Source organism: Homo sapiens, chromosome 16, assembly GCF_000001405.40.
Source record: "Homo sapiens chromosome 16, GRCh38.p14 Primary Assembly".
In the NCBI taxonomy this organism is placed as follows: Eukaryota; Metazoa; Chordata; class Mammalia; order Primates; family Hominidae; genus Homo; species Homo sapiens.
The window spans coordinates 8,119,820-9,260,387 of record NC_000016.10 but is presented as its reverse complement, the minus strand read 5'-3'; the positions used below and the strand labels follow the sequence as shown (position 1 = coordinate 9,260,387).

Genomic DNA, 1,140,568 nt, shown 5'->3' with positions numbered 1-1,140,568 from the left:
AACAATTCGACTCTGCCCTGATACTGTGAAAGCAGACATAGACAATCAGTAAACACATGGGTGGCTGGATTCCAATCAAACTATCTACAAAAGCAGGCTGCAAACCAGATTTGGCCCGAAGGCCCCTGATCTAGAATAAGAGAGGAAAAAGCTGGAGATGAAGCCGCAAAGGTAACTTGGAGGTCGTTAGGAGATCACAGAAGGCCTTGGCTACCACGCAAGGGAGGGCAGACCTTGAATCAGCAGTGGGAAGCTCTATGTTGGACATTAAAGTGCAAGGGTCAGCTTGGAGGACTCCATCAGACAGAAATGTGTGAGATAAGATCAGGAGCTGGGGGAGGAGAAGTGGGGTCAGGGGGACCTTTAGGAGATTTGGGGTGGCTCCCAAAGTTCTAGACAACCAAGAGCCAGAGCAGCGGCACCCAAAGAGAAAAACTGGGGTGCAAGAGATGCTTTGGTGGCCAAGGTAGTGAGGGAAAAGGAGGGGTTGGTTGGAAACAGTGCATTTTCTGGTCACTGGGGTGATGAAGAGGATGCTGTAGGCAAAGACAGGGAAGCTGGCAGGATCTTGGGGAGTGAGGATCTGGATCTGGAAGCTCAGGGAAAGCATGTTGAGCCCAGCAAAATCCGAATCTGCGGCAGCATGAGGCCCCCCATCGACTCCCCATCGCCCCACCCTCCCACCCCAACACACCCAAGCGCAGAGGCATCTGGAGACAACATTTGGGAAAAGCAAGAGTAAAAGGTTAAAATGCAGGGCTGGACTGGCTGCTGTTGTTCCCAAAGATATGAATCTGAGAGACAGAGCTCACCCCAGGCTGGGGTGAATCCCTGCATTCGGGAGCCAGAAGGAGCTTCAGAGCAGCACTCCTCAAACCTCAATGTGTCGCAAACCCCCTAGAGAGGCTGTTAAGTAAGATTCTGCTGCAGCAGGCTGAACTAGAGGCCCAGACCTTGCAATTCCAACAAGAGCCCAGTGGTGCCGATGCTGCCAGCCCAGGACCACACTTTGAAAATCGAGACCATGAACTCATTCCTCTAACGTCTGTTGTCACCTAAACGAGGACAGTGAGGATCACTGTGCTACCATTTGGTTGAGTGACTAAAACACACTAGTCACTGGAGATACTGAGAAAATAGCAAAAGGAGCTAACATTTGAGCCCTTGCTATGAGCCAGACACCACCTAAGAAACCTCCATCTGTCACTCATCCATTCCTCGCAGGGGAAGGACCAGCCATGAGGCAGGCTTCACGAGTGCCCCCGTTCTCCAGACGATTTAATGGCCTCAGCACAAGGCAGCCACACTGCAGAGCTAGAACTCCATCGCTGCACTCAAAGAGGACAGCAACGGACCACCTAGGCAAGCTATGCGTCCTCCTAATCGAGGCAAGCTCTTCAACTACATTGGACTCAAGGCATCATGAACCTCCTAAGTGAAGTGGGCTGCAGGGATCACATATCTGCTAGCAGTAGGGACACCCACGGGGCCATGTGGCTAGGATGTTACCCATGGACAATTCTTTCGCTTTGCTTCTGAGACACTAAAGCACTAAGCCCTTAGACGAGACACTTCCACAGAGCCCATGTAATGCAAATAAATGCCCCCAAATAAAAGGGAAATAATCTGGTGCAGAATTTTGTAGCTGGTGCGTATTTGATGGGCATGATTTTCAGAAGTGGCTCCCAGCCCCTTTGTCAAGGTCCTGGGGTGCAGTTCCTGCCAGGTGTTGCGATACTACCACCTAGTGGCAATGTGGAGGTCTGCTGCGGAAGTCGAAGCGTCTAAACCCCCAAAACAACAGGGTAGGCTGCATTCTGTTAACACCAGTCTGGGCGGTGGCTGTTTTTAGCTGGGTCTCTCCTTCTGTGCCACTTTCATCATGGAAACTGGCTCTCTAGACCCAAAAAAAGCTGCGACGTGCTCTGCAAAAGCTGTTTGAGGGCCAATTTTAGCTGCATTTCTTGGAATTTGGGCTCCCAGGAGGAAGGAGGGATGTGCGGTTTCAGGAAGCTGTGCATCTTCTTCCTGGAGGCTGTTCTGGCCATGAGATCATGGATCCCTTTGGGTTCTGCACTGCACCCTGCAAAGGAGTATTTGGGTTTTATACATGGCAGCAACTGTGTCCTGGGAGAGTTTTCTTCATGTGGATCAAGAGCTTTCTTCATATGGATCATTTCATTGATGCTTACAAATAACCCTACAAAGACATTTAGAATGATGCCCATTTTACAGATGAGGAAATCAAGAGTTGGGAAAGTTAAGTGACTTGGCCAAGGTCATAGAGCTGGTACCTACCAGAGCCATGATTGCAACTCCAGAGTTTGTCCTCTACACCCAGAACCCAAACAAAGCATTAATCAAGAGTTCAAAGTCCCAGGTTCACCCACACTCTGCTGCCAATTCACTGTCTGACTTTGAGCAGGTCATTTAACCTCTCTGGGTCTCAGTCTCCTCGATGATAAAATGGGTGTGTTCCTCATAGATCCTGCTTCACAAGGTTATATGAGGATCCAAGAAGAAATCTGATATCCTTTGACTCAGTGGTTCTGTTTCCTGGCCTGGGGGACATCAGACTCCCAGAGTGTTCTACAGATTCCAGGAGATGGATGAGGATAGGCTCAGGATCGTGACACATGAAACTCTGCTCCATGAGCTGGGGACTGCCATTTGTTTGATTACCATTGTGCAAAGAGCTTAGTTAGCCCCTGGTAGGAAACTGAAGAGATGACCACCTACTATGTGTCAGGCCCTTATGCTGCGCATTGGATGTGCAAACGTAAGTGAGACATAGAGTTCATGGCCATGTGGCAGAGACTGACAGGTAGCCACGTGGACCCCTATACATTAAGGACTGTGACGGAATAAATATGGGGTGGAGGAGAGGGATATGGGATCACAGAAGGTCCCCGATCTAGCTTGACAGGATAGGCACCAGAGAAGCCTTCCTAGAAGATCTGACTCTAGTGGAGCCCACAAAGCTGTTAATCAGGTAAGAAAGGAAAGAAAAGAAGACTCTTGAGAGATCTGCAGGCCACGTGACATGCCAGTGCCCTGGAGGTCAACCTGACCCAAAGACAGAAGCTTTACCAGACTGCACCATCTCCAGAATCCTAGAAATCTCTCAAGTTCCTTCCCTTCCCGCTGCTTTCCAAAGCAACCAAGTCACTATTCACCTAATAACAAACAAACAACAACAACAACAAATTAGCCATTGTCCATGTCAGCCAAGGTCCAATTTCATGCCTTAAGATTTTGGACAGGTCATTGGAAGGCTATCCATCCCTGCTGCCACCATGCCAAGCCTCAAAATGCTAAATTAAATATAGGTAAAATGACAGGCTCACTTTTCCTATCTTTTACCTTGCTTGCAGATGGCTGTCACCTAGTCGGGGACCTGCAGGTACAACTGTTTAATATCTCACTGTTTCTTCACTGATACAATGTTGTCCTCCAGGAAATAGCCAGCAATGTCTGGAGACATGTTTGGTTGTCATAACCAGGGGGTGAGAGAGATGTTGCTACAGGCATCTGGTGGGTAGAGGCCAAGGACACTGCTCAACATCCCACAGTGCGCAGAACAGCCCCTACCACAAAGAACGATGTGGCCCAAGACACCACTAGTCCAGAGGTGGTAAAACCCTGTTGCATCCTGTTGAGCTGACCATGGAGGGCACTAAAGGAAGCCATTAGGCCACTGATGAGCATTCAGAGCCCTCCTGGATAGAGATGGAGGGAAAGGGGATGTGAAGTTTTCTATCTGACTTTATTTTTACCATATTGCATTATTCATCCATGTGGTTTTCAGTATTTTACCCCATCACTGACCATCAACACTGCCCCAATTCCTGGGAAAAATCAGATGGTACCTCAGCCCTTTCCTATTCTCCATTCATTCCACCCACGTGGACTGAGCACCTAATGCATGCCAGGCACACGATGGTGCTTAAGGCATAGCCTCTGCTCTCAGAAGCATTCAGTCTCCTGCAGAAGGCAAGTTTGGCCCCTTATGTGACTGGAGAAATAGGACACCAGGTGCCACGACTCCAGGGGCGCCACCTCTCACCTTGTAGTCTATGGGAATGGCGCCCCTGGAGGACGGCTTCAGAAAAGCAGGTGAAGTTGCCTCTGGGGTTGACCAATGTGGCAGCCTCTGAAATGCTAGAAAACAGGAAAAGGCAGATCAGTGGGGAGGGGGAGCTTTAGCTGTGCCTTAAAGGCAATGGAGGAGGACAAGGAACAGACAGGGAATAATATGGACAGATAGTGGAATGAACGGACATATGTCTAATACATACCAACAAGAGTGTCAGATACAAAACCACTACAATAGACGTTGCAATACCACTTTACAATATAAAGCTCACTCAAGACTTAATAATGTGCTAGGGGCCTTCACGAATTATCTTCCTTTGCCCACACATTAACCCTGGAAACAGATATTATTATCATCTGCAAATTGCAGATAAGGAAGGTGAGGCTTCATAATTACATATTTTACTCAAAGCTGCCCAATTCCAAGGTGGCAGAGCTGAAACTGGATTGTGAATGTTGATCATATGAACTTCATCATTCTTGTCACACCCAACTAAAAAAGAGTTGAAAAGTCAGGGGGGAAAATGCACTCAGGACACATAATATTGCTGCAAGAATGTTATTCTCTGCAAGTCCAGCTGCTGAGACTGCCTGTTGTAACCTGAGACTAGTTTTATCGATAACTGCTGAGATAAAGTGCTGCAACTCTAGGACTAATTTCATCTACTGCCATCGCCCACCAATCAAGCTTGCCAGCTCCCCAGAAACGTCTAGAGCCAATGAACATTCTCAACAAGCAATACACAACATTTCTCTTTGCCATAAAACCTCCAACTTTCTCTTTGTTCTTCAAATGTACCAAAGTCCGCCCAGTCTGTGTGCAAGCCCCAAACTGCAATTCTTTCTTCCCAAATAAAACATTAAATTAAGAAATTCATCACCACATTTTTATTTTGATTTTGCCAGAACCCATGGAGTTTAATTCCAAAAACTATATGCTTAACAGCTCCCCTATTAGCTGAGAAGAAAACTGTTCAAAAGCCCAGTAAGCAATGAGCATATGAGAGTTCAGGGAGCTAGCTGAAGCAGAAAATTTACTGGAAGAAGTAAAGAGACAGGCTCTGAAAAGCATCAAATGCTGGACTAAGCAGCCTGACCCTTGACACTGTAGAACTGGGAAGGCACATAGGTTTCCTCCTGTGATCCACCCTAGTTGATAGCTAGCTATGGGGAGAAGCAGTAAGGAGAGGAGTTTGAGGCTTGCTGTAATTGATTAGTGATGTCTGCCTTGAGTGTAGGAATGGGGGATAACAGCACACTTAGTCTACACTTGCCATTCCTGATGTGGGCAATAAGGAGCCATTACAAGTTTCTGAGCAAGGAGTGCTTTAGTAGGACTACTCAGGCTATGATATGAAGAGTAGAGACCAGAGCAGAGATAGCTGGGATTCTACGGAAAGCAGCATTTTCTTCAAAATATGGAACCTGCAAAAGGCAACCTGCTCCAACAAACTTGATCAAATATTTTTACAATTATCTCCACTCCCTGAATAGTTGTTTTAACTCTACTAACCTCATTCAAGAGTTCCACTGATGGCAAGTCCAAGGAACTCCAACAGTGCTTCCCCCCCACCAAGGAATATTCCTCATTATAATTTTGTTCTCATATAACTTTGACTAATTAGAACACTTGGGAAGGAAGGGGTGGCAGACAGGCTCAGGGAATCACGACAATAAGCAAGAAGGATTTAATCACCATCTGGTAATTCTAAATTACTATCCACAGTGTCCCAACATGGAAATGTCTTCTCCAAAAGGTGCCTTATTTGAGAGGTGTGGAGTGAGGTGGCCAGTAGCCAGAGGGCACCTCAAGGTGTCCCTCCCACAGCACACAAGCAAAAGAGCTCCTGTGCTGGTCAGAAAAAAAACCTACCATGGCAAAGTCAACTGCAAGGTATTAACAAGACAGACTAAAATCATAAAACAGAGACACAGGAATGAATCTTTATACATTCCTTCAACAAGTGCTTTTAACATCCTTACTGTGTGTCAAAGTACCTTAGAAGTGATACAGACATCTTCCCACTTTATGTTGAATCCACCCCACACCATCCATAGTGGACCATAGTGACTAATGTCTTCAGAAGCCCAGCACATCTTCCTCCATTACCCTTCTTCTAGTAACTTCTAGTAATTTCTACTCCCAATCATTGGGATGGACACATGACCCAGCCAGACCTGGCCAATCATGCTCAGTGATTGCTCCAGGAGTGGGCATACGATCCAAGCAGAGCCACACAGAGTCCTCTCCTGTGACGTTCTCTTGTAGTCAGGGTTGTGAAGGACGATGTGGAATCAGGAGCAATGGTGGCCATCTTCCCCACCACATGGACAAAGCAGAAGATGGAGCCAGGCAGAGGGAAGCAGACAGTCTCCACCTCCTTCAATTCTACAAAAGCTATCTGAGAATTCTTCCTGACTACATGAACCAATACATTTCCTCCCTTGCTGATACGGTTTGGCAATGTCCCTACCCGAATCTCATCTTGAATTGTAGCTCCCATAATTCCCATGTCATGGGAGGGACCTGGTGGAGGATAATTGAATCATGGGTGCAGTTTTCCCCATACTGTTCCCATGGTAGTGAGTAAGTCTCACGAGATCTGATGGTTTTATCAGGGGTTTCCTCTTTCGCTTGGCTCCCATTCTGTCCTGTCTGCCACCATGTAAGATGTAAGTGCCTTTCGCCCTTCACCGTGATTGTGAGGCCTCCCCAGCCACACGGAACTGTGAGTTCATAAATCTCTTTTTCTTTATAAATTACCCAGTCTCAGGTATGTCTTTATCAAGCAGCCGTGAAAACAGACTAATACGCTTGCCATGAGTTATCATCTCACCCCAGTTAAAATGGCTTATATCCAAAAGACAGGTGATAACAAATGCTGGTGAGGATGTGGAGAAAAGGGAACCCTTGTAAACTGTTGGTGGGAATGTAAACTAGTACAACCACTATGGAGAACAGTTTGGAGGTTACTCAAAATACTAGAAGTTTCCAGAAGAGTTTTGACTGATACATCATCCATGACTCACATCTCCACTTGGTATCCTCCAGGGATTGGGGAACTGATGGGGGACTCACTCTCTTGAGGTAACCCTTCTACTTTGAGGCACTTTGCCAGAAATCTCTTTCTTAGAAAAAGCCAAAATTTCCCTCATGGGTCCTCCAACCCTTGAATTCTGGTTCTGCCCTCTGGAGTTCCCCAGTCTGAATCTATGACACTGCTGTATAATATCTGCTAAACATGCATTTGCAAGATGCATGCCTTCCCCCAGGCACATCACACACACACACACACACACACACACACACACACACACTAACCCCAAGCCACCTCTTTGCTTGGATGAGCACCTGAGTTCAACCTACTGTTCTGCATTTGACATGGTATAATGGTGCATCTGCATTCAGGCAAGGCTGGATCTAGGGGAACATATGAAATAAATCATCAGGACACTATCTCACCTTTTCTTTGTTCTAATTTCTTCAGTCTTGGCTGTGTTCACAGATAAACTCTTTCCACCTAGAAAATGGACCTGACAGCTCATACATCATCTTCACAGCTGATTATACCAATTAACAGCAACTCGCCCATGATAGGAAGAGTTCCGATTTGCCTGGGGGAGGAGGGGTGGGTAACATGCTTTTGTTGAGCCAATCATTGTGGCCAGAGGAATTCAGAATTCCTGTGGCCAGTCATGGGTGATGTGCCTATCTCTTTGTAGGGGGAAAGCAGGGAAAGGCTCCCAGCATATTGGAAGTTACCAGAAAGCTGAGAGGAGAGGAATGGGAGAAAGGGAGAGGAAGTTGGCTTGAGAAGGGAACGCTCTAGTAAATAGCATTTGATCTACATGATTTGCAGAACTTCCACCTTCTAGGTTCTCTCCTGGACATGGTTCGAGCATCACCCTGCAAGGGTGGTACCTGGGTCTGAACCAGGTCAGGAAACATCATTTCATCATCACCTTCTTTTCTTGTGTATTGAGCCAGCCCAGACTCACATTATCCCCTTGGAAGTCACATTTCATCCTCACTCCCACTGAAGTTACCAGCAACATGCATGCACACACACACACAGGACACATAGCACATGTGCACACACACACACAGACACATACATAGATTCACAAATATAAACACATATTTACACATGCATATGTATTCATACAGAGACACATAAACACATACAGCCATGCATACACAGATATGAACATAGAACATAAATATGCATGCATATGCATGTACACATACATAAACACACAGCGATCCACATACACACACGTGCAGGCATACACACAAGGATACACATACACATATGCATACACACAGATGTGCACACATACACACATTAACATATCTATACACACTTACCTTAACACATGCACACACCTACACAGACATACACACGAACTCAGAGGCACACAGAAACATGTATACACACATGCACATACATACACAGACAGACATAAACATACACTCACACAGAGACACATGCAAACACATCTACACACATACACATACATAAAGGCTCCTCACATGAGCTGCTGAGGACAAAAGAACACCTCACATCACCTGGAATGAAGACCCCACACACCCACATGCCTTCAGGTCCATTCTCACTGCAAATAAGACTCCCAAGTTAAAAAAGCCAAACCATGGCCGGGCGCGGTGGCTCACACCTGTAATCCCAGCACTTTGGGAGGCCGAGGAGGGCAGATCATGAGGGCAGTAGATCGAGATCATCCTGGCTCACACGGTAAAACCCCGCCTCTACTAAAAATACAAAAAATTAGCCAGGCTTGGTGGCATGCACCTCTAGTCCCAGCTACTCGGGAGGCTAATGCAGGAAAATCACTTGAACCCAGGAGGCGAAGGTTGCAGTGAGCCGAGATGGCGCCACTGCACTGCTGCCTGGGCAATAGAGTAAGACTCCGTCTCAAAGAAAAAAAAAAAAACACCATGTGTTCCCTGCCCACCTCCCAGAGCCTTCAGCCTAACATTGGCTTCTCCCATCACCATGGAAACCACACCACCCCCCAGCACTTGCCATTCAGGAACTTTTGTGGCATTCCTGAATGTCAAAATGACATCGATATTTTCCAGAGAGGTGACCCTAATTTTGAGCACAACTCAAAGGACTCCTTGAAGATAGAATGCAGGCTGACTTCTCTGGCCCCGGGTGAGTCACCAGAGAAGGAAGGCAATGTTGTTGGTCTGCTTTCTTTTGTGTTCCTGCTTTTTATGTTATAAAATGGGCCTCAGGAATAAAATCATGATTGATAACATTGTGTGTTTTGGAAAGATGGGTGCTCTGAGGCTCAGAGAAATGAAATAATCAGCCTAAGGTCACACAGCAGAACACTTCTAAAAAAAATTTTTTATTTTTAATTTTTGTGGGTATATAGTAGGTGTATATATTTATGGGCATATGAGAGACAGATGGATAGATAGATAGATAGATAGATAGATAGATAGATAGATAGATAGATAAATAGTTTGCTGTTTGTTTGTTTTGAAAACGAAGTCTCACTCTGTCACCTGGGCTGGAGTGCAATGGCCCAATCTTGGTTCACTGCAACCTCCGCCTCCCAGGTTCAAGCGATTCTCCTGCCTCAGCCTCCCAAGTACCTAAGATTACAGGCACCTGCCACTACTCCCAGCTAATTTTTGTATTTTTAGTAGACACAAGGTTTCACCATGTTGGCCAGGCTGATCTCGAATTCCTGACCTTCCTGGCTAACATGGTGAAACCCCGTCTCTACTAAAAATAAAAAATTAGCCAGGCGTGGTGGCAGGCGCCTGTAACCCCAGCTACTCAGGAGGCTGAGGCAGGAGAATCACTTGAACCCCAAGGCAGAGGTTACAGTGAGCCAAGATCACACCACTGCACTCCAGCCTGGGTGACAAGAGTGAGACTCTGTCTCAAAAAAAAAAAAAAAAAAAAAAGAAATGGGCAACATAGTGAGATCCTGTCTCTACTAAAAATATAAAAAAATTTGCCAGGTGTGGTGGTGCACACCTGTCATTGTAGGTACTTGGGAGGCTGAGGTGGGAGGATCACCTGAGCCCAGAAGGTTGAGGCTGCAGTGAGCTGTGATTGTGTCTCTGCACTCCAGCCTGGGCGACAGAGCAAGACCCTGTCTCAAAAACAAAACAAAACAAAACAAAAAGATAATACAATACACATAAAGTACTTAGCGCTGTGCTGGGACCAAGTGGGTGCTGAACACAGGCCGTCCATCATCACTACTCTTATTAACATCACTGTTATTTCAGTTATTTCAGATGTGCCAGTAGGGTCTCTTTTATTCCAAGTGATATATGCCAGTGTGCCAGGATTTAGTATTTCTGTACATGACACTGTTATTCTGCTATAGACAGAGACATGGGATATTTTCACTTTGTTATTTATACCGATAGGGAAGGTGTCACTGTTGGTTACGTACATAGCGATCAGGCACTTTACTCTGTTATTTTTAAGCCAGAGTTTCTGGATGTTATGTATGTAGTTAAGATATGTGTATATTTACTTCTCACAATCCCTACAGATCTGGCATGTTTGGGTTGGTTAAATATGCTTGGCTCCTGTCACCAGCATGCACGGTGCTACAATCTCAGAAGAGACTGAGGAAGACACAGCTAGAGTGACCCATTCTCCAAGTGTGCCTGGGACTGAGGGGTTTCCCTGGGGTCAGGACTTTCAGGTGTAAAACCAAGAAAGTCCTAGGCAAAGCAGGACTAGTTGGTCAACCTAGACACCACCAAGGTCAGCAGTCCCCAAATACCACTTGTTCATACCCCACACGCCTAACCACTTAGGAGCACGGATTCTGGAGTCAGGGGTCTCGGTTCAAATCTCGCTCCACCAGTCAGTCACGCAGGCTGGGAAAGATACTGAAGTTTCTCCACCTCCTTTTGCTCAAGTGTAAAATGGGGCTAATAATGGAACTAACTGCAATGACTATGAGAATTTAATGAGTTAATAAATAGAAAATGCTTAAAATCATGCCTATCCCAGGGAAAGGACTCAATAAACCTTTGCTCTTATTATATCTGCCACTACCTCTAGTATCTATTTAAATATTTTCTAGATCTACACAATCTTAAAAGGCTTAAATGCATCTATTGTAAAATTAAATGGTACATCACTACCCTAATTGGAAAGCCAGTCCTGTTAATCATAAATAGAAGGTAACTGTAAACATAAGTGTGTAACTATTTACCAAGTAGAAGCAGCTAACACCCCACTAATGGGATGCCAACACCCTTTGGAAACCCTGATTTCTAGCCCACTTGCTCCATACAAGTGGAAATAGGCTGAGAAACAGAGAGGAACAAGGCAAGATGGAGTCAGGGCTCAGAAGCCTGCTGTATGGACTCCACATCTAAGCCCATCACACTGTGCCCTAGGGCCATTAAGAAAGGGCAGGTAGGCTCACATCTGTAATCCCAGCACTTTGGGAGGCCAAGGCGGGCGGATGACTTGAGGTCAGGAGCTCAAGACCAGCCTGGCCAACACCATGAAACTGCATCTCTACTAAAAATACAAAAAAAATTAGCCAGGCATGGTGGCACATGCCTATAGTCCCAGCTACCTGGGAGGCTGAGGCAGGAGAATGGCTTGAAACCGGAAGGTGGACGTTGCAGGGAGCCAAGATCGCGCCACCGCACTCCAGCCTGGGCGACAGAGCAAGACTCCGTCTCAAAAAAAAAAAAAAAAAAGAAAAAGAAAAGAAAGAAAAAAAAACAAAGGGCAGGTAGGAGACAGTCATTTTCCACAGGTTGGCCCTTTTCAAAGCAGATATCTAAAATGCCTCTAGTCAGTCCTCACCTAGCCTGGTCCTCAGCAGGCAGGTTAGAGTCAGGGTTAAGGCAACTCCCTGCACTTGCTCTGCCCCCTTAGGACAAGTCACTTCACCTCTCTGGGTCTCAGTGAACTCCATCTGCAAAATGAGCATAATAATGTCTGCCTCACAGGGTCACTGAGAGGATCAGACAGGATAAAGGTAAACACATCTTGTGGCTTTGAATGCATTCAAGAAACGTTCCTGCTCACCATCTGGCCTTGTCAAATACTAAGAATTAATTTGTGGAAGCTTTTCATTACTTGGGTGGGAACGGTCTCATTCCCCTAACCCCAATTGCCTCAATGAAAACTAGGAAAGATGTATCATCAGAAAGCTCTTTAGAGAGCCAAGAAGGAAGGGATGTTAATTTTACCACTTTTAGGCAATTGTTCTTTTTTTTTAATTGTACTTGAAAATCTGGGCTCCCACTTAAGAATACTTCAAACAGTGAGCTTGAATCACAGTATGAACTTCAAGTGACAGGCTCATAATACAATTAGAGCAACTGCTTATTATCTTCTATTATTGAATAATATGTTCATTAATAGCTCTCCCCTTCCTTTATTATAACAGTCTCCTGCTAAAAATAAACATAAACACCGAGACCCAGGATGTTGGAGAGCTGAACTTCACCACAGAGTGACCAGCAGCTGTACTGGGTGGGACCAGGGATCCAGCATTCAGTGGCTGTATTAGTCCATTTTCACACTGCTGATAAAGACATACCTGAGACTGGGTAATTTATAAAGAAAAAGAGATTTAATGGACTCATTTCCACAGGACTGGGGAGACCTCACAATCATGGCAGAAGGTAAAAGGCACAACTCACATGGCAGCAGACAAGAGAGAATGAGAGCCAAATGAAAGGGGTTTCCCCTTATAAAACCATCAGATCTCATGAGACTTACTCACTACCATGAGAACAGTATGGGAGAAACAACTCCCATCACTCAATTATCCCCGACCAGGTTCCCCCAACCAACATGTGGGAATTATGGGAGCTACAATTCAAAATGAGATTTGGGTGGGGACACAGCCAAACCATATCAGTGGCCGTGACCAAGTCCAACCTGGAGCCACCCCTTTGATCTGCTGATCCAGGAGCCCTTGCCTGCCAGGTTATATGGAGACAGAAGGAAATGAAAGGCCCTGCATACATTTTATCTGGTGTCATCCTCACCACATCCCTATAAAGCAAGTTTTATTACCATGTCTTCTCTTTCACAGATGAAGAGACTGAGGGTCAGAGAGGCTCCTTGACGTGCCCAAGTCACACAGCAAGGAAACGTCAGAACCAGGATGTAAACCCTGCTCTGTCTGACTCCATTACACTAAGCCCAGATCTTTCAAAGGAAGATTTCTTTTTCATTTCCCTTTGATATGTGTTCCTGATAGTCCCAACAATCATTTCTCTACTTTGCAAAGATGTGTGCCTGTGTATGTGTCCTTTTTCACAAAATAGGCAATCATCTATCTCCTCCTCCTCCTTTACCTCCTTCTCCTCTTCCTCTAATTTGGGCACCCAAGACTAGAAATGGGGTGTCTCCATAGGATTATGAGAGACTGACTGTTTATGTGCTCAGAGTAACAACAGAGGAGGGCTGTGCTTTCTCCCTTCTGGGGCTAAAACTGACTTTGTGGAAGAGCTAGAAAAAGTCCTATAAATAGCTCTGGTACAGGCCAACCACCACCTTCAAGCCCTGGTGTTATATTCTCCTCCCTGTGATGACCCAGGAATTCAGGGAACAGAAGACCACAATTTTCAGGAATAATAGTGAGAACGCCCTGTCTAGAAATTATGTTCATCCTACACTTGGGCTCTTCCTCACTCACCCCCCAGCTCCCTCCTGGTTTATTATCCCCATTTCATACAGGAGAAGCTTAAAGATCAAGGCCAGTCCTGTCCACTTGGCAGATGGAGAAACTGAGGTCCATGGAGACTCTGGTTAATTTTATATGTCAGCTCAGCCAGGCTGTGGTGCCCAGTTGTTTTGGTCAAACACGAGTCTGCATGTAGCTGTGAAGCTTTTTGGGGGATGTGAGTAAGATCCACAACCAGCCAATTTTACCCTTCATAACTGAATGGAACTCATCGAATTGTCTGAAGGCCTTAAGAGCAAAAATTGGGCTGGGCACGGTGGCTCATGCCTGTAATCCAACCACTTTGGATGGCCTAAACAAGAGAATGGCTTGAGGCCAGGAGTTCAAGACCAGCCTGGGCAACATAGTGAGACCCAGTCTCTACAAAAAAAAAAAAAAAAAAAGCAAAACTGAAGTTTCCCCAAGAAAAATAAACACTGCAACACAGGGCCGGGCACGCTGGCTCATGCCTCTAATCCCAGCACTTTGGGAGGCCAAAGCGGGTGCATCACTTGAGGCCAGGAGTTCAAGACCAGCCTGGGCAACATGACAAAACCCCGTCTCTACAAAAAATACAAAAATTAGCTGGGCGTGGTGGGGGGCACCTCTAATCCAAGCTACTCAGAAGGGTGAGGCAGGAGAATCACTCTAATCCAGGAGGCAGAGGTTGCAGTGAACTGAGATCATGCCACTGAACTCCAGCCTGGGTGACAGGGCAAAACTCCATCTCAAAAGAAAAGAAAAGAGGAAAGGAAAAGAGAAGGAGAAGGAGAGGAGGAAGGAGCAACATAGATAAACTGCCTGCATTTCCAGCCCGCCTGACTTGTGCCATGAATTTCAGATTCAAGACTGCAACATCAACTCTTACCTGAACTTCTAGCCTGTCAGCCTGCCTTACAGACTTCAGACTTTCCAACCCCTACAATCATATGAGCCAATGCCTTAAAATACACACGTGTGCACGCACACACACACACACACATACACCCCACTACTGGTTCTGTTTCTCTGTAGAACTTCAGTTAATACAGCAAATAAAGCAGACAGAGCCCCTGGGGATGGAGACCATGGAGGAATTCAAGAATGACGCCCCTACTATGCTCAAGGAGCTTTTGTATGTGTTATCAAATCCTCACCCACCATCCATAAAGACAGTTTTGCCATTTCTCCAGGATTCAGAGAGCTTAAGTGACTCGCCCAGGGTCACCTAACTGAAAATCAAACCCATAACTGTCTGCCTCCAACATCCACACTCTTTCATGCACCAACTACAGTGCCCTCAGAAACATGGTATCAGAGAGTCCAGGAGCATCACTTTTTTCCAGAATGCCAAAAGGAGCTCTTTCTCAAGTCCTTCCGTGAAAAGTCATCAAGGTCAAAAACCAACATGCATTTCTTCTAGATGCAAAGAATGGAAAACCCAACTCAAGCTCCCTTGGGTAACAAAGGGCACTTTTCCACTCCCATGTGTGGGAGGCCCAGCGGCAGATCTTAACACCTGAGCTGAGAACAGAGGTGCCAAGAGCATCATGAGAGTTTGATTTCTGTTGCCATCCCTCCTCTGGATGATAACCATCCCAAGCTCCTCATTGTGGCCTTGGAAGCCTGCAGCTTTCATCACTGGAACTGCCAGCAGTTTCTCTGGAAAGAGAAATCCTCCCTGAGAGTTTAAAGACTTGGAATTAAGAATTGTGGGCCTGGTTTAGCTCTCTTCTCTCTTGCCAGAACTAACTGAGATGCAACCCAACAAAGGCCATACTGTTCCTGGACCAAACCGAGGGTCAGGCTGCTTACTCTCACCGCCCAATAACCAGATACAGATGAACTGGGGAGGAAGACAGTTTTTATTTCTGTAACCAGGTACAGGGAGAAGGCCTGGAAAATAACACCAGACCAACTCAAAATTACAAAGTTTTCCAGAGCTCATATACCTTCTAAGCTATATGTCTACGTGTAAGCGTGCATTCATCTGAAGACATAAGTGATTAACTTCTCATCTGTAACTAAGAGCTAAGTCCTGAAGAACTTCCTCTGGAGTCTCATTAAATTTACTTAATCTAAATGGGTCCAGGTGCTGGGGAGATTACCCTTATCTTGTCTTCTGCTAAATCATGAAGGTTTGGGGAGTCCCTTCAGAACCCCAATAAACTTGTTTGTCGAAGCCTGGGGAGTTTCTTCAGACCTCCCAATAAACTTGTTTAATCCCAAATGGGTCCTGTTAAGAATTCCTTCGTTATCTTGTCATGTTTCAAGGCCCAGGAAAGGCCTAGGCAAAACTCTTGGGGGGCTTTTGTTACATTCCAGCCTTTGTATAAGGGCACTGGCCCTCTCAGCTCTTAATATTTAACTTCACCACTCAGTCAGTGCTGAAACAGTTGTTATGGAGGCCTACCAGTTCAGCTGTTAGGGAGACCTGGCTTGCCACAATACTATGTGACTTCAAATCCCTGCTCCATCACTCACCTGCTGGTGACTCTGGACAGTAACCTTAACCCTTCCTCCATTGTTCCATCTATAAAATAGATGTAAGAATTAGATTTCCCTCAAAGGATTGGGATGAGGATTAAACGGATTAATATGCATTTATGGGCCGGGCGCGGTGGCTCACTCCTGTAACCCCAGCACTTTGGGAGGCCGACGCAGGCGGATCACCTGAGGTCAGGAGTTCGAGACCAGCCTGACCAACATCATGAAACCCCATCTCTACTAAAAATACAAAAATTAGCTGGGCGTGGTGATGTGTGCCTGTAGTCCCAGCTACTCAGGAGGCTGAGGCCAGAGAATCGCTTGAACCCAGGAGGCAGAGGTTGCAATGAACCAAGATCATGTCATTACACTCCAGCCTGGACAACAAGAGCAAAACTCCACCTCAAAAAGGAAAAAAATGCATCTATAAAGTGATTGCAATAGTGACTAGCACACAGTAGTAGTGGTACATGAAGGTGACTGTTAATTGAATTACCAGAAGTAGGAATTGACAGGTGCATGCCCTCGCCTGAAGCCTGGTTCTGCCCCACGTGAGTCACAAGAATTAAAAGAGGCAGAGGATGATTCCCCTACAGGAAATGGATGTACAGTTAGCAAAGAAAGGAGAATTCGGAGCAGAAAGGCCAGCACAGCTGCTGTCTGATAAAGTGACCTCCATGAAATGCCACAATACCGGATTATTTTCTTTCCTATTAGAGACAAACCTAAGGTTGAAGCTGCCTTAAATTGAGATGATAAAAAATATCCTAATTATGTGCGAGAATAAAACAGAGCAGGTCATCCCGGCCTGCTGCTAGAGTTTCCTTTGTGTTTCTACCTACCAAAAATGAATCCAGGACAATCAGACATTTAAAGTCTACCTTTGGCCAGGCGAGGTGGCTCATGCCTGTAATCTCAGCACTCTGGGAGGCCAAGGCGGGTAGATCACTTGAGGTCAGGAGTTCGAGACCAGCCTGGCCAACATGGTGAAACCCCATCTCTACTAAAAATACAAAAATTAGCAAGGCTTGGTGGCACATGCCTGTAATCCCAGCTACTTGGGAGGCTGAGACAGGAGAATCACTTGAACCCTGGAGGTTGAGGTTGCAGTGAGCCGAGATCGTGCCACTGCACTCCAGGCTGGGTGACAGCAAGACTCAGCCTCAAAAATAAAAAATAAAGTCTACCTTTAACTCGTTCATTTGTTCTATAGACATTTAATGAGCCCTAGAGATGGATGTTCCCCCACGCTAATGAAGCTTCAGCTCCAGGGACCCTCATGGAAATAGGTTTCTTCCAAGGCCTTCTACCTAATTTGATATTTGTAACTCTGAATTATTTTCCTTAAGGAAGACCCCCCTAAATTGTATAAGCCTCAGGCTCCACAAAAACCTGGACTTGCCTCCATGAGTCCTTTTATGCGCAGAGTGATGAGAGGCTGAATGTACAGAGATGAAAGGCAGTCCTGTCCTGCAGGGCTTGAGTTATACAAGATAAATAAGCCCTAGAGTTCAGCCTAGTGCCTGCAGCTAACAATACTGTGTTGTGTATTTGAAGAGGATTTAATAATACTGTATTGTGTATTTAATAAGAGGACAGATCTGAGGGTATGTGTTCTTGCCATAAATAAGAAAGGAGAAAACCTTTGGAGGTGATGAAAATGTTTATTACATGGATGGCTGTCATGACTCCATGGGTGAGTACTGATCTCTAAATTCATCAAGTTGCATACATTAAATATGCTTTTCATATGTCAAAGAAGGAGGTGATTTAAAAATACAAAAGAAAAAGAAAGTAGTCATGTCTTGAAGGAGCTTCCCTCCATTGCAGAAAATTGAGAATGAGTATGAGGATCATTTCACAGGGAAAATATTTGCTATTCATTCATTCAATCATTAAATAAATATGTATTCATCCCCTACTATATGTCAGGCACTGCAAAGTCAAGGATGAAAAGGCAGGGAAGGGCTGTGCTTTCAAGGCGCTTACAATCGATCAATATCAAAAAAAAAAATTTCAGTCCAGGGCTGAGCACAGTGGCTCATGCCTGTAATCCCAGCAGTTTGGAAGGCCAAGGCAGGTAGAACGCCTGAGGTCAGGAGTTCAAGACCAGCCTGGCCAACATGGGAAAACCCTGTCTCCACTGAAAATACAAAAATTAGCCGGGTATGGTGATGTGCACTTGTAATCCCAGCTATTCAGGGGACTGAGGTAGAAGAATCACTCGAACCCGGGAGGTGGAGGTTGTAGTGAACCGAGATCATGCCAGTGCACTCCAGCCTGGGAGACAAAGAGAGACTTCGTGTGAAAAACAAAAAAAATCAGTCCAGAAAAATAGGATGAAGTGGTAAAGAATGACCGAGATGCTTGGTTGGGAAAGGGTTCTCAGTCGGGAAAGAAAAGCTGGTATATAAGTATGAAAAGTCCCAGCCGTGTAAAGATAGGGAATCGTTCTAAGCAGAAAGAAAAGCAAATGGCAAGGCCTAAAGAGGGGATGACTCCAGTGATGAAAGCAGCAGATGGAAAGCCAGCATGGCCAGCACAGAGTGGACCAAGGGGAGAGAAACAAGATGAGGTCAAAGAAGTAGGAAGGAGCTAGGTGTTGTAGGGTCTTAATGCCAGAGTGAGAGGGCTGGATTTTCACATTGGAAGCAATCAGGTTTTTAGACAAGAGAATGCTATGATCTTGTTGATATTACCAAAGAGTTCTCTGCCTGCCATGGACAGAACAGAGTGTCAGGCAGGAGCAAAGGCTAGTTAAGGGAACTCTGCCCCTATTCAGTTGGCAAACACCCCAAAGTTTCACAACCTATTGTTGTAGGTCAGGAGGAAACAGGCCTTCTCAGCTATTATTGGTGGGAATGTAAAATTGTACCATTCCCATAAGGGGGAATTTGGCAATATATAGGAAATTTACATATGCATTTGGCCACTGACTCATCAATCCCTGTCTTAGTCCTTTTGTGTTGCTACAAAGGAATGCCTGGGGCTGATTAATTTATAAAGAAAAGAGGTTTATTTGGCTCACAGTTCCGCAGGTTGTACAAGAAGCATGGCGCCAGCATCTGCTCCTGGTGAGAGCCTCAGGCTGCTTCCACATATGGCAGAACGTGAAGGGAGTTGGTGTGTGCAGAGATTACATGGCAAGAGAAGAGGCAAGACAGAGATGGGAGTGCCAGGGTCTTCTAACCAACCAGCTCTCACAGGAACTAATAAAAACGCACTCACCACTCTTCACCAAGAGTGGGCATTAATCTATTTGTGAGGAATCCACTCCCATGACACAAACACCTCCCATTAGACTCCATCTCCAACTTTGAGGATCAAATCTCGACATAAGGTTGTGTGGACAAACCTGCAAAATATAGCAATCCTACTCCCAAAAATCTATTCAAAAAATACACTACCAAAAAGACCAAAAAAAAAAAAAAAAGACTGTAGGGGGATGACTCTATTCTTTGCAGCATCATTTGTGATGGCAAAGACTGGGAATCACCTATACAGTTGCCTGGTTAAATTAATCCTGTACATTGACACAATACCATCCACTTCCTAGTGTTAAAGGAATGTGGAATGTCTCTACTTAGTGCTATGGAGTGATCTCCAGGATATATTATTAAATAAAAATGCAAAGTAGAGAAAAAATATGTATATTATGCTGACATTTACCTAAGAAAGAGGTGGGATATGAACACATGTTTTCATGGAAAGAATAAATCAAAAATTTTAAAAATGGTTACCTACAGAGGGATAGAGAAAATTGTTGAAGGGCGGAGACACAGAAACTAAATTTCACTAAATAGATTGTGTAAATTTGATTTTTAAACATTATAATTTTTTATATCAATTCCTAAAAATTAACTATTCCAGTGACTTTAAACATAATATTTGACTGTAAATCCCTAGTAAGATTAAGATATGCGTTCAAAACCAAAAAAAGACTGCAAAATATCTTACATTGTTTTCATTAATCACATCATCGATATGACATGATATGTTGCTATTGTTTTCCTGCAAACATTCTGTATGCATTATGAGATGAAGAAAATGAGTGAATATGTTGGTTTTGGAAGGAATCAGGAATTTTAGTATAGAAGAAAGAAGATGCTGATATAAAATTGAAGACACTAAGTAAAAACCTACTAGTGCTGAATTTGAATTGGAAATCTCAGTATCAAATCAAGTTGTATTTTAGCTACAAAAAAAAAAAAAAACAAAAAGAAAATGTTTTGAGTTACTGGTTCTAGCCAATAAAAAGATGAGAAACAATGTCCATCCAAGAAACAACAAGCACCCCCAGCACTCAGACTGTGGTCACTAAGTGCCACTCCCCACCTAGAGAAACCAGGGATCAATGAAGAAAAGACTGATAATATGTCGGGGGCAGAGCACAGCAAAGAAATGCAGGAGGAGAAGGGAGCAAAGTAAATTACAAAGGAGCTGCCAGTGAACAGGAGGAAAGCCAAGAGAGTGAGTGGACACCAACAACAAGAGAAGAAAGTGGGTTTTTTAATTCATATATAGTATTTGTACATATTTATGGGGTGCATGTGACATTTTATTACATGCATAGCACGTAATGATCAAGTCAGGGTATTTGGTTTGTCCACCACCTTGAGTATTTATCATTTCTATGTGTTAGGAACATTGCGAGTCCTCTCTTCTAGTTATTTTGAAACCTACAAGACATTGTTAACTATCGTCACCCTACTCTGCAATCAAATATTAGAACTTATTCCTTATATCTAACTGTATGTTTATTCCCATTAACCAACCTCTGAGAAGAAAGTGTTTTAAGAAGGCAGGAATGATCAATTGTGATGACTACTGCTGAGATGAAAGTAAAATAATAGCAATGCTGACCCTTGAAGTTGGCAACATAGAGGCCATGTGGCATTGACAAGTGAGGTCTCAGTGGAGTCACAGAAGCCTGATTGGAGCGGTGAGGAGAAAACCCAAGGTATAATAACCAAGAATGCCAGAAAAATGTAAAAGTTGCTGCAGAAACTTCTATAGATAAAATTTAAAAAAGAAAGAAAGAAACACAGCCAAACGAAACAGATCCAAATCTTGCCATCTGCACACTCACCTCTAATAGGAACTTGGCATTTAAAAAAGGTAAGTGGAAAAGACACACACTTTTCTGTATGCTCTTCATCAAAATGCAGGCGTCATTTCTGCACATGGTGATATTTAAGCAGGAGAGCATTGTCTTGGCTCCCCTGACCCAGGTGAGGCAGTGAGTACCCCATCTCTGAGGGCAATCAAGTTAAGGAAGAATGACTAGCCATCAGAGGTGCTATAGAGGTGATCCAGCCTTGGATATTGAAATAGGGCTTTGTGAGCTATGGAAAGCAAAATGGCCTAGGAAACAAAGGGGGCTTAACAGATGTTCCAGGCCTATCTGTGCAGCTTTTCCAATGTCCCTCATTTCTCCAGCAGCTCCAAGACCTTGTAATTCCATGGTGTTTGCTTTGGGTAAAGAGACCTGGATTTCCTTATATGGAGCTTTTCTCCAGGTATTTCTCTCCATTGGCATCTACCGCACTCCATCTGCCAGTGTCTCCTGCCTTTTGTGCTTCCAGAATTAGCCACAGAAAAACAAGCACAAAAGAAGCTTTCACTGCCACCACCAGCTGCACATTGCAGCCCCAGGCCTTTCTGCAGATTCCAGCCATGTGATGGTGGAAAAGCAAACCCAGAGCACACCTGTGCTTCCCCTCTATTTACTCACAGAGATGGGAAAAGAAAATGGCCAGTTCTCCACCACTGCCTCTAAGAGTGGCCCAACTTAAAGCTGGAGACACAGATGCTAGATACAGAAGTAACTCACTGGTTGCAGGATCTGAGGCCCCTATATCTCCTGCAATAGATACGTAAAAAAAAAAAATATCTAAACAGTACCTTCTGGCCAGCCGTGGTGGCTCACACGTGTAATCCCAGCACTTCGGGAGGCTGAGGCGGGTGTATCACCTGAGGTCAGGAGTTCAAGACCAGCCTGCCAAACATGGTGAAACTCCATGCCCAAAGTCAGATAACTGGTAAAGTTTGGAAATAAAGTATTCTATGAACATCCTTGTTATGAACCACATGTTTATGTCACCGCAAAATTCATATATTGAAAACTTAATTCTAATGTGATGATATTTGGAGATGGGGCCTATATTAGGCAGTTTTTGAATTGCTATCAAGAAATACCTAAGACTGGGTAATTTAGAAAGAAAAGAGGTTTACTTGGCTCACAGTTCTACAAGCTGTACAGGAAGCATGATGCTGGCATCTGCTCAGCTTCTGGGGAGGCCTCAGGAAGCTTACAGTCATGGTGGAAGGCAAAGAGGAAGCAGCCATGTCATTTGGCCAGAGCAGGAGCAAGAGAGAGAGAAGGAGGTGCTACATGCTTTTAAACAGCCAGATCTCATGAGAGCTCACTCATTATCATGAGGACAACACCAAGGGGATAGTGCCAAACCATTCATGAGAAATCTACCCCCATGATCCCATCACCTCCCACTAGGCCCCACATCCAATACTGGAGATTACAACTCAACACGAGATTGGGGCTGGGACAAATATACAAACTATATCAGAGCCTTAGGAAGTAATTGGGTCATAAGGGCCCTCATGATGGGATTAGTGCCCTTATAAGAAGAGATACCAAAGAGCTCACTCGCTCTCTCTCTATCTCCCTCTCCCCCACTCCTCCATGTAAGGATACAGCAAGAATGTGGTTATCTGCAAGCCAGGAAGAGCACCCTCACAAAGAACTCAACCATGCTGGCCACTTGATCTCTGATTCCAGATTCCAGAACTGTGAGAAATAAATGTCTATTGTTCAAGCCACCCAGTCTATGGTGCTCTGTTACAGCAGCTCACACTGTCTGAGGCAGCCCTCCAGCCAAAAGCCCCCAGAAAAACACCTGCAGATGAGTATGCTGGGCTTGTTACTTGTTGCAGCAAGGAAGAATGCATGCCCTTGGGAACTAGGGGGTGTCTCGGTAAGAAGGAGTTAGAAAAGACGTACTGGACTGGGTCTTGTGTTAGGTGATTTGGTGGAGGGTTTGAGGAGGCAGGGCTTTGCTATGGGTTCGATGCTGCCAAAAAGCAGGAATGGTTGAGCATCTCCACCCATCTTTTTTTTTTTTTTTTTTTTTTTTGAGACAGGGTCTCCCTCTGTCACGCAAGCTGGAATGCAGTGGTGCAATCACAGCTCACTGCAGCCTCGACCTTCCAGGCTCAAGCGGTCCTCCCACCTCAGCCTCTCTAGTAGCTGGGACTACAGGTTTGTGCCACCACACTTGGCTAATTTTTGTATTTTTGGTAGAGACGGGGTTTCATTCACCATGTTGCCCAGGCTGGGTTCAAGTAAGCCTCCCACCTTGGCCATCGTGCCAGGCCTCAGTAAATCTTATCTAGACAAAAAGAAGACTAAAGCAAGACTAAAGCTGACACTGGTAAAGAAACAGCAGTCACTCGTATCAGTTGGAACAGAGACAGAGGTTTGACATTTTGTGGCTTGGACAATGTTCATGTTTTGTCTGGTTTCAAACATGCTTGCGGTCGAGGGTAGGGGGTGTCCTGTTCTGTCCAGATACATCACAGTCACAGAGTGCCCTGCCTGATGCAGGTGTTCTGGGAAATCATTCATGTTGAACAGGACAACACCAAAGTCTATCTGTGTATTGGTAGGCCAGCTCCTACCAATACGAAGCCTTAGCTGATAGTACCAGGAGGCGCTGTTTTTCTATTTCTCAACTTAAATTGAGGCTATCTACCCACAGAAGCTGTGCATATAACCATTGTGCCCCTCGGCCTATAACCGAGTATCCCAGCCCTGAAATGCATTTTAAAACTTTTTTCCTTTCCTTCCTAATCTCAGAATGTGGCCTTGTACTGTAAGACTCTATTTCCTTCCCTTTCCCACCAGGCACATCTGTGCAAAGTGTTTGCTTATTGAATTATGTGCTTGCTTAGGAATTCCAGGGGCCTGTCTTGAAACAAACCAAGCAGAGAGACGTAGCTACAGAATCTTCTCTCTTGAGGGGAGCTATAAACAGTTGGCACAGCACCACTGGGCCAGAGTCAGGATGATGCAAACTAGACTCCAGATGGGCGATTACTCAAGATAACTATCAGAATGAGATACACACACCTGCACCCTCTTTTTCACTACTCCTGCATAGTTCCCACACTTTTTCCTTTCTTAAACCCTTGCAATCAGCCCAAAAGGCTGAGATGGTTTCTTTGAAGCTTGAGCTTTGCCATTCTCCCATCTGCTAGCATTTGACCAATAAAAGCTGCTTTCCTATCACCACCCCTCACTGCTCATGCTTTGACTTCTGAGCAGTCAGCAGTTGGACTTGAGATGGTTCCATGTCTTCCAGAACAGGACACAGCCGAGGACAAGCTGAGCATTGTGTGCAACCTGGAGAACTAATGTTCTTATGTGAAAGGAAAATAAATCTTGGAAACCTTGGGGCCCCCAAAATCACTAAGCTAAAGGGAAAAAGTCAGGCTGGGAACTGCTTAGAGCCAACCTGCCTCCCATTCGATTCCAAGTCACCCCTTTGCTCACTGAGATAAATGCATATCTGATTGCCTCCTTTGGAGAGGCTAATCACAAAATCAAAATAATGTGACCATTGTCTCTTCTCCAACTATGACCTGGAAGCCCCCTCCCTGCAATGAGTCTTCCCACCTTTGCTTCGAGTTGTCCCACCTTCCAGACTAAACCAGTGTTCATCTTCCATATGCTGATTGATGTCTCATGTCTCCCTAGAATGTATAAAACCCAACTGTGCTCTGACCACCTTGGACACATGTCATCAGGACCTCCTGAGGCTGTGTCATGGGCACGCATCCTCAACCTTGGCAAAATAAACTTTCTAAATTAACTGAGACCTGTCTCAGATTTTCAGGGTTTACATTTATTAAGAGTTCGGCTGGGCAAGGTGGTTCACACCTGTAATCCTACCACTTTGGGTGGCTGAGGCTGGTGGATTGCTTGAACTCAGGAGTTCAACACCAGCCTGGGCAGCAAAAAGTACAAAAGTTAGCTGGGCATGGTGGCACACCCCTGTAGTCCCAGATACTTGGGAGATGAGGCAAGAGGATCACCCTCCTTGGGAGGGTCCCAAGGACTTGAGCCCAGGAGGTTGAAGCTGCAATGAGCTGAGACCGCAAAAACTGCAATTACTTTTGCACTAACGTAATACTTGAAACAAACATAACATAATAACATTTCATCCCTAAATACATCAGCGTACATGTTCTAAGAACAAATACATTCTGCAGGTTAATCCTTTGTATAATAACACCATTATCACATCTAAGAAATTAAAGTCATATAATAATACTACCCAATATGCAGTCCATATTAAAAGCTTCCCAATCCAGTAGTCCCCAAAACATTCCTTCCAGCTATTTGTCTTTTTTTTTTTTTTGAATGAAATCTCACTGTGTCGTCAGGCTGGAGTGCAATGGTGCTATCTCAGCTCACTGCAGCCTCTGCGTCCCGGGTTCAAGCTATTCTCCTGCCTCAGCCTCCCAAGTAGCTGGGACTACAGGCATGTGCCACCACATCCAGCTAATTTTTGTATTTTTAGTAGAGACGGGGTTTCACCACGTTGGCCAGAACGGTCTTGATCTCCTGACCTCATGATCCACCAGCCACAGCCTCCCAAAGTGCTAGGATTACAGGCGTGAGCCACTGTGCCTGGCCTACTTGTCTTTTTATCCAGAAACCAATCAAGGGTTAGTTGTCTTGTCTCTTTGGTCTCCTTTAATCTAGAATAATCCTACTGCTTTGTTCTAACTTTCATGTCATTGACATTTCTTCAGAGTCCAGGCTAGTGGTCTTGCAGAAGGATCCTACCTTTTGAAAGGAGCACAGCTCTTCAAAAAGACTTTAACATTTAGATATCTCAGTAATATAAAGGCTCTTCCCCACAAATCTGCCTGTGATGATGAGATTTCAGTAAGCATCTTATGCATGGTGGATTTAATTCTGATTCTTCCATTAAGAATGAATTCAAAGCACCTAGTTCTTCTCTCCAGTTTCCCTCATTAAATGTGGTTGCCAACTATAAAGTGGGCCCAATGAGTTTGATTCAAAGTCAAGTCCAGGTCATCTAGCTGGCCACTGCCTACACAAAGAAGAGAGAAAATCCACTTAGGTCCGGGGCTGTTGATATATCCTGACGCCTTTCTTGCTGCTTTATTAATTCCAGTGAATATTTCATAACAGGTGACAACTTTGCCCTTTAATTGCTGAGGGATTTTAATTTTGCACTGCTGTTTGCTGTTCAAAGTGATTTACCTTGGTTCATAAACACCTGTATTGCAAGGACTTTCTCTACAGCAAGAAAAGTAAACTTATAAGCTGTGTGATTTGAGCTTACACACAAAATCACACTTTTAATTAGGCCACTACCTCCCAACATCAGGCAGTTCATATCACTTTCACCATTTTGGCCATATCTGTATTTTATATTTTTTATTTACATAAATTGCTTTTCTTGCCTAGATAAAAATGTTTTCCAATAAAACCTTGTATCCTTACTGATGAAAAACTGGCATTGTTTTCCATAATCAGCTGAAAAATAAATACAGTGAAAACCTTGATCCTGAGGCCTGATGAAGGCTCTGAGCCTGAGGGCTGCTCTGTCTTGTTTAAACAGAAGATCAGCAAGAATTAAACACAGAAGAAGCCAAACTGACACTTTCGGCTTTGAGTAATGAGAGAAATTAGAGGACACTGAAAGGGGATTCATTTTCCACTCCAGTTATTTAATGTTGGCTTTGGAGTTCACTTCAAATGAACAATCTTCTGTGCCCACCAACAGGCACACACACTGCATTTTGGGAGACACTGAATTCTGTCTTTCTGTTTTGGGCTTCTTTTTTTTCTTTTGAATAACATGTTCAAAGATCAGTCCCTAAGTTACATGACATGTATTTAGTATTTGGTTGGAAAACTTGGTTATCGTGTCATGCCAGATGCGCTGTCCTCTGGTAAAACCCTCACCAAGAACTGAGGTTGAATTACGTTGAAATTGCCATTTTTGTAGGCTGAAAATGGTCTAATGTCAGCAATTTCATGCCATGTAGTTTAAGAGCAACCATCATCAATATCAATGGTATTTCTCATTTCCAAAGGACTCCCACAAACATCACCTTGCTTGGTCCCAACAATAAACTTTGGTGCAGGGTTTTGTTTGTTTGTTTTTTTAATCTTTCTTTTTTCCTTTCTTGTTATATTCATTTTACAGATGAGAAAATTCCTCTGGGGTATAAGGGCATTCCGCAAGTTCGGGTAGGGTGCCAGTGGGGGCCCTGGAGCTGAAATCGGTGAGGCTGATCCACAGTTCTTGCTTTCTCCTGCAGCTTTATTTGCCTCCCAAGTTATCGCTGTAAATATAATGTTAAATAAGGAATGAGATTCCAAAGTTAGCTGTGGCTATTTTCCTGTGACTCTGAGCCCTTCCGTCTGTCTTGGTCCAGCACAGTCGGGGTTTGGTAAATGTTTGCTGAGCTGGGTCATTTATTCTCACAGTGAGGAGGGCTTACAAGTCACCATTTCCAAGCCCGTTCCCAAGGGAGTAAAGCACACAGAGTTATTCAGCCCAGAAGGATGGCTTGAAGACTGCTGTGTTTCTCACAGTCAGAAGTTGTGCCTATTTTGTATCTTCACTACCCTGCACGAATAAATGCCTGAGAAAAGAAAGGTGGAGAAAAAGGAAGGGAGGGAGGGAAGGTAAAGAGAAGAAAGAGAGTGGGGAGTGAGGAACAAAAAAAAGAGAAAGTAGGAAAGAAAAAAGGGAGGGAGAGGGAGGAGGGATGGGGGAAGGAGGAGAAAGAATAAAGAGGGAAGAAAGGAGGAGTGAAGAGCAAAAGAAGAGAAGAAGAAAAGAAAGGAGGTGTGGGAAGAGGGCAACCTGGATTGCAGAATTAAATTTCTATTGTGGCTTATCTGGATTTCAATGGAAAGAAAATGAGGGTTTAGGATTCAGACAGGTGAGTATTCAATTCCCTGCCCCTCCCTTGCCTAGGTATAACCCTGAGCAAATTACATCACCTCTCTTGGCCACAATGTTGTCATCTTTATAAAGAAGAAAATAACACCAATTGCAAAGGCATTGGGAGAATGTGAAGAGAAAGTGAATGCGCAATGAATGCTTTGTCATTGCTGTTATTGTTCCTGTTGCCATTTGCCATTTACCGTTGTTGGAAAGACTTACTCCTTCTTTTTTTTTTTTTTTTTTTGTGAGACAGTCTCACTCTGTCACCAGGCTGGAGAGCAGGGGCGTAATCTCGACTCACTGCAACCTCCGACACCTGGGTTCAAGCGATCCTCTCACGTCAGCCTCCTGAGTAGCTAGGATTGCAGGCATACACCACCATGCTCAGCTAATTTTTTGTATTTTTAGTAGAGACTGGGTTTCACCGTGTTGGCCAGGCTAGTCTTCAACTCCTGACCTCAAGCGATCTGCCCGTCTCAGCCTCCCAAAGTGCTGGGATTACAGGTATGAGCCACTGCACCCAGCCCCTCCTTCTTTTTTGACCTTGAAACTAACATTATACAATAACTTTACCCTTTGAGCAACCTTCTCCACTTAAGGAAATTTTGACCCAAGATTTGTACACAAGGAGGAGGAAAATTCACAAGAGCCACAGAGATGGTCGCCCTGGGAACTGCAGAGAGGCCACTGAGCCACGTGTTTCTTAGACTCCAGTCTGACAATGTTCCCCAGAAAAAATTAAACAGTGGGGATGTTCCTTTGAGCTTTAAAGGAAAAAGATGCCTCCGCAGGTCTATCTGTCTTGATATAAGCTTCCCCAGGGCAGTGAGCCCAGTGTGGTGGGGGCTTGGTAAATGTTTGCTGAGCTGGACCATTGGCCAGGAAGAGAGCTTATCCATCACCATCTCCAAGCCCCTGAAGGGCTGTCAGGAAGGAAAGGACACAGACTTACTTAGCCCAAAAGGATGACTGAAGAGCACCAGCTGAGGCTTCAAGAGAAGCAATTTCAGCTCTATAGAAAGGACTGATTTCTAATAACAAGGGTTTCCAAAAATCAAGTCTACTGCCTTATGGCAGAATGTATCACGATTAGATTGGGGCAGGCCCTAAAGCATTAGTCCTGCTCTGTCCATCGCCGTAGCCATGAGCCACGCATGGTTTTCAAGCACTCGAAATGAGGCCAGTCCAAATTGCCATGTGTTCTAAGTGTAAAACATACAACAGAATTCAAAGACTTAATGTAAAAGCAGTATGCAAATATCTCATAAATATTTTTATATTGATTACATATCAAAATGACAATCTTAGCTGTATTATGTTAAAATGTACAATAAAAATTCATCTCACCCAGCAAATCCTAACAAATATAAAGAAAAAGAATAAGATTTAACTTGAACTTTTCAACATAAAAGTGGATGCAGGATTCCAAACAATACATTCAAAGTTTAAAAGACAGAGTTGGCAGTACTTGATTTTTGTTCTTCTGTATGTGTTTTGTTTTCCAAATAAAGATGAGTTTGATGAAAATCTTGGGATGACTATTCAAATAAGAAGAGAAATGAAGTCCATAAGATTTTGAAATAAATAAAGATGACACAAACAAATGAAAAAACATTTCATACTCATGGATAGGAAGAATCAATATTATTTAAATGGCCATACTAAGCAAAGCAACTAACAGATTCAATGCTATTCCTATCAAACTACCAATGCCATTTTTCACAGATTTAGAAAAAACTATTCTAAAATTCATATGGAATCAAAAATAGAGCCGGAATAACCCAAACAATCCTAAGCAAAGAAAAAAAAAAAACCAAAAACAAAGCTGGAGGTATCACACTACAAAATTTCAAACTATACTGAAAGCCTATTAAAACCAAAACAGCACTGTACCCGTACAAAAACAGACACAGACCAACAAAACAGAATAGAGAACCCGGAAATAATGCGGCACACCTCTAATGTGTGTCAACCGTCTAATCTTCAACAGAGTTGACAAAAATAAGCAATGGGAGAAAGACTCCCTATTCAGAAGTGGTGCTGGGATACTGGCTTATCCATATGCAGAGAAATGAAACTGAATCCCTACCTATAACTATATACAAAAATTTACTCAAGATGGATTAAAGACTTAAATGTTAGACCTCAAATTGTAAAAATCCTGGGAAATACCCTTCTTGACATCAGCCTTGGCAAATAATTTATAGCTAAGTCCTCAAAAGTAACTGCAACAAAAAACAAAAATTGACAAGTGACACCTAATTTTTGTTTTTTTTAAGATAGAGTTTCGCTCTGTCACCCATGCTAGAGTGCAATGGCGCGATCTCGGCTCACTGCAGCCTCCTCATCCCAGGTTCAAGGTATTCTCCTGCCTCAGCCTCCAGAGTAGCTGGGATTACAGGCGTGCACCACCACACCTGTAACAATACAAAATTATCCAGGTGTGGTGGCACTACATGCCTGTAGTCCCAGCTACTTGGGAGGCTGAGACAGAAGAATCGCTTGAACCCGGGATAGGTAGGCTGTAGTGAGCAGAGGTCGTGCCACTGCACTCCAGCCTGGGCAACACAGAGCAAGACTCCATCTCAAAATAAAAGAAAAAAGAAAATGTCTTTAAGGCCGGGCTCAGTGGCTCATGCCTGTAATCCTAGCACTCTGGGAGGCCAGGGCAGATGGACTACCTGAGGTCAGGAGTTCGAGATCAGCCTGGCCAACATGGTGAAACCCCGTCTCTACTAAAAATACAAAAATTAGCTGGGCGTAGTAGCAGGTGCCTGTAATCCCAGCTACTCCAAAGGCTGAGGCAGTAGAATTGCTTGAACCTGGGAGGCAGAGGTGGCAGTGAGATGGACTCACCCCACCGCACTCCAGGCTAGGCAACAAAGCCAGACTCTGTCAAAAAAAAAAAAAAAAAAATACCTCCTGAGCTCAAGCAATCTGCCCACCTTGGCCTTCCAAAGTGCTAAGATTACAGGCGTGAGCCACCACACACGGCCACCAATTTTCTTTAGTAGAACCAGTCACTCCCCATTGCCTCCCTCCCCAGTCTATTTTAAATGGAATCATACAATATGTGACCCTTTCTGTATTTGGCCTCTTTCACTTAGCATGATGTGTCTGAGGTCTATCGCATCACAGTATGTGTCAGTACTTCATTCTTTTTTATAGTGCAATAATATTCTATCATATGGGTCGATCACATTTTGTTTATCTATTTGTTGTTGATGGACATGTTTCCACTGCTGCTTATTCTTGTATATACAGTGTTATCAGAACACAGCCTTGTCCACTCATTCACACGCTCTCTGCGGCTTCTTCCACACTACAACCGCAGTCAAGTCGTTGCTACAGAGTCTAAAAAAGGTATTATCTAGTCCTTTACACAAAAAGTTTTCCAGACTAGAAACTAGAACCCTGGTCTAGTTCATCCAAGTCCCCAAACAGCTAGTTTTAGATGAAGGAATCAAGCCAAACTACCACCTGTCCCTCCCTCCCCAAACCAAGTTCTTCTCCTTGTTTCCTTGTCTTATAAATAGAACCAACGTCCTCCCATTAACCTATGCAAGAGTTCAGAAGTAGTCCTTGATATCTCCCATCACCTTTCACATCCAATCAAGCCAATTCCTGTCCACTCTACATCCTATATTTTCCTTGACTTCATCTTTTTCTTCACCTCTCCATTCCCTACCACCACCCTAGGTTAGCGACCACCATTTTTCACCTAGATCCAGAGAACAATGTCTTATAATGTCCTTACACTCCTACTCTTAACTCCCCCCTTCCAGCCCTCAAATTCTTCCCACAGTGCAGCCAGAATTTTTTAAAAAACAAACATCACCATTTCACTTGAAACTGCCCAATGACTCCCCATTGCCCTCAGGATAAAGTCAAAATTCCACAACATGGTTTTTAAAATCTTGTATGGGCCAAGCATAGTGGCTTATACTTGTCATCCCAGCACTTTGGGAGACCAAGGCAAGAGGATCACTTGAGGCCAGCAGTTTGAGACCAGCCTGGATAACATACCAAGATTCCCATCTCTACAAAATATTTAAAAATCAGACAGGCATGTTGGACACCATGCCTACAGTCCCAGCTACTAGGGAGGCCAAAGCAAAAGGATCACTGGAGTCCAGGAGTTCAAGACTGCAGTGAGCTATGACTGCACCAATGCACTCCAGCATGGGCAACAGAGCAAGACACTGTCTCTATAATAAATAAATTTTTAAAAATAAAATAAAAATAAATAAATGAAACCCCTGCACCATGTGGCCACTGCTGGGGTTCAGATGGGGGCTCTGTCTCCTTCTTTTTTTTTATTTTGTTTTTTGTTTTTTTTTGGAGACAGAGTCTTGCTCTGTCGCCCAGGCTGGAGTGCAGTGGCGCAATCTCGGCGGCTCACTTCAACCTCCGCCTCCCCAGTTAAAGCAATTCTCCTGCCTCAGCCTCCTGAGTAACTGGGACTACAGTCGTGTCCCACCATGCCCAGCTAATTATTTGTATTTTTAGTAGAGATGGGGTTTCACCGTTTTAGCCAGGAAGGTCTCAATCTCCTGACCTCGTGATCCGCCTGCCTCTGCCTCCCAAAGTGCTGGGATTACAGGCATGAGCCACCACGCTTGGCCCTGACTCCTTTCTAGAAAGAGACCCAATTGAGAAAAAGATGAAGGATGCAGACAAACGGAGGTGCGCTGCTGACGGAGTGAACTGGGTAACTCAGCCTACATGTGAGGCTGTAGTCAGACTTCTTTCAACTTTTCCACGTGAGATGAACTTCCCTATACTGGGAAAAAGGAAATCAGAAAATGGAGCACAGACCATTTTACCCCCACCCCCGCAGCGAGGGATGGGAGTCAGTGTGGAGGGCTGGGCTTGGGTGTAGGGAGGACGAGACCTTTGATCCTCCACAGATAAAGCACGAGCAAAGAGAAATGAGAAGTTCGTGCAGCTTTGTAAAATCTTCCACCATGGAGAGCTCCATGGGGTACGAGGTAGCATCTTTTTTAAATTTTTTTATTACTTTTCAAAATTTTTGTGGGTACATAGATATATCTATTTATGGGGTACATGAGATGTTTTTATGCAAACATGCCACGTAGCATCTTGAAGTGTCTATGAGCATGAACTTTGAAGCCAGTCTACCTGGGTTCAAATCCTGGCACTGCCACTGACCAGCTTTGTGACCTCAGACATCCTGCTCAACCCCTCCATGCCTCAGCTTCACCATCTGTCAAGAGAGGGTGATTAATGCACATGCCTCTTGGTTTCTTGTAAAGCTAAACATATATCTACCCTGTGATCAACACTGGGAGAAAAACACCCAGGTGGAGGAGGAAGCAGGTTTATTTGAAAGGAAAATTATGACATCTAAGTGGGATGTGATATTCATTTTCTGTAGCTCCTGTCACAAATTTCCAGAAACTGGTGGCTTACAACAAACCAACAGAAATTTATTCTCTCGGCCAGGCTCAGCGGCTTATACCTGTAATCCCAGCACTTTGGGATGCCAAGGTGGGCCAACCACTTGAGACCCAATCACTGAAGCCCAGGATATTGAGATCAGCCCAGATGACATGGAGAGACCCTGTCTCTACCAAAAAAAAAAAAAATTACCCAGGTGTGGTGGTGTGCGCCTATAGTCCCAGCTCCTGGGAAGGATGAGGTGGGAGGATTGCTTGAGCCTGGGAGGGAGAGGCTGCAGTAAGCTGTGAAGACACCACTGTACTCCAGCCTGGACAACAGAGCCAGACCCTGTCAGGAAGAAAGGAAGGGAAGGGAGGGGAGGGGAGGGAAGGAAGGAAAAGGGAAGGGAGGGAAGGAAGGAAGGGAAGGGAGGGAAGGAAGGAAGGGAAGGGAGGGAAGGAGGGAAGGAAGGAAGGAAGGAAGGAAGGAAGGAAAGAAGGAAGGAGAAGGGAAGGGAAGGAAGGAAGGAGAAGGGAAGGGAAGGAAGGAAGGAGAAGGGAAGGGAAGGAAGGAAGGAAGGAAAACGGAAAGGAAGGGAGAGGGAAGGAAGGGAAGGGAGGGAGGGAAGGAAGGAAGGAAGGAGGGAAGGAAGGAAAAGAAAGAAAGAAAAAAGAAAGAAAGAGAAAAGAAAAGAAAGAAAGAAAAGAAAGAAAGGGAAATAAAGAAGAAAGAAAAAGAAAAGAAAGAAAGCAGGCAAGGAAGGGGGCAAGGAGAGAGAAAAGAAAGAAAGAGAAAAAGAAATGAAAAGGAAAGGAAAGGAAAGAGAGAAGGAAGGAAGGAAAGAAAGAGAAAGGAAGGAAGGAAAGAAGAAGGAAGGAAGGACGGAAGGAAGGAAGGAAGGGAGGAAAAAAAGTATTCTCTCACAGTTCTGGACGCCAGAAGCCAGAAATCAATGTGTTCCCAGGGTTGGTTCCTTCTGCAAGCTCTAGGGGGAGCATGTGTCTCTCGCCTCTCTGCAGCTTCTGGGGATTGCCACAGTCCTGGGTGCTCCTTGACATGTAGGCCCCGCACTCTGATCCCTGCATCTATCATCACCCCATCATCACCTGGTGTTCTCCTCTGCATCTTCTAAACTTTTTATAAGGACACTAGTCATTGGATTTAGGGCCTACCCAGATAATCCAGGATGATCTCATCTTGAGATTCCTAATCTAACTACATCTGTAAAGCCCCTTTCTCCAAATAAAGTCCCATCCACTGGTTCTGGGTGGACATATCTTTTCGGAAGACTAACATTTAGCACACGACAGATATTCGACACAGTTACCCCAGGCAGGGACTGCTCTATTCTGCATGCTGTGTAATAGCTAACGTTTACTAGGCGTTTGCTTTGTGCCAGACAGTATGCAAACTGATTTCCACCCATTAGTTCATTTGTCCTACTCACAATTTCCTCCATCTCAGCATGTGAAAGTGTGGCTGTCCCTTCCCCAGGCCCTCAGTGCCTGCAGAACAATGATACGTGAATGAAACCTTCCTCCATTGCCATCCATTCTCCTTTGATCATTTATAATTTCATCACTTTAAAGGATAGAAGTAATAGCCCTGCTTCAAAAGAGGCAATCCTTTTATCTTCTCTGAAGCTTTCATTTGGCATCAGCGAGGGACAAGATTGCAGAACCTAACTATGATTTGTTTCTTTAAAGTTATTTTAACAATGCTAGGTGTGGCATTTGCCTGTTTGGGGGCGGGCGGAATACAAACAAGTAAAAAAAACCAAACAGACAAACTTTTCCAAGCTTGGGGATTTTCAACAATACTTGATGCCAAGTAGAAGTAATAGTAATTAAAGAATAATGACAGCAGCAATCACAACTAGCATTCATTTATTGAGCATTTACTATGTGCCAGGTACTCTTATAAGTACTTTACATGCACACTCATTTCAAGCCCTCAACAACCCCATATGGTAGGTACTAAAATTATTCCCATTTTACAGATGAGGAAGCTGAGGCTTACTGAGGATAAGGCACTTGCCTTGAGTTACAGAGCTAGTAACCGGTAGAACTGAGATTTAAACCCAGGAAGTCTGACAAGAACATTGCATTCTAGTTGGCATGTATTCTAGCATGTGATGGAAATAATGTTCAAAATCCTAAGGAAATTGAACACTCAAAGGATTTTCAGTAAAGTAATTTTACTTTTGTTTAGATGGGTGCTTCACCTTGGCCAGTCACCATGAGAGCACAACTGAACAAAGGGGAACGAGAGCCATTATTCCTGACGCAAGTCCTGCCTGTGTGCCCTTTCCCCATTGGCTGGAGTCGGGCCGCACAATCTAAACTAGTTCTGGTTGGCTAAACATTTGAACTTTCTTTAGATAAGATGGGCACGTAAGAGAGAGGGGAAAGGGGAAGGGGTGTCTGTAATGAGCTAGAGAGCTAGTCTTTTTTTCAAATAAGGAAAGGAATGTGAGTTGGTATTGATAACACCTGGTACTGTAGCATGTCTGGGCACATAACAAAGGCAGAAACGAAGAAAGAGGAGAAAAGGGAAAGGGCGGGGGGCGGTACTAGAATTAAAGAATAAAGGATTGACCAGACTCTTTGAAGAGAAACCTCATTATATCCCACAGTTTTCCCCTTCTTTTTTTTATAATTCAGTTCCTTTGGTTGTAGGACTGAGGTTCCCATATCCTTGCAGTCTGTATCTCCTAGGGTACTTTCTCAAGTCCTTGCCTATGAGCCTCTCCATCTCAGGGCCAACACATCAAATCCTTCTCATGCTTAGAATCATTCTGATTTCACCTTCTGCTGCATGGAGCTAAATAAGACACAGCCAGTGCCCTGTAGGAGCCTATAGCCCAGAGGGCAAGACAGGCAGGTTAAGGAGCACTTACAATTAGCAGGGATTATGGCCTATCATAGAGTGGATGGGGGAGGTGCACAGAGAGTCTATAGGATAGAGAAGCCAGACAGGCTCCCTGCAGATGCTGACACCAGAGGTGAGACTGGATAACCAAGAAGAGTTAGGCAGACACCAGTGCTGGCTTTCAGGCTGGACAATCTACGCAGGGGTACCAGCCCTTGCACAGACCTAGAGCCAAGAGAGAAGCTAGCGAATGAATCCAATTCTGCAGTGAATTAAGAATATTCCTTGGTAACACCTCTTGAGAACACAAAATAGCAAATGCTTATGTAGACCTCACTAAGTGTCGAACACAGTTCTGGGCACTTTGTATATATTCCCTCCTTTAATCCTTGCAGCACCCCCAAGAGGTCAGTGCTGTTATTATCCACATTTTCCAGCCTGTCTCAACAGCTTCTTGTGGATGGGCCTTTTTAGGCAGCTGTCAAAGATCCCATTATGTAGTCACCACAAAGAAAATGTTGAAAGTTCTGGCCTTAGTGATTTTCCCTCCCAATGCGCATTTCTGACACCACAGAAAATGTGTTGACATCTGTACGAATTATTTCTCTCATTGCTATAAAGAACTACCTGAGACTGGGTAATTTACAAAGAAAAGAGGTTTAATTGACTCACAGTCCCATAGGCTGTACGGGAAGCCTGGCTGGGAGGCCTCAGAAAACTTACAATCATGGTGGAAGGCGAACAGGAAGGAGGAGCATCTTACATGACCAGGGCAGGCAGAAGAGAGAGAGCCAAAGTGTGTTCCACAGGTCATGCTCTAACTATTCTAGCCCCCTGCCCTTCCAGCCCCACCATCAATGTCTGCTCCTTATGTTTAATTTTTACATTCTGTATAGCATGAGGAAGAAACAAGGTACCTTTAGAACTGGTCTACAAGCAGATGTTGATATGGTTTGGATTTGTGTCTGCACCCAAATCTCATGTCGAATTGTGGGGAGGTGCCACACACTTGTAAACAACCAGATCTCATGAGAGCTCACTCACTATCACGAAAACAGTAAGCAGGAAATCCGCCCCCATGATCACATTACCTCCCACCAGGTCCCTCCTCCAACACGGGGCATTACAATTCGCCATGAGATTTGGGTGCAGATACAAAGCCAAACCATATCAACATCTGCTTGTAGGCCAGTTCTTTTTTTTTTTTTTTGAGACAGAGGCTCATTCTATTGCCTAGACAGGAGTGCAGTGGCGCTGTCTCAGCTCAGTGCAACCTCTGCCTCCCGGGTTCAAGCGATTCTCCTGCCTCAGCCTCCTGAGTAGCTGGGATTACATTCGCACACCACCATGCCTGCTAATTTTTTTGTATTTTTAGTAGAGACGGGGTTTCACCATGTTAGGCAGGCTGGTCTCAACCTCCTGACCTCATGATCCGCCTGCCTCATCCTCTCAAAGTGCTGGGATTACAGGCATGAGCCACCGCGCAGCCAACCAGTTCTAAAGGTAGCTTTTTTCCTCCTCATGCTACACAGAATGTAAAAATTAAACATAAGGAGCAGACATTGATGGTGGGGCTGGAAGGGCAAGGGGCCAGAATGGTTACAGCATGACCTCTGGGCCACATTTTGACTAGAGTTACTAATCCCAGCCCTGCTGCATGACCTCAGAGAAGCAACTTTGCCTCTCTGTGCCTTGGTTTCCCATCTGGTATAATGGGGGCAATCATCAGGTTGTTGTGAGATTGAATGACTTGATGTAGTACGGCAGTGTTCAGCAAACTCTCTGTAAAAGGCAAGATATCAGGTTGCTGCAGAAGTAATTGTGGGGTCAGGCACAGTGGCTCATACCTGTAATCCCAGCACTTTGGGAGTCCGAGACAGGTGAATCACCTGAAGTCAGGGGTTTGAGACCAGCGTGGCCAACATGGCAAAGCCCTGTATTTACTAAAAATACAAAAATTAGCCGGGCGTGGTGGTGCGTGCCTGGAATCTCAGCTACTTGGGAGGCTGAGGCAAGAGAATCACTTGACCCAGGAGGCGGAGGCTGCAGCGAGCCAAAATCACGCCACTGCACTCAAGCCTGGGCAACAAAGTGAGACTCCACCTCAAAAAAATAAAAATAAATAAATAAAGGCTGCTCTCTTTCCACAGCTCCAAAGCTACCTAGCTGTTTTGATATTGACAAGATCCCCTAGAGGAAGGCTTTGCAGGGTCTGTCCCGGCAGCAGTAGAGATGCCGCCATAAAAGCATAGATGGCCAGCTGTCTCAGGCCAGGTCCACAGCAGCAGACCCTGAAACAAGGATTTCAGTGCAAGTGGGTTATTAAGGAGGGGATCCCAGGAAACATCAATAAAAGGAGTGGGAAAATGAGACAGGGAAGGTGGGACAGGCCATTGAGGATGTATATTAAGCAAAACACCCTGCGTGCAAACTGGAGCCCCATATGACTGGGGAACTTTAGACAGAAAGTGCACAGCACACATCAGCTTTCCGTCTAAGGGTGACGGTCTGCAGTGTCATCTACCAACTCCCAGCCCCGGTTGGCTGAGGGCTGCTTCTACAGGTGTCAATGTCCTGACACTTCCAGCCTTCCCCATATGCAGATAGATCATGCTATTAGCCTGAAAGTCCCTGCAGATAGAAGGCCAAGAAGATGAAGGCACATCAAGGTAGATACTGAAGAATGAGCAGAGGAACTGATAACCTTTGCCACACCAGCAACGGGAAGACATCTAGTGGTCAACTGGTCCACCTCTTAATAGGTACAGAAGAGGATATGTGGTCTATTTTGGAGTAAGCACTGATTCAGGCAACTGTGAGCTGTGATTTTCTTTTTTTGTTTGGTTTTTTTGTTTTTGTTTTTGTTTTTTTTGAGACAAAGTGTCTCTTTGTTGCCCAGCCTGGAGTCACAATCTCAGCTCACTGCAACCTCCACCTCCCAGGATTCTTGTACCTCAGCCTTCCAAGTAGCTGGGACTACAGGCACCCGCCACCACACCTGGCTCATTTTTGTCTTTTTTTAGTAGAGATGGGGTTTCACCGTGTTGGCCAGGCTGGTCTTAAACTCCTGACCTCAAGTGATTGGCCTGCCTCAACCTCCCAAAGTGCTGGGATTACAGGCATGAGTCACCGCGCCTGGCCGCTGTGATTTCCAAACCCTATTTGCTTGATTTTAAGACACCATTGCCTGTAATACTCACCTTGGATATAATAACAGCTTTTCCAGACTTTAAAAAAAACCCACTACATTAAGTGAATACAAAAAGCATTCTAATTTCAGATATGTTAAAAAGTTTAAAAGAAAGCATCTCCAACTCTATACAATATGGCTTTGTCCCGCTGTCCCCATAAGAGCACTTGTACCCTTCTGACCCTCCGTCCCAATTTGGGCTTAGAAAATAGAGTTATTTTGTTTGAAAATCTGTTCTGGTTCTGAAGTTCTGTGATTTTCTCTTTCCTTGCAGCATCTTCGTCATGGCAACACAATGCCCATTTGCATTTCAAAAACTACCCCTGCCTACTTCACACCTTAAAACAAGAATCGAGATCCCACCTTAATATTTAAAAATAGGCAACTTCAGCCCTTTAGTGTCCAGGTACCCTTTTTTTAGGTGACAAAAGGAGCCAGTTTCTTGTTCACCATGTCAGCATCTTTAAAATGCACATTTATTCGTTAGATGCATTAGGCACTGGCTAATTCTGTTACAAGGAGAAAGAAGAACTAACATTTATTAACGGACTGCTACTCCCAGACTCCACACGAATGGCTGTAGACGTAGCACTTCATGCAATCCCCACAGCTGATCCCTGAACAAAAGAAACTACATCACAGCTGGGTTAAGTCACTTGACTAAAGCCACATAGCTGGCACGTTGCAAAGCTGAGATAATGGTGGCAAAACTATCTACCATCATACCCTGTATCTTCTCAGGGCTTAATAAATACGAAGGACAAACACAGCCAGAAAACAGAGAGGGAGGAGGTAAAGGGTGTGAGAAGGAATAAAAAACAGAATTCCATCCTCAAAAGATTATCCACCCCCTAGTGTTGGACCACCTGGTGTTGCTAAGAAACGAGAACATGAACATTCTGCTCTCCAATTCCTAAAGATAGAGACTGGATTGCCCCAAGAAAAGAGGAAGCAACTTTTCCTTTGCTTTATCCATCTTTTGTCCTCTTAAATATTCTCTAGCCAACATCAGCCAGCCAAATCCCTTCATTGTGAGGTTGTTTTTTTTTTAATCTGCTCTCTGTCCATTTAATTTAGCAAGTCAGTTTTTATTAGTATTTTCCTTTCTCCTTCACTCTGGAAAAGTTTTAGCGAAGAGTAAATCTGGCTTCTTTATAATCCTACATGAATCTTTCAGACTTTGTTTTCCCTCTGTGTGATAATAAAACCAGCAGCTATACATTAAAGTGCCTGAACACAGCTGTCAGAGAAGCATGGTCTGTACAGGGCCAAATGAGGAGGCTCCAGGCTGCCCAAGACCCTAGCATCTGTGCAATCCCCTGTCATAATTCCACCCTTAAAGATTCATTCCTTTGGCTATTCAAATGCCACCTGTAAAATCACATGATCCTAGGAGAAGTGACACATACCTAATATCTAGGGATTCTTAACCTTTTCATGTTTAAGAATGAAGGAGGCGGGTGGATCACCTGAGATCAGGGGTTTGAGACCAGCCTTGCCAACATGGTGAAACCACCATCTCTACTAAAAATACAGAAATTAGACAGATGTGGTCGTGGGCGTCTATAATATAATCCCAGCTACTCAGGAGGCTGAGGCAGGAGAATCGCTTGAATCTGTGGGGCAGATGTTGCTGCAGTGAGCCGAGATCATGCCACTTCACTCCAGCCTGAACCAAAGAGAGAAACTCCATCTCAAAAAAAAGAATGAAGGAGCGTGGATGGACCTTCTTCCTAGAAAAATATTAACAGACACAAAATTCTACACATCTTTTGGACCCCAGACACAGAACCACTGTTTGAATCTCCTATCAGCTGATACCTTGGGAAGTAAGCCAAGGGAAAAGGATTATCTCAAATTTGACTGAAAGTCAACTGATTGTAGACCTTACATAGCCACATCTACAAAATCCCTTCAAAGTAACACCTACATTTGTGTTTGACTGGATAACTGGGAACTGTAGCCTAGCCAGGTTAACACATTAAACTATCACATGTTGTTGCTTTTTATTTTATTTTTTTCTTTTTTGGGACAATGTCTCACTCTGTTGTCCAGGCTGAAGTGCACTGGCACAATCACAGCTCACTGCAGTATCAACCTCCCAGACTCAAGTGATCCTTCTGCCTCAGCATCCTGAGTAGCTGGGACTACAGACGCACATCACCATGTCCTGACAATTTTATTTAAATTTTTTTGTAGAGATTGGGGTTGGGGGGTGCAGGTGCAGGTCTTGCCATGTTTTCCAGGCTGGCCTCCAACTCCTGCACTTGAGTGATCCTCCCACCCCAGCCTCCCAAAGTGCTGGGATTACAAGTGTGAGCCACCGGGGCTGGCCCATTTATTTTTTTATAAGGCAGGGAACTAAACAAAAAGCGGGAGTGGTCAGATGTCAAGCCCAAGATCACACCAAGAACTGGATGTTAAGAGTCATATATCAGGCCGGGCTCGATGGCTCATGCCTGTAATCCCAGCACTTTGGGAGGCCGAGGCGGGTGGATCACCTGAGGTTAGGAGTTCGAGACCAGCCTGGCCAACATGGTGAAACTCTGTCTCTACTAAAATATACAAAAATTAGCTGGGCTTGGTGGTGGGTGCCTGTAATCCCAGCTCCTTGCAAGGCTGAAGCAGGAGAATCGCTTGAATCCAGGAGAGAGAGGTTGCAGTGAGCCAAGATCGTGCCACTGCACTCCAGCCTGGGTGACAGAGTGAGACTATCTCAAAAAAAAAAAAGAAAGAAAGAAAAAAAAGAAGAGCCATATGTCGAAAGCTTTAGCTAAGTTAAGGCTAAGTGTGCTTTAGCCTCTACACCTCACTAATCAGATCTCTCCAGGGCTGAGTGGAGGTGGTTGGAGGTTGGCTGTCAGATACAAAAATCCTGCCACTGCTGCTAAGACTGTGAGCTCTTTTTTTTTTTTTTAAATACTTTAAGTTTTAGGGTACATGTGCACAAGGTGCAGGTTTGTTACATATGTATACATGTGCCATGTTGGTGTGCTGCACCCATTAACTCGTCATTTAGCATTAGGTGTATCTCCTAATGCTATCCATCCCCCACTACACCCCACAACAGTCCCCAGTATGTGATGTTCCCCTTCCTGTGTCCATGTGTTCTCATTGTTCAATTCCCACCTATGAGTGAGAACATGCGGTGTTTGGTTTTTTGTCCTTGTGATAGTTTGCTGAGAATGATGGTTTCCAGCTTCATCCATGCCCCTACAAAGGACATGAACTCATCATTTTTTATGGCTGCATAGTATTCCATGGTGTATATGTGCCACATTTTCTTAACCCAGTCTATCATTGTTGGACATTTAGGTTGGTTCCAAGTCTTTGCTATTCTGAATAGTGCCGCTATAAACATAGGTGTGCATGTGTCTTTATAGCAGCATGATTTATAATCCTTTGGGTATATACCCAGTAATGGGATGGCTGGGTCAAACGGTATTTCTAGTTCTAGATCCCTGAGAAATTGCCACACTGACTTCCACAATGGTTGAACTAGTTTACAGTCCCACCAACAGTGTAAAAGTGTTCCTATTTCTCCACATCTTCTCAAAAGAAGACATTTATGCAGCAAAAAACACATGAAAAAATGCTCATTATCACTGGCCATTAGAGAAATGCAAACCAAAACCATAATGAGATACCATCTCACATCAGTTACATTGACTGTGAGCTCTTATCCCATCTCACCACCTGGGAATAACCTGGTCTGCTCCTTGACCTTCCTATAGGGACAAGGCCTAGTAGGACACAGCCTAAGAGCCTAAGAGAACTCAGGTCTCCAGTAAGGTCCCCAGGGGAGTGCCAGTCAAAAGTCAGTTTAATCACTATTTAGGAAAGGCCCCTAACCCTGATTTGGGGAAGGTCATGCCTCAATTGAACTGTCACACTGGGCCAACTCCTTGGTCCAGCCAGACAGAACACTGGTGGACACATCATGGAAAAATCTTGTGTCAACTTCAGTAGACTCATTGGACCATCCACAGTAAGGATTAGGGTTGGATCGGTCAGGGTCCCAGCAGGAAATTAGCTCGCCACTCCAATGGGGTGAGACCAACTTGAGCTGAGATGAATAAAGAATTATTTAAAAGGAAAAAATGTGCAGGGTGTTGGAAATTCTCAAAGGACAGTGCAGTAACCTGAGGCTTGTGGCAGTGGAGCAGTTACCCCCTTAGGCCTGGAGGGGTGAGGAGGAGGGAGCAATTATCAAAATCTGGACACAGAGAAACCTGTGAGTGCAGGGTCATAAAGCAGGAGCAAAGACCCTCAGTCAAGGAATGCGACTGACCCCAGTCGGCCCTGCGAAGAGGGAGCAAAGAGAAGAAATATCTTGACCTCGCTCCTTCACTCCTACCTCTTGACAATGCTCCCCAGCCCAACCCAACCCAAGCCCTAAGATCAAGGGAGCCCTTTGATGTGGTTCATACAGGTCAGCCTCTGAGGGCACAGAGCAGGAGGACAGGGAGCAGTGGACCTACAGGGACGCACAGAGTCACAGCGTCTGACGTTGGCTGAATCCTCCCTTAAGCACTTTCATTCACTTAATGTAGTGTAGTTTAGTTGACCTTAACAATTAACATATGAGGCAGGTAATGTTATTGTTCCCATTTTACGGATGAGAAAGATGAGTCTCAGAGGGATGAAGTTGCCTGACCAGGGCCACACAACTGGGAAATGGCTGAGCCAGGATGTGAACCCAGTTCTCCTCTCCTCTTGACTATTTCCCAGGCTGGCCTAAAAGAGGCTGAAATGAATGTGTCCCCAGAAACCTGAATACCTCTCTGGTTTGTCAGGATCCAGCCAGGACTGATGGTGCTTTAAAACACTGAAGTGTAGTACTACCAAAGGGGCTTCAAGAAAACCTGCACACCAGGCTGGGTACGGTGGCTCATGCCTGTAATCCCAGCACTTTGGGAGGCTGAGGCGGGCGGATCACTTGAGGTCAGGAGTTCGAGAACAGCCTGGCCAACATGATGAAACCCTGTCTCTACTAAAAATACAAAAATTAGCTGGGTGTGGTGGCTATGCCTGTAATCCCAGCTACTCGGGAGGCTGAGGCAGGAGGATCGCTTGAAACGGGGAGATGGAGGTTGCAGTGAGCTGAGATCACGACACTGCACTCCAGCCTGGGTGACAGAGCGAAACTCTGTCTCAAAAATAAATAAATAAATAAATAAATAAATAAATCGTGCATAACATCTTCCAACGGGTAATACACATTTGGTTCTAACTAATGTCATTATCGCCAATTATTAAGCAGAGATGGTCCCTAGAAAGTGTGTCTCAGGAGTACTGTGGAGTCAACTGAGCCTTCACCAATTGGCCCAAGTATCCCCCCAGGGACAGGGTGAGTGAACAAAGCCCGCCCAGCCATCTCTCACCGTTTGAGACTCAGTCCTAGCAAGGGACAAGAGGCTGACATGAAAACGCCCCCCTTCCCTCTGTCCTCTCCCTAAGCCAACATCCCTGCCTTCAGCCTCCAAGTGGGGCCAAGATTATGCCCACCCAGGATGAGGGAGCAGGATGCCTTCCTGCCCTCGACCGACAGCAGCCACAAGTCATTACCTGGGACCTATCTGGGGCACCTCTTCCCCGGCTAGGATGCCACAAATGCCCAGATGATGAACACTGATTGCGGTCGAGAGCAGCCCCAGCAAACCGGATACCCCTCACATATGAGTAGATTCCTTTTCCTAAGGGGTCACCCCAGCGGGGGAGGTGACATGTTCAGGGACAGCAGATACACGTCATGATCATTCTTCCTCTGGGGCTCAGAAACAGCTCAGTAGTTCATCAGGTTCACAGCAATCAGGCCCATGGTGGCTGAATTTTTTATTTATTTTTTTTTTTGAGATGGAGTCTCGCTCTGTCACCCAGACTGGAATGCACTGGTACGATCTTGGCTCACTGCAACCTCCACCTCCTGCGTTCAAGCAATTCTTGTGCCTCAGCCTCACAAGTAGCTGGGACTACAGGCGCCCGCCACCACACCCAGCTAATTTTTGTATTTTTAGTAGAGATGGGGTTGCACTATATTGGCCAGACTGGTTTCAAACTCCTGGCATCAAGTGATCCACCCACTTCAGCCTCCCAAAGTGCTGGGATTACAGGCGTGAGCCACCATGCCTGGCCAAGGCTGATCATTTATTTGAGGGCAAAGGAGAGAGGCTATGGTGGGTTGGGGCTAAGCTAGGCACTGGGGATACAATGGGGACACAGGCCCTGCCCTCCTGAAGCTTCTAATCCGGAAGGGGAGATGGGTATTAATTGGATATCATGCCAAAGGGTGAGATGTTGCAAAGGGAGATGAGCATTGTGCAGAGAAAACATGAATGGAAAACCTACCTAGATTAGAGGGTAGGGAGGGCTTTCATGAAGAGGTGATGTTTAGATGGAGATTGAAAGGACAAGCTTGAGTTGACTCAGTAGGGACAGGAGAGCTGCAGCAGAGGGGGTAGGCCAGGGAGTAGGACAGATGCTACCCACATACCAAGAGCCACTATTCATGGGCATCGGCTCCATGAGAAGGAATGCAGACAGCTTCTAGGAGCAAAGACCAGCCCCCAGCTGGAAACAGGCACCTCAGTCCTACAATCACAAGGAACTGAAATCAGCCAACAACCTGAACAAGTCTGGAAGTGAATTCATTCCTGGAGCCAACAAATGGAACGTGGCCCTGCTGACCCCCTGATTTTGGCCTCATGAGGCTGTAAGCAGAGGACACAGCTGAGCCAGGCTGTACCTGGTCTTCTGACCTTCAGAACTCTGACATAACAAATGCACATTTTTTAAGTTGCTCCATTCGTGAAAACTGGTTACAGCAGCAAAGGAACATGCATACGCTTCCCATACTGTGAGAAGCCCAAGTCACACGGAGAGGCCTGAAGGATGAGGCCCCATGCTGACAGAGAAGCCGGGGAGCCCTGTGGCCCTGAACCTAGGGATGAAGACGACCCCTGGGATGTACAGCTCTGCCGAGTATTCGGATGAGTCCACCCCCGCTGCAACTGACCCACAGCTGCAAGAGGGACTCCAAGCCAGAACCACCCCCCTGAACCCACTCAACCCACAGAAGCGTGGGAGAGAATGACCCACTGGGGTTTTAAGCCACTAAGTTTCACAGCCACAGATAACCAGAAGTGGCTGTTGTGAGGATTAAATTAGAGTTAATACCCTAAAGCGCACAGAACAGCAAATACTCCATAAATGTCAGCAAATACACTTTTACTATGATCATTCCCACTTGGCAAGTGAAGAAATCGGGACTCAGAGAGGGATGTGCAGAGCTGGAGGGCAGCACAGCTGGGATCCCAGCCTCACATCTGCCTGACTCTAGATCCCTGTTCCTCCCATGGCACTCAGCTGGCTTCTAACCCTTCGCGCCTGCTAGAAGGGAAGGTTGTACTTCTCCCGTGGCAGTGGGCTTCCATGCTGCCAGGACAATTAAAGAATCTATCTGCCCTTATCTGACACAGGATTCCTGCAACCAGTGACCAAGCTGCAGGAGGCTGACAAACCCCCCAACAGAACTCTTATGTCATTAGATTCTCATTTCCTCTTCCAGGCAGCTTCACGGAAAGGTAGACCAGGCATGAAGGGTGCAGCTAGCAAGGACAGTCCCTTGCTACTCAGCCCTGCCTCCCACTGCCCCATCTCTGCACCCCAAGAGCCGCGTATAGGAAGCTGCTGTCCCTCAGCCAGCACAGCACCAGGACTGGAGGTTGCCCAGCTGGTGGCTTTGAGCCCTGAGGGCAATTCATCACGTCTACAGGATTCATTTCCATGAGAGTCTGCTGCATCCAGCCTCCTGAACAGAATAGCAATAACCAGGTGCCATCACCGGAAACTGAAGCCCATGCAGTTGACACAGTCCAGAGTCTGCTGCTCCCCAGCTGTGGGACATAGGGCAGGTCCCTTCTCTCCCATAAGACAGAGCCAAAAAACATAGCAAGGAAAGAAATATTCTTTCTCAGTTTCTCCTTTTCTCTCCACCCCCCTCTTCGTATCATCCCCTCTCCTCTCATTCCTTTCTCTCTTTATTTGTTCCTTTATTCTCTGAGAGCACCGGAGGAAAGGCATGGACAGCTAGGCTTCCTTACCTGTCCCCAGTGCTTGTTTCTGCTCCCCCTGCCCTCCAGCCATGTTCAGGACCTGGCTGATCACAAGAACTTGCTGGCCACACTCAGGCCATGGCTGGGATTCCATGACAGCAAATGTCCCCACCGCAGAGACCTCAGAAGTGCGGTTAGAGAAGGAACCATGGACCACGATGTGAAATCTCCTCCCGGCTCTGTCTGGTGACTCTTAAGGTCCCCTTTCTATCCCTGCCTCTGTGTCTAGATCCAGAGAATGAGGACAGGACTTGGAATTTTCCACAGGATGGTGGATGAAGAACTGATACGTGGAGATATTAAGTAAAATCCCTGTGCTCTTGCAGTTAATCGGTGGTGGGCAGGAATTATCAAACCATTCTCTTCTCCCACCTACCACCCTCCTCCTCCCTCCACCCAGCATTAGATCTGGGCCTTCTCTCCATTCTGTGTTCTGTCAGGGGCCTGAAGATGACAAATAAATTGTTGGATCCATAGAGACCATCTCAGATGTGTCCTTGCAGGTCTGGCTTCTCTTCTGGGATGATCACAATGACAATGACATTAAAAAAAAAAAAAAGCCATGCACATGAGGAGACACAGTGGTCTAGGGAGAGTGGCAGAGAAAGTCTATAGGCAGCTGGGTGTGGTGGCTCACACCTGTAATCCCAGCATTTTGGGAGGCTGAGGCTGGCGGATCACCTGAGATCAGGAGTTCGAGACCAGCCTGGACAACACGGTGAAACCTGTCTCTACTAAAAATACAAAAATTAGCCAGGTGTGGTGGTATACACTTATAGTCCTAGCTACTTGGGAGGCTGAGGCAAGAGAATTGCCTGAATCCAGGAAGCAGAGGTTGCAGTGAGCCAAGATCGTGCCACTGCACTCCAGCCTGGGTGACAGAGCAAGACTCCACCTCAGGGAAAAAAAAAAAAAAAAAAAAACTCAGGTCTACCCAACTCCAAAGCCACTGCCCCAGCCTCCGCCCTACTGAGGGATGCACACCAACCTCCTTTCAAAGCCTGCATTCCCTGATGCTGCTGGAGGCCTAGAAATTTACTCCAAAGCTGGGAGATTTATGCAGCTAATTTCCATTAGGACTAACGGAAGAAAGAAAAGGCCATATTTCTTGTAATTAGAAGAGAATTCAATCTTCACAGCCAATGCGTCTAATATCTCAGCTTATGTAACAAAAGAAAGAGAATGCAAATGGAGATAATTAGGGGACAGAAAAAACCATTTGGATTACTGGCTGCAGGAGTGATGGGGTGAAGGTATAATACAATTTTGGATGGAAATAGTTCTCCGCAGCCAGTCAGGGTGGACTTTAAATGCCCATTATCATCAATGCCAGCGCTTGTAGACAGGCAACAGTGTGGTAGTTCTGCACATCACTTACACTATCTCCTAACACAAAGGGAATTGTGGAGGAGGGACTATGATTACGCCCATTTCAGAGATAAAGAACTAAGGTTCTGAAAAGCAATATGCCTCACCAATTATCACAAAATGCATCCCATCACTCAGCCTCTATCTAACAGGCGCCTACTTCATGCCAGGCACACAGACGATAGCTCCTCAGCAGCCCAGGATGATCCAGGATCCAAACCTATGTCTGTTTCACACTAAATCCACTTCCCGTCAGAGCAGAAACTCATTCAATATTTGCCAAATGAATGAATTCCTTCAAAGTTTTTATTCTGCCGCTATTTCTTTGCTGCTGGCAAGAGTTCCTAGCAGAGGGGCATTGGGATGAAACATCAAAAGAAGCCGGGGCCTTGCCAGCTGCCATCAGCTCCCTGTGCCTCTGAGATGGGCTGCTTCTGCCGGAGCCAGGCTTCAGGTCTTGTCCTGCAGCCCCGGTGAGCCCCCAATGGTGGCCTGTGTTCAGCAACTACAAAAGGTATGAGCTAATGGAGTATTGATTTTGTTTTTAAAGCAGCAAAAATTGCAGGCATTGCAGGAAAGCACAGCCAAGGAGAGGGGGAGTGAAGAGTGAAAACCCAGCCCCTCAAGATCCCCCAGCTCCGCCAGTCCTCTGCTTTGCTCCAGGGGACAAGAAGAAGGAGCCAGAGGCTGGAAGGGAATGGGCACATCGTACAGGCAGGTGACACACTGTGCCATCGGCATGCCTTGCCTCCTGGGGCCTTTGCAACAGTCCTGGGGCAGAGTTACTGATGCTATTGTACAGATGAGAAAACCAGTGTTCAGAAAGGATAGGTCCCTTGCCCAATGTCACAGAGGCACTGAGTGACACAACTGGGAATTAAGTTTTTATAACTCTAGAACTTGGGTTGTTGGCTTTGCACTAAAAGAAACCCTAAAACACAGACTCTTAGAAGAACTTAAACACACCATGCTAAGGAGGCTGTTTTTCTAGTTGTTGTTGTTTGTTTGTTTTTTGATTGAGTTTTGCTCTTGTTGCCCAGGCTGGAGTGCAATGGCACAATTTTGGCTCACTGCAACCTCTGCCTCCCAGGTTCAAGCGATTCTCCTACCTCAGCCTCCCAAGTAGCTGGGATTACAGGCGCCTGCCACCACACCTGGCTAAATTTTGTATTTTTAGTAGAGACGGGGTTTCACCATGTTGGCCAGGCTGGTCTCGAACTCCTGACCTCAGAGGATCCACCCGCCTCGGCCTCCAAAGTGCTGGGATTACAGGCGTGAGACACTGCGCCAGGCCAAGGAAACTTTTCTATCCTGCTTTCTTTGTTTATAAGAGTAGGTGGACTGCTAGGTGCAGTGGCTCAAGCCTGTAATCCTAACACTTTGGGAGGCCAAGGCAGGCGAATCACCTGAGCCTGGGAGTTCAAGTCCAGCCTGGGAAACATGGCAAAACCCTGTCTCTACCAAAAACACAAAACAAACTAGCCAGGCATGGTGGTGCGTGTCTGTGGCCCCAGCTACTGGGGAGTCTGAGGTGGGGGACCGCTTGAGCCTGGGAGGCGGAGGTTGCAGTGAGCTGAGACTGCACCATTTTCTCCAGCCTGGGTGACATAGTGAAACTCTGTCTCAAAAAAAAAAAAAAAAAAAAAAAAGAGCGGGCTATAACTGCAAAACATTCTCCTTCTGTACACGGTATGAACTAGACATCACACCTCAATTTTTGCACAGAAACAATTCCATTCCACTTCTGAGACAGTGGAAGTCCATTAAGGAAGCCATTAAGGAGTCTTTGACAGAGTCACCTGAAAGCACCAATTTCCCCAGGGGTCACTCTCCTGGAGCGACCCAAGGGCCTGGAGGGAAATCTTAGTCCCACATGGCATGTTTAACCTCAATCAAATAATCTGGCACAGCCATTCCTCCAGGCGTCTCCTTCCACAGGGCAGGCTGTTTCTCAGGAGTATGAGTTTGCATTTTCTACATGAAAGGTGTTATTGTTCATCCCTTCTCAACTCTGAAATGTCTCAAAAATCTGAAAAGACATTTTCTTTCTTTTTGAGATGGAATTGTTGCGCAGGCTGGAGTGCAGTGGCGCGATCTCGGCTCACTGCAACCTCCGCCTCCCGGGTTCAAGTGATTCTCCTGCCTCAGCCTCCCAAGTAGCTGGGATTACAGGCATGGGCCCCCATGCCTGGCTAATTTTGTATTTTTAGTACAGCTGGGGTTTCTCCTTGTTGGTCAGGCTGGTCTCGAACTCCTGACCTCAGGTAATCCACCCACCTTGGCCTCCCAAAGCGCTGGGATTACAGGCGTGAGACACCACACCTGACCTGAAAAGACATTTTCTTGGGAGGATCAGAAAATAATTTTGTTTCTAATTTCACAGAGTTTTCTGGGGTTTTTTATTTTTTATTTTGTTTGTTTATTTATTTTTAAGACAGTATCTCACTCTGTCACCCAGGCTGGAGTGCAGTGATGCAATGTCAGTGTACTGCAACCTCCACTTCCTGGGTTCAAGCGATCCTCCCGCTTCAGCCTCCCAAGTAGCTGTGACTACAGGCACACCACCATGCCTGGCTAATTTCTGGATTTTGTTGTTATTGTTGTTGATGTTTTGTAGGGAAGGGGTTTTGCCATGTTGCCCAGCCCGCTCTTGAACTCCTGAGCTCAAGCAATCCTCTACCATGGGCCTCCCAAAGCCCTGAAATCACAGGCAATGAGCCACCATGCCCAACCTCACAGTTTTCTATAAGCCTAATTGTATTCACTTGTGTTCACCCGACCTTCCTTCTACACACACTTCCAGATGTTGAAATAGCTACCTGTAACGAACATCGACAATGTGCTAAAGGTTTTACGTTAACGGTTTCGTTGAACCTGCAAAACAGCCCCATGAGGTCCATGCTATTATCATCACCCCACTGTGGAAACAGGAAGACTGAGACCTAGAGAAGTCCTGTATCACCAGGTCAACCTAGCAGGAAGCTTGCATCTGAGCCCAGAGCTCAAGGTCATAATCATTATACTGTATGACCTCCTTGCTTTTCTCACTCAAAACCTTCAGGGCCTTAAAGGAAACTACCATCAAGGGCAGTTTATGCTGGAACCAAAAATGGTGGCCAGGGTTCTATGCTGAGGATCAGGGAGTCCAGAATAAGGAACCAGCCGCACTTGAGTTTACCATGTAATTGGAGACAAGTCACCAGCTCCCATTCTGCATCCCCATCAGGTTCTCAGATGTAGCCCCCATTACTTGTCCACCCTCATGCCCTGCTTCTCTATACCTTCTTCTTACATGCCAGAAACAGCTAACTGCTCCTAGCTCCCTGTGCCCACTAAATTCCTTGTGCTATACTGCCTTGGCCCGAGTAGTTCCTGTCACCTCCCATGCCTTTCCTACATTCTCCACCTGAACTCATTTTTCAAGTCTCTGCTACAAGGTCACTGTTGAGAGCTACTCAGAATCTTGAGGAGGTCTAATTTTAAAACAGAATTAGAAATGCATCAGTGCAGGTAGAAGACAGAAAATTGGGGATGGGACACGTGCAGTGGCTCATGCCTGTAAACTCAACACTTTGAGAGGCTGAGGTGAGAAGAATGCTTGAGGCCAGGAGTTCAAGACCAGCCTGGGCAACACAGTTAAACCTTGTCTCTAAATAAAAAAATTAAAAATTAAAAAATTAAATATTCAATAAAAAATAAAAATTAGGCCAGGCACAGTGGCTCATGCCTGTAATCCCAGCACTCGCCAAGGTGGGTGAATCATCTGAGGTCAGGAGTTCGAGACCAGCCTGGCCAACATGGTGAAACCCCATCTCTACTGAAAATACAAAAAAATTAGCCCAGTGTGGTGGCTCACACCTATAATCCCAGCTACTCAGGAAGCTGAGGCAGGAGAATCGTTTGAACCCAGGAAGGGGAGGTTGCAGTGAGCCGAGATCGCACCACTGCATTCCCGCCTTGGTGACAGTGCGAGACTCTGTCTCAAAAATAAATAAATAAATACATACATACATACATACATACATACAAAATAAAAATGAGTGCATATTCTCCCTCCACAAAGCAAAACATCTTGTTAGGACATAGATTTGTTTGGGTTGTCTATTGCCAAGTGGCCAACTATTCCAAAACTTAATGGCTTAATACAACAGTGCTTTATTTTACTCACAAATTTATAGGTTGAGTAGGGCTCAGTGAAAACAGCTCATCTCCATTCGAGGTGGCACGCACTGGGGTAGCTAGATGGAGAACTAAATCATAACTCGTATGGCTGACAAGTTGGTGCTGTCTATCAGCTGGGACCTCAGCCAGGGCTATGGGCTGGGGACCTCAGTCTTCCTCACATGGGCCTCTCCACAGGACATTTGGGCTTCCTCACAGCATGATGGCTGGCTTCCAAGATGGAGCACAAGGCAGATGTGCATGGCATTTTTATAAGCTAGGCTCAGAAGTCACATACCATCACTTCTACGTTCAGTTGGTCAAGACAGTCCCCAAGACCCATCCAGATTCACAGGGAGGGCACAAAAATTACAACTCAATGGGGATGCCAAGGCCATAGCACCGCATGTGCGACAGGAGACCTTACTGTAATCATCTATGGAAAATACAATCTGCCACAATTTGCACATGGCTTTTCATAACCTCCAACTAATTGTTTTAGAATTTCTCATTATTTCCCACACCCTCTGAGAGGAGCCAATGCCAGAAAGAAGCAACATCCAGGTGACCCAGAATATTGGATGCACAATGGTGAACTTCCGGATGTCTCAGGGAATATCAAAGGCTATGGCAAAGCCCCAGGCAAGATAAGATCAAAAGCCTTTCCTTCTGCCTTTTTTGTTTTGTGGGTTGCCATAGTGATGGCAAGGGTAAAATTTGAGAGGCAATTGTAGACATTATGATGATAGTGGCTCTTACAAAATCTGCACCTAAGTTCACCAACACACACACACACACACACAAACGCACACACACATGGGATCAGGGCATGTAGAACCGAGTATTGCAAGGACTGGTATCCAAAAAAAATGAATTAAGTTTTCTAAAATTCTGCTGGTTGTAATGCGTCTGTCTTTTTAGCTGATCTTGACACCCCAAAGACACAAAGCTACTAGGATGGTAGGCTCCCTGGGAATTCTTCTCTGCTCCTTCAAATAAAGCTGTGTTCTGCCTCTCAGCTTCCATAACCAGCTTGTTCTTATCCTTGTCACAGCCTATATTGGTCTGCACTCTAATCAGCTATGCACCTGTCTGTCTCCTTCATGGGATGGAGATGACTTGAGAAAAGGGACCCCCATCACGTAGCACAATGCCTAGTCACACAGCAGGTGCTCAACAGATGTTGGGAAACTGACTTAACCATCTCTATCTCTTTCTTCCCGCAGTGCATTTGTCAACTTAGCATCTTCATTGTTTTGGATCCTTGAGGGACATTGAACTGCTGTGAAGGGAGTGAGTGCTGTGGTACACATGCTAATTCAACTTTGCCCTATTGTTGGACAGTGGAATGATTTCCTTTTTTTCCCATTGTAAATAATGCTATGATGAGACACGGATGAATAAAACCTTTTCTGCATTTCAGATTATTCCCTAAGGCTCACTTCCAAGTTTGGAAACTACTGGATGAAAGGATAGAGACATACTGAAGGCTCTTGATTCAAGCCAGAAAACTGTTCTTCATAAAGACAGCAATTTGCATTCTGTAGCTGCATTTTAACATGACAATGATACTAATAGTAATAATATCAGTAATAATAACAGCAATGTAATATAGTACTCACCAAGTACCATATATCCTTCTAAGTTCTTGATATTAATTATCTCAGTTAATCCTCTTAACAGTCCTATAAATAAAGCATGATTATTATCTCCATTTATAGACAGGGAAACTGAGGGACAAAAATTGTCCTTGCCCAGAGACACACAACCAAGATGTCAGACCAAGCTACAAACCCAAAAAGCCCTAAGACAGAAGCATGAGAGCCTCATCGTCTTCCTTCCTCACGATGGTTAAAGAGAAAGCAGGTCAGACATCCCTTCCATAACTCATATAACGCCATTAAGCAATCTTCCATCTTCCATTTCTGCAAGGCCAGTTGGGTATCCCCAGTGAATGTTGACCCTGAGCCTTAGGTTACATTCCCTAGAGGCAGAGTCTGAGATGGGAATTGGAGAGTGTGATCTGTTGAGGAAGGGTTCTCAAGAGAAGTGCGAGGGAAGCAGGAAGGGATCGTGGAAGAAGTGAGCAAGAATATGGCTTCAGGTCAAGTTCACCCGGCCTGATCCTGGTAGGGGTTCTGCAGCACTAATCAAATGACACCGGCTGAGCACCATGTCTCATGTCTGTAATCCCAGCAATTTGGGAAACCATGGTAGAAGGATTGCTTAAGGCTAGGAGTTTGAGATCAGCCTAGGCAACATAGTGAAACCCTCCCTATCTCTACAAAAAAAAGAAAAAATAGAGAAAAAAAGAAATTGCTCACCTATAGTCCTAGCTACTCAGGAGTCTGAGGCAGGAGAATCACTTGAGCCCAGGAGCTGGAGGCTGCAGTGAGCTATGATGCACACCATTGCACTGCAGCCTGGGCAATAGAGCAAGATCCTGTCTCTAAAAAAAAACAAACAAAAACAATGACAGGGACCTCCCCAGTTTGACTCAGAGGTCCAACCTTTATAACTAGGGTGTTAGTCATTGGCTGAGTGCTCTCCCTGCATATGAAGGAGTATGACTTCCCAAGGTGAGGTGGCTCCTGTCAGGAAAGGGCAGTTCCCTGGAGACAATTCCCTGGACAGCGGTGAGCTCTTAGCAGCCAACATGCACAGCACCTTGAAGATGGATTTGCCAGCTGATGAAGGGGAGCCAGGCAGGGCACCAGCAGAATCTACGGTGCCTTCCATGCTTCCTACATAAACCAACAGCCTAAACGCAATCATCCCAAATGGTTTTTCTTCCCCTCTCTGAGTTGCACCATAGACATATTGCTAAATGAGACTTCCCTATAAGTGAAATGGGAAAGTTCCCTGACTTCCGTCATAGGACGTGCAACAGGGGTGTGGCTTGTCTGTTCGGCCGCCATGCATGCTCAAACCCCTTACGGGAAGGGGAGCAGACAGATGGGCAGGTGCAGGAGCCAGGGCAAACACCCCTGGGCTACTGCCCCATGGCAGCGTCCAGGGGTCAGTGTCTGCGACTCCCGAAGCCCAAGAGGGCATGTGTTACAGTGCACTCTTTTAGCTTGCTGCCCACAGATGACTTAATTGTTAACCAGCTCAGTGGACCCTCTGCCTTTTTCCAAGGGTAGAAGGCCAATGTAACAGCTTTCTGTATCCCGAGCTCTTGTCTGGCATCCAGGAAAAATGAGGTCTTGAAGGATGAATACGGGGGTTTTATTGAGTGGTGGAGGTGACTCTCAGTGGGATGAATGAGGAGCTGGAAAGGGGATGGAGAGGGAAGATGATTGCCCCCTGGAGTTTGGCCGTCCAGTAGCTGATCTCCTCTCTGACCATCCCCAGCTGAACTGTCAGTGTTCAGACTCCTTCTCTTCTCTCTGCTGTGCCATTCTACAATTCTGCTCTTCTGTTTGTCTCCTCGTGGAGCCTGGGTTATATATGGGTATAGGATGGGGGGCATGGTGGGCCAAAAGGCAACTTTTGGGCACAAAAACAGGAATACCTATTCTCATTTATGACCACGGGTTTACAGGCTTGAGGGTGGGGCCTTTCCCAGGGAACCACCCTCTTCTAACCAGTATTTCCCTGTCTCCTGTCTTTATCATAAGTGTCCCTCACTGGGCTCAGAGAAAATGCTGATGGCACAAGAGTGGAACTGTGAGACAGTTCCAGGGAAACAGAGACAAAGTGAATGCATGTTGTAATGCTTCATCTTTGGTGAACTTCACTGTGGGTCAGAAAAGAAGGAATTCTTCAGGAGGATGTTTGGAAGGTAGCCCTCCAGAAGCAAGTCCAAGGAGGAGACAGGAGAAGGAATAATGGCTCCCCACGGTCCTGTCCCAAGCCACATTCCCCATCTACTAGTTCCTCGCTGGAATTTAAGGAAACAAGGATGAATTAGAGACAGGCCCAGCTCTGACAGAGCTCAGTGCATAATGAAGAACACAGAGGCACAAGCAACCTCAATGCAGATTCACAGGGTGCCAGGAGCACAGAGGAGGGGCAGCCACTGCAGTGGGACAGGGAAGGTCAACAAGGGCTGCAGAAGACCTTGACATCATACCTGAGTCCTGATATTTGGTGGGCCAATGGAAATTACCTGGGAATAGCAAGGGGCAGAAAGGACATTCCAGACAGAGGAAGCCACACACGCAAAACGCAGGAGGCCTGATCCAGCATGGGGGCTTCCACAAAAGCCCATTTTACAGGAGAGAAAACTGAGGTTCACAGGAGTGAAGCAGCTCCCCACAAAGGCACATTAATAATGATAAAAGTAAAACTTCAGCCAAATTAAATGTAAAGGAGTTTAATTCAGCAATGAATGATCTGCGAACCGGGCAGCCCCCAGAACTGGAACAGATTCTCAGAGACTCCAGCGCGGCCACGTGGTGGAAGATTTATAGACAAAAAAAAAATGAAAAAGGGAAATGACGTACAGAAATCAACAGTGAGGTACAGAAACAGCTGGATTGGTTACAGGTTGGCATTTGCCTTATTTAAACACAGTTTGAGCATTTAACAGTCTATGAGTGGTTGAAGTTCGGCCACTGGGATTGGCCAAGACTCAGCTATTGTTACAGGCACATACTCCTAAATGAGCTTTTCAATCTTGTCTATTAAGCTAGGTTACAGGTGGTGCACAAGGACTCAAACGTAGAAGTATGAAGTCCTTCTCAGGCCATATGTAGTTTGCTTTAACAATAATAAGTGGCTGAGCACAGTGGCTCACACCTGTAATCCCAGCACTTTGGGAGGCTGAAGTGAGTGGATCATCAGGTCAGGAGTTCGAGACCAGCCTAACACAGTAAAACCCCTTTCTACTAAAAATACAAAAATTAGCCAGGCGTGGTGGCAGGCGCCTATAATCCCAGCTACTCAGGAGGCTGAGGCAGGAGAATTGCTTGAACTCAGGAGGCAGACGGTGCAGTGAGCTGAGATGGTGCCACTGCACTACAGCCTGGGCAACAGAGCAAGACTCTGTCTCAAAAATAAATAAATAAATAAATAAATGGCAGAATTGGAGTCTGCTCTCTATACTTCAGCAGAAATCGCCCATGAGTGGAAGAAACATTTTCAAAGGAGTGATAAACCATCCCACACCTACCATCTAGCAAACAAGATGGATGCTGAAGGGAGTCACAGAACATAGAAATGTAATGTCATCCTCCACCCCAATCTCTCTGTCTCTCTCAGCTCCACCCCATCTTTCTCTCTCTCTCTCTCTCTCTCCCCTTCTCTCATTATTGGATTAATCCTTAGGTCTCCTTGATGCCATTCATGGCAGACAGCAGCTGTACACCTTTTCCTTCATTTCAGGAAACTCAGACATGACACTTCTGAAGATCCCAGGTTGTCTCACTTTTATGCCCTAGAGACAGATTCAGGCCCTACCATGGCCACGAAAGTCAGAAGTGTATAAAATTCCAGTTAGACAGGAGGAATGAGCTTTTGACATCTGTTGCACAAAAGTTTAAGTATGTGAAGAGACGGCTATGTCTATTAGCTTGACTTAATCATTCCACAATGTATACATATATCAAAACATCACACTGTTCCTCCAAAATATCTACAATTATTATTTCTCCATTTTTTATTTATTATGTTTTGAGATGAAGTCTCACTCTGTCACCCAGGTTGGAGTGCACTGGCGCGATCTCAGCTTACTACAACCCCCACCTCCCAGGTTCAGGCGATTCTCCTGCCTTGGCCCACCGAGTAGCTAGGATTACAGGCACCTGCCACCACATGTGACTAATTTTTGTATTTTTAATAGAGACGAGGTTTTACCATGTTGGCCAGGCTGGTCTCAAAGTCCTGACCTCAGGTGATCCACCCTCCTCAGCCTCCCGAAGTGCTGAGATTACAGGTGGGAGCCACGGCACCCAGGCTATTTGTACATTTTTTTAAAATTGTGTTTAAAGGAAAGGAAAGAAAGTCATAGTATTCCTAGGGAGAACTTCCTAAATAGGCAGAGGAATTCAAATAAGAGGGGAAGGTCTACCTGCAGATAGTGGATCATTCAAACTGATACAGCTTTAAGATAATTGTCAAATCCCTGGAGGAAACAGGGATTTTACTCCAGGGATTTGTTTTACTCCAGTAAAACAGGGAGGGGGTGTTGGGAAGGGAGAAGATTCCTAAGAGTTTGTCTTCCCAGATCACACCAGTATTTTCCAAAGTGTAGAAAATGTGCTCGTGGCATATAAAATTATTCGAGTTGAACACAGCATTGCAAAACATCTCATCACACAGTCAAACGGTCACTCTCTGTCTATTGGTTTTCAACCCTCCCAATTAATGCAAAGAGAAAGTCTCCCTGGATGAGTTTGTCTTTAAGAACTGGAACCCTTCCTAATCCTTTTTAACTTACAGAGCCCTTGCCTCTGGCTAAGAGTCTTCCCCAGCAAATGTACCCAAGTGGAATGGAATACCATTGTCTCCTTTGTCACTGTCTTCACTTTGCTGTTTTTACATGTAAGCTTTTATTTTTCAATTGGCAATTCATTTTTTAACTTTTTAATATTTATATAATGGTTGAAAGGTTTGCAAATCTGTCTTTAATTCCATTCTAGTTGTTTGCCTTTTTTTTTTGAGACGGAGTCTCACACTCTCTCCCAGGCTGGAATGCAGTGGTGCGATCTCAGCTCACTGCAACCTCCGCTTCCCAGGTTCAAACTATTCTCCTGCCTCAGCCTCCCTAGTAGCTGGGATTACAGGTGCCCGCCACCACAACCAGCTAATTTTTTGTATTTTTTTAGTAGAGACAGGGTTTCACTATGTTGGCCAGGCTGGTCCCAAATACCTGACCTCATGATCCACCCGCCTCGGCCTCCAAAGTGCTGGGATTAAAAGTATGAGCCATCATGCCCAGAATGTTTGCCCATTTTTACATATATTTTACAATTGGAAGAAAGGAAAGAAAGAGGAAAAGAAGGAAGAAGGAGGAAGGAAGGAAGGAGAAGGGGAAGGGGAAGGGAAGGGAAAGGGAGGGAGGGAAGGAAGGAGAGAAGGAAGGAAAATGAAGGAAGGAGGGAGGGAGGGAAGGAAGGAAGGAAGGAAGGAAGGAAGGAAGGAAGGAAGGAAGGAAGGACTTATGTAGAAAAAAACCTAAGGGATGTAAACCATCCAACGCTTTTTTAAAAACACTGTATTGATTTTTATGCTTAGCGTTAGCATTTATTTCCTCTTTATGACATTGGGTTTCCATTTATAGTAGTGACAAAGTTTCCTGTTTAAAATAGTCTATTAATTTAATTTTAAAATGAGTTGGCTTTATATCAAGTAAAAAAACAGAACATGGATATAGATACAGCAGAAATCACACAGGTGGTAAGCGAATGACTCAAGTTTGGGTAACACTGGGAAGCTTGATTCTTTTTTTAATATTTGGCTTCCTGAAGTTTAACTCTTGGAAATGTGAGGCACATCCGCTCCTGGGGCAGAGGCAGGAAGGCTCAAAGGCGGCGCCGGTGGGAGGGAGCAGAGGGTGTCAGGATGTGCTCTCCCAGACATCCCAGGAAGTTCCCAGCATCTTGGATCCAGCTGCTGGCTTGTCAAGGTCCTTGCTCTGGGTTAATAAGCTGGGAACAGACGGAGAGCTAGTGTATAGATCGAGATGGCGGATTTTCAAGGAGGCAATTTAATGAGCAGTGGTTTGAATTGAGACCAATTTTAATGTCTTTTCTGTTTTCCACCAACTGTCACAGAAATTGCCACAAATGATGTCTTAATTCTGTTCCCTAGCGGGTCTCTGATATGGCAAAGGATGAATTTTAAATTGTTTGATCAGAATTAGCAACATTAGTCACTGCCAATAGCCTTTTAATTTCCACAGAGCTGCCAAGGGGAGCAAAAATAGAATTGTGAGGAGAGTTCCAGCAGGCAGATGTGCTCCTGGCAGAAGAGGCCTCGTGGTCTGCTGGAGGTGTCTTCAGGTGCTCTGGGGTTGGTGGAGCAAGGCCAGGGAGGTGGTCGGGGGGCAAGCGGTTTTAGCCCCAGCTTTCCACTTCCTCTGGGTGGCAAGGGTTTGCTGTCCCAAGAAACTGTGGATCCCGGCCGGGCACGGTAGCTCACACCTGTAATCCCAGCACTTTGGGAGGCCGAGGCAGGTGGATCACCTGAGGTCAGGAGTTCGAGACCAGCCTGGCCAACACAGTGAAACCCAGTCTCTACTAAAAATACAAAAATTAGCTGGGCGTGGTAGTAGGCACCTGTAATCCCAGCTACTTGGGAGGCTGAGGCAGGAGAATCACTTGAACCGGGGAGGTGGAGGTTGTAGTAAGCCAAGATTGTGCCACTGCACTCCAGCCTGGGTGACAGAGCAAGACCCCATCTCAAAAAAAAAAAAGGAAGGAAGGAAGGAAGGAAGGAAGGAAGGAAGGAAGGAAGGAAGGAGGGAAGGAAGGAAGGAAGAAAGGAACGAACTGTGGATTACGAGGGTGGTACATCGTGGACCTGCCACTCCTGCGTGAAGATCAAATTCCCCTCCTCCTGTCTCTGGCTACAACTTCCCAGGTCCCCAGGGCATGTGCCGTTTGCTCCTAATGGCAGTGCTGCATTCCCACCCAGCAGCCAGACTGACCTTTTCATTCCTAAAACAGTCCAGGCACTGTGGCTCATGCCTGTCATCCCAGCACTTTGGGAGACCAAGGAGGGAGGATGGCTTGAGCCATGGAGTTCAAGACTAGCCTGGATAAGATAGCAAGACCCTCATCCCTACAAAAAAAAAAAAAATTTAAACTTACCCAGGCATGGTGGCTCATGTCTGAAATTTTAGCACTTTGGGAGGCTGAGGCAGGAGAGTCACTTGAGGCCAGGAATTAGAGGCCAGCCTGGACAACATAGTGAGACCCTATCTCTATAAATTTTTTGTTAATTAACTGAGCATAGTGGCGGGCACCTATTGTCCCAGCTAGTTGAGAGGCTGAGGCAGGAAGATTACTTGAGCCCAGGAGTTCGAGGCTGCAGTGAGCTATAGTCACGCCACTGTACTCCAGCATGGGTGACAGAGAGAGACCCTGTGTCATTAAAAAAAAAAAAAAAAAAATCCTAAAACAGGCAACAATACTCCTCTGCTTAAAACTCTCCAAGTGAGACTATTATTCTAAGTGAAGTAACTCAGGAAAGGAAAACCAAACATCATATGTTCTCACTCATAAGTGGGAGCTAAGCCATGAGGATGTAAAGATATAAGAATGACATAATCAACTTTGGGGACTCAGGGGAAAGGATGGGAAGCAGGTGAGGGATAAAAGACTATAAAATGGGTGCAGTATATACTGCTTGGGTGATGAGTGCACCAAAGTCTCACAGATCACCACTAAAGAACTTACTCATGTAACCAAACACCACCTGTTCCCCTAAAATCTATGGAAATTTAAAACATAATAATAATAAATTAAATTAAACTCTCTAAGGGGCTTTTTCTTGCACTTAGACAAAAACTAAATTTTTTGCCATGGCCCACAAGCCCTGACCTGCTCACTGTACTCTGGCCTTCTTGCTCCTGGGGGAATGTCCCACTGTACTTGGGATAAAAACCTAAAATCTTGGCCGGGCGCAGTGGCTCACGCCTATAATCCCAGCACTTCGGGAGGCCAAGGTGGGTGGATGACTTGAGGTCAGGAGTTTGAGACCAGCCTGGCCAACAGGGTGAAACCCTGTCTCTAATAAAAATACAAAAATTAGCCAGGCGTGGTGTCGGGCGCCTATAATCCCAGCTACTTAGGAGGCTGAGGCAGGAGAATCACTTGCACCAGGGAGGCAGAGGCTGCAGTGAGCCGAGACTGTGCCATTGTAGAGCCAGACTCCATCTCAAAAAAAAAAAAAAAAATCTGAAATTTTTACAGTGAGCAACAAGGCACTGCATGAGTGTTCACTGCCTTCTTCTCCCGCCTTGTCTTACATCCTGTTCTCCCTCACTCACTGCTTTTATCCATCCCTAGAACAAGCTCATCTCTTTCCAGCCCTGGGGCCTTTGCTCATGCTGTCTCCCCATCCCTGCCCTTCCCTACAATAATCCCGTGACTGACTACTTCTCAACCTGCGTGTTTCCCCTTAAATCTTCTCTCATGAGAGAGATCTCCCTGACCACATTCGCAAAGGTAGGTTCCCACCCCTGTAGATCCTAACACAACGCATGGTATGTCCTAAAAGCACTTATGGTCAGATATAGTGGCTCATGCCTATAATCTCAGCACTTTGGAAAGCCAAGGTGGGAGGATCACTTGGGATCAGGAGTTCAAGACCAGCCTGGACAACATAGCAAGACGCCATCTCTACAAAAAATAATTTAGGCCAGGTGTGGTGGCACGCATCTGTAATCTCAACACTTCAGGAGGCCAAGGAGGGAGGATCACTTGAGCCCAGGAGTTTGAGGCCAGCCTGGCCAACATTGGGAGACTCCATTTCTACAAAAAAAAAAAAAAATTAGCTGGATGTGGTGGTGCATGCTGTGGTCTCAGGTACTCAGGAGGCTGAGGCTTGCGGAGCTCTTGAAGCCAAGAGTTTGAGGCCACAATGAGATGATCACGCCACTGCACTCTAGCCTGGGCAACAGAGCAAGACCCTGTCTCAAAAAAAAAAAACATCATTTATCACAGCTTATTCTTCTGTATTTGTTTGTTTGGGTTTTGTTTTGTTTTGTTTTGTGTTTTTGCTTGTTTTTCAAGACAGGGTCTCCCTCTGTCGCCTAGGCTGGAATGCAGTGGCACAATCTCGGCTCACTGCAACATTCACCTGCCAGGTTCAAGTGCTTCTCCCACCTCAGCCTCCCAAGTAGCTGGGATTACAGGCATGCACCATCACCCCTCATTAATTTTTGTAATTTTTTTTACTAGAGACAGCGTTTCACCAAGTTGTCTAGGCTGGTCTCAAACTCCTGAGCTCAAGTGATCTGCCCACCTCAGCCTCCCAAACTGCTGGGATTACAGGCATGGGCCACTGCGCCTGGCCTGTTTGCTTGTTTTTGCCTGTCTCCCATGTTAGGGCATAAGCTATTTGATGCAGGGCTTTGTCTCACCACTGTATTCCCTGGCACCTGGCCCATCACAGGCCATTTCACACATGGGGTCTTACTAAGTCCTCCCCACACCCTAAGAGCTGGGTGGTCTCATTCCCACACTACAGACGAGAAGCCTGAGGCTCACAGAGGTTAAGGAAGTGACCCAGCACCCATGGTGGAACCAGCATTCAAACTCACATCTCTTTTTCTCCCATAGCCCAAACCTTTACCTAAGGTCGTCTTACAAAAGGCAAGACATTCCTGTATTAGGTCAGACTCAACGCATCTTCAACCAAGAAAGTATGTCCACTTCTTACCTCTCTCCCTCCTGTCATTTGCAAAGTCAAAAGTAATTAAGTACCGGCTCTTGGAGGTAGCTTCTGGGTACACAGCATTTGCCTCTGTGAAAGGGGAGGCAGCTATTAGAAATGTCATCATTCTCCCTTTCCCAGAAAGAGCAACCTCAGCAAAGCGTGGCTTTCTTCAGTGGCAGCTGCTGACAGTTATAAGCCATGGCAGTTTCCAACGCTCACAAAAATAAATGGAAGCATTAGTCTTGGGCCCCATCAGAGGGGAGCCTGCTGCCTCTAGAGCCATCAGGCGCAGGAAAGCTGAGATGGGGCAATGGCCCTGGGTCCCTGCCGGGCAGCAGGCAGACATCCAAAGATACGGTCCCCTCCTCAGCCCCTAACAGAGCCCATCAATCAGGAGGGCTCAACCCATTCCCCAGGCCCTCACCCCAAGACCCATCGCTTTTTTTTAACAGGGTCTCACTGTGTCATCGAGCCTGGAGTGAGGTGGTGCAACCTCAGCCCACTGCAGCCTCTGCCTCCCAGGTTCAAGAGATTCTCCTATCTCAGCCTCCCCAGTAGCTGAGATTATAGGTATGCACCAACATGCCCAGCTAATTTTTGTATTTTCAGTAGAGACGGGGTTTCACCATGTTGTCCGGGCTGGTCTCAAACTCCTGGCCTCAAGTGATTCACCTGCCACGGCCTCCCAAAGTGCTGGGATTACGGGCGTGAGCCACTACACCTGGTCAGATCTACCACTTCCCACCTTCCCAGATAATCTGCTGATTTATTTGGCTTATGATCTGGTGCGCCCGTTCTAGAATGTGAGCTCCACAGGGGGAGAGGTTTTTGTCTATTTGCTCACCAGTATTTCTATCTGTGAGGCATAGTAAGCACCTCAGTAAATATTTTCTGAATGAAGGGAATGAATGGTCCTGGAGTCACACCGGTACACCCAAGTTGGAGAGTATCCATTCAGAAATATCCTTCTTATTTCCACCCAGTGGGCAGGTTAAAAGAGGGTGTCACTCTCTGAGCATAGCTTTTCCAGCACCAGTGGCAAGATGCCAGGTGCTGGTAAGGTGACATAGTTAGTAGGTATGAGACTGCTTAGCTCAAATCCCCACTGCCTATAGGCTGTACTACTCTGAGCAAGTCACTCACCCTCTCTGAGCCTGGATTTCCTCACCTGTAAAATGGTTGTGGCAGGCAGAATCATTCCTCCCCACAAAGGTGTTGTATTAGTCCAGTCTCACACTACTATAAAAGAACTAACTGAGACTGGGTAATTTATGAAGAAAAGAGCTTTAATTGACTCATAGTTCCACAGGCTTAACAGAAGGCATGACTGGGAGGCCTCAGGAAACTTACAATCATGGTGGAAGGTGAAGGGGAAGCAAGCACCTTTTTCACATCCCAGCAGGAGAGAGAGACAGTGAGCAAATTGGGAAATGCCACACACTTTTAACCCATTGGATCTCGTGAGAACTCACTCACTATCATGAGAACAGCAAGGGGGAAGTCCACTCGTATGATCCAATCACCTCCCACCAGGCCCCTCCTCCAACACATGTGGATTACAATTCGAGATGAGATTTGGGTGGGGACACAGAGCCAAACTATATCAGGGGTCCATATCCTAATCCCCAGAACCTGTGTATATGTCAGTTTACACACCAAATGAGAGTTTGCAGATGTGATTAAGTTATGGATCTTAAGATAGAGACATTATCCTGGATTAGCCAGGTGACCCAATCAAATCACAAGAGGCCTTATAAGAGAAAGAGAGAGGTGAGAGGGTAAGAAAAGGAAACATGCAGATGGAGGAAGGGAGGTCAGACTTAGAGAAAGATCTGAAAATGCAATACTGCTGGCTTTGGAGAGGGAGGAAGGGGCCATAAACCAAGGAACGCAGGTGACCTCTAGAAGCTGGAAAAGGCAAGGAAACAGATTCTCCTCTAGAGCCTCCAGAGGGAACGCAGCCCTGCTGAAATCTTGATTTTAGCCCATTAAGACCACTTCAGACTCTTGACCTCCAGAACGATAAGAAAATAAATTAGCCCAGCACAGTGGCTGATATCTGTAATCCCAGCACTTTGGGAGGCTGAGGTAGGAGGATGGTTTGAGCCCAGGAGTTCAAGACCAGCCTGGGCAACATGATGAGATCCTATCTCTACAAAAAAAAAAATGTTTAAAATTAGCTGGGTGTGGTGGTGTGCCCTGTAGTCCTGCCTACTCAGGAGGCTAGGATGGGAGGATCGCTTGAGGCTGGGAGTTAGTTCAAGGCTGCAGTGAGCAGTGATGATGCCACTGCACTCCAGCCTGTGTCACAGAGCGAGACCCTCTCTCAAAACAAAGAAAGAAAGAAAGAAAGAAAGAAAGAAAGAAAGAAAGAAAGAAAGAAAGAAAGAAAGAAAGAGACAGAAAGAAAGAAAGAAAGAAAGAAAGAAAGAAAGAAAGAAAGAGAGAGAAAAGGAAAGAAGAAAGGAAGAAAGGAAAAAAATATGTTTTGTTTTAGGCCACTAAGTTTGTAATGATTTGTCATCACAGCCCACAGGAAACTAAGACAATGCCATAAATAACAGTACCTGCCTCATGAGGTTGTTGGAGAAATTAAATGAAATATCACCACACAGCACCTGACATACAGTAGGTGCTCAGACTGACTTAGTTGTGTCACGTCAACGCCCTGCCTTCTCAGCCTTTCTTCTGCGACCCACTAAGGATGATGCCATCCTCCAAGAATGCTGGGACTAACCTTACCTCCATCTGCTACCCACATGAGTGCCTTTGTCCTGCAGTTAATAAACACCAGGGTTTTCAAGTCAAACCAGTTGGAGTTAAGGTCCTGCTCTGCCTTTCCTCCTTGGGCAATTGTGGGTAAGTTTCTTGACATTTCTAGGCTTCGTCTTCATCCTTTGTATAATGAGACCAACCACACCTCCCACGAAGTATCACTGTGAGGCCAGGAGGCGATAACACATAGGAAACACTCAGCATCCCACAAGTGGTACTGCTACTATTACTGTCATCAATAACGGCAAAGCTCACAGCTGCGCAACAGTGGAAATGGCTGTCCTAGAAGGTAGTGAGCTCCCTGCCACTAGAGGAAACCAAGCTACATTCTGAAGACTGTTCACCCTTAGGGACCCATGCATTGGATGGTGGGGATCCAGGCTGATATAAAATGTCAGAGCAGAACAGGTACAGGAAGGGGGAGTATCTTCTGAATCACTGATTCCAACCCTTCATTTTATAGAGAGGGAAACTGAGGCCCAGAGCGAAGAAGTCGAGTTCCCTCCAAGATCCCTGCCCCCCACCACCCTTCTGAACTGCAGGCAGCCTTTGTTCCTGTGCATCTTCTCCACATCTGCACCCAGAGCCAACTGTTTCCTATTAATATTAATGCAGCGGAAAATTAAACCAGACTCGCAATGCCGCTTTCCAGTCGATAACCTCTGGGCTGTGCAAGGGGCAGGCACCTTTACCATCAAGTGCCACTGGATTAGAAGTTATTATTAATGTCACAAGGGATGACTGACTGGTCTGAAGACGAGCAAGGAAAAACACAGCAGGGAAGGCACAGATTACATATGGGGAAGCTCATGAGCCGCAGCTGAGAGGGCTATGCTTTCTCTTGATAGAGCCCTCTGCATCCCAGCTCCTCACTCCAAGAACTCCCCTCGCTAAAATCCAGGAAGAATCACCATATCATTGCTATCATCATCATCTTCATTATCATCACCATAATTATCAACACTATATCATTATCATCATCACCATTATCACTGTCATCATCATCACTACCATCAGCAGCAGCAGCTTTATCATCATCCCCATCATTACCACCATAAACATCTCCATCACCATTATACCTACCATCTTCATATCATTATTACCATCACCATCATCATCATCATCACAACCATGACCATATAGTCACCATCACTGCCATATCATGATCACCCTCATTATCACCATCATCACCATATCACCAACACCATAATTGTCACTATCATCACCATCATCAGATATCATCACCATCACCATCATTATTGCCACCATCACCATGTCATCATCAACATCATCAACAATATCACTATCATCACCATACCATTATCATTCTCATCATCACTATCATCATATCACCACCATCATCACCACCATTATCATATCATCAGCAGCATTATCACCATTACCATAATCATCACCATCATCATAATTATTGTCACCATCATCACCATATCATCACCATCATCATTACCACCATTGTCATCATCATCATCACTATCATCACCATATCATCACCATCATCATCATTACCATCATCACCATATCATCACCACCATCATCATCATCATCCTGATCTCTCTCTTCAAGAATTCACTGTTCAGTGGGGAAGGCCCTGGGATAAACAGAGAACAAAGGCAGGGTCATGAGCATTGCAACCACCCCCAAGAAGTTAGGAGCACAGGGAATGGAGAGATAATTTACCTAGGAGAGGCACAGGGATCATCTTTGGATGGAGAGCCAGTGAATGACCTGTGTTGGCACAAACTGAGGGTAAAAACAGATCACCTTCACTTGGAGAAATGTTACTTCACTTGAAGTTACTCTGAGCACTGTGCAAGGAGTCTAAAGTCTAAAGTCCAGAACTCAAGTTCTGACTTGGCTCTAAGTATGTGACTTTAAGGTAGGATTTTTCAACCTTGGCATTATTGACATTTTGGGCTGGATCACTGTCCTGTACGTTGTGGAATGTTTAGCAACATCCTTTCAGGCCTCTACCCACTAGATGCCAGTAGCACTCCACCCTCCCCATTAGGACAACCAAAACTCCTGAGGAGTAAAATCACACCTGGTTAAGAACCACAACCTTGCCGGGTGTGGTGGTGCATGCCTGTAATCTCAGCACTTTGGGAGGCCGAGGCAGAAGGATCACCAGAGATCAGAAATTTGAGACCAGCCTGGCCAAGCTGTGGAGAAATAGGAATGCTTTTACACTGTTGGTGGGAATGTAAATTAGTTCAACCACTGTGGAAGACAGTATGGCAAATCCTTAAGGATCTAAAACCAGAAACACCATTTGACCCAGCAATCCCATTACTGGGTACATACCCAAAGGAATATAATTAATTCTATTATAAAGATACATGCACAAGTATGTTTATTGCAGCACTATCCACAATAGCAAAGACATGGAACCAACCCAAACGCCCATCAATGATAGACTGAATAAAGAAAATGTAGGCCAGGAACAGTGGCTCATGCCTGTAATCCTAGCACTTTGGAAGGCCAAGATGGGTGAATCACGAGGTCAGGAGTTTGAGACCAGCCTGGCCAACATGGCAAAACCCCATCCCTACTACAAATACAAAAATTAGCCGGGAGTGGTGGCAGGAGCCTGTAATCCCAGCTACTCAGGAGGCTGAGGCAGGAGAATTGCTTGAAACCGGAAGGCGCAGGTTGCAGTGAGCCGAGATTGCACCACTGCACTCCAGCCTGGGCAACAAGAGTGAAACTCCAACTCAAACAAACAAACAAACAAAAAACAGATTTGGCCGGGCACAGTGGCTCATGCCTGTAATCCCAGCACTTTGGGAGGCCAAGGCAGGCAGATCTTCTGACGTCAGGAGTTCGAGACCAGCCTGACCACCATGGAGAAACCCTGTCTCTACTAAAAGTAGAAAATTAGCTAGACGTGGTGGCACATGCCTGTAATCCCAGCTACTCAGGAGGCTGAGGCAGGAGAATCACTTGAACCCAGGAGGCGGAGGTTGCAGTGAGCCGAGATCGGACCATTGCACTCCAGCCTGGGCAACAAGAGCGAAACTCCATCTCAAAAAAAAAAAAAAAAAAAGGAAAATGTGGTACATATACACCATGGAATACTATGCAACCATAAAAAGGAATGAGATCAAGTCCTTCACAGAGACATGGATGAAGATGGAAGCCATCAATCTCAGCAAACTAACACAGGAACAGAAAACCACACACTGCATGTTCTCACAAGTGTGAGCTGAACAATGAGAACACATGGACACAGGGAGAGAAACAACACACACTGGGGCCTGTGCAGGGGAGGGGAGGCAGACCATCAGGACCAACAGCTAATGCATGCTGGGCCCTCATACCTAGGTAACAGGTTGATAGGTGCAGCAAATCACCATGGCACACGTTTACCTATGCAACAAACCTGCACGTTCTGCACATGTATCCCGGAACTTAAAGTAAAATTAATTAATTAATTAAAATAAAATAAAGTGCTCAGCACAGAGCCTGGCACACAGTAAGAGATCCATAAATGTAAACCATTCTTCTCATTACTACCCAACTCACAGGCATAGAGCAAAAATCGATGTAAGTGTGCTGATGGTCCTAACACAGCTCTCACTCCACATACTGGTCTCACCGCCCTTTCCCTGCTGCTCAGCCAAACCTTGGTGGAATGAAAAAGTTCTCAAGGAACCATAGCAGGACAGACAAATTCTCTGAAGCTTGCCCCTAAGCACCCAGCCAAGAAAGCCCCCATTCGGATTTTCAGCACTCTGCTGACTGCCAGACTGACAGAGTTAATACTGCAGTATTTTCAGCCTTCGCTCTAGCCCTGGAAAAAAAAGTGAGATGCAGCAAAGAATTCCAGGGCTTTAATATTCTTTCTGATCATTACTATTGTTGTGGTGCATTTGGCGAGCATATTATGCTTTTAAATCAGAGACCTGGCAGTTACCCAGGCTGTACCCAGCAAAGAGAGTTGTTTTGTTGGATGTCATAGAAAAAGCGATTGCAAGAAGAAAAAGAGGTGGTTCATGAGTGTGTGCATATGTCCAAATGCATCAAATTATATACATTAAATACAGCTGCTTTTTTAAAAGAAGATGCAGAAAGAGTACACACACTCTCAAAAGAAGAATTAATTGTTCATAAGCCAAAAAAGATGGTGCTTCTTGCTTCTAGGTCTCAGGGGAATATCTTTTGGTCTCTGGCAAAAGTAAAAGTATAAAAGGAAGAAAGTGGCTTTGGACTTAGAAAGAATCGGGTTCTCATTAAGTGACTTTGCATAAGCATCTTCTTGTATACAAGCCTCCGTCTCTTCACTTGCAAAATAGAAGTAACAGCCCCTTGCTCTTTGGGAAGGCATGAAATAGATACAAAGTGTTTTCCCCAGGCCCTACTCCTAATGAAAGGTGGCAATAGTAGGTGTAGGGAAGTATGGAAGAAAAAAATGGAGATGGACAGGGGGCCCTGACCAGTAGAAAAGAGGTGTTTTGTTTCCTTGTTTGTTTGGTTTTGGTTTTTTGTTGTTGTTGTTTTCAGATGGAGTTCCACTCGTTGCCCAGGCTGGAGTGCAGTGGCGCAATCTCGGCTCACTGCAACCTCCACCTCCCGGGTTCAAGCGATTCTCCTGCCTCAGCCTCCCGAGTAGCTGGGACTACAGATGTGTGCCACTATGCCCGGCTAATTTTTGTATTTTCAGTACAGACTGGGTTTCACTATGTTGGCCAGGCTGGTCTCGAACTCCTGAGGTTTTTAAGATGTGATGCTACTGCAGAGAAATGATCCTCCCACCTCAGCCTGCTGTGGGAGCCCTGGGATACTCTGAATCTGTGACAAAGGAGAGATTCCCCCCAATGAGCCCAGCCTGAAAAATCACTGCCAACACCTCCTACCAGGATGAAGGAAGGAGGAGCCACAGGCCCATAATTAAGGCATGTAAGGGAACTATGGCCACAGAAGCAGAACCCTGGACTCCACTCCTGGCTCTGGTAGAAATGCCCCAAAAAACCACTTCCCTTTTCTTTATTTTTAAAATCATTATTGATATATAATAATTGTACGTATTTGGGAGGAACATGTATTTGGTTTTGTTTTGTTTTGAGATACAGTCTCATCTGGGCTCACTGCAGCCTCTGCCTCCCGGGTTCAAGTGATTCTCCTGCCTCAGCCTCCCAAGTAGCTGGAATTACAGATGTGTGCCACCACACCTGGCTAATTTTTGTATTTTCAGTAGAGACGGGGTTTCACCATGTTGGCCAGACTGGTTTCCAACTCCTGGGCTCAAGCGATGTGCCTGCCTCAGCCTCCCAAAGTGCTGGGATTACAGGCGTGAGCCACCTCGCCCGGCCACATGTGATATTTTGATGCATGTATGCAATATGTTTGAGGCTCTGGATGGCTCAATTGCCCCGATTTGAACATTACACTTCAATTTTCTCGACTTTTCCCTCTTCATAAAAGAAGTTCTAACAGTCAACTACAATGCCTCTCCAGGCCTTTGTTTTCTCATCCCTTGAGTGGAACATAAAACATGTAACTGCTTATATCACAGAGATGCTTCAGGGCTCCAGGGAGAAATGTGCAAAATCAATGTCTCTGTCAATTGCAAAGCACTATACAAATGAGGGGACACAGCAGTGCCTTGTCATCAGCTGCTTGGCGTTTCCCAGATGATTCGCAGGTTTTAGCAGTTCCAGAAGCTTGATTCAAACTCCCAAAATTCAACTGTTTTATGTGCACTGTCTCAGACCCATAAATGCTCCAGAAACCATCTGCCTACCCTTGACACTTATTTCTTTTCAGGCCATATCCTGAGCCCATTTTTATGAATTAAGTCCTTCTGACACCTGGACTATTCATCAACCAGCCACCTAAAAATGGCACAAAGGCATCAGCCACAGCTTAATCATGTGGCACCCAGCAGATGCCCAGGAAATATGGGATTAACTGGACTGACTCACAAACACATCCAATAATCCATTAGCTTCCTTGGCTCAGGTTGGCTTGGCAAGATTCACAGAGGGAATTTCTTAAAAAAAAAAAATCAATGCAAAACCAAAACAAAAGTGTATGCTCTTAAAACTTAGGAGGACAGCCAGGTGTGGTGGCTCGCACCTGTAATCCCCATACTTTGGGAGGCCATGGTGGGCGGATCACTTGAGCTCAGGAGTTCAAGGCCGGCCTGGGCAACATGGCAAAACCCCATCTCTACAAAAAATTGCAAAAATTATCCAGGTGTGGTGGTGTGTGCCTATAGTCCCAACTACGTGGGAGGCTGATGTGGGAGGATGTCTTGAGCCCAGGAGGCAGAGGTTGAAGTGAGCTGTGATTGTGGCAATTCACTCCAGCCTGGGCAGCAGAGCCAGACCCTGCCTCAAAAATAACAATAACAAAAAAACTTATGAGGACAACAAACGTCTCCCCGTGCCTATCACTAGAACGGTGAAATTTAGAACACAGCAGAAGCAAAACTCATATAATATGCATATACCTCCATACATACATACATACATGTATACATGCAAATGTACATACATACCCAAAGCATGCAGAGCGATATCCTGGGAAAAGTCCTTGAGCTCCATGAGGCACTGTTTGAGTGGGTTAAAATCCCAGAACCACCGTCTAACAGCTGAGTAACTTATTAACTAACTTACCTTTCTTACTGTCCATGTAGCAGTAATGCTACATGGAAATGACACCACCACGCCTTCCCAAAGAGGAGGAAAAGCACTCTAATTGTTGACAATGTGATCAAGCCATCAAATGTGTGTCAAGACAGCTATATACATTATGAAACAACTCACACTTGTATTACTCAATAATATAGGCAAGAAAAAATTAAAAAGAAGACTATGAGCATTTTTATCCTAACCAGCCCATGGTGAGCCTCCTGCAGTAGTCTGCTTACTCACCCCCCTGAATCAGTGCACAGTTTTGGTGCTTATGCCAAACCTTGGTGCCATTTTCATTTGTTAAAATGCATATTTTTCACTCACTGTCAGTTTTATTTGCCATTTTGGCTGTGATTAATGGTTTCCTTCCTGAAAGTGTGATTCTTTTAAAACCCTGGCATCTATGCATCTCCTTTGGTTCCTGCCTCTGGCCTTTGCCCATTTCTCTGTCTTGCACTGGCCCACTTGACACCCTGCAGTGCCTCCAACCACCACCTCTTCCTTCACCTGGTTCTGAGCTCCTGGGACACTGGGATGGGAGTTCTCAGGAGCCATAAGTCAAAAGGAACAATTATACCCTCCAGGTTCAGAAACATGTTTCAGGTCCAAGGCCAGAGACCATGCCCTGCTAGGCCCCATCCATCATAGTTGATTAAAGCTAGACAAAGGAAATGCTTACACACTGTTGGTGGGAATGTAAATTAGTTCAGCTTCTATAGAGAACAGGGTGGAGATATCTCCAAGAACTAAAAATAGAACACCATTTGACGCAGCAATCACACTACTGGGTGTGATCTACCCAAAGGAAAAGAAACGCTTACATCAAAAAGACACCTGCACATATATGTTTTATCACAGCACAATTCACAATAGCAAAGTCATGGAATCAACCAAAGTAGTTATGAAGACAGGATTAAATAAAGAAAATGTGGGCTGTGTGTGTGCGCATGTGTGTATGTGGTGTATATACACGTAAAAATACACATTTATGTGTATATATGTGGTATTTATACATACATATGTTCAAATATCATGGAATACTATGCAGCCATAAAAATGAGTGAAATCAAGTCCTTTGCATGAACATGAATGGAGCTGGAGGCCATTATCCTAAGTGAAATAACTCAGAAACAGAAAATCAAATACTACACGCTGTCACTTATACGTGGGAGCTAAACAAATGGGTACACATGGACATAAAAGATGGTAATAACAGACACTGGGGATTCCAAAAGGGGAAAAGTTGGGAAGGGGTGAGGGTCGAAAAATCACCTCTGGGGTACAACGTTCACTATGGTGATGGGTCCATTAGATGCCCAAACCTCACCATGACGCAATATATCCATGTAACAAACCTGCACATGTACCTTCTGAATCTATAATTTAAAAAATAAAATAAAATGTTAACATCACCTCAAAGGTACTGTGCTGTTAATTCCATAATTAAAATATCTTTCTCTAAAAGAAAAATGCTACAGCTATGACAACATTCCCTTAACACTTACCTCATAGTGAAAGGTGACAGCCTGCTGGCAACCCTCACAGCCCTCGCTCGCTCTCGGCGCCTCCTCGGCCTTGGCTCCCACTCTGGCCGCGCTTGAGGAGGTCTTCAGCCCGCCGCTGCACTGTGGGAGCCCCTTTCTGGGCCGGCCAAGGCCGCAGCCGGCTCCCTCAGCTTGCGGGGAGGTGTTGAGGGAGAGGCGCGGGCGGGAACCAGGGCTGCGCGCGACGCTTGCGGGCCAGCGCAAGTTCCAGGTGGGCGTGGGCTCGGTGCGCCCCGCACTCTGAGCGGACGGCCGGCCCACAAGCTCCGAGCAGTGAGGGGCTTAGCACCTGGGCCAGCAGCTGCTGTGCTTGATTTCTCGCCGGGCCGCAGCTGCCTCCCCGCAGAGCAGGGCTTGGGACCTGCAGCCCGCCATGCCTGAGCCTCCTCCCGGCCTGCCGCCGTGGGTTCCTGCGTGGCCCCACCTTCCCTGACGAGCGGCGCTCCCTACTCCACGGTGCCCAGTCCCATCCACCGCCCAAGGGCTGAGGAGTGCGGGCGCGCTGTGCGGGACTGGTAGGCAGCTCCACCTGTGGCCCACGTGCGGTATCCACCCAGTGAAGCCAGCCAGGCTCCTGAGTCTAGTGAGGAACTTGGAGAACCTTTATGTCTCGCTAAGGGATTGTAAATACACCAATCAGCACTCTGTATCTAGCTAAAGGTTTGTAAACATACCAATCAGCACCCTGTGTCTAGCTCAGGGTTTGTGAATGCACCAATGGACACTCTGTATGTAACTACTCTGGTGGAGAGGTTTAGAACTTTCGTGTCTAGCTCACGGACTGTAAACGCACCAATCAGCTCCCTGTCAAAACGGACCAATCAGCTCTCTGTAAAAAAGACCAATCGGCTCTCTGTAAAATGGACCAATCAGCAGGATTGGGGGGGGGGGGGCGGTGCCAGAGAAGAGAATAAAAGCGGGCTGCCGGAATCAACAGCGGTAAGCGGTCTGGGTCCGTTTCCCTGGTATAGAAGCTTTATTTTTTTGCTCTGTGGGTCCACACTGTGTTTGTGACCTGTAACACTCACCATGAAGGTCTGCAGTTTCACTTCTGAAGCAAGCATAGACCACGAACCCACCGGGAAGAACAAACAACTCCAGACCTGCCACCTTAAGAGCTGTAACACTCACGCAAAGGTGTGCAGCTTCACTCCAGAGCCAGTAAGACCATGAAGCCACCAAAAGGAAGAAGCTCCGAACACATCCAAACATCAGAAAGAACCAACTCCAGATACGCCGCTTTTAAGAACTGTAACACTCACTGTGAGGGTCCGCGGCTTCGTTCTTGGAAGTCAATGAGATCAAGAACCCACCACTTCCGGACACAATAGAGTCCTTGTAAAGGTTAAGGGCCGTGAGTGAATGTGAAGTTCTTTCCTTGCTCCTCTCTTCTCTGATGGAAAATTGTACTTACCCCATTTCACCATCTACCGCATAAAGCAAATGCCTCCACCCCAGCATTCCTGCCCGACTCCCTCTGGCTTCCTGGTGCTGATGGCGCTTGGGAGAGAAGGCAGTTCTGGCCCTCTGGACTCAGCCAAAACCAGAATCACCTTTCCATGGTGGTCGCATCTCCCTCTCCTTCTCTTCTTGCTGGGGGCGCAAAGAATCCTCCCTGTAAGGAGATTCACAGCCAGCTTCATCCAGAGGGAGCCACATCACCTCTTCCTCTGATGTTGATGCAGCCCTCTGGGGTATCCTCTTTTTCTGGTATTTCTGTCACAGTCTCCATCATCTCCCCTTCCCATCCTATTGCAGGATGAACCCAATGTTGGGGCTCACTGAGGAGGTTAATAAAAACTAGCTGGGCCTCCCTGAAACTGTTCCAAAGCTCAACCTCTTTCTAGAGCTTGCTTCCAAGAAAGGAACCCCGAAATGAAGAGGCCAGGTCTTCCATGAAGTATGTGGGGCAGGAGTGATCTCTGTCTAGCTACATGCAAAGCGTCTGTTACGGGTTTAATTGTGTCACCCAAAAGAGATACATTGAAGTCCTATCTGCAGCACCTCAGAATGTGACCTTATCTGGAAATAGGGTCTTTGCAGCTATAATTAGTTACATTAAGATGGGCTCATACCAAAGTAGTGTGGGTCCTTAATCCATTATGACTGATGTCCTTACAAGAAGAGGGTAAGACCAGGCGTGGTGGCTCATGCTTGTAATTCCAGTACTTTGGGAGGCCAGGGCAGGTGGATCACCTGAGGTGAGGAGTTCAAGACCAGCCTGACCAACATGGCAAAAGCCTGTCTCTACTAAAAATACAAAAAATTATCCAGGCATGGTGGCATGCACCTGTAGTGCCAGCTTCTTGGGAGGCAGAGGTTGCATTGAGCCAAGATCATGCCACTGCACTCCAGCCTGGGCACCAGAGGAAGACTCTGTCTCAAATAACTAAATAGGAGAAGAGACAGAGACACCGAGGGAAGAGGCCAGTGATGACAGATGCAAAGGTTGCAGTGACGCATCTACGAGCAAAGAAACTCCAGGACTGCTGGCAGCCACCAAGAGCCAGGAAAAAGCAAAGCACGATGCTCTCCTAAGTCTTCAGAAAGAGGATGGTCCTGCCCACACCTTGCTTTCAGACTTCCAGCCTCCAGAACTGTGAGAGAATAAATTCCTGTTATTTTAAGCTACTTGGTGTGTGATAATTTGTTACGGCAGTCATAGGAAACAGATACATCTCACAGTTCAAAAAGACAGAAGTTGCACCACCCAGACCAGTCACAGTGGCTCACGCCTATAATCCCAGCACTTTGGGAGACCAAGGAGGGCGGATCACTTGAGGCCAGGAGTTTGAGACCAGCCTCAGCAAAATGCCAAAACCCATCTCTACAAAAAAAAAAATACAAAAATTAGTTGGCCATGGTGGTGCGTGTCTATGGTCCCAGTTACTGGGGAGGCTGAGGTGGGAAGATTGTTTGAACCCAGGAGGTCTAGGCTGCAGTGAGCTGAGATCGTGCCACAGTACTCCAACCTGGACAACAGAACAAGACCCTGTCTCAAAGGAAGAAAAAAAGCTGCACTACCCTGTGTATCATAATCCCAGTTCACACACCTTTTCCAGCTTCCCCGCCTTTACATATGATGCCCCTTCCCCCAGAAAGCCCACCTCTCCCTTTGTCTGCCCAACAAAATTCCATTCACTTTTTATTTTCTTTTCCTTTTTTTTTTTTTTTTTTTTTTTAAATACAGGGCCTCACTGTTGCCCTGGCTGGAGTGCAATCCTCCCACCTTAGCCTCCCAAGTATCTGAGGCTACAGGCATGTGCCACCACACCTGGCTAATTTTTGTATTTTTATTATAGACTTGGTTTCGCTATGTTTCCCAGGCTGGTCTCAAACTCCTGGGCTCAAGCAATCTACCTGCCTCGGGCTCCCAAAGTACTGCGATTACAGGCAAAAGCCACCACACCCACCATCTACTCACTTTTTCAAGGTACATCTTAGATGTCACCTCCTCCAGGAAGCCCTCTCTGACCTCTCACACTCCCCACCACCACCATTGCTCTTGTATATTTCACCAGTGCAGCACTTGTCCCATTGTAGGACAATCGTCCGTTCATGAGTCTGCCTTCCCGGCTGGAGGATGAGCTCACAGAAGCCAGAGAACTCACTCACATCCCTAGTACCCACAAAGGCCTGGCCCAGAATTCCTCATCGGAACCAGAGTTCAGCTACATTCTTAATTAACAGTTTCGCCTCAGTGTATCTGTAACACTTTCTTCCTTCTGTAAAAGAGAGATCTGAAGCAAGCGTGACAAAATGCTAACATCTATTAACTCTCTAGGGTACATACACGGGTGTCATATTATTTCTTGTACTTTTCTGAAGGTTTGAAATATTTCCTAATGAAAATGTTCTCAGCCTTAAAAATGCAATGTAATGGGCTATCATGGACCACCACCAGTTCACCAGAGTGATTTCTTCTGGAAAAAGGCATCTCTAGTTCAAAGCATGCACCCTCGAGCACATTTGGAGGACTCAGCGCACCCTTGTGTCTGGGAAGGAGGAATATTTCTCAAGCGCCCCCAATGTGCTCTTGATTATGTTATTCCTGTTTTCATTATGACTGCAATCCTATGAGATCATTTGACTGTTTCCTTTTTTCAGAAAACAGACTTGTCATGGGGTGCAGTGGCTCACACCTGTAATCCCCACATTTTGGGAGGCTGAGGCTGGCAGATCACCTGAGGTCAGGAGTTTGAGACCAGCCTGGCCAACATGCTGAAACCTCGTCTGTACTAAAAATACAAAAATTAGCCTGGCGTGGTGGCAGGCACCTGTAATCCCAGCTACTTGGGAAGCTGAGGCAGGAGAATTGCTTGAACCTGAGAGCCAGAGGTTGCAGTGAGCCGAGATCGTGCCACTGCACTCCAGCCTGGGCGACAGAGCGAGACTCCGTCTCCAAAATAAAAAGAAGAGAAACTTGCCCTAGGTCATTGATAGGGTTTGGATCTGTGTCCCCAACCAAATCTCGTGTTCAGTTGTAGTCCCCAGTGTTGGAGGTGGGGCCTGGTGGGAGGTGATTGGATCATGGGGGTGGTTTCTTAGGAACGATTTAGCACCATCGCTTTGATGCTGTCCTCTGGATAGTGAGTGAGTTTTCATGTGATCGGGCTGCTTAAAAGTGTGCAGCTGGCCGGGCACAGTGGCTCACGCCTGTAATCCTAGCACTTTGGGAGGCCAAGGCAGGTGGATCACCTGGACCAAGAGTTCAAGACCAGCCTGGCCAACAGGCAAAACCCTATCTCTACTAAAAATACAAAAATTAGCCAGGCATGGTGACGTGTGCCTGTAATCCCAGCTACTCAGGAGGCTGAGGCAGGAGAATGGCTTGAACCTGGGAGGCAGAGGTTACAGTGAGCCAAGATCATGCCACCGCACTACAGCCTGGGCAACAGAGCGAGACCCCGTCTCAAAAAAAAAAAAAAAAGTGCGCAGCTTCTTCCCACTCACTCCCTTCTGCTCTCACTCCCACCATGCGAGACGCCCCCGGTCCCACCATGGGAGACGCCCCTGCTCCCACCGTGCGAGACGCCTCCGCTCCCACCGTGCAAGACGCCTGCTCCCCTCTTTGCCTTCCACTATGATTGGAAGCTTCCTGAGGCCTCCCCAGGAACAAAAGCCCCTATGCTTGCTGTAGAGCCTGCAGAACCGAGAGCCAATTAAACCTCCTTTATTTATAAATTATCCAGCCCCAGGCATTCTTTATAGCAATGTGAGAACAGACTGATACAATTAGCGAAGTGTGGCAGCACACACCTGTAATCCCAGCTACTCCGGAGGCTGAGGCAGGAGAATCGCTTGAACCCAGGAGACAGAGGTTACAGTGAGCTAAGATCGTGCCACTGCACTCCAGCCTGGGCGACACAGCAAGACTCTGTCTGAAAAAAAAAAAAAAAGAGAGAGAGGGACAGAGGGAGAGAGAACAGACTGATACAGCCATTCAGCTAATAAATTTTGGATCTGGGATTGAAGCTGAGTATCTTTTTCCAAAGCTTAGTAACAGAAGCAGAGGTTTACATGGGGTTTGCTGTATGCCAGGCACATATTAGCTTCCTTCAGCTTCACAACAGCCTTGTGAGACAGGTCCTGTGATTATCATCATCCCATCTTACCGATAAAGAATGAAAGGTGCAGAGAGGTTGAGTAGCTTTGCAAAGGCACAGCTAGTTCGTGGTGATGCTGGGATTTGAACATATGCAGTCTGGTTCAGAGCCTGTACTCCTGGCCACACAGCCACACGCCTTCTCCCTGGAGTCTTGCCCACCACAGAGAACAGGCTCACACTCCTCCAGGAAGGGCACCTGGAGGTCAGAGAGGGCATCCCAGTCCCTGAGAGTCTCTCGAGGTCACCGTACCCACGGCTCTGCTTCCAAGCTCAAGAGGAACTGAACTGGGCTCGATCAATCTACATTGAGGAGAGTGTGGGTAAGCAGTGGCTCTATGCAGAGGGCTGTGGTCTGAATATGTCCTCCCAGAATTCATATGTTGAAATTGTTTTAGCCGGGCACGGTGGCTCACGCCTGTAATCGCAGCACTTTGGGAGGCCGAGGCGGGCGGATCACGAGGTCAGGAGATCGAGACCATCCTGGCTAACACGGTGAAACCCCATCTCTACTAAAAATACAAAAAATTAGCCAGGCATGGCAGCATGCACCTGCAGTCCCAGCTACTTGACAGGCTGAGGCAGGAGGATGGCATGAACCCGGGAGGCAGAGCTTGCAGTGAGCCGAGATGGCGCCACTGCACTCCAGCCTGGGCGACAGAGCAAGGCTCTGTCTCAAAAAAAAAAAAAAGACATTGTTTTTTGTGTTTTGGTTTTTTGGGGGTTTTTTTGGAGACAGAGTCTCGCTCTGTCACCCAGGCTGGAGTGCACTGTCACAATCTCGGCTTACTGCAACCTCCACCTCTCAGGTTCAAGCGATTCTCCTACGTCAGCCCCCCGAGTAGCTAGCACTACCAGAGTGCACCACCACGCCCAGTTAAATTTTTTGTATTTTTAGTAGAAACAAGGTTTCACCATGTTGGCCAGGCTGATCTCAAACTCCTGACCTCAAGTAATCCGCCCTCCTCCGCCTCCCCACCTGCTGGGATTGCAGGCGTGAGCCACCATGTCCAGCCCATATGTTGAAATTCTAACCGCCAAGGTGATAATGTTAGGAAGTGGGGCCCTTTGACAGGTGATTAGGTCATGGGGGCAGAGCCTCCTGAATGGGATCAGAGTCCTTATAAAAGAGCCCTGGGAGAGCTCATTGGCCCTTCCACCTCAAGAGGACACAGCAGGAAGGTGGTATCTACAACAAGGAAGCAACCTGATGTTTTGATATAGGTATATGAAGTGATCACCATGATTAAGCTAGTTCACATACCCAACACCTCACGTAGTTAGCTTTGTGTGTGTGTGTGTGTGTGTGTGTGTGTGTGTGTGTGGTGACAACGCTTAAAATCTACCCTCTTAGCAAATTTCAAGTATAAATACAGTATTGTTAGTTATACTACCACGCTGTGCGTTTGGCTTGAATTTCTGATGGTGCCTGAGGTGAATGGGGATATGAAGCGGGATGAGGCCAGCCACAGAAATCAGAGGCTTTAGGGCATGATGATGCATACCTGTAGTCCCAGCTCCTCAGGAGGCTGAGGCAGGAGGATCGCTTGAGCCAGCAGTTTGAGGCTGCAGTAAGCAATGAACACACCAAAGGGAAAGAAAGGAGAGGGGAGGGGAGAGGAGGGGAGGAGGGGATGGGAGGGGAGGGGAAGAGAGGAGGGGAGGAGGGGAGGGGAGGGGAAGAGGGGAAGGGAGGGGAGAAGGGGAGGAGAGGGGAGGAGAAGAGGGGAGGGAAAGGAAGGGGAGGGAAAGGGAAGGAAAAGGAAACAGGAAAGGAAAGGGGTAAGGAAGGAAAAGGAAATGGGAAAGGGGAAGGGGAGAGGAGGGGAGAGGAGGGAAGAGGGAAGGAAAGGAAGAAATCAGAGGCTTTAGCCAACACTTCTAGGGTGGCTTGTTTTACCCAAGCACTGGAAATGAGGCAGCTGAGAGCAAACAGCAACAGCTGAAGACCTCAGGGAGGCAGGTCCTGCCCTCCCTGCTGGGAGAGGAGTCTGGCACAAAAGAAGCTTTAGCTTTAGGACGCTGGTGGAGCGAGCGACTGCTCCAACGGGCCTCGCCCTCACTGGACAGGATGGCAGTTGGACAAGACTCCAAACAATAAACAAAGCACAGTCCCTGCCATTGAGGACTTCCAAGTCTAGTGGGAACAATGGTGAAGTTGACAGGCAATTACATTTCAGCAGGATCAGAGCTAGCAAGGAGACCAATCAGGCTAAGTGGTCAAGGAAGATGTATGGGCTGAAGGTTTGTGTCCTCTCAAAGTTCATGTGTTGAAACCCTAATCCCCAACGTGATGCTATTGGAAGGTGGGGCCTTTGGGAGGTGATGAGGTTTAGCTGAGGTCATGGGGGTGTGGCCCTAATGATGAGATTAGTGTATTTATAAGAAGAGGAAGAAGCCAGGCGCGTTGGCTCATGCCTGTAGTCCCAGGACTTTAGGAGGCTGCGGCAGGCAGATCATCTAATGTCAGGAGTTCAAGACCAACCTGACCAACATGGTGAAACCTCCATCTCTACTAAAAGTAAAAAAAAAAAATGAGCCAGGTGTGGTGGTGCACGCCTGTAATCTCAGGTACTTGGGAGGCTGAGGCAGGAGAATCGCTTGAACCTGGGAGGCAGAGGTTGCAATGAGCCAAGATTGTGCCACTGCACTCCAGCCTGGGCAACAGAGTGAGACACCTACTCAAAAAGAAAAAAAAAAAAGAAGAAACACCAGGGCTTATCTCTCTCTTTCTCTCTCTCCCTCTCCGACCCCGTGCATGTGAGGACACAGAGAGTAAACGTCCAATTGCAAGCTGGAAAGGAGCTCCCACCAGAACCCTGAACTCAGACTTCCAGCCTCCAGAACTGTGAGAAAATCAATGTCTGCTGTTGAAGCCACCCCGTCTGTGGCAGCACAAACTGACTAAGACAGATGAGTTCTGGAGGAGACAATACCTGAGCCGACACCTGAAAGATGAATATGCATGAGCCAGTTAAACGAGAGAGAAGACTACTATACTCCCACCAGAACTGCTAGAATTAAAAAGACTAACAATGCCAAGTGTTGGCAAAGATGTGGAGCGACTAGAACTCCCACACACAGTTGGTGGGAGTCTAAATTGGTACCAGCACTTTGAAAACCTGCTTATACATTTCCTACAAGGTGAAACATACACCTATCCCACCACCTGGCAACTCCACTCCTGGCTATAAAGGCACCCACATACTAAGATGTGCACACTTTATACTGACTACATACATGTATGATATACCTTGATCAAAAGTTTTTTTAAAAAAAGAGAGGTGTCGACCAGGCACGGTGGCTCACACCTGTAATCCCGGCACTGTGGGAGGCCAGGGTAGGTGGACCAGCTGAGTTCAGGAGTTCCAGACCAGCCTGGCCAACATGGTGAAAACTTGTCTCTACTAAAAATACAAAACAAAAAAAAAAGTATCTGGGCATGGTGGCACACGCCTGTAATCCCAGCTACTTGGGAAGCTGAGGCAAGAGAATCGCTTGAACCCAGGAGGCAGAGGTTGCAGTGAGCCGAGATCACACCACTGCACTACAGCCTGCTTGACAGAGCTAGACTCCGCCTCAATTTGAAAAAAAAAAAAAAAGGAAAGAGAGACGTGGTACATATTATTTACATCTCTCTCTCTCTTTTTTTTTTTTTTTTTTTTTTGAGACAGAGCCTCACTCTTTTGCCCAGGCTGGAGTGCAATGGTGTGATCTCAGCTCACTGCAGCCTCTGCCTCCTGGGTTCAAGTAATTCTCATGCCTCAGCCTCCTGAGTAGCTGTGATTACAGGGGTGCGCCACCATACCCGGCTAATTTTTGTATTTTTAGTAGAGATGGGGATTCACCATGTTGCCCAGGCTGGTCTTGAACCCCTGACCTCAGGTGATCTGCCCACTTCAGCCTCCCAAAGTGCTGGGATTACAGGCGTGAGCCACTGCACAGGACTTTCTGTAAGTTTTTAACCAAGAAATTCCAATCAGTGAGCTTCCAACCTGAGAGCTGCCAACCAGAAAGGGTCCGATGAGACAATCGCTTAGAGACTTCATCCATCAACGTGCACAAGGAAATAATGAGATTTAGGGTCAGTGGCTTGGAGAGAAAAATGCTGAAAACAGCAACAGCAGATGGATGGGATAGTCAGAGAGGGGGCCCAGGTGACTCTTACTGTATAAGTAACTCTATAAGTGACTCTTACCATCCAAGAAAAGTGCTAGTTCCAAGGTGGAGAGAGGGGGAGGGCAGGAGAGAAGACGACCCTGTGTGGGAAGGTGTGGGATGCTCAGTGGGAAAGCTAATGAATGTCTGTCTCATCCCATTATACCAGGGCCCTTTACACGGCACGTAAAAATCCAACCAGCGTCTCCCCGACAGACTCTTTCTGCTCAGCCTGGCTTGTTTCTTCGTAACTGTAAAGTGGCAGAGCAGCGTTTTTAATTAATAAGCCATGTCTCTATCCCACCGTACATTTATTTAACTGCTCAACGCGACAACCAGGTACCTTTTGAGAAGGAGAAGAATTTTAAGAGGGTGGGAAGCGGGGCACAGGGGAGCGGCTTAAGGGTGTCAGATGAGCAGGTGCAGGCTTGTTAGTCGCTGTGAATGCATAAACCTCTGAAATTAATTTCACTGATGGTTCATTTTTTATTAATGTTTTCCTGGCCATAAAAAAGTAACACTCTATTCTCCTGAATTCCAGGGGAAAAGACACATTCTTGGGAAGAGGATAGATTCAAATATTATACGACGACCAACCCTCCTCTCTGCCTTCCTCCATCCATCCTCATTGTGTCATTTTTCTCTCCAAGCCACTGACCTGAAATCTCATTATCATTTCCTTGTGCATGTGGATGGATGAAGTCTGCAAGAGATTGTCTTGATAGACCCTTTCTGGTTGGCAGCTCTCAGAGGTTCTCAAAGAAAGATCTCAGATCATTCCAGTGGAGGGCAGGACCTGTTGGGAAGGGAGGCAGCTGGTGGGTCATAGAAGCCCTGAACCATGGGCTAGGGAAGCAGATACAAGTACCCCTCAGACCACATGCTCGTTGAGGAGCCCAGAGCAAGACATTGGCCTATCTGGTCATTGGTCCTTCCCGTCAAGGGAAGGAAATGATACATGGGCCAGGCACAGTGGCTTACCCCTGTAATCCCACCTTGGGAGACCAAGGCAGGCAGATCACTTCAAGTTAGGAGTTCGAAAACAGCCTGGCCAACATGATGAAACCCTGTCTCTACTGAAAATACAAAAATTAGCCAGGCATGGTGGCACAAGCCTGTAATCCCAGCTACTCAGGAGGCTGAGGCAAGAGAATCGCTTGAACCGGGGAGGCAGAGGTTGCAGTGAGACAAGATCACACCACTGCACTGCAGCCTGGGCAACAGAGCAAGACTCCATCTCAAAAAAATGAAATAAAATAAAATAAAAATAAATCTCTTTCTCTCTGCATGTATATCCTGTTTCTGTTTCTCTAGAGAATGCTAACACAAAGGTGTCTCACACCATTAATCAATAAATGATTGTAGGCTTGGTGTGGCAGCTTATGCCTGTAATCCCAATATTTTGGGAGCCTGAGGCAGGAAGACCTTTTGAGGCCAGGAGTTCAAGACCAACCTGGGTAGCATAGAGAGATCCCGTCTCTACAAAAAAAAATTAATCAAATAAATAATAAGAATAAAAGTAAGTTAATAAATAATCCTTACATAGATTTGCCAGCACCAAAACAACTGCCATTTGACCATTTTCTTTTTTAATAATACACTCGCCCAATAGTCTTCCATCTTTTTTCTTTTTCTTTCTGATTTTTTTCTCACTCAATAATCTTTAATTCATTTTCATAACTTTCAGAGATTTCACAAAAATTACAACGCTTAACTTAGGAAATAAAAATAACTTTAAGAAAAAGTAAAAGAAATAAACAAAAAACAAAAACAAAGAAAAAACAAAAATAAAGAAAATTTTAAAAATTACTTTAGTCTTTTTTATTTTTTTTTTTTTGAGACAGAGTCTCACTCTGTCACCCAGGCTGTGCAGTGCTGCAATCTCGTCTCACTGCAACCTCCGCCTCCCATGTTCAAGCGATTCTCCTGCCTCAGCCTCCCGAGTAGCTGGGATTACAGGCACCCGCCACCACGCCTGACTGATTTTTGTATTTTCAGTAGAGACGGGGTTTCACCATGTTGACCAGGCTGGTCTCGAACTCCTGACCTCAGGTGATCCACCCACCTCAGCCTCCCAAAGTGCTAGGATTACAAGCATGAGCCACCGCACCCAGCCTGCAGAAACAGTTCTATTAACCAAAAGTAATATGTTATAGCATAGAAACCCAGATATAGCGAAAGAGTCCACCCCCTCTCATGTCGAGGTGACCCTGGTTACTGGCACCATTTCTCTTCAATTAGGAAAAATTAGAAAGAATTGAGAGAGAACCACTCCGGTGTTGTTCAACCTTAGAGTCTGTGATTCTGTTGCATTTTCACAACTCCAGGCATAAGTTTAAACAGTAGGTCATGGGGGGAGTGGGGAGGGCTCCTGCAGATTGAATGGAATCAAAAGCCCAATTTCTTGTCTCTGAATTATAATTACATAAGCGCGTGGACAATCTTCCATTATAATCAGCTATAATTGGTAAAGGAAGGCCTCACTAATTCCAAAACTGCCATGGAAGAAGGAAAAATCTTGTATCTACCAGAAACATTTTGAATTCTGAAACATATTAAAGAAAAGCAGTTTGTTTCCCCTTCAAGTGTGTGCATTGAAAATAAACAACCAAGCACGGCCAAGCAGGAGCCGGTTCAGACCTGCTTGCTCCATAATAACCTATTTACATGTAACTGATCTGTCCCACTTCACCAGCTTACAGTACAAAATGAGGTCACCATCCTTTTTAATATTCAAATTAAATTACTCTGGGAGCACATATTGGTTCAACCTTTTTGGAGGGCAATTTTTGATAGCACCTCCCAAAATGTGAAATACGCTTACCTTTTAACTCAGAAATTCTACTTCTAGGAATCCGTCCTGCAGAAATACTTTCACCAATACATGATGACCTAAACTATGTTTCCTGCAGCATTGTATGGAAAAGACATGGGAACAACTTGGCTGGGCGCAGTGGTTCATGCCTGTAATCCCAGCACTTTGGGAGGCCGAGACAGGTTGATCACCTGAGGTCAGAAGTTCAAGACCAGCCTGGCCAACATGGTAAAACCCCATCTCTACTAAAAAATACAAAAATTAGCCAGGTGTGGTGGCAGGCGCTTGTAATCCCAGCTACTCAGGGGGCTGAGACAGGAGAATCACTTGAACCTGGGAGGCGGAGTGTACAGTGAGCCAACATCGCACCACTGCACTCCAGCCTGACCGACAGAGCAAGACTCTGTCCAAAAAAAAAAAGAAAAAGAAAAGAAAGAAATGGGAACGACGTGATTGCCAATTAACAGGGGATTGATTAGAAGGAACGAGGGGGGTATGTGCCTGTTTCAGAAGACCTTCAAGACAACTGTGCAGTAATAACACAAAGTAACCAAGCCACACAGAAAGCACAGTGACATTTATGTTTAAAACTATGCCATCCTACCTATTTATATGTATAGACATAGATATGTCTGTATCCCTATCTACATACATATATCTATGTCTATCTTGGTCTATGTCTTGAATTCTGTATCTACACACGTGTCTGTATCTATATCTACTCTACATCCATAGCAGAGCTATCTATCTATATGTATATCCATCTACATCTATTATCTGTCTATAGCTACATCCATATTTACATAAAAGTCTGAGAAACGAAATGTCACCAACAGACAAAATGAAGGTTATCAAAAGAAAACTTTTGGTCAGGCGCAGTGGCTCACGCCTGTAATCCCAACACTTTCAGAGGCCGAGGCAGGTGGATCACCTGAGATCAGGAGTTTGAGACCAGCTTAACCAATATGGTGAAACCCCATCTCTACTAAAAATATAAAAATTAGGCGGGCATGGTGGTGTGCGCCTGTAATCCCAGCTACTCAGGAGGCTGAGGTAGGAGAATCACTTGTACCTGGAGGCAGAGGTTACAATGAGCAGAGATCACGCCATTGACTCCAGCCTGGGCAACAAGAAGGAAACTCTGTCTCAAAGAAAAAAAAAAAAGAAAAAGACAACTTTCACTTTTTTTTGGAGGGGGTACAAGATCTTACTATGTTGCCCAGGCTGGTCTCAAGTACCTGGGCTCAAGTGATCCTCCTGCCTCGGCCCCCCGAAGTGCTGGGATTAAAAGTGGGAGCCACTGTGCCCCACCAACTTTCATTTTTGACTCCAAATGTTTCCATGCTGAGTTATTCCGTACGTGTGTATATTACTGACGGAGTTTTCAAAAATCACATGGCCCTGAGTCCCATCCTGCCAAGTCTCTCTTCCTGCTCCGGGGGACCCCTGCCATGATCGCGCCCAGGAATGTGTGCTGGGTGGCGGTGGTGAATCCTGTCGGTATCACAGCAGAAACAGAAACAAGAACATGTGAGCGGCCTGCAGGGGAGTCTGTGCAGCACACACTGTCCCTGAGGTCTGGCTGCCACATCCCAGGACCAGCTCTGTCCCCTGAAGAAAACATCCAGCCTGGTGCACAGTGCGTCTCAGGCCTGCTCGTGCTGCTGAAAGGGGCTTGGAAGTGGGGAACGGCTTCTGGGAGGGAGCTTTGGTGTGTTTCTTGGGGCCCTGAGTGTGGGGGCAGGACAGCTGAGGAGGACCCGGCAGCAGCTGAGTCCAGGCTGGGCCAAAAAGACACCACCACCGCATTGACTTAGATGAGCTGAAACTCACAATCCAGAAAGAAATAAGGACATCTCGGCCAGGCGCGGTGGCTCACGCCTCTAATCCCAGCACTTTGGGAGGCTAAGGCGGGCGGATCAACTGAGGTCAGGAGTTCAAGACCAGCCTGACCAACATGGTGAAACCCCTTCTCTACTAAAAATACAAAAATTAGCTGGGCATGGTGGCGCATGCCTGTAATCCAAGCTACTTGGGAGGCTGAGGCAAGAGAATCGCTTGAACCTGGGAGGAGGAGGTTGCAGTGAGCTGAGATCTCGCCATTGCCCAACAGCCTGGGCAACAAGAGCAAAATTCTGTCTCAAAAAACAAAGAAAGAAAGGACATTTCATCCTAGGAAGGTGGTGGCTTACATCCATGATCCCAAAAGGCCTTGGACCCCAGAAGCCTCTCTGCCGGGACTTAGACACAATCCTGGGAGAGGAGCAACCCAGGGACCCTGTAGACAAGAACAACTGCACCAGCCCAGGGGCTGAGGGTTCCGCTCAGGCAAAAAGTGATCAGACCTGAAGGTTCCTTTCCTAGACACACACAAACACTGTATTAGTCCGTTCTCACACTGCTATAAAGAATACTACCTGACAGTGGGTAATTATAAAGGAAGAGGTTTAATGGACTCACATTTCCACAGGCTTTATAGGAAGCATGGCTAGGAGGCCTCAGGAAACTTACAATCATGGTGGAAGACGACAGGGAAGCAGGCATCTTCTTCACAAGACTGTGGGAGGGAGTGTGTTTGTCAGCGCAGGAGAAACTACCATTTATAAAACCATCAGATCTCGAGAGAGTTCACTCACTATCATGAGAACAGAACGGAGGAAACCGCTCCCATGATCCAATCACTTCCTTCCCTCAACGTGTGGGGATTACAATTCAATATGAGATTTGAGTGAGGACACAGAGCCAAACCGTATCAAGCACATACGGAGGCACACACATGCACGCACACAGATATGCACACATGCTCACACACAGGCATGCACACACATGCTTACACGCAGGCATGCACACACATGCTCACACACAGGCATGCACACACATGCACACACACATACACCTATGCATACCAGTGGTCAAGATTAGCCAGAGCCTCTGTCCCAGAAGCAGACTGGGAGAGGGAAATTCAAGTGCAAATTGCTTATGATCCCAAAAACACAGGTAGAAGAAGAGAAATGAGATGGGAAGGGTGGTCAACACAGGATGTCCCTGTATTGTGAACAGGCCACTCTCTGAGAGACAGAGCGCCCCACCCGGAAGGCTGGTGAGCTGGAGTAGTTACCCAGCAACTCCCATCAGCCACTGATGGAGGATGCTCCCTGAGGGCAGGACCAGTGCAAACCCTTCTGTTATAATAGTTTGCTAGGGCTGGCGTAACAAAATACTGCAAATTGAGTGGCAGGTGTAGACAACAGTCATACACAATTCATTGTGTCACAGTCCTGCAGAATGCAAGTCCAAGGTCAAGGCTGAGAATCTGCCCTGCGCCTCTCTCCCAGCCTCTGGTCACTTGCTAGCCCCCACTGCTCATCGGCTTGTAGATGCATCACCCCCATCTCTGCCTTCATCTTAAGGTGGTGTTCTCGCTGCATATGTGTGTCTCTCTCTGTGTCCAAATTTCCCTTTTATTTTTATTTATTTATTTATTTATTTATTTATTTATTTATTTTGACATGGAGTATTGCTGTTGTCGCCCAGACTAGAGTGCAATGGCGCAATCTTGGCTCACTGCAACCTCTGCCTCCTGGATTCAAGCGATTCTCCTGCCTCATCCCTCCTGAGTAGCTGGGATTACAGGCACCCACCACCACACCCAGCTAATTTTTGTATTTTTAGTAGAGATTGCACCTGGCCCAAATTTCCCTTTTTTTTGTTTTTTTTTTTTGACACGGAGTCTCGCTCTGTTGCCCAGGCTGGAGTGCAGTGGTGCGATCTCGGCTCACTGCAACCTCCCCCACCCGAGTTCAAGCAATTCTCCTGCCTCAGCCTCCCAAGTAGCTGGGGTTACAGGCATGCACCACCATGCCAGACTAATTTTTTGTATATTTAGTAGAGACGGGGTTTCACCATGTTGGCCAGGCTGGTCTCGAACTCCTGACCTCAGGTGATCCACCCACCTCAGCCTCCCAAAGTGCTGGGATTACAAGCATGAGCCACCACGCCCAGCCAGAACTTCCATTTTTATAAGGACACTGGGGTGGGGGGCCAGGCACAGTGGCTCATGCCTGTAATCCTAGAACTTTGGAAGGCCGAGGCAGGAGGATCGCTTGAGGCCAGGTGTTCAAGACTCCCTACTCTACAAAAAAACAAGCAAATAAAAAAGCCAGGCATGGTGACACATCCCTGTAGTTCCAGCTACTTAGCACACTCAGGTGAGAATACTGCTTGAGCCCAGGAGTTCAAGGCTGTAGTGAGCTGAGATTGTACCATGGCACTCCAGCCTGGGCAATGGAATGAGACTCTGCCTCTAAAAAATAAAAAATCAATCAATAAGACATTAGTCAAATTGGATGGGGTGAGGTCGCACCACTGCACTCCAGCCTGGGCAACAGAGCGAGACTCCATGTCAAAAAAAAACAAAAAAAAAGGGAAATTTGGACCAGGTGCAATCGCTACTAAAAATACAAAAATTAGCTGGGTGTGGTGGTGCATGCCTGTAGTCCCAGCTACTCTGGAGCCTGAGGCAGGAGAATCTTGAACCTGGGAGGTGGAGGTCGCAGTGAGCCAAGATTGTGCCACTGCACTCCAGCCTGGGCGACAGAGTGAGACTCTGTCTCAAAAATAAATAAATAAATAAATAACATAAAGGCCAGGCACAGTGGCTCATGCCTGTAATCCCATCACTTTGGGAGGCTGAGAAGGGAGGGTCACTTGAGGCCAGGAGTTCAAGACCAGCCTTGGCAGCAAAGTGAGACCCTGCCTCTACAAATAGGGTCTACAAAGACCCTATTTCCTAATAAAGTCAAATTCACAAGTGCAAAGATTAGGACTGCCACAGTTTTTTGTTTTTTTTTTTTTTTTTTGGGACAGCGGCTCGCTATGTCACCCAGGCTGGAGTGCAGTGGTGCGATTTCGTCTCACTACAATCTCCGCCTTCCTAGTTCAAGTGATTCTCCTGCCTCAGCCTCCCATGTAGCTGGGATTACAGGCATGTGCCACAATGCCCAGCTAATTTTTTTTTTTTTTTTTTTTTTTTTTTTTAGTATTTATTGATCATTCTTGGGTGTTTCTCGGAGAGGGGGATTTGGCAGGGTCATAGGATAATAGTGGAGAGAAGGTCAGCAGATAAACACGTGAACAAAGGTCTCTGGTTTTCCTAGGCAGAGGTCCCTGCGGCCTTCCGCAGTGTTTGTGTCCCTGGGTACTTGAGATTAGGGAGTGGTGATGACTCTTAACGAGCAAGCTGCCTTCAAGCATCTGTTTAACAAAGCACATCTTGCACCGCCCTTAATCCATTTAACCCTGAGTTGACGCAGCATATGTTTCAGAGAGCACGGGGTTGGGGGTAAGGTTACAGGTTAACAGCATCCCAAGGCAGAAGAATTTTTCTTAGTACAGAACAAAATGGAGTCTCCTATGTCTACTTCTTTCTACACAGACACAGTAACAATCTGATCTCTCTTTCTTTTCCCCACATTTCCCCCTTTTCTTTTCGACAAAACCGCCATCGTCATCATGGCCCGTTCTCGACGGTCGCTGTCTCTTCGGAGCTGTTGGGTACACCTGCAGAAAGGCTCCCAGACGGGGCGGCCGGGCAGAGGTGCTCCTCACTTCCCAGACGGGGCAGCCGACGCCCAGCTAATTTTTGTATTTTCTGTAGAGACGGGGTTTCACCATTTTGCCCAGGCTGACCTTGAACTCTTAACCTCAAGTGATCCACCCACCTTGGCTTCCCAAAGTGCTGGGATTACAGGCGTAAGCTGCCGTGCCCAGCCAGGACTTCCACATTTTGTGGGGTCACAATTCAACCCAAAATGCCTCCCTCCCTAGCAGTTCCAGCAAAGACAGCCCAGTGCGGAGCAGCACGGGCTCCCAGGTACTCGCCGATGGAAGGTCCTGGGATGGGACCAGCGGGACTCAGGCAGTAGACCAATGACATCTGCTGTGGCCTCTAAGCCCACGAGTATATGAGTGTATTCTCCTGGCTACACTTCCAAGGCAGTGCAAATTGGGTTAAAGCTGAAAAGGCCATCCACCCTCAAGCATGACTAAAAGATTAAGAGTTGTATCTCAAAACCAAAAGCCAAGTGTGCGTTTGGGCCACAGCTCCGACCAGCTCAGCTGCCAAGAAGTTATCAGTGCAGATGAACTGCCTAATAACGGGAAGTGCCTCTTAATGGCCCTTCAAATCATTTCATTAAAAGTTGCCGTGATGTCTCCAGCTGAATCCGAGTCGTGCTGGGAAGGCCATTAGGTTAATCAAAATACAAGGACAGCTCACCATCTATTCTTAATTAACAAATTAGGTCCTACTGCCAACTCAGCAAAACAGAGAGCTGGCCAGCGACCCTTGGGGCAGTCGGAATGCTCAGAACACCCTTCCATCACTGACTGCCAATCAATCAGAGCCTAATGGAGAACCTCGGCCCGGGGCAACAGGGTTATCCTCACTGGAAGCGGATTAGAAGGGCTCCAAGATGGCGCTTTTACCAGCAAAATATCTGCCCCGCTCCCCTATGTGTGTCTCTCGTGGTAAAATGCAAGCTCCATAGGACGACAGGTTGCTCCTGTTGGCCCGGGACTGAGAAGCTGCCTGGGACACTGGACCCGCACTGCTGAAGCCAGAATGGTCCCAGGCAAACCAGGACAGTCACCAACACTCTTGCTTCATGATGGCAGGGACTTGGTCTATGTCGATTGTGTTTTTTCCCCAGGGCTAAAACAGTGCCTGGCGCACAGTGGACAGCAAAGAATATTACTGAGATCAAAATATAAATGAGTAAATGAATTTCTTTCTTTCTTTTTTTTTTTTTTTTTGAGACAGAATCTCGCTCTGTCACCCAGGCTGGAGTGCAGTGGCACGATCTCCACTCCCTGCAACCTCCACCCTTAGGTTCAAGCAATTCTTGAGCCTCAGCCTCCCAAGTAGCTGGGATTACAGGCACCTGCAACCAAGCCCGACTAAATTTTGTATTTTCAGTGGAGATGGAGTTTCACCATGTCGGCCAGGCTGGTTTCTAACTCCTGACCTCAAGTGATCCTCGGCCTCAGCCTCCCAAAGTGCTGGGATTACAGGCGTGAGCCACCACGCCCCATCTTTTTTTTTTTTTTTTTTTTTTTTTGAAACAAAGTCTTGTTCTTGTAACCCAAGCTGAAGTGCAGTGCAGTGGTGCCATGGCTGACTGCAGCCTCGACCTCCCAGGCTCAAGTGATCCTCCCACCCCAACCTCCCGAGTAGCTGAAACCACAGGCATGTACCACCACATCCAGCTAATTCTTTGTAATTTTTGTAGTGTCACTACGTTGCCCAGGCTGGTCTCAAACTCCTGGGCTCAAGTGATGCTCCCACATCAGCCTCCCAAAGTGCTGGGATAAAAGGCATGGACCACCACACTCCCCCATGAATAAATGAGTCAATCTCCCCTCTGTCTAATCCCACAAGGTAACCAATTCAAACAGCCTGGAGTATATTCTTCCATGTTTTTCCTTATGCCCACAAAAACACACACAAATAAGCATACAGTACACATAATATGGAACCTCTTGCCACCTCTGACAAAAAAGGAATCATGATACAGACATGATTTAGCAATTTACTTTTTCACTTAACACTGGGCAGTCCATCTCTTTCCAGATCTCTACACATAGAACTACCCAGTTCTTTTTCATAGTTCATGGTTTCCATAACACTGCATGTGCTATAGTTTATTCTATTATTTACCTATTGATAATTTGTCTTTCCAACTTTTTCCAAGGCAAACAACACAGTAATATCTTTGCACACATATCTTCACATGCTGGTGATTGTGCTTGTATCAGGATAGATTCCTAAAAGTCAAGCGGACTTTGGGCTTTTTTTTTTTTTTTTTTTTTTTGAGACGGAGTTTCGCTCTGTCGCCCAGGCTGCAGTGCAGTGGCGCGATCTCGACTCACTGCAAGCTCCGCCTCCCGGGTTCACGCCATTCTCCTGCCTCAGCCTCCCGTGTAGCTGGGACCGCAGGCGCGCACCACCATGCCCGGCTAATTTTTGTATTTTTAGTAGAGACGGGGTTTCACCGCGCTAGCCAGGATGGTCTCGATCTCCCGACCTCGTGATCCGCCCGTCTCGGCCTCCCAAAGTGCTGGGATTACAGGCGGGCTTTTTTTTTTGAGATGGAGTTTCGCTCTGTCACCCAGGCTGGAGTTCAGTGGCCTGATCTTGGCTCACTGCATCCTCTGCCTCCCAGGCTCAAGCGATTCTCCTGCCTCAGCCTCCCAAGTAATCAGGACTATAGGTGCCTGCCACCACACCTGGCTAATTTTTGTATTTTTAGGAGAGACGGGGTTTCACCATGTTGGCCAGGCTGGTCTCAAACTCCTGACCTCAGGGATCTCCCCACCTCAGCCTCCCAAATTGTTGGGATTAGAGACGTGAGCTACAGCGCCCAGCCAGGCATGTTTAATTTAAACAGACATCAGGACTCACCTGAGTTAGGACAAGGCAAAGAAAGATCACCCCAGTCCAGCAAGACCGTAAGGTAAGAAATCCGGAGCCGGGTGCGGTGGCTCATGCCTGTAATCCCAGCACTTTGGGAGGCCAAGGCGGGTGGATCACCTGAGGTCAGGAGTTTGAAACCAGCTTGACCAGCATGGTGAAACCCTGTCTCCATTAAATACAAAAAATTAGCCAGGTGTGGTGGCACATGCCTGTAATCCCAGCTACTTGGGAGGCTGAGGCAGGAGAATTGCTTGAACCCAGGTGGTAGAGGTTGCAGTGAGCCAAGATCACACCACTGCACTCCAGCCTGGGCAACAAGAGTGAAACTCCATATAAAAAAAAAAAGAAAAGAAAAGAAATCCAGCAGTTAAGGCCAGGCATGTTGGCTCATGCTTGTAATCCCAGCACTTTGGGAGGCCGAGGCAGGTGGGTCACCTGAGGTCAGGAGTTCAAGACCAGCCTGACCAACATGGTGAAACACCAACTCTACTAAAAATACAGAAATTAGCCAGGTGTGGTGGTGGGTGCCTGTAGTCCCAACTATTCAGGAGGCTGAGGCAGGAGAATCGCTTGAACCTGGGAAACGGAGGTTGCAGTGAGTAGAGACCATGCCACTGCACTCCAGCCTGGGTGACAGAGTGAGACTGTCTCAAAAAGAAAAAAAAAGAAATCCAGCTGTTATTCATGTCAGACACTCACTTCCCAGCTCTCCCCCAGGGCTGTGGTATAAACAAGGAATTGATTGCTTCTTGAGGATGCAGAGAAAAATATGATGTGGTCCCTGTTCTAGAAAACCCCACAGTTCAACAGCAGAGAGCAGGGAAGGGGAACTTTCATGGGCTAAACACTCACTAGGTCCCAGGCATTGTTCCAGATGCTTCCATGCATGGGACACTCAAATACTTTCCTAGTTCCATCGTTAAACAATTTATTAATAAATAAATCCGCAAGGGAGGAAAGATTATCCTGGTTTTACAGAAGAGAAATTGTGGGTCAGAGAAGTACTGTGCCTTGCCCAGGGTCAAACAACCAGTAAGTGTCAAAGCTGGGATTTGAACTAAGGGTCTGGCTGAGCCCAAAATCATTTTCCATGATATCATTGGGCCTTGACCTTGGCTATATTGGAATCATCATGACTATATTGAACTTTAAAAATAACAAGCTGGGCATGGTGGCTCATGCCTGTAATACCAGCACTTTGGGAGGCTGAGGCGGGTGGATCACCTGAGGTCAGGAGTTCGAAATCAGCCTGGCCAACATGGTGAAACCCTGTCTCTAATAAAAATATAAAAATTTCCCAGGCGTGGTGGGGCATGCCTGTAGTCCCAGCTACTCTGGAGCCTGAGGCAGGAGAATCTTGAACCCGGGAGGTGGAGGTTGCAGTGAGCCAAGATTGTGCCACTGCACTCCAGCCTGGGCGACAGAGTGAGACTCTGTCTCAAAAACAAATAAATAACATACGGGCCAGGCACAGTGGCTCATGCCTGTAATCCCATCACTTTGGGAGGCTGAGAAGGGAGGGTCACTTGAGGCCAGAAGTTCAAGACCAGCCTTGGCAGCAAAGTGAGACCCTGTCTCTACAAAAAATTTAAAAATTAGCAGGGTGCAGTGGCACACGCCAGCTACTGGGGAGGTTGAGGCAGAAGGATCACTGGAGCCCAGGAGTTCGAGGCTACAGTGAGCTATGATGCCACCACTGCACTGCAGCCTGGGCAACAAAGTGAGGCCTTGTCTCAAAAAACAAAAACAAAAACAAAACACACACACACACACAAATTATGGTCCCAACCCTAAAGCATGTAATTAGTCTGATGGAATTGGTCTAGGGTGGCCCCTCAGCCACACACACATTAGGGATTTTAAAAAGCCAGTTGACTCCAATGTGCAACCAATGCTGAAAACAGCTACAGGATACCAGTGGTTCCTGCCCTTAAGAATGCATCAGCCTCGCCAGGCACGGATGCTCACGCCTGTAATCCCAGCACTTTGGGAGGCTGAGCTGGGAGGATCACTTGAGCCCAGGAGTTCAAGACCAGCCTGTGCAACATAGGAAGACCCCATCTGTAAAAAAAAAAAAAAAAAATTAAAAATTAGGCAGGCGTGGTGGTGCACACCTGCAGTCCCAGCTACTCAGGAGGCTGAGGCGGGAGGATGGCTTGAGCCCAGGAGGTCGAGGTTGCATGAGCTGTCATTGTGCCACTGGACTTCAGCCTAGGCAACAAAGCAAGATCCTGTCTCAAAAAATATTAATAATAATCCATGAGACCCAACTGGAGGGCTTGTTAGGGGCCAGTTGCTTGCCCCCCAACCCCACAGTGTGCCTTTCTAAGACGCTGATGTTGGTGGTCTGGGGACCGTGCTTTAGAAACACCACCCTCACGTGGACCTGTCCGTTATCTTTTCTTTCATCCCCGTTTTGCAGAGAGGGACACTAAGCATCATGGAGCTGACCACGTTTATCACCACCCAAGACCACGTAGGCAGCCGTAGAGGCAGTCAGGCAGCCTCGCCTCTCGGCTTCCTTTGAGGTTTTAAAGGCTAAGAGGGTGTCATTTGTGGGTTCTCAGTGTCCTAGCCTAGATCCATGTGACAATTTTCTTTTTTTTTTTTTTTTTTTTTTGAGACGGAGTCTCACTCTGTTGCCCAGGCTGGAGTGCAGTGGCATGATCTCGGCTCACTGCAACCTCCACTTCCTGGGTTCAAGCGATTCTTCTGCCTCAGCCTCCCAAGTAGCAGGGATCACAGGCGTGCACCACCACGCTCGGCTAATTTCTGTCATTTTAGTAGAAATGGGGTTTCGCCATGTTGGCCAGGCTGGTCTCGAACTCCTGATCTCAGGTGATCCACCTGCCTCGGCCTCCCTAAGTGCTAGGATTACAGGTGTGAGCCACCGCTCCCGGCCCACGTGACCATTTTCTTTCTGCCTGGTATTTGCCAATGTGCTTAATGAGTCTGCGTTGAATTAAAGAATGCCCTGGCTTGCCCCCGCCCCCATGAATCCCTCTATAAACACATACGTACTAACCAAAAAGAAGGATAAATAGAACACACTGAAACGCCAGGGTGACAGCTACCTGCAGCACTGGCTGAGTTTTCATTTTCTTCCATCTCCTGAGAGAAAGGAAGCCACTCCCTTTCTGGGAATATGAGCCCCCGGCTGACTCCAGGCGGCTCATCCCCCTACCTTCCTCTGCAAAAACGAACAGGGATTTAAGCAGCAGCAAAGACACTCGGAGGTCATCTGGGCCATCTCCCAGCATCTCCTGTCTCCTGTCTGGGCGGCAGCAGGCGAGGCTACCTGGGTCCTGAGACTCCCCGAGGACGGCGATCCCCTGCTGCCCCCTGCTGGCTGAATTGGTAATGGCTGAGAAGTGAACGCAGCTGGGAATGCAGGAACTTCAAAGTCTCCGGTCTCTCTGACTCGTAGTCTCCCCGCCTCCTCTTGAAAGATTCAAGTTCCCCTGGAAGATGAGCCAGCCTTTCCAAAACTACCTTCAGTATCTGCACTATGCCTGCCCATTCACATTCATATTCTCCACTAATTCCCACAATTGTATTTCTGAGAGAGAGACCTTCAGTATCCCGGTCGTTCACCAAATGTTCCCTGGGTGCTGCAAGGAGTCTGGCTGTGTATGAGTCCAGGAGTTCAAGACCAGCCTGGGCAACATAGCAAGACCCCACCTCCACAAAAAATGAAAAAATTAGCCAGGAGTGATGGCACTCAACTGTAGACACAACTACTAGGGAGGCCAAGGAGGGAAGTTTGCTTGAGCATGGGAGGTGGAGGCTGCTATGATGGTGCCACTGGTACTCCAGCCTGGGCCACAGAGTGAGATCTTGTCTCCCCCCCCAAAAAAGAATAATATTCTGTAACACGTGAAAAGTATACAAAATTCAACTCTCGATGTCCATATATAAAGTGCGTTTTTGTTTTTACTTTTTTGTAGAGACAGGATCTCATTCTGTTGCCCAGGCTGGTCTCAAACTCCTAGCCTCAAAGGATCCTCCCACCTTGGCCTCCCAAAGTGCTGGAATTACAGGCGTGAGCCACAGTGCCCGGCCTCCAGTTGTCTCTGAAGTCTCCTTTTTCTTCTGGTAGACCAGGGATCAGCATACTTCTGTAAAAGGAGAGTGAATATTTTTCATTTCGTGCGCCATGCAGTCTCTGTCCAAATGACTCAACTCTGCTCTTGTATCTAGAAAGCAGCTGTAGATGATATGTCAATGATGAATGTGGCTGTATTCCAATAAAACTTTATGTATGGGTCAGGTATGGTGGCTCACACCAGTAATCCCAACACTTTGGGAGGCCGAGGTCGGGAGTTCAAGACCAGCCTGACCAACATGGAGAAACCCCATCTCTACTAAAAATACCAAATTAGCCAGGCATGGTGGAGCCGGCCTGTAATCCCAGCTACTCAGTAGGCTGAGGCAGGAGAATCGCTTGAACCAGGAAGACGGAGGTTGCTGTAAGACGAGATCGCACCATTGCACTCCAGCCTGGGCAACAAGAGCGAAACTCTATCTGAAATAAAAAATAAAAAATAAAAAAATAGACAACTGGGCTGTGGGTGGTGGTGCATGCCTGTGGTCCCAGCTACTCGGGAGGCTGAGGCAGGAGAATTGCTTGAGCCCAGCAGTTTGAGATCAGCCTGGACAACAAAGTGAGACCCTGCCTCTACAAAAAAAGAATTGTTTCTTTTAATTAGCCAGGCATGGTGGCATAAACCTGTAGTCTCAGCTACTTGAGAGACTGAGGCAGGAGGATTGATTGAGCCCAGGAGTTCGAGGCTGCAGTAAGCTATGATTGCACCACTCCAGCCTGGGCAACAGAGCGAGACCCTGTCTCTTACAAAAAAAAAAAAAAAAAAAAAAAAGAGGCTGGGCACCATGCCTGGAATCCTTGTACTTTGGGAGGCTGAGGCTGGAAGATCACTTGAGCTCAGGAGTTCGAGACCAGCTGGGGCAACATGGTGAAATCTGAAATCCTGTCTCTAGCAACAATACAAAAATTAGCCAGGCACGGTGGCACATAACTGTGGTCCCAGCTACTCCAGAAGCTGCGGTAGGAGGACCACTTAAGCCTGAGAGGTCAAGGCTGCACTGAGCTGTGATAGCACCACTGTACTCCAGCCTGGGTGAGAGAGCAAGACAAGAAAGAAAGGGAAGGGAGGGGAGGGGCGGGGCAGGACAGGGAAGGGAAGGGAAGGGAAGGGAAGGGAAGGGGAGGGGAGGGAAGTGAAGGGAAGGGGAGGGGAGGGAAGGGGAGGGGAGGGGAGGGGAAAAGAAGAGAAACTAAGAGACCAGGAGTGGTGGCTCAAGCTTGTAATCCTAGCACTTTGGGAGGCGGAGCGGGGTGGATCACCTGAGGTCAGGAGTCCGAGGCCAGCCTGGCCAACATGACAAAATCCCATCTCTACTAAAAATACAAAAAAATAAGCCGGGTGTGGTGGCAGGCACCTATAATCCCAGCTACTTGGGAGGCTGAGGCAGGAGAATCGCTTGAACCCAGGGGGCAGAGGTTGCAGTGAGCCGAGCTTGCGCCACTTCACTCCAGCCTGGGTGAAAGAGCGAAAGTCCATCTCAAACAAAGAAAAAAGGAAAGAAAGAAAAAATACTAAAGAACTGGCTTTAGTTGAGCAACTATAAGACAATTTCTATGCAAGGTGCTTTGCACACATGACCTTGCTAATCCCCAAGGCAACCTTCCAGGTGCCCTTATTACCCACAAGTTACAGGTGAGAAGATGGAAGGTCAAGGCCACAGAGCCAAGAGGCAGCAGGGTTGAGGTCAAACTCAAGTCTGTCTGACTCCAAAACTCATGTTTATTCGATTACCCGAAGCTGCCTCCCTGCTCAAAATCTTAGTATGTTTCCATTTTACAGATGATTCACCTGTGGCTAATGGAGGTCAGGTGACTTGCCCAGGGCGCTCAGCTAGTGAATGAGGGAGGACAGACTTGAGCTCCGGTGTCTGACTGCAAATCCCGTATTGTATCCTAGACTGTTTCTCCTAACATTGATTGGGAATCAATCCCTCAGACTGATTATCTCTGTAACAATAAAAGCCTGAAACATAATCATGATACCACGAGGGAAGGAAGGGTGTGCTCAATGAAGTGAGGTAACAGGCTTCACATTTTCCTGCGGGGATTACTCCAGCCAGCCCCAGACTGACAGTTCTGCAAAATTGGTATAAAACTCTGCTACAGTGGGTTTTAAACTGTCCCCTGTGGAAAGCACAGGGGCCGAAGGAGGTGAGGGGAGAATAGAATAAGGATGTCAACTTGTGAAGCCACACAGCCCCTCCCACCACTTCAATCCATCAGAACAAGCCTGCTTTTATCTGTTCCATTCATTGACCTGTCAGATAAGGTTTCATTGGAAAAGAAGCCTGCATGGGGCCGGGCGTGGTGGCTCATGCCTGTAATCCCAGCACTTTGGGAGGCTGGGGTGGGAGGATCACCTGAGGTCAGGAGTTCAAGAGCAGCCTGGCCAACATGGTGAAACCCCACCTCTACAAAAATACAAAAATTAGCCAGGCATGATGGCAGGTGCCTGTAATCCCAACTACTCAGGAGGCTGAGGCAGGAGATTGTCTTGCACCCGGGAAGAGAAGGTTGCAGTAAGCTGAGATCGCACCACTGCACTCCAGCCTGGGCAGCAGAGCAAGTCTAAAAAAAAAAAAAGAGGGCTCCGTGGCTTAAGAAATAAAGTTTGCAGCCTTTCGGCCGGAACTGCCATCTTCCAGTAATTCGCCAAAATGACAAACACAAAGGGAAAAAGGAGAGGCACCCGATATATGTTCTCTAGGCCTTTTAGAAAACATGGAGTTGTTCCTTTGGCCACATATATGCGAATCTATAAGAAAGGTGATATTGTAGACATCAAGGGAATGGGTACTGTTCAAAAAGGAATGCCCCACAAGTGTTACCATGGCAAAACTGGAAGAGTCTACAATGTTACCCAGCATGCTGTTGGCATTGTTGTAAACAAACAAGTTAAGGGCAAGATTCTTGCCAAGAGAATTAATGTGCGTATTGAGCACATTAAGCACTCTAAGAGCCGAGATAGCTTCCTGAAACGTGTGAAGGAAAATGATCAGAAAAAGAAAGAAGCCAAAGAGAAAGGTACCTGGGTTCAACTAAAGCGCCAGCCTGCTCCACCCAGAGTAGCACACTTTGTGAGAACCAATGGGAAGGAGCCTGAGCTGCTGGAACCTATTCCCTATGAATTCATGGAATAATAGGTGTTAAAAAAAAAAAATAAAGGACCTCTGGGCTACAAAAAAAAAAAAAAAAAAAGAAAGAAAGTTTGCAAATGATCACTTGGATGGGTGCTAAATCAAAAATCCCCAGGGGCAGAGTGGGACTGTCTATTGGTTTGTTATTTTGTGTGTTTTTGTTGTTGTTTTGTTTTCTTTTGTTTGAGACAGGGTCTCGCTGTTGTCACCCAGGCTGGAGTGCAGTGGCATGATCATAGCTCACTGCTGCCTCAAACTCCTGGGCTCAAGCCATCCTCCCAAATTGACTTCCTAAAGCACTGGGATTACAGGCATGAGCCACCGCACCCGGCATGTCTATTGCTTTGCTTACATTGTCATAACAAAAGACCACAGTCTGGGTGGTTTAAACAACAGACATTTATTTTCTGACAATCCTGAAGCCTAGGAGACCAGGATCAAGGTGTCAGCAGAATTGGTTTCTTCTGAGACCTCTCTCCTTGGCTTGTAGATGGCCGCCTTTTCCCTATGTCTTCACCTCTTCGTCTTCTTCCTCTTGTTATTCCTTTTTTTTTTTTTTTTTTTTTTTTGAGACGGAGTCTCCCTCTGTTGCCCAGGCTGGAGTACAGTGGTGCAATCTGGGCTCACTGCAACCTCCACCTCCCGGGTTCAAGCGATTCTCCTGCCTCAGACTCCCAAGTAGCTGGGATTACAGGCACCCGCCACCATACCCGGCTAATTTTTGTATTTTTAGTAGAGACCGGGTTTCACCATGTTGGTCAGGCTGGTCTCGAACTCCTGACTCAGGTAATCCACTCGCCTTGGCCTCCCAAAGTGCTGGGATTACAGGCATGAACCACCGCACCCGGCCAATCACCTCTTCTTCTAAGGACACTAATCCTATTGGATTAGGGCCCACCCAATTAGGTTGGTTAATGGAATCATCTCTCTAAAAACCCTGTCTCAAATACAGTCCCACACTGAGGTACAGCGGGTCAGGACTTCGACATGAGAATTTTCGGGGAGTATGCAATGCATTTCATAATACAGTGTGTTAGGGCAAGCAATGTCACCTCTCCCACGGGGTTCATCTGAAGGAAGGGGGGACATGCCAGAGGGAGAAACAGGTGTGGAGCCCACTGAGAGAGGAGGCTGCTAACGGCTGGGGCAGGACAGCGTAGCTGTGACGGATCCCTCCAGTCTGTCAGGCACCCAGATCCTGTGAACAGGATTTATCGCTGCAGTCACTGGGGTAATCGGAGAGAAACAGGGCTGTCAGGGACAGGTCCCGAGGACAGTATTTCAGCAGCGACCCCCCTCCACCCATGCCCCCCATGTACTCTATGAGTTACTGCCCCTGCAACCCCAAGCCCCTGCCCTGAGCTGTGTGGAGGTGAATATTCGTCTTGAGAAAGGGCTATTCAAGGTTGCTTGTCTGCAGAGCCTACCCTGGTCACCCTCTCCAGGGAAACGTGCCTGTCCTGCGGGGAAGCGGGCTCAGAAATCCTCAGTCTTCCACTGCACAACACAACCACCTGCAGAGATTTTGAAGTCCCGGGGCCTGAGCCCCACCCTCGGCGATTCTGATGTAAGGCGTCTGGGTGTGCGGTTGAAAACCACCGCAGTAGCTAGCGCGGCACTTCTCCCACGACCCCAAATGCAGATCTGAGCAGAGAGCTACCCACTCTTGGAGAATGTTCCCGGCATCGCATCCTGCCCAGCTGTCTCTGAGCTCATCGCACCCCCTCCTCCTGCATCACAAGCAGAAGCCACAGGAAAAATTGTCTCCAGCTCCCTCGCTGGGTTTGCATCCTAGCCCTGGGCGCTTCACCCGCACCCATCCGGCCGCTCCCTTTTCATCCCCTCTCCCGGTGGATGGCCACGTCCCCCCGCCCTCTGGTTCTGTGCGCCATTCGATTTAGACGGCCCCCTGGCTACACTGCCCTGGCGCTCTGGAGGGTGTCTCATTGGGCCCTTTGCCTGCAGAGGGTTACCAAGAGGTTTTGGGATGAGAATCGGGATGGGTGGGCGCATGTACCAAAATTCATGTCCACCTAGAACCTCAGAATAGGCCCTTATTCGGAAAGAGTCTTTGCAGATGTCTTTAGTTAACGTTTAAAAAGGTCATACAGGATTAGGGTGAGCCGTTCACTCCAATGACCTCTAAGAAGAGAGAAATGTGGACAGGGACACACAAGAACGCCACGTGACAATGGAGGCAGAGACTGGAGTGATGCAGCCACAAGTCGGGGAGCACCCAGGGTTGCTGGGGGCCCTGGAGTCTAGGACAGAGTCAGGGCCACCAGAAGGAACCAACCCTGTGGTCCTACTGATGCAGGCACCCAGGCTGTGGTCATTTCTTATGGCAGACTCAGGAAGCTCAAACAGGGCCCAGGAGTGGGGTGCAGTGAGAGGAGGACCCCAAAGAGACCAAACAAAGCCAACAACCGACAATCAAGGAGTAGAAAACAAACCTGGGAAACTGGCCATGGCGGGGGGTCGTGTGAGAGGTACTAGGAACTCTCACTCTCACACACACAAGCACACACGCACACATACATATACACACACAAATACACATACACACACACAAATACACACACATTACACACAAGTACATATACATACATATGCACACACACTTATACATACAAATACACACAAACACACATACACACATATACATACACACAAATACACACATACACACGCACATATACACACGTACACACATACACACACACCCAAATACACACATACCCCGAATACACATACACCCAAATACACATACACACAAACACACACAAATATACACACACGTAGACACACACCCAAATACACATACATATACACACAAATACACATACACACATACACACACCCAAATACACATACACATACATGTACACACAAATACACACACACCCAAATACACATACACATACATATACACACAAATACACATACACACATACACACACCCAAATACACATATGTGCACACAAATACACACACATACACACATACATACACACAAATACACATACACACACATACACACACCCAAATACACGTACAAATACATACATACACACACGTACACACACATATACACACATATACACACACAAATACACACATACATATACACACAAATACACATACACACGCATATACGTACAAATACACACAAATACACATACAAATACACACACACAAACACATACACATACATACACACAAATATGCACATATACACACGTACACAAATACACATACACAAAAACACACACATACACACACACATAAACACATACACACAAATACACATACATACACAAATACACATATACACACGTGCACACGCACAATTCAAGCATGGGGTGCCCTAGAAGGACTTAGGAGTGGGAAGATTTGCACTAGAGACGCAGATACTTGCTCACTTAACCTTTGTGAGCTCCTCACCCCGAAATGGGGTGCAAGCGTCCAGCCCGCAGGGTGTGCTACGGATAGAAGGAAACCTAGCACAGATCTGATTCTAGCTCACAGCAAGCGGGCTGTAGGGCTCCCTGGGAGGGGTGAGCAGAGGGAGGTGGGGCCAGGCAGGAAGGACTCTGCTGGGATTTCATCCAGTATTATCCGGGGCAGAGCTAAAACTCCAAACTTCTACTTCCGGCGCCACCTCCAGCCCATCTTTAAATGCCTGGCTGTTCCGATACTCTCTGTAATGTGTGGACACTTCGTCGGTGGAATTTACTTTGAGGATTTTAATAAAAAGGGGATCTGACTGGCGCTTCTGCTGATATCCCCCGAGCAGAAGACTCAGAGCCATGTGGGCTACTCTTTCTTCCCCAGCAAATTACATCGAAAAATAGCAGCAGGCTCAACTGTCGAAAATTCCATATTCTTGTCCTGTTGGAGAAGGGTCTTTTTAGAGGGGACACGCTAATTTATGCTTGAATGAGGACCACACACAAGACTAGAAATGCAGAAATTCCTAAATAGGCAGCATGGGCCCATGTTAATCATAATACAGGCATGAATTCTGTAGCAACTGTCCATTCTGCATGGTGCACATCAATGCTAGTCCTCCTCCAGCCTAGTGGGGTGGTGGGAGTAGACCGCCTGGTGCAGACAATAAGGGGCCACATTATCTATAAAAAGGGTAAAGACCAGAAATGGTAGCTCATGCCTGTAATCACAGCACTCTGGCAGGTTGAGATAAGAGGACTGATTGAGCCCAGGAGTTTGAGATCAGCCTGGGCAACAAGGCGAGACCCCAACTGTACCAAAAAAAAAAAAAAAAGTAGCTAGGCATGGTGGCGTGTGCCTGTGGTCCCAGCTACTTGGGAGGCTGAGGTGGGAGGATCACTTGACCCCAGCAGTTGGAGGCTGCCGTGAGCTATGATCACGCCACTGCACTCCAGCCTAGGTGGCACAGCAGTCTCTAAAAAGAAAAAAGAACTTAAAAACAAGAATAAAACCAAGCACAAGCTGGTCTGTTTTTTATTGTCAACATGAGCCATGCAATACTCCACCCCCAAACAATCTTTCCTTGGTCTAAGTTCTAAACAGCTGCTGCGCTTCCTGTTGGGCTCTAATAATATATACATGCCCTTCAGATTAGCACGTGGCTGTTTCTTCTTTAGTAAACACTGTGGCCCAGGTCAGTGACTCACCTCTGTAATCCCAGCATATTGGGAGATGGAGGCTGCAGGATTGCTGGAACCCAGGATGTAGAGACCAGCCTGGCCAACATGGTGACAGCCCATCTCTACAAAAAATAAATTAGCCAGGCGCGGAGGCACGTTCCTGTAATCCTAGCTACTTGGGAGGCCAAGGCAGGAGAATCGCTTGAACCCGGGAAGCAGAGGTTGCACTGGACTGAGATGGCACCACTGCACTCCAGTCTGGGCCACAGAGGGAGATCCTGTCTCAAAAAAAAAAAAAAAAAAAAAAAAAAAAAAAAACTGAAACAAGCAAACAAAAAAAAAATTGTCTTCTACACGGAAGTTTATTATGAGAAGCCCCAGGCACACAGCTACGCACCTTTGTTTTGTAAGTAGGTTCCCAGCCGGTGTGGATTATTGCTGCTCTGTCTCCTCGGGGCTCCAACTACCTGCAGCAGTTTGTATCCCTGAGCTGCAACAGTAGATGCAATGTAAACAAGGAGAGCCCAATGGCAAAGAACTGGAACTTCAGTGGCTTTCATTCTGATATCCTGTCTGCAAGTAAAAACCTGGAATTTGTATACGTGTGTACAGGTTAGAACAGCATGGCAGCAGAACCTGGGAGGTGTGCCATTTTTGTCTGGTGAGTGCAGATTTTAGTTCACACATGAAATATTTTATTGAATTCAAATAACATTTAAAAAAATTTTTTTTTCTAATTTTTGCCCAGGCACGGTGGCTCATGCCTGTAATCCCAGCACTTTGGGAAGCTGAGGCGGGTGGATCACTTGAGGTCAGGAGTTTGAGACCAGCCTGGCCAACATGGTGAAACCCCCGTCTCTACTAAAAATACAAAAATTAGCCAGGCATGGTGGTGGGCAACTGTAATCCCAGCTACTCAGGAGGCTGAGGCAGGAGAGTCGCTTGAACCCAGGAGGCAGAAGTTGCAGTGAGCTGAGATCACAGCACTGCACTCCAGCCTGGGCGACAGGGCAAGACTCCGTCTAAAAAATAAAAATAAAAATAAATTCTAATTGTTTTCTGCTATCTAATTACAGATTATCCAACAACATCTCAAACTGGGTGTGGTGGTGCATGTCTGTAGTCCCAGTTACTCAGGAGGCTGAGGTGGGAGGATGGCTTGAGCCCGGGAGGTCAAGGCTGCAGTGAGCTGAGATTGTGACGCTGAACTCCAGCCTGGGCAACAGAGTAAAAACCTGTCTCAAGAAAAATTTAAAAAATTGAAATATCTTCTCTTTCCGTTGTTAATCATTTGTTTTAAAGCTAAAGAACAATAAAATAGTTATTTTTACTATTATAAGACTACTACGGAAGATAATTTTGTCATATAGAAGAGGAGAGGTTAATGTAATTAATGCCACTGATGTGTACACTTGAAAATGGCCAAAATGGTGAATTTAATGTTATATGTATTTTGCCACAAATGTTTTAATAATGAAATATGCCAAAAAATTGTACACTTTAAATGAGTGAAGTGAATTGTACATTATGGAAATTATATATGTTTTAAAAAGAAGAGGAAGTGTTAAAAAATGATCCCAGGCCAGGTGTGGTGGCTCATGCCTGTAATCCCAGCACTTTCGGAGGCGGCGGGGGGAGGGGGGCAGATCACGAAGTCAAGAGATCCAGACCATCCTGGGCAACCTGTTGAAACCCCATCTCCACTAAAAACACAAAAATTAGCTGGGCATGGTGGCGTGCAGCTACTTGGGAGGCTGAGGCAGGAGAATCACTTGAACCCAGGAGGCAGAGGTTGCAGTGAGCTGAGATCACACCAATGCACTCCAGCCTGAGTGACAGAGCAAGACTCCATCTCGAAAAAAAAAAAAAAAAAAAAAAAAGATCCCGTGTGGGTGTCATATAAGCTATAAAGGCCACCGGGTGGTATATCCCTATTTTGCAGAAAATGGAGGCTCTAAGAGGGGAAGTAACATGTTCAAGGTCACACTGCTCGTAAGTGGCAGAATCTGGATTCAAATCAGGTCTGCCTGTCCACACTAATGTGAGATCCTGTTGTGGTTTGAATATTTGTCCCCTCCAAAATTCATGTTGAAATTTAATCCTCAATGGGGCAGTATTGAGAGATTACAGGCGTGAGCCACTGCGCCCGGCCAGGCCTGGTGGCTTTATAGGAAGAGGAAGAGAGACCTGAGCTAGCCGACTCAAACCCTCCCCATGTGATGCCCTGGGCCACCTCAGGCCTCTGCAGAGAGACCCCACCAGCAAGAAGGCCCTCACCGTATGTGGCTCCCTGATCTTGGACTTCCCAGCCTCCAGAACTGCAAGAAATAAAATGCATTTCTTATAAATAACCCAGTTTCAGGGATTCTGTTATAAGCAACTTAAAATGGACTAAGATCCATTTCCATTCTGCCATTCTGCCGCCTTCAACACACACTGTGGGCGCCCCCCCACCACCATCCCGAAAGAAGGGCTTGACATCTGAGACCTTCAGGGCTGAGGGACATCAGAGCAGCCACTTCACAGCTCACTTGGGGAAGGCAGGCAGGGCCACACGTGGCAATTCAGGGAGAGGGAGGTGAGCACGCTGCGGAGAGGCGTCTGCAGGGAGGGAGTGTTGTGTGCGGTGTCCGGGATAGCGAGTCTGCCCACACGTGGGACAGAGGGACGAGGGTTTCTAGGGCAGCACTGCTCGCCTTGAAGGGTAGCAGCATACACCACCCCAAAATATGCCACGTAGGCATAAGGATTATTTTAAGCTCATTATTATTTAAGGCAATTGCCTTATTATTTTAGGCAATCGAGAAGAAGCAGATACCAGAAAAGCTCCCTGCTGTCCCTCTATTTACCTAAAAGCAGGACATACATTTGTCAAGGTGTCCCTTCCCCCTCTCTACCAGGAAGGACAGGAGCTAATCCCTGGAACAAGTCTAGCCCCTCATCAGCCTGGAGGTATCTACACAGCAAACCTGAGTAATAAGCCCCTCCCACCATTACTTTCCCCAATATAGCTGTGTTTCCACAATTCGCCGCCCCAGAAACTCCAAAGTCACTTTCCTTTCTCTTGTCACTTCTCTACAAAGTATTGTTCTTTTGTGAAAAGGCTACAGAACAGGGGTCCCCATACCAGTTCCTGGCCCTTTAGGAACCAGGCCACACAGCAGGAGGTGTCAGCAGGCAGACAAGTGAAGCTGCATCTGTTATTTACAGCTGCTCCCCATCATTTGCATTATTGCCTGAGCTCCGCCTCCTGTCAGATCAGCGGCCAGATCAGTGGCCCCATTAGATCGTCATAGCTCGAACCCTATTGTGAACTACACATGCGAGGGATCTAGGTGGTGCAGTCTTCATGAGAATCTTTTTTTTTTTTTTTTTTTTGACGGAGTCTTGATCTGTCGCCCAGAATGGTCTCGATCTCCTGACCTCATGATCCGCCCACCTCGGCCTCCGAAAGTGCTGGGATTACAGGAGGCGTGAGCCACCGCGCCTGGTCGAGAATCTTTTTTTTTTTTTTTCTTTGACACAGAGTCTTGCTCTGTCGCCCAGGCTGGAGTGCAGTGGTGCCATCTCAGCTCTGCAACCTCCACCTCCCGGGTTCAAGTCATTCTCCTGCCTCAGCCATCCAAGTAGCTGGGAATACAGGCATGCGCCACCACAACCGGCTACTTTTTGTATTTTTAGTAGAGACAGGGTGGTCACCATGTTAGCCAGGCTGGTCTCGAACTCCTGACCTCAAATGATCCGCCCGCCTTGGCTTCCCAAAGTGCTGAGTTACAGGCGTGAGCCACCTCACCTGGCCACTCCTTATGAGAACCGAATCCCTGATGATCTGTCAACCGTCTCCCATCATCCCCAGATGGGACCATCTAGTTGCAGGAAAACAAGCTCAGGGCTCCCACTGATTCTACATCATGGTGAGTTGTATAATTATTGCATTATATATTACAATGTAATAATAATAGAAATAATATGCACAATAAATGTTACATGCTTGCATCATCCCATAACCATCCCCCACTCTGCCCCGTCCGTGGAAAAATTGTCTTCCACAAAACCAGTTCCTGGTGCCAAAAAGGTTGGGAAACACTGCTCTAGAAGCCCAAGTTCTAACCACTCCCATGGCTGAGTGCTCTCGAGTGGAAATTTGATGCCCGTGTCCATGAATTTGTTTTTCTCTTACTCACCAGTCTTTTGTTCATCTAATTCACAGGGCTCTAGCCCGAGAATTCAGGATTGAGAACAATGATGTTCTCCTTCTTTTTTTTTTTTTTTTTTTTTTGAGACAGAGTCTCGCTCTGTTGCCCAGGCTGGAGTGCAGTGGTGTGATCTCGGCTCACTGCAAGCTCTGCCTCCTGGGTTCACGCCATTCTCCTGCCTCAGCCTCCCAAGTAGCTGGGACTCCAGGCACCCGCCACCACGCTCAGCTAATTTTTTGTATTTTTAGTAGACACGGGGTTTCACCATATTAGCCAGGATGGTCTCCATCTCCTGACCTTGTGATCTGCCTGCCTCGGCCTCCCAAAGTGCTGGGATTACAGGCGTGAGCCACCACGCCCGGCCAATGATGTTCTCCTGCTACAGCCTAATAGCTTAGAATTTATATGTGATTGGTCCCAAATAACTGAGTAGGGTACAGGCCAGAGCCCAAGCCATAAAAACTCAGGAGACCCTCGGCCCTTATGGAATGGACATTCGCAAAGGCAGGGTCCTGAGAGCGACAGGCAGGCAGCCCATGCAGAGTGGACAGTCACCTACTGAGGCACATTTTGGAATCCTGGACATGGGACACACAACACTATCACTTGAATGTTTTCAAAGCCCAAAACAATGGCCTCAAATGGATCACCAGAGGCTGGAGGTGAGCCCAGGAAGCTCCAGATGGTTTTTGTTGGTTTTCTCAGACAGAGGCTCGCTCTGTCGCTCAGGCTGGAGTGCAGTGGCGCAATCACAGCTCACTGCAGCCTCGATGCCCCCACCTCAGCCTCCCAAGTGCTGGGACCACAGGCAGGCGCCATCATGCCCCGCCAGTTTTTACATTTTTCATAGAGATGGGGTTTCTCCTCGTTGCCCAGGCTGGTCTCAAACTCTGGGCTCAAGCAATGTGCCTTCGTCTGCTTCCAAGGGTGCTGGGATTACAGATGTGAACCATCATGCCTGGTCTTGTAGCTCCAGTTTTAACCAGGCCCGGATCACTGTGCATGCTCCAGGGCCCACAACGGGAGCACTTAGCAGAAAGCTCTTTCTGGTCCCTCTCTTCATTCCCACTCTTTGCCAGATCAGAGTTCCATCCCCCAGATTGGCCTGGAGGAGCTGAGGAGGCTGCCCCGAATCAGAGAAAGGTGGGGTGATGCAGTGTGGCCTTGAGTTCCCAGCCTCGAGGACAGTTCAGTCCCCAGTTACTGGCTTATGATCACCAGGGACAAAGCTAACGGGAGATGCAGAAGAGAACAGACTCCTTCTCAGCTGGGAGCGACTGTGCCTCCCAGGGCTCCCTCAGCAATGTCTAGAGACACTTGGGAGAGGGGCTCACAACTTGGAGGTGGAAGGGGTGCTCCTGGCATCTAGTGAGTGGAGGCCAGGGAAGCCGCTGAACATCTACAGTGCACAGGATAGCTCCCCACACACAACAAAGCCCCCAAATGTCAACACTGCTGAAGTTGACACTGAAATAGACAGAGATCAGAAACAGAAAATCTCTCTCTCTCTCTCTCTCCCTGTCTCTCTCTCTCTCTCTCTCTCTCTCTCACACACACACACACACACACACACACACAGAGAGAGAGAGAGAGAGAGAGAGAGAGAGGAACTGGCATCTGGTGAGGCTAATAGAAGGGAAAACTCGACTTGGGGAACAGGAAGGGAGAGAGGGGAGGAGAAAAGAAAAGAACTGGTCCCGGGGCCCCATCTGATCCAAGTTCCAAATTCAATAGACTAACATTTTAAAGATTTGAATAACAATAAAAATGCCTGTGCTTCAAAAGAATATATTATCTGTATCCATCCCAAAGGCTGGCAGCTCTTCCTGGAGCGCTGCAGGAAAAGGAAAATGAACCCAGTTCTGCTGCCAGCGGGGACAGGAGGAGAAGAGACCCAGACTCAAAGGACATCAATTACTCCTAGGGGGAAAAAAAAAACCCTAAAAGTCATTTCTAATAAATAAGCCACGAGATGTTGAAAGGGTGTATTTGTTCTGCTTCAGAGCATCAGTTTCTCATCACGAAGTACACCCTGGTTTTGAGACAGGATAGTTCCCTTGACCCCCTTCATAGGAAGGAACTGAAGTGACTCGTTTCACTCAGCCTGAAGTGATGGCCTAAGTGTTAACAGCTCAGCAAAGGGTCAGGGTGACAGCCTCCTGCACCTGCCCTTTTTGACACCCGAGTTCTTGTTCGGCATCCAGGAAGAATCAGGTCACATGAACTGTTTGAAGGGTAGTGTATGTGGAAGACTTTATTGGACAATAAAAGTGGCTCTGAGCGGGATGGGGAATTGGAAAGGGGATGGTATGGGAAGAAGGTGATCCTTCCCAGAAGCTGCACCGCCTGAAGTTAGCCACATCTATCCACAGTCTCCGACGCTCAGCCGCATGGATCCCCGAGCCTCAGCAGCTTGTATCCCCAACGCTCAGCCGCATGGATCCCTGAGGCTCAGCAGCCCACATCCCCAACCACTTGCATCAGCCGCTCCTGTTGCTCTACCAGCTGAAGTCTTTTTATGGGCACAGGATAGGGGTGTGGCAGGCCAAAAAGGCAATCATTTGGGTGAAAAATAGGGTCAGCTGTTTTCACTTAGGGCTGAGGTTCCAGGCTTGAGAGTGGGGCTTAGCTGGGGCCCCAGCCATTCTGTATCAATATGACCCATGGACTCCCCAGAAAGCCCATCTGCAAGCTCCCAACTGCCCCCAAATGCAAGGCTGAGTTCTTGGAGCCCTGAACTGTCCCTAACACCCAGCACAGTGCCTGGGACAAAACTGGCACCCAACAAACATGAGTGGATGGTTTTAACATTTTTTTTTTTTGGAACGAAGTTTCACTCTTGTTGCCCAGGCTGGAGCGCAATGGTGCAATCTCGGCTCACTGCAACCTCTGCCTCCCAGGTTCAAGCAATTCTCCTGCCTCAGCCTCCTGAATAGCTGAGATTACAGGCGCCCACCACCACACCCGGTTAATTTTTGTATATTTAGTAGAGACAGGGTTTCACCATGTTCACCAGGCTGGTCTTGAACTTCTGACCTCAGGTGATCCACCCGCCTCAGCCTCCCAAAGTGCTGGGATTACAGGCCTGAGCCACCACGCCCAGCGAGTGGATGGTTTTCAACAGCTAAACTTGACCTCGCCCAGCCAAGGTCCTTCCGGCAAACTCTATCCCTCACTCCGGCAAACTCTATCCCTCACTCCGCTCTTGCCATACCGCCTTCCATCCTCACCCTCAAACCATCAGCACATTCCTGCCCTGGGGCATTTGCACTTTCTGTGCCCACACCTCACAACTTCCTCACTCCCTCGCCCCCTTCAGGGCTTTGCAGAAGTGTCCTTTTATAAAATTACCACTTGCTGTTTCCCATTCTGCCTCTGAGGGACTGAATTTCCAACCCCCCATGGGATGGTATAAGGAGATGGGGACTTTGGGGGGTAACTAGGTTTAGAAGAGGCCATAAGGGGCTTGGCCTAGTGGCTCACACCTGTAATCCCAGCACTTTGGGAGGCCAAAACAGGAGGATCACTTGGGCCCAGTAGTTCAAGACCAGCCTGGGTAACACAGGGAGATCCTGTCTCAAATCAAAATAATTAAATTTTTAAAAAATAAAAATAAGATAGAACAGGGCATGAAGGTGGGGCCCCCGTGATGGCCTTAGTGCTCTTCTAAGAAGAGACACCAGAGTGGCCAGGTGCAGTGGCTCGTCAGGAGTTCAAGACCAGCCTGACCAACATGGTGAAACCCCGTCTCTACTAAAAATACAAAAATTAGCCAGGCATGGTGGCGCACACCTGTAATCCAAGCTACTTAGGAGGCTGAGGCAGGAGAATCGCTTGAACTAGGGAGGTGGAGGTTGCAGTGAGCCAAGATCACACCACTGCACTCCAGCTTGGGCAACAGAGCGAGACTCTCTCAAAAAAAAAAAAAAAAGAAGAGACACCAGAGAACTTGCTCCCTCTCCTAGCCATGTGAGGACACAGCATGAGGGCAGCCATCTGCAAGCCAGGAAGAGGGTCTTCACTAGAACCTGACCATGCTGGCACCCTGATCTCAGACTTCTGGCCTCCAGAACTGTGAGAAAATTAATGTCCATTGTTTAAGCCACCCAACTTATGCTGTGTGTGTGTGTGTGTGTGTGTGTGTGTGTGTATGGAGAGAGAGAGGGAGAGAGAGAGAGAGAGGCAAGGTCTCACTTTATTACCCAGGCTGGAGTGTGGTGGCACAATCATATCCCACTGCAGCCTCAACCTCCTGGGCTCAAGCAATCCTCCCACATCAAACTCCCAAGTAACTGGAACTACAGGCACGTGCCACCCACCATGCCTGGCTAATTTTTTTTTTTTTTTTTGGTAGAAAGTGTCTCACTATGTTGCCTAGGCTGTAAACTGAGTATCTTCAACTGCTATCTAAGATTCACCTCTTCCCCATTCTCTGCTTTTTCCCTATAGCACCTACATTCTTCCAATTTGCTAAATGATTCCCTAATTTTTTAATGTTTATCTCTAGACAGGCTCCTGATTCATGAAAGACAGAAACAAATATTTGCTGGATAAATGAATGAATGAATAAGTGGTCTCTTTTTCTGAGAGAGATATGGGGAATCTCACTAAGTTGCCCATGCTGAACTTGAATTTCTGGGCTCAAGCAATCCTCCCACCTCAGCCTCCTGAGTAGCTTGGACTACAAGTGTGCACCACTGTGCCTTGCTCGAATGAATGATCTTTATGTCTCATGGTGACTCTATGATTAGTAATATCATTCACTCTATTTAAAGAGGGGTAAACTGGACTGGGTATGGTAGCCCATGCCTTAATCCCAGCACTTTGGGAGGCCACAGTGGGCGGATCACCTATGGTCAGGAGTTCGAGACCAGCCTGGTCAACATAGTAAAACCCCATCTCTACTAAAAATACAAAAATTAGATGGGCGTGGTGGCATGCGCCTGTAGTCCCAGCTTCTTGGGAGGCTGAGGCAGGATAATCGCTTGAACCTGGGAGGCAGAAGTTGCAGTGAGCCAAGATCACACCACTGCACTCCAGCCTGGGTGACAGAGCAAGACTTCCTTTCAAAAAGTAAAAAGATGGAGAAACTGAGGCTCAGACACCTGAAGCAAATTGCCCAGGATCACACATCCAAGAAGTGGGGAAGCCCGGATTCTTACTTGGGGGTGCCTGGCTGCAAACTCCAAGCTCCCCCATGCCCACATCTAGGCGGGACTGCAGGACAAGCATCACCAGGGTGCAGTTTAGAGGAATGGCCTTGAAATGAGTGGCAAATCCTGCTCAGCCCCCAGACCCAAGAAGACCTTGGGCATGTTCCTTGTCCTCAGCCCGCTCACCTGGAAAGGGCACCTCCTGGATTTATCCAAAGATGCTTTCCTGCACTGAACATCTCGGAAGATTTGTGTACGATTGAACCATCACCAAGTGCCAAGCACAGCACTAAACACCCTAAATACATTCCCTCTCCTAATCCTCATGAGGCGGGTACCATTCATAGCAGTTTCACAGATGAGGAAACCGAGGCACCGAGCAGTCACATGACTTGCTCTAGGTCACACGTCTAGTGGGTTCCAAAGCCACATTCCAGCAGGTGGCCCGGAGGCCCTCCCTCTCAACCTCATAGCTGTGCAGCCTCCAGGCAAAGCCTTTTCCCAAAGTCCTGCTCAGCCACCAGGTCCAGAGGACCTTGGACGGGTTCCTTGTTCTCAGCCTGCTCTCCCAGAAAGGGTACTGTTTGGATTCACTCAAAGAGCCTTTCCCGCACTCAACATTGCGTAAAATTCATGAGCAATTAACTGGTGGCTCCCCTTCCATGTTAAGAAATACTAAACTCAAGCTGTTAAGGAGACACAGAGCGGAATACGAGAAAGTCAGAGTCAGGTTCGGCCCAACGCAGTGGCTCACGCCTGTAGTCCCAGCATTTTGGGAGGCCTAGGTGGCCAGATAACTTGAGGACAGGAGTTCGAGACCAGCCTGGCCAACATAGTGAAGTTCTGTCTCTACTAAAAATACAAAAATTAGCTGGGTGTACTGGCGCACACCTGTAGTCCCAGCTACTTGGGAGGCTGAGGCAGGAGAATCACTTGCACTTGGGAGGTGGAGGTTGCAGTGAGCCGAGGTCATACCAATGCACTCCAGCCTAGGCGACAGAGTGAATGAGACTGTCTCAAAAGATAATAATAAAATAAAAAATAAAATAACTGCTTTATCCCAGTATTAAAATATTAGTACTTACTGGTTTTTTAATCAATGTAGGGTAGTAACAGGCATTATATCTTCTTCCCAAATGTTATATTTAATATTGTTAAATGTTTGTGGTTATTAAATGTTAAAAGTAACGATACTGTCCGGGCACAGTGGCTCATGCCTATAATCCCAGCACTTTGGGAGGCTGAGGCGGGCAGATCACGAGGTCAGTAGATCGAGACCAGCCTGGCCAAGATGGTGAAACCCCATCTCTACTAAAAATACAAAAATGAAATGAACCCATCCATAGGTTACAAAGCACAAAGTTAAACTAGGACCATTAGCTCCTGAAAAAAAAAAAATGCCCAGATACGTTTTTGGAAATGGAGAAAGACCTGGAAAAGAATGTGACTAAATTGTTTTGATCAGTCCTATCCTATAAGACCTAGCAAAAAAAAAAAAAATTGTTTTGAAAGCTGGGTTTCAAATGTGGGACAATTAAGCTATGTATTTGTAAACATGGCTATTGAAAAGAATGTATGACTTTCCTCCCAATTAAAATACCATGCAAATGTGATGCAAATGTGTAAGGCTGAGCTTTGTCAGCTAAAACTAATTAACAGAACAACTCAAATGATATCATTTCTAGGTGAATTTGTTTGTGATCAGACCATTTTCTTTTTTTTTTTTTCAGACAGAGTCTAGCTCTGTCGCCAGGCTGGAGTGCAGTGGCGCAGTCTCAGCTCACTGCAACCTCTGCCTCCCGGGTTCAAGTGATTCAGGAGTTCGAGACCAGCCTGGCCCACATGGTGAAACCCCGTCTCTACTAAAAATACAAAAAACCAGCCAGGCGTGGTGGGATGCATCTGTAGTTCCTGCTACTCGAGAGGCTGAGGCAGGAGAATCGCTTGAACCCGGGAGGTGGAGGTTGCAGTGAGCCAAGATCGTACCATTGGACTCCACCCTGGGTGACAAGAGTGAAACTCTGTCTCAAAAAAAAAAAAAAAAAGATTCTATGACATAAAAATCTGGTATGAGGTAGTGCAGGGCTGGTGTGATGGGTCCACAGTATCAGGAAAACGACTTTCTTCTGTCTTGTTGCATGTTCTTCATTCTCCATTCCGAAAACGACGTCTTGTTCCAGATGGCTGCTCCGTCTCCAGCCATTGCACCTGCAATCCAGATCAGTGGAAGGCGGAAAGAGGAGAAATAGGGCAACACTCTCAAGGACTTTCCCACAGTTTTACCCACATCCCATTGGCCAGAACGTACCACATGGCCACACATAGTTGCAAGGGAGGCTGGGAGATGTAGTCATTATTCAGTGTAGCCATTTGCCCCAGCTGAAAACCAAGTGAGAATGGGTCTTGAGGGATCATGAGTATGAAGTCTTTGCCACAGGTAGATCCTATCTTTAATCCCCTTTTACAAACGAGGAAACTGAGAAGTTAGTGACCTGATCAAAGTCACAGTGTGAATAGGTGATGAACTGCAAAATATTTTGTGACACTTTTCTTCATGCACCTTACATTAGTAAAGTCTTAGTTATTAACCCTTCAACATTGCCCAGGAGACAAAAACACCACTTTGGCTGGGCGCAGGGCTCACGCCTGTAATCCCAGAACTTTGGGAGGCTGAGGCACGTAGATCACTTGAGGTCAGGAGTTCGAGACCACCCCGTCTCTACTAAAGATACAAAAATTAGCCAGGCATGGTGGTACTCGCCTGTAATCCCAGTTATATGGGAGGCTGAGGCAGGAGAACACTTGAACCCTGGAGGCAGAGGTTGCAGTGAGCTGAGCTCACGCCACTGCACTCCAGCCTGGGTGACAGAGCGAGACTCCATCTCAAAAAAAAAAAAAAAAAAAAGAAAAACGCACATTTAAAATTTTGTTCTTTATACTGAAGTCATTGCTTATTTTATCAAATAGAAATTTTTCAGGGCAGCTATGCCTGAGGCAGAGAACGTGTGCAGACTTAACAGAAAGATGGGGTTTCTCTATCTCCGGGGAAAGGAGGGCAAAGGGGTCCACCACGCTCATGCCCACGGAGGGCTTAGGGGTCTGCCTTGCTCATGCCCACGGAGGGCTTGTGAGCTGCTCCGATGCCGCTTTCCCCCATCCAGGCAGCGCTCCCTGTGGCCATAGCTGCAGCATTACTGCCCTCTACAGGCCGCCTGGAGCCCCGACATGGGAGTTCAACCACAGCTGCGTCTACGCCAGGGACAGGGGACAGAGAAATGGAGCCCCTCCTTCCCACCTTGCTCGTGGCAAGCATGGGGAAACTTCAGTGGGAAGAGCGAAAAAGGAGAGAAAAGTGGGGAGATCGATGAGGAAAGATCATGATTGTGAGAAGCGTGGGAGCAAATTGGGGAGCGGGTCAGGGAGGAACATGGGAATCAGGACTACGTGGCTTTGAGGAGTCACACGGGGGGCTACCTTCCCCCACATGCCAGAAAATCCAGACTGCAGAAGCCCATTTAGGCACTGTCTCTCCTGCCCAGCCGGGCCCCACCAGCTCACTCATTGCCAGCTCCACGTCAGCCCCTCTCTTGTATCAAGCACTGTGCCAGGGATGAAGGATGCAATGGTTCAAGAGAGAGAGGGTCCCCACCCAACCCCTAAAAAGGGAGCAGGACAATGACACCTAGAATTCAATGAATAATAAGCTGGGACAAGCATGATGAAGGCAAAGAATGGGGGGAAGGTGGGAAAATTCGCAGGGGCCTGGGTGGGACCTGGTTTGAAACAAAAGCTGAAGATGGATGAGGACCCGACCAGGGGAAGATGGAGTGGGAGAGGGGCAAGGGGAGCCCCCAAGACCGAGGGACCAGCAGGTGCAAAGACTCCAGGTGAGCTAGGACTGAGCCTGCCCATGGAGAGGAAGCGGGGCCAGGGTGGCAGGGGCAAAGTGGACACTCCAGAGAGCCATGGGCAGGGACGGTGTCCCAATCAGGTCTATACTTAGGAAGGTTTAGATTTAGATTTCCATGGCTTCTGGGTGGAACACGGGTTGGGAGCAGGCAGGACAAGAACTTGTGAGGAGGTCACTGCAGATGTTGGGTGAGGGGGGACGTTGGCCTGAACTAGGTCAATTGTGGAGGGGTGAAGAGAGGCGGGTGGACTCGAGGGCTATTGGGACAATGAAAGCCAGAGGACTGTGTCTACACAACAGGAGGCCCCACATGGAGGGATTAAGAGTGTGGGCTCAGTCCGCTGTGGTGTCTGACGCCTGTAATCCCAGCACTTTGGGAGGCGGACTCAGGAGGATGGTTTGAGACCAGGATTTTTTTTTTTTTTTCGAGACAGAGTCTCACTCTGTTGTCCAGGCTGGAGTGCAATGGCACGATCTCAGCCCACTGCAACCTCAGTCTCCCAAGTAGCTGGGACTACAGGCACGTGCCACCACATCAGGCTAATTTTTGTATTTTTAGTAGAGACTGGGTTTCACCATGTTGACCAGGCTAGTCTTGAACTCCCAACCTCAAGTGATCCACCCACCTCAGCCTCCCAAAGTGCTGGGATTACAGGCGTGAGCCACCACGCCGGGCAGAGACCAAGAGTTCGAGACCAGCCTGGGCAATAGGGTGAGCTCTCTTCCCTATAAAAATAACGTTTTTGGTTTTTTGTTTGTTTTTTGAGACACAGTTCCACCTTTGTTGCCTAGGCTGGAGTGCAATGGCGCAATCTCGCCTCACTGCAACCTCTGCCTCCCGGGTTCAAGTGATTTTCCTGCCTCAGCCTCCCAAGTGGCTGGGATTACAGGTGCCTGCCACCATGCCCAGATAATTTTTTTGTATTTTTGGTAGAGACGGGGCTTCACTATGTTTGCCAAGCTGGTCTCAAATTCCAGACCTCAAGTGATCCACCCACCTCCACCTCCCAAAGTGCTGGGATTACAGGCGTGAGCCACCGAGCCAAACCCAATTTATTATTTTTTTAATTTAGCCGAGTGTGGTGGTACACACCTGTAGTCCCAGCTACTCGGAGGCTGAGGTGGGAGAATCACTTGCGTGAATCACGGGAGGCAGAAGTTGCAGAGAGCCGAGACTGCACCACTGCACTCCAGCCTAGGCAACGACAGAGTGAGACACTGTCTCAAAAAACAGTAGCAACAGCAAAGACCAACTTAAAGAGGCTCCTACTAGCCAAAGATGGGACCATTTGGGCATCAATAAAAAAATAACTGCATACTAAATATGTTTCTATCCATGGGTTTATAACAATGTTAAAAATATTTTTTAAATGCTCACTGGTCCCCGCTGGAAAATTCTAGTGAGCCAATTCATTTTTTTTTTTTATGGGGGAAAGAATCAAGTATTTATCCTTCCTTTTCTTTGCAAATTGCACCGCTGAGTAATCAAATGGGAGATGAGGGAAAGTTTGTGTGCATAGAACTCCTCCATGTAATAAATGAAAAGGAATAACAGAATGAGAATACCATCACTTTGCAACCCCAAATGAATCCGTGGATCCAGGCACTGCACACCCACAGCTGCTGCCATCAGCATTATGCGCATCCTGTGACATAATGTCTGTGACAATCAGACATTATGCGCATCCTGACGGGAGGACGCTACACCTCCTATGAGGCAGTCTTGCCACATCAGTCAAATTGGAACCTCAGCAAACCTCTGTACTCAAGGCCGGGCGCAGTGGCTCACGTCTGTAATCCCAGCACTTTGGGGGGCCAAGGCGGGCGGATTACTTGAGGTCAGGGGTTTGAGACCCGCCTGGCCAACATGGGAAACCTCGTCTCTGCTAAAAATACAAAAACTAGCCAGGCGTGGTGGTGGGCGCCTGTAATCCCAGCTACTTGGGAGGCTGAAGCAGGAGAATTGCTTGAACCTAAAAGGCAGAAGCTGCAGTGAGCCACGATAGCTGCTACTGCCCTCCAGCCTGGGCGACAGAGCGAGGCTCCATCTCAAAAACAAAAAACCACCACATAACCTCTTCAAGCCTCCTCTATGTTGTAGCACGTGTCAGTACTTCATTCCTTTTTATAACTAAATAATATTCCATTATATGGATAGGCCACTTTTGTTATCCACTCATTCACTGGTGAATACATGGATTATTCCACTTTGGGGCTAATATGAAAAATACTTCTATGAACATTTTTCCATTCATTTTTCTATGAACATATGTTTTCAATTCTCTTGGGTATATACTTAGCCCCAAAGTTGTCTGATAGCTTTTCATCGTTCTTAAAATGAAATCTGAGCTCTTTATCCTGACCTGTCCTGTCTTGCATGGTCTGAGCCCTGCCTGCTCCTCCCTCCGCTTCATCATCCACTCCCCTCCGGCTTCCCCAGGGGCTCCAGGCACTTCCTTCTGGTCACTGACCCAGGACCTTTGGCAGGGCTGTTCCTAACACCTGTATTTAGCTGTCTGCCATCATTAGCCTGTAAACTGCACAGAGCAGAAGCCACATCCTGTCTGTTGCGGCAGGGCACAGAGCCTGGCCGGTGATAAGAGGTCAATGAATACTTGATCCGCAGTGTCCTCATCTAAACTTTGGGTTAAATCAGAGAAGAGATTCGTAACCTCAGTCCATCGATACAGGAGTGAGCTTCACAGTCAAGAAACCTACTGAAATGTCTGTGTATTCTTCCAGGGAGAGGGTCTGCAGTTGTCAGCAGATTCTCAAAGGGTCTATGCCAAGCCCATCACCACCAAATCATAAGTATCCCGGGTCCAGGTCAATCATTTTCAAACTTCAGTGTGCATCGGAATAACCTGGGAAAAGGTCGGGGGCGGTGGCTCACACCTATAATCCCAGAACTTTGGGAGGCTGAGGCAGGTGGGTCACTTGAGGTCAGGAGTTCAAGACCAGCCTGGCCAACATGACGTAACCCCATCTCTACTAAAAATACAAAAACTAGCCAGGCGTGGTGGCAGGTGCCTGTAATCCCAGCTACTGGGGAGGCTGAGGCAGGAGAATCGCTTGAACCTGGGAGGCGGAGGTTGCAGTGAGCCGAGATCACACCACTGCACTCCAGCCTGGGAGACAAAGTGAGACTCTGTCTCAAAATAATAAGAACAACACGGGAGAGTCTGTAAATAGTTAGATATTCAGTACCCTTCACCCCCCAGCACGGTCTGACTTGCGCATTTGGGATAGGCTCTGAAATCTTTATCACTAACTGTCTCCTACCTTGGACGTCGGATGCAGGTCCAAGGACCATATTTTAAGAATGTTACCCCAAAGATTTCCTTGACCTACCTAAGAATCAGCATAAGGCATCTTGAAGTGTCTTTGTAGCACTGACATTCTCAGAGGCTTCCACAAAACAAACGGCCCTTTCAGGCATGGAGGGTGCAGTAATGAGAAAGGCTTCTCTGCCCCTGGGGCTGGAGCTCAGCACTGGGTGAGGGGCTCCAAGGGTCATGTGCCCTGTGCTCCAGGAGCCTCTAGATGGCAGTGCCCAGCCAGAAATAGAGCCAGAGCGGGTGGATGCGGGAGGCTGTTGAGTCCTGAGGCTGCACATGGGAGGGTGAGGAAAGCCCAGGGGCCAAAGCCCCCACAACTGGCCCCAACCGGCTCACAGACAGGTGCAGCCAGGCTGGAACCCCGGATGCTCAGACACTTGTCAACTGAGAAGTGAATGGAAGGGAGGGAGGAAGATCATATGAGAGTTTGAATTATTAATGATAGTAGCTAACAATTATTGAAAATTTGCTGCCAGCCACTGTTCTCTGGCCAAATTGAGATCATCCTGTTTATATTTCTCATGATATTACAAGCATTTTTCCATGTCTTGAAATATTTTTCAAGGCCAGGCGAGGTGGCTTATGTCTGTAATCCCAGCACTTTTGGAGGCCGAGGTGCGAGGATTGCTTGAGCCTAGGAGTCCAAGACCAGGCTGGACAACATAGGGAGACCCCCATCTCTACCAAAAAAAAAAAATTTTTTTTTTAATTAGCTGGGCATGGCGGGGCACCTCTGCGGTCCCAGCTACTTAGGAGGCTGAGGCAGGAGGATTGCCTGAGCCCAGAAGATGGAGGCTGAAGTGAGTCCTGATCATTCCACTGCACCCCAGGCTAGGTGACAGGGAGCAATCTTGTCTAAAAAAAAAAAAAAAAAGTCTGGGCTTAGTGGCTCACACCTGTAATCCTAGCACTCTGGGAGGGTGAGGCAGGCAAATTGCCTGAGCCCAGGAGTTCAAGACCAACCTGGGCAACACAGCAAAACCACATCTCTACTAAAAACACAAAAAATTAGCCAGGCATGGTGGTGCCTGCCTGTAACTCCCAGCTACTCAGTAGGCTGAGGTGAGGGTCACGTGAGCCTAGGAGGTTGAGGTTGCACTGAGCCTCAAGATTGGACCATTGCACTCCAACCTGGGTGACAGAATGAGACCCTGGCTCATAAAAAAAAAAAAAATTCAAGAGTATGCTTTAGGCCAGGCACGGTGTCTCACGCCTGTAATTCCAGCACTTTGGGAGGATGAGGCAGGCAGATCACAAGGTCAGGAGTTCGAGACCAGCCTGGCCAATATGGTGAAACCCTGTCTCTACCAAAAATACAAAAAAAAAAAAAAAAAAAAAATTAGCTAGGCATGGTGGTGCACACCTGTAATCCCAGCTACTCAGGAGGCTGAGGCAGAAGAATTGCTTGAACCCGGGAGGTGGAGGTTGCGGTGAGCCAAGATCGCGCCACTGTACTCCAGCCTGGGCAACGGAGGGAGACTCCATCTCAAAAAAAAAAAAAAAGTATGCTTTATAAAGGCTTCATAATTTTCCATCTAATGAAACTAATAAGATGTGATGAACCAGTCGCTATTATTAGGGCTTTAGGTTATTCCTCACTGTCTTCCACTCCAAGTACCACACTTCATATTGTTGCATCAGAATCCTCTTTTGGCCAGGCACAGTGGCTCCCGCCTGTAATCCCAGCACTTTGGGAGGCCAAGGCGGGGGATTCAACTGAGGTCGGAAGTTCAAGACCAATCTGGCCAACATGGAGAAACCCCCCCCTCTACTAAAAATACAAAATTAGCCAGGCATGGTGGCACATGCCTGTAATCCCAGCCACTCAGGAGGCTGAGGCAGGAAAATAACTTGAACCCAGGAGGTGGAGGTTGCAGTGAGCCGAGATCAAGCCATTGCACTCCAGCCTGTGCAACAAGAGGGAGACTCTGTCTCCCAAAAAAAAAAAAAAAAAAAAAAGAATCCTCTTTTAAGGCTGGGCACGGTGGCTCACGCCTGTAATACCAGCACTTTGGGAGGCTGAGGCGGGTGGATCACCTGAGGTCAGGAGTTCAAGACTATCCTGGCCAACATGGTGAAACTCCGTCTCTACTAAAAATACAAAAACTAGCTGGGCGTGGTAGCAGGCGGAGGCTGTGGTGAACCGAGATCACGCCATTGCACTCCAGCCTGGGCAACAAAAGTGAAACTCCGTCTCAAAAAAAAAAAGAAAGAAAAAGAAAATTCTCTTTTACAACTGTTATTACCTCTGAATATATGTTTAGAAACAGGATTATAAAACCCAAAATTAGGACCACTTTTGAAGATCTTAATAGATACAGCCAACTTTTTTTGTTTTGAGACAGTCTCGCTCTGTTGCCCAGGCTACAGTGCAGTGCCGTGATCTCCGCTCCCAGCAACCTCTGCCTCCCAGGTTCAAGCAATTCTCATGCCTCAGCCACCTGAGTAGCTGGGATTACAGGCACACGCCACTGGGCCCAACTAATTTTTTTTTTTTTTTTTTTTTTAAGTAGAGACAGGGTTTCACCATGTTGGCCAGGCTGGTCTCGAACTCCTTGCCTCGAGTGATCTGCCCGACTCGGCCTCCCAAAGTGCTGGGATTAAGGCGTGAGCCACTGTGTCAGGCCCAGCCAACTTATTTTTCAGAATGTTTTAGCACCTCTCAGCAGCAGCATGTGAGCGGGCACGTCATCTCAGACTTCCCAACCCCAAGTAATAGCCACTTATCTTTTCAAAACTGTATTCAAAACACAGTATCACTTTTTTTTGTTTTTCCTTTTCCATTTCCATTTTTGAGACAGTCTTGCTCTGTCACCCAGGCTGGAGTGCAGTGGCTCGATCTCAGTTCACTGCAACCTCCGCCTCCCGGGTTCAAATGATTCTCCTGCCTCAGCCTCCCGAGTACCTGGGATTACAGGCGCCCACCACCACGCCTGGCTAATTTTTGTATTTTTAGTAAACACAGGGTTTCACCAGGTTGGCCAGGCTGGTCTCGAACTCCTGGCCTCAAGTGATTCACCCACTTCAGCCTACTAAAGTGCTGGGATTATTGGCATAAGCCTCCACGCCTGGCAACTTCTAAAAATTTGAATCTCACAAAATAATGTTGAGCCATTTTTTTCATATATCAGTTGGTAATTTTTATTTCTGATTCTGAAAACTCCCTGGTCCTATCTTTTATTTTTCTTTTTTTCTTTTTTCTTTTTTTTTTTGGAGACAGAGTCTCACTCTGTGGCCCAGGCTGGAGTGCAGTGGTGCGATCTTGGCTCACTGCGACTTCTGCCTCCCAGGTTCAAGTGATTCTCCTGCCTCAGCCTCCTGAGTAGCTGGGACTACAGGCACATGCTACCACACCCGGCTAATTTTTTATACTTTTAGTAAAGATGGGGTTTCACCATCTTAGCCAGGATGATCTCGATGTGCTGTCCTTGTGATCCGCCCACCTCAGCCTTCCAAAGTGCTGAGATTACAGGTGTGCACCACCACGCCCGGCCCCCTATTTTTCTTATTTGGCATATAACCTTCTTATCCACATATAGGAACTCTGTGGGTGGGAGGGATTAAATTTGTCCTGTTTGCCAGTTCCATTTTCAATATTTTTTATATTGATGATAAACAAAAGCTTACATTTATGCTCATAATCAATCTTTTATTTTAAAATATATTTTCCATTGCCTTTATGTTTATAAAAAATATTCAGGCTGGGTGCAGTGGCTCACACCTATAATCCCAGCACTTTGGGTGGCAGAGGCGGAGGATCACTGGAGCCCAGGAGTTAGAGACCTTCCTGAGCAACATAGCGAGACTCTGTCTCTACAAAAAAAAAAAAAGAAAAGAAAAAAATTTTTTAATTAGCTGGGTGTGGTGGTGCACACCTTTAGTCCCAACTACTTGGAAAGCTGAGGCTGGAAGATCAATTGGGCCTGGGAGGTTGAGGCTGCAGTGAGCCACAATCACACTACTCCACTTCACCATGGGTGACAAAGTAGACCCTGTCTCTCAAAAAATAAAAATAAAGTTAAGTACTCGCTATACTTCCCACCAGTTTTTTAATGTTTCCATTTTGCATTTAAGTCTTTAATGTCAATATATTCGGGTACCTGAGGTGATGCTCTAACTTAATGTGTTTTTCCCCAAGAAGTCAGTTTTCCCAACACCATTAACTGATTAACTCATCCCTTCCCTGTCATTTTGTGCTATTTCCTGATGAGATATCAACTTCTTATATTAACCAGGGCATTTTCTGGAGTATCTATCCTGTTTCAGTCTTTGTGCTGACACCTAACTTTGAATTATTACAATTTTGTCATGTTTTAATTCTCTTTATTTTTGAGACGGAGTCTCATTCTATTGCCCAGGCTGGAGCACAGTGGCACGATCTTGGCTCAGTGCAACCTCGGCCTCTCAGGTTCAAGCAATTCTCCTGCTTCAGCCTCCTGAGTAGCTGGGATTACAGGCGCCCACCACCATGCCTGGCTAATTTTTTGTATTTTTACTAAAGACGGGGTTTCACCATATTGGCCAGGCTGGTCTCAAACTCCTGACCTTGTGATCCGCCCTACTCGGCCTCCCAAAGTGCTACCATTACAGGTGTGAGCCACTGTGCCTGACCTTAATTCTGTTTTATCTCAAAATTTATTTAGCTATTCTCAGCTGTGAATTCTTTGAGCCAAACATGAATACAGTACTTCCGATCAGTTTCCCAAAATCCCTTTGGATTTGTGTTAGAACTATAATTTGCAAAGAAATAGCACTTAGGTGTGAAGAGGGTATGAAACCTCATCTTTACAAAAAATAAATTAGATGGGTCTGGTAATGCACACCTGTAGTCCCAGCTCGGTAGGCTGAGGTGGGAGGATTGCTTAAGCCTGGGAGTCTGAGGCTGCAGTGAGTTATGATTGTGTTACTGCACTTCAGCCTAGGTAACACAGCGAGACCTTGTCTCAAAAAAAAAGTGGGGGGGCATTTTGCTTAGGGTCACACAACTCAGTAAGTGGTGGGGCCAGGATTCAATCAGGCAGCCTGTCTCCAGAGACTGCGCATCGGCATTATTTTGTTTAGTCCTGTCGTATTTTCTTTAGTATTCTAAACCAGCCACCTTAATAAAGAATTCTATTTTTCTCATAAAGAAAAAGCATAATTTGGAGCCCGCCACAGTGGTGTGCACCTGTAGTCCCAACTACTCAGGAGGCTGAGGAAACAAGATCACTTGAATCTAGGAGTTTGATGCCAGCCTGGACAACATAGTTGAGACCCTGTCTCAAAAAAAATTTTAATTAAAATTTTAGGCCAGGAGTAGTGGCTCATGCCTGTAATCCCAGCACTTTGGGAGGCCAAGGCGGGTGGATCATGAGGTAAGCAGTTTGAGACCAGCCTCACCAACATGGTAAAACCCCGTCTCTACTAAAAATACAAAAAAATTAGCTGGGCGTGGTGGCGGGCGCCTGTAATCCCAGCGACTTGGGAGGCTGAGGCAGGAGAATTGCTTGAAATCGGAAGTCGGAGGTTGCAGTGAGCCGAAATTGCGCCACTGCACTCTAGCCTGGGCAATAAGAGCCAAACTCCATCTCAAAAAAAAAAAAAACACTAAAATTTTAGGCCAGGCACAGTGGCTCACGCCTGTAATCCCAGCACTCTGGAAAGCTGACATGGGCAGATCACCTGAGGTCAGGAGTTCAAGACCATCCTGGCCAACATGGTGAAACTCCGTCTCTACTAAAAATACAAAAATTAGCTGGGCGTGGTGGCAGGCGCCTGTAATCCCAGCTACTGAAGAGGCTGACGCAGAAGAATCACTTGAACCTGGGAGGCAGAGGCTGCAGTGAGCCAAGATTGCACCACTGTACTCCAGCCTGGGCAACAGAGCAACACTGTCTCAAAAAAATTAAATTAAATTAAATTTTTTTAAAAGGCATAATTCAGTGGAAAAAGCATCAACAGGAAACTATTCTCTCTCTCTCTGCTTACACAGGGAACCACCACCGTTTATCTGGAGTGAATAAAAAGCCAAGTTAAACACATAAAAGTGACCCCACATGTCATTCTCCTGGATCACATGCTCCACGGAAGCAAGGGTTGTGCTCTGATAGGATCAGGTAAGGAAATGTTGCACAGGGGAAGAGGGCCTGGACCTTACAGAGAGAAAATCCTAAGTGAGAGTCGCAACTGGACATCTCACACAAATCACTCCACCTTTCTGAGCATCAGCAAAACAGGCACAAACACGTCCCTTGGGGATGTGCATGGAAAGCACCCAGGAGCCGGCTGGGGAATGGGCTTATCAAGACGACTGTGGTGACTGGCCCCTCGCATCCCACTGTGGGCATTTCATGAATTCTTGCAGGATTGGTGGACTTCCAGTTTGTCTTGTCCCCACTCTCCTGCCTACAGAGAAGCTAGAGCCTGCTTTGCACACAGCCATAGATTTGTCTGCTGCCAAAGGATAACAGGATTACAGCCACAACCAAGAGCCCTAGGGTCCTATAGAACAGAGCCCCGAAGGGCAGGCCCAGGGCACCACCAGGACCCCACCTGGTAGTGTGGAAACGGGAAGATGTTTGGGGCGGGGGGAGCAGGTTCTAAACCCAGAGAATAAGCACCTGCGAGTACAGTTCACTGATTCCTGAGCATTCCAGCCCAGAACCCCAGATCCAGGACAGGCGAGGGAGCCCATTTTAGAGATGGGGATAGTGAGGCCCAGAGAGCTGTTTCCGAAGGAGCATGGAAGCGTACCTGCCCATTTTCCCAGGTGTCCTGACCCAAGAGAAGCCAAAGACAGCCCTGTCCACAGATGTGCTTGGTGGGTCAACCTGGTCTGTTTTTAAATACACAGGTTCAAGTGTCCTTAAACAGATGTGCACTCTGCGAATCGCTGTGGTCTCAGGCTGCCAGCATCTGAATGCACCACCCCAAGCAAACAGGATGCATTTTCACAATTAACTTGGGGTTTTATCACCCAGTTTGAGACAAAAGGCAGCGGAGCCCAGACAGGGCAGTGAGTTAAACAAGGTTAGCAAGTAAATGCCCAGCACTACAGGTCCTTCTGGGCACAAATGGCTCAGTGAACCAGACTGGGCACTCGGAGACGGAGAGGTGGTTCCTCAGGGGAACTGAAAATCCGGGTGGGGAAAAGAGGACGTGTCTGAGCTGTGGAATCTGGCAGCAGACCCCCCTCGCTTCAAATCCTGACTCAAGAAGTTCTGGGCCCGTTTGTCAGCACCCCATTCGCCACCAGGGACCTCCCAGGACAAGCCCTGCCGTGGGAAAACTGTCGCTTTAAGGGTCTGGTGGGCAGGCCCAGCCATTTCCATGGAGCAGACTCTGAGCTGTTTCTGTCTTTCAAAAACCAAGGCCCCAACAGGAAGTGAGTCACCACAGGAAAATACAGGGTTCCCAGCCTTAGGGGGCTCGAGGCTGACCTCAGATGCCCCCGTGGGGGTCAGGCCTTTGTAGGTGCATGGCTCTGTGGGTGGGGAAAGATTATTTCAGCATTTGCTGACATCATTGAATGGTGTGTGACTGAGGGGAAGGTCTCTAACTCAGCCCAGGTTCATCTGAGTCAACCAGGGTCAAACAGCTTTCACGGGCATCTTTGGGTCACTGACCGGGCAAAGCCAGGCCCTTAAAACAAGAGGTTGTTGGCCAGGCACGGTGGCTCACACCTGTAATCCCAGCACTTTGGGAGGCCAAGGCAGGTGGATCACCTGAGGTCAGGAGTTCAAGACCAGCCTGGCCAACACGGTGAAACCCCGTCTCTACTAAAAAATACAAAAATTAGGGCCAGGTGCAGTGGCTCACATCTGTAATCCCAGCATTTTGGGAGGCCAAGGTGGGTGGATCACCCGAGGTCAGGAGTTCGAGACCAGCCTGGCCAACATGGTGAAACCCCATCTCTACTAAAAATACAAAAAAAAAAAAAAATCAGATGGGCGTGGTGGCGTGCACCTATAATCCCAGCTACTCTGGAGGCTGAGGTAGGAGAATCGCTTGAACCCAGGAGGCGGAGGTTGCAGTGAACTGAGATCGCACCACTGCACTCCAGCCTGCTAAATAAAAATTAGCTGGGTGTGGTGGGGCACACCCGTCACCTGTAATCCCACCTACTTGGAGGGCTGAGGCAGGAGAATCGCTTGTGCCCAGGAGGCAGAGGTTGCAGTGAGCTGAGATTATGCCAGTGCACTCCAGCCTGGGCAACAGTGAGACTTTGTCTCAAAAAAAAAAAGAGGTTGTTGAAAGCACACTAAGAACCAACCAAATGTTTGATGTGCTCGCAGTCCTGTGAGTTAGCTTTGTCACGCCCACCTTCACAGATGAGAAAACTGAGGCTCAGATTAAGTTATCTGCCCAAGTTCCTACCAGCCCACACTCCCCAATCCCCTCCTGATTTTGAACCCAAGCTTGGGCTTGACAAGAAATGCTCATGAGTACCTTTCAGACAGGACAGAAGCCAGACAGATCTGCCCACCCCCCAAACCTTTCAGACAGGACAGAAGCCAGACAGATCTGAGCACCCCCCAAACCTTTCAGACAGGACAGAAGCCAGACAGATCTGCCCACCCCCCAAACCTTTCAGACAGGACAGAAGCCAGCGAGATCTGCGCACCCCCCAAACCTTTCAGACAGGACAGAAGCCAGACAGATCTGCGCACCCCCCAAACCTTTCAGACAGGACAGAAGCCAGAGAGCTCTGCGCACCCCCCAAACCTTTCAGACAGGACAGAAGCCAGCGAGATCTGCGCACCCCCCAAACCTTTCAGACAGGACAGAAGCCAGAGAGATCTGCGCACCCCCCAGACCTTTCAGTGCCTCAGCCCTCTCATCTGTAAGCTGGGAATCCCCTCATTCAACTGCGTACTGGTGTCTATTCAGTGCCAGGGCAACAGTGAATACACACATGCAGACCCTGCCCTACAGCAATAGCAGACCCAAAACACCAGGAAACCAGCAAGGAAAATCATCACAAGGCAGAATGAGAAACAAGGGGCCCAGAGACTCACACAGGAGGAGAGGGTGAAGACATGCCCGGGAGGACACGACAGATGAGCCAGAATAAGGGGGATGGCCTTTCCAAAGAATGGGCAGAAGGACGTCCTGGGAGATGTAAACCACAGTAGTTGTCAAACTTGCAGCTGAAGTGAATGTTAACAAGGGAGGCCTCTGGAGAAGGTTCCATTGGGCAGACCAGGCCCTGCTAGGTCACACCTCAGAAGGAAGGGAAATCTCAATTGCTGGACCCACTGAGAGCCCTGGCCCTCCCCAGGCTCAGAAGGCCCATCTCAGCCACCCGGGGCTTGGAAATACTCCACCCCCATCCCAGTCGGCTCCCCCAGCAGCCTATGCAAGGACAGCAACCACGTCCTCGGGACGTGCCGGCTGCCCAGGCTTCAGCAGCTGGCGCAAAGGCCCAGTGAAGGCTCCAGAAGCCAAGCTGGGCAAGTTGGTTTAACATGGGATTGCACTGGGCTGCATCAGTGTCCCGATGTCAGGTCACAACAGCTTCGCAAGAGCCCACCCTGTCGTTCTGCGCGTGGGTTAAGGTTGACAACAGTGCAGAAACAGTTCCTTTCAGCTGGGTCTGTGACGAGCCAAGGAATGAGTATCACCTAGGCCATTCCTGGTGACTGTCCACCAAGCTTCCTGCCGACCTCAGTGAACCCCCTCCTCCTCCAGAGCCCCTCTTCTCACCTGGGAATGACCTCTTCTCATCTCGGGATGGTTCACAATTGCCCAACTGCTCCAAGTCACCAGTGGAGAAATGGAGAGAGAATGCCATCTTGTGGCCACAGTGCCAGGATTAAAAACTTGTCGAGTGCCAGGTACCCTTCTGAAGTGTTTTAGGAAACACCTCATTTCATCCTCACAACCTTATCATCCTCTTTATGGATGCGGAAACCAAGGCAGAGTAGCTAAAGAACTTGCCAAGATGGGCTAGTGACACAGCCTTTGAACCAACAGGCAGGCTGCACCTGGAAGCTCAGGGCACAGCTGCCATCACAGCCTGTGAGGGCTTCCCAAGGGTCTGCTGGGTGTCCCCAGGGCACAAGGCAGGGGTCCAATCAGTATCCAGCCTGGGGCCACGTAGGGGCGCCGTTGGGTCACACAGACCGTCTCATCGCGTGAATGGAGATATCAGAACCTGCCCGATGGGGTTGGCAAAGGCATTAAGCACTCGGTAATCCTTAGCTTTTTCACTGCAATATCCTTTACATAACAAAAGATGTAGTTCTGCATAGACTGGTAACAAGGCTCCCATCTACTTGAACAGGGAAAGAAGTGGTGTGTATAAGACCCGTTTGGTATATGGTTTTCTAGGAATACGGTATACTCCCCAGACAGGTATTTTGTAACGTTATCACCAGTAGCTCCTGGCCAGGTGGGTAGATTTGGGGTCTATAGGAATACGGGCAGAAAGCTGCTGCACATCACAGGATTCCAATTAATAGGATGGCTGACATACTGCTCGAGGATCAAGGGTCTTTTCACTTTCTGCCGCATCCAACTGCCTTGACCTTGGTCCAGCTTCCCTCGTAGTTGCAAGAGGCTGCGGCGACTCCAGGCTCACCTGCAGGTGACATCTGGGAGCAGGAGACCCTCCAGAAGACTTCACCTGTACCTTCCTATACCATTTCCCCCCTCCCCCAAGTAGTTCTAACCCCAAGTGTAAACAGAGGTAAAGAGATAAACAAGTAGTAGGACTTAGAACTTTTTTTTTTTTTTGTATTTTTAGTAGCGATGAGGTTTTGCCATGTTGGACACAGGTCTTGAACTCCTGACCTCAAGTGATCCACCTGCCTCAGCCTCCCAAAGTGCTGTGATTACAGGCGTGAGCCACCACACCTGGCCAGAACCCATTTTTAATTCTTTAATTTGCTTTGTTTTTTTGAGATACCATGTCCTACCCAGACCTTTGGATTCAGCATGTGTGTCCAGGTGGGGAATCCAGAAATCTGTAAATTAAACCTCCCTCCAGAAGACAAAGCCCCACCAGCTTCCAGCTTCAGGGAGTTGTCGCCAAGGCACACCTGCTGGGTCATCCCTGGTGAGCCATGACTCACCACGCCCTGGGCCCTGTGGGTGCCAACTTCCTCCTACCAAGCCAGTCAAACACCCTGGCCCAGAGGAACGCACTGACTGTGCTGACTTCCCCAAAGCCCAAGGGACTGAGGGTGGGTGGCAGGCGGCCCAAGAGTAGGGGCTGAGTCCTCTGACAGCCCCATCTGTCCTCAGCCGCAGGGCTGGCCCCAAGGAGCCCAGTGCCACTAGCCACCCACCCAGTTAACAATCTGCAAAGGAGCAAAAGCAACATTCCCTCTGCGGAATGTGCCAAAGGTACATTCTGCTGAAGCATGGAAAATCTTGGTGCCTGGGCCCCACCCCAGAGTCCCATCTAGTTCTTCTGGGGTACCACATGCCCAGTGGCAGATTCTAACATGAAGGAAGGATGAGAAACACAAAACTAGAGAGCAAAGAGGAGACGGGGGAAACTGAGGCTGGAGGCCAGTGCAGAACCCAGAAGCGAGCCCTCGGACTCTGAGAAGGGAATCTTATCCAGCCATGCCACGACAAGCACATTTAAAGGCTAACATCTGAGTCCTCACTTCGCACCAGGCATGGTGCTAGGCATCCTCCACACCATAACCTTGAGGGAGGGGCCCGGGAGGCAGGCCGCCAGTGGGACTGTCACCTACACCCTACTGACCCCAAAGTCCTTCTCTTCACCACCACCCTAGTTCTTGACAGACCTAAGGCCCAGGAAGAGGAAAAATAGGGAGTTCCTTGTGAAAACCTAGAAAACTTCAAGCCACCTTTTATGAACTCATTCAAGAAATGTCTATACCTACCCTGTGCTGCATGCTGAGGTCCAGAGAGCCCAGGTTTTCAAGCTGGCTGTGAAATCAACACAGTTGGTCACATACAACATCCTGTTCAGTGAAACAGCAAGAAGCTATAAAGTGCATTTGACATAAAAAGCTAAGAACTGCTGAGACCTGTTTCATCAGTTCTGTGTGTTCATTCACAAAAGGTGTGGCTGGGTAAAAGATCTTGATGGGAGAGGTATTTCTTACCACAGATCATAGTCCAGTATGTCTGAGAAACACTGAGGATGGGCAAGAGGCGAGCCTTCCTGTGCCCAATGCAATTGTGTACGCAAACACAGTTCTATACAACATTCACATTAACCTAAGAGACCCCAAACAGCAAATAAGAACTTCTTGGTAGTTACAAATTTCTACATACACCTTGAAATCAACATGGCCATGGTGATCTTGAGACTCACCATGGGGAAAAGAGTTTGGGAGTGATTAAGCTCCTGCCCACTACACTCAAGGACAGTTTAGCAGGTGATCCCCTTTTCCCCAGGGAACTTCAGCCCTGGCACCGCCACTCCTGAGGAAGAGGTATGAATGGTCTTAGAATCCTTCCTTAAAGCTCTAAGTTATAGTGGCACATACCTTGGTGGGTTTATAGAGGGCATTCAGATTATGAGTCCACAAGCAAATAGTTCTGAGTGTTGAGCCCACTGGACCCACCGGTGCCAAAAGCAGCCCAGTGGTAGCTGGCTGCCCCAGGCACCCCCAAACCCTTCTTCCAGGGTCAAGCTACAAAACTCTTGTCAGCCAGCTGAGCCCTCCTTGTTGCTGAAGCTGCAGAAAACCACAGGCCTTCTGAAGCTCCCAAAGGCAATTCCACTAAGTGATGAGAGCCCCAACACTTCCAGCAGCAACTCAGAGAACACGCCCACCAGGCCTAAAACACAAGCAAATGCTACGGCCCTCCCCAACAGCGGCCGTGCACAGCAACCACACCAGCACCCCATACTCCCTCTACTTGGGCTAAAGGGGAGTAGCTTCCCTGCTTGAGGGTTAAGTACTAGTGAAGTGAGGCAGCCTGTACTTGCCGGCCTGTGGCATCTCCTAGGAGGGCATTCAACTTCAGTTTGAAAAATTAAAATCTCTCTTACATGTGAACAAGCCCCTTCCCTGAAAACTCACCACTTAGTGTGTTACCTATCGAGGCTGCAGTGAGCTATGATCGCACCAAAGCACTCCAGCCTAGGCAAGAGAGTAAAACCCTGTCTCAAAGAAAAAAGAAAGGGCTAATTTTTCTTTTTCTTTTTTTTAGACGGAGTCTTGCTCTGTCGCCAGGCTGGAGTGCAGTGGTGCAATCTTTGCTCACCGCAACCTCTCCACCTCCCGGATTCAAGTGATTCTCCTGTCTCAGCCTCCCAAGTAGCTGGGACTACAGGTGCGTACCACCACGCCCAGCTAATTTTTGTATTTTTAGTAGAGATGGGGTTTCACCATGTTGGCCAGGATGGTCTCAATCTCTTGTGACCTCGTGATCTGCCCGCCTTGGCCTCCCAGTGCTGGGATTACAGGCGTGAGCCACCACGCCTAGCCAAAAAGGGCTAATTTTTCAATGGCATGTTAAGATAAGCTATCAGCCACATTCCAGAGTTCTCCAGGGCTCTGCTGATGGGAGAATTATAAATGGAGATGTAAATGTATCCAACTTCCAAGGAACACAAGTCACTAACATTCACATTTTTTAATTTATTTTTCTATGTTTTCTATTTATTTCACAGATGAGAAAACAGCCCAGAGAGGCAAACTTACCTAGGTTCCCAGACCTGGTAGTAGAGTCAGCATTCAAACCCACGTGATATCAAGCAAAAAGTCTTCCTTCATACGAGCAGGTAAAAAACAGATTAAAACTGAAAGGTCACTTCTGCCAAAGGAAGTATAAATACCCAACACTGGCTACGATGTAAGGGAACAGGCGCTCTTACTTTCTGATGGAAGTATTAACTGGTACCTTGCAGAAGGTACTTTGGCAAGACCCATCAGTATTTTATAGATGAATTTTTTTGACCCAGATAGTTCATCTACAGAAATTTGTCATAGAGAAACTTAAAACATAGGCCAGGCGCAGTGTCTCATGCCTGTAATCCCAGCACTTGGGGAGGCCAAGGCGGGCAGATCACTTAAGGTCAGGAATTCAAGACTGGCCTGGCCAACATGGTGAAATCCCGTCTCTACTAAAAATTCAAAATTAAATTAGCTGGGCGTGGTGGCGCACACCTGTAGTTATAGGCAGGAGAATCGCTTGAACCCGGGAGGCAGAGATTGCGGTGAGCTGGGATCGCACCACCGCACTCCAGCGACAGAGACTCCATCTCAAAAAACAAGAAAAAGAAAACACTCCACTGCTGCATTACTAATTATAAAAAATCTGTAACCTGCATCAAGGCTTATCTGTACAAGGGAATACTATTCTGTCACAAGATTTCACCATATTTGAAACCCCGTATCTAACAAAAATACAAAAAATAGCCAGGTGTGGTGGCAGGCACCTGTAATACCAGCTACTCGGGAGGCTGAGGCATGAAAATTGCTTGAACCCAGGAGGCAGAGGTTGTGGTGAGCCAAGATCGTGCCACTGCACTCCAGCCTGGGTGAGAGAGTGAAACTCCATCACAAAAAAAAAAAAAAAAAAAAAAGATTTCACCATATTACTTCTAATGTATAAAAGACCTGTATATACTATAAGCTGCTGTGTGGCTTGATTTTTGCTGTTTTAAATCTTTTTTTTAAGCACTAAATAAAAAAAAAATGAGGGGCCATCGAAAACTTGACTTGCTACGTCACAGGCTACTGTCTAACTGAACTTCACAAGGAGCCTGCAGATCCCATTATAGGAAGTAAAACCCTGGATATCTCATCCCATCAAACCCAACAGCACAACACACGGTCTGACAGCCAGCCTGGGTGCTCGGGCCTGCTCGTCTCTCAAATGCTGCCCCCACTAAAACATCACACACCTCAAATATTCCAAAGGGAGGCTAGAAGCTGGCCTTATGGGGTAAGGTCATCTAAACCATCAAAGCCGACAACTTTCCAGAAGGGGTAGCAGGTACCATAAACACTTATAACTTTAAACAAGGGGTTGCTCTGGAAGAACCTTTCTAGTCACTTTATTCCACAAATCCAGAATGTATCTCTGAAGATTCCCATCCTCACCATGACTAAATACCTCAGTCACCAATCTAATGAATGAAGCACCAGGTTACAACATACTACATAAAGTAAAATGCAATGAGATTAATCTGCTGACGTAGTCACCACTAGAGGTAGTAGCCAGGCCAAAAACTCAATCATTCTGTTCATAATTTTCTAAACTTATGGCCCCATTTCAAAATCATCTCTTGGCGTCTTGCACTGGCCTCTGAGGCTGACTAGCCCTCTGGGTTGGATGTTGGCCATCCCTCTCACTATAAAGGAAGTTAGCCAGTTTTCACTGTTGAATGGAAATCTTCAGGCCCAAAGCCACAATTATTCGAGTTTAATGAGTTCCAGTAGCCCTTAGAAAAAAACATTTAGAAAGCTAATTCTTTTTTAAAAGCCTAAACTTCATTTGATTGCATCAAAAAGTTATTCAGATGTGATGACCAAAACAAAACTGCAGACAAGCCCCATGGTTTTTTTGTTTTTATTCATTTTATGATTAAGGTGTTTATCACTACTCCAGTTGGGTAAACCACATTGAAGAATCTGACTGCAGGTCTTTAGATTCAGCCAAATGCTTTCCAACAATTTTGCTCTAAAAAATATTAAACATTTTAATACTTCAGCCATGCTCAGAACGCTGCAGTCTAAGGATGAACTTCAACTTGCCCATGCCAAGTTAGGGCGACAGGAGCAGAACTAAGGAGCTATGACGTCTAAAAGAATCAGAGAATCTGGCTTAAGACGAAGAGAGCTTCTGTTCCCCAAAACTAAACTGTCTAGTTTTTAAATCCACCCTTAACCGTTCAAGAAACTGAAAAAGTCAACTTGTTTTTAAAATACCACACAGGTATGCAATCTTCCATGATTTGTTTTGCATCTCAGCTAGCACAGGGAAACCCTTGAAAAACCTAGCTGTCAGAAGTTTTTCCTGAGGGAAATCATTACGCTTCTACTGCTGAGCTTCATGTTTATTCTGTGCGTCGGGGAAAGGAGAAAGCAATGGGACAGAGAAGGGAAAAGTTGCGACTGGGTGACAAATTCATTAGGTGCATTTGAAAGTAAACGCAATGGAAAAAAGTAACAAATGCTAAAGTTTTCTAAAAGTTTAATGAAGCCAATAAGGCATATAAATTGTGTTCTGGCAGACATTAAGACCTGCTTTCTCTTACCAAAGAAAATGGCACGTTTTATCAAAATTTGACAATTCAGAGTAAAGGGTACTGAGATTAAGCTTCAGAGCACCAACTTAAACAAAACAACCAAAAAATTGTTATCCAACGTGGAAAGAGGAGCAAGAACCAAGGCATAAAGGGGAATTAAATATGTGTTCCTCCATCTCAAAATCCTTTTAGGAATAGGAGTTCTGGCCACTTGTGAGCAACACATTGCACCACCAAACCCCAATTCCAGAATCTAAATTTACGATAGAAAAACAAAGGTAACTCCAAACGCATGTCTTGTATATTCCAAAGGGAAGCTTGAAAGTATTCATAATACATAGGCTTGTCTGTTTCAGGTAAAATGACAGATTGCTATAATTCTTCCTGCTATTATAGTCAAACAAAAAATGACCCACTTTCGCAAAAGTTTAGAAATCTCTCACTTTCATTCCTAGTTTTAGTATGGAATTCACTTTTTTAAATAAGGGCTACATCTATAATGAATACAGAACTTCAATTCACACAACATTTCTAACATTCCATTCACATCCCACCCAGTCAATGAATGAACATTTATGGTTAACTCAGCAAAGTTTCTTCACAGAAAGATATTATTAAATGGCTGAAGAAATTGCAAACTTTAACAAAGTGCTGTGAGTAATTACTGGAAAAACCCTTACACTGATTTGCAATGGTCTTTTAAGGATAAAAATAGGAAGTAACTGATACTGGACTACAAGTTTGCAAGGAAACATTTTTCACTGTCCTACTTGATATATAATATAATAATATGATAGAATAAATTACAGTACCTGGCAGGCTGACATCAGTTCTTCATCTAAAAAAACACTATCATTCAGTTCAGGATATTAAAAATGAAGATGAAACATGCTCTAAAACATTGTAGCTACAAGAGGTCTTATATTTACTCAAAAGAGGAATCTATTGAGAACTTTTTATTTAGGTCTACCTAACAGCTAGAGAATCTCCATGCGATTCCATCTTTTCCAGAATGAGATTCCAAACTGAACTTTTTAGGAGAGGGATTGGAGGGACAGGGAGAGTTGGGTTTTGCTATTTTAAGTTGCAATCACATTATTAGTAGATAAAAAAGAGAGCTTTATCATCTTCCACCCATTCCAATGGAAACTGCACTAAGCAGGGACTCCATGAAAAATGTAAAATGATAGACTAGAAAACCTACCCCACCATCCATCTCCCTCTCCCTCTCACTAATACTGAACCAAAAAGGAAGCCCATTCTCAAAGTTCATGACCTCTCTACTTTAGGTCACCTCGAATGCAGTCTACATGTTTACATTTACCATAAGGAAAGTACCCCGCATGGGAAGTAGTGTTTGTCTTAAAACTGAGTACTTTAGGCCTACAGGGTTACTCTGGGGACAGTTTAATAATAATACTGCTACTTTAGAGCACTAACACACACAAAGTGAATCCAATAAAGCTCTGGGCATTGATTCAATATTTAGTATTAATTGCATGACCATCATAGCACCTCTTTACATCACACAATCACCAGAATTAGAAATTGATTTGAAAACTAAAAACAGGGCACAGTCCAATAATTAGAATTGCACACTGTTACTATATAGAAACCAGGTGCATGGTACAGTGCAGCTGCAAAAATGGAAGCCAAATCATGTTTTTAGACAATTTTAGGAACCTGGCAATACTGTTGAAGCAAAATACTCAACACAGCAGGAAATGGACCCAAAAAAAAAAAAAGCATTCTATAACCAAATAAACATCTGATATTTCCTTTCCCTTTGAGAATAAATACAGTTAAGGTCACTTTTAGCCTTGGAACGGATATATGTTTGCCTATGATGATCTTGCTAACGACTACACAATATCTGATGTCCTCTGCTAGGATTATAGTTTTAAGAAAGCCATAATTACAAGAGGCATCTACTATAAATACCTAGAACTTCCTTTTATGGCAACCACTATAGAATTCACTTGTCTTAAACAGTGAACAAGGGAAGATGGCCTCATGTTTCCTTTGCAATTATAGTATATGTTGAGGATCAAGTGGCTTTCAAGCAGCATGGTGGGTGTGAAAATGTTTGCAGTTTAGATCATTCTGTTGCGTTTATGGGTTGGTGAGTCTGTAATGACATCGCCACACTGGGCTGAGGTACGCTTTCTAGTTCCACCATTGTCCAAGTGGAGTGCCATTTCTTCTGATATGAAAGTGTTCAAATCGACATCATGGAGTCCATTTCTCCTTCGACTAGCATTCGATCCACTGCTTACATGTGTAGGAGAGCCTGGGGTACTCGAACGCACGCTTATACTAGCCATTGCACCACTAAGACCTAGGAAGAAGAAAAAAGGTTTTAGAGTTGCTCAATTATGTAACCCTTTTGAAAGCAACCCACTTACTTTCCATGTTGTCACAATGTCAAAGCATGTCTGCCTATTTCCTTTATAAGGGATTACTAGTAAGCAATTAAGTTTTATTCTGGATAAACATATCATCTGGCCTTGACATATATTTTATTGGTAATACTACCAATATCTACAATATTGGTAACTACCAATTACTAAAAGTTACTACGTGTCAACCACCGTGCTAGGTGTACAAATATCTCATTAAATTCTCCCATCTATGAGGTAGGTACTGCACAAAATTTACAGATAAGGACAGGAGACATTTGCTTTAAAGACAAGACATTTTTGGTTACCCAAAGTTACCATTCCAACAGACCCCTCTGATGAGTGTGTATGTGTGTGATGTATTCAGGAGAGCCAGAAATCACTTCCAGGCCTAGGTGGGCTTGTTCCAACATCCCCTCTAGATAAGGTGATCACATAACTTGCCATCCAAAACAGATTACTGTTGAGCCCGAAAAGAGTCACTGTTAAAATTTCTACTGGGACATGAGGTACAAAGTCAGTCTACCCTGGACAAATCAGGCTATGTGATCACCTAAGGTCTGGAATGTATTTGGTAGATATCCTTCAGGACAGCCTCAATCATGAGCCTCTCTAATCCTTCATGGAAGTGGGGAGGGGAGAGGGTTGTGAAGAATCCTGCTGCTTTGTTTTCAACATTAAGAGTTACTGAATCCAAGGCCAGGCGCAGTGGCTCACACCTGTAATCCCAGCACTTTGGGAGGCCGGGCAGATCTCTTCAGGTCAGGAGTTCATGACCAGCCTGGCCAACATGGTGAAAACTCGTCTCTACTAAAAAATACAAAAATTAGCCCGGCGTGGTGGCAGGCGCCTGTAATCCCAGCTACTCGGGAGGCTAAGGAGGAGAATCGCTTGAACCCGGGAGGCGGTGGTTGCAAAGAACCGAGACTGCACTCCATCCTGGGTGACAAGAGCGAAACTCCGTCTCAAAAACAAAAGAGTTACTTTACTGAATCCAGAATATACCCAGCACTCATGGATACTTATTCCTTTCCTTAAACTCTTACACAGTTAAAGAGCCAAACTTACATTCCACTCCTAAACATTCAGGATAAACCTGTGAAAGGTATGAGTCAGGCCAGGAAACACCAAACACAGTGTTGCATTTTTAAAAACCTACCGTCACTGGCAGTGATCTTCTGCCTTAGGAATTTCCCCTTCCACTATTCTCTCCTCACCTAGGGATCTGTTATTGCTTGACTATCAATTAATTTTCAAAGAATAGGACTTATAAGATTTTCAAGTAAGCTTAGAGGTTTCATTTGACAGGGGCCCATTCTTTCTAATCATGAACTCCCTAAAAATGTAGTTTAAATTTGAATTTTAAGTTGAAAAGTCTCTGCCTCCTATCACAAATCTATTACATTCCCCTTGGCGTTCCCCTCCATCAAATATTCTCTGAAATGTTCTCAAATCCATGGCCTCCACTATCATCGCACATGCTGACAATGTCCTGAGGGCCACACCTCCCTTCTGAGGTGCTCAACTCCGCACTCTAGGTGCCCCCATTCCTTTCTGCACTGATCCAACCAATCCCCCTGGCTGCTCTCCCTGCAGAAGACACATCCTCCCCTCCTGCTGGTGGTCAGAGGAAATCAAACTGTCCCTCTTCAGCCTCTCAACCTTTCCAAGGCTAGCACCTATTAAAAAATAGAAGCATTAACATGAGAATACTTCCTGTGTCAGGTACTATGTCAATTACTTCCTATGACACCTATAATATCTCCATTCTGCAGGTGAAAACCCAAGTTTAAAAGTTAATTCATCCAAGGTCAACAGGTAGTAAACAAGAGCTGGCACTCCCACCCAAGTGTAATCTATATTCCTATTCAGTTATTCTGATCCTCTTCCAAGCCTAGAGTATTTTAGCAAAAAGGTGGCTTCAGGTTGGTCCTAGGGCCAGCCTGCCTCTTAGGCCTCATCTCTTTGAACAGTTTCTCTCTCTTCCCTTCCTGCTCTCTTCACTTCACCCTTAGACCGTATCCCGACTACCAACATCATGCAATTTGCAGCTCTCTGAAATAGTGAGGCCTGCAACTATCTGTCTCTTCCAACATTTGCAAATGTCTGTCTCTCCCAACATTCACTCCCTGAGTGAGCCCACCTGTTCCCCAGCACCTCCCTTATGAGGCTCCTTCCCTGGTTCTCCTACCTCTCCATTTTAGTTTCCTGCTGGCTCCTCTTTCCCCCTCCTTGAAATTGAAACTCTCCGCTCACTCCTCAGTCGCCTTGGTGGGGTTCCCTTCTGCCCCTGAAAGGCTGGTGTCACCCTGGGTGATATCCTCAACCCCTACCTTACCCACACACGTTTCCCAAAACTAGACTAATGAGCTCAACGGCCCTCCCAGATTTCTAACTGCCTACTGGACATCTCAAACTCAACACCATCAAAAAGGAACTTCACTTCCTCTTCCCCAACCGGCACAAGCTTACTTTTAAAAAACAAAATAAACCAAAAAAAAATCTTGAGCTATCTTTCTACAGCATGGTACAATCAACCGTCTCTTCCTATAGAAAATATCTTTTCATCTCCATCTAATGACCTAAGCACAGTGCCTGGCACTTACGAATTCTGAAAAAGAATAATACTTCAAAGTCCTACCCCCTCATGTTGAAATCCACTGAAATCAAAGGTTCAACTGTTGATGTTTATTCACCTCTCCAACACCAGAAAATAAACCCAGGTGTTCTCTTCACTTAAATCATTGCCATCAAGTTTAAAACTCAATTATCCCCATTGTTGGCTTTTTTTTAAAGTTCTACCGCAAGACTAAACTTGAGGGGAGAGATGTGCCTTCTTTCATCCTAGTGTCTCAGCCTGTAACATATTACAAGGTGCCCATGTTCTTCAAAGATAACCTTTCGTACTTGTTTCATAATCCAAAAGGTAATTATTATGGCAAAATATGGGCACGTTCAGCAATAAACTGGGCTACTTCAATAATTAAAATCAAGATCCCCTTTATCATTTCAAATTATAAAAAGAATTCAACAAACCCCACCCTAATGCCCTTGTTAACATAGGAGTCTCATGGCAGCACGTTTAATACCTAACAACAAATATGGAAGGCTCAAAACACTGTATCAGAAGTGGACTAGGGATTTCAAGCAAATGTTCCTTATTGTTTCAGCTGCCATTCTCCATGAAAAAGAAGATGTGTTAAACATCAATTTGGTCAATCTGAAAATTCTAACAGCTTCTGGGAAATCATCTTTTTCTACTGGGTGTATGACCTGGGTGTTTATCTTGATAACTTTAATGTGCAATATGATCTATGACTGACTCTCATAGCAGTGAAAATATTTTCAAAGTCTGCCTACCTAATCTTCCCCAAAAAGACTTTTCACAAGGGTCAAAAATAATTAAGATTAACAACCAAAAAATGTGCATTTTGACAGCCCAAATTTTATTTTACAAACCAATGACAGCTACTAGAAGATGCTTTAGGAAACCTTAGCTAAGCCACATAAACAATCAGACCTATACAAGTACAGAAAAATCTAAACATGCTTCAGAACTAAAAAAAAAACAAAAAAAAACAAAAAAAACAAAAAAAAAAAACCAAGTTGTACGTCCTGAGGGCATACAACTTAATTTCTACAAAAACATACTTTTTCAAAAGGGCTATGAGAGTATCAATTGACAAAAGCAGAACAAGTAGCATGATTAGACAGAGAAGTCTTAATTGCTTAACACAAGATAAACTCAGCAGTTTTAAAGTGTCTGTATCCATTTTAAATGATTAGTCCAGGGGTAGAAAAGATGAGGATGGTTTCATCATACTTTGAAAAGGAAACTCCCACTGGAGCTAAAACAAACTTACAGTCCAGGTTATAAGAATCCAAGTTACATAGTAAATTATTAACTATTATTTTCATACCAAGTTCATGCTTAGGCAATAAGAAAATCCTGTTTGCAGCATTAATTACATGTAATTCAGTTTCCAGGCACATAGTTAGAGGTCACACACAGGCAGAGAAAGAACAAATGCCAGCCCAGTCATCTCACTGCCTCAGTCCAGCAGCCAGTGGCCCAGGACTTCATCTACACTGTCTATCTGCTTCCCAGCCACTTAAGCCCCACGAGGGAAGGCAAGGCAGCTAGCCCTGGAGGTGAGAAGACACCGTTGATCCACCAGCGCAGGTGCAGGGCCCTCTGCAGATTTGTTCCACCAGTGTATCTCCCATAGAAAATGGGATTTGAAATCACAACTTAAACCAAGTGGGTAATATCCTGACCGGGGGCCCTAAGAAACTGGCATTCTTGCATTGGAAATGAATTGCACTATTCAGATGCACAGCACTCCTTTTGCACAAAGTTGTGTTCTGAGGTGCCAGGACATCCAAGCACTTGCAGTGTCAATGTCGTGTTTAAGATGTACCAGGGGAGTTCAAACATTTAAAAAGGAATTCTACTAGGAAGATTTCAGTAATTTGAAGTAGATACCACTCCCCACCCCAATCTGTAAATTATAATACTGAATTTTTATTGAAATAAAGCACACTAAATCAAACCAATTACAAAGATACATGTGTCACACCAAGAAAACATTTTCAGTTATGCTGACAGCCCCAAATGTTTTCCATTTTTCAAAGACAGTTTGTAATGTCATGGGAAAATTGCTCACGACGTTAAAATGAAAAAAGCAAGATACAGTAATCATATATGCAGTATGATCTCAACTATGAAATAACTTTAATATTTATACATTGAAAAAAAGACTAGAAGAAAATGCACCAAACATTGAACTGAAGTTAATCTCTATATACTGGGATAACAAGATATTAATTTTTTACTTCTTGAAAACTTTCAAATTTTCCAAGAAATTAATCATAAAATCAGTGAGAAAATTGAACTTGAATGAATATCAAAACTGCTTAAACAAGGACTAGGCTGAGTAACCTGGCTTTGAGGCATGCTACATGGCCCTTTTCACTGCAATGAAAAAAAAGTCCAACAAAATTTTATCGCAGGTTCAAGACAATTTTGCATTACTGATGTTGGAAGCTTTATGTCCGACCTCCACAAACTTCAGCAGCTAACATCTAATCTTAATACACAGAAAATGCCAACTTCATTGAAAACTTTAATGCTATCTTAATTGCCTTAATTGTTCTTTTCAGGGGCTGGTTTGAACAAAGGGACATAATTTACAAATTCCAGACTTCACAGAAAATTCAATTAAAGATTCTTTGAAATAATTCATTTTAAGTAATTAAGAGACTGCTTTGGTGCATTAATCTCTTACATCTTAATTTCCAAAAGGTCTTTAGACACATTTTACTTTTAAACAGCTACCAACAGTTCTGTTACTTCAAGAAGATGCAGACTGCAACATTCAACAAGCATTCCTTAAGAATCTACTGTGTTCCCACACACTGCTGAGAGTGTGGGTTTCCACAGAGAAGAAAGGATTCTGAAAGGTGAATGTGTATAATCCAACAGGTTGGTTCTAATTAATTCTCTGCAACAGAAAACTGCAAGACGTTTCTTTCGTACTATACCAACAGGTTTTTGTTTTGTTTTTTGAGACTGAGTTTTGCTCTTGTTGCCCAGGCTGGAGTGCAATGGCACGATCTCAGCTCACTGCAACCTCTGCCTCCCGGGTTCAGGCAATTCTCCTGCCTCAGCCTCCTGAGTAGACAGGATTACAGGCATGCGCCACCACCCCTGACTAATTTTTGTATTTTTAGTAGAGACGGGGTTTCTCCAAGTTGGTCAGGCCGGTCTCAAACTCCTGACCTCAGGTGATTCACCCGCCTTGGCCTCCCAAAGTGCTGGGATTACAGGCGTGAGCCATGCTGCCCCAGCCATACCATCCATCAGTTTTAAGATACTTAACCAAAACATTTGTGCTAGGTGTCAAGATATACTTCTAAATATTTAGCTATAGTGATGGAAGAGGTAGAAGAGTGACACCAAAGGGGCGAGACACAGAGCTAAATACAATTAAATTTCTTCTTAAAATGATTATCAATTGTCTAAGAAATTTTATCAGGAGTGATTTGTTCTCAAAAAAATGTGGTAACTTCCTTTCTATATCACTCTGGCATGCATAGGGCCAAAGAATGTTTTGACAAACGAAAGGTACAAAAATCTGCACTTGGAGGAGGAAGAAAATCTTACTGGTTTAGGCTGCCTAAAATGAGCTTCCCTTTTCTAGGGAAAAAGTAGCAGTTTTATACTTTGGATGTGACAAATTAGTTATCTGCCTTACATTCTTCTTTCTAAAACATTCCTATCCAACCTTATACCCCTAAATCTGATTTCGAATGATTTTTTCATACGGCCCTACATCCAGTTTCTCCAAATCCAAGAATATTGTCAAGTAACTTAATGATTTAAGAGAATAAGAAGTTCCATGTAAGTCCACAGAAAGACTCAGTTGGGCAAAAAAAAAAAAAAAAAGGAGAACCCAGAAATGCAGCCTATTAATTCTCAAGGCGATGGACATGGTGCCTCAATCTGATTCCCTGGGTTTAGATACTTCACTGTCTACTATAATTCTATTAGGCCAGAAATTGCTTGAGGAGATTATTAGCTTTTTTGTTTTTTTAATCACCTGCCCCTACTCCTAACCTCTAATAAACAGTGCTTGGTATTCACTGTGTTCAGTAAATAAAGGACAATAGTAAAGGCTGCAGAATAACAATAAGAACTCCTAACACCAAATTCACAAAGGAAGCAGAGTTTTCAAACCAAAAAGGCCTCGGCAATCAACACTAAGGAGCTGCTGCTGTCTTGTAACTCACAAAGTACTGCTTAAAAAAAAAAGTTTTTTTTCCTTTATGTTTTGAAATTCTTACATTAAAGGCTAGACTGCCTGAGCATGCCTAAGTCCCCCTGTCTTTTAAACTTGTTTTAAACATGAAAGGAACTTACAATTGGGAAGATTAAAGCCAAAAAAGGCAATGACAGTAATGGTTCCCATTGGTGCCTATTATGACACCAGACCCTGCATGCTAGAGGCCTTTGAGTCTGAAATGATGTGTAACTTTACAGAGAGACAACTCAGGCCCAGTGGGGTTAACTCCAAGCCCTGCAGTCAAGAATGTCATCAAAATCAGTTTGGGAACTAAAACCAAGTGTCTGACTTTTATGGAACAGTCTGAATCAGGGTCAGCAACTTGCAGAGACCACCTATGATATGCTACGAGTGAAAGTGGGGCTTTGAATAAACATACCGAGTGAAGTCTGACTTGGCATCGGGCTCCCCACCCTAGGACCCATGCCATCTTCTCACTCGGGACCCTTTCACCTAACCCTCATGATTATACCTCAGAATGAAGGCAGACTAGATTTCAATCCAACCCTTTCCAGAGATAGCACTGGGTTGGACAGGGCAACTCTGAATCTCTCCCTCCAGTGAGGAGACAGACAACGTAACCAACTTCACTAGTCTGTCAACATGAGACAAGCTCAAGATCTTAGCAAGAGTAATATTTAAGCAGTCAAAGTTCTAAATGATCTGATCCCTCCAGTGTGATAGCTGCAATTTAAAATGTGACCCTTACTACTAAACAGGGAGGTAAAAAAGTATCCCAGAAGGCAAAAGCCACTGGGCCTTGAGATCCTTGGTCTATTTTTACAGTAAAATTGCCCAGGGGAAATGAGGGTACCCACCGGACCTGGAACCAACCAGCAATTCTCCTTTTCTTAAGGCAAAGAATACTTCCAGTGTCATGGTAGGGTAGGTAACCTGCCTGGGTTCTCATTTAATATAATGTCTTGTAAGTATATCACCTTTCACAAAGGAGACTGGCTTGGAGAAGTCAAGCATGTTGCCCAAGGTTACCGAGGAAAATAGCCTATACACAAAGACTATGTACTCTTCCTAACCAGTGAACCAGGGATACAGTTGGTCATTCACCTTTAAGTCTACTAATCCCGATTAGCTTATGGGGAAAACCTCAGAAAGAGATATAAAATTCACATCGTTTCTGATTAATTTTGAGAAGAAAAGCCTCAAGATCTTTCCCACCTCGACACCTAAGCCCTAGGTCTTAGTGGGGGCGACGTCGTAGACAGAAATCCCACATCTAAAAATGTGAGAGCATAGTGGTTAAGGGTATGCATTTTGAGGCCAGGCATCATGGCTCATGCCAGTATTCCCAACACTTCGGAAGGTCGAGGTTGGGGTATGGCTTGCACCCATGAGTTCGAGACCAGCCTGGACAACATGGCGAAACTCCAACTCTACAGAAAATAAAAAATCAAAAATAAATATATTGAAAATTAGAAATTTTTTTAATTAAAAAAAAATTTGCATTTTGGAGACAGGACTGGAGTATCTATTCTACCACTTACTAACCTGCTCCATATCTTAGCCAAGTAAGGCTTTCTTCATCAACAGTGTTAATAACCCAGGGTAGGTGTGAGGATTAAATGACAACCTCCTTAGTGTGATGCTTTTACAAAGTAAACACTGAAAGAGTAGGTTTAATGGTTATCACCCTAAGGTCCCATGGAAGTCTCAGTTGTTCTAATTCAAGATTACCATGTAGCACCCTAGGCAAACAGGTTACATTATTCCCTGATTGTAGCTATCTGGGGATTGTAATCCTCAACCCTTTCTAGAGGTTCTGGGTCCCCACTGTGTTGTATTCACTTAGCAGACCTCTGTGATAACCCCAGTGGTAAACTCAGACTACACCTATGTCAGGTTCTTTGCTATGTTCTGTTAAAGCCAAAAAAAAAAGGACCAAGACAAGGTCCCTGCTATGTGTCCCGAGGAGAATGGAACAGTCACAGAAACAAATCAAGCAGCAGAGCAAATGCACAGTTCAGGGAGGCTACAGAGATTGGGAGCCCTGAAGCAAGGCTGTGTCACAGAAGTGAGGTATGAACACGTAGGGGCTGGACTTGTCAAAGAGCATAGAGGTATTCAAGAGATAAACAGTATGGGTAGGATACCTAACCAATGGTTAAGACTGGATCATAAGGGTCTTGTAATACCATGCTGAATTTGGACTTCACTGTGTAGGCCCAGGGAAACTTTAAACCATGAAGTGACAAGACCAGAAAGATCACTCCAATGGTCTCATGAAAGATGGACTGGCAACAACAGCTCAGGACTGGAAAGTGAGAGCTGAAACATTAGGCCAAGAGCCCAGGCTCACCTCCTCCAGAGGGCCTGCCCTGAGCACCACACAGCCGGGCTGTGCTGTGAAACATCCCTTTCTGCTCTCAGAAGACCTTCCACATACCACATTCATGACGTGAATAGAAATTAACCAAATCCATATTTTGCCTCAACAGAAAAAGGAATCGCTCTATGTTTATGTATTTCCAGAGACAGCACCGAATCTGCCATATAGAGAATGTGCTGAATGGCTCAATGGCTCAATGAGTCATTCTGCTGTTGGGGCAGAAGAATGAGTCCAACCTGAAACTTCATCTGAGATAAATGCCTGTGGGACAATTTGGAGATGTACACCGGAGGACAGTGGGACATGCCATCTGGCAGTCAGGAGAGAAGGTCTAAACGAGAGGTCCAGATTTGGAAGTGAAGACATGGGAAACGTAATCTAGGGCAGTGACAGGGCCTGAGGACAGGTCAGGCAGGCCAATGTGGCAGAAGAGAAGCCAAGGTAAGGAGAAGCTCTAGAAAAGGGATGAACAGAGGACCAATGAGAATGGCAGGCAGAGATCCACAAAGTGATCCAGAAGATTTCTGGTCTCAAGTATGCTGTTTACATAAAAACGAGTTACCAGTTGTTGGTATTAATTCAACTCTTGGGAAATTTATAATAATGTTATTTTATAACATTATTATAGGATAACAAAGCAAGACAGAAATCAATTTAGCACATGCATGTTTATCTCTTTAATTCCTCTGTGAATCTAACATACAGATGACTAGGTCCCATAGGACACAGGAAAAAAAGCAACATGTTGCGAACAAGTGTCAAAATAAAGCACTGAATTAGTCTTTAAGCCTTGCTAACCACTAATTGAAGTAGCTTTGATAAAAACTATTTGAGGCCAGCACAGTGGCTCACACCTGCAATCCCACCACTTAGGGGCAAGCAGTGAGGCTAAGGCAGATCACTTGAGGTCAGGTGTTCAAGACCAGCTTCGCCAACATGATGAAACCCCATCTCTACTACAAATACAAAAATTAGCTGGGCGTGGTGGCAGGCGCCTACAATCCCAGCTACTCGGGAGACTGAGGCACGAGAATCATTTGAACCCAGGAGGCGGAAGTCGCAGTGAGCACTACACTCCAGCCTGGGCTATAGAGCGACACTCAGTCTCAAAAAAAAAAAAAAAAACCTATTTGATAACCATAAATTGATATGCCTTACTTTTTTTTCTTTAAATAGGGAGAGGGTTTCACCATGTTGGCCAGGGTGGTCTCAAACTCCTGACCTCAAGTGATCCACCCACCTTGGCCTCCCAAAGTGCCGGCATTATAGGTGTGAGCCACAGCACCCGGCCAATTGATATACTTTTGATTAAAGCTGTTTACATTAGTCTCTCCCACTAAACTGGGTTCCCAGGCTTACAAGGGCAATGACTGGGGATCTCATTCATTGTCATACTCTGTCTACACGAAATATTCAGCAGGTGTCAAGTCTGCCATTTTCCTTTAAATTAAGAACACAGTTATTTGGTTGGGCTGTATTTGATGGGGGTAGGGGTAAGGAAGGGGAAAAAAACTGAGGGAAAACTGTCCTCTCTTAAATACATAGGACATGAAGAGGAACTGAGTTTGCTTTCATTATAAACTCAAGCCTGCCTCAAAATACCAGATTCTTTTCCCATGTCCTTGTGCTTGCCAAACGCATGAATTTAGACTCACCCACAATGTAAAACTCCAAAACCTTCAATTTGGCCTAACTTAGAATTCATAAATTTGGCTAAGCAAATAATATGCAAGAGTGAATTGTGACATTGTATTTACCCTAACTATGGTGTTTCCAAATACATTTTAAAAGAGCACCTTAACAGTTTTCACTTCAGACAAATCAGATAATAAGGACACCCAGTTGAAGTCACTAATCTATGTTACTAGTTAATAATGGCCCTAGTACTAGAACCATTCAAATTACTTTCTTTAAATATTCAAATTAAACTACCATTCTCCTTAATACACTGATGTTCTCACAAACCAGTACAGCACAACTCAGTATAATTTATGTTTCTGTAGATTCTTTCAAGGGGCCCTATTACTTCACCACAACACTGTCTTAACCACATGAATTAGAGGTATGAACCCTAAGAGTAAGAATGCATTCAGTCTCCAATCTATACTGGATTAGTGCTACATTATAAATTTATTGAAGGTAAAGATCATTTTCTTCCTAGACAAAGCCTTATATTTAAGTTTTAAAGCCTCACAACTTAAACATGTGAAAATTATAAACAGTCCCTTCAACTGTATCATTGCTTAAAACTCCCAAAGTTCAGGAAAACAATAAATCACAGGTGGAACAGATTCAATATGAGAAAATGTAGTGGGAGTTGGAGAATACAGTTTTTCGAGGGCAGAGGGGGCTGGCTTGCCCTTTTTACTATTATGTACACTACTACTACGTTAAGATAACAAGCATGGTTTTTATGTTTCTTAAAACTATCTTCTAAAATATAACAGTAAAACAGAGTAAAAAGATACCTTAAGAGAAGCATGGAATGACCCACAACCCTCTTAATAAAGGAAGAAAATCACAATACTTAAGGAGAGACAACTGCATCAAATATTACCATGCGCTAAAATTAATCTAACAAACTATGTACACCTCTAGTTAATTGTTTTCCCAAACTTTAGGGGGAAAGATGTGAAACTCTCTAATTCAGCATAAACAGATCAATCCCATTTTTGCCTGAGCTTCCAAAGTTCTGACAGCCTAACTATTCCACTGTGTCAGGAACAGTGTGCAGTCTTAAAGTACTGCATCCACACAACCTGAACTTTCCTGCAATTCATGTTTTTGTTTTTAATTGTCCTAAACACTATCAAGGGAAAAAACAACATTGGGGTTTCAGGAAAGAACTACGGTTTGCCAGAGAGAACAAGATCTCTACAGGTATTATAAAGTCTCAATGATTCAACGTCTATAAAGTTTCTTTATATGCCACTATTTCTTAGTACCTTACCAGGTTACTTTGTTTTAGATGACCTGTACTATGGCCCAAAAATGTTAACTTTCAACAAGACTCATGGCCAGGCGCAGTGGCTCACACCTGTAATCCCAACACTTTGGGAGGCCAAGGTGGGCGGATCACCTGAGGTTGGGAGTTCGAGACCAGCCTGACCAACACGGTGAAACCCTGTCTCTAAAAAATTAGCCGGCGTGGTGGCACATGCCTGTAATCCCAGCTACTCGGGAGGCTGAGGCAGGAGAATCGCTTGAACCCAGAGGTAGAGGTCGCGGTGAGCCAATATCGCGCCAATGCACTCCAGCCTGGGCCACAAGAGCGAAACTCCGTCTCCAAAAAAAAAAAAAAAAGAAAAAAAGGATTCATGACCTAATTACTTCTACCTGCTTAGCCATCTGCGTGATCCATCTTTCCATCATGGTTTCAAGCAAGTCTTATTATTCTGTTGCTTTTTTTCCTACAGCAGTATTCAATGCTGTCACACAGGTTAACTCTCCCAGCTCTATTTGGAAGTCTGTATTAGACAGCAACAAGCAACAACAGACTTATCACTGACTACATTTCCCGGGTTTCTCCAGCAATACTAAAATCCCTTAGCCAAGAGTGCCTTCTTATGACAGGTCTGGCCTGGGGAGATAGAGATCCACCTGCCCACTGGCTGCACTCTGCTGGTCCTGCCTCTTAAAGTGCAAGGGACCTGAGGGACGACAGGCAGAAGGTCAAGTCTTACATCCATCCTCTCCCACCATCTACAGCAAACCAAGTAAGAAAGGTGTCAAGGGAGGTCCCAGGTCCCATGAGAACTAACCCAACAATTTCCCACCTTACTTGCCTGTCATGGACCATTAGAAATATAACAGAATTCTTAAGACACAAGAACTTCCTCTTTGACTTCAGAAGAGGAAAAAAACACGTACAACACATAAGTGTAAAGCGATAAATTCTAATCAACACTGCAGAAAGATATGTCATTTTAACACCAATAAGCTCAAACTAACTTTCTAAAAACATTTTCTAGGATAGGTTAGCTGACAGAAATCGCCCATATTAAGTTCTTAGCTTACATTCTATTAAACATTTCTAGAGCAAGCTGTTTACTGTAAGACAAAAAACAGTATATCTGGACCTAAACCTAACCGTGAAAAATGGGTCCACAGGCACCCTCTTAACCATTTTTCCAAAGAAATATGTTTAAACGGCTTTACCATGCAGAGCTATGGCTTCCCGGAAGGGTTGCAAATCAGTCTCTACAGATGAGCTAGTTTCCGTTGAAGTAGCTCGGTTAGGGGACACTACAGTCAGTCTTGGGGGAGCTCTAGAGTTTCGTGGTGGAGGAACTTTTCCACACAGGAAGCTGATCAAATCTTCTCGACGAATAGTTCTTCTGCGTTTTTTAACCCAAGCCAACACATCCTTATTGCGTCGCTGATAGCCAATCTGAATTCCAATATCAAAACTTCGTTGATGGGTATCCACGCTTTCTGTTAGAAAAAAAGAAAAAGAAAACATGTATCATGACCATTAGAGCCCGTATTCCCTTCTAAAGAAAACCATTTTACAATTTAACCAAAGTGAATACCATGATGTGGCCTCTGAGCCCATCAGTAATATAAACTGAAATGATTTCAGTCATAATGAAAATGTTATATGTAACATTTAATCTTAATGGTCTAAATTCAGTGTTTACTTATCACAGTCCTGGAGCTTGGCTTGTTAAAAAAAAAAATTTAACAGAAACAGAGAGATTAGGTATCTTTAATGAAATTACCTAAAATAACTTGCATCACATCATTCAACAGATGTCTAAATATTGCACATGCCTCAGGCCACGCTCATCTGCATTTACCACGTCATTGTGGAGATACATTCCTACTGACAGATTCAGCACCAAGAATGAGGAACAAGCTGAAGGCAGCAGCAAATGTTTTAGAAGGAAAAATTAATTCTGACTGATGGCTCAACACTAAAACCAAATAGCATGGTGGAAAACAAAAAGCTTTATTCATTTCCCTGGGTATACTCATTTTGCTTCCAGTTCTCAACAGCTTCCTGTAACTCAACCATTCCCAACAGATCTCCTAGACTAAATTCTCTGCATATACTCCACCTGGGTTTTGGTAAAATGATCTCTACCTTTTAGTGGTTTCATTTAGTTGAAAAAAAATTTGAAAATTTAAGTGACTATTATTTAGTTTTAATTGAGCTGCTGTGCCAGCAGAACATCACCAGTATGTCTTTAATGGCATTAACCAACATCGTTACTTTATCCTTGAACTTTCCGTAAAAGCAACAATACTGTGTACATTTCTCTATTACTTTTCCCGGCTTTGATTATTTCGTTTTATTTTATTTTTTGAGACGGAGTCTCTCTGTTGCCCAGGCTGTAGTGCGATGGCTCGATCTCAGCTCACTGCAACCTCCGCCTCCAGGGTTCTCCTGCTTCAGCCTCCTGAGTAGCTGGGATTACAGGCGCACGCCACCATGCCTGGCTAATTTTTCTATTTTTAGTAGAGACCGGGTTTCACCATATTGGTCAGGCTGGTCTTCAACTCCTGACCTTGTGATCCGCCTGCCTCAGCCTCCCAAAGTGCTGGGGATTACAGGCGTGAGCCACTGCAACCGGCGGCTTTAATTTCTTGTCTGCTACATCTACAGCAGACTCTCAAAGGATGGGCAATAGTCAAACAATGTAAAGCTATGTTCCAGAAAAAAAAAAAAAAAATCATCCAGACATCACAGAGGATGCCAAGCTGAATTTGCACTATTAAAGAAAATGGCAAGAGGGAAGCACAACAACCAGAACTTTATAATAAGGCCTACTCTTAAGCAGATGACAGTCTTTATTGCTAAAGACAAAGAAAAACAAGGATATTGTCCACAGATCTTTTCTCTTAAAAAAATAATCAAAGTAGGACCTGGGATGTTAAAAAGAAAGAAAAAATACTTTAAAATGAAAAGGACCAGGACAAGAATTCAACATCAATTTGGAAACCTGATATGCTATAGAGTGCATTCATATCTTCTCCATCACAACTCTGAGAAGGTGGATTATTCTAATTTTACAAATATAAAAAGCAGCTCAAGAGTGAAGTAACTTCTCCAGTGTCTCACTACTGGTATAACATGAATCAATAATTTTGATTTCTCACTTCTTCATAAACAAAGCATGAACTCCATTTTGAATGTAAATAACAGTAGAGAGGGTCACCACTTTTCCCATCTCTTTAGGAAAAGATTTAGATGAGCCAACCCTAAAGGGGTGGACAAACCTAAAGATGACCTTGTAGTGCTGTACCTAAAACTTAAATGATTCTGAAAGAGCTGGAGGCATTAAGAGAAATCAAGTCATTGACCAACTAAACTTATCACACCACATAAAGGATAAATGTAAAATGTGTTAACCTAGAAGCAATCAGGTTTTTAAACCTATCCTACCTAGAAGAATTGCTTTTAATCAAGCTTGTAAATGAAGAAGTTTCTGTTTCTGAAGAGAATGAGGGTATTTTATTCTTCAAAAGCCAAATGGAGGTAAGCCCAGCCCTGCAGAAACAGAGGAAAAAAAGTCTAAAGCATAGTAAAAGGGATACAAGAAACAAGTCTGAAGCAGGCTTGGAGAGTGCAAAGAAAGATGGCCAGGCATGGTGGCTCATGCCTGTAATCCTAGCACTTTGGGAGGCCAAGGTGGGTGGATCACCTGAAGTCAGGAGTTCGAGACCAGCCTGGCCAAGATGGCAAAACCCCGCCTCTACTAAAAATACAAAAATTAGCCAGGCATGGGTGGTAGGCACCTGTAATCCCAGCTACTCGGGAGGCTGAGGCAGGAGAATCACTTGAACCTGGGAAGCAGAGGTGGCAGTGAGCCAAGAATGCGCCACTTCACTCCAGCCTGGGCGAAAGAGTAAGACTCTCTCTCAAAAAAAAAAGATGAAGTAAGCATGTAAACATACACCTGGCAAACCAGACAGCAAAAAAAGAGAAGCTAAACTTGATACAAAACTCAAGGGCCAAAAGGAAGGGGCCACGTGAGGTGTTTAAAAAAAAAAAAAATATCCTGTGAAGAGCTTGGCCAAGTTTTGGGTTGTTTTGATTGAAGACACAAGAAGTCCAACAGTCAGATCTGCAAGGGACTAATGGTTTCATCACAGATTTGAACATCGGGAAAACTCAGTAATCACTAGTGGCCTGGCTTAGATGTAAGACACTTATGTAACAAGTTGTGAACCTCTTTTAAAAAATTATGCAACTGACCAATTATTTCACCTCAAAAATTCTGAGATAACCAAGTCTCAATGTCAGAACCCACTATGAGCACACTAGAAGTCATGCATTTTGCAAACACTACCCTTACAGACTAGAAGGTCCTAGAGGAGAAAAGCAGAAACAACATTTAAGGTTTTAGGTATGTTTTTGCTCCACCGGGGCATAATGTAGTTTTGTACTGTTAACAGTATATATTCTGAAAACCAAGTCCAATTGCCTTACCACTCAAACCCAACCTCAGTTATTTCCCAAAATACAAAGTCCCATGTAAATGGTGAAGTATTTAAAATAGAGTCCTTTTTAAATAGTTACCTGACTGAAAACAAACCTTTCTCATAACTTGAGCTAATTAGGAGACCTGCATGCTTACTGGAGAATCTTAGGCATGACTACATTTTAACATAATCCCAGGACAAACTAGTGTACAGTGGATAATCTCATACACACACACACGGCCTCTTGAAGGCTCTCAGCCAAACACTGCTCTGAGCACACCCCAATTCTAGAAGCGTGGACTTTCGGGTACCTATCCCAGAAAAACAGCACAGAAGCTGTGGCCAGTCTTGCGTCCAACACTATTTTACAGAAACCAAAGTCACTGTGAAAAAGAGCCACATACTTGAAGGTTAGGCAAACTCCACAAGCACTGAAATGTCAATCTAACCTTTAACCACAACACATTCATTTCCTTATTCAAAAAAGGAACTGGGCGGGCATGGCACAGTGGCTCATCCGTGTAATCCCAGCACTTTGGGAGGTCAAGGTGGGTGGATCACTTGAAGCCAGGAGTTCGAGATCAGCGTGGCCAACATGGTGAAACCTCATCTCAAAATATAAAAATTAGCCAGGCATGGTGGCAGGCACCTCTAATCCCAGCTACTTGGGAGGCTGAGGCAGAAGAGTCACTTGAGCCTGGGAAGCAGAGGTTGCAATGAGCCAAGATTGCACCATGGCACTCCAGGCTGGGTGACACGCAAGACTCCATCTCAAAAAAAGAAAAAAAAAAGAAAATGAACTGATTCATACACCAGTCATAGCAGGTATCCCATATTTCCCTTTTTTTTCTTTAAATGCTTTTATATAAGCATGGGAAACTGAATCCAAGAGATTTTAGAAGACAAATTCTCCCACCACAACGGGCTGGGGTGGGGGCAGAGGGCAAAGAATTATATTGATTCTGAAGACCAAATCATAACTTTCTTACATAACTGCATAAAATTAATCAGATTACTCTACTTATAGCTTTTTGATACACATTGATTCATGTGAATTAGAGCAGGTATCGCAAGTTTGTAACAAGGAACTGAAGTTCAAAGGGCCTTGTGTCCAAAGTTCATTGACAGAGTTCCCTCTGTGACCTCTCTTCCTCAAATGAGAAGCCATCTCTCAATTGCAGACAATCTACAAACCATAAGAGCACAATGCTACATCAAAGCAACACTTCTAAAGAAATACTACTGACTACGTGATTTTTAAACTTAAGAATTAAATTTGCACTAGCCAGTCCACCACACAGAAAAATATTTTATTCTTTTTTGGGAGGAAGGGTAGAGGCAGGGTCTCACTATGTTGCCCAGCCTGATCTCAAACTCCTAGCCTCAAGATCTCAAGAGAACCTCTCCCCTCAGCCTCAAGTGCTGGACTACAGGTGTGAGCCCTGGCACTCCAACCAGTAAAGAAAATGTACTGTTTCTTTAGGAATGTAACAATCTAAGTCACAGCCAAAATAAAACTGTTCCCAATCGTATTCCCTAAGGAAGTGGCATCCAAAAATAAGCACACCTCCTAGCTACTTATGTATTTACTTAATCTTCACCTAGCACACAAAACAAAGGACCAGGAACCAGGGGGATAATATTTTGTGTGTGTGTGTGATGGATTTTCGCTCTTGCTGCCCAGGCTGGAGTGCAATGGCCTGATCTCGGCTCACCACAACCTCCGCCTCCCAGGTTCAAGCAATTCTTCTGCCTCAGCCTTCCGAGTTAGCTGGGATTACAGGCATGCACCACAATGCCCAGTTAATCTTTTATTTTTAGTAGAGATACGGTTTCTCTCCATGTTGGTCAGGCTGGTCTCAAACTCCCGACCTCAAATGATCCTTCCGCCTCAGCCTCCCAAAGTGCTAGGATTACAGGCGTGAGCCCCCGCCCCAGCCCTGGGGGAGCATCTTAATAACCACTGTTTGTTGCCTGCCTGGCATCCAATCCTTGTCCTCCCCTTCCTAAAAGCACTCCAGGTTTTTGTTTAGATAGCAACCATGTTTCGAGAGAAGCTCCCTCCACATTTGCTCAAGGGGTTGTGGCTTAGCTCTCAACTCATGTGCATAACCCTATGTACCCCTATTAATGGTTGTGGGTAAGCAAGTGACCCCGTTATGGCCAAGAGATGACAGAAGTCATTTTTAGGCTCTTCTAAGCTTTACTGAGTGGCTCTAAGATGTGAGCCACAAGCCATTCTGCCAACATAATGAAGCCAGCCTGATAACAAAGTGTGCGAGTGCACACAGGGGAGAACAGAGCAGGGGAGCCTGGGCTGCTCAATTAAGTCAATCCTACTGTGGCCTTTTAAGTCAGAGGAGCCAATACATGGCCATACAGCTAAAGCCAGCCCAACTTGTGTTTTCTCATACTTGCAACCAACATATTCTTTCACAGAAAAACTACACACAGGCTGGGTATGGTGGCTCACAGTTATAATCCCGGCACTTTGGCAGGCTGAGGCAGGTGGATCGCCTGAGCTCAGGAGACCAGCCTGGGCAACATGGCAAAACCTCATCTCTACCAAAAATACAAAAACTTAGCTGGGCATGGTGATGGGTGCCTGTGGTCCCAGCTACTCAGTGGCTGAGGTGGGAGGATCACTTGAGCCTGGAAGGTGGAGGTTACAGTGAGCTGAGACAGCACCACTGCACTCCCACCTGGGTGACAGAATGAGACCCTGTCTCAAAAGAAAAAAAAAAAAAAAGAGCCAGGCGCGGTGGCTCACGCCTGTAATCCCACCATTATGGGAGGCCAAGGCGGGCGGATCACCTGAGGTCAGGAGTTCAAGACCAGCCTGGCCAACATGGTGAAACCCCGTCTCTACTAAACATACAAAAAGTAGCCTGGTGTGGTGGCAGGCGCCTGTAATCCCAGCTACTGGGGAGGCTGAGGCAGGAGAATCGCTTGAACCAGGGAGGCGGTTGCAGTGAGCCGAGATCACGCCATTGCACTCCAGCCTGGGGGACAAGAGCGAGACTTCGTCTCCAAAAAAGGAAAAAAAATAAGAGCTACACACAAAAAAAGCAGTCTATTATAAAAAATAAGTATTATGTATAACTGAGGCTACTGCTTCTGACAAAGCTACAATTTTTTCATTAAAAAAAAATTTTAAGACACGGGATCTCACTATATTGCCCCAAGCAATCCTCCTGCCTCAGCCTCCCAAAGTGCTGGGATTACAGGCATGAAAAGTTAAATAGAAATTTAATGCTTAGGGTTTCTCACTGTAATCCACACTAAGGTATTTTGAACAAAGTCTCAAACTCAGTAATAATTTTTTGCAGCCAAGTGAGTCACAAACCAGCTCCACCAGTCTCCAGGTAGAATATGATTTCTGGCCATTTGTTTCTAAGTCACCTGCCACTTGGCCCACACATTTACAGTTATGCTCAGTTCTCCTTTAGTGTACGAGTCCAAAATGGCCACACTGAAGTGAGACATATAAAGAGGGCTTGGCATCAAGATGTATCAAAAGTGAGGACTTAAGGGCATCAGACTATTTTTCCCACCTGTCAATTCTACTTACATTTACTCCAATTAGGGAAAGAAGATGAAGAAGGAAATACACACCAGAGTTTATTTCAACACAAAAAAAATTTTTAAAAAGACAGAAAATAAACTATTATTACTTCCCTTCATTTTAAGCACTGCCCACATTGAGAAAAATCCAAAAAATACTTAAAACTTGACCACCAACACAATGAATGCCAGAGCACTCACTATGCCAGGCACAAAGCTAAGAGCTTGTACTAGAATCTGTGGTAGTTATCCCTATTTAAGTTAATTAAGTCAAGGAGCACAATGGTGAATTAACACCTGGCTTCACTGTCTCCAGGACCATAAAGGTAAGAAGTAACAGAGCCAAGATCTGAACTCAGGCAATGTGGCAGTAGACTCCAACTCACAATGACACTGGGTAAACATCAACCCTAGCCAGATTAAAATGATTTTTTACTCCCCTTCTTTAGTTCCAGGAATCAAAAAATATACTGATCTAAGGATACTACTGAATATTGAAGAAACACCATCCTCTTTGCATTTATCAAATCAAAAACCAGCAGTCAGTATTTTGGCTTCCTTCCTTTTTTGGAAAGGGGAAGACAAGTCTGACCCTACTATTTACAGTAGAGGTAACCACCCACTCCATTTTATTGAATTCTGTCCTTGCTGAAGTTCAACTTACATTTACATTATCTTCCAAATCCTTCTAGCCACATTCCAACCAAACCAATTAACTCAATTTTCAACTTTTCAAAAGCCCTCTGACAACTAAAAGCGACCCTCTGCTGGGTTTTTAATCTCAATCCTGACCTTCTTAATGAAGGTCAGGATTGAGATAAACACCTAATGAACTTCTTGGTAGTTATCAAGAAGCTGGTAGGAGTGCCAAATTGTCCCCAGGCTGCACAATAAGCCATTTTTACCTTGTCAGATATTATACAAAATACAGGAATGCTGCCTGCTGCCCACTTAGAAGTATCCACCAAATTTTTCCCCCCTTAAATTATATTTAAATATTTAATCAGAACTATAACCAATATCATTTAAATTTAGTACTACTTACTGCTGCATGCACTTGTGACACCACCTTGCTAATTTTATTGGTTCTATTTAAGGTAACCAATTATTCCTACAGCTGTATGCCTGTTCTCTAAAGACCACACCCTGAAAAAGAAAAAGTGTGAGGCTATCCAGAGTATTATCCACACACTCCTTGAATCAAATAAGAAAACGTTGCACTATCAAATTCCACAAGACACAACTTACCATTTCTATTAGGCAAGGGATGTGTTTTCACTGTACAGAAACAAGGTACAAAATAAAACTAGTTCAGACTAACAATCTAGCATTTACAATAATCCAAGAATCATATGTGATGTTTTCTAAAAATAAAATTAATGTTCCTCCTTAAGTTTTCTGAGCAGGAAAACAAACAAATTGTAAACATTTTTAAATGAAGTAATCAAATTAAGGATTATTTCAGAGTTCAACTGCTGAACCCATCTTCTTACACGAAAAGTTAGCACTAACGAAAACTGCTAGGTTAGTCCTAAAGGGACACATTCTACAAGAACCCAACAGGACCAAAGCCAGAGGACAATCCCATTTTATACGGCCTAGGCTAAGAACCTGGCACATAAAAACACTAAAAATGTGTTGCCTTCCCCTTCAAGCACAAAGCAATACCAACAAAAGCAAAAGAATAAACCATGGTACTGCCACACCATAGAGTAATACTAGCCAATCAAAAGGCACTGAACTATGCACACCTGCAATGCGAACTCGATGGGTGAACCTTATCATAGTAACTGGAACAAGCCAGACACAATAGGCTACAAGGACTGCACCATTCTATTTAGGACATGATGGAGGAGAAAAAACAGCAATCAAATCAGTGACTGCCAGGGACTGGGAGGTGGGGGTGATAGATATATTCTACTTCTTAAAAAAAAAAAATCAAAGTATATATCCTAAAACAGTGATTTTACTGTATGTAAATTACACTCCCAGAAACCTTTTTTTTAATTAAGTATTATTTCAAAATTCTGTTTTTGGACAAAACCAAGAGCCATTCCAAAACGTTCAAGACCGTCAGCACTGATAGATGTTGAAGCAATTTACTCAGTCACAATTTAACAAACAGCTATATAAAATCAAAGCTAACCACTGAGGCACTATTTAACCATGTTTCCCTTTTTTCAGTAAGACTGGACTATTATTATTACAGTTCCTCATTCCCTAAAGTTAGCGTTTCTTTTCACCACTTTGTTACCAGTTCTCAAATTACTGTCCCAAAAAACTGTAGTCTACTCAAGAAATCTCACAAGGAGATATTTTTTCCTACAAGATGCTGCGGCCATTTGCACATTCTTATGCAAAAATTAACAACTTGACAGTCAAGCAGCACCTTCATAGCCCGTTTCAACCTATATATGGCCTAAATATATATGGCAAAAATACCAATATTGGTATTTTTGAAATGCACAAAGTTCCATTACTGTTCTGAGCAACTTTTAAAAGTCTGAAAACATTTAATTACATATTTCTTAAGATTAACAAAGTCAAATCCTTTTTCCATAAAAATCTTGCCAAAAAAAAAAATCAACCCCAAATTTCTCAATCTTCAAAACCAGTAAGGCACAAAATCTAAACCCACCGTTACCAAGAATGCACAAATGGGCAAGAACGTTTACTTACACATCTTCATGTCATCACAAAGGGAGGGGGATTAACTCCAGAAAGGAACCACCATAAAACAAACCTATGGACTCAAAACTCTCAACAGAATTCCTGCCAGCAACTTATAATCAAATATAGGATCCTTTTAACAGAAAACACTTGATCAAATTGCTAGAGAAGAGCAGCACGTTAACATGCGCGCAGATGACTCCGATTAGCAAGCTTTCAAGCACTTCAAAACTATATAGACTGCCACGCTTTCAAATGCCTAACTCAAGAATCTTTTCCATAAAGTTCGTCCCACTTCCGACTGTAGTACAAAAAACATCAACTCTTATCTTCCCTCAATGTCTTTTCCAGAGGGAGGCAAGGCTCAGCCGTCTTCCAGCTCAACGCTTCTCAACCTGAGCACTACTGACTTTAGGGGCATGATAATTCTTCGCTGAGAGGGGGCCGGGGCGGTTATCTTGGGCACTGCAGGACCTTCAGCAGCCTCTATACACTGGGTGCCCAACAACAGCCCCTTCTAGGAGAAGCCAACCAAAAACGTCCCCAGGCGTTGCCATCTGTCCCGGGGGGCGGAGGGAGGTGTCAAAATCGCCTCCGGTGGATCTAGCTAGAGCACCGCCGCGATTCTCAAGTTGCAAGGTATTCAAGGTTAGCAGCTGGGCTGGGGAGCAGAAAACACACTTGGAACGCAGGGCAGACACCCTGACGCAGGCGGCCCTTCCCTGAATCGGCAATGCAGCAAGGTTATCTTTACCTTTGTAGAGATTGGTGACGGCGGTGGCTGCGTTTTGGAAGGGGACCCAGAGAGAAAGTCCTGGCTGCTGACACACTCGGTCTGAAAAGCAAGCCAAAAAAAAAAAAAACCAAAAAGAAAAAAGAAACACACATAGAAAGAGAAAGAAAGAGAACAAGAATGTTATTTGCGCGTCAATCACTCCGGAACGGCCATATTAGGTTTCGCCATTTTGTTCAGGGGTTTCGGGATCCCAAACCCAGTGTGAGGACCGGGGGGGCAGGGAGGTCGCGGCGGGGAAAAGGGGATGCCGCAGAGCTCAGGGGCACAGATCAGGGACGAGCCGCGGCGCAGGGAAGCGCCCCCCCTGGCAGTCCCCGCCCCGAGGCCGGCTCAGGGCACAATGGGGCCGCCCCGCCGTCTCCCTTCGCCATTTTGTGACGGGGGCTCCTCCTCTCCCGTCTCCGGGCCGAGGGGGACACCGGGTGGCCGGGCCCGGAGAGCGGGGACCCTCGGACCACCCCAAAGCGGGGCTACCCCCACGCCGGCTCTGGCCTGTCCCCCCAACCCCGGGCCTCCCTCCCGCGGCGCCATCTTGCGGGGAGGGGGCGGCAGGGCCGCGGAGCCACCGGCCGGGATCCCCGAGGCCGCCGCCGTCGCGGCCCCCCGAAGCGGCCGCTGAGCCGATAGGGCCGGGGCCGGGCCCGGGCGGGGGCGGCCAAGCGGTACCAAGATGGCGGCGGCGGCCTCACCTTTGTAGAGCTGGGCCACGGCGGTGGCCGAGTTCTGGAAGAGGTGCCACAGCTTCTGCTGCTTGTGCTCGGGCTGCGCGGCGGCCGCCGCCTCCTCCTGCAGCTCGGGGGGCAGCTGCTCGTCCTGTTCGGCCTCGGCCAGGCACTGCCGCTCCCACTTGGAGAACCAGTGCTCGGGCCCGTGCTCCTGGATCTCGGCCTCGCCCTCCTCCTTCCGCTCCTCCATCCTCCGCGGCCTCCCGCGGCCTCGCCGCCACCGCCGCCGCGTCCTCCTCAGGCGGGGCCCCCGCGGGAGCGTCGTCGTCAAGCGGCCCGGCGGCAGGGCCTGGCGACCGACGGCGCCTTCTCCTTTCAGCGGCCCAGGCCTCCTGCACCCCGACGGCCGGCGAGCCCCGCCCCGCGGCCCCGTGCAACCAGGGACGACCCCCGCCCCAGGCCTTCCCACCCCCGGGCCCGGCCGAAGGTCGCCGCGGACCAGATAACCGCTGCCGCCCCTCGCCTCGGCCGCCGCAGCCTGTCTAACGCCCCCCCATGGCGCTGCGGCCTCCCCACTGCCGCCGCCGCCGCTGATCGCCGAGCCCTCCGCGCAGCTCGGCCTGCACCGCGGAGCCCACCCCAAGACTGAGCAACGTCGTCGTCGTCGCCACCGCCGAGGACGGCTCTGCGGCTGCTGGTCCCCGCCCTACCCCGCCCACATGCTGACAGGAGAAGCACCGCCCACTGGGCCCAAGCTACCCTGCCCGGTTGAGGCGTGGCCGCTCCAAGGGCCCCTATTAGTCGGATCCGGCCGGTTCCGCGTGGCGGCTTCTGAGCACAGCGTCGTGATTGGTTCTTCGGCCTGTCTGCCTGACGTAACCAATTGGCTGGGGGAAGGGAGTGAATGTCAGGAAGGATGAAGGAGGAGGAGGGGGAGGAGCTGACAGTGGTTGCGTCCGAGCCAAGGGGGCGGGTGGGGGGTGGAGGGGAAGAGCTAGAAGGGATGCGCATGCGCACTTGCTCGCTGCTCCCCCCCCCGCTCAGGGGCGTTGAGTGGGGATCACGTGACGAGGCCCAGCGACCGCACCCCGCGGGAGCTTTTCCGGCGTGTACAGGCCCTGGGGGGATGCAAAGTCGAGTGCGGCTCCTGTGCCGCGGGCACTGAGAGGTATAGTGGGTGGTAGCGTGCTTACTCCAGCCCCTGGGGCTCCCAAAGGGAGGAGGGTAGTAGAGAAAGTGAATAAAACGCCCAACTCGTGTCCAAGTTTGCAAAGCGCTTTCCTATTCTTTTGAGTACTCCCCCTTTTTTTTTTTTTTTTTTGAGACGGGGTCTTGCTACGTTGTCGAGGTCTAGACTGCTGGCCTCAGGCGATCTTCCAGCCTCCCAGGGCGCTGGGATTACAGGCTTGAGCCACCGCGCCCGGCCCAGAGTCCCATTTCTTAGACGGGCAAATCGACCATCACAGCCAAAGAAAAACTTCCGAGTTGCGAAGTCGGCTCAGTTGCCCCTGCGCCCTGGCGTCCCCCGAGGACGTCGCGCCTTCCGGGTGGACAGGACCTCGGCGGCCGCCCGCGGAGCCAAGGATAACCCGACGGCCGACGGTGCCCGGTGCCCGCACGCGTGCGTCTGCGCCTTTGCGCGCGCGGCGGCCCCCGCACCTGTCCCGAAAAGCACACTCCCAGGCCACGTGCATGCCCCGCGTCACGTACCGGCCCCTGCCTTCCCCGGCCCGAACCCGCGTGGCGGTGCCGAGCGCTGCGCCCGCCCCTACTCCCCCCGCAGTGCGCGATAGCTGGACGCCCCTGCGGCTGCGCGCCCCCCTCCCCTGTCGGGGCTTTCTCCAGGGTCTGAGGCCCCGGAGAAGGCAGCAACGCAGACAGGCGGTGACCGCACAGAGGCAAAACCCACCATCCCCACCTACATGCCCACGGGAGGCACCATCCGGCCTGGAGCGGCGGAGGGCGCCGGCCAGAGGCAGCGTCGCCCGCAGCCTGCGATAGTGCGCTTGCACAGAGCAAGGCGGCTTTGGAAGAAAATCTGACCCCCTCACCGCGGCCTGCAAACCCCTGCAGGATCTGGCCCTGGCGCCTCTCACACAATCCCCTACTTGGCTTGTACCTTGCGCACTCCCCCTCTTCCCCACCTCGCCTGGACGCTCACACACTGGCCTGCCTTATTTCCCTGGGACACTAGGCTCTTTCCTGCCCCAGTCTGCTATCTCTGGAAGCTCTTCCTCCTCCTCTTTCCTCAGATAGCTCCTGTTTAGGAAGCCTACTAGGACAAGCCTAAAGTAGCACCCTTCACACTGTCTCGTATTGCCTGGTTATATTATTTCATAACATCAATCACTATCTAAAATGCTAAATTAGGCCTGGCGCGGTGGCTAAAAAACAGGTTTCCAATTGTAGGGAAGAATATAAAGTGAAAAGCAAACAAAAATCATTCTACCTACCTCATTCTACATCCTCCCAATCCTATTCCCAGGAAATAACTTGTGACCTTTGAAAACGGAGTTATGTGTACGTCGAGTGTGTATGTGTGTGTGTACCTATATACAAGTATGTCCCTTCTTAAGGAAAAAAAAAGATGATTTTATGTGTACTATCCTACAAGCCTTTTTTCCTTAACATAATTTGGATGTCTCCACATTGGGACCTAAAGACTTATTTATTCTTTTAAAATATTGCAAATAATTTCATTGTATGGATTCACTACAAAGTATTTTACAGGGCCCCTATTGATACAAATTTAGATTGTGACCAGTCTTTGGCTATTATAAACAATGCCATAATGAACATCTTGTACATATGTAATACAGTGAACATCCTTGCATATATACATATGTGTATTGAATATATATCCTCAGAAATAGTATTTTAGAGTCACAAGGTATATGAGTTAAATATTTTAGGAGGGTAGGCATGGTAGCTTACACCTATAATCTCAACAATTTAGGAGGCCAAGACGCAAGGATTGCTTGAACTCAAGAGTTCAAGACCAGCCTAGGCGACATAGTGAAACCCAGTCTCTACAAAAAAATACAAAACACAGCCAGGCATGGCGGCACACACGTGTAGTTCCAGCTACTCAGGAGGCTGAGGCGGGAGGATTGCTTGAGCCCAGAAGGCATAGGTTGCAGTGAGCCGAGATAGTGCCACTACACTCCAGCCTGGGTGACAGAGACCCCATCTCAATCAATCAATCAATCAATAAAACTGCCTGCTGAGTGTACGATCAATGGTTGTTGATATGTCAATTTCTACATTTCTGCATTCATGGTAGCACGTGGGAAGTCCAGGCCTGCACATGTAGGTATGACAAAGGAGAGAACACAGCTGGACGATTTCGCTGCCTGCAGGCTCCGCTTCAAAAGCCACACACCACTTTGGACAGTCCAAAGGTTTCGAGTTTTTACAGAATGAAGGCTGCTCTTCTTCTCCTTCATGTAACTCAGACCCTGTTCCAGAAGCCTCTGGCCTTTTCTTGTAAGAACATAATATTTCAGCCATACATACAAGATGGAATGATATTGAATAGCATAAACGCTGGCTCTATAATAAATATTTGTCAGTTGGAAAAAACAGTCTAAAGAAAAAGGAATAAATATTGAAAAGCACCACCTATCTGCTTGATTTCCATGACCCTGAGCTTTGTGTTAACCTCTAAGAGTTTCTTTTTTGTTGTTGTTTCGAGACGAAATCTCGCTCTGTCGCCCAGGCTGGAGTGCAGTGGCGTGATCTCAGCTCACTGCAACTTCTGCCTCCTGGGTACAAGCCATTCTCCTGCCTCAGCCTTCCTAGTAGCTGGGATCAGAGGTGTGCACCAGCATGCCCAGATAATTTTTTGTGTTTTTTGTAGAGATAGTTTTGCAATGTTGCCCAGATTGGTCTCCAATTCTTGGGCTTAAGCAGTTCTCCCACCTCAGCCTCCCAGGTAGCTGGGACTACAGGCACATGCTACCATGCCTGGCTAAATGTATTTTTTGTAAAGATGGGGTTTTGCAGTGTTGCCCAGGCTGGTTTCCAACTCCTGGACTCAAGCAATCCTCCTGCCTCAGCCTCCCAAAGTGCTGGAATTATAGGTGTGAACTACTGCACCCAACCCACCTCGAAAAGTTTCTGAATTCTGAATTGATAGTCTTAGAGCACTTGAGCTATTATACAAATGCTTATTATCTTCTTATTCATGTGTACCTTATAATCAATGCCACTTGGAATGGAGGAATGTCAAATAACAATGCACGATACGTATTATGACCAGCAGTCAGCAAATAGAAGACCTTGTCAATGTGGAGATTCTCTCCAATGCCACCTACTCTTCAGTTTAAAGATGAAACCTCATAAGCCGGGAGCGGTGACTCATGCCTGTAATCCCAGCACTTTTGGGAGGCCAAGGCAGGCAGATCACCTGAGGTCAGGAATTCGAGACCAGCCTGGCCAACATGGAGAAACCCCATCTCTACTAATAAAAAAATAGTGGGGTGTGGTGGTGCATGTCTGTAATCCCAGCTACTCAGGAGGCTGAGGCAGGAGAATCGCTTGAACCCGGGAGGCACAGGTTGCAGTGAGCCGAGATCGCGCCACTGTACTCCAGCCTGGGCAACAGAGCAAGAATCTGTCTCATTTGAAAAAAAAAAAAAAAAAAGGCCGGGCTCGGTGGCTCCCACCTGTAATCCCAGCATTTTGGGAGGCTAAGGCAGGTGAATCACCTGAGGCCAGGCATTGGAGACCAGCCTGGCCAACATGGTGAAACTCCGTATCTACTAAAAATACAAAAATTAGCTGGGTGTGGTGGTGCATGTCTGTAATCCCAGCTACTTGGGAGGCTGAAGCAGGAGAATTGCTTGAACCGAGGAGGCGGAGGTTGCAGTGAGCCAAGATCATGTCACTGAACTCCAGCCTGGGCGACAGAGTGGGACTTCGTCTCAAAAAAAAAAAAAAGATGAAAGCTCATGAGATTCTGAATCAAGCGATCTATCTGCCCTTAATGATATTAGAATTATTCACATTTCAAACAGCAGATGTTTATATAATTGTAATAGCCATGAAAATGTGCTACATTCCTTTTATATATGCTGTCTTTTTTAGCAGTTGTCAAATTATAAGAGTAGTGCACACTTACATTAAAAAGTTAAAAATACTCTCGCCAGGCGCGGTGGCTCACGCCTGTAATCCCAGCACTTTGGGAGGCCGAGGCGGGCGGATCACGAGGTCAGGAGATCAAGACCATCCTGGCTAACACGGTGAAACTTAGTCTCTACCAAAAACACAAAAAATTGACAGGGCGTGACAGCGGGCGCCTGTAGTCCCAGCTACTCGGGAGGCTGAGGCAGGAGAATGGCATGAACCCAGGAGGCGGAGCTTGCAGTGAGCCAAGATAGTGCCACTGCACTCCAGCCTGGGCGACAAAGCGAGATTCCGTCTCAAAATAAAATAAAATAAAATAAAAATAGACCAGGAGCGGTTGCTCAGGCCTGTAATTTCCGCACTTTGGGAGGCTGAGGCAGGAGGATCACTTGCATACAGAAGTTTGAGACCAGCCTGGGAAATATAGGGAGACCCAGTGGCTACACGAGAATAAAAAATTAGCCGGGCACAGTGGTGCTCACCTGTACTCCCAGCTACTTGAGAGGCTGAGGCAGGAGAATCACTTGAGCCCAGGAATTCAAAGCCAGCCTGGGCAACATAGCAAGACCCCATCTCAAATAAATAAATAAAAATAAAGACTATGGCAAGGCACAGTGGCTCACGCCTGTAATCCCAGCACTTTGGGAGGCTAAGATGGGCGGATTGCGAGGTCAAGAGATCGAGTCCATCGTGGCCAACATGGTGAAACCCCATCTCTTACTAAAAATACAAAAATTAGCTGGGCATGGTGGCACACGCCTGTAGTCCCAGCTACTTAGGAGGCTGAGACAGGAGAATCGCTTGAACCGGGAGGCAGAGGTTGCAGTGAGCTGATATCACACCACGAACTCCAGCCTGGCAACAGAGCTAAACTGTTTCAAAATAGAATAAAATAAAGACTGTAACAATGAAGGAACCATGGGAATTTGAATGTCCTTACTTTGAAACAGATTCTTTTCACATACATTTATTGATATGTAATTCACACAGCCTACAGTTCGCACATTAAAGTATATGATTCAGTGGTTTTTAGTATATTCACAGTTATGCAATTATTACCACTATCTAATTACAGAACACTTTCATCACCCTTAAAAGAACCCCCTCACTAGGCCAGGCGCGGTGGCTCAGGCCTGTAATCCCAGCACTTTGGGAGGCCGAGGAGAGTGGATCACGAGGTCAGGAGATCGAGACCATCCTGGCTAACATGGTGAATCCCCGTCTCTGCTAAAAAATACAAAAAATTAGCCGGGTATCATGGTGGGCGCCTCTAGTCCCAGCTACTCGGGTGGCTGAGCCAAGAGAATGGCGTGAACCCCGGAGACAGAGCTTGCAGTGAGCCAAGATCGCGCCACTGCACTCCAGCCTGGGAGACAGAGCGAGACTCCATCTCAAAAAAAAAAAAAAAAAAAGAACCCCCACCCCCTCATCATTACCAGTCACTCCCCATTACCCTCCCCTGAGCCCTTGACAAGCGCTAATTACTTTCTCTCTGTTTGGATTTGCCTATACTGGACATTTAATATAAATTAGGTTATAAAATATTTAGCCTTTTGTGTCTGGCTTCTTTCACCTAACATAGTTTTTCCAAGGTTCTTCCTTGACATAACATGTATCAGTACTTTATTCTTTTTATGGCCAAAGAGTATTACAAATATTTCATATTTCATTGCATATATACATACACATACCCCAATTTGTTTATCTAATCATCAGTTGATGAGCACTTAGATTACTTCCAATTTTTGACTATTATGAATAATGTGGTTATGCATATTCACATACAAGTTTCGCGTGGACATATGTTTCCATTTCTCCTGGCTCTACACCTAGAAGCGGAATTGCTGGGTCACAGTGTAACTATATTTAACTCATTGAAAAACTGCCAACCTGTTATGCAAAATAGCTGCACTATTTTACGTTTCCACTAGCAGTGCACAAGGGTTCCAATTTCTCCACATCCTCGCCAACGCTTGTTATTGTGTCCTTTTTTTTTTTTTTTGAGATGGAGTCTCGCTCTGTCGCCCAGGCTGGAGTGCAGTGGCCAGATCTCAGCTCACTGCAACCTCTGCCTCCCTGATTCAAGCAATTCTCCTGCCTGAGGCTCCCGAGTAGCTGGGATTACAGACACACGCCACCATGCCTGGCTAATTTTTTTATTTTTTCAGTAGACATGGGGTTTCACCACGTTGGCCAAGCTGGTCTCAAACTCTGGACCTCAGGTGATCCGCCTGCCTCGCTCTCCCGAAGTGCTGGGATTACAGGCATAAGCCACCGTGCCCAGCATCTTTTTTGTTTTGTCTTGTTTTGTTTTGTTTTTGGAGACAAGGTATTCCTCTATTTCGAAGGCTGGAGTGCAGTGGCTATTCACAGAGCGATCCCACTACTGATCAGCATGGGAGTTATGACCGCTTTGTTTCTGACCTGGGAACCCCCATCCTTAGGCACAGCCCTTCCTCCTGCCTCAGCCTCCTGAGTAGCTGGGACTACAGACACACGCCACCACAACCAGCGCCTGTCCTTTTTATTATAGCTATCCTAGTGAGTGGGATGTAGTATCTCACTGTGGTTTTAATTTGCAATTCCCTGTTGCCTAATGATGTTGATCATTTCTTCATGTGCTGTGGCATTTGTTTATCTTCTTTGAAGAAATGTCTATTCAGGCGGGGCATGGTGGCTCATGCCTGTAATCCCAGCAATTTGGGAGGCCGAGGTGAGAGGACCACTTGAGGTCAGGAGTTTGAGACCAGCCTGGCCAACATGTTGAAACCCCATCTCTACTAAAAAATACAAAAAATAGCTGGGGGTCGTGGCACGTGCCTGTCATCGCAGCTACTAAGGAGGCTGAGGCAAGAGAATCACTTGAACCCAGGAGATAGAGGTTGCAGTGAGCCAAGATTGTGCCACTACACTCCAGCCTGGGCGACAGTGCAAGACTCTGTCTCAAAAAAAAAAAAAAAAAAAAACAACGAAATGTCTATTCATGTATTTCACTCATTTTTAATTGGGTTGTCTTTTTGTTATAGAGTTGTCAGAGTTTTTATGTATTCTACATAATAGTCTCTTATCAGATAAATGATTTGCAAATACATTCTCCCATTCTGCGAATTGCGTTTTCACTGTATTGATGCTGTCCTTCGAAGCACAAAATGTTTTCAATTTTCATGCAGTACAATTTATCTATTTTGTCTTATGCTGCTTATCATCACAGTTTTTTAAATTGAGGTAAAATGCACATAACATGAAATTAACTATTCCACATACATTTCAAAAAATGTATGAGCCGGGTGCAGTGCCTCACACCTGTAATTCCAGCACTTTGGGAGACTGAGGAGGATGGACGACTTGAGGCCAGGAGTTCAAGACCAGCCTGACAAACGTGGTGAAACCCCATCTCTACTAAAAACACAAAAATGAGCCAAGCGTGGTGGCACACACTTGTAGTCCCAGCTACTCAGGAGGCTGAGGCATGAGAATCACTTGAGCCCAGCAAGCAGAGATTGCGGTGAGTGGAGATCACACCACTGCTGCACTCCAGGCTCAGTGGCAGAGTGAGACTCTGTCTCAAAAAAAAAAAAAAAAAAGTTAAAAAAATTTTTTTTTTTGAGACAGAGTCTCGCTCTGTCACCAGGGCTGGAGTGCAGTGGCACGATCTTGGCTCACTGCAACCTCCACCTCCCTAGTTAAAGCGATTCTCCTGCCTCAGCTTCCCGAATAGCTGGGACTACAGGTGCTCGCCACCAAGCCCAGCTAATTTTTGTATTTTTAGTAGAGACGGTGTTTCACCATGTTGGCCAGGATGGTCTCCGTCTCTTGACCTCTTGATCCACCCGCCTCGGCCTCCCAAACTGCTGGGATTACAGGCGTGAGCCACCACGCCGAGCCAAGTTAATTTTTTTTTTAAATGCAAGTAACTTTTTTTAAAAAAGAATGTCTAGGAAAGTATTTTCGAAATATTATATTATTGCAATCCAAAGAGAGGAAAAATGAACACGATTATCGTTTATTGAATACTAACTAAGCACCTTGCACAGAATTAGGTCATCTATATCAGGGGTTTTCAACTGAGTGCAACTTTGCTCCCTCAGGGGGCATTTGGTAAAGAATGTCTGGAGGGCCAGGTATGGTGGTTCACGCCTGTAATCCCAGCACTTTGGGAGGCCGAGGCGGATGGATCACCTGAGGTCAGGAGTTCGAGACCAGCCTGACCAACATGGAGAAACCCCATCTCTACTAAAAATCCAAAATTAGCCCGGCATGGTGGCACACGCCTGTAATCCCAGCTACTTAGGAGGCTGAGGCAGGGGAATTGCTTGAACCTGGGAGGTGGAGGTTGTGGTGAGCCGATATTGCGCCATTGCACTCCAGCCTGAGCAACAAGAGTGAAACTCCGTCTCAAAAAAAAAAAGAATGTCTGGAGACATTTTGATTGCCATAACTTGGGGGTTGGGGGTTGCTGCCACATCTAGTGGGTAGAAGCCAGGAAGGCTGCTAAACATTCAACAATGTGCGTAACAGCCCTCCACAACAAAGAATTATCTGGTCCAATGCATCACCAGTGCTGAGGGTGAGAAACCATGATCCATACGCATTATCTCATTTTTCTTCACACCTGCCTAGTGGCACAGTTACTGTCAATTGTCACCATTTGTAGGTGAGGAGACTGAGGCTTAGAGGGGGTAGATAACTCATGCAAAACCCCACAGCTGGGCCGGGCACGGTGGCTCACGCCTGTAATCCCAACATTTTGGGAGGCCGAGGCAAGTGGATCACCTGAGGTCAGGAGTTCAAGACCAGCCTGGCCAACATGGTGAAACCCCGGCTCTACTAAAAAATACAAAAATTAGCCGGGCATGGTGATGCACACCTATAGTCCCAGCTACTTGGGAGGCTGAGGCAGGAGAATCACTTGAACCCGGGAGACAGAGGTTGCGGTGAGCCGAGGTCACGCCACTGCACTCCTGCCTGGACGACAAAGTGAGACTCTGTCTCAAAAAAAAAAAAAAAAATTGGGGTCTCTGGGCCCTATTCAGAGCTCTGGAACAGAATCATCTCCAGGTATGAGGCTCTGGGGTTGTATTTCTGAAAGACCTCTGGTTTGTTGGCTGCCTACCAAGTGCAGTACCCATGTGATAAACACATCATGGGGTTGTTAAGGCTGGTTTCAGACGTGCCCGAATCAAGTCTGACTTTTTTTCTCTAGCCTAGACCATGCTTTTGATTATTTTATTTTATTTTATATTATTTGTTTTGTTTTGTTTTGTTTATGAGACAGAGTCTTGCTCTGTCACCCAGGCTGGAGTACAGTAGCAGCAATCTTGGCTCACTGAAACCTTCGCCTCCTGGGTTAAGCAGTCCTGTCGCCTCAGCCTCCCAAGTAGCTGGGATTACAAGCATGCGCCACCATGCCTGGCTACATTTTTTTTGTATTTTTAGTAGAGACAGTGTTTCACCATGTTGGCCAGGCCGGTCTCAAACTCCCGACCTCAAGTTACCCGCCCTCCTTGGCCTCCCAAAGTGCTGGGATTACAGGCGGGAGCCACCGCGCCTGGCCCTTGATTATTTTAATTACAAATGAGAAACTTCAAGAAACTCAGAGACAGAAACCAGCCAGGAAGTATCTCCATTTATTTCCTCTCAGATAATATTTAGTAATTGTCTTAGTCCATTTTGTATTGCTATAAAAAAATACCTCAGACTTGGCAATGTGTAAAGAAAAACAGTTATTTAGCTCATGGTCCTACAAGCTGAGAAGGCCAAGGGCATGGCCCTGACCTCTGGGGAGGGCTTCTGTGCTGTGTCACAACATGGCAGAGAAAGTCAAAAGGGAAGTGGACATATGTGAAGAGAGGAAAACCTAAGAGGCTTCCTGGCTTTATAACAAACCACTCTCAGAGGGACTAATCCAGTCCCACGGAAATCAATTCAGTTCTCACTACTGCAGAAACAGCACCAAGCCATTCATGAGGGATCTGACTCAATAACCCAACATCTCTTATTTGGCTCCACCTCCCAACACTGCCACATTGAGGATCAAATATCTTTTCTTTTTTTTTTCTTTTTGAGACGGAGCCTCACTCTGTCGCCCAGGCTGGAGTGCAGTGGCACAATCCTGGCTCACTGCAACCTCTGCCTCCCAGGTTCAAGCAATTCTCCCTGCCTTAGCCTCCTAACTGGGATTATAGGCACCCATCACCATGCCCAGCTAATATTTGTATTTTTAGTAGAGATGGGGTTTCTCCATGTTGGCCAGGTTGGTCTCGAACTCCTAAACTTCCAGTGATCCACCATCCTCGGCCTTCCAAAGTGCTGGGATTACAGCCTTAAGCCACTGCACCCGGGCCAGGATCTACCTTTTGAAGGTAGGAATGTCATAGAATTGGGTAACCTGGCTAGGCATGGTGGCTCACACCTGTAATCCCAGCACTTTGAGAGGCCAAGGCAGGTGGATTACCTGAGGTCAGGAGTTCGAGACCAGCCTGACCAACATGGTAAAACCCCGTCTCTACTAAAAATACAAAATTAGCCAGGCATGGTGGCGCATGCCTGTAATCCCAGCTACTCGGTTGGCTTTCGCAGGAGGTTTGCTTGAACCCGGGAGGCGGAAGTTGCAATGAGCCGGGAGATTTTTAGTAGAGACGGGGTTTCTCCATGTTGGTCAGGCTGGTCTCCAACTCCTGACCTCAGGTGATCTGCCCGCCTCGGCCTCCCAAAGTGCTGGGATTACAGGCATGAGCTACCGAGCCCATCCTAGGGCCCCTTTTTGAATATCTCCCCTAGGGCAGAAATGGCAAGCTCATAATTGAATCCAGTCACAACTCACTTCATTTGTTCTTCTGATCGTACTTGTTTCTTTCTAAAGTCTTGTTTTATTTATTTTTATGACTTTTTAATGTTTTATTTATTTATTTATTTATTTATTTAATTTTTTTGAGACAGAGTCCCGCTGTGTTGCTCAGGCTGGAGTGCAGTGGCACGATCTCAGCTCACTGCAACCTCCGCCTCCCGGGTTCAAGCGATTCTCCTGCCTCAGCCTCCCGAGTGGCTGGGATTGCAGGCACACACCACCATGGCCGGCTAATTTTTTTGTACTTTTAATAGAGATGGGTTTTCGCCATGTTGGCTAGGCTGGTCTCGAGCTCCTGACCTCAGGTACTCTGCCCTGGGATTACAGGCATGAGCCACTGTGCCTGGCCCGACGTTTTTTTATTTTATAGAGGTGGTGCTGCACTGTGTTGCCCAAGCCTGGTCTCCAACTCCTAGGTTCAAGCAATCCTCCGACCTTGGCCTCCCAAAGTGCTGGGATTACAGGTGTGAGCCACCATGCCGGGCCCTAAACTCTTCTTTTGAATAAAAGCGCAGATAGCAAACAAAATTAAATTTTAAATAAAGAGCTTTTTTTTAACAGAAATCAAAAGGCTTATATGTTCTCCTCCCCTTGTTATGAAATGCACCTTACCTTGGGCAAGCAAATTCTACCTGTCTTAAAAAAGCAATAGCAAATACTGCCAGTCTCTTCTCTATGAAACAGAAAAACTTTTACCCGGAAGTGCTAAGTAGGCCAGACGTGATGGCTCATGCCTATAATCCCACTGCTTTGGGAGGCCAAGGTGGGAGGATCACTTGAGCCCAAGAGTTAAAGACCAGCCTGGGCAACATGGTGAGACCCCCGCCTCTATAAAAAAAATGTTAAAAATTTTTTTTAATTTAGTTTTTTTCTTTAAATTTTTAACCTAATGGAGAATAGTAGATTTTCCTAATGGAGGAAATACTAGATTTTCCTAAGGGTGTCTCAACAGTGAGCATGTAATGGGATAATGTATGCATAATGGAGTCCACTAGCTCCCTTCCTAATATCCATTCCCCCATTATTCTTTGCTAGCAGAGTCTGAATTTTATTCAAGTGAGCAATGTGCCCATCTTAAGGACTACACTTCCCAGCCTCCCTTGCAGCTAAGGGAGGATGATGAAATAATAAGAGGAAGTCATTGGGTGGGGTTTCCAGGAAAGCTATTTAAAGGGAAATGACTTAGCTTGCCTCTGGCTCTTGCTACTTCCTTCTTCCCGCTGCCGGGAACACAAGCAAAACGTTGAGGGCTGCAGCAGCCATCTTTGACCATGAAGTAACCTTAAGAAAGGAAGCCATGTGCTAAGAATGGTGGAGAAGAAAGGAGGAAGTGCGTGATGAATTTGTCAACATCCCTGGACTACCTAATTCCAGACTTTTTTAAGTAGAGAAAAATAAACCTCTAGTTTATATAAGCAACTGTGGTCATGTCTCTGTACGAACTAAACACAATTTATTCATCCTTATAATATGTAAAGCTTGAGAACTAAATTCTGATTTTTTTTTTATCTTGCCCAAATTCCTATCTAAGGGGTCTGGGGAGTCATGCCCTACAAACCGTAAATTCTCATCAGATGGGTTTTATTTAACCCTATATATGTCTTGACTTACTTTTCAGCCTGACTCTGGCATAACATGAGGATGCAAGGAAGAAAATCAAAATATTTTACCCCCAAAACATGTTTCTTTGTAACATTTTGAAATGGCCCTGCAACCAGTCCTTTGTTGAGGGAAAATTCACATCTGTAAAGAATCCCTATTAACATAGCTAGACGTTTTCCTTCCAGGCCCCTCCAATTCTGAATAGAGTAAGTGAGAGTCTAGCACCTTTTAAAGTTTCTGAAAAGGAAACGTGTGTCATCTATTGTTTCTAAGGGCAGCTGCTATGAGACTTGAAAAGAACCTTGGTCTCCACGATCTGTTTTTATTTTATTTTATTTTATTTTTTCCTTTGAGGTGGAGTCTTACTTTGTTGCCCAGGCTGGAGTGCAGTGGCTCGATCTCGGCTCACTGCAACCTCCGCCTCCCGGGTTCAAGCGATTCTCCCTCCTCAGTCTTCCAAGTAGCTGGGAGTACAGGCGCACACAACCATGCCTGGCTAATTTTTGTATTTTTAGTAGAGATGGGGTTTCACCATGTTGGCCAGACTGGTCTCAAACTCTTGACCTCAGGTTATCTGCCTGCCGCAGCCTCCCAAAGTGCTGGGATTACAGGCGTGAGCCACCGTGCCCAGCCCACAATCTTTTATCTTAAGCTGAACATTTCCTTTCTATTGATACCAAGTCCTTAGACAAAAACTCAACCAGTTGTCAACCAGAAAATGTTTAAATTTACCTATAGCCTGAAAGCCCCTCCCCCCCCAACTTCAAATTGTCCCACCTTTCTGGAACAACTCAATGTATTCCTTAAATGTATTTGATGGATGTTTCATTCCTCCCTAAAATATATAAAACCAAGCTGCAGCCCAACCACCTTGGGCACATGTTCTCATGACCTCCTAAGGGCTGTTATGGGTCATGGTCACTCATATTTGGCTCAGATAAATCTCTTTAAGTATTTTACGTAGTTTAACTCTATTAACCGACAAGCTCTTGGCAATTTGCAGATTTCTCAATACATGTGATGTTTTGTAGTTTGAGATCTGCGGTTGTTCCTCATTTTTACTTTCATCTTGCTTTTACCCACTGTGTTTATGCACCTTTTCTCCATTACAGCCTCGTGTCCCTTCTGAAGCTGGTCCTCAGCCTAGAACAGTAGCTGCAAGTTGCTGCCGGTTATCAGATAGTACTCAGGATAAGAATGTGATCGCTCATCCTGACTCTGCTATCTGAGGGCTGAATCACAGGCAATTAAATGCATTTTCAGAAAGACTGCCTGTGGCCTTGCCCGACTTGTGGCCACTCTGTGGGTGGTTCTCTGAGCCTGGATTGGAGGCAGACCCTGGGCTGGAGATGTGCTTCATTCAGCACGATGACAGTGCCATGGAGGAAGGTGCCACCTATAGACTGTGTCTCAGGTCTCTTGCTTCTGATGACTAAACAGTTCCCCAATTTTCCTGAAACTGTGTTCTAAAAGTGGCATGGCTCTGAAAACAAAAAGACTCAGATTCATGGGCCAACCCAGGTATCACATGAGGACCAGCTTCTTGACGAGCCAAGACATCTATATGATAGAGCTACACTCTCTGACCACAACCGGTGTACAAAAATAGCAGTAACACAGGCTCTCGTATTCAAATACAGACTTTGGTTCTGGAGGTCTGGGAGTCTGCATTAATTAATTAATTAATTTAATTTATTTGTTTATTTTTGAGACAGGGTCTCACTGTGTCACCCAGGCTGTAGTGCAGTGGAGCAATCATAGCTCACTGCAGCCTTGAACCCCTGGGGTCAAGCAATCCTCCTGCCTTAGCCTCCAGAGTCCTAGGATGACAGACTTGCGCCACCATACCCAGCTAATTTTTTGTTTTAATTTTCTGTAGATGTGGGGTCTCCCTATGTTACCCAGGCTGGACTCAAACTTCCACCTCAAGCCATCCTCCTGTCTTGGCCTCCCAAAGTGCTGGGATTACAGGCATGAGTCACCTTGCCCAACTCAATGGTTTCCTTTTTTTTCTTTCTTATTTTTCACTTTGTTTCTTTCTTTTTTAAGAGAGGGTCTCACCCAGGTTGGTGTGCAGTGGCATGATCTCAGCTCACTGCAGCCTCGACCTCCCGTGCTCATGTGATCTTCCCACTTCAGCCTCCTGCATAGCTGGGACCACAGGAATGCAAACAATGCCTGGTTCATTTCTTATTTTCTGTAAAGATGAGGTCTTGCTATGTTGCCAGGTTGTTCTCAAACTCCTACACTCAGGCTATCTGCCCACCTGGGTCTCCCGAAGTGCTGGGTTTACAGTCGTGGGCCACCACACCCGGCGGTGGTTTCCACTATGTATCTAATCCCACTGCTCTCCATTCGAATTTTAGCAGTTTTCCTTCCAGTCTTTTATTATTTTATTTTTTGAGACGAAGTTTTGCTGTGTCACCCAGGCTGGAGTGCAGTGGCATGATCTCAGCTCACTGCAACCTCCGCCTCCCGGGTTCAAGCGATTCTCCTGCCTCAGCTGGGATTACAGGTGTGTGCCACGACACCCAGCTAATTTTTGTATTTTATTAGAGACAGGGTTTCTCCACGTTGGCCAGACTGATCTCGAACTCCTACCTCAGGCGATATGCCTGCCTTGGCCTCCCAACGTGCTGGGATTACAGGCTTGAGCCACTGCCCCAGCCACCTTTCAGTCTTTTATATTGACAGAAGTATTTCCACTGTTGTGCTAGCACCAGCTCCCATGGGCTTGGATAGGCAGCTGTGCATGTCTCTATTCTGCTCCTCCTTCAGTGACATCACAAGGTAGCTTGAAATCAGCCATGGTGGGAGTATTTACACCATAGAAATTGGCAAATGCTACTCTATAAATCAGGGATTTTCTTTGCACAGTCAGTTGTTAAACATTTACCAGCACTTCACTGATTTTATTATCATCAGGTTTACCCTGTCATTCCACTCTCCCCTATTTCACTTCTCCGACTATTTCATTTTCCCCTACAGTATACCAGGACCTTCACCCTAGTGAAGGAAGACAGACGATACATAAGTAAACGTGGAAACAAACAAGATCATTGTAAGTAGTGATATAAAGTAGGGAGAAAATTAAAACAGGTGATATGTTGAATAGACTCCTCTTACCGTTTTATCCCCCACATCATGTCATAAACATTTCCCTAAGTTCTAAAAATGTCTTAGCTGGGTGCAGAGGCTTGTTTCTGTAATCCCAACACTTCAGGGGGCCAAGGTGAGAGGATCGCTTGAGCCTAGGAATTCAAGACCAGCCTGGGCAACATAGCAAGATCCCACCTCTGTAAATAAACAAACAAATAGATAAATAAATAGAAATGTTAAAAAGTTTTAAGGCACATTCTTCTCAATGACTACATAATAGTTATTCCTTGTAAGAATGTTCTACTTTATTTAAGCAGTCCCCTGGAGTTCAGAGTTGCCCAACCTCAGCACTATGGCTATTTTGGACCAAAATAATTATTTGTTGTTGAGGGCTGGGCTAAGCGCTTTAAGCTGTTTAGCAACATCCCCGGCTTCTACCCACTAGAGGCTGGTAATACCCACCCCACGCAGCTTCTTGCAGTAATGACAACCAAAAATGTCTTCTGGGGCGACAAAATCACGCCAGTTGAAGATCACTACTATAATTGGACATTTACCACTTTTTTTGTTGCTGTTGTTTGTTTTTTGTTTTTGTTTTGAGACAGGGTCTCATTCTGTTGTCCATGCTGGAGTGCAGTGGTGCCATTTCGGCTTACTGCAACCTTCGCCTCCCAGGCTCAAGCGATCCTCCAGCCTCAGCCTTCTGTGTAGCTGGGACTGTGGGCGCTCGCCACCACGCCCAGCCGATTTTAGCATTTTTTTGTAGAGATGGGGTCTCACTATGTCACCCAGGCTGGTCTCAAACTCCTGGGCTCAAGTGTTTCGCCTGCCTTGGCCTCCAAAAGTGCTAGGATTACAGACATGAGCCATGGCACCCAGCCCACTTACCACTTTATTACTTCTTCTTAGTATTATTTTTGAGATGGAGCCTCACTCTGTCACCAAGGTTGGAGTGCAATGGTGTGGTCTCAGCTCACTGCAACCTCTGCCTCCCCAGTTCAAGCGATTCTCCTGCCTCAGCCTCCTGAGTAGCTGGGACTACAGGTGCGTGCCACCACACCTGGCTAATTTTTGTATTTTTAGTAGAGACGGGGTTTCACTATGTTGGCCAGGCTGGTCTCGAACTCCTGACCTCATGATCCACCCACCTTAGCCACCCATAGTGCTGGGATTACAGGCGTGAGCCACCATGCCCGGCCTCATTTACCACTTTAAACTGGCAAAAATAGGCCAGGCATGGTGACTCATGCCTGTAATCCCAGCACTTTGGGAGGCTGGGGCAGGAGGATTGCTTGAGACCAGGAGTTCAAGACCAGTCTGAGTGACACAGTGAGACCCCCCATCTCTACAGAAAATTTTAAAAATTAGCCAGGCGTAGTGGCTCACACCTGTAGTCCCAGTTACTTGACAGGCTGAGGCAGGAGAGTCGCTTGAGTCCAGGAGTTCTAGCTGCAGTGAGCTATGATGGCGACAATGCACTCCAGCCTGGGCAATAGAGTGAGACCACATCTCTTTAAAAAATAAACAAATAAACTGGGCTGGGCACATTGGCTCAGGCCTGTAATCCCCATCTCTACTAAAAATACAAAAATTAGCAGGGCGTGGTGGCGCGTGTCTGTAATCCCAGCTACCCAGGAGGCTGAGACAGGAGAATTGCTGGAACCCGGGAGGCAGAGGCTGCAGTGAGCCAAGATCTCACCACTGCACTCCAGCCTGGGTGACAACAGCGAGACTCTGTCTCGAAAAAATAAAAAATAAACTGGCAAAAATAAGGTTCTGATAGGAAACCTTGTTTTGTATGGGAAATGAGGGTCTCAGAATGTGGCCCCAGGACCAGCAGCTTCAGCGCCATCTGAGATCTTGTTAGAAATAAAAATACTCAGGGCCAGATATGGTGGCTCATGGCTGTAATCCCAGTACTTTGGGAAGCCAAGGCGCGCGGATCATCTGAGGTCAGGGGTTTAAGACCAGGCTCGCCAACATGGTGAAACCGTCTCTACTAAAAATACAAAATTTAGCAGGGCGTGGTGGCGGGCGCCTGTAATCCCAGCTACTCCGGAGCCTGAGGCAGGAGAATCACTTGAACCCCGAGGGCAGAGGTTGCAGTGGGCCAAGATCGCGCCACTGCACTCCAGCCTGGGTGACAGACCAAGACTCTGTCTCAAAAAAAAAAAAAAAAGAAAAAAGAAAAAACAAGAAAATACTCAGGACTTCTCCAGTTACCTGGAATCAGAATCTCCAGGGTTGGGACCCGGCAATCTCGTAACACATCCTCCAGGGGATTCTGATGCAGGCTCCCATTTGATAACCACTACATGAGGGGGCTTAGAAGTCGGTTTCAGAAATGAAAATCATGTTTGAGGTTGGTTAGGTCCTGCAATACCTGGTTGTGGTTGCATCATAATGACGTTTTCCCCTCTGGCTGATTCATGGCAGATCTAGATGATTAGTGCAAATTAGCTGTGTTCAGGTGTGCTTTTGACTTAAGTACCACCTTTCAGCTCAGGATTACCAAACACCACTTATTTTTATCCAGGGAGGTTCTAAGAGGCTCTGGGGCCAGCGAGAAAGTTAAGAATAGAAAGCAAATGGACCGTCTGACTGGGCTCTAACCACCACGTTGTGATTCACCACGGCATGTAAACCTTGGTTCTTTAAATAAAGAACATTTGGGTCTTTTCAGAAACTGAAAACCACAGACTACAAAGCTAAGCCAAAATGTACTGCTCATAGCTATATCTCATGCTTGTTGCCATCTTGTGAAATGTGCTATCATGAATTCAGCTGAGAATATGAACTGTTTTCCTTGTTGGGGCTCATGCTACCCCAAAATATGGTACCTTGGCATTTGAAAAAAACAGCAGAAGCAGGAAGATCCCTCTCATCTTCCCTTTGCCTTCTCCCTTCAAGCAAAAAAGCCATAAAACACAAAAAGGATTCTCTGATCTTCCTTTAGAACAGATCGTAAGACCTGTCAGAGGTACACACCCTGTACCTGGAGGAAAGAAACATCCTTGTGTCTGAAGACACAGGGAAAAGCCTAAACAAAAAGGCCTTGCCAACTTCCAGCCAGTTTATTCCCATTAGGTCATAGCCCCGGTGTCCAGTTATCCTTCTCCATGGCTGTCCACTCTTCATCAAACCTAAGCATAAAATAGACAGGTTTCTGACCAGGTGCGGTGGCTAATGGCTATAATCCTAGCACTTTGGGAAGGCAAGCTGGGTAGATCTCTTGAGTCAAGAGCTGGAGACCAGCCTGGCCAACATGGTGAAACTTCATCTCTACAAAAAGTACAAAAATTGGCTAGGCATGGTGGCTCATGCCTGTAATCCTGGCACTTTGGGAGGCCGAGGCAGGCAGATCACTTGAGGTCAGGACTTCGAGACTACCCTGGACAACATGGCAAAATCCTGTCTCTACTAAAAACACAAAAATTAGCCAGGCATGGTTGCATGCACATGTAATCCTAGCTACTAGGGAGGCTGAGGCAGAAGAATTGCTTGAACCCAGGAGATGGAGGTTGCAGTGAGCCGAGATCTTGCCATTGCACTCCAGCCTGGGCGACAGAGTGAGATTCTGTCTCAGAAAAAAAAAAAAGGACAAAAATTAGCCAGGCGTGATGGCGCACACTTGGGGTCCCAGCTACTTGGGAGGCTGAGGTGAGAGGATTGCTTGAGCCCGGGAGGCGGAGGTTGCAGTCAGCGGAGATTGCACCGTTGCACTCCAGCCTGGGGAAGAAAACGAGACTGTCAAAAAAAAACAAAACACACACACACACACACACACACACACACACACATACACACGCAGGTTTTCCTGTTTCTAGATCTTCATTTCTGAAGGTTCTCATGTCACATTAAACTTATATTAAATGCGTGTGTTAATCTGTCTTTCATTGTGGGGACTCAGCCATGGACCTAGCAATGGGTGAGGAAAGATCTTTCCTTCCCTACATCTCCCGTGGTTCCTAAATGGGGTTTGTCGAAACAAAAGGAACACTGGTCTAGTGGTTCTCCATTGTGGCATCACTGTCCCATTCAAGCTGACGTTTGTAAACAGAGAGTGGGTGTTGGGTTGTCATCGTGATGTGATCTCTGGCATCCAGTGGGTGGCTGCCAGCATTGCTCGCCATCTTATAGGGTGCAGGTGATAATGTAAAATGGTACAATCACTTTCAAAAATAATTTGAGATGGCCGGGTGCGGTGGCTCATGCCTGGAATCCTAGCACTTCGGGAGGCAGAGGCAGGCAGATCATCTGAGGTCAGGAGTTCAAGACTAGCCTGGCCAACATGGTGAAACCCCATCTCTACTAAAACTGAACGTTTATGTCAGCCCTATGCATAATCACCAAAAACTGGAAATGACCCGAATGTCCAGATGAACAGATAAACAGGCTGTGATACATTCACACAGTGGACAATTTACTCCTCATCCATCAAAAGGAATAAACTATGAGTACACAATACAACATAGATGAGGCTGGGTGCGGTGGCTCACACCTGTAATCCCAGCACTTTGGGAGGCCAAGGCGAGTGGATCACCTGAGGTTAGGAGTTCGAGACCAGCCTGGCCAACATGGTGAAATCCTGTCTCTACTAAAAATACAAAAATTAGCCACGTGTGGCGGTGTGCACCTGTAATCCCAGCTACTCAGGAGGCTGAGGCAGGAGAATCGCTTGAACCCGAGAGGCAGAAGTTACAGAGAGCTGAGACTGTGTCACTACACTGCAGCCTGGGCCATAGGGCGCACAGAGGGAGACTCCATCTAAAAAAAAAAAAAAAAAAAAAAAAAAATATATATATATATATATATATATATATATATATATACATACACGGAGAGAGAGAGAGAGAGAGAGATGAAACTCAAAATAATTATGCTGGGTGAAAAAAGCCAGACACAAAAGAATACATGCATTATAATTCATTCCCTTCACATAAAATTATAGAAAATGCAAACTAATCAGTCTATAGCCACAGGAAAAAAACAGATCAAACCATTTGCCTGGGGATGTGTGGAAGGGCCAGGGGGAAGTGAAGGAGGGATTCGATTCCATTTGAATTCCCCTTGGGGTGACAAGGAAACAGGCTGGGTGATAGCCGTGTTAATCAGCCCTCCAAAGGGCAGCTCACAACCTGGCAGCTGGCTCTTTAGGGCAGAGGGAGAGTGCAAAAGAGAGTGTCCAAGAGGTGGAAACTACCATTGTTCATAATCCACTCTCAGGGGTGACATCCATCACTTCTGCTGTATCCTATTCATTTGAGATAAGTCAGTCAATCCAATGCACACTCGAGGGCTGGATGTTACACAACAGAATGAATTCCAAGAGGCGTTGGATCTTTGGGAGCTCTCTTAGAGGCTGCCCACCTCACGTAACAAATGGGAACATGCAGAAGTATGAAAGCAGACACATGCAGTGTTCTCCCTCTCTGCCCAAATGAGGGCACATTAATATTGGCCTCGCAGGTCAGAACCACTTCACAAGGACATTTTCTTTCCTCCTTAAAAAAAATACCATCGGCCAGGCACAGTGGTTTACGCCTGTAATCCCAGCACTTTAGGAGGCCAAGGTGGGCGGATCACCTGAGGCCAGGAGTTCGAGACCACACTGACCGACACGGTGAAATGCCGTCTCTACTAAAAATACAAAAATTAGCCGCGCGTAGTGGCGGGCTCCTGTAATCCCAGCTACTTGGGAGGCAGAGACAGGAGAATTGCTTGAACCCAGGAGGCAGAGGTTGCAGTGAGCCAAGATTGTACCACTGCACTCCAGCCTGGACAACAGAGCAAGACTCCCTCTAAAAAAATAAAAATAAAAATAAAAAATAGCATCGACCGGGAGCTGTGCCTCACGCCTGTAATCCTAGCACTTTGGGAGGCCTAGGCGGGCAGATCACTTGAGTTTAGGAGTTTGAAAGCAGGCTGACCAACATAGTGAAATCCTGTCTCTACTAAAAATATTTTAAAAACTAGCCGGAGGCTGGGCACAGTGGCTCACGCCTGTAATCCCTGCACTTTGGGAGGCCGAGGTGGGCGGATCACCTGAGGTCGGGAGTTCGAGAGCAGCCTGACCAACATGGAGAAACCCCGTCTCTACTAAAAATGCAAAATTAGCCAGGCGTGGTGGCGCATGCCTGTAATCCCAGCTACTCGGGAGGCTGAGGCAGGAGAATCGCTTGAACTCAGGAGGCAGAGATTGCGGTGAGCTGAGATCGTGCCATTGCACTTCAGCCTGGGCAACAAGAGTGAAACTCTGTCTCAAAAAAAAAAAGAAAAAAAAAAATTAGCAGGGTGTGGTGGCAGGCATCCGTAATCCCAGCTACTTGGGAAGTTGAGGCAGGAGAATTGTTTGAACCCAGGAGGCAGAGGTTGCAGTGAGCCAAGATCACATCATCATTGCACTCAAGCCTGGGCAACAGAGTGAGACTCTGTTTCCAAAAAATAAATAAATAAATAGCATCATTTGTCCTGTCCCAGTGGTCATAAGAGCTGATGATGCTGATGTAGTTGGCAGTATGTGTTTCTGTGGTTTCTCCAGCAGCTAAAGCAACAGCTTGTTTGAAGAGAACAGAAGCATAAAAGTGTGGTGGGATGAAAGATGCCAGGGGTGTGCCCGATTCCCCAAACAGTCTGGATTATCTTCTAGAAATATTCATCGCTATGTTGTACTGCTCAGGACAGGCTATGCTGCTGTAAATGAACAAATGAAAACAATACAATTATGTACACCTGGCAACATGGTGGTTGATGCCTGTAGTCCCAGCTATTTGGGAAAGTGAGACAGGAAGATCACTTGAGGCCAGAAGTTTGAGACCAGCCCGGGCAACATAGTAAGACTCTGTCTCAAAAAAAAAAAAAAGTATATATATATATATATATATACTCGCACACACATATATTTAATAGGCTAAACACCACAAAAGTTTATTTCATGTTCAGGCAAAGCAGGCTCTGGGTCCATACCACTCTCCAGGGCTTCTGCCTTCCACGTGATGACATGTGGTGACTCAGGGATCCAGGCAGCTTCTATCTTGTGGCTCCACGCTTTCAGTACAAGGCCTCCTCTATGATGAGCAAGATGAAGCCTGGAGAATCTTGCAGGGGCCTCAGAAAGGAAATGACACATCACTTATGATTCATATTCTATTGGCCAGAATTAGTCACGTAGCCCTGCCTAACTCAAAGTCATTGGGAAGGTACTTCCATACACTGAAAAAGGAAGGGAGAACTGGATATTGGGCAGTGTGAATATCAATTACGTATGGCAAGGAGGAGATTGAATGCAGACACTAATATTCAGAGGTGAGTATTCTTACCTGCTGTTAAAGCTGGGTAGCCTCCCACTTTGGGAGGCCAAGGTGGGTGGATCACCTGAGAACGGGCTCCTGTAATGGACACCTGTAGAGTAGCTGGGAGTTCGAGACCAGCCTGGCCAACATGGTGAAACCCCGTGTCTACTAAAAATACAAAAATCAGCCAGGAATGGTGGCACAGGTCTGTAGTCCCAGCTACTTGGGAGGCTGAGGCAGAAGAATCGCTTGAACCCAGGAGGCAGGGGTTGTAGTGAGCCGAGATCGTGCCACTGCACTCCAGCCTGGGTGACAGAGCAAGACTCTGTCTCAAAAAAAAAAAAAAAAAAAAAAAAGCTGGGGAGCCTGGCTGCTTCAAAATTAATTACAACATTTTAACAGAAAGCCCCCACCCCCACGACACTCACACACACAATTTCACATGTTATATTTGTTACCTGAAAAAAACAGGGTTCGGTTCACCGAAGTGAGTGGCAAATGACTCTCCATGAGAACGTAGGGTTTGTGTAGTTGTTGCTGTTGCTGTTGTTTTATTTAATAGAAATAAGGTCTCGCTGTGTTGTCCAGGCTGGTCTTGAACTCCTGGGCTCAAGCGATCCTCCTACCTCAGCCTCCAGAGTAGCCAGGACTACAGGCATGTGCCACCAAGCCCAGCTAATTTATTTTTTATTTTTCATTTTTGAGAGGAGTCTTGCTCTGTCTCCCAGGCTGGAGTGCAATGGCACGATCTCAGCTCACTGCAACTTCTGCCTCCTGGGTTCTAGTGATCATCCTGCCTCAGCCTCCCGAGGAGCTGGGATTACAGGCCCATGCCACCATGCCCAGCTGACTTTTGTATTTTTAGTAGACATAACGTTTCGCCATGTTGGCCAGGCTGGTCTCGAACTCCTGACCTCAAGTGATCCACCCACTTCGGCCTCCCAGAATGCTGGATTACAGGCATGAGCCACCATGCCAGGCCAGTAGTTTTTGTTTTTGTTTTTGTTTTGTTTTGAGACAGAGTCTCGCTATGTCTCCCAGGCTGGAGTGCAGTGGCGCGATCTCGGCTCACTGTAAGCTCTGCCTTCTGGGTTCACGCCATTCTCCTGCCTCACCCTCCCGAGTAGCTGGGACTATAGGCGCCTGCCACCACGCCCAGATAATTTTTTTTTTTTTGTATTTTTAGTAGAGACAGGATTTCACTGTATTAGCCAAGATGGTCTCGATCTCCTGACCTCTTGATCCACCTGCCTCAGCCTCCCAAAGTGCTAGGATTACAGGCGTGAGCCACCACGCCCGGCCACCAATAGTTTTATTACATGGCAGAAGTAAGGAGGACAGCTGGGAGTATTCTCGAAAGCAGTGTCTCTCTGAGGGAAAGTGACAGAAGGGTTTTATGCGGTGATGGAGAGGGGAGATGGTGCGTCATTCCACATAGAGGAGGGGTCTCCATGGCACAGACTCAGTAAGTAATCATGCCAGCACCTAGGTCACATGCGATGGTCACAAGCTATAGCTCCTCCCAGGGTGGAGACGTGAGCATGACAATCAAGCAAGTTCATTCGGGCTCAGGTCTGTAATCTCAGCACTTTGGGAAGCCAAGGAGGGTGGATCACTTGAGGTCAGGAGTTCCAGACGAGCCTGGCCAACATGGTGAAACCCTGTCTCTACTAAAAATACAAAAATTAGCTGGGTGTGGTGGCGTGCACCTGTAGTCTCAGCTCCTTGGGAGGCTGAGGCAGGAGAATCGCTTGAACCCAGGGGGCGGAGGTTGCAGTGAGCCGAGATCACACCCCTGCATTCCAGCCTGAGCAACAGAGTGAGACTCCATCTCAAAAACAAAAACAAAAACAAAAAATGATGTAACATATATATATATAAAGATAGAGTTAAGGCACAAAGAGGTTTCTAATCAAATTGATGGGCTTTTTCCACATCAACAACCAATTCTCCAATTCTCCACACACCAACTGGGTGTCCAGCAATGCAACGTAATGCAATTCTGATGCTGCCCGGGGTTAGCCTCAAACCCCACAGATGAAGGGCTTCGTCCCACAAGACTGCCCCACTTCAGGTGCCAATCCCAAGTCTGGGGCATCCATACTTCTGACTGACCAGACATAAATTGGGGGTTCCCACAAGCCCCTCATTAGGTTCAGTAATTTGCTAGAACAGCTCATAGAACTCAGGAAAACGCTGCACTTAATATTACTGGTAAAGACAGGGGAGCGGGGGCTTGGAGCTTCCATGACCCCTCCAGGTGTGTTGCTCTCCCAGCACCTGGATGTGTTCACCAACCCAGAAGCTCATGAAACTCATTGTTCAAAAATGTATTTTAGCCAGGCATGGTGGCTCACGCCTGTAATCCCAGAAGTTTGGGAGACCGAGGCAGGTGGATCAACTGAGGTCAGGAGTTCGAGACCAGCCTGGCCAATATGGTGAAACCCCGTCTCTATTAAAAATACAAAATTAGCTGGGCATGATGGCCTGTACCGGTAATCCCAGCTACTCAAGAGGCTGAGGCAGGAGAATCTCTTGAACCTGGGAGGCAGATGTTGCAGCGAGCCGAGATCGTGCCATTGCACTCCAGCCTGGGCAACAAGAGCAAAACTCCGTCTCAAAATAAATAAATAAATGAACAAACAAAACTATAAAGTGCAGATAAATGAGAAGACACAGCCAATCAAACTAGTGACCGACCACCCAAAAACAAGTGTAACGTAATATTTTCATAGATATCTTTCCATTACATTTTCTATGCATATGTGTTTTATAAAATTAGAATTTTCCTTTACATACTATTCTTAATTTTTTCTTTCTTAAAAATTATATCTTTAGAGGCAGGGTCTTGCTCCGTTGTCCAGGCTGGCATGAAGTGGCACAATCATAGCTTACTGCAGTCTTGAACTTCTGACTCAAGTGATCCTCTCACCTCAGTCTCCAAAGTAGCTGGGATTACAGGCATGAGCCACCATACCCCACTAATTTGCCTTTTTTTTTTTTGGTAGAGGCAGGGTCTTGCTATGTTGGTCAGGCTGGTCTCAGACACCTGGCCTCAAGTGATCCTCCTGCCTCAGCCTCCCAGGGTGCTGGGATTCTAGGTATGAGCCACTACACTTGTTTTTGTTTTTGTTTTTGTTTTTGTTTTTGTTTTTTGAGACGGAGTTTTGCTCTTGTTGCCCAGGCTGGAGTGCAACAGCGTGATCTTGGCTCACCCCAACCCCAGCCTCCCGGGTTCAAGTGATTCTCCTCCTTCAGCCTACCAAGTAGCTGGGATTACAGGCATGTGCTGCCACGCCTGGCTAATTTTGTATTTTTAATACAGACGGGGGTTTCTCCATGTCGGTCAGACTGGTCTCGAACTCCTGACCTCAAGTGATCCACCCGCCTTGGCCTCCCAAAATGCTGGGATTACAGGCATGAGCCACCACATCTGGCCCAGTTTTTTGTTTTTTGTTTTTTTTTACTTAATAAATCATGACCATCTTTTTATGTTCTCATCCCTTTTTTTTTTAGACAGAGTCCTGCTGTGTCATTCAGGCTGGAGTGCATGGCACCATCTCGGCTCACTGGAACCTCCACCTCCTGGGCTTAAGTGATTCTCCTGCCTCAGCCTCCCAAGTAGCTGAGACTACAAGCACGCACTACCATGCCCAGCTAATTTTTTTTTTTTTTTTGAGGCGGAGTGTCGCTCTCTCGCCCAGGCTGGATGGAGTGCAGTGGCACAATCTCAGCTCACTGCAAGCTCTGCCTCCCGGGTTCATGCCATTCTTCTGCCTCAGCCTCCCGAGTAGCTGGGACTACAGGCACCCGTCACCACGCCCGGTTAATTTTTTGTGTTTTTAGTAGAGATGGGGTTTCACCGTTTTAACCAGGATGGTCTCGATCTCCTGACCTCATGATCCGCCCACCTCGGCCTCCCAAAGTGCTGGGATTACAGGTGTGAGCCACTGCACCCGGCCTAATTTTTGTATTTTTAGTAGAGATGGGGTTTCACCGTGCTGGCCAGGCTGGTCTCAAACTCCTGACCTGAAATGATCTACCCGCCTTGGCCTCCCAAAGGGCTGGGATTACAGGCATGAGCCATTGAACCTGGCCTATGTCTTTACATCCTTTTAAAGTAATTGTTTGGAATTGGATTGTGGAGTTGTGTCATCAACATTAAAGCTAATTTTCTGTTTGGGAGCACTTGGGCTATTTTCATCCCTTGGTTCCCACAAATAATATTATTTATTTATTTTATTTACTTATTTTTATTTTATTTTTTGAGACAAGGTCTGGTTTTATTGCCCAGGCTGAAGTGCAGTGTTGTGATCTCAGTTCACTGCAACCTCTGCCTCCCAGGCTCAAACGATCCTCCCACCTCAGCCTCCTGAGTAGCTGGTACTACAGGCACACCACCATACCTGGCTAATGTTTTAAAAAATTTTTGTAGCAGTGTGGTTTTGCCATTCTGCCCAGGCTGGTCTTGAACTTGTGAACTCAAACAATCTGTCCACCTCAGCCTCCCAGTGTGCTGGGATTACAGGTGTGAGCCACCTCACCCGCCTTTGTTTATTTTTCATACAGGGTCTCTCTGTCACTCAGGGTGGAGGACAGGGTGCAATCATGGCTCACTGCAGCCTGGAACACCTGGGATCAAGCAATTCTCCCTCCTCAGCCTCCTGAGTAGCTGGGACTACAGGTGTCAGTCACTACACCCAGCTATTTTTTTTTTTTTCACAGAGACATGGTCTCGCTATGTTGTCCAGGCTTACAAATAATATCATTATGAGGGGTTTTTCTTAGCTAAATCTTTGCATGCACATTTGTTTTCCTCATATAAATTTCTTTCTCTTTTCTTTTCTTTTCTTTTTTTTTTTTTTTTGAGATGGCGTTTTGCTCTTGTTGCCCAGGCTGGAGTGCAACGGTGTGATCTCAGTTCGCCGAAACCTCCGCCTCCCAGATTCAAGCGATTCTCCTGCCTCAGCCTCCCGGGTTGCTAGGATTACAAGCATGCACCACCACGGCCGGCTAATTTTGTATTTGTAGTAGAGACTGGGTTTCTCCATGTTGGTCAGGCTGGTCTTGAACTCCTGACCTCAGGTGATCCACCCGCCTTGGCCTTCCAAAGTGCTGGGATTATAGGTGTGAGCCACCAAGACTGGCCTCCTCATATGAATTTCTAAAGGTAGAATTGATGGATTCACATGGCATATTTTATTTTATTTTATTTTGAGACAGAGTCTCGCACTGTCACCTGGCCTGGAGTGCAGTGGCGTGATCTTGGCTCACTGCAACCTTCACCTCCCGGGTTCACTGGATTCTCCTGTCTCAGCCTCCCGAGTAGCTGGGATTACAGGCGCATGCCACCATGTCCGGCTAATTTTTTTTGTATTTTTAGTAGAGACGGGATTTCACTGTGTTTGCCAGACTGGTCTCGAACTCCTGACCTCACGTGATCCACCCGCCTTGGCCCCCCAAAGTTTTGGGATTACAGGCGTAAGCCACCGCGCCCGGCCTCAGATGGCACATTTTAAGGCTTTGGATATGAATTGCCAAAATCTCTCCTGATTTCCCTCTTTCCTTACCCCAGACAGCCAATGAAACTTCTGTTTATCTACATCCTCACTAACACTGGATGTTAAATATGGGTTTAAAAAATCTCTGCAAATTGCTTCAGCATGATATTCTTTTTTTTTTTTGAGATAGAGTTTCCATTGCCCAGGCCACGGGGTGCAGTGGCACAATCTCAGCTCATTGCAGCCTCTGCCTCCCGCATTCAAGCGATTCTCCTGCTTCAGCCTCCTGAGGAGCTGGGATCGCAGGTGCGGGCCACCACGCCTCATTAATTTTTGTATTTTTAGTAGACACGAGGTTTCACCATGTTGGCCAGGCTGTTCTCAAACTCTGACCTCAAATGATCTGCCTGCCTTTGCCTCCCAAATTGCTGGGATTACAAGGCATGTGCCACAGCACCCAGCCAGCATGATATTCTTAATGTAATAAAATGTCTTCTATCTGAAAAAAACATAAAAAGCCTTTATTTAAAGGATGAACTAAAATCAAATAGGTTAAAACTAATCTTCCTTTAAGTAGATCTATGCAGCAAAAATTATTAAAATGGCCAGGTGCGGTGGCTCACGCCTGTAATCCCAGCAAGTTGAGAGGCTGAGGTGAAAGAATCGCTGGAGCTCAGGAATTCGAGACCAGCCTGGGCAACATGGTGAAACCCCGTCTCTACAAGAAATACAAAAATTTACTGTTCTTGATAGCACACGCGTGTAGTCCCAACTACTCGGGAGGCTGAGGTAGGAGGATGGCTTGAGCCTGGGAGGTCGTGGCTGCAGTGAGCCATGTTCATCCCACTGCACTCCAGCCTGGGTGACAAAGCAAGACCCTGCCTCAAAAAATAAACTAAAATAAAATAAAAAGTTTCTTATTAATGAAAAAAAAAATCAAGGCACACCCAACTGTAACAATTGGGGCCACTTAAAAAAAAAACACAAGCTCTCTTACCTCTGGCTGTAAGGACACAGGCTATTCTGATTTTATCACCAGGAAAACTGCCCATGAGGAAGCTGAGCCCAGCTGTGGCACTTTGGGTTGCCAGGGAAGCTGTTGGCTGAGCTGAGAATAAACATAAGTGATTCTATTCTCAGTAAGTGGTTCTAACCGCTAACCATCCTTCCTTCCCCTTCTGTATATCTATATTATGTTTGGGCCTAAATCATGCTGTCTGGATGAATCCTGATTCTACGAGGCTTTTAGTTTTGATAAACACAGTATTGGGAAATTTCCCAGTGGATCTGCGTGAAAAGAAAAATCTGACTTTGCTTTAACAGGTGCCTAACTTCAACATTAATGCCAGTGCTTATGACTAAGGGGATCCGATGATGCAAGGGTAAACTGGAGTGTCAGACTTCCAAATGACATGGAACTTTAGGTGACCTCTAAGACACTGGCTTGTGAGTGTGCAACAGTGCAGAGACCCAAGATGCTGCTTTTGCAGAAACACCTGGGATATTGACATATTAAATGAAAAATAACCACCCCAGGCTGGAGATGGTGGCTCACACATGTAATCTGTAATCCCAGCACTTTGGGAGGTCAAGGCAGGAGGATTGCTTGAAGCCACGAGTGCAAGACCAGCCTGGGCAACAAAGTGAGACCCTAACTCTACAGAAAGGAAGAAAGGAAGAAAGGAAGCAAGCAAGAAAGAAATAAAGAAAGAAAGAAAGAAAGAAAGAAAGAAAGAAAGAAAGAAAGAAAAGAAAGAAAGAGAGAAAGAGAGAGAGAGAGACAGAAAGAGAGAAAGAAAGAAAGAGAGAGAGAACTACCCCAAACTTGGGAGTTAGCATCTTTCAAAACTGTTTTTTGTTTTTTTGAGCCAGAGTCTCATTCTGTCGCCCAGGCTGGAGTGCAGTGGCCCGATCTCAGCTCACTACCACCTCCACCTCCCAGTTTCAAGCCATTCTCATACCTCAGCCACTCAGATAGCTGGGACTACAGGCAAGCACCACCATACTTGGCTAATTTTTGTGTTTTTTAGTAGAGAAGGGCTTTCACTTTGTTGCCCAGGCTGGTCTCAAACTCCTGAGCTCAGGCAATCTGCCCGCCTCAGCCTCCCAAAGTGCTAGGATTACAGGCATGAGCCACGATGCCTGGACATGCAAAACTTTATATTAGGAGAAATTATAATTGAAGAGGTTAAAGTCACAGGGAAAAAAACAGGATAGTGAGCATCACAGCCAGTAGATATTCTGATAAATAGCTTAAGTTCACTAAAATTACTTTAACAACAATAAAAACAGCAATGGGTGACATTTTTTGCACATGTTGCAATATTATGCTTATTTTCCTTTTCTGAAAAACCCTGTGACCCCTCTCCCCATAAAAATCATATATTAAGGCTGAGGCTGAATCATACTGGATAAACCAATTGGAAAGGTTTGACTCAAACCAAGAAAAGAAGAAAGAGCCAAATTTTTTTTATTTTATGAGTTCCCAAGTAAGCTTTTGAAATTCATGGCAGAAATAATAATTTTGAAAGCCAAGGTTTTTGATTTGCAAGATTTTTAAAAAGAGGCTTTTTTCCTTTTTCTTTCTTTCCTTCCTCCATTCCTCCCTTGCTTCCTCCCTTCCTTCCTCCCTTCCTTCTTCTCCATATTTAATTTTGAGTATCAGATTCTGAATTCAAAGCAAATCCCTGAAGGAATCATTTTGAAAGCCAAGCCTCGGCCGGGCGCGCTGGCTCACGCCTGTAATCCCAGCACTTTGGGGGGCTGAGGCGGGCGGATCACGAGGTCAGGAAATCGAGACCATCCTGGCTAACACAGTGAAACTGCGTCTCTACTAAAAATACAAAAAAAACTAGCCAGGCGTGGTGGCGGGCACCTGTAGTCCCAGCTACTCGGGAGGCTGAGGCAGGAGAATGGCGTGAACCCGGGAGGCGGAGCTTGTGGTGAGCCGAGATCGCGCCACTGGACCCCAGCCTGGGCGACGGAGCGAGACTCCGTCTCAAAAAAAAAAAAAAAAGAAAGAAAGCCAAGACTTCTGATTTGCAAAAAGAGGATCTTTTTCCTTTTTCTTTGTTTTCTATCTTTTCTTTTTTTCTAGTTCTTTTAACTTGGTTTTGAGTATCAAAACTTTGAATCAGGGATTCAAAGCAAATCCCTGAAGCTATCTTGGAATAAAGTCTACACCACAACAAACAAGAGATTTACTACAGGAGAACTGACAAAAAGTTAGGGCCAGGCGTGGTGGCTCACGCCTATAATTCCAGTACTTTGGGAGGGTGAGGCGGGAGGATCACTTGAGGCCAGGAATTCGAGACAAACTTGGCCAACATGGCAAAACCCCATCTCCACTAAAAATACAAAAATTAGCTGGGCGTGGTGGTGTGCGCCTGTAATCCCAGCTACTCGGTGGCTGAGGCAGCAGAATCGCTTGAACCTGGGAGGTGGAGGTTGCAGTGAGCCGAGATTGCACCACTGCACTCCAGCCCGGGCAACAGAGCAAGACTCTGTCTCAAAAAAAAAGAAAAGAAAAGTCATATTATCCTGTCCCTGAGACTGAAATTTTTCAACATAAAAGAAAAAAATCCAGCCAGGTGCGGTGACTCACGCCTGTAATCCCAGCACTTTGGGAGGCCGAGGTAGGCGGATCACCTGAAATCAGGAGTTTGAGACCAGCCTGGCTAACATGGTGAAACCCCGCTTCTACTAAAAATACAAAAAATTAGCCGGGCGTGGTGGTGTGCGCCTGGTACTACTATCCCAGCTACTCAGGAGGCCGAGACAGAAGAATCACTTGAACCTGGGAGGCGGAGGTTGCAGTGAGCCGAGATTGCGCCATTGCACTCCAGCGTGGGCAACAAGAGCGAAACTCTGTCTCAAAAAAAAAAAAAAAAAAAAGAAAGAAAAGAAAAGAAAAAAATCCCTGGAGGAGGAATTTAAAATTCCAATGAGTTGAGGACTGACTGAAACTGGATTGGCCATGAGCTGATGAGCTGGTTGAAGTTGGGTTCTTTATTCTAGTCACTCTACTTTTGTATATCTTTTGAAAATGTCTATAATGAAAAAAAAATTGGTTGTTATTTTTCTTTCTTTGTTTTTTTTGAGACGGAGTCTGGCTCTGTCGCCCAGGCTGGAGTGCAGTGGCACGATCTCGGCTCACTGCAAGCTCCGCCTCTCGGGTTCACGCCATTCTCCTTCCTCAGCCTCCGGAGTAGCTGGGACTACAGGCGCCCGCCACCACACATGGCTAATTTTTATGTATTTTTAGTAGAGACGGGGTTTCACTATGTTAGGCAGGATGGTCTCGATCTCTTGACTTCGTGATCTACCCGCCTTGGCCTCCCAAAGTGCTAGGATTACAAGCGTGAGCCACTGCACCTGGCCGGTTGTTATTTTTCACATAGAAGAGAGAGACCAGTGAGAAGGGTAGCAGCTGCAGGAGCAAGTGAGGTCTGAAGTAGGGTGGCCTTGTGGAGAGGGACAGAAAAGGCCAGAAGAGAAGGATGGCTTCAAATATGCTTGGCTGTATTGTCCTAGATTATTTCAGCATCTCGTTTCAAATCCCCAACCATCTTCTCTCCTCCTTCACTTCAAGTGCTTTCCTTGTACCCTTTGGGCTTTAGTCTAGATGCCATGGGAATTTTTTTTTTTTTTTTTTTTTTGAGACAGAGTCTGACTGTGTCACCCAGGCTGCTGAAGTGTAGTGGCATGATCTCTGCTCACTGCAGCCTCCACTTCCTGGGTTCAAGTGATTCTTCTTCCTCAGCCTTCCAAGTAGCTGGGATTACAGGTATGCGCCACACGATGCCTGGCTAATTTTTCTGTTTTTAGTAGACAGGGTTTCACCATGTTAGCCAGGCTGGTCTCAAACTCCTGACCTCAAGTGATCCAGCCACCTTGGCCTCCCAAAGTGCCAAGATTACAGGCTTGAGCCACCATGCCCAGCCGGCCATGGGAATTTTTGAGAGTTTTCAATAGACAGTGGCCTGATTTTAAAAGTCCCCTCTGGGAGATCAAGATGGGAGGATCCCTTGAGACCAGGAGTTCAAGACCAGCCTGGGCAACATATCAAGACCCTCTCTTAAAATAAAAATAAAAAAAAAATTAGCCAAGTGTGGTGCATGTCTGTAGTCCCAGTTACTTAGGAGGCTGAGGCAGAAGGATTGCTTGAGCCCAGGAGTTTGAGGCTGCAATGAGCTATGATCATGCCACTGCACTCCAGCCTGGGCAACAGATTGAGACCCTCTCTCTAAAGATTAATTAACTAGTTAATTAATTAATTTAAGATAAAAGTCTCCTGTAGCCTAGCTAATGCACAGAGCACAATTTGGAGGGGTCTACCTATAAAAAGACCAGCTAGGAGGCACTGCAGCATTCCAAGTGCTTTATAAGCATTCTTTTTTTTTTTTTTTTTTTTTGAGACAGAGTCTCACTCTGTCACCCCAGGCTGGAGTGCAATGGCATAATCTCTGCTCACTGCAACCTCCACCTCCCAGGTTCAAGAGATTCTCCTGCCTCCCCCTCCCGAGTATAGTTAGGACAACAGGAGTGTGACACCACGCCCAGCTAATTTTTGTATTTTGATAGAGATGGGGTTACACCATGATGCCCAGGCTGGTCTCCAACTTCTGACCTCAAGTGATCCACCCAACTTGGCCTCCCAAATTGTAGGGATTACAGGCGTGAGCCACTGCACCTGGCAGCATTCTTATTTACTTCTCAAAGCAAGTCTGTGAGTGAGGATTGTTCTGTTCATTTTGAATACAAGGAATCTGAGACCAGGGAGTTTGAGAGACCTACCCAAGGCCACACAGCAATTCCCTGCAGGGTTGCCAGATAAAATAAAATAAAATAAAATATGGCATGGAACATACTTATGCTAAAAAAAAAATTGTTGTTGGCCGGGTGCAGTGGCTCACACCTTTAATCCCAGCACTTTGGGAGGCTGAGGCAGGAGGATCACAAGGTCAGGATATCAAGAGCATCCTGGCTAACACGGTGAAACCCCATTTCTATTAAAAATACAAAAATTAGCCGGGCATGGTGGCCGGCACCTGTAGGCCCAGCTGCTGAGGAGGCTGAGGCAGGAGAATGGCGTGAACCCGGGAGGCGGAGCTTGCTTTGAGCCGAGATCGTGCCACTGCACTCCAGCCTGGGCGACAGAGCGAGACTCTGTCTCGAAAAAAAAAAAAAAATTGTTGTTTATCTGAAATTTATATTTAACTGGGTGACCTGTTTTTTTGTGTTTTGTGTTTTTTTTTTTTTTTGAGACTGAGTCTTGCTCTGTCACCCAGGCTGAAGTACAGTGGTGCAATCTCAGCTCACTACAACCTCCGTGTCCCGGGTTCAAGCGGTTCTGCTGTCTCAGCCTCCCCAGTAGCTAGGACTACAGGCACCCACCAACATGCCTGGCTAATTTTTGTATTCTTAGTAGAGACGGGGTTTCGCCGTGTGGGCCAGTCTGGTCTCTAACTCCCGACCTCAGATGATCTGCCCACCTCAGCCTCCCAAAGTGCAGGGATTACCGGTGTGAGCCATCGCGCCCGGCCCTGACCTGTATTTTTGTTACCAAAATCTGCAATCCTAATTGCTGACCAAGCCAGGATTTGGCCCCAGGGTCTCAAACCATCAGCAAATGCTCGTTGCATGAATATATAGGGGCAATGTGCAATATTAGAGAAGTTAAGGTCCTTTTTAGACAATCACAAATTGTAGTATCATGAGTTGAGTAGGATGAAGGTAAGAGCACAGGCTCAGATATCAACTCCCTGGGTTCAGATTCTGCCACCATCATCTAACTACCAGCTGTGTGATTTGGGGGCAGGTTACTTAAACCCTCATGCTATAGTTTTCTCATCTGCAAACTGGGGATAAGAATAATAATACTAATAATAGCACATTCCTCTAGGTCGGCTTTGAAGATTAAAGGAGCAAACTCATACATTGCCAAGCCTTGCCTGGTGTAAGACCACAGGAGATGTTGGCTGAGTGAGGTCATAGCAAACAGTATGCTAAAGGAATAAATAAAGTGTTACAAATCCTCCTCATACTACCAATTACACACGTAGATAAGTTTTTTCTCTTCTCTCTTTTTTTTTTTTTTTTTTTTTTGAGATGGAGTCTTGTTCTGTTGCCCAGGCTGGAGTGCAGTGGCACAATCTCCACTCACTGCAACCTCCACCTCCCGCCTCCAAGGTTCAAGCGATTCTCTTGCCTCAACCTCCCAAGTAGCTTGGACTACAGGCACCCACCACCACGTCTGGCTAATTTTTGTATTTTTAGTGGAGACAAGGTTTCACCATATTTCCCAGGCTGGTCTTAAACTCCTGACCTCAAGTGATCCTCCCACCTTGGCCTCCCAAAGTGCTGGGATTATAGGTGTGAGACACCACGCCCAGCCTAGAGAAGTTTCTCAAGGTGGGAACTGTGTTTTGTTCCTTATAGAACCCTGCCTACACTAAGGGGTGGAATTTTTTTTTTTTTTTAGACAGGAGCTTGCTGTGTTGCGCAGGCTGGAGTGCAGTGGCACAATCATAGCTCAGTGCAGCCTCAAATGCTTGGACTCAAGTGATCCTCTGCCTCAGCCACAGGCACACACCAACATGCCTGGTTAATTTTCTATTTTTTGTAGAGATGGGGTCTTGCTATGTTGTGCATGCTGGTCTCAAACTCCTGGCCTCAAGTGGTCCTCCCACCTGGGCCTCCCAAAGTTTTGGGATTACAGTCATGAACCACCACACCTGGCCCACAATAAATATTGATTCAATAATAAAATGGGCTGGGGGGGAGTTTCTAATGGGACTAGAATTGACCTGTAAAAATAACCAAAAACTAAAACACAAAAGAAGAATCCCACAAAAACAAAAATTATATTAGAGGGAAATAATGTAAGGAATGACTCCAGAATGTGACAGTGAGTCAATCAAAGCATTCATCATTGAAAATACTATATTTTGAGGCAAATATGTTTGATTTCTCAGGAAAAGCAAAAAGGGTTTGTGGCAAGCCACAACGAATACTGTCATTAAAGCAAAATTAGTACAGGTCTTAAATTCCAGAGGTTACAAAACAGCCTGGCTGAGGTCATTCATGCTTAATTATTGTGCCTAATAATTACCTTGACTAATTAGAGCAAAGGTTTCTGAGTATGTTTCTATTCCCAGACACTGAGTCACCAGTGACCCAGAATAAATCATTTCGCTCTATTTGTGTCTTGTATCATCGACATGAAAGCACCCTCAGCCAACTCCTCGGGGAAATTGCAAAGACTTCATTAATTAATATTTGGACAACAAGTATAACTTGTATATGCCAGACCTAAAGATATATGGCATCAGGATGTTTTGTAAGTTGGGTTCATTTATTTAATTATTCAACTACACTCCAGGTGCTCTTAATATTTGTTAAGCTCTACTCTGAGCCAGGCCCTGAGCTGGGAACAGGAGGTGCAACTGTGAACAAGGGAGATCAGCTCCTGCTCTCATGGAGCTTCTAGTCTAGCAAAGGAGACGGATGCTAAATAGGTAAACCAGATATAATCATTACAAATTGTTGAGTGCCACGAGGAAAAAAAATAGAAATCTGTGATAGAGACTAGTGGGAGGGGTTTATTTGTCTTCATTTTTGTTTTTTATTTTTATTTATTTATTTTTTTTGAGACAGAGTCTCACTCTTGTTGCCCAGGCTGGAGTGCAATGGTGCAATATGCACTCACCGCAACCTCTGCCTCCCGGGTTCAAGCCATTCTCCTGCCTCAGTCCCCCCAGTAGCTAGGATTATGGACATGCCCCACCATGTCTGGCTAATTTTGTATTTTTAGTAGAAATGGGGTTTCTCCATGTTGGTCAGGCTGGTCTCGAACTCCTGACCTCAGGTGACCCACCTGCCTCGGCCTCCCAAAGTGCTGGGATTACAGGCATGAGCCACTGCGCCTGGCCTGGTTTTTTTTCTTTTTATTTTTGAGATGGAGTCTCACTCTTTCACCTTGGCTGGAGTGCAGCGGTGTGATCTCCGCTCACCACAACCTCCGCCTCTAGGTCCAAGTGATTCTCCTGTCTCAGCCTCCCAAGTAGCTGGGATTACAGGTGTGTACCACCACGCCAGGCTAATTTTTGTATTTTTAGTAGAGACAGGGTTTCACCATGTCGGCCAGGCTGGTCTGGAACCCCTGACCTCCCAAAGTGCTGGGATTACAGGCATGAGCCAGCGAGCCTGGACTGAAGGGATCTTTTTTTGATGGCACGGTCATAAGAGGCTTCTCAGAAGAGGATCCCCATGCTGAGACCTGAAGGATGGCAAGGAACCAGCCAGGTGGACAGAGGAGGAGGGCATTTTAGGCAGAAGGAATAGCCCGGGCAAAAGCTGAGGTAGGAAAGAGGTTTTCATTTGGGGGAACTATAGGAATCAATGTACCTACAGCGTAGTGAATGAGGAAGGTGGTGTGAGCTCAGACTCAGATCACTCAGGGCCTCCGAGTTGGCCAAAGGCTGTTCCTGGCCACCTCCTTGGCTTGTGGCTGGACTACATTTCCCAGCATCCCTTGCTGTTGAGGGTGGGCACGTGACTGGATTTGGGCCAAAGGAATGCAAGGAGAGGCATTCCCCCAACCCCGTGCTAGTGGCCTTGCTAGTAACCACCTCCTGGGCTGACCTCCGTGCTCCTGCATTTTACTCATCCTGATGGAGAAAGCAGAGCCCCGAGCAAGCAGGAGCGTGGGTCCCTGGATCAGGTAATGGAAGAGAGCCACCTGCCTATCAGGAATACCAGTTTTGGACTTTATATGAGCAAGAAATAAATTCTCCTTGTGTTAGGCCACTGAGATTTGGGGGTTTATTTTCGGGTTTTTTGTTTTTGTTTTTGTTTTTTTTGTCCTTTTGAGGGTTTCTTTGTTACGGTGGCTCGTGTTCTCTTAAGTAATACACAGCCGTTATATCAAATCCACCTTAAAAAGTTGAGCTCAGGGCCGGGCGCGGGAGCACACGCCTCTAATCCCAGCGCTTTGGGAGGCCGAGGCAGGCGGATAACCTGAGGTCAGAAGTTCAAGACCAGCCTGACCAACATGGGGAAACGCCATCCCTACTAAAAATACAGATTAGCCAGGTGTGGTGGTGGACGCCTGTAATCCCAGCTCCTTGGGAGGCTGATGCAGGAGAATGGCTTGAACCTGGGAGGTAGAGGTTGCAATGAGATAGCGCCATTGCACTCCAGCCTGGGCAGAAAAAAAAAAAAAAAAAAAATCAAAAAAATCTGAGCTTCGTTGGGCGTGGTGGCTCACGTCTGTAATCTCAGCACTTTGGGAAGTTGAGGCAGGAGGATTGCTTGAGCCCAGCCTGGGCAACATGGGGAGACCATATCTCTACAAAACAATACAAAAACTAGCCGGGCATGGTGGCATGCGCCTGTGGTCCCAGCTACTCGGGAGGCTGAGGTGGGAGGATCACTTGAGCCCAGGAAGCAGAGGCTACAGTGAGCTGAGATGACTCCACTGCACTCCAGTGTGGGCAACAGAGCAAGACCCTGTCTGAATTAAAAAAAAGAAAAGAAAAAGAAAAAGGGAGGTGGAGCTTTCATAGCATATGGAAAGAGCTGGACATGGTGGCTCATTCCTGTAATCCCAGCACTTTGAGAGGCTGAGGCGGGCAGATCACTAGAGGTCAGGAGTTCGAGATCAGCCCGGCCAACATGGTGAAACCCCGTCTCTACTGAAAATACACAAAATTAGCCGGGCATGATGGCATGTGCCTGTAATCCCAGCTACTTGGGAGGCTGAGTCAGGAGAATCGCTTGAACCTGGGAGGCGGAGGTTGCAGTGAGCCGAAGTTGCACCACTGCACTCCAGCCTGGACAACAGAGTGAGACTCTGTCTCAAAAACAAAAATAAACAAACAAACAAGCAAAAAATGGAAAGAACAATAGGGGGCTTCTTCTAACCCCTCTCACCAGCTTCTAGTTCCACCCCCAGGAGAATAGTGAGGAGAAGGAATGTGGTTTCCAGATAAAATGCAGGACACCCAGTTACATTTGAATTTCAGATAAGCAGCCAATTTTTTTTTAGTGTAAGTATCTCCCACACAATATTTTACCTATTAAAAAAATACTAAAAAAATTGTTCATTGTTTTTCTGAAATTCACATTTCACTGGGCATCCTGTATTTTTATTTGCTAAATTTGGCCACCCTAACTGGGTAGTGGGCATGGTGTCTGCAGATGGAGTTGGTGCCCATGGAAACCATGAAAGGAAGCAAAACTGAGTGGACAAGAGCAGTGCATGGTCATGAGGAGCACAGACTTCCTGGGTTTAAATCCTGCTCTGAAATCGACTTGCTGCGTGATCTTGGATACGTTATTGGCCTCAGTTTCTTCATCTTTATTTTTTTTTAGTTATTTATTTACTTGTTTATTTTTGAGACAGAGTCTTGCTCTGTTGCCCAGGCTGGAGTCCAGTGGTGCGATCTCGGCTCACTGCAATCTCTACCTCCCGAGTTCCAGTGATTCTTCTGCCTCAGTCTCCCGAGTAGTTGAGACTACAGGCACACGTCACCACGCCCGGCTAATTTTTGTATTTTTGATAGAAATGGGGTTTCACCATATTGGCCAGGCTGGTCTTGAACTTCTGACCTCGTGATCCGCCCGCCTCGGCCTCCCAAAGTGCTGGTATTACAGGTGTGAGCCACCGCGCCCGGCATCTTCGTCTTTAAAATGGGGAGAATGACAATACCTGTTTTATAGGGCTGTCACGATAAGTCAGTGAACTGTGCTGGGCACAGTGGCTCACACCTGTAATCCCAGCACTTTGGGAGGCTGAGGCGGGTGGATCACCTGAGGTCATGAGTTCAAGGCCAACCTAGCCAATATGGTGGAATCCCGCCTCTACTAAAAATACAAAAATTAGCCTGGTGTGGTGGTGCACACCTGCAATCGCAATTACTTGCGAGACTGAGCCAGGAAAATCGCTTGAACCCGGGAGGTGGAGGTTGCAGTGAGCTGAGATTGTGCCACTGCACTCCAGCCAACAGAGCAAAACTCAATCTCGAAAAAGAAAAAAAGTCAGTGAACTGATATTTGTAAAGCTCCCAAGCATCGCGTAAGTGCCGGTAGGGGCTGATGATGCTACCTGTATCCCCTCGCTCACCTGAGCTCACCTGCAGCTGCAGAAGAGATGGTTTCCAGTTGACTCAGCACTTCCTATTTCAGGGGCCCGAATTGCTCCGCTTCTCCACCTGGGGGCGCTCTTCAGCTCAACCAAACACAGGCTCACCCTGGAAATGTCGGGGGAGTTCCAGTACGGAGGGCCACCTCAACCAGTCACGTTAGGAGTTGTTTGGATAAAAGCCTCAGGCTCCCCACCCTCCACTGGGGCTTCATGACATATACTCCTCACGGTCTCCCAGAGGAGCCCCATTTGCGCACAATAATCTGCACCTTTTGCTGGTTCTGGCCTTCCTGTACCCTTCGCTCCCTCTCCCTCCCAGTGATTCCTGACATCATCTCCCAGGGCTGGGACTAAGACCAGGCAAGCAAAGCATCACGAGGGTGAAATGAGCTGGGTGCAGTGGCTCAGGCCTGTGATCCCAGCGCTTTAGGAGGCCAAGGTGAGAGGACCACTTGAGGAGTTCGAGACCAGCCTGGGCAACATAGCGCGACCCCATCTCTACAAAAAATTAGAAATTTAGCTGGGCGTGGTGATGCACACCTGTGGTCCCAGGAAGGTGAGGCAGGATTGCTTGAGGTGGGAGGTCAAGGTTGCACTGAGCTATGATTTAGCCACTGCACTACAGCCTGGGCGACAGGGAGTGACACTCTGTCTCAAAACAAAACCAAAAGAAGTTTAAAATTTTAAAAACCACTTCAACTGTTGAATGAATAAACATAGATGGTATACCCACACGATGGATTATTATTCAACTATAAGAAGGAACAAAGCATTGATGCATACTACAACATGAAACAGCCTCAAAAACATTATACTCAGCCAGGCCGGTGGCTCACGCCTATAATCCTAGCACTTTGGGAGGCCAAGGAGGGAGGATCTCTTGAGGTCAAGAGTACAAGACCAGCCTGGCCAACATGGTGAAACCCTGTCTCTACAAAAAATACAAAAAACAAATTTAAAAAATTAGCCCGGTGTGGTGGTGCATGCCTGTAGTCCCAGCTACTCTGGAGGCTGAGGCAGGAGGATCTCTTGAGCCAGGGAGGCAGAGCTTATAGTGAACCAAGAGTGTGCCACCACACTCCAGCCTGGGCAATGGGAGAGAAACCCTGTCTCAAAACACAAAAACGAAAAACTTTATGTTTAGTGAAAGAAGCCAGACACAAAAAGTCACATATTGCATGATCCCATTTCTGTGAATCATCCAGAATAGAATGTAAACGAATATACAGAAAGCAGATTAGTGGTTGTCGGGGGCTAGGGAGCAGGATGAATGAGGAGTGACTGCTTACTCGACACAGGGTTTCCTTTTGGGTGCCGAAAATGTCTTGGAACTAGATAGAGGTGGCGTGGGTGGTTGCACAGCATTGTGAATATACTCAGTGCCATTACATTGTTGACTTTAAAATAGTTAATGGTTAATTTTATGTTGTGCGAGTTTCACCTCAATAAAAACTATTTATTTATTTACTTATTTATTTATTTTTGAAGATGGGGTCTCCCTCTGTTGCCCAGGCTGGAGTGCAGTGGTATCATCATAGCTCACTGCAACCTCAAACTCTTGGGCTTGGGTGATCCTCCTGTCTCAGCCTCCTGAGTAGCTGGGACTACAGGCACATGTCACCATGCCCAGCTAATTTTCTTTAATTTTTATAGAGATGGCTGGGGGCGGGGGGGAGGGTCTCCCTATGTTGCCTAGGCTGGCCTCAAACTTCTGATCTCAAGGGATCCTCCCACTTCAGCCTCCCAAAGGGCTGGGATTGCAGGCATGCATGAGCCACTGCGCCCATTCTATATATATACACACACACACACATATTATACATATGATATATCATATGTATAAGAGATGTATACATATGATATATATTATATATGTGTATTGTATATATAATGCACCCATTCTATATATATATACACACACGCACACATATTTTATATATATATATAATATGTATACATATTATATATATATATATATATACACACACACACATATATAAAAGCTGAGTGTCTTTTTTCTCACTGCCCTGGACCTGGAATCCTTGGCCCAGTGCTGGAACTCATTGTGGGATCATCCACCTTGCATCTCCTCCAGGGAGCGGAGGTCTGTTCAGTCCTAACAGCCATGTGCCCTTTAATTCCTAAACCACAAAGAGGACAATTTGTGCTTATTTATTGAAGCCCTAGCCTGTGTAAGGCCCTGTGCCAGACTCTCTAGAGGGACTTTCTCATTCAATCCTCTTACCTCCTCTTACTTCTACACCTCACCCGTTTAATTTTTCTTCACCATGCTCCCCACCAGCTGGCCTTACGTTGTACATATAGATTTGTTCATTATTGTCTTTCCTCGCCAGAATGTAAGCTTTGTGGGGGCAGGAATTTTGTCTGTGTCATTTACTATCATCTCCCCAGCGCCTGGCACTGATCAGATGAAGGAATCTTGCCAGGTAGGCCTTAGCACCCCCATTTGACAGATGGGGGGATGCAGGCTCAGCGATTTGCCAACATCCTGTGATTAGTAAGTAGCAGAGACTGAATTTAAACTCAGGGGCTCCTGGGGGCACAGCCCACGCTGCAGGGAGCTTTCCCTCATCAGCTTCCTCTACATTGCTGGGATGAGTTTGAAGTCTGAAAATTAAAGGCATAAAGGCGATGACTCATCTCTTAGACAAAGAAGAGGAAAATCAGGGCCCAGAGCTGAGTCATCATTTCCACTTCCCACTATGCTGACTCATTCAGACCTCCGGCTCTTGCTCTCCCAGAGCTTGTTGCTGGGAGAGCGGCCAGGCGCTCAACATAGTCCCTGGCTCCCTTCTTATTTGACCTTCCAGACTGCCCTATTGGCTGGGACAGTCTGACCCAGACACAAGCTTGGATGTGGGTCCAGGCCAGCACTCCCCAGAGAGCCCTGCAGATCTGGAGGCAAGACTCCAAGACTGTTGCAAGATCACAGCACTGGCAGCAGAGAGGCTCCTGCCTTGCAGGGGCTTCCTGCTAGGAGGTTTTCTTGGATGGATGGGCACCTGCAGTAACTGTGTGCACACCTGACTTATTTAAATTTTGAAAGAACTGTGGGCATATATGACTGATTAAATTTTGAAAGAACACAAGCCTTGACATCAGAAAGAAGTGACTTTGAAGCCCAGCTCTGCCCCTTATTAGCTGTGTGACCGTAGGCACACTACTATACAACTCTGTGCCTCAGTGTCCTCATCTGAAAAATGAGGTCATAATATTGTCTACTTGCTAGGGTTGGCAAGAGAAAGGCGTGAGACATTTTGAGTGAGAGCTCTTTGCACAGCCTAAAGAAGGAAGAAACACACTTTAAAGTCATAAAGGCAACTGAGGACTGAACCCCATGGTAGAGATGGGATGGAGTGGAGTTGGGGGAAAACAAGGTTCTGTGTGCCAGGCCAGGCTGACCAGGGGGTCTAAGGCTGAAGGTGGACAAATGGCTTAACCTCCAGCAGCTTACCTTTCTCCAGCTGCACAATGATCATGCTAGACTCTGCCCTGTCTCACACAGAATGAGAATATTCCACAGAAGGAAAAATGTTAACTGACATCATGGTTGGGGATTTGGAAGTGGAGAGTATTAAAAATATCACCCAAGTAATACATGAATCTATGTTTATTGTGAAAGATTTTAGCAATCTGGATTTTAGCAAAATGTGGAGTCCCTTTTCACGAGCTTCCACTATCTACAGTTTGGAGCACATCCTTACAATCTCTCTCTCTCTCTTTCTGTCTCTCCATTTATGTATATATGTGCACAGGGCTAATAGCTAACACTAGTTGGGCATTTTGATACATATCAGGCCCTGCTCTAAACACTTTACATGGATTCATTTATTTAGTCTTCACAAAACCCCATGAGGCAAACTCTATTATTAGCTCTACTTTACAGAGGAGAAAACTCAGGCCCAGAGAGGTAAAGTAACTTCCCCAAAGTCACACAGCTTCAGAGAAAAAGAGCTGGGATTGAAACCCAGGCAGCCTGGTTCCAGAGTCTGTTCACAACCATTGCATTCTATTGTCTCTCGAATATTCTCTTTTTTCCAAAAATGGGGTCATACCTTGTGCATATTTTGCATTTTGCTTTTTGTATTTAATAAATCTTGGAGAGCACCTTATGTCTCTCCATGTTTCTCTGCATTTAATGGTGGTGCAGTCCTATGTGGCATTCTATAGTGCAAAGATGAACTGTTAGGGGGTTTCCACTGTTTCATTTTCACAAATAATCCTTTGTCAATTGTCACTTGCACATACATCCTTGGGCACCCGTGCATTGATTTCTAGGGATTTCTAGAAGTAAGGAGTTAAATCTTCGAGAAATATTGTCAGATTGACTTTCCAAAAGGATGCTTCCATTTACACTTGATCTTCTGTGTGTGGCCAATCCCCATGCTCTAGCCAACACTGGATAGCGCTGTCACTTACAGCTCCTCTGATGGGGGAGGTGGGAAAGAGATGTGTCATTTGACATTTCACTTGGCACTTAGCATTTTCTCGAGCATCTTTTTTTTTTTTTTTTTTGAGACAGGGTCAGGCTGGGCATGGTGGCTCATGCCTGTAATCCCAGCACTTTGGGAGGCCGAGGCGGGCAGGTCACCTGAGGTCAGGAGTTTGATACCGGCCTGGCCAACATGGAGAAATTCCATCTCTACTAAAAATACAAAGGTAGCCGGGTATGATGGTGCATGCCTGTAATCCCAGCTACTTGGGAGGCTGAGGCAGGAGAATCGCTTGAAGCTGGTAGGTGGAGGTTGCAGTGAGCCAAGATCACACCATTGCACTCTAGCCTGGGCAACACGAGTGAAACTCCATCTCAAAAAAAAAAAAAAAAAAAAAAAGAGAGAGACAGGGTCTCACTGTGTTGCCCAGGCTGGAGTGCAGTGACACAATCACAGCTTACTGCAGCCTCCACTTACTAGGCTCCAGGGATCCTCCTGCCTCAGCCTCCGGAGTAGTTGGGACCACAGATGCAAGCCACTATGCTCAGCTAATTTAAAATTTTTTAATTTTTGTGTAGAGATGGTGTCTTGCTATGTTGCCCAGATTGGTCTCAAACTCCTGACCTCAAGTGATCCTCCTGCACTGGACTCCCAAAGTGCTGGGATTATAGGCATCAGCTACTGCTCCTGACCTCCTCTAATGTTTTTCGTTTTTTTGAGATAGAGTTTTGTTCTTGTTGCCCAGGCTGGGGTGCAGTGGCACGGTCTTTGCTCACTGCAACCTCTACCTCCCGGTTTCCAATGATTCCTCTGCCTCAGCCTCCCAAGTAGCTGGGATTACAGTTGCCTGCCGCCACGTCCGGCTAAGTTTTGTATTTTTAGTAGAGACGGGGTTTCACCTGTTGGCCAGGCTGGTCTCAAACTTCTGACCTCAGGTGATCCACCTGCCTCAGCCTCCCAAAGTGCTGGGATTACAGGCATTAGTCACTGCACCCGGCCCTGTAATGTTTATAATGACTATTTCCATGTTGTCCTCTGGGAATGGCCTGTCAGAGCCTGTTAGGATCATGGACAGTTAATGTTTTTCTCAGTGCACCCCAATTTCCTTTTATTTATTTATTTATTTATTTTTTTGAGATGGAGTCTCACTCTTGTTGCCCAGGCTGGAATGTAATGGCACGATCTCAGCTCACTGCAACCTCCACCTCCCAGGTTCAAGCGATTCTCCTGCCTCAGCCTCCTGAGTAGCTGGGATTACAGGCATGTGCCACTACACCCAGCTAATTTTTTGTATTTTTAATAGAGACGGGGTTTCGCCATGTTGGCCAGGCTGGTCTCGAACTCCTGACCTCAAGTGATACACCTGCCTCGGCCTCCCAAACTGCTAGCATTATGGACGTGAGCCACTGTGGCTGGCCGAAATGCAGGGATTCTGAGTCTTGCTGGTATCATTATCTGAGACCCTGGATCCAGCCATGTCCACAGTCTAACAACATCTGAACTTCCCCATTGTGTACGTAACGACTTTTTTTGTTGTTGTTTTAAATGTTTTTTAAACTTTATTTTATTTTTTTGAGACAGAGTCTCACCGTCACCCAGGATGGAGTGCAGTGGTGCCATCTCGGCTCACTGCAACCTCTGCCTCCTGGGCTCAAGCGATCCTCCCCCCTCGGCTTCCCAAAGTGCTGGGATTAGAGGTGTGAGCTCCTGTGCGTGGCCGAATGTGTTTTAAACAGCTTAGTTTGGGGTTGTTGATTTGTTTTTGTTATTTTTTCCATCGTGCAATGAGTCCTATTTGATCCACAGGCCCAGAGGAAAGAAAACAGATTCACATTCAGCTAAACTTTGCTCTCAAGTCTGAAGACGTGGGTTTATATCTATGCCTGCTGGAAAGTTATTTGGAGGGAGGCAAGGTAGGTATAGAAAAGATAGTGCTTGGGTATGGCGGCTGTGCCGATAGTCCCAGCTACTTAGGAGGCTGAGGGCAGAGGCTCCCATGAGCCCAGGAGTTCAAGACCAGCCTGGACAACATACTGAGACCCCCGTCTCTACAAAAAAAATTTTTTTTATATTAGCAAAGTGCCGGGTGCAGTGGCTCACGCCTGTAATCCCAGCACTTTGGGAGGCTGAAGCGGGCAGATCACGAGGTCAGGAGATCGAGACCATCCTGGCTAACACAGTGAAACCCAGTCTCCACTGAAAATATAAAAAATAAGCCAGGCATGGTGGTGGCTGCCTGTAGTCCCAGCTACTCGGGAGGCTGAGGCAGGAGAATGGCGTGAACCCAGGAGGCGGAGCTTGCAGTGAGCCGAGATCGCACCACTGCACTCCAGCCTGGGTGACAGAGCAAGACTCCATTTCAAAAAAAAAAAAAATTAGCAAAGCATGGCCAGGCGTGGCAGCTCATGCCTGTAATCCCAGCGCTTTGGGAGGCCGAGGTGGGTGGCTCATTTGAGGTCAGGAGTTCCAGACCAGCCTGGCCAACATGGTGAAACCCCATCTCTATTAAAAATACAAACATTAGCCAGGCATGATGGCAGGTGCCTGTAATCCCAGCTATTCAGGAGGCTGAGGCAGGAGAATTGATCAAACCTGGGAGGTGGAGATTGCAGTGAGCTGAGATTGCACCACTGCACTTTAGCCTGGGCGACAGAACGAGACTCTGTCTCAAAAAATAAAAAATTAGCCACGTGTGGTGGTGCCTGCCTGTAGTCCTAGTTACTCGAGAGGCTGAGGCAGGAGGATTGCTTGACTCCAGGAGTTCGAGGCTGCAGTGAGCTCTGACGGCGCTACTACACTCCAATCTGGGTGACACGGTGAGTCTCTGTCTCAAAAGACAAAAAAAAAACAAGGCCTGGCTTAGCAGATCCTTGGAGACTTTGTTATATAAGCAAACAGCATGGGCGGTAGAAATGAACAGACGTTCTCATTACTTTTGTTTGACTCAGGTTTTCTCACTTGTTGGGGGTGGGGAGGGGGGCTGCTATAAGTGGGCTGGTGGCTCTTTTTTGTGAAATGAACTGCAGCTGTCACTGGGAAAGGCTTTTACACGCTCTGTGAACAATTTCCTTTGAATTCTGATTTTTTTTTCCAAATAAAAATGAGTGCTCTTGAGATTAGTCAGAGGTCCCAGGCAGGGGGAGAGGAGGCGGATAAATGTGATGATGCTGGTGTTTCGCCACACAGCAAGAGTGGGGTAGCGGGGAAATGTAGTGGAAAGAGTCTTGGATGCCTATGTTCAAACCCTGACTTCCGTGCTCATTAGCTGCACCCGTTTTTATGACTTCGGACTTATAAGCTGCTCCAGTTTTTATGCCTACCCCAAAATTCAGTGACATAGAGCAACCATTTATTATGGATACGGTTGAATGGGTCAGGAATTCAGACACAGAGCATCCATGATGACAGCTTGTCTCTGCTCCTTTTTGTCTGGAACCTCAGCTGGAAAGCCAGGGTCTGGATCATTCAAGGCTCCCTCCATCCCTCCCTCCCATGTGAGTAAGAGGATGCTCCTTGTAGGCGGGGCCTCAGTGCCTCTCCACGTGGATCTCTTTGTGTGGCTGGCTTGGGCTTCCTCACAGCATGGCGGCTGGGTTTCAAGGCCAAGCATCTGGAAAGAAAGGGAGACAGGTGGAAATCAGATCACCTTTCACGGCTTAGTTTTGGAAGTAATTTCTCCCATATTCTGTTCACTGTGGCAGTCACAACGTCCTGACCAAGTTCAGATGCAGAAGAAATAGATTCTGCTTCTTGATAATGAGGAATAAGGCTTTGGAAAGGCATATGGGACCATATATATATATTTGAGAGAAGGTCTGGCTCTGTCGCCCAGGCTGGAGTGCAGTGGCATGATCTCAGCTCACTGCAACCTCTGCCTCCTGGGCTCAAGTTATCCTGCCACCTCACCCTCCCAAGTAGCTGGGACTACAGGCAAGTGCCACCACACCCGGCTAATTTTTTTTTGTTGTTGTTGTAGAGACCAGGTTTTACCATGTTGCCCAAGCTGGGCTTGAACTCCTGAGCTGAAGTGATCCTCCCACCTCGGCCTCCCAAAGTGATGGAATTACAGGTGTGAGCCACCATGCCCAGTCTTTTCTTTCCTTATATCTTTATTCTATAGGCTTTTTTTCTATTTTTATTTATTTTTTATAGAAATGGGGTCTTGCTATGTTGCCCAGGCAGGTCTCAAACTCCTGGGCTCAAGTGAGCCTCCTGCCTCAGCCTCCCAAAGTGCTGGGATTACAGGCATAAGCCAGCATGCCTAGCCTTTAAGCTTTTTAATATTTTAAATAATTTGTTAATTTGTTAAAAACAAAAACACAGGCCAGGCGTGGTGGCTCACACCTGTAATCCCAGCACTTTGGGAGGCCGAGACAGGTGGATCACCTTAGGTCAGGAGTTCGAGACCAGCATGGCCAATGTGGTGCAACCCCATCTCTACTAAAAACTACAAAAATTAGCCAGGCATGGTGACAGGCACCTGTAATCCCAGCTACTCAGAAGGATGAAGCAGGAGAATTGCTTGAACCTGAGAGGCAGAGGTTGCAGTGAGCTGAGATGGCACCACTGCACTCCAGCCTGGGCGACAGAAGGAGTCTCCATCTCAAAAAAAAAAAGAAGAAGAAGAAGAAGAAACATATTAAATTGTGTTTACTCTTTGAACCAACAATTTTGCATCCAGGAATTTAGTGAAGGGTGTACCCAAAGATTGGGCCACAAAGGTTTCTTCTGTCTTTCCTTCCTTCCTCCCTCCCTTCCTTCCCTCTTTCCGTTCTTTTTTGTAGAGATGGGAGTTTCCCTATGTTGCCCAGGCTGGTCTCGAACTCCTGGGCTTAGGCCATCCTCCCACCTCAGCCTCCTAAAGTGTTGGGATTACAGCCGTGAACCACCGTGCCCGGACTTCAAAGGTGCTTTCTGTCCCAGCTTTCCAGAAATGCAAAATATTGAAGCCATTCAAATATTAGCAAAAAGGGATGATTTAAGTAAACAATGGTGCATTTATGAAATGCAATGCGATGCGGCCAGAAAAAAAATGTAGCAGCGCAGTTGGTTAACAACCGCCTGCAGGCTGAATGTAGCCCCCACCCCCACCTGTTTTTATTCAGTCTGTGAGCTAAGAATAGTCTCTACTTTTTAAAAAATGGTTAAAAAATCAAAAGACATGAAAACTATATGAAATTCCAATTTCAGGGACTGTAAATAAACTTTTATTGGAATGCAGCCACACTTACTCATTTACGTATCGCCTGTGGCTGTTTTCACACTGCAAGAGCAGGGTTGAGTAGCTGCTACAAGGAACATGTGACCTGCAAAGCCAAATGTATTTACTTTCTGGACCTTTACTGAAAAAGTTTGCCGACCCCTGCCATAGAATATCTGATGGCGTGCAAATAAAACAATATCTTATGTACAATATACTATTGCTTTGGTAATAGGAAAAGCATATATCCAATGCCATATTGTACAGAAAAAATGCTGGAATGAATACATGCTAACATGAACACTTATCTCTGTGAGTGGAATCACAGATTTTTTTCTTTTTTTTTGAGACAGAGTCTCACTCTGTTGCCCAGGCTGGAGTGCAATGGTGCGATCTCGGCTCACTGCAACCTCCGTCTCCTGGGTTCTTCCACCTCAGCCTCCCGAGTAGCTGGGATTACAGGTGCCCGCCACCATGTCCATCTAATTTTTGCATTTTTACTAGAGACGGGGTTTCACCAAGTTGGCCAGACTGGTCTCAAACTCCGACCTCAGGTGATCCGCCCGCCTCAGATGATTTTTATCTCCTAATTTTTGCATGGTTGAATTTTTGTTCAATTTATGTACTGCACAAGTACAGGTTTTTAATAAGGAAAAAAAAAAAGAGTGCTGCCCCTCTCCTCTGAACTCTGCAGTTCCTTGGCTGAACTGTGTTCACTTTGTCCTTCTTTGCCTCAGCAATCTCTTCCTTCCAGCTTCATCTTGCTCTCCACCCTTTTCTACTTTTCACTCATTATCTTACTTCTTCCTTCAAAATTCAGCCCAGACCTCTTCACCTGCTCCAAGAAGCCCTTCCTTGATTTCCCCAGGCCAGCTTAGGGGATCTGCTCCCCACTCTTAATAGTGCCCTGGGTTATCTTGCTTGTTGCTCTCATTACACTACATTGTAATGACTTATTTAAGCGTCTGTCTCCCTAACAAGGCTGCAAGTTTTTGAGGGACAAGTTCTTATTTATATTTATTTATACTCAAGAAAGGCCTAGAACATAAATATATTTATTTGTATTTATTTATACTCAACAAAGGCCTAGAACATGATAGGTTCTCAAATAAATAATGGATGAATGAAATACGATTTGAATGAATGAATAAATGAATGAATTGGACTGATGCTGGAGATACAAGCAGATAGACTGGGAGAAGCTTTCTAGAAATGAGGCACTTAAGCAAAGCCTCAGTGGATGACCAAGAAGGCAGCATGCAGATATACAAAGGAAGAAAGAACATTCTTGACAGAGCTACATTTTTATTTTTAAAATTTTTATTTTTTATTTTATTTTATTTATTTGTTTATTTTGAGACAGGGTCTCGCTATGCCACCCAGGCTGAGTGCTGTAGCACAATCTCAGCTTATTGGAAGCCTCTGCCTCCTGGGCTCAAGGGATCTTCCCACCTCAGCCTCCTGAGTAGCTGGGACTAGAGGCCAGCATTTTTTATGCTTGCATAAATGTCTTTGTAAATGCGTAGTAAAAAAGTCTGGTGAGATACAGGTTGGAGAGGAAGCAGCACAGGAAACACCCAAGCACTAGCAGGCCATGAAGATTCAGCACTGTGGACAGGGACGTGTCTCTCTCTCTCTCTCTCTCTCTCTCTCTGACCCCCACTCCTGATCGTAAGTTGGTTCGGTTTATGGTAGAGACAAAGAGGGCTAAGATAGACATTACCTTCAAGGAGCCCACAGTCTTATGGGAGACATCACTATGCAGTTGCATAACTTAATAATGACATATGTGAATTACATTATTAGTAAAGAAAAAAAGAATAGCAATAGGCCAGGCCTGGTAGTTTACACCTATAATCTCAGCACTTTGGGAGGCCAAGGAGGGTGAATCACTTGAGGTCAGGGGTTCGAGACCAGCCTGGCCAACATGGCAAAACCCCATCTCTACGAAAAATGCCAAAAACTAGCCGGGAGTGGTGGCGGGTGCCTGTTATCTCAGCTACTCAGGATGCTGAGGCAGGAGAATCACTTGAACCCAGGAGGCAGAGGTTGCAGTGAGTGAAGATTGCGCCCCTGCATTCCAGCTTGGGTGACAGAGCAAGACCCTGTCTAAAAAAAGAAAGAAAGAGGAAGGAAGGAAGGAAGGAAAACAGAAAGAAAGAAGAAAAGAAAGAAAAATAATAGCAATAATGGTCATCATTATCATTTGTTTATTTTGAGAAGCAAGGTCTCATTCTGTCACTCAGGCTGGAGTACAATGGCACAGTGATAACTCACTGCAGCCTCCAGCTACTGAGTTCAAGTGATGCTTCCACTTCAGCCTCCTGAGTAGCTAGGACTATGGGTGCGCACCACCATGACTGGCTAATTATCCTTTATTTCCTTTTTTTTATTTTTTTTTGGAAAATGGGGGTCTTGCTATGTTGCTCCGGCTGGTCTTGAACTCCAGGCCTCAAGTGATTCTCCCACCAGAGCCTCTCAGAGTGCTGAGATTACAGGTGTGAGGCACCATGCCTAGCACATTAACATTTGTTTTTACTGCTTTTTGGGTTTTCTTTTTTTTCTTTTCTTCTCTTTTTTTTTTTTTTTTTTTTCCGACAGAGTCTCGCTCTTTCTCCAGGCTGGAGTGCAGTGGTGTGATCTTGGCTTACTGCAACCTCCACTTCCTAGGTTCAAGTGATTCTCCTGCCTCAGCCTCCCAAGTAGCTGGGACTACAGGTGCCCGCCACCACACCTGGCTAATTTTTGTATTTTTAGTAGAGACGGGGTTTCACCATGTTAGCCAGGATGGTCTTGGTCTCTTGACCTTGTGATCCGCCTGCCTCGGCCTCCCAAAGTACTGAGATTACAGGTGTGAGCCACTGCACCCAGCCATTTTTATTATTATTTTTTGAGATGGAACCTCACTCTGTCATCCAGGCTGGAGTGCAGTGGCACGATCTCAGCTCACTGCAACCTCTGCCTCCCAGGTTCAAGTGATTCTTCTGCCTCAGCCTCCTAAGTAGCTGGGGTTAGAGGTGCCAGCCACTTGCCCGGCTAATTTTATGTTTTTAGTAGACACAGGGTTTCCCCATGTTGGCCAGGCTGGTCTTGAACTCCTGACCTCAGGTGATCCACCCGCCTCAGTTTCCCAAAGTGCTGGGATTATAGGTGTGAGCTACCGCGCCAGGCCCATTAACATTTATTGAGTGCACTATGCTAAGCACTTTGTATGCTTTGTCTCAGTTAATCTTCATAATCATATATATATATATTTTTTAGATGGAGTTTGACTCTTGTTGCCCAAGCTGGAGCGCAATAGCATGATCTTGGCTCACTGCAACCTCCACCTCCCAGGGTTCAAGCGATTCTCCTGCCTCAGCCTCCCAAGTAGCTGGAATTATAGGCACGTACTACCATGCCTGGATGATTTTTTGTATTTTTAATAGAAACAGGGTTTCACCATGTTGGCCAGGCTGGTCTCAAACTCCTGACCTCAGGTGATCTGCCTGCCTCAGCCTCCCAAAATCACATTTTCATTGAGATACTCTTGTTATTCTGTTTTATAGATAGAGAAACTGAGGCTCAGAAAAGTGAATTAGCAGGAGTCAAAATTTCATGACCTTACAAGTACACATCTTGAAAACTAAGAAAAGCTCTAGATGTGGTATTTGGGTAGCAAATTTCCTGGGGCCAGATAGCACATTCCGCCCACTGACCTTGCTCACACTGAATTTGCTTGTTGTTGGCTGTTCATTTATTCATGCCTCAACAAGGAATTGCTACTGAAACTTACTTATCTTCTACTCATTACAGGACAGGAAAAATAAGCAGGTGCCTCCTGGCCCAAGGTGGCTGTGACTTCTTAGAGGACCATGGCCACATCATTTTTTTTTTTTTTTTGAGACAGTCTCACTCCATTGCCCAGTTCTAGAGTACAGTGGTGCTATCTCGGCTCAATGCAACCTCAGCCTCCTGAGTTCAAGCGATTCTCCTGCCTCAGCCTCCTGAGCACCTGGGATTACAAGGGCCCGCCACCATGCCCAGCTAATTTTTGTATTTTTTTACTAGAGACAGAGTTTCATCATGTTGGCCAGGCTGGTCTCGAACTCCTGACCTCAAGTGATCTACCCGTCTCGGCCTCCCAAAGTGCTGAGATTAGAGGTGTGAGCCACCGCACCTGGCCTAATTTTATTTTTTTGAGACAAGATGTTGCGCAGGCTGGTCTTGAACTCTTGGCCTCAAGCCGTCCTCCTCCCTTGGCCTCCCAAAGTGCTGGGATTACAGGCATGAGCCACCTTGAATGACCTGTACTTGGTAGGTTGTTTGTTTGAGACGGAGTCTCTCTCTGTTGCCCAGGCTGGAGTGCAGTGGCACGATCTCGGCTCACTGCAACCTCCGCCTTCCAGGTTCAAGCAATTCTTGGGCCTGAGCCTCCCAAGTAGCTGGGATTACAGGTATGTGCCACCACATCCAGCTAATTTTTGTATTTTTAGTAGAAACAGGGTTTCACCATGTTAGCCAGGTTGGTGTTGAACTGACCTCAAGTAATCCACCCACCTTGGCCTCCCAAAGTGCTGGGATTACAGGCATGAGCCACCACACCCAGCTGACCCTTCTCTTAAACCTATACATACAATATGTGTGTGTGTGTGTGTGTGTGTGTATATATGTATATATGTGTGTGTGTGTGTATATATATATATACACACATATACATATACTTCTATGACATATGTATATAGCATAGAAGTTAGATCATTCTAGGCATGTGGTTCTGCAGCTTGCTATTCCAACCGGATGTATCTGGCAGACAGTTCTATTTAAGGGTGTTCTCTGCCTCATTCTTTATGAAGGCAGCATGACAATCCAGCCATAGTGCAGGAGTCTCATGATTTATTTGTCAAGTGTTCAACGGATGTATTTGAACATTCTTTTCAGTTTTTTGAAATGACACCACTTTGGGCACACTCAAGCAATCGTTGGACGAGGATTGCTTGTGAGAAATGAACTGAATCGCAAGAGAGCCCAGGTTTGGATTTGGACAGGTATTGCCCTGCAAAAAGAGGGTACCAAGTGACAGTGCCTTTTTCCAACACAAAATGAGGATGGCCCTTTCCCTATAGCCCTCCTCCTGCCCCTACACTTTGCATTATCAAAACTTTTCATCTTTATCCGTTGATATGGTTTAGATTTGTGTCCCTGCCCAAATCTCAATTTTTTTTTTTTTTTGAGATAGGGTCTCACTCTGTTGCCCAGGCTAGAGTGCAGTGGCGCCATCTCTGCTCACTGCAAGCTCCGCCTCCTGGGTTCATGCCATTCTCCTGCCTCAGCCTCCCGAGTAGCTGGGACTACAGGCGCCCACCACCACACCCAGCTAATTTTTTCTATTTTTAGTAGAGACAGGGTTTCACCCGGTTAGCCAGGATGGTCTCTATCTCCTGACCTCGTGATCCGCCCGCCTCAGCCTCCCAAAGTGCTGGGATTACAGGCATGAGCCCTTGAGCCCGGCTGTCCCTGCCCAAATCTCATGTCAAATTGTAATCCCCAGTGTTGGAGAAGGGACCTGGTGGGAGGTGATTGGATTATGGGGGTGAATTTCCCCCTTGCTGTTCTCATGACGTGAATGAGTTCTCACAAGATATGGGTGTTTAAAAGTGTGTGGCACCTCAGCCAGGTGCAGTGGCTCACACCTGTAATCCCAGCACTTTGGGAGGCAAAGGTGGGCAGATCACCTAAGGTCGGGAGTTCAAGACCAGCCTGGCCAACATGGTGAAATCCTGTCTCTACCAAAAATACAAAAATTAGTCGGGTATGATGGTTGGTGCCTGTAATCCCAGCTACTTCGGAGGCTGAGGCAGGAGAATCATTTTAACCCAAGAGGCAGAGGCTGCAGTGAGCTGAGATTGGGCTACTGCACTAAAAAAAAAAAAAAAAAAAAAAAAAGGATATGGCACCTCCCCCTTCTCTCTTCCTCCTGCCCTGGCCATGTAAGCCATGCCTCCTTCCCCTTCACCTTCTGCCATGATTGTAAGTTTCCTGAGGCCTCCCCAGCCATACTTTCTGTACAGCCTGAAGAACTGTGAGCCAATTAAACCTCTTTTCTTATAAATGACCCAGTTTCAGGTATTCCTTTATAGTCTGTGTGACAACAGACTAATACACCAATCACATAATAGGAATATGATCTCCTGTTATAATCTATATATTTCCTTCCTTCCTTCTTTTATTTCTTTTTTTTTTTTTTTTTGGTTTGTTTGTTTGTTTGATACAGTGGCTCACTCTGTCACCTAGGCTGGAGTGCAGTGGTGCGACCTTGGCTCACTGCAACCTCCGCCTCCCAGATTCAAGCGATCCTCCTGCCTCAGCCTCCTGAGTAGCTGCGACTACAGGCATGCACCACCATGCCCGGCTAACTTTTGTATGTTTTGTAGAGATGGGGTTTCACCATGTTGGCCAGGCTGGTCTTGAACTCCTGGGCTCAAACGATCCTCCCACTTCAGCCTCCCAAAGTGCTGAGATTACATGAGCACCACGTAATCTCAGCTGAGCTGAGATTATTTGAGCCACCAATCTACATGAGCTGAGATTATTTGAGCCACCATGCCTGGCCTACAATCTGTATTTTTAAAATGATGTTTGATCTTTTTTTATAATTAAACAAATCTATACACTTATAAATAGACATTTAAATAAATTACATTGAGAAGAGGAAGACTGCAATGAGATGTTTCCTGTAGACCTACAATGGGACAGACTCGCCCAGGAGCAGAGCTTCCGGTGGAAATGCAATACATTCCACGAGCGGAGGTTCTCAACCCTGGCAGCACATTCCATTTACTTGGGTTTCAGAAAACCAATGTCCAGGCTGGGCGCGGTGGCTCACGCCTGTAATCCTAGCACTTTAGGAGGCCAAGGCAGGTGGATTGCCTGAGCTCAGGAGTTCAAGAACAGCCTGGGCAACACGGTGAAACCCCATCTCTACTAAAATACAAAAAAATAGCTGGGCATGGTGGCAGGCACCTGTAGTCTCAGCAACTTGGGAGGCTGAGGAAGGAGAATTGCTTGAACCCGGGAGGCGGAAGTTGCAGTGAGCTGAGATCACGCCACTGCACTCCAGCCTGGGTGACAGAGCGAGACTCCGTCAAAAAAAAAGGAAGAAAGGGAAGGAAGGAAGGAAGGAAGGAAGGAGGGAGGGAGGGACCGAAGGAAGGAAGGAAGGAAGGAAGGAAGGAAGGAAGGAAGGAGGGAGGGAGGGACCGAAGGAAGGAAGGAAGGAAGGAAGGAAGGAAGGAAGGAAAGGAGGGAGGGAGGGAGGGAAGGTCCCTCCTCCACCCACATTTGGGAAGAGAAGATCCCAGAGGATTTTGAGATCCCACTTGAGAGATCCCAGAGGCTCCCTTTCGCCACCAGAGGGCACTTGTCTAGTCTCTTAAGCCCAAGATTAGCTTGGGAGACCAAAGACAAGGCTTCTGCAAGAAGGGAAACCAAAGGAATTTCAGGTCCTAGGGCCCAAGAGTCCATAAAATCAAAAGCAAGTTAGTTACCTCATAGATACAATGGGGGTACAGACAATGGATAAATACATCATTCCAAATGGGAGAGAGTGGCTGAAATAAGGGGGCTACAGGCCCCACGCAAGTCTGAAATCCAACAGGGCCGTCAAATCTTAAAGCTCCAAAATAATCTCCTTTGATTCCATGACTCACATCCAGGTCACGCTGATGCAAGAAGTGGGTTCCCATGGTCTTGGGCAGCTCCGCCCCTGTGGCTTTGCGGGTACAGCCTCCCTCCCAGCTGCTTTCACGGGCTGGCGTTGAGAGCCTGCAGCTTTTCCAGGTGCGTGGTGCATGGTGGATCTACCATTCTGGGGTCTGGAGGACGATGGCTCTCTTCTCATAGCTCCACTAGACAGTGCCCCAGTGGGAGCTCTGTGTGGGGGCTTCAACCCCACATTTCCCTTCTGCACTGCCCTAGTGAAGTCATCCCTGAGACCTGAGAATTCTGGACCCTGTGGCCACCACAGGAGCCCATGCATTGGCTTCCTTTTTTGTTTTTTGTTTTTTTGGGTTTTTTTGACAGAGTTTTGCTCTGTCACCCGGGCTGGAGTGCAGTGGGGCAGTCTCGGCTCACTGCAACCTCTGCCTGTTGGGTTCAAGTGATTCTTGTGTCTCAGCCTCCCAAGTAACTGGGACTACAGGTAACCACCACCACCACCACCATGCCCAGCTTGTTTTTCGTTTTTGTTTTTTATTGTTTTTTTTTTTTTGAGATGGAGTTTCACTCTGTTGCCCAGGCTGGAGTGCAATGGCGCAATCTCGGCTCACCGCAACCTCCACCTCCCAGGTTCAAGCGATTCTCCTGCCTCAGCCTCCCAGGTAGATGGGATTACAGGCAGGCACCACCACGCCCGGCTAATTTTGTATTTTTAGTAGACATGGGGTTTCTTCATGTTGGTCAGGCGGGTCACAAGCTCTTAACCTCAGGTGATCCGCCTGCCTCAGGCTCCCAAAATGCTGGGATTACAGGCGTGAGCCAGCACACCTGGCCATTAATCCTTTTTTAATTAAGTTTTGCATACGATGTGAAGTAGGGATCCAACATCATTTCTTCTAATGTGGATATTCAGTTTCCCTAATACTGGCCTGTTGGTTTAACTGGTGGTTCCCCTCCTTATGTTGTAGTGTCTATGTGAATTCATTAGGTGGAAGTGCCTTTTTCAGAATTGGGATGGGAGGTGGAGATTGCAGTGAGCCGAGATCGTGCCATTGCACTCCAGCCTAGGCAACAAGAGCGAAACTCTGTCTCAAAAAAAAAAAAAGGATTGATGACCCAGACATAAGAACTAAAAACATAAAGCTCTTTTTTTGTTCTTGGGTTTTTTTGTTTTGTTTTGTTTTTTCTTGAGACAGAGTTTCGCTCTGTCGCCCAGGCTGGAGTGCAATGGCGCCATCTCTGCTCACTGCAACCTCCACCTCCCAGGTTCATGTGATTCTCATGCCTCGACCTCCCAAGCAGCTGGGATTACAGGTGCGCACAACCACATCCAGCTGTTTTTTGTTTTTTTAGTAGAGACGGTGTTTCACCACGTTGCCCAGGCTGGTTTTGAACTCCTGACCACAGGTGATCCACCTGACTCAGCCTCCCACAGTACTGGGATTACAGGCGTGAGCCTCCACGCCCAGCCAAAAACATAAAGCTCTTAAAAGAAAGTATAGACATCGGCCGGGTGCAGTGGCTCACGCCTGTAATCCCAACACTTTGGGAAGCCGAGGCAGGTGGATCATTTGAAGTCAGGAGTTTGAGACCAGCCTGACCAACATGATGAAACCCCATCTCTACTAAAAATACAAAAACTAGTTGGGTGTGGTGGTGTGCACCTGTAATCCCAGCTGCTCAGGAGGCTGAGGCAGGAGAATCGCTTCAACCCGGGAGGTGGAGGCTGCAGTGAGCCAAGATAGCGCCACTGCGCTCCAGCCTGGGCGACAGAGCGAGACGATGTCTAAAAAAAAAAAAAAAAAGAAAAGAAAAAAGAATTCTTACAAGTCAACAACAAAAAGACAAACTATCTGATTTTAAAATGGTCAACAGTTGAAGAGACATTTCTCCAAGGAAAGTATACACATCTTCAACAAAGCACATGAAAATATGCTCAACATCAGTAGCCATTAGGGAAATGCAAATCTAAACCACAATGAGATACTGCTTCACACCCACTAGAATGGTAATAATTTTAAAAATGGAAAATAGCAAGTGTGGGTGAGGATATGGACACATTTAGAACCCTCGTGCATTGCTAGTGAGAATGTAAATGGTGCAGCTGCCGTGGAAAAGTTTGGCAGGTCCTCCAAAAGTTAAACATAGAGTTACCATATGACCCGGCAATTCCACTCCTAGGTACATACCCAAAAGATTGAAAATAGGTCTTCAAACAAAAACTTGTATATGAATGTTCATAGTAGCAGTATTAATGATAGTGGATAAAAGTGGAAACAATCTTTATGTCCATCAATGGATGAATGAATAAACAAACTGTGATATACCTGTACAATGGATCATTATTCTGACATAGAAATGAGCTACTGCCAGGCACGGTGGCTCACACCTGTAATCCCAGCACTTTGGGAGGCCAAGGCGGGCGGATCATCTGAGCTCAGGAGTTCAAGACCAGCCTGGCCAACATGGCGAAACCCTGTCTCTACTAAAAAATACAAAAATTAGCCGGGCATGGTGGTGCAAGCCTGTAGTCGCAGGAAGTAGCCAGACATGAAAGGTCACATATTGTGTGATTCCATTTGACACTTTCAAAATAGGCAAATCCATAGAGATAGAAAACACAGCCAGGCGCAGTGGCTCACGCCTGTAATCCCAGCACTTTGGGAGGCCGAGGCAGGTGGATCATGAGGTCAGGAGTTCAAGACCAGCCTGGCCAAGATGGTGGAGACCCCTCTCTACTAAAAATACAAAATATTAGCCAAGCACGGTGGCAGGTGCCTGTAATCCCAGCTACTCGGGAAGCTGAGGCTGGAGAATCGCTTGAACCCGGAATGGGGGGCGGGGGGGGTGTTGCAGAGGTTGCAGCAAGCCTAGATGGTGCCACTTCTCTCCAGCCTGGGCGACAGAGTGAGACTCTGTCCCAAAAACAACAACAAAAGAAAAACAGATTGGTGGTTGTCAGGGACTTGGAAGAGGAGGGAATGGGGAGAAATCGCTTAATAAGAGTTTTCTTCTGAGATGAAGAAAATGTTTTGGAGAGATATTAGAAATATTAGGTATCTCTAGATAAAGAGATACCTCAGCCAGGTAAAATGACTCACATTTGTAACCCCGGTACATTGGAAGGCCGGGCAGACAAATCCCTTGAGCCCAGGAGATAGAGAGCAGCCTGGGTAACATAGTGAGACCCCATTCCTACAAGAAATTTTATTTTATTTTATTTTATTTATTTATTTATTTTTTTTTTTTGAGAGGGAGTTTTGCTTTTGTTGCACAGGCCTAGAGTGCAGCGGTGCAATCATGGCTCACTGCAACCTCTGCCTCCCGGGTTCAAGCAATTCTCCTGCCTCAGCCTCCCGAATAGCTGGGATTACAGGCGTGTGCCACCACACCTGGCTAATTTTTTTTGTATTTTTAGTGGAGACGGGGTTTCACCATCTTGGTCAGATTGGTCTCCAACTCCTGACCTCAGATGACCCACCTCCCTTGGCTTTCCAAAGTTGCTGGGATTACAGGTGTGAGACACCACACCAGTCCCTACAAGAAATTTTAAAACTTAGGCATAGAGGCAGGCACCTGTGAGCCCAGTCACCTGGGAGGCTGAGGCAGGAGGATTGCTTGAGCCCAGGAAGTGAATGTGGCAGTGAGCTAGGATGGCACCGCTGCACTCAAGCCTGGGCAACAGAGCCAGATCCTGTCTCGAAAAAAAGAGAGAGAGAGAGATCTCTAGATAGAGGTGGTGGTTGCACAACATGATGACATGCTAAATGCCACTGAATTGAGACGGTTAATTTTATGTGATACAAATTTAATTTTCACAAAAAAAGAAGGAAAAACATTTTACTATATAAAGAAAAAGAAAAAGATAGGGAGGCCCCAGGTAGGTAAGTACTTAGAAAGCTAGGTAGACAAGGCCAGGTGCAGTTCACCTGATGTCGGGAGTTCGAAACCAGCCTGATCACATGGAGAAACCCCATCTCTACTAAAAATACAAAATTAGCCAGGTGTGGTGGCGCATGCCTGTCATCTCAATTACTGAGGAGGCTGAGGCAGGAGAATCGCTTGAACTCAGGAGGCAGAGGTTGCAGTGAGCTGAGATCACGCTATTGCACTCCAGCCTGGGCAACAAGAGCGAAACTCTGTCTCAAAAAAAAAAAAAAAAATCGAAAAAAAAAATAAAGCTAGGTAGACAAACGATGTGACCAATTGATTAGGCACAAATGTTACCCTCTTCCTATTATCCCCTTTCCAGAACTTCAACCCAACACCCAACATAGAACCTGACACCTAAATTCAAAAAGTCTATGGCCAGGCAAGGTGGCTCATGCCTGTAATCCCAGCACTTTGGGAGGCGGAGGCAGGCAGATCACTTGAGGTCCAGAGTTCAAGACCAGCCTGGCCAAGATGGTGAAACCTCGTCTCTACTAAAAATACAAAAATTGACCGGGCGTGGTGGCTCATGCCTGTAATCTCAGCACTTTGGGAGGCCGAGGCAGGCGTATCGCCTGAGGTCAGGAGTTCTCCACCAGCGTGGCCAACATGGTGAAACCTCGTCTCAACTAAAAATACAAAAAAATTAGCTGGGCGTGGTGGCAGGCGCCTATAATCCCAGCTCCTCAGGGGGCCGAGACAGGAAAATCTCTTGAACTCAGGAGGCGGAGGTTGCAGTGAGCCGAGATGGCGCCATCGCATTCCAGCCTGAGGGACAAGAGTGAGACGGATCTCAAAAAAAAAAAAAAAAAGAAAAAGAAAAATACAAAAATTAACCGGGCGTGCCTGTCACAGCTACTCGGGAGGCTGAGGCAGGAGGATCGCTTGAACCCGTGAGACGGAGGTTGCAGTGAGCCGAGACTGCACCATTGCACTCCAACCTGGGCAACAGAGTGAGACTCTGTCTCAAAAATAAATAAATACATAAATAAATAAAAATAATAATAAAGGAAAGAGAATTACAAACTAAAGGTCTGAAAATCAGAATTTAGCCCAGAAATGTATTTTTGTTTGGCTGGCAAAATGCTTTATTTAAAAAATTGAGTCACCATTTAAAACTCAACAAACATCAACTGCAGATTTCCAATATCTCTTGAAAATTGCTAAAATGGGTGGGGCTGGTGGCTCATGCCTGTAATCCCAGCACTTTGGGAGGCAGAGGCAGGAGGATCACTTGAGCTCAGGAGTTTGAGATCAGCCTGGGCAACATAGAAAGACCCCGTCAATTTTTAAAAAATTAATAAAAAGACAAATGAAAATTTCTGGCCAGGCACAGTGGCTCATGCCTCTAATCCCAGCACTTTGGGAGGTCGAGGAGGGTGGATCAGTTGAGGTCAGGAGTTCGAGACCAGCTTGGCCAACCTGGTGAAACCCCATCTCTACAAAAAAATACCCAAAAAATTAGCTGGGCATGGGAGGCGGAGCTTGCAGTGAGCTGAGATCGCGCCACTGCACTCCAGCCTGGGCAACAGAGCAAGACTCCGTCTCAAAAAAAAAAAAAAAAAAAAAAAAAAGATTAGCCGGGCATGGTGGCAGGCCCCTATAATCTTAGCTACTCAGGAGGCTGAGGCAGGAGAATCGGTCGAAGCCTGGAGGAGGAGGATCTCAGCTCACTAGCCGAGATCGTACCACTGCACTCCAGCCTGGGGTGACAAAGCAAGACTCCATCTCAAAAAAAAAAAAAAAATTTCTAAGATGTGGCAACACTGTGCCCACACCTCCCCTGGCAACAAGCAGCCAGAATTCAACAGGAGCCGCCTCTTTAGAAAGGGCATGCAACCCTAGTTCGCCACAGTCTCCACCCCTCTCTACTGTTGCCCAGGGATGAGGCTGAAATTAGAATTTCAAATGGATTACCTTTACATTTGAACTGCTGTTTTTCTTTCAGCAAAGCAGTATTTCTCAGTATCCACTATTTCTCAGTATCAGAATTGAGAAAGAAAGGTGGAAGGCATTTTGGCATTTGAAGAGTAACCCGAAGTACTGTATTATGCAAAGAAAGATTACTCGAGGCTCCCGGGCATTTAGTTCCGGGAACATAACTTTTTGAACTTTAGATTCTTGCTGAAACCTGTCAGAAGCTGACAAGACAAGGAGGGAGGGGGCTGAGTGTAGGGGAAGGTGGAGAGAACAGGAGTTTCTAGAATTCAGTTTGCGGCGTCCTCGCTACAATCTCAGCTGTTAAGGAAAGAAAGTGAATTCCTTGAGGCTCTGGGAAATTGGAGATGGACAAACTGCTGTTTTCTTATGGTTCCTGAATGGGGCTATGGTTTTTGGCATACGCTAATTATATGAGACAAGAGAAGGAATTTTTCAGCACTATGTGTTAAAAGGTGACTACAGCCATGTGCCACATAAGGACGTTTCAGTCAACGATAGACTGCAAATACAACGGTGGGCCTATAAGATTATAATATCAGGCCGGGTGCGGTGGCTCACGCCTGTAATCCCAGCACTTTCGGAGGCCGTGGGGGGCAGATCACGAGTTCAGGAGATGGAGAACATCCTGGCTAACACAGTGAAACCCTGTCTCTACTAAAAATACAAAAAAATCAGCCGGGCGTGGTGGCGGGCGCCTGTAGTCCCAGCTACTCGGGAGGCTGAGGCAGGAGAATGGCATGAACCTGGGAGGCAGAGCTTGCAGTGAGCCGAGATAGCGCCACTGCACTCCAGCCTGGGCAACAGAGCAAGACTCTGTCTCAAAAAAAAAAAAAAAAAAGAGATGATAATATCAGGTTTTGGCCGGGCTCGGTGGCTCATGCCTGTAATTCCAGCACTTTTGGAGACTGAGGAGGGCAGATCACTTGAGGTCAGGAGTTTGAGACAAGCCTGGCCAACATGGTGAAATGCCGTGTCTACCAAAAATACAACAAATTAGCCAAGCACGGTGGTAGATGCCTGTAATCCCATCTACTTGGGAGGCTAAGGCAGGAGAATCGGTTGAACCCGGGAGGCGGAGGCTGCAGTCAGCCAAGAGTGCACCATTGTACTACAGCCTGGGTGACAGAGTGAGACTCCATCTCAAAATAATAATAATAATAACAATAAATAAATAATAATAGCAGGTTTTTACTGTACCTTTTCTATGTTTAGATAATCAACTACTTCCCACTGCATTACAAATGCCTTTCAGCACAGTAACATGCAGTATAGGTTTGTAGCATTGGAGTAATAGGCTAGACCTATATCCTAGCTGTGTAGTAGGCTAGACCATCTAGGTTTGTGCAAGTGCACTCTGTGATGCTCCCCCAATGACAAAATTGCCTAAGGACTCCTTTCTCAGCACATGCCCCGTTGTTAAGCGACGCGTGACTGTATTTGACTAAATGCATTTTTTGCTCTTCCATAAGTAGTGTGTTACCACTCTTAAGAATGACTAGGCCAGTCGCAGTGGCTCATGCCTGTAATCCCAGCAATTTGGGAGGCTGAGGCAGGTGCATCATTTGAGGTCAGGAGTTCAAGACCAGCCTGGCCAACATAGAGAGACCCCCATCTCTACTAAAAAAAAATACAAAAATTAGCCACGTGTGGTGGTGTGTGCCTGTAATCCCAGCTATTCAGGAGGCTGAGGCAGGAGACTCGCTTGAACCTGGGAGACGGAGGCTGCAGTGAGCGGAGATTGTGCCACTGCACTACAGCCTGGGCGACGGAGCGAGACTCCACCTCAAAAAAAAAAAAAAAAAAAAAAAAAAGGAATTACTGGACTGTGGCTCACACATGTAATCACAACACTTTGGGAGGCCAAGGCAGGCAGATCATTTGAGTCTAGGAGTTTGAGACCAGCCTGGGTGACATGGCGAAACCCCATCTCTACAAAAAATACAAAAAATTAGCTGGGAGTGGTGAGACATGCCTATATTCCCAGCTACTCAGGAGGCTGAGGTGGGAGGATAGCTTGAGCCTGGGAGGTCGAGGCTTGCAGTGAGTTGTGATCACACCACCGCACTCCAGCCTGGGCAACAGAGAGAGACCCCGTCTCAACAACAAAAAAAGAATTATTGGCCGGGCGCGGTGGCTCATGCCTGTAATCCCAGCACTTTGGGAGGCCGAGGTGGGTGGATCACGAGGTCAGGAGATCGAGACCATCCTGGCTAACACGGTGAAACCCCATCTCTACTAAAAATACAAAAAAAAAAAAAAAAAAAATAGCCGGGCTTGGTGGTGGGCACCTGTAGTCCCAGCTACTCTGGAGGCTGAGGCAGGAGAATGGCGTGAACCTGGGAGTTGGAGCTTGCAGTGAGCGGAGATCGCGCCACTGCACTCCAGCCTGGGAGACAGAGCGAGACTCCATCTCAAAAAAAAAAAAAAAAAGAATTATTAAATGGAAAGGCATTTTTTTAAAGATATGACCAAAGAGTGAATAAGGAAGATGGGATTATTGTTGATGCACTTCTCTAGGTAATGCGTTCAGGGATTTTCCATCTGCTGAGTATTCTCTCTGTATCTCCTCTTCCTGTCTCTGAATTCAAACATTCATTGCCTCTGGGGAGATGTGTAGCAAGGGATCCTGTATCACACAGAAATAATCTTTTGAGCTTTTGTTTTCAAAAGTCTAAAGCACATTATATGCAATCGTATCCAGGCTGTATCATTAAGTAAAGTATGATGCAGAACAGCTTGTTTCATTTGCTAAAGTTCATGTGGAGGATAAAAAGAAAACTGTGGAGCCCCTGGACCCAAAGGGCTTTTTGGATAAATGTTTTTGTTGTTGCTGTTGCTGTTGTTGTTTTGGTTTTGTTTTGTTGAGACAGGGTCTCATTCTGTTGCCCAGGCTGGAGTGCAGTGGTGCCATCTCTGCTCACTGCAGCCTCCACCTCCCAGGTTCAAGCGATTCTCCTGCCTCAGCCTCCCAAGTAGCTGGGACTACAGATGCACACCACTACGCCCGGGTAATTTTGTATTTTTAGTAGAGATGGAGTTTCTCCATGTTTGTCAGGCTGGTCTCGAACTCCCAACCTCAGGTGATCCACCCGCCTTGGCCTCCCAAAGTGCTGGACCTACAGGTGTGAGCCACTGCGCCTGGCCAACTGAGGTTTTTTTGCAAGTGTAATTATGAGGTCGGGTGTGGTGGCTCACGCCTGTAATCCCAGCTACTATATATTATAGACAGTATCTATATAATCCTTAATACACTTAGCATATAGTTGGCATATAGTAGTACACATTAAGGCTATGATTAATTATATGAGGTCAGTATTATAGACCCTATTTTACAGTAAAGGAAAATACATCGTTCAGAAAACACAGTGAACTTTTTAAGGTCACCCTGCAAATAAGTGGCAAAGCAAAGATTTTAATTTAGGATTATTGGCCTACAAAGGCCACACAACCTGTAGTGTGCTAGTAAATGTTTAAAACCAGCCTTCCAGGTATAGTTTGGATAAATTTGGCTGATATTTAAATTTATATTAACAAGTGAGACGAAAGTGAAATGAAACAATGATAGTGTATATTGGAACTTTGCTTTTTCTTTTTTCTTCTCTTTTTTTTTTTTTTTTTTTTGAGACAGGGTCTTGATCTGTCACCAGGCTGGAGTGCAGTGGCATAATCTCAGCTCACTGCAGCCTCAACCTCCTGGGCTCAAGTGATTCTCCCACCTCAGTCTAAAGAGTAACTGGGACTACAGGCACACACCACCATGTCCAGCTAATTTTTGTATTCTTTTTTAGAGACAGGGTTTTGTCACGTTGTCTAGACTGGTCTTGAACTCCTGGGCTCAAGGGGTTCACCTGCCTTGGCCTCCCAAAGTGCTGGGATTACAGGTGTGAGCCACTGCATTCAGCGAACTTTGCTCATTTGTCAATGTGACCAACATGTTTGTTGAATTGGATCTTGAATATTGCAAGATTTTTCTCCATTTGTTGTACTATTCACAATGGAATGGTTACAGATATGATACGCTTTGAGTTTGACCTGCCTTATTAACATTCTCTCAGGCCGGGCGTGGTGGCTCACTCCTGTTATCCCAGCACTTTGGGAGGCCGAGGCGGGTGGATCACCTGAGGTCAGGAGTTCAAGACCAGCCCGGTCAACATGGTGAAACCCCATCTCTACTAAAAATTAGCCGGTATGGCAGCACGTGCCTGTAATCCCAGCTATGTGGGAGGCTGAGGCAGGAGAATCGCTTGAACCCAGGAGGTGGTAGTTGCAGTGAGCTGAGATACTGGTATTGCACTCCAGCCTAGGCAGTAGAGTGAGGCTCCGTCTAAAAAAAAAAAAAAAAAGTCTATCACTTTCTCAAACCCGGACAATCAACTCAACAAATAAAGCCAGGGTTTGTAGTATCTGCTGATGGCTCTTTTGTAAATACTCCCACTATGGTTGATTTTTTTTTTTTTTTTTTTCATAAACAGGGTCTTACTCTATCACTCAGGCTGGAATACAGTGGTCGCTATATTGCCCAGACCTGCCTTGAACTCCTGGCCTCAAGCGATGGTCCAGCCTCGGCCCCCAAAGCACTGAGATTACAGATGTGAGTCGCCGTGCCTTATAGGCAGCCCTAGGTTAGTTATATCGACCTGGCAGTCTGATTCCTGTGCCCAGTTACTACTATATATAGACCACAAACTGAACTGTGCAAGCACATCACTTTCTTAGATTTCTAGAGTTCAAGTTCATTTCTTTCTTTCTTTCTCTTTCTTTTTTTTTTTTTTTTTTTTGTGAGACAAAGTCTTGCTCTGTTGCCCAGGCTAGAGTGCAGTGGCACAACCTTGGCTTACTGCAACCTCCACCTCCTGGGTTCAAGCAATTCTCCTGCCTCAGCCTCCTGAGTAGCTGGGACTACAGGCGTGTGCCACCACGCCCAGCTAGTTTTTATATTTTTAGTAGAGACGGGGTTTTGCCATGTTGGCCAGGATGGTCTTGAACTCCTAACCTCAGGTGATCCCCCTGCCTCAGCCTCCCAAATTGCTGGGATTAAAGGCGTAAGCCACTGCACCAGACTCAAGTTCATTTCTATTTGAGCCATCGTTGAGCTAGGCCAAACTCAAGCCCAAGCCCAAGTCCTTCCTGGTACTCCCACCCCTCTCCACACCTGAGCTACGGTCCTGGAGGGTGGCATGGTACCAAAGTGCCCCTCTGTCATTTATCAACACAGGTTGCCATGGAGACATCCACCATCTTGGTGCATGTGGCCTTTTAGGTTCTAGAATTCTCTGCTGATTCTATGTCCTACTCAGGGCTCCAGGAACCCTGGGTTCAGTCTTAGCTCTGCCATTTACAAGTCCCTTCACCTCTCTCTCTGAGTCTTTGCCTCCTCACCTGTAAAAGGGGGATGAAAGAAGCTGTGGTCAAATTAGCCAGGCATGGTGGTGCTTGCCTGTAATCCCAGCTACTTGGGAGGCTGAGGCAGGAGAATCACTTGCACCTGGGAGGCAGAGGTTGCAGGGGAGCCGAGATCACGCCACTGCACTCCAGCCTGGGTGACAGAGCAAAACTCTGTAAAAAAAAATAAATAAATAAAAACAACAACAAGTAATATTTGAGTAGTGTAGAGAGTGAGAAGTCTCCCTCCTTCGCCTGTCTCTCTTCCCCAGTTTCTCAGCCCAGTTGCCAACATTGTTACTGGTTCCTTTTGTCCTTCCAGAAAGCATCTACATATATCCTAGCAACTAGTTCTATATATTCTCTCCCTTCCCACATGCACACTGTTTTTTAATTTTCTTAAGAAAAATTCCAAACATACACCAAAATAGAGAGAATGGCACAATGATCCCACTTGTGGCCCCATCAGCCAGCTTCAACCACTGGCCACTCATCACCAGTCTTGTGTTACCTCTACCTCCACCTAATTCCTACTCCCACTAGATCAATTTGAAGCAAATTTCAGACATTCTTATTATTTCAAACATAAATATTTCAGAATAGACCCCGAACAGGGCACAGTGGCTCATGCCTGTAATCCCAGCACTTTGGGAGGCCGAGGTTGGCAGATCATGAGATTAAGAGATGGAGACCATCCTGGCCAACATGGTGAAACCCTGTCTCTACTAAAAATACAAAAATTTGCTGGGCTTGGTAGTGCCCGCCTGTAATCCCAGCTACTCGGAAGGCTGAGGCAAGAGAAACGCTTGAACCCGGGAGGCGGAAGTTGCAGTGAGCGGAGATCACGCAACTGTATTCGAACCTGGAGACAGAGTGAGGCTCCATCTCAAAAAAAAAAACCAAAACAAACAAACAAAGAGGCAATGTTACCAGGGTGAGGTGGGAGGATCACTTAAGATCAGCCTGGTCAACACAGAGAGACCCTGTCCCTACAGAAACTAAACAAAACCATAGTTACAACATCATCATCACAGCTAGCAATTTTAACAGTATGTCTTGGTCTGTTTGTTCTGCTATAACAAAATACAACAGACTGGGTAATTTATAAATAAGAGAAATTTATTTTCTCATAGTTCTAGGGGCTGGGAAGTTCAAGATCAAGGTGCCAGCAAGTTTGGTGTCTGGTGATGACCCATTCCTTGTAGATGTCACTGACTAGGTGTCCTCACGTAGTGGAAGGGATGACAGGCTAAAAGAGCCCAACCTTGTTTCCTCCAGCCCTTTTATAAGGCACTAGTCCATTCACGAGGGCAGAGAAGGCCCCATCACTTAATATTGCCACAGTAGGGATTAAGTTTAAGCACGAATTTTGGAGGGAACACACTAAAACCATAGTTCAGTAATTCCTCAATGTAATAAAATATCCAGACCAGGCGCAGTGGCTCACACCTGTAATCCCAACACTCGGGGAGGCCAAGACAGGTAGATCAACTGAGGTCAGGAGTTCAAGACCAGCCTGACCAACATGGCAAAACCCCATCTCTACTAAAAATACAAAAATTAGCCAGGCATGGTGGCACACACCTGTAATCCCAGCTACTCAGGAGGCCGAGGCAGGAGAATGCCTTGAACCCAGGAGGCGCAGGTTGCAGTGAGCTGAGATGGCACCACTGCACTCCAGCCTGGGCAACAGAGTGAGAATCTGTCTGAAATTAAATAAATAAATAAATAAATAAATAAATAAATAAATAAATAAAGGCCAGGTGCAGTGGCTCATGCCTGTAATCCCAGCACTTTGGGAGGCCAAGGTAGGCAGATCACAAGATCAGGAGTTCCAGACCAGCCTGACCAATATGGTGAAATCTCGTCTCTACTAAAAATACAAAAATTAGCTGGGTGTGGTGGCAGATGCCTGTAGTCCCAGCTACTTAGGAGGCTGAGGCAGGAGAATTGCTTGAATCTGGGAGGTGGAGGTTGCAGGGAGCCGAGATCATGACACTGCACTCCAGCCTGGGCGAGACAGTGCGACTCCATCTCACATAAATAAATAAATAAGTAAATAATCCAGTTTAGTGATCAAATCTCTGAGAATGTTTTACTGTTTATTTGGATTAAAATTCAAATAAGGGGCCAGGCACGGTGGCTCACGCCTGTAATCCCAGCCCTTTGGGAGACCGAGGTGGGCAGATCATGAAGTCAGGAGATGGAGACCATCCTAGCCAACACAGTGAAACCCCGTCTCTACTGAAAATACAAAAATTAGCTGGGTGTGGTGATGCACGCCTGTAATCCCAGCTACTCAGCAGGCTGAGGCAACAAGAATCGCTTGAACCTAGGAGGTGGAGGTTGCAGTGAGCTGAGATCATGCCACTGCACTGCAGCCTGGTGTCAGAGTGAGACTCCATCTCAAAAAAAAAAAAAAAAATCCAAGTAAGGTTCAAACATTACAATTGATTGATATTGCTAATCTCTTATTTATTTATTTATTTATTTTTTATTTATTTGAGATGGTGTCTTGCTCTGTCGCCAGGCTGGAGTGCAGTGGCACAATCTTGGTTCACTGCAACCTCCGCCTCCTGGATTCAAGCGATTCTCCTGTCTCAGCCTCCCGAGTAGCTGGGACTACAGGCGGGCGCCACCATGCCTAGCTAATTTTTGTATTTTTAGTAGACATGGGGTTTCACCATGTTGGCCAGGATGGTCTTGATCTCCTGACCTTGTAATCCACCTGCCTCGGCCTCCCAAAGCTCTGGGATTACAGGCATGAGCCACCATGCCTGGCCCCTCTTTTTTATTTTTTAGAGACAGATTCTTACTGTGTCACCCCCGCTGGAGTGCAGTGGTGCAGTAATAGCTCACTGCAGCCTCAAACTCAAGAGCTCATGCAATCCTCCTGCCTCGGCCTCCTGAGTAGCTGGGGCCACAGGTGTGCATCATCATGCCTGGCTAATTTTTAAAAAAACGTTTTGTAGAGACGGGGTCTTACTGTGTTGCCCAGGCTGGTCTCAAACCCCTAGCTTCAAGCCATCCTCCCACTTCAGCCTCCCAAAGTGCTGGGATTATAGGTGTGACCCAATGTGCCCGGCCACCATGGCTGGTTTTAAGTTACCAACATGAGATGATGTAACGTTGATGATGGGAAGAGATGTACAGTGGCACACCATGATACAGTGTCCCCATCATACAGATGAAACAGATATAAATAACTCAAACACACAGATAATGCTAAAATGTAATAGAATAATTAGAAAGTGATGAGTTTTGAGTACTTATTATCTTCACTTTTTTTTTTTTTTTCTTGAGATGGAGTCTCACTCTGTCATCCAGGCTGGAGTGCAGTGGCATGATCTCGGCTCACTGCAACCTCCACCTCCCAGGTTCAAGAGATTCTCCTCCCTCAGCCTCCCGAGTAGCTGAGATTACAGGTGCCTACCACCACACCCAGCTAATTTTTGCATTTTTAGTAGAGACGGGGTTTCACCATGTTGGCCAGGGTGGTCTCAAACTCCCAACCTCAGGTGATCCACCTGCCTTGGCCTCCTAAAGTGCTGGGATTACAAGCTTGAGCCACCACATCCGGCCTGGATATGCTGTATTTACCAACTAATAGGCATTTCTTTTATTTCCATTTTTTGGCTGTTGTAAACAATACAACGAAATTTTTGAAGACTTAACAATCAGTTCTCACAAGCTGGTATGGGCTGGCTCCAGCACAACCCTGCACACAGCGGCTGTTTCTGAACCAAGAAAAAACAGGCAGATTCATGCTCAGAAGAAAATACCAAGAACAATTCCCTTTTTTTTTCTTTTCTTCTGAGATGGAGTCTTGCTGTGTCCCCCAGACTGGAGTTCAGTGGCGCAATCTTGGATCACTGCGAACTCCACCTCCCGGGTTGTAGTGATTCTCCTGCCTCAGCCTCCCCAGTAGCTGGGACTACAAGCCTGCACCACCACGCCTAGCTAATTTTTGTATTTTTAGTAGAGACAGGGTTTTGCCATGTTGGCCAGGCTGATCTACAAACTCCTAACCTCAGATGATCCACCCACCTCAGCCTCCCGAGTAGCTGGGATTATAGGCATGAGTCACTGCACCCGGCCGCCAAGAATAATTCTCATAGGGCTAGAGAATCTCCCTAGCATTGAGTACCAAGCTGTTAAAACCTGGAGATTTGTCTTCCAGAGCCTCATTGTGAATGGGCGAAAAGAGGGATCTTGAAAGGCATCCACTAAAGGCACAGAAGGGCACACACAGCAGGGCAGGCACTGGCTAGGGAACCAGAGAGACCCAGCTCTGCCACGTTCTGGCTATGGGACTATGAGCAAGTCACTTCACCTTTCTGAGCCTCCACTTTCTCTTCTATAAAATGAGGCTGACTGGCCAGGTGTGGTGGCTCACACCTATAATCCCGGCATTTTGGGAGGCCAAAACGGATGGATCACCTAAGGTCAAGAGTTCGAGACCAGCCTAGCCACATGGCGAAGCCCCGTCTCTACTAAAAATACAGAAATTAGCTGGGCATGGTGGCGCATGCCTGTAATCCCAGCTATTCGGGAGGCTGAGGCAGGAGAATCACTTGAACCCAGGGGGTGGAGGTTGCAGTGAGCCCAGATCACACCACTTCACTCCAGCCTGGGTGAAAGAATGAGACTCTGTCTCAAAAAACAAAAAACCAGAAATGAGGCTGATTATACTGCCTACCCTAAAGGGTTGCTCTGAGCATTAAGTGGAATAACCATGCACAAAGTGCTAGGCACTTGTCTGAATTAGAGGAAGCATTTGATAACTACTAACTCCTAATATGGTCCTATCGTGTCCCTCCACTGATCCAGGACAGAATGATGGGGAACAACAGTATCTCCCTTGATTGGTCCCTTTCTCTGTCATGGCGCATTGTGGTGCCATCCTGACCCCACAGTGTGGCCAAAATTGGGCAATGAGTAAACAAATGCCCCAGAGGTGGTTGTTGTGCTCACTGAAGTCTCATGTCCAGGATGCCTCCGGGCTGCCAACTATGGGGAAGGAAGTGGTGAGAACACAGGCCATTCAGCAGCTCATTCACTTTGCAGACTTGCCTGCCCCATGGATAAACATGGTTGATAAAGACAAACAATGGCGATTGTTATTTGAAACATCCAAGGCAGAGAGAGCAAAACAATAATGTCTCTGAAAACTTTGAGGGTTTCTGGAAAGAGCTCTGGATTTGCAGCCAAGATTCCCTGTGACAGACCCTGGGTGACTTTGCTTTTTTTTTTTTTTTTTGAGACGGAGTTTCGCTCTGGTTGCCCAGGCAGGAATGCAATGGCATGATCTTGGCTCACCGCAACCACCACCTCCCGGGTTCAAGTGATTCTCCTGCCTCAACCTCCTGAGTAGCTGGGATTACAAGCATGCGCCACCATGCCTGGCTAATTTTGTATTTTTAGTAGTGACGGGGTTTCTCCATGTTGGTCAGGCTAGTCTCGAATTCCCGACCTCAGGTGATCCACCCACCTTGGCCTCCCAAAGTGCTGGGATTACAGGCATGAGCCACTGCGCCCGGTCTGAGATTTACTTCTAGCCAATACACTATGATATTGTTGTTGGATGCAATGGTTCACGCCTGTAATCCCAGCGCTTTGGGAAGCCAAGGCAAGAGGATCATTTGAGGCCAGGAGTTCGAGGTTACAGTGAGCTACTATTGCATCACTGCACTCTAGCCTGGGTGACAGAGTGAAACCCTGTCTCTAAAGAAAAAAAATAGAATATGACATTGCTAATATAATTAAGGTCAGAAACTGGGCTGGGCACAGTGGCTCACATCTGTAATCCTAGCACTTTGGGAAGCTGAGGCAAGTGAATCACTTGAACCCAGGAGTTTGAGACCAGCCTGGGCAATATAGCAAGACCCCAAGTCTACAGAAAATACAAAAATACAGGTGTGGTGGTGCACACCTGTAGTCTCAGCTACTTGGGAGGCTGAGGTGGGAGGATCGCTTGAGTCCAGAAGGCAGAGGCTGCAGTTAGCCAAGATCCCATCACTGCACTCCAGCCTGGGCAACAGAGTGAGACTCTCTGTTTTTTTCTTGTTTGTTTGTTTGTTTGTTTTTGGTTGTTTGTTTTTTTGAGACGGAGTTTCTTGTTGCCCAGGCTGGAGTGCAATGGCGTGATCTTGGCTCACAACCTCTGCCTCCCGGGTTCAAGCGATTCTCCTGCTTCAGCCCCCCGAGTAGCTGGGATTACAGGCATGTGCCACCACGCCCGGCTAATTTTGTATTTTTAGTAGAGATGGGGTTTCTCCATGTTGGTCATGCTGGTCTCAAACCCTCGATCTCAGGTGATTCTCCCGCCTGTACCTTCCAAAGTACTAGCATTACAGGCATGAGCCACCGCGCCCGGCCAAGTTATGATACTGGTTTGGCTGCTGTGACAAAGGTCAAACTAATAGGGGCTAAAATGAGATAAAGGTTTGTTTTTCTCTTAAGTCACCTCCATCCAGGACTGATAGGCCAGTTCCGCAGTGTCAGAGATTCAGGCTGATACATCCTAGTCCACAGTGGCTACTCCAGGCTGCGGTGGCTCACACCTGTAATCTCAGCACTTTGGGAGGCCAAGGCGGGCAGATCACTTGAGATCAGCAGTTCAGACCAGCCTGGCTAACATGGTGAAACCCCATCTCTACTAAAAATATAAAAAAATTAGCCTGGCGTGGTGGCGGGCACCTGTAATCCCAGATACTAGGGAGGCTGAGGCCTGAAAATCGCTTGAACCCAAGAGGTGGAGGTTGCAGTGAGCTGAGATTGTGCCACTGCACTCCAGCCTGGATGATGGAGTAAGGCTCTGTCTCAAAAAAATTTTTTTAAAAGGGCTACTGCAGCTGGGCGCAGTGGCTCTCACCTGTAATCCCAGCACTTTGGGAGGCTGAGGCAGGCAGATCACTTGAGGTCAGGAGTTTGAGACCAGCCTGGCCAACATGGTGAAACCCCGTTTCTACTAAAAATACAAAAATTAGCCGGGTGTGGTGGTGCACACCTATAATCCCAGCTACTCAGAAGGCTGAGGCAGGAGAATTGCTTGAACCAGGGAGGCAGAGATTGCAGTGAGGCAAGATTGCGCCACTGCACTCTACTCTGGATGACAGAGACTTTGTCTCCAAAAAAAAAAAAAAAAAGGGCTACTTCAGTACCCACCATCACACTAACAATCCAGCCAGCAGGAAGTAAAAATGGAGAGCATGCTTGTTTCTTTTAAGGCCACGACCTAGAAGTTGGACGTGTCACTTTGCTCACATTCTATGAGCCAGAGTTTAATCAAGTGGCAAACACGGTCTCCTCTGAGTGCTCAGGTAACACACAGGGACCTAGTACTGAAGAAAGAAGAGGAGAATGGCTATCAGGGGAAAGTTAGAATTCACTGCCACAAGCTGAAGGAAGAAAATCTCAGGCAGAAGGAATTACAATTGCATGCACACACAGGCTTTCAGAGCAAATGATACTTGAGCTGGGTATTAAAGATGTTTGGAGTGAGCTGGGTGGAGAGGGCAGCCTGGGTAGAAGCAAGGAGACCAGAAAGATGCCAGTGTCTGGAGACAAGAAGCCCAGTGTGCCTGGAGCACTGACAGCAACACAAATCTTGAGATGCAGCTGCCACCCTCCCTGTGTTATAGGTAAATAAAGCTCAGAGAGGTTCAGAAACTTGGCCAGGATCACAGGCTGGACTCTGTGAGGCTCAGGTGTAGTCAGGATTCAACTGATGAGGTCAAGAATCAAACCCAGGCTTATAGGATGCCTGCAGGCTTACAGTTTTTCTCTGCTCAGTAGGATTTTGGGTTTTGTTTTGTTCTCTGCATAAAATCACTAGTTCTCAGTCCTGGCTGCACATTATAAACACCTGAGAAGGTTTTTTTGTTTTTTTAGTATCCAGGTTGGTCATAGTGGCTCATGCCTGTGATCCCAGTGCTTTGGAAGGCTGACTTGGGAGGACTGCTTGAGGCCAGGAGTTTGAGACCAGCCTGGGCAATATAGTGAGACCCCAGTCTCTTAAAAAAAAAAAAAAAAAAAACTAGCTAGGTATGGTGGCATGCACCTGTAGTCCCAGCTACTCAGGAGACTGACGCAAGAGGATTGCTTGAGCCCAGGAGTTCGAGGCGGCAGTGATCCATGATCTTGCCACTGCACTTCAGCCTGGGCAACAGAGTGAGACCATGTCTTAAAATAAAAAAAAAAAGTCAGTGGGGTGGGCCACACCCCCCAGACCCATTGAACCAGGCTTTCTGGACATGGGGCCCAGCCATCAGTATTTTTTTTTAAAGTTCCCCACCTAATACCAACATGCAGTCAGGTTTGAGATCCTCCTATATCCGAGATCATGTTCTGGTGACCCCAGATTCCTTATTCCTACTGCCCAGATGGATGTGATTTCGTCATACCTCTTAATGCGAGTACCAGAAGATTCTAGAAGTTGGGGGAGGAGGCTTGCAGAATCCAAAGCAGAACAGCCCGTGTTCGCTCTGCTCCAGCACGAGGCCTGGGTGATTTATTCCCACGTCTTGCTGTCCCATTTGCAAGAAAAGGAACTCAGAGTATCTCCCTCCGCTGGTTTGCTCACTACGACTCCCACCAGGTGAGAAACAGGAGCCGGACTTGGCATGGGGGCAGGCAGGCAGCTGCTGCCGCCGCCTCCTCCTCCCGGGAGCTCAGTCCCAAAGTGGTCCAGCCTGCTTCCCTCCCACCCCTGCAGGCGGCAGATGGAGCTCGCGTCCTCCGCACGCACCGTCGTCGCCCCCAGCCGGCCCTGTGCTGGCAGAGAGGGGAGAGGGGACGCCAATGGGAAGAACAGCTCCCCCACTGCTGGGTGCGCCCGGATTAATTCTGTAGCCTGGGAAACGCAAAGGGTCTCCAGGGCTCTCCTCGCTTGGAGTCACTTTTTCCCTTTAACATCCAAATCCGGGAGCTCCAGTCCCCATCTCAGGACTCCCACCTGAAACTGAAGGCCTAGGGGGCGGTGTGGCTCATGCCTGTGATGCCAGCACTTTGGGAGGCTGAAGTGGGAAGATCGCTTGAGGCCAGGAGTTGGAGACCAGCCTGGGCAACACAGCGAGACCCCTGTCTCTCCAAAAATAAATTAAATTTTTTTTTTTTAGACAGTTTCGCCCTTGTTGCCCAGGCTGGAGTGCAATGGCATGATCTCGGCTCACCACAACCTCCGCCTCCCGGGTTCAAGTGATTCTCCTGCCTCAGCCTCCCAGGTAGCTGGGATTACAGGCATGCACCACCACGCCCAGCTAATTTTTGTATTTTTAGTAGAGACGGGGTTTCTCCATGTTGGTCTGGCTGGTCTCGAACTCCCGACCTCAGGTGATCCTGCTGCCTCGGCCTCCCAAAGTGCTGGGATTCCAGGCATGAGCCACTGCGCTCACTTTCTGTGCACTGTAGGCTGTTTAGCAGCACCCCTACCCTCAGCCAGCCAGATGCCAGGAGCATCCTGCCACCCTCCCCCTATTTATGACACCAAAAATGTCTCCAGACACAGCCAAATGTCCACTGGGAGAGGGAAGAATCACTCCTCCTTTGCCCGTCATCCCTATTTGAGGACTTCTGACCTGAAGAAGGAGGCTCTTAGCTGTGAGTAATTATGGACCACAGCGGCTGGGAAAACCAAGCTTGTGAATTCTGAATCTGGATTTCTTTCAAAGTAAGGCCCCCAAAGCGTGTTGTTTGCTGATCTAGAGAAACCCTGCACGAAACAAATTCTTACCTGACCCTGAAGCTTTCTGGGGTTTTGTTTGTTTATATTTTAATGCTGTGAGAATAAAATAGATGTTTATATGAAAATTTAAATTGTTTGGTTGGGCGAAGTGGCTCACGCCTGTAATCCCAGCACTTTGGGAGGCCAAGGCGGGTGGATCACCTGAGGTCAGGAGTTCGAGACCTGGTGAAACCCCGTCTCTACTAAAAATACAAAAATTAGCTGGGCGTGGTGGTGGGTGCCTATAATCCCAGCTACTCTGGAGGCTGAGGCAGGAGAATCACTTGAACCCGGGAGGCGGAGGTTGCAATGAGCCGAGATGGAGCCACTGCACTCCAGCCTGAGCAACAAGGCGAGACTGTGTCTCAAAAAAACAAATAAATAAATAATTTTTTAAAAAGTAAAGTGTTAACACATTCCCTAGTCCACAACAAGTGTCAAATAAAAAATAAAAATAGGCCGGGCATCGTGGCTCATGCCTGTAATCCCAACATTTTGGGAGGCTAAGACAGGAGGATCGACAGAGCTCAGGAGTTCAAGACCAGCCTGGACAACATAGTGAGACCCAGCCTCTACAGAAAAATTTAAAAATTAGCCAGGCATGGTGGCATACATCTGTAGTCCCAGCTACTTGGGAGCCTAAGGTGGGAGGATCGCTTGAGCCCAGGACGTTGAGGCTGCAGTGAGCCATGTTCATGCCACTTCACTCCAGCGTGAGTGACACAGCAAGACGTGTCTCAAAAACATAAAATAAAATAAAAATAATAAATAAGAAAGTGTCAGCCAGGTATGGTGGCTCATGCTTGCAATCCCAGCACTTTGGAAGGCTGAAGCGGGTGGACTGCTTGAGCTCGGGAGTTTGATACAAGAGTGGGCAACATAGTGAGGCCTTGTCTCAAATAATAACAATAATAAAGTGGCCAGGAGCAGTGGCTCATGCCTGTAATCCCAGCACTTTGGGAGGCCGAGGCGGGCAGATCACCTGAGGTCAGGAGTTCAAGACCAGCCTGGCCAACATGGTGAAACCTCGTCTCTACTAAAAATAGCCAAGTGTGGTGGTGGGCACCTTTAATCCCAGCTATTCGGGAGGCTGAGGCAGGAAAATCGCTTGAACCTGGGAGGTAGAGGTTGCAGTGAGCCGAGATCACGCCACTGCACTCCAGCCCGGGCAACAGAGTGAGACTCCGTCTCAAAAAAATAAATATAATAAAATAAAGTGTGACGCAAAAATGATGAGTTTTTTTGAAGTGAAACAAAACAGGTAGCATTTAGTTTCCCTTCTGAGCTAAGCACTGCATGGCACGATCATGGATCAGGATTTGGTTGTCACCTCTGCATCAAATTAGTGTCTTCGAAAGGTGCACTAAACTGTCCCTTTGATCCAATAATTGCCTTCTGCTGTAGTGATGCCACTACACTTCAGCCTAAACTTTTAGTTTAGTTCTCTGCTGGAACTAAAAGCCACTCACTGTTAACTCCTTCAGCCTAAAGAAAAATGTCATTTTGTCAGAACTGAAGTTCAGGAGATGATGACTTGCTGAGACTTTAAGTGTTAACTTGGACATTGTTCTCCCGGATTTGGGCTGAGGATAACATCTGTATCCCCTTCTCAACTTAGTTCCTTTTATCTGACAGCAGACAGCCTACACTCTCATCTTTCCATTTTCACCTTGAATTCCTAGAAACAACTAAACTCAAGTACAATGACTATCAAATGCATTGACTGGCGGGGCACGGTCCCTCACACCTGCAATCCCAGCACTTCGGGAGGCCAAGGCAGGTGGATCATTTGAGGTCAGGAGTTCGAGACCAGCCTGGCCGACATGGTGAAACCCCGTCTCCACTAAAAAGACACAAATTAGCCAGGTGTGGTGGTGCATGCCTATAAGCCCCACTACTCGGGAGGCTGAGGCAGGAGAATCATTTGAACCTGGGAGGCGGAGGTTGCAGTGAGCCGAGATCACGCCACTGCCCTCCAGCCTAGGTGACAGAACAAGATTCCATCTCAAAAACTAAAACTGAAAACATTCAATGACTGTCTCTTTTTTTGGCAATTGTCCTGTCTTCCTTTTAAGTGGTTTGAGGTGACTCTTTTTTATTTATTTATTTATTTATTTATTTATTTATTTATTTTTTATTTATTTTAACTTGCTTGCTCTAGGTCATCGTATTTCAGGAAGAAATCTCTGTGGATCCCTTTGGGGATGTGAATAAGTAAGCATGTGAATTGTTGAAATTTAGGCTGAACCATATGAAATTGACTTTTTATGGATCAAAAATACACGAATACAGCTTGGGCAACACTTCAGTGAGACCCCGTCTCTACAAAAAGTAAAAAAAATAAAAATAAATAAAAATAAAGCTTGAACCCAGCTCTTCCATCGACTTGGCATGGTAGTGTGCACCTGTAGTCCCAGCTACTCAGGAGGCTAATGTGGAAGGATGGCTTGAGTCCAGGAGTTCAAGGCTGCAGTGAACTGTGATCATGCCACTGCACTCCAGCCTGGGTGACAAAGCAAGCCTCTGTCTCAAAAAAAAAAAAAAAAAAAAAAAAAGCTGAGTATCAGCCAGTCGCAGTGGTTCACACCTGTAATCCTAGCACTTTAGGAAGCCAAAGTGGAAGGATAACTTGAGCCCAGGAGTTGGAGACCAGCCTGGGCAACATAGCAAGGTCCCATATCTTTTTTTTTTTTTTGAGACAGAGTTTCGCTCTTTTTGCCCAGGCTGGAGTGCAATGGCACAATCTCAGCTCACCGTAACCTCTGCCTCCGGGGTTCAAGCCATTCTCCTGCCTCAGCCTCCCGAGTAGCTGGGATTACAGTCGCCTGCCACCATGCCCGGCTAATTTTTTGTATTTTTAGTAGAGACGGGGTTTCATCATGTTGGCCAGGATGGTCTCGATCTCATGACCTCGTGATCTGCCCGCCTCGGCCTCCCAAAGTGCTGGGATTACAGGCGTCAGCCACCGCGCCTGGCCAAGTTCTCATATCTTAAAAAAATAATAAATAAATTAGCCTGGTGTGGTGGTGCTCCTGTAGTCCAGCTACTCGGGAGGCTGGGGTGGGAGAATCTAGCTCGGGAGTTAGAGGTTGCAGTGAGCTATGATCGCACCACTGCACTCCAGCCTGGGCAACAAAGTGAGACCCTGTCTCAAAGGAAAAAAAAAACAGCGAGAGAGAAAACAAGATTCCTTTAAGAGCTAATAAGGCCGGACACATGTAATTGATAAAGATCACGGACCCCTGTGGTTATTCAGCGCCAGCATGCTTTAGAAAGAGGCGTGTGAGGGAGTCATCCGTTCTTCTGGGTTCTCTCTCCTGCTTGCCGGGTGGGGTGCAGTGTCCACCCGGACCCAGCTCCAGAATCTCCGCTGAGCTACTTCTTTCTCCCCGTGGCCACTAGAGGGTGCGAGGACCGCAAGCAGGGGCTGAATCTGAGCCCAGCCGGGGTCAGGGCCCTGAGCTATGGCTGGTGATTTGGCGCTGGAAGGCCCTCCCTGCGCCCCTAGGGAAGGAACAACAGGCTCAGAAACCCAGGACTGCGGTGGACACCCCCACCTCTGAGCCAGCCGCACGTTCTGGAGTGCGTGGGTGCGATGGCAGTCCCCAGGAGTCCCGTGGGAATGAGCACACTGCTGGGGGGCGGGGGCTTTGCTCCCCGTCAGTTCTGCATTTCTGAGCCTTGATCCCACTGGCCCGTTGAAACCCTCTCGACCCCTCTTCAGACAGTCTGGCTGTGTCTGAAAGTGCACAGGTACATTATGGGCTAGAATAACCCTGTAATGGATCGGGCCGTGCTTCCTGTACAAGTCTTGGTTTTCACTTACTGTAAGTAATCCTGCTCCCTTTTCCGATGGGGTAAAAGGGAAGGAGCATAGCTATGAGTTCGCTTAAGCCAGCACAGCGGTGGGCAAGGGAGACAAAGCTGCGGCTGGGACCAACCAAGGCCTCTGAGAAATGATATCATGAACCCGGTGGGGAGGTGGCAGTGGGACGTGCACAGAGCTTGGGGCTCCAGATGCAGACCTGGGTTCAAACTCAGCTCCTCCATCCACCAGCAGGCTTAGGATCTCCCCTCTCAGAGCCTCCGTTTCTTCGTCTTGACGGTACAGGCTCACACCTGTAAGCCAAGGGCTTTGGGAGGCCAAGGCAGGAGGATTGCTTGAGGCCAAGAGTTCAAGACCAGCCTGGGCAACATAGTGAGAACCACACCCCCCCCCCGCCCCCACCCTTGTCTCTACAAAATATTTTAAAATTAGCCAGGTATGGTGGTGTGTGCCTGTCATCCCAGCTACTTAGGAGGCTGAGGGGGAGAACTGCTTGAGCCCAAGAGGTCCGCGGCTGAAGTGAGCTATGATCGCACCACTGCACTCTAGCCTGAGCGACAGAGCCAGATCCTGTCTCTAAAAAAAAGAAAAGAAAAAGTGGGGGTAATATGCAGGACAATGAGTGACTTGAATGAGACAATAGTTCCCCAGCACCCACCATGGTAGCCCTCAACTCATGGCCACTAAAATAGGACAGTGGCTTGGTTACGATGGTTGCAAAATAAATTCAGCTCCAACATGTAGTGGTTTGAAACGACCATGTCATTACGTCTCTGGTTCTGTGGGCGCACTGGGCTGAGATGAACCATTCCATTGCTGATCTCACTGGGGGTCTCTCACGCTGTCACAGCCTGACAGGCTAGAGTCCTCTGGAGGCTCCACAGGATGCTGGGAAGGCTGCCTCCTCTCACTCCCGCGCTGCTGCGGGGCACTGCCTCCACACGTGGCCTCCCCGACAGGGTTGCTGAGCTTCATGCACTGCATTTTGGGATTCCCAAAAGTACAAAAATGGATCTGCCCCAGTCCTCTTAAATCTTGGGTCTGGAGCCCACGCAGCACCACATCTGGCATCATGCATTGGTGAGTCGCAGGCAGCTTGGATTCAGTGTGGGAGGGGACAACTCCAGAGAGCCAGCACCAGAGATGTAGTTCCCAGGGGCCCATTGCTAGGGACTAGACACCGGAGATGACGTATCAGTGACCTAGGGCTGCCGTAACAGATTACCACCAACTTGCTGGCTTAAAATAACACACATTTATCATCTTACCGTTCGGGAGGTCAGAAGTTCAAAACGGGTCTCACTGGGCTGAAATCAGGGTAGAAAGGCTGTATTTCCTTTCTGGAGGCTCTGGAAGATAATCCTTTTTTTTTTTTAAGACTGGGTCTAGCTCTGTCGCCCAGGTTGGCGTGCAGTAGTGCAACCAAAGCTCACTGCAGCCTCGACATCTTGGGCTCAAGTAATCCTCCCACCTTGGCCTCCCACAGGGATGGGATTACAGGGGTGAGCCACCACGCCCAGCTGGAAAATCCTTTTTCTTGCCTTTTCCAGTTTTTGGTTTGTTTGTTTGTTTGTTTTTCTTTTTGAGACAGAGTCTTGCTCTGTCACCCGGGCCGGAGTGCAGTGGTGCGATCTCAACTCACTGCAGCCTCCACCTCCCGATTCAAGTGATTCTCCTGCCTCAGCCTCCTGAGTAGCTGGGACTACAGGCATGCACCACCACACCCGGCTAATTTTTTGTACTTTTAGTAGAGACGGGATTTCACCATATTGGCCAGGCTGGTCTCAAACCCCTGACCTCGTGATCCACCCGCCTCAGCCTCCCAAAGTGTTGGGATTACAGGCGTGAGGGACTGCACCTGATCCTTTTTTCTTCTTTAAGCCTGCTGCCTCCTCTTGTAAGTACCCTTCTGATTACATTGGGCCCACCTGGATAAGCCATCGTATTCTCCCCATCTCAGATCAACTGATCAGCAACCTTAATTCTATCTACAAACTTAATTTCTCATTGCGGTGTAACATAACATATTCACAGGTCCCAGGGATTAGGACGTGAACACCTTTTGGGTCATTATTCTGCCTACCTGCCACAGGTACAGAGAAAGGCATTTTATTGAACTTACAACATTTCCTCCTAAAACATTTTTAGAGATTAAATTTATCATGAACCATGTTTCAGGAAAAAATGTTCCTTAAACTCTTCTTGTTTTTGTTTTTTTGAGACTGGGTTTCACTCTGTTGCCCAGGCTGGAGGGCATTGGTGCAATCACAGCTCACTGCAGCCTCGATCTCCCAGGCTCAAGTGATCCTCCCACCTCATTCTTCCAAGTTGCTGGGACCATATGCACATGCCACCACACCCGGCTAATTTTTTGTTTTGTAGAGAAAAGGTCACCGTATGTTTTCTAGGTTGGTCTCGAAATTCTGGGCTCAAGAGATCCTCCTGCCTCAGCCTCCGAAAGTGCTGGGATTACAAACGTGAGCCACTGCAGCTGAATCAAACTCTTAAATAAATTCTCTTTTGCTTTTTTTTTTTTTTTGAGACAGTCTCACTCTGTCGCCCAGGCTGGAGTGCAGTGGTGCAATCCAACCTCTGCCTCCTGGGTTTAAACCATTCTCCTGCCTCAGCCTCCCAAGTAGCTGAGACTACGGGCATGAGCAACCACGCCCGGCTAATTTTTATATTTCAGTAGAGCTGGGGTTTCGCCATGTTGGCCAGGCAGGTCTCAAACTCCCAACCTCAGATGATCCACACACCTCGGCCTCCCAAAGTGCTGGGATTACAGGCTTGAGCCACTGTGCCCGGCCTCTTTGGCTTTTTTCATTCACAAACATTGCTTGAGTTATAAGCCCCATGTAGGCAAAAGGAGACACCTAAAACATGGTCCCTGCCTTTGAGAAGTTCGGTGTGGTTCCCCCAGCAGCCACTTTCCCCGCTTTTTGCTCACAAAATCTGTTTGTTGCAGATGAAAATAGGCCTTGGCTGGACGCGGTGGCTCATGCCTGTAATCCCAGAACTTTGGGAGGCCAAGGCAGACAGATCACTTAAAGCCAGGAGTTCGAGACTAGCCTGGGCAACATGGTGAAACACTGTCTCTACTAAAAATACAAAAATTAGCTGGTATGGTAGCTTGCGCCTGTAATCCCAGCTACTTGGGAGGCTGAGGCAGGAGAATCGCTTGAAGCCAGGAGACGGAGGCTGCAGTGAGCCAAGATCACGCCACTGTACTCCAGACTGAGCAACAGAGTGAGACTCTGACTCAAAAAAAAAAAAAAGTTACTAGGTCTGAGGATTGTCAGCCCTATAATACTGACTATTTATTTGATGGCTCCTGCTATGTGAGTTTCTTTGGGAAATCGACATATTTGCCAACTTGAGTCAGGCTTGCTAATGAATTATACGAATTTAAAATCATGGCCGGGTGCAGTGGCTCATGCCTGTAATCCCAGCACTTTGGGAGGCTGAGGCAGGTGGATTGCTTGAGCCCAGGAGTTAAAGACCAGCCTAGCCAACATGGCAAAACTCCGTCTCTACTAAAAATACAAAAATTAGTTGGGCATGGTGGCACATGCCTGTAATTCCAGCTACTTGGGAGGCTGAGCCACAGGAGGTAGAGGTTGCAGTGACCAGAGATGGCACCACTGCACTCCCGCCCAGGTGAGAGTAGGAAATTCTGTCTCAAAATAAATAAATAGACCAGGTGCAGTGTTTCATGCCTGTTATCTCAGCACTTTGGGAGGCCGAGGCAGGTGGATGACCTGAGATCAGGAGTTCAAGACTAGCCTAGCCAACATAACAAAACCCCGTCTCTACTAAAAATACAAAAATTAGCCGGGCGTGGTGGCACATGCCTGTAGTCCCAGCTACTTGGTAGGCTGAGGTGGGAGGATCGCTTGAGTCCAAGGGGCGGAGGTTGCAGTGAGCTGAGATAGTGCCACTGCACTCTGGCGTGGGCAATGAGTGAGATCCTGTCTCAAAAAAATAAAAATAAAAATGAAAAATAATTAATTAAAATAAAACAATGCCAAGCTGGGCGTGCTCACTCCTGTAATTCCAGTGACTCTGGAAGTGGGAGGGGGAGGATCACAAGCCTGAGAGGTCGAGGCTACAAAGAGCTGTGATTACACCACTGTACTCCGGCCTGGACAACAGAGTGAGGCCCTGTCTCATAAGCAAATAACATAACATAACACAATAAAATAATGCCAAGTCTTCAGGAATAAATCCTAGAAATAAAGGGTATTCCACCCTGTCCCTGCTCCCTGGAGCTGTCATGACAAATCACAATGTGCTTAGCACTATGCACAGGACCAAGATCTACATTAGACACAGTGCCTAGGTCCCTCAATATTTTTAGGGGCCCAGGGAATTGTTTAAATTTCTTTTAATATTAGAAGTAAAAAAAAAAATAGGCTGGGTGCAGTGGCTCACGCCTGTATTCCCAGCACTTTCAGAGGCCAAGCTGGGTGGATCACTTTAGCTAAGGAGCTCGAAACCAGCCTGGGCAACATGGTGAAACCCCAGCTCTACAAAAAAAAAAAAAAAAATCAGCCAGGTGTAGTGGCTTGTGCCTGTGGTCTCAGCTGCTTGGGAGGCTAAGGTAAAAGGATTGCTTGAGCCGAGGAGGCAGAGGTTGCAGTGAGCTGAGATGATGCCACTGCTCTCCAGCCTGGGTGATAGACTAAGACTATCTCAAAAATAAATAAATAAGAACTGAAAAATGAATATAATCCAGTCTCCCTTATATTTCTCTTTGTACCAATACAGTCATGAATGACAATATTTTTTCATGAAGGAAGGGTCCATGGAAGTTATAGTGTGGCCCCAACAGTACCTGGCACAGAATAGACCTCAGTAGGTGTGAGTTGTTTGACTATCCTCATCCTTGTCGCTATTATTGGCAAGAATGAGGCACTCCTCCTTACACTATGGTCACCAGACCAGCCTAGCCAGCTGGGAGGGTAAATAGAACCAAAGTAATTATAAGGCTGGGTGCGGTAGCTCACACCTGTAGTTCCAGCTACTCCAGAGGCTGAGACAAGAACGTTGCTTGAGCCCAGGAGTTACAGGCTGCAGTGAGCTATGATTGCTATGGTTGCAACACTGCACTCCAGCCTGGGACACAGAGCAAGACCCTATCTCTTAAAAAAAAAAAAAAAAAAAAAAAAGTCTGGGCGACCTGGCTCACGCCTGTAATCCTAGCACTTTGGGAGGATCACCTGAGATCAGGACTTCGAGACCAGCCTGGCCAACATGGTGAAACCTTGTCTCTACTACAAATACAAAAATTAGCCAGGCGTGGTGGCCGGTGCCACTAATCCCAGCTACTCAGGAGGCTGAGGTGAGAGAATCGCTTAAACCTGGCAGGCAGAGGTTGTGGTGAGCTGAGATCGAGCCACTGCATTCCACCCTGGGTGATAGAGTGAGACTCCGTCTCAACAACAACAACAAAAAATTAGCACAAAGTAAGCTGGGTGGGTGGCTCATACCTGTAATCCCAGCAGTTTGGGAGGCTGCGGTGGGAGGATCACTTGAGTCCAGGAGTTCAACACCAGCCTGGGTAACATGGCAAGACCCTGTCTCTACAAAAAATTTAAAGATTAGCTGGGAGTCGGCCGGGTGCGGTGGCTCACGCCTGTAATCCCAGCACTTTGGGAGGCTGAGGCGGGCGGATCACGAGGTCAAGAGACAGAGACCACGGTGAAACCCTGTCTCTATTAAAAATACAAAAAAATTAGCGGGGCGTTGTGGTGGGTGCCTGTAGTCCCAGCTACTCGGGAGGCTGAGGCATGGGAATGGCGTGAACCCAGGAGGCGGAGCTTGCAGTGACCTGAGATCGCGACACTGCACTCCAGCCTGGGAGGCAGAGCAAGACTCCGTCTCAAAAAAAAAAAAAAAAAGATTAGCCAGGAGTGGTGGCACACCCATGTGGTCCCAGCTCCTTGGGAGGCTGAGGCAGGAGAATCACTTAAGCCTGGCAGGTCAAGGCTGCTGCGAGCTATATTCAAGCCATTGCACTCCAGACTGGGTGACACAGTGAGACTCTTTCTCAAAAAAAAAAAAGAAAAGAAAACACCATGTAATAATAATATGGATTCACAGTGGTAAGTGCTCATTGCACACTCAGCTCTGTGCTGAAGACATCATTGTCCCTACAAGGTGCATATTATCATCCCCATTCCACAGATGAGGTAATGGAAGCCAGAACAGTGAAGTGACTTGCCTAGGATCACACACCTACCAAGAAGGGGAGGCATGACTTGAATCCAGGTCCCTGGGATGCCACAGCCACATCCTGTATGTGCTAAGAGAGCTGATGCTAATCAGAAGGTCTTGCATGACAGTCTAGAAAATTTGGACTCACTCACACAGAAGTCAGTGCTGGCAGGTTTTTGGAAAGGAGCTTAGTGGTGCTTTGGGAGACGGATTTGGCAGTGGTGCTTGGAGTCTCAGCGGGTTGTCATAATTCCAGGGAATATTCCAAGAGGTGTCTAAGATTGGTAAAGGCAGGCTGGGCACAGTGGCTCGCACCTGTAATCCTAGCACTTTGGGAGGCCGAGGCGGGCAGATCACAAGATCAGGAGGTCGAGGCCAGCCTGGCCAGCATGGTGAAACCCCATCTCTACTAAAAATACAAAAAAATTAGCTGGGCCTGGTGGTGCGTGCCTGTAATCCCAGCTACTCAGGAGGCTAAGGCAGGAGAATCACTTCAACCCAGGAGGCAGAGGTTGCAGTGAGCCGAGATCGTGCCACTGCACTCCAGCCTGGGCAATAGAGTGAGACTCTGTCTCAAAAAAAAAAAAAAAGATTGGTAAAGGGGCGGGTGCAGTGGCTCACACCTATAATCCCAGCACTTGGGAGGCTGAATCGGGTGGATCACTTGAGCCCAGGAGTTCAACACAATGTAGAAAGACCTCATCTCTACCAAAAATTTTTGTTAAATAAAATTAGCCAGGTATGGTGACACTTGCCTGTGGTCCCAGGTACTTAGGAAGCTGAGGTGGAAGGATCATTTGAGCCTGGGAGGTCGAGGCTGCAGTGAGCCATGATCCTACCACTGCACTCCAGCCTGGGTGACAGAGCAAGACTCTGTTTCAAAAAAAAAAGCAAGAAGAAACAGGTGGAAATAATTTTAGCGACATATTTTATTTAACCCAGTATGTGCAAAATATTATCATCTCAACTTAAAAAGTATTAACTAGGCCCAGCAAGGGATTGGGGTGCTTTAACTAACATTTTGGAAGCTCCTTCCGGCCAGGCTCGGTGGCTCATCCCTGTAATCCCACTGCTTTGGGAGGCCAAGGTGGGTAGATCACCTGAGGTCAGGAGTTTTACACCAGACTGGCCAACATGTCAAAACCCCATCTCTACTCAAAATGCAAAAAAAAAAACAAAAAAAATTAGCCAGGCTTGGTGGCTCACACCTGTAGTCCCAGCCACTCGAGAGGCTGAGGCAGGAGAATCACTTGAACCAAGAGGCAGAGGTTGCAGTGAACTGAGATCTTGCCAATGCAGTCCAGCCTGGGTGACACAGGGAGACTCCATCTCCAAAACAAAAAAGCTCCTTCCTTTCTTCCCCTAGTAAGTTAAATGCTGGAGTTCACCATTGTGTGTGATTAGTCGGACTTTCTAGGTTGAAATCTCTGCTCTGTTTCATACTGCTGTGTGACCTTAGACAAATTCCTTAATCTCTCTGTGCCTCAGGAGGCACACCTGTCTATCTATAAGGAGGAATGATAATAATATAACTTACCTTGGGGGTTGTTGCAAGGAGTACATATTAAGCACTTAGACAAGCAGTGAGCATGTGGTTAGCATCCTTTTTGTACACTTGGAAAGGTTTTCCGCTCCTAAATTAATGATATGCAAGAGGCTGGGCACAGTGGTTCAGGCCTGTAATCCCAGCACTTTGGGAGGCTGAGATGGGCGAATCACCTGAGATCAGGAGTTTGAGACAAGCCTGGCCACATGGTAAAACCCCGTCTCTACTAAAAATACAAAAATTAGCTGGGCATGGTGGCGCACGCCTGTAATCTCAGCTACTCAGGAGGCTGAGGCACAAGAATCGCTTGAACCTGGGTGGTGGAGGTTGCAGTGAGCCGAGATCACTCCACTGCACTCCAGCCTGGGTGACAGAGTGAAACTGTGTCTCAAAATAAATCAACAAATAAAAAGGCCAGGCACAGTGTCTCACACCTGTAATCCCAACACTTTGACAGGCCAAAGTGGTGAGATAGTTCGAACCCAAGAATTCAAGACCAGCTTGGGCAACATAGTGAGACCTCATCTCTGAAAAAAATTTTTAAAGAATTGTCTGGACACAGAGGCTCAAGCCTGTAATCCCAGCACTTTGGGAGGCTAAAGCAGGTGGATCACTTGAGTCCGAAAGTTTGAGACCAGCCATGGCCAACTCCCCACCACCCCCCCAGCCCATCTCTACAAAACAATACAAAAATTAGTCAGGCGTGGTGGTGCACACTTTTAGTCCCAGCTACCAGCTAGTAGGGAGGCTGAGTTGGAAGCATTGCTCGAGCTCAGGAGTTCAAGGCTACAGTGAGCCATGATTGTGCCACTGCACTATAGCTTGGGAAAACAGTCCCAGACCCCTGTCTCAAAAAAAAAAAAAAGCCAGGCATGGTGGCTCACACCTGTAATCTCAGCACTTTGAGAGGCCGAGGCAGGCACATCACCTGAGATCAGGAGTTTGAGACCATCCTGGCCAACATGGTGAAACCCTGTCTCTACTAAAAATACAAAAATTAGCTGGGTGTGGTGGCCCATGCCTGTAATCCCAGCTACTGGGGAGGCTGAGGCAGGAGAATTGCTTGAACCCGAGAGGCGAAGGTTCCAATGAGCCAAGATCGAGCCACTGCTCTTCAGCCTATGCTACAGAGTGAGACTCCATCTCAAAATAAATAAATAAATAAATAAATAAATAAATAAATAAATAAGGCCAGGCGCAGGGGCTCACATCTGTAATCCCAGCACGTTGCGAGGCTGAGGCAGGCAGATAACCTGAGATCAGGAGTTTGAAACCAGCATGGCCAACATGGCAAAACCCCGTCTCTACTAAATATACAAAAATTAACCTGGCATGGTGGCAGGTGCCTGTAATCCCAGCTACTCAGGAGGCTGAGGCAGGAGAATCGCTTGAACCTGGGAGGTGGAGGTTGCAGTGAGCCGAGATCATGCCACTGCATTCCAGCCTGGGTGACAGCAAGATTCCATCTCAAAAAAAAAAAAAAAAAATAGCCATGGTGGCACACACCTGTAGTCCCAGCTATTCAGGAGGCTGAGGCTGGGGGATTACTTGAGCCCGAGAGGTCAAGGCTGCAAGACTCTGTTTCAAAAAAAGAAAAAAAAAAGTGACTATTTTAAAGAATGAATGCAGGTTAGGCCGGGCGCGGTAGCTCACGCCTGTAATCCCAGCACTTTGGCAGGCCGAGGCGGGCAGATCACGAGGTCAGGAGATTGAGACCATCCTGGCTAACACGGTGAAACCCTGTCTCTACTAAAAGTACAAAAAATTAGCCGGATGTGGTGGCGGGCGCCTGTAGTCCCAGCTACTCGGGAGGCTGAGGCAGGAGAATGGCGTGAACCCGGGAGGCGGAGTCTGCAGTGAGCCGAGATAGCGCCACTGCACTCCAGCCTGGGGACAGAGCAAGACTCCGTCTCAAAAAATAAAATAATAATAATAATTTAAAAAAGGAATGAATGCAGGTTAATCACTTAAAACAGTGCCTGAATGGCTGGGCAAGGTGGTTCACACCTGTAATACCAGCATGGCCGAGGCAGGTGGATCACCTGAGGGCAGGAGTGACCAGCCTGCCCAACATGGCGAAACCCCGTCTCTACTAAAAATACAAAAAATTAGATGGGCGTGGTGGCAGGCGCCTGTAATCCCAGCTACTCAGGAGGCTGAGGCAGGAGAATCGCTTGAACCTGGGAGGTGGAGGTTGCAGTGAGCCAAGATCACACCATTGCACTCCAGCCTGGGTGACAAGAGCAAAACTCAGTCTCAAAAACAAACAAAAAACCAAAAAAAAAAAAAAGAGAAAAACAACAGTGCCTGATACATGATAGATATTCAACAATTATTAGCTCCCATTATTCCTGTTGTTGTTATGAGTTGTCTTGCAGAAACGGGGGTGATAGGACATGGATGCTTCAAGCTAATCCTCATACTGGTGTGATTAAGGGCATTAGCCTGGAAGCCAGACAGACCCAGCTGTGCCATTTACTAGCTGAGTGACTCATTTATATTACATAACTTCTTTGAGTTCAGTTTTCTCAAATGTGAAATGAGAGTAATATCTACATATATCCACCAGATGTTTTTGGCTGTAAGGAACAGAAATTGGTTAGAACCATAAGAGAATATATTATCCCACATAGCAAAAATCCCAGAAGGCCATTTCTGGCCTTCAGAAATGGCTGATCCAGTATCCAGTGCCCGGTGAGGTGGCTCACGCCTGCAGTCCCACCTACTCGGGAGGTTGTGGTAGGAGAATCGCTTGAACCCGGGAGGCGGAGGTTGCAGTGAGCTGAGATCGCGCTACTGCACTTCAACCTAGGGGACAAGAGCCAAACTCCGTCTTAAAAAAAAAAAAAAAGAAAAAGAAAAAAAAGGCCTGGCGTGGTGGCTCACGCTTGTAATCCCAGCACTTTCGGAGGCTGAGGCGGGCGGATCATGAGGTTAGGAGTTTGAGACCAGCCTGGCCAACACAGTGAAACCCCGTCTCTACTAAAAATACAAAAATTAGCTAGGCGTGGTGGCAGGCGCCTATGGTGCCAGCTACTCGGGAGGCTGAGGCAGGAGAATCGCTTGAACCCGGGAAGCGGAGGCTGCAGTGAGGCGAGATCGTGCCACTGCACTCCAGCTAGGTGACACAGGAAGACTCCGTCTAAAAAAAAAAATAAAAAAGAAAAGGCTGATCAAGAAGCTGAACCTGGTCACCAAGGACCCAGAAACTTTCCATCTCTATATCTAAGGTTCACCTTCAGGTTAAGATTCATTTCGTTTTCGCTTTTGTTTGGAAACACGGTCTGGCTATGTCACCCAGGCTGGAGCATAGTGGCACTATGATAACTCACTGCATCCTCAAACTCCTGGGTTCATAAACCCTCATCCCAGCCTCAAAGTTGTGGGGTATTTTTGTTTTTGTTTTTGTTTTTGTTTTTCGTGTTTGCTAGATGGCTTCTGGTGATAATTCAGGCCACATGCCTTGTTGTTCATATCCAGTGAGCAATAGACAGTCCTTCCCCATCGTGAAATAAAATTCCTTCCTTTCAATATAATTGGTCGAATATAAGTCTCATACCCACCCATAGACTGAGAACCCATTCACATGGTGGGATGCCTGAAGCTGATTGGCTTAGGTCTGTCTACTTGAACCAATCACAGGCAGGGAAATGGGATAACCATGTTCAGACCAATCAGAGCCCATCCCTGGAGCTGGGAGTGGGGCTGGCCCCCCGCAGTCACATGGGCTACATGCAGGCGTTTGGTCTTAAGAAAATGCAGAGTGGATGCAGAGTTGCAATCCACAGTGTCCCTTATGCTGCCTCTCGGGGTTCTCAACAAGATTAAATAAGAAAATGTCTTTAAAGCACTTAGCACAGTATCTCACACCTATTATTAAGCTTTTCTGTGTTGTTAGTAGGAGCTGAATTGAGTGCACGGAGCTGCTAAATTGGTTACTAAAAGAGAGAACAGAGAGTACCGGTGAGATTAATTTTTTTTGATACAGTTAACACAGAAACAGTATAAATATTCTTAACCATTTGCCAGCTATCAGGAGCCTTGTAGACAGAGGCTAATGCAGTCAGGACACAATGCTTTAGCTTAATCTGACATAATGTTCAGAAGAAAGTAATAACTGAAAACAAATGAAGTGACTGATTCTGGGGTGCAAACAGAGGTGCCTTCACGGGAGAGTCATGAAGCTTGAGCTTTGGGATCCTAAATTGTCCCTTCCTAAATCCTAGAAGGGATCCTAGCAATTTTTGTTGTTTTTTGTTGTTTTGTTTTGTTTTGTTTTGAGATGGAGTCTCGCTCTGTCGCCCAGGCTGGAGTGCAATGGCTTGACCTCGACTCACTGCAACCTCCATCTCCCAGGTTCAAGCGATTCCTGTGCCTCAGCCTCCAGAGTAGCTGGGACTACAGGCGTGCACCACCACACCTGGCTAATTTTTGTATTTTTAGTAGAGACCAGGTTTCACGATGTTCACCATGGCTGGTCTCAAACTCCTGACCTCAAGTGATCCCCTCGCCTCAGCCTCTCGAAGTGCTGGGATTACAGGCTTGAGCCGCTGTGCCTGGCCAATCCTAGAGAAAATTCTGATTGGTCCAGCCTGAGTCACATGCCTGTCTATTGAGCCAATCCAGTGGCCAGGGGGAGGAGTCAGTCTGACCAGCCTTAGGCATACGGAGAGATGAGAAGAGACAGGACCACCTGAAGTTCTCCCAGAGAAACGTAGAGAAAAGGAGATGAAAATGCACATTGTGGCAGGGAGCGGTGACTCACGCCTGTAATCCCAGCACTTTGGGAGGCTGAGGCAGGCGGATCACTTGAGGTCAGGAGTTCGAGACCAGCCTGGCCAACATAGTGAAACCCCATCTCTACTAAAAATACAAAATAGTCAGCCAGGCATGGTGGCGAGTGCCTGTAGTCCCAGCTACTCGGGAGGCTGAGGCATGAGAACTGCTTGAACCTAGGAGGCCGACGTTGCAGTGAGCCAAGATAGCGCCACTGCACTCCAGCCTGGTTGACCGAGCAAGACTCTGTCTCAAAAAAAGAAAGAAAGAAAATGCACATTCAACTACACAGTCCCTTAAGCCAAAGGACCGCAGCCACCTCTTCCAAGCACGTCGTGTTATCACTGAGGGTACTGTGACCTAGCAGGCGACATTTAGATTTACACAAGGTTGCCAGGTGCGGTGGCTCACGCCTGTAATCCCAGCACTTTGGGAGGCCGAGGCGGGCGGATCACGAGGTCAGGAGATCGAGACCATCCTGGCTAACACGGTGAAACCCCATCTCTACTAAAAATACAAAAAAATTAGCCAGGCATGGTGGCGGGTGCCTGTAGTCCCAGCTACTTAAGAGGCTGAGGCAGGAGAATGGTGTGAACCCAGGAGGCGGAGCTTGCAGTGAGCCAAGATCGCGCCACTGCACTCCAGCCTGGGGACAGAGCGAGACTCCGTCTCAAAAAAAAAAAAAAAAAAAAAAAAAAAAGATGTACACAAGGTTATGCTATGTTTGCAGAGTAGATCAATCCATATTATGAAATCATGGATCTGGCCGGGCTGGGTGGCTCGCACCTGTAATCCCAGCACTTTGGGAGGCTGACTGGCCAACATGGCAAAACCCTGTCTCTACTAAAAAATACAAAAATTAGCTGGGTAGGGTGGCGGGTGCCGGTAATCCCAGCTACTCAGGAGGCTGAGGCAGGAGAATCGCTTGAACCTGGGAAAGGGAAGTTGCAGTGAACCAAGACAGTGCCACTGCACTCCAGCCTGGGCGACAGAGTGAGGCCCTGTCTCAAACAAACAAACAAACAAATCATGGATCTGATATAAAATAATCCTACTCCTGGTGTTTTACAGAGCAGGGAGAAATCACCACATTCACCGTGAAAATGACATGGACTCACTGTCCTGGGCCTTGTGACCCAGAGAAATGGAAAAGACCTGTAGTCAAACTGTCTAGCAGGACGCTTTTAGGGTTCATGGAAAGGATTTCTTTTAATATACCCATGGAGCATTCTCCTTGTGGAAGCTACTCTCACTGATGCCAGAGCTGCTTCCTAGAATAGCTACAGTTCAGGGGGGTGGAAGTGGGTATATTCTCATCCATCAACCACAAAGAGTCAAACATCATTTTTCATCACTACCTCCAGGGACACCCAGCATCACCACCACCAACTCTTCCTTGGTAAACTGGGTATAATCCCAATCTCACCTCTCCGGGGTGTTTGGCAAGTCTCTCCCTGTCAATACAGGAGAATGATAGCTGTAACCAAATGCTTCCTCTGTTGTTAGGCATCTGCTGAGCCAGGAATGCAGCTATCTTAAGCAAAAGGGAGGGTTTGCTATAAGGATCAGTATCCTTATAGCATCTTGCAAAACCTAAAGGCCCCAGGAGGGCCCAGAAATGGAAGCCATCAGAAACACTGGCCAGGGGTCGGGCACAGTGGCTCACGTCTATAATCCCGGCACTTTCGGAGGCCGAGATGGGTGGATCACCTGAGCTCAGGAGTTCGAGATCAGCCTGGGCAACATGTTGAAACCCCGTCTCTACTAAAAATACAAAAATTAGCTGGTCGTGGTGGCACATGCCTGTGGTCCCAACTACTTGGGAGGCTGAGGCAGAAGGATCACTTGAGCCTGGGAGCAGAGATCACGCCACTGCACTCCAGCCTCAGCAACAGGATGAGATCCTGTCTCAAAAACAGAAAGAAAGAAAGGCCAGGCGCGGTGGCTCATGCCTGTAATCTCAGCACTTTGGGAGGCCAAGGCAGGCAGATCACTTGAGGTCAGGAGTTCGAGACCAGCCTGATCAGCATAGAGAAACCCTGTCTCTACTAAAAATACAAAATTAGCCAGATGTGGTAGCACATGCCTGTAATCACAGCTACTCAGAAGGCTGAGGCAGGAGAATCGCTTGAACCTGGGAGGCGATGGTTGCGGTGAGCTGAGATTGCACCATTGCACTCCAGCCCGGACAACAAGGGCAAAACTCCATCTCAAAAAAGAAAAAAAAAGAAAAGAAAAAAGAAAAGAAAAAGAAAAAAGAAACGCTGGCCAGGGTGAGTGTGGTGGCTGTGGCCTGTAATCCAAAACTTTGGGAGGCTGAGGCAGGCAGATCTCTTAAGGTCAGGAGTTTGAGACCAGCCTGGTCAACACGGTGAAACCCTGTCTCTACTAAAAACACAAAAATTAGCTGGGCTCGATGGTACTCACCTGTAATCCCAGCTACTCGGGAGGCTGAGGCAGATGAATCTCTTGAACCCAGGAGGCAGAGGTTGCAGTGAGCCAAGATCCCGCCACTGCATTCCAGCCTGGGCAACAGAGCCAGACTCCATCTCAAAAAATATATATATAAATAAAAAATAAAATCAGCTTGGATCAGGTGCAGTGGCTCACACCTGTTATCCCAGCACTTTGGGAGGCCAAGGCAGGAAGATCACATGAGGCCAGAAGTTTGAGACCAGCCTGGCCAACATGGTGAAACCACATCTTTGCTAAAAAGACAAAAATTAGCTGGGCGTGCTGGTGGGCGCCTGTAATCCCAGCTACTCTGGAGGCTGAGGCAGCAGAATCGCTTGAACCCAGGAGGCAGAGGTTGCAGTAAGCCAAGACTGCACCACTGCACTCCAGCCTGGGTGACAGAACAAGACCTTGTCTTTAAAAAGAAAATAAAAATCAAAAATAGCTGATTAGCAATCTTAATTTCTGCTTGACGTGAGGTAACATATGCACAGGTTCTGGGGATTAGGGTGTGGACATGTTTGGGGAGCCATGATTCTGCCCATCACAGCAGCCCTCTGAGGAAATGAGTAACTGGAGCAGCCGCACATCAGGTCTCATTTTGCATCTTACATAGAATCCGGCTCTGCTGGCCGCTGCGAGCCAGGGGCTACCCTGGGACGCAGAGTGCATGTGGTTGTCACAAACTGCAAGAGACAAAAATAAGCACGGTCTCTCAGAGGCATCCCTGACCTCTGCAGAGGAGACAGGGACCACCAGGTACCAAACCTGCTATCTGCTTTATCTTCCCACTGTGTTGATTTGCATAGGGATAGGGGAATAATCATCAATGTTTATAGCAATAAAATAAGAAGCAATGTTTATAGCATAAGTGGTGCCCTGCTTAAAATAAGCCTATTGTTTTGGGGGGGGTGATTTTTTTTTTTTATTGTTGTTGTTGTTTTGTTTTTTTGGGATGGAGTTTCGCTCTTGTTGCCCAGGCTGGAGTGCACTGGTGCAATCTCGGCTCACCGCAACCTCCACCTCCCAGGTTCAAGCAATTCTCCTGCCTCAGCCTCCCAAGTAGCTGGGACTACAGGTGCGCGCCACCATGCCTGGTTAATTTTTGTATTTTTAGTAGAAATGTGGTTTCATCATGTTGGCCAGGATGGTCTCCATCTTTTGACTTCGTGATCCACCCACCTCAGCCTCCCAAAGTGCTGGGATTACAGGCGTGACCCACCACGCCTGGCTGTTTTTCTCTTTTTCCTTTTTTTTTTTTTTTTTTTTTTTTTTTTTTTCAGACAGAGTCTTGCTCTGTCACTCAGCCTGGAGTGCAGTGGTGCCATCATGACTCACTGCAAACTCCACCTCCTGGGCTCAGAGATCCTCCCACCTAAGCCTCCTGTAGTTGGAACTATAGGCATGCGCCACCATGCCTGGTTGGACTTCCTGTTCTTTGTGCTCATGGGAACCTGCCATATGCTTATGGTGTCTAGTCGATGAAGGCAGCACAGCCTGGAGGTTAAACAGTCAGCCTTGAGTTCAAATCCCAGCTCTCCCACTTACCAGCTGGGATTGGCTGTTTCCTCTGAGAAATGGAGATGATTATTATAAAAATACTGTCTCCTGGGAGTGTTGTGAGGGTAAAAATGCAACTGCGATGCAAATGTCATGCAAATTTGCCTAGTAGGTCCTAAATAAATATTTGCTCTTGCTTTTACTATGATCTCAATAGGAGTGATTAGAAATTAAGAGCTCAGACATTTTCCAGACCCAGGTGATTCTATCAGCTGTTACAAAGGTGTGTGAAGAGAGAAAAGATATTCACGCCCAGTTTAGCCATCCCCATGTAAAATTAAAATACCTTTCTAAAAGCTGGACATGGCTGGAACCCAGGAGTTCAAGTCCAGTCTGGGCAATGTAGGGAGACCCTGTCTCTAGAAAAAATAAATTATGGGGCCGGGCGCGGTGGCTAATGCCTGTAATCCCAGCACTTTGGGAGGCCGAGGCAGGCGGATCACGAGGTCAGGAGATCAAGACTATCCTGGCTAACAGGTGAAACCCCGTCTCTACTAAAAACACACAAAAAAATTGGCCGGGCATGGTGGCAGGCACCTGTAGTCCCAGCTACTTGAGAGGCTGAGGCAGGAGAATGGCATGAACCCGGGAGGTGGAGCTTGCAGTGAGCTGAGATCATGCCACTGCACTCCAGCCTGGGTGACAGAGTGAGACTCCGTCTCAAAAAATTAATTAATTAATTAATAAAATACCATACAGGCTGGGCGTGGTGGCTTACGCCTGTAATCCCAGCAGTTTGGGAGGCTGAGGCAGGTTGATCACTTGAGGTCAGGAATTTGAGACCAGCCTGGCCAACATAGTGAAACCCTGTCTCTACTAAAAATACAAAAATTAGCCAAGCATGGTGGTGTGTGCCTGTAGTCCCAGCTACTTGGGAGGCTGAGGCAGGAGAATCGCTTGAACCCCAGAGGAGAAGGTTGCAGTGAGCCGAGATCACACCACTGCACTCCTGCCTGGGCAACAGAGCGAGACTGCGTCTAAAAATAATAATAATAGTAATAAAATACCATATTGCATTCCTAGGGTTTCTCAAAGGGTAGTCCAAGAATCACCTTTATTTTTCATCTTTATTTTTTTTGAGAGTGGGTCTCACTTTGTCGTCCAGGCTGGAGTGCAGCGTCGTGATCTTGGCTCACAGCAGCCTCGACCTCCTGGGCTCCAAGTGATCCTCGTTCCTCAGCTCCCCAGTTAGCCAGGACTACAAGCATGTGCCACCACACTCCGTTAATTTTTGTAGTTTTTTTGTGAGCTCAGGCGATCTGCCTGCCTTGGCCTCCCCTGGCCTCCCAATGCTGGGATTACAGGCGGAAGCCACTGTGCCCAGCCCATAAGAACCACCCTTCTGAGGCTGGGAGGGGAGCTGGTGAATACCGCAGAGGTAGGAGGACCGAGGAATCTGCATTTTAAAAACTCCCCAGGGATTCTTGGATTCTTATTCTTACTAAATATAAAAATAATTCTCTCTTTGTAAAGAATCTCAGCAGGAAAACGGAAATGACTGTCTATGTTTGGGTTTTGTTTGTTTTTGAGACAGGGTCTTGCTCTGTCCCCCAGGCTGGAGCGCAGTGGCACAATCATGGCTCACTGCAGTCCCGACCTCCCGGGCTCAAGTGATCCTCTCACCTCAGCACCCCAAGTAGCTGGGGCTATCAGTGTGTGCTACCACGCTGAGATATATAGATAGACAGACAGACAGACAGACAGACAGTTAGATAGATAGATTTTAATTTTAGTAGAGACGAGGTCTCACTATGTTGCCTAGGCTGGTCTGGAATTCTTTTTTTTTTTTTTTGAGACGGAGTTTTCCTCTTGTCACCGAAGCTGGAGTGCAATGGCGTGATCTCGGCTCATTGCAACCTCCACCTCCCAGATTCAAGTGATTCTCCTGCCTTAGCCTCCTAAGTAGCTGGGATTACAGGTATGCATCTCCATGCCCAGCAAATTTTTGTATTTTTTTTAGTAGACACGGGGTTTCACCATGTTGGTGAAGCTGGTCTCAAACTCCTCACCTCAGGTGATCTGTCCGCTTTGACCTCCCAAAGTGCTGGGATTACAGGGATGTGCCACCGCGTCCGGCCTGGTCTGGAACTCCTGAGCTCAAGTGATCCTTCCACCTCAGCCTCCCAAAGTACTGGGATTACAGGTGTGAGCCACTGTGCCCACCAGGTCTCTGCTTGGGATGTCCTGAGCATCTGGGTGTGGCAGCCAGAGGGATGGAGCCTCTTCCTTTCCACTGGCGGTTCTTTTCCCTCTGACGGCAGACGGACTGAGAGGAAGCTGAGTGCTGGGCCTGAATCAGCTCCCATCCTGCCCATGTCAGGACTGAAAGAGTGTTTTGTGGTTTCCGTGAGGGCAGCAGAGCCGGTCACAGGTCACAGCTGGTCACAACTCCTGGGGAAAAAGCCACTCGGAAGCTCATGACCTGCTTCCCGCCCAACAAGCGACAGCCAGGCTAGAAGAGGCCATACATGAAAGAGAAGGGGCCGAGGGGCCAGGAGGATGCCTTCTGGGAATCCGCCCTGTTTCACTGCAAGCAGCAGGTTTGTGCCACCTACAGGTGGCACCCGGGTTGAGTAAACCACCCCCTGCCCCCAGCCCCCAGTTATTCCTTGGGAAACTTTAATTTCTAACCCTGTCCTGCTTCTGGGAAAACACCAACTGCTCTGGTTTTGTCTGAGGTTGGCACTGCATGGAGGTTAAGAGTGTGGACTTTGGGCTGGGCGCGGTGGCACACGCCTGTAATCCCAGCACTTTGGAAGGCCGAGGTGGGAGAATTGCTTGAGCCCAGGAGTTCAAGACCAGCCTGGGGCAACATAGTGAGACCTTGCATCCAAAAAAAAAAAAAAGGCGGGAGGAATCTGGCTTGAGCCCAGGACTTTAACACTAGTCTGGGCAACAATGTGAGACCTCGTCTCAACAAAACAATAAAATGAAAATTAGGCAGGCATGGCTGTGCACGCCTGCAGCCCCAGCTTCTCAGGAGACTGAGGTGGGAGCATCACTTGAGCCCAGGAGGGTCAAGGCTGCAGTGAGCTATGATTGCACCACTGCACTCCAGCCTGGACAAAAGAGCGAGACTGTCTCCAAGAAAAAAAAAAAAAAAAGAACGTGGACTCTGGAGCCGGGCTGAATCCCCAGCTCTGCTGTGTGATATTAGGCAGGTTACTGAACCCCTCTGTTATCCTAGTTACTTCATCTGTAAAATGGGGATCACATAACCTGTGCCTCATTGAATTGGGATGAGGACTGAATGAATTTACAATTGTCCAGGAGCCCAGGGCACTCACTGCTTGCGTGGGCAAGTGTGAAATAAGTGTTTATTGGCATCATTGTCACACTACTAATAATAATTAGCACTGTTTTTGGCCGGGTGCGGTGGTTCACGCCTGTAATCCCAGCACTTTGGGAGGCCGAGGCGGGTGGATCATGAGGTCAGGAGATCGAGACCATCCTGGCAAACACGGTGAAATCCGGCCTCTACTAAAAATACAAAAAAATTAGCCGGTGCAGTGGTGGGCGCCTGTAGTCCCAGCTACTCGGGAGGCTGAGGCAGGAGAATGGCATGAACCCGGGAGGTGGAGCTTGCAGTGAGCCGAGATTGTGCCACTGCACTCCAGCCTGGGAGACAGAGCGAGACTCTGTCTCAAAATAAAAATAATAATAATAATAACAATAACAATTAGCACTGTTTTCAAAGCGTTTCTCCCATCCCTAAGCCTGGGCTGAAAACTTTAGGCCTATAATGTCACCGAATTGCACACCTGAAAATGGTGAAAATGAAGCTGGGCACGGGCCTGTGGTCCCAGCTACCCAGGAGGCTGAGGTAGAAGGACTGCTTGAGCCCAGGAGTTCAAGGTTGCAGTAAGCCATGATCCCACCACTGCAGTTCAGCATGGGTGACACAACGAGATCCTGTCTCTAAAAAACAAAGAAAAGAAAATGGTGAAAATGGTAAATTTTTTGTTACATATATTTTAACACAATTTTAAAAATTCAGTAGGCAATCGGGCACGGTGGCTCACACCTGTAATCCCAGCACTTTGGGAGGCCAAGAGGGGCGGATCACTAGAGGTCAGGACTTCAAGACCAGCCTGGCCAACATGGTGAAACCCCGTCTCTACTAAAAATACAAAAATTAGCTGGGTATGGTGGTGCACGCCTGTAATCCCAGCTATTCAGGAGGCTGAGGCAGGAGAATTGCTTGAACCCCGGGAGGTGGAAGTTGCAGTAAGCTGAGATCGAATCATTGCACTTCAGCGTGTATGACAAGAGCAAAACTCTCTCTCTCAAAAACAAAAAACAAAAAACCAATAAAGCAGGAGCTACTGTGATCACTCCGTGTTACAAAAGACAAACAGTGAAGTTCAAAGAGACCACATGCCTCACCCAGGCTGGGCCCTGGGAGTGGCTAAGCCTGGACTTTATCCCAGTGTGCCTAACCGTGTCGTGAATGCAGAGACCTTTGTGCATTTATCCTTTTGTTCTCTCATTGAACAAACCTTGACTGGGCACAGTGGCTCAAGCCTGTAATCCCAGCACTTTGGGAAGCCAAGGCAGGCAGATTGCGTGAGTCCAGGAGTTTGAGACCAGCCTGAGCAACATGGCAAAACCCCGTCTCTACCAAAAAATACAAAAGTTAGTCGGGCATGCTGGTGCATGCCTGTAGTCCCAGCTAGTTGGGAGGCTCAGGTGGGAGGACTGCATGAGCCTGGGAGGTCAAGGCTGCAGTGAGCTGTGGTTGCACCACTGCTCTCCAGCCTGGGCAACAGAGCAAGACCCTGTCTCAAAAACATAAAAAAACCAAGTTGCCTCCCTACTAAGTGGCAGGCCCTGTATGAGATGCTGAGGGTTCTGCAGACGACAAGAGAGTCGATTATTAAACACTTGCCCAAATAAACGTGTATTGACAACAGGAACAAGTACTGAGGAGGAAGGTGCCCAAGGGAGATGCTGATGAGGAGTTGAACTAGTCCGGGAGTGCATGAAGGGAAGTAGGAAGCAAAGAATTTTCTGGGCAGAGGGAGCCACTTTTGCAAAGGCCCTGTGGCCTATGTGGCTGGTGAGGAGGGGCTGGGAGAGGTGGAAGTAGCCGAGGATGCAGAGAAGTGCAGAGGCCAGACTACCCCCTGGAAAGCTTCACCTCTGTCCCAAGAGTAATGGGGACCCTTGAGGGTTAGAAGCCAGGCTGGGTGTAGTGGCTCACGCCTGTAATCCCAGCCAAAGCCAGCAGATCACTTGAGGTCAGGAATATCAAGACCAGCCTGGCCAACATGGTGAAACCCCATCTCTACTGAAAATATAAAAAATTAGCTGGGTGTGGTGGTGGGTGACTGTAATCCCAGCTACTGGGGAAGATGAGGCAGGAGAATCGCTTGAACCCAGAGGGTGGAGGTTGCAGTGAGCTGAGATCGCACCACTGCACTCCAGCCTGGGGGACAGAGCAAGACTCTGTCTCAATAAAAAAAAAAGAAAGAAAGAAAAGAAGAAGAAGGAGGAAGAAGAACAAAGAACCCAGGGAGCCAGAGAATAACACAATCTAATTCACCACCCCCAGGAAAGATCAACCGCCTCTCCCTGGCCCCAGGCTTGGCATCCCATCAGCAGCAATGAGAAGTCCCAGCAGTCACCCACTCCTGATGAGACTCCTCCTGCCACACCCTCCCCACGCCCCTCCCTGCCTGGACACCACCCTGACCTCCCGAAGCCAGGGCTCTCCTGGCTCCTCGCTCTCCTCTGCTTTCTCCCTGACCCCAGTCCACTGAGACTCCTGTGACCCTGTATATTTCATGTCTCGCCTAGTCTCTCTCCCTGAACTGGAATAAAAGCTCTTTAGGGTCAAAGACATCTCGCTCCACAGTGCCCACAATACCCAGGACAGGGCCTGGCATCTCATAGGCACTCAATAAAAAGGCACTGAACTGTTCAGTGGAGTCCTAACAGCCCCTGCAAATGGGAAGGGAGCAAGAGTAGCCATGGGAGGTAGAACAGGTATCAACCGCAGGAGACAGAGTCTCACTACGTTGCCTGAATTTTTGTTCATTTCTTTGCAGCCCTGTGTCCAAGCACCATTGCCCCCTGCACAACCATCCCAGACAGAAATGGGATGCAGGGGAGGCAACGGTGCTTGGACACAGGGCTGCAAAGAAACCAGGAGGCGGAGGTTGCAGTGAGCCAAGATCCCACCACTGAAATCCAGCCTGGGTAACAAAACTCTGTCTCAAAAAAAAAAAAAAAAAAATGGCCGGGTGCGGTGGCTCACGCCTGTAATCCCAGCACTTTGGGAGGCTGAGGTGTGCGAATCACGAGGTCAGGAGATCGAGACCATCCTGGCTAACACAGTGAAACCCCATCTCTACTAAAAATACAAAAAATTGGCCGGGTGCGGTGGCTCACGCCTGTAATCCCAGCACTTTGGGAGGCTGAGGCGGGTGGATCACGAGGTCAGGAGATCGAGACCATCCTGGCTAACATGGTGAAACCCCGTCTCTACTAAAAATACAAAAAATTAGCCGGGCGTGGTGGTGGGCGCCTGTAGTCCCAGCTACTTGGGAGGCTGAGGCAGGAGAATGGCATGAACCCGGGAGGCAGAGCTAGCAGTGAGCCGAGATCGCACCACTGCACTCCAGCCTGGGCAACAGAGAGAGACTCCGTCTCAAAAACAAAACAAAAACAAACAAACAAAAATACAAAAAATTAGCCGGGCATGGTGGCGGCCGCCTGTAGTCCCAGCTACTTGGGAGGCTGAGGCAGGAGAATGGCGTGAACCCGGGAGGCGGAGCTTGCAGTGAGCCGAGACCGCACCACTGCACTCCAGCCTGGGCGACAGAGCGAGACTCCCTCTCAAAAAAAAAAAAAAAAAAATGACTGGGCGCGGTGGCTTACATCTGTAATCCCAGCACTTTGGGAGGCTGAGGCGGGAGGATCACCTGAGGTCAGGAGTTCAAGACCAGCCTGGCCAACCCCATGTCTACTAGAAATACAAAATTAGCTGGGCGTGATGTCGCATGCATGTAATCCCAGCTACTCGGGAAGCTGAGGCAGGAGAATCGCTTGAACCCGGGAAGCGGAGGTTGTGGTGAGCCGAGATCGCGCCATTGCACTCCAGTAGCTTGAGCAACAAGAGCAAAACTCTGTCTCAAAAAAGTAAATAAATAAAATAGGACATGGTCCAGAAATGGTCGGGAGCACCCCTAGAAGGACTTCTAAAGGTCATCTCATCATGGGAGATGAACCAGTGTTTCCTTCTCAGAGGAAAGATGGCTTAAGATCAACCTGGGTGTTGGGGCATTGGAGCCGAAGGAGATGAGAAGCTAAATCTAATCTCCACTCAGGAGTCCAGGGTCTTTTTTTATTTAATTATTTTTTTAGAGATGGGGGTCTCATTGTGTGGCCCAGGCTGGTCCCAAATTCCTGAGCTCAAGCCAAACTCCTGGGCTCAAGCAATCCTTCCACCTCGGCCTCCCAAAGTGCTGGAATTCCAAGGTCTTCTGAAAACCCAAGTCTGATCAAGTCGACCCAGGGAGAGCCCATCCCAGTCTTCTCACTAGTCCAGAAACAGCCAGTCACGTCCCTGCAAGTGGGACACCTGAAGCCTTGGAACTTCTGCCCGTGTGGTTCTTCCCCACCATCTTTGTCTAGCCTCAAGGCTCGATTTATTTTGCATTATTATTATTATTATTATTATTATTATTATTATTTGAGATGGAGTCTCACTCTGTTGCCCAGGCTGGAGTGCAGTGGTGCAATCTCAGCTCACTGCAACCTCTGCTCCCTGGGTTCAAGCGATTCTCCCACCTCAGCCTCCCAAAAAGCTGGGATTACAGGCACCCGCCACCATGCCCGGCTAATTTTTGTGTTTTAAGTAGAGACGAGGTTTCACCATGCTGCTCAGGCTGGTCTCGAACTCCTGACCTCGTGATCCGCCCACCTCGGCCTCCCAAAGTGCTGGGATTACAGGCGTGAGCCACCGCGCCCGGCCTATTGTTTTGAGCATTCTGTATGGAGGTGAATGGACCTGCTCCTCAGTCCCAGGCACAGCATCAGAATGAGGGCAGACGTCCTAGAAACAGGGCTTGCCGCCCGCACACTCAGGATAAGAACGGCGCACACCTGGGGGCCTCTGTTTCATTTCATTGCCTCATTCCATCTTCAGAGTAACTCCACGGGGGACCATCAGTACCTCCATTGTTACGAATTCAAACACTGAGACAGACCCAGAGGGGGGGCCTCAGCCCGAGAAGCAGCGGTGCTGGCTGTCAGCGAAGCCCAGGGCTGTCTGACTCTTGGTCCCAGTCACCTCCTACAAGGTTGTCTTAGGCCCCGTCCTGGGAAGAGTGCTCTCCACCACTCTCTCCTCCCTCTGCCTCCTGCCGCTCACAGATGTGTTCATTTCTTGTCTCACTTTCCCACCAGAACGTAAGGTGAAAGGGACACTCAAAGATGAATTATCCCCTGCTGGTGGCATCACGGACACATCTGAAAGTCATTTGATTTAGGGAGAAATGAGTATAACAGACTTGAATGAACCCTTTAAAATCATGCCACTTTTTTTTTTTTTTTTTGAGACAGTCTCGCCCTGTCACCCAGGCTGGAGTGCAATGGCACGATCTCAGCTTATTGCAACCTCCACCTCCCAGGTTCAAGCGATTTGCCTGCCTCAGTCTCCCAAGTAACTGGGATAACAGGCATGCATCACCATGCCCAGCTAATTTTTGTATTTTTAGTAGAGACAGGGTTTCACCACGTTGGCCAGGCTGGTCTCAAACACCTGACCTCAAGTGATCCACTGGCTTTGGCCTCCCAAATTGCTGGGATTACAGGTGTGAGCCACGGCGCCCGGCCAAACCATACCACTTCTGGCAGCTCTCATAGTTGCTGAGGTGGTTGCTACACTTATTTTGTTCACACCTGTGTTCCCACTGCCTAGTACGATGCCAGGCACATAGTACGTGCTCAGTAAATGCCTGTTGGGAGATTGAATTAATGAATGGAACGATTTCAGTCTTTTCTTTTACTGCTAAATTATATCCATATTGTCCTCATCCCCTTCCCTCCTTCCTTCCTTTCTTCCTGCTGTTCACAGCTTTTGACCCCCTACCAGATGTCATGCACGTTTATAGAAGCTGCTGTAAAAAGCTAAAAGTGACATGAAGTGCATGATAGTTGGTTCAATGGGTATTTTAAAACTCCCCCCTTCTTTTTTAATTTTTATTTATTCATTTATTATTTATTTATTTATTTATTTTTTTTATTTTTTTTTAATTGATCATTCTTGGGTGTTTCTCGCAGAGGGGGATTTGGCAGGGTCATAGGACAATAGTGGAGGGAAGGTCAGATAAACAAGTGAACAAAGGTCTCTGGTTTTCCTAGGCAGAGGACCCTGCGGCCTTCCGCAGTGTTTGTGTCCCTGGGTACTTGAGATTAGGGAGTGGTGATGACTCTTAACGAGCATGCTGCCTTCAAGCATCTGTTTAACAAAGCACATCTTGCACTGCCCTTAATCCATTTAACCCTGAGTGGACACAGCACATGTTTCAGAGAGCACGGGGTTGGGGGTAAGCTTATAGATTAACAGTATCCCAAGGCAGAAGAACTTTTCTTAGTACAGAACAAAATGGAGTCTCCTATGTCCACTTCTTTCTACACAGACATAGCAACAATCTGATTTCTCTATCTTTTCCCCACATTTCCCCCTTTTCTATTCGACAAAACCACCATCGTCATCATGGCCCTTTCTCAATGAGCTGTTGGGTACACCTCCCAGACGGCGTGGCGGCCGGGCGGAGGGGCTCCTCACTTCTCAGACGGGGCGGCCGGGCAGAGACGCTCCTCACCTCCCAGACGCGGTCGTGGCCGGGCAGAGGGGCTCCTCACATCCCAGACGGGGCGGCGGGGCAGAGGCGCTCCCCACATCTCAGACGATAGGCGGCCGGGCAGAGACGCTGCTCACTTCCTAGACGGGATGGCGGCTGGGAAAAGGCGCTCCTCACTTCCCAGACTGGGCAGCCGGGCAGAGGGGCTCCTCACATCCCAGACGATGGGCGGCCGGGCAGAGACGCTTCTCACTTCCCAGACGGGGTGGCGGCCGGGCAGAGGCTGCAATCTCGGCACTTTGGGAGGCCAAGGCAGGCGGCTGGGAGGTGGAGGTTGTAGCGAGCCGAGATCACGTCACTGCACTCCAGCCTGGGCAACACTGAGCACTGAGTGAACGAGACTCCGTCTGCAATCCTGGCACCTCGGGAGGCCTAGGCTGGAAGATCACTGGCAGTTAGGAGCTGGAGACCGGCCCGGCCAACACAGCGAAAACCCGTCTCCACCAAAAAAATACGAAAACCAGTCAGGCGTGGCGGCGTGCGCCTGCAATCGCAGGCACTCGGCAGGCTGAGGCAGGAGAATCAGGCAGGGAGGTTGCAGTGAGCCGAGATGGCAGCAGTACAGTCCAGCTTCGGCTCAGCATCAGAGGGAGACCGTGGAAAGGGGAGAGGGAGAGGGAGGGGGAGGGGAAGGGGGAGGGGGAGGATTTATTTATTTTGAAATGAAGTCTCATTCTGTTGCCCAGGCTGGAGTGCAGTGGCACAATCTCGGCTCCCTGCAACCTCCAGCTCATGGGTTCAAGCGATTCTCCTGTCTCAGCCTCCCAAGTAGCTGGGATTACAGGTGTGTACCACCACGCCTTGCTAATTTTTGTATTTTTAGTTGAGACGGAGTTTCACCATGTTGGCCAGGCTTGTCTTGAACTCCTGATCTCATGTGATCTGCCTGCCTTGGCCTCCCAAAGTGCTGGGATTACAGGTGTAAGCCACCATGCCCAGCCTAAAAATTCCCTTTAATATAATGTGAAGGCTGGGCATGCTGGCCTGTAATCCCAGCACTTTGGGAGGCTGAAGCAGGCAGATCACCTGAGGTCGGGAGTTCGAGACCAGTCTGAACAATATGGAGAAACCCCATCTCTAAAAAAATACAAAATTAGCCAGGCGTGCTGGCGCATGCCTATAATCACAGCTACTCGGGAGGCTGAGGCAGGAGAATCACTTAAACCTGGGAGGCGGAGGTTGCGGTGAGCTGAGGTTGCGCCATTGCACTCCAGCCTGGGCAACAAGAGTGAAACTCCGTTTCAAAAAAAATATATATGTATATATATACACATATATATATACACACACACACACATATATGTATATACATATATATACATATATACACATATATAATGTGAAAAGCACTATTTTATTTTTTCATCACTTGTTTTCTGTACCTTTATTGAGGTATACTTATTTATTTTTTGTGGGTTTTTGTTTTTCGGAGACAGGGTCTTGCTCTTTCTCGCAGGCGGGAGTGTAGTGACACCATCACAGCTCGGTTCAGCCTTAACCTCCTGGGCTCAAGGGATCCTCCTGCCTCAGTTTCCCAAAGTGCTGGGATTATAGGCATGAGCCCACAATTGGCCTACTCTGCCATTTGATAATGGACTTCAGCATCCTCGAATTGTGGAATCAGTGGAACCAGTCTCCTGCAGATGCAAGGGTGGACTTTGTGCCTTTTTTTTTTTTTTGAAAGGGTGTCCCGCTCTGTCGCCAGGCTGGAGTGCAGTGGCATGATCTCGGCTCACTGCAACCTCCACCTCCCAGGCTCAAGTGATCCTCCTGCCTCAGCCTCCCAAGTAGCTGGGATTACAGGCATGTGCCACCACGCCCGGCTAATTTTTGTATTTTTAGTAGAGACGGGGTTTTACCATCTTGACCAGGATGGTCTTGATCTCTTAACCTCATGATCCGCCTGCCTCCGCCTCCCAAAGTGTTGGGATTACAGACATGAGCCACCACGCCCTGCCAACTCTGTGCATTTTAACAAGCTTGGACATATGCATATACCCACGATACCATCACTATAATGAAGGTAATAGACACATCCATGATTCCCAAAATATTTGCTGGGTCCCCTTGCTGTCTTTTGTTTTTTATGGTTTTTGTGGCAAGAACACTTAATTAATACGAGATCTGCAGTCTTCACAAGATTTCCAGTGTACAACACTGTATTGTGTATTAACTGTAGACACAATGGTATCCAGCAGATCTCTAGAACTTATTCTTTGTATTCTAAAAACAAAACTAGAGGCCGGGTTGGCGGGGGCAGGGGGGTGGTGGCTCACGCCTGTAATCCCAGCACTTTGGGACACCAACGTGGGTGGATTACCCAAGGTCAGGAGTTGGAGACCAGCCTGGCCAATATGGCGAAACCCCGTCTCTACTAAAAATACAAAAACTAGCCAGGCATAGTAGTGGCATGCACCTGTAGTACCAGCTACTTGGGAGGTTGAGGCAGAAGAATCACTTGAACCCAGGAGGCGGAGGTTGCAGTGAGCTGACCTTGTGCCACTGCACTCCAGCCTGGGTGACAGACTGAGACTCTGTCTCCAAATAATAATAATAATAATAATAATAATAATAATAATAATGTTACCAGATTATTTCATATTAATAAACTCATGAGCGGGAGTAATGTATCAACTAAGCAACTTGGGAACTACTTCTAAAGATGTAGTATAAATAAATAAGCAACAACAATATATAATATGGCCTGCAATTGTGCTATGTTAAATTATGTTTCTGTTAACCACGCAGAGACCCTGTTCTGTAATGTAAACAATGAGATAACGTGGTGAAGATGATAAGGATACTATCCAAAGTGGACCTGTCTGCATAGCCTCCCAAGGCACCTGGCAGAAGCAAACACTGGGACCTGTGAAGGGCTACATCTTCTGGAAAACAATGCATACAATGAAATGCACAGCATTTACATGGCAGACGCTTATTTGGACCATTGCTAAATTTATCTATGTATGTATGTATTATTCATCGAATTGTCCTAGCAGATATTTGGAGAGTGACAGTGTTTTGTTATTTTTACTTTATTTTTATTTTATTTATTTATTTATTTATTTGAGATGGAGTCTTGCTCTGTTGCCCAGGCTGGAGTGCAATGGCACAATCTTGGCTCACTGCAACCTTTGCCTCCTGGGTTCAAGTGATGCTCCTGCCTCTGGCTCCTGAGTAGCTGGGATTATAGGTGCCCACCACCGTGCCTGGCTAATTTTTGTATTTTTAGTAGAGACGGGGTTTCACAATGTTGGCCAGGCTGGTCTCAAACTCTTGATCTCAGGTGATCCACCCGCCTCAGCCTCCCAAAGTGCTGGGATTACAGGCGTGGGTCACCACTCCCAGCCTTATTTTATGTTTGAGACAGGTTCTTGCTCTGCCGCCCAGGTTGGAGTGCAGTGGTGTGATCACGGCCCATTGCAGCGTCAACCTCCTGGGCTCAAGTGATCCTCGCACCTCAGCCTCCCAAGTAGCTGAAACTACAGGTACGTACCACCATCCCCAGCTAATTTTTTTCTTTTTTTTTTTCCCTTTTTTTTGTAGAGATGGGGTTTCACTATGTTGTCCAGGCTGGTCTTGAACTTCTGGGCTCAAGCAATACTCCTGCCTCTCAGCCCAAAGTGCTAAGATTGCAGGCATGAGACATCATGCCTGGCTTTATTTTTATTTTTTCGTTAATTTTTGTAGAAAGGCGGTCTTGCTATGTTGCCCAAGCTAGTCTTGACCTCCTTTGCTCCAGCGATTCTCCCACCTCAGCTTCCCAACGTGCTGGGATTATAGGCTTGAGCCACCACACCAGGTCCTGTTTTTATTTATTTATTTATTTATTTATTTATTTATTTATTTATTGTTTTGAGACGGAGTCTCATTCTTGTGGCCCAGGCTGGAGTGCAGTGGTGCAGTATCGGCTTACTGCAACCTCTGCCTCCCAGGTTCAAGCGATTCTCCCTGAGTGGCTGGGACTACAGGCATGTGCCACCATGCCCAACTAATTTTCATATTTTTAGGAGAGGGGGGGTTTCACCATGTTGGCCAGGCTGGTCTCAAACTCCTGACCTCAAGTGACCCACCCGCCTCGGCCTCCCAAAGTGCTGGGATTACAGGCGTGAGCAACTGCACCCGGCCTGTTTTTATATTTTTTATTGAGACAAGTCTCACTCTGTCACCCAGCCTAGAGTGTGGTGGTGTGATCACAGCTCACCGCAGCTTAGACTTCCTGCGCTCAAGTGATCTTCCCACCCCAGCCTCCCAAGTGAAGGAGAGAATGAAAGTCTTTACATGAGACATTTTTGTAGTGTACTTAGAAAAAGGTGCAGGCACTGGTCCTGGTGGTTCACACTTGTAATCCCAGCACTTTGGAAGGCCAAGGCAGGAAGATCTCTTGAGGCTAGGAGTTCAAGGCCAGCCTGGGCAACATGGCCACCCCATCTCTACAAAAAACTTAAAAACAAAAAGCGTAGTGGCACACACCTATAGTCGCACCTACTCAGGAGGCTGAGGTGGGAGGATCGCTTGAGCCCAGGAGGTCGAGGCTGCAGTGAGCTATGATTGCACCACTGCACTCAGCCTAGGAGACAGAGAAAGACAATAAAGAAACAAATGAAAAGAAAATGAAGGAAGAAATGGAGGGAGGAAAGAAGGAAAGAAGAAAAAGAAAGAAAGAGAGAAGAAAGAAAGAAGTGCAGTAGTTTCTCATAGAAATTTCTAGGGCTGTGCATTGCCAAGACAATCCTAAGCCAAAAGAACAAAGGTGGAGGCATCATGTTACCTGACTTCAAACTACACTACAAGGCTACAGTAACCAAAACAGCATGGTACTGGTACCAAAACAGAGATATAGACCAATGGAATGGAATAGAGCCCTCGGAAATAATACCACACATCTACAACCATCTGCTCTTTGACAAACCTGACAGAAGCAAGAAATGGGGAAAGGATTCCCTAGTTAATAAATGGTGCTGGGAAAATTGGCTAGCCATATGTAAAAGCTGAAACTGGATCTCTTCCTTATACCTTATACAAAAATCAATTCAAGATGGATTAAAGACTTAAACGTTAGACCTAAAACCATAAAAACTCTAGAAGAAAACCTAGGCAATACCACTCAGGCCATAGGCATGGGCAAGGACTTCATGACTAAAACACCAAAAGCAATGGCAACAAAAGCCAAAATTGACAAATGGGATCTAATTAAACTAAAGAGCTTTTGCACAGCAAAACAAACTACTATTGGAGTGAACAGGCAACCTACAGAATGGGAGAAAATTTTTACAATCTACCTATCTGACAAAGGGCTAATATCCAGAATCTACAAAGAACTTAAACAAATTTACAAGAAAAAGTCAAACAACCCCATCAAAAGTGGGTGAAGGATATGAACAGACACTTCTCAAAAGAAGACATTTATGCAGCCAAAAGACACGTGAAAAAATGCTCATCATCACTGGCCATCAGAGAAATGCAAATCAAAACCACAATGAGATACCATCTCACACCAGTTAGAATGGCAATCATTAAAAGTCAGGAAACAACAGGTGCTGGAGAGGATGTGGAGAAATAGGAACGCTTTTACACTGTTGGTGGGACTGTAAACTAGTTCAACCATTGTGGAAGACAGTGTGGTGATTCCTCAAGGATCTAGAACTAGAAATGCCATTTGATCCAGCTATCCCATTACTGGGCATATAGCCAAAGGATTATAAATCATGCTGCTATAAAGACACACGCACACATATGTTTATTGCAGCACTATTCACAATAGCAAAGACTTGGAACCAACCCAAATGTCGATCAATGATAGACTGGATTCAGAAATGTGGCACATATAGACCATGGGATACTATGCAGCCATAAAAAAGGATGAGTTCATGTCCTTTATAGGGACATGGATGAAGCTGGAAACCATCATTCTGGGCAAACTATTGCAAGGACAGAAAACCAAACACCGTGTGTTGTCACTCATAGGTGGGAACTGAACAATGAGAACACATGGATACAGGGTGGGGAACATCACACACCAGGGCCTGCTGGGGGGTGGGGGGAGGGGGGAGGGATAGCATTAGGAGATATACCTAATGTAAATGACAAGTTAACGGGTGCAGCACACCAACATGGCACATGTATACATATGTAACAAACCTGCACGTTGTGAACATGTACCCTAGAACTTAAAGTAAAATTAAAAAAAAAAGAAAAAAAGAAATGTCCGGGGCTGGGCGTGGTGGCTCACGCCTGTAATCCCAGCACTTTGGGAAGCCGAGGCAGGCGGCTCACTTGAGGTCAGGAGTTTGAGACCAGCCTGGCCAACCTGGTGAAACCCCGTCTCTACTAAAGATACAAAAAAAATTAGCCAGGTGTGGTGGTATGCGCCTGTAATCCCTGCTACTTGGGAGGCTGAGGCAGAAGAATCATTTTAACCCAGAAGGCAGAGGTTTCAGTGAGCTGAGATCGCACCACCACACTCCAGCCTGGGTGACAGAGTGAGACTCTGTCTCAAAAAAAAAAAAAAAATTAAAAAATTAAAACAGAAGAAAAAGGAAAGAAAATAAAAACAAAGGTGGAGTCTTCAAAATTACTTTAGCCTGTTCTTTTGTTCTGGGACCGCCTTAAGTAAACCTTTAAGCTATGCAAATGAGGTAAGGAGTCCAGATCCAGCCTTCAGTGAGCCGGGTGGGGAAGGGTGGGTAGGTGGGAGTTGAATTATAAGAAGCTGGAGGCGGAGAAGGCAGGGATCACATCACTTTCTCTTATTTCCTATTTTCCTCTGAACGGGCTCAGAAAGCTCAGGAAGGCCCCAGAGAGCTTGCTTTCCGGAGATTCCCCATGCCGCCGTTAAGACCAATTCGGAAATCGAGGCGTGAGCCAAGCTTCAAGCGTAGCCAGAGGCGCAAATCTCAGCCCCTCCCCAAGGCCCTGAGGTGCCTTCCCCAGGAAGACCCAAGTACCAGCCACCAGTCCCTGTGGCTACTGGCTGAGTTCAGCTGCAGTGATCACAGCACAAAACAAGGTATGTTTTTTAAAATTATATTTTCCAACTTGATTGCTGGCTATAAGAAAACTTCATGGACATAGATAACGCCGTTGATCACCTTAGAGAAAATGTACAGTGCTTTCGATAGCTTGTGTTTCCTCTGGAGGGTTTTAGGCATGACATTTCCAAATCCGTGTTTGGCCTCTTCTGTTGCAGTTGAGCTTGTGTTTTCTCTTCTTGCCTTTCCTGGTGTTCCTTGGAAATGGATTGGATTGATAAAAACGGAGTTGGTTGTTTTTTTTTTATTTGTTTGTTTGTTTGATTTTTGAGATAGGATCTCGCTCTGTCACCCAGGCTGGAGTGCAGTGGTGCCATCTTGGCTCATGCAGCCTCAGCCTCCCGGGCTCAAGCAATCCTCCTACCTCAGCCTCCCGAGTAGCTAGGACTATAGGTGCGCACCACCATGCCCAGCTAATTTTGTTTATTTTTTGCAGAGATGAGGTTTCACTGTGTTGCCTAGCAGAGTCCCCCTCATCTTGGCATCCTACAGTGCTGGGATTATAGGCATAAGCCACAGTACCTGTCTAGGAGTTGGTCTTTTCAGCAACAAGTGGAAGGATGAATTTGGGACACAGGCTAGAGGCAGGGTGGAGAGCAAAGGGTGAGATGTGATCTAGCGCAGCAGGAGTAATGGCTAAAGGACGCCTGCATAGAACAGAGGTTCCGAGATTGGAACAAATGCCAAAATCAAGTAGGATCATAATTACCCTTAAATCCCTTAAATCACCTTTGTAATCTCTTCCAAACTAGAACAGATCACCTCATTGAGTGCTGCTGAATTGACTATTTAGCAATATCATTACATCTCCCCAACAAAGGTCTGCTGGCATTATCAATGTGAGCCACTGCACCCGGCCCACACTGAACATTTTCAATACTCAATGTACAATTCAATGGTTTTCAGTGCATTCACAAAAGTGTGCAACCATCACCACCATCTAATCCCAGAACATTTTTTCTTTTTTTTTTTTTTCCTGAGACAGGGTTTCTTTCACTCCAGTTGCCCAGGCTGGAATGCAGTGGCACAACTTCGGATCACTGCAGCCTTGACCTCCTGGGCCCAAGTGATGCTCCCAGCTGAGCCTCCTGAGTAGCTAGGATTACAGGCGTGTGCCACCACACCAAGCTAACTATTTGTATTTTTAGTAGAGATGGGGATTTCACCATGTTGCCCAAGCTGGTCTTGAACTCCTGGGCTCAAGTGATCTTCGCACCTCAGCCTCCCACCATGCTGGGATTACAGGCGTAAGCCATGACACCCTGTGTCCTCAGAACACTTTCATCATGCCGAAAAGAAACACCATACCGGTGGTGGACGTGGTGGCTCGTGCCTGTAATCCCAGCACTTTGGGAGGCCAAAGGAGGGTGGATCACTTGAGGTCAGGAGTTCAAGACTAGCCTGGCCAACATGGTGAAATCCCGTCTCTACTAAAAACACAAAAATTGGCTGGACATGGTGGTTTGCACCTGTAGTCCCAGCTACTAGGGATGCTGAGGTGGGAGGATCACTTGAACCCAGGAGAGGGAGGTTGCAGTGAGCCGAGATCCTGATAACTGCACTTGAACCTGGGCGACAAATTGAGACTCTGTCTCAAAAACAAACACCGTACCCATTAGCAGTCACTCCCCTTTTTCCCCACTCTTTTCAGCTCCTGGCAAAAGCTAATCTACTTTCTGTTTATAATTTGCGTAACCTGAATATTTCTTATAAGTGGAAGCATATGTGACCTTTTGTGTCTGGCTTTTTCTCTTAGCATAATGTTTTCAAGATTCATCCAAGTTGTAGTATGAATCTAGTTTATTTCATTTTATGGCTGAATAGTATTTTATTTTATGGAAGATATATTTTATTATTACTTTTAGAGGTCGTGTCTGTGCTATGCTGCCCAGGCAGGTCTTGAACTCCTGTCCTTGAGCAATCCACCTCAGCCTCTGGAGTAGCTGGGATTACAGGCAGCTGAGCATAGTGCTCAGCTGTTAGATCACATTTTATTCATCCATTCATTCTTTGATGGACATTTGGGTTGTTTCCACCTTTTGGTGACTGAATAACACTGCTATGTGTGTGTACATGTATTTGTTTGAGTCCCTGTTTTCAGTTCTCTTGGGTATATGCCTAGGAGTGGAATTCCTGGGTCCTATGGTAACTCTTTAGCTTTTGGAGGAACTGGCTTTCACTTTGTAAAAGTTAATGTCGGGCGCAGTGGCTCATGCCTGTAATCCCAGCACTTCGGGAGGATCACGAGATCAGGAGTTCAAGACCAGCCTGGCCAAGATGGTGAAACCCCATCTCTACTAAAAATACAAAAATTAGCCGGGTGTGGTGGCAGGCACCTGGAATCCCAGCTACTCAGGAGGGTGAGGCAGATAACTGTTTGAACCTGGGAGGCAGAGGTTGCAGTGAGCTGAGATCTGAATTCCCGCCACTGCACTCCAAACTGGGCAACAGAGCGAGACTCCGTCTCAAAAAAAAGGGGCTGGTACAGAGTGGATAAGGGAAAACAATGGCTATTTGTATACATTCAGTGGCAGAATATTAAGTTAGGGTTTTCTTTGGATGTGGGTTTTGAAAAACTGATAAGCCTGGGTAAAGACATGATAGGACTCATTAGGAACTCCAGCAGGGAGTTGAAACCTCTTAAAAATAAAAACTAAAAATAACAGCTTTTTTTTTTTTTGAGACAGAGTCTCACTCTGTTGCCCAGGCTGGAGTTCAGTGGTACAATTTTGGCTCACTGCCACCTCCACATTGCAGGTTCAAGCAATTCTCCTGCCTCAGCCTCCTGAGCAGGAGCTGGGACTACAGGCTCCTGCCAGCACACCCGGCTAATTTTTGTATTTTTAGTAGTGACAGGGTTTCACACCATTGGCCAAGCTGGTCTTGAACTCCTGACCTCAGGTATCCACCCGCCTCAGCCTCCCAAAGTGTTGGGATTACAGGTGTGAGCCCCCACCGTGCCAGGCCAATAACAGTTTTATTGAAATATAATTCACCTACTGCACAATTTATCTGTATTAAATGTACAATGCAATGGTTTTTACTATGTTCAGAGAGTTGTACAACCATCACCATAGTCAATTTTAAGACATTGTCATTTCTCCCCCCAAATCCTATACCCATCTGCAGCCACTCCCCATTGCCCACCTCCTGTGAACCGCAGGCAGTTGCTAGTCTGTTTTCTGTCTCTATGGATTTGCTTTTCATGGGCGTTTCATATCAATTAATCATATAATAGTTCTCCTTTTATCTACTTTCTTTCACTTAGCATGGTATTTTCAAGGTTCATCAATGCTGTAGCATGAATCAGTACTTCATTCTTATTTACGGCTGAATAATATTCCATTGTGCTGATAGATCACTCTTGTTGACCCACTCACTTGTTGATGAACACTGGGGTTGTGTTCAGAGTTGACATCTTGGTGTTGCTTCTTACTGGACCAGTTTTGGGGCCATTAGCCTTTTGCTGCCTTAGTGTCCTGTTCTGTAAAATGGGAGTAATAATAGCACCTCTCAAAGGCAGGGCTGGCACTAGCTTTTACAGTGCCCTTGTGCAAGCTAATGGTGCCCCTCTGGGCAGACACCTGCCTCATCCCATGGCCAGGTAAGTAGGTGAAGCCTTTGGTGCCAAAAGCAATGTTGGTTGGGGGTAGTTCCTGGGCTAAACTGAGTCCCACCCCTCTTTAAAATATGTAGTTTTAGGCCGGGCACAGTGGCTCACGCCTGTAATCCCAGCACTTTGGGAGGCCAAGGACGGCGGATCAGGAAGTCAGGATGAGACCATCCTGGCTAATGCAGTGAAACCCTGTCTCCACTAAAAATACAAAAAATTAGAGGCCAGGCATGGTGGCTCATACCTGTAATCCCAGCACTTTGGGAGGCTGAGGTGGGCAGATCACGAGGTCAGGAGATCGAGACCATCCTGGCTAACACGGTGAAACCCCGTCTCTACTAAAAAAAAAAAAATGCAAAAAATTAGCCAGGCATGCTGGCGGGTGCCTGTAGTCCCAGCTACTCGGGAGACTGAGGCAGGAGAAAGGCGTGAACCCGGAAGGCAGAGCTTGCAGTGAGCCGAGATCGCGCCAATGCACTCCAGCCTGGACGACAAAGTGAGACTCTGTCTCGAAAAAAAAAAAAAATTAGCCAGGTGTGGTGGCATGCGCCTGTAGTCCCAGCTACTCGGGGAGGCAGGAGAATCGCTTGAACTCAGGAGGCGGAGGTTGCAGTGACCCAGGATCGCACCACCACTCTCCAGCCGGGGCGACAGAGCAAGAGACTCCGTCTCAAAAAAAAAAAAAAAAAAATGTAGTTTTAAGGCTGGGTATGGTGGCTCGTGCCTGTAGTCCCAGCACTTTGGGAGGCCAAGGCAGGAGGATCACCTAAGGTCAGGAGTTTGAGACCAGCCTGGCCAACATACAATGAAACCCCGTCTCTACTAAAAAAATACAAAAATTAGCTGGGTGTGGTGGTGCACACCGGTAGTTCTAACTACTTGGGAAGCCGAGACAGGAGAATCACTTGAACCCAGGAGACGGAGGTTGCAGTGGGCCGAGATTTGGCCACTGCACTCCAGCCTGGGTGACAGAGCAAGACTCTATCTCTAAAGAAAAGAAAAAAAAAAAGTAGTTTTAAATTTTAGCTTTACAGTTTCCATTTAAAATGCCATTTTCTAGCCAGGAGTGGTATAATCACAGCCTATAATCCCAGCATTTTGGGAGGCTGAGGTAGGAAGAGCACTTAAGGCCAGGAGTTCAAGACCAGCCTGGGCAACAGCAACATAGCAAGATCTTGTTAGTAACAATTTGACTAATTTTCCTAAAAATAAAAATTAAGAAAAGAAAAAGATGACACTGATGCTGGCTGTCCATGTTCTCACTGACTCTCATTGCAACTTCGTCTAAATGTGAGCCAACCCAGTCACTCTACCAAAGCACCTTTGTCGAACTGTTTTCTTAAAAATTTTGGATGGATGTGGTGGCTCACGCCTGTAATCCCAGCACTTTGGGAGGCCGAGGCGGGCGGATCACCTGAGGTTGGGAGTTCGAGACCAGCCTGACCAACATGGAGAAACCCCATCTCTACTAAAAATACTAAATTAGCTGGGCGTGGTGGGGCATGCCTGTAATCCCAGCTACTCCAGAGGCTGAGGCAGGAGAATCGCTTGAACCCGGGGAGGCGGAGGTTGTGGTGAGCCAAGATCGTGCCGTTGTACTCCAGCCTGGGCAACAAGAGTGAAATTCCACCTCAAAAAAAAAAAAAAAAATGAACACGACTCCAACCACTATACACACACCTGGCCAACTGGGAGCAGTCATTTTGGCATAAAGCTTTCATTTGCATTTGGCTGTCTCTCTTCCAAAACCAATCCCAGAAGAATGCTGGTCACATGACTTCGTTTTATTTAGCCACTCTGTGGCAGTCACTTTTGCTATTCATTTAGCCTGAGGCAACAGGGTCCCTATCTCATAATAGGCACTCATCCCAAAAACAGATTTGAGTGAAAGGATGGTGGATTGCGGGGGTCAGGAATTGGAGGCTGGGGTCTCATTCTGTTCTTTTTCTTTTTTTTTTTTTTTTGAGAAGGGGTCTCACTCTGTTGCCCAGGCTAGAGTGCAGTGGCACGATCTTGCCTCACTGCAACCTCTATCTCCCGGGTTCAAGCCATTCTCTTGCCTCAGCCTCCTAAGTAGCTGGGATTACAGGTGCCTGCCACCATACTTGGCTAATATTTTTGTATTTTCAGTAGAGGTGGGGTTTCACTATGTTGGCCAAGCTGGTCTCCAACTCCTGACCTCAGGTGATCTGCCCGCCTCAGTCTCCCAAAATGCTGGGATTACAGGCGTGAGCCACTGTGCCCAGCCTCATTCTGTTCTTAGAACAATGATCTCACAACCTCTGATTTTTTTTCTTTTTTCTTTTCATTTCTTTTTCTTTTTTTTTTTTTTTGAGGTGAAGTCTCTCTCTGTCGCCCAGGCTGAAATGCAGTGGCACAGTCTCAGCTCACTGCAGCCTCCACCTCGCAGGTTCAAGCGATTCTCCTGCCTCAGCCACCCAGGTAGCTGGGACTAAAGGCGTGCACCACCATGCCTGGTTTTTTTGTTTGTGTGTTTGTTGGTTTGTTTTTGAGACAGGGTCTCACTTTGTTACCCTGGCTGGAGTGCAGTAGTGCGATCTTGGCTCACTGCAACTTCCATTCCTGGTTCAAGCGATCCTTCCATCTCAGCCTCCTGAGTAGCTGGGACCACAGGCGCAAGCCACCACACCCATCTAATTTTCTTTTTTTTTTTTCTCCCCCCGAGAAGGAGTTTCGCTCTTGTCGCCCAGGCTGGAGAGCAGTAGCGCCATTTCGGCTCACTGCAACCTCCGCCTCCTGGGTTCAAGCGATTCTCCTGCCTCAGCCTCCCAAGTAGCTGGAATTACAGGTGTGCGCCACCACACCCAGCTGATTTTTGTATTTTTAGTAGAGACGGGGTTTCACCATGTTGGCCAGGCTGGTCTCGACCTCCTGACCTCAGGTGACCCACCCACATCGGCCTCCCAATGTGCTGGGATTACAGGCGTGAGCCACTGTGCCTGGCCACACCCGGCCAATTTTCATGTATTTTTTGGTAGAGACAGGTTTTCATCATGTTACCCAGGCTGTTGTCAAACTCCTGAGCTCAAGCAATCTGCCCACCTCGGCCTCTCAAAGTGCTAGGATTACAGGCGTGAGCGAATGCACTGGCCAACCTGTGGATTTTGAAGCGTTTGATATTTTATGGTTTCAGGTAGACTGTTTTCCCATTTCCCTGATAAGAATCCAGAATTAGAAAAGGTTGGGCTGGGCGTGGTGGCTCACGCCTGTAATCCTAGCACTTTGGGAAGCCGATGTGGGTGGTTCACCAGAGGTCAGGAGTTTGAGATCAGCCTGACCAACATGGTGAAACCCCGTTTCTACCAAAAAGGCAAATATTAGCCAGGTGTGGTGGTGTGCACCTGTAATCCCAGCTACTCAGGAGGCTGAGGCAAGAGAATCGCTTGAACCCAGGAGGCGGAGGTTGCAGTTAGCTGAGATCGTGCCATTGCACTCCAGCCTGGGCTGGACTCTACCTCAAAAAAAAAAAAAAAAAAAGGAAAAAGAAAAGAAAAGAAAAAAGAGAAAAGAAAAGGTTAAGTAAGCTTCCCAAATTCAAGTTTACAGAACCATGTATGGAGCTAGGTTCCACCTGGTTTCTGAATCCTAAAGCCCCTTACTCTCCCACACTGCTTGACCTTGGCTAAGTCCCTTATCTTCTCTAAACCCAAATCCTCATCAGTAACCTTGTGGTATGGGATTAGGTCATCTTTCTAGGTATGGATTATTTAGGAATTTAGTTATCCCGGTGGGGCGGGGGGTGGGGGCAGATGAAGGCGTGGAGAGGGGGAAAGCTGTTAATCCCTTTTCTTCTCTGACACTTCTATTAAATAATTTTAGACCCTGACCAACATAGCTTCAAGGTAGATAAATATTTTGGTTCTCAAGAAGAAAAACCAACCCTCTGTTTATGCCAAGTCATGCCATGGCCCTGGGAGCAGCAAAATATGTTTTGATCCAAGTAATGATAGGGTGGGCCCTCCCTGCCCTTTACTGGCTCTAGCTAATGACAAGTCAGTTTCTCCAGCGGTTCCTGTCTCCCCGGTTTTTCATCTCCTTAGTCCCCGGTTTCTGAACCACGGTAGGGGTCATGAATTTTTTTTTTTTTAATTGGCAGTGATCAAAAATGGTGCCCTCAGTCATCTTCCCCTTCAGAGCCCTTCATGTCCTTTGGAGGCATCTTGGCATTCACCCTCTGAGGAAGCAGGCATTACTCAGCGGATTCACTTCTGCAGAGTCCTTCCACACACACCCCTTCTGTGTGCAAATGGACTTTATAGCCAATGCAGGCACAATTCTACCAGGGGAGGAAGAAAACAGGCCAGCCGAGCCTGCTGGAATAATCCAGTGGGGGCCTTTTTAGTGGGCCTCCAAGGGCACTGGTCTTGCTTTTCTCATAGCTGTGGTGCCCTAGAAATGAACTCTCCCTCCACTATCCACTCCTCAGTGAAAGATGTGGACCAGCCAGGAAGAAGCAAAGAAGTGCTGTTTTATTGACTCCAGAAGAGAGGCCTTCCAAGCGAGCAGGCACTGTCATTCCCAGCCTGTATCCCAGAGGCTCTGAGCTCCTAGCAGGCAGTAAACAGTTGCAGGGGTGAAAGCATTCATTCGGCAAATCGGCAAATCTTCACTGAGCATCCACTGTAAGCTTGGTGCTGTACTGAGGATAGAGCTGTAGACAAGACAATTTCTTCCTCAAGGTGCTTCTAGAAAGAGAGAGAGATATTGTGTGTTTTTTGTTTTTTGTTTTTTGTTTTTTTTTGACACAGAGTCTCGTTCTATAGCCCAGGCTGGAGTGCAGTGGTGCAATCTCGGTTCACTGCAACCTCCACCTCCCAGGTTCAAGCGATTCTCATGCTTCAGCCTCCTGAGTAGCTGGGATTACAGGCGCGCTACCATGCCCGGCTAATTTTTGTATTTCTAGTAGAGACGTGGTTTCACCATGTTGGTCATGCTAGTCTCGAACTCCTGACCTCATGATCCGCCCGCCTCAGCCTCCCAAAGTGCTGGGATTACAGGCGTGAATCACCGTGCCCGGCCAGATTGGTTTTGAACTCAGTGATGAGGATAAGGTTGGCCAATGTGAACTGACAGCCATATACATAACTTTCTGCCACCTCTTCCTCTGCCAGAAAGGCACTTTCTTCCCTCCTCCAAGCTTCCAGAATACTAGAGAGAAGGACTCTTTTGCATCTGAGCGCTGTTGATTAGCATTTGTGAGAATCTGTGTGAATAACAATACCTCTTCTTCAGATTCTGGGGGTGACCCAAGGGATTCCTTTGAAGTGACTGGGCTCTCCCCTGCTCACCTCTGTGGTCTGGCAGGAAATATACTGGTGAAAAACCTTCAAGCGTACGAAATGCTGGTGAGGGGGATCCAGTCACGCTTGAATCATATGTTCATTCAACCAGTTGACTAATGATTGATTAATTGATTGGCTGATTGAGATCGGGTTTCCCTATGTTGCCCAGGCTGGTCTCCAACTCCTGGGCTCAAGTGATTGATCCTCCCGCCTCAATCTCCCAAAGTGCTGGCATAAGGGGTGTAAGCCACTGTGCCTGGCCCATTCAACCAATATTTATTTATGTATTTATTTATTTTAGATGGAATCTCCCTCTATTGCCCAGGCTGGAGTGCAGGGGTGTGATTAGCTGACTGCAGCCTCCACCTCCTGGCTTCAAGCAATTCTCCTGCCTCAGCCTCCTGAGTAGCTAGGATTACCAGCGTATGCCACCATGCCCGGCTAAGTTTTTTGTATGTATTTTTAGTAGACATGAGGTTTCACCATGTTGGCCAGGCTAGTCTCGAATTCCTGACCTCAGGTGATCCGCCCACCTCGGCCTCCCAACGTGCTGAGATTACAGGCGTGAGCCACCGTGCCTGGCCCAACCAATTTTTTTTTTTTTTTTGAGATAGAGTTTCGCTCGTTGCCTAGGCTAGAGTGCAATGGCGCGATGTCAGCTCACCGCACCGCACCCTCCACCTCCCGGGTTCAAGTGATTCTCCTGCCTCGGCCTCCTGAGTAGCTGGGATTACAGGCATGCGCCACCACGCCCGGCTAATTTTGTACTTTAAGTAGAGACGGGGTTTCTCCATGTTGGTCAGGCTGGTCTCAAACTCCCGACCTCAAGTGATCCGCCCGCCTTGGCCTCCCAAAGTGCTGGGATTACAGGTGTGAGCCACCGCGCCGACCTGGCCCAACCAATTTTTATTGAGCACTTGCTGTGTATCCCAGGCATTTGTGATACAACAGTGAGCAAAACATTCTTTCGGGGGGAAGGGAGATGAACAGTACATAAATGGGAGAAAAATGCAGGGAAAGCGGGTATAGGGAGATGGAGAGAAGACAGGTACCACAATCTTCTGGCCTTGTTAGGGTGAAATTCTATTCTCCCCTGAGATGTGTAGAAATGTATATCGGTTTGCTCCATTTTTATTGACCCACACTGCCTTGATTAACTGGAAAAGTTGAGACCCTAATCATCAGTCTGTCAATGACTGAATGAGACAGGACAGGAGATATATTCACCAAATGTCTCCTGGAATAGGGAGGCCCCGGGTGAATGATCCCAGACTGGGTTGATAGGAAGGAAGTAAATTAATACCAAATGTGAAGGGTAGTGGGCTTGTTTTATTTTTATATTATTATTTTATTATCACTATTAGTTGAGACAGGGTCTCATTCTGTTGCCCAGGCTGGAGTGCAGTGGCGCCATCTTTGATCACTGCAGCCTCAGTCAACCTCCCAAGCGAACCTCCAGCCTCAGCCTCCCAAGTAGCTGTCACTACAGGCAGGAGGCACAACACCCGGCTAATTAAAAATACATTTCAAAAATATAAAAACAAAACCCAAAACCTTTGTAGAGAGGGTGGTCTCTTACTCTTGGCCTCAAGTGATTCTCCCACCTCGGCCTCCCAAAGTGCTGGGATCACAGGTGTGAGCAGCTGCGCCCCGCCTGGGGTTGCTCTTGAGGAGCCAAACTTTGCCAGATTAGGCTGACAGTGAGAAAATAAATTCTTCCACGGTAGATACTGGGTGAAAAAGTGCACGTCAGCGGGCAAGGGTAAGTAACGACAATAACAGGAACTTCTAGGCGCTGACCCCAAGCTCCCTTCCGGGCCCTATCCCGAGCAGTCCCCGGGCAACCTCCAGCGCTCGCCCCGGCGCGCTAGGCTGGGACCTGAACCCCGGCTGCCGGGTGGCTTCTGGGCCCCTCCTCATTGCCGCTCCTGGGTCTTTCGGGGTGTCCGGCTCCCCAGGATGGGAAGGATTCCGGTTCACCTCCGCAGGGCTAAGTCACCGGGCGGCCCGCCTCGGCCCCCAGGGCCCGGGGGCAGGGAGCGCCGAGGGTCCGCCGCGGGGCTGCGGCGCAGGCGGTGCCGGGGCGCGGCGCTGCGGGGCAGGCGGGCCTCGGCGGCGGCGGCAGGCGGGTCGCTCCCTGCTCCGCCTCCCGTGCTCCGCCCTGCGCTCCCGCTCCGCCCTCCGGCTCGGCGCCCGCCCGCTTGCTCTCCTCGCTCGCTCGCTCGCTCCGCGGCCCCCCATGCGGATGTGACATTTCACGCCGCCGCCATTTTGAGAGCGAGCCGAGCCGAGCTGCCGGGCGCCGCGTCCGCTGCCGGAGCCCCGACGACGACGCCGAGGAGGCGGAGGCCGCGGCTCTCGGAACGCGGCCGGCCCGTCGCCCGCCCGCTCCGCCGCTCCCGCCGGCCCCAGGGCCCGCAGGCCCGCCGCGGCCGGCCAGGCCTCCCGTCCGCCGCGCCCGGCCCGAGGCGGGGCTGACTCCGCGGCCCCCGACCGGCCGCCCTCCGCCCCCGGCCGGCCCGCGGCCCCGCAGCCCCGGCCCCGGCCCCGGCGGCGGGAGGCGGGCCCCGCGGCGGCGGCGGCGGCGGCCGCAGCGAGCGACGAGGCCGCCCGGCCCGGCCCGCCGGCCGCCCGCCCGCCTCGGCGCCGAGATTGGGCGAATCGCGAGCAAGTACGTGCGCGTCTCCCTGCCGCCGCCGCCGCCCGCCGCGGGCCGCCCCGGGGCCGCCGTCGCCGACGACGCGCGGGAGGAGGAGGAGGAGGCCGCCCCGCCGCCGCCGCCGCCGCCGCCGCCCCGGCTCGCCGCCGCCCGCCCGCCGGGCTCGCAGCCCCGGCCCCCGGCCGCAGGCGAGGCCCAGGCCGCGGCCGACATGAACCACCAGCAGCAGCAGCAGCAGCAGAAAGCGGGCGAGCAGCAGTTGAGCGAGCCCGAGGACATGGAGATGGAAGGTGAGGCCCGAGGGCCGGCCGCGGCGGGGCCGGGGGGCGCCTTTCATTGTGGCCGGGGGAGCCGCGGGAGCCACGCGAGGGGCTCGCCATCTTTAACCAGGCCCCGGGCGGCCGCCGGGCCTCGGCCTGGCCTCCCGGCCCCGGCCTGCGAGGCTGCAAAGTCATGCCGGGTCCGCGGGCGAGGGGCGGCCGCCGGGACCCCGGCCCCGTGCATTGTCCCGACCTCGCGTCCGCCGGGCCTCCGCGGCACAAAGCGCCCTGAGTTGTAAATTCGAGCGCTCAGGCAGCGGAGGGACGGAGGTGTTTTCTCACCCAGGTTGGGAGGCGGACTCCGGGGACCGTCCCCGTTCTGGGGCGTCCGGTTGGATCTGGTGTGGCTGGGGAATTCCTGACCTCCCCGGGCGCGGGGCTCGCCCGCACCTGCTCCGGTGCGCTCCCCCGGAGGGCGCGCCGTGGCTCGGAAGCGCTCTTCCAAATCACTTTCTAACAGCACTGCCTAGCGTCGGGCTTACGTTCGAAAATACCTGCAAGGAACGCAGATGTTGTCAGGTTTTGGACTGGCCCAGAGTTCTGACCCGGGCGCTGTTGGTTTCCGAATCCACCTGTTTTTCGGGGAGTTTGTACTTGGCAGTGTGTGGTGCAGCCAGCATCCGGCCAGGTGTGCGCTTGCAACCGTGCGAAAGCCCTGCCGCACATGGCTGCCTGCATCAGAATCAAACCTGACTCGAAAGGTAACTCGGTTTTCTGCCGATGTGGCAGTAATTTTCCAAGGCACTGTAGTTTGAGGTATAGAGTCTTGGTTGTAAAGGTTGGATGTGAAGACGCTGTAAAGAGAAGGGTGTTGGATTTAGGGAGTTGGTCGTTGGAAGGCACTTTTTCTCACGACCCATTTCACTGAAACAAAGCAAAGTCCAAATGGTCTTTAAAAAGTTTTCTTACCTACGTGACGAGTTCAGGCTGTCGGGAGTCAAATGGAGGCCACCTGAATGAAAACGGCGTGGAATGCTTTAGTTTTGCTTTTAGCAAGGGATCTTGGGTTGCCTCAATGAATGAAGCTCCAGGGGAGCTCAGGAAAAGCAGTATTTGTCCTGTGCGGTGGCTCCAAGTGTGGGGCGCTGCACACCGGTTGGTGGGAACACTTAAGCGTGACTGGTGTTCACCTCTGAATAGAATAACTTACTTCCAGTAATTGGATAGTCACTGAAAAAATGGCTGGCCAGGTTGCAAATGACAAAGTGGCTGGGATTCTGCAGTAGGCACTCCCCAGTGGTATTTATCAATGGCAGTAATGGGGGACAGAAGAGCGGAGTCCACGCCAAGGACTGGGTTATCTGTTTCACTTGGCCCCAGCAAAGCAGCAACTAAGAGCGCCTGTTATGTGTGATTAAACCAAATAGCTGAAAAGAAGTACTTTACTGAGGGAATTTTGTGTATTCCTTTTGTGCTGTATTTTGCAGCCCATCTAAAACATAAAAGAGGGTTGCTTTTCAGTTTCCTTTTCAAATGGTACCCGGTCAAGACAAATATCCAATAACACGAGCATATGGATTTCCCATGACATTGTCCTACCGCTTTCCAGGTGTTTTTGGACACTAGTGAGAATTAATAAACAGACATTACTGCAGAGCATGTGTGTTACAGACCTGTATCTTTGGGAAAATGACCAGGTCCACAAATTTCAAGGTATTTGCCCCCCCCCCCCTTTTTTTTTTTTGAGACGGATTTTTGCTCTTGTTGCCCAGGCTGGAGTGCAGTGGCGCGATCTCGGGTCACTACAACCTCCGTCTCCCGGGTTCAAGCGATTTTCCTGCCTCAGCCTCCCAAGTAGCTGGGATTACAGCCATGTGCAACCACGCCTGGCTACTTTTGTATTTTTGTTAGAGACGGGGTTTCTCCATGTTGGTCAGGCTGGTCTCGAACTCCCGACCTCAGGTGATCTGCCCGCCTCGTCCTTCCAAACTGCTGAGATTACAGGTGTGAGCCATCGCGCCTGGCCGGTGTTTGCTTTTAAAAGACTAGAGGGTGTTGAATTTTTAGAAATTCATCAGTCTCCATGCACGTTTTCAAGGCTACTTTCTTTTCTCATAAAATGAAGCTTTATTTTCATATTACAGTTTGTATTAGAAAGGTAACCCCTAGGACAGTTAATCTGTAAATTTAGCAGAATCTCAAATTGGATGGCAGAGGTTTTAGTTACTAATGCTGATTCCTTAAACTTAAGAAACTCATTTCTTCTGACTGGGCCTCTGTTTCAATTTCATTATCCAGGAGGTCCCTTTTCTTGTAGTGAGCACATGAGGCTGTGGACAAATAATAGTGCCCTGTGAGTACCCACTGGTGTGTGGTTTAAAAAGCTACTTGTGTCTTAGGCCATCTATTTCAGCCTTCCCAATCCTGAAATGTGGTACTAGCCTTACGATTGGAATGTGACTTAGGACCCGAAAGAGTGAGAGAACACTTCTGTTAAAAAGCCAGAAGGCTGGAATTTAGTGGACTCTGGTTGGCTTCATGGACCAGGCTGTGAGTGGGGTCCTGGTCAGAGCTAGAGACTTGGCACCTGTTCAGTGTCTGCCTCGGTTCCTAACGAACTAGCAGCTGGAAACTGTCAGGGTCTGAACAGCTTGAGGAAGGGAAGGCTTTGTAAACCTGGAGCATCCTGCCTGCACCTCCTGGGCAGAGTGGTTTCGAAGGAGCCTGGGAGACTGTTTCGTTTGTTTTGTCTCTATCAATAGGTCAGTGTGAGTTTGCTCTCCGGCCTCACATTCTTGGGGTTGCATTTGCTTTTGAGTGAACTCTGCACAGTCCTTGTATATTCATTGGAAAACAGCAGTGCTCTGGAATAGTTATTTTTTGAAATGCCCTGAGCAGTTAGGAAAGTGATGAAGGGTGAAGTGCGGAGAGGGAAGAGGTGGGGCCTGATGCAGTTTGCTGGGGTTGCAACCACACACTCCCTGTAAGGCCTGAAGCAGCCAGTTGCATGTTTCTAGTTGGAAGGCAGATAGAGCTGTGGAGGTGGTGGCATGATTAGGTCTGGCTGGGAATAAGGTTGCTTGGCAGTGTATTATTTATTCGCTAACTTTGGTGGCCATGGAAGTCTAGGGGCTGAAGGAGTGACTTGCATGGGTCTCTGCCCTCTGAATACTCAGATGGTCGGTGTAGACGCTATTGAATCAACAGGAAGTTATCAGGAGGCCTTGCTTCTGCATACAAACTGTTTTTTTCCCTGGTGTGGTTCTTCTGCCCAAGTGAGCAGTCTCTGTTTCAGTGTCGGCTCTGAGACGAATGGGATAGATGTTAGACTTTTCTATGACACTTAGACTGCTGCTATTAGGAGCAAATTAATGGGTCAGCTGCAGCTTCTGATCTAGGCTTCTGTGTTTTTTGTTACGGGGGTGGTGGTGGGTTTCTTCCAAACTTGTGCAGTTACTTTTCTGCTGAAGCATGTTTGGGAGTAGAATGTGAGTTCTCTTGAACACACCCAGCCAGATAAACTTGTGCTGTTGTGATTATAACTAATAGAAGATTCTTTCAAATAGCACTGTAACGAGACAAAAGTCAAATAATTCGAGAGTGTTGATTTTCCTTACATTGGCTTCTGTTGCTAAGATAATTCTTTGCAAAGTTACAAGATGAACATCAGCTCAGAGAACCCAGTAGAGAGAAATTAGGCCAAACCTAGCATCTCACTCTGATGTGAGCACGTCAGGTTTTAATGATTCAAAGCGATTCCCCAGGCTCCAGCTCTCCTGATTCTTTCAGGCTGCTGATATCCTCATTATTAATTTTTTCTCTGTAATGAAATGATCGATACTAGTAAATATAGGAAGAAGGTATCCTTTTTTTTTTTTTTGAATTAGTGTTTTGGAAAAGGAGAAAGAGGTCATTAAGTAAAAATTCATGGTATAACAGACTGTGGTGACTAAGGCAGTCTAGATTTAGAGCCATGCCTGGGTTTGAATCTGGGTTTTGCCATCTAATTGCTGTGGGACCTAATGCACATTGCTTAAGCTCTTGGTTCCTCAGTTTCTCCATCCCTTAAAGGAGGTCATTCATGCCCGTCAAGGTTGTTGTGAGACTGGAATCGCCAGGCACATCTAAAGTGCCTGGCATGGAATTTGGAGCATAGGAGATGTTCAGCACATGGTGTTGCCTTGGTGGTAGGGCTTTTGCAGCCAAGAAAATGTGACACTATGTTAGAACTAAAGTGGGGCACACACCACAGGTGGGGCCATCGAAGATGGGTGCTATGCAGAAAGGGCCCACAGTAACCATATCCGATGTGGATTAGGAAGAAGCCATCCGGCCTCTGCCTAAGCAATGCTGTTCTTGAAATCTTGGGCTTGATGTGCTTGAATAGGGATTTTAATATTAAAAGTGTAATATTTTGAGAATGATTCACTGTATGATAAAAGTCAAGTGGATTTGGTGCCATGCGCCACTGATGCTGTAGTCAGCCTGGTGGCCTTCTGATGATTCTTGCGTGAGTGCTAGAGCTCCCTGCGATGAGTGTGGGGAAGTGGAACACTAGATAGTGGCAGGAAACCAGGTCCCTGAGTGTCCAGACGTTGGGAGTCGGCTTTGAACTCTGCTGTCTCTATCCCACATCCTGTTGCCAGGCCCGTTTGGCTGTCTCAGACATCCCCTGAAAGCAGGCCCTTGCTGCCTCATGCTGGAACTGTGGTGGTAGCCTCCCTCTTGGTCCTGCTTCCAGCCTGCCTGACCCCACACTTTATGAAAGCTGCTGCCCACAGGACTTCTGTCCGTCACTGCCTTGCTGAAAAGGACTTGGTGTCCTGCCTTCTCTACAGGAAGTCGCACAGCTGCAGTCTTAGGATGGCCCCAGCCTCCTTGGTGCTGCCGGTTCCCAGCACACATGCACTTGTGTGGGCACAAACAGGACAGATACCCCAGGAAAGTGGTTCAGAATCCCACCCAGGGGCCACCTTTCCCCTAAGCCTTTCTAGTCGCCTCTCCCTGTTGGCTTGCATAAGACCCATGCACTTTTTGCCCCACCTGCTACTGTGCCGGTGGGATGGGCATTGGGGTGCCTCTTCTACACCGTTGGCTTGTTTGCTCTGAAGGTGACCATCTCAGTTTCCTTTTTTGTTAAATTTATTTGTGGGAGATGCTCATTCAGGAAACACTTTTTTCAGTGTACTCTGAGAATAAACAGTAATGCAGGAGATGGCTGGCTGGCAAGTGGCTCTGAGAAAGAGACGCTGAAGCCATAAAACGGTATTGCTTTGATAGGTGCTCATTCAGTTTTATTGCTTTTAACGTTAATGTAATGGTGTTTTTTTGATCCTTTTGGAAGTAAAAGCCCGTTTTCCAGACAAAGACATTGATAGACTTTCATAAATAACTGAAAATTTCTTTTCGGTATTTTGTAAAGTCTATTTTTGTTATCGTTTTTGTGTTTTTAATTTTTTTTTGTTTTTTTTTTAATTTAAGAGACAGGGTCTTGCTCTGTTGCTCTGGCTGTAGTGCAGTGGGCGATCATAGCTCACTGCAGCCTTAAACTTCCGGGCTCAGGTGATCCTCCCACCTCAGCCTTCCAAGTAGCTGGGACCACAGGGTCAGGGTGACCACATTTGGCTAATTTTTTTTTTTTTTTTGAATTTTAAGTTTTGTAGAGATGGGGTCTTGCTATGTTCAGGCTGGTGTGGAATTCCTGGTCTCAAGCAATCCTCCTGCCTGAACCTCTCAAAGCACTGGGATTATAGGTGTGAGCCACCTCACCCAGCCCGTTTATGGTTTTTTGCATGAGTAACAAATAGCGTGGATATCCTGCTTGATTTCCAAGGCAAAGAAGTTTTATCCTGGAGAACAAGAGTTGTAACAACATATTTCTTGCCATGTACCATGACAGAGTTAGATGTTAAATGTCACCTACTTTAGAAATTACTTGTTCTGAACTAATTTGGACTTAAGAAAGTTGGAGGAAGCAGGGTTTTAAGTGTCATGCGTAGGCAAGAAAGTCAGTTATGCCATTTTTCTAGTAAGTTAACACATGCCTCAGCTAATGAGAAGTCAGATGTGTTGAAATTTTTGAAGAGAAGCAGGTCTACTTCTGAGGGTTGGTAATTTTAACTTTTTATTTGGAAGTTGGAAACAGTAATTAGTACGTTTCTTGTATGGGGAAATACACCAACCTGAGCCAGAGCAGGGATGCTTCCAGAATTCAGTGATGACACTCCTGAGACAGAGGCTGGCAAGAACCCAGCATGGGATGGGCAGAGGGGTGTCTGGGAGAAGGCACCCTGAGAGATAGCGTCGACTTGTCTGTGTTGTGCTGCCCAGAAGGGCTGGGCATGGCTGAGGCTGCGCTGGGAGTCCTCGTGGATAATGGGGCACTGCCTGCGGGGGGGCTGGGCTCTTACTATCCTGTGCCTGTGGCTGTGTAAAGCAAATTCAGTGTTTTTTTTTTTTTGTTTTTGTTTTTTTAATACGAAGTCTTAATTCGTTACCCAGGCTGGAGTGCAGTGGGACGATCTCGGCTCACTGCAACCTCTGACCCCTGGGTTTAAGCCATACTCCTGCCTCAGCCTCCCGAGTAGCTGGACTACAGGCACACGCTACCATGCCCGGCTAATTTTTATATTTTAGTAGAGATGGCGTTTCACCATGTTGCCCAGGATAGTCTTGACCTCCTGAGCTCAGGCAGTCTGCCCGCCTCCGCCTCCCAAAGTGTTGGGATTACAGGCGTGGGCCACTGCGCCTGGCCCAAATTCAGTTCTTAGCATGCCCCTTGACGGGTGGAGACACTGTTGTGAGGTCACAGCTGTTCATAGTTGCAGAAATGCCCGTGTGTCCTTGGAAAGAGCCCATGTTATCTGCCAGGAGCTTTAACTTCATGAATGTTTGAAACCTGGGAGCGAGCGCTGTGGCCCATTCTCAAGGTGGTGATCATTCTCTTTGGGTCATTGAGAATCTAAAAACTATTTAGAAGGAAGGAGGCTCCCTTGTGAAACCAGGACAGGTCATGTGATTTTCCTGCCTGCCATAGAAGATTAAAAAATCCAGGCCCCTCTTTTTTGATTACATGCCAGTAACTAAGGTTTCCTGACATCCCGATATTGGGAGGACAGTGTCCTGTGTTATGTACTAACCTCCAGCTCTCACAGTAAGTTGTTAAACTGGCATCTGGTTTGGAAAGTGTGCTGTGTGAGTTTGGTAGTGTGACTTGTATTGCGGAACATGGTCCCATCCCAGGGTGGGGCTGCAAGTGTCTGGGTGGTAATCTGACATCTGGCTGTCTCTCTTGCCACCCCATTCACAGTACTTCAGAAAAAGTTGAGAGGTGTGTTTCCAAGGGACACCATGTGGCATTCCTCTGAATGTGTAGGCTGAGCAAACCTTTCTACTCCACAGCCCCTTAAAAAAGCTGTAAGCCATTGACCTCAAGTTGCAAGCACATTTCATCAATAAGACTTTGGGGAATAAATTATATTTCATGACTCTTAATTGACCCTGTGCAATGTTTTTTTTTTTTTTTTTTTTTTGAGATGGAATCGTGCTCTGTTGCCAGGCTGGAGTGCAGTGGTGTGATCTCGGCTCACTGCAACCTCCTCCTCCCAGGTTCAAGCGATTCCCCTGCCTCAGCCTCCCAAGTAGCCAGGACTACAGGGGCGCGCCGCCATGCCCGGCTAATTTTTTGTATTTTAGTAGAGACGGTTTCCCCATGTTGGCCAGGCCTGACCTCATGAGCTGCCTCACTCGGCCTCCCAAAGTGCTGGGATTACAGGTGTGAGCCACTGCGCCTGGCCATGCAATTGCTATTTTAAAACAAGCTTGTGAGCCTGGGCATGGTGGCTTATGCCTGTAATCCCAGCACTTTGGGAGGCCGAGGTGGGAGGATCACTTGAACCTTGGAGGTCGAGGCCACAGTGAGCCAAGATTGCATCACTGCACTCTAGCCTGGGGTGAGACACTGGCCCCAATACTGTCCATCATGTAGAAATGAAATGCAAACAGATTAATATGTAAAAAAACGAGCCATACGGAAAGAGAAACCCAAGTTTATTAAATACAACAAATGTAAAATTACATTTCAGCGGTTATTCTTAGAACAAGCATACGTGGGAAGAAATAAAAGAATTGCAGAAACTGCAGATTCATAGAAAGTGGGTATAGGTGATTAATAGTGACTGGTCCACACACCACTGTCATTCATCTCGTGGTAGCTGAGCAGAATGTTGTGTGAAACAGCAATTGCTGTTACTGTTTTTTTATTTTATTTTTATTTTTTGAGATGGAGTCTCGCTCTGTTGTCAGGGTGGAGTGCAGTGGCACGATCTTGGCTCACTGCAACCTCTGCCTCCCGGGTTCACACCATTCTCCCGCCTCAGCCTCCTGAGTAGCTGGGACTACAGGCGCCCCTCACCGCACCGGCTAATTTTTTTGTATCTTTAGTAGAGGGGGGGTTTTACCATGGATGGTCTCGATCTCCTGATCCACCCACCTCAGACCCCCAAAGTGCTGGGATTACAGGTGTGAGTCCACCGTGCCCGGCCTGCAATTGCTGTTATTAAACTACGCAAACCTCAAATGAATACATACCTTCGTATTTAGTTAGTAAAGTTTTTGGCAAGTCTTCATCTCTGTAGAAAGCTTCCAGAATACATCCTATAAACTTACAGCTAAATTGTCTTCCATTGCAAAAAATAGATTGTGGATTTGACTTTTTGAGTTACGGTTAACAGGGTAATCCTAAAATCTCACAAGCTGTATTGTGGTCCCATTGCCCATGACCCGAATGCAGTCACGCCTCATATGATGAGTTTGAGAACACGCGAGCTACCTCATGCTCTGTTTAGAGAGATGAGCGAGCCCACTGAACACGTTTGGATGTTGCAGCAGAGTCAGATTTCTTAAAAAGGTATCTAAGGCTCAATCTCCATTTCCTTTAGGTTCCCAGGGGCACCTGTTCAAAGCCTCTGCTTCCAGTGGCACCGCAGGGGGCACGTGTCTTCCCTCTGCCTCCAGTGGCGCCGCAGGGGGCACGTGTCTTCCCTCTGCCTCCAGTGGCACCGCAGGGGGCACGTGTCTTCCCTCTGCCTCCAGTGGCGCCGCAGGGGGCACGTGTCTTCCCTCTGCCTCCAGTGGCGCCGCATGGGGCACGTGTCTTCCCTCTGCCTCCAGTGGCGCCGCAGGGGGCACGTGTCTTCCCTCTGCCTCCAGTGGCGCCGCATGGGGCACGTGTCTTCCCTCTGCCTCCAGTGGCGCCGCAGGGGGCACGTGTCTTCCCTCTGCCTCCAGTGGCGCCGCAGGGGGCACGTGTCTTCCCTCTGCCTCCAGTGGCGCCGCATGGGGCACGTGTCTTCCCTCTGCCTCCAGTGGCGCCGCAGGGGGCACGTGTCTTCCCTCTGCCTCCAGTGGCGCCGCAGGGGGCACGTGTCTTCCCTCTGCCTCCAGTGGCGCCGCAGGGGGCACGTGTCTTCCCTCTGCCTCCGGTGGCGCCGCAGGGGGCACGTGTCTTCCCTCTGCCTCCGGTGGCGCCGCACGGGGCACGTGTCTTCCCTCTGCCTCCGGTGGCGCCGCACGGGGCACGTGTCTTCCCTCTGCTTCCGGTGGCGCCGCACGGGGCACGTGTCTTCCCTCTGCTTCCGGTGGCGCCGCATGGGGCACGTGTCTTCCCTCTGCTTCCGGTGGCGCCGCATGGGGCACGTGTCTTCCCTCTGCTTCCAGTGGCACCGCATGGGGCACGTGTCTTCTCCCCAACCCCCGTTTCTTACTGTCTTGGTTTCCCCTTGGATCGTACCTCAGACTTTACTTAGTGGCAGTAGGAGTGTCCTTGGTGTCCTGTAGTGTCCACAGAGGCTGGTGTAGGCTTTCATTCATCAAACATCTGCTGACTGGCAGGAACGGGTCTGGCTGCTGGGTTATGGTCTCAACTCTACCCCGGATGGGACTGCCTCAGAAAGTGAAGGAGCCCTGAACACGTGTGCAGGGGAGGGCTTCGGCAAAGCAGCTGTGGCATAGGAGAGACAGGACTGGCTTACCGCGGGGAGGGGGAGCCTCAGGTGAGGCCTCACAGAGAAGGCGACACAGCTGAGTGTGAAAAGAGGTGGTGAGGCCAGGCATAGTGGCTCACACCTGTAATCCCAGCATTTCGGGAGGCCAAGGCGACAGATTACGAGGTCAGGGGTTCAAGACCAGCCTGACCAACATGGTGAAACCCCGTCTCTACTAAAAATACAAAAAATAGCCTGGCATGGTGACACGCGACTGTAATCCCAGCTACTTGGGAGGCCGAGGCAGGAGAATCGCTTGAACCCAGGAAGCGGAGGTTGCAGTGAGCCGAGATTGCGCCAGTGCACTCTAGCCTGGGCGACAACAAGAATGAGACTCCGTCTTAAAAAAAAAAAAGCGAGTGTGGTCACAGGCGGGAGGGGTGGAATAGCAGGATGAGTTTGGGAACTGCCAGACTCTGTGACTAGAGGTTTAGGGTCTGTGGTTTGCAGAATGATGCTCCCATCCCCGGAAAGGTGTCCATGTCCTAATCGCTGAAACCTGCAAATGTTACGTTACATGGCAAAGGGATTTTGCAGACCTTATTGAATTCAGGATCCCTAGTGAGGAGGTGGGCCTGCATGCCCCAGGTGGGCCTAGTGTACTCACAGTCATCAGTGCCAGAGTGAGGGGACCTGAGAAGACAGGTGCAAGGGGGAGCCCAGGAATGGGGTGGCTCTAGGACCCGGAAGCGGCAGGGAAACATTTCCCCCTAGAACCTCCAGAAGGAATGTGGCCCTGCTGGCACCTTGGTTTTAGCCCGGTGAGACCCATTTCAGACTTCTGACCTTCAGAGCTGTGAAAGAACAAGGTGTGTCAACTTACCTGGGTCACCCAGAGCAAGTGGCAGAGCTGGGATTGGAACACATGTGGTCCGGCTTCACCATAGCCAGTAAGTGCTATTGGTCATAAAGTAGTGGTTACTGAATTTTAATTAATATTTTTTTGGAGACAGGCTCTCCCTCGTGCCCAGGCTGGAATTCAGTGGCGCAATCACCGTTAACTATAGCCTCAAACTCCTGGGGCTCAGGAGTCCTCCCACCTCAGCCTCCCTAGTGACTGGGACTACAGGCACACCACACCTGGCCATTTTTTTTCTTTTTTGTATAGACGGGGGGGTCTACTTTTTTATTTAAACACCCTCCTGCTTTCATCCATTTTCCTACCTCACCACCCAAAAGTCGTGAACTGCAGTTGGGCTTCCCAGTCTGAACGTTGTGGTGTGGTTCCCCACATGCTTTGAATATAGAAAGTAGCCCACTGCCTGAATAGTCCAGGGCCACTGATACACTGCAGGTGGCATTTGGTGGCATAAAAAGAGATGAAGCAAAATAACGCACGTTGGTAGATTGCTTCCTTTGTGAATCAGGTGTTCAGTAACAAGTTTTAATGAGATCCTGAGCTGAATGAATCATTCCTAAAGCAAACCATGCTGGGCTGTATGTATCTGAGTGTATGGAGAGATTTAAATGTGAAAAGGCCTGAGTCTTGTCTGCGAGGGCTCAGGGTGCAGGTGCACAGCGTCTCAGCATACCCAGGTCTCTAGATGTACAGAGTTAGATATTACAGCATTTTAGACCTAAGTATAGCCTCATGCGCTCAGGTCCTCAGTCATCCTCATGCCCACAAGCCCTCTGCATTTACAGATGAGCAAATAGGATATCCAGGGGCTCTCTCCAAGCCTGCAGAGCTCATCACATGAATCCGGCTGGCTCAGGGCGAGGTGGGTGAGCCCCCTGCTCCCCGGGCTGTGTTCTCTGTGGAGCCTTGGCCAGTTGGGGTGGTGTCCTTCCTGTTGCCTAAATCACCTAGTTTCTTTAAGATGACAGCTTTCACAAGGTGGAAGGAAAACTGGGTCAGGGCTACCAGAGGCTCAGGATTCCTTATCTGAGCAGAGGTTGAAGGAAATTAGGTGACTTAAGAGGCCAGATTTTAAAGATTAAATATATATATGATGTACATCTTCATAGGCAACTTTGGAAACAATATTTAGTTTGTAAAGTGACTGTAGCAGTCAAACAGTGGCAAGCCTACAGTTTTAAATACAGAAATCCTTACTTGGTTTGACTTTAAGCCTTGCCTGTTAAGTCACTGATCGAAGAAAGTAGAAATAAACATGGCTTTTTTATCTTAGTTTTCTGCGTGTCGCTGCTGCTCACACAATGCACAAGAGCTGTGAATTCTTGGGACGTTGCATCAGATCAGTTTTTTCAGTCTGTGCACAGATCTTAGCTTGAATGGTTACTTAACTGGTCACCAATTGTACATGAGGTTCTCTTGGGAAAAATAAGACAGGAGGCCCAAGTTCTGGCCCCATTGAACTTGGTCAGGAGTGACTGTGTGCGCAGAAACAAGTGACAAATAGTGCCCGCTCAGATCACTGTCGTGCGCTGGTCAGTGCCTGGGGAAGACATGCATGTAAGCCAGGTGACCCTTGGGTCCCTCGCCAGTGGGATGTGGCCCTGCGGGTGACTGGTTGAGCTTCAGGATGCAGGGCAGCCAGGCACATACAGCTTCTGAATCTTGGACAATTAGCAGTGCCATGTTCGTGGCAGACAGGGCTGGGTTGGTAACTGAGACTGTTGTCTCTGTCAGCGCCCAGTCCTGTGGGAAATGTGCTGCTGAAAGCTCTGTCCCAGCCCAAGTGATCAAAGTCTTCAGTGTTCTCAAGTTGGGGTTAATTGCCTTGGGGTAAGGGGTCTGGAGAGGAAGAATTAGCACCACACATCTGCATTTACTCTTAATGATCAGTATTTCCTTTGGAAATCAGAAGCTGTTATTTAAAATGTAATTCTTTTTTGATGAAATTAAAGGGCTTTTATTTTTCTTAAAATACTGTTTTAATCTTGAGTGTTTATCAGAGAGCACTGGGTCCCATCTTTTTTTTTAGAGCAGAAAATGTCTGTTGTGTCTTCTACTCTGCAAGCCTAGATACCAAGGCTCTGAGTGATAACATTATTTCTAGACCTTCGCTGTCCACTGTGGCAGCCACTAGCCACATGTGGTTGATTAAATTAAATACATAAATATTTGGTTTTTTGGTCTCCATGGCCATATTTCATGTGCTCAATAAGTACATGTGGCTATTTAAATAAAATTAAATTGAATAAGATTAATAATACCAATTCCTCTGTCACAACAGCCATGTTTCAAGCGCTCAGTTGCCACATGCAGCTCCTGGCTTCTATGGTTGGTGGGACAGCACTGCTGTTTAGACAGAGCCTGTGAATGGGGGTTTTCCTTTGCTATTCTAGGGGATAGCAACCGTTAGACCTCCTTGACCAGTATGGTTTAGAATATGGAAAGCCAAGCATTTTCATGTAATAACTTCTTAGAAGGAGCTTCCCCAAGCTCAGCTTAGGGCATACTTGCTGGTAATCACTGCTTCAGGCCCTGGGGGCTTGGAGGGGAAGCAGAGATGAAGTGATAAGGTGTCTCTGCGTAAGGAAAGCCAGCATGGGTTCAGATAGGTCATATGAGCAAATAATGAGGGCAGAAGGTGATGAATGCACAGAGGTGAGCAGATAGGGGCCTGGAAATTGAAGAACAAGATTGCACTCTGAGAGAAGGAAGGCATGGTGAAGAGGTGGTGTTGTGGTGGGCCTTAAAGTAGGCTTAGGACTTGAGCTCGGGGATTTGGAGGTAAGGATGGCAGCGGCAAGGCTTCTGGGTGGATGAAAATAGAAGCACAGGCTGTCCTGGGTATGTCCATTGTATTGGAATTGCCATGTTGTGTTGTGTTACTTTGCTTTTCTTCTCCACTAGACTTTGAGGTTGTAAAGTTCAGGGACTGTGCCCCAGGCATTTTCAATGCCTCGAACAGTAGTTTTTCCCTACATAGTACCCAACAATCAATTGCATTGCATTTTTATGTCTCAGTTTCAATCCCAGTGGAACGTGCCACGATGTTAAATGCCAGTTAACCTTAATTTTACCTGGTTTGGTAACAGTTGTAAAGGATTAGATTTGCATCTGTGCTTTTTGATAAAATTCGGTAACAATCATGATTTTTAAAATAACTTCATTGAGAGATAATTCACATACCACAATTCACCCATTTAAAGTGGGTTCAGTGGTTTTTAGTATTCACAATTGTGTGACTATCAGCATTCAATTCGAGCACATTTTCATCACCACAAAAGGAAATCCTGTACCCATTAGCAGTCACCACTAATCTATGGATTTGCCTATTCTAGACATTTCATAGACTGTGTAAGCTTTTTTTTTTCCCCTTTGGGAGACAAGATCTTGTCACCCAGGCTGGAGTGCCGTGGTTTGATCATAGCTCATTGCAGCCTTAAGCTCCTGGGCCAAAGCCATCCTCTCCCATCAGCCTCCCGAGTAGCTGGAACTGCAGGCACACGCCACCACGCCTGGCTAAGTTTTGTATTTTTTTTCTAGAGACGGGGTTTCGCTGTGTTTTCCATGCTTGTTTTTGGCTGCTTTTATCGTTGTGTTGTCCATGCTTGTTTTTGGCTGCTTTTACTTAGCTTAATATCCTCAAGGTTCATCCACATCGTAGCCAGTAGTCGTTCCCTTTTCTCGCAGAATAATATTCCATCGTGTGGAACTTCACCATGATTTAGCAAAGAGATGTGCAGGTTCTTAGGATTGTGTCATCTGTAATAGGCTTTAGTCAGTATTTTTAAAGGGATTTGAACTTTTTTTGCAGTTAGGAATATGCTTCACTTACTAAGTTGAGTTAACTGGGGGCCAGGTGTGGCAGCTGATACCTGTAATCCCAGCACTTTGGGAGGCCGAGGCCGGTGGATAGCTTGAGCCCAGGGGTTTGAGATCAGCCTGGGCAACATGGTGAAAACTCGTCTCTACAAAAAAATGCCAAAAATTAGTCAGCCATGATGGCGTGTGCTTGTAGTTCCAGCTACTCTGGAGGCTGAGGTGGGAGGATTGCTTGAGCCCAGGAAGTTGAGGCTGCAGTGAGCTGAGATGGTGCCACTCATTCTCCAGCCTGGGCTGGTGGGAGGGAGGAATCAAGGTCAGTTGAGGGTTCCATCAGGGGAGCGGAACTGTGGGAAAGGGATGCAGGGATTTATTAGTGGGATTTTACAGGCCACAGTGGTGGGAGCTCTATTAGCATCTGGGTCTGGTGCTGGAGCTGACTGACGTCTGCAGGGCATGCAGTCTTCGAGAGGTGGTGGGTGGGAGTGGGGAGCCAGGCAGTGCTGCGCTCCAAAGTGCCTGTCACCATGTCCAAGCTTCCAGGGCAGTAATGGAGCCTAAAGACCCTGGAGACAGAGAAATCCCCAGGCATAATGGCATGTGGCAGCTGCTTTACTCCCACCTTCCGAATTGCACACTGAGGGTCTCAAAAGTGGGAGCTGTGCAGGGAGGGGCATGGCATGCCCACCTAGCTGAGGCAGCATGGCACAAACCCATCAGGCAGTCCCACATCTGGAATAGCTAAGTTTTTGATGGCAGGATCCTGTCGAAGTCCTAAAAGACTTCACCCCTTAAAGAGCTTTTGGTGGGTGGGTTATAGCTACTGTTATTTACCATATAGAAATTAAGGCCAACCTTAAATGTTTATTGATTGAAAAATAAGCGCACACCTGTAATCCCAGCATTTTGGGAGGCTGAAGCGGGTGGATCACTTGAGGCCGGAAGTTCGAGACGAGCCTGGGCAACATGGTGAAACCCAGTCTTTTCTAAAAATACAAAAATTAGCTGGGTGTGGTGGTGCATGTCTGTAGTCCAGCTAATCAGGAGGCTGATGTGGGATAGTTGCTTGAACCTGGGAGGTGGAGGTTGCAGTGAGCCGAGATGGCACCACTGTACTTCGGCCTGGGTGATAAGAGTGAGACCCTGTGTGTGTGTGTGTTGGGGGGGGGAGTGCTGTGGAAAAACAATAAACCAGCACATGGTAATGTTGTATAAAAAATAATTATTTTCCAAGTAATGTTGTATAAAAAATAATTATTTTCCAAAAGTGTATTGAGAGGAATGGCATTGCTTTACATTTTTGTAAATTTCTTTATTGTCTGTTGTAATAGAAGACTTCATACCTGCTTGTGCATTCAGTCAGCTGCAGTGTAATTTTAATTAAAATATGAAAAAACCAATCTTACAGAGATATACTGAAAAAAACAGGAGGAATGCTTTAGTAGCCTTTTTGAATGATTGACTATTCTCTGATAACTACAGCAAAGCAAAACAAGTGGTAACTTAATGAAGGTTAATTCACCCCGCCCCATTACCTTAAGTTCGTCATGCACTTTCAGTGGATTTTTTCCAGTTGCATTTATTGGCCGTTTGGAAAATATGGATTCATCAAGTTTTACAGGTCTGCTAAATGTTGATACATTTTATTATACAGTTATATTAAAAAGTTGAGTTTATATGCCCAGACATTGGCGTTGTTGGAAACGCCTGCTGCTGTTTGCTCTGTAGGTGGAGCCTTCTGCGTGCTGGCAGATGGCTGAGTGGTTGAGCGTGAGTGGCTGTGTGGAGGCCGCCTTTGCATCTGCTGGTGTGTGGGGCTGGGGTATAGGCCAGTGACCAGATTATTGGAGGTGTGCCTTTGCCATGCCTGTATGCTCTTCAGAGTGTCAGTTCAGCTATTCTGACTTTTTAGTTGAGTTTTGTCCAGCTGTTGAGTTTTGTGAACTGTTGTTTATATATTTGAGATTTGAGTCTTTGTAAGATACGCGATTTGCAGATATTTTCTGCTGGTCTGTAGCTCGTGTGTATTCACTTAACAGCTTCTTTCTGGAGCATAAGTCTTTCTGGAGCAAAGTTGATCAACAGTTTTTTTCTTTATTTAGAGATGCGGTTTCACCATATTGGCCAGGCTGGTCTTGAACTCCTGGCCACAAGTGATCCTCCTGCCTCAGCCTCTCAAAGTGCTGGGATTACCGGCTTAAGCCACCGCCGCCTGCCATTTTTTTGTTGTTGTTGTGTTTTGTTTTTTTGAACCTTGCTTTTGGTATTATGTCCAAATATTTGCCCTACCCATCATGACAGATGTTTTCCTGTGTTTTCTTACAGTCTTGGGGTTTTACATTTCATTGTGAGCTACCTTTTGTATAAGGTGTGAGGTTTAGGTTGAGAGTCTTGTGGGGGAGGGGCTGTAGAGTCCATTTGTTCCATGACTTTTGTTAGAGACTGTCTTTGTCCGTTGAATTGCTTTTGTACCTTTGTCAAAAATCAAATGGGATCTGTTTCTGGACTCTTCCATTCTCCCCTGTCCGTTCCTTTGCCAGCAGTGCTGTCTTGATTATGGAAGCTTCATAATCAGGTAATGTGATTTCTCAATCAGTGCTGTTGTTTTTTTTAATTTTTACTTTTTTTTTGGAAGTGGGGTCTCGCTATGTTGCCCAGGCTGGTTTCTGACTCCTGGCCTCAAGCAGTCTTCTTGCCTTGGCTTCCTAAAGTGCTGGGATTATAGGGTATGAGCCACCACACCCAGTGGATCTGTGTTATTCAAAATTGTTTTACCTACTCAATCTTTTATTGTTCCATATAAATATTAGAATCAGCTTGTCCTTAGCTATGAAAAATCCTGCTTTTTAATTGGACTGTGTTTAAATGTATGGATTAATTTGGGGAGAACATCTTTACTGTGCTGTCTCCCACTCCATGGGCACGGTATGTCCCCAGTCTCAGTGATTTTCCTCTTATGAATGGCTAGCATTCACAGTACATCACTAGTGCACAGAAATGTTCAAGGTGTCTGTTGGTTTATAGGTTGAACTGTTCCCAAAGCCCCCACTAACCCATGAACAAATAAAACAAGATTTCCTTTGCTACTCTCTGGACAACTAGTCTTCCCAGGAACTTTTTGTTTGTTTGTTTGAGACAGCATCTTGCTGTGTTGCCCAAGCTGGAGTACAGTGGCATGGTCTTGGCTCACTGCAACCTCCACCTCCCAGGTACAAACGATTCTTGTGCCTCAGCCTCCCGAGTAGCTGGGATTACAGGTGTGCACCACCACACCTGGCTATTTTTTTTTTGAAGATGGAATTTCGCTCTTGTTGCCCAGGCTGGAGTGCAGTGGCAGGATCTCGGCTCACTACAACCTCCACCTCCTGAGTAGCTGAGATTACAGGCGCCCGCCACCACACCCAGCTAATTTCTGTATTTTTATTTAGTACAGATGGGGTTTCATCATCTTGGTCAGGCTGGTCTTGAACTCCTGACCTCAGGTCTTTCATCTGCCTTGGTCTCCCAAAGTGCTGGGATTACAGGCGTGAGCCACTGCGCCCGGTCCACCCAGCTAATTTTTGTATTTTTAGTAGAGGCGAGGTTTCGCCATATTGGCCAGGCTGATCTCGAACTCCTGACCTCATTCGATCTGCCCCTCACTTCAGCCTCCCAAGTGCTGGGATCACAGGCATGAGCCACTGTGTCCAGCCGCCAGGAACTTTTCAAAATACCTTTGACGCTAGTTTTTCAAAAGATCTGACAGCCCTTGAATTGCAGGTGTTCCATGAGAGTCTGAGTAGGTCCCCTCTAAAGGGGATTAAAACCTGAATGGTGGTCTGTGTCTCCAGTGGCCTAGAGTAGACTGGCAGCCTGTGACATGGTGCAAAAGAGAAAAAAATAGTTTTCTTTCTGTGCTAGGTTGTTCCCTTTTGTGGTTTTATTCAAATAAAGGAACCTGTTTGAAGTTGGTTATGTTTGACTATTTTTAAAGGACTTACATTAGCACAACCAAGAGTATGTATAAAAATCTCCTTTCTACCTCTGACCTCATCCCCAGTCCCCAAACTGGCTTGTCTTTTCAAATAATTTTTAGGGAAAAACAGACATTTAAGAGAGGAAGCTGCTACTTAGTTGCCAAGGTGTAAATGGACCTTCCAGGCCACAAATAGCCCAGGCAATTCCTTTGTTCCAGGACTCTGGCCTCCTCCTGACTCCAGGCGGGCAGCTGTTGCACCCCCTCTCTCAGCTGCCAAGGGGGTGTCAAGCCTCAGCCAGTATTTTGGCTGTGCTTTTTTTTTTTTGCACCTCTGTTGCTCTGCGTATTTTTGCTTTTGTTTTAAGAGTAATGCATATTCCCGGAAACATTCAAACATGCAAGCAAAAAGGCAAGAAGGAGAGTTTCTGTTCCTCAGAGGGAACTACCATTATATACTTGATGTATTATGGATATTGTCCCAGTTCATCCTTTTTTGTTTGTTTTTAATTTCAGAGACGGGGGTCTCCCTATGTTTGCCCAGGCTGGTCTTGAACTCCTGTATACTGCCTCCCCCGCACCTTATAGTTTTGCTTTAAAACCCAATTATTGTAGAATAAGCAATACAATAAATTTAATAGAGAAATGAAATTTTAAAAACCAAAATGTTTTCCTGTGAAAAATTAAACTTATGTTTAAAGTTGTGCATCAGTGCACGAAGCACTGTTTGTGTTTATCCCCCAGCGTGAATGCTCATTTTCTTGGGGAATGGGTTTTTGTGGTAACATTTCAAAATGAGTGAAAGGACATTCAACATTTTGATTTTAATACATATTGCCTTTGGGAAGGACAGTTGACTCTAGAAAAGTGTGTTCCCGCCAGCCATTCGACTCTACCCATATGCTAGACCTTCAGTACTGGTGGGCATCTCCATTGCTTTTCACCGTTAATCCAGCAGAGGAAGAGTGGTATCCCACGTTAACGAGGGAGGTGGAGCCTGTTGGTTAGTCGTTTGTGTTTCTCATGGCATTGGGGCCCTGCATTCTCGGTGTTGATCCTTTGGCTCTTGTGTGTCACAGATCTCCATCCAGGTAGGGGCATCCCTTGCCCTAACTGCATCTGTGCAGCTCGGTTCCGGCCGTGCGTGCTGCAACTTCTACTTGCATTGTGCTGCACAGTTGAGCAGATAATCCTGTTTCTTTTGCGGAGCAGACTATACATGTAGAAGCAGTACAGGCGTAATTATAAGCTCTTTACTTGTGCTGTATATTAAACCCCTCTCAGTGCACAACACAGCATTAAAACCAATCATCAGTGTTTGGACAGGCACTTTTGGTAGTTAGGATGATCTCTAGGGAACAGATGATTTTTACATAATGAAGCTAAACTGAAAGCTCCAAACAAATAGTTTTATTTAAGGATCACATATTATATGTGGCCTTCTTTGGGGCTTGGTTTTCATATAGCTAATTTACATCAGGATTATTTCAGCATATAGAGCAAAGCGTCAAAGTGGGTCCACTTTGAACACTCAGGCTCCACTGCCTTAAAGCCAGGTGGTCGGCTGACCTCAGGGCCCGCAGTGCCTGAAAAGGTACAGAACTGAAGGCAACCTAGCTTAGTAGGACAGGACTGTCCCCTGGAAATGGCTTTCCAGCCAGCCTAATGAGGGTGCATATGGCCAAATAACTGGAGGGTATAAAATCACAAAGTGGCTGGATGTGGTGGCTCATGTCTGTAACCCCAACACTTTTGGAGGCCGAGCTGGGAGATTGCTTGAGGCCAGGAGTTCAAGACCAGCCTGGACAACATAGTGAGACCCAGTCTCTACAAAAAAATACAGAAACTAGCTGAGTGTGGTGGTGTGCGCCTGTAGTCCCAGCTGCTCAAGAGCTTGAGGTGGGAGGATTGCTTGAGCCTGGGAGGTCATGGCTGCAGTGAGCCATGGTGGCACCACTGCACTCCAGCCTGCCCAACAGAGCGAGACCCTGTCTCAAAAATAAATAAGCCGTAAGCCAAATATTGTTAATAAGACCAGAGGGATTCAGAGTTACTTAGGAGGGCCCCCGTTTTAGAGTACACAGGGATCTACTTTGACAGGCTGGGGTGAGGTGCAGGTGGTCAGACCCTCACAGTGCTGCAGAACAGCAAAGGAGCTTGTCAGGAGACCCCTAGCATGTGATAAGGGTGGGACAGACCCCACTGCTTGATATTTGGCAAGGGCTGGTACCAGGATTCCCATGCTGGGGCTGTCTCAGGTCCGACAGACTCTCCACTGGGCATCCCAGTCACTCCGAGTGTCCCAGTACCTCCCAAGGACATGGATGGCTTCCTGTTCATTGGGTGGAGCACCTGCTGGGAGGGAACATTTTAGAGTGAAGTTAAGAATGCTTATCGTGGCCTTCAAGGCCCTCCATAGCTTTGGCCCTGCCCACCTTCCCCTTCCCACTGCCCTGTTCCTGTTCCTGTTGCGGTTTGCTCTACCTGGACTGCACTTTTCCATCTCTGGCCGGCAGGCTTCTTGCACTCTGTGCTTGCCACAGAATTTGCCACTCTGTGCTTGCCAGTTGTCTCCTCCTTCATGACTAAGGGACATGAACCAGCCCTGTGGCTGTCACTGTGTGCGTTTGCCCTCTATTGCAATGATCACCAAGGGACTTGCCTCCCACTTCCTAGTGAGCACCAGGAGACCAGGAGGCGTGTCCACCCAGTTCCCTGCCGAACCCTGGGCCCAGCCCATCTGTCAGAGACGGAGGCTTGGAAGGGTCAGTGGCTGGCCGGTGGTCTCACACCTGGGGAGAGGCAGGCCTGACTTCACAGCACGCACCACCCAACACAGCTGATCCTGGCTCTGCCCGTCCCCTCACTCCTCACCACACCAACACGGCCTGGTCTTTGTCTTTCCTGGTACCAAGCAAGGCTACAAGGTACTAGAAGGAAGATACTAAGCGAATTGGCAGACTAACTTATTTACACTCTGATGTTGCTATCGTGCGTGGACAAAAAAGCCGAAATGTGTTTTGGCTTAGGACAAGTTACTGGACATGTCGGTTGACCTGCGAGAAGAGGGTGGGCTCTGCTGAAATGCGGCTGGAGATACGTGCCTTTACCCCTCAGGTCCTTCCTGTCTGGAAAAGTAACGTATTAGGCTACAGAATAAGATGTTTTCTTTGTTAAAAAGTTGTTAACCGCAGACTGCAGGATATGTAGGGTATGTCCACCCTTTAGGGGATGCATGAAATCCTAGCTAATGGTAGCAGCTTAGAAAGGTGCTTTCAGGGTTATGTTTGAGCATAGTTAATTTTTCCACTTAGGTTCATGTTCTGGAATTGGCTCCTTCCAAGAGGTTTCAGGTATCCAGTCAGGCACAGAGGGCGTGAGGGCTGGGAAGTAATTTGGTGGTGGGGCGGGGGGTCCTCATGGGCATGGGGCATGGGCCCCATGTGAATTGGGCAGCAGCTCCTTGGCAAACATGGGCAGTGTGGCCTGGCCAGCACCTACCACTTTCCAATCAGTGGCTGGAAGGTGAACCTTGAGTCCCTGAGTGCTGGACGAGAAGAAGGGTCCTGGAGTGGGAGGAGAGAGAATTCTGTCCTGCTATTCCTGACTTTATTGTATCCTATTATGACCTTCACCCCCACTTGATTACCTCCAGGTTCTGGAGACTGTATATATTCCAGGTTCTGGACACTGTATATAAGTGATTCTCCTGCCTCAGCCTCCCAAGTAGCTTGGATTACAGGTGTGCGCCACCATGTCCGGCTAATATTCCAGGGCCCTACCTGAAGCCAGCTTGAGCTTCACCTAGGAGAGGCCTCGCAGAGGGGATTGATCTCACTCCACAGCCTCTGATCTTTCCCACTCCCTGGAAATGTCTAGAAGATGGCGGTCAGGAGCTTCTTAGGGAGTGTGGTAACTCCGTCTTTTTTGGCTGCCACCATCGTCCCTGTTTCTGTGGATGCCTCGGGAGCTTACAGGCTCCCACCTCTCCCTTTCTGATGCAGGGGCCATTGCTGTAACTGCCCCACCTCCCGCCCTGGGTTGCCTGGTCCCAAGGTAACCCCTGCCCTCCCACTCTGATCAACAGCCTTGATGGTGGCGCCCAGCTTCTTGGACATTCCTAGTACACCTTCTGCCTCTCGTTGTGTTCAAGAAGCCGAAGAGTTCTCCTGAGCACTGTGCTGGAGGCTGGTCCTGTGCTGGAGCTCACCAGAGCATTTGGCGGTGTTCTGGTTCTTGGATAACAGTGTTGACATTTGCCATTGGACAAAGCATGGTTAGCTACTTGCAGAGGCCAGATGTGTATATGACCTGGCTGTAGGATGCCTAGACAGGTGACCTGGCTATAGGATGCGTAGATAGGCAGCAGGATGGGAGCCACAGGACAGAGCTGTTTGTGAGAGCATCATTTGGAGTCACAAAAATACAGGAAAAACCTGGATGGAAACAGCCTTTTTTTTTTGGAGACAGAGTCTTGCTGTGTCACCCATGCTGGAGTTCAGTGGCATGATCTCAGCTCACTACAACCTTCGCCTCCCTGGTTCAAGCAATTCTTGTGCCTCAGCCTCCCAAGTAGCTTGGATTACAGGCATGTGCCACCATGCTTGGCTAATTTTTGTATTTTTAGTAGAGTCGGGGTTTCACCGTGTTAGCCAGGATGGTTTCAATCTCCTGACCTCGTGATCTGCCCTCCTTGGCCTCCCAAAGTGCTGTGATTACAGGCGTGAGCCACTGCGCTCGGCCAGAAACAGTCTTCTTTAGGGGAGTGGTTGATAAATCATGACAATGTTTTGGAGTTATTAAACTTACCCACGTAATGTGAATAGTATATGTGTTTTCCTTCATGAGAAAAAGTGCACGAGCAATGTACATGATATGTACATATGAACATTACATTGAGAATGCCTGGAGGTGAAACATTCATGGTTTCCTTCATGTTAGCACTCAGGGAAGGCCAGTTGATTTCTCCTTATCTATGTCTGCATTGTTGCTAGCTAACATTTGCTTGCTTGTGTTTACTTCTTTCAGAACTCAAAAGTAGAAATAAATAGAAACCAGGACCAGTCCAATATTTTCATAGCAGCTTTATTTGTGAATTTCCTCTATCTGGAAAGGACCCAGATGTCAGCAAGTGAATGGTCAAATGGCAGTCCATCCCTGCCATGATATCCTAGAGTACAGGAGAAAGGAACAACTCATTCCACACTGTGTCCATTTATATAGCATTGGTGAAGTGACAAGATCCCAGAGATGCAGAACATATGAGGGTTGCCGGGGATAATGGGGGAGCACGCACGCCGGGGTGGGTGGTCGTAACAGGGCCACTGGAGGGATCCTTGTGGTGTTGGAACTGTTCAGGATCTTAACTGTGGTGGTAGTGGACACACAAATCTACACAGTAAATAAAATTGTAGAGAACTAAATACACGTAAGTACATGTAAATGTGGAGAAATCTTCATTGGGTTGGTGGGTTACATCAGGACCCTGGCTGTTGATACTGCAGGCAGGGTAGTTTTGCAAAGTGGTGCTGTAAGGGGAAACTAGGAAAAGGGTATGGGATCTCTCCCTGTCCCTTGGTATTAATGGTGGATTGGTTCCAGGACCCCTCTCAGGGTGTCAAAATCCACAGATGCTCAAGTCTTCCTCATACAAAACAGTGTAGTATTTGCATATAATCTTCACACATCTTCCTATATAGTTTAAATTATCTCTACGTGGCTTATAATATCTAATACAGTGTAAATGCTATGTAAATAGTTGGTAGACTATTGTTTTGGGAATAATGACACAGAAAAAAATCTGTACATGTTTGGTACAGACTCCCCCGTCCCCCCAATTTTTTTTTTTTTGAGACGGAGTCTTGCTGTGTTACCCAAGCTGGAGTGCAGTGGTGCGATCTCCGCTCACTGCAACTCTGCTTCCCAGGTTCATGCCATTCTCCTGCCTCAGCCTCCGGAGTAGCTGGGACTACAGGTGCCTGCCACCGTGCCCAGCTAAGTTTTTGTATTTTCAGTAGAGACGGCGTTTCACCGTGTTAGCCAGGATGGTCTCGATCTCCTGACCTTGTGATCCACCTGCCTCGGCCTCCTACAGTGCTGGGATTACAGGTGTAAGCCACCGTGCCCGGCCCCCTGAGTGTTTTTGATGTGCGGTTTGTTGAATCCACAGATGTGGAAGACTTGACTGTATTATTTCTTTCTTTCTTTCTTTTTTTTTTTTTGACTGTGTTATTTCTTAAGACTGTGTGTGAATCTACAGTTATCTCAAAGTTTAATCAAGAAAAGTTTAATCAAGTCAGTATAGTATAGTGTAGTAGCAGTCCTACAGGAATCCAGGTTATTTTGGGAATATCCATATTTAAAAGCATATGTAGTCAAAGAACTTCAGCCTTCTCGGAGTGTCGTGCCTGTTTGCTCAGGACTTTTCCATTCTTCCTGCCTAGGGCCTCTTGTGGCAGTGCCTTTGCCAGTCCAGCTGTGACCCTGGTCTGGTGACATAGGGAGGATATTCTGCCCTGCCTTACCCTGGGGCCAGTGACGATTACCTGAGAATTGTACAAGGCCTGGCACATAATAGGGGCTCATTGGAGTTACTGATTCATGAAATACTTAAGCAGATGGTAGTTCCTTCTCACGTGGTCAGTATTTTCTCTCCCCCTCTTGCTCCCACATAGATGCAAGCTCCCCAGACTGGCTACAGGTCTCCTGAGCAATTCTCTTGTCCAGTTGTCTCCTGGCTTCTGTGTGGGAAGTGTTTTGTGTTTCATCTCCCAAACTGCTTTTTTGTCTGCCTTGAATTGCTTGAGAATTTAAGCCATGCTCTATTTAGGTGCATAATGCTGACATTTTTCCCTTTCTGTTTTTTTTGTAGCCTATTTAGAGACAGGGTCTTGCTTTGTTGCCCAGGCTGGAATGGCAGTGGTGCAGCCCTTGCTCACTGCAGCCTTTACGTCCCACCTCAGCCTCCCAAGTGGCTGGGATTACAGGTGTGCACCACCACACCCAACTTATTATTTTTTGAGACAGAGTTTTACTCTGTCACCCAGGCTGGAGTGCAATGGCGTGATCTCAGTTCACTGCAACCTCCGCCTCCTGGGTTCAAGTGATTCTCCTGCCTCAGCCTCCTGAGTAGCTGGGATTACAGGCATGCGCCACCACGTCTGGCTAATTTTTGTATTTTTAGTAGAGATGGGGTTTTGCCATGGCCAGGCTGGTCTCAAACTTCTGGCCTCAGGTGATCCGCCCGCCTCAGCCTCCCAAAGTGTTGGGATTACAGGCGTGAGCCACCCTGCCTGGCCCAGATTGCTTGTCTTATACACGTTGTTTCGTGTTAATCCTTTTTTTTTTAAAAAAAGACAGAGTCTCACTGTGTTGCCCAGGCTAAAGGGATCTTCCTGCCTCAGGGTCCTAAGTGCCTGGGATTACTGATGTGTGGTAAGGTGCCCTGAAATTTTTCACTTACATCAATTATTCCTCCTGCTTGTTAGGCTGAGAGGGCATTGTACTTTGCCTTTTTAAAATTAGCTTTTAATTTTGGAGTAATTCTAGATGTACAGAAAAGTTGCAAAATTATGACAGAGCGCCTGTGTGCCCCCCAGCGACTTTCTCGGGTTGTTAACAATTTATATCACCAGTGTTTGATACAGTGTTTTAAACCAGATTTGTCACAGCCAAGGAACTGGCATTGGTATGTTGTTAACCAAAGTCAGATTCTTTCAGAGTTTCACCAGTTTTTCCATTAATATCCTCTTCTGTTCCTGGACTGCCTTATCTAAATTGAGGTTGCTTGAATGTTTCTGGTCCTAAAGACAAGGCTTCTGTGGGATGCTTTAAAAAATAAAAAAGAATGCTGAGGTAGAGCTCCTAGAGATTCTATGCAGTCACTCTGATGTGGGTGAGAGAACCTCCCCCATCCCCCAGCAGAGGCCACTGCAGAGCCATGCAGAGATGGCTGGGAACCACAGGCTTGGGCTGGAAGGTGAGTCAGGTTTTCAGGTTGAGCTCCTTATGCTGGTGATGGATGGAGATAACCAATACTGACATGTCTCAGCCAAACTTCTGAAGTATATTTGGGGCTATACATCTAGACATTGTATCAGTAAAATTTATATAAAGATCACTGCTTTCTAGTTTACCTCTGTAGCCTCTATTTTAAGTCATATATTTAAATGAGTTCATTGTGGGGAGAGGAGATGAGAGGTCAAGAGAGGACCATGCAGAACCCAGAGGGAGTTCAAGGTGAACTGATGGGGGCGGGGTGAGATGGGCTGTAGGGCGCCATGTGAGCCACCCAGAGACCAGGTGTTGGCCCATGCGTATCTGCCGTAATAACAGCTGTAGTTTTGATCACTAGGTTGTTACTAGTGGAAGGATCTGGGGGGCTGAGTGGAGACACCTGTGGCTCAGAGGCCGAGCTGGGTCTTCATGGACAAGGCACCACCTGGTGGCAGGACATGGACTCTTAGTTTCAACACACCAGGGTTGTATTGTGTTCGCGACCCCCGCCCCCTGCCAGCTTTTTGGGGGAGGATTGATAAATCTTCGTGAAGTGGCAGAAAATATGAAAGCCAGCCAATTGGAATCTTGCTTATTCTGATCTGTTATCTCAGGGGTTAGATTCGCGTGCTGAAGTGGTCTACGTAACTTCCATAGCGATTGGGAGGTGTTCTCTGGTGGGGTAGCAGTTCTGTGTTATGACATCACAAATGGAATTCACGGGGAGGAAAGCTGGGTATAGGCATTAAGTGCCCAGTAGAGCAGGTGGGAATATAGGCCCTGGAACTAGCCAGGGAGCCTACTTGGTGTTTCAAAAACATATTTTCTGCCTTTTCATATACATATTGCGTTAAAAGGCCTAGCAATCACCAATAATGGAGACTGTCTTCTATTTCTGAGTGGGATATGCGTATTATGGGATGGTAATTGCTTTATTTCCTATAGACGTTTTTCATCCAGGGCTTGTCTGTTTGACATTGCACATAGTCACTTGTGTTTGCCAAACATGTCCCCAGTCTTATTTGAGATAATTTTGTGTCAAAAATAGTGCCATAGCCTGGGCATGGTGGCCCACGCCTGTAATCCCAGCACTTTGGGAGGCCGAGGTGCGCAGATCACCTGAGGTCAGGAGTTCGAGACCAGCCTGGCCAACGTGGTGAAACCCCATCTCTACAAAAATACAGACAAATTAGCTGGGCATGATGGCAGGTGCCTGTAATCCCAGCTACTCAGGAGGCTGAGGTGGGAGAATCACTTGAACCCAGGAGGCTCTAACCCAGGAGTTTCCAGTGAGCCGAGGTCACACTATTGCACTCCAGCCTGGGAGACAGAACGAGACTGTCTCAAAAAAAAAAAAAAAAAAATTAGTGCCTTAGCTCAAGTGTTTGGCCAAATCAGTCCCCATGTCTTAAAAACTTCCGAAAAGGTGGCATATAAAACTTGGTATTACATCACTCTTACATGGCAGTAAATGTATGTGCATGCCAATGTTGTACATCTGTCTTGAACAATAAAAGAAGGCAGCCTTATCGTTTAGGCTATTTCTAGAAGTCTAGTACAGATTTCTTGTGTGTGTGGCTATCCTGTGCTTTCATCATTTACTTCTGGACTAGGGATTTACCATGTCTTAATTAAAATTTTAATCCTCTTGCGGAACTAACTCATTTATGAGGAGCTTTTAAAAACGGGATCTCCTGCCCCTGGGAGCTGGGCTGGAATCACCTTGGTGGCTGCTTGGACACCCATAGGGCTGTTGGTGGCCGGGACCCACCCCTTATGTACTCGGTGGCCAACCAGTGGCCCTTTGCCATTTCACAGCCACTGGCCTTGACCACTTTCTCTGCACCTGTCAGGTGGAAAAGGGCAGATTGGCCACACCAACTCAGATGTGTTAATTTGGATGTAAAAGCTGGGGTCTTGCTCAGATTCTGCTGCAACCGCAGACCTCTGCTTGCTTTGCGTTTTCAAGGCCAACTGCAGAGAAGCCCTAACTTCACACTAGAACCATTTCAGAAAATAATAGGCTTTCTTTAGTCATCACACTGCAATTAATCCCACTGCTGAAAAATGGGGGGTAGAGCTTACGCATTTCCCCCACCCCATCCTGTAAGATGTTATGCGCTCTTGAATTGATCTTGGTTTTTATTATTGCTGTAACTTTTGGAGACAATGCAGTCTCTCTCAAGTCACCCAAACAAGCCCTTCTTTGAGCTCTAATCTGAATTCACTTGTGTCTCAGTCTGATTTCACTGCATCTCATGAAACCATAACCTGTACCTCAGAATTACAGAGCAGTTGTAGAGTTCGATTATTTTCCACACTTTAGACTGCTTACACTTACATGTGATCCTGATTTTAGACATGAAGTTTTATGTACAGAAAATGAGCCCTCATTTTTGCATCCATGCATTAAAACCATGTTTTAAAGCTATTGTCGTAGGGTAAGTTTGAACCAAGGAAGTTAAAAGTACTGGGTGTACGTCTAGCAAATTACTTTTAAGATTTATAGGCCAGGCGTGGTGTTTCACGCCTGTAATCTCAGCACTTTTGGGAGGCCAAGACTGGCAGATCACTTGAGGTCATGAGTTTGAGACCAGCCTGGCCAACATGGTGAAACCCTGTCTCTACTAAAAATAAAAAAAATTAGCTGGGCGTGGTGGCACACGGCTGTAATCCTAGCTACTTGGGAGGCTGAGGCAGGAGGATTATTTGAACCCAGGAGATGGAGGCTGCAGTGAGCTGAGATCACACCACTGCACTCCAGCCTGGGAGATAGAGGAAGACTCCATCTCAAAAAAAAAAAAAAAGTTTGTATAGGCCAGGCAGGGTGGCACATGCCTGTAATCCCAGCATTTTGGGAGACTGAGAGGGGTGGATTGCTTGAGTCCAGTTCAAGACCAACCTGGGCAACATTGTAAAATCTTGTCTCTTTGAGGAAAAAAAAATGATAGCGCATACACATAGTGTGAGTGTGTGCATATACAGTGAAGAAACTACATTGCTTCTATGTAACCCTAATCTCTAGTAGGTTCTTCTGTATCCTGCTGTTTCTGTAGACATCTTTTGAATTTTGTAAAGGGAATATGAAATTATATATTTCTATTTCAACACAGGACTCTCCTTTTCTAATAAAGGTAGTATGTGATACATATCGCTTGGTACCTGAATTTTTTTGTTTTTAATAGAGTTGGGAATCTCACTATATTGCCCATGTTGGTCTCGGACTCCTTGACTTATGTGATCGTCCCGTCTTGGCCCCCCACAAGTGCTGGGATTATATAGGCATGAGCCACTGTGCTTGGCTAAATTTTTTTAACATTCTATTGGGAGCTGGGTGCGGTGGCTCATGAGTGATCCCAGCACTTTGAGAGGCCACGGCAGGTGGATCACTTGAGGTCAGGAGTTTGAGACCAGTCTGACCAACATGATGAAACCCTGTCTCTACTAAAAATACAAAATTAGCCAAGCGTGGTGGTACACACCTGTAATCCCAGCCATTTGGGAAATGGAGGCAGGAGAATCGCTGGCACCCCGGAGGCAGAGGTTGCAGTGAGCCGAGATCTCGCCACTGAACTCCAGCCTGGGCAACGAGCGAAACTCCATAAAAAAAAAAAATTCCATTGGAATGTGCCATAATTTATTTAATAGGCCTTCATTGGTTTTTTTTTCCTATTCAGTTAGTACATAAATATATTCTTAAGTTTAAATATACATGTTACTTCTTAAAAATTTTTCATCTTTAAATGTCGCAGATAAGGCACTATCCTGCTTTGTCCATCCCCAGCCCCATTCCCTTCTTGCCTCCTCCACTTTCTAGGGCCAGTCACTGTCCTTGGTTTACAATTTATGAATCTCATAAAACTTTTTAAAGATTTGATGTAGTTCTAAGGAAAATGAATGTGGATGAAAGACATTTCAGAGTACCTGATTTTTCTTTTCTTTCTCTTTTTTAAATTTAGCATGTATATTTGATTTGGAGCATTTGAGCTAGTTAACCAGCAAAAAGACATTTTTCCTTCTCTCCATCCTGTGTCTTGAGTGTACATCTGAGTTCTTTTCCTTAACCCCCTTCCACAGTATTTCTGTCAAGACATGATGGTCTAGGGACTAGTTTAGAAGTATGTGTATATGTTTTCAGAAATAAGCTTTAAAAATAATAATAAATTGAGATGAGGTCTCACTATGTTTCCCTGGCTGGTCTCAAACTCCTGGGCTCAAGCAGTTCTCCCATCTTTGCCTCCCAGAGTGCTAGGATTATAGGCAGTGAGCCACGGGTCGGACCAGAAATAACTTTTAATGCATCATTAATTAAGTGTATTAAGAGACTATCAAGACTGAAATTGATCTTTAATGTCTTAAACGTCTGAGTGGTAATACCTGTTTCTTGGTATTTTGAATGTTTTGAGATGCTTGGGTGGTGGGGAGTACCATTTTATTCAGGAATTATTGGAGAGGTTTATGATGTAATCTAAGCGTTGGGGTTTTGGAGAGTTCTTGGAGGGGGAGGTGAGCATGGCACTGTCCGTGGTGCTGAATCAGATTGCTTGCTGGTTCGGATGGCAGAAAGGCTCTGAAATTGTGAAGGCCACACACACAACTACCTGGCTGTTAAAAAGCACATCTCCTGTATGCAGTTGAGATTCTTAATTTCTGTTGGTGTCCAGTGCACCAGGGAAAGCCGACTGTGTAGGCAACCGTGGGGCCAGCATTAGTTGCAGTGAGCTATTCTAATATGGGGAAAAACAAATTGATTTAAATGGGATGTGTGAACCTAGGTAAAACCTAAAAGTCCTGCTGTGATTATTCTGCTTGTAGAATAACCACCTGTGTGAGTGTGAGAAATTTATGCTTTAAAATTAATGAAAAGTGATTGGAATGTTGTTGTAATTTACACCTTATTTACCAGTGGTAACTTAAAATGTTTTGAATCCGAACTTGAGTTATATGTGTTTTTCAGCCCAAGCATTTAGCATGCATTTAGAGTGGTAAAACAATTTTATCCTTTCCTAAACACTTTCCCGGATCTTTACATAATTATACAGGAATTGTCCACTGACACCTTGAGGGTGATGATTTGATGTTTTAAGACACTGGCATGGGTGGGTGATCCCAGCACTTTGGGAGGCCAAGGCAGGTGGATCACTTGAGGCCAGGAGTTCGAGACCAGTTGACCGACATGGTGAAACCACATCTCTACTAAAAATACAAAATTAGCTGGGCGTGGTGGCACATGCTTCTAATCCCAGCTACTCAGGAGGCTGAGGCAGGAGAATAGTTTGAACTGGAAAGGCAGAGGTAGCAGTGAGCTGAGATTGCGCCACTGCACTCCAGGCTGGGGGACAGAGCGAGACTCTGTCTCAGAAAAAAAAAAAAAAGATGCATGTGTTCATGATGAAAACGTTTAAAATATTTGTTTTAATGTATACCATTTGCATATGTTCAGTAATCTTCACAACAAAATTGGCTGTAGAATTGTTTTAATTACTAGGAAACCTATAGTAAAATAATGACTTTGCATGATTAGATAAAGGTTCTTTACGCTGATTAGCTATTGTAAAGTAAGAACTACCTAAGGATTTTTTTTTTTTTTTTAATTTGAGACTGAGTCTCACCCTGACGGCCAGGCTGGAGTGCAGTGGCATGATCTTGGCTCACTGCAGCCTCCGCCTCCTGAGTTCAAGTGATTTTCATTCCTCAGCCTGCCAAATAGTTGGGATTGCGGGCATGCGCCACCACACCCAGCTAATTTTTGCATTTCTAGTAGAGACGGGGTTTCACCATGTTGGCCAGCCTGGTCTCGAACTCCTGGCCTCAGGTGATCTGTCCGCCTTGGCCTCTCAAAATGCTAGGATTACAGGCATGAGCCACCATGTCTGGCCTACATAAGAGATTTTATATAAAAAGTTTTGTGCAGAATATCATTGCAAATAAAGCAAATTATAGTGTGGTATAGCATGTTTTCAAATTCCATTTAGTGTTTCGAAACAGCGAAAGTTTGTATGTAGTAAACATTAGTATAAATATTTTTTGGATTAGAATGAATCTTTATTGTGGTACAATTGGAATTTATTAATGATTAGGCAACATCAAAAGTATAAGTTTATATTTTGCTTATTCTATTAAAGCCATGAATGTAAAACCCGTGGAATTTCTTTTTCTTCTTTAAAGCGGGAGATACAGATGACCCACCAAGAATTACTCAGAACCCTGTGATCAATGGGAATGTGGCCCTGAGTGATGGACACAACACCGCGGAGGAGGACATGGAGGATGGTAAGTGCCTGTGGTTCACCGCCTCGCAGTGGGCGGAAACTTGTCAGAAAACAGGTTCAGATCCATGCTTGGTACTTCTTGGGTACATCCTTGGGTACTTCTGAGCGTAGCTAGTTTTCAGGAGGCTGTAACTGAGGAAAATCCTGTTTGGGTTTTGAGTTTCAAGATTGCCTACACCATTGCCAGGTAAGTAGAGTCTCCCTAGCCTAGGCAAGGAGGTGTAATGTAGGTTTAAATTTAATAGGTGGGTATTTACTCCTGCCTGCAGGTCTCCAGCCACTGCTAGTATTGGGAACAACAAGCATGTCTTACTCTCCTTCTTGTTTGTTTGCAGCAAGATACGTGCAGACATTGGAACTTGGCTTTCCATTGCATTCTCATTGCAGGGTGTATATCAGTTGATGATAGCTATGAATCCCTCCCCGCTCCTGTTAGGGATGAAATCAGATTCAAGCTTTGGCCTTCATTCTCCCTCACTGAGTTTTGGTCTATAGCTTCTCTGTGAGAAAGCATACTCATATGTATGTGCATGGACATTTTTTGTGTAGGAAATCAGTTTTTTTCTTCCGAGACCATTCCTTCTTTAAATTTATCAAATTAGTGACCTCAATATTTGCACAGTCACACTTGTGAGTAGGGAGCAGCCAGTAATTGCAGTATGCAGCCCCTGGAGTCTTGAGTGTAATATGAAACCATGTTCTGTCAAAAAGCATGTCCATCAATCCTCATGAGGGTTGTGTCCTTCCCAGGGGAGTAACGGGGCAGTTGAAAGAAACCATCAGTCACGGGCTGCACCACCAGAAGGACTGCTGTTCAGACCTCCTGCCAAAAGTTCAGCCTCCATGAGAAACTGCAGCCGTAGTTGAGAGTTCTCTCACAGTGCGGTTTACCCCTGGCAGCTGGCTGAGGCAATATCTGAGGAAGGTAAAGAGGCGTGGTCTAAACCCGCTGCTTTGTTACCTGTGGAGTGCGCTTTCCACCGTAGACGAGGGCAATGGTGTGGGTGTGGTCTCGCTGGTTGTTGGGCTTTTGGAGGTTTTACTTTAGACATCTGAGATGCCGAAAGCGGTTGAGTGAGTGCATTTGGGAAGGCATGGCCAGCTCTGAGGCGCTAGGTGTGCGTTTGGGATCAATTCTAGCCACTTGTGTAGCAGTGACAGGCCCTGCCCTATCGGAACATTCCGGGTCTAGTTCCCACAGAGCAATCTGTTCCAACATTTCCCTACTGTTTTTTTCTTTTTTTTTTTAGGGGGGAGGTCTTGGGAGGAGACATAGATATAGGGCGGAGCTTCTTAGCTTCTCATGGCAACTTGGATAATTCTTGGTTGTGGGAGGCTGTCCTGTGCATTCCAGGATGCCCATGGCTGCTGCCCTCCACTTGCGGTCATGACATGTCTCTAGACATTGCCAGGTGTCTCCTGGGGAGAATGACTTATGAGGGGACAATATGGGTAAAGTCCCCTTCCTTTTGAGGTACATTTCACTAAATTAGTAGACAGTGGTGCCACGCCATAGGACCCGAAAGTGGAAATGCCCTTCTTGTGACCTCCTTGATGGAAAAAGCGTATAATCCGAGAAGGTTGAGTAATCTTCCGTAGCACCTTTCCTTGGTTTGGAACTGTGGTTGCCGTTGAAAGACCCAGCATGTAATATCTTTCTGATGGCAAAGTGCGTGGGAGGGAGGTGGTCCTGACTGTAGGAGAAGAACTTGTAGCTGAGGGCAGCGTTTTCCAGCTGCAGTACAAATTGCGCAATCCTCTTCTTCAGGGGATAAGTGTGTTGTGAAAAATGCACAGGATTCTAGGAAGTTGGATATGTGCTGGGCTAAACAAGCTTTATTTACTGTCGTATGTCTCAGGGTTGTCATATCAGAAGCAGCATAAATTGCTTATCCAAAATAAGTTTTTGTTAATGATTCCCTAAGACTCTGGACTTCAGAGCTCCCCCTTTTTTTGAGTGTCCTGTGTCCTTGAGTGTTGAGTGTCCATTTCAGACTAGGGCACACAATCTGGGAAGCACCTCATTAGAAGTTTGGTCTGTAGCCAAACTATCAGCGACTTGACTGATTTGCACAGAAGACTTCTTAGTAAGGGACATTTCTTGTGTAAGATGCTAAATAGCTAATGAGACAAAGAGATGGGAGACATGTATAGTTGAGGGAGAGAACTTATTTAAAAATCCTGTTAACATAGAATTTCGGGCAAGTATCAGAATTATCTTTTACTGTATCTACTCATTCTACTTTTAGTTCCTTATTCACTATTTTTCATGAGATGACCAAGGAAGTACCGCCATGTGTGGCTAATTGTTTGTAGTGATGGGATGTCACTATGTTACCCAGGCTGGTCTTGAACTTCTTGGCTCAAGCAGTTCTTCTGCCTTGGCCTCCCAATGTGTTGGGATTATAGGCATGACCCATTGCACTTGGCCCAAGGAAGTTTTATTTTATTTTATTTTGAGATAGGTTCTTGTTGTGTCGCCCAGGCTAGAGTACAGTGGCAAGATCTCAGCTCACTGCAACCTCCACCTCCTGGGTTTTTGCGATTCTTCTGCCTCAGCCTCCCGAGTAGCTGGGATTACAGGCAAATGCCACCACGCCTGGCTAATTTTTGTATTTTTAGTAGAGACGAGGTTTCACCATGTTGGCCAGGCTGGTCTTGAACACCTGACCTCAGGTGATCCACCTGCCTTGGCTTCCCAAAGTACTGGGACTACAAGTGTGAGCCACCAAGGAAGTTTTAGAGCAAATACGGCCTCTGAAGATCTAGATGGATCTAGATTTAGAATGTTGTTCTCCATGAAACTAATTTGTGGGGATTGACTAGGACTTGCAAGAAGTTGTATTAGAATGAAGAGCAGAAGTTTGCTAAAATCACTGCAACAGCACCATTTGGAGAAATTTCATACCAACCTTTCTGATTCAAAAATCTGAAGTATTCTGTTTTTCTTTAACTTTCTTTCTTTTTTTTTTTCTTTTTCTTTTTTTCTTTTTGGCCAGGCTGGAGTGCAGTGGCGCAATCTCGGTTCACCTCACCCTCTGCCTCCCGGGTTCAAGCGATTCTCCTGCCTCAGCCTCCCAGGCAGCTGGGACTACAGGCGCTTGCCACCACGCCTGGCTAATTTTTTGTATTTTTAGTAGAGCCGGGGTTTCACTATGTTGGCCAGGCTGCTGGTCTCGCACTCCTGACCTCATGATTCGCCTCGCCCACCCCGGCCTCCCAGAGTGCTGGGATTACAGGCGTGAGCCACTGCGCCCGGCCTACCTTTCTTTTTGCAACTGAAGCCCAGGCTGGTCTATTGGCCTTTGCCCTGGGAGGATAAAATTGCTGTAACAAAGTGCACAGTGGGAACTTCGTGCTGTAGGTAATTGTCCCTGCCCCTGGTACAAGAGTCTCCAGGGGCCAGATTGGAAGGTAGTGAGAGTTATCAAGGAATCTGGTTGAGGATTTGTGGTGACACCAGTTTGTAGAAGTTTGTTGCTTTGTCATTTACAGTAAAAAGAAGCATGCGGTAATGAAATGGTGGTCTGCTAATGTTAGTGGCATCCAGGCAGATTGGAGTCTTTGTGCATGAAGTGCTAATTTTGCAGTGAATGTGGGTGTCCTTGCTAATACCTAGCATACTTGGAAGTTGCAAAAAAATAATACATAGGATCCAGTGTACTGTTAACTATTTTCTTGGGCAAAGATCTCCATCACTGAGTCTCATGTAATTCCTCGTAGGAGGACAATCTGGCTGGCCGTATCTGTGAAAGCTAATTTCCAAGTCCACTTCTCCTTTTTTTTGGCCCTCCTATCTTGAATTTTTTTGGAGACCAGAGTTTTTTGCTCTTGTTGCCCAGGCTGGAGTGCAATGCCATGATCTCAGCTCAGTGCAACCTCCACCTCCCAGGTTCAAGCGATTCTCCTGCCTCGACCTCCCAAGTAGCTGGGATTACAGGCGTGCACCACCACACCCAGCTAATTTTTTTTATTTTTAGTAGAGACGGGGTTTCACCATGTTGGGCAGGCTGGTCTCAAACTCCTGACCTCAGGTTATCCGCCCGCCTCTGCCTCCCAAAGTGCTGGGATTACAGGCGCGAACCACCGCGCCCGGCCGACCTTTTGTTTTTTAGTGAAATTTTCTTTTTTTTTTTTTTTGAGACGGAGTCTCGCTCTGTCGCCCAGGCTAGAGTGCAGTGGCGCGATCTCAGCTCACTGCAAGCTTCGCCTCCCGGGTTCACGCCATTCTCCTGCCTCAGCCTCCCTAGTAGCTGGGACTACAGGCGCCAGCCTCTGCACCCGGCTAATTTTTTGTAGTTTTGGTAGAGATGGAGTTTGACCGTGTTAGCCAGGATGGTCTCGATCTCCTGACCTCGTGATCCACCCGCCTCTGCCTCCCAAAGTGCTGTGATTACAGGAGTGAGCCACCGCACCTGGCCTAGTAAAAGTTTTCAATTATTCTGCTAGTATGAAGAGTTTTCAGGAAGTGAGGTGAAATTTTAATACACCCGAAGTGTCATCTAAACTTTGTGCTTGCAGATTTGATAAGTCTGTTCTAAGAAATGTGCCTTGAGTGTGAGGCTGAAATCGAGTGTGCAGTGCACTAATTGTGAACTAACCACTGTGTGTCAGGGCAGTGCCACACTCGGGGGCACAGAGACGGATGCGCGGTGGCCTCTGCGGGGCTGGGCAGCAGGTGAACCAAGTGCAAACTTCAATTCTGAGTCTCACCATTGTTTGGGTCTTTTTAATGTTTAAGGAGTACCTTGGAAAATTTAATGTATAGGGTGAAAGTTCCAAAAGCACTTACAATATGTATTGATTTTGTATACATAAAATCAAACCCTGTAAAGAGCTGAATTATATAAAATAGATGGGTTGGAAAAGAGGCATAACCTTGTTTCTTTCAGCTTTTTAGGTCCTGCAGTGATTTTCCATTTGGTTGCTTCTGTGCAGTTCTGTATACATGGGCTTCATAAAGCGGGCAAGCTAGTAGTCTCATTTTGTTGAGGCCTGTGTTTTGTGTGTGTTATGGTAACTTCCAGGAGTGGAATTTTAAAAACCAGAGTCAGGTCACTGTGCATAGTGTCTTGACAAATCTTGGATATTAAAATCCTCTATTGTCACTTTGTAAAACAGCCTCGGCGAACCTCCATTTCCTCACCTAAAATGTGGGAATTGACATCTGTCTCTTGTCTACCTTGCAGAACTTAACTCCTGATCAGCTGTGAATTGCATGATCCTAAAAGCACATGGCAAAACTTATTCCACCACGCCATTCTAGACGTTATTATCTTAAACAAGTTTCTTGCCTTTTAGTAGACTTCTATCCTCAAAAGGATTAGGGGAATACCACTTGAAGAGGCTCAAATAAATAATTATTTTGGACAAGATGCGCCTCTTTCAGCTGCTCTTCCTTCCAAAGTTCCTGTGCTGTAAGCAACTCAGCAGGGTTATGTGAAATAAAATAATTTGGGATGAAGAGTGTCTCAAAGAAGGTAGAAGTGCTTACCGTCACACATGCTTTTGATATTTCAATACTACCCTCCCAGGAGGACTGATGGACATGTTTTCTTAAGACCAAACTCAGTCAGAAACTTCAAGCAAATTCTCTTCCCTGAGAAGTGGCTGATGCTGAGAACTCAGTTGTTAGTGAACTTTGGAGTCTGAAGGGTTGTTGGATGACATGGTGACTGCCTTCAGGGGCCTGAAGATGAAGGATGGGAGGATGTTCTTAGGCACTCTTTACCCAAGCCTACAAGTCTCATTTTGTGCCTTAGGAGCCTGGTGGTCAGGGATGTCAAAATAGCACCTGATTCTAAGCCGGGAACAGCCTTCCAGGCACTGCCTGTAGAGCTTGGCCCTTGGTGTGGCCCTGGGACTCCTGCCAGTCAGTGAGCTGTGTGCAGACTATAATGAGATAGGTACAGAAAGTGAAAGGAAGCGTTTAGAAGCTTGTGTAGCATGTTGACTTTGCTGTGGCAATTTCATGATGCTTTATAAAAGTATTGGTCAATAACAGATTGGTGTGGGTGTGGGAGGACTGTGCCTTCGCAGGAGTCGTTTGGGAAGCAGTAAGATGCTGCAGGGTTTGTCAAAGGTGATTGACCGATGGCCACATGCAAATGAATAGTCACTGTCATCAGTGAAAGATTGAATTTTAAATGGAGACCTTCAGTTGGACCTCTGCTAAGAGGCACTGTGTTGTCAGAAACTTAAATATCTTAAATCAGCCTTTGGTCTTGTTATCATTTAACAATTTATACTACTCATGTGGGAAAAAATACCAGTTCTTAAAAAAAAAATTATTCCCCCTAGGGTGTCCAGGCTAGTATTTTTGCAAAAATCGTGAACCAATGAGGTTAGCATTTATTATCAGGCTACTGTTGTAGCCCTTGTCTTGCCTCTGAGCAGTGCTGAGCTTCCAGGGGAATGGCTGTTTCCCTGGCTCTCAAGTCCTGCCTGTGTGTTCCGTGCTCTGTAAAGTCAGCCCAAGTCCCATGTCGTGGTCTTTACCCCCAGAAGTCCCGTCCTTGAACAGATATGAGCCATGTCGTTCCTTCTCTCCAAGGTCTCTCCACTCACTTGGTGCCTGGGGTCCTTGGGAATTCAGCTTTAGTAAAGTAGACATTGTTCTCATGTGGAACTCAGTCTGACAGGGATGGCAAGTGTATGGTTAGCACTCTGAGTTTTGGACTTCATAAGGAAGAATTAATCCATTCAGAAACTGTATGTTATCTCAGTCTTCGGGTTTTAATAAATTGGAAGCAATTTTTTCAAACTGTTAGGTTTTAGCAGTTAAATCAGGATGTATAGAACAGTTTACTCCATGTCGATTAATGCTAGTGCTTTTGGTCAATGCACAGGCTCTGTGACTGATGATGTGTTTTTTTTGCAGACACCAGTTGGCGCTCCGAGGCAACCTTTCAGTTCACTGTGGAGCGCTTCAGCAGACTGAGTGAGTCGGTCCTTAGCCCTCCGTGTTTTGTGCGAAATCTGCCATGGAAGATTATGGTGATGCCACGCTTTTATCCAGACAGACCACACCAAAAAAGCGTAGGATTCTTTCTCCAGTGCAATGCTGAATCTGATTCCACGTAAGACAGTATTTCATTACTGGAAGCCAAATTTGATCAGCCTAGTGCAATTTTATCTTAAGTTATTTGCTGCCTCTACATAGCCTTTTGATTTTAAATTAGATTAAATACGTGTTTCTCTTTAAAACCCACTGGTATATGTATAATATCCAAGCTAGAAAAGTATATTTTTATCTTGTAAGTGAAAAAACTAAAAATAGTTTGTTAGAATCTACCAGCCCATGGAATCAGGGCCGGCCTGGATTAGCTGACCATTGAGCCACCAGGCTTAATTCTTACTCTGTCAGTAACTGTCTGAGCAGAAAATGGCAGCTGTCAGAGCCAGACATCCTTTCCATTGTGTGATAGCTAATTTGTACGGGTTGTTCAGAAAGTACAAGTAAAACATACTTTGTGAAGGATTTATACAACATGGCCCTCTGACTTGAGGAACATTTAAACATTCATGTATATTATGAAATGTCCAAAAACTGAGAAATCTTGATGGTCCTTCTATTTAGATGAATTAGAAAATTAATTCACCCTTTATCAAAAACCCAGTTGATTCTGGGAGTACGGACCACTTTGTCAACCTGTCTGCAGTTGGAACCAGGGGAAGCTGCTGACTTGGACTGCACCTGTCCTAGTCTCCCTGCCACGCCACAGAGTGGCCCTTTGGAACCCTCAGTAACATGTTCCCCAGAGTGAACTGACTCTGGCTGTTCTGTCAGATCCCCCAGGGAATAAAATTTACAGAGTCTCACTCTGTCGCCAGGCTGGAGTGCAGTGGCCTGATCTTGGCTCACCACAACCTCCACCTCCCGGGTTCAAGCGATTCTCCTGCCTCGGCGTCTCAAGTAGCTGGGACTATAGGCGTGTGCCACCACACCCAGCTAATTTTGTATTTTTCATAGGGACGGGGTTTCACCATGTTGGCCAGGCTGGTCTCGAACTCCTGACCTCAGGTGATCTGCCTGTCTCGGCCTGCCAAAGTGCTGGGATTACAGGCGTGAGCCAGCGCACCTGGCCGTACTTTCATTTTCTTTAATGTTTAAGGTAATTTTATGATGCAGCCAGGGCCTGTGGATGGTTAAAGTTGTCCTCTTCTGTTCACATTATGATGTGATCTGATGAGTATTTGGGCTAGGTTTGTTTTAGTCCGATGGACAACTTTAGCCTGAAGCACTTTGGAAAAGTAGTGAATGGTCCATACCCAGTGTCAGCGTCCCGAGCAAGCAGGAAGTGCTGTGGGAACAGCACTGTCCTACCCTTGTCCTGAAGAGTCAAACCATTTCAGGGCTCAGTTGCAGCTTTGATTGATAAGGCCCCACTTAAATCGCAAACCTTAACTTTCTTTGGCTTAAGTGCTGTATGTATGGTTTTTGAACCTGGATCTAGAGGCCCTTTTGTGGTCCACCCCACACTTCACTGCAGGTACAGTAGTTCTCTTGTGGTTGTAATTTTGTGCCTCATCGTGAATTCGTCGATGCCGGGGCAGGACAGCAAGCTCTAAGGCCACAGAGCTCCCCGGTGCTGGTTTTCCCCCAGCATGTGCTGGAGGGCATCCTAGGAGAGCTCGAGAGGCATGGCACTGAAGGGCTGTAGGGGCAGGAGCAACGCTGAGAGGTGACCCCTATATCGGCAGTAGAAGCAGAGGTCAAAATTGTATAGATACAATGAAAGAAAATTTGTTTCAACTTCTAAGGAATTAAAAAATGAAACCATGAGTGAAATCACTACAGAATACACTGGGGGAGCCCCAAACACCCATTTCTCTATTAAAGGTAAAAATGCCTCCATCCTACCTTTAACCCCAACCCGAAAGGAGAGAGCAATGAAATCATAAATGGGAATTTTGGTGTGCTATGTTTACTGTCTTTAAAAATGTATAACATCTGGTAAATAATGTCAACTAAGGCTCAGATTATTCTTTTAAACAGGTCATGGTCTTGCCATGCACAAGCAGTGCTGAAGATAATAAATTACAGAGATGATGAAAAGTCGTTCAGTCGTCGTATTAGTCATTTGTTCTTCCATAAAGAAAATGATTGGGGATTTTCCAATTTTATGGCCTGGAGTGTAAGTAACAGTGTATTTAGTCTGAACAATTGGTGCATTACTGCTTGTTGTTCCCTTAACTTTTTGATTTTTCAAGTCCTTTATTGATTTTAGAGTCAGATTTTTACTTTCTAAATTGGACAAGTGTCTTTGAAAACATGTTTTCTCCAGTTTCGTATCTTACGTTTTTAGCAGCTTTCTGGATTCACGTCTCACTTTTTAGTCAGACATTCAAAGGGAGTTCCCAGTGGGCTAAATTTCCTTTAAAAGACATAATGCTGTTTGAGGTCCTTTCATGATTCAGGCATAGTACTGAGTGGTTCCATGTGACTCCAGTAATCATTCAGTTCACTTTGGCTGCTTTTTGCAGAGGTGGTAACCAGTGGAACAATCTTAGGAATGTTACTTCTTACTATGCTAAGTCACTTATCATTGCATTCTCCAGCCCCTCCCCTGCTTAGAGGGGCACAGATTTCTCCTGTCCATGCTGTGGCACTGAGCCCCTGGGTACCTCTGGGATACCTCTGAGGTGCCAAGCATTTGCTGTATTTGTTGTGAGACCACTGTTAAAAGAAAATTGAAACAGTCTAAAATTAGCAAAAAAGTTGGGATGTATTTAAAAAAAAAGTATTTTCATCTCTATTAAGTACAGGGCACTAATGTAATTTGTCTCTTGGGAATAAAATGTGTGTTCTTATTCAAGCTGGATATTCTTATTTATGTTTTATAGGAAGTGACCGATCCTGAGAAAGGATTTATAGATGATGACAAAGTTACCTTTGAAGTCTTTGTACAGGCGGATGCTCCCCATGGAGTTGCGTAAGTTTTTCTTTAATCAGGTGCTGTTAAAAATGTCTTTTGTGCTGCAGTGAAAGAAGCTTTAGCGTGCATGTAATAGAGATGCACATATTTAATCAGTAAGCCTCCTCTCTGCGCTTGCCCTGTGGCACACAGAGTCACACCTGCTTGACACTCGTTTAACAGATTGATTGAGCAGTTTCTATATGTTAGACCCTTGGAACATAATTGTATAATTATGGCAACTAGACAGCTGTGGTTTTCTGTTCCTAAAGAATGTACACTCAGCTTTCATAGAGGAGCTAAGACCGGTACATAAATACCCAGAGCAGAGATGCTCCGTTGTTACTTTGATGAGGGCAGGGAGGAAGTCCTCTCCGAGTGTGAGGAAGGGGGGACTGGGGGAAGAGGTGAGCATCACCGACAACTAACATGGTGAGCGAGGAGTAAAGAGGGGTGACAAGGCCGTTAGGTGTATTTGAGTGTTTCCAAGGCTGGGAGCTAACCCCTGGAGTGGCAAGGTGCTGGTGAATGGTACTGCGCAGTAGGTGTCTCCCCCAGCACTGGTCCCGCTTGGTGACGGTCGTGTGTTCAGGTCGTGGCATTGTGTACAGAGGGAGATGGGCGTGGAGGTGGGAGGATTGCTTTGCTTTCTGGCACCGTTCTCTGTGGCTTCCTTTTACTACTTGGGGTGGGGGTGGGAAGGTACGAGACACAGTTAATTCTGAGAATCTTATCTTGCTCCCAAACAACCACCAAAATCACAAAATAAAAAAAGCTCTGGGAGTTTAGAAGTCTGAGGTGAAACTTGGTGAATACACACTTCTGTTTCTTCTTGTGTGTGTGTCTACAGAAAAGATGAGTTTCAGCTTTTTCCACGTTGTGCTGACCTTGCGTGTGATAAGTGTAATTATGTAACCAAACTCTACCATGAGGCATGTTGGGTGTGAGCATGCAGGTCTCCGTTAAGTGTCTGTTGGTGCTGGGCTTGATCAGTGACAGGAGTGCCACTGTCAGCAGGCAGGTGCTTCGAGGGCTGTGCGAATGTGGGGGTTGCATTTGCACCAGTTCACACACTGGAGCAAGCAGAAGGGAATCGGTGACCATTGAAGGATGCTGTGTGATAAGTGTTCCTGGCCTCGGTTTCCTTAAGGCTGACCTTGAGTCAGATTGCTTCACACACACTGCAGGAGCAATGGGGTATCTGCAAGATCCCCTCAACCTTGAACTGATCTTTCAGGTGGGATTCAAAGAAGCACACAGGCTACGTCGGCTTAAAGAATCAGGGAGCGACTTGTTACATGAACAGCCTGCTACAGACGTTATTTTTCACGAATCAGCTACGAAAGGTAAATGGATAGTGTTCCTCTCCTGCAGCCTTCCGCTCACCCTTTCTTCTCAGGTATATCAGAGCAAAGTCCTCTCAACAAACATGGCGTCTCCCTCCCCTGGCCCTGTCTCCTCAGATGGCTGCTAGTTCATGCTGCGTTTTCATTCCCCAGTGCTGGGACACCTACTTTGTAACCTGCCTCAGTGATTCAGAGTTACCACCGCCAACCTTTTTCTTTATTGAGATGGAGTCTTGCTCTGTCGCCCAGGCTGGAGTGCAATGGTGTGACCTTGGCTCACTGCAGCCTCTGTCTCCTGGGTTCAAGTGATTCTCTGGCCTCAGCCTCCTGAGTAGCTGGGATTACAGGCACCCGCCACCACGGCCAGCTAATTTTTATATTTTAGTAGAGGCGGGGTTTCACCATGTTGTCCAGGCTGGTCTCGAACTCCTGACCCCAAGCTATCCACCTGCCTCAGCTTCCCAAGGGGCTCAGATTATAGGCATGATCCACCATGCCCAGCCATGACCTAATTTTGCAGACTTAAAATTGTGTTAGAAATCACCTTGTGAAGGTATTTAGAAAAACATATAATCCATTAACAGCAACATTTGCAAAGTTTTATATAAAAACTGAGTTGAAAAGTCAATGCAACTTACTTTTATTGAAAATTTTAACAAAAAGAATAGACATACATTAAATCTAATATAGATGAGTTAGTTCTATTTTGAGAATTACTTGTGATTATTATGAAGCAGTACAGGAAATCGGCACTCCTGGTTGTGGGGTGGGCAGGGAGCTGGCTGGCTTGTCATCCTTCAAGGCATGTTTGCACAGCCACCCAGACAGGTTGTCGTGATATATCCCAGGGACAGCTCAGCATGGGTAATTCTAGTCACATTTAAGTTTTTAATCAAATCTTTGTTTCACAAGTAATGGTAAGTTAAGAAATGGTGCTCCATGGCTGGGCGCAGTGGCTCATGCCTGTAATTCCAGCACTTTGGGAGGCCGAGGCGGGCGGATCATGAGGTCAGCAGATCGAGACCATCCTGGCTAACATGGTGAAACCCCGTCTCTAGTAAAAATACAAAAAAATTATCTGGGCATGGCGGCGTGCACCTGTAGTCCCAGCTACTGGGGAGGCTGAGGCAGGAGAATGGCGTGGACCTGGGAGGCGGAGATTGCAGTGAGCCAAGATCACGCCACTGCATTCCAGCCTGGGTGACAGAGCAAGACTCCGTCTCAAAAACAAAACAAAACAAAAAAAGAAATGGTGCTCCAATAAGTAGGAAATAAAAGTAGTTCTCTGGGGGCTGATTTTGTTTTTTGTTTACTTTTTCTGTATTATCTTTTTATCAAGAACATATGGGTGAGGCTGGGTGCGGTAGCTCTCGCCTATAATCCCAGCACTTTGGGAGGCCAAGGTGGGCAGATCCCCTGAGGTCAGGAGTTTCAGTCCAGTCTGGCCAAAATGGCAAAACCCTGTCTCTCCTGAAAATTCATAAATTAGCCTGGCGTGGTGGTGCGTGCCTGTAATTCCAGCTACTCGGGAGGCTGAGGCAGGAGAATTGCCTGAACCCAGGAGGCGGAGGTTGTAGTGAGCTGAGGTCGCGCCACTGCACTTCAGCCTGGCCAACAGAGTGAGACTTCGTGTCACGTGGGTGGTGATTTTCAAAATTTATTTTTGCATTCTTATGTTTTCCAGTATCCCTAAAGACGTTCATGATTTTGTAAACTTTCTCACCAATTTGGGGATCGTTAAAAGCCCTAACAACAACCTTAGCCATTGTGTTATTAGAAATGATTTTTTTAAACATGAAGATTAAATTCTTACTGTTTTTTAAATTCCCCTGCATCTTCTCAGAGTAAAAATTCTTATTTCTTAATTGTTTCAGGCTGTGTACATGATGCCAACCGAGGGGGATGATTCGTCTAAAAGCGTCCCTTTAGCATTACAAAGAGTGTTCTATGAATTACAGCATAGTGATAAACCTGTAGGAACAAAAAAGTTAACAAAGTCATTTGGGTATGTATTAGACATCTGCCTTTGCCATTCTGCTTCCTCTTTTTTTTTTTTTTTTTAGGACAAGTGAGTAGAGAATAGAAAAGTTAGTAGAGCATACTGTAGGCACTTAATTTAGGGAGGCTTGAGCATTTAATCGTGTCAGTGCTTTTATCATTGTATTTTGTTTTATCTCTTTGGAAATAGACACTTTGTTGTAGAATTTTGCTTGAGAAAGAATTCACCGCTTAAGGTTTTTACTTTTCAACACAAGAACCTGTACTGCTTTCAGATTTATTACATTTTCTTGGAAACACCACTTCCCCAGCAGTAAATCTATCTTTGAATTATGACTCCCAAAAATAATCTTCACAGAAAAGGAATTTGAGAATAATAGCTGATTATCCAGTTTAGGTTTTCAATCTAAGTTACTTTTAATTTGCTCATTTGAAAGTTGAGCTTTAAATGGAGTTGTTTGTTTTATCTTTGAAAGGTGGGAAACTTTAGATAGCTTCATGCAACATGATGTTCAGGAGCTTTGTCGAGTGGTAAGTTTCAAGCAATACTTGTATATTTCTTACAATGAATATTTTGAAGCATGGTCAGAAGTTATTACCAAGTAAAACCTCAGACCTAATTCAGAAAATGCCCATCTTTGTTTAGGATCAGACTTAGGCTACAAAAAGGCAGCAGATGTCTAGTTATAAAGGCTGGTAAGAATTACTTGAATAGGGATTTGAAGGTGAAGTGAGGAAGCTTGAATTTTAATACTAGCAGGCAGTAGGCTTTTAATTTGTTAAATTGGTATATATACAGGAGTTATTAATCCAGAAACCAAAGACTGGCTTTGTTGGCTGTCCCGTTGGTCCTGAGTCACTGTACAGTGGTGACTTCTGTTGTTACTCCAGTGTCCAGACCCCTCCTGTGCAGCGAGGTTCTCATTGAGCAGACCTCAGCATGCGGTGATTACTCTCCCCGCGCCATCACTAATCACTAGCAAATCCTCATTCTTCCAGTTGTGATAAAAGACGCAGAAGCACACACACACAACATGAAATGGCTGTTCAAGGTGATTGGCTGGGCAAGGTGTGTTTTCTTTTTTGCAGCACTAGCTGGATTGAATCCAGTTCATTAAATATCCATGGACAAACCAGTCAATCCTGTTGACAGGCTCAACCTCATTAATCTCTTGGTGTGGACCATTACGAGTTAAGTTTAGTGAACAATTTTACATGCTTTTCCACAGAGGTAAAAAATATAAAAATGCTTCTAAAGGCACTACAGATTACTAATTTATTCCAAAGGCTGTATAAAAGGTTAACCTCAACTGTTGCATGTAGAGATGTTTGTAAAAATCCAACCAAGAAAGAAGATTTTGTATGTTTTTGAGAATTGCATGCCAGAGGTCATATTTTTATAGTCTACAACTTCTTTGAACATTGATATTTCTAGTCAATTATAAAATTACTGTATATATTACTAAGTACAAAAAAGTTTTTTTAAAGCCAAAACATTCTTTTTCAGTTGCTCGATAATGTGGAAAATAAGATGAAAGGCACCTGTGTAGAGGGCACCATACCCAAATTATTCCGCGGCAAAATGGTGGTATGTGGCTACCAGTTCTAAAAGATGATTTTTAAAGGTTTTAGAATGTGAATTTTTTGACTATTACTAGTTAAACCACTTTTACTTTCCTTATTTGCAGTCCTATATCCAGTGTAAAGAAGTAGACTATCGGTCTGATAGAAGAGAAGATTATTATGATATCCAGCTAAGTATCAAAGGAAAGAAAAATAGTAAGTGTTGTGTGTATCTAATGGCATGATCTTTTGATGATTTCTACTGTGTTTTAATGTTTCATTTACACAAGTGATGTTTTTTTAAATAGTCTAAACACAGAGAATGGCTCAGATCTTAAGCAAACAGCTCACTGGGTGAACACAGGCTTGTTACCTCCACCCAGCTCTGGTGTTGGCCAGCACTCCCACAGCCCTTCCCAGCCACCACCTCCCCTCTCCTCACAGGAAACCACCACGTGGACTTCTAACACCCTGGGTTAACTTTGCATGTTTTAGGTGTCTGTTTAAATAGAACCTTGTAGTAGGATGTATTTGTTTGTTTATTTCGCTGTTGTTTTTTGAGATAGGGTCTTGTTGTGCTGTACAGGCTGGGGTGCAACCATAGCTCAGTGCAGCCTCGAACTCCAGGACTCAGGCGATCCTCCTGCTTCAGCTTCCCCAGTGGCTGGGAACACAGGCGTGTGCCACCACACCCAGCTAATTTTTTTTTTTTGGTTAAGAGATGGGGTCTTACTTTGTTGCTCAGGCTGGTCTTGAACTCCTGGGTTTAAGCAACCTTCCTGCCTTGGGCTCCCAAAGCACTGGAATTAGACATGAGCTGCCATGTCCAGCCTGTGTCTGATTCCTTTTGCCCAGCACATTCATGAGATACATCCACGCTGGGAGTAGTCATAGTTTGATCATTTTTGTTGCTTTATAGTATTCCATTTTGAGAATATACCACAAAAATTTTGAAATCTTTCTTCTTTTGCTTGATATTTGGGTTGGTCTCCATTTGAGGTGGTTAGGCATAAGGCAGATCGACCATTCTTAATGCCTGTTTGCATTTGGAGGAAGAGGATTACTGGCCTGTAGGGTGTGCGTATGTCCAGCTTGATGGATCAAGTTAGCGAGATTCCCAAAGTGGTTTATCAATTGCACAGTCATCAGGAAGGTGGCAGAGTTGCAGTTGCTCCACACCCACACTGGAGCTGTCAGTTGCCAGACTTTGAAAGATTTTGGTGGGAGTATAGTGCTATCTGCATTTTAGTTTGTATTTCCTTGAAGATCAGTGAGGTTGTTCTTACCTTTTCAAATGCTTATTGGCAATTTGGATGTCTTCCTTTATAAAATGCTTGTTTAAATACTTTAACAATTTTAGTATTGGCTTCTTTTCTTTTTCCTTAACTGATTTATAGTCATTCCTTTAAAGAAATATTTAAAATAAGGGGGAGGATGGGTGTGGTCGCTCATGCCTGTAATTTCAGCACTTTGGGAGGCTGAGTCGGGAGGATTGCTTGAACCCAGGAGTTTGAGGCCAGCCTGGGCAACATAGTGAGACTCCATCTCTACAAATTAGCTGGGCGTGGTGGCATGCACCTGTAGTCCCAGCTACTTGAGGCTGAGGTGGGAGGATAGCTTGAGCCCTGGAGTTTAAGTCTGCAGCGAGCCATGATTGTGCCACTGCACTGCAGCCTGGGCAACAGAGCAAGTATCTCTCTCAAGAAAGTAAAATAAAATAAAAAGAGTGAGGAGGGGAAGTGCTTTATGTTGACCCACATATTTACAGCTTGCAATGCTCCTCCGTTTTTAATTTGGATATGGATTCTCGTTAGGAATCATTTAGTGCGGGTCGGCTGAGATGAGTTTTTTCACCTTGCATGCCTAGAAAGATTTTATTTCATCTGCAGTTGTGAAAGACATTTTAACTCGGTGTAGACTTCTAGGTTGGCAGGTTCCTTCCTTCGGTCTGTTAGACGTTCTACCGTCTTCTTGCTCGCCTCATTTCTGAGAAGTGGGCTGTAGTGTCCTTACTCTTTCTGTTCATCTGTTTCTCTGCCCCAAGCCCCCATATTCTTCGCTTCGCTTCACTTCACTTCTCTTCTCTCCTGTCTTCCCTCTTCTCTCCTCTTTTTGAGAGGGAGTCTCGCTCTGTTGCCCAGGCTGGAGTGCAGTGGTGCGATCTCGGCTCACTGCAACCTCCACCTCCTGGGCTCAAGTGATTCTCCTGCCTTAGGCTCACAAGTAGCTGGGATTAGAGGCATGCGCCACCATGCCCAGCTAATTTTTGTATTTTCAGTAGAGACGAGGTTTCACCATGTTGGGCAGGCTGGTCTCGAGTTCCTGACCTCAGGTGATCTGCCCATCTTGGCCTCCCAAGATTTTGGGATTACAGGTGTGAGCCACCGTGCCCAGCCCCCCATGTGCTTTTAAGGTTTTTTCCTTCTCACTGGTTTTCAGTTGTTTGATTCTGGCTGCCTGAGGTTACCCCCAGCCTCCAGATGTCCTAGTCTCCTTTCTCTGGGTTTTGTGCTGCGGTTTCTGTTGCTCTGTCTTGATCTTCACTAATTGCCTGCAGTGTCTAGTTCTCTGTGAATCCCATCCATGGTGTTTCATTTTCAAACTTTTTAAATTTTTTTTTATTTTTAGAAGTTTGACTTGGATTTTTTTTAAATGAAAATCTTTATCTCTTCTTTTTTTTCTATGTATTTATCAATTAATTATAATTATTTGGAGACAAGGTCTTGCTGTGTTAGGCCAGGCTAGTCTCGGAGGTCCTGTGCCCAATCAGTCTGCCCGCCTTGGCCTCCCGAAGTGCTGGGACCATGCCCAGCCCTGTGTCTCTTCTTAGTATGCTTTTGCTTTCTTCTCCTTTGGACTTAAGTATAGTTGATAATGCTCTTGTCTACTAATTCTGTCATCTGTGAGATTTCTGCATCTGTTTCTATTGAAGGATTGTTGTCTTCATCATGGGTGGTGGTTTCAGCTTCTTTGCATGCTTGGTAATGTTTATTTTCTTTTTTCTTTCTTTTTTTTTTTTTGACATGGAGTCTCACTCTGTCGCCCCGGCTGGAGTGCAGTCATGCAGTCTCAGCTCACTACAACCTTTGTCTCCTGGGTTCAAGCAATTCTCCTTTCAGCCTCCTGAGTAGCTGGGATTACAGGTGCCCACCACCACACCCAGCTAATTTTTGCATTTTTAGTAGAGACGGGGTTTCACCATGTTGGCCAGGGTGGTCTGGAACTCCTGACCTCAGGCGATCCACGTACCTCTGCCTCCCAAAGTGCTGGGATTACAGGCGTGAGCCACTGAGCCACTGCACTGGTTCACATGCTTGGTAACTTTTTTATTGAACAGCAGGCATGGTGGTTTTTATCTTGCTGGGTGTTAGATATTCCTAACCTTTGCTCTTATGCACAGATAAGTGACTTGTAAGTCATTTGCTTCCTGTGAGGCTTGTTTTTAAGCCTTGCTAGGTGGGAGAACAGGTTTTACTTGAGGGATAACCTGTCCCCACATCCTTTCAGTTGTTAGCTGAGTCTCCCAGGTGTTCAGCGGTTTTTCCACGGTGGCTGGTGGGAACACAGACTTCCCAGCCTGTCGTGAGCTCTGAAGGTTGTTCCCCCCAATCCTCATCCTCTTGCTGGTTCTTTTCCTTGCCCCAGGTAATTTCCTCGAGTTCACTGATCAGTTCTCACTGACAGCTTCGGAAGAAACTGCACATCCCCAGATCTCGCTTTCTGGGCAGCATTCTGCTTTAGGCTACTCTGCCCAGCAGGTTCCCGCTCCCTTGAGCTCCTCTCATTCTCACTTCTTGGCTCTGTCTGGGTTTGCCTTCTCCGGGCTGCAGCCTGTAAACTTTCAGCAGAGCTGGGCCCATCACGGGGCTCTCATTTGTCCCTTCAGGGATCCCTGTCCTGTACCGCATGTGTCCGGAGCGTGACAGCGCTGTTTTCAGTGTTGTGCAGTTGCGTTTTTCCTTCATGACCGGAGCAGGACGAGCTCTCCATACACTCTGGATATACAATTCCGTGTTGGATTGAGAGCTTGTCACTCAGCATGTGGCTCGCCCTTTCACTCTTAATGTTACCATTCTTAATTTTAGGGAAATAGTGTGTCCTTGTTTGCTTTTTATGTCCTAAAAAATTGTTACGTTTTACTATTTTGCCTTTTCCATTTATCTACAATCCACCTGGAACAGGTGGGGGTGGGGAGATGTCAGGACCAACTTCCACCCCACCCCGTGTTGACCTCTGAGGAAATCGAGGTTTTCCTTGTCATTCTGCCACATCAGCCAGCCATTCACATTTGTGCATCTCTGCTTTTGAGACCAAGGGGTTGTCCACACTGCCCAATTCCAAGCTGTCTTCATAATCATAGCTTTACAGTATGTGCTTTGTTCGAATAACAGTAAAACCTTAACTGTTACCTCCATATTGTCATTTTAATGTCCTTAAGAAAGATACCAATGACCTTTGGCCAATGAGCAAAGGTGCTAACAGCACATTTACCTACAGTCTTGGCTACAGGGGGAGAGTTACTGTTAGTGTTGTTTACCTTCTCTGCTAATCCTAAATATGCTGATTTAAATAACTTACACCTGTGTTGGCTACATTATAAATGAAGCTTTAGCACTTGACTTTTCTCTCTCTCTCTTTAAAGTATTTGAATCATTTGTGGATTATGTGGCAGTAGAACAGCTCGATGGGGACAATAAATACGACGCTGGGGAACATGGCTTACAGGTAAATTGAGTGTTTTGTGCTAGTGTCCTGTTGTAGCGTTCTTCTTTATTTTCAATTCTTTTAATTGCTAAATAAAAATTTGCTTGTGCCTTTTCATGTGTTTCTGGTATTTAGAATATACAAGGATTCTGTTTGTAGGATAATTGAATGGGGAGGGAGAGGGGGATGTTGGGAGATGGAGTGCAGCTGGTTTATCCTGTAGAAGCACATCCAGCAGTCCGGAGGGTCTTGTGGGGTTTTAGGCATCTTGTCCTTTCCCCGTTCCTCACCTTACTGGTGTCACTGCTCCAGTTTTCCCTCAGTTTCTCCTGGTCACAAGTGGGATTTCTTAGTAAGTTGGACTGTGTTTAGGTTGTGTTTCTTTATTTTTAAATGTATTTTTAATGAATTTAGTTTTCTGAGGATCACGACTTTAGAATGAGTAGTGTGTTCTCTAGGGTTGTGTCCCCCAGGTTTCTGGGCATCTGAGAGAGCAGTGAGCATGGTGGGCGACCAGGTGGCCAGCCCCCGCTTGGATGAAGGGAAATGGGCTGTTTCTGGCTGCTGGTCTGGCTGGTCTGTTGGATCTGCAGTGTCCTCATGGATCCAGTGATCCAGGGTCTGTTTTGTAATCTTATAACCTTGACTCATTGACTCAACTAATTTATAATTAAAAATGTCAGTCTGGCCTGTGCTTACAAAGCCTGCCAGTGTATATAGTTCATGGTGCCTGTGTACCCATTTTGTAGTCAGCTGTCAGCTCCAAATGTACTCTTCTGCTAGGTCAGTCCAGTTGGACTGAGGGACTGAGGTATAGATCAGAAAGTTGCTTTTTTTTCTGAGACGGAGACTCGGTCTGTTCCCCAGGCTAGAGTGCAGTGGCGCGATCTCGACTCACTGCAACCTCTGCCTCCTGGGTTCAAGTGATTCTTCTACCTCAGCCTCCCAAGTAGCTGGGACTACAGGCGCCCGCCACTATGCCCAACTAATTTTTGTATTTTTAGTAGAGATGGGGTTTCACCATATTGGCCAGGCAGGTCTCAAACCCCTGACCTTGTGATCCGCCTGCCTCGGCCTCCCAAAGTGCTGGGATTACAGGCATGAGCCACTTGCTCATCCAGAAAGTTGCTTTTTAATGAGAACTTGGTGTGATGAAGAAATATTCTGGTCTGTTGACGAGAATTACTGTTCTCTATTCTGGATGTTTTAGGGTCTGGTTGAGCAGTATGTATTTGAGTCGAAGCCTCAGTGGACAGCGGTGGAGACAGAATCCTTTTATCTTTCAGACTGTATTAAAAACAGGTCCTTCCCCACTGTGGAGAGGGGTTCTGAGGTCTGTTTTTGTCTTTCCTGAGATAGCTCTGTCCTCTTAAATGAGCTGATGTACACCAAAGAACCTTGGCATATGGGTGTGCCTTGTCATGGTCCCCAGTTCCTCCAGGTCTCTCGCTGGCTGCTGGGCAGGTGGATTTCCAGCCAGAAGGAAGGTCTGCATTGGAAATAGAGCTGTGAGTCAGACATGGAGTGAGGGCCCCTGACCGCCTGGCCGTGGTCGAGATAGGCAAAGCCTGATTTTACTGAGGAACAAAGAGCTGGCCAAGATGGAGCAGTGATAGAGCAGGGCAAGAGCTTAGAGTCCGGTGTCCCCATAGAAGGCTTGTTGAGAAGTTGGGGTGTCCTGTCCCACAGAGTCCGGCAGTCAGCTGGGGAAGGGCCTTGCTGACACTGAATCAGAACATTTTCTTAGAAGTGGGATTGAACCATAAGCCCTAAGGGCGTGCCCTGTGATATATGGGTTCTTATGCAAACATCAAAGAGCCCAAGGAAAGGAAGCTTATAATCCTGCCGACTCATCAGTTGTGTTCATTGCTGCTTGTTCTGTTTGGGCATTTCATAAGCATACCTAATCTTGGGTAATTGTAACCAGAGTTTTCTGATTTTCCATTTAATGATTTTTCTGTGGTTCTCCATAATTTGCACAGTGTTTAATGACTGTATAACACAGCAGCAAATGACTGTCTAAATTTCCTTAACCATTTCTTCCCTGATTGCTGGGCATCGAGTTAGAATATAATCCAAGGTAAGAGAATCTCTCACAGTCAGTGCTGGTGCAGCATTATTTTAATAAACAAAGAGACCCATAAACAGACCTAAAGAAAACATTTCAAAGATGCCCTAAATGGACACCTAAACTTCCCTGCCTTTGTCTCCAGAGTCTCCAGACATGTTCCAATCTTGCTGAACCGCTGTTGCTTTCATTGCTTCCAGGAGTAAGTAGAGGCTAACTACATTTGCATTTGTTTTTCAATGTTTAGGAAGCAGAGAAAGGTGTGAAATTCCTAACATTGCCACCAGTGTTACATCTACAACTGATGAGATTTATGTATGACCCTCAGACGGACCAAAATATCAAGATCAATGATAGGTAATCTATAGTGGGATATAAAGTTAAGATTTCATCATCATGCTGGTCTAGGGGGTTAGTCTCAGTGCTTTCCTCAGTCTTTATATTTTCAGTCCCACATCTGATTTATTTAGATTTTCCTTCTACCTCTGTGTCCCAAGAGCCGCAGTGTTAAAGGAATGATTTTATGTCAAGTTTCAGAGGTCAACCTCTGCCGAGTCCATTTCCCCTCTCAGGATGCTTTGCCCAGTCCCAGCCCTGCTCTCAGCTATGGCTGATTTAAGTCCACAAGGATGGGGCTGTTTCTGCTTCACAGCTCTTGCATTCACAGGATTTCTAATAAATTTAATTTTGACCGATTATAAATGTTATTTCAGAGGGGACTTTTAGTGTATTCGTTTAAATAGGATTTTCCAATATTTTGTTGTCTCTCAGTTGGCGTCAACTTTTAGAATGTGCTAGAGTTTTCAAGAATGCTAAAGTAGTTGTTTGTATGCCAGTTACAAGTAGTTATTTTATTTTTATTTACTTTGTTTTATTATGTTTTTGAGACAGAGTCTTGCTGTGTCGCCCAGGCTGGAGTGCAGTGGCATGATCATGGCTCACTGCAGCCTTGAACTGCTGGGCTCAAGCTATTCTCCTGCCTCAGCCTTCCAAGTACCTGGCTAATTTTTGTATTTTTAGTAGAGACAGGGTTTCACTATGCTGGCCAGGCTGGTCTCAAGTGATCTGCCGGCCTCAGCCTCCCAAAGTGCTGGGATTACTGGCGTGAACCACCACACCCGGCCACAAGTAGTTTTCTAGGTTGTTAAAATAGTAGATGCAGGAGTGACAATGTGCACTACCTTATCTGATTTAGAATACAGTATTTTTATCCTGATTAGTTTGAGCACCAGCTTTGTATGGAATATAGGTTGGTCATTCAGCCTTCAGGTTTAAGGGAGAGTGTAATCAAATCACTTTACTTGCTACCAGCTGAGGCTTTGGTCACCCATTCACAGTCTTTACCGTGGTCAGAAACTGTCTCAGCCAGAAACCACAAACTGGCAGCCTTCAGACCAATTCCAACCTGTTGGTATGTTTCTTTGGATCCTCACTTTGTTTTTATTTTTGTTGGAGCCAGTGGCAGACATTTTTTAAATTGTGAGATTTCACATAAATGTTCAGATTTGGGCATCGTTTAGGAATCAGAAGGTTTGGCAACTTGAGGCCACCATTCCTGAAGGCCGCAGGGGCTGTGAGCTGAGTGGTGGCTGCTTCGCAGGCCGGGTGCATGCTGTGCTTGAGACCAGCCCCCACCCGTCTAACTTGCCTTCCTGCCTCTGTTAATTTTGCAACACTGATGGTGAAATTTGGTCAAGTAAATCAAAATTTGTAGAGCCAGTTAAAACTAAGTCAATTTCAGGATGTCTGTAGAATATTAAAACTAAGTCAATATTCAGAGTGGGAAATATTTTTACATGTCTTTCTGAATTTGATTTTTCATGTTTCTCAGTTTGCAGATATCCTTAGTAGTCTTAACCTCGACCTTCAGAATCATTTCTTGATATATTTGGAATTCCTCCACCCTAAATTATTCATAGTGTATATTTATGTTGACTAGGAATAGTTATTTCTATCAAGTACGGATTACGTTATGTACTTCATAGGCCTTCCCAAGGCAATTCATGCTTATCCTATTAAAGATGAGCCAGTACATTAAATGGCCTTACTTACTGTAAAGTGTGATATTTTTTGTGTAAATTAATACTGAATTTCTTTTAAAATGTTTTCTAATAGGTTTGAATTCCCAGAGCAGTTACCACTTGATGAATTTTTGCAAAAAACAGATCCTAAGGACCCTGCAAATTATATTCTTCATGCAGTCCTGGTTCATAGTGGAGATAATCATGGTGGACATTATGTGGTTTATCTAAACCCCAAAGGGGATGGCAAAGTAAGTGGTGGGACCCAGGGCTGAATGCAAGCTCATCAGAAAGTTAACACAAGCTCTGCTTCAGCCTGTTCTGGTTCCTACTCGGAACCTTGTCAGGGACCCCTAACTGATCTATGTATTCTCTGGCTGCTAAATGCTGTTTTCCCATCCATTTAATTGCTGAGATTTGAAGGTAAATAGTAAATTAGCATTTGTGCTTCTCTTTGTGAGTAATCAATGTTGGGCCCTACAGAATCCCTTATATGTCATATGAGACACTTATATTTTCTTCTGAATGCTCGTGGGATAATTACCCATGCGGTGGGCCCAGTCGGGGAGGCTGGCTGGTCGCATGTCCCTCTGCGTGCCCCCTGGTCCTACCTTGTTTCCTCTCATGGGGATCTCATGCAGTCTTCACCACCACTCTTGGGAGTGTAGAGGGCGCCATACTCATTTGGCAGATGAGGGTCTTGGAATCTACCCCCAAGACCACAGGGCCAGCACCGAGCTCCTGCCAAGGGGATTTGGTGGAGGGACCCGACAGCACGAGAGAACAGTGAAGAGTGCGTGTAACAGCAGCGTTCATCACTGTTTAATGTGGCTGCATCCACAACGCAGATGGGAAGATAACTGTTAGGAACATGCTACGTTGACTTCAGTCTGGCCCTTAACTTGCTTCCATAAAATGCCATGGGATAGGATAAAACAGCTCATTTAGTTTGATAACTAAAGGATAAAATTTGAACTCTCGTTTGGTGTGCTCAGTATGGCCTTTTTAATTCTGTAAAGAGTTGGTAGTGTCAGTAGATTGAATGTAAGTGGAAAATGGGCTATTTCAGTAGATTATAAAAATTGCCATTGGGCGAATGGTAGCAGTGCCCACAGAATGTTGAATGGGGACTGCGAAGGTCCTGGTGAATTGTATGAGCGGATGCCTGAGGCGCTGCCTGCCTAGCACACCGTCAGATTGTGTGCCTGTATAAGAACACACATGGATATTTTTTCAACTAGGGGCATACCTAGAAGTTCACACATTTTAGAACAACGCTGCCTTCTAGTGTTGGGTACTTGTCACAGTGCTTGATCGCTGCTGGTGTGTGTTGTTTTCCTTGCAGTGGTGTAAATTTGATGACGACGTGGTGTCAAGGTGTACTAAAGAGGAAGCAATTGAGCACAATTATGGGGGTCACGATGACGACCTGTCTGTTCGACACTGCACTAATGCTTACATGTTAGTCTACATCAGGGAATCAAAACTGAGTGAGTAGTGTTCACTTTTGTTCTGTTCTTTACTGTGGTGGACTTGGACATTTGTACCATGAATCTCCAATATCCTTTTCTGTCCAAACACATTTTATGCTTATTCCATTGTATTCACAGCAGCGCAGAAATGAGCAGGGTTGGGCTTGCGCGTTTCGATGCAGACTTATGGTACCAAGTAATTTCATGTTAATAGATTATTTTATTTTATTTTTTTGAGACGGAGTCTTGCTCTTGCCCAGGCTGGAGTGCAGTGGCGCGATCTCGGCTCACTGCAAGCTCCACCTCCCGGGTTCTCGCCACTCTCCTGCCTCAGCCTCCCAAGTAGCTGGGACTACAGGCGTCTGCCACCACGCCTGGCTAATTTTTTGTATTTTATTTTATTTTTATTTTATTTTTTTTTTTAGTAGTAGAGATGGGGTTTCACCATGTTAGCCAAGATGGTCTTGATTTCCTGACCTCGTGATCGGCCCGCCTCAGCCTCCCAAAGTGCTGGGATTACAGGCGTAAGCCACCACGCCGGCCTAATAGATTATTTTATTAATGATGACCTAGAATCGGGAGCTTCTAAGAGGGGAAAGTCCATCTGCAGGGGTCAAAGAGGATGCCTTTGTCCTGCAGGTGAAGTTTTACAGGCGGTCACCGACCATGATATTCCTCAGCAGTTGGTGGAGCGATTACAAGAAGAGAAAAGGATCGAGGCTCAGAAGCGGAAGGAGCGGCAGGAAGCCCATCTCTATATGCAAGTGCAGGTCAGCCCCCGCCCTTCTGGGACTCCGGGTCACCATGCAGCCGGGCACCCATCTCTATACACAAGTGCAGGTCAGCCCCCACCCCTCTGGGACTCCCAGGTCACCATGCAGCAGGGCATCCATCTCTGTACGCAAGTGCAGGTCAGTCCCCACTCCTCTGGGACCCCTTGGGTCACTGCACAGCAGGGCAGCTGCCCAGAGAGAAGCTGCTCCACGTGCTCTCCTGAGCTTGGTCACAGTCCCAGAGTAGTTCCTGATACACAAACCGGGACTGTTGTGCCTTGAGCTGCCCTGGGCAGCTGCCTGAGTATTTGTAACACCTGGCCCTGTTGGTGGCGGGCAGAGCCAGTTCAGGAGTAAAGACTTGGTTGTCAGAAGTCAGGCCACCAGACAGAGAAGTGATTAAGTGCACGTCAGGTTGCTTCAAAAAGTACTGAGGGGGTTGGAGAAAGGGAGGAGGTCATCTCACCGTTGGCTGTCTAGCTAGGTCCAATTTATAGGTGAGTTAAGTTATTGCAGTGAAACACAGTCTCCTTTTCTTTTTTCTTTTCCTTTTTTTTTTTTTTTGAGACAGAGTTTCACTCTTGTTGCCCAGGCTTGAGTGCAGTGGCGCGATCTCTGCTCACCTCAACCTCTGCCTCCTGGATTCAAGTGATTCTCCTGCCTCAGCCTTCCTAGTAGCTGGGATTACAGGCATGTGCCACCACACCCAGCTAATTTTGTATTTTTAGTAGAGACAGGGTTTCTCCGTGTTGGTCAGGCTGGTCTCGGAACTCCTGACCTCAGGTGATCCGCCCGCCTCGGCCTCCCAAAGTGCATGAGCCACCGTGCCCTGCCCACAGCCTCCTTTTCTAAATAAATACCTGATTTAGGTTTTGGTCATTTTATGCGGTTTTTCTTCATTGGTCTTCTGAAGAAGTTTCTTTGGAACAAAAAATGAGTTTTCAGCGTTTTAGTGTTTAAATGTGTTCAGTGTGGACTCATTTTTTGTCAGTTGTCAAGTCTTTTCTGTGCTTTCATACATATTTTCAGATAGTCGCAGAGGACCAGTTTTGTGGCCACCAAGGGAATGACATGTACGATGAAGAAAAAGTGAAATACACTGTGTTCAAAGTATTGAAGAACTCCTCGCTTGCTGAGTTTGTTCAGAGCCTCTCTCAGACCATGGTGCGTACCGGTCCCGTGGATATACCCCACCGTGGCTCCCAACGTCCACCTTCCTTCCGTGTCACTAGAAAATACTGATTGCCTTTGGGGGTAGGTGCTGTGTCCAGCCACTGCCTAACAGTGAGGAGTGTGACCCAGGAACATTTCCTGCCTGAGAAAGTGCAAGAAAACCATTGAGCCCCTGACTCCTGCACAGGGGAACCCACAGGATTTTGCAGACATGTTTTCACCCCTTTTCCTCATCTCCCACTCCACTCCCTGCACCCCTACCCCCTCTTTATTTTTGTAAATGGGCATTCGATCCTGAAGGATAAGTCACAGTTGTCCAAATCAACCGGGGAAGAATTAGAATTCTTTTTCTTAGAATCACAGTCTTTTTTTCTTTTTTTTTGAGACAGAGTTTCACTCTTGTTGCCCAGTGGCGCGATCTTGGCTCACTGCAACCTCCGCCTTTTGGTTTCAAGCAATTCTCCTGCCTCAGCCTCCCAAGTAGCTGGGATTACAGGCACCCGTCACCAGGCCCAGCTGATTTTTGTATTTTTAGTAGAGACGAGAGTTCACCATGTTGGCCAGGCTGGTCTTGAACTCCCGACCTCGTGATCCACCTGCCTCGGCCTCCGAAAGTGCTGGGATTACAGGCGAGAGCCACAGCACCTGGCCTACGATCACAGTCTTAACATTGACTATATATATATATGTATATGTATATACATATGTGTGTGTAATATAGAGGACTAAAATATGAGCGTGTTTTTATTTTAATCTACTCTTAATATTTTTTTCAGGGATTTCCACAAGATCAAATTCGATTGTGGCCCATGCAAGCAAGGAGTAATGGAACAAAACGACCAGCAATGTTAGATAATGAAGCCGACGGCAATAAAACAGTAAATATTGTTAATAGCGTATCTGGTTTGGAACCGTGCAGAAGGCGTTAGTCCTCTGCACTTAGTGCAGCTTGTTTCCCTTTTGGTCCACTTAACTAGAATTGGACGTTTTCTTCAATACTTGACTGTAGTTTTTCGCTCTGTCACCTAAGCCATTAGACTCTTCTAAAATCAGCGTCTCTTTTGGAAATAGATGATTGAGCTCAGTGATAATGAAAACCCTTGGACAATATTCCTGGAAACAGTTGATCCCGAGCTGGCTGCTAGTGGAGCGACCTTACCCAAGTTTGATAAAGATCGTAAGTGCCCACGAGACGCCTGCCTGCACTTAGAGCAGTAGCGTTGGATTCCTGGATTGTTGTTCTAAACACACAGGGTTAAGCCTTCTTCCCTTGCAGAAAGATGTGTTGATCAATTCCACAAAAGCTCACTAGACTTCCTGATGAAGTCAAATAAGACTGACTTGGCTGCGAGTTTCCTGTGAGGCCCGGAGACAGTAGCAGCCACGTGGGGCCGTCCTGTTCTGTCTTCAGTCTCAGCTGCTGTGCTGTGCTAATCACGTTGGTCAGATCCTAAAGAGCAGGGTTGCAAACGTTGTCTGTCAGGGACCACATAGGCAATATCTCAGGCGTTTCAGGCCTTTCTGTCTGTACTAAGGCGGCCACAAAGACTATATAAATGAACGAGCTGGCTGTCTTCCAGTACAACTTTATCGACAAAACAGGTGGATCGGAATTTGCTGACCCTTGCTATAAAATGACAGACTTTTATTGCTGTGAGTGGTCACTTCTGGCAAAGACACAAGACCATGCGCAATCTTCCCGTGGCAACGCTCTTCCAGCCAGTCAGTCCAGGTCTCAGAACTAGGAATTCTAAGTTTGCTGCACTCAGTACCGTCTTGACTGTCTAAATGTAGTGGGTTTCCATGGGTCTGATGTTTGGAAACTCAGCGGTAATAGCCTCAGCTTCGTGAATAAGCCACATCTGAAGTAACTTTTAGGTACCTTAAGCTGTCATTTCACTTGTCATTGAGCTATTCAGCTTACTGTTTTTTTTTTTTCGTTTTTTTGTTTGTTTGTTTTTTTGTTTTTTAAGCATTGTGCTGAGTGTTTGGATCTTAACAAAACTTGTTTATTAACCTTGTAGATGATGTAATGTTATTTTTGAAGATGTATGATCCCAAAACGCGGAGCTTGAATTACTGTGGGCATATCTACACACCAATATCCTGTAAAATACGTAAGTCCTTCGTGCACTTACCTTCTGAGTAGATTTTGCTCAGTACATTACAGCTACACATTTAAAATATCTTCTTTCTCCTAGGTGACTTGCTCCCAGTTATGTGTGACAGAGCAGGATTTATTCAAGATACTAGCCTTATCCTCTATGAGGTTTGGATGGTTTATTTTTCCATAATTAGTATATTCTTAGTAGTTTGTGGAGGGTTTTGTTTGTTCTTTTTACCCCGAATTTGTTACAGTGTTAGGTCTACCAGCTAACTCAGGGCCTCAGATGATCTTGAGAATGACATATTTAGATTTGTGAATTTTTTTTTTTTACCTGTTGTAGAATCAAATCTGATTGTTACATATTTGTGGATTTATTCATTTAGCTTTTCCTGTTAACATTTTAACTTAAAAGGTGGATAGAATTGGGTGTAGAGAAAATACTTAAGTACATGGAAGACTATCTGGCCATATTAAACGTTAGACAAACTTGCAGTGTAACAATTTTATATCTTTCACTGTAGGAAGTTAAACCGAATTTAACAGAGAGAATTCAGGACTATGACGTGTCTCTTGATAAAGCCCTTGATGAACTAATGGATGGTGACATCATAGTATTTCAGAAGTATGTACTTTGTGAAGGATTGTATCACTTTGTACTAATTTCAGGATTTTTTTAAGTTGTAGAACCAAGAAACATTTGTACCTAGATCCCGAGCCACGTTTTTGTTTTTGTTTTTTTTAATGTAACTGTTGAGAGGCTTTCTCTGGGTTTTGAAATTAGGTGTGGTGAACATTTTCATCTCATAAAGCTCTTCTCAATTTCTTAAAAATTCCTTAAAATGTCTCAAGTGCACGTGGCAACTATTAGTAGAGTGGGAACAATTGCTTCCTTCCCCTGAGATTTATGAAATCGAAACTCCTTAGAATGTACCTACTTGGGTAATTCATTTCAGTCTGTCTTCATGTAAACCAGCCAGTCTTTGGTCTTAGACACTCAGTGTCTGAAAGTGGCTCGATGGCACACGAAAGCCCAGATTTCCTGACTCACGGTCAGAGACTGGGCTCCACCACCTGTCAGGTCTGTGGGCAAGACACTGCGTCTGGGTCTGCTCCTGTAGAGGAGAGCAGGTGCTGTTACCTAAGGGGGTTTTGTTTTGTAGTGGGATGAGAATGTAAAGCCACTACATTGCGCCTGGCTCAGTGCATCCCCATGCATACTTGCCTCGCTTACAGAGGGAGCTCAGGCAGATGCCTGGCCCCCTCAAAGGGGAACCTGAATTTATCTTGCAAGAGAGCCTGTTGGTGTCACTGTTGTGTAAAAGATGATGCCATTTTTACCAGCTACCCCCTGCCATGGACTTTGATTCAGACTGCAAACTTTCTCCCTCCACCAGGGATGACCCTGAAAATGATAACAGTGAATTACCCACCGCAAAGGAGTATTTCCGAGATCTCTACCACCGCGTTGATGTCATTTTCTGTGATAAAACAATCCCTAATGATCCTGGATTTGTGGTTACGTTATCAAATAGAATGAATTATTTTCAGGTATTTAATAAATGCTCCTTTCCTCTTCAGATCCCACTCCAGAAAGACAAATTTCTTTCTTAAAATGCTTGTTGAAGAAGCTATCTCATGGTTTTGGTTCAGAAGGGGCTATGCCCGAGGAAATCTCCCACTGATGGATTCAGGCTCTCTGCCTTGGGAGCTAGAATAATCGCCATCAGAAAAGAACCTGTAGACCTCACCATTAAAAGTGAAAACCCTTTCCAAAGTTATCTTCATCAGATATGCTACTCCCATGGTGATTCATTAAGGAATAATATAGTTTATTCCTGTTTAATAAATTTCTAGGGAATTTAAATTCAGGCTGCTCATGGCACATTTTAAGTAATTAAGCATGAAGTTTATGACCAAGTTTCAATTTTTCCCCAAAATGTGAACCTTCCTTTCTGTGTCTTAGGTTGCAAAGACAGTTGCACAGAGGCTCAACACAGATCCAATGTTGCTGCAGTTTTTCAAGTCTCAAGGGTAGGTCACATGTGTGGACACTTGCTTGGTCTTGACTGCATGCTTTCCACAGTTCATTGAAACATCTTGGAACTAATTTTAATAATTAGCTCGCCATTTCACCTGACAGTCCATTTCTTGCTTAGTTTCAGAATTGTCACCACTCACATCTTGACCACATTACTCTGAGATGTTAAAATAATTGACAGCCTCATCCAAAGCCAGACTGACTTTAGATACATCCTCAGTGCATCTCCCATGTGTCCAGCTGGTCAGTCCTGCCAGGCTGCTGTGTGTTTTGTCACTATTGCAGAGAGCATTCAAGTGTGACAGCGAGTGGGACTTAGTTCTTGGGAAACAGGAGTATTAAGTTAAACCCCATGCTAGGTCCAAATTTCAAGACCAGGTGTAAGGCCAGCGGTTTGCTTTTATGCTCACTCACAGATATTTGTTTTTAGGCAAATAAACAAGTCATTTATTTATATGCTGTTTTCTTGTGTAGTTATAGGGATGGCCCAGGTAATCCTCTTAGACATAATTATGAAGGTACTTTAAGAGATCTTCTACAGTTCTTCAAGCCTAGACAACCTAAGAAACTTTACTATCAGCAGGTATGAGTCCAAATTAATGTAACTATGGGTCATAAAGAGAAGGCTCGGGGTTTTGGTGACGGTATCTGATGTGAATCTTTCTTTTCTTAATAGCTTAAGATGAAAATCACAGACTTTGAGAACAGGCGAAGTTTTAAATGTATATGGTTAAACAGCCAATTTAGGGAAGAGGTAAGTTTTTTTAATACTATGAATTTTAATTTTTATTGGAACTTGCTTATTGTTTCTACCTGTCCCCAGACATTGAAAACTAAGACACCACAGAAAAACACTCTAAACAACAGCACATGATGGGGGCTGGGGGAGCCCTGGGCCAGTCTTTCCTGCCTCCTGGCAGGACCTCCTGAGGCCTCTGGGGTGCATGACATGTGGAGCTAAGGAACCATTCGGCAGCCAACCCTTCCCTTCTGGGTCCCACTGTGATGCTTGCGCATTGCCACTTGGCTGAGGAGGAGGATCCTTCTCCAGCTCTTCCTGCCGCGGCCTGATCTCAGGGAGTCCAGCAGGCCTGTGAACGGAGCAGTCCATGACTCTGCGCTTACTCCCCAAGCTGCTAGTGTAGACAGCTCCAGTGTCACCTGCTTGCTCCAAACAGAAGACGCATCCAGCCACATTTTAGGTGGTTCTTTTTCGAGACAGGGTCTCGCTCTGTCACCCAGGCTGGAGTGCAGTGGCACCATCACAGCCCACGACAGCGTAGACCTCCTGGGCTCAAGTGATCCTCCCACCTCAGCCCCCCAAGTAGCTAGGATTACAGGTGTATGTCACCACGCCCAACTCATTTATATATATATATATATATATTTTTTTTTTTTTTTTTTTTTTTTTTTTTGTAGAGACAGGGTCTCACTATATTGCCCAGACTGGTCTTGAGCTCCTGGGCTCAAGCATCCTTCTGCCTCAGCCTCCCAGAGTGTTGGCATTACAGGCATTAGGTGGTTCTTCAAAAAAGTCTGCATGCCTATTTAGATGCTAGATCTCTCACCCTTTCTAGCTCTACAAGTATAGAGGGAAAATTCGAGACATAAATAGCCTCACCTTTGTAGAATTGAGCTCCCTGAAGGCCCACAGTCTGCCTCTGGTCTTGTATCTGGACCAGCATTCCTTTCTCATTGTGCTGAGAGTTGGGAAGGCCCTGGGTGACCCCTCGGGACCATTTCCTGAGAAGGTGTTCTGTAAATGACAGGCTTCTTGCATCAAGGCCACTTTTGTTAACCTCCCGTCAGTATTTGGTTGGTCCTAGATTAGGGCCAGTGTCCTCACTGTGAGTGAATTCACAGATGAGGGAGTTGGGGTGGGAATGAGAGCAAGAACATGGGGGCCAGCTGGGGACAGTTGAGAACAATGATGCAACTTTCTCCTCTCTTCCTTTGTGGTAGCAGACCTTTTATGCTTTCTTGAAAGCACTTATTTTATCTTTTCATTACTTAGGAAATAACACTATATCCAGACAAGCATGGGTGTGTCCGGGACCTGTTAGAAGAATGTAAAAAGGCCGTGGAGCTTGGGGAGAAAGCATCAGGGAAACTTAGGCAAGTATTTCTTGAGCCCAATTGTGGACGTTCAGTTAGGGGTGGCAGTTAACGCTGACCTCTGCAGTTGCGTTGGTGGAAATCACCCAGCTGGGATCCATGCGCGTCATTCCCAGACTCAGTGGGGTGTGCCTCCATTGCAAAGACAGTTGCACAGAAGCTCAACACAGACCCAGTGTTGCTCCAGTTTTTCAAGTCTCAGGGGTAACCCTCAAGCCGCTGTGGTGCAGAGGGTTATGCGTGTTTCACAATTAAGCCACGTTTTTCCTCCTTCCCCTTGTATCTTCTGATAACATTAGCTGTAGTAAAAAGGCGCAGTTCCCATAGAAAAGCCAAACAGAGGAAGGATACGATTCCATTTGAACGATGAACTGAAACTGGAAGGGGTGACTCCTGATTTTGTATTTGACAGATTGAGTCACTTCTGTTCCATCTAGCCAACATTTGGGCTGTAGAAAGAAGCCCCTGAATTGATTGTTTATTTCAGAGAGATGGGCATGATTCTCACTACTTTGCCCTGTAGTCGCTTGGAGGACAAATGGCTTTTGGAGCCATTTGGTTCCCAAACTTTCTTTAGTTTTAATAAAACAATTATTAAACAGTGAGACCCTAATCTATTACCTAATAAGAGTAAGCGAGGAAAACGCCACTATCAGCTGAATGTGAATTCCTTGTGGGAAAGGTTTATGCAACTTTCGGAGGCCCAGTCTGTACATCTCTGTGCCCAAATGTGGCCATTTCCACTTTGTCCAGCAGAGCCCTTTAATCTTATGCTTCAAGGGGACCCCCTCTCCGTGCCTTGCCTCCGGTCTCTGTTTCTGATATTTCAGATCCTCTTTAAAAAAAAAAAAAAAAAAAAAAGCTGGGCATGGTGGCTCACACCTATAATCCCAGCACTTCGGGAGGCCGAGGCGGGCGGATCACGAGGTCAGGAGTTCGAGACCATCCTGGCTAACCAACATGGTGAAACCCCGTCTCTACTAAAAATGCAAAAATCAGCCCAGTGTGGTGGCACGCACCTGTAGTCCCAACTACTCGGGAGGCTGAGGTGGGAGAATTGCTTGAACCCGGGAGGCGGAGGTTGCAGTGAGCTGAGACCATGCTGTTGCACTCCAGCCTGGGCGACAGATTGAGACTGTCTCAAAAAAAAAAAAAAAAACATATCGTGGTAACTTTATTTCTTTCTAGAAAACCATTTTATTTTTATGTGAATATATATACTTCATTTTGCCCTATTTTTTTTTCCTCTCTGTTCAGGCTGCTAGAAATTGTAAGCTACAAAATCATTGGTGTTCATCAAGAAGATGAACTATTAGAATGTTTATCTCCTGCAACGAGCCGGACGTTTCGAATAGAGGTATCTGTCCCCGATACTGTTGGCACCAGAGAGAATTCATGAGCCCCATCTGCTGCATATTTAAATATCACAGCAAGTTGTACAAGTAGCTTGATTTGTGTTTTTATACCAGTAATCGAGGTATATGATTCCATGAGTGGACCTACAGTGTTTTTGCACAGAAATTAGTCCTCAGTTTGGGTTACCAACCCAATCCAGACAGAAACTGTGGATCACTTGAATTTAGAGCTGTTGACATTTCCACAGGAACTGGGATAATACAGTATTTGGCCTCTTAAAATTCAGTTTTTTGGGGGAGGGGGAAGAAACTTGGATATCTTCTGGCTGAGACTCCCATGAGTGCCCATCACTCTGGCTGGATCCAGGTGTGGCGTTTTTTTAGCAAAAATAGGCTTTACCCTCCGGGTTAGAGTAGTGTGAGAATTGAGATGTGGACACTTTGACCACATCACTTGCACTTACAGAACTGTGTCTGTTGTCCGTGTCCCCAGGAAATCCCTTTGGACCAGGTGGACATAGACAAAGAGAATGAGATGCTTGTCACAGTGGCGCATTTCCACAAAGAGGTCTTCGGAACGTTCGGAATCCCGTTTTTGCTGAGGATACACCAGGTATGCTGTTGTGGTTGGCCGAGTGGCTCACGTCAAAACCTGGAGCCTTTGAGTGGCCGCTGTTGCCGAATCTGCGCTCCTGCTGGGGTTAGGCGTTGGTTTTGGCGGCTGCCACGTGACGTGGCCTGGGGGTGCTGGGAGTGACTGTGTGAGCACATGTCCTTTGCCATTCTAGGGCGAGCATTTTCGAGAAGTGATGAAGCGAATCCAGAGCCTGCTGGACATCCAGGAGAAGGAGTTTGAGAAGGTGTGCAGCTGGGGCCTCCTGGGGGCTTGGCGGGCCATAGGCTCAAGCCTTGCCTAGCGTAGCGGCCTAGGCTTTTTTGCCAGAGATGTGAGTTTTGCTGATATACAGAAATAACGGAGGAGTTTTAATTTTTTTTCTTTTAGTTTAAATTTGCAATTGTAATGATGGGCCGACACCAGTACATAAATGAAGACGAGTATGAAGTAAATTTGAAAGACTTTGAGCCACAGCCCGGTAAGGGTTCTCCCCCCCCCGGGGGCTGGTGTGGGTTTCAGACTAAGAAACAAGTGGTCTGGGGCTGGGAGGGGCAGCCCCAGGGTCAAGTGCCAGCTCCTCTCTCTCCACTGGCCGACCTGTGGAACCAGGAGCAATAGCATTCCATAACCTACGAGTTCTTAACAGGTCCTTACATCCTTTGTAACCTGTGAGATCTTCAAGGAGAGAAGCTTGGATATGTGTGCAGGGTGATTGAGACTCAGGGTTGTGAGGGCAGTGGCTCTGAGGCGCAGTCAGGGTGTGGGCCTCCTTAGCTCCAGGTGGGCGTGTAGCTCAGGTCCTGGCTTCCCTGCGAACTTACCCCTTGGGGAGCCACAGGGATGCATGCCTCACTGGCCACCACCCCGCTGAGGGGTTCCAGGGCTGCTCTGTGGCCTCACTTGCTTTTCTTCATCCCCACCAGGTAATATGTCTCATCCTCGGCCTTGGCTAGGGCTCGACCACTTCAACAAAGCCCCAAAGAGGAGTCGCTACACTTACCTTGAAAAGGCCATTAAAATCCATAACTGATTTCCAAGCTGGTGTGTTCAAGGCGAGGACGGTGTGTGGGTGGCCCCTTAACAGCCTAGAACTTTGGTGCACGTGCCCTCTAGCCGAAGTCTTCAGCAAGAGGATTCGCTGCTGGTGTTAATTTTATTTTATTGAGGCTGTTCAGTTTGGCTTCTCTGTATCTATTGACTGCCCTTTTTGAGCAAAATGAAGATGTTTTTATAAAGCTTGGATGCCAATGAGAGTTATTTTATGGTAACCACAGTGCAAGGCAACTGTCAGCGCAATGGGGGAGAAGAGGTTAGTGGATCGGGGGTCCCTGGCTCAAGGTCTCTGGGCTGTCCCTAGTGGGCACGAGTGGCTCGGCTGCCTTCCTGGGGTCCCGTGCACCAGCCCTGCAGCTAGCAAGTCTTGTGTTTAGGCTCGTCTGACCTATTTCCTTCAGTTATACTTTCAATGACCTTTTGTGCATCTGTTAAGGCAAAACAGAGAAACTCACAACCTAATAAATAGCGCTCTTCCCTTCATTGTGTGCATTGTCGGCCCTTCCTCGGGTTCTCCTCCTCCAGCTGCCTGGGGGCTTTTTAATAAACTTGTCTCACCTCGTCAGCCACTACTGTCTGCAGCCCCTTTGCAAAGTGGATGCACTGAATACAGTCCGGACAGACATTGTGGGGGTCTTTTTATTAAATCAAGAACATTGTTAAATTCAATTAAGGTTTACTCTGCTGCCTTGGCAGACTTACGATCTCAACAGTTCATACGAGCAGGTGAAAGGATTATAAATAGAATTTCGTTAAAGTGGAACAGACGACAAGAAAGCCTTTTAGCAAGAGGGCATGCTCACTAGTGGTTAGTAAGCTGTCGACTTTGTAAAAAAGTTAAAAATGAAAAAAAAAGGAAAAATGAATTGTATATTTAATGAATGAACATGTACAATTTGCCACTGGGAGGAGGTTCCTTTTTGTTGGGTGAGTCTGCAAGTGAATTTCACTGATGTTGATATTCATTGTGTGTAGTTTTATTTCGGTCCCAGCCCCGTTTCCTTTTATTTTGGAGCTAATGCCAGCTGCGTGTCTAGTTTTGAGTGCAGTAAAATAGAATCAGCAAATCACTCTTATTTTTCATCCTTTTCCGGTATTTTTTGGGTTGTTTCTGTGGGAGCAGTGTACACCAACTCTTCCTGTATATTGCCTTTTTGCTGGAAAATGTTGTATGTTGAATAAAATTTTCTATAAAAATTATAATTCAGTGAGTTACGTGGAAGTGGAGGAAGATTTCTACTCTCCCTGGAAACAGGCCTGGGAAACCTTGGCATTTGTAACAAGGTTTCACTGAGATGTACTTTTCCTTCTAATTCCGTTTTGCGGGGGCAGGGTCTCTTGTTTCTTTTTTTTTTTTTTTTTTTTTTTAGCCTCTAACTAGTCACATTTACTCTTAAGAAATGAAAGGTTTTCCAGGAGAGAACTGTGTACAAATAAGGTGACTGGAGATGTGACCTGATGTGTCACGAGGCCCTTCGGGGCGGCAGGCGCTATCGTGGGCGTGGTCCTTGCACCGTCCCATCGGCCTTGCCTTCCAGCTCCGTGGCACGGTTTCCTGGTCTTTGGGCCAGTGTGTACCTTGGAGTGACTTCCTTTCTCAACTTCCACTGCAGTGTGTGTGCCTTCTGCTCTGAGAGCTGCCTTGTGACCCGTGTGATAGAAAGCAGGGAGTGAGGGTCCCCGCGGACCTGGCCCTTCCCTCCTTCCTCCCCCAGAAAGAGGAGTTAGAGCAGGGGTGCGAGAGCCGTTCGCTGTGGGTTTGTCTTTGAACAAACATTAAGGTGTCTTGTTTTTGTTCTGGGCTGGGGGTTGGCTGTAGTCTTAGGTAACTGAAAGTTCCTACTCTCCCTTAAGGTATTAAATGACTCTTTTTCCAAAGAACGTGTTGTAATGTTTCCGTCATCTGCCGCGTTCCCTTTTCCACTCACTCGCAGTTACAGTGTCAGGAGTTTGAGTTTGTTAAACTGGTTCTGGGGAGACAAGCTGAAATTTTAAAGAAAGAAAAATGAACTCCCCTTCTCCGGCCTCACTGTAACCCCTGGGACTATTGTGTCCTCTCCCTCTGTGGGGTGTGGATGCCATCTGTTGACAGCATTCGGAGTCTTCACAGCGGGGAGCCCTGAAAACCACTGCGTGACAGCAAGGGCCTGCGGTCACAGTGGCCCTTCCCACGCCCTCACACACAAGAGCAGCGAGCTGAAGCAGTCTTGTTTCAAAATGAGAAGAGCAGCCAGGCGCGGTGGCTCGTGCTGTGAGCAAAGCCCAAGGGAGACACTATGGGACCTGGCAGAGTCCCCTGCAACGTGGGTGCCTTGACAGGGCGAGAAGCCACGTCTAGACACCATCGCTTCCTGATGGAGGCCCTGACCCAGCTTCTCTTTCACCAGACGGCAAGGACATTTGGCGTCATACATAACATCACTCATTTGCTGTGAGGCAAATGTTTATGGTGCCAGGGATGGAAATTGTGAGTAGTTTAAAGTCTTAACTCTGAAACCACCTTCACAGTTAAAGCAAATGCGATAAAACCTATAGCACCTGGGCCGGATGCGGTGGCTCACACCTGTAATCCCAGCACTTTGGGAGGCTTGAGATCGGTGGATCACTTGAGGTCAGGAGTTCAAGACCAGCTTGGCCAGCATGGTGAAACCTTGTCTCTACTGAAAACGCAAAAATTAGCCGGGCATGGTGGTAGACACCTGCAGTCCCAGCTGCTCGGGAGGCTGAGGCCAGAGAATCACTTGAACCCAGGAGGCAGAGGTTGCAGTGAGCTGAGATCGTGCCACTGCACTCCAGCCTGGGTGACAGCGTGAGGGAGACTCCGTCTCAAAGCCATAGCACCTGAAGGTTCCTTGAATTACTAAGGTGAGGTGTGTAAGTAAGACATCTCTCTTGTGGTTTGGGCTTAGGCTAGGGTCAGAGTTGGTAAACTTTCTGTAAAAGGCCAGAGTAGGTATTGTGTGATGGTCTCTGTTGGGACTCTCAGCTCTGCCAACATAGCATGAACGCAGCCACAGACAACAATTGAGTGGCGAGGCTGTCCCCACAAAGCTTTGTTTTTAAAAACCCCTTTTGTAGGTTTACCAACCCTGGATTGCAGGGAAATGATCTGTCTTCATGGCTTGCTATAAGGGCCTCTTGGGCCAAGAGAGCTTCAGATTAGATAGCCGAGTCACTACCTCCTAGTGGTGTAGGTAGGTCCCCTGGGGAGGAGGGGAGTCAAGATAACAACCAGACCTTGCCAACCCCATTGGACTACATCCCTAAGACTTTTGTGTGAGGGAGTAATGGGTAGTGTTTCCGGCCAGCCTTGCTACCACCCTGTCCTCACCCAGTCGTGTTCATCAGAACTTTGTCGCGGTGGAGCTTCTGGCCACCTGTGGCTATAAAGCACTTGAAATGTGGCTTAAGTGGCAGAGGGGGTTGAATTTTAATTTTATTCTAATTTGCACATGTGGCTGATGTCTTCCTTACTGGGTATGCAGTTCTAACAAAACATTCCCCACCTCGGGAGTTACAGTGACTAACTCGAGGGCTGTTGAGTGCTGCGTGAAGCACAGGCGTTGGAGTGGGCGTTCTTTATGGCCTACTCCCTAAAGCCTTCGGGACATTGGTTTTCTGCGTGAGAACAGTTAAGGACAGACTTCCCCATCCCTGCGTCTTGGCTTTGGGGGAGATGGGTGCCTGTGCATCTTCTGCTGACTTACGTTTCGCAGCCTTTAACTGAGTGAGGCCTGGGAGCTGGAGGCCATGAATGGTCTGTGAGCAAAACTGCAGGTTCCAAAGGGAGGCCCCCTCCCATCAGCTCCAAGGGGTCACTGACCCCCTACATGCTGCCACCTGTCAATGACTGGATCTGGGGGTTCACAGCACAGTGCCTGCACAGCACGTGGACAACTTGGGAGAGGGAAGAAGTTACGGATTCAGACCACCCTTGAAGTCCAGTGCCCAGGAGTAAGAGACTGGCACCTCCTGTCCTTCCCCACCCGTACTCAGCATCACTCAGCCCTTTGAAGCTCATTGCTGCAAAGCTGGTTTTGCAGCGAGGAGGCAGAGAAAGGTGGTTAAGGCCAGCCCCTCCCTGGTGGTGAGGGTTAGTCCAGGAGCTGCTCAAGGTTCCCAGCTTGGCCTTGATGGCCCCTCCACGCCTTTATCCCACAGGGCGTGGCTCGAGGCCACGTGCACCTGGCGCATCTTTCTGCCCTGGCTGAGCTGAGAACTCCAGTAGGGAAATGGTATGGGTGGCATTGTGAGGAAGGCCACCAGCCACCAGCGAACTCTGCCCACGAGCTGGTGCCAGTGCCACACCTGCCCATTGGGCTCCTGTGAGAAGGTGGGGTGGGGGCTGTTCTGACTCTTGCCTCCGGCTAATTAGGAGGGACAGTAGCAAGAAACCCTTTGTGATAACCATTGTGCACAGTGAGCCAGCCCTGAGAGGTCAGCAGCGAGGCGTCTGGTGGCCCAAAGTAGGCCAGAACCCTGAGCCATGGGGGCTTGAGCCTTGCTCAGTGTGGAGCAGGCATTCAGACCCCCACTGGCTGCCCGCCTCACCTCCCTGTTCCAGGTAGCCCTAGCTCAGCCCTCCATGCGGGGTAGGATGGGGGCTGTCCCCAGTTTCAAATGAGGGTTCAGCAACTTGCCAAGCTCATCTGCCAGTGGTGGGCCGCCCCTCTGACAGGCCCCGAAGCTGGGGAAGAGGCCGGCCCTGGGCGTGGAAAGGGGTCAGGGAAAGGGGTGCAGGAGAAGGAAGCCCCGGCCCTGCCGTAGCCTGGCCCTGCGGCAAGGTCTTGGCATAGGAGAACCTGAGGCTTCCCTGGGACAAAGCCTCAGACACATGAACACCGAGAGGCTTAGAACAGTGGCTCAGGTCCTGTTGTCTAAGGCAGTGACTGCAGACACCCCGAGGCTTGGGTCTGGGGGTATTCCAGGGGACTGGGCCAAGGGACAGATGAAGTCCCGCCCCACTTGGCAGCCTCTCAAGACCCCAGTTCCTCTGCACCTACACCTTCAGACAGCGGAACTTGAGAAGCCTCGACTTTTTTTTTTTTTTTAATGTGTATTTTTGTTTGTCTTAGTTTTTTGAGATAGGGTCTCACCCCATCTCCAAGGCTGGAGTGCAGTTGTGCAGTCATGGCTCATTGCACCTTTGACCTCTTGGGCCCAAGCGATCTATCTGCCCCAGCCTCCCAACTGTCTGGCAGCACAGGTGTTACCACCATGCCCGGCTAATTTTTTAATTTTTTGTAGAGATAGGGTCTCCGTAGGTTGCCCAGACTGGTCTCAAACTCCTGGGCTCAAGTGATCTTCTCGCCTTGTCCTCCCAAAATGCTGAGATTACAGGGGTGAGCCACCTCGCCAAGCTGAAAATCCTGGATTTTCTATACGAATTGTCCTATTTCTAAGAGTTGGCAAGTGACGTTTTCCTAACACGGGGCAGTCTGCATCCAGAAGGCCTGGGGACTGATCCATAGAGTCATAGCAGAAGCTTGCAGCCATGCCAAGGACCTGGCCACCTCTGAAGGCACAATGGTGACTGACTCAGGCCGATGAAAGCTCTCCTGTGACTGAGGAAGACCTGGCACCCAGCCAGTCCACACTGAGTGAGCAGAGCCTGGCCGTGGTTGGACACTGTCCCTGGACTGCAGGCGCTCATGTCTCTGGAGCCATCTGGGAATCCGAGTGAAAGACAACAGTCTGGGTGGAATCAGAACGAGAGGCTCCAGCTGAACTCTGCAGATGGAGGGTTCAGGCTGTAGATGGGCCTTGCCAGCAAGACCGAGCAGCCCCCGATTGTCGCCTGCCACAGCCTGGCTGCTCTGCAGAGCCATCAAATCTCTCCCTCTGGATGGTGGAAGCCCGGTGGCTGGGCCCTCGTCCTAGGTGAGACCCTCACGCCTCACCTTGAGATAGATCCTGGATGGATGACCACCCGCCTCGTCCACCAGGGGCTTTTCTGTCTCCCTATGTTGACCTGGTGCCCGTGTCCTCATTTATTACAAATGAGAGGTTGCTTCCTTTGTCTTCAGGGACTTACTGGGGTTCCCAGGTACTAGCTGCCTAATTTGTGTCAGAAACTTCACCATCCAACCCTAAAAATCTTGCTGAGTCTCTGAAGTGGAAATGAAGGCTCTGGGGCCTGCAGCTAGTGTGGACCGGGAAGTTGTTCTCCCGATTTAGCCAGGCCTTTGGGTGGTGGCAAAGGCACAGGCATTGGGGCATTTTACTCCAGGGAAACCTGTCCCAGAACTTGTCCTTCCCCGGGGCTGGTGTGACCTAAGGACCTGTCAGCCCCATCATGCCAGGCTTTGGCCAAGATGGCTGTTGCCTGACCTGTGGCTTCCCGGAACCTCTACCTGCTGAAGACCACATGATGGAAGACAGGTAATGCTCCCTTCTATCCCTCTAGGCCTTTGGCCACAGACGTGCACACACACACACCCAGACCCTCAGCCACACACACACACACCCCCCTCCTCCAGGCCTTCAGCCACACGCGCGTACAAACATGCATTCACACACCCTTTCTTCCAGGCCTTCAGCCACACACATGCGCGTACACACATAAACACACACCCTTCCTTCCAGGCCTTCAGCCACACACACATGCACCCCTCACCTCTGTGCCTTCCTCCCTGATGCTGAACCCTGAGGACAGACCTATGTCTCCAGCGCTGATCTAGTTACTCAGCCTCAGCTTCCGCATCTGTAGGTTGGGGCAATAATGGGTCAATACCCCATCGGTGTGAGCCTTACAGCTCCCCCAGCCACATTTTAGTGAAGACGGCTTCACGTGCCCCCAGCTCCCAATTACTTCTTCCCCCAATTCTTCCCTTACTTCTTTTCTCCCCTCTGTGAAATTCATCTTATTTGAAAACATGACGAGTAGAACAATATTTCTACTTTACAAAATTTATTAACTTTTTGAGACCCTTTCACCTAGGCTGGGGTGCAGTGGCATGGTTAGGGCTCACTGCAGCCTCGACCTTCCAGGCTCAAGCAATCCTCCCACCTCAGCCCCACAGGTAGCTGGGACTACAGGCACTCATCACCATGCCCCGGCCCCGCATTTCAGTAGAAACGAGGTCTTGCTATGTTGCCCGGGCTGGTCTAGAACTTCTGGACTCAAGCAATCCTTCCACCTTGGCCTCCCAAAGTGCTGGGATTACAGGCATGAGTCACCGTGCCCAGCCTATTCTGCAAAATTTAAGTCCTTTAGTGGTGACACTGGATTCTCCTCTACCCCGTCGTCCCCCTCCTGACCGTGTCTGCAGGCAGACCCTGAAAGGGGTCCTATTCATCAGCTTATTTGGGGCTTGTTAATGTCCACCTTCCTCCACAGCAGCTCTGCCGGGAGTCCTGTAAGGCTGCAGCTGTACGGGAGTCTTAAGGGTTAAACCTCTTGGTGGGAGGCCAGACAGATCAGGGCAGACTTGCCCCATCCTAGCTTCTATAACCCGCCTGTCCCCGCCAGGCCCTGGGATACAGAGGCGAGCCAAGACCTCACAAACCACCTGGGGAAAGTGACACACCAGAGAGCGGGTGACCAGACTGACAGGGCAGGGGCTGATTGGAGGGCTGGACGCTGCTGGGAGCAGCCTGGGGAGGTCGGGTGGGTGGTGAGGGAGTGGCACTCGGTCCTATCTGGCTGGGGTGGGCAGGGGAGCTGGAGCCAGCTCACAGATGGCCTCAAGGGGCCCCAGGGGAAGCATGTGGACTTGGGCTGAGAGAGGCACTTTGTCGGCAGGTGTCGGGCATAGTCCGAGCAATTCCAGATCCTCACCCACAAGAATCACCGGCTCAGTGCCGGCCACTGGCTGCTGGAGAACAGCAGGAGCAGGAGAGACTCTCGATAGGGAAACCCGGGGCTGCTGCCTCCTTCAAGGAGGGGATAAAGCAGAGGAAATGAATCACTGCAGGGCAAGAAGGACAGGACTGAAGGGCTGCCCTGGAGGGGGCACTGCCACCCACTCTTGTCCCAGCTACTAGGCCCAGGAGAAGAGAGAGGAGGGAGTTACTGTGAGACCTGTTGGCTCTGCAGGGCCTCAAGCATCCTAGGGAGAAGGTTGTGGGTGGGATGCAGGAGCTGGCGACGGAAGCATCGGGTGTGACAGGAGGAGCCAAGGCCAGACCCTGAGGAGCACTGGCCAAGTGACAAACCCACCAGCAGGGGCTGGAGAGCTGCTGCAGCCCAGGAGATGGGGTCTTTGGGGAAGGGAGGGAGAGTGCCAAGGGCTACAGAGAACCCAGTCAGGTAGGAGCGAAGGAGCAAGTGCACGTAGGATGTTGCACTTAGCAACGGAGCCACTGGTCAAGAAGGCAGTGGCAGGGCCCAGAGTAAGCCCGGTTGTGGGTTGAGGTGCATGCAGTGGGTGAGGATGTGGCTATCAGGGAGAACAGGTCTCTCCTTCCGGCTGGAGTTGCAGGGAGATAGTTTTCCCAAAGAGGCAGAGGCTTGAGCTGATGGGAGGGAGCCCAGAAAGATGGGGCTGAACTATGGACTGTGGCTCTAAGGAGTCAAAAGAGGGTGAACGGTGGACAGGACGGCGCGGCCCCCACACACTCAACGTGGGCTCCCAGAGCACCAGCGGCCACCCAATCTCCTGGGCTGACAGAGCAGAAGGTAAGGACATAGACACGGGTGTGCCCAGGTGGCACCCCTGGCATTTATTTCTTGGGGGCTCACAGGCGGTGGTAGTAGAAGAGCTCGCGCTGACACACGGGACACGAGTGCTTCACGTCCATTAGGCTCCTTATGCAGAATGCCAGGAAGCAGCAGCCCAGGACGTACCTGCAGCCCCGGAGCGGAGGCTGGGCGTGAGCGGGGCCACCTCTCACTGTACGCTGGACGCACCTGGGACCCAGGCAGAGTCTGGGAGGGGCCTGGGCGTGTGTGTGTATGTTTGAGACAGAGTCTCACTCTGTATCCCAGGCTGGAGTGCAGTGGCGTGATCTTGGCTCACTGCAACCTCTGCCTCCCCTGCCTCAGTCTCCTGAGTAGCTGGGATTACAGGCACGTGCCACCACACCCGGCTAATTTTGTATTTTTAATAGAGTTAGAGACAGGGTTTCAGCACATTGGTCAGGCTGGTCTATAACTCCTGACCTCAAGTGACGCACCCACCTCGGCCTCCCAAAGTGCTGGGATTACAGGCATGAGTCACCGCGCCTGGCCCCTCTGTGTGTTTCAAAACTCCACAGCTGAGAGGTAAGAGCCATCCTGAACCCGCAAGCTCTTGGCTGCTGGTGACAGCAGCAGCTGCCGTGGGTGTCCTAAGCTGGCTGCTTTGTAGGCATCACTCACCCCTCCACTCCCTGCTGTTCTCATGGGAGGTCCCTGGGTCAGAGGGCTGCCGCCTCCTCTCAAGGAGGTAATGGCCCCACCCAACTGGCCTCCCCTATGCTTGGTCCTGCTATTTTCCCCGAAAGCTCCCCCTACCCTGCAGGGACCCACCCGGACCCACCCCTACCAATGCTCAGGCCTCTGCAGCGGCGGAGGGGCGGCCACTCACCCGAACAGGAAGAGGGTGGTACACAGCAGCCAGGTGAGGGCACCCGGGACAAAGGTCGTCACCGTGATGATGCGGTTTCCACAGTAGGGACACACGGCCTGCACCGGCATGGACGTCCCCACCACGGACATGCCGGCATACAGCTGTGGGAGTGGGAAGCGGGAAGCAGGTGGGACCCCCCGGGGCCAGGACCCCTGTGGCTTCTCAATTCCCATGGGCTGTCGGTGCTCACCTGAGATGGGGAGATGCTGGGATCTGGAGACTGGGGACCTGATATGTGGGGGTGTGGTGTGGCTCCCCCACCCCGGTTTGGAGGAAACTAAGGAAAGAAGTGTTCTTAGCTGGAAGTGGGGTTTCCAGTGGGCTCTAAGGGTGCTTTTTTCTTTTTTCTTTTTATTTTGGAGACGGAGTCTCACTCTGTCGTCCAGGCTGGAGTGCAGTGGTGCGATCTCAGCTCACTGCAACCTCCGCCTCCCGGGTTCAAGCGATTCTCCTGCCTCAGCCTCCTGAGTAGCTGGGACTATAGACATGTGCCATCACACCCGGCTTATTTTTGTATTTTTAGTAGAGATGGGGTTTTGCCATGTTGGCCAAGCTGGTCTTGAACTCCTGACCTCATGCGATCCACCTGCCTTGGCCTCCCAAAGTTCTGGGATTACAGGCCTGAGCCACCGCACCTGACCTAAAGGGTGCTTTTCAATGGTGACGTCATCTTCACTGTGCCCTCCAGGAATCTATCCAACCCAGCAGTTCTGAATCTGGAGACTGCCTGAGAATTCCTTGGAAAATTTGTTTAAATTCCCAAAACCCAGGCCCCACCTGGGGGGCTCGGCCTTCCCCTCCTCTGTGGCCTGAGGGGTGGTGTGTTTGCAGAGTAGAGAACGGGAGTCTACTCCATAAAAATTTCCTGAGTGCCTACTGTATACAGGCCCCATCCACCAGTGATTTCCCTCTGGAGAGAGATGCTTCGGTGGCCACTGGCAACACAGCCAGCATGGGAGCAGGGGCAGCTGGCCAGCTGCGGGGTCCCACAGCTACGGGGTCAGGGGAGGAGAACTTGCCAGAGGATGTGCTGTTTGGGCAGAGTCTTGGTCAGAGGTCAGGAAAGAGAATATTCTGGGCAGCTCCGAGCAGGGGACAGAAAGCGACAAGGGAAGGCCGGCAGGGGCACTCACCTACCTGAACAACTTGGGGGCCTTCAAAGTACATCTGGTGAGGAGGACCATAGGGAGGAGGGGGACCAGCAGGATAAGGATCTTTAGGAGAGAGAAAGAAAAGCACCCTCAGATCAGTGGGCTCACTGTATGCCAGGGACTTAGCTCAAAACTTAGGCCCGGATGCAGTGGCTCACACCTGTAATCCCAACACTTTGGGAGGCCAAGGCAGCAGAGCACCCGAGATCAGGAGTTCGAGACCAGTCTGGCCAACATGGTGAAACCCCATCTCAACTACAAATACAAAAATTAGCCGGGCACAGTGGCGCACGCCTGTAATCCCAGCTACTCGGGATGCCGAGGCAGGAGAATCACTTGGAAAACAGATTCTGAAAGATTCGGTAACTTTCCCAATTCCACACCAACATGGCCAGGCAGCCCCAGGGCCAGGACAGCCTCTGCCTCCTGCTGCCTCCACGCTCAGCCTCGGTTGTCTCTGGCCACGGGCAGGAGCGTCATACCTGATGTGGGGGAGTCATTAGTCTCATTTGGCGACTTCCTTGCAACACTTTAAGGGAGAGTACAGCACGTTGAAAGCCCCACTGCCCAATGGTCTCTATTGGGTTCCGTGGCCCCCTGATTGGTGGGGACAGTAGGATTTCGGGGAAGGGTGGTGAGGACTGAGGGCAGCCCCCAGCTCAGCACAGGGACCCTCGTCTCCTCTCTGCTTCCTGCGGTCTCCAGAGTAGACTTCTTCCCGGTCCCTGCCAGCCCTGGCCCCTGAATGAGGGGAGCCCTCACCCGGGGATGATTCCATCCTGGTGCTCTGGAGGGCCTCTGTCCCAGCAACAGTGCCTGGGCAGCACCGTGTTCTGAGCTCCGAGTGCTCATGTGCTTATTTCTAGGAATTCTCATGAGGAGGCCCGGTTGCCAGGAGGTGTGAGGAGCTGGGGCCACACCTGTCCACCTCTTGCTGGGCCTGGCTCCAGTAGAACAGCCATTGTGATGTGTGCCTTCACTGTGGCCTCATCCTCACTTCCTGCAGGAGGAGGGCAGGGGCTTCCCGTGGGCATGGCTTGAACAGCCTTTGGAGATGGCCCTGCTCCATGTTTCCACGGCCCCACATGGTGGGTGGGTGGGAGATTGCTGACGGCTGGGTGGGGAAACTGATCAAGGGTCTGAAATATAGTCCTGTTAGAGCCCAGCCATTCTGTTTGGAGGAATTTATCCTGAGGGAGCTAACCAGATGTATGTGAAGATCTAATTGTAGCATGTTCATGTCCTCTTAGGAATGTGGCTGGGCACGGTGGCTCACGCCTGTAATCCCAGCACTTTGGGAGGCCGAGGCAGGCAGATCACTTGAGCTCAGGAGTTTGAGACCAGCCAGGCCAACATGGTGAAACCCTGTCTCTACTAAAAATACAAAAATTAGCCGGGCGTGGTGGCACGTGTCTGTAATCCCAGCTACTCAGGAGGCTAAGGCAGAAGAATCACTTGAACCTGGAGGCAGAGTTTGCAGTGAGCCCAGATCGCGCCACTGCACTCCAGCCTGGGCAAGAAGAGTGAAACTCCATCTAAAAAAAGAAAGAAGAAATGTAGGTATGTATAGGTTCATATGTCCACACATATTCATGGTGTAAATGTGTGTGTGTTTACCTGCTCAAAAGTCCAGTCTGCCTCCTGCTTATTCAGCTTTATGAGCTTGGGCAAGGTCCCACTTTTTTCTTTTTGCCTTGAGACAGGGTCTTGCTCTGTGGCCCAGGCCAGAGTGCAGTGGCGTAATCATAGCTCACTGTACCCTCAAATTCCTGGGCTCAAGTCTTCCTCCTCACCTTAGCCTCTGGAGTAGCTGGGACTACAGGTGCTTACCACCATGCCTGGCTAATTTTTTCTTATTTTTAGTAGAGATGGGGTCTCACTATATTGCCCAGGTTGGTCTTGAACTCCTGGCCTCATGTGATCCTCTTGCCTCGGCCTCCCAAAGTGCTGGGATCGCAGGTGTGAGCCACCATGCCTGGCCCCCACCTTTCTTTAAACCTCCATCCCCTCCCTGCCTCATCTGTAAAATAGGGGTAATAAGAAGCTCATAGGGTTGTTGTGAAATCAGATGACATAACCCAGGTGAGGGGTCTGCTCTTGATGTGGTCCATGAAGCCAGCATTCTTTTTTTTTGCCTGCTTCATTTTCCCTTCATAATGAAGCCAGCATTATTATTGTAAAATGCAAATGGCTTCAATGGCTCAGAAGAGGAACTCCCAATTATAGACCTCATCCTCTGCGCCAATGGCAGGCCAAGGGCTTTACACAAGGATACAGCCAGGAAGGGCAAAGTCAGGATTAGATGCAGCTGTGGGACACCAATCTGATGCTACCCCAGATCCTTTTTTTTTTTTGAGGCGGAGTTTTGCTCTTGTTGCCCAGGCTGGAGCGCAATGGCATGATCTCGGCTCGTGGCAACCTCTGCTTCCCGGGTTCAAGCAATTCTCCTCCCTCAGCCTCCCAAGTAGCTGGGATTACAGGCATGTGTCACCACACTGGGCCCATTTTGTATTTTTAGTAGAGATGGGGTTTCTCCATGTTGGTCAGGCTGGTCTCAAACTCCCAACCTCAGGTGATCTGCCCGCCTCAGCCTCTCAAAGTGCTGGGATTACAGGCGTGAGCCACTGCTCCAGGCCTGGGCTTCCTGTACAGACTTGAAGTTACACATTTTGGGAAGGGTTAGGGACCGCCTCCTTCCCTGGGGATTTTGAAGCGATGGTCCCCCTAACACACGTCGGGACCCCAGGCGTGATGTCTGAACTGGGGAAGCCTTGAGGGTGAATGGATGAGGGAGCTGATGGGGGGATGCTCTCTGGCGCTGCCCTTCCCGGCCATCGCCACCAGGGGGCAGCACCGGGCTTCCATGAGTCCGCCTCAATTTCTCCCTCTTCAGGTTCTGTGCCCCAAACCCTGCCATGGGGCGAGGACTCCTCTCTCCCACCCCATAACCCACAGGCCCGGCCGGAAAAGGTGGCAAAGCCAGCCGAGGTCACACAGCACGGCTGCGGGAGAGCTGAACTAGACCCCAGGCCCTCAGCACCCAGGGCACAGTGCCCCACCAGGAAGCTGCATGGGTCAGGGCTTCTGGAAGACTGGATTTTTGTGTTTTTTTTTAAACCTCTTCATCCCCCAGGCCGGGCGCGGTGTCTCACGCTTGTAATCCCAGCACTTTGGAAGGCCGAGGCGGGCGGATCACGAGGTCAGGAGATCGAGACCATCCTGGCTAACCAGGTGAAACCCCGTCTCTACTAAAAAATAGAAAAAATTAGCCGGGCGTGGTGGCGGGCGCCTGTAGTCCCAGCTACTCGGGAGGCTGAGCCAGGAGAATGGCGTGAACCCGGGAGGCGGAGCTTGCAGTGAGCCGAGATCGCGCCACTGCACTCCAGCCTGGGCGACAGAGCGAGACTCCGTCTCAATAAAAAAACAAAACAAAACAAAAAAAAAACACCTCTTCATCCTCCAAATAAGGCCTGGCACAGAGGAGGATGAAGTTGGTCAAACTGTGGGCTCTCTCCGAGCTGTATGACTCTGAACAGGTGTCTTCTCCTCGGTGAGCCTCAGTTTCCTCCCCTGCAAAAATAATACCTTCTGCTGAGAGTGTTATGAGCTGGGCACGGTGGCTCACCCCTGTAATCCCAGCACTTTGGGAGGTCGAGGCAGACAGATCACCTGAGGTCAGGAGTTCGAGACCAGCCTGGCCAACATGGCGAAACCCTGTCTCTACAAAAATACAAAGATCACCTGGGTGTGGTGGTGCACAGCTGTAATCCCAGCTACTTGGGAGGCTGAGGCAGGAGAAGGAGGAGGTTGCAGTGAGCTGAGATTGCACTCTGGCCTGGGCAACAGAGCAAAACTCAGTCTCAAAGAAAAAAGAAAAGAACAAGAAAAAAAGATTGCTTAAATGACTGAAGAATGAAAGAAATCCATGGGTCGGGCGCAGTGGCTCAGCCTTGTAATCCAACACTTTGGGAGGCCCAGGCATGAAGATCACTTGAGGTCAGGAGTTCGAGATCAGCCTGATCAACATGGTGAAACCCCATTTCTACTAAAAGTACAAAAATTAGCCGGGTGTGGTGGCATGCACCTGTAATCCCATCTACTTGGGAGGCTGAGGCAGGAGAATCGCTTAAACCCAGGAGGCGGAGACTGCAGTGAGCCGAGATTGCACCACTCCACTCCAGCCTGGGTGACAGTGAGACTCTGTCTCAAAAAAAAAAAAAAAAAGAAAGTTATCCACGTGAAGCACTTACCTCCATACTTGGCACATGGAAAGCTTGCAGTAAGTTGGCAATTAATATTAACATATTAACAAGAACCATGACAATCAACTCAATTAGCAGAGTCACAAAGGCCAGGGCAGGGGGCAGGCCACCCAGGAATGCAATGAGCCTGGAGTTTTGGCAGCTGGGGACCTGGGGAGTCCCGTGTGGGGCCTTTCCTGCTATGTGATTTAGGGCACCGGACTCCCGTCTCTGGGCTACGCTTTCTTTTGTGCAATGAGGAAGACTCTGTGGCCAGGGCTGTTTATGGGAAAAGGAGATGGGACATTTTTTCCTTCCTACTCATCTTCTTTTCCCAGAAGGGCCCAGCTTGAGCAGAGGCGATGAGATAATAAGGAAGAAGGAATTGGAGGAATGAGCTGTACCTGTAATTATTGCACAATCCGTGTGGGGGGTTGGGTTACAGAGGGGCCTGGATTACAGAGGGGCCTGGAGATGGGGCAGTGGCTTGTTCCTGCCTGGGGAGGGGCTGGCTGCCCCCAGAACCCTGCCTTCCTCACTCTGGCTCAGCAGTGGGGTCCCATATATCTCATCTGCATGTGGACCCTGGAGTCCTAGGGTGGGGACTTGCTGGGTCATACTGGGGCATCCCCTAACCTCTCTGGGTTGAATTTCCGGTTCTGCTAACCTCCCAGACTGCCTTACCTGCCAGCTTGTGGTGGGGAGTGGATGGGTCGGGCAGGATGGGGGTGAATGAGGTATAGGGGCTGCTGTAGGCACCACCCTCCCTACTCCAGCCACATTGCTTACTCAGGGAGAGAAAAGTAGGGGGAGGAATTCTCGTTCCCAGGAACTGATGGAGGACCCCCAGCTGAAGGGAAGAGGGTGTTTCAGGGCCATTTCTTCCCCAGCAGCTGCCGTCTGTCCATCTATCCATCCCTGCGTCCCGTTCCCTCAGAGCCTGGAGGTCTGCCTGGTGGAGGAGGAAGGGCTATCTCCAGATTGAGAAAGCCTCAGGGTGTGGATGTGATGGGAGAATGTGGTTGTGTGTGCTTCCACCTGCGTGTATTTGTGTGGGAGATGTGTGTGTCGGGTGTGTGGAGTGTCTGTGTGTCAAGCAGCATTTTTTTTTTCTTTTTTAGAAACAGTCTTGTTCTTGTCACCCAGACTGGAGTGCAGTGGGGCGATCTCAGCTCACTGCAACCGCCACCTCCCAGGTTCAAGCGATTCTCCTGCCTCAGCCTCCTGAGTAGCTGGGACTACAGCCATGCACCATCACGCCTGGCTAAATTTGTGTATTTTGGTAGAGATGGGGTTTCACCATGTTGGCCAGGCTGGTCTCGAACGCCTAACCTCAAGTGATCCTCCTATCTTGGCCTCCCAATATGCTGGAATTACAGGCGTGAGCCACTGTGCCCGGCCCGCCCTCATTCTTTAACGTGCATTTATTGAGCACCTAATATATGCCAGGCACACAAAACTGAGCAAGGCAGATGAGGTGCTTACTTACCCCAAGAAGCCCACATTTTAGTGAAGGAAACAGATGCCAGACACATTCTTCTTTTTTTTTTTTTTCTTGAGATGGAGTCTTGCTCTGTCACCCAGGCTGGAGTGCAGTGGCGCAATCTCGGCAAGACTCCGTCTTGGAAAAAAAAAAAAAAAAGAAAGTGCCAAGATCCACTTGCTGTTCTGACAGGACCCCCGAGTCTACTGTGCAGAGGAACAGTGGCGGGGATTGGGCCAAAGACAGGAGGTGACTGTCCAGAAGGAAGTGGCCCTAACAGAGAGCATGGACACTGTACAGGGGAAGCAAGTGTGCCCAGAGCCTGAGGTCCCAGCCCCCTCTTCTCTGAGACCCCTGGCAGAAGGATGCTTCCTGGGGAGGGGGCTTCATCTACACGGCTTGTGGGGGGCGCAGTGGGGCAGCACAGGGGCCCAGGTTCCAGTCCTAGCCTGGCCCGCAATTGCTGCATGGTTTGGGGGGAGCTGATCCGAGCCTCATTTCCCCATCTGTAGAATGGGACAATAACTCTCCTGCCCACGTTCCCCGCAGCACCATTCACAACAGCCAAGATTAAGAAGCAATCTAAGGCTGGGCGTCGTGGCTCACACCTGTAATCCCAGCACTTTGGGAGGCTGAGGTGGGTGGGTCACCTGAGGTCAGGAGTTCGAGACCAGCCTGGCCAACATGGTGAACCCTCATCTCTACTAAAAATACAAAAATTAGCCGGGCGTGGTGGCAGATGCCTGTAATCCCAGCTACTTGGGAGGCTGAGGCAGGAGAATCGCTTCAACTTGGGAGGCGGAGGTTGCAGTGAGCCGAGATCCTGCCACTGCACTCCAGCCTGGACAACAAGAGTGAAACTCTGTCTCAAAAACAAACAAACAAACAAACAAAAAGTAATAAATTTAAATGTCATTCATCAGTGGATGAATGGGTAGAGAAAATGCAGTACCTAAACATGATGGAATATTATTCAGCCATAGAAGAATGAGATCCTTGGCCAGGTGCGGTGGCTCACACCTGCAATCCCAGCACTTTGGGAGGACAAGGCAGGCAGATCACCTGAGGTAAGGAGTTTGAGACCAGCTTGGCCAACGTGGTGAAACCCCATCTCTACTAAAAATACAAAAATTAGTGGGAGAATCACTTGAACCAGGGAGGTGGAGGGTATAGTGAGCTGCGACTGCGCCACTGCACTCCAGCTTGGGCGGCAGGGTGAGACTCTGTATCAAACAAAAACAAAAATAACATATACCCCACAAATATACAGAACTATTATGTATTTATAATAATCAAAATTTAAAAATTTAAAAAAAATTATCTGTACCATGCTTTAACATGTGCCTGGCACTCCACAAGGGCCTGGAACTTTGAGGCTATTGTCATTACCGGGGCCCCACCCAGACTTCAGCAAGAAGTGTTTTGAAAATCAAGTAACAGCATTAATCATTGCTTACCATGTGCTAGGCTGCCCACTAAGCATTCTATACACGCTCTTCCACTTCCACAACACAACAGCTTTACTATCAAGGTGGGTGCTGACATTGTCTCCATTTTACAGATGAAGAAACGGAGGTGCGGAGCAGAGAAGCGACCTGGTCAAGGAACCCAGTGGCAGAGTCAGACCCCCACCTCCTCACCTGTCCCCAGAGCCTGTGCTCTTAGCCCAGCACAGCTGAATGGGATCCCTCCTCATCCAACTCACCCAAATACCTTTCAGAAGATGTAAAGTGGCTTCTCAAAAGGATCAAAGAGGCCAGGCACGGTGGCTCACACCTGTAATCCCAGCACTCTGGGAAGCCGAGGCGGGTGGATCACCTGGGGTTAGGGGTTTGAGGCCAACCTGACCAACATGGTGAAACCTCGTGTCTACTAAAAATACGAAAATTAGCTGGGCGTGGCGGCAGGCACCTGTAATCCCAACTGCCTGGAAGACTAAGGCAGAATTCCTTGAACCTGGGAGGCAGAGGTTGCAGTGAGCTGAGATTGTGCCATTGCACTCTAGCCTGGGCGATACAGTGAGACTCCGCCTCAAAAAAAAAAAAAAAATCAGATCAAAGAATAAGATAGAATCAGGAGGCTGGGCACGGTGGCTGCTGCCTGTAATTCTAGCACTTTGGGAAGCCAAGGCAGGAGGATTGCTTGAGCCCAGGAGTTCCAGACCAGCCTGGGCAATAATGTGAGACCCTGTTTCTACAAATAATAAAAATACAAATAATTAGCCAGGTGTGGTGGTGCATGCCTGTGGTCCCAGCTACTTGGGAGGCTGAGCGGGAGGACTGCTTAAACCTGGAGGTAGAGGCTGCAGTGAGCGGTGATCACGCCACTGCACTCCAGCCTGGGCAACAAAGCAAGACCCTATCTCCAAAAAAAAAAAGAAAAAAAAAGGCCGGGCGCGGTGGCTCACGCCTGTAATCCCAACACTTTGGGAGGCTGAGGTGGGTGGATCATGAGGTCAGGAGATCGAGACCATCCTGGCAAACATCGTGAAACCCCGTCTCTACTAAAAATACAAAAAATTAGCCAGGCTTGGTGGCGGGTGCCTGTAGTTCCAGCTCCTCGGGGGGCTGAGGCAGGAGAATGGTGTGAACCCGGGAGGTGGAGCTTGCAGTGAGCTGAGATCGCAACACTGCACTCCAGCCTGGGCAACAGAGTGAGACTCCGTCTCAAAAAAAAAATAAAATAAAAAAGAAAGAAAGAAACAGGAAACGGTGCAGAATATATGTCTGACCTTGTCAGCAGGGTGAGCAGGGTGGGGTGAATACCCCAGAAGCCGCAAAGGGAAAGAGGGTCAGCAGGTTTGACCACGTGGAATCAGAGAGAGGCAGTGCCCCCCAGCCCCAGCCCCATCCCACCCATTGCCTATGCCTGCTCCCCACCTTCTGCAACAGGAAGAGCTCCAGCCAAGCCTGGGCCTCTCGGGTGTTTTCTGGCATAAACTCTGAGCTTTACTTCTCATCCTACCAGCCACCAGATCCCCGTTCTCTAAGAAACATTTGCAGTGGGCCCTTTGCCATCCCGGGATGAAATCCATAGAAATTTATGTTTCTTAACACACATGTTAAGAGAAAGTTCAGGCTGGGCACAGTACCTCATGCCTGTAATCCCAGCACTTTGGGAGGCCAAGACGGGTGGATCACTTGAGGTCAGGAGTTTGAGACCAGCCTGGCCAACATGGTGAAACCCCCTCTCTACTAAAAATACAAAAATTAGCCAGGCGTGGTGGCATGTGCCTGTAATCCCAGCTATTCGGAAGGGAGATCACTTGAACCCCAGGAGGTGAAGTTTGCAGTGAGCTGAGATTGTGCCACTGCACTCCAGCTTGGGCAACAGAGTGAGACTTCGTCTCAAAAAAAAAATTCAAGGCCGGGCACAGTGGCTCACACCTGGAATCCCAGCACTTTGGGAGGAGGCCAGGGTGGGCAGATCACTTGAGCTCAAGAGTTCCAGTCCAGCCTGGCCAACATGGTGAAACCCTCCTGTCTGTACTAAAAACACAAAAATTAGCCCGGTGTGGTGGCGGGCACCTGTAATCCCAGCTACACGGGAGGCTGAGGCAGGAGAACCGCTTGAACCCAGGAGGTGGAGGTTGCAGTGAGCTGAGATCGCACCACTGCACTCCAGCCTGTGTGACAACAGCAAGACTCCATCTCCGGGAAAAAAAAAAAAAAGTTCAATGTAATGCCCCAATGGTAACATAAAAGAAAAATAAAAAGCAATTTATAGTAAAATCTTTACACACTACACATGAATACATATTTCACAACTTCGTATGGATTCTACTGCCCCTAGCTGTGATAAATGCCACTCCAACCCTAGTGTTGACCCAAGAGAAATGAAAACTTGTCCCTACAAAGACTCGTACACGAGGCCGGGCGCGGTGGCTCAGGCCTGTAATCCCAGCACTTTTGGGAGGCAGAGAGGCAGGTGGATTGCTTGAGCTCAGGAGTTCGAGACCAGCATGGGCAACATAGAAAACCCGGTTTCTACTAAAAATAATTGAAAAAAATTAGCCAGGCTTGGTGTTGCGCACCTGTGGTCCCAGCTACTGGGAAGGCTGAGGTGGGAGGATGGCTTGAGCCTAGGAGGTGGAGGTTGCAATGAGCCAAGGTCGCACCACTGCACTCCAGCCTGGGTGACAGAATGAGACTCCATGTCAACAACAACAGCAACAACAACAAAAGACTATACACTTTAAATGTGTGCATTTAATTGGATGTCAGTTATATCTCAATAAAGCTGTTGGAAAACAGGATTTTTCAGGGAGTGAAAGAACTCTGTATGACACTGTAATGGGAGATCCATGCCATTATACATTTGTTCAAACAAATAGAACGTACAGCTCCAGGAGTGACCCGCATTTAAACCACGGATTCTGGGCGATGACGTGTCAGTGTAGGTTCACCCACTGTAACAAATGTACCACTCGGGCGTGTGATGTGGATAGCGAGGGGGTGCTGTGCGTGTGTGCTGGTCAGGAGTGTTTGGAAAATCCCTGTATTTTCTGCTCAGCATTTTTTTTTTTTTTTAGATGGAGTTTCGCTCTTGTTGCCCAGGCTGGTGCGCAATGGTGCGATCTCAACTCACGGCAACCTCCACCTCCCGGTTGATTCTCCTGCCTCAGCCTCCCGTGTAGCTGGGATTACAGGCAAGCACCACCATGCCCAGCTAATTTTGTAGTTTGTCAGAGACTGGGTTTCTCCATGTTGCTCAGGCTGGTGTCAAACTCCCGACCTCAGGTGATCCGCCTGCCTCAGCCTCCCAAAGTGCTGGGATTACAGGTGTGAGCCACCACGCCTGGTCAGTTTTTTTGTTTTGTTTTGTTTTGTTTTGAGACGGGATTTCTCACTGTATTGCCAGACTGGAGTGCAGTGGTGCAATCATGGCTCATTGCAGCCTCGACTTACTGGGCTCAATGTATCCTCCTGCCTCAGCCTCCCAAGTAGTTGGGACCAGAGGCATGTGCCACCACATCCAGCTATTTTTTTTTTTTTTGAGATGGAGACTCACTCTGGTGCCCAGGCTGGAGTGCAGTGGCGCGATCTCGGTTCACTGCAACCTCTGCCTCCTGGGTTCAAGCAATTCTGCAGCCTCAGGTTCCTGAGTAGCTGGGATTACAGGCGCTACCACCACGCCCAGCTAATTTTTGTTATTTTAGTAAAGACAGGGTTCCACCATGCTGGCCAGGCTGGTCTCAAATCCTGACCTCTGGTGATCCTCCCAAAGTGCCGGGATTACAGGTGTGAGCCACTAGGCCCAGCCCTTTCTGCTCAATTTTGCTGTAAACCTAAACTGCCCTAAAAAGCAAAGTCCGTGTTTGTTTGTTTGTTTACAGACAGGGCCTCCCTCTGTTGCCCAGGAGTGCAGTGGCATGATCATAGCTCACTGTAACTTCTGACACCTGCGCTCACATGATGTGCCTGCCTCAGACTCCCAAAGTGTTGGGATTATAGGCATGAGCCACTGTGCCCAGCCCTTTTTCTTTTTTCTTTCTTTCTCTCTCTCTCACTCCTCCCTCCCTCCCTTTCTTTCTTCCTCTTTTTTTAATTTTAGAAATAAAATATGCTATGTTGCCCAGGCTTGTCTTGAACTCCTGGCTTCTAGGCATCCTCCTGTCTTGGGCTCCCAAGTAGCTGGGATTATGGGCATGAGCCACAGCACCTGGCCGTGGATGAATTTTCATAAAGTGAACCCACCCAGGTACCCAGACTGAGGGACAGAAGTTTACCAGATCCTAGAATCCCACCTTGTGCCCCTCCTGGTCATGGCCTCCCCCCACCCCCACCCCAGTGTCCCCGCTTGTTTATTTGTTTATTTATTTATTTATTGAGGTGGAGTCTGGCTCTGTCGCCCAGGCTGGACTGCAGTGGCACAATCTCGGCTCACTGCAACTTCCACTTCTCAGGTTCAAGCAATTTTCATGCCTCAGCCTCCCGAGTAGCTGGGATAACAGGTGTGCACCATCATACCGGGATAAGTTTTGTATTTTTAGTAGAGACAGGGTTTCACCATGTTGGCTGGGCTGGTTGTGAACTCCTGAGCTCAAGTGATCCGCCCTCCCAGGCCTCCCAAAGTACTGGGGTTACAGGCATGAGCCACTGTGCCTGGCCTTGACTTTTTAAAAACAGCTTAACTGAGTCATAATTCACACACCATACAGTTCACCCATTGAAAGCACACAATGCAATGATTTTTAGTATATCCACGGACTTGTGCAACTATCGCCACCATCACTTTCAGCACATTTTCATCATCTCAAAAAGAAACCCCTGTACCTTTTAAGTATCAACCGTCTAGCCCGCACCCCCACCCCCAGCCTCTGGCAACCCTTAATCTACTTCCTGTTTCTAGAGATTTGCCCATTCAGAACATTTCATACAGATGGAATCACACAAAGTGCGGCCTTTGTGTGGCTTCTTTCTCTTAGCATATTTTCAAGGTTCCTCTATGTTGTAGCTTGCATCAAGATTTCATTCCTGTTGATGAGTGAATAGTTGTCTACTGTATAGATACACAACATTTTGTTTATCCTTTCATCACTTGATGGACATCTGAGCTGTTTCTCCCTTTTGGCTACTATGAGTAATACTGCTATAAATCTTACTCTGTCACCCAGGCTGGAGTGCAGCAGTGCAGTCACGGATCACAGCAGCCTCGATCTCCTGGGCTCAAGGGATCCTCCCACCTCAGCCTCCCCAGTAGCTGGGACTACAGGTGGGTGCTACTACTCCTGGCTAATTAAAACTTTTTTTTTTTTGGTAAAGAAGGGGTCTTACTATGTTGTCCAGGCTGGTCATAAACTCCTGGGCTTAAGAGATCCTCCTGTCTCGGTCTCCCAAAGTGCTGGGATTACAGGCGTGAGCCACCACGCCCAGCCCAACAAGTAAATCATTATTTATCTATTTATTTATTTTTGAGATGGAGTCTTGCTCTGTCGCCCAGGCAGGCTGGAGTGCAGTGGCACTATCTCGGCTCATTGCAAGCTCCGCCTCCCGGGTTCACGCCATTCTCCTGCCTCAGCCTCCCGAGTAGCTGGGACTACAGGGGCCCGCCACCGCGCCCGGCTAATTTTTAATATTTTTAATAGAGACGGGGTTTCCCCGTGGTCTCGTTCTCCTGACCTCGTGATCCGCCCGCCTCGGCCTCCCAAAGTGCTGGGATTACAGGCGTGAGCCACCGCGCCCGGCCTATTTATTTATTTTTAACTTTTTTTCCCCCCCGAGACGGAGACTCGCTGTCGCCCAGGCTGGAGTGCAGTGGCATGATCCTGGCTCACTGCAACCTCCACCTCCCGGGTTCAAGTGATTCTCCTGCCTCAGTCTCCCAAGTAACTGGGATTACAGGCACCCGCCACCAAGCCCGGCAAATTTTTGTATTTTTCATAGACACGGGGTTTCGCCATGTTGGCCAGGCTGGTCTCCAACTCCTGAGCTCAAGTGATCCTCCTGCCTCGGCCTCCCAAAGAGCTGGAATTACAGGCGTGAGCCACCGCACCCGGCCTCAAGTAAATTTTTGTGTGGACAAACATTTTTATTTCTCTTGGGCGCGCAGACACCTAGGAGTGGAGTTGATGGGTTTTATGGAGACTCCAGGGCTCGTGGTTTGAGGAACCGCCGGGCTTTTTCCACAGCAGCTGCGCGGTTGTTCCCACCAGCCGTCTAGGACGGTTCCTTGCCTGGCTTGGACTAGTTGGTTTCGCTGCTGGGCCTTTTCCCCAGTGGCCCCAATAGGGGCTGCAGAGTGAGGCAGGCACAGTCCTCACCGCCGCCTCCGGGGGCCCTGTTGTCCCGGGCGAGCTCCGGGGACCTCTCTCCTTCCCCGCGCCCCTCAAATACCAAGCTGACCCTGGTCCCGGGATCTAGGCTCGCCTTCAGGGGCTGCTCTCGACTGGCCGTGCCCATGGGCTGGTCGCCTCTCTGTGCCTCAGTTTCCTCTCCTGCAAAACAGAGGTAACATTTTTTACCTCCAAAAACAGAGGACTCAAGGAAGGCTAGAAATGAAACAAGAGAAGAGAACAAAATCAAAATCCCCAACGAGAAAACAAAACCCTGTTTTTCTGGTGTGTGTGTGCGTGTGTATTTTTTCTTTCCCTTTTCCTCCTTTCTGTTTTTTGCTTGTTTTCTTCCGTCTCTCTTTTCATTCCTTTATTTCCTTTCTGCTAAAAGTGACACCCTCCGGGATTATACAGATTTTAGAGCCAAAGGCAGGTGGGAGCCGCACCTGGCGCGCGTGGCGAGGGGAAGGAACTGCACGGGCGCAGGGACACAGTTCCCCCACTTTGCAGGGGCGTTTTCTGCTGGTGGGTGCAGCCCAGCTCCGCCCCGCCCCGCCCCGCCCCGGCCCCTACGTCCCGCGCTCTGCGTTCCGCTCTCCCGCCAGTCTAAGGCGCGGACACAAAGGTCCTGTCCGGGCCACTCCCGCCCCGCCCGCCCCCACCGTCCCGGGCTCCCTCCCGCAGCCCCATTGGCCGGGAGCTCCTGGGGGCGGGGATCGGCGCCCCACCCCCCCTCGGGCCACGCCCCCTCCCCAGCTCCGCGCTCTCAGTCGGAGCGAAGCGGCTGGCGGAGCAGAACGGATTGCAGGGTAGGGAGCTCTTCTCGGGGACCCCAGGATAGGCGCCCCTGGCCCGCGGCCCCGGGAGCCGCAGGGGTGGGGCCTCGGCCTCCTCTGCCTCCATCGTCCCCCATCCTGCAGGGTCTTCTAGCTCGGCAGAGGAGGGCTCCGGGCTGGGTTTCTCGGGGCCTGTTTGGGGAACGCGGGTTGCTCCTCCCCAGGGGAAGGGGTGGGTGTGGCAACAGCGGCAAGGATTCTAGGCGGACGTCGGGTAGTACTTCCCGCCTGGCCACCTGTTCTCTGCGTGCAGGGGAAGCTCTTCCCGCCCTCCCCGCTGCTTTTGCCTTTGGGCGGGAGCCCTGGACGGGGGACTCGCCGGGCGGTGGGGCGAGGCGCGGGGGGCGTCGCACGCGGGAAGCAGAGCCACCCCCCGCCGGGCCTGGCCGCGCCAGCTGTGGCTCGAGGTTGGGACGGCGGCCAGGCCCGGCGGGGGAGGTGGGGAGCCGTCCTGGCGCCGCGCGATTAGCCGCATCTGGGGGAGGAGGAGCCGCCGGGCGCGCTGGGCCCGGGTGTTTGCGCCCGGATGGGGGTGGGGGTGCCTTAGGCGCTGGAGAAAAACTTCACCCGCGCCCACAGGCCCCCTTTCCGCAGGCTGCGCTGGCGGTTCAGGTTTGCAGGCCGGAAGTGAAATGTTCTTTTTTGATTTTTAAAAAGGAAGCCTCCGGCCCTATGGTTTTCTGGGGTTGGAGTGGATGTGTGTGCTGGGGGAGGCGGAGACGTCCCGCTCCAGGCAGGGCCTTGGGTCTTAATAGGTGGGGAAATCTCTGCCAAATAGGAGGCCTCTCGGAGCCTCAGTTTCCCCATCTGCAGACTGGGCTCTGACTTCTTCTGGCATGAGAGGGTGTGTGAGAGTAAAAGGAGGCAGCTAGCCCCGTGCCGGGAGACACGTAAGCTACTGTTTTTTAACTTGCTGTTTTGATATTTCTCAGTCTCTCTGTGCCCAGTCTTGCTTGCCCCTGTCATTTGCTGCCACTCTGAAGCCAGAGGGAACTTAGAAAAACAATCCGCTTAGATCTACCCCACGCTGAAAATCGTCCACCGAAGTCCCATTGTCGTCTAAGTCCCCAACTTCTCAGCAGGGCTTCCTGTTATCTTCCGCCACTACCTTCTCCAGCCTCTCTCTGCCTCTGTTCTCCCTCCCTTCGGGCCTTTGGCCCTCCTCTGGGCTCGGGGTCCTCCTTGGAGACCCCACCGCCCTCTGCACTCCCTGGGTGGCCTCGGTGATGACCGTGAGTTCTCGATGCTGGTCCCTTCAGGGCAAGAAAGAGGCGCAGAGCCCGGCTGGGAGTAGATGTTTTCAATGAGCTGAGCTAGGCCTGGCGTGGGGCCATGGGGTGGGGTTGAGGGTGGTTGACGGTGGGTCCCCTAGGTAGGGGATCGGTCTTTGTTCCACCGAGTGGCAAAGCCAGCGCATTTGGTTTGTGTTCCATCAGCAGGGGCAGGAATGGGAGGGAAGGTGATTTCAGATGGGCCCGTGCCTGACACTTCCACCATCAGCCGCACTATTGTGGACTGAGCCCGCCGTGCGCTTGGCATTTTCGCGGCACCATCTGCACAGCGTCCGAGCCCTGCGACGCAGCACCGCTCCTGTCCCCTTTGACAGATGAGGAAACTCGGGTGGGGCGGTGAAATCGCCTGGCAGGGGTCACAGAGGGAGTGGGGACCAGTCAGGGCTCAATCTCAGGTCTGAGCCAAAGCCCCCCGAGAATGGAGGGAAGGATGGAGGGATTGAGTGGGGGAGGCGTGTAGAGTAGGGTTCTTGTTGAGAAGGAGGGCTTGGGCTTCCCGCAGGAGGGGCAGTCCAGGCTGAGAACTGGGGCGGGCGCAGGGTCCCAGGTGGGTGGTGGCGGTGGGGTGACCGTCTCCCTGCTGGGTGGGGTCGCCCGTCCGGTCGAGGCCGTCCAGGGGTGCTAATGGGGGCACAGGCAATGGCAATGTTGGAGGCCCCCTTGGGTTCCCGGTACACTCCTCGGGTTTCCGGCCTCTTCCCAGCACTCAGGGGCTCCTGAGGGCGGAAGAGCTATTCCCAGCTTGGCGGGGCCTGGGAGGGGGCTCTGGGCAGACGTAGGCGCCGGGCTGCACCTTCCCTGCCCGCCTGTTTGCACTTCTCTGTGACTGTTGGCTTCAGGTCCTTAGCCAGCGGAGGGCTGACTCCGGCCTGGCTGCCCCCTCCCCTTTGCCTCCCGTCCCTCCCCCTGGACACTCCAACCCCCATCCCTTCGTGTCCCTCCCCCTCCTCTCTCTCTGCTCCTCCCTCGCCAGACCCCCCGCTCTCCCCGGAACAATGGAGGGGAATGTGGCTAGGCCAGCCTGACGCTGCTGCGTCAACCTCTGGCTCGTTCTCGGCCTCTATCGCTTCCAGGGACCCTTCTATCTGGGCTCAGCTGACCCGCCCCGCCTCTCGGCCCACGTGCCGGCAGTTCTCCCAGGCTGGGGCTCAGCTGCGCTGGAGACTGGGATGGGTCAGCTCAGTGTCTCTGTCTGTTTACAAAGGAGGAACCCAGGTGCACTAAGGTAACTTCGCTACTCTGCTAGAGTCTCACCCCGATCCCTGCGCCATTTCCCTTCCACCTCCTGCACTGTTAAGCCTTGGGCTGTGAGATGGGCCAGTGTAGCCCGGCTACTGCCGTGTTCCCTGGGTCAGGGACAGCTGCCTCACTGGGAGCGCCTTAGAAATGTAGAATCTTGGCCAGGAATCTGGAGCCTGTAATCCCAGCACTTTGGGAGGCCGGGGTGGGAGAATCTCTTGAGCCTGGGAGGTCGAGACCAGCCTGGACAACACAGTGAGACCTTGTCTCTACAAAAAATAAAAAAATTAGCTGGGTGTGGTAGCACACGCCTGTAGTCCCAGCTACTTGGGAGGCTGAAGTGAGAGGATCCCTTGAGCCCAGGAGGTTGAGGCTGCAGTGAGCCATGATTGTGCCACCAAACTCCAGCCTGGGTAACAAAGCAAGACCCTGTCTCAAAAAAAATAAAAAAGAAATGAAGAATCTCAGGCCCCACCCCACACCTGCTGAATGGCAATCTGCATTTGAACAAGATCCCCAGAGATTCCTGACTGCATTAAAGTAGGAAGTAGAATCACTGGCTTAACTCTGTGCCTTAGTTTCCTCATCTGTAAAACAGGGCTGCTAAAAGTGCCTCCCCTGTTGGGTCGATGTTTACGTGCATGTAGTTGATGTTTGTAATCCCCCAACAGGGCCTGACGCAGAAGTCTGTGGACAGTGGCTGTAGGGTGTATGAAAGCACTACAGCCTGCCCCATCCCCATAGTGCGGGCCACTACCCACCACACCTGCCAGCAGTGGGCTGGCTCCGGGCTGGAAGCTGCCCCAACACCATGCCCAACCCTGGCCTTCCCCAGCCAGCATCCCATGGAAGGCTCAAGACACCCTCATTTTGCAGAGCAGGCTTGGAGAGGTTCTCGCTTTGCCAAGAGTGAGGTGTCTGACTTGAACTCTTATCCCCCTGCCTTCTATCATCCTGTCTTCAATAAAGGGGCTGAAGCTATTAAGAATGGAATCTCTGGCTGGGCACGGTGGCTCATGCCTGTAATCCGAGGACTTTGGGAGGCTGAAGCGGGTAAATCATGAGAGGTCAGGAGTCCGAGACCAGATTGGCTAAAATGGTGAAACCCCGTCTCTACTAAAAATACAACAATTGGCTGGGTGTGGTGGTACATGCCTGTAGTCCCAGCTACTCGGGAGGCTAAGGCAGGAGAATCGCTTGAACCTGGGGGGCGGGGGTCTGCAGTGAGCTGAGATTGTGCCACTGCACTCCATCCTGGGCAACAGAGGGAGATTCTGTCTCACAAAAACAAAAATGAATGGAGTCTCCTTCAATGAGCTCCCTCTTACTAGAGTGTAAATGGCTGATAGCACTGCTAAAGCCCTCCTTGCAGTAAGCACAGGGCTGCTTGGCTCCCATTGATGTGGGTGGTGGGTTTTCAGGCCAGGAGGGCAGGAAGTTGGGGAGTGGGTAATGGGGGCTGCATGATTGGGCCGTAAGTCTCCAGACATGCGGGCAGGCTGAGCAGGGGCTGGGAAAGCCAGAGTCTTGGTACCCAGCTGAACTCCAGAACCTTCCAGGAGGAGCTGCAGAGCCTACGGAAAATTCCCAGGCTATTTTCGGCCGAGGCCCCCTTCTCCCAGCCGACACACCCATCCCTGGGGCAGTCAGGGTGGGCGTGGCTTCCTGCCCCCACCACCCTGGGCTCCCTCCCTTGGCCGGGCACTCATCAGAGCCTGGGGGCTGACTGGGGAAGGGGGTGCATGGCCAGCTGGGCACCTCCTGGTGCAGCCTCTCCCCCTTACCCTGCTGGCTTTTTCTCCGTAGCATTTCTGCTGTCTGACTTACTCCGTATTTCACCAGGGTCTTTGTTAGCCGGGCGACCCTGGGCAAGTTACTTGACTCTTTGTGTCTCCGTTCTCCCATTAGTGAAATGGGGATAGAATGAGCTGGGCTGTGTGAAGTGTTGTAAAGTAGTAAGCAGAATGGCCCCAGGACACTGCTGTGGTGGTGGTAGTCATGGTCTGTCCCACTCCCTTATCTGTTGGTTCAATAGGAAGTGGCAGAGTTCATCAAGGTCCCCTGTGGCAGCACAGGTGCCCAGCGTGCTGTGCGGTGAGGTGAGGCTCCCCGCTCCATGGACGTGTGCATACAGACGGCAACAAGTTCACGCATGCATACACGTGTATGCGCTCAGATGCAGAGACAGCCATGTGTGGGCACATATGTATGTGTACACATGCGTATATACACAGCACACACATACACATGTGCATACACCTACATACCTGTGCACAAACGAGCACACATGTACATGCAGCCTGGCAGTCATGACACCTTGGTCGTGACATTTGGTCGAAGTTTGTTGCAGGCCAGAAGCTCATCTGAGTGGCGGATCTGTTTGCAGCCTTCCTCCCTCCCCCAGCTGTGGGGAGCTGAAGGCTAGTCACAGAGGGCAGGCCCTGTCTTCTGCTGGGGACACTCCAAGGCCATGCCTGGTATTGCTGGGAGAGCAGTGGCTGGCTGGAAGCTGGGACTGTGCTGGTGGGCGGGGCTGCTGTGTGGCCCCATCCTTGTGTATGTGTGTATTGTGGAGGGGACACAGCAGAGGCTGGCCAGGGCCTCAGAGCTGGCTTCTGGGTGCCTGGTTACCCGCCCCCCAGTTGTTTTCTTTCCAGCTGGACTTTGCCCGGCCCTCCCCCGCACTGAGGCCATTCACTCCTCTCTGCTGGGCCTACTGGGGAGTGAGTGGCCCTTGGCCAGGCCTACTCTGGCCACCCCAGCTTGGCTTCAGCCCAGATGGGCCATGAGAGGCTGGATAAAGCTCCTGGGTCTCCCAGTTGGCACTGCCCCCGCCCCTAGTCACGTCTGCTCCGTGCCTCAGTTTCTTCCACTATCAGGTGAGCAGGAATGTAGCCACCTCCTGCTGGGCTGGGCATGGTGCTGAGTGCACACCAATGCAGTGGCAGCCAGCTGGGGCTTTGGGTCCTAATGCTGGCAAAGAATGAGGCTTGGAAGCTGGGTGTGGTGGCTCACGCCTGTAATCCCAGCACTTTGGGAAGCCAAGGTGCGCCGATCGCTTGAGCCCAGGAGTTTAAGACCAGCCTGGGCAACATATTGAAACCCTGTCTCTACAAAAAATGAGCTGGTTGTGGTGGCACGTGGCCGTAGTCCCACAACCCAGGAGGCTGGGGTGGGCGGATCACCTGAGCCCAGGAGGTTGAGAGGCTTCAGTGAGCCATGATCGCGCCACTGCATTCCAGCCTAGGTGACCAAGTGAGATCCTATCTGAAAAAAAAAAAAAAAAAAAAAAAAAGCCATCCTTGTGGCCATTCCTGGACCGTCTGGAGACCCTGCTCTGTGCCAGTGCCTGTGCTGGGCCCTTGGGACACAGAGGGGCCCTGTGCTGCCCTCAGACTCCTCACCCCTACAGGCCATGAGCTTCCAGTGGCATCTCTGAAGGATTGGGTGCACTTGGGGTGTTGAGGGGGCTTGGGTGGAGAAAGAAGGGGGCCCCCATTTTGGGTCTGTGCCATTCACCCAGGGGAAAATGGGTGTGACAAATGGAAGATGCAAGGAGGACGACGATGGTGACAATGACAGTGATGATGATGATGACGCGGCATGATTCCTGAGCGGGCCCTACCCTTTCCACCGCCTTTCCTGCCTCCCATTCCTAGTCCCCCACCCATCACATGGTTTCCCCACTGGCCTCAGTCCCACCCGGGCCCTCAGGGCCTTTGCACAGGCTGTTCCCTATACCTGGAACAGCCTCCCTCCGTTTTGCAAATGGCTACCCCTTTCTTGCTGTTCAGGGTCCTGCAGGCACCCTGATTAGCGTGTGTATTCCCACCCTTCTCCCCCTATCCCCTTCTGTCTGTTTCTTTACAGCCCTTTTGGGATCTGTAATGATCTGGTTTATGTTTATTTAACTGTTTATTCTCTGGCTTCAAGTTCAGCCCTTTGTCTCTGGGGCCTTGAACAGGGCTCGGTATTGGGCACGTGTCTGTTGAGTGCCTTTATGATGACAATTATAACAACAGTCGTAGCTGACAATTACTGCTCACTGGACCTGGGCGGACAGTGTGCCCAGTGCTTAGTGTGTATTATTTTGTTTTCAGTTCAGCCTGATGGTGTGAAATCGGGACTATTATAATTCCCATTTTCCAGATGTGGAAACTGAGGCCCAGAGAGATTAAGTAACTTGTACAAGACCACACAGCAGGCAAGGGGTAGGATTAGAAGTCAGCTATGCTTCATTAGCCGGGCGTGATGGCGGGCACCTGTAACCCCTGCTACTTGGGAGGCTGAGGCAGGAGAATCACTTGAACCCAGAAGGTGGAGGTTGCAGTGAGCCGAGATTGTGCCATTGCACTCCAGCCTGGGCGACAGCAGGACTCCATCTCAAATTAAAAAAAAAAAAAAAAAAAAAAAAAAAAGTCAGCTATGCTTGACTCCAGGAGAAAGGAGGGAGGGAGACTTTGGATAGAACAAGGCAGGGCAGTGTCTCTAACTGTGGAGTTGCGAGGCCACTGCTCCCATCTGCTGTCCTGGGAGGCCTGGACAGGGCCCTCCCCTCCCAGGGCCAGCCTCTTTCCTGGAACTCTGGGCGTTGAACATTCTAGGACTCTATGACCTGTGCTGGTAGGTCATGCGGGGGCCCTGGCCCCCAGGCCAGCAGCTGGGGCCTTTTTGAGGTGGGGGCTCCCCGGACTCAGGAGTTCCTCCTTGGCCGCGGCTGTAGCTGAGAGAAGGGACAGGAGGTAGGATGCCACCTCCTCCAGAAGGCAAGCCAGCCACCAGCTTCCCAGCCCGACAGAACTGAGGCCCAACGGGAGAGTGCAGCAATGTCTGGGGAGGGGTTCTGACATTTCAGGGATGGGGCATCCCTTCTCCTCTGAGCAGTCGGGCCTGGTTCTTGGGTGGCTATGCTTGAAGGCGGTTCGGGGGGTGCGGTGGGATTTTTGGGTGATGTAGGTTGAAGACTCCTATAAATGAGGGGACTGGGGGGGCAAACTGAGGTTGAAGGTTGTGAGAGCTTCATTTCTTTCCATGAGCAGCTGGAAACCTGGATTTTGAGGAAACCCCCTGGGATGTTTAAGATAGTTCAGGCCGGGCATGGTGGTTCATGCCTGTAATCCTAGCACTTTGAGAGGAAGAGGTGGGAGAATCCGTTGAGCCCAGGAGTTTGAGATCAGCCTGGGCAACATAGTGATACCCTGTCTCTATAAAAAAAAAAAAAAAAAAAAAAAAAAAAAAAAAAAAAAAAATTAGGCATGGAGGTCAAGGCTACAGTGAACTGTGATTATGCCACTGCCCTCCAGCCTGGGTGACAGTGAGACACTGTCTCAAAAAAATAAAAGTTATTTATTTTTTTTTGAGACGGAGTCTCACTCTGTCACCCAGGCTGGAGTGCTGTGGTGTGATCTCGGCTCATTGCAACCCACAGCTCCCTGGTTCAAGCAATTCTCCAGCTTTGGCCTCCCGAGTAGCTGGGATTACAGGCACCCACCACCACGCCCAGCTAATTTTGTATTTTTAGTAGAGACTGGTTTTCACCATGTTGGCCAGGCTGGTCTCCAACTCCTGACCTCAGGTGATCCACCTGCCTCTGCCTCTCAAAGTGCTGGGATTACAGGTGTGAGCCACCGCACCTGGCCCATGCTTCAAATCTAAATTTGAAAACCCCATGGGACCTGAGTCAAACCGATCCAGGGCTGCTGCTGTCCCTCCCGGCTGTGTGGTGTTGAGTGGCGTCCTGAGTTAGTTAGGCTTCTCCCTACTTCATCTCGTACCCCCATCACCAGCCCTGCGCAGGTGCCAAGTGATGCCCACCCAGCTGCCCCACTTTGCAGATTCGGAAACTGAGCCCAGAGATGGGAAAGGACTTACCCAAGGGCCTCTGACTGCTGGACTGTTTCTCTTTCCCCTGAACCTCGAGCTGAGGCCACGTTAGAGCCGACACCTTCATATTCAATGTTCAGTGATTATTGTGTACAGCGAGTGTCCTGCTCTTGAAAAATTGTCAAAAGCACAGCAGCAGCTAGGGAATTCCCGCCCTCCAGCTGGATTTACCGGTACATACTAGGGGTCACAGAAGGAATTTGATTTCATAACAGCGTGGTGACCCGGGCTGTGTGGAAATTCACTGGGCCTGATGGAGCTGGATGCAGCCTTGGAAATTCTCCCTTTCCCTTTGGGCTCTCGCAGCAGGCCCCCCAGTCCTGGGTGCAGGCTTGTGACAGCTGCTCAGGGATCCAAACGTGGCGCTTGAGCTCTCTGCGACGTGTTCCACAGTTCCCTGGAGGCGGACACTGCGTGAGGGTCAGTTTTTGCCCCTGCTTCCCTGTGGTGTCTGGCTCCCAGCAGCGTCAGGGAGGGTCCGTGGAGTGGCTGAGTTTGGATCTAGGTGGTTGGCATTAAAATCTCCCTGGCTTTGGGTTTTCTTTTTTGAGACAGAGTCTTGCTCTGTAGCCCAGGCTGGAGTGCAGTGGTGCGATCTCAGCTCACTGGAACCTCCGCCTCCCAGGTTCAAGCAATTCTCATGCCTCAGCCTTCAAGTAGATGGGATTACAGGTGCCTGCCACCATGCCCAGCTAATTTTTGTATTCGTATTAGAGACTGGGTTTCCCCATGTTGGCCAGGCTAGTCTCGAACTCCTGACATTAAGTGATCCGCCTGCCTCGGCCTCCCAGAGTGCTGGGATTGCAGGTGTGAGCCACTGCGCCCGGCCCCTGGCTTTGGGTTTTCTGCTCACCTTCCTCCTTCCCTCCCACAAATACTATGTGTCCCAAATGTGCCGGGATCCATGCCTTGTGCTGGGGACACAGAGGGGACCGATGCCATCCTGGTCATGGGGGAGGATGTGGCATTTTCATGAAGAGCTATGATCGAGGGGGCCCCACGGTTGCTTCAGGAGCCCAGAGTAGGCATCTGACCCTGCCAGGCGTGCTCCCAGACAAGGTGACAATGGTGCTGAGGTGCCCGAGAGGAATGAGCCTCAGATACTGGACTGTCAGACGTGGACATGGGGGTAAGCACAGGGTCCCTACCTTGCAAGGCACGAGCCCCTGACAGCCTCTTCTCTTTCCAGGTCAGCCATGTCATCTGAGCCTCCCCCACCACCACAGCCCCCCACCCATCAAGCTTCAGTCGGGCTGCTGGACACCCCTCGGAGCCGTGAGCGCTCACCATCCCCTCTGCGGGGCAACGTGGTCCCAAGCCCACTGCCCACTCGCCGGACGAGGACCTTCTCGGCGTGAGTCTGGAGCAGGCTGGGGACGCGTTCTCAGATGGATCTCTTGCCTGAGGCCAGAGATTCACTGTGTCTCTGGCCATTTTTGGGCCTATGTCCCGGACTGCCAAATAGGCAGACCTGGGGCTGGGCCGTGGGCTGAGGGTGAGAAACTAGGAAGGCGCCTTGTAAATTCAGGGTACTGCCCAGCCCAGAAGAACCTGTTACCAGCTGGGAGTGGCAATGGGTGGGCAGTTGCTGGGGTCAGAATCGCTGGGCTTTAACCACACATGAGAGTCTGGTTCCCTGTGAGACTGTGAATTCTGCAGCTGCAAAATGGGCACAGCACCAGGGCTGCAAAGGACCCACATAATGCCTGGCAGATGCAGGTCTCAGGCCTTGCGAGTGGAGGATGCTTGTGTTATTAATAGTAAATCATTAGTTTCTGGAGGGATGTTCAGTGATGTTTTAGTTCAACTCCCTCTTTCCAGGAGGGAAAACAGGCCCGAGAAAATTGGCCAGGGTCATCCAAAGAGTCCTTTCCCCCAGCGTCTTTGTGAGCGGCTCCCAGGGTTGAGGGTTGTGCAGTCCTCAGCCTGTGTGACTGTACATGGCGGTCCTGGCCAGGGCTTGATGGGGCACAGCTGTGGGCAGGGGCTGGAATGAGCTTTGTGTGCCCAGGAGCGCTGATGGGGCCCCTGACATTTCCCCCTCTCTGTCAGGACGGTGCGGGCTTCACAGGGCCCCGTCTACAAAGGAGTCTGCAAATGCTTCTGCCGGTCCAAGGGCCATGGCTTCATTACTCCAGCTGATGGCGGCCCCGACATCTTCCTGCACATCTCTGAGTGAGTCAGCGGCAGGTCTGGGTGGCCTGGCTGGGGTGGGCGCTTCCTTGGCCCTGTGGAGGTGGGGATGGTGTGTGACTCTGATGGGCGCTGGGTGTGAGGACGAATGGCTGGGCCTGTGTGACTCTGCCTGTGGCTGGTGCTCCAGCTGTGCTCCTGTGTGTGTGTTGGGTTGGGGTTGTGAGACTCTACGGAGCTGTGTTGGGGGATGTGAGGCTGGGGGCGACACGGTACTTGTGATTGTCCCTGGGTGTGTCTTTGTGAATGGGTGTGTAAGGTTTTGTGTGTGCTGGGCGTGGTGGCTCACGCCTGTAATCCCAGCACTTTGGGAGGCCGAGGTGGGTGGATCACGAGGTCAGGAGATCCAGACCATTCTGGCTAATGGTGAAATCCCGTCTCTACTAAAAAAACACAAAAAAAATTAGCCGGGCATGGTGGCGGGCACCTGTAGTCCCAGCTACTCGGGAGGCTGAGGCAGGAGAATGGTGTGAACCTGGGAGGCGGAGTTTGCAATGAGCCGAGATTGCGCCACTGCACTCCAGCCTGGGCAACAAGAGCAAGACTCCATCTCAAAAAAAAAAAAAAAAAAATAATGAGCAGGGCGTGGTGACAGGTGCATGTAATCCCGGCTCCTCGGAAGGCTGAGGCAGGAGAATCACTTGAATCCAGGAGGTAGAGGTTGCAGTGAGCCGACATCTCGCCATTGCACTCCAGCCTGAGTGACAAGGGTGAAAGTCCATTTCAAAAAAAAAAAAAAGGATCGGGCATGGTGGCTCACACCTGTAGTCCCAGCACTTTGGGAGGCGGAGGCAGGCGGATCACCTGAGGTCAGGACTTCAAGACCAGCCTGGTGAAATCCTGTCATCACAAAAATACAAAAAAATAGAAAAAAAAAAAAAAAAAGCGGGGAATGATGGCGGGTGCCTGTAATCCCAGCTACTTCGGAGGCTAAGGCAGGAGAATCACTTGAACCCAGGAGGTGGAGGTTATGGTGAGCCGAGATCGCGCCATTGCACTGCAGCCTGGGCAACAAGAGCAAAACTCCATCTCAAAAAAAAAAAAAAAAAAAAAAAAAAAAAAAAAAAACAGATCTGCCCAAGATCACATAGCCAGAAAGTGATGGAAATGGATCTGGGGGTGCCCGACTATGCTTGTGGGAGACAGGGTGGTGTCAGCTGTGCATGGTGCATGTGTGTGAGCAGCAGGGACTGCTGGGGTGAGTCCGAGTGCCCATTATATCTGGCCAAGGACACCCCATGAGGCTGGGGAGCCCTGTTTGGCCTGGGGACCAGTCCAGCTTCCTGCCCTCCTTTGGGGGAGGTGGACTGGTGAGGCTGGGGGCTGTCCTGCCCCTTTGCTCCAGGAAGGAAGTTTGGGGTGGGTCTTTCTCCTCCTGCATGCTTACTGACGTCCTTCCTTCCTGAGTGTCTGAAAACCCTTGGGGAGCCGGGGGTGGGGCGCACACATCCTAGGGCTGGGCTGGAAGGCACCCAGCCCCCCATGCTTCACCTCTGATCCTCTGGGCAGCCTTTAGACAGGGGAGGACCCTCGATCTGCACCCTTGTCCCTACCTGCTTCTTTGGCCTAAGCACCCCCAAGTCTTTTACTTCAGGCAGGGGCAGACAGAGTCCTACTCTGCACAGCATACCCGCTAACACGGAAACCACATTTCTGAAAAGAGGAGCCCACTGCAATGGGGGAGTTACCCCTCCTTTGCCCACCCCCGCCCCATGCTTACCTATCAGATCGGCAGGCAGGAGAATACCAAGGTGACGCATTTCACATATGCATGCATACATGGATGTGTAAGGGTATTTCCATACTGCCTTGTCCCAGAAAGGATTTTGAATCAGTAAGGAAAACATAGAGGTTGGGGCAAAGAAATATTTAGGAAGATGGAAATATTGTGATGTCTGGTTCTGCTGCTGGAAGTAGGCTGCAGATTTATTTCTGAGCTCCCTCGTGACCAGATCAAAGAGGGAAACACTCTTCACCATACGATTCTCCAATCAAAACAAACCAGTTACTAGGGGAGCTGGCTGGCCCTTGCATTTAGCATCTGAAGGGGGTTTTCCTCTGGGGGGGTTTCATCAAGGGGACATCAAGATGCCAGTCTCATGTGAGAGGGTGACTCATGTCCCCTAGAAAGTAAGGGAACCTTCCTGGGGGTGGTCACAGGGAGAGGCCCCTCCAGGAACTAGCTTCATGCACCAAAGGGACCTTCTTGAAGGCTCACCGGGAGTCCAGGCGTGGTGGCTCACGCTTGTAATCCCAGCACTTTCGGAGGCTGAGGCAGGTGGCTCACTTAAGGTCAGGAGTTTGAGACCAGCCTGGCTAACATGGTGAAACCCTGACTTTGCTAAAAATACAAAAATTAGCTGGCTGTGGTGCCTATAGTCCCAGATACTTGGCTGAGGCAGGAGAATCACTTGAACTCGGGAGGTGGATGCAGTAAGCTGAGATCACACCACTGCACTCCAGCCTGGGCAACAGAACAAGACTCTGTCTCAAAAAAAGGCAGGCTGGGAAACTGGGGAATTTGAGAACAAAGACACGGTGCGGTTTCTGAGACTCCTGGAACCAGGGGCTGCAGTGCTGAGGACCTCAGGAAAGCCCTGCCCAGGCCACCCCTCAACTCGGATTCTCACTCCATGATGGCCTTGTTTCTCTCTGGCTCTCTGGCTTGGACTGGCTGTCTTTACTCTTCAGTCACAAGCCCAGGCTCCCTCCCACATTTCATGTCACCATGTGAGCACCCACAGGTGGCTGAACTCTTTCAGTTCCAGCATCAAAAGTCCCAGGGAAGGAGCTGATTGGGCCAGGGCCTCCTTGCCTAGGACAGAGGCTGGGGGCAGTGTGGCAGCTCCCTCTGGTGGAGGGGCAGTTCTTTGGAAAGAGGTTCCCGGTGGTTGGTCAGATGGTGCCTGCTTTGGTGGCTGTGTGACCAGAAGGGTGGCTGGTGTCTTGGGGAAGGGAGCTGTGTCCCGGTGTGAGCCCTGACTGCTTTATTTATGCCCCCGTAGTGTGGAAGGGGAGTATGTCCCAGTGGAAGGCGACGAGGTCACCTATAAAATGTGCTCCATCCCACCCAAGAATGAGAAGCTGCAGGCCGTGGAGGTCGTCATCACTCACCTGGCACCAGGCACCAAGCATGAGACCTGGTCTGGACATGTCATCAGCTCCTAGGAGATGGTGGAAGCACCCCTTGTCCTGTGCTTGTGGGAGACTTTGCAGGGAGGAGGCAGCAGACACTGGAGATGACATTCTTCCACACGAGACGGGGCTTCAGCCGGGCATGGTCCCTCTCAAGTATCTCCTGGAGGAAGGGGTATGGGGGGCAGGTGTGGGGTGTGGGGTGTTCCCGGCCATCAGCACAGCCTATGACCATTGCAACAACCTCTCACCATCTGAAGAGCATTAAAAGCATTTAAAAAGGAGAGGTGCCCACTGGTGGCTGAGTGGAGGTTCCAACCCCATCCCAGGGAGTGGATCAAGGGTGGTATTTCTCCAGCTGCTCAGACACATGGGCTCAACCCACAGAATCCCTCTTCCTCCTGGAGCTGGAGGCCCCAGATTCCCAGATCTGGCCCCCTGGCAGCCTGACAGGGACCTTGCGTGACTTCTCCAAGGCAAATTTCCACCTAAGTGCCCCTTGCGCCTCTCCTGGGGCCTGGGCAAAGCAGTTTTCTAATTCTTGGCTTGGTTGGTTCTAGGGGAGCTGGCTTGAAGTGGGTGGGGAAAGGCGGGGGTGGCGGTCTTTGGATTGGACGGATGTTGCCTTTTGGTGCCTTTGCAGTGGGAGGCGGCATAGCTGCCTGTCTGGGGAAGACAGTTCTCCCAGCACTCCCACCCCTGGGCACAGCAGGCTGGTACTGGGAGGCTGAACCCCTCTTAGAGCCTGACCTTTTCATCTGCCTTCTGGTTGTGTGACCATCACTCAACAGCCATTTCACAGCCCCTGTAATTATGGCGGCGGGGGGCTGGGGTGGTGGTGGTGGGAAGGGCTTGTGGAGAGGACACAGTCTTTGTTTAAAAACTTTGTCCCGATCCATCCAGAAAAGAGTAGGTAGCTTGCATCCTGACAGCCTGGCAAAGTCAAGAAAGTTGAAGGAGAAACATACCTTTGGAGAGGGGGTTTTCTTTAAAACTAGTGTTAAGAAATGCTTAGGGATTTTTTTTTTCTTATTTTTCATAACTAAAGCTTTCACCCAGAGCCGGCTCTGTTTGCACTTTGCTGCCGACATTGCAAACTTTTTGGCAGGGTGGGAGACTGAGTCTCATTCTGTCACCCAGGCTGGAGTGCAGTGGCCCGATCTCAGCTTACTGCAACCTCTGCCCTCCAGGGTTCTGGCAATTCCGCCTCAGTCTCCTGAGTAGCTGGGATTACAGGCATGCGCCACCACACCCGGTTAATTTTTGTATTTTTAGTAGAGACCAGGTTTCATCATGTTGGGCAGGATGGTCTTGAACCCCTGACCTCAGATGATCTGCCCATCTCGGCCTCTCAAAGTGCTGGGATTACAAGTGTGAGCCATCGCGCCCGGCCTGCAAACTTTTTTGTAGGTATTTCTGGTAAACAAATCCTTAGGTTATCTTTGCTGTGGTTGTGGTTTGGCTTTAGTCATGATTTCAAAGTAGAAATAGCTAGGCATTATTTTTTGAAATATATGACCTATATGTAGTCAAGAATCCACTGAACAGAGGCAAGCAAACCTTTTGGAAACTGGCTTTTGGGCAGACAGTAAACGTCCAGTTTGATGCTGGAAGCATGAACAGCTTCATCAGGTAGGTACTCCTCAACTCTGATGAGTTTGTCCTTTCAGCCTAAGGGGGTGGAAGGGAGTTGTTTGAGAATAGCAAATACGCATGTTGATTGCGAGTGTGTGGAGACAAAGGCAGTTCCCACCACAGTTAGGTCCTGGCCATTGTTTCCTCGCCTGCGATGCTCCTTGTACATCCTCACCCTCCTCTCCCGCCTCTGCCTTCTGCTGGGTCAAAGGTGGCCTTTTCTCTCCAGCCTTGAATTGTTCCCTGTTGGCTTCCCAAGGGCCCATCTGCTGGTACAGTCCACACTTCCACAGCCAAGACCCGAGAGGGCTTTCACTGCCCCAAGCCTCTCTCCTGTGACCCTGGGATTCTGTCTTGGCAGAATCCTTTGTCAGCGGCTCTTACTCTGTCCTTCCTGTTTGGCCACAGCTCTTTCAATCAATGGGTATTCTAGAACCGCAGGATGTCAGAGCTGGAAGGGACGCGATACCGGTTTACACAAGGGGAAACTCCTCGAGGCTCTGGGAGGGACGGAGGGTTTTGGTGACAGAGCGAGAGCTAAAATTGAGGATTCCTGAATCCAGATCTTGCCTCCCATCAGCCATCTTTCTCCCAATAAATTTTTGTTTTGTGCAAGGCTATGCGTGTGTTTGTGTGGAGGCTGGCTCACCAAGTTTTTCCTTTTAAGTCGTCAGATAAGGGTGTCTCCCCCAGGTGAGGCTGACACATTCCACGTGGCAGTCTGTTTTTTTTAGGGGATGGTGAATAAGAAGATGGGATCATCTGTTTTTTAGTCATCATTCTCTAGCATGAGAAAGCTTAGCAGAGAGGAGAATGCGGCTTCCTGGCAATAGAAAATGCCAGTAACTTGGTCAGCGGCGCTCCAGTGCCCTGTTGAAGCTTTTAGGATGTGTGAGTTACACCTCATCCCCATCAGCTGTGGGAAGAGAGGACGGGCCTCGGGGCACACTGTCCACAGTCCCTGGCTCATTCCTGCTATAGAAGTGTTTTTTGTTTGTGTTTTTGAGACAAGGTCTCGCTTTGTTGCCCTGCAGCCTTAACCTTGTGGGCTCAAGTGATCCTCCTTCAGCCACCTGAGTAGCTGGGACTATAGGCATATGCCACCATGCCTGGCTAATTTTTAAATTTTTTGTAGAGAGCAACTTGCTACATTGCCCAAGTTGGTCTCGAAGTCCTGTACTCAGACCATCCTCCTGCCTCAGCCTCCCACAGTGCTGGGACCAGAGGTGTGAGCCACAGCACCCGGCCACTGCTATAGACATTTGATGAACGTTTGCTAGGGCTGGGCACAGTGGCTCACGCCTGTAATCCCAGCATTTTGAGAGGCCGAGGTAGGTGGATGGCTTGAGCTCAGGGGTTTGAGACCAGCTGGGCATCATGGCGAAACATGGTCTCTACCAAAAATACAATTAGCTGGGCATGGTGGCATGAGCCTGTGGTCCCAGTTACTCCAGAGGCTGAAGTGGGAGGATTGCTGGAGCCCAGGAAGTGAAGGCTGCAATGAGCTGTGAATGCACCACTGCACTCCAGCCTGGGTGACAGTGACACCCAGTCTCAAAAAAAAAAAAAAAAAAAAAAAAAAAAGCTTGCTGCTCTTCAGGCATGAAGTCAGGGGCTGGAAGCAGATGAGGCTTGAGGGCCCGGGGCTGGCAGAGTCCTAGGACGGAGAGCTTTTCAAGGTCCATAGCAGGGGAGGAAGGGTTTGCTGTTGGGGCAGTGGGAGTGAGGGCAGAAGGTGGGCAGGTGTAAGAACTCCTGTTCTTGGTTTCCAGGAGAGCAGTGACAGGCAGGGGCCACTCTATGGGGTCGCTGTGCTCTGTTGGGAAGGCTTTGCTCTGGCCGGTGTCTCCCAAGGGAGGCAGTGATTTTGGGTGGTGCAGAGATGGACACTTTTCTTGTCAGTATTATACAATGATTTCCAAAGCATATTGGGAAAAAACCAGCCCATCAAACCTGTTTAGGGAGAGCCTAACGTAGGCACTTAGCTCAAAACAATGAGATTTGCTGACTTACTTACTATATGGAGTACTACATGGGTAGCCAAGGAAGGGTTTGGCAAAAGCTGAAGGTGGGGAGCGGGCGTGGTAGCTCACGCCTGTAATTTCAGCACTTTGGTAACCGAGGTGGGCAGATCACTTGAGGTCAGGAGTTCAAGACCAGCCTAGGCAACATAGTGAAACCCCGTTTCTACTAAAAATACAAAAATTAGCTGCACGTGGTGGTGCATACCAGTAATCCCAGTTACTTGGGAGGCTGAGGCAGGAAAATCACTTGAACCTGGAGGCAGAGGTTGCAGCGAGCCAAGATTGTGCCACTGCACCCCAGCCTGGATAACAGAGTGAGACTCTGTCTCAAAAACAAAAAAAAAGGCCGGGCATGGTGACTCATGCCCATGCCTGTAATCCCAGTACTTTGAGAGGCCAAGGCAGGTGGATCACCTGAGGTCAGGAGTTCAAGGCCAGCCTGGCCAACATGGTGAAACCCCGTCTCTACTAAAAAGACAAAAATTACCTGGGCATGGTGGCAGGGGCCTGTAATCTCAGCTACTCGGGAGGCTGAGGCAGTAGAATTGCTTGAACCGGGGAGGCGGAGGTTGCAGCGAGCTGAGATCGTGCCATTGCACTCCAGGCTGGGCAACAACAGTGACTTGTCTCAAAAACAATAGCAACAACAACAACAAAAAACAAAACTGAAGGTGGGACTGGGAAGACGTTTGGGAAAGCAGCCTCGGGTGAAGGAGGTGGAATGAGTTCTACGTCTTGACTTTGGGGTGCCGTGGCAGGCAGCGTGGAGGTTGCCTGTCGTTCAGGTTGGAGGAGCCTGCCTGGGCTGAGGTGGCCAGCTGGGGCCCAGAGCCAGAACACTTGGGAGGGGTGGAGAGGAAGCAGCAGCCCTTGGAGAGGAAGTGATTCAAAACCACGTATGCCTGGATGTGTCCGGACTACGGCAACATCTGCCCAACTGCCTTCTCCTGGCCCCTGTGGGCACTCCCCTTCCAGTAGCTGGAGAGACCTTCCCGGACAGATCATGAGCATGCCCCACACCTCTCCCTCGGGATCAGGTTCAAGCTCAACTTCCTGGCTAGCCTCTCCCTCCAGGGAGCCAGAGGCCTGCCCTGCACTCACCCACTGCTCAGGTTCAACCCAGGCCTTTTCTCTGAGGCTTAAGCCCTGGGTGACCTTGAGTTCAGGGTCAGCTTCTGCAGTGCTGGGGATGGTGACTTTCAACAGTGCTAAGCTGGCCTGGATGCAACCTCTGTGCTTTGCTGTGGCTCAAAATTTACCTACTGTGTTTAAATTTCTTGTGACGGTGTCTTTATCCTGCAACCCCCTAAAGCAGAGAGAGGGACTGACTGTCCCTGCCTTATAGGGTTCTGGGTTGGGAAGGGGTATTACTTGAGTTAGTAATGGCTCACACTCACTGTTCAAAGTGCTTTAAATTCCATACACGGTAAGGACTATCCCATTTGACAGAGGAGGAAACTGAGGCGAAGATGAACTCACCTTAAGTCACGCAGCAGCTTGTAGCAGCAGAACTAGGCTTGGGGTCTTGGCAGCTGTGCTCTTACCTGCCATGTGCAGAACCTGCTGCTCTGGGGTCACGCAGAAGGCACCAGGACATGTTGTGCATGCGTCGTTTAGCTGTTATCACTTTACATCCCACCACAGTGCGGGGCAAGCCGATGCCCTTGGAGTAAGCCCCAGGAAGCTGGCCTGGGATGCAATGTGATGACAAAGAAGGTGGAAGGGGAGTGTCAATTCTGACTGCAGAAGGGAGGCAGCAGACAGTGCAGGAGGGGCTCGAGGGGCCTGGGGAGGGTCTCAAGCAGCCACTGTGGGAACTGGGGCAGGGACGGCCCAAACCTCCGCGCATCAGCACCCAGCCTGGCAGACTCGGGGTACTCACCTGAGGGCAGCCCTGTGCAGGCGGTGACACAGCAGCAACCCTCCATCTCCGGTTAAAACAAGTTTGAGTAAGACTCGGTTGTCTCGCTTTGACGCAATACGTTAAGGAAACTTGTAAAGAATGGCAGATCCTGACCCAGTGGGCAGAAAAGCAGCGGGGGAGGAGTCTGTGCATCAGGAACAGCAACATGCAACTCCGCAGAGGGAGGGGCCCCCGATGTGACAGAAATCCAGAGTAAAGAAAGAGTGGCTCTCAGACCTGGAAGGGCTGGGGTTCCATTCCAGAATCTGGGAACATAGGAGGAAAAAGAAATCGGAATGAGAAACAGGAAACAATAAAATCACTTTAATGTGCTACTCTTCACTTTGGAAGGTCATTACAGTATCATTCGACAAGGAAAGATGCCGCTGGATGGCTGTGTCCTGTGAGTCACTGGGATGAGCTGGCTGCTTTCACCCCACCGGATCCGGGGCTCAGACAGTTACAAGCCCGAGTGGCTGGGAGGTTTGGAGGGAACCAGGTTTAGCTGTGATGAAAGCACCTGGCTGTGGGCTGGGAGGCAGGAGTGCAGGGCAGCCTGGGCTCCCCTGGCCCCAGACTCAGGTCGGCAAGTGCCCAGTGGAGGCCACACAACCCCAGCACCAAGCAATGGAGGGTGTATGGCTCAGTGTTTCCACATCCTGAAAAGTGACACATGAACCGTTTCCTAGGAAAGTTCTCTTCCACCGTGTTCTAGCTGAGACCCGGGATCCTTCCAGTTTCACGAAGAACGTGCAGAAGATGAAAAGAGTGAGGGACGCGGACCTAGCTGTAGCTGCACTCAGCCGCCTCCGTGGTAAAGTCTGGGTGAAGGCCTGGGTGAGTGCAGATAGGAGAGCAGCTCCTCTTACTGTTCTCTGGCTGGGCTCTCGCTCCATCCCTGAGAAACTAGAGGCGAACGCCTCCAGGAAGCCAGCCAGGGGCAACCAGAAAGTCCTTTTGGTGAAGTCTGACATCCCGCGTTGGTTTCTCTGGACCTGGGTAAGAACCGGCCCCAGGGCAAGGACTGTTTTGCCAGCACCAACTCTCCAGCCCAGCTGTTGGTTCCCACTACCTCCGGTCTCGGAGACAGAGAAGCAGCCAGGCTATTCTGAGTGTAGTGAACACAGAGCCGGTCCGAATCCGGCCCAGCCGAGGTGCAAACTCCCTAGGGTCTGCTCCCACTTGGCCAGCCATCTGTCCAGCAGGCCTCAGCCCCAAACACGGGAAAACGCAGAGTGCGTCTAGTCACTGGGTATCACACTGCCCCACTCACAGCCCCCATCAAGGTGACATGCAGGCGGGAGCTTCGTTCCAGGAGGTGTTTGTAAACTTCGTCCTGGGCTGGGTCACTGCAGATGGCCTGTCCTGGTTTCTCATTACCAAACCCCCATGTTTGGTATTGATGCAGGGGCCCATTAAAAAAACCGCTTATGTTTCCACAGACCCACCAAGAGGGAGGGTCCAGGCACAGTTTTTCTTTCTGTATCATCCTAGAATGATGGGGAAATTTCCGCCAAAACTACATGATTGCACGTATCAGGGTGGGTATTAGACTAGGGGGCTGGGGGTGGGTGGGGAAGACCTTTTGTGCGAGGCATTCCTCTGGGCCATTCTTGACAAGAGTTTTCTCCTTCCTTCTGGAAGTTTCTGGCACTGGAGGTGGAAGTCCAGACTGCACATGCCTGGCATAGCATGCAGAGCCTGCCTAGGCTGCGGGTGGGTGAGCACGTGTGGGAGGACCCTCGGCTCTGGCCACCGAATGCCCTATGCTGGCTTGTCAGCCGGGACCCCGCCCCTCCCGCTCCCACGTTAGGAGAACAGCAGTTCACAGATCCTGCGCGTGTCCTCAGGCGCTGTCACGGAGTAGCCCATGGTTCTGGGGTCTGTGAAGATCTCATGGTCATTGCCACCCTGGAAAGACACGAAGTACAGATGAAGGCTCCCCCTCGTCTGTCCCGGGCCATTGCTGATGTGACCCTGGAGTCCAAAAGTACCCAAAAAACAAGATTTAACTGGGCAGGGAGAGTTTCTTCAGCTACCTTCCTCTTAGTTTCCAGGAGAGGAACGTGAGTACAATTGTTATTAAGAAGAGATTTATAACCTTCTCTTGAACTGCAATTTGGCTTGGAACACGTAATTATGCCTATGAGAGCCATCACGATGTTCTTGCGAAGATCTGTCTAAGGCTTATTTTTCTACACAGAAGGCATCAGCGAGTGACAGTATTCTCACAGCCATCAGTTTTTTTTTTTTTTTTAGCTGTACCTACGCTTTTCTAACAAGTCACAAGGGAGCGTCAGGAGGGCAGAGGGCCGGGAGCAGGGCTGCCAGGGATATTCCTGTGATGAGGGACGTGGCGACATCAGCGGTGATGGCAGCCACTGGCCATGTGTCACTCTGCACACTTGAAACGTGGCCAATGCAATGGAGGAACTCAGTTAATTTGATTTTAATTTAAACAGCCCCACGTGGGCCGGGCATGGTGGCTCATGCCTGTAATCCCAGCACTTTGGGAGGCTGAGAAGGGTGGATCACTTGAGGTCAGGAATTTGAGACCAACCTGGCTAACACAGCAAAACTCCATTTCTACTTAAAATACAAAAATTAGCTGGGCATGGTGGCGCACGTCTGAAATCCCAGCTGCTCGGGAGGCTGAGGCAGGAGAATTGCTTGAACTCGGGAGGTGGAAGTTGCAGTAAGCCGAGATCGCACCACTGCACTCCAGCCTGGGCGACAAAGGGAGACTCTATCTTAAATAAATAAATAAATGGCCCCACATGACTGGGGTCTGAGCTGCTGGCTAAAAGCAGGGTCTCTGGAACAGGTGGCCTGGGTCAGATGCTGGTTCTACCACTGAGCAGCAGTGTGGCTGCGCCAACTCCCCATCTCCAAAATGGGGTCATGATGGAAGCTTGCTCACAGCTCTGTGGCCAGAAGTTCAGGAGATGATGGTTGGGGTCACACCTTGGTAAGATGACGAAACCGAGGCCTCAGAAAGTCTGCAAGGGCCCATGTCTAGGAGGACCTGGGCATGTTCTGCTGGGGTCCTGTGCCTGAGTTGAGTGCTCCCATCTGTGTCCCCATCACCCCCACCAATCCCACTGGGCTCACGTTAATGAATCAGGTTATCTGCCGCTCCCGCAACCCCGAGCCCTGCAGGAAAGCCCCCGTTTTTCTCATGGAATTCCTTTATTTCCCTCATAAAATTGGATAATCACTCTAACTCAAAACCTTAAAATAATCTACGATTGCTTTACAATACAATGAACACAACCGTAGAAAAAAGGGATTTTTCTCATAAAGCACCGAGCATGAAGCCAACGTGGAAACCATGATTTTGTACCAAAAATCTGACATCCTTTAAAAGAATTAATTGCCTCTGGAAATGAGTGTTTTCATTTTTGCAAGAACCTATCCCCAGGCAGATGGCCTCCTCAGGTGGAGGTGAATTTCAGGCTTCAGGAGGGAACGTCGCTGGGCCCAGGGAGTGCTGGGTGGAGTCAGGTTAGGAGGCCATGAACTTGGCATCTCTTCCAGTCCAGCCACTTGGGAACCTGTCAGGGCCTTGTACTGGCCTTACACAGTTTTGTACCAGGCCTGGGGGCCTTCAGACAGACCTGAATTGCATGGCCACCATCTGCTACCTACACATGTGAAATCAGTTCTGGTAATTCTGATTTTGCCTTTTTTTTCCTTCGGACATAGGGTCTTGCTATGTTGCCCAGGCTGGGCTCGAGCGAACCTCCTGCCTCAGCCTCTCGAGTAGCTGAGACAAAGACTGTGTCCAACAGTGCCAAGCTAGTTCCAGTAATTCTTCTAATTAAAAAAAAAAAAAAAAAGATTTCTTTCAGGAATGGCACAGTGGGTAAAAGTCACAGAGAACCTAACAAAGGCACAACCTAGCTGGGTGTGGTGGTGCGCACCTGTAATCCCAGCTGCTTGGCAGGAGAATCACTTGAACCTGGGAGGCGGAGATTGCAGTGAGCCAAGAACAGACCACTGTACTTCAGCCTGGGCAACAGAGCGAGACTCAAAAGAAAAAAAAACAAACAAAAAACCAAAGGCACAACCAACTCTCACATGCCTCAAAAGAGCCAAACACCCTCCCCGCCTCAGTGACTGAGGAGGGGAGTCAGTATTCACACATTAACACAACACACCTTTCTAGAACACCTACTGTCAGGCCTCTGAGCCCAAGCCAAGCCATCGCATCCCCTATGACTTACACGTGTACATCCAGATGGCCTGAAGTAACTAAAGATCCACAAAAGAAGTAAAAATAGCCTTAACTGATGACATTCCACCATTGTGATTTGTTTCTGCCCCACCCGAACTGATCAATGTACTTTGTAATCTCCCCCACCCTTAAGAAGGTTCTTTGAAATTCTCCCCACTCTTGAGGATGTACTTTGTGAGATCCACCCCTGCCCGCAAAACATTGCTCTTAACTTCACCGCCTATCCCAAAACCCATAAGAACTAATGATAATCCACCACCCTTTGCCGACTCTCTTTTCGGACTCAGCCCGCCTGCACCCAGGTGAAATAAACAGCCATGTTGCTCACACAAAGCCTGTTTGGTGGTCTCTTCACATGGACGCGCATGAAATTTGGTGCCGTGACTCAGATCGGGAGACCTCCCTTGGGAGATCAATCCCCTATCCTCCTGCTCTTTGCTCCATGAGAAAGATCCACCTACGACCTCAGGTCCTCAGACCCACCAGCCCAAGAAACATCTCACCAATTTCAAATCCAATAAGCAGCCTCTTTTTACTCTCTTCTCCAACCTCCCTATCCCTCACCGTCTTTCTCCTTTCAATCTAGGCGCCACACTTCAATCTCTCCCTTCTCTTAATTTCAATTCCTTTCATTTTCTGGTAGAGACAAAGGAGACGTTTTATCTGTGGACCCAAAAAACCGGCGCCGGTCACGGACTGGGAAGGCAGCCTTCCCTTGGTGTTTAATCATTGCAAGGACGCCTCTGATCATTCACCCACGTTTCAGAGGTGTCAGACCACGCAGGGACACCTGCCTTGGTCCATAACCCTTAGCGGCAAGTCCCGCTTTTCTGAGGAAGGGGCAAGGACCCCAACCCCTTCTTTCCGTGTCTCTACCCCTTCTCTGATTTTCTGGGGCAGGGGCAAGAACCCCCCAACCCCTTCTCCTTCACCCTTAGCGGCAAGTCCCGCTTTTCTGGGGGAGAGGCAAGTACCCCAAACTCGTATCTCTGTGCCCCAATCCCTTATTTCCATGCCCCAACCCCTTTCCCGCTTTTCTGGAGGGTAAGAACCCCCAAACCCCTTCCCTCCATGTCTCTACGCTCTCTTTTCTCTGGGCTTGCCTCCTTCACTATGGGCAACCTTCCTACATTCCTCCTTCTTCTCCCTTAGCCTGTGTTCTCAAGAACTTAAAACCTCTTCAACTCATACCTGACCTAAAACCTAAATAAATGCCTTATTTTCTTCTGCAATGCCGCTTGACCCCAATACAAACTCGACAGTAGTTCCAAATAGCCAGAAAACGGCACTTTCAATTTTTCCATCCTGCAAGATCTAAATAATTCTTGTCGTAAAATGGGCAAACAGTCTGAGGTGCCTGATGTCCAGGCATTCTTTTACACATCAGTCCCTTCCTAGTCTCTGTGCCCAGTGCAACTCGTCCCAAATCTTCCTTCTTTCCCTCCCGCCTGTCCCCTCAGTCCCAACCCCAAGCGTTGCTGAGTCTTTCTAATCTTCCTTTTCTACAGACCCATCTGACCTCTCCCCTCCTCGCCAGGCCGAGCTAGGTTCCAATTCTTCCTCAGCCCCTAGACCCTAAAAGGTCAAAAGGCCGTCTTATTCTCAATATACATTTTATTACCCAATCTGCTCCCGACATTAAATAAAACTCCAAAAATTAGAATCTGGCCCTCAAACTCCACAACAGGACTTAATTAACCTCACCTTCAAGGTGTACAATAATAGAAAAAAGTTGCAATTCCTTGCCTCCACTGTGAGACAAACCCCAGCCACATCTCCAGCACACAAGAACTTCCAAATGCCTGAACCGCAGCGGCCAGGCGTTCCTCCAGAACCTCCTCCCCCAGGAGCTTGCTACACGTGCCAGAAATCTGACTACCAGGGCCAAGGAATGCCTGCAGCCCAGGATTCCTCCTAAGCCGTGTCCCATCTGTGCGGGACCCCACTGGAAATCGGACTGTTCAACTCACCTGGCAGCCACTCCCAGAGCCCCTAGAACTCTGGCCCAAGGCTCTCTGACTGACTCCTTGGCTTAGCGGCTGAAGATTGACGCTGCCCAATCGCCTTGGAAGCCCCCAGACCATCACGGACGCCAAGCTTTGGGTAACTCTCACAGTGGAGGGTAAGTCCACCCACTGTTTAATCGAAACGGGGACTACCCACTCCATGTTGCCTTCTTTTCAAGGGCCTGTTTCCCTTGCCTCCATAACTGTTGTGGGTATGGACGGCCAGGCTTCTAAACCTCTTAAAACTCCCCAACTCTGGTGCCAACTTAGACATTACTCTTTGAAGCACTCATTTTTAGTTATCCCCACCTGCCCAGTTCCCTTATTAGGCCGAGATATTTTAAGCAAATTATCTGCTTCCCTGACTATTCCTGGACTACAGCCGCATCTCATTGCCGCCCTTCTCCCCAACCCAAAGCCTCCTTTGCGTCTTCCTCTCATATCCCCCCACCTTAACCCACAAATATGGGACATTTCTACTCCTTCCCTGACAACTGATCACATGCCCATTACCATCCCATTAAAACCTAATCACCCTTACCCCGCTCAACGCCAATATCCCATCCCACAGCACGCTTTAAAAGGATTAAAGCCTGTTATCACTGGCCTGCTACAGCATAGGCTTCTAAAACCTATAAACTCTTCTTATAATCCCCCCATTTTACCTGTCCAGAAACCGGACAAGTCTTACAGATTAGTTCAGGATCTGCGCCTTATCAACCAAATTGTTTTGCCTATCCACCCTGTGGTGCCCAACCCATACACTCTTTCATCCTCAATACCTTCCTCCACAACTCACTATTCCACACTTGATCTTAAAGATGCTTCTTTCAGCGTTCCCCTGCACCCCTTGTCCCAGCCTCTCTTTGCTTTCACCTGGACTGACCCTGACACCCATCAGTCCCAGCAGCTTACCTGGGCTGTGCTGCCACAAGGTTTCAGGGACAGCCCTCATTACTTCAGCCAAGCTCTTTCTCATGATCTACTTTCTTTCCACCCCTCCGCTTCTCACCTTATTTAATATATTGATGACCTTCTTCTTTGTAGCCCCTCCTTTGAATCTTCTCAACAAGACACACTTCTGCTCCTTCAGCATTTACTCTCCAAAGGATATCAGGTATCCCCCTCCAAAGCTCAAATTTCATCCTCATCTGTTACCTATCTCGGCATAATTCTCATAAAAACACACGTGCTCTGCCTGTTGATCTTGTCTGATTAATCTCCCAAACCTCAATCCCTTCCAAAACAACAACTCCCTTCCTTCCTAGGCATGGTTAGTGCGGTCAGAATTCTTACACAACAGCCAGGACCACACCCTGTAGCCTTTCTGTCCAAACAACTTGACCTTACTGTTTTAGCCTAGCCCTCATGTCTGCGTGCAGCGGCTGCCGCTGCTTTAATACTTTTAGAGGCCGTAAAAATCACAAACTATGCTCAACTCACTCTCTACATTTCTCATAACTTCCAAAATCCATTTTCTTCCTCATACCTGATGCATATACTTTCTGCTCCCCGGCTCCTTCAGCTGTACTCACTCTTTGTTAAGTCCCACAATTACCATTGTTCCTGGCCCGGACCTCAATCTGGCCTCCCACATTATTCCTGATACCACACCTGACCCCCATGACTGTGTTTCTCTGATCCACCTGACATTCACCCCATTTCCCCATATTTCCTTCTTTCCTGTTCCTCACCCTGATCACGCTTGATTTATTGATGGCGGTTCCACCAGGCCTAATCGCCACATAGCAGCAAAGGCAGGCTATGCTATAGTACAAGCCACTAGCCCGCCTCTTAGAACCTCTCATTTCCTTTCCATCGTGGAAATCTATCCTCAAGGAAATAACTTCTCAGTGTTCCATCTGCTATTCTACTACTCCTCAGGGATTATTCAGGCCCCTTCCCTTCCCTACACATCAAGCTTGAAGATTTGCCCCCACCCAGGACTGGCAAATTAGCTTCACTCAACATGCCCCGAGTCAGATAACTAAAATACCTCTTAGTCTAAGTAGACACTTTCACTAGATAAGTAGAGGCCTTTCCTACAGGGTCTGAGAAGGCCACCGCAGTCATTTCTTCCCTTCTGTCAGACATAATTCCTCAGTTTAGCCTTCCCACCTCTATACAGTCTGATAACGGACCAGCCTTTACTAGTCAAATCACCCAAGCAGTTTCTCAGGCTCTTAGTATTCAGTGGAACCTTCATATCCCTTACAGTCCTCAATCTTCAGGAAAGGTAGAACGGACTAATGGTCTTTTAAAGGTACACATCACCAAGCTCAGCCTCCAACTTAAAAAGGATTGGACAGTACTTTTACTTCTTGCTCTTCTCAGAATTAGAGCCTGTTCTCGAGATGCTACAGGGTAGGTACAGTCCATTTGAACTTTTATATGGACGCACTTTCTTGCTTGGCCCCAACCTCATCCCAGACACCAGCCCTCTAGGCGACTGTCTTCCAGTCCTCCAGCAGGCTAGACAGGAAATTCGCCAGGCTGCTAAGCTTCTCTTGCCTACTCCAGATCCCCAGCCATATGAAGACACCCTAGCTGGACGATCAGTTCTTGTTAATCTGACTCCTCAAACTCTACAACCTCGATGGACCGGACCCTACTTAGTCATCTATAGTACCCCGACTGCTGTCCGCCTGCAGGATCCTCCCCACTAGGCTCACCGTTCCAGAATAAAGCTGTGTCCATCGGACAGCCAGCCTAATCCCTCCTCTTCCTCCTGGAAGTTGCAAGTACTCTCCCCTACTTCCCTTAAACTCAGTCGTATTTCGAAGAACAGTCATAACCCTTATGAGCCTAATACATCCCTTCATTCTATTAGGTTTTTCGTCCTTACCCTACTTTTTGCAACAGGGCTTTACGAAGTCACCCCCACCACTTAGGCCGAGCCCCAAAAAACTAGTCATCCCTACTATCTTCTGTCTGGTCATACTCCTATTCTCCATTCTCAACTACTTATAAATGCCCTACTCTTGTTTACACGGCCGGTTTACACTGTTTCTTCAAGCCATCACAGCTGATATCTCTTGGTGCTATCCCCAAACTGCCACTCTTAACTCCCTCTTAGAGTGGATAGATGATCTTTGCTGGCAAGGCACCCTCCAATATTTCCACCCTGATGAAGTTCTATTCTTTACTTTTATACTCACTCTTATTCTCATTCCCATTCTTATGCCACCCTCTACCTCTCCCCAGCTATCTCCACCACACTATCAACCTTACCCATTCTCTCCTAGCCGCTTCTAATCCCTCCTTAGTGAACAACTGCTGGCTTTGCATTTCCCTTTCTTCCAGTGCCTACACAGCTGTCCCCACCTTACAGACAGACTGGGCAACATCTCCCATCTCCCTACACCTCCGAACTTCCTGTAACAGCCCTCACCTTTACCCTCCTGAAGAACTCATTTACTTTCTAGACAGGTCCAGCAAGACTTCCCCAGACATTTCACATCAGCAAGCTGCCGCCCTCCTTCACACTTATTTAAAAAACCTTTCTCCTTTCTCCTTTCTCCCCCCATATTCGGACCTCTCACAACACAAACTACTATGCCTGTGGCCGCTCCTATATGTATCTCTCGGCAAAGACCCACTGGAATTCCCCTAGGTAATCTTTCACCTTCTCGATGTTCCTTTACTCTTCATCTCCAAAGTCCAACTACACACATCACTCAAACAATGGGAGCCTTCCAGCTCCATATTACAGACAAGCCCGCTATCAATACTGACAAACTTAAAAACATTAGCAGTAATTATTGCTTAGGAAGACACTTGCCCTGTATTTCACTCCATCCTTGGCTACTTTCCCCTTGCTCATCAGACTCTTCCTCCCAGGCCCTCCTCTTGTTTACTTTTACCCAGCCCCGAAAATAATAGTGAAAGGTTGCTTGTAGATACTCAACGTTTTCTCATACACCATGAAAATCGAACCTCCCCCTCTATGCAGTTACCCCATCAGTCCCCATTACAACCTCTGACAGCTGCCGCCCTAGCTGGATCCCTAGGACTCTAGGTACAAGACACCCCTTGCAGCACTCCTCATCTTTTTACTTTACATCTCCAGTTTTGCCTCGCACAAGGTCTCTTCTTCCTCTGTGGATCCTTTACCTAACATGTGTCTACCTGCTAATTGGACAGGCACATGCACACTAGTCTTCCTTACTCCCAAAATTCAATTTGCAAATAGGAACGAAGAGCTCCCTGTTCCCCTCATGACACCGACACAACAAAGAAGAGTCATTCCACTAATTCCCTTGATGGTCGGTTTAGGACTTTCTGCCTCCACTATTGCTCTCGGTACTGGAATAGCAGGCATTTCAACCTCTGTCATGACCTTCCGTAGCCTGTCTAATGACTTCTCTGCTAGCATCACAGACATGTCACAAACTTTATCAGTCCTCCAGGCCCAAGTTGACTCTTTAGCTGCAGTTGTCCTCCAAAACCACCGAGGCCTTGCTTACTCACTGTTGAAAAAAGAGGACTCTGCATATTCTTAAATGAAGAGTGTTGTTTTTACCTAAATCAATCTGGCCTGATGTATGACAACATAAAAAAACTCAAGCATAGAGCCCAAAAACTTGCCAACCAAGCAAGTAATTACGCTGAACCCCCTTACGCACTCTCTAATTGGATGTCCTAGGTCCTCCCAATTCTTAGTCCTTTAATACCCATTTTTCTCCTTCTTTTATTTGGACCTTGGATCTTCTGTTTAGTTTCTCAATTCATCCAAAACTGTATCCAGACCATCACCAATCATTCTATACAACAAATGTTTCTTCTAACATCCCCACAATATCACCCCTTACCACAAGACCTCCCTTCAGCTTAATCTCTCCCACTCTAGGTTCCCACGCCGCCCCTAATCCCGCTTGAAGCAGCCCTGAGAAACATCGCCCATTCTGTCTCCATACCACCCCCCAAAAATTTTCACCGCCCCAATACTTCAACACTATTTTATTTTTCTTATTAACATAAGAAGGCAGGAATGTCAGGCCTCTGAGCCCAAGCCAAGCCATCGCATCCCCTATGACTTGCACGTATACATCCAGATGGCCTGAAGTAAATGAAGATCCACAAAAGAAGTAAAAATAGCCTTAGCTGATGACATTCCACCATTGTGATTTGTTTCTGCCCCACCCGAACTGATCAATGTACTTTGTAATCTCCCCCACCCTTAAGAAGGTTCTTTGTAATTCTCCCCACTCTTGAGAATGTACTTTGTGAGATCCACTCCTGCCCACAAAACATTGCTCTTAACTTCACCGCCTATCCCAAAACCCATAAGAACTAATGATAATCCACCACCCTTTGCTGACTCTCTTTTCGGACTCAGCCCGCCTGCACCCAGGTGAAATAAACAGCCATGTTGCTCACACAAAGCCTGTTTGGTGGTCTCTTCACACGGACGCGCATGAAACACTTCAATCTCTCCCTTAATTTCAATTCCTTTCATTTTCTGGTAGAGACAAAGGAGACACATTTTATCTGTGGACTCAAAACTCCGGCGCCGGTCAGAGACTGGGAAGGCAGCCTTCCCTTGGTGTTTAATCACTGCAGGGACGCCTGATTATTTACCCACGTTTCAAAGGTGTCAGACCATGCAGGGACGCCTGCCTTGGTCCTTCACCCTTAGCGGCAAGTCCCACTTTTCTGGCGGAGAGGCAAGTACACCAACCCCTTCTCTCCGTGTCTCTACCCCTTCTCTGCTTTTCTAGGGGAGGGGTAAGTACCCCAACCCCATGTATCTCTGCGCCCCGATCCCTTATTTCTGCGCCCCAATCTCTTATATCTCTGTGCCCCAATCCCTTATTTCCGTGCCCCAACCCCTTCTCTGCTTTTCTGGAGGGCAAGAACCCCCCACCCCTTCTCCGTGTCTCTACTCTTTTCTCTGGGCTTACCTCCTTCACTATGGGCAAGCTTCCACCTTCCATTCCTTTCTTCTCCCTTAGCCTGTGTTCTTAAGAACTTAAAACCTCTTCAACTCACACCTGACCTAAAACCTAAATAAATGCCTTATTTTCTTCTGCAATTCCACTTGACCCCAATACAAACTCGACAGTAGTTCCAAATAGCCAGAAAACGGCACTTTCAGTTTTTCCATCCTACAAGATCTAAATAATTCTTGTCGTAAAATGGGCAAACGGTCTGAGGTGCCTGATGTCCAGGCATTCTTTTACACATCAGTCCCTTCCTAGTCTCTGTGCCCAGTGCAACTCGTCCCAAATCTTCCTTCTTTCCCTCCCACCTGTCCCCTCAGTCGCAACCCCAAGCGTCGCTGAGTCTTTCTAATATTCCTTTTCTACAGACCCATCTGACCTCTCCTCCTCGCCAGGCTGAGCTAGGTTCCAATTCTTCCTCAGCCTCCGCTCCTCCACCCTATAATCCTTTTATCACCTCCCCTCCTCACACCTGGACCAGCTTACAGTTCATTCTGTGACTGGCCCTCCCCCACCTGCCCAGCAATTTACTCTTGAAAAGGTGGCTGGAGCTAAAGGCATAGTCAAAGTTAATGCTCCTTTTTCTTTATCCCAAATCAGATAGCGTTTAGGTTCTTTTTCATCAAATATAAAAATCCAGCCCAGTTCATGGCTCGTTTGGCAGCAACCCTGACACGCTTTACAGCCCTAGACCCTAAAAGGTCAAAAGGCCGTCTTATTCTCAATATACATTTTATTACCCAATCTGCTCCCGACATTAAATAAAACTCCAAAAATTAGAATCTGGCCCTCAAACCCCATAACAGGACTTAACTAACCTCACCTTCAAGGTGGACAGTAATAGAAAAAAGTGGCAATTCCTTGCCTCCACTGTGAGACAAACCCCAGCCACATCTCCAGCACACAAGAACTTCCAAACGCCTGAACCGCAGCAGCCAGGCGTTCCTCCAGAACCTCCTCCCCCAGGAGCTTGCTACACGTGCTGGAAATCTGGCCACTGGGCCAAGGAATGCCCACAGCCCGGGATTCCTCCTAAGCCGCGTCCCATCTGTGCGGGACCCCATGAAAATCAGACTGTTCAACTCACCTGGCAGCCACTCCCCAGAGCCCCTGGAACTCTGGCCCAAGGCTCTCTGACTCCTTCCCAGATCTCGGCTTAGCAGCTGAAGACTGACACTGCCCAATCCCCTCGGAAGCCCCATAAACCATCACGGACGCCGAGCATCGGGTAACTCTCACAGTGGAGGGTAAGTCCATCCCCTTCTTAATCAATACGGAGGCTACCCACTCCACATTACCTTCTTTTCAAGGGCCTGTTTCCCTTGCCTCCGTAACTGTTGTGGGTATTGACGGCCAGGCTTCTAAACCTCTTAAAACTCCCCAACTCTGGTGCCAATTTAGACATTACTCTTTTAAGCACTCCTTTTCAGTTATCCCCACCTGCCCAGTTCCCTTATTAGGCCGAGACACTTTAAATTATCTGCTTCCCTGAGTATTCCTGAACTACAGCTACATCTCATTGCCGCCCTTCTTCCCAATCCAAAGCCTCCTTTGTGTCCTCCTCTTGTATCCCCCAACCTTAACCCACAAGTATAAGATACCTCTACTCCCTCCTTGGCAACCAATCATGCACCCCTTACCATCTCATTAAAACCTAATCACCCTTACCCCACTCAATGTCCCATCCCATGGCACGCTTTAAAAGGATTAAAGCCTGTTATCACTCGCCTGCTACAGCATGGCCTTTTAAAACCTATAAACTCTCCTTACAATTCCCCCATTTTACCTGTCCTAAAACCAGACAAGGCTTACAGGTTACTTCAGAATCTGCGCGTTATCAACCAAATTGTTTTGCCTATCCACCCCGTGGTGCCAAACCCATATACTCTCCTGTCCTCAATACCTCCATCTACTACCCATTATTCTGTTCTGGATCTCAAACATGCTTTCTTTACTATTCCTTTGCACCCTTCATCCCAGCGTCTCTTTGCTTTCAGTTAGATGACCCTGACACCCATCAGGCTCAGCAAATTACCTGGGCTGTACGGCCACAAGGCTTCACAGACAGCCCCCACTACTTCAGTCAAGCCCAAATTTCATCCCCATCTGTTACCTATCTCGGCATAATTCTCATAAAAACACACGTGCTCTCCCTGTTGATCGTGTCTGATTAATCTCCCAAACCTCAATCCCTTACAAAACAACAACTCCCTTCCTTCCTAGGCATGGTTAGTGCGGTCAGAATTCTTACACAACAGCCAGGACCACACCCTGTAGCCTTTCTGTCCAAACAACTTGACCTTACTGTTTTAGCCTAGCCCTCATGTCTGCGTGCAGCGGCTGCCGCTGCTTTAATACTTTTAGAGGCCGTAAAAATCACAAACTATGCTCAACTCACTCTCTACATTTCTCGTAACTTCCAAAATCTACTTTCTTCCTCATACCTGATGCATATACTTTCTGCTCCCCGGCTCCTTCAGCTGTACTCACTCTTTGTTAAGTCCCACAATTACCATTGTTCCTGGCCCGGACCTCAATCTGGCCTCCCACATTATTCCTGATACCACACCTGACCCCCATGACTGTATCTCTCTGATCCACCTGATATTCACCCCATTTCCCCATATTTCCTTCTTTCCTGTTCCTCACCCTGATCACGCTTGATTTATTGATGGCGGTTCCACCAGGCCTAATCGCCACATAGCAGCAAAGGCAGGCTATGCTATAGTACAAGCCACTAGCCCGCCTCTTAGAACGTCTCATTTCCTTTCCATCGTGGAAATCTATCCTCAAGGAAATAACTTCTCAGTGTTCCATCTGCTATTCTACTACTCCTCAGGGATTATTCAGGCCCCCTCCCTTCCCTACACATCAAGCTTGAAGATTTGCCCCCACCCAGGACTGGCAAATTAGCTTCACTCAACATGCCCCGAGTCAGGTAACTAAAATACCTCTTACTCTAAGTAGACACTTTCACTAGATAAGTAGAGGCCTTTCCTACAGGGTCTGAGAAGGCCACCGCAGTCATTTCTTCCCTTCTGTCAGACATAATTCCTCAGTTTAGCCTTCCCACCTCTATACAGTCTGATAACGGACCAGCCTTTACTAGTCAAATCACCCAAGCAGTTTCTCAGGCTCTTAGTATTCAGTGGAACCTTCATATCCCTTACAGTCCTCAATCTTCAGGAAAGGTAGAATGGACTAAAGGTCTTTTAAAAACACACCTCACCAAGCTCAGCCTCCAACTTAAAAAGGACTGGACAATACTTTTACCACTTTCCCTTCTCAGAATTCAGGCCTGTCCTCAGAATGCTACAAGGTACAGCCCATGTAAGCTCCTGTATAGACGCTCCTTTTTATTAGGCCCCAGTCTCATTCCAGACACCAGACCAACTTAGACTGTGCCCCCCAAAACTTGTCATCCCTACTATCTCCTGTCTAGTCATATTCCTATTCGCCATTCTCAACTACTCATACATGCCCTGCTCTTGTTTACACTGCCGGTTTACACTGTTTCTCCAAGCCATCACAGCTGATATCTCCTGGTGCTATCCCCAAACTGCCACTCTAAACTCTTGAGGTAAATAAATAATCTTTGCTGGCAGGACTATGCTGAATCTCCTTAGGCACTCTCTAATCAGATGTCATAGGTCCTCCCAATTCTTAGACCTTTTATACCTGTTTTTCTCCTTCTCTTATTCCATTTAGTTTCTGAATTCATCCAAAACCGTATCCAGGCCATCACCAATCATTCTATACGACAGATGTTTCTTCTAACATCCCCACAATATCACCCCTTACCACAAGACCTCCCTTCAGCTTAATCTCTCCCACTCTAGGTTCCCACGCCGCCCCTAATCCCGCTTGAAGCAGCCCTGAGAAACATCGTCCATTCTCTCTCCATACCACCCCCTAAAAATTTTCACCGCCCCAACACTTCAACACTATTTTATTTTTCTTATTAATATAAGAAGGCAGGAATGTCAGGCCTCTGAGCCCAAGCCAAGCCATCGCATCCCCTGTGACTTGCACGTATACATCCAGATGGCCTGAAGTAACTGAAGATCCGCAAAAGTAAAAATAGCCTTAACTGATGACATCCCACCATTGTGATTTGCTTCTGCCCCACCCAAACTGATCAATGTACTTTGTAATCTCCCCCACCCTTAAGAAGGTTCTTTGTAATTCTCCCCACTCTTGAGAATGTACTTTGTGAGATCCACTCCTGCCCGCAAAACATTGCTCTTAACTTCACCGCCTATCCCAAAACCCATAAGAACTAATGATAATCCACCACCCTTTGCTGACTCTCTTTTGGGACTCAGCCCGCCTGCACCCAGGTGAAAAAAACAGCCATGTTGCTCACACAAAGCCCGTTTGGTGGTCTCTTCACACGGACGCGCACGAAACCCTCTACCCGCCAGGCATTGCTTTAGCAGCTGGGGATACGGCGCAAACCAAAACCACATCACAGCTGCCCTGGGGAGACCAGTCATCAACAGACAGCTCTTGGGCGCCTTGTTGAGCAAAGGGAGGGAAGGGCTGCCAGGCCTGGAGGGTGAGGGAACCCTGGCATCTGAGGGACGTGAGGGCACAGGCCATGTGGCCATCAGAGAAGACGCTGAAGAGGGAGGATGGGCAGGGGCTGGGGCCGGGCCACAGCGGGCCTCACAGATTGTGGTAAGCACCTGGGATTTCACGGGTAGCCGCCTGAAGCCTGCAAGCCCGGGCCATGATCAGATTACTTTACAACAGGATCTTTCTGGAGAACGGGTGCGGGGTGAGGACGCAATTGAAGGGAGCAGTTAGGAGGCTCCTGCAGCCGGCCAGGGTGCAAAGAGGACAGAGGCCATTACCTGGGAAGAGACCCCTGAAGCAAAAAGGGTTTATGCTAGTCCCCTGACAGTTGCTAGGCCTGCCCTTCCCTGCAGATGTCACATGCAGGGACAGAGGCCTAACGGCACGAGTCTCCTCCCGTGGTCCTGCTGGGGGCTGGTGGGGAGGTGTCTGTGGAATCTGAGTGATCTGTGTGCATGTAACTCGCTGACACTTAATAAAGCTAGGTCTGGAGAATCAATTCCCATCCAGGAAGGTGAAATCCTCCCGACCCTGGCTGCAGGAGCCTCTCTGGGTTGCTTCTCAGCTCCACCCGCTTTCAGAGAGCCGCACGGCTCGCAGGAGCATCTGCATCACAAACACAACCTGCCTCAGGCCTTCCTTTCTCTCCCGCCAAGGGTCTGCTTCTTTCTTTGTGACTCTCAGAGCATGGTGGGCTCCTTCCTGGGGTGCAGCCTTCTTGGGGCTGTGTCGAGCTTGCATACCAGAGTAGCTGCAAAGCAAGTGAAGCGGACCCCAAATGAAATGAAAGGAAAGCTGGCTGCCCTCTAGAATAATAAGGCTAGAGAACCGGAAATTTCAAATGCTGGATTTGCATATGCACTAAAGGTTACTTGATTCTAGTTGGGGAACTCAGCCACCTCCCAAGCTCCAAGAACAAAAACCCTGTTCCCTGGAGAAGGGAGGGAAGGGGGGAGGGAAGAATGAACGATCCAATTTCTCATTATAGTGTACCTGACAGGCACCAAAGAGAGGCCAGGGCTCAGTGAAATCCGCGCATTAATATTTAAATCCCTAATAGTCCCAAAGTCTGAGGATGAAACAGAAGGCATAGTGTTGGCCATGTTCAGATGCCAGGGGGCTGATGAGTCTCCCCACCGCAGCCCATTTCTGTACATGCTGTTGCTGACCTGTGCAGTGTAGCAGTGAACCCCAATCATCCAAAGAGAGGAACAGTGTGATCTATCACAGCCTGCGTGAACTGCTTCGCTGGTAGCAGTGGGTGTGTGCTGTGTGGATGCCTCCTATAGCACAGATGGACTCTCTGTAGCTCGTGGTCGGGACTCTTATTTATTTTTGAGACAGGGTCCCACTCTTGCCCAGGCTGGAGTGCACTGGTGCGACCATGTCTTGCTGCAGCCTCCACCTCCTGGGCTCAAGCGATCCTCCCACCTCAGCCTCCTGAGTAGCTGGGACTACAGGTGTGCACCACCATGCCTTATAGTCGATTCTTGCTATGGATGTTTATTTTGGTTGTTTAACAAGTATTTATCAAATTTCTAGGTATTATGGATGCAGGGACTGAAACCACATTTGCAAAAATTATAACTGAGAAAATGTTAACAGTGAAAGAGATCTGGCCTGACTCCATCTTGCTTCTAACCTCCAAGCTGTCCTTGTTCATTCCAGGGCACAGGCTGAACTAACCTTGGGAGGAATTCAGTTTATAGTTCAACTTTGTTTTTTTTGTTTTTGGAGACGGAGTCTCACTCTGTCACCAAGGTGGAGTGCAGTGGCACACTCTCGGCTCACTGGAATCTCTGCCTCCCAGGTTCAAGTGATTCTCCTGCCTCAGCCTCCCGAGTAGCTGGGATTACAGGTGTGCACCACCACACCTGGCTAATTTTTGTACTTTTAGTAGAGGCGGGGTTTCACCCTGTTGACCAGGCTGGTGTCAAACTCCCGGCCTCAAGTGATCGGCCTGCCTCAGCCTCTCAAAGTGCTGGGATTACAGGCGTGAGCCACCCTGCCCGGCCTATAGTTCAACTTTGAAACAAAGGATAACAGCTCTTTCCTGAAATAAACCCCCTTCTTGCCTGGGGACCAGTCTGCCTTTGTAGGACTAACAAATTAGTTACAAGATTAGAAATTATGGTTTTGGAGCCACGGAGCCTCTGGCTGCAAGAGTCTGAACCTCCCCACATTGCTCCTGAGAATAACATCGCTTGTAAATCCTAAGATCAGTGCTTGAGGTATTTTGCAGACCCTGCCTTCCAATGCAGCAGTTGACGCCACCCAGACAGGTAATATGATTCAACCGGCACTTTGATCCCACCCAAGGACAGAAGACAGCAAGAAAAACTCACTTCTACCCCCTATGATTTCATCTCCATGCTGACCAATCAGCAATCCACACCTCCAGAGCCCCTACCCACCAAGTTATCCTTAAAAACTCAAATCCCCAAATTCTTGGAGACTGATTTGAGTAATAATAAAACTCCAGTCTCCTGCACAGCTGGCTCTGTGTGAATTAGTCTATTGCAATTCTCCTGTCTTGATAAATTGGCTGTCTAGGCTGTGGGCAAGGAGAACCTGTGGAGGGGGTTACAAATTTGGGGGCTCATCTGTGATCTCCCTTGTGGCTATCTTCCAGCGATTCAGTAGCCTCCCCAACCCCCCTCACTGGTGATGGATCCAGAGGCCAGCCCAGGCGGCCACCTAGTTCTCTTCGACTGGGGGCTGACACTGGCACCATCTCTACTAATGGGGTGCTGCCAACCCATGGTGTATGGATTTAACTGCAATAAACAGTCCTGGGGAGACGTCCTGTAACTGTAGCCCCATCACAGGGTATCTGTCTGTAGCCCCATCATTGGGTGTCTGCCTGTAGCCCCATCATGGGGCATCTCTAGCTCTATTAGGTGGTATCTGTTTGTAGCCCCAGCATGGGGTATCTGCCCTAATTGTACAGAGAATAGGGGACTTGTTTGGAGGAATACTCTTGGTTTGTGATTTAGTCTGGAAACTCTTTCTGGAAGGTGTTTTGCTGTATGTGTTTGTATATGTGGAGGAGATGTCTAAGGGAATTGCTGAAGGAAGTCCATCAGGCTCTCCTAGTTTGTCTGGTTGGTCACATTCACTGAACCCTGAAGGACTTGTCAGCAGAAGCTCGGAAGTTTGACAGGGCTGCCTCGAGGGTGACCATCCGCTCTTCCATCTGGCTCAGAGACCATCCTTTGAATTCCCGGTGGAAGGCGTCCCTTCCCACCTTGAGTGGAGTGGATCAAAGATGACAGAGACCAACGGGAGCAAGTGTGAGCCTTGCCAAGTTGATGCTGGGCACTGAGCATAGTGACTAGTTTTGTCATGTGTACTCTGCTCTGGCCAGGATGGAAAATGTTAATTCAGTTCCCCATGCAGCCCATTGGGCAGCATCTTGAAAAATTGAGAGGCTTTTGCCTGTGGTTCCATAAAACAGAAACGGATGGTTTTCCTTTGCAATGCGACTTGGCGCCCACAGCTAGCGTGCAGCGATCAGGGTCATCAAGAGCTGCTCCGTTCTTCTGGAAGCTACAGAGAATGGGAACCCAGAAACCTGACATGCAGGCAAAAAGGGTAAACATTTCTTACCAGCCAGGCTTCTGGCCCCTCTCGCCGTGTATGAATGGAAAACATCACTGTTTGTCTCCTCTGCAAGGGTCTGATTAATAGAAAAAATCTTATGAGCCTAGACTTAGGCTGTAGGGAATCTGGTGCACTCTGTGCTGTGAATACAAATCCCCAGCTACTCTGGAGGCTGAGGCAGGAAAATCACTGGAACCCGGTGGGTGGAGGCTGCAGTGAGCTAAGATCGCACCACTGCACTCCAGCCTGGGCAATAGAGTGAGACTCCATCTCAAAAGAAAAAAGAAAAACAAAGACAAAGGCACAACCAGCTCTCACATGCCTCAGATGAATCACACATCCTCTCTCCTCACTCAGTGACTTAGGAGGGGGAGTCAGTATTCACACATTAATACGACACACCTTTCTAGAACACCTACTACCTGCCAAGCATTGCTTTAGTAGCTGGAGATACAGCGCAAACCAAACCCACTCACAGCTGCATCCTCTGTCATGGAGAGCAGGACCACAGAATAGGATGTGGACATAGGACCCCTCTAAGCCCGCTGTTCAATCCAGCCTGGCAGACTGGTCAGTTCCAAACTTTGCTCCAACAAAAACCAGATAAGGTTTCCCTCTTCTCTTGTTTTACGTCCTGAAAAACTTGACTTTGGGACCATGTCAGGGTACCCTCTTTTGGTCTCCGGCATCCAGAGGGCATGAATTTTTGGGTTCATGTCGGTAGCTGGTCTGAGAGGACATGTGACAGTGTCATGTCTAGCCTTAAGAATTATCTTGAGTAAAGTCCTGGATTCCCAGGAAGACCAGTGTAACAGCCTTCAGCTTTAGCTCAGTAGCTGAAGCTTTGCTATTTCACAGTGGTAGCCTGGGTCTGGTTCCCAGCTTACGGAATGGGTGCTCTCTGGTTTGTTATTTATGTAAGTTTTTTTTGTGTGCCATTTATTGATTCTTTCCCCACCATGGACAGCTTGCCTTGAAATCTGCCTTAAATTTTCTTTTCTCTAAACTACGTTTGGGGAGATTCTAAATCTTGTAAAAGAAAAAAACAAAAAACTGCTTACCATCCCTTTGAGACATCTTATACTTCTGTAGTTAAGTCATAATCTTAGATAAGACTTATTAATTTTGCTAGGAGGTTACCTGTGGTAAAGTTCAAAAGCCAGAAATACTGGCTGTCTATCCTGGCTAGAGTCTGGTAATAAGAAATTTAAAAAGATTTTGTAAAAAAAAAAAAAAAAAAAAAGAGTTCTACAGTTAAAATCTGCTTAATTAAAAATGGATATCCAAGTTTTATATATATATATAAATTTATAAATATATATATTTATAAATATATATTATATATAAAACATAATATATATAATATATATCATATATATCATATATTATATAACATATATATAATATATAACATATATATTATATATTATACAATATATATAATATATATTATATAAATATATAAATATGTATAAATATATATAAATATATATATATAAATGTGTGCATATATATATATATATATATATATATATATATATATATATATGCACACATTTAAAAGGCCTTTGTGGGCTGGGTGCAGTGGCTCATGCCTGTAATCCCAGCACTTTGAGAGGCTGAGGCAGGGGGATCACTTGAGGTCAGGAGTTCAAGACCAGCCTGGCCAACATAGTGAAACCCTGTCTCTACTAAAAATACAAAAATTAGCCAGGCCTGGTGGCGTGTGCCTGTGGTCCCAGCTACTCGGGAGGCTGAGGCACGAGAATCACTTGAACCCGGGAGGCAGAGGCTGCAGTGAGCTTAGATCATGCCATTGCACTCTATCTAGCCTGGGTGACAGAGCAAGACTCCATTTCAAAAAAAAATAAAAATAAAAATAAAAAAATAAAAAAAAGGCCTTTGTGCTTTTTCTCTTCCTGGATTTTTTTTTTTTCTTCGAGGAATGAGTTTTTGTTTGTCTTTCTTCTCAGTCAACTGAATTATTTCCCCAGTCTGTCTTCCTGCCACTCTGAATGCCCACATGAGAGGACCTAAGGTACTTTCTGACAGCTGGGGACTCCTTGGGAAAAAGAGAGAAGGCTCCACAGACCCTGTTTTGGGAGAAACTCTGTTTTCCTCATAAAACCCCAAGAAGTGTAAGCAGACAGACCCCTCTCAAAATCTAAGGCTCTGTTCTGTTTTGAATCACATTACTTGGCCTTTTTCACTTTTGAGGGCATCAGGAATTACTTTAGTAGGGGAGAGAGATATGTGAAAAAAGTTGAGGCTATAAAGATGTATTTTTGGTAAGGATGATTATAAAAAAAGAAATTTATATGAGAAAAGATCTTGTATGGTAAATTCTTGTCCTAAAATAGAACGACTGATTATTCACGAAAGAGGGACACATAGGACAAGTCAGACAGTCCAAGCATGGCATAGATGGTCTCTGTGAGTCGTGACAAGATTTGTAAAATGGGGAAAAAAAACCCCTAAAAAATCAGCAAATGAAAAATCTTAACTAATGCATCTTCTTCGGTCTATATATTTATAATGTTGTGTGTGTGATGTTTAAGAGCTGTAATTAATTGGCTTAAAAAATAAGCACTTAAATATTTTTTCAAAGAAATAGCAACTCTAATGCATTTTAGTTCACATGACGTTAGTAATCTTTGGTAAATAAAGATAGTTTTAAAGATTATTGATGAAATAAAACTGTCTTCATTTGGTCTGAATTAGGCAGATCAGATACTGTTTCTGCTGGATGCTTTAAGGTCATAAGTGGCTTCTGTGACTTTTGTAATTGTTCAATTTACCTACTTTAGAGCCATTAGATTCCAGATAAGGCCTGGGGACATATGGAGGTAGCCATGACTCCTAGCTAGGCCAGAGAGAGTCAGACTTTATCTGCAGTTCTGTCCTGTATTCTAGGCTCTGCACTTGGTATGTAATTAAAACTGCTTAAAGACATGGGAATATGGGTTTTTTTAAAAGAGAAAATCTTCTCTAATTTAGAGAGTTTAAAGATTATTTTTGGTTGAAAGACAAAATAAAACTGAAAGTTTAAGCAAATTGTAGGTTTGTGAAAAATTAACTTTGTGAACAACTCTGTGTGTGAGCAAGCTGGCTAAAATCGAAAGGGTATTATTTAATTTTTTCCATAAATTAAATATTAAAAGCATACTGATGCAGGGCCAGAATCTGGGCCCATATATCAAAATAATAGGGTTTTATGCCAGATGCGGTGGCACATGCCTGTAATCCTAGCACTTTGGAAGGCCGACGCAGGCAGATCACGAGGTCAGAAGTTCGAAACCAGCCTGGCCCATATGGTGAAATCCTGTCTCTACTAAAAATACAAAAATTAGCCGGGCGTGGTGGCACACGCCTGTAGTCCCAGCTACTCGGGAGGTTGAGGCAGAAGAATTGCTTGAACCTGAGAGGCAGAGGTTGCAGTGAGCTGAGAATGTGCCACTGCACTCCAGCCTGGGCAATGGAGCAAGACTCCATCTCAAAAAAAAAAAAAAAAATAGTGTTTTATTTTTGAACACTGATTTGTTAACAAACAATTATAAAGGGTTATATAAAAGGTTTACGAAAATGTTACCCTACAGTCAAACTAAAATCGGATACATTTGTTTGTAAAATTTTATTAAAAACTAGCTTTGGCTAGGAGTGGTGGCTCACAACTGTAATCCCAGCGCTTTGGGAGGCTGAGGTGGGCGATCACGTGGGGTCAGGAGTTCAAGACCAGCCTGGCCAACATGGCGAAACCCAGTCTCTACTAAAAAATACAAAAATTAGCCAGGAGTGGTGGTGGGTGCCTGTAATCCCAGCTACTTGGGAGGCAGGAGAATCGCTTGAACCCAGGAGGCGGAGGGTGCAGTGAGCCGAGATCATGCCACTGCACTCCAGCCTGGGTGACAAGAGTGAAACTCCGTCTCAAAACTACAACAGGCCGGGCACAGTGGCTCATGCCTGTAATCCTAGCACTTTGGGAGGCCGAGGTGGGTGGATCACGAGGTCAGGAGATCAAGACCATCCTGGCTAACATGGTGAAACCCCGTCTCTACTAAAAAATACAAAAAATTAGCCAGGCGTGGTGGCACACGCCTGTAGTCCCAGCTACTCGGGAGGCTGAAGCAGGAGAATGGCATGAACCCAGGAGATAGAGCTTGCAGTGAGCTGAGATCGTGCCACTGTACTCCAGCCTGGGCAACAGAGCGAGACTCCACCTCAAACAACAACAAAAACAAAACTAGCTTTAGCATTAAAGATGCACTAATGCGAGATAAAATTTGGTTTTCTCTTTTGAAGAATATTTTTATGTAATATTGACAGAGAGAGACAATGAAAGATTTTTATTTGGCTTTGGAGTAAACTATTAAAAAAAATAAAAGAAAGATTCAGTTGGCCTCATGCTATCTTCACTGGGTTTTGTTGTTTAGAAAGCTGAGTCTTCTCTCTATCAGAGTAAAGGTTTTTCCTGTTACAAAATGTTTGAGTTATCATTGTGGCTAAATGAATTACTTATGGTGACCTGGGATTCTACTTTGTGATATCTAGTGTTTCAAACCTTTGATATTTAACAAACTTCCCAAGATCAAATTCTAAGTTAAAAAAAAAAAGTCCCCTAAAGTCCAAAAGAGGCATATTTGGCTTATTTGGTGTATTAAAATTATGTAGGAAGCACTGTCAAATATAAAAAAGTGTTTAACTTTCTTTGGGTTTATAGTCGTATAACTATGTTATTAGTATGTGTTACAAAATTGTGTAAGACTCCTATAATTCTGATACGTCTCAGTATATGTTATGAGTAATAATTATAACTGTTCTGTTAAACTGTGTGTCACAGAGATGACCAGATTTCCTTGTTGACTGCATCTTTAACTACGGCTGTCCTGAGACTTTTGTTACCCACAGGCAGTTGCTGTCTTGGTTTTATCCTTTTCAAAAGGCAGTTTATAATCAGATATAGTACTCTAATGGGTACTCTTGAATGCAGGTCTCTGATAACTTTACAAATTGTGCCATTGGAATGGAGGAAAAAAAACTTCTAGGATCCTCATGGAGAGCTGATGTGTTAAACATTGTTAATCCTTTTGTTTTTCAGAGTCCAGAAAACTATTTTTCTTTTGAGCTATTTACAACTTTAACAATTGAGTTAAAGTATACTTCTGTGAGCAAAATTTAGAGCATATTGCCTTCTCTCTGATTTCTCCAGAATTTGGAAACTATTTGTGAGTATTCTCAACTTATGGCAGTATAATTATTTGTGCAAGGGCAGTAACAATCTGTTTTCTTTTGTAATAGGATACAATTAGAGATGCCGGTTACTTTACCAAGGCTTTGACTGGTACGACATACTTTCAAATATAAACAGACTGCTTTAAGGAACAAAGTTGACTAACAGAGCCAATAGAAGTCCCTTGGAAAAGCTGGCCTCATACCTTGTCTACACAGTCCCTGTACGGGGTTCCTGAACTGTGGTAAATAAAGACCGTCACTTTTTGACAGGCCCAGGAGCCCCAAATTATCTTAGGACCATGAGAAGAAAAAATTTCACCCAACTCATACAGGTTTATCTTTGCAGGTATAGTAGATAAATCCATGGCTGGGCTCGAGGCTTTAAAAAAGTCTAACCTGAGATTTCTTATGGAACAAAGTTTCAGCAAAGCCAATTTTAAAAACAGCCTATCTGGCAAACAATTATTCTTGCTTTACTTTATACAAATAATCAGGCCAAGCTTAATAAGACTATGACTTATTTTGCAAGTAAACTTGTCCTACTACGGTTTGTCTTTAATAAAAATAAGGATGGGAGAGGGAAAAAAGTGTTTCAAAAAACTATGATACACCCTGCTGTTAGATTCTAGTCTTGTCCTTTGTTCTTGAGTTTTTATTATTTCCTGCAATTTGGACTAAATCCTGAATTCTCTGTGGGCTACAATTCCCAAACTAATGCTTTCAATTTTTTTTTCCCACTTTTCTGACTTGGACTCAATTAAATTGCTACTACCTTTTTCCTGAGGCCCTGCAAGCTGAAGCTTATTCTTTGTAATACAGATGACAAAAACATGTCAAATTGCCACTGCCTTCCTCCTCTATAACTAAAGATGCCTAGCCCATCTCCAGTGCCATCTCTTGATAATGGAAACAGCTGTTTAACTGAACTGATCTAGTCTTAGGACTAGGAAAACTGACTAAAAAGATAAGGATGAGTATATTTAAATTTCCTCTTTCCTGTCTACCCCAATCTGTCTGTCTAACAACCTCTGACCCAAATCTCTCTCTGCTAGTAACCCCATGTCTGATTGGTTCTTGGAGCTATTTACCTGGGTCCCTCAGAGCTTAGGATCAATTCTACAAAAGCTTCTGAAGCCAGGACTTTCACTCTTTATCCTAGGACTCATTTGTTAAAACTATAGATGAGAATACTAATGCCTTTGTCATGCAGGCCTTCAAACCCTAACCAGGAACCCCTGAGTAGAAGCAGACAGCTGCAAAGTGGTTTCACTCCTCCTACCTTTGGGTCAACACCTACCCTGACTACGCTCCCTGTCAGCAGAAAGAAGCTAGAGCGGTTATCACTCTTTTCCCATCTTCATATCCCACAGTATGAAGTATTAGGAATAAGGTATTATAAAACCCAACAGGAGGAACTGAAACTGTCTTTGCAAAAATTTTAACTGAGAAAATTATGATGGTGACCTAAATGACTCCATCTTGCTTCTAACTTCCAAGATGTCCTTGTTCATTCCTGGATGCAGACCAAACTAACCTTGGGAGGAATTCAGTTTATAGTTTAACTTTGAAACAATGCCGGTAACAGCCCTTTCCCTGAAATAAACCCCCTTCTTGCCTGGGGACCAGTCTGCCTTTGTAGGACTAACAAATTAGCTACAAGAGTCTGAACCTCCCCAAATTGCTCCTGAAAATAATATCACTGTCATAAAACCTAAGATTGTGCCTGAGATATTTTGTAGACCCTGTGTTCTGATGCAGTATCTGATGCCACACAGACAGGTAATCTGGCTCAACCAGCTCTTTGATCCCACCAGGAACAGAAGATAGCAAGAAAAACTCACTTCCACCCCCTATGATTTCATCTCCAAGCCGACCAATCAGCAATCTCCACTTCCCAAGCCCCTACCCAGCAAGTTATCCTTAAAAACTCTGATCCCCAAATTCTTGGAGAGGCTGATTTGAGGAATAATAAAACTCCAGTCTCCTGTACAGCCAGCTCTGCGTGAATTACCCTTTGTCTACTGCAACTCTCCTGTCTTGATAAATCGGCTCTTGTCTAGGCAGTGGGCAAGGAGAACCTGTTGGGCAGTTACAGGGCCAATGAGACAAGAGCCTGCTCTGAAATGGCGTAGAGCAGTAGTGGCTCTCCCTGGCTAGAGTCCCTGGGGATGCCTTAAAAATGCTTGTTTGGGGCATGGCCCAAGCCCAGGGTCATGATGTTTTGAAAGTGATCAGGTGATTCCAATATATATCCAGGGCTGAGCACCAGTGACTTAGAATCTAGGAAAAAACACCCCTTGGCTTGGGGGCGAGGGTGGAACCTGAGCTGGCCAAGGGGCTAGTGGCCCTAGGGCGAGTGACCCTTGGGTCTGTTGACGGCTCTGAGCACAGCCCTCTCATTTCACCTCTCCGGCCTTCAAGGGCAGAGGAGACAGCTCTGTGACGGATCTGGGCCTGGAATGCCCACAGGAGATGCCGATTCTGCGGACATCAAGGGGCTCCCTGGAAGGCCAGCCCCACTCCAGGGGTTTGAAGCCAGTGTCTCCCTGAATGAAAGAGCTTCAGCACAGACACAGGCAGGGATGCTCACTCTGTGGGCTGGTTGTTAGCCACAGTCCTATTCCTGGGACCAACACCCAGGGCCATGGACTCTGTGGAGTCTGGCACTCAGGAGGAAGGTGGGCTAGCAGGAACATCTGAAGCTCGTGGCTCCCATGCATGACACCCTGCTTCCTGGCCTCCCACACAGGAGCGGGTGGGACATCTCCACCAGGCTGAGAACCTCTCATCAATTTCTGCCAGTCAGTTCTGGAAGCTGACTGTGGGAGCGGCAATTCACTCAGGGTCCCTCCAGGAGTGAGGGACTCACATGTTAAGAAGCTAAGTCTGCCACCAGCCACACAAGAAGACCTGGGTCTCAAATCATGTGGTCCCAGCAATAAGTAGTAAGACAGATCTATCCACAGAATCCATTCTGTGCCCTCCTTAGCCTTGAGTCCTGAAAGAGCTACAGATGCTAGGCATGGTTAAGTCCAGGATCGCAAAGGCCAACTGCCATCCAAAGCCTAACTTGGAACCTGAGGACAGGAGGACATGGTTCACTAATTCACGCTCTAATGAACTGTTGGAAGGTGTGTAGGAAGGTGCTCACTCACAAGGATGGCCCTTCACTGAGGGACTTGGCAGGCTCCAATCTCTTAGGAAAATCTCAATAACAGATGAGCCTTTGAATAACTTTCTTAGAAAGTGAAGGAAGCAGACGCTGGTTGTGGACCAGGCCAAAGATGCATGTCCCAGCTGCCTTTCCTGAGTCAGGCCCTGCGTCACCCACTTTCCTCAGATGCCTTCACTTCATTCTCATATGACTCCTTCAGAAGAGCAACTGTGGTCGGGAGTGGTGGCTCACGCCTGTAATTCCAGCACTTTGGGAGGCCAAGGTGGGCGGATCACTTGAGGTTAGGAGTTCAAGACCAGCCTGGCCAAGATGGTGAAACCCCGTCTCTACTAAAAATACAAAAATTAGCCAGGCGTGGTGGTGGGCACCGGTAATCCCAGCTACTCAGGAGGCTGAAGTGGGAGGATCACTTGAGCCCAGGAGTTCAAGATTACAGTGAACCAAGATTGCGCCACTGCACTCCAGTCTGGGTGACAGAGTGAGACCTTGTCTCAGGAAAAAAAAAAAAAAAAAGAAGAACTGTGTCCTCACTGGGCTGACGAGGTCACTGTCACTGTCCTCACTGTCACAAGGTCACTGGTGAATGGTGGGGCCAGATCTGGGTCAACATGGTCCACACTGATACAAACCTCTTTTAAGCTAATTTTGTTTTTCTTTATTTGTTTATTGAGACAGAATTTCACTCTGTTGCCCAGCCTGGAGTGCAATGGCACAATCTCAGCTCACTGCAACCTCCGCCTCCCGGGTTCAAGCGCTTCTCCTGCCTCAGCCTCCTGAGTAGCTGGGATCCAGGCATGCGCCACCACGCCCAGCTAATTTTTGTATTTTTAAGCTAATTTTAAAGGCAGATCTTCCTTATTAACATTTCTGGAGAATAAAATGTTGCACAATTTACTTAAAAGGAAGGCAGGTAGCATGTTAGAAGCGATGTAGGAGAATGACAGAGGCGAGGCTTTCAGATCCCAGCTTAGTCTCTGACTAGCTGAGACCCTGGACTTCCCACTGTGCTTCCTCTGTAAGAGGGAGGATGCTGCTGTCTCCCCTGGGAGCATGTACAACATAAGTGTCCAGCTCAGGGTCTGACACTGAGGAAGTGCTGGAAGATTTACATTTCCTCCCTTTTTTCAATTTTTAAAAATTTTTAATTTTTATTGTTTTTTTTTTTTTTAAGAGACGAGGTCTCGCTCTGTTGCCTAGGCTGGAGTGCAGTGGCGCAATCGTGGCTCACTATAATCTTGAACTCCTAGGCTCAAGTAATCCTCCCACTTCAGCCTCCCTAGTAGCCAGGATTACAGGGATTACTCAGATCCTTTTCTCAAGTTGATTTAAAAATTTTATTTTTCAATAGATAGCACATTCATATAGTTCAAACATATTAAGAAAGAGTTAAGACCTAGGTGGCAATTCTCTCTCCTGTCCTCCCCACCCCCACAGTAACCTCTGTAAATTTCATCCATTCAGACTCCTTTTATGCATTTATAAGCTAACAAAAAGAGAAATTCCTTTGCCCTCTTTAGACAAAAATGTAGCCAGCACATTACTTATATTGTCCTGCACTTTGCTTTGATCACCTAACAAAAAGCCCTAGAGATGGGTCCACATGGACTCTTTTTACAGCTACATGGCATCCCAGTGCAGAGACAGACCACTGTCATGTGGCCAGCCTCCTGAGGAGCAGCGGGGCTGTCCCCAACCCTGAACCCTCTGCGTGAGTCTTTCACACATGCTTGAGTGCACTGATAGCCAAATTACCCAAAATGGAAGCGTCAAGTCAAAAACCAAACCAGCTGCTTGATATTCATGAAGTGTTAGAATGTTTTCATGTTGCAACTGCCTTAAAGCCAAGATGACTTTTACAGAAAGCATGGGTAAGTACAGGTTCTCTTGCCTGCGAATTCAGAGTGGCTGAGGGTGATCCAGCCAGGGTGGTTTCTGGAAAGCCATGCAGAGCCATGTGTGGTGTGTGCTCTCTGCCCTTGCCGTCTCTCTCTCTCTGCAACAAACCAAGGTACTCCATGCCAGGCCCAGGGCCTCCATGCTGAACTCAGAGCCAGATTTTAAGAAACACTGGCTTTTGTGGCTGATGGGAAGAATGACAGGGTTTCTGAAGATGGCAAATATTTTGAAAAGCAACGGCCAACGCCACACTTCCTCACTCTGCTCTCGAGTTGCTCCAAGCAGATGGCACCCTTTATGTAACACCAGACTCTGCCTCCTGGAGGCTGTGCTGCTGGAAGAGGCTGCTAAGCCTCAGGGCCTGGCTGAGAAATGGCTTTTTTACTGACAGCCTCAGCTCAGGATCACTTCCCTGGACGCCGGCAAAAACATCAAACTTCATTAGGAAAGGAAAAAACCCCAGCTTTCTAAATGTCTATCACTGAAAATGCAAAGTGTAAGGCTAGTATTTGGATTGCTCTGCACCTGAAGTTTCAAGAACTGATAGGTTGTTTGAAGGTTTACATGGCTGGACTGCTAATTTCCATTTCTAGAAAACCGCTGACGAAAAGGATCAGGGATGGGGGCAAAGAATCGTGCAAGAATGTTCACCACAGCATTAGTTATGATAGCAAAACCCCTTAAACCACCCAACGTGCCTCTGCAAGGGAGGTGAGTAACTGATGCCTAATGAGAGAATATTATACAGCCATTAAAAATCTTCTTTGCGCCAGGCGCAGTGGCTCACGCCTGTAATCCCAGCACTTTGGGAGGCCGAGGCGGACGGATCACGAGGTCAGGAGATCATGACCATCCTGGCTAACATGGTGAACCCCATCTCTACTAAAAATACAAAAAATTAGCCGGGCGTGGTGGTGGGCACCTATAGTCCAAGCTACTCGGGAGGATGAGGCAGGAGAATGGTGTGAACCCGGGAGGTGGAGCTTACAGTGAGCCGAGATCACGCCACTGCACTCCAGCCTGGGTGACAGAGCAAGACTCTGTCTCAAAAAAAAAAAAAAATCTTCTTTGCAAAGAATATTCACTAATATGATAAAAATAAAATACGTTAAGAGAAAGAAAACTAAAACTAAAACAACATGTAAGGATCCCACTTTTGGGATCATATACATAGAAAGGCTGGGACATTGTTGGATGATTATAGGTGACTTTCTTTTTCTTCTTCGTACTTTCTCTAATTTTCTATAATGAATGCACAGGTTAATTTACAATTGGGGGAAAGCTTCCATTAAATAATACTCATTTTTTAAAACGTAGGTAAGATTTTAAAAATAGAATCCAGGCATGGTAATGCAATGGTTAAACAGAATAGAAAACCCTCTAATTCCCAAATGAAGAATTCCCAAAATAAGTCATTTTCTGATTATCCAAGAACTGCATTCCATTCTGCAAAGTCCCAACTGAGGCTTCTAAATGGCTATTTACATGAAGCAAGAATGTCATCATTACAGAACAATCTGCTGTCGTGTGTCTTAATAGCTCTCCTCTCTGTCTACAAGAAATGGCACCAAGCTAGAGAAGGACTGAGGAAGCTTCCGGGCATCCCTTAGATCCTAGGTGTCATTTCATTAGCTTAATTTTTTTAAAGACATGAAGTCAGACGGTGATCTTTTTCAAAGCCTGCACTGAAAGCATTTCTGCATCAAAAGCATTTCAACAAAAGGATGTGGTTATAAAACCATATGTAACTGTCATTAAGAACAAACCTGAATGCTACACCTCCTTCAAAGTACCCAGTTCATCTGGGATTTAGAACAAGATCTTTCTACCCCACTGAGAGAGAGCTTATCGTAGTGGAAAGCACACTCATTTAAACAGCAGGTATCACCAGCTGTGGTAGTGCACGCCTCTAATTCCAGCTACTTGGGAGGCTGAAGCGGGACAATTGCTTGAACTCAGGAGTTGGAGTACAGCCTGGGCAACACAGCAAGACCCTGTCTTTATTTTATTTTATTTTAAACAGCAGGTATCTCTTTGTGATCCTGATTTCAATTATTTTGGATATATATCTCTAAGTGGAACTGCTGGATCATATGGCAGTTCTATTTTTAATTTGAGGAACCACTATGTAGTTTTCCATCATAGCTATGACATTTAACATTTCCCACAACAGTGTACAAGGGTTCTAATTTCTCCACACCCTCGCCAACATTTATTTTATCTTTTTGAGACCGAGTTTCGCTCTTGTTGCCCAGGCTGGAGTACAATGGCACAATCTCAGCTCACTGCAACCTCCACCTCCCGGGTTCAAGCAATTCTCCTGCCTCAGCCTCCCAAGTAGCTGGGATGACAGGTGTGCACCACCATGCCCAGCTAATTTTGTATTTTTAGTAGAGACGGGGTTTCTCCATGTTGGTCAGGCTGGTCTCGGAACTCCTGACCTCAGGTGATCCGCCCACCTTGGCCTCCCAAAGTGCTGGGATTATAGGTGTGAGCCACCGCACCCAGCCACCAACATTAAAAAAAACAAAATTAGCCATCCTGGCCCAGTGTGGTGGCTCACGCCTATAAGCCTAGCACTTTGGGAGGTCAAGGTGGGTGGATCACTTCAGGTCATGAGTTCGAGACCAGGCTGGCCAACATGGTGAAACCCCATTTCTACTAAAAATACAAAATTAGCTGGGCATGGTGGCGGGCGCCTGTAATCCCAGCTACTCGGGAGGCTGAGGTATAAGAATAGCTTGAACTCAGGAGGCAGTGGTTGCAGTGAGCCAAGATCGCATCACTGCACTCCAGCCTGGGTGACAGAGCAAAACTCCGTCTCAAAATAAAATAAAATAAAATGGCCATCCTGGCAGGTGTGAGGTTTATCTCATTGTAGTTTTGATTTGCATTTCCCTGAACACTGATGTTGAGCCTTTTTTTATATACCCACTGGCCATCTGCATGTCTTCTTTGGAGAACTGTCTATTCAAGTCCTTTGCTCATGTTTTAAATTGTTTTTTTTTTTGCCATTGAGTTGTTGGAGTTTCTTATACATTTTGGATACTAGCCCTTTTATCAGATATATGGTTTGCAAATATTCTCTTCCCCTCTGTAGGTTGCTTTTTCATTCTGATTATTTCCCTTGCTGTGCAGACACTTTTTAGTTTGACGTTGTCCAACTTGTTTGTTTTGCTTTTGTTGCCTGTGCTTTTGGTGTCACATCTAAAATATCATTGCTTTTTCCCTATGTTTTTTTTCTAGGAGTTTTACAGTTTCAGGTCCTGTGTTTAAGTCTTTAATCCATGGGTAGATGGCCAAAAGGACGAAGTCAGGATCTCAGAGAGGTATCTGTACCCCCGTGTTCACTGAAGCATTATTCATAATGGCCAAGATACGGAAACAACTCATGTGTCTACTGACAGAAGAATGGATCAAGAAAATGGAGTATATTCTGACCGGGCACGCTGGCTCACGCCTGTAATCCCATCAATTTAGGAGGCCAAGGCAGGTGAATCTCTTGAGGCCAGGAGTTCGAGACCAGCCTGGCCAATGTGGCAAAACCCTGTCTCTACTAAAAATACAAAAATTAGCCGGGCGTGGTGGCAGGCTCCTGTAATCCCAGCCACTAATCGGGAGGCTGAGGCACGAGAATCACTTGAACCAGGGAACCAGGGAGGTGGAGGTTGCAGTGAGCCAAGATGGTGCCACTGCACTCTAGCCTGGGCGACAGAGCGAGATTCTGCCTCAAGAAAAAAAAAAAAAAAAGAAAGAAAATATAGTGTATTCATACCATGAAACATTATTCCGCCTTAAAAAATAAGGAAACTTGCCATTTGTGCCAGCATGAGTAAACTGAGAAGACATACTGAGTGAATAAGCCCCTTACAGAAGGATGAATACTGCATGATTCCCCTTGTATCAGATATCTAAAGGTGCTAAAGTCATATAAGCAGAGAAAAGAACGGTGGTTGCCAGGGACGGGGCGGTGGAGGAGGGAGATGGAGAGTTGTTGTTCAATGGGTGTAATGTCTCAGTTATGTAAGATGTGTAAGTTCTACAGATCTGTTGGACAAACAGAAGTGCCTATAGTTAACAATACTGTATTGTACACTTAGAAACTTGTTAAGAGGGAATATCTCATGTTAAGTGTTCTTATAACAATAGCAACAAAAAAATCCCAAACCGCCCCCAAAACCAAAGAGGCACAATGATTAAACTCACGAAACTGTGAGCGTTAAATATGTACAGCTTTTGCTGATCAATTATACCTCAATAAAGCTATTTAAAACATACAAAGAACAGGTAGACTTCTTCTGGTGCCACCAGCTCTGTCATTAGCCGTGTGACCTTCGGCAAATCCCTTACCCTTTATGGGTTTCAGTTTTATCATTCTGAAAATAAGTAACAAGCCTCTACTACCACTGTGTACCCCTCATGCTGGAAGACTGTGACGTGGGGACCCTGCTGAAAAGCAAATCTTTCATGGGTAGATCTTAGCAGTGCAGCAAGGATTTTGGAGTGGACCAGAGATCAGAGGGATGAGAAACTCTGAATATGCAGCATTTATGATGCACCTGCTAGGTGCAGGATGGCGAGAAAGCCTGACACGGGCCTGCTGATGGCAAGGTAACCAACACCCCCAGCCTGCATGTGGGAGGGAGGCAGAGGGGCCCAGAGGATGGGAGTAACTGAAAAGGTGATGGGGCTGGGCGCGGCCTGTCATCCCAGAACTGAGAGGCCGAGGTGGGTGGATCGCTGAGGCAGGCAGATTCCTTGAGGCCAGGAATCAAGACCAGCCTGGCCAACATGATGAAACCCTGTCTGTACTAAAAATCACACCTGTCATCCCAGAACTTTGAGCGGCCGAGTTGATTGGATCACTTGAGCCCAGGGGTTTGAGACCAGCCTGGTTAACATGGTAAAACCCTATCTCTACTAAAAACACAAAAATCAGCCAGGTGTGGTGGTGCATGCCCGTAATATCAGGTACTCAGGAGGCTGAGGCACAAGGATTGCTTGAACCTGGGAGGCAGAGGTTGCAGTGAGCCAAGATTGCACCACTGCACTCCAGCCTGGGCAACAGAGCGAGACTCTGTCTCAGAAAAAAAAAAAAAAAAAAAAAAAAAGAGAAAGAAAAGGAGCTGGCCCAAAGCTGGGTGGTGATGAGCCTCCTCTTGGGCCTTTGATGGCAGCAACGCCTCTCTGACCTCCTGGGGATCCACCTTGCCCCACGGAGAGGACACCTGGGGGCATTTCTTCTATGTATTCCTCCTGCTGGCCCTGGCCTTTAACACTGGGCTCTGCTCTCAGTTCTCAGTTTAGATTTGGCCCTGAACTCGAGATTTCTGACATCCCTTGGGGGCAGCTCCAAGCACCCGCCGTGTGTGATGCCTGGGACTCACTTGGCCTCTTTGCTGTTGCTGGTGTCCTCTCCTGTTTCAGGCTCATGAGATCATTCCCTATCCTCCCATCGTTCATGGCCCCTCGTGTTCAACTTAGAATGAATGCCTCGGGTGGACAAATACAGTGGAAAAATGAGGTTGAAACAGCCAGAGCTTTGAAACGCAGAGGGTTTGACAGTGGCACCGGGGACTGGTATTCTGGAAGGCACATAGGGTGGCCAACGTTTAATTCCAAAGCCAAGGTGAAAAGGTTCAACTAACATGCAGTGTGATCCTTGCCTCCACAGAGGCGTCGGGGGTCTGAGCTTAGAGGGGAAGGTGGCTCAATCACCCACCTCTCCAGGACAGAAGCCACTGCTCAGTTTGAGCAGGGCGGGTGGGTAAAGTGTAGGTACAGGAAAAACAGCCCAGTTGTCAATTTCCCCCATCAAGCGCAAATGCAACAATGAAGGTGCACAAACACTTCTCTACTTACTGGCATAGTTTTGTCTCCAAAGAAATAAATGGTCTTATAACCGTCATTTTCCACATGTCGCAGACAGTATCTCTTGTCCCATCCATCAGGAAAGACATCAAAGCTGATCTGGCCTCCTGCCGGGTGGGGACGGGGCACACAAAGGCAAAAGGTGAAAAAGGGGCTAATGATATGTCACTGAAAAAAACAATTTACTCTTTTGTCAGTTAGTGGGTTGCCAAGGTTGATTTTCAGTACTCTAGTTTGCTACTTAGACTACTTCATGCATAGGTTCTAGAAATTAATTCTACATTGTTTTTTTCCAGCATTATTTCACATAGGTCTAAAATTGAGGCACAGAATGCCAACTCAGAGTGAGAAATGCATTTGCGTTTAAGCGCCCTGTCAAGCGTGTGGTTTAAAGGAAGCATGCTTATGAAAAATCGGATACCAGCCTCATTCTGCTGTGCTTGTCTCGGGCTTTAACACACCCTCAGGGGGAAATGCCCGGAAGCAGGTTGCATCCGGCATATTTTGCGGGAAAAATGAGAATCTTCACTGAAGGTGATTTACAGGCAGTGCTCACGGGCAACAAAAACCCTTTCAAAGCTTTGTCAGAAAGATGTCCATCTCACAGTTCAGGAAGACAAAAAACCCACCCACTCATCTGTTAAATATAATCCCTTTGCCATTCCAGTTTTCCTACAACCTCTACCTTGATGAAAGCTAGTAAAATGAGGAGGCTTTGAGCAATGACTCATTAGCACTGACAAGAGAAATCGGTGTGCAAAGCATTTGGCAGGAATATTCTAACAAAAGACAAGCCTGAGATGTCCGTGCTGCAGGAAGAACTCTGCATTAGACACCAGAAACGTTCACACACTGGCTGTGTAAACAACAGCTTTGTGAACTTGGACAAGTCTCTTCTCCTTTCTGGGCCTCAGTTTCTTGATCTGTAAAAGCCACCCAATTGGCCCCTAAGGTTCCTTGCTGTTGAAACATTCTATGATTCCAAAACATCGGTCTAGTTTACCTAAGGGGTTCAATTCCATGTCTCCCTTATGGAGTTCACTATAGTGCTTCTCTTCTGCCCAAAGGTGTGAGAAGTTCCTACTCTTTAGTAATCAAAGTGCTCCTCTTTTGATGAGAGGAGTCCAGGTAGGAAGAATGCTGTTGGGTAAGAATTTAGAACCAAGCCCAACAGCGTGTAAGCTGTTTCTTGACTAGGCAAGTCCTATTATGGCTAATTATGCAGAAAAGAGAGTGGTTGGTTTTTGTCTATAGACTGGACTGCTCATTTAATCTTCCTGCCCACCTAAAACTGCACATACTTCATTATCAATAGCTCACTGGCCCACAACAAACTCTGGGAAATGGGTATCCAAGTTTGGAACACAGGCAATATATACAATACCTATGGAAAACGTGAGGCCTTTTCCAGCAAACTCTTTCCGTAGATCTGCTACAAACTTTTGTCTTATATTTTCTTTCTGAGAAAAACAAAAAGATACCAATTGTTTCTTGTATTGCAGTTTAGAAAGCACAGTTTTAACTACTGGCCACAAAGGTAGGATTATCTTATTGATTTATTTATTTGTTTAGTTTTTGAGATGGGGGTCTTGCTCTGTTGCCCAGGCTGGAGCGCAGTGGCATGATCATAGCTCACAGCAGCTTCAACCTCCCAGGCACAAGTGATCCTCTTACCTCAGCCAAACAAATAGCCGGGACCACAGGTGTGTGCCACCATGCCCAGCTAATTTTTTTTTTTATTATTTGTAGAGATGAGGTCTCACTATGTTGCCTAGGCTGGTCTTGAACTCCTGGGCTCAAGTGATCCTCCTGCCTTGGCCTCCCAAAGTGTTGGGATTACAGGCATGAACCACCACACCAGGCCATATCTTATTTCCATAAACCCAGCCATTCACCAAAGATATTTCAGAAAGACGTACTTTATCGAGTTCGTAGAACTCAATGCGTTCTTCTTGGCTGCAGCTTCTTCCAATAGGGGACACGTTTAACATCCCATTTCGGAATTCAATGAAAGTACCCCTGGGAATGAAAGGGTGACAGAGTTTCTCCAAAAACACGTTATTCATTTGGGCAACATAGATAAACAGCCTAAAATCTTGGGAAATTCTAAAAAGCAGAGGCTAGTGTGGTCAATGTTTCTCAGCTCTGTGCTATGTAATATGGTAGCCATGAACTACTGTGACTATTAAGACTTGAAATGTGGCTAATATGAATTGAGATTAGATTTGAAAGATTTAGTATGAAAAAGGAATGTAATTGCATCAATCATGTTGTATATTGACTTTGTGTTAAAATGCTCATATTTTGAGCCTGGACAACATGGCGAAACTCTGTCTCTACAAAAAATACAAAAAATAGCCTGGCATGGTTATGCATGCCTATAATCCCAGCTACTCAGGAGGTTGAGGCAGGAAGATTCCATGAGCCTGGGAGATAGGGGTTATAGTGAGCTGAGATCACACCACTGCACTCCAGTCTGGGTGACAGAGTGAGACCCTGTCTCAAAAAAAAAAAAAAAAAAAGTCATATTTTAGAAATATCAGGCTAAATAAAATATATTATTAAAATTCATTTCACCTCTTCCTTTTCATTCTTTCAAAATGTGGCTACAGAAAATTTAAAATTATACATAGCTCACTTTCTATTTCTGTTGCACAGTGCTGCTACTGGGCAGATAATTTTGTGGTTAATAAAGAGCTATGAAAATGATTTCCAGCACTGGCAACAGCAGTCATTTCCTAGAAGAGTTTGAAAATACATGTACCAGACATCTATTTTGCTACGGAGCTTCTGAACAGACTGATAGTACCAAGCAAAGCTACACAGAAAAAGGCTCTGAGAATTGTCCAACGAGCCTCAGTAATAACTGAGGAAATTCAATTTACCCAGTAGCAGACAGCTCCTAAATGTTTGATTTGATCACAGAAAATGAGAAGCTAACATTAGTTTAGTCACTTCAAATGACGATGTTTAAAGATGTTCTTTTGGCTGGGCGCGGTACCTCACACCTATTAACCCCAGCACTTTGGGAGGCCAAGGTGGGTGAATGGCTTGAGCTCAGGAGTTTGAGAGCAGCCTAGGCAATATGGCAAAACCCCGTTTCTACAAAAAATACAAAAATTAGCCGGGCATGGTGGCACATGCCTGTATTCCCAGCTACTTGGGAGACTGAGACAGGAGGATTGCTTGGGCCCGGGCAGTGGAAGCTGCAGTGAACCAAGATCGTACCACTGCACTACAGCCTGGGTAACAGAGGGAGACCCCGTCTCAAAAAACAAACGAACAAACAAAAAATAAAAAACAAAAAACAAAGAGTTTTTTTCCACGGTTTCCAGTTTGAGTCTGAAAACAGTTTCTTTGGCTCACACCTGTAATCCCAGCACTTTGGGATGCTGCGGCGGGCGGATTCCTTGAGGTCAGGAGTCAAGACCAGCCTGGCCAACAAGATGAAACCCTGTCCCTACTAAAAATACAAAAATTAGCGGGACATGGTAGCGCATGCCTGTAGTCCCAGCTACTTGAGAGGCTGAGGCAGGAGGATCGCTTGAACCCGGGAGGCGGAGGTTGCAGTGAGCTGAGAGCATGCCATTGCACTCCAGTCTGGGAGACAGACTCTGTCTCAAAAAAAACAAAACAAGCAAACAAACAAAAACCCCACAACCAAAAAAAGAAAACCACCCAGTTTCTTAAAAGTTCAGATAACTTGTAAGCTAGATATCATTCTGACCAATGAAATTTAAGCATTTTCTGACAAACTATGCAGTGAAAAGTGTCTTCCAGTTCTAAACGCTGATGCCTGGGAACCCTATGAAACATTTTCCCTCATCTTTTTCTACTATTTTAATCTCACAGACCTGATGTCCTGGCACTGGCCATTGGAAATACCGAGAGACCACATGCCACGTGCAGGGCTGATGACCTGATTCCATGTCAGTGTGGCCTCTTAGGAGGCTGTGTGGCTCTGGGCACCTCTCCAAGCCTCCTCTTATTCACCTACAGAAAGGCTAATGGCACTTGCTCTGGTTACCTCCAAAGGGCCTTGTTAAAAATCAAACATGCCAGTTATGTAAAGGTACTTTGTAAACTGGGAAGCAATGAATACTCATTAAAGTAAAAACAGCAAAATCTCAATCGTCTGGATCCTCTCTCCTATTTTGCTCAACTTGCAGAGAAAGAGGCAAATGATGTAACAAAATATGCGAGCCTAAAAATCTCTCTCAATAATCCCATGTCCAGGCCGTCCCGGAGTTGGCAGAGGCCCAGCCTGTCCTCTACCACGTGTGTATGAGCACTGAGGCACTAGGGGACGGGTGACCGTGCCCCGGGTGACCCTAGGGCTAAAGGTCCTAATGATCAGAAAAAGAGCTCAATTAATGCCCCCCCACTCAAGGACATATTCTTCTTCTCATTTCCAAGGCACAGAGAGAAGTTGATGCAGTTTAGAAAGCCTTCCCCAAAACAAGGCTGAAGGTGGTTTACTAAGCAATCAGTTCCGCCCTAAAGACCTGGGCTCTCTGAAGTCTTACTGCATCTGCCTGGCCGTTGTGGGGCATGTAGTTAGTGTTGTCAGGCAAATGTGGACAAATGTGGATCAAGGTGGGTCTCAGTTCTGCCTCCTGGATTCACCAGGTCTCTTCTACTGTTCTGGAATTATGGCTCTCCACATCCCTCTCCCTCGCTAAATGATACGCTCTTTGAGGACAGGATTATGCCTTTTTTTTTTTTAAATCCTCCCTTAGTGCTCAGCCCAAAGTAAAAATGGAACTGACCTGGGATATTTGTATATTTTATCTTTTCGCCATGGAAAATTTCTAACACACACAAAAGTAAACAGAATAGGATAAGTCCTCATGTGCTCATTACCCAGCTGCAACAATAACCAAGTCCATGTCCAGCCTGTCTCATGCAGGCCTCCCCCTCGGCTAAGGGACATTCCTGCACTCTGGCTGGAGATGCTGAGCAGGAGGCGCTCAGGTTATGAATCCTAATAGTGTGAAGCAGCCTCTGAAGTACACCCAGCCCTGAAATTGAATTGCCACTTAATTCCAACCCTGATGATTAAGGTGTTACATAGTAAGTGTTGAAAACTGGGGGTAAAAATGAGAAGGATTTCAAAGAAATCACTTGCAACCTCACCATCAAGAAATAGCCACTGTTAACATTTGGGTCTATTTCCTGCCAGTCTTTAAATTTACTGTCGGCATTTATGTTCATCATTATTATTATTACTATTATTTTAAAAATGGAACTGAGATAATTGTACCCATGGCAGAAGGTAGGTCCCCAAACCAAACATTTATGAAAGCCAGGGGCAGTGGCTAATGCCTGTAATCCCAACATTTTGGGAGAGTGAAGTGGGAGGATCGCTTGAGGCCAGGAGTTGGAGACCAGCCTGGGCCATACGGCAAGACCCTATCTCTACAAAAAATTAAAAAATTAGTCAGGCATGGCGGCATGTGCCTGTAGTCCCAGCTACTCAGGAGGCTGAGGTAGGAGGATCACTTGAGCCAAGGAGGTTGAGGCTGCAGTGAGCTATGATCATGCCACTGCACTCCAGCCTGGGCAACAGGGCGAGATCCTCTCTCTCAAAAAACAAAACAAAACAAAAAACAAAAAGAAAGCCTAGGGAGACAGAAAATGAGAGAAGCAGTCTGTGACTGGAACAAATGTCCATGAGTCAGGTGGCAGCTGCTCAGGTGGCACCTGCCGGCAGGGAACTGGGAGCCGGAGTAGCCAGGTCTCAGATTTGCCAACAGAAGCCAGAAATCCAGATGTTTAAAACATAAAATCAGGCTGGGCAAGGTGGCTCACGCCTTTGACACCAGCAATTTGGGAGGCCAAGGTGGGTGGATCAGTTGAGGTTGGGAGTTCGATATCAGCCTGGCCAACAGAGTGAAATGCCATCTCTACTAAAAATACAAAAAAAAAAAAAAATTAGCTGGGCATGGTGGTGTGCGCCTATAATCCCAGCTACTCGAGAGGCTGAGGCAGAAGAATTGCTTGAACCTGGGAGGCGGAGGTTGCAGTGAGCTGTGAGATCCTGCCACTGCACTCCAGCCTCGGCCACAGAGTGAGACTCGGTCTCAAAAATAAATTCATAAATAAATAAAACAAACATAAAATCAGACTTTTACATGATGGCAATTAATCCGATTTTCTTTAACACTGCAGGCCAACCAGATTTGGGTTTTACGTGGATCTGGCCCGAAGGCTTCCTGTCTCAGACTTCCCGATCTAGGGTTTCTGTTGCTTTTTGTACATGCTGCTTCACTGCTGTTTCCTCTCACTGACAGCCTTTGAAAGCATATGGTCTTCAATGGTTGTATAAATTTCCATCATGTGGATAAGCCATCATTTACGTAATCATTCTTGTACTGTTGGCTTTGTGGACTGTTTCCAATTATTCCTTACTAAGTGCTGGGATTCGGATTTAAATTCGCTGGCCCATGGTGGCTACTGAACCCTGCTGTGAACCAGCAGCACCAGGGCAGCCAGAGAAAATGTGGATTTCCAAGCTCGGCTCTCAGGCTTTCTGAACCAGAATTGCCAAGGGGCGGGCTAAATATCAGACTTTGTTTTTAAAACTCTTTAGGTGATTTTTATAATCCTATTTGGAGAATGCCCACATTAGCCCACCATGTGACACTACGCTATGTTCCTGTGACGCCTCTTTGTTAAAAGCAAACCCACCTCTTCTTCGGGAGTTTAATTTTCGCAATGTAGCTCAGACAGTAGTTGATTAAATCTTGGATTAGGGCCTCACCCAGATGACTTTGAATATTCTAGATGAAGAAAATACTTGAGTTACTTGATTTAGCAGGAGCATTTTCAAAACAGCTTCATAGCAAACCCAGGGTCTTCAGCCACGATTGCTGAAAATCAGTAGGCTGATGTAGCAGTGATGGTGACATGCCCCACTGTCTGTTTAATTCCTTCTCTTATTTCTCTGGTCAAAAGCATTAGGCAAGCCAGAAAAGCTTTAGTCAAAAGCATTTTCTGCTTCATCACCCAAGATTTTTGTACTCATTATTGTTCAAATGCTTCCTGTAAGGTCCAAAGAGCTTACTGCTGCCACTTTTATTCAATTAAAATATCTCCAGATATTGACAGACAATATATTTGTTCCACTTCGGCATTCTCTTATGTCTGAATAGAATGATCTTACTACTACTAAGAGCTACACAGTACCTCTTAAAAATGCTTATAGTGCCCAGGCGTGGCAGCTCACACCTGTAATCCCAGCATTTTGGGAAGCTGAGGCAGGTGGATGACTTCAAGTCATGAGCTCGAGACCAGCCTGGCAAACATGGTGAAACCCTGCCTCTACTAAAAATACAAAAATGAGCCGGGCATGCTGGTGGATGCCTGTAATCCCACCTAGGGAGGCTGAGGCACAAGAATCATTTGAACCCAGGAGGCAGAGGTTACAGTGAGCCAGGATTGAGCCACTGCACTCCAGCCTGGGCAAGAGTGAGATTCCACCACGAAAAAAGAAAAAAGAAAAAAAAAAATGCTTATAGTGAAGCAGTCTGCTCTAGTTTTATCATCATAGAAATGTTATTAATAGATTTAAAGCCAGGCTTGGTGGCATGTGCCTGTAGTCCCTGCTACGTGGGAGGCTGAGGCAGAGGATCACCTGTGCCCAGGAGTTCTAGGCCACTGGGATTGCACCACTGCACTCCAGCCTGGTTAACACAGCAAGACCCCATCTTTTTAAAACAAGAAGAAAAGGCTGGGTGTGGTGGCTCATGCCTGTAATCCCAGCACTCTGGGAGGCTGAGGTGGGCGGATCACTTGAGGTCAGGGGTTAGAGATCAGCCTGGCCAACATGGTGAAACCCTGTCTCTACCAAAAATACAAAAATTAGCTGGGTGTGGTGGCGTGTGCCTGTAATCCCAGCTATGGGGGAGGCTGAGGCGTAAGAATTGTTTGAACCAGGGAGGCGGAGGTAGGCGGAGGTTGTAGTGAGCTGAGATCGTGCCGCTGCACTCCAGCTCCAGCCTGGGTGACAGAGCAAGACTCCGTCTCAAAAACAAAATAAGAAAAGAGAGAAATATTAGATTTAAAAAGTATAAAAATTTAGTTATCAATGTAGAATATGTAATAGTCACATGGTTCAAAATGCAAAACAAAAAATACAGAGTAAAGATTCATTTCTACCCGTTCCTCATCTTCCTAGAGGCATTCATTGTGAAATGCCCTTTTAGAAAACACTTTTAATAGTATATAGTAATTCAGATACTCAAGAACCTACCTGTCTACACAAGAGTTTCCCATCTTTGTATGCTACCAAGCCATTTTCTGGAAACACATAATCGTATTTTTCAACCACTACAATCAAAACCAAAAAAACACTTAGAATGCAAAGAATCAAAACCTGTGTTTTTACTCCTTGATTAACAATGACCACCAATAAAACCGCTAAACTCCAGCAAGGACTGTGAAAGACTATCTCATCTTACAGACTAAGAGAAGAGTATGGAAAAAAGTTCCTTGTTTTTTTAATGGCTCTTTTTGGTTACACATTTAAACGATGATGACTGGGCAGGAGATTAGGGACTTGGTGACAGGTTATCTTATGTCCCTGACTTCAGCCTGACTGTCTGTAGAGGAAGATACTCGTCCATGATGCTGATGGTTCACCAGCAGCAACCAGGGCAGTGTGAAAATGCAGATTTCCAAGCTTTGCTCTCTCGCTTCCTGAATCAGAATTGCTGAGGGACAGGCTAAATATATTTTTAAAAAAGCTCTTTGGGTCGGGTGCGGTGTGGCTCACACCTGTAATCCCAGCACTTTGGGAGGCTGAGGCTGGCGGGGTTTTACTAGGTCAGGAGTTCCAGACCAGCCTGGCCAACATAGTGAAACCCCCGTCTCTACTAAAAATACAAAAAATTAGCCAGGCATGGTGGTGTGCGCCTGTAACCCCAGCTACTCCGGAGGCTGAGGCAGGAGAATTGCTTGAACCCAGGAGGCAGAGGGTTCAGTGAGCCAAGATTGTGCCACTGCACTCCAGCCTCGGCAACGGTGCAAGACTCTGTCTAACGTCAAAAAAAAAAAAAAAAAAAACAAAAAAAACCCAAAAAACAAAAAACAAAGCACTAAAAGACCTTTGGTGGCCAGGCACGGTGACTCATGCCTGTAATCCCAGCACTTTGGGAGGCCAAGGTGGCCAGATCACCTGAGGTCGCAAGTTCAAGACCAGCCTGGCCAACATGGTAAAACCCCGTCTCTACTAAAAATACAAAAATTAGCCGGGCGTGCTGGTGGGCGCCTGTAGTCCCAGCTACTTCGGAGGCTGAGGCACACGAATCACTTGAACCCAGGACGCAGAGGTTACAGTGAGCCAAGATTGTGCCACTGCACCAGAGAATAAGACTGTCTCAAAAAAATAAAAATAAATAAATAAATAAAATAAATTTTAAAAAAAGCTCTTCAGTGATTCTTATAATCAGTTTGGTTTGGAAACTATCCATGTTGTCAACCTTAATGAAGGGATTCTCAAACTTCAGGTACCTGTTAAAATGCAGATCCCCTATGTGTTGGGTGGGGACCCCACACTCATATTTTAATAAGCTTCCCAGGTGATTCTGATACAGGTGGGCCTTCAACTGTCTTTTGGCCTGTGAATGTTTTGATTCTATTGTTGCATGTCTCTGACAGGTGCAGACACTATGCTACACTACACAAAACTTCCCTGAGCAAGTGGTTAAATACACAACTAGATGCAGAAAGGGCGATCATGAGCAGGTAACAGGATTTTCAGGGCTTCGTGATCCCCAGTATGCGGTTTATAGCATTTCTAAGTAGGAGATCTACCAGGAAAATGAAGTGGAAGTGGAAGAGAGAGTTTTAAAGAGATTGCAGAGATTACTCTTCTAGTAATGGTGATCCTATAAATACAGTCCATACAGATTTGGACTGTAACATATTACATCTTTGAGAACAGTAGTTCTCAAACGGGGGTAATTTTACACAGAGGTCATTTGGCAATGTCTGGAGACATTTCTGGTAGTCATAGCCGTATGTGTGCGTGTGTGTATGCTGTGGGCATCTAGTGGGTAGAGGCCTGGGATGTTGCTAAAGACCCTACAATGCACAGGACAGCCTTCATAATGGAGAACTAACTGGTCCAAAATATCAATAGTGCGAAGGTGAGAAATCTTGCTCTAGAGGAGCTGGTTCCAAGATGTGAGGACTCTGGGGACAACAGGGGTTAAAAGAACAATCAATTCATCCACCTCTCCACTTATAATTTTTTTTTTTTTCCAAGACGGAGTTTCGTTCTTATTGCCCAGGCTGGAGTGCAATGGTGTGATCTCGGCTCATTGCAACCTCTGCCTCCTGGGTTCAAGCAATTCTCCTGCCTCGGCCTCCTGAGTAGCTGGGATTACAGGTGCCCGTCATCACGCCCAGCTCATTTTTTGTAGTTTTAGTAGAAATGGGGTTTGATCATGTCGGCCAGGCTGGTCTCAAACTCCTGACCTCAGGTGATCCATCCGCCTCGGCCTCCCCAAGTGCTGGGATTATAAGCGTGAGCCACCGCGCCTGGCATCCACTTACAATTTCTTACAGGCCAGGAGGCCCTGTGGCTATGGAGATGAATAACCCATACTCCTGCTCTTCAAAAACATATAATCGGATAGTTTACAATAATTACAGAATGCTACATTAGCAAGGTTGTACACTAGAATCTCTCAGAGGTACTCACTGAAATAGGATTCCCAGGCTCCACAGACCTATCAAGTCAGACTCTCCAGTGAAGGGGTCAATAAGCCTCTCTGGTTTTTCGGGGTCCTGTGCTGGAGATTCTGTTTCAGTGATGGGGAGGTGAGGGGGGCTGTCAGAGGGACAATATGAAGACCGGTCTGACTGGGGCTAGAAGGGCTGTCAACGGGTACAAGCAAGAAGTATTCCAGGCAGAGAGATTATCATGTGCAGATACAGCCACTGACCTTTCTAGGTGAATCTACTCACACATCTGAGTACCCAGTTCTCCATCAGTAACTCCAGAAATGTACTGGATTAAAAGCAGAGGAAAAGCAAAGGCCAAGAAAATGTTTCCCAAAAAAGGAAGCAGAAAGCCCGCCATATGGGGACAAGGTTTTAGGGCAGCCTATGATACTTGGCAACAATATCCTCATAAGAAGTTAATCTTTTACCAGATGTAATTAGCAACCCATCATTTACCATCATTTCCCAGTTGCTCCTGCACTTTCTCAAAGTCCGATCCGCCTACCACTCCGATTTTGATCTTCTGCCTCAATTTTTGTAGGAAGTCATCCATTTCTTTGGTAATTTTCTAAATTTCAAGAAAGAAAATACAACAGTCATAAGCCACACAATAATCAGGAGACCAAAACTCTAAGGGTAACACAAGTACATAAGTCTTATTTTCTTATTTAAAAATTAAAGAAAAAATTTTTTTTTGAGATAGGGTCTCACTTGTCACCCAAGCTGGAGTGCAGTGGCATGGTCATAGCTCATCGCAGCCTCGACCTCCCTGGACTCCGGTGATCCTCCTATCTCTGCCTCCTGAGTAGCTGGGACCATAGTTATGTGCCAGCACACCTGGCTAATTTTTTTATATTTTGTAGAGACTAAGTTTTGCCATGTTGCCCAGGCCAGTCTGGAACTCCTGGGTTCAGGAGATCCACCAGCCTTGGCCTCCCAAAGTGCTGAGATTACAGGTATAAGCCAGGTCTATAAGCCTTATTTTCATACATGCCAATTAAGTTACCAGCTCTGTACATAGTTCAAATATTTTAGTTGTAACTGGGGGGGCATCTTTACCAGAATAAACTTAAGTGTTATTTTTACCAAATTTTAAACACAGGTAATATGTTAGTAGCTGTTGTGCACTGTCCCAGCTATTTTTCTATGCATTTATATACCCATCTATGGGCACATATACAAATAGGTCTTATTTTTGAAACATAAATGGAATCATGTCCTGTGCAGGGACTTTGGTTTTTCAGCACTATGCTGTGGTGATCTTTTCATGCCAACACAGATCTAGCTCATCATTCCTTTTAAATGCTACACTATACTCCATTTATGGATTTAAGTTGTTGATTTTAAAATAAAACAACATAATGAAATTAAAGAGGAAGCTTAGGGCCAGACATGGAGGCTCATGCCTGTAATCCCGGCACTTTAGGAGGCCGAGGCGGGTGGATCACCTGAGGTCAGAGTTCGAGATCAGCCTGGCCAACGTGGCGAAACCCTGTCTCTATTAAAAATACAAAAATTAGGCGGGCGCGCTGGTGGGCGCCTGTAGTCCCAGCTACTCGGGAGGCTGAGGCAGGAGAATCACTTGAACCCGGGAGTCAGAGGTTGCAGTGAGCCAAGATCGTGCCACTGCACTCCAGCCTGGGTCACAGAGCGAGACTTCGTCTCAAAACAAAACAAAACAAAACAAAAAAAAAAAAAAAAGGAGAAGCTTAGAATTGATTTTATTGCAATCACCCAAAACAAAACAAAAATGTAAAAGAGTAAGATAACTAGATTTTTTAGTCTCTTCTAAAAGCAAAGCTCCTATCTAGAAAGAGTGGTCTTAGTGGTATAATCTTATGGTAAATTCCAAACTGTGTGATAATTTTAAAAAAGTTATAAACTAAGATGAAAAAATAGCCCTACATTAAGACACATCACAATGTATTTTTACAAGTCTTATAACTCAGCACTTTGAGCAATCTCAGTTGTACATTTACACTGAATGTCTTTTTTTTTTTTTTTTTGACACGAAGTCGTGCTCTGTCACCCAGGCTGGAGTGCAATGGTGTGGTCTCGGCTCATTGCAACCTCCACTTCCTGGGTTCAAGCGATTCTCCTGTCTCAGCCTCCCAGGTAGCCAGGATTACAGGCGCCCGCCATCATGCTCGGCTAATCTTTTTGTATTTTTAGTAGAGACTGGGTTTCACCATGTTGGCAAGGCTGGTCTCGAACTCCTGACCTCAAGTGATCCACCCGCCTCAGCCTCCCCAAGTGCTGGGATTATAGGCATGAACTACCGTGCCCGGCTGAATATCTTTTTACTAGAAATTTAGAAAATACAAAAAACCATTTAATTCAACCTCAGTATATAAACACTTGGAGTTCAATGATTTTTCTTTAAAAAACTTTTTTAGAGTAATACATGAATGTGATTAAAATTGTACAGAAGGGTTTGTAATAGAGTGCAATCTTTTCTACTCTCACAGTGGAATCTGGACCTATTAGACAGAATCTAGAATTGGAGGAGTGGCCTTTAAAAGTCAGAACACGGTGGCTCACGCCTGTAATCCCAGCACTTTGGGAGGCCGAGGCGGGTGGATCACGAGGTCCAGAGATAGAGACCATCCTGGCCAACACAGTGAAACCCCATCTCTACTAAAAATACAAAAATTAGCCAGGCGTGGTGGTGCCTGCCTGTAGCACCAGCTACTTGGTTGCCTGAGGCAGGAGAATTGCTTGAACCTGGGAGGTGGAGGTTGCAGTGAACTGAGATTGGGCCACTACACTCCAGTCTGGTGACAGAGTGAGACTCTGTCTTAAAAAAAAAAAAAGAGTCAGAACTGTGAAAATCAGAAAATCAGAAGCACTTTCCTGAATGGCATACCCAGTGACTAGAACAGCTTCCACCTTAGCACAGATAGGAAATGGCAAACTTGACAGGAACCAATATCCTGAGGCCCAGAGACTTGTACCAGGTTGGCTGTGTGAAACTGAGGAGGTTAGTTCTTCACTGAGTGTGTTTCCTTATGTTTAAAACGGTAATAACAACTATCCTACCTGGGAAGAAAGATGGAGGAAGGTTGAGAGGGTTCAGTGATATGAAAAAGGGTGGCAATGTAAACCCTAGACCACTATGGCCCACAGACCACATTGGGCAGCTGTTTGTTTTTGTAATAAATAAATAAAATTTTATTGGTACACAGCCACTCTTATTTATATAGGGTTTATGGCTGGTTTTGCACTAAAGTTGAGTGGTTACTATAGACCACATAGTCAGCAAAGACAGAGAAGTATTTGCTATATGGCCCTTTACAAAAAATGAATTGGGGACCGGAGTTTTAGACCACTATGGGCTTTTAACAAACCCAAGTGTGTGATCACTGAATTTCAGAATCAGAAAAAGCCTTTGAAGAACTTGGGAGTTGAGCGTCATCACTAGGTAAATCAAACCTGTGGCTGAGAAGGGCAAAATGATACGTCTAAGGTCACACGCATTTGACCTGGACTTCTGGAGCACACCATTGTTACCACCAAGCGAAAACTATGAGGGGTGAGGGTAGAAGCTGAGGATAGTGAGACCATTGGGGTCCAGTCTCAAGTTGAAATGGCCAGTGTTCAGTGGCCAATTTCTGAAAAGGGGCCAGGAGAGCCTCACCTCAAGGCTGATCGTAACTGAAACTTATCTGTGCCTGTAGCAGCAAAATCTGAAAGTGGAAAGCAAGTTTCCAAGGGCCCAAAGAGGCTCTCAGCGGGCAGCCTGTAATAACCTAGGGCTCCTCCATCTCCCTAGTCCATTGCAGGGGCTGGAGATGGGTGTGGTGGAGGTGGCTACTATTTACTGAGGCCTAGTGTGTTGTGTCCAACATACTTTCAAGAACTTACACAATCTCATTTGATCCTCACAGACACCATATGGAACAGGTAACATCCCCATTTAAAGCTGTAGATGTTGAGGCTCAGAGAGGTTAATGACTCGCTGAAGGTCACACAGATGTCAAGAGGTGAAGATGAGACTCCACTAGGTCGGTTTGACCTGGAAACCTGTTTTTAATATCATGACTCACGGCACAGCCCATTGGTTACAGGATTGGGGCCGACACATAGCTGATAAGGGGGCCTGATCTTGGGTTGAAATCCTGGTCTATCAGTCCCGAGCACTAGCGGTGAGTCCAGATTACATTTTCCAACCTAGCACAAGTTTCCTGCTCTTAAGAGTTCTTCAGCCCCGTCTCATCTTTCCAAGCACCAGAGCTCTTCAAGAGCTGGTTAGGGCCTCCCTCTCATTCCTCCAGTGCACCCAGAATAGGGTTCAGCGCCGTGAGGACGTAGGCGGTCCTTAGCCACCCCTTGGCGCCTACCCTGGGTGGTCGATAGCCCCAACTGGGAACAGCACGGGCTCCGCGTCGGCTGCCAGCAGCCCGCCGGCCGCCACTTACCTGCCGCGGGGCGGTGAGGGTCCCATCCACGTCGAAGAGGCAGAGCGCTGGGCCAGGCGCTGCCATGTCCCCAGTTTCTAGCCGCACCTTACAAGACACGTTGGCACGAGGAACTCGGCCCGGAACTTCCGGGTTCGGCCGCTGAGTCGCAGGGCACGTCGGGAAGAGGAGGGGACTCCGTTCCCATAACGCCTGGGAGTAGCGGCAGCCACGATTCCTGGACCGCAACTCCCAGGGTGCAACGCAGATCACGCCCGCCTTGTACATTCGAGCATGCGCTCTTAGGGGTTCCGGGGGCCGGTGGGATTTACTTCCGGCAGCAGGTGGTGGGGCCATGGTAAGGAGGCGGGTGGCGAGCCTTGAGGGGGTGATGCTCTTTGGGGTCGGGGTCAGGGCTGGGGCGGGCAGGCCCGACGCTCGGGTTTCGGACTCCGAGGATCCGTGGGAGGAAGCTCTGGCGTGTGTTACAGTTCGCTTTTCCCGGGCTTTCTCTTGCCCTCCTTGGGTCACATGCGCACAGTAGTAGTAGCTAAAACTCGCCGAGCTCTCACAGTGCATTAGGTACTAAGTTGAGGACTCTGAAACCATCCTCTGGTTCACTGTGTTCTGAGTCCCCATTTTGAAAGGCGAAGAAACCGAATCTCAGGGGTGTGGAGTAATTTGCTCACAAATTACTGTTGGAGCCAGAATTGGAATAAGAGCTTTTACTGCTTCACTACCCACCTAGTAATACCCTTGTGCTACGTGTTGGGGCCTCCCTGCCTCGCTCCTTCTCCTTCTCCGCTGTTTCCCCTTCCCCAGACTAGGCTAAGAGAAAGCAGCAGTTCCCTCCAGCACCCAAGATAGCATATGAATCAAACAGAGAATTAGAAAGTTTATTGGAATAAATATCTCACAGATTTGTTGCTCGAGTTCCCCACTAAGACACTGATTATTTAGTTTCCTGCTTGGGGAAATGTTCACACCCCCTTGTGGATACATTGTCCAGCCCAGAGTTTGTCCTCCCTGGATATGTTTTGAATTAATGACGGCCGCACCTCCTTTCCTGTATTTATTTGGAATTGCCTGGTGGAAGGAGGACTCTGCTGCACTCACTGACTGTGTGATCTTTGGTAAATATCTTACCCTCTCTGGGCTTAGTTTCCCTAGTGGTAAAGTGGAAATAGTGATAACTATCTTAGATAGCTGTTGTGATGCCCACATGAGATAGCATCTGGCTTTACCCTTCCCTCGTCTGGCAATAACGGTTACCTTGCAGGATTGGCAGAAGCCTTAGAGTATGGTGCTTTGCAGATGTTCACCGTGTGATTAATGTGGTTGAGTTCCATGAGAGAAATGGTCTACTGTCTCCCTTTCAGGCTGCCCTTCTCCGAGCTGTGCGTAGGTTTCGGGGAAAAGCTGTGTGGGAAAGGCCTCTCCATGGGCTGTGGTGCTGCAGTGGGCAGGAGGATCCTAAGAGGTGGGTGGGCAGCAGTTCACCCATCTCGAAGGAGAAACTACCAAACGCAGAGACTGAGAAATTCTGGATGTTTTACCGTTTTGATGCCATCAGAACCTTCGGGTTCCTGTCACGACTGAAGTTGGCACAGACTGCCCTGACAGTGGTAGCTTTGCCACCAGGCTATTACTTGTACTCCCAGGGCCTCCTCACTCTCAACACCGTGTGCCTCATGAGTGGGATATCGGGCTTTGCCCTGACCATGCTGTGCTGGATGAGCTATTTCTTACGGAGACTGGTTGGTATCCTGTATCTGAATGAGTCTGGCACCATGCTGCGGGTGGCCCATCTGAACTTCTGGGGCTGGCGGCAGGACACATACTGTCCCATGGCAGATGTGATTCCCCTGACAGAAACCAAGGACCGGCCTCAGGAGATGTTTGTGCGTATCCAGCGGTACAGTGGGAAACAGACCTTCTACGTCACCCTGCGCTATGGACGCATCCTGGACAGAGAGCGTTTCACACAGGTGTTTGGGGTACATCAGATGCTCAAGTGAACAACTGGGACCTGGACCTCTGGGTAACCCTGGGTCGCCTGGATTAACAGGAAGGCTGAGGGTGTGGGCAAGGCTGAAGAAAGGGGACTGGGTACTTGGAGACTTTGCCTGGGCCCCTGGGAACATGTGTTTTGTGGTGAATAAATTCACAAGGCAAGAGCTGGTGTACAGGTTTAGGAAAAAGGCTCTAAGCAAGTTCTTACAGCACTTGTTTGTGACATTCAGTCAGATAATGGCCAGAAGTTTTTGTTAAGAGCCAGTTCTTAGAAGAACCTATGCCAAGGTCACCCATAGAGTCCATTGGTGTGAAAGAGAAAGGCAAAGAGGTGTGGCGGGGGAGCGTAAGATTTGGAGTCAGAAGTCTCAGTTCTGTCATTTGTCCTGGAGCAGGTTATTGAGTCTCTTTGAATCTTGGTTTTCACATCTGTAAAATGGAAAGTCCTGCTTGTTTCATGGGATGGGTGTGGGAATAAACAATAAATGTCAAACGTGTGGCAGACTCAACAGCCTACAGCAGATATTATTAAGCATTTGGTCAGAGGTTTTAGCAGGGAGAAAGGCTTCGAGCAGTCAGCAGGGACTTCCAGAGCCCTGTGCTGTGCCCCTCACATATCCAGCGGCAGAAGGGTCTGTCAGGATGTTAACTACACATTGACGAGCAGATGTCGTCCAGGTAGGCACGAAACCCCAGTTGAGATTTGTTCACCACCCAGAGGTCTAGAGGCTCTTGCTTTGGATGGCCCTGCAGTGTAATAAAGCCAAATGCACCGGATGCTGGTACGTTATTTTATAAACTTAAGCCAGTTATATACATTGCCCCACATAATTAATAATATATGTTCATTATACAATTTGTAACACAGTAAAGAGGAAGGAAGGCATGATCTTTATTATTTTGCCACTCGAAAGTCAATAAGAATGTTTTATCGCTGGGGGCGGTGGCTCACACCTGTAATCCCAGCACGTTGGGAGGTCAAGGTGGCGGATCACGAGGTCAGGAGATCGAGGCCATCCTCGCTAACAGGGTGAAACCGTGTCTCCACTAAAAAATACAAAAAAATTAGCTGGGCGTGGTGGCAGGTGCCTGTAGTCCCAGCTACTCGGGAGGCTGAGGCAGGACAATGGTGTGAACCTGGGAGGCGGAGTTTGCAGTGAGCCGAGATCACGCCACTGCACTCCAGCCTGGGCGACAGAGTGAGACTCCGTCTCAAAAAAAAAATATTTTTTTTTATTGTGTAGCCTTCCATTTTTCTTAACCATACCAAGATACACCTAACAAATTTATCCTTTTAATCATTTTTAAGTGTGCAATTCAGGGACATTAAGTATATTAACAATGTTGTACAGGCTGGGCACACTGTCTCATGCCTGTAATCCCAGCACTTTGGGAGGCTGAGGCGTGTGGATCACTTGAAGTCAGGAGTTCAAGACCAGCCTGGCCAACATGGCAAAACCCTGTCTCTACTGAAAATACAAAAATTAGCTGGGCATGGTGGTGGGCACTTGTATTCCCAGCTACTTGAGAAGCTTGAACCCGGGAGGCAGAGGTTGCAGTGAGCCGAGATTGCACCAATGCACTCCAGCCTGGGAGACAGCCAGACTATCTCAAAAACAAACAAAACAAAAAATGTTGTACAACCGTCACCACCATCTATTTCCAGAACATTTTCATTATCCCAAACAGAACTAATATACCCATTGAGCAATAATTTCCTTCTTTTTCCAGCCCTTGGCAACCACTAACCTGCTTTCTGTCCCTCTGGATTCACCTGTTCTGGATATTTCATATAAATGGAATCATACAATATGTGACCCTTTGTATCTGGCTCTTTTTTTTTTTTTTTTTTGAGTTGAAGTCTCGCTCTGTTTCCCAGGCCAGAGAGCAGTGGCGCGATGTCCACTCACTGCAACTTCCGCCTCACCAGCTCAAATGATTCTGCCTCAGCCTCCCAAGTAGCTGGGATTATAGGTGCCTGACGCCAAGCCTGGCTAATTTTTGTATTTTTAGTAGAGATGGGGTTTCACCATGTTGTCCAGGCTGACCTGGAATCTCTGACCTCAAGTGATCACCCACCTCGGCCTCCCACAGTGCTGGGATTATAGGCGTGAGCCAGTGCGGCTGGCCTGTATCTGGCTTCTTTGACTTGGTGTAGTGTTGTCAAGGTGCATCCGTGTTGTAGCATATGTCAGTGCTATTTCTTTTTTATGGTTAAATATATTTACGGGTGCAGTGTGTATTCTCTGTGTGTGCCACATTTTGTTTGTCCATCTGTTGATGGACATTTGAGTTGTCGTCACCTTTTGACTACTGATGAATGAACATTTGGCTATTGCTGTGAACACTGGTATACGAGTATCTGTTTGAGTCCCTGCTTTCAGTTGTTTTGGGTACGTACTGAGAAGTGGATTAACTGGATCCTGTGGTAATTCTGTTTATTTTTGAGGACCTGCCACTTTTCCACAGCAGCTGTACCATTTTACATTCTCACCAGCAACAGACAAGGGTTCCTGTTTCTCTACATTCTTGTCAACAGTGGTTACTTTTCCTTTTTTTTAAATTTGAGATGGAGTCTTACTCTGTCACCCAGACTGGGTTGCAGTGGTGTGATCTTGGCTCACTGCAGACTCCGCCTCTCAGGTTCAAGCGATTCTCCTGCCTCAGCCTCCTGAGTAGCTGGGATTACAGGCACCCACCACCATGCCCAGCTAATTTTTCTGCTTTTAGTAGAGATGTGGTTTTGCCATGTTGGCCAGACTGGTCTCGAACTCCTGAACTCGAGGGATCCACCTGCCTCGGCCTCCCAAAGTGCTGGGATTACAGGTATGAGCCACCACGCCTGGCCCTTCACTTCGATGCTTCTGTCCTGTGCTTCCATCCTTGCTTTACTTGAGTCCGTTTTTGCAGCTGTCAAAGTGATGCTTAAAAACAGAATCACGTCACTGCTGTGAAGGCTGATGGCCTAATCCACCCTCCCCTTCCCTCCCTCATCCGCACCTCTGTGGAGATCATTCCCCCAGGTCACGACTGCCTTGCTGTTCTCCAGTAATCGAGAATATTCCAGCCTTAAGGCCTTTGCATTGACAGTTCCCTCTGCCTGGAAGGCTTTCTCCCTAGATGCCTGCAAAGAGAACTAACCGCCTCCCCTTCAGTATCCTCTCGGTATAACAGGGTTTTACTATTTATGCTCAAGAAGTGTAGTGAAGATTCAATTATATAGAAGAGACATGTGCATAGCAGTTACACGTGGCTGTTCATTCCTTCTGTACCTTGCCTTCACCTGCCTGTCAGTTCCTTCAGTGACTGTGACTCCCTTCCCCATGAAGAGATAAAGCCTGTGGCTAAAAAATGTCTTAAGAAGTCATAATGATTTGACCTTAACCTCATTAAAACCAAAAATTCTCTCTGTTGGGTTGTAAGTAATGACCTGAGTGAGCCTCACCCCAGGATATTCTGATTATGTCTGGGGTGGATTTCCAGGATCTGTTTTTTTGACCAGCTTGAAGCCAATTCTGAGATTCAGGCAGGCTGGGAATTTCTGAAATACATTACTAGAACAGAAGACACCAGAGTGACACATGGTTCTGTGGACTTTGTGTTCCTGGGCCAATTTTCTGCCCAAAGAATAGGTTCTTAACACTGGCTTTATGTGTAGAATCTCCTGGAGAGTGTTTTAAAAACCCCATTGTCGAAGCCCATGACCAGGCATTTTTATTTTCACGGTTCCCTGGGTGATTCTAACATGGTTGACCATCGCTGCCTTTGGAGAATCACCACTCTGTTAAGTCTGCAAGGGGCTTGCCCTGGGAGGTGAGACCAGATTCTCACCCATGCAGGCATTCCATGTGTGGTCTGCTCATGCAGTACCAGCAGAGGGCACACAGAGCAAATGCATTATTCTAACGCTGTATCCCTAAGCTAAAATCACAGATGTCCACCAGATAACAGGAAATGTGTTAGGGCTTCTGTCATGCACCAGTAGGGTAGTACCTGAGAGCTGCCCCCAAAAAACCAAAGTCAACAACAGAAGCAATAAAAGGACTGGTGCAGTGGCTCACACCTGTAATCCCAACTCTTTGGGAGGCCAAGGTGGGCAGATCGCTTGAGACCAGAAGTTCAAGACCAGCCTGGGCAACATGGTGAAACCCCATCTCTACTAAAAATGTGAAAAATTAGCTGGGTGTAGGGTACATGCCTGTACTCCCAGCTACTGGGGAGGCTGAGGTGAGAAGATCACTTGAGCCTGAGGGGCAGAGGTTGCAGTGAGCTGAGACTGCGCCACTGCACTGCAGCCTGGGTGACAGAGCGGGATCCTGTCTCAAAAAACAAAAAAAACATTAAGTGTGCCCAACCCTTGTTGAATCTGGTAGAACCTGGGCATCTGTTTGTTTATGCTTCCCAGGTTATTCCACAGTACTACAAGTTTTGAGAATCACCCAAAGCCATACAATAGATGGCAAAGCAGCTTCTCAGAAAATGGGAGTTGTCTTTAGATTTGGGTGGTAGATATATTGGCAGTTGCCCCCTTTAACAACAATTATAACATGATTGTCTTAGTTCACTTGGGCTGCTGTAACAAAAATACCGTAGGCTGGATGGCTCAAGCAACATTAATTTTTACAGTTCTGGAGGCTGGGAAATCCAAGATTAATGCGTCAGCGGGTTCATTGTCTAGGAGGGCCTGTTTCCTGGTTGGTAGACAGGCTTATTCCTGCTGTGGTCTCCCATGGCAAAAGAGGTGAGGGAGCTCTCTGAAATTTTTTATAGGGCACTAATCCCATTCATGAGGGATCCACCCTCATGACCTAATCCACTTCCAAAGTTCCCATCTCCAGATATCATCACATTGGAAATTAGGTTTCAACATATGAATTTGGGGGTGACATAAACATTCAGAATATAGCAATAATCTAACAGAAATACTGAAGTGTACATATAAGGATGTTGACTGAAATATTTCCAATAGCAAAAAAACTAGTCCGGGCATGATGGCTCATGCCAGTAATCCCAGCACTTTGGGAAGCTGAGGTGGAAGGATCGCTTGAGACCAGGAGTTCGAAACCAGCCCGGTCAACATAGTGAAACCCCATCTCTACAAAAGAAAAAATAAAACATTAGCTGGATATGGTGGCACATGCCTGTAGTCCTAGCTACTTGGGAGGCTGAGGCAGGAGAATTGTTTGAGCCCGGAAGTTCAAGGCTGCAGTGAGCCATCACTGTGCCACTGCACTCTAGCCTGGGTGACAGAGTGAGACCCTGTCTCAATAAATAAATAAGAAAAGTAAAAACTGGGAATAATCTAAGTTTCCATTAGTAGGCCACATGGTTAAGTAAATGTTGGTAGATTAATATTGTAGTATACATGCAACCTTTAAAAAGAGTGAGATTGTACTGTATCTGTGGAAAAGACCACGAGGTAGGTAGTGAAAAAAAAAAAGCAAGTCACAGAACAGTGTAGTTCTGTGTGATCTTATTTGTGTTTTTAAAAAGTACATGTTGGCCAGGTGCAGTGGCTGTAATCCCAGCACTTTGGGATGCTGAGGCAGGTGGATGACTTGAGGTCAGGAGTTCGAGACCAGCCTGGTCAACATGGTGAAACCCCATCTCTACTCAAAATACAAAAATTAGCTGGGGGTGGTGTCAGACGCCTGTAATCTCAGCTACTCAGGAGGCTGAGGCAGGAGAATTGCTTGAACCCAGGAGGCAGAGATTGCAGTGAGCGGAGATCGCAACATCTCACTCCAGCCTGGGCTACAGTGTGAGACTCCATCTCAAATACATACATACATACATACATTGCAAATTGTGAAGAGTGGCTACCCCCGGGAGAGGATTGAGGGTGAGAGGGGTATAATGAGCACATCATTCATCCTAGCAAATGAAGAAAAACGCTGTAATAAACAGTCTGTTCTTCCATTCCCTTCTCCTCCCACCAGCTTTCTAGGCAAAGGAAAGTTTCTCAACCATGAATTCCAATTCTGGACTCAGAAGCTGAGTAGATGGAAGGAAACATGCAGTCTTTGAAAACTCAGTTAAAGCAGCTGTGATTTAACCATGTTTGTCCCTTGTCAAGTGGCTTTCCTTCTTGTCTGGATTTTGCCCCCGTCTCCCTGCCATGCTGTGGCCATGTAAATAATTTAGATGCCTAGGGTGGTCTGGAGCATGTCCGTTTTATTTTTTTGTTTTTCGAGACAGAGTCTTGCTCTGTCGCCCAGGCTGAAGTGCACAGGTGTGATCTCGGCTCACTGCAACCTCTGCCTCCCGGGGATCAAGCCATTCTCCTGCCTTAGCCTCCCAAGGAGCTGGGGTTACAGGCACCCACCACCACGCCGGCTAATTTTTGTATTTTTAGTAGAGACGGGGTTTCACCATGTTGTCCAGGCTGGTCTTGAACTCCTGACCTCATGATCCACCTGCCTCAGCCTCCCAAAGTTCTGGGATTACAGGCGTGAGCCACTGGGTCTGGCCTGTTTTTCTGTTTGTTTGTTTGTTTGTTTGTTTGTTTGTTTTAAGATGGATCCTCGCTCTGTCACCCAGTCTACAGTGCAGTGGTGCAATCTCAGCTCACTGCAACCTCTGCCTCCTGGGTTCAAGTGATTCTCTGCCTCAGCCTCCTGAGTAGCTGGGGTTACAGGCGCACGCCACCACGCTCAGCCAATTTTTGTATTTTTAGTAGGGACAGGGTTTCACCACGTTGGCCAGGATGGTTTCAAACTCCTGGCCTCAAGTGATCGGCCCACCTTGGCCTCCCAAAGGGTGGGGATTACAGGCGTGAGCTGCTGTGCCCAGCCACATGTCAGTTTTCATATGGCCACCATCCACACATGAGGTCTGCATCAACTGGGGACCTGGTGACGATGCTCCCAGTGTGCACGTGGGAAGCACAGCCCAGTGGTAGCTGTTGTCCTCCTTCCTATGCTGGTTACCAAAAATGAGACTTACCTTGTCATAGGGCCAGATGTCTATGGCATCCGCCACCCAATCATTGCATAACCATGTTTAATGCGCTCCCCAAAGCAGATCTGGTGGGCTGAGCAGCTTGCAGGGGACAGCCTGGATGAATTGCCTGGAGAACTAGAGTTGGGAGCTTGCTTTATGTTGCTGCTTTATGACTGCAAGACTCGTGAGTTCCTAAATAGAAAGCAACAGGGTCCCTTTGAACTCCGGGCAGAGTCCAACTTTTAATGGCCTTGTTTTGATCCTGCGCCATTCAATTGTAAAATCTTGCCTGATTAGAGTCCCATCAGGCAAGGCCAGTACCGTCTAGGTATGGCCATGTTCATACCAACTCTAAGGACACAAACATTCATTTTACTGATTAACAGTTGAAATACACTCTCAGATTCAGCTGGGCTTGCACCTATGGTGTGAAGTAGATTTAATATTTACCAGTGGGAAGTTAACTCTCACAGAAATATAATATTGCCTTTTAGAACTATATATGAGACACACTCAGCTATTCATGGAGAAGAAGCAGTAAAGGACACCAGCATGTATTAAATGCCTACTGTGTGCTGGGCAATTATTATAGGATTTCATTTAATCTGCCAGCAACACTTTGAGTTGGAGAACCCCAGAGAGGTGGTAGAGTGTTCGGGTGAAGCATATGGCTTCTGAAGCCAAACTTCTTGCCTGCTTGAATTCCAGCCCTGCCAATTCCCAGCTGTATAACCTCTTTCTCTGCCTCGGTTTCTTCCTCTGTGAAGTGAAGATAATAACACCACCTACCCAGGATTGTGGGGAGGATTACATGACTTACTACATGAAAAGCACTTAAAATAGTGCTCAGTCCAGGCAAGCACTCAATAAATGTTAGCTAGCAATACTATAATCATCCTTTTTTGGCAGAATAAGGTTCAGAGAACTGAAGTGACTTGCCCACGATCACCCGTCTAGAAAACAGTAGAGCTGGGTCATTCCACTGCCTCCCCAGGGGAAGGACAGAATATAGAAAACAGGCCGGCACAGTGGTTCATGCCTGTAATCCCAGCACTTTGGGAGGCCGAGGCAGGCGGATCACCTGAGCTCAGGAGTCCGAGACCGGCCTGTCCAACATGGCGAAATCCCGTCTCTACTAGAAATGACAAAAAATTAGCTGGGGTTGGTGGTGCATGCCTGTAATCCCAGTCACTGGGGAGACTGAGGCAGGACAATCACTTGAACTTGGGAGGTGGAGGTTGCTGCGAGCCAAGATTGCACCACTGCACGCCAGCCTGGGCGACAGAGTGAGACTCTTGTCTCAAAAAAAAAAAAAAAAAGAAAAGAAAACTGTGACTCTTTAACAATTTTTTTTTGGTTTTGTTTTGTTTTTTGAGACGGAGTCTCGCTCTGTCACCCAGGCTGGAGTGCAGTGGCACGATCTTGGCTCACTGCAACCTCCGCCTCCTGAGTTCAAGCGATTCTCGTGCCTCAGCCTCCCAAGTAGCTGAGACTACAGGCATGTGCCACCACACCTGGCTAATTTATATGTTTTTAGTAGAGACGGGGTTTCACCATGTTGGTCAGGCTGGTCTCAAACTCCTGGCTCAAGTGATCTGCCCGCCTCGGCCTCCCCAAGTGCTGGGATTATGGGAGTGAGCCACTATGCCCGGCCAGTGCTTTATAATTTTTACAACAGACGGGTGAGGTAGGTACAGTAAATCCTCATTTAATGTCATCAGTAAGTTTTGGGAAACTGATTATAAGTTAAACGACATACAATGAAACCAATATTTTTTCCTCATCATAATAGTAAGATGTTGAAAGAAACAATGTTATAACAAGACAACTTTGAATGAAATGATGTTTTCGAGGACCTGCCATCCATTTCCAAGAACCTATCTGTGACATTAAGTGAAGACTTACTATTTGTATACTTTTTTTTGTTTCGAGACAAGGTCTCACTCTGTCGCCCAGGCTGGAGTGCAGTGGTGCAATCATAGTTCACTGCAGCCTCAATCTCTTGGGCTCAGGCAATCCTCCCACCCCAGCCTCCCAAGTAGCTGGAATTATAGGCACATGCCACCATGCCAATAAAAATTTTAAAATTTTATTCTTAGTAGAGACAGGGTCTTGCTGTGTTGCCCAAGCTGGTCTCAAACTCCTGAGCTCAGGCGAATTCACCCGCTTTGGCCTCCTGAAGTGCTGGGATTACAGGCATGAGCTACCACACCCAGTCTTGTATGCCTGTTTTTAAGATGAGGAAATTGAAGCTTGGAGAGGTTAAGGGAATCTGCTCCCAATCACACAACTTGAAAGTTAGGATTTGATACACACTGATGTGGAAGGATGCTGTAATATTAGCATGTGGACAGATGTGAGTGTATGTGCACTTGTGTGCAGTCAACTCAGGACTAGCTGAGGGTAGGAACTGTCAATCGCTCAAGGAACTTTCTCTCGGCCAGCCTGGCCATCAGCCTTGGAAGGTCAACTTGACCTGGTCGGCGTTGAGTGTGAGCTCCGACATGCACATTCCTAAGGTAGGTGAGTTGAAGGCACCGGAACTTCAAGGTCAGTAACCCTTTGATGGCCAGGCACGGTGGCTCCCGCCTGTAATCCCAGCACTTTGGGAGGCCAAGGTGGGAGGATCACCTGAGGTTAGGAGTTCGAGACCAGCCTGGCCAACATGGCGAAACCGCATCTCTACTAAAAATACAAAAAAATTAGCTGGGTGATCTGCCCACTTCGGCCTGCTGAAGTGCTGGGATTACAGGTGGGATCCACTGTGCCTGGCCAGTGGCACTTTTCAAAAAGCTCTTTCGGGTGATTCCTAAGCGCGTCCAGCGTTGAGAATCACCGTCCCGGATGCTTTGGATTCTCTACTTTTCTCTCTCTCCGTCCCCATTATTTTCCTAATTCATTCAGGCCACCAGGTGAGCGTGGCTGCAATAGACTCCTAACTGGCCTCCCTGCCTCCCTGTTCTTCACCGTGAACACTCAGGACAACCTTTCTATATATATTTTTTGAAACGGGGTCTCACTCTGTCGCCCAGGCTGGAGTACAGTGGCGTGATCTTGGCTCATCTTAACCTCCGCCTCCCAGCTTCAAGTGATTCTCCTGGCTCAGCCTCCTAAAGTGCTAGGATTATAGGTGTGAGCCACCACGTCCAGCCAGGACAATCTTTCTAAAACACCCCTCGGTTTGCTCCCTTGCATCAAGCCTCTGGCGGCTCCATCACCAGCATGGAAAGCCCACGCCCCTCATGTGGCACAGAAGGCTCTCGAGGGGCCCAGCTCCTGCCTGTTTTCTGGGCTCTTCTAGTCTCCTACTCTTTGTGATCTAGTGATACTGAACTTTTCATAGACGCCTGCTGTCGCCCTGTCTCTGTGCCTTCGTGGACCTCTTCTCTTGTGGAATGCCTTCCATCACTCTGGAGCAGCTTTTGCTCAGCCTTGAAGATGAAACTCAGGGGCTTAACTGCCACCCTGACTGATGTGAGGGGCCCAGCCTTTGTGCCTCTGCTGCATCCAGTGTTTTCCCACGTCCTGCTCCTTACACTGTTTTTTTTTTTTTTGGTTATTTTTTTATTTTTATTTTTTATTTTTCTTTACCTTGCTAGAATGTGAGCTGCGAGGCCAGGCGCAGTGGCTCACGTCTGTAATCCCAGCACTTTGGGAGGTTGAGGTGGGCGGATCACCTGAGGTCAGGAGTTCGAGACCAGCCTGACCAGCATGGTGAAACCTGTATTTACTAAAAATACAAAAAATTAGCTGGGCCTGGTGGCAGGTGCCTGTAATCCCAGCTACTTGGGAGGCTGAGGCAAGAGAATTGCTTGAACCTGGGAGGCGGAGGTTGCAGTGAGCCGAGATCGTGCCATTTCACTCCAGCCTGGGCAACGAGCAAAACTCCATCCAAAAAAAAAAAAAAGGGGGGCCGGGCGTGGTGGCTCACGCCTGTAATCCCAGCACTTTGGGAGGCTGAGGTGGGCGGATCACAGGGTCAGGAGTTCGAGACCAGCCTGGCCAAGACAGTGAAACCTCGTCTCTACTAAAAATACAAAAATTAGCTGGGCGCGGTGGCGAGCGCCTGTAATCCCAGCTACTCGGGAGGCTGAGGCAGCTTGAACCTGGGAGGCAGAGGTCACAGTGAGCCGAGATCATGTCACTGCACTCCAGCCTGGGTGAAAGAACTAGACTCTTGTCTCAAAAAAAAAAAAAAAAAGAATGTGAGCTGCGAGTACGGACCACATGTTGTCCATCCTTGTGTCCCTGTCACATAGCATGTCCTCGATTTACTTAATGAAATGCATGGCCTTACAGTGCTTCCTGATCCCAAGGCAGAGTTATGCATGTAGAGTGTTCCCCAAGACATCCCTAAGAGGTATATAACAGGCATTTAATAAGTACTTGTCACCTAATTATTTAACAAGACCATTTCCACCAAAAAAGTCCACATTCACTCATGTTTCAATTATAAATTTTATTTAAGAATACTGACTAACACAGGAAACAGATTTAATTCATGGAATTGTGCATATGGTCATCCGTTACATTGTGACATGTTAATTTTTTTTTTATCATTTATTGGCACTGTCAACAGATTACTTGTGAACAAGATCACTTTGTACGCTTAAGTCTGCGATGCTACTTAGCTATGGTTTTCTACCATGAGCTTATATATAGATAGGTGTAGGTATGTAGATACATTAATGCTATACACAATTTTGCATGGTTACTGAGCGTCAGTAAAAATTATGAAAAAACACCCATTTATAATAAAAGTGAGGATGTACTAAGACTTGCTATTACTGGACCTTGTTTTCTGTAAAAGTGATGACACTTGCTGGACGGTTACTAAACTCTATGGCACTAATGTATGATGGATTCATTTCCAGACTGTCGGCCACGGAAGCACTTCTTCATGGCCTCTGCCCTGGACAGCAGCCTGTCCTCCGGGCTCCCCATGTTTTTACCAGCTTCTGCTGAGTTTCTACAATCTTGAGCTCTGCTGAGAATTCTTTTCCTTGAAATTCTTCTAGCTAAAGCCCCAGCCCCCAAAAGAGCATGTCTCAGGAACTCATTATGCCCTGAGTCAACAAGAACTTGTTGATAAATGGCTTAAAAGTTTTTACAAGAAGTAACTTCCCTTGGTAAGGAGTAAATAATAGCTCTGGAATTTTCCAGATAAAACTATTTCATTTCTCTGTCAGTGCCCCATGGGGAGAGAACGAAATATTGGAGCCCCTCTCCCTACCAAAGAGAGCCACTTTTCTGGTTGTGCCCTGGCTTAAAACCCTTTGGACTCCGAGAACCATACTGAATATTTGCACCCAATGCTAAAGTTTTCAGGAGAAAGCATACTTAAGCCAATAAATGAATAATGGTTTGGTTTGCATTTTGCTTGCTTGTTAAATAAGGCCTTATTGAACCTTGGGATGCTGCCTGTGGAAACTGGCTTCCCCAGTGAAAGATGTGATGCCATGAACTGATACGCCTTTGCATATGCTGTTCCCTCTCTGCAACACCCTTCCTTGCCTTGCCTGCTTGGTGAACTCTGGCTCATTCTGCAAAACACTGCTCCAATGACACCTTTTCTTTGAAACCTCCTCTGACCCTTGGGTGAATGGTGGTTCTCCATCCGATTTCCTGATGCTTTTATTCACACCTCTGTCATAGCACTTGGCGCCTGCTTGAATTGTTAGTTTAAGAGTCTGTTGTTTCCAGTGGCATGTGAGCCCCCGGGGGCAGGGACAATGTTTTATCTCATCTTTGTATTCCCGATGCTCCGCACAGGGCCTGGGATGGTGCAGCTATTTAATGAAAGTTAGGTGAATGAATGAATGATGAATAAATGAATATAAAAATGAGGAAAACCTTGCAGAGAGTGGGAGGCATACATCACCACTTGGCTGGGAGTGCAGGTGACCTTAAACCTGGCAGAACTCCTGATTAAGAACGACGGATTAGCACTGACTGCAGGAATGCAAAATGAACAAGAATTCACGAATTTGTATATGTTAAACTTGTCATTGCCTTTCATTCTTCAACAAAAATAGGTCGATGACCAAGTCTGCGGAAGAGTGGAAGCTAAAAAAAAAAACCCTTACTTTGAGATCTTTGGACGATTTGTTATTAAAAGAGCAAAGTGCTGAATCAGGAACCTTGATATGCCTATTTCCAAAATAGTCAACCAAGGCACCGGGAGATGAAGAGGCTTCCTTTTGGACAGATAATACAAGCCAGGCTTTCTCAGACTCCCCACCAAATAATACTTCTCTGCTGTCAGGCTATCAAGTTCTCTTTTAGGAGCATTCGAGGTCAAATCAGTTCCCAGAGTGTCTCACCTCCAGCAGAGATGCTACAGCCTCAGCCACAGCCCCTTTAAGCATTTCGGTATCATCTGCCTGGTAATCTCCATACTCAGTCATCTCAGGAAAATCTCTCATTTCAGGAGGATCAAGTACAAGGAAACCACGTTGAACCAACAGGCCACTTTTCCATGCATGGAGCTCTGGCACCTTTAATTCATGGTGCTTCCCTCCAGAAGAAATCCAGTCCAGCAATGATTCCCTCTGCTCTGGTGGAACAGCCAAGCTGTTCCTGGGGGTCAGCTCACAAGTGGTGTGAAGGTGGATGAGCAAAAGAGAGGAAGAGCCTCTTAGGGCGAGGGAGCCAAAAGTCAGACCTCAAGTTGCCCTGGGAAACATGATGCGATGGCTCTGCTGCCCCAGACCCTGGGCTTTTCCTCCTGGGGTGACGGGCCTGTGCTTCTAGCCCTGTGGCTCACGTGTGTCCCTGTGGACACTCAGGCTACAGTTTCCTCCCACCCAGGTCCAGGTCTAGGTTGACATTTAACAGGGAGGAGGGAGTTTGGGGAATGGAGGATGCCGAGTAAGAATCACGGGTAAGGCCACCTGGGGATCCTCCAAGGGCAAAGCCCTGTCCAGGGCAGAATTCACAGTTTAGGGGGATCCCCAGGTGCACTGAGAGGGGTGATTCTCATCTTCAGGGGGCCAGAGGACCTCTTCCCTTACTCCTGAGCTGAATCCTCCTGTCCCCATTTTACGGCCTTCCTCAGATCTGTCCAGTCCCTCCTGCACCATGCGTGGGGCGTGCTCAGAGCTCCGGGAGGCTGGGAGAGGAGGTGAGAGTGTGTTTGCTTGCATAGGGCGAGGGGGAGCCAACATCCGTGATCACAGAATATGGCACTTGAGATGGACTGGCACCCAGGAGGCCCAGCTGCCAGTCCCAGGAACAAATGTAATGCCCTTGACTGGCTTTTGGAAAAATTGCTGGGGTTGGTCAAGGTTGGGCAGAACTCTAGCCAGGACCTCCCATGGCCCTTCCCAAGATGAGTCCAGGGCTCAAGCAGGATCTCTGGGCTTAAACCAATGTGCACCATTGGCTCTGCAGGGAGGAAAATCAACACCAGCCCTTCCCTCCCCTCCCCTCCCCCAAGACCACCAAAAATGCTCCCTCCCCACAAATCACCCTTCACTGTGCATTCACCTCTGATACTTTTAAGTGAAAACATGAATTAGGCAAACTAATCAATTTGACAACTGTTGGGATCCGGGCTTTCTCACTGTAGTGGAAATGGCTTCTTTACTTGAAGTCTGCTAAGATGTCACTGAAAATATTGAGGAACAGGTGAGCGTGGTGATCCCTGAAGACCAGCGTGGGACGGAAACGAATGGATTTGTCACCACAGCCACCCAACACCACACCTGAAAGAGGCAGGAGGTAGGTGAGGAGCGTGGTTTCTCAAAGTCACATGCTGGGAGAGCTGGGGGGAAAGTGATGCCTGTTGGCAACGCTCATCCATCCATCCATCCATCCATCCATCATCCTCCATCATGGAAGCCCGGGCTTCCTTCCTACCACCCACCCATCCAGTCTTCATTTCCTTTCTCTCTCCCCTCATTCATCTCCTCCATCATTCTCTTCTTCCTTTCCTTCCCTCCACACTTCCTTTTTCCCTTCCTCCCTCCCTCTCTCCTTTGAGTGCCTGCTTTGCTGCCCCAAGCTAGGTCTGGTGATAGAGAAATCCTGAGATAAAGTCCTTGCCTTCCACAAAGTCATGGAGGAGTGGGAAAAGAAAATAGGTAAGCAAATAAGTTGCAAAAGCACAGGCTGAGTCGGAAGCATGTGTGAGGTGCTGAGCTATTACGGAGGAGGGACAGGCTCTGCTTATTTTAAAGGGTGACTTCACAGTTACAGCTGGTGTCCTTTCCTTGTCGAGGTTGTTTATGCCTTTTTTTTTTTTTTTTTTAGAGATGGAGTCTCGCGCTGTCACCCAGGCTGGGGTGCAGTGGCAACCCAGTCTCACTCACTGCAACCTCCACCTCCCAGGTTCAAGCCATTCTCCTGCCTCAGTCTCCCAAGTAGCTGGGATCACAGGTGCCGCCACCACGGCCAGCTAATTTTTGTATTTTCAGTAGAGATGAGGTTTTGCCCCGTTGGCCAGGCTGGTCTCGAACTCCTGACTTCAGCTGATCTGCCCACGTCGGCCTCCCAAAGTGCTGGGATTACAGGCGTGAGCTACTGCACCCGGCCTGTTTATGCCTTTGAGACCACGTTTTCTCATTTTTAAAATGGAGGTTGATTATCCCTGCCCTTCTGAGGCTGCTGCAAGGATTCTGTAAGATGGCACAAGAAGAACTGACAATGTGCCTGACATAGAGTACGTGCTCTGATCTCACCACAGCGTCTGCCCTTACCCCTGCCACACATGTCCTCAGTGGCTTCCCACAGCTCCTAGGATGAAGTCTGGAGTGCTAAGCCTGATCTGCAGGCCCATGCGACCCGGGCCTGGCCTCTCCTCCCCCAGCTTCATCCCCTCCCAACCGTTCGCCTTCACGCCCCCTTCTTTCCCTTTTACCACCTCTGTAAGCTCCATCCCACCTCAGGCCATCGCATGCACCCTTCCCTCCGCCCAGAATGCTCTTCCTTACCTTCTTCACCCAGCCAATCCCTGTTTGTCAAGACTTAGGGTAAAATGCTACTTCCTCAAGGGAGCCTGCCCTGATTTCCTACCCTCACCAACTGCTGCAGCTATCTGCTCTCTTAGCTGCGTTTTCTCCTTCCCAGGACTTAAAATTGCAATGGATTGGTTGTGAAATGCCATGTGTAAAGCCATGCCTTCCTGCTACACTGCATGCTTCCTGAAGGAAGGGGCTCTGATGGTCTTCATCATCACTGTAACTGTCTCCAGTGTCCACTTACAACTCACCTCCTCAGCGAACGCTTGTTGAGTAAATAAATGGATAAAGAAATCCCATTTGTAATGTTCTCTTCTTTGGAGAAAGAGCATTCAGGCTCTTTTCAGACCTGTGTACCACCTGCCCCCCACACAAAATATTGCTGAGTACCTAGCAACATGTGGCAGCTACAGCAGGAGATACTGGATGCTCATGAAACTCAGCAGCCACTCCTGACCCCTTACCTTTGTTTCTGGCAATTAAAATGAGCTTATTCCGTATGGAATCATCGGGAGTATCGAAGGAGCAAAAGGTGCCTCGTCCTCTCACCCTGCTGATGAACTGGGGGTACCGGGCCTGTAGTGGGAGGAGACAAGGCTGGCGTCAAAGCCCATCACCTGTGTACCAGCTGGGCTTAATGGCTGTGCTTCGTCAAAGGCCTCCCATGGTCCAGCCTCGGCCTCTGCATGGACTGGCAGGACCTCCAGGGGGTTAAGAGCTCTGGGGACATTCAGGCCTGGGTTCAAAGCCCAGCTGTGCACATGTGTGTTGTGTGGAGGAAAAAAACCACCACCACCACCACCAGCAACAACAACCAAGCCCAGCTCTGTCCCTCTCACTGTATAACCTTGGGCCACTCAAGTGCCTCTGTTTACCCTGCTATAAACTGAAGGATTTAAATGCTGTTGACCCCACTGGGGCCGTGGTGAGACTTTAGCACGATAAGGTTCACATGTTAAGTCCTAAGCCTGGGGCTGGGCACTTGGTGGATGCTCCACAGATGTTAGCCATCTCCATCGTCAGCTCTTCTAGAAAGGTGGTTCTTCTGGAAGAAGAAATGCCTGTCCTCCCTCAGGGCTTTGAGACTGGGAGCTGTACTGGATTGAATAGTTTCCTCCCACTGCCCCCTAAATTCATGTTTACCTGGAACCTATGACTAGGACCTAATTTGGAAATAAGGTCTTCGCAGAAATAATTAGTTAGGTTAAAATGAAGTCTTCCTGCATTAGAATGGCCCCTAATGCAATGACTGTTTTTTGTTTTTTGTTTTTTTTTTTTGAGATGGAGTCTCACTCTGTTGCCCTGGCTGGAGTGCAGTGGCACTATCTCGGCTCACTGCATCCTCTGCCTCCCAGGTTCAAAGATTCTTGTGCTTCAGCCTCCTAAATACCTGGGATTACAGGCACCTGCCATCACACCTGGCTAACTTTTTTTTGTAGTTTTAGTAGAAACTGGTTTCACAATGTAGGCCAGGCTGGTTTCGAACTCCTGACCTCAAGTGATCCACCTGCCTTGGCCTCCCAAAGTGCTGGGATTACAGGTGTGAGCCACAGCGCCCGGCTCAATGACTGGTATCTTTATAAGAAGAAGACAATCTGGAGACAGACACAGGCACAGTGGGGAGAACACCAAGTGACGCCAGAAGCAGAGTGAAGCCTCCACACGTCAAGGAACATGAAGGATTCCCGGCAGCCACGAGAAGGTGGAGAGGGGCATGGAACAGATTCTCCCCCAGAGCCTCGAGAAGGAGCCAACTCTGCTGAAACCTTGATTTCAGACCCTGGCCTCCAAACTGTGAGAGAATAAATTCTTGTTTTAACCCACACAGTTTGTGGTGATTTTTTACAGCAGACAAGGAAACAAATGCAGGTGCCTAGTCTGGAGGACCTTGATTTCACCTTACTCTCTGCTGTCCATATGAAGGACAGCAAACAAGGGCTTGGAAAACCCCAAATAATTTCAGGGTACTGGGGGCTGAGTTGGGGGAGCAAGTCTTATTTCACGGCAGCTCATTGGTAGAAACTGGAGACATGGTCCTATTCTGGGGGTGACAGAGCCGGGCACCGTGTTAGACACTTATGTGCACAATTTGTTTCTTTTTGTGGAGTATGGGTTCTCACCATGTTGCCCGGGCTGGTCTCAAACTCAGTTGAGCTGAAGGCAATCCTCCTGCTTCTGCCTCCCTAAGTACTGGGGTTACAGGCATGAGCCCCTGTGCCTGGCAGTGGGCACATTCTTGAATCCCCTGCCAGTGAAGAAGGGCTCACTTTGGTCTACACAGATAAGGAAACTGAGGCTCAGAAGTCCTTCCAGCACTTACTCTAGCATGTTCCTTGCACTTGTCAATTGCTGGGGAGCTGGCAGTTTGAACACACCCCTCCCTCTCCCACAGAGTGTGGCCCTGGGATGGTTTAGATTAAAGTCTCTTCCATTTAGACACCCCTTTAGGCCTGCCTGCCACACTCACACACACACATCCCCACACGTCCTTACGGTTAGGAGTGACCACGTGACCAGCTCTTAATCAAGTGTTAGAAGTATTATGTGAGATTTCTGGGAAGGCTGCTAAAGACAAGAAGGGGGCCACTCTGTCCTTCCCTTCTTTTTCCTTCCTATTGCCTGGAATTGAGATGCGATGGCTGGAGCTCCAGGAGCCATTTTGGCCCATGACGAAACCTTGAGGGTAGAGAGTAATCCAGCTCCAGCAGGGGAGGGCAGTGCTGCCGAGTGGTAAGTATGCAACAGGTTGCACAAAGGCGGGAATAATGAACACACTAGAGGGGGTGAGAGAGGGAGTGCTTGGGGGACTCTCAAAGGGGGGATGTCTGAAATTGGTGTCAAAAGATAACCAGGGCCGGGCACGGTGGCCCATGCTCGTGAAATCCCAGCACTTTGGGAGGCTGAGGCAAGCGGATCACCTGAGGTCGGGGGTTCGAGACCAGCCTGGCCAACATGGTGAAACCCTGTCTCTATTCAAAATACAAAAAAATTAGTAGGGCATAACGGCACATGCCCGTAATCCCAGCTACTTGGGAGGCTGAGGCCGGAGAATCTCCTGAACCCAGGAGGCAGCGGTTGCGGTGAGCTGAGATTGCGCCACTGCACTCCAGCCTGGGTACAAAGCAAGACTTGGTCTCAAAAAATAAATAGACAAATAAAATAAAATAAAATAAATAAGAAAGATAACCAGTGCCGGCAGGCGCTGCCCAGCACTTTGGGAGGCTGAGGTGGAAGGATCGTTTGAGGCCAGGAGTTCAAGGCCGGACTGGCTAACAGAGCTTGACCATGTCTCAATATTAAAAAAATAAAAAATAAATTAAAAAAAACAACAACAAAGAAAACCAGGAGTTCAGGAATAGGGGTTGGAATGGGATGGAGGGATAGGGAGGCATCCCCTGCAGAGGACACAGCATGTGCAAAGCCCCCAAGGCTAGGAGCAGCACAGCCCGTTACGAACTGCTGGAACAGCAGGCACAACACCATGCCGAAGAGCTCCAGTGTTGCCCCGGAGGCTGCTGCGGGGAGCCATGGGTGGTGGGGGCGGGGCAGGGGAGGGGGTGTTACCTGGAGGTCCAGCAGTCCTGTGAGCAGGGCCTTCCCGGCATGGGCTGCATTATTTAGCAGGTCCTCCCGCTTGATGATGTTGATGACCTCAGCCAGCAACAGGTTCTTGGACGGGTCCCCCAGCCAGGTGTTGAAGATCCGGTAGGGCTGGAATGAGGAACGGGTGTTGGAAGGCTTCACACACATGCACACCCTGCAGGAGTCACTTACCCCAGGCGCCCCGCCTCCTCTCTTGAAGAGGAGAGAAACTAATCTAGTGGGCATCTACCAGAGGCTGGCAGGGGAACACACCCAATCTCGCTGAATTCTTCTCTACCAGAGGCTAGCAGGAGAACACACCCAATCTTGCTGAATTCTTCCAACAGCAGCCCTGCATGTAGGAACTGCTATGGGGAGGACCAAATCGTCCCATGCACTGGGAAATCCCTCAGTCCCAGGAAACCAAGACAGTCAGTTCCTTAACTCCTATAACCCTCATTTTATACAGGAGGAAGCTGAGGTTCTGGGAGGCTAAGTGATTTGTCTAAGGCAAACGTGACTTACAGATGGAGTTGGGACTGGATTGCTGGCAGTGACCCTCAAAGATCATCCACTTTACCCCTCCATGAATGATTTAGGGTGGCCATGCGGCTAACTGAAACACCCTTCCCAGCCTCCCTTATGGCTAGAAGTGGCCATGTGACTGGGTCTTAGTCAAGTATTGGAAATAGACATATTATGTGAGATTTCTAGAAAGGCTGCTAAAGACAAGAAGGGGGCCACTTTGTCCTTCCCTTCTTTTTCTTTCCTACTGCCTAGAATTGAGATGTGATGGCTGGAGCATCAGAAGCCATTTTGGACCATGAGGCAACCTTGAGGGTAGAAACTACATGTAGGAATGGTGAAAGGACGTTGGCCCCTGATGGCTGTGTGTGTGTGTGTGTGTAAATCTGTATGCACACATGGCAGTACACAGTGTAGTGGGTAAGAGTATGGGCTCTGGGTTGGAATCCTGGCTTTGTCACTTAACAGGCTGTGTGACCTTTGACAAATTACTTAACCTCTCTGTGCCTGATTCCTCATTAGTCAAATGAGGATAAAAATAACAGCTACTTGGTTAGATTGTTCTCAGGATTAAAAGTATATGAGAAATACTTAGAACTAGGCACATAGCAAATGCTCAGTCTGCTGCGGCAGCTGTCGATGATATTATTGTGTGTGCACACAGAGAGAAAACAGGAAAAGGCTGATGGTGGACTGTTCCAGAGTTGGCCTTACAGAGAGAGCTGGGAGGGCACACCACTGCTAATTGCATTGATAAGAACTGGGACTTAGAAAACCTGCGACCCAGTAAGTGCCCACCCAGCTCCTCGATGGTGAGAAAGGAACAGTTAGGAGAAGAGGATGCTCCCTTCTCTGCCCTGGATGTAGAGAGAAGGTTGGCTCCAACTCACAGCATTAGGCCTGAACTCCTCCTTGTGGAAGAAGCCCCCAGTCATCATCTTCTTGCTGAAGGTCATCACGTCTGCTGGGTCATCCAGGCCCCAGTGCTCATGGGCCCAGAACTTGCCCGTGCAGCCTCCTCCGGTCTGGACCTCGTCCACCAAGAAGGCGCAGCCATGCTGGCCGGAGAAGAGAGAGGAGGGAGAAATAAACACCCGTGGGAGGCCAGAAATTCATGCCCTCCATAGCCAGCTAACTGCCAAACCCTGGGTCCACACACATCGTGCTTGTTTTCTGAAGAGCAAACCAGCCCCATGTTCTTGAGCTGTGCACAAAAAAAACTAATCAAAACACTTAAGCTGAGCAGTTCCAACCAGAGCTGAATCTGAGTGTTTCCTAAAACTGCTAAGCTGGACCAAAAAAACCCAGAACATTAAATACTCCCTGCACCAACACAGAGCGGTATGTCATCTGGCTTCAGTCTCGGGTCTCGACCTCGTCAGAGGGAGCTGTGTCCAACAGTGAGGCCTCGAATGTGCTTCTCAAACTTCAGCTGCCATGTTCTGCTTGTCACCAAGGCTATTTCTAACTCAGCATCTGTGTTAAGTCAACTCACGTCTTATAACTTTTATCTGTGAACTTATCGGTTTGATTGCCAGTTATATATGCACAAGACATTAAAACAAACACACAATATAAAGAAAGCAAATCAGTGTGTCAAAGAGATACCTGCACTCCCATGTTTATTGCAGCACTGTTCACAATAGCCGAGATACAGAATCAATCTGTCCATCGATGGATGAATGGATAAAGTAAATATGGTACATATACACACTCGGCAAGGCGCGGTGGCTCTCACCTGTAATTCCAGCACTTTGGGAGGCTGAGGCGGGCAAATCACCCAAGGCCAGGAGTCTGAGCCAATCAGCCTGGCCAACATGGCGAAACCCCGTCTCTACTGAAAATACAAAAATTAGCTGGGCATGGTGTCGTGCACCTGTAATCTCAGCTACTTGGGAGACTGAGGCAGGAGAATCACTTGGACCCAGGAGGCAGAGGTTACAGTGAGCCAAGATCGTGCCACTGCACTCCAGCCTGGGCAACAGAGTGAGACTGTCTCAAAAAAAAAGAAAAAGAAAATATGGTACATATACACAAAGAAATACTATTCAGCCATAAAAAGAATGAAATTATGTCATTAGCAATGACGTGGATGGAACTACAGGACATTATGTTAAGTGACATAAGCCACACATACACAAATATTGCATGTTCTCACTCAGGTGGGAACTAAAAACACTTCCCTTATGAAGAAATAGAGTCGAATGACGCCTATCAGAGGCTGGCAAGGCTAATGGGGAGGTGGAGATAAATAGGGGTTGGTTAATGGATACAAAAGTACAGTTAGATAGAAGAATAAGATCTAGTGTCCAGTAGCACAATAGGGTGATTTTAGTTAATAATTTATTGCATAGTTCAAAATAGGAGTGGATTTGGAATATTCCCAATACAAAGAGATGATAAATATTTTAGGTGATGGATATCCAATTACCCAGATTTGATCATTACGCACTGCAACTATTATGTATCCAAAAAGGTTTTTTAAAAAGATTTTAAGGCCAAGTGTGGTGGCTCAGGCCTGTAATCCCAGCACTTTGGGAGGCTGAGGTGTGCAGATCACCTGAGGTCAGGAGTTCAAGACCAGCCTGGCCAACATGGCGAAATCTCGTCTCTGTTAGAAATACAAAAATTAGTTGGGTATGGTGACGTGTGCCTGTAGTCCCAGCTACTCGGGAGGCTGAGGTAGGAGAATCACTTGAACCTGGGAGGTAGGGGTTGCAGTGAGCTGAGATTGCACCACTGCACTCCAGCCTGGGTAACAGAGTGAGACTCTGTCTCAAAAAAAAAAATATATATATATGTGTGTGTGTGTGTGTGTGTGTGTGTGTGTGTGTGTGTGTGTATAGTTTTAGGGAAGAATCCCCATTCTTTCACCAACCCCAACTTCTCCACCCCTGATGCTGACAGACAGCCTCTGCAAGTCTGGAGATTGACAGAAGCTCCAAGGCAGAGGTGCTGCTGGCCCGTTACTCGGGGAACTCAACCCAGAAAACCCAATGGCTCCATCCAACCTCGGCCCTGTCCACTGACCTTCCTGGCGATGTCTCTCAGCTTCCGAAAGAAGTCATCGGATGCGTGGTTGTCTCCACCCTCGGACTGGATGGGCTCCACGATGATCCCGGCCACCGTCTTCTTCTTTTTCCGATATTTCACAATCAGATCCTCCACCTGGATCCCAAAGGGGAAAGTGACCACCGATGGCAGAGGCTTGTGACCAGTATCCGTGGGTGGGAATCTGGGGTTCGATGAGCCCCATGCAATTTTATTGGAAATGTGTTTGTGTGCATTTCCTAAGACCAGTGAAGCCTCTGTTAGAAGCTATGTGTGTGGATGGGAATGTATCCTACTTGAAATCGGTGCTAGCACCTGGGTGGATACAAACTAATAAATTGGGGCAAGTAATTTAGCTTCAGAAGCCTCACTTTCCTGATGTGTTGTATGGGCACACTGACAGAATCCACCTTCCAGGGTCGTGGAGAGGACTGAATGAGAAAATATAGCACTATGAGTTGATTGCTGGGCCAGATGTTTTAGCTGTGGTTCTGCCTCTGTTTTACATGGAACATGCACCTGTCACTTAACCTTGTTATGTGGGAAATAGCTACATCACGGGTATATTGAGAGAAATAAAGGTGAGAGCATTCACACACACACACACACACACACACACACACACACACACACACACACACACAGAGACAGAGAGAAAATACAGCAGAGTCTGGCACACATAAAGTGGTGGCTGCTACTATTACGATTAGCACGACTATATTATTATTGATTATTATTGTTCCTATTCTTACAGTATTATTGCTATGATTGGTGTGAGAATCCTTTTGGGGCAGAATCGGAGATATATCCTCGGTTAAAAAACTGTTCTAAGGGCCAGGTGTGGTGGCTCACACCTGCAATCCCAGCACTTTGGGTGGCTGAGGCAGGAGGATACCTTGAGGCCAGGAGTTTGAGACCAGCCTGTGCAACATAGCGCGGTTCATGTCTGCAAAACATTTAGAAATTAGCTGGGCATGGTGGCTGCGTGCCTGTAGTCTCAGCTACTTGAGAGGCTGAGGTGGGAGGACCCCTTGAACCAGGACTGTGAGATCGCAGTGAGCTATGACCACACCACTGCACTCCAGCCTGTGCAACACAGCAAGATCCTGTCTTTGTTAAAAAGAAAGAGGCTGGGCATGGTGGCTCACACCTGTAATCCTAGCACTTTGGGAGGCTAAGGCGAGCAGATCACCTGAGGTCAGGAGTTCCAGACCAGCCTGGCTACCATGGTGAAACCCCATCTCTACTAAAAATACAAAAATTAGTTGGGCATGGTGGCTCACGCCTGTACTCCCAGCTACTCCAGTGGCTGAGGCACGAGAATCGCTTGAACCCAGGAGGTAGAAGTTGCAATGAGCCGAGATATCGTGCCACTGCACCCCAGCCTGGGCAAGAGAGTGAAACTCTGTCTCAAAAAAAAAAAAAAAAGAAAGAAAAACCCTAAACCGTACACCTAGATAGACTAACAAGTGAAAGCTTTCTTTATTATGTACAATTAAGAAAAAGCCTCTGTTTGGGTGATATGATTTTGACCTTGGTCTCCACCAGTCACCCCAAGGAAGCTCTGAGATACTTTTCTTGGTTTTCTTTTTTTTTTTTTTGAGATGGAGTTTTACTCTTGTTGCCCAGGCTGGAGTGCAATAGCGCAATCTCAGCTCACCGCAACCACCACCTCCCGGGTTCAAGTGATTCTCCTGCTTCGGCCTCTGGAGTAGCTGGGATTACAGGCATGCACCACCATGCCCGGCTAATTTTGTATTTTTAGTAGAGATGGGGTTTCTCCATGTTAGTCAGGCTGCTCTTGAACTCCTGACCTCAGGTGATCTGCCCGCCTCAACCTCCCAAAGTGTCGCAGTTACAGGCATGAGCCACCGCGCCCGGTTTTTCTTTGTTTTTAGAGCATTGTGCTGTAAGTGTAAAATACACACAGTGTTTCAAAAACTGAATACGAAGAAAAGGACTATCTTAGTTTGTTTAGACCTAAATAAATGAATTTTTAAAATAAAGGAATTTTTAAAAAGGAATATAAAAATCACATTGTTTAAAAATACTAATTACACATTTACGTGATAATATTTTGAATATATTCGGTTCAATAAAATGCTCTGAAAATGAATTTCACCTATTTCTTTGTAATTTTAAAAAACGTGACTCCTGGCCACGCACGGTGGCTCACACCTGTAATCCCAGCAATTTGGGAAGCCGAAGTGGGCAGACCACTTGGGCCCAGGAGTTTGAGACCAACCTGGGCAACACGGCAAAACCTGTTTCTGCAAAAAATACAAAAATTAGCCAGGTGTGGTGGTGTCATGTGCCTTAGTTCCAACTACTCAAGAAGCTGAGGTGGGAGGATCACCTGAGCCCAGAGAGGTCGAGACTGCAGTGAGCTGTGATTGCACCACTGCACTCCAGCCTGGGTGACAGAGTGAGACCCTGTCTCAAACAAAACAAAAGAAAAGAAGGCCGGCGCGGTGGCTCACACCTGTAATCCCAGCACTTTGGGAGGCCGAGGCGGGCGGATCACAAGGTCAGGAGATCGAGACCATCCTGGCTAACACGGTGAAACCCTGTCTCTATTAAAAATACAAAAAATTAGCCGGGTGTGGTGTCAAGCGCCTGTAGTCCCAGCTACTCAGGAAGCTGAGGCAGGAAAATGGCATGAACCCAGGAGGCGGAGCTTGCAGTGAGCTGAGATCGCGCCACTGCACTCCAGCCTGGGCAACAGAGCTAGACTCCATCTCAAAAACAAAGCAAAACAAAACAAAGCAAATGTGACTCCTTGGCAGTTTCCAGGCAGGGTGTAAAAATGAAAGAAAAGGTGACTACTGGAAAAGCTATAATTACATATGTGGCTTGCATTATATTTCTATTGGACAGTGCTGTACTTGATGCCATTATCTTGTCTTTTCTATTTACCACTGAATACCCAGCACCTAGCACCTTGCTTGACATCTAGTAGGTGCTCAATAAATATGAACTGATTGAAAATGATGATGTGCCTAAGAAAAAAACCAGCAGCCTTATTTGAGTTCAAATCTATACCCAAACAGTGATATTTTTTTCCAGCTGCAGATTACTTCCAATGTCTTCCCTGGAACCCCCATATACTGAGTGGATCTAAAGAGGGCTGTGTTAGATGACGTGGAAACGGGGGGTAGGGGGGTGCTGCCTGTCCTCAGCCTCTCCCATAGCATCCCCCGACCCACAGCAACTCAAAGCCCCAAGACTCAGGAGAAGACAAAACCAGTGGTTTAGAGGATCTTGTGGAACCATTTTTTCCTGTGGGATATCCCATATTCTTTCTTTCTCTCTCTCTCTTTTTTTTTTTTTTTTTTTTTTGGACAGAGTCTCACTCCGTTACCCAGGCTGGAGTGCAGTGGTGCAATCTTGGCTCATTGCAACCTCTGCCTCCCGGGTCCAAGGGATTCTTGTGCCTCAGCCTCCCTAGTAGCTGGGATTACAGGCATGTGCCACCACACCCAGCTAATTTTTAGTAGAGATGGGGTTTCACCATGTTGGCCAGGCTGGTCTCGAACTCCTGGCCTCAGGTGATCCTCCCGTCTCAGCCTCCCAAAGTGCTGGGATTACAGGCGGAGCCACCGTGCCCAGCCCCATATTCTTTCAACTGATCTGTTTTCTCTTATTTTAGAGTCATTGACTCTTGTCTTCCAAGAAACTTAAGTGATACAGAAATTGGTATCAGAGTTGGGTGATGGATGCTGTGACAGAAACAGTGTGTCTCACGAACTCTCCCAACATAGAACATTTGGGACGCAAGGCCTCTGTGTCCCTGCTTCCCTCTGGGGGAGCACTGCACAGATCCCCAGATAAACCCTTCATCTGTTTCTCTTCTCCCCAAGTCTTGGGGCGGCAAGAGCAACAGGACTGGTGGTTGGGGAGGATCCGCAGGGTATGAGCATTACCTCTTCCAGACAGCGGGCCTCCTCCTGTTGGTTCTCTTTCACAAACTCTTCCAGAGGGTATTTCAGCCGTGGGAACGGTGCGATGGGCCAGTCAAAGGAAGGGATGTCGATCTTGTGAATGGCTTTAGAGTGCGTGGTCGCTAAGCAACCTGAGTTCAGCAAAACAGAAAAGCAGACGCTTGGCTTGGGGAAGCAGGCAGTACCGTCTTTGTAAAGGAGATGATAGACATTTCAGCGCAAGGCTGTCAGTGGGCAGGGAGGCCTGTTGCCTGTGAAACCCCAGTTCTTTTTATCGTTTAATTTTTAATTTTTCTGGGTGCATAGGAGGTGTATATACTTGGGGAGTACATGAGATGTTTTGATACTGAACCCCAGTTCTCATCCGGAAGCTGAAGGGGGACTCTCGAACCCTTAATTGGCATGCGTGCGTGGGTATGTGTTTGCATTGCGATTAATCACAGATGCAGCGCAGGCTTTGAAGACAGAGTCAAGAGTTCCAGTCCCGGCTCTGTCACTGAATAGCCTTGGAAATTCTTCCTCTTCCTGAACACTGATTCCCCCATCTGCAAAGCAGGAATAATAATCCCCACTCTGCAGTGGGATTGTGTGCAATCAGTGGGACAATATGTGTAAACTGCTAATGTCAGCCGCCGCTATTGTTGCCGTTATTATTACTATTCTAAACGCCACCTTGGGAGCGCAATGGTCCCTCCTTACCCATGGTCCTCCCATGGAACGCGCCCATGAAGGAGAGGATGCTGTAGTCGGGGCAGCCAGGGGCCTAAAACCAAGAAATATCAGTCATTAGTCATAGTTGTAAGGATGGGGGAACTGTATTGTTGCCCCTGCAAGTCCAGAGGGACACAGAAATCTATCAGAAGAACCAGGAATCCTTCTCAGGCAAAAGTTACCCATGGGACCAATGGGGTCTATATCCAAGACACACGTTTTATTTGCATACATACTTACATTTTTTTTTTTTTAAGTCACAAATTTTAGGCTGGGTGTGGTGGCTCACACCTGTAATCCCAGCACTTTGGAAGGCTGAGGCAGGCGGATCATCGGAGGTCAGGAGTTTGGGATCAGCCTGGCCAACATGGTGAAACCCCGTCTCTACTAAAAATACAAAAATTAGACAGGCATGGTGGTGGGGGCCTGTAATCCTAGCTACTTGGGAGGCTGAGACAGGAGAATCGCTTGAACCCGGGAGACAGAGGTTGCAGTGAGCCGAGTTCGCGCCACTGCACCCCAGCCTGGTCAACAAGAGCGAGACTCTGTCTCAAAACAAGTTGCAAAATTTAAAACTAAGAAATTTCACATAGAGACCTGAACTTCTGGCTTCTCACCAGTGCTGCACTGTTTGGACCCATTTTCCTCCTGTGGCAGCTGTAAGTGGCCAAGCAGTACCCACTGCCCGCCTACCTCCAGCTGCTGGGGACTCCTGGGTTTTCAGCCCCTTTTCTACAGGCTCTTCAACTTCCTCCCCATCCCCTGGCTCCCTACTACTCAGGCCTCCTCAGGTGTCAGGCGGGTCAGGTGCTGATGGGTGCACGCCTGCATCCCAGGGTGACCAAGGCAAGGGGCCGAGCTGGGCACCTTGCAGGAAAACCCCCAGGCCTTTGGAAGGGGTCTGTGGTGCTAGAAAGCGGGTGAGGGGAGCCCCTCTCCGGGCACTCTCCCATGGCAGCTGCGCCTTGGGTTCAGGAGGGGTGCATGGACGCCCTGTCCCTTTCCAGCCCCAAGCAAATGGCACAGCTGCAACTCCTTGCATTGTTTTCTGACTCTTCACCCAGCAAGGGAATCCAAACATGTTTCCAGCTGATTCAGGCAGAACTGCTGGAGGTGCCTCAGAGGGAACTGTGGGGGCCCCCAAGTCTCAAGGAGGTTGGCATTGTCTCAGGCTGGTTGAGCACCAATTCCCTGAGACCTCTGGGAAAAACCCTAAGAACTCCTCCCACAGATTCCAGAAACCCTCTTGTACTTTTTTTGTTTTGTTTTGTTTTTGAGATGGAGTCTTGCTCTGTCGCCAGGCTGGAGTGCAGTGGTGAGATCTCGGCCTACTGCAACCTCCGCGCCCGTCGGGTTCAAGCGATTCTCCTGCCTCAGCCTCCCGAGTAGCTGGAATTACAGGTACCCGCCACCACATCTGGCTAATTTTTGTATTTTTAGTAGAGACAGGGTTTCGCCATATTGGCCAGGCTGGTCTGGAACTCCTGACCTCGGGAGATCCACCCGCCTCGGCCTCCCAAAGTGCTGGGATTACAGGCGTGAACCACAGCAGCCGGCCTTTTGTTTTTGTTTTTGTTTTTTTGTTTGTTTTGAGAGGAGTCTCACTCTGTCACCCAGGCTGGAGTGTAGTGGTGTGATCTCGGCTCACTGCAACCTCCACCTCCTGGGTTCAAATGATTCTCCTGCCTCAGCCTCCCAAGTAGCTGGGATTACATGCATGTGCCACTATGCCCGGGTAATTTTTGTCTTTTTAGTAGAGATGGGGTTTCACCATATTAGCCAGGCTGGTCTTGAACTCCTGACCTTGGGTGATCCGCCTGCCTTGGCCTCCCAAAGTGCTGGGATTACAGGCATGAGCCACCGCGCCTGGCCTGGCCCTTCCTAATTGAGGACAGTGCCAGCCAGCCAGCAACAGCCCGGGAGAGGCTGTGCAGCTTCCCCAGATGTACGTGGTGCAAGCCCAGCTGCACTCACCTGGTTAATCATGCACGTCTCCAGCTCCTCCTGGGAGAAGCCCCTCTGCCCTCTTTCCTTGCTCTGAAACAATAGAACAGAACAAAATCTCAGAGATGCTCTGGGGTAGTCGGGGCTTCATCTTTCCAACCAAACCGATATTCAGTCCAGACAAGTAGAAAGTGCTTTCTCAGGAGTGGATCTCATGTATTAATTGTTGCAGGTCTGTACTGAAACGTGAGGCTACCAACTGTGCTCGCAACAAAAGAAACTAACACACATAATGCATTAAGCACCATCAGCAACGATTAAGATCTGTTGGATTAAGATCTGCTGAGAGCGTTGCATGTTTTGCCAGGAAGAATGGAGGCCAGATGTGCGGGCTCAAATCTGTAATCCTAGTACTTTGGGTGGCTAAGACAGGAGGATTGCTTGAGGCCAAGAGTTTGAGACCATGCTGGGCAACAAAGTGGGACTCTGTCTCTGCAATTTAGAATATTTAAATAAATTTAAATTTAAATATTTAAATAAAATAACCTAGAGGCACAACCCAGAGACCTTGGCTTGCCTGGAAGGGTTTTTTTTGTTTTTGTTTTCGTTTCTGTTTTTGTTTTTTTACAGGGTCTTGCTCCTTGCTCTTGCTGTGTCTCTCAGGTTGGAGTGCAGTAGCATGATATCAGCTAACTGCAGCCTCGACCTCCCAGGCTCAAGTGATCCTCCCACCTCAGCCTTCCAAGTAGCTGGGACAACAGGCAGGCACCACCGCACCCAGCTAATTTTTTGTATATTTTATAGAGACGGGGTTTCACCATGTTGCCCAGGCTGGTCTTGAACTCTTGGACTCAAGTGATCTGCCTGCCTCAGCCTCCCGAAGTGCTGGGATTACAAGTGTGAGCCACTGTGCCCAACCTTGGAGGGGAATTTAAGGAGCATTTTCTTCTTCTTTTTTTTTTTTTGAGACAGGGTCTTACTCTGTCACCCAGGCTGAAATGCAGTGGCACAACCATGGCTCACTGCAGCCTTGACCTCCCAGGCTCAAGCAATCCTTCCACCTCAGCCTCCAGAATAGTTGGGACTACAGGCATGCGTCACCATGCCTGGCCAATTTTTGAATTTTTTTTTAGTAGAGATGGGGTTTCGTCATGTTGCCCAGGCTGGTCTCGAGCTCCTGGGCTCAAGTGATCTGCCCGCCTTTGCCTCTCAGAGTGTTGGGATTACAGGTGTGAACGACTGCGCCCAGCCCCCATTGCATAGTTTTGATGCCAAAGCCTCAGCCCTCTGCACCATACCCCACTGTGCCGTCTCAAAGTACCATCCAGCAGTGGCCCTCCCTGTATTTTAACCCTGGTACTGATGTCTAATACTCCAGCCCATTGGAATGAACAGTCAGACAAGGGGTGAGCGTGTGGCTGGGTGCTGGGGAGCCTGTGTGTGTGTGTGTGTGTGTGCCCCAAACCTCACCCGGTACCACATGAAGATGGTCTTTAAGGCGTTTTCATTGGAGCAGGAGCCGCAGGCCATGGTGATGAGCTGGGACATCCCTTTGGGAGCCACCTGTGGGGAGGGAAATAGCCGTGAGCCCAGGCTCATCATGACTCCTGTCCTCCCGCTTCCCCTGGCTGGAGCTGAATCTTCGCAGGGGCCGTACCGGGGACAGACAGAACCAGGGCTGTCCTGGAAGGTGTCGGACTGGGAGGGTGGGCTCAGGCTTTTCCAGGGGTGGCGGAGAAGCCCAGGGAGGCCCTGAGGCTGGCAGAGAGGAAAGAAGGGGGGCAAAAGCCCACTCCTGATGCACCTGCCACTGTCTAAGACACCTACACGTTCCAGGCGGGACGTTGAGGCTCCCAATGGCTTTAATCGTTTGTAGTAACTAAAACCGAGAAGTGGGGGCAGGATTGAATGACATATGCAAGGCTCCTATCATGCGACACATATTCATTTCCCCAGCTCCTTTTGTCCTGCACACAAAGAATCCCTTCTGTCCTTTAAAAGAAAAATTTAAAATACTCTGCATGGAAGAATAAGCTCAGAGAGAAAGATTTCTGTAGCAACACCTTATTCTTCATTGTTGGCGTCTCCACTTTTCCCTTCCCCTGCCAGTACCACGTCTGAAGACAATGGGATTGCTTCTCCAGAACTCACCGAGAGCAAGGACTGCCGGAGCTTCTCCACAAAGTTCTCCGGAGGCAGGATTCCGAGGGCGGGTCTGTTGACAAACATGCTCTGCAAAAGGGCAAGAGACAAATGGTGACTTCTGGGGGCCTGACCCAGCTCCCTGCCCACAAATGGTGCTTTTCATAGCCCCTGTGTTCAAATAGCCTCCAAATGGGGTTGCAGGATGATGACGTTCTGTCAGCGTGGGGCATGGCCGGTTTCCTTAAACCTTTAGAGAAATCCACTAGGATTGCTGTGGATGTTTTAAAAAAGGGTCAGTGTCCTGGTTGCCATATTGCATTGGCGTTATATAGGATGCTACTGCCGCTGGGGAAAACTGAGCGAAGCGTACATGGGGCTCTTTGTACTGGTTTTTGCAACTTCCCGTGAGTCTCTTTCTTTATATATTTAACCATCAGAATGGCTAAAAAACAGGCAGAGTGCAGTGCCTCACGCCTGTAATCCCTGCATTTTGGGAGGCCGAGGCGGATGGATTGCTTGAGGCCAGGAGTTCGAGACCAGCCTGGCCAACATGGTGAAACCTTTTCTCTGCTAAAAATACAAAAAGGGACTTTTGGAGTAGAGAAAGAGTGTCTTGGGCAAAATCAGTGTAATGCACTCAGTGCAAATCCAAAAACCAGCATCACTGTATAGGACACCCTAAGGGCAGAGGGGTTCCCAGAGATGATTCTCCCAGTAGCTTTAGGACTTGACTTGTGCTGCTAGAAACTGGCAGATTCCTACCTCTTGCTTTTTCTGCTTCACGATCACTCAGTTGGGTCTAGGATAAGTAGTGAGGGAAGTTAATTGTCCTCATTGTAGAGTTGGGGGAACTGAGGACCAGAGAGGTCAAGCAACTTGCCCCAAGTCACACAGCCAAGAAGGGGCAGAACCACAACTCGGATCTAGGTTTACTGACTTTAGATGCCACTCTCTGTCAGATACTCCAGGTAGCCTCTGCCCGAAAATGCTCATGCTTGGCACAACCCAGAGACCTTGGCTTGCCTGGAAGGGCTTTTTTTTTTTTTTTTTTGTTACAGGGTCTTGCTCTCTCAGGTTGGAGTGCAGTAGCGTGATATCAGCTTACTGCAGCCTCAACCTCCGAGACTCAAGTGATCCTCCCACCTCAGCCTTCCAAGTAGCTGGGACTACAGGCACATGCCACCGCACCCAGCTAATTTTTTGTATTTTTTTATAGAGACAGGGTTTCGCCATGTTGCCCAGGCTGGTCTTGAACTCTTGGACTCAAGTGATCTGCCTGCCTCAGCCTCCCAAAGTGCTGGGATTACAAGTGTGAGCCACTGTGCCCAACCTTGGAGGGGACTTTAAGGAACATTTCCTTCTGGCTCTGACCTGTTAGTGGGGCTCCTAAGAAATCACATCATGAGAATAGGGTGGAAGCAAGCTGGCCCTCACTAGCAGCAGGGAAATGGCTCCCAGAAGGGTAGGGCTGGCTGGCAGCTTGACAGCCGTCTGGGTCTAGGAACGACGTGGGGGTGATGTTCTTGCTCGAGAAAGCGTGACATTAAGAACAGAAGATATCTGGGACATTGGGTATCAGGATCAAATGAGGATAGCTTTCTAAACCCTTGCAGTCAGCTCAACAGGCTTAGGGTACAGCATGAAGATAATTGGCTTTGGCTTAAGTGGCTGTGCAACCTTGGGCAACTCACTTAACCTCTCTGAGCTTTGGGTTTCTCATCTGCCAAACTGGAGACTCTTCACTAGGTGCTTGTAAGAAGCCAGTGAGATGATATGGCATACAGAGGATGCAGGAGTTCAGTCTCAAAGGAAGAGTTATGCAGAGGGAAAGACCCAGAGGTCATAGGATGGCAGGTGTCTTACTTGGTCAGGCCTGCTGTGCTATGTGCATTCATTGCAATGTGACTGTGCACATGCAATGTCCATGATTATTGTATAACTTGTTGGCAATGTAATGAGATGGGCCTGGTGACATAAGAAATAGTAACTGGAGGTCGGGCACAGTGGCTCACGCCTATAATCCCAGTCACTTAGGAGGCTGAGGTGGGAGGATCTTTTGAGTCCAGGAGTTCGAGGCTGCAATGAACTATGATCCAGCCACTCCACTCTAGCCTGGGTGACAGAGAGAGAAAGAAGAAAGAAGAAGAAGGAGAAGAAGGAGAAGGAGAAGGAGAAGGAAGAAGAAGGAAGAAAGAAGAAGAAAAAAGAAATCATAATTGGAATCCAGATATTAGATCTAAGGGACATGGTTTCATTTTTAGGAAGTCACATGAAGTAATTATGGTGGAGTTTCAGGGTGGTTTGGTTTGGGTGCAAAAAGGTTGATAAACCCCTTCTTGGGACTTTGGTGACCTGGCAGGAACCTGCCCTGTACAAGCAGAATACCATTGCCACCACCTGAGTGCATCTCCAGCCAAAAATGCGGAAGACCCAAGATGTCAGCCAGTGGTGCCCCGGCCTACTGCCCTGGGCATGTCCTGCTGGAAACCTTTTAGCCCGTGGAGGTCAGCTGCCACCTCTCTAAGACTGCGTCAGGGTGCTCTTTTCATCAGGCCTCAAACCCAGTTCCTCTGCAGAACAACCCAACCCAGACTGGGACGGAGAACGTGGATTCACCATCAAATCCCAGCACCAAAAAGAGTGCTTGGCACATTGGAAGCATTCAGTCAATAACCAATGAATGAGCAAATGTCAAGTAATAAGGCTAAAGAAGAAAGTGGGAGGCAGCCCTCCAAGGGCTTAGCATTTGAGGTGGAGGAGACTGGGACACAGCCGGAAGGCAGTAAGTACCAGGGAAGGGTTCCACACGCGGCACAGTTTGGTGGACGGTTTGGAGGGGGTGAGAAGGGAGGTGGGAGGGATCGATGGGGAGAGGTTGCTGGCAGAAAGCCAAGTGGGAGATGTGAGGGTTAGGACCAGTCCCTGACGAGGTGAGAGGGCAGAGAGAGGTGAAAGGTGATGGGGGGATAGGGAAGGTGGGGGAAGCTCCTGGCAGGGACAGGGTAGTACTGTCCCTGAAATCAGAATCCCTGGGCCTTTGTTTTCTGGGATATGTTTTTGTTTTGTTTTGTTTTGTTTCAGAGGCAAGGTCTCGCTCTGTCACCCAGGCTGGAGTGCAGTGGCGAGATCACGGCTCACTGCAATGACTTCCTGGGCTCAAGCGATCCTCCCACCTCAGCCTCCTGAGTAGCTGGGACTACAGGTATGCACCACCACACCTGGCTAATTTTTTAAAAACAGTTATCGTAGAGACAGGGTCTCGATATGTTGCCCAGGCTGGTCTCCAACTCTTGGCCTCAGGGATCCTTCTGCCTCAGCCTCCCAGAGTGCTGAGATTACAGGCGTGAGCCACCACATGCAGCCGGAATCTCTGGGCCTTGACGTCGTGTGTTGTTGAGGACGCTTCTGCCTCTGGAGGCGGTTGACACTGCAAATGTGTCTGATGTGTTTGTTGACACATTTTTTTTCAGCACCAACTGCCAAGGCATCTGGGATTCGCACAACATTTCAAAACAAAGCCAGGCTTTAGATGTAAACACATTCGGGAGCCTCCGGCCTCAGTGGGCCTCATCAGACACCTTCAGGAGGACACCAGTTCCCTATACAGCAGCTCCTAAACCTCTCAACTAATCGGAGGCAAGAGTGTCCCCTGGCCCCTCCCAGGCGGGGCACACCCATTCAGACAGAAGAAAATGTGGTTCTTTCCTATTAGCTCCAACTCTGTTTATTTAAAGTGAAGTACGTTTTAGGGCTAGGGACCCCTTTTCTGACCAGGATTGGGTCTTTGTTCCTTCTGCCTTTCTTAGATTTCTTTCTGGGATCAAGTTCCTTGTCATGTGTGGATAAGTATGTTACTCTCTGAGTCAAAGAAAAATCTTCCAGTGATACCCCGTGTTGGCGAGGATGTGGCAAGACTGGAACCCTCCCCCGGCTGTGGGAGTGGAGTTGGTGCGATCGATTTGGAGAACTGTCTGGCAGGATCTGCAGGAGCTGTACATGGCCAGCAGTTCTACTCCAAGCTTCGTATCTAACAGAAACACATAAATGGGTACAGCAAAACACACACACGTGAACGTCCACAGCAGTGGTCTTCATAAGAGCCCTGAACTGGAGCTATGCAAATACCCACGGACAGTAGGATTGCAGGATATCCGCAGAGGGGAACGCTCTAAAGCCATGAGGATACACAGTCTGCGATTACACACACCAGGAGGAATCACCCAGACGTAATTTTGAATGAAATAAGCCAGACGAGGTAAAGATACACACTGCAAAACTCCATTTACATGGCAATAAAGAACTGGAGAAATACAACTGGGTGTGGTGGCTCACGCCTGTAATCCCAGGACTTTGGGAGACCGAGGCAGGAGGATTACTTGAGCCCAGGAGTTCGAGACCAGCCTGGGCAACATGGTGAAACCCCATCTCTACCAAAAACAAAAGAAAACAACAAACAAACCAACAAAAAACCAAAAATGAGCTGGGCATGGTGGTGGGCACCTGTAGTCCCTGCTACTCAGGAGGCTGAGGTGGGAGGATCACTTGAGCCTGGGAGGTCGAGGCTGCAGTGAGCCATGATTGCACCCCTGCACTCTAGCCTGGGCAGCAGAGCAAGACTCTGTCTCAAGAAAAAAACAAGCAAACAAAACTGGAGAAATACAGCAATCTGTTAAAAGTAAGGGGAGGGGTCTACTTAATTTGGTTGGAAGGAATAATAACTGGGTGGGGGCATGTTCTGATTCCTCATTACAACTCATGCATTCTCAGTGGGAGTAAAAAAAAAAAATTTTTTACTCTGTTCCATGTAAAGCACGGACATAAATACAACACACAGATACACTCCATATGTACTGTATTTTTCTATTTCAATTTCATGATAGGGAACAACTAGGAAAATAATGTCTAAAAATGCTCCTTAAGGGATGTTCCAATAACAAAAAGAGTTGTGAAACTTTGGTTACATGGGAAATTCATTGAGTGGTGCATTTAGGCTGTATGCATGCCTGCATGGGTGTTGTACTTTTTATTTATTATTATTATTATTATTATTTTTTGGGATAAAGTCTCCCTCTGTCACCCAAGCTGGAGTGCAGTGGCACCATCTCAGCTCACTGCAACCTCCACCTCCTGGGTTCAAGCAATTCTCCTGCCTCAGCCTCCCAAGTAGCTGAGATTACAGGCTCACACCACCACACCTGGCTAACTGTTGTATTTTTAGTAGAGACGGGGTTTCACCATGCTGGCCAGGCTGGTCTTGAACTCCTGACCTCCCTCAAGTGCTCTGCCTGCCTCAGCCTCCCAAAGTGCTGGGATTACAGGCGTGAGCCACCGTGCCTGGCCATATTCTTTAGTATAAATGTGCAATGGCTCTCTATCTCTCTTCGGATAGAGACAGGTGTCATGTATTGCAGGGGTTCTCACGTGGGGTTACCGTATCCACCAGGGGACATCTGGCCATGTCTGCAGACATTTTTGGTTATCACAACCTCAGGAGAGAGTTGCTACTGGCATTTAGTGGGTAGAGTCCTGGGATGCTGCTCAATGTCTCAATGCACAGGACAGCCCCCCACCACACAGAATTATCTGGCTACGGATGTCAACAGTGTGAGAGTTCTGAACCCCTGGCCTAGGTGGCGTCTGAAAACCCTGTGCCCTGCTGCTACTCCAGTCCTCCTTGGGTCCCTCCCCACTCTCTCTGCTCCAGCCACACTGCTGCCCTTGCCGCTGCCCTCTTCTCTCTGCTGAGACCATTCCTCCCGACTCGTGGCCTGCCAGACCTTCCTCTCCTTCAGATCTCAGCTGAAAAGTCATTTCCCTGGGAAGCCTCCCTGACACCCACCCTCTCCATCCCCAAATAGCTCAGCTCCTGTGGGTTTATTCTCAGCGCCTCCACTAGCTGTGTGACCTCGGGCAAATACTTAACCACTCTGTGCCTCAGTTTCTGCATCTGAAAAATGGGGATAACAAAAGTACCTGCTTCACAGACTTGTCAATATTGTCGCTATAAAGTGCTGAACACAGTGTTTGGTACAAATTATGCTCTCCATAAACATTAACTATTAGCATCATTCTTTTATGCCCACAAAGCGCTGCCTACCTTACTCTGTAGCACTTAATATTGTTGCAATTCTCTATTCATGTGTGTGGTTAATTGACTGCCTCCGTGGGAATGTCGGCACTGCGTTTTCATTCATCAAGGCATGCCACATACCTGGCACATAGTATGGGCTCAATACATATTTATGGAATGAATGAATGAATGAAAGGACTATTGCCAAAGTCTGCCCAGTGATTCTGTGAATGGCCATGAACATATTTTGTCTTTCTTCTGTGTAACCCCAAGACCTACCGCATTTTGAGGCTGTTGGATGAGTTTCAGCAGGGCGGGGTGGCTGTAACCTGAGGGCAGGAGAGTATTGTTAGAGACCTCATTGCATCCAAGGGTTCCCCATGCCCCTCCCACCTCTCCTTCCCTCTCCCTTCCTTTCCAACCCCCCAACTCTCTTTAAAAACCAAAGGGTCTTTTATCCTTTGTTGACAAAAAGAGATTCCTGGGGCCCCACCTAACATCCCTGACTCAGAATCTCTCAAGGGGCAGCCTAGAAATCCAACAAATTCTCTAGGAGATTCTGATGCTTGTTCAGATTTGAGACCTACTGGACTACATAAACATAAGGTGAGATAAATGCGCCACGTGTGGTGGCTCACACCTGTAATCCCAGCACTTCGGGAGGCCAAGGCGGGTGGATCACTTGAGGTCAGGAGTTCCAGACCAGCCTGGCCAACATGGTGAATCCCCGTCTCTACTAAAAATACAAAAATTAGCCGGGCGAGGTAGCACGTGCCTGTAATCCCAGGTACTCGGGGGGCTGAGGCAGAAGAATCTCTTGAACACAAGAGGCGGAGGTTGCATTGAGTTGAGATCACGCCACTGCACTCCAGCCTGGGTGACAGTGAGACTCTATTTAAATAAATAAATAAATAAAAAGGGAGATAAATGCAAGAAAATTTCAAGCCTGGGGCTGGCTGGGGAGTGTGGTTCAACAGGCCCTAGTGCTGGATTGCAGATAGGATCCTCACCTTCCTTCCCAGCGCCCATGGGCTGAGTCAAATCTCGACAAATGTTTGCTCAGAGACTGAGCGAGTAGTGATGCCACCTGCAATCTGTGACCCGCATGCCTCATCCTGCCTTCACACATCTGCTTATTCCCAGAGTCCTACAGCATTTACCATCCAGACTGGGCCTGACATTGCACAACAAGGCTTAGCACACTCGGATTCAGCAATTGCTCTTCTATGAATTTATCCTACCAGTGTGTATAAAGATCTATGAGCATGGATCTTAATTGTGACACTCTCATATCTCAAGACTTGAAAGCAACCTAACATCCATCAGTAGTGGGTCAGGGAAATAAGCCTTCTAATGTAACGAATCAGCTGTAGAAAAGGGTGAGAGAGATTTATTTGTGCTGAGTTAGAATAATCTCTGAGATCTGCTAAGTGAAGAAGGAGAGACACAGGATATGTGTATGCTTACGCACGCACTGAGTATCTCTCTAGAAGAAGCAGGTTGCTTCTGAGAGAGGAATTGAGATGGGGATTAGGCTTAGGAAAGGCACTGGTCCCCACTCTATTAAAATTAAAATAACGAGACAATAGGTGCAGTAAACCACCATGGCACACGTTTACCTATGTAACAAACCGGCAGGTTCTACACATGTATCCCTTTTTTTTAAAAAGAAGAAATAAAAAAAGAAAAAAATTAAAATAAAAATGTTTGACGTTAATTAATAAGAATTACTCTGTAGTTATGTTAAACTCAAGCAAGATTGTTGTAATCTTCTAGGGCTTTTTGAAAGACATTCTTAACCATTCTATCGCATGTTGGCCTCCCCTAACAAGTCAAGCTCCCATTCCTTCCCCTCCCCTCTTCTTTTCAGCAGAGTCTTGCCTTGTTGCCCAGGCTGGAGTGCAGTGGCACAATCGTGGCTCGTTGTGACCTCTGCCTCCCAGGTTCAAGCGATTCTCGTGTCTCGTGCCTCAGCCTCCGGAGTAGCTGGGTTTATAGGTGTGTGCCACCATGCCTGGCTAATTTTGTTTTTTTTTTGAGAGAGAGTCTCGCTCTGTTGCCCAGGCTGGAGTGAAGTGGAGCAATCTCGGCTCACTGCAAGCTCCGCCTCCTGGGTTCACGCCATTCTCCTGCCTCAGCCTCCCGAGTAGCTGGGCCTACAGGCGCCCATCACCACGCCTGGCTAATTTTTTGTATTTTTAGTAGAGACGGGGTTTCATCGTGTTACCCAGGATGGTCTCAATCTGCTGACCTCGTGATCCACCCACCTCGGCCTCCCAAAGTGCTGGGATTACAGGCGGTAGTCACCGTACCCAGCCACAATTTTTTTGTATTTTTAGTAGATATGAGGTTTTGCCATGTTGGCGAGGCTCGTCTTGAACTCCTGCCCTCAAGTGATCCACCCACCTCGGCCTTCCAAAGTGCTAGGATTACAGGTGTGAGCCACCGAACCCGGCCTGAAGTCAAGCCATTGTCTATCTCCTGGTTATTAATGCACCTGCCCTGCAGGTCATCTCCCAGTCAGTACTGGGAGATAATTACACATAAGGTTGGAGCACAACAGGGCAGCAGGGTCTCTCTCTGAGAAAAGAACTCAGCAGCCGACCTCATTTGTTTGACTTGAGTTTCTAAAAATCACAGCTCTCACCCTGATGAATGCATCCTCACTTTCATGTGTCTTGAAGCCCTGGGAAGTGGCCACATCACCTCTGTGGCCAGTGATGGTGGACAATGCTCATTCCCACCTCTGCCTCCTACACAGAGTCCCCTGTCCATGGTGATGCCACTCCACAGGCCCGGGACACTTTGTGGTTGCACCTGGACCTCCCTGTCGAGAAGACCAGAGGGAGGGAGGCGTAGGAGACCCACCTCAGGGTTAGTACACCCATGGCAGCCAGTGGGGCCAACCAGGACTTGACACCATGCCTCAGAGAGTTAAAAAAAAACAAAAACGAATCAACGACTATATTCTTGGGCTTACAGGAAAGCAGAGAAAAGAAAGAAAGAACGTGCTGAAAAGCTGAAACTGTGCCCCAAAGAGTAAGAAGCCAGTAACTAACAGAAATTCTCGAGTTTGAAGAATAGCAGATAAGAAAGGAATCTCACTTGGGAGGCCGAGGCAGGTGGGTCACTTCAGCTCAGGAGTTTGATACCAGCTTGGCCAACATGGTGAAACCCCATCTCTACTAAAAATACAAAAATTAGCCCAGCGTGGTGGCAGGTGCCTGTAATCCCAGCTACTTGGGAGGCTGAGGCAGGAGAATCGCTTGAACCAGGGGGGCAGAGGTTGTAGTGAGCTGAGATTGTGCCACTGCACTCCAGCCTGGGCAACAGAATGGGACTCCGTTTTCAAGAAAAAAAAAAGAAAGAAAGAAAGAAAGAAAGAAAGAAAGAAAGAAAGAAAGAAAGAAAGAAATAAATAAATCAACTTGCTGAAAATGCTGAAACTCTCTCTGCTTATGAGATCAAGGAGAAACGAGCTGAAATCTGTTGGGACCAAGATGGTCAAATGGAGTTTGTGCAAAACGAGCTTGCTGATATCATGGCCTGAATTTCCACCACAAGGTTCACACTAACTCCTGCTGAATTTGAACATGCAATCGCTGCAGTAGCATGGATATAACTGTCCATGCCTGAGGACTTTCCAGACCACCCCCTCTTCCTTCTACCAGTCACCGGCTAATCTCAGAATCCACCCCTTGAACCTTTTCTTTTTGTTGTTTTCTTTGTTTGAGACATGGTCTCACTCTGTTGCCCAGGCTGGAGTGCAGTGGTGTAATCATGGCTCACTGCAGCCTCAACCTCCCTAGCTTAAGCAATCCTCCCACTTCAGCCTCCCGAATAGCTGGGATTACAGGTATGCACCACCATGCCCGGCTAATTTTTTTTTTTTTTTTTTTTTTTTTTATAGACAGGGTTTCAACATGTTGGCTAGGCTGGTCTCAAACTCCTGAGCTCAAGCTATTTTCCTGTCTTGGCTTCCCAAAGTGTGGGATTACAGGCGTGAGCCACTGTGTCCATCCAAATACATTTGCTTTGAAAGGAGACTTTATGTCAATGTGGCCAGAGGTTGAATGCAGTAGGAACAATCTTTCTGTTGCCTGCCCAAGCCTCTGAGCCTGGGCCGCGCACTCCTCCACAGTAAGAGATCAGCCAGTGGAGACAGGTATTAAAGACCTGGCATCACCCAGGGGAGACTTTCTGCTAATAGAATAGAAAAGTGAAAGTGATTTGAAATGCCTTGGGGTTCCACTCTGTCTGGTCGAGAAGACGGATGAGACAGCCTTGGAGGGGGACCAAGGTGGTTAACATTCATCCCTGGCACTCCCCCATCCTACTCCAACACACGCTGGCCCCAAGACTGAAAAGTACACCTTACTCAAGAAAGGAACACTCTGGGTTTCTCCAACTGTTTCGGGGCCAAAGGTCTTTAAGTCCTGGTTCCTTATCACCACTGCCTGTGTGTTCATGACTTTTCTGCCTTTGGAGAGCTAAGCCTGTTCCAGGTAGACCTCATTAAGCCTCAGATGTGGCGTGCCTTACTGGCTTCTGAAGAAGAGATGAAAGCGGAGCTGGTCCCTCTGATCAGGGAAATCCTGCCTTGGGCTTTCTATGCTGTGGGACCCCCACATTTCAGGGCAGGGCAGGGGCAGGCGTCTGCAAGGCAGCTACCATAGAAATAAGCTTGGGAGGGCCAGGCGCGGTGGCTCACGCCTGTATTCCTAGCACTTTGGGAGGCCAAGGTGGGTGGATCACGAGGTCAGAAGATCGAGACCATCCTGGCTAACACGGTGAAACCCCGTCTCTACTAAAAATACAAAAAAAAGTAGCCAGGCATGATGGTGGGCACCTGTAGTCCCAGCTACTTGGGAAGCTGAGGCAGGAGAATCGCTTGAACCCAGGAGGCAGAGCTTGCAGTGAGCCGAGATCATGCCACTACACTCCAGCCTGGGCGACAGAGCAAGACTCCGTCTAAAAAAAAAAAAAAAAAAAAGAATAAGCTTGGGAGGCAGAGAGTTGTTTGTGCACAGCCTGGCTTAGCCTTGGACTCCCTGTGTATGCCAGGAAAATCCTGCAAGCTCTTGAGACTCGGGCCCATCAGTCAACTGGAGGTGATGTTAGAAGACCCTACTCCAAGGTGGCTGTAGCCATTTAATGAGATAATGTATAAGGCACTTGGCAATATGCCAAGTGCATAGTAAATTCTCTATAAGTATTAACTTAAAAAAATCTTTTCAAAGACTACAGATACGGGAGGACAGGTGGCCAGAGAGAGAACTTTTAGAACTTCTAGAATTTTTCTGTTTTTGTTTTTTACTGAGACAGGGTCTTGCACTGTTGCCTCAGGCTGGAGTGCAGTGGAGTGATCATAGCCCACTGCAGCCTCAAACTCCTGGGCTCCAGAGATCCTCCTGACTGAGCCTCCAGAGTAGCTGGGACTACAGGCATGCACCAGCATGACTAGCTAATTTTTAAAACTCTTTTGTAGAGATTGGGGTTGGTTCTCACTATAATGCCCAGATTGGTCTTAAACTCCTGGCCTCAAACAATCCTCTTCCCTTGGCCTCCCAAAGTGCTGGGATTATCAGCGTGCTCCACCGTGCCCGACCAAACTTCTAGTTTTTTAAACAAATGCTGCTAATCTGATTCCCTGACCTTCATGCACACAGTGGCTAGCTGGGCATTCAGACTGAGGGAGTCCTCGGGGGTGGGTCACAGTCCCACAGCTAATATATAGTAGAGCCAGGATTTGAACCCAGGACAACTCAAGAGCCCATCCCTTCCACTCCCACACAAAGGGGAGATGGGGTTTTTAAATTCTTGTCTCCAAAATGCCTTCCATAGCTGAGGCATTCCTGAATGATGGACTTCCCCCAAAGAATGAGTCATCCGCTTACTGTCTAATCTCATGTTAGTGGCAAATAAATAGGTGTGAGGAAATGAGCAGGGGAAGAAGAGGAGGGGGGACAGCCAAGGCTGGGTCTCAGGGAAAGGCTCCAGGCTTCTGAGCAGGGTCCAAAGGGAGGTGCTGATGGGGAGCGGAGGATGCCCCGGGCTCTTCTGCAGCAGAAGAACCAGCATTACCTGTGAAGGGACAGGCTTCATCAGACACAGCCTATGGACTACTCAATGTAGCCAGGAATCCATCAGCCAAAGAAACATTAACCATCCAAGCTGCAAATAGCAGCTACCTGCATTTCCAATTTAGCCCTGTCCATCCTGTCTGTGTGCCCTTTTATACAGCGAGTGAACACTCTATATGGCTGGGAGGCGAGGCTGGGGAGGCAGACGCTGTGGGCATCCCACCGAGGTCACTTTTACTGGGCAGGTCACCGTTTTCCAGCTGCTGTGTGTGTTGATTGATAATAACTCCAGCTGCCTCCTTGCCTGGAAAATCGCCCTTGGCAAATGGAAGCCACTTTTCCGAGGAGATTATACGAGTTCTCCCCTCTCGCAGCTGATGGGCGATGACTGGCTGGTGAAGGGTCATAAAAAGCCAGGCCCTTTGCTTCAGTCTGAGACCAACTCTGGGGTGTGGTGTATGCACCAGAGCCCGAAGTGGGGTCAGGCTGTGGATAGTTCTAGCTAAGACCTCATCCTTCTTAGCTTATTCCCCCTGCCCCAGGCTGTTTCCTTTCCTCCCCTTTCTCCTGAGAGCTCTCCCTCAATCAATAACCTGCCCAAGAATCCCTACCTCTGGCTGGGTTCAGTGGCTCACACCTGAAATCCTAGCACTTTGGGAGGCCAAGGTGGGAGGATCACTTGAGTCCAGGAGTTCGAGACCAGCCTGGGCAGCGCATAGTGAGACCACCATCTCTACAAAAAATAAAAAAATTAGGCTGGGTATAGTGGCTCACACCTGTAATCCCAGCACTGTGGGAGGCTGAGGCAGGCAGATCACTTGCGGTCAGGAGTTCTAGACTACCCTGGCCAACATGGTAAAACCCCGTCTCTACTAAAAATGCAAAAATTAGATAGGCATGGTGGCGTGTGCCTGTAATCCCAGCTACTTGGGAGGCTGAGGCATGAGAATCACTTGAACCCGGGAGGCAGAGGTTGCAGTGAGCCAAGATCACGCCACTTCACTCCCGCCTGGTCGACAGAACAAGACTTCGTCTGGAAAAAAAAAAAAAAAAAAAAAAGCAGGGAAAAAGGAAATCCCCACCTCAGGCTCTTCTTCGAGGAAACTCAACCTAAGACACCTACCTGGGTGCCACTGTGGTCACACAGATGGGTTTGCATTCTAGCTATGATTCCTACGCAAGGTACCAAACCTTTCTATGCTTTGTTTACCTATCTGCAAAATGGGGATATTAATACATACTTACCCTGTGGAATTTGGGGAAGGAGTAGATGAGAGAGGACATATAATATGTCTAATAATATACCCTTTACACATTATTTATTTTTTTCCTACCCTTGGGTGAAGTGTCAGGCAACACTCTGGGATGTGCCTGCTGGAAGCCACATCCTAATACCTGGATAGCCACGACTAGGAGAGACAGAAACAGAGGTTATATCCAAGGAATGATTTCCCAGCTCTTACCTATGGGGACAGAGGAGATCTGGGAATAAAGATCCAGCATTCGGTTGCCGTCCACATCAACCAGGTAATTGCCTCGGCTCTCTTCGTAATTGCAGAAAAAATGCACAGCCTCTGCATTCTTGGAGAAAGAAAAGACCAACTCAGGCTCACTGCCACTCCCTAGATTCTTGGGCTTTTAGGATTAAGCTTGAATCAGTGAAGTACACCATATCGTGACTATCTGTGGACACACAGAGGCATCTGTGGGTGCCAGCAATGTATTTCTTGTTTTGGCTAAGTGCATGGGTGGTTTGCTTTATAATAGTTCAGTAAGCTGTGATTTTATTTTTTATGAATTTTTCTGTATGTGTTTTATACATCAGAACAAAAAAAGAGATACAAATCTGAAGTCGATTCTGTTAAGATATGTATGGTAAACCTTAGAGCAAACTCAAAGAAAACTAAAATATGTAGTAATCATTAAAGAAATAAAAATGTTACACTGCAAAGTACTCACTTAATGCAAAATGAGTAACATCACAAGAGGGCTGAGTGCAGTGCCTCATGCCTGTAATCCCAGTACTTTGGGAAGCCGAGGCAGGTGGATCATTTGAAGTCAGGAGATCAAGACCAGCGTGGGCAACATGGTGAAACCCTGTATCTACTAAAAAATACAAAAATTAGCCAGGCGTGGTGGTGCACGCCTGTGATCCCAGCTACTCAGAAGACTGAGGCAGGAGAATCACTGCACCCGGGAGGCGGAGGTTGCAGTGAACTTAGATTGTGCCACTACACTCCAACCTGGGGCGACAGAGTGAGACTCCATCTCAAATAAAAAACAAAAACATTAAAAGAGGAACAAAAGGGCTGGGTGCAGTGGCTCACGCCTGTAATCCCAGCACTTTGGGAAGCTGAGGCAGGTGGATTACCTGAGGTGAGGAGTTCGAAACCAGCCTCAACATGGTGAAATCTTGTCTCTACTAAAAATACAAAAATTAGCCGGGCATAGTGGCGGGCACCTGTAATCCCAGCTACTTGGGACGCTGAGGCAGGAGAATCACTTGAACCCAGGAGGCGGATGTTGCAGTGAGCCGAGATTGTGCCACTGCACACCAGCCTGGGAGACAGAGTGAGACTTCATCTCAAAAAAAAAAAAAAAAAAAAAAAAAAAAAAGGCCGGGTGCGGTGGCTCACGCCTGTAATCCAGCACTTTGGGAGGCCGAGGCAGGTGGATCACGAGGTCAGCAGTTCGAGACCAGCCTGACCAACGTGGTGAAACCCCATCTCTACTAAAAATACAAAAAAATTAGCTGGGTGTGGAGGCGGGTGCCTGTAATCTCAGTGACTTGAGAGGCTGAGGCAGGAGAATTGTTTGAAACCGGAAGGCAGAGGTTGCTGTGAGCCGAGATTGCGCCACTGCACTCTAGCCTGGGCAATAAGAGCAAAACTCCGTCTAAAAAAAAAAAAAAAGAGGAACAAAAGAACAAAAGACAGAAGACATATAGAGAACAACAATAAATGGCAGCTGTAAACACAACCATATGAATAATAACATTAACTGTGAATGGATGAAACAATCCAATCAAAAGGCAGAGATTGTCAGACTGGATAAAAAGAACCAACTCGATGCTGTTTACAGGAGACACTTTAGATTCAAGAACACAAATAGTTTGAAAGTAAAAAGATGGAGAAAGGAATCTGATGCACACAGCAACCATAAGAAAGCTAGAAGGGGTTGTACTCATATCAGAAAAAATAGACTATAAAAATATTACTAGAGAGAAAGAGAGAATATTATAAAGGGTCAATCCACTAAGAAGATATGACAATTATAAACATATTTGCACCCAAAAACAGAGCCCTGAATACACAGACAAAAACAGAATCAAAGGGAAAAACAATTTTATAATAATAGTTGGAGATGTCAACATCTGGCACTCCATAATGGATAGGACAACTAGGGAGAAGATTAGCAAGGAAATAGAAGACTTGAACAATATTCTAAAAGCAACCAGACCTAAGAAACATCTATAGAACACTCTGCCCAACAACAGCAGAATATAGATTCTTCTCAAGTACATATGGAATATTCTCCAGGCTAGACCATACGCTAGGCCATAAAAAAAGGCTCAATAAATTTAACAGGATTGAAATCACAAAAATATGTTTCCAACCATAATGGAATGAAACTAGAAATCAATAACAGAAAGAAATTTGGGAAATTTACCAAAGCGTAGAAATTAAACATCATGTAAGTAACTAATGGGTCAAAGAAGAAATCACAAAGGAAATGAGAAAAAATGTTTAGAACAAAAGTCAACTACATTTTTTTTAAAAAAGAGCCAGAACAGATTAAGCATCTGTCTTTTAGCTCAATTGTGATAAAGAAGCAACAGAAGGAAAGTTACCTCCTCCTCACTTACCTGAATTATATTCAGCTGTTTCATTAACTCCTGCAGGCAAGAACAACAAAAGCATTATAGCAAGTCCACACTCTTGCCAAAATAGCTTAAAATCTTTCATGTTTTCCCAAGTCTTGGCATTTTTTTCTTTTGCCAATAACTAAATATTTTATTAGTCAACCATATTACTTTAAAATTACTTGATATAAATAGTTGGCAGGAAACTATTCCATTACACGCTTAAATTACTAGTACGATAGACAGGCTGGAAATTCAGCCACCTGAAAGATAAAATAAACTAAAATATTTAGCAAGAAAATCTTAAGCTGAAGGTGTTTATCTAGTGTCCATAAAAACAGATTCTCTGTTATTTAGGGGAAAAAAGGTGTTAACACTTCATTAAGAATATAAATAACTGAAAATATTAACTTGCATATCAAAGAACCATTTATAATTATAATCCAAACACTCCATAAACCACTTGTACTTTATCCTATACAGAAACAGGGAATTAGAAACTAGCCGCTTTGATATTACAAAGATTTCAATTCCAAAAGTAATTCAATATAAAATAGATGTTAGCAGTTAGTGTCATAAAATTATATATTTCCAATAAAAATACAGGATAATATTCATGACAAGAATATGAAAAAGTATTCCAAGAATTTTACTACTACTAGATTAAAATCTATCTCCCCAATAGAAACATGCATTTAAAATGTCTCCCGTTTTGTTAGCAAAACACTATCCAAAATAACTACAATCACTTATATTAGTACAAAGATTTCTGGATTTATAAAATAGTTGCAATGACAAAAGAAGTATGTTTTGACAGTAAAAAAAAGACATTATGGACAAAATATGCAAAATGTGCAAAGAAAAAATAAATTTGCATTAGAAAGGTGGGCATTTGATCTCTGAGCCCTGTGCCATGTAACATTGCCATGTTCTTTCACTGTTGTTTGGATGTTGTACCCCAGCCCTTGACTCTGGACTTAAGGCAAGCTATGACTGGCTTTGGCCAGCAGAAGGAGGCAGCAGTGATGGCGGACCCATGCGGAACCCAGGCCTCAGCAGAACTATACCATGTTCTCCTCTTGCTTTTGTACACCTTTGCCATTGCCATGAGGACAAGCCCCATCTAGCCTTCTGGAGCATGGCAGACACATGGAGCAGAACCAAATCACTGCAGTGATTCAAGCCACGCCTAACCTAGATCAACCAACAGCCAGCTGTCCCCCAGGCATGGAGGTGAGCCCAACAGAGCTGTCTGCTCAACAGAGCTGTCTACCCAACTCCCAATGAACCTTAAATGCACGAGCAATTGGCTTGCTCTATGCTAGTGGGATTTTTGTGGCTGTTTGTTATGAAGCATTACTGTGGTAGGAGAAAACTGATACATCTCCTCTGTGATGCCCTCGTTGGCTTCTTTTTCTTTTTTTTTTTTGAGACAGAGTCTTGCTCTGCTGCCCAGGTTGGAGTGCAGAGGCACCATCTCGCCTGTAATCCCAACACTTTGAGAGGTTGACGCGGGTGGATCACTTGAGGTCAGGACTTCAAGACCAGCCTGGCCAACATAGTGAAACCCTGTCTCTACTCAAAATACCAAAATTAGCCAGGCGTGGTGGTGCGTGCCTAAAATCCCAGCTACTCAGGAGGCTCACTGCAACCTCTGCCTCCCAGATTCAAGTGATTCCCTTGCCTCAGCCTCCCGAGTAGCTGGGACTACAGGCAACCGCCATCACTCCTGGCTAATTTTTGTATTTTGAGTACAGACAGGGTTTCAGTATGTTGGCCAGGCTGGTCTTGAACTCCTGACCTCAAGTGATCCGCCCGCCTCAACCTCTCAAAGTGTTGGGATTACAGCGTCAGCCACCGCGCCCAGCCCTTCTTTGGCTTTGTATGGCAAAATGGCCTCATTGAGTATCTCAGATCTCTGGTGGTGAACTCTCTGAAAGCAGCTGACAATCAATACAGGTCCCTAAGCTTGGCTGTGCTTTTGCTTCTTAGGCGCCTTTTTCCCTTTTCCAAAATACCCCACTCAGGTGTGCTCAACTCACCTGAGATCTAGGCCCTGGGACTTCCGTCTTCATCAGAGGCCCATCATAATCAAATTCAACGTCGACTTTGGCTGCAGCTTGACTAATGTGTCTGGATCCTGCAGTAAACAAAGACAATGAGAAATCCCTGGTGACAGCAGAGATCATGAGGATTCTGCCCTGACAGATGCCCAATGTCCCTAACAGAGGTAGTGCCAGGACCTTAGCCTCATCCCAGCCAGACCACCCCAGAACACTGTGTCTGGACAGACCAACTGGGCCACCACAAGGACACTGTAGATTTTAAAAAAGGGAAAACCCAGTGTCAGCAAAGTTGTAGGCAAATAGGCATGCTCCTGTTTTACTGGCATGAGTACAAGCTGATGCCAGCTTTCTTTGTATTTATTTATTCATTTTTTTTTGAGACAGAGTCTTGCTCTATTGCCCAGGCTGGAGTGCATTGGCCCCAACAAGGCTCACTGCACCCCTGACCTCCAAAGGCTCAGTTGATCCTTCTGCCTCAGCCTCCTGAGTACCTGGGATTACAGGCACGCACCACCATGCCTGGCTAATTTTGGTATTTTTAGTAGAGACGGGGTTTCGCCATGTTGCCCAGGCTGGCCTCAAACTCCTGGGCTCAAGCAATCCACCTGCCTTGACCTCCCAAAGTGCTGGGATTACAGGTGTGAGCCACCATGCCTGATCTGATGCCAGCTTTCTATTGCTTTCAACTGAGTAATCTCGTTTTTATGATTCATCCTAAGAAAATAATGGGACCAGTACACAAAGATGGAGGTAGACAATATTCATCATATATTGTCTATTTAACAGCAAAGAGGGCCAGATGGGGTCGCTCATTCCGGTAATCCCAGCACTCTGGGAGTCGAAGGTGGGTGGATCCCTTGAGCTCAGAAGTTCACGACCAGCTTGGGCAACGTGGTGAAACCCCATCTCTACCACAAAACAAAAATTAGCTGGGCGTGGTGGTACATGCCTTTAGTTCCAGCTACTTGGGAGGCTGAGGTGGGAGGATTGCTTCAGCCTGAGAGGTTGAGGCTGCAGTGAGCCATGATTACAGCACTTCAGCCTGGGCAACAGAGTGAGACGCTGTCTCAACAAACAAACAAAAAACAAAGGGAAAACAACCTACATGTCCAGCACCGGAGGTCAGCTAAGCAGAATGTGGCATAGTCAACCATTTCATGGAATATTATGCACCCATTAATTGTTTTGAGGTTGACATCTTAAATATTTGTGGATATGGAAAGATGCCCATGGTATTAGCATGCAGAGACACGATCTGGGCTCACTGCAACATCTGCTTCCCAGGTTCAAGTGATTCTCCTGCCTCGGCCTCCCAAGTAGCTGGGATTACAGGTGCCTACCACTACACCCGGCTAATTTTAGTATTTTTAGCCTGGCTGAGGTCTGGTTGTTTAAAAGTGTGTGGCTGGCTGGGCACCGTGGCTCATACCTATAATCCCAGCACTTTGGGAGGTTCAGGCAGGTGGATCACCTGAGGTCAGGAGTTCAAGACCAGCCTGGCCAACATGGCGAAATCCCGTCTCTATCAAAAATATAAAAACTAGCCGGGTGTGGTGGCAGGCACCTGTAATCCCAGCTACTAGGGAGGCTGAGGCATGAGAATCGCTTGAACCCAGGAGGCAGAGGCTGCAGTGAGCCAAGATTGTGCCACTGCACTTCAGACTGGGTAACAAAGCGAGACTCCATCTCAAAAGAAAAAAAAATGTGTGGCTCCTCCCTGCTTGCTCTCTTGCTCCTATTCCTACCATGTGAGGCACCTCGCTTGCCCTTTGCCTTCCACCATGATTGGAAGTTTCCTGAGGCCTCCCCAGAAGCTGAGCACATGCCAGCATCATGCTTCCTGTAAAGCCTGCAGAACCATGAGCCAATTAAACCTCTTTTCTTTAAAAATTACCCAATCCCAGGTATTTTTTTTTGTAGCATTGCGGGAACAGACTAATACATGGTCACCCATCATTTGTTTGAATGCATTTCACATTTTCCACATAATGTGTAATGAGTTTACAGAGGGTGTTTGATTTCCCGGGTGAATCCCACAATCTTTTTAGCTCCACATGTTGCTGAAACACAAAGGGTAGCTCAAGCCCAAGCCTTGCTGATCCCTGAGTGAAAGACAGGTGCGGTGTATCCAAGACAAGTGTGTGAGGGTTTACTGTCAGGAACCCCTAGAAATCCCTTCAGTGTTACTCTTGATCTTTCACCTTCCTGGTACTATTTGGTGGTTGGGAAATGTTAGTTCCTCTTACTGGGGTTGCCATAATTGTACCAAACTAGGGAATCAGTGGACACTTTATATAAATTACATAAATAATCTAATTTCATCTTCATATATATAATAAACAAAAATATATATTATATAACTACATATATAACTAAAATATATATTATAACTAAAATATATAACATATTATAACTAAAATATATATTATATATTATAACTAAAATATATATCATATAACTAAAATATATATTATATATTACAACTAAAATATATTATATATTAAAACTAAAGTATATATTACATAATATATTATAACTAAAATACATATTATATACTATAACTAAAATATATATTATATAATACATTATAACTAAAATATATATTATATAATATATTATAAAATGTGTGTATATATATATATATATATATAACTGTTTCCATTACACAAGAGGGGACTCTAAAGCTCAGAGAAGTTAAGAAATGTGCCAAGATCTCCCGTGACACACACACACACACACACACACACACACACACAGAGACACACATGCAGATAGCTTGTCGAACTATACAAAGCTATGAGATTTTGAAACATATTTAAAATCACTCTTAATTTTCCATAATTGCTTTGGTTATCAAAGAAGGTTTCTGAATTAATTATGTAACATCATGCTGTCTTTTGAACATAAAGTACCGTTAAAATACAGCACTATACTTATATAAGGATGAAGAAAAACAGCTTTTATTTTCTTCTCTTTGATCTGAAAAAGGGAATTCCTAAAAGTATTCCATTAGAAGAGAGCTAAAGGTCCTAGAACATATCGATGACTTTTTTTTTTTTTTTTTTTTAAAGAAATGAGGTCTCGCTATGTTGCCCAGCCTGGCGTTGAACTCCTGGGCTCAAGTGATCCTCCTGCCTCAGCCTCCCACGTAGCTAGGACTACAGGCACACAACACTGCGCCCGGCTACTTTTTTTTTTTTTTTTTTTTTGAGACAGGGTCTCACTCTGTCGCCCAAGCCGGAATGCAGTGGTGCGATCTCAGCTCATTGCAACCTCTGCATCCCGGTTTCAAGCAATCCTCTCACCTTAGCCCCCTGAGTAGCTGGGATCACAGGCATGCGTCACCATGCCCGGCTAATTTTTTGCATTTTTGGCAGAGAAGGGGTTTTGCCATGTTTCCCAGGATGGTCTGGAACTCCTGAGCTCAGGCAATCCACCCGCCTTGGCCCCCCAAAGTGCTGGGATTACAGGCATAAGCCACCGTACCCGGCCCTAGTTTTTTACACTAAACTATTTATCTTTTCCTTTGCCAGAACTCAGGATAACTGGACAGCATTGATTCCAACTAGATCTTCAGGGACGCATATTTTGATAAAAATAGCTCTTCACCAGTGCAGATCTTGCTTTGTTTCCAGCAAAGGGGGAAAATGAAAAATCAGAAATTAGCAAGCTGTTCTTAAATGAGGACACACGCGTCCTCCTTTCTTTTCTCCAGAAAGTGTCTTGACATTGCATTGTAGCAATCAGATTTCTTGGGAACCGGAGTGTGGAAATACTGGGAATGGGAGCAGTACACAGGGGGAGCTGCGGCTGAATGGATCCAGAGAGAAATGACTGGAGAGCGTGGGATCAAGTGGAACTGCGATAATGAGCATGTCAAGGCCATGGGGAAACAGGAGCTGGGAGAGGTGGTGAAGAAAGGGTGAGAACTGGCTAACTGGGCGCTATGGGGCACAAGCCAGGAATGCTGAGGACAGGTCCAAGGCAGATGGGTCTGTTCCGAGAACTGTATCAGCTCCTATCATGTTTTCCATAAGTTTGTTTGCAACTGCGCTATCAGAAAGGGGGGGAATGGGGAAATTAACACATATTCAGTCTTTACTAAAATGCTAGGCTGGCCCTATTTAGGCAAACTTCCATCTATTTTAAGTAATCCACAATTAAATACAACCATATAGATAGTATTGTTGTTCACAGTTTACAGTTGAGGATCAGAGATGTTAAGTGACTTTCCCGATGTCACACAGCTAGTGAGTTGAAGAGTCAGCATTGGAACCCAGGTTCTTGCAATCCCAATACTTCTGCTTTTCCTTCTATATCTCAATGTTGGCATTTTTAAAAAAGGAAAATAACCAAATACTATTACAATGAATATTCTCTTAATGATGACATATAACAATACACCACAAGAGAACAGAACAAAAATTGAAGGGACAAGTAAACCTTCTCTTGGATCTCATCTATGAAGACACAGAAGCAGATTCAAGTGTGTACTGAGCACTTAGGGTAACAACCAGGAATCATCTGGAGCAATTTACATGGCTTATCTCATTTAATTCTCACAAACTCCTATGAGGTAAATGTTATTATTCTTACATTACAGAAGAAGACGCTGAGGCTCAGAGAGGTTAATTAATTTGCCCAAGATCACACAGCTAGCAAGTGGTTAGCAGGAAATTTGCCCATCTGACCTGTTTCCTAGAAGCTATGAATGGAACTGAGGCTATCTTTGATTTCATCGAGTGCTAGCCTTTGAATGAAACATTTGCAGCAAAACAACACACTTCTCCTAAAGGCAAATTTTGATCATGATCACAAAGATGCAAAAAACCGGTTTGAATTAATACTGAATGATCAAGCATTTTCATTCTTGAATAAAATAACACATCCAGAAGGCAAGAGTATGTTATTGACACACAAGACCAGACACAATATGTGAATGGTCCATCCAGCCTGGCCCTCTGGGGCTCACAGCCCTCAATGGCCATGCCAAGCCAGAGTCTATTTTTAGCTCCAAACTACACAGTAGCTAGCAAACATTGTTAATGTTCTCTTGATCTTTAGACCGAGAGTGATAAACGAATGTCGTGTTCCCAAACAGCCAAAGCTCTGTACATGAGCCTGGCCAGAACGAAGGTCAAGTCCAACTGGAGTTGTTTGCTCTGCTTTTCTGTTAAAAAATTTTTTTTATCTGCTCCTGCAACTGTCCACCCCACTTATTTTGTGATAAAATGTTTATTGAGGAAGATACCAATAAGCAACATGGAAAAAAGAAAACACATTTAATTTTCTACCCAGCAATAACAATTTTGATGTGGTCTCCCACTCTCTGTATTCTATTTACCAACATAAGATTATTAATTTTGGGGAGGCATAAAATGATGCCATTGGGAACACCATGTCAGATCGTTAACTATCGTCACTTTAATGGCCTCACAGGGACCTGGTGGAGACACCATGGAGAAGCAGGAAAATGCTGTGGGTATGGCTGCAGGCTGAGGCTTCCATTTTTGGCACCCTCTCTTGCTTTGAGGGAGCAGTTGCCACATTGTAAGCGGCTCTGTGAAGAGGTCCACGTATCAAGGAACTGAGAGTGGCTTCTGGCTGACAGCATCCAAGGAACTGAATCCAGCCACAACCCCGTAAGTGGGACTGCCAGTAGATCGTCCAACCGCCAAGTTGAGCCATCATATGAGACCACAGCCCCAGCTGACAGCTCCATTACACCCTCATGACAGACCTTGAGCCAGAGGATCTGGCTAAGTCACCCCTGGAGTCCCAACCCGCAGAAACTGTGAGATAATAAACATAGGATCCCAATCTGCTAAATCTGGAGGTATGTGTTACGTGGCGGCAGATAATCAATACAGTGGCTCGGGTCCTGGAGCCAACTGGGCTTAGCTCAAAAGCCTGGCTCAGCCGCTCATCAGCTCTGTGGCTCTGGCAACTTAATTTCCCTGACTTGAAGTTTCCTTTACCTTAAGGAGTGGAGGTGAGGGCTAAATGGGTTAAAAGTAAGCTGTAATTCCTATCATTTTTTAATCCTTCCCCTGGTTGCTACTTGCCTAATAGCAGTGTACGAGAGTACACGTATTCCTGTATCTTTGCCAACACTGTGTTTTAGTATTCTTAAAAAACCATATTCTGGCTTACTAGATATCCCAAATCAATAAGTCAAAAGAGAAGACAAAATCTCACCATATGGTTTTCTAAATCATAAATGTGCCAAAAAAGATTCAGCTCCAGCCAAGAAAATGCAGAAGAGGTAAAGGTAAGAAACTCTGTGATTTAGCCATTTCTATTTTTTCTGTTTTTTTGTTTTTTGCATTGTGCCTGTATTTCCATGCTTGTAAAATGGGAGTTAGGACACTTCCCACCTTACTGTAAATACAAATAAAGTGCTTTCACATGAACCATAACCTCCGCCTCCTGGGTTCTAACCCATTCTCCTGCCTCAGCCTCCCAAGTAGCTGGGATTACAGGTGCACACCACCATGCGCAGCTAATTTTTGTATTTTTAGTAGAGACGGGGTTTCATCATGTTGGCCAGGCTGGTCCTGAACTCCTGACCTCAGGTGATCCACCCGCCTCAGCCTCCCAAAGTGTTGGTATTACAGGTGTGGGCCACTGTGCCTGGCCCATATGAACCATTTCTTCTAATGCAAGAAATTTGTGAAATAGGAAGGATATGATTATTAGACCCGTTTTCCTGATGAGAAAACCGAGGCTTGGATAAGGTATATCGGTTAGGCTCACTTGGTTAATGTGTGGTGAAGGTAGCAATCCAATCACATGAATCTTGACCTAGTGCTCTTCCCATGGTGTCTCCTTAGGAAAGCTCAGATGTCCTGGAGAATGACCTTTAAAGATGGTGCCACATGCGCCACCAGGCTAGAGCTCCACAAGAGCCACATGTCTTTCTTCACTGCCACATCCTTAATACCCAGCACAGCACTTGGCATGCAGTAGGTGCCCAACAGCCTTAGTTATGGAATGAATGGATCATCTGTGCCAGACTCTCTTTCTGACTTGGAACCCTCCATACCTACATCTTTCTGATTTAGTTTAGCATAATTATGGGTAAACATTAATATGCTTCTCTTATAAATAAATAAATAAAGCAAAACCTTGGCCAGGTGCAGTGGCTCATGCCAGTAATCCTAACACTTTGGGAGGCCAAGATGGGTGGATCACTTGAGGTCAGGAGTTGGAGACTAGCCTGGCCAACATGGTAAAACCCTGTCTCTACAAAAAATATAAAAATTAGCCGGGCATGGTGGCAGGTGCCTGTAATCCCAGCTACTTGGGAGGCTGAGGCAGGAGGATCACTTGAATCCGGGAGGTGGAGGTTGCAGTGAGTCGAGATTGCACCACGGCACCACTCCAGCCTGGCCAACAGAGTGAGACTCCATCTCAGACACACATACACACACACCAAAAAAAAAACAAAAACAAAAACAAAAACAAAAACAAAAAAGAAAAAAGGAAAAGCAAAACCTCAAAAGCCATTGATAACTTCTTAAAACCACCCAGGTCGAGAAGAATAAGGAAAAGACTGAGAAACTGTCACAGACCAGAGGAGGCCATGGAAGATGAGACAAATCAATGCAATGTGTGTACCTGGATTGGATCCTGGAGCAGAAAAAGACATTAAAGGAAAAATGAGTGAAAGCCAAATAAAAGTCTGGAGTTTGGTTAATGGTAACATACCAAGGTCAGTTTCTTAGTGTCTTTAAAAACTTATTTATCTATTATTATTATTTTAAGACAAGGCCACCCAGGCTGGAGTGCTGTGGCATGATCATGGCTCACTGCAGCCTCGATCTCCCAGGCTCAAGCAATCCTCCCGCTTCAGCCTCCCCAGTAGCTGAGACTACAAGCACATGTCACCATGCCCAGCTAAGTTTTGTATTTTTCACAGAGACAGGGTCTCCCTATGTTGCCCAGGCTGGTCTCAAACCCCTGGGCTCAAGCGATCCTCCTGCCTCAGCCTCCCAAATTGCTGGGGTTACAGCTGTGAGCCACTGTCTTGTCTGTCTGTCCTTCTTTCTTTCTTTCCTTTCTTTCTTTCTTTCTTTCTTTCCTCCTTCCTTCCTTCCTTCCTTCCTTCCTTCCTTCCTTCCTTTCTTCCTTTCCTTTCTTTTTTTTTTTTTTAATCTCAGTCTGTTGCCCAGGCTGAAGTACAGTGGCTCAATCTCAGCTTACTGCAACCTCCGCCTTCTGGGTTCAAGTGCTTCTTCTGCCTCAGCCTCCCAAGTAGCTGGGATTACAGGTGCCTGCCACCACACCCGGCTAATTTTTTTTTTGTATTTTTAGTAGAGATGAGGTTTCACCATGTTGCCCAGGCTGGTCTCGAACTTCTGACCTCAGATGATCCTCCTGCCTCGGCCTCCCAAAGTGCTGGCATTATAGGCGTGAGCCACCGCGCCTGGCCAGCTAGTTTCTTAGTGTTGACAACTGCATCTTGGTGATGTAAGATGTTAACAAGGGAGGAAACTGGTGAGGGCCATATGGGTTCTCCCTGTAATATCTTTGTAACTTCTCTGTAAATCTAAAATTTTTAAAAAATAAGATGTTTATTTATTTATTTTTTATTTTTTTGAGACAGAGCCTCGATGTTGCCCAGGCTGGAGTACAGTGGCACGATCCAGCTCACTGCCACCTCTACCTCCTGGATTCAAGCGATTCTCCTGCCTCAGCCTGCTGAGTAGTTGGGATTACAGGCATCCACCACCATACCTGGCTAATTTTTGTATTTTTGGTAGAGACGGGGTTTCACCATGTTGGCCAGGCTGGTCTCGACCCCTGACCTCAGGTGATCTGCCCACCTCGCCTCCCAAAGTGCTGGGATTACAGTTGTGAGCCACTGCGCCCGGCCAAGATGTTTATTTTAAAATAAAGCCTACTCATACTCCTTGGGGAGGGGCGAACGCTCCTACTGTTTATGCCACCCAGGACATACACACCAGCATTCAACATGCAGACCAAGGACACGGCTAGCAGTTTGTCTTCAGAAGGCAGTAAGGCCTGCCAACAAGGGACACCATGATGACAAGCACAGGGGCTGTGAGAGAGCTGGGGACAGGCTGGAGGCTCACTGGTCTTTCTGAACCTATTTCATGGCCAGCCCCGAGCCAGGCACTTTATATCTCTGCAGGAGGCCACTCTCGGGGCATGTGAAGGGAGGCTCCTGCTGGCGGCTCTGTCTCCAGAGCCACATGGAGGCACACGGAGGAGTAGTTAGCATTGGAGCCGGACAGAGTTGCTTGCAAGTGGCTGTGTGACCTTGGGCAAATGGCTTTGCTTCTCTAAGCCTGAGTTCTCTCACCTGTAAAATAGGATTCACTTGAGCCTCCCTCCCTCATGGGACTATTGGGAGGGAGGTCTCAAAGACGTCAAACAGAAGGAAGAAGGAGCCAGTGCAAGTGGCCATGGGTGTGGGGCAGAGTGGGGGTGAGACATTCCTAAGATGGTGCCTCCCATCCAGTGATCCAGTGACCCTGAAGCACAGCTGGGCTCTAGGTCAATTTCAGAGTCGCTTATGGCTTTCTTTGTTCCTTAGCAGCGATCCCAGATGTGTGTTTTCCCCAGCGGTCCCTGCAGAGATGGCCTGGGGCCATCTGGCTGTGGAGGCCACCGCCTACCTGCAGGCAGAGTGGCTCCAGGGTGGATCCAATCCCATCAGACCGAGGCACTTGGGACAGGATCATATGACAGAGATGGGAGAGAGAAAGGAGGTGGCGATGGTGACAGTTTTATGGATAGTGGGTGATGTGGTTTGGCTGTGTCCTCATTCAAATCTCATCTTAAATCATAGCTCCCATAATTCCCACGTCATGGGAGGGACCCAGTGGGAGGTAATTGAATCATGGGGGTGGGTCTTTCCCATGCTGTTCTCATGATAGTCAATTGAGTAAGTCTCACACGATCTGATGTTTTTACAAACGGGAGTTCCCCTGCACATGCTCTCTTGCCTGTAGCCATGTAAGACGTGCCTTTGTTCCTCCTTCACCTTCCGCCATGATTGTGAGGCCTCCCCAGCCATATGAAACTGTGAGACCATTAAACCTCTTTTTCTTCATAAAATACCCAGTCTCAGGTGTACCTTTATTAGCAGCATGAGAACAGACTAATACAGTGGGACAGTCCCAGAAACACTCACTGGCTGGTCCCTTTATCCCCAAGGGCTCTTCCAGCCCAGGAATCCCTAGTCTGGATGGTATCTTCCATTAGTACCAGTTCTTATCAAGACCCCCGGGGCTTACCAGGCACCAGCAGGCGGTAGCTGTGCTGGAAGCTGCAGGCCAGGCGCTGGGCGAGCAACATGGAGGCCATGACCCCTTGAGGGACAGGGACACCCTTTGCGTGCTGCCACCCTGAAAGAAACCAGAAATGCAGACTTAGGCCCATGAAGACCACTCCCCTCTCAGCCAAAGATCCCATCCCCACCACTTCCCACCTAATAGAGAAAGTTCTTCTGACATTGTCAAATGCTTGGGTTTTATACTGAACATGGACTTTATATATTAGGCCAGGCAAGGTGGCTCACACCTGTCATCTCAGCCACACTGGGAGACCGAGGACTTCTTGAGGCCAGGAGTTCCAGACTAGTCTGGGCAGCATAGCAAGATCCCATCTTCACAAAGACTTTAAAAATTAGCTGGGTGTGGTGGTGCCTGCCTATAGTCCCAGCTACTCAGGAGGCTGATGTGGTAGGATCGCTTGAGCCCAGGAATTTGAGGCTGCAGTGAGCCATAATCGCGCCACTGCTCTCCAGCCTGGGTGACAAAGTGATACCCTGTCTCAAAAAAAACCAAACCAAAACAAAACAAAAAAAACCAACCCAAAACTATATTATACTGAATATATACTTCAATTCACATTTTTTTTTTTTTTTTTTTGAGATGGAGTCTCATTCTATCGCTCAGGCTGGAGTGCAGTGGCTCGATCTCGGTTCACTGCAACCTCAGCCTCCTGAGTAGCTGGGACTACAGGCATGTGCTACCATGCCCAGTGATTTTTTTTTTTAAGTAGAGATGGGGTTTCACTATGTTGGCTAGTTTGGTCTTGAACTTCTGACCTCAAGTAATCTGCCTGCCTTGGCCTCCCAAAGTGCTGGGATTACAGGTATGAACCACTGTGTCCAGCCCTGATTGCCATTCTTATTGGGAGCCTGGAGCAGCCCCTATCCCCCAGTTTGTTTCCTTTTATCATCTCTCCTTGCTCCCTGTTCCCTCTCCCCAGAACACCATTTAAATGTGTTTTGTGTGCCTCCTTCTGTCTGTACATCTTTCTGCTAAAAACCTGTTTTGTTAATTGGTATGTGTATTTTTTACATAAATGGTATTGTATCTCAGAACAAAATTTGTATCTCAGAACAGCGACAGCACCATTCATGAGTCATTCCTCTTCATGGACCCTGTTTCCCGAGTCCTTTCTGTGTGACGCATGCTGCACAAAACGCTTTACATACAGTATGATTAATATTTATTACTATTATTAACATGTACAACCATGCTCCATGGTCTTTTTACAGAGGAGGAAATTGAGGCACAGAGAGGTTAAGTGGTGGATCTGAAAGCCGAACTCACATGTGTGTGACCCCAGAGTCAGCAAACCTCACAGTCACGCAACACTTAGCCCAAACACTCCAACAAAATCCCTCTATTTATTTTGCAACAAGTACTCCATTGAGTGCTGACTTTGTACCAAGTACTGTTTCTCAGACTGGACATACAGGGATGAATGAGGCAGGCCTGGAGCTTACATCTTCATGAGGAACAAAGAGAATGAAATGAATCATAACATAAACAAGGGCATCATTATAATGGGGAGAAGTGCCTTGAAGGAAAAGTGAAAGGTGCTAGGAGCATGATTTATCAGGCTTCTTTCACGTGCCAGCAACAATGGGGCAGGCGTGATTATCCCCATTTTACAGATGAGGAAACTGAGGCTCCAGAAGTGAGGTATTTTAACCCATGTTCACTGTAGCATTATTCACAATAGCCAAGAGGTGGAAGCAACCTAGACGTCCATTGACAGATGAATGGGAAAAAATATGCTGTATCCACAGAGTGGAATATTATGCAGCCTTAAAAAAGGAGGAAATCCTGTTATATGCTGCAACATGGATGAGACTGGAAGACATTATGCTAAGTGAAATAAGCCAGTCACCAAAGGTCAGATACTGCATGATTCCTGTCATATGAAACCTAAAGTAGATTAAGATTCAGTTCCCTCTCCCTCTCCCTCTCCCTCTCTTTCCACGGTCTCCCTCTCATGCTGAGCCGAAGCTGGACTGTACTGCTGCCATCTCGGCTCACTGCAACCTCCCTGCCTGATTCTCCTGCCTCAGCCTGCCGAGTGCCTGCGATTGCAGCCTCACGCCGCCACGCCTGACTGGTTTTGGTGGAGACGGGGTTTCGCTGTGTTGGCCAGGCCGGTCTCCAGCCCCTAACCGCAAGTGATCCGCCAGCCTCGGCCTCCCGAGGTGCCGGGATTACAGACGGAGTCTCGTTCACTCAGTGCTCAATGGTGCCCAGGCTGGAGTGCAGCGGCGTGATCTCGGCTTGCTACAACCTCCACCTCCCAGCCGCCTGCCTTGGCCTCCCAAAGTGCCGAGATTGCAGCCTCTGCCCGGCCGCCACCCCGTCTGGGAAGTGAGGAGCGTCTCTGCCTGGCCGCCCATCGTCTGGGATGTGAGGAGCCCCTCGGCCTGGCTGCCCAGTCTGGAAAGTGAGGAGCGTCTCCGCCCGGCCGCCATCCCACCTAGGAAGTGAGGACCACCTCTTCCCGGCCGCCATCACATCTAGGAAGTGAGGAGCGTCTCTGCCCGGCCGCCCCGTCTGAGAAGTGAGGAGCCCCTCCACCCGGCAGCCGCCCCGTCTGGGAAGTGAGGAGCGTCTCCGCCTGGCAGCCACCCCGTCCGGGAGGGAGGTGGGGGGGGGTCAGCCCCCCGCCCGGCCAGCCGCCCCATCCGGGAGGGAGGTGGGGGGGTCAGCCCCCCGCCCGGCCAGCCGCCCCATCCGGGAGGGAGGTGGGGGGATCAGCCCCCTGCCAGGCCAGCCGCCCCGTCCGGGAGGGAGGTGGGGGCATCAGCCCCCCGCCCGGCCAGCCGCCCCGTCCGGGAGGGAGGTAGGGGGGTCAGCCCCCCGCCCGGCCAGCCGCCCCGTCCGGAGGTGAGGGGCGCCTCTGCCCGGCCTCCCCTACTGGGAAGTGAGGAGCCCCTCTGCCCGGCCAGCCGCCCCGTCCGGGAGGTGAGGGGCGCCTCTGCCCGGCCGCCCCTACTGGGAAGTGAGGAGCCCCTCTGCCCGGCCACCACCCCGTCTGGGAGGTGTGCCCGACAGCTCATTGAGAACGGGCCAGGATGACAATGGCGGTTTTGTGGAATAGAAAGGCGGGAAAGGTGGGGAAAAGATTGAGAAATCGGATGGTTGCCGTGTCTGTGTAGAAAGAAGTAGACATGGGAGACTTTTCATTTTGTTCTGTGCTAAGAAAACTTCTTCTGCCTTGGGATCCTGTTGATCTGTGACCTTACCCCCAACCCCGTGCTCTCTGAAACATGTGCTGTGTCCACTCAGGGTTAAATGGATTAAGGGCGGTGCAAGATGTGCTTTGTTAAACAGATGCTTGAAGGCAGCAGGCTCGTTAAGAGTCATCACCACTCCCTAATCTCAAGTACCCAGGGACACAAACACTGCGGAAGGCCGCAGGGTCCTCTGCCTAGGAAAACCAGAGACCTTTGTTCACTTGTTTATCTGCCGACCTTCCCTCCACTATTGTCCTATGACCCTGCCAAATCCCCCTCTGTGAGAAACACCCAAGAATTATCAATAAAAAATAAATAAATTAAAAAAACAAACAAACAAAAAAAAAAAACAAAAAAAACCTAAAGTAGTCAACCTCCTAGAAACAGATAGAGGGTCTGGGCATGGTGACTCATGCCTCTAATCCCAGCACTTTGGGAGGCCGAGATGGGTGGATCACTTGAGGTCAGGTGTTCAAGACCAGCCTGGCCAACATAGTGAAACCCCGTCTCTACCAAACATAAAAAATTACCCGGGCGTGGTTGTGAGCTCCTGTAATCCCAGCTACTTGGGAGGCTGAGGCAGGAGAATCACTTCAACTCGGGAGGCAGAGGTTACAGTGAGCTGAGATCGCACCACTGCACTCCAGCCTGGGCGACAGGGCGAGACTCTGTTTCAAGGAGGAAAAAAAGAGAAACAGAAAAAGAGGAAAAAGAGGTTGCCGAGGGCTGGGGGAAGGGAAAAAAGGACATTGTTTAGTGTGTTTGGAGTTTCAGTTTGCAGGATGAAGTAGTTCTGGAGCTTCACTATACAACAAAAGTGCTTATAATACCGTACTGTATACTTGAAAATGGTGAAGATGGTAAATTTTATGTTATCTGTGTGATTTTTAAAATAACAATTAAAAAAAAAAAAAGAAAAGTGATCCAGGAAAGACATTGGTGTTGAGGTTGACATACCTATCAAGGACAACTAGACAACTACCACGGCTTCCAGTGCTTTGACAAAACTCAGGTGTGTGGCCTTCTGGTCCAGAGTCTGCCATTTCACATTGTTGGAGCAGTCATTGTATCCCTGAGAGTTGCAGCTCTCTATAAGTTTGCTGTGGCTGAACCAAGAAACAAGGCATATGTAGAAGCGATGAGGATGGCTGTTATTGTTCAGAGTGCAAAGTGATTTTGGAATATAAAGAATTTCTTTGGGTTGAGTTACCTAGAAGTTTATCACTGACCTGTGTTCCTGAACTATGAAACATGAATATGGGGGCTAAGAAATAGTTTCTCTTTGGGCTGGCAGGGTGGCTCACTCCTGTAATCCCGGAATTTTGGGAGGCCAAGGCAGGTGGATCACTTGAGGTCAGGAGTTCGAGATCAGCATGGCCAACACAGTAAAACCCTGTCTCTACTAAAAATACAAAAATTAGCTGGGTGTGGTGGTGCACGCCTGTAATCCCAGCTACTCAGGAGTCTGAGGCACAAGAATCGCTTGAACCTGGGAGGCGGAGATGGCAGTGAGCCAAGATCACACCACCGCACTCCAGTCTGGGTGATAGAGTGAGACACCGTCTCACACACAAAAAATTAGAAATAGTTTCTCTTGATAAATAAACAATTAATGAGTACTTTGGACAGTAAACAAAGTAAAACTATTTTTTTTAAAAGAAGCCATGTGGTTTACCCAGGACACAGCAAGTTGCTGGTGGAGCCAGCGTTGGGGTTGAGAGATATCTGGCTCAGGAGTCCTGGCTTGTGCCTAATGCATGGATTTATTGCGAGTTGCAACACCTGAAACTTACTCTGTGACAGACCCTGGGGACGCAGCCCTTTCCTCATGCAGCCCTGGCTTGGGCTGCCTAACTCTACCCAGCCCCACAGTGGACAGAAATTCCATCCTAGACCTGGATGAAGACCAAGAGGCTTCTCCCACCCCCTGCTTCTGTGATGACAGCATATAGGAAGTGCCAACCAGAGGTGATAAATACAGACCTAGAGAGATCCCACAGCTGGAGGGGAGGCCTGTATCCAAGGAGAGAGAACAGGGCAAGGAGGAATGACAGGCGGGTTCAGAGTACAGGTTCAGGTGCTGGGAAACACGTGGGCTCAGCAGCACAGGGCAGGAATAGTGTGGAGAATCAGGCACCGAGCCCAGGATGGCGAGTTCCAGCACGCTGTGGCTGCCCACAGAGCTAATAGAATGTTGGCTGTATTATTAGAAGGAAAGAGTGAATGAAGGAGGGAGGCGGTTGCCATTGATGCATTTGTGCTACGAACATTCATGGTACACCTACCGTGTGCCAGACCCTTCACTGGGCACTAGGGCACATAAAGATCAATTAGAGGCCGTCCTTACCCTCTAAGCATCATCAAGTACTGGGCACTTGCTATGTGCAGGCTCTCAGCTGGTGCTGTAGAACCATCTCGTTTCATCCCCAGAGCCCTAGGAGGCAGCTCCTAGAAGACAGAGACAGGTCATTATCCTGTCTTCAGGCAACTGAGGTACTATCACGGGTGGGGTGGGGTTGGTGCAGGAAGTATCTTCTGGGGTGTCTGCTCTGCACTTCCTTCCTCCCCCTTCTCAGATACTTCCCCATTCCTCTGCGGGGGCATAGACCTGGCCCTACTGGCCATGGTTGACTAGACAGGGCTGGGCCAGAGTCCTGACACTCTCTACCCACTGAGATGATCCAGCATTCAAACAGGGTCTTTTTTTTTTTTTTTTTTAAGACAAAAAAGGGCTAGACAAAAGAAAGACTAGAGAGCAGTGGCGTGATCATTGCTCACTGCAGCCTTGAACTCCTGGGCTCAAGAGATCCTCCCACCTTAGCCCTGCCAAGTAGCTGGGACTACAGGCATGCACCACCATACCCAGCTAATTTTTAAATATATATATTTTTTAGAGACAGGGGTCTCGCTGTGTTGCCCAGGCTGGTCTCAAACTCCTGTGCTCAAATGATCCTCCCATCTTGGCTCCTGAAGTGCTGGGATTATAGGCATGAGGCATGGTGCCTGGTCTTTGTGAGACATTCTGAAGGGTACATTACTCCCTTCTCTTTGCTCAAACATCTATAGGAGTAGGGTAATCTCCCTGTTCAGAGATGATAAAAGGGAGGCTCAGAGAGGTTATGACATTCGGCCTCAGTCATAGGCTTACCTGAGACTGTCTGACCCCAAAGCCCCTGCCTCTATGCATTGTAACATCAGTTAATCCAGCTAATAACAAAACTCCTAGCTGTTTTTGTTTTTGTTGAGACAGGGTCTGGCTCTGTCACTCAGGCTGGAGAGCAGTGGTGTAATCTTAGCTTACTGCAACCTCTGCCTCCCCCAGGGTCAGGCCATCCTGCCACCTCCCAAGTACCTGGAACTACAGGCGAACGCCGCCACGCCCAGCTAATTTTTTTTTTTTTCAGTAGAGCCAGGTTTTTCTCACGTTGTGAAGGATGGTCTTGAACTCCTGAGCTCAAGTAATCTGCCTGCCTTGGCCTCCCAACGTGCTGAGATTACAGGCGTGAGCCACCGTGCCCGGCCCCTAGCTATTGTTGATATGAGGCTTCATGAATAAAAATGACGTAGTTCACAGAATAAATTTTATTGCTTTTCACCAGAGGAAACTTTCTGAGAAAGTGTGGGCTTGGAAAGTGTGGCCATGAATTAACTGAGAAACCAAACTCTTTGTTTTTGAGATGGAGTCTTGTTCTGTTGCCAGGCTGGAGTACAGTGGCGTGATCTCGGCTCACTGCAACCTCTGACTCCCTGGTTCAAGCGATTCTCCTGCCTCAGCCTCCCGAGTAGCTGGGATTATAGGCATGTGCCACCACACCTGGCTAATTTGTGTATTTTTAGTAGAAATGAGGTTTTACCATGTTGGCCAGAAGGTTCTCAATCTCCTGACCTTGTGATCCACCCGCCTCTGCCTCCCAAAGTGCTGGAATTACAGGTGTGAGCCACTGTGCATGGCCCAAACTCTTTTCTTAATAACTCAATGGATTTTTTTTTTCTATTCCAGGATATCCGACTCAATGCAAGCCTATTAATTTAGCAACAGAGTAACTGTGTAGAAAGTGCAGTTCATGTCTTTCCCTTAAAACCACTTGTCTGAAACAGGGAGCACTGAGGCGTCACACAATTCAATTTCCATTAAACACGTTTTTGAAACTCCGAATGTCTCAGAGAACTCAACATTTGAATATTCTGCAAAAGTGAGAGCCAATCCCACACGTTTTCAATTACAAAATGTCACATTGGAAAATATACCGTGGTGACATTTTGGTGGCCTGCAGTTGAAAATTGACCTTATAACAAAATCTGATCTCTGTTAGACATTAATTCTTAGCACAATATATTTCAAACAATTGGAAGAGTTAACGTCATTCATTCACTCCCTCTCATCCACTAATTCAATCAACACAAGTTAATTAGGCACCTGTTATCAGCAAGGCACTGCATCGTTTAGATATAATCAATCTCTCTCTCTCTCTCTCTCTGACAGGGTCTCACTCTGTCGCCCAGGCTGGAGTGCAGTGGGGCGATCAGGGCTCACTGCAGCCTCTATCGCCCGGGCTCTAGCAATCTTCCCATCTCAGCCGTCCAAGTAGCTGGGACTACAGGCATGTGCCATCATGCCTGGCTAATTTTTTTAAATTTTTAGTAGAGATGAGGTCTTGCTATTTTGCCCAGGCTGGTCTCAAACTCTTGAGCTCAAGTGATCCTACCATCTTGGACTCCCAAACGGTTGGGATTACAGGCATGAGCCACCGCTCCTGGCCAAGTCATCACTTCTCTTAGGAGAAACCAAGATGGATAAATTGCTTTCTTTCTGAAGCTCATAATTTAGTGGCAGAGAACTATGAGCGGAAAGAAAATGGAAGAATTTAATGTACTAGGCTGCTTTACCCATCATGTGAATACTTTCTTAAAATAACTCAGCATGATATGTACATAAAAATTTTCCAGTTCACTGTCAACAACAAATTCTGCATAAGATAGAACAGAATCACAACTATTTTGCTGGTGTGAGTGAAGTGCTAAGGGAATACGGGGAGATTCTTTCTGGCTGGGGTGACAATGTCAGGGAGGTGTTGCCTGAGCTGCATCTTCAAAAGTTAGGCGATTTCAGAAGGCAATGAAGAAAGCAGGGATAAGGCAAGTGCTCGGAGGTGTATGATGACACGGAGTAGCTAAGGATCCTGGTGCACAGTGAGAGTGGGTGTGGTAAGAAATCATAGAGCACTTGGAGGGAAGGTGAAGGTGCGGTCATCTGGAGCCAACTCGAGCAACAATTTCTAGGCTGATCTTGATTGATAGGGCCCTCTGGAGACCCTCTCAAAGGGAGGAGGGAGCCCAGCTGCTCTAGTTGCATCCAGAAGGGTCTGTCCTCCAGCAAAGGATACAACCAACAAAGCGAAGAGGCAACCCACAGAACAAGAGAAAATATTTACAAACTACTCCTCTCACAAGGGATTAATAACCAGAATATAAAAAGGAGGTCAAACAACTCTATAGAAAAAAATCTCATAATTCGATCAAAAAATGGACAAAAGATTTGAATAGATATTTCTCAAAAGAAGACATACAAATGGCAAGCAAGCACATGAAAAGGTGCTTGACATCACTGATCATCAGAGAAGGCAAATCAAAACTACAAAGAGCTGTCATCTCACCCCAGTTAACATGGCTTATATCCAAAAGACAGGCAATAACAAATGCTGGAGAGGATGTGGAGCAAAGGGAACCCTTGTACATTGTTAGTGGGAATGTAAACTAGTACAACCACTATGGAGAACAGTTGGAGGTTCCTCAAAAAACTAAAAATTGAGCTACCATATGATCCAGGAATCCCACTGCTGGGTAAATACACAAAAGGAAGGAACTCAGTATATCGAAGAGATATCTGCACTCCTATGTTTGTTGCAGCATTGCTTACAATAGCTAAGATTTGGAAGCAACCTGAGTGTCCAATAACAGATGAATGGATAAAGAAAATGTGGTTCATACACGCAATGGAGTACTATTCAGCGCAGTGGCTCACACCTGTAATCCCAGCACTTTGGGAGGCTGAGGCAGGTGGATCCCATGAGGCCAGCCTGGCGAACATGGCTAAACCCCATCTCTACAAAAAACAAAAATCATCTGGGTGTGGTGACCCATGCCTGTAGTCCCAGTTACTAGGGAGGCTGAGGCAGGAGAATCGCTTGAACCCGGGAGGCAGAGGTTGCAGTGAGCCGAGATGGCGCCACTGCACTCCAGCCTGGGCAACAGATCGAGACTCCATCTCAAAAAAAAAAAAAAAAGATCTAGTCATTTGCAACAACGTGGATGGAACTGGAGATCATCATGTTAAGTGAAATAAGCCAGGCACACAAAGACAAGTGGCATGTGTTCTCACTTATTTGTGGGATCTAAAAATCAAATCAATTGAAGTCACGGGCATAGAGAGTAGAAGGATGGTTACCAGAGGCTGGGAAGGGTAGTGGCGGGTTGAATGGGAGGTGGATAGTTAATGGGTACAAAAAAAATTAGAAAGAATAGAAGGGTCTGTGTTTAGGCAGGCTCCCAGGGAGGGGCAGGGAGCATGCACTCAGCATGTCAATGAGATGCTGGGGTCACTGAGCTGGGGAGGGGGTTCTCGAGGCAGGTGTGTTGGAGGGCACCCACTGGGGTGGGAGTTGATGAGGAGTAAGAAGGCAGGGATTAGCTCTTAAACCCTCAGTCCTAGAGTTGGCATGGCCTTTTAAGAATTACAAGTTCCTCAAAAAGTTAAGCATAGAATTACTACTACATGACCCAGCAATTCCACCCCTAAGTACTAGGTTGGTGCAAAAGGAAATGACCTTTGCATCAACCCAAAGAACTGAAAACAGAGACTCAAACAAATACACATAGCAGCACTATTCACAAGCGCCGAAAGGTAGAAAAAGCCCAGATGTCGATCAGTGGATGAATGAATAAACAAAACATGGTCTATCCTTACAACGAAATATTATTCAGTCATAAAAAGGAATGAAGTTCTGACACATGCTACAACATGGATAAATCTCAAAATATTTTTTATGCTATATGAATGAATGCAGAGGTAAAATGCCCCATAGTCTACGAATCCATTTATAGGAACCTTCAAGAGTAGGTGAATCTACAAAGACAGAAAATAAATCAGGGGTTGGCAGGGGCCTGGGAGGAATGAGAGATGACTGCTTAATGGGTACGGGGGTCTCCGGGGTGATGAAAAAAATCTGGAATTAGATAGCGGTGGTGGCTGCACAGCATTGTGGATGTTCTAAAAGGGTCTGAGTTTTCACTTAAAAAGGTTAATGTTATGTTTATCTTAATAAAAATGAAAAAGCCAGGCGCGCTGGCTCACGCCTATAATCGTAGCACTTTGGGAGGCCGAGACGGGTAGATCACCTGAGGTCAGGAATTCGAGACCAGCCCGACCAACATGGAGAAACCCCGTCTTTACTAAAAATACAAAATTAGCCGGGCGTGGTGGCAGGCGCCTGTAATCCCAGCTACTTTGGAGGCTGAGGCGGGAGAATCGCTTGGACCCGGGAGGCGGAGGTTGCGGTGAGCCGAGATGGCGCCACTGCACTCCAGCCTGGGCAACAGAGTGAGACTCCATCTCAAAAAAAAAAAAAAGAAAAAAGAGATATTGGAGTTGGCTGTCTTTTGTAGATGGGAAGGGAGAGGACCAAAGAAGTGTGTGTAGAGTAATGACACACTCTGATCACACAGACTTATTCTTCAATTTCCACCTGCTACAGGCTGTGTGACCCCAAGATTGCCATTGTTTTTTTTTTTTTTTTTTTTTTTGTTTTTTTTTTTTTTCCTGAGACAAGGTCTGGCTCTATTGCCCAAGCTGGAGTGGAGTGGTGCCATCTCAGCAACCTCTGGCTCCCAGGCTCAAGTGATCCTCCCATCTCAGCCTACCGAGTAGCTGGGACTATAAGCACATGCCACCACACCTGGCTAATCTTTGTATTTCTTTTTTGGAGAGATGGGGTTTCACCATGTTGCCCAGGCTGATCTTGAACTCCTGGGCTCAAGCAGTCCTCCCACCTTGGCCTCCCAAAGTGCTGGGATTACAGGTGTGAACCACCATGCCTAGCTGAGAGAAGCTAATTTTCTGTGCAGTATTGAAATGGCAAATAAATGTTACAACACGTGCCAGTGCTGGCCAATGAGTATTGCCTATTTGGAGCAGCGAACAAAAAGATTTTACGGCCTCTTTTAGCTTTACTTATTTTTTATTTTTCATTATTTTTTGACCTGTTAGCAGGAAGCACTCTTTTAGGTTTTCAGGGGAAAAAATGTGATAGATTAGTGATGTCTGTTATGTGCACCATAATAGATAATTAAGATATGTGGGTTGTGCATGGAGGTGGTATTTGAGCCTGGGTTTTAGAATATAAAGCTTGGGGCTGGGCGCAGTGGCTCACACTTGGAATCCCAGCACTTTGGGAGGCTGAGGTGGATGGATCACCTGAGGTCAGGAGTTCAAGACCAGCCTGGCCAAAATGGTGAAATCCTGTCTCTACTAAAAATATAAAAATTAGCCATGCATGGTGGCGTGCACCTGTAATCCCAGCTACTGGGGAGGCTGACACAGGATAATTGCTTGAACCCGGGAGGTGGGGGTTGCAGTGAGCCTAGATCATGCCACTGCACTCCAGCCTGGGCGACAGAGCAAGACTCCGTCTCAAAAAAAAAAAAAAAAAAAAAAAAAAAAAAATATATATATATATATATAAAAAGCTTGGATCCAAACCACTGCCCTATCTTAGGTACTTGTACAACAGGGTGAAACTTACAAAAATGCTCTGAGCCTCAGTTTCCTGATTTGTAGATTGGAGATAGTGATGCCTCTCTCACTGCAGGGTTGCGCTGGGAATTAGGGATAATGGATGAACACATCCTGGACAATCATAGGCACACAAGTCATTTGCATTTACTCTGTCTCTGACTTGCTCCTGTCTTATACTTGCTGCTGAAGATGTAGTCATTGATTCTAGAGCCCTATGGTCTGAGATCCCTGGAGATTTCTGGAGTTGCCAAGGAAAGAGGCCCCACAGATAGGCAGACTTTCCCTGCAGGCTTGCACTGGAAACCCCAGATGCAGGCTGCCACAAGGGAAGGCTCTCTTTCTTGGTACAGAAGCCTGAAGCACCAATGATGATAGAAGGGAGCTGGGTGCCCAGGGTTCCAGTATATCCCTGCTGGTGCACAAGTCTCCAACATGCTCTGGTCCAACTTGCCATCATCCTTCTCCTGGATGAAGGCAATGATATCCTAAATAGCCTCTCGGCTTCCTCTCTTTATTTTTTTGAGAGACACGATCTTACTCTGTCACCCAGGCTGGAGTGCACTGGTGTGATCTTGGCTCACTGTAACCTCTGCCTCCCGGATTCAAGTGATTCTCCTGCCTCAGCTTCCTGAGCAGCTGGGATTACAGGGGCACGCCACCACACCTGGCTAATTTTTGTATGTTTTGTAGAGACAGGGTTTCACCATGTTGGCTAGGCTGGTCTTGAACTCCTGACCTCAAGTGATCCCTCGGCCTCCCAGAGTGCTGGAATTACAGGCATGAGCCACCTTGCCTGGCTGGATCACATTGTTTCTAAGGCCCGTTCGGACTCTAAGAAACACCTGACAAGCGTGCTAAGAGTTCCATATTACTGAGAATTTGCCACAGCATTTTCCCCAAGCCTTGCTCCTACCTCGAAGTTGCATTAGTATATCCCTCTTTGATTCTACCAGGCCCTTTGCAATCCGCTAGACCCTGGATGGGCGCATCTGGGGAAAGAAGCAGGTGAAGGATTCCTGGTTAGAAGGGAGGTGCTTTCAGAGCACTGGCACGCCATGAAATTGTGACCAAGGAGGTTGGAGAAATCTGAAAATCTGAAGTTACAGCAGGCTGGTTGTTGGCCCTCCTGGTCTCTGAGACCCCCAATCTCCCCCATGCATTTCCCGAACCTCAGTTCTTGGCATACTACCCTTCCTTTGAGCTCTTATGTCTCATATGACTTGTGTTGACTTAACATTTTTCTTGAAATCAACTTGCTTTTTCAATTTAAAAAAGTAATTTTCCTAGGATCCTTTCCAATTGCTACCTTCTGGCCAGGTGTGGTGGCTCATGCCTGTAATCCCAGAATTTTGGGATGCCGAGGCAGATGGATCAGCTGAGGCCAGGCGTTTGAGACTAGCCTGGCTAACATAGTGAAACCCCTGTCTCTACAAAGAAAAATATAACAAATAAAAAAACCTAATTGCTATCTTCCCCCGTCAAGTTTTATTTGCTACGAAGGCAACTAGGAAAAGAACATAATAAAATCAAAGCAAGTTATTCAATTAAAAGCCGGACAGAGTGGACCGCCCAAGGCTATAGCCCCAGGCCTGGCCCCCTCCTTTCCCTAGAGACTGGCAGAGAGCAGACAGGTGTTAAAGGCAGGCTGGCATCACATGGGGACCTTTTCCTTGACATGATCAGAACTGAAAGAGAAATTTAAATCCATCAGTAAATCAAACAGAATAGGAATTGTCAGGGTACATAGCAAATGCTGGTAATTTTTGTTTCAGCTGTGCAGTGGGCCTGAAGTAAGTTCTATTCCTTACTGTGTGTCTCAGTCAAAACAAGTCAAAACCCTGGTCTAGCCAGATAGTGAGCTCTTCAGTCCCACCCACCTCTCCTCGTCCTTTTTCTTTTGATTAAAATGCAAATTAGCTCTCTCTGCTTCCTTCGTGTGTCTGGTGCATTGCGGGGAGGGGCGAGATGAGCTAAGAGGCCGAGTTCAATGTTTAAATCAGTAAAAGTGAGAGGAATTCAGGTGAAAGTGGAAACAAACTCTTCCAATTTGCTCTGGAGAAAGAATAATCATAGTAAAAGTACCAGCTCCCATTTATTTACTTACTGTTCACCTACCACATGCAATAGACCTTCCATAGATCCTTTCGGTAATCTGCAGGATTGGCTGGCGTTATAAAACCGGTTCAGAAGCCTAAAAGGCTTGTTCAAGGTCTTAGAGCTCAAAAGCCAGAAATTTCTAGCGTTGGCTGCACCTGACGCTCGCTCACCAGAAGCTTACACTTGTGTCAAAGCCCCACCCAGACTAAGTAGGTCTGAGTCTCACAGGTGTGACCTGGGCACCGGGGGAAGCTCTGGAGGCTCGGAGGCTGAGAACTACTGTTAATTACCATAAAGAGTGGACGGTGGGCCCTGCATATGACCACAGGACTTCATGATCCTCAAATCCCTGGAACTGGAGGTCAAACATCCCATGGATACAGGGAGAAAAAAGCCTGTGGAGGCAGAGTGTGAGGTGCTGGATATGAAACTGCTTCTTCCCTGCATCTCCCCAATCTTGCATCCTTCAAAATGATCTTACCCCCAGACTAGACATCCCTGGCCTCTCACTGACCCGCCGTATAACCTCAGGCACATTAAGTAACGTCTCTGTGCCTCAGTTTCCTGATCTGTAAAATGGGAGTAATAGCAATTGGAACTATTTTGTGGGCTGGCAGAAGTCCTTACTGTTTCCCCAGCCCCAGAGCAGTGCCTGCCTGCAAACAATCATTGAATAAACAGTAAATGCTCAACAAGCAGCCTATGAAGATGGCGTCTGACTCACCTTTCTACTCCGCTGCTTCCCAGGTCCTGTGAACACGAACTCTTTGCATGCATCATCGGCTAGAAATGGACCCCCCAGATCTCTCTAGAAAAGACCCTGCCTCTCATTTTCCTATCAGCCGTTGGGACCAAGACAAAAGTGCTGGCAGACGCTGAGGACATTCCTTTCCCGTCTGCAGCCCCAGCTGCTGGCTTCTCTGCAGACTCAAAGGGACACAAAGACACACTCAGCCAAGTGCACTTCAGTTGTCAAGGCCAGGGGTTGCCATAGCAACCCATAAAGCCGGAGCCGTGGGCCTGTGCAGATGGGGTTAACAGGGCCCCATTCAGGGGCAGTGGCACAGGGACAGAGGCTTTATCTCACATCCACTTTTCTCCTCCGACTTCAGCTGCAACAGCCTCTTCTGACTTTCCCCTCCGCATGGGCCCCAGCCCTCTCTCCCTGCAGGCATGACTTCCTATCACCTGCCTCTTGGGCATCATAAAATTATCAGTGACTTGTATAGGGAGACAGAAATACTGTTCTTGGAAACAGGCAAATGTCCATTCCTAAGAAAGACTGAGAATGATGTGGGGAAAGTAACAAGAGCCAGAAATTGGGTCTAAAGTGTGGCTGGGCCATATATATTACCTAGGCAAGTTGCTGAACTCATCAGTGCCTTAGTTTCTGCATCTGTAAAATGGGAAGAATGAAATCTATTTGTGGGGTCAGGAGGCACTCAACTGGCTTAGGGTCAATTGAAGAAAGTACATAGGATGTGGAAGAGATGCCTGTTGCAGGCCATTTTCTGTTTCCAAAGAGCTCTTTAAAATTGTGCATTTTGGCTGGGCGCGATGGCTCACGCCTGTAATCCTAGCACTTTGGGAGGCCGAGGCAGGCAGATCACCTGAGGTCAAAAGTTCGAGACCAGCCTGGCTAAAATGGTGAAGTCCCAACTCTACAAAAAAATACAGAAATCAGCTGGGCGTGGTGGCAGGTGCCTGTAGTTCCAGCTACTTGGGAGGCTGAGGCAGGAGAATTGCTTAAACCTGAGAACCGAATGTTGCAGTGAGTAGAGGTCGTGCCACTGCTCTCCAACCTGGCGACAAGAGTGAAACTCCATCTCAAAAATAAGTAAACGAGTAAACAAAAATTGTGAACAACTTCTTTTTTTCCTTCTCCTTCTCCTCCTCCTCCTCCTTCTTTCTTCTTCTTTTTTTAGACAGGGAGAGACAAGGTCTCACTACGTTTCCCAGGCTGGACTTGAAGTTAGTAAAGGCACTTCTTCTATGGCCTGATGAGCTGCTAAAGACTATTGGCACATGCGGTGGTCCTGCTACCAGCCTCAACATCCAGATTTCATGAGAAAGAAGCTGATCTGCCTCATCCTCATGCTCCTGTCTCAGAGTCCTCTCTGCCCACCTCAATCAGGAATCCAGGGAGAACGAACACATCGTTGCTAGCAGGCAGGTAGTTACCCAGCCTGTGAAAAAACTGGAGAGAAAAATGAACAGACAGGGCTTCACATCCAAGCCTCCGAATGTGAGACACAGATAGCCTTTGTTCTGGAGGTAGGAAATAATATGGAAAGAAACATCTGCAAAAGGATAAGCTAGCTTTGGATTTCTGATCCTACAAGGGAGGAGGAGTGAAAGAATGGAATTGGCTTAGAAAGGATGCTTGGACCCATGCTGAAGTAGCTACCCGGGCCAACGCCACAGAAGGTCCGGCTTGTAAAATCTGTTTGTTCAGTTCAATAAATGCTTTCTGCACACCTGTGCCGAGCCCCAGAGATTCCTCAGTAAACAAGGACACGTCCTGCTGTGTTCTGTGGGATCTCGTGTTCCCGTGGGGAGGCCCAACAAGCAACAAACAAATCAGGTCGGTGTGATTGGAGGAAACGCACTTCCCGTTCAGAGAAAACAAACCACTTTCACGGACTCCAGAAACCGCTAAGTACGCAAAAATCACAGCGTATAACAAGTGAAACATTTATATTTCCTTCAAGGACCACACAGCTCCAGACTTGGAAACACTTTGTTGGTGGCTGGAGTCACGCTGTGTGCCTGGCAGCATTCCTACATGCACTTGCAAAGACCTTAACTTTTCTGTAATTCAAAGTATCTTTCATTTATGCCTGTGTGTGCAGGTATCTGCTCTGATTTTACGAATGAATGCCAATCGTGTCAAGGTTTCACATACACCGTCTTATCTACTCCTGGGAGGCAAATACTTCTATTCCTGTTGTTCTCTAAAACCCTGCCCCCTGACTGAGGCTGCCATTTAGGGGTCATCTTCCCAGAGGCAGGGGCTGGCTCAGGGGACCTCAGAGACCAGCTCTGGGAAGCATGTACCTGGAGGGTGCCCTCCATTTCCAGGGTCCAGAACGGTGTCTGGCTATTGTAGGTGCTCAAAAACACTTGTTGAATTCAATCATGGAGTTTCAGCCCTATACTCTGACAACTACAGGAACTGAACTGAAAAGCAACCTCTGAGTCCCATCCGTCAGATTAATGCAATGTTTCTCAAACTTTTTTTCATTGCCATTCCCCTAAAGATTCTTTATTAGCTACATACCCCATGAAATTTTAATTCCACAGATAAATTGTACATCTGCTTATGTATTGTATTTTATATCTGTACTTTATTCATAAAGAGTAAGATTTCTTTTCTTTCCCATAAATGTTCACTCTCTTGGGAATACTGATCCCACTAAGAATGCAGGGATTAAGCGCACACCTGCCATGTGCCAGTTGCTGGGTTGGACATTTGTTCTGCTTCATCTTATTCCATTCTTGCAACAGTATTACACAGTATGCATCATCAGCGCTATGAGACTGAGGATGAGACTGAGGTTCAGAGAGGGTTGTGGCTTATCCTGTGTCACACAGCTTGTCAACGGCAGAGCCAGTCTTCAAACTCGGGTCTGTGAGGCTTTAAAGCTAGTGCTGTTCTGTTTCCTTGCACAGAGAAATAACATGCCCAAGCTCACCTCATGGAGAAGAGGTGACCTGGGACCTGATGTGTAATCCCAGCATGTTGGGAGGCCAAGGTGAGAGGATCGCTTGAGCCCAGGAGATTGAGATCAGCCTGGGTGACAGAGCGAGACCCCATCTCTAAAAGAAAAAAAAAAAGAGGTGATTTGGGATTTTAATTTAATTCTTAAATTAGTCCTTCTGATTCCAACTTCAGTTTCTTTTTACCCAATACGTTGCCTCAAAAATATCTTTAGGCTACTTGACAAACTCACTGGGTATAAAAATCAGTGTCTTGGACTATCTTAAGAGAGAAAGGAACAGAAAAGAAGGAACAGAAAGAGGTGCCTGATGGATTGATTGGGAGACTCTGGTCTAAGCTACAGCACCAGGGCCAGTGTGTATTAATGTAACTTAGAAATCAATTCACTGCACTGTCACCTGCTGGTCTGGTTTGGTTTGGAGTCACAATGAAGGCACAGGTAGTATGCTCTAAGACAGTACTGCCCAAAAGAAATATAACACAAGCTTTCAATGCAAACCACATAGGTAATTTTACATTTTCTGGTAGCCATATGAAAAAAGCAAAAACAGCTGAAACCAATTTTTTTCATGTATCTTATTTAACCCATTGTATCTAAAATGTAATAATTTTGATACATAATCAATATAGTTATTATTATTACTTTTGAGATGGAGTTTTGCTCTTGTTGCCCAGGCTGAAGTGCAGTGGCACAATCTCGGCTCACTGCAACCTTCGCCTCCCAGGTTCAAGCGATTCTCCTGCCTCAGCCTCCCGAGTAGCTGGGATGACAGGTGTGTGCCATCACTCCTGGCTAATTTTTGTATTTTTAGTAGAGACAAAGTTTCACCATGTTGGTCAGGCTGGTCTCAAACTCCTGACCTCAAGTGATCCACCCGCCTTGGCCTCCCAAAGTGCTGGGATTACAGACGCGAGCTACCGTGCCCGGCCATCAATATAGTTATTAATAAGATATTTTGCATTTCTTTTTCGGATGTGTGCTAAGTCTTCAAAATCTGGTGTGAATTTCACACTCACAGCACATCACAGTTTAGAATAGCCACGTCTCAGATGCTCAATGACCAGATGTGATGAACGGCTACTGTACTGGCCTGTGCGGGCTGACGCATTGCATCAGAATTGGAGTGTGGTCACAGGAACATACAATCTGACCTGCTGAAATGCCACGGCCTGCCTGGGCCTGTCTGCTGCAATGACGTAGGCACAAGTAGTTTAGTCTAGGAGAGGCTCTCAACGGGATCCAATAAAAAGGGAGAGCAGACAGGGCTGGCTACATGATGTGTGGGACCCAGTGCATAAAATAAATATTCGAGGCCCCTTGTGAGAAAATGGTTACGAATTGCAAGTCAGTGACATGGGGGGATCTTCTGAACACGGGACCCTGTGTGACCATATAGATCACAAACCCATGAAGCACGCCCTGGGTACAGAAGAAAAAACACCCTTCAGGTTTCCCCATCACTGGCCAAGGTGAGGGTGCTGGGATCACGACTGCAGCAACAAATACAATTAGCAGCAGCAACAGCAGACACTTGCTCAGCGCTTACTTTAGGCCAAACCCTGTTCTAAGTTCTTTATATATCATAATACCCATCAGAACAACCTTCTGATATTATAATTATCCACTCGTAGCAAAAAAAAGAAAAAAGGAAACAGATCACAGAGAGGTTAAGTGATTTGCCCGACATCACACAGCCATGTAGTATCTTTAGTACTAAATTTCACAAAACAGGGGGTGGGGGCATAATGTGGCCTGGGCTTACAACTAGCTGTGCCTCTGTTTTCTCCACTGGAAAATGGGTGTGATAGAGCTCTCCCATCCCCAAGCTGCTCTGAGGATGAAATGAGATAATCCACGCGCAAAGCTAAGCAGAGTGCCCAGCCTGGGCACTGGAAAATCTTCAGACCCACATAAAAGTTATGAACATAGTTCCACAGCCGCTTGTAATCCTCGAAACTGTTAACATTTTGCCACACTCGTGCCCACTCTATTATCTGTCTTCTGAATTATTTGAGTTAGTTGTGGACATTGTGATATTTCATCCTTGAATCCTTCAGCCTGTATCTTCTAAGAACAAGAATGTTCTCTTACATAACCTCAGTACAAATGATCTGAGATACAAAGTCACTCTCATGAAGGTACCATTAATAAAATACTATTATCTTTTTTTAATTTATTTATTATTGGCATATTCATGACATAAAAATACTATAAATACTATTATCTAACATACAATCTATATTCAGATATTCCCACTTATCCCTAAAACTTCTTTAATTGTTTTTTTTTTTTTTTTTTTTTTTAGAGACAGGGTCTCGCTCTATCACCTAGGCTGGAGTGCAGTGGCATGATCATGGCTCATGGCTCACTGCAGCCTCGAACTCTTGGGCTCAGGTGATCCTCTTGCCTCAGCCTCCTGAGTAGCTGGGATCACAGGCACACACCACTATGTCTGGTTAGTTTATTTTTATATTTATTTTTTGTAGAGATGGGGTCTCCCTATATTCCTGAGGCTAGTCTCTAACTCTTGACTTCAAGTGATCCTCCTCCCTCGGACTCCCAAAGCACTGGGATTACAGGTATGAGCCACTGAGCCCAGCCCACAAGTGTTTTCTGTTCCCCTGATCCAGGCTTCATCCTAGGATCAAACATTGCATTTGGGCTCATGGCTCTTTAATCTCTTTTAACCTGGAACCATTTCTCAGCCCTTTTGCCTTTTAAAAGACATTGGCGTTTTAGGAATCCCAGCCAGTCATTTTGCATGTAGTTGCGTGAATAGTCTTCTTTATGTCCTTGCAAAATGAAGTGCAGCTCACGGGCAAATGTGGAGAAAGAGGTCGGTTGGACATGTGATGTCAGAGGGTCCAAGTGATTTCTGCAGGTAGAGGAGGGCGTATAGTGTTAGCTGTTCTTGGGTGGAAGTTAAAGATTTCCGGGAAGCAGTGACGGGATGTTTAACGATAATTAGAGCTTGGCAGGTAGACAAGGGCAGTCGTGGCAGACAGAGGCCAGGGTAGGGGAAGGGGGATGGCAGCCCGGAGGAAATGCAGGCAGCAGCAATGTGTCTGAGGGTGAGCGTATCGCGTGTGATCGGGTCTGTTCCTATTTGAACTGGAAACTCCCTGAGGCCAGTCCTTGTCTCCGGCTCTGTCCTCTCCGCCAGGGTGCCCAGTGCCTACTCCAGAGTCAGGGTTCACTTAGAGCAACCGGCTGCCAAGTTTCCCAAATACCCAGGGACATGCAAAGCACAGAGGACCCCCTTCCTCCGGCAGCGGCCTGGCTGCCAGCTTGCACACACCAACTGCAGGATCTTCAGCGCCAACCTTTCAGGATTCCCACATCTTGCCCTGCAAATGAAATTGCATTTTCTAAAATTGCTTTCTTCTGGTTGCCTCTTGGGGCATAGGCTGCTTCTGGGAAAAAATTCAAAATGAACTTCTAATCAGCCACAAGATGTGAAGAGAGCGGCTGTCCAGAGCTTCCTGACATCTACTCTTGGCGTGAGCCGCCCTGGCTGTCAACTGAGATTCTCACTGCAAACTCTATCTGAAATGCCCAGTGACAGCGCCCCCTGAGCCTTCCATTCCCCTGAGTTTCAAAGAGAAAGGGGTGTGTGTGTTTGTGCTGTTCTTGTCCTTAGAACGAAGGGAAAGGATTTATTTAGCGGCTTGAACAAAAATGCCTTTTCAAGGTGACCCTCACTTCATTTCCTAGGACCAGATGCAGGCGGACTGTGGTGTTGCAAGCCTATTGATAAGAGCAATTCCTTATCTCATCATTTCTATATCCATCTTTCATTATTTTGTCCCCACTTTAAAGGGTCTCCTCCTGCTGTGTTCACAAAGTGTCCTTGAAAAATCTGTTAAGTACATTTGTGTGTCCTACACACAGAGAGCCAGGCACATGTGCACGCATGTACACAGATGCACAAGGGTGTGTGCCCCCCCGACCTGCACACCCCAACACCACAGATAACAGGCACTGACAGACACTGGCACCACCTCCCCATGGCAGCAAATACATACACATGTAAGGATGCACACAGAGACACACATACACATTTGCACTCACGGTGCCTGGTAGTCGGAGTCCTGCGGCGAGCTCAGCTCGCTTGCTTAAAATGCCTTCTGTATGCCATTCTGCAGAGGCCAGGAACGCAGCTGGCTGGGTTCATCCTAAGAGGTGCCGTTGGGCACCAGCTCCCTCCTCAGGAGGGTGTCCCGGATTTCCAGGCAGTCCCCAAAACATGGGGACAGGTGGAGGAGACAGAAAAGGGCCCCTTGGAAGCAGAGCAGGTTTGGGAAAAGGATGCACTCAGCTGGTACCCGGCAAGTGCGCAAGGGAGAGGGACGGAGGGAAGGTGAAGGAGGAGGGGAAAGACAGAATGTGAGAGACTGAAAGATGGATTCAGAAAGACAAGGGTTTTCAGACAGAAACAGGATGCAACTACACAGAAACAAAGATTAACAGAGGCAGAAGGAGAGCGATAAACAGAGAGAAAAAAATAGAATACAGATTTTTTTTAAAAGATGTTTTAAGCCCAGCTTGGTTTAAGCCAGAAGGATAAGACACATCATTTCAGACCTTGTAAAATAGGCTATCTCCCTCCCCTTTTTCCTTCCAGGGCCTCTTCCTAGATTTTTTTTTTTTTTTAACAGGCTCAGGAACCCCTGAAGGGACAAAGCAGAAATCCCGGGCTTCAGATTCCTAAATGGCTTCCCCAGGACTCTGCTGATGCAGTGTTGTGGACGCAGCCACAGCCATGACGGGGCTCCGGGGGGCGCCAAGTCATCTCCAAGACACCCAAGGCAGAGGGGCTGCTCTGGCGCCCACGCTCCACCTGACCCCGCCTCGGGGGTTGGGGAGGAACCTACCGGGAGCGATTACCCAACTCCCCCATTGTAGCCCATGCTGGGTCAACGCAGGTCCACAGGGGGCCCAGAAGAGGTAATGAGGGTGATCACAAGATGGGGAGGGGGTATGGGGTTGGGGGGGCAGAGAGCTTTCGGTCACATGCTGCTCATCAGTTACCATGACGACGGCAAGGGGGTGGAGGCACCCAGAATGGAGGCTGCAGGAGAGACACACTGGTTCTAAATCACCGTGACAGCGCTTCGGTTGAGCTATTACGCCGTTGCCGAGGCAACCAATGGGATCAAATCGCAGAGGAAATCTATAATTATTACAAGCCAGATACCGGCATCCTCGGTGCAGTAATCAGCACGTTAGGGCAATTCAACCTGAACTTTGAGAGGGAGAAACGTCAGCCCCCAGCCCCCAGCCCCCAAATCGGGGCAGAACAAGGGCCAAAGGGGACTCCACAAAGCAGATCTGTTGATGCTACAGATTGGGAACCTGGAAGGATCTTTTTGACCAAATAAAACATAAATTGAGGGGAACCACATGAAATTGACAATATTCACCAGTGAGCCACGGCGCCTAGACCATTTCCCATGATTTTTTATGAAACTTTCCAATGCACAGCAAAGCCGAAAGAATTTTACGGTAAATACCTATATACCCACTACTAGCCTCTACCATTAACATGATTACCACATGTGCTTTATCACATCCTGTTTTTGATGCATTTCAAAGTTAACTGTAGACATCAGTATCCTTCCCCCCAAAATATTTCAACCTGCATAAAAGTAAGCACTTGGTAATTTTTAAAACAAAAATAGTAATTTCTTTCTTTTCTTTTTTTATGAGATGGAGTCTTGCTCTGTCATCCAGGCTGGAGTGCAGTGGTACCATCGTGGCTCACTGCAACCTCAGCCTCCCGGGTTCAAGTGATTCTCCTGCCTCAGCCTCCCAAGTAGCTGGGATTACAGGTACAAGCAACCACGCCCAGCTAATTTTTGTATTTTTAGTAGAGACGGTGTTTCACCATGTTGGCCAGGCTGATCCTCAAGTGATCTGCCCCTCCCCCCCGACCTCCCAAAGTGCTAGGATTACAGGCATGAGCCACCGCACCTGGCCAAAAATAGTAATTTCATATGGTTCAATCTAAAGACAATAAAGTCTAGGTTTCTGTTTTTTGTCTGTCTGTTCATTCATCCATCTATCCTTCTCTCCCTCCATCTCTCCATCCATCTTCCCATCCATTTTTCCATCCATCCATCCATCCATCCATCCATCCATCCATCCATCTTCCCATCCATCCATCCATCCATCTTCCCATCCATCCACCCATCCATCCACCCATCCATCTTCCCATCCATCCATCCATCCATCCAATCATCCATCCATCCATCCTTCCACCCACCCATCTCTGGGAGAGCTCATGGACACTCACGGTTTCCACAAATGATTCACTATCCCCAAATCCTCTCCCTGGTTCAGCAGGGTGTCCTGCATATCAAGTGCAATACGTTCTCACAGTCATCATCTTCTCTTCACTACACCTATCTCCTTTCCTATGTTGAGCATCTCCATTAACAGACCCACTGCCTACTCATTTGTTCAAGCCAGAAACTCAAGAAATCTGATTCCTCCTTCCTGTTATCTTCCTTCACCACCACGCCACGGAATTTGACTTCCACGGTAGCTCTGGGCTCCACCCTCTCCCTCCTTACTTTGTCCTTGTTCAGGTACCCATCGTTTCCTACCTGGACAGTTGCCCCCACCTCCTGACGGCCTCCCAGCTGCTATCTCACCTTTCCTCTGCTTTCTCCACACTGAATTTTTATCATGAAATATTTGGCCATATTCACGATGCAGGGGAACTGGCACTTCATTCATTGCTGGCAGGAGAGGAAATTCATACAAATGGCTTGGAGAGCAATTTGTCAAAATCTGTAAAATTGTAAATGCGCAAACCATTGATCCCTAGCATAATTCTACTTGAAGGAATTTGTCTCATTGATATAAATTGAAAATAACCTAATTGTCCATGAGTGGGAACTGGTTAAAATAAACTTGGGTATATCCATCATGCAGAATAACCTGCATTCAACAAAAAGAATGCGATGGCGCTTTATGTACTGATATGGGAAAGTGATTAATGTTGGTTGCTGGTTGTAATAAATGTCGGTCTTCTCTCTTGTTCTAAAGACTCCTGTAGAAACCACCTAACCAGAGAGTGAAGTAAACACAGAAACAAACTTTGGAGGCTTGGAAAGTTGAGAGAATCCAGAGGGTTGGTACAAGAAGGCCTAGTTCTAGTTCCTGCTCAGATGTGAAGGTGCTTGCTCCTGAGCCTATTTCCTCTCTCTCTCTCTCTCTCTCTCTCTCTCTCTCTCTGTCTCTCTCTCAGTGCAGCCTTAACCTCCTGGACTCAAGTGATCTTTCCACCTCAGCCTCCTGAGTAGTTGGGAGACTACAGGCATGCACTACCACCCCTGGGTAATGTTTTTATTTTTTTGTAGAGACGGGGACTTGCTGTGTTGCCTAGGTTGGTTATGAACTCCTGGGCTCAAGCAATCCTCTCACCTCGCCTCCCAAAGTGCTGAGATTAAAGGTGTGAGCCACTATGCCCAGCCTCTCATCTCTCTAAGGGCTTGATCATACCTCCCAAGGTCATTCTGAAGGTCAAATGTCAACATGGAGGTAGAAATGGCATGCAAAAGTCTATCTTGCTAAACCAATGAGAGTTACTGTTATTCATTTGTCTTCAGGGTTTACCTAGCCCCCTTCTGAATACTAAACATCCCTAATACATGTAACAAAAGCTATAACCTTTATTTGTGTTTGAGCACCTATTTTGTGCCTAGGACTGAGCTAAGTACTTTCCATGTATTATCTCATTGATTGAAACAATGCTTTTGTGCTGGGGATTTTTGCTTCCATTTCACAGATATTAGTGGAGGCACACAAAGGTTAACTGGCTGGGCTTGGTGGTTCATGCCTGTAATCCTAGCACTTTGGGAGGCCAAAGTGGGCGGATTCCTTGAGCTCAGGAATTCAAGACCAGCCTGGGCAATACAGTGAAAGCAGGTCTGTATAAAAAAATACAAACATACAAAAATCAGCTATGAGTGGCAGCATACGTCTGTAGTCCCAGCTACTCAGGCGGCGGAGGGAGGATGGCTTGAGAACCGAGATTGTGCTACCGTGCCACTGTACTCCAGCCTGGGTGACAAAGTGAGAGCCTGTCTCAAAAAAAAAAAAAGTTAACTGACTGCTCTAATAGCATACAGGGAGTACTGCTACCCTGATAAGCCCCTACATCTTTCTGATTGCCAAGTCCACGCTTTTCTCACTCCTTAACCATTCCTACTTTCTATATCATGTCTTTAGACCTGTACTATTGAAAATAAATATAGGCTGGGCATGGTGGCTCACGCCTGTAATCCCAGCACTTTGGGAAGCCAAGGCGGGTGGATCATTTGATGTCAGGGGTTCGAGACCAGCTTGGCCAACATGGTGAAACCCCGTCTCTACTGAAAATACAAAAATTAGCTGGGTATGGTGGCAGGAGCCTGTAATCCCTGATACTCTGGAGGTTGAAGCAGGAGAATCGCTTGAACCCAGGAGGCGGAGGTTGCAGTGAGCTGAGATAGTGCTACTGCAGTCCAGCCTGGGCGACAGAGTGAGACTCCATCTCAAAAATAAATAAATAAATAAATAAATAAATAAATAAATAAAAATGTGAGTCACATGTGCCAATTAAAAATTTCTAGTGGTCACATCAAAAAAGAAAAGAAACAGATGAAATTAATCTTTTGGAACACATGGAAAAAGGCAAAAGTTGAAAAAAGATAAATAATACATTAAAAAATAAAGCACTGAAAATAAAGAAATTAATGTTAATTCTATTTAACCTGACGTGTCCTCAAAATCTCATCATTTCAACAGGTAATAAATTAGCATAAAACTAATTAGTATGAAAACTAATTAGCGAAATGTTAATATTTTGCTATCCTTTTTGGCATAGCAAGTCTTCAAAATCGGATGTGTGTTTTATGCTTACGGCACACCCCCATTCAGATGAGCCCCATTTCGGGCACTTGGTAGCCAGGCGTGACTCATTGGCAAATGTAGCTCAGGTGGGACTGACATACACCTAAAGTGAGTGTAAACCTTAAATAACAATACTGGCCGCCGTTTATTGAGCACCTGCTGTTTATTCTCATGAGTCTGTGGAGTAGGTGCTCTTACAAGCTACAGAGGGAAAAAATAAAGCCCAGGTAGTTTAGAACATGCCCAAGATCCCGGAGCTATTTATCTGGGGAACTGCAGTTTGAACCAAAGCCCAAAGCTTATCCAGCCATCTGGCTTCTCCTGTTCTTGCCAATGAATGCTGAATATTTATTACATGTCAGTCATGTGTCTGTAACATTTAAACCTCTAAGAAAAGAATTTAACTTGTGGCACTTAATTTTAAAGAATTTGATTGGCCAGGTGCGCTGGCTCACACTTGTAATTCCAGCACCTTGGGAGGCAGAGGCAGGGAGATTGCTTGAGCTCAGGAGTTCAAGACCAGCCTGGGCAACAAAGTGAGACACACAACCCTGCCCCCGAGCCACCTGCGCCCCCCACCACCCCACCACTGCCATCCCTGTCTCTACAGAAAATAAAAAAATTAGCTAGGTGTGGTGGTGTGCACCTGTGGTCCCAGTTACATGGGAGGCTGAGGCAGAAAGATCCTTTGAACCCGGGAGTTTGAGGCTGCAGTGAGCTACGATCATGCCACTGCACTCCAGCCTGGGCAACACAGCAAGATCCTGTCTCTTGAGTTAAAAAGTCTGCAACTAACTCTGAACTTCTTACCAGCGTGAGACCTTCAGAACTGATAATAAACCAAACAAATTCTCTCTCCCAGCAGACTCCTTTTGTCTAGATGGGCTGAGAATTAGAGGGAATGATCAAGTTCAGGCTTCCACCCTCCAGAGCAGCTACCCATAGGAACACAAGACGGACTTCACTCTTTCATGGGATCACATATCAGGAAGTCCACTGGTTCCAGCTTTCTCCTCCTACTCAGGCCAAGACTGACCACTGATTTTAATCATGACATGCAAGTACTAGAGAGATTCTCTTGGAGATGGGGATGGTGGTGATGATTTCATGAGTTTCATGACTGGTTCTGGGATGATAACCTGGGGTTGCCAATATCCCTAACTCCTGGCCGGGTGCAGTGGCTCACTCCTGTAATCTCAGCACTTTGGGAGGCCAAGGCTGGAGGTTTGCTTGAGCTGAGGAGTTCAAGACCAGCCTGGGAAACTGTCTCTACAAAATAAATAAATAAAGTTTAAAAAAAGTTCCCTAATTCCTGGCTAGGATGCACTGGAGTTAAGTCCAGCTAGCTTTTAGGTTCCACGGTGTGGCTGCTGTTTTAGAAATGTAAGCTTCTCTCTTGCCTCTTGCAAACTGACGTAAAGGTAAATCCCATTTTAGCTCTCACTTCTTGAACATAACCACAATTACATGGTCATCAGCTTGAGGGTGAAATTAGGGAAAGGAGGAAGAAAAGGGACTCTCATTTGCCTCTAAAATGTCTCTAACTCTGGGCTGGGCACATTGGCTCATGCCTGTAATCCCAGCTCTTTGGGAGGCTGAGATGGGAGGATTGCCTGGGCCCAGGAGCTGGAGACCTGGGCAACATAGTGAAACCCTGTCTCCGCTAAAAAAAAAAAAAAAAATTACCCTGGCATGGTAGTGTGTGCCTATAGTCCCAGCTACAAGGTAGGCTGAGGTGGGAGGATGGCTTGAGTCTGGGAGGTCGAGGCTGCAGTGAGCCATGATTGCACCACTGTACTCAAGCCTGGGTGACAGAGGGAGACCTGGTCTCAAAAAAACAACAAAAAAAGTGATTATTCTGCTAGACCACCATGGGCATTGCTCACTAGCACAGGGAGAGAGTCATCTTCCAGCCTCCACTCCCCTAGCCTGTCACTTCTTAGCTCAGTGGTGGCTCCCAGCCTTTCATGAGGCATCTGGGACCTTGCCTAACCCACCTCTGCCTGCATCTCTTTTCTGAGTACTGACATGCCACCCCACCCATTCCACCCTCTGATTCCGGGAGGGCACAGAGCTCTGTAGCCTCAGGGCCTTTGCACCTGCCATTCTTGCAGCCCCGTCTGCTTCCCTCATTCCTCCTTAGCCAAAACCTAGGAATCACTCAGGTCGCAAACACTCCATGTTATCTCTTCAGAGAAGCATTTATAAACCTTCTTGTGGATATACAATTGTCTTGCTGTAATTTCTTATAGCTTCTTGCGTAATTCTTTCCACTCATCACAGTTAGTACTTACACATTTATTTGCATGAGTATCTTTTTTTTGAGACAGGGTCTTGCTCTGTCTCCCAGGCTGAAGTGCCGTGGCACGATCTTGGCTCACTGCAGCCTCCACCTCCCAGGTTCAATTGATTCTCGTGCCTCAGCTTCCTCAGTAGCTGGATTACAGGAGCGTGCCACCACACCCGGCTAATTTTTGTATTTTTAGTAGAGATGGGGTTTCACCATGTTGGCCAGGCTGGTTTTGAACTCATGGCCTCAAGTGATCCACCCACCTCAGCCTCCCAAAGTGCTGGGATTACAGGCATGATGAGCCATCATGCCTGGTCTTTTCTTTTTTTTTTTTTTTTTTTGAAACAGGGTCTCACTCTGTTGCCCAGGCTGGAGTGCAGTGGTAAAATCACAGCTCATTGCAGCCTTACCTTCAGGGCTCAGGTGATCCTCCCACCTCAGCCTCTCGGCTGGGACTACTGGTGTGTGCCACCATGCCTGGCTAATTTTTTGTATATATATATATATTTTTTTTTATAGAGACAGAGTTTCATCATGTTGCCCAGACTGGTCTCAAGTGATCCACCTACCTCAGCCTCTCAGGGTGTTGGGATTACAGGCACGAGCCACTGCAGCCAGCATGAGTATCTTTTTAATGTACGCCTTCCATGCTAGCCCCAGAGATGGACTGCACATGCCCAACACTCCCAACAGGCACACTGAATATTTGTCCAGTGAATTCTTATTATTCCCATTTTATAGATTAAAGGAGCTGAGACCTTGGAAGAAATGTCACTCCCTCAAAGGACAGAACTATAAAACAAATTGTTGCGATTCCACTGTGTGCAAATTCATAATCCAAGGGCACCGAGGCTCTACCAAGAAATGTGGGCTAATGGCTGGTGCACAATTACACTCAAGCAATAGCATCATTTGGACTATGAAACCTGACTTGCTCTTAGCTGCTTTGTGAAACTGAGGATGTGCATTAGGTGTGGAGTCAATCTGCTCTCTTTGAAATGAGATTCAGAACAAAAAAACAACTAAAACCTAGCAAAAAACCAACCACCAACCAACGAACTGCCTGGGAGTTCAGCTATCTGCCTGTCTGATCTCAGGTCTGAAAGCCAGACCATCACCCCTGGCTCTCTCTCTCCCAACAGACACTGCTGGAGAGTATCTGAATCCAGACCTTTTGGAAAACAACATAAAGAGATATTAAATATTTTGACCTCAAGAAATCCCAACTCAGTGTTATAGCTCTTTTAAAATTTGTCTAGCAGGCTTTCCGGTAAAGACTGGAAAGCCCCTGATATGGTTTGGCTCTGTGTCCCCACCCAAATTTCATCTTGAATTGTAATCCCCATGTGTCAAGGGAGGGATCTGGTGGGAGGTGACTGGATCATGGGGGCAGTTTCCCCCATACTGTTCTCATGATAGTGAGTTCTCACGAGATCTGACGGTTTTAAAGTGGCAGTTTTCCCTGTGTGCTCTCTCTCTCTCTCTCCTGCCACCTTGTGAAGAAGGTGCCTGCTTCCCCTTCACTTTCTGCCATGATTGTAAATTTCCTGAGGCCTCCCAGCCATGTGGAACTGTGAGTCAATTAAGCCTCTTTTGTTTATGAATTACCCAGTCTCAGGTAGTATCTTTATAGTAGTGTGAAAATGGACTAATACAGCACCCCATCAAAAAAAAAATCCCAACTCTAGAAATTTAGCTAATGCAAGCAATACTACATGAAGGAATAGTTCTATGCTCAGAGATGTTCAGAGCAGTGAAAGCCACAGGCACAGTGTCTCATGCCTATAATCCCAGCATTTTGGGAGGCCGAGGTGGGAGGATTGCTTGAGGCCAGGAGTTCGAGACCAGCCTGGGCAACATAGTGAGACCCCCCATTTGTACAAAAATTTAAAAATTTTTTTTTAAAAAAGAAGCGTGCTCAGTTGAAAACAATGTAAATGACCAATGGTAGAGGATTGCTCAAATAAGTTGTGGTACAACAGCTTGATTATATGACATTAACTGAAAACTGTGTAAAAAGACAGGGAAGTGATTTTTTAAGCCATGTAATGAGAGAAAAAAAGAATGTAAAATTGTATATGCAGTCTGGCTACAATTTTTTACAGGCACAAAAAAACAAAATCATAAACTGCTACACAATAAAGCAAGGCTGGAAAGACATGTGTTTTCTGTTTAGCACCGTTGCATTTTGGATATGAGGCCATGGCATGGCCGTCTATTTGTTGCCACCTTTTTGTAGTTTCTGATTCTTCATTAATAACCTGTATTATTAATTTTATCAAATGTTTGGAGAAAAGAAGTCTCTCTAGCATTCTCAAATAATAGGCACAGAGATACTTCACCAGGGCATGAGAGTAACTTCAGTGGATGGCAGCCCAATGTGTCCAGATATTTAATTATAGGAAAACAACTATTGAGTAACTTGACGTGGCATTAACAGAGAGCCCCAGAGGCACTTGGAAATTGATCTGTGTTCCGTTTGGTTTCCGAAGGTGTGGAAAGAGGAGATGAGCTTCCAAACAGACTATAAAAAGGACATTAGCTTTCTAGCATTGAACCAGTCAAATTTGATTCTAGTTCCCAGGTGGAAATACTTAAAGTTGAAAGTAGGTCAGCACATTCAGGGAGTTTAGTGCACCTGCAGTTGACACAAAGGGAAACTTCTCGACTCATCCCAAGATAGTGGAAGAAAGGAAAGCTTGGAGTTAAGAAGTCTCAAATTTCTGGAAGGCCAGGAAAGAGGATGCTCTTGAGGCTCTGTGCTCTGGGATGCAGACTGTAGGCTAAGGATCCACAACTATGGCCACTGGCCTGCTTTTTTAAATAAAGCTTTATTGAAACACAGCTACACCTATTAATTCATGGCTGCTTTGCGCTACAATGGCAGGGTTGAATAGTGGCAAGAGAAACCACATGGCCCACATGCCAAAAATACTTACTGTCTGGCCCTTTACAGAAACAGTTTGCTGGTCCCCCATGTAGGCATTCCAAGCCTTCAAACTATAGGTCTTTCCTATCTTCCCAATAACAAACTGGTGATCCATTTCACTCAATTTCAAGCAGAGTTCAGTTTTTAGAGAACGGACACAGACCCAAGAGGGCCACTTTTGCCCTCAGACACTGTCTCCTTTTTCTGCTAACATGTCAGCAACACACAAAGTGTGTGCTTTCCCTAAGTCACCATTTGCCATCCACCTAAACGCTCTATTATTTACCAACATTTGTAAGACTTTTGCTTGAAATTATCTTGCTTTTTAACAGCAATAATTTTTTGGTTTTTTTTTTTGAGACAGAGTCTCACTCTGTCTGTCACCCAGGCTGGAGAGCAATGGCACGATTTTGGTTCACTGCAACCTCCGCCTTCCGGGTTCAAGCTATTCTCCTGCCTCAGCCTCCCGAGTAGCTGGGACTACAGGCGCACACCACCACGCCCGGCTAATTTTTTGTATTTTTAGTAGAGACGGGGTTTCGCCATGTCGGCCGAAACTCCAGGCTGGTCTTGAACTCTTGACCTCAGGTGATCCACCCACCTCAGCCTCCCAGAGTGCTGGGATTACAGGTGTGAGCCACTGCACCCGGCCCTTAACAGCAGTAATTTAAGTGGAAACTTTTATATCATTACTGTATCTAGAAAGCCAGTATCCTTTCATATAAATACAAGGTACCCGTAAAAACAATACATTGACAGTAGAGAGGTGTTCGTCAACTCTACCTGGATCTCGGTGCCTGCATCTTCCTGGCACACTCTCATGCATCACACCTAGTCCATCAGTCAATCCTGTTGGCTCCATCTTGAAAACAGATCCAGAATCTGCCCACTTTCCTGCCTCCATCATTTCCCCTGTGATCCAAGCCCCAGGGCTCCCGCCGTGTCCTAAGCATCAACCTTCTCCTCTCATGGGCTGTGGTCTGTGTGCAATCAACATAGGAGCCAGAGCAGTCCTTTGCAAAAGTCAGGTCACATCACACCAGTCCTCCCTCTGGTGAAAACCTTCCAGTGGTCCCCTGATATGGTTTGGATCCATGTCCCACCCAAATCTCACGTTGAAACGTAATCCCCAGTGTTGGACGAGGAGCCTGGTGGGAGGGGACTGGATCATGGGGGTGGGCTTCTCATGAATAGTTTAGCACCATCCGTTTGGTGCTGTTCTTGTGATAGAGTTCTCATGAGATGTGGTTGTTTAAAAGAGTGTAGCCAGGTGCAGTGGCTCCCGCCTATAATCCCAGCACTTTGGGAGGCCGAGGCGGGAGGATTACTTGAGGTCAGGAGTTCGAGACCAGCCTGGCCAACAGGGTGAAACACTGTCTCTACTAAAAATATAAAAATTAACTGGGCGTGGTGGTGCATGCCTATAATCCCAGCTACTTGGGAGGCTGAGGCAGGAGAATTGCTTGAACCCAGGAGGCGGAGGTTGCAGTGAGCCAAGATCGTGCCATTGCACTCCAGCCTGGGCAAAACACCAAAAGAAAAAAAAAAAAAGAGTGCAGCACCTCTCTGCTCTCTCTCTTCCTCCTGCTCTGGCCATGTAAGATGCCTGCTCCCCCTTCACCTCCTGCCATGATTGTAAGTTTCCTGATGTCTTCCCACAAACAGAAGCTGCTATACTTCCTGTACAGCCCGCAGAACCATGATCCAATGAAACCTCTTTTCTTTATAAATTCTCCAGTCTCAGTTATTTCTTTATAGCAGTTTGAGAACGAACCAATACACCCCCATCGCAGAGTGACAGCCAATGCCATCAGAGTGGCCTCCAGGAGGCCTGCAGGACCCCCCTACACCTACACCTCCATGTCCCTCCCCTCCCTGCCACCCCCTCCTGCTCTGCTCCAGCCACACTGGCCCCCTCGTGGTTCCTTGAACGTGCCAGATGAGCCTGACCCAAGAGCCTGCTCCTGCCCATTCCACTCCCCAAAAATCTCTTCCACAGAGAGCCAGGGGCTCCCGCCCTGTCTTCCTCAGGTCTTGGCTGTCTGATTTTCAGTTGCACCCCTGCCCTCCCTCTCCCCTTCCCTCACCTCTTCCTGCGTAACAGGTATCTCCTATTTTACCTCTATCTCCTCAGCATCCCCAGAACAATGCAAGCTCCCTCATTACAGAGCTCCATGTTTATTGATCATTAAGGTTTGGGGAATAATGCAGTAACCATCAGTATTTTAATTATACAAAAGGAAAAACTGAGGCACAGCAAAGTGAAGTCACCTGCTCAGTCACATCGGATAGTGAAGAGCAGAGGTGGGGTCCAACCCATCGGGGACTGTTCCAGAGCTTGTGGCCTCTGGCCAGGCAGGTCTCACCCTCTCCTTCTAAGGGCAGGGCCTGGCCAATAGTGCATGCTTAGTAAGGGTGAGTGCTTCTCTTCCCAGTGTTCACGTTATTCACTCCAGATTTGATTACAGCTCACTACCACGTTATTCACTGCAGATTTGATTACAGCTCACTACTATATGCTCCTGTGGCACAGAACATGTTTCCTTCACAGTCCATACTGCTGTTGTTAAAGAATTAAGGTCAAGACTGGTATTGTGGCTCACGCCTACAATCCAAGCACTTTGGGAGGCCCAGGTAGATCACTTTAGTTCAGGAGTTTGAGAGCAGCCTGGCCAACAGGGTGAAACCCCGTCTCTACTAAAAATACAAAAATTAGCCAGGTGTGGTGGTGTGTGCCTGTAGTCCCAGCTACTTGGGAGGCTGAGGCAAGATAATTGCTTGAATCCGGGTAGCAGAGGTTACAGTGAGCCAAGATTGCAGCACTGCACTGCAGCCTGAGTGACAGACAGAGTGACACTCCATCTCAAAGAGAAAAAACAAAACAAAGCAAAAAAAAAAAAAAAAAGAATTAAGGCCAGCATGGCGGCTCATGCCTGTAATGCCAGCACTTTGGGAGGCTGAGGCAGGATGACTGCTTGAGCCAGGGAGCTCAAGACCAGCCTGAGCAACATAGTGAGACTCTGTCTCTAAATTTAAAAAAAAAATGTTTTAAAATGCGCCAGGTGTAGTGGTGCACACCTGTAGTCCCAACAACTTGGGAAGCTGAGTGGGAAGACTGCTTGATCCCAGGAGTTCAAGGCTGCAGGGGAGCTATGATCAAGCCACAGCACTCCAGCCTGGGTGACAGCAAGTCAATGTCTCTTTAAAAAAGGGATTAATTGTGGGATTTCACAAACAGTGCAGAGGGAGACGCCTGACATCAAGGAGTATCTACGGTATGATTCCGTTTATAAAGTTCTAAAATAGGCTCAGCTAATCTATGGTGAAGATGTTAAATAGCAGTTACCCACTGGGGTATGAGGGAACTTTCTGGGGGCTGGGGACGGTCTAGATCTTGATCTAGGTGCTGGTTACATGGTTGCATTCTCAGGTAAAAATTCATGGAGCCGCGTATGTAAGTTTAGTGCACTTTGCTATGTTAAGTTATTCATCAACTTACAGATAAAAGGAGGAAGAGAATATCAGGAAAGTCCAGCCCCCTTTCCCCAAAATTAATTTTGCAATTTTAGTTAATGGCTCTTCTCCAAGTAACCACAAGCTGTGAGAGGGCAAAAACCACACCTGCAATACTCATGTCTGTATCCTACACCCAGCACAGTGTGCGTTCAGGACAAGCATCAAGAACTACTCACTGCAGGCTGGGCATGGTGGCTCACACCTGTAATCCCAGCACTTTGGGAGGCAGAGGTGGGTGGATCACTTGAGCCTAGGAGTTTAAGACCAGCCTGGGCAACATCGTATAACTCAGTCTCTACAAAAATTACAAAAAAAAATACAAAAATTAGCCAGGTGGCACACGCCTATAGTCACAGCTACTTGGAAGGCTGAGGTGGGAGAATCACCTGAGCCCAAGAGGTCGAGGTTGCAGTCAGCCGTGATCGTGCCACTGCACTCCAGCCTGGGTTCTGTCTCAAAAGAAAGAAAGAGGGAAAGAGAAAGAGAGAGAAGAGAAGAGAAGAGGAAATATTCACTGCACCAGCCTGGGCAACATGGCAAAACCCTGCCTCTACAAAAATTACCAAAAAATATCAGCCAGGTGTGGTGGTGCACACCTGTAGTCCCAGCTACTCAGGAGGATGGGGTTGGAGGATCGTTTAAGCCCAGGAGGCCAAGGTTGCAGTGAGCCGAGATCACACCACTGCACTCCAGCCTGGGTGACAGAGTGAGGTCCTGTTTTATTTTATTTTATTATTGTTTTTGAGACGGAGTCTCAGTCAGTCACCCAGGCTGGATTGCAATGGCACGACCTCGGCTCACTGCAACCTCTGATTCCCAGGTTCAAGTGATTCTCCTGACTCAACCTCCTAAGTAGCTGGAATTGCACGTACCTGCTATCATGCCTGGCTAATTTTTGTAGAGATAGGGTTTCACCATGTTGCCCAGGCTGGTCTTGAACTCCTGACCTTAGGTGATCCGAGGCCCTTTAAAAAAAATAATTCCCTGCAAAAATAAATAAATGAAGTAATCACTACTCAAGTGGCCATTTGTACATTCCAAAGATGGCCGCAACAGCATCTCCCCTCCCCAATCTCTTCCCTCTGTGACCTAGTAGTCCCTCACTGGGAGGTGGCATCTATCTCTTCCCACATTTGATCTGGGGCGGTTCTGTAACTACTTCAACCAAAACTATGTGGCACAGAGTGGAAAACAGGCGGTTCCTCAAAAAGTTAGACACAGAATCACCATATGACCCAGCAATTCCACCCCTAGGTACATACCCCAAAGACTGAGAGCAAGGACTGAAACAGATACTTATCTGCTGCTGTTCGTTGCAGCACTACTTATTTTTTGTTTGTTTGTTTTTTCTTTTTGAGACAGAGTTTCTCCCTATTGCCCAGGCTGGAGTGCAGTGGCGCAATCTTGGCTCACTTCAACCTCCACCTCCTTGGTTCAAGTGATTCTTGTGCCTCAGCCTCTCGAGTAGCTGGGATTACAGGTGTGTGCCACCAAGCCTGGTTAATTTTTGTATTTTTTTTGTAGAGATGGGTTTCATCATGGTAGCCAGGCTGGTCTTGAACTCCTGACCTCACGTGATCTGCCCACCTTGGCCTCCCAAAGTGCTGGGATTACAGGCATAAGCCACCGTGCCCTGCCAATTGCAGCACTATTCATAAAAGCCAGAAGGCCGGGCGCAGTGGCTCACGCCTGTAATCCCAACACTTCAGGAGGCTGAGGCAGGTGGATCACCTGAGGTCAGGAGTTCGAGACCAGCCTGGACAACATGGTGAAACCCCATCTCTACTAAACATACAAGAATTAGCTGGGTGTGGCGGCAGGTGCCTGTAATCCCAGCTACTTGGGAGGCTGAGGCAGGAGAATCACTTGAACCCAGGAGGCGGAGGTTGTGGTGAGCTGAGATCGTGCCATTGCACTCTAGCCTGGGGGACAAAAGTGGAACTCCGTCTCAAAGAAAAAAAAAAAAGAGCCAGAAGGGGGAAACAAACCCAAGGGTCCATGAGCATATGAGCAGATAAACAAAATGTGATCTCTCCACACAACAGAACAGAGCAATTGCTGAAGGAGGGCCATGTACTCAGTTATTCTCAACCACTCCTCCGGCAGCAGGCAAAGTTGGAACCCTAGAGCCATCAGAGAGAGTACAGTCCTACTGATCTCTGGATTTTGGACTTCTGGCCTCTAGAACTGTAAGAGAATAAACTTCCATTGTTTTGAGTCACTCAGTTTGTGACAATTTTTTTGCGGCAGCTCCAGAAAGTGAATGTATGATCTCAATGAATATTTTTACTGATCATGTCAGCTATTACTACTACCACCTCCAATGTACAAAGGATCACCTCCTGCAATTTAAAGCTTGCACAGGGTCAGGTGCGGTGGCTCACGCCTGTGATCCCAGCACTTTGGGAGGCTGACGCAGGTGGATCACTTGAGGTCAGGAGTTTGCGACCAGCCTGGCCAACATGGTGAAACCCCTTCTCTACTAAAACTACAAAAAATTAGCTGGGCGTGGTCGCTTGTACCTGTAATCCCAGCTACTCAGGAGGCTGAGGCAGGAGAATCTCTTGAACCTGGGAGGTGGAGGTTGCAGTGAGCTGCAATCACACCACTGTACTCCAGCCTGGGTGACAGAGCAAGACCCCATCTCCAAAAAAAAAACCAAAAAACAAAAAACAAACAACAAAAAACCTTTAACTTGCACAGGAGGAAAGGGAGTTTCAAATTCATACATGATTCCAAAGGCTTGGATCTGAACCCAGGCACTGACTGCAATTGCTCATGCCTGGACTGTTCCGGGCATTTCCAGATCATCCTCTCTTCCTGTCTCCACCTGAATCCAAGCCACTTCCACTTGTAATTGACTGTGGCAGCCACCTAAATGGTCTCTCTGATCCCATCGAGGTCTTGTTCAATCCACTTTGCACGGAGCAGCCATAGGGATTATTTTAAAGTGAAACACATCATGTCACTCCCTAGTTAAAAACCTACCAAACATCTCTAATTGCAGAGAGAATAAAACCCAACCTTCTAATGATGACCTCAAGTCCTCCCAACGTGGGACCTGCCATGCATCTGCTGTGTCCCTGCCTGGAATGAGTTTCCCCCGGGGCCCGAAACGGCTGTCTCATTCCTCAGCCCAAATACCACCTGCTCAGAACAGCCTTCCTTGACCCCAACTTAAAGTAGTCCCACTGCTTTCAGACCAACACATTTTATTTTTGTCACCCTTATCTGTCTCTTTCTCATTCGTTCATGATTCATCGGTCCCTCTCCGCCAGCACGCAAGCTCCTCGTCTCTTGTTCTCCTTGATTTCACAGTCGACGCGCAATGTAAGTTACATGCTGAGAGTTGGTAATTCCCTGGGACATGGATGCCTCTGGGGATGGGAGCAGCAAGCCAGTTTTCCAGGAGAAAAAATTAAAATCAATGAATGTTCACTTAACCTGAGGAGCTTCCTCCACAGGGGAAGTGGATGCCCTGGGGTCAGCTTGAAGAGGCCTGTCCAAGACCAGGCTTCTCCAATCTGCCCCCCAGGCACCCGGCTGCTGGGAACACTTCCTATTCACTCCTGTAATGGTCCCATGGGCCTATCAGCATCTATAGGCCAGAAGAAGGGCTGGCCAGAGCTCAGGGACCACAGTCAGGTTGCTGATACCAAACTTCTCTATTTATTTTTTTTTGAGACAGAGTCTCGCTGTGTCACCCAGGCTGGAGTACAGTGGCTCCACAGCTTCGGCTCACTGCAACCTCTGCCTCCTTTCAAGTGATTCTCCTGTCTCAGACTCCTGAGTAGCTGGGATTACAGGCGTGCACCACCCACGGCTAATTTTTGTATTTTTAGTAGAGACAGGGCTTCATCATGTTGGCCATGCTGGTCTTGAACACCTGACCTCAAGTGATCCGTCTGCCTCAGCCTCCCAAAGTGTTGGGATTACAGGAGTGAGCCACCACGCCTAGCCTGATCCCAAAATTTTTGAGAGTTCCCGACCAGAGGTCAGCCTTCTTCCCCAGGGTCCCCCTGCACAGTCACCCTGGCCCTTCTTTAATCCTCCTGGGTTCCCAGTGCTGTGCTGAGTCCTGGACAGAATGGAGTGCAACAGTAGGAACCTTGGATTACAGAGGTAATGGGGCCCAGGTGTTAGGGTCATGGGCTGTGCACTCAGACCTGGGTTTGAGTCCCAGCTCTGTCCTGTACTATGGCTGCAATCTTCAATAAGTTACAAAATCGAAGGCGGATTTTGGCTCAATAACTAAGAAAGCTCCTTGCCTTGGAGCGGGATCCACTCTGGAGGCTGGACGCCTTCTTGTCTAAGATGCAGGAGAGAGGCTTTAAGCATCAGGCAAAGGGACTTGGTTTAGACCCAATCAGCTCAGAGATCCCTCATAGTCCCAGGTTCTAAGGTTCTGTGCATTGTTTAATTATCCACTCCCTCGGGTCAACTGCTCTGCCCCAAGAACTGGCATTGAGCTGGTGTACTGGAGTCAAACCACTCTGTTCAGTTTCCACTGAAAACTGCTCTGTATCTCTACTGACTTCGAGTGCTATGTATTTTCAGACTTAACATCACTCCAATGCAAGGAAAATTTCTTTCCACTTAGCAGATGAGAAAACGGAGGCAAAGAAAGCCGAAAGGCCCTGTGGTGGATTAGGCTTTATCTACACTCACCCGATGCTAACTGATTTCCAGACATCACTGATGCTTTTAAACGTCTTCTGATGTAGTGGAGTAGTGCCAGTTTGCAGACTGAGAAGCTGAGGCTGACATAAGGTTGAGCAAAACTCATCCTATTCTTGCCACAAGTAAGCGGCAGTTGGGATTTGAACCAGGTCTGTCTGGCTGCCTAGTTTTTCTGCAGAATCATGAATGCAGTGCTTAGGGGTGATTCTGCAGAGGTGGAGAAACACAATCTTTACAATCATTGGGATCCTGCAGGAAATTAAAACTACAGCAAGGCGCTGGCCTCTTAACCAGTATGAACCATCTGCTTCTCATTCCAGTCTTTCAACAGAAATCTCTGAAGAGTTCTCCTCTCTCTCCCACAATGCCAGCTCCAGTGGGGAGATGTCTTGTAGACTCAGCACTTTCTCCCAAAACCGCGTAGCTTTGACATGCTGCTCTTACTTGCAAAGGACGTCCCCAAGCAAAGCTGGGGCTCTCCAGACTCGAGACCCAGAACAAAGAACTGAGCTCATAGGGACAGTCACTGATCAGACAAGGTCAAATGCCCTTGTCCCCAGGTACTAAAGGGTCATCACCTCTCAGGCTTGCTGGCCCAGTGGCTCCAGCAGAATGCTGCCAGCTGGGCCTGACAATCAAGTGAAACGTCGGGAATGGGGAGGAAGTCGGGGAAGGCAGAGTGTAGGCGGGAGCACAGAGTTCTCTGTGTGTCCCAAACCGGAACTCAGGTGTTAGGATGCGGCGGCCTGCCTTCCTTCTCCCGTGCTTCCTTCTCTGCCAGGACACAGCCCAGGACAGACACCTAAAGTTACTCCAGGGATGTCTCAGCCTTGGGAATGCACCCATCATGACTGACTCCACACTCCACTGGAATTTGAGCCGCTTTTTTCAGCAAAGTGGCAATGGCAACTGAGAACCTCAAAACAAAATCTTTCATAGCTGGCCCCAGGTGCGGTGGCTCATGCCTGTAATCCCAGCACTTTGGGAGGTTGAGGTGGGAGGATGGCTTGAGCCCAGGAGTTCCAGACCAGCTTGGGCGATATAGTGAGACCCCATCTCTACAAAAAATAAAAAAGGTAGCCAGGCATGGAGGCATGTGCCTGTGGTCCCAGCTGCTCGGGAGAATTGCTTAAGCCCAGGAGCTCAAGGCTATTGTGAGCCATTGATTGCACCACTGCACTCCAGTCTGGGTGACAGAGCAAGACCCTGTCTCAAAAACAAAACAAAACAAACAAACAAAAAACGTGCAAGGTGAATGCATGTAAAGCTGGGGAAATCTGAATAAAATGGATGGAGTGGGCCGGGCGCGGTGGCTCACGCCTGTAATCCTAGCACTTTGGAAGGCCGAGGCGGGCGGGTCAGAAGATCGAGACCATTCTGGCTAACACGGTGAAACCCTGTCTCTACTGAAAAAAAAAAAAAAAAAATCTGGGCATTGTGGCGGGCGCCTGTAGTCCCAGCTACTCGGGAAGCTGAGGCAGGAGAATGGCGTGAACCTGGGAGGCAGAGCTTGCAGTGAGCGGAGATCGTGCCACTGTACTCCAGCCTGGGTGACAGTGCGAGATTCTGTCTCAAAAAATAAACAAATAAATAAAAATAAAGAATAAAAAAATTAAAATTAAAATGGATGGACTGTATCAATGTCAGTATCTTGGTTGTGATATTGTACTCTATGGGTTAGTAAGATGGTGCCGTTGGGGAAAATAGGATGAAGGACCCATAGGATCTCTCTGTATCATTTCTTATGACTGTGTGTGAATCTACACTAATCTCAAAACAAAAAATTTACTTAAAAGAATGGGCAAAGTGAAACAAAATAAAACCCTCCAAGCAAATTCAAGACCTAAAAACAAGCTGGGCATGGTGGCTTATACTCGTAATCCCAGCACTTTGGGAAGCTGAGGCAGGCAGATCACTTGAGGTCAGGAGTTCAAGACCAGCCTGGCCAACATGGCAAAACCCAGTCTCTACTAAACATACCAAAATTAGCCCAGTATCATGGCACATGCCTATAATCCCAGCTACTCAGGAGGCCGAGGCATGAGGATCACGTGAACCCGGGAGGCGGAGGTTGCAGTGAGCTGAGATCGTGCCACTGCACTCCAGTCTGGGTGACAGAGCGACACTCAGAGTCTGTCTCAAAAAACTAAAAATAAAAAGACCTAAAAAGAGTATTCCCTTCAATAACATGGATTTGAAATGCATGGCTCCACTAATATGAGGATTTTTTTCAATAAATATACTGGAATTTTTTTTGGAGATTTGTGACAACTAGAAAAACTCAAAGACAAACTGTGTAGCCTAGAAACATTGAAAAAATTTAAGAAAAAGCTAGGTATGTCATGGATGCATAAAATATACGTAGAGGCTAATCTTGTAATTAACTGTTTATGTTACTAGTAGGCTTCAGGTTAGCCGGATGCTATTAGTAGTAAAGTTTTTGGGGAGTCAAAAGTTACACATGGAGGCTGGGCATTGTGGCTCAAGCCTGTAATCCCAACACTTTGGGAGTCTGAGGCAGGTGGATCACCTGAGGTCATGAGTTCGAGACCATCCTGGCCAACATGGTAAAACCCCATTCTCTACTAAAAATACAAAAATTAGCCAGATGTGGTGGTGTGCACCTGTAATCCCAGCTACTCAGGAGGCTGAGGCAGGAGAATCATTTGAACCTGGGAGGTGGAGATTGCAGTGAGCTGAGATTGCACCACTGCACTCCAGCCTGGGCAACAGAGTGAGGCTCCATCTCAAAAAAGAAAAAGGTACCTTTGGATCCTTCAAAGGTCTGAGCCAAGCAAAGTTCTCCTTAAATGTAGTAGGGGAAGTGTTCTTTCAGTCAGCCAGGTAGCCGAACCCCCGCACAAAGGGCAAGGCAAGAGATTTGCATGTTTGCTTGCTCCTTCAAGATAGAAATGCAGATAGCTAGCCCAGCGGAGTGCAGTGACCTTTGGCATACCATGTTCAGCAGCAAAGGTGTGAATTTGTGAGCATGCTCCATTCCCATCAGGAGGAAGAAAATATGACATGGCAAGTGCTAAGAGCTTCAGGCCCTTTTGGGGGGATTTTCCTCTCAATCCCCCTAGCAAAAAAGGTATGAGTCTGCAGTACTGGAAATGTCCTGGAATGCAGCTTCCAAGAGGCAAACCTCACCTGCTCAACTGCCTCCTTCTTAGCCATGTTGCCGAAAGCATTTTATGGACTCTATTTATTTATTTACTTATTTATTAATTATAATGTATTTTTTTGAGATAGGGTCTTGCTTTGTCGCCCAAGCTGGAGGGCAGTGGTGTGATCACAGCTCACTGCAGCCTTGATTTCCTGGGCTTATCCTCCCAACTCAGCCTCCCGGGTAGCTGGGACCACAAGCATGAACCACAGTGCCTGGCTAATTTTTTTATTTTCTGTAGGGACAAAGTCTTACTTTGTTGCCCAGACTGGTCTCTAACTCCTGGCCTTAAGTGATCCTCCCACCTTGGCGTCCCAAAGTTCTGGGATTACAGACATGAGCCCACGGCGACTGGCCCACGTTTTACTGACTCTAACATGGAACCCAGGTCCTGCCACTCTACTGGAAGGAAAGTTCAGAAGCCCGATAAGAACCAGTCACCAGGGACAAGGTACTGAAAACAGGTGTGGTTCGTAACAGAAACTTCCTGTGAAAACACTGGAAGGGGTATAGAAGTTGTGCTCTTTTATTCAGGGTTTTGCAACCTCAGCACTATTGACTTTTGGGGCCAGGTAATTCTTTGTTGCGGAGGGAGGAGTTAGAATGGTTAGCAGAATCCCTGGCCTCTGCCCACCAGATGCCAGTAGCATTCTTCATTCCCCCACCAGTTGTAACAACCAAAAGCATCTCCAGACCTTGCCAAAAGTCCCTTGGCACTGGGCGCGGTGGCTCACACCTGTAATCCCAGCACTTTGTGAGGCTGAGGGCAGAGGATCGCCTGAGATCAGGAGTTTGAGACCCGCCTGGCCAACATGGCGAAACCCCCTCTCTATTAAAAATACAAAAATGTTGCCGAGTGTGGTGGTGCACGACTGTAATTCCAGCTACTCAGGAAGCTGAGGCAGGAGAATTGCTTGAACCCAGGAGGCAGAGATTGCATTGAGCCAAAATTGTGCCACTGCACTCCAACCTAGGCAACAGAGTGAGAGTCTGTCTTGGAAAAAAAAAAAAGTTCCCTGGGGAGCACAGTTGCAGCAGAGAACCCTGCTCTCCAGGAAATGTGGCAGGTTATCTGCTCCAATGTGATGTATTAACTGCAGGCAGGTGCAAGTGTTCAGGTGAAGGGGTTCAAATCCCAACTCCCTCACTTGGTTTCTGAGGACCTGGTGCAAGTTCTGTAATAGCCCCTCATCTGTAAAATGGGTTTGAAACCACATCAAAGGGTTATTGTGGGGTTCCCAGAGAGGGTACTCATAGTACACAGTATATTACCAAGCACTAAGTAGATAATAAACAGAGGAGGTGTGGCTGTAGCATCAAGCTATGTGCCAATATGGGCAAGTGTGGTTTGACGAAGGGAGAGCTTAACTGAAATCTGTATTCTATTTTTCAGGGTTTTTTTTTTTCCCCCAACACACTGCCAATACTTATTCTAAAAATTCTAAAACAACATTATTTCCCCCAGGCTCTAAAACCTCCCTGAAGCAGTGTTAACTCCTGGCTTCTTCATACATTCATTTGCAAACAAATTCCCACCTTGAAAACCCACAAAGAACACAGCGGCCACCTACATTCATGAAAACAACATCAATCCTGTCCGCTATGTTTGGCTCTCCTGTCCTGGAACAAGGGGCAGACCCATTTAATGAGATTTTGGGTGCTGGTGTATATTCAACTTCCTCCCCACAATTCTATAGAAACCCAGCAGATATTTACCTTGATGAAAACCTTCTTAATTACTCCACTTGGTGCAGAAAGAACCAAAACCCCATGTTGGCTGCCAAATTTAAAAGGCACTGCCGAGAATGAGATGAGGGTCTTAGATCTGGATAAATCATCGGATCCGCTCAAGGCACAGATTGGAAACATCTCAGAATCCTGTCCTACTCCCCAGAAATGTTGTCATTCTGTACGTAAAATTCCTGATGAGTATGACTCACTCTATATTTTGAAAAGGAAAAAAGTACCACAAAAAATGTAGAAAAATATATTGTTGGAGACTTTTATATTTGCCCTTTGGAAGGTGTGTGGTCTTAGGCAAGTGACTTAAGCTCTCTAAGCTTCTGTGTTCTTATCCATAGAGTAGGAATCATGCCTCCACGGGTGAGGAGTAGAGATGATGGTGAATGAGGAGAAACAGTTCAAGTTCACAGCACTGCGGCTGGCACCAGGTCCACCTTAAGGGACACTCCAGCAAGCAAGACACTCGCCAGGCTGGGGAGAAAAGAGTTCCAGACCTGAGATGGTGCCAGGCAGATGCTGCTGCTGCCAGAACCTGGGCTGACTGCACAGTAAAACTGTTGCTTCCACTGCTAGCAAAAATGAAATGTTCAGTGCCAGGAGCTGGGAGATGAAGCTTAATAAAACTGATGTGTCACTCCAGGGGTTGCCATACACATTCTTCTCCTGCCAAGAAGCAACCCTAGTTGTGCTGAAAAGGCTCTTGGAACTACCCTAAATCTGGAATATTCAAGGTGACTCTTGTTATTGTTCTTAGGATAGTTGTTCTAGGTATAAAAACCAGCTGTTGAATGTAGTTTAAAGGCCTTGAGGTCTGGTCCCTATCACCATTCCAATTTCTGTGCATAGCACCTTCCTGACTCTGGGTTTGGCCACGAGGATCTACTGTTTGTCCTGGGAAGGCTTCTACTCAGTCTTTGCAGATGCTGTTCCCACCACCCAAAATGCTTTTCCCTTGCTTCTGATTCCTTCATTTCTACTCACACTTCTGATATCAGTTCATGACTCACTTTCTCAGAGAAGACTTCCCTGAACCTCTCCCACCAGATCAAATCTTCCTTTTAGCACAGAATCCTACACAGCTCCCCTTTGTGGCCCCATCACATTCATATGTTACCTCTATTTGTGGAATTATTTGGTTCATGTCTTGTCACTTATAAGACTATACACTTTAAGGTAGAAGTTGTGCATATGATTAGACTTGAATTCCCATCATGATACCATCTGGCACTGTACTGGAAGCCCAATACATTTTTGTCAAATTGTTAGTAAGTCTTGATTGGTGCAGTCTCTTTAGAGGGCAACGAGGCAATGCCTATCATATTCTAAGGCTACAGCAGTCAAGATGTGGTATGGGGGCAAAGATTAAACACACGGATTAATAGAACCGAACAGAGAATAGAAACACATACATGCATATATGGACACTTGATTTTTGACAATGGAGGCAGTGATACTGGGCCAAATGAACTATCTATGTAGGAAAAAATTAATCATGATTCTACCTAATACAATACATAAAAATCAACCCTAGGTGGATGCTGGAGATAAATATGAAAGGCAAAACATGAAAGCTTCCAGAAGATAATAGAAGAAACAACACAAATGACGTTGAACTTTTTTTTTTTTTTTTTTGAGACAGGGTCTCACTCTATCACCCAGGCTGGAGTGCAGTGGTGCAATCTCGGCTCACTGCAACCTCTGCCTTCTGGGTTCAAGTGATTCTCCTGCCTCAGCCTCCCAAGTAGCTGGGACTAAAGGCACCTGCCACCACGCCCGGCTAATTTTTTTGTGTATTTTTAGTACAGATGGAATTTCACTATGGTGGCCAGGCTGGTCTCGAACTCCTGACCTCGTGATCCACCTGCCTTGGCCTCCCAAAGTGTTGGGATTACAGGTGTGAGATACCATGCCCAGCTGGACTTCTTAAGTAGGACACAAAAAGCATTAACCATAAAGGAAGACCAGGCTTGGTGGCTCATGCCTGTAATCCCGGCACTTCAGGAGGCTGAGATGGGAGGATCACTTGAGGCCAAGAGTTTGAGACTAGCCTGGGCAACATAGTAAGACCCTGGCCTTGGTGACTATTTGCCTCTAATGAGGCAAAGGGGTCCACAGGATGGGGATGAGGGAGAAAAATTTACTTTTTTTTCTGTAGATTGAGTTGCAGTGTTTGAGTGTTTTACCACGTGCCATGATTGCCTATTCAAAAAGTAAATTGTTAAAAAAACAGAGTAAGTCTATACAGACTTGAGGAATAAAGGTACAGGAAGGGAAGGAGGAGGGCTTCTAAGTCCCTGGCCCTGGGAGGTCCTCCAATAACCCCATGTTTGGAGACTTAGGTTTTGGAGCCAGGCAGATCCTAGTTCAAGTCCTGTTTCAACTTCTTGCTACCTCTGTGACCTTGGTGAAGAAGCTTAAAAGAAGAAGACCTTTCCCACCTTACTAAGAGGTTAAAAATGAGATAGTCCAAGTAGTACCCAGTGTTACCCAGTGTCTTGTAGGTAGGAAGCATTCAACTTTTGGCCGGGTGCGGTGGCTCATGCCTATAATCCCAGCACTTTGGGAGGATTGCTTGAGGCCAGGAGTTTGAGACCAGCCTTGGCAACATAGCAAGACCTTGCCTCTACAAAAAAAATAAAAAATAAGTAAAATAGCGGGGCAGGGAACGGGCCTATAGTTCCAGCTACTGGGGAGGCTGAGGCAGGAGGATCCCTTGAGCCTAGAGGCCGAGGCTGCAGTAAGCTACGATGGTGCCAGTGCACTCCAGCTTGAGCAACAGAGTGAGACCCCTGTCTCTTAAAAAAAAAAAAGAGCATTCAACTCTTATCATCCAGTTTTCCAATTTAACAACCATTCATATAATGTTTCAAAAGGTAGTTTTGTTGTTGCCATTTTACAGGTGAGGAAACTGAGGCCTGGACAGAAATCACTGGCTCCCGGGCACTCAGGGAGCCAGCAGCACAGCTGCTTTCCAGACTCAGGACTTTCCCCTGATCTCACAGGTCTAAGACACAGGCCTCAGCCCAAGCCCCACCACAGGCCTTTCAGGGGATGCACCGCGTGGGACCTGATGGATGACCCGCAAATGATCTGATTTGTTGACAGGTGGCTGCTGCTGGAAGGACTGCTCAGTCCAAACAAACAGCAAGCTGCTCAGCTTCTGTTTTTGTTTTGTTTTTTGTTTTTTGAGATGGAGTCTCACTCTGTCGCCAGGCTGGAGTGCGGTGGCGCGATCTCGGCTCATTGCAACCTCCGACTCCCTGGTTCAAGCTATTCTCCTGCCTCAGCCTCCCGTGTGGCTGGGATTACAGGCATGCGCCACAACACCCAGCTAATTTTTTTTGTATTTGTAGTAGAGACGGGGTTTCACCGTGTTGACCAGGATGGTCTCCATCTCCTGACCTCGTGATTCGCCCGCCTCAGCCTCCCAAAGTGCTGGGATTACAGACCGGAGCTCAGCTTCTGAAGAACCCGGAAGAGCGGGACCCAAGACTAGCACCTGCTCCGTGGGAGGGCAGGCGGCCAAGTGCTCTCGGCAAACACTTTCCGTCCAGATGTGCGTCCCCACCTCAGGGTCACTGTTTCCCTCTCTCTCCACAATGCACCCACCATCTCTTCCTCTCAAGGGAAAAAAAACAGACTAGACCCAACCTGGCTCACCTATGATCCGGGAGTGGTTCAGCAAGCTTCAGCATGCCTTCACCTCCACCCATCCAAGGCCACTCTGCACTTCCAAAGCCCCTGAGTACAAACAAGGTTGGCCTTGCACTCCACACCCTGTCTCTGGGGCTAAGGAAAGCACTTTCAGACTTTCTCCACATACCATCAGTTCATATTCAGCATTGATGACTTTTCAAGTCTTTCTCATTTGCAGGGGTAGTTCATTTCCCAAACTCTGCTGTGATCATTAGGTGCAAAGACATTATTGCACCCTTTGATGGAGGAGTAAACTGAGGTCAGAGCCAGCAGTGGGCATATGCAGAGGCGTCCATGTGGGTCAGTCCTAGACACCAGGGCTCCAGAGTCTTCAAGCCTCGGTTTCTCACTAGAAATGCTCCCTTCAGTAGGAGACCCTGGGCGAGTCAGTCATCCTTTCTGAGTTTCCATTTCCTGTCTCTGAAATCTGATCAGCCTTTCCTCATAGGGCTGTTGTGAGCGACAAGGTGAGCAACTACACACAAATACACAGCCAATGTGAGTGGCTACTACTCATGGGTCATTGTCATTATCATGGGTAAAGCTGGAGCCAAAACTCTGTCCAGGGTTCTCTGCATGTTTTCTCCCACTCACCCTGCCAGCCTGCCTCTGAATCCCTCCTGGAACCTGTCCCCAGGTCAGAATGTCCACACTCTTCTGTGTGTGGCTCTTTTTTGAGCCCTGCTTCCAGCCCCTTGCAGGACTGGACACTTAGGGCTGGGGCAGGATGCCAGGCATGCAAATTTGCATGCAGGCATTCATTTGCACAAATGCTCCTTGGTGTGTGCATTTTCAGCCTGTCCCCAGACCGGCGCTCAGCCTGCGAAGCCAGCAGAGTGCTATTTACAGCTCTGGGCAGAGAGAGGAGGCAGGCTTTGTTCCCGTGCACAAAACAGCCCTGTCCTGCCGGGGTGGTGCCTTGCTCTTTTGGCTGGTGTTCAGCCAACCTTGCCCTGAAGGAGCTTCCACGTTCTAAAACCTTTTGCAGGAAGGTCAGCAATCTGCCCCTGGGATTGGCTGTTTCCCTAAGGAAATCTGAGCTCAAAGGCTAGTGGGAGAAGGTGTCTGTCTACTCTCCATTCAGCTTCCAGGAGGATCTTTCTCAAGTGATAACAAAATCACATCACTGCCTTGCTTTAATCTCTTCCATGGTTCCCTATGGGTCTCTGAGTCAAGTCCAAATTCAAGATCATGGGTCACCTGGCGGGACATGATCTACTCTTCCTACAGCCTCCTCTTGCCACTCCTCATCCACCCATGCCTCTCCATCACTTGAACATTGGTTTTTTGTTTTTTTGTTTTTTCGATGTTGCTGTTGTTTGTTTTTTTGTTTTTGTTTTGAGACAGGGTTTTGCTCTGTTGCCCAGGCTGGAGTGCAGTGGCGTAATCTTGGCTCACTGCAACCTCCGCCTCCCGGGTTCAAGCGATTCTCCTGCCTCAGCCTCCCAAGTAGTTGGGACTACAGGCGCAGGCTGCCACGCCAGGCTAATTTTTTTTTTTGTATTTTTAGCAGAGACAGGGTTTCGCTGTGTTGCCCAAGTTGGTCGCGAACTCCTGAGCTCAGGCAATCTGCCTGCCTCGGCCTCCCAAAGTGCTGGATTACAGGCGAGAGCCACCACACCCGGCGTAACATTGTTTTTATAGAAAAAGAGTTATGCACTACCTACTTACAACACAAATTTTTGGATTATCTGATTCTAGCCTTGTTCACTTGTTCATTATTATTGTTATTTTGAGACAGGGTCTCCATTGCTCAAGCTGGAGTGCAATGGCGTGATCCTGGCTCACTGCAACCTCCCCTTCCCAGGCTCAAGTGATTCTTGTGCCTCAGCCTCCCGAGTAGTTGGCACTATAGGCACGCACCACCATGCTTGACCAATTTTTTGTATTTTTGGTAGAGACAGGGTTTCACCATGTTGCCCAAGGTGGTCTCGAACTCCTGAGCTCAAGCAATCTGTCCACCTCGGCCTCCCAAAGTGCTAGGATTGCAGGCATGAACCACCATGCCTGGCCTTGTTCATTATTTTCAAACTACTTTGCTGACTCCTTTGTAAGTTGTAGAAAACTGATAGACAAGCAAATTCTGCCTTGTCCAACCATGTTTGCCTCTGTTTTGAATCTATTTAGACCTCCCTTTACTCTTTACATATTTGTGCTTTATTTGACTTTTCCTTTGAACTGGTTCTAATGTCTGCCTGGTTCCCTCATTGAATGAGCCTAATAAAATCATTGAGTGTTTTTGTATCTGTATGAGATTCATGATTTTACCCTCCACCTTTTTTTTTTTTTTTTTGAGACAGGATCTCACTCTGTTGTCCACGCTGGAGTGCAGTGGCATGATTATGGCTCAGTGCAGCCTGGCTCGGCCTCCTTGACTCAAGCGACCCTCCTGCCTCAGCCTCCTGAGTAGCTGGGACTACAGGTGCACATTACCACACCTGGCTAATTTTTAAAATTTTTTGTAGAGAAGGGGTCTTGAGGGGTCTTGCTATGTTGCCCAGGCTGGTCTCAAACTCCTGGGCTCAAGTAATCTTCCTGCCTCAGCTTCCTGAGTAGTTGGGACTACAAGCATGCATCACCATGCCCGGCTAATTTTAGTATTTTTTGTAGAGGCGGGGTTTGGCCATGTTGGCCAGGCTGGTCTTGAACTCCTGGGTTCAAGTGATCCACCCACCTCGGCCTCTCAAAGCGCTGGGATTGCAGGTGCGAGCCACCATACGCTGTCTATCCTTCCTTTTTCCCCTGCGATTTTCTTGGAACGGCTTCCTATGAACTCTCTGGGCCTGTTCATGATGCTCTCCCTGCACAGAGTCTCTTTCTCTTCTTTTCTGCCTTTTCCTCCTGAAATTTCTTCCCTAGAATCCCCAGGAACAGGGAGTGGTAACCTCTTTTTACTTTGAGCTTGAACCTGTATTCACTCCCACACACCTTCGGCACTCTCCTCACTGTGTGGTCCTTGTTTTGGGGCCTGTTTCCGCATGGCTAGTCTAGAAGAGGCGCTGGTGTAGTAGCTGAGTCTTTGTCTCTCCCTCCATCTCTCTCTCTCTCTCTGTCTCTCTCACACACACAGACACATAGACACGCACACACCCCTACTACTGTACACAGCACATGGAAATCATGCAATAAATGAACACACTCATTGACGAATGAATGCCAGATGGCTACGTCTGTCCACTCCAGATAAGCCATCAAAAGGGAGGCCTGGCTTTTCTTGTTCAATACTATAGATACCAGACAACCATGCCTGGAGTCTAGTAAGTACTCAATAAACACTGGTTGGATGAACAAAAGAATACAACTTAAGTTCTTGTTCTTGCATCACTTTCAAGTCATCTCCCCTTTCTCCAGTTTCAGAGGACAGACCTAAGTAGCTTCAGAATGCTCCCCCTACACCCCATATTTTCAGTATCATAGCAGCATTTCAGTTCTTTTCTCTCTCTCTCTCTCTCTTTTTTTTTTTTAGAAACAGGGTTCCACTATGTTGCCCAGGCTGGAGTGCAGTAGCTATTTACAGGCATAATTCCACTACCGATCAGCACAGGAGTTTTGACCTGCTCTGTTTCTGACCTGGGCTGGTTCACCCCTTCTTAGGCAAGCTGGTGGTCCTCCACTCCCAGGAGGTCACCATATTGATGCCGAACTAATGCAGACACCTGACTGGTATAGTACAGTACGGCCCAGAACTCCTGGGTTCAAGCAATCCTCTTGCCTCAGCCTCCCGAGTAGCTGGGACTACAGGCATGTGCCGCCCTGCTCAGTGGATACAGCATTTCAATCCTCTTGATCCCATTCCCTTTAAGGAGTGGAGAGTGATCTCCACTCTGCTTTCATGGTCATCGTGTGACCTTGGGCAAGGCACTGCTCCTCTGGGCTTCTGGTTTCCCACGGGTAAAGCGAGGCCAGTGTAGACATTTCAAGAGATAACGTCAGGCAAAGGTACAAATGGCCAGTAATGCCTGAAAGATGCTTCAGCTCAGGCACCAATTACATGGTAACAGATGCTGTCAATGTAACTTATCAGCAAAGCTATCCCTAGCTTAGCTCTGAGTGTGGGGTTTACAGATCTGTCTAAAATACGCTTCTCAAACTTAAAAGTGCACACAAATCACCCCAGGGGATATTGTTAAAACGCAGATTCACATTCTGTAGTTCTGGGTGGGGCCCAAGATTCTGCATTTCTAGCTAGCTCCTAGAAGATGCAATGCTGCTGGCCGCTGGACCACACTTTCAGTAGTAAGGTACTAGAATACAGTGGGTCCCACCTTTGAAGGAATTCTCAGTGCAGCCCAGGGACAGAGTGCTGGCAAGTTGCTGATATCCAAGATAATAGATGTTAGCACCTAAATGGGAGATGCTGGCAGTGAAGATTACGGGACCTCTGGACAAGGACAAGGTTGGCAGGGGTCGGGGGCTGGTCCAGGATTCCTAGAGAACATGGAAATAGAGTTGGGAGCATTCTGGCCGCCGGTGATTCTACTAAATCATAATTCTGGTGGGCAGGGGCATCAATCTGTGTTTTAACAAGCTCTTGAGGGGATTCTGATGCTAAAGTTTGAAAAACACTGTGCTAGACAGAGATAAAGGGGCAGGCTACTCTGGTTGGAAGAATAGCGTTCTGTTTTCCCACAGTGGAATTTGTAAATTGGATTCATTTATTCATCCATTCATTCACACATGTATCCATCAATCTAGCCAACCAACAAAGGGGTTGTGTCTGTCCATCCATGCATCCATCTACACCCCCAGCCATCCAACATCCAACAAATACATCCTGAATGCCTCCTCTGTGTGTGTGTGTGTGTGTGTGTGTGTGTGTGTGTGTGTGTATCCTGTTAGGCACAAGCAATCTGATTGAAATTATAGATATACACGGCTGTCTTAGCCTCTAACCGGTGATTCTCAACCAGGGGCAATCTTGTTCCCCAGGGGACACTTCATAATGCCTGGAGACATTTCTGGCTGTCACAACGTGGAGGAAGGTATGTTGCCAGCGTCTGGTGGGTGGAGGCCAAGAATGCTGCTAAACATCCGGCACAGGACAGCCTCGCTTCCACGTCAGTAGTATAGAGGTGGGCCAGGAGAGGTGGCTCAGCCTGTAATCCCAGCACTTTGGGAGGCCGAGGCGGGTGGATCACCTGAGGTCACAAGTTCAAGACCAGCCTGGCCAACATGGTGAAACCCTGTCTCCACTAAAAATACAAAAATTAGCTGAGTGTGGTGGCGGGTGCCTGTAATCCCAGCTACTCAGGATGCTGAGGCAGGAGAATCGCTTGAACCCGGGAGGCAGAAGTTGCAGTGAGCTGAGATTGCACCACTGCACCCCAGCCTGGGCAACAGAGCAAGACTCCATCTCAAAAAAAAAAAAAAAAAAGATAGCAGTCATTGGATTAGGGGCCACTCTAATGCAGAAAGACCTCATTTCAACCTAACTATTTCTGCAAAGTCTCTATTTCCAAATTAGGTCCTATTCATAGGTTCCAGGTAAACATGATCATGCCACTGCACTCCAGCCTGGGCAACAGAGCAAGACTCCCTCTCAAAAAAAAAAAAAAAAGTGTAGAGGCTGAGAAACTTTGCAGTAGACTGTGAGTTCCTGATAGGCAGGAACTGGTGGTATTCCCAGGATCACAAGATAGTGTGTGACCTACAGGAGCTGAGCAAATATTTAAGTGGATGAAGAAATAGTGACACAAAGAAACATTTATTTATATAAAGAACTCTGGGCCAGGCGAGGCAGTTCACACTTGTAATCCCAGCACTTTGGGAGGCCGAGGTGGGAGAATCGCTTGATCCTAGGAGTTCAAAACCAGCCTGGGCTACATAGGGAGACTCCATCTCAACAACAACAAAAAAATGCTTTTTAAAAAATTAGCCAGGTGTGGTGGCACCTGTTGTGCCAGTTACTTGGAAGACTGAGGCAGAAGGATTGTTTGAGCTTGGGAAGTCAAGGCTGCAGTAAGCTATGATCATGCCACTGCACTCCAGCTTGGGTGACAGACAGGGTGAGACTCTGTCTCAAAAAAAAAAATAGATAAATAAAAAGAAAAAGAAAAAGAGAAAAGAAGAACTCTTACAGCTCAAGAACAAAAAGACAAAAAGACAACTCAATTCAAAAATGGGCAAAGAACTTGAGTAGACATTTCTCTGAAGATAATATACAAATAAGCAACAAACACATAAGATGCTCAATGCCATCAGTCATTAGGGAAATGCAAATCAAAACCACAATGTGGTATTGCTTCACACCTGCCACAGTGACCCCAATGATAATAATCAAAAAATGGAGGTCGGGCGCAGTGGCTCATGCCAGTAATCCCAGCACTTTGGGAAGCCGAGGCAGGCGGATCACTTGAGGTCAGTAGTTCAAGACCAGCCTGGCCAACATGGTGAAACCCCGTCTCTACTAAAAATACAAAAAAATTAGCCGGGCGTGGTTGTGGCCCACACATGTAATCCCAGCTACTTGGGAGGCTGAGTCAGAATTGCCTGAACCCAGGAGGCAGAGGTTGCAGTAAGCCGAGATCACACCACTGCACTCCAGCCTGGGTGACAGAGCAAGATTCCCCCTGCCCCCCAAAAAAATACATAAAAATAAAATGATGAAAATGGTCAATTTCATGTTATGTGTATTTTACCCCAATTTAAAAAATACTTTTCTGCATTCAGTCAATGCTCCTTGAATATCTACTGTGTGCATAGGGAAGTGTGCTATGCATTTAAGACACAAGAATAAATGTGATGGATGTGATGGCTGCTTCCAGGCAATTATGGATTGGGAAGAAATCCAGCAAACAGTGATGGACCCAAGAAATCTAGGATGTGATGGACCCAGGAAGAATAGGATGTGGCAGACCCAGGAAGTCTAGGATGTGGATGACAGGAGTTGGGAGGAGGAGAAATGGTTTTCCTGGCTGGAGGTGGGGGAGGGTCGGGGAAGACTACCTGTAAAAGACGCAATGTGAGATAGCTTTTGAAGGAGGAGGAAAACTTGCCCTTGGAGAGTCAATCTTATTATTGAAGGGATGTGTAATTAGAGGCCACATGATGCCATCCCATCCCTGCAACGGGCAAGACAGTTTAATGTGTGGAGTGTCTAGAGAAAGCAAGGATGGTTAGACCCCAGGGAGGAAGAGCTATAGCACAGACCCCCTCAGAATGCTCTCCCAGGCTTTCTGTTAAAAGCTCCTGCAGCAGAGTGGTCATGGTGGATCAGAGGGCAAAGTGAAGAAGTGAGGACAACTGATTCAGCCTGCTAAGCATTCTTGGGGCCTCAGGAGCCCCCACTGTCCTTTCTGAGGCTTTTGTCTTCTGCATCCTGGCAAGGAGCAGGCAAGCAGAGAAAAAGGCAGGAGAGACCAGGGCTCGTGTTAATTAAGCACCTACTAAGTACTGGGGGTCGGAACACATGGTTTTATGTAATCCTCACAGCGGCCCAATGAGAGAGGTTCTACTATTGCCTCCTCCTTCTACCTTTTTTTTTTTTTTTGGCTTTCATGTTTTTTCCTTTGCCTTTTAGCTATTTTAAAGTTAGAGAAATGAGGCACTGAGAGTTAAAGTGGCTGGCCTGAGGTCATCACGTGGGTGGAAGCCTGATTCAGGTGAGGTCAGTCTGACACCAGGATCCCTCTAGGTGCTCAGAGAAGGAATTTCCCCACAGTAAGGAAGGAGGCTTGGCCTGCTGAGATGAGCCTCAGATTCCTGTCTCTTGGCCCCGTAACTATCAGCAAACTCAAAGCTGAATTTCACCACTGGCAACTTCTGGTGTTAGCAAGTCTCTCAACCTCTGTGGGTTGTGCTCTATTCATTTTAATTTTTATCTTATGATTAATTATTTACAGTGTCCCTTTGTTGCCCAGGTTGGAGTGCAGTGGCTCACTCACAACTCACTGCAGCCTCAAACTCCTGGGCTCAAGTGATTCTGCCGCCTCAGCCTCCCAAAGTGCTGGGATCGCAGACGTGAGACAAGGTGGCCAGCCCACTTTGCTCATTTTTAATGCATGGGAAGCTGGCGGAGATTTATTTTCTTCTTCTTCCCCCAGGAATATGTTCTCATACATACATACTATCTAGGTCCTTTTAATTCCCCACTTCCCTAACTATCCATGTTCATGCATATTTACATTTAAAAAAAAATAGGATCATACTGGCTATGTTGATTCTGTGACTTTATCTTTTTCACTAAATAATATGACTCAGGAACCTTTCAAGGTCAGGAATGTGGATCCACCTCATTCATCTAAAATCTACTCATTCTCCCACATGAATGCATATACTGTAATCCCTTCCCATACCAGTGTTGCAAGCTCTGCCATGGACATTTTTATGTTATGTCAGTGCAAGTGTGAGCATTTCTGTGTGAGATTTTTCAAAGTGGGATTGCTGGACCAAAGAGCATGCCATTGAAGTTTCGAAAGACCCTGATAACTAATCTGAAGAAGGCCCAGAACTCAGTTGTTTCTCAAACAATTTCTGGCATGGATGTTTCTCTGATGCCTGGTGGAGAAGCGGGTGATGGTCTTAGACAAGTCTTTTAACCTTTGTGAGGCTTAGTTTGCTTATCTGTAGAGTGAGAAACAGTGTCATAGACACAACAGTGCTTTGGAGATGATAAGGTCCTGTGTAGGTTGGGTGCTGTGGCTTATTCCTGTAACTCACACTTGTAACCCCAGCGCTTTGGTTGTAACTCACACTTGTAACCCCAGTGCTTTGGGAAGCCAAGGCGGGAGGATCGCTTAAGCCTAGGAGTTAGAGACCACCCGACTCTGTCTCTACTAAAGAGAAAAACAAAAACCAGACAAGAAAGTCTTGTGTAAATGTGAGAAATTAAAAATTGTTATTAATATTGGAAGGCTCCACAGCTAGACACATCTCCTTCTCCTCATTACACAGAAACCAAAACGAGGAGCTTGTGCAAGAAAGAAGCTGTTTTTGGTTTTTATTTTGTTTTTTTTTGGAGACAGTGTCTCACTCTGTCACCCAGGCTGGAATGCAGTGGTGTGATCATGGCTCACTGCAGCTTCGACCTCCCCGGGCTCAAGCAATCCCCCCACCTCAGCCTCCCAGGTTGCTAGGACTACAGGCGCATGCCACCATGACCAGCTGATTTTTTTTTTCCTGTATTTTACAGAGATGGGGTTTTGCCATGTTGCCCACGCTGGTCTCAAACTCCTGGGCTCAAGCCATCCACCCGCCTCAGCTAGGAAGCTGTTTTATATTAAGTATCAACTATGTTTAAGGCCATGTATTAGACCAGCAGTTCTCAATAGCGAAGGAAAAGGATGATTTTGCTCCCCAGGGCACATCTGGCAATGTCTGCAGACATTTCTGATGGACATGACTCATGGGGTAGGGAGTGTCACTGGCATCTAGTGGGTAGAGACCAGAGGCGCTGCTGAATATCCTACAATACACAGGGGAGTCCCACAACAAAGAATCCTCTGACCCAACTGTCAACAGTGCCCAAAATGAGAACCCCTCATCTAGACCTGTCTCTTTTCTGATGTCCAACCCCAACAAACCTCATTCAAAGACGAGGAACTGAGGTTCAGAGACATGAATGACTTGCCTAAGTTTCCATAGACAGCCACTACCAGTGGCCAACTCTCTACTCCATCTGGCTTCAGGGTCTGTGGTCCATTCCACATACTACACTGTCTCTCTAGGAAGACATCCCCTTGTCCCCAGGCACCTTGGCCCTGGCAGATTATCTACGGCAAGGGTTACAAGTTTTGCCTTAAGGCATAAGCACCTCCCCACTTCATGATTAGAGGTTTTATGACTTTGCACTTGTAATCATTGTTTCTGCTCATTTTGCTGTGTGCTAAACATTTTATGAGGATTAACTCATTTTACCCCAAGGATATGTCACAGAGAGGTTAAGATCAGACACTAAGTGGCAGATTTGTGCTCTCGACCCAGATAAGAGGTCTCCAGGGACCAACCTCTCGGCCTCTCTACCGTGGTCCTCCTCATGCTTTGAACTTCGCCTTGGCAAAGTTGGGGCACAACAACCAATCCTTTAGCTGGGAACTGGGTGGGGGCAGAAACAGAGAGAGCCTCTACTTCAGACCATGCTGCCCAGCTGGGTGGTCCTAGAGAATCTGCCAGAATTTCAGCTCTTTTCCCATGCAATGCCCCAGGAGAAAAGACGCAGGCCTCTGAACAGAGATGAGACAATGTGCAGGGAACTCAAAGCCAGAGGGCGTGGGCAGGGGCTAAGAGGGAGGGGACCTTGGAGGGAAGGAATATGACATCCTCAGGACCTGTCCAAAGTTCTTGGAGCAAACCCAGCTATGCAAGTGAGGTTCCTGCAGTAGCCTCCACTCCAGCATCTCATTCTCATTAGCTGCAACTGATCTTATTAGCTATCCTGGGTCAGTTTGGATTTTGGCAAGCCTAGATTTGGCAATGGCCTCAACACAAAGATCGCACGGGGTAAGCAGGGATGCGCTGACACCCAGGAATGGATTCCACGAGGCAGCCTGCTGGGGGATGGCATTGAGTTCCAGCTCTGCCCCTTCCTGGCTTCATGACCTTTGCAGAGCCTTGGCGCTTCCTCTGACAAGTGGGGACTTGGGACCCAGCAGTCCCCAAGTCCCCATTGTAAATGTGAGGACTGGGGCTTGTGTCAGGGATCCTAGCACCTTAAGGGTCCTGGAGGGGTTGGGGCCAGCTGTCTCCCACAGGCTGGGTGACCTTGAGCAAGTCTCTTCCCCTTTTGTGCCTCTGTGTGTTTAACTGTCAAATGAAGGGGCCACGTCTTTAATGCAGAAGCCCTTTTAGGTCTTAGGACTCCAGACTGGACCATTTACCTCTCCCCGTGGCTAACCTCTTTGGGCCTCGAGAAAACACATTTCTCTATGACTCCACGCCGCAACACAGGCTCCAAAGAGCAAGACACAACTCACTGCCTCCCTCTCTCCTGCCTCCCAACCTGACCCACCAGAGAAGAGCTCTTCCCACCCCCTCCCCACCCCCAGGTCACCAACATCCTGTCCCTTAGTCTAGCTTCATCAAAGCAGCAAAGCCAACACTGTCTCCTCCCCAGTGGATGGGCCCAGCAGCACCCATTTCTCTTGGCTGAGTGCCCAGGGAATTCCACCAGGCAATGTCCACAGGCGCTTGCGGGGGTGCACACTTTAGGGGGGAAATGCGGGCCCTCTTGGAAGAGGGCCAGCTGTCCTCCCAGACTGCAAGAGAGAATGCATTGAACACAGCCTTTGTGCGTGTGTTGGGGCAGGGAGCGGGGGAGAGGTGGCGGGTGGTCTCTGCTGGTCCTGCTGCCTCAGAGGCCATCTCTGTTGTCAGAGTTTGAAGACTCCTGGAAGGGCCTCTAGGCCCCAGATCCCAGTTTTAAGAGCTCCAGTCTTACTAAATCTCGCTGAACCCCCTCTAGTCTTACCTTGGCCAGGGTGGGTGAGGAAAGGTGAGAGGATGTGAAATAGGTGGGGCAGCCAGGTGTGGGAGTGGAGTTGGGGTGAGGTGGAGAAGGATGGGATTGGGAGCGGTGGGAGGATGGTGCAGGGGGTTACTAGGATGGGGTTTGTGTGAAAGGGCTTGGGTGGAGTGGAGGGAGGTGGATGACTTGGAGGGGTGGCCAGACCTTTGCCCTGCTCCTGAGTATGAAGGTCCCTCATTTTACATCTTTACTGGGGAGGAGAGGGGAAATCCCCAAAAGCCTTTAATGTGGTGGTGTCAGAGGCCACCCTGCCTCTCTGACGGGTAGGGAGGGGTCTCCGGCAGGGCTAAGGGTGAATCATCTATCTCTCCAGAGCCCAGTATCTGGGGTGGGAGGGTGACTTGCAGAGTCTCTGCTCCGGGATTTCCTTGTCTTATGATGGGGGGAGAGCTTCCATTTGTCATGGAGGGGGAGGTCACTGTAATTTATAAGCTGAGAAGACCCCCATTATTCCGAAAGAGAGGGGAGAAGGAAGACACCCAAACTTAGTTTTCTAAGGATGGGGAAGGGGCATCAGTCTCCCAAGAGGTGAGGGGGCTCTAGAGACCTGGAGACCACTTTTTGGGGCCGCATTCTATTTCAAGCGGTAAAAGGGAGAGGACTTCTGTCTAGAGCTGGAGCCAGGAGGAAGGGCCCATTTCTGAAGGAGAAAGGAAGGTATTTTGCTCTCTGGGGGGTGGGAGCCCCTGTCTTTTCGGGGGAGGGCCCCGCGTCTTGGGAAGATGAGGGCTCCGTTTCCAGGAGAAGATGCCCAGGTTTTGCTCCTGGGGGCAGGGCAGAAGGACCTCCTCTCGGCTCCCCTCGGAAGGGCCCGTCCCAAGCCACCCGGCGCCTCGCGCTCACCTCCAGGCCCCGTCTCCGATCTGCGGGATCCGATCCGCCGGGTTCCGACTTGCGGGATGCGCGCCCCGAGTTCCGGCAGCGCTGGGTGTCTGCTCGACTTCCCCCAGCGACTCGCCGGACTCCCTGGCTCCGCCGAGCGTCCCGGCCAATCAGCGCCGCCAGCCCCGGCCCTCGCTTTCGCCACAGCCAATGGGTGCGCCCGCCACGGGCCACCGCCCCCAGGAGGGAGGTGGCAGGCGGGGCGGGGGCAGAGTCCAGCCTCCGGGGGCGGGGGAGACGGGGGCTGGGGCGGGACCCACCAGAGGGACCGCGAGGGCTGGGAGGGAGTCCTGGGACTGGGGAGGAGACGGCTGAGGACCCCCGTCAAGTTGTGGGGACCCTGACCCTCTGGGGGGCAGCTCCATAGGTTGATTTAACCTGGATCTTAATGGGCCATTTACACCCTCAGGGCTGCAGGCGAGTGTAACTCCACCTCCACCCGCGTCTCGGATCCGGTCTCTGGAGCTCCAGAGTCGGAATCAGAAGGGGTTCCTTTGCGGAGAAGGGAAGGAGCATCCCGCCCTCCCCACCTCACTCCCCATCTCGGCGCTCAGGGCCCTGCCAGCCCTTCTTGCTCCCAGCTACTTTCCTCCGCCTGGCCCCAGCGCTCCGGAAGACAAACAGGGCGCTGGGAGTCAGAGGTGGTTCCTTCTGCATGACCTGGAGCAGGTCACTGCGCCTCCTGATCCTCAATTTCCTGAAATTGGGACAACAGAGATTGTACCTCCTTCGTGGGTATAAACGAGACCCTAGATATGATGAAGGTGCCTTTCTACCGTTGTATAAAATGCTGTGTGGAAGATAATTAATACTCAGGTGTGACGGATGGATAGCCCCCCCACAGCTTTCTAGAGGTATTTGGAAAGAGGATGCAATCTTTCAGTGACAAAATCAAAGACACAAAGAACTGCTCATCAAGACAACAGGCGATCACCAAGTCCTCATAATGAATGAATGGATGGATGGAGAGTACAGACCTTAAAGGCAGAGAAAGAGTTCAGCTTGGTTCTCCCCACTCACCCTGATCACTGATAACTTGGTCTGTGGAGTCTTGTAGAACCCTGAGGTCTCTCCTCCTGCTGTCCAGGAATCCAGGCTGCCCTATCTCTGATTACACAAGCGCTATAGTCCTTGCAATTAAAGAATTAAGATAAAGTAAACACATAGATAAATAGAAAGCTGCCAAACAAATCATTCACCTCCTAGTGTCACCTCTGGGGACCCTCCCCCCCAACACACACACACACACACACACACACACACACACACACACACAGAGCAGTAAATAAGAATAATTGAGGCCTGGCACAGTGGCTTACGCCTGTAATTCCAGCACTTTGGGAGGCCGAGGCAGGCAGATCACTTGATGCCCAGAGCTCGAGACCAGCCTGGCCATCATGGGGAAACCCCCTTTCTATTAAAAATACAAAAATTAGCCTGGCATGGTGGCACCTGCCTGTAATCCCAGCTACCTGGGAGGCTGAGACATGAGAATCGCTTGAATGGAGAGGCAGTGGTTGCACTGAGGTGAGATGGCACCACTGCACTCTAGCCTGGGTGATTGTCACCTTGCTTGAGGAACTTGATGAGGCCTGTGCTGAAAATCTAGCAATTTTTTCTTAAAACCAAAGCCATGAACATAATCCCCTTTACTACCCTTGACCTGCCCAAAGAAATACAACGGCCAATAAACATGGGAGATGACACTTTGAAAAGGAAAGGCAAGTTAAAACCAAAAGAGGGAAAGAGTTTACCTACCAAAATGACCTTGTTTTTATTATTATAATTACTATTCTTTGCAAAGACTTCAAGGAGTTTCATGTATTGATGATGGCAGTAGAAAGATCACAGCCTTTCTGGAGGGAAATTGGGTATTTCTATTTTAAAAATCTTAAAAGTAAGTTGACCCTTTGATCTAGCAATCCAATCCCTATGAACTTATCTGAAAACATTTAAAGGTACAAAGATTTAATGATAAAGTAGCTTACTACCATTTTGTTTATCACAGGGAAAAACTGGGAACAACTTGAATGCACAACAGCAGGGACTCAGAGGGAAATTGTTGCATGAAATTGAACAATAAACATAGGTATGAAATATTGAATGGGGCTGGGTGTGGTGACACGCCTGTAATTCCAGCACTTTGGGAAGCCAAGGCAAGAGGATCGCTTGAGCCAAGGAGTTCAAGACCAGCCTGGGTAACATAGTGAAACCCTGTCTCTACAAAAAATACAAAAATTATCCGGGCGATGTGGCGCATGCATGTAGTCCCAGCTACTCAGGAGACTGAGGCAGCCTTGAGCCTGGGAGGTTGAGGCTGCTGTGGGCCAAGATTACACCACTGTACTCCAGCTGGGTGACAGAGTGAGACCCTGTCTCAAAAACAAAACAAAACAAATCTCAAAATGTTAAGTTATTTGCAAAAACAGTATATTTGGTACTGTCTTACTTTTTGTTAAACATCTTACTTTTTGTTAAATCTACCAGGTAGAGCTAGATCAATGCTGTGTAATATAACTTTCTATGATGCTCTATATCTGTGCCGTCCCGTGTGGTAGCCACTAGCCACATGGAGGTATTGAACACCTGAAATGACTAATTTTGGTATCCAAGATGTTTAAAAAAAAAAAAGAAAGAAAGAAATAATAAAAAAAGGAAAAGGGAAAAATAAATTTAAAATTTTGGAAAAAGCAATGACTAGTTAACCGAATAACTGTATTTTAATTGTATCTATTTATTTATTTTTTTAGAGACGGAGTCTCGCTCTGTCACCCAGGCTGGAGTGCAGTGGTGTGATCTCAGCTCGCTGCAACCTCTGCCTCCCAGGTTCAAGCGGTTCTCCTGCCTAAGCCTCCTGAGTAGTTGGGATTACAAGCGTGCTCCACCACGCCTGGCTCGTTGTTTAATTTTTTAATTTTTAGTAGAGACAGGGTTTCGTCATGTTGGCCAGGCTGGTCTCAAACTCCTGGCCTCCAGTGATCTGCCTGCCTCAGCCTCCCAAAGTGCTGGGATTACAGGTGTGAACCACCACGCCCAGCCTGTATCTAATTTTAATTTAAGGTGTAACAGTAACAGGTAGCTAGTGGCTATCATATTAAAAGGCACCGATATAGCTAGCTAGCAATGCTGAGTGAAAAACTGTGTTCAGTAGGAGAATGGTTATTTTTGTGTATTGAAATTATAGATTATTCTAATATTACTTTATTTGCATGTCCATGTCAGTAATTTCTTTTTATCCCCTTGGGTTTATTTTTAATAGAGGATAAACTTTACAATGTCACTAATTTCTAATTATTCTGTAATGAATATATATTACTCTGGTACTAAGAAGAAAATATTTAAAATGAAAAACAGAAAGGAAAAGTCTAAACCAAAGGGCCCGGAGTGGTGGCTCACACCTGTAATCCCAGTATTCTGGGAGGCTGAGGCGGGCAGATCACTTGAGGCCAGGGGTTCGAGACCAGCCTGGCCAACATGGCGAAACCCCATCTCTATTTATAAATAATTTTTTTTTAAAAAAGAGTCTAAGCCAAAGGTTGACAAACTATAGCTCATAGACCAAATGTAGTTCATCATGTTTTCCTATGACCATGAGCTAAGATTGGTTTTACATATTAAATGGTTAAAAAAATTCACAAGAAGAATAATGTTATGTGACACATAGAAACTACATAAAATTCAAATTTTACTGTGCATAAATAAAATTTTATGGGAACACAGCCAGGCCTATTTATTTATGCATTGTCTATGGCTGTCTGTGAGCTACAACAGCAGAGCTGAGTAGCTGTGACAGAGACTCTGTGACCTGAAAAGACAACAATATTTACCTTCCAGCCCTTTGCGAAAAATCTGCCGTGTCCTGGTCTAAGGCAATCAAGGGAAATAAGAAGTGTGTGTAGCCATCTTCATTCATCTGTTCATTCATTCATTCAACTAGGTTTTGAGCACCCATTTGTGGGTCAGGCCCTAGGAAAGGGCACTTCTAGAGGATAAAAGGAGCTGCTTTGTCTCTACTTAAGGACTAGGGAGAGAAGGCTATTTAGAGCCAGGTGCTTTGCAAGCTGATTCTCAAATAGCTTCATTGTGATACTTGTGAAGAAAACTGTCAGCATGTGGAAAAAGCCCTTTCCATATTGGCTTCCCTTGCATTTTCTGCCATTCTGCAGTTTTCCTATGGAGCTGCTTGGGGTTGCAGCTGTCTGCCAGGGAATGCAGAGTGTTTCCCAGAGTTTGGCTGAGGCCTGGGATGAAGACTCACCCATACTCTGTGCCTATCAATAAGCTCCTTCCAGAAGCGCAGCTGTAGCTGGGAGGGCCCCCACTGCACTCTGGAGAGGAGAAATGAAAACAAAGGCAAGGGTGAATGAGGCTCCAAGGGTACCAGTTGTCTCCACAGGAGAGACTCTTAGAGATCAGCAGCCCATTGTACAGAAGAGGAGACTGAGGCCCAGAGAGGAGGAATAACTTGTCCAGAGCCAGATTAAAGCACATATTTTATTGACTAGGCCTGTGATTTCCACATCCCTGGTCACAAAATAATAAAGAGATATCATCTATACAAAATAATAAAGGGCATTTTGATGTGGTGGAAAGGGGATCAACTTGGGAGTCAGACCTAATATTGAATTCTAGTTCCAACTCCCAATGGCTATGTGACTCTGGACATGTCATTTACTCCCTCTCAGTCTCTATGTTCTAATCTGTAAATTGAATAAAGTATCTACCACGTTTTCACATGTAAAAGAAAGAAGATAGACGCTTACCTCACACCATATAAAAAAACTAACTCAACATTGGATCAAAGACCTAAATAAATATAAGACCTAACACTATAAAATTCTTAGAAGAAAACATGGGAAGGGGGAACAGGTGCAATGGCTCACACCTGTAATCCTAGCACTTTGGGAGCTCCAAGGCTGCCGGATCACTTGAGCCCAGGAATTTGAGACCAGTCTGGGAAACCTGGCAAAACCCCACTGTTAGAAAAAATACAAAAATTAACCAGGTGTGGTGGTGTGTGGCTGTGGTCTCAGCTACTTAAGAGGCAGAGGTGGGAGGATTGCCTGAACCTGGGAGGCAGAGGTTGCAGTGAGCCAAGGTTGTGCCATTGCACTCCACCTAGCCTGGGTGACAGAGCAAGACTCCATCTCAAAAACAACAGCAACAAAAAAGCATTTTGATTGTACTTAATGCCATTGAATTGTACACTCTAAAATGGTAAAAATTGGTGAATTTTGTGCAATGTGTATTTTACCATAATAAGGAAAAAAGTATGTACCACAGTAGGTCATTGGTTGGGTAAGTAAGGGAAGTTTGCTCCTGGTCCCTGCTGGGCACTGTGCATTAGCCCTGTACATAGTTGTACTAGTTTCACCAAACTATCTGCTTGATTGTGAGAGGTGGGCCAGAGCTCATTCATTCATTTAGTAATTTTTCCATCAATTTGTTCAGTCAACAAATACACATTTAGCACCTACTGCGTGCCAGGCATTGGGGATTGTGGTCCTGACCCCATGGAACTTCCATTCTGCAGCTGGGAGACAGTGTATAAGAAGATGAATGTGTAACTAAGAAAGCTCTTTTCTTTTTTTTTTTTTTTTCTTTTCCTTTCTCTTCTCTTTTCTTTTTTTCTTTCTGTCTTTCTTTCTTTTCTTTCTCTCTCTCTCATTTTTTTCTCTCTTTCTTTTTTTCTCTCTCTCTCTTTCATTCGTTCTTTTTTTTCTTTCTTTTTGAGACGGAGTCTTGCTCTGTCACCCAGGCTGGAGTGCAGTGGCGCTATCTTGGCTCACTGCAACCTCTGCCTCCCCGGTTCAAGCGATTCTTGTGTCTCAGCCTCCCGAGAAGCTGGGATTACAGACGTGTACCACCATACCCAGCTAGTTTTTGTATGTTAAGTAGAAATGGGGTTTTGCCATATTGGCCAGGCTGGTCTCGAAATCCTGGTCTCAAGTGATCTTCCCACCTTGGCCTCCCAAAGTGCTGGGAATGCAGGTATGATCTACTGTGCCCAGCCTAAGAAGCTAATTTCTGATAATAAGTGCTTTAGGGAAATGCAAAATAAGATGATGTTCCTGGGATCAGGGTGGGTACACCAGCCATGATGCTCAGGGAGTTGTCCACAAGGCTGTGACATTTAATCTGAGGCCTGAATGCTAAGAGGAAGGCTTCTATGGGATTATCTTGTGCTTGTTCTCATGCATTTTGGCCCTCGTGCTAGGCTCCTAGAAGACCCAAGGGCTGCCTCCAGCTTTCCTCCTCTGAACATCTCAGGTAATATGGGGAAAGCATGAGAAAGTGAGCCAGGCCCAACAGGCAGCTGCTGCATCTGACACGTCACACACATGTCAGGGCTTTGTTCTGCTGCCATTGTGATGACTGGGACCGCCAGCATTGCCAGCCCAAAGGATGCACGGCAGTGCAGTCCCCCTTCTGGCTCAAGATGTAGTGAAATGACAGGGGAGCTGGGTCATACTGCCACCCCCATGCTCTGCAGGACTTCCTAAAGGCAGAAAGTGAACAACAGACAATTCTCATGCTCAACATGTCAGTGGTGCCGAGCTTGAGAAACCCTGCCTGAGTTAATGTGTATGTAGTTCCAAGAATATAGAAGGAGCTTAGTACATCCTGGGTCCCTTCCTCCTGTGGCTAGAGATACCCTGCCTATTTACCCCAATTCTTCTTGACAATACATGGCTGTGGTATCTCCAGGGATCAGTTGGAGTGTAGCTCCCTCATCGAGACTGATGGAAAAAATAGCTAAACATGTACTTCTTTTCTGAGTTCTTTGATGACTTGACTTCTGACAGTGCTTGGCATGCAGTAGGAGTTCTAGGAATACGTATCAATTTCACTGCATGAAAAGGACAGCAGGATGCTGAGGAAGGACATCTTGGAGAGCTCTTGGGGAGCTCTTGGGGAGCTCTTGGCCCTGAGGCGCTGTCCAGGAACTCTGTGCTGAAACTTTACAGAGGAGGAGAAAACCCCAAAAATGTGGCACATATACACCATGGAATACTATGCAGCCATAAAAAAGAATGAGATCATGTCCTTTTCAGGGACATGGATGAAGCTAGAAGCCATCATTCCCAGCAAACTAACACAGGAACACAAAGCCAAACACCACGTGTTCTCACTCATAAGTGGGAGTTGAGCTGTGAGAACACATGGACACAGGGAGGGGAACATCACACACAGGGGCTTGTCAGGGGATTGGGGGGCAAGGGGAGGGAGATCATTAGGACAAATACCTAATGCACGCGGGGCTTAAGACTTAGATGACGAGTTGATAGGTGCAGCAAACCACTATGGCACATGTATACCTATGTAACAAACCTGCACATTCTGCACATGTATCCCAGAACTTAAAATAAAATAACAAAATAATAAAGAAAATAAAAATTTAAAATAAATAAATAAAACAACTTTATTAATTTTATTAACATAAAAATTTTGTTAAAAGAAAACCTGAACTGAGATTGAACTCTTCCCCACTGAGAAAGCAAGCCCAGGCATCCTTTCTCCCTCTCGTCCTCATCTCTCCTCCCTACAGACAATGGAAGATGAAAATCAGGAGACAGAGCCGGGCGCGGTGGCTCAGGCCTGTAATCCCAGCACTTTTGGGGGCTGAGGTGGGTAGATCAACTGAGGTCAGGAGTTCGAGACCAGCCTGGCTAACATAGTGAAACCCTGTCTCTACTAAAAATACAAAAAACAAAAAAATTAGCTGGGCATGGTGGCAGGTGCCTGTAATCCTAGCTACTAGGGAGGCTGAGGCAGGAGAATCATTTGAATACGAGAGGCGGAGGTTGCAGTGAGCCGAGATGGTACCATTGCACTACAGCCTGGGCAACAAGAACAAAACTCCATCTCAAAGAAAAAAAAAAAAAAAGAAAGAAAGAAAGAAAGAAAAGAAAATCAGGAGACAGCATGGCAGAATGGTTATATCCTCAAACTCTGGAGTTAAAGAGAGTTGGGCTCATATTCTGGCTGTGACGATAAAGAATTACATGACTTTACATAGATGACTTCACTTCTGAGCCTCAGTCCCATCTGTAAAATGGGATGATGATCATAATGTCTGCATCTCAGAGATTTCATGAGTGTTAAGTGGGAGAAGTGCCTTAGAGCACGTAGCAGGCAGTGGCTGGCATGTAGTAAGCACTCAGCAAATATTAGCTATGACCATAAATGTTTTCATAATCATCACTCTTGTAGTTTGGGTTCTCCTAGAAATAGATTCTGAGACAAAGATTTGAGTGCTTTATTTGGGAGGTGATCTCAGGATGATTCCAGGAGATATTGGTGGGTCGATAATAAGGTGTGGGTTATCTAGCAAATAATCACTGTGGGTGACTGCAGCTCCGTTCCATTGGGGAACACTGGGAGCCGGCACAGAACAGTCACTTTAGGATTATCCCACCGTGGAGCAAGGAAGCTGGGGTATTTATACACCAACTACTCCCCGTCATTGGCCAAGAACTGCTTGCTCAGGATGTCAACTCCCCAGCACTTCTGGCCACCTGTCCCTTTCAGGTTGAGCAGACTCTCAGGCAACCAAAGAACACCCTCAGGGTGAGTCTCAGATGATAGAGGCAGGTGAACTTGCAAAGAAATGGAAAATGCTGCACAGATATTGGCTTTTCCTCCTGCACCATCACCTGTGGCCACAGCTAAGGTTCTAAATGCCTCTCTGCTGGGCTATCATAGTCTGTGCTCACTTCTGTAATAGCATTTGTCAACTTCATTAATTCATTCAGTCATTAATTCTGTAGCTCATTCGCACCCTCAGGTATTCATCCATTTACTCACTTATACTTCCACACTTAACTGCTGACTAAATGCTACATGCAGGCCTCAGGCTCCTAAATGGTCTATTCCAGGGGTGTCTCCGCCTGGCCAGGAAGCTCCTTGGGGAGAAGCCCTGGGCCCGATTGGTCTTCTGGTGCCAGGTATTCAGCACAGCGTCTGGCACACAGCAGGGCTCAGGATGTGTTTAATGGAGCTGAAGCAAATTAGAGCCCAGAGTAGGGTTTTTCTCTTCTACAAACTGAGCGTGCTGTGAAGATCCAGGCTTTCTTCAAGCTGGGTACTTGTTAACCAGATGTTTCAAATACCTGTCCTACGAGAAAAGTCTTTGTGAAATGAATCTTGGGAATCCTGGAAGTTTTCAGACACGAAGTGTATGCAAACGCTCAGTCTCCTGCTGAATTCAGAGGCAGCAGAGGGAGGGGCTTTGCCTGGAAGGTGCCAGGCTGTATGCTGGGTCCCAGAGGCAGCTCCTGACTTGGAGTCACCAGGGTTCAAGGTCAGACCCACCGTTCCTTCTCAGGCATTTGTCTCTCTCAGCCTCAGCTATTTTTGTTTTATTTTGTTTTGAGAGAGCGTCTCACTCTCATCACCCAGGCTGCAGTGCGGTCTTGGCTCACTGCAGCCTCGATCTCCTTAACTCAAGTGATTCTCCCACTTCAGACTCTTGAGCAGCTAGGTCTACAGATGTGCACCACTATGCCTGTTTATTATTATTACTTTTTTTGTATTTTTAGTAGATACGGGGTTTCACCATGTTGCCCAGGCTGGTCTCAAACTCCTTAGAGGATACCGTGGAAACTCCTGCCCTAGAGTCAGGCCCATCAGGGCTCCCACCCAGCTTTCTCGCTCACAGACTGTGGGATCCCTAGTGAGTCCCTCCTCCCCAGGGACCCTCAGTTTCTGTGCCTTTAAAGCAGGGTGATACAGTGAGACGTGCCAGACAACCAAGCAGGTGAGATGATTTTCATTCTGATTTCCTGAGCACCTGGCTCAGGTGCGGGCTGCTCTAGGGCCCTGGATAAGGATCTTTGCATGAAAGACCTCAATGTCACATGAACACACATGGATCACTTGAGATGGGTCCTGGGAAAGAGCTTTAGAGTGGGCTAGACGTGGTGGCTCATGCCTGTCATCCCAGCACTTTGGAAGGCTGAGGTGGGAAGATCACTTGAGCCCAGGAGTTTGATACCAGCCCAGGCAACATAAGGAGACCCCATCTTTACAAAAATACAAAAAATAAATAAATTAGCCTGGTGTGGTGGTATGTGCCTAGGTCCTAGCTACTCAGGAGGCCAAGGTGGGAGCACTGCTTGAGCCTGAGAGGCTGAGGCTGTAGTGAGCCGTGATAGCATCACTGCACTCCAGGCTGGGTGGCAGAGCAAGACCCCATCTCAAAAAAAAAATACATAAATAAAATGTAGGCTGGGCGTGGTGGCTCACACTGTAATCCCAACACTTTGGGAGGCTGGGGCAGGTGGATCACCTGAGGTCAGGAGTTCGAGACCAGCCTGGCCAACATGGTGAAACCCTGTCTCTACTAAAAATACAAAAATTAGCTGGGCATGGTGTCACAGGTGAACAGACAGGTGAACTTGCAAAGAAATAGAAAATGCTTGCAAAGAAATAGAAAATGTCTGTGGTTCCACTTACTTGGGAGCCTGAGGCAGGAGAATCGCTTGAGTCCAGGAGCCGGAGGATGCAGTGAGCCGACATCACGCCATTGCACTTCAGCCTGGGAAACAGAGCGAGACTCCATCTAAAAAAAAAAAAAAAATTAAAAAACTTAGAATGCACAAGTGTAAGGAAAGAGGAAAGATCATTGCCTAGCCCAGTGGTTATTAACTGGGGCCATCTAGCCACAGCTGGAGACAGTTTTGGTTGTCATGACTGTGGTCGGGGGTGGGAGACAGGGAGGTGCTCCTGGCATCCGGTGGGTAGAGGCCGAGGGGACTGCTGAATGCTCTACAATGCATAGGACAGTCTCCTATGACATGGGATTACTGAGCCCAACACGTTGGCAGTGCTGAGACTGAGAAACCTCACTCTAGTGTAACTCCTCTAGTCTGACAAATGAAACCCAGAAAGGTCTAAGATGATCCAAGATGTGATCAGCAGACTGACCTTGGGCAAGCTTTAATTTCTCCAAGCCTCAGTTGCTTCATCTGTAAAATGGATGTAAGAATAATAGTACTTACCCCACAGGGCTGTGAAGAGGTTTAAAAGGGATACAGAGTCAGGGCTGGGAAAACACAGGCAGAAAAATAGGAGGAGTGGGAGGACCTCCCCCAGCCTCCAGGTGGGGCCCCCACCTGGGTGGGGCCCCCTCTTGATTTTAGCTCTGAACTCTTCCCCAGGTGACCCTCCCACTGGAACATCCAGGTATGTGTTGTCATAGAAACCTTTCAGGGACGGTGCACTCGAGAGCTTGACTGATTTTTTTTCTCCCCAAAATAACCCACCCTGTCAGTCAAGTAACACTTAGGCGAAGTGGTTAGGCAAGTGAGACTGTTTTACCATCATTAACTGTTGAGCAGGACGCCTACTTGGGGAATTTCCATTCTCCCAAGACACACAGTTAATAGAAATGCAACAGAGATTAATAATAATAGGGAGATGATGATGATGATGGCTTGGCTACCTTTTTTTTTTTTTTTTTTTGAGACGGAGTTTTGCTCTTGTCACCCAGGCTGGAGTGCAGTGGTGCAATCTTGGCTCACTGTAACCTCTGCCTCCCGGGTTCAAGTGATTCTCCTACCTCAGCCTCCCAAGTAGCTGATTATAGGCGCCTGCCATCATGCCCGGCTAATTTTTGTATTTTTAGTAGAGACGGGGTTTCACCATGTTGGCCAGGCTGGTCTCGAACTCCTGACCTCAGGTGATCCACCCGCTTCAGCCTCCCAAAGTGCTGGGGTTACAGGTGTGAGCCACCACGCCTGGTGATGGCTACCATTGCTTGAGCTTTTCTTCCTTGCCCTGTTATATGTTAGGTGCTTGACAGACATTACCAAGTCCAACTTTGAGAAGTAAGTACTAGTAGTGTGCGCATTTTACAGACCAGGATTCTGAGGCTCAGAGAGGTGAGTGTTCGGGCTGGTTTGAGTTCAGATGCCAGGTGCCATGTTCTAACCATCAAGCTTTATTGCCTCTGAGGAACCTCCAGTGGAAAGGGGTGCTGGGGGAAGGCTCTGTTCCTTTTGTCCCTGTCTCCAGGACCCAAACCATCAGCTTCATGCTCTTTCTTGGTGAGCTCTGAAGCTGGAAACTCCACCACCAGTCCATGCATCCCACTGTGAAGGTTGTCACCTTCCTGGTCTAGAAGAAACGCTCCAAAGAAACACCCCCAAGAAACGCTCCCACATGGCTCTAACAGCAGTTGTTTCCTGAAGCCTGAGGCAGGCAGAATAAGACTGTCATCATGTCCCAGCCCTGGCATGTCAAACCCTTCAATCCATCCAAAGACAATGGCACAGCATAAGCTCCAATCCACAAGGCTCCTGGATTCCTTCAGACAAACAATATTCACCCTGGGCAGGGGTCATGGAAAGAGCTCTGGGTTTCCAATGGAAAGACAGAACCGGTGTTAGATCCCACCTCTTGTTACTTCTTTGCTATTTTTATTTTTAGAGACAGAGTCTCGCTCTATTGCCCAGGCGGGAGTGCAGTGGTGCAGTCACAGTTCACTGTAACCTCAAACTCCTGGGCTCAAACAATTCTCTTGCCTTGGCCTCCTGAGTAGCTGGGACTACGGACACGTGCCACTGCACCCAGCTGATTGTTTTTCTTTTGGTAGAGACAGTCTTGGTATGTTGTCCAGGCTGGTCTTGAACTCCTGGACTCAAGTGATCTTCCCACCTCTGTCTCTCAAAGTATTGGGATTATAGGCGTGAGCCACCATGCCAAGCCCATTCTTGCTACTTCTGAGTCCTGTGACCTCAGACAGCCTCTGTAAAGATTCGAGCCTTAGCTTACGTGTCCCTAAAATGGGTACAGGAGGCTGGGCACAGTGGCTCATGCCTGTAATTCCAGCATTTTGAGAGGCCAAAGTGGGAGGATTGCTTGAGGCCGGGAGTTCGAAATCATCCTGGTCAATATAGTGAGACCCTGTCTCTACAAAAATATAATAATAATAGTGATAAAATAAAATAGAATAAAATAATATGAGTACAAAGTTGTTGGGCAGATAAATGAGATCAATTTTAAGTTCTTTTTTTTTTTTTTTTGAGACGGAGTCTCGCTGTGTCGCCCAGGCTGGAGTGCAGTGGCTCAATCTCGGCTCACTGCAAGCTCAGCCTCCTGGGTTCACGCCATTCTCCTCCTCAGCCTCCGCAGTAGCTGGGACTACAGGCGCCCGCCACCACGCCCGGCTAATATTTTGTGTTTTTAGTAGAGACGGGGTTTCACCATTTTAGCCAGGATGGTCTCGATCTCCTGACCTCGTGATCTGCCCGCCTTGGCCTCCCAAAGTGCTGGGATTACAGGTGTGAGCCACCGCGCCCGGCCAACGGTAAGTTCTTAATAAAGGCGGGTTTTATCTGAATTCGGGTTTGGGGCTAGCTGGGTACTGGCGGCTCTCAGAACTCACGTGCTGCTGTACAATGTATAGCAGGTTAGTTAGGGTCCCCCGAGAGTCACTGTAGACCCACACGTTGGCATGGCTGCCAGGACTGATGATTACCTTGGATTCCTTTCTGGCACGTCTGGCCCTGGATTCATGAGGCTGGGGCACCACCTTGTGGTGAGAATCCTGCCAGGGGCCAGCAGGGACGCAAGGTGCCTGACGGCCCTGCTTCCCTCAAGCCGCGGAACCTGGGGGAGGAGAACATGACATCCAGACCCTTTGGGAGACTTGAAGCCAAGACCAAACTCATCACCTGTCTTCCCCACTGGTCGGGCCAGAGTCCGGATCCCTGGTAGCTCTGGGTTTCCGTTCACTCATCCGCTCACCCACTCAGCACAGCTCCTCCTCCTCCTCCTCCTCCTCCTCCTCTTCCTCCTCCTCCTCCTCTTCCTCCTCCCCCTCCTCCCCCTCCTCCCCCTCCTCCTCCTCCTCCTCCTCCTCCTCCTCCTCCTCCTCCTCCTCCTCCAAGACTTGCCCACTTGCCGGCCCAATCTCCCCACCTGAAGCAGCGACCGCCCTCATTCACACTCTTCCAGCCCCCGATGGCTCTATTGTTCTTTCTAGTACTTACCAACACTGCCAAGGCTATAATTCTCAAACCATTAAAACATAATTATCTTAAAGTCAGTAGTGAGTATGTATTAAAAGTCTTATTTACTTTACTAATGAGGGCCTAGGCACAATGACAAAGCTGGCTCCAATGAGAATTCGAAAAACAGGGATTCTTCTAGGAAGTAGGAAAAATGAGGAGATAAAATTGCCATATTATGCTGGGCGCAGTGGGTCACACCTGTAATCCCAGCACTTTGGGAGGCCGAAGCAGGCGGATCACTTGAGGTCAGGAGTTCGAGACCAGCCTGGCCAACATGGTGAAACCCCCATCTCTACTAAAAAAAAATACAAAAATTAGCCAGGTGTGGTGGTGTGCGCTTGTAGTTCCAGCTTGGGAGGCTGAGGCACGAGAATTGCTTGAATCCAGAGGGCGGAGGCTGCAGTGAGCTGAGATCACACCACTGCACTCCAGCCTGGGCAACAGAGTGAGACTCCATCTCAAAACAAACAAACAAAAAAACAAAAACAAAAACAAAAACAGGCCATGTTACACATAAAGTCAGTTAATGTCCTACAGGGCAAAAATCACTGTACCCTTTGGGGTGATTTTCCTACTAGACAGAAGAGAAAAGCATCACATGATTTCAGTTCAACAGAAATGAAAAATGTGGCCAGATGTGGTGGCTCACACTTATAATCCTAGCATTTTGTGAGGCTGAGGTGGGAGGATGGCTTGTGCTCAGGAGTTTGAGACCAGCCTGGGCAACATAGTGAGACCCCGTCTCTACAAGAAATACAAAAAATTAGCTGGGTATGGTGACTTGTGCCTGTAATCCCAGCTACTTGGTGGGGCTGAGGTGGGAGGATCGCTTGAGCCCAGGAGGTCGAGGCTGCAGTGAGCCAAGACTGCGCCACTGCACTCCAGCCTGGGTAACAAGGTAAGACGCTGTCTGGAAAAAAAAAAAGCGAAGTCCTTGCGCCCTAATCAATTTAATCAATTGTATACACAAGTGCTGCACTGTCCTGATGGCTCTAGCATGCAGTCACCTTTTTGCCTCACTTGTAGCTTTTGGACTGTGGTTCTTTACACTACCTGACATTATATTTTGCATTTATTTGTTTATTGCAGGTTGCCTCCTCTAGAATGTAGGCTTCGTGAGGTCAGACAGGTGTAATGCCTGGCTCCCTGCTGCCTCCCAATACCTCATAAATATCCAGCATGTGGACACTCCTTGGTAGATATTTGCAGAATGGCTGGGAGGGTCAGGCTGGGCAATTCATATGATGCCAGCTCTGTCATTCCAGGACTCATGATCTGGTGAAGGATGGATGATTATCATACCAAGTTTTTTTTGTTCGTTTTTTTTTTTTTTCCTCATTCTGTTGCCCAGGCTAGAGTACAGAGGCGCAATCTTGGCTCACTGCAACCTCTGCCTCCCAGGTTCAAGCAATTCTCCCTTCTTAGCCTCACAAGTAGCTGGGACTACAGGGGCACACCACTGTGCCCAACTAATTTTTGTATTTTTAGTACAGATGGGGTTTCACCATGTTGGCCAGGCTGGTCTCGAACTCCTGACCTCAAGTTATCTGCCCACCTTGGCCTCCCAAAGTGCTGGGATTACAGGTGTGAGCCAGCGTGCCTGGCTGATTATCACACCAAGTTTTAAATGGGCTGTGGACACTGGGGAAGGCTTTGTGGAAGAAGGGGCAGGGGAGAGGGGCTGGGTGGGTGGTTTGAGAGGGTGAGGAGGGGTTGCATTAAGGCACATGGCCAAGAGAGTGGTGCATTCTCGGAGTGGGGAGGATTCAATATGGTGGATGAGATGGGGCTGGGAAGGGAGGCAGGGGCCAGGCCTTGGAGGGCCTTGTGGGCCCTGCAAAGGGATTTGGGCTTTGTGCAATGACCTCCCAGAGTGGGTGTCTACAGTAGAGCCTTGACGTGCACTCTGGTCAAATCTGGACTGAAAAGCCAAGTCCCCGCCCTCCCAAAGACGGAGATATGTTAATAGCAGGAAGATCTTTCGGTATATTTACATGCTGGAGAGTAAATATTTTCAAAGATCCCTCACAGCATCTCAGGATATCCTTCTGACCGATGCCAAGTATTCACCTGAGGATATGAGGCATACCATGTCCACCTAGCTCTTCTGGAGCCGAGGAGCAACCGGGCTTCAGCCAAGATCTTTGAGATTGAGCCTGGGGACTTCCTCCCCATTCCCTGTCTCCTTCAGCTTTGCAGTGGCTTGTAGTGTTTCTTTACCATGAGGTGCACATTTCTGAGCCTATATCCCTTGGGTTCTGGATGAGTTTGCTTTGGTAACAAATGACCACAAACTGGGGGATTAAAACAGTGGAAATGGATTATTTCAGTTCTGTAAACCAGAAGTCCGCAATCAAGGTGTCAGCAGGGACTCACGCCTCCAAAGGCTCAAGGGGAGGGTTCTTCCTTGCCTCTTCCAGTTTCTGGTGATCCCGGGTGCTCCTTCATGTGGCAGCATCACTCTGATCTCTGCCTTCATAGGCCATCTTCACTGTGGTTCTCAAATCTCCCTCTCCTTTCTCTTATAAAGACATCAGGGGCAGAGCACGGTGGCTCATGCCTATAATCCCAGCACTTTGGGAGGCCAAGGTGGGAGGATTGCTTGAACTCGGGAGTTTGAGACCAGCCTGGGCAACATGGTGAAACCCCGTCTCTGCTAAAAACAGACAAAATTAGCCAGGCATGGCGTCACACGCCTGTATCCCAGCTACTCAGGAGACTGAGATGGGAGGATAGCTTGAGTCCAGGAGGTTGAGGCTGCACTGAGCTATGATCACACCACTGAACTCCAGCCTGGGTGACAGAGAGAAACCTTGTCTCAAAAAAAAAAGAAAGAAAAGAAAAGAAAAAAGAAGGACACCAGTCATTAGATTTAGGACCCGCCCTAAATCCAGGACGACTGTCAAGACCCTTAACTTAATTAGATCTGCAAAGACCCCTTTCTCAAATGTTTCCAAGTTTCCCATTCATAGGTTCTGGGGTTTAGAACGTGGACATAGCTTGTTTAGGGCCACCATTCAACCCACTATAGTTTCAAAAAGGTGGAAAACATCCTTTGTCTTCAGTTTCTCAGGACTGACTGAAATTGTTTTGAACTCCATATAGTAGACGAAAAGGAACCTGGTTTTATGGGGGACAAGTCTTCCTGCCTTTAGTTAAAGAGGGACAGGACAAAGGCTGAAACCACAGGCAAAGCTATTGTTGGTGTTTTGCAAACTTCAGCCCCCAAGATCACCATCTTTGTGACATTTGCTATTCCTGCTTCCCACTTACATTATTACTTAATATTGTATTTAACTACGCACAAATTATTAACTTAGCCTCAACCGAGAATAATATCCTTCATGTCCCTGGTTTTCAAATGCAAGATACATTTTTCTCCCAGAATACACAAAACAGGGCATGATGGTGTGGTTCAACAACTGGACTAGCTTGGAGGGTGACTTCAAACAGGTTTTGTGAGGTCTTGTAATGACATCGATCCTCCCTGAAGTGGCATCTTCCTCTCTTATCTTGCTGTAAGAAGGGCTCAGCTGTGGTTTAGATGTCTGTTCCCTCCCAAACAACTCATGATGAAGTGTATTCCTATTGTAACAGTATCAAGAGGTGGGACTTTTAAGAGGTGATTAGGGCAAGAGGACTCTGTGGATTAATCCTGTTATCACCAGAGTGGGTTTGTCTTCTCGGGAGTGGGTTCCTTATAAAAGGACGAGTTTGACCCATGTTTACTTCTCTCTCGTTCTCATCCTCTCTTTACTGTTCTACCATGTGGCGCCTTCTGCTGTGCTATCATGCAGCAAGAAGGCCCTTGCCAGATGCTGGCCTTTAGCTCTTGGACCTCCCAGCCTCAGAACTGTGAGCCAATACATTTCTGTTAATTACGTTACCCAGTCTGTGGTGTTCTGTTATAGCAGCACAAAATGGAGTAAGACAGCTTCCTGGGTTGTCAGGAGGGCATTGGAGCCGCAGGGCACAGCCCAGCCCAGGCCAGCACTGCTGGAACATCACTCACTGCAGATGAAGGTGGAGTGACAGGGACTGGCTGCTCTCCTGCTGAGGTAACTGGAGTCTCAAACCTCCTCTCCCATCTTCACAGCCCACACAGCTGTTTTCTCAGAAGCAGAGAATCTTACTCTGCAAGTTCACATTAGAATCCCTGTGTCCCAGGTTTTGCCTAGTGGCTGTGCTGGAGCTTAATCTTTGCTTCTCCAATAGTTAGTTGTGCAGTTGGTGCCTGAGGTCTACTCACGCAGGTCTGTGGGGGAAGTGGGGAAAAGGCCCTCAGGGTACAAATAAAATCATTTAGGAAGTGGGGGTGGAGGAAAGGACTAATCCCTGGAAGTGGCATCCTGCTACATACATGTCAATAGGATAAACTTCAAAATGCTTTTCTCTTAAAACCTCTCTGCGCCAGGAACAGTGGTGCACACCTGTAGTCCTAGCTCCTTGGGAGGCTGAGGTAGAAAGACTGTTTGAGCCCAAGCAGTTCGAGGCCGTGGTGCACTATGCTCATGCCTGTGAATAGCCACTGCACTCCAGTGGGCAACATGGCGAGACCTGTCTCTAAAACAACAACAACAAAAACCTGCCACATACCACTGGTATCCTAACTCGCCATACTTTGGAGAACACTGTGTTAGAGCAAAGATGTGGTCATCAGGAGAATTTACCTTGGTGGAGGGCATGGTGGTGAGTCTTCAAGAACTATGTCTTGTCAGAAGACACAGTCCTCCAAGCCAGAAAGCTAGGCATCACCCTCAGCCCTCTCCTCTTCCTGAATCCCCCAAATGCCTCAGAAATAAATCTTAGTTTGCACATTTAGGTGGATAATAGATTGAACGGCTTTGTTTAGAAGAGCACCTGGATGGAAGTTGGTGCTCAATGGACATCAGCTGTGGGTATGAGAACACGATCTCTGCATCACAATGCTGGCGGGCTTGCCCACTTCCTTCCAGATTCAGTGCCTCTTCAGGGCAAGGATGTGTCCTTTGCATCTCTCTTGTGGGCAGCCTCTGAGATGGTCCCCAGTGATCCCACCTTTGGGTATTCCCACTCTGTGTAATCCCCTCCCCTTGAGTGTGGGCTGGACTTAGTGACTCACTTCTGAAGAACTGAATGTGACAAAAGTGACGGAGTGTCACTTCTCAGATTAGGTTACCTCCCAGTAAACTCTCTCTATTCTTGTATGCTTGCTCTGAGAAAGCTGCTGTCATGTCCTGGCTTTATCAGAGGCCCCCTAGAGAGGCCCACATGGCAGAGAAATGAGAGAAGTCTGTGGTCAGCAGCCAGTGAGGAACTGAGGCCCTTAGACCCATAGCAGGTGAGGAACTGAATCCTGCCACCAACCACAAGAGGGAGCCTCAATGTGGATCCACTCTTAGTTGAACCTTCAGATGAGACCACAGCTGAACTCCTTGTAGCCTTAGCAGAGGTCTTAAGACAGAGGCACCCAGTTAAACTAAGCCCAGATTTATGACCCACAGGTACTGTAAGATAATAAATGTTTGTTGTCTTAAGCTTCTAAGTTTTGGGGTATTTTGTCATGCAGCAAATAGATAATACAGTTCCTTTCCCCAATGCCCCACACAGGGCTTGGCTTATTTTAGAGTCTTCTAACTATTGGGAAGAGGCCCAGCAGGTTTGAGTTACTCCCTTTTTTCCCTTCCCACATGGTGGCTGGATTTATGTCCACCTTCAGTTTGCTGCTATGTCCATTAGCGTTCTCTGTAAAAATGTAATGGGCTAGAAACATGGATAAAACTTATGGTGGAACTTCAGCCTTTAGTACAGATCACGGCCACACTCCCCTGGGTCTGGACATGACAAATTTCCCACTGGGGAACCAGACAACATGGAGTTCAGATGAGCCTGGCATAGTCTCATTCTATGCATTCTGAGGCTCAGTTGGAGGAGCACCAAGCCCAGGGTCTTGTAGCCCCAGACCCACCCAAGGGATGATTTGCCCTCTGAACTTTTCTCTGAGTCTTTCTAGAACCTTTGGGCTAAAATAAATTTTATTTCCCAAAAGCTTGGCTTGATCTATCTGTTTTCAAATACAGCTCTTGTTAGAGAGTAGCATTTTGGCTGTGTGTGTATGCATGCGTGCATGTGTGCACATGTACTTAATTTCTTTTAACTTTATTTTTAGTAAAAAAGACACAAAAATAACCCATGTTTGTAAAAACAAAATACATGTATATAACATAAAGGGCAAAGTCTCATCAATTCCATTCCCCCAATTCCATGCCCTGGGGTTAATCAAGGTTAACCATGTGGTATGTAACTTTCCACCTATAAACACATACCTTAGAGCTGCCATTTATAAGTTATGTGATGATGAGCAAATTACCAGGAGTGGTGAAGAGCCTGGGGGATAAATTCTTAGACTATAAAGCCAAACTTCTCAGGTTCAAAGCCTGGCTCTATCCCTCACAACTTATGTGACCTTGGGAGAGTTACCTGGCCCCCTTGCCTACTCCCTCCTTAGTTTACCCATCTATGAAGTGGGGCCTCACGTGAGTGGAGGGATATTTACTGAGCTAATGTATCTAAAATGTTTAGGACAGTTGGCTATCACCATCTCGATCCTCTGAGATCTCCCATTTTGCTTGAGCCTGTTTTTTCTTTTTTTGAGATGGGGTCTTGCTCTGACACCCAGTCTGGAGTGCAGTGGTGTACTCATGGGTCACTGCAATTTCAGCTTCCCACATTGAGCTTGGTTCTGAAGTCAGGCTTTCCACAAAATTCTTCCCTGATATCATCCTTCTTCCTGGGTTCTCACTACCCAGGTGTTTAGATATAGGAGATGGTCCCAGTGTTCCTGTCTCTAAGTCCTGGTCCTACTGAAACGTTTCAGTAGCTTGAGCCTTGGAAATGATGGGGAAGCAGGTTTAACTAACTGAGTCTTAGTTAATTAAGGCTTTACTATGTATGGTAGCTTTAGAATAAAGTTGGATTTTAATCATTACCACTCAGCCACTTAAAATCTCCAAATCCTTCCCATGGGAAACCAATTCAAGATCCACTTCAACCAGGCATCTAGTAATCAATAGAGACTGATTGCCTTATTAATTTGTACACTGAACTTTACTTGGCTTTATTTCCGCTGCCTTTAATCACTGATGAAAGAATAGTTTCTTCTTCCATGTTTTATACCCTTTCCATTCATCCCATCAATATTTTCCTGTCAACACAGAAGTCATCACTGAATGCCAGATAGGCCTGACAAGAGTGTGTGCCCATGTGGGGACAGAGATCGGTGCTGTCCCCAAGACTCCGAGGCACCTGACATCACCCAACTCCATAGGTCTCTTTCAATCTAAGGGGCTGATCTTGCCCCCTAAAATTCCAGTTTAGATATTAAAACTTAGCGTTGTCCCTTGTGATTTTAACAGAGGGTTAAAATTCACAAAACTGTCAGAGTGATTCATCAGTCTGTTTATCAGTAACTAGTGTTAGAAAAGCAAATTCCTGCTGACACCTGCTTGGGGCCACTGTACCACACTGCCATGTAAGAAACAGCACAGTCTGGAAGGCCTCCCTGGTTGAAGCTGGGATCCACTGCCTGCTTCCAATATCAGCAGCACCACCGTTTGCCCGGCGCATGCATTGGTTGAGCAGCAGAAGTGGGTTTGAACTGGCAGTCACCTGAGATGCAACAGGCTTTAATCTAAGAGCACATTTACTTAGCATCTAGAAGGCTCAGACAGGAAACACAGCATCATCATCCCGTTGGGAAGACCACCTCCCAGGCACATAGCCATAGCTCCTTTTGCCCTTCCCCATTCAGGGGACACATGGCTGCTGCAGCCGACAGCCAAGATGTGTGTTGTGTGTGGATCACTGATGCACAGACCCATAAGCTTGGTTACCTACTGATATTTCCATCACAGTCACTCACATAGGGCCAAGGTATGGCCACCTACTCCCAGCTCCCTTAGTTTAGATGAGTCTAAAATTAAAAAAATTTTTTTTTTAAAATAATTATTTGTTTTAAATAACATGAGAATGGGTCTCACTATGTTGCCCAGGCTGGTCTCAAACTCCTGGCTCAAGTGATCCTCCTACCTCGGCCTCCCAAAGTGCTGGGATTACAGGTGTGAGCCACTGCACCTGGCCACACATGAGGGTTTCACAGCAAGCAAGGGCAAGGGCACACACTACATCTCACTTTTTTTTTTTTTTTTTTTTTTTTTTGAGACGGAGTCTCCCTCTGTTGCCCAGGCTGGAGTGCAGCGGCATGATCTCGGCTCATTGCAACCTCGACCTGCTCGGTTTAAGCGATTCTTGTGCCTCAGCCTCCTGAGTAGCTGGGATTACAGCTGTGCACCACCACGCCCGGCTAATTTTTGTATTTTTGGTAGAGATGGGGTTTCACCATGTTGGCCAGGCTGGTCTTGAACTCCTGACCGCAAATGATCCTCCCACATTGGCCTCCCAAAGTGCTGGGATAACAGGCTTGAGCCACCGCGCCCGGCCTACATCTCACTTTTATCTGGACTCTATACTGAAGAGCATGAACTCTGAGGCTGTGTCCCTGGCAGCATTTCTCCCCCAACTGGCAGCCCGTGGAAGTGGAGTGGAGCTGGGATCAGCAGGATAAAGCATGACTTTTCTTTTTTGCTTGTTTTATTTTAAGTTCTGGGATACATGTGCAGAATGTGCAGGTTTGTTACATAGGTATATGTGTGCCATGGTGGTTTGCTGCACCTATCAACCCGTCATCTAGGTTTTAAGCCCTGCATGCATTAGGTATTTGTCCTAACGCTCTCCCTCCTCGTCCCCCATCCCCCAAAAGGCCCCGGTGTGTGATGTTCTCCTCCCTATGTCCTTGTGTTCTCATTGTTCAACTCCCACTTATGAGTAAGAACAAAAGCATGACTTTTCTCTCTCTCTGAGGGTTGCCCAGGTCCTCCAAAATCATGCTCGTGTACAACACGGAACCTGAAATTGAAGTCAGGCTTTTTCCATTTGACTTTTCAGATTTGCTTTTTGTCCAGCTATTGCTTCAGGATAGGGTGGCAAACAGGATCCCTTTTATTTATAGAGAGAGGGAGAGATTGCTCCCAGTGATGTCTCTAGCAGGTGATGATGTGAGACAATCCAACCTTACAAATCACACAGGCTGCAAGGTGCAAGTTGAAAATTCCGCCAAGCCAAAAACTCTACCTTAGGACTAAGTCTGCAATTTAATGAAAACTTCACCAGGGCCAAGTATGACTCTAGGCATCTTTCATGGATCATTTAGTATGTTTTTTTTTTTTTTTTTGAGACAGAGTCTTGCTCTGTTGCCCAGGCTGGAGTGCAGTGGCTCGATCTCAGCTCACTGCAAGCTCCGCCTCCCGGGTTCACGCCATTCTACTGCCTTAGCCTCCCGAATAGCTGGGACTACAGGTGCCCGCCACCACGCCTGGCTAATTTTTTGTATTTTTAGTAGAGACGGGGTTTCACCATGTTAGCCAGGATGGTCTTGATTTCCTGACCTCATGATCTGCCCACCTCGGCCTCCCAAAGTGCTGGGATTACAGGTATGAGCCACTGCGCCTGGCCCATTTAGTATGATCTTTACAATAATTCTGTGAAGAAAGAATTCTTACCCTCTTTTTTTCCCATTTATTTATTTATATTATTTTTTGAGACGGAGTCTCGCTCTGTCACCCAGGCTGGAGTGCAATGGTGCAATCTTAGCTCACTGCAAACTCCACCTCTCAGGTTCCAATTCTCCTGCCTCAGCCTCCAGAGTAGCTGGAATTACAGGCACGCCACCATGCCCAGCTATTTTTTTGTATTTTTAGTAGATACGGGGTTTTGTCATGTTGGCCAGACTGGTCTTGAACTCCTGACCTCAGGTGATCCATTTGCCTTGGCCTCCCAAAGTGCCGGGATTACACGCATGAGCCACATCTGGCTTTTTTTCATTTATTGATAAATGAAATTTTGCATATTATGGGGTGCATATGAATGTGTTTTATATACACAGAATGTGTAATTATCAAGCCAGGGTATTTGAGGTATTCACCACCTTGAGAATTTATAATTTTATGTGTTGGGAACATTTCAAGTTCTCTCTTCTAGCAACTTTGAAATACACAATATATTGTTGCTAACTGTAGCCACCCTAGTCTGCTACCAAACATTAGAAGGTATTTCTTCCCTAAGTTTGTACCCATTCACCAACCTATCAAGAAGTTTTACTATTTTACAGGTGAGGAAACTCAGGTTCAGAGAGGCTAGGTCATTTGTCCAAGGTCATTGCTGTTACACAGCAGAGGCAGGATTTAAACCCTGGCTTGCTCAACTCCGGAGTTGGTGGGTTTTTTTTTCTTTAGAAATAGCGTCTCTGTCTGTAAGGCTGTGAGGGTGTAGTGCAGTGGCACAATCACAGTTCACTGCAGCCTAGAATTCCTTCGCTTAGGCGATGCTCCCGACCCAGCCTCCTGAGTAGCTGGGAGTACAGGTGCATGACACACCTGGCTAATTAAAAAAAAGTTTTTTAGAGATAGGGTCTCTGTATGTTGCCCAGGCTGATCTCAAACTCCTGTCCTCAAGTAATCCTCCTGCCTTTGCCTCCCAAAGTGCTGGGATCACAGGTATGAGCCACCACATCCAACCCAGAGTTTGTGCTCTTAACCAGGGATGACATGTTGCAACTTCACTCCTCACAGTGTGGCCCACAGACGAGCATCATCAGCATCACCCGGGAGCTTGTTAAACTGCAGCATCAGGCCACATCCAGGGCCTGAGTCAGAATCTGTATTTTGACAAGATCCCAAGTGATTCGTGTGCATACTAGTTTGAGAAGCTTTGGGGACCACAGTTTCACTAATGGTTTTTTTTTTTTAATTTCTTTTGAGACGGAGTTTCATTCTTGTTGCCCAGGGTAGAGTGCAATGGCGCAGTCTTGGCTCACTGCAACCTCCACCTCCCGGGTTGTAGAGATTCTCCTGCCTCAGCCTCCTAAGTAGCTGGGATTACAGGCGACCGCCACCACGCCCAGCTAATTTTTTTTTTTTTTTTTGTATTTTTAGTAGAGACGGGGTTTCACCATGTTGGCCAGGCTGGTCTCGAACTCCTGACCTTAGGTGATCCACCCACCTCGGCCTCCCAAAATGCTGGAATTACAGGTGTGAGCCACTGTGCCTGGCTTTGTTGGTTTTAACAGTTCTTTCCCATGCAGGCTGCAGCTGAACAGCCAAGTCCCCTCCTTGGGTCACATATTTTTCTGAAAATGTTATAAAAAAATTGAGTCCACTGGCCTGGGCTAATTACCTAGCAGAACATCCCCATGGTTTGGTGATTCTGAATATCGCTGCCAAACAAGCACTTGTAGAGGCTCAAACAAGGCCATAAAACATGGCAATGGGGGCGCGCTCCCACTCTGGGAAATGAAAATCTGACGATACTTTGAATTACAGTGGATCAAGATTAATTCCAGGCTCTACTTAGAGGAAGCTTTCAGGCCCAGTGGTTTAGACATAAAAGCAGTTTGCCCTAATGCGGCAGGTGAAAGCTGTGACAACTCTATTGCTTGGTGCCAATTACATTTATGGACTTGTACCCAGGAGTGCTAGGAAATTGTCACCATTAGTGCTGACGTACTGCCAGTTGTTGGCTCTGTCTAGTGGGGTTCTGATTTGAAGACTCATTATTAATATTCCCTGTAGTGATCTGCAATGCTGCTCCATTATGGCAAGTCTGTCAGGAACGGAGTTTGTGTAGGAATTTTAGAAAACAGCAATAGGTTGAGGGCTATGTGGTAGGCCCCAGAGCTTCTCAAACTACTGTGCACACAAATCACCCAGGGTCTCGTTGAGATGCAGATTCGGAATCACGTCCTGAGCTGAGGCTTGATACTTTTCTTCTTTTTTGGAGACAGGATCTCTCTCTGTTGCCCAGGCCAGAGTGCAATGGTGCAGTCATGGCTCACTGCAGCCTCAAATTCTTAGGCTCAAGCAATCCTCTCACCTTGCCTTCTGAGTAGTTGGGACTACAGGCGTTAGCCACTACGCCTGGCTTTTTTTTTTTTTTGAGATGGAGTTTTGCTCTTGTTGCCCAGGCTAGAGTGCAATGGCATGGTCTTGGCTCACTGCAACCTCTGCCTCCTGGGTTCAAGTGATTCTCCTGCCTCAGCCTCCCAAGTAGCTGGGATTACAGGCATGAGCCACCACACCCGGCTAATTTTGTATTTTTAGTAGAGGCAGGGTTTCACCATGTTGGCCAGGCTGGTCTTGAACTCCTGACTTTGGGTGATCCACCCGCCTCGGCCTCCCAAAGTGCTGGGATGACAGGCATGAGCCACCATGCCCGGCACCTCGCCTGGCTTTTTAATTTTTGAGATGTCTGGCTCTGTTGCCCAGGCTGGAGGGCAGTGTTGCGATCTTGGCTCACTGCAACCTTCGCCTCCCAGGTTCAAGCGATTCTCCTGCCTCGGCCTCCCAAGTAGCTGGGACTGCAGGCGCAAACCACCATGCCAGACTAATTGGCTGTTTAATTTTTAATAGAGATGGGGTCTTGCTTTGTTGTCCAGGCTGGTTGAACTCCTGGCCTTAATTGATCCTCCTGCCTTGGCCTCCCAAAGTATCGGGATTGCAGGAGTGAGCCAACATGCTCAGCCTGATGTTGCATTTCTAACCAGCATCCACGTGATGCCACAGATGCTGCTGCTGCTCCAGCGGGAATGTGGGAAAAGCACAGGCTCAGGAGTCAGATGGACATGGGTGGACATGGGCTCTAAACCTGACTCTGCCCTTGGTTGCTGTGTGATGTTGGGCAAGTTGCTGAACCTCTCTGAATTTTGGATTTCTCATGTGCAAAATAGGGATCACTTCTGCCTTTTAGGTTCTTTGAAGATTTATAATAACGTACATGCATAGGTTTTCTTCTTGCTCCCAGAGGGGCAGGGTGAGGTCACTCTCCTGCATGCTCTCACTACAGGTTCAGCTGAGACCGTTTTTCTTCTCTAAAGTACTTGGCTTTCTTCTTCCAAGTCAGGATTTCTCCGCCTCGGCGCTACTCACATTTTGGGCTGGATCATTTTGTGTTGTGGGGGATGCTCCGTGATTACCGCATTATAGAACGTTCAGCAGCATCTCTGGCCTCACCCACTGGATACTGGTGGCACCCGTCTCCCCTACTTGTGACCACCGAAAATGTCTCCAGGCACTGCCAAATGTTCCTGGAGGCAAAATCACTCACAAATAGGAAATAATGACCTAATTAGTAACTTACATTAGCAATTCATTCAACAATATGTGTTGAGCATCTACTGTTTGCCAGACCATACAGCAGGGATGTAGTGATATTTAAGACAAACAAGGTCCCTGACCTCATGGAGACTTTTTCCTTTTTGGACCTCAGTCTTCTCCGCTGTAATGTGGGTATCACAAGGCTGCGGACCTCCTAAATTTGTTGGGAAGATGAAGTTAGACTTGCAAGTGCCTGGCCCCTGGCATGAGGGATTAGCCAATGCCAGGGGTATGATGGGCCTAGGGATGGAACCTGGGAGCTTGGGGAGAAGCGAGTGTGGGCAGGGACAGTGCATGGAGAAGCCAGGAAACCTGAGCTGCAAGGGAGGCGGAAAGGGGCCATGAAAGGCCCTGGTGCAAAGTGTGCGGCAGCAGCAAGGCAGGGGAAAGGGGCTGCAGGGAGGGCCAAGGGTAGCAGGAAGATGGGACCAAAACTGGAGAGAAGGAGAGAGACAGTGGGACATAGAGGATGACAGGAAGGGGTGGAGATGGGAGGAGAGAGGCACAGATGGAGAAGATAAAAAACCAGACAGACAGACATGTACACACGTGATAAGACAGAGAGACCAAGGGGCGGAGGGAAAATGAGTCCAGGCGGAAGGGAACACCTCTGAGGAAGATCACTGCACAAACCCTGGTCAGCTGCACATGACCCCAAAGAGTGGCTCTTAGGTTTATTCCAAACGTACCTGATTTGGGTGATAAAGAGTTAAAATTAAATACAAAGGCCAATGCCAGTCCATTCCTGGCGCCAGCTCCTGCCTCTTCCTTCTCATGGGGCCCTCACCAGAGTGATGGGGTGGAGCATACCCAACCCTGGGAGGAAATGAGGCTTTTGTGCCGAGCGGCAATATGATGGCAATACTGGCAGTGGTAGTCAACCCATCTGTAAACAGCTGACAGAGGGCAGTACAAGAATCCACCTCACAGCCAGGGCCGCAACCGCAAGTAAAGCACACAGCTGAAATGACTGACGTGGGTGGAACTGAGCTGAGAAGGAACGTGGCTCGGCTTGACCCTGGAGCACACATCACAACCATGAGAAACAGGCAACTAAAGTGACCTCCAGCCCACAGCAACAACCTTCTCTGGCTACAACTGGGAGGCAGGGACAGACCCCAGAAAACCATCTTGGGTCATCTAAGGTACGTGTAACCATATTTTTAAAATGACAAAATCTCAAGCATGTTGCTTTGGTGAGCTTCTGATTTTACTAGAAATACACTCTAAGAACAGTCGAGACGCCGCGCCTTGTGGAGGCGATGGGTCATGTTACTGGTTCTGCGATGATCTTCCAGAGCTCCTGCAGCAAACAGAGAAAAGAACAGGTTTCTGAAGTGCACATACAAGAGCATCACAATTTCATTAAGGAAAGTGATTCACCAAGGAGAGTAGTTAGACAACACGTCAGCCACGGAGCAGGCGAGCTGGGGCAGGAGCGGACGGGCGGCTTCCTCCTTTCTTTGTTGCTCTGGGCTGTTCTATTTTACTGTGGCAGAGAGGCTGGATGGATGAAGTCCCAGCATTAACGGAAGGTGCATCAGAGGATGTCAAACAATCAGAAGAGACCAGAATAGCAGTGAGTTGCCGTATCTCTCCATTTTGGGGGAGATCTTTATAAACAATTTTATTTTAGAGACAGGATCTCATTCTGTTGCCCAGTCTGGAGTGCAGTGGCACCATCACAGCTTGCTGCAGCCTTGAACTTCTGGGCTCAAGCAATCCTCCCACCTCAGCTTCCAGAGTAGCTGGGACCACAGGTGTGCACCACCATGCATGGCTAATTTTTTTTCTTGATTTTTGTCGAGATAGGGTCTGTGATGCCCAGGCTGGTCTCGAACTCCTAGCTTCAAGCAACCCTCCGACCATGGCCTCCCAGAGTGCTGGGATTACAGGTGGGAGCCACCGTACCTGGCCTTTTTGGGACGTCTTAGGCATCATGTATTGGGGCTGCTGACTTGTAAGAAATGTGTGTTCTTGGTCATGTGACGCTACTCTTAATGCTGCCCAGAAGTGGCAGAGCAATAAATACAAGATCCTCCTCGCACACAAAACCACACGAATTCCATGCTGCCCTCCCTCAGGACGCGAGACAGAGTGCAAGGGCGGCAGCTCCTCGTGACTCCCTCTTCCTCCCTTTTTCCTTAGAACTAGGCCCGGGTCTCCACAGACATAGAGAAAGGGAGGCCACAGCCAAAAGGCAAACAGAACAAAAGAAGTTAATTCTCAATCTTTGGACTCCAGTTAATAGAAAAGCCAGTTCAGTCCGAGAGGGGCTGGTATCCTTCCACAGTGAAGATGTGAGCAGCGGCCACCACAGCGGGGCGCCTGCACCAAGATCTGCAACCCACAAACTTCCCTCCACTGACTTCCTGTTCCCCAAACAACCTCTGCCTCGGTCTTGCCTCCTCTGGAGTCTGAACTGTCCAACGGGGGGAATATGTGCTATAAAGTAAAAGACAAGGTTCGCCTGTAGGCCCGTCTCCAGACATGGTGGCTGCTAAGAACAGGATGTAGCTCCCCCAACAGGTTCCACTACAGATGGTGCCAGGCACGCAGGCTTCACCCCCTGCAGGACTAGGGTGGAGCCTGTGCTTGGAGGGCTTGCTTCATCACCTCTTTGCCCTGGAGTCACCCGCTTCACAGTAAAGCAACCAACGGCCCTGCTTCGGGGCCTGGACCTACCAGTTGCTGGAGGCGCTCGTAAACCAGGAGCTGTGGGAAGGAGGCCTCCACGGGCTCCACCACGAAGCGCAGCTTGCCATCTGCGAGCTGCTCCAGCGCGTGCAGGCAGGAGCGGAAGTGATCGTAGGCTTCACATGTGACGTCCAAGTGTCTCAATGTGAAGTTGAGCCTGCAAACCAGCCAGTCGGACGCACAAACTGCCATCATCAATGGGAAGGGTTTTGCTGTTTCTGCCCACCTTGCTTTCCTATCCCTCACTGATCTCATATCCCCTGGACGGGCTTTTACTGAGCGCCTGTCTCATGCTGAGTGTGTGAGTGCAATTCCTTCCTACATCTGCACGACAGCCCAGGAGGTGGAAGTGGATAGCACTTTACAGATGTGGAAACAGGCTCAGAAAGCTCAGGTCACGTGCCCACAATGACACTGCTGGAAAGATCAAGACAGTCCTGCAGATCAACACTTGAGGACGCCCTCCAGGTCCTGCCTGCACCCAGCACAGAATCTGGTGCCTGGAGCTGCGCATAACTATCTGAGAAATGAATGAATGAGAGGCAGTGGCAGGGGGCGGTGCAGAGGACTCCGGGAGCACAGAGAACAGAGAGAAAACTGCTGGGAAGCTGGGGTCTGAGAGATTTCAGAGAGTGAGCACCTTCAGAAACAGGTCTCCCAACCCTGCCACTTGCCTTTCAAAACCTTAGTCTACAAGATGGTTTCACTTGAAATTAAAGCTCTTTGCCTTTTTCCCTTTTCTTTCCAAATTTTTTTATCAAGAAAAATTCCAGACATGCAACAGGAGTAAGAACAGTCTATGCTGGGCGTGGTGGCTCCCACCTGTAATCTCAGTACTGTGGGAGGCCGAGGAGGGCAGATCACCTGAGGTCAGGAGTTTGAGACCAGCCTGGACGACATGGTGAAACCCCGTTTCTACTAAAAATACAAAAATTAGCCAGGTGTGGTGACGCATGCCTGTAATCCCAGCTACTTGGGAGGCTGAGACAGGAGAATGGTGTGAACCCGGGAGGTGGCGCTTGTGCTGAGCCGAGATCGCACCATCACACTCCAGCCTGGGCTGACAGGGCAAGACTCTGCCTCAAAAAAACAAAAAAAACAAAACTGTCTAATGAACCCATTACCAGCTTCAGCCACTGTCCACTTCCAGCCACTCTGCCACCTTGGCTCTTCCCGGGGCCCCCTGCCCTCACTGAGTTATTAAAAAGCAAATGCCAGACACCAACCCATTTCCTCTGTGAAGCTGGAAATGTCAGTGTGTGTCTCAAGAAGATGAAGACCTCTTCAACTAAAGTTTAACAATCACCCTTTAACATCAAATATTCAGTATTCAACTTTTCCCAACTGTCCTGATGTTTTTCCTTTACAGTTTATGAAATCAGGATCCAAATGAGGTCTGTACATTGCTATTGCTCAGTGTGTGCCTCAAAGCAAGCCCTCGGTATTATTGGTATAAGTAACACTGCAATAAATATGCAAGTACATACAGCTTTGTACACAACCCTGAGTGTGAATTTCCAGATGCTGAATTGCTGGGTGAAGAAGTCTGTTTCGTTTTACAGCTTTTGCTGTGGATTCCGAACGATCTTCAGAAAAGCTGTGGACTACTGTTAAGTATTACAGGAGAATGTGTGTAGCTATCACAAGGTGGGCACTCAATAAATGGAACCTAACATTTCAGGATATTCTAGTGGAAATGTCTGGGTGAGGCTGTTGGGTGAGGAGCTGTCCGATTCAGCAAGAGAAAGAGACCTGGGGGAGCTGAAGAGACAGACGGCACCACAGAGAGAACATTCAGGAAGAGAAGCTCTCAACAGTGTGTGCTGGCCAAGCGTTGAGGTTCCAGTACAGTCTGCATTCAAGTCCTTGTCTATCACTAACTAGCCGTGCCCTGGCCAAGGCCCCTGATGCTTCCCAGCCTTCCTCTCTTCATCAGTCAAGTGGGACAGCAGCGCCTGCACACAGGGCTAGGATGCAGATTCAGTGCAGTAACGTACACAAAGGATGAGCACAGACCTGGCACATAGTAGGTGCTCAATAAGTGGCACTGAGTAACAATCATAATGACACTGACAAGGACACAATTAGGAGGTGAGAGTTCCGCTGACACTCGGGACGTCAGCACGGTTCCCGTGGCGCAAAGCTCACCTCTTCTCCACCGACAGTATGGCTGTGCAGGCATTTTTCAATCTGTGGGCGAGTCGGGAGAGCGTTTTAAACACAGCATCAGTCAAGTCGTCGTCGTAAAACACTGTGGGAAGCAAAAAGGCCAGCATTAGAGGAAAACACGCAAATATTACAGAAATCGACTTTTCAGAGCAATCCGCACAGAGAGAATGCTTATCACCACGGAACAGCAGCAGCTTCCAGAATTAAAACTGCAGATGTGGTGGCATGTACCAGAAAGTCACTTCTAAAACTGAACTCCCGGGGGAAGTGAGGAGAGACTGCACTTGACTTCATGCTACAACAAAGGACGTGTACGGCGAAGGAGAAATTTTCTTACCTTCGGCTGCAAACAGGATGGTGGTGTGATCGTACAAGTCAGAAATTTCCTCTTGTGACCAACTGAAGGGGACCTTGGGATCTAAGAAAGAACAAAAGCACACTTTGTGCCCATTGCCTTCTCTCCTGGCCACCAACTCTCACTGGGACTGACCAAAAGGCACTTCAAGAGAAGAAACAGGGCTGGGGGTAGCTCGGTGCAGTGGGCACCACCAGGCAGACCAGACTCCCTGCTTCAGGCCCACTGCTGCCCGGGTGCAGAGTCATGGTGGAAGAGGTGCCTTTTCTGCTGAGTGTCTGCTCTAGCCAGTGAGCAGCGGGCGGATTTCAGCCTCACCCGCTGCCTTGGCCTGTGGCCCAGTGCAGGACATGATCTCCCCCTTCTGCCTGCTGGGTGGCCCAGGAAAACAGCCTCAGTTTTGCACTCACAGAAAGGGCACAGTACTACTTCCTCACAGGACTATTGGGAGGGCCGAAGGGCCTACGGTGCGCAAAGTGCTAGGCAGGTGACCAGTACTCAAGGAACGACTTTTCCCATCTGCCATCTGACAGGGAAAAAAAAAAAGACATCTTTATACAAAGAAAGAGCAAGCACCCAGGTCTGAAGTAGTCTGTGTAAGAAATATGGAAACTGTCCTACCCGGGGGGTTTCCTGGCACCACTGTTTGTTGGGAAATGGTCTGTGCCCCAGAGTCTGACAAACTCGGGTCTATGCCCCTACCCTGCTGTGTACCAGCTGTGCCCATGGGCAGTCTGCACTCACAATTCAGGGATTATCATGCTACCACACAGGGAAACCACAACACCTGGAGAAGAAAATGAACGTGAGGTGCCCAGCATGCAGCAGGCGCTCAGAGAATGACAGCTGGTGCTCATCGGCCAATGGAGAGAAGCTGCCATGCGCCGATGGGACTGTGGCAGCAGCTGGGACTACAGCTCTGTCAAAACCACAGAGCCAGGGGCACTGAGGTATTACAAAGGAATCACTGAATCATACTGGGGGACGTCCGAGAGAAACACACACCTGTGCAGAGGTCGTCCTTCAGCCAGTCCAGTTCTTTGACCCTAACTATACCACCTGTAAAAACAAACAAAAAGAGAACTTTCCAAACTCTAAACATCATCAGGAAAAAAAGATAAACTTTTACACTATATATGAAGATCCATCTATCCACCCACCCACCCTTGCTCTCACCCATCCACCTTCCTGCCCTTCCATCTTTACAGCCAGCCAGCCAGCCAGCCAGCCAGCCATCCACCCACCCATCCATCCATCCATCCATCCATCCATCCATCCATCCATCCATCCATCCATTCACCCACCCACCCACCTGCCCATCTTCCGGCCCTTCCTTCTATCCATCCATCCATCCATCCATCTACCCACCCACCCACCCACCTATCTTCCTTCCCTCCCTGCCTCCCTCCCATCCATCTTCTCATCCTTCCTTCTAGCCATCCATCGATCCATCCATCCATCCACCCACCCCCCCACCCATCTTCCTGCCCTTCCATCTATCCATCCATCCATCCACCCACCCATCTTCCTTCCCTCCCTCCCTCCCATCCACCCATCTTTCCATCCATCCATCCATCCATCCTCTCATCTACCCATCTATCCATCCTTCTGCCCTCCCACCCATCCACCCACCCATCCTTATTATCCTCCTTCCCTCCTCATCCATCATCCATTTTCTGTCCCTTCCCTCCATCCATCCGTCCATTCTTCCAGCATTTTTTGAGTGCTACGTGTCAGGGACGGTGCCAGACATAGGGAAAATAAAGATTTAAGAGTCATGCTCCCCATCCTTGCAGACCAGCTCCCCTAGGAGAGACTGGCAGGTTAACCAACAACGGCAAGACTGTGTGGCTGGGTGATGCCAGAAGGATGAGGCAAACGCACAGGAGGAGAGAGAGGAACTCATGTCAGACAGCGGATGTCAGGGAAGGCTTCCACCAGCATGCTCCCTCCATCCTCCCAGCTCTGCTGACTGCCTACTGTACCCTGAGCACTCAACAAACATTGTGACAGTGCAGAGCAAATGCAGACAGGGTACCTGCACCCACAGAGCTTGTAGTCCGGTGGGAATGGAAAACACCAATAACTAGTCACACGAGCAGATGGTAAAATGCAATCATGCAACGTGTGCCTGGAGTCTGTTGGGGGCTCTGGCCTCAAATCTGGAGGTCTGAAGCCCCGAGGGTGATGAGGACTTGCCGGGAGGAGGGACGGCAGAGCACTCAGGCAGAGGGAAGAGCAAGGGCAAAGGACTCGAGGGAATGTGATTTGAAAGACGGTGAGGTCGGCTGTTGGTGGTGGGGGGCGCTGCAGACAGACAGGGGCCAGATCCCCAAGAACATGAGACAAGCAACAGTAAACCACTGAAGGGCCTGAAGCCTGGGGGGCTGCTCGGAGGAGGCGTTAGGACATAACTGTCGTCACCCATCACATACACTCATCCCTGCAGGCCGTGCAGGGAGCAGAGAACCAGGCAGATGGAGGCGGAGGCCCATCTGCGCAGGGGGACTGGCCTGTGAGTGAGTCCTGGCCGTGCTGGATGCAGGGCTGGAAAGGAGACTGTCAGGAGGAGGCAAGGAGAGCAGGCCGGGGCTGGGCCAGGGAGGCCTGGGAATTCAAGGAGCTCAGACTTCACCCCACAGGTGATGACGCCCCTGGGAGGTTTTCAGCAGCAAGTGAAGTGGACTGGCTTGCATCTGAGAAAGGGCACTCTGGATGTTTCATGAGGACATCTTGGACGGGTCAACTAAGGAGCTGGGGAGACCAGCTCAGGGGCCGCCGCCAGTGTCCGGGAGAGAAAGAGCTGGAGTAGGATGACGCAGTGGATCTGGGAATGAGGAGGTGACCCAAGGAGCGTCCTCAATGCTCTGAAGCTCTGTGATGCCCAGACGACGCCTGCTCCCCTTACTCACCTGCTGCAAGGGACACAGACGGAGCCCTGCCTCCCAATGTCATGGTCTTGGGTGTCTGTCCTATCTGCTAAACAGAGAAACCTCCCTCCCTGGCAGAAGACCCCCTGGGCCTCACCTCCAGTGGCAGCCAGGTGGCTGTTGAGGGCAATGTTTCGCTGGCACATGGACAAGAGATCTGCACCGACATCTGGAATGACAGAGGGCAAGCCATAAAGTGCCAGCCACTACGACACTTTTATCTCCATGTTTTTTGCCTAGAGAGAGCTGTGATCAACAGCACAACTGCAGAAATTAGAGAAACGTTTCTCCTATGTGTCTTACTGCCAAAATTAAATACCCTCACCTTAAGGCTCTTTTCATTGGCTTGTTCCCTAAATAAGAGATTCTCCTCCTGATGGGGAGAGACAGTGCGCATTCCAGAGGGAAGGAGTGTGAGCTCCCAACATCATCCGAGCACATGCAACACGCGTGCACTTCCCTAGTTCATCGTTTTCATGTTTATGGCCACACAGGAGCTGGGATCATGAATCCCATTTCACGGATTAAGTGACTTGAGCAAAGTCATGCAGCTATTGAGAGCAAGAGTTGGGATTTGATCCAGGTTTTTCTAACTCCAAATTTAGGCTCGTTCTTTGACACCCTAGGAAAACTGACTGGACCAGTTTTCCGGTCAGAAGGATTTTTTCTTATGATTCGTCAGAACACAGAGCAGATTCAAACAGGCTGAGCCCACTCTCTTGAGCGCGATTCACTTTGCTGCCACCCAGATCTCCCTCCCAGCCGCCTGCTACTCTGACAAGTGGGATTTCTCATCATTTCAAGAACTAACTTGGGGTACAGTGAATCCTCACTGGCAGAAGCAGTGCTTTACCAAAAATAAACTTCTAATTAGAAGAATGTGCATGTAGAAAGTACAGGATGTCTTGTTAATGACATTTGCTTGGTCCACTGTGGGCGTGGACCCACAGTGCAATCTCCCTGGGACTAACATCTGCACCCCAGGGGTCACACAGAGCCATGTACGGGAGGAGCTCCCTGCTTGCAGAAGGGAGGGATCTACCCTATCTCCTAGGCCAAGAGAATACTGATGATATGTACCTGACAGCACACGATGGGCTTAGCAGTTTTTTGGAAACGGAGTTTCGCACTTGTTGACCAACTGAAGTACAGTGGTGCAACCTTGGCTCACTGCAACCTCCACTTCCCAGGTTCAAGCAATTCTCCTGCCTCAGCCTCCCAAGTAGCTGGGATTATAGGCACACGCCACCATGCCTGGCTAATTTTTTTTTTTTTTGTATTTTTAGTACAGATGGGGTTTCACCGTGTTGGCCAAGCTGCTCTCAAACTCCTGACCTCAGGTGATCCACCTGCCTCGGCCTCTCAAAGTGCTGGGGTTACATGCATTAGCCACCACGCCTGGCCAGGGTCAGCAGTTTTTAAACCTTTATGATAGTTTCTGTCAAAAGCTTTTAACCTATAAAACAGGTAAGAGAGGAGCAGCTCTGGCTGAGTGGGGTAGGAGCCCTGGTGCCCTGAGTGCGTTCTCCCCAGCATCCCTCGGCCAGCTTGTGGGAGCTCTGTTCCATGCAACACAATCTGAAATTCCACCACGTGACAAGCACACTGCCCTGTGGGCCAGCAGGTCCACATCAAGGGCCTCGGGTCTCATCAGCAGCTGTGGATGACCTTGGGCCAGCCTCAGTCTGCCCATTTGGACAACAGAGATAGGAACCCTGGGCTCTGCCCAGAGTCACTGTGAAGTTACAGCCAGGCACTGATGCATCTGAAAGGACTTTTCCAACTGGAACATGGCATCTAAATGCAAGCTTTCTTCCCCATGCTGGTAAATCTCTCTCAGGGATAAGACTTCTTTATAGTCTGCTATTAGGCACCAGGGACGAAGCAAAGCTCTTGGACGGCTTGACTCTGAGAAGAGCTCACTGATAATTTACATGACATTGTCAAGAAGCAGCCAATAGCGTGGCTGCACTGCAGACTCCTGACCAGTGGTTAACAGCATATTTGAAAACAGTGCCTCAGGGACTGGTGATCTCTAGCTTCTTCCTTCCTATCTCAGAAACAAAAGTCTGTGCCAGGTAACGTTCACTAGGAAGCAATGAGGTGTAAACCACATCAGCTGATACCTCTTTTTGTCCAGCAGATACTAAAGATTTAAAATATAACAACAAGGTTCACTTGACGAGATCACTACTCTCTTGTAAACAGGTATATTTGTTCTAAAGAAAGCACTCTGGCACGTTAGGAGTTTAGTTAACTTCACTGGCTGGTTTTCATCACTGTACTATGGTTGTGTGTGATGTCACCACTGGGGAGCCAGAGGAAGGGCATATGGCACTTGCTGGATTATTTTAACAACTCCTTTTGAGTCTGAAATTATTTCAAAATTAAATACTAAAAAAGAAATTAGTTGGTAATGTTCATCAAAAGCTTAAGAATAGTCTCACCCACTTCTAGGAACCTAGTGACACGTTATTAGACAACGATACACAAAGATGTTCATTGCAATGTAACTAACACCGCCCACTCCTAGGAACCTAGGTGACAGATTATTAGACAATATACAAAGATGTTCATCACAGTGTAACTGACAAATGCAAAAAAAAACAAAAACCAAAAAACCAAAACCCATAGGAATGGCCAAAATGCTCAGCAATAGGAGAAGGGTTACAAAGAAGATGAAATATTATCTGGTCATTAAAAGTCATATATAAAGTTTGTTTTTTTTTTTTTTTTTTTGAGACAGAGTCTCACTCTGTGGCCCAGACTGGAGTGCAGTGGTGCAATCTCAGCTCACTGCAACCTCTGCCTCCCAGGTTCAAGCCTCCCAAGTAGCTGGGATTACAGGTGCCCGCCGCTACCACATCTGGTTAATTCTTGTATTTTTAGTACAGACAGGGTTTCACCATGTTGGCCTGGCTGTTCTCAAACTCCTGACCTCAGGTGATCTGCCTGCCTCAGCCTCCCAAAGGGCTGGGATTACAGATGTCAGCCACCGCACCTGGCCTATATAATAATTTTTTAATGGCATGAGAAAATGCTCTTAAAATGTTCTCACTTATGAGTGGGAGCTAAACAACGGGTAAACATGGACATACTGAGTGGAAACACAGACACTGGGGATTCCAGAAGGTGACACGGTGGGAGGGGTGGGGGATTAAAGCTTCCCTATTGGGTACAATGTTCACTATTTGAGTGGAAGGTCCACTAAAAGCCCAGACGGATGTCATCACTGCAATATAGCTGCACATCAGAAACCCGCACTTGTACCCCCTAAATATATACATATTTAAAAAAGAAAATGCTCTTAAAAATGTTTTTCAACATTTTCAGCAGAATACAGTGCTGCTGCAGCTTGATTTCAGCTATCATTTGGAGGAGATTCTTACAACGTAAGCGCCCTGAGGGCAGTGCCTAGTCAGCTCCATTCACCGCAGGGCCTCCTACATCTAGAAATGAGTGGCACACGGGAGGTGACCCATAAGTTGCATATTGTTGATTCAATCTAGGGATTGTAAAATTATGAGTAATTTTTATGTACTGTTTTAAAAACCTCCTACAAAGAATGGGCAAGGCTTCTATACCCAGGAAAAAAATAATAAACTTGCTTTCAAAGGCTTCTAAAAGGGTATATTCCTCCTGTTTTTGGAGATATTTGCTCTTTCTCAGGAGTGGGGAGAGAGGTACCAGCAGGGGCGCTAGGCACCTCCTGAAGCTCAATGGCCTTATAGCCACTGGGTGACGCTGCTGCTGCTGAGTGGGTATTGCTGGGTCATTTTGATGTCACTGAGAATAAATGGAGAGTGGAGAGGGCCAGGGGACCAGGATGGCAAAATCAACAACAGCTAACATCCAATTTCCAGTGCCTCTGCCTCTTTTTTTATACAGTCAGTGCATGCTTTGTGAAGGTGACTACTTCCCTGCAGCCTGAGATGTCACCTCATTACCTGTACAATAAACGGTCCGTGCCATGGTGGCTGCGATGATGCTAGCGAGCCCCGTGCCGGCCCCGAGCTCCAGCGCTGTACATCCTCGGAAGAGGTCCTGTCGGAACAGGATGTAGTCTGCCAGGAGCAGGGCGCCCCGCCACACCTGGAGGGAAGAGGACAAGGAGCGACAAGCAGCGTGAGGCTCTGCAGGGACCCATCAGGGCCACAGGAAGCGGACAAGACCTACCCACCTGCTTGCCAACATCCTCCAGGGGCGTGGCCATGGTGTGCTCTGGATGGGACAGAAACCAAGAGAAATGCCCACTGTGAAATGGGGATGGACAGAAAACCACAAGACAGGACAGTGTGGCAACCGCCAGCACGGTCAGATGGGCGTCAGAGGTTGGAATGAGGCGTTCTAGAGAGCAGCAGAAACACAGGCTGTGCTACTGGTTAGGAGGCGACTTTTGAGCACCACTCAGAGGATGGGAGCTTTTTGGAATGGGGCTCACACTCTTTCATGTAACTGGGTATCTCTGCCCTACAGCCCAAGGCTAGGGAGGGTCACAATTAGGTTTTCACGCAATTTAATTGCACCCACATGCAGTGCACTACTTTTTTCATGACCAATAATTGCAAAGTTACAATCATAATATATTAATTTATATACTACTAATAATCACAATTCATTCAAAAGTATTTTCTTATACTGAGAAACATACTTAACTTCATTATTTTCTCATACTTAGAAATCTACATTAGAAGTTAACAAAAAAATAAGTTTAAATTTACATCCTTTTTAAAAACGTTGAAAAGTAGTATAAGTATTCTCAAGTGCAAAATATAATATATTTTGTATTTATAATATACCCTAATAGGATCAAATTCTGGTGGAGGGGGGAACACAATGGAAATATAAGATCAAGGAGAAAAGGAATGAAGCAAAGCATTTTTTGTTGTTAAGTAAGAACTTGCTTGTCTAAGAGCTCCCGAGGAGGGAAAATAACTTGCTCAAGTATTTTTAAGTGAGATGGTAACAGCTATCGCCAATCGCTCTGTCTGTCCCCGAACCAGGAAAGAAATCGACTGTGTAGGGTCCTCTTGGGCACCTGGGCCACTGTTCTCTGAGGGCTCCTCCTGGGAAAATCTGGCCAAAGATTTCAGCCCTATGGGCAGTTAGAATCTGATCTCTGAATAAAGTGACTAATGGGTTGTCCACCAGCATCTTGGCTAGATTTGACATGGTGGCTTACAAGGCACTTTTAATAAAACATGTTCCTTTCAGAAGGGCTTCAGATTGCTACGTCCTAACACGTAGTCACCTGGTTTGAAACTGGAACAGAAATACACCTGCCGAACCACCTGATGCAAAGTTCCTTCACTGAACCAACATTCACTAGACAGACACATTCTGTGAGCAAGCCCTGGGTGCCACTGAGATTCTACCTGATTGGCTCACATGTATATTACAGAGAAAGACACTGACTAAGGTTCAGCATTACTGTTTGTAAAGTTAATAGAAAAAAAAGCACCTTCTCTGCATGAGGCACTGGGCTAAATGCTTTCTCATTTAATCCTCAAAATCACCCAATGACAGCTTCGAGTATTATTGGATGAGGAAAAGGTGGCTGGGTGAGGTTAGCAGGCTGTGGTCACAGAGAGGGTGAGTGGCAGATGCGGGGTTCCAAGTCAGGTCATCTGCAGTTTTCTGTCTCTTTCTGTTTTGAGACAGGGTCTCACTCTGTCATCTACGCTGGAGTGTGGTGGCACGGCCAAGGCTCACTGCAGCCTCCACCTCCCAGGCTCAAGTGACCCTGCCACCTAAGCCTCTCGAGTAGCTGGGGCTACAGGTGCATGCCTCCATGCCAGGCTAAATTTTTTTAGTTTTGTAGTTTTTGTAGAGATAGGGTCTCAGCATGTTGCCAGGGCTGGTTTCAAACCCTTGGGCTCAAGTGATACACTGCTTTGGCCTCCCAAAGTGGGATCATAGGTGTGAGCCACCGTGCCCGGCCTTTTCTAGCTCTTCAGCCTGCTTGGGGAAGGGAGATGTAGAATCTGAACCATGCCAGGGACACGGTTTAAAAAGCCTGGGGCAGAGCCTCCCAGGATGAAAGGGACAGGGACTCGCTGGGCAGGCTGAAGGCTTGTGTGCTTGTGCGTGGAGGGGAAGGGGTGTCTGTGGTCTACAGACCCCAGGCCCTCTGTGTCAGCGTCCCTGCCCAGTTCCTCTTCCCCAGTCCCACCCATGCCATCTCCTGGGTGTGGCTCGTAGCCTCCTCTCCTCTCCTCTCCCTCCATTGGCCTGGGAAAGCTTCCTCCTTGCCATCTGCTCCCTAACCCCAGCTGTCCTAAGGGTTCCTGCTGCCAGGGGAACCTTCTCATAGTGATCTTGGTCCTATGTGATTGGTCACTTCCTTCCAGGGGTCTCGTGGACGTAAGTTCTGCCTCCCAGCTGTCCTCAATGGGTGGCTAGCTTCCCTTGAGGGAGAATGAGGACTCTGAGGTCAGAGACCTGTATGACAACCCAGTTTTGTCATTTCCTAGCTGGGTGACAAGTCACTTAACTTCTTGGAGACAGAGCTACAGTTTCCTCTTTTGCAAAATGCAGAAGTAGCCTCATCCCTCATTTCTAAGGCTGTAACAGTGTTTAACCAGACAGCGCTTCTGAGAGAGCACAGGCTCGGCAGACATCTGAGAACCATTGAGGTGGTCAAGGACCCCAGCCCTTGCACAGGTGGAGATCACTGAAGCCCAGAAGGGGGACATGACCAGCCCAGGGTCATAGTCTGAGAAAAAAACATCTAATTAGATCAAAATGTGTCGAGATGGCCGGGTAGTGGCTCACACCTATAATCCCAGCACTTTGGAAGGCTAAAGCAGGAGGATCGCCTGAAGCCAGGAGTTTGAGACCAGCCTGGGTAACGAAGTGCAAAGTGAGACCCATATTTTTCTAAAGCCAAATAGAAACAAAAGAGGATTTAAAATGAAGTCATTTGGGAGTCTGACCAAGAACTGATCTAAGATGTGCTTTCTGCTGATGCTGATAACACGAGAAAACACCAGGGCGAATTGATAAGGGAGAGAACAAGAGGCTCAGGGATGGATCAAAGGAAGAAGCGGATGCTGTGCAACTCCCTGGGGCCAGATGGAAAAAGCCAGAATGAATTCCCCAGGAAGCTGAGTGTGGCCGACCTTAAGGGCACTCTCCTTTCTTGTGTCTGACATCCTCGACTCCGGAGTGCAGAGATTCCGAGGTCTACCCGACCCCTGCCCCGTTTCAGGCACTTGCTAGTGTTCGAATGGGTAAATATGCTTCTTCATGACTCATCAGGATAGTCAGAGATCACAACAAATGCCCAGTATGTCAGCCCTGGGCCGGGCGCGGTCCAGGTGGCTGCATAGGGGTGAGGAAGAAGGATTCAGTCTAGGGGTGGAGGCCCAGGTGACTTAGGGACCTCCCTACCCAGGGCCATCTTGGGGCTCCCACTCCTGTGAAAAGTCAGAGTTTATATTTAAATAATCCCAAAGGTATCATGAGAACATAAAAGACCAGCCTGAGGAACTATCCCCATGAGAAACTCTAGGGCTAGCAATGGGATGAGACAGTGTTAGAATCTCACCTGTCCTTATCAGATTCTAGAATTACGTCTTATCTCATTTGCAAACTGGGTCTCTAGACCTGCAGGAACCTAGACTGTTCGTCAGCCAGTCTCCCTCCTCCCAGCTTGGGCCAGTCCCCAGGACAGAGGCTTACATTTACGGAACACTGAATCCGTGCCAGGCATTACGCTAAGAGCTTTGTATGTGCTGTCTCTCTGAATTCCTTACAACTGGAGGAGGTTGTACCCCTTGTACAGACAAGGAAACTGAACTCAGAGAGGCTAAGCGACTTGCCCGATTCTCCAGCAGGAAGGCACGGGACTCAGAATCTGACGGCCTGAGTTCCAGCCCTGCCTTTCTCGAGTTCTCTTGGGGTCTCACTTTATTTCTACAGTGGGGGAATTGAACATAATTTCTTTTGAATCCTGGGTCTGTGGATTCCTGGCAGATCCCTGGATAAACTTTTTAAGGTTTTGTCAATCCCTTGGAATAGTTAAGAAAACACCTATTTTTCTTTTTCTTTAGAAAAACCAGTTTCTCAAATGGGTCTATAACTTGAAAAAAATGGGTTGATTTACGGGTCAGAGGAAAAGGGTTGTGAGGCGAATGACGTCTGCTTACCATCAACTCTGCGCCAGGCCCTGCTCCTGGCGCTCACTGGGCATGTTTCAATAAATTATCACTAAAACCCAGGGACAGTGGTTCCCCTGATCACGTGGTTCTGACCATGTGGTTCTGAGTGGGTAAGACATTTGTCTCTGGTCACCTGGCTTGTGAAGATGGAGCTGGGCTCAAAATCCAGCCCTGCAGGATTAGATCAAGTTTTGCAGATGAAAGTGCTCTAGCCAGTTTGAAATAATCACGAATTACTACCTAGGTTCATGCATTAGCTACCATTCCACTCTCCTCCGTCAGGGCAGGTAGTGAGTGACTGACAGCTGAAAAAGTGAACTTCCAGGTATACAGACAAGGGGGCCTCACCGTGAGGTCACCGGAACAGGGCAGGAGGGGAAGCTGGTCACAGGCCAGCCTCTTCCCGAGGGACTTTGTTCTTAGCTCATACAATGGTAAATTCCCAGAACATTCACTACAGACACAACAATTCACTGTGGAGTAACTGACAGGTTTGCTCCCCAGCTTGGGGAGGCTAATAACAGTGAGGGCTCAGAGGGAAATGAGCCATCGTCGGCCCCCCTGAGAAGCAGGACTTTCCAAGCCTCTTTCGAAAGCTCTGCCCCCATGATGTGGAATGACAGCACAGGCTGTGGCGTCAGACAGACCTAGGTACAAGTCTCAGCTCTGCCACTGACTAGCTGTGTGACCCCAGCAAGTTCCTCAACCTCGCTGAGCCTCAGTCTCTTCCTCTGTGAAATGGGAATACTCATCCCTATCTGCAGAGGCCATGAGGGCAGAGGTCACCCATGGGATACATGGAACTGGGTTCTGGTATGAGTTCCACGTTGCCCTCTCTGGGACAGTCTAGAACAGAGGCTGCTTGGTACCACCGTGGAGGCGCTTAGTAACTGTTTGCTGAGCAGATAGATACAGAGCTGCTGTTTTGTCTGTTTTTGAGAGTGACCCACTGACCCCCATTCTCTGACCAAAGGCCAGTGCTGGGGGAGGCCTTTCCCTGGGAACTCAAGACACCATCGGGGACCCTGGATCTCAATGAACGGCCTCAAATCACAGCTCCGCTCCCCAAATGAGCAGCGCCAGGGGGAGGCAAAGCCCTGGTGTGGACACTGTGTGGATTCGAAGCTCGCTCACCACCACCAAGCAGCATGGCGCTAGGCCTTTCACTTCCTCATCCATGCACCCCCTCAGGAGGGGTTGTGCAGACTAGGCCACTCGATACTAGTGAAGATATCCAAAACACGATAGGTGCTTAACCAGGACCGATCACTTCCTGGCCCAGCTCCCTACTGCTCCCGGTGTTTCTAGAGTGCCAGGTCCCTAGATTTCAAATCCTAGAGTCAGCAAACCCCTCTGCTCTGCCCCCATACCTGGGTAGCAGTTCCTCTTTGATCCCACCTCTGAGTATCTGTCCAAACCTCTCTCCTGTCCCACTTTTCCCGCCACTTCATCACTCCCCTTTCTTACCTGGCTTCTAGCTCCCAGCTCCCAGTCCATCTGACTGGTCCACGCCCCATTCATTTTCATTTACATCCCTCTCCCTCTGCCACACTCCAGCTCCAGAACCTCCCATGGCTCCCTACTGCCAGCCCAGCCAGGCCAAGCCTGTCCCACACCCCCAACACGCTGAGTTAGAGCAAGAGCACAGATGTGGGAGGCAGCAGCAGGGAGGCTTCCTGGAGGAGGTGTGGCTGAGCTGGAAACTGTACGGCAATGGGGAACATGTTAAGGGAGCAGAGGCTGGGAGCAAGCACTCCAGCAAGGAGGCACAGCACAGAGAAGAAAGCGCACAGGGTGAGGCTGTGGTGGTGTGAGCCGGGCAGGAGTGACGGGGTTGTGGAGAGCTTCCCCAGTCTCACCCGAGCTGGTTCTCATAACCTGTGCTGCCTGGGCCTGCAGAGTCCACGCTCAGATCATACTGAGCCCTGAGCAGTGACACTGCGGAGTTGCCTTGGTGACAGGTGGGCCACATCACACCTCTATTTACCTATTCTGATGATATCGTGCGGGCTGCCTTGTGCTTCCTCTCCCAGGACGTCGTCTTCTTCCTGTGCTAGAATCATGGGATGTACCTTGTCTCTCAGAGGCCCTGCTGGGTTGGAATCAGAGGCGGCTCGTGGTCTTCTCACCACGTCCAAATCCCCATCCTCATCCAGCTGAGCTTCAGCCACTTCCTGGCCAGTGGTGTCAGTCCCGGCCTGGAGGGAGAAACCCTCATTACCATGGCCACTTCCTGGAGGGGACCCTGTGCTGCCTGTCTCAGCAGAAGGAGGCTCCTTTGTGTGAACATCTCTGTGACTGCCACCCTTGGCTCCTGAATCTGTCCAAGAGTCTTGGCTCCATAGAAGCTTGAATTGGGACAGGAAAACTGAAAGGCAAGACAGAACGCAAAATGAGAATTCCAAGATGTTTTCTTTTTTACCTTCCTCTTCTTCTTTGAGAATATCTGATTACCAATAGGAAAGATTTTTAAAGGCCAGGTAGAGATATACTAATGCCAGCAGAAAAGGCCCACTTGATTCAGCTGTGACCACCACCAGCCAGGAGGCTGGGGCCACCACCAAGAGCAGCCGCCATTTCATGAGAATCTATGAGGCACTTGGCTCATATCAGCTCATTCAATCTCCACAATTGCTGTGAAGATACCATTATCAGCTTCATCTTACAGACCCAGAAACTGAGGCTTAGAGGACTAAGCTGACCAAGGCCACACAACTTTTAGGAATGAGCTCAGGGGCCTCTCCTCTAAGCTCACACAGCATCCCGGGTTTATGCCAGTTTTTGAATCTGTCCGATCATCCATTCATTCATCACCGAACACTGTGTGCCAAGTACCATGCCAGGTGCTGGGGGTACAAAGCAGGATTTGGTATGTTAGGGCCTTACATTTTAGGAGTGAAGTTGGGGAAGAAACATTAAGCAAGTAAACAAGATAATTACAGGCTGTGTTAATTACCAGGAATATAGTAAAACTGCATTCTGTGTGACACAGATGTGGCAACCACATAAGGCAGGGGTGAGCAAACTTTTCCTGTAACAGGTTAGATAAAAAAGTTTTTTGGCTGGGCATGGTGGCTTACACCTGTAATTCCAGCACTTTGGGAGGCCAAGACAGGAAGATTTCTTGAGCCCAGGAATTTGACCAGCCTGGGCAACATGGTAAATCCCCTTCTCTACAAAAAAATTATCCAGGTATGGTGGCATGTGCCTATAGTCCCAGCTACTTGGGAGGCTGAGATGGGAGGATCACCTGAGCCTGGGGAGGTCGAGGCTGTAGTGAGTCAAGACTGCACCACCGCACTCCAGCTTGGGTGACAGAATGAGACCCTGTCTCATAAAATGTATCTATTTTCAAGCTTTGTGGGCCCTGTGATCTTTGTTGCAACTCCTCAACTCTGCCGTTATAGCACAAAAACAGCTGTAAAAACACGTTAATGACTGGGCATGGCTGTGGCTTCATAAAACTCTTTATAAAAATAGCTGCAGGCCAGATTTGGCTCACAGGCTGCAGTTTGTATACCCCTGGTATAATGTACCATCCAAATTAGGGCAGGAGGTCAATGGGAATTATTAATAATCACACCATAACAAGCTAATACAGGGTAGTTGGGGTTAGGGAGGGTGGCCAGGGAGGGGCTGTCTGTGGAGATGATACTTGAGGAGCCAGGAGGGGAGGAAAGCAGGTGTTTTCTCCCTGGCCTTGTATCTTATGGTTGCTTCTCTCCCCTCCCTGTGTTTGAGGGACAGAAAGAACCTGAGAGTGGCCACAGAAGAGCAAGAGAGAGTGACATAAGGGTAGGCACACAAGCAGAGGCTGGGTCAGGCTGGCCTCACAGACCAAGCTGAGGAACCTGGATGTTATTCTGAGAGCAACGGAAAGCCACTGGAGGTCTAACTCAGGAAGTGCTGTGATTTGATCTGCATTTTCAAAAGACGTCCTTGGCTGCTGCAGAGATAAGCGGGGAGGGTGTGCAGCAGTGAACTCAGTGGGAGAAGACAGAGGCAGCCAGGCAAGCAACAGAGGTGGCTGGACTAGGGTAAAGGGAGTGGGGATAAAGAGCAGAGGACACTTTGGGAGGCCGAGGCGGGCGGCACGAGGTCAGGAGATCAAGACCATTCTGGTTAACACGGTGAAACCCTGTGTCTACCAAAAATACAAAAAAATTAGCCAGGCGTGGTGGCGGGTGCCTGTAGTCCCAGCTACTTGGGAGGCTGAGGCAGGAGAATGGCGTGAACCCGGGAGGCGGAGCTTGCAGTGAGCCGAGATCGCATGCCACTGCACTCCAGCCTGGGTGAGGGAGCGAGACTGCCTCAAAAAAAAAAAAAAAAAAAAAAAGAGTAGAGGACAGGGTTGGATGCGGTGGTTCATGCCCGTAATCCCAGCACTTTGGGAGGCCGGGGTGGGAGGATCACCTGAGGTCAGAAGTTCAAGACCAGCCTGACCAACATGGTGAAACTCTGTCTGTACTAAAAATACAAAAATTAGCTGGGCGTGGTGGCAGGTGCCGGTAATCCCAGCTACTCGGGAGGCTGAGGCAGGAGAGTTGCTTGAACCCGGGAGGCGGAGGTTGCAGTGAGCCGAGGTCGCGCCACTGCACTGCCCCCTGGGTGACAGAGCGAGCTTCCGTCTCAAAAAAAAAAAAAAAAAAAAGAGCAGAGGACAGATGGAGCCCCAGCACTTTGTCTCCCCAGTGGACCCTGGGCTTGCTGACGGCAAAGTTTGGCTCATTCGTATCTGCATTCCCAGCATCAAGTCCTGGGTCAGGCGCACAATAGGTGCTCAGGAAACCACAGGAGTTTGCTTAATGAAAGTGGGGGGACAGCAGCTTGCCTGTAATCCCAGGGACTCAAGAGGCTAAGGTGGGAGGGTTGCTTCAGGCCTGGAGTTCAAAACCAGCCTGGGCTAGCAAGACTCCAGCTCTACAAAATAAAAACCAGCCAGGTGTGGTGATGTGAGCCTGTAGTCTCAGCTACTCTGGAGGCAGGGGAAGGAAGATCACTTGAGTCCAGGAGTTTGAGGCTGCAGTGAGCCATGACTGTGCCACTGCACTCCAGACTGGGTGACAGAGTGAGATTGTCTTTAAGAAAAGCAAAAACAAAAGCAAAACAAACCCCCACATACAAAAATTGCAGAGTACAAGGTTTTTAAAAAATCATAAAGAAAAAAAGGGCACTTAAAAAGTGGTCTGAGGATAACAGTTACGTAATCCAGTCTTCCCAATATTTTCCCCAAAAAGATGAGTATGAGAAAGCAGAAAACAAAATAGGATCCGCAGGGCACCTGGGCCCAGGACCTTACCTGGCTGCCCCACGCTGTTCAGCCGTACCATGAGATGTCTATGGTTCGGGGTATAGAGGTGGACATCTGACAGCACAGTGTCGCTCCTAAAGGTGACCTCGTCCATGGCTGCCGCAGGAGCCAGCTGTACCATGGCCCAGGCTCCACCTTAGTCCTAGGACAGGAGTCCCTCAGAGGTGAGAATGGGTCCTCAGCATGGCAGGTCCCAGAGGAGATACTGCAGACAGGTCCAAGCTGGTAGCGAGTAGCTTTGCATCGCCCTGGGAGAAGATCTCAGAGACTTGGCCAGGGAAGAGAATCCAGCTGGAAATTAATGCGTTATTTTGTTTATATTCATTTCACTCATTATATTCATTTTATATTCATTCATATATTCATTATATTCATTTTCATAGTAACCTTTTATTTATAGAAAGGGATATGAATTTCCATTTATAAAGTTTCCTTTCCCTTTTTTTTCAACTTATTACAAAAAAATTTCAAACAGTAAGGATACAGGGGAATATCATAACCGTAGAACTACTGCTTAGATTCAATGATCCTCACCATTTTGCCACACGTGCCTGCCCTCTCTGGTTTCTTCTCCTTGAGCTGAGAGTACATTGTAGACATCATGACATTTTGCCCCTAAATTATTTAATGTCTGTCCCCTAAGAGCATTTCCCTATATAATCATAAGACCATTAGCAAATCTAAGTTAATTAATAATTCCCTAATAGCATTAAAGTCAATTTCCTCCATCTGTCTCCCAAAGGTCTTTGAGGTTTTTTTTCCCCCAGAAACCAGTATCCAATCACAATCTGCACTTTGCATTTAGTTGTTATGGCCCTTTACTCTTTCTTTTTTATTCTAGAAGCTGTTATCAACTGTCCCCACATCATTTGTTGTTATAAAGCTTTCCTATTTTAAACAATGTTTTATTTTTAAACATTTCTTTTTACAGACAGGGGCTTGCTCTGTTGCCCAGGCTGGAGTGCAGTGGTACAATCATGGCTCACTGCAGCCTCAAACTTCACGCGATCCTCCTGCCTCAACCTCCTTCATAGTTAGGACTACAGCTATGCCACCATACTTGGCATTAAATTTTTTTTTTTTGTAGAGACAAGGGTCTCACTATGTTTCCCAGGCTGGTCTCAAATTCTTGGGCTCAAGCCATCCTCCCATATCAGCTTCCTAAAGTGCTGGGATTACAGGCGTGAGCCATCATGCCTGGCTTAAAGCTCTGCTACTGAATTTAAAAAGATGAGTGGAATTAGGCGGGTGTCGTGGCGCGCGCTGGTAGTCCCAGCTACTTGGGAGGCTGAGGTGGGAGGATCGCTTGACACCAAAAGGCAGGGGTTGCAGTGAGCTGAGAATGCGTCACTGCACTCTGCACTCCAGGCTGGGTGGCAGAGCAAGACCCTGTCTCAAAAAGAAATTAAAAAAAAAAAAAAAAGAGTGAGTGGATTTAAAGGAAAAGTAGTAAGGGAGTCACTACACTGGTGATACACAGATATGGCAAAATTATGCAGGTGACACATTAATAACTAAAACTTGGAAAACCATGGCTGAGGCAAAGTGGTCAAGAACAGGTGGGACCTCCCTCCAACCGTTTCACCTAATCAAAAAGCATCATCAAACAGCAGTAGTCTGATGGGCTTTGAAGCTGGACAGACCAGGTGGGGATCCCTGGTTTCTCACCTTCTAGCCATGTGATTTCAGGAAAATCACTTCGCCTCTCTGCATCTGTTTCTTCAGCCACAATCTCACGCAGTGTTACTGGGTGGGTAAACTGCTGAGCAGAGTCCTTGGCTCACAGTAGGTGTTAATAAAACACCAGCAACCTCCTTGTCCTGGGGTTGGTTTCAGGTATTTGACCCAAACCTGCCTGTAACCCCTGACTGCCTATAGGAGCTGTTCCTACCTGGGTAGATGTCATGAAATCTTCAGGGCCCCCACTTCTTCAACTGCAAAATGAGGTCATCATGACTCAGGCTGTCCTAATGATCCCAGTACACTGCTGGAGTTCCTACATTTAAGTGGTTGCTGTGGGGCAGCAAAAGCTGTCCCAACAAAAAAATTTTTAAGAAAAAGATGATTCCTTATTCATCTCCATGCTAGCTTTCCTACTCAACACCATAAAGCCATCAAAATGCAAGTGGGTTGTAAAGAAAGTCTGTGAATCTGGCAAATCAATGCAGAATTTCATGGTGTCATTGAAAGTGATGGAGAAATGCTGGACCTGAAGGCCAACACTCAATCAATCGGACTGGCAAAACCACACCAGATTCCAGAAGAGAAAATACAGCTTATACCTACCACTCATTTCAAAGGCAGATCAAGCTCTCTCAGGACTTAGAGATGTCCTGGGGGAAAACTGAGGACTTTCACATACAGTTTTTTTTGAAGGGGGTGGGGAAGATCCTCTCTAATATTGCTGTAAAAATCAAAAGTGAACCAAAGGATGCCATTTCTTTTTTTGCCATAGCGCATTTTTTTTTTTTTTTCTGAGACAGAGTCTCACTCTGTTGCCCAGGCTAGAGTGCAGTGGTGCCATCTCGGCTCACTACAACCTCCGCCTCCTGGGCTCAAGTGATCCTACCTCAGAGTCCCGAGTAACTGGGACTACAGGCATGCACCACAATGTCCACCTAATTTTTGTATTTTTAGTAAAGATGGGGTTTTGCCATGTTGGCCAGGCTAGTCTTGAACTCCTGACCAAGGTAGATCCATCTACCTTGGCCTCCCAAAGTGCTGGGATTATAGGTGTGAGCCACCAGGCATGGCCTATAGCGCAATTTTGTTGGAAAACTTACATCCCAGAAAAATCAATGTTCTTTGCTTTTTCCAAAAGTGAGCATAATATTACACACCAAATTTTAAGTATAGACACACACAAAAAAACTCAAATTCTTAATCTCTAGTTGAATTTTCCATTTTTAAATTCAACCCAACCAGGCTTCCCAAGAAATGTACGCTGCAATGTAAGTTCCAGATGAAGGAGATTCCCTTTAAGTGGCTTTCCCTAGAATCAGCTATCTGGGAATAAGGAGGCCCTCTTGAACCTATCTCAGGCCCTCATATACTCAGAGGAGTATATGAGACAATTACCACTTTTCGGGCTTACGACATATAGTAAACGTTCAATAAGCAACAATAGTAAATACTATCATTATAGTAATATAATAATGATTAAAGTGAATGCTGGGAAGAAAGAAAAAAGGTAACAGTTTCTCTAGTCAGGAAAAGTCTCTTTCCGGAAATGCAGGGTCTGTATGGGCTTCGGGCTCCTCTCTTTACTGGGCAGAGCTGAGAAAGGAGACCCAGGTTGCAGATGGGGACCTGCCCCACCACCTCTCCATAGGGCTGCAGGCTCATCCCTGCAGCAGGAGCTAACGTGTTCTTGGCTCTTCTAAGGCTGTGGGGGCTAGACTGAGACGCTACCAGCTTTCTTCTCCTATAGGTCCCCAGTCAGTTGTCCCAAATAAGCAGTGTGCTGGGATCACGGTGTTGAAATAACTTCCCTCCTCATCTTTCTTTCTGATAACTGCAACTCACTCAACAATCAATAATTTGGCGCGATCCCATGACGATTTAGGCCAGGAGCTGGGGAGGGCAGGGTGTGAAGGCCCAGGCTGGGGGCAGGAAAGACGTGGCCTGGCCACGGTGCGTAGAGTGGTAGTGAGGGGCTCCGGGGACGTCCCCCGTGGGGCTACTCGTTCTCTTTGTCTTGTCGCCTTCCTGACGCCACCCTTGTGGGTTAACTATTGCCCTCTCAAAAAACAGTCACAGGTCGGGCACTGCCCTCCCTTCCTAATCTAGAACCGAAGGAGAGGTGCCTGGACCCAGGATGGAAACCCAGGTGAGGACGTGGACTTCTTTCCCCAACACCCGTGTTGAGAAGGGGAAACTGACGCTAAGAGTGGGGTCGGGCCTTAGGGATCTGGGCCTCCGATCTGTGGGAGCTCGGATTTCAAAGTCAGGCTCGGCGCCAGGAGGTTCCCTGCACCCTACCCTATCCCGCCGCCTCTCCCAGGCACTTACCCGCCGCGGGGCCCAGCCTGGGATCCCACCCGACTCCCGTCTCTGTGGGACTTAGGCGGCCGCCATAACAGGCGGTCTGCGCAGGCGCGGCCCCGCCCCCGCGTGCGACCATCCGACTGCCCCGCACCGTGGCTCCACCTACCTGCCCGGGCCGCGCATGCGTCCGAGGGTTGCCGGCGGGCACCTGTAGCCTTCGCTCTGGTCGCGGGCGAGGCGTGTTTGCTGGGGGGACCCGCCTAGGTGGCTAAACTCATTCCTCTAAAAGACTTAAATAGGAGTTAAATAACTCTCCCAGCTACTAAGTGGTAAAGCCTGGATTCGAACCCGGGGTGTGGGATCAGAGCCGGTGCTATTTAACCAGCATGCTACTGTATTTATTATCACGGGTGTTACCGTCATCCATGCTCTTAGTACTCGTTTGTTTGTTTGTTTGTTTATTTGAGATGGTCTTGCTCTGTCACCCAGGCTGGAGTGCAGCGGCGCAATTTTAGCTCACTGCAGCCTTGAACTCCTGGGCTTAAGGAATCCTGTTTCAGCCTCTCTAGTAGCTGGGACTACAGTTGCGTGGCACCATTTTTTTTTTTTTTTGTACAGACTGTATCTTGTTGTGTTGCCCAGGCTGGTCTCAAACTCCTGGCTTCAAGCAGTCCTCCTGCTTCGGCCTCCTAAAGCTCATAAATTACAGGCATGAGCCACCACGCCCAGCCAGTACTTGTTATTATTAATAGGTGGTAGTGATTTCATTAGGTGGTAGTGATTTCGTTAATTCGTATGCTCATCAAGTTTCCAACACCAAGGGGGTGAGACAGAGTGGCAAACATAAGACTCCATGTTTGCTCGTTTTTTCTTGCCTGCAGAATTTCAGAAAGCCTCTGAGTCCGTGACTGAGCACAGCCCTCAGAAGAATCCCCTGAAGAGGATGAGCAGGATAGACCACAGATTCTCACGTCTCTTGCCTGAGTCACTGCATTTTTAGAAAAAGTACAGTCAATAATATTGGCCCTTTTCTCAATCTATATATTCAGTGACATCATGGAAGTCAGCCTGGCCACAATGGAGTAAGCCAGGGGATGGGCCGCAGGAAACGAGGATACATAGGTAGCCAGGGTTAGAACTTTTGTGACATTCTAAGAACTTTGGATTTTACTGTGCGTGAGATGGGGAGCTGCCAGGGATATACACCACACTGACGTGTTCACAGACATGCCCAGACACACACAGTGGTGCTCACTCTCAGACATGTCAGTGAACATACAAATATACACACAGGAACATATGTAAAGTCCACATATGTAAAATCTATATCCCTGTGTGTTCACATATACACACACGCACACACATGGCCTCAGCTGGCAACCTTTGTCTAAATTACTTTTTTTTCTCTTTTCAAAATAGAATTAAATCAACATCAATTTCATGGTTACTGATGATAAAACGTGGAGAGTTGATAGGGTGACTAAGCGACACAAATAAGAATTTTTTTTTTTTTTTTTTTTAAGAAACAGATTATGTTTCCTGAAATCCCCCAGGACAGTACACAGAGAGCCAGTTGGGTGTCTTGGGACCAGATTCTATTCATAGTTTTCTCTCTAGTTCGCTGAGGGTTCTCTTAGTTATCCCCAGAGGATGTTGAGTGGTGGGGAGGGCACTAGGAAGGCATTGTTCACACCCTTGGGAGTTTTGTCTTCAAATTTAAACCGGGGGAATGACCCTTAAAAATCAAAAGATCACATTCCTCCTCTTGTCAAACCTATAATCTTTTATAGGGGATTAGTGCCCCTACAAAAGAGGCCCCAAAGAGCTGCCTCACTTCTTCTGTCATGTGAGGACACGGCAAAAAGACAGCCATCTATGACCAAGAATTGGACACAGAATCTGCCAGTGCCTTGATTTTGGACTTTCCAGCCCCTAGAACCATGAGAAATGAATGTGTTTATCAGCCACCCCATGTATGGTATTCTGTTATAGCAGCCCAGATGGCCCCAAAAGGGTTATCATTTCTGCCACAAATTTTGAGGTGGTTTGCAACACAGTAATAGGTCACCAGGTAAGGGGAAAGAAAGCCAGCCCTTCTTGGCAGGGCTGCAAAGAGATGGTAGCTGGGGGAGTGCGGGAGGGGGCCCTCAGTTCCGGAGCCTCAGTTATAAACAAGGCACACTGCTGGCCCCTTCATCTTGTGGTTTTGTTTCATTCTCACACCCATTCCGAAGCTCAGAGAGGTGAAGTGCCTTGCTCAGTGTTACCTAGCCAGTGAGACGCAGACTCACGTTTTCTTTTCTTTTCTTTTTTCTTTTTGACAGAGTCTCCATTTGTCGACCAGGCTGGAGTGCAGTGACGCCATCTCAGCTCACTGCAACCTCTGCCTCCCTGGATCAAGCAATTCTCCTGCCTCAGTCTCCTGAGTAGCTGGGATTACAGGCGTGTGCCACCACATCCAGCTAATTTTTGTATTTTTAGTAGAGACGGGGTTTCACCATGTTGGCCAGGCTGGTCTCAAACTCCTGACCTCACGTGATCTGCCCGCCTTGGCCTCCCAAAGTGCTGGGATTACAGGCATGAGCCACCACACTTGGCCTCAGACTCACATTTTCAAAATGTCCCAGTGAGTCTGCTGGGTGGAGCCTTAGGGTTAAATGCCCTCCCTAGTGTCCCAGGCAGGTCTTTTGCTTTGAGAGTCTCCCCCAGACTTGGCGAAGCAAGGGTTAAGGTGCATGCTCACACACGCTGGAGTGTCCATCACTCCCACCACCTGGACTAATGACAAACCATGTCTGCAGCAGAGGGAAGGCGGATGAACTGCCAGATGTGTATTAAGAAACCAGCTTGCAGGAAATTGCTGTCGGGTGATTATTATTAGCTGGGTTATTCAGAACAGCCCTTTCTCCAAAGGTCGTGCATTTACCAAATGCTTGATGTGTTTTCCCAGTCAGCCCCAGAAAATTTTGTCCTCCTGGAGAGAGAGCTTGTCCTCCAGGACTGCTGAAAGTGGGTGATGATAATTCTGCCCCCGCCTCCCATCAGCATATCACGGCAGCTGCTTTGAATGCACAGCAGTCTGCGCTCTGGTTCCTGGTTCTGTGTGCAGAGGCAGGAGGTTGACCTTCAAGAGCACAGAGCTGAGTTCAAATCCCCAGCTCGGCCACTGATTAATTATATTCATCCATTCACTACCTAATTTTGAAGAGCTTTTCATATCCTTGGTACTTGGGCAATTGCTTTACTTCTATGAAACTTAATTTCCTAGTGGCTCAAATACTGATAATACCTTTCTTGGCGTGTTGTGAGAATGAGTGGCATATCACCCGTGGAGAGTTCCAGACAATAACTCCCTTCCATTTCTTGAGATAATCTGACAGTGTCTGTTATATTTTAAAGAACCCACCAGTTTTACTCACTTCACCACGTCACATTGGTAGATGAAAAACAAAAAACAAAATAAGTTACAGTGCCATTCATACTGTATAAGATCAATTATGTAAAATAAAAAAACCCTCACAATTATATGTTTTCTCAAGCTAGGCAGAATGTGGTGTATGCATCAAGGGATTATTATTCAGCTGTAAAAAGGAATAAAGCAAAATAAACAAAAAAGCTTTAAAAAATCAGCTGGGGATGTTCGTGCATGACTATGTTCCCAGTTACTTGGGAAGCAGAGGAGGGAGGATTACTTGAGCCCAGGAGGTTGAGGCCACAGTGAGTGGTGTTTGCGTCACTGTACTCCAGCCTGGGCAACAGAGAGAGACCCTGTATTAAAAAAAAAGAAAAGAAATAGGGTCATTGTAGATGCAAGTAGTTAAGGATCTTGAAATCATCCTGGATTTAGGGCAGGCCCTAAGTCCAATGACAGCTGTCCTTATCACAAGAGGAGAGGACTCAGAAAGAAGACAATGTGGAGTCAGGCGGAGAATGGGGTGAGGCATGTAAGAGCCAAGGATCGCCCAGGATTGCCGGCAGCCTCCATGCGTCAGGACAGACACGCGGAACGGATTCTCCCTCAGAGCCTCCAGAAGGACCCAGCCATGCTGCTACTTTGATTTTGGACTCGTGGCCTCCAGAACTGTGCGGGAATGCAGGTCTGTTGGTTAAAGTCACCCAGTTTTATTTAGTTAAGAGACTAATACAAGGTTTTAGCTAATTTGTGCCTACTGGTCTTTTTATTTGCATTCCCCTTGGCTCAGAAAGCCCACTCTCAGCCCAGTTTCCATCGTCACAACTGGTTCCTTCTCGTCCAACATAGCTTAAATTATTTTTATTTTTTATTTTATTTTATTTTTATTTTTTGAGACAGAGTCTCACTGTCACCCAGGCTGGAGTGCAGTGACGCGATCTTTACTCACTGCAAACTCTGCCTCCTGGATTCAAGCAATTCTCCTGCCTCAGCCTCCCGAGTAGCTGGGATTACAGGCGCCAGCAACCACGCCTGGCTAATTTTTGTATTTTTAGTAGAAACGGGGTTTTGCCATGTTGGCCACGGTGGTCTCCGACTCCTGACCTCAGGTGATCCACCTACCTTGGCCTCCCAGAGTGCTGGGATTACAGGCATGAGCCACTGTGCCCGACCCATAGCTTAAATATTATCTGCTCAGTTGGCCCTTCCCTGCCCATCCCATCATGTGTTGACCCCTACTATCTGCCCAAGTAGCTCTCCTTTACACACCCTTTAATCTTCTTTCTTATTTCATTTTTTAAAAGTAGAAATGGGGTCTCGCTGTGTTATCCAAGCTGGTCTTGAACTCCTGGGCTCAATCAATCCTCCCACCTTGGCCTCCCAAATTTCTGGGATGACAGGCATGAGCCACTGCACCTGGCAACTTATATTTTCTTTTTAGATCTGTCACTCTCTGGAATGACCTATTTGTTATTTATTTATTTATTTTGAGACAGGGTCTCTCTCTGTCACCCAGTCTGAAGTGCAGTGGTGCAATCTCGGCTCACTGCAACCTCTGCCTCCTGGTTTCAAGCGATTCTCCTGCCTCAGCCTCCTGAGTAGCTGGGATTACAGGTGCGTGCCACCATGCCCTGCTATTTTTGTATTTTTAGTAGAGACGGGGTTTCACCCCATTAGCCAGGATGGTCTTGATCTCCTGACCTCATGATCCGCCTGTCTCGACTTCCCAAAGTGCTGGGATTACAGGGGTAACCCACCGCACCTGGCCTATTTGTTATTTTTTATTTGAGCTACAATGTTAGCTGCTTGAGAGCAGAGCCTTGCCTGGCTGCTATAATGCCAGCACCTGGCACATCACAGGGGCTGGACCTGGAGGTGGGGTTATTTGCAGAATGAATGAGAGACTGAAGACATCTGGAACACAACTGGGGGTACTGTTGCTCTGGGCTGTTGACATTCCACCCACTCAGCGGGGAGAAGAGACTTTAGTGATCCATTAGACCTGGATCAAAGTGTTCCCTTGAGATGAGCTGAAGAAGTCACCCTGTTCCTTCTTGTGTCTGGCTTTGGGAGAAAAATAGATATTTTCAATTGTCACAAGCCTGCTCTGTTTATCTTCTTTCTAGGTTACCCCCAAGACCCTGGGGAGGCCACAAATGTGGTAGAGGATCGTGGGCAGTGTCTCTTCCTGACCAGCCTCTCCTCCCTGAATCCTAGCACTGATTGTAGAATCCCAGCAGACCGCAATCCTCAGCCTCAACTACACAGAGCAACCAGAGTGTGAGATGAGGGGTGGGGAGGCTAATGTACCTTTGTCCCCAGGGAAGGATTAGCCACTTTTGAACTTGTCACTGTCTGACGGCCTTTGGGTCTTTCATTTGATTTCTGTTTCTATTTTATTTATTTATTTATCCTATTTTATTTAAACTACATCTTGGCCAGGTGCAGTGGCTCACTCCTGCAATCCCAGCACTTTGGAAGGCCAAGGTGGGAGGATCTCTTGAGGCCAGGAGTTTGAGACCAGCCTGGGCAATATAGTGAGATCCTTTCTCTACAAAAATTAAAAAATTAGCTGGGTGTGGTGGCATGTACCTGTAGTCCCAGCTACTGGGGAGGGTGAAATGGGAGGATCACTTGAGCCTGGGAGATAAATGCCACAGCGAGCTGCAATTATGCCACTGCACTCCAGCCTGGGTGACAGAGTAAGACCCTGTCTAAAAAATAAATAAATAAACTACATCTGTTTCCTTCAAGTTAGTGGGCGTGTTTTTTGTTTGTTTGTTTGTTTGTTTTGGTTAGATCCCATCACCCAGGCTGGAGTGCATGGCAAGATCACAGCGCACTGCAGCCTGGATCTCCTGGGCTCAAGTGATCCTCCCACCTCAGCTTCCCGAGTAGCTGGATTAAAGGCATGTGCCACTGAAATGACGTCTCACTAAGGCCAAGCTTGATCTCAAATTCCTGGGGTCAAGTGATCCTCCTGCCGTGGCCTCCCAAAGTGCTGGGGTTACAGGTCTGACCTACTTCTCCTGGCCAGTTGGTTTTTTTCTAGCTAGTAAGGGGGCAGTGGCTCTGGAATATGAACTCATGTCCTGGTCAGTAACTTCCAGATGAATGGAAGATACACTGGACAGCTAGCATATTTTCTCACTTTTTGTCCTCACAACTCTGTGAGTAAGATATTCTTGTTCCTATTTTATAGACGAGGTGCTGAGAGTAAGTTATGTGCCCAAGATCCCTTTTCCTTTTCTTTTCTTCCTTTGCCTTCTCTTTATTTCTTAAAACTTAAAAATAATAATAAACTTTATTTTTAGAGCAGTTTTAGGTTCACACCAAAACTGTGTGGAAAATACGGAGATTCCCTGTGCGTGGATCATATTCTCCCTGCCCCTGCCCTTAAGCTCCCTCATTAGCAACATCCTCCTTCCCTACCCCCTAGAGTGGTGCATGGGTTACAATCGGTGAACTTACATTGACACATCATCATTGTAGTAGTCTGTTCTCACACTGTGAATAAAGACATACCTGAGACTGGGTAGTTTATGAAGGAAAGAGGTTTAGTTGACTCAGTTCCACATGGCTGGGGAGGCCTCACGATCATGGTAGAAGGCAAATGAGGAGCAAAGTCACATCTCACATGGCAGCAGGAAAGAGAAATTGTGCAGGGAAACTCCCGTTTATAAAACCATCAGACCTCATGAGACTTATTCACTATCGCGAGAACAGTATGGGAGAAACTGCCCCCGTGATTCAATTATCTCCACCTGGCCCTGCCCTTGACACGTGGGGATTATTACAATTCGAGGTAAGAGTTGGTTGTGGACACAGCCAAAACATATCAATCATTTATCATCCAAGTCCATAGTTTACATTAGGGCTCACTCTTGGTATTGTACCTTCTGTAGGTTTGGACCAATGTGTAATGACATGTACCCACCATTAAAGTATCATAAAGAAGAGTTTCACTGCCTTACAAATCCTCTGCTCTGCCTGTTCATCCCTTCTTCCTCCCCATCTCCTGGCTACCACTGATCTTTTCACTGTCTCCATACCAGGATGTCCTAGAGTTGGAATCATCCTATACGTACCCTCTTCAGGCTGGCTTCTTTCACTTGGTAATATGAATTTAAAGTTTGTCCGTATCTTTTCATGGCTTGATAGCTCATTTCTTTTTAGCACTGAATAATTCTCCACTGTTGGATGTACTTCAGTTTTTATCCATTCACCTGCTGAAAAATATTTTGGTTGCTCCCAAATTCTGGCAATCATGAGTAAAGCTGCTATAAACATCTGTGTGCAGGTTTTTATGTGTACGTAAATTTTCACTTCATTTGGGTAAATATCAAGGAGTATAATTGCTGAATCATATAATAAGAGTATGTTTAGCTTTGTAAGAAACTCCCAAACCATCTCCCAAAGTGGCTGTACCATTTTACATTCCCACCAGCAATGGATGAGAATTCCTGTTTCTTCACATGCTTGCTAGCATTTGGGGTTGTCAGTATTCTGGATTTTGGCCATGCTAATAGGTGTATAGTGATATCCCATTGTTGTCTATAATTTGTAATTCCCTAACGACATTCTTTAATTTTTTTTTTTTTTTTGAAACAGGGTCTTGTGCTGTCACTCAGGCTGGAGTGCAGTGGTGCAATCACAGCTCACTGCAGCCTCAAACTCCAGGACTCAAGCAATCCTCTCACCTCTTTCTCCCAAATAGGTGGGACTACAGGTGCATGCCATCATGCCTGGCTAATTTTTTAAATTTTATTTTCAGTACAGTCAAGATCTCGCTATGTTGTCCAGGCTGGTCTCAAGCTCCTGGGTTCAAGTGACCCTCCCACATTGGCCTCCCAAAGTGCTGGGATTACAGGTGTGAGCCTCCATGCCTGGCCCCAAATGACAGTCTTAAAACATTTTTGTTGTGATATATAGCATTCATATAACACATCTATGCAACATATACAGTATATAAAGTATAACAAATAGTTATAAAGGAAACACCCATGTAATTACCAACAAGTTCAAGTTATAGATATTGCCAGAACCCCAGAAACTTCTGTTTATTTCCCCTTCACTCCCTTAGAAATACTCACCATCCTTTCTTCCGTGGTTCTCAGTAGTTTGCTTGTTTTTATAGTTTTACTGCCTAAGCATGCACCCTCACAATATAGTTTAGCTTTGCTTGCTTTGAACCTTAAATAGAATCACACTGTGTTGTATTCTTTTGTGTTTGATTTCTTGTTTACTCAATATTATAAGATGAATTGGGTGGACGTGGTGGCTCATACCTATAATCCCAGCACTTTGGGAGGCCGAGGCGAGCAGACCATGAGGTCAGGAGATCGAGACCATCCTGGCCAACATGGTGAAACCCTGTCTATACTAAAAATACAAAAATGAGCTGGGTGTGATGGTGCACGCCTGTAATCCCAGCTATCGGGAGGCTGAGGCAGGAGAATCGCTTGAACCTGGAAGGCGGAGGTTGCAGTGAGCCGAGATCATGCCACTGCACTCCAGCCTAGGTGACAGAGAGAGATTCCATCTCAAAAAAAAAAAATATATATATATATGATGATGTATATATATATGATGATGTATATATACACACACACATATATATACACATATATGATGATGTGTATATATATACACATATATATACATATATGATGATGTATATATATACACATATATATATGATGAAGTGTATATATATACACACACACATATATATATGATGAATCTATGCTTGGTCCCATATGGTTTGTTCATTTCATAGCAGTATATTTCAAGGAATGAATGTAATACGATGATTTATTCAAACCACTGAGATGGACATTGGGTTGATTCCATTTTAGCTATTTCATCTCTGTTCCTGCCACAGTATTAGGCTGGGTTGACCCCACATGGAGCAAAAATGCCACAGTTAATTTGCTCCAGCAAGTTCCACCCCTCTTTCAGGGGTATAGTAGCACACAGTGCAAGTAACATTCTAAACTCTATCCAGTCCTATCTGGGTGGAAATGACTCATATAATTATAAAACACTGAGGCATCTCAGATTATCCCACTAGGTCTCTTCTTTACTGAGAATGTCCAAACTAGCTCCAGAGAACATTTTGTGCTGAGTGTTAGTTCCTATTTCTTAGTGGCATCTTGAAATCTCCAGTGCAGGTGTGCAGGCATGGTCTTGACATTTAGTGACATGGGGCCATGATAGATGACTGTGAATCCATGATCATGAAGGGGTGGGTGACTGTGGTTCTGCTCATAGACAGGCTTTCTTGTTTGTTTCTGAGACTCCTCTGGGTGTCATAGCTGCATTGAGTAAAAACCTCCAAGAACATGTTGTGGTTTGAAATGCTGGACTTGCTGGATAGGGACTAGGCTGGAGGGTGAAGGGAAGAATGGAATCAGGTCAGGAGAGACCTTAGCCAGTTTAAGGGAGGCTGGGGTTGAGAATCTGGCCTCTGCATTTGAGCAGACCTGGATTCAACCCCATCTGTGAGACCTTGGGCAACCTCTCTGAGGGTCAGTTTCCTCATGAGTGAAATGGGACAGGCTTAGTCAATGCCTCCCTATCTGAAATGCCTTCCCTATCAGCACCATCCCCTGAGAACAAGAGTGGGGCTGCTGTTAGAGATTTAGAACACAGACTGCCCTTTTCATTGTGTTCCTGGCCTTTGTGATTTTTCCCTCCCCCCTCGCATTTTTCTCTTTTTCAGCTGATGATACACCACAAGCCTTCAGATCTAACAGATATGCTTTGATAAGATGGCTCACCATTAGTTCCTTTCATCTTGGGAACACTACGCAAACCAAATCTAATCAATACAGGACATTGAGGGCTCATGGAGGGTCCACATCTTCCAGAGCACTGCCTGGGGATGAGATTGCATCACCTGAGTGCTCACACCCGGCTAGATGTATCTGCCCCATACCCACCCAGTGATGCAGAACACAGTGTCCAAGGCCTGGACTCCCGCTGCATCCTTACATGCACCATCTCTAATTATCCTGGCTGCCCTGAGGGGGAGATAGCAAGACTGGCCCCATTTTGTAGATCAGGAAACTGAGGCTCAGAGATGCTAAGCCACTTACCTAACGGTCATTCAGCTCCTAGGGGGCTGGCCCAGGTAGGTCTGATTCTGAAATAAATGACATGAGTCTTCTAACTTTCTGAGGTTAGATAGTCTCGGTGCAAATCTTAGCCCTGCCCCTTATTACCTGTCTTAAGTCAGATTGCCCCAGAACTGACTGAAAATGGGAATTGATATGCAAATGATTTATTGAGGAAGGGCTCCCAGGAGAAACTGGAAGTGGAGTGAGGAAAGCAGACTAGGGAAGGGGAAGGGCAAGTTCAAGTGAGATTCCATCCTCAGTCTGATTCTGTGGGTTTCTGGAGCATAAATTACATTTTAGCATTTGTCCTGCCTTGAAGCAAGTGTGGTGGTTTCCTAGACCTGTCTTAAGAAATTACCACAACTGCGTGGCTTAGAACAACAGGAATTGGCTGGATGCGGTGGCTTACACCTCTAATCCCAGCAATTTGAGAGGCTGAGGCGGGTGGATCACCTGAGGTCAGGAGTTCAAGACCAGGTTTGCCAACATGGTGAAACCCCGTCTCTACTAAAAATACAAAAATTAGCCAGGTGTGGTGGCACATGCTTGTAATGCCAGCTACTTGGGAGGCTGAGGCAGGGGAATCGCTTGAACCCAGGAGATGGAGGTTGCAGTGAGCTGAGATTGCACCATTGCACTCCAGCCTGGGTGACAAAGTAAGACTCCATCTCAAAAAAAAAAAAAAAAAAAAAGGAAAGAAAAAAAAAGAAAGAAAAAATCAACAGGAATTTATTCTCTCACGGTTCTAGAGACCAGAAGTCTGAAATGAAGGTGTTGGCAGGGTCGGCTTCCTCTACAAGCTCTAGAGGAGGATCTGTTCCATGCCTTTCTTCCAGCTCCTGGTGGCCCTGCAATCCTGGGAGTCCCCTGGCTTGTAGACACATCTGTTCCACGTGTACCTCCATCATCATATGGCCTTCTGTTATCTTTTGTGTTGATGTCTTTTTCTGTTCTTATAAGGACAGTTGCCATTGGCTCATTGACCTAGATAATCTAGGGCTATCTCATCTCAATATCCTTAACTTAATTACATCTACAAAGACCGTTTTTCCAACTAAGGCCAGATGCACAGTTTCTGTGTGGACCTATTTTTATTTATTTATTTATTTATTTATTTATTTATTTATTTTTGTGAAATGGAGTCTTACACTGCTGCCTAGGCTGGAGTCCAATGGTGTTATCTCAGCTCACTGCAACCTCTGCCTTCCGGGTTCATGCAATTCTCCTGCCTCAGCCTCTCAAGTAGCTGGGATTACAGGCGCACGCCACCACACCCAGCTAATTTTTTGTATTTTTTGTAGAGATGGGGTTTTACCATGTTGGCCAGACAGGTGTTGAACTCCCCTCATGATCAGCCCACCTCGGCCTCCCAAAGTGCTGGGATTACAGGCATAAGCCACCATGCCCGGCCATGTGTGGACCTATTTTTTTGGAGGGCACCATTTAACCCACGAGAGCAAGGAAACTGGGCTTTCATACTCCTACTCTAGTCGGTGATTGGCTAAGGGGCACCATGGGAGGATGTGAACCCCCAGGCACTACCAGCTTTCTGCTAGTGTAGACAGAGTAATCCAGTACCTCCCGTCCCCTCAAGAAAGTCTATTAGAAGAAGTCAAGCTTATAGACCCTGTAGGTAGATGCAAAACATGGTAATAGGGAATCAAATGTATGTTTCCATTATCTAACGTTGAGTAAAAAACTACTCTAGGCTGGGTGCAGTGGCTCATGCCTATAATCCCAGCACTTTGGGAGGCCTAGGCAGGCAGATCATTTGAGGTTAGGAGTTCAAAACCAACCTGGCCAATATGGTGAAACCCTGACTCTACTAAAAATATAAAAATTAGCCAGGTGTGGTGGCGGTCACCTGTAATCTCAGCTACTTGGGAGGCTGAGGCACGAGAATCGCTTGAACCCGGGAGGCAGAGGTTGCAGTGAGCCAAGATTGCACCACTGCACTCCAGTCTATGCAAAAGAGCGAGACTCTGTCGCAAAAAAAAACAAACAAACAAGCAAACAAACAAACAAACAAAAAAACTACTCTAAAATGTACTGTCTTAATGCAACTGTTTTATTTTGCTTCTAGATCTGTGGGGCAGGAATTTAGGAAGGGTTTGGCTGGGCTGTTTCTCTCTGATGCACACGGTATAGGCCAGAATAGCTGGGGCTGCAGGATCCACTTCCGGGCTGGATTCTTCACTCATGTGTCTGTTATATCGATGGCTCCTGGTCTCTCTCTCCACATGGCTGGTCATGCTCCAGGCCATTTCCTGGAGGTGGTGTTCTCCTCACCACCTCTTGGCAGCAATCAGAAACTTGCCAGCCCTATGAAGGAGCCACCTTGGCAGCAAATCCTCCAGCCTCAGTCAAGCCTTCAAGTGATGGCAGCTCTGGCTGACATCTTGACTGCAACCTCATGAGACCACCCAAGACTGTCTTGAATTCTTGACCCACAGAAGACAATGGACCTTCCTTATCATTATGATTTTATGCCAGTAAGTTTTGGGGTAACGTATTATGCAGCAATAGGTAGCTGATCCAGGAGACAAGTGGCAGATGACAAAGAAACAGGCAGGTGGCCACAAAGATGGGCAAATATTGGCCACACTTTAGGTGCTTAAGAAATGCTTGTGATTGAATGAGTGATACATGCACCTACTCTTTGGGTTGGGCCATGAGCCCTTCTCTGTATCCCAAAGGTCATTGTCACAGTTCGGGCCACCTAGTTGCTCATGTGTATGTCTTCAGTCGCCACCTACCTGGCATTTCTGATCCCAAACTCACTCCTTATAGTGTCTAATCCATTCTGTCTCTCCCCATGGCCATGTGACTGAGTCCTCACACCTGGCTAGATGTATTTCTGTGTCTGTTTACATGGCCTGATTGGAAGCCCCTGAAACCAGCGATGGCTAATATGTGCTAAAAAATGTAATGATGCGTATCTGACATCAAATGGAAAGAAAAGCTGGAAAACCGAAGCCTTGAAAAAGAAAGGGTCCAGAAAGCCTCAGGAAATTTAGGACAAAAGCAGAGACCTTCTTCAAGGCATTGTCTCAGAAATGATTAAACCTTATGCCCCAAATACTTTCCATCATTAGATTTTCTGTTTATGATGCAAATTCCAGAGAGAAAGCATCCGGTCTACGTTGGCTGTAGGTGAGTGGGTCAACTTGATTGGCAGTCCCGCTAAGACTGTGCAGTGGGAAGGGATGGTTCCCTTAAGGAAAATTGGGGTACCATTACCTGAAGAAGGAAGAAAAGGTGCTGGGCAGCTCCAATGCTCAGATGCCCCCCACAGAGCCCCTGGTCACTCCTGGTGTGACTGCCACACTGGGCTGTTGGTTGCTTTCCAGAGACCATGCCCTCCCTCTGGATCTTTGCACCTGAAATGCTCTGCCTCCTGACTTGCCCACTGATGAATTTCTACACATCCTTCAAGCTCTCCATCCTTTGGACAGTTTTGTCCATTGCCTGAGCAGGCTGAATTAAGCGGACTCTGTTCTATGGGGGACCTGTGCTTGTTTCTATCAGCTCTCCGAGGAGGCTTGGTTTTCTTCCTCCTCATCTCTCCAGCCCCCAGGCAGCGGCTGGCCATGGTGCAAGCTTAAGGACTATTCCTGAAGGAGGGCCAAGTTGCCAGCTTCCCTTTTGTATGACTTTGGTTGTTATTCCTGTTCTTTGAGGGGAATTTTAGCCACAGGCAAAAAGGGCAGCTTGTACGAAAACAAAATTTTCGACTTTTTCTTTCTCATCTGGGAAAATGTGTGCAGACAGAGCAACGCTGCTGAGCTCTGTGGAGAAGAAGGCGAGAGAGCTGGCGTGGGCTGGGAGGGAGGGAGCCTGGGGGAGTTGGATGTGGGAGGCCAGGATGCCTGGGGGCACTCGGGGGCTGAAGGACCTGTAACGGGATATCCAGGGGAGGCAGCGTGATGTGGGCACAAAACCTGGGCTCTGGAGTCTTGGTTTCAAGTTCTGCCCCTTTCCCTAATGAGCTACATGACTTCGGACAAGTTATTAGCAATGGGAGCCTCAGTTTCCTTCATCTGTGAAATGAGGGTAAGAGTGCCCAGCTGACAGAGTTGTTTTAAGGATTAAATGAAACAGCTCAGCTTGGTACCAGTAGATAATAGTTCAATTAACGCATTTTCCTTTATTTTATTTTATTTAGAGATGGGGTCTTGCTCTGTCCCCCAGGCCGGAGTGCAGTGGCGCCACCATAGCTCACTGCAGCCTCAACCTCCTGGGCTCAAGCGATCCTCCCACCTCAGCCTCCCGGGTAGCTGGGATCATGGGCATGCATCACCGTGCCCGGCTAATTTCTTTTATTTTTTGTAGAGATGGGATCTTGCTGTGTTGGCCAGGCTGATCTAGGACTCCTGGACTCAAGTAATCCTCCCGCCTTGGCCTCCCAAAGTGCTGGGATTACAGGCGTGAGCCACCACGGCTGGTCACGTCTTCCTGTCTTCTGCTCTCCTTAAACAACAGTCCCTGAAGTGTTCATGTAGAACAAGAGTTATCAAACCACAGCCCATAGGCCAAATCCAGCCCCACTGCCTGCTTTTATTATTCTTTGTTTTCTTTTTTTGAGACAGGGTCTCGCTCTGTCACCCAGGCTGGAGTGCAGTGGTGCGATCATGGCTCACTGCAGCCTCAACCTCCTGGGCTCATGCAATCCATGGCCAATCAGATTCAAGTCCCATGGCCAATCAGATTCTTCTATGGGATTAGTCTCCAGATTTGGGGAGAGAGATGCTTTTGTTCTGTAGACTTCTTGGCCAGGAGGAAATAAGTCTGGGCCTTTGCCTGTCATGTGGTAAGAGCCTGAGAAACAGAAGCAAGCAGAGCTAATAGATTGGTAAAGATAGAGCCCTGATGATCTTCCAGCTCCTGGATACAGCCATGCCTGGAGCCAGCTGCACTTCTGCACTGCTAAACTATCCAGTTCCATGAGCTTTTTTGGCTTAAGACATTATGGGTTAGGTTTCTACAACTTGAAGCTGAATTCTTCCTAACACTGTATGATTTATTGAGCATTTGCCTTGTGCCAGAGATTGTACTTAGAATTTAATAAGCATGTCTGATTAGTCATGGGTGAGTTCTTTACCTCTTGGAGACTTCATTTTCTGGTATGTAAAATGGGGGTGATCTTATAAGAATAGGACTGTTGTGAGGTTCAAGTGAAGCCAAGAATACAGAGTTCCTGGCACATAGTTGGCCCACAATAAATGTTACAGCATTTTCTTTGATGGGGGAATTTTGTGATTGATATCTTTGTATGTACTTTTGGGTGCAATTGCCTCTTTTTTTTTCCCTTAGGATAAATTCCCAAAGTGGAATTGCAGAATCAAAGGGTATTTGTTTGTTTAGGTCCTTGACTCACTGGACCAAACCACTCTCCAGAATCATACCAGTTGTGTTAGTTACCTGTTGCTGTGGGTCAAATCACCATAAACTTTGTCACTTGAAACAATGCACATTAATTATCTCACTGTTTCTGTGGGTCAGGAGCATCTTGTCTGGGTCCTCTGCTTTTCCATCTTTTATGAGGCTGCAATCAAGTTGTCAGCTGGGACCAGTGTCTTATTTGAAAGCTCAACTGGGGAAGGAGCTTTCTGTACCTTTGGAATTTTCTGTACCTTTTGAATTCCAAGTCACTCATGTTGTTGCTGAATTAAGTTCCTCCAGAGCTGCTTACAGAGGGTCTCAGTTCCTTGCTGGCCAGACTCAGTTTCTAGCCATGTTGGCCTGTCCAACATGAAGTGAACAAGCTAAGAAGGCAAATAGACAGAGACCACTAGCAAGATGACAATTACAAGCCCATGTAACATAATCACAGAAATGAAATCCCATCAACTTTGCTGCATTCTACTCATAGAATCAAGTTACAGAACTCAACCACACATTCACAAAGAGGGGATGAATACCAGGATGAGCGATCACTTGGGGGTTACCACTTTTTTTTTTTTAATGAATTGTGCTCTTTGTGTCCTAGCTAAGAAATCCTTGCTAACTCAAGGTCACACAGATTTTCTCCTATTTTTCTTTTAGCTCTATAGCTTTTGCTTTTACATTTAGATCTGGCATCCATTTACGGTTAATTTTTCTATATGGTACAAGGTAAGAACAGAGGTTTATTTTTACTTTTTCAAGTGATATCCAATGGAATGACATAATTTTAGTCATAAAGCACAAAATGGAAAACTCTACATGTAGGATGGTGAAAATTGTAATAATCATATCTTACATGTGAGTACTTACTATCTAACAGGCTCCGGGTAGGTGTTTTACCTGCATTATTTTATTTACTTCTCACAATGACCCAAATGGAGGTGGAACTCATTAAATATCCTCTCAACACCATGCAACTCATAAAATTAGAAACCACTCTTGACTGACACGTAATGACCTGTGAGATGTTTTGTTATAACAAAGCAAAGCATAGACTATACTGTCACCTGTGTGGAGAGAAATGCATGCACAGACAGATACACACACACACACACACACACACACACACACACCTCTCCAAAGCTATATTTGTCTGCATAAAACAACTCTGGAAAGATACAAAGAAATTGCTAAATGTGGTTGCCTCTGATTAGCTGGGCTCAGGAGAGGGAAGGGGACTTTTCACAGTATGACATTCTGTACCTTTTGAATTTTAAAACACATGCATTTTACAACTTGTGTCAATATTACCATATAAGGAATATGTAAAATTAGAGAAAAATAGGAAGTGGTCTTCTTCCAAAGACCATACTCTTATCTACCATCCTGGCTTCCATTTCCATTCATACATATTTACATCTATCCATCCTTTTATAGTTTCATCTCTCTTTGCCTCTATATTTTCACCTGTTAACTGAGATAATAATAGTCCCTGCCTGGAAGGATGGCAGTGAGGATTGGGACCAAGCACATAAACACTTAAAACAGGGCCCTGCATTCAGAATAAGCTCAGTAGATGCTATTGTCATTATTTTACTCATAGAAAAAGCATTGTAAAAGAAATGCACCTGACATGTTAATAGAGTCTTTTCTGGTTGTGAGATCATAGGTGACTTTTATTTTCTTATTTTCCGCAAAGTTTAAAAAAGTTACATACTATTTTTATAATAAGTATGTTTGCTCCTTCCCAGCCTGGACGACCCCAGGAGTCTCCGCTTACAAGTTCTCTGGGGGATTCTATTCAGACTTTAAGTAATGGCTAAGGTTGGAAAAGGCCAGGCTAGTCTGGCCTGTGTCTAGACAGTTTATTTCCCTCTCCTGCTGTAGAAACAAGATGCTCCTTAATACTGGAAAATGTTTTTGAACAAAACCCCAGGCTCTGGGAGATCATAATATATCAGTGTGAGTTCATCAATTGCAACAGATGGTGGGGGATGCTGATAATGGGAGAGGCTATACAGGGATGGGAAGAAGGTACACAGGAAGTCTGGGTATCTTTTGCTCAGTTTTTCTCTGAAACTAAAGTTTTTCTAAAAAAACCGTTTATGTATTTATTTATTTTTGAGATGGGGTCACACTATGTTTCCCAGGCTGGTGGTAGGCTCAAGTGATCCTCCCGAGTAGCTGGGATTACGGAAGGCCATTATTTTAAGTGAAACAAAATTCAGAAACAGAACGCCAAACAGTGCCTGTTCTCACTTGTAAGTGGGAGCTAACTAATATGTACACATGGACATAGAGTGTGAAATGACAGACATTGGAGACTTGGAAGATTGGAGGCGGAAGGGGAGTGGGTGATGACAAATTGCTTAATGGATCCAATGTACATTACCCGGGTGATGAATGTACTAAAAGCCAAAACTTCACCACTAGGCAATACACGCCTGTAACAAAGTTGCACTTGGATCTCTTACATTTATACAAATAAAAAAAATTATTAAAAAACAAACAAGTGATGGGAGCTGTGGCTCACACCTGTAATCCCAGCACTGTGGGAGGCCGAAGTGGGCAGATCACCTGAGGTCAGGTGTTCGAGACCAGGCTGGCAAACATGGCGATACCCTGTCTCTACTAAAAAACAAAAATTAGCGGGGCATGGTGGTGGATGCCTGTAATCCCAGCTACTCAGGAGGCTGAGGCAGGATAGTTGCTTGAACCCAGAAGGCAGAGTTTGCAATGAGCTGAGATCACACCACTGCACTCCACCCTGGGCAACAGAGAAGGACTCCATCTCAAAAACAACCAACCAACCAACGACAACAACAACAAAACAACAAAAACAAAAACAAGGCCAGGCGAGAGAGCTCACGCCTGTAATCCTAGCAGTTTGGGAGGTCAAGGTGGAAGTACCGCTTGAGCCCAGGAGTTCAAGACCAGCCTGGGCAACATAGTGAGACCCTGTCTCTACAAAAGTATAAAAATTAGCCGGGTGTGGTGGTGTGCCTGTAGTCCCAGCTATTCAGGGGGCCTGAAATGGGAGGGTTGCTTGAGCCCCGGGGGCAGAAGTTGCAGTGAGCCAAGATTGCACCACTGCACTCCAGCCTGGGTAACAGAGTAAGACCTTGTCTCAAACATCAACAACAACAAAACAACAACAAAAAACCCTCTCCAGGGTCAGGGAGAAGAAAGAAAGCAGGTAGAGGAGGATGGCTAATGTGCTTGGATTAACAGGCATTAATAATGCCCAGTTTTCAGACAGGAGACTGATCTTCAAGAAAGGTCCCAAACATTAAAATGAATTCCGGAATGGAGATCACCAGCTGAACTGTTGAAGCCCTTACTGAAGCTACTATTTTTGCCTTGACATTATGGAATTACAGGGGAACCTGGCCTGGTGTGTTTTGGGGACGTCGCATGCATAGATGTCACTCTGGAGAGCCAGAGTGTGGCACTGCCACCCTGGAATGCCCTGTTTATCTTACAGAACTTGCCTCGGGTCCCTGTCTTCCTGGAAGCCTTCTTCTCTGGCCTGCTCTTGACTTCTGCATTGCCTTTTGTAGCACAGTGGAAACCAGACCCAACTCTCACAGCTCAGATAAACCTGGTTTCCAATCCCTGCTGCTTTTGTGACTTTGCATGCCACATTATCTCTCTAGGCCTCGGTTTCCTCATCTCTAGTGCAGGAGTGATCGAGAGTCCCTACCTTATTAGGGTTTGTGGAAGGCACAGTCATGGCCCACCAAAGATGTCCACATTTTAATCCCCCAAACCTGTGACTCTGTTACCTTACATGGCAATGTGACTTTAAGGTGGGATTGAGTTAAGGATCTTGAGGTGGGGAAATTATTCTGGACTAACTAGGTGGGCTTGGTGTGATCACAAGGTACCTTCTAAGAGGCAGGTAAGAGGGTCAGAAAGAGAAGATGGAAGGGTGGAAGCAGAGGTCAGCTTTGCAGATGAGGGAGGAGCCGCAAGCCAAGGAATGCAGGTGGCCTCTAAAAGCCAGAAATGGCAAGGAAATGATTTCTCCCCTGGAGCCTCCAGATGAAGCAGAGCCCTCCCCACACCTTCACTTTAGCCCAGGGAGACTGATTTCAGACTCCCAAGCTCTAGAATTCTAAGAATACATTTGTGTTGTTTTAAGCCACAAAATGTGTGATAATCTGACACAGCAGCCATGAGAAACTAATATAGGGTTGCTGTAAAGACGAAATCTCACAGGTTATGGGGGAAAGTCACTGGGATGAAGGCAGGAGTGGGGGCTATGTGAACACCCTGGCATGGGAAGCCCTTTTTTATTTCAGCACTCAGCAAATGGTGGTTATCATTAAATTGTATTATTTTGACTTATTTTTAGGACTACAGGTGTGACACATTGTTACATGTATTTCTTTCCTTTTCTGTTCTCTGCAGGACACTGTGAGCTCCCTGGAGGACGCAGAAGACCTTGTCCTATTCCTGTTGTATCCTTAGTGCCTGGCGTATAGTAGTTGCTCAATAAAGAAGTGCTTTAAATACATGGACAGATTTTTAGACGTTTATGTCTGACTTACGTAGGCCTGAACAAGAGGGAACAGGATGAGAGGAGCTCAGGAATGAAGGTGACGATGATGATGGTGCAATGACAATATTGGGGTTGACAACAGTGATAGTCATCACAACAGCACCACTTACTAGACGTGAATGCCTGCTATGTGTCAGACACTGGTTGCAGCCATCATCTTTCATGAACCCAACAATCCTGGGAGGCAGATATTGTTTCTATCAGAGGAGGTGTGGGGTCTACAGTCAGCATAATGGGCTCTGGAGGAAGGCCGTGGCTGGGCTGAACCAAGAAACCTTTCTTCTTGTCTTTGGTGAGGGCTTGAGTAACTGTTCTATTTCTTTTCTGGGTCTCACTTTTCTTCTCTGTAATATGATGGGCAGATGCTAAGGGTTCTCCCAGCTCTGTGGTTCTAGTGCTTGGCCCCTTCCTGGATCCCCACCAAGCAACAGTAGGGAGAAGGACAAAATCTGTCTCTCAAAGGCTGTCATTGCAGGCCTGGGCTGGGGGAGTGGGGTGCCAGTGGCCACAGCAGCAAGCAGTTTCAAGGCAACATGATTGAGGACACCTGGCTGACTCCTGTCCCCACACCCACCATCCCCTGTGATGTTCAGAATCTCTGTCAGTGAATTTCTAGCATAGCCTTTGTATGCCCTGGCCACGGAGGGCGTGCAGGGGTGGGCGGAGCTGGCTGGAGGCTGACGCTGGGCGTTGATGTGGCAATTCTGGCTTTAACAATCTGTAGAGATGCTGACTCCTGGCAAACTGCAAATGCTTTCAGCGTGGAGGAGATGGGTAGGCTGTCTGCTGTCTGTGGCACTGGACACAGAAGAAGGTGTCAGACCTAATCGTTCAGATTAATACCCGGGTAGCAACAACAGCCTTGAATTTGGAGCTAGGCCTGTGTTTAAATGCCAAGTCCATGCCTTATTAGCTGTGTGACCTTGCTGGGTCAAACTCTGAGCTGCCGTATGGCGTTTCGTAGGAGAGGGACTTGAGCTAATAGCTGGAGCTAATGTTTACTAGCTGTTTTTATGGGCTGCCTGAGACTCTGCTCAGGACTTGGCATGAGTGATTCCAAGTCATGTCCTTATAATCTCACAGTCAGGATTGTCTTTATGTCTTCTCTTCTTTCACTGTAGCCTTGACCTCCTAGGCTCAAGTGATCCTCCCACCTCAGCCTCTTAAGTAGCTGGGACCACAGGTGCTCACCACCACGTCCAGCTAATTTTTAAATTTTTTACTTGTAGAGAGGGGGTCTTACTATGTTGCCCTGGCTGGTCTCAAACTCCTGGGCTCTAGCCATCCTCCATGCCATGGCCTTCCAAGATCCTAGGATTATAGGTGTGAGCCACTATGCCCAGCCTGTCATATATTGTCTAATTTAATTTCGACGATAACTCTGTGAGTTTGGTATCGTTACTTTCATTCTTCTGAAGAGGAAAATGAAGTTCAGAGAACTAAAACTGTTGATCAGTGTCCCTTGGCAAATAAGGGGTGGAGGTGGCATTTGAAGTGAGGTTTCTTTGATACTTCAATTCTTTCCACTATATCTCTCACATTAAGCTATTGTCAGGCCATATGAGTTAATATTGACTGAGGCCAGGCCCCGTGGCTCATGCCTGTAATCCCAGCACTTTGGGAGGTCGAGGCGGGTGGACCCCTTGAGGCCAGGAATTGGAGACCAACCTGGCCAACATGGTGAAACCCTGTCTCTACCAAAAATACAAAAATTAGCTGGATGTGGTGTTGGGTGCCTGTAATCTCAGCTACTTGGGAGGCTGAGGCAGGAGAATCACTTGAACCGGGGAGGCAGAGTTTGCAGTGAGCCGAGATCACATCATTGCACTCCAGCTTGGGCGACAGAGCGAGACTCTGTCTCTAAATAAATAAATAAATATGGACTGAGTATCTCTTACATGTTAGTCTTGCTTTATGCTCTTTTACCGAAATGCATGAAACCAATCCCACATTCAAAGCATGGCTTTGAAGTTAGACAAGCTTGTGTTTGAATCCTGGATCCTGTACTTAATAGCTGTGTGATATTGATTCACTTACTCAACCTCTCTGAGCCTTGGTGTTTCTATCTGTAACATGGTTGCATTAGGCATACTTTTCTCCCAAAATTGATGTGAAGCTTCAAACAGGAATGTGCCTGATGTGCCTGCCCCATTGTCACAATCCAGCACATATCAGCTATCACTGGAATAGATTCCTAGAGAAGGGCTTTTACTAGCCCCTCTTACAGATGAGGAAACTGAGGCCCAGAAAGGAGAAGTAACCAGATCAGGACCTTTCAGCAGGCTAGTGGCAGAGCTGGTGCTGGAACCCAGCTGTCCTGGTTCCTGGTCTAAATTCTTTCCCTTCGGCTGTGTGATACCTGAAAGAAGCTTCTCTCTGGTTGAGGATTTTTATTCCAATTTGGGAAGAAGTTTCCCCAAAGAAAGAGAGCTCAGACCCAGGCTTTAATCTCTTGGTGTTATGCCAGGTGGGTAATGGCAAAATTAGACCAGTGGGTTACTGATCTCTTTTCATTTTAAGCTAATTACATCACCTAGGGTATGGAGAGTGGCAGCTAGCTCTTCTAGATGTCCTTAATGGACGGATAAAGGCTTTACACTTAAATGGTTATGCACAGGTCAGGTCCAGGGAGTCCAGTTCACCAGCAGAACATCATGACTTCATGAAACTTAATACAGAGAGGAGGCATTTCTCTCTAGTGCAGCAATCTTAATAACTGTACCACATCCCAGCTATATTTCTAAAGCCTTCAGCTGGTTCCTTACAGTTCCTTACAGCCCCACAAAATAAGCTCTGTGCTTGCAAGAAGAGACTTTTTGCAGGATTCGTTTATTAAATCAACAAATTTCTATTACACACATACTGTGTGTCACATACTAACCCCGAAGCCAATGATGCCCATTGGATAGCACCAATGCAATCCCTGTCTGCATCAATTCACAATGCATTCCGTTGCAAATAGCAGACAACTCTAAGTTAATGGCTTAATAGATAAGGGTTCATTTTTATCTTGTAACAAGAATTCTGGAGGTAGGCAAATCAAAGATGGGGCAATGATACTATTGGGTGTTCATATGTTCAGTCAATGGAGAGTTGCAAAGTTCAATGATACTATTGGGTGCTCAAGTCTCTGCCGCTTTCTGTTTTTGCCATCACGGATGGTTTATCCTCGTGTTTGCAAAATAGCTGCTGCACTTCTAGACATCACATTTACATTCCAGATGGACAAAAAGCCTTCTCCCAAGGCCTTGTCGTTTTGCTTGGGGGAGCCATTCCCAATAGACTCTGTGTCTATCTGATTGGTCTGAATTATGTCACATGGCCACTACTGGCTGGAACGGATCTAGAAATGTGAAAGGGAAGTGAATCTGAATGGTGTTGAGTGAGCCATCCTATAGTATCTAGCATATTGCCTGAATGAGGTTTATAGTCCAAAGGAGCAGACACGTAGCTAGCAAATAACTTCATTGTTAAGTATTCCTTAATTACTATTAGGAAGGTCTCTTTGAAGGTGTAAGAGTGCTAGATAACAGGTCTTAGGTTGGGTTTTTTGGAAGTAGACCCTGAGATAAGGATTTAAGGGCAAGTAATTTTTTTTTTTTTTTTTTTTTTTGAGATGGAGTCTCGCTGTGTCACCCAGGCTATGGTGCAGTGGCTTGGTCTTGGCTCACTGCAATCTCCACCTCCCAGATTCAAGCGATTCTTCTGCCTTAGCCTCCCTCCGGAGTAGCTGAGACTACAGGCATGTGCCACCACACCCAGCTAATTTTTTGTAGAGATGGGGTTTTGTCATGTTGGCTAGGCCATTCTCGAACTCCTGGCCTCAAGTGATCCACCTGCCTTGGCCTCCCAAAGTGGTGGAATTACAGGCATGAGCTACCATGCCTGGCCGAGGGCAAGTAATTTTATTTGGAGGGTTATCCTAGGATGCCCTGGTACAGGAGTGGGGAATTGAGATGCAGGAGGGAGAAGAAAAGGAAATCAATATAAGATGTGCTATTGAGCAGGTCACCACTTTGGGGAGCTGCAACTCAGTCTCCCTGGGAACCTCTGGGATCCAGAGTAGAACATGCTCAGAGCTTTCCCCTGCCCTAATGGGTGAGATCACTGGGGGCTATTTATCCTCCACTCTATTCCCTTTCACACTGGTATTTCTCCTAGTGAAAGAAAGCCTTGTAGATCTAACCCTGTCTGTGTCTGCTTCTTAGAAGACCTGAAGTAACACAGGCTGGGAGTGGGGACAGGCCTCAGGTAGGATTGCCTTAGCAAATGCGAAGCCATAAAGGAGCTGTGGGAAAAGGAATGACATGTTCTGAGTTGTGTTTCATGATGACCATGCAGGCTCTTGTAAGAATGGATGGTCATAGTGGCAGTGTGGCAATGGCAGACAACAGCAGACGCAGGGACACCAGTGTTCAAGTTATCAATAGCTGTGTAACAAGCTACACCCCAATTCTCTGGCTGAAAACAACTGTTTTATTTTGTTAATGCTTTTCTGGTTTAGGAATTCAGGAAGGGCTCAGCTGGGTGGTTCATCTCTAATCCATGTGGCAGCAGATGGAGCTGCTGGAGCTGGAGGGTCTACTTCCAAGATGGCTTCTCCACTCAAAAGCCTGGCACCTTGGTGTTTCCTGGTCCCACCCACCCACTCTCTGGCATCTCATCCTCCAGCCTTTCCTCATGGCCTGGGCTTCTCACAGAAGGGTGGTCTCCAGGAATTTCCATCCTTATATGGTTGCCAACTTCCAAGAGATTGAAAATGGAGGCTCCCAGGCCAGTTAAGGGTGGTGTCTGGAACTGGCCCAGCATCCCTTCTGCCAAATTCTATTGGTGAAAACAAGCACAGGCCTCCTCAGCTTTGAGGCAGTGGAGAAGTACAGTCATCATTTTGCTGGAGAGTGGCAAAGTCCACTGGAGAAGAGCCTGTGGCATGGGCAATATTGTTGCTACCATGTTTGGAAATGACAGTTGGTTATAACCAGGTAGGAGGTTTTATAGCATCCAGGCAAGAAACAATCATGGTTGGTATTAATGACATAAGTGTGAAGATGGAGAGTTGCAGATGCATAATACATTTTGGAAGTAGAACTGATAGGAGTTGGTGATGTCTTGGTTGTGGGCCTTTCGGGTGAGAAGAGCACTGAATGGCTTCCATATTTCTGTGAAGGCAACAGAGGAGATGATAGCTCTGTCTCCTGAGGAGGTAATGCCCTGAGATCGAGAAGGAGATTAACAGTTCAGTTCTCAGGGCACTCATGGGTGGTCATCTGTTGAGTCAGACAGTTATTCCATCTCTGCAAAGTTATTGACCTTGGGCAAGTTGCTCAGACTCTGAACCTCAGCTTTTGCATCTGTAAAATGGGCATGCATAATCTCTCTGATTGAATAGTTGTGAGGACTTTGTGGGTGTGGCAATGACCTGGGGTGGATGCTTTTTTTTTTTTTTTTGAGATAGGGTCTCGCTCTGTCACCCAGGGTAGAGTGAAGTGGCGCAATCTCAGTTCACTGCAACCTCCGCCCCCTAGGCTCACGTAATCCTGCCACTTCAGCCTCCTGAGTAGCTGGGACCACAGGTGCACATCACCACTTCTGACTTTTTTTTTTTTTTTTGTATTTTTAGTAGAGACAGGGGTCTCATCATGTTGCCCAGGCTGGTCTCAAATTCCTCAGCTCAAGTGATCCTCTCGCCTTGACCTCCCAAAGTGCTGAGATTACAAGTGTGAGCCAATGTGCTCTGCCTTAGATGCTTAATTGATGCCCCCAGGTTTCCCTGATGACCCATCTGGGCTCAGTCTGGGCTAGGACAAACCGTCTAGGCCACAGAGCTTTCTGGGAACTGGGAAAGGGGAAGGGAATTCATGGACTTATTGAACATCTACTATGTTTCAGACGCTTTTTATACATTGTCTTATTGAATCCCTCTGCAACTCTATATTTAAGATACATGTAGAAATAGGGAAACTGAGGCTCCAGGAAAAAAGGACTTACTCATATTCACATGTTGGTGAGTAAAAGAGCTGACAGCCAAATCCAGGTCTCATTAATTGTTTTTTAAATATCATTTTTTTCCCTGTGATGCCTCAGTGCTTCATAATAAGAGGTAACCCTTCTTCCCTACACCCTGATACCTCCCTCCCTCTTCCTTTATTCCTTCTTTTTAAAAAATAAATATTTTTTATTTTTTTAGGGACAGGGTCTCACTGTGTTGCCCAGGCTGGAGTACAGTGGCATGATCATAGCTCACTGCAGCCTCAAACTCTTGGACTAAAGCGATTCTCCCACGTCAGCCTCCCAAGTAGCTGGGACTACAGGTGTGCCATCACACCTAGCTAATTTTTTAATTTTTTTTTTTTAGTAGAGATGGAGTCTTGCTATGTTGCCCTGTCTGTTCTGGAACTCTTGGCCTCAAGCGATCCCTCCATCTCAGACTCCCAAAGCATTGGGATTACAGGCATGAGCCACTATTCCCAGCCTTTTCCTTCTCTTTCTTTTAATATTTCCTCTTTTCATTCTTAACGTGCATTTCCCTCCACACTTCTGAAAGTGCTTTCCACTTATCTTATTTTTTGAGACAGTCTCACTCTACCACATAGGCTGGAGTGCAGTGGCACAATCCCAGCTCACACCAACTTCTGGCTCCTGGGTTCAAGCGATTCTCCTGCCTCAGTCTCCCGAGTAGCTGTGATTACAGGTGCTCACCACCACGCCCAGATAATAGATAACTTCTCTGGGCTCAGACAGCTGTCAGATGCTGATTTAAGACTCAAAACCAGCCTCTGCAATCCCTGATGAACGTTGTGCTCCCCCATGCTGTAGTGAGATAGCACGGTGCCTGGTGTAGCCTTAATCTTAAATGCCGTGGCTTGTTTGGATCTGGCCTTGGGAGATTTCAGGTTTTATCATGCTTCTTCAGTTGACTGGCTGAGTAATGATATTACGTGATGTTTGACGTGCTCCTCTCCTCCCCAGAATCATAAAAAAAAATTACTTTCTGTTCCTTTTAGAGTGACTGAGCATGATTTAGGTGGAGTACATTAAAACCCTCAGGGAAAATACAATTTCGAAACCTATAAGGTTGCCTAGGAGCCTGGAAGAAGGTCTCCTTGTATAGATGAGGAACGTGGGACCCAGTGAAGGGACAGGCCCATGGTGGGTGCAGGGGGCATCCCCTGTTTTGGCCTGCCATTGTCCATTCTCTTGGTTCTCATAATGGCACCTCGCTTTTTCTTGTGGGAGCCAGCTAGGTTTGCTGGATACATCTGGTTAAATTTTAACTTCAGATAAACAACACGAAGTTTTTCTAGTATACCTCAAGTATTGCATGGGACATACACTGAAAAATAATTCACCATTTATTTAAAATTAAAATTTAACTGGATTTCCTATATTTTTATTTGCCACATTTAGCAATCGTAATGTATTTCAGCTCAAATGGCTTAAAATAAACTTTTATTTTAAATTCAAGGGTACATGTGCAGGTGTGTTATGTAGATAAACTCATGTTACAGGGGTTTGTTATACAGAGTATTTCATCACCCAGTATTAAGCCTAGTATCTATTAGTTATTTTTTTTTCTGATCCTCTCCCTCCTCCCACTCTCCACCTTCAGGTAGGCCCCAGTGTTTGTTGCTCCCCTCTATGTGTCCATGTGTTCTTATCATTTAGCTCCCACTTGTAAGTGAAAACATGCAATATTTGGTTTTCTGTTCCGGTGTTAATTTGCTAAGGATAATGGCCTCCAGCTCCATCCGTGTTCCTGCAAAGGACATAATCTTGTTCTTTTTTATGGCAGCATAGTATTCCATGGTATAGCCTACCACATTTTCTTTATCCAATCTACCATTGATGGGCATTTAGGTTGATTCTATATCTTTGCTATCATAGTTGGACTCAAATATTTAGGGTGGGTCTGACTTCTCCCACTCTGGCTCCAAGAGTAGACGGGTGACTGAGGCTTGGCCAATTAGCACATCTGGTCCCTTTGAATGATAGAGATTGATTCAGAGACGGGCACATGACCAAAAACAGGCCAATGAGATTTAATTCTGGGGATCTGGCACTATTGAGAGAGAGATTATTTCTTTTTCTTGGAGCTGCTAAGCTGTGAAACTGGCTCCTATGATTGAACAAATGAGAGCCTGCTTGAAAAATGAAGTCAAGCAAGAGGAAAACAACTGAGAGGTGGCAAGAAGAAGAGGAAGAGGGAAGAGATTGAATCTCAAAGACATTGTAAGGGCTCCTGGGATCAGCCTCAACTGAATTTTACCTACATCTCTCAAGTCGACGGTGAGGACTATTTTAATGATGGTGGAAGTAAAGATAACAGTAGTAGTGTGATGGAGGTGACAGCAAAATTATCAGTGATGATGGTTTTGGAAAAGATCTATCTTCATCAAGATAGTGGTGGCGGGGTGATGAAACAGAATGGTCTGCAGAATCAAGGGAGAGTGTATTCTTGCTGGTGATAGCTCTGCCAGGGTGCTGATGCCCTTGATAATGAAGATGAGGATGACAGTGATGTAGATTAAGGTGGTATTGGGAAGGAAGAATAAAGGGAAAGGATAACTCTCAACCCCAGCCTATCACCGAGCCCTAACAACTCTACTCCCTCAACTTTTAAAAACTCTATCCACTTCACTCTCTGCTCGCTGCTGCCCCCACCCTAGCCCAAGTCAGCAGGATCTTGCTTCTTCTTCTACGATGTCCTCCTAAGTGGCCTTCTTGTTCCCTTTCTTGTCTCTCTATATTCTATATTCCACACTACAGCAAGCATAGTGAGATTTTTTTAATACGTAAGTTAGAACATTTTACTTTTGTGCTGAAAACGGTTCAGTGGTTTGGACTAAAATTGAACTCTTTATCATGGATCTCAAGAGCTGCATGACCTGACAAATTATTATACCCTCAATCTCATTTCCCTCTGGTTGCTCTTCCCTTACTACATTCTAGCCTGATGGCCCTTCTTTCGATTTCTCTAGAATGGACCAAACCCCTCTATAAGCCATTCTCTAGACACGGATACTTTTATAACCTTCATGTCTCAGCATCAATGTCACTTCCTCAGAGAAGCCCAGTGAGATCTCCCCTCTGATACTTTCTCTCATAGCACCCTGTCGTAAGCACGCTTTGATGATTCTCTTCCAACCTGACCAGCACTTACCAACTTTTGGACCTTGATACAATGGTCCCTTACGAATGGATCACAGGAGTGCCAAGATTTTGATTCCTCAGCCATAAGGTCAGCATTGAGGGGTCTTTAGTAGCTGTAACTCCTGAGGATTGGTCATCCCCAGTATCTGGAAGCCTCTTCTGTTAATGAGCCATGCAAATATAGGTATTTTCTCTGTGTCCCCTACTTTGTAAAAGTCTGGGAAGCCTGAATCCTATATTTCTTAAGGGCAGGACTTGTTTTTGGATTGTTCATGCCTATATTCTTAACATAGACTATAGCATCAGACACATAGAAGGTACCGGAAGTATTTCTTGAAGGAGTAAAAGGTTTTATGGTGGTGAAGAAGATGGTGGAATTGATAAGAGTGATGGTGATGATAAAGAGGAGAGTGGTGCTGGTGCTGGTGGTGGTAGTGATGATGATGGTGATGGTCATGGTGGTGGTGATGGTAATGACCGTGGTGGTGATAGTGGTAATGGTGGTGATGATGGTGGTGATGATGATGGTGGTGATAGTGGTAATGGTGGTGATGATGGTGGTGATGATGATGGTGATGGTGGTGATGATGGTGGTGGTAATGGTTGGTGGTGATGGTGGTGGTTGGTGGTGATGGTGGTGGTGATGATGATGGTGATGACGATGGCAATGGTGGTGATAGTGATGATGGTGGTGGTGGTGATGGTGGTGATGGTGGTGATGGTGGTGGTGGTGGTGATGGTGGTGATGGTGGTGTTGTCTGTGGTGATGGTGATGGTGGTGGTGATGGTGGTGGTGATGGTGATGGTGGTGATGGTGGTGTTGTCCATGGTGATGGTGATGGTGGTGGTGGTGGTGATGGTGGTGGTGATGATGATGGTGATGACGATGGCAATGGTGGTGATAGCGATGATGGTGGTGGTGGTGATGGTGGTGATGGTGGTGGTGGTGGTGGTGATGGTGGTGAAGATGATGTGGTGATGGTAGTGATGATGGCGGTGTTGGTGGTGATGATGGTGATGGTGGTGATGGTGGTGTTGTCCGTGGTGATGGTGATGGTGGTGGTGGTGATGATGATGATGGTGATGGTGGTGGTGTTGGTGATGCTGCTGCTGGTGATGATGGTGGTGATGATGATGATGGTGATGGTAGTGATGACGGTGTTGTTGTTGGTGATGATGATGATGGTGATGGTGGTGCTGTTGGTGATGCTGCTGCTGGTGATGGTGGTGATGATGATGGTGATGGTAGTGATGATTGTGTTGTTGTTGGTGGTGATGTTGATGATGGTGATGGTGGTGGTGGTGATGATGGTGGCAATGCTGGTGGCTATGATAATGAAGAAAGACTTTGGGGGTAGAAATGATAGATTCTGAGGACCTGGACTACCTCAGTGCTTTAGAGAACTTTTATGAAAAATTAATGTGCCTTTTCACATTCTAGTCAGCCCAGACTACACTCGAAGGTGGATTTTGGAGGAAGGGTACTTGGAGCTGGAGGGGCTCTTGGAGATGATTTGCAAATCCTGGCGGGACTGTGAGGCCCGCCACACCCCTCCTTCTTTCTGCCCCAGGTGGTCCCAAGGCCGCCTGCCCTTCCACACCGGCAGCCTCCAGCGCTCCAGGGCTGGGGACCGCCCCCGTCCATGCTGCGTGCGCACTCCGAGCTTTTCCTCGGCGAGGAGGAGGGCTCAGAGGGTCAGCTGCGCCCCGGCCAGAGCAGGAGCTGCGGGAAGACCCTGGAGAGCAGGGCTGGGAGTGGGGATCTGGCAGTGTGGGGCCAAGAAAAAGGGCTGGGGCGGAAATCCAGAGACAGAGGCAGAGAGGGGAGCATCTGGGATCGTGGGGAGGGTTCGTGGAGAGTGAGGCAGGGGAATGGAGGGAGTAGGAGTCTGGGGAAAGTGAGGATTTTGAAGTGAGAGAGTCCGCTTGGGCTGGGCGTGGAGGGCCGAGGGTGGAGTGGGGCTGAGGGACGAGGTGGGTTAAGGTGCTGGTGGGGAAGGACTAGAGCTTCCAGGAGGGTCTGAAGGCGGAGGTGGAGGTCGGACAGCACAAGTGAGAGTGAGGGGGTCTGCAGGTAGAGCTGGCATTGGAGGGGTGGGAACGTGGACGGCGGCTGAGCGGGGGGCGCGTGCAGGTCGGAGCCGGCAGGTGAGGAGCCAGGGTCTAAGCTAGGGCCCGGGGTCCAAAGGAAAGGCTTTCAGATCTGAGCTCCGCGGCTCTGGCGGCGGTGGAGCTGGGAGCCCGCGGTGGCCGGCTGGGGACGGGGGCAGGAGCAGAGGGGTCGCGCCGCGGCCACTGGAACCCGCGGCTGCTGGTCCTGGGCTCGGCGATGCGGGTGCACCTGGGCGGGCTGGCCGGCGCGGCTGCGCTGACCGGGGCGCTCAGCTTTGTGCTCCTGGCGGCCGCCATCGGCACGGACTTCTGGTATATCATTGACACCGAGCGGCTGGAGAGGACTGGCCCGGGGGCGCAGGACCTGCTGGGGTCCATCAATCGCAGCCAGCCCGAGCCTCTGAGCTCCCACTCCGGCCTCTGGCGGACCTGCCGGGGTAAGGGTGCACCCCGTGGCTGGGAGCTGTGGCTGCGAACGCCCCCTGCGCGGTGCCCTGCTCCCTTGGGACCTGTTGCTTGGCGCGCACTCCTCCCCCAAGTCCCTAAAATACAATGTCTAGGGACTCGGGGGGAAGGTGAGCAGAAGGCCGGGACTGCGAAAACCCTTCCGAGAGGCACCCGGCTGCGATCCCAACTGCTCTAGCTCTCCCCGCGCCCTCCCCGGGTGGGGCACTTAGGGTGAGCATGGGGGCAAAGCCGCAGACGAGGGTGCTGCACAGAACTCCGGGGTCCTGCACCCATGGATTCCTCCGTCCTATCCAGTGCAGAGCCCGTGCACACCGCTGATGAACCCCTTCAGGCTGGAGAACGTGACAGTCAGCGAATCGAGCCGGCAACTTCTCAGTGAGTCCGGGGAGGGTGAGGATGGAGGGAGCGCCCCGGTCCTAGCCGTGAGTTCTGGAGCCTTTCCCAAAACAGCCGGGCTTCGGGGCCTGCGGAGAGGGCGGCTGGGGTGGCCTCTGACAGCCCAGCCTGAGAATGGAGTGGGCTTAAGACCGGGGGGCAGGGTCTCTCCTGATCCACCTGTAACGTTTTGTGGTTTAGGGTTCATTCAGCTCACGTTGACTAATGGCTTTCTTTGCACCGTTTTGATGGATGGTTAAGACACAGGCCATCCCCTCAAGGGGCTCACAGTGGTGCTGGGACAAATGTGGAGACGCGCAGTTAGAGTCCAGCAGCGTGAGGAAGGGAAGGTGGGAAGCCCCTGCAGGGACCTAAATTAGCCTCGGGAGGTGAATGGTGAAAGAGAGGTCTCATTCCACAGATTCCATGCCAGCGTTGTTTGTATTCACATTGCCTAGAACAAGGGCTTTGCAGTAGTGGGGTGCGATAGAAATTTGCATATAAATATATGATTGGAGCCAGGCAATTAGGAGGTGGGAACAGCCCCTCCTCTCAGGTCCACTGCGTCCCTCTTATTCCTGGTTGGTTCTTAGTACCCAGCTCAGTGCCTGGAACTCAGTAAAAGTTGTGAGGACTGAAAGCAAGAAAGGAAATGGGATGAATGAGCATTTGTGGAGGGAGGGAAATAAACCTAACAGTTCAATTCATTGAGGCTTGAGATAAGCCAGACGTGGAGCGAACTGCTTTTCATCTATGTCTTCATTTGATTCCCACAGCCACACCCTATGAAGTTATTAGTATCGTCATTTCTGCCTTCATTTTTCCAATGAGGAGGCCCAGAGAGGTTCTGTAGGAGGATCTGATGAGGAAATGAAGACTGAGTTTCATAGACTTTGAAAATGTGGGCAGGTTTTTTTTTTTTTTTTGAGACAGGGTCTTGCTCTGTTGCCCAGGCTGGAGTACAGTGGCATAATCTTGGCTCACTGCAACCTCCTCCTCCCAGGTTCAAGCGATTCTCCTGTCTCAGCCTCCTGAGTAGCTGAAACTACAGGTGCCTGCCTCCACGTCGGGCTAATTTTTCATATTTCTAGTACAAATGGAGTTTCACAATGTTAGCCAGGCTGGTCTCGAACTCCTGACCTCAAGTGATCTGCCCATCTCAGCCTTCCAAAGTGCTGGGATTACAGGTGTGAGCCACTGCATTGGTATCAGTTTTTTTTTAATAGTGATAGGAAACATAGTTACTATGTTTCCCAGGCTGGTCTTGAACTCCTGGGTCAAGTGATGTTCCTGCCTTGGCCTCCCAAAGTCTTGGGATTTCAGGTGTGAGCCACTGTGCCTGGCCTTCTCCCTCCACTCAACCCTACCCAGAGACAGGGTCTTGTTCTGTTGCCCAGGCTGGAATGCAGTGGCACGGTCTTAGCTCACTGCAGCCTCAAACTCCTAAGCTCAAGCAATCTTCCTGCCTTAGTCTCTCAAAAGTGCTGAGATTATAGGCATGAGCAGTTTTTGATAGACTTACTGAGGCTGGGGATAAAAAAATAAAGACAAGTGCCTAGCATGGCCCACAAGGCTTGGTAGGGTCCCTCTCCAGCCCCATTCTCCGCTTTACTCCTTTCTTTCCAGCTGTGCTGGCCTTGGCCAGTTCTTGGAACATGCTAAGTTTCCTCCTGCCACAAATATTTTGCACATGCTGTTCCCTCCACCTGGAATCTCCCTGCTTTTATCCCACCAACTTGACTTGGCTAACTGCTAAGTGCAAATTGTATGACTTTTTTGTGGGGTGGGGTTTAAATCTGACTCCCTCATTAGATTGAAAGCTCCATGGGGACAAGGACCATGTCTATCTTGCCACTGCTGAATTCCCAATATTTAGCATAGAACCTGGCACATAGTAGCCCATGAGTCAAAGTTTGCTGAACAAACATGTTAGTGAATGCAAATTATATTATATTGTAGGTGGAGCTCAATATATGTATTTATTGTATGAATATATGGGTTTATGGTGAACCAGAACTGTTTCTCTAAAGTCCAGAGGCATGCTGGGAAATATTGAACAACTGGATCTCTGCAAAATTAAAAGAAAAAAAAAAGCCCTGGTTTGTAGCATTTGCCTATTTCTGTGGTGCAAATACTTCCACCATGGCCAATTTCAAGACACCAACATGATGTTACCTGGCTCACAAAATTCTCAAAAGCTTAACTGGCTCTTGTGAGTTGATATGAGTCAGCTCCAGCACACCACTGAGTTAAGTTCCACCAAAGGAGACATACCCTAGACACCTGGAATGTGTGGGAGTTGAGGAAAGGTGGAGGTACCGTGTGCTCTGTTCTGAGCCCCAAACTGCACAAGGGGAAACTGTGAGTGTCTTTGAAGCACTGTTTCAAGAATTATAAGAATTCGGCCAGGCGTGGTGGCTCATGTCTGTAATCCCAGCACTTTGGGAGGCTGAGGCAGGCAGATCACCTGAGGTCAGGAGTTTGAGACCAGCCTGGCCAACATGGTGAAACCCCATCTCTACTAAAAATACAAAAATTAGCCCGGTGTGGTGCCACCTGCCTGTAGTCCCAGCTACTCAGGAGGCTGAGTTATGAGAATCGCTTGAACCTGGGAGGCAGAGGTTGCAGTGAGCTGAGATTGCACCACTGCACTCCAGTCTGGGCAACAGAGTGAGACTCTCTCAAAAAAAAAACAAAAAAAAAGAATGATAAGAATTCCGGTCATGGAAGTGAGGGAGATGAGGGTCATGTCCCAGGTAAAACCCCTACAAAACAGAGGCCTTCTGTGATCCTGGGATAGGTGTCTTAACCTCTCTGAGCCTCAATGTTCACATCCGTCAAAATGAGATGTGGACACCATCAAGGGATATGGTTAGACTTCCATGAGAGGGAATAAAAATGGATAAACAAAACGGACCTTGCCTAGGACCAGTCATAAAGGAATGACCAGACTTGTCAGAAAGGAATGACTTGACATCGAGTTTCCAGACATATGGTAAGTGCTCAGTAAGCATGAGCTCTCCCTTTGCCCCTCCTTCCAGCCTCCTTCTAGAGGTAGTAACATCAATGGAGTGCTGATCCTTTGCCAAGCTGGGTGTGCACATTCAGCTGACTTATCACATCCATGGGTCAATTGGATGGCTAACCACAATAGGCACTGGGCTGGCTTCCTCTTCAATCTTGACAGTGCAACAACCATGCTTGTTTCAGGATTTTGAGACAGAGCAGAACTCACATCCACAGTCTATTCACTCGTTCACCCTCAGTCCTAGGGCTAACCCGCAGTTTCACCACCAAGTAGGCATGTGGCCATGGGCCTTTCCTTATTTCCTTATACCTCTCTGAGCCTCAGTTCCCTCCTGTGCAAAATGAGGATAATTGTCATCTCTTTTTGTAAGGTTATTGTGAGGCTAAAACAGGACAGTGTATTTAAAGAGCCTAATGTGGTGTCTGGCCTCCGGAAGTGTGCTGTAAGTGGTAGCTGCTATTATTCCCATTATATCCTCCATGAAAAAGGACAAGCTGCCCCTTCATACCATGTACTCCTTGCAAATCACCCCCAGAAAGAGCTTTTTTTTTTTTCTCCGCATAATGTCTTTTTCTTCCAAAATGAATTTTGAGTTTGGTCCAAGCTCTTCTATTATATGAAGATGTTTCATTCCTTTAAGGACCTGCTGCAGAGGCCATAGAGGAGAAGCTAGCTGACAAGCAGCACGTTCGACAAGCAGCATGTTCTCTAAGTTCAGCCTCCTAGATAAATCCTGGTGGGGGTGTATGGGAAGAAACCTTGATTTTTCCTCTAAGAAAACCCTCACAGAGAGACCACTTCAGTGCCAAGTAATTTACTGTAATCACCTGGCAGATGGAGGACTGTTAGGGAAGTCCCATGATCTAACTTGCCTCCTGATGTGATTTGGCTGTGCCCCCACCCAAATGTCATCTTGAATTGTAGCTTCCTTAATTCCCATGTGTTGTGGGAGGGATCTGGTGGGAGGTAATTGAATCATTGGGGCAGGTCTTTCCCATACTGTTCTTGTGATAGTGAACAAGTCTCCTGAGATCTGATGGTTTTATAAAGGGGGTTCCCCTGCACAAACCCTCCTGCCTGCCGCCATGTAAGACGTGACTTTGCTCCTCATTCACCTTCAGCCAGGATTGTGAGGCCTCCCCAGCCATGTGGAACTGTGAGTCCATTAAACCTCTTTCCTTTATAAATTACCCAGTCTCAGGTGTGTCTTTTTCTTTTTCTTTTCTTTTCTTCTTCTTCTTCTTTTTTTTTTTTTTTTTTTTGAGACGGCGTTTCACTCTTGTAGCCCAGGCTGGAGTGCAATGGCGCGATCTCGGCTCACTGCAACCTCCGCCTCCTGGATTTAAGCAATTCTTCTGCCTCAGTCTCCCAAGTAGCTGGGATTACAGATGCCCACCATCACACCCGGCTAATTTTTGTATTTTTAGTAGAGATGGGGTTTCACCACGTTGGCCAGGCTGATCTCAAACTCCTGACCTCAGGTGATCTGCCTGCCTCGGCCTCCCAAAGTGCTGGGATTACAGGGTGGGCCATTACGCCCAGCCAGGTATGTCTTTATTAGCAGCATGAAAACAGACTAACACACCTCCTTAATTCTGCTTAGCTACCTTGGGAGAGTGGAGTTGAGCAGACATATCAGGTCCTTAAACAGGTACATCCCAATAACCTCCACTCTTTCAGCCACAGAGAGAAGTTTTCAATGAAACAGGTTCCTTGTCAGCAAAATCCACTTTGCTGAAGTGTTTCATCTTCCAGGTTAGCTCTGGGGAAGTCGTGGGTTTGTTTCTTGGGCTAGGGACTGGAATTATTTTTGGTGGAAAGGAGGTCTTCAAATTCAGCACAGTGTAGATTAAAGAGCTATGGTCTAGAATGATCCAGTCTAGCTGTATCAGCCAGGAACTTTTTGGTGGCAAGTGACAGAAACTCAAATCTTACTGGCTTCAATAAAAAAAGAAATCACTGGTTCATGTAACTGAAAAGCTCATGTCTGCTGGAATCCACTGTTAAACTCAATTTCTTTCCTCTTCTTTTTGGGCTTTGCTTTCTTCTGTTTGGGTTCTGCTTTCAGCTAAATCCTCTCCCACCTTAGCAACCCTAAAAAGGGAGACGTTCTGTTTCTCATGAATTCCACCAAACTTGCAGCTAGGTTTTCCACTGGACCACATTGGGTGACATGCTCAGTCCTGAGCCAATCCCTCCAGCCAAGGGGATGGAATATGCTGATTGGCCGGGCTGAGTCATGTGCCCACTTGTAACTGGAGTGGGTTGGGATCAGCTCCACAGATAAGGGTGGGAAGGTGGGGAGGATTGGTCACATGATCACAGGCAGCTCAAGGTGCTGTCATCAGGTGTAGGGGCAGGCAAAACCCACACGCGCCTACATCACTGGGGTTCAAACCCTGGCCTTCTTGCTAGCTGTGTGACTTTTTTTTTTTTTGAGACATGGTCTTGCTCTGTTGCCCAGGCTGCAGTGTAGTAGCACAATCATAGCTCACTGCAGCCTCGAACTCCCAGGCTCAAGCAATTCTCCTGCCTCAGCCTCCCAAGTAGCTGGGACCACAGATGTGCACCATTACACCCAACTAATTTTGTATTATTTTTTGTAGAGATGGGGGTCTTACTATTCTGCCCAGGCTGGTCTGAAACTCCTGGGCTCAAGCGACCCTCCTGCCTTGGCCTCCCAAAGTGCTGGGATAACAGGCCTGAACCACTGTGCTCGGCCAGCTGTGTGACTTCTGATGAGTCACCTGCATCCACAAATGGGCTGTTCTAAGATGAAATGAGATCACATAAACAAAGCAGCCAGCCCTGGACTCTGTGCACAGTAGGAGCTCACTTATTGCCTCCTCTTCCTGCTCTAATTCACATTGCCTTCCTGAGCCTCAAGCTTTTCATCTATGAAATAGAGCTAATCATCGCAGACCCACCAGATGCACTTATTTGCTCAGTACATATTGATTTCATCCCCAGTACTGGGCCAGCTGCCTGGTGTAGAACATGATGAGACAGTTGCTGTGTGCTGGACACCATTCTGAGCTCTTGACTTGTATCTACTCATTTAATCTTCACAACAGCCCAAGAGGCACTATTATTATCATCCTCACTTTGCAGATGAGGCAATGGAGACATAGAGAAGTCAGGTATGATATCTAAGTTTGCACAGTAACTAGAACTTCTAGGATTTGAACCCTAGCAGTTTCCTTTCCTTTTCCTTCCTTTCCCTGCCTTTCCCTGCCTTTCCCTGCCCTTCCCTGCCCTTCCCTGCTCTTCCCTGCCCTTCCTTTCTCTTTTCTTGTCTCACTCTGTTGCCCAGGCTGGAGTGTAGTGCTGAGATCTGAGATCACTGCAGCTTCCACCTCCTGGGTTCAAGCAATTCTCCTGAGCCTCCTGCCTCAGCCTTCTGAGTAGCTGGGACCACAGGTGTGCACCACCATGCCCAGATCATTTTTGTATTTTTAGTAGAGATGGGGATTCACCATGTTGGCCAGGCTGGTCTCGAACTCTTGACCTCAAGTGATCCACCCGCCTCGGCCTCCCAAAGTGCTGGGATTACAGGCATGAACCACTGCACCCAGCCTACTCAGCAGTTTGTTTCTACTCCATTGAAGCAATGCAACTCTGAGTATAGTTTCAGTGTGATGTGTGTATATTAAGATTAGAGGTCATGGTAGACCAGAGGAGCTCCTAGCCTGTTTCTGGGGTTCAGAGTCCTGCTATCCAACATTGCCTCTTTCAGACAGGAAACCAGAGACCTGCATTACGAGACAGAACAGCAGGTTCAGAGCCATGAGGCAGGACTGAGCTTGGTATGTTCCAGAAATAGCAGGAAGGCTGGTGTTTCTGGAGGGTGGTGTGGAAAATGCTTCTTCAGAGCACTTCCTGTTTTTTTTTTCTATGTCTTACCTCAGCTGTGTCTCCTAAGAGCCCATAAGAGAGGCCAGGCTGGTCAGATGAGGACAACAGACCCAGAGAGGTCAAATGCCTTGTCCAACACAGCATGCCCGCGGTGGAAGCTGAACTGAGAGGAAGTGGTCTGGCCACGCTGTCCTCTGAGGAGGCGAGGTTGGAAAAATCACAAGATTGGATTTCCAGTTTTTCTGGGTGCTGGGCTGTTGCAGTGACATGGACAATTAAAACCAGCCCACCCACGATGCCTGGTGCAAATTGCAAGAGTGGAGGAGGTGAGGGACAGAGCAAGGATGGGGACATAAATGCTTGAAGAGGCTGCCTGAGCCCAGGAGGGAGGAACTCTCAGTGTGATTTATGCATAGCTGTGCTGCAGGCAGTCAGGGAAGGAGCAGGTGCCTGTGGATCTTCAATCCTCTGGGCACAAGGGCCTGAGCTTCAGGCTGCCTTTCTGAGGTGCCCATTAAAAAATAAAGGCCACATTTTAAACTAACAAAAGTTCAAATTTAAAGTAAGTCCACTTCTGGCTGGGCGCAGTGGCGCACACCTGTAATCCCAGCAATTTGGGAGGCCAAGGTGGGCGGATCACTTGAGGTCAGGAGTTTGAGAGCAGCCTGGCCAACATGGCAAATCCCTGTCTCTACTAAAAATACAAAAATTAGCCAGGTGTGGTGGCATGCGCCTGTAGTCCCAGCTACTTGGGAGGCTGAGGCACGGGAATTGCTTGAGCTCAAGAGGCAGAGGTTTCAGTGGGCCGAGATCACACCATTGCACTCCAGCCTGGGCAATAGAGTGGGACCCTGTCTCTCACACACACACAAGTCCACTTCTTAGTATCGGCCATGTGAGTCTTCTAAAAAGTTCACCATACCAGTTTGAAACAGTGAAAAACAAGGTCTGTATAGCCTCACTGCCCACAGATGGAGAGATGGCTAGACATTTATAGGTGTATATTCATGTTGTGGAATATTATATAGCCTGTAAAAAGAATATACTAATGCATATTAGTGTTAATATTACATAGCCTATAAAAAGAATATATTAAGATGTACTGTGGAATGAAGAAAGCAAGTTACAGAGTGTTATGGGCAGCAGGATGTCATTTATTATCCCCCCTCAAAGAAACTCCCCAATATTACACCTTTTCTGTGGGTATATAACAAAATTTTAAGATGCACGTTTACCTTATGTGCCATTAAGATAGACAAATATACTGCCAATTATGATTGTGGGGTGCTGTGGATGGTCAAACATACTCTATTTTCAGATCTGTTAAAGTATGATAAAGGCTGGGCATGGTGGCTCACGCCTGTAATCCCAGCACTTTGGGAGGCCGAGGCAGGTGGATCACTTGAGCTCAGGAGTTCTAGACCAGTCTGGGCAACATGGTGAAACGCTGTCTCTACCAAGAATACAAAAAATTAGCCGGACGTGGTGGCATGCGCCTGTGGTCCCAGCTACTTGGGAGGCTGAAGTCGGGGGTTGCTTGAGCCTGGGAAATGGAGGTTGCAGTGAGCCGAGATAAGGCCCACGGCACTTCAGCCTGGGTGTCAGAGTGAGACCCTATCTCAAAAACAAACAACAAAAAAAGTATAATCAAGTGTGCATTGTAGAATTTGAGGAATATGTGAATATATAGAAAAATTATAAATATATGGACAAAAACTGGGAAGATGCACACTGAGTCATTTACAGAGGGTCACTCTGGAAAGGAGAGGAAGACACAGGGCTTGGGGTGGCCAAGAGGGTCTTGTTTCCTTTTTTTTTCTTTTTTTTTTTTTTTACCTCTTTTGAGATGGAGTCACTCTCTGTCGCCCAGGATGGAGTGCAGTGGTGTGATCTCGCCTCACTGCAGCCTCCGCCTCCCAGGTTCAAGTGATTCTCCTGCCTCAGCCTCCCGAGTAGCTGGGATTAGAGGTGCACATCACCACGTCCAGCTAATTTTTGTATTTTTAGTAGAGACGGGTTTTCGCCATGTTGGCCACGCTGATCTCAAACTCCTGGCCTCGAGTGATCTGCCTGCCTTGGCCTCCCTAAGTGCTGGGATTACAGGCATGCATCGTGCCGGGCCTTGTTTTAATTTTTTCTAAGAAGAATGTTATCATGTGTTGATGTAAAGCAAGCTCCAAGAGGGCTGCCTCTGTGGTTGGATTTCTCATTAGTGTGGCTTGTGGGGCTATTTGTGACCCTGGCTCACCTCTCCAGCTGCAAGAGCTGAGGTATTGCTACTTTGGGTGTCTCCTACTTCTGGATGTTGGCATTTTCTGTCCCCACTTTTGGGAATCCCTCTCCTACTTCTCAGCCCAGTTAACGCCTCACTGTCTCGCCTCCAGGTCTCAGCTGAGACCTCTCCCCACTCAGGAAGGCTTTAACTTCTCAAGCTGGAGTACGTGTCCATGTCTGCAGTCCCACGACCCCTTTGTCCACTTCTTTTGTAATCTCATTCCAGCTCTGACACTTCATGGCCATTGGCTCTTGGGGTAGTTGATATAAGTTCCTTGAACCTCAATTTTCCCACCTGTGAAATGGGAATTAAAAACTCCCACCTGGTACAGTCTAAGTTGATGATGAGAAAGAGACAAGTATTCTCATATTCAGTGCCCACAACTCTGCAAGGTCAGAGTCCAATTGACAGGTGACGAAAACGAGGCTTTTGAGCGATGATGTGGTTTGCTTGGGTAAGAGGCGGAGTCAGGATTTGAACCCACGTCTTTGCTCGGAGACTCCTGCTCTTTCCATATCCTAACAATACCTCTTGGAGACCATGAAGAGGCAGCCCCCATCCTCCAGGACAGACTCAAGGACACACATATATATATATATAAAATTTTAAAAGCTACTGCCTTACCAGGCATAACAGGGCTGCATAGCTCTGAGCTCTTCCAGAAGTCTCAAAGTCACACTGACAAGGTTAGGAAATAAAGGTGGTGAAATTTCTTCCTTGTAGTAAGTGGATCCTGGGACCTTCTTCTTTTGCCAGAGCTTTTGATGTTCCTGGGGTAAGAGACATCCCCTGCTCTGCGTAAGAGCATTGACCGCTCGGGGCTTCCTGACCTCACAAGCATCATGGAAGACTGCTTTCCCCACTGAGCAGCTCTTTGAACAGCATGATAATGAAGCAGTCACAAACACTTTTTCTGTTTGTTTTTGGTGTGAACATCTTTGCTTCTTTCTGGGGTTGCTTTTCCCTTGACTTGTAGCAAAGCATTTTTGCGTCTAAAATATCTCTGCACTGGGGCACACACGTTTACCATTGATGAAACAATGGCCTGCCAATATTTTATTTTATTTTATTTTTTTGAGATGGAGTCTCACCCTGTCACCCAGGCTAGAGTGCAGTGGCACAATCTCAGCTCACTGTGACCTCCGCCTCCCAGGTTCAAGCGATTCTCCTGCCTCAGCCTCCCAAGTAGCAGGGATTAGAGGCCTGTGCCACCAAGCCCAGCTAATTTTTGTGTTTTTAGTAGAGACGGGGTTTCACCATGTTGCCCAGGCTAGTTTTGAACTTCTAACCTCAGGTGATCCACCTGTCTCAGCCTCTCAAAGTGCCGGGATTACAGGTGTGGGCCACCACACCCAGCCAACATTTTAATATTACTAGTAATTCCGTGTAATAACCACAGGTATCATCTATTGAGTTCCTACTGTATGCCATCCAAGACGTGGTACTGTGTGGATGGTGTCACTCCTAAAAAGATATGCTCATGTACTAAGCCCCAGTACCTGCGAATGTGACTTATTCAGAAAGAGCATCTTTGCAGGTGTAATTCAGACTCTCGAGATGAGATAATCTTGGACTAACTTGGTGGGCCCTAAATCCTATGACAAATGTCCTTATGAGAAGGGGAGAAGGTGGCCACGTGTGGATGGAGGTAGGGATTGGAGTGACATAGCCACAAGCCAGGGAGCATCACAGATTGCCAACGGCTCCCAGGACATAAGAGAGGCGGGGAAGGATTCTCCCCTAGAACCATCAAAGGGAACACAGTCCCATTGATATCTTGATTTTGTACTTCTGGCCTCCAGAACTGTAAGAGACTAAATTCCTGTTGCTTGGAAGCCACCCAGTTTGCCTTCATGTGTTACAGTGGCCACAGGAAATACATACCACCACCTGATCTAAGAACAAGGCCCCCCCACCGCCACTGCCCACCTATTTTTCTGCATCCTCACACTTATTTCCTCTGTGACACGTCACAGCCTGCAATGATCTTTGTTTCCTTGCTTCCTGTCTACTCTGTCTCCTGTGCCCATCTGTGAACTCCATGAGGGCAGTGGCCTTGTTCGATGAGGTGTCCCCAGGCCCTAGGACAGGGCTTGGCCCTCACTGGGGACCCAAAGGCATTTGTTTCTGAATGAATGCATGCGCTCAGGATTGAGTTCAGTGCTTTTGAAAACACTGCCGGTGGCATGCCTGTAATCTCCGCACTTTGGGAGGCCAGGGTGGGTGGATCACTTGAGGTCAGGAGTTCAAGAGCAGCCTGACCAATATGGTGAAATGCCGTCTCTACTAAAAAAAATACAAAAATTCGCCAGGAGGGATGGCGGGCGCCTATAGTCCCAGCTCCTCAGGAGGCTGAGACAGGAGAATTGCTTGAACCCAGGAAGTGGAGGTTGCAGTGATCTGAGATGGCACCATTGCATTCCAGCCTGGGTGACAGAGCGAGACTCAATCTCAAAAAAAAAACAAAAAACAAAAAACAAAATCAAAAAAGAAAAAAGAAAACATTGCCAATCAGGAAAACAACCCTGCAGGGAGGTCTTAGGTCTTAAATATTTTTTACAAATGAGGAAATGAGGGCTCACAGAGGTGAAGGGACTTACCTAAGGTCACATGGTGAGTAAGAGTGTCTGGCTGGCCTCAGACCCAAGATCCTTCTCTCCCAAGAACATCAACAGGGAATGACAGAACTGAGGTGGAAATCCAAGGTTCAGGAAGTTTGCTTTTGAGTCCAGCGCAGTAGCTGTCCCCACATCATCCCTCTCTAGCTGTTAAAGGCAGACACCTTTCACAGCTGCAGGGGCTGTGGGAGAAGGAAAGGGCCAATTAGATCTGCAGAGTAGAGGGAAGGGAAGTGGCTTTCGTTGAGGGCTTGAGCCCAAGTCATCTGCTATGGTCCTCATGTCAAGATGAATATGGTCCAGTTCCATTTTTCAAATGAGAAAATTGAAGCTCATTGAGGCAGCTCCTCTGAAGTCACATGGCTAGTAAGAACCACGCTCAGGTCTGACTCTAAATACTCCATGCTTTCCTTTAAAATTTACTGCCTCAAATGGAAGGTCTATGATCATGTGGACTTAGCCTGGCATCTCTGAATTGACACATGGCTGTCTGAGTCTCTTAAGGCACCACTTTCACCTGACATTACAGCAATTTATGTCTACATGTGAACTTCCTTTCTGAATTATAAGTTCCAAGGAGGTGGGATTTATGTCTGATCCAACTTTGTACCTCTACAATACCCATCCCAAAATAAAGCACCTATTAGATGCTCAGTAAATGCTCAATTTCCTTCCTTCCTTCCTTCCTTCCTTCCTTCCTTCCTTCCTTCCTTCCTTCCTTCCTTCCTTCCTGCTCTCATTCATTAACTCAGCCATCCATTGCACAGGGAGCATGTACTACATTCTAGGTTCTGTGTTGCAAGTTATTGGGCATTCAGGGATGTGCAAGAATACATCACAAGAAAGAAGAAATTTTCCAGGTCCTGCTGGCCTTTGATTCCTGCCACCTCTGTCCTGCTCCATCATATCCTTTCCCGCTTGCCAGTGCCTGGGAGAGCCCCTGGCCCCTGCCAGTTCCCTCCAGCCAGAGACCAGTGGGGACACCCCTGCAGTTCAAGTTGGGGTTTATTACTCAGTGCAGCAAAGGAGAACACACTCCATGGGGAGCTGTGGGGTGTCTCAGCAAGAGGTTGCCAGGAAGGACTTACGGGATTCGGGCTTTGATGGGGTGTCTTTGGAGGGTCTGAGGATGTGGAGGTTTGTTCTGGACTGGGTAATATCAGGAAGTGGAGACAATTCTGTGACCAAATATCTCCATCTTATCTATAGGGAGGCAGACTGGCTGTGATTGAGAAAGCAGGGACAGTCATATGAGCTGGGAGAAGGAGGCGTTTGATATTTTGTGGGTGGCACAGAGACCTTGTTTACACCTCTGCTTGGGCAGCCTGTGAGGTGCCCTTGCTGGGTCTCATTGTATTGTGGTCTCAGATGACCTCGTCTGATGTCGGAGTTCCAAGAGATTATATCCAGCAGAACACCGCAGTCTAGCTATGAGCGCCATGCCAGTTCCCAGAAGCTGGAAACTGTTTCTTTCTTTCTCTCCATCACAGGAGTTCATTAGAGGCTTGTTGATGAATGGGAATCAGGTCTCCCGGCCTGAGAGATCTGTGTTTGGTTGTAACAGGCTTTCCACATTACCAAAAGGTTTACAAGATTTCATGCATATTATTTCATTTAGATAGCCCAATACCAAGCTGAGAAACAATAACAATGAACACTTGTATTAGGTTTATGATGTGACAAGCACCATTTTAAGAAGTTTGTCCATTTTACCTCTTCCTCAGTACACAATCCTGTAAAGTGCATACTCTTAGTATTCCCATTTAGCTGATGAGAAAACTGAGGCTTGAAGGTTATAAAGTAACTTGCCTACAGACCCTCAGCTGGAAGTGATAGGGCTGACATTGGAACCCTGGTGAGCATAGGTGGCAGGTGTTGCATCATTGTTTACTGAAACAATAAACGGAGAAGTGTGGTGACCAGTTGTCCTGGTTTATCCTGCCTGGTCCCTGTAGACACCTATGGTCATGGTAGATAATTTAATACAGTTGATGATTGTTTGATTCTCAAAAGTGTGATTTGGATGGTCAATCATACGGGTACTCTGTCAACATGCGTGCAAGAGAGGAACTGTCTGCGACTTATTTATTTTTGTCTTCATACCAGTGCTCAGTGTGGAGCTAGACTCACAGCAGACACTCTTAATATGTTTGCTGAATTTAATAAGTTCTAGATCAGTGGGCAGGTGTTTTTACTCTTATTTTGCCAATGAGGCTCAGAGTGGTCCAGTCATTTGTCCAAAGTCACACAGCTTGTATGTCACAGACTCTTTTTCAGTGGTCTTTTGACTGTAACCCCTCACTCTGAAACTACATATCCACCACTTCCCAAGTAACCCAGCCCCCACAAAATTGGTGATGATGATTATTTTCATCATATCCACATTCCAAAGGGGACTATCTTCCCCAAGTGCATTCAGAGATGTGGCTAGCGATGGGAGCATTTCTAAGTAGAACAGAACTTGGAATCAATATTCATGTTCCAAAGCCACAATCCTGGGAAAAAAATGTAGCAAAGAATAGGGCACACACACAAAGAAAGCTAAACCAAATTTCAGCAGGAGATTTTATAGCTCTCTCCTGGGTGGCTTGCTCTTACCCAGGCGTTTAATCGAATGTGGACATCAAGGCAGCTTGCAGCACGACTGGGAAACTCACATGGGGCTGCCATGGCTGCACCAACTCTGGGAAACCTCATTAATTTCTGAACGAGAAATGATTTCCTTTCTTGGCCACAGTCTGAGATGATGGTGTGTGGGGGGATGGATTTTAAAGGACTAGGTTTTTGCATGAGCTGTGGTACTTCCCTGCCCAAGACTTTTCCCTGAAAAAGAAAGAAAGAAAGAAAGAAAGAAGGAAGGAAGGAAAGAAAGAAAGAAAGAAAGAAGGAAAGACCACAGGTCTCATCCCCTGTAATCACATTTTATCACAGGACAGCCTTGGGAGGAAGTTCAGTCTTGTTTTCTTGACTCACCAAAGTTAGTGCCAATTGAGGGACTGAAGGCAAAACATTTTGGTCAGAGTGGAGGTCACGGACCAAGTTATGATTATCACCATCATCTTTATTATTGATAGAGTTATGATTTATTTAGTGCCTGCTCTACGGGACGCAACACTGCACATCTTACTACATTGCCCCGTGTTGCCCAATGATCTTTACAAGTATTATTCTCATGATAATTCTGTGAGCCGTATACTTTTACCTCCATTTCATAAGAAGTGGAAATGGAGGTTCTGAGTAATTAAATGACATGCCCAGGACCCCACAGTCAGCCTGAATTAGAGTGCAAATAATCCGGCTCTGACGTCTATATTCTTCATCGCCATGAGGTCATCTATTGGGCTCCCTCAGTTTTTTTCTTATTTCCTAGAAACTGACATAGTTTCCTGCCTGAGAGCCACACTGTCTAGCTCAAAATTCACTCATTCACTCACTCATTCATTCACTACATTGTCAACACATATCTCTTCAGCACTTACCATGTCCCAGAACAGAACCTCTGCTAGAAACTCAGGGATACAATTGTGCACAGGGAAATAAGATCCTCTTTGCCAAAGAGCTCATGTTCTGTCAGGTGAGACATAAAAGTGACTCAGATGCCCTCAACACTAGGTAATAAATGCCTGTCCCTATGGGGTGCTGAGGGGGCACAGAGGAAGGGCACTTGACTGGGTGGACAGTGGTGAATGCAGTGTAAGGAAAGACTTCCCAGAACAAATGATGCTTAGCCTGCACTGAAGGATAGGAAAGTATTTATTTTCATACCTATCCTATTGCCAAAAGGATTTAAAGATGCTTGGCACCCAGCTCATAGTAAACAACCAATACACATTTGGTAAATGAAGGATGGATAAAAAAAAAACTTTGCACTTGTTTCCCTTTTTTCTTTGGCTGCTGGGAAGCTCAGAGTCAAATAGTGACAGAGGTATAGACCCTGAAACCTTAGACTTCCTCCTCCTCCATTCACCCCTCATCATGGGTCTTGACTTTCTTGTCATTCGTCTTTTCCACTTGCTGATTTTACAAGTTGTATTATTATTTATCTTTGACTGTTTGGGCTTGGGAGTTCTCTAGAAATGGCCCCAGATCCTACTAGAGAGGAGGCAAGAGAAATACATTCAATGCAGGGACTGTTCTCCAGGTGGATCCGTTTGGCTCTGCAACCCGGGGGCAGCATGTCTCCCTTCACTTTGGTTATCACACACATCACGTGGTCTTCAAGCCCTGAGATTAACAGTGTCCCCGTTAGTTCTCTCAATGCCCAAAGCCCTTCATCCACACAGTCCCTGCTCCCCCAAAAAGCTTTTTCCCATCCAAAAAGCTTGCATGATGCAATCAAGGTGCTGGCAAAAACTTTAAACAAAACAAAACCCAGAAAGCTTGCATGAGGCTCCTCCTTGTGGTGACAAATATGTTCTTGTAGAGAACGGGGCCGGCACTCCAGTCAGTGAAGCCAGCCTTGGGAGAAGGATAACTTCCAAATGATCAGCAAGTGCTGTCCCCAAAATGCCATGCTAAGGACCACAGGGGTTTTTAGATCTCTTAAGGTCCCACGGCTGTGGAGGCAGAGCCAAGGCCCAAACCACTGCCAGCCATCCCCCAATCCCAAGTTCTTCCTAACACCCTGGCTCTTGTAATGAATAATTAATGATGCGTGTGATCATCTGCATTGCGGCTTCTCTCTTGTTAGAAACCAGCTCTGGCCAGGCACAGTGGCTCACACCTGTAATGCCAGCACTTTGGGAGGCCAAGGCAGGAGGATCGCTTGGGCCCAGGAGTTTGAGACCAGTCTGGGCAACATATCAAGACTTCATCTTTACCAAAAATAAAAAAATTAGCTGGGTGTGGTTGTGCACACTTGCAGTACCAGCTACTTGGGCAGCTTAGGTGAAAGGTTTCCTTAAGCCCAGGAGGTTGAGGCTGCAGTGAGCCATGGTCGTGCCACTGTACTTCAGCCTGAGTGACAGAGCAAGACCCTGTCTCAAAAACAAAACAAACAACAAGAACAAAGCACACAGCCTTGCACGAGATGAGCCTCAACCACTGTTGTCATGGTCATCATCATCATCAGAAACAGTAGAAGTAATCGTCGTAGGGGCAGTGACAGTGTGGATTTTCCCCAGCTCTAGTAGGTGCTCGGGAAGTGTTTGTTGATTGAATGAAGGATGTTAGTAACTGTCCTCTGCCTGGTATCCTCTCTGTCTCTTCTAAGCCATGCATGGGACATTTGTGATTCTGCTGCCGCTCAGCCTGATCCTGATGGTTTTTGGGGGGATGACGGGGTTTCTGAGCTTCCTCCTCCAAGCCTACCTCCTCCTCCTGCTCACTGGAATTCTCTTCCTCTTTGGAGGTAGGTGCCCACCCTGCCTAGGGCTCTGGCTTGTGGTCTGGGGGTTGGGCAATGGGTACTGTGTATGAACCCTCAGCAAACGAGGGGGATCCCAGGGCCTCGTGGGGTTCAGTTTCCCCTTCTGGGATATCAGTTGGAAGAGATGAGTGGTTTCCAGCCCAGAATCACTTAGTCTCTGGTTCCAAGACAGGAGCAGTGCAGAGGGAGCAGCTTCCAAGAATCCTTTTCATTACTTCACCAAAGAAGCCGCATGTATTACCTTTGCCCAAACTCGTGATAGCTTCAAGCTTTAGGGCTGTGAGCTGGCAGGAGACCCTCGCTCCAGCCACCCTCGCTCTATTCTGCTGATCAGCCATTCTGATAGATACTGCTTTGATCGACTAAAAAACGGGCATGACCAGGCACAGAAAGACAAACACCTCATGATCTTTCTATGTAGAATCTAGAAGAGTCAAATTCACAGAAAGAGAGAATGGAACAGGCTGGGGGTGGGGGCAGGGGAGGGTGGGGAGATGTTGGTCAAAGAACACACAATTTCAGCTGAAAAGAAGGAAGTTCAGTGATCTATTGGGCGTCATGGTGACAGCAGTTAACAACAGCCTATTGTGTTCTTGAAAATCGCTGAGAGTAGATTTTAGTTCTCACCACACACAAAAGAAATGCTAAGTATGTGAGGCCGTGCCTGTGTTGAATAGTTTGACCGAGCCACTCCACAGTGTACACACACATATCAAATCCTCATGCTGTGTACCGTAAATACATACAATTTTTACTTGTCAATTAAACAGCAGCACACACAAAAACAAGATGAAACAAAACAACAGGTGGACAGACAATGGCTAGGTTAACACCACTGGTTGGTTTAGTGGACCAGAGGTTTTGAAAAATGGGACCTGGCACGTGGCTGGCTGCCTTAAAGGCTGTCTGTATCCCTGTGTATTTGAAATGTTCCTTTTAAAAAAAAAAAAAAGCAGTGATGACATGCTCCCTTGGAATCCACAGAGGAAAAAAAACAAAAGGGATGTCTGGAGGTGAAAATATTGCAAAGTTCTCATCTCCTCTAACCACTCACTATTATTATTACTATTAGCATTAATAGTTCACCCAGTGACAAATTCTCGAAACCAGCACTGCCTGGTAGAAGTTTCTGTGATGGTGGAGAAGTTCCCTAATCCATGCCGAGCATCGGGAGCTGCAAACCAGGCCAGGGCAGTGAGTGCTGATGGGGGACTGAGCTGTTAACTTCATTTAGATTAGTTAACTTAAATTTAAATAGCCATGTGTAACTGGTCAGTGGCTATCGTACTGGACCATGTGGCTCAAATCTAATATCTGTGGAGAACCACCGTGGGCCAGGCACCGTTCTCGGTGCTGGGGAATTGAAAATGAGCAAAACCAACAGGAGCATGTCTGCCCTCTGGACACTCACAGGCCACTGGGGGAGACAGATGTTAGTTAAATAATTACACAAACATGCCTGCAATCCCAGCACGTTAGGAGGCAGAGACAGGCGGATCACTTGAGGTCAGGAGTTTGAGACCAGTCTGGCCAATATGGTGAAACCCTGTCTCTACTAAAAATACAAACATTAGCCGGGCGCGGTGGCGGGCATCTGTATTCCCAGCTACTCAGGAGGCTGAGGCAGGAGAATAGCTTGAACCCGGGAGGTGGAGGTTGCAGCAAGCTGAGATCGCAGCAAGCTGAGATCGCACCGCTGCACTCCAGCCTGGGCGACAGAGCGAGACTCTGTCTAAAAAAAAATTACACAAAAGAATGCAAAGTTGCAATTGTGACCTGGGCAGTGATGGGCAGCTGTATGGTGCTGTGGAATCACTGCTCAGGCAAGTCCAGGAATCGAAGCGTGAGCTGCCATGTGTGGGAAGGGTAGGAGTTGCCGATGACAGGCAGAGAAGCAGGGGTGAATGCACCCAGCGGGGAGACTAGCACGCGCAAAGGTCCCGCAGCAGGAAGGAGCGAGGACGCTGGACGCTGAGCAGCGTGGCTGGGCAGGGCGAGGAGGAGGAGGGGAGTGCTGGGGCGGGGTGGGGGATTGATCTGCTCTCCCTTTGCCCTCCCTGCAGCCATGGTGACCCTCGCTGGGATCAGCGTCTACATAGCGTATTCAGCCGCCGCCTTCCGGGAGGCGCTGTGTCTCTTGGAGGAGAAGGCCCTCCTGGACCAGGTGGACATCAGCTTCGGCTGGTCCCTGGCCCTGGGCTGGATCAGCTTCATCGCCGAGCTGCTCACCGGGGCAGCCTTCCTGGCAGCAGCCCGCGAGCTCAGCCTGAGACGGAGGCAGGACCAGGCCATATGAGCCTGGGCGCTGGGTCGTGGAGGGGAGGGAGGGGCTTGGCCCCGGAGCTTCACCGACCGATCTCCATCGGCTGCGGCCTCTTCTTCCTCAAAGGCCACTCGGGGAGGCCAGGCACCCCCCTCCTTCCCCCACAAATCCCCGCGGACTAAGCTTGGGGCCTGGCTGTTATCCTAGTACCTGTGTGCTTATGTCCGTGTGTGTCCGTGTGGCCTGGAGGAGCCCGAGGGAGTGCCAAACCGCTTCGCGAGAAATAAAAACGATCCTTTAATCACACACAGAGCTTTACAGATTGCAAAGTCCTCACGCCCCCTCCGACTTCATTTCCTCCTCACCCATGTCCCTTGGATCAGCTCCTTGGTGGGTCTGGGAAAGGGAGAGGGTGCCCTACCTCCTGGGCCCTGTAATGCGTTCAGCTCTCTCTGGGGAGCTCTGGCCTGGAGTTCCTTTTGCTCTAAAATAACTCTGGCATGACATGGGCTTTCTACGGGGTCAGGTTAGGTCTACAATATGAAGCTGCGAGACTCCCAAGGGGTTGGCCAATTGATAGAGCACTCTTCAAGACTAATCATACCTTTTCCGTCCTCCCCCAGAAAAATCCATCCCTCCTTTCATCCTGGTGTTCTGCCCCTGGGAATGGGCTCCCCATCCGGGTCCCCTGGGGCAGTGCTGTTCACATTTAGCGCGCCCCAGACTCTATGGGCTTGTTGATACTCTCGGGCTGATGCCACCCCCAGGGTGTCTGAGCCAGGAGGCCTGGGTGAAGCCCAAAAACTCACATTTCTAAGTGGCTTCCAGGCGATGCCGAGGCTTCTGGCCCAGAGCCACTGTTTGCATAAATGCCGAGGTGGGGCGTTTATTAAGTGACAGAGAAGGGTTGTCATCTTGCTGCTCTTAGAATCACCTGGGTATCTTCCAAAAATCCTGCTGCTGTCTACATCCTTGATCTGATATTCTCTAGGGCTGGTGTCCAGGCATCAGTGTTTTTTAAGAGCTCTCCAGCCTATTCTAACCCAAAACCATGGCTGAGATTCTGTTCCTGCAAGATTCCAAGTCATGAGATGTAGGGGAGGGCCCGAGGAGCCTTTGGCTTAGGAAACTCTGGGAGGTGCTGATGGTTTGGGGAATACTGGTGTGGATTAAAAGATGACAACACGATTATCAACAATATGGCATCATCGTCTTCATCATGACATCATCATCACCATGACGTCAACACTGTCATCATCATAGCTGACACCCACTGAGTACTTTCTATGCACCTGTGCTATTCTCCATGCCAGTCGGTCAGTCAGTCATTCAACAAACATCATGACATCATCACCACCATGCCATGACATCACCACCACAACGACATGACACCACCATGACATCAGCATTGTCATCATTATAGCTGACATCCACATCTATGCACCTGTGCTATTCTCCACGCCAGTCGGTCAGTCAGTCATTCAACAAACACTCAAAGGAAGGCCAGTACACACCAGCAACTGGGGGGGCAATGACTCCTCCAGACCCAGACCTTGCTCTCTGGGGTGCCACATGATTGAGGAGAGAGAGGCATATGAAATACGTAGCCCGTGGTGAGGACTAGGAGATAAGCAAAGCAGGGTACAGATGAGGAAACTGAGGCACTGGCAGGTTAACATAACTGGACTAAGGGCATAAGGAGAGAAAGGGACGCAACTGGGAGTAAACTTCAGAACTGCCTGATCCCAAGATGGTCCTCCCCCTACTTCCACCAACGCCTGCACTTCTTTACTGGCTGTCTGCTCCTTTCAGGACGTTGCTGCGACGTCCCTGTCTAATCCGGAAAGGCGCAAAAGGAGTGGGTTACTCACATGGCCACATGGGGCTAAATGAGCGCTGTTGGAAAATCAGTTACAATGCTGGGGAAAACAAAGTTTTTGCAAAGTGAGGGCAACCATGCTACCGAAAGGGCGGTCTCTGCTTCCACCTGCTGGTCGTATTGTGGAACTGCTCCAGAGGCAGGATTTGATCCCCAAATTCGTCAAGAGACACGTTTTCAGCCCTCCTAGCGCCCAAGTGCTGGATTAAATACTGCAGGGCCAGAGTTCTCAGCTGGGGCGATTCTCTCCCCCACCTGACATTTGGCAGTGTTTGGAGACAGTTTTGGTTGTTCTTAGTGCGTGTGGGGAGTGGTATTACCGGCAGCTCCAGTGGGAAGAGGCCAGGGATGCTCCTCGCATCCTATGATGCTCAGGACATCTGGTCCCACACGTCCACCTTGGGACATGCTGAGACACTCTGCTAAGCGAGCAATAATGGACAATAACAAACCAAAACATGTGTGCACCTCAGGAACTGACAACACAGAATAAGCTCATTCATTCGCCCATCCATTCATGCATTTGATAAATGCTTGCCAGATACCTACAGTGTCAGAGACTGTTCCAGGGCCTGGGGACACATTCATGGGGGTGGCCAAGAAAATCTCCACCCTTCCTAGCTCACATGGGAACAGATGATAAACCCATGAACCAATAATCTATCTGAGAGATTCAGACAGTGATTAGTGTTATGAAGAAAACAAAACAGGGTGATGAGGCCGGGCGCCATGGCTCATGCCTGTAATCCCAGCACTTTGGGATGCCAAGACAGGCAGGTCACCTGAGGTCAGGAGTTCGAAACTAGCCTGGCCAACATGGTGAAACCCCATCTCTACTAAAAATACAAAAAAAAAAAAAATAGCCAGCTGTGGTAACACGCGCCTGTAATCCCAGCTACTTGGGAGGCTAAGGCAGGAGAATCACTTGAACCCAGGAGGTGGAGGTTACAGTGAGCCGAGATCGCACCATTGCGCTCCAGCCTGGGTGACAGAGTGAGACTCCATCTCAAAAAAAAAAAAAAAAAAAAACCAGGGTGATGGGATGAAAGGTGTCTGGTAGAGATGTGACTCCAGGAAGGACAATTAGAAAGGGCTTCTTGGAGGAGGTGACATTGTGCTGAGACCCGCATGAAGAACCTGTAGGTAGGGAAACTGCAGACCAGGCAGGTGACAGCAGACGCAAAGGCCCTGAGGTGGGAAGAAGCTTCTGTGTTAGAGGGAAATGAAGAGGGAGGGTTGATGGAGAGAAATAGGAGGTGAAGGTAGAGGCAGGGAGAGAGAAGGCAGTGGGCGATGCCCATGGCCCGTGGTAAGGAGGTGCTGATGATTAAGTGGGGTTGGGATGCTGTTCCATTCTGTTCTGTTCTGTTCTATCCTGATCCATTCTGATCTGTTCTATTCTGATCCATTCTGTTGTGTTCTGATCCATTCTGATCTGTTCTATTCTGATCCATTCTGTTGTGTTCTGATCCATTCTGATCTGTTCTCTTCTATTCTGATCCATCATTCTATTCTGACCTGTTCTGTTCTATTCTGATTTTTTTTTTTTTGAGACTGCGTCTAGCTCTGTCACCCAGGCTGGGGTGCAATGGCTCAATCTCGGCTCACTCCAACCTCTGCCTCCCAGGTGCAAGTGATTCTCCTGCCTCAGCCTCCCCAGTAGCTGGGACTACAGGCACGCACCACCATGCACCATGCCTGGCTAATTTTTTGTATTTTTAGTAGAAATGCGGTTTTACAGTGTTAGCCAGGATGGTCTCGATCTCCTGAGCTCATGATCCACCTACCTTGGCCTCCCAAAGTGCTGGGATTACAGGCGTGAGCCACCGTGCCTGGCCCGATCCATTCTGTTTCGATCTGTCCTGCCGTATTTTAATCCATTGGATTGGTTCTGTTCTATTCTGATCCATTTTGTTCTGATCTGTTCTGTTCCATTCTGTCTTGTCCTCTCCTCTTCTATTTTCTTATTCCACTTGGACTCTCTCTTGAGAGTGATATGCCTTTAAGACAGTGGTTCTCAACCCTGGCTCTACATTAGCATCACGTGGGGGTCCTATTTAAAAAACAACCAGTTGCTAGCACTGGGGCCCCAATGGAGCCAAATGCAATCAGACCCTCGAGGGCGGACCTGGGCATTGTTATGTTCACAAAGTTCCCCAGGTGATTCTGCTGTGCAGGGGAGGTAAGAACCACTGCTCTAAGACCCTTAGGTCTGTTGTGTGAACGGACCGGCCTGCAGGGGTGAGAGTGGTTGCAGGAAGTACAGGGAGGGGCCTCCCAGGGCCAGATGAGAGGAGAAAGAACTCGGAGCAGGTGGAGGTGTGGTCAGATCCAGGTGTGCTGGACTAACCGGGGGTTAGAGGAGGGGATTTATACTCATGAGAAGGTAAACAGGAGGAGGAAGTGGGACTACGGCGCGTGTCCCTTTGCTGGGGAGGCTCAGCCACGATTTGTCCCCTCAGGTCCAGACCTGGCTGGAACCCCTGGCAAACAACTGGCCGCTCTCTTTCTCTCAGAGAAGGCGCTCTATCTGGCAAAGAAGATCCATTCATTTATTCACTCATTCATTTATTCACTTGCCACCCACCCATCCATTCATTTACTCACTCATTGCTTCACTTATTTATATATTCATGCACGCATTCAGTCTTTGTTCATTCATAAGTTCACTTGCTTATACCTGTCCCATGCTTCATTCATTCACTCACTTATTCATTTATTCATACATTTTCCCATTAATCAATTCACTCATCCATCCATGCATCCATCCACCCATCCATCATTATCCATCCATTTGCTTACCCACTCACTCACTCACTTATTCACTCAGTCATTAATTTACTCATTCACTCACTCACTCATTCACTCACTCACTCACTCATTCACTCACTCATTCACTCACTCATGTATTCACTCAGTCACTTATTTACTCATTCACTCACTCACTCTTTCACTCCCTCACTCACTCATTCACTCACCCATTCCCTCACTCACTCATTCCCTCACTCAGTCACTCATTCACTCATTCACTCACTCACTCATTCACTCCCTCCCTCCCTCATTCATTCACTCACTCATTCACTCACTCATTCCCTCCATCACTCACTCACTCATTCACTCACTCATTTACTCACTAATTCACTCACTCACTCATTTACTCATTCACTCACTCATTCACTCATTCCCTCCCTCCCTCACTCACTCATTTACTCACTCATTCACTCACTCACTCATTCACTCACTCATTCACTCATTCCCTCCCTCCCTCACTCACTCATTTACTCACTCATTCACTCACTCACTCATTCACTCACTCATTCCCTCCCTCCGTCACTCACTCATTTACTCACTCACTCATTCACTCACTCACTCATTCCCTGACTCATTCACTCATTCCCTCCCTCCGTCACTCACTCATTTACTCACTCATTCACTCATTCATTCCCTCCGTCCCTCCCTCACTCATTTACTCACTCACTCATTCCCTCCCTCCCTCACTCACTCATTTACTCACTCACTCATTCACTCACTCACTCATTCCCTCACTCATTCACTGACTCATTCACTCACTGACTCATTCTCTCACTGACTCATTCTCTAACTCACTCATTCACTTATTTCATCACTCATTCACTTATTTCATCACTCATTCACTTATTTCATCACTCATTCACTCACTCACTCATTCACTAACTCACTCATTCACTAACTCACTCATTCACCCACTCACTCATTCATGCACTCACTCACTCATTTACTCACTCATTCACTAACTCATTCACTCACTCATTCACTAACTCACTCATTCACTTACTTATTTCCTCACTCATTCACTCACTCACTCATTCATGCACTCACTCACTCATTTACTCATTCACTCACTCATTCAGTCACTCATTTACTCATTCACATACTCATTCACTCACTCATTCCCTCCCGCCCTCCCTCACTCACTCATTCACTCATTCACTCACTCATTTACTTACTCGTTCACTCACTCATTTACTCATTCCCTCACTCACTCATTCATTCACTCACTAATTCACTCACTCACTCATTCACTCATTCCCTCCCTCCCTCCCTCCCTCCCTCACTCATTCACTCACTCACTCATTCCCTCCCTCCCTCACTCATTTACTCACTCAGTCATTCACTCACTCATTCCCTCACTTATTCACTGACTCATTCATTCACTCACTGACTCATTCACTCACTCACTCATTCACTAACTCACTCATTCACTTACTCATTCACTTACTTATTCGCTCACTCATTCACTCACTCATTTACTCATTCACTCACTCATTCAGTCACTCATTTACTCATTCACACACTCATTCACTCACTCATTTCCTCCCTCCCTCAGTCACTCATTCACTTACTCACTCATTCACTTACTCATTCACTCACTCTTTTCCTCCCTCCCTCAGTCACTCATTCACTTACTCACTCATTCACTTACTCATTCACTCACTCATTCACTTACTCATTGCCTCACTCATTCACTCACTAATTAACTCACTCGTTTACTCATTCACTCACTCATTCACTCATTCCCTCCCTCCCTCACTCACTCATTTACTCACTCATTCACTCACTCATACCCTCCCTCCCTCACTCACTCATTTATTCACTCACTCATTCCCTCACTCATTCACTGACTCATTCATTCACTCACTGACTCATTCACTCACTCATTCACTTACTTATTTGCTCACTCATTCACTCATTCATTCACTCATTCACTCACTCATTTACTCACTCACTCACTCATTCAGTCACTCATTTACTCATTCACACACTCACTCATTCACTCACTCATTCCCTCCCTCCCTCACTCACTCATTCACTTACTCATTCACTTACTCATTCACTCAATTTACTCATTCACTCACTCATTCCCTCACTCACTCATTCATTCACTCACTCATTCACTCACTCCTTCCCTCCATCACTCTCTCACTCATTCACTCACTCATTTACTCACTAATTCACTCACTCACTCATTTACTCATTCACTCACTCATTCACTCATTCCCTCCCTCCCTCACTCATTTACTCACTCATTCACTCACTCACTTATTCACTCACTCATTCCCTCCCTCCCTCACTCATTTACTCACTCATTCACTCACTTACTCATTCACTCACTCATTCCCTCCCTCCTTCACTCACTCATTTACTCCGTCACTCATTCCCTCCCTCCCTCACTCACTCATTTACTCACTCACTCATTCCCTCACTCACTCATTCCCTCACTAATTCATTGACTCATTCATTCACTTACTGACTGATTCATTCACTCACTCACTCATTCACTCACTCACTCATTCACTTACTTATTTCCTCACTCATTCACTCACTCATTGACGCACTCACTCATTCACTCACTCACTCATTAACTCACTCATTCAGTCACTCATTTACTCATTCACATACTCATTCACTCACTCATTCCCTCCCTCCCTCACTCACTCATTCACTCATTCACTCACTCACTTATTCACTCACTCATTTACTCATTCACTCACTCACTCATTCCCTCACTCACTCATTCATTCACTCACTAATTCACTCACTCACTCATTCACTCATTCCCTCCCTCCCTCACTCACTCATTTACTCACTCATTCACTCACTCACTCACTCATTCCCTCCCTCCCTCACTCATTTACTCAGTCACTCATTCACTCACTCACTCACTCATTTACTCACTCATTCACTGACTCATTCACTCACTCACTGACTCATTCACTCATTCACTAACTCACTTATTCACTAACTCACTCATTCACTCACTCATTCACTTACTTATTCGCTCACTCATTCACTCACTCACTCATTCATTCACTCACTCATTTACTCACTCATTCACTCACTCACTCATTTACTCACTCATTCACTCACACATTCAGTCACTCATTTACTCATTCATATACTCACTCATTCACTCACTCATTCCCTCCCTCCCTCATTCACTCATTCACTTACTCACTCACTCATTCACTTACTCATTCATTCACTCATTTACTCATTCACTCACTCATTCACTCACTCATTCCCTCACTCACTCATTCATTCACTCACTCATTCACTCACTCATTCACTCCCTCCTTCACTCACTCATTCACTATTCACTGATTCACTCATTACCTCACTCACTCATTCATTCATTCATTCCCCCACTCATTGCCTTCCTCCCTCACTCATTCATTCACTGATTCATTTATTCACTCGCTCACTCATTCATTTATTCACTCATTCATTCACTTATTCACTCACTTGTTCATATAGTTATTCATTCATTCACTTACTCATTCATATGCTCATCGACTCATTCATTCAACAGTGACTTCTTTGATGCCTGATGTGCCAGGTGCTGTTTGAAACACCAAGGATTTAGCAGTGAACAAAAGTGACTCAAAACCTGCCTTTTGAAGCTGACATTCTGGGGTCTGTGCATGTGTGTGTATGAGTGCACGGGTATGACAGACAGTAAACATGGCTGGTGGAATGCGGGGTATGCTTCCTGGTAAGAAGTTCTGTAAAGCAGATGGGGAGAAGGTGGCAGGGAAGAGTGTGTTGTACGATGAAAATAATGTCCTGTCCAGTCTTTTGAGAGACCAGAAACTCTTCCTCCTAATTTTGCCTTGATTAACTAGCTCAATAAGTGTTGCCCAAGACTGTGCTATAGGCAAGGGAAGGGGAATCTCCCTAGGGCTGGACAGACAGGAGTAGACTGAAAACCCAGTGTTATGGTTTGGCTGTGTCCCCACCCAAATCTCATCTTGAGTTGCAGTTCCCAGAATTCCAGGAGGGACCCTGTGCGAGATAATCGAATCATGGGAGCAGTTTCCCCCATACTGTTCTCGTGGTAGCGAATAAGTCTTAAGAAACCTGATGGTTTTTAAGAGGTTTCCCTCTTTTGCTTGGCTCTCATTCCCTGTCTCGCCTGCTGTGATATAAGACGTGTCTTTTGCCTTCTGCCATGATTGTGAGGCCTCCCCAGCCACGTGGAACTGTGAGTCCATTAAATCTCTTTTTCTTTATAATTTACCCAGTCTCAGGTATGTCTTTACCAACAGTGGAGAACAGACTAATACACCCAGCCTCAGTCCCCAATGCTGACTTTGGTGCCTTCTCCTGGAGGTGAACGTTGGGGCTGATGGGGGATCCCAGACATAGTGAGGGCCCCCTGGAAACTTGCCAAGCATGTTCTCATGCCCTGAATGACAGACAGGAGCCTGAGGCCCACAGAAGGAGAAGACTTGCTCTGGTAGAGGCTGATAGTGAGAGAAACCAGGGTGAGACTCGAACTCCAGCCTCAGAATCTCCCTTTGACATCCCGGGCTACCTCCCTCCCTTTCTTCCTTGAGAATAAACAACCCGCCTTTTGGAGCCAGCAGGAAGTGCGTCCTCTGTGCCCAGCCCCTAGTCGCTGAGGATGGGCCACCCTGGCATGCAAACTTTTGTTAACATGGCCAAGCACTTTAGAGATTCCAGGGCAAGTTCCAAGGCTCATCTGACCCTTGCCACTGTCCAAGGAGAGGATGCCCACCCTCGCTCCCACTGATGGACAAGCCAACAGAAACTCAGGGAGGTCAAGGATGCATCCAAGATCACTGGGCATGCTGGGCACAGTGCCTCACACCTGTAATCCCAACAATTTAGAAGGCCAAGACAGGAGGATCGCTTGAGCCCAGGAGTTTGAGCCCAGCCTAAGCAACATAGCAAGACCCCATCTCTACAAAAAAAAAATAATAAAAAATAGCCGGGTATGGTGGTGTGCACCTGTAGTCCCAGCTACTCAGGAGGCTGAGGTGGGGGAATTGAGCCTAGGAGGTCGAGGCTGCAGTGAGCTGTGATGGCACCACTGCACTCCAGCCTGGGTAACAGAGTGAGACCCTATCTCAAACAACAACAACCACAACAAGATCATTAGCCAGAAGTTTCCAGAACAGAGACGCAAAGCCCGGTCTTCTGAGTGCCCAGCTAAGCCGCCCACTTCTGCCTCCCATTCAGCCACCCCAGGCTCCCGACTTCTCACCTTTGGGGTCTAAAGAGCCCCATGGGGATCTCAGTCCTTGTCCTGGTGCTGCAGCTTCTGTCATGGAAACCTGGGCTTCACGCACACACAGCTCCTCCATCATCAGCAGAACGAAGTCGGCAGCATCGCAACTGCAGGGCTCAGCCACCTTCTCCTTGTGAGGGTGGCATGGGGATTCTGTTAGAACATCGACGTCTGTCCCACATTCATTTCTATTTCCTCAATGAAATGCTTCTTTTAACAGAGTACTCAGAGCCCACAAGAGAAACAACGCTTTGATGACTGATAAAATATTCATGCATTGAAAAAGCCGACTCCCCTATCCGCTTCCACCTTTGTTCCTTGGTGGAGTTTGCTCCCTCCTGCACCCACTGGATTGCTGGGTCCTTGCTTGGAAGTAGCAGCTCAGGGAGCCCATGGCGGGCCGAGGATTCACCTGTAATGCTTGAAGCAGCCATTGTTTTTTTCTCCACAGCTGGGACGTTGGTCCTGATCTGTGCGATGGAAGCAGCTAGTCTCAGAACTGGGTGGAATTAAGGCAGGGTCCGGCGGCTCACGCCTATAATCCCAGCGTTTTGGGAGGCTGAGGTGGGCGGATCACTTGAGGTTATGAGTTGGAGACCAGCCTGGCCAACACGGTGAAACCCCGTCTCTGCTAAAAATACAAAAATTATCCGGGCGTAGTGGCGCATGCGTATAGTCCCAGCTAACCAGGAGGCTGAGGCAGGACAATCACTTGAACCTGGGAAGAAGAGGTTGCAGTGAGCCGAGATCATGCCACTGCACTCCAGCCTGGGTGACACAGCAAACTCCATCTCAAAAAGAAAAATAAAAAGAGGCCGGGTGCAGTGGCTCACGCCTTTAATCCCAGCACTTTGGGAGGCTGAGGTGGGTGGATTACAAGGTCAGGAGATCGAGACCATCCTGGCTAACATGGTGAAACCCCGTCTCTACTAAAAATACAAAAAAAAATTAGCTGGGCATGGTGGCACGTGCCTGCAGTCCCAGCTACTCGGGAGGCTGAGGCAGGAGAATTGCTTGAACCCAGGAGGCAGGGGTTGCAGTGAGCCGAGATCATGCCATTGCACTCCAGCCTGGGTGACAGAGTAAACTCCATGTCGAAAAAAAAAAAAAGAACTGGGTGCAATCATACTGGCATCTGATCTTCCACCTTCTGTCAATGGGGCCCTGAGAGGTGGGGTGAAATGCTCAGGGTGGGTGTTGTAGTTGCTTGCCTAAATAGGGGACTGTTGGAGGTTCAAGCATGTGCCCCAAAAAGATCATGTTGAAATTGTAACTTCACTACCTATAAATGTGACCTTACTTAGGAAAAGCGGTCTTTACCGGTGTAATTACTATAGTTAAGATGAAGTTACATTGGGTTAGGGTGGGCCCTAAAACCAATGACTGGTGTCTTTCTAAGAAGACCATGTGAGGATGGAGAGATACACAGAGAGAAGGCCACATGAAGACAGAGGCAGGGGTTGGAGAGATGCTGCCACAAGCCAAGATGCACCTGGAGCCACCAGGAGCTGGAATAGGCAAAGAAGGATCCTCCACTGGAGTCCTCAGAGGGTGCATGGCCCACCTGACACCTTGATTTTGAACTTTGTTTTTTTTCTTTTTCTTTTTGAGACAGACTCTCATTCTGTTGCCTAGGCTGGAGTGAAGTGGCGTGTGCTCACTGCAACATCTGCTTCTCAGGTTCAAGTGATTCTCCTGCCTCAGCCTCCCTAGTAGCTGGGATTACAAGCATGCACCACACACCCAGCTAATTTCTGTATTTTTAGTAGAGATGGGGTTTCACCATGTTGGTCAAGCTGGTGTCGAGCTCCTGACATCAGGTGATCCGCCTGCCTTAGCCTCCCAAAGTGCTGGGATTACAGGTGTGAGCCACTGCACCTGCCTGGACTGATTTTGAAATTTGGACCTTCAGAATTGTGAGAGAATACATTTCAGTTGTTTTAAGCCACCTAATTTGTGGTGGTTTGTCAGGGCAGCTCTAAGAAGTTACTAAAGTCACTATATCACAAGATTATTTTAAAGATCAAAGTGTTAATAACAGCTCACGTTACCAGATGATGATGGCGCTTTATCTTCTTCAGTCTTCCCACGATGTCTGTGAAGTAGGTGCTGTTATTATCTTTCCCAAAATGAGGAAATTGAGGCTCAGAGGCAGGAAATAATTACCTGAGTTCATGCCCTGGGTAAGTTGGTTCTGGAAAAGGGACCAAGGCTGCTGACCAGCACCTGTGTTCTTAAGGGCCACATACATTTCTTCGTAGCTGCCTAATAAATTACCCAAGATGTAGTGGCCAAAACTAGTGACCCTTGTATATTGCTTGTGGTCTCTGAGAGTTGGGAATTGCAGAAGGACTCAGCTGGGCGATTGTGGTTTGTCCTCTTTCATGCAGTAGCTGGAGCTGGAACAGCAGGCAGTGGAGCAGCTAGGGGCAGGCTGAGCACTTCTCTCTTTACATCATCTCGGGGCCTTTCCATATGGCTCTCCCCATGGGCTACACTGGGCTTCCTGACAATATGGTAGTATCAGGGCTTTTGGGAGGCTTATATGGCAGTTCCTGGGCCCAGGGCTAGTGCTCCCATGGGCAAGGTGGAAGTTGTGTTACCTTTTGTGACCTAGTCTCAGAAGTCATATAGCATCCCTTCTGCCACAGTTACAGCCTGTTCTGATTCACAAGGAGGGAACATAGACCTCAACCTCCCTGGGAGAAGTATCAAGGTCATATTCTAACAAGGGCATGGGGGATTGGAGAGCTGCTAGAGCCACGTTTAGAAAGTACAATCTGCTACCCTCTCTGAGTGTATCCTGTTTCCTCAAGCCTCACCGATTCATTATTTCTTCCATGGGATCTCAGACACCTCCAGCTCTGGTCCCCAGCAAAATCCAACTATTTATTTGCATCCTTAGCAAGAACAGAGGCTGGAGCGGTCAGCAGGGGCCACATTACGGAAGGCCACAGGGAGGAGCATTGAGATCAATGTGAAGGGTGTTAAAAAATTGTGATAAAATACACATGACATAAAATTTACATTTCAATCATTTTAAAGTGCACACGGGTCAGGCGCGGTGGCTCACGCCTATAATCCTGGCACTTTGGGAGGCTGAGGCGGGTGGATCCCCTGAGGTCAGGAGTTCGAGACCAGCCTGGCCAACATGGTGAAACCCCATCTCTACTAAAAATACAAAAAATTAGCCATGTGTGATGGCGGGTACCTGTAATCCCAGCTATTCAGGAGGCTGGGGCAGGAGAATCACTTGATCTCGGGAGGCGGAGGTTGCAGTGAGCCAAGATCACGCCATTGCACTCCAGCCTGGGCAACAAGAGCCAAACTCCATCTCAAAACAACAACAACAACAACAACGACAAATAAAGTGCACACAACTCAGTGGCATTCAGTACATGCACAGTGTCATGCAACCATTGCCACCATCTAGTTCTAGAACATTTTCATCCCCAAAGGATGAAAAGGATGAATGTTTTCACCCCTTTTCAACCCAAAAGGAAACCCAGTGGGGAGTTCTATGGAGGAGGCGATACTTTTGTGCCCTAGAAGGATCTCTGTCTATAGCTTGAGTGATGGGCTGGAGCAGCGGGGGCTGGTATAACTGCAGGGACAAAGGCCGGCAGAGGGGCTGATACTTGTGTAGATGAGAGAATGTGGGCAGAGCTGGCGGGAAGGAGAGAAGAATTCAGACTTGGCATTTACGAGGTAGAATTGATGGACTGGGTGAGTGATGGATGCAGGAAGAAGAGACCGGGTTCTCAGATGAAATATGAGTATGGATGGTATTATGATTCACAGAGCTGGAAAATGCCAGGAGGCATGCCGACAGGTGGTGTTGAAGGAGGGGAGTAGATAGTAAATTCATGCTGGAAGACAGCGCTTCAGACACTGTGGGGACATCCAAGATGGACACGTCCAAGAGGCAGTTGGAGATACTTCTTAGGGTGAGGCCAACCAGGCTTTCCCAACCTTGGTACTAGTGACATTTGAGGCCAGATATTCTTTGTTCTTGGGAGCTTCCTTCTGTATTGTAGGCTGTTTGGCAGAATCCCTGGATTCCACCCAGTAGATGCCAACTGCATCCCCCCTTTGCAATTATGACAACCAAAAACGTCTCCAGATATTGCCAGGTGTCCCCTGGAAGACACGATTGTCCTGGTTGAGAATTACCTGGTCAGATGCATGGGGAGTCATCGACGTGAAAACAATAGTGAGATAGGCAGCAGATATAACTGGACCCCGGACCAGATTGAAGACTGGTGGAAGCTGGGACGAGGAACCAAAAGACGCATCTACCAGCGCCATGACAGTTTACCATTGCCATGACAACACCCAGAAATTACTGCCCCTTGCCTTGCCATGGCAACACCTCCCCACCACCCGGAAATTACTGCTCATTTTCTAGCTGATTCTGAAAGGCTGCTCCTTAATTAGTATATCATTAAAAGTGGGTATAAAGACGACTGCAAAACTGCCCTGAGCTGCTACTCTTAGCACATTGCCTGTGGGGTAGCCCTGCTCTTGCAGGAGCAGTCACGGAGCTGCAACCCTGCCACCTCCTCAATACAGCTGTTTTCTTCTACCACAGGCTTGCTCTTGAATTCCTTCCTGGGCTAAGCCAAGAACTTACCCTGCATCAGTAGTGCATACCTTTGGGATGTATGAGGTGCTCAGAAAGTCAGCATCACATGTGAAGAGAGAAGAGCTCAGGAAATGTGCATGATAAACACCAACTCACATGGGCAAAACCAGAGAAAACCACAAAGGTTACTGTGAAGGAGAGACCTGGGAGGAGAGGGGAGGGAAACCCCATGAGTGGGAAGGCCCTGGTACTGAAGGCTGCCTCACCTTCTGACTTCCAGCCATCTATGAGACCATATTTCCACGTTTACTTCTGGGGGTCTGCAGAGCATAGGGGCTCAAGGCACAGGCTCTATAGGCATTTGAACACCCAGCTGTGGTACGAAGGACAAACTGCTTAAGCTCTTCGTCCCTCAACTTCCTCATCCTTAAGACAGCACTAACATCAGTGCCTACCCTCAGGGTTGTTGTGGCCGTTGCATAAGTTACAGCAGGCAAAGTACGTAGAACAGGACTTCTCATCTGTGAGTGCTAAGCCAGTGTCAGCTGCTTTTAGGATTCTTATTTGACTCATTTCCAGGATTTTGAACCTGGCCTCACTCCTTGGGCTTAATTAACTCCATCATTCTTACATTCAGCAAATATTATGGAAGACTTAGTATGCACCAGCAGACACTGTCCGTGGGGAGCGAAAGAGAAGCAGAGCCAACCCCACAGAAAGCACGGCTGGGGGTGGAGGATCAATCAAGTGTCACACGTATGATTCCAAATGGAGATAAGTGCTATGAAGGGGCTATGAGAGGTCAAGAAGGAGATTCTCTCTCTCTGGTCAGCAATGGTGCCTCATTTTTATTATTATTATTATTATTATTATTATTAGAGACAGAGTTTGGTGCAATCATAGATCACTGCAGTCTTGAACTCCTGGTCTCAAGCGATGCTCCTGCCTTGGCCTCCCAAAGGGCTGGAATTGCAGGCTTGAGCCACTCTGTCCGCCCCTACCCCTTTTTTTCCCTGAAATCACATGACCTCATCTGTTTGCAGGGCCCAGGCAGTGAATAAAGGGGAAAATTAAAGAACAGAAGCCCTTTCAAATGCATCTCTTATTGTTCTGTTACAGTGAAGTAGTCTTAGGGAGGCCAAGTCGGGTGGATCACCTGAGCTCAGGAGTTCAAGATCAGCCTGGGCAACATGGTGAAACCCTGTCTCTACAAAAAACACAAAAATTAACTGGGTGTGGTGGCGCATGCCTGTAATCCCAGCTATTCAGGCGGCTGACACATGAGAATCGCTTGAACCTGGGAGCCAGAGGTTGCAGTGAGCTGAGATTGCACCACTGTACTCTAGCCTGGGTGACTGAGAGAGACCCTGTCTCAAAAGAAAAAAAAAAAAAGAAAAGGAAAAAATTAGCAGCCATAGTGGTGTGAGCCTGTAATTCCAGCTACTTGGGAGGCTGAGGTGGGAAGATAATGAACTTGAAAAGCTGAGATTGGGCAGGCGCAGTGGCTCACGCCTGTAATCCCAGCACTTTGGGAGGCCGAGGTGGGCGGACCATGAGGTCAGGAGATCAAGACCATCCTGGCTAACACAGTGAAGCCCCATCTCTACTAAAAATACAAAATAGGAGGCGTGATGGCAGGCGCCGGCAGTCCCAGCTACTTGGGAGGCTGAGGCAGGAGAATGGCGTGAACCCAGGAGGTGGAGCTTGCAGTGAGTCGAGATCGTGCCACTGCACTCCAGCCTGGGTGACACAGCGAGACTCCGTCTCAAAAAAAAAAGAAAGAAAAGCTGAGACTGCAGTGAGCCTAGATAGTGCCACTGCACTCCAGCCTGGGCAACAGAGTGAGACTCAGTCCCCCCAAAAAAAGATTCAAGTCCTTGAATCTTCATCTCCTGATTCTTTGGACTCTACAGCTATTTTCGTTCTCCTGAAAGACTTCTCTGGCCACAGACACCCACAGGGACCACCCGTGGCCAGATTTTCCAGAACCTCAATTTCAAAGTGATATGAAAGAATGCCCATTAAATCACAGGTCTTGATTCTTGGTCTGGAAAGCAGGGGCACTGAGCTGATGCCCCAGGGCCAGCTGAGTGTTTCTCAGACCAGAGGAATGAAACGGCTGCGATCGGCACTCTTGTGCTCTCCTGTCATCTCCATCCTGGCCTCTTCGCCAAGCAAAGGGTGAGCAACAAAGGGGAGGATGAGAAGTCGGAAGAAAAACCTGGCAGGAAGCAAGAACCTCGGCTGGATTAGCAAGTGAGCAGAGCCAAGCCATCAAAGGACCTGGATAAAAGGATGGAGATCACTCGGGGAAAGTTTAAATACAGGCAGCTTAAGTGGTAAGAGACCTAAAGTGAGTGATCAAAGACGACTTCAGAATCACAGCTCGGTGGGCCCTGGGAGCTGTTAAGCCCAAGGATCAAGGGCTGCTGGGAGGGGAGGGGAGGGGTTTGTGCAGAAACAGCAAGGTTTCACCTTCAGGGCGGAAGGCCAGGGTCCCTGAGTTAGAGAATTCAGGAGCAGGTAGGACCTTAGAGCACAGCCATTGTCTTTTTTTTTTTTTTCCTATTTATTTTGAAATAATTATAGGCTCGCAGGCAGTGGCAAAAATAGTACATAGAGTACCTTGAACCCTTCACTTATCTTTCCCCAGTGGTGACATCCTACATAACTGCAGTGCAATATCAAAGCTAGAAAATCCACATTGCAATACTGTTAGTTAAACTACAGATCTTATCTTTGTGTGTGTGTGTGTGTGTGTGCAGTTTTGTGCAAATTTCTGCTATGTATAGATTTTTGCACAGCACAATCATGAAGCAGACCTTTTCAATCACCTCAAAGGAGCTCTAAGTAGCTACCCTTTGTAGTATTTTTTTTTTCTTTTAAAGAAATAGAGTCTCACTCTGTGGTTCAGGCTGGAGAGCAGTGGAGTGAATATAGCTCACTACAGCCTCAACCTCCTGGGTTCAAGTGATGCTCCCACCTTAGCCCCCGTAGTAGCTGGGACTATAGGCACACACAACCATGCCTGGCTAATATTAAAATTTTTTTTTTTTTTTGCAGAGATAGGGTCTTGCTGTGTTGCCCAGGCTGGTCTCAAATTCCTGGCTTCAAGTGATCCTCTTGCTTCAGCCTCCCAAAGTGCTGGGATTACAGGTGTGAGCCGCTGTGCCTGGTCCCCCTTATAGTCCTTGTTTCACCCCTGGAAATCACTCCTCTGTCCTCTAGCTTTGGAGCTCTGTAATTTTGAGAATGTTATATAAATGGAACCATACAATATAGAATCTTTGGAGACTGGCTTTTCTTCACTCAGCATAATACCTTTGAGATCTATCCACTTTGTTGCATTTGCTCCTTTTCATTGCTGAGTAGTATTCCATGGTTCTGATGTAGTATAGTTTGTGTATCCAATAACCTAGTGAAGGACATTTGGGTGGCTCTCAGTTTTGCACAGTTATGGCCATGGGTTTTACATTTGGTACATGAGCTTGAATGGAGAAGTTTAATGAAACACCCCTAGAAACACACTGTTAAATTTTATTTCAGAGTATTGTTTGAGATGCTCTCATAATATCAATTGCGCTACTCTATGAAAGGTTTTGAAAAGATGAATTTTTGTCCTGCCTCACAGACAGAAAGTCAATGTTTCTTGTCAAACTTTAGTATGGTTAAATCTGAGGATACTGGGAATGTTGTCACTGATGGACTTTCTCTCTTTGCTTTGGCCACAGGAAGTTGAGTTTGGGGCCAACTGTTTATTTGTGGAATTTTCTTCTTATGCAATGCTCACCTAATTTGGCCTTGACATTTTCATCTTTGTTTTTTAATGTTAAATATTATTTTTAACTATAACAGTGTAGAGAAGGCTACACAGTGTAGGCTAAGCCACTTGCTCAGTCAGGGTCCCACCGTTACTAGGGGCTGGAGCTTGGATTCAAACACATGGTGTCTGACTAACTTATCTGAAGAACAGGCTTTTCAGAGGGTCTTGCTTGCAGCCATTCCAGGAGCGTGAAACTTGCATTTCCCCTGCCTCATGAAATTAACAAAGTCTGGCCAAATGTTTTGGCCAGAGTCTTGTTCCTGGTTCTTGGTTCTGGTAAAAACCAGAATTCTAGGGGATCCTTTCTTTGGAGAAAAAAATCCTCCAGTGCCAGAGACCGCAGCACGTTTCCTGGGAGACCCATAGCTCAGTAGAACAAGGAAGAGTGAGCGAACAGGATGGCGGGAGACCTCTGTCACCTTTGCTAGACTTTGAACTCGTTTAGGGTTAGAACCATGTATCATTCATCTTTGTAGTTCTGCAAATCAAGTACAAGGTGAGATGCAGAATAGCTGTGCCCAGGAATGTTTTGCTCAGTCTTCTACTGCGGTTCTCTCAGGAGGAGAGCAGTGGATGTTCTATCCTGTGGGTTCAGCGAGGACCACAGGGTGAAGAAGGGGATGAATCTCTCTAGCAGCCACAAGCATGTGTGGATATGGGAGTGGGCAGGAGGTGAACATTCAGAGCCCCAAGAGCTGGAGTGTTAGGAGGGACCAGTGTTTGTTTGTTTGCTTGCTTTTTTTTTTTGGTTTTTTTTTTTTTGTTTTTTTTGACGAAGTTTTGCTCTTGTTGCTCAGGCTGGAGAGCAATGGTGCGATCTCAGCTCACTGCAACCTCTGCCTCCAGGGTTCAAGCAATTCTTCTGCCTCAGCCTCCAGAGTCGCTGGGATTACAGGCATGCACCACCACACCAGGCTAATTTTGTATTTTTAGTAGAGATGGGGTTTCACCATGTTGGTCAGGCTGCTCTCAAACTCCTGACCTCATCATCCGCCCGCCTTGGCCTCCCAAAGTGCTGGAATTGCAGGCGTGAGCCACCGCACCCGGCCAGGAGGGACCAGATTTTAGATTCCAGAGAACACGAACAAAATTCTAGGGTACTGTGATGGTTAATATTAAGTGTCAGCTTGATTGGCTTGAAGGATGCAAAGTATTGTTTCTGGATGTATCTGGGTATTTCTGGCTATTGCCAGAAGAGATTATCATTTGAGTCAGTGGACTGGTAGAGGAAGACCCACCCACAACGTGGGTAAACACCATCCAATTAGCTGCCAGCACGGCTAGAAAAAGCAGGCAGAAGATGGTGGAAGAAGCTGACTTGCTGAGTCTTCTGGCCTTCATCTTTCTCCCATGATGGATGCTTCCTGCCCTGGAACATCAGATTCCAAGTTCTTTGGCTTTTGGACTCTCGGGCTTACACCAGTGGTTTGCCAGGGGATCTTGGGCCTTTGGCTACAGACTGAAGGCTGCACTGTCGGCTTCCCTGGTTTTGAGGTTTTGGGACTCGGACTGAGCCACTACTGGCTTCCTTACCCCTCAGCTTGCAGATGGACTGTGGGGGGACTTCACCTTGTGATCATGTGAGCCAATTCTCCTGAATAAATTCCCTTTTATATATATCAACATCTATCCTATTACTTCTGCCCTCTAGAGAACCCTGACTAATACAGGTAGAAGTTCTGTTACTTACTCTTCATCATGGCAAGTAAGTCTATCAATTCAGCCACCACCTGAGCACACAGACACAGAACCCCGCATACAAAAAGATAATCACTACCATTTCCTATTACAACCATCTTTCACACACATACACACACACACGAAGGAAAACATGATATCTTGGAATAAAAGGTTGAACTTTAAACAGAATGTATGTGAACTTTCTTATTTTTCTCAGTTCACACAGATCTCACTTTGAGATCATGCATTCTTTTTTTTTTTTTTTTCGAGACGGAGTTTTGCTCTTGTTGCCCAGGCTTGAGTGAAGTGGCTCAATCGTGGCTCACTGCAACCTCTGCCCCCTGGGTTCAAGCGATTCTCCTTCCTCAGCCTCCCGAGTAGCTGAGACTACAGGTGCCCACCACCACTTCGGGCTAATTTTTGTATTTTTAGTAGAGACGGGGTTTTGTCATGTTGGCCAGGCTGGTCTCGAACTCCTGACCTCAGGTGATCCACCCACCTTGGCCTCCCAAAGTGCTAGGATTATAGGTGTGAGCCACCACCCCCAACCTGAGATCATGCATTCTTTTTTTTTTTTTTTTTTTTTGAGATGGAGTCTCGTTCTGTTGCCCAGGCTGCAGTGCAGTGGTACGATCTCGGCTCACTGCAAGCTCCACCTCCAGGGTTCACGCCATTCTCCTGCCTCAGCCTCCCCAGCAGCTGGGACTGCAGGCGCATGCTGCCATGTCTGGCTAAATCTTTGTATTTTTAGTAGAGCTGGAGTTTCACTGTGTTAGCCAGGATGGTCTTGATCTCCTGACCTTGTGATCCACCTGCCTTGGCCTCCCAAAGTGCTGGGATTACAGGCATGAGCCACTGCGCCTGGCGAGATCATGCATTCTTAACCCAGGCAACAACTGGATCTCTCTCTCTCACTCCCTTTATTAAATTGGAAGATGCTTTATTTCTTTTTAACAGTAGCTCCTCCACTGACTACGTAAAATTGAAATATTTCACATGGTCATTTCTGTCAGTTAAAGTAAAACAAAGTATTTTCCATATATGGGTGTATTTTTTTTCTGTGTATATATATACATGGCAATTTTTAGCTCACTTCTCTATGGGCAAGAAAAGGACAAAAAATGCATATAAGATTTCATCTCTGCTCAGATAATTTGCTCTTAGGGGGTGAAAAAGGTCTAGGATACTACAATGGTTCGTGGCCCTGCAAAAGGTCACAGTACAGAAACAGATACACAGTGCACCTGTTCTATTATTTCAAGGGTGTGTGTGGGGTGACGATTAGGAAAAAAAGTTTAAAAGACTCATCAGGGAGGTAATAATAATAAAAGGTTGTAAAGCCATGCTGTACATGGCTAGTATCTGAGAATCATTGACCTTGACTGTAGGAAGCTATAGAGGTGCCACCCGGCACTCAAGAAACATGTGTTATAATTGCCAGAGTTTGCTATGGGTCAGGCACACTGCCAGACCCTTCAAATGAATCATTTCACAGCAACCCTGAGAGGCAGGAACTCATATTATGTCCTTTTCACAAATGAGAAAATCCAGGGGTGGAGAGGCTAACTAAGCCCCTTGCTCAGTCAGGGTCCCACCGTTAATAGGGGCGGGAGCTTAGATTCAAACTCACGGTGTCTAAGTAACTTATTTGAAGAACAGGCTTTTCAGAGGGTCTTGCTTGCAGCCGTTCCAGGAGCGTGAAACTTGCACTTTCCCTTTCCTCATGAAATTAACAAAGTCCGGCCAAATGTTTTGGCCAGAGTCTTGTTCCTGACGTTTCTATCACCTGGACTGGGAATCATTTCCACAGCCCCAGCAAATCCAGATGTTGGAGGTCAAAAGAGCAGGCCACAGGCCCATCAAAGGAATGATGGGCCTCCCAAGCCCAGCAAGTAAGAGGGGTTTCTCAGCTGTGAACTTGCCTGTTGGTATCCTGATGAGAGTCTCTCATGGTAATTAAATAACCATGACTGTGGTCCGCACTTCCCCGAGACTTCACTCAGAGGCCACGCAAGGACCTCCTCCTGCCTGAGAAGACAACCTTGCCAACCTTTGTGTTCAGTAAAGAGAGCGTGCTGGCTGGGTGCGGTGGCTCATGCCTGTAATCCCAGCACTTTGGGAGGCCGAGGCGGGTGGATCACAAGGTCAGGAGTTCAAGACCAGTCTGGCCAAGATGGTGAAACCCTGTCTCTACTAAAAATACAAAAATTGGCCAGGCGTAGTGGCGGGTGCCTGTAATCCCAGCCACTCTGGAGTCTGAGGCAAGAGAATAGCTTGAACCCAGGAGGCAGAGGTTGTAGTGAGCTGAAATTGCACCACTGCACTCCAGCCTGGGTGACAGAGCGAGACTCCGTCTCAAAAAAAAAAAAAAGAAAGAAAGAAAGAAAGAAAGAAAGCGCGTCTCTTCAGGGGCAATGGGAATGCATTTCAGGACAAGGAAGGGCCTCCACGGAGACAAAATCTGGTCTAGAGTTCTTGCTTAACCCCTTTGGAGAAATCCTGGTTGATGCTTTCTGCCCTTCCTTACTCCTCATCCTCCACACAGCTGCTGGGATGGTGTCTTTAATGCAAAAATCATGACAACTTTCAGCTCAAAAATTCCTTGACGACCCCCCTTTTCCCCCAGCCGTATTTGCTGTCAATGAGACCACACGATCCCTCAACAGAATTCTGGAAAAGAGCCTGAGGACACTTACCTGCAGCAACCATTATATGCAGACTGGATAAACATTCTAATGGGTCTTGTACATACAAGTATTTTATGTAATGCTTAGATACCTTTACCCAAGGCTCAGTTGGCTGTGGCTTTCCCCTGTCCTCCCAGCTAGCTTTAGAAATAAACGCAGCCCAACCAAATAAGAACAAGAAAAAGCTATTTATTCAGAGCTTGCCATAGCAAGGGAGTCAGCCAGCATCACTTGCGTTTTGGCAGACACTCAAAGGAAGATAGAGGAGAGCGAAACCTTTATTGCAGAAGAAAAAGAAGACTTGGTGTGCTCTGATTGCAGCTGTTGTCATGGGGAACCTGAAGGTGGGATAATTACAAGTGGTCATCTGCTGTGATCTGGTAGGGGTATCTGGTTAGCTTTCTTGGGTTTATCCCCAGTTGGATACAGGGACAAAAATTTTAGGGAAGCTGTTAGTTATTATTTGAACCCTGGGCATTTGGGACTGATTGTTACTGGGGTTGTTGCTTGGCTTCCTGAACCAATTGCTAGAGATAGTGGCCGGACTTTCTACAAGTCTGACTTACAGAGAACAGGTTGGCACCCTGGGCTGGTTCCTGTAGATAATGTCCGGGCTGGTCGCTGCAGATTTTTGGGTCAGGGTTCATCTTTATATAGAGTCTGGCTACTGTCGGTACATTCAGTGTCTCAGGTAAACATGTAAACCTAAAGAGATCACATGAAAGTCTTGGCTCCTCATTTATACATGTTTACAATTGCTGACAGGTGACAATTAGAAGGAATGCAAATTATATGTGTTGATTTACTTACCAGTTTGAAATGAGTTAAGAAATTCTATAAAGTATACACAATCAGTCTGAAACATCGTGGTGCATGTAAAAGTGTTCTTCAGGATTGTATGTATTTATGAACATTTATGTTCTTAATATAATTGTTTTATTCATTTTGAACATTTCTTTTTTGTTTTGAGACACGGTCTTGCTCTGTTCCCAGGCTGGAGTGCAGTGACATGATCATAGCTCACTATAGCTTCCATCTTCTGGGCTCAAGTGATCCTCCCGCCTCAGCCTCCAAGGCAGCTGGGACTACAGGCACACACCACCACACTCAGCTAATTTTTAAATTTTCTGTAGAGATAGGGTCTTGCTATGTTGCCCAGGCTGGTTTCAAACTCTTGGGCTCAAGCAATCCTTCTCCCTCAACCTCCCAAAGTGCTGGGATTACAGGCATGAGCCACCATGCCTGGCTGAGCATTTATTTATGAAATCAAAGGTTTGAGAATTTTAAGAAGGGTAAAATATGTAAGAAACCAATGAAACCATAAATGAAATGGTAATATAGTTGGAGAAGGGAGATAAGATAGCTCACTGATTCTCAAAGTGTGGTCCCCAGATCAGCAGCATCAGCCTCATTTGGGAATTTGTTAGAAAAGCAAATTCTCAGACCCCACTAATGATCTACTGAATTAGAAACTCTGGGAATGACACCCAGCAATCTGTATTTGAGTAGCCCTCTGGGTGGTTCTGATACACATGAATATTTAAGGACCACAAAATTAGATTAACACATCAAAATGTAACTTGATAGCAATAGGTGATGATGATGGTGATGATGGTGATGATGATGATGATGATGTTGATTATTTTCTGAGACAGAGTATAACTGTTGCACAGGGTGAGTGCAGTGGTATGATTACAGCTCACTGCAACCTCAACCTCCTGGGCTCAAGCAATCCTCCTGCCTCAGCCTCCTGAGTAGCTGGGACTGCAGGCATGTGCCACTGTGCCTGGTTATTTTTTATTTTTTGTAGATAAGGGCTCTTGCTATGTTGCCCAGGTTGGTCTTGGACTCGTGGATGCAAGTAATCTTCCCACCTTGGCCTCCCAAAGTGTTGGGATTACAGGTGTGAGCCATTGAGCCTGGCCAAAAATAGACTAGTGATCAAGAACATAAGAGAAAGAAGAGAACAACTAGAAAGAAAAGAGAAAGGGTGCAATATAGGCCTGATGAAACAAAAGACAAGACCATCTGATAAAACAGGTCCACAACTTATAACCACACTGGAAACATGCACTGTGGAAACTGCATTTCAATGCCAAGCCTCACAAGATAAGATATTACGGGGTTGGGGGGAGGTGGAGAGAGAGAGAGAGAGAGAGAAAGATGTTGAGGAGAAGAGTAACCACTTGGAATAGACACATTCATATTTTATTTATATCTCTGAGGGGAGCAGTGTATGTTTTCCTGGGTGCAGCTATTTTTCAAATGTCTGTAAATTTGATTGGGTTGAACAAAATACAAATTAATTTAAACGCATCACTGAACTTACTATGACTTTTGCTGTCATGTGTTTTCTCAGTCAATTTGCACTGAGACTACTGCCATGAAATCTCTGAACACTGAAAAGGGGTACCCCTATGTAAAACAGTTATAGACCAGTGGCCTGTAGGGTAAAGTCTAAACTTATCAGCAACGTCTGTTCCTAAGAGTCTTATGAGCTATCATTCCTCATTTCAACAGGTTGGTCGTCTACCGACTGCTCATTCACATGTATCCTGTAGCAATATCAAGTCACTTGACGTTCTTAAAATTCAGCAGGTTTTGTTTCTTCTACTGGTGAACCCCTACATATCCATTAAGACCCTGCTCAAATATCACCCCCTTTACTTCCCAGTAAACAAGGCATTCCTTGAATGAGGAGACCATGTGTTTTCTTCTCTATATGCACAGGACCCAGCTTGATGCCTGGCTCAGTTAATGCTCAACAAACATTTGTTGAGTATTCGTTTACCACTTAGACAAATTATACTTGTTATTTATCCAAAAGCTGTGCTTATCTGTTAAGCAAGACATAAAGCCAGCATGAGAGGGCTTGCATATATGCTTTACTTGGTCTTTGCAGCTTGCCTATATAAAGTTGCTTGCTACTGATAAGTCAGTAAATGGGAAACAGAAAACAAAAACAGCAACAAAATCACAGTGAAGGAAAAAGAAAATCTATCAACAAAAAGAAAACCTAGGCTAATGCTGTTGTTATTATTTATCATGGCATTTAGCGTTGCGCTTCCTGGCAGTCTAGGCAAAAAGGAAAATATTGGATTACATAAGCCAGTTTGACCAATGAATCACAGTGGTTTATGAAGAGAGATGCATGGTTTTTTACACAAGGAATTTACTGTGTAGGTTCCTATGTTATGGACTTTGACAAAGCGTTAGGTTACTCTAGTAGCTATAGAGAATATTTATTTGTTCATTCTTCAAATATTCTTTCAGCACATTTTCTATCCTAGACATTGTGTGGAATTTGGGCTATAGAAATGAATGATACATTCACATTCTACAGGAGGAGAGAGACAGGTGGGTTCATGCAATATAGGGTGATACAGTCCATGTTAGAAGAAAGGTCAGGAGGCTCTAGGAGCCCAAGGCAGAAACCTTGGCTGTCATTGAGAAAGGAAGGCTCTGGAGAGGAGATGACATCTGAGCTGAGTTTTAAAGAATGAGTTGGGTTGGCCAGATGATGTTTCGGTGGGAGGGGTGTCCTAGTAGATAGAACATCAAGTGCAAAGTTTTGGAGGAATGAAGCATGGTGCAAGGTGCACCATTGCATGATGCAAGGTGCACCATTGCATGACGCAAGTGACTCAGTCACACTGGGGCACTTGGTAGGTAGGGAAAGCAGGTGAAATTGACAAGGTAACAAGCAAGTGCCACACCATGAATTATCCCCAGTGACACCAAAGGACCTTGGTCTTTGGGTTCTGCAGGGCAGGGCAAGGGGGAACGATAAAATAATTTAAATAGAAAAGTGACATAGTCTAAATTATGTGTTTAAAAATGAACAAGTGCTCCTCATGCCGTCTCTCCTTAGTCCCCCATTGGGGCCCAGCTTTGCTCTGTAGTCAGTCTGTCTGATCCTAAGTTTCTTTGCTATGAGGCCAAACACTTCAGAAACACCGAAGTCTGAACTGACATCAATTATGCTGAAAGGGGGAAAAATTAATTAAAAGTTTTCGAAGGGCTGTGTTCTGTATTCTTGTCTATTTTCGTGTTATCAGCAGCACTGCCTTTTCTCCTGGCTAGGAGTTATTACAGTATAACATTTTCATGTTGCTTGTAGGGTAATTATGTCAAATATATAGGAGATGATAAGCGGCAGTTTGTATTATTCTGTGATTAATCTCCATACATTCTGGCATTTCAATCTGGCCTAAGAAGACTACGTTTGCTAAACTCTGGTGCAGAGGGAGGATGTGGGGAAGAGCTGGGAGGATTGGGGAGTTGAGACTGAGGAGATTCTGGTTGGAAATATCCCAGTTCCCTCAGATAACCCACTAACCCCAGGCTCCAATTCCCCTGTTCCTTCCAAGGCTCATTTAGTGTAGTGCTTCTGAATAGTGCACCTAGGTTGCTTATTTACAAAGCACACTCCTACCCCTGTTGCTGGCCTCCCCCACCCCAAACCCACAGAATCAATATTTAGAACGTTATAAAGCCAAGGAATTTGCATTTCCAACCACTCCCTGCCAAATCGTTCTTACATATTTAGAATTTTTGAAAAGCAGGTCTAGCTCAATCAGGCCCAATCCTTTGCAAACCTGAAATCAGATATGAAAGTTTTCCAAGATGGTGCTGGAGGAGCAGACTTGGGAATTTAAAATGACCTGGGATGACTAAGGGAGACCCTCACATCTCCTTATCTGGGTTTCTTTAAAAATGTGAAATAGATGGAATTGGTTTACTGCTACCCAGAGGTAGGATAAAACATCTCTTGTAAGATGTTAAAACAGGGAAAAGAACACTTCAGTAGAGGTTCTAGACACAAAGTTTGGGAATGAGCCCTACAGGTGGAACAGAGTCTGAAGCAGGAGAAATCTTGGCAGAGGAAGTAGAGGGGTACCTGGTTTCACATCCTCCTTGGTCAAGGGACCCCCCCCCACGAATCATCCTCAACATCTCAACCAGGAAGGGTGATGGGGGATGACTTCTCCAGCCAGCACAATGGTATGCTTCTGCTGCATTTCTGCCTAATGTTGGCGTGCTTTTTCTTGGTCACCATGCTGTCCTGGTGAAAGCTGCCTCGCAGGGTGGTGGATCCCTTAGAGGTAAAGTTCATATGGGGCCACTGTGCTACATCTCTCTAAGCCCTTTGTTCTTGGAAAGAACAGGGGAATTGGAGCCTGTGCTACGTCTTTGTAAGCCAGACCCCTTTGATCCTCACCAGCCTGAACTCTTGGGCCCTGCAGAATTCTAGAATCTTCCCAGTTCCCAAGTGGAACCCTCTGCCAAGTAACCCCATACACAGACAGGCAAGGAATATAGTGGCTTATGTTGGGTTCTCTTTAGTTTATGATTTATTGATGGAGAATATGAAATTTTCATTAAAACAGACTGCTGTTTCTCACTCATTTGTCACATTTTTAATTTGTATTTTAAAACATTAATAAAACTGACACAATTAATTATTTTTCAAAATGTCAAATATATTGAAGATGTGGGACTGGAATGAAGCTTCATGTTGTAGCAGAATGAGGCATTGGTTCAAGAAAATGATCTCCTGGTTACACTGAGATCTTTCCCCTTCCTGAACCTTATGGTCAGACGAATTGTCTCTGATCTCTTAGTAGATATCACTGTTTACAAAGTGCTTTCATTTTTTTTTATCCTGAGATATTATCCAGTAGTGCTTGGGGAGGTCCTGGTTTATGTCTGTGGTCTTAGTATTATTAATAATGTAACCCTGGACTGTCCTCATTTGTATGACAAATTGTATGATGCTCTGAGTCCAGGACTGTGAGGGCTCTTGAGTAAGACATAAGTGGTTCACGTCCTTGGTAGCCACATGACCTCAAGCCTGTTTCCCCATTAGTAAAACGCAGAAAATAATAGCACCAACTTCATGGTATTGTCATGAGTTTAGACGATATGATATAATATGCCTGGCATATAGCAAGAGTTCAATATATGATTGCTGCCACTCTATTTGTGGTCATTATTATCATTAGACCCTGCATGGGGCTGGTCCAGACTTCGCTCTCAGCCTCACCTCACTCTACACTCCCCGTTGTAGTCTCTCTCTGGCAACTCTGGACTTCTTTCAGTTCCATGCGTATGTCTTTGCCACAGGGACTTTGCACCTGCTGCTTAGTCTTTTAACCTGAGTTCCATCTCAGCTCAAACTTTACTCTCCAGGGAAGCCTGCCCTGATACCTCTCATTAGATCAAGTCCTCCTGTTGTCAGCTCTTGAAACATCCTACATCTCTCTTCTGTAACAATTGTCATTGTCAAAATTTAGCAGTTATTCGTGTGATTCTTTGGTTTATGTCCATCTCTCCCACCAGTCTGTAAGCTCCAAGAAGATAGGAACTATGTCTGTCTTTGCTTACCACTGGTTCCCAGTACCTAGTGGAATGCTGAGCTATAGTGAGTGGTCAATAAAAATTGGTTCAGTGAATGAATTGAATTCTACTTCACCTGTTCTTATCAACTCCCAAGTCTCCCTGTCTTTTTCTGTATCTTTCATTGACTATCCAACCTTGGATAAAATGGGTGCTATTATAACAGTAATAATAGCTGAGATTTTTGGAGTGCTTGCTATATACCAGCTATTTTACTTGCATTATTTCATTGAACACTTATGACAATCTGATGAATTCAATGCAATCATCATCACTCTTATTTCACAGTTGAGGAAACTGAGGTTGATATAATGATACCCAGCAGGCGAGCGATCAGCTGGGATTCCTGCTCAGGTGGCTGGACTCCAGAGCTCCTACCTCTATCTGAGACTGTTCTATTCCTCCTATAAACTATTTTATGGAAAAGTAGTTCATCACTGTATCCTTAATCTCTAGCCAAGTGCTATATATATATTTATAGCAATTTGATAAATATGCACTCAATAACCTGATGTTTGAATGAATAAATACATTCTTATTATTAAATACCATATTTGTGGCCCGGCACAGCAGTTCAAGCCTGTAATCCCAGCACTTTGGGAGGCTGAGGCGGGTGGATCACCTTAGGCTGAGGTCGAGAGTTCAAGACCAGCCTGGTCAACGTGGTGAAACCCCATCTCTACTAAAAATACAAAAATCAGCCAGGCATGGTGGCATGTGCCTGTAATCCCAGCTATTCCAGAGGCTGAGGCAGGAGAATCGCTTGAATCTGGGAGGTGGAGGCTGCAGTGAGGAGAGATTGTTTCACTGCATTCCAGCCTGGGTGGCAGAGCGAGACTCTGTGTAAAAAAATAAAATAATTAAAAAAATAGCATATTTGTGAGTTGTAATTTTTTAAAGTTACTTCCATTTTTTTTTTCTTTTTTAGTTTAGGTTTTCTGTTACAATCTGGATATTGCTATGGGACATGAGATCTATATGAACAACATCTGTCTTGCTTGTGGTGGTGAATAAATATTTAAGGATCCCTGGGCCAGTTGCACGCAGAGTGCTTCCAGCTGATACAACCCCGAATCCCAGGATGGGATCTGGAAGAGTGAAGCTTCAGGGGTCATTTTCCTTGGATAAGGGAATTGGAGCGTGGGAGGATGGAAGGAGAGGGTGGTGTGAGCCTGCAGGGAAGATCTGTCCAGGCATGTGAGGCTGCTTGCAGGAGGCAGAGCCCTCCTCTGGGTCTGATGAGGGTCAGAGAGAGAAGGAGGCTTTGCGGAGCTGGAGCAGTCACTCGGGCCAGGGGCAAGTATTCTGGGTAAGTGGGTCTTGGGTTGGGATTCTGCTTCTAGCTTCTCTACCTCCCACCCCTCTATTCCCTTCTCAGAGGAAAAGGACTCCCGAATCTTGTGTCTTCCAGATCACATCCTGGAATTCAAGATTATATCAGCTGGAAGCACCCTGAGGGCAGTTGGCCCAGGGATCCTCAAACGTTTATTCAGCACCGCACACCAGGCAGACGTTATTCATATGGGTCACATGTTCCATGGCAATGCCCAGATTGTGACCGAACACCCAAACTGAAAAAAGTGGAAGTAACTAAAAAAAATCGCAACTCACAAATACGCTATTTAATAATCAGAATTTATTTATTCATTCAAACATGAAGTTATTGAGTACATATTTATTGAGCTCCTTTTATTCCAGGCATTTGACTAGAGATGGAGGACACAGTGGTAAACTGTTTTCTCAAAGTCACACACAGATACATTATAAATGATATAATTTAAATATAAGACAAATTTATCTACTGTATTCAAATTAAATACATACATCCACACACATATGCAATGAAGTATATACAACATAAAAACACAGCACGGCCGGGCGGGCGCGGTGGCTCACACCTGTAATCCCAGCACCTTGGGAGGCCGAGGTGGGCGGATCACGAGGTCAGGAGATCGACACCATCCTGGCTAACAGGGTGAAACCCCATCTCTACTAAAAATACAAAAATTAGCTGGGCGTGGTGGCGGGCGCCTGTAGTCGCAGCTGCTGGGGAGGCTGAGGCAAGAGAATGGCGTGGACCCAAGATGTGGAGTTTGCAGTGAGCTGAGATCGCACCACTGCACTCCAGCCTGGGCGACAGAGCAAGACTCTGTCTCAAAAAAAAACAAAAAACAAACAAACAAACAAAAAAACCACAGCACACACATTCTTTGTCTAGGTTCATACAGCCATATGGTCCAAAATTCCATGGGTACAATAGGGAACACGATGACACTTCTCTCCTGCCTCAGGTCTCTATCTGCCCACTGGCTTATCTCCCAGCACAACCAGCACCATCAATTCTTTGGCTTCCCCTCCAGAGCAAATATGTCTGTCTTTTTTTTTTTATTTTTGAGACATCATCTTGGTCTGTCACCCAGGCTACAGTGCAGTGGAAGGATCATGGTTTTCTAGGCTCCAGTGATCCTCCTACTTCAGCCTCCTGAGTAGCTGGGACTACAAGCAGGCACCACCATGACCAGCGAAGTTTTTTTTTTTTTTTTTTTTTGTAGAGACAGTCACACCATGCTGTCCAGGCTGGTCTCGAACTCCTGGGCTCAAGAAATCTACCTGCCCTGGCCTCACAAAGTGCCAGGATTACAGGTGTAAGTCACGGCGCCCAGTCTCAGGGCAAAAATGTTTAAATATTGCCCCCCACCCACCCCTGCCATGACACCTTTCCTTTTTCTTTTCTCTCTTGTTTTATGCAAATAGGAGCAAAGTAAACAGTGTTCTAACCTTGCCTTTTATGCTTATACATATCTTGGAGGTGGTTCATATCAGTACACAATAAGCTTTCTTGTTCTTTTTTACAGCTGCTTTTTGATAGCTCCATGGATGTCAATGGTGAATTATTAACAGTCAATCAATAGAATGGAAAACTTCTGCAGGGCTTTGCCGTCATGGAAAGAAGTTCCTGGTATAAAACAGAATGGCGGATAAAACCAGATTGTAGCTTCACACCATATGATATCATATGATATTATCATGGTTATGAAAAATAGAATCTATACATATATGTGAATAGCTATATGAATTGGGAAGAATGTTTATTAAAATATTAGCATCAGTTATATCCTGGTGGCAGATTTATTATCATATATAAATATATATTTGTTTTTTTGTTTGTTTGTTTGTTTTTGAGATGGAGTCTCACTCTGTCACCCAGGCTGGGGTGTAATAGTGAGGTCTTGGCTCACTGAAACCTCTGCCTCCCGGGTTCAAGCCATTCTTCTGCCTCAGCTTCCCAAGTAGCTGGGACTACAGGCGTGTGCCATCGCGCTTGGCTAATTTTTGTATTTTTAGTAGAGACGGGGTTTCATGATGTTGGCCAGGCTGGTCTTGACTTCCTGATCTCAGGTCATCTGCCGGCCTTGGCCTCCCAAAGTGCTGGGATTACAGGTGTGAGCCACCATGCCTGGCCTGTTTTTGTTTTTTGAGACAGGATCTCACTCTGCTGCCCAGGATGGACTGCAGTGATGCAATCACAGCTCTCTGCAGCTTCAACTTCTGAGCTCATGCGATCTTCCAGCCTCAGCCTCCCAAGAAGCTGGGACTACAGGTATGCACCACCAAGTCCAGCTAATTCTTAAATTTTTTGTAGACATAGGGTTTCATCTTGTTGCCCAGGCTGGTCTCCAACTCCTGGGCTCAAATGATCCTCCCACTTTGGCTCACACCTGATGGAATTACAGGTGTGAGCCACTGCACCTGGCCTGTATGTTTAATAAAAGTAAAAATGTGTGATTCCTACAGCCAGGACAAAGGAAATATTATCTTTATTTTGAAACAAACAAGTGCCCTTCACACCTGCTCTGCCTTTTACTACTGACTAAGGGTGGATAATTAGACCATGAACAGTGGTGATTCCCAGTGCCTCAACTGGGAGTCCTCCCCTTTTCCTGAGCTAAATGCCTGGTACATGATTAAAACATGGAAGCAAAAAACCCAAAACAAACAAACAAACAAACAAAAACAAACCAAAATAAAAAAAGAAAAAGAAAAAGAATAAGCATCTGAACTTAAGGGTGCAAGAATGGCTTTGTCAGAGGGATCTTTGAATCCACTTTAATTTGTTTAAGCAATTTATTGAAGACTTCATTACTTGAGCTGATTTTAGTAATAAATTAGTTGTGACTCTCCCCATTGCTAGTCATTATTCCCTAATGTTGAGATACCGAGGTTACAAGCCTTCACTCAAGTCAACCTTCTCATTTTAGAGACAAGGATGTTCAGTCCCTCAAAGTTCCCGAAGAAGACGTCAAGGTGTGGTGAAGTTAGCTATGTACAAATTATTATATGAAGAGCTTTCAAAACATGCAAGTACCTGGGGGCTAAAAATAATAAAATGGGTTGTTAGAGATGAAAGAGTTGGGATTCAGGATGTGTTTCAACCCCTACATTTTTTTTTTTTTTTTGAGACAGAGTTTCGCTCTGTCACCCAGGCTGGAGTGCAGTGGTGCTATCTCGGCTCACTGCAACCTCCGCCTCCCAGGTTCAAGTGATTGTCCTGCCTCAGCCTCCCGAGTAGCTGGGATTACAGGTGCACGTCACCACACCCAGCTGATTTTGTATTTTTAGTAGAGACGGGGTTTCACAACGTTGGACAGGCTGGTCTCCAACTCCTCACCTCAGGTGATCTGCCCGCCTCGACCTCTCAAAGTACTGGGATTACAGGCATAAGCCACCGCGCCCTCCCCACTCCCTTCATTTTTGAAGCTTTTATCTTTCATTTTGACCATGAGGACTTAATAAGACACTTGCTCAGGATCGACCCAAAGAGCCGGGGCTAAAACATGGGTATTGTGATTCTCAGCCCTTTGTGTTCCACACACCCCAGGCAGCACATGAAACATGGCAGGGCTCCCTACGCAGTGAGTCTCCCATACCATCACCTTTATTTGACTTGATGAGAATTATGCAGGAACCAAAATTTGCAGGTGACGTTCCCACGACGAAGGATTTGCTGCAATGCCACATTCATCACAGAACTCATAAGATCAGTGCCTACAGTTTGGAAATCCTTTTTCCTTGACAAATGATATATTTCATTTATTTCCCATGATCTTCTTGCATTATTTCAATATTATTAATACTTGGCAAATGTATTAAAAAAGTAATAAACTGGCAATTATGATTGTGCTATGGACCCCAAACTGCAATTATTCATTATGTTTCAATTATTAACTTCCCTTCAAATGTCTTTCAGCGAAGATTGTAAGAAGAAAAAAAAATCCCGATGAAGCTCTGTACCCTGGTTCCTGGAGATCTATGTTTCACTCTGACTTGACATTTTTCTGATTTATCTGCTATCTCAGGGCTAGAGGAATCAAAGTAATAATAAAAAAGTCCTTGCTACTTAATAAACAATAACCATCAACACCTTATATTTATATAGAGCTTTTTAACCCTTCCTAGTGCCTTAGTATCTATGACTGCATTTTATTTCAAAACAAGGCTTATGAAGTATGTGGTTCCAATATATGCCCCTGTTTATTGATGGGGGACACAGAGACTCAGAGACTAGGCACAGAGGACACTCAGATGGTGAGACTTCCCACCACTCACACCCCTCCACCACCACTCCCCACCATAGCATCTCAGCACCAGCCCCAGTTCCAAAGCGAGTCTTGACGTTAGGAGAAAGTCAGTCACTGAGACCGATGGAGAAGGGGATGATGACAGGAGTAGCTGTTCTCTGAACTTGCACAGGGACCTAAGTGCTGGGCACATGTTACTTTGTCTAATCTTCCCAAGATCCCAATGGGGAAGACACAGTAATAATTCCGCTTCATGAAAATCTTAGCAGATTTGCCCAAAGGCCCACAGCCAGTATCTAGGAGTACAACCATAGCGATGATAACTCTGATGATAGTTGCATGAATTCAATGTTGACCATGTGCCAAGTACATTTGTAGATTTTATAAGTGAGAGTCCTGAGGATCAAAGGACTTGCTCAAAGTCAGTAACAACCACCATATTGCTCACCTATCCACCAGCACCTCTGCCTTCAGCACCCCCACCAAGCACTTGTGTGTGTTATCCCATCTGATGTACCACCCCATTACTATTTTTTCTTTCACTGCCAAAGGAAAAGTAGTGATGGGAACAGGAGAGAGGGATGTCTACGGATGTAGGTGCATTGGAGAGACCCTCCCAGCAGAATTTGGCTCATGATTAGCCCTCAAAGCAATTCTACACCCTCCACCTGCTCCCACTTCTCACATTATCCCTGTAGGAGTATGATAAGTGATAGCTATAAAGGACATGAAGAATTCCTTTTTTTTTTTCAAATAAGCAAATTGCATTAAATTTTAATGATGGTCATTATGGACTGGTTTGTCTTTGGCGCTTAAGCGAGTCCTCCGGTCGCCTTTGAAGAATTACATTTGCACAGATTAATTGTCTGCAGTTTTGTCCGGCACATCCTTACCCCAGTCATCACACTGCGAAACCTTGTCCCCATCTGGGCAGAGCTCAATGATGTAGCACTTTGGCCTTTAAAATATGCACAATAAATATTTCAGATTTTCTGATGAATGACTTGCTCTCATGGCAAGGCTGCAGGGCTAGAGTTTTGCAGGGACAGAAGGAGGGAGAAGTGAAGCAAATCTCAAAACGAGAGCCATTTTCAGGCTTCACAAAGAGGTACTGGGTGCCAGGCAGAAGGGTTGCCTTTCGTGGTCAGATGTCACAGCAGCAGGAGTCACACTGGAGTTGCTTTCTGAAATGCCTGATTGCATCCTTCTCCTGGACAGGTATCACTTTCCCGGGATGACTCTCTTCCAAGGAGCACATTTAACCTTCCCAATCACAGGAAACCCATCTGAGACCAAAGTTCCTGCTGAAAGAGATGTGTGATTTTCGGTAAGCTGGTCTATGGAAAACTCAATGAAGTAACCAATGTAACATTCAAGGTAACAAGTCAATAGTTCATGGGACACTCAGTTGAATAGTCTGTGGAACCCTCAGTGAAATAATCAATGTAACACTCAATTGGTACTTCATACTCCATTCATTCAACAATTCAATTTTCCATAAAGCATCCACTTGGTTGTTTAAAGCTCTGGACCAGATCATGCCATTTACCTTTTAAAAATATTCAGTGGTTTCCTATTACACTTAGAATAATATACTAACCTGTGACCATGTATCAAAGGCTCCGACATGAACCATAACCACCTCGCCCATTCATCGCCCCTCACAATACTCCATCCACACAGGCCTTGGCCCATCTTCCATGAACTCACAGAGCATGTTTCTGCTCCAGGACCTTGACACTTGCTCCTCTCTCTTCCCAGAATACTCTGCCTTGGGATCTTCCCACGGCTGGCTTCTTCATGTCATCCAGGTCTCAACTCAGATGTTCTATCAAATGTCTGAGGATATATTCTTGAACTAATCGAAAGTAATCCCTTCATCTCAACAATTCTCCATCAATTACTTTATTTTATCAGCTCTCATCACTATTCAAACTTGTTTGCTTTTGTTTATGTGTGCTTTATTTGTTGGTTATCTGTCTCTTCCAGTCCAATGTAAGCTTTGGACTTTTACTACCTTTTGGACTTTTACTACCCTACCTTTATGGTAGGGACTTTATTTATGTTGTTCATCATGATATCCCTACTGCTTAGAATGTAGCTCATCACAGTGTCAGTGCACAGAAAACATCTGTTGAATGAATGAATATTTCTTTTCTTTATTTTTTTTCCTTTTTTTGAGATGGAATCTTGCGCTGTCACCCAGGCTGGAGTGCAGTGGCGTGATCTCGGCTCACTGCAAGCTCCGCCTCCTGGGTTCATGCCATTCTCCTGCCTCAGCCTCCTGAGTAGCTGGGATTACAGGCGCCCGCCACTATGCCTGGCTAATTTTTGGTATTTTTAGTAGAGACGGGGTTTCACCATGTTAGCCAGGATGGTCTCGATCTCCTGACCTCGTGAGTCGCCCGCCTCGGCCTCCCAAAGTGCTGGGATTACAGGCGTGAGCCACTGTGCCTGGCCTGAATGATTATTTCTTGAGCACTAATGATATTCAGGTTGTAGGTTGAGCATCTGGAATACAGCACTAAATGAGACACGTCGTTCTCTTTAATGGACCCCTAGAATGTAATTTTAGTAAGGTGTTTGGCCTTTCACCTTTCATGGCCTTGGATAGCAGCTCTGGGAGGCAAGCACACCCAGACAGGAGTGACTGGTGTCCAATTTCGATCATAATACTAGGGTCAGATTCAGAAGTCCTAGAAGTTTTAGTGTTGAAAGAGTTTTTAGAGATCACGACATCCAAACTTCCCTATTTATAAGTCCCAGAGAGAGGATGTGGCTTGGACAAGTTTACACAGAGGGCTAGAGGCAGAGTGAAAATTAAAATGCAGGACTTTTGACTCTAGGAGTTACGTTCATTTAATTTTATTGTCTCAATACTAGGATCTGGGTTCTGAGCAGCCTACGCATTGTTTCAAAAGAAAAATTTATATTAGCACATTCTAATTAAAACCCATCAAATCAAGATTGGTGTGTTGGAGCTGAACCCTACGTAGTACCACAAAAGACGTTACTAGGGGCACCTGAGCCAGGTAAGCATTCCCACTGGCTCTTCCATAAGCAATCCACCTCTCCGTTCTTTCTTCCAACAGATTTTCAGTGCCTCACTTATACTAGGAAACAAAAACAGCTAGAGCTGTTATGAATTCAACTTTACTTCTCATCTACATGAGGTAGGTTTCCTATCTCATAACAGAGCTATCTGCCAAGGGAATGTTCCTCATTTCTAGTTCACAAAGAATTTTACATCCCTTTCCATTAAATATCTAATTGACAATCCCTCTGAGTGCTTCACAGACTATTCAGTTTTCTCATGGACTATTCGGTTGACTGTTACATTGATCATTTCATTGAGGATTCCACAGACTATTCAACTGAGTGTCCCATGAATTATTCAATTGTTACTTTGAATGTTACACTGGTCACTTCATTGAGTTTTCTATGGATGAGTTCACCAAAAATCACACATCTCTTTCAGCAGGAACTTTGGTCTCAGACGGGGTTCCTGAGATTGGGAAGGTTAAATAAACTTCTGCATGGGTGCAAGAGGCCCTTCTACCTCTGCTATCTTGCTGTGGCAGAATCCTTCAGTGCCCACTCCTTGAAGAAAACCAACATGGCTTCCCTTGTGATAACTCTCACAGCAGTTTCAAACGTGGCCATAAAAAGCAGTACTTGATTTCCCAGCTGAAACACTTCTTTTTCCAGTGTTCCAAGGAGGGGGTTGGAATGGGATAAGTTATGTGTTGTGGTTTTAGGCATTAATGAATATGAGAAACTAAATTATTGAATTTTGCAATGCAAATTATATTTTGAACAGAAATTCTTCATCTCTGAATGCTAAGGACTCATAAAGAATGTCAATGGTTTATGAATTAGGCCATTAGCATGCAATTTGTGATTCAAACAGCACACTAGCACTGTGTAATAAGTAACTATATAAAGAGTAGTGTTGTTGTCTACATTTTCAAAATATTTTGCTTAATGCATTAGAAAGTTTTCAAAAGGCTGCAATGGGCCTCCCTTTTTTTCCTCACTCCTCCCTCCCTCCCTTCCTTCTTCCCTCCGTCCTGTTTTTTGAGACAGAGTCTCACTCTGCTGCTTGGACTGCAGTGAAGTGGCATGGTCTCGGCTCACTGCAAACTCCGCCTCCCACTTCAAGCCATTCTCTTGCCTCAGCCTACTGAGTAGCTGGGATTATATGCGTATGCCACCACACCCTGCTAATTTTTGCATTTTTAGTAGATGTGGGGGTTTCTCTGTGTTGGCCAGGCTGGTCTCAAACTCCTGGCCTCAAGCAATTCATCTGACTCGGCCTCCCAAAGTGCTGGGGTTATGAGCATGAGCCACAATGCCCGGCCCCTCCTTCTTTTCCAAACTTCCTCCCCAATCCCAATTCTCTCTCTCCCTCCCATCCTCCTCTATTGGTTAACTACATTCCCTTCCCTCTCTTCATCCGTCCCCCCTTACCTCCCTTCATCCATCCCACCTTCCCTTCTTCCTTCCTTCCTGCTTTCTTTCTCTCCTCTCTGTCTCCCTCGCTGTCTTCCTTTCTCTTTCCTTCCCTGTCTCCTTCTTTCCTTTCTTCTCTCTCATTCTCTTTCCATTGGCTACATTAGCTATTGCTCCTATGCTTCCCAGTCTAGTCCTTCCCAGATTAGATTATGGGAGCTGAAAGAGTTTTAAGAACTAATCTAGACTAGTCCTACTAGCTCTAGAGATGGGAACTCTGAGACCCAGAGACTGAAAGGGTCACGTCCAAGGTCCCACAGGGATAGAGCCATGTGGAGCCAGGTCTCCGCAATACTCACCCCCTCAATTGACTTGATCATGCCAGTGAGCAATCAGCTCATCTCAGATACTTTGCTGAGAGTGAGTTTTCATGGAGGCAGAGAGATTAGGGCACTGGCTATCAGGTGAGATTAGAGGGTGGGAAGGAGATGAGAAATTGGAGGCAAAAAAAGGATGTGGCAGGAAAAAGCTAATGCAAATTTCAACTGTACAGTTTGTTAACTGGGATGACTTGATCTCAAGGCAACTGGGACCAGGAAATAGAATTGGTATGGAGTAAAATTTCAGTTCAGCTGAAAAAATTAGGTTTCACAATTAGAACCATCAGTCAAAGAAGGAACTACCTGGTGAAGTGATGTGCATTCCATCACTTAGAGAATTTCAGGTTGAGTGCAAATACTAATTCATAGAAATCCAAGAGCCTAAAATTCTTCTAGCTTAGTGGTGGTCAACCTTGGCTGCACCTCAGAATCACCTAGGGGAGATGTGAAAACTCTCCACATGCCCAAGACACAGGTTTGTCAATGAAATCAGAATTTCTGGGGGTGAGACTTGAGACATCAGGACTTTTTTTTTTTTTTTAAGTTTTCTTTTAAGAATTCCAGTGTCCAGCTAGGATTCAGAACTACTAGTAAGCCCAATGGTTCTCAAATTTTAGTGTGCATGAGAAACACCAATGAAGCTAATTATCAATGTAGGTTCCTGGGTGCCTCTGCCTACCTATTCCAATTCAGTTCATCTGAAGGGGGATCTGGGAATCAGCATTTAAACAAACAACCCAGATGACACTGATGCTGCTGATCTGAGGACCACAGTCGTAGAAACACTCCCTGTCCACTTCTCCATGTGATATTCAATTCTCTTCAACAAATGTCCCTGCTAGTTATCCAGCTGCCACTTTGCTGCTTCCAGCGACAAGGAAGAGCCATTTCCACTAATGGGTTAACTGCACATGAGAGAGGTCTGACTCTAGGCCAACGGTCTCAGATGGCTTTGGGGAGTCCTGGTCAGAACCATTTTGGAATAGCTGCACTCAACTTTTAGCTCCAGGGATGCACACATAATCCTAGCCTTGAGTGGAAAGCTAGTGATAAGAGAGAAATAACCTTCATCCAAGTCTAGCTGTCCTTCTCTTCCCATAATGATGGAGGATTTTTGGTCATCCTTGCTTCTCACCCTAGCCAGCTGCAATCTCTTCCAGGTAGCCAAGATGCTGAGGATTTTGCTGTCCTCTCCGAACGATTCTCTAAAGCCCTCTTCTGAGAGTGCCTTTCCCACCTTGCAGGAAGGACCTTCAAAGTCAATAGTCCTGTGCTCAGCTGTCATGAAATAGACAAGATCTAGAGTCTGCCAGGGATTCCTGCAGCAGCCATTTTCCAGGAGGATGGCAAACAATAGCATTACTCAAATGACCAGAGGCAAAATATCCCCCCTACCAAGAATGCCTTGCAAATTCACACATCCTGTAATGGAGTGTCTTCAGAAGCACACACAGAGCGCGTGCTCAGTGAGTGATGGCCAGAAGGCAAAGAGCTCACCTTGGGCTATGAAATATTTAGAAGTTAACTTAGCACTTTCATGCTTTATAAAGAAGAAAGTTCATGCATTTTTAAATTATTTTGTAAATCATGTTGAAAGCTGACAATGCAGATTTACCACCAAGGCTGCGATTTAAATACCGGGTTATCCCCTCATTATGTTAACAGAGTGAAGAGAGAGAGAGAGTCATTCACTCTGATCTGTCAAAAGCCTGTTGCGCTCCTCTTGGTGAAAGCATGCTCCCCTCCTCAACTCTGGCTTCCAGGAGATGCTCCCCCTTGGTGTGAGAGGTTGAGGAAGGGTGTGATTGGATGCTTTGAGACAGCTGTCTATGTTTGGGGGAGCAGGTCAGAAGGGGCAGCAGAGTGTTGATGCCTATTAACTAGAACAGCATGGTGCATGAGCCAGGTACATCTTCTGCAGCAGAATGGGAGAGTGGGGTGACGTGAGATGCATCTTCCTCCTTTATCAGAACTTATGAATTCCTTCAAAAGAGAAAGAGTGTGTGCGTGTGTGTGTGTGTGTGCGCATTTTGGGTGAACAAATTCATATCAGAAACTATCAGGAAACTAGTTCTGGCATGGTGGCTCAAACCTGTAGTTCTAGCACTTTGGGAGGCCTAGGCAGGCAGATCACTTGAGCCCAGGAGTTCAAGGACAGCCTGGGCAGCATGGCGAAATCCCATCTCTACCAAAACTTAGCCGGGCATGGTGGCACATGCCTGTGATCCCAGCTACGCAGGAAGCTGAGGCGGGAGAATAAAGTTGAGCCTGGGAGGCAGAGGTTGCAGTGAGCTGAGATCGCACCACTGCACTCCAGCCTGGGCAGCACAGGGAGACTTTGTCTAAAACAAACAAACAAATAAAAAAAGAAGAAACTATCATGAAACTAGAGACCCAGTCTAGGTGATGAGGAGGGGGAAATAATAACTTGCAAATAGCTCACAGACCCAAACTCCACATCCTGTATTGGGGGGAGACAGAGTCATGGTGTGGATTTAGAATCGGATCCTCTTTAGTAGCTGTTTGCAGCTTGTGGCTTTGGACAAGTTACTAAACCTCCCTGAGCATAGTTTCCTTTTCTGTATAGTGGGGCCCAAAACTACCACCCTCAATGGTCCCATGTGAGAATAAAAAGACACAGAACAAGAAAGGGGCTTAGTACAGGCACAGAATACAGTTTCAATGCAGTCTGGCTAAAAACACGCAAAATTCCATGATTAAAAAAAATCTTACTACAGACTAGAAATCTTGCTTGGGTGTTACAGTTGTTATCTTATTTTGTGCTCACAGCAAATCCACGGGGAAGTGTCCATTTTATGCTCATCTCACAGACAAGAGGACTGAGGTTCAGATAAACAGTGAGCCTCAAAGCACACAGACACTAACAGGCAGAGGCAGGATTTGAATTTGGGTGTCCCTGACACCAAAGCTGGGGTTTTTCCACTTTCCCCTGCTGTCTCCCTTCCCTGGAGAGAAGATCTCATGGCTTCATGAGCTTAGTTGCTGTAAGGGCCCATGAGTTGAGCAGTGAGGGAATAGTTATTTATTTATTTATTAATTGAGACACAGTTTCACTCTGTTGCCCAGGCTGGATGGAGTGCAGTGGCATGATCTTGGCTCACTGCAACCCCCACCTTCCGGGTTCAAGCAATTCTCCTGCCTCAGCCTCCTGAGTAGCTGGGACTACAGGTGTGCCCACCATACTGGGCTAATTTTGCTATGTTTAGCAGAGTTGGGGTTTCCCCATGTTGGCCAGGCTGGTCTTGAGCTCCTGACCTCAGGTGATCCACCTGTCTTGGCCTCCAAAAGTGCTGGGATTACAGGCACGAGCCACCGTGCCCCACCTACTCAGCATGTTTTCATGTTCAAAGTTTAAAGTGTTGGTAGCAGGAAAATGTTCATGGGTTGGTGGGAAAGCACCAACTTAACTCATATTCATTAACTTTTCTTGTAGACCAGGGGATGGGTGGGAATTATTTTGGTGTGGCTAGATTGGAGGGTGTATCCATCTGCTCTTGCATTGCTATAAAGAAATACTTGAGACTGGGTAATTTATAAAAAAAAGATGTTTAATTGTCTCCCTGTTCTGCAGGCTGTACAAGAAGCACAGCAGCTTCTGCTTCTGGGGAGCCCTCAGGAAACTTACAATCATGGCGGAAGGTGAAAGCCCGAACTCTCATCTTGATCGCGATACAAAATAAATATTGGCTCTATCAGAACAATTGGATTGTCTTATTTTTGTCACTGACAACATGGTAGGCTCAACCCCCGTGTCAATTTCTGAGATGGCAAAATCAGCAGTAACTGAGGCAAAGCACCATTAACGGACAAGACAATTTCATCAAGCAAAATCTGACAAATAACATATCGCTGTTTGTCATCAAGATACTTAATATACCAGGGGCTGCTCCCAAAGCTCCCATGATCAATGTTTGCTAATTTACCAATTCTGTGGCTCTGTGAGGGTGCTGGTAATTTCATATTTTACACACCCACAGAGGTTACGGTAATTGATTCAGTTCTAGAAAGTACTGTAATGACTTTGAAGCATAGCAGCTTCTGCTTCTGGGGAGGCCTCAGGAAACTTACAATCATGGCAGAAAGTGAAGGAGAAACAAGACGGGGCTTTAGTACTCTGGTACCATAATAGCGTAAGGAGCCCCAGAAAGTATTGGATAACCAAGAATCAATAAAGGAAAAAACCAAGTCTGCTCTGGGACATGAGCTCAAGAATCCATGATGCTTCTCATTAGAGTACATTAGATCCAATGACGTGCAGTTTCTAAATCTTGGTCTTCCAAATATCAAATTCCCAGTGGGGAATCCGATTTTCCCAGGTCCAGCCAGGTGCTCATGCCTGGGATCATTCAGCTATGATTGGGTTGGCAGAGACTGGGTTGGCAGAGGAAGGGGTTCCTATATAGTGGGGTCATTATTGTGAGCCAGATAGACGTCCCAAGAGGTCTCAGAGTGCTAGTGTTGGGAGGTATTATCCACATTCGTTCGTTTTTCTGTCTCCATTCCAAGAAAAGACAATCTGAAGCTTATCTTTTTGCTTTGAGACAAATCAAGACATAAACCAAGAAAGCAGGAACTAGAAGAGAAGAAGGCTACATGGGGAACACTGACCTTTTTTTTTTTTTTTTTTTTTTTGAGACAGAGTCTCGCTCTGTCACCCAGTCTGGAGTTCAGAGGCGTGATCTTGGCTCACTGCAACCTCCGACTCCTGGGTTCAAGCGATTCTCCTGCCTCAGCCTCTCGAGTAGCTGGGACTACAGGCATGTGTTACCATGCCCTGCTATTTTTTTGTATTTTCAGTAGAGACGGGGTTTCACCGTGTTAGCCAGGATGGTCTTGATTGCCTGACCTCGTGATCTGCCCGCCTCGGCCTCCCAAAGTGCTGGGATTAGAGACACTGACCTTTTAGTGTACAGTGATCCTGCCCTTAGTCAACCTGGCTCAGAAAGTGGATCCATAGGATAACAAGGGGGAAGGAAGGTAAGGAATGGATTATGAGAAGGGAGTGATGAGAAGGACAAACAGCTCTCCCACATGGAAAGAGTTTAAATAATAGTCTGTTCTTGATGTATGACCCACAGTGTCCAGAGAGGAGAAACCGTGGTGAGCTCATTTGGAAAGCCCGAACTCTCAACTTGATTGTGATACAAAATAAATACTGGTTCTATCAGAACAATTGGATTGTCTTATTTTTGTCACTGACAACATGGTAAGCTCAACCCCCATGTCAATTTCTGAGATGGCAAAATCAGCTGTAACTGAGGCAAAGCACCGTTAACGGACAAGACAATTTCATCAAGCAAAATATCACAAATAATATATTGCTGTTTGTCATCAAGACACTTAATACACCAGGGGCTGCTCCCAAAGCTCCCATAATCAATGTTTGCTAATTTACCAATTCTGTGGCTCTGTGAGGGTGCTGGTAATTTCATATTTTACACACCCACAGAGGTTACAGTAATTGATTCAGTTCTAGAAAGTGCTGTAATGACTTTGAATGAACTTGAAAGGTTTTGCATTTGTTTTCAGAGGCTGTTAGAGAGAGTGATTCAAACTCTGCCACACGGGCACAATTTGTAAAGGTTGGACATGAAAACGATGGATTAGCTTTTCTCGGAGACAGCTATCTTCTTGTTATAACCTCCCTGCTCATGAGGCAGGCTGGGCTTGGCACTGAAACACTTGACTTCCTTTTTATCTGTATCTCAATGGTGGCGGAAATAATCTCTGAACATCTGAAGGGAAAAAAGGCAATTATTGAAAAATCCTTCTAGAATGACTGGGCTTTTTGAATTCAATTTCTTTAACAAACACCCAAAAAGTAAGTTGGCAAAGATGAGAAGTTGTAGAAATTTTCTTCTTGACTTTGGCACTTCTGAAACTATATATATTCAGCTTCACTTTGCCCCTGAGTGTCTCTTTTCAGCCGCTTATGCCTGACTGGGAAGACAACGTCAGGAGGAGAAACCTGGAGCCCTGTCATAGTGGCACCAGCAGCATGGTTATTGCCATTTTTAAGGAGGGTTTTCTATGTCCCTGAAACTGTGCTGAGCATTTTGTACAATGAGAGCACTGAAGCTGAATGAATCCCTTTCAGGCGGCTCAGCCCATTTTACAGATCATGAAATTGAGGTTCAGCAAGGCTAAATATGTGCAGGCTTCCCAGTCTGTCTGGTTACAGTGCCTGTGCTCTTAATTACCCTCCTGTTCTGCTAGTCTACCAGTGGTGTGCTGGTGAATGTTTAACAACCAGCTTTCCGAAAACAAAAACAAAAACAACTAAACTCTGACTCGTAGCGTTTGCTTATTATTGTGGTGTAAATACTCCCACCACGGTTAATTTCAAGCTACTGATGTGATGTTGAGAAGTAAGGAAGAGATATGCAAGTGAGGTAGGAGGTGGGACTTTACTCTGGACCAGACTGAAGACTGGCTGAAAGAGGGAAGGGGCAAAAGCACCTTTCCAGAAGACACGCCCACCAGTGCCAGGTCAGTTGACCATTGCCACGGCAACTCCCAGAAGTTACCACCCTTTTTCATAGCAATGACCGGGAAGTTGCCATCCTTTTTCTAGACGTTTCTGAAAAACACGCCTCTTCATTTGCATGTAATTAAAATTGGGTATAACTATGACTGCAGACCTGACCCTAGGCTGCTACTTTCAACGCACTGTTTATGGGGTAGCCCTGCTCTGCAGGAGCGATCATGAGGCTGTAACACGGCTGCTGCCTTATTAAAGCTAAGGTTTCTTCTACCAGCAGCTTGCTCTTGAATTCTTTCCCGAGTGAAGCCAAGAATCTTCGTGGGCTAAGCCCCAGTTTTGGGGCTCACCTGCCCTGCATCACAAGGTCAGCTCTCATGCTGGTGTGATATCGACCCCATAAAGTTTCCTATGAACCATTTGTCTATTAATAAGCTCACCTTGCACTCCATTTTCTGATTTGTGCCCAGTATTGCAGCTCAGATTGCTTTTCCTAGTAGCCTCACTTTCACTCTCAGACTAAGTGTCAGATGCTACCACTATGGCCCTGTCTTCTGATTCATTCCCGGGGTATAAACATCCTACTAGTCTTTTGTCCGGCACCCCTGCAGGAAAGACCTTCACTCTGAGAACTGGACTTTCACAGAAACCATTTCAGAAAGACAACAACACCTCAGCCAGCTGCGGTGTTTGAGGGTGAGGTGTTCACTCATGAGGGTGTGTGGGGACATTTTCAAGAACTGAGTGCGCTGGTGAGTCGAGAGGTGAACTTTAAGCCCACTCAAACACTCCCACGTTGGAACCAACATGAGTGGGTGGAGAATGCACAAAGGGCTCTTAAAGTGGGTGAGAAATGACTTAGAGGAGCTGCCTGACTTCCGGGGTGGAGAAGAAGCCCCTCTCCAGGCTCAATAGGAACGGAGGCTCGGGAAGATGTTTAGGAGTTGCTATTCATCAGTGAGGGAAGAGATTGTGGGTAAGACTCCCTGGAGTGCAATTAGACCATATGGAAAACATTCTCATCTGTGTCCTGAGACTGCTCTTGAGAGAAGGTGGCAGAGTTGAATATATAATGAGGAGATGAACCAATGAGAAAGGGTGAAACCTGAATCTCAAGGGAGCCTCATGAGTTCGGTGGGAGACGATGGTGGCCAGGACTGGGGTGTGGGCAGTGCCCAGGGACAGTGGACGAGGAGGGGGAGTGCTGCTGAGGAGAGAGAAACCATCAAGGGTGAAACAGCTCTGGCTGTGGGAAGTGATGGCAAATCTGTATCCACTGCTGAACACCAGGCAGTTGGTACGGCAGGTTGAGAGAAGGGTGGTACTCAAGGCTTATTGAACACCCTGCATTAGGCTGGATACTTTATAGGTGGTGCTTTATTTTATCCTCATAAGAGTCCTTTCATGACAATGAAGCTGAGAACAGTTGCGACTGGTCACCCAGTTATATAACTGGTGTGGTTTGCAGTCAAGCCAGGATTTTCTGATTCCTCCTTGACCGCTGTCTGGTGTCACCGTATAGAAGCCATCACTTTCCTCCAAGCCCTCCCATTCTTTCCTCGCTGGGCTATTTCTTCTCTGTCTTCAAGCTCCTGGCTTTTGAAGCTACTATGTTTTGAGTTCTTAAGAAGCTAAAGCCATGACTAAAGGCTCTGCACCCAAAGTTTCATTAAATACACCCAACCATGCAGTTAGGTGAGTTCTCGCTATTCCTACCACCATTTTTCCCGGTAAAATTCTCATCTGCAGAGGGATAGAATCACTTGTCCAAGGTCACGCTGTGAATATATGGCAGAGCTGGGCTACGAACCATGATGGCATCCTGCCTGCTACTCTTCTGATGTGCTTAGGACCAACACGTTTCAAGACCTTCTGGGAAACAGCATTTGTGCAAGAGAAGAGTATGGTTTGATGGGGCCATTCTTTAAATGTTTTCCTGGTCCTGGCAGGCTGAGACAGGAGGATTGCTTGAGCCTGGGAGGTTGAGGCTGCAGTGAGCTATGATTACACCACTGCACTCCAGCCTGGGCAACAGAGCAAGACCTTGTCGCTAAAAAAAATAAAATAACTTTGTGGCCCAGAGCTCCGTGGATGCACATGGACAGACTCTTGTTTAATTGACAACCTAGGAAGCTCTTTTTTTTTTTTTTTTTTTATGTCTTTTTCTGGGGATTTTCCTGCTGACACAGAGAAGATGCCTTCATCTTTGCCCTTTAGAGAAAATGTATCAAGAAAATAACCGACAGTTGTTAATTTTCACATTCTAAATGCAAGGGTGAACGATTTAATTCCAGAGTTAGAAATAAGGCTCTAACTTCACATTTACAACCAGCAATGAGGTCCCAGGAAAACTGCATTTTTGTTTCCTAAGAAAGAGGCTACGTTGATGGGAAAAGGCTATATTGGAATGCTGTGTCCTTCTTCCACACCCATACGCCTCACAGGTTAAAATCCATCAACCGAGGTAAGATTTGGGTAAGTTACTTCATCCTGCTGGGCCTTGATTTTTTTTTTTTTTTCATGTATGAAGTAAGTGTGATAGAGAAGAGAGAAAATAATTCCTCCTTTTCTGGGTTATTATGAACCTTGAGTGAGAAAGTAAGGTGAACATGTGCAGAAAGCATGTTAAATGGTGATGTCAACCAGGTACAGTGTGGTAGTTAAGATGTAGATGCTGGTGTCTGACAGGCCAAGGGTCTGAAGGCCAGCTCTGCCATTTACTAATGGAGCAAGTTTGGAGAAGTGTTTTAGCCTTTCTTTCCCTTCCTTCCTTCCTTCCTTCCTTCCTTCCTTCCTTCCTTCCTTCCTTCCTTCCTTCCTTCCTTCCGTCTCTCCCTCCCTCCCTCTCTCCCTCTCTCCCTTTCTTCCTTTCTGTCTCTCTTCCTTTCTCTCCTTTCCCTCCCTCCCTCCCTCCCTTCCTTCCTTCCTCTCTGTCTTTTTTGAGACAGAGTCTCACTCTGTTGCCCAGGCTAGAGCACCATCATAGCTCATTGCAGCTTCAAACTCCTGGACTCAAGCAGTCCTCCCACTTCAGCCTTCCTAGTAGCTGGGACTACAGGTTACTCAGCTAATTTATTTTTGATACCTGACTAATTTATTTTTTATTTTTCTAAAGATGGGATCTAGCTATGTCACCTAGGCTGGTCTCAAATTCCTGGCCTCAAATTATTTTCCCACCTTGGCCTCCCAAAGTGCTAGGATTACAGGTGTGAGCCACTGCCTAGCCTGTTTTAGCTTTTCTGAGCCTCTGTTTCCTCATGTCTAAAAGAGAGATGTTAATGACACTGCATATAAGGTAGATGTGACGATGACGTGGGATAATACATGGAAAATGCTCAACACAGGGCCTGGTGTGTAGCAAACACTTAGTACATGGCAACTATTGTTGTAACAGGGACTACCTTGTCAGTAGTCCATCAAGTGGCTTCAGTAGGAGCCAAGAGGCAGTGAGGGTGGGGACGAGGAAGATGGGTTGGAATGTGGAGCAGGGGAGATCATTCCCCACTGGAGGAGTCCAGGAAGAGTCTGGGGGCTCATGTGGTTTGAGTTGGGTGCCAGGACAAGGAAAACGTTTCAAGAATGGCCCCATCAAAAGTTGAGGATGAAAGGAACCATACTGATAAGTTACGTTCCATGGACTCTTTGAGACACTTTTGTATATAAGACTTCCTGCTATTATAGAAAAACAAGGCCAGGCATTGTGGCTCACGTCTGTAATCTCAGCACTTTGGGAGGCTGAGGTGGGCAGATTACTTGAGGCCAGGAGTTCGAGACCAGCCTGGACAACTTGGTGAAACCCCGTCTCTACACAAAATACAAAAATTAGCATGGACATGGCCTGCACCTGTAATCCCAGTTACTGGGAGGTTGAATGAGGTAGGAGGATTGCTTGAGCCCAGGAGGCAGAAGTTGCAGTGAGCCATGATATCACCATCACACTCCAGCCTGGGCGACAGAGTGAGACCGTGCCAAAAAAAAAAAAAAAAAAAAAAAGGAAGAGAAAAACTAGTTACGGAAATGACAATACTTAATAGTATTTGCATGAAACAAAGAAAGAAATAGAGTGGTCATGAAATAAAAAATGCAGTGAAATTTAAAGAAATATTACATCTAGGTACATACTGCAGCTTTCTCCTTAATACTCATTGCTATTTACCCCAGCCTCAGGCTGATACTATCACAGACTGGAATTTAAAACTTACCTTGACTTAGGTTCCAGGACAATGTTTCTCAAAGGGTGGTCCAAGAACCACCTGCACTGAGCAAACTGAACTGGGATCTATGGGGTGAGGCAAGAACCTGCATTTGAAAGACACTTCTAGGTGAGCTCATGCACGAGAATGCCTGGGAACAATGTTCTGAATTTGTTCCTGAACGGGCATTATGGCGTGTGTTTCTCATGGCCATGCATATCTGAGTTCAGTGTGATTCTGTATTATCAAGGGGAAAGGGTGGAGGAGAAAGACAAACACAACCTCCTTAGAACAAGGCAAACAGATGAGCTCATAAAGCAAGGTGCTATGGGAAAGCACGAAAAGTGAGATGAATTCTGCCTCAAAGGACTTTAATGAGGATTAAAGAAGAAAGGTGGGTTTAGAGTGAGATTCACAGGATATTGAGGTCATGTGGTGTGGAAAAGGAGTCCGCAGAGGAAAGAAAAAGGAGGAATGGGTTATAAGACCTGGGCAAAAAGGAATGTGTAACCACCACAGTCTGCTCCACAGGCTGCAGAAATAGCTTGAGGAAGGGATGATGATAAAAACAGACAAACGTGGACCATGTTTTGGGAATCCAACCTGTGGCAGGAGCATTGCAAATATCAAAAATAGAGGGATAAAGCTGGAATTATGGACAGGAACAGTGAAGATCCTGAACACCACGCTGGTAATGGAAACATATTTGTTAAATACATGACATCAAATTTGCCATTTGAACCACTTTTAAGTGTCCAGCTCAGTGGCATTAAGCACATTCAGATGGTTGTGTAACCATCACCACCATCCATCTCAAACTCTGCACCCATTCAACATTGTTTCTCCTCCCAGGCCCTGGTAACCTTTATTTTACCTTCTGTCTCCATGAATTTGACTCTTCTAGATACCTCTTATAAGCAAGTTATACAATATTTGTCCTTTTGTGTCTGACTTACTTCATTTAGCATAATGTCTTGGGAAGTTTCATTCATGTAGCAAGTATCTGACTTTCCTTTATGTCTTTATTTTATTTTTTATTTTTATTTTTGAGATGGAATCTCGCTGTTGCCCAGGCTGGAGTGCAGTGGCACGATCTCAGCTCACTGCAACTTTTGCCTCCTGCTTTCGAGCAATTCCCCTGCCTCAGCCTCCTGAGTAGCTGGGACTACAGGCGTGTGCCACCGTGCCCAGCTATTTTTTTTTTTTTTTTTTGTATTTTTAGTAGAGATGGGGTTTCACCATGTTAGCCAGGATGGTCCCAATCTCCTGATCTCGTGATCTGCCTGCTTCGGCCTCCCAAAGTGCTGGGATTACAGGCGTGAGCCACCGTGCCCGGCCCAACTTTCCTTTATTTTTAAGGCTAAATAGTATTCCATTGTAGATGCATACAAAACATTTTTTAAATCCACTCACCCATTGACGGACATTTGGTTTCTCATTTAATATTTCTGAAACAAGGACTGTTGTGTCTGGGAATTGATGGAGGAAATAGGTATTGGGTAGGTTTTTTTGCTTTGTTTTGTTTTGTTTTTTTGAGACAGGGCCTCACTCTGTTGCCCATGCCGGAGTGCAGTGGAGCCATCTCAGCTCACTGCACCCTCCACCTCCGGGCTCAAGCAATCCTTACACCTCATCCTCCTGAGTAGCTGGGACTAGATGTGTGCCCTATCACTCCTGGGTAATTCAAAACACTTTTTTTTTTTTCTGTAGAGACAGGCTTTCACTACATCGTCCAGGCTGGTCTGGAACTCATGAGCTCAAGTGATCCTCCCAAAGGGGTAGGTATTTAGAATGAAGAAGGTAGTGCAAGGTCTTCTTTGTGGCCAGATGAGGACTCTGGGGTCTGGCTAACCAAAAGAGATAAATATCAACTAGTAATGAGTGCATGTCTGCTGTGTTGAAAAATATCCATGAGTGATTAGCTATGCCTTCCACACTCATGGAGGGAGGAGTGACACCTGCCAGGTATTTGCATTCCTGGTCTAAATTGTTTGGACTTGGGTTATCTTCATAGCTCTACTGCGGAAAGAGGCAGCATCTCTAACCCTTTAACCAGAGCCAAGGGAGGATCTTGGCAGTGTCAGAAGGGTCATTTCCAGCTTCAGATTATAGCTATGGCTTAAGAGGTATGAACAATTCAGCCTCCGCCCTTGGCAATATCTCGAACTGAAGGATCAATAGTTTTTTTATTTTGTTTTCTCTTTCCTCTGCTGAATCATCAGTGGTGAGAATGAAAAAGTGCTGGAATTCTTGATCTTAGGAATCCGGGTGAGTCCTTCTTCCAGAAAATCAGCACCTGCTGGTTGACTCAAAACTTGAAGTGAACTTTCCGGGACGGGATGCCTTTGAAAATCAGGGAGTGTGTCATTTGCGCCTGTTACTCCAAGCTATGTCGATTCATTCATTCATTTGTAACGGGCTTCCCCTATTTTTCTAGCAATTGTTCTCTCTTTTTCTGTGGTGACAGTGCTTTGCTTTTCCCCGGGGAAAGTGCTGCTCTTCTATTCCCTGCGGCCTCGGTGGGGCCTTCCATCAAGGTGTCCTGCCCAGTTCCAGCTCCCAGCCACAAAGATGGTTCCAGGATGAAGCCTGGCCAGTCAGAGATTTTTACATCCCTGGCCCCAGAGAGTGATTCAGGGAGAGAATCATGTCCCAAACATGTCCTTTGAGAGTTTACACCCACCCATGGAAAAGTAGGGATCTTTCACTTAGATCAGGGATTGGCAAATTTTTTTCTGTAAAGGGCCAGATGGTAAATATTTTAGGCTTTTTGGGCCATTCAGTCTCTGTTGCAGCTACTCAGTGCTGCCGCCTCTAGTGCAAAAGTATCCATAGACTATATAGATACTTCAATGAATGGGTGTGACTGTATTCCAATAAAACTTTATTTACAAAAATGAGCAGTGGGCCGCATTTGACCTATTGCCAATCCTTGTCTTAATTCTTGCCAATCTAGGACCCACCTCATGAAGACAGCCACCTTGAAATGAACTCAGGGGAAAACAGAACTAAAATTAAGAGAGAATGAGCTTGGACAACAGTCGCTGACTCCTGAATTTAGCAATGCTTGAAGGCAGCTGCCCCTTGGACAAGCCAGTTATGTCTTCCAACATTATCTTTTACTGCTGGTGGTAATTTGATATGGGTTCTTTCATTAAAGGGAGTCCTGGCTCATAGGGACCTTTTTGCTAAAACCTCCCTGGCTCATAGGGACCTTTCCAGCCATCTGCTCTGGGAGTCTTAAAATTGTAAAATGAACTGGGAAGGCCCATCAACAACCAAGCAGGAAAGAGAAGAGGGACTTTTCAAAATCTCAGTTCAGAGGCCTCCACTGAGCTTTCCCATTGGCCAGAAGCAGGGAGGCTGGTATTGTCCACCTATCCCCTGCCCCTACCAAAGTGCTATATACTCTTTCAACCATTTATTGAGCACCTAGTATTTGCCAAGCCATGTGCCTTGACCTAGAAGGAAGGGAAGAGTGGATACGTGTTCCATTGTACAGTACATGACCAGTGTGCGTGCTGTGGGCACCTGCATACCATATTTCATGCCATCCTTATAACAGCCCAAAGAAACAGGATCGTTATTTCCATCTTGCACATAAGAAATCATCAGCAATAGAGCTGAAGAGGGTTAAGTGAGTAGCTGGGACTGCAGGTGCATGCCACCACACCCAGCTAATTTTATTTTTATTTTTTGTAGGGATGGGGTTTCATCATGTTGCCCAGGCTGGTCTCAAACTCCTGAGTTCAAGTGATCCACCCGCCTCGGCCTGCCAAGGTGTTGGGATGACAAGTGTGAATCACTGAACCTAGCTGGAGTTTTTGTTATAGGATATTGTGTGGCAGAGCCTGGGACATGAGCTCGAGACCTGGGACTGAGGAGGAGAGAAAGGAAGAGAGAGGGAGGGAGGGAGGGAAGTCAGGGAGAGATACAGGGAGAGTGCAAAGAGAGATGCAAAGAATAGAAACAAAAAGAAAGGAGGCTTTCTTAGTGACTTTAACTGTGACATTCAACCCAAGAAAAGAAAGAAAATTAATGCCTTCAGTTTGGAGACTTTGACAGATTCCGTGCCAGAGCTTAAGCTGACTGAGAGGACGTTTGAACGCTCATGAAGAGCCCACCCACAGCCTCAAGATGCACTGGTCTTCAGAGTGCAATGACGTCTGCACTGGCATCTCATCCATGCTCCTCCAAGAGCTGAACCCATTAGCTTGGCCAATCTATTCCTTCCAGCAACAGCCTGAGAGCCAATGAATGACCTAGAAGGCAGACACCCTGGGGGTATAGCACGAGTCTTCACCAACCTATTCAGGGCATCCTGCCAGCTTTGGCTGTCCAGCAGTGCCTGCATGTTGAGGATATATTGACGCTCCACAGTCACAGCGTGGCATGATGGCCCCTGGCGTGACCGTCGTGCTTCCTTTGAATCAACATATTGGTGGTCTAACCATGACCTGTGTTGACACTATGGCCACACAGTAGCCTTAGAGGACACTCACAATGTAAGCAAGCGTGTATCAATACTTGGACAGAGGAGGGTGTGGTGTTTGTGTGTGCATAAAAAGTATGTGTTATTGTTGTTTTATAAAGGGAGTGCTGTTTTGGAGATTCTTCCATATTTGCAGTAATAAATCTATATCATTATTGCTAACTGGTTTTCTGTAGTTCTGTTGTAGCAATGGCACTTCAGCAAATACCTATGTATGAGTGTATATGTATGAATATTTCTCTAGATAATGAAAAAGGAAGGGATAATGCACTGAAGAGAGGCAAGGACATTGCCAGATTAATTTCTACATCTCTGCTTGAATCTTCTTGCTGTTCCTGCAAGCAGGGCAGGGGCTTTGATTGTGCTATTAAGAATTTTGCTAAAACCTCCATGGTAGCAGAATAATTATCGTAGGCAGAATAATGACCCCTCCCATCCCCAAAGATATCCATATCTTAGTTCCTGGAATCTGTGAACATATTGGGTTACGTGGCAAAGGGGGATTAAACTTGCAGATGGAATTAAGGTTGCTAATCAGCTGACACTGAGATGGAAAGATTATCCTGGATTATTGAGGTGAGTCTGTTGCAATCACAGGGGTTCTTATAAGAGGGGGAGAAAGAGAGAAAAGAAAGGGAGCCAGGAGACAAGAGCATGAGAAGGATTTAGTCTTTTCTTGAGAGGAAGGGGTCCTGAGCCAAGGAATGTAGGTGACCTCTAGAAGCAGAAAAGACATGGAAATGAATTCTTCCCTAGAGCCTCCAGAAGAAATGCAACCCTGCCAATATTTTGATTTCAGCCCAGTGAGATCAGTTTCAGATTCTACAATTGTAAGATCATAGATTTGAGTTCAGAAGCCTCGAAGTTTGTAGTAATTTGTTATAGCATCAACAGAAAGCAAATACAGTCCTTGTCCAAAAATATCCCTCATACCCCAGAGCACAGAGGAATCTATTTCTGAGAATGGTTTTATGGAACTCATAGGGTGGGAGGCTGGAGGAGGGTTAGCCCTCGAGTAAAGCTGCTAGGGGCACTGGAGCAGTATAGACTGTTAATATTTGCTGCAAGAGACTCGATTTTGACATTCCAGTCATGCTAGGACCACATGTGTATATATATATACATACACATATATATATATATTAGATGGAGTCTGTCTTTGTTGTCCAGGCTGGAGTGCAGTTGCATCATCTCAGCTCACTGCAAACTCTGCCCTCTGGGCTCAAGTGATTCTCCTGCCTCAACCTCTAGAGTGCTGGGATTACAGGTGCCCGCCGCCACACTCAGCTAATTTTTGTATTCTTAGTAAAGATGCGGTTTCATCATGTTGGCCAGACTGGTCTCAAACTCCTGACCTCAAGTATCTGCCTGCCTCGGCCTCCCATAGTGCTGGAATTACAGGTGTGAGCCACTGCACCCGTCCTGTTAATTGATAATGTTGCTACCTCCTTCCACTCCAAAGATGCCACTTGCAGACATGCATAAATAGTTTTCAGAGTCCACTCGTGAGACAAGGTTTTGATGGGGACACGAGGGACTCTTCTCAGACCACGCCTACTGCAGTGCCTGGATCAGGAAGAGCTTTGGGTTCTTCAGCGAATGAAGCATGCTTATGTACAAGGTCACCCTGGCCAAACCCTCATTTTCACGAGCAACCGCAAATGTCCTGTCTTATCAGGATCCCAGGGAGGGAATGAGCAATAATGGTATCAGTTTTACTCTTCACTGCTGCTTTGCAAAATCACCATTTCTTCTCACCTTGTCCTTCTCTCTCCTTGTCTTTCTGCCTTCCCCTCTGTTCTGCACAGCCAGCCTCTCCCATTCACTCTCAAAATTAAAAGGGACTAGCAAATGGCTAGGCAGTCTTGACACACTCTTGCAGCATCAAACACTCTGGTTGGTTTGGGGCTGCTTCTGCCAGAGGCAATCAGCCCTGAAAGTTCGAAACAGTTGTCTAACAGGAAGTTTCAGCCCTCACCATCTGTGGGCTTGGGCACTGCTGATGAGAATAATGTCAGGCAGCCTGTGTCATCTTCAGATTCAGCAGAAAAAGAAAACACAATAAAGATATTTTCATTTGCAGAAATAAAAAGAGATCAGCTCGGGGCTGTGAACTGGTGCAGCATCTGAGCAAATCTAACAAGATGAGTTCATCTTGAAGGAATAGAGGGAAGATATTTAAAGTGTTAGCTCTGAAGTTGGGTGAGAATCCTAGCTCCACCACATTGAGACTCTTACTTAAACTCTAATACTTCTTTTTCCCATCTGTGAAATGGGATATTCGGTCCTTAGCCCATAGCAGAGAGGAATCTATTTCTGAGAATAGTTTTATGGCCCTCCTGGGGTGAGAGGCTGGAGGAGGGTGAACCCTTGAGTAAAGCTGCTGGAGGCACCGGATCAGTATAGACTTTGTCAATATTTCCTGCAAAGAAACTCACAATGTTTGTAAGTAGGCACTGATTTTGAAAAGACCTATATATTCCACATTTTTTAGTTGAAGAAACTCTGGGTTTGTGACCCTGTGCAAATCGTTTTAATATCTCCATGCCTCACTTTTCTTAAACGTAAAAGGGAAGTATCACTGGTGCTTACCTCATACAATTGTGTGGATTTGGCCGGGAGCGGTGGCTTAAACGCCTGTAATCCCAGAACTTTGGGAGGCTGAGGCGGGCGGATCACAAGGTCAGGAGATTAAGACAATCTGGCCAACACGGTGAAACCCTGTCTCTACTAAAAATACAAAAACTAGCCAGGCGTGGTGGCGCATGCCTGTAATCCCAGCTACTGGGGAGGCTGAGGCAGGAGGATCACTTGAACCCAGGAGGCAGAGGTTGCGGTGAGCTGAGATTGGGCGCCACTGCACTCCAGCCTCCGTGACAGAGCAAGACTGTCTCAAAAAAAAAAAAAAAATTATGTGGATTTAATGAGTCAAGACAAGAGAAACACTTAGATTAGTGCCTGCCATACAGTATGTGCCCAATAAATTAGATATGGTGATGAGAGTGTCATCGGTACTCTTGCTTGCAAATGGCCACCCTGACTGGATTCAGCTAGGGCAAAAGGTGGTAGGTGTGTTATGGGCATAGTAACTCAGCTATGGACAGCAAGGAAATACAGCAAGAAACAGAGAGGTTCTTTCTCCTCCCACCTCTCAGCTTTCTTCTATATTCCTGCCAAGCATTTATTTTGTCTTTCTGAGAATGGCTTTCATTAGCCCCCATGGCCACCAAAAGGTAAAAATTAGACTTTTCCCAGGTTTTTCACCAGAGAGGGCAGAAACCTACTTCCAGCTCCAGGTGGAAAAATTCTGAGGAAGAGGAATGATTGGGTTGGCTCCTATCATGTTCCTGCCTCTTAGACCAATCACTGTGGCCAGGGTGGTGAGGTCCTGTGATTGGCTGAGTTTTAATCACATGACTGTTGGACGTCCTATAATTGGCTCAGTTTTAATCACATGACTAAGGTCCCAAGATGGGCTCAGATTCAATCACATGACTTCTTGGGGATAGTATGTATGGTTGATATGAAAGAAAGAGCATTTCCCCAAAGAATCGACATGCGGGGCAGACAGAGGAATGGATGTGTGTTATAGTAAAAGAAGAGCCCAGCGTATTTTCTAGCATGCAGCAGGATCTCAGTAGATCAGCCTTCATCTGTTAGACCCAGCCTCAAGAGTCCTTCTCTATAAAATGGGCATCTCCTATTACTACTAGTAAGGATGAAATAACATACTTTAGTACCTAGTACTGCAGAAGAGTATTAGGTGCTTTGTAAATTTCTTTGTCCTTACCCTTTCTGTAGCTACAGATGTAGAAGACCACCGTATAAATAACTCAAATTATACACTGCTGGTGGGCATGTAAATTAGTTCGGCTGCTGTGGAAGGCAGTTTGGAGATTTCTCAAAGAACTAAAAACAGAGCTACCGTTGGATTCAAGAATCCTGTTACTGGGTATATACCCACAGGATCACAAATCATCTTGCCAAAAAGACAACGTATATTCTTGCCAAAAAGACACATATTCTCGTATGTTCATCACAGCGTTATTCACAACAGCAAAGATGTGGAATCAACCTAGAGGTCCATCAGTGGTGGGCTGGATAAAGAAAACGTGGTGCACATACACCATGGAATACCATGCAGCCATGAAAAAACGAAATCATGCCTTTTGCAGCAACATGGATGCAGCCGGAGGTCATTATCCCAAACAAATCAATGCAGAAACAGAAAATCAAATACCACATGCTCTCACTTATAAGTGGAAACTGAACATTGGGTGCACATGGACATAAAGATGAGAATGACAGACACTGGGGACTACCAGAGTGGGGAGGGATGGAGGGGGTAAATGTTGACAAACTAGGTTGGGTCCTATCTATGCTCATTACCTGGGTGACAAATTCAGCCATACCCCAAACCTCAGCATCATACAATATACCCAGATAACGAACTTGCACATGGACACCCTGAAACTAAATTAAAAAGTAAAAAAGAAAAAATACCCAAAGCTTCTTGAGGAAATCTGCTTGAGAGCTGCCTCCCTGCACGACCCCAGAAACTCCAAAGCAAATGTAAGTTGAGAAACACTGCACTTATCACTTAGTAATTAGGCCGTGATTGTTGTTTATCTGGGCGCTGTACTGTAACTCCCTCTGCCTGAGGCTGGTGCTGGAGCTCGGAAAATACAATTTCCTCCAAACTAATTTAGTTTTAAGAGGAAAATGAAAGTTTAAAGTAGTTTAATGTTTCAGCAAAACCATAATGGCTGGGGAAGATTGGACGATGTGAACCAATAAAGCACCCTAATTCTGATAATAACTCAAGGCTTAACTCTTCCCACATCAAAACCTATCCTGAAGCTGACACTTGGCACAGGACAACATGGTTTCAGCCGATGGTTGAGCAGTCATTCTTCTTTATTTATTTTAATTTATTTATTTTTAATCAACAGCATCACTTTTGACTTTAGTAGAGCCGTAGAGACACAGCTGTTAATATCATTTATGGAGCCCTGTAGTTACACCTTTAGAGACAACCTCAGGATTTATTCGTTTCCATTTGCAAGTTTTCCCCAGACCTAGGGTTCTCAGGAGGAGTCCCATCCTTGGGCTGAACATGTAAGATCGTTGTTAAAAATCCCTGAGTCAAAACATTAATTCTAAAACTTGAAACCTCTGAGAGTCCCAGTTTCTCATGTACAAAATAGGCAGAAAGAGAAGGACTTTGTAGGGTTGTTGTTAGAATTAAATTGGGTAGTGATATAAGGCACTTGGCCAATAAGACTGAAGTGGTGGGGGTGAGGAGAGAGAGAGAAAGAGAGAGAGAGAGAGGGGAGAGCAGGAGGGAGAACTAAGAACACAGCATCCATTCTTTTGCTGCACATTTTTATGCTTTTTTCAACTTTTGTTTTAGATTCAGGGGGTATATATGCAGGTTTTGTTTGTTTGTTTTTAACCTGGTGTATTGTGTGATGCTGAGGTTTGGTGTGTGATTGAATCCATAACCCAGGTAGTAAGCACTGTATCCAATAGTTAGTTTTTCAATCCTTGTTCCCCACCTGCTCTCCCTGCTCCAGTGGTCTGCGGTGGCTATTGTTCTCATGTTTATAACCATGAGTACTCAATATTTAGCTCCCACTTATAAGTCAAAACATTTGGTATTTGGTTTTCTGTTTTTGTGTTAATTCGCTTAGGATAATTGCCTACACCTACATCCATATTGCTGCAAAAGGCACGATTTTTCTCTTTTTTATGGCTGCATAGTATCCCATGGTGCACATTTTCTTTATCCAGCCCATCATGGATGGGCCCCTAGGTTGATTTCCTTGCTATTGTGTATTGTCTTTCCTATTGTGAATAGTGCTTTGATGACCATGTGAGTGCATGTGTCTGTTTGGTGGAATGATTTATTTTCCTTTGGGTATATACCCAGTAATGGGGTTGCTGGGCTGAATGGTTGTTCTGTGTTAAGTTCCTTGAGAACTCTCCAAGCTGCTTTCCAAAGGGGCTGAACAAAATTACATGTTCATCAACAGAGGTTTAGCGTTCCCTTTTCTCCGCAGCCCCACCGGCATCTGTGTTTTTTGACTTTTTAGTAATAGCCATTATGATTGGTGTGAGTTGATATATCATTGTGGTTTTGATTTTTTGCCCCACTTCTTGAGTACCTACTCTGTGGCTGGCATTATCACGGCACCTGAGGATCCATGAAGCCACAGAACATGGAACCAGACTCAAGGAGTTTCCAGTCTCACTGGGGATATAAGCAAACAATCAGAGGATCTCAGTCCTTCAGTGCTGTAGCGTTCTCATTTCTAAAGTGGGAATAATCCTGGAACCAGTTTCCAAGGGTTGTTGGTGGATTCAACATGTCAAGCTTTTAGAAGAGGCTCTGGCATATAATTAGTGCTCAGGGCATATTGGCTGGCTTTTTATTTTCTTACAGGAAAGCAATTAATTAACAGAAAATATTTTCAGGAGCCCTCAAAGGGGGGCAACCACGGTGACCCCCCTTCCTGGGAGTGCTGTCAGAGGGGAAATGGAGTGACATCTTCAATCTGCCGGATCTTCATACCTGAGCAGGCAAGGGGCTCTGAGGGACATCTGGGCCCCAGGTCTAGGGGACTTGTTCCTGTTTCCTCCTGTGGCCCAGAGTTTGATGTGTAGGGCAGTGATGCCCAGCTCCTTGCACCTCTGGGCCACATCCTGGGTGGCCAGCATGGCAGCTTATGGTAAGGTTTCATCTGGGTCTGCCTTCACCTACATCCCACCAGTAACACGGCAGAGCGTTTCTTTGACAGAAAGATCTAAAAGAACAAAAATCATGCCCTTTGCAGCAAATGGATGCAGCTGGAAGCTGCATCTTCCAGCCATGGACAAAAGTGACATGGACCAAAGTGTCAGTGAAGGATGCAAAAATTTGGCAGACACCAAATACATTCTCTCCTACACCCACCCAAGGTCCAAGGCTGATGACCTGTTCTTCCTTCTTTTCCTTCCCCTTTTGAGGTGCCATTTCTACATGTCGTCTCCCGCTTGCTGGTTTTTAAGACTGACAGTTTGCAAATGCTCCACATTTGTAAGGGTGACCTAGAACTGGCAAACGTCTTAGATGGCGACTCTCCAGTTCATGGGTCTGGCAGTGTTCAGCATTCAGAATTTCCTTATATAACAATGCTTGCATCGCTGATCTTGGTTTTTTGTTTTTTAAGTTTATTTATGCATTGATACTGAGAAAAGCTTCCTTGTGATGATGTGACAAAACTGATTATTATCATACTTAAAGTATAAAACTTCCGCTTCCCCCAGTTAATCACTGTTCTGGTTTCTTTCACCATGTATTAATTTTGCCTCTTTTAGAATTTAATGTAAATGGGATCATGGAGTATGCCTTTTTTTGAGAAAGGCTGATCCCCAGCGAGGCATCTTTGAGGTTCACTGTGTTATGTGACATGCATTACATGTATCCACCTTTTTATTGCCAAATATTATTCCTTCCTTCCTCGGGGAGAGTGCTGCTGATCTTGGGTTTGAGGGCCTGGGAATCCACGCCTCTGAACTCTGCTGACCCTCCTAACAGCTCTCGACTCCACTTGGTGGCAGAGAGGTATGAGAGAGGAGGTGTGGGGCTTTGGTTCTTGCAGACCTGAGTGAATCTTGGCTCTGCTACTCACTAGTTGTGTGACTTATCATGTTATTAATATATAATCCATGACCATCCTCAGTTTTTTCACCTGTGAAATGAGCAGGCTGGTACTTACTGTATGGGTCATTGTCAAGAGTAAGTGAAATAATTCCCACTGTGGCTACTCAAGTCCAAACTTCTATTATCTTTTGCTGGGGCAACTACCATGGTTTTTATGCTTCCTCCTTTGTGCCTTATTATCAGTCTATTGCCCATACAGTATTTATAGCAATGATTAGTAATGTAGATTAGATCCCATGTTTCTTCTCAAAAACTTCCAATGACTTCCCATCACATAATTGATTGATTGATTGATTGACAGGGTCTTGCTCTGCCACCCAGGCTGGAATGCAGTGGTGCAATCACAGGTCGCTGCAGCCTTGAACTTCTGGGCTCAAGTGATCCTCCCATCTAAGCCTCCTGAGTATCTGGGACCACAGGCATGCACCACCATGCTTGGCTAAGTAAAGAACATTGCTTTTTTTTTTTTTTTTTTTTTTTTTTAAGGGACAGGGTCTCACTATGTTGCCCAGGCTGGTCTTAAACTCCCGGTCTCAAGTGATCCTCCTGCCTTGGCCGCCCAAAGTGCTGGGACTAGAGGCATGAGCAACTGCACTCAGTCCCCATTGCATTTAAATAATATCCAAGCTCTTTACCTTGGCCTGCCAGGCCCTTCATCATCTGGCCCGTGCCCTGCTCTCCAACCATATTTCCCGACTCTTCTTCACCATGATCTTCCAGCTGCATTGACCTCCCTTCTGTTCTTTAAAGCTTTGAGGCTGCTTCCAACCTCAGGGTGTCACTCCTGCATAGAATCCATATCCCCTAGATCTTTGTAAGATTAGCTTCTTATTATCATCTGGTGTCAGGTCAAATGTCTCCTCTTCAGTTTAAATGTCACCTCTTGCCTGACCAGGCTAAACTTGACCCCTTCTCCTGTTTTAGTCAATTTCCTTCTCTAGTTACCCAATTTTATTTTCTTCATTGTTGTCATCATTAACAGATCCATCTGTTTATGGGTTTACCATCTCCTTCTATCACATAAGTTCCATAAGGACAGAGGTCTTGCCTGGGGTATTCACTTCTGTATCCTCAATACGTAAAAGAGTGCCTGGCATATAGTCGATGCTTAACCAATATTTGTAGAATACATGAACGAAGTGATGTCTTCAAGGTGTTTAACAGCAAAAACAAAACACAATAGTTGGCTTTCCTATGTTGACTACTGTGGTTTAGTTTTATTTATGTACAAATTTAAAGTGTTTCAGTGTTTATTTAGGGAGTCATCCAGACATTCCAACTACTTAGCTCCTTAACAGGCTTGCATGGCTTCTGAATGGCTCTCTCCCTTCTTGCCACTTCCCTAGAGAGCTCCTTGCTTCTTGGTGGCTTCCATCACCTATCTTGTCTCTTAAAATTGTGGGTGTTTTGATATTTGGTTTCTATGGCATTTCATGAAAGCTCATACAGAGAACAGATATAAGGACATTAGATCTGCCACTCCACTGCCACTCTTGGAGGGAGATCCGAGTCTGGATCGCTTTGAATTGTTTGTTGTTTGCATAATGGCTCTCCTTTGTTCTCTGCTAATTGTATTAGAGTACCTTGATTAAACAAATGTGCCTTCAGGCAGTGGAGCCGGTTATAGCACCTCTGTTTACTAAGCTTTCCATGGAAAAAGGCGAAGCATGCGTGCTTCCAGTGTTAAAAATACACATTTAGTTGTTTTAAGCCACGGTCAGTTTGGGAATTTCACTTCTCTCAGGACAAAGGTGAAGTTCAAAGAAGCAAGTTGTGTTTCCCTTTAAGGTTATCATTGTGATTGGAGGGGAGTGAATTGAGGAAGTTGTTGCATAACCTCACAATTATGTTTGGTCTGTGATTCACACTTATGGGAAGGTAATAGGCAGCCAATAAAATCTTCTAAGATTATGACAGTTGAATGGTCTCTGCCTTGATTTATGTCTGACCAGGACGCTGATGACTATAACTATATGGTAGGATAGGTCTTAGCACCCACCTGACCTTTGTAGCTTTGCTTCCTGTCATTTGTCCTGATATGCTCAGTGTTTCAGCCAATTAACTTTTATATATACATAAGGGGTCTTCAGAAAGTTCATGGAAATGTGAATTTTCCATGCATAGTGAAAAAACTATGCTTGGATTTCTGTTTCTTTTTTCCACCAAAATAAACTTGTTTTAACTTGTTACAGTATGTCTGAAGTCAATCTAGTTTTAGACACTCAGAAGGACAAGACATTCGTTTGAAAAGAGCCCCTCCCTGAGAAACATAAATTCTGCTATAATTGAAGCAAGAACAAACATCAAATTTATGTTGAGACTTGAGTGGAAGAATGGTGAGATGCTTCATGAAAAGTTTATGGGGACAATGCCCCCAGGAAATCAGCAGTTTACAAATGGATAACTGGTTGTAAGAAGATATGAGATGATGTTGAAGATGAAGCCCACAGTGGCAGACCATCCACATCAATCTGCGAGGAAAAAATTAATCTCGTTCATGCCCTAATTGAAAAGAATCAATCATTAACCACAGAAACAATAGCCAACACCACAGGCATCTCAATTGGTTCAGCATACACAATTCTGACTCAAAAATTAAAATTGTCCCAGCTACTTGGGAGGCTGAGGCAGAAGAATGGCATGAACCCGGGAGGCGCAGCTTGCAGTGAGCTGAGATCGCGCCACTGCACTCCAGCCTGGGCAACAGAGCGAGACTCCATCTCAAAAAAAAAAAAAAAGAATTAAAAATTAAGATTGGGAGCCATGAGCACTGGCTCACACCTCTAATCCCAGCATTTTGGGAAGCCAACTTGGGCAGATCACGAGGTCAAGAGATCCAGACCATCCTGACCAACATGGTGAAACCCTGTCTCTACTAAAAATACAAAAATTAGCTGGGCATGGTGGTGTAAGCCTGTAGTTCCAGCTACTTGGGAGGCTGAGGCAGGAGAATCTCTTGAACTAGGGAGGCAGGGGTTGCACCACTGCATTCCATCCTAGTCACAGAGTGAGACTCCATCTCAAAAAAAAAAAAGAAAAATTGAGCAAACTTTCTACTTGATGGGTGCCAAAACTGTTGTGTCCAGATTTGTTGCAGATAAGAGGTTTCAATGAAAATTTTAAACAAATAGGATCAAGATCCTAAAGCATTTCTCAAAGAACTGTAACAGGACCTGAAACATGACTTTATCAGTATGATCCTGAAGATAAAACACAATCAAAGCAATGGCTACCAAGAGGTGGAAGTGGTCCAGTCAAAGTAAAAGTGGACTGGTCAAGAGCAAAGGTCAAGGCAATACTTTTTTGAGATGCTCAAGACATTTTGCTTGTTGACTTTTTGGAGGGTCAATGAATGATAATATCTGCTTAGTATGAGAGTGTTTTGAGAAAGTTAGCCAAAGCTTTAGCAGGAAATCACCTGAGAAACCTTCACCAGAAATTTCTTCTCTATCATGACAATGCTGCTGCTCATTCTTCTCATCAAACAAAGGCAATTTTGCAAGTGTTTTGTTGGGAAATCCTTAGACATCTCCCTTATAGCCCTGATTTGGCTACTTCGGACTTCTTTTTATTTCCTAATCTTAAAATATCTTTAAAGGGCACTCGTTTTTTTCCAGTTAATAGTATAAAAAAGACTACATTGAGATGGTTGAATTCCCAGGACTCTCAGTTCTTTAGGGATGGACTAATGGCTGGTATCATTGCTTACAAAAGTGTCCTGAACTTGATGGAAATTCTGTTGAGAAATAAAGTTTATATTTTCATTTTTATCCTTCTTTGTTTTGTTTTATTTTTGTTTTTTTTGAAACAGAGTCTCACTCTGTCACCCAGGCTGGAGTGCAGTGGCATGATCTCGGCTCACTGCAACCTCTGCCTCCTGGGTTCAAATGATTCTCCTGCCTCAGTCTCCCAAGTAGCTGGGATTACAGGTGCCTGCCACCATGACTGGCTATATTTTTGTATTTTTAGTAGAGACAGGGTTTCACCATGTTGGCCAGGCTGGTCTTGAACTCCTGGCTTTAAGCAATCCTCTTCCCTTGGCCTCCCAAAGTGCTGGGATTACAGATATGAGCCAATGTGCCCGGCCCATTTTTATCTTTTAATTCCACTTTTACATGAACTTTTTGAAGCCCGCGCGTGTGTGTGTGTGTGTGTGCATGCGTGTGTCCTAAAATATCTAAATTCCAGAGAAAAAATCTTCCTCTTTTATGTGTGCTTTAATCATGTGGTATCATTTCTGTCCTCAATGTATTTTCCCCTTATTTCACCTTCAAAACATACTCCAAGATCAGGCTCAAATTTCATCGCCTTTACCAAGTCTTCCCGGATTGTCCAGAGGTAGTTCCTTGCTGTATTAGTCTGTTCTTGCATTGCTCTAAAGAAATACCTGATACTGGGTAATGTATAAAGAAAAGAGGTTTAATTATACAGACTGTATAGGAAGCATAGCTGGGGAGGCCTCAGGAAACTTACAATCATAGTGGATGGTGAAGGGGAAGCAGGAACATCTTACAAGTCTGGAGCAGGGGGAAGGGAGCAGGGTAGGTGCTACACACTCCTAAACAACCACTTAAACAACAATCTTTGGCCACAGGCTGAAGGCTGCATGGTCGGCTTCCCTGGTTTTGAGGCTTTTTGACTCGGATTGAGCACTACTGGCTTCTTTCTTCCCCATCTTGCAGATAGCCTATCATGGGACTTTGCCTTATGATTGTGTGAGTCACTTCTCCCTAATAAATTCCCTTTCATATATACATATATCCTATGAGTTCTGTCCCTCTGGAGATTCCTGACTGATGCAGGCTTCTTGGGAATCACTTTCTTTTTCCTTGTGTATCTCCCTGTGGACTCTTCAGCATGGTGGCTCCAGGGCAGCAAGGCTTCTTATAGGGCAGCTCAGGGCTCCAAAGAAGTGTGGGTGGAGGGAGGGGTGCAGGGCTGTATCTCCTTTCACGACCGAGCTTCAGAAGTCATGCAGCCTCACTCTGTCACATTCTATTTATTGTGATGGTCCCAAAGGCCTTAATTCAAGGAAGGGGGCATAGACTCCATCTCTTGATGGGAGATTAACAAAGTTCTGTAGTAGCACATGACGCCAGAAGCATTGCTGCCGATGATGGATTATGGAAATACAATCTTAGTTTGCCTTCTGGTCATGATCATTCACAGTCCTTCCACTTGCAAAATACACTCAACCCCTCCTCTAAAGCACCTTGATGCCATATCATTTTATGCTATCAATCTTGGGCTTGAGGTCCAGTATCTTGTTATCAAAGTTCAGGTGTGAATGAAGCTTCCTGACTGTCTCACTAACACACCACGGTGAGACAGGCACAGATCGTTATAGACACTCGCATTCAAAACATGGGAAAATAGCAGTCACATAGCATTCATTGGTGCATAGGCATTTTGAAATGCAGCTGAGTACGTGTTGCTAGTTCTTTAATTACTATTTAGCTCTATTTCCTGGGAATAATTCTCTATGCAATGGAATCCTGGTTCACCTTTTGAATTATCCTTCCTTCTCTATAAAACAGCTCGTGTTTGCAGCCAAATAGTTTTTTTTTTTTTCCAGTCTGATTCCTATCCATAGTACTTTTTGGAGGGAATGTCTAAAGACTTCCTTTTGCTTTGTGTGAGCTCTGTCCAGAAAAATAGGCTGGCAGAACATCACCAGCTTCAACTACGAAGCTGGTGATGTTTTTGCCAACATAATTTTCTTAACAACTTTGAAGATTTTTAGTGAATCTTATTTGGGTTCACTCAATTAGCTAAAATCAATACCCACAAATCTTGTTGATAAAAGCGATTCTCTACCTTGGGCTCCCTGGAAAGCTGCTGTGAAACGTTGCCCTAATTGTTATGAGTTTAATGAAGTTCAGTGAGGAATGTCTGAGAGGCATACCTGTAAGATCCTTAGAGGACCTTTTGTTTGCTGAAAGGGTCTGTGAGGTACCACCTTAAATTTTTCTAAAGCCTGAAGAAAGGGTGTCATAGTTCTACTCTGGATTTGATTTTTGTTCTAAGATCATTTCTTAATGTAAGAAAAAAAATTTTTTTTTCATGTGGAGAGGCTAGAAATGAGAAACAACTTTATTTTCAAACCCATCAGTCCAAGATCTTTCACACTTTCTTTAAATTTGGTTGAAAATCAAACAGTTCATTTTTCAAGTCATGTTTCTCCATGCTTATCTTTTATTGATTGATTGATTGACTGATTGAGACAGGGTCTCACTCTGTTGCCCAGGTTGGAGTGCAACAGCACGATCTCGGCTCACTGCAACCTCCACCTCCTGGGTTTGAGTGATTCTCCTGCCTCAGACTCCTAAATAGCTGGGATTACAGGTGCATGCCACCACGCCTGGCTAACTTTTTTGTATTTTTAGTAGAGACAGGGTTTCACCATGTTGGCCAGGCTGGTCTCGAACTCCTGACCTCAAATGATCTGCCTGCCTTGGACTACCAAAGTTCTGAGATTACAGGTGTTAGTCCCCATGCCTGTCCTCCATCCTTATCTGCTAAAAGAAAAGAAACTAGTATCAACAGTCTGTCTGGAATTCTAATCTCTTCATCCAAATTAATCAGTTAATTCTGTATATTTTCTATTTTCCACTTCAGCACAGGTGACAGTGGTGCTAAACCTTTCATAATTACATACCAAGGATCATGACATTTTTCTGACTTTACTAAGCCCTCACCAACAGCCTCCTCCAGGGCCATCAAGCCTCTGCTAACAGATTTCTCAAAGCCTTTGTAATGTGTACACACACCCATCTCAAAGCCATCTCAAAGCAGTTTAGGTTTTGTTATGGCAGCCTCCCACTTCCAGAGACCAAAGTCTGTTTCTGTTATCTGTTACTAAACGGTAACTCCTCACTTAATGTCATTGATAGGTTCTTGTAAACAGCAACCTCAAGTGAAATGACATAAGAAGAAACCAATTTTTACCATAGGCTAATTGATAGAAAAAAGAGTTAAATTACTGCAGCATATTTCTGGTCACAAAAACATCACCAAACTCCTAAATAAAGACCCAGAATGCTTCTAAAATCTTGACATAAGTGTGAGCTATATATGTATTTAAGAAAGATTGATAAAAACAAGTGAGAGAATTATTTATCCATTTTTTTTGGTTGTTTTTTGAGATGGAGTCTCACTGTCACCCAGTCTGGAGTGCAGTGGTGCGATCTTGGCTCACTCCTCCCGAGTAGCTGGGATTACAGGCGTGCACCACCACACCCGGCTAATTTTTGTATTTTTAGTAGAGATGGGGTTTCACCATGTTGGCCAGGCTGGTCTCGAACTACTGGCCTCAAGTGATCTGCCCACCTTGGCCTCCCAAAGTGCTGGGATTACAGGCATGAGTCATCATGAGCCTATTTATTCAATTTTTGGTTAATCTGTGAGTGATAGCTGTTGTAGTGTTGGTGGGTTAAATCAAGGAATCAAGGAATAAGTGTTTGCAAAGTGAAAAATTGAAAGGAGCACCTCTTGCCACCACACAGTTAAAAAACAATCACAAGCCAGGTGCAGTGGCTGACGCCTGTAATCCCAACACTTTGGGAGGCGGAGGCAGGCAGATCACCTGAGGTCGGGAGTTCGAGACCAGCCTGATCATCATGGAGAAACCTTGCCTCTACTAAAAATAGAAAATTAGCCAGGCATGGTGGCAGATGCCTGTAATCCCAGCTACTCGGGAAGCTGAGGCAGGAGAATCGCTTGAACCTGGGAAGCAGAGGTTGAGGTGAGCTGAGATCGTGCCATTGCACTCTAGCCTGGGAAACAAGAGCGATACTCTGTCTCAATTTTAAAAAAAATTACAAATAATGGCGGGCTTGCAGAGTGCTATTTTACTGCATCGTTTATTGTCATGCATTTGTATGATTATCATATACTTTATGAATTTTTTACAATAATTTATATTCATTCATTTTTCTAAACTTCTCATTCCTGTTCAGGGTCTCTAGTGGCTGGAGCCCCTCCTGGAAGCTCACAGTTCAAGGCAGAAAGCAGTCCTGGACAGGACCAATCCCATCATTGCCAGGTGCACTCACATACTCCCCTATAGCCACTCAGACTGGGACCCCACAGACACACCAATGAGCCTAATGTGTACATCTTTGGGATGTTGGAGTAACCTGGCGTTCCCAGAGAAAATCTATAACAGACATGGGGAGAAGGTGCAGACTCCATACAGACGATGCCCCTGGCTGAGAAAGGATTCTTTTTCTCACCAACGTTATAATGAAATGACATTGAATGAAATGATGTTATTCAAGGAGTTGCTGTATAATAGAATACTCCAATAGAGTGGCTTAAAATAGCAACAATAATTTTATTATAATCTCTCACAGTTGTGGAGTTGGAGTTGAGATGGAGTAGCTCAGCTACCAGATGGTTCTAGCTTGAAGGTGCAACCTAATCATGGAAGTGATAGCCCATTATATTCCTAGGTCCCACCACCCACAGAATATCTGCCTCAGGGGGCTGGGATCTCGAGGTCCCTCTTGGAGTTCTGCCTACCCCAAATTAATACAGTGGTTCTCAATCAGGCACAATTTTGCAACCTCCCTTTTTGGGGGAACATTTGACAGTATTTGGAGACATTTTTGGTTGTCATGAGTGAGGGTGGTTAAATAGAGACCGGGGTGCTGCTGAATATCCCGCCATACACAGGACATCCTCCCCAAAAAAGAATTAATCTGGCCCCGAATGTCGATAATTCTGAGAATCATTGAACTGGAAGAGGAAGGAGTTTGTGGAAGGGGCTTAGGAGACTATTGGTGGATGGGTTGGTTCTGTGCATTCCGTTTCTTACCTAGCTCTATAAGCTGGGTTTGAATGCCTTTGATTAGAGGAGAGATGGTCAGAAGCTTAGAGAAAATTTCTTTAAAGAATTTTCAGACTCTGTGCAGGCTGATTTTGGCCCCAGAGGTGGAAAAAACATAATTTTCTGTCTCCTAATGGAATCCAACATCATTCTGTACCTTTTCTCCTGAACTCAGCAGGATTGCAAGCCAGGGGGGCTGCTGGAGAAGGAGTTCTTTGCATGGCCATTGAGTAGTAGCCACAGTAAAGTCTGCCTCTGTGGGTTTATGAGCAGCAGGTGTACACCAGCATGATCTGCAGAAGCAGAGCGGGAATGGGATTATTTGACTTGGTAATTGCAACAAACAGGCTGACAGGAGGCACTAGGAGAAATTAATCATTGGAGATCACTTTTTAAAAGGCTAATGTCTAGTAATCAGGCTAGAAGGGACACAAGTATCATGATTTGGTCATTAGAAGGAAATATGTTAGTTATTAGGGAAATACAAATCACTGCAACAATGAGATACCACTTCACCCCCATTAGGATGGCCGTAATAAAAAAGACAGACAATAATAAGGGTTGGGGAGGATGTGGACAAATTGGAACCCTCCCACACTGCTGGTACAAATGTAAAACAGTGCATCTGCTTTGGAACACAGTCTGACTTTTGCTCAAAAAGTTAAATATAGAGTTACCATATCACCCTGCAATTCTACCCCTAGGTATATATCTAAGAGAATTGAAAGTATGTCCACAGAAAAATCTGCACACCAGTGTTCGTAGCAGCATTATTCATAATAGCCAAAAGGTAGAAACAATCTCCATGTCCATTAACTGATGAATAGATAAATACAATGTGGTCTGTACACATGAAGGAATATTATTCAGCCATTAAAAAGGAATGAAGTTTTGATACACACCACAGCATGGAGGAACTTTGAATACGATGTGCTAAGTGAAGGAAGCCAGACACAAAAAGACATATGTTATATGATTGCATTTATAAGAAATGTCCAGAAGAATTAAATCCATAGAAATAGAAGGCAGATTAGGGCTTGGCACCATGGCTCACGCCTGTAATCCCAGCACTTTGGGAGGCCAAGGCAGGAAAATTGCTTGAACCCAGGATTTCTAGACCAGCCCTGGCAACATAGAGAGACCCTGTATCTACCAAAAAAAAATGCAAAAATTAGCTGGGCATGGTGGCACGCACCTGTAGTCCCGGCTACTCTTGAGAGAATCACCTGAGCCCAGGAGGTTGAGGCTGTGGTGAATGGTGATAGTGACACTACACTCCAGCCTGGGTGACAGAGTAAGACTCCGTTTCAAAAAAAAGGAAAGCAGGTTAGTGTTGAAAAAAGGGGCAATGGGAGAGTGATGATGATGGGTACCAGGCTTCTTATTAGGATAATGAAAATGTTCTGGAATTGGATAGTGATGATGCCTGCCTCACTTTGTGACTATACTGAAAACGATTGAATTGCTGGGCTCAGTGGCTCATGCCTGTAATCCCAGCACTTTGGGAGGTCGAGGTGGGCAGATTGCTTGAGCTTAGGAGTTTGAGACCAGCCTGGGAAACATAACAATACCCTGTCTCTACAAAAAATGCAAAAATTAGCCTGGCGTGGTGATACACGCCTGCAGTCCCAGCTACTTGGGAGGCTGAGGCAGGAGGATCGCTTGAACCCGGGAGGCAGAAGTTGCAGTGAACCAAGATCGCACCACTGCACTCCAGCCTGGATGACACAGTGAGACCCTGTCTTAAAAAGCAGCAACAACAGCAACAACATCATAAAAAACCATTGAATTGTACATTTTGAAAGGGCAAATTGTATGGCACATGATTGATATCTTAAGAAAAAATAATGAAAAAAGAAAATGTGATCTTATTTTGTGGTCCATGTAGCTGAGGTCTGAGACAGTTACATATGGAAAGTCGTAATTTCTAAGAGACTTCTTGACTCGTCTGTGAGAGCCTGTTCAGAGGCGGAGACACACCCAGCACTGTCCTGGCTCCACTATTCTTTCCTTATAAATGTCCTTCCTCTGGATTAATTGTTTCCTGTGCAAATACTTTTATTCCATCAAGGCACAATAAAATTCCCTACAGGTGGTGTTTTATATTCCCTTCATTTTCTTCTGAACTTTGTATATATATGTTTATGTCAAATATATATTTATAGATAAATTGTATGTATTATATAATTTATAACTATAAATATATAAATTATATGTTTATATATGTATAAATACATACTTTTTTTTTTTTAAGATGGAGTTTTGCTGTTGTTGCCCAGGCTGTAGTGCAATGGCGAGATCTCGGCTCACTGCAACCTCCACCTGCCGGGTTCAAGCGATTCTCCTGCTTCAACCTCCGGAGTAGCTGGAATTACAGGCGCGTGCCACCACACCCAGCTGATTTTTGTATTTTTAGTGGAGATGGGGTTTTGCCATGTTGGCCAGGCTGGTCTCAAACTCCTGACCTCAAGTGATCCGCCTGCCTCAGCCTCCCAAAGTGCTGGGATTACAGGCGTGAGCTACTGTGCCCGGCCACATATTTTAATATACATATTTATATGAGTGTGTGCATTTACTTATGGCATTTGTTGTGTACTATTATGAATTATAAACAGATTACCTTATTGGACTCTGTGTTCCTCAAGGGCAGAGTAACCACTAAAATTCTTTCTGTTGAAAGTGATATAAAGCTGGTGGGGTGTGCTGGCTCACGCCTGTAATCCCAGCATTTTGGGAGGTCGAGGCAGGTAGATCACTTGAGGTCAGGAGTTCGAGACCAGACTGGCCAACATGGTGAAACATCATCTTTACTAAAAATACAAAAATTAGCTGGGCATGGTGGTGCGCGCCTGTAATCCCAGCTACTCAGGAGGCTGAGGCAGGAGAATTGCTTGAACCCAGGAGGTGGAGGTTGCAGTGAGCCGGGATCACACCGCTGCACTCCAGCCTGGGCGACAGTGAGACTCACTTTTGTTAGGGGAAAAAAATGTCTAATGTCTGGGCTACTTTGAGGTATGCTTCATCTAGGGCTCAATTCTGTCTGTGCATCTTTTGGCTCCATTTCTCAGTCTTTGCTGCAGATTTATTCTCTGTCTTTTCAGATTTAACTCCAGTGGCAGGTAAATGCAGGACCCTCTTTCTGGGTTCATCTAGCTCAGCTCCAAGACTTATTAATAGCTCTGACTGACCCTTCCCTGAAGCCATCTCTGTGGGTGGGAAGATGGGATGCACTGAATGGCTGGTCACGTCTCCATCTCTGGTGCTGAGGGGACTCGGCCTGATCAGAGGCCTTGGCTCAGGAATAGGAATAGAAAAGTGAGTGGTTTTAGGAGGAAACTGGGATGGTGTTGCCAAAGAATGGGAGATGAACATTGAATGGCAAAAATTAACTAGTGCCCACTGTGGTTCATTTTTGAACCCGCAGCACTTAGAATGGAACAGGCATTTAGCAAACACCTATTGAATTAAATTGAATCCTGAAATACACATATCGGCTTCCAAATGACAGTCTATAGGAAGGAATGAAAAACTTTGAAAGTTGGGCCAAACAGAGAAGATGTATGATATTAAACTCCCAAAGTACTTCTGTATCTAAAAAGCACATGCTCCGATGCTCATTTTGGACATTTCTTTTACACCAGTGAAGATGTTCCAAACAGTTTGAGAGTCCAAATTAGGGGTCTCAACCTTTTTGTTTAGTGACATAGCTATGGTTGCTCTTTTAAAATTCAGTGAAAGCTGGTGGGTCCTGGTGGTCCATGTTTGTAGTCTCAGAAGTTTGGGAGGACGAGGCAGGAGGATCACTTGAGGCCCAGAGTTTGAGAGCAGCCTGGCTAACATGATGAAAACCCGTCTCTACTAAAAATACAAAAATTAGCTGGGTATGGTGTCACACGCCTGTAATCTCAGCAACTCGGGGGCTGAGGCATAAGAATGGCTTGAACCTGGGAGGCAGAGGTTGCAGTGAGCCAAGATTGTGCCACTGCACTCCAGCCTGGGCTACGGAGAGAGACTGTCTCAAAAAAAAATAAAAAATTCAATGAAAGCCACAGACCCTTTCCATAAAATGTTTTACATTATAGACTGATTTACATGGAATTTTGGGAGTCCCTGGAACCCTTGGAGTGCCAAGTTGGGCAGCTTTATTGTGAATAATTACATCCAGTGTTGGATTTTGTGTATTTTATAATTTCCCATTGTTTTCAGAATCTTTCCTCTTGGAATTACCCTGACTCAAGACTAGAGGGCATTGTGTACCTTGAAACCACATCAGACACACTGCAAGAGCTCCTTAGATTTTCATACAAAAAGGCTTGTTCACTGCTCAGTTAACAAGTGAGTCCATCTGCTCCCAGGAGGGAATGAAGTCAGCTCCCTGTGAAGAAAGGGATGGGGATGAGGGGAGAAGCACTGCCTAAATGTTTCCCTCATTTGTATGTTGATGAAATGTTGGCAGTCTCCCTAGAGCTCAAGTGCCTGGTTTGGATTGATTTCCCAGCAAGGATCCCGGTGTGTTAGGATGTGCTGCATACTGGGAGCAGATGAGATTCAGAGTCCCAGCCCTGCCTCTGGCTTCCTGTGGGGTTTCAGGAGGGTTCCTTTCCTTAGCTGTGCCTCAGTGCTCTTATCTGCAAAATGAGGGGATGAGATTAGCTGCTCCCAAGCTCATCACAGTATACGATGCTTCTCAGGTTCAAATGTTTCAGGAGTGGTGCAGACGTGAAGAGGAAAAAAAAATGCAGCCAAGGAGGAGTGTGGTTACTCTCAGAAATGAACATATCAGGTGATCCCGTGAGGATTTGGGCAAAACAAATCCAGTGAATGAATTTGGAGAGTTGAAGGAGAAGGCCCCTCCGCAATACTAAATGGTTTGTATATGAATGCAGTCTGTTTATCCAAAAAGAAAAGTGCTGCAGTAGGCAGCCTCTATGATAGCGCTAAAAGTTCCCACTTCCTTGTGCAGTCATCTTCCCTTAAATGTGACTCAACCTAGTGAGTTACTTCTAGCCAATAGGATCAGGCAAAAGTGATAGGATATCACCTTGGAGAGAAGGTTCCAAAAAGACGGTAAATTCCATCTTGCATACTCTCTAGCCTGCTGCTGTGATTAAGCCCAGTGCCAAGTTGTAAGCTGCTAAATGGAGAAGCCCCCATGACAAGGAAGTAAGGAAGGCCTGTGATGAATGGCCAGTGAGAAACTGAGGCCCGTGGTCCAATAGCTTATATGGAGCTGAGTTCTGCCAACTACCCCATGAGTGAGCCTAGAAACGGATTTTCGTGCAGTCAAGCCTTCAGATCATACTGCAGTCCTCTTGGACTGCTTGATTATATAGACTCTGAGGGACCTAGAGGCAGAGGCACCCAGCTCAGCCATGCCTGGATTCCTGACCCACAGAAATTATGAGATAACAAATGTTTGTTGTCTGAAGCTGCTAAATTTTGGGGTAATTTGCCATATAGCAATTGATAACCAGTGCATCTATTAAGGCAGTAGTTTTCAAATAATTTTCCTTCCTAGCAGAATGACTTTGGGTAAGTATTTTACTTTCTCTAAGCCTTGGTTTTGTCATCTGTCAATGGTCCCTACATCATAAGATTGTTGTCATATCTAAATGAGATCATGCATGAAAAGTGTTGACATATGTTTGAGATATGAACATTAAATTGTCATCATCATCATCATTATGGTGTTCATCAAAGGAATCCAGTAATAGAGGGGTGGAAACCAGTAGCTGTGGGAATTGAACAATGAGAACACATGGACACAGGAAGGGGAACATCACACTCTGGGGACTGTTGTGGGGTGGGGGGAGGGGGGAGGGATAGCATTAGGAGATATACCTAACATTGTGCACATGTACCCTAAAACTTAAAGTATAATAATAATAAAAAAATTCCATCCAGAGATCTTTCCTATCTTTCTTCCTCCACTAACAGTCACTACGATCGTGTGCAAATAACTGGCCAATCAGACAGCCCCGTCCTTTAGCAACAATGATGGGTCCAAGGGGTGAATGTTAACCCCAGAAGACCAATTAGAGTCTTTTTCAGAGATTTACATAGTCTCTCGGAGGGGAGAAGGCTTCTGGAGTGGGGCAGAATTTCTAGTGGTCCTGAAGCCATAGAGAGAAATCTTCGAATCTTACCCTCAGAATGGTAATTTCCAGAAAAGCTCTTTGATACTTATTTTACTTTTCATGGAACTAAATTCTAGTGATTATTGAGGTCTTTGCAAAGAAACAAACACAACAGAAATCCCTCCTCCAAAATCTATCTGCAAATGATTGCTCATGGTTTAATTGGCCCTTTAGGTAAAACCTCTCATCGTTGCAACAAAAATTGGTCCTTTTTACTCCAGAGAGTGCTCAGGGCTGATTACCTTTGAAGAATGAGACTTGAAGGTGGATCACATAGTGAGTTCTTTTATCCTTCCCTGTCCTGGAAGCAAAAATGTCACCATGGATAGGTGGGGAGGAAAGCACTCCCATCTCCCAGATTTCCTGGGAGTCTCCTAGAAACCCTTAGTGATTCTCCCGACTTTTGGGTAGTGATGTTTTCCTCCTGGGTAGTCAGGAGGGGTAATGGCAGATTGCCAGAAAGACACGACTTACAAAATAATCCAACTCCAAATTTCCTCTTTGGAATTTAGAGAAGGTTTATTTATGAACAGATTTTTTTTTTTTTAAATTGAGGAAACTAGGAGTTTAATTTTGGACATGTTGAACTTGAGATACCTAAAATACGTGCAAGTTGCAGTATCAAGTAGCAATTGGCTGGGTGAGTCTGTAACTCAAGGGAGAGTGTGGCTGGGTGTACACATTTGGGAGTTATAGTACTTGGAAGCCATAGGAAGCCACAGAACTGGATGAGAATAAAAAGGGAAGGGAAGTTTGCCACCCACCCCCACCTTGGTGTAGGCACCTCTTTCTTCTGGCAGGTGAGCTGAACAGAATCCCAGGATGCCCTGTGGAGACTGACGAGCTTTTATTCTTGGGTTACCTGGGAGATTGTTCCAGTCTCCCGACCTCTGTTGTGCTCCTGACTCTTGCAAGCGAGTGTGTCTCAGAGTGAGGAGCTGTGGAAGAAAGAGATGAGGCACATTGAAAATAAAAGATGTTGCCTAAAAGTGCCTATTATGTCCTGAGATCTGTCTTCATGATGCTAGTCCGCTCAGACAAGAAAATCATCCTGGGATAGAAGACTAAGTCCCCAGATCCAATTTTGCCACTTGGTTACTGGGTGAGCTTGGGGAAAATTTCTTAAGCTCGTTGACCCCGTTTGCATGTCTGTAAAGTGGGGATAGTAGCATTATCTCTCTCTTAAGGTTATGTTGAGCTCTAGGGAAGGCAGTGCACGCAAAGTGTTAGCGCAGCTCCGAGGGCATACAAAAGGGCTTTGTAACTGGCTGTTACTATTACTTATTACCTTGTGCCAGGTAGGTTTGATGCTTTGCTTATACCAGAGTGTTATGTTTACTTACATCATGGCCATCTGGTCCACTGCTGCTATTTGACAGATGAGAAAATGATCTTGCTTAAGGTCATACAACTCTTGATATTTGGCCACAAAAATTAATGGATGCCAAACTCAGGTAGGCCCTTGGGGCCACCTATAAATTCTTTTTTATTTGTGGTAATATAGTTTATCTCATTTATTCTTCACAGCACACCTAAGTGGTAGGTGTCACTATTCCCTCCAAGGTACAGATAAGGAAAGGAATGTATTAAAAGACCACGTGGCCTCACCTTCATCTCCATCGTTCTCCATCTTTATGACAACCCTGCTGAAGCGATATTTTCATTTCGCAGTCAGGAAATCTGAGGCTTGGAGAGAGTAAGCAAATTGCCCCAGGTTTCAAGGCGAATACAAGGCAGAGATCAGATGCAAAGCATAGACCTATCTGATTCGGGAACCCATAGTCTTTCCCTTAAACAAGGTAGCGGAATGATTCAGAATTCCAGTTCTGGGAACAGGCACGCTATGCTTATCTATTAAAAATGACAACCCCTTAAAATTGTAGCACCCCTCTTCTATTCTCTATGGGCCTTCTCTGCTTTATTTTTAAATTTTTATTTATTTATTTATTTTGAGACAGACTCTGACTCTCGCCCAGGCTGGAGTGCAGCACAGTGTTAGTTCACTGCAATCTCCGCCTCTTGGGTTCAGGCGGGTTCTCTGGTGCCTCAGCCTCCAGAGTAGCTGGGATTACAGGCATGTGCCACCATGTTCAGCTAATTATTTTGTATTTTTAGTAGAGATGGGGTTTCGCCATGTTGGCCTGGCTGGTCTCAATCTCCTGGGCCCAAGCGATCCGCCCACCTCTGGCTCCCAAAGTTCTGGGATTATAAACGGGAGCCACCGCACCCCACCTCTGCTTTATTTTTCTCCCAAAATACTTATCGCTTTCTTCCAGGTTGCATATTGTATTTATTTATTTTGTTATTGCATTCATCCCCTTCACAAGAATGTCAGCTCTGTGAATGTAGGGAATTTTTTTTCTATTTTATCCACCACTATATCCCTTACTCCTGGAATATATCAATATAAGCCTGGCCCAAGGTAGGCATGTCGATAATAATTCAGTTTCCTCAAAAGCAAAATGGGGAAAATGGTAACACCCACTTCATAGGGTAGGTTCAAGGAATATAAGGGTTAAAGCATTTGAAGTTCTTGAAACAGGGTCAGGAACACACTGGGCTCTGAATAATCGTTAACTACTAACATGTAATCCATTGCACGCCAGTGCTTTATTGATGTCAGCTATCCCCTGATGACTGCCAACTGTGCCAATATTTGTTTTACATATATCCTCTAATTGATGCCTTTAAACAATGATTGCCCTCACTTTACAGTTGGGGAAATGGAGGGGTTAAAAGGCAGTGCCTTTTTCCATCATGTCATTACATTAGTCAGCATCTAGGGAAGACATCTTCATGGTGCCCAAGAAAGTCATCCTCTCCAGCTGTCCTGCTGTGCAAGCTAGCCCCAACTGTGTGCTGGGACTTCACCTTTCCACTCATGAAACTCCAAAGCCTTACAGAATCAGTGCTGGTTTGCAAAATACCCCGTGAACATCCTCCCTTAATTAATGCTAGTCTTCATGTAAAGCCACATTGGTAGGACTATTGTATCTTAAGACCCCAGGCAATGCAATGTCCAGGACAATCTATATCCGAAGTGTTTAAAACAGTTTACCTTCCTCCAGCCTTACAAAAATTTAATTTATACTAAATGCTGTTGCAGAATCAGGTTTATCACCCAGGGAGTTAAGAAAAATGAAGGACCAATTTAACGACAGGATTTAGTTCATTATTTATCTAACATGTAAATTATAGATTACTATAAATTTTTTATTCTTTGGGTGCCCACCACCTAATTCCAGAAAAAAAAGAGAAGCCTGTATTACAAAGAGCAAGTGTCTCCTCTCTGGGCACAAGAGCCATCTCTTCTGCCTTCTGACGGACGATAATCTGTCAAAATGAAAAATTAATGGCTGCTCCCTTAATTCATCATTGCCTGCTTCTGTTCTATTAATGCCTTTCCCCCCTTCTTCCTTCCCTCCTTCCTCCCTCTGCCTCCCCCCTCCCTTCCTCCTCCACCCACCCCAATGGTGTGACAGTGTTCACCAGCAGTGAATTGGAGGCAGAGAACGGGAGTGGTGGTGGTGAATAGGAAAAAGAAAAAGAAAATCAAATCCATTGACCTCTGGATCCATGTAGCATCTGTTAAGATGGGAAAGAATGGGCTCTGCTTTACTCATCAAATGCATCAGGGCCCCATGGCGTCAATGCTGATGTAGAGTGTGTATATCACAGCAGGCATCTCGGACATTCTATTCCCTTGTAAGACCTGTGGTCGGCATAGGGGTGTTAAACGGCATGGTGTTTCAGTATCATCAGATTCACTGTCCAAATGGTGAATCTTGGAATTTGGTAGTGAAACTTACAAGCCATCTGATCCAACTCCTCTGTTTTACAGATCAGAAGACAGAGCCTCAGAGAGGAGATGGGTTTTGCTAAAAGTCCTGCAACTAGTGAAACTAGCAGCACTATAAATTGTGGATGCCAAACTCAGCTTATCAAGGCCACCCATCAGTCCTTTCATTTGTTTGAAATCAACTCCATTTTTCAATTCCCTTAAAGACTCTTCCACACTTCCACTCAATTTCCCTGACTGTAGACACCATATCTCTCACTTCCTTGCAATAACCATCTATGCCATTTATGAAATATTTCTGGCTCTGTACCTTCTGGTCAAATGTTAATCTTGAGGTTAGGCTTGGCCACGTGGCTTGCTTTGGCCAATGAAATATGGGCAGGAGCTTTAAAGACAGATATGCAATTTACTGAATTCCCTTCCCACTGCAGTGGCAATTAACTATGGTGGAGTGCATCGCCAGCAGTCCAGGTCCTTGAGTGACTGCAATGAGGAGGACACCCTGTGGACCCAAGTTACCACACAGTGTGTTAAGCCTCTGAGATACTGGGGGCATTTTTTTTCTCCTGCAGCAAAACTTAGCCTATTCTGCCCGTAAATTCATTAGAAAAAAATGGAGGTCATGAGACTCTTCCTTTCCCAGCTTCCAGCAGATGTATTTACAGCTGGCCCATCATCATCTCATTTCCTTCAGGCTGAGTAAATGAGATATCTCTTCTCTTCCACAGGACACATGATTTTCTCCCAGAGTTTCCATTTCCCCCTTCCTTTTGTGTCTGCCTTGTCAAGGTATCAATATGCTCAAGTCTCTCTCGCCTCTAAATATCCTTCTATTGGCTCCCCCTCTGAATCTTTCACCCATTCTCCTTCCCATTTCTCATCTCGTATTTTCGGAAAGAGTTGTCTACTGTTATTTTCTCCCATTTCTCACTTCCATTGCCCCCAGTTTATTATGATTAGGCTTCTCCTCCCAATACTCCAGTGAAGCTCTCTGTGATACTCAGTTCACCTGCTTGGTTAGGTCCAGTCTACCATGCTGGGCCTTGCTGATATGTCTGCTCCTGTGGATTTTGGCTCTTTCTTGAAATACCATGACTCCTGGCTTGCATTACACCAGACTCCCCTGGATATTTGCATGCCTCTCTGGCCAGTTCCTTTCTGGCTCTTCCTTGAATATGTTTCTCCTACAGCTTCTACATGTGTTATTATCAGTGTTACTCAGCACTCTAGCAGCCTCATGTACTCCACATTCATTCCATTTATAATTTACACTCTTTATAACGTTTAGATCATTTCTTCAGCCTAGATGCCTTCCTAAAGACTTAGGAATAACATAGCCAACTGTGTACTCCTCATCTCCAGAGAATGTCTGTGTATTTGTCAACACCATCACCTTCTTCCAAAACAGTTTTTACTTTTTTTTTTTCTTATAGTTGGTGACATCATCTTTCTAAGCATCCAAGCCAACCCCTCCCTTTTTTCAGAATCTCAATACCTAAATCAGGTTATTTCTCTTATATTCCCTCCTCCGCAAGCGGATGAATGAGAGAAGGAGTCAAGGGTAAACTACAGTTGTCCAGTAGATCAAGCTGCTTTTATTTCCTTTGTGAAAGATAAGAGAAGAATTACTGGGCAAGAGAAGAGAACCTACCTTGAGAAAGGAGGGGTCGTGTGTGTTGAGCTGTTGCTCTCTGAGGCCTCAAACCTCTCTGGGTGATTTTGGGAAAATCCTTTCAACCATACAGGCCTCTGTCCAATTGATAAGTTGAATGAGTTGGATCCAGGGATCTCTTAGGTTTTTCTCTTTCTCTGTTCTTACCATAGACTGGAGCGGATATTCAGATAGTGCTAAAATGGACCCTGAATCCTGCAACCTCTTCCAAGTTAACATGCAGATACAACTTCTGGGGTCAGGATGGAAGTTATAAGGTGGCACTTTAATGGGATTGGAGTAAATAATGGGAGATAGTAAGCTTAAGATCCATGGAGCATAACTTAGCTGCCTTCCCTAAAAGATAAGAGGGGGGCAGAGAGAATATGCTAGGACAGATAAATGAGGGATTAGTCAGTTTCAACAACCTAGTGGCTATGGAATAACTACAAAGAAATCACAGCTAGGATTGAAATTGTCCACAAAATCTTTAGCATCCTCTGAGCAGCCATCTCTTCCTCACCTTAAGAAGCCGACTACACTGGCTGGTTGCAAATATTGACAAATTTCAGGATCACCTTGGAAGGTGGTTTTTTAGGTTCTTTGATTTAAACTCTTCAATCATGCTCCATCAACCCACCAGTCCCAAGTCAGGCTGGTATTTGAGGCTCCTCATGACCTGGTTTCTGGTCTTGGCTTCAACACCTCTACTCTCCCTTGTTGTATCTTGTGTGACAGTCTCCCTGTGGAGGTCACGATGAAGGTGAAAGCGATATGACCAGATGAAGGGACTGAGAAGCGCCAAGGAAGATGTCAGGGTAAGACTCGTTCTGGGTTCGATGTAAATATAGCCACAGAGATTTCCACCTCTAAGCTCTGGCCCTCCTTTCTCTACGATATTCCTATCTCCTTTCCTGCCTTCTGTCTTAGGTCAAAGAACCACAGGCAGCCACCTGAAAGACTGTGCACCATAATATTCAAGAACATGAACTTTGGAAATCTATGTGGTCTGGATTTAGATCCTGGCTCCGCCACATACTAGCTGTGTGACTTTGGGAAAGTTAGGCTACCTGTCTGGGCCTTAATGTTGTCATCACAGCTCTTTAGCTCAACATCAGTTCTAGTCCCCATCATCTGCAATAGCAATCATTCTCCAGGAAAAGTTTTCACCTCTTCATTTAAGGCTGCTCCAACTCTCAAGCAGTCTGGGTACCCTTTTCCCCAACTCCCACCCCAGTTGTATCTGTTACCTGTGACCTTCCCTTCTGAATATTGCCTCAATAGCATGAACCCTTTTATACTTTGAAAGACAGCATGGAAATATGGAAGCAGAGAGAGTGCATAGAATGTGGAATGTGAGTCCGGGCTCTGCTACCAGCTGTATGACCTTGGGCAGTTTATGTAACGTGGTTGAACTTGTTCCCTATTTTCAATAAAAAATCAATAATTCCCTTTTCTCAGGATGTTTCTAAGTATTAAGTGGGATGAGATGCGTATGCTTTGGGCTTCACTCATCTGTGAGTACAAATAAAACTATATTACAGTAATAACCTGAGTTCTTGACAGTAGGGAGAGCTCCTTACCCCACTGTTTTCAAGAATCCTTATGGTGCCCATGAATGTCCAAAAATCAGACTTGTTTCTTCTCTATGCAAGCCTAGGTAAAGTGTGGCAGCATGACCTATGTTCTCAGTTATAACTTCTACTGCCTAGGTTTCAGAGAGTTGAAACTCTGTCCCTCTTCAAAACTGCAGAAACTGGAGAAGCCTTTTTTTCTTTTTCCTTTTTTTTTTTTTTTTTTGAGACAGGGTCTTGCTCTTTTGCCCAGGCTGGAATTCAGTGGAGTGATCATAGCTCACTGCAGCCTCAATCTCCTGGGCTCAAGCAATCCTCCCACCTCAGCCTCCAGAGGGGCAGGGAACATAGGTGCTTGCCACCATGTCCGGCTAATTAAATTAAATTACATTTATTTGTTTGTAGAGATGGAGTTTTTCTATGTTGCCCAGGCTGGTATTGAACTCCCTCCCTCAAGTGATTCTCCCACCTCAGCCTCCCAAAGTGCTGGGACTACAGACATGAGCCACCACACCTGGCCAGGAAATGCTTTTTTTGAATTCTGGTACTAAAGATTTAAGTCGTAATGCTTGAAAACTGAGAAGATAATGCTGCTTCTGTGCTATGTCCAGTGAGGGAGCCCCACAGTTTGATTCGTTGAGGTTTTATAATAAAAGTCTCACACTCTTTTCTGTTTCTTGATGGGTTACAAATCCCTTGCTTTGGGCCTGCCAATCCCATGGGGGTGACACAGTGAGGCTGGGGTTCTGTTCCCTTACCATCACCGGTGTTTCAGTGCAGGGGCAAGAGAATGCAGATACATCCAATGTCAGTAGGCAGGAAATACCAGCATCTGAGACTGAGGTGATATCTCACGTGAAACATGACAAATACACCTTTTGTGTTACGCTTGGTTGGGGCGTCATATTATTAAGCTGCCTGAGACTCAAGATATTACAGTCTTTAGTTATGCCCATTTTTTAAGTCACTTCTTGAAGTGCATGGAAAGTACACAGCCTCTTCCCTCCTGTCTTAGAATCCTCCTTCCCTTAGATGCTCATGTCTTGCCCCCGCGTCTAACTTGCAATGACAGGCTCTGCTTTCTCTTTCACTTTGCTCCCTAAGGAGCCCCTTGTTCCTTCCACTAAGACAACTTCTGTTGAGACACCCTCACCCCTCAGATATGCCTGAAATATGCCCAGATCCTTATATTGGCCAGGGTTTGGGCTCTCTTCCAAGGTTGTTCCTCAGCCTCTATGGAGCTGCAAATGGATAGGACTGTTTCCCATCTCCACCCACTGGAAGTGATCTGAAGCCCAGCTTCTGCTCAGCCAAGAGCCCTGCTACAAAGTCCAGGGCTGGGCACCACCTGGGCCCTTGGAGGTTAATTTGTTTTCCACCTACCTTGTTTCTATCATGACCTTGAAGACAGGACTTCAGAGCACTGGGACTAGTCCATGCTGTATTCTTTGTCGCCTTCATCCATCTTGCCAGTGCTGTTCCCTTTTCAGTTTAATAACACAACATCAAAGAACGGATGGGGGCTTGATTTCCCAATAAATAGCCATTGCATAAGTGCCTGCTACTTTGCATTGTGGGAATATTCAGGCGGAATTAATGATACTGTTGAGTGGCTACTGTGAAGATTTACGTGTGGATCTAGGGAGGGTTGCTTTTCGTCTTTCTATTTTCCCTCCCCTTAAAGTAATAATAAAGATTACAAAAGAGAAATAATCAGGGAAAGTTAATTTGAAATGAATCTTTAATCAGGTTTCATCTGTTCGAAGCAAACGTCTCCTTTGTCTGAGCAGAGCCTCAGAGGTGGAGCCTGGAGACACCATTCTGTAGATGTATCCTCAAAGTCAAAGCCATTCTGACAGAAATCAAACGAGAAATAATTTCTCCCTGAAGGAATTCTGTTTCAGCTTAATGACGGCAGGACTGTTCCTATTGAAACAGCATAATGGGGGTTTTTAATTACGATTCATACTGTCCGGTTTAAGGGCAAGACTTTTACTTATTTATTTTTATCCCTGAGCTCAGAGGCTCATTTGTTGAGTGTGTACTGCCAAATGCTGAATTTACCCCAAGGTGAAGAAGTGAATTAACTTCTAAGAGTGGACCCATGCTCCAATTTCCCCTTTATGGGAGAGAAGAGGCAGACTGACCTGGCCAATGGGACTGAATAGAATCAAGCTGGAGTCAGACATTTATTTTCCAGGACCACCAGAGAGGCACCAATTAAAGGAGTAAGTTGAGCCAATAGAGAAGAATGCCCAAGACAAAGAATCCAAAAATATGGCCATTCACAGTGGTCCATGCCTGTAGTCCCAGCACTTTGGGGGGCCGAGGCGGATGGATCCCTTGAGCCCGGGAGTTTGAGACCAGCTTGGGCAACATGGGGAAACCCTGTCTCTACAAACAAAACAAAACAAAAATTAGCCAGATGTGGCGGCACGTGAGTGTACTCACAGCTACTTGGGAGTCTGAGGCGGAAGGATTGCTTGAGCCCAGGAAGTTGAGGCTAAAGTGAGCTGTGATTGTACCACTGCACACCAGCCTGAGCAACAGAGGGAGACCCTGTCTCAAAAACAAATCTAAAAATGAATCTACATTAGCCGTTAGGATCATAGTTTGAGTCAGGCAACTCCTTTTAAACAATTAAGAATGTGCTGGTGCTGGGCGCGGTGGCTCATGCTTGTAATCCCAGCACTTTGGGAGGCTGAGGCGGGCAGATCACAAGGTCAACAGTTCGAGATCAGCCTGGCCAGTATGGTGAAACCCTGTCTCTACTAAAAATACAAAAATTAGCCTGGCGTGGTGGCACACGCCTGTCGTACCAGCTACTCAGGAGACTGAGGCAGAAGAATCACTTGAACCAGGGAGGCAGAGGTTGCAGTGAGCCGAGATCGCGCCACTGCACTCCAGCCTGGATCACAGAGTGAGACTCTATCTAAAAAAAAAAAAAAAAAGAATGTGCTGGTGTTACGTCCTGGAAAAATCACTTGCAACCACACTGCTTGACCTGTGTTCTAGCTCTGTGGAACAACGGGATCATTTAGCCTCCTTGAATTTCAGTGTCTCCATAGAGTCAGGTGGAGACCTAAGTGAAGGGAGAAATCTACTACAGCAAAAAAAGACATGGAGACCCAACTTGGAATCAAATTTTGCTTCTTGTCAGTCCTCAGAGTTGCCTAAGCTCCCTGAGCATCCGTTGTAACATGGAGAACACATGGATGAAGAAAATATTATGGATCATGCAATGTTCTCATATTAAATGAGGATGAGCAATAAAGACAAAGAGTTTTGAATGCCAGCTGTCCAAACCTAGCTGTATTCCCCATTCACTGCTAGAGAGCTGACATTATCTTAGGGCCCTTTGGCTTCGAGTGCCTGGATGTCTGCATAATGACTTTTTCTTTGTTTCTTTGCTGTCCGATGAATTGAGTTAGAGTACCTTTGTTAGCTAATAGGCCTGTAGACCTAGGCCTGGCATCAGCACACCAGCACATTCTTAATTGCTTGAAAAGAGTTGCCTGACTCAAACCATAATCCTAATAGCTATTTTAGATTCATTTTTAGATTTGTTTTTTGAGACAGGGTCTCCCTCTGTTGCTCAGGCTGTAGTGCAGTGGTACAGTCACCAATCACTTTAGTCTAAACCTACTGGGTTCAAGCAATCCTCCTACCTCAGCCTCCCTAGTAGCTGTGAATACACACACAGTCATTTCATAGTAAGGCTACAGGTAACAAGCGTGAGAGATATTTGGCTTTTCCAATTTGGTATATAAAATGTAGAATTTAGAACAATTCTGTTGTTGCAGAATTAGGCTGGGAGTACCTTAAAAGTAATGGCAAAAACCACAATTACTTTTGCACCAACCTAATAGTTTATTTGGATGTTTAAGGAATAAGATAACACCTCTCAGGAAAGAATGAAGAGAGATTAATTACCTCTTTTCTTCACTGCTAAGGTTCTTTCCATTTCCTCACCATACAGTTCTATAGAGATGTGGGTAGTTACTAGGGAGGGTGGGAAAGGTAGTTGAATTAGCGTAGGAAGTTACTGTAATTTTAGAGTTGACAAAATCTTTGTGAAAACCTCCCTCTCTGCATTAAGCTTGGTTTAGAATGTTACCTACCTCCCGTGCATTGGTGAGCTGGTCAATAACAGGTAAATTTCACTGCAAAATCATTTCCGTCTTCATTTGCAGGACCCTAGGACCACAGCCACAGGAGGGTTAGGAACTAAAACCAGTAACCAATATTACCTCTCCCAAGGGTTTTGGTGAGGACGCAATGACATTATGTACATAAAATTGGACATAAGGTACAGTTTTTGGCACATAGTAAGTATTCAAAATGTGTTTATTTCCTCTGTCTCAAGATCTAATCTTGATTTTGAGCTGTACAATATATGCTCAATTAAATATGCATTGGAGGAAATAAAAATCTATTATAAAAATACAAGACTGTGTACCGAGTAGGCATTCAATAAAATAGTTATTGAACAATGACTTTCTATAGCTTTTGATGACTTGATTAACCTCTCTGAACTTGACGTGTAAGATCTTTTCCCTCTCACATCTTATGAATTAATAATATGTTAATTAGAGTTCGTAATTTTCTACTTTATGACTTAGGTGCATTCATCTTAAATCTTTTCTGGAATGGGGCCTGGAAAATAAAGGGGGAAAAAAAGAAGGAAAGAGCAAGTAAGTAAGTTTAATTATTTCGCATATCATACCACGATGTTCAAGAAGAAGAGATTTGACCTGATGATACTTATCATTCATTGCATAAAGTGCGAACAAAATGGTTAGAGCATTGGCACCTTCAAGCTCCATGATGATGGGTATATCATGTACTTGGAGTCCAGGCTTTGAACGTTTTTATTTTTCACCTTGGAGGCAGAGGCTCACGTCTTTTCTGCAAGAGTCTAACTTTAGGAGGTAGTTCAGACACCTGGAGCATCAGGAATTTATATCTCTGATCCAAACTGAAATAACTCCTCCAAAATTCTTGACAATGACATGGAGACTATCCCAAATCATTTCTCCTATCCCTAGAGCAGCCTGATTACCTTAATGCATTTTAGAATCATTGAGCTGTGACTTTTGGTTTACGTATTAGCAGGGATATAATCCTTGACCATTGTAAATGTTGCTGCCTTTCTATTTTTTCGTATTCACTCTTTTACTTGTTTATTTTTACTGTTTTCTTCTTTCTTTTTTTCTTTTTTTTTGAGATGGAGTCTCGCTCTGTCACCAGGCTGGAGTGCAGCGGTGCGATCTTGGCTCACTGCAACTCTGCCTCCTGGGTTCAAGTGATTCTCCTGTCTCAGCCTCCTGAGTAGCTGGTATTATAGGTGCACACCACCACACCCAGCTAGTTTTTGTATTTTTAGTAGACACGGGGTTTCCCCATGTTGGCCAGGATGGTCTTGATCTCTTGACCTCATGATCTGCCCACCTTGGCATCGCAAAGTGCTGGGATTACAGGTGTGAGCCACCGTGCCCGGCCCACTATTTTCTCTCTTTCTTTCTTTCTTTTTTTTTTCAAGTTTTAAATTCGGGGTGCTGTTTGTTACATAGGTAAATTCGTGTCTTGGAGGTTTGTTGTACAGATTATTTTATCACCCAGGTATTAAGCCCAGTACCTATTAGTTATTTTTCATGATCCTCTACCTCCTCACACCCTCCACCCTCCGGTAGGGCCTGTATCTGTTGGTCCTCTTTTAGTATCCATGTGTTTTCATCATTTAGCTCCCACTTATAAGTGAGAACATGTGGTATTTGGTTTTCTATTCCTGCATTAGTCTGCTAAGGATAATGGCCTCCAGCTGCATCCATGTTCCTGCAAAGGACATGATCTCATTCTTTGTTATGGCTGCATAGTATTCTATGATGTATATTTACCACATTTTCTTTATCCAGTCTACCATTGATGGGCATTTAGGTTGATTCCATGTCTTTGCTATTATGACCTATTCACCCTCCTAAAATAACAAGCAGCTCTTCCATGTTTATACCCGTAGGGAGAGGAGAGTGCACAGGTGCATGGCTGAGGCTTGCCATGCCAATCTGAACCTCTGGAACATGGATTATGCCTTTCTGTGTATTTAATGGTTATCCTTAGCTCTCTTCTCCCAAAGTCGTTAACCATTCCCTAGTGGGATTGGGAAACCTTTGAATTAAAGGTGTTTATACACCTGCATTAGAGGCAGTGAGAGAGCCCTGGTATTAAAGGTGTTTATAGACCTGCATTAGAGGCAGTGAGAGAGCCCTGGTATTAAAGGTGTTTATACACCTGCATTAGAGGCAGTGAGAGAGCCCTGGTATTAAAGGTGTTTATACACCTGCATTGGAGGCAGTGAGAGAGCCCTGGTATTAAAGGTGTTTATACACCTGCATTAGAGGCAGTGAGAGAGCCCTGGTATTAAAGGTGTTTATACACCTGCATTAGAGGCAGTGAGAGAGCCCTGGTATTAAAGGTGTTTATACACCTGCATTGGAGGCAGTGAGAGAGCCCTGGTATTAAAGGTGTTCATACACCTGCATTAGAGGCAGTGAGAGAGCCCTGGTTATTTGCTTGACCGTCAGTTCCATTCTTTTTCCTGTTATATGGCCTTCAGTGACTCAGTTTACCACTCTAAGCCCAAGTTTCCTCATCTGTAAAATGGACATCCAGATCCATTTTTCCACGTCACCAGGTTTCTGGGAGAATTGCATCAGCTAGTAAAAGCCAATGAAAACTTTATAGTTCCATAATGATATGAAAGATTATTGGGTGCAGTTAAAATGCAATTGATACTACTGAGTTAATGAAGTTACCTTCTCATAGCACCAAAGTCCCCTCCTCTAAACTATTTATAATTACACATTTATACCTGTGTGATCATTTAATTTGCCTCTTTTTCTTCTATCATGCAGTAAGCTTGAGGGCTAGGTCTATGCACGTTTGGGGCTTCACACATGGTATTATAATAAATAGGGTAAGTGGTTATTGATGGCTTCCATCAGTGTGATAACCGTGGAGATGGCAAGATGTGGTCAGATGCTCATGTAAGTTAAGGTGGAGCCCATCAGACTTCCTAGCATGTTGAATATGAAGTGTGAAAGACGGAGAGACATCAAGGAGAATTCCAAGGATTTTGTCTTGAGCAACTTGAAGTTTTAAGTGAGATGGAAAAGGCTGTGGGAGGAGCAGGTTTTGGAAGGAAGATTATAAATCTAGTTGAGGGCTGGGCATGGTGGCTCTTGCCTGTAATCCCAGCACTTTGGGAGGCCCAAGGTGGGTGGATCGCTTGAGCCCAGAAGTTCAAGACCAGCCTGGGGAACATGGAGAAACCTTGTCTCTGTAAAAGATACAACAATTATCTGGGTATGGTGGCATGCAGCTGTAGTCCCAGCTACTCGGGAGGCTGCGGTAGGAGGATCACTTGAGCCGCCATCATGCCACTGTGCTCCAGCCTGGGTGACAGAGAAAGACCCTGTTTTTTGTTTTCTTTAATTTTTAAAAATATTTTAATTTTCTAAAACCTGATCTTGGAAGTGAGAAGACTCTGTTTTTCTATCTTTCTTTCTCTCTCTCTCTTTTTTTTTAAAAGAATCTAATTTTGAACTTAAGTTAAGAATGCAATGATAGAATAATAAATTCTAAGAGTCTGAAGGACACATAGAAATTGTCTTGCCATCCAGTCTCAATAAGTGTCCATCTAGCTTCTGCCTAAATATCATCAGTGAGGAGGAGCTCACTACCTTTGGAAGAAGTCCTTTTCATTGGCAGACAACTCTAAGTGGTGTGATGTTGAAATCTCTCCATGTTCCTTTTACCTTATAGACTACATTTGAGCTCTGTTCTCCCAAACAGCCATTAACATATTTGAACTCATTGACCCCGCATAGTTGAGTTTTCCCTTCTTCAGGAAAGGCACTCCCAGTTCCTCCAGCCATGCTTCACACAATCTAGGTATCAGTCATTCACACTGTAGTGCAAAGTTGCCTTTTCTTAGGATATTTACATTGGGGAGCTGGTCTAATGCAGCAAGCATATCTGATGCCGAGACAAGCTGATAATGGTTAGGAATATAATCAGATGTCGCCCAATCCTGAGAGATGAGATGATAGAAGAACCTGGCCATAGCAGTCGGAGGCAGGCTAGAAATTAAGAGTCAGATATGGCAAGAGTGTAAAACCATCATGGCAGGATGTTGATTTGTCTTGTTCAATGCAGTATCTCCTATGCCTTGCATGGGGCCTGGTATTCAGTAAGCAATTGATCAGTACTTGTTGAGTGACTGAGTGGATAAATGAGTGAATGTGAGGCTAAGAAATGGATCATGCAGTGCCCTCCCAGCTCAAAAGCCCTCTTCTTTAGGAAAGGCTTCTCTGCCTCCAAAACCTTCTCAGTTCCTCTTTTTGTAAATTCCCATTGTTCTATATACTTACCCCTAGAAGTACTTTCTATTAATAATTGTGTGATTCTTTGCTTTCTTCTTAGCCATGAGTCCTTCAAGGCTGAGACGATTTCTAGTTCTTTTCTCCAGTGAATCTCAAGTATTGTGCACAGTGCCTGGCACAGAGGAGGGAGGGACTAAAAGATGTTTATTATGTAAACATCCAGGAGGGCTAATTTCTAGAAATTGTTGAAACTGGATTTTAGATACACAGGTACCCCAGAAATAACGCTCCTCACAAAAGAAGTAGGGCTTATTCTCTCTTTAAATTAGGGGAGCTGGTCTCATCAGCCCAACTCTTACTTGTCTTATAGAGGTATTTTGTGTGAATCAGCATTTGTTGAAGCCCTAAAAATGAAAAAGTTGGTGACATCTGATTTTGATTGCTTCTGCACTTATATTGCTTAATTTTCTGTGTGACCTTGGGATAGTTTTCTCATATTTGCTTCTTAGTTTCCTCATCTGTATTGCCAAAGGGTTGGAAGAGATGTTCTAATAGGAATCTTTTGGTGTCCACTGTCAACAATTCTATCCTCTCCGCACATTTTATTTTTTACCGCATTAGGCTGAGCTACAGGTGAGTTTCCAAAGTGACTTGTGAGGCAGTCCTCCAAAGTTGTGTGACTTCCACTTGACTTCCAGCACGCAGCAGTAAAAAGAAATCAACAAAGAGTTCTGAGCCTTTGAGAGACAGCAGTACTAGAACAAAGAGATCCATCGTCTGGCTGTCACTGTGGACAGCCGAAAAACAGGTGACAGCAAGATGCAGAATTCTGTGCGAGATGACAGGCCCTGCCTCCATTGCAATAAGCCAGAAGAAGCAACTATGGAACAGGTATTGGGGTGCGAAGTTGGAGAAGAGGGTGTAGTCACACACCAGAGTCCTGCGTAGAAATTGCTGTGGCCAGAGGCGTGGACAGGAAGACGTCCTACCGAGACCCTTTGATGTCTGGGCATCTTGATGTCTGCTCACTTACTTTTCATAAAAGTCTTGAGAGGAAGAAATTATTCTTTGCAGATGAGGAATTGAAATACACAGATAATAAAATATTTCCCAAATAATGTTACCCAGATTAGGCTAAGCTGGTACAATGGAGAAACCTGCCAAATTAAGAGGCTTAAAGAACAAAGAAGTTTGATTCTCTCTGCTGATAGAGTCCAGGAAGGTAGGTACTGGGCTCCACTCAGTCATTGTTGGTCTCAGTTCTTTACATTTACCAATGGCTGTGGCATCCACTAGGGTCATACTGTTATTCCCAGTAAGTAGTAAATTATAAATACAGGATGATCACACATGCAAGATTTTATGGGCCAGGCTTGGAAGTTGTACATGCACATGCACACACACACACACACACACACACACGCACACAGTTTCACTTACATCCTTTGGGCAAGATCTTCCGTCTATTTTCAGGGAAGACTAGAAAATAGTGAGTTTCAGACTGGGCAGCTATATCACAGCTATAAATATATCGTTATTACAGAAGAGAATGATGAATTTTGGTGGACACCTAGTAATTTTCACCATGCAGATATTATGCACACAGGGAGTTGGGGAACAGGGATCTATGTCCAGACTGAGTCTAAGGCTCTTGTATTTTCTTCCCTCAGCTCACTCTTAGCTAATGTCCATCTCTCCAGCATCATTTCTCTCCACTTTCTCCTGGCTCACAACTGTCCTCTCACAAGTCCTCAAATGTGCCAAGATATTTCCAACATCAGGACATTTGATCCCTTGCACATTGCTGTTTTCCCAGTCTTTGAGCTCACATGTCACCTCCCAGATCTGGCCCTGTCTAGGTGGGGAATTCATGTGGAGTTTTCTGTTTTCTAGGCTGAGCCATGCAGGATTCATCAGTCTGTCCCAGGGAACTTCCTGGGATGGTTGTCTGGGTTAGTTTCCTCCCTGGGCTTGGGTTGGCCAAGGAGAGGAGAGAAAGACTTCATTGAAACCTCTTGCAAATATTTTTAAAGAAGAGAAAGGAAAGCAAGAGGCCGCTGGCTGGGAGCAGCACTCTAGCCATCGATTGGGTAATTGGAAGCCCTCGGGTGTGAGTCCTCATTAAGGCAGAGGGCTATGAATCATTTTCTAATGACACCTCTTCGATCCCAGCAGCTCAGCATGCAGCCTGCCTCCACGGTTGGGCTGCAAGCCAGGGGAGCCGCGGGGTCTGCAACCAGGCTGCCTGCCATATGTTGTTTCTTGCAATTAGCAGGTGCTTGGGGTGTGGGCTGGGCACCCAGAGGGCAAGGCGACTGCCTCTGCCAGGGAAACTCTCGTGAGCCATACCAAGAGCTCAGGAAGAGAAACAAGGTGGCTGGGGGTTGATGGGCAACCCCCAGGGCCAGTAAGATGTGCTGGTCACGAAAGAAATCTCTGTTTGCAGACAGTTTTATTCCTGTACAGGTATTTACAGCTTGCTACTGCAAATTGATGGATCTTTATTTCTGGAACTGTAGTCATTCTTGCAGGTCCGTCGGTGCAGACATTTTGGGATAGTCCTTTGATGTCTATCATCACACTATGGAAGGTACTGTAAAAATATTGGCCCTTTTCTGAGTAATCCGTAATTAAAGATATTGATTATACTATTTATTTCCAAAATTTTTACAGGTTTTTCTTTTGGTGTAAAATTTACAAACAGTAAAATGTTAAACTTATATTAGCCAAATTTTGATAAATGCAAGCCCTTATCTTTTTCTTTTCTTTTTTTTTTTTTTTTTTTTTGAGATGGAGTCTTGCTCTCTCTCCAGGCTGGAGTGCAGTGGTGCAATCTTGCCTCACAGCAATCTCTGCCTCCCAGGTTCAAATGATTTTCCTGCCTCAGCTTCCTGAGTAGCTGGGACTACAGGCGCATGCCACCAGGCTTGGCTATTTTTCATATTTTTTTTTAGTAGAAACGCGGTTTCACCATGTTGGCCAGGGCAGTCTCGAACTCCTGATCTCAACTGATCCGCCCACCTTGGCCTCCCAAAGTGCTGGCATCATAGGCGTGAGCCACTGTGCCCAGCCTACAAGCCCTTATCTTGGTATAGAACATTATCATCACCCCAGAGAGTTTCCTCAAGCTCTTTCTCAGTAGGTTCCCAAGCTACTCTCCAAAGGCAAGTGTTGCTCTGATTTTTCTTCCCATAGTGGAATAGAGCACTGTTCTAGGATTTCACATGAATGAATGAAATGGCATGTATATTGTTTTGTCTAACACTTGTCTCACTCAACATAATGTTTTTGAGGTTCATTTATGTTGCATGTATTAGGAGGTTATTTCCTTTTATTGCTGAATAGTATTCTGTTGTATGGATATACCACAGTTTGCTTATTCATTCTTCTATTTACGTAGACACGTGGGATGTTTCTAGTCATCAGCTATTATGAATAAAGCTGCTATGAGCATTGTTTGTACAAGGCTTTTTGTGAACTTGTATTTTCATTTATCTTGGGTAAATATTTAGAAATGTATACATATATATATGATTTTTTTTTTTTTTGAAACAGTGTCTTGCTCTGTTACCCAGGCTGGAGTGCAGTGCAGATTACAGCTCATTGCAGCCTTAACCTCCTGGGCTCAGGCTCTCCTTTTCCTCAGCCTACCAAGTAGCTGAAACTACAGGTATGTGCTACCATGCCTGGCTAATTTTTAAATTTTTTTTTAGAGATGTGGTCTCACTGTGTTTCCCAGGCTGTTCTTGAACTTCTGGACTCAAGTGATCCTCCTACCTCGGCCTCTTTTTTTTTTTGACAGGATCTCACTCTGTTGCTTAGGCTGGAGTGCAGTAATATGATTACAGCTCGCTGCTGGGATAACAGGCCTGGTAAGCCACTGTGCCCGGCCAGAAGTGAAATTGTTGGGTCATCGAATAAGTATATATATGGTTTTAAGAAAAACTGTTAGCATTTTTGGAAAGAGTTATATAAGCAGTGTATTTCTAAATCAACTTATAAGAGTTCCAGTTGCTCCTTAATTTCATAAACATTTGGTTTCATTAATTTTCTTCTTTTTTTAAAAAAATTACTTATTCTGTTGGACGTAAAGTGGTATTTTGTTTAGATTTAATTTTCGTTTTAGTGATGACTAATGTTGAGCACTTTTTCTTTTTCTTTTTTTTTGGAAAGTGTGTTTTAAAATCACTGACCGTTTTTTACATTGGATTATTTGTCTATTTATTCTGGGTACTGAATAAAAGCGTGGATTCTGGATTCAGTGAGTTCAGGGATCAAATTCTGGTCCTTCTACTTATCTGTGTTGCCCTAGAAGAGTCACTTTAACTGTCTGGGGTATAATTTCTCATCTACAAAGAGAGGATTAATAATTGTACACAGTTAATAGGGTTGTGAGAATAAATGAAGCAATGCATTGAAAGCACAAGGCATAGTGCCTGGAACCCTTGAGCGATCAGCAAATGGTAGCTCTTACTATTGTTGTTGTTTGTGGCCATTGTGGCAAAGCCTAGTGCTTGGAAACTTGAAGGAGTCTACCATATGTTTGTTGAACCAAAATCAGTTGAAATCCCATCCAAAATCCCTTCCAAAGACCCATGCACTGATGCAATAGCGATGAAAAAAGATTTCCCCTAGATGTCTAGACTTTAGAGGTTCCAATTTTTTTTTCTTTGAGCCAGAGTCTCACTCTGTTGCCCAGGCTGGAGTGCAATGGCACAATCTTGGCTCACTGCAACCTCCACCTCCTGGGTTCAAGCCATTCTCCTGCCTCAGCCTCCCAAGTAGCTGAGACTACAGGCATGTGCCATAACGCTCAGCTCATTTTTATATTTTCAGTAGAGACAGGGTTTCTCCATGTTGGCAAGGCTGGTCTCGAACTCCTGACCTCAAGTGATCCACCCACCTTGGCCTCCCAAAGTGCTGGGATTACAAGTGTGAGCCACCGTGCCTGGCTGAGGTTTCAAATATTATTGCAAACCTCATTGTATTTCATTCTCACCACCATCCTTTAAGGTATGTGTTATTATTTTTTTTTCCATTTTCTAGCTTAGGAACCCGAGGCTCAGAGAAATGAAGTGACTTACCCAAGATCATACTGTGACTTAGTGGTTAAGCCAAGGCCTCTACCCAGGTCTTCAGAATCTTAATTTTGTACTTCTTCTCCTTCCTTATTTGGCTCTGAATCGAGTCTCAGGTGCCTCATCTGTGTGGAGGGGGTGATGGAGGTGAATGCTGAAGTCCTTTCTTGCCCTTCAGTTTGTTTGTCTGGAAAAGACTGAGTATCATGATGTGAGGATTTCCCTAAGGCAGGCAAAGGAGAAGCTCCCCAAATCTCTAAAGGCCAAGCCCCAGTTTGGGCACGGCGTCTTTTTTTTTTTTTTTTTTTTTTTTTTTTCTGACAGGATCTCACTCTGTTCCTCAGGCTGGAGTGCCAGTGGCATGATCACAGCTCACTGCAGCCTCCAACTCCTGGGCTCAAATGATTCTCCCATCTCAGCCTCCCAGAGCAGCTGGGACCACAGATGTGTGCTACTACGCTCAGCTATTTTTTTTTTTTTTGGTAGAGATGAAGTCTTGCTACGTTGACTAGGCTGGTCTTGGACTCCTGGCTTCAAGTGATCCATCAGCCTCAGCCTCCCAAAATGCTGGGATTACAGGCATAAGCTGCTGCTCCTGGGTGGGCACAGTGTCTTTTTTATGTTCTTTTGGCTGAAAGTAGTTGAGTTTGCCATTGACTCCGTGGTAAAGAGCTAGTCATTCATTCATTCACTCAACTTTTTGTGAACTACTAAGTACCCATTGTGCTGGGAAATGGAAGCAATGGAAGCTATGGCAATGAACAAGAGAAATAAAGGGCCCTCTCTCTTGGAGTTTCTCTCCTGGTGGTGGGGAGGTAGTGGGTCAAGTATTGAGAGAAAACTGCTTCCATGGGACTCTGGGGCTGCTTGTACCTTCTCCCAAAAAAGAAAAATTGAGAAATAGAAGGTATAGCTGCCTTTTATTTCTTTCTTTTTTTTTTTTTTTGAGACAGAGTTTTGCTCTTGTTGCCTAGGCTGGAGTGCAGTGGTGTGATCTCAGCTCACCACAACCTCTGCCTCCTGAGTTCAAGTGATTATGCTGCTTCAGCCTCCCGAGTAGCTGGGATCATAGGCATGCGCCACCACGCCTGGCTAATTTTGTATTTTTAGTAGAGCGTGCTTTCTCCATGTTGGTCAGGCTGGTCTTGAACTCCCGACCTCAGGTGATCCGCCCGCCTCAGCCTCCCAAAGTGCCGGCATTACAGGCGTGAGCCACTGCGCCTGGCCTAGAGCTGCCTTTTCCTAAGCTGATAGCTCAGAGGAGGACAAGCTGATGTCTTAATGGTATCTGGGTTGCTTCTGCTCAGGTGTAATTACATCCTTTTGCTCTTTTTTTTGTATTTGACTCTTCTTCATGAGCTCTTTCAAACCTCCCTCCTTTCAGTACACCAGGCACTGGGGATTCAACAATGAACAGAACAAATGTCCTGCCCTGTGGGAGCTTGTAAATCCGCAGGAGAGGCTAGCAATCCCATGGTCACATCATAAGTATATGAGCACCACCGTGATAAGAGCTGTAAAGATGCAGGGCAGGTGCTGCTCAGGAGCATCACACAAGGCTTCATAGAGAAAGGCACATGTAGACCGAGCTCAGAGAGAGTGACCCCATTCTGGTTCCAGGCAGAGGAAACTATGTACTTCTGTGGCTGCTGGGCTCAAAGACTTAGGGATATCCCAGGTTAATCTCTCTATCCCTAGAGTGGACATTGCATCTGGCACTTAGCAGGCTCCTGATAAATGATTGCTGAGCTGAACTGAACCCTTCTTGATGGGAAAAGTGAGAGCAGGGGGCAGTATTTTGAAAGTGGAGGTAGCCTCATTTTGGAGTAAGTCCATTGAATCTTCTCTCATTCCATTTATACTCACTAAAAATACTAACAGGTGTCATTTACTGGTACCAGCTCTGTACCAATGACTGTGTCAGATATTTTTACGTTTATTTAAAATCTTGGTTGGGCATGGTGGCTCATACCTGTAATCCCAGCACTTTGGGAGGCTGAGGTGAGAGGATTGCTTGAGCTCAGGAGTTCGAGACCAGCCTGGGCAACATAGAGAGACCCTGTCTTTACTAAAAATAAAAAAAATTTAGCTGGGTGTGGTGGTTTGTGCCTGTTGTCCCAGCTGCTTGGGATGCCAAAGTGGGAGGATTGCTTGAGCCCAGAAGACTGAGGCTGCAGTGAGCCATGATTATGCCACTGTACTTCAGCCTGAGTACAAAGGGAAACCCTGTCTCAAAACAAAACAAAAGCCTTACAATAGTCCTCCAAAAAGGATTGTACTACCCCATTTTGCATATTGGGATACTGGGATCAAAGAGGTGAGGTGACACTTTCAGTGTGATGCAATCAGGCAGTGGCTATGCCCGGGATTCAAGACCATGCTGCACCTTCACTGGAGGCAGAGAGGCAGGTGGGGTAATGGTTCCAGTTAATCTGTTAATCTTCTCAAGTTAAATGTGGTTCGAATTGCTTCCTAATGAAAGCTGTCCAGTCACAAGCTCAGTAAGATCTTTTATGGAACAACAGACAGCCAGAGATTGCCAATACAGAGTAATTAATATGGAGTAATGATGAGTGATAAGAGATGAAGATCTAAAGTGAACTATTAAACGACAATATCATTTTCTTGTCTTCTTCCCTTATGCACGCTGACAGGAAGAGAGTTGACATGATAATTTTATAAAACTCCCTGACACTTCCCGCTAACTCCTCTCCATTAGCTGGGTCTGATAATACACCAGAGCAGACACATGGAAAGAGGAGACTCGCTCTTGAAAGACGGAGAGGTGCTTCAAAATAGGACACAGCTAGTGTCTCTTAGGGCTCTGAATTCCAAACCATAGTCTGAGTGGCGCACCCCAAAATGAGTACTTCCTTTGGCAAATCTAGGAGTGGAGAATGTGTACTACTGGAATCTCAAAAACAGAGGTAAAAATGGGCTTTATACCTCTGTTCTGTTATTTATGTTCTAGCCCTTGTCTAGCACACAATTTTTCCTCCCGCCCCCATTCACCTCAATTTTACCCATTTTTCAAAGCCCAGATAATTCTTCCAAAGCCGTGATCCTTCCACTTCATTCTCACTTCTCCTGACTTCAATCTTCTACTTGGAGGTAGGAACATGGAGTTTACAGTTTGTCCATGACTATGGGTACTTTGAAAGTAGGGATCTGTAATTTCTACTTCGATTTTAGACTGGGTGCGGTGGTTCACGCCTGTAATCCCAGCACTTTGTGAGGCTGAGGCGGGTGGATCACTTGAGGTCAGGAGTTCAAGACCAGCCTGGCTGACATGGTGAAACCCTATCTCTACCAAAAATACAAAAATTAGCCGGGTGTGGTGGGAGGTGCCTGTAATCCCAGCTACCTGGGGGGGTGAGGCAGGAGAATTGCTTGAACCTGGGAGGTGGAGGTTGCAGTGCGCTGAGATCGTACCACTCCACTCCAGCCTGGGCAACAGAGTGAATCTCTTTCTGAAAGCAAAACAAAACCTTTTTTTAAAGATTTTGCCTTAGGTCTCCATATGGCAAGTAGAAACAGTGCTGTGGGATAAATTGAAACCCTCCCCAAACTAATATCATCAAGTCCTAATCCTCAGGACTTTTGAACATGACTGTATTTGGAGGTAGTTTCTTTAAAGAGGTGATTTCAAATGAGGTCATTAGGGTGAGCTAATTCAAGATGGCGGTGTCCTCATAAAAGAGGAAATTTGCACACAGAAATAGAGGGAAGACATAGGGAGAAGACAGACAACTGCAAGCTCAGGAGAGAGGCACGAGACAGATCTCTGATGGCCCTAAAAATGAACCAACCCTGCTGACACCTCAGTCTCAGGCTTCTAGCTTTCAAGAGTTGTAAGCAAATAAATTTCTACAGTTTAAGCCAGCTAGCTTGTTGGACTTTGCTATGGCGGCCCTAGCAAACTAGTACAGTCAACCAAATAAATGGTCATGATCTTGCTGATGTGAATACCAATACTTCTGCTACTATTCGTATCAGCTGTCTTTTAATGAGGAACATGGTGACCAGCCTATTACACACATTAACTTGATATTGATAGTCTCTTCCCTTGACAGCAGCCCAGGTTCTTCTGGTCCTAAAAGTAGAACATTACTGTGGACCAGCCACAGTGGATGAATGACAAGGGGCAAATTAGGATGAGTTGCAGGGCAAGGCTGAGCCTCAGCATCTGTTTCAGGGAGAAGAAGAAGACGGGACAAAAGGGCTGTTTTTAATCCAGTGGCTCGGCGTTGGAAGAGATTGGATCCTCACAGAGAATGCTGGTTGCATTTCCACCAAGCTCTGGATCACATGGGTGAATGAGATAACCTTCCTGTATTATTCCAGACCCCAAAACATCTCCAGAAGCACTGGAGGCCACTACATGTGCGACTGAATAGTTTCTTCACTCGTTCGTTCATTAATTCATTTACAGATTCATTCAGTAAGATTAACATTCAGGGAAGTATTGCAGCACAATGAAAAGATCATGTCTTTGGATTAAAATCTCATCTGCCATTTGCCAGCAATGAGAGCTGGGTTAAGTGACAACCTTTCTAAGCCTCAGGTGGAGTGAATTAGGGTAGCCTGAATCCACTGCTGGTATCTATCCCCCTGATGACTCTGATCAGGGACCCTAGGGCAGCGCTAAGTAGACAGAGGCTCACATGACTTGCCAAAGTTGAGGAAATGTTACTGAATCGATCTACTTGATGGAAATAGATATGTCATCAAAAACTTGTAAATGTTCACACGAAATTTTATATAAATTAGACTCCTTTCCATATTGCAGCATCTCTTTCCTTTCTTTGTTCCTTCCTTCCTTCCTCATCCCTCCCTCCCTCCTTTCTTCTTCTCCTTCCTCCCTCCTTTCTTTCTTCTTCCTTCCTTCCTTACTCCCACTTCCTTCTCCCTCCCTCCCTTCCTTCCTTCCTCCCTCCCACCCGCATCCGTCCCTCCCTCATTTCTTCTCCTTCCTTCTTCTCCTTCCTCCCTCCTTCCTTTCTTCTTCCTTCCTTACTCTCACCTCCTTCTTCCTTCCTTCCTCTTCTTTCTTTCCCACCAGCTTTATTTCCTTCTTTTTCTTTCTCTCCCTCCCTTTTTCCTTCCTTCCTTCTTTCCTTCCTTCCTTCCTTCCTCCCTGCCTCTCTCTCCCTCCTTCCCTCCCTCTCTCCCTCCTTTCTTTCCTCTCTTCTTCTTTCTCTTTCTTTCTTTCTTTTCTTTCCTTTCTTTCTTTCTTCTTTCTCTTTTTCTTTCTTTCTTTCCTTCCTTCTTTCCTTCCCTCTTTCTTTCCTTTCTTTCTTTCTTTCTTTCTTTCTTTCTTTCTTTCTTTCTCTCTCTCTCTCTCTCTGTCTCTCTCTCTCTCTCTTTGTCTGTCTTTCCCATCGGCTTTTCCCCCTCATCACACCTATTTACTTCCTGTTGTGGGTTGAATTACATTCTTCCAAAAGACATGCTGACATCTTAGCCCCTGGTACTTGTCAGTGTGACCTTATTTAGAAATAGGGTCTTTGCAGAGTAATTAAGATGTAAGCTAAGCTGAGGTCATCTTGGTATAGAATGAGCCCTTAATCCAATATGACGGATGTCATTGAAGAGGGGAAGAGACACAGAGACAGACACATGGAGAGGAGAGTGCCGTGTGGAGACACAAACACACAGATGGAAGATGGCCCTGTGACTGTGGAGGCAGAGATCTGTTAGGCAGCAAGGGTTGTCAGCACCCACAAGAATCTGAAGAATCTAAAAGACAGCGTGGCCCTGTGCACACCATGATTTCAGACTCCTGGCCTCTAGAACTTTGAGATAATAAATTTCTGTTGTTTTAAATCTCCTACTTTGTTCTCCTTTGTCCTGGAGCCCTAGGAAACGAATATGTTTCCCTTAGGATATTACTGGGGACACATATAATGCCAGTGCTGGAGTCCTGGCTTGTTGGCCATCTTGGTTCTGAAGTTAACCTCTCACCTACCTACTTAAGCACCTCAAAAACTTCCTATCACTGAGAATTTCTTCAAAGTGTTTAGAGGAGAACCTTCCAGTGGGCCACTGTGCCCATGCCTTGCTCTAGGACGGATGATATTGTTAACAAGATGGGAAAAGCGCTTTTTGAGTGCTTCTTTCTAGTGAGGTGCTTGGGAGACATGAGTGACTTTCTTCCAGGGAAGGGCTGCCCTAAGGAAAACCAAGCCCAGTGCTTCCTTATTTTTTGGTAGAATGGCTTGATCTCAGAGTAGAGGAAATTTTCTCCTAAGTGTCCTGTCTCAAAATCTCACGGAAATCATCCTTTAGTTCTTAGGCACCTGTCCTGGTGGGGGCTCCTCAGGTCCAGAGCCTGCCCGCCTCCAGCAGTCTCAATTCCAACTCGTTTGTGGGACAAGGCAAGGTTGTACCTTGTCTCTCGTCTTATTTATTAGCACATTACGACCACTAATCACAATTGAAAATACCGATGCCATCAAGATTATTCAAATCAGGGACAACCAATTTCAACTACCATTACTTGTAGATGGAATTACAGGTCTTGCTCCCTCTTCAGGACTTTTAAAGGACTCCTTTTTTTTTTCCCATTATTCCTCCATCCCCCATCAGACTCTTGAATTATACTGGGAATTAACTTAATATGTAAAGTCACTTCTAAATGAACTCTCTTCTGCTGCTTATTCTTTGCCTGCCCTTGAGTCCCTGTATCTCCCTTGGTAGCCTTCAAATGTCAAGACGTGGCCTTCCAAGTCCAACATCTGGTATTGTTCTTGTAAACAACATTTTTTTTTCCCCCAGGTAGATTCTTCTTGGGGTGAGTCAGTGCTTTGCTTGTCTGGGTCATTTACATGGAAATGGCATTTTGCACTTGGTAGTTCTATCATCCACAATGTTTATTCTTAAAGCACCCAGGATTTTCTCATAATGTCAAATGCAGAAGACAAAATCAGTCTCTCTCTTTCCCTTTTTCTCTCTCTGCAGTTCTCTGGGGGAGGCAGGTAGGACCTCAAGGGAAGCTTCTCTATGGAGGTGAAATTCTAGCTGAGACCTGCATGATGAGAAGATAAGCACTTTTAAAGGAACCTGGAAGTTGAATTTAAGGCAGAAGGAAAAACAAGGATAAGATCCATGAGCTGGGAACCCTCTTGCTGTGTTTAAGTACCAGAAAGAAGGCGGGTTGGGCTGGACACAGTAAGAGAGCAGGGGAGTGGTAGAAGACTCCATCAAACACATAAGCAAGGCAGATGTGCAGGCCATTGCAAGCATAAGAACTTTTTTTTTTTGAGACGGCATCTCCTTCTGTCACCCAGGCTGGAGAGCCTGGAGTGATCCCCTCATCTCAGCCTCCCGAGTAGCTGAGACTACAGGTGCATATCACCATGCCTGGCTATTTTTTTTTTTTTTGTATTTTTTGTCAAGACAGGGTTTCTCACCATATTGCCCAGTCTAATCTTAAACTTCTGGGCTCAGGTAATCTGCTTACCTTGGCCTCCCAAATTGCTAGGATTACAGATATGAGCCATTCCACCCCGCCAAGAAGAACTTTTGATAGGGGTTCCTGGACCATAGAGAGTTGGAGAAATCATTGTCTGAAACAGACATGCATACACGAATCATCCTTCCTGCTGATGAGGGAACAAGTGTCAGCATAGTTGAGGAAAGGTTTCCCCCAGTAGGATGGAGGGGTGTTGATGGAAGGTCACTTTGACTTTTTCCCACTCACTGCTGTCAGCCACTTACCAAATTCATTGGTGTGTAACAATAGTGATTTCTACTCTTGTTCCCTTCTTTCCATACCCACCCCCACTGCCCTAGAGCCAATCCCTCAAACTGGGGCTGTGACAGTGGCTCCCTATGGTCCCCCCACCCCATCTCCTTCAGCCTATATAAAGTATTCACGTTGCTTAAGCAGTAGTGTCAGAACCAGAGTTCAAACTCAGGATTTCTGAATTCTAATCTTGTGTTCCTTCCGTTGTACACCATCAATGAGATGAAAGCCTCTCTATAGGCCAGGCACGGTGGCTTATGGCTGTAATCCCAGCACTTTGGGAGGCTGAGGCAGGTGGATTACCTAAGGTCAGGAGTTCCAGATCAGCCTGGACAACATGGAGAAACCCTATCTCTACAAAAAATACAAAAATTTGCCGGGTGTGGTGGCAGGCACCTGTAATCCCAGATACTGCGGAGGCTGAGGCATGAGAATTGCTTGAATCCAGGAGGCAGAGGTTGCAGTGAGCTGAGATCGCAACACTGCACTCCAGCCTGGGTGACAGAGCGAGACTCCAACTCAGAAAAAAAAAAAAAAAAAAAAGCCCCTCTATATCCCTTCCATCAGTGACAACAAATAGAATCCACTCTGACTTGGTATTTCAGCCCCACTGGGAATGAATCCACCTTCCCCACCAGCCCGATCAGCCTTCTTTCTACACAAGCACACTCTCCTCTCCTTTTGATTTGCAAGTCTTCTGATACTATTTCCCCAGCCTGGACTGTTCAACCCCCTCCCACCCCACTTTCTGCCTCTTAGCTTTCATCTCATTTGTGGTGTGCAACAGAAGGACCACAATATTAGAAGCCAGAAATCCTGAGTTAGAATCCTGGTTCTGACACTTAGTCTCTGTGAGTCTCAGCATGGTCATCCATAAAGTGGGGTCAGTAATCCTGTTTTTATTTACGATGGTCTTGGCTACAGAAAACAGAAAACATAATTAAAAGTGGCTTATACAAAAAGGCTGGGGTCCAGTGGTCCCAGAGTTGGCTAAGTCAGCAGGTCAACCATGTTACCAAGTCATCAGGTTTTTATTTTGTTGATTTTGTTCTCTGTTTTTCTGTGCTGACATCTACAGAATACTGGCTTTTCTTCTTAGGCTGGATCCTCCATCGTCTAAGATGAAGGCTGCTTATCTAGATAGTATATGCAGGTGACAACACCCAGACAGAACAAAGAAAACATCCACGTCATGTTTTGTTTTTTTTTTTCTTCAGAGTGAGCAAAGCTTTCCCAGAAGTTCTGCAGCAGAATTTCCATCGTATTTCAATGACCAGAGCTGAGTCATGTGCTTGTGCTTTGAAGATTGCTTGGTAAGCCAGTGAGCCCACTGGCATTGGCTTAGAGAAGTCAAGATTCATGGGTTGGGAAGGCACCCAAAGTTCACTGGCTTCATGGAGCATAATGAAGAAGATGCCAGCTGTCTTAGCAAGGAGGAAGGGGTACATGGTGGTTGGGTGGGAAACCAAGTCTTCATCACAGGAATTTACCTTGGAGGGTATTATGCATTGAATGTTTGTGTCCCCTGCAAATTCATATTTTGAAATTCTAAAGCCCAAGGTGATCGTATCGGAGGTGGGGCCTTTGGGAAGTGATTAGGTCATAAGTGTAGAGCCCTCGTGAATGGTATTAGTGACCGAATAAAAGGCACCCCAAATAACTCTCTCACCCTCTTTTTTCTGGGTGGGGAGACAATGAGAAAATCACTGTCTGCAGCATGGAAAAAGATCCTCACCAGAACCAGATCATGTTGGCACCCGAATCTTGGACTTCCAGCTTCCAGAACTGTAAGAAATACATTTCTGTTATCTGTAAGCCACCCAGTCGATGGTGTTGTGTTATGGCAGCCAGAATGGAGCTGACAGAGTGTTGTTTTAAGGGTGAAATGAGATGATGTATTAAAGTCTGGTACAGCATCAAGCTCACAGTAAGTGCCCACTAAATGGTAGAGACTATTACTGGGACTGATTTTCAGTGTCCCCTCCTTTGTGAAGCCTTTTCCAGTCCCGGATGGAATGACTGAAGACTCCTTTGATAGTCTCACACACAGAGTATATCTTTATGTTGCGTGGGAAAAATGCGGTATTGGAGTTCAAGCTACATACCAGCATTAAACCGAGTTTCCAAATAGTACTATTACTTGATGATTAGTTGCAGAGAGTTTGGATTCTTGCAGACAATGATTCAAGACTTAGCCCTGCCACTTACAAAATGTATACTATAGTGATTGAACCTTTAGACTAAGAATCCCACCTTTACCCTTTCCTGGTTGGGTGATCTCAGGCAAGTCTTTAAGCCTCTAAGAGCGTGTTTCCTCATTCATAAAGCGTGGCTCAGTGGAAACCTACCTCCTGGGGTTGCTGTGAGGATTAGAAGTGATAACACATGTATAAAGCATGTTGCAAAGGGTATTATCAAGGGTAATGACTCTTTAAAGCAAATTTCCTGTAATCCAATTCTAGTTGATTATGGCTTAAGATTTTGAGATCCTCAGTGACAGTGAATGGGGCATGTTTCTCTGATTTCTCAGGACTTGGCATGCAGTTGGTGCTTAATTAATGTCAACTGAACTGAAGATAACTCTGTTGAATTTTGAAAAGTGCAGTGGAGGAGAGAGGAGGAAAAATATTATAAGCAGAGTGAAGGCCAAGTCACAAAGCGGTGATAACAGTGTCAGCTTCTCTAGCAATAACCTAGTCAAACTTCACATCATTTTCTTCAACTTGCTTTTTCCTCGCTCAAGCATTTCTGGTGTTTATTGCTCCTAGGAGTGCAAAGATGAGAAGAGGCTGCCACTCAGCTGCGATATATGAGGACTGACACTGTACCTTCTCTTAATCTCCTACCTTCTCTCCTCACCCTACTTGCCACTTTTTAAAATTTTGCTTTAATGTGATCAATATTATAAAATCCAATAAAGAAAAAGATTTAAAAATAGGAATTTGTGTGACAAAGGTGACAAATAGCAAAATATCATGAAAGGGAGGCTGTTGGACAGGAATCCCTGCGGCAGATGAGTTACTGATCACCACATCCCTACCTCCGTGCGGGCGTACCAGGAAGGGAACCAGGGTCCCTGGAAACTTCAGAGGCAGAACCATAGGGAAAGGGCCACTATGCTGCTGCCATATTTTTTGGAGTTTTTTTTTTTTTTTCGTACTTGGCAGAATGGGAATTCCATTCTCCTTCCAGAGTATCAAACCGAGGTCCATGCATTTTTCTTTCTTTATTTTAACATCGTGTGAATGAGATCAACAATCCTTATGAATAAAATTCAAGCCTTTCACATAGAATGAGAGGAACTCTTTCTTTAGTGTTAGTGCCCAACATTTTTTTTTATTTTTTTTATTTTTTTTATTTTAGAGGTGCGGGTTTTCCTCTGTTGCTCAGACGGGAGTGCAGTGGCACGATCACAGCTCATTGCAGCCTTGAATTCCTGGGCTCAAGGGATCCTCCTGCCTCAGCCTTCTGAGTAGCTGGAACTACAGGCACACACCACCAAGCCTGGCTAATTTTTTAAAAAAGGTTTTTGTAGAGACAGGGTCTTGCTATGTTGCCCAGGCTAATCTCGAACTCCCAGTCTCAAATGATTCTCCCACCTCAGCCCCCCAAAGCACTGATATTATAGGCATGAGCCACTGCACCTGGCCATTGCCTACCAGTTTTTTATGTTCCACACATACACAAGCCATAATGAACAGCTTCTCTTTTCTCTTGCCTCTGCATCCTGTGTATGTTGACACCTCCACCTGGAGCACGTTTCTTGATACCATCCCCAGGTGTGCACACACACACACACACACACTCTCTCTCTCCCTCTTAGATCTGGCTAATTCCTTCTCATCCGTCAAGTCTCTGCTCAGATGTCACTTTCTCCAGGAAGCCTCCCATGATCTCTCACATATGATTAGGAACTCATCCCTGTACTCTCAAAATCTCCACCTGTGGTTGACTCCTACAGTAGCAGACTCAGGACACCACACTGTAATTGCCTTTTGCTCTCTTGCCAGCTAACGCCTTCAAGGGCAAGGACTGTGTTTTATTCTTTGTCATCTCCAGCATCTAACCTTGGGCACAGCCTTTAACAGGAGTTTGATTAACATTTATTGAATGAATGAATGATGGCATCAGTAGTGCTGATGGGTTATGGCTATGGGACCGTCCCTCTAAGGACATTGCCTCAGGGTTATTTTCAAGATGGAATCTCAGCAAGGAGGTGCCACCTCCTTCTAAATTTGCCTTCATTTATTCAATCTTCCACTTTCTGCATTCAATGGATTTTGAATGCCTCCTCCATAGCAAGTCCTGTGCTAGGTCTCAGGGACCCAGCAAACAACGCAGATCTGGTGCCTGGCTTCACAGAATCTAAAATCCAGAGGCCTCATTTTCAAGGTTGGTTTCTATTCACTGCTGCATTGCCAGTATCTCTCGTCGTTTTTGGCATTCAATACATACGTTAAGGGAAATTTAAAAAAAGACAGTTTCAGGGCACATACATATCAGAGTCAGTTTATAAAGAAAAAAAAAAAAAAGCAAATGGTTTTATTTCACCTAGAGAAAGAGTCAGAGTTTCCAAGGGGGAGATGGGCAGGTCCAGTGACATAGCTGTGGAGGCAGCAAGGGTCATTGTGGTTGTGCTGCTGGACCTGGCTGGGATCAAATCCCATCTGTAGCACTATATCATCCTTGATGGTCATTTTAGCCTCATTAAACCCCTGTTTCTGCATCTGAAAAATGAGGACGACAGAATTAACCTCATCCAATTTCTGTGAAAATTCAATGAATGAATCAATAGAAAGCTTCCAGCATAGGGGAAACCATTTATTAGATGTCAGCTTATTATAATTGTGAGTAGAGGCTTAAAATGATATGCTGTGCTTGGGAAGGGCAGAAAGTGATGTATTTGTGTATGTGTGTGTGTGTGTGTGTGTGTGTGTGTTTGCGTGCACTGGTATTGGGGGTGAGACTGGAAAGCTGTCTGGAATCAGCTATGATGTTTTGTGTTCCATGCTAGGGGGCTTGGTTGGCCTCAGGGGGAAGCCACTGAGAATTATATATGGTAGAGTGACATGACATGGTTATATCTGCTCACATGAGAAATGAGGTGTGCCTCACTTTACACAGTGGCAATTGGAATACTTTGAGAAGGGAAAAAAGAACAGAAGGAAGGCGGAAAAGGAACAGAAAGGAAACTGGAGTTGGGGAAAGGAGGAGCAGAGGACAGGCAAGAAAAATGGATGGAGCATCCATTTGACACCAGGCTCCAGGGCTTGCCTCTAGATGAGTGAGGAGTCTCAGGACAGGCATAAGGGCTCAAGCTCGATGGTGATTTATAGGTCTCCATCTCAGGGTCTGGCTGAATGGTGCAGAAGGAACTCTCAGAGGCCCCCTGCTCCAGACTGTAAAGCCAGGACTTGGGGATGGGCTTTTTGTCTCAGGATTCACCTGAGGCTGCAGACTGCCAGTGCTAATTACCTGGGGTCAAAGCTCAAGAGCTACTTGCCCTAGGGTATGCTTTGCAGCCTCCGGACATTCAGCTGATCTTGCAAGAGCGTGTCCCTGCGATGTCACTGCCAGGCTGATCAGCACAGCCCCCATCCTCCTTCCCTTCTGGCAGTAAATCCAAGTATATTTTTCTAGCTTTAATTTATTTTTTAAAGTAGCTTTATGAGCCTGTTAATAAAAGGGAAACTTGCTCCTTGTCCGACTGTCACTCAGCCTCTGGTTGTCTCCTCTCGCCTGGGAAACTCATTGGAAACAATGCTGGCTCCTTTCTCTCCGCACATAAAAAGGTTTATAGATCTCCAGTTTCCTACAACTCAGCCCAAAGTAGCTCTCACTTGACAGTCTTCAGAAATCAACGTTGCTCCCCCCTCTACTGAGCTCCTGCCCGCACAAGGTCAGGCTCCGCTCCAGGAAGCTATTGCTGTTTGAATCGTGCTGGCTGGGACTGCTGGGAAGTTTCTCCTTCAGAGGACACCTCCATCTTGGAGAGAGAGGCTTTGAAACCTTTAGCAGCATTGACAAGGAGCTTACACTTGTCAAACAGACTTGACTTCCTGCTGAGCTGCAGCTCTGGGCTCAGATTTGAGAAAGGGGTCTGGGCTGTTCGTGGCCACTCCCCAGCCCAGTTTATTTCAGTGAAGATTATGGGTCTTCAGGGTGGCTGCCTGGTGGTTGTTCCCTGAGCTGTGTGGCCCTTGTGGGTATGTGAGATGGTACATCCTCTGTGCAATTTCCATGCTGATGATGTGGGTCTGTGACTGGTGGACTCAGGTTATTTGGTGCTTTATTTAGCATAGCAAAAGAAGAGTGAATTGGTCTAAAGCAGGGTTTCTCAACCTCAGCACTATTGATATTTTGGACCTGATAATTCTGCATTGTGGGGAGGGGGGTGTCCTGTGCATTGTAGGATGTTAGCAGCTCCCCTGGCCTTTACCCCCCAGACTCCAGTAGCATTCCCCTCTTCCTGTTGTAATGCAGGGCAGGCAAGCCCCCACATGGGGCGTAGCCCACGAAGGTTCTTCGCTTTGCCAGGAAAGAATTCAAGGGTGAGCCGGTGGTAGGGTAGAAGAAAACAGCTTTATTGAAGCATCCGTGTTATAGCTGCATGACTGCTCCTGCAGAGCAGGGCAGAGAGTAGCAGCTGATGACGGTTTTGCAGTCATATTTATACCTACTTCTAATTATATGCAAATTAAGGGGTGGTTTATGTAGAAATTTCTAGGAAAAAGGTGAGAGCTTTTGGGTCATTGGGTCATTGCCATAGAAAGGAGTGGTAAATCCTGAGTGTTGCCATGGCAATGGTAAACTGACATGGGACAGGGATGGGCATGTCTTCTGGAAGGCTGCTTCCACCTCATCCCTGTTTTAGCTAGTCCTCAATTTGGTCCAGTGTCCAAGCCCTGCTTCTGGAGTCAAGTCTTGCCTCATACCTCAGTTGTAACAACCAAAAATATTCCCAAGCATTGTCAAATGTCCCCAGGGAATGGGGTGGAATCGTATGGTAGCTCTGTTTTTAGTTTTTTGAGGAACTTTCATACTGTTCTCCAAAGTGGTTGTACTAATTTACTTTCCCACCAACAGTTTTTGAAGGTTCCCTTTTCTCCACATCCTCCCTAGCATTTGTTATTGCCTGTCTTTGGATATAAGCCATTCTAACTGGAGTGAGATGATATCTCATTGTAGTTTTGATCTGTATTTCTCTGATGATCGGTAAGGTTGAGTACTTTTATATGCAGCTGTTTGTCCTTTGTATGTCTTCTTTTGAAGAATGTCTATTCAGATCTTTTATCTGTTTTAAAATCAGATTATTCATTTTTTTCTATAGAGTTGTTCGAGCTTCTTATATATTATGGTTATTAATCCTTTGTCAGATGGGTAGTTTGCAAACATTTTTCCCATTCTATGGGAATATGTCTATTCACTTTGTTGATTGTTTCCTTTGCTGTGCAGAAGCTTTTTAACTTCCTGTGATCACATTTGTCCATTTTTGCTTTGGTTAACTGTGCTTTTGAGGTATTACTCAAGAAATCTTTGCCCAGGCCAGTATCCTGGAGAGTTTCCCCAATGTTTTCTTGTAGTAGTTTCATGGTTAGAGGTCTTAGATTTAAGTCTTTAATCTGTTTTGATTTGATTTTTTTATATGTTGAGAAATATAAGCCTGCTTTTATTCTTCTGTATTTGAATATCCAGTTTTACTAGCAAGATTTATTGAAGTGATTGTCTTTTCCCCAGTGTATGTTCTTTGCACCTTTGTTGAAAATGAGTTCACTGTACATATATGAACTTATTTCTGGATTCTCTCTTATGTTCCATTGGTCTGTGTGTCTCTTTTTATGGCAGTGCCATGCTGTTTTGGTTACTATAACTCTGTAGTATAATTTGAAGCTATGTAATGTGATTCCTCCAGTTTTATTCGTTTTGCTCAGAATGGCTTTGGCTATTCTGGGTCTTTTGTGGTTCCATATAACTTTAGGATTATTTTTTCTATTTCTATGAAGAATGTTATTGGTATTTTGATAAGGATTGTATTGAATCTGTAAAGTACTTGTGTAGTATGGACATTTTAAGAATATTGATTCTTCCAATCCATGGACATGGGATATCTTTCAATTTTTTGTGTCCTTTTTGATTTCTTGCATCAATATTTTATAGTTTTCATTGTAGAAATCTTTTACTTCTTTGGTTATACTTATTCCCAGGTATTTTATTTTATTTGTTGTTATTATAAATGGGATTGCTTTCTTGATTTCTTTTTCAGAAGAAGGTTTGAAGCTAGCAAATGCTGGTGGAGGTAGGATTTGAACCCATTTCTGATTTCACACCACATTTACATGGAGAAGCCTCAGATTGTGGCAGGGACATACATGGATACTCTGGTCCAGGTGATTTTTCTTTCTGGAAAATTACTGAAGATTTTTCTACTAAGAAAAATCAATGCCTATGATTCCAGCAAATATGGTGATAGTAAACTGGATTCTTTAAAAAATATTTATTTATTTTTAATTCACACATAATAATTGTACATATTTATGGTGTATAGTCAGTTGTTTTGATATGTATATACATTATGTAATGATGAAATTCATATTTAGCATTTCCATCATCTCAAACATTCTCTTGATTCACCCAGAGCTCTGTAGAACCAGCTGACATGCCGAGGTTATTCAGTTTAATGGAAACGCATCTGAGAGTACACTTGATTCAACCCTTTTCTTTACCAACTTGGATGCCCTTTCTTTCTTTCTCTTGTCTGATTGCTCTGGCTAAGACTTCCAGTACTATGTTGAAGAGAAGTGGTTGGAGTGGGCATCCTTGTTTTGTTCCAGTTCTCAGAGGGAATGCTTTCAACGTTTGCCCATTCCGTATTATGTTGGCTGTAGGTTTGTCATAGATGGCTTTTATTACATTGAGGTATGTCCCTTGTATGCCTATTTTGCTGAGAGTTTTAATCATAAAGGGATGCTGGATTTTGTTGAATGCTTTTTCTGTATCAAGATGATCATGTGATTTTTGTTTTTAATTATGTTTATGTGGTGTATCACATAATTTATTGACTTGTGTATATTAAACCATCCCTGCATCCCTCATATGAAACCTGCTTAATCATGATGGATTATCTTTTTGATACGGTGTTGGATTTGGTTAGCTAGTATTTTGTTAAGGATTCTTGCAACTATGTTCATCAGGGATATTTGTTTGTAGTTTTCTTTTTTGGTTATGTCCTTTCCTGGTTTTGGTATTAAGGTGATACTGGCTTCATAGATTGATTTAGGGAGGATTCCCTCTTTCTCTGTCTTGTGGAATAGTGTCAGTAGGATTGGTACCAATTCTTCGCTGAATGTCTGGTAGAATTCTGCTGTGAATCCGTCTGGACCTGGACTTTTTTTTGTTGGTAATTTCTTTTATTACAATTTCAGTCTTGCTGCGTATTATTGGTCTGTTCAGGGTATCTAATTCTTCCTGATTTAAACTAGGAGGGTTGTATTTTTCCAGGAATTTATCCATCTCTTCTAGGTTTTCTAGTTTATGTGCATAGAGGTGTTCATAGCAGCCATGAATGATCTTTTGTATTTCAGTGGTGTCAGTTGTAGTATCTCCTGTTTTATTTCTTAATGAGGTTATTTGAATTTTCTCTCTTCTTTTCTTGGTTAATCTTGCTATGGTCCATCAATTTTATTTATCATTTCAAAGAACCACCTTTTTGTTTTATTTATCTTTTGTATTTTTATCTGTTTGTTTCATTTAGTTCTGCTCTGATCTTGGTTATTTCCTTTGTTCTGCTGTGTTTGGGTTTGGTTTGTTCTTGTTTCTCTAGTTCCTTGAGATGTTACCTTACAATTTCAGTTTGTGCTCTTTCAGACTTTTTGATGTGGGTGTTTGGGGCCATGAACTTTCCTCTTGGCACTGCCTAGGCTGCAGTGATCCTCCTGCCTCAGCCTCCTGAGTAGCTGGTACTACAGGGGTGTGCCACTATGCCTGGCTAATTTTTCTTTTTAATTTTTTTTTGTAGATACAGGGTCTCCCTGTGTTGCCCAGGCTGGTCTCAAACTCCTGGGCTCAAGCAATCTTGCCAACTTGGCCTTCCAAAGTGTTGGGATTACAGCAGAGAGCCATTGCACCCAGCCTACTAGATCTTAAATAGTACACTTGTGTTCCCCTCACCCACCTCCATGCCCACCTCAATGTTATCCAATATTAGGATTTGTTGTGGATCTTTCCTTGTCTTTCTCTTGGCTCATATAATCAATATGGTTGTTGTTTATTTTTTAAGGAACTGTAATGGTTTTATACATACCTTTCTGGAACATGGCTTTTTAACTTGTGATACATCTATTGTGGAATCTGCTCTGTCAAGTTAGTTGGTGTCAACAAGTGACTCCATAATAATTCAATGGCAGAGATGTAAGCCCTTTTATATAGCCATTCTCCTATTAACGACCTCTTTTTATTGGAAATTTCAAAGCATTAAAATATTATATCGGAAAGGGGTAGGAGAGAGGCCAACCTGACTAATTATACAAACTGGAGTAAGCTTTGGGGGCTGAGCTACGGATCTGACATGTGCAGCAAGAGGTATGTTTTGAATTAAGTAACTATCTGAAATCACCCAACAGTTAGATAATTGACCTAATTTAATTTTCCTATAGAAGGATGACCACTGGTTTTTCTGCCTGATCTATGGGTATGTCACTGCATGTATTACAAGCCAGTTGGCTAAGTATGAAGCTATTATTACTAATTAAAATCACTTTCCTGCAGAGCCCTCACCTTCTCCACCTCGCTAGCCCACCTTCCCACATTACCCAGGATTCATCCCTTCAGGAACGGTTAATGTGAGCCCCAAATCAATAGCTCAATTAGCAATCAAGATTGGGCTTCCAGGCAACAGAAGATCAGGATCAATAACTTATGTTCGGTGAAATTAAAGGCAGTTGTTAAGCCAACTGTTTAAAAGGCGCAGACAGGGACTTCAGGGATATCTGTCAAAACCTGTTGGGTTCTTTCTCTGGAGAGGTTGGAACATACATCTTTCTTTGGTCAGTCTTCCACATCGATGGGCAGCTAATGAAGCAAGCATATCCTCACCAATTTTTTTTTTCCTGAGATAAATTCCCTGGCCCCAGGACTGCCATGGGCATCTGAGCTGACTTGAGGGAGCTTCTTTCATCAAGTCCAATGTGGCAAAAGCAGAGATTCAGAGTCATCTCTCAGTGTCTCTCCAGCATCTTTTGGGAGGGTAGAGTGAGTGAAGTTTCCCTGCATCTTTGATTTGTTGGATCTTGCCGGCATTATGATGTTTTAATCATTCAACTAACATTTATTGAGCACTCACTCTGTTTCCCTGAGCTTGAGTTTTAGGGTTTGTTGTGGGTCCTTCCCTGTCTTTCTCATAGGCTATTGATAGGTTGTGGGTGACAATGGTGTAAAGTTTCAGCTTTACAGACAATAATGTAAAGTTTCAGCTCTATCAGCTACTTAACTTAACCAAGCACTTGATTAATTCTTTGTTCCTCAGTTTCGTCATCTGTGCAGTGGGGATAATAACGTGTTTTAGGTCATTCTTGCACTGCTATAAAGAGATAGCTGGGACTGAGTAATTTATAAGAAAAGAGGTTTAATTTGCTCATGGTTCTTTTCCAACTGATTTTTAAAACTTTTTATGAGTTGAACCCTATTTATAGTTCTAGTATTATTACCTGTATGAGTTAGGATAAACTAGGTGGGAGTAACAAATAGCCCCAGACGGGTAATGGAACAACATGACAGACGTATGTTTCCTGGTCATTCTCTAGTGTCTACTTATCCTCTCCATCCAGCTGGTGTAAGGGGAAGGACAGTGAAAAGAAGGCCCCACATCATTTCTTAAAAAGCATGGGCTCAGAAGGGAATTCAGCCTTCCACCTTCCATTCCATGGCCTACATGTTAATCACCATCCTGACTGCAAGAGAGATTGGGAAGTGTAGCCTGTCTGTTTTGCTCAGAAAATTAAAAAAAAAAAAGATAGATTTGGGGGATCAGCTGGCTATCTCAACTTCATTATCATGACCTCCCTTTGTGGATGTCTGTAATTATACCTGCCTATCATGTTTTCCCTAGAATTTCTCTTTCCTTTAGGGAACTCATCCCATTAGATGGGAAGGTCCATACCTGCAGGCACAAGGATGTGCATGTGACCCAAGCTGGGCCAGTCATAGCCTTTCTTGCAATATTTCTGTTGGATCTATCAAGAAAGGCATTTTTGTGTACTAGAATCACTATGTTGGTAGACACGAGTCTTGGGCTGCCTAATACAAGATGCCTGCAACTTGAATTCAAGAGATAAACTGCTGACTAGTTATATCCTCTGATATCTGGTAGAGGGACAGTCATAGACACAGATAATTACAGTAAGATAAGTAATTATTATAATCCTTAGAATTTGTTGAAGTGCTTGCTCTGTTCCAGGCACTATTCAAAGTTTTAGATTTATTCACAGTGGCGTGTGTTCTACTCTTATCCATATTTCACAGATGAGGAAATGGAGGCACAGAAAATGTATGAAACTTGCTCAAGCTCACTTACATAGCCAGCAACAGAGCTGGAAGTCAGGCTCCAGTGCTTTTGCTCTTACCCACTGTGGGGACTGCTTCTAAGGATGCTACAAATGCTACTTCCTCATAAGCTCCTTGAATTCAGGAATAAGGTCTTACTGTCTCAATTTCCCTCCCACTCTGCTCCAGCGCACCTAGTACTGTTCACAGTAATTCCAGTTTACCTAGGGTTATTGAGCAGAAGTTCTAAAGGCCACTGACAGAAAAAAAAATGCACCATGGTGGATAAAAAGATTAGAAAAATGGGTGCTCTTCCTTGATGACTACTAGCTTAACCACCTGGAAATCTTCAGATTCAAGAATGTGGGTGGTGAGTATCGATGTATGGCATCGCTTGCTTCTGGAAGGAGCTGTTGTTGTGACATAGGTATCCAGGCTAAGGTTCCCCTGGAGAGTGAGGATCCAGCCAGGTGACACATCTCCTTCACAAATGATCCTGGAAATGATGCATTTGATCTGTAGCCAGGTGGCTAAACACAAAAGGAGCTAGCATGTATTAATAGATAAGCACTTTAATGTTTTCTATTATTTAATCATCAACCTCCTTCCCTCAACACACATGATAGGCATGATTATCTTTGGTCGGTGCTTGGAGAAATGCTTAGCATGGAATGGGTATTATCTGTTGTTACAATAATGCTGGAAAGGAAGAATAGAAATCATAGCTCCACTTACCTCAAATGCATATTTGACTTCTTCCTCTACTCTATGTTTACTTTATTGTATGTAAAATGCAGATTTGCTGAGTGCAAGATGAATGCATAAGTGACTGTTCCACTACCCCCATTTTCACATGTAACTTGTCAATTAAGTGAGCGCCAATCAAAGCCTCACAAGAAGATGACCACTTAACTCAGTACCTACCCTCGCTTTTTATAAATTTCCTCCTTCCCCTCCTGCCTGCTATTTCCCATTTAAATACTGAAGTCCTTAAAACACTTTTTGAAAAAAGTGCAGGCCACAGATCCTACTGTGACTTGACTCTCTTTTTCCTGGGTGCATCCTCAACCTTAGCAAAATCAGCCTCTAAATCATGAGTCAGAAATCAAAGGGAGTCAAAACGACTTGCCCCAGTCATTTTACTTGGTTTACATACTTAGGTGTATTTTCCTCTAAATATTTTCCCTGTTATTATTCAAAAATTGAGAGATGCCTTAATACAAAATCTTGGCTTAAACATCTACTGTAAACATGCCCTTCCATCATTAAAAACCCATTGCAAACGTTATTTCCAGTGGCTGCATAATATCCTTTTTTTTCCAGGTAACACCATAATTCATTTGATCAATCTTCAATTGAATTTCTATATTGTTTTCAACTTCTCTCTCTTTTTTTTTTTTTTGAGACAGGGTCTTGCTCTGTTACCTAGGCTGGAGTGCAGTGGTGCAATCGTAGCTCACTGAAGCCTCAACCTCCTGGGTGCAAGCAGTCCTCACACCTCAGCCTCCCCCAAATAGCTGCCACAGGCATGTGCCACCATGCCCTGCTAATTTTCGTATTTTTTGTGGAGACGGGGTGTTGCCATGTTCCAGGCTGGTCTCAAACTCTTGAGCTCAAGCAGTCCTCTCGTCTTGGCCTCCCAAAGTGCTGAGATTACAGGCGTGAGCCACCACACTCAGGCACTTTTCATTCCTATAAATTATGCTGGGATTATTCATCTTTAATTTTATGTATTTTTCATTACAAATGTGACAACACTGCCATACACAAAATCTTGAAAAAGGAACGAAAAATGCCAACTATCTCCCACCATCATAACCACTGCTAATATATTTCTATATTTTCTTCCAGCCTTTTCTCCCGCACATAATTTTATGCTCACCTTTTCCTGACTGTAAAAGTAATATATGATGACTTTCCAAAGATTTGAAACTACAGTAACAAGGAAGCAGGAACAAAAATCATCCATAATTTCACCACGTACAGACAACCACTATTAAGTCTTTGGCCTATTCTCACATATTATTATTGTTATTGGTAGTAATTTTAATTATATCTTATTATTTTACATGACCGAGATTGTGCTAGAATTGCAATCTTCATTTTCTTGTTTTGCTTAATCCTGCATCATGAGCATTTCTCCTTGTAATTAAAAGCTTTAAAAGATATTTTAAAAGCATTACATATTACAACATAATATTTTAATGACTGCACAATACCCCTTCAAATAGATGTATTATAATTAATTCAACATCCCCACAGGGGGACAGCTTTAGCTATCATATACTTTGCTACAAAAAGCATTTTTGCACATGCGTTTTGACCGCATTTCGGCTGATTTCTTTAGGATAGGTTACAAGGAGTGAAATTACTTGTCACGTGCTGCAAGTATACGAACGTTTTGAAGACTTACATATGCACGAGTTTTTACACAGTTGCAAGCACACAAGGTCCACCATGCTGTATCCTGGTTGTGACTTATCTTTTTAGCACAGCATTTCCTCCTAATCATGATTCTGCTTGAATAAAAGGATGATCTCATTTATTTTTTATCCCCAGTCCAGTGCCTGGCACAAAACAGGCACAACTCTAAGTTTAGAGGCTCTGTAGATTGATTAGTAGTGGAAGCACCAATTGCGGATCCAGACAGCCTGGGTTTGAATCCAGGATGCATCACTTACCAGCCAGTAAGTGTCTCTGTCCTTTAGTTTTCTCATCTATTAAAGGGGGACCCAGATAGCGCCAGCCTTATATCCTTGTTGTAAGGATTAAGTACATAGCCCCCAGCATGTGCTAAGTATTCTCTTAATGTAAGCTTAATTTATTCTTTTTGAATTGGAGGAGGCAGTGTGTTGGTTAAAAGCACCAACCTTTGGAGTTATACAGCCCTGAATTTTGTGCCACCTCCTGCTGTGAGACCTTCAGATGTCTTCTAACTTCCAAGTCTCCATCATTTCATTGGCAAAACTGATCAATAATCGTACCCACTTTATGGAGTTGCTGTGAGGATGAGACAAAGTAATATCAACTAGACATTCAACATGGCGCCTGGCACCTGGGAAATATTGAATAAATGTGAGACCAAATAATTACTGTAGAGAGAATACAGGCTTGCTGTAACATATTCTGAGTCTATTCTCAGAGACAATCAGTGTTAGGAATTTGAAATGTCCTTCTAGACATTTTTTTTCTTTTACAGTCATAAACGTCTATGTGTGCAGGTTCAGTTGACGTTGCTGCTTGATCATATTTTCCTTCTTCTCTTTTTAACCCGCTGGTGGCTTGGAGATTCTCTCTTTTATTTCTAATCTGGAAGTGGGGCCTGGCAGTAGGATGAGAGGAGACAATGAAGGCTCTTTTCCCCTTTTTGCCGGCAGCATTGCTCTCGGGCACAGTGGAGGTGTTTAGAGGCAGAAGGCTGGAGATCGTCATGGGGTGTGCACAGCTTCCTTTGCCATCTGGTTCCTTTGTATGCCTTCCACATTTCCAGGCAGAGATTTTGGGGGATGTGCCTTTGCCCTGTGATTAACTTCCACTTCTAGCTGTTTAAAAACATTAAAAAATTTTTAAATCATCTTTCTCCCTTCCCTTTTCTTCTCTTTCTGTTCCATTGGCCTAGCTTGTTCTTGTCATGACCAACTTTGTCCACTTACTTAGATTTCAGCTTAACTGTTACCCTGCCCCAAAAAGATCTTCCCTGAAAAATTTATCCAAAGTAGGCATCTTCTTCCTCCAGTTATCCCCTCTTTCGCTGGGTGCCTTATGAACATTTCTGGCAATCTGAATTAATTATTGAATCTGCAAATGTGATTATATATTATTTGCTCCCATCCACCCAAATCTCAGCCTCAGGGCACAAAAATCATGTCTTTTTCCACTCCACCAAGCATCAGAATGCTCTAGTCCACTGCGAGCACCTAGTAGATGCCCAATAAAATTTGTTTAATGAGTGCGTGGATCACTGTGCAACCATAAACAGAGGGGTGTGCAATCTAAAGCACATTGCTATTCCCCATACTCAAGGCAAAGAACAAGTTCAGACCGGGCGCAGTGGCTCATACCTGCAATCCCAGCACTTTGGGAGGTCGAGGTGGGTGGATCACCTGAGATCAGGAGTTTGAGACCAGCCTGGCCAACATGGCAAAACCCTGTCTCTACTGAAATTACAAAAAAAATTAGCCTGGTGTGGTGGCATGCACCTGTAATCCCAGCTACTCGGGAGGCTGAGGCGGGAGAATCGCTGGAACCCGCGAGGAGACGTTGCCGTGAGTGGAGATCGTGTCTCTGCATTCCAGCCTGGGCGACAGAGCAAGACTCTGTCTCAAAACAAAACAAAAAAATGGTACAGAGAGGTTACATGACTTTTTTATTGCATCAAGAGAACACACATGGCCGGGCGAGGTGGCTCATGGCTGTAATCCCAATACTTTGGGGGGCTGAGGCGGGTGGATCACCTGAGGTCAGGAGTTCACGACCAGCCTGGCCAATATTTATGTCTTCTTTAATTTCTGTTTTGTAGATTGATTTATTCCTAAGTATTTCACATTTTTGCTGCCATTGTAAATAATATTTATTTCAAAACTTCAATTGAACTTCTAATTGTTTGTTGCTTCAGTACAGAAATATAATTGATTTTTGTGTATCGATTTGAATGATTATATATTTATTTTAATCTAAGTTGTCGAACTTAGTATAACATTGTCCATAATATTGCCTTATTATCCTTTTAATATCTGTAGTGATGTCACCTCTTTCTTTCCTAATATTTGTAATTTTTGCCTTCTATTCATTTTTACCCCTTGTAAGTCTGGCTAGAGATTTGTCAATTTTATTGATTTTTGTCAAATAAGTAGCTTTTGGTTTTAGTGATTTCCTCTATTATTTTTCTGTGTTCTACTGCATTGATTTCCACTTTTATCTTTATTATTTCCTTTCTCTGCTTACTTTGAGTTAAGTTTCTCTTCTTTTTCTACTTTCTTAAAGCAGAGGCTGAGGTCATTGACTTGAGAGCTTTCTTCTTTTCTAATATAGCCATTGAGGCTACACATTTTCCTCTAAGTAAATGCTTTAGTTGCATCCCACAAATTTTCATACGTATATTTCCTTTTCATTTACTTCAAAATGGCTTCCAGTTTTCTTTTTAATTTTTATCTTGACAATTGAACTATTTGGAAGTGTATTTAGTCTCCAAACATTTGGATTTTTTCAAATGTCTTTCTTTCTAGGTATCTTTAGTTTATTTGTAATTTAACTTCACTGTGGTCAGACAACATACTTTGAATGACTAAAATTTTTTCAAATTTACTGAAACATGTTTTATGGCTCATAAAATTGTTTATCTTGGTGAATTCTCTATTGCATTTTAGAAGAATGGGTATTCTTCTGTTGTTGCTGAGTTGTTCTATAAATGTCATTTACGTCAAGTTGATTGTTAGTGTTGTTCAGATCTCTTATATACTCGCTGATTTATGTTTACTTGTTCTGTTGATAATTGAGAAAGAAGTATTTAAAATGTCTGAATATAATTGTGGATTTGTCTATTTTTCCTCGAAGTTTTATTATTTTTTGTTTTGTGTATTTTGAAACTCTGTTATTAGGTTCATATAGGTGCATAAATATTTAGGATTGTCATGTCCTCTAGAAGATTCAACCAGTTTCCTTTTTCCTGAAAGGGCTTCTTTTAACCTTTCTTGGAGTGCAGCTTTCACATTTTTAATGTCTACAACTGTCTTTATTTTGCCTTCATTTTGAAAGCATTTTTTGAAAAATATTTTTTCTAGGTATATTCTAGCTGAATTTTTTTCTTTCACTATTTTAAAGACACTGCTCCACGTCTTTTTGCTTATATTGTTTCTGAGGAGAAATCTGTCATCATACCTATCTTTGTGCCTCTTTATGTAACATATTATTTGGCTTTGGCTCTTTTTCGTATTTTCCCTTTACCATGGACTTTGAGTAATTTGATTATGATGTGTTTTGTTGTATTTGTTTGTTTATACTTAAAACTTATTGAATCTTTTGGATCTGTGAGTTCATAGTTGTTTTACTAGATTTGTAAACTTTTTGATCATTATTTTTTCAAAGATGTTTCTTTCCCCCTTCTCTCCTTTGAATCCTTGAATTATGTATATCAGGCTGCTTGAAGTTGTTCCACAGCTCAGATGCTCTTTTTCATTTTTATTTTTTTTTCTCTCTGTGTTTCATTCAAGATTGTTTCTACTGCTCTTTGAATTCATGCTCTTTTTTTTGGGATATCTTTGGTTAATCCCAGCCTGTATCTATTTCATTTCAGACATCATAGTTCTCATCTCTAGAAGTTCTGTTTGCATCTTTCAAAATATATTCCATGTTTCTACTTAGCTTTTTGAACATATGCAATGTAGTTGTAATAACTGATTTTATGTCCTTGTCTTCTAATTCTAACATCTGTGGATGTTTTGGGTCAGTTTTAACTGATTGATTTTTCTCCTCATAATCTGTATTTTCCGTCTTTTTTTTCATGCCTGTTTGTCTTTGATAGGATGCCAGACATTGTTAGCTGTTGGATATTTTTGCATTCCTATAAATTTAGAGATTTTTCTTTTTCTGAAATGCAATTGTTTTTGGAAACAGTTTGAATCTTTTGAGTATTGCTTTTAAGACTTGTTAGATGAGATCAGAGTAGTGTTTAGTTTAGGGCTAATTGTTCCCCGCTAATGAGGCAAACCCTCTTGAGTACTCTAAATTATGAAGTTTTCAGTTTGGCTTGTAGAATAGGAATAGGAATGATTTCTGGCTTAATGGGAATGCTTGCTACTGTTCCTTCTAATCCTTCAAATGGCCTCTCTTTGCCTTAGAAAGTTCCCTATGCGTGTGAGCCAATCAGTACTTTGCTGAATACTCAAGGAAGACTTCTGGCAAATCTTCAGGGTTCTCTTCTGTGTGGTTCCCTCCTCTCCAGCACCCTGTCCTGCAAACCCTAGCTGTTTTGGGCTTTTGGGAACCTAGCTCCTCAACTCAGGAAGCCCACTGTGCTCTTCCTGGTTTCCCCCTTCCGGTATTATGTCTGGGACATCCCTCAAGGCTAATGCTAGGGAAGTCCTAGGCCTCACCTCATTTCTTTTTAATCTCTCAGGGACTGCCATCCTTTGTTACTTGAAGTCCGGTGTCCTGAAAATCATTGTTTCATATATTTTTGTGGGGTTTTTTGTGGTTGTTTCAGGCAAAAGAGTAAATCAAGTCTCGGTTACTCCGTCTTGGCTGGAAGCAGACGTCCCCTAGAGCCTAAAATTTTTAAGGCTATCCAGGTAATTTGTGTGGGAGCTTGAAATAAAATCTCAGTTTATTATGCCATATTTCAGTTCTTGTTCCACTGTTATTGCAGATTCCTGTTAATGTGAATACTATATGGTGTTTTTTTCATCCAGATCTTTAGAGACAATGGCTTATTTCCCTATTCCCAATCCTTTTGAGAAGAGGATGTGTTCTATTCTCTTTTATAAATATGAGACACTGCAAATAGCAAGGGCTGAGCAAGATATCACTGTGGTAATTTTATCAATCTTAGGGATTTGAGAGCTCTCTAAAACACTTTAGAAAAATGCAGCATTGTTAGCAGCCATTTCATGTTCCACGTTGCATTATTCTTTTCATAATTGGGTTCTTAAAATACATGCTTGATGAATAATCAGTTCCATCTCCCACTTTTAATTATATTTACTGTGTAGCATTTCCCAAGGGAACTATTAAAAACACACACACTCATTAGCTCCATCAAATATTTTTACAAAATAAAATTGATATCTCTTTCCCCCAAGATTTTTTTACTTAGGGATAACAGTCCTAACAAAAGCATGGCAGAGGCAGTATGAGAGTTTGCCGAATAATCTCAGAGTGGTAAAAATTTTCTGCTCTTAATGAATTTGCTCCTTAAACAGAGATTGACTTTGATGAGTCTGAGTAAAAGTTTTAAAACATCTTCTGCTGAAGGGTTAATTGCTCATTTTCAAATGCATCATTTCAGGATATTTCTGCTGGAAAATGTATAGCTGTAATGATGAAATTATTTTTTCTTTATAAGAGCCTTAGGTTGCTAACTTGTAAAGCGATCCTCATCCAGTGCCGTGGTTCTCAACCCCATCTTCACATTAGCATCACTTGAGAGTATTTAAAAGATGTCAATGCCAAGAGCCCCCACTCAGACCAATTAAATCAGTATCTCTGGGCAGAAAGCCTGAGCATCTGTATATTTTAAAACTGTCCTGGTAATTTTAGTTTGCAGCAAGGATTGAAGGCCACAGATGTAGTGAAAAGGCCTTCATTTCACAGATGAGAAAGTGAAAGTTCACAAGGGGTAGGTAATTACCTAATGCTATGCCGAGAAAGGGAAATACTATGCAACACGTTTACACTCCCTGCCTTGCATGCAAGGCACTGTAATAGGTGCTTCAAAGACATTTTAAAAAAACTTTTAGGCCGGGTGCGGTGGCTCATGCCTGTAATCCCAGCACTTTGGGAGGCCGAGATGGGTGGATCACTTGAAGTCAGGAGTTTGAGACCAGCCTGGCCAACATGGTGAAACCCCGTCTTACCAAAAAATACAAAAATTAGCTGGGCATAGTCGTGTGCCTGTAGTCGCAGCTACTCGGGAGGCTGAGGTGGGAGAATCGCTTGAACCCAGGAGGTGGAGGTTGTAGTGAGCAGAGATCGTGCCATCGCCCTCCAGCCTGGGCAACAAAGTGAAACCCTGTCCCAAACAAACAAAAAACAAACAAACAAAAACAACAAAAACAAAAACAAAAACAAATTTTAAGTTCAGGGGTACACGTGCAGGCTTGTTACACAGGTAAACTTACGTCTTGGAGGTTTGTTGTACAGATTATTTCATCACCCAGGTATTAAGCCTAGTACCCAATAGTTATTTGTACTTATCCTCTCCCTCCTTCCACCTTCCACCTGCCGAGAGGCCCCAGTGTGTGTTGTTCCCCTCTATGTGTCCGTGTGTTCTCATCATTTAGCTCCTACTTTAAGTGAAGACATGCAGTATTTGGTTTTCTGTCTCTGCATTAGTTTGCTAAGTATAATGGCCTGCAGCTCCATCCATGTCCCTGCAAAGGAAATAACCTCATTCTTTTTTATGGCTGCATTGTATTCCATGATGTAGGTGTACCACATTTTCTTTATCCAGTCTATCACTGATGGGCATTTAGGTTGATTCCATGTCTTTGCTATTGTGAATAATGCTGCAGTGAACATACACATGCACATGCAAAGACTTTCCTTATTTAGCCCTTATAATGATCTAATTACATATATGTATGCATGTATGTATATATACACATATATACACACATATAAACACACACATATATATAATACAAACATATATAATTAGATCATTATAAGGGCTGAATATATATATACACACACACATATATAAATCCTATTTTACAGTCAAGGGAATGGAGGCTTACAAATGCTAAATAACTTATCTAAGGTCATATTGCTAGAAACTTGTGTGCAAATCTGTTTTCTGATCCTCAGCACAATGCTTTTCTCATTAAACTTCTCTGCGTGTATTGTCACTGGAATTTCCTTATAACCCTATTCACAGAGGCATCTTGGGATTCTACCCACTGTATTTAGCCAGCGACACATCAACGTCTGGAGCTTCTCATAGTGTCTGTTTGTTGCAGGTGTTTGATGTTCGTTGATTTTGAATAAAAGAAAACCTAAGTCCCATCAACTTAAACAAAAAGGGAGCACAGTCACTTACATCATTTGGAAATCTTGATATCCTAAATTTAGGTGCTCAAATCCTATTGAAACAAGAGAGTTCCCTGACCCCACTGAAGGATGTGTGACAGGGGTGTGGCTTGTCTTTTCGCTCACTGCTGATGCTCAAATCCCTTACGGGAGAAAGAGCACACAGACGGACAGATGTAGGAGCCCAAGTGGGCGTGTGTTACAGCGCGGCCTTTTAGCCTTGCTGTCCGTGGATGGCTTAAGTGTTAACCAGCTCAGTGGACCCTCCAACTTTCTGAAAGGACAGAGGGCCAGTGCGACAGCTTTCTGTATCCTGAGCCCATGTCCAGCATCCCAGAAGAATCAGGTCACACACGGACTTGGAGGATGAATGCAGGGGTTTTACTGAGTGGTAGAGGTGGCTCTCAACAGGATGGATGGGGAGCTGGTAGGGGGAATGGAGTGGGAAGATGATCTTCCCCTGGAGTTTGACCATCCGGTGGTGGCCCAACTCCTCTCCAACCACCCCCAGCCAAGCTCCTCTCAGTGCTCAGGCGCTCCGTCTCTTCTCTCTTCCTCTGTCACACCATCCTGTTGTTCGTCTGCTTGTCTCCTCATCTGCTTGTCTGCTTCTGGATCCTGGGCTTGGGGTTTATATGGGTACAGGATAGGGGGCGTGGTTGGCCGAAAGGCAACTTTTGGGGTGTGAAAACAGGAATACCTGTTCTTACTTAGGTCTGCAGGTATCCAGGCTTGAGAGTGAGGCCTTTGCTGGGGAACTGCCCTCTTCTACCCAGTATTTTCCTGTCTCCTGTCCATATCACTATGGTAGAAAGTCTTGTTTATCCCCATTCTTTGATTTTCCCATGTGTTGGCTGTGGGCTCCTGAGTGATATTCACGGACCCTGATTGGCTGGGTTTGAGTCATGTGCCTACTCTTAAACCAATCATCATGTGGGAGGGAATGCAGTGGTGACACTCGCCAGCTTTGGATGCCCTGACTGCTTCTGGAGCCAAAGAGATGGTGGTGTCAGGTCCCTAAAACCTCATGGACCTAAGAGGGAGAGGAGAGGCCCCTTTAGAAGAAAATAGGGTGGCAACACTGTTAATACAAGCAAATAGATTCTGGAAAGGCAAAACAGTGAGTGCCCAAGGCGTTGGACTAGGGGGCATCTGATTAAGCTTTGACAACTTTCTCTCAAGAGGACTCGATTATCAGTCCAGACAACAGTCAGCTCTCATCTTCTCCCAACTTACCTGCCCACGACTTTGGAAATCCATCTCTCCCAGGGCCCACAGAAGCACTTTATCAGGCCTAGAATGTCATTGACATGAATCCATTTGCCAATCACCACCTCCTTTCTGCGCTGAGACCGAGATAAGAAGGCACAGGGACTCTGTTTTCTGATAGGGTTTCAAACATTACAAGATCAAGGTTTGCTTAAGGCTCCTGGTTGTGTGCGGGTGTGTGTGTGTGTGTGTGGGGGGGGGGGGGAGAGAGAGAGAGAGAGAGAGATATGGGGGTGGAGCCCAAGTTTGTCCTTGGTATTACAACAGTGTCAGTCTCCTCAGGCTTCCTCTGGGAAGAAGCGAAAGATTCTGAGGACTGAGCACATTTTATAAACCAAGCAAAGAGATTCCACTGACTCTGAGCTTAAAGCCACAGCCTAATCTATCAGATGAGCAAACTGGGGCCAGTTTGCTCAAGGCTAGTCATGTCTTATGAGGCTTTGTGAACTCTCATAATGCAAGGCACAGAGCCTATGGGCTGTGTGTGCCCACATCCCTATAAAACCAGAATTGCTTAAAGCCCCATCAAGTAAAGGGAAATCAGTGAATCTTGTCTGTTTCCTACGTAACCTGCTGGGAATGTTGCTGATTCGTATGGTTCTTCTTTTTTTCGAGATGGAATTTCGCTCTTGTTGCCCAGGCTGGAGTGCAATGGCGTGATCTCAGCTCACCACAACCTTTGCCTCCTGGGTTCAAGTTGTTCTCCTGCCTCAGCCTCCTGAGTAACTGGGATTACAGGCAAGTGCCACCACACTCAGCTAATTTTGTATTTTTAGGAGAGATGGGATTTCTCCATGTTGGTCAGGCTGGTCTCGAACTCCTGACCTCAGGTGATCCGCCCACCTCAACCTCCCAAAGTGCTGGGATTACAGGCATGAGCCACCACGACTGGCCTCATATGGTTCTTAAAAAAATGACAGAGTGACAGACACAGAGACAGAGAGAGAGAAAGAGAGAGAGGAGAGAAATTAGGGTTGTGGCCAGGCATAGTGGCTCATATATGTATTCCCAGCGCTTTGGGAGGCTGAGGTGGGAGTATTGCTTGAGTTCAGGAGTTCAAGACAAGCCTAGGCAACAAAGTGAGATCCTGTATCCATTTTTTTTTTTTTTAATTAGCTGGGCATGGTGGTGCACACCTGTAGTCCCAGCTACTCTGGAGGCTGAAGTGGGAGGATTGTGTGAGCCTAGAAGTTTGAGGCTGCCAGGAGCTATGATCATGCCACTGCACTCCAGTCTGGGTGGCAGAGTCAGAACTCAGCTCTGTCTCTAAAGAGAATAAAAATAAATTGTAAAAAGAAATTGGGGATCATCATGGTGGATGGGAGGTAGGACTAGATTACAGCTCCAACTTGGACAGACAGAGCAGGGTGCAGAGACTCACATTGTGAATTTTAGCTCCAGATCAACTGCAAGAACAAACCAGCAATCCCAAGAGGACCTACAGACCCTCTGAGGGAAGTGGGCTGCTCCCTCAGGACCCAGGAGACACCGCAAATACTCAGCGGCAGCAAGATCCGCCCAAGGAGAGTCTGACCTAAGACACGTCTAGCCTGCCCCCACCTGATGGTCCTTTCCTATCCACCCTGGTAGAAAAAAAAAAACACAAAAAAGAACCTTCTAGACAGTGTTTTAGGCAAGGATTTCATGACCAAGAACCCAAAAGCAAATGCAATAGAAACAAAGATAAATGGTTGGGACTTAATTAACCTGAAGAGCTTTGGCACGGCAAAAGGAACAGTAAGCAGAGTAAACAGACAACCCACAGAGTGGGAGAAAATCTTCACAATCTGTACATCTAACAAAGGACAAATATCCAGAATCTACAAAGAACTCAAACAAATCAGTAAGAAAACAAACAATTCCATCAAAAAGTGGGCTAAGGAAATGAATAGACAATTCTCAAAAGAAGATATACAAATGACCAACAAACATATGAAAAATGCTCAACATCACTAATGATCAGAGAAATGCAAATCAAAACCACAATGTGATAGCACCTTACTCCTGCAAGAATGGCCATAATCAGAAAATCAAAAAACAGTAGATGTTGGCACAAATGCAGTGAGCAGGGAACACTTCTACACTGCTGGTGGGAATGTAAACTAGTACAACCACTGTGGAAAACAGTGTGGAAATTCCTTAAAGAGCTAAAGGTAGAGCTACCTACCATCCAGCAATCCCACTACTGGGTATCTACTCAGAGGAAAAAAAAGTTATATGAAAAAGCTACTTGCAGTTTATGGCAGCACAATTTGCAATTGCAAAATCATGGAACCAACCCAAATGCCCATCAATCAACGAGTGGATAAAGAAACTGTGGTGTATTTATATGATGGGATACTACTCAGCCATAAAAAGGAACAAATTAATGGCGTTTTCAGCAACCTGAATGAGATTGGAGACTATTATTCTAAGTGAAGTAACTCAAGAATGAAAAACCAAACATTGTATCTTCTCACCGATATGTAGGAGCTAAGCTATGAGGACGCAAAGGCTTAAGAATGACACAATGGACTTTCGGGACTTGGGGGGAATGGTAGGAGAGGGGCGAGGGATAAAAGACTACAAATATAGTGCAGTGTATACTGCTCTGGTGATGGGTGAACCAAAATCTCACAAATCACCACTGAAGAACTTAGTCATGTAACCAAATTTCACCTGTGCTCCAATAACTTATGGAAAAATAAAAAATTTAAAAAATTTAAGAATAAGAAATAGGGGTTGATGTGTGAGGACTCATAGGAACTTGGGCACAGCCAGTGACACAATTACTCTGACCATTTGATGAATAACAGCACCATCATCATTTATTGCTCCACTGATAAATGCATACAGCTAATGGGGAAGTGTGTTTTGAGACACATTTTTAGGAGAAGTGAGCAGCTTGGTGACAATGCTGTTTTGAATTGAAGCAACAGAAGGCTGGGCCTTATAAATGCTGGCTGGAGCTGGAAGGGGTTCCTGCTCAGGAATCAGACCACAGTAATTTAGGGAGACAGTGACCGAACATGGTTGAGTAATCAAAAGGCATTGAGGATATTTAGCTCGTGATCATGGAGTGGTCTAGAAGGTAAGAAAAGTGAGATAGCAAGGCATTTAGATAATCAGAAAATTAGGCATATTAAAATGTTTATGGAGTGGATGACATTTATATACAAAATGTTCAGCACAGTTAACAGACAATAGTATGGAAAATGGAAATAACTCAATTATTTCCCAACTATATAATAACAGAGGATTAAATCAATTATGATTCATTCATTTATATGCTGTTATGTAGCCATCACTAATGATACTGTGAAGAATTTGCAATAAAACGGGGGAATACTCTAGATTCATGAAAATGAGCAGGATACAAAAATAGCTCATGATCTCAGTCACACGCCTGGTTCCATTTCACAGTCCCATAATTTTCTTTTCCCTTTCTCATGGACACAATAAAAACATTTGTTCTTATGCTTATGAAGTCAATACAGCTGCATTGTGGAAATTTTGGAAAGCATAGACAAGTACAAATAAAGGGAAAATAGAAACAACCCACAATTCCATTACTTAATGGCAACTACTGCCAATGTTTTAGCGCACTTCCTTTTAGTTGTTGTTTTTTTTTTTTCTTTCTGACTGTGTTACTCTAGCTTTCTCATCTTGACAATCTTTGGGAACGCTCCTGCCTTTGCGGTTAACATAGCTTGAGCTTCTATTTCTTAATCCATGAGTAGTTCAGTGCCCTACAAAGATATCTGTCGAGTTAGTAAATTCCCTCTACCTACTCACTATTCTGCCTCCTAGGATCTATCACCACAAATGGGACATAGTAGCACCTTTCCTTTTATCCTGTCAGAAAGGCTGTGATGTGAAAAAGGTCTAGGATAAACTGTGGTTAATTGCAAAAAGTGTTGAACATCAGTCTTGTGATTCATTGACTGTTTCCCGCCACTGGGAATTGCTTACTTTACTTACTGTCATGCTTTTCTGCAAGTTCTAGCCTCTCGCCATCCCAATTGCTATCTTGATCAACTAGCATATAATTTAGTAATTTCTGTTAATATAAGAAACAATCTAATTCTCTTTTAGTTTCATTCCATCTAGACTTACATAAAGAGCCTTGAGTCTCACATTCAAAAATTACTATTCAGTTGTTCTACTAAACCAAAGAGAAGTTATCTCCCTAGTCTATATTCTTAACATTCTTTAGAACAAACAAGTTTTACTTTTTGAATTTATGGATATGTATGTGTATATATGTACGTATATATGTGTACACATATACACATATATACACATACATAAAATATATGTCTGCAAAGCACACAAATATAACAGATATATATGTGTGTGCATAGCTATGAATTGTAATGGAACAATAATGTATGTTTTACTTTTTAACTGATTTTTCACCTACTGTATTTCATAGTATCTAGGATGCCACCAAATATAATATGCACCGTTTTTTGTATAGTATTAAGTATCAAGGAAGGAAAAAGAACCTTGCCAAGAAAGCTACGGCATGCCATTGATTACAAGACACATTTTGACTTCAGCGATGTTATAATGTGAAAACGTGTGCATCTCAGGATAAGTGAAAGAGGGTATCAATTAGCTATTACCATAATAAAAGTAGATTTAAAAAGCACACACAATTCAGCGGCATACAATAATAAGAAACTGTTTATTGCTTATGCATCTATAGGCTTGTTGAGGGGTGGCATGCGGCAGTACGTCTTGGAGCTGGGTCTCCACCAAATGTCTTCTTGAATTGTAGTCCCCGGTGTTGGACGTGGGGCCGGGTGGGAAGTAGTTGGATCCTGGGGGTGGATTTCTCATGAATGGTTTAGCATCATCCTCTTGGTGCCGTTTTCATGATAGTGAGTTCTCATGAGATCTCGTTGTTTAAGAGGGTGCAGCACCCCCCACCCCCACTCCCCTCGCTCTCTCTTCCTCCTGCTCCTGCCACGTGAGACACTTCATCCCTGCTTTGCCTTCTGCCATCATCGTAAGTTTTTGGAGGCCTCCACAGAAGCCAAGCAGATGCCAGCATCATGCTGCATGTACAGCCTGTGAAATCATGAGAATTAAACCTCTCTTCTTTATAAATTACCCAGTCTTTTAGGCATTTCTTTATAGCAGTGCAAGAATGGACCAATACAAGCAGTCTTCCCTAGGTCTGCCATTTTGGGACCCAGGTCTAAGGGGCAGTGGACACTGTGGTATGTTCTTCACATGACAGATCTCTGGAGTATAACAAAGCAAGCCCAACAAAGCAAGTATGTTGTGAGCCTCTGTTTGCATTATGTATTGCTAATATACCATTAGCCAAAGCAAGTTGCACAGCCAATCCCAAACTCAAGGTATGTGTTTGGGGATATATCTTCCACTTGTTATGTCAAGGATGTGGTTGTATAACATACTATGGTGAAGCATTGAAGCATCGAGACCAATAATTCAATCAATAAGACTTTTCAAACGTATTCTGTCTTGTATTTTATGCCCTTTTGTAACCCACCTAATATACTTTCTGGAATAAAGTAGATCATAACATAAATGTGCAAGGGAACAAGAAGGAAGGAAGCATACCAAAATGTTAACAATGATTGTCTCAGAGAGGTGGGATGAATGATGGTTTTTATTTGCTTCTTTGTCCCTGCGATTTCTCTAAGTTTTCTAAGATGAGTAGGTGTTATTTTTTAAAGTCAGGCAATAAACCTACATCCACATAATTCATTACTTCCTTTAGAAAAAGTATGTAGGAAAGTAGCTAGGGAGAGAAACAAGCAGTGAATTCAGAGAAAATTCAGAAGAAGACATTGGTTTTGGGGTAAGATGGGACCCATATAAATTATTAGGTTTACCAATGTTAGAAGGATTGGAGGTCTGAGGCAGATAACTCAGGAAAAAAATGTTTTGACCCTGAGGAATAAGGCACTAGCATAGTTATCAGAGCTGGTGGGCCAGATTGGAACCGGGTTTATGAAGCCAGGTTCACACATGAAAGATGGACACCAAAGGTTCAGAACAAGTCTGCCAGGAAGACGAACGTGTGTGTGTGTGTGTGTGTGTGTGTGTGTGTGTGTGTGAATTATTACTACTTCAAAATTTTCTTATTTATAATGTTTGTGGGTACATACTAAACATATCTATTTATTAAATGTATCTCTTTATGCATTACTCTTTAGGCATGGCATGCATCATAGTCACATCATGGAGAATGGGGTATCCATCCCCTCAAGCATTTATCCTTTGAGTTACAGACAATCAATTATGCTCTTGGTTGTTTTAAAATGTACAATTAAATTATTATTGACTCTAGTCACCCTGTTGTGCTATCAAATACTACATCTTATTCATTCTTTCTAAACTTTTTTTTTTTTGCACCCATTAACCATACCTACGCCCTTCTCAGCCCCTGGTAACCATCCCTCCACTCTATGTCTATGATTTCAATTGTTTTGATTTTTAGATTTCACAAATAAGTGGAAACGTGATGTTTGTCTTTCTGCGCCTAGCTTATTCCACTTAACATAATGACCTCTAGTTCCACCTGTGTTGTTGGAAATGACAGGATCTCATTCTTTTTTTATGGCTGAATAGCGCTCCATTGTGTATAGTAAGCCTCAGTATTGAGCCTGGATCCCTTGCATCCTTCCTACCTCAAGTGAGAATTCCATCTAGAAATGAAGGTGGTCTGAACTTAGAGGTAGAACAAAGGAACTTTTGTTGTGAGCAGTCAGTAGGAAGAAGCTGAGCAGGACCTGTCAAATATCTATTTATAAGCAAGTGGCAGCCAAACCCTGAGGACCTCCGGAACAGTGGTTCTGAAACTTCATCATGTATCAGAATTACCTGGCGAGGGGTGAAACTGCAGATTGCTAAGCCTATGTCCGAGATGTGACTTGAAAATCTGCAAATAAGTGTCCAGGTGATGTTGATGCCACTGGTCTGGGGACAACACTTTGAGAACCATCACACCAAGGCAACCATTCTCAACTTGCTTTCAATTTGTATAACCAGGAGAGTGCTAAAATGTCCCAAAACCTACGCTGCACCCCAGGCCAATTAAACCAGAATCTAGCCGTGGGACTCAGTCATTAGTATTTTTTTTAAAGCTCCCAAGGTGAATACAATGTGCAGCCAAGGTTGAAAGCTTCTGCTCAAAGGAGGATTAATTTAATCTATTTAACTACTGAGTACATTGGCAGTAGGTACTAAATTGGCTCATCACCAATCACCACCCCTTTCTCCATGGACCAAGGAGTTGAAATTGTGCCTGTGGAAGTCTCCCGGAATAGTGAAGCTTAAAACTTGGAATTCAACCTTCCTGGATCCCATGGAAATTAAGGAAAGCCCTTGACACTCAGTTGAGCAGAGACTGAGGAGAAAGATACAGAATCTTAACCTGGTTATGTCCACATCGGAGAGGGACAAAGGGCATGGTCAGATGTAGGATGTTTTTGTTGAAAAGCAAAGTTGGAAAAGATGGTGTGATCTTAACCTCTATGTAGTATGAGCTTGGCGGGTGCAGGGGCATTGTTGGCCTTCTAAGGCATCTCTGTAGGTCTTCAGAGTTACCATGGAAGGATCAAAGCTATGTCATATGAACTGCTTCTAGAGCTGCGTAGCTTCAAGGAGGGGAAATCTGACATAGGACTTGTTCCCTTTCTCTCTCCTCTCTCTGTGAGATTTTTGTGCATCCAACCCAGGTATCCACCAAGCCCCATTCTCTGGAGTGTTTTTTATCTGACATGGCAGCTAGCTCTTTTCTGATGAGGCATTTGTTTAAAGCATGCCTCTTCCCATAGGAGAAGTCTTACACCTTTATACCTTGATAAGGTATGTGCTGGGAATCAGAAAGACTTGTAGTGTAGAAGTGGCTCTTTAATGGTGAGACTTGTCAACTAAAAATAAAATCCTAAGCCCCTCACCAACTCAATAGACACCTCCTTGTGGCCAAGGGGACTCCCTTAAAAAATACCTTAAAAACTTAGTTCCTAGTTATGATGGGATAGGATGTTAGACACACCGCCTTATACCCTCTCCCTTCTGGAGTTTAGACACAATACTGACCCACATTAATGTTAAAATAGAGACCATAAGACTGACAGAGGAGACTCTATGACAACAAGACACCAAATTATAAATAGGACCTAAGGCCATGCGCATCAGGCAGGTGTTGAATCACCCACCCCTACACTTAAAAGATAAACTATGTTCTAACTGCCACAGGTTTTTCTTTTTCTTTAACAGCTAAACAAGCACTGGCCTCAAGATAAGCAATATTAAAACAATTACAGCTCATCCAGCTGGCAGATGCTGATTAACTGACCCCCTGTTTCACCAGCCACAACTACAGCTTGGATTGGACAAGGAACTGATTTCAGTAACTTTCTCCTGATAAGAAGACCAGCGACCATGGACTGCTTCTGGCCAATTTACAGAGATTGTGGACTCGTATGCTTTCATGTCCTGAAAAGACCCTTTGATGCATAGGGCCTAATTATAATACAGTTAAATGTTGTATCTCCACCCCAAAGTGAACATGGGTCATATGTCACATGCATGTGTGTTAAACACACATGCATCAGGACCTCCTTCATGAATATTCATAGCTTCTCCTGTAACCTGTTGAATATGTATGTTTAGCCAAAACATTTACCATAAATATCTTACCTCAACCCCTCCTTCAAAGTGCTTCTCTCTGGGCTGTTGGCCAGAGGCTGTGCTTCTCAGCCTGCGGAATGGCCACTTTGTAGGCTGTAACCCTTTGCAATAAATAAAACCTCCCTCTTTTCTTTTCTAAATTTATATATTGTGATTTTTTTTTTTTTTTTTTAGCTAACATTACAGACTTGGGGGTAGAATGGGAACTGCCTTCCAAGACTTTGTTATTGGCTGAATTCTGTACCCCCAAAAGTCATATGTTGAAGTCCTGACCCCCAGTACCTCAGACTGTGAATATATTTGGTGATATGGTCTGTAAAGAAGTAAATAAGTTAAAAATGAGGCTATCAGGGTCAGCCCTAATTCAATAAGACTGGTTGTCTTGTAAGAAGAGATTAAGACGCACACATACACAGAGACAAGATGACCATCTACAAGCTAAGGAGGGAGGCATCAGAAGAAACCAGTTCTGCTGACACCTTGATCTCAGACTCCCAGCCTCCAGACTTGTGAGACAATAAAAAGTCTATTGTTTAAGCCACCCAGTCTGTAGTACTTTGTTACGGCAACACCAACACACTAACACAGATTTCAATAGATGCCTTGTTAAGGAGAGATTCAAATTATCTTCCAGAGGACTGAACCAGATGAATGGAAATTACACGTAGGTGGGTTAGGCTCAAAATAAATATAGCTGGACATTCTTGACCGGCTGCAGCTAACATAGATAGTAGCGACTGTTTGTTGCCATTTGCTTTGTAACTGGGAGAATAAATATTTTGGGGGCAGGGACAATGGGGCTTGAAAGGCCAAAGCGTGGGGCAGGAGAACGGAGGGGAACGGAATGATGTTTGTTTTTTGTTGAGTGCCCAGGGCTTCTTTTGAACCCCTATGAAAAGAAAGGCTTTAGATGTAGAAGTTGAAAAAATAAGAAAGACCAACCTGGGCGTGGTGGCTCGTGCCTGTAATCCCAGCACTTTAGGAGGCCGAGGTGGGCGGATTGTTTGAGACCAGATGTCCGAGACTAGCCTGGGCAACATGGTGAAACCCTGTCTCTACCAAACAAAAAAAGAAAAAAAAAAAGAAAAAATAAGAAAGACTTTACGTAATGTATTTTAAGTACTTTCTTGGCATGATGCCTTGTACATAGAAACACCCCAAAACGTTAGGTACCAGTTTGTTCTCTACCCACTTCTCCTCCTATATCTTTGTAGCAGACAACTGACTGAGGGTCTTACCAGTTGACAAAAGTTTTCTTTCTTGGGGAAACTTTCCATCCCATTCAAAGAGGCACAGGGGCAAATCCCAGCAGCTATGATGGTACCATGTAATCTGAGCCCCCTGGCTGCAGCTGATTGGACCAGGAGTGTCCACGTGACCCCAGCTGGGCTAATCATGGTCTCTTCCCAGGGAATTTGGAAGATTTTAGCTTCGATCAAGCTGGTCTGTAGAAGCTCAGGAGCGGAGGCACACACCCCTGTTTTTTATTTTCTGCTTTTCTGTGTGTTCTGCATGTTTGCAGGGAAAGAATGACTCTGAATGGCTCTGAAGCACAGGTGAGAGGTGGAAAGATACTGGCTACTGATGGGTTTTCATTTGTCAGCCTCTTTCTGTAGCGTAACTACATTCCTGCTTGTGGGTCCCATGACAGATTTCTAAGTACTTATAATGCGATTAATTCCCTTTTGACTTAAGTCCTTTCTTTATTTTTTTTCCTTGATGATTGCATTTTATTATTATTTTTTCCTTCAACTTTTATTTTAAGTTCAGGGGTACATGTGCAGGATATGCAGGTTTGTTACATACTAAATCTGTGCCATGGTGGTTTGCTACACAGATCATCCCATCACCCATGTATTAAGCCCAGCATCCATTAGCTATTCCTCCTGATGCTCTCCCTCCCCGCATCCCACTGTCTGACAGGAGTGTTGTTCCCACCCATATGTCCATGTGTTCTCATCATTCGGTTCCCACTTACAAGTGAGAACATGCGGTATTTGGTTTTCTGTTTCTCCGTTAGTTAGCTGAGGATGATGGCTTCCAACTCCATCCATGTTCCTGTAAGGGACATGATCTCATTGCTTTTTATGGCTGCATGATATTCCATGGTGTCTTTGTACCACATTTTCTTTATCCAGTCTATCATTGATGGGCATTTAGGTTGCTTCCATGTCTTTGTTATTGTGAATAGTACTGCAATTGAACTTACGCATGCATGTGTCTTTATAATTGAATGATTTATTGCTGGGTTAAATGGTATTTCTGCCTCTAGGTCTTTGAGAAATTGCCACACTGTCTTCCACAATGGTTGAACTAATTTACACTCCCACCAACATTGTAAAAGTGACTCTTCCACTAGTTACTGAATGTTGGTAAAATTTTGCTGCAGTAGGTGTGATGACTATTACTTATTCATCTTTTTTTTTTTGTCTGCACCAATGACATACAGAGATTATCATTACTTGCAACCAAAAAGTACTGACTTAGAACTCCTCTGTACCCTCTCACCCAGGGCCGAGATGATTCTACCCATTCCCAGAAGTGCTACCTTTTCTGCCTCTGACCACAGCTTTGCAGAGCAGCTAAATAATCTCATGTGTCCTTAGCAAAGGAACTGAGGAAAGTGGAGCTCCCTTTGTAAACTGGGGATTCTGTACGCCCTTAGAGTCATAGACTCAATTTCCAATCCAGATTTAAACTCGGCACCACTTGATTTGGCCTAAGAGGTTATTTAGGCTGGATGCATTATTTATTCCAATCTGTGAAGTTTACTACCTAACCGAATGCTACATCTGGATGCTCCTACACTTTAGTTCATTCTGGTGACCAGTTAGTAATTTCTTCATAGAAATATGCTTTGGGTGGCTGGCTTACACATAATGAATCAAAATGATTCAGATGATGCTAATTGGATTTACTCTGGTCCTGGTTCTAACCTCTAAAATGTGGCTGGATTATTGTGGAAATAGAATGAGACGACGTGCTTACAGAACAGAGCATGGTACCAGGCAAATGGTAAGAGCTCACTATATGTTACGAGCTGTTATTTTGATTGTCTTGCCTCTTATTCGGTAAGCCCAGTAGGAGGATATCGCAGGTTCGAAGGGTAGCCCCCAAAAATTATTCTTCCCCACTCTCTTGATGTCAGATGAACCACTGAGGATTGACGAGCGTACCAGGTTGATAGATTTTGTCTGTCCCTTTCCAAAGCTAAAAATTAACTGGACCCACAAGCTGAAGCCTGACATGAGGCTTTAAATCTCTTTGCCTTGGGTAGTGGTCATATATTTAAGCCTTCTTCTGGTCAAGGAATCTTTCAAGGCCAATAGTACAGGTGCTCCCCATTAAGCTGAATCAGCTATCATTTCCCAAGAAGTGCAGACTGGCTAGGTTGATGGGTACCTAAGAAAGTGTGCTGGCGTCTGTGTCCATCTCTCTTGATTTGTTTGCCTCTGTACTTGTGTGTGTGTATGTTTTCTTTTTTCTCTTTGCCTCTCTTATTTCCATTTAGTGGGCTTGTGAGGATTATCTGTGAGTGTGTTTGTGTCCATGTGTGTGTGTCTATGTATGTGAGACCGTCTGTGTACCTATGGGAATTACATCAAACTCATAAAAAGGAAGGCAGCTATAAAATGGTCCCCTCTCTATTCCTCCTATAAATAACTCACTTGTACTGCACCCTCCTCTTTTTTTTTTTTTTTTTTTTGACGGAGTCTCACTCTGTCGCCCAGGCTGGAGTGTAGTGGCGTGATCTCGGCTCACTGCAAGCTCTGCCTCCTGGGTTCTCACCATTCTCCTGCCTCAGCCTCCCGAGTGGCTGGGACTACAAGCACTCACCACCACGCCTGGCTAATTTTTTTGTAATTTTTAGTGGAGATGGTGTTTCACCCTGTTAGCCAGGATGGTCTCGATCTCCTGACCTCATGATCCGCCCACCTCGGCCTCCCAAAGTGCTGGGATTACAGGTGTGAGCCACCATGCCCAGCCACCCTCTTCCTTTTTTTTTTTAAAGACAAGTATTTACTTCTTTGCTGGTATAGAGATTATAGAGATTTTGATAATGACCCTAATATTTTCCTTAAAGTTCTTTTTAGAAGACCATCCTGAATCTGACCATTCTAAGGTTTCCCTCATAGCCAGGGATAAAACACCTTGATCAAGCTTCCATAAAAACACACGTCAGGCCAGGTGAGGTGGCTCACTCCTGTAATCCTAGCATTTTGGGAGGTCGAGGTGGGCAGATCACAAGATGAGGAGTTGGAGACCAGCCTGGCCAATATGGTGAAACCACGTCTCTACTAAAAATACAAACATTAGCTGGGCTTGGTGGTGGGTGTCTGTAGTCCCAATTACTCGGGAGGCTGAGACAGGAGAATCGCTTGAACCCGGAAGGCGGAGATTGCAGTGAGCAGAGATCGCACCACTGCACTCCAGCCTGGGTGACAGAGTGACTCCATTTCAAAAAAAGAAAAAAAAAAAAAGAAAAGAAACACACATCACATCAATTAACAGATATTGCCAGGGGCAGGCTCCTTGTTCAACATCTGCTCCTTTATTACTAATGGCAGCAGCAGAATATATTATGGGGAACGTGTTCACAGGTTTCTGCAGGCCTCCAAGAGTGTGCAGAGATTTCTGCTAGGCTGCTCACTTTTCTAACAAGCCACATTAAGGCTTTCTATAGAGCTGTGGGGTGGCACACTTCCTTCCCTCATCCTGGCAAAACCGTAAAGGCTAGGGCTATTATATAGGAGGACTTGATCTCTATCTTCAAGGAGCTTGTTTTCACAGAAGGCATCAAGAACAAGAAATAATAATAAGTTATAGGAGCTATCTTTCCAGAGCATGGACTGTATGCCATTACTGTACTAGGCACTTCATATGCATCCTCTCATTTAATACTAAACCAATCCTTCAGGGAGTCTTTGTTATTTGCAATTTGAAGCCGAGGAAGCTGAGGTATAGACAGTTCAGGTATGTTCCTCAAAGTCACAAAGGCAGTAAGCAGCCATCTTGAAGAGTGATAGTTCTTTTTTTTCCCATCCCCGCTTAATTTGGGAATGGCCCCTGACCTAAGGATTGAGCACGAGATGCACGCCAAACCAATCAATGGACTCATCTTTTGGACAATTATGATTGCTCTTGGGTGGACACTGACCCAGCATGCCCGGCTAGAATCCATCCCATAAATTGAGGTTCAGATGCTGAAGTAAGCAATTTTCTTTCTTTCTGGGGTTGCCAAGCTGGGGGACTGGTGGTTATTTTGCCCACCATGTGGAGAAATTCTTCCTTCTGCCTTATAAATAAAATGAGACCAATGGGTAAAAGAAAACCTGAAAAAGCAAAGACAAGAAAAAGATGAGAGAATGTGGGTCATGTTCAGTGTCCAGTTTCAGCTCCCAAGGACTGGATTTTTGCAGCTCTTCTTTCCCTATAAGAAACCATATCATCTTTCCCTGCCCTGAAGCCAACAATCCTCCTTTGTGGCTTAAGTATGTTTGAGGTGGGTTTGGTGGTTTACAAATATCTGCAAATAGGCCAGGCACGGTGGCTTATGCCTGTAATCCCAGCACTTTGGGAGGCCAAGGCAGGAGGATCATGAGGTCTGGAGATCAAGACCATCCTGGCCAACATAGTGAAACCCCATCTCTACTAAAAATACAAAAATTAGCTGGGCATGGCAGTGCACGCCTGTAGTCCCAGCTACATGGGAGGCTGAGGCAGGAGAATTGCTTGAACCAGGGAGGTGGAGGCTGCAGTGAGCCAAGATCACACTACTGCACTACAGCCTGGGTGCCAGAGTGAGAAAAAAAAATCTGCAAATAGATCTCCCTCCATTCAAGAAATAGAGTCTAATACTCCTCCCCTGGTGTGTGGACTGGACTTACTGACTCTGAATAAAGTGAAAGTAAATGGCATGTAACTTTGGACACTGCGTTATAAAGGCACCGCAGTTTTCCATTTGCTCTTTCTCTCTCTCGGACCACTTCTTTTGGGGGGAGACAGCAGCCATGTTGTAAGGAAGCTCAGGCAGCTTTGTGGAGAGGCTCACATGGTTAAGTAACTGAGGCCACCTGCCAATGAGTGTGCCGTCTAGCCTTCAGATGAATGCAGCCCCAACTGACATCTTCACTACAACCTCATGCAAGACCCTGATTCTGACCTACAAAAACTATGAAATAATAAACGCTTGTTGCTGTAAGTTGCTATGTTTTGGGTTTATTTGTTATGTGATAGTAGATAATTAATCTAGTGGGTTTCTGTCACTTAGAGTCAACAGAATCCTGACAAGATGAGAGGTGTAGGTACCACTTGTACTAAGTGGATGCTTATTGATTGCCTCATCAACCATTACTCTTCTTCTTCCCACAGGGGTCATGATTTCCCCTTGAGTAACTTAGCGTCTTGCCTATTTCAGCTGTGCACTTTGAGTGGGACTGACTCTTCTGTCAGGGGTGGGCTATGATTGGTTTAAACCAATGCATTTCACCTCCTGGCTACAGTAATTGGTTTTGGAATGGGCATCTCATCCCGAAGAGCCACAAAGATGCAAGGAGATAAGTTTTGAACCTTCTAGAGAAATTCACTTTTACTTTGCAGAAGCCTTCAGATGATTCTTGCTTCTTTCCCTGGAGGGTGCAGTGTGAAGATATGAAAGTGGATGCTCCTGCAGCCATTTTGCTGCCATGAGGCAGGGCCCCGTATACGTGCTACTCTGGGAAGGACAGAAAAGAGAGATGGACAGATACCAGGACTTTGGTGATATTGTTGGTTCCATTAGCACAAGTCTTACCTGAAGCCCTCTTGTGGATGTTTTAGTCACGCGAATCTCTGAATTCTATTGATTGCTTCAGCCACTTTAATTTGGGGTTTTTGTTCCACCAAACAAAAAGATTCTCAACTAATACACAATCTGAGGTCTGTCTGATACTTGGATAATGCCCGAACTCTTCTAAACTGCCAAAAAGTTATATAGTGCTATGTCGAACATGATCAATTGGCGCCTGTTTAAAAATGATACTGGACACAGTCTTTTCCAACTTCGTATTAAAAGACCCTAAGAAGACATAGAAAAATGAAAACTCATACAACCTTGAAAACCCAAGCTGATACTGAAACTGTTGTCAAAATCTGAAAGAAAATTCCACCAATCATAGGACTGATGGAACTGAATTGAGAACTACAAAATTATTTTGATGTGCAGAGCAGAGAAAGCCTGATATTTATAAACAGTTAAAGAGAAACGTTTTTTGTTTTTTGTTTTGTTTTTTTTTCCCCCTCTTCCTTCCAGAGTTCAATGACTACTTGCCACTGGCTGATCTCTGTTTTGTGGTGGTGATGTTTGTCATGATAGAGCACTTGCTGAAAAAGGTTTTTAAAATTTTTTTGGCTGGGCACAGTGGCTCACACTTATAATCCTAGTACTTTGGGAGGCCGAGGCAGGTGGATCATCTGAGGTCAGGAGTTCAAGAACAGCCTGGCCAACATGGTGAAACCCCATCTCTACTAAAAAAACTACAAAAATTAGCTGGGCGTGGTGGTGGGTTCCTGTAATCCCAGCTATTCGGGAGGCTGAGGCAGGAGAATCACTTGAACCCAGAAGGTGGAGGTTGCAGTGAGCCGAGACCACGCCATGGCAAGACTGGGTGACAGAGCAAGATTTTGTCTCCAAAGGGAAAAAAAAAGTCTCTTTTATGCTCGGGTTGTTCTAGCGTATGCAATGGCTTAGAAAAACAAATCTAACTATTCCTTTAAAGCAATGCTTCAAGATTAATTCCAGCCACCTGGAAGGATACTTACAATAGAAAACTTGAGAACGCAAATATTTTGACAATAAAATTAATTATGAATGTTGATACCTGTTTGGAAAGACAAGACGTGTTGGAGAAAACAAAAAAAAAAGGCATAAAAATAAGGAAAAAAAAGCATGCTAATTCTGTCTCTTGGTGTGTCAACAGGTGCTGTTTCATTCTAGTCTTTGATAAATAGTATCAATGATAATAAAAGCAATTTTACAAGGGAAACAGTTATTACATTCCTATTATGTTCTACGCACAATGCTAAATATTTCAAGTGAAAAATCTTATTTAAGAAATATACATTAATGTGTGTTTTAAGCTAACTTAAATGTAATGCATCCCGCTTCTAAGTCCAATAAATATGATGATAGACCAAAATGTCAAAAAAAACCACTAGATAAAATTCCACACTAGTTACTCATGAAAATTAATCAAAGTGAGGAGCAATTGGTTACTTTCTTAATATAATAAAATATTAATTTAAAATAAGAGTCAACATCTTTGATGATAGAGAAATACACAAAGCATTCCCATTAAAATTATAAAGATTCCCAAAGACATTTTCTTCCCTAATTAATTTGGAAGTTTGCAATAATGTAACAATGTAGAAAACAGAAATAAGAGCTACAACTATTAAATAGAGAACTTTTAATTGTTTACTTGCAGATTATATTAATTGATACCTAGGAAACTGAAGATAATAAAAAAATTTTAAATCTGTAGGGAATTCAGCGCAGTGGATAGACAAATCTTTAAAGCAAAACATTTAAGGTATCACCAATAATTAACTGTAAGTCATAGCAGAAAAATGATTCATCCATAGCTGCCACACACACTTAGAAGTAATCACAATGGTAAATTTAAGTAATATATATTGATAAATATATACAATTTGACTGAGGAGTATATCTTTAAAAAATACCTCTTTTTAAAATGAGGGGATTAGACATTGCCAAGGTGTCAATTATTTAAAAATTTATATATAAGTTCACAATATTTCAATCAAAATCCTATTGAGACTTCTAAGGATCTTGCAGAAATTGTACCAAAGCCCACCTGAAAGAATTACCGGGTGAGACTAAAGACATTTTGGAAAAAAGAAAAATGATGATTCGATGACATTTTGACAACAAAGGTAATTGCCCAACCAAATTAGAAAACGTTTTATATGGCTGAAACAATGAAAATAATGTGGCATTGGCACAATAAATAATCAATGAAAGAAATGAAACACTATGTACTAAAACCTGAACATACGTATCATATGAGACTATGACAAAGAAGGCACCATGGGCCAATGGAAATGGGTAAATTTAAGAAGTCGTGTTAGAAAAATTGGTTATTTAGGGGGAAAGAAGCAATCAATGTATATCTTCACTATTATGTTATGTTCCCAAATACATTTCAAATGAATTAAACAGATAAATATTCAAAAATCTGTAAGAACCAAAACAGAAAGAATAAAATAAGGACAAATCTATATCTCAGTTTGAGATAGGATTTTTCCAAGCATAAAACTCAGAAAAAAATCAACGAGAAAAATAGTAATGGATTCAATTAAAAAAAATAGAGCTTTGTACGACAAAGCACGTTGAGCAAAATTAAAGGGCAAGAGGCAATGGGGGAGGGAGAGACTTACAATTAATATTGCAAAGATTAATAGTTTTATGATGTAAAAAATCTTTAAAAAATCTGAAAGAAAAATGTGCAAAGGGCATAAAAAGTTAATTTCCAAAGCGAGAAATACAAATGACCCATAAGCATATTAAGAAAATATTGATCTTTAATAGGCATCACATAACTGGAAACTGGAAAGATGACATTTTACCTTTCAAATTGTCCAGTTAAAACGTTAAAACGTCTAGTCCTAGCTAGGGTGTGATGAGTGGATGCTCTCATTACTGCTGTTGGTATAAATTGACTTTAGGATCTCCAGTTATTCCTGTATAAAATGGGGATGATCTGATTGGGTCAGATTCGATAATAAATGTAAAATACTTTAAAGAGTGTAAATGCAAATTGTTGATGTTGGTGATGATGGCTGTGGCGTGATGATGAAAGATTTCAGAGACCTGAAGTGCAAAGTATAAGCATGTGAACTGGTCCCACTGATTGGTGCAGGGCCAAAAGGAATTGTGTGTGTAGGAGAAATGAGAGATGCTATCCCTGTTTACCTCCTGGATTTATGGATTTAGAAACAGAAGCTGAGTTACAAATGCTCAAGGAGGAAGGATTTATTGGGCTTTCCCTGTGATGGATGACAATACATTCAGGCTGAATCCTAGGACAGCCTGCGACCAGATCAGGCTGCCGTTTGACAATTGACCTCTTCCAATGACTCCTGCTCCAAATCAAGAGACCTGTGCCTCCATAACTCCTTAGCTTGTTCTTCCTTTCTTCAACCACTAACTTGGTTTATCAAGAAACTGTCCTGGAAACACACTGACGAGGAAGACAGCACTGTTTGCAAGTCGGTTTTTGCAATATCAGTTGAGCCTGCTAGCTTAGGATTTTGTTGAATCCAGGTAACAGACCTGGTTTTTCTTTCCACCCTGTATTGCATGCCATATTTCCTAAAACTATTTAATAATATACAGCAGTGGCCACTGTAGTGATTGGAAACCTACAAAATCTACCCTAAAGGGCTCTCCTGTCACTGTCTTGCCAAGAGAAGGATATACTTGAAACGTTATCCAATGTTTTGGGCTTCAAAATGAGCTGGCATTGAATACCCAGTTTTGGTTAATGTCTGTGAAGCTAATGTTTCATGATGTCTGAAGGGGTCAAAGTAGTCTAGTCGCTTGTACACATCCAGAAATTAACCTGAAATCCCAGACCTGGACCGTGGGCAGACCAACTGAGAAAGCAGAGCCCCAAAATAAAAATGCTTTCCAGACGCGGCAAAAGACAACCACCTGCAAAGATGCTCAGGGAAACAAGGCCAGTCTGCACGCTGCATTGTTCTCATTAGCATACTGGCATTTTAGAGTAACAGGAATGTCAGGTGAAGATTAGAGTTCAAGTTTTTAAATCTGGAACTAACTGCCAATTTGGGGGTGATAATCAGTTTTTATTTTTAGGAGGAGTTCGAAATTTGCTTTATAGACAGTCCTTTTATTTCTTCTGGAAGGACCATTTTGGAGGCTCCAACTAGCTGTGCAGATGGCAGGCAAATACCTCCCAATAGTCTTGGAGAATCTCTAAGTATACTAAAGAAACCATAATGCAGATGCTTCAGACTGGATGTTAAATCTACTTCTAGCAATATAAAATGAACACAGTGGCAGAGCTGAGCCATCTTAAAGTTAGATTTTTTTTCTGGATCTGAATATAGACCGCTATATGCCTGGACATTGTCTTGGGCTGTGTGTGCAGGTGTATGACCTTGTTTAAGCCCTGTTTGCAGTCCATGATGGGCCAAAATCACTAATGAAATAATTGTGGTAGGGAGGACCATACTGACATATGTTAGAGGACCAATGGATGGAGTTTGACCCAGCATACGCCCTATTTCCCTGCTGGTTCCCTAAATGGGATTTTTTTTTAAAAAGCAGAGTTTGGCCTGTGTACTGTTGGTTAACTCATTAACTAGTCCAATAGTCTTCTTACTAGTTTGCTCCCTTCAGTCTTACAGCTCCCTCTTCTAATCTGTTCTCCACAGCAGTTAAAATGATCTTTAGCAATGTTAAGATCACTATAAACCTGGTGAAAATTCTCTCAAGGCTTCTCATTACATTTGGAATGAAATCCAAACTCCTCCTTATAAGCTACAAAGCTCTCAATCATCTGATTCCCTGCCCCCATCTCCAAATTCAAGCCAAGAGTTCTCTTCCCTCACTTGGCTCTAAACACACTGTTCCATCAGCTCCCAGAACACACCTTGTTCCCTTTCGCAAGATGCACGTGCACATGTCACTCCTTCTGCCTGGACCCTTCTTTGCTTCCAACTCTACTGACTCTTCGTTTGCATGGTTGACTCTTTATCATTGTTGAAATGTTAGCAAAAATATCTCCCCAGAGACTCCATCCTCAAGACTGCATCTAAAGAAGAATCTCTCATCCTCCAGTCATTATTCTCTCTCTCTCTTTTTTTTTGAGGTAGAGTTTTGCTCTTGTTGTCCAGGCTGGAGTGCAATGACACGATCTTGGCTCAGTGCAACCTCTGCCTCCCAGGTTCAAGTGATTCTCCTGCCTCAGGCTCCTGAGTAGCTGGGATTATAGGCATGCGCCACTACACCCAGATAATTTTGTGTTTTTGGTAGAAATGGGGTTTCTCCATGTTGGTCAGGCTGGTCTCGAACTCCCATCTTCAGGTGATCCACCCACCTTGGCCTCCCAAAGTGCTGGGATAAAGGCATGAGCCACCGCACCCAGCCCCAGTCATTATTCTTTAGCCTGGTTTCTGTTTCCTTTCTGCATATAAACAGAGACAGTTTGTACTTAATAATTTGTTTATTTGCTTGCTTTACCGGGGCGTGGGTGGAGGCTGGTTCTCCCCCACTAGATTGTAAGCTCCATCAGGACAGGAATCAAGTTCTGTCTTGTTGATCTTTCTGCCGCAGGTTCCTAGCATGTGAAAAAAGGCTCAGTAATTGTGTGTTGAGGGAAGAGGGACTTAGTGACCTGTGCCAGCCATGAAGCCAGCTTCTAGTCTTTTGTTGGTGGAGCAGGGGCTACAAGACCTGAAAATAATGCATGTTCTCTTGGTTGAGTTTTGTCAGGGAAAGGTAAGTCTCGAACTGAGAAATGAAGTGGATCTTGGAATGGAAGAGGGAAGGAGATCTTTTCTCTCTGGGGTTGGGGGAGATAGGCCTTGGCATGAAGGTGGAGTTGTGCTTTTGAATATTCCTGGTGAGCAGCAGACTAACAGGAGCTTGCACTGCAAATAACTGCAGCTGGAAAAGAGTCAGAGAATTCGTTCCTTAAAAGATTCTGAGTTTGAATGAGGACCTGTGGGCTCAAGATTGGTGGTTTTATATTCATTATTCCCTAAGCACATGGCAAATTTGAACAAGGAAGTTTGTTACAGCATTGCTGGTAATAGCAACACACACATTCACACACGAAGACTTAAATACTCACCAGTAAAGAGAAGAAAGGTTAAATCACATATGGACCTTTTGTACTATAGAATACTATGCATCGGTTAAAAACAATGAGGTAGTTGCCAGGTACAGTGGCTTACGCCTGTAATTCCAGCACATTGGGAGGCCAAGGTATGGGGATCAGTTGAGGTCAGGAGTTTGAGACCAGTCTGGGCAACATGGTGAAATCTTGTGTCTACTAAAAATACAAAACTTAGCCAGTTGTGGCCATGTGTACCTGTATTCCCAGTTACTTAGGAGGCTGAGGCTTCAGAATCATTTGAACCTGGGAAGTGGAGGCTGCAGTGAGCCAAGATTGTGCCACTGTACTCCAGCTTGGGCAACAAGCAAGGCTCTGTCTCAAACAAACAAACAATAAGGTAGAGTTATATTTATATCCTATAGAGCTGGCATGGAGTGATTTCTAAGACATTTTACTTAAGTGACAAAGCAAGTCATAGTACAGTACATACCTATTTTTCTACCAATAAAACAAAACATCTTTACATATGTATACATCTTTAATATGTAAATGCATTGAAAATATGCCAGAAGGATTTGAATTTAGCTGTTAACAGTGGTTACCTCTGGGGAAGAGTGTATTTATAGAAGAGGTGAGGGAACTTTTAAATTTTAGTCAATTTCCTTGTATTGGTTGAAATATTTTATTATTGGAAATTTAGAATATGAATAAATTTTGCATAATTTTTTAAACTTTTATTTTAGGTTCAGGGGTACATATGCAGATTCGTTATATAGGTAAGCCGTGTGTCTTGGGGGTTTGGTGTACAGATAATTTTGTCACCCAGCTAATAAGCATAGTACCTGAGAGGTATTTTTTTGATCCTCTCTCTCCTCCCACCCTCCACTCATGTAGACCCCAGTGTCTGCCGTTCCCTTCTTTATGTTTATGAGTTCTCATCATTTAGCTCCCACTTATAAGTGAGAACACGCGGTATTTGGTTTTCTATTCCTACATTAGTTTGCTAAGGATAATGGCTTCCAGTTTCTTCCATGTTGCTACAAACAACATGATCTTGTTCTTTTATATGGCTGCATAGTATTCCATGGTGTACGTGTACCATATTTTCTTTATCCAGTCTATCATCAATGGACATTTAGGTTGATTCCATGCCTTTGCTGTTGTGAATAGTACATGTATAATTAAAGTTTAAAAAGAGAGAGGTATTACTGACTTTTGTAGTTTCATTCTGATGAGACCAGTGAGGTATATATGGGTTCCACTGGTTTCACCCTAATCCCCTGCATCAGAATAACCTAGGGGAAGAGGGTGTTGGGGGTACTGGACCTTGGAGATTCTGAGTCTACACCTGACCATATGAATCTGTCTCTAGAGGAGGACTTTGCGAATTTGCAGGACTGTCTATTGCATGCCTAGCATCACTGCCCTATCTGGTCTATCTGGTCCTCAGACGATGCTTCGAGAAACATTACAAGAAGGAAAACCCAGGCTGACCATTCCTACCCTTGTCCTTCCTTGTTTGTAACTGAGTCCAAGCCTGGAGGCATGTCTGTGTGTAGGAAGTCGCCTTACCCAGTTAGTAGACTCTTGAATAAAACAAAGAGAAGCCATTAGGTAGATACACAGCCGTTCAAAGTTGTCTTGCTTTGAAGGGAATGGGATTCTGTCTGAGCTCCTTCCCCGTGTATTAGAATCATACCTCAAGCATCATTTGAAGAAATGCGTCATGGTGCAAATATAAATGATGATGCAAGAATCCATGGGCCCAACCCAAAGTCCTGATGTCCTATTAATCTGGGGCACCTATATCATCACATACACCCATCAAATCCACTTACTGAGTCAGAGAATGGTGAAAATTGTACTGGTGCCTCCTCTTAGGGATGTAGATCCTATGAGTTATTCTGGCGCCTGAGGGTCAGGTGAAACTTCTACTCTGCCCTGAAAAATCTCCTACATCAGTGTGTATTCTGCAGAAAGCTTTCTTTGGAGTCACTTGGGAGAACTTGCTAAAAATGCAGATCTCTTCGCTGACCCACTGAATCAGAACCTTGAAGAATGGGTCCCAGGAGTTTGCATGTAGTAAGATTTCTGGTTTATTCTAATGCACACTGCACACCATTCTATAAAACTGTCCTATACAGTTTCCAATACAGTACCCATTGGCCACATGTGGCTTTTGAGTGCTTGCAATGTGGTTGGTGGCATATACTGAAATAATATTTTGGTCCTATTGGGTTAAAGAAAACTAATTTAAAAATTGACATCACCTGTCTCTTTTCACTTGTTTAATATGGCTACTAGAATATTTAAAATGACATTCGTGGCTCACATTGTGTTTTTATTAGACAGAACTGCTATAGAGTATTGGTATCTTATAAACTCTCTGAGTATTATTAGATGGATGTTCTGCAAGGTTCTGAGAATGAGATTGTGAGTGAATGAGAGGAGTCACTTTCAGAACTCAGGGAGGGAAAGAAGTTTGGTTCATTTCCTACAACTAAAACCCAAATTCAGTTGGGGGTGGCAGTCTGAGGTTTCTGCATTCTGGGATGACTTGGGTGATGTTTTTCAGAGCCTGGGCTTTCCACTGAACAGGTCAGGTTCAAATACTGAATGTGGCTTTGACAAAGGTACCTCCTTTCTCTGGACTCAGAGCTCTCATCCTTTAAATAAATGGTTCAGTGAACTGGATGGGTTCAAAGATGCTCTGCCTGCTACGTGGTCAGACAGCATCGATGGGCAGAAAAATGAAAGTGAGGAAAAAGAACAACTTCATTGGTTACAGCTCCGTGTTTCCATCTTGTTTGAATCAACTGGCCACCTGCAATTGACTAAAGCTCAGCTGCTGTAACTAACTCAAACTCAGTTCTGAGTAGACTCCCAAGTTAATGAGTTTCATTGAGCATGAATGGCTCCATATTGGTTTTGTCTGTTGGGTTCAGTACAGGAGCTGAGTTCAAATAAATGTCCTCTTACAAATTTTATTTAACAGGTGATGATCACTGACTGGTGAGATTATCAGCATCTTTCCTACTTTTCTGCATCTTCCATATTTCCAATAGTAGACAAACATGGAAAGAGAGGGTGTTCCTTCCTCTCTGTTGTCGCAGCTGGTGGATGGGGTCTTCAGCATCACAGCCCAATGATGTTATTCTACGAGAGGTGATCAAAAATATTGAGAGAGAGGCTGGACTTCATGTTTACTTTATTCTGAATGTGGGGCATATGGAATTTGCTGGCCTCAGGCCAAGGGGCAAATGTATCTCCCAGGACAGAGAAGCAAGGGTGGTGAAGAAGGGGCTATAAGGAATCAGGGGAAGTGAGTTTTTCTTGCTATGGCTTCCAAAAACAGAATGAATTTCCACACCAAAGCATAGGTAGGGAAAAAAGCACTAACCAGCAGAAATGGCAGGGACATATAAGAGGAAGAGGGAGGGAGATGAGAATGTGGGTCTTTCTGGTTTAATTAGACGTGGCTTCTTCAGACTAAAAGGAGACCCAAGGGAGAAGGGAAGGTGGATTTTGCAACACCATCTGGATCCTGGGCAGGCTTGTGATTGCCTTAGCATGAGACCTGGTTCTTTTGGATTGCATGTTTCTACGCTTGCTTTTGGATAGCATAGGTACAGCATGGCTGCATTGTATACACGCTGTCTTGCACAACGAAATAAATTGTTATAGAAATAATAATCCAGCTCCACCTACCTGACAGGATTGTTGATGAGCCGAAATGAGATAATATGCATGCTGGTGTTTTGTAAAAAGCAAATGGAAGTAACTGTTAGAAATGCATTCCTGGCTGGGTCTATGTCGTATTTCTGTCAAGCAGCTTAACTCGGGGTGGCAGAACATCTCTTGTCTTGGCAGAGCAAGGTCCGTGGTTAGTGTTTTCTGGTGTTAACAGGGCTACTCTCACTCTTGGCTGTTGACCTGGGGGTCAGCTCTTTGTCACTCTATGTACTGCTGCCATGAGGGGATGGAAACTCACTTCTTTGCAAAATCTCCCCAAGTCAAACAGACCCTGCCTGCCATAGGTCTGAGCTATAAGCTGGGGATAGAAATGGGTGTGGGGGCCTCTGATGACCATCTACTCTACAGGCAGGAGGATGAACAGATGTCTGATTAAGGAGATGGGGTCAGAGACAAATCACCAGAGGCAAGATGTGTCTAAATACGCTCTTGGAAGCAGATCTTTATTCCAACAGCAGCCTTTCTTCTGTAGCCTTGACGTAAGATTCCAATTTATCTGAATTTAGTACATTTCAAGAGTTTTTTTTTCCCCAATAGCAACCATGTGAAAGAATGGATTGACCTTTAATTTATAATCCTCATGTCATAGAGTTTAGCAGAGCTTAACCTATGTCGGTTGTGGTTCAAAACTGTCTGCCTTGCTTTGGAAAATGCAGGTCACGCTTTCGGTGGTAGCTAGAAAAAATAAAATAAAATAAAGGAACCAAGTGGGATAATAAATTTCTGCTACAAAAGGCAGAAGAGGAGCAGACAGAGAAGGGAGAAACGTCCAGAAGAAAGAAGGAAATTAAGATGTGGATGAGGTTATGAAAAATGAGAATTAAGCTGATCTGGTAAAGAAAACTGTTTGTGACTCTTATAATGGTGAGGGCAGCAAAGCAGAGACAAAGTGCTGGCGAGGGCTAGGGACAGAGGTGAAAAGGCTGCTGAGAGAGGCCCAGAGGCCTCATAAAGAAGAGAGACAGTAAAACATTTTGTATTCAGCATCAAATAAAATGCCTTTTTTTTTTTTTTTTTTTGCATTATGTGTCCTTGTTGTGATGCACAATTCAGATATGTGCTTTGGGTGAAGGCCTTGTTCCCCTGGCTGCTGCAATGATCCTCCAAGGTGAACCTCAGCTGAAAAAAGCCTGCCTTGGCTGGCCATGATGACTCATGTCTGTAATGCCAGCACTGTGGGAGAGTAAGGTAGGAGAATTGCTTGAGGCTAAGAGTTCAAGACCAGCCTGTGACTCAAAAACTTAATTCAAAAAATTATTTTAGGCCGGGCGTGGTGGCTCACACCTGTAATCCCAGCACTTTGGGAGGTTGAGGTGGGCAGATCATGAGGTCAAGAGCTCAAGACCATCCTGGCCATCATGGTGTAACCCCATCTCTACTAAAAATATAAAAATTAGCCAGGTGCTTGTAATCCCAGCTACTTGGGAGGCCGAGGCAGGAGAATCGTTTGAACCCAGGAGGCGGAGGTTGCAGTGAGCTGAGATCACACCACTGCACTCCAGCCTGGCGACAGAAAAAAAAAAATTATTTTAGGCTCGCTGCTGTAATCCCAGCACTTTGGGAGGCCAAGCTGGGCACATCACTGGAGGTCAAGAGTTTGAGACCAGCCTGGCCAACAGGCCAACATGGTCTCAAACTGCATTTTCAGCTTGGAAAGACAAGAGCTAAGAACGGAGCATACTGAACTATTTAAATTCAATGTAGCAAGAGAATAGGTAGTTCCCAGGCACTCACATAGAAGGATATGTGGGTAAGGGTGGGATTTCTGACTTCTTTTTATTTATTTATTTTAAGTGGATGAATAATACTTGTACATGTTCATAGGGTACATAGTGATGTTGTGATACATATAATACATAGTGATCAGATCAGGGTAATTAGCATGTCCACCGTCTCAAACATTTATCATTTCTTTGTGTGGGGAATAGTCAATATCCTCCTATTTGAAACCATATAATATATTATTGTTAACTATTAGATTGGTGCAAAAGTAATTGCAGTTTGCCATTACTTTCAATGGCAAAAACCATAATCTCTTTGCTATAGAACACTAGAACTTATTCCTCCCATCTAGCTGTAACTTTGTATCCTTAAACAAATCTCTCCCTATCCTTCTCTTCCCCCACCCTTCCCAGCCTCTAGTATCCTCTGTTCTATTTTTCACTTCTACAAGATCAACTTTCTTTAGCTTCCACATACGAGTGGGAACATGCCATGTTCAACTTTCTGTGCCTGGATTATTTCACTTAATATAGTGTCCTCTAGTTCCATTTATGTTGCCACCAATGACAAGAGTTCATTTTTTTTTATGGCTGAAGAGTATTGCATTGTGTACTCCACTTTGTTCATTCATCCATTGATGGACACTTAGGTTGATTCCATATCTTGGCTATTGTGAATAGTGTGGCAATGAGCATGGAGTGTAGATATCTCTTCGATATAATAATTTTCTTTGGACAAATTCTCAGTGGTGGGATTGCTGAATCTGACTTCTTTTATTTTAAATGTTTCAGGTCTCTCATGGACTCTCCTCTCCATGCTCTACTATTAGATTTTTAAATTATTTTTTTCATAAGTTATTGGAGTACAGGTGGTATTTGGTTACATGAGTAAGTTCCTTTTTTTTTTTTTTTTTTCTGAGATGGAATCTCACTCTGTCGCCCAGGCTGGAGTGCAGTGACACAATCTCGGCTCACTGCAACCTCTGCCTCCCAGGTTCAAGCGATTCTTGTGCCTCAGCCACCTGAGTATCTGAGACTACAAGCACGCACCACCACCCCTGGCTAATTTTTTTTTTTTGTATTTTTAGTAAAGACAGGGTTTTGCCATGTTGGCCAGGCTGTTCTCAAACTCCTGACCTCGGGTGATCCACCCCAGTTGGCCTCCCAAAGTGCTGGGAATACATGCATGAGCCACTGCGCCTGGCGAGTAAGTTCTTTAGTGGTGATTTGTGAGATTTGGGTGCACCCATCACCCATGTATACGCTGCACCATGTTTGTAGTCTTTTATCCCTCACCTCCCTCCTACTCTTCCCCCTAAGTCCCCAAAGCCCATTGTATCATTCTTATGCATTTGCGTACTCATAGCTTAGCTCCCACATATCAGTGAGAACATAGAATATTTGGTTTTCCATTGCAGAGTTACATCACTTAGAATAATAGTCTCCAATCTCATCCAGGTCACTGCAAATGTTGCTAATTCATTCCTTTTTATGGCTGCGTAGTATTCCATCTCATATATATATCTCACAGTTTCTTTATCCACTCGTTGACTGATGGGCATTTGGGTAGGTTCCACAATTTTGCAATTGCGAACTGACTTCCTAAGAAGAGTAATTGATAAAGAGGATAATAATAGAGATGATGAACAAGATTAAGACGAGATGACCATTTACACCTGTAATAGGTGCACTTGGCAATGAATGGAGAATTAGTTGGGAACTCTGGATTCTCCTAACATACAAGGGCTCTGTTTGTACCATGAGAAGAAAGAACCTCTGGGGACAATAGTCTGTAGGCAGAAGGACATTATTGGGGTACATACCTTGGAGGTTTCACTGGGGCTGAGTGTTGGCTCTGGTAGATTCTAGGTAGGAACCTGGGGTACCAGGTAAAAATGGGTGCATCCAGTAAGAAGAATAGGAGGCAAGAGGCCACAGAGCCTGTGGTGGGTGGGGCTTTGAGGCTTTGGAAAGGGGAAGACTTTGGCATACTGTATTTGCTTCCTAGGAGATGAGTTTGGGAAACTGCTGTGTGGTTGTTGATGGTTCTGCAGCCCCAGAGGATGATGAAAACCTCAGGCTTGGTGGAAGATGCTTTTGAATGTCCAGGCCTGGGGTCAACCCAAGTAACAGCTAGCACCTCTTTAGGGCCTTAAAGTTGATGCCCTTTATGCCATTTATTTTTGCATTTATAATAAAAGAACATTTTCAATCAAAGTAGTAGTGGCACATTGCAAAAATCCAAATTATACAAAGGACTTATAATGAAAGGTGATGGTCTCCTCCCCAACTTTTCCCATCCCTGAATCTTTATCCTCAGAGCCTTTGGCTGTTTCCCCTGGGTCTGGAGCAGCATTGGACATTCACAGATGCCATCTGCAAGGGCACTGATTGTATGGGAACACTGGGACCCACAAGGGACCCATGGAATGCTGGATGTTTTCTCTGATGGGGCAGAGAGAATGGGCTGTGGCAGAGCAAGAGCTCCCACTTAATCTGAATTTCTGGTTTCTGGGCTTAATAAAATTTTGTGATGGTAAATGACATACCCAATAATCATAAGAGTAATAAGTATAATAATAGAACAACGAGGCTTGAATGGACACTTAGGATGAATCAAGAAAACTGTACAGAGATGAGTCTTCTTGATCTCCAAGGACTGCTAGAAGCTGTTATCACATTTTGAAAAATTTTAATATCTTTTGGGGTACAAGTGGTTTTTAGTTACTTGGATGAATTGCATAGTGGTGAAGTCTGAGATTTTAGTGTGCCCATTACCCCAGTAGTGTACATTGTACCAATATGCAGCTTTTAATCTGTCACCCTCCTCCCACCCTCTCTGCTTCTGAGTCTCCAATGTACATCATACCACTGTATATGTCTCTGTGTACTCACGGCTTAGCTTCCACTTTTAAGTGAGAACATATGGCATTTAGTTTTCCATTCCTGAGTTACTTCACTTAGAATAATGGTCTCCAGTTCCATTCAAGTTGCTGCAAAAGACATTATTTCATTCTTCTTTTATGGCTGAGTAGTATTCCATGGTGTATATATACCATATTTTCTTTATCTACTCAGTGGTCTCTGGGCACTTAGGTTGGTTCCATATCTTTGCAATTGTGAATTGTGCTGCAAGAAACATATGTGTGCAGCAGTCTTTTTGATGAAATAGCTACTTTTCCTTTTGGTAGATATCCAGTAGTGGGATTGCTGGATCAAATGGTAGATCTACTTCTAGCTCTTCGTACTGTTTTTCATAGAGGTTTTACTAATTTACATTCCCACCAGCAGTGTATAAGCATTTCCTTTTCACAACATCCACACCAATATCTAGTTTTTTGCTCGTTTGTTTTTGTTATTTTTGAGATGGAGTCTTCCTCTGTTGCCCAGGTGGGAGTGCAGTGGCGCAATCTTGGCTTACTGTAACCTCTGCCTCCCAAGTTCAAGCGATTCTCCTGCCTCATCCTCCTGAGTAGCTGGGACTACAAGCGTATGCCACCACACCCGGCTAATTTTTGTATTATTAGTAGAGACAGGGTTTTTCCATGTTGGCCAGGCTGGTCTTGAACTCCTGAGTGCAGGTGAACTTCCTGTCTCGGCCTCCCAAAGTGCTGAGATTATAGGCATGAGCCACCGTGCCTGGCCAACACTGATATCTGTTGTTCTTTTACTTTTTAATAATGACTATTCTTGCAGGGCAAAGGTGATATCTCATTGTGGTTTTAAATTTCATTTCCCCGTGCTATGACATTTTTCATATGAGGAAAATGAGGCACAGAGGGACTAAATATACACCCCTCAAATGTTCTGGTAGATTATGGAGGCAGGATTTGAACCCCAGAACTCTGATTTCTAAGCCCATGCTTTCACCTTCTTTTTTACCACCCTTCTATTGACTAATGGAGAAACTACAAATCTGAGAAGTCAGGGGGTGAACCCATGGTCAGACGATTAGGGGTGATGGAGCTCGCTCAGGAACCAAGGTGTTCAGGCTCCAATTCTGGGTCCCTTCCAGCATGCTACCTCCCTCCTAATGGACTAATTTTGGAACCACTTCTTTGATCCCAGAAGAACCTTTGAAGAATCCAAAGAAATTAAAGAATGAAGTCCAGGCTGCTGCCCCCCTCCCTGGTGTACTTAAGTTAGCTGCAGAGAAGTCCAGGCTATTTATTTTCGGGAACAGCCTAATGATCACCCAGCAAGTCTAGTTACGGATGTGGTTCATCAGGCCACCTGGATATACTAGTGCAAAAAGCTCACAGTCCGTCTCAGGCTGATGGATTGCCCAAGTTATTAATATGGAAAAGGAGGGAGATCTACTTTCGGTGGTGGAATTAAGGTGCTTCAGTGCACCCTGGACTAGTTGTTTTAAAATAACAGGGGACCGAGTTTCTCTTGGAAAAGGACTTCATTTTTATTGAAAACCTACCACCTTCAAATGGCCGGGAAGTTGAAGAACTATAAAACTGTCAAACAGACCCATTATTAAAAGCTTTATTTGACAAATCTTCCACTGCTGGGGTAACTCATGCATTTTCCCTCCTCTCTCACAAGAAATAAAACCACTCACTTATGCAAACTGCTGACAAGGAATGGAAACAAATGGACTTCTAAACATGAACAGAGATACCCTAGCCCCTTCCTGCAACCTAATGGAAGTTGGAACCATTCATAAATCTAGGGCTGCTTGGACAGAATCGTGGTTCCACAACTTCTCATCTTATGGGGTTCAGAGCCGAGGAAAATGTCCGTGTTTCTGGAAGGCTCTGTGTTAATAGGAGAAATTTAAGGGTGTAAAGAAATGCCTTACTAATATAGTTCTATTAGTTTTCTATTGTTGCATAACAAATGACCACAAACGCAGAGACTTAAAACAACTCACACTTATTAGCTTACAGTTTCATGGATCAGGGTTCCAGGCACATTTTAATTGGGTCTTCGGCCTAGGATTTCATGAAGTTGTAATCAAGATGTCAGCCAGGGCTGGGTATCCATTTGGAGGCTCAAGTGAGGAAGGACCCATTTTCTTATCTGCATGGTTGTTGGCAGTATTCAATTCCTTTTGACCATATCTTAAATTTGTTGTTGTTGGCCATAGGTGGTCCCTTAGCTCCTAACCCTACAGTTTCTTGCTACGTGAACTTTTCCAGCATGGCTAATTACTTCATCCAGCCAGAAAGAAGAGTCTCTAGTGAGTCTATCAGCTAGATGAAATCTTATGTAACACATGACATAGTCATGGAAGGGCCAGCCCATCACCTTTGTCACACTCTGTTGGTTAGAAGCAAGTCATGGGTCTTGTCCACGCTCATGGACAGGGAATAATACAAGGGTGTGAATAGTGGAAGGTGAGAAATCCTTGGGGTCACCTTAGAGTCTGTTACTGCATCCCCCTAACCCACTTCCATAGGTTGATCAAGTCAGTTCTGTTTAATCTGGGCTGCTGGAAAAGAAGGAAGGAGAGAAGGAATGAAGGAGGAAAGGAAGGAGGAAAAAGGAAAAAAAAAAGAAAAAAGGGAGAAAGGAAAGGATGGAGGAATAAAGGAAGGAAGGAAGGCAAGAAAGAAAGAAAGAAAAGAAAGAAAGAAAGGAAAGAAAGAGAGAAAGGAAGGGAAAGGAAGAAAAAGTCTATTTATCGGATGCTTTGGACAAAGCAGTGGTCCTGTTTTAGAATAGTTTCAAAAGGAGAAATGAAGTTCTTTTCTTGTATATATATATATATATATATATATATATATATATATGGTAATGGACAAGATGTAAGTTTTAGGTCTCCAAGCCAATTTGATAAGATTCACTGAGTTCAGGGGTGCTAATGTGCACCTCAAAAACAGAATGATTATCATTATGATTTCTACATCGTGTACATGGTACGGGAAATGGTGTCTACTAATCCATGTTGTTTGAATCATTGGTTTTTCCATGAAACATGGCCTTTCTTTTCAGCAGTCATTTTCTGTATGCCCACTCTGCCTAAGTTTGATCAGAAATTCTGATGAGCAATTAGAACATGACAACACTCTAAATAAATGTTCAGCATGGGTGGGTGTTTTCCATATTGGGTGAATGAGTGGGCAGATGAATTGGAAGGAGGAAAGGAGGAAAGGTAAAAGCAGGATTGGCGGGAGATGCACGAGCAGCATTCTCACATACAGTTGATATAATTCAGTGTTTCTCAACCTTGGCACTATTGAAATTTGGGGCTCGATCATTCTTTGTTGTGGGGGGATGTCCTGTGTGCTGTGGGATGTTTGGCAGCTTGCATAGCTTCTACTCATTCATTGTCAGGGATACCCTCATTCCTTCTCCAGACATTGCCAAATGTTTTGTAGAGAGGAGAGCAAAATCTCTTCCAGCTGAGAATCACTGGTGTAATTCCAGCACAAAGTAAATGACATTGATTTTTTTTTTAGGTGGCTAAAGTTATTTTACCTAGAACAAATATACAATTGTTTACACTTTTACAAATACTGGAAATGTTTCATGGAATGCCCTTCTTGCTGGGAGCCAGTATAGATGGTTAAGAGTATGGGCTTTGAGGCTTTGGAAGTGGAGATTCTAGTGTTTGAATCCTGGCTCTGACACTTGCTAGCTCTGTCACTGCTTTGGTCTCCTTATCTGCAAAATGGAGATAATAACTCAAGTAGCTGTTGTGAGTACACCTGATAGATGCAAAATGCTTAGGTCAGGGACTATGTGCAAAAGAAGGTGCCCAATGTGTTAGTTATTCTTACTGCCCTTGTAATATTTAGTCGTTTAGGCTATTTTAGGTTGGCTGTTGTCTTCTTTTATTCTCTCTTGATTGATGATCTTTTGGGGATGGAACAATAGGAACAGAGGAGTCTTACCTGCAGGTCCAGCTGTCTTGCTTAGGTGAAGATGACTGGAGGCATTTGGACGTAGGACAGGCCAGCTTTGTGAGAGTAGGCATGGTTGGGGAGGGGGGTCATCACAGCAGGTATTCAGATGTCCTGTAACATTGGGGATATTTCTCTGTGATTATATTTCTAAGATCTTTCTCTTTTCTTCCGAGGAGATCTTCCTCTCTACTGGATGCAAACTAGTCCTTAGGGTCTTGTGGTCTGTAAGGGGGTATTTTCATGCATTAATCCGTAATGCAGTGTATGTGTGTGTTTATGTGTGTATATATGCATACATATATGTATATATGCATACATACACATATATGTATGTACATGTTATATATACACACACAAACACATATTTTATTGTTGTAAAATAACATAACACTTACCACTTTATTTATTTATTTATTTTTAGAGACAGAGTCTCGCGCTGTCACCCAGGCTGGAGTGCAGTGGTACGATCTCGGCTCACTGCAAGCTCTGTCTCCCGGGTTCACACCATTCTCCTGCCTCAGCCTCCCAAGTAGCTGGGACTACAGGCGGCCGCCACCACGCCCGGCTAATTTTTTTGTATTTTTAGTACAGACGTGGTTTCACTGTGTTAGCCAGGATGGTCTCAATCTCCTGACCTCGTGATCCGCCCGCCTCGGCCTCTCAAAGTGCTAGGATTACAGGCATGAGCCACCACGCCCGACACCACTTTATTTTTAAGTGTACAGTTCTTTGGCATTAAGTACATTCACAATGTTCTGTAACCATCACCACCATATGTCTCTAGAACTTTTCATTTTATCAGACTGAGACTCTGTGCCCATTAAACACTCTCTGCTCTCCTCCAGCCCCTGGAAACCACTACTCTACTTTCTCTGTGACTTTAACTACTCTAGTAACCGAGTGTAAAGGGGATTATATAATATTTGTCCTTTAGTGACTGGCTTCACTAACCCATTGTCTTCAAGGTTCATTCACATTGTAGCTGTGTTACAACTTCTTTTTAAGGCCAAATGACATTCAGTTGCATATATATACCCCCTGACGATTACTCATTCGTCTGCCAATGGACACTGGGGTTTGTTCTACCTTTCGGCTGTGGTGAAGATTGCTGTTTGCTGTTATGAACATGGGTGTGTGAATATCTCTTTGAGTCTCTGCTTTTATTTATTTTGGGTATATACCCAGAAGTGAAATTGCTGGATTATATGGTAATTCTATATTTAATTTTTTAAGGAACCTCCAGAGTCTTTTCCAGACTGACTGCATCATTTTACATTCCCACCAACAGTGCACAGGGGTTCCAGTTTCTCCACATCCTTGACAACATTTATTATTTTCTCCTTTTTTTCTTAGCCATGCCAATGGGTGTGAGTAGTATTTCACTGTGGTTTTGATTCACATTTCTCTATTGACTGGTGATGCTGAATATATCTTCATGTGTGTATTTATATATGTACATATTTTATATAATTATTTATGTATTTATTTTTAGAAACAGCACCTCACTCTGTTGCCCAGGCTGGAGAGCAGTGGTGCATTCATAGCTCACGGCAGCCTTGAACTTCAGGGGTTAAGGGGTCCTCCCACCTCAGCCTGCTGCATAAGTAGGACTACAGGTGCATGCCACCATGCCCAGCGAATTATTTTTTATTTTTTGTACAGATGGGGTCTCTTTATGATTTGCCCAGGCTCTGGTCTCGAACCCATGGACTCAAATGATCTTCCTGCCTCAGACTCCCAAAGTGCTGGTATTACAGGTGTGAGCCACCATGCCTGGCTATCTTTATATTTTAATAAAATTATTTTGGGAGACTCCAAGCCTTTCTAGTGAATGGGTTGCATTTAGCAATGGAATTGCAGCTCTAAGGAAGAGATGATTCTAGGCAGTGGGACCTCCCAGTTTCAGATACCCTAAAGTCCAGAAGTGGGCACGGTGCCTGTTTAATGCCTGCATGAGGCCATTCCCAGTGCTCTAGAATCTGAAATTCCCTGTTAGGAGCTCTACTCATTCATCTTTGTTATCCGGTGATTTCTCGCCTGCAAAGTCTGCTGAGGAAAGCACAGCCAGCTGCCATCTCTTTAATATTTAGAAATCTGCCTTAATAAATCCTAGCTCTTCCTGCATGTTGCTATCTGTATTCGTGGTCTCCAGTTTTCTGGGAATTCAGTGGGATGGTTTCTTATCTGTTAGCTTGTCAGAAACAGGCACGAGGACAATCAAATATTCATCTATTCACATCTGGTGTTCTGCGGGGAACAGCATTTAGACCCCTACCGTGTTTAACTGTATAAATGGTTTCTATCTATCATGTAAATCAGAACTGCTTACGTTCAGAGCAAACTGCACCAGACAGAGAGCCACATCGGATGGATATGAGGGAGGGGGCAGACTATCCCACCCTCTTTGAACATTGGGAACTCACAGAATTCTCACCACAGTTCTTTTTTACTTTTCAATGCTAATTCCTAGATGTCATTTAGCTTTTCATTATTGCATTATGTGATGCATGTGTGTGTATGTGCATGTGTGTATGTGTGTGTGCATGTGTGTGTGCATGTGTGCATGTGCGTGTGTGCATGTGCGTGTGTGCATGTGTGTGTGCATGTGTACGTGCAAGTGTGTGTGCATGCATATGTGTGCATCTTTGGGTCTATGCATATCTGCGTCTTGTATTTGTCACCTTGTCTGTCTGAATTTGCATTTGTGTATATTTGTGTTACACATTATCTCCTGCATGCCTCTCTGTGGTCGCACTTTTGCATGGTCTTTTGGTGTCTGTACGCCTATCTGTGTTTATTTGGGATGTCTCTCTTTGTGTCTTTGTGTCTCTCCGCGCTGGTATAGGTCTGTGTATGTGTTTGTGTGTGCCTGTGACTGGCTTATCTGTGGGTCTAACTTGGTGTGTGGGTTTAGCGTGTGTGTGTATGTGCATGTTTGGTGAATACTTATCTTTTCCACATCGTCCTGCCTTCTTCCATGGATGGAGCTAGATCATCCATTTTCCAGCTTGAGGAGAATTATTGGCTTGGACTTCTGTGGCAAGAGGCAGCCATCCTTGCGATGTGTCTGAGGTGTGGCTTGCAGGGCCTCTTGAGACTGTCCCCACTCTCAGCTCTGTGCAGCTGCATGCGGAAAACATTCGAAAGGGGCAGAATTATCTGTGCTGAAACCAATGCCTCCTTCCTGTCTGCTGCTAGCAAGGATTACACACAGGCATCTCCACAACCGCATTCTCTAGTCCCTGCAAAGGAAGGTGCTTAGAGCTAGTGAGACAAAAGCAATCTATTCTCCTGCCAGCTCTGGGTGATTCCCTGCCCTGAAATTTTCTTGTGTCCAGGATAAGCAGCATTATTGGTTCTTTCGACCAAGTTCTTATCTTTAACCAGCTTGCCCTCTGCTGTGCTCTGCATCCCAGCCCCATTCCCCCAACCTCTCCACCCCGCCGAGCTCCTTAGAAGGGCTCAATTCTTCTACCTTATCATGTTGTTGAGAGTCAAGACTTTGGTGGCAGCATTAATCATTATCACCACCATCATCAATTCACCACTTAGGTTTACATGGCACTGTAAAAAGTACAAAGGTCTAGGGCTTTGTACACATTACCTCCTTGAATCCAAAAGTGAAACCCATGACGCAAGTAAAATAATTTCCATTTTCCCAGCAGCAGCTGTTATTGACTGAACCATCACAACAAGTCAGGCGTGATGCTAAGTCCTATATATGAATTAAACTACTTAATACTCAGCACAACTCGAGGAAATAGATATTATTATTATCTTCATTTAACAGACAGGGAAATACCGAGAGAGGTTAAGTACTTTGTCTGAGGTCACCCAGCCAGTAAGTGGCAGAGCGAGGAATAGAACACAGACATTTTAGATGCGGAGCCCGTATTCTTAGCCACCATGGAGTGGAGAGATTATGATCTGGCCAAGCTCCTAGAGTTGTGCGTGGTCTGCCTCCTTGAGTCTCCTTGGACCAGTGGTGCTGAGGATGGACTTAGAGCTTTGGATGTGGCTTAAGCTGCTGGTTCAGCAAAACAGTCTCTTCTCAGATGCTTCCCTGTTCTTCCAAATTGACTGTTGGTTTACCTGTAAAAACACACACACACACACACACACACACACACACACACACACACACACACACACGTGTCCTGCCACTGGCTCAGAGAATATCAATGTCAGGATGGAGCAGTTGTTGAGGGACAATGGGGAAATGTTGGTCAAATGACTCAACATTTCAGTTAGAAAGGAGGAATAAATTCAAGAGAACGATTGGACATCATGGTGACTGTAGCTAATCACGATGTACAGTATGCTTGAAAATCACTGAGAGTAGGCTTTTCAGTGTTTTTATCACACGCAAAAAAGATAAACACGTGAGGTCATGCATAAAACACACACATAAAACATTTTAACTTGCCAATTTAAAAAATAATAACTTTTGAAAAGGCAGTGTCATCCTTGACTCCTCTGATTTTCTCATACTTCCCATGTGATACCCTCTTGAGTCTGGCTAACTCTATCTTTAAAAGATCCAGAATTCAACAACTTCTCTCCACCCTGTGGCCACCACTGTCCTGCTGCAGGCCACTGTTTTCTCCCTTATTGCAACAGCCTCCTAACTGGTTGTTTTGGTTCTGCAGTTCCCTAGATTGTCCATTCTCTATGCAGCAGCCAGATTGACTTTTTTTTTTTAAGACAGAGTCTCACTTTGTCACGCAGTCTGGAGTGCAGTGGGGCCATGATGGCTCACTGCAGCCTTGACCTCCTGGGCTCAAGCGGTCCTCCTGCCTCAGCTTCCCAAGTAGATAGGATTACAGGCATGTGTCACGAGGTCTTGTTATTTTTAAATTCTTTTTTTAATAGAGATAGGGTCTCTCTGTGTTGCCCAGGCTGGTCTTGAACTCCTGGGCTCAAGTGATCCTCCTGCCTTAGCCTCCCCAACAGCTAGGATTACAAGCATTAGCCATGGTACCCAGCCAGAGTGCCCACTAACACTCACGCTGTTCACGCTATTTATCTTCTCCAAGTCTTCAGTGGCTCCTCTCTCCCTCACAGTATAAGCCAAACTCCTTCCTGGAAGACCCAAATGATATGCCCCACCGTCACCTCCTTGGCCACTGCTCTCTTCATTGTTCACTCTGGCCACACTGATTTTTTTTTTTTCTCTCTTGGAGTCAGAGGCTCGCTCTGTTGCCCAGGCTGGTGGGGTGGCACAATCTTGGCTCACTGCAACCTCCGCCTCCCAGGTTCAAGTGATTCTCCTGCCTCAGCCTCCTCAGTAGTTGGGACTACAGGCGCACGCCACCACTCCCAGCTAATTTTTGTATTTTTAGTAGAGATAGGGTTTTGCCATATTGGCCAGGCTGGTCTCAAACTCCTGGCCTCAAGTGATTTGCCTGCCTCAGCCTCCCAAAGTGCTGGGATTATAGGCATGAGCCACCGCGCCTGGCCATACCACACTGATTTTATTCACCCTCAAACATGCCGTGGTCCCAGCCCTTCCTTGGGGCTCGAATGCTTTCCTCTACATTCTCCTGGCCAATCATTTTCTCAGTTAAGCTCTCTTTCCCTCCCTAAAATTTCAACCACTCTTCACCCATTCACAGCCCACTAATTTTCCCTAATTTTTTCTCCTTAACACTGATACTTGTTGAAAAACCTAATGTATATCATGAAGGCTTTAGTGAATAACAGTATATTGCAGTCAGGATTTCTGCTAAATGAGTAGATTATAGCTGCTCTTGCCACACGTGGAAAAACTATGACTAACTATGTGAGATGATGGATATGTGAATTTGTTCCACTATCGTAACCATTTTACTACATATATATCTTATAACATCATGTTGTATACCTTAAATATACACAATAAAATTTATTTAAAAATGTAGTAAGTGTAGGGCTGGGCGTGGTGGCTCACGCCTATAATCCCAGCACTTTGGAAGCCTGAGGTGGGTGGATCACGAGGCCAGGAGATTGAGACCATCCTGGCCAACATGGTGAAACCCTGTCTCTACTAAAATACAAAACATTAGCTGGGCGTGGTGGCAGGTGCCTGTAGTCCCATCTACTCAGGAGGCTGAGGTAGGAGAATGGCTTGAACCTGTGAGGCAGAGATTGCAGTGAGCCAACATCGTGCCACTGCACTCCAGCCTGGTGACAGGCTCTGTCTCAAAAAAATAAAAATAAAAATAAAAAATATACTAAATGTATATGTATATTTATCTTTTTTTTTTAACTTTTATTTTAGGTTTGAGGGTACATGAGAAGGTTTGTTACATAGGTAAACTCATGCCATGGGAGTTTGTTGTATGGGTTATTTCAACACCCAGGAATTAAGCCTAGTACCCAGTAGTTATCTTTTCTGCTCCTCTTCCTCCTCCCATCCTCCCCCCTCAAGTGGACCCCAGTGTGGGTTGTTTCTTTCTTTGTGTTCATAACTTCTCATCATTGAGCTCCCACTTATAAGTGAGAACAGGCATTATTTTGTTTTCTGGTCATATGTTAGTTTACTGAGGATAATAGCCTCTATCTCCACCCATGTTCCTTCAAAAGACATGATCTCATTCTTTTTTATGGCTGCACAGTATTCCATGGTGTATATGTACCACATTTTCTTTATCCAATCTGTCATTGATGGTCATTTAACTGGATTCCTTGTCTTTGCCATTGTCAATAGTGCTGCAATGAACATTCACATACATGTATCTTTATGGTAGAATGATTGATATTCCTCTGAGTATATACCTAGTAATGGGATTACTGGGTCGAATGATAGATCTGCTTTTAATTCTTTGAGGAATCACCATACTGCTTTCCACAATACTTGAACTAATTTACACTCCCACCAACAGTGTGCAAGTGTTCCTTTTTCTCCACAATCTTTCCGGCATATGTTATTTTTTGACTTTTTAATAATTATCTTGCTTATTTTCTATCTTCCTGCTAGCAGGGGTATAGGAATTGCTGAGAGTTGATAATTGCCATATACTTAGCTCATAGCGGGCACTAAGTTTATCTCTGCTGAATGACATACATATGACAACAATGTGTGTAATACAAAATTCAAAAGGCACAAGAGGAAAAGTTCTTTCCTACTACTATCCTATGGCCACATATCTTCACTCCCATGAGGAAACTGCTATGGCTGGTTACCCTGTATCCTTCCAGAGATATTCTGGGTAAACAAATGAGTGCGTATATGTATCTGTATCTATATGACCTACATTTAGATCTCTCTGCATCTGTAGCAGTATCATACATAGTTTTTCTCCTTCCTTCCTTCCTTCCTTTCTCTCCCTGTCTTTCTTTCTCTTTCTTTCTTTCTTTCCCTCTTTCTTTTTTCTTTCTCTCTCTCTCTCCCTTTCTCATTCCTTTCTTCCTTCCTTCCTTCCTTCTTTCTTTCTTTCCTTCTTTCTTCTTTCTCTTTTTCTTTTTTGAGATAGAGTCTCACTCTGTCACCCCGGCTGGAGTGCAGTGGCAAAATCTGGGTTCACTGCAACCTCCATCTCCTGGGTTCAAGTGATTCTCTTTCCTCAGCCTCCCAAGTAGCTGGGACTACAGGCGTGCACCACCATGCCAAACTGATTTTTGTATTTTCTGTAGAGACAGGGTTTCACCATGTTGGCCAGCCTAGTCTCGAACTCCTGACCTCAAGTGATCTGCCTGCCTCAGCCTTCCAAAGTGCTGGGATTACAGGTGTGAGCCACTGCGCTCAGCCTCATCTTTCTTTCTTTACTTAGTATCTTGGCAATTATTTCACATCAGGACATGAAGAACAACTTTGATCTTTTAAATATCTGTGTATTATGTAATTGTGTGAGCATGCATATATCTTTGCACCAGTTCCTATGGATGGATTTCTGGGCAGCTCCCAATAGTTAACTCTTGCAGACATGACTGTGTCATTTCTCACAAATGCAAGTTTATCTACGGGGTAGATTTCTAGATGTGGAACTGTATTGGCTGACTTAAAAAAAAAATCAATGCTTGGCAAGTTCAGCTTTCCCAAACAGGTGTTCATGACATGCTGATCCAGAGGGTAACCATGCTGCTATGTATCATTACGTCAAAATTAAAAGTCAACTCATTATAGAGTTAATGGGGACTTTTGATGGCTGCTATATTGGAAACTCTGCCCCTACCATTCTTCCTTCTCACCTTGAGGAGGTGCCATGGGTCTCAGAGTCTATAAAGGCAGAGGGTTTCATGGGATGATTTTCTATTCCCAATAGCATGGGACCTAATTTTCATTAAAGGTCCACAGGCCAGGTGTTAACTTCTTTAATACGTGCCTCTAGACTTCACGTTGCCTATTGTCTCACCAGAGGTTATCGTCCCTCTTTTTGGGCAGCTGGATTTGGGGGTGGGGTGTGGTTAGTAGGGTTGCTTTCTGCAGCGACAGACTGACAAGAGGAAGGGGAAATTCAAATGTTAGCTATGTTTGAGTGCTGTGTGAAGTTCTGGACGTGATTATGATTTCCCTTTCTGTAAAATGGGAAGGATAGGCCGGGCGCGGTGGCTTACGCCTATAATCCCAGCACTTTGGGAGGCCGAGGTGGGTGTATCACAAGGTCAGAGGTTTAAGACCAGCCTGCCCAACATACTGAAACCCCGTCTCTACTAAAAATACAAAAATTAGCTGGGCGTGGTTGCACATGCCTGGAATCCCAGCTACTCAGGAGGCTGAGGCAGGAGAATCACTTGAACCTGGGAGGCAGAGGTTGCAGTGAGCCGAGATCGCGCCATTGTACTCCAGCCTGGGTGACAGAGTGAAACTCCATCTCAAAAACAAACAAACAAAAAAAAACAAAATGGGGATGATAACACCTATCCCTCATGGGTCTGTTCTGGGGATTTCATTAGCTCATGCTTCATTTATTAAAAACATATTTATGAAACCCCATCCATGTATGCAGCTATTCCAGTCTTTAGGGAAGAAGACCTAAAGAAAATCTACAAAATTTTTGACCCCATGGATATTATTAGCTTTGCATTGTGTCTGCAATATAATAGGGTCCCTTTACTTGGGGGTTTCTCACATTTTTCATCATCAGAGGGTAGCAAGGGACACCTCCTATTTGGGAGAGTTGGAGCGGAGGAGGAGGCATTTGAGTTTGCCTTGAAGGATGAGGACATAGGCTCCAGGAAAGGAAGAGGGTGGGGTGTGGGGACCTTATCGACATAGGGGAAACCATGGGAGAGGACAAGGAGATGGAAGAACAGTAAGGTGTTTGCACAACGGAAGAATCTTGTTCATATCATAGTAGGTAATCCTCCTACAGGGATGTCATGCTGGTGCTCAGACTGTACTCTGCCCCTCGCTGTGGTGAATGGCAGACACCACAGCTTTCAGCCTGTTTTCCCATTTCTCAATGCTCACTTCTTTCCTTGCTCTGACCTCAGCCCCAGCCGTTCTGATCCATTGCTCCCCACATCCTCCTGAGCCTCATTCCACAAAACACCCCATGAATTTCCTCCATCTCTTCACACTCGACAACTTGGGTGTTTTAGCAAAATAGTCCATGATAGGGCTTTTTTTTTTTTTTCTCATGTGTGTTCTTTGTCTGTTTCTTTATGGTTTTTAATCATTCTCTTTTGACTTGATAAATGAGTCTTGGCTTCTCACAACTTTCCTGAAGACCCAGGGTAAAAAATACATCCTTTCTGGTAGCTATAGCAGTTGTTAGGGAAAAATGAGCCTCCTCGATAGTCAATAAATCACTTTGTCACCTTAATCTTTTATTGATCTCAATAAAAGTTGTATTTTGTTTCTTAACAAAAATCCACCACGGAAGACATCCCATACAGGTGGGGGCACGATGAAAGTCATGGTCAAGGCATCACTTCGTATTGTTATTTATGGGAGAGCAAGGGTTTTGAGGGAGCCAACGAGGGGAAGGCTAGAGACTAAGAAACCGTTCTTGTAAGTGATACATCATATTTTAAAAGAAACACTTGACTCTAGGTAGCCCACTCACAGATAGAACTCTGAAGCTGTATTTTATGCAGACTTTATAAACAGGTCATAAACATCCTGCTCCTCCAAGCCAGGAAAGCAAAGGCTCTTTCCTGCTTGCTAGTAATGCATCTGTGCGGTCAGTTAAATTTAGAATGTGGCAATCATTGTGCTTTGAGCTGGTTTGATCTCTAGGGGACGATTATCAAAACGGGTTACTCATGGAGGAATGAGGAACGTTTCACCAAGGCTTAGAACCAAGCTTTTGTTAAGGTTTGGAATAAACATATTTTCCCTTCAGTGCAGAGGTAAAGAAATACTAATAAAAAATGGTCTTCAATGTTAACATTTGTGTCTTGCTCATGTTTCCTTAGGGCATAAGTATAGGGAGGATTTGGTGATTTGGGCTTAAAAAAAGAAAGAAGTAAAACAGCGGTGCAAACACACACTTGTCTTTCTTGTCTACTTTTTCTGTAAGACTTGACTCAGTTGTTATCTCTGTCAGGGACTTCATCCATGGGACTTTGGTTTTCTTTCTTTTTTTTTTTTTTTTTTTTAAGACTGAGCCTCTCTCTGTCATCCAAGCTGAAGCGCAGTGGCATGATCTCAGCTTACTGCAGCCTCCATCTCCTGGGTTCAAGAAATTCTCTTGCCTCAGCCTCCTGAGCAGCTAGGATTACAGGTGTACACCACCACACCTGGCTAATTTTTGTATTTTTAGTAGAGATGGGGTCTTGCCATGTTAGCCAGGCTGGTCTTGAACTCCTGACCTCAGGTGATCCACCCGTCTGTCTCAGCCTCCCAAAGTGCTGGGATTACAGGCATGAGCCACTGCGCCTGGCCAACTTCGGTATTTTTATTCTTGCCAAACATCCTGTGACTTCCTATGTCATAGTGTTATCACAGTGTGTGGTATAAATCAGGCACAATCTCTGACTTCATGGAGCTTACATTCTTGGGTGAAACAATATGCTTGGTGCATAGTAGGTACCCACAACATGAAAGATGAAGTTTGTCTTTATTTCTTTCATCTGACTGAAGGCTGTCACAGCATCTCTGGGCTCAAACAATGTGTGTGTGCAGGGATTAAGGGTGTGTGTCTGCGGGGATTTGTGTGTGCAGGGATTAACAATGTGTGTGCATGTGTGTCTGTGTGTGCAGGGATTAAGGGTGCATATCTCTTAAAGAAAAGATATGAACCAAATGATCACCAAAGTACAATTTAAACACTTGGTATAATAATTGCTACCATTAATCGAGGGTTTTCATTGTGCCAAGCACCAGGGAATTGTATTCATAATAGATGGCATTTTTTGGGTGCTTACTATGTGTCAAACACTTTGCTAAGCTCTTTTTATGTATTCTTTAAATCTTCATAACAATCGTAGAATGTAGGTACTCTGATGATCCTTGTTTTACCAAAGAGGAAATCATGGCACAGAGAGGTTGGGAACATGCCCCAAGTTCCCACAAGTAATGGCAGATCCAGGTTTGAAGCCCAGGCACTATAGTCCAAGCTCCTCACCATTTCACTTTTCTCTGTGCCTCTAAAACTTTTTTTATCCTAATTATCCTAAAGGTGAAATGCTCATTAATATTAGTTCAAGCACTCTTGGATCTTCTTTGATATCTAAACCAAAGAGGAAATCTGTTCTGGCATCAACTTGGCCAGTCTGGGATATTGGACCGAAACATGTTTACAAACTAAAGTTGGATCGCCTTTGATCAAATGGGCCTCAGATTCCTTGAACACTGGGTATCTCCTTATGACTGCTTTTTGACTGCTTTTCCATGTGGCTGTTACTTAAGCATCTCTGATGGTTAAAAGGAAAGATTCTCTAGTGGCACTTACCAAAACATCAATTAAAGGGAAGATTCAGGGGCCAGGCGTGGTGGCTCACACGTGTAATCCCAGCACTTTGGGAAGCCAAGGTGGGTGGATCACCTGAGGTCAGGAGTTCGAGACCAGCCTGGCCAACATGGTGAAACCCCTGTCTCTACTAAAAATATAAAAAAATTAGCTGGGCATGGTGGTGGGTGCCTGTAATCCTAGCTACTCGGGAGGCTGAGGAAGGAGAATTGCTTGAACCCAGGAGATAGAGGTTGCAATGAGCCGATACAGAGCCACTGTACTACAGCCTGGGTGATAGAGTGACACTCCGTCTGAAAAAAAAAAAAAAAAAAAAAAAAGGAAGGATTCAACAGGACCCCAGATACCATGGTCTTTCTGGAAAGCATTATCTCTTCTTCTGTGTTCTACTTGAAGTAGGATGGGCTTTCTAAACTAAATAGCGTATGTAACCTGAGATAGGCCAGAGAATGGAAAAATGACTCTAGAAGATTTTTTTGTTGTCTTTTTTCCCCATCCATATGCAGCGATTTATCCAGTTGCAGATTGTGGAAAGCCCAGGCCTGCACACATTCAGAGAAATATAAAGCACTATATAAAACAAAGGGGGTTGTTAGTAAAACAGATGCAGTGTTAATTGCACTTGTGAGAGTAGCGTAAATAAAACAATAGATGTGCTAGAAAATCTTTTATGATGCTCAGATTTTACAAAACTGGTTTCTCTGCAAAGGTAAAGAAAAAAATCACAGCACAATTACTAGAATGAGATCTTTCTAAAAATTATTTAGATTGATGCTAATGAGGCCAGTGACTTTCAATGTGTCATTCATTTTCTTCATTCGACAAATATTTGCTGAAGGTCTGCTCTATACCAGACCACATGCTCAGTGTTTATGATCATAAAGCAGAATATCTAGCCATTGTCTTCAAGGAGCTCCATGTTTAAATGCCTAAGTAGATATTTAGGGAAGTGGTTCTCACTGGGTCGTGGTTGGGGGTGTGGGGTGAAAAGGGAATTTGGCAATATCTGGAGACATTTTTCATTGTAACAACTGTGGGCCGGGCGCGGTGGCTCACGCCTGTAATCCCAGCACTTCCGGAGGCCGAGGCGGGCCGATCAAGAGGTCAGGAGATCGAGACCATCCTGGCTAACGGGGTGAAACCCCGTCTCTACTAAAAATACAAAAACAAAATTAGCCGGGCTTGGTGGCTGATGCCTGTAGTCCCAGCTACTCGGGAGGCTGAGGCAGGAGAATGGCGTGGATCTGGGAGGCGGAGCTTGCAGTGAGCTGAGATCGCGTCACTGCACTCCAGCCTAGGCGACAGACAGAGACTCCGTCTCAAACAAAACAAAACAAAACAAAAACAAACGAACAAACAAAAAACAACTGGGAAGAGAGTGCTATTGGCACCCAGTAGGTAGAGGCCAAGGATGCTGTTAAACATACTACAGTGCACCGGACAGTCCCACAACAAGGAATTATTTGGCCCCAAAGGTGCATAGTGCCAAGGCTGAGAAACCCTATTTTATATTAGGTTAAGTGAGTTCTATAATAAGGGCACAAAAAGGTTCTATGGAAGCCCAGAAAGAGAGCAACTAAATCAGCCTCATGCATTGGAAAGGTTTTTATGAAGAATGTGACATCTGAGCTCAGCCTTCATGGATTAATAAAAGCTTATTTGCTATGGAGGAAGGGGAAGGGCATTTATAGCATGGGGACCAGCATGTGCAAAGGTCTAGCAGCATATAGGAGCAAGGTGGATTTAGGGAATGATAATAGCTTCAATAAGGCTGAGGCTTAGCATCTGTGGAGCAGAAGAGGGGCAGGGGTACAGCAAGACAAGTCCACTGAGATGATATTGCAAAGCTCTTTCAATGCCGTACAGAACTCAGGAACCTTCAGTAGGATCAGGGGTCAGCAAACTACGGCCCAAGGACCAAATCGGGTCCATTGCTTGGTTTTGGATGGCCCGTTAGCTAAGAATGGTTGTCCGATTTTAAAAGGTTGAAAACAAAAATTGAAAGAAGAATATTTTGTGACATGTGAAAATGATATGTAATCCAAATTTCAGCTTCCGTAAATAAAGTTTACTGGAACACAGCCACACTCATTTGTTTATTTTTTGCCTGTGGCTGCCTTCACACTCCAACAGCGGAGTTGAGTGGTTGTGGCAAGAGACCACATGGCTTGCAAAGCCTAAAATATTTACTATCTGTCCCTTTACAGAAAAAGTTTGCTGACGCCTGAGTTAGAGAATTGAGAATAATGTGATCACACTACAAAAATCACTATGGCAGCAGTTTGGAAGATGACCCGGAAGCTGAGAAATAACAGGTGGAAAACTGTTATTAGTCCAAGCCAGATATTTATTAAGATAATGTATCAGTCAGGATATGCTAGATTGTGCTGCAGTAACAAGTACAGATTTCACTGGATTTCAAGTCTGGTTTCTCACTGGCAATTCATGTCTGTTGTAGGCTAACTGGGGTTCTGCTCCTTTCCATCCTCATTCAGAATCCAGACTGACAGAGAAGGCTTTATCTAAACTATTTTAGCTTTTGTGGGAGAGGGCAAAATAGACATAGCAAGTCACAAGCTGGCTCTTATAGGTTATGCCCGATAGAGACACACAATGCTTCTACTCATATTCCATTAGACAAAGCAGGTGCCATGGTTACTCCTGGGCTCAATGAGGCAGGACTGTAAAATCTTCCCATAGGGATGGGCACCACAGGCAGAAGCAAAATTAATAGAGATGAGGAGACAGAGCCTCTTGACATTAGACAGAGACAATGGGTGGGAAGAAGGAAGGAGAGGGCAGATATTAGGGGTGTACCTTGTTTTCTGCCTCTGATGCTTTGGTGCATGGTGATGGCATTCACTGAGATGGGTGGTCCAAGGAGAGACTGGGAAATAAGATGATGAATTCATTCGGGGCCAGGTGAATTAGGGGTGCCTGTAGGAATTGAGATGGGGGTGTCTAGTTAAGCATCTGGAAAAGTAGATTTGAACCTCAAGACAGGTGTAAGAAACAGAAATTGCCATCAATTTTATTTCCCTTGTGGTTGTAAAAAGTGATTGTCTTCCTAAGTGAGATGACAAGGTAAGTAAAGTGCTTAGCATACTGCCTGGCACAGAATAAGATACCATTAAAGATTTTAGCAATTCTTATTTTTCTTATGAATCAAGTGGAACCATGGAAATAATTCAAAAGCCGATTAATGATCTACCTTGCCTAATTCAGCCACATGGTCATTCCAATAAAACTGCTTGATGATACACCATTTAAAAAATAAATTCCTCCTGACCTGGAGCTAGTGTTATTAAGCACATAGCTTACTAACTTACATATCCTTACATAACCCACAGTCACTCCTGCGTTTGGATGGGATCACAATGCTATTAACCTGAGCAGATTTCCGAATAATTGAAATTCTGTAAGGATTCATATCTTTCCAGTAAAGTAAACAATGAGTCAGCCATTATTACTGTGTGTGAGAATTCCAGAGTTCAGGGCACATGTCAAAACTCAGGACGAGGTTTCAGGGACTGTCTATACTTTGTATTTCCCAACAGGTTAAGAAGAGAAATACACAGCAGCCCAGCCTGTAACACTGTTTGTTTACCCTGGGAAGGACAGGGTTTTTACCTCTGATAGAAGTAGTGGGCTTAGTAGAATCTAAGTTAAACTAAGCAAAGTTAAAATTAGAGATTTACAGGTAGACACAATCACATATCAGTATTGGTTTTTGTCTTCCAAAGCCAGTCAATTTTGGGGAGTAACTCCATCCATTTATTCAACAAATATTTGAGTTCTCTATATCCCAGGCCACTGATGTAGAATTTGGGGGAAAGGGTGATAAATAAGACAGACAAATTCCATGCTCTTACTTTCTGGAGGGGGATAGACATCAACAGATAAACAAATACATAGGTAATATAATGTTAGGTTATGATAACTTCAATGAGGGGAAAAAGCAGAGGAGGGTAGAGGGTTCATATGACATGGAAAACAGTATGTTTCTGTGTATGGTGTCCAGGTGTCCCTGTGTTACATTAAACAGGACTTTCAGGAAAGCTCTTATAAGGGGGTACTGCCTAGGCAGAGTTTGATGGAGAAAGATAGAACCATGGTGACGTTTCGATAGAATAGCTCTAATCAGAAGAAAGACAACATGCAAAGGTCTTGGGATAGGGAGGTACTTGGTGTGTTCAAAGAGTAGCAGAGAATCCCAGGTGAAGAGGTTAGACTGAGCTGAGGGAGAGGGCGGGGAGTTGTGTTCATGCAGGATCCCAGGGAGCCATTCAAGGGAAGCAGCCTGGAATTTATGAAGCCGATGGGGAGCAACTGGAGCACTGAGGGCAAGGCAAGGCAGCAGCATGATCTGATTCTCATTTCATAAGGACCTCCTGCCTTGACTGCTTGATGGAGAGGAGATTGTAGGATGGCAAAGGTGGAAACAAGGAGGCCAGTGATGAAGCGACTGTGGGTGCCCAACGACGAGGGTCATTGTGGAGGTGAGAAACATATTATTCGGGTACATAGTTTGAAGTCGGAGTAAATAGAATTTGCTAAGAGATTGAAAGTGGAGTTTGGGAAAATAAGAGGCACAAAAATGACCCCATGTATTTTACATCGAGCAACTGGGTGCTGTCATTCATTGAAATGAGGAACAAAGAGAGAAGAGCAGGTTTTGCTGGGTCAAGAGTTCTTTAGCCCTCTACATAGCCAGGGCCATGTATCCAGGAATAATTTATATCCTTATAACACTTGACATTTTGCAAGAACAATTTCATGCCAGCCATATGAGCAAGGCGGGACTGATGCTATTTGTTTCCATTTTGTGAGTGAAAATAACCAAGGCTCAGAAAGAGTAAGCCAGAGATAGCATAATAGATGGGACTATTTTGAAACACAAGACAGAAACCAACTCCACCTAGCAGAGGCACAAAAGAAAATGTATTGGCTTTTGAGAATGGGGTATCTAAGGATGGAGTTGGCTTTGGCTGTGGCTGGGATTCATGGCGAGTACTGTCCATCTGTCTGTCTGTTCATCTGTCCTTCCAAGATGTTACCTTTCAAGTCAAGGTAAATGTCCGGAGCCCATAGAAAGAGAACACAGAAGGCTCTGTGCATATATTCTTCCAGGATGACCTCCCTTTCACATGCTGAAAGACTCCTGCAATAACATCACAGCTAAACCCATAAAGATGGAAGATTGAGTGTTCAGCGAGTTGGCTGACAGGCTCTAGTTTAATTCTGATCTGGGAGAGGGGAATCCATCGGAACCCTTGTCACCTCACTGCCAGAAGAGATTGCCTTCTTTCTGCTCAGGAAACATAAAAGACTTCCTGCCTCCCAGAGAAGCATTTTCCCTGAAGCCACTCACTGCCGGCCCTTCTGGGTCAGAAATCTCCTGGACTTGGCTTCAGCTGGAGCTGACTTACAGGGAGGCCACTGCTTCTGTGTTGAGATTGGAAGGATTTTCAGCTAGGTGCCTCTGTACTCAAAATCCTAACAGTCAAAAGTTATTCAGCAGGTCTTCAGCTGTCATTGTTCCCCCTGGCTTCTCCTTTTGGAACATAGAAATATCCTAAACTCTTTGTCATTTCAAGTTACTTATGCCTTCTTGTGATTGACATTCTCATATACCCTCATCTTCAAACCTCCTCCTCTTTGTGTCCACATGACACGACAACCTGCTTGCTTTCTTCCCATCTCATTGGCTGTTTCCTCTAAGGATTCTTTGCTGATATCTCCTTCCCCATCACCTACCAATTTCAAAATACTGACATTCCTCAGGCATCACTCATGGGTCCTGTTTTCTACTCTATCTGGACTTTCCCTAGATGAGATCTCATCCATTCCCTGTGGTGGAGACCATTGGCTTCCTACTTGTTAGTTATCCTCCCTTCTCTGTTAATAGATTTTCATTTGGTTTAAGTTGGGACAGGGCATGTCTTCAGGAAAAGTGGATGACTCCTCCATCCCTAGTGGATGATCCATTACGGGATCTAAGCCAATCATGAGGGACCTAATGACCCTTTGCTCTTGATTGGTTTAGGGGTGAACATGTGATGCAGTTCTGACCAATGGGATCTTAAAGGAAGCTGGGATTCTGGGAGAAATTTCACGCACACTTAACAATTTCAGCCACCTTGAATATTTACACGCTCCTGAACAGTTGAATAAATTCTTCCTTAGGCCTTGAATGTTGTTTCCCATGTTCTCTAGCTGATGGAACTTTGACTCATGCTTCAAGATCCCATGCAAATGCCACTTCTTCTCTGTAGCTCTCTCCGGCACTTTTTTTTTTTTTTTAAATCTCCAGGCTTTCTCCTCTGTGCTCCTGCAGTATCCCACACCTGTATCATGGGATCAATCAGGTTGCACGGTGAGTGTGTGTCTTTCTTTCTCAACTTTAAGCTTGCCCAGGACAGAGATGCTGGCTTGTTTATTTTTGAAACCATCCCAGTGGTTGGCACTCTACCTGACTTGAAGAAAAGTTTCAATTAAAATGAATGAAAAGTGCTATTGAGTGCAACAAGAAAAGATAGGTGATAATGACAAGACGAGCAACAGAGCCACATAGGGGAAATCAAGGGAGACACACAACCCTACTTTCCTGATATTTGCAGGATATTCACAGTCCTCACTGGGTCCTGCCTGCTCTTGTCCCTGATAACCTCTCTACCTAAAGTTTCTTACCACAAACTCACACTACTGGAAGCTTCAAGTTTTTTTTTGTTTGTTTTGCTTTTTTTTTACTTATTTTGTTTGCATAATTTCAAATTTTATTTTAGATTCAAGGCTGTAAATGTGCATGTTTGTTACATGGGACTATTGCATGACACTGAGACTTAGGGTACGAATGATCCCACCCAAGTAGTGAGTGTAGCCCCCAGTAGGTAGTTTTTCAGACTTTGCCCCACACAGTGACCCCAGTGTCTATTGTTTCCATCTTTATATCCATGTGTACCCAATTTCTAGCTCTCACTTATAAGTGAGAACACTCAATATTTTGTTTTTCATTCTTGAGTTAATTTGCTTAAGATCCAGCACATCCATGTTGCTGCAAAGAACATGATTCCATACTTTTTTTATAGCTGCATAGTATTCCATGTTGTGTATGTATCACATCTTCTTTATCCAGTCCACCATTGATGGGCATCTAGGTTAATTCCATGCCTTTGCTATTGTGAATTGTACTGTGATGAACATACAAGTAAGTCCCTTTATCTTTTTTGGTAGAACAATTTATTATAATTTGGGTATATACCCAGCAATGAGATTGCTGGGTCTAATGGTGAAACTTCAAGTTTTAAATCCACATATGTTATATTCTTTCAGGCTGCTGTGTATTTTCACTCTCTATCATTTTGCCTGGCATTTCTTCCCATTTTGTTAACTTTGTTAAACTCCTACTCATCATTCAACACTCTATTCCAATATCACCCTTCTAGGATGCCTTTGCAGGCCACTCTTGAACAGGCTTAATGACTCCATGTTCTGCACTTCCTCTGTCCTTTGAACACAATTTATAGGGTGGCAGCTGTGTCTGTGTGTTGCTCTTCATGCATCTACCTCCTATCCAGGACTGTAGATTCCTGGAATGCAGAGATCATGTTTTCTGTATATGTGTATCTCCATTGCCTAGCTCAGAGTACAGCATATCATGGGTTCACTAAGATTTGCCTGGCTGGGCTGGGCACGGTGGTTTTTACCTGTAATTCCAGCACTTTTGGGGGCTGAGGCAGGCATATCACTTGAGACCAGGTGTTTGAGACCAGCCTGGCCAACAAGTTGAAATCCTTTCTCTACTAAAAATACAAAAAGTAGCCAGGCGTGGTGGTGCACACCTGTAATCCCAGTTACTTGGGAAGCCAGGTGTGGTGGTGCACACCTGTAACCCCAGCTACTTGGGAGGCTGAGGCACAAGAATCACTTGAATCTGGGGGGTGGATGGAGGTTGCAGGTAGCCAAGATCTGGCCACTGCACTTCAAACTGGGCAACAGAGTAAGACTCTGTCTCAAAATAAATAAATAAATAAATAAATAAATAAATAAATAAATAAAGACTTGCCTGGCTGAACTAAATCTCTTGCTTCCTAAGTCCACTGAGACTTCCTCTGATATATCCATTCAGAGCCCACCACTGGATAGTTCATCCTCAATGCATATTTAGTGGGCTTTCCAATGGGCAAATATAATAATAGTCATAACCTGACATTTTGAGCACTTATTATGTGTCAGCATCACTTCAACTCTGTAAGATAGAGGTGTCTACATTTTACAAATGAGGCACAGAAATGTTAATTAACTTGCCCAAGTTCACAGAGCCAATAAGGGACAGAACCAGGATTCCAACTCAGAGTCTGACCCTGTGCTGGGTGCACTTTGGGAATTGATAGCTCCTACCAACCTGTTGTTAGGCCTTTCTGGCGTATTTCCCATGGCCCTGTCCCAGATCTTTGCAGCAGAGCTTTTAAATTCAGAAAACTGCTAGAATCACTCCTTCTTCCTCTGACTGCACAGAGCATGCCAATGTACATCACTGAAAGCCTGTGGCATGGTCTTCAATCTTTCCACACTCAGCCTCTTGCAACCTTGACCTTAGAGTTGTGAAGACGATCCTTACGGGGCTGTTACTCAGAGGAAAATTGAAATGATCCCTGTGGGGAGACTGCAGGATTTTAGTTCCAGCCTTCTAATTTCAGATCGGTCTAGAGAAAAGAACCATGCTAGCAGCCTGATCTGCAAAATTAGGTGAGCTCCGTTCTTTGCCTGTCTTAAGAAATATGGGCGCTGCTCTAAAAATCTTTTTTTAATCTCCTCTCTGGTCCATGTAACAGGAAATTGGTCTCTGCCATAGGCCAATAAATCTCCAACTTTTTATTGAATAGTAAAGAAAGACTTCAAGTCAAGTTCAAATCTCTTTGCTTGGAGCTTCTTACATAATACTGCAGCTCTGATACTTCAGGTCGCAAAAGCTTTAAAAAGGAGAAAAATGGAAAAGCTCTGCAGGTCAGTGGCCCTCAGGGATGATTTTTTTCTCCTTAGAAATAATGGCCTATTACTCTAAAAATCTTAAGCAAGGCATTCCCTTTGTCACATTACAATTGAGATGGGAGGATTAATAACTGGTAGTTTCCAGTTACATTTAAAATGAACATGTAGCAACTTCTCTCAAAAGACGAGCTGCGCAGTCCATGGACCTGTGATGGACAGCGAGTGGCACTGTCCAGGTGCCCTTCCAGGATTGAGGAATTTGTTCCTCCTGCTGCTGGGACTGTTGGTTGACACAGTTCAGCCAGTATGCTCTCCCAGACATGCTTTTGGCCTGAGGAAGCTACATGGACCACGGCCACGTGCTCTTCCCAGGAGCAGCCTGAATGCATTCGGTGAACATGGTGGGGAATAAAGGCCTGGCCCTCTTGCCTCAATCTGAGACAATTCCAAAAGCCATGCGCTCTTCAGAACTCCCCAGGGATTGGCTGAGGTCTTTGTTGCAACTGCATCTCTCCTCCCCTTCCTCAAACTTGGTTTTCTCTTTCTGCAGCAAGGGTTGATTCTGCAGGTGCTCTGCAGCAAACCTCCTGCCTGAAAATCTCAGTCTGTTTCCCTGGGGAATCCATCCTAACACAGACCTTGATGCACCAGTGAGTGTGAGAAAATGAGCACATTTGGGTTGGAAAGACCTTTAGAAGAAAACATACAGAAGGATACCAATTTTATAATGCTTTAAAACACACAAACATATGTACACTGTTTGCAGATGTATAAATAAAGGTGGGGGAATGATAAACACCAATTGCAGAAGAGTAGTTACCTCTTGGGTCAGGGGCAGTGGAGGGGAAGCTAAACAGGGTCCAGGCGCAGCACACAGAGGCTTCAGCTCCACTGGTAAAATTTTATTTTCTTGGCTGGGTCATGGGTGCATGGATATTTATTTTACTATTATTATGTTTTTTGGTGGTCAAGACATTCCATAATAAATACAAAAACCAAGGCCTATTCAGAGATGGAGATTTGAAATCCGGTCCTCCCACTGAAAAGCTGAGTACAGGCGAGTGACTTAACTTCTCTGAGGCTGTAGTTTTGTTCGTAAGAGGCAGAAACTCAAACCAACACCAGTGACTCTAGAAGAACTTAAAAATCAAATTGAAAGACCACCTGAAAGGAAGTCTGTTCTCTTTCCTCCAGGGCTTCATGATGTCTCCCGATTCTATTTCTGTGCGTGTATCTGTCTTATTCTCCTTGTCCCGCAAACGAACTTCCCCTGTTTCCTCGTCCGCTAGTATATTTGGCTGTTCATACCCTCTCCAGTCTACAGCATGACCTTCCTGCTTCAAGTTCCTTATTCCAAAATTCTTATTCTGAATTCCCAGGAGGTGAATCTCCATGGCCTCAGCTGAGATGAACTGTCTTTGCATTGAGTACTTACCCATAGTCCAAGCAGCTGGGGATAGCAGCCCTCATGGCTGGGGATCGGGGATAGATGATATTATTGTAAGATGCTCACTGCCTGTTTTAGGGTTTTCCAGAGAAACAGAACCAATAGGGGAGTCTACTTATCTATCTATCTATCTATCTATCTATCTATCTATCTATCTATCATCTATCTATATCTATCTATCTATCTATCTATCTATCTATCTATCTATCTATCTATCATCTATCTATCTATCTATCTATCTATCTATCTATCTATCTATCTATCTATCTATCTCCTATATATATCCCTGTATACATACAAGGGTGTTACATAAATATCAGAGGCTGTGGAGGGGGTCAGATTCCCAGGAAGGAGGAAGGAGGACAAGTGTGGATAGGTACCCCCCAAACATGTCTCATACGGATACCTACCATTTTCTTGTAGAGCTTTTATATAGTTGAATGAAAATAATGAATATTTAAAATAAGGCTTGGCATTAGAAGGCACTCTGCCAATGTTAGTCCCCTTCCTCACTATGCAAGTGTCACGTTGGGTATATTTCAGATCCAAGGTTGTATAGATTAAAGTTAATAGGGTTGAGAGTCAAATTTCTAGGGTTCAAATTCTGGCTCCACCCCTTACTCTCCGGTCAAGAAAATTAACCTCTTTTAGCTACAAGCTTCTCATTTGTAAAGCAAAGATGTTAATTAGTCTCTCTTCCATAGGGTAGTTGGAAGGAATAAATGAGATGATTTCTGTAATAGACTTTGTGGGTGACTAGCAGAAATAAAATTCTCTGCTGTCGAACCATGATTTTTACTATTATCAATAAACTTGTGAATTAGGAAAAATAAATTCTTGGATAAAGAATTCACACACTGATGAAATTTGGCCACTGCCTTCATGTCCATCAAACCAACCGGGGACACTTTTGCTAGAAATGTCTTGGGCAAGCTACAAACCCAATCCAATGCTTATTTAATTACTGCTTTCCATGTGCCAGATAGTGGGTGAAGCTCAGTTTCTACTGTCCAATTTAAATGCTAAAAGAAATGGAAAGCCAAAACGTTCACCTCTTGTCTGTCTTTAAACTAGAGTGAGTTGCTCACCTATCATTATCACTTGAGTTTACAAAGAAAAGCCCCAAAAGCTAGTTGGTAAAGATAGAATATACAGTACATAAATCTCTAAGAACAGTGCCTGGCACATAATAATTACTATTTAAGTATTGCTATTATGATTGTTACTATTATTGCTATCATCATTATTACTATTATATTTTCTCTCGAGGTCTTACGATGTGCATTTTCCCTCTAGTTCCTCTTCTTTTTAAAAAACATTTTGCCTCCCAGGTGCTTGCCCTGATTGCTGTCTTAAGACCCCCTGGATTTAGTGCTCACCTGTGTCTCTAGTATCTGAACATCTGTTCCTGTTGCTTCATTGCCTTTGTGGCCTCTTTGTTGCGTTTTCTCCTCGTTCCCATCCCAGCCTGCCGGAACCATCCCTCCATATGGTCTCTCGACCCTCCTAGAGGGGAGGGGTATGGGGATTGGGATACAAAGGTTAGAAGTTCAGGCCAGTTGTGGTGACTCATACCTGTAATCCCAGTACTCTGAGAGGCCAAGGTGTGTGGATCACCTGAGGTCAGGAATTTGAGACCAGCCTGGCCAACATGGTGAAACTCCATTTCTACTAAAATTAGCCAGGTGAGTTGGCATGTGCCTGTGGTCCCAGCTACTTGAGAGGCTGAGGCAGAAGAATCACTTGAACCTGGAAGGCAGAGGATTCAGTGAGCCGAGATTGCACCACTGCACTTCAGCCTGGGTGATAGAATGAGACTCTGTCTCAAAAACAAGCAAACAAGCAGACAAAAAACAAACAAAAAACAACAACAACGAGCAAAACACATTAGAAGTTCAGATACCTATAAGTTTGCTTTTATTGCAGGAGAGAGGTACTCCTTAAAGCTAGCCTACCCAAGACAGAAACTCAAAGAGGTTATTTTCCAGGAAGGTTTCTGAAGATATTACTTACCATCTCTCCTCCACAATGTAATCTACAGCAGACATCGCTGCAAAACGAGAGTGACCTACATTTGCACCAAACTTTCCTACCCTCCCAGGAGTGCACTGCTCAACCGTAAGACTCCCTGCTACAGATGGCTTTGTAGGCTGACCCCTGCCACCTTTCCCCGCAAAAAAGCAGTGACTGGTTTGATACCACCCAGACTCCGAAGTAATATTCAGCTTGCAGTCCCTTCCCCTCCCCCAGAAGCGGGTTATTTGCCAGATCCCAAATGGTCCGTGGTTGATGGATGGTGGGCGATTTCTACATCAGCACACCTTGGAGCCCCAGAGCTAACCCTCTGACAGCGTTAGCATAAAAGATTTACATTTATGTTACGAGGGCCACACAAGAATAATAATTTTAAGATACATTGCCTTGGCTGCTGGTGCACCCTGGGAAATCTAGTAGCGGCAGGCACTGGGCTGCCGCACTGTAATTACAAAATGGCAGTGCAGGAGAGGTTTTCTGGAGACAAGCAGCTAGAGACCAAAGCCATCTGCATGCCTTGGCGGATTGAAATTACGGTAATATATGAAGACATTACCTGAAAAACCCGGCACCATTTAAATGATTTACGCTTCAGCCCCAGCAAGCTTTAATTTAAGGATAAAGTCATTCAGAAAGCTAATCTGATAGGGGAGGCATTATTTCACACAGTTAAGTTAATTTACAGTAGCTGATTGTTGTGGTTGCTTTTGGTATTATTATCTTCCTGCAAACAGCTGATCTGCCAGACAGAAGCAATATACTGCTTAACATAGTGTCTTAATTCAGCAGGCAAGCTATCTGTGATAAAGATTTGTTTATAAGCAATAGTAGGAAAGTCATTTTGAGGCCATGCTGATAACACTGATGAGAAATATTTTTTTAAGGGGAAAATGCACAATTATATAAATGAATGAGCCAGCAAGCCATGTACTCGCACGTCGGTCTGTCTAGAGCTGCTGTCCCTAGTGGTCATTTTCCACTGGTGGGATCTTCTTTCCCTTTTCCATGCATTTCCCCCTGTTGGTCTCGTTCTGTGTCCTCTCCATGTTTACTGCAAGTTATCTTTACGCCTGGCAACAACAACTTCCCTGTTGCCAAACTGACTTCTCTTCCATGTCTTTGAGAGAGCCCTGTCTTGGGAGCCCAGTCAATTTGGTTGTCCCATCAGCTGCCTGCTTTCCACGAAAAAAGTGAACTTTGAGATTTGCCTTTAATGACTTTTTTTTTTTCATCTTTGGGAGACCCAGAGTGTGTTCTCTTATGGATGTTGAGGGAGAAAAACATCAGAAAGTGGGCATTTGAAAGGGAATTAACAGATTAGATGGTGGATGAAATTGGAGATTTTGAATGGGTTGCATACAAACCCACTTGCTGTTTCCATTACAAAAGTAAGAAGGTGTGACTGTGTTTTATAGTACCTCAGGCTGTTGAGATGATTCAGGGGCTGTATTAGCATGGGCAGGGGAATTTGTCTAATGGATTGCCTTCATCTGCTTAGAAATGTTTTCTTTAAAGATGAACAGTCTCTTGTGACCTCATGAGTTTATTTCAATAGCAGAGGCATAACTTTAGGAAAGGGGCTGAGGAAATGTTACCCAAAGGATCAGGACATCATTAGCCAATGGTCTAAGAAAGGTGTTTATAGGATAAGCAGCTGTTAGAAAGAACCAGGAAAGTCAGATTCATAAAGCTGAAAGGGGTTTAGCCCAGCCCATTCATAAGTAGCTATCACTTCCTGAGTTCTTATTATTGAGTAGGCACTGTGCTGGATGGATCTTACTCCATCTCATTCCCAGTTTATAGAGAAGTAACACAGATTTTAGAGTGCACATGATTTCTACCAAAATAGAGAGTGGGAGGGGTCACTTCCTATATGAGCTATATGAGAAGCAGCTTCCAAAGATGACCCTAGTGACGCCCAGCTCCATTGTTCATGCCTGTGTGTGGGCCCCACCGTGGAGTGAGGATTATCTCCATTCGACTGTAAGTTAAATAAGGGAGAAAAGCCCAAGGCAAACAAACAAACTAAAACCAAAAGCTTGGCTCGCTCAATTGTAACGCAGCACTGAGCACATTCTCTAGCATCTAATAGTCCCGGAATGTTTCTTGAATAAGTGAATGAATAAATAAATAAATGAGTTTCCTTAGCTATAAGATGAACGTGAAATATCTGTCTTACAGGATTATGGGGAGGAGTTAGTCAGTAAATGTTTGCTTTTACAGCAGAGATGTCTGATGAAGCTTTTCTTCCCTACCTCCTGTGTCCTTACAAGCAGGGTGGACTCCCCCATTTCTGATTGTGTTTTCCCCAGTAAATCTTCTTTATGGTGCTTTGAAGAGCAACGTTGCCTTTTCTGAACATTTTTAAGGGAGGTAGTGGAGTGTTGGCATGGCACGTATCACACAATGAATTCCCCATTTGATTTTTCTTTTTATCCCCAATTTCCACCCTGGTGAGGCCATCAGGAGAGATCCTCTTCTTCATCCCTTCCATTCCCGATGGAGTGACCAGTTCTGTGCCATGTTTTCCACCTGCTTTTCAATATTAAATCTTCCCCCGCCATCAAACACAGTATCTCCTCTCTTCTATGTTAGACCTGGTACCAGGATATAGACGCCTTGCTTCTAACCTATAGCAGGTTTATCAGATAATGTCAATGAAAGCAAGTCTCTCTCTAAGATAAATGCTCACTCCTTCTGCTAAAAAGTATTTTACATAATTATCCAAATCACCTAGGGTCTGGAATATATTAAGTATGCATAAATATCGGTTCCTTCATCTCATATATAAAAGCATATATTACAAAGAAAAAAAGTTAAAAATAAAGACAAAGGGATACAGATATTAGAGAAAGAGTCAGAAAGCAGTGGTGACCCTCTCCCCCAGGATGGAGAAGGAAACTGCTTGCTTTGCACATGAACGGTTGTGACTCATCCCTGTATGATTCCCATCAGTGGGGGCTGCAGGCTTTAAAATAAGATTTGATTCCGTTTCAAGAACCTCTCTTCAGCCTTCGGAGGAAGAAATGGATCTAAGGAAGAAATTCCAATGGAAGTTGCTCACCTTCGAGGGCAGAGATGCTGCCACATAAATTCTGAGACTCTCCAGTCCTCTGGGTTGCACACTACTGGTCCGAGTGCATGCAGGCTTGTTTTATTTCTGACGTGTGAAAGGAAGTCAGCATCTGACACAGCTTGGAGAACTTAGGATGATCAAGCTCTTCCTGGGAAAGGTGTATTCTCTTGTCAAGGTGGGGACACAGTTGTCCGACCCAATTCAACATCCTTTCCCAAGCTGTCCTTCTTCCAGCCAGGTGTCAACTAGCATATACTACACACCAGGAGATGAGCTTTTTAAATCGATTATCTCTGCATTAGACTGTAAGCTTTGTGAGGGCAGGCTTTCCGTCACATACACCATTGTTTTCCCAAAGTCTAGCCCCGTTCCCAGCATTTAGTAACCACTCAGTTCTCTCCACTCCCAAGCACTTTTCTATAGTGATAGGTCAGAAATTCTTTTTTTTTTTTTTTTTTTTTTTTTTTTGAGACGGAGTCTCGCTCTGTCGCCCAGGCTGGAGTGCAGTGGCGGGATCTCGGCTCACTGCAAGCTCCGCCTCCCGGGTTCACGCCATTCTCCTGCCTCAGCCTCCCAAGTAGCTGGGACTACAGGCGCCCGCCACTACGCCCGGCTAATTTTTTGTATTTTTAGTAGAGACGGGGTTTCACCGTTTTAGCCGGGATGGTCTCGATCTCCTGACCTCGTGATCCGCCCGCCTCGGCCTCCCAAAGTGCTGGGATTACAGGCGTGAGCCACCGCGCCCGGCCCAGAAATTCTTAAAAGGATGCAATTGGATATCCCTGACTTCCCCTTTCACTCTCACCTCCCCCATTGTACCCCTCCAATAGTTCTGCAAGCCACATCCACCTCCATTCTGGCAGTCTCCTTAGTCTGAAAGACTGTGATTGTCCCATCAGATGAGTTCTATTAAACATGGGCCCCCATCCATTCAGAAGTACCAACTTCTATTCCACACGCCATGTCCATTTGACAAGAGAGAAGTGGATTAATTAACGTGGTGGGTCTGTCTTCTACCTCACTGTCTTGTGCTGCAATGGAGACCAAGAAAAATCCATTACATTATACTTGGAGATAGCTGAAAGAAAGTTTAGATTAAGTTTATCTCTCAAGGCAATTTTATTAGATAGATTAAGTTTCTGTTCATATCTCTGAAGACCGTAGTAATAACCAGTGTCATGACTTTCAAATCCTTTCGACTGCAGAGGGTAATCAAACATGGTTGTCTTTTTATCCCTCTCCTTTACTTGTTAGTATTCTACAATACTGACTCGTTCATCTGTCAGAGGGATGGTATTAAGGGGATCAATGTTGACAAGTGATAGTACAAATTATGTAATGCTGATGACATTTCACTATCTCCTTTTGATCTGCAATTCCCACTCTCAATCACTCCTTATTTTATGAAAACTATTGAAAGAGAAAGGCAGCTGTGGATGCCATTGACTTCAGTCCTTAAGCCCCAGGGGTAAAGCAGGGTGAATTTGAAGAGTAGAGGAGGTTTCTGAATTAGACATGGGGCCTGGGAAGATGGCCTGACTGACAGAAGGGGAAATTGAGGTCATCTTCCTACAACAGGCCTTTGACAGCTACCACTTGGGACCACATGACTGTAGTCCCACGAAATATTTGACATGTTAGGCCCATGCTGGTTATGGACTTTCTGTCTCAAGCATATATCCTTTGACTTCTCCTCCATAGGGAATTCCACCCTTCCTTTTGGGGAATTGATGGACGATAATTTAAAAGGAAGAACTGAACTGGTTTTGTATGAAGAGTGGAAGATTAGAATGACAAGTACAGGGGTGGGAGTGGCTATCTTCCCTGGTGTGGGGGGAGTACTACGTTTTGGACCAAGCAACAGATAACTAAATAAGAAGAAACATGTTCAAAGCACAGCAGAAGACACTTTTGTGGGGAAGGGGAACACATCTTCCTTCCTCACAATGCTTCCTTTCTCATGAAAGAATCTTTGCTAGTGTAATCCCCTAGACATTCTCCCTGCTCTATCGATGCATCTCTCTTTATAAACCTAAAGGAGAATGGCTATTCACAAACGTGGGTTCTGAATTGAGAGAGGTATGCCACTTTCTGGTTGGGACCTCAGATAGTTGCTTAATTTCAGCGAATCATGGTTTTCTCATTTGCAAAATAAGAATAATAGCACCAAACTTGCAGGGATGCTATAACTCATAAAACAGTAGAGTCCAGAGTCTTCCAACTTCTCAGGTACTTACTAGGAGAGTTCATAAAATTTTATGAAAACATCTCCTGTGGAGTCAGATTTGGTCTAGGGCTTTACCTGATTCCTGTGATCTGATACATGTCATATGACCAATAAAATCTTTTATGCTTCTTTCAGCCAAATGGACTTTGCCTTCATTTACTTCATGACACTGGTCATGAAGGGCTACAGTAATGGATGGGTGGGATGAGGTTTGATGGCTTTAGCATAATTTACTTGCCTAACTCTTTCAGTACATTCATTTATTTCAAAAATATTCATTAATCACATACTATGAATTAGTGCTTTTCCAGGCATTGAGGATTTAATGATCAGTAACACATATAAAATCTTGATTGTTGCAGTTGGTCAGTTCATTGATGGAATTAGCCTTGTTTCATGCATGTTGGTATTTCTATGACCTGTCACGTTATCTGGAGCACAATGGGCACTCAAAAAATGTTTCTTGAATAAATGGATAGACAAATGCATACAAACCATTTATATCCTTCCTAACCACCAATACTGGGTTGCAGAGAGACTGAGTCATTACTGGGAAAGTTTCTCAAGACATGAGAAAACACTGTTGCTCAAGACCAGCAGTGAAGGCTAGGAGGAAGAAATAGGATTTAAGACCACATTTCACCACGAGGTATTCTTCAGAAAGTAAAATAAAAACAAATAGAATTTTATGAATCTATTTTTGCCTATGGCCTGGAAAAGCCCTTATGTCAAAAATCCCCACCTCTAAATTATGCTTTGTCTTCCCATTATAAATTTTATTAACCACTCTTTTATTAGCAATCTTATTACAGTTGATCTGCACATGAACAGAAACAATTTACAAATGATCAGGGTTGGATTAGAGAAACCATAAACTCAATGCAAATTGTTACAAATTATTTACTGGCTTAGCACAAATCTGCATATAGATTGAAGAAGTCAATCAGAAAGGCACCTTCAGGTATTCTTCACAGGATATGATTGTAAAGATAGTTGCAGACTGGTATGCGTCGTATGGAATAGAAATGAAAATAAATAGATTCATTTGTCGAATACACTTAGGTGTGGGTCTTCTCGTTTAATCAGAACTTTGGAGCACTGGATATCTGGGAAAATTTAAAAAGGGGAAATGGGAGGGGGTTGGAAGTGGGATTACTATAAATATAAGGTCAGGACTCAGAGGCATATAGAGGAATTTTGGAAAAACAAAAAATGGAAATATTGACCCAGCACATAGAGAATATTTTTTATGTTTAATTTCGTTAATCTTCCAGCAACTCTATGAAACAGGGAGACCATTATTTCTGTTTCTCAGGTGGAGGAACTGAGGTTTCTCAGCATGGCCAAGGTCACACAGAGATCACGGCTTGGATCTGAAACCTCTACCTCCACATCTGAGGAACCATCAATGAAAGCATGGCCTGTGTTATTGGAGTTGTTTCTGTTTTGTGAGGGAGGGGTGCAGGTTCTTGGGAATAGTTCTGAAGTCCTAACTCTCTGCCAGCACCATAACACTTGAATAAATCCAGATTACCCCTTTACTTCTCCTTTAGTTGACGGGGTGGAATAATTTAATGCAAAGAATTCAGGGCTGGGCAACTGGAGGAAAAAGCTCTTCTATCCAACTTGCTATAGGACCTTGAACAATTATTTTCTCCTCTTTGGGGCTTGGCTTACTTTGGTTGGGGGACAATATTAGATTTCTCTAAGCTCTTTATATGTTTACTTTAAACTCTTTATATGTTACTTTTGGCTCAGGGCCAAAAAATGTGACTACTTATGTATCCTCTACAGACCCATATTATTCCTTTGGCAAAAGGGGAGTTGGACAAAGCTGAAGCTCCCATTCCCTACTCCCACCTCTCGGAGCTGCATTCTGTCTCCTCTCTAGCATTTCACAGTTCCCTTCTCTCAATCAAAAACTTTTCTCAGGTCATTTTTCAATCCTAGTAACTCAATTCTTTGCCCAGGGATATTCGGCTTTTAACAAAGATCAGAATCTTCATCCAAATGATAAAACACTTAATGGTGATATTTCGGATCTTTCCATTAAATGGGGAAGGTTTTTGGCAACCCGGGGCCTTCTCAGAGCCCTGAAAATTCAACTACATCTGCAGTTATTTATTCTTTTAGATTCCAAGGCTAATGTTGTGGATCTTTGGGGATGGGGTGGAGATGATGTGTTACCATTTCACTTTTTCCATGCAGGATAAAGTTTTTTCTTTTCTACTTCCTGCTGTTGCATGGTGTCAACAATAAGTATAAGAAATGCTAAAACGAGAGACGTTCTCTACCTTCTGCTTCCTTACCAGCTGTGGGACTCATCTCACCGCGTGTGAAAAAAGAGCATCATCACTATATGAATAGTAACAAGAGGTACATTTTTTAGATGCTTCCCATGCATGGGTCAGGCATGACTCAGAGCCTTGTGTGCTCTATTTTACTGAATGCTCACAACAACCAATAGATCTGATATTCTGTTATCACCTCATTTTACAGACTAGAAAAATACGGATTTGGGAGGATAATTTGTCTAATTGCATACAACTATGAATTAGAAGAGATGAGTCTATCTCAGTTCTGTTTGACTTCAAAATCTATATCCTTAACTAATAAACTATGTTCATCGTAGGAGTTTGAAACATATGGAACAGGATCAGGCAGCTTTTCTAGATCTTTTCCATCTCAAAGATAGAATTGATAAAGTTTCACAGTTACTTAGACAGTATCTGGTCCAACGCCCCATTTTGCAGAGAAAGAAACTGGGGCAATAAAACAGGGATTTTTATAAATATATATGAAGATGGCGGCATTAGGAATAACATTGGGAGCAATAGGGAAATGGCTAGGCATTAAACCTTGACTCTTCTCTCCAGAGGCAGACACTCACACATCGTTAGGAATGCCATGCACTGCACAACTCTAGGGGGCACCACTTGCATTGGCCATGTGGTGGTAGACTGTCCCCTCTCCTTTCATTCTCCCTACTCTGTCATATAAGGCTAGAGTATTTTCTTATCTTCCTATAATTTTATTTCATAACAATTTCAAAGGTAGAAGAGAGCCAGCATTCCTTTTTTTATCTTCTTTTTTTTTTTTCCTTTTTCCTAAAACAGAAGCTGAGAGCTTGCAGAGACTGGGTTGCTGGCATCAATGGGTTTGGAGAATGCTAGCGAATCAATCAGGATCTGCACTGTGAATGCCTGGCATGGATTTTTTTCTCTTTCTTTTCATTCTTTGTGTGGGGGGTGTGTGTGTGTGTGTGCACAGGAAACTTTGGTGCTTTTCCACCAGCAAAGGACTCAGGAGCCTGAAGCTTGAAGTAATTAAACAGCGGCAGTATAAACTGTACTCAGGCTTGCTTTGTACATGAATCTCCTCTTTTGCTCTATTAACAAACGCCCCACTAGCTCTGTGCTCTGCATTCATTAAACACCCTGCACCTGGGATGTTTCAGAGCCTGCTGACATGGACTCCCTCAGAGTGCAATCCAGAGTTTGGGGCCCATAAGGGAATTCCATGCTGCTGTTAGCAATCTTTTAGGCTGCTCTGAGGTTATGCAGAATAAACTTAGCAAAGTCAATAGGACCTCTGCAGGGACTTCTGATGTGGTACCCACGCCTATGACTTTGTTCCTCTCAAAATGCTCAGCCCAAGTCCTCAGGAGTTGAATTCGGATAAAATTGAAAGGTAAACTAGTTATACTGGGGACATTTGAGCTTTTGTGGTTTGACTTGTGTCAGCATTTCCCAACAAAATCGAGTTCTTTGGGGATTTTGAGATCTGCTTTAAATGTCTTTTTTCATCCTTATTATTATTCTGTCTAGTTCTGAATCTAGCTCCATTACAGGTTCTGATATTTGGACAAAATAAACTTCATTGCCACTCTCATCATGTGTGGCTCAGGTGTAAATATATTTATTACAGATGCACACATACTCTTTCATAAGAAAACAAACACTCATGGATTCTGTATTTGTTCAAGATGGTTTTAGTTGTAAGTGACAGAAACACAAATCAAACTGGTCAAAAGGAAATTTAGAGATTTGTGTAGGTGAGAAGTTTGAGGGCGGGTCTAATTGCAGACTGATTTTGTGTTGGTAGGACTTTGTCTCTCTGGCTCTCCATCTCCCACCTCTGCTTGCTTCAGCCTCTTTTTTTTTTTTTTTTTTTTTTTTAATTTTTATTTTACTTTAAGTACCGGGATACATGGGCAGAATGTTCAGGTTTGTTACATAGGTATACGTGTGCCATGGTGGTTTGCTGCACCTATCAACCCGTCATCTAGGTTTTAAGCCTCACATGCGTTAGGTATTTGTCCTAATGCTCTCCCTCCCCTTGTTCCCCACCCCCAACGGGCACTCGTGTGTGTTGTTCCCCTCCCTGTGTCCATGTGACCTCATTGTTCAATTCCCACTTATGAGTGGGAACATACGGTGTTTGATTTTCTGTTCATGTGTTAGTTTGCTGAGGATGATGGCTTCCAGCCTCATCCATGTCTCTGCAAAGAACATGATCTCATTCTTTTCATGGTTGCATAGTATTCCGTGGGGTATATGTGCCACATTTTCTTTATCCAGTCTGTCACTGATGGGCATTTGGGTTGGTTCCATATCTTTGCTATTGTAAATAACAGCCTGCCATTTTCTTCAAAGAGGAAATCACTCCATGGTAGGCAAGATGGCTACCAGTAGCCATGGAGTAGAAAATGCCCTTATCTCAACATTCATCTCAGGGGAGAATGATTGGCCTTGCCTGGGATCATGTGCCAACCCTGAGCCAATCACAACAGCTGTGGGTGGGATCAGGGATTGGTCCGGGTCTCACACCTAGGGAGTGTGATTCGCAGCTCTTCCAGCACCACAGGAAGTGGAGAGCCGAATCCCTGTTGCATCCTGGCTGTGTGCCTGAGCAATGTCCTTTTCAGTTTCACTGCTTTGTAGTTTCTTCAACTGTGGAAGTGGTGGCATACTACTCATCTCACAGGCATTATCAAGGATTAAAGGAAATAATGATATGTATAATAACCACTTATTGAGGAGCACTGATGATAGACACCAGACACTTAATAGACACTTTCTTATTTACCTTTTATTCACAGCCCAATCCACAAGCTGGTCATCCTGAGAACTTGTGGATTGGGATGTGAATAAAAGGGTCCATTGCTCAAATATCTGTGCAAAGGAGCAGAGTTCCTGACTAGAGAACTACTCAGAGTCTTTAGCATGAATATCCCCAAACCGATTGCCAAACCAGTTTTAACCAGGGAGCTTTTTGGTCGTGGATCTTCTTAAGATAACTGCTGCTCCACATGACCCAGTTGTAGAAGCATGCTGTTTATATTTGAAAGTCTAAGTCCTAAATAAAGGCAGACCATGGAGCTTTGTACATGGCTTGCCTTGTTTTGGCTACTTCTAACTAGTTGTACTAAATTTCTTGTTAATAAGCTAATAAGCTTTATTATGAAATAATAAAAGTAAATTAGTTAATATTCAAATTAAAGCCAGCTAATGGATTTATTGTGGATATGATTAAGGTCATAAAATGGTGTTCCCATCAGGATAAACTGCTCTCAGGCTTTAGTACCAGGAGACTGGAACCTCACTCAAGCAGCTGGCTAATTTATAATTTTCTGGAAACAGTTTCCCTCTTTGCTTTGGCTGCCAGGAAGCTCAAAGTCAAATGTTGGCCCTACTTCTAGCAAGTGCACAGAACTTGTGTTATGCATTTTGTGTATTACTTTATCCTTGGCTGTATTTCTACTTTTTATATTACCTTTTTTCTAATTTTAAACATTACCTATGTTCATGTTGTTTTACTTCTGTAGGTGTCTCAGATCTTTGTGGAGTTGAGATGGGCCTCTGAAAATAAATAAATAAAATTAAACAAATGCAGGTGGGATCTCAGGGGCCTTTTTCTGTAAAGATAATGTTGGCTGTGCTAATGCCCTTTCTCCTTCACTGCTAATGTCTTGGCTTTGCTTGGTGCCACTTGTTCAATTATAGTGCCAAGCTCCCGTTTTACAAGGCTTCCTTTGAGCACATCTAATCAGAAACTGCTCCTCACTGCAGTCTCTTTGTTCACTGACTGGAAACTTAAATGCCTCACTTTGCCTAATAAATAAGCCAGGGGCTCAAACTTGGCCTTAGCATTTACTTAGAAAATGGAACTGGCGAAGCTCTGAAGCACATGCATAGCCAAGGCCATTGGAAGGTCAGGCATCTGTCAGGTATTTCAGGAAGGTTGTATACTGCCCCATTTCCTCCCACATTTATTGGGCATTTTTTTTTTTCTAGAGCTCTCTGGGCTTGCTCTTAGCTTGGCACAGACAGCATTGGGTAAATCTACTGGTGTAGGGATGAACGGGTGACTCACTACCAGGTGACTCATGGCTCTTGCATGTGGGCTAAAATGTGTGACGTGGAAGGCTGAGTTAAGTCTAAGTGACCATCTGTGAAGTTTTGGTTACTTTTATCCACCTGCTTTTTCTGCATTGAACATTATTAGGTAGCAACTATCAAAGGGGTATAAAACAGTGAGCCATATCCATTATAAAGAGGCCATGATCTGAAAGTAGCCCCATGCTGTTTCCCATCTTGGGCTCAAATTCTGGCTTCATTGTTATTCACAGTGTGACCTTGGAGAGTTTTCTTAAGTCTCCAAGTTTCAATTTCCTCATTTATAAAGTAGGGACATTCTTAGCCCCTCCCTTAGTATTAGTGTAAAATCACTGAGATTGTGCCTTTGCACACAAAGTCTATTCACAAGTTCAGTGATCTGTGAATAGACTGAATATTTACTTCCTCTACAAAATCTGTTTGTTGAAACCTAACCCACAATATGATAGCATTTGGAGGTCGGATCTTTGGGCAGTAGGTAGGTCATGAGGGTCGAGCTCTCATGGGTGCTGTTAGTGTCCTTATGAAAGAGACCTCAGAGAACTCCCATGCCCTTTCCACCATGTGAGGGCACAGTGAAAAGTTGGCCATCTATGAATCAAAACATAGGCCCTCACCATACACTGAATCTGCTGGGGCCTTGATCTTGGACTTCCCAGACTCTAGAACTGTAAGAAATAGATGTCTGCTGTTGATAAGCCACCCAGTCTATGGCATTTTGTTATAGAAGGCCAAACAGACTAAGACATGCCTTTTCTCCTCTTCACCCCCAATTTACCTAGTTGACTTCTTTCTGCTCCCTCTTTAGCTCTTGGTTTAGGATATGTTTCCTTGTGTGAAGACTTCCTTGATCTTTCTGACTGAAGCATATCTCTTATCATAAATTTTCATCATCATACTCTGCATCCTTCTCCCTGATACCTGTCAGAGTTGCATTTTGACATTTGGTTGTATGATTATTTAGTATCTGTCTCTCCCAGGAGACTGTAAACTCCATGGGGGCAGGCACTGGGTTGTCTTCTGTTCCCTTGTGTCCTCAGTGCTTTCCTCTGGGATGAGCTCATAGTGTAACTCAAAATAGAGTGAACAGTAATTAATGAATAAAGATGGTATGTGGATGGTGTTGCTCAGAATCTGCAGAGGAGACAGAGGAAGGTGCTAACTTGAGCATCTAGCAACATTTACCATGTATGACTCCATTCACACATTGCTATAAATAAATACCTGAGACTGGGTAAGTTATAAGAAAACAGATTTAATTGGCTCATGATTCCAATTAAAGGAAGCATGATGCTGGCATATGCCCAGCTTCTGGGAAGGCCTCAGGGAGCTTTTACTTATACTGGAAGCCAAAGCTGGAGCGGCCATCTTCATATGGCCAAAGATGGAGGAAGAGAGAAGGGGGAGGTGCTACACGCTTTTAAACAACAAGATCCCACAATAACTCACTCACTGTCATGAGAACAGCACTGAGGGGATGGTGCTAACCCATTCGTGAGAACTCCACCCCCGTGATCCACTCACCTCCCACCAGGCCCCACCTCTAACACTAGGGATTACAGTTCTACATGAGATTTGGTGGGGACACAGATCCAAACCGTATCATACTACAAACCAGATATGGTACTATGTGCTTTACCTAGGTCAACAGATTTAAATTTCAACACAAACCACCTTGAGGCAGGAGTTGTGTTGTGTTCATCTTGTATCCCCAGAGCCATGTTGAACATACATGTTAGGTCCAATGAATGTTGCTTGCATTAAAAATTTAAATAAATGAGCAAACGGACCTTCATGACACATATGGAGGTAGAAAGTCACCTACCAAAGATTTTCAGCATTGCTAGGATGGAGGTCTGAGTCCTCTTTCTGTCTCATTTCTTGGCGGTACCAGGCTAAAAATTGACAGCTTCTAATTAGACATGCCTCCACCCCTACCTCTTGCTCAACCACAGCCTATGAGAGTTGGTGTGCTCTTTATTTATTATACATGTCTGCATATTGAGATAATTGGGTTGTAGAATATTGCATGCAGACTAATCTGAGAATGATTTCTGCTGAATAGAAATTACTTATTTTGATTCCTCGGGGGTTTGTTTTGTCAAAACTCATGTAGTATTTAGGAAAGTAATCATTGTTCAATTGCCGAGCACAGGAAGAGTAAAATTATCCTAATAAGACAGAAAAGAATGCAGAGAATGACTGTTGCTGACCTCATCAACTTGATTAGTGATGGTGTTTCATCACCTTCTCAAGGCCTAACCTCAAACGCTGCCCGTGAAGATCACCATGTACCTCTTTATCTCACTGGCCCTAATGAGATATGCAATTTGTCATATGGTTGTTCAGCCGGAATAGAAACAAAAAAAAATACAGAAGAAAGAGGGTATTTCTGATTTTCATAAGAGAACTACTCAATCACACATTTATAGCTAAACTAGAAGGGTAGTTTTGAAAGCCAGAAGCCTGGGTTTTCCATATATAGATACATGCTCTGTGACCTTGACTTAGTTACTTAACCTCCCTGAACCCCAGTTCTTCATCTGTCTGATGGAGTTAGTAATAATACCTACCTTATGTTAGCTTCTTGTAGTCAAGAATCTGTTTTGTTCATCTGCCTCATTCAAGAGGGTCATCAACCATTTGGCCCTTCTTGCTTTGCAGGAAGCTTTGAAGTAAAACATACCCTTGTGGAAATTTTGGGGCAACCTATACAAAAAGTACCCATGCAGTTTTCCTTCGGCATCTTCATGTGTAAATAAGAAATAGAAACACAGGTAATAAAAGTGCTTCCTATGAATTATCTCCTTGCACACATGTGAGGACACTCAGAGGTGGGTTGAAGAGACATGCTCAAGGTCACACATTCAAGGTCACACAGGGAGAATGTGGGATTCAACATCAGGTCCCAGTTTTTATATTTCTTTCTGTTCCTCTGACTGGTGCTGATAATACGGGGCTGTTATGATGACCCAGAAGAAGCTGTTTCTTTTTTATATCTAATGAAAGTTGAGGCCCTATGTCTGAATAACCTACCACCATGGTAGGTGCAGGAGTGGTTAAGAGGATGAGCTCTGGAATTGCAAAGCCTGCATTGGAATCTTGGCTCTGGTTTTGTTTAGGTATGTGAATGTAGGCAAGAACTTAACCTGTCTGTGGAGGGTTAGAATGAGGATTTCAAATTCTCTGATGCTATGTCATTGAGGTGTGTGCTCAAGGTTCCTTTCCCTTGCATCTAGGTAGACTTCCAATGGTTAAAGTAGATGTTGGTTTAGGAGATGTTTCCTTGTGTGAAGACTTCCTTGATCTTTTTGATTGAAGCATATCTCTTATCGTAAGTTCTCATCATACTCTGCATCCTTCTGCCTGACACCTGTGACAGTTGCATTTTGACATTTACTTGTATGATTATTTAGTGTCTGTCTCTCCTAGGAGACTTTAAGCTCCATGAGGGCAGGCAGTGGGTTGTGTTCTGTTCACCCTTGTGGCCCCAGTGCTTTCCTCTGGGAAGAGCTCATAGTGTAGCTCAATACAGAGTGAACAATGAAGATGAAGTTGTAACAGGCAAAGTGTCTGCTGCTGGCCTACTCGAAGGTCTCCATGCTGTGAGGAGGCTCAGATACTTGGAGAGACCACCTGTCATTATTCCATTTGACAGCTCCAGCTGATCTGGGCCTTCAAGTCTCCCCAGCCAAGTGTCAGATGTGAGTGAAGATCCTCCAATTATTTCCAGATATCAGCCACTGGAGTCACCTCAGCCAGTCACATCTTCCCAGCTGAATCCCTCAGTGTGATGGAACAGAGACACACCATGCCTGCTGTGCCCTGTTTGAATTTCTAACCTATCAAATCTATGAGGATTGAAAAATGGTTGTTTCACACAATTTGTTTTAGGGTTGCTTGTAACGCAGCAAGAGTAACTAGAACCCAGGCTAAGTCTCAAAATCCTCATCCACATGATAGAGGTAATAATAATGTCATTCTTACAGGAGAGTTGAGAACCAGAAGTTGAAGAGCTTAACATCGTATCTTACACATAGTAAGTCCTCAACAAATGTGGATGATAAATAATGTTACTACATAATAGTATCATTAGCATCGTCTAATAATTTGGCCATTGAGTATGGGAGTTAGGAAACCTGGGACACCACCCAGGCTGGTGTGTTGTAACTGAGACAGGGGCTGCAGCCTGTGGGCAAAGAAGCAATACCGGCTGTCAGAAGCTTTTGTTCTGCCTCTACCTCCTGGGAAATAATGTGGCTTCCATAAATGTCGAGGGCAAGCAAAACCAGAGTATTTGCTATGATTCCAAAAGTTTTCAGAGGAGGCAACTTCAATTCCTTTACAAACTGCACAGTCCTAAATTATCACTAACATGGTACTGAGTGAGGAAATTTCATGCCTCTAAGTCTCCCCCTCCAATTGCCATGTTAACAAACTCCAGCAAGTTGGTCTGTTTGTTCTATGCAGCAGGAAACTCAGCTGGGGACATAACTGGCAACTTGTGCTCTCTTTCCTCCCTCCTCTGACTTCCACGGGCCCCCGATGGAGTCTCTTGACACTTCTCAGCCTCAGGAGTGGGCTTCTGGATCTTTTCCCCATCCAGGTATTTTTTTTTTAAGTGAATACTTTCTAAACATTTACTATGTGTCAAACAGTGTTCTAAATGTGTTCTATGCATTCTCTCACTGAATCTTTGCAACAACCCATTCTTTTCATGCCCATTTTAAAGATGAGGAAGCTGAGGCTTGGTGAGAAAAAGCAACCTTGCCAAAGCTACGAAATTATGGAGTTCGAAAGTGCGGGAAACTGACTCAGCTCCAGAGATTAGAATTGTTTTAGACTCTGCATGCTGACTCTTGATGTGAGACACTTAACTCTTCTCCCACCCCACATCCTTCATAGAGGTGACTTCTGGTCTGACGAGGGATGTTATTCATCTCTTCAGTCCCTTGAGTTTAGTTCAGGACCATGCCAACAGAAAATGTTGGACAAAGTGTTAGTCCAATGAACGGGCGCAAGGGAGACCACCGCAGTGATGTGACTGAAACAGGGACTCCTAGTTGAAAGCATGAATTATTTTTTAGGGTCCAGGGCCTTTGAGGAGACATCTTAGTTGTTGGGACAACCTTAGTGGAATTGCAATAAGAAAATACAAAGTGAGAGGCAAAGGGTTACTGAAGGTTACTGTCAGCATATCTCATGGGAGTCCCGAATTGTAACCTCTCATTGAGTCAGGAACTGGGATTTGGAGAGACAGCACGACTCAGCTTCCTCATATTTAAAATGGGCATGAAAAGAATGAGTTGTTGCAAAGATTCAGCAAGAAAATGCATAGAACACATTTAGAATACTGTTTGACACATAGTAAATGTTTAGAAAATATTCACTTAAAAAATACCTTTAAGTTCTTTTGTCCTATCTCCTGAAGGAAAGGTCCTTGTAACAGATCAATAGAACAACTGACGTTTTTTTCCCATCATCTTCCGTTTATGACTCTCTCTGAATATCTGATTAATTTTTTCTCCCTTTACAGGGGAGAAAATCTTTTTTTTTTTTTTTTTTTGCGTTTTTCTCTTCTTTGCTCATTCTATGGACATAGGATGACCTCCAGAGTTTTCCCATCTTGGTTCAAGTCCCAGTTTCAAATTTCAGAGAGAAAGCCTAACTTCTCAAATTGGTTGTGATGTTCCTTGCTAGTCTGATGTCCAGTTGCCTGAGGCGGTGAGGGATAGGATGCTGAGTATAAATATGGTGGCCAGAAACCCTGCTCCCAAAGTTGAGGGAAAAATTGAGGGGGGAAAACACACCCAAATGTGAATACCAAGGGCTACTGCATCAATTTCTAACTAGATCTGACCTAATGATATCTGAGTTAGGGGGTAAGAAAATAGCTGGCTTAAATTCGCCCCTCTTTGCGATAGAAATGTGTCTTGAGAAATGTGGTGCCCGAGGAGGAGGCCCTTCAAAACCAGCCATGATCAGCTGAGAAACTGGGACATTTGGGTGGGACCATAATATAAAATTAATTTAAAATTAGTTTCTTACCCTAGGGATACATGGCAATTTGTGGACAGTTGTCAAGTATTACTCTTAGGGAATGCTTTGAGAGGAAAAATTCTTTGGCAGGGCATGGTGATTCATGCCTGTAATTCCAGCACTTTGGGAGGCCGAGGGATGATCCCTTGAGTCTGGGAATTCAAGACCAGCCTGGGCACCATAGTGGGACCCTCATATTTACAAAAAAAAAAATTTTTAAAAATCACTCAGACATGGTCGTGCACACCTGTAATCCCAGCATAAAAAAAAAGTATTTGACGACAGGAACTGTGTTCACCACTGTAATCTCAGTCTACCCTCATGCCTGGAGTGTGGCAGGTATGTATATTAGACAAACAGGAATTTATTTATGAGGCACTACTGTACTCCAGGCTCTAATACCAGGCGCATATATATATATATATATATATATATATATATATATATATATATTTTTTTTTTTTTTTTTTTTTTTTTTTTTTTTTTTTTTTTTTTTTTTGAGATGGAGTCTCGCTCTGTCACCCAGGCTAGAGTGCAGTGGTGCGATCTCGGCTCACTGCAAGCTCCACCCCCCACATTCACGCCATTCTCCTGCCTCATCCTCCCGAGTAGCTGGGACTACAGGTGCCTGCCACCACGCCTGGCTAATTTTTTTGTATTTTTAGTAGAGACAGGATTTCACCATGTTAGCCAGGATGGTCTCGATCTCCTGAAATCATGATCCACCGCCTCAGCCTCCCAAAGTGCTAGGATTACAGGCGTGAGCCACCGTGCCTGGCCACAGGACCTTATGAGTCCAGGTTTTTCTTCCCACTTTATAGATTAAAAATGGGAAGCTCAGAGAATTTAAGGAAGTCAACCAAAATAAGAATTAGTAAATTATGAGATTTACATCTTGGTTTATCCGACTCTGTATCCTGGTCTCTGTTTGTTACTCCACAGAATCTCTCTGATCCAAAATCAATGTCCTGCAGAGTAAGAAAAATACAAAGTGATTTATCTTCCATGACAATTTCTGGAGGAGGTGCGGGACCTCCAGGTACCTGAGCACCAACACGAGGGAATGTGGATAGAGATCTGGTCTTAATTAAGTTGGGCTCTCATCAGGGATGCCTCGGTGCTTTGGCTCTGGGAGTGAAAAGCCATGCATACCTAAGAGCTCAGGGTAAACACAGTGGCCACCAAGGCTGGTTCCTCCATCAGCAGGAAGTCTAAAAAGGCAAGTTCAATTCTGATGAAGGCAATACACCCAGAGGGCAGAGAGTGCTGCTCTGCAAATGATCAGAGCTATATCAGAGAAAGGAAGGATGGTCAGAAAGGATGCCAGAACACCAGGGACCAGATGGGAAGAAAATGTGTTCGTATGCAGTGGCCCAGGGTCCAGGGAAGACTGAAGCTTACCAGATGTGATGAGAATTAAAACCACCAGCCTGTGTCTTTGAAAGCATTACCCAGGCACTCATGCTGCCATTCTTCTACGATACTCCTTTTTCTCGAAGCTTTTTCAATTTCTTTACATTGTGCTGAGATACACACGAGTGAATTTGCCCTGGGCCAGTTCCTTGAGAAAGACCTGATTCTTCAGTGGGCTTCAGAGTGACTCTTTAGAAGCTATTATCAAACCAATTCATCATCCAGGGAAACATATTTATGCAATCGTTCTGGTTGGCTGGGTAATTTTTGCTTAAGTTACAATGGGGGGCAGGAAGGATTAGGAAAGTAATATTTGTTTGGTCTCATAACACTGATTGTTTTCTTAAGTGCTGTATTTGGTATGGTAGGATTGCAATTGATCAAATAAGCCAGTAATAAGTATGTGGCTTCTGAGAGTCAGTCTCCATGTAGGTAAAATCATGACAGTCATCCATAGCTCAAAGGATTGTCACAAAGATTATACCAGGTAGTGGCTCATGGTGGTTCTCAAACTAACTGGGCTTCTTTCCATATGCATTTATTTTATGTAATACTTATATAATATTGACTAGGTGTTAGACACATTACAGATATTAACTCACTCAACACTCATACCCACTCTTGCAAGTAGATATTGTCACTGCCTTTGTGAAATGAAGAGACAGAAGAACAAAGATGTTAAGCAATTTACTACTCATGTTAGTAATTTAGCTAGTAAGTAGCAAAGCTGAGTTTTTTTTTCTTTTCTTTTTGAGACAGGGTTTTGCTTTGTCCTCCCTGTTGGAGGACAGTTGGAGAGCAGTGGAGCAATCACAGCTCACTGCACTGTCCACTTCCCAGGCTCAAGCAATCCTGCTTCACCCTCCCGAGTAACTGGGACTACAGGGACACACCACCATGCCTAGCTATTTTTTTTTTTATAAAATTGTTTTTGGTGGAGATAGAGTCTTTCAACCTGGACAGCGTCTCATACTAGAGTTCATGCTCTAACCACTCTGCTATGCCAACTTGATGAGTTACCCTGCTCTGAGCCCACGGTCCCTTAAGGTGTGCTTTGTGTGTGCAGGGCTGGGAAGGCTTCCAGAGGGGAACACTTGAAGGCAAATGAGATATTCTTGGGGTCCACCTCCACAGATGCTCCGATTTCTAAGAAGCATCTCATTTCAGTGTGCTCAAATGACTTTGAGGCATGTGTTCACACCTTTCCCTGAAGTTTTCCTGTGGAATTAAGCTTTAGTTATCTGCTGTGGAAATTGGCTTGTTAATTTACCTTTTACTGTCTGCCTTCCCCCCAGTATGATTTCCTCTCTTTCCTTCCATTGTTCCATGAACTTTCTGAAAAACAACCTGTGCTCAGATTATTGTCTCAAGGGTCTGCTTCTGGGAGAACCCAAACAAAGACATGCTCCAATTCTGCCTTGACACTCAGTCTTTCCATCCCAAAGAGTCCTGAGTGAGGAAAAGTACAGTATGTGCAAAAAGCAACAGCTAAATGGGAAAGAAAGTACTGCTTTTAAATAGCCGGGTAAGCACCCAGTACTCCCCAGTGCATGGCGGTAAAACACTAGATGGGGAATGTGGATTCAGGCTGGAGGAGGGTTTATTGAGGTCCCCTGGTTGCTATTTCCTGTCTAGATGTGCTGACAATACGGGGGTGGAAAGCAGAGTAAGTTCCACTCGAGAAAGCAAACCATTAAGAAACAGTAACCACATCCAGTAGTGAACGTGGCTCAGTGGATTTATAGGGCCCAGAACAATCAGACTAGTAACTCCTCCTCTCTTAAGGGAGCCAGCTAGAGGTCTGAGCTATGAACTCACTCCCTAAAGGGGCTGAGGACCTGAGGTGCATGCTCAAACTTGCCTTGGTTTATTTTCTTTCTCTTGTTCCTCTTTAGTGTTTTGGTGGTCATTGATTTGCCTGTTTAACCTCTTTAAATATCAGTTTTCTCACCTATGCAATGAAAACAATATTACCCACTTTCTAGACTTGTGAGTATTCATGAAATATATACAAAGCATTTCTTGTGCTGCCTGGGACACAGCAAGCATGGAACACATGTGATTTATTTATTTATTTGCCATTTCTAAATTGTCACTGTCCTCATTGTCATGAGATGCTGAGTTCATTTTCTCTAGTAGCATTTCTTAGCTTCTTGGTGGGTGTGATTGCAAAGGAATTAAATAGTACTCTTAGGATTTTTGCAATTTGGTCTCTGTTGCCTATTGGTGAGGTGTCTGAAACATGTATTTTTTCACATTAATGCATTGCTCCTATATGTCACAAATTGTGAAGAAGCCACAAAAATGGAAACAAGCATAATGCTGCTGATGATGATGACAATGACAATTTAGAAATGGAAAGACAATTTGCATTTTCTTTTTTGCATGCTTGCTCTGTTCTGGGCAGCACGAGAAACGTTCTGTGTATATCTCATGAATACCTACAAGTCTACAAAGTAGGTAATATTGTCTTGATTTTTCAGATGAGGAAACTGATATCTAAAGAGGCTAAATAAGTTGCTCAGTCACAGGTTTATCATATAAGGGTCTTGAAATGAGACTCCTAGTAATATGTTCAGGCTTTTTCTCTATAATGATCCTGCCTGTGGAATATTTAGGTACTGGAAAAAAGGAAAAATGGGGAAGGAATTGGGAAAGATACTAGGGTATGAGATGCTGGGAAATGAGTCATCTAGACTCTTGAGAAAATTTACCTTTGCGATGTGGCTTGAGATGTTTCATTACACTTTCCCTTGATGAGACAATTTTAAAAAAAATGTCACTATTGGCCAGGCACGGTGGCTCACGCCTGTAATCCCAGCACTTTGGGAGGCCGAGGCGGGTGGATCACGAGGTAAGGATTTCAAGACCAACCTGGCCAACATGCTGAAACCCCATCTCTACTAAAAATACAAAAATTAGCCGGGCATGATGGTGCACGCCTATAGTCCCAGCTACTGCGGGGGCAGAGGAAGGTGAACCTGGGAGGCGGAGGTGCAGTGAGCTGAGATTGCGCCATTGCACTCCAGCCCAGGCGACAAAGCGAGACTCTGTCTAAAAAAAAAAAAAAAGAAATGTCACTGTTCTGTTAGCCTTCCCACCATGAACTCCACAGATACCAGGGTGGTTGTCCACAAAGTAGGTAGAGGGTCACTTGGTAGAATAAATGAATAAACAAAATGGTAATTATTCTATTACTTAATCAAAATACGTCTCCAAAGCGAAACTCCCTAAAGGGCAGAGAACACCTCCATGAAAACATCTCTGAAGAGTTAAGTGCACAACTGGCCCAGGGTGTGAAGACGCTGGAGTTGGGTGAAGGCTGTTGTGTGCCTCCTGGTCTTACGAATTGACCTTTGCAAAGGCACCCTCGGTCTGTTGAGTTTACCTCTCTTCTTGCCCTGAAGGAGTCTGACCCTGGACTTTTTACCCTCTTATTTATTTATTTATTTATTTATTTATTTATTTATTTATTTATTTCGAGACGGAGTCTTGCTCTGTCACCCAGCCTGGAGTGCAGTGGCACGATCTCGGCTCTCTGCAAGCTCCGCCTCCGAGGTTCACGCCATTCTCCTGCCTCAGCCTCCCGAGTAGCCGGGACAACAGGCGCCCGCCACCACGCCCAGCTAATTTTTTGTATTTTTAGTAGAGATGGGGTTTCACCATGTTAGCCAGGATGGTCTCGATCTCCTGACCTCATGATCCGCCCACCGTGGCCTCCCAAAGTGTTGGGATTACAGGCGTGAGCCACCGCGTCCGGCCCTCTCTCTTTTTTATTTTTATTTGAACTTCAAAGGAAGACGATCTTGGTATTTTCATTTAAAAAATTTTTCTGGGAAATGCAATCAGGGAAATGAATCGTTAGTGGTGGTACTCCAGGCTTGGCATAACAGCATGCATTTTTGCTGGTTTTAAGTGCAAAGGATAGCTCTGAATGCCCCTTACTGCATTGCCATAGTCTATCTTCCTAGATTCTTTACTTGTTTGCAGGCTGAGACCTGGGATATTGGAATGCGAAGGAGATTAGAAGCTGGTCACAATTAAACAGGCAAACCAGCTGAGGAAGAGCTGGGGCTGGAGCTGAATTCTCCCATTTATCAACGTCTTCACCAAGGAGTCATTGTCACCCCCTCCAGTCACCTACACAGCCCCCTGAGCCATTGCAGTCCCCACCACGACGGCTTGCTGAGCCCTGGATGCTGATTAAAGACCTAGTGAGTAATGGGGAACAACACCTGCCTCTGTTCCTCGGGTAAATCTAAGCAAGTTAATAACCTTCTTTAAAGCGAAAGCAAATCAAGTTCTATTTTAAACATTTTATTGACAAGCACAAAAAGGCGTCTGTCTGTGGTCCACGTAAATTTATCACTTGGTTTTGTTACTTGTTTCTGACTCATGCAACGGAGAAGAGCCTTTAAATCGTCCAAAGCCTCCCATTGTTACAAGACAGGAGGAAGTGTTGGAGAGGGGAAAAATGGCATGAAAGGGGGAGGACTTGTATTCCTTGTGCTCCTACTGTATAACCAGGACGTCTCTGGGTACTTTCCTTACATGGACACATCTGATGCTCAGGTAGGCCGTCATAGTTGTGTTGTTTTCTTCCCATTTTACAGTTGAGACCACTGAGATACAGAGACATGAAATGTTCTTTCCCAAGGCTTTTGACAGTGCTGGAACCAGGAGTCAAAGCTTCACCTGACATTTGCAATCACCTTGTCTGTATCAGTTTGGGTCTTAAGACACATTCAAGTTAGGGGCATCGAAGGATATTTAATTAGTGACATTTTACACAAGAGAGAATGAGGTGCAGGGAACTATAGGAGATGACACTGCAACTCAGGAGAAATAGCAGAGCCCTTACCACCCTGAACCGGGAGGGCAGGGGAAGGATGCAGTTACTGGAACCCTGGAGAAAGCTGTATAAAGCAGGCTGTTTTGAGAAACACAATGACTTTTGGTCAAGGGCCAGAGCCAGTCCGATGTGATTTTCCACAGGGAGAATCAGGGAGGGAGCCTGACTCTCTCTGGCAGACTCAACCAGAATCCAGAGATCCCACGGATGTGGTCCATACTGTCAGCCTCCCGGGGTGGAAGACGAGGGCCCAGCACACTGTCCCACTTTTCTATACCAGCAGATCTCCCAGAACTTATTTTCCTCCCCTGGAAGGCAATAGACACCAAGCTGTACCAGCAGAAAACAAAAAACAACACTTTTCTAAAGAAACCTGGTAAATATCGAAGTATTTATCCTTAGATGTCATTGAAATGATCTTAAATCACATTGCTTAGATTTTGGCCACGGCCCAGAAAGAGCCCATTTCAAGGAACGTGTTATAGCCACAGAGGGATGCACCTAGCAGAAAGGAGGGAACATACGGAATGGCAGCTGTGTAGGTCACTAAAACTTACCTCCTTTGCTGTTTAATACATCTTGACAACATCCTGGGGCAGGCAGGGAGAGATTTGCAGTAAACCACGTCTACTTTCCAAGTAGGTCTTTGGAGGAGAAAATAAGCGTCATTCTTTCTCTTCAAAGGTGACTCGCTTTGCTGTGTTGGGTCAGCTTGTGTTGCTGATTGGACAGTTTGGGGAAACTCTTTGCCACCTGTGCTGAGGACCTGGGAAGTGACTCCCCATCCCCAGAATTTCTGTTATCCTCTATCATATCGCCCCTTCTCTTTCAATCATCCTTTTATACCAAATATTGTAGGACCATGGCCTGACTCTTTGATTCATGATTATTAACCTAGAATTCAATGTACCAGTGAGAGTAACAGTGTTTCGCATCTAAAACCAGCATTTTTTTTCATAATTTTATTTTAGTTTCAGAGGTACATGTGCAGGTTTGCTACATAGGTAAATTATGTGTCATGGTGGGGTTTAGTGTACAGATTGTTTCATCACCCAGGTAATAAGCATAGTACCTAATAGGTAGTTTTTCGATCCTCACCCTCCTCCAGACCTCCACCCTCAAGTAGGCCCCAGTGTGTGTTGTTCCCTTCTTTGTGTTCATGTGTACTCAATATTTAGGTCCCAGTTATAAGGGAGAACACATAGTATTTTCTTTTTTCTTCCCATTTTAGTATGCTTAAGATAATGGCCTCCAGCTCCACCCAAGTTGCTGCAGAAGACATGATCTCATTCTCTTTGATGGCTGTGTGCTATTCCATTTTCTTGATCCAGCCTACCACTGATGGGCATTTAGATGGATTCTATGTCTTTGCTATTATGAACAGTGCTGCAGTGAACATACGCATGCATATGTCTTTATGTAGGATGATTTATATTCCTTTGAGTATATATCTAGTAATAGGATTGCTGGGTGGAATGGTGATTCTGCTCTGACTTCTTCGAGAAATTGCCAAACTGCTTTCCACGATGGCTGAACTAATTTACACTTCCACCAGCAGTATATAAGTGTTCCTTTTCTCTGCAACCTTACTTGCATCTGTTATTTTTTTTTTTTGACTTTTAAATAATAGTCATTCTGACTAGTGTGAGATGGTATCTCATTGTGGTTTTGATTTGCATTTCTCTAATGATTAGTGATGTTTAGTATTTTTTCATATGCTTTTGGCCATGTGTGTGTCTTCTTTTGAGATGTGTCTGTTCATTTCCTTTGCCCACTTTTTAATTAGATTTTCTTTTTGCTTGCAGATCTGTTTAAGTTCCTTATGGATTCTGGATATTAGACCTTTGTTAAATGCACAGTTTGCAAGTATTTTCTCCCATCATATATGGTGTCTATTTACTCTATAAAACCAGCATTTTGAATATCTCCTGTGTACCAGGCCCTGTGCTAGGTTTTCTAGACGCAAAAATGAATGAATAAAACACAGTTTATGCACTTAAGAAGATGATGATATAATGAAAGAGACATACTTGAATAAATTGCAGATGAACATGATTTAGGAAACAACAAATGCGAAATGACCACAGTGCTCTGGATATATAGATGAGGGAGGAATTGCGTTTGTTCTGGTTGGTGAGGAGGCTTATACAGCTCAGGTGATAGGGAGTTTTGGGGAAGGAATTCCTGAAGAAGGGATTGAGACGCGGTATTGTAGATGAGGGCAACGGCAGAGGTATGTCACTGAAGCTATGTGAAGGTGCAACATGTCAAAAAGTGTGTCTGGAGCAAAGGATGTATGGAGTAGAGTTAGAAATAGGAGCAATGCCTCCAAGGCTTACTGAGGTTGAATTTTGAATGGCATTGATGCTGTGCCAGTGCTTGTATTTTGGGGGCAGCAGGGGATTATGGAAAGTAAGCAGGGAAGTGATGGAGTTCGATCTGTGTTTTAGACAGATCGCTCACATTTGGCTTCTAGCCTGTGGTTGATACTCAGCAACTCCAGCTTTCTGAAGGATTCAAGTAAGAGGGTTCTCATTTACAAAAAACACCCTGTAGAGGGCAGGCTTATTCAGTTGCAATCCCAGCCCCAAATCCCCTGAAAGGTGAGAGAATGCCGAGAGAAATGATGCTTGAATTTACAGAGACTCATTTGGAAGCAAGAGAGAAATCATAGTTCCGGGCAAGACAGAAAATATTAAGCTGCACTTTTAAGTCCTAATCAAATGCAAGCAAAAGCATTTTTCAAAAGCAGGAGTAATTGGTGGTCGAACAAAGCCTTCTTTTAAGCCACAAATGTTTTCCCACACCCAGGGACTGATAACAGCTTTCCCTTGCTCCATTCTCTTCTGCAGTAGCTACTTAAAGTGACAGCATCAATCCTTCAATGGAAGCCAGTTGAGGCATGAAACTTATTGTGAACTTGGGAGAGAGCCTTGATGAATTGTTGCTGGCTTTTGGGGTTGGTGGTGTCACAATGTTGGCCAAAGAGGCTGGGATGTTGGCTTCTTTGCACAAGTGTACACATGCATGTGCACACACACACACACACACACACACGCCCCTTACAACCCTGGGCTCTCCTATGCTCTGCCTGTGACCACGTCTTCACATTTATCTCCTGTGTTATCACATTCTCATCACATACCTGCATCACTCGTACACCTCCTCATACACTACCTAACCCACTCATCACACTTATAAGGCTCCGTTCACAGACTAACACACATCCAAGTGTATCGCCAACCCACCGCAAACACAAATTCCCTATTCAGTCACCACATACCACAGTCATAGTGAACAAACCCACTGCAAACACATATTCCCTATTCCATCACCACATACCACAATCATAGTGAACACTCACTCTCTTGAAGTCTTCTCATGCTACCCATTGTTTCTTCTTTATATTTCCCCCACACCCTTCCACTAATTCACTCTCTTCTCCTACACACCTACAAGCCCCTCACACACTATTTCACACTCGAACTACCCACATCATACCCAATCATACCTCATCTCAGAAGGAACAATATGTAAAATCTTAGACTATGTGAAAACTTCACAGTGATAGGTTTATCTTCGAGCTCTCTCCAATTTTTTTCTTCTCTCTTCTGAACAATGTTTATAACTCAGAGGTGTTCCTGACAACCATTTGGGGATACTTCTATTCTTTCTGGGTACCTGAATTATACAGTTAGTTACAAGCGCCAGCTTCAGCCAGCTGGGGTGGCTTCTCCTTAAAGGCTGCCTCAACTTTGGCCAGTTACCCCTCTCCAAAACTCAGTTTGCTAATCTGTAAAATGGAAAGAGCTAGAGTATTGGTCTCTTGAGATGGCAGATCAAATGAGTAGGTTAATATTGCATAAAGCTCTTAGCCCAGCTTCATGTGCATAACAAAAGCTAGGTAAAAATTAGCCCCAATGGTAGTAAGTGATGTTTGGCCATTTAAATCAGGTTGAACTGAGTCTCAGGAGGCAGCAACAAATTGTGGCTCAGAGGAAATTGTGAACCTCTCATTCTTACAGAGTAAGGTGTTGAACAAACAAAGCAGAAGTTGATGTCAGATTATTTGAACATAAAGACCAGCCCTGCAGGGAGTTTGTGGCCAGTGCACCTAGTGGCCTTGGGTGAGGTTAGGTTTTGGGGTTTTGGGGGAAAGCATTGGGGAGAAGAGGATCTCTCAATTTTTTGAGGATCTGCTTTCAATGCATCTGTCCTTCTGGGAGAGAAAAAACTGGTTGTCCCATTGGTAGGCAGACTGGGGTCTTTTGTGATCATACCTACTTGCTTTTCTTCACTGGTGATGAAACACCTACCTCCATTTGTTGAGTGTTGATTTTGTTCCAGGGATTGTGCTAAACTAATGCTCAATTAATCCTCATAGCCACTTTGTTAATGGTTAATTTTTTTTTTTAAGATGGAGTCTCACTCTTGTCACCCAGGCAGGAGTGCAGTGGCAAGATCTCGGTTCACTGCAACCTCCGCCTCCTGGGTTCAAGCAATTCTCCTGCCTCAGCCTCCCAAGTAGCTGGGATTACAGAAGTCTGCCACCATGCCCAGCTAATTTTTGTATTTTTAGTAGACACAGGGTTTCACCATATTGGCTGGGCTGGTCTTGAACTCCTGACCTTGGGTGATATCCCTGTCTCGGCCTCCTGAAGTGCTGGGATTACAGGTGTGAGCCACCATGCCCAGCCAATTGTTAATATTCTTATTGTGTACACAAGTATACTGAGGCTCAGCTTGAAAGGAAAGAACCTCCCCTTGGTCAGACAGTAAGTGCCAAAACGGGGTTATCCAAAGTCATAACTCCTGGTGGAGTTTGAGCTAAGGGACTGATGGACAAGGAAGAGAGGGTCAGAAGGACAGATGCAGAATGGCAATGTTGGTTGCTGGACTTGCGGTTTCATCTCCCCCTACCCCTATCCCTTGCTCTCATCCCTGTCCTTGTACTCTTCAGTCATGTACAGCTTAAGGGAGATTCCCAAAGCTCTGCTATGATCCTCTCTAACACCTCTAAAACTGCATTGAAAAGTTTTTTTTGTCTGTCTTGATTCTTCCTCCTTTATTTCAGCCCTTGACTCCCTAATTTTTACTTTCTTTTTTCTTTTTTTTTTTTTTGGTGGTGGTTGGGGGGCAAAGATCTAATAGTCCCTGTTTGTCTCTCTACCCATGAGCCTCTTCCTCTTCTTTGCCTCATTCTTGCAGCTTATGTGTATATAATGCACTTGATCTTGGTCCTCAGTCCATGACATATTATCATAATTAGACTGTGCATTACACTTATTTTATTTTAAAAATGTATTATTTTCTTCTTTATCTACCATCTTCACCTTCTTCTCTTTTCTACAACTCAGAGACACTCTCTGTATTATCCTTTTTCTGTGTGTGTGACAGGGTTTCACTCTATTGCCCAGGCTGCAGTGCAGTGGCACAAACAGAGCTCACTGCAGCCTCAACTTCCCAGTCTAATGCCGTCCTCCCACCTCAGCCTCCCAAGTAGCTATGACTAGTAGCTATGACTATAGGCACACACCACCATGCCTGGCTAATTTTTTGTTGTTGTTTGTTTTAGATGGAGTCTCGCTCTGTCACCTAGGCTGGATTGCAGTGGAGCGATCTTGGCTCACTGAAACCTCTGCCTCCCAGGTTTCAGCATTTCTCCTGACTCAGCCTCAGAGTAGCTGAGATTACAGGTACCCACCACCACACCCGGATATTTTTTTTTTCTTCAATTTTTAGTAGAGATGGGGTTTCACCATATTGGCCAGGCTGGTCTCAAACTCCTGACCTCCGGTGATCTGCCCGCCTCGGCCTCCCAAAGTGCTGGGATTAAAGTCATGGCCCACCACACCCAGTCCAGTTTTTGTATCTTTTGGAAAGATGGGGTTTTGCCACATTGCCCAGGCTGGTCTTGAACCCCTGAGCTCAAGCGATCCTCCTGCTGCTGCCTCTAAAAGTGCTAGGATTACAGGCATGAGCCACCACACCCAGCCTGTACTGTCTCAATGTATGAATTTCCACTCTACTGTCCATATGTTTATTTAGACATATGTGCATCCTTGGGCATTGCTTTGGGTGGGTGTTCATGAAATTTTGCATAAACAGTATTGTGTTTTGATTCTCCGTTTCTGTTTTCACTCGGTGCTGTCATATGACATCCTTGTTGCCATATGTAAATCTACTTCATACTTCTGAATGGTTCATGGTATTTTATAGTCTTCTACACCACATTCGCCTCTTCCCCTAGTGACAAACAACTAGGTTTTCTCCAACTCTTTGGGACCACAAACAAGGCTGGGATGATTTTCCTCATATGTGTTTCTTCGTGGGCCTATGTGAGAATTTCTGCAGAATATGTATGCAACAGTTAGTTTGCAGAATCATAGAAATTAAAAACCATGGCTGGGCATGGTGGCTCACACCTGTAATTCCAGCACTTTGGGAGGCCAAGGCAGGTGGATCACTTGAGGTCAGGAGTTCAAGACCAGCCTGGCCAACATGGTGAAATCTTGTCTCTACTAAAGATACAAAAATTAGCCAGGCATGGTGGCAGGCGCCTGTAATCCCAGCATTTTGGGAGGCCAAGGCAGGCAGATCACTTGAGGTCAGGAGTTTGAAACCAGCCTGGCCAACATGGTGAAACCTTGTCTGTACTAAAGATAGAAAAATTAGCCAGGCATGGTGGCAGGCGCCTGTAATCTCAGGTACTCAGGAGACTGAGGCATGAGAATCATGAACCCAGGAGGCAGAGGTTGCAGTGAGCCGAGATCACACCTTTGCACTCCAGTCTGGGTGACAGAGCAAGACTCCATCTCAAAAAACAAACAAACAAAAACAAAACAAAACAAAAAAAAAACAAGAAAAAAAAGAAACTAAAGCCCATCTAATTATTCTAACACAGTTTGTAGGGTTTTACATTGTCATCTGTAATACAAACACCTTGCCTTTTTTCCATATCCTCTCCAGATAATATTTTTGCCCATCTGCAGGTTATAAAGTGGCATCTCATTGTTGCTTTAATTTTTATTTCACTAAATGCTCAACACTGGAGCTGATTGTCATGTACAATCTAGTGAATTTGTTTTCTCCTTCTGTGGTATTCCAAATATCTTCTTCTAGTCTGGTACTCATCAGTGATATCTGTCATTGTAAAGGCTTCTTACGTTTGTCAAAAAGTAGACAAATCCATTAACCCCCTCTGCTAAAGTTGGTGCTTTTGAGGTCCCATCTAGGAAATCACTCTGTACCCTGAGGTCAAAAGCTATTTAACATTTTCTTTTGTTTACTCTTGAAAGCTTTCCTTTAATGTATTTGGAGTTTGTTTTTATACATGGTTTGAGGTAGGGATTAAATCTTATCTCTAAACAAATTTATTATACATGTAATACATGCCAAATATGCAAAAACATTTTAAAAACGATTGCTTTTTCTACAGATTTGTATACTTCAATTGTATGTCAAGTGCCCCCACCCCCTGTTCCACCCTACTTATTCTGTTCTACTGTTCTATTTGCTTTTTGCTCCAAATACCACATTGGTTTTTATAACTTTGGTTTTGTGACACATCATAATATCTGGTTGAGTGAGTTACACTCTCTGCCCTTTCCCCTCTCCTTTTTTTCCCTTCAAAATTGCCTTAGCTATTTTTTGAATTTTATTCTTACATTCACATTTTATACTGGTCTGTCAAGTTTCTGGTAAAGTCCTTCTGTGAGAAAGTTTACCCCGCAGGATTGGTTGGGTGAATGAATGAGATAATGGATAAAAGTGGCTTTGCAAACTGTTAAGAAGTCTAGGAAAGTTAGTACAGTGTTGAGATAAGAGCAGAACTTTGGGGTTGGCCAGGCCTGAGTTGAAGCCTCTTGGAGCTTGAGAACATCTAATTCCTTTGAGACTCAGTGTCTTTATCTGTATGATTGAAATTGGTATTAACCAGCTCCCAGGTTTGTGTGAAGGAAGAGCAGTTATATGGGATGCCATAGCTTAGTGTATTGTAGGGCTGGGAGGTGGGAGAAAGACTGCGGATGGGAGAAGAAGAATGAGAATGCTGAGCGAGGCTTCACGCAAGGGTTTGGGGCTGCTGTTGACATGGTACAGGCTGCCTGGTTAATGAGATCATTCATCAACATTATGTTCAGGGCCATGATGAATTTGCCCAGATCTCCTGCCTGAATCTTCTGGGGGAAAGGACATTAATGGTGACATCTGTAAGCACAGGGATGTGTCAGACTCCTGGAATGGCGGTGGGGAGAACACTTGCCTGTCTCCTTCAAACTCTTTCTGTTTCAACATCTTAAACTCAGCAATGCCTGGTGGGCCCTGCTGGGTTATTACTTATCTGCCCTAGAATCAACCAGCTATGGGAAAAGCGTCTGCTATTAAATGCTCCAACAATACTGGGAGGCAAATAGGTAACATGGAAAGGGCACCAGGCTTGGAGGCAAATGCAATTGGGTCTGACTCTGAGCTCTTCCACTTAGTGGCTAGGTGACCTTGGGCAAATCATTTTGGCTAGTAGTTATACCTATCATGCAGCGTGGTGGAGAGGGTCATGTGATATAATGAATGCCCAAGGAAGAAGACAAATGGTACCATGTCACAGAGACGTAAGGCATTGCAGTTATTTAAAAAAAAGTCATGTGCTGCCTATTAGGCCACAGTTTCCTTGCAATTTTATCTCCAGCCCTGCCACTCACTGGTGGCTGCAACCTGGGATTTACTGTGGCAATTGACTTGGACAATATGATTTAAATATGTCCACGAGCTTGGCGTATGTGTATATGTATGTATATGAGTATATGTGTTTACTAGGGGGAGGGTACTGTAAGATGAGAGAATGTTAGACATAAGAAAAGTTATAACCAAACCAAAGGGTTTAAGGGATAATCAAATTAATTTAAGCTTTTCATTCAAGTAAAGGTGTAGCTGATAATTGTGAATCTAGAATAGCCTTATGACTAATTATAAGGATGATTGGCAATAACAACAATAACAGTAGCTCAATGTGTTTCAAATGCTTAAGTGATTTAAATTTATTCTTCTATTTATGTTTATAATAATCAAATAAATCCTTATCTTACAGATGAAGAAACTGAGGCTTCCAACGTTCAAATGACATAGCTGGTCAGTTGTGGGAGCCGGGATTCAAACTCATGTCTGGCTGCCCTCAATAATCAGGCTCTTAATTGTCTGGAAGGGCCTGTCACTTACCTTGGGAGATTCATTTGGGGTTCTCTTCTCTGTCAAGGGTAGGTTGACACTTGGGTTGAGGCATTATGCTGGGGCATGTCATTCTCTATCACAATTGTGGAGGCACCCGTTGCAGAGAAAGCTGTGAGTGAGGCAGCCAGCTAGAAAATCAGAAAAGAAAAACGTGGCTGCTCTTGGCAGAAAATTCGTGTTCTCTTGAGCTTACCAGGGCCCTGATCCATTTCCTAGTAACTTCCCATTCAATTCCCATTGGAAGACAGCTCTTTCTTATGCCGTTGAATCTGGTGAAGACCTTACCCTCACCCCCCACCCTACAGACTTCAGCCAAAGAATAAGACAGGCTTTTTAGGTTCTTAAAATTTTATTTTACTATTATTAAAATATTTTTATCATCACACAGAGAATACAACCATTAAAAAGCCTACATGGGGTAAAAGAAAGATATTAAAAATAACCCATAAATCTTAACAGGCAGAATCAAGCAGATAGTTAAACCTGTGCTCTGTTACTCTCCAGCTGAGCAGCTTTAGGGAATTTTCTGTGTCCTTCTGAGAAGGACTAGTATATCGCACAACTCTAGAGGGCGTCAGTCACCCTGAATTCCTGGGGGGTGCTTTCACATAGAATATTCTGTTCAAGGCTCCTACTGACATTGTCTAGAATAATGGCCCTGTTTCCAAACATCATCATCCTTATTTATATAACGAGGTTGATAAAATAATCTTCAAAAGAATTGCTTTCATAATTAGCTGAGATAATGAATGCAAAGAGGTTAACTGTACCCGGCATACAGTAAGTGCTCAACAGCATTCATTCTCTTCCCACATTACTTCTCAGAAATTGGAAAAATGGAGATAAATAAGACACTGCACAATGCAGTGTGTGGGAAATCAAAGATAAAGATAAATGATGATATCAAAGTTTGTGAAACAATATAAAACAGGAGATTACAAGGTGAATCTTGTCTCAACATTAGATAAGTGACACAGTGGATAAGCATTATGACTTCCTAAGAGGGAGGTTGTCTTAGGTGAGATTCCCAGCAGTAGATTCTGAGATGATAATTCATGTGCAAATGATTAAGAAAATGCTCCCAGTAGAAACTGGTAAAGGAGTGGAGAAACTAGGGCAGGACAGGGAAAGAAGCAAAACAGAAGGTGAGTTTCAGGGAAGTCCAAGCTCTGGCCTAATCCTGTAGAGAAGCTCTGGAATATAAAGTATGTCTCTGAGTTTGCTTCAACTTGCAGCAAGGAACTTTTGTATAAAGCCCTCAGTCAATAATTGGCTGGGGCTGCCATAGGAGGGCTGCACTCCTAGGCACTCCTGGGTCTCTCTGTGATTCTCAGACAGAATCTCAAGCATCAGCTACTAAAAAATGACCCAAAAGCTGGTGAGGAGATGTAGGTTCTAAGACAGTATTTTTCAAAAATGGCCACAGCAATATTTCCCATCCTATAAGCTCCATCAAGGACCTTGTTTCTCTCCCACTGGGAGGTGTAGTCTATTGACTTGAGGTCTTCATGACTTTGTTGATGAATAGAAAACAGCAGAAGAAATGCTATTTAACATATGAGGCTGAGTCACGAAGGGTGCTCACTGTCTCCCTTGGAACATTTGTGCTTAGAACCCAACCAAATGCTTTAAAGAACATCAGGCCACATGGAGAGTACCATGTAGGGAGACCAAGGATCCCAGCCCTCAGCCCTGGCTAAGCTCTCACTGACAGCTGGTACTAGTTTGCTGACCATGTGAGTGAGCCCTCTTGGAAGTGTATTTTCCAGTTGAGCTGTCTTACCTAAGGCTGCATGGAACCAAGATGAGCCTTCCTTGCTGAATCCTGCCCAAATTACATGATCATGAGCAAAATAAATAATTAAATACCTTATTACTAACAACTAAGCTTTTGGGGTGACTTCAGCAGTAACTGGAACAGGGTACAAGGAAATGGTGAAAGGAATCTGAGAATCTGGGTCGAGCTCTAACAATGTAGTAGTTGCTGTTGTGTACATGTTCGGATTCTCTTTGCCATTGGTGCATCAGTCTCCCAGTTCCTGTGAATGTTGGCTTCTAACAGCTCACTGTAGCCTTCCTTAGAGAATTTATCCAGGCTTAATGGGAGCCACCTCAACTGGGAGGGTGTTCCTTTCCCTGGGAAGTCTACAGCCAATGACTGACAGGGATACTAAAATGTCTCAAGGTGGAATCAGCTCCGTGGTGCAGTTTGTGCTCCAAATTTAATCTTCTCTCTTTATCCTTGCTTAAGATTCCACCCCCCTTCTCTATACCACTTTCTTCATCCGTCTTCTCCTGATAGTACTGTATTAGTGAATCACTTGCACAAGAACTCCCTCCACCCAACTCAGGCTTTTCTTCTAGGAAACTTGACCTAAGACAGACAGTGTTTTTTTTTTTGTTTTTGTTGTTTTTTTTTTTAATAAAAAGTATCACAATAGGATTCACATATATAAAAAATGTGTATTTCATAAAATGCTTGTCACCGACTGGGGCATAATGGGTGCCCCCAAATGATGGAGATGATGAGGATGATGATGATAGTGTTTATGCTGCAGTTATATTGTAAGATATCCTAGCAGAAATTTTTTCCAGTGTGTAGTTAAAATACCCTGTAAGAGAGAGGGTATAGAATAAGGATGTTTTCATAGCTGGTAAAGGAACGTGGTCTTTGTGTCTCAAGGCTAGTCTAGGCAACACTGGATTTAGAAGCTTCTGGTTCAGCACCACTATATCTGGACAGCACCCCATGCACCCCATGGCTTGTGGACAGCACACACACAAAATTCTGTCCAATCCAGCACCGCAACATGTGAAAGCAGATGCCGCAATTAAAGTGCATTCTTTCTAGTAAGGCTTGGTTGTAAGATCTTATGCTATTTTTCACATATCAAGACCCTCTCCCTTGACACTATCAGGATATTAGAAAAATCCCAGGGCCTGCCAGGGGATTACTCTGTTTATTAAATTTAGCTTCACAAACAGAGATGCTCTGCACTTTGTATCACCCTTGAGAACTTGAGCATTAAGGCATTCTATTGGCTTGAAACCCAGTAATTTCACAAGACGATAAAGCAATGTATGCTCTTTTCAATTTTTTTCCTGGGTACTTTATTTGCTAGGGGAAGTAAAACGTAGTGCAATGATACACCGTTATGTGATATGGAAGCTCTCTACTGAAGTTAAATCTCACCATTACCAGGGTGAATATCCAAATCTGTAGTGTTAGCGTTTTTACTTTGTGCATGCCAGTGGCTGAGGCTTGATGTGATACTTCACTCCATGAGTGTTTTGGTATCCCTTGTTCTAGTCTGGGACTTTGCAAATGAGGTGAGTATGCAGCCGAATATTCAGAGAAGTACAGAATACAGAACTGGAGGAAACCTCAGAGATTATCCTGCTTATATATTTTCTTTTTAAATACCAAGAGAACAATGCTCTGAGAAGCAAAAATGTGTTGCCTACAGTCGGAGAGCTGGTTAGTGAACATTAATAACCCAGGTATTCTGACTTCGAGTCTCATGATCTTTCTGTAGATCATATAGTCTTCTGCCTTTCCTATCCTTCATGGGTAAATAGTTGCAATACGGAGGTTGCTCTAATTCATGTATTATGCTTGGTTACTATTGAAATTGGGCAAACCATACCTTCTTCACGTAAGAGCAAACTGGTTGGCTGAACATGTCTGAAGGGAGATGTATTAATCCGTTTTCATGCTGCTGATAAAGACATACCAAAGACTAGACAATTTAAAAAAGAAAGAGGTTTAATGGACTCACAGTTCCACGCAGCGGGGGAGGCCTCACAATCATAGTGGAAGGTGAAAGGCACATCTCACATGGCAGCAGACAAAAGAAGAGAACTTGTGCAGGGCAACTCCCCTTTATAAAACCATCAGATCTCGTGAGACTTATTCACTGTCACGAGAACAGCATGGGAAAGACCCACACCCATGATTCAGTTACCTCCCACTGGATCCCTCTCATGACAAGTGGGAATTGTGGGAACTACAGTTCAAGATGAGATCTGAATGGGGACACAGCCAAACCATACTAGAAGGTGAGATGTTTGAACACTGTAGAAAGATTTTCCCCAGCTACAATAATATACTCTTCCTTCATTGCCATCACTATTCAAGGCCAGACATGAAAGCTGTGGAGGATTTGCTGAAGTTGATATTCTAAGACATCGTAATAATACCATTGTAAAACATGGTGACACATGAATTCCTTGTACTTGCAGAGCAAAACTTCCAAGAAAATCAAGGTTTTCAAGAGCCTGCCCTTTTAGAACTGAGGCATATCATAATAGACTTTGTAGGTCAATAGTTAATACTCAGGGTGAACTTGTAAACTGATAGTAGTGTTCCTTAATTTATGTTAGGGATGCATAATAACGTAGTGATTTAGCCTATAGACTTTGGAGTGTGGTACCTGGGGTTTGAATTCTGGCATGCCACATACTTGCTCTTAGGCAAGTCATTTAATCTTTCCCCAGTTTCTTATATATATGAAATATATATGTTATATATAAATTATATATAAATATATTAAATATTAATATATATAAATATATCAAATATATATTATTTAATTATATATTTATATATTTATATAAGTGTATATATTATATATTTATATAATATATTTATATAAGTGTATATATTATATATTTATATAATTATATATTTATATTATATGTATATAATATATAAAAATTATATATAAATAATATATTTATTATAAAATATAAATAAATACATTTATATATAATTTATACATACTAGATTTATATTTCTTATATAATAAAATATATTTCTATATAATAATATACATAAATTATATATTATATATAATATATATAATTTGATGATTTTAGTACTCATTGGAATTTTGTAGATTAAGGAAGGTGATTGATGGAAAAAAGTACAGTGCCTCATTTTTAACAGCACTTAATAAGTGTTGGCTCTTATCATCAGTAATAAGAGCTATCTCTTAGTGAACAGAAGTTGCATTCCGGCAGGGTAGTAGGTAATTTACAATGTCTTTTCGTGTGCTTCTCACAGCAACCCTGAATTGAGTATTATCTCCTGTGCATTACAGATGGAAACATAGTGGTACAGAAAAGTGAACCAGTCTCAGGTTTATATGTGGTGGTGCCAGGTTTTGATTCCAAGTCTCTCTAGTCCCAAAACCTGTGCTCATGTCACTACATTTCTGGAATTGAAAGGGATCTCACAGACCACTGAATATGATGTTATCACAGAGGAGTGGATTAACATGTATCACATCAAAAGTAAGCATTGCATGGCCAGGTAATTTTGAGCAAGAGGACTCACTCTGTATGCTATTGAGGATCTGGCGGTAACACTGACATATTTTAGTCTCTATGAGGTTTCAGTGCAAATCAACCTGTGTAAATATGTTAAACTCAGGATTTCCATGAAGGGTCTCATAGGACTAGCATCCTATGGAACATGCTTTGTGATGCACTGATTGGGGCTAGCAAACTCACTTTGTAGATGATGAAAAAATGCCAGGAAGGGCTGGGTGTGGTGGCTTATGCCTGTAATCCCAGCACTTTGGGAGGCCAAGGCGGGTAGATTATGAGGTCAGGAGATCAAGACCATCCTGGCTAACACGGTGAAACCTCGTCTCTACTAAAAATACAAAAATTAGCTGGGTGTGGTGGAGGGCGCCTGTAGTCCCAGCTACTCGGGAGGCTGAGGCATGAGAATAGCGTGAACCTGGGAGGCAGAGCTTGCAGTGAGCCGAGATAGTGCCAATGCACTCCAGCCTGGGCGACAGTGCGAGACTCCATCTCAAAAACAAAAAAATGCCAGTAGGACTTATCAGGAGTCATGAGATGACTTGGGACGAAACTCCAGGGCTCCAGGTTAACAATCCATCCACTGGGGTACTCTGCCATCTCTCCCTGCCACTATGTCACTCTTAGCATCTATTTGCAAGAGGATTTGTGCAACTTGTATTTTACTATTAGTACTTCCTCTTCATTAAGAGGATTTCCCTTCCTCTTACACCGTGTTCTCTTCTGTTTTATGACAGCCCCATGTATTGATGAATCCGTCACGAAGGTGACAGTGTTCTGATGATGCACTCACATAATACATTACCAAAGTGCCTGTCCTGATGGCCCTGTGATGTATGGGGTTGTTGTTTGTCAATGCCCTGCAGTTCCAACAGAACCATCTGTCACAATAGCAACCTCTTCATGGGGCACTACATGGAGACTTCTTCCTAGGGAAATGAGGAGCTGTGGGGAACTGAGCAGCCAGGTGAATGTAATACCGGAGAGGCATTCAGAGAGATAGGAAGAATGCATATATTAATCCTGAAGCAAAAGCAAAAAAAGGGTGTTTGATGGGCTACCCTTGCTGAGCTTAGCTCTCATTCAAATATATCAAACTAGACACTCTTGTAGGTGTTGGGGATTCAAATAATAATCCTGATAACAATCAATATGACTTTAGCTCTTCCTGTGCATCAAACACTTTAGTAAATTGTGCAGGGATGTTATTGCATTGGGTACTCCCTATAATCCCACTTATAGAGTGACTCCATTTGTAGAAGAGAAAACTGCGGCCCAGGGACATTAAGCAGCTAGATGTGGAAGATCAGCATTTAAGCTTTAAATATTGTCTTCGGAGGCTAATCCCTTAACTGCTAAGCTTGTACTGCCCCACAGGAGCCACAGGTCCTCACCTAAGTGCTCAGAGCTAGGTGTGCTATATACACACTCCCTAATGCTGACAGCAACCTGCAGAGCAGGTTTTATTAATGACATTTTACAGATGCTAAAACTCACACAGGTCACATTGCTAGGAAATGGCAGAACCAGGGACCAATGTCAGGTTGGTTTAACTCCAAATCCACTCAACTTATATCCCAAGGCGGGAGAGGTGCATAGAAAAGAGTGTGAGGTACAGACGAAGACTTGGGCTCAAACCCAGTTCCACCAGTTACCAGCAGCTGTGTGACAGGGAAAAACATAATTGTCTCTGAGCCTTGCTTGGTACAATAAGGATAAATACTAGGATCTACCTTCTGGATTTGTTGAGGATTGACTGAGCCAATGTATATATTTTTATAAAAAGATTAGCACCAGCCCTGATGTTGAGTAGTGTCTTAGGCAGTAATGATAATTAATTTTACTGGAAGAGGGAAGTATAGCAGGGATTATTAATAGAAACAGAAAATAAAATATAATTAACACCTAGATCTGAGATTCTAAATATTATTCTCCAACTAAAGGCATTAAGGCTCTTTGGAGAGATGCTTGAGTCTACGGCTGTGATAAGGATAATAGAAGTTGAACCTGAAGTATCCTGCAGTGTGTGTAAGTAAGAAAGTGCCAAAAATGAAAAAATAATAATAAAAAGATGAGGGCAGGTCAAAAGGACCTAAGAACCAACCTGACAGAACTCCTGATGGCTAGGTTGGAACAGTTCAGGCAACAAAATAAATAATTCAATGATAATATTGAATTATAACCCAGAGGTAAAATAAATATCCACAAGTCCACACAGTTATAAATAAATACATGAAGTAATAAATGAATGTGGGAGAAGAGACCAATCTTCCTTAGAGAATAATTCAAGCAATTAAACTAGAAGGAACAAAGGAAATAGAAAATCACCATTGCAACAACAATGTAATAATAATTGCTTCTTGCCAGATTCACAGACGAACACTAAAATTAGTGGGTAACTTTGAGGAGAAACAGGAGAGTTGCCCAGTCCTAAAATATCTTCCCCTCCTCAAATTTGTTAATTCTAGTGGTGGTAAATAGATGGTCTACAAATTCTTTGATACTCATCCTTCAAGGAGATGGATTTCAATTTCCCTCCCTTTGAATGTGGGCTGGATTTAGTGACTTGCTTCTTATGAACAGAGTATCAATAGGGAAAAATAGTAACTTTAGAGTGGAGAACCTTGGCAGGTACCACTTTAATCAAGTGATAAATGTCAATCTCACCAGTAATAAGTCATGCTGATGTTACCTACTCCTTGATGTAATGGGATGAGAAGGACATTTCACCTCTGTGACATTCTTTCCCCCCAAATCTATAACCTCTATCCAATTATGAGAAAATATCAGACAAACCCCATTTGAGAGACATCCTGTGAAATTCATGACTGGTATTCTTCAAAAGTGCCAAGGTCATATGAGATAAAACAGAAAAAAAGAAAAGAAAAAGTTGAGAAACTGTAGTAAGTTGGAGAAGACAAAGGAGGTATGGTAACTAAGTACAATATGGTATCCTGGCTTGGATCCTGGAACAGAAAAAGAATACCAGTGGGAAAAGTGAAGAAACCAAGTCTATGGTTTGGCTAATAGCATGGTACCAAGGTTAGTAGCTTAGTTTTGTAAGTAAGATGTTAACATTGGAGGAACCTGAATGAAGGGTATATAAAAAATCTTTGCACCATCTTTATAACACTTCCATAAATCTAACATTATTTAAAAACAGTTTAAAACATAATTAAGGTGTTTAAGTTTAAGGATTATGTCTTAAGTATTTTGCATAGGTGGCTCAATAGAAAGATAATGAGGGCTAGTGATATTGTTAAGATTTATGATGCATTAATAAATGTAAAATGAGTGGGTAGTGAAGTTTGCCCTCAACAATAAAATACAGAGGTTAGAGACGTCCTTGTTTTCAATCACTTGCAGTCTTGAAAATAGGGTAAGCCAAGAACACAGCGGCTGTATGACTCAGCAAACAGTATTGCCTTTTTATTTAATAATATCATAATGAGACATTCATATGCAAATGAATTGAATAATAATTGGGGAAGGTGAAAGATGTGGCTGGGTAGTCCCATGCTGGGGGAGACCCAAGAAGTTTGGGAGGTATCTGTGTTCCAGCAAAGGATGGGACCCCAAGTGAGTGGATTTGGCTTGGGTCAAAAACACAGCACTCGGTTTTCGTGGCTCTTGGGCATCCTGTGGTTTTTTTTGATGTTTGGACCCAGTTAATGCCAATAAATCCAGTTTTTATAAACCCTTGTTGCCTCACTTGTTCTGAACGTCCATAACTTGTTATTGAAAGGGATATTATATGGTGGTACAGAAGCACTCATTGTCCTGGAGCCCCGTGTGAGTTGGCCCGGGGCTAGAGAAATGGGTAAGTCTGCTGCCATGTAAGTTCTTGATGTCCTTTGTGATTGCCCAGAAGCATCAAGTTGGCTTTGTGGGCATAGAAGAGAGAGGGTGCCAGGCACATAATAGGCACTCAGTAATAGTAAGCTGTGGCAATAGCAAAGACATGGAATTAACCTAAATGCCCATCAATGATAAACTGGATAAAGAAAATGTGGTACATATACATCATGGAATACTATGCAGCCATAAAAAGGAACATGATCTTGTTCTTTGCAGGGACATGGATAGAGTTGGAAGCCAACTAGTTTACTGAGTTTATCGTTAGCAAACTAACACAGGAACAGAAAACCAAACACTGCATGTTCTCACTTATAAGTGGGAGCTGAATGATGAGGACACACGGACACATGGCAGGGAACCACACAGACTGGGGCCTGTCTGGGGCGTGGTGGGGGGAGAGAGAGGATCAGGAAGAAGAGCTAATGGATGCTGGGCTTAATATCTAAGTGAAGGGATGATCTGTGCAGCAAACCACCAAGGCACACGTTTACCTGTGTAACAAACCTGCACATCCTGCACATATACCCCTGAACTTAAAATAAAAGTTGGAGAAAAATTTTTTTTAAAAAACTAAGTTATGGTTGCCATTATTATTAACAGAACAGAATCCTGTCCAAGAGCAAAGGATGTGGAATCAGATCGCCTGGGTTTAAATCCAGGCACCAATACTCAGTAGCTTTATGACTTTTGGCAAATAACCTACTTTCTTATGCCTCAAGTTCTTCATCTGGAAAATGAGGAACCAATAGTATGTCATGGGATTATTGTCATGATTAAATGTAAGTGTTAAAAGACTAGAATAGTTCCTGGCACATAGTAAGCACACAGATGAGACTAGTTATTATGTTACTACCACCGCTATGTTCCTACTACCACCTCTACTATTAATACCACCATTACTGCTACAACTACGTGAGCTGCTTCCTTGTAGACTTATTGGTTTGCTGGTTGACTAATCAAGTCATACATCAAAAATCAAGAGAAATTCGCCCAAGATAAAATAAAAGAGTTTATGAATCAAAGAGAAAATTAAGTTTGGGTTATGGTCTCAGAAAAATAAGGTGCTGCTGACCTCTCTCCTTCTTGTCTTCAGTGAGAACTTTCGATCTGACGAGGCATTGCAGGTGGATCTATTTTCACTGATCAGGTTCTCTTAGCCATGGTTGGCCAAAAGGAGGTTTCTGTGTGTCTAGGAGCCAGAGCGATCAAATAATAACTTTCAAAATAAGCAAATCAGATGGAAATTAGACAATCTTCTCCATTGGTAATGAGTCCTGGAAGATAAAGTGCTGAGACTTCAGTAGCTTTCATCCCTGAGATACTGGATGACCTACCATACAAAATACTAATTGCTTTTCTGCAATGATTAGACCCTACCGACCTTATCATATGGTTGTCTAACCATGTATTATAGGAGCTGGCCATGAGGTGTAATTTAAGGTGAATTCTCCCAATATGCTTAAAAAACCATCCCAGGATCTAAAATTTTACCACTACTTTTGAATCCCATTAGGTGTTGAAGTTTTGTAATCTTTAAGAACTTCCTTTAGAATGTGAACACTTCCTGAAAGAGACTTTTTCAACAATAAGACATTAGTTTTCTTTTTCTTTTTTTTCTTTTCTTTTTTTCTTTTGTCATGGAGTGTAGTTCTGTTGCCCAGGCTGGAGTGCAATGGTGTGATCTCGGCTCACTGCAACCTCTGCCTCCCAGGTTCAAGTGATTCTTCTGCCTCGGTCTCTTGAGTAGCTGGGATTACAGGCACAAGCCCACATACCCAGCTAATTTTTGTATTTTTGTAGAAATGGGGTTTCACCACATTGGCCAGGCTGGTCTCGAACTCCTGACCTCAGGTGATGCACCCACCTTGGCCACCCAAAGTGCTGGGATTGCAAGCATCAGCCACCAGACCTGGCTGACATTTAGTTTTCAAATTATATTAATTTCTCTTAACTCAGTGAATCCTCACAACGATCCCATTTTGCAGTTGAGGAAACTGATGAAGAGAGGTTAGGTGAGTGGCACCTAGGTATTGGCGTAAGGAGGCCTTGAACTTGGGTTTTTTCAACAACACAGCCTCTCCCATTCTTCTACAGGGATTTGAGGATAGAAAGTTCTGGGAAGGACAGAAGTCTTTTTGAGATTTTGAGGCAGTAAGAGCATAAGAATGAAAATCGGGTACATCTTAGATGTGTTCCATTTTACCTGCTAGGTGACCTTGGTAAGGCATTTTAAGTCTTGGAACTATAATTCCTCCTTTGTGGAATGGTGACAATAATAATCACTGCATGGGCTTGCTGGTGAGATTAAATGATTTATGATGTTTGTGTTGTTTTCAATGCCCAGCCCATAGGATGCGATCACCCAGTAGTAATTTCTCCCCTTTCACCTTTTACTTACTGCCTCCCTGAATTCTAAAAGAGCAAATGCTGGACTAGTTCAATAAAGTAGATCAGTCCCATGGTGTATTGGAAAGTTACTCCCAGAACTGAGGTCTTATGCTGGTGGAGCATGTGTATGGCCCCTTTCTACCTAGAGTGAAGACAGGATTGACACGCCGTTGTTTATTTCACCTTTCGCTAAAGCCCCCTGAATCTGCCTGCCTTTGCACTGGTCACGGCTGAGAGCCACACACTGCCTTCCGAGGGGTACCAGCCTCCAGGAAAGCCTCAAATGTCATGAGACCACAGCTGACGAAATGCCTCTTACCTGTGCAGGGTGGAATGATTTATATCTGATCTGTCAGAGGTCACCAAGCAGCTCAAAGCTAAACTGAAAGGTTAAGAATTGATCCAGATGTAATAACACCCCAGATAAGACATCCAGGCTTCCAATTCACTCAGTGTCCATCAGGCACTATGCAGGCAGTCTCTCTGCTGGAGGGTGGCGTAGGGGGGTGCTCTGGAGGTGTCCCTGGGGGTGCCCATAGCATCCAGAGCTGAATTACACATGCTGGGCTCATTGTGTGAGAAGATGGTATATTTTGAGATGGAGGAAGCTCTGAAGGGATTTGTGCTCACTTTATTCATTTATTCAAGTATATACTGAGAATCAGTATGTCTGATCTTTTGCTAGACTCACAGTCCAGCATGGGATTCCACACTTAAAGTCTGTGGAATCTTGGAGGGAGGATGGCCGGTGACTCCCTTATCCCTGTCCTTTCCAAAATGAATGCAAAATGGGGCATCGTTCCCAGTCACTGGCCCTGGCACCTCGTTACCCTCATTCTGATCTCAGTTTGGTCTCAAGTCCTTAATTTATAAAATAAAGTTAATATTAATACCCACCTTATGGCTTGAAGAGACATTTCTCCAAATAAAATATGCAAATGGCCAAAAAAACATTAAAAAAGTTATTCATGTGATTGGTCACTAAGGAAACATAAATCAAAGCCACAATGAGATACAACTTCATACCCATTAAGATGGCAGTGATAATAATAATGATAAACCCAGAAAGTAATGAGGGTTGACAGAAATGTGGGAAAATAGGAACCCTTGTGTATTGCTGGTAGGAATGCAAAATGCTGCAGCCACTGTGGAAAACAGTTTGATGATTCCTCAAAGAGTTAAACAAGGCCAGGCACAGCGGCTCATGTCCGTAATCCCAGCATTTTGGGAAGCCAAGGCGGGTGGATCACTGAGGTAAGGAGTTTGAAACCAGCCTGGCCAACGTGCTGAAACCCTGTCTCTACTAAAAATACAAAAATTAGCTGGGTGTGGTGGTGGACACCTACAATCCCAGCTATCCGGGAGGCTGAGGCAGGAGAATCACTTGAACCCAGAAGGCAAAGGCTGTAATGAGCCGAGACCACGCCACTGCACTCCAGCCTGGGCGACAGAGCAAGACTCTTTCTCAAAACAAGCAAGCAAACAAACAAACAGAGTTAAACATAGAATTACCATATGACTCAGCAATTCTAGTCCTAGGTATATACCCAAGAGAATTGAAAACATAGGTCCACATGGTAATGTGTAAACAAAGTTTATAGAAGCATTACTCATAACAGACAAACAGCAGATACAAGTCGAATGTCCATCAACAGATGAATAGATTAACAAATTGTGGTATGTTCATAAAATGAAATATTATTTAGCTATAAAAGGGAATGATGTACCAGCAACAGCTACAGCTTGGATGAACCTTGAAAACATTATCCTATGTCAAAGAAGCCAGACACAAAAGGTCACACATTCTATGATTCCATGTATGTAAAATATGCAAAATAGGCAAAGCCATTGAGGAAGAAAGTAGACTATGGATTGTCAGGGGATGGGGGAATGAGGAAATGGGGAGTGATTACTTTTAGGCTATAGGGTGTTCATCCGGGGTGATGAAAACATCTCGAAACTAGAGAGCGGTGGTCAGTCTTTGCATAACATTGTAAAGGCACTAAATGCCCCTGAAATGTGTACTTTAAAGTTGTTAACTGCACATTATGTAAACTTGAGCTCAATGAAAATAGTAATACCTAACATAAAATATTCTAAAAATTAAGTAAACTAATACATGCACCTTGATACATAAATTTAAACATTTTTTCTTAATAAACATTTGTAAAAAAAGTATTGTATGATAATATTTACTTTTTCTGAAGTAGAGTTTCCAAATGTGTTATCAGATTCTCAAAGAGATCGCTGATCCCCCGAATATTGGAATAAACAACTGAAATACTGGCCTAAGAGTAAAGATTGGTGCAGCCATTCTGGAGGACAGTTAGCTAATAGTTGGTCCATTAAAATAAAAATATATATGCCCCATTTTTCCTGAAAATTGTATTTCTGGGTACATATCTTGAAGAAATTCTTGCCCAGGCCCCCAAAAGACCATGCCCAGCAAAATTCACTCTGACATCAAGGAGGTGGAGTTAGAGGCAGCATGGGTGTGATCAAGGGGGGAGGAGACAGGTAAATGTGGGAGATGCACACTGTGGAATTCTGTAAAGTTTTAAAACAACAATCAGGTATTCTAAATAACACAGAGCACTCTTAAAAAACAGTGCTGGGTGCAAAAAGGAAAGGCACAGAATAAAATCTACAGCCCTCTTCATGTATATAACTAAAAATTATGTAAACACAGCAGTGATATGCAATGTATAGGACCATAAACAAATGAAAGCATACACAGCAAACACAGCTGAATGATTGCCAAAGGAGAGGGAGGGACTGATGTTGCAGTTTGTAATGAAAGGAATGAAGAAAAGAAGCAAAAGAGAGGCTGGCTCTAGAACAAGGATGACACAATGCCAGGAACTGAGGAAGGTGAATGACGCCAATCTCTGCACCTAAAGTTCCACAACGTAGATGACAAAATGAAACAAAAATCCCTGGGTCTAGAGAACCAATATATTAAGGGACAATTCCAATCTGGTGATGAGTTTAACATTCAATGCTGGCAGCTAATGATCTTCACCTGCGTTCCCTGATCAATGAAGTAAGACTCTCCAGGAGGTCGGGTCAGATGCTGCCATCTTTAGAAGCTTACTAGGTGATTCTAATGTGCAGTCACAGTCAGGAGGACTGGGTTAGATGTCCTGGGTCAAGGTAAGCACCAGGAGCTTCAAGGAGGCAGCAGGTTTGTAATGGGAAAGGAAGAGGTGAGGCTGAGAGGCGAGGCTAGAGTAAGGCCTTTGAACTATTTTCCAGAAGTTGTTGGGGGAAATATTGAGAAAGTTTTAGCTGGGGAGTGACATGACCAGATTTGCACTTTAGAACATTCTGATGTACTGTTTGGGATGGATGGGAGTTAGGCAAGGGAGGAAGAGGATATTCCATTGAGGAAGTTGTCCAAATACTCCAGGTTAGATGATAAGAGTCTGATGGAGGGAGAGGGAGAGTGGGTAGTAAATATAAGTTCAGGGCAAGGAACAACTATTCTCGGTTCCACATGAGCAAACAAGGGCAGATGAGAATAAAGCTGCTATCTTCAGGTTACTTTATAGTTGTATTAGTCTGTTTTCACACTGCTATAAAGATACTACCTGAGTCTGGGTAATTTATAAACAAAAGAGGTTTAATTGACTCACAGTTCCACATGGCTGGGGAGGCCTCAGGCAACTTACAATCATGGTGGAAGGCAAAGGAGAAGTAAGTACTTTCTTCACAAGGTGGCAGGACAGAGAGAGAGAGAGAGAGCAAGAGAGAGTGAGAGAGAGAGTAGGGGAAACTGCCACTTTTAAACCACCAGGTCTCATGAAAACTCCCTCATTATCATGAGAACAGCATAGGAAAAACCACCCCTATGATCCAAGCGCCTCCCACCAGGTCCTGCCCTCGACAAGCAAGTGTTACAATTTGAGATGAGATTTGGGTGGGGACACAGAGCCAAACCATATCAGTAGTCTAAAGTAGACTCAATAAAGGGCCTTCTGCTCTTGAGTGTGGAGCACCAGTTCCAATCTGAGTGACCCTCTGATCAGATGCACTGTTCATATCTTGGAAGTGGCTGGAATGTTCCTTCTGGGATATTGCCGTATATTGAGGCACAATAAGATCCCTGCTAGATTCTGAGCAGCCCATGACTTAGCTGGCGTTGCTGTAGCATGCAGATTAAGGGAGTGAAGTGAGTAGGGCAATTTACCTTTCTGGTCACTGACAGCTTTCATACAGAATCACCCCCATGCCCCCGCTGCCCCCTTATCTGCTCATGCCTGGGCCTGTATTTGTCTCTAACTACATGCAAATCTATTAACAAAGTTTGGAGAAATAAGTTGGAAAGTTGATAGTACTGAGTTATGGGTGGAGGGAGGATGGTTTTGTTGAATCTGTTTCAGATGGTGGGATAATAACAGCTAACATTTTTGAGTTGCTTATAAAGTGATTGGTCCTATGCCTTGCATATATTATCCCTTCTCACCATTTCAATGACCCAGTGACATAAAGCAGTAGGTCTTGTCAAACCCAAAGTCAGTGTGACTCTCAAAACATGGCTCCGAAGCATTCACTGTTTGCTCAAAGCTGATGGCAGAGCCAGGACTAGAGGTTGGCTCCTCTGACTCCTTGTGTGTTTCCACTGTAGCTCTGTAAGCCATAGATTGACATGATCAGATATCGCCAGCTGCTTTAATGCGTTAGTCCTTGTAATGCTTTTGTCTTTATTCTAATCCAGGAAGAACAAGGAGTCTCATCTTTGGGTTCAGCAGGGTCTGCAATGGATGTTCTGAGCACTCTGAGGAAGTGCTAAGCCAAATTACCAGGATGGCAAACCTGGGAATGTGCTATTTGGTCTTCTCTGAAATGGAGGGAGATGAGGGTGCTTGGGGGACAATTTAAGAGCTTCCAGAAAAACAGAAAGAACAGTTCCCAGAAGAACGCAGGGGCTCTAGCTGTCACAACGGGGCTGCCCGAAAGACCCCGCATTGCTATGGAAACAGCGCATTTCTTTTTTTTATGGAGCAGGCACATAAAACTCCCAGAATGTGTCATTAAGTAAGTTACTACTGTCCTGAGGCTGCCAAAGATGTACGCCCTCATTAGGGGAGCAATGTGACAGTTTGGGGTTTATAATGAACTGTTTGCAGGCTCAGAGGCTGAGCTAAGTTTACCCTGTTGGGATCACAGTCTCTCGGTGTTTGGGGACTAAAGCGGGGTCCCTTCCTCAAAACGTCCACAGACCAAAGGCCCATCAGTTTCTGCTCTGCTGCAACACAGCCAGGTGATGTAATTATGGTGCCTGCCTAGCTCATTTACATGCAACTGGTGAACAAACTCTGGCATTTCCGTAAAGACGCTCCTGCTGAAATGAAGCGTTTTATCGCCTGCATTTCGCCTGGAGCCCTTAATTGGGTAGCTCTGCTCCCCTCAAAGTTTTGTTTACCTGGTAACATGCAGATGTTACCTGGCTAGCTTAGAAGTAGAGGGGCATTCCAAGAGAGAGGAACGGAGACCACACAGGCGTGTCTTCTCCTTGACCTGGAATAATGCAGCCCATAATTTTACACTTCACCTTGTATCCTGAAGTCTTAGCCACTGTCTTTTAAAATCTATTGTGTTTCCTGTTGATTGACAGTGTCTCTGATAGTGCTTTTGAGAAAAATGAGCTTGTTTTGGGAAACAGACAATTAGACTGTGCAGTGAGGGAGGTGAAGGGGAAGGAGGTGAGACACTAACAGTCAGAGAACACCTGGACTATTATCAATAAGGCCTAGATAACCATGACAGATTTGTCATTGAGGAGGAGATAACCATCACTGCTCAACATTTATGAAGACAGCACCAGGAACACTGCAAAGAAAGACTTCTATGGCCATGAGGAAGTAGCTGCTTTAATAAAAATAATACGGCCGGGTGCGGTGGCTCACGCCTGTAATCCCAGCACTTTGGGAGGTGGAGGCGGGTGGATCATGAGGTCAGGAGTTGGAGACCAGCCTGGCCAACATGGTGAAACCCCTCAAAAATTAGCCAGGCATGGTGGTGGACACCTGTAATCCCAGCTACTCAGGAGGTTGAGGCAGGAGAATTGCTTGAACCCGGGAGGCGAAGATTACAGCGAGCCGAGATCATACCACTGCACTGTAGCCTGGGTGACACAGCGGGCCTCCATCTCAAAATAAAATAAATAAATAAATAAATAATAAATAAATAAAATACACAGACATTTAAAGAATGACAATATAAGCTTTCCCTTGGGATATTTCCCACTGAGAAGGGAGTAGTATAGCAGTGTGATTACAGGTTTCACCTCTGGAGTTGAAATGCCTGGATCAGTTCTCTGCCCTGCTGATCAGTTCATCGTCAGTTTATTTATTTATTTATTTGTTTGTTTGTTTATTTATTTATTTATTTATTCAGTTCATTTTTTGAGACAGAGTCTTGCTCTGTTGCTCAGGCTGAAGTGCAGTGGCACAGTCTCGGCTCACTGCAACCTCCACCTCCTGGGTTCTAGCGATGCTTGTGCCTCAGCTACCTGAGTAGCTGGGACCACAGGTGAGCCTCACCATGCCCAGCTAATTTTTGTATTTTTAGTAAAGACGGGTTCAACCATGTTGCCCAGGCTGGTCACGAACTCCTGGTCTCAAGTGATCCTTCGGCTTTGGCCTCTCAAAGTACTGTGATTATACATGCGAGCCACCACACCTGGCCCAGTCAGCATTTTTGAGTGCCTTCTGGATACTAGGAAGCATGTTTGCTAGCTTTGTGACCTTGAGAAAGTTATTTAACCTCCCTGAGCCAAAGGTTCCTAATTTATAAAGTGGGAATGGTAATCATACCTTCCTCACTGGATGATGGTAATGGGTAAATGAACCAATGTATGCAAAGTGCTTATTGCAATGTAAACAATAAATGTTCGATATTGCCTGTAGCATTGCTGTTATCACAGTGTTAGGTTTGGGAAAGAAGTGCTGTAGCGGCATAGTTATTCTTTTTTAACCAAGAACAGTGGCTCAGCAGTGAAGAAAGAACACACTTCTTTTATGATCCCTAATACAGCTGGGCCCATCAGAATGTCCAAGGGAATCCTACTAAAAACACAGCAATACCAAGATGAAATAAAAAGATAAAAATGAGGTAAGAACAACAATAATAACAATAGTAATAATAACTTCAGCTGCTACGGCTTTTGAGATGTGGTTTAACCTCTGGTTCCAGAGGGATCTTTTTATGTCTTAGCTTCTAGGTGGCCCCTAATGTGGCTAAAATTATGATAATAGGAACAGAGACAGCAATCATCACAACTACCATTTATCAAGTGCTTACTATATACTGTGTTAATAACTTTGCACTCTAATTCAATTTTCATAACACTATATCATAGGTACTCTACATGTTTTCATTTCATATGTGAGAAAACTGAAGCATAGTACCTAGTCCAAAGTCATACAGTTATCGCCTATGACCCAAAGCTCAAGTTCTGGTTATCTGGACATCTGGAAGTTTAGCAAGACTAGGGGTAAAATGGAAAATCACCTCCACCACCCTAATTATCATTTGCCTTCTGAGAATGGTTTAATTTCGGAAGTCTTGTATCTTTTGTGGATCTTGGCATTGAGAAGAATCACTTCATTCTGGTGAGGCCACACCTATATACAAAATATTAGCGTGGAACAGAGTAAACTGCAGTATTCATTCATGCAGTAGGAAGACGTGGGTTTGTCATAGCATCCAGTGGAGGTTTGCATTGAGTAGGAGAGACTCACTGGCTATCTAAAGTGAGCTAATGTCTGGCTTTCCATCATTTGGGATTCATGGCAATTTTGTGGCATTAATTACCCCAATATAAGCTCACTGAATACTAGGAAAACTTGGAGGTCTGAAAAATGTCACTGAAAATACCGGTGCCACTGAGCCAGCTGGGGGATCCAAGTCATGTCTCTGGAGTTTTAGTCTGTTGTATCACACCACCTCTCATGTGGAGGCTTCCTGTCTGGGAAACCGGGATGCAGTTTTTGCTCAGATGAGGTCACTGGTAAATACAAAGACCTAATCATGCACTAACTGTAGATTCTGCCACCACCTCATTGTAACATTCGACACCTCATTTAACAGCTCTGACTTCAGTTTAATTATCTGTAAAATGGGGCAGAATACGTTTACTGTCTCCATATATAATGTTTTAAGAATGAGAAAATGATGGTTTTGGTCAAAATTAAAGGTCTCCTTCATGAATCAAACAAACTACACCAATTATTGGTATATCTGAGACTTGTTTTAATGCTCTATAGAAGAATAAGTTAGACAATATATACAGCTTTTGGAATATTTAGTTACGTTTTCCTTAAGATCCTGCTCAGTTTTATAGAAAACCTTTTTCTTAAACCAGTGGTTCCCAACTGGGGGCAATTTTGTTCTCCCCCATCTCCCCTCCTCCTATAAAGAACATTTGACAATGTTTATAGACAACTGGGGGCCGGGGTGCTACTGGCATCTAGTGGGTAAAGGGATGCTGCTACCAGCCTACACCGCACAGGTCAGCCTCTCCCACCACAGAGAGTTATCCGGCCCAAAATGTCAATAGTGCCAAGGTTGAAAAACCCTAGTTTAAACACATCTAAAGCAATTTTAATCTTGAACATAGCATCTCAGAGTCAGCATGGGATTTTCTTTTCATGAAATGGAATCATCTCTCCACCATTAAGATGCAAAATGGTGATATTATCATACAATACAAAATGGTGATATTTAGAGTTTTAAAAAGCTCTTGTTCTGCCTTTACCAGCTGATGTCCTTGGGCAAATTGCTTCATCTCTCTGAGCTTCACTTTTTCTTACCTTTAAGGTGAGGCATTTCAATATTTCTATTACTGCGATTGTGTGTGCAATAAGTGAAAGGAAGCTCATAAATACTTCATACAAGGTGCTATGTATAATAGATAATTAATACTTTTTGCACCTTCTTGTTTTTCCCCTCAGAGACAGATACTACAACATCCTCCTTTAGTGAAAAAAATACATTGCTGTGGTGGGTACTCACTGAAGTATGTCAATTTAAAACATTGTAAACTTCAGTTTTAACTTAGTAATAGAAAATGGGGTTAAAAACTCACAGGCTGAAATTATAACACAACCAAAATCAAGCTGGATTCCAACTTGTCTAATTACATTGTGCCAAATTCTGTAGTAGACCACAGGGAGACAAGAGGAAGAAATAAGTCACGATTATGGTCATCAGACACCCGGGTAGGAAAGGACGGTGAAGGCTGAAAGAGAGGGCACAAGAGGACAAAGTTAAATTGATTCTTGGAATAAGCTAGAATCCAACAAGGAGAAAAAAATCCATCCATTCAGAAACCAAATAGAACTATTTCACTGTGAAAGTGAGTCTATATAATTTATGAATCTCTTTTTATTTTTCCTGGTTAAACTACAAAAAACAGATAATGCTGAATGTGTTTTAAATCCCATTTGCGCTGAGAATATGATCAAAAGTGTACAAATCAAATAACCTTAATGGTAAGGTGTCTACAGTTTGAACAACGGTCTCAAACCTTGGTCTTGCTAAACCCCACCAATACGAAGCCCATTTCTAACATTTTGACAAACATTCTAAGAAACATTTTTTGCATATATATGCATAAAAATATATGTTTAAAGGCTTATGTATTTTGAATCAGAGTGCATACTTCATTTATCATTTCCTTTTCAATGTTCATCATTCTATCACAATGGAAATTTCATAATTTACTTTCAACTCTTTCCTTACTGAAAGGCACTTGGATTATTTCCAATCTGGGGCTATTGTAAACAGAAAGTAATAAATGTTCCTGGGCATACATGATCATTATTCCCTAATAGGAAGCTTCTAGAATTGTCCCCACTAATCTTTATCTCCTTCTGGTACTCATGAACTTGTGTCATCCCCTCCCCTTGAGTAACTTGCTTCTAACCAATAAAATGTGGCAATGTTGTGGGGATGTCAATTTGGTTATTTTGTTTATAAAAGATTCTCAATTCCATCTGGCTAGTGGAGTATTTCTATTGTCTTCTCAGTTTAGGTGCTATATTGAAGCAAGATGCTAGCTGGAGAGGTCCCTGTGGTAAGGAACTGAGGCCCTCTTCCCCAGTCAAGCCTTCATATGAAACCACCAGCTCTGAGCCCACACTTTGCAGCCTCATGGGACTGTGGAACAGAAGACTCAGCTCAACTGCACTCAGGTTCCTGACCCACAGAAACTGTGATATAATAAATATCTGTTGTTTAAAGCACCTACATTTTAGTATAATTTGTTACACAGCAATAGAGAACAAATACAAGTAACTAACAATTAAATAGAGAAACTGACATGTAAACAAATAAATCTACTACAAGGTAGGATGTTACAAGAGGCAGCAGAGTTTTAGGAAAATAGCTTTAGGGTTTCTTAGGATGATAAGGCACCTTTAGTTCAGAGGGTTGGGAAGTCTGAGAAGGTGCTCCTTTATTTATTCAGAAATTATTTATTAAACTTTTTCTACGTGCCAGGCACTGTGCTAGGTTCAGAGACTAAAACGGCAAAGATGACGAACTGCTTGTTCTCTTGATGTTTGCTCTCTAGGGACAGAGATAGAAAATAAAGAGTAACTGGCCGGGTGCTGTGGCTCATGCCTGTAATCTCAGCGCTTTGGGAGTCTGAGGCAAGCGGATCACCTGAAGTCAGGAGTTCAAGACCAGTCTGGCCAACATGGTGAAACCCAGTCTCTACTGAAAATATAAAAATCAGCTGGGTATGGTGGCACATGCCTGTAATCCCAGCTACTCAGGAGACTGAGCCAGGAAAATCACTTCAACCTGGGATGCAGAGGTTGCAGTGAGCCGAGATTGCGCCACTGCCCTTCAGCCTAGGTGACAGAGCGAGACTCTATCTCAAAAATAAAATAAAATAAAATAAAATAAAATAGAGTAAACTAATGAACAAGAGAATTTCTAGTAGACACAGGTGGCAGGAGGGAAAGTGATTAACTGAAGAGTAAAGCTGGGTAGGTTTTTTATTTCTGGTGGTCAAGGTGGACATCTCACTTAGCAGGCAATCATCTTAGGTCTACATCCCAAATAGGTGAGGTTTTCATAAACCCAGAGGGGCACGGATCCCTGCCCTCCCCACTTAGTGTTGGCTGCTGCACTCACCATCCGCCTCGCCCCTAGGCAACTGGTGACAATAGGAGGTAGTCTCAGCCCTACAAAGGCAGTATATTGGTTCAGGCTTCTGCAGCACCTAACCAACAAATGATGGATGCCGCGGTGGAAAGGGGGACCTGCTTTGATGTACGCGGCCTGGTTTGATTAATGAGCAGCTCTGCCATGAGGCTACGCTGGGAGTAAACTACTCTTTTCAGAAATGGCTAGATCGGCACTATTGTACTAATTATTTCACAAGCTTGAGGTCAGTTCCAAATTCCCTGACACACACAAGGGAACAAACACCCGGGCTAACTGAAGCCGACAGAGCTCTAATTAAAGCAGAAATTGTTTGTGACTCCCCTCTCCCTCTCCCCTCCACCCTACAAGCCCTCTCTTCCCAGAGGAGGAAGCTGTCAGACACATTTCCTCCCTGCCCCTAGCCTGGCCCAGTACAAACCCCCAGAGTTCCAGGAAACAGTTCACAGCACCCCAGTGCATACACATATGCTGAGCACTGGCAAAGAGGGGAGCTATCCATGGTGGGTCCAGTGTCCAGGTTTCTATTTTTTTCTTTTTTTTTAAATCTCAATCATGGCTGGGCATTATTGGGGGGATTGATTGAGCCCAGGAGTTCGAGACTAGCCTGGGTAAATTGACGAAACCCCGTCTCTACAAAAAAAAAAAAAAATACACATATATTACATAAGTTAGCCCGGCATGGTGGTATGCACCTATAGTCCCAGCTACTTGGGGGACTGAAATGGGAGGACTGATTGAGCCCAGGAGGTTGAGGTTGCAGTGGGCTGTGATCATGTCACTGCACTCCAGCCTGGGCAACAGAGCAAGACTGCCTCAAAGGCAGAAAAAAAAAAAAAGAAAAGAAAAAATCCCAATCACATTCACAGGTGTTATATTCATTCATTCATTCATTCATTCATTCATTGGTTCACTTGTTCATTTATTCTTCTGTTTGCTTCTCCCATGCATTTTTATTAAATGCATTTTATGAACAGAGCATTGTGCTGAGAACCAGCAGGGCCCCAGTCTTTGAGAGCTTACTTCCTGGTGGGGGACAAAGACATCAATCAGATCATCACATTGATAAATGTAAAATTGCAACTGTGAGAAACGCTATAAAAAGAGGACTGTGTGTAACAGGAGGATTTGACCTGGTTGGGTCCCTGATCCTTCAAGAGGTGGTGACAGTGCTGTAGGAATTAACTAAGTGAAAGGTGTAGGAGATGAGGACTGTTCAAGGTGGTGGAGTCAGCACAGGCAGAGGCCCTGTGGTAGGAATATAGGTAAAGTTCTGAAAGAACAAAAAGAAAGTCAGTGTGGCTGGAGCTCTAGAACAGAAGCAGATTGATTTGGGTCCAGGCTTTTGCTATGGCTGTGGCCATAAGGGACCTTAGCATGTCTGCATCTCAGTTTTCTCACCTGAAAAATGAGGATGAAACTTCTTATCTTTCAGGAACATTGCAGTGGTCTCCTTAGCATCTATTCCTTTTCTCTTGATAATTACTCTGATTTGATTAGGATTTCTATACTTTCCCCTTGCACCTTGGTAGATCTGGAGTGAGGGAGAGATGCTGGTAAATGAGATTCAGCAGAGGGTCAAGCTATGAAGAGCCTTGAAGCTGAAGGCAGGGTCCAGCTGTAACGATGCCACTCAAACATCCCCAGTGGCTTGCATTGCTGTCGGCTCTCTTCCCTACTTATTGCTTGACATCCAAGTCCCTATAAATGCTACCCTGAATGTTTCTGGCAGTCTTCCTTTCTATGAAACCCAACCACTGTGCTTCAGCTACCTGCTTGCTTTTCACCACTGGTTCTTTACACTTTCCAACCTCCTTCCACTGTCTCTAGCCACCCCTCACCATTCTCAGAAAGGCTTATGTATTAGTCTGTTCTCATGCTGCTAATAAACATACACCTGAGACTGGGTAATTTTTAAAGAATAAAAGGTTTAGTGGACTCACAGTTCCACAAGGAGTCAGTTCCACATGGGGAGATTTCACAATCATGGTGGAAGGCAAAGGAGGAGCAAAGTCACATCTTACATGGCAGCAGGAAAGAGAGCTTGTTTGGAGGAACTCCCCTTATAAAACCATCAGATCTTGTGAGACTTATTCATTACCATGAGAACAGCATGCCAAAGGCCTGCCCCCATGATTCAGTTACCTCCCTCTGGGTCCCTCCCACAACACATGGGAAGTATGGGAGCTACAACTCAAGATGAGATTTGGGTGGGGACACAGCCAAACCATATCAGCTGACTTCCTGTTAACTCATCTACAGGGACACGACAAAGATGGAAGTTAGGTCACGTATGTAAGCATTTGCAGTGTTACTCCATGGATGTTTACTAAGTACTGGCACATGTTCTTCAATTTTTACGTCACTTAGTTTGTAGCTTTCTTTGTAATACGGCTGAAATGTCTGCTTTAATATAGTCTATGAAATGCACATGTTACTGTTGTTAATAACTCCCATTGAGTGTGTGTTAGCAAAGTACCCTTACATATGTCATTTTATTTCATCTTCCTGACAACTCTTTCCAGTAGACATGACTACTATCATGGCACAAATGAATGATCCTATGGCCCAGCAATATTGGACAGCTAGCCAAAAGACATATCTAGTAAGTGTATGTCAGATCTGGGCTTGGACTTCAATTTTTTCCCACTAGGTCACGTATTATTAAGTTTATTTGTTTCAGAAATAATATCAGCTAACATATATTGAATGCTTATTTCATGTGGGCATTGTGCCAAAAACTTCCCATGCATTAATTTATACCTACCTTGTAAGGCAGAAACCATGGTAAATCTCATTTTCATTTTTATTAATGAGAAAACTGAGGCACAGAATAATTTAGTAATTTGTGATTATACAGGTAGTAAATGGTGGAGGCTGGATTTGCACACAGGTTTCAGGCATTAAAACCGAGAGACACAGCCAACTCCATTTCCTTGTTACTTTTGACGCCCAGTTAAAAAAGCACCTTGCTTCCGATGTACCACAAAGCCACCTTCTGAAGGTGGGCATGGTGGCTGGTTAAGGTGTGCCCAGAAAGGGTATAAGGCCATCTGCACTAAGGTTCCTTTACTTTGGGTGTTGGGGATTTTTCAGCTCAAGACTCCCTTGCATGGTCTAAAAAGAATGAACTAAATGGGAAAATCAATAATGCACACAGATGGCCCTGGCAATGTTTACACTATTTAAGAGAGCAAATTATTTTGAAGCACCTGAGATTTATTCTTTCCCATACAAAAGAAGAAAATCAGGGGAATTACAGGTCATTCTTATCTACTCATTGAGGCTGACTCCCTCAGAGGCAATTATTATTTGGTGTTTATATTAGTTTGCATTGGCCATTTTCTATGGCCCCATTAATGCCAATTAAGAAAGTTTCACTTCACTGCCATTTTCAGTATAGATAATATGTACAGAAGAATAGAATTCATCAAGAAACATTTATTGAGTGACTACTATATGACGGATACTAGGCCAGGGGCTGGAGCTAGGGAAAAATAGCTGTAAATGTGACAACAACCAAAAAAACAGGTATAAAGCACTCATTATGCACCAAGCTCTCATCTAAGATCTCATTTAATCTTTACTCAGGCCCATGGGGTAGGTGGTATTATTATTGCCATTTTCTAGGTGAGGAAACATGAGCTCAAGGTCATGCGTTTATAATGTGAAAGAGGTGGGATTTCAACCCAGGCAGTTTGATGGAGAAATCAAAGACAGGTCCTGCTCTGGAATTGCTTCCCCATTAGTAGGGGAGGCAGACAACACACACACACACACACACACACACACACACACACGCACACACACACAGCCACCACTGAAAAATTGTAGTGTATTGTAAATAAAAGGGGAAAGATAAACCACAATGAAGGGATGGAGAGAAGGTGGGGTTGTTTGATAGAAGTAGTCCTGGAAGACCTCTGAGATAAGCCATGTTGAATTCAAAGGGAAGAGAAAGAGCTAGAGATGGGATATTGGTGAAGATATTGACGGTGATGGGATGAAGAATTCCGGACAGAGAAAACCGAGGGTGTGAGGTGAGAACAAGCATGAAGAGTCCAAGGAACTGAAAGAAAAAACCTGTGTGGCTAGGATTTAGTGACTCAGGGTGAGAAGGGCAGCAGAGCTGAAGAGGGAGAGGGTGGCACAGGCTAGATTATGTAGGGTCTCAGCTCCAGCATTTCAGGATGGATAAAATGAGATAATCCATGTAGTTTGCTTATTGCAGTGTCTGGAACTTAGTAAGCACTCAGTGGACATTCATTTTTATAAGCATTATGGTTATTCCACATCTTGTTTTATTGACTTTGATTTCCTTTAGATTAAAAGAAAAAAATAGTGTATTTCATTTAATTTTCCCCGCTATTCACAGTTTATGCTTATGTGATTCTGGAAGAATTCCAGCTAGGAATGCCTTGGACCCATCCCAGGACCAGCAACCCCTGCAGCAGGACAAAGATGGCACTGAGACTATGTGTGTAGCTGGAAGCAACCTAAATGTCCATTCGTGGGTGAATGAAGAAAGAAAATGTGGCATATCCATACAATGTAATATCATTCAGCCTTTACAAAGTAGGAAACTCTGCCGTTTGCTGCAACAGAGATGAATCTGGAAGGCATTATGCTAAATGAAATAAGGCAGTCAAAAAAGGACAAATACTGCATGATGCCCCTTATATGAGGTATCAAAAGAGCCAAATTAATGGAATCAAAGAGCAGAACGGTGGTTGCCAGGGGCTGGTGGGAGGATATGACGTATTAGCTAGGGTTCTCCAGAGAAAAGAACCAACAGGTTGGATGGATAGATAGATAGATAGATAGATAGATAGATAGATAGATAGATAGATAGATAATTTATATGGAACCAACAGGAGGTAAGATAGATATATATATATATAGCCGGGTGTGGTGGCTCACGCCTGTAATCCTAGCACTTTGTGAGGCTGAGGTAGGTGGATCACTTGAGGTCAGGAATTTGAGGCCAGTCTGGCCAACATGGCGAAACCCCACCTCTGCTAAAAATACAAAAATTGGCCAGGTGTGGCGGCACTCACCTGTGGTTCCAACTCCTTGCGGGGCTGAGGCAGGAGAATCGCTTGAACCTGGGAGATGGAGGTTGCAGTAAGCCAGGATCGCACCTCTGCACTCCAGCCCGGGTGACAGAGTGAGACTCTGTCTCAAAAAAAAAAAAAAAAATATATATATATATATACATATATATATATGTATATATATATATATACTCGACTGCATTTCTGAAGGTCAAACAGCAGTAACATGATCTGCTGGATTTGGGGAAACCTTTTAAAAAGAGGAAGAAGAAGAAGAACATGTACCGTTTATGAGAGATCATTTTTGTTTTTACCGACAGTGCATATATATACATATTTTACATGTATATATACACACACACACTATACATATATTATTATTATTATTATTTATCATGACGAATTGCCTTATGCAGTTATGGGAGCCAAGAAGTCCCATGATCTGCCATCTGTAAGGTGAAGACGCAGGACAGCCATTCATGTAGTTCCAGTCCAAACTCGAATGCCTGAGAACCTGTCCAATGCCAGGAAGAGATGAATGTTCCAGCTCAAGCAGAGAGAGACAGAATTCACCCTTCCACCATCTTTTTGTTCTATTCAGGCCCTCCACAAACTGGATGATGCTCACCACATGGATGAGAGGGGAATCTTCTATACCCAGTCTACTGATGCTAATCTCTCGCAAAAACACCATCCGTCACAGACACACCCAGAAACAATGTTTTGCCAGCTCTCTGGGCATCCCTCGGCCCAATCATGTTGACACATGTAATTAACCATCACAAATGGAGACTTGCTCATCCATGGGCGTAAAGTTTCAGTGAAGCAGGATAATTAAGTTCTAGAAATCTGCTGTACCATGTTGTACCTATAGTCAGCGACGTTGTATTGTGCACTTAAACATTTGTTAAGAGGGTAGATCTCACGTTAAGTGTTCTGATCACAATAAACTAAAACTGAAAAAAAGGCGGGGAATGGGCATTTCAAATGCGCAGTGGAGGGAAAGGAAGGGGAGAGGCACAGTTAGGCTATGGGCTGTTCCTCCTTCAGATGAGTGTCCTCAAACCGCCCACTAAGCCTCTGGGCAGAGATGACAGAAGTTTGTGCAGAGAAAAACCTAAGGGCTTTATTTTAAGACCTTCTGTCAGGAAAGGCCTTTGGAGGAGATTCAACCACTCGCCTGCATTCCTGAAGGTCAAACAGCAGTGACATGATCTGCTGGATTTGGAACAACATTTAAAAAAAGAGGAAAAAGAACATATACCCTTTATGAGAGATAATTTTTTTTTTTTTTTTTTTTTTTTTTTTTTACCGAGAGACAAAGAAAGAAAAGAAAGAGGTGAGAAAGTTCTGGTAGGGAGGAATTAAAGAGAGGTGAACACCTGCCTCTTCAGCTTCTGTTGAAATTGTTCTTAAATCAAACAGCGGTTTCCAGACAGGGCCAGGTAATTGATTATAAATGTTGGAATTTATTTCAATAAGCTCTGTCATTTCTTAGCAGCTGTTTCACTTTACAGCAAACTAACCAACAGAGGTGCTGGAGGCAGCTTGTCTTTTGTCTTTCCCTTTGACGAGTTTGAACTGTTTTTTGTGTTTTTTTGTTTTTGTTTTTTCATTTTTTTTTTTTTTTTGGTGTGATGTTTCTGGCTGAGGCTGACAGGAAGAGAAGACTCTGTTTTTGTTTTCTGTTTTTACTTCAGCAGAGGGAATGTGGAGGGGCAGGGGCTGCTTGTGAGCAGCCTACCTTCTCAGGGGCCCCAGGTTACAGAGAGCATGCATCACGCCCTCTGTCTCTCATTCCAGAACCAGAAGGAAGTGACTGTATCATTCTCCCATATTTATAAGCCCAGGGAAGCTATTCATGTGTTCTGAGAGGATCCTATTTTTTACTCTCATAAAAGCACGGTCCTATTTTACTTTCTTATCACTACGTGAGATTAGCCAATTACACTATTGTGTACTTGTACACATAGTATTGTGTAAACTATGTGTACATCCTTTCCTCTTTCCTGTACTGGAATGTAAGGTCCATGATATCAGGAGCTCTGACTTTTTTTGTTGCTGTGTACCACTCAAGTATAGAATAGTTCCTAGTACACAGTAGGTAACCAGCAGATGACTACTGAATTAGTTAGTTACCCTTACCATAAAATCCCAGATTTTTCTTCCTCTAGGAAGAATTCCAGTGTTGTCCTTGTACATGTTAATTTTACCTACTCCATGATTGGTGGGAATGTAAATTAGTTCAACCATTGTGGAAAGTAGTATCTTGATTCCTCAAAAAGCTAAAAGAAGAACCACCGTTCAACCCAGCAATCCCATTACTTCATATATAACCAGAATAATATAAATCATTCTACCATAAAAACACATGAACATGAATGTTCATTGCAACACTATTCACAATAGCGAAGACATTAGGAATCAACCTTGACAGATTGGATAAAGAAAACGTGGTACATATACACCATGGAATACTATGCAGCCGTAAAAAAGAATGGGTTCATGTCTTTTTTGGGAGCATGGATGGAGCCAGAGGCCATTATCCTCAGCAAACTAACACAGGAACAGAAAACCAAACACCGATTGTTCTCACTTATAAGTGGGAACTAAATGATGAGAACACTAGACACAAAGAAGGGAACAAAAGACACTGGGGTGTACTTCAGAATAGAGGGTGGGAGGAGGGAGAGGGGAAGAAAAAAATAACTATGGGGTACCGGACTTAATACTTGAATGATGAAATAATCTGGACAACACATCCCTGTGCCACAAGTTCACCTACGTAGCAAACCTTCTCATGTACCCCTTAACCTAAAATAAAAGTTTTTTTAAAAAAACTAACAACGAGGCCAGGCACGGTGGCTCACACCTGTAATCCCAGCACTTTGGAAGGCCAACATGGGCAGATCGCCTGAGGTCGGGAGTTCAAGACCAGCCTGGCCAGCATAGTGAAACTCTGTCTGTACTGAAAATACAAAAAAATTAGCCAGGCCTGGTGGTGGTTGCCTGTAGCTACTTGGGAGGCTGAGGCAGGAGAATCGCCCAAACTCAGGAGGCAGAGGTTGCAGTGAGCCGACGTCGTGCCACTGCACTCTAGTCTAGGCAACAAGAGTGAAACTCTGTTTCATAAAAAAAATTAACAATGACTGGGAACTTGCATCGGTTTTCTGTCTAATTCCTTCACATGGGATGATCTGAGATGGTTTTATCTTCCTCTCCTTTATATTGGGGTGGGCATGAAGGAGGTGCTCAGAAATGTCTACTTAACTGAGAGAAATCTGTTTGTTCAATGTGGCTGGCAAATAAGAAACAAATGGCCACAGAGACTCTAGAAGACAAAGAAGGAGGGGACGACGGCCAGGGTGGGTTTTCCACATTCATGCTTTGGGGCTTTTATTTCTGGGCAAAGAATGAGTTAAGACCTAATGATGTCCTTCTGTCTTTCAGACCGGTAAAATCTGGAATGCTACCCAGAGGTAGCACAAACTCCAACTCCTTCAATTTTTATATAAGAAAATATGGGCCGGGCACAGTGGCTCACGCCTGTAATCCCAGAACTTTGGGAGGCCAAGGCGGGTGGATCACGAGGTCAGGAGATCAAGACCATCCTGGCTAACACGGTGAAACCCTGTCTCTACTAAAAATACAAAAAAATTAGCCAGGCATGGTGGCACACGCCTGTAATCTCAGCTACTTGGGAGGCTGAGGCAGGAGAATCGCTTGAACCCGGGAGGCAGAGGTTGCGGTGAGCCGAGATTGTGCCATTGCACTCCAGCCTGGGCAACAAGAGTGAAACTCCATCTCAAAAAAAAAAAAGAAAACATGGCCAGGCGCGGTGGCTCACGCCTGTAATCCCAGCACTTTGGGAGGTCGAGGCAGGCAGATCATGAGGTCAGGAGATCGAGACCATCCTGGCTAACACAGTGAAACCCCGTCTCTACTAAAAATACAAAAAATTAGCCGGCCGTGGTGGCGGGTGCCCGTAGTCCCAGCTACTCAGGAGGCTGAGGCAGGAGAATAGACAGGGTGACAGAGTGAGCGTCTGTCTCAAAAAAAAAAAAAAAAAAAAAAAAAAAAAAAAAAAAAAAAAAAGAAAAAGAAAACATGAAAGATCAAGGGAAATTAAACATTTGAGAAACATATTAAAATTATTAAATATTTACGTTACAGGTAATTTTCTTATACATTGTACCATTTAATCCTAAGTGCGTGTCAGTGAGGCTGTTGTTGTTATTCCCATTTCACAGATGCAATAACTGAGGCTCAGAGCAACTGGCTAATAACATGTAGCTAGCAAGAAGCATCCCTAGGACTTGGATCCTGGTCTTCTATGCCTTTTTATCTACATTTAGGGCTTTAGAATAAAGATCCACTTTCATCAATGAGGTCTCTATCTCTCAAGCCTGAATCTCTAATAACCCACCTAGATATGGCGGTTGGTGGAGGCAATATCTTTTTAGTTTTTCCGGGATGGGTGCTAAAATTCAGAGGAAGCACCTCAAGTTCTCTCAGAGCTCTCTGGCAAAATCTGTCATTATGAGCTTAGTTAAATTAATATTCTTGTGTGATGGGCTACCGGGAGCAGGGCTTTGTGAGGTTCATGGACTTTCACCACTTTCTTTCCTGAGCCTGTGTGGAAAAATACATGTGAGTGCTTGCAGCAATGGCATCTTTGAGCAATTAAAACTTTCAAAAGTCTATTTTTTTTTCTTTTCCCTCCATAGCTTCTTACAAAAAACAATGGCAAATGAGGAGAGTTTTAAAGTGAGATGGAGGCCGGGCTCGGTGGCTCACGCCTGTAATCCCAACACTTTGGGAGGCCAAGGTCAGGAGTTTGAGACCAGCATGGCCAACTTGGTGAAATCCCCTCTCTACTAAAAATACAAGCATTGGGCCAGGCGTGGTGGCTCACGCTTGTAATCCCAGCACTTTGGGAGGCAGAGGTGGGTGGATCACGAGGTCAGGAGATCGAGACCATCCTGGCTAACATAGTGAAACCCCCTCTCTACTAAAAATACAAAAAAATTAGCCAGGCGTGCTGGTGGGTGCCTGTAGTCCCGGCTCCTTGGGAGGCAGAGGCAGGAGAATGGCGTGAACCTGAGAGGAGGAGCTTGCAATGAGCCGAGATTGCGCCACTGCACTCCAGCCTGGGGAACAGAGCAAGACTCCATCTCAAAATAAAAAAAAAAAAAAATACAAGCATTAGCTGGGTGTGGTGGTGGGCACCTGTAATCCCAGCTACTCGGGAGGCTAAGGCAGGAGAATCACTTGAACCTGGGAGGCAGAGGTTGCAGTTAGCTGAGATTACGGCACTGCACTCTGGTCTGGGTGACAGCGCAAGACTCCCCAAAATACAAATAAATAAAATGAGATAAGCAGAGTTTTAACTCACCCCTACCTGGCTGCCAAAGCCTCCTGGAGATGACATTAAGTGCACCCCTCCCAAAAGCTGTGCCTGAGAAGCCTGGTGACTGTATTCAAGGAAGGGCAATGCCTGAGTGACAGACAGATGATCAAAGACAACAGGAGAAAGCATGGTGCAGCAGAACTGCTCTGAGAGGTGCTCTTTCTTTTTCTTTCTTTTTTTTTTTTTTTTGACAGAGTCTCACTCTGTTGCCAGGCTGTAGTGCAGTGGCGTGATCTCGGCTCACTGCAACCTCTGCCTCCCACGTTCAACTGATTCTCCTGCCTCAGCCTCCCGAGTAGCTGGGATTACAGGCACCCATTACCACGCCCAGCTAATTTTTGTATTTTTAGTAGAGACGGGGTTTCACTGTATTAGCCAGGATGGTCTCGATCTCCTAACCCCGTGTTCTGCCCATCTTAGCCTCCCAAAGTGCTGGGATTACAGGCGTGAGCCACCGCTCCCGGCCGAGAGGTGCTCTTTCTATAAGATGGAGCTATGGCACACCATTCCATGAGGTTATTGTGAACATTCATGAAAGAAGGCATGCAAAATGACCAGTGCTGGGCTGGTACATAGTAAATGCTCAGTAAATGCTTTTATTTATGATACTTAGTGTTATTGATTGCTTCAAATATGCAAGACACTGTGCTGATCCAAATGAACTAATAGAATCCTTGCATCAGCCCTCTAAGGTGTATATAATTATTGCAGTGCATTGAGTGGTGGCCCCGAAGATAAAACCACCCAGTACCGGGGAATGTGACTTTATTTGAAAAAAAGGGTCTTTGCAGATGTAAGTAAGCTAAAGATCTGCAGGCCAGGCATGTTGTCTCATGCCTGTAATCCCAGCACTTTGGGAGGCCAAGGTGGGTGGATCCCTTGAGGTCAGGAGTTTGAGACCAGCCTGGCCAACATGGTGAACCCCTGCTTCTAATAAAAATACAAAAATTAGCCAGGCATGGAGCAGGCACCTGTAATCCCAGTTACTAGGGAGGCTGAGGCAGGAGAGTCACTAGAACCCACGAGGTGGAGGTTGCAGTGAGCTGAGATGGTGCCATTGTACTCCAGGCTGGGCAACAGAGCAAGACTCTGTCTCAAAAAAAAAAAAAAAAAAATGAGGTCATCCTGGATTCTCTGGCTGGGCCCTAAATCCAATGACAGGTGTCCTTACAGAAGAGGTGAGGACATAGATGGAAAAGACACACAGAACAGGCCAGATGGAGTGAAGATGGAGGCAGAGAGTGCCACCATGAAGCCCCTAGAGCCAAGGAATGCCTTGAGCCACCAGAAGCTGGAAGAGGCAAGGAAGGATTCTCTCCAAGAGCTTTTGAAGGGAGTACCACCCTGCCAAAATCATGGTTTCAGATTTCTGGCCTCCAGAACTGTAAAAGAATTAGTTTCTGTTGTTTTAAGCCACCCAGTTTGTGATAATTTGTTAGGGCAGTCCTTGGAAATGAATACAATTATCATCATCCCAATTTTACTGGTGGACAGATTAAGGCAAAGAGAGGTTATGTAATTTTCACAGTCACACATCTGAAAAGCAGTAAAACTGGTGATTGAAACCAGGCAGGCTGAGTCACAGAGATAATAGGATTATTAGGAGGCAGGGAAACTAAAGGTGCAAACATGAGGTGACACTTTATCCAGGTCCCTTACCCTCTCTGGCATCTGATTATATCATGCATACATCGTGATTGATTGATTGACTACTGGATGTAGGACTCTAAAGCTGGGGTTTTATAAAACTGTGGCCTATGGACGAAGAATGGTTTTTATATTTTTAATTGGTTGTATTTAATAGTATTTATTTTGCTTTTTGCTCCACAAAGTTTACATTGTTTACTATCTGACCCTTTGTAAAAAGTTTGCCAACCCCTGCTGTAAAGAATGAGAGATAATTGTACCTCCCATTTAAAAAATGGAGTTCAATGCACTTTCACTCACCAATTCATCAAATATCTATTGGGTGCCTACTAAAATTTCAAGAACTCTTGAAGGAGACGGCAAAACAAACGTGGTGGTCCAGTAGGGGAGACCATCACGTAAACAAGTCTACCGTAATGTGGCAATGCAGTATCAACACAGATGCAGAATACCATGATGGGGAGAAAGAAGAGAAGCCTGAGAGTGGGAGTTTTCAAGGAAAGAGATTGCACTCACTTTTTTAAAAAACCATCATTGTAGCCCTTGCTCCAAGACAGCACAGGCTTCTCTCCATGACAGGAGTGCTACAAACTTGTTGAATAAACAAAGAAGGAACTTTACCTTCAGGACTCAGAGAAGCCTCCGCCTGAAGAGTCAAGTTCTGAACTGAGTCTTAAAGGATGAGAGAGATAGAAGACAAGGGTGAGAGCATGCTCCTACCCCCAAGGAACATCGTTTTCAAAGGCTGAAATACAAAAGAGAACATGAAACATTTGAGGACCTTTATATAACTTGGTTTGGCTCTATGGGATACCAGTAGGATGAGATGAAAGGGTAATGGACTGAAGCCAGGTCCTAAAAGACCTTCTAAGCTATGTCAAAGACTTATAACAAAATTCTAGAGGAAGTGTGGGGCCACCAGGGAATTTGGCCTCTGCATTCACCTTCACAACCCCTTGTGCCACCCCCTATCCTGTCTCCTTACTCATTCCACTCGAGAGTTCTCAGGTGGGCTTTTGCGAAAGACCTTGCTCCTTCCAATCCTGGGTACTTTTCATGTGCTTTTCTCTATTTGAAATCTCTGCCCCATATATATTTTTAGGTGACCTACATTTTCCTTTATTTTGCCTCTATTGTGGTTTTTTCAGGGAAGCCATTTGTGACTTCATCTCTAGACTAGAGCTGGTCTTCCTCATATACCTATCTATATCCCTATCTTAATTTTTGTCCATATCTATATCATATATATATACATATATGTATATATGTATATATATACACATATATATATCATATCATATATATATGTATATATGTATGTGTATGTATATATGTGTATATATATATATATGGAGAGAGAGAGAGAGAGAGAGAGACAGTCTCACTCTGTCCCCCAGGCTGGAGTGCAGTGGCGCAATCTCAGCTCACTGCAACCTCTGCCTTCCGGGTTCAAGCGATTTTCCTGCCTCAGCCTCCTAAGTAGCTGGGACTACAGGTGCGTGCCACCATGTCTGGCTAATTTTTTGTATTTTTACTACAGATGGGGTTTCACCATGTTAGCCAGAATGGTCTCGATTTCCTGACCTCACAATTCACCTGCCGCGGCCTCCCAAAGTGCTGGGATTGCAGGTGTGAGCCACTGCGCCGGGCCTATATCCATATTTTTATATTGATATCACTGTCTATATCTGTATCCATATCTATATGCATATCTCAACCTGTATGCAAATTTCTAATCAATGTCACTATATCTGTATCCATATCTATGTCTATAGCTCACCATTTACAGTCTTCCATAGCACTCAGCACCGTTGTATTTACTTTTACACTTAGATTTTATTTATTTATTTATTTTTGAGACAAGGTCTTTCTCTGTCACCCAGGCTGGAGTGCAGTGGTGCTATCTCGGCTCACTGCAACCTCCAACTCCTGGGCTCAAACGATCCACCTACCTCAACCTCCCACGTAGCTGGAGCTATGGGTGTATGCCACCACACTTGGCTAATTTCTGTATTTTTATTGTAGAGATAGAGTTTCACCATGTTGCCTAGATTGGTCTCAAACTCTAGGTTCAAGTGATGCACCTGCGTTGGCTTCTCAAAGTGCTGGAACTACAAGCATGAGCCACTGTGCCCAGCCTTGAATTTAGGTTTATAGTAAATTTGACTAATTCCTATCTCCCACACTAAACCTTAAGCTCTCTGAGACCGTGTACTAGTTTACTATGGCTGCCACAACAAAGTACCATGGACTTGTCAGCTTAAACAACAGAATTCTGTTTTCTAGCAGTTCTAGAGGCTGGAGGTCCGAGATCAAGGGTTGGTTTCTTCTGAGGCCTCTCTCCTTGATTTGTTGATAACCGTCCCCTCCTGCATCTTCACATCACCTTCCATAGGGCTCATTCCTGTGACCTCATTTTTCTGTAATTACCTAAAGACCCTTTCTCTAAACATGATTATATTCTGAGGCACTGGGGGTTTGGCCCTCAACATACGAATTTGTTGTGTTGGGAGGGGCATAATGCAGCCACAATGGATAGTGTCTGTCTTTTATTTCCATTTCTTCTTCCAATGCCAAGCACAGGGCCTGACATATAGTAGATGCTCAATAAATATTTGAGGAAGACAAGATTCTGTTGCAGCAGCTCTGGAGAAATGGCCTTGAATTGTGTTGTGGGGGAGGACAGATGCAAGGAGACAGTGGGCAAGAATTCCAGTTCTTGGGATGAGAGGTGACAATGGAACTTCTTGAGGCAATGGCAGTGGGGAGGATGAAACAAATGTGGGTTTTAGAGAGAATATGGGGGCAGAGTGAATTGAGTTTGGAGATTCGATTGCTGAGGGTGAGAGAAATGGAGACTCAGAATCGATTCAGCTTAATTGTCACTGTATGTAATCAACTGTGAGTGCTTGCTGCACCCATACCTATAGAAAGGAGAAGCTGAGATGCATGATCTGCCTACTAGGTCTGAATTCACAAGCAGTGCCCTGCTTTCACCTTTTACAATTCCAGCAAGGCAGGATTCTCCTGCTCAACTATTCCCCCACTTCCCCTTCTCCTAGCCTCTCTTTCTTAAAAGGATAGACTATTACCAGCTGGTAGTTCATCTTAAGCCACTAAGGGTGAAGATGTTGGGCTCCAGAGCATTTTATTCCAAGAGAACAGGAGGAGAAGAGATGAATGCCGGGGAACAGGAGTTCATGGGATTTCACTAAGAATGAACTAGACCCTAAAACTTAGACAACAGAGCAGAGAGGCAGGGAATCTGAACTTGAGGCTGTCACAGCCAATCTAAGACTTTCAGTCATATCTTGTTAGGCCTAATCTGACTTTCGCTGATCACATTGCTATCTACACACGCTGACTCAGAAATGTGGGTACTGCAAGCTGAAGATTAGGAGTAGCGCTGAATGGTATATTCACCTTTCACAGGCTTTGCTGCTCCAGACGCTTATAAAATAATTTTCCCCTTTATTTAAAGGCAGAAGGGCTTTTCTCCCCCCAGCTAGTGTTCTGCTTTTTTTTTTTTTTCTCTTTTTCTCCTAATAAAACCCTCCGTGCGGTGCTTGCCTGTGTAATCAGAACTGTGCAGACTGATCTCAGAGCTCGTTTCCCAGGCTGCAGTGCAGAAGCATAGAAAAGGAAGGGATAAACTTTGGGAAGTAATGATGTCTCAGACGCCAGCTGGCTCCCGGAGGTCATACCCTGACTGAGCTCCTTCTGCCCTTCATGCACCCCCAGAAAAGAAATCTGGCTTATTTACCATTTTAGAAAGTTAGACCTTTTCAAAGAGATGCCCCAGGCAAACATTCTTCCTCTCCCATCTCTCTGAAACTAATGACTCTTCTCGGCAAGTTTTGACAGTGAGAGTTGTTCCGACAGCTGAGGGAGTTTGCTGGGAGCCAGGCTGGCTCACAGCCCACAGAAATAGCTGGTCTGTGTGCGGCTGACTCGGGGATGCCTGATTCCACAATGCAACAAGTTTGACTTTTTGGAATGAAAATGGGAATGTAGGAAAAGTGCTCTGAGCTGGGGAAGTCTCTGGGCTGGGGCTGTGCTCCAGGAGTCAGATGATGGTTGGGGGGTTTCATTTTTAAGCTCCTGAAATATTTGAATTATTGCAACAATAATAGCACAGGTGATTAAAGTCTGAGATTTAAAAGAAGATGAAAGACATGACTTCCACAGACAATATTTCATTGAATTACTAAAGTGATGACAATAAATAAATTATTTCATATTTATTTTTAACGTTGAGGATAAAGGAAGCCCAGAGAGAACAATGTGAACAAGACCATGTAGCGTGTGTCTCACCTGGGAGTCAAACTCTGGTCCTTATAACTCTAGCTGCATCATGGTGACTATCATGACTTCTGAGGACACTGGGTGGTGGTAATAGGTTCTCAGGTTAGACACAGAGAATGTGATGCCAGCAAAATCTGTGACCCTCTCCTCTGGGCAAAGCAACGCCCACACAGTCCTCTTAGGACAGAGACAATAACGAAATTACAATTCCAACCCTAGTAACCTACTCCACATTCATCATTTCCCTAGGTTACATAAGAATTCCACGGGTTGTCATGGGCAGTGATTCTCATTTTTGAAGATGAGGGGTCTGAAGTGTAGAGAGCTCTTGAAACTCAAGTAAGATCGCAATGCTGTTAAGTAATGAAGCTGCCCAATATCCAGCAACCTGCTGCAAGAGAAAACTGGGGATGCTATTAGGTTGGTGGAAAAGTAATTGCAGTTTTTGCCATGAGTTTTAATGGCAAATGGCTTTTGTACTTTTAATGGCTAAAACTGCAATTACTTTTGCACCAACCTAATACGTTGCAAATCTTTGTTCTCTCTGTTCCACTGGGGATCCCCATGTGTCTCATGAAGTCAATCTCTGGCATTCAAGGGCTGTTAGAACCAAGATAGTGGACAGCTCCCTAGCACTGGTTGCTCACCACCTTCTCTCTTGACATCCCACTACCAGGAGGTCACAAGTAGCTTCGAAGTGAAGATGCTTCACTCATAGGCTCTCAGCCAATCAGCCAGAGTGCTCTGTGGTCTAATAGAAACCAATTTTCAGACATATTTGAAATATCGTGTTTGCTCTGGATTTTCTCTATTCTCCCTTTTCTCAGACTACCACCCTTGACTCTTTCTATTGAAACAGCATTTTTTGTTCTCTAACTTGATTATCTCATCTTCTTTTCACTAGAGAAGGCATCTTCCTTCTGTATTGTGGCTTTTTGCCTCAGTGAGTTAGTGTTAGTGATGTAAAACAGCACACCTATGTATTCTTTCAGTTTTTGTGGTTCAGGAGTCTTGGAAGAATTTAGACAGATCTCTTGCTTAGGTTTTCTGCAGCTTGCAGTCAAGGTGTCTATGGGGCTGTATTCTCATCTGGAGGCTCAAATGGGGAAGAATCTGCTTGCGTGCTTTTTCATGTTGCCGACAGAATTATTTCCTTTGCAGCTGTATGACTGAGGCTTCTTTCTGGCTGTTGACTGAAGGTCACCCTCAAGTCTTAGAGGCTGACTGCAGGGCCTTGCCATATGTCATTCTCCCTAGGCAGTTCATAATGGGTCTGTTTCTTCAGTGCTACCAGGAGAGTATCTTTCTGTTGTCTCTGAAGTTAGAGTCTTATGTGATAAAATATAATCACAATATGACATCCCATCTCCTTTGCCTTGGAAGGTAACCTCATCAAGTCATGTTCTATTGGCTAGAAGCAAGCAACAGGTCTATCTTCACTCAAGGTGGGGGGATTATACAAGGGCATGGATCAGTAGGGGTTATAGGTATGTCTGCTACACCTCTTTGCTTCATTAAACCTGGTCTTGCCTAAGTCACCCAGGATTTTCTAATTGATAGTGATGATAATCATTTTTCTATCATTTATTGAGGGCCAACTAAGTTCCAAGCACTGTGTACACTGTAGGCTATGGAATCTATGGAAACTCCTAAGATATGGGTATTGTTCCCCTCCTCCCTATGTAACAGATGGGGCATCTGAAACTTCAAGAGATGGTTGTCAAACCCAGGCAGTCCGACTTCAGAGTGTGTACTTTTAACAAGTATTCTAGGCTGTCTCCAGTTCTAATTTACCTTTCTATATGTTTGACCTCTATTCAGTATTTTATTCTATTTGAAGCTTTTTTCATTGGCTTTATAAAGCTATCTTTCATATTTCTTCTCCTCCTTCTTTGGTTGTTCTTCTGAGCCTTATCTTGTCCCACTTTCCCACTTAATGTCATCCCGTTTTCTACAAGGCTTCATCAATAGCCCTTCTCTCCCTCACTCCTTAGGATTCACATTCACTTCCATGGCTGCAACACCATGCTTAGGACTCCCCAGTCTTTATTTCTAAATTCTTGCCCTAAGATGACACCCAAACTTATTTTTCTAACTACTTGTTTACCAGGCACATGCGTCACATTAAAAATGAACAAAGTTGAACTTTCCTGTAGCCACTCGAGTTAGAAATTCTATACGCCTTCGTGTCTCTTCCCTCTCATTCACCTCCTCCATTCACCCCCACCCTGGCAGTGCACCTTCTGCCATTGATATGCACAAAGCATGGTACTGGATGCTCCAGTGGGTAAAGAGGTAAGTAAGATATGGTTTTTGCCCTGGGCCATGCACCAGACAAGCAACATAGGTGAGTTTCTCAAGGGCAGAAAAGTATTTAACCATGCACATCCTTAGTGCATGACTCAAAGCCTGGGCCCTGCAGGTGCTCAGGAAATATTTGTTGGATGAAAAACTAGAAATAATAGCATTTGTTGCATAGATTGAACTATTTAATTGTGTAAATGTCTTACCTCCCACCACCCAAGATGGTGAGCTCTTCCAAATAAAGAGAGCTTTTCATTTACTTCTCTTGGTACCTACTAGCGTACCTGATACCTTAGATGCGCTTTGTCAATCTTGGTATACTTGAGTGAATAAAAAATATTCCCCCATTAGCACAGACTGTAACTACTGAAAGATAAACTCAAGCTTTCTGATTCTTCCAGGGAATGAAAGACTTTAATGATAAGGAGACCACAATTTGCAACTGTGAACATGAATATATTATTGCAGTAAGAGGATTCATCTCCTATAGAGAAATATTCTCATTGATCATCAATGTCCCTAGGCCTAGGCTGTTTCCCAGAGGGAAAGACTGTTATCAGTTTCATGAATTACCATTGCGGAATTTGTCTTTTCATTTAAATATAGGATATATGTGTATACACATGTTTTTATACATATATAAAATCAAAAGCATATGCTAGTTTATAACTTGCTTTTCCCCTCAACAATATATCTGAGGCATGTTTTCATGTCAGTTCATGAAAATTGAAATATTGAAAATATTGGTGTTTATTTAACTAGCCAACATTTAGGTTTTAGGTTGTTTCCTTTTTTTTGCCAGCGGGGAGGGGTGGGGCAATTGATTATTCTTAAAAGCGCTCCTTTTTTGCACTTACTTGAGTTTCTTTCTAGGTAAAATCTAGAAGCAAATTTGCTGGGTCACAGGTATCTGTGTATTAAGGAATTTATACATAACCTGAAATCTCCCCCTATGTTTGTGCTTCCCAAATACCTGAGGAGCTCAACACCAACAATAACAACAAAAACTTTCTATTTACAGGAATTGATCCAGACAAAGAGAATCAAAATCTCAGAGATGAGTCAAAGGAATCCGAGCTTTTAAAAGCTTCCCATGAGACTCTGATGCAGCTAGTTTGTGAACTGCAAATTCGAGACCTCCTGATATATGTGAAAGTGCTTTGCTGGTTACAGCACATTATATCCAATGCATAAATCACACAAATTTTGCAGCCAGGAATACCTGAGTTCAATTCCTTGGTTAACCTCTGCCCTGGTTGGTGACCCTGAGCAAGACTTTTAACCTCTCGGAATCTCTGTTGTTTGTCCTAATAGTTGTGGGCTGTCAACTGGGAAACTCTTCTTTATATCCAGTCATCCAAATTAAAATAGAGTCAAAACAGGACAGACCATGCAGCTTTCACCTGTTTCCATGGTATCTCCACTCCAAACAGATGCTCTGATAAGTTTCCTTCACACAATGAGGATGGTTCGCAAGCCTTTCTGCTTCTTAGATGACAGAAGCTCAAAGGCAGAAGCTATGTAGCTGTGTTTTATTTTTCTATAACCCTAGTCAAGAGACATTTTGGTATTTATAATTACGGGCTCTGGAACCAGGAAATCTATGTAATCCCCAGTCTGCTGCTTCATAGTTGTGTTCTTGTGGGCACCTTGCTTAACCACTGCTTCCATTTTCTTTCCTGTAAAATGAGTACTAGGGTGACATGCTCATGACTGGGTTGTTGATGGGAATTCGACGCATTCAACCATGTAAATCAATTAGAATCATGTGCCTGAAATGTAATAGCACAATACTTGCTGGCCATCATTGGTATCCACCATTTCTGGCAGAAAGTAGGTGTTCAGTAAATGTTTAATGATGGAAGGCTGCATGCAGTGTTTGATCATAGAGAAGCCCCTAAATGACATGGAGTTATTCTTCTTCTGCATTTTACAGTTATGGAAATAGACTCAAAGAGGTTAAGAGGCTCATCTGAGATCACAGAATAAATGAATCCTGTTCGACCCCACAGTTAGAATCTACATGTCTGGATTTTTGTCCAAAATGATCTGGGCTAGAAGAGAGTAAAGGGAAGATATTGGGGTTGTTGTTGAGGGGTTCGGGTGGGATACTGGGGTGCATGCAGTCCTCTCTCTGCCCATCTCCACATGCACATTATAGTGTACACCAGGATCATCCACTGAATTTTTACTATTGAAGCCACAGGAACCTAGAATCTCAACCTCCTGTGACCTCAAGAAGCCAGGCAAGGTTCTTACCCAGGGCACTCATCCTTTGCCTTAAGCAAAAACACTTGAAACTGAGTAAGTCTCCTTTTTTGTGCCCCAGATGGCTTGAAGAAAAAAAAAAAAAGAAAATTTATAAAAGTGACAAGCAGCCCTTGGAATTTGGCCACGTGGCAGGGTAGAGCATAAATATCTTTTCTTCTCTTGGCAAAGGGAAGAAGGAAAGCTTGTGATTTACTCAGGATACGACGCAGGTAAAGGTGACCTACCTGTCCTTTCCCAACCTTGAGAGTGATTTGAATCAAAACACAGTCTCCTAATATCTGGGGTCTAGAGAAGAGTGTACCCCCTCTCCCCGTTTCCTAAGTCATAGAAACAGAAAATCTCTTAGAAGCTGGATTTTCTAAGGTCAGAGAGCCAGCCTTGAATCCCCCATGGAAAAGGCCTTCAAAAGAGTAAATGAAAAATCAGAGTTCAGGCATGTTTTCGTTTTAGATTCCAGATAGGCCCTGAGCTGTGTATTGTTTTTCCCGTATTTTGTTTCTTGCCTGATTCAACCATGGTATCTTGAGCTGTCACAGACTTTAAAAGTTTTATTCTGCCACCAAATACTTACTATACTCCTTAACGTGGTTTGGTGGCTCTGTGTGCTACTCCAGTCTTACCTGCACAGCGGTGAGTGCATGACCTGGACTTGGCCACTCAGATATCTTGTGGACTCCAAGCCACAAAAAAAAGTGCTGCAATGACAAGGCTTGTCACCCAAGTGGAGCCAAAGAGAGTCCTGCCCTGGATAAGATATATAGACACTGAAAACATATATATTTTTCTGCTGGGATTGATAAACTGGGAGAATAAGGATTTGGAGAGCCTGGAGGACCCTCCCCTCCCACGTGGACACAGGTCTTTTGAAGAATGAAGTAAGCAAAGATGGATGGGGAGAAAGTGCCTTGGTAACTTTGAGTCATCATTTAGGTGTTTGGGGCCATGGTTCTGAAGCTATTTCTTCGAGTTTGGTAGCTACCTTACTATTGTTGCAAGCTAGGTAAACACATGACTTTCCTGGTTTGCCTTAGTCAGAGTTTAGTTTTTGTCATAGGAACCAAAATGCTCCTGGCCAATAAACGTGGTTTATAAGGCCTACCATAATTAGGCTTCTGCTAATCTTTGCATTCTCATATCCTCCACTTTTTTAAAGCTCCCTAAACATGCCTCGGCTCTTCCCTTGATGTGACAAAGTCCAGCTCAACCTTCAATTGTCACTTTGCTCTTACCTTTTCTGAGGTGCTTTCTCTGAACTTCCAGTGTGGAAGAGGTCCTATCTCTGTCCGTCCACAGCATGGTATCCTGTCTCTAATGCTAACAATGACCTATCTGTGTTCTTTGCTCTGTCCTGCACTAAACTGCAAGGATCTTGAAGACAGGAAGTGTACCGGCTTCACCATTGCATCCCTAGTACTCGGTGTGACTCATGGCATAGAAGGAAGGTCAATGAATGGAGTGGAATGAATGGAGGATGGAGTATTTCTGAAGTACAGGAGGGAGTGAGTGAGCACTGGGCAAAGATAGGAAGGAATGAACATTGACAGAACATCTGCGGTGTGTCTGCAGTAACAGTAGATACTCAGCAATGGCTCATTTCTTTTTTTTCTCTTATTATGTGTGCCACTTTATTAAACAAAACAACATGGGATTAATGCCTCCTTTTTTTTTTTTTTTTTTTTTTTAACAGAGTCGTGCTCTCTCGCCCAGGCTGGAATGCAGTGGTGTAGCCTCAGCTCACTGCAACCTCTGCCTCCAAGGTTCAAGTGATTCTCATGCTTCAGCTTCCTGAGTAGCTGGGATTATAGGTGCCTGCCATCATGCCTGGCTAATTTTTGTATTTTTAGTAGAGGCGGGGTTTCACCACGTTGGCCAGACTGGTCTCAAACTCCTGTCCTCAGGCGATCCACCCGCCTTGGCCTCACAAAGTGCTGGGACTACAGGTGTGAGCCACTGCACCCCGCCCAATGCCTCCATTTTATACACACAAAAGGCGGCCCAAAGAAATAAAGTCCTTTTTTTCTGAGAGGTACAGCTACCATGTTTGAGCTCATACCTGTGAATTCATTTGTGTGAGGTTCCATAGCTCAGGTTTTTTTTTTTGTTTTGTTTCTGTTTTTAAACCACTTATAGGACAACAGATTAAGACACAGAGCTCAAAGTTTGCTAGAATCAGCATGCATGACAACATAAACAAGGTAGCATAATATGAGATGATACAAGGGATCTAAATCAACGAGGCTTAAACCCAGTGAGAGAGAGACACGAAGTCGAGAGGCATTTGATCTCACTCTAAGATCGCTTCTGTTGCCCCAGTGAGAAGCAATTTTTTTTTTTCTTTTGAGACAGAGTCTTGCTCTGTCACCCAGGCTGGATTGTGGTGGCACGATCTCGGCTCACTGCAGCCTCTGCCTGGGATTATAGGTGCCCACCACCATGCCTGGCTAATTTTGTATTTTTAGTAGAGACGGGGTTTCACTATGTTGGCCATGCTGGTCTTAAACTTCTGACCTCAGGTGTTTCACCCACCTTGGCCTACCAAAGTGCTGGGATTACAGGCATAAGCCACCGTTCCCGGACAAGAAGCAAATTTTAGGTATTGTCAAGAATGGCCTACAGGCAACACATGAAGACTCTGTCTCTACAGAAATTTTAAAAATTAGCAGGGTGTGGTGGCATGCACCTATGGTCCCAGCTACTTAGGAGGCTGAGGAGGTAGGATCTCTTGAGCTCAAGAAGTCGAGGTTGCAGTGAGCCGGGACCATACCACTGCACTCTAACCTGGGCAGGAGAGCAAGACCCTGTCTCAAACAAACAAACAAACCCCAAAAACCCAAACCCCCAAAACCCATTACCTAATGGATAGAAATGCCTAAAGCTGGACTGAGTACTCTGAACATGGGGCTTTCGTCTTCAAGAATTCACTGAACTTCACATTTGGTAGAGAGGTTGAAGAAAGAATTTAAGAGCTCTCCCAACCCCAAGATCGGTGATAGATTAACTGTGCTTGTTTGAGGCACTTCCTGGGCCCTGAGCCAAAAAATCGGGGATTCAGGTTCCAGATGTAGGCAAAGAGGTGCATGAACCTTTTTTTGTGGTCACTCTGGGCAACACAGACAGACCTGGTTTAGTATCCTGGAGGATACGGTGGGGCCAGCAGGTGAGCAGTGTGTGGTCTTGTGCTGGCTGCTAGGGGTACCTTGTGGGAGAAGGCGCTGGTACTCCAAGTAGAAGTCTTGTAAGGAGACACATCCTGGAACATTGAGGGAGGTGGTGGCCTGTTAATATGCACTGCAGATCTGTGCAAGGGACATCCATTTGCTGCTGATGGCTTGGTGCTTAGGGTACACTTAAGTCTCCTGGAGCTAATCTAGCATGCCTGGCTATTAGTGTGTGTGTGTGTGTGTGTGTGTGTGTGTGTGTGTAGAAGCATGAATGGCAGAGACAGGGAGAAACAAGTTGGCCAAGAGCCCCATTTGAGTGGAGGAGAGGGTGCCCATCTATGGAAAACAAAGCCCATTTGCTGGCTAAAGAGCTGCTTTTTGAAAACCCCCAGCCTAAGGGGGGAAGTTTAGCTCCATGCAATATGCTTTGTGTTTTATCCTGTTTAATCTGCTATCAGCATTAGCCAGCATCATTTTTTATTTTACAGACGAGGAAATTGCAACTTAAAGAGACCAAGAAGTGCCGTCTAGAAGAATAGCAAGAGACAAGATTGGCTGAGACCATTCAAGAATGTTTGGGCCAATTGAAGATTTCGGATTTCCTGTTAAATGCAAGGGGACACTGTTGCAGAGTTATGAGCAGTGGGTTGACAAAGTGTGGCTTTGGCTGCTGCGTAGTAGTGAATCGTAGTAGGGGAAATAGTAGAAGCAGAGACCAGTTAAAGAGCTATTTAGTACTGCACATGAGGCAAGAGAGTGCCTAGGATTAGCACAGCGGTGGTGAAGGAGTTTGGGATGTATTGTGGAGGTAGATTGCTAATGGAAGTTCCTCCCAGTTGAAGAATACTCCGGAATTGTTCACTGGGCAAATAAAGTTGAGCACATAAGAAGGGCCAGCCTTCAACTGATGAGCGAAAGTCATGACTATACTGTGGACACACCCTGAGTCTCCTGTGCAGATGACACACGGTCTTCCAAACCTGCTGGAGATGCCCCTCTACAAGGAATCCTCCCAACTTACAAAGAGCATAAACCTTCAAGGTTGGTAATTCGTCACATTTGAATGTCAGATCTCTTCTTGAGCACTCTACTGACCCCAAACGCTTTCTAGAGCAGGAGGAGTAAGCTGAGAAGGGGTCAGGAGGGTTTGGGAGACTAGTGGTGGAAAATCAACATTGACTGGGCTCCTACTGCATGCTACATACTGAGCTGGACATGTTCGTAGAGCTTCTCATTTAATTCTCCACACTCTGGGATTGTGTGGACCATGAAGGTGAGGCTCAGGGATTCTGAGACACTGCCATAGTCATACAGCAGGTAAGTGGCAGAGCTGAGATTTAAATCTGCATCTGTGTCCAAAGTGCAGATCGTTATTATCACAGCATATAGTGATATACCCGAGGCTAAGGGCTCTAACATGCTGATGTGTGTGGGTGCTGGTGGAGCGAGGCCTTGGGGATCATTAGGAAGCACGCCAGCCCACATCTCCACTTCAAGTGGCCCAGGTTTAGGTGACATTTACTAAGACCCAGTGGTAGGCCGGAGCATCAACACTAATGTGCATTAATACGGACAGAACACCTTTGAAGTGCTGCTGGGGGGTATATTAAAAAAAAAAAAAGGCCAGGAGCGGTGGCTCACGCCTGTAATCCCAGCACTTTGGGAAGCCGAGGTAGGTGGATCATGAGCTCAGGAGTTCGAGCCCAGCCTGGCCAACATGGTGAAACCTCATCTCTACTAAAAATACAAAAATTAGGCAGGTGTGGTGGTGGACGCCTGTAATCCCAGCTACTAAGGAGGCTGAGGCAGGAAAATTGCTAGAACCCAGGAGGCAGAGGTTGCAGTGAGCCGAGGTCATGCCGCTGCACTCCAGCCTGGGCAACAGAGCAAGACTCCTTCTTAAAAAAAAAAAAAAAGAGTTCTCTTGATCTTGATTTCAGAATTTCTTAGCGATAGCACTTGCTGACGTTTGAGGTCTTCTCTGGGCCAACGGCAGCATTGGGGTTCCACTGGGCCCCAGAATGGGGTGAGGGAATGATGCTCAGAGCAGGTGTCATGAGAAGAGAGACCTGGGCTGGCCTGGGAGCAGAGCTCTTGCCGATCTCCAGCTAGATGTCCGCTGGGCACTGCTTGCAACCCGTCTCTCAGGAATTACAGGTAATAAGGTAGGGCTGATGTTAATGGTTTATGACACGAATTCATTTTGAGAACTATATGCTTCACCCATCGCTTTTATTTTTCAATTTAGATCTGTTGGGTATTAATAGCTTTGGGGCTGTGTTTTCCATTTTAATCTTGCTTTTTCTCATTTCCAAGTAGATTCCTTCTTTCAATTTACGCAAACATTAAACCTCCATTTCCTGCAGCCCCGCACTCCCCTGCAAAATTCTCTCTGCTGACCTTGTAAGAAAACTTTTTTTAAAGTATGAACTTTCCTTATACCCAGCCTAACCCCACCAGCCACAACCACCTTCGTTTTTAGCCACCCTCTGCTGGTTGTAGTTTCTCACTGACACGGCACTTTGGGCTGCAAGGAAGCGATGACTCAGACCAACAGAGGCTTCAAATACACAGGTCTTTAATATCTCACATAATGAAATGTCCAGAGGTAAACAGTTCTAGGTATGTTAATTGGGAGGCACTATAATTTCAACAAGGATACAGATGCTTTACATCTTTCTGGTCTACCATTCTTAGGGTATATTTCCCCTTTCCCCCACCCTGTGCAGTGTGTCTCTCCATCATAACAAGCCTGGACAGTTTCAGGCATCCTGCCGTTCATAGCCATGTCTACAGGGAGGAAGGGGACGTTTTTCCTGGCTTGTTTCTTTTTACGGGCAGAAGACTTTCCCAGAATCCCCCCATTGATCAAAATGGAAATGCTTCCTTTCCCTTGATCCCAACTGGCCCACATGCCCAAATCCATCGCTGTATGGTATGACTTCGATCGGTCTGCACGAATCATAGTTCATTTCCTAGGGCTGGGACTGTCCTGTCAGATCACGTTGTTGGCTGATACTGGAATAAAATCTAAGAGGAGTACAGGTATTGTAGCAGCAGAAGCTGTTGCAGGTGATAGCTGTTTTTCAGCTATGTGGCTTTGCTCGTGCTGTGTGCTTTTCTGTTGCATCTTCTCCTGCTGCCCCTTGACCTCAAACACAGGGAACACCTGGACTACCTGGTCAGACTTTAAGAGACAGCACAGCTGCTACCTTCTCCGGATTGTCCTCTTTTCGTTGCTTCTCACCTACAGTCTCATAGTGCTCCAGGCATATGTCAAGCACTGCATTTGTAATGCTATCTTTATGATAATTTAGTTTTCCCATTAGATTGTGAACTCTGAGGGTAGAGGCTGAGTCTCACTTACCTGTCTTACCTCACAGCCTGGCATCCTAGAACAAATGCTGAGTAAAACTGCTAAAGGGATGAAGGATGAGTGCCCCTGAGGAAGGGGAGGTTGAGATATGCCCTCAGCTTGTTCCTGCCTTGAAATGTGTCCTCTAGAACATCAGGCATCAGCAACATAGAGGTACTTGTAGTTCCCCAAATAAGCCATGCTGTTTTGTGCCCGTCTGTCTTAGAATATTTTGTTTCTACCACCTGCATACTCTTACCTGGGCTCCCACTCCACTGCTCAACCATTGCCTTGGGAACTCCCTTCCATTATTTAAAAAAAGCCATCTCCAGCATGAAGAGGCCTTTTCTGGAAATCTCCCTAAAATCTGAACACTCTTTTCTACATACCCCTATTGCACTTAGCATGTACTTCCATTGTTTAGGGAAAATTTAAAAGTCTTTCTATGTATTGGTTTCCTCATCTGATAAAAGAAATGATGTCTTAGTCAGTTTGGGCTGCTATCATAGAATACCATAGACTGGGGCACTTAAACAGTGAACATCTATTTCTTACAGTTCTGGAGGCTGGAAAGTCTGAGATCAGGGCACCAATATGGCTGGATTCTGATAAAGGCTGTCTTCCTGGTTGCCACACAGCCGCTTTCTTGCTGCGTGCTCATACGGCGGAGGGAGAGAGAGAGAGAGAGAAACAGAGAGAGAGAGAGAGAGAAACTGCATGCTCCAGTCCCTTTATACCTTTCTAAGGGCACCAATCCCAGTATGGGGTTTTCACCCTCATGACCTCACCCTACCCCAATTATGTCCCAAGGCCCCGCCTCCAAATATCATCACATTGGGGATTAAGACTTCCACATATACATTTTAGGGGGACACAAATTTTCAGTCCGTAGCAAATTATAAAGTGTTTGTTTCTAGTCTTGAGGAGTAAATGGGGTTAATGCATTCATATCTCTTAGGAGAGAGAGCACTTGATATACATGAAGCATTCAATGCATGTTGTTGTTGATGCTGGTGGTTGCAGCATGCACCCCCCTGTAGCGCACATACCTGATTGCTGTTTTTTCTTCTCCAATGTGCTATGGGAATTTTGCAAGTAAAGACCATATCTTGCCCATCACTGACTCCCCAGCTCCCAGATGAGGCACAAAAATAGTGCTCAGATAGTTTGCTGAGGACTGAGTGAGTAAAGATGACAGCTTTCCTTTTGGAAGAATGGCACCAGCCACCCTTTATATCTCTGGAAAAAGCAAAGAGGAAGAGGAAGACGCAGTGGGAAGCTTGCAGATTACACAGTAGGAAGTGATTCCAAGACCTTCCGACCCCCTCCCCGAAACAACAGCACCAACGTACACTAATAAACATCTTTGCTAAGGTCATCTCTCTGCATGTTTTGGAGTGGATTGAAAATTAGGAGAAGAAAAACCTGTAAATCACGGAATCCAGGGTCTAGTCCTTCTTTTTCCATAGACTCTATAAATGGCTTTGGGTGAGCTTTCGCTTCTTAGTTCATAAAATTCAGGAAGATGAGATGAGTGATATCTCAGGTTCTCAGCATCTCAGACATTTAAAAATAAATAAAATACAGAATAAAAATTAGACACATTGTGGTTCTAAGGACTTCATAATCTTCCTTGAAACCCATAGATGGGATCGGACAATCATGAAAGGTTGCAATTAATTTCCACAATGACATGACTTACCTTGGGACTGGGGGCTTCATAGACCCAAGACAAGTGTGGAGAGTAGGGCATGGATCCAGGGATCCTTGGTGTCTGGCCTCATCCTGTTACCCGAGAATGATGAGCCCTTTGGCAAGCTATTGAAATGCCCTAGGCCTCAATGTTCTCATCTGTAAAATAAGGAGATAGAACCTACTTTATAGGGTAGTTATAAGAGTCAGGTATGGACGTGGTACATGGTAAGTCCCCACTCCTCCACTATGGCTATTAATGGAGAGAAGAGTCCCTGTTGATTACAGTCATCAGGGGGTGGAATTTGAGATGGAGCTTGAAAGATGAATACTAATCAACTGGACACAGAGAGGTGAGGAACGAGATGTATCCAAGCCTAGTAAATGACGATGATGTGAGGGTAGTGGTGGTTTAAATGTGTATCATGCATCATTTGATTCTCAAATCAACTGTATGAAGCCAGTGCTATGATTTGTCCCTTTTTAAACGTGAGACAACATGGTTCAAAGAAGTTAAGTAACTTACCCAACATCACACAGCTAGTATGTGGCTGAGCTGAGATTGGAATCCGTGTAATCCTGCTGCAGAGCTCATGTTCTTAACCGCTATGTTCTTCTATGTTTATAAGAGTCTGGGAAGAGCTTTGACTATCAGGCTAACATCTTTGCACAGTTAGCTGGCATGATTTGGTGGCCTTTGAGGAAGAGCAGAGGTCGGATGTGGTGCCTCACACCTGTAATCCCAGCACTTTGGGAGGCGAGGCGGCTGAATCACTTGAGGTCAGGAGTTTGAGACCAGCCTGACCAACATGTTGAAACCCTGTCTCCACTGAAAATGCAAGATTAGCTAGGCGTGGTGGCACACTCTTGTAATCCCAGCTACTTGGGAGGCTGAGGCAGGAAAATCACTTGAACCCGTGAGGCAGAGGTTGCCGTGAGCCAAGATCGCACCACTATGCTCCAGCCTGGGCAACAAGAGCGAAACTCCATGTAAAAACAAAACAAAACAAAACAAAACAAAACAAAACAAAACAAAACAGAGATCGTCTAGAGCCAGGCTCCAGTCCCCTTGCTGCGGAGGAGGAAGGGCATCAGCCCTCTCTACTTTGAGAAGCCTCCACAATGCCCAGGTTGCCTGATGGCTGAGTCACAGCTCTCATGATCCTGGCTGGCAAATTGGAGACACCCTTAATTGGATACTGAACAAACTCTGCCTGCTGCACAACGGCTCCAACAGAAGAGTTATAGCTGTTTACTGTAACACACAGACAGTCCTATTAACAAGAATGATGGGAGGCTGCTCCATGGCATTACTCTTAGCAAAAGACTTGAAAAATATGCTTTGTAAATGAAGGCACTCCAACAGAGAAAACATCTAACACTCCCTCTCCCCACCCCCACCCACCCCACCTCTTCCTGGGGAGACTTTGCATGTGGAATCCTTTATACATTGTTCAAAGTTCCATATTCTGACGACGTTCATCAATAGTGGTGCCTATGGCAGGGAGAAGCTTGTATCAACTGACAAATGTAGACAAGGCAGGCTGCTTAACCCAGGAACAGTGGGTCACAGCACAAACAGGGAAATTGATGGTGCCAGCCATATTTCTGCGGGAATGGAGGCGTAAATGAACACCATATGTCACAGCTTATCACGTACGGTAGGAGGGAACTGTGAATGGCGCAGCGTGGCCTACTTAGGAATGCTGATGGATCATTCGCAGCCAGCTTTTGTTCCAGACTGGGGTTTGTCTTGTCTACAGACTTTGGGGCATCTTCAGGGTGACAGCCATAGTGTGCTTGCCTCCTCAGCTCCAGGGATTGGCAGTGGGCTCTGCTGAGTGGAGAGGGACAGAGCTGTCCAAGTCATAACCACTGGTTACAGGGCTGAATGTACCATTGCACCCGCTAGGCTCATGGATCTTCGTAGGAATACAGATTATGCAATTCCTAAGAGGAAAGAGGATGCCAGGGCTTTGGCATCAGTTATAATAGGTACCAGTCTCTCATTTATTAGCTTGTGGGGACAAAGTAGTGACCTGAGTCTCCAATACCTCACCTAGGAAGTGGGAACGTAACAGTACCTCCCTCACAAGATCAAAATCAGGATTGACTGAGTTAATATGCAGGGAGCTTTTCAAAGAAAGTATGGCAGCCAACACACACCCAATAAATGCTAACTGGAGTGCAGTGGCATGATATTGGCTCACTGCAACCTTTGCCTCCTGGGTTCAGGGGTTCTCGTGCCTCAGCCTCCTAAGTAGCTGGAATTACAGGCATGCACCACCACACCTGGCAAATTTTTGTAGTGTAGGATTTTGCCACATTGGCCAGGCTGGTCTTGAACTCCTGGCCTCAAGCAATCTTCCCACCTCGGTCTCCTAAAATGCTGGGATTACAGGCATGAGCCACTGCACCCATCTCAAGAATGGAATGTTTAAAATGCTTACTTTGGAGTCCCAGTTCTGGTAACAAGTTAGTTATTCATGGGATCTTGGCAAGTCACATGATCCCTTAGACTTAGGTTCCCCTTCTGTCAAATGGGGAAATTAATAGATAATATCCATAAAGAGCAGGATAGAGTATCCTCACCATAGAAAGCCATTGGAGACAGGTGGTCTTTGATATTTTCTGAATGAAGAGGGACAGCCTGGGGCAGAGACCTCCACATTGTCTGCAGCTCTCAACATCCATGATGCCATGGGGAGGAATAATATTAATTTTCTGGGGAATTATGTTAGCTCTCTCTGGATTGGTCAGAGATGAGTCTAACCTTCCTCTCAAGAGAGAGGAAATGGAGAAGATAATGCTAAAATAAAATAAAAATAAAGTGTATTGAGTATTTCCTGTGCATTAGGCACCTTTGAGCATCTCATTTAAAACTCACAACAACCCTGTTAGTTGTATTATTATCCCTATTTTGCTGACTGCCATAGACACCAAAAGCTCTTGAGCACAAAAAGGAGAGGAGACTTGGCAGGGGATTCTGAATCCATGGCAAAGTCACCATGGAGGGCCCACGTCGCCCATCCCCGCTTCCACCCCTATTGGAGAGGCATCAGGAAGCCTCTCTGGGAAACTTTTTCCTTTTATATCAGCTAGTTCAGAATGGCCATACTTTTATTTATTTTTATTTTTGATTTTTGTGGATACATAGTAGGTGCATATATTTATGGGGTATATGAGACGCTCTGATACAGGCATGCAATGTGTAATACTCGCATCATGGAAAATGCGGTATCTATCCCCTCAAGCATTCGTCCCTCCTGTTAACAATCCAGTTATACTCTTTTAGTTATGTTAGAATGTACAATTAAGTTACGATTTACTATAGTCCCCATATTGTGCTATCAAATACTAGGTCTTAATTCATTCTTTCTAACTATCTATTTTGTACCCATTAACCATCCCCATCTCCTCCCCACCCCCTCACTACCCTTCCCAGCTTCTGGTACTCATCCTTCTACCCTCTATCTCCATGACAGAAGGCCATTTTCAAGCAAGGCTGGACAAGTTCATTCTGTTCCCAGCCAGACACCCATGCAGCAATAAAACCGCCCAAGTTTCTGATGAGGAAAATTGGCCTTAGTCTTTTTCAATGAGCTCACATCTAGAAAGAGCTACAGCAGCCGAGAAAGGCTGTAACAGCATCAGGGGTGGGGCTGGGTGAGTCAGCTCAGGGGTTTTCCTGTCAGGAGCCTGTGCTGGGGAAGATGGAGGGAACGGACACACACACCTGTGGTCTGAGGGGGAGAAGTCTTGGCAGCCAAGGAAGACCAGCAAGTGACTTCAGACAAGTCTCGTAGTCTCCAGAAGCGAGGGGTGCATCACAGCCATGAGGGCCACCACCACCTCCACTCTTTATTTCAGTATGACACTGTAGGTGAGATGGAGTCCTTAATGCACACACATTTTCTCATGCATTCCTTTATTTATTTTTTAAAATTATTAGGTCATAATTGTCTATATTTACAGGGTAAACTGTGATGTTTTGGTATATGTCTACACTGGGGAATGGCTAAATCATATTTTTTAACATATGCATGATCCCACATACTTACCACTTTTTTTGTGTTGAGAACACTTAGCAATTTTCAAGGATACAGTATATCATTACGAACTATAGTGTCCACGATGCACCACAGATCTCTTGAACTTATTCCACCTGTCTAACTAATTTGTTTCTTTTTTTGCATCCTATAACCAACATCTCCCCAACTCCCCCACCCCCCAGCTTCTGGTAATCACCATTTTACTCTGTTTCTATTGGTTCAACTTTTAAAAATTCTACATATGAGTGAGATCAGGAAGTACCTGTTTTTCTGTGTCTGGCTTGTTTTACTTAACATAATCTCCAGGCTCATCTATGCTGTTGTAAATGATAGAATTTTCTTCTTTTCTAAGGCTGCATAGTATTCCATTGTGTAATATATATTACATTTTCTTTATCTATTCATCTGTTCATGGACACTTAGGTTTGCTTCCATGTCTTGGTTATTGTGAATAATAGTGCAGAGAACACAGAGTACAGATATCTCTTTGATATACTGATTTCATTTCCTTTGGGAATATACCCAGTAGTGGGATTGAAGGATCATATGGTAGTTCTATTTTTAATTTTTTGAGGAACCTCCATACTGTTTCACATAATGGCTGTACTAATTTACATTCCCACCAACAGCGTGCAAGGATTCCCCTTTCTGTACACCCTCGCCAACGCTTGTTATCATTTGTCTTTTGGTAAAAGCCATTCTAACAGGTGTCTCACACATTCCTTCCCTGCTTTTCACTGCCAAAGCTTGCTCACTCTGAACCTCCCAAGTTCACACAGCCAATAAGTGGCAGAGCCAGAATGAACACTTTCCGTTTCTCTAAGACGTCAAGCTTTTGCACTTGCTTTTTTTTTTTTCTTCTGACTGGCGCAACACCATCTGGTGAAAGTATAACACATCCATCCCACCAATGTGTGCCACAGAGGCAATCTTAAATTTTGGAGTGGCCATATTTTAAAAAATGAATTTTCACAATATATTTTATTTAACCCAGTTATCCAAAATATTGTCATCTCAACATTGGAGCAGTATTCAACATTATTCATGAGATATTTTACATTATTTCCTTCATATTAGGTTTTAAAATTCCGCATGTGTTCTACACTGATGGCAACCCCAATTCAGGTTGGCCGTGTTTGAAGTGCCCAGTGGCCACATGTGGCTCGTGGTGGATGTGTTAGACAGGACAGGTCTGGAGGGCAACCTCCCAGCTCACAAGTCAGCCCCTAGAAAGCCTTTCCTGGCACCCTAACCAGAGCAGCAAACCCACTCCCCTCCATACCTTCTATATCACGTCATATATCGTCATATGCATATCACTTCCTGTTCCTCTTGTTACTATTGTTGTTTATTTTTATTTTTATCTGTCTCTCCTAACAAAATGTAAGTTCCCAAAGGAATTTATTGCTCTGTCCTTTGCATGTAGAACAGTGGCTGGTGCACAGAAGGAGCTCAGTAAACATAACTATGTTTTGAACAGATGAAATGAATGGATTTCTGCATAAAGGGATGTCTGAATGCACAGCTAATAATAAGGCTTATGTAAAGGACATAGGGGTACAGGAAATCTCTTACTTAGGATTTCCTTGGCCTCCCCAGGCATGGTCTCCCCACTGCAGTAATTTGTAAGCTGGAAGATTCCCCCTCCAGCCACCTTTCTATGTATTCCAGGAGTTGGTGGTGTGCCTTCTTTTCTAAGTTCTTACAGAGCAGGTACTTAAAGAAAAAGGAAAGATCCAGGGTCTGTGTGTATCTATTCGTCATCTATGCTAATTTGCATTTAGTTCTTCCATAATTTGCAAGGTGGGAAAGCCCTGACATACTATTGCAGCCTGGGAAGCCAGGGCTGTTTATCAGCTCCTGCCCGCTGCAGCCATTGAATAATTCTTGGTCACCTGTAAACAACAATCTACTTGATTCATTAAATTTGAGGTTTACAGCCATTCTCCATGCAGATGACTTTGGTACAGCAGTCTGGGATGCAGGATCTCACACATCTGGAACTCCTGGAGCTGTTCTTTGCCCCTCGGTCCATGACAAAGGGATGGATCAGCTTCCTTAGGGGAATGATAACCTTGGCTAGTCAAAGCTTGACTTAGAGAATCACTGAGCAATGTCCTGTTGTTCTTCCACGCAGACCAGCGTGTTGATGTTTATACAATATGTACACCCCTCTGGGCTTTCCTGTAGCCTAGAGGCTTGTATTGGATTTGTCTATCTTCTACATTGGACACTGAGCTCCTTGTGGGATGGAAACATGTCTTGTTCATCTTTGTAACTCCAGCTCCTAGTCCAGAGCCTAACACATAATATATGTTTTGTTGAAAAAATAAATGAACCAGGAGAGTCTACAAAGCATTCATTCAAAGTTCTTTATTGAGCATCTACTATGTACTGAACCAAGTTCTAGCACTGAGACAAGTCAGTGAACAAAACAGGCAAAAATCTATGCCCTCATGGTGCTTACCTACTACCAGATAGTTGAATTAATTTTTTGAATATTTTCTTTTTCTAAAGAATGCCAAAAACTTATTATTTTCCTGTTATTATTGCAAATTCCCTTGTAAGAGTGTTAAGAACTTTTGGGGTTCTTTCTCTGCCAATTACCATCTTATGTATTTTCCTATATGTAAATGAAGATAACGTGTCTCCAAAGAGTAGTTGGGTGAATTGAATTAGGCAGTGCTTGTAACTGTAGAGTGCAGTGCCTATCCCAGACATGATAAGCATGTGGTGAGTGTTTTTGGTACTAGGGAGTCCTGTGTTCAGTAGGGAAGGAGGTTGAAGAGTGAGTTTGGGTCTGAGCCAAAGAAATAATGGGCTGGTCCAGGTGGCATATTTCCAGAGACGAGAATCTCTGTGTAGGTCTTGCATGGCAGTGGGAAGGGGTCAGGGAAGCCTATGAGGTGCCATGGCAATGACCACAGGATTTCTGGTGTTAGGCAATGAAAACTTGGATGCTGTGGAGATGCAGAATTGCCAAGAACCAGGCAGCAGGTCCCTGTGAGCAAAGAAAGCCACAGGAAGAGCCACTGTCTCCATTCTCCCCAGAACGGTTGCCAGATGCTGGTAGAAAAGGAGGAGGGTGGGACACTCTACCCCATAGCTTGGTGCCTCCCCAAAAGTGTGGATTTCTGGAACTCTGGTGGGGCTTGGAGGGCTCCCTGGGATGACAGGAAGAACAAGGGTTTCTGAGTGAGGATGCAACACGGCTTGGAATGTTTCAGAGCATTCTGGATCCTTCAGAGCCTGTGCACTGGAGTCAGATGATCCAGGTTTGACTCCTGGCTCTGTCACTGATGGCTGGGTGACCTTGGTACGTCACTTAACTTCAATCGACCTCAGTTTCCCCATCTGTAAAATGGAAGTGTACTCATTTGTTCTCATCTCATGGTGTTTTTGAGAGGTTAAAATGTGATAATTTGTGTAAAGCACTTAGGACACTGTATGTTACATAAAAATTCCCAATAATTCCTCTACAGAAGTCCCTTTCCCCCAATCTCTCACCTCTTTTTCTTTCTCTCCACCCCTCCAGGGTCCCCTTACTTTATCCTGTTGCCACACCTTGAATTCATGCCAATGCTGTCAGGTTTTCAGAATTTCTTCAGAGAGGTGCAAATATAAGATGAATAACTATCTCACTAATATTGATAATTGTTCATAGCTTCACCTCACTGTGTTATTGGGCTATAAGCTCCCTCTTCTCCACCACCCTCCTCCAGATGGAAAAGGGAGCCCAAGGAGATGAAAGAAAAATCAAGAAAAAAATTAGAAAAATGGATCCCCTATTTCAAATACACGTAAGTATGTATAAGTGAAAGGTTTCCAGGAAGTTCAACTGAATGGAGTAAACTGATGATTTATTTTAATTAAGTGAAAACAGTAAAGAAATGTTTGAAAAGTTAGCCTGGCATCTTAAAATAAAACAGGATGATAAGCTCTTTGCTGCCAAAGTTGCAATTTCTCTGTTGGATTTTGGATCTGGCTTTTATTATTAAGGCTGGTGCTGAAAGCTGGCATTTTGACAGGAACATGGAGCGTTTGTCACTATCTGGGAAAGAGATAGATGTTGAATGACATTTTGGAAGAAATGTATACATTTTGGGCCTAAGTGCTGTTTCTCCTTACCAGGAAAATTCCACTAGCAAATAACTGATTGGTTATCTTGAGTTCCTAATTCTCCTGGCTATTTAAATGAAAGCAGAATTAGATTTTTTTTTTCTTTAACCTTTGGGGAAAATGGAAAGACGTTTTCTCCATGGGCTGCATCTTCTCCAGATAAGGGCGACATTCTTGGCTAGAAAAACCTAATGGGGCCTCCTTTGTCCCTGGAGGAGAGGTAAATGGAGGAACACAGAATACACCCTTGCAGAGTTGCAGAAGTCCAACATGAGGGTGAAGATTTCTTCTGCCTCTGGGCCTCACTTATTAATGCAAGTAACTCAAAGGAGGAATGTGGGAAGATGCAGAAGGAGCTCAGGAATGCCTCCCAGGAGGCCTGGGAGTTTCTGTCTCCGTCTGGCTCTGCCACTCACCAACTGTGTGACCCAGAGCAAGTCACCCTGCGACTTGGTTCCTTCAATAAGAATAGGCATCAGGAGGTAGACATTCCCTCTGTTGCTATGAGAATCATGTGTGATGAAATGCTGAGAAAACCCTTGAATGTGCCTCAATTATATGCTACTGTAATCACCAAACTGAGCTTATGGCTCTAAAGGAGCAGGGGAAAGAGGCTGCAATTAGGGGGAGAGAGAAACAACATGATAAAGAAGGCCAACCTGGAGATGCAGGTTGATTGATGCCCACTTTCTGGCAAACGAGGGGTGGCTGGTGCCTGTTGATATGGTTTGGCTGTGTCTCCACCCAAATCTCACCTTGAATTGCAATAATCCCCACGTGTTGAGGGCGGGGCCCGGTAGCGATAATTGAACCATGGGGGCAGTTTCCCCCATACTGTTCCTGTAGTAGTGAATAACTCTCACAAGATCTGATGGTTGTATAAATGGGACTTCCCCCGCACAAGCTCTCTTGCCTGCCACTGTGTAAGACATGACTTTGCTTCTCCTTCACCTTCTGCCATGATTGTGAGGCCTCCCTGGCCATGTGGAACTGTGAGTCCATTAAACCTCTTTCCTTTATAAATTACCCAGTCTTGGATATGTCTTTATTAACAGCATGAGAATGGATGAATACACCTGTTATGCCAAGTTAGGTTGGGGTTTAGATTCTTTCCTTGGATTTTACTCTGCCAATTGCTCAGACACTGTCCTCCTTGTCTAGGTTGTTAAATAGCGACAAGGGGCTACTGACCTGCTATAAACAAGAGGTCCAGCTCTCAACTTAGTCAGAGTCCAAGCTATTAGTTCAAACTGCACCAGCCATTTTGCAGACCTGGTGAAAGAGCAACATTCCATGGGGGTTCAGACTGTAAGAGACATCCTGCCCATCTGCCTGACTTTCTTATCATACCCTATTGGGCAAAGGCCCACCTGAAGGAACATCCTTATCATATCCTGCTGGGCAAAGGTCCAAAAAACAGCTGATCACATCCCACCAAAAGCAGGGCCAAACTGCCTCATCACGGGACTGTCTTATCAATATCCAGCTGGGTAGCAAGCCAGACTGCCCAGACCCCTTTCGCTCATACCTGTAAGTACCCCAGCCTGTAAGCAGCAGTGGGCACTGGCATTAAGCTGGTCCCTCACCTCTGCAGGTTTATGCTGGACATACATGCCTGCATTTGCTGTTGAGCCACCCTCTCTCTATTTGTCTTTCTTTAACCCTCACCTTCCCTTCTAAACCCAACATAAACCTGTAGCAGGCCAATTTCTGAAGGTGTTTTGCACTGTGAGCACTCTTGGCTCTTCATAGGTGGTTTCTCTTTCATGACCCTGCGTTTCTTTCCCTTGGTCTTCTACAGTTCCCAGTTAGACTTGGGAGCTATTGCAACCTGGGGAGCTTTTGTTATCTTTTCCAAGACAAGAGTCTGCAGGGGAAGAAATCAAGTGATAATTTGAACTCTTCTCAAAGGGGAGAGTTTTGGCTCAGGTCTGTCTGGATCACAGGAACCACTTCTCAATGGGCAATAGGGCTTTGGATGTTGATATGACAATATTTTCTGGGCTGAATATCCATGGCAAAATTCTCCTGAATATTCTTTGTTACCTTTTCTAACTTTGTGGGTCTAATTCCTGCATCCTGTTGGTGAAGATCCTAACAGTGCTGAATTTTACCTAAGCCCTGTATTCCCTGGAATACAGTTATTGTTTAAAAAAATACCCCCACTATTTTATTTTCCAGGGAAATGACTAACCACAAACAAACACTTGCACTTGCATATTCTAGGATAAGACCACCTCCACTTTTCCTCAATAATTCCCATAAGAATGTCTATCCCTTTTCATGATTCCCTTAAGACTGTGAATTACTTCCTTGCCTCTGTAAAACTCCAGGCCCCCTTCCCTTCGATTGAGGCATCCTCATTCATGAATGTTCTCCCTATTGCAAAAGCTGAATAAAATCATCTCCTGAATCATCTGGTGCATTTCGTCCTTGATAATCCCAAATTGAATAATTTTTTTCCAGACCAGAAAGAAATTCAGGTCCTTGTCAAGGCCATAAAGGACTGAAAGCAAGAAGGTTACCAGGAAATCAGTAGGAATGTCCTAAGTTAGCTAGAGCTAGACAAAGGAAGGAACAAAAGGAAAATCTGTATGCAAATGAATGGGCATTCAAAGCATTCTGCTTTAAGGAAAGCATCACATTTGTGGTAAAGAGGAATGGTGTGGGGGTAATACGAGATGTCCTTATTGGCCCATAAGTTTTTTGTATTTTATTATCATCTTGAATCTGATAATATATGTCAACATTCTGGGGACCCTGGACTCCAATATGGACACATGCAAAGGCTAGGACAAGAGCCCCAGACTGGGAATTGGGGAATATCTCTAATTTTTTTACTTTCAGAAGAATGCCCTTGAGTGCTGAAGTTTCCAGGATCCCACTCTGAAAGCTCAAGTGTCTGGCAGTTTCACTCCTCACCTCAACTGCTGCTACCAATGAATGACTGGTGGGAATGTACAAAAGTCTAGTCCCTTGTTTCATGGCCTGACAAACCAGGGATAATTTCTGGTCCATGGGATCAGGTTGAGTTTGGAACTTCACCTGCAACTGCCCCTTGGTTAGCTTCTTGTCCTTCCCTATTCTAATTTTTCCACTCCCTCATTGACTTCTCCTGGACCTCTTCCTTAGTGAATTACTTGCACCTGAATCCTTGGTTCAGGGTCTGCTTCTGAGAGACCAGATTTGAGACACTCTATTGACCTTTTCTGATAAAGGAAGGTAAAAAGAGAGGGAGGATGGAATGAAGGAAAGAAGGAAGAAAAAAAGGAAGGAAGGGAGGAAGGAAGGAATGAAGGAAGGAGGGAGGGAGAGAGGCTGAAATGAAGGAAGGAAGGAAGGGTAAATGCTTTCCCTGCAGAAATTCAACTGAGGGACAATGGAAACATACTTGATCTGTGATCAATAGCTCTGCATTTGAATTCCAGCTCTGCCCTCTTTGAGCTCTTTAATTATGAACACTGCTACTTGCACAACTTGAGTCTCATCTTCTTCCTCAGTAAAGACTGTCACTGACTCAAGATTGTTGCAATAATTAACTAAGGTAATGCTTTTGAGTGCACCCAGCACACTGCCAGCTCATTCAGACACACCATGATTTTTCAAGTGAAGAAAACCTTGAAAAGTGAAGAAAACCTGTCTTCTCTAGTGTGAGTTGATCTTCTCTAGTGTGAGTTGATCCCAGCATTTCCTACCTCGTTCTGAAAAGAAGTATTTTCCTACATTCTCTTCCTTCCTCAACTATTTCTGCAGGTTCAGGTGGTGTATAATAAAGTAGGGAGAAATAGTGTGGTCTTAGTTCAGTAGATTTCAAATCCTCAAGGGCACAAAAATCACCTGGGGACTTTGCTTAAAATATAGATTTCCAGATTCTCCCAAGAGATTCTGGTTCAGTGGATGTGGAATAGCCCTAGAAATCATGGTTTAAAAAATTATTTATTTTTAACAAGCTCTGTGAACCTAAGGCTGGAAATCCACAGGCCTTATTTTTGGAGGCATTGCCCTAGGTTCATAGGCTAACCCTGGTTGCCAGTGGTGTTCTCGCTCTTTGATGCTTTGCCCTTTGTTTTCCGCTGTGCATTATAGGACACCTAGCACCATTCCCTAAATGCCACTGCTTAGCTGAGCTCTCATATCTAACGGCCTCTTGGTCTACCTTGCACCATTGGATTGACATTTAGCCCCACACATCGATGAATTCATTCATGGATGTCAATGAGCACCTGCCCGTTTAGTGCAAAACAAATGTGCTGATGTTGCTGTGAAATCCTAAGATGACACTGACCATCAATCACAGCACTCTGAGGGTCCACCTAGCCCTGGAAGGCAACAGATCCATTATGGCCATTTAAGACCCAGAATGACAAGGTGCCAAGGCCCAGCCTCATCTGCAGCTCCTGAAACGAGACAGTGTTCAGCCTGTGACTTTGACAAAGGCTGTTGTCACTGCTGGTCATCACTTTCATGTTTCTAGTCACTTATGTCTCAATCAATGTATTGGCTCATGAATATCATTCAATACTAACTGCAGCTTGGTCCATGATGCATCCACAGACCTGTCCAGCAGCTCCCCCCACCCCCTGACACCTTAAGTTTCTGAAGTATCCAAAACGTAGTCCTCTTTCTTCCCTATATTATCCTGGTAGACACAGGATGCAGTTTTGGTTATAAGACTTTCCTGTTTTCATGTTATCTCTTTTACCTCTTGAGAAACACTGACAACTAGCCGAGACATCAGCAAACCTTTTGTCTCAAGGGCCAGACAATAAATATTTAATCCATTGCAGTTCAGATGTTCTTGGTAGCAATGAGTCACCTCCATCAATGTAGCAAGAAAGCAACCACAGACAATAGGTAAAAAAAAGTGGGTATGGCCATGTTTTAACAAACTTTATTCACATAAACAGATTTGGTCCATGGACTATAATTTGCAACACCTGGTCTACTCCATCTTTATCCATGCATTAATTCAACACATATTTATTGAGCATCCCCATGTGCCAGTACCTGCTCTCATGGAGCCTGTAGGACTTATTATTAGTTTAGTTTCATTATGGGGAATACATAGTAAAGAACTAACGATGCAATTAAATGCCTAGTTGCTACTGTTAGAAGTGCTCTGAAGGAGAAAGGCAAGGTGTGATGGAAGCAAGTAACAGGGAAACGGGAGCTTAGAGAAGTGAAGGTGGAGAGATGGAAGAAGAGTATGGGCCTTTGAGCAGAAGGGGCAACAGGGTGGGGTGGTATTGAGTGGAAAGGAACTTGGCAACTCAAGACTCAGGTACCGTCATCCAGAGAGGAAGGGTGACAGAGATGTCAGATCCAGAGACTGATGCTTCTAGGGATGTTAAACTTCCCTTGAGAGGTAGTGGAAACTCTCTGCAGTTTTAAAGCAGGAGAGCAACACTGGTAGATTTAGGTTTCAAAACAATCTCTCTGGCTACAGTTTGGAGAAGAGACGGGAGGGCAGTAATAAATCCAAGTAGGCTAGATTTAGTAGTAGCTTTCTGCAGAGCTTTATCATTTTTGTTTTAACACAAACTCTCACTCTTTCTCTCTTTTTTGCCAGCCTCACCTATAAAGTCAGGGATTTGGTTAAATGTTGTTGGCTGAGGTCACCATGTTGAGGCCAAGGCTGCTCACTTGAGTGAATCCACATCTTCGGGAATGTTTTTGTTTCCAGGAAACACTACTCCAATGTGCTGGAGCACAGAGTTCCCATGGGGAAAGATGAGTGGGGAAGCTGGAAAGCTGGGTTGGTGTCAGATTGTGTGCAGAGCCAGTTAACGATAAAGGCATATTGCACTCCAGCCTGTGCAACAGAGCAAGACCCTGTCTCAAAAAATAAATAAATAAGGGACACAGATGTCTGGAAACCATAGCCCTTCCGTCCTGCCGCTGTGAGGCTCTGCATTTCAAGGCCACCTGGACCTTCTGAAGCTTTGCTTATAGCCAATTCAAGTAGTGATCATTTTGCTGATACATTTTGAAGATGCTATAACATTGCGGAATGTCTGCATATTCTAAGGCACTTAATATCTCCACTTGGAATGCAATGATATGTAGGTCATTAAGCAGAACAGACCTTCTCGGTGAAAGGAGTAATAATTGCGGTTTTCAAATGCCATTTTCATTGCTATTTGGCAGGAATACCATAGTCACGATCTTCCTGTTTCTATTAATCACAAGGGCTGGGACAAAGTCATCCTACCTTTCTGCAGGCAAGTCTTCATTTCAGACTGTCAGCAAAGTGGTAATTTAGGCAATAAGGAGAAATACACAACCAGTCCTTGAGATGGTCTGCAGGGATTGCACCTCAGCTGTTCGTACCCTTGTGAAATCCCCTCCCACATTAAGCCAAGGTTGATCTGTGTGACCAACAGCATAGGGCAGAAGGGATGGCATGTCATTTCCAAGATCAGGTTATAAAAGATACTGCAGCTTCCATCTTGGTCACCTCTCCCTCGGGGATCACTCAGGAAGAAACTGGCTTCTATGTTGTGAGCAACTCTACAGAGAGGCCCATATGACAAGGAACTGGAGTCTCTTACCAACAGCCATGTGAGTGGGGCTTGGACATGGGTTCCACCCTCAGTCAAGCCTTCAGATATTGGCAACCCCATTCAGCAGCTTAAGGGCAAATGCATGAGAAATCGTAAACTAGAGGCAGCCAGACAAGCTACACGTGGATTCCTGAGCCTCAGAAACTGTGAGATAATAAATATTTGTTGGTGACATAGTTTAGACGTTGTCCCCTCTAAAGCTCATGTTGAATTGCAATTCCTAATGTTGTAGGCGGGGTCTGGTGGGAGGAGATTGAGTCCTGGAGACTGATTTCTCATGAATGGCTTAGCTCCATCCTCTGGGTGCTGTCCTCAAAATAGAGTGAGTTCTTGCAAGATCTGGTTGTTTAAAAGTGTGTGGCATCTCCCCGCCACTCACTCTCTCTTGCTCTGGCTCTTGCCATGTGAGATGCCAGCTCGTTGTGGCCATACCAGAAGCAGATGTTGGCACCATGCTTCCTGTACAGCCTGCAGAACTGTGAGCCAATTAAACTTATTGTCTTCATAAATTACCTAGTCTCAGGTATTTCTTTATAGCATTGCAAGAATGGTCTAACCCAGTTGACTTCAGTTCTAAGTGTTGGGGTAACTTATTATACAGCAATAGATAACAGATACAGGAGAGGAAAAGTGTTAAGTCATTCAAATAGTTTAGCCTTGTATGAATGTCCATAACAAGTATGACAAGAAGGGCTCATTATCTGGAGGGTAGAGACTGAGGCAGGATGTGTCTAGGACTTGAAACTCCTTATTGTGGTCACCAACAACTTTTGTGGACTAGGGAAAGTCACTTTCCCTTTTGGACTTTATTTTCCTTTGCTATAAAAGCACAAGGTTGGCCTAAAGAAGCTTAAGGACCCAGAGTCCCTTCCCTGTTGCTTGGGTGTTTGTTGGTGGATATGTGAAAGGAAAATAAATCTTGGGGCCCCCAAATCACTAAGCTAAAGGGAAAAATCAAGCTGGGAACTGCTTAGGGTCAACCTGCCTCCCATTCTATTCAGGGCCCTCTCTCTGCTCACTGAGATAAATGCGTATCTGATTGCCTCATTTGGAGAGACTAATCACAAGCTCAAAAGAATGCTACCATTTGTCTCTTATCTACCTATGATCTGGAAACCCCCTCACCACTTGAAGTTGTCCTGTCTTCACCTCAAGTTGCCCCATCTTTCCAGACTGAACCAAAGTCCATCTTACACATATTGATTGATGTCTCATGTCTCCCTAAAATGTATAAAACAAAGCTGTGTCACTACCACATTGGGCACATGTCATCAGGACCTCCTGAGGCTGTGTCATGGGCATGCATCTTCAACCTTGGCAGAATAAGCTTTTTTTTTTTTTTTTTTTTTTGAGACGGAGTCTCACTCTGTCACCCAGGCTGGAGTGTAGTGGCACGATCTCGCCTCACCTCAAGCTCCGCCTCCTGGGTTCATGCCATTCTCCTTCCTCAGCCTCCTGAGTAGCTGGGACTACAGGCGCACGCTGCCACATCCGGCTAATTTTTTGTATTTTTAGTAGAGACAGGGTTTCACCCTGTTAGCCAGGATGGTCTCAATCTCCTGACCTCGTGATCCACCAGCCTCGGCCTCACAGGTGTGAGCCACCACGCCCGGCTGGCAGAATAAACTTTCTAAATTAACTGAGACCTGTCTCAGATATTCAGGGCTCACAGATGTAACAAACACCTACTATCCCACATAGGCACACATACATGTGTGTGCACACGTAGCTACCCACACTTAAAATGTGGACTCCAGCTAGCAATGAAGGGGTGTTGAACTATAGGCCAGGCACTGAATCACATAAGAATTAACAATTAATCCTCACAGCAGCCAATATATAAGTAGGTGGTTCTACTACCACTATTTACTAGATGAGAAAATGCAGGCTCAAAAAACCTAATATTGCTCAGGGATATCCTATTAGTTTTCTGTTGCTCTATAACAAATTACCACATGTTTAGTGGCTTAAAACAACTGACATTTATTATTTCACAGTTCCTGTGGATCAGGAGTCCAGGAGAAACTTGGCCAGGTCTTTTGCACAGGGTTTTGCAAAGTTATGATCAAAATATTGTCCCAGCTGCATTCTCCCCTGTGACTCAGGGGTGTCTTCTAAGCTCCTTCAAGTTGTCGGTAAAATCTGGTTCTTTGCAGTTGTAGGATGGAGGCCCTCAACTCTTAAAGGTAGCCCCTCCCCATTGGTAGTTTACATAATGGTTCTTGGATTCTTCATAGCCAGCAAAAGAGCCCCTCTCTCTCTTGAAAAGGCTCCATCCCTCTCTTAAGAGCTTTCACAAGCTGGCCAAGATAATATCCTCTTTTGATTAGTTCAAGATCAACTAATTTAGGACCTTAATTGCATGTTCAAAATCCCTTCACCATTGCCATATAAGGTAACCTAATCATGGAGGTGACATCCCATCGTATTCACAGGTACTGCCTCCACTTCAGGGGTGGGGACAATACTCAGTAGTGTGCATGTGGAGGGGGATTTGGGGTCATTTTAGAATTCTATCTACCAGAGACACACAGTAGGAAACAGTGAAACTGGAGTTGAAATTCAGGTCTGTTTGACTCCAGTGGCTTTAAACCACTTACCATAAATCCTCCACCAAGAGATCTTTGAGGGCAAGGATCATGCTACTTGTCTTCATCTCCCCAGTGCATAACACTTAATAATTCCTCTAATATTTATCATAGTATTGATCAAGATGCCTTGATTGTTGGCTGGAGAAATCTAACTCCAACTGATTTAAGAAAGCAAGAGAACTTGACTCTTAACTGCGGCATCTGGGGCTGGATATGGGGGTTTAAGTAATATTCTGTTTGTCTCATTTCAGTACCCTGGGCTTTATTCCTAGGCCTCTCCTCATAAGGTGGTAAGAAAGGCCACTGGAAACTGTAAGCTTACTTCCTCATGGCTCAAGACCCAAAAGGAAAGGAAAACCCTTCTCTCCCAGTATCTATATGTTAAAATTTTAAAAAGACTCTGTCCTGAGCTATGTCTTTTCTAGATCTAAACTCTCTCTGGATTTGATTTGTCAGCCTCGATCACATGACCGCATTACAGTGGAGGAGTAGGGTGGGTAGGGAAGGACATCATGATTAACTGCTTCTGTAGGATAACATGGAATACTCAAAATGTGGCTCCTGAAAGAAGAATTGGGCACTGTTACCAAAAGCAGAAATTGATGTTGGATTGAAAAAAAAAATTGGCTAAACAGAAAGTCCAAAGATAAAGCTCTTAAAGCCTCTACATTGGGCAACATGGTTGTATAAATACCTTTGAGCATGTAAGGAGACGTACCTTTCAATTGTGCAGAACTGAGAAAGTTTGTACACATTCCTCATTCTGTCTTTCAGTTCTCAAGCATCTAAGTTACTGCAGCGGAGAGGGGCTAGAGTAATCACGTTGAATGAACAAATGATGTCCTTCTCAGAACTAATTATTTCTGAAACTTAGGAGGTGAGTTCATTGCTGAGATTTAGATTCGTTAACCTTATCTTAGCCCAGGGAACGTTCTCCATGGTATTTCAGATTTTAAATGAGCTTAACTTCAGGCGAGCCACATTAGCATACATTCTTCCTGCTATTGTGGCCTAACCCCAAGGAGCTAATACAACTTAATGGTATGGTTTGGAAAAGGTGGAAGATATCCTTAGGATGGAACTAACCTTTATTTTATGAGCATTTCAATAAAGCAACGGAGAAATCCACTGAAGAGGGCTGATGGCAGGGTCAGGGTACTAAATTCTCTCCTCACTGGGGGAGACTTCCCTCTGGTAAGTATCTGCCCCTAATTTCTGGAAAACATTTAATTTCTGTCTCTTCCTTTATGTGTCTCTGTGTGTGTCTTTATTTCCACTTTGTACAGATCTCTTGGATATTTTATCACTTTACCCTACAAAGCTTTTAACCTCCTTTCAGCTGCTTTTAAGGCCTTGCATTTTGAAACATCTCTAAAGAAAGGACTCAGGCTCCTCTAAAACCTTGTTTAAAAATGATTCAGCAGTTGTGATATGTTGGGGATCTTTCCATCTTTTGCTACCATAAGGAGAGGGAAGTGGAACCATGGCCATCTTTCTATTAAATTTAATTTTCCAAGGTGGTGACTCTATCTTGCAGCTATGCATGGAGAAAGTATGCAGTGTGAAATGCCAAGGTGATGATATAAGAGGTTCACTTGCTCACTGCTCTCCCTTACTTCTTGCTATGCACATTCTCCCAATCCTATCTCACCCACCTCACCCCAAAATCATAGGAAATGAGCATAGGTAGATAAAAAAATCAAATACCCAATTAAAATGGGAAGATGTAGAAGAATGAACTGCCTCCTGTTAATAGATTACTCGATGGGTTTGATGAAGTAACAAACGCTTTTACATATTTCCTGGAATAGTGGCAGGCAACCTGCCACTATTAGGTTATTCCCTGGTGATCTCCACCTCCTGATATTCATGTCTTTATGTAATTTCCTCCCCTGTGTGTTGACTCAGCCTAGTGTCTCGTCTCTAACTAGTAAAATACTGGTTCTACAGTGATGGAAAATTATTCGTAAGAATAGGTTACAGAGAGACTGCTCCTCCCCTCTTGTGTGCCCTTTCTTGGCCTCTTACTTGTCCATGTTGATAGAGGTAACCATTGCAACCAGGTGATGAGCTGCCCTATAGAGAGACCCACATGACTAGCAACCGAAGACAGGCTCTGCAAACAGCCAGTGGGGGCCTGACAGCCTCAGGTCCAACAAGCTGTTAAGGACTGAATCCTGGCAACAGTCATTTTAGAGACCCTGGAAGTGGATCCTCCCTCTGTTGAGCCTTTAGATGAGACCATAGCCCAGGCCAATACATTGAAACCTTATGAGAAGTCTGGAGGCAGAAGCACCCAGCAAAATGGCATTGAGAAACTGAGATTGCAAATGTTTGTTGTTTTAAGCCACTACGTTTTGGGATAATTTGCTATGTCAAAATTGATTGCATCTATCTATCTGTTTATCTAGTTTCCTATCATCTATCAAGTGATATCTTTTTCAGATAGAGATGCTTCCCATCTCACAAAAACTGAGGCTCAGAGAAGCGAAGCAACTTGCTCAATATTATATAGCAGGCAGGACTATTATTGGCCGAGATGCTATTATTTGCCTGATACTCTATTTTGTGCCCTTGTTAAATCTTCATCTCATCCCCATGAAGTAGACATTTTGGTCCTCCATTTAAAAGTGAGGAAACTGGAAATAATAGAGGTTAAGGAGCCTTTCTATGGCTACACAATTAGTAAATAGAAGAGCTAAGATCTACCATCTTTATTTATTTACTTATTTTTCTGGTGGAGGGAAAGGTGTTGTCCCAATTTTAATGCTTTGTACATAAAGACACTGACTCATTGACCATTTCTTTTCAGTGTTTTTTCCATTTCATGCTGTAGCCAGAATTGGGAAGCATATGAATCTCTCATTTCAGAAAGTGAAACTTAGTGTCTCAAATCAGGAGTCCCTAATCCCTGGAACGCAGACAGGTACCGGTCCGTGTCCTGTTAAGAACCAGGCCACAAAGCAGGAGGTAAGTAGTGGGTGAGTGAGCATTGCCACCTGAGCTCCACCTCCTGTCAGATCAGCAGTGGCATTACAATTTTTATAGGAGTGTGAACCCTGTTGTGAACTGCGCATGTGAGGGATCTGGGTTGCACACTCCTTATGAGAATATAATGCCTGATGGTCTGAGGTAGAACAATTTCACCTTGAAACCATCTCCTTCCCACCTCATTCATGGAAAAATTCTTTCATGAAATCGGTTCTTGGTGGCAAAAAGACTGGGGACTACTGTCTTAAATTACAACTGGCATCCTCTCCACTAAGAAATGAAACTAGAATCTGAACTCTTACTGTATGCTAGGTACTATGGTTATGAGAAAATTGAGTCTCAGAAATTCACTTGTTCCATATTCTATAGTTAGTAAGTGGCAAACTCAGAATCCAAGCCAAGCTCCAGAACCACTGAGCTAGGCGGCGTCTTTTCTCCTTCTCCTCCCTTCTCCCAGCATGCTGCTCCAGGTGTCCAAAGATGGGTGTCACTTTTAAGGAAGTTGCTCATCATTTACCTTATCCCCTTGATATGAATAAAAACTTGACCTGTGGCAGATATCTTTGTTCAGGCAAGGACTTTGAGGCATATCATTTAAAGAGTTCCTGTGAAGAATAATCCCCTGATAGAGTATGGTTTCTTATGAAGACCTTTATCTTATGAAGAGGAACTTGCAAGAGGAATTCTCGGCTGAAATGTCACAGATAGAAGCCAAATAATAACTACCAAAAGCCAAACCTTTAGCAGGCCAACCCAGAACCAACTACAGTTGACTAGACATGTGTGAACATGGCACCTCTAACTAATTGGTAAGATTTGGCTCTGTGTCCCCACCCAAATCGCATCTTGAATTGTAAACCCCATGTGTCAAGGGAAGGGCCTGGTGGGAGGTGACTGGATCATGGGGGCAGTTTCCCCCAGGCTGTTCTCATGACAGTGAGTGAGTTCTCAGCAGAGTTGATGGTTTTAAAGTGTGGCACTTCCTTGCATTATCTCTCTCTCTCTCTCTCTCTCTCTCCTGCCACCTTGTGAAGAGGTTGCCTGCTTCTCCTTCACTTCTGCCATGACTGTAAGTTTCCTGAGGTCTCTCCAGCCATGTGGAACTGTGAGTCAATTAAACCTCCTTCCTCTATAAATTAACCAGTCTTGGGTATTTATTTATAGCAGTGTGAAAACAAACTAATACACTAGTTTATTTCCAAATCTCAATATACATTGGGTGGGTGCCTGTTCTGTACATATCACTGGGGTGGATATGTGGGTATTCATGTCTTCATGTAATTTCCTCCCCTGTGTGTTAACTCAGCCTAGTGTCTCATCTCTAACTAGTAAAATACTGGTTCTACAGTGATGGAAAGTTATTTGTAAGAATAGGTTACAGAGAGACTGCTCCTCCCCTCTTGTGTGCACTTTCTTGGCCTCTTACTTGTCCATGTTGATAGAGGTAACCATAGAGGTAACTGTGAGTTGAGCTCTCCTTTCTGGTAGAGGCCAGCCGGCAGTGGCATATATTAGCAACAGAACACAACACATTTACTAAATTGATAAGCCGGAACAATAAAGTTACATATATAGAGAATAATTCTCTTTCTCAAACACATCTCCCTTCTTGTTTTCTCCATATGGGTAACTAACTGGAACAATGTCTAACTCATTACTGTCAATGGGAACCTAGAAGATTCTTGTTTAATGGTTGCTTACCTAGGAACTTGAGTTGCTTTCTCTTTTTCTCCTGGTTTTCATTTTTCTGGTTTCCCTAGGTGGGGCCAAAATTTGCAGGTGATAGCCTGCATCACAGCAACATTGTGGCAGAAATAAGTGCTAAGTCTCCTTATAGGTTTGGCCACACTGAATTATGGAAAGAGCCTCACTGCTAGTAGGGTCTCCTAACAAAAGGAGAAACCTTGGGTGGAATGAAGAAGAAATAGGAGGTGTAAAAAATTCTAAAATAAATCTATTTTCCAGGCTTTTAAAGTGACCAGCTCGTGGCTCTTTAGCAAAGATTCTGCGTATATATCGGCTGGCTTGAAAAGAGCCATTCCTAGGGCTGAATCTGAGGAATAAATGTCGGTGTGATAAATGCTATCCGAGAGGTAAGCAGAAGGTTCACTGGAAAGACGGACTAGGGACACGTAAGCCAGCTGTGGGGTTAGCTATACTACTGGAGGGGCAGGTGATGCTGAGTCAGGTCTGGAAGTATAGACTTCTATAAGTCATGGAGACATGGAGGGGTGTTTGAGGAAGATGGAGCAGTGTTTATGGAAGCTCAAGAGTTGTGTCTTTAGACAGGCAAGGGGAAGCCATCTGCTGGTTTAAAGGAGTGACGTTCTATGATCAGGTCTCGCGTTGCAGAAAGATCATTGTGTTGGTTATTCAGGAACTAGTGTGGGGGAAGACTGGAGAGGGTGGGGAAAGGAGTCCCAAGAGAATCTATTAGAGGTGAGAGAAGTATCAGCAAGAGTAAAGAGAGTGGGGATAGGAAAGATGAGGGGAGTTGAGACAGATTTTGCTGCTTAAAATTAACAAGACTTGGCTGGGCATGGTGACTCACGCCTGTAATCCCAGCACTTTGGGAGGTCGAGGCAGGTGGATCACTTGAGGTCAGGAGTTCGAGACCAGCCTGGCCTACATGGTGAAACCACATCTCTACTAAAAATACAAAAAATAGCCAGGTGTGGTGGTGCACGCCTCTCTTCCCAGCCATTCGGCAGGCTGAGGCAGGAGAATCGCTTGAACCCAGGAAGCAGAGGTTGCAGTGAGCTGAGATCATGGCATTGCACTCCAGCCTGGGCAACAGTGAGACTGTCTTACAAAAAAAAAAAAAATTAACAAAACTTGATGGACATCATAAGGCAAGGGGCTATGGCTGTCTTGCTAATAACTATATTTATTTTCTGCATCTTGTAAGAGTGCAACACATATGTAGTAAATCCATGAATGAATAAATGTTGAGGCCACGAGTAGGCAGATTTTAGATTGGAGTTGAAAGTGTCAAGCTGTCATAGTTCAGTAACACAAAGAATTAAGATGACTTTTAATAATCTGCCCCTCTTCAACTCAGTATTTATTAAACAGATTTCTGATTTTTAATTTTGCTTATTAATAAGCACTTAGTGCTGGGGTATGGAAAGTTTTACTCCTCATTACACGTGAACATACTGACGTCTGGTTTCTACATCAAACCCCAAAGAGTCTGGTCATTTGCAGACGAGGCATCTGTGGGTCTCACAGTTGAGCTTTTGGACCTAAAAATATTAGGTTGGTGCAAAAGTAGTTGTGGTTCTTGCCATTGAAAAGTAACAGATATAGTTTACAATGAAGAGACTGCCTAACTAGTCAGTTAGATACCAGGTGCTATCTAATTGACTAGTTAATTGGTCTCTGCACTGTAACCTATATCTGTTACTACTGTAAGATTCAAATGGAACGAGTGATAATAGACACACTTTGCAGCTCTGAAGCAAAGATTACATCAACCAACCAGCCCATTGGGGACCCATGAAAGACAGAGTTAAGAAATGGCAGTAATAACATGGAGGGAAACAACACACACTGGGGCCCAATGGAGGGTGGAGGGGGAAGTGGGGAGAGGAACAGGAAAAATAAAAATAACTAATCGGCACTAGGCTTAATATTTGGGTGATGAAATAATCTGTACAACAAACCCCCATGACATAAGTTTACCTACATAAGAAGCCTGCACATGTACCCTTGAACTTAAAATAAATGTTAAAAAATTATAAGCAACCCGAATTTCCATTAACAAAGAATAGATATTATGTAGCCTTTCAAAAGAAAGAAAGAAAGAGAAAGAAAGAAAAAGAAAAAAACAGAAAAAGAAGAAAAAAGAAAGAAAGGAAAGAAAGAAAGAGAGGGAGGGAGGGAAAGAAAGAAAAAGAAAGAAAGAAAGGAAAGAAAGAAAAGAAAGAAAGAAAGAGAAACAATGCTCAGAGTAAAGGGACATACCCTAGGGGATGCTCTGATCTGTCCCAGTGGTTTTCAACTGCAGGCTATTTTGCCTTCCCTAAGGAAGATTTGGCAAAGTCTGCAGGCATTTTTGGTTGTCACAGCTGGGGTGACAGTCCTTCTGGCATCTACTGGGTAGAGAACAGGAATGCTGTTAAACATTCTACAATGCGCAGGGCAGCCCCCGACAATGCAGTATTTCTGGCCCCAAATGTCAGCAGTGCTAAGTTTGAGAAACTCTGGTCTAAAGATACATCTGCGAAAGAAGGGGTGGTATATTAAAGAAGTATGTCTCGAGACAGGATTCTAGTCCAGCTCTGACATTTCCTTGCAGTGTGATTTTTGGCTAAGTCACTGAACTTCGGTGGACCTTGGGGTTCTCACCCATCACAAGACTGGAGACAGAAGATCTCCAATGCTCTTTCCATTCAAAATGTTATGAATTCGCAACTGCCCCCAAGGTCTTCTCATCATCTTCTTCTCATCATCTCTAGAAATCTGTTTTCAGTCTTGCTTGTAGATTGTTTGAGAGAGAGACTGTGACAGGTTCCTCACTTACAGATGGCTTGACCCTAAAAAATTATTTTGAAAAGTTTTTTGTCCTGCAGAACAACTTTGAGTGCACGGGTTATAAGTTCTTTCTTTGGAGAAAGCATTGTTTCACATTTTTTTCTTCTAAAATTCAAAAGCCTGAACTCAACCTCACTACTCAGGAGAAAATGAGGAAGAGAAAGTAGAAGCTGGAATTAAAATCTGAAAATCAAGATTCAGGAACCCAAGGACTCTTCAATTCCTGTTTTTATGTAAAATGGGGAATTTAACATCTACTCTATCCACCACCACTCCAACTTGCTATTAAGATAAAATGAGATGTCACTCACATAGTTCAATTCAAGTCATTTTAACAAATATTTATTGATTGAGTGTCATGTCTCAGGCATGAACTCACTGAGAAACATTTTGATTAGTACAAAATATTGTATAAATATAGGAAACTTTATGAACGGCTCTTGATATAAAGTGCAAGGTGAAGAGGAAATGCCAGCTTATGAGCAAATTAGTTAGAGTACAATTTATAAAGCCTTTTCTTGTTCTCCTGGGGTCACCTCACACAGGGATGTATGATCATTAAATATGACCCTCAGAGGCACTGCATCTAGAGCAGGAGAAATTACTCAATTTTAAGACAAGATTTTAAACAAGGGCCCAACTGTTTTATCTACTTGAATTTGGGTCACTAATTATACCCACTGATCTTCAAGTAATGAATTTAACCACGACCTCATAAATTGTACAATGACAATGAGTATCCTTTCTGTCCTTTTTTGTCATAAAATGAGATTGATACTTCTTTTAATCAGCGGTAGCAATTAGGTGTCTATCAAAGAAATGAGACAAAGAAGGGAAAAGCAATGGTGTGCTATGAGGCAGACTTGAATGAGTTTCTGTTATGCTGATGCTGTGTGTCCTTAAGTCTGTGTTTCTCCCTCTCTGATCCTGTATCCTCATTTGAAAAAAGTATGATGCATCAGAAATTTTTTTTCAAGTGTTTTCCTACTTTCAAATTCCAGGATATTAAGTAAAATTCATTTGTGACACTGCAGAAAAGACTATTAAATGATCAAACCTTACATTTCTCGCAGGGCAGATTATTTTTTATATGTTCTGAAATAAGGTGATACATTTGAATTTCCTCTAACTTATAATCATAATAAATAATAAAACAGGTTTAAATAACAGCATGGGAAATTTGAGCTAGAGAAGAAAGATTGTCTTATTGGCAATTTTAAGGGGGGTTAAGCCATTGAATACCTTCCCAAAATATATTGTGTGGTTTTTATTACTTGAGGTCATTAAAGGGAAGCTAGGAAAAGGAAGCTTTTCTTTTCCTTTTTTCTTGAGACAGGGTCTCGCTCTGTCACCTAGGCTGGAGTGCAGTGGTATGATCATGGCTCACTGCTGCCTTGACCTCCAGGCTCAAGTTATCCTTCTACCTCAGCCTTTGAGTAGCTGATACCATATGTGCACATGATCATGCCTACCTGATTTTTTATTTTTTTAGTTTTTATAAAGATGAGGTTTCACTATGTTGCCAGGATGGTCTTGAACTCCTGGCCTCAAGTCATCCTTCCACATCGGCCTCCCAAAGTGCGGGGGTTAAAGGATCTGAGCCACCATGCCTGGTTAGAAACATTTTATTATATAGTTGGCTAAGTGCATTCCTTTCTAGAATGAAGAAGGTTGACCATAGAATAGAATGTGGAATGTTTTCAATGGTGCAATTCAGCCTGAGAACTGTTAAACTGGCTCATAAGGAAGTTTATTGCACTCATCACCTACATGAAAAAGTCTGAAAGATCACAAATTGACAACCGAATATCATACCTCAAGGAACTAGAGAAACAAGAACAAACCAAACCCAAGGCTAGAAGAAGAAAAGAAGTAACTAAGATCAGAGCAGAACTAACCAAAACTGAAACAAACAAGCAAACAAATACAAAAGATCAATGAAACAAAAAACTGGTTTTTTGAAAAGACAAACAAAATTGATAGATCACTAGCTAGAGTAACCAAAAACAAAGAGAGAAGGTTTAAATAAGTTCACTTAGAAATGAAATAAAGACATTAAAACTGACACCACAGAAATAAAAAAGATCATTTAAGACTTCTACAAACACATCTATGCACACAAACTAGAAAATCTAGAGGAAATGGATAAATTCCTAAAAGCATACATCTCCTCTAGCATGCATCAGGAAGAAATAGAAATCATGAACAGACCAATAACAAGTTATGAGATTGAATCAGTAATAATAATAATAAAACCCTGCTAACAAAAAAGTTTAGGGCCAGATAGATTCACAGATGAATTCTATCAAACATTCAAAGAGGAATTAGTACCAATTCTACTGAAACTATTCCAAAAAAAATGAGAAAGAGGGAATCCTCTCTAACTCATTCTACGAAGCCAGTATCAGTCTGATAACAAAGCCAGGAAAGCACAAAACAAAATAAAAGAAAACTACAGAACGATATCCCTGATGAATATAGATGCAAAGATCCTCCACAAAATACTAGCGGACTGAATCCAACAGTACATAAAAAATAATAACAATTCACTATGATCAAGTGTGTTTCCTTTCAGGGATTCATGGATGGTTCAACATACACAAGTCAATAAATTTGACTAATCACATAAACAGAATTAAAAACAAAAACCTCTCAGTAGAGGGCAGAAAAAGCATTTGATAAAGTCCAGCATCCTTTTATGATTAAAAACTCTCAACAAGCTAGGCATAAAAAGAATATACCTAAAAATAATAAAAGCCATATATGACAAATGCACAGCCAACATCCTGCTGAAGAGGGAAAAGTTGAAAATATTGCCTCTGAGAACTGGAATAAAACAAGGATGCCCACTTTCACCACTTCTATTCACCATAGTGTTGGGAGTCCTAGCCAGAGCAATCAGACAAGAGAAAGAAATAAAGGGCATCCAAATCAGTAAAGGGAAAGTCAAACTGTTGCTGTTTGCTAGTGATATAATGGTGATACGGTTTGGCTGTGTCCCTACCCAAATCTCATCTTGAATTGCAGCTCCCGTAATTCCCACATGTCATGGTAGGGACCCAGCGGGAGGTAATTGAATCATGGGGGTGTGGGTCTTTCCCATGCTGTTCTTGTGATAGTGAATAAGTCTTACGAGATCTGATAGTTTTATAAAGGAGAGTTCCCCTGCAGATGTTCTCTTGCCTGCCACCATATAAGATGTGACTTTGCTCCTCCTTTACCTTCTTCCATGATTGTGAGGCCTCCCCAGTCATGTGGGACTGTGAGTCAGCTAAATCTCTTTCCTTTGTAAATTATCCAATCTTGGGAATGACTTTATTAGCAGCATAAGAACAGACTGGTATACCTAGAAAAGTCTAAAGACTCTTCCCAAAGACTTCTATCTATTTATAGATTTGATAAATGAATTCAGTAAAGTCTCAGGTTACAAAATCAATACACAAAAACCAGGGCCGGGCACGGTGGCTCACGTCTGTAATCCTAGCACTTTCAGATGCCAAGGCGAGCAGATCACCTGAGGTCAGGAGTTTGAGACCAGCCTGGCCAACATGGTGAAACTCCTTCTCTACTAAAAAATACAAAAATTAGCTGGGCATGGTGGCGGACACCTGTAATCCCAGCTATTCGGGAGGCTGAGGCAGGGAGAATTGCTTGAACCCAGTTGGTGGAGGTTGCAGTGAGCTGAGATCCCACATTCCAGCCTGGGCAACAGAGTGAGACTCTGTCTGAAACAAAACAAAACAAAAAATCTGTAACACTGCTATCCACCAACAATGACCAAATTGAGAATCAAATCAATAACCTGATTCCTTTTACAATAGCTCCAAAAATAATAAAATACCTAGGAATATGCTTAACTAAGGAAGTAAAGATCTCTGTAAAAACAACTACAGAACACTGCTAAAAGAAATCATAGATGGCACAAACAAATGGAAATACATCCCATGCTCATGGATTGGAAGAATCAATATGAAAATGACCATATTGCCAAAAGCAATCTACAGATTCAGTCCAATTCCTATCAAAATACCAATGATATTTTTCCACAGAATTAGAAAAAAACAATTCATATGGAACCAAAAGCCCGAATAGCCAGAGCAATTATAAGCAAAAAGAATAAATCTGAAGGGTTTACATTACCTGACTTCAGATTATACTACAAGGCTATAGTAACTAAAACGGCATGGTACTGGTATGAAAGTAGTTACATAGACCAATGGAACAGAATAGGGAATCTGGAAATAAAGCCAAATACTTACAACAAATTGATATTTGACAAAGCATACAAAAACATAAATTAGGGAAAAGACACTGTATTCAATAAGTGGTGCTGGGAAAACTAGATAATCATGTGTAGAAGAATGAAATTGGATTCCTATCACCAACCACATATAAAACTTAAGGTGGATTAAAGACCTAAATCTAAGATGTGAGAAACTGTAAAAATTCTTTGAGAAAACCTAGGAAAAACTCTTCTGGGTATTGGCCTACACAAATAATTTATGACTAAGACCTCAAGAGCAAATGCAACAAAAAATAAAAATAAATAATGTGATATCACCTTACCTCTACAAGAATGGTCATAATTTAAAAATAAAAAAATAATAAATATTGGCACAGATGTGGTGAAAAGGGAACATGGTTGCACTGCTTGTGGGAATGTAAAGTGGTACAATCACTATGGAAAGCAGTATGGTGATTCCTTGAAGAACTAAAAGTTGATTCACCATTTGATCCAGCAATCCCACTACTGGGCATCAATGTAGAGGAAAAGAAGTCATTATATGAAAAAAGACACTTGCATATGCATGATTACAGCAGAACAATTTGCAATTGCAAATATGTGGAAACAGCCCAAGTGCCCATCAATCAACGAGTGGATAAAGAAAATGTGGTACATATATACCATGGAATACTACTCAGCCATAAAACAGAACAAAATAATGGCATTTGCAGCAACCTGGATGGAATTGGAGTCCATTATTCTAAGTGAAGTAACTCAGAAATGGAAAACCAAACATTGTATGTTCTCACTTGTAAGTGGGAGCTAAGCTATGATGATGCAAAGGCATAAGAATGGACTTGGGGGACTCTGGGTGAATAGTGGGAAGAGGTGAGGGATAAGAGACTACACATTTAGTACAGTGTACACTGTTCAGGTGATGGGGGCACCCAAATCTCAGAAATCACTACTAAATAATTCATCCATGTAACCAAACACTAGCTATTCCCCAAAAACTATTGAAATAGTAATAATTTTAAAAAATGGTCAAAACCAGTACAGAGAACTTCACTTTCATTTTTGATATAAAATAAAATAAATAAAACAAAACAAATACATGGGATATAATTAAACTAAAACGCTTATGCTTAGCAAAGGAAATAACCATCAGAGTAAACAGACAACCTACAGAATGGGAGAAAATATTTGCAAACTATGCAGCTGACAAACGACTAATATCCAGAATCTACAAGGAACTCAAAGAAATCAAATCAGTAAGAAAAAACAAATAATCTCATTAAAAAGTGGGCAAAGGACATGAACAGACCTTTCTCCAAAGAAGATATACAAATGGCCAACAAATATATGAAAAACAATGTCTGTTACTGTATTAGTCCATTCTCACACTGCTATAAGGAATTCACTAAGACTGGGTAACTTATAATGAAAAGAGGTTTAATTGACTTACAGTTTTGCAGGCTGTATAGGAGGCATGGCTGGGAGGCCTCAGGAAACTTACAATCATGGCAGAAGGTGAAGGGGAAGCCAGCACATCTTCACATGGTGGAGCTGGAGAGAGAGAGAGCAAAGGGGAAATGCTTCCCACTTTCAAACAACCACATCTGCTGAGAAGTCACTCACTGTCATGAGAACAGCAAGGAGGAAACCCATCCCCATGATCCAATCCCCTCCCACCAGGACCATCCTCCAATACTGGGAATTACAATTCGACACGAGATTTGAGTGAGGGCACAGAGCCAAACCATATCAGTCACTAATCATCAGGGAAATGCAAATTAAAACCACAATAAGATACCACCTTACCCCAGCCAGAATGGCCATTATTAAAAAGTCAAAAAACAATCGATATTGACACGCATGTTGTGAAAAGGAAACAATTATACACAGCTGGTAGCAATGTAAATTAGTACAAGCTCTGTGGAAAACAGTACGGAGATTTCCCAAAGAACTAAAAGTAGATTTACCATTTGATCCAGCAATCCCACTACTGGGTATCTACCTCCCCCCAAAAAGAAGTCACTATATAAAAAAGACACCTGGACGCATATGTTTACTGCAGCGTAATCCACAGTTGCAAAGATACGGAATCAACTTAAGTGCCTATTAACCAATTAGTGGATAAAGAAAATGTTAAATATATATAATGGAATACTACTCAGCCATTAAAATAAAGAACAAGATAATGTCTTTTGTAGCAACTTGGATGGAACAGAAAGCCATTATTTTAAGTGAAGTAACTCAGGAATGAAAAACCAGATACTGCATGTTCTCACTCATAAATAGTAGCTAAGCTATGGGTAGCCACAGGCACACAGAGTGGTATAATGGACATTGGAGACTCAGAAGGGGGAAGGGTGGGAAGGGGGTGAGGGATCAAAATCTACCTATTTGGTACGATGTACATGACTCAGGTGACAGGTGCACTAAAATCTTAGACTTCACCACTGTACAATTCATTTATGTAAACAAAAACTACTTGTATCCCTAAAGCTATGGAAACTAAAAATATTTTTTGAAAAAGAGTAAAAAAGTTAAAAATAAATTGGCTGATAAGCGAAGCCAAGTTGTATTTGAGAACCAGACCCTGTTTGATCCCATCATGATTTTATTTTCTCCAAAAACTTGATCTGTAATGTCAACATCTATTTCTAGCTTCTGCCTTCTCTAGACTTGTTCTTTGTGGAATTGAGACCTTACATTTCCATAACTTATGAATCCTAGTTCTTTTTATGTCTTTAATCTGTAGCATAGGAAGTGGAATTGCTGAGCCAGCCATGGTTTCCGGACTCCCCTCTACGAGGCCACAGAGGAAAGAGAAGTGCCCATACCCAGCTCAGAACCATCCTGGAGTAAAGGAAGGAGCTCCGTGCCACAAAGTTGCCCATTATTAGAAACCCCTCCTTTATGAAAGTTTTCAACTTTGTCTTTTGAAGGTTTCTCCATCTCCATTTGGGAATTCCTCTTCAATTTCTTAGTGGAAGTTGATGAGAGAATGGATTTACCCAAAGATATTTTCTGGGAACACATCAATTCTGAAAAGCAAGATAAAAAATTCTACGGTTGGATGTTTTTAGTCAGTAAAAATACTTAAAATTGTTATGGTAGGTTATCCTAGTTATTTATTGAAAGGTAAGCATGAAACTGAACTTCCCAACGTAGTGGTGTGTTTCTTTGTGGATAACATGGCTAAATAGGGTACATGGAGTTAAATAGGGTTAACTATTTAATAGTCAATAAACCATATACCCTATTTAACTTAACCCTTAATAGGGTTAAGTTAACTTAAAGGTTAATAGGGTTAAGTTAACTTAAGGGTTAAGTTAAATAGGGTTCATGAAGAAGGAACAAAAAATGCAGGTGAGAAGCTACATTTTATTTTATTTTAATTTTTTAAAAATTAAGTTATTTTTATGGATTTAGGGGTAAAATTGAGTTGTGTTACTTGGATATACTGCACAGTGGTGAAGTCTGGCTTTTCGTGTATCCATGATCTGAATAGTGTACATTGTACCCAGTAGGTAGCAGATACATTTTAAAATTATTTTGCTAACTCCAGGGTTTCTCACCTCTTCTCCTCTCCTCTGCTCTTCCCTCCCCTCCACTCCACTCCCACTTCTTCTTCTCTTCTGTCAATTTACTCTGATGCCATGATGTGGAACTAACTGGAGGGGCAAGTGGGCAAGCAGGAAGACCAATTAAGAGCCTATGAAAGACATTCAGGTGAAAGATGATGGCAGCTTGGATGGGGGAAGTAGCAGTGGAGTTGAAGAGAAGTGGATGGATTTGAGCCATTTTAAGATTACATTGGGAGCACTTGGTGATGGATTAGATATGGAAAGAGGGAAGTAAGAGAGAGAAAGGGTGTCAAAGTCAAACGGCTGTTACCCGTCCCAGAGGCCAAGGTGAGCTTTCACTGCTGGGACCCAGGACATTTGAGGAGTCTCAGGAGCCCCCTCCACTTCCACCTCTATGCTGGCCACTCTGTGGAATCCAGTCCCTGCTGAGGGATCCTCTGTAGCATGGGGCTACCTTGGGAACTACCTTCTGGTTCTCCCCTCTTTTGAGAATTGTTACCTCATTTCAAGAGGTCAGACAACTAGTTCTTAAAGGCAGAGGGGGAGAAAAGAAAGGAAAGGAAGGGAGGAAATAATTCAATCAATTATGAAACACATACACACACACACACACACACACACACACACACACAGGAATTATCTCAGAGAACAACCTGCTTAAAACCTTTTAGTGGCTTCTCATAGGGAGCTTTTCTATCACCTAAAAGACTGTGCATTGGAAACTTAGAATTTGGTAGCTCTTCCAATAATTCCCTAACAGCATTTTGATTGCATATGACACCTATTATGTATCAGACATTTGGATTACATAGATAAACAAGGTGCAACACATCTTCCCTGTAAGAGTTCATAGCCCAATAGTGTGGATAGATGTGCAAGTGACTAATTTATTCTGGAGAACAAGCCTTCTACATAAAGACTTATAACATATTAAGATAGCTAAATAGTAGTAGTAGTTAATTCTGCCAATGGCATAGCAGTGGAGAAATCAAGGGGGGCTGTGTAGAGGAGGTGACATCTAAGTGGGCATCAGAATTTAATAGAAGTTTTTGTGTCAATCAATACTGATGCATACTATGCCCTTTAAAAAATGTTATTTTAAAAAAAAGTTTCACCCCTTGACTCTGAAATGTATTTAGGGGTTTTCCTGAATGAAATAAAAATGCACAAGTGTGCAAACAGTTGTCCAAAGATGTTCTTTGCAGTGTTGTTTATAATGAGAAATTACAAACAATGTAGAGTGTCCATAATAAGGGACAGGAATATGTATACATTACAGAATGCACATAAATCAAATACCTACATTAAAATAAATATACCTCTATTGTGATGAAAAGGTATCCCTGGTAAATTTTTGGCTGAAAAATAAGCAAATCAACAACAATAACAACAGCAGCAGCAGCAACAACAAAGCCCAGCTAACAGAAGAGCCTGAGTGGTATGAATGAGGCCTTTATATAATGTTTTCGGCATTTCTTGAATGTTTTCTAGTACTAAGGGTGATGACTGAGGAGACAATGGCTTTCTCTGAAGTACTGCTGGCTTTCCAAGGACTCCTGAATTCCTCAAGGTAGAGGATTAATGCCCATTGCACACTGAGGAAATTTAAGATAAAAGGATAACAAATAGATTGCAAAACTGTATGCAATCGAAAACAATTAACTGATTTTGCTCGATTTTCAAGCGTGGAGCTGCCCCAGAATTTCAGCTTGAGAAAATACAACCTGGGTTGTCTCACCACTTAGGACTCAGATGAAGTCCTTCAAAGTGGAAAATTTCACTGTGATTTATTTTTTTTCCAGATGTAAATATATAGCAATAATGCAGTTATAAAACTGGCATTGTATTAAACCATAAATCATATTTGACACATAATAATGTTGAATTACTATGGAAGTCCATCAGTGTGCAGTGGCATTGCCAACAAACAGGTCATTGCTGCTTGCACCAGCCCTGTGACTTGAACTGCAATGAATAAACTTGTGGGGATCTTTGCTGTCAGGGTCAAAATGGAATAAACTCTATCGGAGAAGAGATACATCAGAGTCAAGCTAAGATGGCGGGGGCCCCAGAACACACTGATTCATTCCTTTGCTTGGTCATTCAGTAAATATTTACTGAAGACTTACTTTGTGCAGTGCTAGGCTATGACGGTGCATAAGAGAGACCTGGTGTCTGCCCTCAAGCAGATAACACAAGGATTTAAGAATTTCATGTACAAATTGCTATTTAATTACAGCGAATTCATATACTGATTTCTTGAAGATTTGGTCTCTTCTCACTGTTTATCAAGGTCAATGGTAAAGTCAGATTTCAAAGGCTAGCCTGTATGAAGTGGGGAAATTAATTCCCCAGAGTAGATTGACCTAGGATTCAAGCACTGGAAACTTGTCTACAGAGCCCCACATAGGGTCAGGTTAAAGAATCTGAATTGGTCAATAAGTTCAAAGGGTCAAGATGATACTAGTTAAGAGATGCTTCTAGACCAAGGACTTTAAACCAGCTCATAACAGCAGGGGAGTCCATGCATCAACACTTTTGCTTTTTGTAAAGTTGCTGCTTCCCTATCATCAATGTCAGTGCCTTGCTTGGGGTAAGCACTCCATAAGTAATAAACAGCTGTTGAAAGGATGAATGAACTAAGAGTGCAATAACATGGAAGTGTGGAGTATTACTATCATTATGAGAATCACTGTGGGGCTTAATCTGCATGGTGAGATTATCTGGACAAGTCATTCAGAGCCCTGTTTATGTAGGACTCTCACAGGGCCTCCTGGAGAAAGGGGTACAGAAATTTTGGAGCCAACATCTAGATTTCCTAAATGGCTAATTAACACCAGTCTGAGAAAGAGAACCAAAGGCCCCCAAACTCCTGGGGTAGAGTTAAGTGAAGGGATGAACACTCATGCTGGGGTTGAAGAAGATTGGAAGAAGTCTGACACCATTTGTGGTCAGTGGAGAGGCAGAGTGTGCATTTATTTTATTTATTTTATTTTTTTGAGATGGAGTCTCACTCTGCCACCCAGGCTGGAGTAAAATGGCACAATCTCAGCTCATGCAATCTCTGCCTCCCAGGTTCAAGCTATTCTTCTGCCTCAGCCTCCTGAGTAGCTGGGATTACAGGTGCGTGCCACCATGCCCAGCTAATTTTTGTATTTTTAGGATATGGGGTTTCACCATGTTGTTCAGGCTGGTATCAAACTCTTGACCTCGTGATCCTCCTGCCTTGGCCTCCCAAAGTGTTGGGATTACAGGAGTAAGCCACTGTGTCCGGCTGAGGGTGCATTTTTAAGAGTTTTTCCTTCCTAGGGAACACGGTCCGTGTTTCTTCTGAGAAAGAAAACTATGACATAGCAGGACTCAGGCTGCCTTTTGGAGGAGAAAATAAATACAAGTAATTTGAGAGGAGACTTTCTTCTCCTTGGCCGTCTCTATAAAAGTGGAGGATTGTTCCTGCTTTAGCTTGCTAAGGATAACGTACTCACTTTTAAGTGGCAGCTAAATGATGAGAACACATGAACACACATTGAGGGGAACAACACACACTGGGGCCTATTGGAGGGTGGAGGGTGGGAAGAAGGAGAGGATCAGAAAAAATAACTCATGGGTATTAGGCTTAGTGCCTGGGTGATGAAATAATCTGTTCAACACACCACCATGACACAAGTTTACCTATATAACAAACCTGTGCATGCACCTCTGAACTTAAAATTAGATAAATAAATAAATAAAAACACGCAGTCAGCTAGAGCACTCTATAGAGCCATTTCACCATCCTGTGCACTCTGTTTTCACGACCCCCCATCTCATTTCATTCCATGAGTTTGGAAATCTTGCCTCCCTCCCTACAATTCAAACAGCTCCTTGTCATGCCAACTTATTTTACAAAGAAGAAAATTAAAGCACACCATCCATAAGAACATAGTTCTATGAAACAAAGAAAATGGTGTCGTTTGTATTTGAAAAGAAGGTGGAAAACTGAAGTAGCACCTAAGGAACATTAGTCCCAAAGTCCTTGAGAGAAGTACTGCAGAGGCACGGGTGGACTTGAAGGCTTTGGTGGAAACTCTGCACATCAGCACTGTACAAAGTGCTGGGAAACAGAACTGCATGAGGCACAGTGGTCCTTGCTCTCTGCTGTGGCCCTGATATTGAGAGAGGAGTGTTCCCTTGTCCCCTTCATGGCACTTGTGACAGGGATGGGGCTCGCTTACTCAGCTGCCACCACTGCCATGCTCAAACTTCTTGCAGAAACGAAGGCATGCAACTGAGCAGGTGCCAGGGCCAGGGTGAGTGCTTCTGGGCTCCAGCCCCACGGCAGCATCTAGGGGTGTGTTACAATTAATGCTGTTTTAGCAGTTGCTGTCCCTGCACAGCTAAGTGTTAACCAGCTCAGTGGAAAGTCAGGGTGACAGCCTTTTACACCTTGCCTTCCTCTTGTTTGGCATCCAGGAAGAATCAGGTCACACAAATGTTTGAAAGGTGATGAATGCAAAGGATTTTATTAAGCAGTGGAAGTGGCTCTCAGCAGAAAGGGAGCTGAAAAGGGAATGGTGTGGGAGGAAGGTGATCTTTCCCTGAAGCCTGGCCTTCTCCTCTCTGAAGTCACGCTGTCTGTAGTTAAGCCGTATCTATCTGTAGTCTCCAACGCTCAGTTGCTCCTTCTTCTCTTGACGTTTAGCCACTTGCTAGCTGAGGTCTGGGGTTTATATGGACACAGGATAGGCGGGTGGGGTGGGCCATAAAAGGCAACATTTGGGTAGGAAAACAGGTATAACTGTTATTATTTAGGGCTGTGGTTTCCAGGCTTGAGAGTGGGGCTTTTGCCAGGGAACCATCTTTTTCTACTTAGTATTTCCCTGCGTCCTGTCCATGTCAGTATCATCAGGCTGTGCTCAGAGTGTTGTGGAATGAGAGGTCCCTAGTTCAATATGGTGGGTGGACTGCAGGAGGAACCTTCTGAAAGAGGTGATGGCCAGGAATGAAATGATAAGCAGGTGCTATCTGAAGAGGAGACACTTCAAGCAGGAAGTTTCGATTTTTTTTTTTAAAGAGGGTTGTCATAGCAGCATCATTCATGATAGCTAAAATGTGGAATCAATATAAGCGTCCACTGACAGATGAATGGATTAGCAATATATTGTTTATCCCATTGATGGAATGAAATTCAGCTTTAAAAAGGAAGGGAATTCTGACATGTTACAACATGGTTGAACCTCGAGGTCATTATGCTAAGGGAAATAAGTGACACACACTGTATGAGTCCACCTACACGGGGATACTTGGAATAGTCACATTCATAGAGGCAGAGAGTAGAATGAAGGTTGCCAGGAGCTGGAGGGAGTGGGGAAAGGGAAGTTACTGCTTAGGAGATATAGAGTTTCAGTGTTACAAGATGAAAAGAGTTCAGAGTTCTGGAAATTGGTTGCCCAACAACGTGAATGTATTTAATACCACTGAACTGCATCCTTGCAAATGGCTAGGAAGGTGCATTTTATATTATGTGTATTTTAACACAATAAAAATTTGGAAAAAAATATGAAAAAGAAGGAGTGGGTGAGAATCAGTATGGTTTGTGGGAGGAATGGTAAGCAGGTGGTGTTGCTGAGAATAAAATGAGAAGTAGAAAGAGAGAGAGGTGAGGAGAGAACAGAGACCAGGTTTATTCAGTCTGGAGATGTTCTTTCGGGCCATGTGCTGTTCTAAGAAATGGAGATATTGTGGAGCTTAGAATCCAAAGAGGCTTGACCCCGGTGTTTAGGTGTTTGGGTCTTCTCATTCAGGCAAGAAGGAGTCATTGATGTTTAGGCAGGAAAGCAGCAAGATCCAATTTGCATTTAAAACTATTCCTCAGGCTGCTGAATGCAAATGAGTTTGGAGGGGGCGGCATGGAGGAGGGAGGCAGAGTCACTAGTAACCAAAAAACATGATATGGGCTTGAACCGGGAGTAAGGTCTCCGCGCGCCCCTGATTTCCCAAGGTGAGCTGGATCTGGGATGCAGGGCGGTTGGGGGCACTGTGGGTGTAGGGGTGAAGTCCCATCCTTTGGTTCTGTAGGAGCAAAAATCAGGTGTGCTGTGGAAAAGGGAAAACATTTATCTGCCCCATCTCCTCGGTGGTGCTTTCTTGCAGTGAAAATTGTGAAGTCGATAAGTGGGAGGTGTGATTGATTTCATCTGGTACTCCCCAAACTGAGGGTGGTCAAGGCAACTCTGCAGACCACAAGCTGGCTACAGGAGATGAGAACACCAACCCCAATTTGGGAGGCAGGCCATTCCTAATTGAACTTTTGAGGGAATTTTGATAAATGACCCTGCCAAAGCAGTGAAATTAATAATTCATGCTTGAGGCTGAAAGACTGTTTCCTGAGGGACAGCAGCAGTACTCAAATCCTGGTGGTTTGGAAGGGGCTGGAGCAGGAGGCAGAAAATTCACAGTGTTTCTGGGCTTACTGGGAGGGCTGGAGGAGCCATAAACCCAGTTAGTGTGGCCACCATTCTGTTCTTTTCAAAAGCAGAATAAACTTGTATTCCGCGTGGGAGGATGGAGCACCAAGCTGCTTCTTAAAACTGAAGGTTAAAGACATCTTTTTCAGACTTAGCAACGGGTGAATGGGTTCTGATAGAGAAGATGGCAGCTTGCATCATTGCTCAAATCATACGCCGCAGGGGAAATGAGGGGCAGGACACTTTGCTGTCTGCAATGGTTTCTTTTTCTTTGAAGGGTTAGCACCATGAAGATCATTGTCTTTTCAACTGTCTTCCCCCCAGGTTCCTGGGCTCTGAGTTGGTGCACCCTGTCCCATTGAGTCAAAGCCATTTGCAAAGAAAAATTCAGGTTAATCTTGGCACGTGGCCTTTCACAGCACTCAGGGACAATTTCCAGCCTCACACTCTTACCATCTGTCTTTGTGTAGAGAATAAAATGAGGTCTCTGGGAAAAGGAAATGGAATGTAATCCTCATAAGGCTGGCATCATCATCCCCTTTTGAGAAATGAGGAAACTGAGGCCTAGAGAGGTTAGTTAACTTGCCCCATGTAGATTTGAAATGTTGGGTAGGGTAGGGGATAGCTTCTGGCACTTTCAAATTGATGTAGCACTTGGAAGGCCAGGAGTCTTCCACAGACCTCTTACCAATCACTCTGGAGAGAAAACTGTCTCTTTCGCAAACAAGTAGGAACATCTTTGCCCATCACTTTTTGGAAAAACCATTAAAACCAGAGCAGGCCAAGCATGGTGACTCATGCCTGTAATCCTAGCACTTTAGGAGGCTGAGGCAGGCCAATTACTTGAGGTCAGGAGTTTGAGACCAGCTTGGCCAACATGTGAAACCCTGTCTCTACAAAAAAGACAAAAATTAGTTGGGTGTGGTGACAGACACCTGTAATCCCAGCTACTTGGGAGGCTGAGGCATGAGAATCACTTGAACCTGGGTGGCAGAGGTTTCAGTGAGCTGAGATTGGGCCACTGCACCCCAGCCTGGGTGACAGAGTGAGAGCAAGACTCTGTCTTGAGGAAAAAAAAAATCCCAGAGCAAAGCAACTCTGAAAGGAGTTTTGGGCTTAAAAAAAATGAGTATTATATTTACTTAAAAAAACTTGATGACTCCGGTTTGAGGGCAGGAATCACCTAGGAGTTGGATTAACTGCCCTTCCCATAAGAAAAGAATTTCTGTTTATGCCAAGATGAGAGGGGGGTGGATAGGGTAGGTTGGTGGGGGGGACACAATGAGGTAATGGAGGGTCTGCTTATTATCACAAACAGAAATGGTGATTAACAGACCTTCCTTGTGTGTCTCCCAAGCCTTCCATAACTTATACCAGTAACTAGCATGGGCTGCTGGTAGTGCATTGGCCTCTTGTGTTAGCCACAAGAGAGGCTGACTTTTGTGCAGGATGAGTGCAGAGTACATTAGTTTGCGGTTGTTCAAGTTCATGCATGAGAGAAACAGAGAAAAGCACCAAGAAATGAGTTCTGGGACTCTCAGAAATCCGGGGGAGAGAACTTCGGACCATCATAGGTTATGATGTTGGAAATCCATTCAAATATATTCCTTTCCTGAGGGATTGTTGAAAAGAGATTCCAACAGAGACTGGAATGTTGAAGTTACAGAAATTATTAAGTTCATTATTATTTTAAAGCATAGTAGGGAGGTGTCATCATTAGTTTTTTGAGTCAACTTGACTTGGCTAAGGGATACCCAGATATCTGGTAAAACCTTATTTCTGGGCATGGCTGTGAGGTATTTCCAGAAGAGATTAGCATTTGAATCAGTAGACTGAGTAAAGAACGTCGTCTTCACCAATGTGATTGAGCATCATTCAATCTGTTGAGGGTCCAAATAGAACAAAAAGGTGGAGGAAGGGTGAATTTGCTCTTTTTGTGAGCTGGGACATCCATCTTCTCCTGCCCTCGGATACTGGACCTCTGGATTCAGATTGAATTATACCATCAGGTTTCCTGGTTCTCCAGTTGGCAGACAGCATATTCTGGGACTTCTCAACCTCCGTGATTGCATGAGCCAATTCCTGTAATCAATCTCCTCTTCCATATATCCTATTGCTTGTGTTTTTACTGGAGAACTGTGATTAAAACCAGTGACAAATTATGTATAATGAAGGTTCTAATAGTTAGAAAGAATGAATAAGACTACTTGATAGCAGAAGAGGATGACTATAGTCAATAATAACTTAATTGTAATGACTTTAAAAGTGTAATTGAATTATTTGTCACACAAAGGATCAATGTTTGAGGGGGTGGATGTGGATACCCCATTCTCCATAATGTGCTTATTTCACATTGCATGCCTGTACCAAAACATCTCATGTATCCCATAAATACAGACACCTACTGTGTACTCACAAAAATTAAAAGTTAAAAAATTAAAAAAAAAAACAATGAGGAGTCTGACTCCACCTGAGAGTAAAGGTCAGAAGGGGCTTTCTGATGACTGGGCTGTTAACCAAAATGAAGTGAATGAGTAAGAATTAGGGGAGGGGAAACAGGGCTGGGAAGGGGTGATACAAGCAAAAGAAGCCCAGATGTAGTATGCAGAGGAGAAATGGCCATTCTAGGAACTTTGAACACAAACACAGAAACATACAGCTTGCCTTTCAGCCCACGTTCAACTCCTCCCATTCTACAAATCAGGTTCTATGTAAGGACAGATACACTGGTGTTCAAGGTAGGGGAGGATGTCTTCCATCAATTAGCTCCTCCGTGCTTAAGGGTTACAAGAGGTAAGATAATTTAGTGTAATTGTGAAGGCTAAAGCCAGTGTGTGTGTGTGTGTGTGCGCACACATGTGTATTAAGCCTATAAATATAAATTCTTGACTTACACTTTCAGAAATCTCTGTAGCCTTGGAAAGGATTAAATATAGTACATGAACAGTATATTGTCATATTTAAGATCTAGTGAGTATTTTGGTTCCAATTTCTTTTGCTTGGGTAGGAATATTTAATTCTCAAATGGGCACTGGGATGAAATAATAATTTCTTGGTTATATCCATTTAACAGCTCACAAAGCACTCTCTTGTAAGATGTTCCTGACAGTCTAGTGAGGTAAGTAATTCATTAATGCACACCTTCATTCACTTACTCATTTGACAAGTACTCTTTGAGTGCTTACTACATGCCAGGTATATTTTTAAGTTTTGATAATAGGGTACATATAACACAAAGGTCCTTGTCCTTGTGGAACTAAAATTCTAGGTGGGGCAGACAATGAAAACAAACAAGCAAGTAAACGAGGTAACTCTCAACATGTAATAACGTGGATGGTATGAGGTGATCACTGGCCAGCGGAGAAGTAGATGATTGTGGGGAGGCAGTGAGGGCCTCTCTGAGGAGGTACAATTTGACCTTATACTTGAAAGTTAGGAAGACGCAGCCATGGGAGGCTAGAAAGACTTGGATTGATCCAGCTATCCTGTTCCAGGCAGAGACAACACAGCTGGGAACTCTCAGACAGATTGAGTGACTCATCCAAGGTCACACAGCGGAGCGAAGGGTCTGCCGGAGATTCTACACTGAGACTTTGACCCTAAGTCAGGGACTCTTTCCATATCTTATCTTCCCAGGGCTTGTTTCCCAATGTTGTCTGGATAAATCCTGATATTGTAGGATTATATGGTACTATCACATGTATTCTGTCTTTTATTATTGAAACTTCAGTAGTTGTTATTTCATGTAGAGCAATGAATAGACCACATAGAGTTTCTTGAATGGTAAAGTTATGGGAACTCATGGAGATGAGGCATTGAGAAGAAGATAACAATTTCTCTTCAGAGGGTGTTACGGATTCCCAAGACCCTCAAGAGTTTTCTTCAGGGGACTCTGGCAGCATGAAAACCCCACTTTTCCATTCTCAGAAAGGTTACTTTTATTCTTCTTCTTCCCCCTCCATACAAGTTTTTGGATATTCTGGATACCTTTTTGTTGTAAATATCTAATGCAACAAGGTCCCCACACATTCTGGAGTGTTTGCTGGCAGATCAGGGGATGCAAACGCAATTTTTCTCACAGCACCTTTCATCACTGCTCATTAAACTTTCTGCAAAGGGCTAAATCAAAAATATTTCCAGCTTCGGATGCCACTTGGTCTTTGTAGCAACTACTCAACCTTGACATTGTAGTGGGAAAGCAGCCATAGACAACTTATAAGTGGATGGGCGTGGCTGTGTTCCAATAAAATTTCATTTACGAAACAGGTGGCAGGCTGGATTTGGCCTTTGGGCTATAGCTTTTGTTTTGACCTCTGCCCTTAGTAATAATCATAGCAACCCCATGGGACAGGCACAGAAGAGGACACTGAGTAGTTAGGATCCTGAAACACGCATGTAAGATTTGATCATTTGTGATAATACTAGAAAGAGTGTTGAATTAGGAATCAGGAGACTGACTTCCAGACTCTTCTCTGCCATTAATTTATTTCATGGCCTTCACCTCTCTGGTTCAGTCTGCTCCAATGGCACCAGGGGAGTTGTATTAGCTGAATTCTAGTGATTGCAGTTAACAAAACTTTACTGCATGCTTAAAATTTGCAAAAAGGGTAGATCTTAAGAGTGTGTGTGCTTGTGTGTGTGTGCGTGTGAGACATTCACATGGAAATGGTAACTATTTGAGGTAACAAACAAGTTATTTAGCTTGTATATGCATATCAAATCATCAAATTGTACACTTTAAATATATACAATTTTTAATTGCCAAATATGCCTGAATAAAGTTTAAAAAGTCTATCCCTGGCTACAGCATCCTTTTGCCCATTTGAAGCTGAAGGCTTTGGCATCATGGAAACATTTCCCTGAATTCATCTGCAGCCATTACAGTGATGATTTGGCTCTAGTAAACATGCCACGTGGATAGGTGTATACAGATGTTGCTATGATTAGCAAAATGCAAAGTCATTTACACATGTTCAGAATTCACAGTAGCTTTCTGGGACTGTGAATCTTCTGAACTGACAGACACTAAAAGTGCAACTACTAGTACATGACAGTCTGCCTAGTTTTTAATGTGAAAGAGGGTGCTCCCACTCCAGGCATTGTAAGAGAGCTAGTGCAATGGAAGTCAGGCAAACCTGGATTGGAAATCCAACACTTTCTTAGCTCTGTGACCTACGGTCAAGTTATCCACCTTCTTTCACCCTCCATTTTCCATCAGAGAAATAGAAGCAGTTCCTAATTTTATTTTGAGGACTCAACAAGGAGAATATGGACAAAGCAATCAATGCAGTGCTTGACATGTAGGAAGCACATGTTAATGTTCACTATTATTTTTGAGATTACTAATATTAATAGTTATTACTATAGTAGCAGCAATAATAGTAGGAATGGTAATAAATACTGACAATAGTGACAGCTACTTAAAGTAATGAGAGTAGCAATGTGTCATTGGTGATTTTCCTGACAATTGGTGACTTGAATGAAACTCCACCAATCTACTGTAACTTTTCTAAATATCCTCTTCTCTTGAACATTTGAACACAGAACCCTAGTGTCATGAGATGTTTCTCAAAGTCCTTAACTATTATTCTGAAATCTGTGCTTTAGAGAAGAACAGTGAAGTATAATTCCACTCCTTGTGCAGCACTGCATTACTAGAAGAATGCCACAAGCACGATGAATTTTAAATCAAATATGAATATATTGATTCATAACACAACATGGAGACAAGGAAGGGATCCCAAAGACTGCCGGTTGACTTCCTGGGAGTACAAAGAAAATAAATCATGAACTATGGTCCTAAGTGAGTAGCAGAGAGGACATGCAGTCTGCCTGCATGACATGGATGGGTCTATGTGTGGATATTCTGGGAGAGGACATGGCTCAGAGCAACTCACATGTCAACTAGAAGAGTGGACTCTGGTCTTGGAAAATTCCACTCATGAGGTTTTCTTTTTTGGTCTGTATAAAATGAAGGCCATATAATTTTTTAAAAATTGTTTTTTTTTTCAGCATTTACATTAGGGCACAAAAAGGTAATACGATTTTATTATATGTTTTAAATAAAATGTCTGATTGAACAAGGGTTGTAGTGGGCAGGTGCATTAATTTATTAGAATTTTAGAGTGTCTTGTATTTACTGTGTGTCTGTGTGCTAAGCACCTCGTTTTACTCAGTTTTATATAATCATTTCAACAGTCCTTTGAGCCACATCCATATCCCCACGGTGCAGATAAGGAACTGAGCAGGAGTCACTGAGTTACAGGGATGATGACTGTCAGAGTCAAAGTCTGACCAATCCCCAAGCTCTCAGCCTTTCCAGCATTCCTATATTTATTTTTGTTTAATTTTATTTTACTGTGGTAAGAACACTTAACAGGACATCTACCCTCTTACATTTTTAAGTATTCATTGTTAAGTATTAAGGTTTATAGGTAGAATGTTGTTCAACAGATTTCTAGAGCTTTTTCCCCTGGCTTGACTGAAATCTCTGTGTCTGCTGATTAATAATCCCCCATTTATTCCTCTTGCCAGCCCTGTAACTACCATTTCACAGTTGTACCATTTTGAATTCCAACCAACAGTGTGCAAGAACTCCAACTTCTCTATGTTATCACCAACATTTATCTTTTTCTTTCTAATAGTCATCCTGAAAGGTGTGAGGTTTCTCACTGTGGTTTTGATTTGCATTTTCCTAACGATTAGTCACACTGAACCTCCTTTCATATACCTGCTGGCTATTTGTATGTCTGTCTTCTTCGGACAAATGTCTATTCAAGTCCTTAATTCTAAAATCTGGTTGTTAGTTTTTGGGTTTTTTTTTCCTATTGAGTTATAGGAGGTTCTCGTATATTCTTTAGATTAACATTTTATGAAACATATAGTTTGCAATTTTTAAAAAAGTTTGTAGGTTGCCTTTTCATTCTATTTATCTTGGGTTTCTCAACATTTTATTTGGTGACCACTGGTACAAATACCCTGGATTGCTAGTAAAAATGCAGAATAACACACACTACAGTATTTTTATTCATTAAGGATTTCTAACACCAAACTACATTTCTAGTAAACTCCTCAGAAGATTCTTGTACACATAAATGTTTAATAATTACTGCATGACACTTTCTTACCTGTTGGGGAGTCTTCTACCCAGCATTCCAAATTTGTGCTTACATGTCTAGGAAGTGGAAGAATTCCTTAGGATTTTCAGTTATTGTTCTTTTTCCTCTAACTCTAGAAAATGGAAAACAGGTACAGATTTTCTTTTTTTCTACACTGGAGGCTTATTAATAATATAATATTAGTGGCCCTATTACACACTGTCTGAAAAACCTCTAAATATTCATTGTGTGTGGTGCTACAGGAAATCTCCTATAAATCACTGAAAATATTATAACTCGAAGGTAAATTTCAAAAGAATAGGGAGTTCTTTAGGACTGCTTTGAAGCAAAATTGTTTCACACTGTGAAATCTTTTGCTTAAGCAGACGAAAGAGTGGGATCCCAACTAAGAGTGACTTCAAAATTTATTCAAGGATTCTCCTTTCAGGTCTGCCTCTCCTCCTATCTTTCCCTCTTTGAGTAGTCTTATCTCAATCCCTTAGTTTGGTCTATCTTTTCTTCTGTTTCTTGGTATCTGTTAAGGAATAAATTTTGCTCTCCAAAATTCATATGCTAACGTTCTAACCCTCAGTACCCCAGAATGTGACTGTATTTGGAGACAGGGTTTTTACAGTTAATGAAATTAAAGTGAGGTCACTGGGATGGGCTCTTATCCAGTACTCAGGTAGTACTATAGGGTCTGGAGGCAGAGAACCTAAGGCTTTACATTATTCTTTGTAATAGTCTACATTGACTTCCTAGAACTAAATAAAATATAATCATGCCCCAGTAACAAGAGGACAGAGGTTTCCCCCATTGCACCACCCCCCTCCACCTTCTGCATTGCAGATGAGAAAAGGAAAGTATCTCTGATTCATCCCCTCTTGCAACCAATTGCTGATGACAGGCGTAGTTTTCATTTGCATAGAGGTGTAACTTTGTAACTTCACTTGTGCCTCTGATTGGTTGCCTTTTACCACTTCTTTTGTGGGCCACCTCTTCATTTACATAGGGTACAAAGCAAGTAAACAATGGGAAACTTCTAGTGGGTATTTCAACCCCAGGAAATTCTGTAACCACTGCTCGCTCAAGCCTGCTCCCACTCTGTAGAGTGTATTTTCATTTCAATAAATCTGTGCTTTCATTGCTTTGTTTGTGTGTTTTGTCCAATTCTTTGTTCAAAATGCCAAGAACCTGAATGACTTGAAGTCAAGACCCTCCACGGATAATATATAACTGATGTCCTGATGAGGAGAAAATTTGGACACAGGCATATACAGGGGGAAGAACATGTGAGACACAAGGGGAATATGGCTATTTACAAACCAAGGAGACGGGCCTCAGAAGAAACCAACCCTGCCAACACCTTCTAGCTTCCAGAACTATGACGAAATGAATTTCTGTTGTTTAAGCCACCAGTTTGTGAATCTTTATTATGGCAGACCTAGCAAACGAATTCAGTATTTAACTTTTTCCCTGTGTCTCTGTGGTTCTCATTTTCTCTCTGTATCTCTCTGGGTATCTCTGTGCATTTTTCTCTGACTCTGTAACTTTGTTTTTCTCTCTCTGTCTGTCCCTTTCTTTGTCTATATCTGTTTGTCGTATACTATCTTTCTTCTCCATTTTTCCTCATTTCTGTCTCTCTCTTTCTCATCCTTGGATAAAACTTGATAACCTATATAAAATGTTTAGAACAGTGCCTGTAATTTCTATTACATAAAAATTATTCAAAAAAGCTAGTTCCCCTGTTCTTATTCTCTCCTTTTTTTCTTTCCTTCTTCACCGTTTCCCTTTTTCTTTCACTCACTCCCTAACTGAACATAAAATAAAACTGGAATTTATTTTTCAGGATTTATTGTCTTTGCTGAATAAAGTTTTATGGCCCCCAATCCTCATTTTAAATCAACTCACTTGACTGTTTTACATTCCTCAAAGGGGGAGAGAAGGAGAGACTAAATTGAATTGCCTTTTGTAAGTGACCCCTCTTAGATTTTTGTTTATTTCTTTTTTTTGGGTAAAAATGTTTAGATCAGTTGACCTTAAACTTTACAAGGTCTAGAATCACCCAGGGGGCTGGTTAAAAATGCACATTTTTGCTCTCCCACCCCAGGTTTTGAATCAGTGCATCTGTGTCAAGACTGGGAAATATATAATTTTAAAGATTTTCAGGTAATTCTGATGCAGGGAAATCTTCCAACATGCCCTGAGAATCACAGTCTTGTAGGAAATAAAAATGGACTTCTTCTGTGAGCCCTGCCTAACCTTTGTTCATTCTAAACAAAAAACAGAATAAAACCAAGCTTCGTTTCTAGAAGAAGTTTTAAAATATTCTCTCTGAGCATCACGGTTGGGGTGGTGGGGGTCCTCCTCCCCCTTTTTTCCTGAAGCCTCTAATAGGCTGAGCAGGGAGCTGACATTCATTTTCAAACAATTTAGGTAGGTGGAAAGGAAGAGCAGGACTTGCAAAATTGACAGTCATAGATTTACTTCTTTGGCACCTGTTTTGATTATTGAATTAAGAAAGTTCTGGCAGCTACAACGGACTCTGCCAGATGTTGAAGAGCACATTTCAGGGAGAATGTAAAAGGATGTCAGAAGATGTAAGGATCATTCATTTAAAGAATAAACTGTCCGGATCATGTTCTGTTTAGGCTGTCAGAACTGATGGCAAGTGTAATAAAACCTCAAGAACAAAGGGTGAGCAGACATTGATAAAGCTCAAACACATCGTGAAATATAAAAATCTGCTGATTTTTAAGTCAACACCCCTGAGTGCCAGCTTATCAGCTTGAGGAAACCACCGTATGTGAAGAGGAGCCCATTTTTCCCGCAGTTTGGTGCAGATTATTCCATTGCTTTCACGGAGGCTGTGAAAAATGTTCTCGGAGGACTTATCTATCACCATCAGGACAAAGAGACAGCCACAGCCCCTGAGAGAGTGACGGGAAGAAAGGCAGGCACCCTGTTAGTGATGGGACCGCTGAGCATTGATCTGGAATAACTGGACTTCTGCTAAGCCTGTGCACCTGTTACAAACACACACATGTGCACGTACACAAACAGGAACACTACATGCATACATATGAATACACACATGCATAAACCATGTTATACATGCACCAACATAAATACACATGGATATACACCACGTGCCCACACACTCCTCCATTGTACATGGCAAACGAAATCACACATTTGCACACCCAGCCACATTCATGAACAATACCACATACAGCATTGATCAAACACCTTTCCCAGCACTGGCCAAGCCTGCTAATGAGATGTGGAAGGCTGGCATGCCCAATGTGGGTTTCATGCTGGTGAGAGTCAATGGGCACCTCTTCCTGCAGAGTTCTAGAGAAACAGTCCTTTTTTAAAAATCACCTTGCTGATATAGAGTGTTGCATCAACATCCATTTATTGGATTCATCAGGACAAACAGGAGCATGACTCCGCTCTGTTTACCATGTCCTGCACAGGTGAATTCACATGCCTGGCACGCATACTTTGTGGTGTGAAGACCAGAATGCCCTTCTAGGAAACTTAGTGAGGACTTAGCAAGGCTTGAGGGGCTGAAAGTCCCCAATATCTTCTATACGTCATGATAATCATGCTGGGTCTTCATGTTCATGGAGGAGAATTGGTGTTTTGCTGAGGCTATGCAGGACTCCAGAATAACTTCAATACATCTTTCTAAAGCATGACTAATTGTATATAAATTAAATCGTTTAAAAGATCGTTTTACATCTAATCAAACTGTTTAATCAGCTGTTTCTATTATGAAGCAGAATGTGAAATTTATGTGCATTTTTGAAGGGAAAAGAATAGTGACCTGAATACTGACAGGGCCTTGTGTTTTTTTGTTGTTGTTGCTTTGTTTGTTTGTTGCTTTGTTTTGTTTGTTTCTTTATTTTTAAGGAGTAGGTCTTTGACAGCTACTTAAATTTTGTGCTGTTAATTTTTTTTTCCTTCTAGGGCAATCTTGGTCATTTATAATTTTAAAGCAAATGCTTTTATATATTTAAATTTTGTTTATGTATAGTTATTCGCAGTATTCTCTTAATATTGTTTCCCTTTAGACGCGTGTAGGGTTTCTTTTTTTTGTTTTTCATGATTACTTTTGTAAATCTCTCCCTCTATTGCTGAGTCAGGGTCCAAATGCTTGCCTAGCCTGTGGCCTTTTTAGAAAACCAACATTTTTACTTTTATGATCAAAAAATTTTTTTGTTTTCAATTTTATTAATTTTTAATTTAAAACATTTTATTCTTACATTTCCTAAAAGATTTCTCTTTTTTGCTTCTTTTTCTACCTTCCTGAATTAGAAATTATTCAAACTATTTTCAATCTTCTTTGTTATCGTAATAAATTCATTTAAGTTTATATATTTTCTCTTTAGTGATTTGATTCAATTCCATGGATTTTCATGTGCCCTTCTTTAATCCAATCATGATTTTAAAAGTTTTTTTTCTAAAAAATTAAGTAAATGAGTTTCTTTTGTCTTATGTTGGATTCTCGTTTTTGGTTTTTCATTTAGTTTTCCCTTTTAAAATTCTTAATATTGATAATTTGTGTTTTCTTTTTATGCTTGATCGGACTTGCTAGAGGATTATCCATTTTTATTATCTCTTTCAAAGCTCAATTTTGGGTTGTGTTGATTTTCTTTTTTTTAATGTTTTCTATTTTACTGATTGCTTAATTTTTTTCTTTTTTTTTAAATTTCTTCTGCTTCTTTTGTATTTAATTTCCTCTCCCTTTTCTGACTTCTTGATGTAGAAGTATAGGCCATTGATTTTCTGCCTTTCTTCTACTGTGCTGAAAGAAAGCCTGCTATGGTTGACCCAGCGCTCCCTCCAGAAGTGATCCCGTATGACTCTTGCCCTCAGCTTATTCTTTGCAGGTGGAGGTGAGAGCCAGTCTCTGCGCCTCTGGCCCTGGCTTGACAGCCTTAACCCACTTTGCCTTCTGGGCTAGAAAGAGTATCAGAGAGTCCCTGGATGGCCCATTGTAAGCATTTGTTTTGTGTTATCACATTTAGTCTTTACAAATCCACATGATAGCATATTATTGTCATTTTCTTTTTTTTAGGTTTAGAAAAGGAACTGTGATTCTAAGTTATTTGTCTTAGTCCCACAGCATAGGTGAGATTCAGACTCAGCCCTGCTTGGCTCCAAAGCCCAGTGTAAATTATTACATGCCTTTGCTTCACCTGTTAGTAGTAACCATTCATTGAGACTACCAGGTGCTACACTAGGCTGGGAGAATTATAGATATTACATCATGTAGTTCACATAGTAGTCTATGAGATACCTACTATTTATAGCCATTTAAAAATAGACAAATGGAACTAAGAAGTTGAGGTGTCTTTGTCATACTGTAATAAACCTAGGATTCAATATTAGGTATTCTTTTTAAAACTGCATATCCCATTATCTTGACCACTACTTAAGTTTTTCTGCTCTACACGCAAAGCAGACATCTTTGATGTTAAGGCCTCATGAATTCATTGAGTGACTCATCTTCTTTAAAGAGCTTCTTTAAAGGCAGAAAGAGATGAAATTCCACGACTCATAGTGTGGAGAGCTTGCATTTTACATAAATTCAAAAAGCTTAATTTAAACTTGATGCCCTAGGTCTGGGAGTCTTAAGAAGTCCATATCTTTTTTATCACAGAACACATTCAACCTCAGAGGGCTTAACTGATTTACCCAGTTTCATCAGCTAGTAAGTGGCAGAACTGGAATTTGAACCCAGGTTCATCTGACTCCCACACAATAAAGACAGAGAGCCAAATAATCAAAGAATACCAAGGGACTCATTTTCCCCTCACACAGGAGACTGTTGGGGCATCTTTGAGACACAGCGATTCGTTTCTAATGTTCTAAAGGTACTGACCACACATTCTCAGGAGAGGAAGGAGAGATGACAAGGGTAGTTGATCATCAGAATAGTTTCCTAAAGAAATTTATGCCATCACTGTGTCAGAGCAAATCAAATGTGGAGGAAATGTGAAGTCATCTAGTTTAGCTTCTTCTTTACACATGTAGATAAAGAAACTGAGGCTTCAGACAGAGGCCCTCCTCTCTTGCCTTGGGGGTATCCGATATGGAGGCTAATAATGTTAAAAATCATGGGCCAGGCCCAGTGGCTCACGCCTGTAATCCCAGCACTTTGGGAGGCCAAGGCGACGGATCACGAGGTCAGGAGATCGAGACCATCCTGGCTAACACGGTGAAACCCCTTCTCTACCAAAAACACAAAAAATTAGCCAGGCGTGGTGGTGGTCACCTGTATTCTCAGCTACTCAGGAGGCTGAGGCAGGAGAATGGCGTGAACTCGGGAGGAGGTTGCAGTGAGCCGAGATCACGCCACTGCACTCCAGCCTAGGCAACAGAGCGAGACTCCGTCGAAAAAAAGAAAAAAATGGTGGTCCCTTACATTCAAGTGGACGCTCTTGAAACCACCTTTGCAAAATTATAACTGAGACAATGAAAGGGATCTACCTTAATTGACTCCATCTTGCTTCTAACCTCCGAGCTGTCTTGTACTTTCTGGGGCGTAGGCTCAACTAACTTTGGGAGAAACTCAGCTTATAGTTTAAAACAAAGATGATAACAGCCCTTTCCCAAAGCCGACCTCCTTCTTTCCTGGGGACTAGATTGCCTTTGTAGGACTAACATTAGCCACTAGATTAGAAATCATGGTTTAGGAGTCATGCAGCTGGAGGCTACAAGATTCTAACCCTCCCTAAACTGCTCCTAAGATCAGTGCTTGAGATATTTTGCAGACGCTGCACTTGATGGATCAGCTGGCACCAACCAGATGGATAAACTGGCTCATCTGATCTTGTGGACTCCACCCAGGAACAGTCTCAGCGCAAGAAGACAGTTTTGACTTTCTATGACTTCATCCCTGACCAATCAGCACCCCTGGCTCACTGCCTTCCCCTCACCCACCGAGTTGTCCTTAAAAACTCTGATCCCTGAATGCTCAGGGAGACAGATTTGAGTAATAACAAAACTCTGGTCTCCCACACACCGTGCTCAGCTTGAATTTGGGCTAGGAGTTTGAGACCAGCCTGGGCAACACAGTGAGAGAACTCATCTCTACTAAAAACTGTTTTAATTTGCCCAGCATGGTGGTGGTACATACCTGTATTCTCAGCTACTGGGGAGGCTGAGGTGGGAGGATCGCTTGAGCTCAGGGGTTTGAGGCTCTAGTGAGCTATGATCATGCCATTGTGCTCTAACCTGGGTGACAGAACCAGGCCCCATCTCCATAAAATAAGTAAATAAAATGAGAAGGCCCTAGGTTATTTTTGTATACAATCAAGTTTGGGAAGCACTTCTAGCCTTTTTGTTTAGTATTAGAGATATTGGTGTAATTAGACATTTCAATTTGTTCCCTTAACTACTCACCAAAATTTTATTATTTCATTAAAAATATAATGGAACCAAAAAGCATTACTGTTTCTCTATTGTAACTCCCTTGTCTTGATGAATCGGCTCTGTCTACGCAGCAGGTAAGGTGAACACATTAAGTGGTTACATTCTTGGTTGCATACATGCATATTCTGTTTCTCACAAGAACCATGTGGCATGAGTATGGCTGCCATCATTACCCTTAGTTTATGATGCGGGTACTAAGACCCTGAGAAAAGAAATGACAAGCTCATGTCCTCATAAATGGTGGTGTCTGGGCTCGAACTCAGGACTTCTAAATCCACATTAATAGAGACTTCAGAACAGAACCCAATTTGTTGAGTGGAGGCAGGGGAAGGAGATAATTTCATTACGAAGATCTCCAAAACCTTGACAAGCAGCAAACTAGACAAGTTCAACCCTAACCCACCCTGTTCCTAGATTGTTTTCCACTTGAGAAAAGCAGGCAAGACCATAGAACATCCTCACAGCCGTTTATGTCTTCCAGTAACTTTTTCTAACCTTTTCCCCATCTGCTTTTGCAGTGGGAAAAATCATTTTCTCCATGTGATGGGTCCTCAATATTCCCCTTCCTACCTCCTTGATACTGTACTTCAAGATACTATACTAAATTACAGTGATTCATTATTCCTATTAAAACAAACAATATCCTCAAATTACCTGGCAAACTAAACAATCGTGAACAGTAAATTCCAACATTAAAACATGGGCACATATTGGGTAAATGTTATTTTCCTGAACAAGAAAAGCTTTCGGCAAAGTGCTTAACTTGAATACAACAAAAGGCAATTTAATTTAGTAATACAGCTGGCTGAAAAATGGAGACCTCGGGTTTAATAAGAAGGGGGAAAAGACACACATATATCATCCAAAAGGATAATTATGAGAAACTATTTTGTATGATCCAGTGAAATCAAAGCTTCTAATGCTTTCTTACTCCTGTCAAAATAGGGAGATTTAAGGCCCTAAAAATGGGAATTTTGCAGACTTCACTGCCAAGAAAAAATGATTTGTTTCTTGATAAATTACTATTGGGCTTTATTCTTGGGGAAAAAAATACACTTACATTGAAATAAATGCCAAGGAATGGGTAGAGAATTTATATTATTCGTTCATATCTGTCACTGGATTGGTGGAAAGACAGCAGACCCATTTAAAACATATCCTGACTTGCTGAACACATGCCACAGAGGCAGGATGAAAATCTCTAGTGAATAGGGGCAGGTGTGGATCCCCGTGAGGCTGCACAAATCTGACAACGTATTGCTCTTATTTTTCTTCCCTGGGACACAAATTTTCTATCCTCTCTGGATCCCACAATTCGAGAAGCATCCCCAAATATGGACACGAGTCTTTTGCCGATTCTGAATATTTCCATGAGGCTTTGTAAATATCCTAGGCAAATTTGCCTTTCAACACAGAAGGGGAGTAGCAACAGGAAAGAAAAACTTTGGCAACCACAAAGCCACCAGTTTGTTTGTTAGTTGTATTGGACCAGGCAGTGACCGTGAAAACATGACTCTTCACCAACTCCATCAAAGGTTTGCAGAGCAGGAAAATGATAACAGCTTTGGAGAGAAGGCTGGACAAGAGTTAGGGATCCAGAATCCAGCTTCACATCTTTAAAACCTGTGTAATCTTTGGCAAAACAGGTAAGAACCCTGAGCTTCACTTTCCTCATCTGTAAAATAGTTTATTTGAACGAGCAACATTTTCCTTCCAATTATTTCTGCAAAATACTTCATTTCAGGCCAAACTTTATATAAAATTGCATTATACAGGACAAATCAAAGAGGAACTTCTCTAGTGAAAACAGAGTGCTTCTTCTAGTTTAGTTTTCCCCCACCTTCTGGGGACCCTCAGTTCACTCGGTAGAACTCTAGGGCCTCAGGGAACATACTATGGAAATTACTAGACTGAGTTCTTTGTAAGGTTCCTTCCAGTTTGAATACCCACGGTGGTGTGACTGACCTGCTCCTAAAACAATTAACTGAGGCTATGAGAATACTCTGCCAGCCTTGCCTAGTGCTCTTTGCCCCCGTGATAGTGGTGCATGGCTCCTCCTGAAAAATGCCAGGTTCCAAAGGCATAATGGCTGAATCTCAACAGGTACATTCCCCTGCTTGGCTAAGACAGAAAAATGAAAAGGACAATAGAGTGCTGGGAGCAGCTTCAAACATTCAGATGAGAGTTATAATCCAAATATTTATCTCCAGAAATTTGGAATGAAAAGAGGCATGCACCACTTGCTAAGGGAGTATTGATTAGTGTTTATCAATCCCACATTCCAGAAAGGCCTATAGGGTCGGTCCTTTTCCAAATGAAACAATGCGAAAACATAATGTCTGAATCGTCCAATACCTGGGTATGACTGATATGACTCATCTGCTACAAAAGTGAAAGAACTAAGTAAATGTTTTGAGGAAAGAACTTTCTGGCTAATTAAATTTTGTTTTTTGGTCTTTCTTGGTGCTATAAAAAAGAAGGGTGCCTTTATTCCTAAGTTGAAAATCTTTCTAAAATGCCTGCATTCATTTTCCATCTGAGTGACACCAATCTGAAGTGCTCCATCTTAGCTTTTTCTTTGTAATTTACAAAGTACTTTCCGTTTCACAAAGCACTTTATAGTTTACAAACACAGTTTACAATATACCTTATTATATTAGTTTAAAAGATGCTGTCCTCTTTCCAAAGTACTTAACAGTTTACACAGCCTTTTGTGGCTTACCCATTTCTTTGAATAAGCCACTTTATCATCTTAAAAGTATTTGACATTTTATAATGCCCTCTTATTATTACAAAGAGCTTTGTAGTTTACCAAATGCCTTGCAATGTGTAAAACAATTCCAAGCCCATAAGCATATTTAATTAGGTTCGAGTGACATAGTGCATCTTTCTTTGATGATTATAAGGATCATTATACAAGTAACATTTGTGACTGGCCTTTACTAAGCACAGGCTGAGTGTCCTACAGATGCTTGCTGGTGCCTGGTTGATTAAAAACATTATCTCTTTAAAATTATCTAACTAATGAAGGACTAAAAGTTTGGTTTTCATCAGTGGCTCTTCATGGGGGACAATTTTATCCTTCAGGGACACTTAGCAATATATGGAGACATATTTGGTTATCACAACTAGGGGAGAGGGTGTCACTGGCATCTAGGGGATACAAGTCAGGGATGCAATTGAACACCTTACAATGCATATCACAGCACCGGTCCCACCCCAACAAAAAAAAAAAAAAAAGAAATATCTAGCCCATAATGCCAATAGTGCCAAGATTGAGAAGCTCTGGTTTTCATAAAGGTGAAAGTCTCCTGTTAATTTCACACCTTTTATCTATTACATTAGAAGAATGCTTTCAGCTGCAAGTAACAGAAAATGACCTCAAACTGGCTTACATGTTACATACATTTATCATCTCACTTAACTGGAAATCAAAAGAAAGGCCAGGATATAGGGCTGGTTGATTAAGACACTGACCCGTGGCATGGAGACCCCTGATTCTCTTCCTCTCCACTTTGCTCAGCCTTCACTCATCCCAAAGCTGGTTCATAGCCACAGAAGGCTGACAGCAGCAATCGGCACAACCCGCCCTTGTTCCTGTCCAAAGCAGGGAAGCTGGCTTGTCTTTCTCAGAATCCCAGAAACAGACTTTGTTTGTGAATAAACACTCACATCATAAGGTGATTTACTTAATTAAAGGATGTATGCAAAATACCAAGGACAGAGCCTTTTATAGAGCTGATGCTCATTACATGTTCTCTCTTTACCTCCATCCTTTGTTGGACACTAACTTTTGGCTGATGACTAGGGCTTCTGAAAGGACAAAAACATAATAAAATCACCTGTTGATCCCCCAAGAAACAACTCCTGTGAAACAGCTGGTAGATTTACGCATAGAAATTCACACGGTTTCCCAGCCTGGAATTCTGAACTGTAAATCCTTCCCCCAACATATTACATATGCACACATACACACACTTTACCTCTTGCAAATGAAAAGTCATATATATCTTGCCAAAGCATTTCTGACAAGCAGCTCTAGCATTCAGAGCCTTAGGCAAGCTTTGTGTCTCCCATAGTGATGTATAACTGGCCAGGGAGGTTGCAGAGCCCAGTGTTCAAGACTAATCAACACCTCTTCAGATATTCTGTGCAAAGCTCCCTTTTCCTTGTCTGCAAAACCTATCAGCAGGAGGTACTTTATTTAGGAACGAATGGCTGAGTTCAGTACCCTGTTTGAAAGGAGGAAAATAATTTTTATTTTATTTTAGAATCCTCATAATCCAACCATATGCTCTCAGTTTCTTATTTAATTGGTTCCACGTATACTTTGGGGATAAAGCTAAGTTCTAGGGTTTAGTCATCAGGCTATCTCTGCAATACTTTTGTGATGTGGAATGGGGGTTATCGGATACTCATCTTCAAAAACCTTTAATGATTCCCACCCAATTACGTGTAGAAAAACTTAAACCCCTTAGCCTGACTTTCACAGTATGACACCAAGCATTGCATTCCCCATTATTTTTACTATTTCCTATAAATATCGTCTACTCCATTCAGACTGATCTCCTAGTTATTTTTCAGGTAAGTTTTATTGTGTTTCTGAACTGCAGAAACTGGAATACAGCAAGCATTAAAAAAACAACAGACTTGGGTCCAAATTGTGATTCTACCACATACAGGACATATGACCATAGGAAAAAAAATGCTTATTGGGTGAGCCTCAGTTTACTCATCTGGAAAATGATGATAATATCACCTTATGGGATAGAGGTGAGGGTTAAATAAGATACTTTTTCAATATGCTTAGCTCAGTGCCTGCCTTGTAGAAGGTGTCTAATAAAGTTCTTATTTTCCCTTCGCTTTCCTACCTGCCCATATTGATGTCTCTTACACATTTGTACTTCTGCAGTATTTTAAGGACGGTGCACTTTATTTCTCCTGTCAATCTCTCCAAGTCCATCGTATATCCAACTCTGCATTCTCCTAGCTGATTGTATTTTTCTTTTGTCACCTAGCAGAATTTTAATTTATACTATTTTGTGGAGTTAATTTTGTGGTATTTTTTCTCTTCAGTAGATTATAAGTTGCTGAGTAGAGCTATGGCTGTCTTGCTCACCTCTCTTTTCCTCATACCTAGAACAGTTTTTGATACACAGTAAGTGGTAGATAAATATTGAATGAAGGAATGATTGGACAATTAAGATGAATTCAGTAGTTCATAGCACCCTGCACTATGCTAAGTTCTTTATTCCTGTCATCTCACAGCAACCTCATACCCTACACACTATTGTCATCATCCCTATTTCCTAATTAAGAAATTGGTACATAGGGAGGTATAGTAACCCAAGGAGGTTACATGTGTAGAAAGAACATAGTCAGGATTGGGACTCAGTCATTTGACTCCAAGCCCCGGTTTTTCACCATTAGGGTGACGCCTTCGCTCCAAAGATGGCGGACAGTGGAAGTGAACATGCCTTCAGGGCTTGGGTAATTTGTGTATTTTTTATTTTTTGTTTTTTTTTTTTTGCGACAGAGTCTTGCTCTGTCGCCCAGGCTCGAGTGCAGTGGCACAATCTTGGTTCATTGCAACCTCCACCTCCCAGGTTCAGGTGATTCTCCTGCCTCAGCCTCCTGAGTAGCTGGGATTACAGGCATCTGCCACCACGCCCGGCTAATTTTTGTATTTTTAGTAGAGACAGGGTTTCACCATGTTGATCAGGCTGGTCCTGAACTCCTGACTTCACGAGATCCGCTCCCCTCTGCCTCCCAAAGTGCTGGGATTACAGGCAAGAGCCACTGCGCCCAGCTTAATTTGCCTATTGTATATCCTTGTTTAAATCAGTGGGAGCTGCCCAAGTGGATTCAGAAAGCATGAATCCCTTTCACTCTTTTCAGTAGATTTTCCAGTCATGACATCCTTTGATCTTCACATGAGACTTTGCTCTGTTGATGAAACAACAGGACACAGCAGGGGTAAGCGATTTGCTCAAGGTCACTCATGGAGTCACTGATGTGGAAACACACAGTGGGAGATGCTTAGAACAATCAGAGGAGTAATCACATCAGGTCACTGCAGCCAGAGAGACCTCCCTGAACCTCCCACCACTGTTTTAGAGGGAGCTCAGTGTTGGTCTGGTCTTTGGAGATATGGATGAGCTTTGCATTACGGAGAAACCTTTGGATTTGGTCAGGTGGCCTGGATTCTGGAGGCAGCCACATCACATACATCTGAGCTTGTGAGTCCTATTTGCTGAGCTTCTGCTTTTCCTTCTGGACAATGAGGTTACACTAGATATTTTCTAAAAAAGAAAAAAAAAGTGGGACCCAACAGGTACTTATTGAGGGTCTACTAAGTCTGTGTCTATCTTACTTCTATATTCCTTAGACCTAGAATGGGGTTCTGGCATAGTAAGTGCTAAGTAATTATTGTGCAAATATATGATCGTGAATGAATGTGGTAAGACAAAATGGTGAGCGACACCTTGTTCCTGCCCTTTAGTTGGCGGAGACATGAGTCAACTACTAATGATGTTGCACTTTGCTGAATACTTTAACTGAAATAAATGCAGAGTGCCTTGGGAGCTCCCAGGAGGTGCAATTCATCCAGGTTGAGGGCTGGATGGGAATGTAGGGAGTCCTCCTTGAAGGAGGTGACATTTAATTGCTGATACCATAAGGGTGAGTAGGAGTCAGCAGGGAAATGAGATTTGTAAGTGTGTGGGCTCAGTTTGGGGGTGTAGAGGGAATCAGAGGGTTTGGATGATTGTTCCAAACAGATGGAAAAGTTAGGGGAACTAAACGAGGTTAAGTTGGGCCTAGGGTTTAAACTTCAGGAGAGAAAGAGGGAAGAGATGAGTCTGGAGAGGTAGGTAGAGGAATATGAAGGATAGGCCTGTGGTAAAGGACTAGGGGTTACCCAGAGGTCCATGGGGAGCCAGGAAGGATTCTAAATAGGGAGGGTGTATAGTCTGCGTCTGTGTCCCCACCCAGATCTCATCTTGAATTGTAGCTCCCACAATTCCCACCTGTCATGAGAGGGACCCAGTGGACGGTAATTGAATCATGGGGGCGGGAGTTCCCCTGCACAAGCTCTCTCTTCCCTGCCACTGTGTAAGACGTGACTTGGTCCTCCTTGTCTTCTATCATCATTATGAAGCCTCCTCAGCCACGTGGAACTGTGAATCCATTAAAATAAATTACCCAGTCTCGGGTATGTCTTTATTAGCAGTATGAAAATGGACTAGTATAGTTTGGTTCTGTGTCCCCACCCACATCTCATCTTGAACTGTAATCCCCACGTGTTGTGGGAGGGACCTGTTGGAAAGTAATTGGATCATGGAGTGAGTTTCCCCATGCTGTTCTCATGATGGTGAGTGAGTCTAATGAGATCTGGTTGTTTGATAAGTGTCTGGCGCTTCCTCCTTCACTCTCTTGCTTGCCTGCCTGTCGCCATTTAAGAAGATGCCTGCTTCCCCTTCACTTTCTGCCATGATTGTAAGTTTCCTGAGGCCCCCTAGCCATGCTTCCTGTTAAGCCTGCAGAACTGTGAGTCAATTAAACCTCTTTCCTTTATAATTACAGTCTCAGGTAGTATTCTTTATAGCAGTGTGAAAACAGACTAATACAGAGGGTTTTAAAAAGATGATTCTGGAAATAGTTTCTCCATGTGAAGTTCTTTGCGGAAGGGTAGATGTAGGAGCAGGAAGACCAGTTTGGATGCTGTTGATAAGGTCCCAGAGAATGATATCTGTGTTTATGGATACTATCAGGAGTGGTGGGTATCCAGTATGGGACTGAATGGAATAAAGAAAAAGAGTGGGCCTTTGGCCTTTTGGGGTCACTTGCTCTATTCAGTACTTACAAGACACCAGGGAGAGGGGCAGAGAGGACAGATTTGAGGCTGGGAGTAGAGTCAATACTCTGAATTCCTGGCCGCTCTATTCCTACCTGCAGCAGCAGGAAAAAGCGCTTGGGAGATGCAGGTGGATTCCGTACAGCTGCGGGTCCCTCTTCTCTACCACCTTGCACGCCTTAGGCTTTGGCTGGCCTGGTATTCCCCACTGCTGCTAGAAAGGCCTCGTCCTGTGCTGTTATCTGCAGATTTCAAGGCCCCTCTTGCTCTCACAGTGCTGAACTGACACCACTCATCATATCACTGCTGCTCTGATCAGCCTGGCTGATCTCACCATTTTCTTAAGTGGTGTCTTTGCTTTTTAATTTATTTCCTTGACTCCTCTGGTTATAAGGCGAACTCTCTGTCAATAGAAATTGTTCCCTGGGATTAGCGTGGGCTCTTCTTTATCATCAGTTTGGAAGCAAAGGCCCTAAAGCTTTTTCAAGACTGGGAAGACGGAGTGGTAAACACAGGAAAGAGCCCCAGGGTGGTGGGAAAGTCACTCAGTACACCTGTGACCTTGCGCAAGTCATTCAAGCCTTATTCATTAAATGGGGAGGTGGGAGGGAGAAAAGAGAACAGCATTTACTGATCCTGGCTATATGGTCAGTGCTATACTCCTCTCTCTTTGCTCTCAGTGCACCTCCAACACACTCCTATCATAGAATTTGCTCATCCATTCATTCTTTATTCAATAGACTTTTTTTTTTTTGAGACTGAGTTTTACTCTTGTTGCCCAGGCTTGAGTGCCACGGCGCCATTGCAGCTCATTAGAAGCTTCGCCTCTGGGGTTCAAGCGATTCTTCTGCCTCAGCCTCCCGAGTAGCTGAGATTACTGGCATGCACCACCATGCCCCGCTAAATTTGTATTTTTTAGTAGAGATGGGGTTTCACCATGGTGGTCAGGCTGGTCTCGAACTCCTGACCTCAGGTGATCCACCCACCTCAACCTCCCAAAGTTCTCGGATTACAGGGGTGAGCCACTGTGCCCTGCCCATTCAATAGACTTTTAAGATCAATTGTTCTGTGGTTACTCGAGCCTTCTATTCATCTGCAGGCACTTTGAGAATTAGGACCATTTAAAAACTATCCACTGGGCTGGGCACAGTAGCTTACGCCTGTAATGCCAGCACTTTGGGAGGCCGAGGTGGGTGGATCACAAGGTCAAGAGATCGAGACCATCTGGCCAACATGGTGAAACCCCATGTCTACTAAAAATACACAAATTAGCTGGGCGTGGTGGTGCTTGCCTGTAGTCCCAGCTACTCAGGAGGCTGAGGCAGGAGAATTGCTAGAACCGGGGAGATGGAGTTTGCAGTGAGTTGAGATTGCACCATTGCACTCCAGTGACAGAGTGAGACTCTGTCTAAAAAAAAACAGAAAACAAACAAACACAAACTATCCATTGTATCCCAGACACAAAGGACAGTAGATAGTAGGTACTTAATGTGTGTGGAATAAATGAATATGTTGCTAGGTGCTGTACTTTGGAGTCTAATAGCCTGGGGGACAACTCCTCTAACCTCTCTGAGCTGCAGTTTCCTCCTCTGCAAACAAGGGGGATACAAATGGCACCTAATCATATATACACACAAAATTGCTTTATTCCTGACAAATTGGTGGGGAGGAGGAAAGATCTTTTAGCATTATAATGCATGAAGCCAAGTTATGAGAGGTGGTTAGCTCTAAAAAGATGAAACTTTGTTTGCTAATAGCATCTCGCCTGTGAAGAATCTGAAAGACCCAACCATACTCCCACAGATGACTTTGAGAAGCTCCATTTCTAACAAGAACCACCTCCTTGGAATAAAGCCCTCCCCAGCTTTGATCTCTTGGGATATGATAGTGAAGTAGTCAGTATCTTGGCCTGGAGATAGAAAAAGGGGGAAAAAGAAAGGGGCAAATGGGATACCCCTTGCAGACTGATTTCCTAAGGACTCAAAGGAGCTTTGACAGAAAAGTAGAGACACGGCATTTATCAGCCACTAGACTGAGTGTCCATTCATGACTGGCTTATTGGCTCCAGTGTTTCTTCCAGGACAGAGATGATACCCACACCCTGGTGAAGAGGTTTCAATTGAGAGGCGATAGATGTGAAACAGCCAGGACTGTGTCCGGCCCATAGAGTTATTATTGTTGTTATTTGTTGAGTATTAAGCTATGGGGAGTATCTCAATGCATTCCCTTCGTGCAAGCCAATGCAAACACCCTTAAAGACATCCTCCACTCTGGCATAACTTCAGATACCTAAACCCTTCCTGAGGAATACCATTAGGAATGTTTGTAGAAAAATAAATAAGGCCAAGTATTTTCAGAAACACTCATTCTGTAAAGTGAATCCCATTGGCAAATTGGGATGGGGTTCAGGGCAGGGCAGGAGAGTGATCAAGCAGTGAAAAAATAAGAAACAGTTCTTCCTCACTTTGCATTAGCACCTTGGAAGAACACCCAACCTCCGCCTCCTGGAGCCTTTTTCATTGTTATCTTAAAGGACATACATAAAGCAACGTCAAAGGAAAAAGATAATTCTCTGTGGCTGACACATTTCACAGGGAGAAATGGATTTTCAAACTGTTTTCAACTAACAAATTGACAGTCTTAGCCTTCCCTCACCCAGGACGCACTACCTGGAGTGAAGCATGGGGAGGGGCAGATGAGGGCTGATAGGATCTAATCCACTGCTTACAGAATTTGTGGGAGAGTTTTTCTAATCACTCACTAGAGGGCTCCCCCCTCCTGACTCTATTTTCTCCTAAATCACATACTAGAGGTCAGAAAAAGGGGTGATAAGCTGTCCACCACGAGGTGGGTTGAAAAGGCCTCTTTCCATTCCATCAGAGCTCCGTTAGAGTTTATAAATTGTCGTGTCTGTCTCCACAAAAAGGGATAAAGTCTACAGTCTCACACAAAAAATGCATGTTTTCAACTTAGATTTATCATCTTTAATATTCTTGAAGAGTGGGAGAGAGACAGAGGCAGAGGAAGGTGGGTGGCAGAGGGTAGAGGGGTGCATTGGGTGAGGCAACTGACAGGTATAAAATAAGGACTAAGGACTACCTTTTCTTCTGCACAGCAGAGACCAGAGAGAGGGGCAAATGGCAGGTAGGGAGAAGTACGGAGTTTAAGGCACAGGCTTTGGCGCCTCTCTGCTTGGCTTCAAATTTAGGCTTTGCCACTCTAGCACTTTAGGTGAGTTACTTTATCCAGCTGAACTTCCTCATCTTAGAAATGGGGACAATGACAAGATACACCTTTGTAGGGTTCCTGAGGGTTACATGAACTAATGCCATCAAATACAGTGCCATCAAGCACAGTGCCTGGTACATAGCAAGAACTTAGGCTTGATTTGATTGTACAAAACCCACTGAGTGAGCTCCAGTAAACAAACATTGTCACAAATTATGATGATTAAGGGTCTTCTGTGCACAGAATTAAAGGACAGCAAGTGCTGCCATGTTTTAGTAAGAACTTATTGACTCTGGGAAAAGCTATGCTGGAACCAAGGTGCTGAATCACAATCTCTTTCTACTATCATCATTTTTTATCGATTTCATCTACTTTATTCTCCCTTCCTGGGTGATTAACCATCTCTGTTTCTGCTCCATTAACATGACCCATTGTGATTGTCTCAAAGTGGCACCCACTGCCAACTACCTAGGGGAAGGTGTCCTACTTCAAATACCGAGAAAAAATAATCCGATTTCCAAGTTCAGCTGTCTACCCCTAACTCAATCTCAAATCCCAGAAAAAAAAATATCAATGATTGAGGTTCATGGTTAAATGATGACCTCTGCTGACAGCTCAGAACTCTAACACCTTAATAATCCAGATGGAAGAGCAACATGGTGGTTAAGATCACAAGCTCTAGAGTCAGACTGTCTGGGTTCCAGTCCCAGTTTTACCATTTCCTAAATCTGTGTGCTTGAGAAAGTAACTTAATTTCTCTGCTCCTCAGTTTCCTCATGTAGAAGAGATGTATGATAGAAATTCCCACCTCAGAATGTAAATTAGTTCAACCATTGTGGAAGACAGCATGGTGATTCCTCAAAGATCTAGAACCAGAAATACCATTTGACCTAGCAATCCCATTACTGGGTATATACCCAAAGGACTATAAATCATTCTACTATAAAGACACATGCATATGTATGTTTATTGCAGCACTATTTACCATAGCAAAGACATGGCACCAACCCAAATGCCCATCAATGATAGGCTGGATAAAGAAAATGTGGTACATATACACCGGAGAATACCATGCAGCCATAACAAGGAATGAGATCATGTTCTTTGCAGGAACATGGATGAAGCCAGAAGCCATCATCCTCAGCAAACTAACACAGGAACAGAAAACCAAACACCTCTTGTTCTCACTCATAAGTGGGAGTTGAACAATAAGAACACATGGTCAGAGGGAGGGGAAAAACACACAGTGGGGCCAGTCAGGGGATGGGGGAGCGAGGAGAAGGAGAGCATAAGACAAATAGCTAATCTATGTGGGCCTCAAAACCTAGATGACAGGTTGATAGGTGCAGCTAACCACCATGGCACACGTATACCTATGTAACAAACCTACGTGTCCTGCCCTTATATCCTGGAACTTAGTGTGAAATAAAATAAAGAAATTCCCACTTCATTGGGGTTATTCTTTTGGTTGAATGGGATACATGTGGCACATAAGCAATCACCAATTGCTTATGTGCCACATGTAACCCAATCGGTAAGCATTTACCGATTACTCTTATTTTTCCTGTTATGATTAAAATGATGTAGCTGAGAAAGGCAATTCCATAGCATAAGCTAGGACACATTTTGGACTAATACTGCAAATAGATTCTACATCAGCCTCAGAAACCATCTTGTCCATTCTCCTGGGCAAGGTTTAGATTTATGTCTGCACTAAATCTGAATTTCCCATTGAGGTACACCCAGAGAGCCTTTCCCCTCTGGGGACACGTGCAGAGCTAGAATGCATCCTTAATCTGTCCTAACCACATGCAGCTTAGTGCCATCCCCTTCTCCTTTCCCCTGCTGTGGCGTGTATGACAGTGGTGGGTGGTGATGGAAAATCAGGAGAGACAGAGCCCATTAGACAGAACTGTAGGCGGATAAGGTTTGCCAATTATGTTTTTGTTTCTTTCTGCTTTCCCCGTGACTTTTAGGAGATGCAGAGTCTTCCTGGTGCTCCCCCTGGTTCTGTGCCTATAAAATAAGTTTAATGGCTGAATTTACTTTAAGATAATCAGAGGCGGTATAATTTATGCATATGAATAGTATTGTGGCCAGATGTAATTTTGCTCAAAGTTGTGGCATTACAGTTAGAAATGGCTCTGCTGGCTGTGTTTTGTAGAATTTGCAATTTATTTAACAGTTGACTGAGCACTGACCCCAGATAAAATAACCATACTCAAAGGGTATTTTTTTTAAAGAGGTATATAAAAAAAACAAAGGTGGGGAGCGGGCTTTGGAGAAAGACTTGGATCCGGTGCCCGATTGGACACAAAAGCAGGTGGTGAGCATCCAAGGCAGGTGGACCCTGTTTAGTTCATGTAAATGACAGAAAAATCTTCAGTGGAGGGAAGGGGATGCATATATATTTGAAAATTCCTCCCCAACCCCAGGGCTTTTTTGTTTGTTTGTTTGGAGGTTCATTCTCCCTTGACTGAAAAGCAGGTTAATTTTGTATTGCTTGTGGAAGCTGTGATGTCTCTCTTTTCTGGTGCTTCCTGGATTGTACAGGAAAAGTCTGGAAGACATTTGGCGGGGAGAGATGGGGATGGTGCATAGCAAGGCGAGTCTGTGGCTTCTGTAAGGAGCAATGCTAACCTTTCCAAAAGCCCATTACTTCTATAGTCAGCTGCATTCCATAGGAGGAGAAACAGACTCCCTTCTCCACACTCCAAGCCTGTCTCTGCCTACCACCCCATCTCTGCTCCCACCTCCAAGCCCTTTAAACATGGAAGAATGTTTTGTTTGTCAGTGTGTTGCCTTTATGCAAGCAAATGCAAACACACTTAAAGACATCCTCCGCCCTCGCATAACTTTAGATACCTAAACTCTTCCTAAGGAATACCATTAGGATTCTTTGTAGAAAAATAGATAAGGCCAAGTATTTTCAGAAACACACATTCTGCAAAGTGAATTTCCTTGGCAAATTGAGATGGGGTTCAGGGCAGGGCAGGAGAGTGATCACACAGTAAAAAGATAAGAAACAATTAGATCTCCCTCACTTTGCATTAGCCCCTTGGAAGGACACCCAACCTCCGCATCCAAGACAGACAATGGGCCTCACTCCACTAGGGGATGAGGATGGCGTCTCTGTATCCAGGCTGCGTCCTCTTTTTCTTGCATCCTGCCAAAGTTCAGCCCATGAGAACGGGTTGGACAACATATGACACTTCCTTCTTCTTGAACCCACAGAGCCAGGGAGAGTCATAGGACTCGCTCACGCCTGGAGTGGTGGACTCATGCTCTAAACCTGTCTTTATCATGGAGATTAGGGCCCCTGTGCTGCTACTGACAAAGTATTGATAAACCTGAGATCCATTGTCACACTGTTCCCCATGTGTTCTGCCTCCTCAGGAGACTCATGGGAGTGGTGGAGTGAAAGGGTATGAAGTAAAGAAAAATGTTCCACTCTTTTGTTTCTGGCTGTGAATCTATCAATAGAACCACCAGTCTTCCAATTCACAGCCTTAATATATTCCACGCTCTTTTCCCCAGTCTGGTCAACTCATTTCTTCACTTGAATCCTTCAGAGCTTCCCCATGCCCTTAGGATTAAGTTTAAAAATATTGTAGCCTGGCATTCGGGATCTTTTGTGATCTAGCTCTGGCTTATAATCCACTTTTATTTCCTGATCCCTGTGCTCCTGTCCCCCCATACTCTCCAACTCTATTCTACATTTCAGGGATCCCAAAGTTTGTGGTCTTTGGTTTGCACCAAAAAACCTCACTTTTTTTCACTTAGGTAATTTTTACTCCTTGCTTAAGACTTGGCTCAGCTATTTCTGCACTAGGAAAGCATTCCTTTCTCCTCAAGGTTGAGTGGAATTACCCCACTCTGTGATTCAATTACCCTCTGCATTCCCTCTTTCCTGATAGGCATATTTCTATTATTTGCAAATTTGGTCTATTATCTATGTATCCTCCAAACCCAGGATGTTGCCTTGCACATAGAAGAAGCTCACATATTTGTTAAAGAAATATATATATATTATAAAATATAATATAATTTGTATATAATGAAATACATATATAATGAAACACACACACACACATAAAATGAAGGCGTAAATAAATATCCCCTAAAAACAGCAATTGAGACTAATATATGTAGGGAGAGACAAGTAAGGGCATAACATTAGGAAAAGTAAGAGATGAAGTCTGGCTCCCAGAGTCAAAATACTTCAAGGTTTAAGGGCACCAAAAATAAGTATGCTGGCTAGTATGTACTGTGTGTGCTGACCGTGCAAGTCATTATGCTAAGAACTTTTCTTATATCATCTCATTGAATCCACATAGCGATAGCAATATGGCAACTATTATCCCCCATTTAATGGATGAGGGAACTGAGGCTTAGAAAGGTTATATAGCAACTACATGACAGGCTCACGATTCACACCAGTCCATCTGCTTCTGGAGTTTCCCTTTTCCTCCCCCTTTTGGCTGTATAAATATTTATTTATAAATTATGGGGAGCTTTATGTATTCAGGAAAGTATAGAGAATAGTAAATACTCATAAACTTATCAAACCCATTTTGACAGCTCTTAGCATATTTTTAAAAATTGGCAGTTTTACACCCCAGTCAAATGCCCTCCTTTTCTCCAGAGATGACCAGTCTCCTGAAGCTAGTTTGTATTACCCCTTTTATGCTTTTATTTCATTTTTCAGTTTTTATATTTTCACTACTTGAGTATATACCCCTTAATAAAAAATAGTATTTTTGAGTGTTTTAGATATTTACAAAAAAATGGAATAATACTGTGTCCCTTTGTTTTTAGCTTATTCACTTTATTTTAAACATCTAAAACTTTCTGATTTGGCAATTACATTTACAGAAAAGTCAAGCAGACAGTACAAAGAGTTGCCATCAATGCTTCACTCAGTTTTCTTATTCATAACATCGTATATTAACACAGTTTATGGTCAAAACGGAGACACAACGAAACCAACGTTGGTAAAATATTATTAATTAAATTCCAGACTTCATTAGAATTTTTCTAGTTTTTCTGTCAGTGTCTTCTTTCTGTTCCAGGGTCCAATGAGAGCACCTTATTGCATTTACTTCTCTCCCCAGTCTCTTCTTGGTTGTTTCTCAGTCTTTTTCCTTTGCTTTTCATGACCTGGGACAGGGTTGAGGAAGTATTGTCCAGGTATCTGCCAGAATGTCCCCTAATCTGGGTGTGTCTGATATTTGCTCCTGATGACACTGGGGTGATGGGTTTTTGGAAAGAATACCATAGAGATTAATTGTCCTTCTCATCTCATCCTATCAGGGTAGACATGATGCCAACATGACTTCCCTGATGATGTTAACCTTCATCACTTGGTTAAGGTGAATCTGCCAGATTTCTCCGTTGTAAAGTTATTCTTTTCCACCTTTCCATTCTCTATTGCTTGGAAGCAAGTAACTAAATCTAGCCCATACTTAAGGGGTGGGACTTTTAAACTTCACCTTCTGGAGAGGGGCGTATCAATGTGTATTAAATAAAATTCTTCTATAAGGCAGATTTGTCTATTTCCCCCACTTATTTATTTACTCAATCATTTATTTATATCAGCGGAGACTCATGGATATTTATTTATACTTTGAGTTATAATCCAGTACCATGATGTTTGTCTCATTGCCTGAATTATTTCAGCTTTTGCAACCAGGAACTGTTTCAAGTTAACTCCTGTCTCTTTGACAGTACCTCATCTTTTTACATTTTTTACTGCTTCCTTACTTTCTGGTACTACAAGATACTCCATCTCATCTTGTATTTTCCTTGCCTCAGATCTTGAATCAGCCATTTATTCAAGGATCATTTAAAAAAATTTTTATTGTTGTAAAATATGTATAACATAAAATTTATAATTTTAACCATTTTTAAGTGTACAGATCAGTGACATTTTAAGGACATTCATATTGTTGTGCAACCTTCAGCACTATGTAGATTTACCCATTCCTTTTGACAGCTGTGTAGTATTCCATTGTTAGAATGTACTATAATATGTTTATTCATTCTTCAGTTGACAATTGATTTCAAATTTTTTCAGTTTCAAACAATGCCAAAATTCGACATCTTTTTATCTGAATCCAAATGTACATGGTCAAGAGCTTCTCTGGAGTATATTTCTCAAAGCACTGGATGTTGGGATGTAGGATGAACATCTTCAAATATTTTAAGCATTATCAAATTCCTCTCCAAAGTGGTCATGTAGTTTCTACTCCCATAAGTTGTAGAGCTTGTGTTTGTACACATTCTTGACAACACTTGATATTATTTTGCTCCTCTGGTGGTTCTATATCTTATTGTTTCAATCTGCATTGTTCTGCTTACAGAGCAGGATGTGCTCTTTTTCACACATTTACTGGCCATGCAAGATTCCTCCTCTGTGAATTGCTGCTTCTCATGTTAGCTTGTTTGTCTTTTCTTATTGATCTGTAGATCTCCTTTATATTCTGGGAACAAATCCACTTTTCATTTTATGTGTTGCAAATATCTTCTCCCAGCTGTGGCTTGTCTTTTAACTTTTCTTTTGGTATTTTTTTTAATTTTTTTGTCATACAAAATATTTTAAAGATTTTTTTCACAGATAGGACCTTAATCCATTCAGAATATAATTTTTATATGGTGGGAGTGACGGATCTAATTTTATTTGTGTTCCGCACTGTTTGTACTATATATCATTGATTCTAAGATGTACTTTTACTCCCCCATACTTTGCCATGTCTCAAATTGTGATGCGTGTTACTATCAATGCAACTCACGACATGGTTTTTCTCGTTACTGTGTGTAAGATAGTATGTGTCTTAATTTATTGAGAATGTTTAGCATGAAGGTCTGTTGAATTTTGTCAAAGGTCTTTTCTGCATCTATTGAGATAATCATGTGGTTTTTGTCTTTGGTTCTCTTCATATGCTGGATTACATTTATTGATTTGCATATGTTGAACCAACCTTGCATCCCAGGGAGGAAGCCCACTTGATCATGGTGGATAAGCTTTTTGATGTGTTGCTGGATTCGGTTTGCCAGTATTTTACTGAGTGTTTTTGCATTGATGTTCATCCGGGATATTGGTCTAAAATTCTCTTTTTTTGTTGTGTTTCTGCCAGGCTTTGGTATCAGGATGATGCTGGCCTCATAAAATGAGTTAGAGAGGATTCTCTCTTTTTCTATTGATTGGAATAGTTTCAGAAGGAATGGTACCAGCTCCTCCTTTGGACGTATCTCAAAATAAAAAGAGCTATTTATGACAAACCCATAGCCAATATCATACTGAATGGGCAAAATCTGGAAGTATCCCCTCTGAAAACTGACACCACACAGGGATGCCCTCTTTCACCACTCCTATTCAACATAGCGTTGGAAGTTCTGGCCAGGGCAATCAGGCAGGAGAAAGAAATAAAGGGTATTCAATTAGGAAAAGAGGAAGTCAAATTGTCTCTGTTTGCAGATGACATGATTGTATATTTAGAAAACCCCATCATCTCAGCCAAAATCTCCTTAAGCTGATAAGCAACTTCAGCAAAGTCTCAGGATACAAAATCAATGTGCAAAAATCACAAGCATTTTTATATACCAGTAACAGACAAACAGAGAGCCAAATCATGAGTGAACTCCCATTCACAGCTGCTTCAAAGAGAATAAAATACCTAGGAATCCAACTTACAAGGGATGTGAAGGACCTCTTCAAGGAGAATTACAAAGCACTGCTCAACGAAATAAAAGAGGATACAAACAAATGGAAGAACAATCCATGCTTATGGGTAGGAAGAATCAATATCGTGAAAATGGCCATACTGCCCAAGGTAATTTATAGATTGAATGCCATCCCCATCAAGCTACCAATGACTTTCTTCACAGAATTGGAAAAAACTACTTTAAAGTTCATATGGAACCAAAAAAGAGCCCTCATTGCCAAGTCAATCCTAAGCCAAAAGAACAAAGCTGGAGGCATCACGCTACGTGACTTCAAACTATGCTACAAGGCTACAGTAAACCAAAACAGCATGGTACTGGTACCAAAACAGAGATATAGACCAATGGAACAGAACAGAGCCCTCAGAAATAACGCCACTTATCTACAACCATCTGATCTTTGACAAATCTGACAAAAACAAGAAATGGGGAAATGATTCCCTACTTAATAAATGGTGCTGGGAAAACTTGCTAGCCATATGTAGAAAGCTGAAACTGGATCCCTTCCTTACACCTTATACAAAAATTAATTCAAGATGGATTAAAGAATTAAATGTTAGACCTAAAACCATAAAAACCCTAGAAGAAAACCTAGGCAATACCATTCAGGACGTAGGCATGGGCAAGGACTTCATGTCTAAAACACCAAAAGCAATGGCAACAAAAGCCAAAATTGACAAATGGAATCTAATTAAACTCAAGAGCTTCTGCACAGCAAAAGAAACTACCATCGGAGTGAACAGGCAACCTACAGAATGGGAGAAAATTTTCACAACCTACTCATCTAACAAAGGGCTAATATCCAGAATCTACAAAGAGCTCAAACAAATTTACAAGAAAAAAACAAACAACCCCATCAAAAAGTGGGTGAAGGATATGAACAGACACTTCTCAAAAGAAGACATTTATGCAGCCAAAAGACACATGAAAAAATGCTCATCATCACTGGCCATCAGAAAAATGCAAATCAAAACCACAATGGGATACCATCTTATACCAGTTAGAATGGCGATCTTTAAAAAGTCAGGAAACAACAGGTGCTGGAGAGGATGTGGAGAAATAGGAACACTTTTACACTGTTGGTGGGACTGTAAACTAGTTCAACCATTGTGGAAAACAGTGTGGTGATTCCTCAAGGATCTAACTAGAAACACCATTTGATCCAGCCATCCCATTACTGGGTATATACCCAAAGGACTATAAATCATGCTGCTATAAAGACACATGCACACGTGTGTTTATTGCGGCACTATTCACAATAGCAAAGACTTGGAACCAACCCAAATGTCCATCAATGATAGACTGGATTAAGAAAAATGTCACACATATACACCACAGAATACTATGCAGCCATAAAAAATGATGAGTTCATGTCCTTTGTAGGGACATGGATGAGGCTAGAAACCACCATTCTCAGCAAACTATCGCAAGGACAAAAAACCAAACACTGCATGTTCTCACTCATAGGTGGGAATTGAACAATGAGAACACCTGGACATAAGAAGGGGTTGGGGGACGGGGGAGGGATAGCATTAGGAGATATACCTAATGTAAATGACGAGTTAATGGGTGCAGCACACCAACATGGCACATGTATACATATGTAACAAACCTGCCTGTTGTGCACATGTACCCTAGAACTTAAAGTGTAATAATAAAAAAAAATGAAAAACAAAAGATTGTATGTGTCTTACAATCAGAGGCATCTTAGATTTGATGAAAGGTAGACATGTTCTAGGTTTATCCTAATTCTTGATACACTAGTAGGATGAACCTCCTGCCTCCCTTATCCTGATAATTATTGGTCATAAAAGTTTTAGAATCATATTGTCAAGCTCCAAGCTCTGAGAATAACTCATACTTTTTTTTTCTCTGTTGGTGTTTTTTAAAATTGGAACTCCATCTAGTCCATACAGACTAGATATTTGGGGAGAATAACCATGGTTAAGACATTTTGTCAGGGTTTCATTGTTACAAAGTTTAAGGTCCCAGGTTAAAGGCATGGGTCAGGTGACAAGGTGGACAGTTATAGGCTCAGAATTCTGGGTTTTTTGTTTGTTTGGTTGGTTGTTTTTTTTCTTCGAAGATCCATTTTTTTTTCCTACCATATCATATTCCACCTGCTGGAATCAGTCAGCTTCTGGAGAAATGAGATCCCCATCACTTGAGATGTTCATGCTGTGGCTCACTGGCCATCTGTTCAGAATGACCAACGGAGGGTTCTTCACATCAAGAGTGGAAATGAGCTCTTAGGCGCCTCCTGACTGTAACGCTCCACGAGCATGAGGGTGCATAGTGTGATGTGGAAGGCTGAAAGCGCGGGCAGAATTGAGGTGCTCCAGTTTCATCATTTTGCCTGGGGCCAGGCCTCAGCTAGGAGGAAAAGAATGAAATTTTCCAAATTTTTAGTCACTTATTTGGCTCCTGGGAAGGCCAACAAATGTTCCAGTTCCTTTTCAGCCTGGGTCTCCTCCTCTCTCCCACTCTGTGTTCATTTTTGCTTTCTTCTCTTTTCACCCTTAAGTGTTGCAAAAGTTTAAAGCAAGAGTTGGTAAACCATAATGTGCAGGCCAAACTCATATGCTGCCTGTTTTTTGTAAATAGTTTTATTAGAACACAGCCATGCCCATTCATGTACATGTTGTCTACAGCTGCTTTTAGACTACAAAGGCAGGGCTGAGTAGCTGTGATAGAGACCATATGATCCACAGAGTCTAAAGGATTAGATTGACTCTCAGGCAGTCTAAAAGATTATTTGATTCTTTATGGAAAAAAAAATCGGTAAACCCTGGTTGAAAGGAACAACCCGTTGACATAAAGGCCATTTGTTCCCTGGATTCCAAAACTGAAGGTTGCCTTTATGGTTTAATTCTGTTCAGGTTTTAGCGTTTTTTTTCTTTGTAAAAGGGTTCGATGGTCCACGTACAGCTCTGAACAGAAGTATGAAAATACAGGCGAGAGTACAAATCCACTCAGAGAAACACGGACCCCAGCAAAAATGCAATTATTTTCTTCTGGTTTGAGGCTGCCCTCGGGAAATTATCTTTGGAGGAGGCAACTGGTGCGAGGGCTCAAAATAGAATAAGGAGAGAGGATTTCAGGGACACTTTCTGGCAGAGCTAATTTTCTCTTCCCCAAGTTTACTGTGGAGAGGATGGCAGAAAGGCGTTATTATAATCCTTCACTAAAAAACTTCTTTGTGCCAACTAAGTAGTCAGGTGAAATGTGGCATTTCAATTTTTTTGTGACCGAATTACTGGTTTTTGACAAAACCTCTCTCTTGGATCTGAGCTTCCTGGCTTCCTTTCTCTGCAGCCCTTTATGCCTCCGTCTTCTTCTTCTTCTTCTTTTTTTTTTTTTCTGAGACGGAGTCTTGCTCTGTTGTCCATGCTGGAGTGCAGTGGCAGGATCTCAGCTCACTGCAACCTCTGCCTCCTAGGTTCAAGCAATTCTCCTGCCTCAGCCTCCTGAGTAGCTGGGATTACAGGCATACACCACCATGCCTGACTAATTTTTGTATTTTTAGTAGAGAGGGGGTTTGCCATGTTGGCCTGGCTGATTTCAAACTCCTGGCCTCAAATGATCCACCCACCTCCACCTCCCAAAGTGCTGGGATTTCAGGAGTGAGCCACCATGCTCAGCCATGCCTCCGTCTTCTTTATCTCCATCTCTTTACAACTACTGCTTTACATATCACCAACCCCTCTTTCCTAATTTGAAGCGACTGAGAACCAAAAATTATGGACTTTGAATATTTTCCTCCACTATGAAGAGCAACAGCTGGTATCGCTAGTCTCCCAAAATGTTGCATGGGGGCCACTTGTGGAACAGAGGTCTATTTTAGGTGACACATCAATAGACTGAAAAAAAAAATGAATAACTAAATACCAACAGTTAAAAACAACATAAATTTGAAAAATTAATCTCAGCATATTGAATCCAGATTTCTTGAGTGGTATTGCTTGAAAAGTTACCAACCCAATTGTATTAGTTTGTTTTCATGCTGCTGTGAAGAAATACCTGAGACTGGGTAATTTATAAAGGAAGGAAGTTAATTGACTCACAGTTCCACATTTCTGGGGAGGCCTCAGGAGGCTTACAATCATGGTGGAAAGCAAAGGAGAAGCGGGCACCTTCTTCACAGGGTGGCAGGATGGAGTGAGCACAAGCAGGGAACTGTCAGACACTTATAAAACCATCAGATCTTGTGAGACTCACTCACCATCACAAGCACAGCATGGGGGAAACCACACCTGTGATCCACTTACCTCCACCTGGTCCCGCCCTTTACACATGGGGATTATGGGGATAACAATTCAAGGTGAGATGTGAGCGAACACAGAGTCAAGCCATATCACCAATAAAAGCAATAACAGTTGTGAGAGGCTGAATAACATCCCCCTCAGATACATTCATGTCTTCATCCCCAGAACCTGTGAATATATTATTGTTTCATGTGGGAAAGGGAACTTAGCAGGTGTGATTAAGTTAAAGATCTTGAGATGGGGACATTATCCTGGATTAACTGGGATCCAATGTGATCACAGGGTCTTTATCAGAAGGAGGGATGGGGAGGATCACAATTAGAGGAAAGGAGATGTGATAATAGAAAGAACATGTGTGTGTGTGTGTGTGTGTGTGTGTGTGTGTGTGTGTAAGTATGACTAAAAGAGAGATGAGGAGAGAGAGAGAGAGAGAGAAATTTGAGGATGCCACTTTGATGGTTTGAAGATAGGGGAAGAGGCCATGAGCCAAGGAATACAGGAACTTCCAGAAACTGGAAGGAAAAAGCAAAGAAATGAATTTTTTCTTAGCGCCTGCAGAAGGAACACAGCCCTGCCAACACTGAGTTTAGGCACTGCGTACTTCTGACCGCCACAAATGTCAGATGATAAATTTCTGCAGTTTTAAGCCACTAAATTGGTCATAATTTTTCACAGCAACCACAGGAAACTCATACCGCTGACGGCACATCCAAGTATCTCCTGTTTCTGGCTCTGTGCTAAGTGCTCTGCCCATGTTATCTGATTTACATGCATAATCCCCTGGTAAGTAAGGAATTATCATTTCCATTTTACGAATGAGACGCAGAGAGAAAAGTTACAGAGTTTCAGTCCGAGTCTGTCCGACTCCAGGGTTTATGTTCTTACCATACGGCTCCACCATAGTAAGAAATCTCCGTCCTGAGTGGTTTGCTCAAGAACTGACATTTACCAAGGGGTGATCTCTCAATATTTCCTCTGCTGTTGACTCATGGCATGGTGGAACGATTGCAGAAATGGATGATGGATAATCAGGTATTGTCCCCAGTGGAGTGACCTTTCACGAGTCCCTTTTTTCTTGGTCTGTCTCTTCATCTATGTGGGCAGAAGGTGTGGGCAAAGTGACATTTACTCATTCGTTCATCTCTGTGAGACCTTGGTATGATATTTCCAGTTCATCCAGATCTGCGGACACAACAGAGACCGAATTGCCACCTGTGTTCTGTCCCTTGGATTTTGAACGTCGAACACAGATCTTTCCATTGGAGAAAAATACCTTTATATTTTCAGTCACAAGGTGTTCAATTTAGAAGCAAAGAGTGGATAGAAATCTTCCCAAATAAACCTGTGACTGAGAAAACTTGGTATCTTGCAGAAATATATTTATCTTATTAGTGTTACTGGAGAGTATTTGCATAGCAGGAAAAAGAGCTTTTAACTCGTTTCCTTATCTGGCCTTCTTACTGTAGAGAATTTTTCCCCCTGAAGGTGTATCTCCCTATTGAATCTGGCGTTTAAAGGAAATGTCATCAGGACCTGTGATGAAAATTGAATTTTCCCAATGCCTAAGGATGACTTTCTTTAACTAACTTTGCAGACTCCCAACCTTAAATGGATGCAGACATTCTGGTCTGCTTTGAATCTTCTAGACTCTTCTGGCTTTCAATCTTTTTTGACAAGCCTCGCCTTCTTCCACTGTCTCCTCCTCCGCTCCCAGTACTGTTTGGAAGTCCTGCCTTTATTCTGTGTTCATCTCGCTGTTTCTTGAAATGAAAAGTCCCTAATCTCTTTCCTCTTGTGGACGCTTAGGTGCAGAGGTTTCAGAGTCTAGGAAATTGGCAATTCCTTTTCTCTTATTGATAGTGCAGGTCTCAATTTCATTCCAATACCTGGATTTCCCTGAACCTTTAGGGAGAATAGTGCCTGCCTTCTGCATAGGGTAAGAGAATAGGGTTAGCTGTAAAAATGGAAGGGGTGGCATTTCTTAACCCTCAAGTGACCTAAGCATTGGCTGAAACCCATTGTTATTCCTGTTTCAATAGTTGCCTTGGATATTGATCTTGGAGATGCGAGCTCATTCCATATATGACTATTAGGTGGCATTTTAGATATATTCAGTCCAGATTCAGGACCCTGGCAGTGATCTACTCTCAGATGCTGAGCTCTGCACTCACTTGGTATCTTGCAGCAGTCAAGGAAATATTAGGAGAACAAGACCATGAGTTAGGAGGTGACATCACCGACACTTTGCCCTAAAGAACAGAACTAAAAACCCTTTCTGCAAGTTTTTGGTCAAGCCGTAGGTCCCACACACAAAACTTGAATGCAAAATCAGGGAATGCCCCAGCGATGAGTAAGCCTGAAGTCGCTATGTATAAGTCCTGGAAGCACTGTACAGCCCATTTTATAGGAAAAACTCCACCCTCTGAGCTAAAGAAACAGCTGGCAAGCATAGAAACCCACTCAAGTTTTCGGCTGAAAGGAGACTCTGTTAAATTAAGTGGCCATATAATTTATTGACTAAACCAGGACGCTTTTTATTCAGGTGAAATTTCTACAAAGTAAATGTATAAATCTTATCTGTATATCTTGATACATTTTTGCATATATATTAACCCATGTAACCACCACCGAGAGCAATAAAGAAAACAATTCTCATCAGTCCAGAAAGCTCTAACAAGACCCTTCGTAGTCACTGGCCACCTTCCCTACTTACCTAAAGGTAACCATTTTTCTCATTTCTGTCATCGTAAATTAACATTGCCTGCTCATGAACTTCATCTAAATGAAATCATGCAGTATGTATTTTTTTATATGTACTCAGCAATAGCAAAGGAAGAACTACTTTCAACAAAAAGGTTGACTCTCAGAAACATCATATTGAGCGAAACAAACTGGAATCCATTTGAGAGTGAGGTTCACTATTGACATGAGTGGGACAGCAGGCAAAAAAGGGGGGCTGTTCTGGGGAATCAAGATGAATGTTCACCTTATCTTTAGAATATAAAAACCTCAAGCCTGTACCATACAAAAGTACAGTGTCTGGAAAACCCTCTCATGCAATAAGGCTTTGTTCTTTAATAGACAACTTGAGCTCTATTCCTGCTGAGGGTCACCTGCCTTTTCAGTGATTCGGCTTTCTCTTTGGAGATTCACCTATTTGGCCAGGGAGCAACAGAGATGAGAGCAGATATGAATACAAGGCCCTTCCCATGCCTTTGAAATATCTCAGGGGGCCCACCCCTCACATTCAAGCTCTCTTCTCTCCTCACAACGCCTGCAGAATTAATCTTGTGCAAGAAGTGTCTCAGCTCCTGCACACCCTTCTGATAGCCACTGTTTCTCACCTGCTTCCACACCCCTGGCAGAATTCAGGAATCATTAGCTTTTGATGATCTTGTGTTTTGAAACTTCAATCTCTTGCACTTTGAAATTGAAATTCCTGAGACTGCAAGGGACCCTACACTGACAGCTGACTTATTGAACTTTCTCCAGCTTCAACAGACCAGAGAGTCAATCTGTCCAGTTCACTTCCTGCAGTGTACTATCTGTCAGGAAGCTCAAATCCAGGCTTGTGAAACTGAGAGCCGCATCCATTTCCCGTCTTTTCCATGTGTCAGGAAATAAGATGAAATTAACTTGCACAGTAATTAACAAGTGTCAGGCTAGTGAAATGCCATGCAGGACTATGCATTCTAGACTGCTACTGAGAGTGGCAGCAGCGGTACAACTGTCCTTCCTGAAATCCAGTTTATTTTATTTTATTTTATTTTATTTTATTTTATTTTATTTTATTTTATTTTATTTAGACTGATTCTCACTCTATCACCCAGGCTGGAGTGCAGTGGCACGATCTCGGCTCATTGTAACCTCTGCCTCCCAGGTTCAAGTGATTCTCTAGCCTCAGCCTCCCGAGTAGCCTCCCTGGGACTACAGGCATGGGCCACCATGCCCGGCTAATTTTTGTATTTTTAGTAGAGATGGGGTTTCACCATGTTGGCAAGGCTGGTCTTGAACTCCTGACTTCAAATGATCTGCCCACCTCCGCTTCCCAAAGTGCTGGGATTACAGGTGTGAGCCACAGCACTCAGCCTCAAAATCCAGTTTTAAATTCCAAATATTTCCTGCTCTCGTCAAATAACCCATCTTGCAATTAGGAATTATTCTGGCTTTCTTACCTCTTACAGAATACATATTTGTCTCTGCATGGCAGTTTCTCAGTCTATAAAGTGGACTTAGGCAGATAACTCAGGAACGAATATTAAATAAAATAAGTGCTTAGCCTAATACCTGCCCTGTAGTATGATTGGAATAAACTTTAGCAGTTACCTTTATGAAATGTGAAAATTGAAATCCTTTGCAGTCTGTCTACAGCCCAATTTTCATCTCTTTTCCTGTCTCTCCTGTTTTATGATCGTGTGTATTCAAATTTGCACTCCCATCCACCACAGATACCGTGTCAGCTCCTCCCACCTCGCCAATTCCTAGTTTTCCCATGGGACTCCTTCGGTAGAAAGATCCTAGTTCTTCAGGGAGGGTGGATGGACCACTCTTCCGGACAACAATTTTATATGCTGCTACTTCTGTCCTTGTCAAACCACAGCCTCGCATTTCTGTTTATGGGTCCACCCATGACATTTGAGCTGTTTGTGGACAGGGAATTCTGGTATTCAGGGGAGAATTGTTAGCTTTCACCATATACATGAATCCCTGCTGTTATTCACCCAGGGACAGGTAGATTTGCCCTTGTGGGAAGTAGCACAGTCATACATCAATTCCTATAATTGAATCATCTTTCTTGCTCCTTTTTATTTTGGATCCATGTTTGAGGTTTGTTTATTTTCTTTCTTTTCTTCCATGGCTTATGTCTCTTGTCAGGCAGTTACATCTCTCATTGCGGATCAGTTCCAGCTGATAACTTCCTCTTGGTCTTCAAAGCAAAATTTATGCTAATCTTAGAGTTTGTATTTTTATTCAAAATCTTTAAAATAGGGTGGAAACCCATTTAGATGTTTTCCTCTGGTGAGGTAACAGTAACTTAATAATAACATAAATAATAGCAATTTTGTAATAGTAAACGTACAATAATTATATTCCATATAATATGATAATTAAAGTATATAATTTCAGTGATTAGCATAACGTCTGACACATACTGCAACTGATAGGTGAAGCATAAACACTTTTACCCAATGCTCATACCCAGACACAAAAAACAGTCCATAAACACCCTTCTTCCTCTGTTTGGTCTCTAGCCTGGGCACAGCTACCTTCTCTTATCTGTTTTCTTCTTTAGTCCTGTGTTGGGTCTTTTGTGTACTGGATCTTGTATATTTATCTTTCTTGATTTACTACTCCATCGTGTTAAAGCTCATCTTCTGGGAGTTTCCTGAATAAAGGTACATGAACAGAAGGTTTTTTTGTACTTACATATTGGAAAATTTTCTATTTTACCTTTTCACTGGATTGATAATTTGCCTGGGTATAGAAACTTAAGTTGAAAATCATTTTTTATTTAAAATTTTGATGACATTGATCCACTGTCTTCTAGCCTGTGATGTTTCCATTGAGATTTCTAATGCCATTCTGATTCTTATTCTTTTGTATGTGACCTGTTCCTTCTCTTCCCACTTCTATCCCATTCCTAAAATATTTTAATGACCATCCTGTGTCTTAAATGTTCTGAAATTCCGTAATAATACATCATGGTGTGGGGTGTGGAATTCTTCTTCTCTCTCTCCCTTACTCCTTTTGTCTCTCCTTTTTTCCTTCCTTCCTTAGCTGAAGATGAACACACTTGACATGAAAACTCACATCTTTCAGTTCTAGAAAGTGTGTTTTGTTGTTTTTTTGATAATCCCCTCCCATTTTTATTTTCTGTTCTTTATTTTTGAAACATCTATTATTTGAGTATAAGACTTCCTTCTGATTTTTTAAGCATACACTTAACTAATTGTCTATTTTCTGTCTTTTTATTTTATATTCTGGAAATTTATTTGAATTTGTTCTCTAAACACTCCTGACTTCTAAAAATTTTTCTACAATATTAAAAAAATTTTCACCTTATTTGTGTTCTTTGATTCTGCTCCCTGCACTCACCTATTTTTTTTCTTGTTTTACAAATGTGATGTCTTGCTCTTATCTTTTGGAGATAACTTATTTGTAAATTTCTTCTTCTCTCTGGATTATTTGGTCCTTTTTCTCTCTGAGTCCTTTTATTAGGGCGTCACTCTTTCATCCCAAAGGCTTCCTCCTAATGTCTGTTGGTCCTTGAAAGACTGTTCATATGTTTAGGAATGCATTAAAAAACCTCTGGCCAGACTCAGTGGCTCACGCCTGTAATCCCAACCCTTTGGGATTGGGTGGGTGGATCACCGAGGTGGGTGGATCACCTGAGGTCGGGAGTTCAAGACCAGACTGACAAACATGAAGAAGTCCATCTCTACTAAAAATTTAAAAATTAGCCAGCTGTGGTGGTGGGTGCCTGTAATCCCAGCTACTCAGGAGGCTGAGGCAGGAGAATTGCTTGAACGCAGGAGACAGAGGTTGCACTGAGCCGACACAGTGCCCCTGCACTCCAGGTTGGGTGACAGAGTAAGAGTCCATCTCAAACAAACAATCAAAAAAAACACCTCTGCATGAATGATGGCGAGAGGATGGTGGTTATCTGGTATGTTTCACTTTAACCATTCAGTGTTGCATACTTTTTATTAAAGCACCCAAAATGTCAATAATAGAGATCAGGGATTTGCTTCCCTGGAATTCTCCAGAAATAAGCCTTCCATTTTTCTGCCCTGGAAGGTGAGTGCCTGATGGCTGGTATTCTGGAGGTAGAGAAACTCAGCTCTCAACTGTGCCCTATGTCCCTGCCTCTAGAGGCTCTCTGTAAAATTTCTTCAGTAAATCAGTCTTCAAACTCTAGTAGTGGCCATGAAGATCCATGGCATAAACAGACTGTCTAATCATGGTCTATAAAAGCTGTCTCCTTTCAGCCTCAGTCCTCAGGTGTTTTTTTTTTTTTTTTTTTTTTGACAGAGTTTCACTCTTGTTGCCCAGGCTGGAGTGCGATGGTGAGATCTTGGCTCATTGCAACCTCCACCTCCTGGGTTCAAGCAATTCCCCTGCCTCAGCCTCCCAAGTAGCTGGGACTACAGGCATGTGCCACCATGCCTGGCTAATTTTTGTATTTTAAGTAGAGATGGGGTTTCACCATGTTGGTCAGACTGGTCTCGAGCTCTTGACCTAAGGTGATAACCCGCCTCAGCCTTCCAAAATGCTGGGATCACAAGTGCAAGCCACCGCACCCGGCTCTCAGGGGTTTTATAGGAGGAATTAGCTGCTCAGGTATCCCCACTTCAAACATTTAGGTTGCAACTTCCTTCATTTTTATTTCCCATCTTCTACTTTCTTCTAGCCCACATTCTCGTCCTTTTTGTTAACACCTTGTCAATCTTTACTGTCACTTTATTATGTCTTTTGAGTAGAAAGGAGAGGTGTGCATGGTTAATGGCATTTCCCCCAAAATAACATTTAAATACTCAGCTTTCATCTGAGAAGCCCTAATTGGTGTCTCCATGTGAGTGGCATGAGTTGACGTTGCAAATACCAGGCTTAGACCAGTGTGGGGTCATCTCTGGGTGTGGGATCACTTTTATGGGGACACAAAATCTTCTTCTACAATGTATTTTTTTCTCTTCAAAAGAACATAAACCCAGAAGCTCAAGTGTAGGAGCAAGGCAGGAGACTTCATTGTGCTGTCTTTATTGTTCATTTCTTGTTGTTCCTGAATAGCATGATAAATGTCTTTTGGATGGATGAATGAATCCTTGAATAAAGGTCTTGTCTGCTTGAAATGGTAGAAAAAGCATGTGAAGAAATAAGAATCTTGCTCCGTAAAAGTGACATTGAGAGTTGATCTGTTAAAAAATAATGGAGCTGCTGTCTCTTTGACTCAGCAATAATAGACATTTGCTGGGTAATCTGCTAAGTTCCAGCACTATATTACATGCTCCAGTTATCAATAAATGATCAATGAATAATAATCTTATCAGTTAATAAATACATAAGCTGATAATTTCCACATGGCTAATTATAATAAGCTAATTATACTAACATAATAATAATATTTCCAAAGAATAAGATAAATAAACTGATAAGTTCAATATAGTTTGGTATGCAATGTAGTAGTATATATAGGCAGATATTTTATTTGGTGTATGTACATAATAATATATTCATTATTAAAATACACAGACATATTATATATAATTATAAAGTTAAAAACAAAACTCTATAACCTTTCCACTTAAGTAATGCCCATAACCATTATTTTTTAACAAGTTAGTACTACATATAAAAAATTTAAAAAGTGAACACCACCTTCAGCTCCTTTTCACAGTTCCTCTTAAGAAATAAATTACTGTCAATAGGTTTTTTTTTATGTGTGTGTGTGTGTGTGATTTTTTCACTACAAATAGAAGCATTCTATATGTAGTGTTTTTAATATTTTTTCTTTATCTTTTTAAAAAAATATTATTTATCTTTTTTGAGACAGAATCTTGCTCTGTCTTGCAAGCTGGAGTGCAGTGGCATAATCATAGTTCTCTGCAGCCTCAAACTCCTGGGCTCAAGTGATTCTCCAACCTCGGCCTGGGACTGCAGGCACACACCACCACATCTTTGAACTCCTGACCTCAAGTGATCCTCCCACCCCAGCCTCCCAAAGTGCTGGGATTACAGGTGTGAGCCACCACAGCCAGCCAATCTTTTTTTTTCCAGTTAGTAAACCTAAGAGATCTCATTATTTTTAAATAGTGGCATGCATTTATTTCACTCTCTGTATGTAGCAGATATTAATAAATCTGCCTTAGATAAGTCTGCTTTAGACAGCTTCCATCCAAATTTTTAATGTTACAAAGTTATTACAGTAAGCACCCTTGTACTTGACACTTGGCATCAGGTGGAAACCCAACATCGGTTAAAAAAATGACTTCTTAGCCGGGTTTGGTGGTGCATGCTTGTAATCCTAGCTACTCAGGAGGCTGAGGCAGGAGAATTGGTTGAAACCAGGAGGCAGAGGTTGCAGTAAGTTGAGATTGTGTCGCTGCACTCCAGCCTGGGTGACAGAGCAAGACTCTGTCTCAAAAAATAAATAAATAAATAAATAAATAAATAAATAAATAAATAAATAAAAAAGACTTCAGTGACCTCTCCAGTTTGGTTCCTGCCTTCATATCCGGACAGCACCCCCACCACCTCTCTTCCCCGAGCTCAGCTCCTACATGGCTTCTAAGCACAGGGTAATAATTTTTAAAGGTTGCAAAGAGCCTTATTTTTGAGAATGTTGAATGCCTAGACAGAAACCCACTTGGTTCCAAAGAAAAACGTCAACCTCATCTCCCAAATTATCCTCCAGCTTGGATAAAACAAAGCCTCTTTTTAGTTAACAAAATGGACTGTCATCACTGTTCCCTCTCTTTTTCCTGGGTATGATTGTGTTCATGTCCATAATCCTCTTAGTGTTGAGTGAGGGATAATGGCTTTCTCTACATCTGGGTAAGAGAGAAGGAGCCAACGCCTTTCATGTGCTTCTGTGCCATTTATTCCTACCTGTTTTAGGGCTCAAGGGTATCTTGGGATTTCCTCCCTGCAGAGAAGTGGAGTGGGAAGCACGGTGGTAGAACACTCCTCTGTATTGATTGGGACTGACTAGAATGTCTGTCCCAGTCAGCCAGAGTGAGATTGTAGAGTGAGAATTTCCAAATTACCATTGGAGTGAGAAGCCATGGTCAGAACCGTGGAATCAGGTATGAAGGATAAGGCAAAGCAGTGAAGAGGAAAGCATTTAATGAAAATGAAAGCTGAGCTGGGGAGGGTGTGGGAGAAACAGACCACCAATGGGCTGTCTTTTTGTGCAGCTGGGGTGTCTTGTTGGTGTAATAAACCTAAGTAATCTCCGATGATGCCTTTTCACTATATACCCATGTATTCGTCTTGCCAACTGATCTGTGAGATCCTTGAGGTCAGAGGCTGTGTTTAATTCATCTCTGCCTAAGCATTCAACAGGAGGGTCTGATTCACAATAGATTTTCAGGCCGTGTTTGTTAAATGAAAACTGGATTTTATTAGTGGTCTCCAAACCTGGCTCTGCATCAGAACATCAGAGTCACTGGGTGAAAATATAACCCTACATTTCTGGGCTTAAGTCCAGATCTCCTAAATGAGAATGTCTAGGGACAAAACCGGAGAATCAGTTTTACAGACAAGATCACTGGTTGTTTCTTATGCATCCAGCCCTCTGCTGCTCTATGGTCCAGGAGATGGAAGCCATCGCTTTATTTTATGACAATCATTTTTATCCTGCCAGTGTCCTGGAGTGGCAAATATGACCTATTCCTTAAGGAAAGACCCTATGTTCAGATGGTTCCAACCAGTTCCCTCTTGTCAGAGACTGCAGGGGGATTTTGTAACATTTTGCCATGTAAAGCCAGGAAACGCTTATATATTTTTTTTCTTTCCCGGACATCCATGCTATGGACAGGCTGCAGCCTGGGTGTGCTTGGGTATTCTTCCCCGAAAGTCACATTCTTTCCGAGATATTTACAATGGCAGAGATAATGGGTTATTGATGAACCAATCAGCTGGGATGGCCCCTGGTGAATTAGATCTTGGCCACTGGCCTGCCTGGGATAAGAAGCTATTGCTGAGCTCAGCAGCGTCTGGTAAAGGTCTAAATCACACCCATCGCTTCCTGCAAAGCCAGTAATCTCTGTTAAAGGCACTACTGCGGCCAATTCCTCATACAGGGAAGCAACTTATTTAATTTATAGTTAATTGAAGACTTGGAGCTTTGGAATCAGACAGATGAGTGTTTCACCCTGGCTCCTCCTCTTTTTCCTCACTGTGGAACGAAATACGGGTTATTTAACAACCCCAAGTTTCAGCTTCCTCATCTATGAAATGTTAACCTCATTTTGCAGAATTGCTATAAACAGTATATGAAATGATGAGTGCAGAGCATTTCACAGTTTACATAGCACTTTCACTTTCATAATCTTATTTAAATCTCACAATAATCATATATATATATTATATATATGATTAGTTCATTTCTTTATACATAAATATTACAAGGTTCAAAGAATTTGAGTATCTTACTTGAGAATCAACCCCTCCCTCATCCCCAATACACACACATTTTATAGACGAGGAGACAAATATTCAAGAGCACCGAGGATCTGTCCAAGGTCACATGGTCAATAGAAGACCAGGTTTATATCTTCCCATAGTACTTAGAATAAAATCCAACTTCATACATTGGCCTTCAAAGACTTAATTGGAATAGTTTCTATCTTCCTGTTTCTCTAATTGTGGAAGGTGCAACAATAGCCCCAGTTCTCCACCCTTCCTGGTGTTCAGATCCCTTGCCATGTAAATATACCATATCTGCCTATGCTGGCTCAGAGATCAGGCTTGTTGTGTGCATTACTAATAAAATATAATGGTATGCTGGTTCCAAACCTAAGCCTGCAAGGGGCATTGCATGCTTTTTTGCATCCTTGTGCCTTTGACATTTCTGGAGAACATGTCTGGACTACACTGCCAGAAGATAAGAGACCTGTGAAACAGAACTTAGAGCTGATCCCAAGCTGACCCCAGATACATGAACAATAAATATAATGTTAAAAACCACTGGAACTTGTAGTTGTTTGTTATGCAGCATTGTTCTATCAACAATAGCTGAAACACAAAGTTCATCTTCTGGCACTCTCTCTCTCACTAAGTTTATTATATCCATACTGGGCTTCTTTCACTCCCTCAGACAAGCCAATCTCTTTCTCTCCGTATTTCATTTGCAAATATGCTGCTTCACCTCGAATGCACTCCTCCCCACTCTTTCTGCACAGCTGCATAGCTCTTCCTTTGTCATCCTTGAAGTTTCAGCTTCAGTGCCACCTCCTCAGAGAGAACTTCCTTGACCATTCTGTCTGCATTAAGATATTCTACATATTCCCTATCACTAAATCCTATTATTTACCATCATAGCTTTATTACAAGTTTATGGTCATACAATAATTATTTAGCTTGGTAAAGCCTACCATGACAGGGTTGGTGGCAGGATGTTTTGTTCACCGCTCTAAGCACCCAACATAGTACCCAACCAGGGTACAAGGCTTGTTTTCAGTACGTATTTAGTGAATAAATGCACACAGAAGAAATAAATTGGCAGAACCAGGATTTCAACTTATCACTGTTTTCCTCTCTTTCTTCTGTGCCACACTTATGGCTTTATGGGAGGTCTAAGGTTTAGCTGTCTTGGAGTACCCTATCTAATATGATTCTCTGATAATGTTTAGCCTGTTTAGCTAGCATCTTTTCTTTTAAATCAGTTTACACTAAAGCAAGCAGCTTAACATTTTTAGGGATTAGCTGACAGTCAGCTGAGAGGAGATACAGGAAAACATCTCAGGGTGGATCAGAATATAGGGAGATGAAAGCCTCAGGAGAAAAAAGGGAATCTGAGGCTACGGCAGGAATATTTATTGGGTTCAGCCATGGACCCGTTCTACAAGGGGCAATTCTGGTTTCTGCTGTCAGCTATTGTTGAAGCAACTGGCTGACATTTTGGAGCCTCCATTTTATTCTGGAGGAGAGACACTTAGCTGGAGGAATAATCTCTGTCTTCACGAAGAAATGCATGCATTTCATTCTGGGCCACTAGTCCCTGCTGTCTAAGGACCAGAACTTGACATAGCTGGAATCTTGCTGTTGAAGGTGTTCAACCAGAGTGACACTCTGGATCAATGTCTAGGAGGACCAAAGTTTTGAGGACTCAGCTGTTTCAAGTTTTATTGTATCACACAAGGACAGAGACCAGGAGTGTGGATGCCTTTTATCCTCAAGTCAGAACCCTGAGCAAACTGCCCACTTAGCACTGAGAGCCCTGTTAAGGGAGAGGGGAGAGGGTGGCAGGGAGATTTGATGCAGTAAATGCAAAAATCAAAGTGGAAATTCAGACTTTCTGCTGCAGGGCCAGGAGAAAAGTTAACAAAAACAGGCTATCTGGTGGTCCAAAAATTTAGATGGCTTTTATAGGACTGAAAGTATAGAAAGAGAATAAAGCAGATCACAGAACAGATTCTATTTACTGCTCTGGTTATGAGAAACATTGCTACAAATGACCAGAAATTTCTAGTGGAGAATGTATGATTAGGCTGTGATAATCCCACAGCAATGGTTTCTAAAGTATGTCCCCTAAAACAGGTTTCAGTAATATGTTAATATGAATTCTAGGGAGAAAAAAAGAGTTTCTGTGTTGAAATAAATTATAAAAACATCACACACTTTATCGTTCTCTTGAAGAGTCACATGCAAATTTGCAAAGCTTCTGAAAAATCCTGCAATAAATAAAACCTTTCTTAAAAATTTTTTATTCTAAATGTTCATGTTTTTCTAAACTTATTTTACTATGAAACCATAGTAAATAAGAATAACAAAAATAAAATAGAAACAACTTCCTTCCTCTTTCATTTCTTTTCTTCCTCTTTCCTCCTTTTCTTCTATCATTTCTAATTTTGCTCAATGCCAGTTAACATTGTTCTGCAAATCACAGACTGCAAACACACAGACCTTGAGAATTTTTTAATGTGTTGCATTTTGTTTTCACGCTTACAATAAAACAAACAAAATGAAGCAGAACGCTTATTCATTGGCCTCCCTCCCATATGCCAATTATTGCACTATGTAGCTTTTGCACACCAAAACTCATTTTATTATCAAAACCACAATGAAGTTAGGGAATGTTATCACTTTTTGTCAGATGAGGAAACTGAGGTTCAGAGAGATGGAGTTGCTTTTCCAGGGACACACTGATGGTAAAATTATGTGGCCATGTTTAAACCCAGACCGTCTACTCTCAAGTTTGCTTTTTTTACCCACCAAGATATTACCATCTGGGAACTAAGCCCATCCTTATCTAACCAGAAAAAATAAAATTTCTGTTTTGTAAAAAAAGTTACTTCTAACTATTATTTCAACTGAGATCTGCTGATCAAGGGCTCTCAATATTTGTAGAAGATGCGTAAGTTAAACTGTCAGCCAGTGGCATCAAAAGAGATGCACTAAGTTCACACACAAGCTTGGTGGGCTGAGAAGGTTGTGCCAAAACTAGTTCCATTTTCTCTGTGATGTGTGGATGAGTGCAGTCGATAATTATATCCTCTGGTTACATGGTATGTATAATGATATCTATTTACCAGTTAGTTTTTTTTTCTAAGGAAAAGTACACAGCCTGCTGAGATTTTTATAGAGAATAAATGGTGCAGTCCTTGCCTGCATTGTAGACATTATCTATCCCAACATCTCCCAATGTCTTGACACATTGTAGGATCTTCTCTGGGCCTATGCCTTAAGTTCAAACACCACTCACTCATTTCTGTCCTGCTCATGAAAATAAGAAATCCCTCCTGGTTCTTCTCACCTCATATCTGCCTTACCTCTTATTTCCCATTCTGTTTATACACTACTTCAAGGATTTGAGGCCAGGAATTGGTTTCCAGTCATATTTTAGATGCTTTTGATTTGTGTACTAAGCACTTTCTTTGTATTACCTCATTCCATTTCCCAACAACCCTTTACCTGTATAGCAGGTTCTGTTGTAACACCCCCTACCCCCAATTTTAAAGAAGAAAATATTGAGTTTTAGTGTAGCTAAGTAACTTTGTCACCCAAGTTATCCTATTTGAATGTTTAACTCTAGATAGACTATTTTTATATTAGTTATCTATTGCTAACAAATTACCTCAATATATAGCAGCTTAAATAACAGCATTGATTATTTCAGTTTCAGTGGGTCAGGAATCCTGGCATAAATTAGATGGTACCCATGTCTTGAGGGTTTCTTGAAAGGCTGTAGTCCAGGCATTGGCTGAGGTTGCATCCTCATCTGAAAGTTTGACTGGGTGAGAATCTACTTCCGAGCTCACAAATGTGGTTGTTGGCAGTTAAGAATCTTACAAGCTATTGGACTAAGCTCCCAGTTCCCCAAGAGCTATTGGCCAGATGTCTTTCTCAGTTCCTTGCCATGTGGGCCACTACGTAGGGTATCTTACAACATGGTGGTTAGCTTCATCAGAGTAAGCAATAAAGAAGACAGAAGAGAGAATAAAGGTGGCCCTATGTATCTGTGGGCACTGCATCTACAGATTCAATCAACTGTGAATCAAGAATACTAAAAAAAATAAGTAATACAAATAAAAACAATACAGTATAACAACATTTACATAGCATTTACCTTCTATTCAGTATTACACGTAAGTATTCTAGAGATGATTAAAGTGTGTGAGAGAATGTGCATAAGTTATGTGCACCTACCAGGTCATTTTATATGAGAGACTTGAGCATCTGCAGATTTTGGTGTCCATGGAGGTCCTAAAACCAAACCCCTGTGGATGCTAAGGAATGACTGTACCAGCAAGATGGAAGTCACAGTTTTTTGTAGCTAATCATACAAATAACATCTCATTGCCTTTGCTGTATTCTGCCTATTAGAAGCAGGTCACTCAATCCAGTCTACCCTCAAAGGGAGGGAATTGCGCAAGACCACAAATACCAGGTGGTGGAAATTATTGGAGTTATGTCAGAAGCTGCCTAAGGCAAGTAGTTAAGAGCCTGCATCTTGAAGTATGATTTTTATAGCTCCACCACTTGGTCACCCTCCAACCTCAGGAAAGCTATGTGACTTCCCTAAGCCTTTATTTTCTTGTCTGTCAAATAGGTATAATGATAGTACCTATGTCATAGAGTTGTTAGGCTTAAATAAATAAAGAGATATTAAGATATCTGGCAACTGTGCTAGATCCTTCTCTGAACCACTGTTGGCCCGGTGGTTGTAGAATCATCCTACCTTCCCATGCAGCCTGTGGAAATGTGTCACACAGCGAAAAGAAACTGCATGCTGGAAACTGGAGTTTTAGCTCCCTGATTTGCTGTGTGATTTTTGTACATTTTCTTTATCTTCTCTGGAACTCTATTTATCTGTAAAATTAGATAATTAAAAGACATAGCAAAATGTTTTCACTTTTCTGTGGCAATTCTGAATGGTTGGATGTGGAGCTCTGGAACTTTGTATTGAAAAAGACTTCAATGACGTGGGGAAGTCAGTTCACACAGGCTCATGAGAGCTGACTGAGCATGTCACTTACCAACTGCATTTGGCAATGCTACATTGGTAGCTTGACGTCAGCCATGTTGGGAAAATTTACACCATGGGTGTCTGCCAGCTATGAACCAGGGTTCACCCCAGCCTCACCAAAAGTGGGTTGTTAAACACTCTTCATTGCACCACTCATTTCAAAACTCCACGGGAAAAAGAACAACTGTTTTCTGTAATACTTGCCAGAGCCTCAGGAAGACGATAAAAAGCAATGAGTGATGAATGTACATTTGCCATCTCTGGTTAGTTGATTTCTGTCATGTTCCCTTCACTGATAATCTTGGCATTTCTGCATTTTTAGAAGAAAAATTGCTTCATCAGGGAAAGGGTTGTTAGCACAGGCTTCCACTCTGAAATAAAAGACATCCTGAGGTCCAGTTTATCATCTGGTGACCATAGTCTCTTGTCTCTGTTTTTTGTAATTATCCAAGAAACCAATAGCTGAGTAATGTCCAGGTAGGCACATTAAAAATATTGGGCTATCCTTCTCTCTCTATGAACAGGTAGAATGCAAGCATTTTAAATAATATGAATTCTATGATGTTAGTAATGTGCACAGTGGCATACCTGGATTTTCTCAATCACCATATGTAGTAGGGAGGGAATGGACTATTGTCATCTCTCCCAATCCCCAACCCTGAGAGTTGAAGATCAGAGATCTCAGAGTTAAACATTTTTACCACTGACCACATGGTAATAAATGGTCAAGCTGGAACTGGTACCCAGGTCTTCTTACTATAGATCTTACTTTTTAAAAGTTTCACTAGTATGATAAAACTTGGGGTCTAGTGGGGAAGAGCGGTGAAGGCAGTTTTCCACCATCCTGGTCATCCCTTCATGAAATTTTGATGATTTCCAAAGCAGAGAAATATGGCCACAATCATAACACATTAACCAGAGAGGAGCTAATGACATAATCATGGACTCTCTACAGTCAATTATTGCAATTACTGGAAGCCACTCTCTTGTCATATTTCATTTAGCAAAAAACAGCACAAGGGAGGTGAGGGGCACTGAGGGTCCTGGGCCCATTGCTGCTGCCCTCGCTGGAGCAGGCATCTACAAAGGAGAATGCCAACCCCAATAAACTGTTCCTGCAGAAGCCATTAGGCTGGGTGACATGTTCACTTAGGGTGACATATATTGATCATGTAAAACACGCACACTGTATAATATGATTAAACAAACTCAACCAGTTCCAGAGAGAGCCAGCTGAACCTTGTGTGAAGGCTGGCTCTGCAGCCAGAGCTTCTGAGGCCTTTGTTGGAACCTCCTAGCTCAGGATTGGAACTGCAGCAAATTTATGTCAGTAATTATTCATGTATCTATTCATTAATTCAGTCATTCATTTATTAAACAGTTATTTGTTGTGTCCCACTATGTGAAAGGCACAGTAGTGAGTACTAGGGATAAAATAATGAGTAGAGCGAGATCCGCAATTGTCCCACTCTCATAAAGCTTGCGAATTAAAAGAAAGGATCATGGTTCAATGAAAGCGTATAATGAAGGAATCTGTGTAGATGAGGGGATCATAGAAAAATCACAGCAGTTACTATTTATTGTATATTTGTCTAGTGCCCTCAAAATTCATGTCCACCTGGAACCACATAATGTAACCTTATCTGGAAACAGGTTCTTAAAGATCTCAAGATGATACTGTACTGGATTTAGGGTCGGCCCTTAATCCAATAACTGCAATGGCTGCTGTCCTTGTAAGAAGAGGAGAGATTACAGAGACACACATACACAGAGGAAAAAAAAACCATGTGAAGACAAAGACGGAGATTGGAGTGATGCAGCTACAAGCCAAGGAATGCCAGGAGCCACCAGGAGCGGGGAGAGGCAAGGAAGGATTCTTCCCAATAGCACTTGGAGGAAGCAGGGCCTTGATAACATCTTGATTTCTGATAACTGGGGTCCAGAACCATGGGAAAATAAATTTCTGTTGTCTTGAACCTCCCAGTGTGTGGTCACTTCTTATGGCAGCCACAAGAAAGTAATGCACTCACTAAATGACTAAGTGTTGCCAACTGTACCAGGACTTATTGATGTGAGAGACATTAGACACAACTCTTGCATTCAAGTTGCTCAAGTTTAGAAAGGAGACAGACAAGTAAATGGATACCTAAAATCCTGTCTATTAAGGCTCTGATCAGGGTAAGCCCACTGGGTGTGGGAGCACAAGGAGAGAGCCCAAGTTCAAGTTACACCATTGTCAATGTCTAGAGAAGAGGCTGACAGCACAGTATTCACTATACCTGCTATGTCTCCTGAGCTGTGGCTTACATCCCCAGTGAAACAATGGACACTGGAGTTCATCTGCATCATGGTTAATTAGTGCCCAGCATGTAACAACTGCAAACATGTTCTCAGTTTTTGGTGTTTGAAATATCTGTTTCTGCTGCTCCATTTCTAATTAAGCTTTTTATTTTGCATCCTAGAACTTCCATGTCCATAGTAAAGAAACGCCACTGGACTCTTAACCCATACGCTCCAGGATACAAGACTCTGGGTCTTAACAATTAGGAAGATGAAATTGATCAGACTCATATTTGGGATGGTAAAACGGGAGAAGACTAGGATGCTTTCCAGGCTTCGGCTGTGCAGGACAGGGTGGATAGTGTTGACTGTTGATGGAGGAGGCAATGCAGGAGGCTGATTAGATGTACTTGGGGAGATGGGGAAATCAGACTAGGGCTTGCTAAACTTGAATTATCTGTGGAATATCCAGCTGGTGACACACAATAGGCTGTTAATAATATGAGTCTGGAGTTAAGGGAGAGTTCTTCCGATTTTGAGATCTCCTGTGGTCCTCTTAGATAAGTCACCTCTGTTTCAAACCCAAATTAGCTATTAAAATTCAATTGTACTTTGGATGGTGTAATGGTGGGACTCATACTCACATAGCATGCCACATATTCCATAGTCTCTATAAGAAGTAGAAAAAAAAGTGGTTGGCCGAGCGCAGTGGTTCACACCTGTAATCCCAGCAGTTTGGGAGGCCAAGGCGAGAGATCACCTGAGGTCAGGAGTTTGAAACCAGCCTGGCCAACATGGTGAAATACCATCTCTACTAATAATACAAAAATTCACTGGCTGTGGTAGCAGGCACCTGTAATTCTAGCTACTCAGGAGGCTGAGGCAGGAGAATCACTTCAACCTTGGAGGTGGAGTTTGCAGGGAGCCAAGATCATGCCACTGCTCTCCAGCCCGGGTGACAGAGTGAGACTCTGACTCAAAAAAATAAAAATAAAAATAAAAATTACAGAAAGTAAGTGGTCTTGACAAACAGTTGTATTCATCCACCCCACTCCTGGTAGATATTCCATTACAGTGAATGTCACCAGGGACCTATAGTACTTGGAAATTTGCAATAGAATAACCACTACAGGAAGCAGGAAAGTTTAATCCTTTAGAGATTTAATGTACCTTCTTCAGGTGGTAATAGTTCGAAAGTATTTGCTGGAATATAGATACTCTGTATTTTGCAGTAGAGGATTGCTATTCTTCCAAAGACAGAAATGCTTCCTTTAAGAAAATGCTCAAAATTTTGACCTCCCCTTTTCTTGGGGGAGAACCTTCCCTAAGAAATGTAATGTGAACATATAATTAGCAAGGAATTTCTAGAATTTTACCATTCAACATAATGATGATTCACATTTTTGGTTCACAGGAAAAAAAGGAAGTAGATATTGTACATATTCATAGATAATAGATGTATTTGGAAGAGAAGGGAGAACTGTACCTCTTAAATATAAAAGATTACTTAAAACGCATAGTAGGAGGGGAGAAAACACAAATTTTTGAAGCAATTAAACTCAGTGGTGGATCTTTCCACCCCTTAGCACAAAGAAAAATGTACAGCCTCAGGCTACTAGTCTAACCACTTTTGTCTCAGTTTCCTCATCAGTAAAATGAGGACAATACTAAAATTCTACCTCGCTCTGTTGCTATGAGGGTTAAACAAAACACCACTTCTAATCCCCTTTCACACAGACTGGCAGATAGTAGTTGCTCCATAAATGGCAGCTTTTCCTTAAATTTCAAATCATGGAGAGCCTGCCCCCCCAAAAAAGAGAGTACTATTGGTTAGAGTTTCATACGTTCTCATCATGGGCATTTTCCTTTAACATCAGGTTTAGATTCTGAGCTTCATGTGGGCTGGGGGCACAGCTTAATAATAATAATAATCAGGACAATAGTAAGCATGTATTGAGCACCTAATATTTGCCAGGGAACACTCAGCTGCATGCTGTGCTTGCACTACCTCATCTAATCCTGATACCAACCCACTGGGGTTGGCTATATAAATATATATATATTCATTTTCAGATGTGAGAAGAGAGGGAGGGAGGAAGGAGGGAGAAAGACAGAAACCAATAAAATCCAACTAGACAGTGTCAGAGCCAGGATTTGAATATAACTCCAGATACTTCATGTTTAACCAAGACTCCTTAGTGAGACAGAGAGAGATATATCAATACTGTCTCATTTATCTTGGTGTCTCCAAAGCCTAGAAAAATCACCAGTTAAGTGGAACTCCATGAAGGTTGTTGAATTAATGACTGAATTAATAAATGGAAAGATTGAGTGGATGAAGATAAAGAAATAACTCATCGGTACCTAAAACCCTGTTAGGCTGGACTCCTCCCTTACTGTGGACTTACACTTTTAGCCAGTAGGGACCTGGGCGTTTCTAGGACATTCTTTGGTTTTTCTCCCCTTCAAGAGCTGAGCCAGGAAGTCACTGTACCGTCTTATTTCTTTGTAGCTCCAATTACCTGCTCATTGACATGCAAAGACCTCCCCAGCCCTGCTTCTGAGAGGGAGTAGAAATTCCGGGAGAATCATACCCATTAAGGCCTTTCATGATCACCATTACGTAATAAAGAGCATCTGGAACCTGAGAAATTATTGCAAGCTTTTATTTTGTTTTAAGTATAACTATCTCCTCACACCCTTCTTCCCTTGGGTGATGGCAGTAATAGTTATCACTGTGCACTCTCTCTCAGGACAGAGCTTGGGGTGGACAGCATTCACTCCATTCCCCTTTCTTAACAGGAACCAATCTTGTTCCAGTCTCAACACTTCCCTACCTTGCAGCACGTGCTGCCTAAGAAGCAGATGCACTCCCAGCTCAGATGGGCCCAAGTGTTCTAAGGGCCTCTTCCCTGTCCCTTTATGAATCGTTGGCTTAGAGACAACCAGGTGGTCGAATTCCAGCTGATCAACGCCTGGGAAGTATGCTGTGGGTCCTTTGGGCATATCTTCCTCTCTCCTAAGACAGAACCACAGGAAGAACAGGCTGTTCCTTCCCCTGGGCACTGTCCTGTCTGGATGTGATACCTGGACATGTCCAGCCATCTTATTATACCTCCTGCTGGGGCTGAAGTAAATGCTGAGAATGGTAAAGTGGAGATGTGAACAGATCCTGGGTCTCCGATGACATTGCCGAGCTGCTGATTCATGGCCCGTTCCACCTCCGATGTGAGGTAACATACTGCTGTGTTGTCTAAGTTAGTTGCATGTGAGATTCCAATATCTGCAGCTGAAAGTACCTTAACTGTTAAAGAGCTCCAGGAACACAGAAATCCCAGAGAGACAGGAGCAGCCCCCAACGATAAACTCATTTTCCAGATCAGCAGAGTGGAGGTGGCCTTCCTTGAATAGGTAGCTTCTTTCAAAGTGTTTGTTGGTCTTTTAGGGAAATTTTGAATCCTAGAATCTCTGGCTGAGAAAGAACTTCAGAGATAACTTAGTAGAGTGCTTCCCAAACTCAGATGGTCGAGTAGCATCAGTATCCCCTGGAGGAGGTTTGAAAAATAAACATTCCCTGGACAGTCCTCTAGAGATTCTGATTTCAGAGATTTGGGTGCAGCCTGGGCGTTGATAGTTTTAATAGGCTACCTGGGTGGTTCTGATGATAACTCAAGAATCACTGATCTACAAGTTTATCCCAGTTTTAGAGAAAAATTGAAAAATGTTCAACTTGCCCAAGAAATCATAGCTTGTAAGTGACAAAGCTGAATTTTGAATTCGATCTTCTAACAAAATAAATAAATGAACAAAATCCAAGCCATTTCTACAGTATCAAGCTATTTTTTTTTTTTTTGTGATTGAAGGAGTCAAAGGTTTTTAGAGTGGGAAAAAAAAAGGCTAACAAATGAGGCATGGTTGATATCTTCCTCTATGTGAAAGAGAATTGTGTCAAAGATAGAGTAAATGCTTTTTTATTTGTTTGTTTGTTTGTTTTTTTGTTTGTTTGTTTCCAGTGGCCCCATGGGATACACATGGAAACAAGAATTAAACACTCTGGAGTGATTTCTCCTTCTTCTTTTTCTTCTTCTCCTCCTCTTCCTTTGCCTTCTCCTTTGTCCCCACACTCAGTATAGCAGGAGATGGAATAATGTTGAAAGGTTTCGAGCATAACTATTTCAAGGAAATGGAATAATTGGCCTAGGTAGGAAGTCCCCAACCTTTTCGTGTGGGCCTCGTAGGGAAGAATCAAGCAAATAAATATCTGCTTCTCCTGACAGAGACAGGCTTGAACGCAATTTAAGCAGTCCAGAGATGGGCTATTTCTAAGACTATCTTTCTATAAACAAACAAAATAAGCCAACAATCAAATATATACCTAACAGTCCTATCAGGCCAGGTGACATGCCTTTTGACAACGTTTTTTGAAGTGTTTTGACTCTGAATCCCTATGCCGTCTTTCATGGCTGAAAACCTGGTACCACATTTGAGAGCAACTGAAGACAAGACTAACAGGCCCCGTGATTTTCTCTTTAATCTTCTTTTTTTTTTCCTGGTTTTTTGTTTTGTTTTGTTTTGTTTTTGTTTTTTGTGGGTTTTTTTTTTGAGACGGAGTCTCGCTCTGTCACCTGTCACCCAGTCTGAAGTGCAGTGGTGTGATCTCGGCTCACTGCAACCTCTGCCTCCTGGGTTCAAGTGATTCTTCTGCCTCAGCATTCCTAGTAACTGGGAGTACAGGTGGGTATCACCACGCCTGGCTAATTTTTGTATTTTTAGCAGAGATAGGGTTTCACCGTGTTAGCCAGGCTGGTCTCAAATTCCTGAAATCAGGTGATCGGTCTCGACCTCCTAAAGTGCTGGGATTACAGATATAAGACACCATGCCCAGCCTGTCTTTAATTTTCTAGGTGGTTTCTATAGTAGAATGTTCACAGCTGGGTGCATTGGCTCACACCTATAATTGCAGGATTTTGAGAGGCTGATGTGGGAGGATCCCTTGAGGCCAGGAGATTGAGACAAGCCTGTGCAACATAGCAAGATCCTGTCTCCATAAAAATAAAATAAAATAGCTTTTTAAAAAGTCCACAATGAGAAAAATGTCCCAAATGAACAACATACAGGAAGGAGACCATGCTGGTGAGTCTACAGATCATCCAACAGCACAGCCTATAAAAAACTACAGCATCTTAAGATCCTGCAAGAACATCCAAAACACCTCTGGTGCACAAACCAGGCCCACTAAATCAGCTATTCATCGTTGCTCACGTCTCCTACTATAATATCGAGACAGGAAATGTCAAAGCAACATTTCCGAATATTAAAGGCTGCAGCTGGACACAGTAACACTGGAACCAAAAATTGGCTGACCTCTGGAGTGCCCTGAGGTGCCCAATAGCAATGCCCCCAATTGCTCTTCCCTCAACAAGTATTGTCCAAGTCTCTGTCGCAAGGATGTTCTTTTGGCAAATACCGAAGACAGGATTCAAACTCATTTTTTCTGATTCTGAGTTTTGCATATTTTCCCATTTCATTTCCCTTATCCTTTCAAGTACCAACTCCTTGACACTTGGCAGAAATTGGTCAGAGGATCCATGCTTATAGAACACATCACTTTTTAAGTATTTTGAATGCAAATATTACTTTTAATGTAGTAAGTATAGTTGTTTTAGGATCTGCCGTAGTTAGAGATGCTTCCCAATTTGGGGAGTTAGTTGTATTTTTTTTAAATTATAATGACAATAATTGTAGAAAACCAAGACAGAGGCTCCAATCTTTCCTTATTCTCAACCAGAGACAAGGCAGAGCATTAATGACCAGCCCCACATTTGCCTGTCTGAGGACAGGAGTAGTCTTTAATAGTCCAAGACGCCTGAAATACCAGCAATTTAGGAGGCCTAGGCAGGTGGATCGCTTGAGTGCAGGAGTTCGAGACCAGCCTGGACAACACGGCAAAGCCTCATTTCTGGCCGGACATGGTGGCTCACGCCTGTAATCCCAGCACTTTGGGAGGCCTAGTCGGGCATATCACCTGAGGTTGAGCGTTCGAGACCAGCCTGGCCAACATGGTGAAACCCTATCTCTACTAACAACACACACACACATACACAGAATGGTCCAAGAAATTGCAATCCCTGGATCTGGTGTAGCTTACTTGGCACTGGGAATATATCAAGAGTGAAACCCTTATTTAAATACCTAGCAACTGTTTGGTAAATGTGTGAGTGTTTTTATTCTGTTTACTCCCTTTCCTGGGATAGATATTGTGAGCTCATGCAGACAGGCAATCATGACTTCTCTTGACATTATTTGGGAAGCAAAGGGTGAGTCCCTTCCTCCTCTGAAACAAAGAGACAGAGGTTTAAACATAAAAGGGCAAGCAGGCATGATTTCTAAACACAGCGTTCTTAATAAGAGGATTTACAGGTTTTTCCCTTAACTTTATTTTTTTGTGTGATATCTTCTTTATGTGCAAATGTGAAGCTTAACTTTCTGGAAGGAATAGAGTGTTTTAGGCTGCTCTGTGTTAGAACAATAGACCTTTTACAGTTGGTAATCCTGTTTCCAATAAAAGGAAAAAAGGTTATTATGCTTCTGGAGCCACAAGATTTCAGATCCTGTTTAAATTAGTCCCCAGGTCTTCTGTAACTATGGGTTAAGAGACTAAGTTTTGGTATAAAAGAACTAGTTTGAATCTGGGCACTGCAAGGTTTTAAAAGCATGAAATCAGATAACTTGTTTATCTCCTTTAGACTACCATGTTTTTGTCTATAAAATGGAACAATCATTGTACCTTACGGGCTTGCTGGGAGGCCTATGTGAGATCAGGTATGTGTCACTTTTATCACTTTTATAAAAAGACCAATAAATGTTAGCTTTTATTGATTTTATTCATCACCTTTGCCCAGGATCCAGGGCATAGAGGCCTGGCCTATCCACCTGCCATGGTCCTCTACCGTTCCCCAAGTCCTCATCTTGAATTCATTACCACTGACACAAGGTTCACCTGGGAGCTCTTTTCTCCCCGGGGTAAGATGTTAAAACTTAAAGGGTTAAAACAGGAGCTGTGTTTTGGAGGAAGCCTGTAGTACCAGCTAGTGCCAGAGAGGGGCAGCACCCAGCCACCAGCTCAGGGCTGCCATTGCTGACCACAGCACTCCTCAGTAGGGCTCTGGAGTCCAGACAGCAGGCTGGAACCTCAAGAAGGTTGATTAAGGAATCATGGTAAAATGGAAAGCTAAGCTGGAAGTAACAAAAGAACTAGGACAGAAGCAAACATGCCAGGAAATGAAGCTGAAATGTTTGTGGAGTTTTAAACCTGGTGTGTCTGGGCCACTGCTTATTGACTCCTGCACACGGACTCACGCTCTCCTACCTAAGCTCTCCCTCCATCACTCCTACTCATACTGACATTCATTCTTCAAGCCCTTCATTCATTCCCTGACAAGGGCAGAGTAACTGCCCATTAGGGATTTTGAATCTGACAAGAGGTCAAGGCTGTCAGGAGAAACACCACAGGCTAAATGGGTTTGAAGTCAACATCTTGCGCTGCAAGGCGAATCAGATCGCAGAGAGTGGGTTATCTGATGGATTACAGCACATGTTGGTTGTGTTGTGGAGTTATGGGGAATATAGTTTCCTTTTGATGGTGCAACCAGAGACCACCATTCCTGTCCCACCAGAAGGAGATTCAGGCGGACCTCAGGATTGTGTGCTTCTGGTTGGGCAGACTAAGCGTAGCTCATCTCCAGGAGTCCCATCTACCCCATGGTGGTTATAGGTTTGTATAGTTATAACAACCATTTTCCAGGACATGGCAGTAAAGAGTGTTATTGATGAGGCGCCATTTTGGAATTTGCAGCATGGAAAGGACAGTCCCTAAGGACTCTGTCAAGACTTAGTGTGAAATCCTACAGAAAGCAGCTAGGCTCTGACAGGAAGCAATGTCTGCCTTGAGGTCCGCAATGAGGTTTTTTAGTAGTAACATCACTCAGTGGTTTCTGACAGTAATGGGACCTGATGGGGAGAAGTGAGGACCCTTACAGGACACTTTAACTGACAGAAGGAAAACTTGACGTGTGTCCTCTTCCAAAGCACTTCTTAGCTGCTTGCCACCAATGGCCTGCAGAGAGATATTGCAATGCTGTTTAGAATTTGGAATGTTATTTCTAAATTTAATTTCAGTATTTAAATATTATATAATTATAAAGGTTAGGGCAAATTGGTTTTATTTACTATTAAAATTTGTTAGGTAGTTGGAGATCATAATCTTCAAAGTGAGTTTTCCAGTCCCCATTTGGACTGCATTTAATTGAATAAAAAGGGACAGACACTGCTTGAATTTCAATAGTTTTGCAGTGAAAGGAGAGCAGGAATTTTCCAAAACAGATCATATGTCAAATAATTTTTGCTTTTCTTTTCTCTTTTTCTTTTTTCAAATTGTGGTAAGTAGTTTTGGCTTTTAAGGGAAGAGAAATAGGCTGCTGTTGTTGTTGCTATTATTATTATCATTTTAGAGAGGAAATTTTTTTCTACTTAATTGCTTCTTCATAATGAAGCATCTTGTATCTCTGAAATAAAGGATGTCAGAAAGTTCTAATAATTTCTATGGTGTCAATAAATTCATACTGTCAGCATGAATACAACTGAAATAAAAGACAGAATTATCTCAATGAGGAAAGATTCCAATTGCATGATCTTGAATATGTGGGCTTATCATAATGTCTCTCTCTGTCTCCCACACACACACACATAAACATACATGCAGACACACCATAATTATTTTCAGAAATATGATGCTTGCATTGATATATCACTTTACCAGTTGTCTTCTTGCAATGGACATATGCTGTTGTTATTTCCCTGTTACTTTTGGTGCTGTCCATCAAAATTTTTTCAGTGTTCTTTCATTCCAGACACATAATAGGTTAAACTTTCCTACCCCATGAAGTTAGGTGTAGCTGTCTGACTTGCTTTGGAAAGAAAATTAAAATGGGAATGATGTGTGTGACTCTCAAGTAGGAGCTTTACCATACTCATTTTTCCTACCTCAGCAATCTTGGAACTTTGGGAATGCATTCTCCTTCAGCTTGAGTGAAGATGAGTAAAGCAGACTGCCTCACCTCTAACAACCATCAACATATAGTGTAATGAGAAATAAACCTGTATTGTTTCAAGCCATGTAGATTTTGGGATTATTTGTTACAGCAGTATACCCCATCTCATCTGATGAATACACTGTCATTTGATTTCATAGGTTTTGGGAGTATTTGTTACAGCAGCATAACCCATCTTATCTGACTAATACCCTTTCATTTGTTTCTCTTTTATAGAAGCAAGCTGTTCCCTCCACACCTTTTCTATGTGGTTGGGTGAACAATGAATGGCTGGCTACCTCTTCCTCTCCATTTCAGAGGTGATTATCTGGTTCCATATTGGCCAAACAAAATGTTTCATCCTCTTGCCCTTTGTTACATGTTCAAAAATAGGTAAATGACTCAAGCCCAGGAATGAAAATCAATAGCTAGTAAGAAAGAAACTCGCTCTTTATGCAGGGAAATTAATTAAGCAGGTAGCATGTAACCCTACAAGTGCTGGTGGCCATTTTTACCACCACTTGGGAAGAACCTTTAGGAGAGTAAAGCCTATCCAATGAAACAAGAGCTGAACTATGGACAGGGACAGGCTCATAATGATATTATTTAAGAATTCAGAATGCTCTTGCTTTCCACTTCCCAGTGATAGTAGCCAATAACTTTCTTTTTGCTTTTTCTGCTAAATCTCTTATCATTTGCAGTAGCAACATCTTAACTAATAGACTCCCTAAACTCAGCTCATGAAACGTCTCACTTTTCAACCACATTCGTCTACAGAAGAAAGTTACGACCTTTCAGGGTGAACTTCAGTGCCTTTTAGGTTTTAGGCTCAACGTATATTTTGAACTTGACATCCGAGTCACATTCTCCACCACAGTCCCCTCCTCTCTCCTCCAGTGTTACCTTGGATTGCATGCTCACCATTCTTGAAGAACAAGTGGGGCTCTTTCTCTGCCATGGCCATGCTGCCTTGGGCTGTGGTGACTCATGTATGTGTCTGTCCTCTGCACTTGAATGTGAGCTCTATTAAATGGGGAAGGGGCAATATCTCATTTCACATTGATTTTTCTCATTGTGCCAAACATCAGTTCTTGCATAATGGTAGGTACTAAGCTAATAATTTGCAGAACTAAGCCAAATTCTCCATTTCAAGAAGTCTTCTCATTACACATTGAACATGCTCAGATGCCTGGTAAATAATCCCCATAAGTGATTGAACTGAAAAAGCCACTTTGCCTCTGTTTTCATTCACTCAGACATCATATTGCAGGGCTCTGTTGGAAACTCATTTTTGTTGTTGTTTAGGCTGGACCTTCAAATGCTAGTGCCTTTCCAGAAGTCAAAAGACTTGATTTTGTTTCTTTGTTTGTTGTTGAGACGGAGTCTCGCTCGGGCTGCAGTGCCCTGGAGTCTCACTCAGACTCACTTGCCCAGGCTGAAGTGCAGTGATGTCATCTTGCCTCACTGCAACCTCCACCTCCTGGGTTCAAGCGATTCTCCTGCATCAGCCTTCCGAGTAGCTGGGACTACTGGTGCCTGCAACCATGCCTGGCTAATTTTTGTATTTTTAGTAGATGCAGGGTTTCGCCATCTTGGCCAGGCTGATCTCAAACTCCTGACCCCAAGAAGTGATCCACCTGCCTCGGCCTCCCATAGTGTTGGAATTACAGGCGTGAGCCACCCCACCTGGCTAAAAGACATAATTATGATTTGTAGCTTTTTAGAGAAAAAATAACTTACTACAATATTTTAATACATGGTGCTGTGTCAAAAACGTGCATTTAACACACACAGCAGTCCTCATTGGATACTTTTGTTAACTCCACTTGACAGACAGAAAATAAAATTCAGAGAAGTTAAGTAACTCGCCACATGTCACACAACAGGACTCAAATTGGAATCCAGACCATTCGATGCCAGAACCTTTGCTATCTTTTCTTCATGTGCCTTTAACATTGAAGAATTTTTAGCAACTGATTTTAGCTCTTCCCATAAAGAGATATTGTTTTTACAGTGTTTTGACACTTTAAGATCCATTCGAATCAAAATTGAAACTTCACATGCCAAGAGAAGACAATGACATGATGTGGTGCAGGAGGGAGATCCCCGCTGGGAAGTTGAGCCTTGTACTGAGCCTCATATTGAGCCCTTTCTTGCTCTGTGACCTTGCTCAAGCCACGTAAGTGGCCTGAGTCCTAGTTTCGTCATTTGCAAAAGGAAGATAAGAACCACCACATGGAGTTGTGAGGATTGAGAGTGAAAATGGATCAAAAGTTCCCAATATAGTACCAGGCACAAAGTAGCGCTGTGTAAATAGAAACTATAAATAACAGTGCATGTATATCTAATTTTAGTGACGCTTACCTCTTGGATCATCATAATCATTGTGCTTCAAGGAGCCTGTCTCCTCTGTATCTGTAGCCTTACTGCCTCATGCACCACCTGGCACAAAGTAGATGCTCAGCAATCTGTAGTTCCTAAGTCTTTTAACGTCTTAACCTTTATTTTCCTGGTTTTTAAAGTGGAGCACTCCTGGCCAGGTGTGGTGGCTCATGCCTGTAATCCCAGCACTTTGGGAGGCCGAGGCGGGCAGATTATCTGAGGTCAAGAGCTCAAGACCAGCCTGACCAACATGGTGAAACCCCGTCTCTTCTAAAAATACAAAAATTAGCCAGGTATGGGGGTGCGCACCTGTAATCCCAGCTACTCGGGAGGCTGAGTCAGAGAAATCGCTTGAACATGGGAGGCGGAGGTTGCAATGAGCTGACATGGCGCCACTGCACTCGAGCCTGGGTGAGAGGGTGAGACTCTGTCTCAAATAAATAAATAAATAATGAATAATAAATAAAATAAAGTTGGGCAGTCCTATTACCATATGGGGTGCTTGGGATAAAATGAGGTCTTATGTACACAATGAAAAGTGTAGGGATTGGCACTCGGCAACTCAATTTTAACAAGTTGAATTTAGGATTCTAACTGTCTATAGACACTTAGAACATCCTCAAATGCTTTCCAAAAGCCCCACTCCTTACCATCCCTTCTCGCGTCCTCCTCAAGCCTGAATCTACCAAGGAGATTTCTAGGACGAGCTTGGAACTGTGCCTGCCCTGCTCTGTGGACATGGACAGCTGGACAATGCCAGACACAGGCACGTGCTCATCAATAAGGCACAGGCAGAACTCAGGGAGGAGGCTGTGGAGAGGGATGGAGGGTGGGGGGAAGCCTTTCTTATTGAATGCCGACTCCCATTCTGCAAAGCGGTGGTGAGATGTTTAATTTCCTATTCCCTTACCAAAGGCGAGATCCAGGTTGTCACTGTTTGTAGCATATGCACAGAAACTCTGGTCATAAAGAGGACGTTTTATGAGGACATATGCTACTCGCCTAGAAGCACTGCCAGGCCTGAATGCTATTCCTTGGCGATACCATGATTATATCTCCATCGAGTCCGGGGAAGCCTCTCAGGCCTGCAAGGCTGCAATTTTGAAATGGATTTCACAGCTGCAAACTATAAGATGACCCAATTTGTCTTTTCCATTTCTGCCTCCTCTTCTATAACTATGGAAATCTGCATCCACATCTCCGTGATGGGTTGCATAAAATATGCAACAGGACGTAGTGCTCAGACTTGAGAGCTGCAAAATTTAAGGACAGCTGCCGAAGTGATCTTGGGATAGGTGAGGGATGTGAGCAAGCTCATGGAGGGGTGTCTGGAGATTGCTGCTCCCTCAGACACAAAGGCCTTCTTTTTCTAAAATGATTGTCCCAAAGGCAAGAGACGGAGAGGATATATATACCCCCTTATCTTTTCCAAGGAACCCGGGGCTACCCATCCTCCAAAGAATATCCCAGATGGTAAATGGAACTGAAGTTTGCACATAAATTCTCCCCGGGGAATTGGTGGTTGGTGATAGCAGGCCTAATGAAATTTTTTATTGTGGTTATTACATACAATTTGTACAGTATATCATGCACGGAAATTTCTTCTATTCCTATAAATCTGGAATTGCCAGCGTAAATGCCCAGACTTACGAACTGCTGCAAAACACAATTACCTCTAGATACAAACTCTCTTTAGGACATAAAAATCGTTGCTACTGAGAAGGCTGAATTGCACCGGCAATTTTGTAAATATTTGAGTGATATATTTCCTTTTGGATAAGTTTTCATAGCCTTGGAAAGCTGTCTTGTTTCTTAATGCTTTTGTTGTTGTATTTTTTTTTCCCTGAATATCACTTGTGGCCTGATTGTGGTTTTCAATCATGCTTAGTAAATCAGACTATTGGACAAATGTCATTTATGAAAGGCTCAGAACTGTACGGCCTTCTGCTGGCATTAAGAAGACTGTCTTTATAGCATGTTTCTTAAAGACACGAGAGGAAAGAAAAACAAAATTCAGGCACATCCTGTGCTTTCCCCCCAACAGGGTCAGTTTTTCAAGTTAGAAGTTGTAGACAAGTCTTCCATTTTTAATGAGGGCTGATACAAAGCACCTTCCTCTTTATATGCTTCGATCAATGAAGGGAATCACTCCGGATAATCTGGGCTGCTTTTCACACCAGCAAAACGTTACCAGATGCAGAAAGTTTCTGCACATTTTCTAGTTAGGCTTTATTACCAAGTATGATGGTGAAGGTTGTTATACCCTGTATCGATTTTCTACAAGTTCTAATATTGGAGATAAGGAGAGTTCTTCCATCAGCTTCCAGCAAACAGAACGGAGACTGTTAAAACTCCTCATAACAGCTTCCAAAGGAAGACAACAGTGATGGATTATAGACTGCCCTGGAAGTGAGGAAACACCCTCATCGAGCAAACAGAAAGTGTTCAAATACAAGCCACACTCATGAAATGGGAAATAGGCTTTTTTTCCCTCTCTTGTTCTTCCTCCCTCCTCCTTTCCGTTTTCTTTTTCTTCCCCCTTCCTTTACTTCCCCCATCCTTCTTTCTTCCTTCCTTCCCTCTTTCTTTTCTTCCTTCCTTCCTTTCCCTCCCTTTCTTCTTTTTTCCTTCCCTTCCTTCCTTCTTTCCTTTTCTTCGTTCCTTCTTCCTTTCTTCCTCCTTCATTCATTTTCTTCCTTCTTTCCTTCCCTCTCTCCTTTCCTCCCTCCCTCTCTCCCTCCCTCTCTCTCTTCCTTCCTTCCTCTCTCTTTCTTTCTCTTCTTTATTTCTTTCTCTGTTTCTATCTTACCTCAGTTAATTCTTATAATATTCTATGCATTGCCTATTACCAGTCTGCATTCTACAAATGAAAAAAAAAAGTTTAGGGAGACTAGGTTTCTTGCTTCAGTCATGTACCTTGTGAGTGGAGTAGCTGAGATTTAAGCCCAGGTCAAATTGGAGTCTGATACACAACAACCAAATACCGTCAATTAGACTGCTTCTCCCAGCCGTCTTTCCCCATGTTCACCCTAAGAATCCAACACTCACAGGATTATAGAACACTGCCTGAATGTGTTCCTTGAGGTGCTCCAGCACCATGACATAGATATTTGAGAAATGAAAAGATGAAGGATATACTTTCACCATGTCAACAGCATGAGGAATTATGTTTGCACCCTATGCATGCGCACCTAAAGAAATAATCTTATTAAAGGCACAGAAAATTGCCAGGGAGAGCTTGGGGCCCAGTAGAGAAATATTCAATAAATGTGGACCAAGTAAACCGGGCAAAAAACAAAATAAATTGGGCAAAGAACATGAATTAGTATATGAATTAGTATATAACAGAGGAGAAGTAACGAAACAGAGGAGAAGTAACGAATCAGTGCAAATATTAAACGGAAGAGAATTTCTTTTTTTTTTGAGACAGAGTCTTGCTCTGTTGCCCAGGCTGGAGTGCAGTGGCACCATCTCAGCTCACTGTAACCTTCGCTTCCCAGATTCAAGTAATTCTCGTGCTCAGCCTCCCAGGTAGCTGTAGCCGGGACTGCAGGTGTGCACCACCACACCCGGTTAATTTTTTCTATTTTAGTAGAGACATGGATTCACCATGTTGGCCAGACTGGTCTGGAACTCCTGAGCTCAGGTAATCCACACGCCTTGGCCTCCCAAACTGCTGGGATTATAGGTGAGAGCCACTGTGCCCAGCCAAGAAGAGAAAAAATTTTAATGTTTCTAGTAATCAATGCAATGCAAAATAAAATAACAGGATCCCAATTTTCATTGATCAGAATGACAACTCTATTTTTCTAATCATAATACCTGCAACATTGAAAATCCTGGTGGAGATGAGGTGAGTGAAGGGTTGGTAAACATGCATCTTCATGCACCACTAGTGGAAGTGAGAATTGATCAAAACTCAGTGGAGAGATTTACCCATTCATGCCTCTACTGTTGTCTGAGCACTGACCGTGTACCAACCCTACTGAGTGCTGGATCCATAGAAATAAATGGGTCCAGTGCCGACCCTTTAGGAGCTTATATTCCAGTGGGGGAAGAGAGACATTAATCCAATAATTTCACTGTGAATGCATTAGGTTAGCCCAAAAGTAATTGCATTTTTTGGCCATTATTTTTAAATGCTGTTATTTTGAAATGGCAGAAACGGTAATTACTTTTGCGCCAACCCAACAGAATGGCAAACTAAGAAAACGTTGTGAGAAAAAAATATGTACTAAATGTAAGCATAACAAAGCCTTGATTCGGCTGGGTAAAATAAAGTAAAAGCATTTAGATAAATTAAAAAAAAAAAACACAGCAAAAAACCCAAAAAGCAGAAAAATAACTTCCCTGAGGAACTAGTTCTATGTAAAATAGTATTAAAAAGACAAACCTTTGATTAAGCAATTTTGTGTGAATCAAATTTGTGGAAATAATCATTAATGCCTGTAAATATTCATGTCCAAGCCTTTTAGTTATTGTGTTGTTAATAGTAACAGAAATTTGGAGACAATAACCAGCAATGGGAGAATATTTAAAGTATGGTATAAACACACAAGGAAACCCCATGCGGTATTTAAAAATCAGGAATTCAAAGACTCTTTAGGGACATGGTTACATGTTAGTATAGCGTTAAGTGAAAAATACAGCTACAAAACTGCACACATCGTATGATTTTTTTTTAATTTTTATTTTTTTTTGAGACCGAGTCTCACTCTGTCGCTCAGGCTGGAGTGCAATGGCACCATTTCGGCTCACTGCAACCTCCGCCTCCGAGGCTCAAGAGATTCTCCTGCCTCAGCCTCCTGAGTGGCTGGGATTACAGGCGAGTGCCACCATGCCCAGCTAATTTTTGTATTTTTAATAGAGACAGGGTTTCACCATGTTGGCCAGGCTGGTCTCGAACTACTGACCTCAAGTGATACACTTGCCTCGGCTTCCCAAAGTGCTGGCATTGCAGGTGTGAGCCACTGTGCCCGGCCACACATCATATGAGTTTAACTGCTTTAAACAAAGAAAGGAAATGCAATACAAAAGCAAGACTTCAAGATTACAAGTGAGTCACAATATTTTTGTTATGCTTGTCTGTGATTCCCCAAATTTCTGCGATGAATCTGTGTGAGTTCATTATAAAGAAAGTAATTGTAAAACAGACAATAGATTCACTTCTTGAGTATACATCGCGTGGGTGGCACCAGGTGGATATAGGTAAATGTAAAAACAAATGAAGCATCCCCCTCTGGTTGAATGTAGTTTTTGCTCTGAAACACTTATCATTTTCTGTTTTGAATTAGACTTACTAGTGCACCCACACTATCTGACTGTGAGCTACTCTCTCCTATTAGTGGGAAAGAATTGAGATTGGCAGCTAACACTGGCAGTGTTACCTATTTAATTAATTTAATTAACATTAAGTAACTATTTGCCAGGTCCTGTTGTAATTTCCCACAAATACTAACTTCTTTATCTGTCATAAAAATTCTGTGAGGTTGTAAAATGGTGCAACTGCTGTGGCAAACAGTTGGGCTGTTCTTTAGAAAGTCAGACATTGAATTACCACCTGACTCAGCAATTGCACACCTAGGTGCCATTGATCCTCCTCATGCATAGATTCTGTATTTGTAAATTTGCCTTTTTGCTGAAATCTATCTGTAACCTTCAAATCAGTTCTTATGGCTCTTTTAGGGTTATTTGTGCAGACGTGCATATAGTAACCCCAAATTTGAGTTGCCTGATGCACACATTCCCAGGGAAGTTTGCTCTACCTTCTAATTTCAGCTCTCATGCAGAGATGCCCACCGGGTGGAGCTGGTAATGGGTAGCGCAGAACAGTGCAAGAAGCGCTGGCTTTGGGGCCAATTATACATAGAGTTTGAAGCACAACTAAAGCATCTGTCGGTGCGGTGTCCTCAAGCAAGTCACTCAAACACTTCGTTTTTATTTTATTTTTATTTTTGGAGGTGGAGTTTTGCTCTGTTGCCCAGGCTGGAGTGCAGTGGCCCGATCTCAGCTCACTGCAACCTCTGCCTCCTGGGTTCAAGCTATTCCCCTGCCTTAGTTTCCCAAGTAGCTGAGCCTGCAGGTGCGTGCCACCATGCTGGCTAATTTCTTTCTTTTTTTTTTTTTTTTGCATTGCATTTGTAGTAGAGACAGGGTTTTGCTACACTGGTCTTGAACTTCTGACCTCAGGGATCCGCCTGCCTGGGCCTTCCAAAGTGCTGGGTTTACAGGCGTAAGCCACTGCACTCGGCCACTCCAGCACTTCTGAATTTTATTTTCTATTTTGTAAAATAAAATAGAATCTCCCAGGATGAGTTACCACACACAGACACACAGACACACACACACACACACAGACACACACACACACACTAGATAGATGATAGCTTGCTAGCTATCTAGATAGATAATAGATAGAGAAACAGATATATTTCTCTTAGCTAGGATTTAGTATTTGATAATTCAGTGTTTGCTATGTATTAATAGAACATAACTACTGGGAATAATGAGAAATAACTGTATATACTCAAAAGAATTTAAAAGAAGTATTCAAATACCTGTGCATGAATGTTCATGGTAACATTATTTACAATGGCTGAAAGGTGGAAATAACTCAAATATCCATCAATGTTTGAATAGAAAGACAAAATGTACATATCCAAATAATGGAATATTACTCAGCCATAAAAAAGGGATGAAGTACTGATGTACGTTACAATGTAAATGAATCCCAAAAGCATTATGCTAAGTGAAAGAAGCTAGATGCAAAAGGTCACATATAGCATCATTCTACTTATGGGAAACATCCAGAAGAAAGAAATCTATACAGATAGAAAGTAGATGAGTGGCTGGCAGGCGCTGGGATGGAGGAAATGGGGAGTGACTGTTTAATGGATACAAGATTTATTTTAGAGGTGATTAAAATGCTTTGGAACTAGATAGAGGTGACAACTTTCTGAATGTACTAAATGCCACTTATTTATACTTTTAAACATGCTTAATTTCATGTTGTGTTTAACTTAATCTAAATTTTAAAATGTCCGGTGATGTAGGGATTAGTATTATGCCCATTTTACAGGTGAAGACATCAAGTCATTTGTTCAAGGCATCCAACTGCAAGAGGAGGAGCTGGGATTTGAACCCAGGGACGTTGACTTGCAGTATAGACGCGTTTGACCACAATGACGTGCTCTCTCTGCAGACTAGTGTAGATTTTGGTACATAGCATGGTCTTAAAAGATGTAAGTTTCTTTCCCTTTTGCTCCCTTTGCAAGCAGGAACTATATCTGACTCCACCAGACTTTCACATCGCCATTCGCAAGAGAACAAAGAGAGCAAATGCGTGTATTTGTCTCTTTCTCTTGTCTCCTGCTTAAGGTTTCTGTTCTCTCATCTTCTATTGAGCCACGCTTTAAAAATACACTCCATTGTGAAAATTGAACATGCAGAAGGAAATGTGGCATGGAGCTGAAGAAAACATTCATGATCAAAAAAAAAAAAAAAATTAAAAGGTCCAGACCTGCACTTTTCTAAATGATGTAGGAGAAAAATAATGGGCCAGAGGAGAGAAGCCTGATGTGTTCCCTCGTGTCCCTAAGATTTATCACCTACACACGCAGAATGCTACAGCAAGGAGATCTTGTGACCACAGCAATAACTCACAAGCCAGCCATGCAGCCTGCTACTTGCTGATAGCACCTGCATCGCGTGGCCCCCAGATCATCTGGAAGCTTCACGCTGGGTGGGGCCTTATTTCTACCAACTCCCTCCCGCTTCACTTCAGACTCACTGTTTGTCTGCAGCAGTGGTGCAGTGCATTGGGAATTGGAGAAGACAGTGTTTCCGTTGTCAATTTTACCGTGGGTAGAAAAAATGTGCATTCTCTCTCACAATAGTGATGAGGCAGGGTTGGGGGGAGACAAAGCAAAACTGACAAAAACAATCCCAACTGTTAACCTTCTATTTGGGGAAATATTTCACTCTCCTCTGAGGGGGAAACAAGGCACAAATAATTAGAGAGTTTTAGGGATGGAATATTCCTTAAAAAACTGGCACTGTATTTGCAGGCATTTTAATGCATTTTTTTAAAATACCTAGAATAGGCCAGGCATGGTGGCCCACGCCTGTAATCCCAGCACTTTGGAAGGCCGAATTGGGTGGATCACTGAAGGTCAGGAGTTTGAGACCAGCCTGGCCCACATGGTGAAACCCTGTCTCTATTAAAAATACAAAAACTTAGCTGGACGTGGTGGCTCGCACCTGTAGTCCCAGCTGCTAGGGAGTCTGAGGCAGCAGAATGGCTTGAACTCAGGAGGTAGAGGCTGCAGTGAGCCAAGATCATGCCAGTGCACTCCAGCCTGGATGATGGAGCCAGACTCTGTCAAAACAAACAAACAAACAAACAAAACCAAAACCCTAAAATACTCTTCATCTAAGATGCCCAAATAGTAAATGGATTACAGAGAATCAAACAGATATAAAATAATAATTTGGTTTTCAGTGGTGCAAAAGAATTTGTATCATTTCAGTATAAACATACTTGCATGAGCATAAACAAAAAAACTGTCATTATAAATGCAATTGAAAATAATTATAAACACATGGATGATGAAATCTATTCTGGTTCTCCTTCCTTCCTTCCCATAATGTCCTTGTAAAATGAGAGTAGTTTCTTGTATACCTCTGATTCTTGCATATCAGGAAATACGGTAGTTCGATATCTGAGCTGTTTCTTGTCTCCTCTTTATAACGTTTTCTGCAATCATTCATTCATTCATTCAGTATTTACCATGTATTAAAGAGGTTGTGGGAGCTTATGACTTAATAAGGGAGACACATAACCACGGGGAACAAGTTTTAATATCTGCTGGGCTCACCTGTGTGGGTTTTTCTGTTCCTCTCATTAGCAGGTTCTGCTCCCTGGGCACAGAGGAGGTCATGAGTTGAGAGTGGGCTGTGCGTGCATCCTAGAATCTCAGCCTTCTTGGAGCAGCGACTATTATATGCTCTGGTGGGCTCTCTGGAGTTTTCAGGAAGAAGATGAGATATTTTACCAAGAATGTCTGTTGAAAATACTCTTTGCCTTCCAACAGCCTTCACCTGAAGCAACTTTGAAGATTCTAAATAACTTCTACAGCCTAAATCAGATAATGTTTAACCTAAGGGGCAGGCGAAGTCCCACTGCCATCACCTCTGTGGTGTGATTTCAGGAACCCAGTCAGGCTGCTTCCCCAAATACGATGACCAATGTCTGAGATGATACCAATAGAGATGGATTTCTTCGGGATATGGATTGCTTTCATTTTTGATTTTCTCCACTCTTCAAGGGAAAACAAAGATGTGATAAATATTCATTCCAGCTTTTTCATTTGTTATTGGCTGGCACCAGGGCCTCTGCTGTGAGCTCAGACAGGCCATGCCTGAATCCGGTCCCATCACAGGTGTGTGATGCTGGGCAGCTCTTTTGTTTAACTCCTGAAAGTCAGAGGTCTCTTGTAATGCATGCTACATGGATTTGTTATGTGGATTGAAATAGCTGATGGGTTTATAGATTTAGAGCAGTATATTGAGTTCTTGAGCAGATATCTCAGTTCTGTCCCTTAATAGTTGGGTGATCTTGGTCAAACCTTCTGTACCTGAGTTTCAGTGATGTGCTGGAACCAGCTTGCACTGGTTCACGAAGGCTGATTGTTGTATACTCATAAATTTTGTGAGCAGGTTGTTACATTGTTGGCAGCTTAAAATTGGCCACGGTGGGAGCATTTACACTAGAGAAATCAGCAAACACTACACAGCAGGGCTCTGCCCCCACCTCCCCAACAGAGAACTGATTCACCAGCACACTATTCTTCAGTTCCTTTGTGAATTTCTTGCAATAATTATAATCAGATAATTTGTGTAAACGTCTCAGCACAGTGCCTGGCCTTTAAGAAGGCTCTCATTAAAAGATAGTTGCTACAATTACTACTATACTACTACCAACAATAATTAAACAATAATTATGTCATTATAAGATCTTGAACATAGTAAGTCCTTGAAAAATCTCAAACCCTTCCCTATTTATTCATTGTTACCCCTTCCCTATATATTCATTATTACCCCTTCCCTGTATATTCATTATTACCCCTTCCCTGTACATTCGTTATTACCCCTTCTCTATGTATTCATTATTACCCCTTCCCTATATATTCATTATTACCCCTTCTCTATATATTCATTATTACCCCTTCTGTATATATTCATTTTTACCCCTTCTCTATATATTCATTATTACCCCTTCTCTATATATTCATTATTACCGCTTCCCTATATATTCATTATTACAATTTCTACCAAAGGTCTAAGGGAATCTGTGTAAACGTCAAGACTCCGAGGGAACAATTTGTCTCCAATCTCACTTCTGACTCTGAAACACAGTGGAACTTTACTCCTTCTCATCAACCATAATTCAGGGCAGACATCTGGACTTATGCATGGCACATGAACAGAAGCCAAATATCATCTCCAACCTCACCATCTCCATCCGATTAAGTGTTTCTCTTTGGCTGCCACGCCAGCTGGATGACTGGGGGTTCTCTTCTTACCATCATGAAGCCGTCAACACCCATGGTGGGCCCTGCAAAGTATAAAGGACAGTTTATCCACAGAGCAGTGGCAGCATCATTGTTTATGAAACGATAACTGCTTCAGGTAGCAGCAAGTTCCAACATTAGCACAACAAAAGCTTTGAGCTGGACCATCTGTTGCCACGTGGACAGTCTGGTGGGCTTGCCAGAGCCATTTATCCGTGTCGAGTACATATCCACACTGGCCAGTCCTCACGCAGAGCAGAAAGGAAATTTAAAGAAAGGCCCATCATTTATCACTGTAGACAGCTGGGCTGGAGTGTGTGTGGGGAAAAGCAAGAGAGATCAGATTGTTACTGTGTCTGTGTAGAAAGAAGTAGACATAGGAGACTCCATTTTGTTATGTACTAAGAAAAATTCTTCTGCCTTGAGATTCTGTTAATCTATAACCTTACCCCCAACCCCATGCTCTCTGAAACGTGTGCTGTGTCAACTCAGAGTTGAATGGATTAAGGGCGGTGCAGGATGTGCTTTGTTAAACAGATGCTTGAAGGCAGCACGCTCCTTAAGAGTCATCACCACTCCTTAATCTCAAGTACCCAGGGACACAAAAACTGCGGAAGGCCGCAGGGACCTCTGCCTAGGAAAGCCAGTTATTGTCCAAGGTTTCTCCCCATGTGATAGTCTGAAATATGGCCTCGTGGGAAGGGAAAGACCTGACCGTCCCCCAGCCCGACACCCGTAAAGGGTCTGTGCTGAGGAGGATTAGTAAAAGAGGAAGGAATGCCTCTTGCAGTTGAGACAAGAGGAAGGCATCTGTCTCCTGCCTGTCCCTGGGCAATGGAATGTCTCGGTATAAAACCCGATTGTATGCCCCATCTACTGAGATAGGGAAAAACCGCCTTAGGGCTGGAGGTGGGACCTGCGGGCAGCAATACTGCTTTGTAAAGCATTGAGATGTTTATGTGTATGCATATCTAAAAGCACAGCACTTAATCCTTTACATTGTCTATGATGCCAAGACGTTTGTTCACGTGTTTGTCTGCTGACCCTCTCCCCACAATTGTCTTGTGACCCTGACACATCCCCCTCTTTGAGAAACACCCACAGATGATGAATAAATACTAAGGGAACTCAGAGGCTGGCGGGATCCTCCATATGCTGAACGCTGGTTCCCCGGGTCCCCTTATTTCTTTCTCTATACTTTGTCTCTGTGTCTTTTTCTTTTCCAAATCTCTCGTCCCACCTTACGAGAAACACCCACAGGTGTGTAGGGGCAACCCACCCCTACAGAGTGTGGGAAGAGAATACTTTTTTTTTTTTTTTTATCCTTGAGAAAAACAAAGACCCTGAAGATGGGCAATGCTTGCTCAGCTCCTAGCTTCTTTCTAACCACAGTCCCTCCAGCTTCCTCCTTTCTTCTTGCGTTTCCAGATTGTAGAAGAAGGGTGTAACCATGGATGCCTGCTTCCCTACCCCAAAATATCATGACCAGGTGGCACCTGGGGTTCTTTGGCTTCGAGCTGGAGAGAGCATGTTTATTCGTGCCTCCTGAAAGGGAACTCTAAAATAGAACCTTTCTGCCATTGTCCATGAAAGCATCTGCTGCAAAGATTGCTGACTTTGGAGCTCACAGACCACAGCGTGTGTGCAGGTCCTGTCTGCTGCGTCCTGAGTTAACTGGGACATGTGAACTCGCTTCTCGGAACCTCAGCTTCATGTTCTGCAACATGGGGATAATAGTGCCGTTTGTACACACAAGGTCATATTCCAAAGCCATAGTCTCCCTCTCCATAGGAAATATTGAACAGCATATTTCATTTGGTATAAAGGCAAGGATATTGAGATTATATATCAGGACATTTTCTTTAATCTAAAGTTGATTCTTTTTTTTTCTGTTTTTAAAAGACATGAAAACATTTTCATACACTCCGAAAATTATTGTGAGCCGTAGGCACTGTGCCTACTGTACCTAATGGATAAGTTGGCTCCGTGTGTGTGTGTGTTTGAAATGAAATACCGTGGATGAAAGCATCCGGCATAATTGTTAGCAATAGCACAGCAAGGTGGTTAAACTCACAGTCTAGAAACTGGAATTTCTTTCTTTTTTTTTTTTTAAATAGAGTCTCTCTCTGTTGCCCAGGCTGGGGTGCAGTGGCATAATCTCGGCTCACTGCAACCTCTACCTCCTGGGGTCAAGTGATTCTCCTGCCTCAGCCTCCCAAGTAGCTGAGATCACAGGCATGTGCCACCACGCCTGGCTGATTTTTGTATTTTTAGTAGAGACAGGGTTTCACCACATTGCCCAGGCTGGTCTCGAACTCCTGACCTCAGGTGATCTGCCCACCTTGGCCTCCCAACGTACTGGGATTATAGGTGTGAGCCACTGCACCCAGCCAAAACTGGGGTTTCTGACTTCAAATTCTGTCTTTTTTGCTTACAAGCTACGTGAGTTTAGACAAGCTACTTTATATGAATATATAATATAGAGATAATTAGATAATTAGACTTGAGATATATGTATATACACACACATATATATCTATACGCACACACATACATACACACAAATGTTCCTTGACTTAACGATGGCATTACATCCCAATAAACCCATCATAAGTTGAAAATATCGAAGTCAAAAATACATTTTATATATGTAACTTCGTAACCAAACATCGTAGCGTAGCCTAACCACTTTAAACATGCTCAGAACACTTAGATTAGCCTACCTTTGGGCACAATTATCTAGCATAAAGCCTATTTTATAATGAAGGGTTGAATATCTCATGTAATTTGTTGAATGTTGTACTGATGGTAAAAAACAGAAGGGTTGTATGGGTATTTGAAGTATGGGTTTCTACTGAATGTGTATTACTTTTGCACCATCATAAAGTTGAAAAACCATAGCTGAACCATTGTAAGTTGCATCATGGTAAGTTGGGGACCATCTGTATAATATGAATATATATACAGATGGCCTATAAATATATATACAGATGGTCCCTGATTTATAATCTATATAACTTACATGTATCTCTCTATATATGAATAGATATATTTCTCATAGCTATTTATATCTATGAATGTATATATTTCTGACATATGGATATATATGAAATGGTTAAAATACTACTACTATGAGTACTACTACCTACCTACCTCAAAGGGTGATTGTGAGCATTGTATGAATAAATTAATAAAAATATTTTAAGGCAGTTGCCTGGAATCTAATAATTCTTTGCTAAATGTCAGCTCCTCTTCAGCTCACTTTGCTAACTGCGTTATTTATAGGACAGTGAGCACATTGAGAAGAAGCAGACATCGTGGTCAAGAGCAGAACCTCTGGAGTCAGAAGAACTTCATGAATAAGGAATAAATTACCTGAGACAACATTACTGCTGCATGGAGTTCTCAACTGAAGGCATTCTGTGCTGCGGCATTTTTTTAACCAAATCCCATTAAATGACCAGTGTTGCACATATACAAAATTGGATAGGTGGCTAATGATGCATGAGCACATTTTATAGGAATCCACTTGACCTGCAAGGGATCAATTCCATGATTTGATTAAAGGCTTAACCTTTCAGAGTCCAGCTTTGACCCTGTGTTCACAGATAAATCTCCAAAGCTGATAGATTCTGACATTTAAGACTTGGATTTAAGGAAAGGTGATATCCCATTTTCCATTTTTCTAGTAGAAATGAAATAGACCCAGCTGCGCCATTAATTAGCTGCATCATTTTGTATAACTCTCATATGCTCTCTTGGCCTCAGTCTCCCCATTGGTAAAATAATAGAGTTAGGCTTAGGAAGCATGTTTACAACTTGGCTTCTCAGATTCTTGGGGTTTTATAAAGGACTTCCAGTGGCTTCTGGGGAAGTCCAGTGGGCAAGACCCTGTCCCCACTTCTCTCAGAAATCTCCATTGTCATTGCTGTAACTTCTTGGATTTCACACAAGATATGAGTTGAACACAGAGTTTTATGGAAAAAAATAGGGTGCACCAAACCCTAGACTAGATGACATCTCTATTTAATACTAATGATGATATTTGGAAGCCGTGGGCCAAGTGTGAGATAAAACTGAACAGGAATACACATAAGATTCTGCACCCAATCCCCTAAAGGAAGTCCAAGTAGAGGATAAAGGATGTGCTTAGAGAGACACAAATGAGAGCTACTTAGGTGTTTTGGCTGGGGAAAAGGTCAGTATGAACTAAGATTATGATGTTATCACAAGAAAACAAGTCAAAGTGGCTAACAGTAAAAGCAACGCCAGCACTGCCATAGTAAACTGATGTGTTTGACGGCTAAATTAACAGGAAGAACACCTTCAGAACCAGAAAGGTAAATTTCCCTTCCTACTTCCTGGTGGTTAGACCGTACTGTATGTATTCTGACTTCATGTCATTGCAATGGTATTTCATGGTCTTTGATTAGAAGCTCCAGGAATATTCACATGCCTTCCAATCAAACACATCTTCTCAAAGTTCCCTGGGAAGTTAAAAGACAATAGTCATCTGTTAAAAATCAAAATCATCCTAAGCATCTGCTTCCAAGGTTTGGTGATCTGTTCTAAGTGTGTTGCATGGATTATTTTGTTAAATGTCATTTAATCTTCATAGCCACCATATGAAGTAAATTCTATTATATCCACTTTTTTTCAGAGGACGAAATTAAGGCACAGGAATGTTTAGTAACTGGATCAACATTTCACATCAAAAGGCAGAGCAAGTGAAAATACGACTATGAATTTGCAACTACCTAGGTCCAGGCCAAAGAACCTCTTTGAAGGAGCCATCTTGAAGCTTTTGGCTTTATCTTGAAGCCTAGGCAAGTTCTTTACCTGCTCCTTTAAACATTAATATGAATTGATGTATCTTTCCATGTATTGCCAGCCACATGATACAGGAACTTAAAGCAATGGCTTTTTAGATTATGCAAGAAAAGAGAGTAACCATCCTGAATGCTCCTATGAAATCAGGCAGCCATGAACATTTTACTTTCTGTCAAATGATGGCAGAAATGCAAAGGAGAGAATAACTCCTGGGTGCATGATCTTGAACTTCACAGTGACCTAGCCTACCGTGAACAGGGTCAAATAGTATCTGCATCCTGAACCATGAGATCACTCTTCTCTCCTCTTTTGAATAAGTCAGAAATTAGGTGACAGAGAAGCAAGACAATGAGGTGGAAACCTCTCTTATTGCCTCCAGCTGCATTTATTCCTGAAAGCCACTTTAAGTGGACTATTGCAAAATCAAGTATGTAGAAGGAGGATGGAAGTCAGAACTTGATCCTGAGGCAGTTATCCTATATCTGAAAAGCTGTGACTGGGGAATGAAAGATGAGTCTTGTTGAGGATGGATGAGAGGTAGAGTCACAGCCAATGAATACAGAAAAGCAGATTTAGGTTTGCGGTCATCAAACCAGTCCAGCAATGGAATGGGCTGCGTTGTGAGGTAGTAGTCTTGGGCATGGAAGCTATTCCGTGACTAGATGATGCCAGGCAAGGATCCTATAGATCAGCTCTATTCAAAATGTGGTCTGAATATTGACACCAGTCTACACATTGTTACTGGTCTGCAGCGAAGTAAATTCAGAAATTGAGAGCAAGAATTTATAAGGTTTTCTAGCAATTTGATACAATAATTTTCTATTTGTTGAATCAAATAATAAAAATAATTGAAATAACTTAGGCTTGAATATTGCACATTTAATTTCATTCTTCAAATAACTTTTTTTTTTTTTTTAATAATGAACCAGGTGAGGTGCCTCACACCTGTAATCCCAGCTCTTTGGGAGGCCGAGGCAGGCAGATCACGTGAGCTCAGGAGTTTGAGACCAGCCTGGCCAACACGGTGAAACCCCGTCTCTACTAAAAGTATAAAAATTAGCCAGATGTGGTGGCAGGTGCCTGTAATCTCAGCTACTTGGGAGGCTGAAGCAGGAGAATCACTTGAACCAGGCAGGCGGAGATTGCAGTGAGCCAAGGTCAAGCCACTGCACTCCAGCCTGGGCGACAGAGCAAGACTCAGTCTCAAAAAAAATAAATAAATAAAATAAAAATAAAAAAATAAATAAAAGCATTGGCCTGTTCTTCCTCATAGATATTTGAGAGGCACCAGTGTGGAGGGTTTTTTGTTATTGGGTAGAAAGGCTGGGCTGCACCCACATTAAGGCCCCTTCCTAGTAAGATTGAATTATATACATTTTAATGAATAACATATGAAAATTGCCTAGCACAGTTCCAGGCACATAATTGGTACTCAGTACAATCTTTCTTATTTTAATTGCATAATTGTTATACCTTGAAAGTCAACCATTTGTGCACAAAAATGAAAATATTATATTTACATGGGAGGAAAGTTGGAAACTTTCAATTGCAAAATCTTTGCATCTGCAACTTCTGATACACGCCTGCAAAAATACACATGTATACATATGCCTGCTTATGCTTTCTTTACATCGTGGGCCTCCGAAAATAGCCTTTTCTGCCATGGGTTTTGCTTTTTATCTGTATAGCACGCATCAAATGGGTTGAGGTCAAGAGATCGCCACTTAGAGATATCCTAGGGTTTTTTTTTTTTAACATTTCTATTTGAAGTGAACTTTAGAGGCAAACATTGATATTTGAGTCCCATTATGACAATGACTCATGAAGGATCTGCAAACTGACCCCTGGTCCGGGACAAAATGGGAGCGTGAATAGCAGTCTTGCTGGCCACTAGGTGGCGACCTCGAACTCTCCCAGCTTTTACTGCAAGCGCCGTTCAAACGCACTGGCTGGAATGAGTACCGCACACACAAAAGATCATCAAAGGGAAGTGAAGGATGGACTGGAGCAAGTTGGAGTGAATTATCCTGACCGCACCTGGCCAAGGACTTTATCATACACTCAGTGCGGAAGGCTAGAAACGATGCTTATAATAACTCCATAGTCAAATATTTCTGCTTTCTCTTGCACAGTGTGGGTTTCATTACGCTCAGCTAAGCCTGTTTTTCACAATTTTATACAAAATCCCAAATTAAAGAGGCCTGTCAGTTATTCCTACCTACCTATGTATCTCACTAATGAGTTTCGCCATCATTCAGGTGACCACTGTCAGGCCACCTTATAAAATTGCTGCTTTAATTGACAAGGTTTTTTTTTTTTTCCTGCTCAGGTGTGTGCGATATTGCATATGCAGGCAGCGAATTGGACACAGCTGAAATCAAAATGAATGTGTGTGCTACATTTGGACAGATGAGACCCCAACCTGCCACGCTTTGCTGAGTGATGGTTTTTACATTTGAAGGGAGCCGTTCTCCATCATAAAGTTGGAAGGCGGCCGTGAGCCTAGCCACTTTTGGCAGGTTTGAGGAGTCCAGATGTCCATCATGAAATGGGTTATTTAATGTACCTGTGGGCTGTTTGCAAAATGGGAATGCCTCCCTTTTTGTAAACATCAAGTGGGCAAAAATGCCAAATGTGTTTGCCCTCAACAGCAACGTGTACATGAGTATTAAGTGCACATAAAGGGTTCTTTCTATTCAATTCGATGCAAATCAAACATTTGCATTTCAATTAATATCTACTTAATTCTATTTCCTACACAGAAAGAGTGCTATTAGGTCACTCTGCCAGACTGTGGTGTCTCGTGCACTTCTTCCCTATGGGGCAATTATCAGACTTATCTGTCTGTGCATTTCTTGAATGTGGCGCAATTCTGACCTTACCTTCATCCTAACTCATCATCAAATCCAACTTAACCAAGACTAACTGAAAAAAAAAAAAAAAAAAAAAAAAAAAAAAAAAAAAAAAATGCCTGGCTTACATAAGGTGCCTTCAATATGTGATTTGGACAGAAACCAAAATATAAACCTTTTCAGGCTTCCAACGTTCAATGCTTTACTCAAGCTCATCGCCCTAAATCCACGGCTTTTAACCTTTTGTGTGAGTGTGAATGCATCTGCATGGGTGTGTGAGCCTTACCTCTTTGAAAATGTTAAAGCAATGGATTTATTCCCCAGAAAAAAAAATGTAGCTATGTACATGTACTCAAAAGACTAAAGAATTTTAGGGGGTTCAGAGATCTTTTTGGTGTCTATGGATTAAGACCTGTGCTTTATGGATTAAAAACCTGTGTTTTATCTTCTGCGTATGGCTCAAATTGCATTGAGAACTCCATTTTTTTTCTTTTCTAAAATAATTATTTGTAGAGACAATGTCTTGCTATGTTGCCTAGGGCTGTTCTCTAACTCATGGGCTCACTCCTCCTGCCTCGGCCTCCCAAAGTGCTGAGATTACAGGTATGAGCCACCACACCTGGTGAGAACTCTGTTAAAATGAAAACAAAGGCCGGGTGTGGTGGCTCACTTGTAATCCCAGCCCTTTGGGAGGCCAAGGTGGGAGGATCACGAGGTCAGCAGATCGAGACCATCCTGGCTAACACAGTGAAACCCCATCTCTACTAAAAATACAAAAAAATTAGCCGGGCATGGTGGCCGGCACCTGTAGTCCCAGCTACTCAGGAGGCTGAGGCAGGAGAATGGCTTGAACCCGGGAGGTGGAGCTTGCAGTGAGCCAAGATAGCACCACTGCACACCAGCCTGGGAGACAGAGTGAGACTCTGTCTCAAAAAAATAATAATACAATTAAAAAAATAAAAATAATGACAGACATCTGACTACCCATCTTCTGTTCTCATTCAACTTGGCAAACTGGATTTCATTAATCTCACTCTTAGAATTTAGACCAAATACTGTCAATGAACGACACCTTCCCTAAAGGTTCCAGTGGAATAGACAAATAAATTGAATGTGTTCAACAGTTACATTGGAACAGAAAGGTTATTTTGATTAAATGCCACAGGTCAACATGCAATCCTTCTGTAGTGTCCTCTGCACTCAAACAAACCCTCGGCACATAGGAAACCACTCCTCAGGGAACTCAGAAGGATTATTTGAGACATGCTGTTTCTCTATGCCTAATAAATACTAACCCATCCTCAAAAGAACCCCGTCCAGAGAGCCCAAGTCTGAGGAGACAGTGGGAACAGCATACCCAGACTACACTGACTACTATAATCTAACTATTTAACACATTCAATTTTCCTGTCTATTCCAACCTCACCAATATAAAACCAGCCCCTTACACAAGTTCCGCCTGTTCCATATTTGGTGGCCATTTTGGCCTCCCATTACCCTCTTCTGAACCCACAGAAGGTGCCATTCATACCACTTAGGGGCAATTATGATTGCAGTGTTTGAATTACTGCTTTCCCAATTTCTTCTCACCACATGGGTCCAGGAAGAGTCATTCCTCTTCTTGCCCTCTATACCCCCAATTCCTGGTGGATCTAACACCAGGAACACCAAATTCTTGGTCTCAGTTTCATCTCAGTAACTAAGCCAATTTTGGATGAGGATAGAAATTTATAAAAGCCTCAGCCGAACACGGTGGCTCATGCCTGTAATCTCAGTACTTCGGGAGGCCAAGGCGGGCAGATCACTTGAGGTCAGGAGTTTGAGAAAAGCCTGGCCCAACATGGTGAAACCCCTTCTCTACTCAAAATACAAAAAAAAATTAGCCAGGTATGGTGGCTGGCTACTGTAATCCCAGCTACTCATGAGGCTGAGGCACGAGAATCACTTGATCCCAGTAGGCAGAGGTTGCTGTGAGCCGAGATTGCACCACTGCACTCCAGCCTGGGCAGTAGAGCAAGACTCTGTCTCAAAAATAAATAAATAAAAAATAAAAATTACAAAAGCCTAGTTTGTACCCATCTTGTGGGAGCTCTGAATCTGTCCCCCTTTTTTCCTCCCAGCCTAATTCTAATCTACCCAGAGGCTGCTGAGACGTCATCACCTCCAGGCAGCCTTCCTTGATTTACCTTCCCTAACTTAACACAGCCCTCCCTCTATGTTCTCACGGTCCCCTTGCCTCTGTTTGTAGTACAGTGCTATTACACCATGTTATGGTTGTCTGTTTATAATTCTGTCCCTCCACCAGACTGTGACAGTTGAATCATACTGTATCTGGACAGAGATTGTGTTTTCTTTTCTCTGAGACCCTAGCACATAGCACAGTGCCCGGTACACAGTAGTTGCTTTTGTAGTGATTGTGAAAGTCATAGACGAAAGCTTCTCATTGGGTTTTCTGCACTGCAGTGTCAATCATTGCCAGCTCCTTCCTCATATCTCCATCTTTTAGGGACACATTTTCTCCCTGTTTTTCTGCCTCCCAGATGGAAGCCTGAAATGAATCAGCCTCTGCTAGCTACTCCCCTGCCTGGGTTGACTGGACGAACTGCTTTCTCCTGAATCATTTCCATAACTGTGATATTTTCTCAAGTCCCTCCCTCTGTCCAAATAAGCAAGTTTTCTTCTAATTCCATCATCCCCCCTTTCTCCAGTCTATGAGTTCAAAATCTAAGATGCTGCTATTTTAACTCACGAGACTTTTCCTTGTGAGTCTGACAAATTGATATCTTCTTGTGCCACTTATCTTTGTTTTCATAATTCAGTACTGGGCACCTTTTGGAATAGACTAATTCATCTGCTCACGGACTGCGGATTTTCTCTCCCTTCACCCTGATGTTGACTTTTCTAGGAGGAGGTGTTGAGAAGGGAGCCTTCCATTTTCTGCAGAGGATCTGCAGGGTTTATCCGCAGCCAAGCCCTAAAGAATCTCTGCAAATCAGCTTAGACATAGAACAGTGGTTAAGAAGCATCACTGTGGACAAGCACCACCGGGAAATGCTCAATGACGCGAGGTGTCCGTGGCCCCCTTCAGAGATTCAAATTCAATACTTCTTAGGAGGGTTCAGGAATCTGTGTATTCGATAAACACTCTCAGAAAATTCTGATGACAGTGTTGTGTGGCTCACAAGTTTACAAATGTCATTGTAGAATAGCGATTGGCTTTATCTCTGGTGAAGGGCAGGCAATAGGAGAAGTCCCCATGGCAGTTCCATCTAAGTAGGTTAGAGAATGGTCCATGTTGGAAATTTGCATTTCACCTAGGAGATGGCATGCATACTGGCACGAGCACAGATTTTGGAGACAGATAGGAGAGAATCCTGCCCAGGGTACACACTGGCTGTGTTAGTTTGAGACTGCCGCTTAACCCTTTCTTAACACCAATTTGCTGATATGTAAGCTGAGATTTATTTTTCAGTGTTTTTTATTTTTTTTAATTTTATTTATTTATTTATTTTTTTGAGATGGAGTCTCGCTCTGTCTCCCAGGCTGAAGTGCAGTGGCGCAATCTTGGCTCACTGAAAGCTCCACCTCCCGGGTTCACGCCATTCTCCTGCCTCAGCCTCCCGAGTAGCTGGGACTACAGGCGCCCGCCACCACGCCGGGCTAATGTTTTTGTATTTTGTTTAGTAGAGATGGAGTTTCACCGTGTTAGCCAGGATGGTCTCGATCTCCTGACCTCTTGATCCGCCCACCTCGGCCTCCCAAAGTGCTGGGACCACAGGCGTGAGCCACCTCACCCAGCCACTTTTCAGTGTTTTTGAGAGACTCAGATAAGAAAATTGAGTAGTTACCAGAGTTCCTAGCATGTAGCAGGCATTTGATAAGTGATGACTTATTTTCATATTATTATTGTTAATATCCCTTTAAATTCCAATGACCAGATTCTAGTAAAAAGTGAATTGGAACAAGGAAGATCTTCCAGAATCCTACGCCCTCCTCCCCACTCCACTTTCTGCTTCTCCCTCCTGGTTTTGGTTCCTCTTTAAGTGGTAATGCCGGTTTCAGATGAGATGTTCCCTGTCTTGTATTTTAAATACCGTAGGAAGTCAGATTTTGACAGCTCTCGTCCGCACAAATGCGATGCCGGGAGAAGGGATGTGGAGGAAAGCAGAGGTTCTTTCTCTGCCCGCGTGGAAGTGTGCAAAGTGGCTGATTAGCCAGATATTTTTAAAGTTTCATAGGTGTGAGGCAGCCTCCGCTAACAAGCCTTTTAGGGGATTTCTCAAATCTAAAGTGAAGGGTGCCAAGAGTGGAACATGACCTTGGGGCTTTCCTGTACATGTTAACTAATATTACAAAGAAGACTCCGAAAATGCTCTGAAGTCAACTTCTGCAGGAGAGGGGGGAACAGGTGAGGCTCTGTGGACCGGGAAGGGAGAGTTAATGATGGCTGCTATAAATAGATTCCTTCCGAAGACTGGGGCAGAATATCATGGGTAGTTTGCTAAGAGCATAAAATGGAGGGCTCTGAGCCAGAAATCAGCTCAAGAGTCCTTATGACACTGTTTTATTTGGGGACAAAAGCTAAGGACAATCATGCATAGTCACCAAAGCACAAGGCTGATGGAGCTCCAGCCCCACTGCCCCCTCCTCACAGTAGCCCCCACTGACAACTCTTTCAGGAACCAAATCTGTCATAAGTGAAGAGCTGCTGGCACATCGACTCACACCTAGTGGGTGCCAACCCTCGCACCTGACAGTTCGTTTAGACTAATTCCATCCTCCCTTTGAGATTTTGGTGGAGGCATCCTGTTTCTATTTTATCGACTGTGTAACTTTTGCCTTACAGAGCCCAAGAAATGTTCTAAAGCTCACACCAATAAGATTATGTTGGTGCAAGAGTAATTGCAGTTTTGTCGTTACTTTTAGAGGCAAAAAACGCAATTACTTCTGCACCAACCTAATTAGTGGCAGGCAGGATTTGGACTCAGGACTCCCTGTATTCCTAGCAGCTGACTTATTATGACATTGATATAAACCCTGAGGCCTACTACGTCTGCAGAATGTGCCATCCACACCACTTAGGTACAATGATAACTGCAGTGTTTGAATTACTGTTTCCCCAATTTCTTCTCACATGGATTTAGGAAAAGGCAGTCCCTTTCCTGCTTTCTATTCCCCAAATACCCAGTGTTAGTCTCATCTCAGTAACCAAGCCAATTTTGGATGACGCTAGAAATTTATAAAAGCCTCATTTCTAACATCTTGTGGGGGTTTGGTTCTGAATCTGCAGGTGAGTAACCAACTCTATCATCAGGCAACAGGCAATGATTGACATTGCAGTGCAGAAAAACCAACAAGAAGTCTTCATCCATGGATTCTGTGATCACTACAAAGCAGCCTCCATGTGCCAGGCATTGTGCTATGTGCTAAGGTTTCAGAGGAAATAAGGCACAATCTCTGTCTTGACACAGTATGTGTCAACTGCACAGCCTGGTGGAGGTACGGTAGCAGAAACACAGGTGGATGAGACTGGCTCTTTGGAAAAAAAATAAAGAGGGATGCCACAGAATCCAAGGGGATTAAAAAGGCAAAACTAGGATTCCAACAGGGGTCAGATTCCTCTCAATGGGGTGGGGAGAAACGCAGATAAAGGCTGGACATGGTGGCTCATGCCTATAACCCCAGCACTTTGGGAGGCCAAGGCAGGTGGATCGCCCGAGGTCAGAAGTTCAACACTAGCCTGGCCAACATGGTGAGACCCCATCTCTACTAAAAATACAAAAACTAGCCAGGCATGGTGGCGCACACCTATAATCCCAGCTACTCAGGAGGCTGAGGCAGGAGAACGGCTTGAACCAGGGAGACGGAGGTTGCAGTGAGCCAAGATGGTACCACTGCACTCCAGCTTGGGTGACAGAGCAAGACTCTGTCTCAAAAAAAAAAAAAAAAAAAAAAAAAGAAAAAAAAAAAGAGAAGAAATGCAGATACAGACACACTGTGCATTGCAGTTGAAGATCCAGGTAGCAGGTGATACAAGGGAGGATTCATGGAATATATGGCTATCGCAGTAGGATCTTTCCTGGTAGGCAAAGAGTCATGCCTGAGCAAGCAAGCAAGCATTAATGGCAGAGCTCAGGGTTGAATGGAAACTTTTGTTGCCGTGTCAGGAAACTGAGGCCAAAACTAAGGTGAATGGACTGAATCCTGATGGAACTGGGGAAAAGAGTGTCAATAAAAGGTGTGATTCAAGGTTCCTTGGGGATGCAGCAGGCTCAGTGCCAGGTGCTTTTTCAGGCCAACCAGCTGTTGAACTTGAGGGTTTCTATATCTTTTTGGATCCAGTCTTTTTCTTTCTTTCTTTTCTTTGGAGACTGAGTCTCTCTCTATTACCCAAACTGGAGTGCAGTGGCATGATCTCAGCTCACTGCAACCTCTGCCTCCCAGGTTCGAGTGATTCTCTTGCCTCATCCTCCTGAGTAGCTGGGACTACAGGGTGCACCACCACGCAGGGATAATTTTGGTATTTTTTTAGTAGGGATGGAGTTTCACCATGTCGGCTAGGCTGGTCTTGAACTCCTGACCTCCAGTGATCTGCCCTCCTCAGCCTCCCAAAGTGCTGGGATTACATATGTGAGCCACCGTCCTTGGCCTCTGGACCCAGTCTTAATCCCCGTTGTATACCCTCAGTACTTAGCACAGTGCCTGAAACATAGTGTTACTCAGGCTCCTGCTTCACTGTGAGTCTCCTTCACCAGTGTGCATGGGGAGGAAATAGGAGCCAGGAATCCTAGGTTTAAGAGCTCATTCTAAATAATGGCATTTGCAGCAACCTGGATGGAATTGAAGACCATTATTTCTAAGTGAAGCGACTCAGGAATGGAAAACAAAACACCGTATGTTCTCCACTCGTAAGTGGGGGCTAAGCTATGAGGATGCAAAAGCAAAGAATGATACAATGGAAAGGGTGGGAGGGGGGTGAGGGATAAAAGACTACCCATTAGATACAGTGTACACTGCTCAGGTGATGGGTGCAGCGAAATAATTAGAAGTCACCACCAAATAACTTAACCATGCAACCAAACACCACCTGTTTCCCAAAAAACTACTGAAATAATAATAAATAAACAAATAGGTTGGGTGTGGTGGCTCACGCCTGTACTCCCAGCACTTTGGGAGGCTGAGGCTGGTTGGATCACTTGAGGTCAGCAGTTCAAGACCACCCTGGCCAACATGATGAAACGGCATCTCTTCTAAAAATACAAAAAATAGTTGGGTGTGGTGGTGTGTGCCTGTAATCCCAGTTACTCGGGAGGCTGAGGCACGAGAATCACTGGAACCCAGGAGACAGAGGTTGAAGTGAGCTGAGATTGTGCCACTGCACTCCAGCCTGGGCAACAGAGGGAGACTCCATCTCAAAAACAAAAACAAAACAAACAAACAAATAAATAAATAATAAAAATGGAAATGAAAAAAGAAGCAACAAAGGGGAAAAATCTCACTTTCTAAGAAGTCAGGGGAAGTAAGAGAGCACTCTAGATGGACCGGAAGATCATAAAGAAATTAGTCTTTGTGTCAGATTACCTTTGTGTATATTGTATGTCTATCAAAATTTCCCCCACACATGTCACAACAGTTTTGTGCCTTAATTGCTTGGCTGAGTATTATGTGATAGGTAAATAAACCAGTATGGACCAAGGATGATGAAGCAAAGAGTGACAATAGTGACCCAAAAAAGAAAAAAAAGAGTGACAATAGTGACCACCAACAATAAAAAAGAGCATTGAGGGGCCCTATGCAGCCTTCATGTAAGGGATACCCTGATCCAGTTTCATCAAAGATCCAAGGATCCAATTGACTAGTACCTTTCCCTTCCTCACTTTGTGTTATCCAGGCCTGAACTACGTATCATATAAAAACCCCTAGAACCAGGCAAATCTCTAAAATCCAGAAGACACTATTCAAACACATCAGATAAAATAAATACTATTTAGACATGAAAAAAAAAAACAAAAAAAACTCTTTCTGCCAGTGAGTTCTCAGTAGACCTTGAGGAAGCCCACCGACTTCTCTGCAGAGTTTCTTCATCTGCAGAATTTGTAAAAATTCCTTCTGGGGCTGTGCAGAAAAGACATAAGCATGTTCCTTATCTCTCAACCGTCTGGGGCACAGCCCAAAGTGGTGAATCTTAAAACTTGAAATATCTTTGAAGTCTCATACTTTATCTTAAAAAAAATCACATATATTCTGTATTCTGCACCATAATATATTCCTATTCTGCACCATAATATATTCCAGTTTGCTTTAACGTAAAATAATGTGGTTTCCCCCCCAAATTGAGTATGCTTGATAATCTAGAAAGATGCCTTTCTTCCCCTATTTTCATATGCCTCCCGGTACACTCTGTGCCCCAGTTTAAAAGCCTTTTGAAAAGAATAAAGCAAAAATAAAAGAAAACTATAAAGCACTGAACAAGTGCAGGGCATTCTTAGGTTCTTATTTATTAATAAATAATTGTTTTAAATAATTAATACCAATCACATCCACTTAAATGGCCCAAGTCCTTCAGGAATTAGAGACAGCCTCAGCCACAGCTAAAGAAAAACACAGCTGGAAAGAGAATATCTTCCTTTTGGACTCCGCTCTGGTGAATGTTTTTCTCTCCAGTACTGCTGGCTTCTAGGTTGGGCTCCATTTTCAATCACACCTGATAGGACCAGGACAATCAACAGCAGCAGCAACAGAAAAACAAAACCTCGACTCACTCCATGGCACACCACCATGTGAAGCATTGTGCTAAATATCTTACAAGGGTTATTGCATTTCTTCCTCATCACAGAACTACATCATAGGTATTATGTGCAATTTGCAGAAAAGGACACTGAAGCTCAGGGAGTTAAGGAGTTCTTCCAAGGGCACACAGGTAGGTAGAGGTGCAAACAGCACCATTTCCAAAGCAGAAGTCTGCAAACTAACAGCTACATCCTATCCCATGGGTCAAATCTAGCTGCCACCCCTAAAGTTTTATTAGAACACAACTACACCTCTCTATGTATGCATTGTCTATGTCTACTTTTGTGCTGTAATGGCATACAGGAGCTGTCGCTAAAGAGACCCTTTGGCCCTCAGAATATAAAATATTTAGTACATGACCCCTTACAGAAAAAGATGGCCAACCCTCATCTAGAGCTCTCACTATTCATCACAGTTATTATTTGTCACAGAGGTTCTGTCTCCCGGGACCCTGATGCCGATGTCTTACAGAACACAGAACCATCCAAGATCCAAGAGCACCGTTTGGTTCAGAAGAGGAAAGGCCCGGATGGGAGGGCATCGTCCTTGTCTGCTTTGCTTCCAAACTGTGCATCCGCAAGGCTCTGCCATTACCTCACCTGCCGGTTCTCAGGACTAATGCTCCAGTGGCCTATTGACGACTCACCTCAGATTCCTACCACTTGCTGAAACTCCTTCCGTGGCTCGGGTGGCTGTGGTGGCCACCCGATCACATCCCAGTTGCTTCCCAGGTAGCCTGGTGATCACATCCCAATTCCTTCTCGTGGCATTGGAAGGTTTTTCATGACCAAGTGAGTTTACGTTTTTCTACTTTTTTTTTTTTTTTTGAGATGGAGTCTTGCTCTGTCGCCCAGGCTGGAGTGCAGTGGCATGATCTCAGCTCACTGCAACCTCCACCTTCCAGGTTCCAGAGATTCTCCTACCTCAGCCTCCCGAGCAGCTGGGACTACAACCACGCGCCACCACGCCAGGTTAATTTTTGTATTTTTTAGTAGAGACGTGGTTTCATCATATTCGCCAGGCTGGTCTCGAACCCCTGACCTCGTGATCTGCCCACCTTGGCCTCCCAAAGTGCTGGGATTACAGGTGTGAGCCACTATGCCTGGCTGGTTTTTCTACTTTCAGTCTTTGACTTTTTTTTTTTGATGGGGGTGGGGGCGGAAATTTTTGTCTTTCTCCAACATTGCCGTATCTCTCAGTACCCTCCTAAAATATTTCTCTTTCGCATAAGAGGTGGGTTGCTGATAGGTTCAGTCAGAGCTCAGGTTCATGCGCACTGGTCAGTGGAGCTCCTGAGCCTTTGGAGACTCTGTGTGGTCCACCTCTGGCAATGACTGCTCCCAGGCGATGGAAACACACACTCGCTTCCTCTTCCCTCTGCCCCCCTTTCCCTGTTCTTCACCGGTAGGTAAGTTAGGGCAGGTTCTCTTCTGTACTTCCACATTCCATAGATTCAAAGGAGAATGAAGTTTGTTGTCCCATCAACTCAGCTCTCACTGGAGCTATGCAAAGGTCAAATATGGCATGCTGGCTAAGCCATGGAAAAAGGAATGAGGCTGCTGTGTGTAGAGATTGCTGTTGGGAAATGAAGACATGAGAAGGATGGGTGGCAGGATTTGACCATTACTCTGTCCCTGGATGAAAAGCACCATAATGGCCCCCACACTCACTTGGAAGTCCAATAGCCTTCATCTTCATGCCGGACACATAGAGGCTCATTCCATTCCCTAAGACTTTGTGGCTCTCTTCTCATTGCTCCCCTTTTAAATGAAATGCACCCTCCTCTTTCCTCTAATTGCTAACTCCTACTGATCTTAAAACCTCAATGCCAAGGCTGGGTGCGGTGGCTCATGCCTGTAATCCCAGCACTTTGGGAGGCTGAAGAGGGCGGATCATTTGAGGTCAGGAGTTCCAGACCAGCCTAGCCAATACAGTGAAACCCCGTCTCTGCTAAAAATACAAAAATTAGCTGGGTGTGGTGGCAGGCACCTGTAATCCCAGCTACTCAGGAGGCTGAGGCAGGAGCATCACTTGAACTCGGGAAGCAGAGATTGCAATGAGCCGATGTTGTGCCACTGCACTCCAGCCTGGGTGACAGAGCAGGACTCTGTCTCAAAAAAAATAACAACAACAATAAAAATCTCAAGGCCAGATTTGTGTTTCTTTGGGGGTTGTCTTCTATGACGCCCCAGTAAAATTTGTGTGTTTCTCCCCCAGTTTCCAAAAACTTCCTGTACCTGCTCTGGTTCTGGCCTTGACCCCATCTTTTTGCAGCTGTGAATTTACTTCTCTATACTCCCATTAGCCAGGGAACTGTTTGAGGGTGGATATTCTGTTTTATTTATCTCCCACTCCCCCAAATTAGCACAACGGCTGGCATAGAGTGTGCATAACACTTAGAATACACGTGACTACAAATAACAGACTTCTTAACTAATGGTGGCTTTAAAAAAAAGAACATCTCATGTGTACTTAAAGGGAAGTGCAGCCGTAGGTCGTCCCTGGGTTGGGTTGGACTCTCCGAAATGTCATTTCAGATGCAGACGTTTCCACGTTTTCCATGTTGCACTTTCTGTGCTGGTGAGGTTTCCCTTCACAGTCACAAGGTGGGTGTCTCTGTCTAGGCATCATATCCTCCCATGACAGCGTCCCAAAGAGGTAGCAAGGGGGCTTCAGGGGTGCCACAGAACTTCTAATTTTTTTCATTTTAAGTTCAAGGGCACCTGTGCAGGATGTGCAAGTTTGTTACATAGGTAAATGTGTATGATGGTGGTTTGCCACACAGATCTTCCCATCACCCAGGTATGAAGCCCAGCATCTATTAGCTATTCTTCCTGATGCTCTCCCTCCTCCCCCTCCCAACCTCCAACAGGCCCCAGTGTGTGTTGCAGAATATTTTTCACATGTGTGGTTTTTCTTATTTTTCTGGGAGGTAGTTACCGGACACCATCACCCCCTTAAGCTGATTTTTCTGCATGTTTTTTTTTGTTTTATTTTTTATTTTTTGAGATGAAGTTTTGCTCTTGTTGCCCAGGCTAGAGTGCAATGGTGCGATCTTGGCTCACTGCAACCTCCACCTCCCTGGTTCAAGTGATTCTCCTGCCTCAGCCTCCCAAGTATCTGGGATTACAGGTGCCTGCCACCATGCTGGACTAACTTTTTTGTATTTTTAGTAGAGACGGACTTTCACCATGTTGGCCAGGCTGGTCTCAAACTCCTGACCTGAAGTGATGGACCTTCCTCGGCCTCCCAAAGTGCTGAGGTTTCAGGCGTGAGCCACTGCGCCCAGCCTTCTGAATGTCTTACTGACCACAGTTGGGTTACATGCTCTCTGTTAAACCAGGATCTGGCTAAGGGGAACCTCTCAATGGTGATTGGTTTATAATAGTTTATAAATGTTTATCAGGGGAGGCAAGGGGAGTGGATGCTCTTATTGGACATTTTCAAATAATAACAACCTTAACCCCAACTATCTGTTCACTCCCTAAATTCTGCATGCAGGGGGCAACTTATATTCCAAGAATCATTTTCATCAATAAAGGATGGGGGCTTCCCTGGCCCAGTTTTACAAAGGGGTAATTTTCTAGTCAGAGGAAGCAGGGGAAAAGCCTCACTCTTGGAAACTCCATTCTCTCCCAGATAGAGTATAAAAGAAATACAATGGGAAAAACACTGCTAGAGCCACCATGGACCACACAGACCCCCTGATACTTCTGGAAAAGATTTTAGTTCTCTTCAGTTTAATCATGCTTATTGAGGATCTACTAAGTGCCATTCCCAGTCTCAGCCATAAACAGGCAGAGCCCTGCCCTTCATGAAGTTTACATCAAGGAGAGATTCACAGTGGACAAAGAAGATGAAGGAGCCTGTTGGTCATTGATGGTTGTGTTGTGGGATTTATTCTGATTCATTCACCTATTCATTGATTAAATATTTATTGTAAACCTGCTGCATGCCGACCACTGTTGTCTATGTATTGGAGATCCAGTGATGAACAAATCAGATAGGATTTTTGCTCCCATGAAGTTTATGGTCTAGAGCAGCGGTCCCCAACCTTTTTGGCGCCAGGGACTGATTTCATGGAAGACAATTTTTCCATGAACAGGGGATAGGGGGTTGGTTTCAGGATAATTCAAGCATATTACGTTGACTATCAGATTCTCATAAGGAGGCCAGGTATGGTGGCTCATGCCTGTAATCCCAGCACTTTGGGAGGCCGAGGTAGGCGGATCACCTGAGGTCAGGAGTTCTAGATCAGCTTGGCCAACATGGTGAAACCCCATCTCTACTAAACATACAAAAAAAAAAAAAAATAGCCAGGCACCGTGGTGGGCACATTTAATCCCAGCTACTTGGGAAGCTGAGACAGAAGAATCGATTGAAACCGGGAGGCAAAGGTTGCAGTCAGCCAAGACCCACTGTTCAACTCCAGCCTGGGCAACAAGAGCAAAACTCCATCTCAAAAATAATAATAAAAAAAAATTCTCGTAAGGAGCACGCAACCTAGATCCCTCTCATGCACGGTTTACAATAGGATTTGTGCTGCTATGAGACTCTAATGCCTCTGCTGATCTGGCAGGAGGTGGAGCTGAGGTGGTGATGCTCACTGGCTTCCTGCTGTGCAGTGGGTTCCTAACAGGTCACGGACCAGTACTGATTTGTGGCCTGGAGGGTTGGGGACCGCTGTTCTAGAAGGAGACACAGATAATAAAGATATGAAAAGATAGATAAGAAAATGACATCCAAAAATAAATGCTTCTAGTAAACAGGGTAAACGATGGAAATGAACAGGAGTTTCTGCTTTTGACTTGGTAACGAAAGAAAGGCTCTCAGAACAGATTGGACTTGACCTGAGACCAGAAGGGTATGAGAGATCCAGTGACATAGGAAGGTGTGTGAACACCTGTGTGTGTGTGTGTGTATGTGTGTGAGAGAGAACACTGACTCTGGGCAGAGAAAATTGCCAGAGTAAAGGAATGGAGATAGGAAATAATTTTGACTGTTCAAGGGTTGTGCAGTTTGTCTGATGCAGAGTTAGCGAAGGGAGAGGCCGGGTGCAAGGTGAGGTTGCCGAGGAAAGCAGGGCCCTTTATGTAGGGCTCTGTAGGCAGTATTAAGATACTTCTTTAAAATACATTTTCCCTGCCTACTTTTGTGCTAGCATGAACAACATGGATAAGAAATGCATAAAATACTTTAAATAGCAGCTGTGGGGCTTGCTTGAGCACATTATTTGTTATTATGTTATTTGAATTGTAGGATGCAGCTCCCATGAATACTGCTGTTTGCACAGCCTTATTTGCTTGGTCTATCGTGGTCCTGGTTAATGCCGGCGTCTGTGCAATCTTCCTATGTTCTGTGGCTTCCCGAGAGAAGCCCCATCGTGGATTCAATAAAGCTAGCAATAAAGCCCATATTAAAAATGTATGCAGAGCTATATATGTCTATTTATAAGGTGCAGAATTGCAGCCCAAATGCATCCTTTCTCTCTCTTCAGAGGAATGTAAGTGGCCTGAACTATGTTACATGAGGTTTCTCTCCCAACTTGACACCCCTTTTCATCACACTGCATACTGAAAGCTGAGCTAAGTGCTGTGCCAGCCCTGGGACCATTGCATATACATTGCCCCTTGGATCTGGGATGATTATTTATGCAGGAAATAGGAGATAAAGCATGCCTGGAAACATGCTATGATTCACAACTGAAAAAGGAAGAAGTAACTGGGAAACCACATGAATACAGAGATAGATGAGCTTTCTTGGAAGGCATTCTTTATATGAGAAGAGTTCAGTGAGGCAGCAGCATATAGGAAAAGAAGGCACCAGGCCAGGCACAGTGGCTCACGCCTGTAATCCCAGCACTTTAGGAAGCCGAGGCAGGTGGATCACCTGAGGTCAGGGGTTTAAGATCAGCCTGGCCAATATGGTGAAACCCCGTTTCTACTAAAAATCCTAAAAAATTAGGTAGGTGTGGTGGTGTGCACCTGTAATCCCAGCTACTCCAGAGGCTGAGGCAGGAGAGTCTCTTGAACCTGGGAGGTGGAGGTTGCAGTGAGCTGAGATTGCGCCATGCTCTCCAGCCTGACGACAGAGTGAGACTCCGTCTAAAAAAAAAAAAGAAAGAAAGAAAAGAAAAGAAGTCATCTACTACTGTATGATGTGTACCTACTATGCATCAGAGAATATTCTAGGAGATATAAATGTGCGTATATATATATGTGTGTGTATGTGTATATATATATATATATATATATATATATATATATATATATATATATATATACACACACATATATACAGGCACACCTTGAAGATGTTACAATTTCAATTCCAGACCACTGCAATAAATAAAATATCATAATAAAGTGAGTCACACAGATTTTTTTTTGGTTTCCTAGTGCATATAAAAGTTACAGTGAAACTATTCTGTGGACTATGAAGTATGCAACAGCATTATGTCTAAAAAAATACACATACCTTAATTTAAAATACTTTTGCTAAAAATGCTAATGATCATCTGAGCCTTCAGCAAATTGTCATCTTTTTGCTGGTGGAGGGTCTTGCCTCGATGGGGATGGCAAGGGGAGTTGACTGATCAGGGGAGCACTGGGCTAAACATGGGGGTGGCTGTGACAATTTCGTACAATAAGACAGCAATGAAGTTTGCCACACCGATGGACTCTTTCTTTCATTGAAGATTTCTCTGCAGCATGTGATGCTGTTTGATAGCATTTCACCCAAGGTAGAACTTCTTTCTTTTTTGTTGTTTGTTTGTTTGTTAGGTGGATTTTTTGTTCTTGAAACCCAGTCTCGCTTGGTCACCCAGGTTGGAGAGTAGTAGCACAATCTTGGCTCACTGCAACCTCTCTGTCCTGGGTTCAAGAGATTCTCATGCCTCAGCCACCCAAGTAGCTGGGATTACAGGCTTGCATCACAATGGCTGGATAAGTTTTGTATTTTTAGTAGAGACAGGGTTTCACCAGGTTGGCCAGGCTGGTCTCAAACTCCTGGCCTCAAGTGATCCACCAGCCTAGGCCTCCCAAAGTGCCAGGGTTACAGGCATGAGCCACGGCGCCCAGCCAGTAGAACTTCTTTCAAAATTTGTCAGTCCTTTCCAACCCTACCACTGCTTTATCAATTAAGTTATGTAATATTCTAGATCCTTTGTTGTCATTACAACAATGTTCGCAGCATCTTTCCCAGGAGTAGATTCTAGCTTAAGAAACCACTTTACTTGCTCACCCATAAAAAACAAGTCCTCATTCATTAAAGTTTGATCATGAGATTGCAGCATTTCAGTCACATCTTCAGGCTCCCCTTCTAATTCTAGTTCTCTTGCTGTTTCCACCACATCTGCAGTTACATCCTCCAGTGAACTCTTGGTCCCTCTAACTTATCCGTGACAGTCGGCCTCAACTTCTTCCAAACTCCTGCTAAATATTGAAATCTTGACCTTCTCCCATGAATCATAAACATTCTTAATGGCATCTAGAATGGTGAATTTTTCCAAAAGGTTTTCAATTTTACTTTGCTCAGATCCATCAGAGGACAATATCTATGGCAACCATGGCCTTACAAAACGTATTTCTTAAATAATAAGACTTGGAAGTCAAAATTACTCCTTGAGCCATGGACTGGAAAATGCATATTGCATTAGCAGGCCTGAAAACAGTGTTAATTGCCTTGTACATATCCACCAGAACTCTTGGGTGATTGGGTGCATTTTTAATGAGCAGTAATATTTTGAAAGGAATCTTTTTTTCTGAGTAGTAGATCTCAACAGTGGGCTTTAAAAATTCAGCAGACCATGCTATAAACAGATGTGCTGTCATCCAGGCTTTCTTGTTTCATTTATAGAGCACAGGCAGAGTCAGGCTTTCTTGTTTCATTTACAGAGCACAGGCAGAGTAGATTCAGCTTATTTCTTAAGAGCCCTAGGATTTTCAGAATGGCAAATAAACATTTACTTTAACCTAAAGTCATCAGCTGCATTAGTCCCTAACAAGAGAGTCAGCCTCTTTTTTGAAGCTTGAAGCCGGACTCTCACTTCTCTCTAGCTGTGAAAGTCCTAGGTGGAAAGTCCTAGAGGTATCAGTCAGGAGAGTCTACATGATGCCACAGTAACAAACAAGCCCAAAAATCTTAGTGGGCTGAAACAACAAAGTGAGTTATTTCTCAGTCACATTAAGTGTTCACATTTGATGGAGATGGGTGTGAGGACGGCTCAACTTATTGTGGTCAATGAGGAGCAAAGGCTGAGTTGAAAAAGACTCCATTTCTCTGCTCCTCACTGTCAGAGGTGGGAGGAAGGGGCACAGCACAAGCCACACATCTGCCTTTAAAGCTTCTGTCCGGAAGGGACCCATGCCATTAGCCAAATGGACTCACATAACCATTCACAATTTCAAATACATGAAGTACAAGCCTACCAAGTGTGCAAAGTGAGAAGAGAGCAAGAATACTTGTACAGCGCCTCTAATGCCTACCAGTGAGGTGCTAAGTGTTACCCTATATTCTGATTGTGTCAAAGGAAGTAGCTTTGAGCTTGGAGGGAGTCCTTGGGTTTTAGGTAAAACCCAAGTCCTTATGAAAGGAGGAAAAACAACATTAGTGAGAAATCCTGGGCCCCTGGGCATTCAGAGTATGCCTGGCAGCAGCAGCTCTGAGAGAGGAGTTAAACTCTCCCTGTGTCAATGACTACTGAGGATCCAGAGATGTCCCCGAGGAGAGGCCGTTCTGAGAAGGCTGTTGGTTAAAACTGAGGAGCTCCAGCACCAAAAGAACTGAACCTTCCTTGTGTGCATGTCTGTGTGCCAGGATGACCAGACCTTGGGGACCACACCAGCCATGTGGGAGTAGTAAGGCATCCTAGACACATTTTCCCTCTTCTTGACCCAGTTTTCTACATGGATTCTCTTCCCTGTGAATGGCACCAAGGTTCACACAATCTGGAAACCTGGGAGTCATTATTATACCCCCGGTCTCTCTCTCACCTCTTACATCTTCTCTTTGGCCATGTCTGGGAATGTCGTTTGAATTCTTTCCCTCCTCTCCACATTTTGCTCTGGGGGTGTTTCCTCACTATGTCCCATCCCAATAATCCCAACAGTCTCCTTACAGGTACCCTGCCTTAGGCCAGAGTAATGACCTTTCCAAAGTCTAAATCTAGCTGTGCTTTTTCCCAGATTAAAATCCTTCTTTTCTTCTCCCGTTCAATGATCCCATTCAAACACTACTTACGGAACACATAGTATGTACAAGCACTTAGTTGGCTTTGGGATTATGGTAGTGTCAAAGTTAGCACCCTCACTATCTTTGTAGAATTTAAAGTCTAGGCCGGGCACGGTGGCTCACGCCTGTAATCCCCGCACTTTGGGAGGACGAGGCAGGTGGATCACGAGGTCGGAGATCGAGACCATCCTGGCTAACACGGTGAAACCCCGTCTCTACTAAAAATACAAAAAATTAGCCGGGCGTAGTGGCGGGCGCCTGTAGTCCCAGCTACTTGGGAGGCTGAGGCAGGAGAATGGCGTGAACCCGGGAGGTGGAGCTTGCAGTGAGCCAAGATTGCGCCACTGCACTCCAGCCTGGGAGACAGAGCGAGACTCCGCCTCAAAAAAAAAAAAAAAAAAAAAAAAGAATTTAAAGTCTAGATAAGAAGACTAAATTAGTTAATCACACAAGCATGTGTAAAGGGGTAATTGTGATAAATTCTACAAATTATTTGAAGAAAATAAGGTGTAGGTAATTAATTATTTTTAAAAGGTATCCAGATTGGAAAGAAAGAAGAAAAACTATCCCTATATGCAGATGACATGATTTTCTATAAAGAAAATAATAAGGAATCCACACCTAAAAATACCAAAACCTGTTAGAGCTAATAAATAAGCTCAGCAAGTTTGTGGGATACAATATGAATAATCAGTTATATTTTGATACACCAGTAATGCAAAATCTGAAATTTAAGATAAACATCTCATTGACCATAGCATCAAAAAGAATATAATACTTAGGAATATATGAACAAAAAAAGTATAAGAGTCTTACCCTCCGAAACTATAAATGATGGTTAAAGAAAATTAAACATGTCTTGAATGGAAAGACGTCCTGTGTTCATGGACTGGAAGACTTAGTGATGTTTGAATGATAGTAATCCTTAAAGTTACTTATATCATCAATTCAAGTCTTATTAAGATTCTGGACTTTTTTTTAGTAGAAATTGGTCAGCTGATTCTAAAACTTATACAGAAATGTAAGTACCTTGGGGCCAGTAAAAACCATCTTGAAAAAGAACAAAGTTGGTGGACTCACATTTCCCATTTCAAAACTTACTACAATGCTATAGTAATCAAGATTGGGTGGTAGTAGCATAAGAATAGACATATAGATCAATGGAATATAACAGAGCACCTAGAAGTAAACTCCCACATTTATGGCCAATTGATTTTCAACGACAATGACAAAACCTTTTTTTTCTGAGACAGAGTCTTGTTCTGTCGTCCGGGCTGCAGTGCACTGGAGCTGCCATTCTGGTTCACTGCAACTTCTATCTCCTAGGTTCAAGTGATCCTCCTGCTTCAGCTTCCTGAGTAGCTGGAATTATGGGTGCATGTCACCATACCCTGCTAACTTTTGCATTTTTAATAGAGACAGGGTTTCGCCATGTTGCCCAGGCTGGTCTCAAAGTCCCCAGCTCACATAATCCACCCGCCTCGGCCTCCCAAAGTGCTGAGATCACAAGCGCGAGCCACCGCACCTGGCTGACAAAACCATTTAATGGGGAAAAATAGTATTTTCAACAACTGAATATCCATATGCAAAAGAATGAAGTCAAACCCTTACTCCACATCATATGTAAAAATTAACTCAAAATTGGTCAAAGACCTAAATTGAGAGTTAAAACTATAAACTCTTAGAAGAAACATTGTTATAAATATTTGTGGCCTTGAATTAGGCAATGGTTTCTGAGCTAAGACACTTAAACCACAAGCTACAGAAGAAAAAAATAGATAAATATAACCTCATCAGAACTAAAAACTGTCCTTCACAAAGGACACAAGAAAGTGAAAAAAATGACCCACAGAATGGAAGAAAATATTTGCAAAGCATGTATCTGATAAGATTCTAGTACCCAGAATATATAAATAATTCTTATAATTCAACAATAAAAAGACAAATACACCACCAAAAATGGTGTATTTTTAATTTTAATTTGTGGGGAAATTTTCAATGGACATTTTTTTCAAAGAAAATATACAAAAAGTCAATAAGGACATGAAAAAAATGCTCAATATTCGTGAAATGCAATTCAAAACCACAATGAGCTATTACTTCACACTCAGAAGGATAGCTATTATATAATATATAATTTATACGTAAATAATATATAATATATAAACAATATTAAAATAATATATTTATAATGATAATAATAAATTTTGGCAGAGATGTGGGGAAATTAGGACCCTTGTATACTGCTTGCCTCGTGGGAATAGTAAAATAGTGCAGTTGCTTTGGAAAGCAGAGTGGCAGTTTCTCAAAATGTTAGACATGAAATTATCATATGTCCCAGCAATTTCAATTTTAGGGATTTATACCCAAGAGAACTGACAACCCAGGTCCACACAAAAACGTATGTAGGAGTGTTTGTAAAAGCATACTCAGGGTAGCTTCAAAATGGAAGCTGCCCAAATATCTATCAACTGATGAGCAAATAAAGCAATTGGAGCATATACATGAGATGGAATATTATTCAGCCACCAAAAGGAATGGAGCACTGATACTTCTACAACAGAGATGACCCTTGAAAACATGTAGGTGCTCTTCACAATGGCAAAGACATGGAATCAACCTAAGTGCCCATCAGTGATAGACTGGATAAAGAAAATGTGGTACACCATGGAATACCACGCAGCCATTAAAAGGAATGAGTTCATGTCCTTGCAGGGACACAGATAGAGCTGGAAGCCATTATCCTCAGCAAACTAATGCAGAAACGTAAAACCAAATATTGCATATTCTCACTTATAAGTGGGAGCTGAATGATGAGAACCTGTGGCCTCATGGAGGGAGACGACACATACTGGGGCCTTTTGGATGCTGGGGGGTGGGAGGAGGGAGAGCAACAGGAAGAATAACTAATGGATGCTGGGCTTAATACTTGGGTGATGGGATGATCTGTGCAGTAAACCACCATGGCACATGTTTACCTTTGCAACAAACCTGCACATCCTGCACGTGTACCCCTGAACTTAAAATAAAAGTTGGAAAAAAAAAACCTATGTTTGACATATATTAAGCATTCAATAAATATTTATTGAATTAATGAATGAAAAAAAAGACAATGTGCTAGGTAAAAGAAGCCAGATACAAAGGTATACAAGTCATGTGATTCCACGCATATGAAATGTCTGAAACAGACAAATTCATAGAGGCAATAAGTAGATAAGTGGCTGCTAGAGGCTGTGAGCAGTGAGAAATGGGGAGTTTCTTTTGGGGGTACTGAAACTATTCTGGCATTATATAGTGGTGATTATTGTTTATAACTTTTTGACTATGCTAAAAAAACCCCACTGAATTCTGTGGTATGTGGATTATATGTGAATTAAAAAACTATATAGCTAGTCATGACCCAAAATGTCTAAAGTGGATTGCCTCTGTGTTTGTTGTTTGTTTATTTAAGTTAGGGTCTAGCTCTGTTGTCCAGGCTGGAGTGCAGTAGCACCATCACGGTTCACTGCAGGCTTGAACTCCTGGGCTCAAGTGATCCTTCCACCTCAGCCTCTTGAGTAGCTGGGACCACAGGTGCACATCATTGTGCCTGGCTTTAAAAAAAGAATTTCTTTTTTGTAGAGACCCAGGGGGTGGGGTCTCACCATGTTGCCATGGCTGGTCTTGAACTCCTATTGGACTCAAACAATCCTCCAACCATGGTCTCCCAAAACACAGGGATTACAGGCGTGAGCCACTGCTTCCAGCCATGCTTCTGTGTTTAGATCTCAGCTCTGACATCGGCCATGAGATCTTGTACCCCATACCCATCTTTTTTTTTTTTTTTTGAGATGGAAGCTCGCTCTGCCGCCAGGCTAGAGTGCAGTGGCACAATCTCGGCTCACTGCAAACTCCACCTCCAGGTTCAAGTGATTCTCCTGCCTCAGCCTCCTGAGTAGCTGGGACTACAGGCGCCCGCCACCACGCCAGGATAATTTTTGTATTTTTAGTAGAAACGGGTTTCACTATGTTGGCCAGGATGGTCTCGACCTCTTGACCTTGTCATCCACCCGCCTCGGCTTCCCAAAGTGCTAGATTACAGGGGTGAGCTACCATGCCCGGCCCTATACCTATCTTTTAAATGCATCAGTGCCCTAATCTCTGTAAGAGATAACAAAACAACATGTTGTCAGATTCCTGGAAGGACTGTATGAGTTTCTGCATATGTACAGCCTAGAACAGTCCCTGATATGCATTAGAGCTCAAAACATTGCTGTTCCTGGCCTGTAAGAGTTATAGTCTAGAAAAAGGCTTGACTCGCAAACAGAAAATGACAATACAGCATATCAAGTGCTGTGTTGGGGAGACACACCAAATATTTCCGGAACAGTTGGGCTGTTTGATCCAGCCTGGGGCAGCAGAGGAACCTTCCTGAAGGAGGTGATATCTTGGATGGGCTTAAGGACAAGAAGGAACCAAGCAGGCAAAGAAGATACAAGTAATTCATATAAAAGAAACAGCACATTCAAACACTCTAATTTGAGAGAAAGCGCATGTTGCCTTCCTGGAAGATACAACGGGAGACAGGAGAGAAGTGAGATTTGGGAGCTGGGGCATCCAGGCAGGGGTCAGACCACAAAAGCATTATACAATTTTGTTTTAAAGAACTGGACTTTATCTTGGGAACCACAGGGAGCCACTCAGGAATTTTAAATAGAAATGATAGAATCAGACTTGCACTTTATAAAGTTCCCTGTGCCCGTGAGGTGGTAAATATTTTAGGGATATGGAAAAATAAAAAAAGAAAGATGTACAAAGATCACTTGAAAGGCTGACCTGCTTTTACAGGCTGTGAAGATATAGAGCCAGCAAGCAGAAAGAAGTCAACAACAGGGGAGGAAGGTGGGAAGTGAAGCATTGTGCTGACCCAGGAGACTTCTGGGTCCCTGGCTTGGCTGAGAGCAGGTGGTGGTGCCACCTCTGAGATAAAGATCTAAGAGAAACGGGCAAGGAGGAGGAAAGAAAATGGTTTCCAGCTTGGGTAGAATGAGAATCAGCGGTCCGTGGGCTTCCAGATGCTGGGGCCAAGTCTGCAAAGCCATGGTCAACCACCCCATCTCTAAATTCAGGGATTCATTTTGTCTAAGAAGACAGAGTCTCATGAGTTCTAATACTTAAGTCATTATCAGTCACAGATAACTTGGTGTGAGCTTGTACAAGACACTCAGTTCTCAGAACTTCAGTTGTATTACCAGTAAATTTGGGTAAATGGCGATTCCTCCCCAATCCTGCTCACAGGGAGAGTCATGGGGATGAAGTGAGAGCCGTGTATAAAAGTGATTTATGGGTTGAAAAGTGTGGTATACACGAAAGGTGCTATCAATATAACAAATAATATAAATTATAGTTGTATGAATAATGAAGCATTTTTGAATGAGTTTTCTTAAAGAATACAGGACCTGGATAAGTCATAATAATGTTAATTAATCTCCAGCGTCTATTTGACACTTTATTGTTTGGCACACTGCTTCCACGTTTCTTATCTGAGGAGATACTTACCTGTGTACTGAATAGGCTGATAATCATTTTGCAGATGAGGAAACAGAGATATAGAGAAGTTAAATAGATCTCTTAAGGTCACCCAGTTAGTAAGCATCAGAGATGGTCTCACTCCTAATCCAAGCACTTCCGTCTATACCACATGATCTGTTAAAAAGTAATTTGGGCTGGATGCAGTGGCTCACACCTGTAATCCCAGCACTTTGGGAGGCTGAGGCGGGTGGATCACTTGAGGCCAGGAGTTCAAGAACAGCCTGGCCAACATGGCAAAACGCCACTTATACTAAAAATAACAATATTACCTAGGCGTGGTGGCCCACGCCTGTAATCCCAGCTACTGGGGAGGCTGAGGCATGAGAATCACTTGAACCTGGAAGGTGGACGTTGCAGTGAGCTGAGCTCACGCTACTGCACTCCAGCCTGGGCAACAGAGTGAAACTCTGTCTGAAAAAAAAAAAAAAAAAAGCAATTTGAAGATCTGGTTCTCTAGATTCTAGATAACAGGTGTTAGGTTTATGGCAATTGCAGAGACTGCTACTGCCTACCTAACATCTATTCTTTCCTTGTTACTTAGAAAAAACGCTCTCATTATATTTGGTGCGGCAAAGTGCTCTGCTACAGTACTGTGTTACTACAATAACACATTACTACAATACCACATTGCTACAATACTATATTACTACATTCACTACAACACTACAACCTTCCTAGTGGCAAGGAGTGGCTATGCAACTCAGTTCTCTTCAATTATATGTAAATGAAAATGTACGGGATTTATGACAAAATGTTTTAGAAGAAGCTCACTTTGCTGGGAAGTGGATCCTTTTCCCTCTTCCTATTTCCTGCTGCCTGGGATGGGGCCATGATGGCTGGAGTTCCAGCAGCCGTTTTGGGACCACGAACTGACCCTGAGGATGAAAGCCTGAGTTCCTAAGCCATTCTGTCAGCCCTGAGCTGCCTGTCTCTAAACTTTATTTATTTATTTATTTATTTATTTATTTTGAGACGGAGTGTTGCTCTGTCACCCAGGCTGGAGTCCAGTAGCACAATCTCTGCTTACTGCAAGCTCCGCCTCCAGGTTCACGCCATTCTCCTGCCTCAGCCTCCCGAGTAGCTGGGACCACAGGCACCTGCCACCATGCCCGGCTAATTTTTTTCGTATTTTTAGTAGAGATGGGGTTTCACCATGTTAGCCAGGATGGGCTCGATCTCCTGACCTCGTGATCCGCCTGCCTTGGCCTCCCAAAGTGCTGAGATTACAGGCATGAACCACCACGCCTAGCCTCTAAACTTTATTTTTAATGTGAGGGTGGAACAAAGCTCTCCCTCATTTAAGCCCCCATCCTTTCCGTTTTTCTGTTAAATGCAGCCAAGCACAATCATAATTGATCTAAGAGTATCACATAGCATCTCTTTATGCAGGGTCTATAGTCAAGACACCCAACTTCTGGATACAGGAGAGAAGAGATTCTTTTCCACCAATATCTTATATTATTTTTCTTATTTTTCTTTCTTTCTTTCTTTCTTTTTTTTTTTTGAGAGCAAGTCTCACTCTGTCACCCAGGCTGGAGTGCAGTGGCGTCTTGGCTCACTGTAACCTCTGCCTCCTGGGTTCAAGTGATTCTCTTGCCTCAGCCTCCTGAGTAGCTGGGACTACAGGCATGTGCCACCATGCCTGGCTAATTTTTTTTCTATTTTTAGGAGAGACAGGGTTTCACCATGTTGGTCAGGCTGGTCTCCAACTCCTGACCTGAAATGATCCGTCCGCCTCAGCCTCCCAAAGTGCTGGGATTAAACGCGCCTGGCCCCAATCACTTATATTCAGATCTCAACTTGAAGTCAATTTTGCTGCTAGAGATGGTTTCACAGGGTGCTAAGGGTTGGACGGTAAACATCTCTCAATCCCCTCAATCCAAGGTCTTCCCTTGCAATATCCTCAGGCCATAGAATAACTATGCACATTTTCTCTGCGCTGTTGGCGCCCTTGCCTGGAGGAATAGCATTTCTTATCTTGCTCTTTCTAACGCCAGCCCAGCAGATTATCGGCTGCATCTAAATACACTCAATTATCATGAAGGCAAAAGTCTGGCTAGAACCCCCTGACCAGGCAAGTCAACTGGAGCAAATCGCTGTTGCATCGGAGCAAACCGAGGACCTAACTAGCGATCCGGAAAAGTTTAGGGGCAGCGGATCCTGCTCCACAGCTCAGATTTCCAGAGGCAGTTTAATTTCAACGTCAGCAGGATCCACACTGGCAGTCTCCAACCTCAACTTCAACTCCACGCTTGCTGACATTTTCCTTTCTTTCAAATTGGCAGCGGGAGCCAGGGAAAACCTAAATTTAACCTCCAGAGAATATACCACATGACATTTGTGGGCCTTACATGTTCGGTTTAAGACTTTGAAAGCTAATTTAGCCATGTGATGCATCCACAAGTGATGAGGGTTGATACACCTGAACTTCTGTCACTGTTAGCCACTGTGGTATCATTCTGTCTCTTGAGACTTCATTCTTTAATATCTGCTATCTTAAGCCCCCAGAGAATAGCACTAATGAGTATTTGAAAATGCCAGGTTCTTGGCACCATGTACTGATTAAAAAAAAGAAAAAACCCTGAATAACAGCCATCAGTGTAATGGTCACTCAGCGAGGGGTGTGGGGGATGCATTATGCATGACTTGCCTTGTCATTTCCATCTCTCCCCTGAATCCCCATATTCTAAGTACAGGCAATTAAGCAGCTCTTGGACCAAATCTTAATTAATTCCAGGCTCTGTGACCAAGGCCCTCAAATAAAATGCCATATAAGCAATACACACAAAAAAAAATCACTAAACCATAAGAGGAACAATAATATAAGGATTAGCTTTGAAGAGATCAATGATGGCTGCTTAGTGACAAATTTCTCTTTCTTAGTCTGTGCTTCCCTGCACATAACATTGCCATTCGAGTTTGAAATCTTAGGTGTGAGTTCCCAGAATCTACCATAACATATCTGAGACTGAGCAAATCCATTAGATAGCAGTTTCTTGGGGAAAGGAAACTGTCTTATTGTTCTTTGTATTTTCATCTAGGACATCATAGGTATTCACAAAGTACTGATGAAACTAAATACCATTTAATCAACTCTCCACATTCTTTTTTATTTTTAAAAATTTTATTGTATATATTTAAGGTGTGCAATGTGTTTTGATATACAAATAGATACTGAAGTGTTTACAGCCGTAAAGCAAATGAACGTATCCATCATCTCACATACCCATGTTTTTTTAATGTGGCAAGAGCACCTAAAATCTATTCTTATCACAAAAATCCCAAGTACAATACAGTATTATTAAGTATAGTGCTCATGTCGTACATAACATCTTTGGACTTCTTCATCCTACTTATCTGTTACTTTGTATTCTTTGACCTATATTTCCCCATTTCCTTCTGTCCCCTTTCCCCCATCCCTGGTAACCACTGTTTAATTCTCTGTGTATTTGACATTTTTTTTTTAGATTCCACACATAAGTGAGATCATGTAGTACTTTACTTTCTGTGTCTGGATCATTTCACTTATCTTAATGGTCACCAGATTCATCCATATTATGGAAAATGGCAGGGTATCCTTTCTCCTTTTTTCTTTTTTTTTTCTTTTTTTTTTTTTTAGAGACAGGGTCTCACCGTGTTGCCCAGGCTTGACCTTGAACTCCTGGGCTCAAGCAATCCTGTCTTGGCCCCCCAAAGTGCTGTGATCACAGAGGATATCCTTTTCTAAAGCTAAATAATATTTCACTGTGTGTCTGTATCACAGTTTTTAAGTCCATTTATCCATCAATGGGCACTTTTGTTGTTTCCATATCTTGGTTATTCTGAATAAACATAGGAGTGCAGATATTTTTATGAGGTAGTGATTTCATTTCCTTTGAGAGGGATTGATAAACCCAGAAGAGGGATTGTTAACGCTCCATACTCTTGAAATTTGCATCAGTGATCCACATTGCCAGGTCAATCTTGACTTTGGCCTGCCGATTATATATGATGTACAATCCAACCGATACGTATGAAATGGAAGGCAATTGGTTGCTTTGGGGATTTTTACACCTAGAAAATGCTACCTTTTTTGAACTCTTAGACTAAAACTTTTTCTAAATTTGACTTAATCTTCATACATTGCTCTGAAAAAAACACATTTATATTGCTCTTTTATCCGTAGTATTTAAAATCTTTAAAGTGATAAAATAATCTTATGCACAAATAGTAGGATTTCCATCTGGTGTGCATCTGATCATGGCCAACTACTTGGCTGTGAACATTATCAAAACGTGTTTGTCCCTGTACACCTTTGCTAGTCATATAGATTTTTATTTTCAAAATTGCTTAGTTGGTATCAATATTAGCCAGTGTCAGAAACTAACCAGAAGAAACCCACAGAACAAGCCTAACCAGCTCACTCACAAGTTACAGAGCAAAGCTTGAGTCATTGTACATTCTGTTAGTAAAGCAAGGTACCTCTTTACTCTGTGTTGATTTATTTTTGTTATAAGTATGGTTGCCTTGTGCCGACCTAAGATTTTGGAAACCTTACCAAGTCTCCTCTTCCCATTTTTATAGATGCAAATCTCCACAGTTACAAAGAGAGAGTTGCAAGAAAAAAGGTGGAAAAAAAATCTCTCAACACAATAGCCTATAAAAGGGCATCAAAAACAATGAATAACAGTTTATTTTCAGTACATACAGTGCTGAATCCAGGCAGGGGTCCTCCAATCCAATAAGGGGCAGCAGAAATGCAGGACCCATTTGACAAAGCATCCTCACTTCAGAGAAATGCCTGTTCCTGGGGAAGGAGACTAGCTTTGGCTTTAGCATTTCAAACAGCCTGTGCTTAATAAAGAAAACAGGATGGGGTCTACAGAAGTTGTTGCAAAAGTGCAATCGAGGTAAAATAAAATAAATGCAGGCCAGGCATGGTGGCTCACGCCTGTAATCCCAGCACTTCGGGAGACCGAGGCAGGTGGATCACTTGAGGTCAGGAGTTTGAGACCAGCCTGGCCAACATGGTGAAACACCATCTCTACTAAAAATACAAAAAATTAGCCAGGCATGGTGGCACATGCCTGTAATCCCAGCTACTTGGGAGGCTGAGGCAGGAGAATTGCTTGAACCCAGGAGGCAGAGGTTACAGCGAACAGAGATTGTGCTACTGCACTCCAGCCTGGGCAACAGAGTTAGGCTCTGTCTCAAAAAAATAAAACCTTCTGTGGGAAAAATACTGTGTCTCTGAAAGTTTCAGATGCAGTAGACTTCCTTCTTTTTTTCCCCACTTTATTGGCAAGGACCCAGTTGGCACAGCTTTATTTTGAGCTCAATCCATCAACAATTCAAGAGAATTAATAATGTATTTATATCACATGCTAGTAGTAGCATAAAATTATCTATAAATGTTTAATATATATTCTGTAATGCTTTTGGAACACATGTTATAAATGATAAATAAATAATAATGGATTCTTTATGAAACATTTATCCCTAGCATGGTTACTGTTATGTTATAACTGCTTCAGAAACCATTACTAACAAAGTGAATTGAGTTATCAAAGTTATAGATACGTTTAGCCCGCCATTCATAATGAAACGTGCAAGACTTAAAATGAAGTAAAGACACTGGAAGCAGCTGTTGACAAATTGTAACTGTCAGAGTCACCAGTCATATTTAGCCGTTCACGAACATAAACGACTGGCAACCATTTAATAAACTATGCCTCATGAAATATTGAGTCCTGGTATCTTGTAATTGTAGAGTCTGCGGATTCTTTTCTGTGGATAGTAACACTGAATCATGGAGTCTTCCCCAAATTTCCACGGGTTCAGAAGGGCTTCGAGCAAAAGTTCAACCAAGGACTATGAATTTGATACAAAAAGACACTGCCTCGCTGGAAACAATATACACAGGCTAGCCAGGGGTGAGCGTCTAAGATGAGTTCGGTATTTTGAACACTTACTATTTGAAAGTCAACAAGATTTTGACCGGGCATGGTGGCTCACGCCTATAATGCCAGCATTTTCGGAGGCTGAGGCAGGAAGATCACTTGAGGTCAGGAGTTCGAGACCAGCCTGGCCAACATGGTGAAACCCCGTCTCTACTAAAAACAATACAAAACAAAAAAAAACTGCTGGGCGTGGTGGCACGTACCTGTAATCCTGGCTACTTGGGAGGCTGAGGCAGGAGAATCACTTGAACCCAGGAGGCAGAGGTTGCAGTGAGCTGAGATCGCACCACCACACTGCAGCCTGGGTGACAGAAATAAATAATAGATAAGTAAATATGAAAGTCAACAAAATTTTTTTTCATTAGTTTAAAATGGAGGGATCATTTATATACAGTAAAATTCATCTTTTGTGTACAGTTCTGTGAATTATGAGAAATGCCCACCATTATGTAGCCACCAACAAAATTAAGTACCCCTTTGTTTTTTCTATAACCCTTGTAGTCTGCCCCTCCCCCATCCTCAGCTCTTGGAAACCAGTGATTTGTTCTCTGTTCCTACATATCTGCCTTTTCCAGAATAGCATGATAAATGAAACCCTAAGTTTGTAGCTTTTTTAGGCTGGCTGCTTTCCCTCAGAATAATGCATTTGAAATGTGTCCATGGTGTTGCATATATCAGTAGTTTATTCTTTTTTATTGTTGAGTAGCATTCCATTGTATGGATATAGTATACCGTAGCTTATTTATTCACCAGTTGAAGGATATTTTAGTTGTTTTAAGCTTTTGGGAATTATGGCCGGGTGCAGTGGCTCATGCCTGTAATCCCAGCACTTTGGGAGACTGAAGCAGGTAGGTCGCTTGAGGTCAGGAGTTTGAGAGCAGCCTGGGCAACATGGTTAAACCCTGTCTCTACTAAAAATACAAAAATTAGCCGGCATGGTGGCTTGCACCTGTAGTCCCAGCTATTCAGGAGGTGAGGCAAGAGAATCACTTGAACCCAGGAGGTGAAGGTTGCAGTTAGCTGAGATCACACCACTACACTCCAGCCTGGGCAATGGAGCAAGACTCTTTCTCAAAAAAAAAAAAAAGTTTTTGGTAATTGTGAATAAATCTGCCATTAACATGTAGATACACGGCTTTTGTATGAATGTAAGTTTTCTCTAGGATAGATACCAGGAATAGGGCTGATGGTCATAAGAGATATATGTATTTAGTTTTATGAAAATGTCATACTAATTTCCAAAGTGGCAGCACCATTTTGATTTCTGTCAGCAACGTATGAGAGAACCATGGATTATTGCTAGCACACGGTATTGCCAATTGTTTTTACTTCATTTTTATTTTTTGAGACGGGGTCTCACTGTCACTCAGGTTGGAGTGCACTGGTGCAATCTCAGTTCACGGCAACCTCTGCCTCCCAGACTCAAGCGAGCTTGACACCTCAGTGTCTTGAGTAGCTGCGACTACGGGAGAGTGCCACCACACCTGGCTAATTTTTTGCATTTTTGGTAGAGATGAGGTTTCGCCATGTTGCCCAAGCTGGTCTCAAACTCCTGAGCTCAGGCAATCCACCTGCCTTGGTCTCCCAAAATGCTGGGATTACAGGCTTGAGCCACTGTGCCTAGTCATCTGTTTATTTTTTTAATTAACAAAAGATTTTCGTTACGCCAGTCAATGCAAACACTTTTTAGATAGACATATCAAAGTTGGAAAAAAAAATTTTGTTACATGTAGTATGGACAAAAGTCACTTCTGAATTTTAATTTTTTCAGTTGGGTATGGAAAAAGTCAGGTGGGAAAAGTGTTAGAGTAAATCTCAGGGATGAAATGCAGTTGTCAGCTACGTGTGATGTTTATCAATAAAAAAGCAGATAATCTTAAAAGTTGTTATTAAGCTGTGTAAAAAGATTCACATTTGAATTAGCCATATCGAAAATTCAAATATTCTTCCATTTGGCATTTTCCAGATGTTTTTATTTTCCCTCTTTTCTCATCTTCACTAACCCATAAACTATGTTGTACATAGGAAATGTTAATTTTCTTATTATGCAGACAGAAAATGAAAGCTTAGAGAGGTTTTAAATTGAGCAATCATTTAATGAACATTTACCATGTGCTCAATATTTTATTCATATAATCTTTACAGTAGCTCCAAGAGGCAGGTGTTACCCTACCCATTTGACAGATGAGAAAATTAATCTCAGGGAGATTAAATACTTTATCCAAACTTTTACAACAATTGACTCAAAATGAATTAAATACTTAAATGAAAGAGCTAAAACTATAAATGTCTTAGAAGAAAAGATAGAGGAAAATCTTTATGACATTGGATTTAGCAATAGTTTCTTGGATATGACACTAAAAGTCCAGGTAAGAAAAGAAAAAATATAGATAAACTAAACTTCATCAAAATTCAACTTTCATGCTTTAAAGGACACTATCAACAGTCAAAACAAGACCCACAGAATGGAAAAAAATAGATGTATATCACCTATCTGATAAAAGATTGCTATCCAGAATATATAAAGAACTCTTACAACTCAACAACAACAACAAAACTCAATTTAAAAATGAACACGTGGCCTGGCATGGTGGTTCACACCTGTAATCCCAGCACTTTGGGAGGTCAAGGCGGGTGAATTGCTGAGCTCAGGAATTTGAGACCAGCCTGGGCAACAGGGTGAAACCTCTTCTCTACAAAAAATACAATAATGAGCTGGGTGTGGTGGCATGCACCTGTAGTCTCAGCTACTCGGGGTGACTGAGGCGGGAGGATTGCTTGAGCATAAGAGGTTGAGGCTGCACTGAGCCATGTTTTTGCACCCCTGCACTCCAGCCTGGGTGACAGAGCAATACCCCATCTCTTGAAAAAAAATGAAAGGACAGAGAATTTGAATAGATATTTCTCCAAAACAGATATACAACTGGCCAACAAGCACATGAATAGATATTTATATCACAAATCATTGCTGAAATGCAAATCGAAGCTGGAATAAAATGCCACATTACACCTAGTAGGAAGGCTACTATTAAAAACAGAAAACAAATGTTGGTGAGGATTTGGAGAAACTGAGGCCCATGTGCATTGCTGGAGGGAATGTAAAATGGTGCAACAGCTATAGAAAACAGTATGACAGTTCCCAAAAAAATTAAACATAGAATTGCCAAATAATCCAACCGTTCCACTTCCAGGTATATACACACAAACTCTGAGGACTGCAGCTCAAAGAGGTATCTGTACACCAAATCCATAGCAGTAGGATTCACATTAGCCAAAGTGTGGAACTATCACAAATGTCCACTGAGAGATGAATGGATAGACAAAATGTGGTACACACATACAGACACGGATAAATAGTGGAATGTTATTTAACCTTAAAAAGGAGTGAAACTTGGATACATGCTACAACCTGAATGAACCTCGAAGACATTATTATGTTAAGCGAAATAAGCCAAACACAAAAGGACAAATATTGTATGACTCCCTTCCTCTGAGGTATCTACGATAGTCAAATTCCTAGAGACAAAAAGTGGGATGTGGTTATCAAGGATTCGGGGTAGGAGAAAATGGAGAGTTATTTTTTAATGGGTTTGAGTTTCATTTTTGGATGATGAAAAAGTTCTATAGACAGATAGTGGTGGCTGGATGTGGTGGCTCACGGCTGTAATCCCAGCACTTTGGGAGACTGAGGTGGGTGGATAGCCTGAGGTCAAGAGTTCGAGACCAGCCTGGCCAACATGGTGAAAACTTGACTGTACTAAAAATAGAAAAAAAAAATTATCTGGGCATGGTGGCAGGCACCTGTAATCCCAGCTACTCAGGAGGCTGAGGCAGGAGAATCACTTGAACCCAGGTGGCGGAGGTTACAGTGAGCCAAGTTCATGCCATTGCACTGTAGCCTGGGCAACATAGCAAAACTCTGTCTCAAAAGAAAAAAAAATAGTGGTGAAGATTGCACAACAACATGAAGACACTTAATGAACTAAACTACACACACTTAAAAATGGTTACAATGGCAGCTTTTATGTTATGTATATTTTACTACAATTTTAAAAGCCTTGAAAATGAAAGAGATTAGCATAGAAGGCTCAAAAATGGTTCAAATTGGATCCCATGAAAAAGCAACAAAAATATGAGTCCTGAAGTTGCTAAATAGAAAGTCTTTAAGAAGCCAGAGATCAGAGCAGCAGAGTACACGCAGCAGATATCCCATGGGGCTCACAGCACTTGCAAACAACTTGTTGGATTCTTACGATTTTCTTTCCTTTTTTATTTTTATTTTTTTTCTTTTTAAGATGGAGTCTTGCTCTGTTGCCCAGGCTGGAGGGCAGTGGTATGATTTTGGCTCACTGCAACCTCCTTGTCCCAGGTTCAAGCAGTTCTCTGTCTCAGCCTCCTGAGTAGCTGGGATTACAGGCACCCACCACCATGACCGGCTAATTTTTTGTATTTTTAGTAGAGAAGGGGGTTTCACCATCTTGGCCAGGCTGGTCTTGAACTCTTGACCTCGTGATGCACCCACCTCGGTCTCCCAAAGTGCTAGGATTACAGGCGAGAACCACCACGCCCCGCCAAGGATTCTTACAATTTTCTAAAGGGAAAATAATTCTCACCCTGAAACGTGCCCAGAGTTAGTATTTTCCTTCTACTCTTTCAACCATCAGCTACCCCTTAGCTCTAACATTCACCAGCTTTTATGATTAAATGGGGACAGGTTGAAAAGATGGCACGTTAATTAATGATGAATTACCCTGGATTACTGCAGAGTTCCTCCTGTAAGAGTCACATTAATAGCAGAAATCAGTTCTTCATTATTCAGGAGGAAAAGGAGAAGTAAGAATGAGGCCCTCATTTTCTGCTAGATCTTATTGCTGAACCGATTTAACATCTCGGATCTTAAGCTCCACTCGAGTTCACTGAAGCTTCACAACTATTAAAACGCTCAGGATTCAACGGAAACAACGAAAATAAAATGGAAACTCATCTACATAACAAAGGCGGAGAGAAAGCAGGCATCTTATCAGCCATCACCAGATCTTTGCTTTTGAACAAGCACTGAAGCCTTACAGGGTGAACACAATACAATAGTCTGCGTCATTAGAAGGTAAGTGCCTGCTTTGGGCAACCAGGGCAAAGTGGTGCACATAAAGAGGTAAACATTCTAGGAGTGAGTATGTGTGTGTGTGTTAGGGGGGCACATGGAAAGCAGTGGACTGGATGGTTTCTTTTAAGACCTTAGCGTGTCTCTGTATTTATCAGAGTGTCAGCTCTCTGTTCCACACATGTTCCTTTAAGGCTAAAAAGATGCATTCTCCAGAATCCTTCCTGGCCGTGTAACCAGCTCTCAAATGTAATCTGACCTCTAGGCCAGGAGCTTAAAATTCCAATACTTTTAGGAGCCAGGGATGTCTCATAAATTGGAGAAGTGAATCACTTATTATAAAATAGAGAGTGGTGGTATGTCTGGTACATATTAAGCATCCAATAAATTTTTACAGTTTTTTTTAGGGTTGTGATTTGGGCATCATAATTTGATAGAAAGAGAACTCCTTTGGTAATATCGTAGTTTGTACTTAATCTAAATTTAACCTATCTCTAGTTTTTTTTTTTTTTTTTTTTTTTAATACAGGGTCTGCCTCTATGGCCCAGGCTGGAGTGCAGTGACATGATCTTGGCTCGCTGCACCCTCCACCTCCTGGACTCAAGTCATCCTTCCACCTGAGCCTCCCTAATAGCTGACACTACAGGCACATGCCATGACACCTGACGAATTTTTTGTATTTTTAGTAGAGATGGGGTTTCGCCGTGTTGCCCAGGCTGGTCTTGAACCCCTGGACTCAAGCAATCCACCCACCTGGGCCAACCAACATGCTGGGTATACCCACTTTTTGAACTTTTTTAAAAAGCAGTGAGTTTATTGTGAAACTACACAGGCCCATAGAATAAAGGAACCTAAGAAAAGAGCAATGAAAGGGGTGAACTAATGATTGAATTGGACAATGCACCTAGCTCTGAGCTTCCTGGTAGACAATAAAAAGTAGAAAAGTGATGCATTAAAGGCTTTCATTGTCTGATCGCCAATTTATTTTATCAGGTCTTCAGGAACATCATACCTCTTAACTGAGGTTTGGATATTAAGAAGGGACTAGCTGTGTCCCAGAAAAGAGTACCATGGAGAGGGAACAGCAGAATAGAGGTCCATAGGAAGTTACAGTCTTTGTGTGGTGATGATAATGTAGATGTTGATATGTACTTCATAGACAAATAAATATTTATTCACTCAGCAAAGATTTATTGAGTGCCTATGGTGTGCTTGGAAGTATTCTAGATATTAGGGATTAATGAGTGAAGTAAGTAAAAATTTCTGCTCTCATTCTAGCAGAAGTGAGAAAATATGCAGCCTATATAATGAACAAGCACTTTAAGTGTTATGTGAGAAGTGATGTATGCGTTAGAAAAAAATAAAATGTAAAGTGGAGTAAGGGAATCATGGATGATATGGAAATAGTAATGGATGGTCTTCCCTTGATCTCAGGATATCTCTGAGAATCAAATGAAATCAGGCAGTGAAAGAGTTCCAGAAACTATTTTGTAGACGTAAATTAGTTATAATAATTGAGAAGGCTGTTTTCAAATGCTTCAACCACCCATGCATGCACACACATACACATTAATATTTAGCTCTTGGAATACCCTGAAAGGACACAACCATCTCACTCTTTCTCCTGGTAAAGGATTATTTACTAGTGGTGAAATATCCTTGATTCTTGGCCAACAGCAATTAGGAGATGGCATTTCAGAAGATAAGGAACAGAAGTGTGACCCCTGTACCCTGGTTGGTACCTCTCTAGTCCCCATGCTACTGGTAATATCACCACAAGCACAATGCCAGTAAGCCAATCAGAGTCTCTCTGCAGTTTACTGGGGAATTTCACATCTTCTTCCTTTTCCACTTGTTGATGATTGAGAGAGAAACAATCACACCATTTCTTTCCTCCATTGAAACAGACACACAATAGTTAAACACTCAAACTGGCTAATGTAGTGTACATTACAACGGAAACCAGTGAGCAAAAACAAGTTTTAGGATTGAGTAGTTGCCAACAGAGTTAACCCAACAACTAAATACTTCACATAAAGTTTCTTTTGAATTCCTTGTTTCCTTACAGAGCTACACGGTCCTCATTCCATCAAGTTCTGGGTTGGCAAGATGGCAGAACCCATAGGATGTTCTGGTGGATGGGATGTGGGGTTCTTAAAAAAGAAAGGAATTAGGATGCTTTTATGGTTTTTTGATCTGGGCAGTTAAAAGGATAGGGTTGTTCTCAATGGAGATGGGGAAGGCTGTGGATGGAGCAGGATTTGAAGGGCGGATGAAGAGTTTAGTTTTAGATATTTTGAGTTTGAGATGTCAATTGGTCATCCAAATAGAGATGTTAAAAAGAGAAGTATATATAAGAGTCTGGCATTTGGGAGAGGGTTCTGGGCTGGGAATCTAAATTTGAGTTATCAGCGAATATATCATGTTGTTTGAGAGCAGACGGCCAATGCTTACTCGGTCACTTCATTGTGTGTCTACCAGTGTCAGTCAAGTGGTGGAGGACTAGAAAAGGGAGAAGAAAAACTAGAAACAACTCTTTCAAGACATTGTACTACAAAGGGTAGTTAAGAAATGGAACAATAGCTGTAGCATTACAATCTTTAATGTGCTAAGTGCTTACAGTATTTCTGATTCTGGAGTAGACTTCACAGCTTAACCCCAGTTATCCTGAGAACCTGTGAGGAGGACTTGTCATCCCAATTTTACTGAAGAAGAAAGGAGTTCAGTGAGATTGGGTGCTGCTCAATGTCACATTGCCTTAAGTGGCTGAGCTTGGGATCCAAACCCAAGGCTCTCTAACTCTCTGCCCAAGTCCTTGTACTGTGAATCTACACATGTGTCTTCTCAACATTGTCCCCCTTCACTAACTTTTGGGAAGGGTGGGAGGTAAGGAAAACAGAGATTTGGAGATTTTTCTCATTCATTTTGTGTTTAACAAATTAATTCAGTGTGAAAAGTAAAATGAGCTCAATGCCATATTGTGTTTGAATTATTGACAACCATTCTTATTCTAACCAGGAAAAAGCATCACTTGGTAAAAACAAAGCCCCTCACTTTCACTCTACCTTTTTTAGTATTTTAAAAAAAAGCCTCACAATTTGGTACCTATTATTTTACATTGTAAAGTGACGAAGAATTAGAAAATTGTTAGATAGCAGGTGACAAATTGCAATCTGATGGGCCAACATGAACCTATAAAAATGTTATCAAGATGATATTAAACAGTCTATTCCTTACTTAGCATCCAGGCAGGAAATTGGAGCTATTCTTGCTGGGATATCTCATACTTGGATATTTTTCATTTAGATAATGCTATTTAAAATTTAACTGGATTACTGGTAATTTGTCTCTCAAAGTGATGTACCTGAGCCCTTGGCTGAGAATATCCTTTACCTAGTTTTTAGTGAAAGGCCTTTGGAATTTCTGAAACTTTTGTGTGTGTTTCTGGCAAGGATGTTTTGTTTGTTTGTTTCATCTCCTTCAAGTCTCCTTTTCTTTAAAGGAAAGAAAACCATATTTTCTTTCTTATTCCAGTATTTTTTTATGTGTCAATTAGACAGGAGGTATGATTGGGTTCATAAGTACCGTATGGCATAAAGCGTGTCTATGCAGTTCATCATTAAATCCGAAGAGTTCAGTACAGTCCCTGCTGCCTAGTAGGGACTCAATTCACATTTACTGAATGAACACATGTTTTATTCATCTATATTAAACCAGTACTTTACGTGGTATCCAGAACAGAATAGGTGCTAAATTAATATCCATTACATTGCACTACTGAGGAATTTGGTGGTTAACACCTCCCCGCTGCACAGAATCATCTCAACCCAGTTTCACCTCATACCTCTTTCCTCACAGTCATCTTATGGAGGCTGAGGCAACTCTGTCTCCTAAGACTAGGCTTTTTTCTGCATAAAGGAGAACACCTGTTATTGCCTAAAAGTAGAATTAGAGGTAATGAAATTTAGGGTAGCGTTTGGTAAGTGGGAGGAGGATCATTGTAGGCATGATCACAAAATTGTATCTGAAGGCCAAAAATAATTCTCAAAAGAAAAAAAGCTCTATCTTATGAAAATAATAACATAGAAACCATCTGGGTTTGACTCTCAGATTGTATTTGCAAAGTCTGAGAAGAAAGGAAGAAGGGATGAAGAAATTCCTTCCTTTAATCAAAAAAGTTACTGAGCCTGTGTTGGGTGCCATGCTTTTTGCTTGGTGCCGGAGCTGCAGTGGGGACAAGGAAAAGTACCTAACCTCATGAGTCAGGTATACAAAAGTGTATCTATGGGGCAAGTCACCAAACAAAAGTCATACACTCTATGGGAAAGACAGATTATAAAGATGTTAAAATGGCTGGCCGTGGTGGCTCACGCCTGTAATCCCAGCACTTTGGGAGGCCAAGGCGGGTGCATCACGAGGTCAGGAGTTCAAGACCTGACCAACATGGTGACACCCTGTCTCTACTAAAAATACAAAAAAATTAGTCGGTTGTGGTGGCAGGCACCTGTAATCCCAGCTACTCGGGACGCTGAGGCAGAGAATTGCTTGAACCCAGGAGGCAGAGGTTGCAATGAGCCAAGATTGTGCCACTGCACTCTAGTGTGGGCACAGAGCAATACTCCGTCTCAAAAAAAAAAAAAAAGAAGAAGAAGAAATGAGTCACACATGACAATATAGTTTAAATGATGCTGACTTGAGAAAATTAATATTAGCCAATAATAGAGTAAAGAATAAGATGTATGCTCTTTACATCATTGGAAAGGTACATGGTAACCAGAACATATTCCTAGGGAAAAAGTCAGAAGAGGAAGCCCTGGCCAGGCACGGTGGCTCATGCCTGTAATCCCAGCACTTTGGGAGGCCGAGGTAGGTGGATTGCATGAGCTGAGGATTTCAAGACCAGCCTGAACAACATGGCAAAACCTCATGTCTACTAAAATACAAAAATTAGCCAGGTGTGGTGGCACATGCCTGTGGCCTCAGCTACTCCGGAGGCTAAGGTGAGAGGATCACTTGAGCCCAGGAGGTCAAGCCTTCAGTGAGCTAAGGTTGCACCACTGGGTATCAGAGCAAGGCCCTGTCTCAAAAAAATAAATAAATAAATAAGAGAAAGAAAGGGAAGCCCCTAAAAGCAAAACAACAACAAACAGAACAGACACAAGACAGAAGACAAAATGAGTAGATTTTCAGAATAAGTAAAAAAAATAAAAATCAAATTCAACTATTTGGAAAGGGAAATGACATAGTTAAAATCAACGAGAGAAGCAAAGTTTCGTCTGAAGAAAACAAGCAAAAAGAAGAGCTGGAAATTCTACTTTTTGCTAAGGAAAGATACAAAGCAAAGTTCATGAAATGCAACAAGGATCACTTTACAGTGGTAAAGCATGCAATCTGCAATAAAAATATAGGCCAGGTGCAGTGGCTCACGCCTGTAATCCCAGCACTTTGGGAGGCCAGGGCAGGCGAATCACCTGAGGTCAGGAGTTCAAGACCAGCCTGGCCAACATAGTGAAACCTGGTCTTTATTAAAAATACAAAAATTAGCTGGGCGTGTTCACGCACGCCTGTACTCCCAGCTACTTAGGAGGCTGAGGCACCAGAATCGCTTGAACCCAGGAGGTGGAGGTTGCAGTGAGCCAAGATTATGCCACTGCACTCCTGCATGGGAGACAGAGCAAGATTCCATCTCAAAATAATAATAATAATAGTAGTGAGGGTCATGATCATTTATGTATCAATAACATAGCTTCATCATATAAATCAACCAAGGAAGTTTTAAAAATTTGTTTGTTTTGGGTTTTGTGCTTTTATTTGTGTTTTTGGCACCTGGAATGATGGCATTACCATCATTTGAAATAGGGAAAGCTGTGGGTAGACAGAGTTTTGGAGGGACAGTCAAGGGGTTCAGTTTGGTTCTGTTTCCATTTGAGATATCTGTGCAACTCTAAAAAAAATGTGTCCAGTTGATTTGCAGAGTTTGAAAGACTAAGTCCAGAGTGGCATTTTTAAAGACACAAATGAGAGGCTGAAAATGGCAGAAAAAGACATAGCTATTTATGAGGTGCTGTATTAGTCCATTCTTGCACAGCTATACAGAACTACCTGAGACTGGGTAATTTATAGAGAAAATAGGTAGGTGGGCTCATGGTTCTGCAGGCTGTACAGGCTTCTGCTTCTGGGGAGGCCTCAGGAAACTTACAATCATGGCAGAAGGCAAAGGGGAAGCAAGCATGGTTTTACATGGCTGAGCAGGAAGAAGAGAGACAGCAAAGAGGGAAGGGCTACATACTTTCAAACAACCAGATTTTGTAAGAACTCACTCACTATCATGAGAACAGCAAGAGGGAAGTCCGCCCTCATGATCCCATCACCTCCCACCAGGTCCCTTCTCTAATATTGGGGATTACAATTAAACATGGTATTTGGCTGGGGACATAAAGCCAAACCATATCAGGTGCCTAGTATTATCAGGAATTAAGTCAAGCCTTTTACAAAATAAGTTATTTTTTTAATACTCACCAGAACCCTGATAATTTACAATCCATTAAGTGAACACCCACTATATCTCATTTAGTGAGATAAATGAGACATATTTGGTGCCATAAAGGATCTCATTGTAGGAAATATGACCCCATTTAAAAGAAATAGTTGAGTCTAGGGGTGAAGTAATTTGTTCAATGTCACACAGCTGGTAAATGTCACAATTGATTAATTGATTGTCAATGCTATGTGCATGTGATGTCAAAACTATGACTCTTTTTACTCTTCTTACTTCTATTATCCCTTCCATCTGAAAGGCAGAAGATCAAAATGCTACCCATATTACAGAAAAATATGAAAGACAACCAACCTACATGTTTAAGCACACTTGCAACTTTTAATCCATATGAGCAAATGGTGACCATTTTATTACAAATCAATCTGATTATTTAAAGCAGGAGTTCTACAGGACTCATATTTAGTCACACTTTGTGTTATCCTCTTAATAAATCTTTGTTTTTTGATACTGATGGGCTAGAGGAGGTACCCAAATGCTGGTAGGACCTCGACCCTGGCTGATGTCCAAGCTCTTGATGCCATTACAAGAAAGAATTCCAGAACGAGTCAGAAAATAGTAAAGTACAGAGATGTATTGCAAAGGGAAAAGCACACACTCAAGAAAGGCGACTGCAGGTGCACTCAAGAGAGAGAGTAGCATCCAACATTGGGTCTGGGGCTTCTGTCTTTATGGATGTCTTTAATCAAGGGGTAGAATATTCATGAGGATTCCTGGAAAAAGGTGAAGACTTCTGGGAACTGTGGTGCCACCCATTGTTATACCAAATATGTGTGTTCCCGGAATTGTCATGGTGCTGGTGAGTGTGTGGTTTACTATGTGAATGAGTGTATCATGAGGTCCTAGGTGAGACCTAGGTCGAATCCAGTGCCATGTTGAGTCCAGTCGGTCTTAGCCAGCTTGGCCTACACCCTGGTTTTCAGGATCTTTTTGGCCCCTAGCTTCTGCAGCTATTTCAACAGTTTCCTTTTTGCTGACCATGGGCAACTCCTGCCTGGAATGTTCTATTCTCCTGTGACCACCATGTATTTTTCCTGTCTCATTTCTACTAAAAAGTTTACACCCTAAGTCCTCCTGTCTTTGAATACCGTGAAAGGAAAATAAATCTCAGAACCCCCAAATCACTAAGCCAACAGAAAAACTCAAGCTGGGAACTGTGTCAGGCAAACCTGCTTCCCGTTTTATTCCTAAATAAGATAGCTACAAAGGTAGAAAAGCTACATACCTCCCTCATAATCTTCCCACACAGAAATTTTTTTGTGGACAAAGAATGGACAGGACTTAAAGTCATCCCTCTGCTCATCTGAGACAAATGCACATCTGATTGCTTCCTCTGCCCTATTCCACTAAGCCAGGTGAAGGTATAAGTGACTATTCCTCTACCCTCCTCTTACATGTAAATTGTGTATTCAGTGAAAGGCTCATCGAGACTCAAAAGAATGCAATCAATTGTCTCTTATGTACCTGTGGGATATGATGAAGTTTCTCTTCAAATAACCTGATCAATCTTTTATTCTTTAATTCATAATACCCCCCCTTTTCTCCTTTTACCTTTGTTAGATGCCCAGGCATGCCACGGTACCAGGTGTTATCAGTACCAGCTCACATTCTTTTCCTTATCTGGAAAGAGAACTAACTTTCTAGCTCATTACAGATACCCCTTCCCCTTTCCTCTCTGCTTTCTTTTACATGCCCACCTTATCTAAAAAAAACATACGTTTAGCCAACAAGGATTAGCTTAGATTGTGCGACCCCACCCCAGCCAATGGGGAAAGGTCACAGGGGCAGGACTTGCATCAGGAATAAAGGCTCTCGGGCCCCTTTGTTCTGGTGTGCTTTTATGGTCACTGGCCAAGGAGGCACCCCTCTGCGTGCACGTAAAATTGCTTTGCTAAGAATCCTTTGTTCAAGTGTTCAATTTCCTTAGGATTTTGAGCGTTATTCCTAACATACTTATGACCTGGAAGCCCCCTCCTCCACTTCGAGTTGTTCTGCCTTTCTGGATCAAACCAATGTATATTGTTCACAGATTGATTGATGTCTCGTGTCTCCCTAAAATGTATACATCCAAGCTGTGCACCAACCACCTTGGGCACATGTTGTCAGGATCTCCTGAGCCTGTGTCTTGGGCATATCCTTAACTTTGACTAAGTAAACTGTCTCCGTGGATTGAGCTCTGTTTTAGATACTTTTGGTTTCACAATGCCCTTTATTGCTTTTGAGTGGTGGGCTAAGAAGAGCAGAAAGGTTAAAGCCACACACGCATCCCAGGAACCCACCGAAGGAACCCCGTGTCCCATGGCAAGCGATGAACAGGAGGAAGCACTTTTTCTCCTTTGTCTTTGTTTCCTAGAAGACAGCCCAGAAATCTTCAGGTCCCAGGAAGCAAGTATCGGTTGCATAATTTCCTCATGGAAACAATTATAGCACTTTTTGAGAACGGAGACCAGAGAAGCTTGGCCTTTAGAAACGAGGGCTTCCAGGTAATTTAACCTCTTCAAGTAAATGTTAATATTTACATTATTTTGTTAACATCTTTGTGCTTTTCTCTTTCTCTGAGATATGAGCCTGAAGGCTCAAATATTTTAAATGTGTGTTCCTTGGAGGGAATCTGGTCTATCACAGCATTTTATAGAGGAAAGAGTGTAGCCTCTGTTATCCACCCATCTCAGTTTGAATCCCATCAGGGTCATCTATTTATTTATTTAGAGATAGGGTCTCACTCTGTCATGCAGGCTGCAGTGCAATAGCACAATCTTGGCTTACTGCAACCTCCACTTCCTGGGTTCAAGTGATTCTCATGCCTCAACTTCTCAAGTAGCTGGGACTACAGGCATGTGCCACCAGGCCCAGCTAATTTTTGTATTTTTAGTAAAGACAGGGTTTCACCATGTTGGCCAGGCTGGTCTCGAACTCCTGACCTCAAGTGATCCACCCACCTTGGCCTTCCAAAATGCTGGCATGAGCCACTGCACCCATCCATGGTCGTTTTTGCTGCATAATCTTGGGAATGTAAGACACTCTGGGCTTAAAGTCTTTCCTCTGTAAAATGGGAAAAGTGTAGCCGTACTTGCTCAGTTCCTGAGTGGATAAACTGGAATCTTTTATTGAAAGTACCTACTGCCTGGCACATAGTGGGAGCTATTATAGTTATTTTTTCTGTTGTTTTCATAGTTTATTCAAAACTGTTGCAGTTAGAAGCAGATCTGCTCTGGTTTTCTTCACACTCTCTTTTAAAGATGTCCCAACATCGATAACATGAACACATGATATATTTTACTAGCACTTTGTACTTTTCACAATGACATGGTACCCACTGTGACAGGTAAATCATGTGATGATCATGAATTCAGATGCCAGGTCAGACTGTCTGTACTCAAATCTTGGTGTCACCACATTCTAATGACCTTGAAAAGATATTTAGCCTGTCTGTGACTCAATGTCCTCATCCTCTAAGTAGCGATAATTGGGGTGTCCACTTTATCGGGGTTCTTACTTGACTAAAGTCAATTATACATGAATAGTGCTTAGTGCCTGGCAAGTAGTACGTGCTTAATAAATGTCAATGATTATTATTAGTTCATTGAAATGTGGTTGCCTCATGCATGTGACGCTCTCATTTGAAAGTTGGAGAAACTGAATCACGGAGCAGTTTATAGGACTGGCCAAAGTCACACAGCGCATTTGTAGCCAGCTGTCCCATCACCCAGAACAAGACCCAGGTGCTGGAGCTCCAGGCAGGATTTATTTCAAAGGCAGCTTTCCTGCACACCCTCCCTTCCCCTGCAACTCCCCACCACTGTTGCGGGAAATTATGCTTCGAGCCATGTATCTTCTTTGACACGCTCTGCTCTTGAAGAAACACTCCCAATTACCGTGGCTGTGTTCTCGGTGATTGCAATGTGTCATGACATTTCCAAGATGTAAGTTTCTTTGAAAAAGGCATTAGCACCAGGCGAGTGAAGGGCTCATTTTTCAAACTTGGAAACTGTCGTTGGCCCTGCTCAGAGCCGGTGAAGCCTGAACACACTGTTTAGTGGGCTCCATCAGGCGACCAGGGTTCACCCCATGGGCGTGTTCAGCTGCGTTCCCTTGGGAGGGTTTCTGAGAATGTGCAAATGTGTGTGCACATCCACCCACACCCACACCCACACCAACCCTCACACATCCACCCCTGCCTTACACTACACACACTCAGTCTATGTCAGGCTCTCCCAAATCCCAAACTCCCTCCTGGATCCTTATCCCCTCCTCCAGCCTGGAGCCACTTGACACTCCACTTACAGACTCCTTTACCCCTGTCCACCACCACAGGGAAGCATTACACTCCTTCATTGTTCTCCATCTGTATCAGCCGGGGTTATTCATTACAAGCAAAAGAAACTATCATTTGCTGATTTACGCAGTAATGGAATTTACCAGAAGGCTTTCAGTTTGGACCATAGAATTGCCAACCTCAGGAAACAGGCAGGAACAAAGGAAGGCAACACAGCCAGAACCTTGGGCAAATTCATGCCACAACACCAGTCCAGTGAGGGCACCACCGACTACTCGCTGCCCTATTGGCATGACTCTTCCATTGTAAAGGATGCTGGTGCTGTGCCCCTTTTCTGGTTCAAGTCCTGGTATATGCATCTGATTGGCTAACCTTGGTCACATGATGCTAGTGTAGCTGCAAGGGAGGCTGAGGAAGTGAGGAATGGCCATATTGGTTTCCTACGATAGTTATAACAAAGTACCCCAAACTGGGTTGCTTAGAACAATAGAAATGCATTGTCTCACAGTTTTGGCCATATTTCCTCTGAAGGCACTAGGGAAGGGTTGGCTCCAGACCTTTCTCCTAGTTTCTAGTAGCCTTGGACATTCTTTGGCTAGTAAATGGCTGTCTTCTCCCTGTGTCTCTTCACATCATCTTTCCTCTATGCCTGTCTGTCTTTGTCTAAATTTCCCCTTTTGATAAAGACACAGTCATTCTGGATTAGAGACTACCATAGTGACTTCACCTTAACTTGACTATATCTGCCGAGACCCTACTTCCAAATAAGGTCAGATTCTGAGGTTACTGGTGCTAGGACTTCAATGTATCTTTCTTGGGGGACATAATTCAACCCATGCCACTGGCCTTTCAGTTTATTTGATACGAGTCAGGCTATAATGGCTACCAAGGCATATGCACAGTAGTTAATTTCTTTTGCACATACAAAGAGGTTCAGATACAGAAAGCCAAACCCTGCTAACAAAAAGTCTGAGAAATATCCATTATACCCTCACCCTAAGAATTTAGCACTCTAGGATTAGATATTCTCTGGTGTGTTATAATGAACTGCATACCATTTCCTGAATATTTTGTAGCAGATGAATTACTAAGAAAAAACTTTACCAGCTGGGCACAGTGGCTCATGCCCTAATCTCAGCACTTTGGGAGGCCAAAGTGGGCACATCACCTGAGGTCAGAGGTTCAAGACCAGCCTGGCCAACATGTTGAAACCCCATCTCTGCAAAAATACAAAAATTAGCTGGGCATGATGGCGGGTGCCTATAATCCCAGCTACTCGGCAGACTGAGGTGGGAGAATCGCTTGAACCCGGGAGGCGGAGGTTGCAGTGAGCTGAGGTCACGCCATTGCATTCTAGCCTGGGCAACAGAATGAGACTCTGTCTTGAAAAAAAAAGAAAGAAAAAATCTTTACCGGCTTGAGCATTTATCCACCCATTCCTAGGACTAACATTGGCTATTTAAGGACCTGCTGTTAAGTGACAATGTATATTATTCATGACCAAAAACTGATAGAAGAAAGCATTGACTCCCAAAGAAGATGAGAATGTTTCTCCCAAGCAGGTGCAGGGATGGAGATTCACACAGGTGCAGCACAAGCGAGGGAATATGACATTATTGCATTTGCAGCCTCAAGGGAAAGCGGCCCCCAGAAGAAGTCTGCAAAGAAGGACAACTGCAAGGGAAGTTAGACCCTGGGTCTAACAGAGGAAGTGGCAGGGTAAATAAGCATATTGATGATAACCAGGATAACACATGCATTGAGGGGCCTTTGTCAAAGATTTTGTTAATAGGTGGAAGAAAAAAGCATTACTTGAAAAGAATATTGTATTGTTCTTGCTAAATCTAGATATTTCTCAATACAATTCTTCATCTCCCCCGGACTGGTGGGAAATGTAATTTCTGCTATTATCATACCTGCTCTTTCAGGGTTATCCAAGGTTAAACAAAGTCCTGCAAGTTCTTATGTGGCCTATTCCAGAACTTTTGACAAAGGTCCCTCAATCCATGTGTTATCCTGGTTACCTTTAATATATACCCTGTAACTTTCTTTGTTAGAACCAGGGTCTAACTTCCCTTACAGTTGTCCTTCTTTGCAGAATATATGTGGTGGTTGAAAATGGAAATTGGGTACAAGGCCACATCTTCTTAGGTCACCATTGTTTGCATGGGCCTAGCCTTTTTCACTTTTTATTTTTTCTGAGGCAAGGTCTCACTCTGTCACCCAGGTTGGAGTGCAATGGTGCAATCTCAGCTCACTGCAACCTCTGCCTCCCAGGTTCAAGTGAATCTCGTGCCTCAGCCACCTGAATAGCTGGAACTACAGGCGTGCACTACCACGCCTGGCTAATTTTTGTATTTTTTGTAGATATGGGGTTTTGCCATGTTGGCCAGGCTGGTCTCAAACCTCTGACCTGAAGTGATCTGTCCGTCTCCCTTCCCAAAGTGCTGGGATTACAAGTGTGAGCCTCTGTGCTCAACTGGGCCCAGCCTTTTTCCTAGAATCACTTCCCCTTTTCTTGGCTAATTGTTCCCATCCTCCTTGTCCCAGTAGTCCATGCTCACTTTCCCTTCCTGGGATGAGTGACTTCTTTCCCAGAACCTGGTGCTCTGTATTTATCATGGAATCCTGGGTTACACTTGCTTCTTTTCTAGTCTGTCTTCCCCACTGTGATCTTCTGGGGCCATCAACACTATATTTGATTTCTCAATGTCTAGCACAAGGCTAGGTTCCTAACAGTTGCTTACTCACTGAAAAACGAAGGAAATGATAAAAAAACAATGAGATCTTTGCCCCAGCATCCAGGACCTTGGGAATACGTTGGCAATAACTTGTCCAAGGATGTGACAAGGCCCATCTGTAGCATAAGAACTCTCTGAGGGTCTCAGTTCCAGGCTGGGATTAAAATAGTGTGGTATTGTCCAATACGCTAGATACTAGCCACATATGGCTATTTACTTATTTAAAGAGGACGTCTTGCTCTGTTGTCCAAGTTGGAGTGCAGTGGCATGATCACAGCTCACTGCAGCCTTGAACTCCCGGGCTCAAGTGATACCCTCTTACCTCAGTCTCCTGAGTAGCTGGGATTACAGGTACATGCCACCATGCCCAGCTAAAGCTTTTTGTTTTGTAGAAATGGGGACTTGCTATGTTGCCTAGGCTATTCTTGAATTCCTGGCCTCAAGGGATTTTGCCTTGGCCTCCCAAATTGCTGGGATTATAGGCATGAGCCACGGCCCCGGCCCACATACAGCTATTTAAAACTAAATTTAAATTACTTAATATTAAATAAAATTAAAAATTCAGTTCCTCTGTTGCACTAGCCAAATGCCAATTACTCCATGTGTGAGTAGCTACCATGTTGGATGGCACAGGTATAAAATATTTTTATTGTCTCAGAAAGTTCTATCACACAGTGCTGACATAGGGTTCCTGCATCTCTGTAAAGGGACTATATTCTAATCTTAGTAACTGGTCCATTCCCTCCACTCCACATTTACTTTTAACTCATATAAAATCGTGCACACACTCACACACACAACTACCCAAACCACTAATCACTTTGATTTTATAAAAAGAACATCTATTGATTTTAACTAAAAAGACACTTGTTGCAAGAGGAATTTTATATATCATAGTAAAAATGTCCTATTTGAGGGAAACTTTCAGACAATTGGATTTTAACTGGGCCATTTATTTTGTGCCATTACCACAAGGATGCCACACATTTAGCATCTGTTCCCTGGTGCACAACTTTAAAAGGGAGCTGGTTGGATCCTCTGACCATGAGGTGGCAGGTAGCTTGAGTCTCTGGCTCCAGAAACTATGGCAATTTTAAAGAGTGGATCAGCTTTATAGTTTCTGCAGAACTGGAAGGCTGACACTCAAAATGGCCTCTTGATATGGTATTCATTGGTTGGGCCAAGCATGTGATGTGACAGCTTCTCCAATTGTTTTCAAGCCAGGAGTGGATGCTGAAGTTAACCACTCATCAGGCTTTGCACAGAAAGGGAGGCCTGACGTTGTTGCCTTTGGCTCGTATCATAATAATGTGTGTATGTGTGTGTGTGTGTGTGTGTGTGTGTGTGTACGTCGCATAAGAGAGACAAAGAGACAGACTGCATGCATAGGCACCTGCAATTTCTTTTTTTTTTCCTCTTTTGAGACAAAAAGTTTCACTCTTGTCACCCAGGCTAGAGTGCAGTGGTGCAGTCTCGGCTCACTGCAACCTCTGCCTCCCGGGTTCAAGCAATTCTCCTGCCTCAGCCTCCCGAGTAGCTGGGATTGTAGGCATCTGCTACTACGCCCAGCTAACTTTTGTGTTGTTACTTTTAATAGAGACAGGGTTTCACCATGTTGGCCAGGGTGGTATCGAACTCCTTGACCTCAAGTGATCCACCTACCTCGGCCTCCCAAAGTGCTGGGATTACAGGTGTGAGCCTCTGCGCCTGGCTGGCACCTACAATTTCGTGCTCTCCTGCAGGTACTTAAATTCCCTTGGATGTAGACTCATGAACCCAAAGCCATAGATCCTGGGCCAGGGATTGGTGTCTAGGAAGTAGAGATACCAGTTGTTACCTACTAGGAAACAGTGCTCTCAATGCCATTCATCCCCCTTCACAGGGTTTCTCAGATCCCAGCCTTAGAAAGTTGTTTCTTTATGTGTTCAGAGGCAGCTTTAGGAATGAGCATTTGAAGGCTTTCCTCATATTTCTTTCCTATTGTTATATTTTCCTCACTTGTACCAAGTTTTAGTCTTTTCTAAGATGTTCTTGTGTAATTCTCAGAACTGCCTCCCATGAAGTAGATGTTTTAATCAACACTTTAGCAACAACAACATGAGGCCAAAAGAATTAAAGTGCTTGTACAAGGTTGCAAAGCATACAAATTGCCAAGCAGGGACTCAAACTCCATTCTGGGTAATCCCACATGTTGTGCCACTGCACTCTATGACACCCAATGGCAGCAGCTACTGTTTTTTGAGCAGCAACTACTTTAAGCACATTGCATTACATAATCCATGTATGCTACCAGGCGCAGTGGCTCACACTTATAATCCCAGCACTTTGGGAGGCCAAGGCAGGCGGACCGCATGAGCTCAGGAGTTCAAGACTAGCCTGGCCAACATGGCGAAACCCCATCTCTGCTAAAACTACAAAAATCAGCTGGGTGTGGTGGCGCATGCCTGTAATCCCAGCTACTCGATAGGCTGATGCAGGAGAATCGCCTGAACCTGGGAACCCAGGAGGTGGAGGGAATCCGGGAGGCAAAAGTTGTGGTGAACTGAGATCACGCTACTGCACTACAGCCTGAGTAACAGAGCGAGACTCTGACAAAAAAAAAAAAAGAGCAACAACAAAAAAAGAAAAACAAAAAACCGTATTTCATATACTAACTCAACAAACACCTTTGGAAGAAGACAGATGCTAATAAAACACTGAATAAGACAGAACAAGATGCAACAACGAGGCTTGAACAAGTGGCTACAGTTATTATTTCATGTAATCTGGAACACCAAACACCAAGGAGGGAACGAATTGCTTTGAGCAAGACAAAAAAATGTGTTATTTTTATGGCTAAATAATATTCCATTGTATGAATGATACCACACTTTTCAGTTAATAGCCATTCAGAGTATTTCTACCTTTTGGCTATTATGAATAATACTGCTATGAACATCTTTCTTTGTTTGTTGGTTTTTGACATGGAGTCTCTCTCTGTTGCCCAGGCTGAAGTACAGTGGCATGATCTCAGCAAATGGACTCCTAGAAGGATTTTAAGAAGAGTGTAATATGATCAGGTGTGAGGCAGGATTAGTGTGAGAACAATGTCCCCTTACATAGGCCAATGATGCCATTTTGGGAGTCACTCCAAATCTCCTGGTTTTGTTTCCACTTTTTGGGTTCAGCTCTTTCTCCAAGACACCTTCACCCCATCAGTCTAAGGAAACCATGCTTCATAGCTTTGTCTGCCTAGGTAGTAAGAAAAAGGGTAAGGTTTACTCAAGAACAATCTGAATTTCAAGAGAAGTTAACCCTCAAAAATATAGAGAGTAGACACTATCAGTAGAATAGGTATTAAGATGCCTTTTGATTTATAAGTTTTTTTATTATCAGTGGCTCAAATCATAGAATGTGTATAGTTTCCTTAGCATTAAATATGGAGATGATTGGACCAGGACAAAGCATTTCAGTAATGTTAGCAAGGAACCCAGGCCACTTCAAAAATTTTGTTCTGCTATCCTCTTAGCGATATGTTGCTTCATTATTACAAAATAGCTGCCAGTCCTCCAGACATCACATCCTCTTGCCACAGGGTTCAAAGCAGAAGCAAGGACTGTGGTACAAACATTGAAGGACCCAGAAGAGTTTCTCTTATGTATCCCTGGCCAGAATTGAGTCTCATGTGCATCCCCAATATAATCCATGACACTGGAAATGTGGTGGTTGCTGTGTTTGCCTGAGACCAATCAGGATTCATCCCTTAGTGATATAAACCAGAGGTTTTAACAAACCTGCAGAATGGCGATGACCTCTGAATTCCTTTCCACTTTTGTTCTCCTTATAACACAAAAGAGTAATTGCCCACGTGAAAGAATGAAGAAGCTATTGGAGAAGGCCTTGGGACCTACCATTTGTCCTCCTTTGCATTCCTAAGAGATTAGCTTCCTCTTTTCACTAACCACACACACATGCCAAGCTCCAAAAATCCTAGATTCTAGATTTCATATATCAGACAGGGAGAAATAGAGCCTTCAATTTTTTTTTTTTTTTTCGCTTTATCCTTGTTTATAGCTTGCTGTAACGAGGCCAAGGCCTGGAGGCAGGGCTGTTTAATACAGTTATTCTATCTCCAATACTGATCCTGAAAAAAAAAACAAGGGAAACCTTTACCTAGCTTTGAGTCATTCAGAGTTAGCTTTCTTAGAAAAGGTTGAGCAGAGGCAGGGCGCGGTGGCTCACGCCTGTAATCCCAGCAATTTGGGAAGCTGAGGTGGGTGGATCACTTGAGGCCAGGAATTTGAAACCAGCCTGGCCAACATGGTGAAACCCCATCTATACTAAAAATGCAAAAACTAGCC

The 1,140,568-nt window shown here is 45.3% G+C and overlaps 9 protein-coding genes, 6 long non-coding RNA genes and 4 pseudogenes across 77 annotated transcripts, besides 112 other annotated features; 7 read left to right on the top strand and 12 right to left on the bottom strand.

Annotated features, from left to right (window-relative positions):
• Nucleotides 1,602-1,896: an enhancer, noted in NCBI's record as "tiled region #5573; HepG2 Activating non-DNase unmatched - State 12:CtcfO, and K562 Activating DNase matched - State 12:CtcfO". NCBI's record gives its function as "activates a minimal TATA promoter and a strong SV40 promoter by Sharpr-MPRA in HepG2 and K562 cells {active_cell/tissue: HepG2 | K562}" and the evidence as "EXISTENCE:reporter gene assay evidence [ECO:0000049][PMID:27701403]".
• Nucleotides 42,041-42,247: a silencer, noted in NCBI's record as "fragment chr16:9311998-9312204 (GRCh37/hg19 assembly coordinates)". NCBI's record gives its function as "represses an EF-1alpha promoter that drives an FKBP-Casp9 reporter gene in an ReSE screen in K562 erythroleukemia cells {active_cell/tissue: K562}" and the evidence as "EXISTENCE:reporter gene assay evidence [ECO:0000049][PMID:32094911]".
• Nucleotides 46,623-47,124: an enhancer, noted in NCBI's record as "H3K27ac hESC enhancer chr16:9307121-9307622 (GRCh37/hg19 assembly coordinates)". NCBI's record gives its function as "activates a minimal SCP1, AML or CMV promoter by ChIP-STARR-seq in primed H9 embryonic stem cells {active_cell/tissue: H9 hESC(primed)}" and the evidence as "EXISTENCE:reporter gene assay evidence [ECO:0000049][PMID:30033119]".
• Nucleotides 54,374-54,902: an enhancer, noted in NCBI's record as "NANOG hESC enhancer chr16:9299343-9299871 (GRCh37/hg19 assembly coordinates)". NCBI's record gives its function as "activates a minimal SCP1, AML or CMV promoter by ChIP-STARR-seq in naive H9 embryonic stem cells {active_cell/tissue: H9 hESC(naive)}" and the evidence as "EXISTENCE:reporter gene assay evidence [ECO:0000049][PMID:30033119]".
• Nucleotides 75,686-75,868: a silencer, noted in NCBI's record as "fragment chr16:9278377-9278559 (GRCh37/hg19 assembly coordinates)". NCBI's record gives its function as "represses an EF-1alpha promoter that drives an FKBP-Casp9 reporter gene in an ReSE screen in HepG2 liver carcinoma cells {active_cell/tissue: HepG2}" and the evidence as "EXISTENCE:reporter gene assay evidence [ECO:0000049][PMID:32094911]".
• Nucleotides 83,161-83,662: an enhancer, noted in NCBI's record as "H3K27ac hESC enhancer chr16:9270583-9271084 (GRCh37/hg19 assembly coordinates)". NCBI's record gives its function as "activates a minimal SCP1, AML or CMV promoter by ChIP-STARR-seq in primed H9 embryonic stem cells {active_cell/tissue: H9 hESC(primed)}" and the evidence as "EXISTENCE:reporter gene assay evidence [ECO:0000049][PMID:30033119]".
• Nucleotides 83,302-83,596: a silencer, noted in NCBI's record as "tiled region #3816; HepG2 Repressive DNase matched - State 20:ReprD, and K562 Repressive non-DNase unmatched - State 21:Repr". NCBI's record gives its function as "represses a minimal TATA promoter and a strong SV40 promoter by Sharpr-MPRA in HepG2 and K562 cells {active_cell/tissue: HepG2 | K562}" and the evidence as "EXISTENCE:reporter gene assay evidence [ECO:0000049][PMID:27701403]".
• Nucleotides 92,573-93,076: an enhancer, noted in NCBI's record as "H3K27ac hESC enhancer chr16:9261169-9261672 (GRCh37/hg19 assembly coordinates)". NCBI's record gives its function as "activates a minimal SCP1, AML or CMV promoter by ChIP-STARR-seq in primed H9 embryonic stem cells {active_cell/tissue: H9 hESC(primed)}" and the evidence as "EXISTENCE:reporter gene assay evidence [ECO:0000049][PMID:30033119]".
• RPL21P119 (ribosomal protein L21 pseudogene 119) lies at nt 103,467-104,046 on the top strand (annotated as a pseudogene).
• Nucleotides 105,681-106,316: an enhancer, noted in NCBI's record as "H3K4me1 hESC enhancer chr16:9247929-9248564 (GRCh37/hg19 assembly coordinates)". NCBI's record gives its function as "activates a minimal SCP1, AML or CMV promoter by ChIP-STARR-seq in naive H9 embryonic stem cells {active_cell/tissue: H9 hESC(naive)}" and the evidence as "EXISTENCE:reporter gene assay evidence [ECO:0000049][PMID:30033119]".
• Nucleotides 111,159-111,730: an enhancer, noted in NCBI's record as "H3K4me1 hESC enhancer chr16:9242515-9243086 (GRCh37/hg19 assembly coordinates)". NCBI's record gives its function as "activates a minimal SCP1, AML or CMV promoter by ChIP-STARR-seq in primed H9 embryonic stem cells {active_cell/tissue: H9 hESC(primed)}" and the evidence as "EXISTENCE:reporter gene assay evidence [ECO:0000049][PMID:30033119]".
• Nucleotides 123,196-123,696: an enhancer, noted in NCBI's record as "H3K4me1 hESC enhancer chr16:9230549-9231049 (GRCh37/hg19 assembly coordinates)". NCBI's record gives its function as "activates a minimal SCP1, AML or CMV promoter by ChIP-STARR-seq in naive H9 embryonic stem cells {active_cell/tissue: H9 hESC(naive)}" and the evidence as "EXISTENCE:reporter gene assay evidence [ECO:0000049][PMID:30033119]".
• Nucleotides 127,206-127,255: a silencer, noted in NCBI's record as "silent region_7187". NCBI's record gives its function as "represses an Ori minimal core promoter by ATAC-STARR-seq in GM12878 lymphoblastoid cells {active_cell/tissue: GM12878}" and the evidence as "EXISTENCE:reporter gene assay evidence [ECO:0000049][PMID:35858748]".
• Nucleotides 132,151-133,350: an enhancer, noted in NCBI's record as "BRD4-independent group 4 enhancer chr16:9220895-9222094 (GRCh37/hg19 assembly coordinates)". NCBI's record gives its function as "activates an origin of replication core promoter dependent on BRD2, P300/CBP, MED14 and CDK7 cofactors, and independent of BRD4, by STARR-seq in HCT116 cells {active_cell/tissue: HCT116}" and the evidence as "EXISTENCE:reporter gene assay evidence [ECO:0000049][PMID:35650434]".
• Nucleotides 132,242-132,321: an enhancer, noted in NCBI's record as "active region_10375". NCBI's record gives its function as "activates an Ori minimal core promoter by ATAC-STARR-seq in GM12878 lymphoblastoid cells {active_cell/tissue: GM12878}" and the evidence as "EXISTENCE:reporter gene assay evidence [ECO:0000049][PMID:35858748]".
• Nucleotides 132,392-132,501: an enhancer, noted in NCBI's record as "active region_10374". NCBI's record gives its function as "activates an Ori minimal core promoter by ATAC-STARR-seq in GM12878 lymphoblastoid cells {active_cell/tissue: GM12878}" and the evidence as "EXISTENCE:reporter gene assay evidence [ECO:0000049][PMID:35858748]".
• Nucleotides 132,482-132,776: an enhancer, noted in NCBI's record as "tiled regions #4742 and #14408 exact overlaps); HepG2 Activating DNase unmatched - State 5:Enh, and K562 Activating DNase matched - State 5:Enh". NCBI's record gives its function as "activates a minimal TATA promoter and a strong SV40 promoter by Sharpr-MPRA in HepG2 and K562 cells {active_cell/tissue: HepG2 | K562}" and the evidence as "EXISTENCE:reporter gene assay evidence [ECO:0000049][PMID:27701403]".
• Nucleotides 136,182-136,476: a silencer, noted in NCBI's record as "tiled region #9627; K562 Repressive non-DNase unmatched - State 14:Gen5'". NCBI's record gives its function as "represses a minimal TATA promoter and a strong SV40 promoter by Sharpr-MPRA in K562 cells {active_cell/tissue: K562}" and the evidence as "EXISTENCE:reporter gene assay evidence [ECO:0000049][PMID:27701403]".
• Nucleotides 136,182-136,899: a biological region, named in NCBI's record as "Sharpr-MPRA regulatory region 9627".
• Nucleotides 136,384-136,899: an enhancer, noted in NCBI's record as "H3K4me1 hESC enhancer chr16:9217346-9217861 (GRCh37/hg19 assembly coordinates)". NCBI's record gives its function as "activates a minimal SCP1, AML or CMV promoter by ChIP-STARR-seq in naive H9 embryonic stem cells {active_cell/tissue: H9 hESC(naive)}" and the evidence as "EXISTENCE:reporter gene assay evidence [ECO:0000049][PMID:30033119]".
• Nucleotides 138,753-168,744, bottom strand: HAPSTR1 (HUWE1 associated protein modifying stress responses). Of its 3 annotated transcripts, none has more exons than NM_014117.3 (4): nt 168,118-168,744; nt 167,387-167,467; nt 157,129-157,404; nt 138,753-143,720 (listed from the first exon to the last, which is right to left on the bottom strand). In NM_014117.3, the coding sequence occupies exons 1-4, from the start codon at nt 168,341-168,343 to the stop codon at nt 143,476-143,478; spliced, it is 828 nt and encodes a 275-aa protein (NP_054836.2). In that variant the 5' UTR covers nt 168,344-168,744; the 3' UTR covers nt 138,753-143,475. The 3 variants fall into 3 exon arrangements, 2 of the variants coding, with proteins under 2 accessions (NP_054836.2, XP_011520764.1); XM_011522462.4 differs by lacking the exon at nt 138,753-143,720 and adding an exon at nt 147,207-152,017; XR_007064871.1 differs by lacking the exon at nt 138,753-143,720 and adding an exon at nt 159,359-159,463 and having other exon boundaries at nt 153,624-157,404.
• Nucleotides 144,782-145,076: a silencer, noted in NCBI's record as "tiled region #1845; K562 Repressive non-DNase unmatched - State 17:Gen3'". NCBI's record gives its function as "represses a minimal TATA promoter and a strong SV40 promoter by Sharpr-MPRA in K562 cells {active_cell/tissue: K562}" and the evidence as "EXISTENCE:reporter gene assay evidence [ECO:0000049][PMID:27701403]".
• Nucleotides 162,653-163,152: an enhancer, noted in NCBI's record as "H3K4me1 hESC enhancer chr16:9191093-9191592 (GRCh37/hg19 assembly coordinates)". NCBI's record gives its function as "activates a minimal SCP1, AML or CMV promoter by ChIP-STARR-seq in primed H9 embryonic stem cells {active_cell/tissue: H9 hESC(primed)}" and the evidence as "EXISTENCE:reporter gene assay evidence [ECO:0000049][PMID:30033119]".
• Nucleotides 167,275-167,444: an enhancer, noted in NCBI's record as "active region_10373". NCBI's record gives its function as "activates an Ori minimal core promoter by ATAC-STARR-seq in GM12878 lymphoblastoid cells {active_cell/tissue: GM12878}" and the evidence as "EXISTENCE:reporter gene assay evidence [ECO:0000049][PMID:35858748]".
• Nucleotides 167,595-168,094: a silencer, noted in NCBI's record as "silent region_7186". NCBI's record gives its function as "represses an Ori minimal core promoter by ATAC-STARR-seq in GM12878 lymphoblastoid cells {active_cell/tissue: GM12878}" and the evidence as "EXISTENCE:reporter gene assay evidence [ECO:0000049][PMID:35858748]".
• Nucleotides 168,305-168,644: a silencer, noted in NCBI's record as "silent region_7185". NCBI's record gives its function as "represses an Ori minimal core promoter by ATAC-STARR-seq in GM12878 lymphoblastoid cells {active_cell/tissue: GM12878}" and the evidence as "EXISTENCE:reporter gene assay evidence [ECO:0000049][PMID:35858748]".
• Nucleotides 168,815-168,884: a silencer, noted in NCBI's record as "silent region_7184". NCBI's record gives its function as "represses an Ori minimal core promoter by ATAC-STARR-seq in GM12878 lymphoblastoid cells {active_cell/tissue: GM12878}" and the evidence as "EXISTENCE:reporter gene assay evidence [ECO:0000049][PMID:35858748]".
• Nucleotides 169,673-169,803: a silencer, noted in NCBI's record as "fragment chr16:9184442-9184572 (GRCh37/hg19 assembly coordinates)". NCBI's record gives its function as "represses an EF-1alpha promoter that drives an FKBP-Casp9 reporter gene in an ReSE screen in K562 erythroleukemia cells {active_cell/tissue: K562}" and the evidence as "EXISTENCE:reporter gene assay evidence [ECO:0000049][PMID:32094911]".
• Nucleotides 169,673-170,579: a biological region, named in NCBI's record as "H3K27ac-H3K4me1 hESC enhancer GRCh37_chr16:9183666-9184531".
• Nucleotides 169,714-170,579: an enhancer, noted in NCBI's record as "H3K27ac-H3K4me1 hESC enhancer chr16:9183666-9184531 (GRCh37/hg19 assembly coordinates)". NCBI's record gives its function as "activates a minimal SCP1, AML or CMV promoter by ChIP-STARR-seq in primed H9 embryonic stem cells {active_cell/tissue: H9 hESC(primed)}" and the evidence as "EXISTENCE:reporter gene assay evidence [ECO:0000049][PMID:30033119]".
• Nucleotides 183,140-183,229: an enhancer, noted in NCBI's record as "active region_10372". NCBI's record gives its function as "activates an Ori minimal core promoter by ATAC-STARR-seq in GM12878 lymphoblastoid cells {active_cell/tissue: GM12878}" and the evidence as "EXISTENCE:reporter gene assay evidence [ECO:0000049][PMID:35858748]".
• Nucleotides 187,416-187,465: an enhancer, noted in NCBI's record as "active region_10371". NCBI's record gives its function as "activates an Ori minimal core promoter by ATAC-STARR-seq in GM12878 lymphoblastoid cells {active_cell/tissue: GM12878}" and the evidence as "EXISTENCE:reporter gene assay evidence [ECO:0000049][PMID:35858748]".
• Nucleotides 187,486-187,545: an enhancer, noted in NCBI's record as "active region_10370". NCBI's record gives its function as "activates an Ori minimal core promoter by ATAC-STARR-seq in GM12878 lymphoblastoid cells {active_cell/tissue: GM12878}" and the evidence as "EXISTENCE:reporter gene assay evidence [ECO:0000049][PMID:35858748]".
• Nucleotides 191,519-192,718: an enhancer, noted in NCBI's record as "P300/CBP strongly-dependent group 1 enhancer chr16:9161527-9162726 (GRCh37/hg19 assembly coordinates)". NCBI's record gives its function as "activates an origin of replication core promoter dependent on BRD2, BRD4, P300/CBP, MED14 and CDK7 cofactors, with strong dependence on P300/CBP, by STARR-seq in HCT116 cells {active_cell/tissue: HCT116}" and the evidence as "EXISTENCE:reporter gene assay evidence [ECO:0000049][PMID:35650434]".
• Nucleotides 206,929-207,466: an enhancer, noted in NCBI's record as "H3K27ac hESC enhancer chr16:9146779-9147316 (GRCh37/hg19 assembly coordinates)". NCBI's record gives its function as "activates a minimal SCP1, AML or CMV promoter by ChIP-STARR-seq in primed H9 embryonic stem cells {active_cell/tissue: H9 hESC(primed)}" and the evidence as "EXISTENCE:reporter gene assay evidence [ECO:0000049][PMID:30033119]".
• Nucleotides 209,022-209,812: an enhancer, noted in NCBI's record as "H3K27ac hESC enhancer chr16:9144433-9145223 (GRCh37/hg19 assembly coordinates)". NCBI's record gives its function as "activates a minimal SCP1, AML or CMV promoter by ChIP-STARR-seq in primed H9 embryonic stem cells {active_cell/tissue: H9 hESC(primed)}" and the evidence as "EXISTENCE:reporter gene assay evidence [ECO:0000049][PMID:30033119]".
• Nucleotides 209,813-210,605: an enhancer, noted in NCBI's record as "H3K27ac hESC enhancer chr16:9143640-9144432 (GRCh37/hg19 assembly coordinates)". NCBI's record gives its function as "activates a minimal SCP1, AML or CMV promoter by ChIP-STARR-seq in primed H9 embryonic stem cells {active_cell/tissue: H9 hESC(primed)}" and the evidence as "EXISTENCE:reporter gene assay evidence [ECO:0000049][PMID:30033119]".
• Nucleotides 212,029-213,228: an enhancer, noted in NCBI's record as "P300/CBP strongly-dependent group 1 enhancer chr16:9141017-9142216 (GRCh37/hg19 assembly coordinates)". NCBI's record gives its function as "activates an origin of replication core promoter dependent on BRD2, BRD4, P300/CBP, MED14 and CDK7 cofactors, with strong dependence on P300/CBP, by STARR-seq in HCT116 cells {active_cell/tissue: HCT116}" and the evidence as "EXISTENCE:reporter gene assay evidence [ECO:0000049][PMID:35650434]".
• Nucleotides 212,282-212,576: an enhancer, noted in NCBI's record as "tiled region #8137; HepG2 Activating DNase unmatched - State 1:Tss, and K562 Activating DNase unmatched - State 5:Enh". NCBI's record gives its function as "activates a minimal TATA promoter and a strong SV40 promoter by Sharpr-MPRA in HepG2 and K562 cells {active_cell/tissue: HepG2 | K562}" and the evidence as "EXISTENCE:reporter gene assay evidence [ECO:0000049][PMID:27701403]".
• Nucleotides 212,633-212,732: an enhancer, noted in NCBI's record as "active region_10369". NCBI's record gives its function as "activates an Ori minimal core promoter by ATAC-STARR-seq in GM12878 lymphoblastoid cells {active_cell/tissue: GM12878}" and the evidence as "EXISTENCE:reporter gene assay evidence [ECO:0000049][PMID:35858748]".
• Nucleotides 233,427-233,926: an enhancer, noted in NCBI's record as "H3K4me1 hESC enhancer chr16:9120319-9120818 (GRCh37/hg19 assembly coordinates)". NCBI's record gives its function as "activates a minimal SCP1, AML or CMV promoter by ChIP-STARR-seq in primed H9 embryonic stem cells {active_cell/tissue: H9 hESC(primed)}" and the evidence as "EXISTENCE:reporter gene assay evidence [ECO:0000049][PMID:30033119]".
• Nucleotides 244,582-244,876: a silencer, noted in NCBI's record as "tiled region #10025; K562 Repressive non-DNase unmatched - State 22:ReprW". NCBI's record gives its function as "represses a minimal TATA promoter and a strong SV40 promoter by Sharpr-MPRA in K562 cells {active_cell/tissue: K562}" and the evidence as "EXISTENCE:reporter gene assay evidence [ECO:0000049][PMID:27701403]".
• Nucleotides 251,122-251,693: an enhancer, noted in NCBI's record as "H3K4me1 hESC enhancer chr16:9102552-9103123 (GRCh37/hg19 assembly coordinates)". NCBI's record gives its function as "activates a minimal SCP1, AML or CMV promoter by ChIP-STARR-seq in primed H9 embryonic stem cells {active_cell/tissue: H9 hESC(primed)}" and the evidence as "EXISTENCE:reporter gene assay evidence [ECO:0000049][PMID:30033119]".
• Nucleotides 251,273-251,322: an enhancer, noted in NCBI's record as "active region_10368". NCBI's record gives its function as "activates an Ori minimal core promoter by ATAC-STARR-seq in GM12878 lymphoblastoid cells {active_cell/tissue: GM12878}" and the evidence as "EXISTENCE:reporter gene assay evidence [ECO:0000049][PMID:35858748]".
• Nucleotides 263,142-263,436: an enhancer, noted in NCBI's record as "tiled region #11265; K562 Activating DNase unmatched - State 9:DNaseU". NCBI's record gives its function as "activates a minimal TATA promoter and a strong SV40 promoter by Sharpr-MPRA in K562 cells {active_cell/tissue: K562}" and the evidence as "EXISTENCE:reporter gene assay evidence [ECO:0000049][PMID:27701403]".
• Nucleotides 268,102-268,396: an enhancer, noted in NCBI's record as "tiled region #2468; HepG2 Activating DNase matched - State 5:Enh, and K562 Activating DNase unmatched - State 5:Enh". NCBI's record gives its function as "activates a minimal TATA promoter and a strong SV40 promoter by Sharpr-MPRA in HepG2 and K562 cells {active_cell/tissue: HepG2 | K562}" and the evidence as "EXISTENCE:reporter gene assay evidence [ECO:0000049][PMID:27701403]".
• Nucleotides 276,171-277,058: an enhancer, noted in NCBI's record as "OCT4-NANOG hESC enhancer chr16:9077187-9078074 (GRCh37/hg19 assembly coordinates)". NCBI's record gives its function as "activates a minimal SCP1, AML or CMV promoter by ChIP-STARR-seq in naive and primed H9 embryonic stem cells {active_cell/tissue: H9 hESC(naive and primed)}" and the evidence as "EXISTENCE:reporter gene assay evidence [ECO:0000049][PMID:30033119]".
• Nucleotides 293,009-293,630: an enhancer, noted in NCBI's record as "H3K27ac hESC enhancer chr16:9060615-9061236 (GRCh37/hg19 assembly coordinates)". NCBI's record gives its function as "activates a minimal SCP1, AML or CMV promoter by ChIP-STARR-seq in naive H9 embryonic stem cells {active_cell/tissue: H9 hESC(naive)}" and the evidence as "EXISTENCE:reporter gene assay evidence [ECO:0000049][PMID:30033119]".
• Nucleotides 293,398-297,675, bottom strand: USP7-AS1 (USP7 antisense RNA 1). The gene is made up of 2 exons (NR_184341.1): nt 297,494-297,675; nt 293,398-293,635 (listed from the first exon to the last, which is right to left on the bottom strand). It is a non-coding gene; the product is annotated as a USP7 antisense RNA 1 (long non-coding RNA).
• Nucleotides 293,631-294,254: an enhancer, noted in NCBI's record as "OCT4-NANOG-H3K27ac hESC enhancer chr16:9059991-9060614 (GRCh37/hg19 assembly coordinates)". NCBI's record gives its function as "activates a minimal SCP1, AML or CMV promoter by ChIP-STARR-seq in primed H9 embryonic stem cells {active_cell/tissue: H9 hESC(primed)}" and the evidence as "EXISTENCE:reporter gene assay evidence [ECO:0000049][PMID:30033119]".
• Nucleotides 293,631-294,878: a biological region, named in NCBI's record as "hESC enhancers GRCh37_chr16:9059367-9059990 and GRCh37_chr16:9059991-9060614".
• Nucleotides 294,042-294,336: a silencer, noted in NCBI's record as "tiled region #8562; K562 Repressive non-DNase unmatched - State 23:Low". NCBI's record gives its function as "represses a minimal TATA promoter and a strong SV40 promoter by Sharpr-MPRA in K562 cells {active_cell/tissue: K562}" and the evidence as "EXISTENCE:reporter gene assay evidence [ECO:0000049][PMID:27701403]".
• Nucleotides 294,255-294,878: an enhancer, noted in NCBI's record as "OCT4-NANOG-H3K27ac-H3K4me1 hESC enhancer chr16:9059367-9059990 (GRCh37/hg19 assembly coordinates)". NCBI's record gives its function as "activates a minimal SCP1, AML or CMV promoter by ChIP-STARR-seq in naive H9 embryonic stem cells {active_cell/tissue: H9 hESC(naive)}" and the evidence as "EXISTENCE:reporter gene assay evidence [ECO:0000049][PMID:30033119]".
• Nucleotides 296,020-296,379: a silencer, noted in NCBI's record as "silent region_7183". NCBI's record gives its function as "represses an Ori minimal core promoter by ATAC-STARR-seq in GM12878 lymphoblastoid cells {active_cell/tissue: GM12878}" and the evidence as "EXISTENCE:reporter gene assay evidence [ECO:0000049][PMID:35858748]".
• Nucleotides 296,482-368,291, top strand: USP7 (ubiquitin specific peptidase 7). 6 transcript variants are annotated; one of them, NM_001286458.2, is made up of 32 exons: nt 323,749-323,805; nt 329,991-330,095; nt 330,845-331,019; nt 336,975-337,173; nt 339,093-339,231; nt 339,941-340,029; nt 341,249-341,357; nt 343,232-343,362; nt 343,832-343,886; nt 344,863-344,943; nt 345,044-345,134; nt 349,561-349,643; nt 351,938-352,047; nt 353,806-353,962; nt 355,057-355,201; nt 355,823-355,953; nt 356,986-357,120; nt 357,906-358,007; nt 358,201-358,306; nt 359,154-359,246; nt 359,331-359,398; nt 359,758-359,858; nt 360,631-360,784; nt 361,200-361,267; nt 361,749-361,857; nt 361,951-362,028; nt 363,289-363,389; nt 364,647-364,746; nt 365,238-365,357; nt 365,533-365,604; nt 365,748-365,838; nt 366,284-368,291. In NM_001286458.2, the coding sequence occupies exons 4-32, from the start codon at nt 337,088-337,090 to the stop codon at nt 366,388-366,390; spliced, it is 3,012 nt and encodes a 1,003-aa protein (NP_001273387.1). In that variant the 5' UTR covers nt 323,749-323,805; nt 329,991-330,095; nt 330,845-331,019; nt 336,975-337,087; the 3' UTR covers nt 366,391-368,291. The 6 variants fall into 6 exon arrangements, 5 of the variants coding, with proteins under 5 accessions (NP_003461.2, NP_001308787.1, XP_047290561.1 ...); NM_003470.3 differs by lacking the exons at nt 323,749-323,805; nt 330,845-331,019 and adding an exon at nt 296,482-297,181; NM_001321858.2 differs by lacking the exons at nt 323,749-323,805; nt 330,845-331,019 and adding an exon at nt 304,008-304,080.
• Nucleotides 297,575-298,111: an enhancer, noted in NCBI's record as "H3K27ac hESC enhancer chr16:9056134-9056670 (GRCh37/hg19 assembly coordinates)". NCBI's record gives its function as "activates a minimal SCP1, AML or CMV promoter by ChIP-STARR-seq in naive and primed H9 embryonic stem cells {active_cell/tissue: H9 hESC(naive and primed)}" and the evidence as "EXISTENCE:reporter gene assay evidence [ECO:0000049][PMID:30033119]".
• Nucleotides 300,289-300,358: an enhancer, noted in NCBI's record as "active region_10367". NCBI's record gives its function as "activates an Ori minimal core promoter by ATAC-STARR-seq in GM12878 lymphoblastoid cells {active_cell/tissue: GM12878}" and the evidence as "EXISTENCE:reporter gene assay evidence [ECO:0000049][PMID:35858748]".
• Nucleotides 301,730-301,779: an enhancer, noted in NCBI's record as "active region_10366". NCBI's record gives its function as "activates an Ori minimal core promoter by ATAC-STARR-seq in GM12878 lymphoblastoid cells {active_cell/tissue: GM12878}" and the evidence as "EXISTENCE:reporter gene assay evidence [ECO:0000049][PMID:35858748]".
• Nucleotides 301,730-302,026: a biological region, named in NCBI's record as "Sharpr-MPRA regulatory region 8678".
• Nucleotides 301,732-302,026: a silencer, noted in NCBI's record as "tiled region #8678; K562 Repressive non-DNase unmatched - State 5:Enh". NCBI's record gives its function as "represses a minimal TATA promoter and a strong SV40 promoter by Sharpr-MPRA in K562 cells {active_cell/tissue: K562}" and the evidence as "EXISTENCE:reporter gene assay evidence [ECO:0000049][PMID:27701403]".
• Nucleotides 302,210-302,269: an enhancer, noted in NCBI's record as "active region_10365". NCBI's record gives its function as "activates an Ori minimal core promoter by ATAC-STARR-seq in GM12878 lymphoblastoid cells {active_cell/tissue: GM12878}" and the evidence as "EXISTENCE:reporter gene assay evidence [ECO:0000049][PMID:35858748]".
• Nucleotides 305,801-307,000: an enhancer, noted in NCBI's record as "BRD4-independent group 4 enhancer chr16:9047245-9048444 (GRCh37/hg19 assembly coordinates)". NCBI's record gives its function as "activates an origin of replication core promoter dependent on BRD2, P300/CBP, MED14 and CDK7 cofactors, and independent of BRD4, by STARR-seq in HCT116 cells {active_cell/tissue: HCT116}" and the evidence as "EXISTENCE:reporter gene assay evidence [ECO:0000049][PMID:35650434]".
• Nucleotides 305,801-307,812: a biological region, named in NCBI's record as "BRD4-independent group 4 enhancer GRCh37_chr16:9047245-9048444".
• Nucleotides 306,863-307,812: an enhancer, noted in NCBI's record as "H3K27ac-H3K4me1 hESC enhancer chr16:9046433-9047382 (GRCh37/hg19 assembly coordinates)". NCBI's record gives its function as "activates a minimal SCP1, AML or CMV promoter by ChIP-STARR-seq in naive H9 embryonic stem cells {active_cell/tissue: H9 hESC(naive)}" and the evidence as "EXISTENCE:reporter gene assay evidence [ECO:0000049][PMID:30033119]".
• Nucleotides 308,486-308,615: an enhancer, noted in NCBI's record as "active region_10364". NCBI's record gives its function as "activates an Ori minimal core promoter by ATAC-STARR-seq in GM12878 lymphoblastoid cells {active_cell/tissue: GM12878}" and the evidence as "EXISTENCE:reporter gene assay evidence [ECO:0000049][PMID:35858748]".
• Nucleotides 315,506-315,705: an enhancer, noted in NCBI's record as "active region_10363". NCBI's record gives its function as "activates an Ori minimal core promoter by ATAC-STARR-seq in GM12878 lymphoblastoid cells {active_cell/tissue: GM12878}" and the evidence as "EXISTENCE:reporter gene assay evidence [ECO:0000049][PMID:35858748]".
• Nucleotides 331,526-331,585: an enhancer, noted in NCBI's record as "active region_10362". NCBI's record gives its function as "activates an Ori minimal core promoter by ATAC-STARR-seq in GM12878 lymphoblastoid cells {active_cell/tissue: GM12878}" and the evidence as "EXISTENCE:reporter gene assay evidence [ECO:0000049][PMID:35858748]".
• Nucleotides 356,039-356,540: an enhancer, noted in NCBI's record as "H3K27ac hESC enhancer chr16:8997705-8998206 (GRCh37/hg19 assembly coordinates)". NCBI's record gives its function as "activates a minimal SCP1, AML or CMV promoter by ChIP-STARR-seq in naive H9 embryonic stem cells {active_cell/tissue: H9 hESC(naive)}" and the evidence as "EXISTENCE:reporter gene assay evidence [ECO:0000049][PMID:30033119]".
• Nucleotides 368,001-368,230: an enhancer, noted in NCBI's record as "active region_10361". NCBI's record gives its function as "activates an Ori minimal core promoter by ATAC-STARR-seq in GM12878 lymphoblastoid cells {active_cell/tissue: GM12878}" and the evidence as "EXISTENCE:reporter gene assay evidence [ECO:0000049][PMID:35858748]".
• Nucleotides 368,281-368,340: an enhancer, noted in NCBI's record as "active region_10360". NCBI's record gives its function as "activates an Ori minimal core promoter by ATAC-STARR-seq in GM12878 lymphoblastoid cells {active_cell/tissue: GM12878}" and the evidence as "EXISTENCE:reporter gene assay evidence [ECO:0000049][PMID:35858748]".
• Nucleotides 368,411-368,560: an enhancer, noted in NCBI's record as "active region_10359". NCBI's record gives its function as "activates an Ori minimal core promoter by ATAC-STARR-seq in GM12878 lymphoblastoid cells {active_cell/tissue: GM12878}" and the evidence as "EXISTENCE:reporter gene assay evidence [ECO:0000049][PMID:35858748]".
• Nucleotides 368,621-368,890: an enhancer, noted in NCBI's record as "active region_10358". NCBI's record gives its function as "activates an Ori minimal core promoter by ATAC-STARR-seq in GM12878 lymphoblastoid cells {active_cell/tissue: GM12878}" and the evidence as "EXISTENCE:reporter gene assay evidence [ECO:0000049][PMID:35858748]".
• Nucleotides 371,630-372,472: an enhancer, noted in NCBI's record as "H3K4me1 hESC enhancer chr16:8981773-8982615 (GRCh37/hg19 assembly coordinates)". NCBI's record gives its function as "activates a minimal SCP1, AML or CMV promoter by ChIP-STARR-seq in naive and primed H9 embryonic stem cells {active_cell/tissue: H9 hESC(naive and primed)}" and the evidence as "EXISTENCE:reporter gene assay evidence [ECO:0000049][PMID:30033119]".
• Nucleotides 373,915-374,054: a silencer, noted in NCBI's record as "silent region_7182". NCBI's record gives its function as "represses an Ori minimal core promoter by ATAC-STARR-seq in GM12878 lymphoblastoid cells {active_cell/tissue: GM12878}" and the evidence as "EXISTENCE:reporter gene assay evidence [ECO:0000049][PMID:35858748]".
• On the bottom strand, nt 375,038-378,037 carry LITAFD (LITAF domain containing). 2 transcript variants are annotated; one of them, NM_001395434.1, is made up of 4 exons: nt 377,598-378,037; nt 377,102-377,178; nt 375,923-376,065; nt 375,038-375,201 (listed from the first exon to the last, which is right to left on the bottom strand). In NM_001395434.1, exons 3-4 carry the CDS (start codon nt 376,030-376,032, stop codon nt 375,093-375,095), a joined length of 219 nt encoding a protein of 72 aa, NP_001382363.1. In that variant the 5' UTR covers nt 376,033-376,065; nt 377,102-377,178; nt 377,598-378,037; the 3' UTR covers nt 375,038-375,092. The 2 variants fall into 2 exon arrangements, with proteins under 2 accessions (NP_001382363.1, NP_001382362.1); NM_001395433.1 differs by having other exon boundaries at nt 377,878-378,037.
• Nucleotides 377,400-377,900: an enhancer, noted in NCBI's record as "H3K27ac hESC enhancer chr16:8976345-8976845 (GRCh37/hg19 assembly coordinates)". NCBI's record gives its function as "activates a minimal SCP1, AML or CMV promoter by ChIP-STARR-seq in primed H9 embryonic stem cells {active_cell/tissue: H9 hESC(primed)}" and the evidence as "EXISTENCE:reporter gene assay evidence [ECO:0000049][PMID:30033119]".
• Nucleotides 379,948-380,237: an enhancer, noted in NCBI's record as "active region_10357". NCBI's record gives its function as "activates an Ori minimal core promoter by ATAC-STARR-seq in GM12878 lymphoblastoid cells {active_cell/tissue: GM12878}" and the evidence as "EXISTENCE:reporter gene assay evidence [ECO:0000049][PMID:35858748]".
• Nucleotides 382,347-382,462: a silencer, noted in NCBI's record as "fragment chr16:8971783-8971898 (GRCh37/hg19 assembly coordinates)". NCBI's record gives its function as "represses an EF-1alpha promoter that drives an FKBP-Casp9 reporter gene in an ReSE screen in K562 erythroleukemia cells {active_cell/tissue: K562}" and the evidence as "EXISTENCE:reporter gene assay evidence [ECO:0000049][PMID:32094911]".
• Nucleotides 390,349-391,107, bottom strand: CARHSP1-DT (CARHSP1 divergent transcript). The gene is made up of 2 exons (NR_186721.1): nt 391,060-391,107; nt 390,349-390,775 (listed from the first exon to the last, which is right to left on the bottom strand). It is a non-coding gene; the product is annotated as a CARHSP1 divergent transcript (long non-coding RNA).
• Nucleotides 391,060-392,019: a silencer, noted in NCBI's record as "silent region_7181". NCBI's record gives its function as "represses an Ori minimal core promoter by ATAC-STARR-seq in GM12878 lymphoblastoid cells {active_cell/tissue: GM12878}" and the evidence as "EXISTENCE:reporter gene assay evidence [ECO:0000049][PMID:35858748]".
• CARHSP1 (calcium regulated heat stable protein 1) lies at nt 391,382-407,446 on the top strand. 13 transcript variants are annotated; one of them, NM_001278260.2, is made up of 5 exons: nt 391,382-391,422; nt 400,170-400,283; nt 401,053-401,217; nt 401,916-402,038; nt 405,062-407,441. In NM_001278260.2, the coding sequence occupies exons 3-5, from the start codon at nt 401,060-401,062 to the stop codon at nt 405,222-405,224; spliced, it is 444 nt and encodes a 147-aa protein (NP_001265189.1). In that variant the 5' UTR covers nt 391,382-391,422; nt 400,170-400,283; nt 401,053-401,059; the 3' UTR covers nt 405,225-407,441.
• Nucleotides 392,160-392,219: an enhancer, noted in NCBI's record as "active region_10356". NCBI's record gives its function as "activates an Ori minimal core promoter by ATAC-STARR-seq in GM12878 lymphoblastoid cells {active_cell/tissue: GM12878}" and the evidence as "EXISTENCE:reporter gene assay evidence [ECO:0000049][PMID:35858748]".
• Nucleotides 393,225-393,864: an enhancer, noted in NCBI's record as "H3K27ac-H3K4me1 hESC enhancer chr16:8960381-8961020 (GRCh37/hg19 assembly coordinates)". NCBI's record gives its function as "activates a minimal SCP1, AML or CMV promoter by ChIP-STARR-seq in naive H9 embryonic stem cells {active_cell/tissue: H9 hESC(naive)}" and the evidence as "EXISTENCE:reporter gene assay evidence [ECO:0000049][PMID:30033119]".
• Nucleotides 393,865-394,502: an enhancer, noted in NCBI's record as "H3K27ac-H3K4me1 hESC enhancer chr16:8959743-8960380 (GRCh37/hg19 assembly coordinates)". NCBI's record gives its function as "activates a minimal SCP1, AML or CMV promoter by ChIP-STARR-seq in naive H9 embryonic stem cells {active_cell/tissue: H9 hESC(naive)}" and the evidence as "EXISTENCE:reporter gene assay evidence [ECO:0000049][PMID:30033119]".
• Nucleotides 396,002-396,161: an enhancer, noted in NCBI's record as "active region_10355". NCBI's record gives its function as "activates an Ori minimal core promoter by ATAC-STARR-seq in GM12878 lymphoblastoid cells {active_cell/tissue: GM12878}" and the evidence as "EXISTENCE:reporter gene assay evidence [ECO:0000049][PMID:35858748]".
• Nucleotides 399,758-400,472: an enhancer, noted in NCBI's record as "H3K4me1 hESC enhancer chr16:8953773-8954487 (GRCh37/hg19 assembly coordinates)". NCBI's record gives its function as "activates a minimal SCP1, AML or CMV promoter by ChIP-STARR-seq in naive H9 embryonic stem cells {active_cell/tissue: H9 hESC(naive)}" and the evidence as "EXISTENCE:reporter gene assay evidence [ECO:0000049][PMID:30033119]".
• LOC100130283 (uncharacterized) lies at nt 399,971-410,919 on the bottom strand. The gene is made up of 5 exons (NR_147908.1): nt 410,733-410,919; nt 410,395-410,539; nt 409,338-409,455; nt 405,171-405,354; nt 399,971-400,260 (listed from the first exon to the last, which is right to left on the bottom strand). It is a non-coding gene; the product is annotated as an uncharacterized LOC100130283 (long non-coding RNA).
• Nucleotides 409,866-410,005: an enhancer, noted in NCBI's record as "active region_10354". NCBI's record gives its function as "activates an Ori minimal core promoter by ATAC-STARR-seq in GM12878 lymphoblastoid cells {active_cell/tissue: GM12878}" and the evidence as "EXISTENCE:reporter gene assay evidence [ECO:0000049][PMID:35858748]".
• Nucleotides 411,063-462,549, bottom strand: PMM2 (phosphomannomutase 2). Of its 2 annotated transcripts, NM_000303.3 has the most exons (8): nt 462,440-462,549; nt 458,478-458,589; nt 455,545-455,621; nt 453,981-454,072; nt 449,210-449,309; nt 448,675-448,750; nt 447,282-447,397; nt 411,063-412,664 (listed from the first exon to the last, which is right to left on the bottom strand). In NM_000303.3, exons 1-8 carry the CDS (start codon nt 462,503-462,505, stop codon nt 412,563-412,565), a joined length of 741 nt encoding a protein of 246 aa, NP_000294.1. In that variant the 5' UTR covers nt 462,506-462,549; the 3' UTR covers nt 411,063-412,562. The 2 variants fall into 2 exon arrangements, with proteins under 2 accessions (NP_000294.1, XP_047290171.1); XM_047434215.1 differs by lacking the exons at nt 455,545-455,621; nt 462,440-462,549 and having other exon boundaries at nt 458,478-458,586.
• Nucleotides 413,307-413,898: an enhancer, noted in NCBI's record as "H3K4me1 hESC enhancer chr16:8940347-8940938 (GRCh37/hg19 assembly coordinates)". NCBI's record gives its function as "activates a minimal SCP1, AML or CMV promoter by ChIP-STARR-seq in naive H9 embryonic stem cells {active_cell/tissue: H9 hESC(naive)}" and the evidence as "EXISTENCE:reporter gene assay evidence [ECO:0000049][PMID:30033119]".
• Nucleotides 423,404-423,936: an enhancer, noted in NCBI's record as "H3K27ac-H3K4me1 hESC enhancer chr16:8930309-8930841 (GRCh37/hg19 assembly coordinates)". NCBI's record gives its function as "activates a minimal SCP1, AML or CMV promoter by ChIP-STARR-seq in primed H9 embryonic stem cells {active_cell/tissue: H9 hESC(primed)}" and the evidence as "EXISTENCE:reporter gene assay evidence [ECO:0000049][PMID:30033119]".
• Nucleotides 423,937-424,471: an enhancer, noted in NCBI's record as "H3K27ac-H3K4me1 hESC enhancer chr16:8929774-8930308 (GRCh37/hg19 assembly coordinates)". NCBI's record gives its function as "activates a minimal SCP1, AML or CMV promoter by ChIP-STARR-seq in primed H9 embryonic stem cells {active_cell/tissue: H9 hESC(primed)}" and the evidence as "EXISTENCE:reporter gene assay evidence [ECO:0000049][PMID:30033119]".
• Nucleotides 430,309-430,910: an enhancer, noted in NCBI's record as "H3K27ac hESC enhancer chr16:8923335-8923936 (GRCh37/hg19 assembly coordinates)". NCBI's record gives its function as "activates a minimal SCP1, AML or CMV promoter by ChIP-STARR-seq in naive H9 embryonic stem cells {active_cell/tissue: H9 hESC(naive)}" and the evidence as "EXISTENCE:reporter gene assay evidence [ECO:0000049][PMID:30033119]".
• Nucleotides 441,143-441,192: a silencer, noted in NCBI's record as "silent region_7180". NCBI's record gives its function as "represses an Ori minimal core promoter by ATAC-STARR-seq in GM12878 lymphoblastoid cells {active_cell/tissue: GM12878}" and the evidence as "EXISTENCE:reporter gene assay evidence [ECO:0000049][PMID:35858748]".
• Nucleotides 445,716-445,815: a silencer, noted in NCBI's record as "silent region_7179". NCBI's record gives its function as "represses an Ori minimal core promoter by ATAC-STARR-seq in GM12878 lymphoblastoid cells {active_cell/tissue: GM12878}" and the evidence as "EXISTENCE:reporter gene assay evidence [ECO:0000049][PMID:35858748]".
• Nucleotides 460,861-460,910: a silencer, noted in NCBI's record as "silent region_7178". NCBI's record gives its function as "represses an Ori minimal core promoter by ATAC-STARR-seq in GM12878 lymphoblastoid cells {active_cell/tissue: GM12878}" and the evidence as "EXISTENCE:reporter gene assay evidence [ECO:0000049][PMID:35858748]".
• Nucleotides 461,766-462,460: an enhancer, noted in NCBI's record as "H3K27ac hESC enhancer chr16:8891785-8892479 (GRCh37/hg19 assembly coordinates)". NCBI's record gives its function as "activates a minimal SCP1, AML or CMV promoter by ChIP-STARR-seq in primed H9 embryonic stem cells {active_cell/tissue: H9 hESC(primed)}" and the evidence as "EXISTENCE:reporter gene assay evidence [ECO:0000049][PMID:30033119]".
• Nucleotides 462,461-463,155: an enhancer, noted in NCBI's record as "H3K27ac hESC enhancer chr16:8891090-8891784 (GRCh37/hg19 assembly coordinates)". NCBI's record gives its function as "activates a minimal SCP1, AML or CMV promoter by ChIP-STARR-seq in naive H9 embryonic stem cells {active_cell/tissue: H9 hESC(naive)}" and the evidence as "EXISTENCE:reporter gene assay evidence [ECO:0000049][PMID:30033119]".
• On the top strand, nt 462,749-465,208 carry TMEM186 (transmembrane protein 186). The gene is made up of 2 exons (NM_015421.4): nt 462,749-462,776; nt 463,798-465,208. The coding sequence occupies exons 1-2, from the start codon at nt 462,774-462,776 to the stop codon at nt 464,434-464,436; spliced, it is 642 nt and encodes a 213-aa protein (NP_056236.2). The 5' UTR covers nt 462,749-462,773; the 3' UTR covers nt 464,437-465,208.
• Nucleotides 462,773-462,822: an enhancer, noted in NCBI's record as "active region_10353". NCBI's record gives its function as "activates an Ori minimal core promoter by ATAC-STARR-seq in GM12878 lymphoblastoid cells {active_cell/tissue: GM12878}" and the evidence as "EXISTENCE:reporter gene assay evidence [ECO:0000049][PMID:35858748]".
• Nucleotides 468,229-468,408: a silencer, noted in NCBI's record as "silent region_7177". NCBI's record gives its function as "represses an Ori minimal core promoter by ATAC-STARR-seq in GM12878 lymphoblastoid cells {active_cell/tissue: GM12878}" and the evidence as "EXISTENCE:reporter gene assay evidence [ECO:0000049][PMID:35858748]".
• Nucleotides 475,818-585,771, bottom strand: ABAT (4-aminobutyrate aminotransferase). Of its 24 annotated transcripts, none has more exons than XM_047433688.1 (18): nt 585,677-585,771; nt 545,750-545,798; nt 539,454-545,326; nt 524,579-524,689; nt 514,290-514,387; nt 512,251-512,280; nt 509,849-509,966; nt 502,582-502,631; nt 496,239-496,319; nt 495,558-495,650; nt 494,118-494,180; nt 492,132-492,195; nt 491,415-491,563; nt 487,471-487,608; nt 485,331-485,498; nt 483,898-484,044; nt 480,798-480,909; nt 475,818-479,079 (listed from the first exon to the last, which is right to left on the bottom strand). In XM_047433688.1, exons 4-18 carry the CDS (start codon nt 524,646-524,648, stop codon nt 478,958-478,960), a joined length of 1,503 nt encoding a protein of 500 aa, XP_047289644.1. In that variant the 5' UTR covers nt 524,649-524,689; nt 539,454-545,326; nt 545,750-545,798; nt 585,677-585,771; the 3' UTR covers nt 475,818-478,957. The 24 variants fall into 24 exon arrangements, with proteins under 24 accessions (XP_047289644.1, XP_047289643.1, XP_047289642.1 ...); XM_047433687.1 differs by lacking the exons at nt 545,750-545,798; nt 585,677-585,771 and adding exons at nt 546,523-546,897; nt 547,326-547,439; XM_047433686.1 differs by lacking the exon at nt 585,677-585,771 and adding an exon at nt 546,523-546,897.
• Nucleotides 508,293-509,037: an enhancer, noted in NCBI's record as "H3K4me1 hESC enhancer chr16:8845208-8845952 (GRCh37/hg19 assembly coordinates)". NCBI's record gives its function as "activates a minimal SCP1, AML or CMV promoter by ChIP-STARR-seq in naive H9 embryonic stem cells {active_cell/tissue: H9 hESC(naive)}" and the evidence as "EXISTENCE:reporter gene assay evidence [ECO:0000049][PMID:30033119]".
• Nucleotides 518,258-522,959, top strand: LOC107984840 (uncharacterized). Of its 2 annotated transcripts, XR_007064977.1 has the most exons (4): nt 518,258-520,149; nt 520,470-520,584; nt 521,847-522,027; nt 522,922-522,959. It is a non-coding gene; the product is annotated as an uncharacterized LOC107984840 (long non-coding RNA). The 2 variants fall into 2 exon arrangements; XR_001752071.2 differs by having other exon boundaries at nt 518,258-520,584.
• Nucleotides 527,749-528,334: an enhancer, noted in NCBI's record as "NANOG-H3K27ac hESC enhancer chr16:8825911-8826496 (GRCh37/hg19 assembly coordinates)". NCBI's record gives its function as "activates a minimal SCP1, AML or CMV promoter by ChIP-STARR-seq in naive H9 embryonic stem cells {active_cell/tissue: H9 hESC(naive)}" and the evidence as "EXISTENCE:reporter gene assay evidence [ECO:0000049][PMID:30033119]".
• Nucleotides 532,995-533,223: a silencer, noted in NCBI's record as "fragment chr16:8821022-8821250 (GRCh37/hg19 assembly coordinates)". NCBI's record gives its function as "represses an EF-1alpha promoter that drives an FKBP-Casp9 reporter gene in an ReSE screen in HepG2 liver carcinoma cells {active_cell/tissue: HepG2}" and the evidence as "EXISTENCE:reporter gene assay evidence [ECO:0000049][PMID:32094911]".
• Nucleotides 539,785-540,285: an enhancer, noted in NCBI's record as "H3K4me1 hESC enhancer chr16:8813960-8814460 (GRCh37/hg19 assembly coordinates)". NCBI's record gives its function as "activates a minimal SCP1, AML or CMV promoter by ChIP-STARR-seq in naive H9 embryonic stem cells {active_cell/tissue: H9 hESC(naive)}" and the evidence as "EXISTENCE:reporter gene assay evidence [ECO:0000049][PMID:30033119]".
• RNU7-63P (RNA, U7 small nuclear 63 pseudogene) lies at nt 554,870-554,931 on the top strand (annotated as a pseudogene).
• On the bottom strand, nt 576,837-577,129 carry RN7SL743P (RNA, 7SL, cytoplasmic 743, pseudogene; annotated as a pseudogene).
• Nucleotides 585,719-586,178: a silencer, noted in NCBI's record as "silent region_7176". NCBI's record gives its function as "represses an Ori minimal core promoter by ATAC-STARR-seq in GM12878 lymphoblastoid cells {active_cell/tissue: GM12878}" and the evidence as "EXISTENCE:reporter gene assay evidence [ECO:0000049][PMID:35858748]".
• Nucleotides 585,719-586,272: a biological region, named in NCBI's record as "H3K4me1 hESC enhancer GRCh37_chr16:8767973-8768472".
• Nucleotides 585,773-586,272: an enhancer, noted in NCBI's record as "H3K4me1 hESC enhancer chr16:8767973-8768472 (GRCh37/hg19 assembly coordinates)". NCBI's record gives its function as "activates a minimal SCP1, AML or CMV promoter by ChIP-STARR-seq in naive H9 embryonic stem cells {active_cell/tissue: H9 hESC(naive)}" and the evidence as "EXISTENCE:reporter gene assay evidence [ECO:0000049][PMID:30033119]".
• Nucleotides 586,273-586,774: an enhancer, noted in NCBI's record as "H3K4me1 hESC enhancer chr16:8767471-8767972 (GRCh37/hg19 assembly coordinates)". NCBI's record gives its function as "activates a minimal SCP1, AML or CMV promoter by ChIP-STARR-seq in naive H9 embryonic stem cells {active_cell/tissue: H9 hESC(naive)}" and the evidence as "EXISTENCE:reporter gene assay evidence [ECO:0000049][PMID:30033119]".
• On the bottom strand, nt 593,114-638,690 carry METTL22 (methyltransferase 22, Kin17 lysine). 13 transcript variants are annotated; one of them, XM_047434610.1, is made up of 13 exons: nt 638,613-638,690; nt 634,590-634,892; nt 631,278-631,658; nt 625,309-625,349; nt 625,076-625,220; nt 621,226-621,297; nt 619,204-619,257; nt 618,181-618,261; nt 617,823-617,925; nt 615,663-615,831; nt 599,199-599,329; nt 596,174-596,279; nt 593,114-594,833 (listed from the first exon to the last, which is right to left on the bottom strand). In XM_047434610.1, exons 2-13 carry the CDS (start codon nt 634,720-634,722, stop codon nt 594,792-594,794), a joined length of 1,458 nt encoding a protein of 485 aa, XP_047290566.1. In that variant the 5' UTR covers nt 634,723-634,892; nt 638,613-638,690; the 3' UTR covers nt 593,114-594,791. The 13 variants fall into 13 exon arrangements, 12 of the variants coding, with proteins under 12 accessions (XP_047290566.1, XP_016879149.1, XP_016879148.1 ...); XM_017023660.2 differs by lacking the exon at nt 599,199-599,329 and adding an exon at nt 636,270-636,535 and having other exon boundaries at nt 593,114-596,279; XM_047434613.1 differs by lacking the exons at nt 593,114-594,833; nt 596,174-596,279; nt 599,199-599,329 and adding exons at nt 610,734-614,280; nt 636,270-636,631.
• Nucleotides 620,725-621,225: an enhancer, noted in NCBI's record as "H3K4me1 hESC enhancer chr16:8733020-8733520 (GRCh37/hg19 assembly coordinates)". NCBI's record gives its function as "activates a minimal SCP1, AML or CMV promoter by ChIP-STARR-seq in primed H9 embryonic stem cells {active_cell/tissue: H9 hESC(primed)}" and the evidence as "EXISTENCE:reporter gene assay evidence [ECO:0000049][PMID:30033119]".
• On the top strand, nt 669,877-733,836 carry TMEM114 (transmembrane protein 114). 5 transcript variants are annotated; one of them, NM_001290097.2, is made up of 4 exons: nt 669,877-670,368; nt 671,095-671,175; nt 688,164-688,301; nt 690,383-690,888. In NM_001290097.2, exons 2-4 carry the CDS (start codon nt 671,118-671,120, stop codon nt 690,613-690,615), a joined length of 429 nt encoding a protein of 142 aa, NP_001277026.1. In that variant the 5' UTR covers nt 669,877-670,368; nt 671,095-671,117; the 3' UTR covers nt 690,616-690,888. The 5 variants fall into 5 exon arrangements, 4 of the variants coding, with proteins under 4 accessions (NP_001277026.1, NP_001139808.1, NP_001277024.1 ...); NM_001146336.2 differs by having other exon boundaries at nt 669,877-670,769; NR_110736.2 differs by lacking the exons at nt 669,877-670,368; nt 688,164-688,301; nt 690,383-690,888 and adding exons at nt 670,550-670,769; nt 708,181-708,273; nt 733,710-733,836.
• Nucleotides 677,891-677,950: an enhancer, noted in NCBI's record as "active region_10352". NCBI's record gives its function as "activates an Ori minimal core promoter by ATAC-STARR-seq in GM12878 lymphoblastoid cells {active_cell/tissue: GM12878}" and the evidence as "EXISTENCE:reporter gene assay evidence [ECO:0000049][PMID:35858748]".
• Nucleotides 707,010-707,742: an enhancer, noted in NCBI's record as "NANOG-H3K4me1 hESC enhancer chr16:8602648-8603380 (GRCh37/hg19 assembly coordinates)". NCBI's record gives its function as "activates a minimal SCP1, AML or CMV promoter by ChIP-STARR-seq in naive and primed H9 embryonic stem cells {active_cell/tissue: H9 hESC(naive and primed)}" and the evidence as "EXISTENCE:reporter gene assay evidence [ECO:0000049][PMID:30033119]".
• Nucleotides 742,603-743,802: an enhancer, noted in NCBI's record as "CDK7 strongly-dependent group 2 enhancer chr16:8566588-8567787 (GRCh37/hg19 assembly coordinates)". NCBI's record gives its function as "activates an origin of replication core promoter dependent on BRD2, BRD4, P300/CBP, MED14 and CDK7 cofactors, with strong dependence on CDK7, by STARR-seq in HCT116 cells {active_cell/tissue: HCT116}" and the evidence as "EXISTENCE:reporter gene assay evidence [ECO:0000049][PMID:35650434]".
• Nucleotides 751,744-752,336, bottom strand: LOC100131080 (ribosomal protein S14 pseudogene; annotated as a pseudogene).
• Nucleotides 754,037-754,555: an enhancer, noted in NCBI's record as "OCT4-NANOG hESC enhancer chr16:8555835-8556353 (GRCh37/hg19 assembly coordinates)". NCBI's record gives its function as "activates a minimal SCP1, AML or CMV promoter by ChIP-STARR-seq in naive and primed H9 embryonic stem cells {active_cell/tissue: H9 hESC(naive and primed)}" and the evidence as "EXISTENCE:reporter gene assay evidence [ECO:0000049][PMID:30033119]".
• Nucleotides 754,556-755,075: an enhancer, noted in NCBI's record as "OCT4-NANOG hESC enhancer chr16:8555315-8555834 (GRCh37/hg19 assembly coordinates)". NCBI's record gives its function as "activates a minimal SCP1, AML or CMV promoter by ChIP-STARR-seq in naive and primed H9 embryonic stem cells {active_cell/tissue: H9 hESC(naive and primed)}" and the evidence as "EXISTENCE:reporter gene assay evidence [ECO:0000049][PMID:30033119]".
• Nucleotides 765,956-766,517: an enhancer, noted in NCBI's record as "OCT4-NANOG hESC enhancer chr16:8543873-8544434 (GRCh37/hg19 assembly coordinates)". NCBI's record gives its function as "activates a minimal SCP1, AML or CMV promoter by ChIP-STARR-seq in naive H9 embryonic stem cells {active_cell/tissue: H9 hESC(naive)}" and the evidence as "EXISTENCE:reporter gene assay evidence [ECO:0000049][PMID:30033119]".
• Nucleotides 856,315-881,221, bottom strand: LOC105371072 (uncharacterized). The gene is made up of 3 exons (XR_933045.2): nt 880,985-881,221; nt 868,266-868,385; nt 856,315-856,734 (listed from the first exon to the last, which is right to left on the bottom strand). It is a non-coding gene; the product is annotated as an uncharacterized LOC105371072 (long non-coding RNA).
• Nucleotides 889,410-890,045: an enhancer, noted in NCBI's record as "OCT4-NANOG-H3K27ac hESC enhancer chr16:8420345-8420980 (GRCh37/hg19 assembly coordinates)". NCBI's record gives its function as "activates a minimal SCP1, AML or CMV promoter by ChIP-STARR-seq in primed H9 embryonic stem cells {active_cell/tissue: H9 hESC(primed)}" and the evidence as "EXISTENCE:reporter gene assay evidence [ECO:0000049][PMID:30033119]".
• Nucleotides 960,616-963,957, bottom strand: LINC02152 (long intergenic non-protein coding RNA 2152). 2 transcript variants are annotated; one of them, NR_184339.1, is made up of 4 exons: nt 963,628-963,957; nt 962,835-963,260; nt 961,965-962,648; nt 960,616-961,084 (listed from the first exon to the last, which is right to left on the bottom strand). It is a non-coding gene; the product is annotated as a long intergenic non-protein coding RNA 2152 (long non-coding RNA). The 2 variants fall into 2 exon arrangements; NR_184340.1 differs by having other exon boundaries at nt 960,616-963,260.
• Nucleotides 1,022,467-1,023,004: an enhancer, noted in NCBI's record as "NANOG hESC enhancer chr16:8287386-8287923 (GRCh37/hg19 assembly coordinates)". NCBI's record gives its function as "activates a minimal SCP1, AML or CMV promoter by ChIP-STARR-seq in naive H9 embryonic stem cells {active_cell/tissue: H9 hESC(naive)}" and the evidence as "EXISTENCE:reporter gene assay evidence [ECO:0000049][PMID:30033119]".
• Nucleotides 1,078,303-1,079,502: an enhancer, noted in NCBI's record as "BRD4-independent group 4 enhancer chr16:8230888-8232087 (GRCh37/hg19 assembly coordinates)". NCBI's record gives its function as "activates an origin of replication core promoter dependent on BRD2, P300/CBP, MED14 and CDK7 cofactors, and independent of BRD4, by STARR-seq in HCT116 cells {active_cell/tissue: HCT116}" and the evidence as "EXISTENCE:reporter gene assay evidence [ECO:0000049][PMID:35650434]".
• Nucleotides 1,080,070-1,081,008: an enhancer, noted in NCBI's record as "OCT4-NANOG-H3K27ac hESC enhancer chr16:8229382-8230320 (GRCh37/hg19 assembly coordinates)". NCBI's record gives its function as "activates a minimal SCP1, AML or CMV promoter by ChIP-STARR-seq in naive H9 embryonic stem cells {active_cell/tissue: H9 hESC(naive)}" and the evidence as "EXISTENCE:reporter gene assay evidence [ECO:0000049][PMID:30033119]".
• Nucleotides 1,081,009-1,081,946: an enhancer, noted in NCBI's record as "OCT4-NANOG-H3K27ac hESC enhancer chr16:8228444-8229381 (GRCh37/hg19 assembly coordinates)". NCBI's record gives its function as "activates a minimal SCP1, AML or CMV promoter by ChIP-STARR-seq in naive H9 embryonic stem cells {active_cell/tissue: H9 hESC(naive)}" and the evidence as "EXISTENCE:reporter gene assay evidence [ECO:0000049][PMID:30033119]".
• Nucleotides 1,122,063-1,122,749: an enhancer, noted in NCBI's record as "NANOG-H3K27ac hESC enhancer chr16:8187641-8188327 (GRCh37/hg19 assembly coordinates)". NCBI's record gives its function as "activates a minimal SCP1, AML or CMV promoter by ChIP-STARR-seq in naive H9 embryonic stem cells {active_cell/tissue: H9 hESC(naive)}" and the evidence as "EXISTENCE:reporter gene assay evidence [ECO:0000049][PMID:30033119]".

Bases quoted from the DNA above. Each gene is read 5' to 3' on its own strand.
- HAPSTR1 (NM_014117.3), bottom strand. From the start codon at position 168,343: ATGGAGGAGCGGAAGGAGGAGGGCGAGGCCGAGATCCAGGAGCACGGG. The intron at 167,468-168,117 runs GTGAGGCCGCCG...CTTGCTTTTCAG, and splicing joins CGTGGCCCAGCTCTACAAAG to ACCGAGTGTGTCAGCAGCCA. The intron at 143,721-157,128 runs GTAAAGCCGTTT...TCTTCTTCCTAG, and splicing joins GGAAGCCATAGCTCTGCATG to GTCTTAGTGGTGCAATGGCT.
- USP7 (NM_003470.3), top strand. From the start codon at position 297,103: ATGAACCACCAGCAGCAGCAGCAGCAGCAGAAAGCGGGCGAGCAGCAG. The intron at 355,202-355,822 runs GTGAGTAGTGTT...TTTGTCCTGCAG, and splicing joins CATCAGGGAATCAAAACTGA to GTGAAGTTTTACAGGCGGTC. The intron at 362,029-363,288 runs GTAAGTTTTTTT...TTCATTACTTAG, and splicing joins ACAGCCAATTTAGGGAAGAG to GAAATAACACTATATCCAGA.
- LITAFD (NM_001395434.1), bottom strand. From the start codon at position 376,032: ATGCCGGTGCAGGCCGTGTGTCCCTACTGTGGAAACCGCATCATCACG. The intron at 375,202-375,922 runs GTGAGTGGCCGC...CCGGGGCTGCAG, and splicing joins ACCACCCTCTTCCTGTTCGG to GTACGTCCTGGGCTGCTGCT.
- CARHSP1 (XM_011522444.3), top strand. From the start codon at position 401,060: ATGTCATCTGAGCCTCCCCCACCACCACAGCCCCCCACCCATCAAGCT. The intron at 401,218-401,915 runs GTGAGTCTGGAG...CCTCTCTGTCAG, and splicing joins CGGACGAGGACCTTCTCGGC to GACGGTGCGGGCTTCACAGG. The intron at 402,039-405,061 runs GTGAGTCAGCGG...ATGCCCCCGTAG, and splicing joins ATCTTCCTGCACATCTCTGA to TGTGGAAGGGGAGTATGTCC.
- PMM2 (NM_000303.3), bottom strand. From the start codon at position 462,505: ATGGCAGCGCCTGGCCCAGCGCTCTGCCTCTTCGACGTGGATGGGACC. The intron at 449,310-453,980 runs GTGGGTTTGCTT...TTTCATTCCCAG, and splicing joins ATTAAACTCCCGAAGAAGAG to GGGTACTTTCATTGAATTCC. The intron at 412,665-447,281 runs GTAAGTAGAGAA...GTGTCTTTCCAG, and splicing joins TTGGAGACAAAACTATGCCA to GGTGGCAATGACCATGAGAT.
- ABAT (NM_001386615.1), bottom strand. From the start codon at position 524,648: ATGGCCTCCATGTTGCTCGCCCAGCGCCTGGCCTGCAGCTTCCAGCAC. The intron at 491,564-492,131 runs GTAAGGAGGGAC...TGCTGAACTCAG, and splicing joins GTTCCATGGGAGGACCATGG to GTTGCTTAGCGACCACGCAC. The intron at 479,080-480,797 runs GTAAGGGGTCAG...TGCCTCTTTCAG, and splicing joins TTTAATTGCCAGAAACAAAG to GTGTGGTGTTGGGTGGCTGT.
- METTL22 (XM_047434610.1), bottom strand. From the start codon at position 634,722: ATGGTACAGCTGGCTCCTGCGGCAGCCATGGACGAGGTCACCTTTAGG. The intron at 619,258-621,225 runs GTGAGGCCCAGG...TTGTTTTTACAG, and splicing joins CCACCTGGCTGCCACTGGAG to GTGGTATAGTTAGGGTCAAA. The intron at 596,280-599,198 runs GTAATCATCAGT...TTTTTTTTTTAG, and splicing joins GTGCCAGAAAGGAATCCAAG to ATGGAGTCTCGCTCTGTTTC.
- TMEM114 (NM_001146336.2), top strand. From the start codon at position 670,550: ATGCGGGTGCACCTGGGCGGGCTGGCCGGCGCGGCTGCGCTGACCGGG. The intron at 670,770-671,094 runs GTAAGGGTGCAC...CGTCCTATCCAG, and splicing joins CCTCTGGCGGACCTGCCGGG to TGCAGAGCCCGTGCACACCG. The intron at 688,302-690,382 runs GTAGGTGCCCAC...CCCTCCCTGCAG, and splicing joins AATTCTCTTCCTCTTTGGAG to CCATGGTGACCCTCGCTGGG.